We start from the raw sequence: 1,153,433 nt of genomic DNA, 5'->3' as shown, positions 1-1,153,433 counted from the left end.
GTCAGGTTCACTTACACCGTAGTGACAGCTGTCAGATATTTGAAAGAGGGGGGAAAGTTTTCAGTGTGTCTTCTCTGGCTAGGAGGGCAGCTAAATTGCTTGCAGTGCCAGGGGGATCATTTCAGGGGATCAGCCCCTCCTTCAGTTGTTCAGCTGATCGGAGAGGTGTCAGGAAACTTAGTGTAGGCCCAGTCGGGGAACGGCTCGGGGTCTCTGGGGAAGCACGTTCCCAGCAACATACCAATGAACTTCCGAAAGGAAAAGACCCGATTCCTGAAGGCTTAGAGGGGCCACGCCCCAGGATGTCGCTATGGATGGAGGGAAGCGATGCTAAAACCATCCTCGACCCCGGGGCGCAGGTCAAGTTGTTGTACAGTTCGTTTTACAACCGGTGTCTGAAGCATTTACCCTTGACAACTTCAAGGGCACCAGAGATTTTGGGTTCCAATGCCAGTAGTTATCCAGAAGACGATGATTGGTTAATGACCCTGGAGTTAATGGCAGCATTGTCTGGGCACCCAACGTGTCGAGTTGCTTCTGAGGATGTGTGTAGCAGCCTTGAGCCAGTACCGAATTTAAATGAGACCCAGCGGCGGTACGGCCTGGGGAAAGTAGCTGGGGGTGAGACCCTCTTAGTAGATGCTCCGAACTACCACGAGGGAGGGGAGTTGACCGCTGAAGACACCTCAGTGAGAGAGAGGTTGCGGCAAATGGACCCTGGCGGCGTGGGAGATGAAGGCAGTGTGTGTGTGGATTATGCGACATGGTTTAATGTGTCGGATCTGAGGAGTGGATGTTGCCAGATCCCGAGGAGTGCGGCTGTTGAGCCGAAGATGGCTGTTATTATCTCCCTAGGATTCTTCCGATCCAAAAAGATGCCCAAGGGCATACCCGGAGCCCCTGCAACCTTCCCACGGGGCATGAGGAAGACCATGGGGGAAGTGAATGTGTGTGGAGTTTTGGCGTATGTGGATGACCGCCTGGAGCTTGAATTCGCCTGGGGGGACTATGAAGCGAGGCGAGAGGCTGAACCTGGGCGACAGAAGCGAAGTGTCAAATGTGGAGGAGTTTTTGGGTGGAGGAGTTTGGTGCAATGTAAGAAAAATGACCCGACATACCAGTTGAAATTCCTGGTGTTGGAACAGACGATGGTGGGCCTGGGGCTGGAAACCCAGGTCATCAATCTGAATGAGACACAGGGGAGAGAGGGGATTGCACCGCTGAACTGAATGCTCAGAAATGCCGGCCGGAGACTGAGTGCCACACTTGTGGGACGACCATTGCAGACTTGGAATTCACGCTCGTCAACGTGGAGAAGAAGCAACGGAATTCCGAGCTGACATTGCGGTCATGTACTGATGAATTAATCCAGCGAGAAGAAACAATGACCCACCTTCGAAGGGATCAGCAGAAACTCAAGACGTCGATCCGGAAAAGATTGGAAGATTTACAAATTGAGGAAGATCAAGGAAGTGTTCTGACTCAGGCCAACAGAAAACCGAGAGCCCAGGGAAGGGAGTTTGACTACACTCCCGAGGAGGTGAAGACATGGAGGACAGATCTCGGAAAAGAGAGGCGGACGCTTGAAAGGAACCTGAAGATGACTGTTGACAGTTTAAATGAAGTGGAAAAACTGAAAGTTGACCTGGAAAATGTCATCAGGAAGAAAAAACTGGAGGCTGAACATTCTTTAACTGCTGCTTTTCAAGTCAGGGTGGGAGAAGCTGGTGGGGTAACTGTGTCCCAGATTGAGATGACCAAGAACACTGAATCAGAACTGCTGAGGCTGTGGCGAGAGTTGAAGGAGTCCCCGAAGAAGCTGACGTCTCGACTGCAGGAGGCTGAAGGGGTAGCCCCGGCTAAATGTTTCAGTTTGGAGAAACTTAACCAGCAGCTATCGATCGAGGGAATGAGGAAGAATATGGATTCAAAGGATGATGTGCTGGACATGTGGTACATGCTGCCTTTCGCTAACTTCCCCATGATTGAGGACGAGACCTTTGGCCCTTCTCCCACTGAGTCAGGTGTAATGGGGAGGGCTAGCTGTGGGCAGTCTGAGTTACGGCAGTATCGGGAAGGAAAAGAAGCGGGGCCCCGGACATGGGACAGGGGGCTCCGAGCTGTAATGGTGGCCTGAGTGAGAGAGGAGTTGGCAAGCAGGCCCAAGGTATCCCTAGTAGTGTCTGTGACTTTAGGGTTTAGGTGAGGGGGTACGGAGGTCTCAGAGGATTAGGAAGCTCTTGGATAGGTTGGCGTATGTAGCGCCTGTGGACGGGTGGAAGGTCCACTGCTTGGGGAGCACTGTCACTGTGTGTATCTGGATGGGTTTCTGTGTCTGTAGGACTGGTTGGCGAGTTATTTAGAAGTCATGAGGACATGACTTTATTTGGTGGGGGGAGAGTGTAAAGGGTTTCTTTTTTTTGTCACTGCGTAGTCTAAGTAAAATGGCTTCTTTGTTGTGTTATAATTGAAAGGGCTTCTTTGTATTGTTAACTGCTGAGAAAGTCCTTCCCGCTAGCAGTTTGTTTGGATCACGTTACTGATAAGAAAGGTGTTATGAACCAATTGGGATAGTTGTTATGCTTGTGGTGTGTCTGAAGATATTGTATGCACAGGGTTTTGGGGCAGAAAGTGGGAGAGAGAGAGACAGAGGATGGACCAGGTGCTGTGAGTCCGCTAACGGGGTCAGACCCTGAGTGGGGTGTTTGGCAAGAAGAGGAGACAGAGACGGACTCGTGTAGAGCGTCTGGTCGGCCACCGTTGTTGGTCCCAGGTGGCCGGTCGAGGTGGTCCGAGGGGTTGCAGGGTGAAGAAGAAGGGTCCTGAGCTCCAACTGTTTGTGCATAAAGAGATTGAACTTTGATAAGTGTGGCGCCTTTTATTTTCCTTTTATATTTTATTCTCTCTTAATTATATAGTTCCAGTAATATCTATAAACTGTAAATCATTTAATTGCATCTAGTGTATTGTCTGTTATTTGGGTGGGGTGGGGTACATCACACAGCATCCACGCAAACTAATTATCCAGTTTGGCGGGGCCAAGGGCTGTTTCCCTAGGCAACAGCAAGCCGAGCAACCCTGAGGCTGGCCGGGGGGTTACATACACTGATAAGATTATCACATCACTTTCCCTCTCTATTATAAAAATATATGATATATCTGACAATTGAATGGTGAATCTACTGCTTCTCCATTCTCTTGCCCATTGAGAACAATGGCACTTGAGTTACACTGGATACCACCTGCAAATGCCCCTAACCTGCAGCTGCACTCAAACTGTGGTTCTTTGTGGCGATGGGTCTCGCTCCCAGGGCTCACTGATCAGCCGTTTCTCAATATCGCAAGGGCGCGGCCTAGAAGACGAACACGCCCTCGGGGTCCCAAGGCTTCGAGGCCGTGTGGATGAGCCGACTCCAAGCCGGTGCCGCCAACTGAAGCATTGTGAGAGAAAACGGAAATATTGGGAATAGTGGATCAGCTGTCGGAGCTCTCTATACTCGTCGAACCTCTCTCTGTCTCTGTCTCATTGGTAGGGGAGGGTTTGCTGCTGATTCTCGAGTCGGAGAACTTGGAAAAAGCAACACAGGTAACCTTAACACCGTAAATCAGCAAGTTATTTGTTTTTGTTGCTCTCCCCTTTCGCTGCGTAACACCTCTCTGCACCTTTATTATGGAGAGAGAGAGACCGTGGCACGTTGAATTGGTTGGGTGAATGATTAGTTTTGTACTGCAGGTCATGGCCTCCCTTGGGATCTTTGCTTTTGGTGGGAGATGCCTTTTTGCTGAAATAAATGGGGGGAGGGGGAGGTTGATGCTTCACAGCTGCTTGTCCGTGGGAGGGGGTAGAGTGGGGATCTGGGGTGCTAACACTTTTACTGTCATTCGTTCTTTGGGGTACCCTTCTGTTTTCATGGACGTCTGTGAAGAGCAACAATTTCAGATTGTAGATTGTATCCATTGTCTGATATTAAATAGAACCATTGGACTATCGAACTATTGAAGTTGATTGCAGCACACACTCATCTGGTTGATTTCTAAAGCCTTAGATGGTCTTGGTAAAGCTTCAACACACAACTATCAGTGGACTGATCTGGCACAGTCAATGATATTTTGCAATAACTAAACAGATATTACATCTCATGCAAAACACAGGATCATATACTTCAATGTAGTTCTGTATCGGTATCTACCGATCACCCACCAGTCACTGTCTCCCAGCTCCATCCCTCACTCTCCCCCTTCTGACTCCATCTGCCTATCATTTCACTCCTCACCATATAGAACCTATCATCTTTAGTCCCTGTCTCACCCCTTCCCTCTCATCTCTTTGTACTGGCAATCTCCCCACTGCACTCTCACTCGTGAATGCAGGCTCAGCCTGAAATATTGACTACCCTTTCGCTTGTGTAAGGGGTTTCTTCTTTTATGTTACTACGTAGGCTAATCAAAATGGCTTCTTTGTTATGTTAACTGCTTTGTTATGTTAACTGCTGAGAAAGTTCTCTTGCTACCAGCTTGTTTGGGTTATAGAGAGAGTTATACTCAGTTGCTAACCAATTGGGATAGATGTTATTCTCTCTTGTGCGTCTGTAAGCTATTGTGATGCACGGGTTTTTGGGTAGAAGGCGCAATGAGGAGAGAGAGAGTGGACGCGATGCTGTGAGCTGGCCGACAGGACGGACCCCGAGCCGGAGTCCGAGGTCCAAGGTCTTCGGCGAGGAGAGGAGATGGAGACAGACTCATGTGGAGCATCTGGTCGACCACCGTGGTTGGTCCCAGGCAGCGGACCGAGGTGGTCAGAGGGGATTGAATGGTGGAAAGAGGATCATTACTAGAGCTCCAACTGTTGTGCACAAAGAGGTTGAACTTTGATAAGTGTGGCACCTTTTACTTTCCTTTTATATTTTATCTCTACTAATTACATAGTTCCAGTAAGATCCATAAAGTGTAATCATTTAATCACATATGGTGCATTGTCTGTTATTTGGCGGGGTGGGGTACATCGCACAGCATCTACACAAACGTGATTACCCAGTATGGCGGGCCGAAGGCTGCTCCCCCTAGATGACAGCGAGCTGAGCAAGCCTGAGGCTCACCAGGGGGCTACACTTGCACAGATACAGCTCAACCCAGTGAGTTCCTCCAGCAGTCTGTTTCTTGCTCCAGGTCCCATCTTCCTCTGTCTCCTGCACCTCCAGGGAATGTTTTTTGGCTTTGCTTGCTTGAAACAAGCAGGGGACACTAATCTCCGGATTCACCCAATCCTAGTGCGTTCTGCTGCTTCTTCCTATCAGTTGTTCAGAAGTATGCTGCGGCTGGATTGAAGAGGGATTTGCACATCACTCCAGCTGTTCCAAGTTATTTATGACTGTTCTTTTGAGTTCACTATCATGAGGAGGGGAATTGTGTACCGGGTGAAAATTACATTAGTATTTCACGACTGAAATCTGTGACACATTTCAGTAGTGCAATAAGGGATGTGTAAGGATTGCTTCAATTTCACCTCCTGTGTTCTTTCCCAGTCTTTCTTTCTTGGTTAACAGCAAGTCCATTTGACACTGGGCAATATTAAACCTAGCTCCATTCCAGCAGAGGGAACAAACAAGTTCACCATAGTTTTCTCAGAAGGCCGTCCCACCCATTCCAAGCACTTGTCTGGCGAACACTTTCTGTACTACTTGTCATTGGATGAAGAGACAAAAACTGTACAAGGTGATTTGGTATAGCTATTCTTTCTTACCAGACCTATTGGTAAGCATGTGACATGTTAAGGATTGTGATGACCTGTAATCCCCCTAGCTCCGCTAACAAATCATCAGTTACAGTTTCAGGCTGTTTGTCTCTCTTTGCTTTTCTGCTGATTATTAACCTGATGGTTCCAAATGGCACCATATGTTTTCTGAAGCTCAATCAGAAGAAAGAAAGAAATGGTTGAATGAGCCCTGCTTCCTCTCTCTTCAATTGCTCCCCGTCTTTTTCTTTAGTCTGTCAGGTACAGGTTAAAGACTAAGGCCTCATACCATTGTGTCAACTGACCATTTCCATCCATAGATCCTACCTGACCCATTAAGTTCCTCCAGCTTTTTGTTCGTTGTTGCAAATTATGGGTTAGGGTTAATAAGTTGTGGGCATGCCACATTGGTGCTGGGTTAATAAGTTGTGGGCATGCCACGTTGGTGCTGGGTTAATAAGTTGTGGGCATGCCACGTTGGTGCTGGGTTAATAAGTTGTGGGCATGCCACGTTGGTGCTGGGTTAATAAGTTGTGGCATGCCATGTTGGTGCTGGAAGCAGGGCGACACTTATAGGTTGCCCTCAGCACATCCACAGCCTGTTGTGGTCATTGATGCAAATGGCGCATTTCACTGCACGTTTCCATGCTTCAATGTACATCTTGAACACTGAGCAACTGAACATTCTTGACCAGCGTCCCATGCTGGACCTTGTCAAATGCCTTACTAAAGTCCATGAAGACAACATCCACTGCCTTGCCTTCATCCACTTTCCTGGTAACTACTCAAGAAACTATATAAGATTGGTTAGACACGACCTACCATGCACAAAGTCATGCTGACTATCCATAATTAATCCACATCTATCCAAATGCTTATATATCCAGTCCCTTCCAATAACTTTCCCACAATTGATGTCAGACTTGCCAGCCTATGTTCTATGTTTAGAACTTTTTTTAAAACACCTCCTCCTCTGTAACCTGTACAGGGTCCATGGAGTTGATGCTGCTTTGCCTCACTTCTATAGACTATGTGTCTGTCTCGAGTAAATACAGATTCAAAAAATTCATTTAAGATCTCTCCATCTGTTTTGGCTCCACACATGAATTGCCATTCTAGTGTTCCCAAGAACCAATGTTGTTGCTTGCAATCGTTTTGCACTTAACATATCTGTAAAATCCCTTAGGATTCTCCTTCACCTTGTCTGCTACAGAGATTTCATGCCTTCTTTTAGCCTTCCTGATTTCTTTCTTAAGTGTTCTGTTGCATTTCTAATACTCCATAAGCCCCTCATGTGTTCCTACTTGCCTATACCTGCTATGCGCTTCCTTTTTTCTATTAACCAGGGTCTCAAGGTTCACAATACTTGCTTTCTTTACCTTTTATTCTGACAGGCACATACAAACTTGGTACTCTCAAAATTCTGTTTTTGAAGGCCTCCCACTTTTCAAGTATACCTTTGCCAGAAAACAGCCTCTCTCTCAATCCACACTTGCCAGATCATTTCTGATACCATCAAAATAGCCCTTTCTCCAATTTAGGATCTCAATCCATGGACCAGACCTATCTTTTTGCATACCTACTTTGCAACTAATAGCATTGTGGTCTCTGGATGCAAAATGTTCCCCTACACAAACTTCTGTCACCTGCCCTGTGTCAGTCTCTAATAGCAGATCCAGTATTGCACGCTCTCTCATTGGAACTTCCGCATACTGATTAAGGAAACTTTCCTGAACACATTTGACAAGCTCTGTCCCAACTAGTCCTTTTACAGTATGGGAGTGCCAGTCAATATGTGGAAAGTTAAAATTGCCTACTATAACAACCTTATGTTTCTTCTAACAGTCTGCAATCGCTCTACAGATTTGTCCCTCTAAATCCCACAGACTGTTGGGTGGTCTGTAATATAGCCCCATTAACATGATCATACTTTTCTTATTCCTCAATTCCACCCATAAATCCTCACTAGATAAGTTCTCCAGTCTGTCCTGACTGAGTACTGCTGTGACGTTTTCCCTGACTAGTAACATCACCACTCTCCCTTTAATCCATCCCGTTCTAAAACAATGCCCAAATTATTGAGTTGCCTCCTGCAACCATGTCTCACTAATGGCTATAGTATCATAATTCCATGTGTTGATCCATGCCCTGAGCTCATCTGCTTTTCCTACAATACTTCTCGCATTGAAATATACACAGCTTAGAACATTAATCATATGATGCTCAACTATTTGATTCCTGAATTTGTCTGAAGTCTTAACAACGTATCTCCACAACCACCCCACCTTCTGTTTTTTTTAGTGAGTGCTGTTGGCTTTTAAAAGCTTCCCAATCTTCTAATTTCTATTTTTGCTCTATTATTTGCCCTCTCTTTTGCTTTTATTCTGTCTGTAACTTCCTTTGTCAGCCATGGTTGCCTCATCCTCCCTTTAGAATGCTTCTTCATCTTGAGGATGTATCTATCCTCTCTTCGGTTGTCCATTGAAATCTGATGACGATGTCCACTCCTTTAATGGTGAGATCTTTGATGACTATACAGTCCTATCCTGGACCCACAAGCTCTATTGCAGGTGGAACATGTATATGTGGTAGTGGTGGCAACCATGGCTGCATTTCTCCTGGCTCTCTTCTGGTTGTTCTTTCCCTCTCCAGAATACAAACTCCATCCCTACACAGCTGTTGCCAAGTGTTGTCAGCAGCAACCTCCTCCAGGTCCTCAGGTCTGATCTTGCACTTCCTTAAGGCATTCTTCATCTGATCCTTATAAGCGCTGTCTATCCTGCACCGTCCAAGTTACACCCAGAAACTCCAGCCGTTGTCGTTCTGCCATTATTCCTGATAGTGTCCGTTTCCAAACAAATTTGGTCAGCTCCTCTCTCATGCCTCTGTAATTCCACTTACTTCACTGTAAAACTGAAACCTTTGACTTTATCTTCTCCCTCTCAAAGTGCTGGATGAATTCTATCATACCTTAATCTAATTCCCTTACCTTAATCTGGTTCATTACATAGCACCCAATCCAGAATTGCCTTTCCCCTAATGGGTGCAACCACAGGTTGCTCTAGAAAGCCATCTCATAGCCATTCTACAAATTTCTTCTCTTGGGATACAGCACCATCCTGATTTTCCCAATCTACCTGCATATTGAATTCCGCAGGATATCGTAACATTATCCTTCTTACATGCCTTTTCATTCTCCAATTGTAATCTATATCTTACATCTGGGCTAATTTTCATACGCCTGTATCATATCAGGGTCTTTTATCCTTGCAATTTCTTAACTCTACCCACAAGGATTCTGCATCTTCCAACCTTATGTCATCTCTTTTTATGTATTGGATTTCAATTTTTGCAAAGAGTGCCACCCCTACCCCTCTGCACAGCTTCCTGTCCTGTTGATACAGTGTGAATCATTGGATGTTGAGCTTCCAACTATGATCTTCTTTCAGCCATGACTCAGTGATGTCCACAACATTATACCTGCTCACCTCCAACCGCACTACAAGATCATCTGCCTTATTCCATATACTACGTGAATCCAAGTATAACAACTTCAGTCCCTTATTCATTACCTTTTTCGATTTTGCTGCCACATTATACTCCAACTTATCTCACTGGCTGCAATTTTGCCTTGTCATCTGCCTGTACTTTCTTACAGTCTCACTACACAATGGATTGACTTGTATACCAGCTGCCCCATCCTCAACCCTCTCACTCCAGTTCCCATCCCTGCCAGTAAAAGTGGGGTCTGGTTTAGTGCTGAGAAAAAAAGTCACTGTGAGAGGTTGAGGTGAAATTAATCTTCATGAGCGAATGTGTTAATAAATTACTTTCCACCTGCACCATCATTAATGTCTGTTAGAGGCAATGATGTCAGCTATAGTTAGGAACTCAGCCAACTCTCACAGCCTGCAAGCTGGAAAGTTTCTCCATGGAAGAAACTCTTCTTAAGAGCACTCCGTCCAGACACCTGGTATTTATCCAAGATTCTGAGAACCATGCAGCTTCTAAACCGATCAAAGCAATGCAGCCTTCTTACATTGAACTATTTGAACTTCATTACTTCAAAGACATCCTTGCCACCTCAGCTTTACTAGAATAAGAAACTGCTGGGACCAGATCTTACATGGCAGGGCTTATGGTGCAAAGCATCACAGGGATGAATGCACATAAAGAGTTTTGGAATCAGCACAGCATGTTGGCATGATTTTCTGTCCAGAATATCATGCAGGGTCAACTGTCCATCAGGCTTATTTATCCCAATTTACACTCAGTTGTCTTTGGAGAATTGTAGCTTGACAAAAGCATTACCATTCCCTAAGAAGGAAATACGGGCATCTATTTAATCCCTGATCTCATCTCTTAGAAGCAACTCAAAACACTTCAAAAGCAAACCAATTAATTATTTTGCTGTACAGTTACAGATTTTATTGTCAAATAAACTCTTTGATCTGAACCATATTCTTTATCTCAAAACATTAAATTCAGAAAACTGAACTCTGCACTTGCCCCTTCAGGCTGAATTATGACGACAAATTTGTTAAATATATATTTCTTTATTTTCCTATATGCTTAGTTGGTCACTAACTTTAACTGTTGTCACTTGTATTCCTTCCAACAATGCAATTTCGTAATTGGGATTAAACTGTGTTGAAGGAGTGTGCCTGCTTGAGAAACCTTGAATTGTAAGGCACTGTCATTTGCACAAAAATGCAGCTGGGTGTTAACATACATCAGGAGATCAAGTCGAGCTTGTCTGCAATTGGTACTCCAGAGACAGGGTGATTTTATTCCACCTATCACAACATATGGCCCATAATTTAAATACTATTCATATCATGTGAAAACCCACTCTACTAGGACTGGTGCAGGCTTGCCTGCTCAGGGAGAGACATTCAGATTGTGTGTTTAGGGTAACATAAAAGCCATGCGATCATTAGATTTCTGGCTCTAATTCAAGAACTGTTGTGCACGCAGGTTAATGTAGAAAACTGAATGTTCTCTACAAAACCAAGACTTACAAAAGCAAAACATCCTTAAATTAAAACTGAGATGCCAAAATTATCTTAGTGAGGTAAACAGGTTCATTTACTACGTATCAAAGGAAGTGGAAATTTCAATTCTAAGAGGAAAATATTAGCTTTAAATTCTCTGCATGATCACTGGCAACAGTACACACAAATCACTAAGGCACAGAAAAAAAGGTCAATGTCATTTTTATTCTTAATTTTTCACAGCCTCAGATTATTTTTTTACATAAACCTTTTAAAGACTCAGTGATCCATTCTGGACTGGGATTCAAAAAGTCTTCAGGTTAAAGTCATGAAATCGTGGAGCTGTGCAGAAAGTAAAACAAACTCTTCAGTCCAACTTATCCATGCCAACCATGTTGCCTAACTGAGCTTGTCACATTTAGAAGAAGTATAGTTTGCATACATCATTCATTTTACAACACAAAATTAAAACATAACTTGTTAAAATGGGCCTTTCAATTCTGAGGATGGATCAGATCGAAGTTTTTCCCTTAGCCACTATGTGTATTGAGTGCTCTTTGACATAAAGACTCTGGGGATTTTTAATGTCATACGTAGAGGATAGTTTCTCTGTGTTGTAGCTGAACTGCAGAATATAACTATTCATGACTGCTTCAACCTAGAAGTGAAAAGCAAAACGATCAGTCAATCAAACAAGGGCAAAATCTCACAAGTATCATAGGAAGTCATGTAAGTGCAGTAGAAAGTTAGAATGATATACTCATCTAGATAGTAACCATGGCCATAACTTCTAAGTACTTAATTAGCTGCAGGATATTCAGGGATTATGGAAGGGGCATTTTCTTTTATATGATTAAAGTGGAATATCCCTATAATTGAAAGGTTCAAAGGTTCATTTATTATCAAAGTATACAACTCTGAAATTCTTCATTTCTCCAGGTAGCCATGAAACCAAGGAAGACGAAGAAAAGGCAGCATGATCATCCATCCCCAAATCCCCCCTCCCCACAAAAATAAACAAAAATGGAATTGGGCACACCAACCCCACCAAATACCCCCTCCCGCATAATAACCGAGGAAAAAGGATCAGGTACATCGACCCACAAAGTTTAATCTCCAGGTATGGAAGCCCACCATAACACAGCCAGAACAAGAGTGGGTGTTCTTCCGCACCTGCTCCACTCACTCCCCATTCTGCCACTTACTGCATTTTGATCTTCTAGTATCGTGGCTAATTAATTGCAATTGCAATTTAACAACAATTTCAAAGAGCAGGGGAGATAAAAATTATTTCAAACTTGCATCTTTCTGTAAATTAGTTGCAGGGAAAGATTATTTTGCTAGTGCAGACCACTTCAGGGTCCGATCGATACTCAACCTTGGGTTCCATTTTAATTGGAAAAAAATAATTTGATTTTATTGTAGTTCTTCTCAAAGAATGATGCAGACTATTATAGTTCTTCCTAGAGCAGCTCATTGCAACATGTGACAGCTGCTCTCAGATAGACTCAGTGGAATAGAGAAAGAACTATTTGAGAAGATGTGGGATATTTGGGGTGGAAAGCAGAGACCTGGAATTGTATTTTGGTCCAGGATGAGTATAACACACAATCCAGTCTGCCCTTTATCAGGTCTCAACAATCTAATCCTGGCTAGAAATGGCTTGTTATGGGTTCTGCTCTGAGAAAACTATTTTGGTCCTAAAAATGTACAGGTCCCATTCTTGGTGTTACTGTTATGTCTTGTAATTCCAAAACATAAAACTAATCAAAAGAAAAACACATGGAGACGGGGACAAGCGTGTACTCTTTCTTGTTACTTTTAGCGAGGCATGCACTTATGATGTAGGAGCATAATGACATATGCCATTCACCTACTTTCTTACTCTTATGGAATCACATCTTTCCTGACAAGAGGGGTCACTCTGCCTGTAGCAATGAAACAATTCAGGTTCTGAGGCCTCCTCCATGCTGGTTGTAGGAGTTGACTCCGGGACTGCAGAAGTGATTCCGACAGCTCGGAACACTTCTCTTCTGGACTTGCTGGCATCTCGAAAAGTACTGAATCTGCTGGTCTATCCCAGGCCACCAGACAAAGCTTCAAGACAGCACTTCCATTTTCACCACAGCTAGATGACTGGCAAGTAGTCCTTTCAACACTTTAGCTCTCAGCTTGGATGTTGACTCGATTGCAGGGGTTGTGACATGCAAATGGTGGGTGGATCTCCAATCAGGTTGTAGTTGTCTCAGCCAATCACAGCCTTACAATGCTGGCTCACCTGCTTTTACCACATGTGAGCACAATGTGGCTTGTAGGTTGCTGTATGTCACTGTTACGAGTTTCATTCCCATGGGAGTTATCTTTTCTCCGGTATACGTTCTTAGTCGGATGTCTGCAGGCTTCAGTTCAGTATTTTGAAATGCCATTCAAACTCGTTTAGTGGAATTTCTGAAACAACCAAGCCAGTGTCCAATTCCATTTTAATTGATTTGCCCAACACACATCAAAGTTGCTGGTGAACGCAGCAGGCCAGGCAGCATCTGTAGGAAGAGGTGCAGTCAACGTTTCAGGCTGAGACCCTTCGTCAGGACTAACTGAAGGAAGAGTGAGTAAGGAATTTGAAAGTTGGAGGGGGAGGGAGAGATCCAAAATGATAGAAGAAGACAGGAGGGGGAGGGATGGAGCCAAGAGCTGGACAGGTGATAGGCAAAAGGGATACGAGAGGATCATGGGACAGGAGGTCCGGGAAGAAAGACGGGGGTGGGGGGGACCCAGAGGATGGGCAAGGGGTATATTCAGAGGGACAGAGGGAGAAAAAGGAGAGTGAGAGAAAGAACGTGTGTATAAAAATAAGTAACAGATGGGGTAAAAGGGGGAGGTGGGGCATTAGCGGAAGTTAGAGAAGTCGATGTTCATGCCATCAGGTTAGAGGCTACCCAGACGGAATATAAGGTGTTGTTCCTCCAAATTTAATTGATTTGCCGTTCACTTCTGTTGTAAGTCATGTTGCTGATCTCCTGTTTGCTTTAACATTTTAAATCTCAAGGCTACCTAGTCCCATGTCATTCTTATCATTATCATATTTTTCATCAACTGCATACAGATTAGTGCTCTTTTTGAAACTGCAATTTGACTTTTTATCTTTTTCTCTTCCCTGTTCAGTCCATTTATTTTTGTCTGCCCAATATGCTCCTTGTATGTGTCCTACTTTGTTACATTTTCTGCAAGTTTCACCTTTAAATCTGCATTGGTTCATGTGAGTCTCTTCCACAATGGTAACACAATTTGTTTAGCCAGACTGGTTTCTGTTTAGACAGTGCAATTTTGTTCACTTTCACTTACATTCTTGACTGCAACTCAATTGCATCTCTGGCTGAGATTTCCATTGATACAGCTATTTCATCTGCTCTTCTAAATGTGAGTCATGCTTCAGTTAGGAGCCATTTTGTGAGCCATTGAGTGAGGGCTGGCCGGTGGTGTAGTGGCATAAGCACTGGAATTTGAAGCAGATGGTCCTGAGTTTGAATCTGGCTTGGTCCCAATATGGGCAGCAGCAGTATCTGCGCAGAAGAAAGGCCTTTCAGTCGACTTCCATTATCTTGCCATGAAAACTCTGAAAAAGTACACCATAGGGATAATAACTCGATGGCACACAACAACAATCATTGTTTATGAACCCATTTTCTGCCATTTTTAGATATTTAGCTATTTTAGAATAGTACAGCACAGTACAGGCCCTTCAGCCCACAATGTTGTGCCGACCCTCAAACCTGCCTCCCATATAACCCCCCACCTTAAATTCCCCCATATACCTGTCTAGTAGTCTCTTAAACTTCACTAGTGTATCTGCCTCCACCACTGACTCAGGCAGTGCATTCCATGCACCAACCACTCTCTGAGTAAACAAACTTCCTCTAATATCCCACTTGAACTTCCCACCCCTTACCTTAAAGCCATGTCCTCTTGTATAGAGCAGTGGAGCCCTGGGGAAGAGGCGCTGGCTGTCCACTCTAACTATTCCTCATAATATCTTGTACACCTCTATCATGTCTCCTCTCATCCTCTTTCTCTCCAAAGAGTAAAGCCTCAGCTCCCTTAATCTCTGATCATAATGCATACTCTCTAAACCAGGCAGCATCCTGGTAAATCTCCTCTGTACCCTTTCCAATGCTTCCACATCCTTCCTATAGTGAGGCAACCAGAACTGGACACAGTACTCCAAGTGAGGCCTAACCAGAGTTTTATAGAGCTGCATCATTACATCGCAACTCTTAAACTCTATCCCTCGACTTGTGAAAGCTAACACCCCATAAGCTTTCTTAACTACCCTATCCACCTGTGAGGCAACTTGCAGGGATCTATGGACATGTACCCCGAGATCCCTCTGCTCCTCCACACTACCAAGTATCCTGCCATTTACCTTGTACTCTGCCTTGGAGTTTGTCCTTCCAAAGTGTACCACCTCACACTTCTCCGGGTTGAACTCCATCTGCCACTTCTCAGCCCACTTCCGCATCCTATCAATGTCTCTCTGCAATCCCATGCCTTCTGACTTTCTGAATAAGCTTACCGTGTGGAACCTTGTCAAATGCCTTACTAAAATCCATGTAGATCACATCCACTGCACTATCCTTATCTATGTGCCTGGTCACCTCCTCAAAGAACTCTATCAGCCTTGTTAGACACGATCTGCCCCTCACAAAACCATGCTGACTGTCCCTGATCAGACCATGATTCTCCAAATGCCCATAGATCCTATCTCTAAGAATCTTTTCCAACAGCTTTCCCACCACAGACCTAAGGCTCACTGGTCTATAATTACCCGGACTATCCCTACTACCTTTTTTGAACAAGGGGACAACATTCGCCTCCCTCCAATCCTCCGGTACCACTCCCGTGGACAACGAGGACATAAAGATCCTAGCCAGAGGCTCAGTAATCTCTTCCCTCACCTCGTGGAGCAGCCTGGGGAATATTCCGTCAGGCCCCGGGGACTTATCCGTCCTAATGTATTTTAACAACTCCAACACCTCCTCTCCCTTAATATCAGCATACTCCAGAACATCAACCTCACTCATATTGTTCTCACCATCATCAAGTTCCCTTTCATTGGTGAATATCGAAGAGAAGTATTCATTGAGGACCTCGCTCACTTCCACAGCCTCCAGGCACATCTTCCCACCTTTATCTCTAATCGGTCCTACCTTCACTCCTGTCATCCTTTTGTTCTTCACATAATTGAAGAATGCCTTGGGGTTTTCCTTTACCCGACTCGCCAAGGTCTTCTCATGCCCCCTTCTTGCTCTCCTCGGCCCCTTCTTAAGCTCCTTTCTTGCTTCCCTATATTCCTTAATAGATCCATCTGATCCTTGCTTCCTAAACCTCATGTATGCTACCTTCTTCCACCTGACTAGATTTTCCACCTCACTTGTCACCCATGGTTCCTTCACCCTACCATCCTTTATCTTCCTCACTGGGACAAATTTATCCCTAACATCCTGCAAGAGATCCCTAAACATCAACCACATGTCTACAGTACATTTCCCTACAAAAACATCATCCCAATTCATACCCACAAGTTCTAGCCTTACAGCCTCATAATTTGCCCTTCCCCAATTAAAAATTTTCCTGTCCTCTCTGATTCTATCCATTTCCATGATAATGTTAAAGGCCAGGGAGCAGTGATCAATGTCCCCCAGATGCTCACCACTGAGAGATCTGTGACCTGACCCGGTTCATTACCTAATACTAGATCTAGTATGGCATTCCCCCCTAGTCGGCTTGTCCACATACTGTGATAGGAATCCATCCTGGACACACTTAACAAACTCTGCCCCATCTAAATCCTTGGAACTAATCAGGTGCCAATCAATATTAGGGAAGGTAAAGTCACCCATGATAACAACCCCGTTATTTTTGCACCTTTCCAAAATCTGCCTCCCAATCTGCTCCTCTGTATCTCTGCTGCTACCAGGGGGCCTATAGAATACTCTCAATAGAGTAACTGCTCCCTTCCTGTTCCTGACTTCCACCCATATTGACTCAAAAGAGGATCCTGCTACATTACTCACCCTTTCTGTAGCTGTAATAGTATCCCTGAGCAGTAATGCCACCCTTCCTCCCCTTTCTCCCCCCTCTCTATCCCTTTTAAAGCACTGAAATCGAGGAATATTGAGAATCCATTCCTGCCCTGGTGCCAGCCAAGTCTCTGTAATGGCCACTACATCATAATTCCATGTATGTACCCAAGCTCTCAGTTCATCACCTTTGTTCTTGATGCTTCTTGCATTGAAGTACATGCACTTTAGCCCTTCTGCCTTACTACCTTTACACCCTTTATTCTGCTTCTCTTTCCTCAAAGCCTCTCTATATGTCAGATCTGGCCTTACTCCATGCACTTCTTCCACTGCTTTATCGCTCCGAGTCCCATTCCCCTTGCAAATTAGTTTAAACCCTCCCGAACCATGCTAGCAAACCTACCTGCAAGAATACTGCTACCCCTCGAGTTCAGGTGCAACCCATCCAATCTGTACAGGTCCCACCTTCCCCAGAAGAGATCCCAATGATCCAAAAATCTAAAACCCTGCCCCCTGCACCAACTCCTCAGCCACGCATTCAACTGCCATCTCCTCCAATTCTTACCATCACTATCACATAGCACTGGCAGCAATCCTAAGAATGCCACGCTTGAGGTCTTGTTCTTCAGCCTTCTGCCTAGTTCGCGAAACTCACACTTCAGGACCTCATCTCTCTTCCTGCCTATGTCGTTGGTGCCAACCTGTATCACGACTTCTGGTTGCTTTCCCTCTCGTACCAGGATGTCGTACAGCCAGTCAGAGACATCCCGGACCCTGGCACCCAGGAGGCAACAAACCATGCAGGTGTCCTTCTCACGTCCACAAAATCTCCTGTCTGCTCCCCTGACTATAGAGTTTTTAACTTGAGTGCCCAGTCACCAAGTGTTGTCCAAAGGAAAGTTTACGAAGCAATACATTCGGCACCAGTTTGACCGCAGGAGCTGCCAGAAGGACGTTCACTGATATCCAGCCGTCTTAGGAGCCCCACTCTGGATTTGCTGTCCGGGTTTACTCCTGTAGCCTTCATCTCTCCCGAGCTGCCCACAAGACAGTGGGGCTATTTACCCATAGCTGGAGATCTGGTTCACGAACACTAGGGCATGTCCACACACCAGTAGACCTGTGTGCTACATGTGCAGGAGCCAGACCTCCTTCCTGGCCTCTGTAGTTAAGTCTGAGTCCGAAAGAAGTTCAGTTTCCGTGTGTCGCCAGTGAGGAGGCATTATGTGAGACCTGCTGTTGGAGAGTCCACGTACTGGCATGGAGAGACTCACACATTCAGCTCTCCTTTTCACTAGACTGCTAGCCAGCGGTGAAAGCTGAAAGTGAGAGTGACAAGCACTACCCGTACACTACCACACTAGACACATCATAACAACCATTCTGACACCAATATATCAGTATTATTTGAGTAATATTGTAAATATATTGTTTGATTAAGCATTCTTTGTTTAATTAATTCATTATGGGTTAAATGTAAAAGTACATGAATGAAATACGTCATTACGTCACTGCGTCATTATTGCGTGCCTCGCTAGAAGTAATAACAAACAGTACACATTTGGCGCAGTCTCTAAGTTTTAAGCTTTGGAGTTTCAAAACATAACGGTGACGATGAGTTAAGTTTAAAATGAACCCGAGACATCTGCCTACCTGTTGAAGTGCAGTGAGGCATTAGAATTTTTAAAAATCGCAGCATGCATTAGTACAACAGGCCAAATAGCCTGCTTCTGTTTCCCAATAAGGAAGCATGTTTTTGCCAGAGCTCTAGACTCCAAAGGAATTCCTGCGATATGCACTCTCACCCACCAAATGTCCTTTTGAACCGTGACAAAATAAAGGAACATGACAATGACTTTTAATGGCTGATTCTTATCAATGTATTTATTACACAGAAGTAAATAGCAACTTGGACTCGGGTCACTCTGAGCAGTTACTTCTTACCTTTAGCATGAGCAGGGGGTTACAGAGTTCCTGTCTTTTCACTTGCTCAAAGTGTAGATGGGATATCAACTCAGTATTTACACAAAATACACATGAATAATTCAATAAAGCAACCACCTAACCACACGAAGGTGACCTGGTAGTCATAAACGTTATCTCGGCAAAAGCCGTTCCCTTAGTTGGGAGCCAATTTACAACCTGAATAAATGGAAAACATGGAACAATCACTTTCATCTTCAAAAACAGGTTTAGAGCAGATTAAGGGAGAAAGAACTTCCACACTCAGTAGATGAAAAATTCAAGAATGAATTGCCGCTTGAAAGAAAAAAATGCAACCATACGAGAATAAGTAAAATACTTATAACATGGCAGCCAAATTGACAGTAAATGGGTGCATTAGGTTTTGAGCTAGAAAGCACTTTCTGTCCTCTTGTTCACTGAGCTACATTTGTCCTGCCAAATTTCATCACTCAACCATATTATTCAAATAGAGAGGGTGACAGAGAAATAAGAAAAGGAAGAATGATATTAGAGAGCTTGCTCTGTTGGGAATTGGCCTGAATGCAATGAGCCAAATGGCCTCCTTCAGTGTCCAAATTTCTGAGTACGCTTTAATGGTGTCTAAAGAAGAGGGAATCTGTAGATGCTGGAAATCCAAGCAACACACATAAAATACTAGAGGAACTCAGCAGACTGGGCAGCATTTTGTGTGTGTTGTTTAATGGTGTCTAAATGGCCAATGGGACCCCAAGAGACAGTGCAACACCATTGTGAGTAGAAGTGGGGTTTCTCTTCTTTCAGTGCTCAGCTAGTTATTGACTACTAACAAAATAGATTTAAAGGCTTACACATCCATGATACTTTGTTTAAAAATTATTAAAGGTAAAAAGAAATTGTAAGAATCGTTTTTGAGATATCAAGATTATCCCTTGTTTTTTGCAAATTAGACTACTTTATTGCATTCTTTTCAAGACTGCCTGAGAAAGATATAAATCGGCTGTAGCTTATTCAAACTGCAACAGCAAGAATCTTAACCAAGACTCCAGTGTTTTGACATCATTACACTAGATCAATTTTAAAAACCCTTAATTGCATCTAAGGCTCGGAATAATCTAGTTCCTCTATATATTTTGGTGTCTTTCCCCTTTACGTCCCTAATCATAATCTTAGATCCGCAAATACTAGTTTGCTTAGTGTACCAGGAGCCAGGTATGTAAGAAATGGTGATGCGGCCTTTTCTCTAAGGCACCAAAAATCTGAAATACTCTGCCGACTACGATATGCCAGGCCAGTACTGTGGAATGTTTCAAAATACTTTTAAAAAAACAACTTTTTAAGTCTGACTTAGTTATAGGATTATTTAATACCTGTTGATGTTGATTATACATTCTATTTGGTATATTCAATTACATTTTATTCTATATAATGTTTGTCTTTACTTAAGACAAGAAGCCATTTCAGGAGATTGGTGGACATTGCTAGTTCAGTGAGAAAACAACAAAACAAGCACAGTCTTTCTCAGCTGGGAACTGACAAAGAGGCGCCTGAGAAGCTTAATATAGATAACCATGCCAATGACTACATGCTCATGATAGTCCAAGGACATTTTACCGTTTGTCAGTGTAAAGCATACAATTTATAACTTCAGTGAGGGTCACTTCAGCACTGTGGCAATTCAGCAATCCCTATTGCAAAGACTTTTTGAGAAGGTGGGAACAGATTTTAAAGGAACTGACCTTTGGGAGAATAGTTAGTTCAAATTAAGCAGGAGTCTTCAAGTCCAAAGTATTGAAGGATGGGTTGTTTAAGAAGAGCAGTAATGATGGAAGATTTAAAGTTAGGAGAATATTTGGGTAAATTATTTTGTTTTTATGCATTTTGACATGATCTTGATTACTGAAATGTAATTAGGAAATACCCAAATGACTCACACCCAAGATGAAAAAATAGACATATTGTTTATTATAGGTTTGTCTCAATCTTGGCTACAAGTTCCATCTCCTTGTACACTGTTCATCCAAGAACTACAAATGCAAAACTTTTGGTCTGAACATACAATGCTGGTTTTTATGCTTTTGGTAATGGCAATTGGTTTATTATGGTTACATGTGTCAAGATACAGTGAAAAACTTCCATACAGATCATAGAACATAGAACATGTACAGCACAGTACAGGCCCTTCGGCCCACAATGTTTTGCCAACCCTCAAACCCTGCCTCCCTTATAAGCCCCCACCTTAAATTCCCGCATATACCTGTCTAGTAGTCTCTTAAACTTCACTAGTGTATCTACCTCCACCACTGACTCAGGCAGTGCATTCCACGCACCAACCACTCTGAGTAAAAAACCTTCCTCTAATATCCCCCTTGAACTTCCCACCCCTTACCTTAAAGCCATGTCCTCTTGTATTGAGCAGTGGTGCCCTGGGGAAGAGGCGCTGGCTATCCACTCTATCTATTCCTCTTATTATCTTGTATACCTCTATCATGTCTCCTCTCATCCTCCTTCTCTCCAAAGAGTAAAGCCCTAGCTCCCTTAATCTCTGATCATAATGCATACTCTCTAAACCAGGCAGCATCCTGGTAAATCTCCTCTGTACCCTTTCCAATGCTTCCACATCCTTCCTATAGTGATGTGACCAGAACTGGACAGTACTCCAAGTGTGGCCTAACCAGAGTTTTATAAAGCTGCATCATTACCTCACGACTCTTAAACTCTATCCCTCGACTTATGAAAGCTAACACCCCATAAGCTTTCTTAACTACCCTATCCACCTGTGAGGCAACTTTCGGGGATCTGTGGACATGTATCCCCAGATCCCTCTGCTCCTCCACACTACCAAGTATCCTGCCATTTACTTTGTACTCTGCCTTGGAGTTTGTCCTTCCAAAGTGTACCACCTCACACTTCTCCGGGTTGAACTCCATCTGCCACTTCTGCATCCTAACAATGTCTCTCTGTGATCTTTGACAATCCTCTACACTATCTACAACACCACCAACCTTTGTGTCATCTGCAAACTTGCCAACCCACCCTTCTACTCCCACATCCAGGTCGTTAGTAAAAATCACGAAAAGTTGAGGTCCCAGAACAGATACTTGTGGGACACCACTAGTCACAATCCTCCCCTCTGAATGTACTCCCTCCACCACCACCCTCTGCCTTCTGCAGGCAAGCCAATTCAGAATCCACCTGGCCAAACTTCCCTGGATCCCATGCCTTCTAACTTTCTGAATAAGCCTACCATGTGGAACCTTGTCAAATGCCTTACTAAAATCCATATAGGTCACATCCACTGCACTACCCTCATCTATATGCCTGGTCACCTCCTCAAAGAACTCTATGAGGCTTGTTAGACATAATCTGCCCTTCACAAAGCCATGCTGACTGTCCCTGATCAGACCATGATTCTCTAAATGCCTATAGATCCTATCTCTAAGAATCTTTTCCAACAGCTTTCCCACCACAGACCTAAGGCTCACTGGTCTATAATTACCCGGACTATCCCTACTACCTTTTTTGAACAAGGAGACAACATTCGCCTCCCTCCAATCCTCCGGTACCATTCCCTTGGACAATGAGGACATAAAGATCCTAGCCAGAGGCTCAGCAATCTCTTCTCCCGCCTCGTGGAGCTGCCTGGGGAATATTCCGTCAGGCCCCGGGGACTTACCTGTCCTAATGTATTTTAACAACTCCAAAACCTCCTCTCCCTTAATATCAACATGCTCCAGAACATCAACCTCACTCATGTTGTTCTCACCATCATCAAGTTCCCTCTCATTGGTGAATATCGAAGAGAAGTATTCATTGAGGACCTCGCTCACTTCCACAGCCTCCAAGCACATCTTCCCACCTTTATCTAATCAGTCCTACCTTCACTCCTGTCATCCTTTTGTTCTTCACATAATTGAAGAATGCCTTGGGGTTTTTCTTTACTCTACTTACCAAGGCCTTCTCATGCCCCCTTCTTGCTCTCCTCAGCCCCTTCTTAAGCTTCTTCCTTGCTTCCCTATATTCCTCAATAGACCCATCTGATCCTTGCTTCCTAAACCTCATGTATGCTGCCTTCTTCCACCTGGCTAGATTTTCCACCTCACTTGTCACCCATGGTTCCTTCACCCTACCATTCTTTATCTTCCTCACCGGGACAAATTTATCCCTAAAATCCCGCAAGAGATCTCTAAACATCGACCACATGTCCATAGTACATTTCCCTGCAAAAACATCATCCCAATTCACACCTGCAAGTTCTAGCCTTATAGCTTCATAATTTGCCTTTCCCCAATTAGAAATTTTCCTGTCCTCTCTGATTCTATCCTTTTCCATGACAATGCTAAAGGCCAGGGAGCAGTGGTCACTGTCCCCCAGATGCTCACCCACTGAGAGATCTGTGACCTGACCCGGTTCATTACCTAGTACTAGATCTAGTATGGCATTCCCCCCTAGTCGGACTGTCCACATACTGTGACAGGAATCCGTCCTGGACACACTTAACAAACTCTGCCCCATCTGAACCACTGGAACTAATCAGGTGCCAATCAATATTAGGAAAGTTAAAGTCACCCATGATAACAACCCTGTTATTTTTGCACCTTTCCAAAATCTGCCTCCCAATTTGCTCCTCTGTATCTCTGTTGCTACCAGGGGGCCTATAGAATACTCTCAATAGAGTAACTGCTCCCTTCCTGTTCCTGACTTCCACCCATATTGACTCAAAAGAGGATCCTGCTACATTACCCACCCTTTCTGTAGCTGTAATAGTATCCCTGACCAGTAATGCCACCCCTCCTCCCCTTTTCCCCCCTCTCTATCCCTTTTAAAGCACTGAAATCCAGGAATATTGAGAAACCATTCCTGCCCTGGTGCCAGCCAAGTCTCTGTAATGGCCACTACGTCATAATTCCATGTACGTACCCAAGCTCTCAGTTCATCACCTTTGTTCCTGATGTTTCTTGTATTGAGGTACACACATTTCAGCCCTTCTACCTTACCGACTTTACACCAATTATTCTGCTTCTCTTTTCTCAAAACCTCTCTGTATGTTAGATCTGGCTTTACTCCATGCACTTCTTTCACTGCTCTATCGCTCTGGATCCCATCCCCCTCGCAAATTAGTTTCAACCCTCCCGAACCATGCTAGCAAACCTACCTGCAAGGATATTGCTCCCCCTCGAGTTCAGGTGCAACCCATCCAATCTGTACAGGTCCCACCTTCCCCAGAAGAGATCCCAATGATCTAAAAATCTAAAACCCTGCTCCCTGCACCAACTGCTCAGCCATGCATTCAACTGCCATCTCCTCCAATTCTTACCATCACTGTCACGTGGCACTGGCAGCAATCCTGAGAACGCCACCCTTGAGGTCCTGTTCTTCAGCCTTCTGCCTAGTTCGCGAAACTCACACTTCAGGACCTCATCCCTCTTCCTGCCTATCAAAACGTAAGTACTTTGAGGTAGTAAGAGAGGAAAGCAATAACAGAATTTAGAATATAATGTTACGTTTGTTACCAAGATAGCGCAGGTGAACAATTAGGTGAAGGGTTATGGCGAGGGAGATTGCGAAATCAAGAGATCATCATTAATGTACAAGAGGTCCATTCAGGAGTCTGTACTCTGGACAGAAGCTGTGCTTTAGCCAGCTGGTAAGTACTTGCAAGCTTTTGTATCTTCCTACCTGCTGGAGGGTAGAAAGGAGTGAGAATGACCGGGCACAAAGGTGTCTTTGCAGACTTCAACTATCTATTTCTGTCCTTCATCCATCATATTAAAGCCACTCTTCAGTTTTCCAGTAATTTAACCAGTCGTTAAAAGAGTCTACACCATTGACATTAATGAATTCTGTTGTACTGTGGATTCAATGCCTCCAAGAGGACCACAACCTTGTCGTGGTTGGAGGTTTGTGTGCCTCGATGACACTGAGAGCTAAGTTTTATGCTTTAGCTCTCGGTAGGGTAAGCAGGTCAAAGGGTAGAGGCCAGACTGACAGTGGTCTACTGGCCTTTCCAGGTTTGGAGTTCCAGCTCACGGCGAACGAAATTGTTATGGAAACAGCAATGAAGATTCCTTCTACATCTGAATGTGATGGTGTTCCCAAGTTTCCACCTGGCACTTGCATGGCTGACGGTAGTGAAAACCAAGAGGAAGCTATTGAGATGATGAAGGAAGCCTTGAACATCACCAGTGATAGAGGACCTTCATTGCTGCCCTAAATGCCAGTGGCATAACAGGCAGTAAGTAAGTGACTTCCCACTCTACCTTTGGAGAGAATGACGTAGCCAGCAGAATAGTCAGAGCCACTTTAGACTTTATTAAGTTTTGTTTTCTCTCAATACAACAGGTAATTCAGAACTTGTGAAGCAGTAAGTGACTATCAAATATTTTTAATGGTCTGAAAGAGAGAATACTCCTTTAACAGTGGACGTATCAGTGTCTATCATTGATCACCTATTCTTTCGGTAGGTTAAACAAACTGCAGTTTCTTTTCATTCACGTTTCATGATCTGGTTACTGCTGATGAAGCCCATCTCTAATTGACCTTCAGAACATAATGGTGAGCCACCTTTTTGAATCACTTCATTCGTTTTGTTGAAGGCAGAGCTATAGTGCTGTTGACAGGGAATTGCAGCATTTAGACCGTAATAACAAATTACCCCACTCTTTCTTTAGACTATAACACACTGAAGCAGAATCAGGCCATTCAGCCCATCGAGTCTGCTCTGCCATTCCTTCATGCTGATTTATTATCCCTTTCAACCCCATTCTCCTGCCTTCTCCCCATGAACTTTGACATCCCTATTTATCAACAACCTATCAATCTCTACCTTAAATATACCCAATAACGTGGCTTGCACAGACATCTTTGGCAATGAATTCCGGCTAAAGTAATTTTTCCTAACTCTATTCTAAATGCATGTCCTTCAATTCTGGGGCTGTGCCCTCTGGTCCTAGACTCACCCACTATAGGAAACATCTTTCCACATTCACTTTATCCAGATTGTTCAAAATTCAATTCTAAGTTCCAGTGCGTACAGGCCCGGAGCTAACAAACACTCTTCATATGTTAACACTTTCATTCCTGGGATCATTCTCATGAACCTCCTCTGACCCTCTAATGTCAGGACATCTTTCCTTAGATGATGGGTTAAATACTGTTCATAATACTCCAAATACGGTCTGACCAATGCCTTACAAAGCTTCAGCATTACATCCTTGTTTTTTATATTCTAGTCCTCTCAAAATAACATTGCATTTGCCTTTATTACCACCCACTCAACCTGCAAGTTAAACTTTAGGGAATCCGGCATGTGAACTCCCAAGTCCCTTTGCACCTCTGACTATAAGTTTTTTCCTCATTTAGAAAATAGTCCATGCCTTTAACCTTCCTCCAAAGTGCATGGCCATGAACTTCCCTACATTACATTCCATCTGCCACACTTTTTCCCACTTGCCCCCAGTCTGTCTAAGTTCTTCTGCAGACACCCTGCTTTCTCAACACAACCTGCCCCTCCACTTATTTTTGGAAAGTCTGCAAATTTGACCACAAAGCCATCAATTCTGTTATCCAAGTTATTGATGTATAACGCGAAACAAAGCAGCCCCAGCACCAACCCTGTAGCACACCACTAGTCATAGACGATGTTATGTCCTTCCTGATGTGGTTTGATATTTTATTTCTAATTACTAGACCTCATTGCTTAATTGTAAGTTCACAGCTGTTGTTGATTACTTATGATCACGTTAATAGGCAATTAACCTTCGACATTACATGAGGAATTCTGCAGATGCTGGAAATTCAAGCAACACACATCAAAGTTGCTGGTGAATGCAACAGGCCAGGCTGCATCTGTAGGAAGAGGTACAGTCGACGTTTCAGGCCGAGACCCTTCGTCAGGACTAACTGAAGGAAGAGTGAGTAAGAGATTTGAAAGTGGGAGGGGGAGGGGGAGATCCAAAATGATAGGAGAAGACAGGAGGGGGAGGGATGGAGCCAAGAGCTGGACAGGTGATTGGCAAAAGGGATATGAGAGGATCATGGGACAGGAAGCCCAGGGAGAAGGACAAGGGGGGGGGGAACCCAGAGGATGGGCAAGGGGTATAGTCAGAGGGACAGACGGAGAAAAAGGAGAGAGAATCTCCCAGTGGCCACACATTTTAATTCCGCATCCCATTCCCATTCTGACATGTCTATCCACGGCCTCCTCTACTGTAAAGATGAAGCTACACTCAGGTTGGAGGAGCAACACCTTATATTCCGTCTGGGTAGCCTCCAACCTGATGGCATGAACATCGACTTCTCTAACTTCCGCTAATGCCCCACTTCCCCCTCGTACCCCATCCGTTACTTATTTATATACACACATTTTTTCTCTGTCTCTCTCCTTTTTCTCCCTCTGTCCCTCTGACTATACCCCTTGCCCATCCTCTGGGTTTTTCCCACCCTCCCCCTTGTCCTCTCCCTGGGCTTCCTGTCCCATGATCCTCTCATATCCCTTTTGCCTATCACCTGTCCAGCTCTTGGCTCCATTCCTCCCCCTCCTGTCTTCTCCTATCATTTTGGATCTCCCCCTCCCCCTCCCACTTTCAAATCTCTTACTAGCTCTTCCTTCAGTTAGTCCTGACGAAGGGTCTCGGCCGGAAACGTCGACTGTACCTCTTCCTAGAGATGCTGCCTGGCCTGCTGCGTTCACCAGCAACTTTGATGTGTGAACCTTCGACATTAGGTCGTCCATTATATAATCACTTGTATGTTCATTCATTTGTCAGAAGCACTTTGTTAGAAGTCGAAAGAACTTCAATCAATATTTGAATCTACCTTTCATGAGGACACCAAGTACTGTCTTTTTACATCAGCTCCTTGAATACTGTAAAGTGTTAGTGAACCATTAAAACCGCTTTCAAACTGCAACTACATGGGACTGAAGTTTATCGATCTGCCAAGCTTAAGGAGTTGGGGAAACTGTCGAGCAAGGGCAGAAAAGCAAAAAGACACTCTCATGGATTCTATCCATGGAGGCTAAGGTATTGATTCTGCAAGCTCCACATGACATAAAGATAAAATGTTGGCAAAGGTGAAGAGAAGCCTTGAAACCAGGTCACTGTGTTCGTTATGCTCATCTAGATTATCGAGACAGTCTATTGAGTCCGCAGCAAGCATGGCAGTGCTGGAAGCCTGTGCAAGGGCCAAAGCAGTGCCAGTCACGCCATCGTTTGCAAAAAGTGAAATTGATATACAAGTAGAGAAGATCTGCCTGGAAGCCACATGAGAGGCAATGCAGCATGAAAAAGAGGCAGAGGCTGCTTTAGCCAAGTTTTTGAGGTGGGTATGGAGCGGCCAGCTGACAACGACCATGTCATTCAGCTGAGAGGACTACAAAGTATGTTCAACGCCAGTCTGCATGTGCTTATACCCACCCACCAACAGGCACTGATGATTTAGGCTAGCCAATCAAGACTGAAAGGGGGGCTCCTCTAGAGGAGCAAAGGGCCTTCCTCAAAGGGCATTCTATATGTTTCTTCTGTGGTTTTTCAACCAGCCACCAGGCAAGGGAATGTGATGCTGTCGTCCTGTGCTCTGAGTGCAACAGTGACAAACACATTGCAGCTCTTCATGCTGGCCCACCTCTCTGGTCGATGAAGAATAACACAAGTACCTCCTTACAGCTTGGTAGGGAGGGAGATGAACCCCCTTCATCATGGGTCATAGCAAGAGATTTCTGCTTAGGGAGTGCACATACACCCTCAGAACTAGCATTCTAGAAAATGGCCGCCCCAGTCTCGTGACTCCCTGCCTTAGCAGCATCCGCATCATGGAGACCTTTGGCCAGTCCCGCCAGCCTCCCGCCTCGACCTCACAACAAGGAGGTTTGACAAACAACACAGCAAGCACGAGTGAATCTGTCTTTATCTATACGAAGGACGACAAGAAACAAACCTTTAATGGATGTCTTTACTTTCTCGCGGGTGGAGGATAATGGGTTAAGACAGCTCAAAGAGCCGGGTGGCATCGTTCCCTTCCCGTCGCCCTGGACAACACCTCCCAAACAGCCATGAGCAAGCAAGCAGCAGCTCTCCTTCACTTACACACATGCTTAAGAAATGTCCTGGAATTACTTAGGAAGAAAACGAACATTATAAATGGATCAATAGGTTCTTGGAAAATGATTGAAATGTGAACTCTGGTTTCAAATCTGTAAAAACAAAGACAATATTTTAAATTTGTACAGATTCTAGGTTTGTTTTGGATTCTCCATTGTATAATTGATATGATCTAATTGGCTTATTTCGAAGTTTGGGTAGTGAAATCTCTTGAAGGACAGTTTATTCCTGTATTTTGAATCCATTTAATGGTCTTGTTATTCTTCAGTATTTGACTGTGCTATTCAATTAATCAGGAGCATTGACTCATAAAAACACATAGCTTGTGGCATCTTTTATAGATACCAGGAGGGGAGTGTTATGCCCTTCCTGATGTAATTTGTTATTTTTTTTCTAATTACTACATCTCATTGCTTAACTGTAAGTTCACAGCTATCGTTGATTAGTTATTTCCGTGTTGTTAAGCAACTAACCTTTGACATTAGGTTGGCCATTATATAATCACTTGTATATTCATTCATTCATTTGAAGCATTTTGCTGGAATTCAAAGGAATTTCAATCAATATTTGAATTGATGAATTGACCTTTCATGAGAATGCCAAGAAATACTGCCTTTTTACATCAGTTCCTTGTGTACTGTAATGTTTTGGTGAAATATAAAACTGCCTTCAAACTGTAACTACTTGGGACTGAAGTTTACCTATCTGCCTAGCTCTAGAAAATGAGGAAACTCCCGAGTGAGGGCAGAATAAGCAGCCAACCAAACCCCCCCCCCCATTTTATCCCACTCTTTGCCTCCTGACAGTCTTCTATCGATGCTAGAATCTTTCCTATAATACCATGGGCCCTTAGCCTGTTAAGCAGACTCACGTGCAGTACCTTGTCAAAGGCCTTAGAGAAAATCCAAGAAAACAACATCCATTGACTCTCCTCTGTCTATCCTGCCTGTTATTTCCTCAAAGAATTCCAACAGATTGGCCAGTTAAGATTTCCCCTTTAGAAAGTTATGCTGACTTTGGCCTATTTTATCATGTGCCTCCAAGTACCCCAAAACCTCATCCTTAATAATAGACTGCAACATCTTTCCAAACATTGAAGTCAGCTGAACTGGCCTATAATTTCCTTTCTTCTGCCTCCCTTCCTTTTTAAAGAGTGGAGTGACCTGTGCAATTTTCCAGTCCTCAGGAACCATTCCAGAATATAGTGTTTCTTGAAAGGTCATTACAAATACCTCCACAATCTCATCAGCCACCTCTTTCAGAGCCCTGGGGTGTAGTCCATCTGGTCCAGGTGTCTTATCTACCTCCAGGCTTTTCAGATTCCCAAGCTCCTTCTCCTTAGAAATAGCAATGACACTTACTTCTGCCCCATGACAGTCTCGCATTTCTGGTATTCTTATTAAGTTTCTCTGCAAAATGATTACTAAGTTTCTCTGCCATTTCTCTGTCCCCCATTACTGTATCTCCAGCATCATTTTACAGCAGTCCGATACCTACTCTTGTCTCTCTTTTACTCTTTATATAACTGAAAAACTTTTTGTGTCCTCTTTTATATTATTGGTTATCTTACCTTCATATTTCATCTTTTATCTCTTTAAGGCTTTTTAATTGCCTCCCATTTGTTTTAAAAAGTTTCCCATTCCCCTACTTTCTCACTAATCTTTGCGATATTTTATGCCCTCTCTTTTGATTTTATGCTGTCTTTGACTTCCCTTATCAGCCATGTTTGCCTCATTCTCCCTTTACAATACTTCTTCATCTATGGGATGTATTTTTCCTGCACTTCTGAATTTCCCCATAAGCACCTGCCATTGCTATTCCGCCATCAACCCTGCTAGTATCCCCTTCCAATCAACTTGTGCAGCTCCTCTCTCTTGCCTCTGCATTCCCTTTACTCCACTGTAATATGGATACATTTGATTCTATCTTCTCCTTCTCTAACTGCAGGGTGAATTCTATCATATTATGATCACTGCTTCCTAAACGTTCCTTTACTTTAAGCTTCCTCATTAAATCTGGGTCATTACATAACACCCAGTTCAGAATTAATGAGAGGGCTGAACAAGAAGCTGTTAAAAATGCCATTCCATAGGCATTCTGCTAATTCCCTCTCTAGGGATTCAGCATCAACTAGATTTTCCAAATCTACATGCATATTGCAATCCCCCATGACTATTGTAATTACCCTTTTTACGTACCGTTTCTATCTCCCTTTGAAATTTGTACCCCACATCCTGGTTACTGCTCAGAAGTCTGTATATAACATCTATCAGGGTCTTTTTATCCTAACAATTTCTTAACTTTACTCATAAGGATTCTACACCTTGAGAATTCTATTTCACCTCTTTCTAAGGATTTGATTTCATTTTTTTTTACCAACAGAGCCACTACACTCCCTCTGCAAACCTACCTATCCTTTCAATACAACGTGTATTCTTGGATGTTAAGCTCCCAATGATGACCTTCTTTCAGCCACAACTGAGAGATGCCCACATCATACCTGCCAGTCTCTAACTGCACTTCAAGATAATCTACTTTCTTCTATATATTGCATGCATTCAGATATAACATCTTCAGTCTTATATTCATCACCCTTTTTGATTTTGCCCCCGTGTTATATTTTAACTCATTCCACTGACTGCAATTTTGCCCTATAATCTGCCTGACCTTCCTCACAGCCTCACTACATACTACACCTAGTTGTACACCAACTGCCCCATCCTTAACCCTATCACATCAGTTCCCATCCCCCTAGTAAATTAGTTTAAATCCTCCCCAACAATTCTGGTAAACCTGCCCGCAAGGATATTGGTCCCCCTCAGGTTCAGGTGTAACCCATCCTTTTGTACAGGTCATAACTTCTCCTGCCACCTGAAACCTTGTCCCCTACACCAATTTCTCAGCCACGCATTCACCTGCCAAACCATCCTACTCTTACCCTCACCAGTGCGTGGCATAGGCAGCAATCCAGAGATCACCACCCTGAAGGTCCTGCTCTTCAGCTTTCTCCCTAACTCCCTATATTATCTAGTCAGGACTTCCTCCCTTTTCCTACCCTGTTTTGTTGTTTCCAACATGTACAACTTTCAGCTGTTCATCCTTCCCCTTTAGAATGCCATTGACCCAATCAGAGACACTCATGACCCTGCACCTAAGAGGCAACATGCTATCCTGGTGTCTCTTTTATGTCCATAGAATTTGCTTTCTGCTCTTCTAGTTATGGAATCTCTTATCACTACTGTACTCCTCTTCTCCCCACTTCCCTTCTGAGCCACAGAGCCATACTCAGTGCCAGAGACCTGGCCGCTGTGGCTTCCCCCTGCTTGATCATTCTCAGCATATTTGCTATGTGCTAACAGAGAAAAAAAAATACTAGAAACTTTCTTTCTTAATTAATCCATCTGTGCTTGCCCAAGCCAGACCATTCTAACACTGGCCCACTCCAGCAATGGCCGCTCCGCTTACACCTCCTTTCTTTTTATTGGTCCTGCATTGATTTCAACCCGATGAATGAAAGTTGAAAAATCGAGTTCCCAAGCTCTTTTTAAACTTTGCACTGTGTCACCAACGAACAACCTCTTGTGCTGATTTCAGCCCAACAAAACCTGTTTAATGTTGTATCTAATCAAACAGTACATGACTCCTCTACTAATATGCCAAAGAAACTGCAATATATGTCTGAATCAGGATTGTGTGTCCCTTAGTGGGATATTTGTAAGTGGTGGTGTTCCATGTGCTTTCTGCCTTATCCTTCTAAATGACAGAGGATGGGAGTTGCTGTTGGACTAGCCCAAGTGAATAACTGGACAGCTGCTCTTATCCTGGCAAGAAAAAGGTACTCCCTCACACTTCTAACTTGTGCATTATAGATGGTAGAATTCTTTGGGGTTTCAAGAAGTGACTCACTGGTAAGCTCTTGTAACTACAGTATTTATGTGGCTGGTGTATCAGCGCTTCAGGTTTATAATGACTAGTAAATGTTGATGATGCATAACCGAAGATGAAGCTATGAATGAAGCAAAGGAAAATTAAAAGAAAGTGATGACACACAGTTCCGCTATTCTACAATCAATCCACAGTGAATAGAGCATGGGGAAAATCCAGCTCTGGTAAATCATTCTCATAAGAGTGAAAGAGAAGCTCTGACATGTTTAAAAACATGAAGATAGATAACACTATAGCTGGACTCTACAGTTGCTGGGGAATTTTGATGGTATTGTTAGCTTGTATTCTTATAGACAGGGCGGTGAAGAAACCATTTGGCATGCTGTCCTTCAAAGACAAAGTCAAAGTTGAGTCTACTATCATATGCATAAATACATGTATGCACAGGGGCAACAGAAAATGTACTTGCAGCAACATACAGCATCTTATAAACAGCATTCAAAAGAAAAAACAAATTAAACAAGTTATATACAATGTTTACTACAAAACACAATTAAACAAAAAAGTCCATTTTAGTGCACAGGGGTTAAAGTATTCTTTGTGTTGCAAAAATGCAGTGATTGGGGTTTTGACAGTGGGTTCAAGAACGGAATGGCCGAAAGGGAGAAGCTGTTCTTGAATCTGGCACTGTGGGACTTCAGACTTCTGTATCTCATGTCCAATGATAGCTGGAAAAAGTGGCATGATGGTGGGTATTTTTGATGATAGATCTTGCCTTCTTGAAGCAACCGGTCTTGTAAATACCCCCAGTGGTGGGGAAGGGCATGCCATTGATGTACTGGGCTGAGTCCACTACTCTCTTCTACAGCTTCTTACATTCCTGCATCTTCCAATTGCCGTACAGAGCTTTGATGCAACCAGTCAAGACGCTTTCAACAGTACATCAGCAGAAGTTTGTTAGGGTGTTCAATGATAAGCTGGACCTCCTTAACCTCTTGAGAAAGAAGAGATGTTGGCCTGCTTTCTTTTGATTACATCTGTACTCTGGGTCACCTATATGTCAAAACACAGAAACCTAAAGCTGCAGCCTTTCCACCTTGATCCCCCAATGTAGAATCCCTCCCCTTCCTGAAGTTAACTCTATAGTTTTGCTGATATTCAGTGAGAAGTTGTTTTTACGGCACCATCCAACCAGGTGACCAGTATAGTTCTGGTAGGCTGACTTCACCACATGCAATTCGTACAACAGTAGTGTCATCAGTAAATTTGAATGTGGAATTGGAGTTGTGCTTAGCCATACAGTTATGTACGTAGAGAGATTTGAGCAGGGGGCTAAATGTGTAGCCTTGAGGGGCACCTGTGTTGAGGTTCAGCAAGGAGGAGACATTGTGACATTGATAGCAATCCTCTCTGATTAAGGTCTGCCAATGAGGAAGTTGAGTATCCAGTGATGGAGAGTTGTAAAAAAAGACCAGATCTCGAAGCTTGATAATGACTTTGAAAGAGGTGGTTGTGTCAATGTCCTCTGCCACCAGTGTTGCGAAGGTTAGGTTATTGCTGCGCAACGTCCCAGTCAGCTGGATATTACCGCATAACGTTTCCTTCATGGAAAAGTTCTCCTGCACCAATACCTTTGGCAATAGGTCCATCAAGCAGTGGTCAGCAAGGAAAAACACTGCAAGAGGAGGACTGGATGGACACAGTTGGGTCATTGACAGAGCAAGCCTCTAAGTCAAGAACATGTGGCAGAATGCTTCATTGCCAGATCTCACTAACAGGCAGCAAGACTTTGCCTGGCTGGTAGTGAGAGCGGCTCTCCCAATTAGATGGCCAGGCAGCATCTATGGAAAAGAGTAACCAGTCGATGTCTAGGGCTGAGATCCTTAATCAGGACTTCATGACTCCTGAAGAAGGGGCTCGGCCCAAAATGTCAACTGTTTACTATTTTTCACAGATGCTGCCTGGCCTGCTGAGTTCCTCCAGCATTTTGTGGGTGCAGCCAGGATGTTACCTGAATGAGAGAACATTTGCTTTAAGGTGAGATTGGACACAATGGCATTATTTTTGCTTGAGCTTTGAAGGCTGAGGAATGTCCTCCCTCGACTTATGCAGCAAGGAAAACAACAGGGCTTCAGTAGGTTCTGTTGTATGAGGTGAGATTAAGCAGATTTGGTCTCTACTCTGTTGAGTTAGGTTAAATTTCAGGTGATCTCATTGAAAACATGCAGAATTCATAAGGGATTCACAGAATAGATCCATTATTGATGTTTCCCTTGAACAGGAGTCTCAGTTCCAGAATAAAAGGCTGGTCATTCAGGACTGAGGTGACCTCTTCGCCCAAAGGATAACAAATCTTGGAAGTACTTTACCTAAGGAAGCTGAGGAGAGCCTGTAACTCAGCATATTCAACACAGTGATGAATGGACCTTTAGCTTAAGGACAGCAAGGGTTGGGAACGGTGGAGTTGAAATAAGAAATTTGACTTAATTTTATTGAATGGCTGAGCAGGAATGATGGGCTTAATGGCTTATTTCAACTTTTGTGTACTATGTAATATAGATTTAATGAATCATAGACCACCCTCGACTCAGGGGGTGGGGGGATGGTTCAAAGATTAGAAATCACTCTATCCAACATCATTAATTATTGTTGTTTGTTCAGTTTTTAAAATCTGTTACTTAAATCTTATCAAAGTTTAATGGGTGTGCCAGAACAAAGTTCCTGGCAACATCTGCCACTACTGGAAGCGTGCAATTTTTAAGAACATTTTATCTGTTCACTTAATGTATTGCATGATGTGTTGTATCATTTCTCAAGTATGAGCTTGAAAGCGAATTGGATCTGCTAGGTATTATGTATTGTGGAGCTTTCTCCAATTTCACAATCTGCCCACGTTAGTGGAAACATTTTTTGATGAGGTATGAAAATCATTCAGGGGAAATGCCACGGAAGAGGAGCTGAGGCCAGTATGGTTCCTATTGAATGGAAGGACAGGCTTGGTGGCTGATTCCTGTTCCGAGAATTTTTGTGCTCATGCAGAAGTTTGTTTACATCAATGTTAACATGCAGAATCCAGCATCAGCTGAGTGGCAATTAGATGGCAGGGCCAATATCAGAACAAGTCAGTGGACAATCAGGACGAGGGTGAAGTAGGGAGTCTGTAATAAGAATGGTTCTGCTAAATATTATTGAACCAGGCTGGCAGATGAGGAATATGTGAACACACAATGGTGGCAGTAGAGCAGCGAGGCATGGGACGTGTGGAGCTGTGGCATGGTGAAGATATAAGAGTGGCAGAATGGAGATTGGCAGGGCAGAGGGGTAAGAGATTAATAGCAGTTTACCTTTGTTTTAGTGTGGAGCTGGAAGGGCCTTCCAGAAATGCACAAGCAGGTTTGAATTATTCTCACAAGTGCATTCATGAGGAATGTTTTGGCAGCAAGTTGTTAGGCTATCTTTAGATTCACCCACCTCTCCCTCCAGCCAAGTTTAACATTATAGTAAATGGACATGAGGACCCTCTTTATCTGATCTGCCTTTGAAGTTGCCCATCCACACTGCATATCAGCTTCTTGCACATGCAGGAATCATCCTTCTTCAGACTGGTTGCCATGGTGATACACATTGCCCAGTGCCCAGTCTCTCATCTTCTGAAAGCATTCTCTCTTCTTAACAGAGTACTGCAGAGATTGGGGTTCACTGTCTATGCTTTTGGGAAAGGAAGGTGACTCCTCCTGTTCCCCATCTTTCAATGGCTCCTTCATATTATTAATCTATTATGCATCTACCTACATCAAGCTGTAATGCTGCATTTGCTTATCTCCTTGAGAAAGTCTTGAGCAATGTTCCCTCTAATTTGTAATGACCAGAGTGCGCAAAAATCTTGTGCTGCACAATTTTTTGGTCCAGTGATAACAACATGTGCGCACTGAATTTTATATATAGTGGTATTCATTTTAACAGCAAGCAAAACACTGCCAGTAAGAACTTTGCTCTCCTCTGGGTTTGATCTTATATGCTCTCGTTCATCTGCATTCTCACAAAACATACATAGCAGGCCTGGAGCGGGTAATGAAGGATTTTCTTTCCAGAGGTTTTGCACACTGTCCATGTGTGATTTGCTTGTGAAATGACACTTTAAAAAGTCAAGTTTCCAAATCTCATTCCACTTTTTCCCACTTGCAAATTTTCCAGTAACTTTTGCATCACAACAATATGCACAGGTAACACCAGTTTCTGTACTGTACATAAATATTTCTTGCAGCTGCACGTTCCTGACCTCATGAGCTTTCGGTGTAGTAGTTTCTATTGTTTCATTAAGCCATTCCGCTTTAAGTCAACTAGCAGTTCTTTTGTGCCTCATGTTCTTTCTGCTTTGGAATTAAACATAGTCAATCAATAATTTCTTCAATAAAATCAGTATAAATAAGCTAGTTCTAAAATCAGCAGTCAAATCATCGCAAACTCCACATTGTCAACACTGCCTGCATCAGAAACCAGAAAAGAATATGTGATTGCATATGATCGTGAAATACACTTAACGTGTACTAGTATCAAAAGATGTACACACACCCCTACCTCAGAGGGTACATTGATCTTGAGTGCACTATTTTCAGACATGGTGACCAGGACAGGAAGGAAAAAGAAAGTAGCCAGCTAATTCATCTTGTTTACTCCTCATTGCTGGAGCTCTGTTCTTTCTCGAAAGTGTGGGGGTTGGAATAGAATAATGAAGTGTAAGAGGTCCTAGTGCAATGGGAACAGTGACAGAGCCTTACACTGCTCCCTGACTTACCGCAGCAAGTTAACCCCTTCTCCGTGACGTTCAGAACTACAGCCACTGTGAACATGATGCTGCTTTATGACTTGAACCAATAATGACTTGAAGACATTGAATTAGCCCTTACTGTACTCAGTGGCAGCGCCAGAGATTTTTTCTTGCTGGTGCTACGGAGGGGAGGAATGATTCAGTGATGGTGCTGAGGGATGCTCTGTATGGTAATATGTATTCGCAAGGCCAGACACGTGGCGTTAAAAAGTCAGTTTCAAGCATTATGTGCCGACTATAAATGCCTCTGTTGATTCACAAGCAACAGCAATTGATAGATCTAATATAGAAGTGAACTGTTACAGTGTCAACAACATCGGAGACAACCTGGGCTACATGGAGCATAAACAAAAAAAACAGAGCATCCGAGCAACAGCGGACAACATAAATCACGCACCAATCCCGCAATCAGCGTCAAATGCGTGCTTTTCAACTGAAAAACAAAACGAACCCACTGCTATTTGCATTACATAGACAGCAATGCCAAAAGATACACTATTATTAAAGTCAAATAAGGCAAACAACAGATGCAAGGCTTTACCAGGAGTTGGACAAATCGTACTCTGACCATGCAATACCTCAATTAAATCGGCTATTGAATTTAAAACAAAAATCAACACAATCACCGCTTGGAAGTCTAAGCAAAGCCAGTAGGCTAAATAGCAGTAAATGTAATATTTTAGAATTTGCAGGAAACATAAGGACTATGGGGTATCCACCACAAAATAATGATAATAATAATCAGCATTAGTCTTGGCCCAAATTTTTAAAAAATCAACTGCACTCACCATTAATGTTTTCAGAGAAGCACAATCCGTCTGTTGTTGTGATTGGTGGCGAAAGCACCAATGATTTTCTGGATGTCAAGTGCTTTGGTCCTCCGGCTGTTTATAGCCAACAGAGACAAGTTGCTGTTCCGAGCATCGCCGCTGCTATTCCTTAAGTAGTTTTTGACGCGTCTGAGGCAAGAGAAACTCCATTCACATGAGGCAGATGTAACAGGTAGAGTAAATGACATGCAGATTAGTTTGTATAAATCTATAAATGCATCGTGGTAGGGTCTCATTAGAGCTAGAAATTCCACTGTGTCATTCACTGTCTGTCCTTGCTTTTGTTTTGTTTCCAGCAGACGCCGAACCTGATATAGCTCTGCAGTCAGGTTCACTTCAGTCACTCCATAGTATTGGGCCATTGGCCAAAGACAATTCTTGTCTAGGAAGAACTTGTGTTTGGGACTCAATGCTGAGACTCCAGTCAGAACACCCCCAGTCTCAATTGAGAATCATCTTTTCATTTCAGTCAGAAGTCTGTCTATAACTGGATAGAAACAGTGCTTGCGAAGGTCATCAGAGGATGTGACAGGTGTGCGTTCAGTTTGGGCCTCAACAACAAAATCATCTAGGCAGCGGGGTGGCTGGGTCTGTCTCCTTTCATGTGGTCTGCTCTGCATACCGGCCTTGACGCACAGGTCCCTAGCTCTTGTCTGAATTTCACTCCATGATTCCTCTCCCCATTTTGCTGAGAATGCATCGATAACAGACTGAGCCAAGTCCACAGCGGATGTAAGCTCCAAACTGGGAGATTGTAGCTGGTCTGACATGAACTTGGTCTCTCGGAATAAATCCTCAAATAAAGTGAGAAGTAAAGCAAACTGCTCGTCAATCAGCCCATTTACAGCTCTGGCCTCCGTTTTCCTCAGTGCATTTGGTTGACCCATAATATCCTGTAGTGTAGCTAGAATGGCAGGGAGTGATTTCCTTATAGCCCACAAAGCTGTATACTGCCATGCCCAGCGTGTATCTGACAATTTCTTCAACTCCACGGGCTGTGCAGTAGATTCCAGCTCTCTCTGTTTCTTCATGAAAAGATCATGGGTAACAGAGTTTGGAAAGAAGTTGTAAAGCAGCTGCACAGTTTCAAAAAACTCACCCGCTCGTGGTACATTGCTCACAACATCCACTAAGACAAAGTTAAGTCTATGAGCATGGCAGTGTATATATAATGCCTGCGGGACCTCTTTCCTGAACCTCTCTTGTACCCCGTTATTGCACCCGGACATCACCACCACCCCGTCATAACACTGACCAATACATGCGTTCTTATCAGTAACACACTGGGCGAGTGTCTGTTCAATGCTTTTAAGAAGCGACTCTGTGTCCAACCCTTCTGCTGGCGTGAAGTGTAAGATTTCTTCAAGCACTGTTTTGTTATTCAAATACCGCACCACCACTGATATTTGCTCCTTTTTACTCAAGTCTTTACTTTCATCCACCATGATGGAAAAATATCCAGCCTCCTTGATTTCTGACGTCTGACCATATCTGCCATAATACCCATAATTTCATTTTGGATACCGTGATGGGTGTTTTTTGCATTTCCAGGATTGTCCTCTATTTTTTTTTAACTACTGTCTTATCAAACTGCCCAATTACACTGAGCAACTCAACAAAGTTTCCCCTATTGCCAGATCCATCATTCTCCTCGTGTCCTCGCTGGGCAATGCCTTGGCACGCAGTATAGCGTAGAGACTCAACCACTGCTCTCATATACTCACGATTTTCTTGGACAATCTTTGCATGTCCTTTATCAAGCATATTTCCCAATCTTGAACCGTCTTGTTTTCTCAATCTGAATTCGACCCATGGCTCCATCGCAAACTTATGAGCTGCACTTACATGGTGGGTTTTGAAAGCTGTTGTAGCTTTACGCCAGTTGCAGTAACCAGTGACAGTGAAGACAGACGCAGAATGGAACCCATGTCCTCCACACAGGAAATGCCTGCATACGAAGCAAAATGTAGCATCTTTTGTGATTGAATATTCCAGCCAGGAGTACAGGTCAAACCAGCCACCAATAAAACTCCTTTGCTGATTGCCAAACTGTTGCGAAGGGTACTTTTTCAATGCTGGCCGACAGGGTCCTTCCTCAGGCTGCTGCCTAACATCGCTAACAGTGTTCCCACTCGCACTAAGAGCAGCTTCATCCACGTCCTCTTCCGAATCCCACTCCATTTCTTGTTCCTCTATTTAACCCTCACACTCCTTCGATGAACTGCTGTCGTCCTCATCCCCACTTACTTCTTTCTGCATGTCACTTTCAATTAAGACAGGCTCAGGCTGAGACACCACTGATTCTTCTGGATAAGGACGTTTTCTGACAAAAAATCGATCCATTTTTCACGTCGGCCAAAATAATGCACGTGCCAGGCCCACGCTCGCTTGTAACAGCACAATGTGCTCGTGTGGCATCCGTTAGTCTCGCGAGACCATGGATCTGCGCCTGGATGTATACTATCAATCTCTCACGTGAGTGAGAGTGAGTGACGTCACCACCTTAAGTGATCTTAGATCAGCTTAACTGATGTGAGGACAGCAACGGCAAGACATTGACAACGAACGAATAAGCAGAAGTGTAGAGTGGATCTGACAGAGTTTATAACCTTATTGCTGCGTGGGTGCTATGGTAATTGGGGGTGCTGTTTCACTAGATCAACTGGAGAAACAAGCTGTATTCAAAAATATACAGAGAAAGCAAAGCAGCTGCAGTTAATTTCTTGGTGGTGCTATGGTGGTGCTATTGCAATTTCTGCTGGGGCTATAGCCCCAGCTAGCACCACCTTAGCGCCACCCCTGACTGTACTTGAGGTTGTAACAACCTTATATGATACTATTTCAACTGGGTCATTATACTGAGCATAAGATAAAACAGGTTAGTTTTCACATGGCTCTAAATCAGCAAGATATTAAACTTCTTTGACTTTTCCAGCCACAGTCATCGAGTAGTTCCTCTATTAATGATCACCTTCCCCAGCCTGGGCATGCCTAGAAGGTAATGGTTTTGGCAACCTTCCTTCCATGGCAGAGTTTGGGACATTTTTTTTATTATCACATGAGATGACCACTCTACTTCCTTCATTGCAGTTCAGTGCAATTGTTGCCAAAACAGGGTTCTCTTAGTTACCATTTCTTTCAGAGCACATTAATAAGCTGCAAGTTGATGTGTTGAAACAATATCTTTGCATTCACTTTTTAACAGTCATTAAAGTTTCAAAATGCATTTATTATCAAAGTATGTATGCAGTATACAACCCTGAAATTCATCTTCCCTACAGTCACAAAACCAAGCCGTTCAAAGAAAAACCACCAAACATCAACCGCCAACCCTCCCAGACGCAAACAACAACAAAAAAAGGATGAAATTATTTCTCCCTGCATGTCATAGGCCTTGACGTCTCTCACATGGTCCAAGCCATTATGACTCCTCCACATACTTGATGCAATAACTCAACGTTTTCTAGACCTTTAAGCTGTCTTCAGAAGTGACAGTAGAGCTTCTTTTCTTTGTACCCATGCAACCGTTTTTAGCTGAGGCAAAAGGGATTAAAGGGATAGAACAATTCTAGCACATTGACTATAAAAGATGGTCTTCAGTCAACCCAAGGAAAGTTAGTACTAAACACACTAATACATCATTAATATACAGTGATCAATGTTACGAAGCTCAAAAGTGATACATTTCCAAGTGGAGTCACTTACTTACCTGGACCCACTTTCTTCAACCATCTAGCATTCCCCTCACCTAAGCCTAAAATCTTCAGGCACAATTAGCTCCTTAAAGGCTGCTTTCCAGTACATTACTCATATTTTGGTATAAAAGTTCAATGGGAACAGTGACAGAGCCTCACACTGCTCCCTATGTTGTCTAGAGCAATGATAATAAAGTTCAATTCCATTCTATGACTTCCTGAAAAATAAGTCACTGCCATATAAATTTGATTACACTTTTTGAGGAAGATTTTTTAGATATTGGTTAATTGGAGCTTCAGAAAACTTTGAATAAGATACCCAACAAAGATTACTTTGCAAGATGCAATTTTAACATAGGAAATTGATATGCAGGTTTAAGAATTTACTATGACCTGACAGCCAAAAAACTGTTAATAGTTTTGATTGAAGTTGCAGAAATTCTGTTACTGTAATCTCACAGTATCAGAACTATGAAGTGAAAAAGAACACTGAAGTTGCTGGAATCATATCCTAGGAAGAGTGTGAAGTGACTGGGACTGTAAAATCATAGCAGGAGTGGGACAGAAAATTAAAGTAACAGGCAGCTAATTCAGAGTCAGCTTCAGATTCAGATTTATCAATCACATCTACATGGAAACCATACAGTGAAATGCGTTTTTTTGCGATAACAACCAACACACCCAGGGATGAGCCTAGCGAGCCTGCAAGTGGCGCCAGACATTCCAGTGCTAACATAGATGCCCATCATGCTCTGCAGAAAAATAAAAAAAAACATACCAGGTAACAAAACAACGGCAAAACAAGCCCCATTTCTCACTCCCTCGCTTATACAAAGTCGTCTAACCCCAGGTCAGGCCATTTTCGGCATCCACTGAACTCAGGGAAGTGAAGACATAGGGCTCTCAACTTCTCCAGTGGACTCAGAGATTTGCAGAAGCAGGATCCAGGCCTCAAACTCTGCACTTTCGAGCAAACTTCAGGCTTTGCTCTGGACTGCTGAACAGCCCTCGGGCTTCCATCTTCAGCATCAACCTAGGACTCGCCAATGATGACAAATGAGGACATGAACTCCATGCCTTCAGCTCCGGACTTGCCGATGATGGTCCTTGAACATTATGCCTCGAGTTCCAGTCTCGCTGATTCACATATCTAGGCGGTCACTGGCCGTCATGCCTCCTGTCCACACGGAACTTCCAGAACACACCTACGGCTCACTCACCAGGGGAGCATCTGCTCTCGTCCTCGCTTGTCTGCCATCCTGCCATCCGATCATGTCCATGTCACTGACCTTCAAACATGGAGTGGAGGCCTATACGCTAATTCCCTCACACCCATGTCCCTAAACCCTGACATATCCCTTAGCTCATCTCTCTGACCCCAAAAGCATGCTTATGAATCTAATAAAACTATAAAAACAACTATGTCTGAGCCTCAACCTTGAAGGAGAGCACAGCTCGGTGCCATTTTGACTGGAAAGTCCATAAGCACTTTCCTGAGACCATGGTTTACTGTACATGTAACATCCATAGTGCAATTTGCTTACTGGCGGTCAAGGTTGTCCTTATAGACTGAATTCTTATAATTTTTAGGTTATTCCTTCAGCTCTAGTTTAGCTGACTTTGCTAATGACCAGCACAACCGTTTCAACAACTGTAATACCTGAATCCTAATCTAAACAATTATCTTTGCAGCCATTGACATTCATTGTTTTCCCACACGGAAACCATAACTTCACACCTCCATGACTTCATACTTCTCTTATCTCACAGACCATCACCAGTCCTGCTATGTCAGAGACCTCCATCAGTTCTGGATTCAATGAAAATTTTAATCATACATATTGGCAGCCGCAGCTTCAGCCTCCAAGTCCTGATTCCTGGAATGACCTTCCTCCACATTTCTACATCACTGCCACCTCCTCCTCATTTATAACCTATTTAAAACCTTCACTGTCCAAGCTTTTTGCTATCTCTCCTAATGGATTTCTGTGTAGACTGAGATTTCTCTCAAGTTTGTCTATGGATGTTTTCTTCATCATAAGTTCTGATCCAGCACAGCTCCCTTACAAGAGGGTTTTAGTCAGATTAAGACCATAAGATACAGGAGTATTTGGCCCATCGAGTCTGCTCTGCCATTTCATCATGGCTGATCCATTTTCCCTCTCAGCCCTAATCTCCTGCCATCCCACCATATCTCTTCGTGCCCTGACCAAAGTCAAGAATCTATCAACCTCTGCCTTAAATATACTTAAAGACTTGGCCTCCACAGCCACCTTTGACAACGAATTCCACAGATATACCACTCTCTGGCAAAAGAAATTCCTACTCATCTCTGTTCTAAAAGGATGCCCCTCTATTCTGAGGCTGTGTTCTCCCACCACAGGAAAAACCCTCTCCACATCCACTCTATCAAGGCCTTTCACCATTCGAAAGGTTTCAATTAGGTCACCCCTTATTCTTCTGAATTCCAGTGAGTACAGGACCAGAACCTGTATTAAGTGGCAGGAAAGTTGTTCAACTAATCAGATTCAACAGAAATTAAAAGAGTAGGATAAAATTAATTACATTTCAAGCTATATAGGAAATTAAAGATTCAAACATAACTATTTGAAATAAGTAAAAATCCTAAAAAGTTCAAAAAAGAAAAACGTTAAAAATTAAGAATAAAAAAGGTCCAATTAACCCTTAGAAACATATCTTCATGACTGATCAGTAACTTAAACCCATGGGCATTTAATTTCTTAATACCTTTCATTAACATCAATCTTTTCACTGTACTGCTGCTACAAAACAACAAACTTCACATCACAAAACACACTGAAGGTAGAGCAGTGGATGTAGTGTATATGGATTTCAGTAAGGCATTTGATAAGGTTCCCCATGTGAGGCTCATCTAGAAAGTAAGGAGGGATGGGATCCAAGGAGACCTTGGCTTGTGGATTCAGAATCTCTAGGAAGAGGTACAGTCGACATTTCGGGCCAAGACCCTTCATCAGGACTAACTGAAAGAAGAGCTAGTAAGTGTGTTGCTTGAAATTCCAATATCTGCAGATTTCCTCGTGCTTGTGGATTCAGAATTGGCTTGCCCACTGAAGGCAAAGGGTGGTTGTGGATGGATCATATTCTGCATGGAGGTTGCTGACCAGTGGTGTTCCACAGGGATCTGTTCTGGGACCCCTACTCTTTGTGATTTTTATAAATGACCTGGATGAGGAAGTGGAAGCTTGGGTTATTAAGTTTGCTGATGACACAAAGGTTGGGGGTGTTGTGGATAGTCTGGAGGGTTGTCAGAGGTTACAGTGGGACATCGATAGGATGCAGAACTGGGCTGAAAAGTGGCAGTTGGAGTTCAACCCAGATAAGTGTGAAGTGAGTCATTTTGGTAGGTCAAATATGAAGACAGAATATAAAATTAATGGCAAGATTCTTGGCAGTGTGGAGGGTCAGTGAGATCTGGAGGTCCACGTCCATAGGACACTCAAGGCTGCTGCGCAGGTTGACAGTGTTGTTAAGAAGGCATATGGTGTGTTGACTTTCATCAACTGTGGGACTGAGTTCAAGAGCTGTGAAGTAATGTTGCAGCTATATAAGACCTTACTTAGACCCCACTTGGAGTACTGTGTTCAGTTCTGGTCACCTCATTACAGGAAGAATCTGGATGCTATAGAGAGAGTGCAGAGGAGATTTACAAGGATGTTGCCTGGATTGGAGCGCATGCCTTATGAGAATAGGTTGAGTGAACTTGGCCTTTTCTCCTTGGATCAATGGAGGATGAGAGGTGAACTGATAGAGGTGTATAAGATGATGAGAGGCATTGGTCATGTGGATAGCCAGAGGCTTTTTCCCAGGGCTGAAATGGCTAACATGAGGGGGCATAGTTTTAAGGTGCTTGGAAGTAGGTACAGGGGGGATGTCAGAGGTAAGTTTTTCCACACAGAGTGGTGGGTGCGTGGAATGTACTACCATGGCAGTGGTGGAGGCAGATACAATAGGGTCTTTTAAGAGCCTCTTAGACAGGTACATGGAGCTTAGAAAAATAAAGGGCTATGCGGTAGGGAAATTCTAGGCAGCTTCTAGGGTAAGTTACACGGCCGGCACAACATTGTGGGCCGAAGGGCCTGTAATGTGATGTAGATTTCTATGTTTCTACATTTAATTCAGTGATAATAAATCTGATTCTACTCCTAATCTTTCAACATAATCAAAATTAACAACTTTAAGCATCTCTCAGCTTTCGCATCGGTAAGAAGGGAAAATGCCATTTGATTAGACATGATCATTTGAGGCTTTGAATAGCCCATGTACATAAAAGATTGAATTCAATGGCATTCTTTTGAATGTTTTCTGAAAGAGTAGGAATTGCGTCTCCTCTGGTTGAAAGAATGCGGTTAGCCTGGGCATGAATGACACAAAAACATGAATGAATTTAGTAATTCCAATACTTTATGAAACAATCAGACCATATTGCCTCAATTTCATTGATATTAAATCATCTATAGAGGCAGTGGACAATGGCTTCATTATAAGCGTACTGTATTGTATAATATTATAGTGCCCCACTGACAACCTCCTTTTTATTGCTAACGTAGTAAGTGCCACTCTGGAAGCTATTGCAACATGACCCCAGGACTGAACAGTAATCAAAATTTGTGCAATTTATGTTGCTTCACATCAGTATTTTGTAACTAATCATAAATGTTAATGGCACAGGAAATTTCCACAAGATCCTTGGTTGGCATTATCTCAATTCAAGAAATAAATTTTGCTTGAGGAGGTAATTACTCAGTATTAATTTTTGCAACTAAAGAAGGCTTGAAAGATTTGAACTAGGATGTAATTCAATCATTGGTAATGCATGCAATCAGTGGGCTGGATCTTTGAAGGTGAATCTGTCCATTGATTGCTGATTGATTGTAGCCAGGAAGTTTGCCCGTGACTCTGAATGATTTGTCCACTATACTCACAAGTGTTAATGTTTCAGGCCAAAATCCTTCATCAGGACTGAAAAGGAAGAGGGAAGATGCCAGAATAAGAAGGTAGGGGAAGGGAGAGAGAAGTCTAGAAGGTGAGAGGTGAAGCCAAGTGCGTGGGGGGTGATGAAGTGAGAAACTGGGAGATGATAGGTGGAATAGGTAAAGGGCTGAAGCAGGAATCTGATAGGAGAGGAGAGAAATGGAAGGAGGTGAGGCATCAGGAGGAGGTGATAAGCTGGTGAGGAGAACAGAAGAGTTAAGAGGGGAGCCACAGTGGGAAATGGAACAAGAGGGAAAGGGGAGGGTGGATATTTCCAGACGTTAGAGAGATTGATGTCCATGCCATCAGGTTTGAGTGAATATAGGGAATTGATCCTCCAACCTAGAGTGGCCTCATTGTGGCAGCCCTTTTCCCAGTCTGGTTTACAATGTGAATTCCCTCTAAAAAGAAATGCGGGCATAAAGGTTACCCAAGGTTCTTCAGTAACAGTTTTAATTGATTGCAGGCTTGGAAATATGAAACTAAAACAGCATGAAGTAATTTAAAAAGGCTGACAAATTTAAACAGGTATTCCTAAGGTTAGTTGGGAAAAGAGAAATTCATGCAATATATTTTTTAAATAGAACAGTCCTTTAATCTGAATATTGGATGGGATCAGATCATGTTTCTCAGATACGTCTCATTAATCTGGCAACACTAAGAGTTGCTAAAGAAGGAGGTGTCATGGCTTTGTGGTGTTTAGGGTGACCTTCTGACATAAGCGGACAACATGCTTAGATTATCCCATCTGTAAGTGGAAGCACAGATATAAAACCATAACAAGGGAGATTTATACCAAGTATTCTTTTGTGATACTTCCATTATCACTGCCAACTCCATTCTTACTTCCTCACCCTCACCCCAATCCTCTGTCCTACTGGGTACAAAGGTTTCCCAGCACAAATAAATGAAGTGGTTTCAAGTCTTGAGAAATGTTAACAATTGTTTTTTATTAAAGCACAGAACATATAGCACAGGTTAAGTTCTTCAACCCACAACGTTTGCACTGAATATGATGCCATATTCCACAAAAACTATCTTCCAGCACGTAACCAATATCCCCCCATTCCCCGCATGTTCACATGACTATTTAAATGCCTCCAATATGTCACTATCATGGCTGCTTCTATGATCATCCCTTCACAGTGCATGCCAAGCATCTAACACGCTAGGTAAAAAAACATTAACCTTTATCCCTCTCATATTTAAACTATGTCCTCCAGCACTTGAAATGTCTACCCTAGGAAAAAGATTCTGAATACCTACCCTACCTCTGCCTCTCAATTTTATAAAACTCTATCAAGTTTCCCATCTGTTTTCCGTCTGTCCATAGAAAACAATCCAAGTGTGTCCAACCTCTCCTTACAGCTAATATTCTCCAATCCAAGCATCATCCCACTAAAAATCTTCTGCACACTCTCCAAGTCTTCCAAATCCTTCCTGTAACGGGGCAATCAGTTGGTGTAAGGGACTCAGTGCTAGCTTGTTGAAGCACTAGTCATCTAAGCTGCATTTTAAAAATATGATTTCACTGTCCAATTTTAAATTAATTTAAAGTAATACTTCTGCCAAAATCTCTAAGCTTCCCTTCTACCTCAACCTCACCCTCCGAGACTCAGAATCCGAATCAGTCTGATGACCAAGTACCCGCAAAATTCTGGAGTGCTGTAGAGGAGATGACTTTAGCTAACACAGCATTCAGGAGATTCAGCTTCCAGTAGTATGGTGAGTGACTGGAGAGGGTTAACTTCTGTCATCAGTTGCTGGTGAGTAGGCTGTCAGAAGGTCAGAGGTTCAGCAGTCACCAAAGGTTCTGCCAAGGCATTTGCTCCCCATTGAGATTTATACAGCCCGGTTACTGTTTGGACGATTCAACCCAAATTAACTCTTTCAGTTCCATATACATAAAAAATATCCAAGGTACAGCTCTCACCATTCCATGTTAATTCTTACACTCTGCCTTCTTTGTTTCTGATGAATTACCAAATCATGTTGCAGGCTTGCTCCCAGCTTGACTTTTGCTCTTATCTGGAACTTCATTTAATAATGTCCAAATATCACAAATGAAAATATTGGTAGTAAATTAGAAGAGAACCGATCAAGAAGCAGCATTGAAGGGAGAAAGATAATCATTAAATCAACATCATGGTTTGGTCCCTCCATGTCTTATGTTCTTCCTAGCATTGTGAAGAACAATTCACCAAGCATTAGATCGTTCACCCACTAACAGGGAAGATGAGGTGGATTTAAAACATTGTGAATCAGGTTAGTTTTACCCTACTGATGATATGTTGTTGCAAAAGTAATCCTGGATATCGTGAGGAGAACCACAGGTTCAGACATTTGATGTATTGTCGGGCTGAAAAGTCAGTGATGCAAAGCCACTATTTCTGGGACTGTGACTGAATGTCTCTGCATCAGAATCCTGCATAATTGTAGGTCCAGGCTGATTGTATCAACATTTTTAAAAGGAAAATGAAGAAAAGATTGACAGATTTAGCTTTATATATGTTTAAAATTAAGTTTATATTGGTTTCAATTTAAAATGAGAGAAGTATGTCAGTTTTAGCTTTATATATAGGTTTAAAACAATTGAAAAGGTAACATGCACCAAGATTGATGGATAGCTATTCTAATTCATACATTTTAAAAATAAAAGAAACCAAGGGGAATTATGAAGAAATTTGATCAACATTGATATTAAAAATGAAAATGAAACTTTTATCCAAAGGTATAATTATAGAGCACATTGAATATACAGCATGGAATTCCCAGTTGCAAATTGGAAGAGCAGTTCAGGTGGGGCAGTAAATGTTGGTCTTTCCACTAACTGCCCACACCACAGTAAATAAATAAGAAAATGAGGAAGAAGGGAATGGAAAGATCCGTTTATTCTTAATCATCCCGTGTTGTCCTGAAACTTGCCACATTGTCTCAGGCAACACACTCAACAACATCAGTGGCAATGGACTTGAGGTTTCCATACACTGGTCCATGAAAACTGCACCTATACATGCCCCAGGTTTCTTATTTCCTGTTCTATTATTCACCAATGTTAGCTTCAGGAGCATTCTAGAGAATATTAGCTTTGAGGCAAGGATTTGTAGTTTCTGTAATCAGCTGCCTACTTTGCTGCTGCGAGTTGGAAATGTGGGAGTTCTCAAGCTGGATTATTTGGATTCTTCTATGTTAAGAACAAACAAAATTGACGCAAGACAATGAATTTCACTGCAAGTTTCAATATGTTTATGTTTCAATGTACATGTGAAAAATAAAGGAAATCTTTAAAAGAATTACAAACCCCCCCCCCCGTGAATTTCTGTCACAGACAAAAAAAGAGCACAGAATAAATTCACTAAGCAAATTCAAATTATGGCAGTCATTAACTAGGACTAAACTTTCAAGCCAAAACCTAAGTTTTCAGGATAAACAAAACTTCGAGACAAGGAAGTCATATTAACGCAGTCATCACATAGAGCTTTTTCTTCTCACTTTTCACAAAACACCACCTGCAAGTTGGTTTGGTTCCAGATACAGACAGCTACTGATAAATGCTGGTCACAATAAATTACTTAAATATGGCAATAAGGCTTACAGCTTTTCTTGAATCTTGAAAATAGTTATCCTTGGAAAACTTAAATGTCAAGTTATACCTGAAGACAAGTTTGCAACTTTCAGGATGATTTCTGAAAGCTGGAGCTCTAGGAAACAAAGATATTTTTGGTCAGAGGGATGCTGGATCATCAGGAAAGTAAATCAGGAAGCTGCTGGAATTACCCTAGTGCTTCTTACTCTTGTACTACACCACACCTGCCCCCAGTCACCCCACATACATACCCAACCCAACTTCGCCAATGTAAATGTACTAACTTGCAAAATGAAACAGAATTCATTAGGAAGTAAAAAGGTATTGTGTTTAGTGTCCAAAAACATACTCATAGGCAGGTCATATTATATATTGGCCATAAGTTAGAGTTTTAAGGAATGGAGCTTCCACATGGGTTTACAAGTCTAGAAACATAGGAAGGGGTATTGCTGGTATACCTAGCCCAAGAACTGCTACAGTACTGATCTCTTAACAGTTGGGCAAATCACTAACACTCCACAAAAGAAGTTGAAAGATAAAATCCTTAAATAACTTTCATCTGCACAAGTCTTCCCCGTTCCAGAACAGGTTCTAGTGTGCCAGGAGTGTGAAGAATCCTCTGCTAAGCTGTTTCTCCAGCCGCCATTGCTTATTAAATCCATACACCCAGCAAGCCTAACGTGGGTAGAGTTGATTGGTCTGTTGTACCGATATGAGGTTCTGGTGATCAGTCCAAATCTGGAAGGGCTCACGCTTCCCTTTAGCCAATGTCTCCATTCATCCAGGGCCCATTTAACAGCAAGTAGCTCCCTGTCTCCCATTCCATAATAGAGCTGTGTAGAGTTGAAGTTGTGCGAGAAGGAACATGGTTGTGTCTTTCCATCTGGTCATCGCTAGGAGAGGATGGGCCTAGTGCCTACATCAGGTGCATCCACTTCTACCTCTAAACGTCTGGAGGTGTTCAGATGGTAGAGAATTGGAGCGGTGATGAAGCATCTCTTGAGCTCCTTGGAAAGGGTGGTCCATGGCAGCAGAGCAGGTTATCCATGAGGAAGATGATTTGGTGAGGGGTGTGACAGGAACTGCAATTTGGCTGTAGTTTCTGGTGAAATTGCAGGAGAAGTTGGAGAAGCCCATGAAATGCTGTAGTTCTTTGAGGGAGCACAGTCAGAGCGATTAAATGACAACATGTGCTTTCTCTGGGCCCATGGTTACGCCTTGGGGTGAAAAGATGTAACCCAGGCAGGTAATGGCTGGGGTGTTAAACTGGCATTTCTCTAACTTGCAGTACAATTGTTTTTTGAGGAGATACTGAAAGACTCAGTAGACGTGACAGAAGTGGTCTTGCAAGATCCTGGGAAAGATGAAGATGTTGGCAAGGTAGACAAACACCTAGGTACCTGTCCCGGAGCATCTCATTACTGAAGGCTTGGAAAATAGATGGATTATTGGAAAGTCTGAAAGGCATCACCAAGTATTCGAAGTGGCCAGTGGGTGTTATGAACACCATCTTCCACTCACCTGCCTCACAGGTGCAGATCAGGTTGTATGAGCTCCGTAGATCCAGTTTGGTGAAGATCTGAGCTCTGCGGAGTCCGTCAATGGCTACGGTGAGAGGTAGACTTGGTAAGGAGTCCAAGCAGCACACACAGAATCCAGCCCAGAAAGTTACCTGCTGTGCTGGAACACACCAGAGCCTCCTGTGCGGTAGAGCCGTCAGCATACGAAGGGAGACACAGAAAATACGTCGGGCCGTGGCGCTGGAATGAGGGCTGGGGGAGCTTACCAGCCAGAAGGTCCCTTGTCTCTAGCTGGCTGTGCCGTCTTCACAGATGTAGTGGCCATTTGATGCGTGGCTGATCGACTGCTCCGCAGAAAGCACACAAGTTGTTTCTTCACCGGCACTCACACTCTTGGGGATTAAGGGGACTCTCCCTAGCTGCATGGGTTATGGAGATGTTGCTAATGAGGGTCTTTCAGCCTGAAATGGTTCTGGGAACAAAAATGGGGATCTGACTGGTGATCTGGAAGGTCATTCTATAAGACGCTTGTCAACACGGAGGGCCAGAGTGATGAGGCTTTTGAAGTGGGAGAGGATCTCTTGGGTAGACAGCTCATCTTTCAAGCACTCCAAGAGGCCGTGATGGTATTGGGCCAGTAGTGCTTCAGCATTCTAGGCAAGAGTCCTAAATTCCACTGTGTAATCCTGCACGGAGTGTGTACCCACTCTAATGCCTCCCTTCCACTTCCTCGATGGTCGAAAACCCGGTACCTCTCAGCAGTGAAGTACTCGTATTTATAGCAGATGGTGATTTTATTGTCCCATTTAACAGCAGCCCAGGTCAGAGCTCACCCAGCAATCTTGACTCGGTCTTTAGAATACAAAGATGGGTGCAGCCAACTCACCTTCAATGTTCCATCTTTTGCTACTCACGGATAAAGGAATTGAAGCTGCACACAAAAGGTTGCCACCCTCTATCTCATTGGCTTGTTAAGGGTATTTCACGGTTATACACAATCACATTTCCTTTTCTGTTTTCTGATGCAGGAAGTGTTAGCAATGTGGAGTTTGTAATGATTTGTCTGCAGATTTTAGAACTGGCTTATTTATACTGATTTTATTGAGGAAATTATTGATTCACTATGTTGAGTTCCAAAAAAGCAGAGAGCATGAAGCACAAAAGAACTGCTAATTCATTTAAAGTAGATTGGCTTAATGAAACAGTAGAAATAACTACACTGAAAACTGATGAGGTCAGGAACGTGCAGCTTTGAGAAATATTGATGTACAATACAGAAACTGGTGTTATCTGCATGTATTGCCGCAAAGCAAAAGTTGCTGGAGAACATGCAAGTGGGAAGAAGTGGAGTGATATTTGGAAACGTGACTTTTTAAGTCATTTAACAAGTAAGTGACATATGGACAGTGTGCAAAAACTCTGGCAAGAAAATCCTTCATTACCCACTACAGGCCTCCTACGTATGTTTTGAGAGAGTGAAAACAATCTAACCCAGAGGAGATCAAAGTTCTTATTGACTGTTTTTCTAGCTGTTAAAATTTATACCTTTATACATAAAATTCAGTGTAATTGCATAACATAAGGTTCTTGCGCACACTGCTCATTACAAATTAGAGGGAACATTGGTTGCTGCTCAAAGTGTGAGATGCACTGGAATAGGAATTTGCAGCATTGGGTTGGGGATCCATTGGAATCGAGACTCTGAGGGAAGAAGTTGACTGGCATGGGGCTGCTGTAATGAAACGGGGAGCTTGTTGAGTGGCAAGCAGATGGTCAATGGTTTCCTGATGCTTCTGGATCATGTGCTCATGCCAGCGAACAACTTCCTTTAGGCGAGCATACTCTGCTGGGTCAATCTCTGGTTTTCCCCCCCGCCGTCAAGAAATGTAGGGGAAACCTGACCCAAACACGGAGCAGCATAGATGATTTAGAGGTGAGCAATCACTTTATTAATGAACTGCAAAATAACAAGCCACAAGGGGCCACAAAATGAGAGAGAATGGATATTTAATGCAACATGGCAACAAGGCAACTGCAGGTTAGGAGTAACTGGTTCAGTCTGGCTGGTTTGATGAGTGACCAAGGGCCGTGGATGAAACCTGGGTTTAAATAGGCTGCAGGTGATGAGCTGGAAACAAGTGGCAGGTGATTCCTGGAGACTGGGAAGTGCTTGCCTGTGCAGGTCTGGCATACAGCTGAGAGCCTATTACCTCACTATCAACCTCACTGCTGACTTAGAGACCACACATACATTTCCTAATCATATTCCCTACTTTCAGGTCAAACTCATTAATACATATCACAGAAATCAACCTTGCACATAGTCTTCCATTCACTAAAGCTCCGAATGGCTGTAACCATTTGCCTCCTCTCACCAAACTAACATCAGTTTTCTATAAGCCAGCAACTAAGAAGCTGGAAGGTTATTTCACTGCAATTGTTCGTTCACAGTTACATCTTTGGTCCTGATGTTATTTTGATGAAACCGCAGCCACAGACTGACCACGTATGCATTCTAATGAGAGCATATACAACTGCGACACAGTGGGGGACCGTACACCTTCGCCCTGTTACAGCAGGCATTTTTTTGGTAAGTAGGACCAGGGATAGAAAAAAAAGCAGAGATTCTAAGAGAAGACTGAACTCTTAACCTGCACAATGCCTGGCAACTTTTGCAGATGGGACAAACAAAGGGATTATGTATCTGCTGTGATCCAGCTGGCTTTCTGCCAATAACTGGAAACAGAAATTTTTCAGCAGTCCATCCCTGAAATGAAGGAATCTGTGCCCATCTGGCATCTTTCCATTCTTGCAGAATAACACACTGTTCCTTGGCAATACTAAGTACATCCACGTGATATATGGACTTCTAATGTAGCTTCTTTAGTTCTTCCATCTCTTCGCCCTTCCCCTCAACACATGCACATCTGCCTGTACAGGTGGGTGTATTTATGTGTGTTCACATGCAAGTGTGTATGTTTATGCATGTGAATGTCTGCTGATATTTTATGTAACTTCCTACATAAATATCAAGTCAAACCCTCACTGCAGACTTCAACAAACTTGCAAGTGTGTGTACACAGAGACAGGCAAATGTTATTGTGCTCTGTTCTGGTGCCTCATTATAGGAAGACTGTGGAAGCTTAAGAAATGTTGCAGAGGAGATTTACCAGGATGTTGCCTGGATTAGGGAAAATATCTTATGAGGAAAGATTGAATAAGGACCGAGGGCTTTTCTCTTTGGAGCAAAAGAGGATGAGAGGTGATTTGATGGAGGTGTATAGGATAATAAGAGGCACAGATAGAGTGGACAGCCAGTGCCTTTTCCCTAGGGTGGCAATTGCTAATACCAAAGGACACCCTTATAAGGTGCGTGGAGGAAAGTTTGGGAGATGTCAAAGGTAGTTTTCATACAGGGTACGGTGGGTGCCTGGAATGCACTGCCAGGGGTGGTGCTAAAGGCAGATAACACAGGGACACTTGAACTCTTAGATAGGCACATGGCTGAAAGCAAAATGAGGGTTATGGGCTGTGTAGGAGAAAAGGGTTAGATTGATCATGGAGTAGTTTAAAAGGTCAGCACAACATTGTGGTCTGAAGGGCCAGTACGATACTGTACTGTTCTAAGTGCTTTTCTCTCTCTCTCCCTCTCAAGATTTGTCAAGTTAAGTGCTCTGACCTCACACACACACACACACACACACACACACACACGAGGTCAGAGTACTTAACTTGACAAGTCTTGTCAGGCTATGGATCTTCCAGCAAAGCAATTAACACTGAGTGGATTTTCCACCTGTCATCTCTGCTTCACGTTGGACCAGGGCAACACATTCTTGGGATCTTCCAGACTTCCCTTCAAATCACTTTTGTAATACTCAAGTTATTGTTTGCATGCAATAAACAAAAGGCTAGAATTTTCTATATCTCATTGGATCTTCACATGGCCTTTGTATCACCTGGCCAATACAAATAGCTATGTCAGGATTCTGTTCATTGATACAGCTCAGCATATAACACATTCCTACAGTTCTGATCAAAAAGCTCCAGAACTGGACCCCTGTACCTCCCTCTGCAACTGGATCCTCGACTTCCTCGCTGAAAGACAGACCACAATCTGTGCGGATCTGAAACAACATCTCCACTTCACTGACAGTCAATTCCGGTGCACCTCAGGAATGTGTGCTTCACCTACTGCTCTGCTCTCTCTACGCCATTGACTGTGTGGCTAGGCACAGATCAAATGCCATCTATAAATTTGCTGATGATATAGTTACTGTTGCTAAAATTTCAAATTATGACGAGTGAGTGTAGGGGAGCAAGATGTATCAGCTAGTTGAATGGTATTGCAGCAACAAGCTTGCATTCAAAATCAGTAAGAACTAAGAACTGATTGTGGAGTTCAGGAATGATGAGATGAGGGAACACACACCAGTCCTCACAGAGGGACCAGAAGTTGAGAGAGTGAGCAATTTCAAGTTCCTGGGTGTCAACATCTCTGAGGATCTATCCTGCTCCCAACATACCAATGCAGCTACAAAAGAGGCATGGCGTTGGGCAAGATTTCATTAGGAGTTTGATGAGATTTGGCATGTCACCAAAAAACACTCACAAATTTCTACAGATGTACCACGGAGATGATTCTAACTGGCGACTTCATCGTCTGGTATGGGGGGGGTGGGGTGGTTGCTACTGCACAGGATATTGAAATAAGCTGCAGAAAGTTGTAAACTTAGTCAGCTCCATCATAAACGCTAGCCTCCATTGTGTCCAAGACATCTCCAAGGAGCAATGCCTCAAAAAGGCAGCATTCCTATCACCCAGGTCATGCCTTGTTCTCATTGTTACCGTCAGGAAGGAGGTACTGAAGCCTGAAGGCACACACTCAGTGATTCAGGAACAGCTTCTTCCCCTCTGCCATCCAATTTCTGAATGGACATTGAACCCATTAACACTGCCTCACTACCTTTTTATTTCAATTTTTGCTAATTTTTCTATTTAATATATATATATATTTACTGTAATACAGTTTCCCCCATTATTATGTATTGTACTGCTGCCACAAAGACATTAAATTTCACGACATATGCCAGTGACATTAAACCTGATTCTGATCTTGAGAAAAGTAACAGCTGATTAACAGTGCATGTCATTGTCAATCTATGAGTAAAAATGGGAAGAGATTCCCAGAGAAGCGCAAATTGCCCAAGTTCCTCGATGTTCACAACCTTTGGGAATTATTGTAGCATCGCAGCCATAACTTCAAGGAATTGCTCCAAATGGGTATTTATTGGAACTGAAAGTTAAGACTGGTAATTTACTGACTCTTTATCAATAATGTATTCAGAATTCAGTTAAGTAAAGGATTATGGAGAATCAAGCAGGAAAATTGTTTTGAGGGAAAGACAAGATCAGGCTTGATTTTTTGGAAACTCGGAGCTTGAGAAATTTCATAACCCACTCCCACTCCTATTTCTTATGTTCTTCCAAATTAAGTGAACTTTAAACAACATCTTAAAATGTAAAGAGTGTTACTGAAAATCTATCAATTCTGCAGTTGGTGAAATGAGCAGAAGCAGAAAGTGTGTTTCTTTAAAAATATTGAACATTTGACACTAGTACAGATGTGATTTATGGAAATAGCTAAATGGATACTTGAAAAGTGACATTTACTGGAGATCTGGATTATTCATCATTGTTCGCTGGTAATAAAATATTTAGAAGTATTGGTATGTGGTAACACAATTCTATACCATCCAGAGAGGTTTCTTTAAACTGTGTGTGGGTGGTCCATCTAGAGAAGGGCCCATACTTTGTACAGGGAAATGAACCTAGCCAGGTGATCAGAGTTTGATGAAGCAACATTTTGAGCACAGTGATCATAACTCCATAAGTTTTAAGTTAGCTTTGGATAAGGATAAACACTGAGTACTCCAGCTGGGGGTAATCAGCAGGACATGCAGTTTGCTAGTTCTTGTTTGAGCCTTTCCTTTCACCTTCCTATATATGCTATCTCCCTTCTAACTTTCTGTCAGATGAAAGTTTCAACCTAAGATGTGGACTGTCCATTTCCCTCTATAGATTCTGTCTGACCCACTGAATTCCTCCAGAATCTTGTGTGTTGCTCTAAATTCCAGTATTGCAGTCTCTTTTGTCTCAATACATAGATAAGGACTGGGCCTTGGGACAAAGTGCTAATTTGGGGAAAGAAACAATTACAACAGAATGAGGAGCAGCTAGAGAGAGTGCCTGTGGTTGGATATATCACCATCTGACATACAAGACATTTTTAAAGATCAGCTGAGGTAATTGACGGGTTAGCAGTGGGGAAGGGTGAGCTGGTTCAGGTTCCTGGGTGCCAACATTTCAAAGGACCAATCCTGGACCCGACACAGTCAAATTGCAGCAATATAAATCTTTATTCAAACTGCACGTGAATGTCTGGTCACCCAGTTGTCGGAAGGATATGGAAACTGCAGAGAGGATGCTGAAGTGGTTTACCAGGATGCTGCCTGGATTAGAGGGTATGAGCTCTAAGGACAGACTGAATAAACTTGGGCCGTTCTCTCTAGAACACTGGAGGCTGAGGGGAGACAAAGAACAGGGACAATATGCTTGCTTTCACCAGCTAGGACATTGAGTAGAAAAGTTGGGAATTCATGATGCAGCTGTACAAAGCTCAGGTTATGGACAGTTTTAAAGTATTATGTGCCAATTCGGTTTCTGCAATATGGAAGGATGAAAATGCTTCAGAGAGGGTGCAGTAGAGATTCAGTGGGATGTTTTCTGGATCGGAGATTATTAGCTGCAAGGAGATAACAGAAATTATTATATTTTTTCTCTAGAGCATCAAAGGCTGAGAGGTAACCTGACAAAAAATATATAAAAATATGAGTCATAGATGGGATAAGACAGTCTTTTTCCAAGGTGGGCATGGCAAATACTAGAAGGCACAGGCTTTAAGTTTAAGGACTGGTGTTTTCAGGAGACTTGCCAAGTAAATTTTTTTACATAGAGACGCTTGGAAGACATTGTCAGAGAGGTATTGGAGCAGATAAAATGGCATGTTTAGGGGCACTTAGACAAGCACATGAGCAGGAAACAAAAGGGTATAGACAATGTGCAGACAAATGGATTAGTGTTATGTTTCATAGTCAGCACAGGAATTATGGGTTCCTGTGCAGTACAGTTCAATACTATCAACTAAATATGAATTTCTCCCCTTTCTGTATCTTCTGTCAAAATTCATGCATTAGCATATCTATGAACAGTCTGATATGAGAATAACCTTCGTGTATCTCCTTTCCTGCATTTTTTGGTGTAACGTTATCATTTCTAGTTGGCTTGTACTTCCTGTTTTCCAACATGTTGTGATGTGTTTGACATTAAATCTTTGATCTAACACAAATCCAGGGAAACTCAAGTAACATTACTTGCAAAATGTATGGTTTCCAAGGAAGTGTAACATGTTAAGACAGAAGTAATCAAACGACAGCACATCTTGGTATAATCAATTTTGCATTTTGTGTTTCCTTTCAATCTTATTCTTATTCCATTTTACTTTTGAATTACATAAACTGTCCTTTTATAATTTATCTTCATTTTATTTATAGCATAGAAAGAAACTACTAATCTAACTAAAAATAAACAGGAATTATTTGGTATATAGAGTAAATTTGAATAAAATAGTATATTGATGATAAAGTGATGTTATGGTGAACAACAAAAGAAAAGTTAAGCTTCTAATATGTTTCCAACTTCCCTTAAATCATCTTACAACTGTTTCCTCTATTATTAAAAAAAACTAGAATTGTTGGAACTAGTGGGACTGGTTAAACTAGTGAAATAAACATATAGGCTGCCACAGTTGCACAACTACTAAAGCCACATTGTACCAGTGACCCAGGTCAGTGGCATCGCATTCAAGATTCAAAATTGTTTCATGTCACCTCCAATACTCAAGTGTAAAGGAGAACAAAATAATTGTTACTCTGAATCCAATGCCACACAAAAAAACTCAATATAATAAAAATACTGTAATAAAAAACACAATATACTTAAGATAGCCTACATAGATTGACTGTTTATGCATAAAGTGGCGCAAGGTACAGGCGTGTCTGTACGTAAAGTGTGGAGGGGTGAGGTGTTGATCAGCCTTACTGCTTTGGGTAATAACTGTTTTTGTGTGCGATGATCCTGGCTTGGATGCTGCTTAGCCTCCTCCCTAATGGAAGTGGAATCAGCAGGGTGAGTGGGATCCTTCATGATACTGCTAGCCTTTTACCAGCACCTTTCTGTGTATATGCCCTTGTTGGAGAATAGGCTGGTGTGAGTGATACGCAAGTAGTTTTAACTACCCATTGTAGAGTCTTCCTGGTTTCCGTATCAAGCAGTGGTGCAGCTTGTTAGGATGCTCTCTACTGCGCACCTGTAGAAGGATGCGAGTATAGATGTGCATAGTTCAGCCCTCTGTGGGGTTTATACATTCTCTCTCTGACACATGAGCTTCCTTGTATTCTGCTTTCCTCCAATGTCCCAAAGACACATGGGTTGATAGATTACTTGGTCATCGTCAATTGTGTGTAAGTAAGTGGCGGAATGTGTGTGGAATTGATGGGAATTGCAAGATGAAGTGATAGGAACTCCAGCCTCCGGAGGGAGGAACTTAGAATGGTAGTGCCAAATAGCGACTCCTTCGCTTGCATCTCCAGAAACAGCTGCACTTCTATCTTTAATATCTCTTTTTTTTCTTTTTCAGGGTTCTTTTGAAGACCCTGACCTGGATTGACATGCTGACTTCAGTTCTTTGCGGGAAGGGGACCCACTCTCAGGGCCTGGCAACCGGCCATTTCTCGATATGCCAAGGATGCAGCCTAGAAGTCAAGTGCACTTTCAGGGTGCCAAATTTTTGTGACTCTGGAGGCAGGCGGATTCGAGGTCGGTGCCGCCACCTGATGTGTCATGTAAGTACATGGAAGATCGAAACCAGCGAGCTGGCTGCTGGCTGTGTGCCCAGAGACCTGAGATCTTTGGGCGCAGAGCACGGACAAAGCGACACACAGACTTTTAACACCATAAACGGGCCAGTAGTTTTGTTATGTCTCCCCCTTGCTGTGAAATGGAGACATCTCTTTTTCTCCTATTAGGGAGAGAGAGAAAGCCTGTGGTATGTCGAATTACTGGGTAAACAAGTAGTCTTTGGGGTACTGCAAGTCTCTGTCTTTATTGATGCTTTGCTGCAAGCTTGAGTGCTCAGTAGAGGGTGTCAATGCTTTTTTTGCTGGTGGGGGAGGGGGGATTGTTGCTTTGCTGCTGCTGAGGGGAGCTGGGGGTCTTCGGGGTTCTAACATTTAACTGTCGTTCAAGCTTTGGGGCACTGCTCTGTTTTCAAGGATGTTTGCGAAGGAAAAGAATTTCAGGATGTATATTGTATACATTCCTCTGACATTAAATTGAACCTATTGAATAAAATGGAATTAGTGTAGGATTAATATAAATCGGTGGTCTAATGGTCAGAATGGATAGAGAGCGAAAGGGTTCATTTCTATACTATCCATGACTCTTCGATATGCATCTCAGTTGAGCATAGAATTGATTTCCTGCAACCAAATAGTTATGAGTGCAATGTATAAACAACATCACTGGAATTTCGTACTCAATCTGAAATCACCTCTGATCAAATAAAGTATTCATCTACATTTTGCTTCACTATATTATCTCAATTTCAGTACCTTCTACAATGCATTCCAAAATAGCCACGCAACTGACGCAAACATCTCATGTTCACTTCACTGTTATTTCCGACTGCAGTCTCTTGTCCCTATTTTCAAAGTGTTGACCAGTTTAATGAAGAAAGAACTCACATCCCAGCAATTAAGTTAGAAAAAGGAGGATCTTTAAGAAATGTGATCTATTGTAATAATAAATTCTCATTCCTCTTTTTTAATGTACTATATTTTGGAATCATTCACATGGCTTTGTGGAGTAATTGCTTAACATATAGTTTATAACAAAGAATATTTGGAGAAACATTCAGTGTCTGCTATTCCTCAACCTAATCAGCTTCTTGAACCAGTGGGGATAATTTCACTCATCCCACCACTGAACTGTTCCCATAACCTATGGACTCACTTTCAAAGACACGTCATCTCATATTATTGCTATTTATTGCTTATTTATTTATATATTTTCCTTTTGTATTTGCACATATTGTTCTCTTTTGCACTTTGGTGGTTTGTCTGTCTTGTTGGGTGCAATCTTTCATTAATTCTATGACGGTCCTTGGATTTTCATAGTCTGCCCGTAAGAAAACAATTCTCAGGGTTGTACATGGTGACATATATGTACTTTGATAATAAATTAGCTTTGAACTTTGCTGCCCATGTTGACCAGTGCCATTCTACTAATCCCTAGAGAGGATTTTTGAACCATTGTTATAATTTCCAGCTGCATGACTGTTGTCCTTTGATTGTAAAGTAATCTGTCCAGTTCTCAAATATCAGATCATGTTACAGTTCCCAATGCACTGTGAGAAGCAAATATTCTTTGGGATGAAGTCCCAAAATATTTGCAGATAGATTGGGGATACAGCTGGGGATACAGACCTGGCAACAAGATTAAAAAAGAAGCTGGCGCTGATTGCAGGGTAACAATGATCACAACAATGAAAAATAAACATAGAATCTGAATTCAATGTCCTCCTACTGAAACTACAGAGCTCTTTGATATTGTGAGTTGGACACCTTTCTGCCCACACTGCCTTAAACTGATTAGGGAGGCTGGCTCTGTTATAAAAGTCAAGTTGGACACACTGGAGTCTGTGGTAGAACAAAGGACTCTACGGAAAATCCTGGCAATTCTGGACAATGTTTCTCACCCTCTGCATGCCACCTTGGCTGAACAGAGAAGCACTTTCAGTAATAGACTAAGACAACTGTGCTGCTCCAAAGAGAACTATACAAGGTCATTCTTATCTTCAGCCATTGAGGCTCTATAATGAATCAACCTATAGCCAGAGAAGTGAAGACCCCCTCCTGTTAGACTACGAGGTAACTTTTTTTTCCTTTCTTACTTTTCTAATAGTTGTGTATCGGTGAATTTGTAAAGCTAAGGTGACACTGTAATTTCCTTTGGGATTAATAAAGTATCTATCTATCATTACATAATCAGAGAGGATTAGCCTTACTTTTTCACTGTTACATGTCGAAATGTCATTTCCCTTACGATTCATCATCACATAATTACAGCCCAAAGGTCAAAAACATGCCAGAGCAATATTAATACAAATACCATAATTTGAAATCCATTTTATATTTGCAAGTTCATGTACTTGCTTGTGTAGTCTGCTAGTGTTAAATGGAATGTTCTCAAAGTAACAAGAAGAAAGCGTTGGCTGTTGCTGTGTGCAATACAACAGATATGTTCTCAAGGAATGCCACCCACATGAGAAAAGGCAGGTGCCAGCCTTGGCCTATTATCCCATTCTTTCTCTTTACTTGTTAGTTCTCAGCACCTGGTGCAGATCCAGTCCAATGATTTTGTCCTTTGGTCCTCAGCCAGTTTGAGCAGTGAAAGCACTACTGAATCACGCTTGGCAATATACATTGAAGCCCCCCCCCCATTCAGAGTGGGAGACTTTAACATACATCACACTATGCCTTCCACTTCCTTCAAGTGGCATTCACCATGGGCATATCCTGTTTCAGCACTGGGGGGAAAAGCTGTTGACGACAACCAGCAGAAAGTTCCTCAGCTCCGTTGCCCTGAAGCCATGAAAATCTGCTGTATAGAATCAGTTCTGAGGGTTTCCAGCGCACTTTCTATCCAACTATCCACCATTTTTATTTCAAAAATATATGTCATTCGTTAAAAATATACAAATGCAGGAAATATTATCAGTACCTGCCTTTCCTTGACACATGAGATTCTGCAGATGCTGGAAGTATTGAGTACCACACACAAAATGCTGGAGGAACTCGGCAAATCAGGCAGCGTCTATGGAGGGGAGTAAATAGTCATAAAATAAAAGGGATTCTGCAGAATCTGGAAATTTTGAACAATGCAAACAGAATACTGGAGGAACTCATCGTGTCTATCTTTACCTTCATTGTACCATCTAGTCAGTGCATTCATTTACAATTGCATTCACAATGTCAAATGGCAGCAGAACACTAAACTGTGATCCCTTCCCGGAAAGCATTTGCAGTGCCTCAGTAAGTTTCAGCTCATCCCTCATCATATAACCTTGCACTCCGGAAGGTGTCAATCAACAGCTTTAGAGACATCTCATCATACTGGCAGACCAATCACATTCAGGCAGACCAAGGTGCATCTTTTACTGAGTTCACAGCACTTTATGTTTATCTCAGCCTATATTCATGGGAACTGTCCATAGATTAGAGAGTGCTTTGTTATGCAACTGCTCAGAACAAGTCCCATTTTATCCTTTCCGGACCTTCTTGGGAAGTGCACAATCCACAAGGAGGTGGACCACCATCAAACCTACTCTATATCCATTCAGAAAACAGTGTGTGTTAGGAGTGTGAAGAGGCTGACAGGAAGGGCTGCTCTCGCTGCCAGCCAACAAGTTGGTGATTGTTAGCAAGTTCTGTCAAAGAGCCATTCTGCCAAATGATTTTCTCTTAGGGAACCATTTCATCAAATCCATTGTATCCATGTCCTGCAAGACCTACGGGATGTTATGGGCTGACCACTTCTTCAGGGACTTGCTGTCAGAAGTGTTTTCTGTCAGGGAAAGGGCTTTATAAGATATAGGAACAGAACTGAGCCACTTGACTCATCAAGCCTGCTCCACCATTTCATCATGGCTGATCCATCTCTTTCAGCCACAATCTCCTGCCTTCTCACCGTATCCCTTCATGCCCTGGCTAATCAAGAATAAACAGGATTATTCCACCTGTGGTAATGAATTCCACAGATTCACCACTCCCTTGATAAAGAAATTTCTCCTCATTTCCATTCTAAATGGACATCCCTCTGTTCTAAGACTGTGTCCTCTGGTCTTAGACTTCCCCACCATAGGAAACATCCTCTCCACATCTAATCTATCAAAGCCTTTCAACATTCAATATGTTTCAATGAGTTCCCCCCCCCCCAACACACACATTTTTCTGAATTCAAGTGAGTACTGGCCCTGTGCCATCAAACACTCCTTATATGATAAGCTTTTCAATCCTAGAATAATTTTAGTGAACCTTCCTTGAATTTTCTCCAATGACAGCATATCCTTTCTGAGATAAGGGGCCCAAAACTGCTCATAATACTCACCAGCACCTTATAAATCCTTAACATTATTTCCTTGTTTTGATATTCTAATCCTCAAAATGAATGCTAACATTACAATTGCTTTCCTCTCCACCAACTGAACCTGCAAATTAATCTTTAAGGAATCCTGCACGAGGACTCCCAAATCCCATTGCACTTCAGATTTTTGAATTTTCTCTCCATTTAAAATACAGTCTACACTTTTATTTCTTCTACCAAAGTGCACGACCATAAATTTCCTGGCTATATTGTATTCCATCTGCTACTTCTTTTCCCATTCTCCTAGTCAGTTTAAGTCCTTCTGTAGCTTCACTGCTTCCTCAAAACTACTTGCTCCTCCACCTATCTACATATCATCTGAAAATACGACCTCATACCCATCAAGTCCATCATGCAATCATTGACATATTGTCATAAGGAGGGCGCTGGTGGCGGACCCAAATGCGAGACACAGACACTGAAGTACTAGGAATAGGACAGGACTAGATACTAGAGATCTGGGTTAGAGACGTGACTGGATGCAGACTAGGAGCTGGGAAAAGAACACAGCTTTGGGCTAGGACATTGGCTAGGCAAGCGGGACCAGGACAAGGAACTGGGAACTGGGAGCCTGGGCTTGGACTCCAAGCCAGAGACTGGACAAGGACCCAGAACCTGGGTCTTGACTCGGGCTCAGATCCCGGAACGAGACTTGGGTACCTCAAAGCGAGGACATAACGAGGCTTGGGTTCCTCAAGGCGAGGACATGACGAGGCTTGGGTTCAGACTCGGAGCCAGAGACTGGACAAGGACCCAGAACCTGGGTCTTGACTCGGGCTCGGACTCCAGAACTAGGTGAAGACTTGACGTGGTCTTGGGAGACAGGACAGGAACACAGAGCCTTGGTCTGGAGCACGGGAAGACGGAGCCTTGGACTTGAAAGACAGGAACATGGAACACAGAGCCGGGACCCCTCCTTGGGAACAGGACATAGGGCTGGGACTCATACACAGAATGCTGAACACGATGAGACAGTTCCCAACACTAGGTAGCAGCAAACGGCCGGACCTACCTAGCGAAGGCGTGGACACAGAGACAGTTCCAACTCAATGATAGACAGTTCCTTATCTTGACACAGCAAGGCTCTGATCTCGCTGAAGGGGGGGAGGAGGAGGAGGGTGGGAGGAGGAGGAGGGGGGAGGAGGAGGGGGGAGGAGGAGGGGGGAGGAGGAGGAGGGGGGAGGAGGAGGAGGAGGGGGAGGAGGAGGAGGGGGGAGGAGGAGGGGGGAGGAGGAGGGGGGGAGGAGGAGGGGGGGAGGAGGAGGGGGGAGGAGGAGGAGGGGAGGAGGAGGAGGGGGAGGGGAGGAGGAGGAGGGGAGGAGGAGGAGGGGGAAGGAGGGGGGAGGAGGGGGGGAAGGAGGGGGGGAGGAGGGGGGAGGAGGGGGGGAAGGAGGGGGGAGGAGGGGGGAAGGAGGGGGAAGGAAGGGGGAAGGGGGGGAGGAGGGGGGAGAAGGAGGAGGGGGGAGGAGGAGGGGAGGTGGAGTGACATTTGCAATTTTCCAGTCTTCTGGAGCTATGCCAGAATCCATTGATTCTTGAAAGATCATTACTAATGCTTCCACAATCTCTTCAGCCACCTTAGGGTGTAGAACATCTGGTCCAGGTGACTAAATCACCTTCAGACCTTTCAGTTTCCCAAGCACATACTCTCTAGCAACGTCAACTTCACTCACTTCTATCCCTTGATACTCTCGAGCTTCCAGCATATTGCTAGTGTTCACTCCAGCATCTTTTTTCTCTGCTTCAATATCTACTTTCAACTCTCTTTTACACTCCGTATAGCTGAAGAAACCTTTTGTATCCTTTTTTAATATTATTGGCTAGCTCATCTTCATATTCCATCTTTTCCTTTTTTATGACTTCTTTAGTTGCCTTCTGTTAGTTTTTAAAAGCTTCTCAATCCATTAATTTTTGCTCTATTATATGTTCTGTCTTTGACTTTTAGGTTGGTTTTGATTTCTTTTTTCATCCACAGTTAAGTCATCCTGTCTTTAGAGTACTACTTCTATCTTGTGATGTATCTATCCTGTGCCTTCCAAACTGTTCTGAGAAACTCCAGCCACTGCTGTTCTGCCGTCATCCTGCTAGTGTTTCCGTCCAATCAATTTTGGCCAGTTCCTCTCTCTTGCATCTATAATTCACTTTACTCCACGGTAATACTGATACATTTGGCTTTAGCTTCTCCTTCTCAAATTGCAGGGTGATTTTGATCATATTATGATCACTGTCTCCTAAGGGTTCCTTTATCTCAAACTCTCTAATCAATTCTGGTTTGTTGCATCACACCCGATCCAGAATAGAGGATCCCCTAATGGGTTCAAACATGAGCTGCTCTAAAAAGCCATCTGGTAGGCATTCGACAAATTCTCCCTCTTGGGATCCAGCACTAACCTGATTTTTCCAATCTACCTGCATATTGAAATCCCTCATAACTATCGTAACATTACCCTATTGACATGTATTTTCTATCTCCCATTGTAATTTGTAAACCACATCTTCGTTACTGTTTGGAGGTCTGTATATAATTCCCATCTGGCTCTTTTTACCCTTGCAGTTTCTTAGCTCAGCCCATAACGATTTTGTACCTTCTAATCCTATGTCACCTCTTTCTAATGATTTGATTTCATTTTTTACCTAAAAAGCAACTTAAATCCCCTCTGCCTATCTGCCTATCCTTTCAATACAATGTGTATCCTTGGATGTTAAATTTGCAGCTATAATCTTCTTTCATCCACGATTTAGTGATGCCTATAACTCCATACATGCCAATCTGCAACAGTGCAACAAATTCATCTACCTTATTCCATATATTATGTGTACTGATATGTAACACTTTTAGTCCTGTATTCACCCTTTTTGATTTTGTCCTCCTTTTACAATTTCATCTCACCCCATTGCAATTTTGTTCTATCATCAGCCTATCCTTGCTAGCAGTCTCACTATGCACATCCTCTGTTTGTACAGCAACTACCCCATCCTCAGCACCATCACTCCAGTTCCCATCTCCCTGCCAAATTAGTTTAACTAACTCTCCCAAACAGTCCCAGCAAACCTCCCACAAGGATAATGGTCCCCCTAGGGTTCAGGCAAAACCCATCCCCTCTTACAGGTGATACCTTCCTGAGAAGAGATCCCAATGAGTCAGAATTCTGAACCACTGCCCTCTGCTCCAGTTCCTCAGCCACACATTCATCTGCCAGATAGTCATAGTCATACTTTATTGATCCAGGGGGAAATTGGTTAAATCCTGTTGTTATAATCCTATAAATCCTATGGATCATCCTATTGTTACCCACACTAGTGTGTGACACAAGCAGCAATCTGGAGATTACTACCCTGGAGAACCAGCTCTTCAGCTTTCTACACAGCTCCTTAAAATTTCTCTTCAGGGCTTTTCCTACCTATGTCATTGGTGCCAATATGTACTGTCCCCCTTTAGAATGCAATGGACCCGATCCTAATCTTGGGACCAGGGAGGCAACATACCATGCAAGGTGCTTCTATCGCACCCACAGAATCTCATTTCTATTTCCTCTGTCTACGAAATCTCCTGTCACCATTGCGGTCCCTTTCACCTCTGTTCTCTTCTGAGCCACATCACCAGATTCAGTACCAGAGACCTGGTCTAGGGGTGAGTACCTCCCTGTAGCTCCTATCTGTCACTTCTTCAGTCTGCCCAATGATCCAAAGGACATTCAGCTGCAGCTCTGGTTCCTTAGCACATCTCTGTGGAGCTGCAGCTCACTGCACCTGGTGCAGATGTGGTTATCCGGGAGGCTGGAGGTCTCCCAGAATTCCCGCATCTGACACACAGAACAAAACACTGTCCCTGGAGCTATTCTCACCACACTAAGAGATGAGGAAAAAAAATAAAGAGGGAGAAGAAACTTATCAGATACTTACCTCTTCCAAGCCTGATGGGCCAAAACCAATCCAACACTCGCCCATAATATTCCCTCTCAGGTGTGCACGTGCACACATCTTTTGTATCTAGCACACACAGGAATTTAAACTGCGCACAAAAGGTTGTCACACTCTACCTCGTTTGCGTGTTAGGTATATTTCACAATCGTATATATTCACATTTCCTTTTACGGTTTCTGATTTGGACAGTGTTGAGAATGTGAAGCTTGCAATAATTTGTCTGCAGATTTTAGAGCTGGCTTATTTATACTGTTTTTATTGTAGAAATTATTCAGTGCACACATGTTGTTGTCACTGGGCAAAAAATTGCACAGCCCAAGATTTTCACACACACTGGTCATTACAAATTAAAGGGAACATTCAACACTCACCACATGCTGGAGGAACTCGTATCCACTGACTATGCTACCATCTTTGATATGCTGGTGGAGTGAGTACCTTCAAGAAAGTAAGTGGTGTGTTTATGATAGTAATTGAAGAGATAACCATAAGACCAAAGGATACAGGAGCAGAATTAGGCCATTTGGCCCTACCATTTCATCATAGTTGATTAATTTTTTTCCTCTCAACCCCGGTCTCCTGCCTTTCCCCTGTATCCCTTCATGCCCTGAAAATCAAGAATCTATCAACCTCTGTCTTAAATATACATAAAGACTTGACCTCCACCGCTACCTGTGGCAACAAATTCCACAAATTCATTACCTTATGGCTAAAGTAATTTCTCCTGCTCTCCATTCTAAAAGGAAGCCCCTCTATTCTGAGGCTGTGTCCCCTGGTCCTAGACACTCCCACCGTAGGAAACATCCTTTCCACATCCACTCTATCAAGGCCTTTCACCATTTGATAAATTTCAGTTACGTCACCCCTCATTCTTCTGAATTCCAGTGAATACAGGCCCAGAGCCATCAAATTCTCATCATTTGACACGCCGTTTAATACTGGAATCATTTTTGTGAATCACCTTTGAACGCTCCCCAGTTTTTAGCGCATCCTTTTTAAGATAAGGGGCGCCCAACACTGCTCGCAATATTCCAAGTGACGCCTCACCAGTGCTTTATAAAGTTTCAAATTATATCCTTTTATTAATATTCTAGTCTTCTTGAAATGAATGCTAACACTGCATTTGCCTTCCTCACCACAGACTCAACCTACAATTTAGCTTTTGGGGAATCCTGCACAAGGACTCCCAAATCCCTTTGCACCTCAGATTTTTGTATTTTCTCTCCATTTAGAAAATAGTCAACTATTTCATTTTTTCAACCAAAGTGCATGACCATATACTTCACGACACTGTATTCCATCTGCCATTTCTTTTCCCATTCTCTGAATCTGTCTAAGTCCTTCTGTAGCCTCCTTATTTCCTCAAAACTGCCTGTCCCTCCACCTATCTTTGTATCATCTGTAAACTTTGCAACCTAGCCATCAAGTACATCATCCAAATGTCATGGTCCGGTCCGTGAAGTCCGCATTCCGGTTCACAGTCTGGTCCGTGGACTCAGGACTCTGGGTCTTCCAGCTGTTCCTTGTTTTGTTTGAGTTAATCATAGGCACCTGATTCCCATCTTGGGGCTTGGAATATAAGTAGCCTTGGGGTTGAGTATGGGCTGCTGGTTTGTCTTGTCAAGATTCCTTGGGAGCAATCTGCTGGTGGAAGGCTAGAGTTGCCACTTGCCATCTTTAGGCTGCATTGGGGAACCATCCCCTCATGGAGCCTTGCCATTAGTAGTCAGAGCTGTCTTTGCTGTATGGATTTGTCTGTTTCTGCGGCCAGCTGAGTGGCTACCAGCCACTCTGAGCTAGGTAGGGATCTGGCTGTTTCTGTGGCTAGCTGAGATTGCTGACCAAACTGTGACTTGGAGCAACCCAGATGCAGAGATGGAACTGTGTGTTGTTCTTTGGTGTTTGTCTCATCTTGTCCTTGCCTCCATAGGGTAAGTCAGGCTGTTCTGCCATTGCTCTGTGGGGGGGGGGGGGGATCTGTCTTGTCTTGTCCTTGCCTCCATGGGGTAAGTCAGGCTGTTCTGCTGTTGCCCTGTGAGGGGACTTGTCTTGTCTTTGCCTCTGTTGGGTAAGTCTGGCTAGTCTGTTGTTACCCGACAGATGGTCCTGTCCTACCTTGGTGTGGAGAAGAAGTTGAGTCCCGGCTTGTCTAAGTGTAAGTCCTGTCTCTATGTCTATGTACTGTCCTGTCTCATGTTGGTGTCATGTTAATGATGAGTCCTGGCTTTTTGAAGGATAAGTCCTGGTTCCATATTGATGTTCAGTTCCCAGTCTGTCTCTGAGCTTCAGCCTCTGAGTTATCAGCCTCTGCAGCTGCAAGATCCAAGACCCCAGGCCCCAGCCTGCAGCTTCAAGCCTCAACAGCCAAGACCCCAGCTTCCAGCCTCAAGACTGAAGACCCCAGCCACATCCTGTCCTGTAGTCATGTCCTTGCCTGGTTCCGGGGCTTGAGCCCAAGGCAAGACCCAGGTTCTGGGTCGTTGTCCAGTCTCTGGCTTGGAGCCCAAGCCCAGGCTCCTAGTTCATAGTTCCTTCTCCAGTTTCCCTGCCTAGTCCATGTCCTAGCCCAAGTCTGCGTTCTTGTCCCTGCTCCTTGTCTGTATCCTGTCACGTCCCTACTCTAGTCAAGTCCTGTTCCTTGTACTTCAGTGTCTGTGTCTTGCATTTGGGTCCATTCCCAGTGCTGCACTTGTGACACCAAATCATTGATATACAACGTAAAAAGAAACAGTCCCAATGCAGACCCCTGTGGAACAGCATTAGTCACCAGCAGCCAGCCAAAAAAGGCTCCCTTTATTCCCACTCTTTGCCTCCTGCCAGTCAGCTACTGGTTTATTTATCATAGAATCCTTCCTGTAATACTATAGGCTTGTAGCTTGTTAAGCAGCCTCGTGGGTCACATTGTGAAAGGCCTTCTGAAAATTCAAGTACACAACATCAACTGATTCTCCATTGTCTATCCAGCTTGTTATTTCTTCAAAGGATTCTAACAGATTCGTCAGGCAAGATTTTCCCTTGAGGAAACCATGCTGACTACAGGGTATTTTATCATGTGCCTCCGAGTCCGATATCCACTCTTGCTTCTCTTTTACATTTCATGTATCTGAAGGAAATAATATCGGCTAGCTTACTTTCATATTCTATCTTTACCCTCTTAATGACTTTTTAGTTGCCTTCTGTTGGTATTTAAAAGCTTCCCAATCCTCTAACTTCCCACTAATTTGTGCTCTAATATATGCCTTCTCTTTGGCTTTTATGTTGGTTTTGACTTCCTTTGTTAGCCACAGTTGTGTAATCTTTCCTTTAGATTACTTCTTTGTCTTTGGTATGTATATATCCTGTGCTTTCCAAGTTGCTTCCAATAAATTCCAGCTATTGTTGCTCTGCTGTCATCCATGCCAGTGTTCTTTTCCAATCAATTCCAGCCAAATCCTCTCTCATACCTCTGTAATTTCCTTTACTCCACTGTAATACTGATGCATCTGACTTTAGCTTCGCCTTCTCAAATTTCAGGGTGAATTTGATCATATGATGATCACTTTCCCCTAAGGGTTCTTTACCTTAAGCTTTCTAATCAATTCTGGTTCATTGCACAACCCAGAATAGCTGATCCCTTACTGGGCTCAACGATGAGCTGCTCTAAGAAGCCATCTTGTAAACATTCAAGAAATTTCCCTCTTGGAATCCCACACCAACTTAATTTTCCCAATCTACCTGCATATTGAAATCCCCCATTTCTATTGTAATATTGCCCTTTGGCATGCATTTTCTATCTCTCATTGTAACTTGTAGACCACATCCTTACTACTATTTGTATATAACTCCCATCAGGGATTTTTTTTACCCTTGCAGTTCCTTAGCTCTATCCACAATGATTTAACACCTTCTGACACTAAGTTACATCTTTCTAATGATTTAATTTGTTTTTACCAACAGAGCCACACCTCCCCCTCTGCTTCCTTGTCTATCCTTTGATACAATTTGTATCCATAGACATTAAGTGCCCTGCTATAATCTTTCAGCCATGATTCAGTGATGCCTAGAACATCATACTTTCCAATCTGCAACTGTGCTACAATTTCATCAACCTTATTCTGTACACGGCATGCATTCAAATATAACACCTTCAGACCTGTACTCACCCTTTTCAATTCTGTCCACCTTTTACATTGCAACTCATCCTGTTGTCTGCAATTTTGCCCCATCAGCTTCTTGCTAGGAGTCTCACAAAACATTGCCTCAGTTTGTAAACATCTTCAACACTATCACTCCGGTTCCCATCCCCCTGTCAAATTAGCTTAAACCCACCTGAACAACTCTGGCCAATCTCCCTACAAGGACATTGGCCCCCCTCGGGTTGAGGTGTAACCCATCCTTTTGTACAGGTCATACCTTCCCCAGAAGAGATCCCAATGGTCCATAAACCTGAACCCTTGCTCCTGTACCAGTTCCTTAGCCACGCATTCACCTGCCAAATCATCCTATTCTTACCCTCACTGGCACATGGCATAGGCAGCAATCCAGAGATTACTAATCTGAAGGTCCTGTTTCTCAACTTTCCACCTAGCTCCCTAAAATCGCTCTTCAGGACTTCCTCACCGTGTCTACCTATGTGATTGGTGCCAATATGTACCAAGACTTCCAGCTGCTCACCCTCACCCTTGAGAATGTCATGGGCACAATCTGAGACATCCTTAATCCTGGCACCAGGGAGGCAACATACCATCCGGGTGTCTCTGTCATGCCCACAGAACCTCGTCCCTGTTCCTCTGACTAAAGAATCTCCTATCAACACCACAATCCTCTTTACCTCTCTGCTCTTCTGAGCCACAGCATCAGACTCAGTGTCAAGATCAATCTCAGACATCAGCCATTTGACAGCCAACCATAATTCCATTTGTCAATTATGAAATTACAAGATCCATAATAATAGTTCTTTCTTAAATTAACTGTTTGGCATTATTTGTCTCCCTGAATTCCACATGGTGAGTTGCCCCAAATTGGCACCCATCAAACATTGTTCTGCAGAAATAGAGATCAGAATTTCAGGAACACAAGAGGTTCTACAGATGCAGGAAATCCAGAGCAACACTCACAAAATGAAGGAGAAACTCAAGAAGCATCTTTGGAGAGGAATTAACGGTCAATATTACAGGCTGAGATCCTTCTTCAGAATTTCAGGTTTCAGCTTGCTTGCCTACCCACTGGAGGATTCCTTCAGGCAATTATTTTGGAGAAAAAAAAATAAACAATGAACTGTGAAATCTGAATGAAGTCTTTAATAGCAAATCCTGTTATAGGTTTTTCCGGGTCACAGGAAACATTTCATTCTACTGGATCCCAAAAACCAATCATTTTCATAAGGAGCTTCTGTATCTACAATGAAGAAACCACGAGTACTGCATTTTCTAGTGTCCTGACCATTGAAAACTGAGGTCGGTAGATTCCATGGACAAAACATGAAGTCACAGTGGTGACTCTTTATACAATGCCTCAGTACAGGTCCTCACTCTGCACAACTTTGTAAATGATCAACAGTCTTTAGGAGACATGGTAGCATAGTGGTTAGCACAACACCAGCGACCTGAGTTCAATTCCTGCCACTGCCTGTAAGGAGTTTGCACATTCTCCCCGTGACTGCGTGGGTTTCTTCTGGGTGCTCCAGTTCCCACCCACAATCCAAAGATGTACCAGCTGGCAGGCTAATTGTCTGGTGATTAGGCTAGATTTAAATCGGGGGTTGCAGGGCGGTGTGGCTTAAAGAGCCAGAAGGGCCTATTCTCGGCTGTATCTCAATAAATAAACTCAGACATGAACGACCCAAGTCATGCCAGCGATGCAGGAACTGTGCAGAATGCTACCCATGACAGCAGTAGGGGCACATCCAACACTAGGAACATGGCAGTCTCACTAAGGTGAACTGCGGTGAACCCCACAACCGTGTCTCAGTTATAGGGAGAGGGTGGCCACGCTGGATCTTCATTCCTTGGATCGTTGGACAATGAGGGTGACCTCATAGAAATGTATTAAATCATAAGGGGAACGAATAAGGTGGACAGCCCTCGCTGCAGGCTTGTGAAGTGTGAAACTAGAGGGCACAGATGCAAGAAGAAAGAAGATTTTAGAGGCCTGAGAAACCTTCACACAGAGGATAGTGGACACAGTGGGTACAATTGCAACACTGAAGAGACATTTGATAAGGTATGTGGAGTAGAGGAGCTTGAAGGGGTATGCACCAAGGATGGGCATCTGGGTCTAGCCGGAGTGACACTGTGGTCTGGTGAACCGAAGCTCCTCTGTACTGTGTGAGTCTCTGACACGTGGAAATGCCAGGCTAATTTTCCAATGAATGATTACTACCACAATCTGATCTGGGCAAAAACTACTTTTATATGCAATTTGCATAGTAAAACCACTTACAAGTTCCTAGACTGATATTTATAAGACATTTGCAGAATAAATTCACCAATCCAACTGGCCTTCTCCACACAAAAAAAAAATCCTTAACTCCTACTTACCAAAATAATCAATGAGGACAGATAGATGATATAACCATATAACCATATAACCACATAACTATTACAGCACAGAAATAGTCCTTCTAGTCCGTGCCAAACCCTTACTCTCACAGACCTGCACTGAGCCCACAACCCTCCATTCCTTTCCTGTCCATATAGCTGTCCAATTTAACTTTAAACGGCAACATCAAACCTGCCTCAACCACTTCTGCTGGAAGCTCGTTCCACACAGCTACCATTCTCTGAGTAAAGAAGTTCCCCCTCATCTTACCCCTAAACTTTTGTCCTTTAACTCTCAACTCATGTCCTCTTGTTTGAATCTCCCCCACTCTCAATGGAAAAAGCCTACCCACGTCAACTCTATCTATCCCCCTCATAGTTTTAAATACCTTTATCAAGTTCCCCCTCAACCTTTTACGTTCCAAAGAATAAAGACCCAACTTGTTCAACCTTTCTCTGTAACTTAGGTGATGAAACCCAGGTAACATTCTAGTAAATCTTCTCTGTACTCTCTCTATTTTGTTGACATCTTTCCTATAATTCAGTGACCAAAACTGTACACAATACTCCGAATCTGGCCTCACCAATGCCTCGTACAATTTCAACATTACATCCCAACTCCTATACTCAATGCTCTGATTTATAAAGGCCAGCATACCAAAAGCTTTCTTCACCACCCTATCCACATGAGATTCCACCTTCAGGAAACTATGCACCATTATTCCTAGATCCCTCTGTTCTACTGCATTCTTCAATGCCCAACCATTTACCATGTATGTCCTATTTTGATTGACCATATAACCATATAACAATTACAGCATGGAAACAGGCCATCTCGGTCCTTCTAGCCCATGCCAAACTCTTACCCTATCCTATTCCCACCGATCTGCACTCAGCCCATAACCCTCCATTCCTTTCCTGTCCATATATCTATCTAATTTAACTTTAAACGACAACATAGCACCTGCCTCAACCACTTCTGCTGGAAGCTCGCTCCACACAGCTACCACTCTGAGTAAAGAAGTTCCCCCTCATCTTACCCCTAAACTTTTGTCCTCTAATTCTCAACTCATGCCCTCTTGTTTGAATCTTCCCCACTCTCAATGGAAAAAGTCTAACCATGTCAACTCTATCAATCCCCCTCATAATTTTAAACACCTCTATCAAGTCCCCCCTCAACCTTCTATGATCCAAAGAATAAAGACCTAACTTGTTCAACCTTTCTCTGTAACTTAGGAGATGAAACCCAGGCAACATTTTAGTAAACCTTCTCCGTACTCTCTCAATTTTATTGACATCCTTCCTATAATTCGGTGACCAGAACTGTACACAATACTCCAGATTTGGCCTTACCAATGCCTTATACAAATTCAACATTACATCCCAACTCCTATACTCTATGCTCTGATTAATAAAGGCCAGCAAACCAAAAGCTTTCTTCACCACCCTATCCACATGAGATTCCACCTTCAGGGAACTATGCACCATTATTCCTAGATCCCTCTGTTCTAAAGCATTCTTTAATGCCCTACCGTTTACCATGTATGTCCTATTTTGATTAGTTCTACCAAAATGTAGCACCTCACGTTTTTCAGCATTAAACTCCATCTGCCATCTTTCAGCCCACTCTTCTAACTGGCCTAAATCTCTCTGCAAGCTTTGAAAACCTACTTCATTATCCACAACGCCACCTATCTTAGTATCATCTGTATACTTACTCATCCAATTTACCACCCCATCATCCAGATCATTAATGTATATGACAAATAACACTGGACCCAGCACAGATCCCTGAGGCACACCACTACTCTCCGGCCTCCAATCTGACAAACAGTTATCCACCTCTACTCTCTGGCGTCTCCCATCCAGCCACTGCTGAATCTATTTTACTACTTCAATATTAATACCTAACGATTGAACCTTCCTAATTAACCTTCCGTGTGGAACCTTGTCAAAGGCCTTACTGAAGTCCATATAGACAACACCTACCGTTTTACCCTCATCAACTTGCTTAGTAACCTCTTCAAAAAATTCAATAAGATTTGTCAAACATGACCTTCCACGCACAAATCCATGTTGACTGTTCCTAATCAAACCCTGCCTATCCAGATAATTATATATACCATCTCTAAGAATACTTTCCATCAGTTTACCCACCACTGACGTCAAACTCACAGGCTGATAATTGCTAGTTTTACTCTTAGAACCCTTTTTAAACAAAGGAACAACATGAGTAATACGCCAATTCTCTGGCACCATCCCCATTTCTAACGACATTTGAAATATTTCTGTCAGAGCCCCTGCTATTTCCACACTAACTTCCCTCAAGGTCCTAGGGAATATCCTGTCAGGACCCAGAGACTTATCCACATTTATATTCCTTAAAGCCAGTACTCCCTCTTTAATCATCATAGTTTCCATAACTTCCCTACCTGTTTCCCTTATCTTACACAATTCAATATCCTTCTTAGTGAATACCGAAGAAAAGAAATTGTTCAGAATCTCCCCCATCTTTTTTGGCTCCTCACATAGCTGTTCACTCTGATTTTCTAAGGGACCAATTTTATCCCTCACTATCCTTTTGCTATTAATATAACTGTAGAAACCCTTGGGATTTATTTTCACCTTACTTGCCAAAGCAACCTCATATCTTCTTTTAGCTTTTCTAATTTCTTTCTTAAGATTCTTTTACATTCTTTATACTCCTCAAGCACCTCACTTACTCCATGCTGCCTATATTTATTGTAGATCTCTCTCTTTTTCTGAACCAAGTTTCCAATATCCCTTGAAAACCATGGCTCTTTCAAACTTGTAGCCTTTCCTTTCAACCTAACAGGAACATAAAGATTCTGTACCTCAAAATTTCACCTTTAAATGACCTCCATTTCTGTATTACATTCTTCCCATAAAACAAATTGTCCCAATCCACTCCTCCTAAATCCTTTTGCATCTCCTCAAAGTTAGCCTTTCTCCAATCAAAACTCTCAACCCTGGGTCCAGACCTATCCTTCTCCATAATTGTATTGAAACTAACAGCATTGTGATCACTGGACCCAAAGTGCTCCCCAACACAAACCTCCGTCACCTGATCTATTTCATTCCCTAACAGGAGACCCAACACTGCCCTTCTCTAGTTGGTACCTCAATGTATTGCTGCAAAAAACTATCCTGCACGCATTTTACATAAAGATGCATTTTTACATATGATGCATCGAATGTTCTCGTGCCCTGGCAAGTTGGAACGCCTGCACAAATATAACACATCATGAGTAATTCCCTGACTCAGTAACATCAAATGATTAATCCAAATTCTCTGCACTGCCTGATAATTGTCATCTTGTTTCAACAGCAGTGATGTCTGCATATAATAGACTTCCCTTGGAACAGTTTCATGCTGCAGGCCTTTGAACCTTCATGCTACTGCTGAACGGCTGGTCAGCCATGGAGACATGGTATGCTTGTTCATCAGATTGCCATTCATTGGGTAGGGGTTAAAATTTCAAACCAATCAAGTCCACAGTAACTCGACGATGAGGAAGCCTTTGTGAGATTCATTTAAAGCCAACAAAATAATTAACCATTTCAAGATGCCCACCCACCAGGGCAGAACAAGTGGGATAGCAGCTAATGACAGAAGGATCTGATCATTGTGCTGTGATGCTTTCCTGCTCAAGCCTTCATTGCCCATCCTCCTCCTCAATCCTGTCATTTTAAACTCTCAGCATAAGGAGCGACTACTGGACAGAGGACACGTAGATCACATATTTCATCTCAGCATGTCTCCTCATTAACATTTCTTGGCCTTGTAGGAGTACTTTCCTCAGGTTATGATAACCATTGCAGAAGGAAATCAGAATCACGGGATAAACAGAATGTAGCACAGTAACGGGCCCTGCAGACCGGCAGATGGGTTTAGTTACATTGGCATCGTATCTGCTTCAATAGCATAACTAATGCCATTTGCCAGCACATGATCTGTATTTCTCTTTTCTCTGCCTGCTGATACCCCTGTATAAGTACCGTTTCCAACACCATCCTGGCAACATATTCCTAATGTCCACTTGCCTCTCTGTAAAAACTTAGCCGGCAAATCTCTTTAAAACCTCTTTAGCACTATCTCCAGTGCCTCTACATTCTTCCTGGTTACATGGCAACCAGAACTGAGCACAATACTCCAACTGTGGCCAAAATAAGGTTTTATAGAAATAAGGCTTAATGACCCAACGGATGAAGGCATGCTTGTTATACACCCTCTTTGCTACTCTATCCACTTGTGTTGACACTTTTAAGGAGCTGTGAACTTGCACCCCAAAGTCTGTCTATACATCAGTGCTCCTAAGGGTCCTGTCAACTACTGCATTCTTTCCTTTTGCAGTTGGCCTCCCAAAATGTAACACCTCACTTTGTTATGGAATAACAATACAGCAATATGACTGTCCCCAAAAGCTTATTGTGACAGATGCAACTGCCCACAATTGTGTTGGTAAAGTAACCATCTTTGTGAAGAGCACACTTTACATTTGCCCTGAGGGTACCCTCTGTCATGTTGTGTGCTACTGACATGGGGATAGACTCAGAGCAGAGCTGGCAGTTCAAAACTGGAGAATTATGAGGAGTTACAGGCAATCAGTAACAGCAGAAATGTCCAGAACCACCACCTGTAACATCACAGTGTGGCATGTCCCTCATTCCAACATCACTATCAAGCTAAGGAATCAACTCTGATTCAATGAGGAGTGAAGAAGGAAATAACACCGAGCTTTACTAACAATGAACGGCCAAGCAAGCAAAGCCACAGCACAGTGAAACAGGAAAATGACAAGCGATAGTCAGAGCCAAAATGATGATGCAATCAACAGATGAAAATCTGATTGCTTGACCCTCCCCCATCTATTCATGAGTAGTGTCATTGAGCCACTGAGACATAACTGACACAGTAGCATAGTGGTTAGCACAACGCTTTACAGTATAGGTGGGCTGGGTTCAATTCCCTCCGTAGCCTCCGTAAGAAGTTTGTACGTTCTCCGGGTGCTCTGGTTTGCACCCCACAAAATGGTAGGTTAATTTGTCTTTGAAAATTGTCCTGTGGTTAGGCTAGGTTATATCGGGGGTTGCTGGGCAGCATGGCTCAAAGGGCCTATTCCACGCTGTGTTGCAATAAATAATTAAATATGGCCCGTTTAAGGAAAGAAATACATTTGTCAGAAGTTAAATTTGATTCCTCCTTGGTACGTGCATAAGTATAACACAAAATGGAGGTTGTAAAGTTCTGAGCCTGGAATATGAGAATGTTTTGAGAAAATAGAGGAGTATCAGTTCACAGCCTTGAGAGTAGGTAATAACGAAAATCCTGCTTGTCTGGGAAAGGAAAGGTGATGTGCAGATGCAGGTACTGACTGGTACATTACCATGGGTAAAGGGTTTCAGGGGATAAAAAGGAGGTAATTTCTAAATGCAAGTTGAAATCTTCTCTTAGGCTGGGTCACAGTGCTGAGAGACAGAGGCAGTGAGAATGTGTGTGTGTGAGAGAGAGAGAGAGTAGTATTCGGGCAGTGGGTGAATCAGCCTTCTAGAGCTTCTTGATCTCGTCACTTGAGATTCAGTGTCACGCAACCCTGCCAGTTTGATCTGGCCCATGCCTTCATTAACCAGGTCCAACACTGGCTTTTATTGGAGTTTTCCCTGCCTTACACAAGTCATCAGGTCTGTGGGGGTGTGGCCAGGGTTACTCGGGGTGTGCTGAGGGTTGTGTGCCCCCTAGGACTTTAGGATTAGGTTTGAGGGTAGGGCTGATGGGTGTATATGCTGGGTTGGGAGGGGTAGAGAGATAGAGAGATATAGACTAGAAAAGGTCATTGGACATTCGTGGTTCCTTACAGCATTGTATAGATTCACTAAGTGATTGGTTGATAGGGATGATTTTGTGTCTTTCACCACTTTATTATTCATTGTTCTTTCTTTCTTAGTTCACTCTTTATATCATTATTATAAAAATAGCTTCCTATAGCCTTGAATGTGTAGATAGTGCCTCCTTTGTTTGTCTGTATCTTGCAAAAGAACAAGAAACAAATTTCAAAATATTTTTGTTTTGGCCCACAGAGTCTGCATCAATTAGTAAACACTGGTTTACGTCAATCCTACACTAATCACATGATGTTGTTATCATATTGCCATTAAATCGTGCTCAGATTGTACCACTCATCTACATACACAGTAGGGACAATGCACAGTGGCCAATTCACCTAATAACCAAACTTCTGGGGTACGGGAAGAAATCACAGCACCCAGAAGAAACTCATGCACTTCCAGGGAAGGCATGCCTGTCAGACTGCACACAGACAGCCCTGCTGATCCACAGTGGATAACTAAACACCTAACATGTGGGGGAAAAAATTAAGAGTATCTACTTTCTCAAAAACAGCAGGACCCAGCAAGTTATGCAAAAGAGAAGACTGAACCATGTTTAACTAGACAACTGAGACAACTGCGCTGATCCAAAGAGCACTACATGAGGTCATTCTTACCCTCGGCCATTAGGCTCTTAATGAGTCAACCTATAGCCAGGGAAGTGATGACCCCTCCCGTTAGACTGTTTGAGGTGACTTACTTTTTATTCTTTCTTACCTCTCCTAATATTTGTATATGTGTTTATCTGTGCACTTGTAATGCTACTGTGACACTGTAATTTCCTTTGGGATCAATAAAGTATCTATCTAACTATCTCTATCCCTAGAAATGCTGAATCCCCACCAGCAAAGAAGCCAGCCGTCTTCCCACTTGCTTCACTCCATATGACGTCAAGAAGTGGCTAGCAAACTGGGTATGGTAAAAGCTGACAGACTAGACAAAGGAAGGTGGTTGTGATTATCAGTCATTCTTCCTTTCCCGGGATATCGGTACAGGCGTTCCACAGAGCAGTGCCCCAGGCCCATATACCTTCAGCTGTTTCATCAATAACCTTCCTTCCATCATGCCCAGAACTGGAGATAATTACACAATGCTCAATTCCTCAGCAAATGACTCAATCTCTGCCCGCCGTAGCAAGACCGAGACAACATTCAGGCATGGGCTCGCGAGTGACAAAAAAACATTCTTTCCAGAAAAATGCCAGGCAAATACCTGGAGAGTCTGATCTCCTACCCCTAATATTCAATGGAATTACCATCATTAATTTCTCACCAGTACCCTGGGAGTCAACAGTAGTCAGAAATTTGACTGGAGCAGCCACATTAAATCTAATCAGAGCCTAATCATGGGACAATTTACAATGAACAATTAACCTACTAACTGGTATGTCTTTGGACTGTGGGAGGAAACCAGAGCACCTGGAAGAAACCCATGTGGTCACGGAGAGAACGTACAAGTTCCTTCAGGTTGCAGTGGGAATTGAACCCAGATCACCTGCACTGTAAAGTACTGTGCAAATCACTATGCTACTGTGTTGTCCTTGTCATACGTTAAAAGCCTCTTGATACCCTAAGGCAGGGGTTTCCAAACTGGGTTCTACAGACCCTTCAGCTAATGGTAGGGGTTTATGGCATAAAAAGGGTTGGGAGCCCCTGCAAGTGTTTCTACCATCCACAAGACACATCATAAGTACAATTGAATACTCTCTGATTGCCTAGATGAGTTTAGTTCTAACCACACCAAAGAAGCTTGCGGTAAACAGTCTACCAGCCTAAATTAAACAGACACCAGCAGCACACTGTGGCTGCAGCATATACCGTCTACAAAATGCGTAGTGGGTGCTCATCTCGTCACTGCAATAAGGGCCTCCCAAATCTTTCATCTTTGCCACCAAAACAAGAGTTTTAAGTCCATTGAAATGACACCACTGGTATGTGCCCCTGCAAGTTGTGACCTACTTTGCCTTGGAAGTATATCACCATTCTCTACAACAGATAGCATTTTAGGAGCACCACTGCCAGGACGACTACAACAATACAAGGCAGCGTGTTGCTACTTTCCCAAGTACAGTTAGGGATGGGAAATAAATGCTGGCCTCGCCAGTGATGCCCAAATCCCAAAATGTGAACAAAGCAAGGAAAATACAACAACATATTGGGAATCATACAGATACTAAGAAAGCAGCTATGGCAGGAGTAGAACTACTTTGTTATCATGTAGTTTGCTGCAATGTGATTATTATTTTTAATATACGCCTCGCTGTAATCAGGTATCAGTTCAAGCTTGTTCACATAAAAAGAAATGACATTAACAATCTTTCTGTGAGAAGTATAATAAACTATGTAAAAATGCTAGCAGAGTGACTTATTCTCATCATAATTAAGTAGGTTATTTGCAATAAATGAGAATGTACGTCATCAGTGTCCATGTCTCAGGACCGCTTCTTAGCGATTGCAAATCATTCAAGGGAAAGATTAGACATCTTTCAATAAGGTTATTACTCTGGTGTCTTTCCCACCATGAACTGTTAGTGGGCTCCCATTTCATGGTGGTATGTTGCAATGTCCCTCACTAGCAGCACGTTGGTAGCTGTTCCCAATGTTGCAAAGGATGGCTCTGGACTTGAGGCCCTGCAATGTTCCATTCAGATGGACCATCCTGGATTACCTGTCCTTCTGCAGAGAAACACTTTTCACCTCAGCCATCAGATAAAGATGAGTTTGGAGCCCCGCTGGAAGAGTACAATAGATTAATGGCAGGCCCTTCAGTCCACAAATGCTGAGCTGAACACAACACCAAATTAAACTAAATTTCTTCTGATTGTGCATGATCTATATTCCTCCATTCCCTGCATACTTGTGTGCCCATGTCTCTAAAATGACACCATCATATCTGCTTCTACCACTACCACTGGCAGTCTATCTCAAGCATCTACCACTCTCTATGTAGAGAATTTTCTCTTCATATCTCCTGCAAACTTTTCTTCTCTCACCTTAAAAGCACATCCTTTAGCACTTGACATTTCTACCCAAGGAATCTGACTGTCCGACTTATCGATGACTCTCATGATCAAACCACTGTCAGGTCTCCCCTCAGCCTCCAGCACTGTAGGGAGATCCTACTGGGTGGTTTGCATTTTGCAGAGTGTCCCATCACCAGAATGCACCAACAAGCACCAAGAGTTCGCCTGGATGGCTCTCCCCCTCAGATCTTCCCTATACAATCAAGCCTCACTCCCAACACATGCTGGACGAGATTTTGAAATGCAGATGAGAGGATCGTCCTCCTCACTGTGGACTGTGCATTTGCCAGGAAGGTCTGGAAAAGGATGTGTTGCTAGTTCCTCCTAAGCAGATCACAATAGAGAACTTTCTGCCTGACACACATACTGAGAGATACACTCAAGCTCAGTGCAACCACCACAAATACTCAGTGGAGGAGCTTAACAGGCCAGGATTCTACTACCACTGGGATCTTATAGAAACATACAAAATTTTGAAAGGGATAGATAAGTTAGAAGCAGGAAAGTTGTTCCCATTGGTAGGTGAGACTAGAACTAGAGGACATTGCCTCAAGATTTAGGATGGAGATGAGGAGAAACTGTTTTTCCCAGAGAGTGGTGAATCTGTGGAATTCTCTGCCCAGGGAAGCAGTTGAGGCTTCTTCACTAAATATATTTAAGATACAGTTAGATAGGTTTTTACATGGTAAGGGAATTAAGGGTTATGGGGAAAAGGCAGGTAGATGGAGCTGAGTTTACGGACAGATCAGCCATGATCTTATTGAATGGCAGGGCAGGCTCAATGGGCTGGATGGCCTACTCCTGCTCCTATTTCTTCTGTTCTTACACTGAGAGGCTGGGTCCTGTGAAACAACCTCTCAAACACTTCCAGAGTGCATTGTTTAAAGATGAAACATGATGCATTGTGTTTTGAGTAGATAGCTCAGTGAATGTAAAGGAAAGTGAATAAGGATTGTATTTCCTGTATATATATCTTTATGAATAATTTCTTTGGCAGCACAGTTGACCCATGAGAAGGCCTTTCTCTAGATAGCTCAGGTTCAGACAGCTGTCCAGGAGCAGCTGAAACGGCTAGCTGTGGAATATGAGTGAGCATACTGCCTGTAGGTCTGTAGTGAGGTGGTACTAAGTGCTCTGACTGTAGAAACAAGACAGCGTAACAGGGGACGGGGCGAACGAGGTGCACAAGAGTGCTGGATGTCAGATTTTACTCCCATAGCTTTAGCTGCCATACTTGACCTTGAAGCCACAGAAAGACTCCATATACCAGGTATCTGAATCCTGCTGAAAACATGCTTCTTGAGGTCAGTTCACTGAAAAGTCTCAATAGGATTCAGTCCACAGTGAAGAGTTGTGCAAGATGCTGGAAAACTGTGAGCTGATCAAGGGCGCCATCCATTGGGAGCAGTAACCTTGACCTCTCCCTACCAAATGGAGACACTAAGCAGTTCTCTGATGAGGCAGGAATATTTGACAGCTTGATGAATCCTACCCTAAAATCTTCACTTTACTGTTAACACTACGGTTGCTCACAGACTGTCAACGTTGTCTCCAAGACTCTTACTACATCAGGTAACCTTTCCGAAGGAAATCGCCATGCATTTTGGCATCCTATTAGTTTTGGTAATGGATGGAGAGTGGTGGCAGAGAGAATGCAGGAGTTATTCCCGTCGATAACCAAATCCACGTGGTCTGGTCACTTCACTTCCAAAGCTGCGAAGGAAGCGTATTTTAACTCAGACAAAATATTGATTTACTGTCCTGACAGCTCCCCCTCCTGGTATTCTGAAATCCACCCGAATTTCCTGATCGTACTAAGCCAGGTAGGAAGTTATCCCATTTCCCTTTAGCCAGTTCCTTTCATTCACCTATCCAGTCTAATCCTAGTTCATAATATAGATTCTACCAAATGGCATGTGTGACATTTCTCCTGCTTCTGTTATCTGTATCCACCACATTTAATCCTATATTTGTTCTCAATCATTCTAGACTGTTTCCTTACCCCTTTGCCCCAGCACCATACTAATAACAGGAAATAAACTACTTTTAACCTGCTGCATAGCAAATGTCTGTCTTGCCTGAACTCACCTTAGGAAACATGCACTTCTGTAGTTTGACAATTTTAGAGGACCACAATGAATGTGTACACTATCTCTGCAACCACTTCTTTTACACTAGTGTGCGGACCATCAAGTCAAAGGACTTGTCAGTCATTAGACCTACCATATAACTTTATATTTTTCACTAGCAAATGTGGTTCCTTTAAGTTTCTCCCTCCCATTTTTCCATACTTTTCTATCACTATTAGGATGTTTTAGTTCCTCTGCTGTGGAAATAGAAACAAAATGTTCAATTTTTTTTTGACAAGTTCTTATTTGCTAGCGCCAATTCCCTAATCTCATCCTTCAAGAGACCAGTATTTACCTTAGTTACTCCCTTCTCTTCATATGCCTGTTAAAAGAGTCTTTTTTTAATGTAACTTCTTGCTAGATGAGTGTGACTCCAACCTCAGCAACAAGGCACTGTGATGTAAAGCTCCTCACATGTCCTAAGCCCGAGCCCATGAAAACACTGAAAAAAAACTTGACAGTTGACTAAACTGCACATTTTGTCTATTTTTTTTCTCTCTTCATGTTTTTAGTCTTCCTGATATCTGTTATTTTCCTAATCTTTCAGCCAACTACTGATCGTTGCAATTCTTGAAAATAGTACCACTTTCATTGGTTTGGCCTCAGAAGTGTTATCCTTTATAAGACATAGGAACAGAATACTGTAATCCATTTGACCTATCCAGTCTGCTTTGCCATTCGATCATGTTTGATTTATTATTCCCTCTCAACCTACCTTCTCCCCATTACATTTGACACCCTTACTAATCAAGAACCTATCAACCTCCATTTTAAATATATCCAATTACCTGACCGCCACAGCCATCCAAGGTAATGAATTTCACAGATTTACCATCTAAAGAAATCCCTCCTCATCTCTGTTCTAAAGGGACATTCTTTTATTCAGGGCTGCCCTCAGGTCCTAGACTTTCCCACCACTGGAAACAGCCTTTCCACATCCATTCTATCTAGGCCTTTCAACATCTGTAGTTTTCAATTCCCCCCATCCTTGTAAACTCCAGTGAGTACTTTCATGTGGGCGATATGTTAGTTTTTGTGAGAGGATGGGGTTGAGGATTTGGGGTCTGATTTTCTTGTTGATGTTTTTCTGTGTGGGCGGTCTGTTAGTTTTGTGTGTGAGAGAGGGGGTCGGGGGGTTTGATGTTTCTGTCACTGTTCTTTTCTGCCAGTGAGGGAATTGGCATTTGATACTATTGTCTCTGTTTTTTTTCTGAGGAGGAAGGGGCTGGGGGTTTGATGTTATTGTTGCTGTTGTTTTTTTTTCTCTGTGGTAGGGGTGGTTGGAGCTTGTGAGTTTTATTTATTTTTCTTTTTTCTGCTGGGGGGGAGTTGATGTATCTTCTTTCAACAAAGCCAATGGTTTTTTTCTATTTTTTGGCTATCTGGAGAAGACGAATATCAGAGTTGTGGTTAAGGTGTTTGTCTAGTGATTTAAAGGTCGCTAGTTCAAGCCTTGGCTGTGGCAGCGTGTGTGTCCTTGAGCAAGACACTTAACCACATATTGCTCTGCGACAACACCGGTGCCAAGCTGTATGGGTCCTAATGCCCTTCCCTTGGACAACATCAGTGGCCTGGAGAGGGGAGACTTGCAGCATGGGCAACTGATGGTCTTCCATACAACCTTGCTCAGGCCTGCACCCTGAAAACCTTCCAAGGCGCAAATCCATGGTCTCATGAGACTAACAGATGCCTATAAAAAAATTGTACATACATACCTTGACAATAAAATGAACCTTTGATACTTTGAACCTTTTGATTTATCCACCTTAATATTTATTCAAAGGCCCAACACTTCCTCCTTGTCCTCTAAACATCCTATGCACTCAGCACTGATCCCCTGGTCCTCCATATCCTTTTCCTTGGTAAATACTGAAGCAACATACTCAGTAAGTACCTCACTTACATTCTCCCCATCCAAGAAAATAGTCCCCTATTTATTCTCAAGTGATCCCACCCTCTCCTTAGTTAACATCTTGCTCTTGATGCATATATAGAACGCCTTGGGATTCACCTTAGTCCAACTCGCCATGGACTTTTCATTGCCCCTCCTGGTTTTCCTAATTCCTTTGTTTAGCTCTTGTCTGGCTTTTTTATATTCCTCAGGTGCTTCATTTCATTCTAACTTCCGAAGCTTTGGTATTGCAACACCCCCCGCCCCTCTTCTACCTCCTTCTCCTCTATCTTTTCTAAAACTTTGAAAACCTGGTACTTTAATCACCCACTTCTGCCCCTCTCTCAACCTAGTTTCAATAATGACCATAACATCATAATTTCATGTACTAAGCCAAATCAAAAGTCATGTATGAACCAGGAGGTTCGTAGTCTGCTGAAGACTAGATCTATGGCATTTAAATTTTGTGACCCAGGTCAGTAGAAGAAAACCAAGTCCAACTTGCGAAGGACTATTTCAAGAGCAAAGAAACAACTCTGAGAGAGGTTGGAGGCGATATCAGATGCACGTCTACACTGGCAGGGTTTGCAGGCCATTACTTCCTACAAAATGAAACCCAACATCATGAATGGCAGTGATGTTTCACTCCCAGACAAGCTCAATGCCTTTTATGCTCGCTTTGAAAGGGAGAATAAAACCATAGTTATGAGGATCCCTGCAGTACCTGGTGACCTTGTGATCACTGTCGCACAGGTGACGACAGGCTGTCTTTCAAGTGGGTTCAAGTGGTTCAAGGCACCAGACCCTGATGGAGTACCTGGTAGGGCTCTCAAAACCTGTGCCAACCAGTTAGTGGAGGAGTTCAAAGACACTTTCAATCCCTTACTGCTATAGTCGGAAATTCCCACCTTCTTCAAATGGGCGACAATTATACCAATGCCCAAGAAGAGCTGTGTGACCTGCCTTAAATGACTATCATCCAGTAGCACTCACACCTACGGTGATGAAGTGCTTCGAGAAATTGGTCATGGCTACAATTAACCTGCATAAGTGAGGACCTGGACCCACTGCTATTTGCCTGTCGCAACAATAGGTCTAAAGCAGATGCAACCTAATTGGTTCTCCATGTGGCCTTGGATCACCTGGACAATACAAATACCTAAGGCTGTAATTGCTGCCAAAGGTGCGCCTACTAAGGGGTGAGAAAATATGTAATCAATTATTTTGTGTCTAATAAGTGTAATTAATTTAGACCAACTTCTAGAAATTTGTTCTCACTTTGACACAAGAGAGTATTTTCTGTTGATCGGAGTCAAAAAAGTCAAATGAAATCCACTGTGATTCGATGTTGTAAAACAAGAAAACATGAAAACTTCCGGGGGGGGGGGGGGGTGAACACTTTTTATAGGCACTATAGCTCTACGGTTAACACCATCATTCTATAGTCCTGATCAAAAAGCTACAGAACCTAGATCCTTGACTTCCTAACAAGAAGACCACAGTCTGTTCAGATTGGAAATAACATCTCCACCTCACTAACAATCAATACTGGCACACCTCAGGGTTATGTGCTTAGCCCACTGCTCCACTCCATCTACACCCATGACTCTGTGGCTAGGCACAGCTCAAGTGCCATCTATAAATATGCAGATGATACAACCACTGTTGGCAGAATCTCAGGTGACGATGAGAGTTCATACAGAAGTGAGGTATACCAGCTCATTGAGTGGTGTCGCAGAAACAACTTCGCAATTAACGTCAGTAGGACCAAAGAACCTATTGCGGACTTCAGAAAGGGTAAGACAAGGGAACATGCACCAGTCCTCATAGAGGGATCAAAGGTGGAGAGAGTGAGTAATTTCAAGTTCCTGTCCAAACATATCGATGCAGCTATAACCATAAGATCATAAGACAAAGGAGCAGAAGTCGGCCATTTGGCCCATCGAGTCTGCTCCTCCATTTTATCATGAGCTGATCCATTCTCCCATTTAGTTCCACTCCCCCCGCCTTCTCACCATAACCTTTGATGCCCTGGCTACTCAGATACCTATCAATCTCTGCCTTAAATACACCCAATGACTTGGCCTCCACTGCCGCCCGTGGCAACAAATTCTAAAGATTCACCACCCTCTGACTAAAAAAATTTCTTCGCATTTCTGTTCTGAATGGGCCCTGTTAAATCTTTAAGTCATGCCCTCTTATACTAGACTCCCCCATCATGGGAAACAACTTTACCACGTCCACTCTGGCCATACCTTTCAACATTTGAAATGTTTCTATGAGGTTTCCCCTCATTCTTCTAAACTCCAAGGAATACAGTCCGAGGGTGGACAAACGTTCCTCATATGTTAACCCTCTCATTCCGGGAATCATTCTAGTGAATCTTCTCTATACCCTCTCCAATGTCAGCACATCCTTTCTTAAATAAGGAGACCAAAACTGCCCACAGTACTCCAAGTGAGGTCTCACCAGCGCCTTATAGAGCCTCAACATCACATCCCTTCTCCTATACTCTATTCCTCTAGAAATGAATGCCAACATTGCATTCACTTTCTTCACCACCAACTCAACCTGGAGGTTAACCTTAAGGGTATCCTGTACGAGGACTCCCAAGTCCCATTGCATCTTTGAATTCTCTCCCCATTTAAATAATAGTCTGCCCATTTATTTCTTCTGCCAAAGTGCATAACCATACACTTTCCAACATTGTATTTCATTTGCCACTTCTTTGCCCATTCTTCCAATCTATCCAAGTCTCCCTGCAGACTCCCTGTTTCCTCAGCACTACCGGCCCCTCCACCTATCTTCGTATCATCAGCAAACTTAGCCACAAAGCCATCTATTCCATAATCCAAATCATTGATGTACAATGTAAGAAGAAGCGGCCCCGACACGGACCCCTGTGGAACACCACTGGTAAACAGCAGCCAAGCAGAACAGGATCCCTTTATTCCCACTCTCTGTTTCCTGCCAATCAGCCAACACTCTATCCATGTATGTAACTTTCCCATAATTCCGTGGGCTCTTATCTTGTTAAGTAGCCTCATGTGTGGCACCTTGTCAAAGGCCTTCTGAAAATCCAAATATACAACATCCACTCATCACCCTTGTCTAGCCTACTTGTAATTTTCTCAAAAAATTGTAATAGGTTTGTCAGGCAGGATTTTCCTTTAAGGAATCCATGCTGAGTTCTGCCTACCTTGTCATATGCCTCCAGGTACTCTGTAACCTCATCCTTGACAATCGACTCCAACAACTTCCCAACCACCGATGTCAAGCTAACAGGTCTATAATTTCCTTTTTGCTTCCTTGCCCCCTTCTTAAATAGCGGAGTGACATTTGCAATCTTCCAGTCCTCCAGAACCATGCCAGAATCAAAAGCAAGACAGCAGCAAGACTCATTAAGAGTTTGAAGAGATTTGTTATGTAATCTAAAACACTTGAAAATGTTAACAGATGTACTATGGAGAGCACTCTGATTGGCTGCATCACCTTCTGGAATGGGGTGGGAGATGTCTACTACACAGGACTGATGTAGGCTGCAGAGAGTTGTTAAATTAGTCAGTTCCATCATGGGTACTAGCCTCCGCAGTATCCAAGACTTCTTCAAGGAGCGCTATCTCAGAAAGGCCGCATCCATCATTACGGACCCCCACCACCAGGGGCGGTGCTAAGGTGGTTCTAGCTGGGGCTATAGCCCCAGCAGAAATTGCAATAGCCCCACCATAGCACCAAGAAATTAACTGCAGCTGCTTTGCTTTCTCTGTATAGTTTTGAATACAGCTTGTTTCTCCAGCTGACCTAGTGAAACAGCACCCCCAATTACCATAGCACCCACACAGCAATAAAGTTATAAACTCTATGAGATCCACTCTACACTTCTGCTTATTCATTCATTGTCAATGTCTTGCCGTTGCTGTCCTCACATCAGTTAAGCTGATCTAAGATCACTTAAGGTGGTGACATCACTCACTCTCACTCGCGCGAGAGATTGATAGTATACATCCAGGCGCAGATCCATGGTCTCGCGAGACTAACGGATGTCACATGAGCACATTGTGCTGTTACAAGCGAGCGTGGGCCTGGCACGTGCATTATTTTGGCTGGCGTGAAAAATGGGTCGATCTTTAGTCAGAAAACGACCTCATCCAGAGGAATCAGTGGTGTCTCAGCCTGAGCACGTCTTAATTGAAAGTGACATGCAGAAAGAAGTAAGTGGGGATGAGGACAACAGCAGTTCATCGAAGGAGTGTGAGGGCGAAGTGGAGTAACAAGAAATGGAGTGGGATTCGGAATAGAACATGGATGAAGCTGCTCTTAAAGTGAGTGGGAATGCTGTTAGCGATGTTAGCCAGCAGCCTGAGGAAGGGCCCCGTCAGTCAGCATTGAAAAAGTACCCTTCGCAACAGTTTGGCAATCAGCAAAGGAGCTTTACTTGTGGCTGGTTTGACCTGTACTCCTGGCTGGAATATTCAATCACAAAAGATGCTACATTCTGCTTCGTATGCAGGCATTTCCTGTGTGGAGGACATGGGTTCCATTCTGAGTCTACCTTCACTGTCACCGGTTACCGCAACTGGCGTAAAGCTAGAACAGCTTTCAAAACCCACCATGTAAGTGCAGCTCATAAGTTTGCGATGGAGCCATGGGCCAAATTCAGATTGAGAAAACTAGACGGTTCAAGATTGGGAAATATGCTTGATAAAGGACATGCAAAGATTGTCCAAGAAAATCGTGAGTATATGAGAGCAGTAGTTGAGTCTCTATGCTATACTGCGTGCCAAGGCATTGCCCAGTGAGGACACCGGGAGAATGATGGATCTGGCAATAGGGGAAACTTTGTTGAGTTGCTCAGTGTAATTGGGAAGTTTGATAAGACTGTAGCTAAAAAAAAAAGAGGACAATCCTGGAAATGCAAAAAACACCCATCACGGTATCCAAAATGAAATTATGGGTATTATGGCAGATATGGTCAGACGTCAGAAATCGAGGAGGCTGGATATTTTTCCATCATGGTGGATGAAAGTAAAGACTTGAGTAAAAAGGAGAAAATATCAGTGGTGGTGCGGTATTTGAATAACGAAACAGTGCTTGAAGAAATCTTGCACTTCACGCCAGCAGAAAGGTTGGACACAGAGTCGCTTCTTAAAAGCATTGAACAGACACTCGCCCAGTGTGTTACTGATAAGAACGCATGTATTGGTCAGTGTTATGACGGGGTGGTGGTGATGTCCGGGTGCAATAACGGGGTACAAGAGAGGTTCAGGAAAGAGGTCCCGCAGGCATTATATATACACTGCCATGCTCATAGACTTAACCTTGTTTTAGTGGATGTTGTGAGCAATGTACCACGAGCGGGTGAGATTTTTGAAACTGTGCAGCTGCTTTACAACTTCTTTCCAAACTCTGTTGCCCATGATCTTTTCATGAAGAAACAGAGAGAACTGGAATCAACTGCACAGCCCGTGGAGTTGAAGAATTTGTCAGATACACGCTAGGCATGGCAGTATACAGCTTTGTGGGCTATAAGGAAATCACTCCCTGCCATTCTAGCTATCCTACAGGATATTACGGGTCAACCAAATGCGCGGAGGAAAACGGAGGCCAGAGCTGTAAATGGACTGATTGACGAGCACTTTGCTTTACCTCTGTTTGAGGATTTATTCCGAGTCACCAAGTTCATGTCAGACCAGCTACAATCTCCTAGTTTGGAGCTTTCATCCACTGTGGACTTGGCTCAGTCTGTTATCGATGCATTCTCAGCAAAACAGGGAGAGGAATCATGGAGTGAAATCCAGACAAGAGCTAGGGACCTGGGCGTCAAGGCCGGTATACAGAGCAGACCACGTGAAAGGAGACAGGCCCAGCCACCCCGCCGCCTACATGATTTTGTTGTTGAAGCCCAAACTGAACGCACACCTGTCACATCCTCTGATGACCTTCGCAAGCACTGTTTCTATCCAGTTATAGACAGACTTCTGACTGAAATGAAAAGACCGTTCTCAGTTGAGACTGGAAGTGTTCTGACTGGAGTCTCAGCATTGAGTCCCAAACACAAGTTCTTCCTAGACAAGAATTGTCTTTAGTCAATGGCCCAATACTATGGAGTGACTGAAGTGAACCTGACTGCAGAGCTACATCAGGTTCGGCGTCTGCTGGAAACAAAACAAAAGCAAGGACAGACAGTGAATGGCACAGTGGAATTTCTTGCTCTAATGAGACCCTACCACGATGCATTTATAGATTTATACAAACTAATCTGCATGTCATTTACTCTACCTGTTACATCTGCCTCATGCGAATGGAGTTTCTCTTGCCTCAGACGCGTCAAAAACTACTTAAGGAACAGTAGCGGCGATGCTCGGAACAGCAACTTGGCTCTGTTGCCCATAAACAGCCAGAGGACCAAAGCACGTGACATCCAGAAAACCATTGATGCTTTCGCCACCAATCACAACAACGGACGGATTGTGCTTCTCTGAAAACATTAATGGTGAATGCAGTTGATTTTTTTAAAAATTTGGCCCAAGACTAATGCTGATTATTATTATTATTTTGTGGTGGATACCCCATAGTCCTTATGTTTCCTGCAAATCCTAAAATATTATATTTACTGCTATTCAGCCTACTGGCTTTGCTTAGACTTCCAAGCGGTGATTGTGTTGATTTTTGTTTTAAATTCAATAGCCGAATTAATTGAGGTATTGCACGGTTAGAGTATGATTTGTCCAACTCCTGCTAAAACCTTGCATCTGTTGTTTGCCTTATTTGACTTTAATAACGGATGTATCTTTTGGCATTGCTGTCTATGTTTTGTGAGTTCGTTTTGTGTTTTTCAGTTGAAAAGCACACATTTGACGCTGATTGCGGGATTGGTGCGTGATTTACGTTGTCCACTGTTGCTCGGATGCTCTGTTTGTTTTTTTTTTGTTTATGCTCCATGTAGCCCAGGTTGTCTCCGATGTTGTTGACACTGTAACAGTTCACTTCTATATTAGATCTATCAATTGCTGTTGCTTGTGAATCAACAGAGGCATTTATAGTCAGCACATAATGCTTGAAACTGACTTTTTAAAGCCTCGTGTCTGGCCTTGCAAATACATATTACCATACAGTGCATTCCGCAGCACCATCACTGAATAATTCAGCGTCTCTGTAGCACCAGCAAGAAAAATTCTCTGGAGCAGCCACTGCCCACCACCCAAGACATGCCCTCTTCTCATTGTTACCATCAGGTAGGAGGTACAGAAGCCTGAAGGCACACACTCAGTGATTCAGGAACAGCTTCTTCCCCTCTGCCATCTAAATTTTAAATGGACATTGATCCCATGATCAATACCTCACTACTTCTTATTTCTGTTTTTGCACTACCTATTTAATTTAACTATTTAATATCATATGTATACTTAGTGTAATATACATTTTTTAATATTTTAATTTTAATATCCTACATTATCATGTATTGCATTGCACTGCTGCCACAATGTTAAGAACTTTTACGATATATGCCAGTGATATTAAACCTGATTCTGATTCTGAACTACCACATGACTGCACTCCTTTCGCTGTTGAGCATCTGAGCCTGCCACAGTGCCTCCAGCCTGGCTGTTACTGCTGTGATCTGATGGGTTATCCCCCCCCCCCACCTCAACAGTATCCAAAGAGGTATACTTGTTGCTGAGGGGAATGGCCACAGAGGAAATATCAACAGCTGTAACAATTTGTGTGTCCCTAGGCACCTATGAGCAGTTTCGAGATTTCCCACAAGCAGTGGAAACCCAATGATACATTTGCCCCTGTTTTTCTCAATGCCAATGCTGCTTGCCACGTCATGGAGTCAAATTCAAGAGGCATCCCCTGCACCTACATTGGGAAACCCACACAATCATCTTTCCCAAGTCAGGCTTGGCATGAAGAGCTCTTCTTGATTCACTTGAATGGATGGGGAATAGCTGCAGGAGGCTAAGAGAGAAGTCAGTAAATATTTTAAAAATCCTGAGAAAATGGGAGATAGGTTTGCACTAACTGGCTGGATGAAACAGGAAAACACGAGTTATTTTCCTTCCTCTTCATGGTAGAATCCAAAATGATCTGTTGGTGTATTTGATCTTTTTATGTTATTGACTGAGATGAACTTCTTCAAAGAAAGGAACTAATGAAATGAAAAGTGATGCTGTTATGTTTAACAATAGAACAGAAACTATTTTACTAATTGAAGTTAATCTTCATTTTCCTCCTTTGTAGTATCACTTAACAAGAAGGTTCCTCTGAAATGAGTTTATGAATTATCTATAAAACTTATAAGGGTCAAAACTTTCTTACAAAAATCAATGTGCAAATGACCTTTAGTATTGTGAATGTGCATTAACTTGGGCCAACCAAGGTAATTAGTGAAAACCAAAACAACTGCAGGTCCTGAAAACCTAAAAGAAAATGCTGGAAACACACAGAGATCAGGCAGCATTTGTGGAAAGAGAAATAGAGTTAACGTTTTAGGTCAAAGACCCTTCATCAGAGTTAAATTATGAATCGTCACATTGCCAAACAATTGCTGCCATTCTACCAATGCCATTCTGAAAAAGATTTTTTTACATTTTAATCTTCTTGTGATTTTCTCAAAACTGCTACATTTGCATAAAAAGTATTCCATTAAATCTGCAAGCTTTGTTTTTAATAGTGTAATAAAAACTCTTTTTAACAAGCAACAATTTAGATGCTGCCTATCAATATAAAAATGCAATATTGCGGATAATTATGAATTGTTTTTGGAAATTTTAAGATGTTGGGATATATTGTTTAATTTTCTTTCAAGCTATTTCTCTCTATAAATCCAGTCTTTCTTTCTCTGTCTATTCTCTTTCTGTCTCTGATCAGGTGCCAAATTACACTCCTTCTCAGTCCTTAAAAATCTTATTGGTTTGGTGAAGTTAGGAGCAAATAATTATTGATGCAGCCAGAGAACTGATAGAAGAAAGTTTGGTGTCTTACCACCAAAACTAATGGTGGAAGCATGGAAGAAGCAGTCACTCATCAGAGTCCCAGCTGCTCTGTTACCTCCTTACATTCTCTAGAAATTTGAGGGCAGAAGTTTTCAAGCTGAAGAGTGCAGGAAGTAGATACTGTTGTGATGATTCCAGACTCAGTATTCTTCAGAATGTATTTTGTAGCATTTTACACAGATAATTCCAAAGAAAACATAAATCATGAAAGAAGTGAAATAATTGTCTTAAAATGCATATGTCTGGGCATTCTTAAATGATACTTGAAAATAGTCTATCATTAAAACAAGGTTTCAGCACTGACCAAGCATTGGCTTCCTGTTCAACAAGTAGATAAGAATATGCACAAAGGTATCAGCCCTCCTAAAGTATCAGCTTTTGCCAATCAGTGGTTACATTTTATAATGTAGCAAGCTTATAGTGTTGATGTCCATTAATTACATTGCAACTATAGTAAACAAATTAATTTGCAGTTCATGATTTCCATTCGGAAAATATGGCAACAACTGAAGAAAAGAAGCTGTTGAAGCCAAGTAAGTCAGGAGCTGTGGTGGCTTCATTCAAAACTGATTTGTGTTTCAGATAATAAAGAAAACAATAAATATAGAAATACAGCAGAATTAGTGCTGCCGATATCTTGTTGAAAGGTTGAGCAAGATCAAGGAAGCAAGTGGCACATCTAGTCCCAATTATGTTCATGCCTTCAGTGGTACAAAAACCATATCCGCATAGGATGTTCCAGATCCAATTTTCAGGGTTCTTTAGAATCCCAATAAAAGATCTTTATTGTTGTATTCAAATTCTCCTGCAATAAAGAGCAACACACCAGTTGCCTTGCTTATTGCTTGCTGACTTGCATGTTAACTTTCAATGCTTTGTTTTCAAAGGCATGCTGGCCCCTCTGAACATCAAGACCTTTCAATTTCTTACAATTTAAAAGATACTCTATCTTTCATTTTTTCCTACCAAATAATATTCGAGCTGCCATTTCCTTACCCATTCACTTATTAATTTCTCCCGTGCTCTGATGTTATAAAATAATTTCTTGTGTTCCAAATTATTGAAGGCCATCTGAAAGTCCATGATGCCAAAGGACAAACAACAGAGAGAGACGAAGGAGTGAAAAATAGAGAACAAAGAGATTAAATAGCAACAGAGAGCAGATTTTAGAAAGATGCTAAAACAACAGGATTTTTGTGCCAGAAAACATAGGGGAGACTTGACCTAAAAGCAGAACGGCGGACTCAATTCAGTGATGAATGATAACTTTAATAATAGACTGCAAAATAACAAGCCTCCAGGGGCTACAAAATAAGAGTTGACAGAAACTAAAAACAACAGGCAATGACACAAACTTTAGACAAGGAAAGTGAAAGCCAGGAGCAACAGGTTGAAGCTGGCTGGATCAATGAGTGAACAAGGACTGTGGATGAGAAATGGGGTTAAATAGGTTGCAGGTGATGAGTCTGGAATGACTCCTATTACCTGGTTGGAGGCTGGGAGGTTCCTACAATAGCAGTCCTGACAGGAACCCCCAACTATGGCCAGTCCCCAAAGGCACAGGACAATCCGGATGGGTCCAGTTGAACTCATTGAGCGGTGGACCTAAGATATAACTGGACAGTTCCTCCAGGCTCTTCCCTTCCCAGCTGAACAGATACAACACACCCTTTGCACAGCGATGCAAGTCCATGAACTGGCAAAGAGTATACCCTGGATCAGCTTCTGCCATCCTAGGCTCTGGAGTTGCAGGCTCACATGCGTTGAGTGGTCCATGGACAACGGGCTTGAGGCAGGACACATGAAAAATAGGTTTGATCCTGAGGGGCGGTGGCAGATGGAAACACTAAGTGACTGGACTGATGTGGTGGGTGATCTGGCAGGGGGCAATGAACCGAGGCGAGAGCTTACGGGTGTCAGTGCACAATGGCAGACCTAGGGTGGACAGCCATACACATTCCCCAGGACGGAAGATCAGAGTAGTCTGGCTGGGCGCCAATGCTGATTGGCCTGGCAGTCATAGGTTGGCTCTCCGTGCCCTCCTTCAAACATCCCAGCAATAGTGAACTAGGGCACTGGCGGATTGGACTGCCCTTGTTGCCTCTTCTGCGGGGAATAACAGGGGTTGGTAGCCATGAAGCTCTTCAAAGGAGACATATCCATGACAGAGGAGGAACATAGATTGTGGGACAGCTCAGCTCAGAGCAGACAGTTTCTCCATGTGGAAGGGCTAGAGGCAGCAAAACATTGCAGAAACTTCTTCACTACCTGACTGGATCTCTCTGATTGACCGTGGGTGATAGTCAGAGGACAAACTCGTTGAGGTATGGCGTGGGGGGGGGGGGAGAAAACAGAAGGATTTCAAGAACCAGGAAACGAATTGTGCGCCCCAGTCCGACATAATGTCCTGACAGAAGCCGTGGAGGCAAACTACATGCTAGAGAACCAAGTCCACCATCTCAGCAGCTGGTGAAAACTTGGGGAGGACATTGAAGAGGGCTGCCTTGGAGAAATGGTCTACCACTGTCATGAACCCGTGACAAAAATCCATGTCGATGAGGGGCCAGGACATTGAGGGACAGGTAGCAGGAGCCCAGAGGACCACTGGTTGGAGGAATTGGACCAGGCACACCGAGGGCAGGCAGCGACGAACTGACGTACATCAGTAATCATGGTGGGCCACCAGAAACGGGAACACAGAAAATCCAGAGTTCATCATGCACCTGGATGGCTGGAGTGGGTCAGACTGCACGGCCATGCGGTTCTCAGGTGCGTTGGCTGCAGCAGGCTCAAGCTTTAGGGCCTGGCAGATCTGGTTCTCAAGGCTTCAGGCGATGGTGAGGATTTGCTGGGTTGAACTTTAGTGACAGAGCACCTGCCTCAGTGTTCTTGGAGCCAGGCTGATAGGATGATGAAGCTGAATTGCTTGAAGAAGAGAACCCAGCAAGCCTGACATGGGTTAAGTTGGTGGGTCTGCTACATGGATATGAAGTTCTGGTGATCAGTCCAGATCAGGAAGGGCTTGATGTTTCCCAACAGTCAATGTCTCCATTCCTGCAAGGCCCATTTGATAGCGAGTAACTTTCTGTCTCCTACTCTGTAACGGCGTTGTGTAGAGTTGAACTTTCACAAGAAGAAGGCACAAGGGTGTGTCTTCCCATCCAGTTCTCTTTGAGAGAGAATGGCCCCCATGCCCATCTCAGATGTGTCCACCTCTACCACAAAAGGTCCGGAGGAGTTCAGATAGTGGAGAATGGGAGCGGTGGTGAAGCATCTCTTGAGCTCCTCGAAAGTATGGTCCACAGCAGCAGACTGAATTATCTGTAGGTTGGTGCCTTGGTGAGGGAGGTAGGGAAAGCAGTGATTTGACTATAGTTTCTGATGTAATGGCAGCAGGTTAAAGAAGGCCAAAAAGCACTTTAGGAAGCGGTGCACAGTCAGGACCGCCCAATGACAGCATGCACTTTCACTGGGTCTATGGTTATGCCTTGGGATAAAAGGGTGTAACCCAGGAAGGAAATGACCGCGGTGTGAAAGTCCGATCTTGAAAATTGTCTGCTGTGCTGGAATCCATCAAAGCCTCGTGTGCATGTAGAGCTGACGCTGTGTGGAGACAGACAGAGAGAATAAGACAGGCTATGATGCTGGAATGAGGGCCAGGGAGAGCTAGCCAGATAGGAGGCCCCTCACCTCTAACTGGAGATTCTGTCTTCCCGGATCCAGTAGGCATTTGATGCGCTGGTTGTCGACTGCTCCGCAGTAGAGACATAGGTTGTTTCACCACTGATGCTCACGCTCTTGGAGTTAGACTCTTAGAGTCTTTCCCTAACTGTTAGTGTTCTGGAGGGGTTGGTGGTGAGCTGGGTAGCTCTTCAACCTAAAATGGATCTGGGAACAGACCTGAGGATCTGGCTGATGATCTGGAGGGCTGTTCGACAAGACGTTTGTCAATACAGAGGTCCAGAATTATGAGGCTTTTGGGGTCAGTGGGTAACTCCTGTTTGGACTGCTCATCTTTCAAGTACTCCAAAAGGACGTGATGATAATAAGCCAACAACACTTCCTCATTCAAGCTGCACTCTGCCCTGAGGGTCCTGAATTCCACTGTGTCAACCAGCACCGAGCGTGAGCCTTGACGCAGGCAAAGTATCAGATCGCTGCCTCCCTTCCACCTCCCAGACGGTCAGAAACCCAGTGCACCTCAGCGGCGAAATCCTCATATTTGAAGCAAATGGTGGTTTTATTGGCCCAGTTCAGAGCTAGTCTAGTCAAGGGAGAAAGATGAGGTCAGTGATCTTGACCCGGTCCATGGAACACAGAGGTGGCTGGTGCTTGAAGCGTAAGATGCACTGGGACAGGAATTTGTGGCATGGGGTTGAAGCGTTCAGGCACAGGAATCCGGGTCTCAGAGGGAAGGGGTTGATGGGCACAGAGCCACTGCACCAAGGGGGATAGTTGCATGAAAGTGGCAGACAGATAGAGAACGGTTTCCCACTGCCTCTGGATCATGTGCTAGTGACGGCGGATGACCTCCTTGAGGGGAGCATACCCTACTGGGTCAAAAAATAGGGGAGGCTTGACCCAAAAGCAGAGCAGAGGAGACAATTCAGCACTGAATGACAATTTTAATAACAGACCACAAAATAACAGGCCACAAGTGGTTACAAAGCAAGAGGGAACAGAAACTAAACACAACGGGCAACAAGGTAAACTTTAGGCAAGGAGAGTGAAAGCTGGGTGCAACTGGGTGAGGCTTGCTGGTCTGATGAGTGAACAATGACTGGGGTTAAATAGGCTACAGGTGATGAGTCTGGTATCGGGGAATCCTATTCGCTGGGTGGAGACTGGGAGATGTTTGCAGGAGCAGGTCTAACATGTTGTCTTGGATGACTTCAGCTTCCCCAGTGTTGACTGCACCACCTCAATGCAAAAGGTACTGGGGGGTATTTAAATGGGTAAGGGTAAATTATGATGCAATTAGGCAGGATCTTGGGAGCAAAAATTGGGAATGGAGGTACTCAGAGAAATGCACAACAGAAATGTTCAAAGTCAATTGATTATCAAAGTACATATCCTGATGCCTTCCCCATCATTTTGGGGGATTCTAACCAGGCCATCTTGATAAAGTCACAAAATAAGGATTATCAACAATTAACTTCTTTTACCAGAGGAAGCAACACACTGGACCACTGTTACACTAAGATCAAGAGTGCCTACCGTGCTATTCCTCGCTTGTACTTTGCCAAGTCTGGTCATCTGGCTGCACTTCTACTCCCTGAGTATAGGCAGAGATTGAAGACTGCAGCACCAGTAGTGAGGACCAAGAAGGAATGGACAAGGGAAGCACAGGAGAGCCTACAGGACTGCTTTGAATTGGTGGACTGGACTGTATTCAGGGATTCATCTTTGAACCTGGATGAGTATGCAGCAGTTGTAACCAACTTCATTAAAACCTGTGTGAATGAGTGTGTGCCTACAAAAACTTAATGAACATTCCCAAACCAAAAGCCGTGGATGAACCAAAAGGTTTGTAGTCTGCTGAGGGCTAGATCTGTGGCATTTAAGTCTGGCGACCCAGGAATGTACAGAAAAACCTGGTACGACTTCTGGAAGGCTATTTCAAGAACTAAGAACCAATTCCCAGCAAGGTTGGAGACGACATCAGATGTACGTCAATTCCGGCAGGGTTTACAGGCCATTACATCCTACATAGCAAAACCCAACATCATGAATGGCACTGATGCTTCACTCCGAGGCAAACTCAATGCCTTTTATGTTTGCTTTGAAATGGAGAATAAGATCACAGCAAGAGGATCCCTGCAGCACCTGGTGACCCTGTGCCTTGGAGGCCAATGTCAGGCTGTCTTTCAGGAGGCTGAACCCTTGCAAGGTAACAGGCCCCAGTGGAGTAGCTGGCAAGGTTCTGAAAACTTGTGCCAACCAACTGGCAGGGGTACTCAAATACATCTTCAATCTCTCATGCTGCAGTCGAAAGTTCCCACCTGTTTCAAAAGGGCAACAATTACACCAGTGCCCAAGAAGAGCGGTGTAAGCCGCCTCAACAACTATCGTCCAGTAGCACTCTCAACTACAGTGATGAAATGCTTTAAGAAGTTGGTCATGGCTGGAATCAACACCTGTCTCAGCAAAGACGTGGACCCTCTGCAATTTGCCTATCATCACAATAGGTCTATGGCACATACGATCTCAGTGGCTCTCTCCACTGCCTTGGATCACCTGGACAATACAAGTACCTACATCAGGATACAGTTCATTGACTATAGTTCAGTGTTCAACACTGTTACTCATTCAGTCCTGATCAAAATGCTACAGAACCTGATCCTCTGTACCTCCCTCTGCCACTGGATTCTTGACTTCTTAACTGGAAGACCACAATCTGTGTGGATTGAAAGTAACATCTCCACCTCATTGACAATCAACAGTGGCACACCACAGGAATGTGTGCTTAGCCCACTGCTCTACTCTCTCTACACCCATGACTATGTGGCTAATCACAGCTCAAATGCCAGCTATAAATTTACTGATGATACAACCATTGTTGGTAGAATCTCAGATGGAGATGAGAGAGCGTACAGGAGCAAGATATTCCAGCTAGTTGAGTGGTGTCGTAGTGACGACCTTGCACTCAACACCAGTAAGACCAAAGAGCTGATTCTGAACTTCAGAAAGGGTAGAATGAGGGAGCACAAAGCACACCTCATAGAGGGATCAGAAGTGGTGAGAGTGAACAATCGCAAGTTCCTGGGTGTCAATATCTCTCAGGGTCTAAACTGGTCGCAACATGTTGATGCAGCTATAATAAAGGCAAGACAGTGCCTATATTTCATTAGGAGTTTGAGATTTGGTTTGGTTACCTAAAACACTTGAAAACTTCTACAGATGTATTGTGGACGGCATTCTGTCTGACTGCATCTCTGTCTGGTATAGGGTGGAGAGGGTCTACTGCACAGGATTGAAGTAAGTTGCAAAAAGTTGTAAAATGAATCATCTCCATCATGGGTGCAAGCCTCTGTAGTATCCAAGGCATCTTCAAGGACCGGTGCATCAGGAAGGTGGCGTCCATCATTAAGGATCCCCACAACCCAGGACATGCCCTCTTCTCATTGTTACCATCAGGAAGGAGGTGCAGAAGCCTGAATGCACACTCTCACCAATTCAGGAACCGCCATCCAATTCCTAAATGGACGTTTGAACCCATGAACACTACCTCATTACTTATCTCAAATTTATTTGTTTTTTGCACTACTTATTTTAACTATTTAATATACATATATATACTTAATGTAATTCAGTTTTTTTACTATATTTTTCATGTATTGTATTGTACCGTTGACACAATGTTAACAAATTTCACGAGATATAACCCTGATTGTCAACCTGATATATGTTGCCATATGCTCCCTTTAGATTTTCTTTCTTGCATGGCAAGTGTGATTTATGCTGCTGTTGGGCAGGAATGTGGGGACATAAATTGGGAGCGTACCTACAGAGAGAAATACACAATGGAAATGTGGAGGCTGCTTGGAGAGGGCTTGCATGGGGTTCTGGATAGGTTTGTCCTGTGAGCCAGGGAAAGGATGGTAGTGTGAAGGAGCTATAGTTGACAAGATATGTGGAGCACCTAATCAAGTGGAAGGAATTCTGTATTCACCAGTGAGAGGGACCTGGACAAATGTGAGGACAGCGTAGAACAGGCTAATACACTGGAACATGTCAATGTTAAGAAAGAGGATGTGCTGGAACTTTTGAAAAACATTACGATAGGTAAGTTCCCAGGGCCAGACAATACATATGCCAGAATACTACAGGAAGTGAGGGAAGAAATTGCTGTGTCTATGGCAATGACCTTTGTGTCCTCACTGGTCACAGAAGCAGTACTAGACGAATGGAGGGTGGCAGATGTTATTCAAGAAAGGCAATAGGGATAATCCTGGGAATTAAAGACCAGTAAGTCCTACTTCAGGTGTGGGCAAACTATTGTAGAGGATTCTTAGAGAAAAGATTTACAAGCATTTGGAGAAGCATAGACTGATTAGGGCTAGCATTGTGAGGGACAGATCATGCCTGATTGAATTCTTCAAGGAAGTGACAAAACAGATTGATGAAGGTAGAGCAATGGATGTGGTGTATCATCATCATCATCAGGTGCCAAGCCCAGTTTGAGCTTTGACTGCCGTGGCCCACACACTCCTGTTTTGGGTCAAGTGGATCAATTCATTGGTATTCATTTCCAGTTCTCTGGCTGCTGTCTTCATCATCATTTGTCTTTGCCTTCCTCTTGCTTTCTTCCCTTCAATCTTTCCCATAATTACCATGCATCCTAACTCCTATTTTCTAATCACATGTCCAATAATGTTACATTGCCTTTTCATGATCTCATACATTTTTCTTTTTGTGTTTGCTCTGTTCATGACATCCTCATTAGATATTCATTTCATCCGTGATATTCTTTGCATCCTCCTCAAAAACCACATCTCTGCTGCTTCAATTTGTTTCCTCATGTTACTAGATATTCTCCAATATTCTGAGCCATATAACATAACTGGATAAACGTAGCATTTCAGTACTCTGAGGCAGGTTGTCATGCCTAGTTTAGTATTGGTCAGTATAGTCTTCATTCTCGTCAAGGTGTCCTTTGCCATCCCTATTCTTCCTTCGATGCCCATGTCGCACCTGCCATCTGATGTCACCCAGCTTCCTAAGTAGCAAAAGTTCTGTACTTGTTTTATGTCTTCCCCATTTATTCTCAGCCTGCAGATAGGATTCTCTTTCTTTTTGGATATCATCATACATTCTGTCTTTTTCCAATTGATAGATAGACCCATTTTTGCACTCTCTTCAAAAACTATATCAATTAAGTTTTGTAGTTCTTCCTCCGTACTTGCAATTAACAGTGTCATCCGCATATCATAGAAACATAGAAACATAGAAAATAGGTGCAGGAGTAGGCCATTCGGCCCTTCGAGCCTGCACCGCCATTCAGTATGATCATGGCTGATCAACCAACTCAGAACCCTGCACCAGCCTTCCCTCCATACCCCCGATCCCTTTAGCCACAAGGGCCATATCTAACTCCCTCTTAAATATAGCCAATGATCTGGCCTCAACTGTTTCCTGTGGCAGAGAATTCCACAGATTCACCACTCTCTGTGTGAAGAAGTTTTTCCTAATCTCGGTCCTAAAAGGCTTCCCCTCTATCCTCAAACTGTGACCCCTCGTTCTGGACTTCCCCAACATCGGGAACAATCTTCCTGCATCTAGCCTGTCCAATCTCTTTAGGATTTATACGTTTCAATCAGATCCCCCCTCAATCTTCTAAATTCCAACGAGTATAAGCCTAGTTCATCCAGTCTTTCATCATATGAAAGTCCTGCCATCCCAGGAATCAATCTGGTGAACCTTCTTTGTACTCCCTCTATGGCAAGGATGTCTTTCCTCAGATTAGGGGACCAAAACTGCACACAATATTCCAGGTGTGGTCTCACCAAGGCCTTGTACAACTGCAGTAGTACCTCCCTGCTCCTGTACTCGAATCCTCTTGCTATAAATGCCAGCAAACCAATCGCCTTTTTCACCGCCTGCTGTACCTGCATGCCCACTTTCAATGACTGGTGTATAATGACACCCAGATCTCGTTACACCTCCCCTTTTCCTAATTGGCCACCATTCAGATAATAATCTGTTTTCCTATTTTTGCCACCAAAGTGGATAACTTCACATTTATCCACATTAAATTGCATCTGCCATGAATTTGCCCACTCACCTAACCTATCCAAGTCACCCTGCATCCTCTTAGCATCCTCCTCACAGCTAACACTGCCACCCAGCTTCGCGTCATCCACAAACTTGGAGATGCTGCATTTAATTCCCTCATCCAAGTCATTAATATATATTGTAAACAACTGGGGTCCCAGCACTGAGCCTTGTGGTACCCCACTAATCACTGCCTGCCATTCTGAAAAGGTCCCGTTTATTCCCACTCTTTGCTTCCTGTCTGCCAACCAACTCTCTATCCACATCAGTACCTTACCCCCAATACCGTGTGCTTTAAGTTTGCACACTAATATCGGAAATTATTGATGTTTTCACCACCAACTTTGATTCCCAAGATGTCTCGTATTTTTTGTAATATTGTTTCATTCTACATCAAATCAGGGGAGAAAACACACCCTTGGCTAATGCCTCTCTTGATTCTCATAAACTAACTCACTTCTCCATCTATTCTTATAGTGGCAGTTTGTTCCCAGTACGGTTTTCTGATTAGGTGGAGGTCTTTTGAATCTAGATCTAGAGTTTCCTGTAATATTTCAAATAACTTCTTGTGCTTCACTTTATCAAGTGCTTTTGTGTAGTCAATAAAACAAGCAAATCTTTTTGCTCTTGAATAGCTCATTCTTCAATAGCCCGTTAACATCAATATTGCATTTCTTATACCCTTGTCTTTCACAATACCACATTGTTCTTTACCTATTTCAGCTTGTCTTACTTTTAGCTCTTGTCATCAAAATTTTTAGAAGTATCTTGATGATATGACTCATTAAACTTATGGTCATATGTAATTCACATTCTATTGCTCCAGGTTTCTTAGGAAGAGTGATAGTAGGCATCCATTAGTCTCATGAGACCATGGATTTGCACGTTGGAAGGTTTCCAGGGCGCAGGCCTGGGCAAGGTTGTATGGAAGACCGGCAGTTGCCCATGCTGCAAGTCTCTCCTCTCCACGTCACCGATGTTGTCCAAGGGAAAGGCATTAGGACCCTTACAGCTTGGCACCAGTGTCGCTGCAGAGTAGTGTGTGGTTAAGTGCCTTGCTCAATGACACAACACGCTGCCTCAGCCAAGGCTCGAACTAGCGACCTTCAGATCACTAGGCGATCGCCTTAACCACTTGGCCACATGCAGAGTGATAAATACCGATTTTTTCATCTCTTCTGGTATTATTCCAGTATCATAAATGTCATTGATTAAATTAGTAAGTTTTCAGTTCCATAATCTTCAAGGGCGATAATTTTATACAGATTTTATTAAGGCATTTGATAAGGTTCCCCATGACAGGCTTATTCAGAAAGTTGTGAAACATGGAATCCAGGGAAACTTGGCTGTGTAGATTCAGAATTGGCGTGCCTACAGAAGGCAGAAGGTGGTAGTAGATGAAGTATATTCTGGCTGGAGCTCAGTGATCAGTAGTGTTCGGTGGTGATCTGTTCTGCAACTCTTGCTCTTTATTATTTGATAAATGACTCGGATGAGGAAGTGGAAGGGTGGGTTAGTAAGTTTGCAGATGACATGAAGGTTGGTGGTGTTGTGGATAGTATGGAAGGCTGGCGTAGGCTACACCAGAACATTGATGGGATGCAAGGCTGGGCTGCAAAGTGCCAGATGACATTCAGTCTGGAAAAGTGCAAAGTGATACACTTTGGAAGGTCGAACATTAAGGCAGGATTTGGGTTAAAGGCAGCATTCTTAGCAGTGTGGGGTAATTGAGGGATCTTGGGGGCCATATCAAATTTGATAGGGTGGTTAAGAAACTGTGTGGTATATTGGCCTTCATTTCTTGGGGAATAAAATTCCAAGAGCCACAAGTTAATGCTGCTGGTTAGACCACACTTGGAATATAGTGTTGAGTTCTGGTCACCTCATTATAGCAAGAATATGGAAGCTTCACCCATGATGCTGCCTGAATGAGAGAGCATGTCTATGAGGAAAGACCGAGCAAGGTAAGGCTTTTCTCTTTGGAGCAAAGGAGGATGAGAGGTGACTTGATATAAGATGATAGGAACCATAGATAGAGTGTACAGCCAACATCCTTTTCCCAAAAGAGGCTAGTATGAGAGGGCATAATTTAAGGTGATAGGAGAAAACATGGGGGGGGGGGAATGTCAGAGGGTAGGTCTTTTTTCAGATGGAGTGTTGGATGTGTGGAGCACACTGCCAGGGGTGATGGTAGAAGCAGACACATTTGGGACATTTAAGAGACCCTGAGATAGTCACAGTTCTGCCTCTGAGCACCCAGCACCATCCTGCAAGGGCAGCCACAAGACATGGCAGAGGTGGAGGGAGTTCACTGCCGGAGAAATTGCAGCAGAGGACAAGGACTCACAGCAGGTTCCAGGCATGTAGGAATGTAAATTTTAAAACACAGCACCCTGGGCGTATTCGACTGGAGGACGCATTTTAACGCAGTGATTAGTCGGTACATAAAGGAACAGAACAGAACAAAGCACCAACGATGAAGGTATGGAATACTGTCAGGTTTCTGCGTTGTCAGTTAAATGATTTCAAGCCTACTGTATCAGATCTGAGGGGGGAAATGTCCCGGTTGATGTGTAGCTGCGCTGGGAAGAACTCTTAAGTTAGAGGCAGTGGTCATATTTAACAGCAGCGAGCAGGACGCCAACATCCTTGGCACAGAATTCGATGAAGGTGTAAAGTCGGACTCTATATTGAAATTTCAGCAAATGGCGTGGAACAGATGGGGGGGGGCGGAATGCGCAACGGTAGCTGACAATACCTAAACTCCTCTCGGCAAAGCTCTCAAAACAGCTGCCGCACATTCACCGGGCGGGCCGAGCTTCGCACTGACGGGAGGGCAGAGGCAAAGGGTGGGGCCGGACATGAGGCGTGCAGATCGGATTGGCTCCGCGGGCGTGGGGTGAGCGCCAGGCTGGTGAGTAGGTGCCGCGGAGCCCGCCCACACCCAGAGAGCGGCAACTCACAGGGATGGAGAGGAGAGTTGTGAGAAGGAAAGGGGCAGAGCCTGGCAGTGTGGAACTCAGTGGTGGCGAGCTGAAACAAATCAAGTAATAGCCGGCAGTGACAAATCGCACAACGCGTTTCCTTTCAGATGCATTCTAACGAAATGCTATTGTCAATTGGTTTATATTTGTCGCCTGTACCGAGATTTGATGAAAAACGTTGGTTTGCATGCCATGCAGGCAGATCATTCCAAGCTAAAACAGGAGTAGGTGTGGCGCAGAATATAGTGTTAGCGTTATAGAGGATGTGCAGTGCAGGTAGATAAATAAAGTACAATAAAGTGTTAACTTCAATGAGCTTAAATTATTATGAAGCGGGTTGCTTGGTAACCGTTTTGGGTGGGGTTAATACTACAATGCTGTTACAAAGTGATTTTCAATGCGTATTTGGGGGGGGGAGGAGGTATTGACTGGTTTTGTTTTCAGTTCAGTGGCAGGAAACAGCTTGTTCCCACACCACTATTGCAGCGTTTGCTCGCGGTGACCTGGAAGTGTGTCAGCATCGAGTTACGAAACCTTCGCTGGGATGTGATCACTGCCGAACTGGCATCCCCACTCATGGCTGTCTGCGCAGTAATCGAGTTTAACTTTGGGTACAAGTACTCACCGTGATGTTTAAACTAAATAATATCAGACTCCTGTTTAAAGCACAGCAGTTGTAATTCTTTGGGAGACACCAGGACATCTCACACCTGATCAAACCTGTTGGTTCCCTGGATCTTACGGGCTACTTTTAAACCTTAAGCACCTCGGTGAAGCTGCATCACAGCAGATCGATTCTTAATTACTCAAGTATCAGTGCAGTCGTCCCCCCCCCCCCCCTCCCCACACACACACGCTCAACTTCGGGTCCCATAGTTACGGACAAATGTTACACCAACACTTGGAGTAAAATAGTGTTTCAATTTTTTATTAACAGTTTTAGTATAGTGTACTGTATATATAAACAGTTTTATTCACAAAGCGCGGTCGTTCTCTATGCGACAGTGGCCAGATCTTTCAAGTCGGTGGCGAACTAGATTCTGTGGTGTTAGTTGAAATACTATATTCCTTCACTGACATTAGGCAAAGCAAGGATGAAATTTTAAAAAGACAGTTGAAATTGACAGAGTGTTCTCCAGAAGAGCGACTTAAAATCATTTCAGACCTTAATATGTTATGTGTAGGTTTGAAAGCGGAAAGCAAGGAAGTTTCTGTTTGAATGGCCAGGCGTTCTACCACGGACCGGGGGCACAGACAGCGACAGGTACACAAGAGTTTAACGCTAGATAATGTGCTTCGAAGACCTGTTAATAAATTAGAAATACTTTCGTGTCTTAGTAGTTTATTTATAAATTGTGGAACTTTGATACAATTTCTCAGCTGTACAATTAGTCCCAAAGTAAGTGAAAATACACAACAGCGCAGAAACAAATTATTACAGTCCCTCTTGTCTCAGCCTTGGAAAGCGGACAGCATGAACTTGCAGAGGGATCCCCAACTTTCGCTACAATGCTTGGCGGCTATTTTGTCAATGTCGGGGCTCTCGGAGCTATCGGTGGCAAGCGGGACCGATTCTTTTGAGTCCTTCTCCTCCGCGGCGGCAGCAGGCAGCAAGCTGGAGCGAGTCATTTTCATATGAGCTGACTTTATCTTTTTGCACAAACTTGCTTTCAGCACCGACGACGGGTTGCTGCAATCTGTCTTCTTCAGTGCTCTGATGACTTGCTTCCAGTAGGTTTTCTCATTTCCTGCGTACTTTTGGCAGGCCACTGGGTTCCCAGTGAATTCACACCAGTAGGCATTCTGTCCTGCTTTGCATTCCAAGCGCAGGTTCCTGTCGCCGCTCTTTTCTCCCCTCAATGCCCACCTGCATTCCTCCTTGTTCTTGCCGACGACTTTACCTTGTTTCGGGCCGAATTCCTTTCCCTTTGACTGCTTTTGCACTTCTCCTTGAGGTGGCCTCCTGCCTCGTGATTCGCTTCGGCTGTGCCTTTTACCTCTCCTACCGTTGCCCTTCTGTTCCTCGCGGGCATCGGCCAGGAGACAATGCGTGACGAACAGGAGAAGTAGGAACAATCCAACTCTCGCCAACTTCATTCTGAGGTCTCCCGGGAGTGACGATTGGAAACTGAAGAGGGAAACATTTTGATAACTTTTAACCAACATACACGCGCAAAATCAGTCACTGAACACCATTATCCAACGTGACAAAGGCAACGTGTTTGTACGTACCTTCCAAGCTCGACTTCACGACACAGCTGCAAGGCAGGTTCCGCCGTTAGTGGCGACGGACTCTGACACTTCCTATTTATATGTTTGGGCAACCCTATGGGTGGGGCGTCTTCGAGGGATAATCCGCAGAATACCTTAATTTTGCTTCACTCAGGTTCGGGTTCACGCAAGGTGCAGTCGCAATCCGGCGATAAAGCAGCGGCACTCATCGTTTACGAGCGGTGATGAGTGGCCCCCCGCTCCGGGGGGGGGGGTGCATTGTACTGCAGAACTCAATTCAATGTTCCGACTGACAGCATTATCGGTACTGCGCTTCCAAATCCATGTCAAGTTTGGGCGCTTTCTGCCTGGCATGAGTTATTCATTGAAAGCACTTTTTTTTTCAAAATAGTGCTTTTCTACAGTTGAATCGTTGTTGGAAGGAATATTGAACGCGGCGCTAAGCAGTTAGCTGATCCGCTATCGTTATATCGTTTACGCCCGGCAGAAAGCGAAATCAATGCCCATTCTCTCGTTCAGGTCTGAAATCTGGTTGATCGATCGCCCTCGCTGGGCGGTCGTTCATTGATTCTATTATAGGTACTATTGTATAGGTTTGAGAGCATGCCCGCAAGAAAATGAATCTCGGGCTAGTATATGGTGACGTATACGTCCTTTGATAATAAATTTACTCTGTACTTCAGTGGCTGGGAATGAAAAAGTTTGGCTGTTTATGGAACCCTTCATTTGGGAGCGGGGAAGCGGGGAATCTGGAGGAACAAGATATCTACAGGAGGAACATGGTGGCCCAGGCAGCATCCTGGGTGGGGGGGTCTATGTTCCGGGTTGAAACCCTGCATCGAGTCGTCTGTCGGTTTCCACGCACAGATGCTGCACGACACGCTGACGTCCCCCAGCAGTTAGTTTTGTTTTAATCCACGTTTCCGACCTGGCTTTATTAGGCAAATGGGAACTTCTTCACAACCTCCTGAAAAGTACTCAGGTCCACGGAAACACTGCTTTCGACACGAAGATGAATAAATAAAATAGTATTATCACGAAACAATATATGTTATGATTTTTTATTAACAGAAATGTCTACGATAGATGTTTTATTTCTTTTGGTTTGGGGTGATGGTGAGTTTATTTGATGCTGGCTATGTCAATCGGAACACTGTATTGCCGTAAAACACATGTCAGTGTGGACACATGCTGCGTTTTTTTAGCTATACTATTCAGTACATTAGGAGGTGTTCAGACTGAGTGAAATGCTCAGAGTTGTGGACGAGTTGCTAGAGCGGGAACACCGCATGGGCAGTGCGTCTCACCCTTCTCTGCGCTTCAGCAACGTTCGGTTACCGCACTCGGGTCATCGAAGGGGAATGGTTCTTTCAATCCGAACTCTGTGTGTGTGACCAACTCTCGGCGTCGGTACTTTTGCACTGGGATTTGGTTAGTCGTGTCAGTGCATTTGGCTTGTACCGCTTTTGGCGATGGACCTTGGCTCTTCACGTCAGGCTGGCATACAGCGGGACGCCGAAGAGGAGCGCGCAAGGCGATTATTACACTTATATTTAATGCTAGGGAAAGGGACTGCAGTGAGGGTAAGAATGGAATGATATGGTATGTGAATTCGTGGCTGAGAAAGTGGTGCAGGGAGCAGGGTTTCAGCTTTCTGGATCATTGGGATCTCTTCTGGGGAAGTTATGACCTGTATATAAAGGACGGGTGGCACTGAAACCCGATGGGAACCAATACCGTAGCAGGCAGGCTTGCTAGAACTGTTTGGTGGGGGGATTTAAACTAATTGGCAGAGGGAATGGGAACCGGAGTTATATGGCCGAGAATAGGGTTGTTGATTTACTAGCGGAGAAAGTATGTAGTGAGACTCACGGAAAGGACACACAGATGATAGGACAAAATTGCAGTCAGTGAGACGAGTTGCAGTGTAAATGGGGGATAAAATCGAAAAGGTTGACGGATACAAGACTGAAAGTGTTATATTTGAATGTACGCCGTATACGGAATAAGTAGACGATTTAGCGCAGTTTGAAATTGGCAGGTATGACGGTGTGGGCATCACTGAGTCGTGGCTGAAAGAGCAGAAGGTGTGGTTTGGCTCTGTAGGTACAAAAAATGAAATCAAGTCCCTAGAAAGAGGTGACATGGGATGACAGAAGATGTAGAACCGTAGTCGGTAGAGTTAAGGAACTGCAAGCATAAAAAGACATGATGGGATTTACATACAGGCCTCCGAACAGTAGCCAGGATGTGGGCCACAAATTACAACGGGAGATGGAAAAGGCATTTAAAAAGGGTAATGTTACGATAGTCATGGGGAATTTCAGTATGCAGGTAGGTTTGTGCTGTATCCCAAGAGAGGGAATTTGTAGAATGCCTTCAAGATGGTGTAATGAGCACTTTGGGCCTGTGCGGGGAGCCGGAGAGCGCGGGACGCCGAGGTTTTGAGAGCACTTGAATTGGATAATTGTTGTTTAACGAAAGTTGTTAATTATTCAGTTCCTTGTGTTATATTTTGTGACTCACTCATTGTAATGTGGTTTCCTGGTGCTTTCTGTTTAACTTGTTAAGTTTATTTTGAAGGCTCAGGGGTTCCGTGTTATTTGTATTTTTTAAGTGGATGCGCGATTAGTGCTAATCGCAGAGACCTAGTTTTGAGGATGAATCGACTTGAGGTGTTTAGCTAAGCCACTTATGTTGTTTTGGAATTCTTATGAATAAATTCTGGTCTCCGTCTCTACATCAGAGTCTGTCTTTCCTCTGGATTCCGACATCGCCAGCACACATCGCGACATACCGCTTTTTAGAGCAGTTTGCGGTTTAGCGCACACGGGGATCAGCCATTCTGGATTGGGTGTTGTGTAATGAAGCAGATTTGATTAGGGAGCTTAAGGTAAAGAAACCCTTACGAGATAGTGATCATAATATGATAGAATTCACTCGGCTATTTGAGAGGACGAAGCTAAAGTCAGATATATCAGTATTACAGTGGAGTAAAGGGAATTAGAGGCATGAGTGAGGAGCTGGGCAAAGTTGACCGGAAAGGGACACTAACGGGGATGATTGCAGAGCAGCAATGGCTGGAGTTTCTGCAAACAATCCGAAAGGCACAAGAGAGATATACCCCAAAACTGAAAAATCAGGATGGCACAACTGTGGCTGACCAGTCAAAGCCAACATAAAAGCAAAAGGGGGCATAAAATTGAGCAACAATTAGTGAGAAGTTAGATGATCGGAAACTTCTTAAAAAAAAACACCAGAAGGCAATTAAAAAGCCATAAGTGGGTTAAAGATGAAATATGAAAGTAAGCTAGCCAACAATATCAAGGAGGATACCAATTTTTTTTCAGATATATACAGAGTTAAAGAGGTGAGAGTAGATATTGAACCGTTGGAAAATGGCACTGGAGACATTGTCAGGGGAGAGGCAAGGAAATGGCAGCTGAACTGAATAAGTATTTTACACCAGTCTTCACTCTGGAAGACACTAGCAGTATGCCACAAGTTTGAGAGCATTGGGGCAGAAGTGAGTGCAACTGTTATTACTAGGGAGGAGGGGCTTGGGAAGCTAAAAGATCTGAAGTAGATAAGTCACTTGGATCAGATGGCCAACACACCAGGGTTCTGAAAGTGGTAGCTGAAGAGGTTGTGGAAGCATTAGTAGTGATCTTTCAAGATGAAGGAGGCAGAAGAAGGGAAAGTGAGGAGAGGTGTTCTGCAAAACAATTACATAATCTGAAATTGGTTTCTCCAATGTAGAGGAGATAACACCATGAGCATGAACTGGTGGACATTAAATTGGAAGAAATGCAAATAAATCATTGTCTCACCTGCAAGTAATGTTTGGGTCCCTGGGTGACAGAAAGGTTAGGATGTTCACCTTCAGTCAGATATGCACAAATATGGTGAAGTACCCGTACAATAGAGATATTCCATGCAACAGCATCTAGCTCCTGTACATAAAAAGTATCCACTGAATGTTTGTTCGTTATCTTCTGCTGCTGTAGCCCATCCATCCTCTGGATGCTTACAGGTGCTCTTCTCTACACCATGTTGTTACGTGCAGATATTCCAACTACTCCCACTTTTGTGTCAGCTTGAACCAGTTTGGTCATTCCTCTGACCTCTTATTGTGTTTTCAGAACTGCTGTTCACTGGATTTCTTTTTTCTTTTTGGTTTATTTGACCATTCTCTGTAAAGGCTAGAGACTGCTGTGTGTGAAAACCTTGATCAGTAGCTTGAGGTGCTCAAACCACCCCTTCTGGCAGCAACAATTATTCCATGGCCAAAGTCACTTAGATCAAATTTATTCCCCAGTCTGATGTTTGGGCTGAACAACTAAACCTCTGACCATGTCCGCATGCTTCTGCGCATTGAGTCACTGGCACACGATCGGGTAATTAGCTATATCCATTAATGAGCAAGTGAACTTGGAATGTCGGTTCAGACAACACTAAATACAAATTATACATAAAATTATCCCATTCAAAGAAATAAAAGTACCATGAGAAGAGGAGTGGATATTGGTGGATCTGGAAGAGTGATGCAGAAGAGATTGTGCCTTCTGAATGCTGCATGAGTACAAGGAGGAAGAGTGTGACTGGTAGTTATAGAAAATAATTCATTAATGTGGAAGTGAAGACAAGGGGAAAGCTATCCTTGCTTTGGCTGGGAGGAGGGGCTGACAGCAGAAGCTTGGGAATTGGAACAAACACAGTCGAGAACCCCGTCAGTTATGGTGAGACAAGACAATAGTTATGGAAAAGACAACATTTCAAAAGCACTGGTGGGTAAGTATGACCTGAACAGATACTAAGGAGCCAGAGAAACTGCCAGAATGGAATAGAGTCCTTACAGGAAGCCGGTCAGAAACAAGAACAACGTGGTGTAGACAAGATGAATGAGGGAGTCTCTGGAGTAAAAACAAGAACTTCTGGAGGAACTCAGTTTGTCAAGCAGCATCTGTGGGGTGTGGGGGCAGAGAGCTGCATAGGATTGAAACAGTTACTGCTCTCTGTATCCAATAAAGAGAAAGACATAGGTTGGGCAACTCCACATTGCCACCTTTGACTCAAAAGGAATCTTAAAAATATATTCATTTAATATAAGGACACTTTTAGCCAGTCAAGGGAGAGTGACGGTAGAGGGCAGCTGGCTGGGCCAATGTTGAAGGAAGAAGTGAAGAACCCTCCGGTGTGGGATGAAAATGCGGAGAGATTCAATATCCATGCCGCAAACAAGATTGGGAGCAGGTCACCAGAAAGAGCAAGCTGCTAGTGGTGGATTCATGAGAGATATTATTGTTAAAGTGAGTCAGGACTGGACACTGGGCAAATTAGACTACAAGAACATAAGATATGGGAGCACAATTAGGCCATTCAGGCCATTGAGTCTGCTCCACTATTCAGTCATGGCTGATCATTTTCAAACCCATATAACCCTTAATACCTTTACTAGTCAAGAATCTCTCAATCCCTAATTAGTCCTGCCAAAGGGTCTTGACCCGAAACGTCGACTGTATTTTTTTCCATAGATGCTGCCTGGCCTGTTGAGTTCCCCCAGCATTTTGTGCGTGTCTCTCTCAATCTCTGCCTTAAGTACATCAAATGCATCCAATGTTTTATCCTCCATAGGCCGTTGACATTAAATTCCACAGATTCACCACGCTTTAGCTGAAGAAGCCCCTCTTCGTCTCAGTTTTAAAGGCATGTTCCTCTAAAACTGAGGCTGTACTCTTAGACTCTAAACTCTCCTGCTAATGGAATCATCCCCTCCACATCCTCACTATCCAGGAATTCAAACACAGAAGCTTCCCAGCCTTGTCCCCAATTCCAAATATACCAAACGCAGTCACAAGAGATCCTGTAGATGCTGGAAATCCTGAGCAACACATCAAAAATGCTGGAGGGACTCAACACCTCAGGTTATTTAAAGTAACCATCTCTCTTTTTTTCCTCCCCCCCCTCCTTTTGTTTCTCTTCATTCTGGTGTCTCTCTCACTCCTCTTTCCCTAACCTCTCCTCTGACTTGCACATCACCTCACTCTGATTCCTCATCCCCTTCCTTTGAGCCGATGGTCTACTGTCCTCTCCTATCAGATTCCTTCTTCTTCGCCTTACCTTGTCTACCTATCACCTCCTAGCTTCTTGCATCGATCCCTTTTGACCCATTTCCCCACCCACCTACCCTCCCTCTCACCTGGACGCACCTACACCTGCTGGCATGTACTCCTTCCCCTTTCCCACCTTATTCTGGACTCTTCCCCTTTTGTTTCCAGTTCTGATGAAGGGGCTCAGCCCAAAACATCTACTGTTTATTGTCCTCCCACCAAAGATGCTCCCTGACCCACTGAGTTCCTCCAGCATTTTGTCTGTTGCCCAATAATACCAAAGGAATTCACAATCTGTATTAGCATTTCTTTCCCTCTATTTGTAATCACTTATCCCAACTAAAGCCCTCCCTACCCTCTGACTGAGGATATGTTTCTGATGGGAAGCCTATCTTTGCTCCCTTCTGTAAAGAGGGTAGAAGCTTTAGCTCTGATATGCAATTAATATCTCTCTCAGCCAGATCAAGGATCCACCAGGTTTCTATCACTTCAGCATTAGCTACCAGCTGCTCAGTGGTGATCTAGATGAGTAAAAGTGATATCTCCAGCATTTGGGTGGATTAAGCCCTTCCCCCTTGCAAGTTTGAACCTTCGGACTTTTGCTAAGATAAAGTATTTTTCTTCTGCTGGCTCCACAGGTCCCACTTCTTGCTCACAAATTCAAGTCTTGTCCAGGTCCCTTGTGGTAGCTTTAAGATGTCATCTTCAATTTCTCTTTCACATATGACCCCCTCTCTTCCCACCCACCCCTTGACATGACTAGTCTTATTTAGATCACTGACCAGAAGATTAAATTATGAGGACACTCAGGTGCGAAATTAGGCCAATTGGTCCATCAAGTCTGCTGCACCATTCCATCATAGCGGATTCATTATCCTGCTTAATCCCATTCTCCTGCCTTCTCCCTGTAATCTCTGATGCCCTGATTCATCAAGAACCTTTCAACCTCTACCTTAAACATATCCAATGAACTGGCCTGTACAGCTAACTGTGGTAATGAATTCTACAGACTCACCATCCTCTGGAGAAATAATTTTTTCCTCATCTCTGTTCTAAGTGGACTTCCCCAATTCTGAGACTGCGCACTAGTTCTAGACTCCCTACTGCAGGAAACATCATTTCCATATCCACTCGATCTAGGTCTTTCAATATTCAATAGGTTTCAAAGAAATTTCCCCCTCATTCTTCAAAACTCCAGTGAGTATAGGCCCAAAGCCATCAAATGCTCTTCATATGTTAAACCTTTCATTCTTCAGATCATTTTCATGAACCTGCTCTGGAGGGACCCTCTCCAATGTCAGCACATCTTTTAGATAAGGGGGCCAGAACTGCTCACAAGTGCAGTCTGACCAATGTCTTATAAAGGCTCAGCATTACATCCTTGCTTTTGTATTCTTGTCCACACGAAATGAATGCTAACCTTGCATTTTCCTTGATTAGCGCTGACTCATCTTACAAGCTAACCTTTATAGAATCCCAAGTCTCTTCGCACCTCTGAATTTTTAAAATTTTCTCTAAATTGCATTCCATCTGCAACTTCTTTTCCCATTCTCCCAATCTAAGTCCTTCTACACACACCCTGCTTCCTCATTCTACCTGCCCCTCTACCTATTTTCATATTGTATGCAAACTTGGCCACAAAGCTATCTATTCCTTTCCATCGGCATAAATTGGAAAAAAAAAACAGTCCCAACACTGACCCGTGCAATACACCACTAGTCACTGGCAGCCAAACAAGAAAGACCACCTTTATTCCCATTCTTTCCTCCTGCAGTTGGCCAATCTTCTATCCATGCTAGTACCTTTCCTGTAACACCATGGACTCTCATCTTGTTGAGCAGCTTTTGTGTGGCACTTTGTCAAAGGCCTTGTGAAAATTCAAGTATACAACATCCATTGACTCTCCTTTGTCTATCCTGTGTGTTATTTTCTTAAAGATTTCCCCTTAAGAAAACCATGCCAACTTTGGCCTATTTTATCATGTGCCTCCAAGAAGTCAGAAACCACATCCTTAGTAATGGACTCCAAAATCTTCCCAACCACTGAAGTCAGAGTAAATGGCATATAATTTCCTTTCATCTGCCTCCCTCCCTTAAAGAGTGGTGTGACATTGTAATTTTCCAGTTCTATGGAACCATTCTAAAATCTAATGATTTCTTGAAAGATCATTACTAATGGCTCCACAATTTCTTCAGCTACCTCTTTCAGTAGCCAGGTTGTAGTCCATCTGGTCCAGGTGAATTATCTACCTTCAAACTTTTCAGCATCCCAATTACCTTCTCCTTACTAATAGTATCGGCACTCACTTCTGCCCACTGACACACTCGAATTTTGGGCATACTGCTAGTGTGTTTCACAGAGAAGACTGACGCAAATATTTATTGAAATTGTGCACCATTTCTTTGTCCCCTATTACTACTTGTCAATAATCATTTTCCAATAGTCCAATATCCACTCTCACCTCTCTTTTACTCCTTATATACCTGAAAAAGCTTTTGGTATCCTCTTTGATAGTATTAGCTAGCTTACCTTCATATTGAATCTTCTCTGCTTATGCTTTTTGTAGTTGCCTTCTGTTGGTTTTTAAAAGCTTGGTCTTCAAACTTCCCACTATTTTCTCTGAAATGACATCTCTTTTGCTTTTATGCTATCTTTAACTTCCTTTGTCAGACACGGTTGCCTCATCTTCCCTATAGAATATTTCAGCTTTGGGATGTATCTATCCTGTTCCTACCAAATTACCCCCAGAGACTCCAGTCATTGCAGTTCTGCTGTCATCTCTGCTAGTATCTCTATCTATTATGCTGGCTCAAAGGGCCGAATGGCCTACTCCTGCACCTATTGTCTATTGTCTATCACCGTTCAGTCAACTTTAGCCAGCTCCTCCCTCATGTCTGTGTAATTCCCTTCACTCCTGTGCATTAATGATACATCAGACTTTCTCTTCTTCCTTTCAAACTGTAGGGTGAGTTCAATCACAATATGATCACTGTCTCCCTAGAGTTTCTTTACCTTAAGCTCCCTAATCAAATCTGGTTCATTACACAACGTCTAATCCAGAATTTCTTTTCCACAGAGGGCTCAATCACAAGCTATTCTGAAAAAAACCATCTTGTAAGCATTCTACAAATTACAATCCTCTACCTTTCCACTATCTTTTGCAATATTATATGCCCTCTCCTTTGCTTTTACGCTATCTTTGTCTTCCTTTGTCAACCACTGTTGCCTCATCCTCCCTTTGGGATGTTTATTTCATTCATGATCCATTTTTATTGAATAACCAATCACCCAACTTGTCTTCCTTGTCCTTGTATGACATTGGATGACTTTAAAAATTTATATGCCTGCAACACCTCAGGTGTTGTGTTTTGACTTTGAATAGGCCACGTGGAGAGTGGAGCTACAGACGCATCCTCATTCAGCACAAGCTAATAGGTCTGATGGGAGGTTATCAAGGAGGAATATTTATTCAAGGACTTTTCGTCTCGTGTCACAATATTTATTCCTTGTATGTTTATTATTATTATTTCGTTTATTTTTGTATTTACTGTGAATGCCCACAAGAAAATGAATCTCAGTGTTCTGTGTGGTGACATTTATGTACTTTGATAATAAATTTACTTTGAATTTTTACATTTTGTTTATGCTGTATACCCATAAGTACAAAGCTAACAACAGGTAATTGAATACAATTTCAATATTGCAAAGATTACTTCAAGGTTTTGGGTGTGGGCAAAATCATTCATAGAATTACATTTTTATCTTAACCTTCAGGACTGAAGAAGGGTCTCTGCCTAAAATGTCGAGTTTACTCTTTTCCATAGATGCCAACCAACCAGAGTTCCTCCAGCATATTGTGTGTGTTGCTTTAGATTTCCAGCTTCTGCAGACTTTCTCATGTTTGTGATTTCAATATAGGGGTCTGTTAACAGGTTGTCTTGTCAATTGCCAAACATAATTATTTAGTTACCTCCTACTTTGCATTGCTCTCCACAACTTTGGTGCTTGTCTGCACAGCTGTGTTGTAATTTCAGGGCAAGTTTATTGCTTATAGGTTTTATTATTGTTTATCAGGTTTTTTTTTTGGAAAAATGTGTTGTCTTTTTTTTATATGCTTGAAATAGCAATTACAATATCACCCCTAATTATGTCTAATCCTCCCTAACATTGTCTCATGTTTTTGAAAGTGCCAGCATCAACCTTATCTCAAAAGCTTCTTTATGAATTAAATATACTATTTCTCTTTGAAGTTTTGAGTTGTAACCCAAACCCATACCGTCTCCTTAATCTGCATTGTACAGTTTGATGGGTGCTTCATCCCCCATGCTGGTTCCAATGGTCATTTCTTTCTAGGTAGTCCTTTGGGGTCAAGGATAACTTCCTTCTGGTTTTGGTGTTCTAAGGTGGCAAATGAAATCAATGAGGACTGCACTCTGAGCCACAGGTGGTGGCAGATGGGGCAGCTGGGTGAATAGTTTGTGAAGTGGTCTGCTCATTCCATCACTTACACGGGGTCTCCCAGATGCATGGCCCAGTTCTCAACACCATCCCAGAAGCTTGTTCAAGTGGGCTTAAGATTCATAGGGATTCTGTGGGGATGATGTATTTCTTCAGGGCAGCTTTGACATACTTAGAACCTAGAACATTACACCACAGTACAGGCCCCTTAGCCCACAATGCTGTGTCGATGTATAACCTACTTTTAGATCAATCTAACTCTTCACTCTTTCATAATCTCCCTTTTTTTTAATCATCCATGTGTTCTACCACCTCCCCTGGCAGACCATTCCATGCACCACTCTGTGTGTGTGTGTGTGTGTGTGTGTGTGTGTGTGTGTGTGTGTGTATGTATGTATGTGTGTGTGTGTATATATATATATATACATCTTACTTCTGACATCCTCTCTATACTTTCCTCCTGCCACCTTAATATTGTGCACCCTTCTATTAGTCAATTTTGTCCTGGGCAAAAGGTCTCTGGTTATCCACTCTATTATCTATGCTTCTTATCTTGTACACCTCTCAACCTCCTTCACCCCAAAGAGAAAAGCCCTAGCTTGCTCAACCTATCTTCATAAGACATGTCCTCTAGTCCACGCAGCATCCTAGTAAATCTCATCTGCATCCTTTCTAAAACTTCCACATACTTCCTGTAATGAGGCATACAGAACTGAACACAATATTCCAAGTGTGGTCTAACCAGGGTTTTATAGAGCTGCAACATTAACTCACAGCTCTTGAAATCAATCCCCTGACTAATGATGGTCAACTCATCATGTTCCTTCTTAACAACCATATCAAACAAGCACAGTAATTTTGAGAGATCTGTAGACATGGACCTCAAGATACCTCTGTTCACACTACCAAGAATCCTGCCATTAACCCTGTATTCTGTCTTCAAATTCGACCTCCCAAAATGAATTTTCCATATTGAACTCCATCTACCACTTCTCAGTCCAACTCTGCATCCAGTCAAAGTCCCATTGTTGCCTAGAAGAACCGTCTACACTATCTACAACTCCACCGACCTATCTGCAAGCTTACGAAGCTACCTTTCCACTTCCTCAGCCAAGTTATTTATAAAAATCACTTGAATGTTTCTACTGCCTGCCTGGTAATGTATTCCCATGGCAATGCTCAGAGTAGAGTGTCTGTCTTTGGCTGATCTGCCCAATGTCATTGCCAAAATACATCTAGCTCCTCAACATTGGGGATGTATGTCCAGGAGACAACATGGTCCATTTGTCCTTGAATTTGGAGGATATTGCAGAACAGCATTGGTGAGATTATATTTCCAGAGTTCAGAAAAGCCTGCTGAAGAGATTCCAGGTCTCAGAATGACACAGCTGCCCAGAAGGCCATTGACAGTGGTGAATTTCATTATTGATGCTGATGTTTGCCTTTATCAGAATCAGTTTAAGAATAAGGTTTAATATCGCTGGCATATGTCGTGAAATTTGTTGTTTCACAGCAGTGCTTACATTGCCATACATAATAAAAATGATAAATTACAAGAAGCCAATAAGTTCTTAGGATCTGGGGACCCACACCAAACTCCTTCAACTGTCTGAGGTGAAGGAGGCACTGTTGTGCCTTTTTCACCACGTAGCCTGTATGTGGAAGATTGAGGAGATTTGCTAGAGGTATAGAAAGTTATGAGGGGTACACCGAGGGTAAATGCAAGCAGGTTTTTTCCACTGAGGTAGGGTGGAACTACAAAAAGATGTCATAGGTTAAATGTGAAAGGTGAAAAGTTTAAGGGGAACATGAGGGGATACTTCTACACTTAGAGGGTTGTGAGAGTGTGGAACAAGCTGCCGTCACAAGTGGTGTATGTGAGCTTGATTTCAATGTTTAAGAGAAGTTTGGATAGGCTCGTGGATGTTAGGGGTATGGAGGGCTATGGTCTCAGTGCAGGTTAATGGGAGTTGGCATTTTAAATGGTTCAGTATGGGCTAGATGGGCCAAAGGGCATGTTTCTATGCTGCACTTTTCTATGACTCTACGATCCTAATGTGAACTTTAGACACTGATTCTTGAATATATCAAACTATCCATTACATACAACATAAATGCAATCATTTTGGGCTTTGCCACATCCTACAAATTCACAATACTAGTGTGCTCAGAGACCAATCTTAGGTTTAAAGTGAATTATGGATTTACTCATTTTCTATGTGACACTGTGAATGTATAAAGCTAATGTTAGGTTTTGGCTTTAATATTGCTGTCAGTTGCAGCAAATATTTGTAGTTAGGCCATGATCATTGAAATTAATTTGTCTCATACCAGCGACTATCATTTTGCATAATGACAGGAGTTAACAAAATGCTGCCATAGGCTTTTCTTAAGGGGAAATCTTGCCAAACAAATCTGCTAGAATTCTTTTTGTGGTGGGGGGGGAACAGGATAGACAAAGGAGTCAGTGTATATTATATATTTGGATTTGCAGAAGGTCTTTGACAAGGTGCCACACATAAAGCTGCTTAACAAGATGAGAGCCCGTGGTATTACAAGAATAAAACCAGCATGGGTAGAAGATTGGCTGACTGACAGGCAGGAGGCAAAGAGTGGGAATACAAGGCGCCTTTTCCAGTTGGCTGCCAGTGACTAGTGCTGTTCCACTAGGGTCAGTATTGGGACCACTTCTTTTTGTGTTATGTCAATACTTGGATGACGGAATTGATGGCTTTATGGCTAAGTTTGCAGACAATATTATCACAGGTCGAGGAGCAGGTAGTGTTAAGGAAGCAGAGAGTCTGCAGAAGGGCTTGGACAAATTAAGAGAATGGGCAAAGAAGTGGCAGAGAGAAGATAGTGTAGGACAATGTATGGTCATGCATTTGGTAGAAGGAATAAAAGTGTAGACTATTTGCTAAATAGGGAGAAAGTGCAAAAACTTGAGGGTGCAGGGACTTGGGAGTCCTCATGCAGGATTCCCTAAAGGTAGGTTGAGTCAGTGGTAAGGAAGGCAAATGCAATGTTTGCATTCATTTTGAGAGGATGAGAATATAAACACAAGGATGTAATGCTGAAGCTTTATAAGGCATTGGTCAGACTGCAGTTGAAGTATAGTGAGCAGTTTTGAGCCCCTTATCTAAGAAAAGATGTGCTAGCACTGGAAAGTGTCCAGAGGAGGTTCACGAGAATGATGCTGGTAATGATAGGGTTAATACATGATGAGCATTTGACTCTGGACTGAACTTGCTGCAGTTTAGAAGAATGTCGGGAGGGGAGGTGGTGAAGATGTCACTGAAACCTATAGAAAATTGAAAGGCCTAGAGAGAATGGGGGTGGAGAGGGTGTTTCCTATAGTGGATGAGTCGAGGACCAGAGAGCACAGCTTAAGAACAGAGGGATGTTATATTGGAACATGAGGGATTTCTGTAGCCAGAGGGTGGTGAGTCTGTGGAATTTCTTGCCAGAGATGGCTTTGGAGACCAAGTCAATGGTATAATGAAAGTGAGGTTTAATAGGTTCTTGAATCTTCAGGGCATCAAAGATCACAGGGAGAAGGCCAGAGAAAGGGGTTGAGAGGAGTAATAAATCAGCCACAATGGAATTGCAGAGCAAACTCGATGGACTGAATGGCCTAATTCTGCTCCTATGTCTTATGGTTTTGTATAATGGAAAGGTAGCAAAGGAAATTGCTTCATGTGGTCTACGAGGGGTGATTGATACGTTCGTGGCCTAAGGTAGAAGGAGTCAATTTTAGAAAACCTAGCACATTTATTTTTCAACATAGTCCCCGCCTACATGTACGCACTTAGTCCAGTGGTCATGGAGCATACGGATCCCTTCCTTGTAGAAGTGGTCCACAGCTGGGGTAATTGATAAGTTCGTGGCCTAAGGTAGAAGAAGATGAGTCATTAACTTCAAACTTTCTGCATTATCACTCAAAGAGTTGAACTGCACGTGCATGTAACAAGAGCATCTTGGATCTTCAGGTGGTCCACAGCAGGGGTGATTGATAAGTTTGTGGCCTAAGGTAGAAGGAGATGAGTTACACAGCTCTCGTTACATGCACATGCAGTTCAACTCTTTGAGTGAAAATGCAGAAAGTTTGAAGTTTCTCCTCATCTCCTTCTACTTTAGGCCACAAACTTATCAATCACCCCTGCTGTGGACCACTTCTGGAGGTCTAAGGTGTCAACTTCTACAAAGAAGGGATCCGTATGCTCCACGACCACTGGACTAAGTGTGTAAATGTAGGAAAAATAAAAATAAATGTGCTAGGTTTTCTAAAATTGACTCTTTCTACCTTAGGCCATGAACTTATCAATCACCCCTCGTATGGTTACTTATAAAAATGATTGGCCTCTACCCACACTGCCAGTGGTGGATGTGGTCAGGATTAAGGAGAACATAATCACTTTGTTAGAGTACCTGAAAATAGCTGATTTGACTCTCATCTTCTATATGATAGGATAGGAGAGCGGAGAACAGAATAGTAGTTGCTATTGTACATCAGCACCCAAGCCTTCATCTCTTATTACTACAGCAATAAGGCAGATTGTTCTCAGCACTAGAAAGCTGTGTGACTCAGGAGAGATTCAGCACCCATATTTGTGTTATGTTACCAGGATCGGTTATTTCTGCAAAATAAAAGCTGTTATGTTCACTCCACACTTTCCTTCACTGCTAAAACGTTTTAATCCATGCCATTGTCACCTCCAACTCCCAAAACTTTTTAATAATTTCAGAACTTGACCACTAACATCCCGACTCCTATTGAGTTCCATTTATTTGGGTGTGGGGTAGGGTAAAGTATTTGTAAGAACTGTACAGTAGATCTGGTCTGATCCTCATTTGGTAAATACTTGATTTTACAAGAGTCTGTTGAGGCTTTGATTTATAGGATCATAAGATATAGGAGCAGAATTGGGCCATTTGGCCCATCAAGTCTGCTCCATTTCATGGCTGATCCAATTTTCCCCTCAGTTCCAATCTCTTGCCTTCTACTTGTATCCCTTCATGCCCTGACCAATCAAGAACCTATCATCCTCTGCCTTAAATATACTTAAGTCTTGGGCAAAGAACCCCACAAATTCACCACTTTCTGGCTGAAGAAATTCCTCATCTGTGCTAAAAGGGCACCTCTCTATTCTAAGGGTGCTCCTCTGGTCTTAGACTCACCCACCATAGGAATCATCCTCTCCACATCAATTCTATCAAGGTCTTTCATCATTAAATAGGTTTCAATGCGGTCACCACCTCATTCTTCTGAATTCGTGAACCTCCTTTGAAGCCTCTCCAATTTCGGTACATCCTTTCTAAGATAAGGGGCCTAAAACTGCTCACAATACTCCAAGTGAGGCTTCACCAGTGCTTTACAAAGTCTCTACATTACATCCTTGCTTTTATATTCTAGTCCTCTTGAAATGAATGCTAACATTGCATTTGCCTTCCTCACCACAGACTTGACCTGCAAATTAACCTTTAGGGAATCCTGCACAAGGACTCTCAATCCCTTTGCACCTCAGTTTTTTGTATTTTCTCTCCATTTAAAGAAAATATTCAATCCTTTAATTTCTTCCACCAAAGTGCATGGCCATACACCTCCCAACACTGTATTTCATATGCCATTTCTTTGCTTATTCTTTTAATCTGTCTAAAGTCCTTCTGTAGCCTCTCCTTCCTCAAAGCTACCTGCCCCACTACCTATCTTCATATCTTCTGCAAGCCATCAATTCCATCATCCAAATCATTGACATAGAACATAAAAAATAACAGTCCCAACACAGAACCCTGTGGAACACCACTAATCACTGGCAGCCAATCAGGAAAAGCTCCCCTCATTCCCACTCTTTGCCTTCTGTCAATCAGCCACTGCTTTATCCATGTGAGAATCTTTCCTGTAATACCATGGGCTTGTAGATTATTAAGCAGCCTCATGTGTGGCACCTTGTCAAAGGCCTTCTGGAATTCTAACACAACGTAAACCAATTCTTCTTCGTCTATTCTGCTTGTTATTTCTGAAAAAAAATTCCAACAGATTTGTCAAAGGTTTTCCCTTGAGGAAACCATGCTGACTCTGGCATGGTTTGTCATGTACCTCCAAGTACCCTGAGACCTCACCCTTAATAATTGACTTCAACATCTTCCCAACCACTGAGATCAGACTAACTGAACTATAGTTTCCTTTCTTCTGCCTCTCTCCCTTCTTGAAGAGTGGAGAGGCATTTGTAATTTTCCAGTCTTCCGGAACCATTCCAGAATCTAGTGACTCTTGAAAGATCATTACTAATGCCTCCATAATCTCTTCAGCCACCTCTTTCAAAACTCTGTGGTGTACACCATCTGGTCCAGGTGACTTATCTACCTTCAGATCTTTCAGTATCCCAAGAATCTTCTCTAGAAATGGTAACTTCACTCACTTCATGACCCCTGACATCTGGAACTTCCAGCATACCACTACTATCTTCCACTGTAAAGACTGATGTAAGCTACTTATTCAGTTTGCCCCCCATTTCCTTGTTCCCCCATTACCACCCCTCTAGCATCATTTTCCAGCAGTCTGATATCCACTCTCACCTATTTTTTTTACACCTTGTGTATCTGAAGAAACTTTTGGTATCCTCTTTAAAATTACTGGCTAACTTTGTATTCCACCTTTACCTTAATGACTGCTTTGGATGCCCTCTGTTAGTTTTTAAAAGCTTCCCAATCCTCTAACTTCCCACTAATTCTTGCTATATTATATGCTCTCTCTTTGGCTTTATGTCAGTTTTGACTTCTCTTGTTAGGCACAGTTGTGTCATCTTTCCTTTAGAATACTTCTTCCTCTTTGGGATGTATATATCCTGTGCCTTCTGAGTTGCTTCAAGAAATGCCAGCCATTGCTGCTCTGCCATCATCCCTGCTAGTGTTCTTTTCCAATCAATTCTGGCCAACTCCTCTCATACCTCTGTAATTCCCTTTTCTCCACTTTAATACTGATACATCTGACTTAACCTCAAATTTAAGGATAAATTTGACAATATTATGATCACTTTCCCCGAAGGTTCTTTTATCTTAAGCTCTCCAATCAATTCCAGTTTATTGTACAACACCCAATCAAGAATAGCTGATTCTCCAGTGGGCTCAACCACAAGCTGCTATAAAACCCATCTCATAGGCACTCTAGAAATTCCCCTTCTGTAATCCAGCACCAACCTGAGTTTTCCCAGTCTACCTGCATATTGAAATCCTCCATGACTATTGTAACATTGCCATTTTTGCATGCATCTTCTTGCTCCCATTTGTAATTTGTAGACCACATCCTTACCACTGTTTGGGGGTCTGTATACAACTTCCATCAGGGTCTTTTTACCCTTGCTCTATCCAAAACGTTTCAACACCTTCTGACCTGATGTCAGCTCTTACTAATGATTTGATTTCATTTTTTATCAACAGAGCAATGCCGCACACCTCCCTGCCCACCCCCCACCCCCCGGCCTTCCTGCCTGCCATTTCAATATGATGTGTACCTTTGGACATAAGCTCCCAGCTATAATCTTTCAGCCATGAATCAGTGATGCCTACAACATCAAACATGCCAATCTGCAACTGTGCTACAAGTTTGTCCACCTTATTCCGTGTACTGCAGACATTCAAATTCAAAACCTTTAGTCCTGTATTCACCCTTTTTGATTTTGTCCATTTTTTTTATGTTGCAACTCATCCTGTTGGTGAATCTCTTCCGCACTTTCTATTGCTGCGACATCCTTCCTGCAGAGTGGGAACAAGAAATATACGCAATGACTTCAGATCTCAGAAGATACTATCCAATAGCCATTAGTTTGTAGCATAACAATGAACCTGGTATCTCTCAATGAACAAGTTATTCAGAAAACCCTGTTAATGATCCAGAGCAGACTTAGTCAGTCATACAGCATGGAAACCAGCCCTTCAGCCCAACTCCTCCATGCTGAGTGCATTTGAACCAGAGCACTCCAGATGGCTTTTAAATGTTACAAATGTGCCTATTTCTGTCAGCTCATTCCAAATACATACCGCCCTTTGCATGAAGAAGCTGCCTCTGATATCCCTTTTAAATCTCTGCTCTGATCTTAAACCTACAGTGGTATGCAAAAGTTTGGGCATCCCTGGTCAAAATTTCTGTTACTGTGAATAGCTAAGCAAGTAAAAGATGAACTGATTTCCAAAAGGCACAAAATTAAAGATGACACATTTCTTTAATATTTTAAGCAAGATTACTTTTTTATTTCCATCCTTTACAGTTTCAAAATAACAAAAAAGGAAAAGGGCCCAAAGCGAAAGTTTGGGCACCCTGCATGGCAGTACTTGGTAACACCCACTTTGGCAAGTATCACAGCTTGTAAACGCCTTTTGTCACCAGCTAAGAGTCTTTCAATTCTTGCTTAGGGGATTTTTGCCCATTCTTCCTTGCAAAAGGCTGCTAGTTCTGTGAGATTCTTGGGCCGTCTTGCATGCACTGCTCTTTTGAGGTCTACCCACAGATTCTTGATGATGTTTAGGTCAGGGGACTGTGAGGGCCATGGCAAAACTTTCAGCTTGCGCCTCTTGAGGTAGTCCATTGTGGAGTTTGAGGTGTGTTTAGGATCATTATCCTGTTGTAGGAACCATCCTCTTTTCATCTTTGGCTTTTTTACAGACAGTGTGATGTTTGCTTCCAGAATTAGCTGGTATTTAATTGAATTCATTCTTCCCTCTACCAGTAAGTGTTCCCCGTGCCACTGGCTGCAACACAAGCCCAAAGCATGATCAATCCAGCCCCGAGCTTAACAGTTGGAGAGGGGTTCTTTTCATGAAATTCTGCATCCTTTTTTCTCCAAACATACCTTTGCTCATTGCGGCCAAAAAGTTCTATTTTAACTCATCAGTCCACAGGACTTGTTTCCAAAATGCATCAGGCTTGTTTAGATGTTCCTTTGAACTTTTTGAGTAGAACTTTTTGTAGGGTGCCCAAACTTTTGCTCCAGGCCCTTTTCCTTTTTCGTTATTTTGAAACTGTAAAAGATGGAAATAAAAAAGTTTTCCTGCTTAAAATATTAAAGAAATGTGTCATCTTTAACTTGATGCCTTTTGGAAATCAGTTCATCTTTTACTTACTTAGCTATTCACAGTAACAGAAATTTTGACCGGGGTGCCCAAACTTTTGCATGCCACTGTATGTCCTCTTGTTTTGAACACCCCCTCCCTGGGAGAGAGACTGTAGTTTCACCCTGCCTCTCCACCTCATAATCTTCACCCCTCAATTTCTCTCATTCCAGGGAATAAAGTCCTATATGCATTTTTAAATTGCTCCTGTAGATTGAACCTAAAGTAGGGTTTGCACAACGCTTTACAGCACAGGCGACCTAGGTTCAATTCCTGCGGCTGCCTGTAAGGAGTTTGTACGATCTCTATGAGCCTGTTTCCTCTGGATGCTCCAGTTTCCTCCCATAATCCTCTCATGGTAGGTAGGTTAATTGGTCTCAGATCAAATTGATTAACGTGAGTAGGCTCAGATGAAATTGGGGATTGCTAAGCAGCATGGCCCAAAGGGCCAATTCCACACTGTATCTCAAAGCAACCTGCCCTGTGCAGCTGGATGCTGGACTTCCTATCAGATCGCCGACAGGTGGCAAGCATGTGCTCCCTTACCTCTGCCCCCTAACACAGGTGCCCCAACCTCCAGGTTTGTGTCCTGAATCCCCTCCTCTACTCCCTTTGCACTCACAGCTCCGATCTGCTGATCGAATTAGCAGATGACACATTGATCGGCCTTATTTCTAGCGGACAGAGGAGAGGTTAACACACTGACACCGTGGTGCCAGGATAACAACCTCTCCATCAATGTCCAAAAAATCAAGAGCTGATCGTGGATTACAGGTGGATCAGTGACAGGCTCGCCCCAATCAACATCAGTGGGTCTGCGAGGGTGAGTAGTTTCAAGTGCCTCGGTATACAGATCACCGAAGATCTCGCCTGAACTGTACATAGCGGCCGTCTGGCTAAAAAAAAGAAAACGCACAACGGTGTCTCTTCCATCTCAGGTGACTGAAGAAGTTCAGCACAAACCCCCAAATCCTCAAGACCTTCTACAGAGGCACAATTGAGAGCATCCTGTCTGGTTGTATCACCGCCTGGTAAAGGAACTGCACCAACCTTGGTCGCTGGGCACTTCAATTGGTGGTAATTTGGTAATAAGGTGGTAAATTGGATTAGTAAGTATGCAGATGATACTAAGATAGGTGGTGTTGTGGATGATGAGGTAGGTTTTCAAAACTTGCGGAGAGATTTAGGACAGTTAGAAGAGTGGGCTGAAAGATGGCAGATGGAGTTTAAGGCTGAAAAATGTGAGGTGCTACATTTTGGTAGAACTAATCAAAATAGGACATACATGGTAAATGGTAGGGCATTAAAGAATGCTTTAGAACAGAGGGATCTAGGAATAATGGTGCATAGTTCCCTGAAGATGGAATCTCATGTGGATAGGGTGGTGAAGAAAGCTTTTGGTTTGCTGGCCTTTCTTAATCAGAGCATTGAGTATAGGAGTTGGGATGTAATGTTGAATTTGTATAAGGCATTGGTAAGGTTAGGTTACAATGTGTATAGTTCTGGTCACCGAATCATAGGAAAGATGTCAATAAAATTGAGAGAGTACAGAGGAGGTTTACTAAAATGTTGCCTGGGTTTCATCTCTTAAGTAACAGAGAAAGGTTGAACAAGTTAGGTCTTTATTCTTTGGAGCGTAGAAGGTTGAGAGGGAACTTGATAGGGGTGCTTAAAATTATGAGGGGGATTGATAGAGTTGACGTGGTTAGACTTTTTCCATTGAGAGTGGGGAAGATTCAAACAAGAGGATATGAGTTGAGAATTAGAGGACAAAAGTTTAGGGTAACATGAGGGGGAATTTCTTTACTCAGAGAGTGGTAGATGTGTGGAATGAGCTTCTAGCGGAAGTGGTTGAGGCAGGTTCTATGTTGTCATTTAAAGTTAAATTGGATAGATATATGGACAGGAAAGGAATGGAGGGTTATGGGCTGAGTGCAGATCGGTGGGAATAGGATGGGGTAAGAGTTCGGCACCGACTAGAAGGGCCGAGATGGCCTGTTTCCGTGCTGTAATTGTTATATGGTTATATATGCAGAGCGTGATACAGACAGCCCAGAGCGTCTGTGAATGGGAACTTCACTCCATTGAGGCCATTTACTGCAGCAGGTGTGTAAAGAAGGCCTGGAAGTTCATCGGGGACACCAGTCACCCTAACGGTAAACTGTTTCAGCTGCTTCCATTGGGCAAACGGTATCGCAACATTAAAGCCAGGACCAATATGCTACAGGGCAGCTTCTTTTTACAAGCCATTAGACTTACAAATTCATGTGTATACATTGCGACGGAGTCGTAACACAAAGATCTTTACTCCCTCATGTTATCGGATGGATGTAAGATTTAAATAAATTCAAATTCAATTCAAGTACCTCCAACAAATTATTTATTGTCTTCAGAGTTAATAAACAGATTAAATTGGTTATTTTGTTCCATTATAAAAAACAATTTATTTACAATGGGAAAGTGCAAGATATGTTAATTTGTGTATCACAGGAACTCAGCACAAAAACTGCACTGCTTCAGTGTTGAATGAGTATATCAATCTCTTCTAGGCTTTTAATGGAATGAGAAGATTAATTTCACCTTGGAAGGGCAAATCACAATGCTGCAAATTAAGCAAACATTACTACCATTAGCTCTGGGCAACATTATCCTTTCTTAGATTTCTGCAGATTGACCATCTGTTGCTTAAACGTAAGGTTCTATCATCTCCCCTAGAGAAAACTCCAACCAGAGACATTGATCCTCCCTCAAGCCACTCAAATTTTCCCCATAGTTTCTCAGCTCTGAAAGCTCTACATCTGTGAAGCAGCTCCCATCCCTTTACATTCCTAAAGAGGATTCTGTTAAAGGCTTGAAAGATACCAGGTGGTTAGTCTCTCTCCCTCTCTATCTCATCCACTGATACCTTTCAAATTCCAGCTGGAAACAACCACCACCTATATTGTTACAAAGATCACCATTGATTAGCATTCTCATTTAATTTAATGACAAATTTCACCCTCTATTCTCATTCTTCAATTAAAATTGAGATATCCAGTGAACTCTTTGTTTCTCATAACACCAAAGACCTGAGGAAATCATATAATGGCAAATCACTTTAATGTTACATAAAATAAAACCATTAGCATGCTGGAAAATTGTAACAGACCATCAGCAGCTGGACAGAGAAATATGGTCATCGGTTTGCCTAGATTTGCTGTGACTGTCTGTGTTTTTGGTTCAGCAACTTAAATGCTAAACTTAAACATCCTAATGATGTTTAAAGATGAACATTGTCATTGCGTTCCAGAAATCTAATTAACATACCTCAAACTGCTTTCTGATTGGATTACTGGTCTCTAAAATCCGGTCTCATGAACTCATTAATTGGACTTCACTACTATCAGTGGTGACATTGGAGACTTCCATTCAATAGTAAAGCAAACTCTCCTTGATGCTACATTTTGGTTCTCAGACAAAATGCTAATTACCTTTAGTGTTCTTGTCAGCTTGTGTTATTTAGCATATTTTCAAACTGTAAGAGTTCAAGGAACACAAGTTAGCTACTATCATCAATTTTTTTTTAAAGGCTGTAAAGTAGATAACCTCTGATTTTCACTATTTTGATCTACATTGTCAGAAATTAATATGCAATGGGTATAACTTGAAAGGTTTCCAAAATCACGAATTGAATCAGGAACCTATGAAATATTGTGATTGTGATTGGTGCAGTAAAACATTACAGTGCCATCTACTGTTAAAATGTGGAACATCAAATACATTATTTCAATAAGGATTAGTCTTGTGCTTCAGAAGCATTTTGTTATCTCTTGTGGTTTTCAGGCATAGAATACTCATTTCCCATTAGCCAAAAATACAATAAAATGGGCCATGATTATTTTGCAAATTTAACACTGGAATTTCTGTTGGGTTAGGATGTTATTTTTAGCCTAATTCAGTCAAGATTTACCAAACTAGTGTAGGGATTTTCAAATGTAAATTTTCAGTATTAATATAATTTCTGCAAAGTTGTAACTTACATCGAAAAATCTTATCAGAACTTCACTTGCACAGTAAAGTCATCCTGGACAATTACGTGCAAGTGGGTATTTCAAAAAGGCAAGCCTCTTTGATTAGCTAATTGGAGGGCACTTTATCCAGTAAAAAATAAGGTTAGGCATTGCATTTTTTTAGCAGAAATTGTGGGATGGAGGTGAGGCCTTGCTGAAAGGGCACAAATAATAACAGGTAAGGTTTTATTTTTTGGTTTTCATCCTTAGTACTTGAATCAATTTAAGACAACAGCAGAATGCTCCTCCAGCAAGATGTGGGAAGGCAGGAACCTCATGGTCTCTCTGATAACTATATCGGTGAGAAATGCACCTGGTTGCAGATCCTGATTGAACAGGGCAATGAATTGGAGCTGGGGTTGAATGCACTCAAGTCCAGCAGGAGGCTAAGAAACTCACAGATGAGACTTTTACTAGTCACACAGAAAGAACAGGCTTCATATAGATGGGTGGACCATCAGGAGACACAGAGAGTAGGCAGTGGCCATTCTTCTCACTAACTAGTATACTACTTTGGATACTGTTGAGGGAAATGTTGTTTAAGGAGCTAGTAGCAGTTGTCACGCCTATAGTATCTGTATCCTAGAATATTGAGCAGTGTCAGAGGTAGACATTAAGTGAGGAGGGATGTAGTCTTTTTGATAATGGAACCTGTAACAGCAGTACTTAAATTAGAGGATTTGGGAAGCTTTGAAAATCCAACAGATGGCAACTAAAGTCATTAAGAAGGAAAAGATGGAATACAAAAGTAAGCTAGCTGATAATATTAAAGAGGATACAAAAGATTTCTTCAGATATGTAGTGTAAAAGAGGTGAAAGTGGATACTGGACCACTGGAAAATGACACAAGAGAGCTAGTGATGGGTGTGACAAAGGCCCATCACTGATTACAGACGGCACATAGCACACTCAGTAAAACACTCAAAGGGTCATCCACACACATTATTCCTCTCTGTTATTGTGGTGAGTGCATGCATCATAATAAATCAACAGTCACAATTTTACACTCATCCCCAGCAGTAATAGGTATGGAAAAAAGAAACACACTATGTCACAGTCTAATTATCTCAGGTCAATTTATTCACATTCATCTTTCCAATAAGTGTTTTGCTGAAGTGTCATGTTAATCTGACGCTTCTCTCCTCCACAGTCACTGGGTCTGAAACAGAGCTGTCTGTCTGTCTGTATCTTGTTTTACGGCGGTTGGCATCCAGCTTAATGGTGCATTACCGCCACCCTCTGCTCCAGAATGTGCACTAGACATACCACACACACACACACTTACTTCACCCTCCTATCTTTGACCATTCTAGTATCCTATTCCTGTTTATTCGTCATATTCTATAAAAAACCCCTGTACCCCTTAAAAATGCTAAAAATACCCGGACGTGCTCTCTCACCCATGCCCAGCAACCCTTTTAATGTGAGTTCCTGCATCCCCAACTCCCTTAATTTATTTCTCATCATCTCTCTCTGTATCCCATACTTCCTGCAACACAAAACTACATGTTCTACTGACTCCTCTTCCTGACATTCCTCACACAATCCTGTCTGGTGTTTCCCTACCATTTTCAATGTTTTGTTTAATGCACAATGCCCCAGCCTTAACCTAGTCCACACAATTTCCTCTCTTCTGTTTCCATTACCTACCCTAGTAACTGCAACACTCTTTTGTATTTGATATAAATGCCTCCCTTTCCCCTCCCTGTCCCATCTTTCTTGCCACATTCAGTTGACTTTTTCCCAGATTACACACTTAACCTCTGCTTTACTGATACTAATGTGCATTTCCACATTTTCTTTCTTTAACGCCCTCTTTGCCAACTCATCCACCCTCTCATTCCCCTTCACCCCTACATGTGCTGGAACCCATAGAAATTTTACCTGACCTCCCTGATTTGCAATTCTTGTAACTAACTGAAGGACTTCATAAAGTACATCTTGCCGACTGTTTGTGTGAAAAGACCTTAAACTTGCTAGAACTGAGGATGAATCTGAACATATCAATGCTTTGACTTGTCTGGCTTTCTGCACCCATTGCAACGCAAACAACACCGCCAGCATCTCCACTGTAAACACTCCTAACTTATTAAATGTTCTTCTGCTGATTCCAATTTCTTTTGCTGGTATTACCACCCCAAACCCTGTCACTCCTGTTTCAGGTTCCTTCGCACTATCCGTATAAATGTGAGTATAATCACTATACTTTTCCATCACATGACAGTTAAATGCATTTACCAAATCTGTTTTATATCTTTCTTTCCTTTTTACCTCTAACAAATGCCAGTCTATGTCAGGCCATACAAGCTTCCATGGAGCTACAACCGGATAAACTACTGAAGGACTTATCCTCAGATCAAATACTCCACATTCTTTTGCGATATCATTCCCTACCCGGCTAAAGGTATCCCTCTGAAACCTCCCATTTTCGCAGCACTCCTGCAACACTCCTTTAGTAGGGTGAGAATCATTGTGCCCCTGCAAGTTAGCCCAGTAGTTTGCCATCAGTTGCATCCTTCTTAGTTCCAAAGGCATTATTCCCATTTCTACCTGTAGTGCTGACACTGGTGACGTTTTAAAAGCCCCACTGCACACTCTCAAGGCCTGAGCCTGAATCACATTCAGTTTCCTTATAAGAGACCTAGCTGCTGATCCATATACTATATTTCCATAATCCAATACAGATCTTACTAAAGCCACATACATTCTCTTCAAAGCTGAACAACTTGCTCCCCATTCCCTACCAGTCAAACATCTCATCACATTTATTACTTTTTCACATTTCTCCTCAACTTTCCTGATATGGTCTGCCCATGTTAATCGCGAATCAAATGTAACTCCCAGAAATTTAAATGATGCAACCCTTTCTAATTCAACCCCATACATCCTTAACTTCTTCCCTACCTCAACCCTTTTCCTGGTAAAAAATACAGATTGAGTTTTATCTACTGAAAATCTACATCCCCAATCATAACCCCACTCCACCACTTCATCAATTGCTTCTTGTAGTTTCCTGATTATATGGTCCATGTTCCTGCCTCTTTTCCACAAGGCCCCATCATCCGCAAACAGTGACCCACCTATATCCACTGGTACCTTTGTGAAGACATCATTGATCATAATCATGAAAAGTAATGGGCTAATCACACTACCTTGAGGTGTGCCATTTTCCACTATGTACTGTTTGATAATCCTGATCCAATCCGAACTTGAATTTTTCTACCAAACAAAAAATCTTTAATCCAATTAAAAACTCTCCCACCAATCCCCATCTTGTGCAGTTTAATTAATAATCCTTCCTTCCACATCATATCATAGGCTTTTTCAATGTCAAAGAACACTGCCACTACTGACTCTCTATTTGCCTGGGCCTTCCTTATTTCAGTCTCTAACATAATCACTGAGTCCATGGAATTCCTTCCCTTTCTAAAACCACTCTGATAACTTGCCAGCATTCCCCTTTTCTCAAGCTCATATGATAACCTTTCTGTTATCATCCTTTCCATTATCTTACATATACTTGATGTTAATGCAATTGGTCTGTAGCTAGTGGGTTTTGACAGATCCTTGCCAGGCTTCCTTATTGGAATTACTACTGCTTCTTTCCATGCACTTGGTAATCTTCCCTCCTCCCACACTCTGCTATAAAAATGCAGCAACTTCAAGAGCGCTCCTTCTCCTAGATTTTTTAGCATCACAGAGCATATCAGATCTTTCCCTGGGGAGGTTGGTCTCGATCTCTTTATTGCTTTCACCATTTCTGCTAATGTATGCTGAATAGAGCTGTCTTATATAGAGGCAGCAGCAACCTGCACAGGTGTGCTGATGGTGGAGGATACCATCTTTAACTGGGCCAAGGGTTATGTTACCTAATTACTCATCTTGTGGTAAAGTTTTGGCTTTTATTTAAGTTGTTTAACCGGGAAATGGCGAATCCTATAATGAGGTATATGTGTTTATTGTGAGAACTGGCAGTGGAGTTTCAGATTGTGTGAAATGGAAGGTAATTGAGTTAATTAGCCTTTGGTTGGTCTATGGGAAGGGGCTTAGCAGTTATAAGCCTTGGGTTCGCAAGGCTTTGGGTTTTTTTTGTTTAGTCTGAGGGTGGCTGTTAACCAGACAGGCGACAATTGCAAGCTGTACATATATTGCTTTTTTTTTCATATTTTCTTGTTTTGGTGTGGACATCCAAATTTTTGTTTTCCCACTACTTTTGTACATAAAAGCACCTCAATCTATTTTTGCGACTCAAGCCATCCTGTTATTTTTCTTAGACAGTTGACCCACAGCTTTTGTGACATATGGTGGCAGTGGTGGGATGGCCAGTCGCAAAACTGAGCATGCTTTTAAAAAACGAACTGGGCTATAGTCTCAAAACCAGCAACTTCAGATGAAGAGAAGGAGGATGAGTGGGAGACAGCAGCAACGTCAGAGGAAGAGGCACAAGGGGCAAGATCCAAAACCCGACAGCTGCAGCCTGGGCCATCGTTGGAAGGGGGTCCCTCACCCATAGAGTTGGTAAATCTCTTCAGGGACTTTTTAGACGCCCAGCAAAAGAGAGATGATATTCTCCAAGAAGAGCTCCGGGGCCTGCGGATCTCACTGGAGGCCTCCCGACAGCCTGTCCTACAGCCATCCCCAGCAGGGCAGTCCACCACAGCAGAAGGTGGGGGCCTTAGACTGGAACTTCCAACTCCAGTGCCCGAAGGGGAGGCCCACCTGACACCTCCGACTTTGGGCAATTGTTGGTGTCTTCCCCTGGCAGACTGGGTAATCCTTCAGCTCACCCCCCAGCAGTCCAGCATAAGGGACCCAAGATACCAGTGTATCAACAAGGTGAGGACATTGAAAATTACCTTCTACGTTTTGAACGCATGGAAAAACATGGCAGTGGCCAAGGGAGGAGTGGCCCTGTCGACTAATTCCCCTGCTGACTGGGAAAGCCCTGGAGGCCTACGCGGCCATGGATGAAGACAAATCCAACTGTTATATGGACCTGAGGGAGGCGCTGCTGGCCAAATTTGACATCTCTTCAGAGACCTACCATCAACGGTTCTGGGGAAACACCGACAGAGATGTATCACTGGCTGAAGGGCCTCTATCGTCGCTAGATGCGGCCAGGGCAGAGGAGTAAGGATCAGCTGGGGGAGACCAACATCCTGGAGCAGCTGCTGCAGGTGCTTCCTCCAGACATCAGGACGTGGGTGGGAGAACATGAACCGGAGGATGGACTGGCGGCAGCGAAGTTGGCCATGCAGTACCTGAATGCCAGAAAGGGGGCCCCATCATGATGAACACGGGTGGATTCCAGGGACTACAACCGCCCCAGGGACAGCTTTACAAAGAGCTTTGAAGGTAATCGGGGGGCAAATGACAAGGAACACACTGCTCAGTCATTTACTAAGACTTTAGTATGCTATCATTGTCGGCAGCAGGGACATAAAGCGTCTGTTTGCCCCCTGAAGAAACCATAACTGACTGGACTGTGTTCTGTGCCTAGACAAGGTGAGCAGAGTAACTGCCAGGACAGGGAGGGAGAGTCTAGATCTGTTCCAGTAAAAGCTAATGGTAAACCCCTTACTGCTCTCCTTGATTCTGGTAGTTCCATGTCATTCATAAGAAAAAGCTGTGTGCACTGTGCTACTGACTGCAGCCAGCGAACAGAGTTTTTATGTGTACATGGTGACTGTAAACTGGAGCCACAGGTAGAACTTGCAGTGGAGGTAGATGGGCAAAAGTATCTGATGACAGTGAGGGTGGTGGAGAATTTAGCAGTGGAGATGCTTTTGGGGTGGGATTTGCCTGTTCTGTATGATCTCCTAAGCAGGGGTAAAAGTCTCTGTAATGCTCGTGAACCTGTGTCAGAACCGAAAATGCATGTCTCTTGTTTTGTCATAACACGGTCCCAGGCAAAAACCCAAGCTCAGTCTGGGATACAACCTTTGCCAGACTTGTGTGGTAGTCTGTGCAATGCTGGAACCAAAGGGCCTCGAAAGACACGTCGGCAACGGCGGTTAGAGAAACATGCTGGTACACCTTTATCTTGTGAAATGCCTGAAAATGCTGTGTCAGATGTTAAGTGGAAAGTGCCTGAAAACATCACCATGTTACAACAGTCTGATCCTTTGTTAAAGCCTCTGTTAACCAAGGTCTTAACCTCTGCTAATTACACTGCCCAGGTAGGTGGTTCAGTGTATGTCCTTCACAACGGCATCCTTTATCAGGGAGAGGAGCCAAGCAACAGGAGGTTAGTGGTGCCAAGTAGTTGCAGGTCACTTGTACTACACCTTGCACATACCATTCCCTGGGCAGGACACTTGGGTCACCATAAGACATATCTCAGGCTGGCCTCTTGGTTCTTTTGGCCTTCAATGTACACAGATGTGCAGTGTGCAGACATATTGCAAAATGTGCCTAGAGCGTCAAAAAACCAGTGCTGTCCGTAAATCAGACCAATCACCCCTCCAATCCATGCCAGTGATTACCACCCCATTTAAGCAGATTGCAATGGACATTGTGGGGCCCCTGGAAAAAAGCTCAGCAGGATATCAGTACATTCTTGTTGTATGTGATTATGCCACACCATTCCCTGAAGCTTTTCCTCTCCAGTCAGTAACCACTCCAAAACTGATCAGTGGCCTTGTCCAGCACATTTCTTGTGTAGGCATCCCGGAGGAAATCCTGACTGACCAGGAAACCAACTTTACATCCCACCTGATGAACCAGCTGCATAAGGAGTTGGGCATAACTGCTAACAGGACATCCCCTTATCACTCAGAGACAGATGGCCTGGTGGAGAGGTTTAACCAAACCCTCAAGAAGATGCTCAGAAAGTTTGTATCTGATACAGGGAAAGATTGGGATAAGTGGTTACCCTTTCTGCTCTTTGCCTACAGGGACGTGCCTCAGGCATCTATGGGATTCTCCCCTTTTTAGCTGCTCTATGGCTGGCCAGTCCAGGGGCCCCTGGATCTGCTGAAACGGAAATGGGAGGAGAAGGTGGCAGCTAATCCTGTAGAGGGGCAAGGTGTAGTAGAATATGTCCTCCAGATGAGGGACCGGTTGGAGCGGTACCGAGAGGAGGCCAGACTCAACCTCCTGGAGGCCCAGGAGACTCAGAAGCAGTGGTATGACCAGCAGGCACGCCAACGTGAGTTCAAACCAAAAGGTCTTGTTACTCCTGCCCTCCTCATCCAGCAAGGTGCTGGCCAAGTGGCTGGCACCTTTTGAGGTTATAAGGAGGATGGGGCCTACAACATATGAGATCCTACATCTGGACAAGGGGAAACAAAAGCAAACTTACCATGTGAGCCTCTTGAAAGCCTGGGAGGGAAGAAGCAGACCTCCTTCCATCACCTCACTACTGGCACACCAGGTGATTGAGGAAAATGACTCTGAAGGTGTAGTGGAGGCCTGGAAACAGCCTGCCAAGGTGGATCTCTCTCACCTGGATGGTAAGAAGCCAGCTGAATTGCAAGTCATATTTGACACCTTCCTTCAGTTGTTCACACAGAAACGAGGCCATACGGATGTGTTGCAGTATGCCATCTGAGTCAAACCAGGTCAGAGTCCAGTACGGCAGGCATGCTACCAAGTACCAGAACGTCTGGTGAAGGCGTTGAAGGAGGAGGTCCGCTTGATGTTGGAGCTAGGAGTCATCGAACCATCTGAAAGTGAGTGGAGTAGCCCTATTGTCATTGTGCAGAAGGATGGAACTCTTCGCATTTGCATTGACTGTAGGAAACTGAGTGCCATCTCATTTTTTGATGCCTACCCGATGCCCCGGATTAAGGACCTGCTGGAGAGGATTGGGAGAGCCAACTACATCACCACTTTGGACCTCTGCAAGGGGGATTGGCAGGTCACCCTGGAGAGCCAGTCTCCGCCCCTCACTGCATTCAGGACTCCTCTAGGCCTCTTTCAGTTCACGGTGATGCCCTTTGGCTTACATGGTGCCCCAGCCACATTCCAGAGGCTTATGGACAGAGTGCTGCAAGGTTGTGAGGACTACAGCGCCGCCTATTTGGATGATGTGGTCATTTTTTGCCTGACCTGGGAGGAACATCTGGAGCACCTTTGTGGAGTCCTAGGTGCAATCAGTGCAGCAGGACTTGCACCCAACCTGCAGAAATGTGAGTGGGCCAGGCAGGAAACCTGGAAACTGGGGTATCAGCTGGGGAGAGGTGAAGTCCGGCCTCGGATGGATAAAGTTGAGGCCATTCTGAACAGCCCCAGGCCCCGTACCAAGACCCAGGGCCAGTCTTTTCTTGGCCTAGTGGGCTGGTACCGTTGGTTCATCCCTCACTTTTCAACCCTGGCAGCCCCATTGACCAACCTCACCTGCAAATTGGCCCGTAATCCTGTGGAATGGAGTGAGGAGTGTGAAAGTGCTTTCCAGGCCCTGAAGGAGAAATTATGCTCTTCCCCTGTGTTGCAGAGTCCTGACTTTGAACGCCGCTCCCTGGTGCGGGTAGATGCCTCAGGTGTAGGCATCGGGGCAGTACTGGCTCAGGGAGAGCCAGGTGAGCAACGTCCTGTGTTACATCTCAGCAGGAAACTTCTGCCTCGTGAAACCCAGTACTCCACAATCGAGAAGGAGTGTCTGGCAATCAAGTGGGCATTGGACAGCCTCGGGTACTACCTTCTTGGGAGGGAGTTTGACCTCCAGACGGACCACAGAGCCCTGACCTGGATCCAGACAATGAAGGACCAGAATGCCAGGGTGACTAGGTGGTACCAGGAACTTCAATCTTTCAGGTTCTGTGTGCAGCACAAAGCAGGCAAGGAGAATATCACAGTGGACTTCCTGTCAAGACTGCCAAACATTGCCGCTGGAGGAGAGGAGGGTGGTAATGTGACGAAGGCCCATCACTGATTACAGGCGGCACATGGCACACTCAGTAAAACACTGAAAGGGTCATCCACACACATCATTCCTCTCTGTTATTGTGGTGAGTGCATGCATCACAATGAATCAACAGTCACAATTTTACACATTCCCAGCAGTAATAGGTATGGAAAAAAGAAACACACTATGTCACAGTCTAATTATCTCAGGTCAATTTATTCACATTCATCTTTCCAATAAGTGTTTTGCTGAAGTGTCATGTTAATCTGACGCTTCTCTCCTCCACAGTCACTGGGTCTGAAACAGAGCTGCTGCATAGAGCTATCTTATATAGAGGCAGCAGCAACTGCACAGGTGTGCTGATGGTGGAGGATACCATCTTTAACTGGGTCAAGGGTTATGTTACCTAATTACTCATCTTGTGGTAAAGTTTTGGGGTTTATTTAAGTTATTTAACTGGGAAATGGTGAATCCTATAATGAGGTATATGTGTTTATTGTGAGAACTGGCAGTAGAGTTTCAGATTGTGTGAAGTGGAAGGTAATTGAGTTAATTAGCTTTTGGTTGGTCTAGGGGGAGGGGCTCAGCAGTTATAAGCCCTGGGTTACCAATCACCTGTCTGGTTAACAGCCACCCTCAGACTAAACAAAAAACAAACAAAAACCCAAAGCCTGTCTGTCTGTATCTTGTTCAACCACCGTAAAACAAGATACAGACAGACAGGCTTTGGGTTTTTGTTTGTTTTTTGTTTAGTCTGAGGGTGGCTGTTAACCAGACAGGTGATAATTGCAAGCTGTATATAGAAACCATAGAAAAACTACAGCACAGAAACAGGCCTTTTGGCCCTTCTTGGCTGTGCCGAACTATTTTCTGCCTAGTCCCACTGACCTGCACATGCACCATATCCTTCCATACACCTCCCATCCATGTATCTGTCCAACTTATTCTTAAATGTTAAAAAAGAACCCGCATTTACCACCTTGTCTAGCAGCTCATTCCATACCCCCACCACTCTTTGTGTGAAGAAGTTCCCCCTAATGTTCCCTTTAAACTTTCCCCCCCCCCTCACCCTTAACCCATGTCCTCTGGTTTTTTTGTCCCCTTGCCTCAGTGGAAAAAGCCTGCTTGCATTCAGTCTATCTATACTCATCATAACTTTATATACCTCTATCAAATCTCCCCTCATTCTTCTACGCTCCAGGGAATAAAGTCCTAACCTATTCAACTTTTCTCTGTAACTGAGTTTCTCAAGTCCCGGCAACATCCTTGTAAACCTTCTCTGCACTGTTTCAACCTTATTAATATCCTTCCTGTAATTTGGTGACCAAAACTGAACACAATACTCGAGATTCGGCCTCACCAATGCCTTATACAACCTCATCATAACATTCCAGCTCTTATACGCAATACTTTGATTAATAAAGGCCAATGTACCAAAAGCTCTCTTTTGGTACCCTTTCTACGTGTGACACCACTTTTAGGGAATTTTGTATCTGTATTCCCAGATCCCTCTGTTCTACTGCACTCCTCAGTGCCTTACCATTTACCCTGTATGTTCTACCTTCCAAAGTGCAATACCTCACACTTGTCTGTATTAAACTCCATCTGCCATTTATCAGCCCATTTTTCCAGCTGGCCCAAGTCCCTCTGCAGGCTCTGAAAACCTTCCTCACTGTCCACACCTTCAATCTTTGTATCATCAGCAAATTTGCTGATCCAATTTACCACATTATTATCCAGATCATTGATATAGATGACAAATATCAATGAACCCAGCACTGATCCCTGTGGCACACCACTAGTCACAGGCCTCCACTCTGAGAAGCAATTCTCTACTACCACTCTTTGGCTTCTTCCATTGAGCCAATGTCTAATCCAATTTACCACCTCTCCATGTACACCTACCGACTGAATTTTCCTAACTAACCTCCCATACGGGACCTTGTCAAAGGCCTTACTGAAGTCCATGTAGACAACATCCACTGCCTTCCCTTCATCCACTTTCCTGGTAACTTCCTCGAAAAACTCCAATAGATTGGTCAAACATGACCTACCACACACAAAGCCATGTTGACTGTCCCTAATAAGTCCCTGTCTAACCAAATGCTTGTAGATTCTGTCTCTTAGTACTCCCTCCAATAACTTACCCACTACCGATGTCAAACCTACCGGCCTATAATTTCCCAGATCACTTTTCGATCCTTTTTTAAACAACGGAACAACATGAGCCACTCTCCAATCCTCCGGCACCTCACCCGTAGGCACCAACATTTTAAATATATCTGCCAGGGCCCCTGCGATTTCAACACTAGTCTCCTTCAAGGTCCAAGGGAATACCCTGTCAGGTCCTGAGGATTTATCCACTTTAATTTTCCTCAAGACAGCAAGCACCTCCTCCTTTTCAATCTGTACAGTTTCCACAATCTCACTACTTGTTTCCCTTAATTCCATAGACTTCAAGCCAGTTTCCTTAGTAAATACAGATGCAAAAAACCCATTTAAGATCTCCCCCATTTCTTTTGGTTCGGCACATAGCCGACCACTCTGACCTTCAAGAGGACCAATTTTATCCCTTACAATCCTTTTAATATACCTGTAAAAGCTCTTTGGATTATCCTTCACTTTGACTGCCAAGGCAACCTTATGTCTTCTTTTAGCCTTCCTGATTCCCTTCTTAAGTATTTTCTTGCACTTTTTATACTCAAGCACCTTATTGACTCCGTTTCCTATACACGTCATACAACGCTCTCTTCTTCTTTATCAGAGTTGCAATATCCCTTGAGAACCAAGGTTCCTTATTCCCATTCATATATATTGTATTTTTTTTTCTTGTTTTGATGTGGACGTCCAAGTTTTTGTTTTTCCCACTATTTTTGTAAATAAAAGTACATCAATCTACTTTTGCAACTCAAGCCATCTTGTTATTTTTCTTAGACAGTTGACCCACAGTTTTTGTGAGAATGGGGGACAAGGAAAGGGCATGTGAATTGAATAGTATTTTGCATCAGTCTTCACTGTGGAAGATACTAGCAGTATGCTGGAAGTTTGAGAGTGTAAGGGGTCAGAAGTGTGTTGCCATTACTAGGGAGAAGGTTCTTGGGAAACTGAAAGGTCTGAAGGTAGCTATCACCTGGACCAGATGGTGTATACTCCAGGGTTCTGATAAAGGTAGCTAAGAGATTGTAGTGGCATTAGTAATGATCCTTCAAGAATCACTAGATTCTGAAAGGATGGTAAATTACAAATGTCACTTGACTCTTCAAGAAGGGAGAGAGGCAGAAAGGAAATTACAGGCCAGTTAGTCTGACCTCAGTGGTTGGGAAGATGTGGAGTTGATTGCTAAAGATGTGATTTCAGGGTACTTGGGAAGCACATGATAAAATAGGCCGTAGACAACATAGTTTTCTTGAGGGGGGGAAGCTTGCTTGACAAATCTGTAGGAATTCTTTGAAGAAATAACAAGCAGGATAGACAAAGGTGAATCAGTGAAGAATGATGTGTACAGTACTTGGATTTTCCAGCAGACTTTAACGATGCCACACCTGAGCCCATGGTATTACAGGTATTAAGGCTGATTTATACCTGTGCGTCAAGCTTGCGCCATAGCCTACGCAAGTGGGCAACGTTGTGAGCATTTATACTTGTGCGCTGGTGTGTCTGCGTCGCTCTGCAATTCGCGCACACCTGCCTATGCAAGGCTTCATGGTCATGGTAGTCTTTCTCGGGGTAAACAAGTTTAAAGCAAGCGTCTTTTTTCGTAAAAGTGAAATGTGTCCTCCATAATTTCGGAGGTCTGTAAAGCTCTATGGAAAGCATTGCAGCCAGAGTTCCTTCCCTGCCCTTCAGTCACCCAATGGGAAGCTATTGCAGCGTAGGAGGAAATGCGATGCTACCAAGCGGACCAATCACAGTTGTTGCGGTCTGCGTTGCTGCGTCAGGCTACGACGTAGGAATCCACGTAGGCACTGTGTAGGGTTCGCAGCTATGCCATACTTATGGTGTCGATTTGACGCAGAAGTATAAATCAGCCTTCACAGGAAAGATTCTAGCATGGATAAAGCAGAAGCTGATTGGCCAGAGGCAAAGCGTGGGAATAAAGGGGGCCTTTTCTTGTTGGCTGCCAGTGACTAGTGGTGTTCTTCAAGGGTCTGTGTTGGAAAAGATTCTTTTTACAATATATGTCAATGATTTGGATGATGGAATTGACGGCTTTGGTGTAAAGTTTGCAGGTGATGAATATAGGTGGAGGGGCAGGTAGCTTTGAGGAAGTAGGATCCCCATAACACCTCAAGGACCATATTGCATCATATTTTCCATTAATGTTGTCTTCGAGGGTACTAAGTTCAGACATGAAAGCATTTTAGCAGTTTTGTCCATTTGATTTTAAACAAAAAACTGCACAACATTAATTGCCAGCTTTCAAAGTATTTTGACCAGAATCTTGCTGGGAAATGCCAGTATGTTTTAGTGAACTGCTGGCACTTAAGCCATCAGTGTCAACAGTTTACCATTTTTGCCATATGCATATTGGATTGCGCTAACAGCTCTGGCAAAACTGATACTGGATTCCATATCAAGTCCAGTAACAAACCACAAATCTGTTGGAAATTTTTTTTTTAATAGATCCTGCACCAAGTTAGACGTTATGCACTCATTTCATGACTGCAAGGAAGGATGACAAAAATAAAGCTAACTATGTATATTTCAACTGTTTGTGCTTGTTGCAGTTTTAATTTAAAAATGTTTAAGAGTTCGTATGTGATTCAAGTTTAATATTTTTGGGGGTTTCAGCCCAAAACATCATTTTCTATTCATTTCCAGTTTTGCTACCTGACCTACAAGTTCCTCCAGCATTCTGTGTATTGCTTTGGATTTCTTGCATCTGCAGCCTTTCTCGTGTGTAATACTTCTAAAATTTATTTTGAATGGTTCTTAATAGCAGGAGGATTCAGAAGCACCATGAAAGCTTAATGGCTTCATCATCTTTCCAGGAAGAGTGTAATCAGGTCAGATGATGACAAGATTATGGCAAAAGACCCTGTGTTAGTCAGCTCCCTGAATATCAGCACAAGCTGCCCTGTGTACCTGAAACATGCTTCAGAGCCCATGCCCACTCAACATACTCAGTTGTGGCAACTTTTCTGTGCACGTGCTAATAACTAAGTGATAGAAATGCAACCAGAAATCCATGCAGAACAGAGGGTAACTGAAGGTTCCCAAAAGGTGACACCCTTTGGGCAGAACAGAAGGTGACACCCAAAGCCTCAATTTTGTTGTAACCTCTCCAGAGTCTCTCGTCTGATGAAAAATTTGACTGAAGAACAGCAAAGGCTCATGTTACTTCCAGTACGAGTCACAGGCAACTTGGCAAATAATGTAAAGGACGATGGTAGCTAAAGTTGCACAATACAGAATTCATTTGAGAATCTGGGAGAGGTGGTGGAACTAACAAGTTTGAGATCCAATTGTTATTGTTGTGTAATGCAGTGTAAAACGGGCACTTTAATGTCAAACATCTGCATCTTTAGTTGTCTCAACCTGACATTGCAAACACCACCCAATATGAAGACATTTTATTGAATATTCAAAATAGAGAAAAATCCCATAAATCTACAAATTTGAATATTATTTACAAATTCAATTTTAAGTTAGAAGTATGTAGAATTTGCACATCCTACCCAGTGAAAACAATGTTACTACATAATGCCAGAGAAACCCATTTAAATACCTTGAATACTGTATCCTTTAAATTGGTGTACATAATGAGGATATGGCTACAAAAAGATTCTTAATATTTTAACCAATTTCACTACAAATGCTCCATCACGGTATTAGTATCTTGAAATGAAACAATTGGTCTACATTGCAAAAGTATCCTTATCGTCTTGAATAGTTCACTGCAGGCTTTTGAAGAGTGGTTTTCAGTACATTTAGCAAAAGGGTTCATAAAACTATTTTTCCCACATAAGAAATCTCCATTAATTTGGACATCTATCCATACAACATAATAGTAGAAATCCAATTGCAACAGTATAGTTACATTTAAACATTTCTAAATTTCAGTTTCACAAAATATATAATCCAATCCACAGTTTATGCATACAAAACAATCTACATTAAAAATTAGAAAATGCTAATTTACCAATCTTTTACACAAAAATATCCAAAATCACAAACTTGAGTTCAAATTATTCAAAGATAACAAAATTGTTAGTACAAGTGCTAAAGTAATAATGAAGCCAAAAAGAAAATGATTCTACAGACTGAAACATCAGAGCAGCATGTTGTGGAATAATCAACTGAAAACTACTCAAAATAATACAAGTATACAAAGTAAGGGTTTGGGATATGGAACAAGAATGCCTGACTGTCCTTCAACTATCATTGAGCAAGACTTTAGATGGTAATTATGCTGATACCATTTGACCATAGCCTTTTTCATGTGCACTGTATTTCAATTATTTATTGCCAATACCTCTTACACATGGTTAATAAGGTGCATATTGACTGAGACGGGCTGGACTGGAATTATCTGAAGGCTTTCCACTCTCAAACTGTTGCTATGCCTACCAAAATGTCTGAAGCTCCTCCTATGGGCAAAAGAAAATAACAAAGATGTGAAATCAGATCATTATCAAAACATGAAAACCTGCTTCTGAGTAAAATTAATGTTCTGCAGATTGCTCATTGAAAAGCTGCAAAGTTTACTTCATTACAACAGAATTTCTTCCTTCCATAAAGTTGAGTTGAATAGGTTAAATTTACCTGAATTGTTTACTCACACAACACACAAGAAACCCCACAGCTGCTGGGCCAATCACATGTGATAGTTATAAATAGCTGATTTCTAAATAAATATACAAGCAGATTTGTAGACTCAAACCAACCCATTTCTTCACGAGCTTTCCGCTTATCACGGTCAGATAATGCATGCAGTTGATCACACAATATTTAGTTCCATTCAAATCTCCACAGAAAATGAAACAGATAAGACTGCTTGCAGATTAACTGAGCCAAAACTTGAGGCATTCCTTATATGACATTAAATTTACACAAGTGCTAGGCAAAGACCATCTCCAACTATGATGGTGTTAGCCACCTATCCTTGACACTTGACTGCAGTATCATCAAGGCCAGAATAACAGCACAAGTGACAATTGAAACATGACACACAGTCATTCATTGCAGTATATCCAGCTCCAGAAACTATTTCCCATTTCTGAAAACAAAATTTTCTATCTACAACACTAGACAGGAATACAATGGAATATTTTACACTTACATATTCATTAATACAGCTCCAACAGGAAACTAAAAGCTTAACATCAAGCAGTGGGAATACGGGGAAAACCACCTTCATTCCTGCTCCATCTTGATTTAGAATTGAATTATCTCACTAGGTCTAAATCCTGCAAATGCCTACCCATCAGCATATTGTTGGTAGTTTCACCTACACCTGTACACACACACACACACACACACACACACACACACACACACACACACACACACACACACTTAAGATAACTCAGTTTTTTCCTCTCGATATTTATCATTCCTTTCATTGTACTGCTGATATAAAGTTCACAAATTTCATGACATGCTGCTGGACATAACCTGATTCTGATAATAATAATAATTTAAAAATGCTGGTCTTGCCATTGATTTCTATGAACTGAAAAATAGTCTGTTGTTTTAGGCAGCTTTTGAAATTATACTATTTCATAAAGAGAGAAAAGGAAATTAATAGAAAGTGAAACATCTTAAGTGAACAAAAAAGTCAAGCTTTTCTTCCAAGTGCCCGAAAAGAGCAAGAATGGTTTTCACAGTTCATTGTCCTGAAAATATGTACTGCAATAAAGTACCTCTTAGCTCAAAATTCCATTAAAAGCATTAAGTATCTAATTGCATTATTTTTTAAAATGGACACCATGAAAGAATTAGGAAAAAACTTTTGTTGATATTCATATGTATTTTTTAGTAATACTTTAAAACTGAAAGTGTAACTCTGCATAATTACAAAGGTAGTAAAGAAACGTACCTTCAAGCAGCTGTCCAGTTCATCTACCAATATTCCATTACACTGCTACAATGTCAGAAAGAAATGTAAATGGTTAAACTGAATACAATTAATGTTTTCCACACTGTAGCTATTACACTTCAAAAAATCTTTTCTATTCAGTTCAGTGAAAATCTTCTTTCATAAGAATCTTACTTGTTAAAAGTCTGACATTTAGATAGCCAAATTAATGTTGACCCATAAATGTTTCTACATTTTTAATGACAGTGATCATGTTGAATTACAAAATACTAAGTTTCAGCAAGTCAAATATTTGCATTATTAGAATAGATCTGAATACAACAAACTGCAGTTTTACATGGCACAAAAGATTTTACAGGTCTGAACTTCAAGAAATCCACTGCCTTCTACTATAAAGGAGGAATCTACAGGATGATGAGCCGCAGAGAAGGAGGGGAGTCAACACTGCTGGATAACATTTGCAGACTGATTCAAGACAAAATAGGGAGAAAGTTTTATGCATAGTTTCTGTCTCAGGCAACACCTGGCTATTCATTTTTAAAGAAGAAAAAATATACAAAGCACAATGATGAAAAAAATTCAGATTCTCCTTTAGAACATTATCATTCAATGATATTTTATGACATCAATGAGAAAATAATTTTGTTGCAAAGGCATTAAATGGAATGCACAAAATCTATCCTTCCCAGTGAGCTCAATTCAAACACCCAAAGCCATTTGTCACTATGTACAAGGTCATATCTTGACCCATTAATATATTAACAGATATACTAATCAACTGATTTAAAACAAATGTATGATCAAGTGACATACAATTGTGGAACATGATGGAAATACTGGTACTGCTCAAGTCTTCATATCTTCCTAAATATAAACACAGTACTTAACAAATCTAACAGTGAATAACAGCAAAATGTTGAATGCGGATATCACTTGAAGAGTTCAACCACTGACTGACAATCTGATAATCAATAATGAGCAAAATTTGTTAACAGAAAAGAACACCCTAAAGCATGCGAGCCAGAAGCATGTCACACCTCTGAATTAGGTAATGTTTCAAATCCACTGGAAGTTCCTGGAAGAAATAATTAAAGTTAGTTTTGAAAGGCAGGAAACAGGTGACATTCATTATATTTTTGAATAAGGTGCAATAATTCTGCACATGCAAAGGGTCTAAGGCATATAATAAGGGCGAGTTCTAAAACAAGTTTAGTTCATTTTTGAAGTAGTGGAAGTTACAGAAATATCACACTTAAGGTCTTGAAAGAAATATTGCTTGCACATCACACAGGCTTATTAGACTTAACTGTAAATAAACAACAGAATGGCTCAAAATGAAGAATTCTCAAGTGATGCAGAAAGATTTTCTCCCTCCTCTGGCCCACAATAGTCCTGTTATACAACAGATTCCTGGCTAAAGTTAAACCACTCAAAACATTTCTACAGCACAGTGTCTTGTTGGTACTGGTACTAGAAAGTTAGGGGAATCATGTTAGATTCTAGTTGGGCTTGAAACTAGCAGAAGGAAAAATTGAAGAAAGTTGACCATGATGAATTTTAATTTAAAGATTTTGTTTCAATTAACAATTCTATTAAAACTATTCCTATTGATAAGGAAAGAAAGCAGCAATAATAGTGACAGGATTTTGTAGTCTCCCTTCAAAATTTATTCCTTTAAATTTGAAGTCTGACTGCTCAAGAACATTCTGTATTAAGGCATTCTCAATCTTCGTTATGTCATGGACCGATACCATTAAGCAAGAGTTCCATGAATCCCAGGTTGGGAATCTCTGGCTTGGAGGATACACTGAACTGCAATTCCTTAATTTAAGTCAGTTTTAGCTCAATGAATATTTTTCTCATCTCCCAATCAGATGCTTGGGGTTTTCAGTCCTATGGCAAATAAACAATCATTAAGGTAATGACTGAACAACAAGGTTGGGTGTAGTACAATGGAATCCTTACATTGTCAGAGGTGTCACCTTTCAGATGAGAAATTAAACCATACGCCATCAGTCCTGAAGGCCTATTAGATCCCATCATGCCATTTGTAACAGTCAAGTGATGGGCCATGATTTCTTGTCAACACCCATGGTAGGGGTGCCTGCATTATCCCAGGAACAAAGGTCACATTGCTGGGCAGAGGTGAGGGGAGCATTGTTGAACCATTGCTTACCCAGTTGCATCTGCTTCCACAGGCCAGATCTGCAGATGGCCTGCCTGCAATGACATTTGTTTTCCCTGCAGGAAGTTGTCTGTATTACTGCAGGCTCACCACATGCTGTTTGCCCTGAGACTTAGTGGCATTGCTAAGCTCCTCATGTACCTATGGCCCCACAGTAATTCCAGCCCTTGCACTGACAGATAGCTCTCGATCAGTGATCCAAGTAGTGCCAACAATACGTCAGTGCACCTGGTCGGCCAAATGGCATTACATACAACCGGGCTTGAGGTACTAGCAAAGTTGCAGTCTCCCTCACATCCTCCTCCTACAACCTCTGTCTCCAGCCTCTCCAACCCCACCATCTCCAACTGTCCCCACCCACAACCACCCAGCATTCTCAAACATTTAGTGAGACCCCAGCCTAGACTTAATCCAATAGTGGGTGATACCAGGACCAAAGCAAGTCAAGTCAGTAAATAAACATGAGTGCGGGGATAAGCAGGTAAAGAAGCATCCTAGATCAATGAGGCTGTAACAATAATACAAACCCAAATCCCTCCATCTCTGGTGTAGATAGGTCCTCAAAATAGTCAGATCACCATAATAAGGCATAAGGTCTCTATATTGACTATTGGTTACATTAGATGCCTTTTATATGGCACTTGTACTGTTTCAGGAATACCTGTCACTAGCCCACAAGTTTGCAGGAAATTTGTTTTACATCAAATATCATACAGGACAGCCAAGTTGCTCTTTAGACACAGAAAGCCTTTACAACACAGTACTGTTGTAGTCCTCTTCTATATCTCAATCAACATTAAAGTACAGATTATCTGGATGTTTTCACATTGCCATTTATAGGAACTTAATTTTCTGCACTTCACACATAACTGTTCGTACAGTACTTAGGTCATGAATAGATATATATCACGCTGTCTCACAGCATCTTAAGAAAAAATGTAAAAATATACTATATCCAGTACCTTAACAACCCCAAAGACAGGAGTGTCTCACCAACCAGAAAGCTTTGGAGGGGCTGAAGCTCTGGGAAATCTGGTCAAAGTATCATATAGTGGAGTGCTATTGTCACAAAATAAAAACGCAGAAGCAATTAAACAAGAGGTATTTACAGCATCTGTTAAACAAAAGGTATTTAATTCCTTTTTTGAGGCTGTGCAAGCATGTATTCTTCAGTATTCTGCTTTAGTTCAAATGGAAGTGACTATATATTCAAAAAAATACTGAATTTGAGACAAGTCATTACAGAAGTGATGAATTTGTATTTCTGCAATGGTATTTTGAAAGAATTGCTTGCACATCTTTGACCAGTATTTAAAAGCATTTAAGACATCAGCAGAGTAGCATAAAATATTAAATATACAAATCTTATGAAACTCAACTGGCATGCTCTAATATAGTAAGAAAATGATTGGAACTTAAATCACAAACACGAGAAAATCTACAGATGCTGGAAATCCAAAGCAACACACACAAAATGCTGGAGGAACTCAACAGGTCAGGCAGCATTGATGGCAAAGAGTAAACAGTTGACCTTTCAGGCTAAGGCATCTCAGCCCAAAACGTCGACTGTTTACTCTTTTCAATAGGTGCTGCCTGACATGATTGGAGCTTGGTGCTTATACACAAACTGCACTCATTCAAATCAAGGAAACAGGTTTACAAATATCCATTCCCTGAAATGAATCATCACCAGTCTACATCCTGGAATTTGCTTCAAATGTCTAATGATATTTCATGTAAAGCTATTTTTTTTTTTACACAACTTCACTTGCCCCATCACTGAACGGTTCCCCCAACCTATGACCTTATTTTCAAGGATTCTTCATCTCATGTTCTCAATATTTATTATTATTTTTCCCCCTTTCTTTCTGTATTTGCAGTTTGTTGTCTGTTGAACACTGGCTGTCCACCTTTTTGAGCGGTCATTCATTGATTCTATTATGATTATTGGATTTATTAAATATACCCGCAAGAAAATTAATCTCAGGGTTGTATATGGTGACATGTACTTTGATAATAAATTTACTTGGAACTTTGTAGTAACTCAAGCTACCCAGTTTTGGACCTATAGTTAACTAAATTATTTAAATCCAAAACATATTCACAACTCTCCATTGCTCAAATTAGTCCAAAACTCAGACATAAAAATCTGCTTTATGTACAGAAAAATCTACTCAGCTATACAAGTAACAAAAACGGGTATAAAGAAAATGCACTCATATCCTACAGGCTTCCCTAATAAAACTAAAGATTTGGAAATATGGTTACTATCCAGAACCATAGAAATAATTACCATCAGGTTTGAATATACCTGATTTGTCGGAAACAATAGGGAACACAATACACAAGATACTGGAAGAACTCAGCAGGTCAGGCAGCATTCATAGAAGAAAGTAGACAGTTATGTTTTGGGTCAAGATCCTTCACCTGGGCTGGGAGACTGGGTACGTAACCCTTCCAATGTTCTATGCACAAAATACATTTTTGATTTCCATCAAATTCCATATGTACTACAAGCAAAACAATTCTTCCCTCTGTAACCCACCAGAGGAGCTGGTAAGTACAAGGCCTTGAACTTGTTCACTAAAACCAGCCACATATCTGAAATTCCAGCTCTCCAGAGTAATTTACCAAAGACGTCTGTTAACCAGAATGGAACAATCCTGAAAACTTGTTGGTCACACAGTAATGATTTTTCATCTAAAAATCTCCTTGACAAAACATTCATGTTGACATGAAGCCATAAAAGTCACAACTTATGATGCGTGCTGAAAGCATGTCCGACAGTTTATCTTTTTAGATCATTCAATAAAGAAATCCCTACACATAATATCTACATTTAAATTCCTACCTCTTCTTCCCGACACAGCAATCATGGTGCCATAGACCTTTCATTAATGCAATTTTTATTTTTGTTTGATTACAGGACAAAAACAAATTCTAATGTGAAAGGAATACTAGTTTGTAAACTATATATCATCCATTTCATATTTATGTTAAAGTAATCAATTCTATTTGCTCTGGAGCAAGGTAAATTGATTGATCATTATACAGTGGCTATACTTTCTTTTAATCAATGTATTCATGCTGGTTAGTGTTCTCAAAACATGCAAATGTTAGGACTTTTTGCAACTAGGTTGAGCAAAGAAACATCTGCAGTGATCATAGATAAATCTGTATCTCAAGGAAAAATATAGCATGCATAGATTCACTCCAAGGCATTTACCTTATTAAAACTGGACTTTGAATATCATGTGAATGCTCATTATGATAACCATTACTACCATTTTCCAAACTGCAACAAAAGATGAACATGCACAGGGAAAACAAAATCAAAGCTTGGGATATCAATGTAGATTGTTCTTTTTATTTTGAACTGCATGAAGTAAAATGAAAAATGAAGTATGGCTGCGTTGCTAAATCTATTTCAAATTCATTTCAAAACAAAGCTATAACTGTAGCTTCTTCCATTTTCATATCCATAGTATTATCTTGAATTACAAAATACCTAAATTGACCCTAAATACACTGCAAAAAAGGTATTTTAATAAAAAGCTGTTTATACTTATATACAGCTTTATCTATAACACAAGCAAAAATAATTCCAGGCATTTATGCAACAAAACTGCACTAAGCAATAGCTTTGATCAATTCTCTCCTCCCTCACCAAAAAAAAAGTTCTCAAGTATTTCGCATTCAAATTAAATTCAAGTTAGTTTAATACACCACTGCATTCCCACAATTCCATGCAATGCCACAAGTGCAACTCAGCTTACAAATTATTGCCCTGTTAGACTTAGAAATTGACACCCAAAGGTGCACCAGTTAAACCAAATTCTTACATTTTCATGGGTATATTCTCAGTGCTACACAGGAGTAAAAATGGGAATATTATTAATATGAACACAAAAAATTAAAGTAGTGCTTATATTTTTGCCAAGAACAATGTCCATGTGCTCATTTTATTGGGTGCTATACATTTGAATTAAATCAACCCTGGTCACTGGCATTTAAATTTTATGCAAGAAACAAGAACAAAATTAGTGATCATAAATTAAGAGGCGTAAAACTTTTCCAACTTTCATTTGACCTGTGACTGAAAGCAGTAATGAATGCCCAAATAAAAAATCTTAACTGAAAGTGGAAAGGGTATCAATGGTTATCACAAAGTAAAATGCCAAGTCCCTGAGACAGAGGAACTGTAAAGAAGAAAGGGAATATGTAGGATTTAGATTCTAACAATTAGTAAATCAATTGAAAGTTCAAATTAATTCTCTACATTTATAAAAAGAGGTAAGAAATGAAATTGAAGAGAAACAAGAATAAGGTGGGAGAAGACTAGTTTTGCAGACACTACTTTTGTCCAATACAAGAAATGTTCACTACGACAAAAAAAAAACTCAATTAGGAAACAGCAACTGTTCTGCTCAGTCATCCCTGAATAAAGACACTTGATTTACGTTACCCAATTTACAGAACAAGCACACTAATCAAGATCCGAGAATAGCTGCTCATGTCTCATTCGCTTAGTTGTGTAGTTACAAAATTTTAAAGAACTTGTTTCCTGTACATTGGGCAGCTGAATCTAGTAATAATTTTCCCAAATCACCCTATTCATTGAACAACAAAATTACATGGAAAATGAAATTTTTGAAATGGTAATGCATTGAAAAATAATTTTCATAACAATCCCAATTAGAAATTTTGTATATATTTCCTTGTATTTACAAATGTAGAAAAACTTTAAGAACAAAGACATAACTTCTACAAATTTCTTAACATACTCACTCATCGTATACATCCTCTGTATCCATTCGTCGATAGAATTTGGCCAGCTTCACAGCAGATATAATACTTGGAATTAGAAATATCGTACAGCAACCAAGACTAAACCAAAATCCATTCTAAAAGAAAATAAAGAAAACAGTTATTTTCAGACAGTCAAACTCATCATGTAGAGAAAAGCCCTGTGCATCAAGAATAGAGGATTTTTTCTTTTACCACGGAATCCACTATAAAACCGCAAAGTATCATATCAACTGCATCCACCACGTTAGCAACTGGCTTACAGATCGCAACTTCATTGTTCAGCTGTAAAACAGAATGTACATTTTGAGAAAAATTAATTCCACTTTTCCCAACTAAATTCATTGTTCTTTAATGATTTTGACTCTTTGTACAAGTGGCCTCACTAATTACAGCAAGCTACAAAGAAAGTCTAGATATGTTTTAGTGGTTGGGAGAAAGTATAGAAAGTTGGACATTGTTCTGGCTGGGCCAGATTATTTCATTGATACTCACATAATCAATGATTTTATAAATAGTAAATCATGTTTGATAAATTTTCTTAAAATCTTTGAGAATTTAACAGGGAGAGTTGATAGAGGGGAAAGTATAGATGTAGTATATTTAAATTTCCATTAGGCATTTGACAAGGTGTCACATTAGAGGATTATGCAAGACCTGTCTGTCTGTATCCATTGCTAGGCGTCCTATGCAAGGCCTGGAGTCCAAAGTACTGAAGGATGTGCATTAGCATGGACTGAAATCTGACTGTCACTTGCTGGCAAACTTCCACAATTTCCATGTGTTCTGGCAAGTTAAAAATAATGGAACCAGGTAACTGGGTATACCATTACCAACAGAGCATAGAGAGGGCCATCAGATACAAGGGGAAAAGCAAGCCTTGAGCAATGAATATGAAGAATGGATTCTTCAGTACTTAAAGGTAATGAGGGTGCCCATTTTGAAAAAAACAAGGTAGGAATGGGGTCATAAGGATTCTTCAGTACTTAAAGGTAATGAGGGTGCCCATTTTGAAAAAAACAAGGTAGGAATGGGGTCATAAGGATATACATATGTTTGGGTAGCCAAGGCCTCTGAGATTGGACAACTGGCCAGCTTTAGACATTTTTTGAAGGGACTATGGTAGAGGAAGGTGAGGGCAAAAAGAGCACAGTAAATGGATAGCACTGGAAGATTGAGAAAGGGATACATCATTGTTACAATGCATTTTAGGAGAGGCAAATCCATAATGGGTGCATGGACATCAAAACTGTGGTGGTGGAAGGAGAGAGATTAACTAGATCATGATAGTCAGCACTGTGCGATGGGTGACTGTTCGTTGGCCAACAACAAATTAATATGACCTTTTAATTCGGCAGAAATGGCCATTGGCCTAAAGCATTAATTGTTTTTCTCTCCACAGACATCTGACCTGCTGAGTATTTCTGTACTGTTTTATTTCAGTACTTTGAAATATATCTTGCACTCATTTTTCAGTTGCATTTATTTAACATTGAAATTATACTGGATGGATAACTAACTAGACATAACATATTCAAAACAAAGTTATACCAAAAGCCTGGCAATACTTACAACATCCTTCGCCCAATCTAAATATTCTGTGAAGTAGCCAATCAAAGTCTTGATGAAATGATAGATTTCCTGGAGAGAAGAATGCATTTCAGATATGCCGTCTGTCACACGAAGCAGATTACGTTCTCTGCATAAACTGAGGGGAATATACTCTACTAAACGGTAAAGAATTTATTACCTGTTTTACAATCTCAGTGCCATTGTGGTGGATTAGATACTGAGCAGATTCAACAGCTGCAATTATACTATCCACTTTCACCTGCAGGGCAGTAACAGGAAATAACACTGAACGGCTACTGTGAACAATGAACATGGATCCTAAACTATGTCAACTCCAAATCTGTTGATTCCTGCACATGACAAAGTTCTTGGAGCAGATAAATTTAAGATGCAACATTGACTGTTGTGCATGCTAGACAGGATCAGCTGAACTTGGAAGAGAGAGACACACACACACACACACACACACACACACATACTGCGAAGCAAACTGTATTTTCATAAATGGAAGGGTACAAATTTTATTATCAGCATTCCCAACTTAAATTACTTATCATAGACAGGTTACAAGTGAGTTCTTCCACACCATTCAAAATTGAAAACCATAAGCAATCAAATGGAAGTTGGGACAAGGAACCGTTTTATACCCACTAGGGAAAATTAACACAAGTCAGTAAATGTGGCCATCTTAGCTTCAACAGGGTCAAAAATTCAGCCTTTTCATTTATTGTACAATCCAGAACAGGTTACAAAACACAAGTGCCAATAAGAAAATGCAACTTAAAAAAAATCTAATTGAAACACAATAACAGAAGCCAAATGATTTACCTTTAAACCTGTTGCTATGATCTGTAGTGTTCCGATACTTTGGTTTAATGTGCTCTATTAAAGGAAGCAGGTCATTTAGATTGCCTTAACAAACGTGATTGCTTAACAAATATAATTAACAGAGACATGTCATCAACAAGCATTGAACTATACAGCCACAACAGTACACGATGTGATCAAAATGCAGAGTCCTTTGGCCAGATCACATCTTGAAAAGATCCAATGCAACACTTATGGAGCACGAATGTGATGAATTATCAAAAAGATGGATTTATATGCCAACACTAACAGAGTAAAATATCCTAAACTGTGCTACTGGAAGATAATCAACATGATGCACTAGTGAATTTAGTGAGGTGGGGTGGTGAGGGAGAAAGAACAACCCAAGCAAGGCTGCAGGACCGGATGGTGTCAGTACCAGGGTGCTCAAAGCCTGTGCCTCTCAGCTATGTGGAGTACTTCGCCATGTCTTCACCCTGAGCCTGAGGCTCCAGAGGGTTCCTGTACTGTGGAAGACGTTCTGCCTCATCCCTGTGCCAAAGACACCACGCCCCAGCACCCTCAATGACTACAGACCGGTGGCATTGACCTCCCACATCATGAAGACCCTGGAGAGACTTGTTCTGGAGCTGCTCCGGCCTATGGTCAGGCCACACTTAGATCCCCTCCAGTTAGCCTACCAGCCCCGACTAGGAGTTGAGGATGCCATCGTCTAACTGCTGAACCGTGTCTATGCCCACCTGGACAAGCCAGCGAGCACTGTGAGGGTCATGTTTTTTGACTTCTCCAGTGCATTCAACACCATCCGCCCTGCTCTGCTGGGGGAGAAGCTGACAGCGATGCAGGTGGATGCTTTCCTGGTGTCATGGATTCTTGATTACCTGACTGGCAGACCACAGTACGTGCACTTGCAACACTGGGGCTCCACAGGGGACTGTCTTGTCTCCCTTTCTCTTCCCCATTTACACCTCAGACTTCAACTACTGCACAGAGTCTTGTCATCTTCAGAAGTTTTCTGATGACTCTGCCATAGTTGGATGCATCAGCAATGGAGATGAGGCGGAGTACAGGGCTACGGTAGGAAACTTTGTCACATGGTGTGAGCAGAATTATCTGCAACCTAATGTGAAAAAGACTAAGCAGCTGGTGGTAGACTTGAGGAGAGCTAAGGTACCAGTGACCCCTGTTTCCATCCAGGGGGTCAGTGTGGACATGGTGGAGGATTACAAATACCTGGGGATACGAATTGACAATAAACTGGACTGGTCTAAGAACACTGAGACTGTCTACAAGAAGGGTCAGAGCCGTCTCTATTTCCTGAGGAGACTGAGGTCCTTCAACATCTGCCGGACGATGCTGAGGATGTTCTACGAGTCTGTGGTGGCCAGTGCGATCATGTTTGCTGTTGTGCGCTGGGGCAGCAGGCTGAGGGTAGCAGACACCAACAGAATCAACAAACTCATTCGTAAGGCCAGTGATGTTGTAGGGATGGAACTGGACTCTCTGACGGTGGTGTCTGAAAAGAGGATGCTGTCCAAGTTGCATGCCATCTTGGACAATGTCTCCCATCCACTACATAATGTACTGGGTGGACACAGGAGTACATTCAGCCAGAGACTCATTCCACCGAGATGCAACACACAGCGTCACAGGAAGTCATTCCTGCCTGTGGCCATCAAACTTTACAACTCCTCCCTTGGAGGGTCAGACACCCTGAGCCAATAGGCTGGTCCTGGACTTACTTCCTGGCATAATTTACATACTACTATTTAACTATTTATGGTTTTATTACTATTTATTATTTATGGTGCAACTGTAACGAAAACCAATTTCCCCCAGGATCAATAAAGTATGACTATGAACTCCATGGTCATCTTATTCAGTTGTTTTCAAATTGGCTTTGTTTGCTTTTGATGTTGAGTAAAAACCCCAATAACCTGTTAGCTGTTTGTTCAGAAACCTAATGGTACAGCATCTGGTTCAATGGGGCCCTGCTTCACAAACTTCCTTTAAATTCATTCAGCTCCCATTTCCTTTTCTTCCCTAAAGCTGATCCAGTTCACTGGAAAATTTATTCTTGTGTGCAACATCCAAAAAAATGTACACGTGTGGTATTAATAGTTGTAAATACTCAAAATCCAGAAAATCTATAGGTGCACCACCTCGGCCACAAAGCTAATAGGGCACTGGAGCTTTACTATGCACTTACCCGTAATCCTTCAGAAATTATAAAGAATGTACATGTCTTATGGACTTCATTTGCTCCCTCTTCAAACAACTGCTTAAGAATTGGAAACACCCTATCTGTTGTGCTGATCATACATTGGAATGCCACTATGCTTGTGCCCAAACAGTTTTCAAATACTGAATGAAGTACCGCTATCGAAATATATACTATATCCTCAAGGATATACACAGGTTGCACAATGACGTAGCAGAAACAAACATTTTACAAGTAATTGTTAATCAGCATCAACCCACAACTATTAAATCAGTAATTTAAATTTCCACTACAGAAATGCAATTAAGAATTTTTTTTTTTTAAGATTTGTTCAAAACAATTTTTGAACATTCACGGTATTGAGGGCCTGGGGAAGCCAGCACAAAGGAATTGAGGACTGGGATAGATCAGTCATGATTATCTTGAACAGGAGGGTAAGACTGAGGGGCCCGCTCTTATCTTCTGTTACTTACGGAGTTCAACACCATTACATCCTAATGTTCTTACAAGCAAGCCAACTTTGAGCAAATTAGAAAGGATATTACATAGTTTGATCACCTAGCACCCAACATTGTTGAGGCTAGATGGTTGCAGGAGCACAAATAATCTGTTAGAGGCAATGCTCAGCTGCGATTGTTGTGGATATTAAAACAATATAAGCAAAACATGGTTCTTCAATTTTGAAAATCCATCTTTGTCTAACAAACTAGAAAGTGCAGCTCTAAAAAGAAAATTTAAACTTGGAATCACTTCAAACTAAATACAGGGCAATCAGGCAAAGGGATTCAAATTCATCATGTTAATTTTTGTGACAATACCGTAGTTGTACTTCACCATTTCAAGGACTGCACCCTATCTTATTGAAAACGCCACAGTGCAGTACAACAGTCTGATGCTTTTAGACCCAGCTATCTTTTCCTGTTTTTAAAAAGCTCCAAATAACATTGAGATAACACATAACTAATGTTATTTGTTCAGGAAAGATGTCTGTGATGGCTATTTAAGAAAATCTTACCCGTGCTTCAACATATCTCTGGTAAGCATTTCAAAAAAAAAAGCAGAAATACGAATTAATTCAAAACTTAAGAACAGGGAAATTAGGTTAGTGGGAAAGAACCCATTTTATGGAAGACTCACAACAGGTTTCAAACAAAGAATAACTAGTAACGAGGAAGCAGGAAGATTAAATCCTGCAGACAGACCCTGGACCTTGGGGTCAATATGAAAGCTTCTGAAGTTCCAAAATCAATGAACGAAAAATTAAATTACAAAGGGCCATAGAAACAAAAACTATTCATTGGGAGTCCAAAGTCTTCTCAAAATTTAAGTACTGCATGTACAGTAACTTGTGCTTTGTTTGGATAGAGCCAGTGCCACCCTTAAGAGCAATTTAATTTTTGAGTTGAGGAAAGTCATTGCCATGATGCTAGGCAGAGTTGGTGGAAAACACATTAAATTGCTTGGTAGTTACCCAAAATTGTTTCCAAAAATATATGTGAAATTAAATTTGAGTGTTCCATCTAGCAGTCCATCAAAACACTGAAATTAAATGATCAATATTTGTTGACAAAGGCTTCCCTCCCTCAAGTGCTAATGCAACTAGCATGATTCAAAAATGTCAATCAAGTTATCACAGACAGGACATGCATGCCATTTCCAAAACTTTTCGGAAAGGAACTGTGGAAAGTATAAGCAATTTTCTAAGGAAAGAGTACAGCGCTGCCCCATGGTATGATTGCAAAATTTAAAGATGACAATTATACAAGTTAAACAAATGGGCTTTAAGATACATGGGCATTTATAATGATCAAAGCCAAGCAGAAATGTGTTTTCTTTGAAAAAAAATCTTAAATTGAGGCAGAATGTACAAGTGCAGACTTTTAATAATATGCATCAAGATAGTTAGCTTTAAATACAGACAGCTTCAAGCTCAAATTCGGAGTTTCCTTGAGATAACATGATATAATTTCCAACCAATAATTCAGCCAAAGCTTTGATCTAAAATTAATAAAATCCTACATTTTTTGCAAATTTAGGTCTTTTATAGTAAAATTACATTTCAGTGAGATGCTGCATTTAACTGTTGCAGATGTCATGAACGGTGCAGTGAACGCCACCCCATCTAACTTTAGATGACCACCTTAGCCTTAAAAAGGTTTATGAGATTTTGATTAATAATCCTTGTCAAACAGGTGTTTTTAAGAGACTAGTCCAATAAAAGAGGTATTGTTTGATTCTTCTATTTGCTCCAGACTGAATAATATAAAATCTTGAGCCATTTGTAACAAGCTTGTATCAACAACTAACTGTGAACAAGGGTCAGAGGAAACTTGTCGATGAGAAAACAAAAAAAATTATATAAAATGAAGAAATCCCTTGCATTTTCATTGCTCTATTTTCCCTCAAAGCTGACATTGCCAGAGGCATGAAGGCAATCACAAATCTACCATCAGGATTTGCATCATCCTGGACTTGGCTAATAACAGCCCACAAAATTTCTTTCATATAAAGGAGGAACTGCTCATTCTTCTATTGCTCTAAGTGCTGTATCTTTTCGGGATTTCTCGGTACTTTTTCTTTCTTCAAAAATCATTAAATCCCATCGTAAGCATTGATCACATTGTTACCCTTCACCTTTGATGTGGAAAATATCTACCACCTGTTTTTCGGCAAGTAGATTACTTAAGCCCATGGGTTGCTACTTATTTAACAGTAACAATAAGAATGGATTCTGATTTCATTTACACAGCCATACATCTTGCCAAGAACACAAAACTGTGACAAACTGGCAAAAGAAAATTCCTACACTTTTAAGGCAAGATTATAACTGGCCTTTTCTGCTTTTCATCACCAAAAGATATGGCCATATACAGTACATTCAAAGCATATGGAAACAGGCTTAATAGCTCCAATGGTGTGCAATACAAATGCTCCAGCACAAGTTTCAAAGTTTGATGAAAATAAAACATTTCTTTGCACACTTCTTACCAGAGCTCCTTCTAGAGGCACAACTTGCTGTGTGTATATTTCCCGAATATCGTTTGCATGGCCCCTTAATGCATTTGCCAATGCTCCCGCAGGCTGAAAAAGTTGGACATAACATTCAGAAAGTCACACACTGGAAAAACTAACAAGTTACCAAAGTATGCTTGCCATTATAGTACTTTCATTGAACTTTCAAGCATTAAAAATGCAATCAAATATTTGGTGCAACCGTTTTCTAAAAAAAATGTCATTTAGTTTCTGACTCCTTTGAACAGGATCAGCCATCTCAGTTGTATTGAACAAGTGCATGGCATGGCATGCAATGCCTATAAAAAGAATTCTTCCTCCTTTGAAATTTTCATGTTTTATTGTTTTACAACATTGATTCACAGGGGATTTAATTTGGCTTATTTGACATTGGTTAACAGAAAGACTTGTGTCAAAGTGAAAACAGAGCTCTACAAAGTGATCTAAATTAATTACAAATACGAAACACAAAATAATTGATTACATAATTATTCACCCTTCAATATGACACAGCAAATCATCACTGGTGCAGCCAATTGGATTTGGAAGTTACATAATTAGTTAAATGGAGATCTGTTTTTGGAGACCTGTTTGCAGTCAATGTATTCCAATTGATTATAGTAAAAATACACCTGTATCAGGATAGTTCAGCTGCTGGTGAGTCAGTATCCTGGCAAAAACACTACACCATGAAGACAAAAGAACATTCCAAGCAACTCCACAAAAAGTTTATTGAAAAGCACAAGTCAGGAGATGGATACAAGAAAATTTCCAAGTCACTGAATATCCCCGGAATATAGTCAAGTCAATCATCAAGAAATCGAAAGAAGATGGTACGGCTGTAAATCTGTCTAGAGCAGTTAGTCCTCAAAAACTGAGTGATCGTGCAAGTGGACTTGTGAAGGAAGCCTCCAAGAGAACTATGACAACTCTGGAGGAGTTACAAGCCTCAGTGACTGAGATGGGAGAAACTGTGCATGTAACAACTGTTGCCTGCGTGCTTCACTGGTCACAGCTTTATGGAAGAGTGGCAAAGAAAACACCACTGTTGGGGGGAGAAAACACTCATGAAATCTCGGCTAGAGTTTCACAAGGCAAATGGGAGACTCTGAAGTCAGCTGGAAGAAGGTTCTATGATCTGATGAAACCAAAATTGAGCTTTTTGGCCAACAGACTAAACACTATGTTTGGCATAAACCAAACACCACACATCATCAGATACACACCATCCCTATCAAGAAGCATCGTGGTGGCTGCATCATGCAGTGGAGATGCTTCACTGCATCAGGCCCTGGAAGGCTTGTGAAGGTAGACGGTAAAATCAATGTACAAATGTAGCAAAATACAGGAAATCCTGGAGGAAACCTTGACGCAGTCTGCAAGAGAACTGCAACTTAAGAGATTTGTTTTCCAGCAAGACAATGGCCCCAAGTATAAAGCCAAAGCTACAGAGGAATAGCTTAAATCAACAAAGTTAATGCCTTGGGGTAGCCAAATCAGAGTTCAGACTTCAATCCAATTGAGAATTTGTGGCTGGACTTGAAAATGGCTGTTCTCTCATGATGCCCATGCAATCTGACAGAGCTTGAGCAGTTTTGTGAAGAAGAATGGGGAAAAATTGTAGTGTCCAGATGTACAAAGCTGGTAGAGACCGATCCACGTAGTCACATTGCTGCCAAAGGTGCATCTACTAAATACTGACTTGAAGGGGGTGAATAATAATGCAATCAACTATTTTGTGTTTAAAAATTGCAACAAATTTTGACCCATTTGAGGAAATTTGTTTTCACTTTGAATTGCAGTGGATTTGATTTGGCTTTTTTGACACTGATCAACAGAAGACTCGAGTCAATGTCGTAAAACAATAATCCATGAAAACTTCCCAGGGGCGGGGGGGGGGGAAAGAGAGGGTGAATACTTTTTATAAGCACTTTAAAGCCAATAGCAGGATTTTAAATTCTTAAAGGATGCTTGTCTTGGCTGATACACACACAAAAAAAAATAGTTGAGAAGCAGCTGATGCTTACTTTGCACTTCAGTAGAAAGTAAAGGCAATGATATAAAACTGACAATTAAAAGACCAGCATAAAGGGAGGGAAAAAGGCACACTAATATTGTCAGTGCATAAGACATAGAAGCATATCTTGGTCCTTCTGAATGGATGATTAGGTTACAAACTTAACAGACATTTAACCAAAAAAAAATGATGCAGGACATAAATACCAACAATATGAAATGAATTTTTCAAAAGGCACCATTGTTTATTGCTATGTCTGATTTATACTTGTGCGTACAGGCTAGGCCGTAGGCCTGATTTATACTTTTGCGTAGCCCGATGCCGTAGCCAGCATGCGTAGTTGTGTCTGCGTCGTTCTGCAATTCACCGCCAAAACATTAGTTGGTGGTGGGGTTTCTATGCCACTGTGTTGAGTTTCTTCATGAGAGACATGGATGAGGAAATGCATTTCAAATATTTTTGGATGTCGGCAGGTAGATTTGACGATTTGGTTCATCGTCTCCAACCATTTATTTCGCATCAGTGTACAGACATGGCGGAGAAAAGCAACTGGAAATGCATAGGAGGAAATGCGATGCTACCAAGCGGACCAATCACAGTTGTTGCAGTCTGCGTCGCCGCAACGCATGAGTTACATTCTTGGGGAGGTGCACGTCACCCTACGGCGTAGGGTAACGCGGTACCCACGGCATACATTTGACACAGAAGTATAAATTGGGCTTTAGTCTGCAACAAAGTCACAACTTACAGAATTCTTAGCTTAAAATTTTCAAAAGCCTCCGCTCTAAAAAAAGATTTAGACATTGATCAATGTGAGTTATAAGTCAGAGCTACCTAGCTCATTCAGGGGTTCAGCTCCTTCATCAAAATCAAACTAAGGCACCAATGTAAATTTCATTACAACCCGAGGAAAATAATTAAATTCATTCTTCACAATCCCACAGTAACCAGAGTGATGTCAGTGAATAGACTTCCAATTATGTAAAGTGTAGTTTCCCCACTACTTAAGTGAAACTAGTAGATGCATTTGCAGCATGCAGAGAGAAAGTTAACAAAATTTTATCTGTGGCAGGTTTCACAAATAAAAAAAAAACTTACCAATGCATTTGCTTTTACTTCTAAGTCTTTTGCAAACATCCAAAGATCCACCTTGGTTACATTTTTTTTGATCTGTAAATTAAAGAAATAAAACTGAAGAGAACTTGTGCAAATGGACACTTGCAGAAAATCAACGAAGATTACTTCTTGACTATATTATATACTTTAGATACAATTGAAAAGACAGAAGGTTAACTGTCCATGAATGGACAAATTCCCCTAAAATGAAATAGTTCATCCCAGGTAAAGCCCTCTATCTACAAGGAATGCTGCCATAGGAAAACAGAATCCATCTTCAAGGACCTCCACCATCCAGGCCTTGCTCTCTCTCTTCTCACTGCTGCCATTCGGAAGGAGGTACTGGAGCCTTAGGTCCTTCACCATCAGACTGAGGAACAGTTATTACTCTTCAACCATCAGGCTCCTGAACCACTGTAGATAACTTGACTTACTTCAACTGCGAATTGATTCCACAAGCTATGGATTTATTTTCAAGGAATCTACAACTCAAGTACTCAGCATTATTTAAATATATATATTTTTAAATTTGCAGTTTGTCTTCTTTTGCAGTGGTTGCTTGGCAGTCTTTGTGTGTAATTTTTTCATTGATTCTATTGTATTTCTCTGTTCTGTGTCTTGCAATAAAATGAATCTCAAGGTAGTATAGGGTGACATATCCATACTTCAATAATAAATTTACATTGCACTTTCAAGCAAATGAACGGGAAGAGGCCACTCAGGCCAAATTACACACTAAAGTCATCAAGACAACAATGTTTATTATGACTACTATAGGAGACCATTTTTCTCACCCAAGAGCTATGAAAGATTCAAATATGAGAAAAGTGAGCATGGATGTGGGAGGAAACGAAATTATCAAAGACACTGGCAAAGGAAGCTGGAGATTACGTAGCCTGAAAGGACAGTAGGTTTTAAAAGCACCAATGTTTGTTTAGACATTTTCTCCCATATCTGAACAATTATACAAATTTATCATTACCTGCTCATTTGCTACCCATAGCTTTGCATACACGAGATTAGCCTCTGGCTCCATCTCAACTTTTTTCCAATTATATATACACATTGGGCACAACCTGTAAAGACAGTGACCAGTTCCTGATCACCAGCATCAAATGGGTCCTTGTGTGCTGTTGTAATAGTGTGTTTGCTTACACAACCGCAACTTGTGATTTCAAAAATAGTGTTTGCAAGTTTTAATGCTGTCAACAGAAAGTTTGTTAAATAATACTATTTCTTTTTAGATATTTAAACATTTTACTATATGTAGAACTTGTAGGGTAGGCTTATGTTTGAACCGGTCTTAAATGGCCTTTGTGATATTCGTAAGCACAAGCCTGCAGGTGCTGGAAATCTAAAGCAACGCACGCTAAAAGTGTTCCTAAAGAAAGAAGGATCTTGACGCAAAACTTCAACTGTTATTCTTTTCTATAGATGCTGCCTGACCGCTTGACCTCTTCCAGCATCTTGTTTTTGTGATATTCATGCTTTTTGTTATCCATAGAACTTCTGCATCATTACCCTTAAAGACAAGGACTTAGCACACATAAAACAATTCTTCAGTTCCAAACTAACTGTCTAGTTCTTCTATACATAATGAACAGTGTACATGGGTAATGTTTTCAGGAAGTCGAGTTCTTTACAGAAATGAGAGTTAAAAAAACGTTGGAAGAAAATTACAAGGTGTAAACAAAAGCTTTGTAATTTGAGGGGGGGAAGGAAAGGAATTCCAGATGTTAGCAGCTTATTGCTGTTCATTCTGTGGTCAATGTGGTCAACGAGCCAGAATTGGAGAATTTGAAATTGGGAAGTTGCACTACAGAAAAAAAGAACATTGACTGCAGGCTGCAGAGCTCGTCCATCCCAATCAATATTGCACAAAATAGCAACCCAAAAAAACAAAGGAGCAATCAGAAACCAGAAACACATCATCAAATTAACTACAGAGTCTGGTCCATAAGCGGCATCAATTAAAAGAGCTGCTGGAAGGTGCCAAAAAATAAAAAATTTAATCTTTATGATTGATCCTTTTGGGTATGGAAATCTCATTAAAACCTTATTACAAGGTAAAAAGCAAATCACTGCACTTGATGAAATTCAAACAAAGAAAAAGATCATATCAACTCCACTTATAATCAACTTGCTTAACAATTCAGTTAACATTTATCCAAGGTAAAACTTTTTCTTCAGTTACATTAGGACGATTAAAAGTTCTAATAACTAATTTCCAGTTGGTAGATGTTTCATCCCATTGAAAGTCAAGAAGTAGTAATACCTCATTTAAGTATGCCGTAAAATTAATTCTGTCGATGCCAGTATCAGAGAAATCAAGAAGACCATTCTTTGCTTCTTCATCCAGTATTACAATACTACTCAAATTCACATCAACATTGGCGAATTTGTCTGTCAGGTTAGCTGTATACTGAAAAAATATCATCAATGCCATTAACAAAAAAACCTTTTGAACTTTTGCATACAATTTCTGCTCTATTTGCATACTAAGTCTTATACACTTTTATACTGAACATGTACAGACTTTTTTTTCTTGTCATTATTCCCTAAATAATACAGTATACCAACTATTTACATAGCATTTACATTGTATTAGGTATTATAAGTCAACAGAACAGAAACACTGAGGGCAGCGGGTCCTGTACTGCCCTGGGTCCTCAAGTCCATCCGCACTGAGACAGGTTAAATAAGGGACTTGAACATCTGCGTTTTTTGGTATCTGTGGGGGGTCTCGGAACTAATCCCTCGCAGATAAGAAGAGTCGGCTGTATAACTCATGGCAAAACAAATTCCCCTTAACGGAATGTACATTTATTATGATCAGCTCTCACTTGTCTTTTCAAGTTTGAATTCATTCATTACCAAGGAAACTGCTTTTATTATTTTATTTAAGACACACATCACCACTTTTACTTACTGCATTGAAATTTACATCATCTATATTGAATACATTTTGCAGCTGGAAGGCCGAATATACTCCTTCATTTCTGCGGCATTTGCTGTATAAAAATTAAAAATGGAATTTAATTTAGCATCAATAGCAAGAATATAACTTTTAAAATACATAATAATCTACAAGATGTCCCTGAAATTGTTCAGGTAATTGCCTTGATCTCATTTGTACATTTCTCGTTTGACAGCACTGAACACACATATACAGTGCCTATAAAAACTATTCACTCCCTTTGGAAGTTTTCATGTTTTATTGTTTTACAACATTGAATCTCAGTGGATCTAATTTGGCTTTTGTTTATTGTATCCATCTTCTGACTTGTGCTTTTCAGGTGTATTTTTATTACATTCAATTGAAACACCTCGAATCTACAAACGTTTGTACATACATCTCCAAAAACAGATCTCAATTTAACTAATATGTGATTTCTAAAACCAATTGGATGCACTAGTGATGATTTGGACTGTCACAAGGGGGTGAATACTTGTGCAATCAATTATTTTGTGATTTATATCTGTAATTAATTTAGATCACTCTGTAGAGATCTGTTTTCACTTTGACACGAAAGAGTCTTTTTCTGTTTACCAGCATCAAAAAAAGCCAAATTAAGTCTGCTCTGATTCAATATTGTAAAACAATAAAAGATGAAAACTTCCAGGGGGTGGGGGGTGGGGGGTTGTTATAGGCACTGTATGTCAGCATGTAAAACCCTGAGATTCATTTTCATGTAGGCATACTCAATAAAACCAAAAACCGTAGTAGATTCAATGAAAGATCAGACCCAACAGGGCAGGCAACTCGTGTGCAAAGGACAAACTGTGCAAATACAAAAGAAATAATAATAATAAATAAATAAGCAGCAACTATTGGGGACATGAGATGGAGTCCTTGCAAGTGAGTCATAAATTGTGGAAACACTTCATTGATGGGACAAGTGAAGTTGAGTGAAGTTATCCCCTTTGGTTCAAGACCCTGATGGTTAATGGGTAATAACTGTCTCTGAGGCTTCTTTACCTTCTTCCTGACGGCAGCAATGAAAAGAGAGCATGACCTGGGTGATGGGGGTCCTGATAATGGATGCTGTTTTCCTGCACCAACGCTCCGTGTAGATGTGCTCAATTGTGAGGAGGGCTTTACCCATGATGAACTAGGCCACATCCATTACTTTTTTTTAGGATTTTCCATTCAAGGGCATTGGTGTTTCCACACCGGCCTGTGATGCAGCCAGTCAATATACACCACACATATATAGATGTTTGTCAAAGTTTTACCTGTAATGCCAAATCTTCACAAACTTCCAAGGAAGTAGAGGCACTGCTGTGCTTTTTCCGTAATGGTACTTGCATGCTGGGCCCAGGGCCCAGGGGCAGATCTTCTGAACTAACAACAATTTAAAGTTGCTGACCCTCTCCACCTCTGATTCCTCCGATCAGGGCTGGCTCATGGACGTTAAGTTTCTTCCTCCTGAAGTCAACAATCAGCTCCTTGGTTTTGCTGACATTGTGTAAGAGGTTGTCTTGTGGTACCACTCAGCCAGATTTTCAATCTCCCTCCTGCCATATATGTTGATTCATTACCTCCTACGATTCGGCCAACGACAGTGACATCATCAGCAAATTTATACATGGCATTGGAGCTGTGCTTAGCCACACAGTCAATAACTGTAAAGCGAGTAGAGCAGCGGGCTCAGCACACAGCCTTGTGGTGCACCTGTGCAGATGGAGATTGTGGAGAAGATGTCGTTAACAATCCAAACTGACTGGGGTCAGCAAGTGAGGAAATAGAGGATCCAATTGCACAAGGAAGCATTGAGGCTAAGGTCTTGAGGCTTATTCGTTAGTTTTGAGAGAATGATATTATTGAATGTCGAGCTGTATTCGATAGAGAGCATCCTGATGTATGAATTGGTGCTGTCCACATGCTCCAGGGTTGAGAAAAGAGCCAATGAAATGGCATCTGCTGTGGACCTGTTGTGCCGGTAGATAAATTTGGGCAGGTCCAAGACGCTTTTCAGGCAAGAGTTGATACATTTCATCACCAACCTCTAAAAATACTTCATAACTGTAAATGTAGGTGATACTGGATGATAATCAAGGCAGGTCACACATTCTTCTTAATTGCAACCTACCTTAATTGGCTGGAGTGCTCATTGAAATCTATAACTTCTGACTTCAGCAGTCTGAGTAGCACAGGTCTTTCATACAGAGCCAGGTATCCCATCTACGCCAAATGCTATCCATGTGTTCTCCCTCCTGAAGGATGCACTCACGTCAACCTCAGAGACTAAAATCACAGGGTCATCAGGGGCTGTGGGATTTTGTGATGGTTCCTCCATGTTTTGACGTTCAAAGCAAGCATAGAAGGCATTGAGCTCATTTGGAAGTGAAGCCCTATGCCGTTTGATTTCACTTTATAAGAGGTGATAGCATTCATTTCCTGGCAGAGCTGTTGAGCATCCTTCATTAATTCAAGTTACAAATCATGTTATACAAGTCAAACTGCACATACGTGTATTATACATGTGTATTATATATGTGTGTGTGTGTATATATATATATACACACACACACACACACACATATACACATACATATACACACTATATGTGTGTGTGTGTGTGTGTGTGTGTGTGTGTGTATATAATTATATATTTTTCATACACACACACGTAGGCCACACACAAATTAGTTTTTATTCCCCAAGGAACAAATATCAAGACTTAACAGTAAACTTCAGAACCTGACCTGTATACACTCTGAAAAGTGAGGTTTGCATTGCGTTCAGAAAAGAGAAATCCAGAAAGGAAATTCTTCCACTGCGAATTCAATAAATAGGGAGTATCCAAAAGCTTGAAAACACAAAGATGACAGGCTTACTAGCAAAAGCATATACCACTTCTACAAAAAAATGTTCACAATTATCTTATGTAATTAGTACCTTTTCATTAAGGGTTGCAACATAATATTGTACCAGAGTCAAAATCCTCCACTGTTTTTTGGAACTAACAATGAAAACATACTGGAAATGTTGTTCCTCCTGAACCAAGTCAGTTCAGATTCCATATTTTATTAAGAGCTCTTCAATATTAACTTTCTTAACCTTGAATTTCTTATTGTTAGTAATAAATTAAACTCAGCATATGGAATACTATTTTACACTATATTTTAGCCCATTAAATCTCAGGTATTTATATATACTGTAGTCATTTATAAAATGCCCACAGGAGTTTCAGCAAAACAATCAAAGAAAACTAGACATCAAGCTCCAGAAGAGAATAGTGGGCCAAATTGTATTCCCTGGTGAAAGATTCTTTGATTTGCAAGGATCCTTCACAAGTCTGGGACAAACTAAGTAACATATGATAGAGCATCTGTTATTTCATTCCATTGCCAAATCCAGCACACAAGGCTGGATAAGTTCTGGGATCTCGAAATAATTTCTGTATGATCCTATGCTGGTCAGACCAAGCACAAGGTCAGAATCCACATTTATCTGATGGATTCCCAACCAGGAGATAAAGGGCGGGAGAGAGAAGTTCAGTCAGTTTCTTCTCCCTGCACCCATTTTATTTGCAAGTCTCCTAATTTATTTTAATTTTAAAATGTCACTTTTTAAAAAATATATATATAAGTTCTAGACAATTTTTCAAATGTTTGAGTATCAGGGATAATGACAAAACTTCAGGCAAATTTAACACTAGGTGAGGCTCTGCACCCAGCTCTACCTGCCATTCCAGGCTCTCAGGCAGTTTAGGCCCTCAGTATCTGAGGCCTACCAACCACTGAGGTTTTGCCATATCCACCACTAAGCTCCACTCACCTTGGCCCGATTAAGTGAAGGCGAATGGAGACTATAAGTAGTGGTCCAAATAAAGGGCATGTAGGTAAAAAAAAACAAAACAAAAAGGCCTGGCTGAGGGTGAGAAATTTAGACGGGAATGGTAGAGACATTAAGGAAGAGGATTGTGGAGTCCTCAGCCTTGACACCCAATACCCCCCCCCCCAAAAAAAACACTACTAGTTAGTGGAGTTCAGAAGAACCTAATGGGTTTTAAACACAAAAGCTCAAATTTAGTCTAAAATTCTCAGAAAGAGAAGGTTCTGAAATTTAAGATTTTGTTTCTTTCATTTACAATCAAGTTCTTGCACGTTACCTTAAATAAACTGTTGTCTTTAAAAGATTGACAAGCAAGCCTTTCTACATTTCCTCCTGTGAAAAACGTGACCACAACTACCAGCATCAAGAGCCAAGAGAAGATGAAGCTAACCCCAACACCTCTAAAAGAAATAGCAAAAGTTAGATTTTAAAGGTTATGAAGTTATGGATAAAATATTGGAAGCAAACAGTACTTATTACAAAGACTTTACAATGTATTTGTAATGACAGTAATATTTTTGATATTATGCTTACGCTAAAAGGAGCGTGCCTCCCGTGTTTGATACACAACCTCTAGTGGTTGGAGAAGCATGCTTGTCAAATCCACAGGATCCACACAGCAAACCAAGGTAGTTGAAAGTAAGAATAAGCACAACTGAACAGCAGAGTGCAATTCCACCGAGCCATCTATAAAATGGAAATGCAGGTATGAAATCAGTTCTATTAATATTTCTAAAAATTTTCTTAACCAGATACTTAGAATGCAATAAAGTGGCATTCAAGGTAATGCACAATTTTAAAACACAAGTAAACTTGGGGACACTGCACCCCTGTCGATGTGTTCTTTAAATCCTTCACACTAAAAACCATCCATATAAGCCACCTGATTACTTTTACTGTAGCACAGACACATTTAGAAACATGCAAAACAGGTGCAAGTTATTAAATTGACACTATGAGCACTTTACAAATAATTATGCCTAACAATTTTTAAAAATGTTGGAATGCATTTAAGGCAATCTAGAGCAATATAAAAACAGAATGCTGGAAATACCTGAAGAGAGTTTACAGTTTCAGCTTACTAATATTTTATCAGAACAGATCAAATTATCAACGATAGACATGAAAAATAAATGTTTGCTTGCCAAAATTGATGGTTGAACTGAATTCTGCTCTTGGAAAATAAAACCTACCTGTAGAAGTCGTATTTTTCCAAATATGGAAGATACTCAAGAAAATATCTCTGACCCTGATTGAGATATCCAGTAGAAGTATTGATTACATCATCAATAGCAGGCTTCTTACTGAAATCCAAAACCATTTCACCAACGTCATTGAGTACTTTCTTTACATCTGAAAGAAAGGAAAAATAATACAAATTACACATGTTCAGACATGTTCTGTCATTGCAACTACTGAATGTAATTCAAGGAACAGAATCATGAAAATACATACAGTTATGGACAGCACATATACATTTGGCAATATACACTTAAATGTATGATAGATAAGCTAAAACATTATTTGCCAAAACAACGAAAATGAGTGCTTTATGCAAGGCTTCTACAGAATTGATGAGTTTTCAGTTTCCATTTTAAAAAGCAATTTATTGAACTGCCCAGAATATATGGTTAAATTTTCCATCTGATATAAGCAGAAGCCAACATATTCAAAAATTATACAAACTCAGTTTAAGACTCTAATATACAAAACATATGCATAACCTCTGCGAACAGATTAGTATGGAATCAGAAAAGTGACCCTGGTGCATTGAAGACAAACACACAAAGTAAGTCACAGCCCTTATATACTATGCTTAAGATTTGCTCTAACTTACGAGGGAGTGCTTCAAAATTGAAATGATGCCATAAAAAAAGAGAAACAGTAGAGATTAATAGGGCAAACAATTCCAACTCTTTTCATTTATATTCCACATCTTTTAATGATCTAATTGTTAATATTTTAGTTAAAGACACATTTAATGGAAAATGAAGTACACACAAGATTAAACATTTCTGTAAGTATACCTGATGAAACTGCCTTTGTTTCATTTTGAATTACTTCTGGAGTTTTATTAAAAGATGTGTGTCCCTATAAATAAATAAATACACAAACTTGGATTAACAGTACACAGTTGTGAACATTTTATTACTTTCATATAATTTAGCATCTTAAAAAAATCCATTGCAGAGAAAGCAGTTCCCTTTTTATAACAGTTTGCCATGCTCTTTCAGTCTAGAACCCATTGCCTACAAGGGCAGTGTTTGAGATTCAAATATAATCTGAGCGAGGATATCCATGTTTTCCAAGTAAACATTTTGACACAGAAACCTATCATTCCTTATTGCAAGATCACATTCAGAAACTCCCCAACACCACAATGGCAGCACCATCACAACAAGAGCTCCAGTTCTGCACTCTGACGACAATTAGCCATTAGGCACAGATTTTTGTCCTCGCCAACAAAACTCATCCCAGTGAACGAATTAATAAAAGTGAACTGAACTTTTCCCAAAAAGAGCAGAAATATGCACAACTATGTGAAAAATGTAAATACCAAATGAACAATTTTCCCCATATGCTAGCCACAATTTTTAAATCACTGAATTTATGTTTGAGAAGGAAGAGTGAGGTTTTGTTATGAATAATTTCATGATAATTACAAATAAAACTTGAAATGTTAATTAATGTTAATCACTCCTCTTGTTAATGACTAGGAGAATAACCTTTTACTATCTAAGTATTGTCATTTGTAAACCAATTTCATCAGTTTCAGCTCATTTCCTAACAGCCATCAGTTTGCAAACTACAAAACTAGCTATTACATAGCCAATCTCACTTACAATCTGCCATATTTGGTTTAAGAAAAAATTTAACATCTTTAAAAAAAGCACAGAATTAATGTGGGCAGCAAACTGAATGAGGAAAGATACACATTTTCCGTTCCAATTTTTACCAACATTTGCTACATGAGGAGAGGGAAAATGGGTGCTGCAACAACCTGCACCAGAACTACCCTTAAGTTTCGCCCTGACTTAATTGCCAACTTTCTTTCCAAACCTGACCAACACAAAGATATGTCTTAAATAGTAATTTAATACAATTTAAATGTGCTCTAGTAGCCTGATAGATTAACACATTATAAAACCAAGGGTCAAACAGAACCAACAATGAATAAAATGGAGTTCAATGCTTCTTAGTGAGAGACAGGGCACTTTCCAGAGCAGGATCAGAAATTATTGTGCAGCTGATAGTAGATAACATGAATCACACACCATAATCTTGGGGAAAACTTGTTCTCCAGACTACAAGATGATGTCTACTAGAATGTTTTTTTAACTGGAGGATTGATCTAATTATTTCTTTTAGCCACATTTTCCAGGTAAATTTTTCATATTTTGTATGTGGCTGCTAAATGTTACAAGCATAAGAAAAAATAATAACTGCAGTGATAACATCCAGGACAACTGAACAGCTAGGATTGGCTTAATCTATAACAGCACAAATATCTGAGAAGGAACTGAACATCAATGCGATTAAATTCAGTTGGAAAAGACCAGACTGATGAAGAATAAAATGTAGCTTTCTAAACAAAATATCCATTGAATTTACAAAACAAAGCATTCCAAATGTACACAACTTTCATAGTAATATGCATGTGTATAATGTAACCACATGGAGTCAGTAAAAAGTTTTAGAGATTGAAAAGTAAAAGAGCAAGTTCCTGGTCATTCACCTGAGCTTCTATAACCTGCATTTTTCTACATCTTAGCAATTCAAAGTTTGCGATCTCCATCACTGTTATTATAACTATCTTTTTATATAGATTATGCTATTAAAGATAGTGGCCTATCACAATAGGTCTACGGCAGACGCAATCTCAATGGCTCTTCACGTGGCCTGAGATCACCTGGACAATACAAACACCCATGTCAAAATGTTGTTCGTTGACTACAGCTCAGTGTTTAACAACATCATTCCCACTGTCGTGATTGATATGCTACAGAACCTGAGTCTGTACCTCACTCTGCAATTGGATCCTCAACTTCCTAACCGGAAAACAACAATCTGTGCAGATTAGTGATAAAATCTCTCCTCGCTGACGATCAACACTAGTGCACCTCAGGGGTGTGTGCTTAGTCCAGTGCTCTACTCCCTCTATATACCCATGACTCTGTGGCTAGGTATAGCTCAAATGCCATCTATAATTTTGCTGATGATACAAAAATTGCTGGTAAAATCTCAGATGAAGACAAGGGCGTACAGGAGCAAAATATACCAGCTAGTTGAGTGGTGTTGCAGCAACAACCTTATCTCAATGTCAGTAAGATGACAAAGTTGATTACAGACTTCAGGAAGGGCAAGACAAGGGAAAATGAACCAATCCTTATAGAGGAATCAGAAGTGGAGACAGTGAGCAACTTCAAGTTCCTGGGTGTCAATATCTCTGAGGAACTAACCTATATCCCAACATATTGATGCAGCTATAAAGACGGCAAGACAGCACTATATTTCATTAAGAATTTGAAGAAATTTGGTTTGTCATGCAAAACACTTGAAAACTTCTGTAGATGTACCATGGAGAGAGCATTCTGACAGGCTGCACTGTCTGGTATGGGAGGGGTGGGGGAGGCTACCACACAGGACCAAAAGCAGCTAAAGGAAGTTGTAAATTAGTCAGCTCCATCTTGGGTACTAGCCACCATAGTATCCAAGACATCTTCAGGGAGCAGTGCCTCAGAAAGGTGGCGTCCATTATTAAGGACCCTCATCGACCAGGACATGCCCTTTTCTCACTGTTGTCATCGGGTAGGAGATACAGAAGCCTGAAGGCACACACTCAGTGATTCAGGAACAGCTTCTTCCCCTCTGCCATCTGATTTCAAAATGCACTATTTAAAAAAATATATTATTTCTGTTTTGCACCATTTTAATCTATTTAATATACATACTTACTGTAACTAATTTTCTTATTTTTTCTTTCTATATATCATGTATTACATTGAACTGCTTCTGCTGCGTTAACAAATTTCAAGACACAGGCCAGTGATAATAAACCTGATTCTGATTCTTTAAAAACTTTCCCCAATCAAACTGTTCCAAACTTAACCTGCCACAGATTAAAGTCAGCTGAAAATGTCACTCAGCTCCTTTATAACCAGAAACATAGTTATACACTTTTCATATTATTTGTAATGCATGATTCTTTTTCTATTTTATATAGAATTTAGCTCAGAAGTTAAACCAGAATCTCAGTCATGAAATTTATAATAAACCAATACTACACTGTGGAAGTTCAGAAATAAAAATTGAGACTAATAAGTGTACAAAATTTGAGAACTACATACAGCAGAAAGTATTGCAGAACATTTTGAAATTACTGTTCTGCAAAGAACTAAGTTGTGCTTACCTTCTGAATCAAGTCCTCAAAATTAGTTTTCAGGACATTGTTTATTCTGGCAAGTTCAGGATCCACATCTTGTAACTGAAATACAGTATTCAAAGCAAGTATTTTAAACCAATTAAAGGACTAAATTTATAAAACACATTGCACTTCCTCAGTATGAAAAATAACAGTCATATACTTTTTGAAGAATGATCATTAATGCCATTCAGGAAACACTAAAGCCAATTTGAATACAGTAAGCTCTCACAGATGGCAGTGTGTTAATACTAGATCACCTGATTGATCTTGGCTGATCAAGAGATAAATTTTAACCACAATATATCATTCCTTATGTTCCTTGAAAAACTGTCAAGAGATGAATATTTGAGAAAGCAGACAGACTCTAGTTCAGCATTTTATCTGAAATACAGCACTCCAGCCTGGGACAAATTCTCTGGTTTGTATCAAATCAACTTGTTGCAGAGAGCATCCTACTGATTGAACCACAGCTCAAAGGCAAAGTTTCAGGTTTGCATATTATGCTCTGGTAAATGTCCAACCAAAGAGCAACACAACCTCTCATTTTCCAAAGCAGAATTAGGAGGGCAGGAAACTGGCAAGGCAATTGAAGAGCAAATGATAACTCAAACAAGCTAGATATTGACAGGTACAGTGAAGGGAGAAAACAAAATATCCTACTTGGTTGAAGTCTGCATTTATGCTGAGAGTGTCGAGTGAATCTCTTATGGCATTACAGTGGTCAACAGTTCCTGGAACCTTGCAAGCTGCATCATTCAACGTGTTGTTGAGACTTGTTTGTACATCAGTCAGGCTTACGTGAAGATTGCTGGTTGCTTCCCCTAATGTTCGCTTGGAGATGATTACATTCTCTAAAGCTTCCTTGCTGTCTTTGATGTCTGCAGATTCAGAGGGTCAATCAAGTTATCGTACTGCACAGTAAAACATTTTATTTTCAGCTGACTGGACAAATCCCACCAGTCTTTAGTGTTCCATTTTGATGTGGCTTTCAAGTTTGCTCCACCCAGATTTAGTAGGAAAATTGATCAACTTGTACCAGTTACTTCCACGAGGAAAATACTTGCAAAATTGCAGTCAGATGTTTATCAATTTGTCCAAATGCACAAATTGTAGCAAATCTACACCACTTACAATACAGCAAAGAAACATCCTGCATAAGACTGGACCAGATACAGACAATGACTCTCCATGACATTACTGAAGAGACTAATGCAAGAATTAGTTAAGTTTTTATTTGAGTATTTAAATACATTAATGTTTAAAAACTTTCAATTAGATGTTTTTAAATAGTTTAACAATTTTACATATGTTGTTGAATGGCAGAAAGTGTGCTTTAAAACTCTGTGTCATGCCATCAGTTCAGAGTCCAGCAGTGTAGCAGAATGGGCTATCATAATTATTTCTGCTTTCCCACGGGTAGGGCTTTTTGGCAGAAGTTCAGACCCTCACTGTGAGGCAATGTATAGCTCCTAACTGTACATTAATGCTGGGAGAAACATATTAACCAAGGACAAACTTGGTGCAGACATCAGTGTTGAGTATTGCTGATGTGCTACTGATCAAATACTCTGGGCCAATGCTTAGTTTCAATGTGTAGAATTATTTCCAAAAATTCAAGTTACACTTTCCTTTATTCTGACATGAATATTAAGACTGCTCAGGAACATCAGCACATAACGAAGAAAGAAAGAAGCACAGTGAGCCACTCGAACCCTTCTGATTGCTTTACCATTCAGAAATATCACAGCTGATCATTTTACTGTATTAGCTCCCTATTTATTATTCACTCAGTATCTCATAAAACCTAGCAATTTCTTTTTTTATATGTATTCAGCAACTGAAAAACTCCAACCCTCTCGGGTTCCAAAAGTTCCAAAAGCTGTCATGAAAATCTTCCCACAATTCTTAGTAATCTCTGGCTCTAAATACTGCAGCAAAGAAGAAAAAAAATCACCCTTGTATCTATCCTGTCCACAATGCTAAAATCTTCAGGTGCTGAAAAATTGAGAAAGTACTGATTATGTCAAGCATCAGTGGAGAGAGAAAGTGAAGGTGCTTTAGCCATGGGTCATCATGAGAAGGGAACAGTGGCCACACAGAATAAAACTTGGTGTGCAAAGTACTCAGGTAGAAAATGAAGTTTCTCAAGCTTACATCAGGCATCACTGGAGCAATGGAGGAGCAAGGAGTTGGTGCTACAGCAGGGCAGAGAATTACAGTGACAGGTAGCTGCAGGGGATATTCTGCAAAGCATTAGGGCGCTGCCATAGCGTAGCAGTTAACATGACAGTATTACAGCTCGGCGTGTTCTGGAGTTCAGAGTTCAATTCTGGCACCATCTGTAAAGAGCTTGTACGTTCTCCCCCATGAGTGCGTGGGTTTCCTCCAGGTGTTCCAGCTTCCTCCCATGGCCCAAAGACCTACCAGCTAGTAAGTTAATTGGTCTAGTGATTGGGCTAGTGCAATGTGGCTTGTTAAACTGCAAGGGCCTGTTCCACACTGTGTATCTCCAATAAATACTTATCCATCTACTAAGTAAAGAGGATCATTCCGAGACCATGGATAACTGCATACTAAGTTAGAACAGCAATATGTAAATTTTTACCTCATCTAGAATCAAGTCCTTGAATGGTGGAACAGGAAAAGGTAAAGGGCAGGTGTTGCTTTAGGGCTGCACGGTAATAGCTCCAGTGATCCAGTTTCAATACCAACCTCAGATATTGCTTGTGTGGAGCCTGCATACCCTGCCTGCAATCACATGGGTTTCCGCTGTGCATTTACACTTTGTCCCACATCCCAAAGATGCAGCATCTGGCAGTATAACGGATTACTCTGAATTACTGCTAGCGTAACTGGATAGCAGGAGATTCCAGGTGGTGGTGTTAAGCATGAAAGGCATGGCTACAGGGAAGTACGGGAGGGAATGGGAATTGATAGGATTGCTCTGAGAATAATATAGCTGAATAGCTTCCCTCTCTGTTGTATGGAAATATGCAAAGTTTGCCAGAGTTTCACGGGAAGTGACAGGAGGTAGAAGAGTGAACAGCCCCTTTCAGAATGCTGGGGGGGGGGGGGGGGGGGCAGGAGAGAGAGAGGGGAAATGTGTCTCGTGATGGAACATTGTTAGAGATGGCAGAAATTATGGAAGACGATGGGTTAAAAGGAGAATTCCATCTTTGCCTGACTAAGGGAAAAGTGTAGAAGGAGAAAGTCACGAATCCTGCTAAGTAGGACAGAGGAAATGTTACATTAATGAAAAAAATATTTAAGACACTGGTGTGGGAAGTCTCATCAGTTGAGCAGATGCAATGGAAAAAGAAACCTGGCAAAATGGAAGCAGTTTGAGAAAGATAACTGAGGGCATAAAGAATTCTGGTTTCAATATCCATTTTAAAATATTAAAAAGAGCCTAAAGCTTTTAGGAAACAACTTAAAGAAATGAGAATGAGGGGCAGAACAGTATCAGGTGAAAATTTCTAGGATAGGCATCCGTTCGTCTCATGATCCATGGATTTGCTCCTTGGAAGATTTCCAGGGCGCAGGCCTGGGCAAGGTTGTATGGAAGACCAGCAGTTGCCCATGCTGCAAGTCTCCCCTCTCCACTTCACCAATGTTGTCCAAGAGAAGGGCACTAGGACCCATACAGCTTGGCACCGGTGTCGTCACAGAGCAATGTGTAATTAAGTGCCTTGCTCAAGGACAAACACGCTGCCTCAGCCAAGGCTCGAACTAGCAACCTTCAAATCACTAGACGAAGGCCTTAACCACTTGGCCACGCGCCTACACTGGTGAAAATTTCTAGGATACTGGGAGGAGCAAGGCCTTGCATGGATTTGAAAAATATGTGGAGAGTTTTAAATTCATGGTGTTGGAGAACAAGATTTAAATGTGACACAACAACACAGCAAGTTATACTGCTGCCTCACAATGCCAGAGACGGTGTATCAATTTGGATCTTGGGTGCTCACTGTGTGGAATTTGTACATTCTCCCTGTAACTGTGTAGGTTTTCTCCTGGTGCTCCAGTTTCCTCCCTCATCCCATGTGTGGGTTGGTAGGTTAACTGGCCACTGTAAATTGCCCAATGGGATTGCATTAATGTAGGATCAACATGGACTTGATTGGCTAAAGGGCCTGTTTTCAAGCTGAAAAAGAGTCACTGAAAAGTACAGCACAGAAACAGGACCTTTGGCCCATCTAGCCCATGCCAAAACCATCTAAACTGCTCACTCCCATCAACCTGCTCCAGGACCACAGGCCTCCATACCCCTACCATCCATGTACCTTTCCAAACTTCAAAATCAAGCTCGCATGCACCACCTGTGCTGGCAGCTCATTCCACACTCTCATGACCCTCTGAGTGAAGCAGTTTCTCCTCATGTTCTCCTTAAACTTCTCACCTTTCACCCTTAACTCATGACCTCTGTTTGTAGTCCCACCCAACTTCAGTAGAAAAAGCCAATTCACATTCACCCTATCTAAATCCCTCATAATTTAGTAAAACTCTATCAAATCTCTTCTCAAACTTCTATGTTCCAAGGAAGAAATCCAATTCAAGCTTTCCTTTCAACTCAGCTCCTGCCAACAACATCCTTGTAATTTTTCTCTGTACTCTTTCAACCTTAATCACATTTTCCAGTAGGTAGGTGACCAAAACTGCACACAAACTGCAAAATGCCAATGATGAATGGGTAGGATGATCGTCGATGACATGTCATTGGGAAAGCAAAGTTGGAAACCAGCGAAGTATCCAAAGAGCATAAACGAGGATAAAGCAGCAGGTGGACTAAGGGTTGGAGAGTGACAATATTGTTCAGAAATAAAGAGAGCAAGAAATCTGAAGCTCAGCTATGTAATAATAGAACAGTAAAGTCATAATATGACAAACAAGAGAATATCTGCAGATGCTGGAAATCAAACCAATACAATAGGAAATGGTGAAGAAGAGGGGGTGAGGTCAATACCGGAAGTTAGAGAAATCGATGTTCATGCCATCAGGTTGGAGGGTACCCAGACAGAATACAAGGTGTTGCTCCTCCAACCTGAATGTGGCCTCATCACAGCAGTAGAGGAGGCCACAGACTAACATGTCAGAATGAGAATGAGAAGTAGAATTGAAATGGGTGGCCAGCGGGAAAGCCTCACCTGGAAGGACAGTTTGGGGCATTAAATGGTCGTGAGGGAGGAGGTGTAGGGACAGTATGATTCAACCCAAAAATATGGCTGAAGTAGGGGGTAAAGGCAATGATCCCAATCATCCATTTTAAAGAGCCAGATCAGTTCAAATCTAATTGAACAGGCGATCAGACTAAAACCTTGGTTGAATACCACCTTTTCCTTCAGTTAAGGACACCTGCAATGGGCCACTGAGTTCCTCAGTTCACCAGGGTAGTCAGGCATCTTCACACCTTGCATCTCCCCACTGAGCTTGTACCAGGTTATATAGTTGTCCCACTGAGATCAATTGGAACAGTAGCTACTGAAGAAGTTAGATAATTTTATCATGTTAACTTAAATACCTAATTATGTACGTGTGTGTAGAGTGAATTTTTAAAAATATTTGATGTTCAGTGTTAGAATGTTAAAGATGCACACAAATTCAATGACAAAGGATCTGCAGATATGGCCACACCATCACTAAAGCCATTGTGGGTGAGAATGGACAACTTGAATTCAGAGGGGGCCTGTGCCATGCTGTTCAGCTGAAAACCTGGTTAATAACCAAAGACTCCAACCAGAAGCAGGCTGGAATAAACAATATGCACCTTTAGCAGGCTCAGGGAGCTTACAATCAGTGGAAGATATGTCCCCAAAGTCTTTTAGTTTGAAATGAAGAAAGTTTTAGCTCACCAGAGGTGGAGCAATGCCCACATTACAAGTACAAGAGAAACAGTTTCTTTAAAAAAATTGAAGATCTGGCAGCACATTGTGACCCATACATAAAAGAACAGTACAATTATCTCGAAGGGTCTTGGCCTGAAATATCAACTGCTTATTCCCCTCCATGGATGCTACTTGCCCTCCTAAGCTCCTCCAGCACATTGCTCCAAAATCCCACCATCTGCAGCAACTCTTGTGAGTAGAATTATTTTTGGATCTTTGCTCAAAGAAAAAACACTCGTCAGCTTTATGTATGGGATGCCAACAAATATAGTTGTTTTGTGCAATCTTCTATTAAAACATTTTTCAGGTTCATTTTCAGGTGTACTGTTGAGAATGTGCTGGCACTGACCTTGTTAGAATGCTTGAGTCATGTGTAAGACGACTGGAAAATAATCCAAATTATGAAGTACTGATATGTCACCTCTAGATGGCTACCAAGTTTCACATAATTTAACAACTAACAAGCAGTGCTCAGCATACAGGATTGAAAAAGAAAGTATTGTTTTGAATCTGAAAATTTTGGGCCATTTAACTCAGTTTTTAAAAGATCACTTTACAAAAGCTCCTTTATGTACAGCTTGCCTGAATTAAAGGCAGTCAAGCATTTGTTGAATGATGATACCAATTCCAAAGACTCGATCTGAAAATTCTGATTTAAATCAACAAATGTTGTTTAACAATATTAATATAATACAGTTTTCACCTAAATAATACTATAATAAACTCTTGCAGACTGGTGGATTTTGTGCAGACAAATAATTTCCATGGTGATTTAATTAAATGTGTGACTACCCATAGAGTAAACTTCACAGCAAGGCCAAATACAACAATATGGATTCTGACAAAAAAAAAATCAAAGAAATCATGAACAAACAAGTATACGAGACTTAAAACATCTGATGCCAAAATTACCTTTGATAGCCCTTTTCACCGTGGCTTCAATGCAAGGAAAAAAATAAAGCAAACAAATGATAACAGGAAAGTGATGGTAATAGTTGGAAAAAAGGTACATTGGTACCAGTTAAGTGTATCAGTTCCTGCTAAGTGTTGTCATGTGTCTCATCTTTTCATTATAAATTACTAAGATACTCAGATACACTCACTGTAAACTTTAAACATTATTGTGCTTAAACAAATTAAAGCACATCCTTAGATTCCCTCCCTCGTGTAGTGCTGATCCCAGTGAAAATAATATTAAGGAACAAAGCAAATGAATTGGCAAGTTTTTGACCTAGTGCTTCGGCAAACTGTTAGAAAGTGTGCCCAATAGCCAGGGATGGGGTTGGGATTAACTAAAACACTTTCTTCCCCTGTTCCCTTCCAATGTTTTAATAGACTGTCACATGCCACTTAAACTGGAATCTTTTCAAATGACTGCTAGTAGTAGTCATTGTTAGGACTGCCAAAAATTCTAACACTAGAGACCTTTATTGTTTAGTTCACTGACTTTAACTAAACAAAAAGCAAATTTCAAAGATTTGACCTCTGTCTTAAGCCACTCAATTATACATCCTTATTTAAACAATTTCACTTCTGCAAGGGATATAATGGAAATGATCAATAAGTTTTCCTCCATGTAATGGAAAGGTGGCAAGTTATAGCAATTACCTTATTAATTCAATGAAAGCATAAATATTAACAGAAAACTATCCAATAGACAATTTTCCTTAAATAAAATTATTTTCTTTGTACTGCTGCTCAATGAATACTTTTAAGAGAGGTACATATTCTGCACAAGTACTCTAGAAGGAACAGGGAATTAGATTGATGCACATCAGAATTTAGTCTTGTATTTCCAATTTAGATTAATAATTAACACCCTACTTCATCCTGTGTTCCATCATCCTAAATTTCAATTTCAAAGTCTATATTGTGTTAACTAATTGAGTATAGAATATCCTCTGCCAGTTTCGAAATGTGTGCATTGTTTCCCCCACATATTGACTTGCACAATTCTGTTACCATTCAAAATATCATTGCATACAACGAACCTCTGGCCATATTGAAAGAAGCATCCAGTGCAGGAATAACATCCTTTGCAAAGCGAGCTTTTACTTTACCTCCAAGAACACTGCCAATATCTGCATGGGAGAAAGAAAGAAATATTTTTGATTAGCAAAATGCAACTGCATCCAAATATGTTTACGTTAAATTTTCTGTAGATCAGAAAGTACATTAAGAATGTTATAAATGTTTACCAATAACATGTAAATGTTAGAAAATAGTTTTGGAAAATAAAATCCTAAACATTTTCTGCACTTGTGCAAAACTAGAAATTTTCCACACAAGTATCAGCCATTATCTCTTCCTCAAGAGGATCAGTAATTGGAAAAGAAAAGCATCTCACTGCAGATGTCGCAAGACCTACTGAGCATCTCCAACAATTTCCAATTTCATATAAAGTTAAGAAAGAAAACAAGTATTGTAACAAGTTGAAAGCAACCATTGAGGACTTGCTTTTCATTGAAATGTCACAATAGAAGTAAAGGTAAATATTTGAAGAGAGATTACATAGAGCAAGAAAAGTCATTTCAAGATGATGTTCTCAGCAGTGGATTTGAGGAAGGAAAGCACGTAAGGCGGCCAGAAGTTTTGAAGATTTAAGTGTGGACAGAGTTCAGTATTTTCGTGAAGACCGTTAAACCATGTGTACATGAAGACAGATAAGGAGTTACCTACATGTCAGTACTATGCCAGAGATTACAGCAGATCAGAAGAAGCTGCCAATGTGCACAAAATAGAGCTCAAGGACTGAAAAGTGGCAAATATAAACACTGCTTCATACATTTTAAAGCACATTTTAAGTTGGATTATTCCACAGTCATATACAGTATACAAGAATCCACTTCAAAAATGGAAAAGTGTTCCATTTCTCTGCTCTTTCACCACCAACCACCTTCAAAATGAATAGCAAAATGTTCTGCAAGTTTTAGGAAAGCTACTGTGACAACTTCAGAATCAAAAATGAAAACCTCAGATTCTGCAGGGATTAAAATGCCAAGGCATGAAAGAAGAGTATTTAATGACCCAAAGACAGGAAACAAAAGCACAAATGCAAATGATGGTTAAACTATGGGAAAATATCCTCACTGTGCATTGAAATCAAAAACAATTCAGATTTCCACACAAGGTTTTGCTTAACATGGAAATTAAGGTTGTAGTCTATACTTCAGCACATCTCAACAGGATGCACTAGAATCTCCCCAATGGAATCAAGGGAAATTACTTAGTGAGGCAAATAAAAGTTAGGGGTGAACTCTTGCTGTAAGATAGTCAGAAATACACTAAATGAGTGTTCAATAGCAACAAAGCCATATCAACTACTTAGCCACAAAACTAATGTAATAGAAGTGTGGATAATTCTCATACCTTCTAAATTGAAATATTTAAGTTTTTAAACCATTATAATTTCATGCTAGTCATGTCAATGTTACAATATTTAGGTAGTTCTCTACAAGACTGTTACTTTTTCCTGACTTGATTCCTGAAAAATGTCATCCTGCAGAAAATGCAGACCCACAACTGCCTGCAAAATGTTTCTTACATGCAACCCCACTCTATGCATATCCAGTGATAATGCCATAGAGAAATTGTGATCAGTGTATTTGCAAGTTGTTGCTTAAGAGAAGAATGGGCTCAAACCCAAAGCCTGTCTGGCCTTCCTTTCCATGTACCATTGAAACGCACTGAATACTTCTCGACATATCCCTATGTCACTGTGCAAATTTTATATTCAATCCTATATCCCTCCGAGCAGCTATTCAGCAACTACCTTAATATCCACCACCATGACAACTCAGTTGGCAAGATTTTAAAATATTGCTTAGACTCATAGGGGAATACAGCATTGGACTGCCCTGTAACACATATAGTTCTGTGTAATGTTGCAATTGCTTGGCTTATCCATAGACTGACTGTAGGATGAGAGTCTGAAGCTGAAATAACAACTCATCAATGGCAAAACCAATCTGCTGGAGGAACACAACCACTGTGAGAGGGAAGGAATTGTTGATGCCTCAGGTTGAAACCTTGAATCAAGACCAGTGTACGGTTTCAATCTGAATCGTCAAAAATTCCTTTCCTCCCTCAGATGCTGCTTGACCCACTGAGTTGCTCTAGTGGACTGTTACTCCAGTTTCTAGAATCTGCAAGCTTGTGTCAGAAAGACCATCTGGCTTGTACTGTGGAGTGCACAAGAACTGCTGCTACTGGTTATGACAAAGGTTTTGATAGCACTGCAATCTGAAAGGCTAGATTAAAGTCTTCAGCTAGGATGGAAGATACTATGGATTCGGACATTAGACGAGGAGCCTTGAAGGAGTGAAATACAATTCTCCATTACAGTTACAATTTGCAAATGTACAAGACAAAGTGTTTTAAAACTACTTTAATTATTAAAGAATATTTGAAAGGTTGTGAATATTTCAATATCAATAACAAGATGTTAGTTAGACCAAAAGTCTTTGTGCTGTGTCGAGAACACTTCCTGTCTGAAGGATGAAAGATCATTTTCATCAAATATTGTCAAATAGTTAAATTCCAGTTTTAAGGCTACTAAAACTAATAATTATGAACAGAAACAAGATCACGATTTTCAAATATTTAAAATATCTCAATACAGTATTGCATTATGCACAATTAAAATTAAATATGCGTGTTAGCTTGTCAATGCCTCCCTGATTTAAAGTGACCATTTATTCAATCAACTTCATGAGAAGGACGCCAGGAATCCAAATGAAGTGGTTGATTGCTAAAACAACTGGAAAAGGGCAAGTTCCTGCTAAAAGTTACCAGAACCTTTTTGGAAATTTAAGATCGGCTGCAAGCACCCTGATGAAGGGCTTCAGCCCAAAGCATCACATGCTTAATCCTCTCCATAGATGCTACCTGACTTACTGAGTTCCTCCAGCATTTAGCATGTGTTGCTGAAGAGAATTACGGAATCACTTGGGCTTGAAGTGTTTTTTTACCCCTGAAATACAGGAACAGAGCATTGAGAGTAGACTAACAATTATCCTTCAGTTGACTTTCCTGCCCTAAAGCAATTTAAACAAAAATAGGTCATTATTTTTAAATGATGGATCTCTTGGGAGTATATTGAAGTCTTATAATATTAATTTTGTAATATTAATATGTATGAAATAAAGCAAATTATAACCATTTAAAATTCAATAAACCTTAATAATAATACTTCACCTGGCAATGCTTCCCTCTGTACGTTTGTAATATTATACGTTTTTATGTAACTCAAATGATCAGATTAGTTTTGAAATAGAAAGTCATTTGCTCCAGAGAGTCCATGTTGTTTGACAAAGCAATTTCATTTTCTGCCAAGTTTTTCCTCATCCTTTTCTTCCTGTATTCCCATTGTTTCCCCAGATTCCAACACTTATGTGCACAGTAGACACAATATAAAGTGGCTATTTAACCTCATAACCCACACATCTCTGGAATATGGGAGCAAACCAGACCATATGGAGGAAACCCACTGGGGCACAGGAAGAATATGCAAAAAGGTATCGCTGAAGGTCAGTATTTAATTCAGGTCATTGGAGCTCTGAAGCAAAAGCTCTACTAGCTATGCCACCCTCAGCAATGATTTTCTCCCCACCCCCCACTACCAATACTCAATTTAGATAGATTAGGGACAACTTGAGAGGAATTTCAAAAAGAGTGTTATAGGCATGTAGTGCCCTTATACATACAGTGTAATGGCAAAAAAACAATTTCAAATCTCTTGACGTCTTAAAAGGAAGCCTGAGAAGTGAAAACAACTTCTGGGTCAATAGAATAGAGTCAAAAGTAACATCAAACTAACGGAAGCAACAGACACAATTAAATGATCAAGAAGAAAATGCAAATAGTAAAATAGCTTCATAGTGATTTAGTGTGTGTTTAGAGGATGCTCCTATTGGCTACACTGCTAAAAATGCAATCTAGATAGCTGAAAGATTTGCATATATTGTACCACCCATCAATACAGTAAAGGCATTCTTATAATTTGATAGAAATCTGTGTTGTATTAAATTTAGTAAAATACTCGATTAATGTCTGAACAGTACAAAATGACAACTGTGAACTTGCAGCATGTAGTGCATATGTACAAAGGAAACACTGTAGGTTTGTTAATGTTGAATGTTTGCAGATAGCAGCTGAATTCTTTTAGTCTCAGGCACCATTAACATGAGAATGTCCATTAATGACAATGTCTGTTGGTCACTTTAAGAAAGAATCCCCAACCTAGCTCTCTATGCCTGTCAAAATGGCTTGATGGATTCATTTTTGGATTTGCACCTATTGCTTATATGTAATATTAATGCTCTTTTTAAGCTAAATAAATGTGATGTCAAGACATTGATGACTGACCGTTAAAATGTCTAATTGATTTATAAGGGAATGCTGAACATTGTGTTAATAAACACAAGCTGTCAGAATGAAAGAAACCTGGTTGAGTTAATGGCTGGCACGAGAACAAAATATCAGAGTTTTTCTGTCTGTGCATCTCTCTAAACTTATGGAACTTGTTTATTGGGGTACCTTCCACTCGGTTCTTTGGACTTCACCTAGACTGGGAAATCACAACTGGTGCCAAGGACCCAGGGTGATTTCACAAGCGAGCTGGAATTCAGAGTTCCCCTGACAACAGCAACAATCAAGTGGTGACTAACAACTGTGAGCCCTGAAACCCTTATGAAACTCTTTGTGACTTACTGCATAGTAAATGTGTGGTTTTGTGTGCTTTCTATTTTTATGTTAACAAATTAGGCTCACGTCTCCGCTGCCAACCTTCTGCAGGGATGATTCATGTCATGACTCCATGGTCCCCTCCTACCTCAACACTCCTGCAGTATTAGGCAATACAAGTTTCCCTATACCTCTACGCTCACCACCATCCAGGAGGCAGATACTTGTATGTACCTCCTCTATCTAACCTCATCCATTTCATCTGAATCTCTCAATGAGACCTCCTCTACAATTACAAGACCAAGCATAGACAGATGACTATTTTGCAGAGGAACTGTGCTGTCTGCAAAGACCATTTAAGCTTTCCAGTGCATGCCATTTCAATTCCCCTACCCATTCCCATACAACCCATCTGCCCTTGGCCTTTACCACTGCCACGGGGTATCCAAATGGGAACACCTTATACTCCACATGGGTACCCCACAGGCCAATGGTACGAACATTGAATTTTCCAATTTTATATAACCCACACCTCATGTTTCTTTTCCGCCTCCCATTTACCCATCTTGCCCATTCTTGATTCATTTCTATCTGTCACCTAATTCCACATGTCCGCCACCCATTCGCCTATCTGCATAGATTTCTTTTCTCTTCTCATCTCATGCCCTTCCCCCATCGAGATACATCATTCCCCGCCTCACCAAGTTCTGCCCATTACCTAGCCATCCAGACTGCCCCCTTCCCCTCACATCTACAGCGGCTTTCTCCCCTCTACACTCCCAATTGTGTGGCAGGTATCCCCTTAAACTCCAGTGTAAAGTCTCTTCGTCAACCAAAAGAAACAAATAGCATCAAATAGAAACATTTGGAATTGGGCAAAGGGTTGAAAGCTTTTGTTTTTAAGAAAGTGTTTGTTTCTTCCAAAGAGAAAGTTTATATAACAACTCTTACTCTTCATGCACAAGATCATTTAGAATATTTGTTTTACTTTCTTTAGCATCACAAAACATAAATCATGAAAAGAATAAATATTAACCCCACCTCCAATACACAAACTTCCTTACAAGCACAAAAACATAACTGCTGGAGGAAGTCAGCGATCAACTGTTTGAGGCAGAGAAATGGTTAATATTTCAGATCAAACCTGCATTAGACCATCCACATGCATCCTCAAATGCCGCCTGATCTGATTTCCTCCAGCAGTTTGTTTTCTGCTTCAGATTACAGCATCTGCCATCTAATATCTTCCTTTGTAGGATCTTGCCTAACTACCCCGCTCATTGATTGATTTACTTGATGAATAATAATTCATAAGCAAATGCTTATGCAAGAAAACCAAATGAAAACAGAATTACTTACTATTAAGATCAGAGAATGCTCTGTTCTTGGTTGTGTCATACTGTTGGGTGATGTAATTTATTTGCTGAAAGAAAAATAATTGATTACTTGCTAAAATTCATCTCGTGAAATCATCAGTCTATATTCAACCAAAACTTTTCTTACAATTGGTGCTTGATTGAGCAAGGTATGCAGGTCCTGAAAGTTGCTGTTGACCAACTTCTTTACTTCTTTAATTTGGTTGGTAAGATTCTGATTTGCTGCAAACATGCACAGGGTCCCTGCCCTAGTTGTAGTATAAAAAAAAAGTTATTTTAAAAAAAGTTATTTTAAAAAAAGAAATGAAATGTTCACAGAGATTGTTATGTCAAAATCAATTACACTGCATAAATTACCAAAGCATCAAAATCTATTGAATGATTTTCAAGTCTATCAATAAGGTTCATAGTGATTAAAATCTGAATTTCACTGCAGGACTGAACTGAATTGATTTGACTATTTCTTACATCCTTCACATACATGAGAAGGGAAAATCTTTACCTCTCAGTCTGAACGTGCAAATTATAATAATTTGTAATAAATAGTACGTACAATAAGATATACAACAGAACAGCCAATTTAGCTTAGAAATATAATTATGTCAGCATAAATTAATCAGTCTGATGGCCTGGTGGAAGAAGCTGTCCCGGAGCCTGTTGGTCCTGGCTTTTATGCTGTGGTACTGTTTCCTGGATGGCAGCAGCTGGAACAGTTTGTGGTTGGGGTGACTCAGGTCCCCAATGATCCTTCGGGTCCTTTTCATGCACCTGTCACTGTGTGTCCTGAATAGTGGGAAGTTCACATCCACAGATGCGCTGGGCTGTCCGCACCACTCTCTGCAGAGTCCTGCGATTGAGGGAAGTACAGTTCCCATACCAGGCAGTGATACAGCCAGTCAGGATGCTCTCAATTGTGCCCCTGTAGAAAGCTCTTAGGATTTGGGGACTCATGCCAAACTTCAACCGTCTGAAATGAAAGAAGCACTATTGTGCTTTTTTCACCACACAGCAGATATGTACAGACCAAGTGAGGTCCTTGGTGATGTGTATACTGAGGAACTTAAAGCTGTTCACTCTCTCAACCCCAGATCCATTGATGTCAATAGGGGTTAGCCGGTCTCCATTCCTCCTGTATGTCCACAACCAGCTCCTTTGTTTTTGCGACAATGAGGGAGAGGTTGTTTTGTTGACACCACTGTGTCAGGGTGACGACTTCTTTTCTGTAGGGCTGCCTCATTATTATTGAGATAAGGCTAATCAATGTAGTGTCATCTGCAAATTTAATTAGCAGATTGGAGCTGTGGATGGTGACACAGTTATGGGTATACAGACTAAGGTGGGGGAGGGGGCTTAAGACACAGTCCAGTATTGAGGGTCAGAGGTGAGGGAGCCCACTCTTGCCATCTGTCGGCAATCCGACAGGAAGTTCAGGATCCAGCTGTACAAGGCAGGATGAGTATTTAATTCCTACATTATTTAAGCTTTTAAAACCCACTAGTATTTTGAAAAGCTGAAAAAGAAATTTAAAATATTAATCATTTCACAATTTTAAAAGCAAAGGTAATTTTGCTCACATTTTGTGTGCCATTTTCATGAAACATAAGCAGCTTACTCAAAATCAAAGCTGTTCAGTGAAGTGTCAGGAATGAAAGATCATACAGTATGGAACCAGGGATCATGGTCTGAAAATGAGGGCTTGGCATGCAGGGCAAATGAGAATAAAGTTCTTCTTTTTTGAGATTTGGGTGTGAAATAGGTATTATCCCTGAAAGTACCTGTTGTGTATTTAAAGAGACCCCCCCCCCCCCGTTCAATTATATAATTCATTACAGGTTATACATGTAAATGTGAATTGCATACGTTATCACGCTACATGATATGTGCACACCTCGCTTACAGTATAGACGAAGCTAGACCTCCAATTCAGACTCCCATGTGTTCCTTCAAATTAGTTTAATGCTTTGAACTCACAAAACCTAATGCTATCCTATCAAGTTCCACATGGATTTTATCATTCAAGGAAGTCACTCCTCATTCTCCCAAACTTGAGTTTAGGCCTGATCTGCGTAGGTCTACAGCTTCCTATTCCTCGTTCCAGAAAATGTGGTGGGCCTTACACTCCCTATGTCACAAGTGATACACTAAATCTGTACACAATACTCCAGCTGCTGTTCCATCATATCTGTATATAATCATATAAAATGATTTGGGCAAGAAAACCCATTTACCACCTACTGTGCCCCCTTCCCCTACTGATGACTCAATACAACTCCACGGAGAACACCACTTGGAGGAGGTACTGAGAGTGCAGAACGTGCTGTACTCAGGGGAGGACTTCGCTGTCTATCATGAGTGGCAAAGCAGCACCACCACATGGAGCCAGCTCAAAGGATATTGCTAATAGATTGGGTTTGTGGCAGGTACATAATGAGGGAACTGAGAAGGGAAAAACTTACCTGATCTCAGCTTTGCCAATAAGCATTCTCAGGTGCACCTACCTGCATTGTTCTTGCGGAGATGAAACACCATCTGCAATGAGAAGAGGACTGTATCATGTGGCATCGCCTCCATACTAGTTGGGGTAGGGCTAGCATCCATGAGGCACCACATGTCGCATCAACAGCAGAACTGTATTTGACCACAATTAGCAACCTCATGGCCTAGTGGTATATCCCCAGTTCCACCATCAAACCTGTTCAGTGAAGATTTTAGGAGAGGATTCCAGGAACAACACACCTCAATCACAATCAATTGAGCGAGAAGACAGGACTACTTACATGCCAAACAGCATGCAATAGACAGATTAAGCAATGCCACAAGCAACAGATCAGAATCTGCTGCTTATGATAGATGATTGCTGAACTCACTGCAGGCAGCTCCACAGATATCACCATCCTTAATGATGGAGGAGCCCAACACACCAGTGTGAAAGAGGAAGCTGAAGCATTTGCAAGGATCTTCAGCCAGAAAATGGCAGGTGAATAACGTATCTCAGCCACCTTCAATGGTCCTCAGCACCATAGACACCAATCTTCAGCCAATTCAATTCAATTCACTCCACATGATATCAAGAAAGGGCTGAAGGCATTGGATACAGCCCCAACAATATTTCAGGAACAGCACTGAAGACCTCTGCCCCAGAACTTGGCTGCACCCTTGGCCAAGCTGCCCCAGTACAGCTAGAGCACTGAAATCAACCCAACAATGCAGGAAGTTAACCACGTACATCCTGTCTTAAGAAGCAGGACAAATCTAACCCAGCCGATGGTCGCCCTGTGAGTCTACTGTCGATTATCGGCTTAATTATAGTGGCCCTCCGGTGGTCAGGGCTGACCACAGATGTTGCATCCTCCTCATGCTGCTGGGGCAGTGCTATCTGTGGCTGAGGAGACCAAAGCGAGAGGGTCAGTCTGTTGCAAAGGTCACATCTACAAGTGGTCTCAGCTCTGGTGAAGGTGTACTGTTACCTTCTTTGTGCCCACTTGTCTTCTGCCGCTTTCAGGAATATTTCCTGGTAAAGTGTTGTTTCAGAGGGTTTCTCCAACTGGTGCGATCGGCTGCAAGTTCCTCCCAGGACTCCGGCCCAGTGCCTTCGGGTCCCATCTGCAGACATCTTTTACGCAGCTGCGGGCGGCCTGTGGTTATCTTGCCTGAAGCCAGTTCTCCTGAGCAGGGTGTACATGCTCGGGAGGTCAGCACAAGAGAGAACCTCAGCGCTGGGTATTCTGTCTCTCCAGGAGATGCCCAAGATGCGACAAAGGCACCTTAACTGGAAGCTGTTGAGCCTTCTCTCCTCCTTGGCTTATGTCGTCCAGGTCTTGCTGCTGTACAGCAGTGTACTGCTGACAGAAGCATTATATACTGCCACCCTTGTGTTGATTGAGAGTTTGGAGATCTCCCAGACTTGTGTGGTGAGGCAGACAAGAAGCCTTCCCAATGCACCTGTTGATTTCTGTATCCGAGCAATGCATCTGCAGCCTTCCCAATGCACCTGTTGATTTCTGTATCCGAGCAAAGGCTGATTCAGTTGTAGTTATCAATGGCAATATCTGGTGGCGCCTCCACTTCGTGTCCCAAGACATTTGTCTTTTTCAGGCTGATAGTCAGACCAAATTTGTTGCAAGCCTGGGAGAAGCAATCCATCAAGCTCTGAAGGTGCTGCAGAGTGAGGGTTGTGATTACTGTATCATCAGCAAACAGTATGACTCTGATCATAGCCTAATGCACTTTGGTTTTGGCTCTTAGGTGGGCGAGGTTAAAATGTCCACCTAGTGGGATCTAGTGTGGAGGTAGATTCCCTCTGTTGCAGCGTTAAATGCATGCCTTAACGGAAGGGCAAAGAAGATCCAGAAGAGAGTAAAGGTAGCAGATGCGGAGAGATATGTTAGTTCCAAAAATACATGAGGAAGCTTACTATTGTGGAACGGGCAGTTACGTTTATTAGTTTCTTTGTGCATGGGACAAACTAAAATGTGCGATGAGATATCACTCTAGTTGAAGGAGCAACACCTTGTATTCGGTCTCGGTACTCTCCAACCTGATGGATGAACATTGATTTCCTTGAACTTCATGTAATGGTCCACCCCTTCCTTCTCTATTTCTCATTCCCTTTTTCTCCCTCACTTGCCTGCCCATTGCCTCCCTCTGGTGCTCCTCCCCCTTTTCTTTCTTCCAGGACTTTCTATCCTCTCTTATCAGACTCCCCCCTCTCCAGCCCTATATCTCTTTCACCAATCAACTTCCCAGCTATTTGCTTTATTCCCACCCCCTTCCTGGTTTCACCTATCACCTTGTTTATTCCTCCCCTACCCCATCTTCTAACTCTGACTCATCTTTTTTTCTCTCTTCCATCCTGGTCCGAAACATTGGATGTACTCTCTTTCACAGATGCTGCCTGGGCGGCTGAGTTCCTCCAACATTTTGTGTGTTGCATGGGTGGCAAGTAACATTTGTGCAACACAAATGCCAGGCAGCGTCCAACTATCACCCAATGACACTTAGTGGCATTGGCAGAACTGAATTTTCTGCTGTAAATATCCTTGAGGTTACCACTGACCAAAACTGAACTGCAGTAGCTACATCACTATGGGGCTACAAGAACAGATCAGAAGTCTGGAACCCTACAGTGAGTAAATCACCAGCAATTCCCCAAAGGCTAGCCTCCAGCCACAAGGTTCAAGTTAGGTGCATGATAGAATACTCCACCTATCTCGATAACTGCACCTTCAACAACACACCGCACATGATAGCTGCCACCAACGTACATCAGCAGCAGTTTGTACCAGCTGTAGGGTGCAGTGCAGCAACTCACCAAGGTTCTTTAGAAAATAACTTTCAAACCCACGACCTCCAGAAGCAAAGCACGAGTACACTATCAACTGGAAGGCATCCTTTAAACCACGCAGCATCCCAAGGTACCTTCACTGATGCTGGATCCATTAGGGAGGGCATTATTGTATACTCACACTTCAAGGACTGCAGTGGTTCAAGAAGACAACTTGCTACTACCTTAAAGGACAATTAGGGATTCACAATTAAATGCTGCCTCTGCCTGAAAAGCCCACATCCCTTGAAAATAAAAGTACAATGCCTTTATTATTCTACTCCAACTTTCAAATTTTCTACCATAGTGAATAACATTTTTCCACATTGTATTCAACCAATCATATCCTTGTTCATTCATTACACCCCCCCTTCAAGATTCTCTGTATCCTCATCCCAGACCGGTAGCTAGCTTAGCTATTGAGTATATTAAACACTGCCACCTCATATGAGCAAATGCTTGGAGCCACACTCACGTCCCCATCTACATCAACGGAGCTGTAGTGGAACGTGTATCAAGCTTCAAATTCCTTGGTGTCCACATTTCCGAGGATCTCACCTGGTCCCTGAACTCCACCATCCTGATCAAAAAGGCGCAACAGCACTTTTATTTCCTGCGGAGCATCAAGAAAGCTTACCTCTGTCCCAGGATACTGACAGACTTTTACTGCTGTACCATTGAGAGCATACTCACCAACTGCGTCTCAGTGTGGTATGGCAATTGTCCCATATCGGACTGCAAAGCACTCCAGTGTGTGGTGAAAACTGCCCAGCAGATTATAGGCACCCAATTGCCCACCATTGAGAACATCTACTGTAAATGCTGCCTGGGCAGGGTGAAAAGCATTATCAGGGATGCATCTCACCCTAACCATGGACTTTTTACTCTCCTCCCATCCAGTAGGCGCTACAGGAGCCTCCGTTCCCGCACCAGCAGGCACAGGAAGAGCTTCTTCCCTGAGGCTGTGACTCTGCTGAACCTCACATCACAGCACTAAGCAGTATTGCACCCATATTGTACTGTCTCAGTACTTTTATATTTGTGTGCTGTAGCACTTACCTTTTATTTGCAGTTATTTTGTAAATTCTTTGCATTTCTGGTCAGATGCTAACTGCATTTCATTGGCTTTGTATCTGTACTCGGCACAATGACGATAAAGTTGAATCTAATCTAATATCAGCGAGTTCTCCAATAATATTAAGAGCCATGAGAAATGCAATCAAAGTGCACTTCTGAATTCAACATTAAAGTTTTTCCAAATATCAATCACTGCAGAATGAAATATTTCAATGAAGCCAAATTTAAAAGTTATATGTGTAGCATACTGTATACATCCCAAATCATTATTACAGGCTGAGTACTCCTTACCCAAAATCGGAATTTTTTTTGAGCACTGGCATGACATCACAAATGGAAAGTTCCTTAAGATACAGGGAGGGCTCCCAGGTGATGCACAGTTCACCGTGCACCATAGATGTACGTAATGAAGAGCAGTTAATAGAAAAAAGATTAAATAAACACTGCATAAAGCAAAAAAAATTAGGATTTCGATCATGTACTGTATCGTCAGCGGAGAAAACATATGCCACTTAGATAGCATGCATGAAACAAGCAAAGATCTATCACAACAAACTGAGAATTGAAGGTAGTTGTGAATATTCAGCAAGATGGTTGCAGAAATTTAAATGGCATGACACTGAATTTTTTTTTTAAAGTGTCTGCTGATCACAAAAACTTAGCACCAGAACATGTCTACAAAGCTGATCGTTTTTATACCTTACATAAAACCTAAAAAAAGTGAAATACAAATACTGTAACCTTTTCAACAAAACACGACATCGTAAGTAAAGAATGAAAACTTGCCGTTGAGCATTTTTGTTCAACGGCTAAATCAGGTATTCTCCTAATGCTGCTGTGTTGCTTTTGTTATCCTGAACACATGATATTTTCACTACATTCATAGTTGTAATAATTTTTACTGTTCAGGATATACTGTGTGTGATGAACAAAGACTGCTTACCGGTAGCACATAGGTTCAGAGTCGGAAATGATGGTGATCCCAAGCTATCTCATTATCTATTCCAAAATCAAAAAAAAAATCCGAAATCCAAAACACTTCTGGCCCCAACCATTTTCAATAAAGGATATTCAGCCTGCATTGGACTTTTTTTGCTTGTTTTACCAGATGGTACTCAGTAAAAGCAAAAAATACATTACACCAACTTTTATAATCCTATTTTATTTGAGAGTTTTTAAAAAAATGACTGCATACCATACACATTTTTTCTAAACTTCTGTAGCAAGCTCCACCATCTCTCAGCATCGCTCACCTACGCCATATCCCACCCAGCTACTTTTCCCCAGATAATGGAACTGCCCATTTACGCACATTACCTGATGTAGGTGACATACCTTGTCAAACCTGCTGTTTCACTTTTTCTTTTCCCATCCCAACCACAGTCAATATGGATGTAGTGTTTAGGGACAGTTCAACAAAGGCTAAACTTAAGAGATGTTTAGTTGTAGCATTTGAAATTATAATTCAAATGATACAATCATAATTCAAATATCTATGGTACCATGTTTAAACTCAGTCCAAGATCATTTATGCCAAATGAAAATAACCCGACCTTGAAATCAATTGGTTGTATCACAAGGCAGCAGCCATGAATAATTTTGTAATGAGATACTCTAGACAGAGATTCAGAGGCCCAGCTCAATAAACCAGTCCAGTTTGATAGAACCGACAACAGCTCAATTCATCCCCATTCTGTGCTTAATAAAAACTGTACAAGTTACTGTGGGAATTCACAAATGGTCCTCAAGGTAGGGTTGAGGAACAGGATCAAGATGGAGTGGCAAGAGTAGTTCTATATTCAACAGCTTTCTCACATTTCAGGACAAAACCTTGTTTGCATTATTCATTCAATGAATCCAAAGGCTCCAAAATGTTAACATACTGATGCAACATCTGATCAATGGCACTGTACAAACAACCCCTTCACTCTTGAACAAGAGGAAATGTGAGGAACTGCAACAGCAAAACAGTGCCTTGAACTGTCACAACTTTCCAACACAGGCGCAATAATATACATGTCCTTCCTGCACTTGTGGTGCAACAGTATGGACACTCCTTTACACTGTCCAATTTACTTTATTTCCTTATAGTAGGACAGAATTATTGCATTCCACTTTTTCAAGCTATTTGTTGGCCACAAGTATCATGCAACTTTGGACTCAGCTAAAATTGACAGAGCTCATCCTTTGGATAGCATCAGTTTTCAAACCTCAAGGAGTCTAAAACAACGCCAAGTGACTTAGCAACTTACAAGTTACCATGGTAACAGCAATGAAAACCACAGGCTCCCCTCTTCCTCCCTCATTTCTAACAGTTAAACAGCTACAATATTCAGAGCTGCTCCATTGTCTGGCATCTATAAAGAACAAAAGATTTTAAGCCAAGCAAAGCAATTGATGGTGGGATGGGAGAGTAGGGCAATCCATGGCCATGGTAGGTAATTTAAATAGATTCATTTCACATACAAATATTCAACATTTAACTAGAAACATAAAATTACACTTGCATTTAAATCACTGTTTAATAAACAAGTCACCACTTACAAAATGCATGTTTCCCTTCAAATAATGTTTGCTTATAATTTATACTTGCCTAAATGATACTACGTAAACATAGTTTAAATCATCACTTCATGGTTCAGCCAATCTGAGCATTAGGTAAAGCAACAATGTCAAACATGTAAATGTTAATTATTCCTGATAAAAACTCTATTCTACCAAGAAACAGCTTACTCTAGTTGCATTTATTTTAGTTTTTGAACAGCGAGCTCTTTCTCCATTTCCAGTTCAATGCCCTGAGGAGCAGCGTCAAATTATATGCTTTTTAAATATGTTATTTAACCTCATCATCAAAAGGAAACTGATAGCTGGGTACAAGTGGATAGATACAATGCTTGCTTTATTAATTCAATGAGCTTCAACAACAAGATTAAAATTAGGTAAATCATAATCAATTCTATATTCTTAGAAAGACCTCTTTGTTCCTGTTTTGTAAAGCAAGGATAGACAGTATCCACAGGCTTTCAAGGTCATCTACACTATTAGAACAGAACAAAGGGTCTTTGAAGACAAGAGAGATGTAAAGAAAACAAAGGCTCTTTCAGACAAATAAAAATTCCCATGTATTCAGTTTTAAATTATTATGCCATAGCATAGTACAGAACCTGGCTTAATACAGAAACACACCTGCATTTTGTGCTTTAAATGTATTCAGCTCTTGGATCTGTTGCCAAGTTATTCTTTTGCCATTGCACAAGGAAGCATTAAATTTACTAAGTGGTCATACAATATCCATTTTCCCCTAATTAAATGAAAATCAAAACTGCAGGCTTTCTTCCTTCCTTCCCCACCCATTTCAGAAATGGGAAGGTTTATTGACAGTCTGGCTATTGCCATTGAAGAAATGGATCCTTTGATTGAAAAAAAACAACAGGTTTCAGTCGAAGTTGTGTAGGAGTGAGGCTGCACTAGTTTAGAAAAATACTCCAGATTAACAGAGACTACAGATTTAAAAAATGCGGCAGCAGACAATAGTGAAAGACCAGATGAATCAAAGATCAGGTTTAGCATCACCAGCACATGCCATGAAATTTGTCTTTGCAACAGCAGTACAATGCAATACATAATAATACAGAAAAACGTGAATTGATAGAATTAAATGATTCCTTGTGCATTTATTGGAGAAGATTTCAAAAGGAGGAATTGCATTATGAATGGACATACGAAGAGTAAGGAGGCTCTATTTGCCCATCATTCCCTGCCCCCCACCCCCATCTGGTTTACCTATCACTCCTCATTCATACTGCTATAGAATGACAAGCATTCACCTTCGCACTGTTCTAATGCCAGGTCTCAACCCAAAACATCAACTAGTCCCGTCTCCACTGATAATAGATGACCTGCTAAGTTCTTCCAGCATTGTTTTCAGTTCCTGAATCTGCCATCTCTTTTGTCTTTCTAAGATTTTTTTTTAACTGGAGGGTAAAAATACTGGGAAGCAACTGGAAAGAACAGTAGTCAACATGCAGCTTTTGATGAGCTACGAGGAAAAGATACGAGAGGGCACTGACACCACTGGAATGACACTCCAGGAAGGAACAAAGCTGAAGGTTGAGAATTTTGATAGCAATTAAACCACAATTGGGATGAAAGCAGACAGATGATATTATTGAGCTAGAATTAAGCATGGATAATGTTGGGTCAGACTCAGGAATGAATAAAAAGCCAAACGTGCCAAGAATGGCAGTTTAGGATTAGACGTCAAACAACAGCAATTAGCACAAGGGCAGACAGAAGGTTGACAAAAATGCCATTTATGGGATCTACATTCTGAGGGATTTTATTTTTAAAGCTAGATTTCTATACCTGAGATCAGTTCAAATAACCTTTTGTTGTCTAAAGGTATCAGAGAATACAAGTAAAATGCAAGTTCTGTCTTAAAGATGAAGAGGGATCTCAATGAAACCTACCAAATATTGTAAAGCCTGGATACAATGGATGTGAAGAGGATGTTTCCAATAGTAGGAATGTCTAGAATCAGAGCATACAACCTCAGAGTAGAAGGACATCCCTTTAGAACAGAGATGAGGTGGAACTTCTTCAGCCAGAGGGTGGCGCATCTGTGGAATTCATTGCCACAGACAGCTAGAGGTCAAGTCATTGGGTATGTTTAAAGCGAAGGTTGACAGATTCTTGATTATTAAGGACATCAAAGGTTAAAGAGAGAAGGCAAAAGAATGGAGTTGAGAAGGAAAATAAATCAGGCATGATCGAATGGTTACACAGACGATAATTATGGGGGATTTTAATATGAAAGTGGATTGGGAAAGTCAGGAAGGTACTGGATCTCAGGAGAGGGAGTTTGCAGAATGCCCACGGGATGGCTTTTTGGAGCAGCTTGTCCATAAGCCCACCAGGGGACCGGCTGTTTGGGATTGGGTGCTGTGTAATGAACCTGAGGCGATTAGGGAGCTGGAGGTAATGGAATCCCTTGGAAGTAGTGATCATAATATGATTGAGTTCAGTTTCAAATTTGAAAAGGAGAAGCTGGTATCAGATGTATTGATATTTCAGTGGAACAAAGGAAATTACAGTGGTATGAGAGAGGAACTTGCCCAAGTCAACTGGAAAAGTAAGCTTGATGGAGAGATGGTAGAGCAGAATTGGATGAAATTCCTACAAGAAATAAGTGCAGGAAAAATACATTCCAAGAAAAAAGAAAATCATGAATGGAAAAATAGCACAAATGTGGCTAACGAGAGAGGTTAAGGCTAAAATAAAAGCAAAAGAGACGGCGTACAAGGAAGCAAAAATTAGTGGGAAAACTGACCAATGAACGACTTTTTAAAACTTACAGAAGGAAACTAAGAAAGTCATTAGGAAAGGAAAGATGAATTATGAATTATGAAAGGAAGTCGGCAATTAACATAAAAAAGGATACTAAGAGTTTTTTTAAAATATATGAAGAGTAAAAGAGTGACACGGGTAGATATAGGACTGATTGAAAATGATGCTGGAGAAATTATAATGGGTAACAAAGAGATGGCAGAGGAACTAAATGAGTATTTTGGATGAGTCTTCACAGTGGAAGACATTAGCAATATACCTGATAGCCAGAGGTCTCAGGGAATAGAATTAGGTACAGTCAAGATTACTAGGGAGAAAGTGCTTCAAAAGCTACATGGACTAAGAATAGATAAGTCTCCCGGACCAGATGAGGTGCACCCACGGGTTCTGAACGAGGTGGCTTTGGAGATTGTGGAGGCATTGGAAATGATCTTCCAGGAATCAAGACTCTGGCATGGTTCCAGAGGACTGGAAGGTCGCAAATGTAGTTCCACTGTTTAAGAAAGGAGGGAGGCAGCAAAAAGAAAATTACAGACCTATTAGTCTGACATCAGTAGTTGGAAAGTTATTGGAGTCGATCCTCAAGGACGAGGTTATGAAATACCTCGAAGTGCATGACAAGATGGGCCCAAGCCAGCATGGTTTCATGAAGGGAAGATCCTGCCTCACCAAGCTATTGGAATTTTTTGAGGTTATCTCAAATAAGATTGACAAGGGAGAGGCTGTGGATGTTGTGTACTTGGATTTTCAAAAGGCCTTCGATAAGGTGTGGCATAAGAGGCTGCTTAATAAGATGAGAGCACATGGAATTACAGGAAAGATATTAGAATGGGTGGATCATTTGGCTGATAGGCAGAAAACAAAGGGTGGGAATAAAGGGATCCTATTCTGATTGGTTGCCGGTTACTAGTGGTGTTCCGCAGGGGTCGGTGTCGGGGCCGCTTCTTCTTACAATGTATATCAATGATTTAGATTATGGATTAAATGGTTTTGTGGCCAAGTTTGCGGATGACACCTAGATAGGTGGAGGAGCAGGAAGTGTTGAAGAAACAGAAAGGTTGGAGAGAGACTCGGTCAGTTTAGGAGAGTGGGCAAAGAAATGGCAGATAAGATACAATGCTGAGAAATGTAAGGTTGTACATTTTGGAAGAAGAAAGAATTGGGCAGATTATTATTTAGATGGGGAGAAAATTCAAAAATTAGAAGTGCAAAGGGACCTGGGGGTCCTCGTACAGGATACCCTAAAGGTTAACCACCAGGTTGGATCGGCAGTAAGGAAAGTGAATGCTATGTTGGCATTCATTTCAAGAGGAATAGTGTATAAGAGTAAGGAGGTGTTGATGAGGCTCTATGAGGCACTGGTGAGACCTCATTTGGAATACTGTGTGCAGTTTTGGGCCCCCTATCTTAGAAGGGATGTTCTGATGTTGGAGAGAGTTCAGAGAAGATCTACAAGGATGATTCCATGGAATGCAGGGGTTAACATATGAGGAGCGTTTGTCGGCTCTTGGACTGTATTCATTAGAGTATAGAAGAATGAGAGGGATCTCATAGAAACATTTCGAATGTTGAAAGGGTTGGACAGAGTAGATGTGGAAAGGCCGTTTCCCTTGGTGGGTGAGTCCAGGACAAGAGGCCACAGTCTTAAAATTAGAGGGTACCCATTTAAGAGATGAGGAGAATTTTTTTAGCCAGAGGGTCGCGGATTTATGGAATTCGTTGCCACATACAGCTGTGGAGGTCCGATCATTGACAGTGTTTAAGGAGGAGATTGATAGGTATCTAATTAGTCAGAGTATCAAGGGATATGGGGAAAAACCTGGAAATTGGAACTAGATGGGAGAATAGTTTAGCTCATGGTGGAGTGGTGGAGCAGACTCGATGGGCCGAATGGCCCACTTCTGCTCCTTTGTCTTGTGATCTTGATAGACCTTATTGTTTCTGGATTTTGTGGTCTATCTTCCCGAAGGACCCAATAGTAATCAGTCTTAACCACAAATATATTATGGTCATCAAAAGATCTAACATGTTTTGCTATTCATTATTATTTGTTAAATTGTAATAAGCATTGACTATTTGCAAGAAATCAATAGGTGCTGGGGTCCATCACCTACCAAGGGAATATCTCTTAAGAGGGCAGATTAAACCCACGAACTGGAACTTAAGTAATAATATTGCTGAGTTAGTTTTAAGTTTTTCCTCAAAAGTAAATGCTGGTCTTAACATTTTCTTGCCAAATGGTGAATTCTCACAGCTTTAAGGAAATCAAATGTTTATTACCGTTTCCAAAGACAACATTAAGACCCATTGGCAAATTGCTAGTATTTAGTGTGCCAGAGACAGCAAACATTTAGTGGGAATGGGAAGAAAAAGATTTTCCTTGCATGTATATAACACCTGGAGTGAGTAATTGTGGTGGTAAGGGGAAAATAAGTAATCTCATAATGAAGCAGACAAAAACTAAGGAGCCTGTAGCTAACCTGCATGCGATAGTGTGGGGGTAAAAAAAAAAGTGGACATGGAAAAAAATATATAGATGGCAATAATGGCTGACAAGACTGCAGAGATTGTAGTTTTTCAAAATGTCCTACATTTTAGAAAGATCTGTGGATTGGAACACCGCAGCTCAGTGAATATGCGGTTATTTCATTCCTGGATTGAATGGGTTGCCTTATGAGGAGAAACATACATACAGACCTATTCTCACTAAAGTTCATAAGAATAAGAAGTGATCTTATTGAAACCTAAAATATTCTGAGGGACTGACAGTGCAGATGATAAATGGATTTTATTTAACAGGAAGTCGACAGAACACAGGATTGCCTACTTAGAGAGAGGACATGAGTTTTAGAAATACTGTACTCAAGAGAGCTATGGATCATTGAATAATTCACAGCTGAGATAGATCATGGCCTCAGCTATACAAGTCTAACTAAAAGACACATGGCCTATTCCCACTCCTGACACTATCAGGGGAAAAGCATCAACATTAATTACTTCATTTGGGGTTTCCTCTAAACAAAGCAAGCAAGTGTTACTAATGCCAGGGTCAATACATCCAAACAACTGTGTTGCTATTTGAACTTACGTTATAAGTACAGTTACAAGTAGTAAGGTTGTTGCAAAGCAGCTTCTCCTACAATCAGCATTTTTCTTCTGTCGCTGGTGCAGCTCCCCTCCACAGTTGTCACAGCAACGGCACATGCAGAAACACAGGCCCAAAATAGGCATGAGCAGAACAAACACAATTCCCAAAGCTGCACAAACGATGAATCCAATCTCATAGTATATTATCTGTTTCGAAAGGAAAACATCATTAGATTTATCATCATAGCAAAGTCACTAAAAATCATAAAACTTGATCTTAGCTGGAAGATGAAAAATAGATTAAACATGTGCATGTAATAAATACAAAGGATACTCAGATAGAATTATCTTAATGTCAAAAATGCTTTTTAACCAGCATTAAGTAAATATCCACTTCTAAATAAACGAGAAAAGCAGTTATTAAATATCATGTCATGTAAAAGATGGGAATGAAACAAAACAACCCATGAAATCTCTAGGTATTTTTGTGGATTTTTAGCCAAATTAGTATCTCATCTATTTATCTTTTTTCTTGTATCCCATGATACCTCACCCAAAACAAGGGGGGAAAAAGCATTAATTGTATTAAGCATAACTCTTCAGGAAAATCCCTATAAAAATAATGTAATTATATTGACTCCCTCAAACCAGTTTCCCACTTTGAAACACTATGAACAAGATCACACTTGAACTTTAAAATAGACTCCATTTGTTTTCACAATGTGTTCTAACAATTTAACCCCTCAAGTCCAGGTATCATTCTAACAAAAGTGTGCTGTATCCCTACCAAGTGCTATATGTGCAATTGAATTTAGTGATGAAACCAATACTATAAAAAGGGAAAATAATGCCAAAGACAATGCTTATTTGAGAATTGAGGACTCCACAGGGGACTGTCTTGTCTCCCCTTCCCTTCACCATTTATACCTCGGACTTCAACTACTGCACAGAGTCTTGCCATCTTCAGAAGCTTTCTGATAACTCTGCCATAGTTGGATGCATCAGCAAGGGAGATGAGGCTAAGTACAGGGCTACGGTTGGAAACTTTGTCACATGGTATGAGCAGAATTACCTGCAGCTTAATGTGAAAAAGACTAAGGAGCTGGTGGTAGACCTGAGGAGAGCTAAGGTATCGGTGACCTCTGTTTCCATCCAGGGGGTCAGTGTGGACATGGTGGAGGATTACAAATACCTGGGGATACGAACTGACAATAAACTGGACTGGTCAAAGAACTGAGGCTGTCTACAAGAAGGGTCAAAGTCGTCTCTATTTCCTGAGGAGACTGAGGTCCTTTAACATCTGTCGGATGATGCTGAGGATGTTCTACGAGTCTGTGGTGGCCAGTGCTATCATGCTTGCTGTTGTGTGCTGGGGCATAAGGCTGAGGGTAACAGACACCAACAGAATCAACAAACTCATTTGTAAGGCCAGTGATGTTGTGGGGATGGAACTGAACTCTCTCACAGTGGTGTCTGAAAAGAGGATGCTGTCCAAGTTGCATGCCATCTTGGACAATGTCTCCCATCCACTACATAATGTACTGAGTGGGCACAGGAGTACATTCAGGCAGAGACTTATTCCACCGAGATGCAACACTGAGTGTCATAGGAAGTCATTCCCGCCTGCGGCCATCAAACTTTACAACTCCTCCCTTGGAGGGTCAGACACCCTGAGCCAATAGGCTGGTCCTGGACTTATTTCCTGGCATAATTTACATATTATTATTTAATTATTTATGGGTTTTATATTGCTATATTTATACTCTATTCTTGGTTGGTGCAACTGTAACGAAACCCAATTTCCCTCGGGATCAATAAAGTATGACTATGACTATGAATCCCCACCTCTTCTTTCATAAAGGACCCTTGCCCCTGGTTTCAGTATTTTGCAAAGAATTTTTCAATATGAGAAAAATAGTCAAACATTCAAAGGAAAGGCAGGTGGGGGGGGGGCGCGGGAGAGGGGCATGTTTCTATTATTTCTTGTCCCATTCATCCTGTTGTCTGATGTCAAATCAGGTTACCCATGTTTTCTCACAAAGTACATAGATTTGAGCAGAGGTTTATTTCTCCGATCCATACATTCTAAATTATAATGCAATTATAATTTATATCAATTTAATGTAAAATAACTAGGGCATTTAAATATTTTTAAATACTTACGTTTATTCATAACACTTTACCTTAACATCAACATGTCAAAAATTGGAGGGACTATTACCATGTCATATTAAAAAGTAATTTAAAATGGAATAAATATACCTGTAGCGTCAGAACAACTTTTTCTGGCTATGCAGCCAAAGCAGGTGCATTTAAATAGATGTAATGAAGCATGCAAAAAGAAATGAGCAAAATTCAAATAAATGCTATAAATGCACAACATGGTCTCAAAAACAAAACACACTAATGACGAAATCCAATTTAAAACAAACAAAATGGGTTAATGCCAAACAATCAAACAGCATTACTAACCCAAGTACTACTACAACGTGAAATGCAAAAGCTGATTTGCAACCTGTTGCTTTTGAGGAACATTGAAACACGATCAAATATTGTAGACTGGGTCAGACTGCTTAATTAACCATTACCTCTTGATACTGCTGTAGAACTTGTCTGTAGTTCTGCTTTATTACCTCAATGATCAATTCTGCAACAAAAAAGTTTGCAATTTTAAGTATCAGGTCTTTTATTCATTTGAAAATTCTCTGTCGATTATTAATTTCCAAAAAATACTTATTCTAAACAGAATCTATTTAGACTTTCATATCACGGCAAGATAATAATAATGACAATTGTAATGAAAGCACTTGAAATTATATAATACCATAACACTATTTACCCCCCTTGACTAATTATTATCACATGGAAGCAATTGCATGGGAATATGTGAAAATGCACACGAAAATTAATGGTTAGAATGAAATCATGTTCCTCAGAACAGAAGTTTTTTAAAATCTGTATCACTTTTGGCCACCAGCAACAGAAACGAGGACAGAATGTTTACAAAAACTTATTCAGGTAGTCCAAGTGTGAAACAAAGAGCAAATAAAATTAAGAGGGGAAACTGTGAAAGAGGAATAAAAGTGAGGGCAGCAGAAGTGAGGCTGCAAGGGGGTGAGTGGGACAGGTGGAAAAAAAAGTTCAACATACAAGCACAAGCTGATAAGAATTGGTCTTTAATTGTGCTAAAGGTAAGCTTTTCTCTTGCATTGTTTTTTTTGCCAAAGTGGCCCCTTCATGAAAAATAAAGATCACTGTTCAATAGAATGCATAATTATAAGAATGACTCTTGTTGAACTTCTGTGCCATGATTTATACAGTTTTCAACTCAAGAATGCACTGAAGATTGTGTGTGTATGGGGGGGGGGCGGGCGGGAGGGCAGGTTAGAAAAGAAATTAAATTTGGCAAACAGAACAAGATTAATTTTGGTTTCAAGAAAGTTAATTGTGAAACTGAAAGCCTTATTATATTGAGCAAATCTGGTGCACATTTCTGCTGCCAGAAATAGTGGTTGAGGCAGCATAGTAGCAACAAAGATAAGCCATTGAGACAGATACAAGTAGCAGAGAAGTTTGGACGGCTGTTGGCCAAACGTGAGCAGATGGGACTAGCTCACTGGGCAACAGTCAGCATGGACAAGTTGGGCTGAAAGGCCTGTTTGCATGCTGTAGGTCTCAAGGACTTAATATTAACAAGTAGCAGTACATCATTAGACTGCGACAGTTAATTTCATTCACTATGATAAAATGACCACTGAAGACATTATCGGCAATTACTGGTGTTTGGCTCCTTTAGAGATGTCTCCAATGGCTGCTACTAGACACAACAGGAATTTAAAAAATTGAGCCTTACTGAACTCTAAGGCTTTAGAAGATTTTCTAACCTCCCTTAAAGATGCAGCAATTAGGAAATTGTTTTCCCTGTGCAAAGGAACAATATGCATTTAAGTACTTCAATATAGTCAAAGAACAAACATTTTTTTTGGGGCGGGGGGTCAATGTTTCACATTTTAAATTGGGAATCACCTTAAATCAATCCACTATTTACAAAAGTACAACTTTAAGATTAATTTACTACATAGAGTTCTATAAAATGTTTTAGAGTGTTAAAAAAAATGAAGGTTGAAGGTGAAATACAAGGCAAGAAGAAGAAAGGCTAGCCAACTAAGTCAATAACATAGCCAGTACCCTTTGCTGAAAACCCAGTGGAGTTTCATAGAGAAGGCAATGTTGCAACTATTGCATGTATCAAAAGGGTCAATGACATTTTTTAAAACTTGACCTGTTAATTGATTTATTGATCATAATTCTCTTTCCAAGAAAATCTAAAGACATTGCTTAAACACTTTAATTGCAAGATTTATCTAAAAGGGTCGGCAATTTAGCGCTGAACAAAAGACTTGTTTCATATTCACAGAATCTAAATGAAATGAAATTCTTTAAGAACCATGGCTATACTCTTTTCTGTTCAGCGGCAATGCTCAACTTCATACTACCTTCCTAATAGGCAACTTGGTTTCCACTGCTTGGCACTGCTACATCTGGTGAGTAACTCACGATGGGAGAAAGGCAGGTGAATAACACAAGGGAAAAAAAATACAGACAGTAATGTACATTTTTGTGCAGATGTGGCCTGTCATTATCAATTTAGCTGAATGCATAAATTGAAAGCTGGCACATTTACCCCTACGATTTTCATGTCCAATAACCGAATTTTTATAAAATCTTAAAAATAAGTGCACAGCTGCAACATTCTATATGTATATTCCAAGACATATACGTTGCAGCAGGAGTTTTAGGCCTTGTTAACAACTTATTTATTGAGATACAGTACACAATAGGCACTTCAAGCCACACCAAATGGAAATTCCTGGATTTAATCCTAGCCTAATCTTGGGACAATTTACATGACCAATTAACCTACCAGCTGATACTTCATTGGACTGTGGGAGGCAACCGGAGCACCCGGAGGAAACCCACGCAGTGATGGGGAGAACGTACAAACTCCTTACAGGCAGTGGCAGGAATTGAACCCAAGTCCCCTGTACTGTAAAGTGTTGTGCTAACCACTATGCTACCATGCTACACAAACTGAAGATTTCTGCATTTCCTCCTCTGGGTATTGACATTCCGTGGACTTGTTGTTTGATAGGTTCACTGGCCATTGTATATAGTGCCTCATGTAGGTGAACAATACAAGTTAATGGACATATGAGAGAAAATAGTTTGCAGGAAATAACAGGAGGAAAATGGAATTGCTCAGAGCTGACAGATTTAATGGACCAATGGCCTCCCCCTGCATTGTAAGAAAATACAGGATGAGAGATATTGAGAGCCAGCAGTGCAAGATGCAGATTTCAAAATGTGCCAGCTTTCAAACTGTGTAATTTCAACTAATTTCATAAAGAAAGAGATGGAGAGTAATGATTACTAACCCCTCTCCTGCATAACAACACAATCTGTAGTAATACACAATCCTTCATGGATGCACTAAGAGATAACCACACTGCAATGATTGATAAATTTAGCTAACAGAAAGCTTTAGGACAGAGTAAATGTTCTTCATTTGCTCAGATTTGGAAACGTTCCTCATTGCAAACAACACAAAAAAGGTCAAGCTAGAGATGAAATTGTACTTTCTCCATCACCAATTTCAGCTCATGAGCATTGGGGAATTAAACTCATCTGACATGGTGGTTGGGAGTTAAAACACAAGACAGTGCAGATCAACAATGGGACTCCAGTAGGTATCACAATTCTGGACCAGATTTAAAGAATGATAAATTATCTCAAGCAATAACAATACCTGACCCACATTTGATTAGCAGCCAAATGCAGGAAGTCATACAGAGATACAAAAGGAAAACTGGCCTTTTAACCCATTGAGTCAGCCAGCCATTTACACAAATCCTATATTAATCTCACAGTCTCCATTATCCTGATTTTCCCCACCTAGATACTTAGCTGTGCCCCTGTACTGGCCTACAACCTCAAGAGTTCATCAATAGATAATTGTCATGAATCCTAAGAAAATATCCAAGCAAATTTTCCTGAAATCTAGCTCAACTACCAGAGTAAAAAATTTCCTCTGATAGCTAAAATTGTATTGGAAAAATTTGGGTTAAGCATCAAAATTTTATTATTGCACATTAAAATTGCAAACATATTCAATGCATCACTACTCTTAATATTGTTGAGATTGAAACACGAAGGCAAACTTTTGTAAACCTCAGGTTCGGCCAACACGCGTTCATCTAGGGGAAGACAGCGACTGGCCCAGCCAAACTCAGAAACCTCATTTGTGTGGATGCTGTGTGATGTGTTGCCCAGTTACAAATCTGTACCGCAAAATATCAGACAGTACATCATGTGCAATGAAATGACTGAACTCTACAAATCTTAATCTGACTATAGGGTTAGTAAAGAAAATAAAAATAAAAAGGGCCCTTTTTAATGAAATAGTCTAATATGCACGTTGGAGCTCATGGTTCCATCCATTCATTCCCCATCGACCTCCTCCACGCGTCACTGACCCTCGGACCCTCTCTCCAAGTCCACTCCGTCCAGTGGTCTACCAACTCTCTCCACTCGCGTCTTCTCTCTCATCTCTCGCCGACAAAAGACCACGAAATCCCTTCTCTCAGGCTCACAAGAACATAGTTCTCATTGGATGGCGCACATTCCAAAGACGCCACTATCTCTAATCATAACCCAAACATTGCTGCTACAGAGAAGCCATTACTTTAGCTGTGAAACATTACAGCTCGTTGCACATCATTAAACTAATCAATCACAGACATTGCTATTAAATGCATTTTTCACAATTAGTTTGTACAGTTGATCTGAGTAAATTAAGACTATTTTGACAGTAATTTAACAATTATATACAATAACATGACCTAAATATATCAAACATCAAGTATAGTTTTAAAAAAATAATCATTAATTCTAAGAAAATTGCTTCAAATGATTCGATTTATTTTAAGATACAGCTACAATAGCACCAGAAAGAGCTTGTACTGCTTGATTGGAATAACATTTATATATAACCAAACAATTAGACCACATGGGGGAAAAAGTATGGATGCCGCTTCATGCGCCCATACTTTACAGTACTGTTGATTACTTTTTTTTAAAAGCCGTACTTGATGTTCACCAGAGACGGATGATCTTCACCGCTGCCCTAAATGCCAGTAGCGTACTGGGCAGACAGACAGGAGGTGATAACATTTAAGACATGCCCCAGTTGGTGCACTCAACTCCGATGAACAGAACTCCAAGAGCACACCCAGATCCATATACATTTGGCTCTTCAGACCAACTTCATCTACACAGTTAAGGGCCATTTCTCATTCTTCAGTTTGATAAAGGTACTGAGTGTTGCTCACAACACGACGTACTATAAAAGACCAGCCTTACTGATTACACTTAATCATTGATCAGCTGCAGCATTACCACTACAGTGAACCCAGTGAATATACAACAGCATACTGCTGTGCACTCCAACAGCAAGTAAAACACAAGTCCTCTAACCTTTTGACACTGAGTCTTCTCTAGACAGTGGGCATGCCTAAGCTTCCAAAAACATTCAGAAGAAGTTTTCTGCCTATCACAGATACCAGTATTAAATACACCTGCAGAGAAACCAAACGGTCAGTCCATGTCAGAAGAAATTCGGGTTTGCCTGCTGAGATAGGTTACTGAAATTTACGCTCCGATCCCACTCTTTCCTGGCACAACACTTGATTATGGCTCCACTTCTATGATATCCCTCAAGGGACTTTCCACCTCTAATCATTCGCATCAGCAGATTTTGGGTTTTCTTCTCAACAGTATCCCAACCTTACATCTGTTCAGATAATCTGCTTCTTGTTGTTTTTGCGTGAAAGTAGTCACCGAGAAGTATTAAAAAGGTATGAATCAGTCTCTTTACTTGACAAAGTGAGTCATAGTAGGCATCAGATGGAGACCCTTTTGGAGCCAGAGGTCTGCCCGATCCAACACTACATGGCATTTTATATGCTAAAGGTCACAGAAATATTCAGGACAATTCCATGCTTTTTAAGCTTCCTTTGAACTATACAGCACCCTCTTCGCACCCAAATACACACAAATAACAAACTTAAATCAGTATTGTGTGGTATTCCAATCAACTTGGTTCACAGTTCATTGGTCAGAGCTGCAGTTAGATTTAATCCAAAATTCATATTAGAGTCTGAAGACTAGTGGCTGAAGTCAGTTGCTGAAGTTATTTGCTATGTGTGCTAACCACCCCCCCCCCCAAAAAAAATGCTCAACGCCGTTACAACCCCAATGATGGCCTTGGTTCTTGCTGAACAATTAAGAAAGTCTCTCCATTTATTTAAATACTGCTTCTTTGAAACGTTTATGATCCAATGGCATTTTTCTGCAAGAGGAAGAGTCTGACCTCTCCTACTAAGTTCCTTCTTCAATCCTTTACCTCTTCCACCCATCACCTTCCAACTTCATCTTCTCGCCCCCACACATCTCCCTCTTAGTTGACCTCACCTATCACTGGACAGCTGGTACTCTTTCCCCTCCACCCACCTTTTCATTCGAGTTTCTGCTCCCTTCCTTTCCAGTCCTAATGAAAGATCTCTGCTTGAAACACTGCCTGTTTATTCCCCCCCACAGATGCTGCCCGAACTGCTAGGTTCCTCTCACTCCTTTGTGTGGGTTCCCAATTTCCAGCATCTGTAGTGTTTTAGTCTCCATGTAACTGCTTCAGGTCAGATTAATTGCATCTACTGATAAAATGTGCCTGTTTGGGTAAAGTTGAATCAGACTATGTATTGTTCATCTAGGTCAGTGCTATATCCATCAGGATAATCTGCTTAGTATTACTACATGCATCCTCTATTCTGAGTTGAGTTCTGGTCACCTCACTACAGGAAGGATGTGGATACTATAGAGAGGAGATTTACAAGGATGTTGCCTGGATTGGATAATGTGCCTTTTGAGAATAGGTTGAATGAACTTGGCCTTTTCTCTTTGGAGCAATGAAGGATGAGCGAGGTGTATAAGATAATGAGAGGCAATGATCATGTGGATAGTCAGAGGTTTTTGCCCCAGGGCTGAAATGGCTAACACGAGGGGGCATAGTTTTAAGTTGCTTGGAAGTAGGCACAGAGGGGATGTCGGGGGAAGTTTTTTCACACAGAGTAGTGGGTGCATGGAATGCACTACCAGCGAAGATGGAGGCGGCGGATACAATAGGGCCTTTTAAGAGACTCTTAGATAGGTACACAGAGCTTAGAAAAACAGAGGGCTATGCGGTAGGGTAATTCTAGGCAGTTTCTAGAGTAGATTACATGGCCAATACAACACTGTTGTACATAATGTGCTATAAATCTCTATCTTCTATTCTTGATAGATATTTAGTTTTTTTTTTAAATCCTCAAATGAATTTGCAGCATGGCTATGATTGCTACATTTACAGAATTTTGTTAAGGGGTGGAAAAAGTTTCAAATCCCTGGGGTTAGGTCAGACTTAATTTGCCCATGGTAAAATTTGGTTTCAGCTCCCCAATCATGCTGAGCTGAGCATCAAGACTCTGCTAGAGCTGTTACTTGTTTAAAGGTTTGTCATGGAACAAACTGCTCCCTGCAACAACATTTGTAATAAGTTCCAGAGCGGCATTCTATGAGGAGCTATTGAACAAAGGATTTTTTTTTTCTCTCCAGCATCATATGTGTTTGCCTTCATAGTCTTCAACTTGTTTTGTTGGCGTCTGCAGAGACCATGCACACCACAAATACATTTTTATCAATCCTTGGTGATCAAATCAAAAACCAAGTACAGTTTACTTCCATTTCTAATGGCAACAGTTTCTTTGCTATTAATAAAGTATGCAAATCTCCAAAATCACACCAATAGTGAATCACAACTTCTATTAAATATGTTTAAATAACTAAATTTTACTGCCACTTTACTGAACTCCTGATAAATCATTTTGATATATAAAATTATATTTAAAATCAAGCTATTAACTTTTATATGTGGATGCATATTCAAAGTACATTTATTATCAAAAAATGTACGAATTACACAACCTTCCTCACAGGTAGCCACAAGGCAAAAAAGAACCTGAAAGAGCCCAATAAAATAAAATAAAAATAAAAAAGACCAACACCTGATACACATAAGAAAGAAAAAAAAACAAATCATGCAAACAATTGAAGCGAACAACAACATTCTGAACCAAATTGAGTCCTTGGATCCGAACCCCGGAGCAGCCCAGAGTAGGCCCAAAGCCTCGCTTATCAGTTAATAATATTAGCAGACACAGAGCATAGCAGTAGGAGACATTCTTCACAGCCTCAGCACTATAGAGAGAGCAGTGACCACCACTATGGAGAGGGAGTGAAATTGGCTCTCGCCTCCAATCCTGAGACCGTATCTTTTCAGGCTATTTGAGCCAGCGTTTGAATTGACCAAACAACGGAGCAGCAAAAGGCTTCGGAGCCCTGGAGAGAGGAGTGAACACCGCGGAGAGTGAGCGAAATCACCTCTCGCCTCTGATCTGGGCTGGTGTTTAAATTGTCCAAACAGTGAATCATACCTCGCAGTAGGACCCAAGCACCACTGCAGCCCAGCAATGTGCTCCGGGCCCAGATCTCACCGCCCAGCCCGAAGCCGCTCTCAAGCTCTTCAAATCAGCTTAGCACCCAGAACAATCCAACCTCACACCTCGGCCAGTTGTATGAGCATCGGAAATCCATCTGCAACGATTCTGCAACACACCACACTGCTCGCCTCTTCACTGTTTGTGCCAATAAATTTAACACAATTTACACCAGAAAAGGTATCTTTGAAAGTCATCATTCGTATTGGTGTTAGCATACTGTTTCAATTTAGAGGTTGTTGCATAGTTATAATACACGAATTGCAAAGCAAATGGTAAGAGGTATATTCATAATAATGTTTACTTCGCCTATGAATCATTTTGTGTATTGAGGGAAAATTTAAAAAGCTTCTGTGAAGATTTTGACCTTTATTATAAAGGAGGATCATTCACTCACACTGAAATGTCTATAGACAACTCAAAATGCCTTAAAAAGATTTATAATAAGGAGGAAAGTGAAAATGCTGAATTGAATTGTGAAGTAAATTGTTAGAGAAGCTTTCAAATTTAGAGGCAAATTTAGAACTAATGTCAGGAAATACTTCTTATTCATGCACGTGTAGAATTGACAGTCATTGAGAAGGAATAAATTTAGTCTGACTTTTCAACTCTGAGTTTGAGGTACAAGAAACTAATAGAGTACAAAAGAGAGCCATACTATTTTTCGAAGAAAGTGAGGACACAGCAGCAAAGAGGTTAACACAACGCTATTACAACTTGGGGTATCAGTTCAATCCCAGCATTCTCTGCAAGCAGCTTGTACTTTCTCCTCGTGAAATGTGTCGGTTTCCTCAAGGTGCTCTGGTTTCCTCCCACAGTCCAGAGATGTACCGGTTAGTAGGTTAATTGGTCATTGTAAATTGTCCTGTGATTAGGCTAGGTAAGTCAGGGGTTGCTGGTGAAGAGCAGATCAAACAGTAGGCCACCTAGCCCAGTGGTCCCCAACCACCGGGCCGCGGACCAGTACCAGGCCTCATAGTATGTGCTACCGGGCCGCAAGGAAACGATACGATTTGGCAATATGAAATGATATGAGTCAGCTTCACCTTTCCTCATTCCCTGTCAAACCCACTGTTGAACTTGAACACACCGAGGTCATTACCTATGTGTCATCCATCTCAGCGCAGGAAGATGATCAGCTCTTTCAGCTTACAAATGACGGTGAGCTGAAAAGTAGGTTTGATGTAACATCTCTGCCGACATTCTCGATCAAAGTCAAGGCTAAGTATCCCAGACCGAAAAAATAACCTACCAAATAACACATAAAATAACACTAACATATAGTAAAAGCAGGAATGATATAATAAATACGCAGCCTATATAAAGTAGAAATAATGTATGTACTGTGACAGGATCCTAAATTACCCGTATGAACTGTGTTTTGGAGAGAGAGACAGAGACAGAGACAGAGAGATATTTAACACCGACATGTTGTTTTGAAAGAGAGAGAGAGAGACAAAGACTAACTGTTGGACTGTCACTTTAAGGCACTGGAAGTAACTTCTGGATTTCTGCTGAGCTGGAGACAGCACCGAGCAGCTCGTAAGTTGCTATGGTGACCGAGGGCGTTATTTGATGGACACTCGATGTTATGATTTTCCAACAGCGTGTTGATACTTCTCAAGGACATCGCCTGCTTGCATTTCTTAAACAGAGAGAGGAAGGAGGCGTTATTTGAATGACAGCTGGTATCTAGTACGGTAAGATAAAATAGAAGGTGAGATGATAGACGTCAGACACATGTTTTGGACACTGAATGAGCATTGTTGTGCCCACAGAAAAAGTGGGTTTTTGGAGGATCGATCAGGCGGATCGATCAGTCGCTCCTGCAGTGAAAAAGGAAAGGGGTTGACTGGTGGGGAGTTGTCCATGTGTCCACCCTCGCCTAGGTGATAGCTCCACCACAGAAAATCGGTCCCCTTTGTTAAAGTCACAGTCGGTGGCTTTTAAAGGATTTCGAAGGACAACGAGAAGGTCGACGGCGTCAGCTCACCTGAAGACTCAAACCTCTCCCTCTCTCTTCATCACTACTCAACTAAATACCATGAACTGATCTGAACTTTACTCATCCTCGTAAGACTATCTTTTTACCCCTAGACATAAAGAAGCTTGGTTTTTCGTATATATCACACACACACATATATACATATTATATATATATATATATATATATATATATATACATACACACACATACATAAAATCATTGCTAACCTGTTTGATTTACCTGTTTGAAATACAGTAATTTATATTACTGTATTGCGTAGTTACTAATAAATATTATTAGTTAATAGCAATACTGGACTCCAAAGTGTTTTCCATCTCTGCTGGTTCTTTATTCCCAAAACGGGGTACGTGACAGTACAGTGTAGTTTCACTGAACACAATCGCCAAAACCGACTTGTAAAAAAAAAAAATCAACACGTACACATCACGCATGCGCACACAGGTGCCCGCGCAAGGCTTCATGGTCATCGTAGTCTTTCTTGGGGTAAACACAGTGAGAAAGTTGGCAACCCTACCCTCGGTTGGCCGGTCCGCAAGAATATTGTCAATATTAAACCGGTCCGCGGAGCAAAAGAGGTTGGGGACCCCTGACCTAGCCGAGCAAACCCACCCTGCCATTTAACATAGAACATAGAATAGTACAGCACAGTACAGGCCCTTCGGCCCACAACGTTGTGCCGACCATCAAACCCTACCTCCCATATAACCACCCACCTTAAATTCCTCCATATACCTGTCTAGTAGTCTCTTAAACTTCACTAGTGTATCTGCCTCCACCACTGACTCAGGCAGTGCATTCCACACACTAACCACTCTGAGTAAAAAACCTTCCTCTAATACCCCCCTTGGACTTCCCAACCCTTACCTTAAAGCCATGTCCTCTTGTATTGAGCAGTAGTGCCCTGGGGAAGAGGCGCTGGCTGTCTACTCTATCTATTCCTCTTATTATCTTGTACACCTCTATCATGTCTCCTCTCATCCTCCTTCTCTCCAAAGAGTAAAGCCCTAGCTCCCTTAATCTCTGATCATAATGCATACTCTCTAAACCAGGCAGCATCCTGGTAAATCTCCTCTGTACCCTTTCCAATGCTTCCACATCCTTCCTATAGTGAGGCGACCAGAACTGGACAAAGTACTCCAAGTGTGGCCTAACCAGAGTTTTATAGAGCTGCATCATTACCCCGTGACTTTTAAACTCTATCCCTCGACTTATGAAAGCTAACACACCATAAGCTTTCTTAACTACCCTATCCACCTGTGAGGCAACTTTCAGGGATCTGTGGACATGTACCCCAAGAACCCTCTGCTCCTCCACACTACCAAGTATCCTGCCATTTACTTTGTACTCTGCCTTGGAGTTTGTCCTTCCAAAGTGTACCACCTCACACTTCTCCGGGTTGAACTCCATCTGCCACTTCTCAGCCCACTTCTGCATCCTATCAATGTCTCTCTGCAATCTTTGGTAATCCTCTACACTACCTACAACACCACCAACCTTTGTGTCGTCTGCAAACTTGCCAATCCATCCTTCTACCCCAACATCCAGGTCGTTAATAAAAAATCATGAAAAGTAGAGATCCCAGAACAGATCCTTGTGGGACACCACCAGTCACAATCGTCCACTCTGAATGTACTCCCTCCACCACCACCCTCTGCCTTCTGCAGGCAAGCCAATTCTGAATCCACCTGCCAAACTTCCCTGGATCCCATGCCTTCTAACTTTCTGAATAAGCCTACCGTGTAGAACCTTGTCAAATGCCTTACTAAAATTCCATATAGATCACATCCATTGCACTACCCTCATCTATATGCCTGGTCATCTCCTCAAAGAACTCTATCAGGCTTGTTAGACACGATCTGCCCTTCACAAAGCCATGCTGACTGTCCCTGATCAGACCATGATTCTCTAAATGCCTATAGATCCTATCCCTAAGAATCTTTTCCAACAGCTTTCTCACCACAGACGTAAGGCTCACTGGTCTATAATTACCCGGACTATCCCTACTACCTTTTTTGAACAAGGGGACAACATTCGCCTCCCTCCAATCCTCCGGTACCATTCCCGTGGACAACGAGGACATAAAGATCCTAGCCAGAGGCTCAGCAATCTCTTCTCTCGCCGCGTGGAGCAGCCTGGGGAATATTCCATCAGGCCCCGGGGACTTATCTGTCCTAATGTATTTTAACAACTCCAACACCTCCTCTCCCTTAATATCAACATGCTCCAGAACATCAACCTCACTCATATTGTCCTCACCATCATCAAGTTCCCTCTCATTGGTGAATACCGAAGAGAAATATTCATTGAGGACCTCGCTCACTTCCACAGCCTCCAGGCAAATCTTCCCACCTTTATCTTTAATTGGTCCTACCTTCACTCCTGTCATCCTTTTTTTTCTTCACATAATTGAAGAATGCCTTGGGGTTTTCCTTTACCCTACTCGCCAAGGCCTTCTCATGCTCCCTTCTTGCTCTTCTCAGCCCCTTCTTAAGCTCCTTTCTTGCTTCCCTATATTCCTCAATAGACCCATCTGATCCTTGCTTCCTAAACCTCATGCATGCTGCCTTCTCCCACCTGACTAGATTTTCCACCTCACTTGTCACCTTCACCCTACCATTCTTTATCTTCCTCACCGGGACAAATTTATCCCTAACATCCCGCAAGAGATCTCTAAACATCGACCACACGTCCATAGTACATTTCCCTGCAAAAACATCATCCCAATTCACACCCGCAAGTCCTAGCCTTATAGCCTCATAATTTGCCTTTCCTCAATTAAAAATTTTCCTGTCCTCTCTGATTCTATCCTTTTCCATGACAATGCTAAAGGCCAGGGAGCGGTGGTTACTGTCCCCCAGATGCTCACCCACTGAGAGATCTGTGTCCTGACCCGGTTCATTACCTAGTACTAGATCTAGTATGGCATTCCCCCCCCCCCGGTCAGCCTGTCCACATACTGTGACAGGAATCCATCCTGGACACACTTAATAAACTCTGCCCCATCTAAACCCTTGAAACTAATCAGGTGCCAATCAATATTAGGGAAGTTAAAGTCACCCATGATAACAACCCTGTTATTTTTGCACCTTTCCAAAATCTGCCTCCCAATCTGCTCCTCTGTATCTCTGCTGCTACCAGGGGGCCTATGGAATACCCCCAATAGAGTAACTGCTCCCTTCCTGTTCCTGACTTCCACCCATATTGACTCAAGAGAGGACCCTGCTACATTACCCACCCTTCCTGTAGCTGTAATAGTATCCCTGACCAGTAATGCCACCCCTCCTCCCCTTTCCCCCCCCCCTCTCTATCCCTTTTAAAGCACTGAAATCCAGGAATATTGAGAAACCATTCCTGCCCTGGTGCCAGCCAAGTCTCTGTAATGGCCACTACATCATAATTCCATGTATGTATCCAAGCTCTCAGTTCATCACCGTTGTTTCTGATGCTAGACACACCAAGACATTCTTGTCTATCCCTAGTTATGTTGAAATAAAGCACCTGCTTATAACCAGCAAAAAAACAAAATTCATAGAGGGCCTTGTGTCTGAGGAAGACTCTTCCTCATAAAATCTTTTCCTTTCTCATCTGTCTACCAAATCTAGGACTAGCCAAGTTAAAACAGTAACACCTGGTTCTAAATTCTCCTACAGGAGGCAGCACCCTCTCCACATTCACCGTCAAGATTCCTCAGCATCTTGGATTTCAATCAAATCATCTATCACTCTATACACCAGCAGATATCCTGTCCTGTCCATCCTTCCTTCCCTTCGAAGGCCACCTAGCCATTCCAATGTTAGTCTAATTAATTTCTGAACTGCTTCCAACCTATAAAATAGACACATAATTGATTTCAGTACCCCAGATGTGGTAGCACCAACACCCTTTTACAAATAGAGATGCTGCCATAAGGCATATTAAATATTCATTCCTACCTCTTTCAAAACACAATACCCTTTCACTTCCATTCTTAAGTAGAGAACAACCACTCCAAGATACTGCGGATGTCCTAAATTAATTCATACCCAATTAAGGGTGTTTGTTTAGTTCTGAATATCTAACAATCAGAATCCTCAGCACTTCTGTAATTGCATCCTAATTACATTATTTGCCTTCTCAGATAACCATAATTATTTAAACTATAAAAATGTCATTTATGTTATTAAAGCCCAATTAGTTTCACAACTGCCAGAATTATTAAAAATTGTAAAAATCTTATCACTGATGAAAATTAATACCCATGAAGATTAATTTGAATCTGCCAGTAAATTTACCAAAGTTCTTTTAAAAAGAAATTCCAAATCTTAATTTTCCCTCATATCAAGCGGCAGCTTCTATTCCGACAAGTTGCTTATGAATAGAGTGCAGTTCTTCCTTCAAAACATCTTGCCACATTTCCACCAGTTGGGTACTAATTCAAGGTTCATGGATAAATTGCATAGAACTACACAGGCTATTTTCTTTCAGACTTTCTAAAAAGGACAAAACTAGTTTTAAAAAGAAATTGAATATACACATTTGCAATTCATTATGCAGTGCACATCGTACTTACAAACTTCAAAAATCTAGTACTTGTATTAAATCCCCAAACAAAAAAGCTACAAGACTTGATGCCCTATTCGTTCTGGCTTCAGCCTTAAACACAATACAATTCCTTTTCCATACATGCAGTTATTCAATAATTGACGCCATGCTACCCTGGAGTTGCATGTACTACCAAATGTCCATAAACCTATAATGCAGTACAAATTCTATTATGCAGTTTGACAATCTGAAATAATATTCAGCTTCAAGCAACTCAGATAGGGACACAAATTTCACATTCATTAACTTCCTTTCCCATTGTTATCATTCAAACACAGTGGATTTTAACATTTATTAATATTTCCTGCACAACTGACTGTGGGCATTAGGACATGTCCATCACCAGTGAATAAAACCTATCCTCAAATCTTTCTGACTCCATCCGACATTCACCCAATGCAGAAAATACAAAGGGGATAAAGCCATGAAATGGGGAAGGGAAAAAAAAGACATGCAGGTTATTCAAGCACCTACTAGAAACCGTGTTCAGCAATGGACCCCCACAACCGAGGACTTACGCTGAAAGATCCCCTTCAAGAATTCATGAAAACACTTCCCTGCCTTCCCCCACCCCCTGTGTGCATACACCTATTGATGCTTCTGGTCACATCTTCAGTGATGTTCCTGGAATCATCGGGTGTTTCGGGTCTTTCAACATCATACAACCTCATCCAGGTGACCCAGCCGGGGCTGATCAGACCCCAGCTTGTGTCCAGATGGCTAGCTACTTATGACTCCATAGCTCCCCTCTTTTGAGCCACAGCCACCTTGAGGCCCTCTCTGCTGCATCGGTGGTTCTGCGGATGGCTCTCCTCTTCCTCTGTCCCTCAATGCCCAAAATGCTGAAGGCTCTAACTAAGGAACAGGCTGCGAGTCCCCTACAACCAACTCCACTGGGAGACGCCTCGCTCTCCATCCAGCCTGCTGACAGTTGCTGACCAGTCCTGCGTACTTAGAGAGCTTCCTTTCAAAGGCCTCTTCAAAGCTATCTTCCCATGGGACTGTCAGCTCCAGCAGCACCACTTGCTTAGTCGACTCAGACACTAGGACAATGTCTGGTCGCAGGGTGGTGGCTGCGATATAGTTGGGGGAACTTCAGCTGCCAGTCCCTTGCAGAGGTCAGAATGCCTGCAGATGTTCTTTTGGCAGGCATTGGCTGCTCCCCAGCTCTGACAAAGGCAATGGTCTACTTGGAGGGTCAGGACCGCTTCGCCCACTCAACTTCAGCGATGGTCTTCAGGACCTGATCATGCCTCCACCTGTACCGTCCCTCACCAAGTGCCCTTGCGCAGCTGCTGATGTGTGCTCCAGGGTTCCTCGCTTGGAGCACAGTGGACACACAGATGACTCTGCCTTGCCCATGTGTGCAGGTTTGATGGGCTTGGAAGCACATCGTACACTGTCTGGATGAGAAATTGGATGCGGTGTGGTTCGGCTTTCCAAAGATCAGCCCAGGTCACTTTCCTCTCAACCGCATTCTCCCATCTTGTCCAAGCTCCCTGTTGCTTCATTCCCACCGCCTTGCAGGCTCTCGTCTCCTCCACTACTGCTCTCACCTCCTCCTGAACTAGACGACGCCTTTCCTTCCCTCTGGTGTCAATTTGGGGAGTTGGAAAGGATCCTAGCCCAGCTCAGCCTCGTGTGACCACTCCCACCGGCCTCCTGTGACGCAGCCTCGCCTCTGCCTCCTGAACAGCATCCTCTGCCCTCCACTTCCTGCCAGTACTTACTTGGATCCCTGCTCTAGCCACCTTCGGGTCACTTGAGTCCCTATACTGTAGCACTTCTCTGGCTCTTGTTACCTTGAATTCTTCCTCCAAGGATTGGAACGGCAGTTGCAGTTTGTTGTGGTGTCCATAGAGTGCGATGCTGCTCAGGCTCTTTGGCAGCCCCAGCCATCTCCTGAGGTGGTTGCTAACCCTCCTCTCTACGGTTTCGACTGTCGAGATCAGAACTGCATAGACGAGGAGGGGCCACAGGTTTCTGGGAAGAATGCCATGCTGATACACCCAGGCTTTAAACTTCCCAGGTAGGCCAGACTTGTCCACAGATTTCAGCCAGCCATCCAACTCGGTGCAGGTTGCCTGAATGGATGTTGTGTCCCTTAAACAGCTGTCAAAAACTTTGCCTAAGCTCTTGACTGGCTTTTCTATGATGGTTGGGATGGCTGTGCCTACGATGCTGAACCGGAACTTGTTCTCCACGTTCTCTTTCCTCAGCACCATCGATCTTGATTCCCAGTAAAGTGAAGAATACATTCTGATCCAAATCCCATCAGAGAACCAGAAAAAAAAATGGTAGCATTCAAAATGAGTCCACAATTTTATTTGTAATGGGCAGTAAGAAAGCAATGAGGAGTCTTCAAGGACATTAAGCATCTCATAATCAATGATATCTCAATTTTTAAAAAGAAAACATTGTATTCCTGACTAAAAAGGACAAAAGTGAGAAATTTAGAGAACTCTGATGGGTGTTCAATTTTCCATAAGTTTCTGTTTTCTCAAACTATAGGGGAAATACAAACATGGATGAGGAGTTGGAGCACATGATAAATAAATCACTTTTGAGTTGGGTGGGAGCAACCAGTAGAGTGTCCCAAGGTCAATATTGTATGAACAGTACAAATAATCTTCATCAACAATTTGAATCAAGAGAACAAGTTTTGATAGCAATACAGAAGTAGAAGAGCAGTGTGGACTATAAGGAAGATGGAGAGGCTTCAATAGAGGGACCTCAAAGGGGATGCAGATAGGTTAAGGGAATCGATGGATATAATATGTGAACAGATGCTATCCACTGGTAGACAAAGAATATAAAAAGGCAGCACTTTTTAAGGCAAGAGGTTGGAAGGTGTTAATGTTCAGAGGTAGCATCTTTTTAACAAATCACTGAAGTATGTAAGCAATTAGAAAGAGTATGTTTGTCTTCGTCAGTAAGCAATTAGAAAAAGGATGTTTGCCTTTGCTTCAAGAGCAAAGACACCTGACTGAAGTTGTATTCAGCCCTGTTGTGACCACAGCTGGTAATATTCTGTACAGATTTGGTCTCCCCATTTAAGAATGCATATATTAGCAATGGACGGAATACAAAGACTCTTGGGATAACTTCCTAGGATGGCCAGTTATCATATCATGAAAGATTAAACAGACTAGGTCTAAAGGCAGGAAGAAAAATAGACTTGTGAATAACAGAGCAGATACATTGTTGATGTTTGTGCTGGCTGGAGTATCTAGAATCAAGGGATCAGCCTCAAAGTAAGGGATCAAAATTCTTAATACAAAATGTCAGAAAACCTTTGAGAAGGCTCAGTCACCAAATATATTTAAGGTACACACATAGATTTTTAAAGAAAGTAAGGACACAAGGTTAGGCAAGAAAGTCAACAATATCAAGTATGATTCTATTGAAGAGCAGCTGCAGGGATACCCACATGGTCTACTCCTGCTCATATTTCTGTTTTTGAAGAGAGGAGTTGGGACAGGATTTATGTTCTACTCTTACGGATGTTTGTATGTTATTATTCCCCCTTACCTCAAACCTGAAGACACACTATTGCTTTTCTTTCAGGGTCATAGAACAGTATAGCAAGGATACAGGCCTTTCAGTCCAATCAGTCCTCGTCAACCACAGTGCCCAGCCAACTAGTCCCAATTTCCTATGTTCAGGCAATATCCCTCCGAAACCCCGTCCCCCCTTCCCATGTCCGTCCAAAACCCCGATGTCCCCCTCCATATCCCTCCGAAACCCCGACATCCCCCCGAAACCCTGACGTCCCCCTCCATGTCCCTCCGAAACCCCGACGTCCCCCTCCATGTCCCTCCAAAACTCTGACATCCCCCTCCATGTCCCTCCGAAATTCCGACATCCCCCTCCATGTCCCTCCGAAACCCCGACGTCCCCCTCCATGTCCCTCCGAAACCCCGACGTCCCCCTCCATGTCCCTCCAAAACTCTGACATCCCCCTCCATGTCCCTCCGAAATTCCGACATCCCCCTCCATGTCCCTCCGAAATTCCGACATCCCCCTCCATGTCCCTCCGAAACCCCGACATCCCCCCCCCCCACCATGTATCTATCCAAGTGCTTCTTAAAAGATACCATGGTACCTGCCTCAACTACTTCCTCTGGTAGCTTAGTCTATATACAACTAACTGTTTCAACATTGTACATTTATCAACAATAGACCACCTTGAAACATTTTCCACACTAAAGGAATGCAGAATCACAACTGAATTATTGGATTTCTACATTTATTAAAAGGGATAGTGGCATTTCACAGATGATGGACAAAAAAGGTTTCAAACTGGACTACTTTCAGCAATGACGAGTGTAATAGCAGCCCTCTGCATCCTGACCAAGGGTTGGTTCCTTCTCTACAAACATCAGAGACCATCCAAACAGCTCACTACAGCCTGAACCTAGTTCAGCACCAAGCATTCCATAGTTAGCTTGCAGTGAATTATTTCTACACTGGAAATTGATATTAAATGCTTACAATGTATAGTTTGAAATGGATGAACTTCAAATATTGATAAAGATTTCACAACTATGCAAATTCCTCGCCGATTAAAGCAGCAAGGTTGAAATTAGAGGCAAGCACAGAAGGCGAATGAGCGTTCAGTGCCGTCTACCAGCTTCCCACTCGCTGCTGCCGGAGAAGATGTCAACGTGTGGTGGTCTCTTGCTCACTGCTCCAGTGGGAAGTCCTTGCATTCGAGTGATCTCTCTTCCCCTCAATGATGTCAGTGGATGGGGCCAGAGCAAGACTTAATCAATACGTCTTGTAGATTTGGACTCCAATTCAGTTTTTATGATGTGTTCTATTACTAATTCTAGTTCCTGTTGCTCTTTTTGTTTTGTTACTACTATTGAGTGATCTTTGAATCTGGCAGCCTGCAGATTATGAACACCGAGCTGAACTGTACTGAAATATGCCTTTTGTGTTTTATATTCTGTGTTTTCAATCTTTTTTTGTTGCCTTTGGCACTATTTTATTGCATTGGGCGGGATAGGGGAAAAGGGAGGAAGTTTGATGTTTTTCTTTCAACGGGTTGGTTCCATGGTTGCTCTTTGTTTTGTAACTGTCAGTGAGGAAGATGAATTTCAGGGTTTTATACTGTATACTGTACACTGATAATAAATGTACTTTGAATTTTTTACAGATTATTGTCAAATCATGCATACCACAAATAATTCTATTGAATGTGTCAAGGGGCTACTTTAAAGTTGCTACATGCATGTCTGACTCTTCCCATTGCAAAAGATACAACTGAAAGCGGTTATTTCTGAGTGACTTACACACATAATAGAAAACCTTCAGTTGGTTACCAAGGGTTAGTGGAAGAGAGGAAAGGAGAGCTGCAGAACACAGAGGGGAGAGAAAAGATAGCAAAAGGAATGAACTGCTGAAGGCTAGATCGGTGGCATTCAAGGCTGGCAACCCAGGCCTGTACCAGAAAACCAGCTATGACTTACACAGGGCTATTTCAAGGGCGGAGAGACAATTTTGAACGAGGTTGGAGGTGACACTAGATGTACGACAACTCTGGCAGGGTTTGCAAGACATTACTTCCTACAAAGCGAAGCCCATAGCATGAAGAATGGCAGCGATGCTTCACTACCAATGAATTCAATGCCTTCATACTCACTTTGAAAGGGAGAATACAACTATAGCTGTGAAGATCCTTGCTGCACCAGGTGACCACTATCCCGGAGGCCGATGTTAGGCTATCTTTAAAGAGGGTGAACCCTTGTAAGGCAGAAGGCCCCGGAGTAACTGGTAAGGCTCTGAAAACCTGTGCCAACTAGCGGGAGTATCAAGGTCATTTTCAATCTCTCACTGCTATGGGCAGAAATTCCCACTTGCTTCAAAAAGGCAACAATTATACCAGTGCCCGAGAACAGTCATGTGAGCTGCCTTAATGACTATCGCCCGGTAGCACTCACATCTACAGTGATGAAATGCTTTGAGAGATTGGTCATGAGCAAGCATCTGGACCACTGCAATTTGTATATCACCACAACAGGTCAACAGCAGATGCAATATCAATGGCTCTCCACGTGGCTTTAGACCACCTGAACAACATAAACACCTATGCCAGGATGCTGTTCATCAACTATAGCTCAGCATTTAACACCAGAAATCCCGCAATCCTGATTGACAAGTTACAGAACCAGGGCCTTTGTACCTCCCTCTGCAACTGGACCTACGACTTCCTAACCGGAAGACCACAATCTGAGCAGATTGGAGATAATATCTCTTCCTTGCTGACGATCAACACTGGTGCACTTCAGGGGTGCATGCTTAACCCACTGCTCTACTCTCTATATACCCATGACTATGTGGCTAAGCATAGCTCAAATGCCATCTATAAATTTGCTGACGATACAACCATTGTTGGTAGAATCTCAGATGGAGACGAGAGGGCATACAGGAATGAGATTTACCAACTAGTGGAGTCTTTTAGTCTTGCACTCAATGTCAGCGAGACTAAAAGAGCTGATTGTGGACTTCAGGAAGGGTAAGACAAAGGAACACATACCAATCCTCATAGAGGGATCAGAAGTGGAGAAAGTGAGCAGTTTCAAGTTCCTGGGGGTCAAGATCTCTGAGGACCTAACCTGGTCAACAAATACACTCAAAAACTTCTACAGATGTACCGTAGACAGCATTCTGACAGGCTGCATCACTGTCTGGGATGGAGGGGGGGGCTACTGCACAGGACTGAAAGAAGCTGCAGAGGGTCGTAAATTTAGTCGGCTCTATCTTGGGTACTAGCCTACGAAGTACCAGTACATCTTCAGGGAGCTGTGTCTCAGAAAGCCAGCATCCATTATTAAGACACCCCAGCACCCAAGGCATGCCCTCTTCTCACTGTTATCATCAGGTAGGAGGTACAGAAGCCTGAAGGCACACACTCAACGACTCAGACAGCTTTTTCCCCCCTCTGCCATCAAATGGACATTGAACCCATGAACACTACCTCGCTTTTTATATTATTTCAGTTTTTGCATAATTTTAATCTATTCAATATACATATACTGTGATTGATTTACTTATTTATTTTTCTTCTATATTATGTATTGCATTGAACTGCTGCTGCTATGTTAACAAATTTCACGACACATGCCAGTGATAATAAACTGATTCTGAACAAACCAAATTTACGTCTTGGTTTTCCACAAGTTTTTGATCGTGTGCACTCAGGTGAAAGGCAAGGTACTGCCGCTGGATAGGTTTCAAACAGGAGGATGTAAGCCAGTTTTTTTTTTTTTATTTCAAAATATACTTTATTCAAAAATAAATATATACAATAAACCATTCAATAACTTTTCATCCTTTACATACGTTTCCATTATACTCAGTAAAATACCCGTGTTTATAGCCACCCACGTGGCACTCCAGTAGTTCAGCTTAGCATCTCATTGTTGAGGGGTATACTCCTCGCCCACCGACCCCTCCCACTCCCGGGGGTGGAGAAAACCTATACTGTGGTCCTTCCCCACCGGGCCCTTGCGGTGGCTGCACCAAGTTTCAGTGCGTCCCTCAGCACGTACTCCTGCAGCCGAGAGTGTGCCAGTCGGCAGCATTCTCCCACGGACATCTCCATGTGCTGGTAGATGATCAAGTTTCGGGCTGACCAAAGAGCGTCTTTCACCGAGTTGATGATCTGCCAGCAGCACCGGATGTTGGTCTCCGTGTGCGTCCCCGGGAACAGCCCGTAGATCAGAGAGTCCTCTGTCACACAGCTGCTGGGGATGAAACGTGACACTAGCCCGTCCATCCTCCTCCACACCCTCTTTGCGAACTGGCAGTGTGCAAAGAGGTGGGTCACAGACTCCTCCTCACTGCAGTCCTCCCGTGGGCAGTGGGGTGCGGAGACGACGTTCCGGGCGTACAAGAGGGCTCTGACTGGGAGGGCCCCTCTCACCGCCAGCCAGGCGAGGTCTTGGTGCCTGTTGGTGAGATCTGGCGATGAGGCATTTTGCCAGATGAACTGGACAGTCTGCTCAGGGAACCACCCAACTGTGTCCATCATGTCCTTCTCCTGCAGTGCCTGCAGGACACTTCGTGCCGACCACTGCCTGATGGCCTTGTGGTCAAAGGCGTTCTCCTGGAAGAACTTTGCTACGTGGGATAGCTATGCCGGCAACGACCAGCTGACTGGGGCGTTGCGCGGGAGTGGGGCCAGACCCATCCTTCGTAGCCAGGGCGACAAGTAGAACCTGGGCACATAGTGGTACTTGGTGCCCACATACCTGGGCTCTACACACAACCTGATGCAGCCACATACGAAGCTGGCCATCAGGGTGAGGGCGACATTGGGGACGTTCTTGCCCCCGTTGTCCAGGGACTTGTGCATGGCGGTCCGTCTCACCCGCTCCATCTTGGATCCCCAGACGAATCTGAAGACAGCTCGGGTGATTTCCGAGCTGTAGGAGCGGGGGACGGGCCAGACCTGCGCCAAGTACAGCAGCCCTGAGAGCACCTCACACCTGATGACCAGGTTCTTGCCCGTTATCGACAGGGAGCGCCCTCCCCACAGTCCCAGTTTCTGTTTCACCTTGGCAGTCCGCTCCTGCCAGTTCTTGTTGCACGCCTCAGCCCCTCCGAACCAGATCCCCAACACCTTCACGTGGTCAGACCTGATGGTGAAGGGGACGCTGGATCGGTCGGGCCAGTTGCCAAAGAGCATGGCTTCGCTCTTTGTGCGGTTGACCCTGGCCCCCGACGCTAGCTCGAACTGTTCGCAGGTGCCAATCAACCTGCGAACTGACCTCGGATCAGAGCAGAAGACGGTGACGTCGTCCATGTACAGGGAGGTTTTCACTTGGGTCCCTCCACTGCCTGGCAGCGTCACCCCTCTTATGCCCTCATCCCTCCTGATGGCTTCCACAAAGGGTTCTATGCAGCAGACAAACAAGACTCCCAGAGTCATGGTAATAGATCCACTGGCTGGCCCAATTGACAGAGAAATGCTTCCAGCAGTTCATGTGCTTGCACTCTCTAAACAATAAACGTGTGCTGGAGAAATTAATTTAATGTAGAGTGGCAACAAAAGCTACCAGGGCAAAATAAAAGCCCCCTAGAGATTTAATATCCACAACAGAACAATTCGCATATTCTTGCTGCTAATTCATTTTTGTTTACCTGACACACAAGTTTAAGGTAATCTCCAGGCATTAATGAGCAGATACTGGCACAGGTTTTGCAATGGAAATAACAACAAGTCTGACAGCACTATTGTAAATTGGATAGCCATTCCCAGCACATGGCTAAACAGCAAAACAAAAAAAATGTGGTTCAGGTTGTTCTGACCATCATGACCATTCAAGAAATTCAGTAACCAAGCTAAGGAGGTTGTTGTATTTATTTAAAACAGCCTGTGAATCCAAGCCTTTTCAAAATAGTTCATGCATCCTTGTTCCTGCCAAACAAGCTTTTAGCCGTGACAACTGCAGAATCTAAATCCTTCAGATTTGCATGTGTGGAAATTTTAAAATTCGATTTTCTTTTTTTAAACCTTACTTTAAATACAAAGTTTGTTTCCTTATAAATTACATGAAGTGGATCATGATAGTAAAGAAGATATGGCTACCTAACCAATAGAGATTCTTGGGGGGGGGGGGAGGTGAGGAAACTGATATACACGAGGGGGTAAGGCTTGATTTACTGATAGAGTGACAGAGAGGAACATTAGATGCAGGAGCGGTGTAAGTAACAGGAACATGGAAAATCATGGAGTGATGGGAATGAGCAGATGATGTTAAAAAAAGGGGAGAAAAATGCAACATGATGCCAAAATGGAAGGAAGAAAAAAAATAACAAATCTCTTGCCCAAACAACATCTAGTGAATTATATTAACACAATTTCTACAATTTTCAACCATTTTAACAACAGTATCACTACAAAACTCTCTCAAAAGCTCTGCCATGAAGCTGTATTGGATAATTGGGTATAGCATGCTGGTGAACAAAGTGAGAATTACTTGATAAAGCCAAACCATTTTAAGCATCATTCATCCCCAAAAGTAAGTGTATAATGTTTTCATGAATCAACACATTCTTACTCAGAATTACCATGGCAACCACCTTGGGCTGCAGGATCAAACAACCAAGAAATATCATGTGTTATTGTACCAAAAATTCATCTGCACAAAACTCCAATTTTTTTTTGAGCTCTGCATTTTCCACTTGTTTCAATAAGAACTTCTTTCTAAAAAAGCAGAGACAATTCTTGTCAAATCCAGATGAAATGAAGCTTACTCTCCCCAACATATTCAATATCAATGAGTTTTGAAATTCCCCTTAAAATTATAATGCTGAGCACATCTTCTTGAAGAGCAATCCTCTTTTCAAAGCAAGCCTTAATGTTAAGCCTGCATAATTGCAAAGCACTGTCTTGCTCACATTGCCGAATTAAACAACATTCTTCTAAGGATGAACAAGGAGACTACAGTAAAAAATGTAAATCAGGTTTAAGAATCTCATCTAAAAAGCTGATAAAATAGGTTCCTCAAATTGGAAACAAAATCTTTTCAAATACCACCAAGATATTAAAATAGAAATAAAACTGCAAAAGGTCAAGAATACAAAGAATTTTCTAAATATTTTACTAAAAACTAAGTTACTTATGAACCCTCCCCTCACCTAAAGTAATTAGATCAGGACAAAAATCTGCTGTTAATCTAATTTTACTGTATATGACCCCAATTGCACAATTAACTCTCTTCCCCAATTCCCATCCCAGCTGACATGATTCATGACGCACTCTCCCTTCAGAAACTGTTTTCCTCCGTCCTCAAAAACTTCCCAGTTTTCATGTTTCAAAATCCTGAGAGTTCAATTTTATTGTTATGGGCATTCACATGAAGAGTATAAATATGATACATTCTGTGGATGAGTCATATTCCTCCAGTTCTTTCCCATTAATCCTTCCAGCTCCAAACCAACCAGTCACAGCAATGAAATTTACACCTGACTGAAGCATGCATTACTGTTGTCTCCTTCAAGTCATTCTGTTCTATGAGCAACACACATCAAAGTTGCTGGTGAACGCAGCAGGCCAAGCAGCATCTGTAGGACATCAGCATCAGTCGACATTTCAGGCCGAGACCCTTCATCAGGACTAACTGAAGGAAGAGTGAGTAAGGGATTTGAAAGTTGGAGGGGGAGGGGGAGATCCAAAATGATAGGAGAAGACAGGAGGGGGAGGGATGTTCTATGAGACTCCTTTTGCGTTGACAGCATTCCTTAACACCAAAATGCACAAAGCCCTACTCTAGCAATGACCTTTGTTTCTGCAACATCTATTGCACCCCTTCCTGAGCTACATTTCACCGTAGCATTCAAACACGAGAACAATTTTTACATGCAGTGATTTATACACTACTTTTCATTTTACTCACCCTCCATTGATTGAGCATAGTCATTTTGCAGGTCAACAATGGAAGTCTTTGAAACCAAGACACCCATGTCTATTCCCACAAAAGCCTACTCTCTTACCAATGTTTTTTTTGCTCCTTTACAGTGTGATGCTAAATATTAGCTGGCATCAAACTGAGCCTTAAACACAAAGGGGGGTGGGGGGAGAAATAGGCAGATGTGGGAATCCAAACCAATGTACATACAAAATGCTGAATGAATTCAGTAGGCCAAGTAGCGTCCATGGAAAAGAGTAAACAGTTGAAATTTCAGGCCAAGACCTTTCGTCAGGTTAGGTCCTAATGAAGGGTCTCGGCCCAAAACGTCAACTCTTTACTCTTTTGCACAGATGCTGCCTGACCTACTATATTCCTCCAGCATTTTGTGTGTGAGCCTTAAATGTCTGAAGCAACATAGCAAGAGATAGCAATCTTCTGCTATATTGTTCACTTTCATCCCTGAAATCCTTATGTTAGTTTTGTTACCCCAGGTTCAACTAGACTTCAGGTGCTCCACCTTCCTAAAACTTCAACTGGTATTGATGCAGCCGTAAGAAATTCTGAAAAGGGAGGATAAAGAGCCAGAGGTCATGCTGCGTAGACATAAAAATAAATTAAGTCTTGCAACACGAGCTTCGCTAGGTGATTGTCTATAGGACCAGAGGTTGCAATCCTTGGATTGCTTCCAGTGCCAAGTGCTAGGAAGTCTGGGAATTGAAGGCTAGGTCAGGTGATTGAGAGGCTGAAGGGTACGCACAGGAGTTGGGCTTTAGGTTCCCAGATCAAGAACAAGCTAGTGCTGCAAGTCAGCAACTGACCATGGGAATTACTTACGAACAGCTGACACACTAACACAGAATCAACATTCTAAGGTCATAAAAATGAAACTAACTATGTCTTCCTACTCTGACCTTGTATTACAAACTGTGGTCCCCATCCCAAAGGAGACAAACTAATCCCCCCTGGATTAACTCCACCAGCAGGACAGAAAGAGAAGCAAGCTTCTGGAAAGATGTAGTCAGCAAGTAAGGAAGACCAACTCCAGTGAAGTGGGGGGGGTCTTATTTTGACAAAAGGCTTACAACATGACCCCATCAGAATAAGCATACTATTTCACCACAGAAATTAGCTCAAAACATCACTCCAGAGCCCAAGCCCTTCCTACTAGGTTTCATCATAGCAAGGAGCTGCCAAAATGTCAACACTCATGCCATGACAAATATCAACTGACCATCAGCTAACCAACTCCTACCTCATTTACACAAGAGTTTCTGCAGCTGCTGGAAATCCAGAGCAACGTACAAAAAAAAATGCTGGAGGAACTGAGCAGGTCAGACAGTGTCTACAGAAATGAATAAACAGTTAACATTTCTGGTAGAGGCTCTTCATCAGGATTGGAAAGGGAAGGGGAAGATGCCACAGTAAAAAAGGTGGAGGGGGGAGGGAAATAAGGATAAGGTAACAGGTGCAGGTGAGACGGGTGGGTGGGAAAAGTAAAGGACTGAAGAAGGAATTTGATAGGAGAGGAGAGTGAACCATGGGAGAAAGGGAAGGAGGAGGGACACTAGGAAGTGAAAGGCAGGTGAGGAGAACAGGCAAAAGACCAAAATAGGGAACAGAGGGAAGGGAATGGGAAAAGAGGAAAAAAAAAGGGGAAAAATAAACAAAAGGAGAAATTGATGTCCGTGCCATCGGGTTGGAGGCTACCTAGATGGAATGAAGTGTTGCTCCTCCATTCAAGAGTGGCCTCATCAGGAAGAGGCCATGGGCTGACATGTTGGAATAGGAATGTGAATGGGAATGGGGATAGGAATTAAAATTGTCTCATTTGTACAGGTACCAAAACATCAGAAGTAACAGAAATGTTGTGGCAAAAATGCCAGAGCACACAAGGGCAGCACAAGAAAGCAACCTGCCTTACAGGTGAGATATCATGCTTTTTAGAGTGTCAGTAGTCTTACGGGTTACCCTGAAGCTTGCAAGTACTGACGCTGATAACCATCTGCCATTTCAATGCTTCTGTCCTCAGACCCTGTGCTTATCAGCAGAGGGTCCAAATACAATGCCATGGAGAGGTGTGGAGCTCAAACAAAACTGTAGGATGTCCATCTTTTACAACAGTTGTTCAAAACAGCCATTCTATACATCTCAAACCTTTGCATTAATTCTTGAATGAAACACAAGTTCATGCTTACGATGTGCACAAATGCGCCATAAGAAAGCTTTCAAACTAAAACAAAAATCAAAGTTGAAAGTTAAATTTATGACTAAAACATGCTCTAGCTTGCCCATCATTCAGGTGTTAGTAACATGGAAAGTCATGGAAATAAATATGTTTGCAGTTGCTACAAGTGTGAAACAAAATGCTGGAAACAATTCAACAGGTCAGGCAGTATCGATGAAAATCAAAACAGTTAAGTCTAGGGTTAAAAAAGTTAACTTTCAGATCCAGAAGGCAGGAGAGAGGTAAGCAGAACAAAGGGAATCACTGATAATGGGAGACTAAGTGACGGTTATAAACCCATTATGCTTCTAGGTTTGTATTATTGCATGTAGCAAAGCTGTAGGGTGTACCTAATAGGCCACATTATACTGAGAGAATAGAAGTCCAGTTCACTGCCACAAAAATTCATCATACACAGGAAATTTAGCCATGACAGTTTCCACTTAAGTTCACTGCTCAAGGGCCCAAGGAGAAACTACAAATGCAAACATTTAAAAATATATTTTTAATATGTATGATACCCCTGTTATCAAAATGATTTGGAGTTTAAAGTTGACAATACTATTGATCAGTGTATTAAGAAAGTGAAGCAAGCATACAAAGTTGTCATTATTATGCACTCAACATCTATTTGAGAATTTATGTAGTACAACATTGCCAAAGTCATCTGGACACCAAATTGGAAAATACTCAAGGTTCAGAGACATCATACTAATAAGAAAACATCAAGCAGAGGTTGCTAATATAGCAGCTTTCAACCTTCCATAGTACAACACATCTGTGCCCTTCAGAAATGAATGAAAGGTCAATTTTTTTTTTGATTTTTGGGGTCAGGTCCAGGGGTGGGGGTGTATACTGGTGAACAATTTGATAAATATACAAAAATCAGAGCAGCAATCAAGTAAACGATCACAGTGAGATGAAAAGCAAAAGAATTGAGCACAAAATGGGATCAGTCTTAGGCTACGTCCACACTAGACCAGATAAATCTGTAACCAAAGCTTTTTCTCTTCGTTTTGACCCTCCATCCACATTTAAAAGGCTTTTTCCTCCCCTGAAAATGGAGCTTTTCTAAAACACTCTCCAGGGTGTTTAAATCTGAAAACACCGGTTGGGCATTGTAGTGTGTACGGGGTAACCAGAGGTTTTAACAAACCTTTCGTCCCTTTCGTCGGTGAAGAGACTATGGCTGTAGGAAATGTTTCCAGGATGACCCCCCTGTGGTAGTGGGGAAGATGTTGGTGGGGCCACTCGGGGGTCTATGTGTCCGTATGTGTAGCTATTGTAGTGGATGTGAGGCTGGTATTGTGTCAGTTTTTCAATGTTTGTCGTCAGCTGGGTCATACTGTCCATGAACTCCGTCAGTTGCCTCCAAACGCTCCAGTATTTGTTTTTTTCAGTTTTAAGCCCTCCTGCGTGAGAGCCAACAGCTGTGCATTGTTTGCCAATTTCTTTTTAAGTTTTTCTAGTCTGTAACTGGACAAACGCGCCCCAAGTATACCGTTTCCTCTTTGCTTGTTTTCTGAAGATGTGTCCTGCGCATGCTCAGTAGGAGGTGATTCGCCCAAATACCCATTTTAGTGTGGACGGAGGTATTTTCAAAAATGCCTGGTGTGGACGCCTATCGTTTTTATGCGAAACCTGCGTTTTCAAAATTATCCGGTCTAGTATGGACGTAGCCTTAAAAAGGGTCAATTCTAGCACTCCACTGTTAAACCCTACTTCAGCCAATTTCGCTACTCTCTCACCATCACACTTCTCCAAAACCAACCTTAGAACGAGAGACAACATCATATGCATAATTGGAACTGAAATTATGCCTGGCACACAATGGTCAACCACAGTTTGGTTGAACTTGTAGTGTGATAGAAAAAATGCCTAGAAATCACCACTTTAGTGTTTCACTCCAAGTGAAGCTAACAATGCCAGATAGGAAGACAAAGATGGTTGCAAACTGGGGACAATGCCTCCAGCCATACTGAACTTACAACTGGTAGGAAATACAAATGAAGGATCTTTCTCATAAATGCTATCCAATACTCAATGCAGGCAATGGTATTCTCACAGAAAATGCAAAGGCACATTCCTATAGAAACAACATTATGAACAACTTCTAGTTTACATGCAAATAGCCCCTTTACTAAGGCACCCAAGTATGTCCAAATAAAAGTAAAATTTTAACCTAATGCAAATCACACTTACAGGAAATAAAAAAGATGAATATGTTGTACCTTTACCTGTGGCTTGAAGCAAGGAGTATTACAGTTGGATAAGAAGTCAAACTGAAAATACTGCAGCATAATGCTGGTGTTTAAGAGAATGTGCAAAGATGAATGCATTACGATTAACAAAAAACTTCAGAAGTGCTTCACAAATGTCATTCTTGGAATTATTAGGAGCACAACAGTTGAAAAATCCTCAAGGTCTGTTTTGGTTTCCAGATTACTAACTAAAGGGTAGCTACAAATATAACGGATGCATTGATTGCTACTTCATAGTTCTGTTTTTTTTATTTTAATGCCTTCTCATTTAACATTCACAACCTTATCCCACCCATGTCTTTAGTACCTACATGGACGACAACACCAGAATTCTATCCCTCCTAACATCAGGCTCTTTACCACTGGAAGAAATGTTCTTTATTCTGGCATCAAGTAAGCAATGCCCTTTCAAGTCTTTTGTTCCTGACTTCAGTGTTTTGTCCCCCACTACGATTACTTCCCCTTTCTTTGTCCCCCACTACAATTACTTCCCTTTTCATTGTTAACTTAAACAGCTCTATTATAGTTCCACAGTCAGTTTGCGTGTCCTCCTTCCAGTTCCCACATTCATCCAAGGATCAACATAACTTCAGATCTCCTGGACAAATGCAGTGACAAACATTCACTAATTTAATTATTTTTTTTTAAAAAAGAGCTGCACGGACCAACCATTGTTCTGAGCAGGAACTCCCCAGCAATTGCACAGCACTTTAACAATACATTACATAAAAGAAAATTCCAGCTACGCAGTAAAGGCCATTAGCGCAGGAGCATTTCAGTTACTGCATGGCCACACACCCGCAAAACTTAAGAGGCAACAGTAGCTCCTATGATATTGACTCCCTCTAATTTCCTCATACAATTGCTCACACTCCTGTCTCTTAACAAGTGTCAATTCTGAAGTATTTCAACCAAGGGGGCTGTTTTCTGGATCAAGGTCCAGACAACTTTTTGCCTCTCCAGAGGGAAAGATACAAGAAAATTGGAGTGGGAGAATACCATTTGGCCCCTCAAGCCATCCCCACCATTCAATATGATTGTGGCTGCCCTGATAAGAGTAGAGGGATAGGTAAATACCAAGAACAATAATTAGCTAATGATCAATCACCTTATGAGCACCTCAGCTTACTGTTGTTGGGCAAGTCAGAAAGAAACCCTACCCAGCAACAGGTGACGTACTAGACATTATTCTCTGAAAATACAAAAGCATCTCAAGGTATAACTAAATATCAGAAGGATAACATAGGGGACAGAACATTCGAGGGAAAGGGGAAGGCGTCAATATAAGGAAATAATGTTGTATTCAGGCTAGCTTTGGCATGAAAATAATTATAACTAACCAATGATGATTTTACATCTAATAGTATATTAACATGTATCGAAACTATTCTGAAACTGACTTAACTCGCACAATTATAAGATTTCCTGCCTACGTGATGATCAATGTTATAAATTGTGAAGAATTGAGATTCGGGGGAGGGTAGTGTCCAGACTGGCTCTTTGGGAGATCAGTCTGTAACTTCCCCCCGTAGCATGCTATGAATAAAGAGTAAAGTTTGAGAAAGTACTGCTTGTGTTATTATGTTTGCGGAATCTGCGCTCTTGCATCGGGTCGATCCGCCGTGACAGCTCTAACTGCTCCAGGCCTCAACTCCTATTCTGTCCCAAGACCCAGAGCCCATAGAATACTCATATTTCACAAAGTTATCTTTTTTTAAAGTATCACCTATGGCCTAGTCTCCACAATCATCCAGGAAAGAACTGCAGATTTTCACCACACTGAGAAGTTTTTATGCCCCTCAGTTTTAAGAGAATCCCTGATCATGTAACTATGTCTCCCCATTCAAGCTTCTCCACTATTGGAAGTATTTCAACACCTAGCCTGTCATGTGTGTTCCCTTAGCATATTCTGTTTCAAATGAAATCATTCCTCATTCTTCTCAATTGCAAAGAATTTTTCATGGATTTCCAGCATCTGCAGATTTTCAATTGCAAAGAATCTTTTTAGCTGCTTATGTCAAAACAACCCTAACAAAAGGATTTTTTTTGGATAGCGTCCAAGGTCAAGGGCATGTAAACTGTGGCCAGTAATCCATATGTGGACTCAGTTATCCTGTACAATTGTAACAATACTTCCCAAAAATCTAAACTCAAATCTACTCACAATAAATGCCAGTATACCATTTGTTCTCCTAACCACTTTCTGCAGATAAAGTCACTTTGTGAATATTTTCATCCAAGTCCCATATACTGCTGAATTACCAACATTGTCCCCCAGCACATCCTCGGACTGTGCTGGTCATTGATACAAAAACAACACATTTTATTGTACGTTTTGACATATATGTGACGAATAAAGCTAAGCAATTTCTTGAAATTGGTGGGTTATGGGTGTGTAGGAGGGAAGGGTTAGATTGGTTGTGGAGTAGGTTATGAAGTTCGACAACATTATGGGACAGTGAGCCTGTACTCTGATATGCTGTTCTATGTTTGCTGTTCTCCAAGATTAGAAGATTCAGGTTATTAATTTTTGGTAAAACAGAATTAAATGCTATTAACTGACTTAAAACTTGGCTATCTGGTACTCCCAAATCCCTACCCATGACATCACACAGCAAAGTTCTCTCATTGCAGTCTTAAAGCTGCTATCATTGATTTGCCTGTCCTTTATAATCACAGCTTGAATCGCTGATGTTTACAGCTCTATTTTCACAGACTCCCTTATTCTTTGCACTCAAACTGTGTTGATTTCCACTGGGAAAATTACCGCATAGCAAGACTGCAAAGTAGAAACAAAGCATTAACCATGTGGCTAGGTAGGTTTACATTTCTCTGCCAAGATACTACCTCACAAATTATCATTGTCTACTATCACAGTACACAATAAGTGTAAACCAAAATAGTTTTTAAACAAGTATTAAAACAATCATCTGCTAGGTTCTAATTTGTCAATGAAATAAGCACTTGTTTTAAAGTGGAAAAAGTTAGTTCTTACAAATTTTTCATATCATATAAAACTCAAATACTTTCTGTCCAGCAGTATCAATAACTAAAGGCAAATACACAACTTAAGTGCAGTTTTCCAGATCGTTGTTCCAATGAACACATGCTGAACCATCCCATCTTTATTAATCAGCAACTGCAATACGCATTCAAAATATTGCACAAAAGGGATGCATTACACCTGAACTCAGTGGGGACCAATGTCCTTGCGGGCAGATTTGCGAAAGCTGTTAAGGAGGGTTTAAACTAGGTTGGCAGGGCAATGGGAACCAGTGTTAGGTCAGAGGATAGAGCAGTTAGTCTAGGCAGATAGCTTAGCGATTAGCACAATGTTTTCAGTGTCAGTGATCAGGGTTCAATTCTGCTGCTGTTTGTAAAGAGTTTAACTTCTAGGCTTCCTCTAGGTCTCTAGGCGCTCTGGTTCTCCCCCACATCCATTCCAAAGGGAGAACACGCAGGGATCAGCTACTGAACATTCAGTGTGGAAATCTGAAACAGGAATGGAGCATACACCATTGGGAGTATTCTATTGCCTCCACCTCCCCCCACCCCCAGCCCCAAATAGCAACAGAGACACTGAAAGTTGCAAAAACAAAGAGTTGTCACTGGCCACTTCAACTTCCCCAATATAGAATGGTCCCTCCTCAGCGCAAAAGATTTAGATGGGGCAGAATTTGTTAGGTGCATCCAGGAAGGATTCCTGTCACAGTATGTGGATAAGCTGACTACAGGAGTGGCCATACTAGATCTAGTATTGGGCAAAAAATCTTGCCAGGTGATGGGCCTCTCTGTGGACAAGCATTTTGGAGGTTGTGACCTCAATCCTTGACCTCGAGCATAGTCATGGACAAGGACGAGCAGACGCCTGGAAAGTATTTAAACGGGAGAGGGCTACTTACAATGGCATAAGGCAAGAGGAGAGCATAAATTGGAAATAGACATTCTTGCGGAAAGGCACAATAGAAATGTGGCAGGTACTTACACAAAGGGTTCTGGATAAGTTTCTTCCACTAATACAGGAAAAGGTCATAGGGTGAAACCATGATTGCAAAGAGAGGCGAAACACTTAGCCAAGAGGAAGAAGGAAGTGAAAAAAAATCACAGGTTTTGAATTGTAAGACAGCCAGGAAAGAGTTTAAGGTGGCACTTAGGAGAGCTAGAAGCAGACATGAGAAGGCCTTGGTGAGTAGGAATAAAGAAAACCCCAAAACGTTCGACACAAAAGTGAAGAGCTGGATTATGGTTAGAGTTTTAAAAACGCAAACAACAGGAATTCTGCAGATGCTGGAAATTCAAGCAACACACATCAAAGTTGCTGGTGAACGCAGCAGGCCAGGTAGCATCTATAGGAAGAGGTACAGTCGACGTTTCAGGCCGAGACCCTTCGTCAGGACTAACTGAAGGAAGAGTTAGTAAGAGATTTGAAAGTGTTCCTCCAACCTGAGTGTGGCTTCACCTTTACAGTAGAGGAGGCCATGGATAGACATGTCAGAATCCCGTTGGAGGTGGCGGAAGTTACGGAGAATAACATGTTGGACCTGGAGGCTGGTGGGGTGGTAGGTGAGGACCAGGGGAACCCTGTTCCTAGTGGGGTAGCGGGACGATGGAGTGAGAGCAGATGTACGTGAAACGGGATCCCACCACTAAGCACATCTTTCCCTCCCCCCCCCCCGCTTTCCGCAGGGATTGCTCCCTACGCGACTCCCTTGTCCATTCATCCCCCCCATCCCTCCCCACTGATCTCCCTCCTGGCACTTATCCTTGTAAGTGGAACAAGTGCTACACATGCCCTTACACTTCCTCCCTTACCACCATTCAGGGCCCCAGACAGTCCTTCCAGGTGAGGCGACACTTCACCTGTGAGTCAGCTGGGGTGATATACTGCATCCGGTGCTCTCGATGTGGCCTTCTATATATTGGTGAGACCCAACGCAGACTGGGAGACCGCTTTGCTGAATACCTACGCTCTGTCTGCCAGAGAAAGCAGGATCTCCCAGTGGCCACACATTTTAATTCCACATCCCATTCCCATTCTGACATGTCTATCCACGGCCTCCTCTACTGTAAAGATGAAGCCACACTCAGGTTGGAGAAACAATACCTTATATTCCGTCTGGGTAGCCTCCAACCTGATGGCATGAACATCGACTTCTCTAACTTCCGCTAATGCCCCACCTCCCCCTCATACCCCACCCGTTATTTATTTTTATACACACATTCTTTCTCTCACTCTCCTTTTTCTTCCTCTGTCCCTCTGACTATATCCCTTGCCCATCCTCTGGGTTCCCCCCCCCCACTTTGTCTTTCTCCCTGGGCCTCCTGTCCCATGATCCTCTCATAACCCCTTTGCCAATCACCTGCCCATCTCTTGGCTCCATCCCTCCCCCTCCTGTCTTCTCCTATCATTTTGGATCTCCCCCTCCCCCTTTCAAATCTCTTACTAACTCTTCCTTCAGTTAGTCCTGACGAAGGGTCTCAGCCTGAAACGTCGACTGTACCTCTTCCTAGAGATGCTGCCTGGCCTGCTGCATTCACCAGCAACTTTGATGTGTGTTGTATGGTTAGAGTGAGAGGAGGACGCTAAAGGATAAAGAGGGAAATTTGTCCGTAGGTGGACGAGGTAGGGGAGATCTTATACACTTAGCTTGTGTTCACCGAGGAGAGGGACTTTGACAAATGTGAGTTCAGTGTCAATCAAGCTAATGTGCTGGAGCACATCAAGATTGAGAGAGTATTGAAGCTTCTGAAATCATTAAGTTAAATAAGTCTCTGAGGCATTACTACAGGAAATGAGGGAAGGGATTGCTCAGGCATTGATGACAACTGTTGCATCTCCAGTCATTGTAGCACCAGAGGATCGTAAAATGAAAATGCTGTTCCATTGTTCAAGAAAGGAAATAAAGATAATCCTGGGAATTATAAATCAGTGAGGTCAGTTGTGGGCAAATTATTGCAGAGGATTCTTTGGGGTAGGATTTACAAGCATTTGGAGAAGCAGAGTCTATTAGGAATGGTTGACATGATTTTGAGAGACAGGTCACGCCTCACAAGCCTGACTAACTTTTGAGGAGGTGACAAAATAAACTGATGAAGGTTGAGCAGGAGTTTTTAGGAAGGCAATTCACAAGATTTCCCCAGAGAAAGGCTCATCCAGAAAGTCTGAGGCATGGAACCCATGGAAAGTCCGTTGCGTGGATTCAGAACTGGCTTGCCCACAGAAGACAGGATGTGGTAGAAGATGAAGTGCATTCTGCCTGGAGGTCTGTAACTAGTGGTGTTCTACAGGGATATACAGTGGCATGCAAAAGTTTGGGCACCCCTGTCAAAATTTCTGTAACTGTGAATAGCTAAGTGAGTAGAAGATGAACTGATCTCCAAAAGTCATAAAGTGAAAGATGAAACATTCTTTTCAACATTTTAAGCAAGATCAGTGTATTATTTTTGTTTTGTACCATTTTAGAGCAAAAAAAAAGGAAAGGAGCACCATGCAAGAGATTTGCGCTCTCAGATAATTTTTTACCAAGGTCTCAGACCTTAATTAGCTTGTTAGGGCTATGGCTTGTTCACAGTCATCATTAGGAAAGGCCAGGTGATGCAAATTTCAAAGCTTTGTAAATACCCTGACTCGGCAAACCTTGTCCCAACAATCAGCAGCCATGGGCACCTCTAAGCAGCTGCCTAGCACTCTGAAAATTAAAAAAAATGATGCCCACAAAGCAGGAGAAGACTATAAGATTGCAAAGCGTTTTCAGGTAGCCATCTCCTCAGTTTGTAATGTAATTAAGAGATGGCAGTTAACAGTAACAGTAGAAGTCAAGTTGAGGTCTGGAGGCCAAGAACACTTTCATAGAGAACTGCTCGTAGGATTGCTAGAAAGGCAAATCAAGAGCCCCATTTGATTGCAAAAGACCTTCAGGAAGATTTATCAGACTCTGGAATGGTGGTGCACTGTTCTACTGTGCAGCAACCCCTGCACAAATATGACCTTCATGGAAGAGTCATCAGAAGAAAACCTTTCCTGCGTCCTCACCACAAAATTCAGCATCAGAAGTTTGCAAAGGAACATCTAAACAAGCCTTATGCATTTTGGAAACAAGTCCTGTGGATTGATGAAGTTAAAATAGAACTTTTTGGTCGCAATAAGCAAAGGTTATGTTTGGAGAAAAAAGGGTGCAGAATTTCATGAAAAGAACCCCTCTCCAACTGTTAAGCACGGGGGTGGATCGATCATGCTTTGGGCTTTTGTTGCAGCCAGTGGCACGGGGAACATTTCACTGGTAGAGGGAAGAATGAATTCAATTAAATACCAGCAAATTCTGGAAGCAAACATCACACTGTCTATACAAAGGCTGACGATGAAAAAAGGATGGCTTCTACAACAGGATAATGATCCTAAACACACCTCAAAATGCACAATGGACTACCTCAAGAGGTGCAAGCTGAAGGTTTTGCTATGGCCCTCACAGTCTCCTGACCTAAACATCATCGAGAATCTGTGGATAGACCTCAAAAGAGCAGTGCATGCAAGACGGCCCGAGAATCTCACAGAACTAGAAGCCTTTTGCAAGGAAGAATGGGCAAAAATTCCCCAAACAAGAACTGAAAGACTCTTAGCTGGCTACAGAAAGTGTTTACAAGCTGTGATACTTGGCAAAGGGGGAGTTACTAAGTACTGCCATGCAGGGTGCCCAAACCTTTGCTCCGGACCCTTCTCCTTTTTTGTTATTTTGAAACTGTAAAAGATGGAAATAAAAAGGTAACAACACACAAAATGCTGGTGGAACGCAGCAGGCCAGACAGCATCCATAGGAAGAAGCACAGTCGACGTTTCGGGCCGAGACCCTTCATCAGGACTAACCGAAAGAAGAGATAGTAAGAAATTTGAAAGTGGGAGGGGGAGATCCGAAATGATAGGAGGAGACAGGAGGGGGAGGGATAGAGCTAAGAGCTGAAAGTTGATTGGCAAAAAGGGATACCAGGCTGGAGAAGGGACAGCATCATGGGATGGGGGGCCTGGAGAGAAAGAAAGGGGGAGGGGAGCACCGGAGGAAGATGGAGAGCAGGCAAGGAGTTATAGTGAGAGGGACAGAGAGAAAAAAGGAAAAAATTAAAAATAAATAAATAAATAAGGGATCGGGTAAGAAGGGGAGGAGGGGCATTAACGGAAGTTAGAGAAGTCAATGTTCATGCCATCAGGTTGGATTAAGTAATCTTGCTTAAAATATTAAAACAATGTGTCATCTTTAACTTTATGCCTTTTGGAAATCAGGTCATCTTTTACTCACTTAGCTATTCACAGTAACAGAACTTTTGACCGGGGTGCCCAAACTTTTGCATGCCACTGTACCTTGGGATCCTTGCTTTGTGACTTTAAGTTACTTGGATGAGGAAGTCGTGGGCTGGGTTACTAAATCTGTAGATGACACAAAGGTTGGTGTTTGGATAGTGTAGAATGTTGTTGTAGGTTACAATGGGACATATAATCTACAGAACTGGGAAGAGGGAGTTCAATCTGGAAATGTGCAGTGATACACTTTGGAAGATCTAACTTGAAGGCAGAGTACAAGATTAATATTAGGGTTCTTAGCAGTGTGGAGGAACAGAAAATTTTTGGGGTCCATGTCCATAGACCTCTCAAAGTTTGTGTGCAAATCGATGGGGAGGTTGAGACAATGTATAGTGTATTGTGCTTCAACAGTTAGAGAATTGTGTTTTAAGAGCCTTGTGGTAATGTTGCAGGTCTCTTGTTAGACCATACTGTACTTGGGAGCATTGAGTTCAGTTCTGGTTACCTCATTGTAGGAATCTTCAGAAAGGTTATACAGATTTACCAGTTTGCTGACTGGAATAGAAAACATGTATCTTAAGAAGAAAGGTTGACTGAACTAGGGCTTTTCTCTTTGGAATGGAGGATGAGAGGTGACTTGTTAGAACTGTACAAGATAAAAATTATAGATCAAGTAGATAGCCAGAGATTATTTTCCAGGATAGTAGTAGTTAATACAAGGGGGTATATCTTTAAGGTGATTGAAAGAAAGTATGGGGGGGGGGGAATGTTAGAGCTAGCTTTTGTTAAAATATACACAGAGTGCTTGGTGCCTGCAACACTGGATGCACTGGGTTACATTTCACAACATTCCAGAGATTACAAGAGCATTCCTACAGATTTAAGGGAAAGAAAACAGTCAAAATGTCTTTAATCTATGTAATCATAATAGGGCACCTAGAAAATAATGGAGACCAACGTTAACACCAGTTGAAGAAAACAAAACATTGTTTGATAAAGCTGAAGACACTGAGGTTCTAACAAACAGATGTGGGAAAACAATCAATGTAGTTTATTTGTTATACTCTCCAATAAAAAAAATACTACACAAGATGTCATTAAAAAAAAATTAAAGCACATGGGATTGGGCGTATAATGTCAGTCTAGAACGAGGATTGTTGAACAGTCTGTCATCATTTAGCCAGGGAGACAACATGTAATACATTCAGGTTTGCTGATACAATTGTGCTATTGTAGGCTGCAAGCAAAATACAGAGGGACTTCAGATGGATTGTTTCAGGCTAAGGAAACGTGTAATGACAAGACAAATGCAGAATAATGTGGAAAAAATAATCATTTTAGTAAACAAAACTTCAAAAAAGTATTTTGTCTTAGAAATGAAACACATAATTTCTGTGCCTTCTTTGCACATGAATCACCAGAAAGCGCTCAGGAAAGAAAATGTTGTGGTGGCCTTTATTGTAAAAGGATTAGAGTTTTTTTAAAAAAAAAGAGTAAAGAATTCTTAGTGAAATTAAATAAATTTTTGGCCATAGTGTGCAATGATCCAGTCCTTACTCAAGCAAAAAAGAAACAAGAGCAGGAGTAGCTCATTCTGCCTCTCAGTCCTCATCTGCTATTGATCAGATCACAGCTGAATGAATCAAGGACTCGGCCATCTTCCCCACCCACCCCTCAAAATCCAAGGTTTAAACGCTCTACCAATCACTACCTTAAATGAATTCAATGACTTCTCCTTCTCAGCTGTTGAGAGTTCTCTCAGCCCTCAGAAGAAATTCCTCTTCAACCCAACTTTAAATAGATAAACCTTATTCTGAAATACTACCCTTAATTATAGATTTTTCCTTAGAAGCATCCTGTCAATCTTCCTCAGAATATTCTATGGTTTAGTTAAAACGGCCACTTTTATATTCCAATAACGTTCAATCCTGCACACCTCAGCCCTTATTTCAAGGATCAATCTACTGAAATTCCTCTAGAAACATAGAAAAAAATATAGCACAATACAGGCCCTTCGGCCCACAAAGCTATGCCAAACATGTCCCTACCTTAGAGCTACCTACGCTTTACCCATAGCCCTCTATTTTTGTAAGCTCCATGTAGCCATCCAGGAGTCTCTTATAAGACCCTATCGTTTCCACCTCCACTGCCAGCAGCCCATTCCATGTACTCGCCACTCTCTGCGTAAAGAAATTACCCAACATCTCCTCTGTACCCACTTCCAAGCACCATAAAACTATGCCCTCTCGTGCTAGCCATTTCAGTCCTGGGGAAAAGCCTGACTATCCACACGATCAATGCCTCTCATTATCTTGTACACCTCTATCAAGTCACCTCTCATCCTCCGTCACTCCAAGGAGAAAAGGCCGAGTTTACTCAACCTATTCTCATAAGGCATGCTCCCCAATCCAGGCAACATCCTTGTAAATTTCCTCTGCACCCTTTCGATGGTTTCCACATCCTTCCTACTGTAAGGCAACCAGAATTGAGCACAGTACTCCAAGTGGGGTCTGACCAGGATCCTATATAGCTGTAACATTACCTCTCGGCTCCTAAACTCAATACCACGATTGATGAAAGCCAATACACTGTATGCCTTCTTAACCACAGAGTCAACCTGCGCAGCAGCTTTGAGTGTCCTATGGACTCAGACCCCAAGATCCCCCTGATCCTCCACACTACCAAGAGTCTTACCATTAATACTATACTCCGCCATCACATTTGGCCTACCAAAATGAACCACCTCACGCTTATCTGGGTTGAACTCTATCTGCCACTTCTCAGCCCAGTTTTGCATCCTATCAATGTCCCGTTGTAACCTCTGACAGCCCTCCACACTATCCACAACACACCCAACCTTTGTGTCATCAGCAAATTTACTAACCCATCTCTCCACTTCCTCATCCAGGTCATTTATAAAAATCACAAAGAGTAGGGGTCCCGGAACAGATCCCTGAGGCACACCACTGGTCACAGACCTCCATGCAGAATATGACCCGTCTACAACCACTCTTTGCCTTCTGTGGGCGAGCCAGTTCTGAATCCACAAAGCAATGTCCCCTTGGATCCCATGCCTACTTACTTTCTGAACAAGCCTTGCATGGGGTACCTTATCAAGTGCAGTGCTAATTCCTTTGCTCTAGATCAATTGAAGTTAATCCATTATAAACACCGAGACAAAAACTGCATGCAGCACTTGAAGTGTGGTCTTGCCACCACAAATGTTTCCAACTTTTGTACTCCACATCTCCACCAATAATAGCTAACGTTCCACTGGCCATACTAATTATTTGCTGTAGTTGTAGGCTAACTTTGTGTTTCATCTACTAAAACATGCAGGTACCTTTCTTTTTTAAAAAAAGACCACAAATGCTTTGTAGTCTCAAAAGGATTTTTAAAAAACCTTGTAGAGCAAAGGTTAAATTATCCTGGGTGTAAAATAGGTGGGCCACTGGGTTGTAGAAAACATAGAAAACCTACAGCACAATACAGGCCATTCGGCCCACAATGCAGTGCCAAACATGTACTTACTTAGAAATTACCCAAGGTTATCCATAGCCCTCTGTTTTTCAAGCTCGATGTGCCTATCCAGAAGTGTCTCTTAAAAGACCCTATTGTACCCGCCTCCACCACCGTTGCTGGCAGCCCATTCCATGCACTCACCACTCTCTGCATATAAAAAAAATCTTACCCTGACATCTCCTCTGTACCTACTTCCAAGCACCTTAAAGCAGTGCCCTCTCGTGTTAGCCATTTCAGCCCTGGAAAAAAGCCTCTGACTTCCCCACACAAGCAACATCTCTCGTCGTCGTGCAGCTCATTGGGCCAGAAGAGCTTATTCCACGCTATATCTCAGAATATCATGGAACAATCCTGTACACAAGATGTGAACACCACCGAAACTCACCTTGAATTGTTCATTACATTCATAGCAATAGAAAAACTAGAATTCAGAGAAATCTTGAGAATGGAAGATAATCCTAATTCCCATGAATTTAGTGAAAAAAAATACTGGATTAAGCAGAAGATCAAGTGAAAAAGGGTTTAGCTCAAAGTGCATTGTTAAAAAGCAAAGGAAAAGCAGTAGAAAGTGAATCACCCATTTGAAGAATGCCATTGCTCATAAATAAGGCACATTAGCTTCTAATTTGTGCCTCTGATGTAGCGAAAAGCAAAACATCAATTTTATCAGCATGAATAAAGATAAATTGTCTGGATTTTAAAATTTTAATGATTGTGGAAAACAAGCCAGTTTTAGTATAAATCAAGTACTCTGTTATTTGTGTATTGTTTGCTGCTTGCAAATGTCAGCATTTCTGTTCAGGACCAGAACATCAAGATGACACATTAACAAGGTAGTGGAACTGAGACAGCAACTTCAATTCCCCAAATAGTTTCCAAATAACACATACCAAATTTACCGGCATGCTTTTGTAGCAATTCCAAGATGTTAAGCTAATATATCAAAAGGGAAAGGCAGCAATAAAAGAACGCTTGCTGTAACTTAACTCTAACCAACTTCCTTTGCCAACTCACATCGTTGTTCTGTTTCCAAGCATATTAAAGAGATGAAAAATTCAATGTGGAGTAGATATACTTGTATTTACACTAACAAACACTCATTAGTCTGCATGTGCAATGCAACAGAACAGGGATACATTAGGCTCCCTAACTGTGAAAGGATCAAGATTCAATTTTAATTATGACATTAAGAAAATGGATTATAAAAGGCTAACTGCTCAAAAAGCTCAAGAGTCAGCCAGGAACCCATGCTGGTAGTGTATAAACACTGCTACAAAAACACCCACTTACTAAAATCAGGTTGACATCAACATTTGTGTCAAATTATTTGGCTTGTGAATGAATCTGCACTCAACCTTGTCAGTACATTTAGATGATTTGAGGTGGAAGATTTAATACAAGAATTTTTGATGCAGAGGCTATTGACCTGTAGGTAGTTTAAATGCAAATTTGCATCATAAATACACTTAGTGAAAGTGTTAAATATTCATTTCCCCAGATTTAAACTTTGGTTACAAGCCCACTTTGTTTTTAACCATCAACTTTATTGGAACATAATTGTAAATTACTCCATTAGAAGGGTTTGTTATGCGTTTTTTTAAAAAGAGCTTTTGAAAAAGTTTGCAGCTTAAACCACCCAAATTTCAATTGGAGGGAGGGGGGAGAAATTCGCTCATACATCTCCACCTTTTCCCCAGCCAGGAGTGTTACACAGTGGAGGATTTTCAACAGAGTGATTGGTCAGTTTTGAAACCACAAGGCTTACAGATATTTAGAGTTAAAGAGGAGTTTTATTGTCAAAATTGTCCAGGACTTGGGTAAACCACTATATGAGCAGTTCTGTGCTTGGTGGGCAACGTAATGCTGAAAATTCAACATTGCAACTCCTATACAGGGGGGGAAAAAAAACTCAAACCCAAAGTTCAAATACCATAGTCAGCTGCAGTCAGGTCTGTCAGACAGACCATGTCATTCATACATCATCAGCCAGAAGTACTAGAGAATAAGCACAATCCAAAGAACTGCCTTAATAAACATTTCCACTCACATCTCAAACAGTAACGACAACATCCATAATGACAGTAAATGTATCAAGTCCATAAATGATCCAAGCAGAATTGTAGAATAAAGGAAAGTATGAAAAGTTATTCAGCCCATCAAGTCTATGCCCCATCCCACTGTTCTTTTCCCACAACTCTACATGTCATTCAATCCTTTTGTTCAGGCATATTTCTGTTTCCACCAACCATACAGGCAGTGATTTCCAGATCCTAATTACTCTGAATTACTTAGGTCCAAAAGATATCGATGCAGCTACAAAGAAGGCACAGCAGCAGCTATATTTCATTAGGAGTTTGAGAAAGTTTGGTATGTCCCCAAAAACACTTGCACATTTCCACAGAAGTGCTGTAGAGAACATTCTAACCGGCTGCATCAGTCTGCTCTGGTGCAGTGGGGTGGGGGGGGGGGGGTGGATTCTGCACGGGATAGAAGCCAGTTGCAGAGAGTTGCAAACTTAGTCAGCTCCATTATAAGCACTCACCTTGGTGGTAGCCAGGACACGGACACACACACTGTAACTCAGTTTTTTCTCCATTATGTATTGCAATGTACTGCTGCTGGAAAGTTAACAAATTTCACAACACTTGCTGGTGATATTAAACCCGATTCTGATTCCTTCACATTACCCTTTGCTCAAAGCTTTAAGTCTGCATCCCTGCTCCCTTGAACTCACCAGTAAGATCAGTTTCTTTCTAATTAGCATATGTAAACCAAATCATGTTCCTGTACTATTGTGCTCTCAAGCTTCATTGTTTTAAGCATAACCAACTGTCTGACCTAGTGGTTGAAATCCCTCAACCACGGACTATTCAAGCACATGTTTTCTGCAACCCTTCTATAACTTGCACACCATTAAGAATCCTGTAGTCTATTGGCTTGAACAATAATACTTGAGGATCAAGTACAAGTACTTCCCGTCTTCTCTGTTCAAGCACATACTTTGGAACTCCGCTGGTTAATGCGTATTGACTCCCCTTATCCTTTTTTTTGTCAACATGCGAAACTTCACACGACTCGGCTCTGCATTAAGTTTAAATTTCAAGACACTCATATTCCCATGCAACCCAGCTGGTGTCTTAAAGATCAGCTTTTCTTGTTGCATGTACATCAAAACAAGATGTATTGTTTGCATCAACATTCACAGCCCCAGTTATGTGCTGGGGACAGCCACTAGTGTCACAATGCTCCTGGTGCATGCCCACGATTTACTAACTCTAACCGGTACATATTTGGAAGGTGGGAGGAAGCCCACGTGGTCAAAGGAGAACATGCAAACTCTTTAAAAACTGTGGCAAGAATTGAATTCCGATTGCTGGTGCTATCAAGTACAACACTAACCACCTTGCTAGTGTGCAACCCTATCTTTGTGAAGGACATTACTATTCCCACTTCACTTCAGCCACAAAATTTGGAAATTCAACCTCACACCAACATCTGCCATTAATTATTAAGACTGTAAGATAATGGGAGCAGAACTAGGAGTCTGCTCTGCCATATCATGGTTGATCAAATTTTCTTCCCAGACCCAATCTCCTGCCTTCCCCTTGAATCCCTTCATGCCTTAACCAATCAATAATTTATCAATCTCTGCCATCGTATATTAAAGATTTGACCTCCACAGCTGTTTGTGGTAAAGAATTTCACAGATTCACCACTCACTGGTTAAAGAAATTCCTCCTCATCCCTGTCCTACAAGGACACCCTCCTATTCTGAGGTTGTGCCCCCGGTCCTAGATTCTCCCACCATAAGAAACATGCTTTCCACATCCACTCAGTCAAGGCCTTTCACCATTTGACACATTTCAATTATGTGACCCTTCATTCTTCTGAATTCTGGTGAATACAGGCCCAGAGCCACTCTTCACATGACAAGCCATTCAATCCTGGAATCATTTTCATGAGCTTCCTTTGAACCCTCTCCAGTTTCAGCACATCCCAAGATATGGGCCAAAAGCTGCTCACAATACTACAAGTGAGGACTCACCGCTGCTTTGTAAAGTTTCTACATTACATGCTTACTGTTAAATCCCAGTCCTCTTGAAATGAATGCTAACATTGCATTTACCCTCCTCAGCACTGACTCAATGTGCAAATCAACCCTTAGGGAATCCTGCACAAGGACTTCTAAGTCCCTTTGCATCTCAGTTTTTTTCTATTTTCTCTCCATTTAGAAAACAGTCAACCCTTTCATTTCTTCTAACAAAGTGCATGACCATACACTTCCCGTCACTGTATTCCACCTGCCACTTCTTTGCCCATTCTCCTAATCTAAGTCCTCTGCAGCCTCTCTGCATCCTCAAAACTACCTGCCCCTCCGCCTATCTTCATATCATCTACAAACTTTGCAACAAAGCCATCAATTCCATCATCTAAATCAATGACATAGAAGACAAAAAGAATCTGTCCCAACACAGACCACTGTGGAACACCACTAGTCACTGGCAGCCAACCAGAAAAGGCTCCCTTTGTTCCCACTCTCGCCTCCGGCCAATCAGCTACTGCTTTATCCATCTTTCCTGTAATACCATGTAATTAGTTGAGAGGCTTCATGTGTGGCATCTTTTTCAAAGGCCTTCTGAAAATCCAAGTATATAACATCAACTGATTCTCCTTTGTTTCCTACTTGTTATTGCTTCAAAGAATTCCATCAGATTTGTCAGGCAAGATTTTCCCTCGAGGAAACCATGCTGACTACAGCTTATTTATCATGTTTAAACCCAGTGGTTGCAGCCCTAGAGCTTGGGGAACACCAATGTCCATCATATTCCATTGTGAAAACAATCATTTACCACTAATCTCTGCCTTAAACCTGGATCTTACCCATGCCTATAAAGAACCTCTAGTTCAATGGATCTCAACTGTTTTCCCTTTCTCCTCTCAGAACAATGCTCATCCTGGGACTAATAAAGTTGTACATTTGCCATGCGTCATACACTTGCCTTTTCTTTCTTCATCTGTCATCTAAGTAACTGGCTTTAGTTTCCATACCACTGCCCTTGTTTAAATCTACCCGATCTACACCCATAACACCTGCCCTTTAAAGTTCACCCAATCTTCTATTAGTTTTATCTATCTATCAATCTTGGCTCCAAATGTGCATAAATTGTTGAGAAGCAGGGCAGGTTGAAGAAAGCTTCCTAAAGAATACAGGATAACAGACTTCATAAGCAGAGTCATAGTATTGTACAAGAACAAGGGGATAGTGATGCATCTTTCATGCACTGGATTGTTTCCAGACTCGATAAAAAATGTGAAGAACTTAGAAGTTACAAAAATAAATACTACAGTCCTTCCAGGGAGGGGTAATTTATTTATTTAAATAAACTTGAGAAGCTAGGGATGTTCTTGGAACAGAAAAGATTGAAAGATGATATTTGTAATTCTGCAGAGCCTGGCACGGTTGATAGATAGAATTATGCCAATGGCAACAGAAGCCAAAAACATCAAGTAAAAGTAAAAAATGACCAGAATGAAAAATCTGCTTGCTTTAAAATAAAATAAAGTGGTTCAAATGTAGTACACACTGCCAGATGTTTACCAGAGGAACATTCAATTGCGATATTCAAGGTTAAGTTCTTGAAAGAAACAATATTACAGATTGTACACTGAGAGGTATGGATTACAAGCATTCTCTCACCTGCAATTTCATCATTTTTAAAAACGAACTTCTGATATCCTGAGAGAGAAAAAGAAGTCCCTAAACCTGTCCTTTGGGTCACATTTGCATTACTGCAACAAAGTCACAGCTTTCCATGTTTGGTGTTCACACAAACTGGTTAATAAGATTGGTATCTACTTGCATGCATTCCAGAATCAACGTTTTGCATTTTAATTTTAGTTTACTCCCATCCAATACTATTCTGCCTTGACTCTTTCAATTCCTCGGTGTATTTCAATTCTCTTTTCTACTAAGGAGTGCTGGTATGCATTCATTGACCAGTTTAGTTCAAAAACTCCACACAACTTCATTCTACAGCACTGGTTGCTGCCCCATTGAGAGGCAATCCATTCATCTTGAACAGATCACTCCTTCCTCAGAACAGGCCCCGAATACCCTGAAACATTCCCTCTCACACTACACAAAGGTCTATGTAATCTTCTCAATTGCATTCCTGTCTGTGCTACCAAGTCATCAGAGGGTCCTCCTTTTGCAACTTCCTCTCCAGCTCCCAATCTGATCTCTATCTGCTTTCCACACATCACTACTTCTAGCATGTACCCACAATTTTCCACCCACCCCCAACAGAACACACACACACACACTTAATAACAATACTTCACACTTGCATCAGGGCTTCAATATACTCTGCAGAAATGGCACTGCTGTAAAAAATGCCTATCAGCAAGCCAATGCATGTCATGATTTCTATGTTTTGTGCACTTGCTAAAAACTACTTTGAGGATATCCCACGTTAAAAAAAACTTTTGTTCTTTCAGATAATTATCCACTTCCACACTCTCCAACTACAGGGTGACCACCTTTAGGCTCCTCATGCTCCAGTCTAAATCCAGATGCACTGTCATGCGAAAATCTTCATCAGTTTCTTCATGCACGATCTCCCACGAAAGATTTCAAAATTCTACATGTGGAAGTAAAATTATCACAAGGATCCGCAGCCCATCAGCTTTCATTTATTAATTTGCCATTCCCTTTACTACCAAATCAATCATCTGGATGAGATAACTTTACCTCTTTAAAAAGTTTCACAGTTAACCCCAAATTAAAGCAGAGAAAAAATTAACTATATTTTAAACAGTGGTTGCACAACCCCTATTTTAATGTTTACCAAATCCCTATACTTTACACCAAGTAGAAGCTACACTCCAAAACAGAAACTCAAACCAGAACACAGGGACAAAATCAACTTCAGTCATGTCGGGGTTATTACATTTACTCTGCCAAATTCAATTCCCCAAAACCCAAGACACAAAACCCTCACATTTGGCTCCTGTCAACAGCATAATCACTCAAGCTCACGTTGTTCAAGAAATCCACAGTCTTAACACTTTCCCAAAGGGATCCTGAGCATGCAACACATCTGCCTGGCCACTATGCTGATGTTAAGCATGCTGCCCTTTTCAAGATCCCATTATACTTCCTTTTTATAAAATGTTCAAATCCCTCCAACCCTCAGCAGGCACCACAACCTCCATTCTGAAATATGGAAATAGCAGCTCAGCTCTTCCAAATTTCCATTCACATTCCTCCTTCCTTCAATAATGCACCTCAAGACACAAAGATGGCACGTTCCCTGATGGTACACAATCTCTAATCCACAATTGATCATACTACACCTCCAGAACAAGATAACCTCACAATATTTTAACATAGGCGTTTATACTGTTGATACCATTTGTCATTTCCGTCAACCCGCAAGTTAAGACTGCTTGTTCAACAAGCTGAATTACTTCAGAAAACCAGATTAAAAATCTTAACCCAGACTACTTAATTAAATCAAGAGAACCCTGCTCCAGATAGATTTATAACCAGATACTGCTATTCCTTGTTGGCCTAGCATTTCTGTATCACTAACATTTACTTCTCCAAATTATCTCCCCAAATATTTTAAAGTAAATGAAAATCAAGACCAATCAACCAAGTTTGCAATCTCCCTCCGAAAAAAAGATGCAGCACCCATTCATTTGAAGTAATTGCATCTTACGCCTTTCCACATACCAACGTGAAAAGGTACGACATGCAAGCCTTCTCGTCAGTGTCAGTGAGTTGTTCAGATAAGTAACAAATGAAGGCTTCAATTCCACAGCCTGGCACTTTCAGCCTTTAGTGGGAGGAAACAGCAATGGTGTTGCTCTTTTTTTTTCACTTTAGTACAGGCATGGCTCCATTTAATCTATTGGAAAATTGGACTCAGCTGAGAGATGCTACACACATTACACTAACAAACGAATCCCAGATTATCAGCTTATTGAAGCTAACACCTGGTCTCCACAGCAACAGACAGAAAATGCTATAAATAAGCTACTCCCAGCAACCTGCAACAAAAAAGTACAAATTCTTCACCATCTGGTCTCAGCCGAGCTCACATCCAAACAGGTGCAAAGGTACTCCTGTTAATGAAACAAATACATATGGTGCAAACTCAGCAATACCTAATCCATCTCCTTTGGTAGGAGTCCCCTTATTACAAGATTTTAAACAAACAAATGATTGTGGTATTTGACAACACTAACTACAGTTTTGATATTTAAAACCAAAGAGTAAAATTAGAAAAAACACAAATTGCGAGTTTTTCCAGGTGGAAACTGAAAATAAACACTTGAGTACATGAGAAAACAATACATCAATGGTTCCCCCAAAACGCAAACTCCATTGATCCACAGAATAGACAATGATTAACTCATCACTGAAGGTAGTGGTGGGGGAAAAAATGGCTATATACACTCATAACGCTATCCCTTAGAGCCAATTGGTTACAATGCGGTTATTCAATTCCTTATTGAAATTTTTTTAAATATCAAAAAATTCATTCTAAACAACACTTAAAACTTCAAGAGCGGCAGCCATTACAGTAATCAGCCAATGAGAGCACTTTACATACGCTCTGAGCCACTAACAGCCAATCACATATTAGTTCACGCTCTGTCTCCCCCGCGTGTGTAAACATTCTTGCTCGCTCACCAATTTATTGCGTTTTTTTATAAAAAAAACCATAATGTCTGGAGAATGGCCTGCAACTTTCAGTGAGGGTAGTACATCTAAGATGTCTAGGGAAAGCATTAGCATGGATGTGAAACTGCAAGTGATACGGCGCTTGGAAGCTTGTGAGCATCAGGTTGATGTTGGCGCCTCTTTGAAATTTGCAATGCTCATCGATAATGACCCTGACTGGGATCAAAGCAATAAGGCAAAGAGAGATGTTATCGACATGATTTCCTGCTACCAAGAACTGCTTCATGAGAGGAAACTTAAGAAAAGGCAGGCAAATTTCGATGCTTACTTGAAGAAGCCAAAGTTAGAGGAGTAGCCACAGCCTGGTCCCTTCTCCAAGATGTAACCACCACCTGCTTCCCCCCACTGCTGCTGCAATGTGCTGTTGCTCCGCTGATGTGCAGGTTAGGCCTATCTGCATGTCTGTTACAACACAAATTACTGTGTATACATAAAATATATCTGTTTTGATTCTTTTTTTAAAATCAGGCACACCTGTCCATTTACATAATGTTATAATGACCCCGCATAGCACTGATTTACATAGCATTTTACCTCCAAGGAACGCATCCTCAGCATTAAGTGTGGTCTGCGTGTATTTAAATATTTTATAACCATCTGTCATTCAAATCAATAACTGCAAGAGCCCACAATTCTCCAAGAATGAATCATGAAACTAAAGTGGGATGGACACAGTTCTCAATTTGACTTTTGGTAAAACATTCAGACTACTTCAACTATGCAAAGCTGAGATGCCTGAAGATAGCTGGTGGTCATCAAATTATGAAGAATCCTCTAAATCACTCAATTGCCTTGAGAAACGATACATAAACAATGTCCTTGTCCCTTGATGGCAAGCCTCTCCCACTGAAAGGAACTGCGAGTTAGGGAGGCTTTGCTACCCCTCTGCCCGGTTAATGATGCCAGGGTAACTACCTCAACTTTTAATGATGTCATTATACTCTCAGATGCATTATTCAGTTCATGGCTTACAGTTCACCTAAAGAGCATTTTGATTATGGCTCATCATCCTGCATGTTGCATGCTCAAAATTCCTAACAAAAGATGGTGTTAATTACAATATACCTGATCAGACAATGGTTTGTGCAATGCTTTCTTTAAAAACAAAGAAATGAGGGAAGTATGCTAGCCTGTAAGCAAAATTGAAACGCAAAGACCTTAGACCCACCTCTCTCTCCACCCCCGCCCCCCCCCCCATTTTCCACTATCCTGCTGGCAAAAGTACAGTCTCAGTTAAATATAATTGAAAACCACACAGCAAGACTGCAGTACCAGGACATTAGGGAGTGAGGTGTACTTTGCTTCACGGAAACATGTCTCACCTCCACTATTTCAAAAGCAGAGTGCTGCAGCCAGAGGACTTCACTATCCACCGCAAAGACAGAACAGCAGAGTCTCTTAAAATTAGAGGCGGTGGAGTATGCTTCAGGATTAACTCATCGTGGTGCGCAGACCTACTGGTTCTGTCTCAATGCTATTCACCCAACATGGAACATTAGCAGTCAAGTGTTACCCATTTTATCTGCCAAGGCATGATGCCTCTCTGATCATTGTGGGGTTTTCAACCAGGCCAGCTAGAAGTCTCTGAACAACTAATACAATGACATGTCACCTGTGCAATCAGAAGAGCCGACACACTTAACCACTGTTACACGACCATCCAGAGTGCTTACCGGTGTCCACACTGCTCTTTGGAAAGTCCAATCATCTGGCTGTACGTCTAATCATGGCGTACAGGGAGAGATTGTGGACCAAACAATGAAGACGTGAAGCGCTTACAGGACTGCTTTGAGCCAGTGAACTGGACAATATTCAGGGATTCATCTTTGAATCTGAATGAATATGCCACGGTTGTCACAGTCTTCTGTGTAGATGAGTATGTGCTTTCGAGAGCGTACCAGACAGACCCAAGTGAAAAGCAGTGGATGAACCAGAAGAATGGTAGTCTGCTGAGGGCTAAATCATGGCATTCAACACCAGAGATTCAGAACTATACAAGTCCAAGTCCAGACATGACTTACAGAAGGCTAAGTTAAGAGCAAAAAAAAAGTCAATTCTGATTGAAGTTGGAGATGGAATTGGATGCATGTCAGCTCTGGCAGGGTTTGCAGGCTTCCTACAAGGTGAAATATAACATGAATGGCAATGTTGCTTCACTTCCAGCTGAGCTCAAAGCCTCTTATGCACACTTTGAAAGAGAAAATAAAACTATTCCTGTGCAAGTCTCTGCAGCATCTGGTGACCCTTTGATCTCAGTCTCAAAGGCCAAAGTCAGAACATCTCTCAAGAGGGTAAACCCTCACAATGTGCCAGGCCCTGATACGGCTCTGAAAACTTGAGCCAACCAAATGGCAGGACTGTTCAAGGATGTCTCTCACTGCTGCTGAGAGAGGTTCTCATCTGCTTCAAAAGGGTGACAATCATACGAGTGCCCAAGAAAAGCAAGGCAAGTTGTCTCAATGACTATTGCCCAGCTGCACTCACATTTACTGTGATGAAGTGCTCCGAGAGGTTGGTCATGGCTAGAATCAACGTCTGCCTAATCAAGGACCGGGGCCTGCTGCAATTTGCCTATTGTACAATAGTTCTACAGCAGATACAATCTAACTGGCTCTCCATTTGGCCTTGGACCACCAGGACAACAGCAATACCTACATCAGGCAGGCTGCAGTTTATTGATTACAGCTTAGCATTCAACATCTCATACCCTCAGTACCAAACAACAAGCTCCAAAATCTGGGCCTCTGTACCTCCCTCTGCAACTGGATCCTCAATTCCCTCATCAGGAGACCACAGTCAGTAACAATTAGTAATAATATCTCCTCCTCACTGACAATCAACACAGATGCAACTCAAAGATGCATACTTGGCTCACTGCTCTACCTCACTCTACACCCATGACGGTGTGGCTAGGCACCGCTCAAACACCATCTATAAATCTGTTCATGACACAACTACTGTCGGCAGAATCTCGGATGGTGACAAGGAGGCGTACAGGAGCAAGTAGATCAGCTGGTTGAGTGGTGTTGCAACAACAACAACCTTGTACTCAACATCAGTAAAACCAAGGAATGGATTGTGAACTTCAGGAAGGGGTAGTCAAAGGAACACACACCAGTACTCGAGGGATCAGTAGTGAAAAGGGTGAGCAGTTTCAAGGTCCTGGGTGCAACATCTCTGAAGATCTATATTGTACTGGGATCTCTGCTGCTTGTCATGTATACAAATGATCTGGATGAAGCAAATGGGTGAGCTAGTAAGTTTGCAAATGATATGAAGATTGGTGGTGTTGTATACAGTGTAGAAGACTGCCAAAGAATACAATGGGAAATAATTCAGTTGCAGGTATGGCAGAGAAATGGCAGATGGAGTTTAAACCAGCCAAAAGTGAAGTGTTGCACCCCGTTAAGTCAAATGTAAAGATACTGTACACTAATGGGCAAGCTCCTAAAGTGAGCAGAGAGACCTTGGGATCCAAGTTTATTGCACCCTGGAGTGGCCACGGAGGTTGACAGGGTGGCTAAGAAGGTATATGGCACGCTTGCTTTCATTAGTCAAGATACTGTGTTCAAAAATTAGGAAGTTTTATTGCAGCTTTATGAAACACTAATTAGGCTGCATTTGGAATATTGCAGACAGATCTGGTCACCGCATCATAGAAGGATGATGAGGGTTTGGGAAGGACACAGAAGAGGTTTACTAGGATGTTGCCTGGATTAGAGGATGCATGCCATAACAAGAGGTTGGATAAACTTGGGTGTTTTCTCTGGACCAGTGGAGGCTGAGGGGAGAGCTGATGCAGGTTTATAAGATTATGAGAGGCATAGAGAAGACAAACAGCATCTTTTTCCAAGTATAGAAATGTCTAATACTAGAGGGCATGCAATTAAGGTGAGAGTAGGTAATTTCAAAAGACATGAGGGGCAAGTTCTTTTAAAAAAAAATAGTGGTGGCTGCCTAGAATGCACTGCCTGGGGTGAGGGTAAAGGCAGAAACATCAGGGACTTTTAAGAGATAGGCACATGAATGTGAGGAAGATGGAAGGAAATGGTCATTGTGTTGGCAGAAGAGATTAGTTAACCAATTGATTTCTGATTTAATTGGTTCAGCATAACATTGTGGGTTGGAGGGACAGCTCCCGTGCTGTACTGTTCCATGTTCTTTGTTCTACCCTGGGTCCGACATTGATGCAATTACAAAGGCGGCACAACCACAGTTATATTTCCTTAGGAACTTGAGGAGATGTGGCATGTCATCAGATCTTGCAAATTTATATAGATGCACTGTGGAGAACATTCTAACTGGTTGCATCACCGTCTGGTACAGAGAGGTCATGGCACAGGATTGGGAAAAGCTGCATAAAGTTGCAAACTCAGCCAGCTCAATCATGGGCACTAGCCTCCCGAGCCATAGAGGTAATCCTCCAAAGGCAATTGTCACAAAAAAAAAATCAACCAATCAGCATACATCATTGAAGACCCCCATCACCCAGAACATGCCCCCTTCACATTGCTACCATCAAGGACACGGTACAGGAGCCTGAAGACACACACTCAACATTTTAGGAACAGTTTCTTCGCTGCCGTCAGTTTTACAAATGACAGTGAACCCATGTACACTACCTCACTCATTTTTCCCTTCTGCACCACTTATTTCATTTTTATATACAGTGGATTCCAGTTAATTGGGTCATCGGTTAATTGGGGCAGCCGCTTATTTGAAACAAATCTGAAAGAACAAAAGCTAAATGTGAAAACATCCTGGATTCCCTTTATTTATTTGGGACACTATGGCACTTAATTGGGATGGAAAATGGTTGTCGAACAGTTTCTACCTAGTATTAGTCACATGCACTTGCGTGGCCATTAAACACTAGACTGTACTAGAGTGGATAGTTTTTAAAATAGCACCAGTTGTATCTGTTTGTGTTCAAAAAGCAGTGATCTTTCTCACTGACAGTTGGCAAGAATTAAGCAGTAAGCTAATTCAGAACTCTTTTGCTCATTGTGGTTTCAAGCAATCAGGCTCAGAGATACCAAAAAACAGCTGGGAGTGAAAATCAAATGACTTCACTGGTTCAACAACTTAAGAACTATGAAGAACTTGAAGATATTGACAATCATCTCAAATGTTACAATGAAAATGAACATTTAGAGGATGTAATCATCGATAGCACTTTATGAAGACAGTCCATTTTCTACACTGTGTCTACGCTGATTCTATTCATTTATAGTAAAGCAAAACCTGGCACCGTACACTGGTTGAACCATTCGGAACCAATACAGTTTTATAGTACTGAAGGAGCATTGATAGTATTTTGTTCTGTGTTTCTTTTAAATACACAATTTGTTACTCAATTAAATCGTAGTTTGTGTTTTTATATCTTTTTAATTATTTCCACAAAACTTCAGCTAATTGGGACAGCATCTTTATTGGGCCAAAATGTACTGGTCTTAATAAACCAGATTTCACTGTAGCTTCTTTCCAGCCTGTCACTTCCTAGCAATGTTTGGGAAAACAAAGAGTCTTACTTTTTTTTTTTAATTACAGGAAGTCCAGCCTTAGATTGTACAACTGGTGTTGCTTTTAAATTTGTGTTGTACTTCAAAGACCAATTATATATTCTACCTAAAGAACAGTCACCCAAAAACCACAACAAAATTTAAATTCTGCAGATGCTGAGAATTCAAGCAACACACAAAGTTGCTGGTTCCAAAGTTCCTGACGAAGGGTCTCGACCCGAAATGTCGACTGTACCTCTTCCTAGAGATGCTGCCTGGCCTGCTGCGTTCACCAGCAACTTTGATGTGTGTTACTTGAATTTCCAACTTCTGCAGAATTCCTCGTGATTGCATTTTTAAATTCACTACTGCGAAGCCTTTTCCAGTGATGCCTACACTGAAGAAGTTTAAATCTTCTCTTCAACGGGAGTTTAGTGAAACCATCTCTCACTGCTCCCCATCTGTAATTTCTTCGGCTCTTCAACTTTTCGACCACATTTTGACTCAGACTCGCTATCACAGCCATATATCCTTTCTTGGAACGTGCCTCCGTCGCCAACTTACTCCAGTTGGCTTTAGGATTTGTTTTCGAGCCTGTCAATTTGGACCTTCTGAGGATCCCAGGTACTCACACTTTATTGACTCTGCCTCTTGTCGCTTCTCCCATCAAGCTCTGAACGCGACCTTCTCCGCCATGAGGAGGTATTTGGTGTCTCTATCCCAGACCCTTCCACACCTTCGGGACACTTTCTTCGCTCTCTGTAATGGTCCTACCCGTTATTTCATCCTCCATCGGATCCATGCCTGCAGTTGCCGTTTTTTTTGACTTTGTCATGTTAGGCAAAGATTGCAAGATCTTACATATGCAGACCCCAGAGCCTGCTGGCACTGACGCTAGCAGGCATGAACTTCAGATTGCAGCCCCTGCCATTGATCTCGCCGGCTCCAACACCTCAGGGCATATTCAAAACCCGGATTCCAGCAACGACCATGGACACCTTCAAAGCCATTGCGCAACCACCAACTGCGACTCCAGCCTTGAACTCCAGGCCGGGTCTTTATGTGCTGTTATTGTGACTCCCGTCTCCCCTTCCCCCACCACCACTCTGCAACCCCGTCTCCCTCAGATCCCACCGTCAGCTCCTGGGCTCTCAGAGGCTCCATCTTCCTCTCACCCCAACCCTGCCCTCTCCACTGACACCCCCGGCCTCCTCGCTCCCCCCTCTGATCCCAGCTCTCATGCATGCCGGGTCTTTACCATCCCCTCCGACCTTCAACTGTCGGAGGCAGAACGCTCTGTCCTCAGTAAGGGCCTCACCTTTGTCCCCCTTTGCCCACACCTCAGCGAGTTCCGTGTTCGCCATGACGTGGAACTCTTCTTCCGCTGTATCCAAGACTACTTCTTCGGCAAGGACTCTTCCACCCCCACCGTTGACCCCTTCTCCCGTCTTCAACCCTCCTCCTCTTCATGGACACCCCGCTCTGGTCTTCTGCCTGCTCTGGATCTCTTTATTGCTAACTGCCGACAGGACATCAACCGTCTCGACTTCACCACACCTTGTTCCCATTCCAACCTTACTCCTTCCAAACGCTCTGCTCTCCACGCCCTCCGCACTAATCCTGAGTCCTGACGAAGAGTCTCGGCCCAAAACGTCGACTGTACCTCTTCCTAGAGATGCTTCCTGGCCTGCTGCGTTCACCAGCAACTTTGATGTGTATAACAAAATTTAAAGACTAGACAGTGATAAAAAACCAGATTCTGATAATATTCTGATCTTTTGCAGCTGAAGGAGTAAAACCATTCCCCAGAGAAAAATTAAGCACAAAATTAGTTCATCTTGCACATAAACTATGTCAAACAAATGTTTAGCAGAACTCCCAAAAGATGTTTTCCCATTCCCCATCAAATGTACATTAAATCAATTTAATTCATGTCTACTTGCCAATCTAAAGCTCATCATAGGATTTAAAACATGTTCCTTTGCAAAACAAAACATGTCAGCTTCAAGAGAATGCACAATATTTAAGTATTCTGTAGTGTTTAAAATTCAGAACCTTAGGTGAAACAGCCAGCAGATATTCTCTCTTGCATTATACCACTACATCATGGACTAAAGTGCCAAAGCATGTTCAAATCATTCCCCATTGCATCTTTCTAGGAAAGACAAGTTGACATGAAGAAAACCAATTTGCCAGCTACCAGATGTAGAAAAATCAAAACCCTAAATCTTCTGATGGCCATTAAATCACCCAAATGAAGCATTAATGCACCACCAGGAGCACCATATCATTACCAGCAAACCTCTAGCACAATCTTCCTGGTGGAAGTCAACCACATTTGATCAGCTAAGTTTTTCCAGTTCACCCACTGACATACTTCAATAGCCAGTGAGGGACTACCCATCAACTCAGTGTCAACGTAAATCCAACATTTGAATTAATGAGGATAGCCAAATATTTTTTAGTGCAACTGGCAAAGAAAGTCTGGAGAGGAGGAAGAGTGGGTGTGATCTGACCAAAATTTTAATTTTGCAGGAACCAGAATATCAGTCAGAATCACAAAGCATGGAAACAAGGCTTTCAGGCCAACACATTTACACTGGCAGTGGGCACCCGTCTGTATTAAATCACATTATTATAGACATTAACCATCAACTTCAGAATTTGGCTTCCCTCGTAAAATATTGCTTACAAACTTATTCTATATTAACTTCAATAAAGGATTTGAGCCAAGTGCACTTTTTTTTAAATAGCCCTCACTTTACACGTCTCGCCAAACCACCAATGAAAGTGGAAATCCATGTTCCATAGCACGGAATCAAAGGCTGTAAATTTAGGCAGTGTTTGATCTTGCAATTCCAGTATGGGTACCCTTTGGCTTCAAAAAATCAGTGATCCACAGCACAGTTACAGCAAGGAATATTCAAGACAAGCCAGTCTGAGGATGGGACAGTCCAGGCCAGATGGACCGAATATAGTAAGGTGCATCCTGCCATTGCACTCCCAAGTGCACAACTGATTTGTATCTTCTCTGAATGGGTTACTGCTAGAAAGGGCTACATGATGCAAAACAAGCAGTTCCATCAGGAAAGGCTCTTGCTAGATTGACAGCAAGTTGATCAAACTGACCCAGTTGTCTGTATACCAATCTACTAATAAAAGCCCAAATTACATGAACAAATGGCAATTCATCACAAAAAAAAGTCTGATTGTCAGCAGCTCATTTTGTTCTGTATCAGAGTGATCCAGTTTGTTGCCGAGAGAGCGGTGGGGTTGGGGTGGGGGGAGAAATGAGGCAGGCAGAGTAGTGGAATTAAGCAGTCCCTTCAAAGTGTACAACAGGAATTGACTCAACCCATTAAAATGTTACCTTTAAGAAACCGAGCAACTTAAATGAGTGATGAAACAGACCATAAATGAAATATTCAAGATTAAACTCCTTTCCCCAAAGGTGCTATTCGACTTGCTGAGTGTTTCCAGCATTCTATTTTCGTCAGACCTCCAGCATCTGCTATTTTTCTTTAAATTGAGATGAAACAGTAGTGAAGCTGCTGTAAACAAATTAACACAAATACAAGGCCAGAAAACTGGAAATTGACATTTTCGCTTGGTTTCCACAAGTAGATGCCTGTTATAGATAACATTTTTTGACATTCATAACATTCATAAATAGAACTGACAATTTATTATTTCCCTCCGTGTTTTCATTGTTTCTCTGTACAAATCTTGTTTGGGGCAAGGGGCATGGCGCGGCTCATATTAAGAATACTTTGCACACTAATCTCATTAGAAATGGACGAAAATGCATTTACAATAAAGTGGACCTACAGCTTATTACTCAGATGAAGATTCTGAGTCATTTGTCCGTCTCAGGATTCCAGCTAAGATGTTCATTGTAACTAAAGCAACATATGGTGGAAAAGCTTATCAGATTTACTAATCAGATCAGGTGATTCAACTGGCCACACCTGATCCCTGGATTTATCAATCAGTTGTGAAAGGCACACCCCAGTTCCCTTCTAAAAATATAGGAGTATGGGTGATCAAATAGTACCTGAAGAAAACAGATTCTGGTTTGCAACATAATTAATGAATAATTAAAATTACTGATGGTAATTTTGCTAAAAAGCTCACATCTTCACATATTTCTGAAAAGAGAATAAAACACAGGAATGGATGAATTTCTAGCACTATCGTACCCATGGTAAAGAACTACTTGTGGTGAAAATATAACACCTGTAATCAAATTTTTGAATCCTGCCAGATAAACTATCAAATTGATCACAAATAAACAGAGCTTAATATTGCGATATTAAAACAATTCAGAAATTTTGGTTAAAGCAAATCTCAATCTGAATCAAGCAATTATAGTGCTGATGCAACCAGTAATTAATGGAGAGTTCAAACAATTTCAACAGTGCAGAATTCTAAACAAATGATGTAATTTGCTACTCATGCGTACCTCGAGGAAAAGGATTTGGTTGTACGACTTGCAGAAATGTACGCGCCAGCTGGAACAGGATTCCTAAAGGTCCTGGATCATAATATACCTGAGTCACATAGTTTCCAGCAGGTACAGCCCCAAAATCCAATGCTTCAGATTTAGCTGTGTGGCTCCATAGCTGACTGTCACTTCCAGTGCGACTACAAAGCATTAATAAAAGCATTGTTACCGTGATAATCATGGCTGCAAACTCTCAATCCAGAGAAAAATCGCAGGTGTCCTATTTTTCCCCCAAGTGGGGAGAGAAGAAAAATCTATCTTGAAGCAATGCAGAGCAGTTCAGGGTAACCAGGAGACTGGGGAGCCACTTCAGTCTCTTCACTTCTGTGTCGACATCATTTTAAAGTGTTCCAACATCAATATTCAAGAAACAAAGCACAGCAATCTCTTAATTTTTCATCCAGTCTTCCGGCAGAACTCAGATTCCAAATTTCAAGCAAATTACTATTTAAAGCTTCTTCAGAAACTGATTTAGTAGGCCAACTCGGGCGTAACAAAAAAATGACTGCTGGGAAGGTAGTTAAAGATTCTGTCGTCTTAGCTCTCCGAACTAATGCTCAGTAAAAAGCTGCATCATCAGAGGGAAGGGAGGTCAACCCGCCCACTAGCGAGTATTAGCTGGTACAGTCTTATGGATACTTATCTGCAACAGAAAACACAAGAACTTAGAAGGCTAAAATCATTTTCAGAGAAAAATTCTTAGTCACAAGTTTATTTTTTTCAGTTATTTAACTGCAACCAATAAACTTTAGAGTGAGTTGGAGACAATTCCATGTGGACTTTATGAGCATTTTTAAAAAGTTTTAAAAAGTCAGGCCTTTTCTGTAGATCAAGAATTTGCTTAGGTTAATATTAACTAGGGTTAATTAACAAAGGTTAATAAAAGAAGCAAGGTTTAAGCAGAGCAGCCTTTGTTGGAGTGGGTCAGTATTAGAGTGGTCAGGCTTTGGTGAGAACAGGTGCAGGCTAAAATTTAAGTTTGAGAACTCAGAGGTATAACAAGCATAGTTCAGGCAATGGAATGCTCCTCCTGTGAGATGTGGGATTTCAGGGTACCCAGCAGTCTTCCCAATTACTACATCGGCAAGAACTATACCCAACTTCAGCTCCTGACTGACAAGGTGAAGGAATTGGAGCTGGATTCACTCAGGACCATCCAGGAGTCTGAAAATTTCACACGTAAGTCTTTTACTGAGGTGGTCATACCCAGACTGCAGGCTTCAGATAGTAGATAGGTGAGCACTAGAAGCAAGAGGAATAAGCAGTCTTCCCCTCAGCAACAAGTATAACCCTTTGGATTATGGGGTGGGGGGGGGGGGGGGAGGGGCAGAATGAACTCAGTGCACGGCAGCAGCAGCCAGGACAGTGGCTGGTTCTGAAGCTCAGCAGGGATGGGTAAAGTCAGGCAGAGTGATCGTGATAGGAAACTCAATAACTAGGGTGACAGACAGCAGGTTCTGTAGCCAGGAAAGAGAAGTGTATTGCCTCCCAGGTGCTAGGTTCAAGGATAACTCAGAGCAGCTGGAGAAGATTCTCAAGAGGGAAGGTGAATAGCCACGGGTCACGAAGCACGTTGGCACTAATGGCATAAGTAGAAAGGGGAAAGAGGTCCTGAGCAGTGAGTATAGGGAGTCAGGGAAGAAGCTGAAATGAAGTGAGTGTAGTTAATATTACTAAGGAGAAGGTGCTTGGGAAGCTGAAAAATCTGAAGGTAGACAAATCACCTGGACCAGATGGACTACACCCCAGGGTTCTGAAAGAGGAAGCTGAAGAGATTGTGCAAGCATTAATAATGACCTTTCTTCTGGAATGGTTCCTGAGGACTAGAAAATTGCAAATATCACCCCATTCTTTAAGAAGGGAGGGAGGCAAAAGACAGGAAATTATAAGCCAGGTAGTCTGACCTCAATGGTTGGAGTCTATTATGAAAGAAGGTTTCAGGGTACCTGGGGTGCATGATAAAATAGGCAAGGTCAGCATGATTTCCTTAAAGGAAAACCTTGCCCAACAAATCTATTTGAATTCTTTGTTGATCTTGCTTGTTACTTCTTCAAAGGAGAATTGGTAGATTTTCCGAAGGTCTTGATAAAATGCTACACGAGGCTGCTGAACTAGCTACAAGCCCATGGTATTACAGGAAAGATTCTAGCATGGATAGATGACTGACTGACTAGAAGGCAGCAAAGAGTGGGAATAGAAGGGAACCTTTTCTGGTTGGCTGCCAGTCACTAGAGGTGTTCTGCAGGGGTCAGTGTTGGTATTGCTTCTTTTCACGTTATATGTCAATGATTTCAAAGTCGAATTTATGGCTTTGTGGCTATGTTTGCAGACGACCTGAAGATAGGTGTAGGGGCAGAGAATGTTGAGAAAGCAGGGAGGCTGCAGAAGGTCCTAGGCAGATTAGAGTTGGCAGAGAAGTGGCAGATGGAATATAGTGTAGGAAGGTGTATGGTAGAAGGAATAAAAGCGTAGACTATCTCCTAAGCAGGAAAAAGATTCAAAAAAATCTGAGTTGCAAAAGGGACTTGGGAGTCTTCTTGCAGGATTCCCTAAAGGTTAACTTGCAGACTGAGTTAGTGGTAGGAAAAACAAATGCAATGCAAGCATATATTTCAGGACGAGTAGAATATGAAAACAAGGATGTAATGCTGAGACTTTAATAAGGCATTGGTAAGACCGCACTTGGGAGTATTGTGAGCTGTTCTGGGATTCTTACCTAAGAAAAGATGTGCGGACATTGGAAAGGAACCAGAGGAGGTTCACAAGAACGATTCTAGGAATGAAAGTGTTAGCGTATGAGGAAGCATTTGATGGCACTGGGCTTGTATTCATTGGAGTTTAAAAGAATGACAGAGATTTCATTGAAACTTATCGAATATTGAAAGGCCTAGATAGAGTGGATGTGGAGAAGATGTTTCCAATTATGGGGAGTCTAGGATCACAGAGCACAGCCTCAGAATAGAAGGATATCCTTTTAGAACAGGAATTTTCAATGTCGTATGGTCTAAATGTTTGGTTATATACAAATGCCATTCCAATCCAACAGTACAAACTCTTTTTGGTGTTACTGTACCTGTGTCTTTAAAAACTCAATACTTGAAGCAATTTTCTTTGAATTAAAGATTACTTTTTTAAACTATACTTTGCCTCATAGCTTTAGGTCATGCTATTGTATATAATTGTTAAATTACTGTCAAAATAATCTTAATAAATTTACTTAGATCAACTGTGCAAACTAATTGTGAAAAATGCATTTAATAGAAATGCCTGTGATTAGTTTAGCAAGGTTTGCCTTCATGTTTTAATCTCAACAATATTAAGATTAGTGATGCATTGAATAGATTTGCAAGGTTAATGTACAATAATAAAATGTTGATGCTTAACGCAAATTTTTCCAATATAATTTCAGCCATCAAAGGAAATTTTTTTACTCTGGTAGTTGAACTAAATTTCAAGAAAATTTGCTTGGATATTTGCATAGGATTCATGACAATTATTTATTGATGAACTGGAGGTACAGGGGCACAGCTAAAAGATCAGCTGCCTCACAGCGGCAGAGATGTGCTAAGTCCTGTCTGTACAATGTTCACAGGAATGTGTGGTTTTATTGTGTGCTCTGGTTTCATACCACTTCCCAAGGATGTGTTGGTCGGTGCATTGCCCTTAGTATCTAGGTGAGTGGTAAAATCAGGATAATGGAGACTGAGATTAATATATGATTTGTGTAGATAGCTGGTTGACTCAGTGTGTTAAAAGGCCAGTTGTCCTTTTGTATCTCTGTATGACTTCCTGCATTTGGCTGCTAATCAAATGTGGATCAGGTATTGTTATTGTTTGTTGAGATGATAATTTATCGTTCTTTAAATCTGGTCCAGAATTGTAATACCTACTGGAGTCCCATTGTTGATCTGCGCTGTCTTGCGTTTTAACTTCCATCCACATCAGATGAATTTAATTCCCCAATGCCCATGAGCTGAAATTGGTGATGGAGAAACTACAATTTCATCTCAAGTTTTCACCTTATTCGTGTTGTTTGCAATGAGGAACATTTCCAAAGCTGAGCAATTGAAGAACATTTACTCTGTCCCAAAAGCTTTGTGTTGGCTAAACTTATCAATCATTGCGGTGTGGTTTATCTTTCAGTGCATTCATGAAGGATTATGTATTACTACAGGTTGTGTTGTTATGCAGGAGAGGGGATAATCTACATTACTGTAGATACATTTTTTCCATCTATGATGGAGCTATGATGTTGTGGCCATTACAGAGACTTGGATGGCTCAGGGGCAAGAATGGTTACTTAGTGCCAGGCTTAAGTTGTTTCAGAAAGGACAGGGAGGGAGGCAAAAGAGGTGGGGATGTAGCACCGCTGATCAGAGATAGTGTCACGGCTGCTGAAAAGGAGGAAGACATGGAGGGATTGTCTACAGAGTCTCTGTGAGTGGAAGTTAGGAACAGGAAGGGGTCAATAAGTCTACTGGGTGTTTTGTATAGACCACCTAAAGGTAACAGGGACATCAAGAAACAGGTAGGGAGGCAGATTCTGGAAAGGAGTAATAATAACAGGGTTGTCATGGTGGGAGATTTTAATTTCCTAAATATTGATTGGCCTTTCCCTAGAGCCAGGGGTTTAGATGGGATAGAGTTTGTTAGGTGTGTTCAGGAAGGTTTCCTGACACAATATGTAGATAAGCCTTCAAGAAGAGAGGCTGTACTTGATCTGGTATTGGGAAATGAACCTGGTCAGGTGCCAGGTCTCTCAGTGGGAGAGCATTTTGAAGATAGTGATCACAATTCTATCTCCTTTACCATAGCATTGGAGAGGGATAGGAACAGACAAATTAGGAAAGTATTTAATTGGAGTAAGGGGAAATATGAAGCTATCAAGCAGGAACTTGGAAACATAAATCAGGTACAGATCTTCTCAGGGAAAAGTAAGGCAGAAATGTGGAAAATGTTCAAGGGATATTTGCATGGCATTCTGCATAGGTACATTCCAATGAGACAGGGAAAGGTAGAGGAACCATGGTGTACAAAGGCTGTTGAAAATCTAGTCAAGGAAAGAAAACCTTACAAAAGGGTCAAAAAACTAGGTAATGATAAAGATCTAGAAGATTATAAGGCTAGCAGGAAGGAGCTTAATGAAATTAGGAGAGCCAGAAGGGGCCATGAGAAGGTCTTGGCGAGCAGGATTAAGGAAATTCCCAAGGCATTCTACAAGTATGTGAAGAGCAAGTAGATAAGACGGGAGAGAATAGGACCAATCAAGTGTGCCACTGGAAAAGTGCATATGGAACCGGAGGAGACAGCAGAGAAACTTAATGAATACTTTACTTCAATATTCACTACAGAAAAAGACCTTGGTGATTGTAGGGATGACTTGCAGCAGATTGAAAAGCCTGACATAGAGACATCAAGAAAGAGGATGTGCTGAAGCTTTTGGAAAGCATCAAATTGGATAAGTCTCCAGGACCAGATGAGATGAACCTCAGGCTACTGTAGGAGGCGAGGGAGGAGATTGCTGAGCCTCTGGCAATGATCCTAACATCATCAATGGGGATGGGAGAGGTTCCCGAGGATTGGATGGTTGCAGATATTGTTCCCTTATTCAACAAAGGGAGTAGAGATAGCCCAGGAAATTATAGACCAGTGAGTCTTAAATCAGTGGTTGGTAAATTGTTGGAAAAGGTCCTGAGAGGCAAGACTTATGAACATTTGGAGAGGCATATGATTAGGAATAGTCAGCATGGCTTCGTCAAAGGCAGGTCGTGCCTTACGAGCCTGATTGCATTTGTTGAGGATGTGACAAACATATTCATGAAGGTAGAGCAGTAGATGTAGTGTATATGGAGTTCAGCAAGGCATTTGATAAGGTACCTCATGCAAGGCTTATTGAGAAAGTAAAGAGGCATGGGATCCAAGGGGACCTTGCTTTGTGGATCCAGAATTAGCTTGCCCACAGAAGGCAAACAGTGGTTGTAAGTCAGGTCATATTCTGCATGGAGGTCGGTGACCAGCGGTGTGCCTCAGGGACCTGTTCTGGGACCCCTACTCTTTGTGATTTTTATAAATGACCTGGATGAGGAAGTGGCAGGATGGGTTAGTAAATTTGCTGATGACACAAAGGTTGGGGGTGTTGTGGATAGTGTGGAGGGCTGTCAGAGGTTACAGTGGGACATTGACAAGATGCAAAACTGGGCTAAGAAATGGCAGATGAAGTTCAACTCAGATAAGGGTGAGGGGGTGAGGTGATTCATTTTGGTCGGTCAAATATGATGGCGGAATATAGCATTAATGGCAAGACTCTTGGCAGTATGCAGGATCAGAGGGATCTTGCGGTCTGAGTCCAGAGGACACTCAAAGCTGCTGCACAGGTAGACTCTGTGGTTAAGAAGTCATACAATGCATGGCCTTCATCAACCATGGAATTGAGTTTAATGGCCAAGAGGTAATGTTACAGCTATATAGGACTCTGGTTAGATCACACTTGGAGAACTGCACTCAGTTCTGGTCACCTCACTACAGGAAGGATGTGGAAACCTTAGAAAGGGTGCAGAGGAGATTTACAAGGATGTTGCCTAGATTGGCGAGCATGCCCTATGAGAATAGGTTGAGTGAACTTGGCCTTTTTTCTTTGGAGCAGTGGAGGATGAGAGGTAACCTGATAGAGGTATATAAGATGATGAGAGGCATTGATCCTGTGGTTAGTCAGAGGCTTTTTCCCAGGACTGAAAAGGCTGGCACGAGAGGGCACAGTGTTTGGAAGTAGGTACAGAGGAGATGTCAGGGTCAATTTTTTTTTAGCTAACACAGACAGTGGTGACTGCGTGGAATGGACTATCGTCAACAGTGGGGTGGGGGTGCAGATATGATAGGGTCTTTTAAGAGACTCCTGGATAGGTACATGGAGCTGAGAAAAACAGAGGGCTACGGGTAACCCTAGGTAATTTTTAAAGTAAGGACATGTTCGGCACAGCACTGTGGGCCGAAAGGCCTGTATTGTGCTGTAGGTTTTCTATGTTTCCATCTCTCAACTTAGTTGCAATTATATAGTTTGAAAGCTGGCACATTTTGAAATCTGCACCTTGCACTGCTGGCTCCCAATATCTCTCATCCTGTATTTTCTCACAACACAGGGGGAGGCCACTGGTGCATTAAACCTGTCAGCTCTGAACAATTCCATTTTCTGCCTGTTATTTCCTGCAATCTATTTTCTCTCATATATCCATTAACTTGTACTGCCCACCTACACAAGGCACAATATGAAATGGCCAGTGAACTTATCAACCAACAAGTCCATGGAATGTCAATACCCAGAGGAGGAAATGCAGAAATCTTCAGAAACCTAAAATTTCTGCAATCAACTACCAAATTGGCTGAATAAATTAATCTCTCTGAAGCCAACGTATATGTAATAGGACAGATATACAGAATTTGTCAGCTTTACAATTGTTTTATTGTAATACCAGACTTTATTTTTTTCAAAAAAGTTCCTGAAAAGGAAAACCTTGGGGCAAATGTGCCAGCTTCCAGTGTATTTATTTTCAATTAAGTTGATAATGACAGGCCACACCTGCACAAAGATGTACATTACTGTCCGTATTTTTTTCCCTTTTGTTATCACTTGCCTTCCTTCCATCCTGGATTACTCATTGGTTGCAACAGTGCTGGGCAGTGAAAACCAAGTTGCCTGTAGGGGAGGTGGTATGAAGTTGAGCATTGCTGCTGAACAGAAAAGAGTATAGCCATGGTTCTTAAAGAATTTCATTTCATTTTCATTCTGTGAATATGAAACCAGTCAGTGCTATATTGTTGCACCTTTTAAAGGAATCTTGAAATTTAAAAAAAAACTTAAACAATGTCATTGGATTCTCTTGGAAAGGGAATTCTGATTATCAGTTAACAGATCAGGTTTTAGAAAATGTCATTGGCCCTTTTGATACATGCAATAGTTGCAACATTGCATTCTCCATGAAATGGCACTAAGTTTTCAGCAAGGGTATTGGCTTCCTTAAAGTTGTTATAGCTGGGAGTGGTAATGGGGGCAAGCTCCCACTACCTATTAAATACTCCCAAAGGTGTGCACCTCAAATAGCCTCTGACAACAAAGTCCAGCTCCTGGCCCTCCCCACATGTGGCTTAGCTACCAAGCCTGGTGGAACCCTTTCTACTGACAGGAGAAGGGGCAAAGGTGGATTACTGGTGCCTTAAATCCAGTCGCTTTGGGCAAATGGGCCATGGTTGAAAGCTCATCTAGAAGGAAAACTCTGATCTCAAACCTCTGCTGCCTTGTGGCTATACTCACTCATGGGGAAACATTTTGGGATTAAGTCCCAAGGGAAAGCTCCAGAGCTAGAGCCCCTAAGGCAGTCCTACATAGAGTTCGATGCTGACTGGCAACTTCTGTGACGCTGTTGGTACCAAACTGTATCAGTCTCTGCCCATTCCTTGGGTTCATCAGTTGGGTGGAGAGGGGAACACTGCTACATGGGCAACAGCTTGCTCTCCATATTACACTGCCCAGGCTTGTGTACCTGAACAGCTAGGAGTCAAAATCCATGGTCAGCTGTGACTGGGGGCTTCAGACAGGCAGCTGGCTATGTTATTGACTTAGCTGGTCAGCCTTTTTCCCTTTCCCCCGCCTTACATTTCCCTTTTATTTTGTTTTAAGTTCAAAACATTTTATAGAATGATGTATTAAATTAATCTTGAGGTTGTTCTCAAGTGGGCTGATTTAAGGGGTGATTCCCAATTTGAAATGTGAATCATTGACCAATTCTTTTCACGCTACACATCAACGATTTGGATGATGGAATTGTTGGCTTTGTGGTCAGGTCTGTAGACAGTATAAGGATAAGTGGAGGAGCAGGTAGAGTTGAGGAAGCAGGGAGTCTGCAGAAGGACTTGGACAGATTGACAGAATTGGCAAAGTGGCGGATGGGGGTGAAGGAGGGCTAAGTATATAGTCATGCCCTTTGGAAGAAAGAACAAAGGTGTAGATCAGTGGCCCCCGACCAAACCGGGCCGCAAAGCATGTGCTACCGGGCTGCGAGGAAACGATACGAGTCAGCGATACGAGTCAGCTGCACCTTTCCTCATTCCTTGTCACGCACTGTTAAATACAGGGTTACCAACTGTCCTGTATTTGCCGGGACATCCCGTATATTGGGCTAAGTTGGTTTGTCCCATACGGGACCGCCCTTCTCCCGTATTTCCCTCGCGAAGGTAGAGCGTTCCTATGAAACCTTTCGTGCCGAAATATCGTAAAACAAAGAAGCAATTACCATTAATTCATATGGGAAAAATTTTTGAGCATTCACAAACCTTAAAAAAAACCTACCAAATAATACACAAAACCTATAATAACACTAACATATAGTAAAAGCAGGAATGATATGAATACACAGCCTATATAAAGCAGAAATAATATATGTACAGTGTAGTCAGGAAGATTAAGCCAAAACCGATTTGTGGGGGGGGGGGGGGAAATCAGCACGTATGCGCATGTCACATATGTGCACATCACGCATGCACACAGAGGTGCCCGCGCAAAGCTTCATGGTCATGGTAGTTTTCCTTGGGGTAAACCCAAGTGTCCCATATTTGACTGCTACTTTTGTCCCTTATTTTGAGAAAGTTGGTAACCCTAACTATAAAAGACATGTTGAGGTGAGTTTAATCCTACTTGAACACCTCCCCCCCCCCCCCCCCCCCCCGCCAGCCCCATCACCGCCGGTCCGCAAGAATATTGTCAATATTAAACTGGTCCCTGGTGCAAAAAAGGTTGGGGACTCCTGGTGTAGATTATTTTCTAAGCAGGAGTTTTCTAAGCAGGAAGAATTTTTTTTTTCTTTTAAATCAGACGTGTTAAGAGTCTGTAGAGTCCCCACATAGGATTCCCTAAAGTTTAACTTGCAGGTTGAGCCAGTGGTAAGGAAGGCAAATGCAATGTTAGCATTCATTTCAAGTGGATGAGAATATAGAAGCAAGGATGTAGTGCTGATGCTTTATAAGGTATTGGTCAGACTGCTCTTGAAGTATTAGGAATAGTTTTGGGCCATTATCTCAGAAAAGATGTGCTAGCATTGGAGAGGGTCCAGAAGAGGTTCACGAGAATGTTTCCAGGAATAAAAAGGTTTACGTATGAGGAGTGTTTGGTGGCTTTGAACCTGTACTCACTGGAGTTTAGAGACACAAGGGTGGATCGCATTGAAACCTATCTAATACTGAAAGCCCAAGACAGAGTGGATGTGGAGAGGATGTTTCCTATTGTGAGGGAGTCTAGGACCACAGGGCACAGCCTCAGAATAGAGGGAGGTGAATCTGCCGAATTCATTGCAACAGATGTCTGTGGATGCCAAGTCATTGAGTATATTTAAAGCAAAGATTGATAGTCAGAGTGTCAAAAGGTTACAAGGAGAATGCAGGAGATTGGGGTTGAAAAGGGCTGAGTGCAGGTCGGTGGGACTAGGTGAGAGTAAGAGTTCGGCACAGACTAGAAGGGCCGAGATGGCCTGTTTCCGTGCTGTAATTGTTATATGGTTATATGGATGATAAATCACCCTTGGAATGGCAGAGCAGATTCCATGCGTCGAATGGTCTAATTCTGCTCTTATCTTCATATAGTCTAAAATTAACACTAATGTTAAATCAATTGAGCCCAAAGGCTTTTAACTACAACTTTTGCTTACATTCTTACAGCAGGTGAACAGGTATTAAAATTGTTTCATTTCAAATGTCCATAGGTTAAATATATGGAACTTTTTTTTTAAAACAACTATTTATTAGTAAAACTATGTTACAAACTAAAAATACTGCACAAGCAGCTTGGGGGAAAAAAAACATGTTTTCCAACATTAATGTATTAACTACAATATTGTAACTCAAAAAGGAATGTTCTTACTTGTTTGCCCAGGTCGTTCTCCTTTCTCCAAATACCTAAAATAAAAAGGCAACATGTAAACAATATGTCTCACTACAGTTAGTGTAGAAGATGGTCATAGGCTACAAGATTATATTAATTAGTTGATAAGATGGGCAGAGCAATGAATTTTATCTTAATAACAGTGATATGATCCACTTTGGGAAGACTAGAGGGCAAGGCAAAATGGGGCCTTACTATGTTGAGGAACAGGTAAGCCTAGGTATAAAAAAAGGTGGCAGTAAAGATAAATGGGAAACACGCACAAAATTTTGGAGGAACTCTGGTCAGTCAACATCTATGGAGGGAAATAACCCACCAGTTAACATTACAGCCCTAGACTCTTCAGGGCTAATGTAAGGTCTCAGCCAAAAATGTTTCGCCTCAATAGACGCTATCTGACCTGCTGTGTTTCCTCCCACATTGAGTGTGTATTACTTTAGATTTCCAACAAGTGTAGTCTTTTGTGACAGTGATGTATGAATGTTTTCTACCCATTTCTTGGATGATACACTAATAAGGTGTACAAGATTAGCCCAAAAAAAAAACCTACTTTTGTTGCTTTCCTGGAAGAAGTTGTGCTCTGAGGGAACAGGGTCATAGTCACAGAGCACTTCAGTGAATTTTTCAGCCCACTATATCAATGCCAACCATCAACTACCTACACTTAACCATCAACTACCTACACTTATCCCATCTCCAGTATGTAAACACCTGAGCTTAGGAATTCAAGTGCCCGTCGAGTTAGTAAAATGTTGTGAACACCAGCTTCCATCCCCACCTCAGGCAGTGCATTTCAGATCGCAACTAGCCACTGGGTGGTAAAGGCGATTCCTAGTCCTAAATCTATGAGCAAAAGTTTTTTTTTTATATAAAAACTACTGCCCTTTATTACCTCTGTCAAATTCTCATCCTGCCTCAGCCTCCTTTGCAAGGAGAACAAACCCAACAAACGATCCAGTCTCTTCTCATAATTGAAGCCCTCTATCTCAGCAACACCCTGGTGAAACTCCTCTGTACCGTAACTGCTTCATCAGATTCTTTCCAATGTGATGTGGCCAGAATGCCACATGATCTTCATATGGCTGAATCTATGGTTTAAAATTGTGCTTCCCAGCTCTTGCCTTCGTTAGCTGAGATGAGGAACACTCGTATTCCATGTCTTCACACAGACTTGACGTTCTGCCTATGCTGGGAATCTTGATAAACACACATGCTGGAGGAACTCCTCAGGACAGGCAGCATCCGTGGAAGGAAATAACATGTTTTGGGCCGAAACCCATCATCAGGACTGGAAATGAAGCGTGAAGAAGCCAGGATAAGTGGTGGGTGAGAGGGAGGAGGAGTACTACCATGGTGAGGTCAAACAAAGGATTGGCCGAGGAACACCTTATTCCGTCTTGGTACTCTCCAACCTGATGGCATAGAAATCAGTTTATCCAACTTCCCATAACCGCTTTCCTGCTTTTCCAACCACCCCACTTTGTTTTCCCTCATTCTGCTGGCCTTCTCACCTCTTTTATTCCCCACCCCACTGTAATGACCTCTCGTTCTCCACCACCTTTCCTTTATTCAATGGTCTACTGATCAGATTCCTTCTTTCCAACAGCTCTTTAACTCTTCCATCCATCACCTCCTAGCTTCTCACATCACTCCCTTCCAACCCACCCTTCCCCCCAAAATCAGCTGGACTCATCCATCCACCTGCCAGCTTACGGTCCTATGGTCCTCTCCCTCTTCCCCCCCAACCCGTCACTTTTTTTTAAATTCAGGCTTCTGTCCCTTCCTTTCCAGTCCTATTGAAGGGCCTTGTTCATTTCTCTCCACTGATGTTGCCGAAGCCAAGTTCCCCCAGCATTTTGTGTGTGGTAATTTATATAAACACAAGACTTTCATCAATGTAATAGGCACCAAAGTGTGAAATTTTTCATCTTTGTTCCTCTGGCCATGATGCCGCAAAAGAATCCTTGTACCCAGCACAACCAGATTAAGTGAAAAGTGTGCAGTAAATGGGGGTGATGTTGCCACAAGCAATTTTGATTACTCCAAAGAAAAAAAAGTTCATAAATACATACAGTTGGGTGATAGTGTAGAGATATGCCTCTACCAAAAAGGAGGTGCAAGGCAGTCCTTCCCTCTGCTAGCCTGCAGGTCACCTTTTGACCTGCTTAGCCCACTCCCACCCCACCCCGCCCCCCAGGATCAAGGTCATGTGAAGCCATGGGAGCAGGTGGTAGATGGTCATATGAGCAGCTGGTGCATATCACAAGTCCTGGTTGTACAACCACGGACGCCAGACAATCTCTGAAGGATATTGATAATGGCTGGGGTCCCCCATTTTGTAAAGACACTGCCCAAACGGCAGCAATGGCAAACCACTCCCGTAGAAAATTTGTTAAAAAACAATCATGGTCATGGACAGAGGACCATGATGTCCCACGTCATACAACAGAGCACAAAGTGGAATACAACAGTTAAAATATTGAGGAAGGACAGCGTTAACTCTAGATTCATTTTTTGCTGTTACTAACCTGATATTTCCTTTACTTATGTATCATTCCATCAAACACCCAGCTAGTCTTGAGCATTCTACACTCCCAACCTTGAGGTCAAAACTTTGTCATCCCAAATCACAGCAGTTCATGTACTCCTTCTCCTTCAAAGGCATTTTAATATTTTTAAACAAATCAATTCTAAATTCATCAAACCCTGCCTTTGCAATGTAATTTCATCAAACCTTCATGCCTATATTCCTCTACCAGGATCTTGGGAATCTTTACATTTTTTAAAAACTGCCTCATTGTTGGGATTCATGCCTTCAAGTCACCAAAAGGATACAATTCCAGACCAGACATCAAGACTCTCCGACCCATTTATCTTCTTTCCTCCTCCAAGATGCTTCCTAAAACCCAACTCAATGCTCACGTCCCATTACCACTTTGTGGTTCTTTAGCAAATTGTGCACAAAATATAGGACTCTTTCTACATCCTATGAAAATACAATTTTAGATTATGAGAACACTCAATCCTCTTTTATTGTCATTTAGAAATGCATAGATGCATTAAGAAATGATACAATGTTCCTCCGGAGTGATATCACAGAAAACAGGACAAACCAAAGACTAACACTGACAGAACCACATAATTATAACATATAGTTACAGCAGTGCAAAGCAATACCATAATTTGATGAAGAACAAACCATGGACACGGTAAATAAAGTCTCAAAAGTCCCCGAGTCGATCGACTCCTGAGTCCCCGATAGCAGGTGGCAAAAGGGAGGAACTCCCTGCCATAAACCTCCAGGCACCGTCAACTTGCCGATGCCTTGGAAGCAGCCGACACCGAGTCCATCTGTCTGAAAACTTTGAGCCTCCGATACAGCCTCCCGAGCGCCATCCTCTGCTGAACGCCTTTGACCTAGCCCTGGCCGCTGAAACAAGCAAAGCTGAGGATTCGGGGCCTTCTGTTCCGGAGATTCCGGTTACTACACAATAGCAGCGGCAGCAAAGCGGGCATTTCGGAAGTTTTCCAGATGTTCCTCCGTATTCTCACGTCCGTCTCCATCAAATCAGAATTGTGCACAGTCCCCTATTTGACAGATAACAGATATTCATCACCGGAGAGGTCACGCACGCTGCCGTCGCACCGCCATCTTCTCCTCCAATTGCTGAGAACATTACCCAGGTTTACACTGATGATTACATTGGTTCAACAAAACAGCTGTCTTATAGAAGAAGGGAAATGATGAAGACTTGGTGACGAGTTTCATCAGCCATTACCATTTATACAGAAGCCAAACTTGAGCCGGTAATATAATTTGCAACTTCCCTTTCCACAACCTTGGAGACAGTGTTCAAAGTTCAGCTGGGCATTGAAAAGGTGAATATGCCGAAGGAATAAGTAGAAAGTGAAAATGCAGGTAGTGCATCAATTGGTGCTGCTTCAAGAGGCTGTTTCAAGTATATTTCTAAATGCAAGGATGGTACCAAAGCAAACACTATCAGCAGTTAGGATAGAACGGAGCAGTTCTCATTAATAGTTATAGTTTGGATCAAAAGAGGAACAGAGGTTTCAACTAAATTCATTAGTAGTCAGGAATTAAAGAATAGATTGAGGCAAGTACAATTAGGGAACAGCAGAACTGGTTCAGATACAGAGTAAGGGCTTTGTGGAACAATCTATATTCCATGCCTATTCTGGTATCTGTCCCCCACTTTTCCTTCGCTACATCGACGACTGCATTGGCGCTGCTTCCTGCATGCATGCTGAGCTCGTTGACTTTATTAACTTTGCCTCCAACTTTCACCCTGCCCTCAAGTTTACCTGGTCCGTTTCCGACACCTCCCTCCCCTTTCTAGATCTTTTTGTCTGTCTCTGAGGCAGCTTATCCACTGATGTCTACTATAAGCCTACTGACTCTCACAGCTATCTGGACTATTCCTCTTTTCACCCTGTCTCTTGCAAAAACGCCATCCCCTTCTCGCAATTCCTCCGTCTCCGCCGCATCTGCTCTCAGAACGAGGCTTTTCATTCCAGGACGAGGGAGATGTCCTTTTTTTAAAAAAAAGGGGCTTCCCTTCCTCCACTATCAACTCTGCTCTCAAACGCATCTCCCCCATTTCACGTACATCTGCTCTCACTCTATCCTCCCGCCACCCCACTAGGAATAGGGTTCCTCTGGTCCTCACCTACCACCTCACCAGCCTCCGGGTCCAACATATTATTCTCCGTAACTTCCGCCACCTCCAACGGGATCCCACCACTAAGCACATCTTTCCCTCCCCCCCCCCGCATTCCGCAGGGATCGCTCCCTACACGACTCCTTGTCCATTCATCCCCCCCATCCCTCCCCACTGATCTCCCTCCTGGCACTTATCCTTGTAAGCAGAACAAGTGCTACACATGCCCTTACACTTCCTCCCTTACCACCATTCAGGGCCCCAAACAGTCCTTCCAGGTGAGGCGACACTTCACTTGTGAGTCGACTGGGGTGATATACTGCGTCCGGTGCTCCCGACATGGCCTTCTATATATTGATGAGACCCGACGCAGACTGGGAGACCGCTTTGCTGAACACCTACGCTCTGTCTGCCACAGAAAGCAGGATTTCCCAGTGGCCACACATTTTAATTCCACATCCCATTCCCATTCTGACACGTCTATCCACAGCCTCCTCTACTGTAAAGATGAAGCCACACTCAGATTGGAGGAACAACACCTTATATTCCGTCTGGGTAGCCTTTCAACCTGATGGCATAAACATCAACTTCTCTAACTTCCGCTAATGCCCCACCTCCCCCTCGTACCCCATCTGTTATTTATCTTTATACACACATTCTTTCTCTCACTCTCCTTTTTCTCCCTCTGTCCCTCTGACTATACCCCTTGCCCATCCTCTGGGTTCCCCCCCCCCACTTGTCTTTCTTCCCGGACCCCCTGTCCCATGATCCTCTCATATCCCCTTTGCCAATCACCTGTCCAGCTCTTGGCTCCATCCCTCCCCCTCTGGTCTTCTCCTATCATTGTGGATCTCCCCCTCCCCCTTTCAAATCTCTTACTAACTCTTCCTTCAGTTAGTCCTGACGAAGGGTCTCGGCCTGAAACGTCCACTGTACCTCTTCCTAGAGATGCTGCCTGGCCTGCTGCGTTCACCAGCAACTTTGATGTGTGTTGTCAGATACAGAGTAGATAGCTATATTGATGAGTCAGATTTCAGAATAAAGAATTACATGTTTTCTTTATATTTAGTCCTTAAAATTGCCGGGGGGGGGGGGGGGGGAGTAGATCATGAGTTGGTAAAGAGCTAGTCACATAACATGGAAGAATAATTATACCAGTTTCTAGGCCAAGTAAATAGAGTGGATTCCAGTTAACTGGGACATATTGGGACCAGTATACTTTAGCAAAATTAAGAAGCTGCCCAATTAGCCGGAGTTTCATGGAAATAGTTAAAAAATGTATTTTAAAAACAGAAGATAAACTACTGTTTAACTGAGTAACAAATTGTGTAGTTAAATGAAACATAGAACAGGTTAGAACACTACCCATACAACTGGCGTTTGTCCATCATATCTGATGACAGGAAACCTGCACTGGAGTGTTTTTAAAGTGGAATAACCATTGTACCGTGGCAGTTACGTTCTCAACCTCGGAAGTCCGGGTACGAGTAGTCGTCACACACTGGGGTCTTCCTTGGTTGCAGTGGATAACCATGACGACCTCTCTGCCTCCTCAAACCCTTTGATCTCTATGGAGCGCTGAAAGACTGCCTTCCTGACCGTTGGATCTCACTGTATATCTCATCTGCCCAGTCCACCATAGCCGACTATGCATGTTAGGACATGCATGTCACTTTCTCACTGGGGTATAAGACCCGCCAAATACCCTCTCCTGATTTAGCCTACCTGATGTACCGGGGTGTGACTGCTGTCACATGCAAACAGCTACTTGGAGTCACAGGTGAGAGCCAAGTGTCTGGTGGAGACCGAAGGTAACATTCAAGACGATTGTTGATACCTTCAATTTCTTTCTAGGTCCTAATTTGAAGTAGTGAAATAGTTTCATTTTCATTCCTGGCCATTTCTAGCATCTCCAAGCATGAATGCTCAAAAGTACAAAAAAAAAACAAAAATCGCTCTGAGCAAAATAGTTCTGAATTATTGCTGGTCAACTAATCAATGACAAAAATCACTACTTTCTGAACCCAAGCACATGCAACTGACACTGTTTAAAAACTGTTTGCTCTCAGCATGGTATAGTGTAACATCCACTCAAGGACACATGACTGACACTAGTAAGGAACTATGCCGCAACATCCCCTGTCCCATTTGAGTGGCATAGTTTCCCAAATAAACAAAGTTAATCCCAGCTATTTTGTCGATTAGTTTTTGTTCTTTAAAAGTTGTCCCAAAGCGGATTCCCCAATTAACCAGAATCCACAGTACTTAAAATTCAACTTAATATCTTAACACATAATGAATTCTTAAAAAAAAATGTTATTTTCTGAAATGTATTTATAGCTTCGGATAAAGTAAAATTGTATGTATTATTATTCACGAGTTTTATGAAATGAACAAAGCGAGACTATGCGTGTAGAAAGAACCCCTTATATGTTGCACAAAATTTTGCTTCAAAAATAAAAAGCATAGTTTACTAATCTTGTAGCAGTATGTATTTTTTTCCTTCTCCATTGCCACCAGTATGTGAACAATGATGCCAACAGTAGGGGTTAAAAGTCACTACACCACTTCAACATCATACTTACCTTACCACTTATTTGCAAATTTGCTGGTCACCTTTTCACATTTCTGAAGAATTCCTTATGGATTAAACACACTTAACTTCCAGCACTTAATCCTTATCCTTGCAACTGAATATCCTTGCTCCTAAAAAAAATTATGCTTCAACAGTGGAGATCTTGCATTTTTTTTGCATTCAATTGAAAGCTTCCCCCTACACCCCCCCCCCCCACCACCCCATGCACTTTGCTCCTATTATTTCAATTCCTAATGGGCTTCAGCAGAATAGTACGTCATATGGAAAATTACAAAGACCACAATGACCTGGTCTTCAATTTTAAATATAGGTACCCAGACCAAATAGACTATGCCAGCGGTCCCCAACCACTGGGCCGCAGAGCATGCGCTACTGGGCCACGAGGAAGCGATATGATTTGGTGAGCTGCACCTTTCCTCATTCCCTGTCACGGCCACTGATCAGCCATTACACATGCGAGGTCATGACCCGCATGTCATCCGTGTCAGGGCGGGAAGGTGATCAACTCCTCGAGCTTGCAAATGACAACGGGCTGAAAAGTATGTTTGACATAACATCTCTGTCGGTATTTTGGATCAAAGTCAAGGCTAAATATCCTGAGATAGCCACGAAAGCACTGAAAACGTTGCTTCCATTTCCAACATTTTTCTGCGAAGCAGAATTTTCTGCAATGAATGCAACGAAAACTAAACTGCGGAATAGACTGGACATCAGGAACCCCCTTCGAATATTGCTGTCTCCCATCACCCCTCGATAGGACCAGGGCTCCCACTGATTCAGCGATATTGGTGTGTTGCAATGATTTTATATATTCATACGGGGAAAATATGTGCTGTGCGTTTAATATCCAAATATTACTTAAAATGTTATGATGCTATTGACTTATAAGTGACCTATATAACCATATAACAATTACAGCACGGAAACAGGCCATCTCTCCCCTTCTAGTCCGTGCCGAACGCTGCTCTCACCTAGTCCCACCGACCTGCACTCAGCCCATAACCCTCCATTCCTTTCCTGTCCATATACCTATCCAATTTTTCTTTAAATGATCATATCGAACTTGCTTCTGCCACTTCTACTGGAAGTTCGTTCAACACTTCAAGCTCCCCTGATAATTGACATCATTATATCCATGCGAGGAAAATATGCGCTGTGTTTAATATTAAATTCGTCAGATAAACCTTTTTAGAAACAAAATTGAGTGTATTACCCACTTATCACCTATATTCCGGTAGTGATTAACACCCACCCCAACGAACAGAATCGCCAAAAAGTATCTGCTTGGGGGGGCAGAAATCGGCAGGTCACGACACACATGCACATTGGTGCCCGCGCAAGGCTTCATGGTCATTGTAGTCTTCTGGGTAAACAACACATTTGACTGCTACTCTTGTTCGTTGGCAGCCCTAACCCCGCCTCCCTCCTCTCCCCCCCCCCCGTCGGCCGGTCCACAAAAATATTGTCAATATTAAATCGGTCCGCAGTGCAAAAAAGGTTGGGGACCCCTGGACTATGCCATCACTTTGTGTATAGTTGAAAGAATCACATGCAAAAAGAACAAGGGAATATCCTGCATATTCATGTAGATGGTTTAATTTGAAGAATCACAAATAGGAGAAGTTGTTGAAGTAAATTTTCTTTTTTCTTTCCCCCCCCCCACCCCCAGCTGCATTTAAAGTCATCCATAAATACTCATATACACAATCAGATTCAAAAAGAATTTGCTCTTAAAATCTTCAATCCTTGTCCTAAAGCCCTAACACCAGAATGAAGCAACTTGTAGTTCAGGGATACGAGACAGCCTTAACAATCATTTTAAGTCTAGATACAAAGCAAAGACTATGCAAATCAATGTTCCCATTTCAGGAACAAGCCAAGACAAATAGGAATTAATTAGCAGCATTTTGTTACACTGACCAATTTTAGCATTCTAGTATGACAGAGAGGTTACAGAATGAGCTACTAACAAGCAACTGGACATACATCAGCAACATCAGAACAAAGGTTCAGTGCATTTTCATCTCTGTCATGGTTCAGCCACACACCCAACCAAAAGAACAAGTGCAATGACAGGAGTGGAACTCTAAGGGTGATGTACTCTTGACATGGCTTACTCTTTCATCCTCCAAGCAGCAAGACAGCAAATTACCTAAATGAGAAGTCAAAGGAGGCAAATGTCTTTTGTTTATGACAATCCCCAAGTTCAAATTTTGCTGTTGTTTCAAGGAACGGCAGATTAAAAGGGGTAAATCTCAAAAGTAGAAAGGCAAGTGCAACTTGGATGATGAAATCAATAATGTCCATAAATGAAAGGGCAGATGACTATTTAAATGAGACGTGCAATGTGCCAAAAATATGCATGCAGTGGGAGACTAATGATGCTACTGAAATAGTACCACCATTAAAAGAACAAATCTGTTCAAGATGTACATCAGATAAAAAGTGTTATACTGTCATCGACAATGAGCATCAAGCAAGCATGATCACCAGACAAAATAGGATTACAAGAATTAGTCATCTTCAGCAACATTTCAGGACGAAGGGTCTCGACCTGAAATGTTGACTGTGCTTCTTCCTATGGATGCTGTCTGGCCTGCTGCATTCCACCAGCATTTTGTGTGTGTTGCTCGAATTTCCAGCATCTGCAGATTTCCTCGTGTTTGTGCTACAATAAATTGAAGTTTATCATTGTGGTGCTACTGTTCTAAAAAAAATGCTGTACATTGAATGTGCCTATGAATCACAGATCAAATGAAAGGTTTCACTTCAATATAATGAAATTCAGGCATGATAATGGTGCTTTAAATGCATAGAAAGCTATTTCTTTACAAAAAAAAATCAGCACTGTATTAAACCTCAATTCCAAACTTCTTACTGAGGAGAATCTTGACAGACAAACAAAAATTAATGTGTTCCTTTGATCTGCTGTCTGAGAATTATAACTGACTTGATGTAATTTACTGCCCCTCAGAACTGGCTTTTCTTTTCCTCAGAACTGATGCCCTTGCTGTGAGAAGCAAAGTACTTACTGCAGGGATTGTCAGACTGGAGGTCAATGGCCCATGCTATCAGATCAGCACTGCCAACAGAAGTTCATTCACTGAAACTGCTCAACATCTTCCCCCCACCCCCTTGCAAAAGGTTCAAAGGTTCATTTATTATCAAAACATGTATCCGTATACAACTCTGAAATTCGTCTTCTCCAAAATAGCCACAAAACCAAGAACATGAAAGTCCTTCAGAGAGAAACATCAAACCCAGCACTCCCACCCACATAAACATCAACTTGCTAAACCCCCCTCCCGCCTGCACAAAATGGAACACCAACTCCCCCTCCCAAAAAAAAAACAAACAGATCTAATACTACTATCTTTTCTTTGCACTACAAGGTTCTAATGGCCAGATCTAGAGTCTCGGGAACAAATTGCATCTGGTATCTGTAGTTGCCTTCGTCAATGTGCTACTTGATCATTAAAACTAAACCATTATTCAGCACATACTCAATGACTTTTGCCCAAATGGTCCAAGACATACTTTAGCATACAAACCCAAATAATTTGTTAGAATCTTTCACACACAGATTTGAAACACTAGTGCTCTTAAAAAAAAGGTGCTGTACATTGAATGTACCTTATGAATGATAGGGCTGGAAAGGAAGTTGGGGGGTGGGAAGGGAGGGGAAGGAGTACAAGTTCAAAGGCGATAGGTGAAGGCAGATAAAATGTGCTATCCTCCGCAACTTCCGCCACTTTCAACAGGATCCCACCACTAAACACATCTTTCCCTCTCCACCCCTCTCCGCTTTCCGCAGGGATCGGTCCCTCCGCGACTCCCTGGTCCACGCGACCCTCCCCACAGATCTCCCACCCGGCACTTATCTCTGTAAGCGCAAGTGCTACACCTGTCCCTACACCTCTTCTCTTGCCACCATTCAGGGCCCCAAACAGTCCTTCCAAGTAAGGCAACACTTCACTTTTGAGTCTATTGTGGTCATCTATTGCATCTGGTGCTCCCGGTGCGGCCTCCTCTACATCAGTGAAACCCGACGCAGATTGGGGGACCGCTTCGTCAAGCACCTCCACTCTGTCCACCACAACAGACAGGATCCCCCCGTAGCCACTCACTTCAACTCTGCTTCCCACTCCCATTCAGATATGTCCATACATGGCCTCCTCTACTGCCGTGATGAGGCTAAACTCAGGTTGGAGGAGCAACACCTCATATACCGCCTAGGTAGTCTCCAGCCCCTTGGTATGAACATAGAATTCTCCAACTTCTGGTAATTCCCTCCCCCTCCCTTCCTCTATCCCTATGTCACTGCCCCTTCCCCCAGCTGCCTATCACCTCCCGCATGGTTCGGCCTCCTTCTACTACCCATTGTGTTTTCCCTTATGCTTTCTTCACCTTTCCTGCCTATCACCTCCCTGCCTCCCCTCCCCCAACCCTTTATCTTTCCCCTTACTGGTTTTTCACCTGGAACCTACCAGCCTTCTTTTTCCCACCCTCCCCCCACCTTCTTTATAGGGACTCTGCCCCTTCCCTCTACAGTCCTGATGAAGGGTTCCGGCCTGAAACGTCCACCGTTCTTTTCCACGGATGCTGCCCGACCTGCTGAGTTCCTCCAGCATGTAGTGAGTGTAACAGAGGGAGGTGATAGGCAGGAGAAGAGAAAAGAAGGGGTAAGAGGGAAACAAGAATGGGGAATGGAAGAGAAAAGAAAGGGGATAAACTACAAGATGTTAGGGAATTCGATGTTAATGGCATCACGATGGAGGCCACCTAGACTGAACGGGGTACTGTTCCTTCAACCAGAGAGTGGCTTCATCATGGCAGTAGTGCGGGGCCAACCAATATATGGGAATTAAAATCGTTGGCCATCATGAAATCCTGCTTGTTGCAGATGCCGACGAAGCAGACCCTAATCTTCGTCAGGTTACTGATGTAATGGAAGCCGCACCGGATTGAGTAGATGACCCCAATGAACTTGCAGATGAAATGTTGCCTCACCTGGAAGGACTGCTTGGGGCCCCGAATAGTGGTGAGGGAGGAGGTGAATGGGCAGCTGTAGCAAATTCTTCCACTTGTAGGGTTAAATTCCAGGAAGGACAGCAGTGGACAAAAGAATCATGGCAAGTATTTTTTTGTGTGCCATACTCTGCCAGAGCCCCGGTGACCACTTTTTCAAATGATTGTCTTGGAGGAAAGATTCTGTGAGTGGTCCCCCACCTCCTTCTCATAGCGCAGTTTGTTTGTTGTTGTTGTTGTTTTTTTTTAAACGAGGCTGAGTTCCGAGCTCAGTACTCAACCCGGCGGATGGAAAGCGTGTCCGGGAGCGGCCCAACTGGATTCGAACTCGGGAACCTTTGCTCCGGAGTCCGGCGCTGATGTCACTGCGCCACCAGCCGGCTCATGGTGAGCGCAATCCCTGCAGAAAGCACAGAGTGAAGGAGAAGTTGAGATGTGCTTGGTGGTATGATCCTGTTTAAGTTGCAGAGAATGATGTGCAGGATGCAGAGGCTAATGGAGAGTTAAGGACAGGAGGACCTCTATCCCTGTTAAGGCCATGGAAAAATAGGGCGAGGGTGGATGTCTGGGAAGTGGAGGATATCCAAGTGAGGAGTGCATCAATGGTAGAGGAAGGGAAACCCCATTCGTTGAAGAAGGAAGACATCGCTGATGTTATGGAAAGGAAAGCCTCATCCTAAGAACAGATATGGCAGGGATAGAAGAATTGAGAAAAAGGAATGACATTTTTACAAGTGACAGGGTGGGAAGAAGTTATGAGTCAGTAGGTTTAAAAAAAAGTTGGAGACAGAGAGATTGAAAAAAAAAGAGAAAGGTGTCAGAAATGGACCAAGTGAATTTAAGGACGGGATGGAAGTTGAAGGCAAAGCTGAAAAGTTTGATGAGCTTAGCTTGGGTGCGTGAAGCAACACCAATGCAGTCATCAATGTAGCGCAGAAAGAGTTGGGGAGCATTACCAGTGAGGGCTTAAAACAAAGACTGTTCTATGTAGCCAATGAAAATACAGGCATAGCTAGGGCCCATGCCAGAGCCCATGGCTACACCTTGGGTATGGAGAAAGTGGAAGAAAACAAAAGAGAAATTGTTGAGTATGAAGACCAGTTCTGCTAGACAGAAGAGGGTGGTGGAGGGCAACTAGTTAGAAATGTTATCTAGAAAGAATCAGAGCACTCCTTGATGGGGGGAGGTGGGGGGGATAGAAGTGCATAGGGATTGGATATCCATAGAGAGAACAAAGTGATCAGGGCCCGGGAACTGAAAGTTGTTTAAGAGATCACGAGCATGTGAAGTGTCATGGATGTAGGAAGGAAGGGACTGAATCAAGGGGGATAAAATAGAGTCAAGGTATGTGGACACAAATTCAGGTGAACAAGAACAGGCAGAAACGATTGGCCTACCCAGATAGTCAAGTTTGAGTTTCTTGGATAGGAGGTAGAAGGAGGCAGGGTAAAAGAACTACAAGATTGATGGTAGCAGATAGCAGACCGCCAGAGTTGATGAGGTTGGTGATAATGCGGGAGACAATGGCCCGATGGCCCCCGAGTGGGATCCTCTTCCAAGGGCAAGTAAGAGGAAGTGTCTGATAGTTGCCTCCTGGCCTCAGCAAAGTAGAGGTCAGTCCACCAGACTACAACAGCACCCCCTTTGTAGGGGAGGTTTGGTGGTGAGGTTGGGATTGGTGTGGAGACAGTGAAGGGCAGTGCATTCAGAGGGGGTAATGTTAGAGCAGGAGAGAGGAGTACATATGCACACACAAACACATAGTTAAACCACAGAAAGCATCCTATCCAGACGTATCACAGTTTGGCGTAGCCATTGCTCTATCCAAGACAGCAAGAAATTGCAGACAGCTGTGAACACATCACATCACCAAATCAGCCTCCTCTCCATAGACAGTCTACACTTCCCACTGACTTAGGAAAACAGCCAGCATAAAATCAAAGTTATTCCTACCCCAGTCGTTCTCTCTTCTCACATCAGACAGAAGATAAATCATTTGGAATGCACATACCACCAGACTCAATAAACAACTTCTATCCTGCTGTTGTCAGACTCCTGACTGTAACTTTCATACACTAAATGTGAATTCATGAAACTCTGAATCATAGTCATACTTACTCTGTACCTCTGGCACTATGTTCTGCATTCTGTGCTTGTTACCAACTTATCTGCCCAGATGGCATACAAACGGAAGCTTTACTGTATCTCAGTACATGGGATAATAATAAACCAATACAGAATAGAGACGGAAAACAAGGCAGCTTTTATGATTACCAGGAAAAGTATACAATCATCAATGGCTAGATTGGAAGACATTAAAATAAACAAGAAATTTGCAATGGAAGAATTTGTCTGCAAGTCTATTAGCTCCTCCTTCTCAAAACATACAATCTTTATAAGTTGCCAAAGCTCTTTACAGATAAGCAACAGCCCCAGATCAGAGGCCATAAAACTAAGAAAGCCCACACTACTGAAGTCAAATGCAAACAATCTACCAGTTTTGGCAGCTTCTCAACAAAATGCCAGCAGAGCACAAAATTTGAGATCTGTAGAGGCTCATTGTAAAGGACACAAATTGGCTTATAATGCAAGATGTCAAATCACTAAGTTATGATATAGACTCCAAGAGGGAATAAAAAGCATTTAGTTAAACACAGACAACAGCTGAAATCTCGAATGTATAGCAACCGTTTGATACGAGATCGTTGACCACACTGGCTCCTCTTTCAGACTTAGGGATTAAGGCAGACTTTGAACACTATTTCCTCTCTCAAATTTCTCTGAAACACTTACCCACCTGACCTATACCATAATCCTACTGGAACCATAGTTTGGATGATAAATATACTCCTTTCCACCTGCACTCGGTTTAAGAAAAAACAAATGATACCAAATGGGTACAGTAACTGGAGGTTGGTCTAGCTTTCAGCTGGACTGTCAATGAATATAATAACTGCCTTCCATTTCCCTTGGCTAAAACAGAAATGTGAAATTAATGAATGCTCCTGTTGGTGGTCCTAAATCAGTTCTGAGTTGTGAAACATAGTAGTTATAAATCTTAATCAGTTCTAGAAAGCTAATTGTGAAACATAGTTCAAATACAGAAAATCTGTGCATTAAAGGTACTTGGGAAAGATTTCCTGAGTTTGGCATGAGTAACTTGCAACACACAAAATGCTGGAGGAACTCAGCAGCTATGGAAGAGAGTGATGAGTCTCAGCCCAAAACATCGATTGTTTACTGTTTTCCATAAATGCTGCCTAGCCTGCTGAGTTCTTCCAGCATTGTGTGTGTTGCTTTGATTTCCAGCATCTGCAGATTTTCTCTTGTCTTGTGAGTAACTTGCCACCCTCAGCAAGGTTGAGATAATAAGTGCTGCTGCAGCTAAAAAGGGAAGCTGGTTACTCATGTGAAAAAGGAATAGAATGATGGGGGAAAGTAATAAAATTGAACATCTCTGTATGACAGAACTCTGCATCCAAATTCCATTCTGTAGAAGTTTCTCCCCTCATTTTTAATGTTCTCAAAATACATTTCTAGCCACAGTTTTTGTTAACTTTCTTGCTCTTCATTCTTTGAATTGGTGCTCATTTTATCTGGTTATGCCTCCTGCTGTTTGGATTTCAATGTTAGTAGATGATATATTAATTGAAATCAATTTTTGTTTTGAAGTGTTCATAGGCATGGCCGTGCTGTACATCTAAGGTATCTAACTGGCAGTCTGGTTGGAAATATTTCAAATCTATTACTGTATACAAAAATCATCACCTGACATGGGGCATGGTGTCAGTAAATACTTATCTTCCATGAATTATGAATTGTTTCAAAACGTCCCTTTACTCTGTAAGGTCTTGAGTGGCTATTGACAAGCTAATCACAAGTACCTTGTGTGAGACTTAGAGTCAAAGTGGCGATTCTCTTTTTACTAACCTTTGTACTTTGATTTCATCACACAGTTAGAAGCTATAGCCCAGATGCAGTGTCTTGACCAAAAGTCTTGGCGATCCTTTCCTTCCACAGATGTTGCTTGACATGCAGAGTTTAAACAGAACTTTTATCTTTTGTTCCATCACCTGCACCCTTTTGTGGCTATAAGTAAATAAAGGTTCCCCGAAGTTCTCATTCTTCAAATTCTCAATGCTATCTTGTTTACTGATATCAACTGACTTTCTAGAGTGCAGTTTAGGCACCCACCCCCAGGTACAACTTGATTGTCGAATGGACTGAATTTGTGGGTGGAGTTAGGCATTTCTGCTGCTGGATAAGGCACGATGAAAGCTCTGAAAGGGCTGGTATACAGTCTATTCTGGATGCTCACTGGCTGAGGTAGCTGGAGCATGTGCCTTGGAGTCTTCCCAAGTCTCTGATTCATAGGCAACCACACAGAGCAGCCCAAGAGAGAAGAGTGAAGTACATGGTCAAGCAAGTTTGAGACCTGGCATTCCTTGTGATAACTAGGAGAACATTGTCTACAATTGCTGCCTGGAAGTGCCGAGACGAGTTTGGTTGCAGTGACCAAACCAGAAACCCACCAGAAAGCAAAGCTGAGGTTCATTGTCCAACACTGAAGCATTCATTAGATCTCTAGATTTATGGCCACAGTCAGAAGGCTTGTTGTTAGTACAAACGCAGTTTCTCAAGCACCTTTAGATTTGTCGTCTCTCCTTTCATGTGTCAGTTTTTTTGGAAGGCTTACGTGCCTGTGGCTTTTGCCAAATGGTACTCTTCAATACTTACACGAGATCCTACTGCTGCTGGGAATCCATAGCAACACAAACATCTATATTCCAATTCAGCATCAATTTCTGACACATTGAAAGAGGGAAAAACTGCATTAGGCACTTGGCTTCAGAATCCTCATGGTGCATTATCAACCCAACTGCTTGGATTGCAACAATTGGTGTACTCCCAGTAATTTCTTCCAAGTTTGCAAAGAGATCGTCAAGAAATTGTTCAAATTGTATAAATTGAGATTTTTCTCACTTTTTAGAAACAAAGAATAGGAGTTTAAAGTCACAATTTTAAAATAAAAGAAACTTGTGGGAAATAGCAGTCACATGCCCCTCATCATGTAAAGATAATGCAGCTAAACCGCTGAGTAAATATTTCATAACTATAATGCCGTATATGGTACTGTATGGTAGTTATATTTTTAAATAAGTTGTGCAGTAGATGATCTATTCATAAAGCAAACACTGCCATATGAAACCCAGATCATCCATTTGTTTTCACAAATTAGTACTAAAACAATTAAAATGATGTACAGAAGGATACTCAGGTACCTGAAAGTAGGTAGACTGTAGATGGGGTTGTAAGGAGCGTATATGGCATATGTTAGCTTTCATACTGTAGATCCGGGCATTGCGAATAAAGATTGTGATGCCTTGTTGCAGCTGTACAAAACTTTGGCTCGGAGACATTTGGAGTATTGTGTGCAGCTCTGGTCATCACATGAAAGGAAGAATGAGGATACTTTGGAGATGACAAAGAAGAGGTTCACCAGGGATGTAAGGGGGATTACACAGCATTAGCTATAAAGTGTGGCTTGACAAGCTCAAGTTTTCTCTGGAGTACTGGCTGAGGGGTGAACAGCTAGAAGTACATAATTATGATAGGTATAGATAGGGTAGATAGTCAGAGTACACACACTAGTGATTAGTTCAATTGCAGGTCACGGTCAACAAAGCCATCATGAATTGAAGGGCCTATTCTTTTGCTTTATATTGTTCAGTGTTCTCAATAAAATACCTTGAACCAGTGCTAAAATAAAGGTTACGCAAAACTTAAATGCACTTTAAAAACAGAGTAGTTTAAGTTAAAATGTTGCTCTTATATGCCATGCTGATAAGGTCATCGCCTGCAAAATGAAGTTCAAGTGAATCATGCATTTCATCACTAAAACCTAGAACATTTGGACTTCATTTCACCAGGTTGTGATTCTGCAGCATCTGTTTGCCTTCACTAGTTTGCACTGATACCCACCATATCTTGGACTGAAAGACAAGCTGATTATCTGGATTCACCCAATTCATATTACTAAACACTTACTCTAAAATACACACTTTCCCTTCAGTGTCATGTCCCTTACGGCTGGGACTTCTCTAGTCCCTCTTTTCGAAAGTATGGCGCATACACACCAAAGGGTGAAAAATGACAATAAACAGCATTACAATTTTGATGCTTGTTAGGATACCAAATAAAAACCCAGACCAAGACCAATGACCTACAATTCAAATGCAATTTGTGTCCAGTGGCATAAAACTGTGACCTAGAACTCTGCCCAGGCACACTCAACCCACCTCCAAGAGAAGGACCACAGCCTTGTCGTGGCTTGGAGGCTTGAGTGCCTCAATGACCAGGGCAGCTATACTCACTGGAGTCAGGGCTTCATGCTTTGGCTCTTGGTAGGGTCACCCATGCCAATCAAGTCAAAGGGTAGAGGCCAGACTAAGAGAGGTCCTTTGATCCTCTCAGGGCTAACTAAACGGACTAGTAAAACAAAATTGTAACAGAAACAGCAATGAAGAATCTCAAGGACCTTTAGTGCTGCCCTAAATGCCAGCAATATAACAGGCAAAAGAGAAGACATTCACAGTAACAGACAACCCCTGCATGGCTCCTGCTAAAGGATAGCACAGTACTGACAGTAAATTCACTTATAGGACCCTGAGAATTAGCATATTTATAGCAGAGCCAGTCCAGCCAGTCCTAATCCAAGCAAGTCAGATGACCCAAACTCAAGATTTACAGTTCACCTCCTTTGGATAGTCAGGTTTGGATTAAGGGCTGCAAGTTAAAGAGACAATTCTAGTATACACTGGCATGAAATTTATCTTTGTTACTTCACCACATTATGTCAACATTGCAAATGAGACAAGCAAGATTACCAAGTCACCATCAAAAATGACTAATTCAATTTCATCACTAACCTGATCAGTTACTTGTCAATTGAAGATTTTTTTCTGGCTTATACCAAATTTCAGTCAAATTATGAGATAGGTTGTATTCTTTTAATAGTATCTCCACTAACCAGTGCAGTTTCAAATTTAACAGAATTTAAAAATCAATGATTTAGGGTACGTCCACACTACACCGGATAATTTTGAAAACGAAGCTTTTTCACTTCGTTTTGACCTCCTGTCCACACTGAAACGGCGTTTTCATCCCCCGAAAACAGAGATTTTCAGAAACAATCCCCAGAGTGAATAAATCTGAAAACGCCTAACATCCATTGTAGTGTGTACGGAGAGATTTTAAAACGCTGTCATGACAACACCACAACAACGATGCTTTTTCTGCTTCTGCTTGGTACTGTGCAAGCACTGCCGGACGGCTGTTATAACGCGCAGTCGGTATGAACGGCGTGAGAGTTAAATTGTAAAGTGAGCTTTTTTGACTATTTAAAAACGCTGTCATGACGTGCCGGAACAGATGGCTGCAGTGCGCCATTTCGTTGTTTTCTTGAATGCAACCACCTAACAATTTCAGAACAGACGGCAACGAGACTGAAGCCAGAAGGGTTAGAAATGTACTCACCAAATACTTTGACCCACAGCTTACTGAATAAATAAGTATACTCACTTTGCCCTGTTTTCTGTCCTTGCTTGTATGAAGGTGGTTTACCTATTTAGGCAAGTACTTCGCTGACAATAGATGTGTAACAGCCTAATGTAACATTGTATGGAAATACAAGATAACACTGATGCAGACATTTTATACATTTAACAAGGTGCTTTATTAATGCATCAGAGTTAGTCAGTTTTTCAATGTTCGTCGTCAGCCGGGTCATACTGTCCGTAAACTCCCTGTCGGTTGCCTCCATACGCTCCAGTATTTGTTTTTTTTAAGTTTTAAGTCCTCCTGCGCAAGAGTCAAGAGCAAGTCCTTTTAAGTTTTTCTAGTCTGTAACTGGACAAATGCGCACCAAGTATACTGTTTCCTCTTCGCTTGTCTTCTGTGTGTCCTGTGCATGCCCAGTAGGAGATTCGTCCAAATATCCGACTAATGTGGACGGAGATATTTTCAAAAACGCTTAGTGTGGACGCCTATCGTTTTTGCTCGAAACCGGCGTTTTCAAAATTATCCGGCGTAGTGTGGACGTAGCCTTAACTCCTATACCTTAAGTAAACAGGATTTGGCAGAGTTCTTGGAAAATCATGCAGTTAGGATAGCTCTGTATTCTTGGAGGGCTCCTTCTGTACCCAGAAAAAGTCAACTGTGAAACCCCTAAATTTTCTAAAATGTTCACTAGTTTCTTGCTCTATTACCTTCCAGATATTTAGATAAATTTCAATTATGCCTAGCAGATTTGCTGATCTTTGACTCCTAGAATCTACAGGAATTTTTTTAAACCAGGATCTATGAGAAACTTGAACAATATTTTGCTTCTCCTCTTATTTTTCTGTTGGAGCACAAAATCATTGAACCTTTCTCAACTCACTGATCATTAGCACCTGTTTGTTATCTTTGTTTAATCATGAACTGGGCTATATACCTGCAAAGTAATCAAATTTCTATTTGAAAGGTGGTCTATTACTTAATGCTATTTTCTTTAAAAATATAAAAAAACTCTAATATTCAATTTTTTGGAAAATGAAAGTCTGGAAATTTAAAATTTGCTCTTTTTTACTAAGAACGCTCTAGAAGATGGCACCAGTGAACAATCAGCCAAAAGCAACATCCTCCAGACAGTTCACGTAACTACTATTTTCACTTATGTTTCTTTTAAATGTGGTTCTACTACTGTTAGAGCCTGAGATCTACATTTAGGTGGTGTGTTTTCTGACCATTGAGCATTCTGTCACTTCGGTTTCTCAGAGAGTATTCGGGGAGGTCTCGAGCGAAGCATGCAGCCTTGAGGTCAAAAAGCCTGGAGACGGGATGTGTTCTCATGATCGACACCATTTCTTGCCAATCAAAGCATTGAGGGAGATTGAAATCATTGAGGCGAGAGCACAAGGTGAGCGTGTGTTGAGCACCATCTACCAGACACTCACTGCTGCTGGAGGAAGGTGTCTGCTTGTGACGGTCTTCCTTTCCCTTGCCACTCCCGGAGGAAGGCCCCTGCATACAAATGGTCTCTCGTTCACTGCGCCCAGAGTCCAGGGTCTTCAGCAAGGTTTAATCGACGCAGTTTGCGGACTGGACCCATAGTTCATGTTATGAGTCGTTTCTGGTCACTCCTTTATTTTGTTGGTGCTGCTTTGGGCAATTATGAATCAGGGTGGCCTGCAGATAACAAACACTGAGGTGAACTGAATATGCCTGAACACTTCCACTTCTGTGTTTCTTTAACTCATCCTTTGGCATTTGCGCAACTTGTGTTTTTTTTAAAGTGGGGGGGTTTGATGTTTTCCTTTGAGTGGATTCCACGATTTTCTTTGTTTTGTGGCTGCCTACAGGAAGATGAATCTCAGGGTTGTATACTGCATACATACTTTGATAATAAATACACTTTGAACTTTGATACTAATACAAAAATCAAAAAACATTTAAAACAAAATTGATATAAAAATCTGGGGTATCTAAGACTTTTGCACAGTGCTGTATATGGAAAATCATACTACCTAGGTGTAATTGTCTTCATTCTTATATGTAATATATTTTTGCTGCCAGAATTTATCACTTGGTATCTCAGATAATCTGCTAAATTTAATTCCAGGGAATCTCAACTGACAAATTCCATAAACCTGCTTGTCATTCTTTAAATTATCTCTGGGCAACATTTTGCAGAATTATACTAAAATACATCTTGAGCAAATTTCGCATCATCTTTCTTTTCTACCATCCCTGCCACAACTAATTTAAATAATCAACAACAGACCCAAGCAGAGAAAGCAACCACTCATTTTTAATAACAAAATGCAAGTTAGAAGGTACAGAGAGGTTATCAATTATTTTGACAAAGATGACAAAGATTTAATAAATGGCTTACAGGAAGCAGATATCAAGAGTGCACTAGCTAGATCCACTTCAACAGATAGAAGACTGAATAACCACCCCTTGTGCTGTGATTCAAACAAATTGTGGACTCATTGTATCAGACATTTTATCAGAAAGCTGAACACAATTGCAGGAGAATCCAAGTCTGAGCCCTAGCAATATAGCACTTACTGCAAACATCAAAATCAACAGCCGATATATTCCGGTTGTATATCATTCTACTGCAATGCAGGTGTGCTTAAAGACATTTCCCCTCATTGTTCATCCAAATGTTTAAAGTGTTGGAGGAATACCCCACAGCAGGCTGTAACCTACAACTTACAATGGACCATTGAGATCGAAATGTGAAAACTAATGCATATGGATTACTATACCAAATCTTTACAAGTTATGAAATAAACATTAATCAGTCCACATCACAATAACCAACATACCAATAATGCTACAATACTTCATATGCAGAAATGATTCACTGTTCAAAATACATAAGGCTGTTTAAAAAAAGTCAAGAAAAATGTAAGGGGCGCATTCTGCAGCAAGCCAGCTTCAGTATTTTTCAAATAAGCTTATACAATTAAGTGCCTATTATGTTAATGACCATTCACACAAAACAGGAAATTTCTCCCGATGGTCATCCTGTTAAAGAGTTCCAAACAGAGCTACACAGTTTCCTCAATTGGCCATTTTCATTTCAACAAGTTATGACAAAACAGAATGCACTTTGTTTTGTTTAAATCCAATGGTTTGAAGTAATTTAAAGTGGGAATTTAACACTAAATAAAAATCTCAATTAAGAGCAGATGACTGATTGCTAAAACAATGCAAGTCTCTGCTGTCTTTCAACCTTTGATAAACTATTTCTATATTAGTCACTTTTGCTTGGTACGTGTATGAAATTTCAACTGGCATTATTCCACACATTCACACAGGTCCGTGTGTCCCCTGAGTGCTGCCTCCTCCAATTCCACTACCCTGCCCAGCTTTGTATTATGCAGAAATCTGACAGCTTTGCATTGAGTTTTTGAATGTAGATTTTTTTCTCATTTAATAAAAATAGCAGTGATATCAGCATCAGGTCCTAAAGCACACCAGCCCAGTTATTCCCCTCACGCAACTACACAAACACAGCTCTTCCCATCTCACAGCTTTGAATTTAATTATCTTTTATTTAAAAACATAGAATTCCACCCCCCACTCCCCATCCAAGATACTTTATTATTGCAGATGAGCCCATACCTTTACCATTGTTGATCTCTGCCAAACAATAATTCGAATGAAAACACTTGAAATAAATTCCTGGGGAAAAAAGTTACAGCATTGATCGTGTGGTTAGTCAGAGGCTTTTTCGCAGAGCTGAATTGGCTAACACAAGAGGGCACAGTTTAAGATGCTTGGAAGTAGGTACAGAGGAGATATTAGGGTTAAGTTGTTGTTGTTGTTTTTGCGCAGAGAGTGGTGACTGCGTGGAATGGGCTGCCCGCAACAGTGGTGGAGGCGGATATGATAGGGTCTTTTAAGAGATGCCTGGACAGGTATATGGAGCTCAGAAAAATAGAGGGCCATAGGTACCCCAGGTAATTTCTCAGGTAAGGACATGTTCAGCACAGCTTTGTGGGCTGAAAGGCCTATATTGTACTGCAGGTTTTCTACGTTTCTAAGGGCACATCTTTGTTTGTGAAAGCAGTAATTGATGTGATGACTTCAAGAAGGCTGCCCAGAAAAAAAAATCAGTCAGATCTTTAGGATAACTTCAGTGTATGGATCAAATTGTTCCAAACTTCCATCTCTCTGCATTGCTGTGTGGAAGTGAGGGCCATGTAGATCAGCTGCCATATCTAACATTCTGCTGCACCAGTGGACCTCAGATTAGCTTTAACAAAAGGGCCATTGATAGAAACAATTTTTTTTTAGAGAAAGCGGTGATAAGATTAGGCCAAACAAAAAGTAGTATAAATTCATTATCTTCACTTTCAGATGGAATATGTTTTGCAAGAAATAAAACAAGCTTTAATCCAAGCAAAGCCAAAAAGCGGAGCACAGAAGCACAAAACAACACAAAAAAAAACCAAGACACAGCAGTAGAGCAAGTGTGTAAGAGACTCATTAAGTACACTGCTGTTACTGCATCAGCAGAAAAATTGGAGGTGAGGCTCACAATAATGTTAATTATATAAAATGCCAATTTACTCAAGCAGTCTACAAAAGAAGTAGAATATAAGCTACAAAAATTTTCCCCCTTAAAAGGGCAACTCTCCAGAAAAATGCAAAGAGTGACGGATACTTGCATATAGACTTCCTAAGTGCACATGGTTTCTCTGCTCCTCACAGCAGATGGGGAAGCAAGTTATTCATCCAGGCAAGATAAAGAGATACTACCTAAAAAAAAACAAGTTAATCTGCTGTAGTACATATAAAGATTTAAGAATACATTGCAGTGAACCAAATAGCAGGATTGCAGAGACATGGCAATAAAGAGATCAGGACTGGGAAAGACATGGTTTAATAAAGAGAGAAAATATAACTATTGATTAACAATAACAACGGCAACAGTAAAAAGGTACATAGCTCAAATCTGAAAGAGGAACTAGGTAAGAGATGGTAAAACATCAATCTCACTAATAGGAGTCTCCACGGATCACCTACCAGTTGGGGAAATGCACAGAGTTTTCAAATTACCGGAACAGATTACCCAGACTAGGCAAGTATAAAATGGAATGCAGTCACAGAGCAATACAGCACAGCTACAGCCACAGCCACAGCCACATCAGTCCAACCAGTCCATTCTGACCCTGATGCCCACCAAGCTAGTTCCAATTTCCTTTGGCCCATATCCCTCGAAGGCCCATCGCACCCCCCACCCCACTTTCCAGGTACCCATCCACATACTTCTTAAACGATCTTATTGTACCCGTTTCAACCACTTCTTCTGGCAGCTCATTCCACTTACTCATTACCCTCTGGTGAAAAAGTTGCCCCTCAGGACCCTTTTAAATCTTTCTCCTCTCACCCTCAATTATGCTACTTAGTTTTGGACACACTTCTACCCAGGGGAAAACTATCACCATCCACCTTATCTATGCCCCTCATAATGCTAAGCATTTCTATAATGAAAAACCTCATTCTCCGACTTTCTAAAGAATAAAGGCACAGCCTTTCTTTTTTTTTATATATTTTATAAGACCATAAGACAAAGGAGCAGAAGTAGGCCATTCGGCCCATCGAGTCTGCTCCGCCATTTTATCATGAGCTGATCCATTTTACCCTATTTAGTCCCACTGCCCCGCCTTCTCACCATAACCTTTGATGCCCTGGCTACTCAGATACCTATCAATCTCTGCCTTAAAGACACCCAATGACTTGGCCTCCACTGTTGCCCGTGGCAACAAATTCCATAGATTCACCACCCTCTGACTAAAAAAATTTTTTCACATTTCTGTTCTGAGTGGGCGCCCTTCAATCCTGAAGTCATGCCCTCTCGTACTAGACACCCCCATCATGGGTAACAACTTTGCCATATCCACTCTGTCCATGCCTTTTAACATTCGAAATCTTTCTATGAGGTCTCTCCTCATTCTTCTGAACTCCAAGGAATACAGTCCAAGGGCGGACAAACGTTCCTCATATGTTAACCCTCTCATTCCCGGAATCATTCTAGTGAATCTTCTCTGTATCCTCTCCAACGTCAGCACATCCTTTCTTAAAGAAGGAAACCAAAACTGCCCACAGTACTCCAAGTGAGGTCTCACCAGCGCCTTATAGAGCCTGAACAGCACATCCCTGCTCCTATACTCTATTCCTCTAGAAATGAATGCCAACATTGCATTCGCCTTCTTCACTACCGACTCAACCTGGAGGTTAACTTTAAGGGAATCCTGTACGAGGACTCCCAAGTCCCGTTGCATCTCAGAACTTTGAATTCTTTCCCCATTTAAATAATAGTCTGCCCGTTTATTTTTTCTGCCAAAGTGCATAACCATACACTTTCCAACACTGTACTTCATTTGCCACTTCTCTGCCCATTCTTCCAATCTATCCAAGTCTCTCTGCAGACTCTCCGTTTCCTCCGCACTACCGGCCCCTCCACCTATCTTCGTATCGTCAGCAAACTTAGCCACAAAGCCATCTATTCCATAATCCAAATCGTTGATGTACAATGTAAAAAGAAGCGGCCCCAACACTGATCCCTGTGGAACACCACTGGTAACCGGCAGCCAACCAGAATAGGATCCCTTTATTCCCACTCTCTGTTTCCTGCCAATCAGCCAACGCTCTATCCACGTATGTAACTTTCCTGTAATTCCATGGGCTCTTATCTTGTTAAGCAGCCTCATGTGTGGCACCTTGTCAAAGGCCTTCTGAAAATCCAAATATACAACATCCACTGCATCTCCCTTGTCTAGCCTACTGGTAATTTCCTCAAAAAAAATTGTAATAGGTTTGTCAGGCAGGATTTTCCTTTAAGGAATCCATGCTGAGTTCTGCCTATCTTGTCATATGCCTCCAGGTACTCTGTAACCTCATCCTTGACAATCGACTCCAACAACTTCCCAACCACCGACGTCAAGCTAACAGGTCTATAATTTCCTTTTTGCTTCCTTGCCCCCTTCTTAAATAGCGGAGTGACATTTGCAATCTTCCAGTCCTCCGGAACCATGCCAGAATCTATCGACTTTTGAAAGATCATCGCTAATGCCTCCGCAATCTCCACAGCTACTTCCTTCAGAACACGAGGGTGCATTCCATCTAGTCCAGATTTATCGACCTTTAGCCTATTCAGCTTCCTGAGTACTTTCTCTATCGTAATTGTGACCGCGCACACTTCTCTTCCCTGCCACACTTGAGTGTCCGGTATACTGCTGATGTCTTCCTCAGTGAAGACTGATGCAAAATACTTGTTCAGTTCCTCTGCCATCTCCTCATCTCCCATTACAATTTCTCCAGTATCATTTTCTATCGGTCCTATATCTATTCTCACCTGTCTTTTACTCTTTATATACTTGAAAAAGCTTTTAGTATCCTCTTCGATATTATTTGCTAGTTTCCTTTCATAGTTAATCTTTTCTCTCTTAATGACCTTCTTGGTTTCCTTTTGTAAGGTTTTAAAGACTTCCCAATCCTCTGTCTTCCCACTAATTTTTGCTTCCTTGTATGCCCTCTCCTTAGCTTTAACTTTGGCTTTGACTTCTCTTGTCAACCACGGTTGCATCCTTTTTCCACTCGAAAATTTCTTCTTTTTTGGAATATACTTGTCTTGCATATTCCTCATTTCTCGCATAAACTCCAGCCACTGCTGCTCTGCCGTCTTTCCCGCCAGTGTCTCTTTGCAGTCAACTTTGACCAGTTCCTCTCTCATGCCACTGTAGTTTCCTTTACTCCACTGAAACACCGACACATCAGATTTCGACTTCTCTTTTTCTAATTTCACAGTGAACTCAATCATGTTATGATCACTGCCTCCTAAGGGTTCCTTCACCTCAATCTGTCTAATCACCTCCGGTTCATTACACAATACCCAATCCAGTACAGCCGATCCCCTAGTGGGCTCAACAACAAGCTGTTCTAAAAAGCCATCTCGCAGACATTCTACAAATTCTCTCTCGAGATCCAGTGCCGACCTGATTTTTCCAATCTACTCGCATGTTAAAATCCCCCACAATTATCATAACACTGCCCTTCTGACAAGCCTTTTCTATTTCCAGTTGTAATTTGTAGTCCACATCCCTGCAGCTGTTTGGAGGCCTACAAATAACTGCCATCAGGGTCCTTTTACCCCTGCTATTTCTTAGCTCAACCCATAAAGATTCTGCACCTTCCGATCCTATATCACCTCTTTCTAATGATTTAATATCATTTCTTACCAATAAAGCCACGCCTCCCCCTCTGCTTACCTTCCTATCCTTCTGATACACCGTGTATCCTTGGACATTCAGCTCCCAGAGACATGCATCCTTTAGCCAGGTTCCTATACATGACAACATCCTCAAATCATTTCTGCACTCTTTCCAATATACTACATCTTTCCTTTTAAAGGATGACCAAAACTGTACACAATACTCCAACTGTGGTGTTCCACAACTTTTACAACTCCTATACTCATTGACCTGACTGATGGCCAGTGTGCTGAGCACCTTTTATTCCACCAACCCACCCACCAGTAATGCTGCTTCCAACAATATGCACTTGAACTCAAGTCCCTTTGTTCTGTTGCACTCCCTAGTGCCCTACCACAGCGGTCCCCAACCACCGGGCCGCGGACCAGTTCTGGGCTGCAAAGCATGTGCTACCGGGCCGCGAAGAAACGATATGAGTCAGCTGCACCCTTCCTCATTCCCTGTCACGCACTGTTGGACTTGAACATAGGGTTGCCAACTGTCCCATATTTGCCAGGACATCCTGTATATTGGGCTAAATTGGTTTGTCCCATACGGGACTGCCCTTGTCCCGTATTTCCCCCACTAAGGTAGAGCATTCCTATGAAACCTTTTGTGCTGAAATGGCGTAAAGTGCAGAAACAATTACTATTAATTTATATGGGAAAAATTTTTGAACGTGCCCACAACCAAAAAAAACCTATCTAATCATACCAAATAACACATAAAACCGAAAATAACACTAACCTATAGTAAACGCAGGAATGATACGATAAATACACAGCCTATATAAAGTAGAAATAATGTATGTGCAGTGTAGTCGAGAAGATTAAGCCAAAACCAATTTGTGGGAAAAAAAATCAGCACATCACGCGTGCGCACACAGGCTTCATGGTCATGGTAGTCTTTCCTGGGGTAAACACAAGTGTCCGGGATTTGACTGCTACTTTTGTCCCTTATTTGGGAGTGAGAAAGTTGGCAACGCTAACTGTAAAAGACATGTTGAGGTGAGTTTAACCCTACTTGAACACCCCCCGCCCCAGTCAGCCGGTCCGCAAGAATATTGTCAATAATAAACTGGTCCGTGGTGCAAAAAAGGTTGGGGACCCCGGACCTACCATTCATAGTACAAGTCTTCTGCTGGCTTGACTTTCCAAAATGCATCAATGCACACATATCTGTATTGAAACCCATTTGCCACTACTCAGCCCACTTACCCTAATTGATTACCAGCAAATACAAAATTATGAGGGGTGTCAATCAGATAAATTGCAGGAAGCTTCCCCCAGCCTCACTCATCCCTCACTAGCACAAGAGGACATTCTTCACCCAGAAAGGCAAGTACAGGGAAAGGACTGCTGGACAGAATGGTTGAACTTGGATCGCTGACAGAATTTAAGCTGCGTCTAGATGAGCATTTGAATTGCCAAGGCCTATGAATCAAATGCTAGGGTAGACACCTTCATAGCCATCCTTCCACAAGGCTGGATGTTGGGATTTTCAGTGTTAATTCCATTCACAAAGTTAAAGAACAGAGGGAGAGTGGGATGGAGAGTCCCAACATTGTTGAGGGAAGGCAATGAAGGTGCCTGGCTACGGTACTGTTCTATCACAGGAATGTTTGACTTGCAACAACCACAATCATCTCCCATTTTGGAAGGTGGAGGGGCCTGCCATTGGAAGGCTAGGCCTTCCCTTTGATACCCATTGACTCAGTTCTGCGAGGTATTCCTCAAGGTCAAGTTTTCTCCCTCTCTGTTTTACTTCGCCAACTGCGTCTCCTATAATCCCACTGTAGTCTGGCTTCCCCTCTTATTCCACCTATCTTCATCCATATCTTACATACATCACTTCAGGCAGGTAATCTGCCACCAGCGCCTGTATCATTTGCATCTCTCCCCTTTCTCTGCAACCCAAAAATGTTTGATTTCGAAGGTCGCTTAGTTGTAAATCTGAAACATTGCCGGTTTCTCCTTTCCCTGATGTTTCCTTCAAATTTAGTCTAGATTTTTGACAATATACACAAAACAAAGTAGAGAAAAGATGGAACTATTTCCCTAACATGGAGTACCTCCATTCATTTAGGAAAGGCTGCACAAACTCTGGGGGTGGGTTCAAATGTTACGGAGGGTGAAGTTAATAAATAGGAGGGACTCAACAAGAACACATGCGCTGACTGGGTCAAATGACTTATAACTGAGCCATCGATTCCATCCGCGGGGAACGGTTTAATCTCCGTAAAATGACCTAGTTGCTGAGATTTTGGGCAAATGTTGAGCACTCAAAGCTGATTTTAAATCAGTAGTGCCGGATTCGCTGTTTCATTTACATTTGAGAATCTCGAACGTAAGCATGGCACTCCGATATTTAAATTTCAAATACACAGATTTTAGCTACAAAAATCCTGGCGTACGGGAATTTCACCATCTCGTTTCTTTCTCACATATTCGCAGGACTTTTTTTTCTCCCCCTGCAAACTAACAACGGTGCACAACAGCTGCAGTTTTAGCTGCCGTACGTTCCGAAGCCCTGCGAGCTTACTTTTCTACTCCTCCCTCTCAATAAAATCTTGTAAAACACTCCGAAACCAAACTCAGGGGAATCCCTCCCGCGGTGCAGTCACCACAGATGATACTCGCTCGCCGGCCGGTCAACACGCACCCACCTGCCTGTCAGTCAGTCCTCGCGGGTTGGGCACGGGCTCGGGCTCCCAGCGCCGGATTCCAACCCGCGCCGCGCGCTCCGAGAACCGGGTTCCAAGCCGCGCGCGCACCTCCCCGGATCCCACCGCATGCGGATCACGTCACACGCACCAAAAAAAGCCCCACCGAGGGTCCCCGCAGTGTGAAGGGGTGGGAAAAATTTCGAGAAGTTCGTCTTTTCCGCTTTGCCTTTTCCTCACTTTTAAACGTCTCCGAGACTTCGGAGCCAATGAACTACCCCTTGAAGTATAATTATTCGCTGCAATGCAGAAAACAAAGTCGCGAGATTGCACATTCCAAGCTTGCATGAAACTGTAAGGTAATATTGTCTTTTCGGCAATGGAGATTGGTGAATTAGCCCTGGATAGGACGGACACATGCGTCTCTCCTTCGGAGGCGATTACACCTATCCCGGGAAACAGACAAGGTTTGAATTCTTAAGTAAAGTAATTGGACAGAATGTGGAACTGCGACGGGCCTCAGTTCCCACCTTAGGGAACGGGGCATTTTAACGTGGAGCGCATCCCAAGCTTCATTTTACCGCCGGTTCCTAAAACAGCTGCATGGCCCTGAGTCTAAAGACGCTCTTTGGCGAATCTACCTGCAGCATCACAAGTACAGGAGTGATTTAGAAGAAACTGGAGGCTGAAAGCCTCTCGTTCATCAGTTGGGAGTTGCGTTCTAGCAGAATATTGCATAGCTGACGGTAATAGAAGATGTAGGTAATTGGATAATCCTGGATGGCTCACGGGTCAACAGAAGATTCAGCCCCATTTAGCCAGCAGTTTTGTGAAAAATGTAAAAGACTTTTTTAATGAATTGCCAATAAATTACATACTTTAGGATTGCTGGGCATCATTCATTACTGTATCAGCAGATATTTCTCCGACGAGATATTGAATATTAAATCCAGTTCGTTTGATCCTCAGCACAAATCTTCTTATCAAAATTATGACTTTTGGTATCATATTTGATTCCATATTGACCCATGCATCACATGTATTAAGAGGGATCTAAGGAGTAAGTTCATCATTCAGAGGGTGGTGCGTATCTAGAATGAACTGCCAGGCCAAGTGCACGGGGCAGGTACAATAATAACACATGAAAGAACAAGTACCGAGATGGATAAGTGGTTGAACCAGGACACGGTATGGGTGATGTTCAGTTCTAGGTACCTGAAGCTCTCAACCCAATCAACTTCAACACCCTTGATGTAGATAGGAGCATATGCACTGCCGCCATCATGGCCAGCTCTTTTGTTGACAGGGGAAAGGTAGTTGCCATGACACCATATCACTTAGCTCTCTGTCCCTTCCTGCGTTCCAGCTACCCATTATTTGAGATGCAGCCTGCTGCAGTGGTGTAGATGGAGTTAGAGCAGTATCTAGCCATGTAGTCATGAATCAGAATCAGGTTTAATATCATTGGCGTATGTCATGAAGCTTGTATTGCGGTAGCAGTACATTGCAATGCATAATAATAAACTATAAATTACAAAAAGATACATATATATATAATTGTTACATAAGACAGCGAGAAAGAAAAACAGTGAAATAGTACACATGGGTTCATTGTCCTTTGTTCCTGATGGTAGCAATGAGAAGTGGACTTGTCCTTGGTGATGGCATCCTGAATGATGGTTGCCGCTTTTTTGAGGCATTGCCTTGTGAATATATCCTCAATGCTGAGGAGACGAGTGCCCATGGTGTAGCTGGGTGAGTTTACAACTTTCTGCAGGTTTTTCCAATCCTGTGCAGTGGCCCCTCCATACCAGACAGTTAGAATGTTCTCCACGGTACATCTGTAGAAATTTGCGAGTGTCTTTGGTGGTGTGCCAAGTCTTCTCAAACTCCTAATGAAATATAGCTGCTGCCATGCCTTCTTTGTAATTACATCAATATGTTTGGCCCAGGACAGATCTTCAGAGATCAGAGACAGCCAGGACCATGGAACTGCTCACCCTTTCCTCTGTTGATTGTTCGATGAGGATTGGTGTGTGTTCCCTCGACTTCCCCTTCTGAACTCTACAATCAATTCCTTAGTCTTACTGACTTTGAGTGCAAGGTTGTTGTTGCAACTCCACTCAACCAGCCAATCTATCTCACTCCTGTCCGCCTTCTCATTACTTTCTGAAATTCTGTCAACGATAGTTACGTCATTTGCAAATTTATAGATGGCTTTTGAGCTGTGCCCAGCCACATGTTCTTACCTGGGGTCCACAAACCCTTTGGTTAATGGTATTGGTCCATGGTATAAAAAAGTTGGCAATTCCTGGTGTAGAAAGAATAGAACAGAGCTAAACATGCATCCTTAAGGACACATGTGTTGATTGTCAGCAAGGAGGAGATGTTATTTCTGATACACACTGACTGTGGTCTCCCAATGAGGAAGTCAAGGATCCAGTTGCAGAGGAAGGTACAGAATTTGAAGCTTGTTGATTGGTACTGATGGTATGATTGTGTTGAACACTGAGCTGTAATCAACAAACAGCAGTCTGATGTAGGTATTGCTTTTGTCTGGGTAATGCAAGGCCGACGAGAGCCAGTGTGATCGCATCTGCATGAGTGTCAGAGAGTACAGCAGAAGACTGAGAATGCAAGCGTGTGGTCTACCGATAATCAGAGCGGTGGCATTACTGTCTATCCTTACTGATTTCAGTCTGTTAGGAAGTCAGTGATCCAGTTGCAGAGAGGGAGGCATTGACTCCAAGGGTTCCAGAATTTGCTGACGAGTGTGTTGGAATTATATATTGTTGAAGGCGGAGCTGTAGTCAAATACCAATAGAATGACATAGGTTTCTTTACTGTCCATTGCTCCAGAAAAGTGTAGGGCCAGGAAAATAGCATCCACCATAGACGTGTTTCAGTAGTAGGCAGATTGCAGTGGGTCGAGGTTGTCTGGAAGGCTGGATGTGTGCCACCACCAGCCTCTCAAAGTATTTAATGTCAGAGCCCCTGGGTGGTAGTCATTAAGGCATGTTATCTTGTTTTCCCTGGGTACCCAGGGAGTGGCCAGCAGATCCACACAGGATCTCAGAGCATGGCCAAGGTCACCATCCAGGTTCAATGCTTTCTGCAGGTTCACTCTTCAAAAGATCTTACGTTTGCAACGATGTCTGTAGATTCAGGTGCACTGGAGACTGTCGGGGGTGGTGACATACCCGTTCCCTTCTGTTCGAAACTTGAAGAGACCATGTTAATCTCATTGGGAAGGATGTGCTGTTGCTGGTGATGTAACCATTATAGTTGTAAGCCCTGCCACAGCTGATGACTGGACTGGGACACGACTTTAGACTTTAACCTGGCTAAGTCTTACGTTCTGAAATTCCTTTCTAAACCTCTTGGTCTCTCTGCTTTAACATGGTTCTTAAAGCCTACACTTCAAGCAATTTTTTGTCAGCTGCCCCAGTGTGTTCTTAATAGCCTTGACTTGTTTTTGTTTCCTGGATATTTAATAATTTGATAGGAAACTTGAGGATTAAAGTGAAAAGCCTCAGAATAAAGCAATGTCCCTTTTAAACTGGGATGAGGAAGAATTTTGTCAGCTCGAGCGTGGTGAATCATTGCTATGGAGGCTATGTCACTGGGTGTATTTAAGGCTGAGATTAAAAGTTTCCTGAATGGGAAAGGGGTTAAGGGTTATCGAGAGAAGGCGAAAGAGTTGGGTTGGAAAAAAATCACCCATGATTGCATGGTGGGGCAGACCCATTTGGCCAAATGAACTAATTCTGCTTTTATATCTTATGGGTTATTTTTGTTACAAGAAAAACTATATAAATGCTAGTTGGTCCATATCATTCCAGTAATTTTTTTTTGTTTCTTGTTTTGAGCTGCAGTTATCATTACTAACACTACTAACATTAGCCTCCTCATTTTTGTTGGTGATGTAAAGTATTTTGCAATTGTGAGTGAAAGCTGTAAGACAATATTTGCTAAATAAAAGTGCTCAGGCCTCAGGAATGTTGCAAACACATCTGGATACAAATTTATAGAACATATTCAGTACAATAACAAGTACATGGAACATGCTAATTAATGTTACAAATATAATACAGGTCGACCTTCACTAATCCGGCACCACTGGGACCTGAGGAGTGCTGGATTAGTGAAAATGCCGAATTACAGAAGGATCACATTAAGCAATAGCTAACCGCCTCATCATACCTTTAAAATATCATGTAAATCAGTACAAGTTCCTTCACCATATCTCCAGATAGTTCAACACCTTCACTTACACGAAGATTAAACCACGTTATCAGCACTTTGTCTAGTTCTGAACTTCTTCCATCTTTCATTGTTTTTCTTACGCACATGTTTCTTTGAGCCACTATTTGCAAAAAAAGTAGCAGTTTTTCTTTCTGTTTCTTTATATCGTACACTGTGGAAGAGCCAATGTTGTAACACTCGCACAAGCTTTTCACCGATACACCACTGTCCAGTTTTTTCAAGAGTTCAACCTTATCTTTAATGGATAATGTGTGTTGTTTTCACTTCACAACACGAGGTGCATTTCCTTTACTCACTGGAGCCATAATTGGGGCTAAAAAAGGGCCAATGATATTAATAAATGCAGGAAAACAAGCAGGAATCGCCTGTCTGTGCTTACAAGAGCGCGTCAACACGTGAACAGATCTAGCGCAACCAAAACAATGTGCAGCAGATTGATACGGTGGCCCGGGAAATTTGAAATTATAGTTGCGCGGAAAATTTGAAATCAGTGCCAGATTGTCGAAGGAACCGGATTACAGGTAGTCGGATTAGTGAAGGTCGACTGTATTGAAACAATCTAAGTAAATGCACTAAAATAATTTTACTTTTTTGGTGTTACATTAATTGTGGCTTGTCACTATTTTCCAACAGCACAAGGTGTGACTGAACATTAAGAACAGTATTCTGTTGGAACATCAGGTATACATGACATCAGAGAATTAAGCAAAGAAATATTAAACTAATTTAGATGGAAGATAAGAGCCCTAATCTGTGTATTTTAGACATATATTTTAAAATAACCGGAGAAGAGGGGTTACTTTAACAGTAACAATGAATATAATTTACAAAATTATTAGGTATTGATTCATTGCCAGAGCCCTCGCTAATAACCTTTTAATGCTCTATTTGAGAAGGGGAGATCAATTAAGTCCAAAGATCAATAGGGTAGTCTGTTTAATAAATGACTGTGAATTCCAGGTAAATGAGAAAACCATTAAATGTCCAGGAAACAAAAATAAAGCAATGAATTATCAGCAGAACTTTTAGAGCGTCCATTCTCAATATATCCTTGGATGTGTTGATAGAGTAAGTGGACAAAGGAAGGCATAATTTATTTCGGAATTTTAAAAGATATTTGATAAGAGTTCTTCTGATTGATTAGTAAGTAAGACTGGCGCAAGCAGAGGTAATGGGCATGGAGCTGGAAAGAAAGGGGAAAGTACTGATACAGGTTTGTGTGCCATGAGGCAAAAGTAGAAGGTGGAGTCAATGACCAGAGTTGCAGTTTTTCGCAATTTAAATTTATGAGTGTAAACACAGCTGGAAGAGATGCCCTGATAGTGTAAATAGTAGTTTCAAAGTGTGGTTAGCGTGTTGTTGGCAGAAGACAAGTTACTAATTGGCAAATAGCTGGTGAGCGTTCTTTCTGTTATCTAATTTATGTCTTACAAATTACAAAAGGAAAGTACGAATGGCAAAGCGCCTCAGCTAAGTGGAGTGGCTTTTTGAAGTCATGGATACTTCCAGCTGCCTTGAGAACCATATTCTATTAAGTCTTCAACTGTACTGCTCACAGAGGTACAGAAGGTGGGGGTGAAGGATCATTCCCTCCAATAAGCAATCAAGTCCTTGTCAAATGCAGCAGAAGAAAGCAGCAATTGGATTTGGATTAAAAGGAAAGACAACAACTGGGCTGCAAGATGAAGACAGGAGGGTATGGAACTGAGGGGGTTGTATCTGGGATGCCAGGTAGCACTGTTGAGCACTCTGGAGACATCGTGGGTTTATCAACGAAATGTCAAAGAAGGAAGGCGCCCACCTGATGACGTACCTACCCTCCCTCCTTGTCACCACTCCAAGCCCACTGCCAACATCGAGAGTGCCGACTTACCATAGGGATTGAAATACCAAGTCCTAGTAGCTCTTCTGTTAGGCCTAGAACTTTGTGGATTCAACAGTCAGTAGTGGTAACACTACAGCTTACAGGTACTCAGGTATAGACATAATTTCTCTCTTTCCTGAGAGACAAGAAAGAGCAAGAAGAGTAGTGCAAGGCTCCCGAGTTCATCTCCTCCGCAATTAGACTTTCACTTTTGGAAACTGGTTCCTTCAGAGCACTGGAGCTTGACACCATGATTGTACAAACATGAGAATGTTTCAGCAAATAGACTCAAGAGTAAGGAAAGAATGGTGAGATACAATTAAAGCAAAAAGAAATGGCAAAGAGCAGATGTGAAGTGAATGGTTCTATCCGTAAAAAATGGACGGATCTGGGAGTACAGCCTCAAAGTAAAGGGATATCCCTGTAGAACTGCGATAAGGAGGAATTTCTTTAGAGGTCAGTAAAGTGGTGGAATTTGTTGCCAAAGAGGGCTATGGAGGCCAAGTCATTGGGAGTACTTAAGACAAAGATTCATAGGTTCTTAATTTATAAATGGGTTAAGCATAATGTGGAGAAGACAGGAGAATTTGTTTGAACAACCACAATCGAATTGCAGAGCAGATGCGATAGGCCAAATGGCCAAATTTTGCTTCTATATTCAATGGTCTTATGGTGTACCCTTAACAGTATTACCACCCAGTTAAAGTCCCTCATTATAATTACCCTTTCGTATTTGTGGTTCTCTGTAATTTTCCTGCAGATTTGCTTCTTTAGATCTGTCCCTGTCATTCATAATCCGTAGAATACATCCAGCCATATAAATATTCCTTTGGCCATTTCTCACTTCTAACCAGAGTAAAGTCACAGTGAAATGAAATAATTGGAGGGCCAATTTCGATAGGATGAGAATGGATCTGCCCCAGATAATTGGAACCAGAAGTTGGTAGGCAAAATTACAATGAACATTGTGTTTTCTTTAAAAAGCGAGATAGTCCAGGACATTTCCGTGAGGCACTGGAACAACCAGATCCAAAGTTGCCTGGATGTCAAAAGAGATATAGAGAAAGATGAAGCAAGACTAGTTGTTGGGTTGTAAATTCCAGCCAGAACCAAGCTGATTACAGAAGAATCAGAAGGAAAGGGAAATTAAAATAGACAAAGAGAATGAATATGAAAAGATGAGCCTCTTATGTTAATGGAACTGCAAACGTTGGCAAATAAGTACAAAAGTGGTCAAAGGTAGTACACAGAGAAAAGCACCTATCAAGGACATAGGCGGACTTGCATATAGATGATGAAAGCACTGTTAAGGTATTAAAAAAGCACTTTGCATCTGTCTTCATCAGGGAAGAAGGTGCTTTCAGAATAATAGTGAAGGAGAAGAAGGCTGAAAGGTTGGTTATGTTAGAAATTGCAAGCATGGATGTACCTTAAAAAAAAGTTGGCTGAATTTAAAAGAAGTGGATCACCAGGACTGGGTAGGATATATCTTATAACTTTGAAATCTGTATGGAAAGAAATCATGGAGCACTGACCATAATCATCCAGTGCTCTTTGGATGTGGGGATGGTGCCAGTGACTGGTGAACGTTACTCCGTTGTTCGTAAATGGGAGTAAGGATAAGCCCAAAGCAAAACGGACAAATCAGTTTAACCTCACAGGTGAGAAGATGTTTAGCAACATTGAGCAACAAACACAAAAGGCTGGAGGAACTCAGCAGGCCAGGCAGCATATATGGAACAAAGTACAGTCAACGTTTCGGGCTGAAACCCTTCAACAGGACTGGAGAAAAAAAGCTGAGGAGTAGATTTAAAAGGTGGGGGTGGAGGGGAGACAGAGACACAAGATGATAGGTGTCTACAGATTTTCTCTTCTTTGTAATCAGATTTCTTCAATCCAAGTCTCTCCCAGGGATGCCTACCCTGAAGAAGTTTAAATCTTCCTCTCGATGGGAGTTCAGTGAAGCTATCTCTCACTGCTCCCCCCGTGATCTCTGCAGCTCTCCAAGAATTTTAAAGGGGAACAAGTGCTGCACCTGCCCCTACACCTCCTCCCTCACTACCATTCAGGGCCCCAAACAGTCCTTCCAGGTGAGGCGACACTTCACCTGTGAGTGTTGGGGTTCTATACTGTGTTAGGTGCTCCCAGTGTGGCCTCCTAGTGAGGCCCGACATAAATTGGAAGACTACTTCGCTGAGCACCTATGCTCCATCTGCCAGAAGAAGCAGGATATCCCAGTGGCCACCCATTTTAATTCCACTTCTCATTCCCATTCTGATATGTCTATGCATGGCCTCCTCCACCGTCATGATGAGACCACACTTAGTTGGAGGAACAACACCTTGTATTCCCTCTGGGTAGCCTCCAATGTTATGGCATGAACATCGATTTCTCAAGCTTTTGGTAATGCCCTTCCCCCACCCCTTCATCATCCCCTTTCCCCCCTCTCACCTTATCTTCTTCCCCGCCCATCACCCCCTCAGCTGCTCCTCCCAACTTTTCATTCTTTCATGGCCTTTTGTTCTCTTCTATCAGACTCCCCTTCTCCAGCCCTGTATCTCTTTTACCAGTCAACTTCCCAGCTCTTTACTTCATCCTTCCCCTTCCTGGTTTCACCTATTACCTTGTGTTCATCTCTCCCATCCCCCTGCCTTTGAAATCTACTCCTTAGCTTTTTTTCTCCAATCCTGCTGAAGGGTCTCGGCTTGAAATGCCGACTGTCTCTTTTCCTTTGATGCTGCCTGGCCTGCTGAGCTCCTCCAGCATTTTGTGTGTGTTGCTCGGATTTCCAGCATCTGCAGATTTACCGTTGTTTGTGATTAGAAACATTGAGCTGGAATAGGATTAATAGTCACGCAGAGGAATATGGATTAATTAAGGGAAGACAGCATAGGTTTGTTGAAGGAATATCATGTGTATCCAATTTGATAGAATTTTTTAATGAAGTAACAGATATATTTTTTGCATGGACCTCAGGAGGCTTTTGATAAGGTACCACATATTAGCAAAGCTGAAGCACTTAGTATAAAAGGAGCAGAGATAGCACAGAACAGAGGTTAGCTAAGGAACAGATGATAAAAGGGTCATGGTGAATGGGTGTTTAGTTGAATTGATAAAATAAATAGTATAATCATGAGAAGTTCTGCAGATGCTGAAACCCAAAGCAAGACAGAAGATGCTGGAGGAACTCAGCAGATCAGGCAACGACTGTGGAAATGAATAAACAGTTGACTTTTTGCACCCACACCCTTCTTCAGGACTGAAAAGGAAATGGGAAGATGCCAGAATAAAAAGGTGGGGGAGGGGGAGGTAGGCTAACCAGCAGGTGATAAGTGAAGTGAAAAAGGTAAAGGGCTGGAGAAGAAGGAATCTGATTGGAGAGGAGAAGGGACCCAGGGGGAAGTGAAAGGTAAAAAGGCCAGAGTGGAGAATAGAAGAAGAAGGGAGGGGGGGAGAGAAAAAAACTACCAGAAGGAGAAATCAATATTCATGCTATCAGTTTGGAGGCTACCCAGACAGATTATAAGGTGTTGCTCTTCCACCCAGAGGGTGGCCTCATCTTTGCACAAGAGGAGGCCATGGACTGACATGTCAGAACAGGAATGGAAATCAGAATAAAAATATTTGGCCACTGTGAAGTTACGTTTTGGCGGATGGAGTACAGGTGCTCAAATAAGTGGTCCTCCAATTTGTGACAGGTCTTACTGGGTTCTTCTGTCTACATTATATCTCAGGGCTTGGATGACGGAATTAAACGTTTTGTTGCAAAGTTTGCAGGCGATATGAATATAGGTGGAGGGACAGGTAGTTTTGAAGAAGTTGAGAGGCTACAGAAGACTTGGGTTAGATGAATGGACAAAGAAGCGGCAGATGGATGGAATACAGTGTCAGGAAGAGTACGGTCATGCACTTTGGTGGAAGAAATAAGAGGATAGACTATTTTCTAAATGGAAAGAAACTTCAAAAATCTGAGGTGCAAAGGGACTTGGGAGTCCTTGTGTAGGATCCCCTAAAGGTTAATTTGCAGGTTGAGCCTGTGTGTAAGGACGGCAAATGCGATGTTGGCATTCATTTGAAGAGGACTAGAATAGAAAAACAAAAATGTAATACTGAGGCTTTATAAAGCATTGGGTTGGCCTCACTTGGAGTGTTGTGAGCAGTTTTGGGCTCCTTATCTTAGAAAGGATGTGTTTACACTAGAGGGGGTTCAAAGGAAGTTCAGAAAAATGATTCCAGGATTGAACTACTTCTCATATGAAGAACATTTGATAGCTTTGGGCTGGTATTCATTGGAATTCAGAAGAATGAGGGTTGACATCATTGAAACCTATCAAATGTTGAAAGGCCTCAATAGAGTGGATGTGGAGAGGATATTTCCTGTAACGGGAGAATCTAGAACCAGAATGCACAGCCTCAGGATAGAAGGATGTTCGTTTAGAATAGAGTTGAGGAATTTCTTAAACCAGAGGGTGGTGAAACTGTGGAATTTGTTGCCACAGGCAGCTGTGGAGGCCAAGTGTTTATGTATTTTTAAGGCAGAGATTGATAGATTCTTGATTGGTCAGGGCATCAGGGTATGAAGGGATATGGGAGGGGGGGAGGCAGGAGATTGGGGCTGAGAGTAACAATGGATCAGTCATGATGAAATGGCAGAGCAGACTCAATGGTTAAATGGCCTAATTCTGCTCCTATATCTTATGGGTTCAATGTTAAGGTCTTTTTCTTAATTTGCATTGATGATCTGGTCTTGAGGACACAAGCCGCAATTTATAAAATTGCAGAAGACGAAAACATAGCAGTATTATGTACTGCAGAAAGACTACAGATAGACTGCAGCAAAATTCAAAAAGACTAACGGAAGGGGAAGCTACATGATAGATGAAAGTTAATGCAGATACATATGAGGTGATGCCCTGTGGAAGGAAGACTGAGAAGAGAAAATAGAGAATAAAGGATACCGTTCTGAAAGGGGTGCAGAAGCAGAGGGATCTACGTGCACAAAACATTGGAACTGACAGAGCAGGGCAAGAAAACAGTTAATAAGGCATACACATTTATGGGCTTTATCAATTATTGTAGAGCACATAACAGCAGAAAAGTGATGCCAAAACATTCAAAACCATTGGTCCAGTCTGAGATGGAATTTGGTATTCAATTCTGGTTGCCACATGATAAGAAGGATTTGAAGGCATTAGAGACAGTCCAATAGAGAGTTATGAAAATGGTTCATGGGTTGAGTGTATACTTTAGGTTAGAGAAACTGTAACTGCTTTCTTCGGAGAAGAGACAGTTGAGGAAAATTTTGATAGAGCTATATAAAATGATAAGTTGGAACAGAATGGATACTGAGAGATTGTTCCATTTGGTGAAAGGGTTAAGGGCCAGACATCAGAAGTAAAATTTAAAGTTGCAGGAAATTAAGAGAAAGCACCCTTGTAATCTGGTAGAAGTAGTGTTTATTGTGACTTAAAAAGGGAACTGGGCAAATGTATGGCAGGGGAATATTTGCAAGTCAACAGAGAAAAATATTGAAAGATATAATATAATAGTAGCTCTGGAAAAGCAATAATAATAATGGGCCAAACGGTCTCGTTCTGTGCTGTAACCATTCTATGGTTCCACCTTACAGTTTAGACAGCATAAATGTCTAAATCTGCAGATAACACCAAGATGGATGATTGACAATGTAGGGGAGAAGTACGATAAAATGCAACAAGATATTAATATATTTTCAAATTGGAGACAAAACCGATAAATACATTTCAACACAGGTAAATGTATATTCCTTGATTTTAGTAAGAAAACTAAAAACTAATCTAATCTAAAAACAAAATGGGCACATAATTCATGAAAAGTAAGCATAAAGCCGTAAGACTGTAAATCATAGGAGCCGAATTAAGCCATTTGGCCCATCAGGACTGCTTTACCGTTCCATCATGGCTGATTTATTATCCTTCTCAACCTCATTCTTCTGCCCACTCTCTATAACCTTTGATGCCCTGACTAATCAAGAACTTATCAACCTCTGCTTTAGATATACCCAATGACTTATTTTCCACAGCTCACTGTGGCAATGAATTCCACAGATTCACTACCCTTTGGCTAAAGAAATTCCTCCTCATCTCTACTCTAAAGGGATGTCTCTCAATTCAGAGGCTGTGCCCTCTGGTCCTAGACTCCCCCACAATAGGAAATATCCAATCTATCTAGTAAAATGTACTGTAGTCCTTTTATCACCAGCACGCCATGCTCTGATCAAGGTCTGACTTTTTTGCATGTTTGGGGTAAGTATGGTTTTCCATGAACTAACTATTCTGTTTTACCTTTTCCAAGTTAAAAGAGAAAATTTGAAGAGAAGATCAGTGGAGAAGCTTTGGTTTGTAGGGGCTACAAGTAGAATAAAGGCAAGGTGGGCCATAGAGCCCACAGAGAAAGGTTGAATGACATTGTCAAATGTTATGTGAAAGTCATGGAGAATTAGATTAACATATCACAGCAACAAAATACACAGTTGGTAACTCATATAGATCATCTTAATGGCATTGGGTGAAATCAGAGAAGGACAAAATGGTTATGAACGAGTCCTTTAAGCTGTGATATTAAGTACACTAATAGCTACTGAAATATTGCAATTAATTATTTAATGTCTTCTGCTTATATAACACAATTGCCTGCTTACATTCTACCTCACTCAGCCTGCCCCCACTGAATCCATGCAGACAGGAAGGGAGGCAGACTAAGCATAAAATAGATTTCTGCTCTTGAAACTTTTGGACTTGCTGCTTGGCTATGGGCCAGTGTGTTGTACATTGGCTCATTAAACATTTTGAATTTCAGCATTGGTTAATCAATTATTTAACAGCTACACATAAAATTGGCAAGTTATGCAACTGCTTAGAAATAGAAAATGTACAATTTATATAGGCATCTGTGTTAAAGCCACCAATCCCAGGCTTATTGCTATAGGGAGGTGCAAAGAAGAAACACACAGTTCCCCACCAATACTGGGTGGCTCAGCAGTGCTAACATTTGCAGATTTCGGTCATGTTTTTCAGTAACATGCAGTTCATTTTGGAATCTGGATCCAAAATAATTTAGAATTATTATCTCTGACATATGACATGAAATCTGTTGTTTTGAGGCATCAGTACAATGTAGACATAAAAATCTATAACTTGCAAAAGTAAATAAATGGTGCAAAATAAAGAACAACATTGTAGTGTTAATGGGTTTATGGACTGTTGGGAAATCTGATGGAAGAGAAGAAGACGCTGTTTTTAAACTGCTGAGTGTGGGTCTTCAGGCTCCTGAACCTCCTCCCTGCTGGTAGCAATGGGAAGGAATCAAGTCTCAGATGCAAGGCTCATTAATAATGGATGCTGCTTGTGTGAGGGTCTAACTCTTAAAGAGCTTCTTGATTGTGCCTGTGATGGAGTTAGCTGAGTCTACATTCGCTTACAATTCAGTGTACTGGAACCTCCACACCAGTCTGTGATGCAACCAGCCAGAACGTTCTGCACCAGGCAGGATAGTGAAATGCTCCTCTTGCGGGATGTGGGATGGTACCCCAATCATCCCTGACGACCGCTACTGCAAGGTGTGCATCCAGCTACAGCTTCTTATTTCTACAGAAATTTGTGAGGTCTTTGGTGACATACCAAATCTCTTCAAGCTCCCAATAAAGTAGATCCACCAGCATACCTTCTCCATGATTGCATCAATGTGTTGGGTCTAAGATAGGTCTTCTACGATATTGATGCCCAGGAACCTAATGCTGCTCATTCTCTCCACGAGTTAACCTTTCAATGAGAAATGATGTGTGTTCTCTCAATTTCCCCTTCCTGAAGTCCACAATCAGTTCCTTCATCTTGCTGATGCTAAGTGTGAAGTTGTTGTTACACACTCGACCAGCCATTCTCTCTCACTCCTGTATGCCACCTCATTGCCATCTGAGATTCTACCAATAACAGGGTTTCATTGGCAATTTAAAAATGGCATTTGAACAGTGCTTAGCCACATAGTCAAGAATGTAGAGAGAGTGGAACAATGAGCATTCTTGAGATGCATCTGTGATTTCTTTTTCAGAGGCAGATGACTGAACATTCTTAAAGAGGGTGAGGCACCAAGCCCAACACTGTCTGGCCGAGTACTGAGAACCTGTGCCACCCAACAGGCTGATGTTCAGGGACTCTGCAGTTTGAGGCTCCCACCTGTTTCAAAAATGCAACAATCATTCCAATGGCCAAGAGGTGTGAGGTGAGCTGCCATAGACTATCACCTGATAGCACTCATATATACAGTAATGAAGTGCTTCCAGAAGCTGGTTGTGTCTAGAATTAACTCCTGCCTGAACAAGAAACTGGACTGCTGCAATTCTACAGCAGACACAATCTCACTGGCTGTCTACTCGGCTTTGGAGCACCTAGTCAACAGAAGAAATACTGTACATCCTGCTATTGATTGTCAATTACAGCTTAGCAGTCAACACCATCATTCCTTCAATACATACTAATAACCATGCTTTTAAACCTGTGTCTCTGTACCTCCCTCTGCAGATTGATCCTGACTTCCTTATTAAGAGACTGCAGTCAATGGGATTGATAACAACATCTCCTCCTCAATGACTATCAACATAGTTCATTTATTCCCAGATACGATAGCGACGTTTAAGAGGTGTTTAGGCAGACCCATGCATAGACAGAGAATACTGGGATATGGATCATGTGCGGATAAATGGGATTAAATTAATTTGGCATCGTGGTCAGTCCAGACAGGGTGGGCTGAAGGACCGGTTCCTAAACTGTACTGTTCTGAGCTTCAGTGTTTCGGTTCACAAACATTGTTTGTAAGCTTTGCAGTTCTGGGAAAAATGGGGTGCAACTTCAAAAAGAAGAAAAAAACTCATAAAACTATTAAAATAAGTGTTAAGATTACTTTAAAAGTTCTTTTATACTGCACTCTATATTATTTTTGATTTATCAATTTTATATCATTATACTACTGCTGTCATATATCAACAAATTTCACATCTTGTTAGTCAGTGATAATTTATATTCCTAAAGTTAATACACATTGGGAGTTCTAACAGTTATTAAAAGATTAGTAAAACATGTGTAATAAGAACACCAAGTTTTAATTTGTGTGATATATTTAATTTATTTATTGAGATACAGCATGGAATAGGTCCCACCAGCCCTTCAAGCTGCGCCTCCCAGCAACCCCAGATTTACAGTAATCCTAGCCTAATCACGGGACAATTTATAATGCCCAATTAACCTGCCGACCGGTACGTCATTGGAGGAAACCTATGCAGTCATGGGGAGAAGGTACAAACTCCTTACAGGCAGTGCTGGGAAATGAACCCGGGTCACCTGCACTGTAAAGCGTTGTGCTAACCACTACACTAAGCTGCCGCCTGGTTTGCTGGGAATTTGCGACTGTAACAATTACCTGTTGTTATGATCCTTAAAGTAATCACCAAAGTTATTGTGTGAAATGTTATCCATTTCTTGGAGTGGGAGATTTATCTATTTCTTACTTTCTCCCAATTATTTACAGCTACTTTCAAACTGATGTAAATTTCTGGTGTACTGTTATGTTTTGTAACTTCAAAACAGAAAACTAATTAAAAGAAAAAGACGGGAGTCCAGAATGTGTGTACATTATCTTCGCTTTTTCGTTAAGCGAGGCACGCACCGATGGTGTAGCAGCATGACAATGTATGCCATTCACGTACTATTACATATAACCCATAATGAATTATTTAACCAAGCAGCTAATTCTTAAGCAAACAATATATTTACAATATTACTCAAATATTACTGAAATATTAAATACACAACACTCCTCCTTGTTTAGCTATAAACCCCAACTCAGTATAAAATATAGAATAAACATAGACATATAATCTAAGTAGACAGCCACAACATAGTAGATTTTAAATTGTCCCATTCAGGCCTAAAGATTTAATTGCTGCGAAGGCTTTCTTACTCTTGTGGGATAACATCTTTCCTGACAAGGGGATCACTCTGCTTGGCAGGTGAGACTTGTGTTGGTGAAACAATTTCGGGTTCAAGGGCCTCCTTGTGGTGGTTGTAGGAATTGACTCTGGGACTGCAGAAAGTGATTCCTCTCTAACAATTGTCTCTGCTCTCCTCAACTAATCGATGGTGTCGTCTCTAGATGATATTAGACACTTTCTCCACTTTGTAAGAAAGTCTAGTTCTGTCCTTAACTTACCGAGTTCCCTCTCATGATCACCACTGTAGTTTCTCACCTGGACTGCCTGTCCAGGAGAGAAACATTGAAGCCCCTTTTGTCAGAGCCTTCAGTTTGTCTCAGCTGTTTGTTCTGCAAACTCCTTCTGACATTGGGGTTGAAGAGATCCAAGTGTGAATGCAACATATGACCCACAAACAGAATAGCTGGTGAGTTTTTGGTTGTAGATTGCGCTAAATTGTGATATACAAGGAAGAAATTGGCAAGCTTCTGATTCAGTGCCAGTGTAGTATGTTCGGCTGACGTTGTTTATAGTGTAATCCTTAGACTCTTGTCAAACCTTTCCACCAAGCCATTTGTAGCTGGGTGGTACGGGGCATATATAATATGTCTTATTTCATTCATTTTCAGGAATGAGTGAAACTGTTCTACAACAAGCTGTGGTTGACTGTCACTGACTAAGTGTTCTTGAACACCAGTCCTTGAGAAGAGGCTTCTCAACACAGCAACAATGTGCGAAGCTGTATTGGAGGACATTGGAAACACTTCTGGCCATTTTGTAGCTGCATCCACTACTACCAAGAAACTTGTGCCGTGAATGGCCCGGCAAAATCTACATGAATCCTCTGCCAGGGCAATACTGGCCATTCCCAGGGATGGAGAGGTGCTGCTCTTGGCATCTTCCGGACGTGTTGTCATCTTGAACTTTTGAGGCTGGATTTATTATCTAGTCTGAAAATGGGGGATGATCGGAGTAACTAAAATAGAGTTTTTGTGAGGTGGTGATGGGAAGTTCAGAGAGGGAAGAAAGTTATTGATAAAGGATTAGGCAAAGAAAGCAATTTTAAATAGGATTTGTAGGATCAGGAAATAACATACAACTGTGAAATTGGGCTATTGGGTGAGCAAACCAGGTACCCAGGCAACAAGATTTTGAATGCACTGAAGTTCATGAAGGTGGAGTGAGAAGTAGCCATACACGAGTCTGAATGATAAACACAAAATAATCTGCAGATGCTGGGGTCAAAGCAACACTCACAACACGCTGGGGTCAAAGCAACACGCACAACACGCTGGGGTCAAAGCAACACTCACAACACGCTGGAGGAACTCAGCAGGTCGGGCAGCATCCGTGGAAAAGATCGGTCGACATTTCGGGCCGGAACCCTTCGTCAGGACTGTAGGGGGAAGGGGCAGAGGCCCAATAAAGAAGGTGGGGGAGGGTGGGAAGGAGAAGGCTGGTAGGTTCCAGGTGAAAAACCAGTAAGGGGAAAGATAAAGGGGTGGGGGAGGGGAAGCAGGGAGGTGATAGGCAGGAAAGGTGAAGAAAGAATAGGGGAAAACACAATGGGTGGTAGAAAGAGGCGAAACCAAGAGGGAGGAGGTAGGCAGCTGGGGGAGGGGACAGAGTGACATAGGGATAGGGGAAGAGAGAGGGAGGGAATTACCAGAAGTTGGAGAATTCTATGTTCATACCAAGGGGCTGGAGACTACCTAAACGGTATATGAGATGTTGCTCCTCCAACCTGAGTTTAGCCTCATCATGGCAGTAGAGGAGGCCATGTATGGACATATCTGAATGGAAGTGGGAAGCAGAGTTGAAGTGGGTGGCTACTGGGAGATCCTGTCTGTTTTGGCAGACGGAGCGGGGGTGCTCGACAAAGCTATATTTCACGATCATACACAACCACATTTCCTTTTCGGGTTTCTGATGCGGATAGTGTTGACAATGTGGATTTTGCGATGATTTGCAGATTTTAGAACTGATTATTTATACTGATTTTATTAAAGAAATTATTGATGCACTATGTTGAATTCCAAAAAAGCAGAGGGCATGAAGCACAAAAGAACTGCTAATCCATTTAAAGTAGAATGGCTTAATGACCATTTCAAACAACTTTAATAACATGTGAAAAGATTGATGTTATTACATGTCATATAGTACATGAGAAATAAGACTCATTGATGTGTATTATTTTATTTCTTTTAAGCAATGAATAACGAACTGGACTTGGTAGATTATTATCCTTAGAACAGCTTCAAATGTACTTCCACTTAAACATTCAATTCACACATATTATTGTCACTGGACAAAAATTTTTTTGCAGACACTGGCCATAACAAATTAGAGGGAATATTGCATGGAAGTTGTAAGATCTCTTATTTCAGCATGGAAAAATGATCACAGAGAAATAGAGATTGAGTTGTTGATGAGTCTTTGTGGGCAAAAGCAATAACTTTGGTCTTCCAACCTGGAAATTATAGACCTTTCGAGTCTGAATCATGTTTTCCACCAGGTGGAACAGCACTAAAGAAAGTAAGCCAGAGTGGGCAGGCACAAGATGCCAGTATGAAGGTGACCACTTCCATGTCTGTGGTAAATCAAGTATTAAGTTACTTTCATTCCTGTATTGAGCAATCAATGGTGAACCTAAAAGAAGTGATAGAACTCTTTATTATGCACAACCCTGTTGAAGCTTACCTCCCTTCTATGTGAATGAAGAAGGTAAAATCCTTGTGAAAATCCTTGGCAGCTGTAGGATAAAAATATTCAGTTAAACGCTTCTTTGTATTTTTTCTGTGCATAGGAATAACATTTTAGTTACCATGTTTCAGGGTCTGTTAATGGCCCATTACACGAACTGTCACTTTCACTTCTCATTCTCCCTTTACTTTCTCCAGATTTGGAAGTTGACATTCTGGCCCAGAAAGTCCTGAAACACAGCTGACCAGCTGACCGGCTGACAAGCTGTCTGACTGAGCCACCAGTGTGATTCAGAACCAGCGATGTCCATGAAAGTCCTCCAGAAACATCTAACAAATGACCAAGCCCCTTAATGTTCTTGAATGTCTGAAAAGTTCTCCTCAAAACAATTATTAAATAATTTGAAAATACTAAAGCAAGCACAAATAAGTTTTTAAAATGTAACTAATCTGACATACACTTAGTGGCCACTTTATTAGGTACATTTGTACACCTGCTCATTAATGAAAATATCTAATCAGCCAGACATGTGGGAACAATCAGCGCATAAAAGCATGCAGACATAGTCAAAAGGATCAGTTCTTGTTCAGAGCAAACATCAGAATGGGGAAGAAATGTGAGCTAAGTGACTTTTACCATGTTGGTGCAAGAAACATACACACACACACACACAGCCATCCACTGCATAGTACATTTTAAATTGTCCCATGCAGCCCTAAAGATTTAATCACTGTGGAGGATTTAGTACACTTGTGGGATAACGTCCTTCCTGACCAGGGAGGTCAGTGCTTCACAGGTGAGACTTGTGGCTGTGAAACAATTTCAGGTTCTGGTGCTTCCTTGTGGTAGTTGTAGGAATTGACTCTGGGACTGTAAGAAGTGGTTCTGAAACCTCTCAATTCCTTTCTTCTGGATATGATGGCAACCCAAACAGTGCATGATGGATATGATGGCAACCCAAAAGCTGCTCGATCAGCAAATCTGTCTCAGGCTACCAGACTAAGCTTCAAGCCAATGCTTTCATTTTGACCATGCCTACATGACCGGCATGTACTGTAGCTCCTATAACATGCATGTACCTCCTCCAACGTGTTAGCTCTCAGTACTGATGTTACTGCAACTCTCAGTCCCCACATAAGGCAACCTCTGTCAAGGGCAAGTTCATCTGGTGCTGCTAAAAAAGAGTAAACTGGAGTTTCTGCTGCACATTCCAGCCATTTTCGGTAGCCATGTAGACATGAGAAAGTGTTGGTCTTTCTAGTTTCCCTTTGGATTATCTCTGTTGTAACAGGGAGACTTTTGATTTGTGTTGGGGAGAATACGTCAAGAGGAGAGCCCCCTTCGGTAAATTTTTCAAGTACAGTATTACCTTTTCCAAGGGTAAATGGGACAATGAATCAACATTTCTATGATTCGTTGTCCTCTTGAATTCAATCTTGTAATTGTGTCCTCCAAGAAACAGAGCCCACCTCTCAATTCATGCTGCTGCTGTTAGTAGAACACGCTTCTGTGGATTGAAAATGGACACCAGTGGTTGATGAGGGTAATGAAGGTAAACAATCTCCCATCAAAGTACTGATTGAAACGTTTAACACCCTAAACCAGACTCAAAGTCTCTATCAACCTGTGCACAATTTTTCTTTGCAGCAATAAGGGAATGTGGTGCACAAGCTCTGGGATGTTCACTTTCCTCACTATTAACATGTAGCATGACTGCACCTATAGCATAAGGCGAGGCACCACAGGCAAGCTTCACTGGACGATGTGGATCAGAATGTGTGAGTTCAATGTCGGATGTCACCACTTCCTTTACCTTTTTGAAGGCCACTTCACATTGCTTTGTCCATTGCTATTTCCTCCCAATCTTTAGTAATGAGTAGCCAGGTTTCTCAGAAACCTGTTGTAGTAATTGATGAATCCTAAAAAAGACCCCAATTGTGACACATCCTTTGGCCTTGGGACCAAAGACCTTGACCATTGCTTGAATTTTCACAGCACACTTGTGTAATCTTTGAGTGTCAATGGTATGACCACTGTAAGTGAGGCTTGGTTTGAAGAATTCCCTTGTTGCCTTGTGCTCTGACCCCATAGTCTTCTAATCTTTTCAACACTATCATTCATGCTTTGGGGCACTTCTCTGTTCTCGTAGATGCTTGTGAAGAAAAAGCATTTCAGGATGTATATTGTATACATTTCTCTGACATTAAATTTGACCTTTGAACCTTTGAACTGTCTTGAGATTTTGTAGATGTTTCTTCTCATCCTCACCAGTAACAATAATGTCATCTACATAACACTGAGTGCCTGGATAGTTCATAGCAGGTGCAGATGCTCCCTTAAAAGTAAACCTATTATAGTGTTAAATCCCTTTGTGAGACGCACTTTGGACTCTTCTTCCATCTCCATCTGTATGTAGGCCTCAGCTAAGTGCACCTTGCTGAAGTGTTTTCCTCCAGAAAGGTTTGCAAAGATATCCTCTACCCTGGGCAGAGTGTGTTGATCTACTTTCAGTACTGGGTTGATGGTGGTGACCTTAAAATCACCACAGATTCTGACAAATCCATTCTGCTTGGTTACTGGGACAACTAGTGTTGCCCGTTGATTCTACTCAATCTTAGAAAGAATTCCTTCAGTCTCCATGTGTTCTAGTTCACTGGCTACCTTATCACAGATGGTGTAAGGACCCAGACAGGCTTGGTAAAGCTTGGGAGTGGCATTTTCATTTCACGCTATTTTGCCCTTGAGGTTTCCAATGTCAGTCATGAACATCAGGCATCACCCAGTACTTTTCATCATTTAGTTTCAGTTGACTCTTTTGAGGGAATGTGGCATGCAAGTAGTGTATAGATCTCCAATCAAGTTGTTGTTATCTCAGCCAATTACAACCCACCATGCTGTCCTTTCCATTTTTACCACATACAAGCCCAATGTGGTGTGTTGGTTGTTGTATTTCATTGTTACAAATGTCATTCCCACAGCAGTTATCTTTTCTAGTTCTTAGTTGGATGTCTGCAGGCTTTAGTTTAGTTTCTTTGAAATGCCATTCAAGCTGATTTTGAGGAATGATTCAAACATTTGAGCCAGTGTCCATTTGCATTTTAATTAATTTGCCATTAATTTCTAGTGTAAGCCATATTGCTTGTCTCCTGTTAGTCTTCATATTTTAAGTCTCAAGCCTACTCAGTCCTGTGTCATTTCTCATCATTATCAGATTTTCCATCAACAGCATGCAGATCCGTGATCCTTTTGAAACTGTAACTTGCCTTTTCATATTTTTCTCTTCTCTGTGTAGTCTATTGTTCTTTGTCTGCCCGACATACCCTTTGTATGCTCCTTGTTGAATTTTCTGCAAGTTTCACTTTTAAACCTCTATTTGTCTGGTGTATGTGATCCCCAGCCTCACCAGTTGTTTGGCCAGGCCAGTTTCTGTTTAGACATTGCAACTTCACTTTCATTCCTGACTGCGACTCAATTGCACCTCTGTATGCTATTTCCAGCAATACAGTGAGTTTAACCACTCTTTTAAATGTGAGTTGTGCTTCAGTTAGGAGCCATCTATAAATGCTTTCTTATAGGATTCCACAAACTAAACGATCTCTCAGTGCATCATTATGCTACTACTGAACTGACTATGCTCAGACGATTTGTTCAATTCAGCCAGGTAAGTTGAAATGGACTCCCCTTCCTTTTGATTCCACTTATTATAACTAAAGCAATCACCAATGGTTTTGATTCTAGGCGTTGCTGCATTACTTTCACGATATCAGCAAAGTTCATTTGCTTGGAGCAGCAAAACTGGCACTCACGTTTCATTGGCTATTTCATTTGCTTCAAAATACTGCTCAATTCATTCAGTATACACCCCCCAGTTACCTATCGTGCAATTTACTGTGTCTATCTTTCTGATGTAGCCAGCCATTTCTGCTATTTTTATTTATTATTATCAGCCAGTTCTCACTGTTCCTGAACTCATGAATTTCGTCTGCATTTTTTTAAAACTCACCCATCTTGGTCCCATCTGAAGTTAAAAAAAAACATCTTTCTGTACTTCAACAGGCAGATAGTTTTCTCAGGTTCATTTAAAACTTCTTTGTTGCCTCTATTATGTCTTGTAACTTCAAAACATAAAACTAATGAAAAGAAAAACATGGAGCTGGGAGATAACTTGTGTACATTTAGTTTCTCATTAGTGAGGAACTCAAATATGATGTGGTGGTGTAATGACATATCATTCACGTACTTTTACAAATAAACCTAAAATAATGTAAACAACAAAGAAAGCTTAATGAAACTATATATTTACAACACTACTCAAACATTACTGAAATATTAGATACGCAACACAGAGAATGGTGCAAAAAAAATCCGAAGAGCGGCAGTTCTGTGAGCGTAAACACCTTATTAATGAGAGAGGTCAGAGAAGGATGGCCAGACTGGTTCAAGCTGACAGGAATCAATAGAAACTCAAATACTGGTTTACAGAAGAGCATCCCTGAATGCACAACATGTTAGAACTTGAAGTGGATGGTTTACAGCGGCAGAATACCACATCAGGTTCCACTCCTGTACCTAATAAAGTGGCCACTGAGTGCATCTATCTTGAGATCCAGAAATGAACGGACTCATCGCGTCGAACTGGCTCAAAGTCCAAGTGCATTTTTCTCAGAATTAGTGCTAGGAAATTCAGCAAGCTCCTGTTGTGCCAGTGGACACTGTGCAGAATCCAATGGCAAAACACGAGCAAGATCCAGTAATGAATAATTCACTGTGTATATCCCCAAAGCAATATTTTAAAAATGTATATATTTTATGTATCTACAGTATATTAAATCTAGTTTGATAATTGATCAAAAAATGTTGGGTTAGTCAATCACGGTGGTCATATTTGAAGCAACTAAGAAACGTGTAGATATAGCAGGAGTTCTGAACATTTTTATTTTTAAATAATGTCAAGCTGGAGATTACAGGGTTTAATGGGAAGTCGGGCTTTTTTAAATGAATGAAAGCAAGTTACAACACATAAGCAAGAACACCTCATTGTTAAAAACAACAGACTTTTGAGACATTTTAAAATTGCATTTATGCATATCTTGTTCCAATTTAATGCTTTCAAATATACAATTACAATAAGACAACTTGGGCCAATTTTCATCCCACTGCTGCCTCAGGTAAACGAACAAACACAATAATAAAGGGATGTAATCAGCAGCAAACTTCTATACTGGTTTACGCCTCCTTTCCAGGCAATTACTACAACATTTTTATCCTGAGCCAAATGTTACTAGAATGAGATGGCCTGAATTATAGGAAAAGGTTGACTGGGCTAGGTCTTTATTCCTTGGAATATAGGAGAATGAAGGGAGATTTTATAGGTATATTTAATATTATGAGAGCCCTAGCTAAGGTAAATAGTAACTGTCTTTTCCCCAGGTAGGTGTCCAAAACTATGGGTATAGATTTGGGGTGAAAGGGGAAGTTTTATAAGGCACCTGTTTGGACTCTGGTCTATTCCAGGGTTGGCTGGTAGGGGCACACATTTTTCAGAACTGGTTGGACTCTCTTGTTATTGATCATTGGCTGCACATGTTCCCAATTAACGCTCGTGCATTTAAACTCATCTTCCTGTCCCTTACTTTACTTGGTTTTAAAGTGTGATCTTGTAAGTAGCAAGAGCCTCTGTTTGTGTTTTTTGGAGTTTTTTTTCCCCTGTGTGTGTGTGTTTTTTTAATGTCTGCTTGCTGCCTACATTTCGGGATCTTATTTATGCATCAAGATCTTAGATTACTCTATTTGTGTTTGGATTACTGCATTTTTGAGTTGGACGAGTTGCCTGTTCTTGCTCATGTCTGTTGTTTCCCCATCTTGGCTAAAAGAAAGTAAAACTTGCCTTTGAATCTGCACATTAACTTCTGTTTGCATTGTGGTTTCTGCAATTGTGTTCACCCACAATCCTCAGTGGTAGACTGCTGGACTTTCAACCCAACCACCTGAGTTCAATTCTTGATTGGATCTCTTCCCTTGCAGCACCAAGGGACAGATTTTTCATGCAGACGCTGGTGAGTATCTGAAATGTGCTGCCAGAAGTGGTTGAGGAATGTTCAGGTGCATCGTTTAAGAAGCACTTGGATAGGTACATGGAGAGGCAGGGCTTCATGGGATATGGGCTGAATGTAGGAAATTGGGACTAGATGGGTTGGAAATGGATTTTTTGGGCTAAAAGCCTTTTATCCATTCTGTATTGCTTTATGATTCAGAATTTCAGCCCCTGGCTACACAATCTTTTCCCTTGTACAGCAAATAGACTGGCCATATCTAACCATAGCTCTATTCAGGACCACGCACTTGCTGTCCAAGTTGTAATGCAATAGATGCACAAGGCAGATCACTGCCATCCTTATAGATCTCAATTCACTGCTTGGTCAGGCATGGTTGCTGCCTTCCATTTTTTTTTCAAAGGAGACAACTTACAAAACCCCAGGAGTATGAGGAAAATCTGAGAGGATGGTGGCACTGGGAGTGGTGAACAGGTGGGAGAGATTCAAGTTCAGTCCAAAGACAGAACTCTAGCAAATGTGTTGGCAGTCTGATGCCATAGCTCACACATTTCAGAACCAAATGATTTTTTGGCTGTCTTCATTCTTCACCATCACTAGCAAGATCCAAAATGCCTTTGAAAAGATCAGAATCATAGCCACAGAAAAAGGCCCTTTGGCCCATCTAGTCTGTGCTGAACCACTGTCCTTCTGGTAGATTTACTCCCATAGTGTTGGGTAGGGAGTTTCAGGACTCGAGTTCATCAACAGTGGAGCAACTACAAAATTAGTTCAGGTTAGGATATTGTATGACTTGAAGGAGAACCAGCAGGTGGCAATGTCCCCATACGTCCTCCCTACCCCCACCCCCCGTACATAACAACCACCAATTCTCCTTTGTCTATCCTGCTTGTTACTACACCAAAGAATTCCAACAAATTTCCGGCAAGATTTTGCCTTGAAACTATGCTGACTACAGTCTATTTTATCAAGTGCCTCCAAATACCCTGAGACTGCATCCTTAATTGACTCCAACATCTTTTCAACCACTGAGATCAGACTAACTGGCCTATAGTATCCTTATTTCTGCCTCTCTCCCTTCTTGAAGAGTGGAGTGACACTTGCAATTTTCCAGTCTTCTGGAGCCATTCCAGAATCCAGTGATTCTTGAAAGATCATTATTGATCCCTCTGCAATCTCTTAAGCTACCTCTTTCAGAACCTGGGGTGTACACCATCTGGTCCAAGTGACTTGTCTACCTTCAGACCTTTGTGTCCCAGGAACCTTATGTAGTTATGGTAACCTCATCCCCCTTGACACCTGGAACTTCTACTGTACTGCTCATGTCTTCCACAGTGAAGACTGACACAAAATACTTATTCAATTCATCTGCCATTTCATTGCCCCCATTACTACTTCTCCAGCATAGTTTTCCAGTAGTCTGATATCAATTCTGACCTCAAGCTTTTGGTAGCCTCTTTAATATTACTGGCTAGTTTTCATATTCCATCATTACCCTAATGACAGTTTTGGTTGCCCACTTTTTATTTAAAGCTTCCCAATCCTCGAACTTCCCACTAATTTTTGCTCTATTATATGCCCTCTTTTTGGCTTTGACTTCTCTTGTTAGCCAATGGTTGTGTCATCTTTCCTTTAGAATACTTGGCCTTTGGGATATATACATATCCAGTGCCTTCTGGATTGCTTCCTGAAATTCCAGTCATTGCTGCTCTGTTGTCATCCCTGCCAGCATTCTTTTCCAATCAATTCTGGCCAACTCCTCTTGTGCCTCTGGTAATTCCCTTTACTCCACTGTATTACTGATACATTTGATTTTAACTTCTCAAATTTCAGGATGCATTTAATCATTATGATCACTTGCCCTTTAGGGTTCCTTTTACCTTAAGCTCTCCAATCATTTCTGGTTTATTGCACAACACCCAATCCAGAATAGTTGATTCTCTAGTGGGCTCAACCATGAGCTGCTCTAAAAAGCCATCTCGTAGGCACTCTAGAAATCCACCCCCACCCCTGTAATCCAGCACCAACCTGATTATTTCCCAATCTACCTGGATTTTGAAGTCCCCCATGACTATTGTAACATTGCCATTTTGACATGCATTTTTTATCTCCCACTGTAATTTGTAGACCACATCCTTACTACTGTTTGGGGGGGAGGGGCCCATATACAACTCATATCAGGGTCTTTTTACTCTTGCAGTTCCCTAGCTCTAGCCACAATGATTCAACACCTTCTGACCCTGTCACCTCTAATGATTTGATTCCATTTTTACCAACAGAACACCACCACTCCCTCTGCCTTCCTGCCTGTCCTTTCAATACGATGTGTATCCTTGGACATTAAGCTCCCAGCTATAATCTTTCAGCCATGATGCAGAGATTTTTACATCATACTTGCCAATCTCCAACTGTGCTGCTGATTCCGTATACTGCTCACATTCAAATGCAACACCTTTAGTTCTGTATTCACCCTTTTTGATTTTTGTCCGCCTTTTGCATTGCAACTCATCCTGTTGACTGCAATTTTGCCCTATCAACAGCCTCTCCTCACTACACATTACCTGTTTGTAAACCAGCTACCTCATCTTCAGCACTCATCTGCCTTTCCTACAATACTACTTGCATTAAAATATAGGCAGCTCAGGGCACTAATCACACCATACTCAAGCTTTTGATTCCTAACTTTGTCTGAGATCTTACCAACATCTGCCTCCACAGCTTCTCCATTAACTGTTCTGGCACTCTGGTTCCCACCCCCTGCAACTCTAGTTTAAATCTCTGCATGCAGTATTAACAAACCTTCCTGCTAGGGTATTAGTTCCCCCTCCAGTTCAGGTGCAAACCGTCTCTTCTGTATGGGTCCCACCTTCCCTGGAAGAGAGCCCAATGATCCAAAAATCTTGTACCCTTCCTCCTACACCAACTCCTTAGCCATGTGTTAAACTGTATAATCTTCCTAGTTCAAGCCTCACTAGTATATGGCACAGGTGGCAATCCTTGGATCACAACCCAGGAGGTCCTGTCCTTTAACTTGGCACCCAATTCCATGAACTCCCCATGCTGAACCTTGTCACTTGTCCTACCCATGTCATTGGTGCCTGCATGGACCATGACTTCTGGCTGTTCACCTTCTCACTTAATAACACTGGGGACTCTGTTTGAGATATCCCAGACCCTAGCACCCAGTAGGTAACATACCATCCAGGAATTTCATTCTCACCCACAGAACCTCCTGTCTGTTCCCCTAATGAATCCCCCTATCTCCAGTGTTCTCTTTTCTCCTCCTCCCCCCTCCTCCTGCCCCCCACTCCCCCCCCCCCAAGTCACAGAGGCAGACTTAGTGTGGGAGACCTGACCACTGACTTTCCTCTGGGTACTCTACACTGGCTCCTTGCCTCCTTTCTCCTTCCTGACTGTCACAGTTTCCTGTGTCCTGTACCTTGGGTGTAACTGCCTCTCTGTCCTGTCTACCATCCCTTCAGCCTTGGAATGATCTGGAGTTCATCCAGTTCCAGCTCTAACTCCTTAATGTAGTTTGCTAGAAGCTGTATTTGGATGCACTTCTCGCAGTTGTAGTCGTCAGGGACACTGGAGGTCTCCCTGCCTTCCCACATCCTGCAAGAGGAGGATTTCACCATGGATCTCTGCTGTCCAAGCTGAGCAGATATTTTTTAAAAAACTTTTCTTTCCTTAACTCTCTGAGTGAAGCCTTGAAGAGCTAAAGCCTTAAGATCATCACTCTATATTCACTCAGACGATGGCTGCTGTGCTTGCCCCGCCTTCCTTTAATTTACTCTTGCTAATCAATGCCAAACAGTGATTAAAGCTGCATTACATTGCCGCAATTTGCCTTTTCTCTTCAGGCAGTGGATCTGATTGAAGTATGTCCTCTCCTTAACTTCTGATGTTTGGATTGGCCGCTGGTCAAAGTTCTATTAATGGCTTTAATAGTCTTTCTTAAGGTAATTTATAAGTCACGTGAAAGCACTGTAAATGTTAGATGTCCGTGGATGTTGAGGTAGTTTGAGATAATGAATCAGGCAAATTAATCTTTGATCTTGTCTACAATGATTCAAAACTGCAGAATGACTTTCAATAGTGGTCATAGTCAGTGCTTACTTCCCTTTCAGGTTGGGTGTTCTGTGATACAGCACAGGTTGCAGCATCCAGCATGCAGAACAAGCGGAATTGCTCATGATTAGTGGGTACTAATGTGAAAATCATCCTGAATGTTTTACCTAGTACTTGAAATAAAGTGCATGCAGAAGATGAACTGTGTGAATGATGGCTGAGACATACTGGTGTGCGGATAGGTAGTTTTCTCCTGCATTTTCTCCAGTTTCTACCTGAATTGGGATGGAGTGAAAACCAAACAAAAGCTCACAAAGTAGCGTCGCCCAGAACTCCACCAAAGGTTTATTAACACTTATCACTTCTGCAATAGCAGCAGGTCAATTCGGTGCATTTAATCACAGTAAAATGATTGAAGGGATATCAGGAACAATTTTTGTCACCAGGCCACATGAGTTATTAAAGCTGGTGATTTTAAAAACTTGTTGAGACTACGTTGGTTTGTGAAAACAAAGCAGGATTGTCTTTAAGTTGTGTAGTTACTGACCCAGGTCATTGAACACAGGGATGGGGGTGAAACAGGACTTGGGACAATTTTAGACACAGAGAGCAGGGCATGTGGCAGAATTGGGAGTAGGAGAGAGTATCAAGTCCGGAGGTAACAATAGCATGGCTGAGGGAGTTGGTGAGATGGTGTGTGGCAGAGGCAGAGGAAAGTGATGTTACACAGAACATCACAAGAAGGCAGAAGCACAGCAGAGACTGCACCAGAACCGCGAAGGCTGGTTCAGACCAACAGAAGAGATGTGGAAAAAGAGGTGTCAGTGGTACAGTTTTAGGAGTAAGTGTCAGTGAAAATTGACCACGAGCTGTCTGTGTAGTTTGTATATTCTGCCTGTGACCACATTGATTCTTCCAGATTCTCCAATTTCTTCCCACATCTGAAAGATTTGCACATTTGGTAAGATAAATGGCTGCTGTAAATTGTCCATCTGTTAAGTGAGTTTAGATTGTGGAGGACTTTATGGGAATCCAGGGAGAATAAAGGGAATAGTGTTGGACTGGTATTGTTCCTTGATGCCCAGTGCACACTCTCTTCATGTGCACAGTCCAAAGAGGGAAGTGTGAGTGAAGTTGGATTCTGGAGTAAAATAATAGAAGGGATTAATGTTAGACCAGTATTTGCTGTTTGATGCTCAGTGCAGACTCTGAGCTGAACAGCCAGTTACCATTCTGTGTCACTGTTATCATTCTGTCCCCCAGAAATCGGTCATGGTTTATCTAAACCAGAAACCGTTCTGTGCGAGCAGCACTTACCACGTGACAGAGAACTTACGTTGCCGATAATCAGCAGGAGCTCAAGAAATGCAGCTACGATCTGCGCAAAGTCATCAAGGCAGCGAAACAACGGTACAGGGACAAGATCCAGACACAACTTTCCTCCAACAACACACGTAGCTTATGGCAAGGTCTGCACACCATTGCAGACTTCAAAGCTAAACACAGCGGAGTTTCCAACATCGCAGCCTCTCTCTCAAATCTTTTTTTTAAACACTCAATTGGATGTTGCCAACACTAAGCCCCCGAGGAGACCTACAGCTGATGTGACCTGCAGTTTACTCATCTGAGGCCGAACTACGCTGGACATTCACAAGGCTGCGGGACGGGACGGCATCCCAGGAAGGGTACTTGGGATGTGCGTGGCACAACTGGCAAGTGTGTTTACAGATATTTAAAGTGTAGAGTGCCCTCCTGCTTCAAAACATCCCACCATTATTCCGTACCTAAAAAGACCAAGGTAACATGCCTGAACGACTGGCCCCACTCACCTCAATAAGCAAATGCTTTTGAGAGGCTGGTCAAGGACCACATCTACAGCTTGCTACCACCCACACTGGACCCCCTACAATCCGCCTACCGACACAACCGATCGATAGATGATGCAGTAGCCACAGCTCTACACAGCATCCTCGCACACCTGGAGAAGAGGGATGTTTATGTGAGAATGCTCTTGGACTATAGCTCAGCATTCAACATCATAATTCCTTCCAGGCTCGACAAGAAGCTCAGATCTTGGTCTTCACCCTGCCATGTGTAGCTGGATCCTGGACTTCCTGTCAGATCGCTGGCAGGTGGTTCACTCACCTCTACCCCGCTGATGCTCAACACGGGTGCCCCTCAGGCTGTGTACTAAGCCCCCTCCTTTACTCTCTGTTAACCCATGACTGTGCTGCCACCTGGACCTTCAATCTGCTAATTAAATTTGCTGATGACACTACATTGATTAGCCTAATCTCAAATAATAACGAGACAGCCTACAGAGAGTAAGTCATCACCCTGACACAGTGGGAACTGTACTTCCCTCAACTGCAGGACTCTGCAGAGAGTGGTGTGGACAGCCAAGCGCATCTGTGGTTGTGAACTTCCCATGATTCAGGACACTTACAAAGACAGGTGTGTAAAAAGGGCCAGAATAATCATTGGGGACCCGAGCCATCCCAGCCACAAATTATTCCAGCTGCTACCATCCAGGAAACAGTACCACAGCATAAAAGCCAGGACCAACAGGCTCCGAGACAGCTTCTTCCACCAGGCATCAGACTGATTAACTCATGCTGACACAACTGTATTTCCATGTTATATTGACTATACTGTTGTACATTCTATTTACTATAATTGCACATTTAGACAGATGTAACAAAGATTTTTACTACCTGTGTATATGAAGGATGTAAGGAATAGTCAATTCAGTTCACTCTGCAAGTGCTGCCAAGGGCTGGAGTGTGTATTCAAAGTAAGTTCATTTTCAAAGAACATGTTACCATATACTATACTGAGATTCATTTTCTTGCAGGCAGGCATTCATAGTTGAACAAAGAAATGAAAGTGAGGCTCTCCATTGGTTGGGATCAACCATCGATATTGTGTCCTAGCTGTCCACATGATATGCAAGCCAAAGCAGTATAATATGGAGAGCAGGTTATGGTCATGCAGCAGACTCCTCCTCTTCACACAGCTAATAAATCCAAAGGAATAGTGGAGACTGATAGCTTGGCACTACTCATATTTGAGGAGTTGTCAGTTGCCTGTCTGCATTGAACTCAATGTTGGACCACTTGGGACTCCAACTCTGAATTTTTCACTCAGGGAGAAAGAAAAGGGGAGGGAGGAAGCCCAGAGGATGGCCAAGGAGTATAATGAGAGGGACAGAGGGAGAAAAAAAATAATAATAATAAATAAATAAACTCCCCGTCCATTATTTATTTATCCTCTCCCTCTCCCTCTCCCTCTCCCTCTCCCTCTCCCTCTCCCTCTCCCTCTCCCTCTCCCTCTCCCTCTCCCTCTCCCTCTCCCTCTCCCTCTCCCTCTCCCTCTCCCTCTGTCCCTCTCCCCCTCTCTTTCTGCCTCTGTCCCTCTCCCCCCCCCTCTCCCCCTCTCTTTCTCCCTCTGTCACTCTCCCCCCCCTCTGTCCCTCTCCTCCCTCTGTCCCTCTCCCCCCCGTCCCTCTCCTCCCTCTGTCCCTCTCCGCCCCGTCCCTCTGTCCCTCTCCCCCTCTCTTTCTCCTTCTGTCCCTCTGTCCCTCTCCCCCCCTGTCCCTCTGTCCCTCTCCCCCCCGTCCCTCTGTCCCTCTCCCCCTCTCTTTCTCCTTCTGTCCCTCTCTCCCCCCCCGTCCCTCTCTCCCCCCCCGTCCCTCTCTCCCCCCCCGTCCCTCTCTCCCCCCCGTCCCTCTCTCCCCCCCCGTCCCTCTGTCCCTCTGTCCCTCTCTCCTTCTCCCCCTTCTCCCCCTTCTCCCCCTTCTCCCCCTTCTCCCCCTTCTCCCCCTTCTCCCCCTTCTCCCCCTTCTCCCCCTTCTCCCCTTCTCCCCTTCTCCCCTTCTCCCCTTCTCCCCTTCTCCCCTTCTCCCCTTCTCCCCTTCTCCCCTTCTCTCCTTCTCTCCTTCTCTCCTTCTCTCCTTCTCTCCTTCTCTCCTTCTCTCCTTCTCTCCTTCTCTCCTTCTCTCCTTCTCTCCTTCTCTCCTTCTCTCCTTCTCTCCTTCTCTCCTTCTCTCCTTCTCTCCTTCTCTCCTTCTCTCCTTCTCTCCTTCTCTCCTTCTCTCCCTCTCCCCCTCTCTTTCTCCTTCTGTCCCTCTCACTATACTCCTTGCCCATTCTCCGGGGCTCCCCTCCCCCTTTCTTTCTCCCTAGGTCTCCCGTCCCATGATCCTCTCCCTTCTGCAGCCTCATTTCCCTCTTGCCAATCAAATTTCTAGCTCTTAGTGCCATCCCTCCCCCTCCTGTCTTCTCCTATCTTTTCGGATCTCCCCCTCCCCCTCCCATTTTCAAATCTCTTACTATCTCTTGTTTCAGTTAGTCCTGACGAAGGGTCTCGGCCCAAAACGTCGACTGTACCTCTTCCTAGAGATGCTTCCTGGCCTGCTGCATTCACCAGCATTTTTTGTGTGTTGCTTGAAATTCCAGCATCTGCAGATTTCCTCATGTTTGCGTTCTATGGTTCTAAACTCTTTTTTTTTAACTACCTGTATCACAAACTAGTGAAGTGAGAAATACAAACATCATGCAGCTAAACATGTGGCTAAGGAGCTAATTCAGCAGCAAGGGCTTCAGATTTATGGATCATTTGAACTTTCTTGTAGGGCAGGTGGGATCTGTACAGACAAGCAGTTTGTATCTGTGCTGGAGGGGAACAAATATCCTTGTGGCTAGTTTGTTTGTGCTACTCAGGAGGGCTTAAACTAGATTGGCAGGAGGATGTGAACCACAGCAGCAGGGCCACAGGTGGTAGGGTTGAGGACAAAAAGATGGTATAATAAGTAATACCAAAGTAAGCACAGCAAGGGACAGGATTTCTTCAGTGCATCCTAGAGGGTTGCTAAAACAGTATGTAGAGATTCACACTAGAGGAGAAAACATACTGGAGTTGATTTTGGGAAATGAGCCAGGCTAGCTGGCAAACCTAATAGTGGCTGAACATTTTGGAATGAGATGTATTGCGGTCTCAAGTTTTAAGATATTTATGATTAAGGATAAAATCCGATCTTGCAAGAAGGTATTAAATTGAGGGAGGGAAGACTACGACAGAGTAAGACAGGAGCTAAAGGGTGATCGGGAGCAACTACTGTCAGACAACAGCTCAACATCTGACTTATGGGAGTAGTTCAAATACCAGCTGATCAGAGTTTATCATCAGCATGTTCTGGTAAGGTTAAAAAAATCTTGGATGACCTAAATTCATAACTTTAGTCAGGAAGTAAAATGAAGCACATATAAGGCTTAGAAAGCTAGAATCATGCTGGGCACTTGTGAAATATAAAGGAAGTGCTTAAGCAGGCAATTAGAAAGGCCCATATAGGCCATTAAATATCCTTGGTGAGCAGGACTGAGGAGAATCTGATGGCATTTTATATTTGTGTTAAGAAAAAGAGGATAAGTAAGGACAGGGTAGGTCCACTGAAAAGAAAAATAAAGGAATTTGTGCCTGGCGTCAAAGCAGCAGCAGAGATACTAAATGAGTACCTTGTGTTAATATTTACTAAGAAGGATTTGGAAGATAGTGAAGGCAGAGTGGTGCTTTCTAATGTGCTGGGACATTTTGAGGTTAAGGAGAAGGTAGTGCTGGGATTTCTGGAAAGTATTAAGGTAACTAAGTAATATCGCCCGAAAGCATATATGCCAGAACATTGAAACAAGGAAGTGAGGAAATTACTGAGGCTTTGACAAAACCTCAGCAGCAACAGACAAGATCCCAGAAGACTGGAGAATAGCAATGTTGTGGTTTTGTTCAATAATCCAGATAATTATAGTCTAGTATGTCTCTTATCAAAGTTAGGGAAGATATTAGAGATGATATTGAAAAGACAAAGTAGGGAATGAAAGGAGAAGAAAGACAGACTATTCTTCTGTCTGGAGGTTCATGAGCAGTGGTGTTCTTCAAGGATTGGTACAGGGACCTCTGAAGCTTGTGATATATGTAAATAAGTCAGATGAAAATGTAGATGAGTGGATTAGGAATTTTGCAGATGGCACCAAGATTGGTGGAGCTGTTGGCGGGATTTAAGAGGCTTTTAGATGGACACATGAATGTGAAGGGAATGTATGGATTTGGATGATACATGGGAGAAGGACATTAAATATAAATGGCATCAAGAGTGTCACAACATTGCCTAATTGGCTATCCAGGGCCGTACCGTTCCGTGTTCTAATACCACAAATAATGTGACATTATATCAAATTAGTGAGTATGGATTAAAATACTAAAGCCTGTTGTACATTAACACATCCCCCTAGTATTAGAATCAGGTTCATTATCACTGAATTATATGTCATGAAATATGTGGTTATGTGGCAGAAGTTTTTATTCAGCATTTCACACATCTTTAACTGTAATTCAAGGCATATACTCACAAATACTTCTGTGTAACAAGTAATTAACTATATTCACTATTACCTTGCAAGCTATATTTTTTAAAATATTACTCACTTCAGATAATTTTAGACAGAACTCTCCCTATGTAGTACTGTACTGTCTATAGCTTCTTGCAAATTGCCAGTCTACATTGAATCCTCTTTTCTTTATATTCTGAAAATTAATGCAAGTTTTAATTTGATTGATGTAACTATCCCCTTTTGATTGGACTAACTTCATCCTATTTATTGCTAGATTACTATAAATTATCCAATGAAAAGATGTGTAATATCCCACCAGTAGCAAAACAAAGATTTTTTTTCAATGGATTGAGTTTACCAAAAATACCCTAAAATATGCTCAGTTACTTTTCTCCCTGTTCCTTTAAATGTCCATTAAAGGACACACCAAACCACACTTGTTAATTTTGCAATTACTTGTAATTTTTGATGATACTATCACAGAGAAGGTTCTAGATGAAGAGTTTGTGCTTGTATTTCTTCTACGTTTTCTTTCTGTTTATAGAAATGTCATAGGGGCACGGCTGGGAATGGACCCAAGTGCAAGACACAGACACTGAAGTACTAGGGACAGGACTAGGATACAGGGCGATGGCAAGGACATGGACAGGAAAACCAGGAACCTGGAACAGGACTGGACAAAAGAGTTAGGAGCCCAGACTTGGACTCCGAGCCAGAGACTGGACAAGGACCCAGTACCTGGGTCTTGCCTCTGGCTCGGACCCCAGAACTAGGCAAGGACGAGGCCTGGCAGGCAGGCAGGACAAGGCAGAAATCTACAGGCTTGAAGCTTGAGGCTAGAGGCTAGAGACTTGGCTTGGCCAGAGGCCAGAGGTGAGGCTTGGCAGGCTCCACCTGGGCAGGGTGTGGATCACCATCCAACAGAGGCAAGGGACAGAACCATCCCAGGTAAGCTGCAAGACAGCCTGGCTTACCTGGGTGGAGGCAAGGGACAGGAAGGGACAGAACCAACCCCAGGTAACAGCAAGACAGCCTGGCTTACCTGGGTGGAGGCAAGGGACAGGAAAGGAGTTAGGTATAGGTTGGCTCCAGGACCAGACAGCAAGACAAGGTAAGGCTGCTGGCAAAGCAAGGCAAGACAAGAACTTCAGGTGAGGCAAGAGTTACCAGCAAGACAAGGCAGGGCTTCTGGCAAAGCAAAGCAAGACAGAACTTCAGGCGAGGCGAAAGTTACCAGCAAGACAAGGCAGGGCTTCTGGCAAGGAAACAGAAAGCAGGGGAAGGGATACAAGGAGTAAGGACAAGAACAATCCAACAGCCATACCCTGCTCTCTGGAGATATTTATGCAGCCAGCCCCAACTAGCATCAGCTGACTCAATTAGAGCTCAACAAGACAGAAACAGGGTAGATAGGAAAACCTGGAGCAAAGGTCGATGGGCCAGACCGTGAACCGGACTATGACAAAAAACAGTTCTCAAAAACGTTTTAGTCAATTTTGGCTCACCATGAGTTGTGCAATTCTTTCTGAAAGTATCCAGTTACAGTGGATACAAAAGTTGCGACATTTTTACATATTATTCTGTGATTGAACGCCTTTGTTTATAAACAAAAAATAATTTCATCCTGATGAAGGACTTTGATCCAAAATGTCAAAAATTCCTTTCTTCCCACGGATGCTGGTCAACCTGAAAAGTTCCTCCAGCAGAATATGTTGCTTTATAATTTCATACAAAACATGGACATGCATTTTATTCAATTAATTTTAGCTGCCAAGCCTTTGCTGACCATCTACTATGAACAAGTAGATATACTAGATGGCCTCAGCATTTTCACTGAAGAAAAATGAATGATAATGCATAATTATTCCAAGACTCATCTGTATAAATTGTTAATTGACATTTGTGTTCTTCCAGTTTTCCATCATAACACCACAAGACACAGGAGCTGATTTAGGCCTTTTGGCCCATTGAAATGGCTCTGCCATTTTATCATATCTGAGTTATTATTTCTCTTAACCCCATTCTTCTGACTTCTCCCCATAACCTTGAACACCCTTACTAAACAAGAACCTGTTGTAGTGGTAGTTAATAATGTTATTTGTATGCTACTCAGTTAGCCACTCCCACATGGGAGGAGTTCATATTGTACAGACAGGGTTATCAATAAAGTTCAGTGAGTATCCTGCAGGCTGGTGTCCTGGTGTGCTCTGCACAATCCCTCAATAACAAACACAACATGGTCTCAGAAATGGTTGATCAACAATGAATTGGTGCTACAGACCAAACAAGATACCCAACAAGAAAGAATTTGCAGTAAGGCTGTTCTTGTTTCATATATCTATGAAAAATATCCAGAGACTTCTCAACCTAAACTGTCTTTGCTAGTTTGCACCATGAGGCATGAGCTGAGAAAGGGCCAGGGTTGCTGGGCAATGCCTTCAAGCTATACCCAAAAATGGATACATTGTAATACTCTGTGGGCCACTAGCCTGGGGATGTGCACAGAGACAAAGGCACAGCAGAGAAGTCAGTCAAGCTCTCAGGGAGAGATGACTTTTGTAATCCAATAAATAATATAATAAACAAACAGGAAAATGGAGCAAACACCTGCAATATCTAAATACTTAATAAAGCCCCCTGAGACATTTTATTTCTCTAAAGGGGACTTTGAGAGATGGCTCAGGCACTGAGGGATTTAGGGTTGCAAGCAATCTCTCCGACTTCAGAAGAGCATCAAGTAAGCACACTGAGATACCGCATGGGTGACAAAGCAGATGGCATCATGGGTAGATTTGGACTGACAGATGCTCAGAAAAAAAGAGTACAAAACTATGCAGGACAAATTCAAAGAATATTTCACAGGAAAGTGATATGTGATGTATAAGAGGGCAAAGTTCAACTCCAGAAAACGAGCCAATGAAAAGGTACTGTAAATGACTTCATCACAGAATTGTATGCCCTGTCATACAACTATACACATGGAAATCTCTGAGAGGAGCTAATTAGAGACAGGACTGCTGTCGAGCTACGAGACACCAAATTGTCAGAGACTTCAGTTGCAGGCAAATCTCACTACAGAAAGCTGAACCTATGGTCAGGCAAAGTAAAAATGTTTGTCAGCAACAGGCAGATCTCAGGCACAAAAACAATGCTGTGGTAAATGCTGTTTCTCTTTTTAAAAAGTGTACAAATAAGGTGCAGTCAGAAAGACTACAGAAAGGAGGTGACAGTAGAACTCAGCTCAAATAAAACAAACAAGCAAAACAAAGAGCAGGTAAAATGTCCAACTGCAGGAGATGCTGCAAGTCTCCATTCCATGTCAAAGAGCTCTGTCCAGCAAAAGAAGAGAAATGCCACCAATGCAGTAGAACTGGCCATTATAAAAGCCAATGTCCACTCAAAAACAGTTCTTCAGAAGGTCAAAGAAGACCACGATCAAGCCTAAGATCTGCCTTTTTGTTGGCTTTGTGGAACAATCCATGTTCCAAGCCTATACTGGTAACTGTCCCCCACTTTTCCTTCACTACATCGACGACTGCATTGGCGCTGCTTCCTGCACGCATGCTGAGCTCATTGACTTTATTAACTTTGTCTCCAACTTTCAACCTACCCTCAAGTTTACCTGGTCCATTTCTGACACCTCCCTCCCCTTTCTGGATCTTTCTGTCTCTATCTGTGGAGACAGCTTATCTACTGATCTCTACTATAAGCCTACGGACTCTCACAGCTACCTGGTCGATTCCTCTTCTCATCCTGTGTCTTGCAAAAATGCCATCCCCTTCTCGCAATTCCTCTGTCTCCGCTGCATCTGCTCTCAAGATGAGGCTTTTCTTTCCAGGCCGAAGGAGATGTCCTCCTTTTATAAAGAAAGGGGCTTCCCTTCCTCCACCACCAACTCTGCTCTCAAACGCATCTCTCCCAATTCACGCACATCTGCTCTCACCCCATCCTCCCGCCACCTCACTAGGAATAGGGTTCCCCTTGTCCTCATCTACCACCCCACCAGCCTCCGGGTCGGACATATAATTCTCCGTAACTTCCGCCACCTCCAATGGGATGCCACCACTAAGCACATCTTTCCCTCCCCCCCCCACCGCTTTCCACAGGAATCGCTCCCTATGTGACTCCCTTGTCCATTCGTTCCCCCCCATCCCTTCCCGCCGATCTCCCTCCCAGCACTTATCCTTGTAAGCCAGCGGTCCCCAACAACCAGGCCGCAAAGCATGTGCTACCAGGCCGCGAGGAAACAATATGAGTCAAATGCACCTTTCCTCATTCCCTATCACACCCACTGTTGAGCTTGAACACACGCGAGGTCATTACTCGCGCGTCATCCATGTCAGCGCGGGAAGGAGATCAACTCCTCTAGCTTACAAATGACGGCAGGCTGAAAAGTATGTTTGACATAACATCTCTGCGGAATTCTGGATCAAAGTTAAAGCTAAATATCCTGAGATAGCCACGAAAGCACTGAAAACGTTGCCTCCATTTCCAACATATCTCTGCAATGAATACAACGAAAACTAAACTGCGGAATAGACTGGACATAAGGAACCCCCTTCGAGTATTGCTGTCTCCCATCACCCTCCGATAGGACCGTGTTGTTGCAGGGAAACAAGTCCACGGCTCCCACTGATTCAGCGATATTGGTGTGTTGCAATGATTTTATATGTTCTGTCACGTACCCCATGATGGGAATAAAGAAACAGCAGAGATGGAAAACACTTTGGAGTCCAGTATTGCTATAAACTAATAATATTTATTAGTAACTACGCAATACAGTAATATAAATGTAGATAAATCAAACAGGTTAACAATGATTATATATATAAGTAAGTATATCAGTAAGTGTGGAAATATATGTATGAAAAACCAAGCTTCTTCAAGTCTAGGGGTAAAAAGATACAGCCTTACAATGATGAGTAAAGTTCAGTTCAGTTCAGTTCGTGGTATTGAGTTGAGTAGTGATGAAGAGAGAGAGAGGGAGAGATTTGAGTCTTCAGGTGAGCTGACGCCGTTGATCTTCTCGTTGTCCTTTGAAATCCTTTAAAAGCCACCGACTGTGACTTTAACAAAGGGGACCGGTTTTCTGTGGTGGAGCTATCCCCCAGGCGAGGGTGGACACATGGACAACTGCCCACCAGTCAACCCCTTTTCCTTCCTTCCACTGTTAGAGCGATGGATCAATACGCCTGATCGATCCTCCAAGACCCACTTTCTCTGCGGGCACAACAATGCTCATTCTGTGTCCAGATCATGTGTCTGAGGTCTGTATCATCTGATCTCCTATTTATCTCACCGTGCTGAGCATCACCTGTCATTCAAAGAGTCCCTCCTTCCTCTCTGTGAAGAAATGCACAAGCAGGCAAACTGTCCTTGAACACGTATCAACAACCTGCCTTTGGTCACCATAGCAACTTTCGAGCTGCTCGGTGCTGTCTCCAACCCCAAACTCAGTAAAAATCCAAAGTTACTTCCAGTGCCTTAAAGTGATAGTCCAACCGTTAATCTTTGTCTCGCTCTCTCTTTTACAAACAAGCTGTTAAATAGCTCTCTCTCTCTCTCCTTTTCCAAAAGCACAGTTAATATGGGTACTTCAGGATCTCCTCACAGTTCATACGGGGAAAATATGTGCTGTGTGTTTAATATCCAAACGTTAATTGAAATGTTATGATGCTATTGACCTATAAGTGACTTATAATTGACTTACCACTATATTCATGCGAGGAAAATATGTGCTGTGTGTTTAATATTAAATTCGTTAGATAAACCCTTTTAGAAATGAAATTGAGTGTATTAGCCACTTATCACCTATATTCTGGTCGTGATTAACATCATCACCCCCTGCCCCGAACAGAATCGCCAAAAACGATTTGAAGCAAAAAAATCAGCACGTACACGCATGCGCACTGGTGCCCGTGCAATGCTTCATGGTTATGGTAGTCTTTTGGGGCAAACACAACGTATTTGACTGCTACTCTAGTCTGTTGGCAACCCTACCCCCTCCCCCCCAGTCGGCCGGTCCACAAAAATATTGTCAATAATAAACCAGTCCGCAGTGCAAAAAAGGTTGGGTACCCCTGTTGTAAGCGAACAAGTGCTACACATGCCCTTACACTTCCTCCCTCACCACCATTCAGGTCCCCAGACATTCCTTCCAGGTGAGGCAACACTTCACCTGTGAGTCAGCTGGGGTGATATACTGCGCCCGGTGCTCCCGATGCAGCCTTCTATATATTGGCAAGATTTGACGCAGGGTGGGAGACCGTTTCGCTGAACACCTACGCTCTATCCGCCAGAGAAAGCAGGATCTCCCAGTGGCCACACATTTTAATTCCACATCCCATTCCCATTCTGACATGTCTATCCACGGCCGCCTCTACTGTCAAGATGAAGCCACACTCAGATTGGAGGAACAACACCTTATATTCCGTCTGGGTAGCCTCCAACCTGATGGCATGAACATTGGCTTCTCTAACTTCCACTAATGCCCCACCTCCCCCTCGTACCCCATCCGTTATTTATTTATTATATATATATATATAAAAAACTTTTTTTCTCTCTCTTTTTCTGCCTCTGTCCCTCTCACTGTACTCCTTGCCCATCCTCTGGGATTCCCCCCTCACTCTTTCTTTCTCCCAAGGCCTCCCGTCCCAATAGTATCAATTCCAAGGAAGAAGCATACAAATTAGCCACAGAAAGTGGCTCACCTGAGGACTGGGAGAAATTCAGAGTTCAGCAGAGGAGGACAAAGGGCTTAATTAGGAAGGGGAAAAACTGGCAGGCAACATAAAAACGGACTGTAAAAGCTTTTATAGATATGTAAAAAGGAAAAGACTGGTAAAGACAAATGTAGGTCCCCTGCAGACAGAAATGGGTGAATTGATTATGGGGAGCAAGGACATGGCAGACCAATTGAATAATTACTTTGGTTCTGTCTTCACTAAGGAGGACATAAATAATCTTCCAGAAATAGTAGGGGACAGAGGGTCCAGTGAGATGGAGGAACTGAGCGAAATACATGTTAGTAGGGAAGTGGTGTTAGGTAAATTGAAGGGATTGAAGGCAGATAAATCCCCAGGGCCAGATGGTCTGCATCCTAGAGTGCTTAAGGAAGTAGCCTAAGAAATAGTGGATGCATTAGTGATAATTTTTCAAAACTCGTTAGATTCTGGACTAGTTCCTGAGGATTGGAGGGTGGCTAATGTAACTCCACTTTTTAAAAAAGGAGGGAGAGAGAAACCGAGGAATTATAGACCGGTTAGCCTAACGTCGGTGGTGGGGAAACTGCTGGAGTCAGTTATCAAAGATGTGATAACAGCACATTTGGAAAGCGGTGAAATGATCGGACAAAGTCAGCATGGATTTGTGAAAGGAAAATCATGTCTGACGAATCTCATAGAATTTTTTGAGGATGTAACTAGTAGAGTGGATAGGGGAGAACCAGTGGATGTGGTATATTTGGATTTTCAAAAGGCTTTTGACAAGGTCCCACACAGGAGATTAGTGTGCAAACTTAAAGCACACGGTATTGGGGGTAAGGTATTGGTGCGGGTGGAGAATTGGTTAGCAGACAGGAAGCAAAGAGTGGGAATAAACGGGACCTTTTCAGAATGGCAGGCGGTGACTAGTGGGGCACCGCAAGGCTCAGTGCTGGGACCCCAGTTGTTTACAATATATATTAATGACTTGGATGAGGGAATTAAATGCAGCATCTCCAAGTTTGCGGATGACACGAAGCTGGGTGGCAGTGTTAGCTGTGAGGAGGATGCTAAGAGGATGCAGGGTGACTTGGATAGGTTGGGTGAGTGGGCAAGTTCATGGCAGATGCAATTTAATGTGGATAAATGTGAAGTTATCCACTTTGGTGGCAAAAATAGGAAAACAGATTATTATCTGAATGGTGGCCGATTAGGAAAAGGGGAGGTGCAACGAGATCTGGGTGTCATTATACACCAGTCATTGAAAGTGGGCATGCAGGTACAGCAGGCGGTGAAAAAGGCGAATGGTATGCTGGCATTTATAGCGAGAGGATTCGAGTACAGGAGCAGGGAGGTACTACTGCAGTTGTACAAGGCCTTGGTGAGACCACACCTGGAGTATTGTGTGCAGTTTTGGTCCCCTAATCTGAGGAAAGACATCCTTGCCATAGAGGGAGTACAAAGAAGGTTCACCAGATTGATTCCTGGGATGGCAGGACTTTCATATGAAGAAAGACTGGATGAACTGGGCTTGTACTCGTTGGAATTTAGAAGATTGAGGGGGGATCTGATTGAAACGAATAAGATCCTAAAGGGATTGGACAGGCTAGATGCAGGAAGATTATTCCCGATGGGGAAGTCCAGAATGAGGGGCCACAGTTTGAGGATAGAGGGGAAGCCTTTTAGGACCAAGATTAGGAAAAACTTCTTCACACAGAGAGTGGTGAATCTGTGGAATTCTCTGCCACAGGAAACAGTTGAGGCCAGTTCATTGGCTATATTTAAGAGGGAGTTAGATATGGCCCTTGTGGCTACGGGGGTCAGGGGGTATGGAGGGAATGCTGGGGCGGGGTTCTGAGTTGGATGATCAGCCATAATCATAATGAATGGCGGTGCAGGCTCGAAGGGCCGAATGGCCTACTCCTGCACCTATTTTCTATGTTTCTATGTCCCATGATCCTTTCATATCCCTTTTGCCAAACAACTGTCCAGCTCTTGGCTTCATCCCTCCCCTTCCTGTCTTCTCCTATCATTTTAGATCTCCCTCTCTGCCTCCCACTTTCAAATCTCTTGCTAGCTCTTCTTTCAGTTAGTCCTGACAGCCCAAAACATCAACTGTACCTCTTCCTAGAGATGCTGCCTGGCCTACTGCGTTCATCAGCAACTTTTAAGTGTGTTGCTCAAGACTAAGAGAGAGCTTTCTTTGGTACTCTAGATTCAAATAGACCAGGCTGGTGTACTACAGTTTAATTGCAAAATGAGGCTATAGCGTTCAAAATGGACCCTGGGGTAGTGTCATGGTCCGGTCCGTAAAGTCCGCATTCCAGTTCATGGTCTGGTCCGTGGACTCAGTACTCCAGGTCTTCCAGCTGTCCCTTGTTTTGTTTGAGTTAATCATAGGCACTTGATTCCCATCTTCGGGCTTGGAATATAAGTAGCCTTGGGGTTGAGTCTGGCTGGCTAGCCTGAGGTGAGCAGAGCTAGGTGTGGGATGCTGACTTGAGGTGGCTTGACTGGAAGCTGGCTGTGTTTTGCTTGATGTGTGAGTGTGTTTTGGAACCTGTTGAGGGAAAGAGAGTGGGGAAGGAATGGAAATTGCTGGAAGGGGGTTGTGTGGGTCTGGTAATGGTGGACAAGATAAGAGGTGGGGTTGAGGGAAAGAAAGTGGAGAAGGAGAGGGATAGAGACTTGGGACCAGAGGTGGGCAGCTGGGGAGAGGTGGATTATTGTGAAGGGAAAAATAAAGGGAATGAGGAGGTAGTGAGGGGTTGGATGAATAAAAACCAAGACAAAGGGAATAAAATAAGAAATGATAGTGGAGAAAGCTCTGAAAGTGAGGAAGATGAACAAGCTCAGAGAGGAGGTGTTGTCATAATTAGGTTTAATGAGAAGGCTCAGGGACATATGAAGAAAATTAACCTGTTTGTGCTAACAACAACTGACAAATAAGATAGGGGAAATAATATTTGCAAAAGTCCTTAATGATGGCAACTTATTGATAAGATGTGTGAATGAGGAACAACTTGAGAAAGTACTCAAGCTAAAAGAGATAGGAAAATGCAAGGTGGAATACACTGGGAGGGTGGGAGCACTAAACAGTGGTTGTAAAGGAGTGATCACGGGGATACCAATGAGTATAAATATGGAAGAGATAAAGAGGAATATCAAAGGAGGGAAAGTAATGAATGTTCAAAGACTGAAAACAACAAAGGAGGGAGTGAAAAAGGAAAGTGAATCAGTATTGATTGAATTTGAAGGAGTGCCAAGGAAGGTGTTCCTGGGTTTCATGAGTTACCCAGTAAGGGTGTATGTGCCAAAGCCACTGAGGTGCTATAATTGTCAAAGGTTTGGACACGTGGCTAAAAACTGTAAAAGGCAGAGGAGATATGCTAGATGTGGGGGTGATCATGAATATGGAAAGTGTGGAACAGGAGTTCAACCAAAATGCTACAATTGTGGAGGAGCTTATAATGTTGCATATAGTGGGTGTGAGGCTGTGAGATGGGAGACTAAAATTCAAGAAATAAGAGTGAAAAGAAAGATCACTTATGCAGAAGCTGTAAGAACGTCAAGAGAACAGAATAATGTTCCTAATGAACAGGGAGCAATAGGGATATGAGAGATGCAACAAAGAACAAATGACAGGATTTATGTAGACAAAAAGGCTCTAGTAACATTCATTGCAGGAGTGATTAATAGTACTGCTGAGGTAAAGTCAAAAAGTGACAAAATTCAGCTGGTGGTAAAAGCAGCAGTAAACCATTTAGGGTTAGTAGGACTGACATGGGAGGAAGTGAGGGAGAACCTCAGTAATCAGTCAAGCCAGGAAGTGTCATGTGTCGGTTAATACTAATTATGGTGATTCTTTTACAATGGAATGCAAGGAGCTTACTGGCCAATAGCCAGGAATTCAAGCACTTTATTAAAGAAATGGTTGTAAAACCGGATGTAGTGTGTATTCAGGAAACTTGGTTGAAACCAACTTTAGACTTTGTGGTATGTGGGTATACAATGATAAGGAAAGATAGAAATCTAGGGGGAGGAGGGGGTTGTGCTATGTTAATCAAGCAAGGTATACCATATAGGGTACTGGAAAAAGGAGATGATCAGGAATACATAGTGGTGGAAGTGTGGGAGAGAGGGGAGGGAGTGGTTATAATTAACTACTACAATCCATGTAAAAGGTTGGATTTGGACAGCCTATTAAAGATACAAGGACAAAACAGACATAAAGTAGTGTGGTGTGCAGATTTCAATGCTCATAGCACAATATGGGGGGATCAGATTACAGATCCAAATGGAAAGGTAATTGAAGATTTGATGGAAGAAAGGGATTTGGTGTGTATGAATGATGGTAGCGGCACAAGGATAGATGTAACAACAGGAACTGAGTCAGTGTTAGATATTACGTTAGTGTCTAATACCTTGGCTGGCATAAGTAACTGGGGAGTTTGGACTGCTTCAACAGTAGGCAGTGATCACTACCCAGTTTTGTGTTCAGTGGGTGAAAGAGTTGAAGTAAGACCAGGTGGCGGAACCCCAAAGTGGGTGTTTGAAAAAGCTGATTGGGGTAAGTTCCAGAAGTTGAGTGAAGAAGGGTTGACAAGGATTGATATTTCTGGAAATGTAGATGAATTAAGCAGTCAGGTGACTTCAGCAATTAGCATGGCAGCAGAAGGATCTATACCTAGGAGTAAAAATAGGATGAATAGAAAACTGGTACCATGGTGGACAGAGGAATGTTGTCAGGCTGTGAAAAAACAGAAATAGAGCATTCAGGCTAGTTAAAAGAACCCATAATATGCAGCATTTGGTTCAATATAAGAAAGCACAGGCAGTGGTGAGAAGAACTATACGTCAAGCTAAAAGGGCAAGTTGGAGGAGTTTTTGCGACAAGGTAGGAAGAACACCTGTGGGAGAGATATGGGGAATGATTAAGAGGATGGGAGGAGATAGAAGGGAATGGGAATATCCAGTAATGATATCTGAGGAGGAAACTGCAGTCTCCAGTAGGGATAAGGCTGAGGTCATGGCCAAGTCATTTGTACTGATACACAGTTCAGAAAATTTGTCTGAAGGGAAAGAATAATGAGCCAACACCCAGGTGTGTTAAGCAGGAGGGAAGGAACAGATGATATAATTGATGATCCATTTACATTAGCAGAAATGGTGAGAGCAATAAAGAGATCGAGACCAACCTCCCCAGGGAAAGATCTGATATGCTCTGTGATGCTAAAAAATCTAGGAGAAGGAGCGCTCTTGAAGTTGCTGCATTTTTATAACAGAGTGTGGGAGGAGGGAAGATTACCAAGTGCATGGAAAGAAGCAGTAGTAATTCCAATAAGGAAGCTTGGCAAGGATCTGTTAAAACCCACTAGCTACAGACCAATTGCATTAACATCAAGTATATGTAAGATAATGGAAAGGATGATAACAGAAAGGTTATCATATGAGCTTGAGAAAAGGGGAATGCTGGCAAGTTATCAGTGGTTTTAGAAAGGGAAGGAATTCCATGGACTCAGTGATTATGTTAGAGACTGAAATAAGGAAGGCCCAGGCAAATAAAGAGTCAGTAGTGGCAGTGTTCTTTGACATTGAAAAAGCCTATGATATGATGTGGAAGGAAGGATTATTAATTAAACTGCACAAGATGGGGGTTGGTGGGAGAGTTTTTAATTGGATTAAAGATTTTTTGTTTGGTAGAAAATTCAAGTTTGGATTGGATCAGAATTATCAAACAGTACATAGTGGAAAATGGCACACCTCAAGGTAGTGTGATTAGCCCATTACTTTTCATGATTATGATCAATGATGTCTTCACAAAGGTACCAGTGGATATAGGTAGGTCACTGTTTGCGGATGATGGGGCCTTGTGGAAAAGAGGCAGGAATATGGACCATATAATCAGGAAACTACAAGAAGCAATTGATGAAGTGGTGGAGTGGAGTTATGATTGGGGATGTAGATTTTCAGTAGACAAAACTCAATCTGTATTTTTTACCAGGAAAAGGGTTGAGGTAGGGAAGAAGTTAAGGATGTATGGGGGTGAATTAGAAAGGGTTGCATTATTTAAATTTCTGGGAGTTATATTTGATTCGCGATTAACATGGGCAGACCATATCAGGAAAGTTGAGGAGAAATGTAAAAAAGTAATAAATGAGATGATTGACTGGTAGGGAATGGGGAGCAAGTTGTTCAGCTTTGAAGAGAATGTATGTGGCTTTAGTAAGATCTGTATTGGATTATGGAAATATAGTATATGGATCAGCAGCTAGGTCTCTTATAAGGAAACTGGATGTGATTCAGGCTCAGGCCTTGAGAGTGTGCAGTGGGGCTTTTAAAACGTCACCAGTGTCAGCCCTACAGGTAGAAATGGGAATAATGCCTTTGGAACTAAGGAGGATGCAACTGATGGCAAACTACTGGGCTAACTTGCAGGGGCACAATGATTCTCAACCTACTAAAGGAGTGTTGCAGGAGTGCTGGGAAAATGGGAGGTTTCAGAGGGATACCTTTAGTCGGGTAGGGAATGATATCGTGAAAGAATGTGGAGTATTTGATCTGAGGGTAAGTCCTTCAGTAGTTTATCCGGTTGTAGCTCCATGGAAGTTTGTATGGCCTGACATAGACTGGCATTTGTTAGAGGTAAAAAGGAAAGAAAGATATAAAACAGATTTGGTAAATGCATTTAACTGTCATGTGATGGAAAAGTATAGTGATTATACTCACATTTATACGGATGGTGTGAAGGAACCTGCAACAGGAGTGACAGGGTTTGGGGTGGTTATACCAGCAAAAGAAATTGGAATCAGCAGAAGAACATCTAATAAGTTAGGAGTGTTTACAGTGGAGATGCTGGTGGTGTTGGTTGCATTGCAATAGGTGCAGAAAGCCAGACAAGTCAAAGCATTGATATGTTCAGATTCATCCTCAGTTCTAGCAAGTTTAAGGTCTTTTCACACAAACAGTCGGCAAGATGTACTTTATGAAGTCCTTCAGTTAGTTACAAGAATTGCAAATCAGGGAGGTCAGGTAAAATTTCTATGGGTTCCAGCACATGTAGGGGTGAAGGGGAATGAGAGGGTGGATGAGTTGGCAAAGAGGGTGTTAAAGAAAGAAAATGTGGAAATGCACATTAGTATCAGTAAAGCAGAGGTTAAGTGTGTAATCTGGGAAAAAGTCAACCGAATGTGGCAAGAAAGATGGGACAGGGAGGGGAAAGGGAGGCATTTATATCAAATACAAAAGAGTGTTGCAGTTACTAGGGTAGGTAATGGAAACAGAAGAGAGGAAATTGTGTGGACTAGGTTAAGGCTGGGGCATTGTGCATTAAACAAAACATTGAAAATGATAGGGAAACACCAGACAGGATTGTGTGAGGAATGTCAGGAAGAGGAGTCAGTAGAACATGTAGTTCTGTGTTGCAGGAAGTATGGGATACAGAGAGAGATGATGAGAAATAAATTAAGGGAGTTGGGGATGCAGGAATTCACATTAACAGAGTTGCTGGGCATGGGTGAGAGCACAAGTCTGGGTATTTTTAGCATTTTTAAGGGGTACAGGGGTTTTTTATAGAAGGACGAATAAACAGGAATAGGATACTAGGATGGTCAAAGATGGGAGGGTGAAGTGTAGGGGGGTGGGTGTGTGTGTGTGTGTGTGTATTTAGAATGTATGTCTAGTGCACATTCTGGAGCAGAGGGTGGCGGTAATGCACCATTAAGCTGGATGCCAACTGCCGTAAAACAAGATACAGATAGACAGTGGCTGGCTGGTTTATCATGTCAAGAGTAACCTGGTGGTGGAAGGCTGGAGTGGCCACTTGCCACCTTTAGACTGCGATTGGGGAAACATCCCTTCATGGAGCCTTGCTGTCAGCAGTCGGAGCTGTCTTTGTGGTATGGATTTGGCCATTTCCTGGGCCAGCTGAGTGGCCGTCAGCCACTCCGAGCTAGGTAGGGATCCGGCTGTTTCTGTAGCCAGCCAAGGTTGCTGGCCGTAACTGCTACTTGGAGCAACCCTGATGCAGAGATGGAACTGCCTGTTGTTCTTTGGTGTTTGTCTCTTCTTGTCCTTGCCTCTGTGGGGTAAGTCAGGCTGTTCTGCCATTGCCCTTGGGGAGGATCTGTCTTGTCTTGTCCTTGCTTCCATGGGGTAAGTCAGGATGTTCTGCTGTTAACCTGCAGGGGGACCTGTCTTGTCTTTGCCTCTGTTGGGTAAATCTGGCTGTTTAGCTGTTACCCGACAGATGGTCCTGTCCCACCTTGGTGTGGAGAGGTTGAGCCCTGGCTTGTCTAAATATAAGTCCTGGCTCTATGTCTATGTCCCATCCTGGCTCATGTTGGTGTCATGTTAAAGATGAGTCCCGGCTCTATGTTGATGTACAGTTTCCAGTCTGTCTCCGAGCTCCAGCTTCTGTTATCAGCTTCCGCATTCCAAGAGCCTGTCTCCAGGCTCGAGCCTCAAGACCCCAGCCTGTCTCCAAGCCTCAAGTCTCTGTGATTTTTGAGCTGAATGGACCTACCAGAACCCTGAGTTTGCATCTAGTTTGGTGAAGAACTTTGCTCCACCTCAAGAGGGTAGAATAAACTTCTTCCACCTGACTGTATAATTCAATTTTGTTAGAACAACACAGGTCCTCACAGTGCCATCTGGCTTGGGAACAAGAACAATGCCTGCACAACAGTCAGTTTGTCCATTCACTCTGGTTATGATGTCAAACATCTTCAGTCTAAGTCCAGCTTTGATTTTGTTCATCAATAGGACTAGTATACATCTTACTGTGGTCAGACAGAAGGGTGTCACTCCTGCCCTCAGCTGGATGAAGTACACTTCTTTCAGTACCCCCAGGCCTGTGAATATCGCCAGGTACCTCTCCTGCCACTGAATATTGTTTAGTAAATCCAGCCTTGCAATGAGTTCAGCTTCTCGATGGCATATCATACCAATAGTGGTGAGAAGAGAGTTAGGAGACATCCTCTTAACTGCTTCTCATTTTTACAGATGGAAGTAGTAAACATTCATTTCACACTGAGCTTATATTTCCCTGGCCCCTTGAAATTTCTTTGTTCAGTTTAGCATAATGCCCTTTTTTTTTTTATTAACAAGCTTTGTGAACAGATATTCAGGAATGGCTGTGATATCTACCTGTCACAATGGGGACACTGGTAGCGGACCCAAATGCAAGACACAGACACTGAAGTACGAGGAACAGGACTTGACTAGAGTAGAGATGTGACAGGATACAGACAAGGAGCAGGGACAAGAACACAGCCTTGGGCTTGGACCCTAAGCCAGAGACTGGACAAGGACCCAGAACCAGGGACTTGCCTTGGGCTCGGGCCCCAGAACCTGGCATGGACATGACATGACTGCAGGACTGGAGGCTGGGGACTTGAGGCTTGGAGACAGGCAGGGGTCTTGGCTCTTGAACTATCCTCTACATCCTCTGCAGCAGTTGTACAGCACCTGAAAGTTGTATTCCATGGCAAGCGGATACCAGAAACACTAACTGTCAGACAATGGTCCACAATAAGTTGTTGAGAATTCAAAGCCTTTACTAGGGATTATAAATTCAAACACCAAACAAGCAGGCCACATAACCCACAGGTAAATTGAGAAGCAGAAACAGCAATGTAAACTGTTAAGAGTCTCCCACTGAAGGCAAAAGATTCCTATGAAGCACTGCTAGCTTATCAATCCACGCCTCTTCCGAATTGCTACAGTCCATCAGAGCTATCAATGGGCCAGAGACTGAGAACGTAACTGCCCGTTCTTCCTTCCTTTCTCCAACCAGACTTCAACAAAGTGAGAAAACTATGAATGTGCATGATCTGAGACACGAAGCAATTCTTTTTTGGTGCTCAGGAGTGGTGAAGCCAGCATGCATCACGATTGTTTGTGATCAAAGTGAGGTGAAATCAAGTGGAACAGTCATGTGTTCATGTCCCTTTGAAGTCCAGAAAAGGTACAGAAAGAAACAGTGGCCCTGATCCTTATGAGGACTACTTACCTGAGGTGGACACACCTGTTCAAGAACCTCAGTCCACTCCAACACCTCCAGGAACCTACACCAGATTGAGTCATTTATCTGTCCCACCACAGAGATATACTCCATAGCCTAATAACTTAGGGCAAGTGATCAAAAAGGCAGAATAATCCCCTCACTTTTCCAGTATGTTCAGGTAGACTACCCTGACCCCCATCAGATTTAGTTTTTTTAAAAAAGAGTTCTAATGTTGAAAACATATCACAAAATGAGACTGTTCTTGTATATTTAAAAAAAAAAAAAAAAAACTGGTGGGGGAAAAAAGGAGGAAAAGAGGGAGAGACTGTTTAAAAAAAAAAACAGTAAAAACAGTTATAATGTTGGCAGTTTTTTATGTTAATGTAAGGAGCATAAGTTCTGTGCTATGGGTAAAGTGAACTGAATCACTCAATTTCAGTGACTATAATTTCAATGCAGTTCTATGGATAACTACATACCTAGTGTAGGTTTTTTTCCCAAGAAGGGCAGATGTAGCAGTAGTTAAGTGTTATTCCTATGTTATTCAGTTAGCTACTCCCACATGGGAGGAATTCACATACTGTACAAGCAGAGTTATCAATAAAGTTCAGTTGTGTGTCCTGCAGGCTGATGTCCTGGTATGCTCCGCACTTTCCCTCGATAATAAACACATCACCTGTCAAACTCCATTTTAAGTACACTCAATGACTTGGCCTCTACAGTTGTCCATAGTAATGAATTTCAGAGATTCACTACCATCTGGCTAAAGAAATTCCTTATCTCTGTCCTAAGTGGATAGGGGCTGTGCTCTTTGGTCTGAGACTTGCCTACTATAATGAAACAGCTTCTCCACATCCATTCTATCTAGACCTTTCAATATTCAATAGGTTTCAATGAAATCAAACTCCCCCCCCCCCCCCCCCCTATTCTTTTAAACTCCAGCAACCACAGAGCCATCAAATGCTCCTGGTGGATTTTTATAAGGGGCCCAAAACTGCTCACCATATTCCAAATGCAGTCTGACCAATTCCTTATAAAGCCTCATCATTATATCCTTGATTTTATATTCTAGTCCTCTTGAAATGAATGTTAACATTACATTTGCCTTCCTTGCCACCGACTCAATGTGCAAGTTAACCTTTAGGAAATCCTGCATGAGAACTCCCAAGTCTCTTTGCACCTATAATTTCTGAATCTGCACCATATAGAAAATAGTCTACACCTTTATTCCTTCTTCTAACACACATGACCACACACTCCCTACACTGTATTTGCCACTTTGAATATTTTCCGAATATGTCCAGGATCTTTTGCAGACATCCTGTTTCCTCAACACTACCTGCCCCTCCACCTAACAATTCCATCATCCAGATCATTGACGTAACGTGTAAAGGAGTGGTCCCAACAATGACCCCTGCAGAACACCTCTAGTCACTGGCAGCCAATCAGAAAAATTCCCCTTTATTCCCAATCTTTGCCTACTGCCAGTCATCCAAACTTCTATCCATGTTAGTATCTTTCCTGTAATACCATGGTTCCTATCTTGTTTAGCAGCCTCATGTTTGGCACCTTGTCAAAGGCCTTCTGAAAATCCAAGTACACAATATCCACAGACTCTCTTTTGTCTATCCTGCCTGTTATTTCCTCAAAGAATTCCAATAGATTTGTCAGGTAACATTTTCCCTTAAGAAAACTTTGCTGAATTTGGCCTATTTATCATGTGCCTCAAAGTAACCTGAAACCTCATCCTTAATAATGGACCTTGCATTTTACCATGTTGCTGCCTCTCTAGAGTTGATATAAAATTATGAGTGAAGGTTAAGAATGAAAACTGAATCTTTATCCTTATGGGTCTTTTAGTTCTATAATGCAAAACATGTTGCTTCCTATAGCAAATCCATGCTCGCAACTTGTCGATCTGCACATATTAGTGGGCTCTTACAAAGATATAAAAATATTAAAAAGTTCAAAGTAAAAGTGAATAAAAAGGTGAAATGAAAGTTAAAGATTAAACTGGTCTATCTGTTAACAATTGGTCAATAATGTTAACAATGGAACAACTTCAAACTTAAATGTTATAACTGGCCTGTGTCGATTGTAAGTATAAAAACTCTAAGCTTTTGACAAAGCCATCTAATGCAAGATACCCTACCAAAGTAGCAAAAATTAAAACTACTGGAGGAACTTAAGGGGTGGGGGTGGGGTGCGTTGTGAGGCAGAGGCTGGTAGCTGATAGGTGAAACAAAATGGGGTGGGGGTGGGGAACAGAGAGGAAAATGGAGTCAGGTGGGGAAGAGGATGGGAAAGGTGAGCCAAGGGGGTAGAAACCCAGGTAGATGGATATGTAGGTGATGGGCATATGAACCCAACTCAGTGAGTAGTGAGTCTAGGTAACAAGGGGGTTGGAAATGAATCTGTGATATATCAACATATCTACAGTAAATAAAACCTAGTGTTTTGAAAACATCACATTCATTTCTACATACTGAAGCCTAAAAGTCCTGACGAAGGGTTCCGGCCCAAAACGTCGACCGATCTTTTCCACGGATGCTGCCCGACCTGCTGAGTTCCTCCGGCGTGTTGTGAGTGAAGCCTAAAAGTTTTTACCAACAAGGATTTAATGTGTTAAAACTTCTAATGACAAAACTAACTACTATCGACAAAAATGACTCAATCATCTCATGCTATTTATATGTTTTAATTATTTAAAATTATCACGTGACATTTTGTCAGCAAAACAAACTTTGAGAAGGGGGCAGGCAATGCACATGTTCTTATTTACATAACAGTGTTAAGGTTGAAAGTGTTGAGAATTTCAAGCACCTAGGAGTGGGTATAACCATTAACCTATTCTGGCCAACCACATTGACACCATGGCCAAGAAAGCTCACCAATATCTTTACTTCCTCAGGGGGATAAAAAAAAATTTGGCATATCCCTGTTGACCTTACGAATTACTAATTTGCTACCACAGGCAGCTGTGGAGGCCAGGTTGTTGAGTGTATTTAGGGCAGAGATTGATAAGTTCTTGATTGGACACGGCATCAAAGGTTACGGGGAGAAGGCTGGGAATGGTGTTGAAGAGAGGGAGAAAAAGATCAGCCATGATTGGATGGCAGTGCAGACTCGTTGGGCCAAATGGCCTAATTCTGCTCCAATGTCTTATGGTCTAATATTTTGTAATGCAACTTCAGGAGAAGAGTGTTCCACAGAACATGAAATGGGATTTTGAATAAGTCCTGAACAGAAGGGAATTCAAGCAGGCACACATCCTGAAAATAAATTTAAAGAGCTTCTTAATCCCCAAATGGACACCAGAGGGAAGGAAAGGCGTCGTCTAGTTCAGGAGGAGGTGAGAGCAGTAGCGGAGGAGATGAGAGCCTGCAAGGCAGTGGGAATGAAGCAACAGGGAGCTTGGACAAGGTGGGAGAATGCGGTTGAGAGGAAAGTGACCTGGGCTGATCTTTGGAAAGCCGAACCACACCATATCCAATTTCTCATCCAGGCAGTGTACGATGTGTTTTCAAGCCCATCAAACCTGCACACATGGGGCAAGGCAGAGTCATCTGCATGCCCACTGTGCTCCAAGCGAGGAACTCTGGAGCACATCCTCAGCGGCTGTGCAAGGGCACTTGGTGAGGGATGGTACAGGTGGAGGCATGATCAGGTCCTGAAGACCATCGCTGAAGCTGTCAGCGCAGGAGTTGAGTGGGCGAAGCGGTCCCGACCCTCCAAGCAGACCATTGCCTTTGTCAGAGCTGGGGAGCAGCCAATACCTGCCAAAGGAACATCTGCAGGCATTCTGACCTCTGCAAGGGATTGGCAGCTGAAGTTCCCCAACCATATCGCAGCCACCACCCTGCGACCAGACATTGTCCTAGTGTCTGAGTCTACTAAGCAAGTGGTGCTGCTGGAGCTGACAGTCCCATGGGAAGATAGCTTGGAGGAGGCCTTTGAAAGGAAGCCCTCCAAGTACGCAGGACTGGTCAGCAACTGTTAGCAGGCTGGATGGAGAGTGAGGTGTCTCCCAGTGGAGGTTGGTTGTAGGGGATTCATAGCCCGTTCTTTAGTTAGAGCCTTCAGCATTTTGGGCATCGAGGGAGAGGGGAAGAGAGCCACCCGCAGTACCACCGATGTGGCAGAGAGGGCCTCAAGATGGCTGTGGCTCAAAAGAGGGGAGCCATGGAGTCATAAGTAGCTAGCCATCTGGACACCAGCTGGGGTCTGATCAGCCCTGGCTGGGTCACCTGGAGGAGGTTGTATGACGTTGAAAGACCTGAAACACCCGATGATTCCAGGAACATCACTGAGGAATGTCCAGAAGCATCAATAGATGTATGTGCACAGCTTACACCCTGAGTTAATCAGTGACAACCAGGAAAGACTGGGTGACAACCACGAAAAGAGTGGTGACGAGTGGAGAGTCAGTGACAGCCCAGAGAGACGGCAACCAGGGCAGAGGAGGACCCCCACAAAAGCCACAAAGAATCTAAGGAAAAGATACCCCCGGGGTGCCCGAGAGGGGGGGAGGATGAGCACCCCAGTCAGATGGACACAACGATCAGACCCAGGCAATGAACAAACGACGATGAGGAAGCAGTGTGCATGTGGCAAAATCTGCAAGAACGATCGCGGCTTGAAGATCCACCAAGCGAGGATGAAGTGTTTGGCGGGAGCAGGAGCAGCACAACGCGCAGGTGTCCAACCTGGTGAGATGAAGGAGGGGCCAGGCCTGGAGTCACCTCATAGTGCCTGGAACCTCCAAGTGTTGCAAACTAATCCCTCGAACATGAAGTCTAACAGGAGGTGGCTCAAATGGCCTGCAGCTAACATGACTTCACTGTGGAAGCAGTTTGATGATGATGTTAACCAAATTCTGGAGGCAACGGAGAAGGGAGGGGTTGATACGAAGCTGCAAGCCATGACAACAATTATTGTTAGTATCACAGCTGAACGGTTTGGAGAAGAGGAGAAGGAAGGCTCCAAAACATCTTACTCGAAGAACCAAAGAGCATTGAGGATCCACAACATCAGGCAGGAGATGAAAGCGCTGAAGTCCCAATACAAGGAGGCAGGAGAAGAGGAGCGCATGGGCTTGGCCCAGCTGATGTGCATACTACGAAGGAAGATCAGGGTCCTCCACCGGGCAGAGTGGCATTGGAGATGGCGTCATGAAAGGGCTCGAAAACGTGCTGCCTTTATCGCCAACCCCTTCAAGTTCACCAAGGAGTTGCTGGGGGAGAAGCACAGTGGGAAACTGGCCTGTTCACAGGAAGACATAGACCAACATCTGAAGAAGATATATAATGATCCTGAAAGAGAGCAGGAGTTGAGAGAGTGCGACATCTTAATAGACCCACCTGAACCGGATGTGCAGTTCGACATGTCAGAGCTGCAACGAAAGGAAGTCAGAGAGGTCATCCGCAAAGCAAGGGCAAGCTCGGCTCCAGGACCAAGCTACACCTCATACTAAGAACTGCCCCAAACTCCTGCTGCGTCTGTGGAAGATCCTGAGAATCTTCTGGAGAAGGGGGAAGATCCCAGAACAGTGGAGAGTGGCTGAAGGGGTGTGGATCCCGAAGGAGGAAAATGCCACCCAGATAGATCAGTTTCGCATCATCTCCCTGCTGTGTGTCGAGGTGAAGATCTTCTTCAGTGCAGTTTCTAACCGGCTGTGCACTACCTAGTAAAGAACACCTATGTTGATACATCAGTCCAGAAGGGTGGCATTTCAGGGATGCCGGGCTGTCTGGAGCACATCGGTGTAGTGACACAGCTCATCAGGGAGGCCAGAGAGAAGAAGGGCAACCTGTCAGTGTTGTGGCTCGACCTGGCAAATGCATATGGCTCCATTCCGCACAAGCTGGTGCAGCTCAAACTGACCAAATATCACGTCCCCAGCAGGATCAGAGACCTTATCGCTGATTATTACAGCAACTTCAGGATGAGGGTCTCTTCAGGAGCAATTACATCAACCTGGCACAAGGTGGAGATCGGCATCATCACAGGGTGCACTATCTCAGTGACACTGTTCTCCCTAGCCATGAACATGCTCACTAAGTCTGCTGAACCAGAGTCCAGAAGGCCCAGAATGAATTCCACTCAACGGCGACCACCTATCAGGGCATTCATGGATGACCTCACAGTCACCACAGAATCAGTCCCAGGCTGCCGGAGGATTCTGCAAGGGCTCAAAAAGCTGGTGGAGTGGGCCCAGATGCGTTTCAAACCTGCCAAATCAGGATCAATGGTGCTGAGGAAAGGGAAGGTGGAGAACAAGTTCCGGTTCAGCATCGCAGGCACAGCCATCCCAACCATCATAGAAAAGCCAGTCAAGAGCTTAGGCAAAGTTTTTGACAGCTCTTTAAGGGACACAACATCCATTCAGGCAACCTGCACCGAGTTGGATGGCTGGCTGAAATCTGTGGACAAGTCTGGCCTACCTGGGAAGTTTAAAGTCTAGGTGTATCAGCATGGCATTCTTCCCAGAATCCTGTGGCCCCTCCTCGTCTATGCAGTTCCGATCTCGACAGTCGAAACCTTAGAGAGGAGGGTTAGCAACCACCTCAGGAGATGGCTGGGGCTGCCAAAGAGCCTGAGCAGCATCGCACTCTATGGACACCACAACAAACTGCAACTGCCGTTCAAATCCTTGGAGGAAGAATTCAAGGTAACAAGAGCCAGAGAAGTGCTACAGTATAGGGACTCAAGTGACCTGAAGGTGGCTAGAGCAGGGATCCAAGTAAGTACTGGCAGGAAGTGGAGGGCAGAGGAAGCTGTTCAGGAGGCAGAGGCGAGGCTGCGTCACAGGAGGCTGGTGGGAGTGGTCACACAAGGCCGAGCTGGGCTAGGATCCTTTCCAACTCCCCAAATGGACACCAGAGGGAAGGAAAGGCGTCGTCTAGTTCAGGAGGAGGTGAGAGCAGTAGTGGAGGAGATGAGAGCCTGCAAGGCGGTGGGAATGAAGCAGCAGGGAGCTTGGACAAGATGGGAGAATGCGGTTGAGAGGAAAGTGACCTGGGCTGATCTTTGGAAAGTCAAACCACACCGCATCCAATTTCTCATCCAGGCAGTGTACAATGTGCTTCCAAGCCCATCAAACCTGCACACATGGGGCAAGGCAGAGTCATCTGCGTGCCCACTATCCTCCAAGCGAGGAACCCTGGAGCACATCCTCAGCGGCTGTGCAAGGGCATTTGGTGAGGGACGGTACAGGTGGAGGCATCATCAGGTCCTGAAGACCATCGCTGAAGCCGTCAGCGCAGGAGTTGAGTGGGTGAAGCGGTCCCGACCCTCCAAGCAGACCATTGCCTTTGTCAGAGCTGGGGAGCAGCCAATACCTGCCAAAAGAACATCTGCAGGCATTCTGACCTCTGCAAGGGATTGGCAGCTGAAGTTCCCCAACCATATCGCAGCCACCACCCTGCATCCAGACATTGTCCTAGTGTCTGAGTCTACTAAGCAAGTGGTGCTGCTGGAGCTGACAGTCCCATGGGAAGATAGCTTGGAGGAGGCCTTTGAAAGGAAGCTCTCCAAGTACGCAGGACTGGTCAGCAACTGTCAGCAGGCTGGATGGAGAGTGAGGTGTCTCGCAGTGGAGGTTGGTTGTAGGGGATTCATAGCCCGTTCTTTAGTTAGAGCCTTCAGCATTTTGGGCATCGAGGGAGAGAGGAAGAGGAGAGCCATCCGCAGAACCACCAATGCAGCAGAGAGGGCCTCAAGATGGCTGTGGCTCAAAAGAGGGGAGCCATGGAGTCATAAGTAGCTAGCCATCTGGACCCAAGCTGGGGTCTGATCAGCCCTGGCTGGGTCACCTGGAGGAGGTTGTATGATGTTGAAAGACCTGAAACACCCGATGATTCCAGGAACATCACTGAGGAATGTCCAGAAGCATCAATAGATGTATGTACACAGCCTAATCCCACCTTTTAGCATTTAGTCATTGCCCACAGGCCATAGATCTTTAAGCATTGGTTGAATGTGGTGAGTTCCAGACCCCTAACACCAAATGGATGTAAAAATGTTTGTTTATCTTCCATTAAGTAATTTAAACGTAATCTTCATGGGTTTCAATATATCTGGGCACATAGGAAACAACTATTGGAGCAGTTCCAGCCTTGATCATTAGAAAGAGGCTGTTCGTCACACTGGCCTTCATCAGTCAGTACATTGAGAACAGGAGTTAGGAAACTATATTCTGATTATACAAGATGTTGGTAAGGCTGTACTTGGAGTATTACATGCATTTTTGGTCACATTATAAGAAAGGTGTTATTAAACTTGAAAGAGTGCAGAAATTATTTACTAGAATGCTGCCTTGATTTGGAGGCCTGGGACACAAGGAGACATTATGTAGGTAAGGACTTTATTCTCTGGATTGTAAGAGATTGAGGGGTGAACTGATAGACAGGGAGAAGGCCCATTGACTTTTTCCCAGAGAGCGGGTAAAGGTTTAAGATCGGAGGTGAAATTTTTAAAGCTACACCAGGAGCAGCAGCTTCTCACAAGGAGTTGTGCATATTTGGCTGCACTGCCAGAAATGCTGGTTGAGGTGGGCACATTAGCAGCATTTTAAAACTATCTAGATAAATACATTGATTGGAGTTTTCACAGGTATGAGTCAAATGAGGACAGATGGGACTTGCTCACTGGGCAACAGAGACTGAGTGGACAAGTTTGACCAAAGGGTCTATTCCCATGCTGTATGACTTTATGACTCTGAAACTCTAAAGCATTAGGAACATGAATACGCAATTTAGCCTCTCAAGCTTGTCCCATAACATAAATAGATCACGGCTCATCTGTAACCCAACTCTGTATTTCTTTTTCTCTTGGTGGCTTTCAGAAATTCAAAATTTAAATTTAATACCCATTTGAAGAACAAATGCCATTTGGAGAAGACATCAAAACTATTAACATATAACAATTTCCTAACTAAACTCCTGCAAGGCCTTTGAAGCTACATCCTAGACTTAATAAGGGAAAACAGCAAGATAAAATAGTTTCTGACTATATGCTTTTTAATTAGAAACCATAGAAAAACTACAGCACAGAAAACAGGCCTTTTGGCCCTTCTTGGCTGTGCCGAACCATTTTCTGCCTAGTCCCACTGACCTCCACGTGGACCATATCCCTCCATACACCTCCTATCCATGTATCTGTCCAATTTATTCTTAAATGTTAAAAAAGAACCCGCATTTACCACCTCGTCTGGCAGCTCATTCCACACTCCCACCACTCTCTGTGTGAAGAAGCCCCCCCCAATGTTCCCTTTAAACTTTTCCCCCCTCACCCTTAACCCATGTCCTCCGGTTTTTTTCTCCCCTTGCCTCAGTGAAAATAGCCTGCTTGCATTCACTCTATCTATACCCATCATAATTTTATATACCTCTATCAAATCTCCCCTCATTCTTCTACGCTCCAGGGAATAAAGTCCTAACCTATTCAACCTTTCTCTGTAACTGAGTTTCTCAAGTCCCGGCAACATCCTTGTAAACCATCTCTGCACTCCTTATTAATATCCTTCCTGTAATAACTAACCTTATTAATATCCTTCCTGTAATTTGGTGACCTAAACTGAACACAATACTCCAGATTCAGCCTCACCAATGCCTTATACAACCTCATTTTAACATTCCAGCTCTTATACTCAATACCTTGATTAATAAAGGCCAATGTACCAAAAGCACTTTTTATGACCCTATCTACCTGTGATGCCACTTTTAGGGAATTTTGCATCTGTATTCCCAGATCCTTCTGTTCTACTGCACTCCTCGGTGCCTTACCATTTACCCTGTATGCTCTACGTTGATTTGTCTTTCCAAAGTGCAATACCTCACACTTGTCTGTATTAAACTCCATCTGCCATTTATCAGCCCATTTTTCCAGCTGGTCCAAATCCCTCTGCAAGCTTTGAAAGCCTTCCTCACTGTCCACTACACCTCCAATCTTTGTATCATCAGCAAATTTGCTGATCCAGTTTACCACATTATCATCCAGATCATTGATATAAATGACAAATAACAATGGACCCAGCACTGATCCCTGTGGCACACCACTAGTCACAGGCGTCCACTCTGAGAAGCAATCCTCTACTACCACTCTTTGGCTTCTTCCAGTGAGCCAATTCTAATCCAATTTACCACCTCTCCATGTATACCTAGCGACTGAATTTTCCTAACTAACCTCCCATGCGGGACCTTGTCAAAGGCATTACTGAAGTCCATGTAGACAATATCCACTGCCTTCCCTTCATCCACTTTCCTGGTAACCTCCTCGAAAAACTCCAATAGATTGGTCAAACATGACCTACCATGCACAAAGCCATGTTGACTCTCCCTAATGAGTCCCTGTCTATCCAAATGCTTGTAGATTCTGTCTCTTAGTACTCCCTCCAATAACTTACCCACTACCGACGTTAAACTTACCGGCCTATAATTTCCCAGATTACTTTTCGATCCTTTTTCAAACAACGGAACAACATGAGCCATTCTCCAATCCTCTGGCACCTCACCCATAGACACTGACATTTTAAATATATCTGCCAGGGCCCCTGCAATTTCAACACTAGTCTCCTTCAAGGTCCAAGGGAATATCCTGTCAGGTCCTGAGGATTTATCCACTTTAATTTGCCTCAAGATAGCAAGTACTTCCTCCTTTTCAATCTGTACAGTTTCCATGATCTCACTACTTGTTTCCCTTAATTCCATAGACTTCATGCCAGTTTCCTTAGTAAATACAGACGCAAAAAACCCATTTAAGATCTCCCTCATTTCTTTTGGTTCCGCACATAGCCGACCACTCTGATCTTCAAGAGGACCAATTTTATCTCTTACAATCCTTTTAATATACCTGTAAAAGCTCTTTGGATTATCCTTCACTTTGACTGCCAAGGCAACCTCATGTCTTCTTTTAGCCCTCCTGATTTCCTTCTTAAGTATTTTCTTGCACTTTTTATACTCCTCAAGCACCTTATTTACTCTCTGTTTCCTATACATGTCATACAACTCCCTCTTCTTTATCAGAGTTGCAATATCCCTTGAGAACCAAGGTTCCTTATTCCTATTCACTTTGCCTTTAATCCTGACAAGAATATACAAGCTCTGCACTCTCAAAATTTCTCCTTTGAAGGCTTCCCACTTACTGATCTCATCCTTGCCAGAGAACAACCTGTCCCAATCCACGCTTTTTAGATCCTTCAAATTTGGCCGCCTTCCAGTTTAGAACCTCAACCCTAGGACCAGATCTATCTTTATCCATGATCAAGTTGAAACCAATGGTGTTATGATCACTGGAACCGAAGTGCTCCCCTACACACACTTCCGTCACTTGTCCTAACTCGTTTCCTAATAGAAGATCTAATATTGCATCTCCTCTAGTTGGTACCTCTATATATTGATTTAGAAAACTTTCCTGAACACATTTTACAAACTCTAACCCATCTAGACCCCTAACAGTATGGGAGTTCCAATCAATATGTGGAAAATTAAAATCCCCTACCACCACTTTATGTTTCCTGCAGTTGCCTGCTATCTCTCTGCAGATTTGCTCCTCCAATTCTCGCTAACTATTGAGTGGTCTATAATACAACCTCACTAATGTGGCCATACCTTTCCTGTTTCTCAGCTCCACCCATAAGGACTCAGTAGACAAGCCCCCTAATCTGTCCTGTCTGAGCACTGCTGTAACATTTTCCCTGACAAGCAATGCTACCCCCCACCCCCCACTTTCATTCCTCTGCCTCTATCACATCTGAAGCATCGGAACCCTGGAATATTAAGCTGCCAGCCCTGCCCCTCCTGTAGCCAAGTTTCACTAATTGCTATAACGTCATAATTCTATGTGTCAATCTACACCCTCAACTTGTCCGCCTTCCCCGCAATACTCCTAGCATTGAAATATATACACCTCAGAAGATTTTTACCACCACTCACAACCTTTCTATTTGCGGCTTTGCTTGAACTTTTAACATCATTTATTTTCACCCCAGCCCCACTGTCAGCTCTGGCACTCTGTTTCCCATCCCCCTGCAAATCTAGTTTAAAGACTCCCCAATAGCACTAACAAACCTTCCTGAAAGGATATTGGTCCCCTTATAGTTCAAGTGTAACCTGTCTCTCTTGTACAGGTCCCACCTGCCCCAGAAGAGGTCCCAATGATCCTGAAATCTGAAACCCTGCCCCCTACACCAGTTCCTCAGCCACTTGTTCATCCTCCAGAGCATCCTATTCTTACCCTCACTGGCACGTAGCACAGGTAGCAATCCTGAGATTACTACCCTTGAGGTCCTGCTTTTCAACTTCCTACCAAGCTCTCTATACTTACTCTCCAGGACCTCCTCACTCTTCCTTGCTATGTCATTGGTACCGATGTGCACCACGACATCTGGCTGATCACCCTCCCACTTCAGAATGTCATGCAAGCGATCAGAGACATCCTTGACCCTGGCACCCGGGAGGCAACAAACCATCCTGGATTCTCTGTCACGACCACAGAACCTCCTACCTTTACCTCTATCAAGTCTCCTATCACTACCACTCTCCTCTTTTTCCACCCTCCCTTCTGCACTGCAGAACCAGACTCAGTGCCAGAGATCTGGCTGCTGCAGCTTGTCCCAGGTAGGTAAGTCATCCCCCCCACAACAGTATCCAATGTGAATTCTAATTAGAATTCTACTTAAAATCTAATAAATTTTTATTATCACAGATCGTACTCCACACAAAGCCAATGAACTTGCTTTAAAATTTGTGCTCAGAGTTGCTCAAATGTGGTTTAGTGTTTGAATTTTACTAATGTAACTTCTGTGTCTTATGCAGTAGAAGTAAATACAGTACTTAATTAACCTTTACATTTTCCAAACCCGTTTATGACATTTTAATGCAACATCCTCAAGGTCTTGAATGAACTGATTGTGTTTCAGAGTTCTCAGTGAGAGGGTGCCAGAGAACAACAGAGATTGTAGAAAGGGTCAAGAAATCTGATAGGGATCAAAAGACTGCATTTCACTCTTCCAGTAGCTAGCCAAACATACAATAACATAAATATTAAGAAAGAACAGATTAACTACACTTAAAACACAATTGAACCCATGTACAAGGGATTCTGGAAAAGGCACTCGGGCATCAATGAGGAAGAATGAAACGTACTCAAATATCAGCATCTAAATTAGAAAAATTGAATGTTCTTAAGAATTTAAAGTTAGAAGTTTAAATTAGCATCAACTGAGAGACAGATTACAATTAGATTCTAAAAGGAAATTTATTAACTAAACCGGGGTGGAGAATGTGCACTGCTACGAGGATGATGGTGGAAACCTTCCTTAGCACTGGAGGCTCTAAGCACTGTGATTAGCTGTCATGAAACAGTGCACCTAATGCCTTCACCATCGTTGTATGGGATTTCAACCAGGCCAGCTTGGAATTCCATGACCAACTACCACCAAGACATCACCTGTGGAACCAGAGGAGCCAACACACCTGACTACAGTTATACTGCCATTAAGAACACTTACTGTGCCATCCCACCCATGCCTGCACTTTAAAATGTTTGATCATCTGGCTACACTTCTACTTCTAGCATAAGGGCAGACCGAAGGCCCCAGCACCAGTGATGAGGACCATGAAGGTATGGTCAAGGGAGGCAGATGAGTGAGTTTGAATGAATATGCCAAAGTTGTCGTCAACTTCATTAAGACCTGAGTGGATGAGTGTGTGCCTTCTGGAACATTCCAGATATACCCAAACCAAAAGCCAGGGAAGACCGTGTGGCTAAGCACAGCTCCAATGCCATATTTAAGTTTGCTGATGACACTACTGTTGTAGGCTGAATCAAAGGTGGTAATAAATCAGCATACAGGAGGGAGATTGAAAATCTGGCTGACTGCTGCCACAACAACAACCTCTTACATTATGTCAACAAGACCAATGAGCCGATTATTGACTTCAGGAGAAGGACACTAGAGGTGCATGAACCAGTCCTCATCAGGGGATCAGAGGTGGAGAGGATCAGCAACTTAAAATTCCTCGGTGTTATAATTTCAGAGGATCTATCCTGGGCTCAGCACGCAGGTACAATTACGAAGAAAGCATAGCAGTACCTCTACCTCCTAAGAGAAAAGATTCGGCATGACATCTAAAACTTTGACAAACTTCTGTAGATGTGTAGTGGACTGTATATTGAATGGTTGCCTCACAGGGAAAAATAATGTTCTTGAATGGAACATGCGACAAAAGGTGGTAGTGGATATGGCCCTCCCCATCAATGAGCACATCTATGCAGAGCATTATTGCTGGAAAGCAGCACCCATTATCAGGGGCCCCCACCACCCAGGTCATGCTCTCTTTTCACTGCTGCCCTGTGGAAGAAGGTACAGGAGCCTCAGGACTCACACCCCATGATCGGGAACAGGTATTACCCCTCAACCAGCAGGCTCCTGAACCAGAGGGGATTAATTTCACTTGCCCCATTGCTGAACTGTTCCCACAAACAATGGACTCACTTTCAAGGAAAGGACTTTATCTAATGTTTTCAATATTGTTTGTTTGTTTATTTATTTATTTTTGTTCTTTCTGTTTTTCTTGTATTTGTAGTTTGTCTTTTGCACACTGTGGTTACTGGATTTATTGAGTATGCCTGCAAGAAAATGAATCTCAGGGTTGTATATGGTGTCATAGTACTTTGATAATAAACTTACTTTGAACCAGGAGATTTGTAGCCTGCCAAGAGCTAGATCTGAGGTATTTAAGACCAATGATCCAGGAGGATACAAGTAGTCCAGGTACCATCTACAGAGGGCTATTTTATGAATGAAGAAACAACTCCGATTGAAGTTAGAGACAGAATTGGGTCCACATCAGCTCTGGCAGGGTTTGCAGACCACTGCTTCCCACAATGCAAAACCTAACATGAATGGATGTGATGCTTCACTCCCAGATGAGCTCAATACCTTTTATGCACGCTTTGAAAAGAAGAATTAATCTACACCTGTGTGAATCCCTGCAGCATCTGGTGACCTTGTGCTCTCTGTCTCAGAAACCAATGTCAGAATATCTCTCAGGAGGTCGGACCCTCACATGGTGTCAGGTCCTGATGGTGTACCTGGTAGGGCACTGAAAATCTGTGCCAACCAACTGGCAGGAATGTTCAAGAATCTCTTCACTCTCTCACTGGTGCAGTCATAAGTTCTCACTTGCTTCCAAAGGGTGACAATCATACCAGTGCCCTAGAAGAGCAGGCTGCCTCAACGACTATTGCCTAGTTGCACACACACCTGTGATGAAGTACTTTGAATGATTGCTCACGGCCAGAAACATCATCTGCCTAAGCAAGGACCTGGGCCTGCTGCAATTTGCCTATCACCACAATACGTCTACGGCAGACACAATCTCACTTGCTCTCCACTTGGCCTTGGACCACCTGGACAATGGCAATACCGATATTAACATAGAACATAGAATAGTACAGCACAGTACAGGCCCTTTGGCCCACAATGTTGTGCCGACCCTCAAACCCTGCCTCCCATATAAACCCCCAACTTAAATTCCTCCATATACCTGTCCAGTAGTCTCTTAAAATTCACTAGAATATCTGCCTCCACCACTGACTCAGGCAGTGCATTCCACGCACCAACCACTCTCTGAGTGAAAAACCTTCCTCCAATATCCCCCTTGAACTTCCCACCCCTTACCTTAAAGCCATGTCCTCTTGTATTGAGCAGTGGTGCCCTGGGGAAGGGGTGCTGGTTATCCACTCTATCTATTCCTCTTATTATCTTGTACACCTCTATCATGTCTCCTCTCATCCTCCTCCTCTCCAAAGAGTAAAGCCCTAGCTCCCTTAATCTCTGATCATAATGCATACTCTCTAAACCAGGCAGCATCCTGGTAAATGTCTTCTGTACCTTTCCAATGCTTCCACATCCTTCCTATAGTGAGGTGACCAGAACTGGACACAGTACTCCAAGTGTGGCCTAACTAGAGTTTTATAGAGCTGCATCATTACATCGCGACTCTTAAACTCTATTCCTCGACTTATGAAAGCTAACATCCCATAAACTTTCTTAACTACCCTATCCACCTGTGAGGCAACTTCCAGGGATTTGTGGACATGTACCCCCAGATCCCTCTGCTCCTCCACACTACCAAGTATCCTGCCATTTACTTTGTGCTCTGCCTTGGAGCTTGTCCTTCCAAAGTGTACCACCTCTTACTTCTCCGGGTTGAACTCCATCTGCCACTCCTCAGCCCACTTCTGCATCCTATCAATGTCTCTCTGCAATCTTTGACAATCCTCTACACTATCTACAACACCACCAACCTTTGTGTCGTCTGCAAACTTGCCAACCCAGACTTCTACCCCAACATCCAGGTCGTTAATAAAAATCATGAAAAGTAGAGGTCCCAGAACAGATCCTTGTGGGACACCACTAGTCACAATCCTCCAATCTGAATGTACTCCCTCCACCACGGCCCTCTGCCTTCTGCAGGCAAATCAATTCTGAATCCACCTGGCCAAACTTCCCTGGATCCCATGCCTTCTGACTTTCTGAATAAGCCTACCGTGTGGAACCTAGTCAAATGCCTTACTAAAATCCATATAGATCACATCCACTGCACTACCCTCATCTATATGCCTGGTCACCTCCTCAAAGAACTCTATCAGGCTTGTTAAACACGATCTGCCCTTCATAAAACCATGCTGACTGTCCCTGATCAGACCATGATTCTCCAAATGCCCATAGATCCTATCTCTAAGAATCTTTTCCGACAGCTTTCCCACCACAGACGTAAGGGTCACTGGTCTATAATTACCCGGACTATTCCTACTACCTTTTTTGAACAAGGGGACAACATTCGCCTCCCTCCAATCCTTCGGTACCATTCCCGTGGACAACGAGGACATAAAGATCCTAGCCAGAGGCTCAGCAATCTCTTCCCTCACCTCGTGGAGCAACCTGGGGAATATTCCGTCAGGCCCCGGGGACTTATCCGTCCTAATGTATTTTAACAACTCCAACACCTCCTCTCCCTTAATATCAACATGCTCCAGAACATCAACCTCACCAAGTTCCCCCTCATTGGTGAATACCGAAGAGAAGTATTCATTGAGGACCTTGCTCACTTCCACAGCCTCCAGGCACATCTTCCCACCTTTATCTCTAATCGGTCCTACTTTCACTCCTGTCATCCTTTTTTTCTTTACATAATTGAAGAATACCTTGAGGTTTTCCTTTACCCTACTCGCCAAGGCCTTCTCATGCTCCCTTCTTGCTCTTCTCAGCCCCTTCTTGCTCTTCTCAGCCCTTCTTAAGCTCCTTTCTTGCTTCCCTATATTCCTCAATAGACCCATCTGATCCTTGCTTCCTAAACCTCATGTATGCTGCCTTCTTCCACCTGACTAGATTTTCCACCTCACTTGTCACCCATGGTTCCTTCACCCTACCATTCTTTATCTTCCTCACTGGGACAAATTTATCCCTAACATCCTGCAAGAGATCTCTAAACATCGACCACATGTCCATAGTACATTTCCCTGTAAAAACATCATCCCAATTCATACCCGCAAGTTCTAGCCTTATAGCCTCATAATTTGCCCTTCCCCAATTAAAAATTTGCCTGTCCCCTCTGATTCTATCCTTTTCCATGATAATGCTAAAGGCCAGGGACCGGTGGTCACTGTCCCCCCAGATGCTCATCCACTGAGAGATCTGTGACCTGACCCGGTTCATTACCTAGTACTAGATCTAGTATGGCATTCCCCCTAGTCCGCCTGTCCACATACTGTGACAGAATTCCGTCCTGGACACAGTTAACAAACTCTGCCCCATCTAAACTCTTGGAACTAATCAGGTGCCAATCAATATTAGGGAAGTTAAAGTCACCCATGATAACAACCCTGTTATTTTTGCACCTTTCCAAAATCTGCCTCCCAATCTGCTCCTCTGTATCTCTGCTTCTACCAGGAGGCCTATAGAATACCCCCAAAGGAGTAACTGCTCCCTTCCTGTTCCTGACTTCCACCCATATTGACTCAAAAGAGGATTAGGCTGTTGTTTATTGATTACAGGTCAATGTTCAACACCACCGTACCCTCAGTGCTAATGAACAAGCTCCAAAACCTGGGGTTCTGTACCCTCCTCTGCAACTGGATCCTTGACTTCCTTATCAAGAGGCCACAGTCAGTGTGGATCAGAAATAACATCCCCTCCTTGCTGACAATCAACACTAGCGCACCTCAAGAAAGCATGCTTAGCCCACTACTCTATTTTCTCTGCACCCATGACTGTGTGGCTATGTACAGTTCAAACACCATTTATAAATTTGTTGCTAACAGACTAGTGTTGGCAGAATTTTACATGAGGTGAGGTGGTGTACAGGAATGAGATAGATCAGCTCGTTGAGTGTTGACCCAACAACAACCTTGCACTCAATGTCAGGAAGACCAAGGAATCGATTATGGACCCCAGGAAAGGGAAATTGAGGGGACACACAATAGTCCTCATTGATGGATCAGCTGTGGAAAGGGTGAGTAGTTTACATTTCCTGGAAGTCAACATCTCTGAAGATCTATCCTGGGTCCAACATATTGATGCAATTACAAAGGAGGCATGACAGTGGCTGTATTTCATTAGGAGTTTGAGGAGATTTGGTATGTCACTGAAGACACAAGCAAATTTCTATATACGTTCTGTGGAGAGCATCCTAACTGGTTGCATCATCTTTTGGTATGGATGAGCCACTGCACAAGATTGGAGAAAGTTGCAAACTCAGCCAGCTCTATCATGGGCACTAGCTTCCCCAGCAATGAGGAAATCTTCAAAAGGCAAAGCCTCAAAAAGGAAGCACCCATCATTAAGAACCCCCATCACCCAGGAAATGCCCTCTTCTCATTGCTACCATCAAAGATGTGGGACAGATGCTTGAAGATATACACTCATCAGTTCTATGAACAATTTTTTCTCCTCCGGCATCAGAGTTCTGAACAGACAAATGAACTGACGTATACTACTTCATTATGCTTTTTTTTTGCTTCCCTTTTGCACACTTATTTAATCCATACTTCACACACACACCTTATTGTAATTCATACTTTTTATATTATGTATTTCACTGTACCATTGCCATGACACAACAATCTCATATGTGTCGGTGATATTAAATTTTATTCTGATTCTGAGCTCAGTTTGGAACTGTAATCTGCATTTTCCTCTTAACTTTAGTCATTATGTTCAGTTCAAATTTGGCAACGAATTATTTATTTCAGGTAATTATACCAAATCTACTGTAGCAAATACAGTATTGTGTTGTATTTCAATGCACAGCATATAAGAAATAAGGTGGATGATTTTGTTGCATTATTACAGATTGTCAGGTATGATGTTGTAGCCATCACTTAATCATGGCTGAAGGATGATTGTAGTTGGGAGCTGAATGTCCAAGGTTACACGTTTTGAAGGGACAGAAAGGTAGGCAGAGGGGGTGGCGTGGCTCTGCTGGTAAAGAATGGCATCAAATCAGTAGAAAGATGTTACATAGGATTGGAAGATGTTGAATCCTTGTGGATTGAGTTAAGAAACCAAGGGTAAAAGGAGCCTGATGGCAGTTAGATACAGGCCTCCGACAGTAGCTGGGATGTGACCACAGATTATAATGGGAATTTTAAAAAAAAGGCGTATCAACAGGGCAATGTTATGATAGTCATGGAAGATTTCAACATGCAGGTCAATTGGGAAAATCAGGTTGGTAATGGATCCCAACAGAGTGTTGAATGCCTATGAGATGGCTTTTTAGAGCAGTTTGTCAATAAGCCTACTAAGGGTTCAGCTATACTGGACTGGGTGTTAAGTAATGAACTGGAGGTGATTAGGGACTTACGGTAAAAGATCCCTTTGGAACTAGTAATCACAATATGATTTGAGTCCAACTTGAAATTCTATAGGGAGAAAGTAAAGTCTAACATAGTAGTATTTCAGTGGAGTAAAGGAAATTACAGTAGTATGAGAGAGGATTTGACTAAAGTAAATTTGAAGGAGCTGCTGGCAGGGATGATAGCAGAGCAGGAATGGCATAAGTTTCTGGGATAAATGAGGAAGGAGCAGGATAGAAGTATTCCAGAAACAAAGAAATACTCAAATAGCAAAATAGTACAACCGCGACTGGCAAGGGAAGTCAAAGGGAGGGCATACAACAATGCAAAGATCAGTGGTAAGACAGAGGATTAAGAAGTTTTTAAAAACCTACTGAGAGCAACTAAAAGAAACATTAGGAGGGAAAAGATGAAATATGAAAGCAAGCTAGCAAACAATATCAAAGAGGATAGTAAAAGTTTTAAAAAAAGAGATGAGTGGATATAGGACTGGTAAAAAAAAAAGAGGCCTGAAAAATGATAACAGGGGACAAGCAGATGGCAGATAAACTAAATGGAGCATTTTACATCAGTCTTCAATGTGGAAGACAAAGGCAATGTGCCAGATGTTGAAGGGTGCAAGGGAACAGAAGTGAGTGCAGTTACTTCTCAAAAAGCTGGAAAAACCAAGGGTAGATAAATCACCCAGACCAGATGAACTGCACCCTAAGGTTCTGAAAGAGGTAGTGGTGGAGATTGTGGAGGCATTAGTAAAGATCTTTCAAAAATTAATGAATTCTGGCATGATGCCAGAGGACTGGAAAATTGCAAATGTTATTTCACTCTAAGAAAGGAGGAAGGCAGCAGAAAGGAAATTATAGACCAATTAGCCTGACCTCAGTGGCTGGGAAGATGTTGGCAGTAAATTGTTAAGGGTGAGGTTATGGAGTACTTGGTGACACAGGACAAGATAGCACAAAGTCAGCATGGTTTCCTTAAGGGAAATCTTGCCTGATGAACCTGTTGGAATTCTCTGAGGAGATTGCAAGTCGGATAAAGGGGATGCAGTGGATGTTGTATATTTGGACTTTCAGAAGGCCTTTGACAAAGTTCCACACAGGAGGCTGCTTACCAAGTTAAGAGCCCATGGTATTACGGAAGGTTACTGGCATGATTAGAGCATTGGCTGATTGGTAGGAGGCATTGAGTGGGAATAAAAGGATCCTTTTCTGGTTGGCTGTCAGTGACTAGTGGATTTCCGCAAGGGTTACTGTTGGGACCACTTCTTTTTATGCTGTATATCAATGATTTAGTTGATGGAATAAATGGCTTTGTTGCCAAGTTTACGGATGATAGAAAGACTGGTGGAGGGGTGGATAGTGTTGAGGAAACAGGTAGAATGCAGAAGGACTTGGACAGATTAAGAGAATGGGCAAGGAAGTGGCAAATGAAATACAATGTTGAAAACAGCATGGCCATGCACTTCAGTAAAAGAAATAAATGTGCAGACTATTTTCTAAATGGGGAGTAAATCCAAATATCTGAGATGCAAAGGGACTTGGGAGTTCTTGAACAGAACACCAGAAAAGTTAATTTGCAGGTAGAGCTGGTGGTGAGGAAGGCAAATGCAATGTTAGCATTCATTCCAAGAGGTCCAGAATAAAAGAACAGGGATATGATGCTGAGGTTTTGTAAGCCACTGGTGAGGCCTCACCTTGAGTATTGTGAACAGTTTTAGGTTCCTCATCTTAGAAAAGATGTGCTGGCATTGGAGGGCATTCAGAGGAGGTTCACAAGGATGATTCTGGGAATAAAAGGGTCACCATACGACAAGCTTTTGATAGCTCTGGGTCTGCACTCGCTGGAATTTAGAAGAATGAGAGGGGATCTCATTGAAATCTTTCAAATGTTGAAAGGTCTAGACAGTAATATGGAAAGGATGTTTCCCATGGTGGGGGGAATCTAAGACAAGAGGGCATAGCCTCAGGATAGAGGGGTATCCATTTAAAACAGAGATGCGGAGAAATTTCTTTAGCCAGAGGGTAGTGAATTTGAGGAATTTATTACCACAGGCAGCTGTGGAGGCTGGGTCATTGGGTATATTTAAGGCAGAGCTTGATAGGCTCTTGATTGGACATGGCATCAAAGGTAATGTGGAGAAGACTGGGGAGTGGGGCTCAGGAGGAAAAAATGATCAGCCATGATTAAATTGAAGAGCAGACTTGATGAGCCAAATGGCCTATTTCTACTTCTATGTCTTATGGTCTAATATTCAGCCTTTGAAAGAACAATACAGCTTAGTCCAGCAAGTAATATAATATAAAGTCATTAAAAAATAGTGAAACTCCACTTAAAGTATACTGTTAAAATTTATACCATTACAAACTTTATACTTGATCCTTATCAAACACTCATGCAAACTAGTCAATCATGCCTTAATCTCCAAGCACATATAATTAATTTGGCAATACATCTGCTTGGATCTTTGACAAACATTTTAGTTGTTTATTATGATCTTCTATGAAACATTAAAAAGAATCAAAGAACTTGAGTTACAAAAGGACTTTTATTGAGCACTTTAACATTTTGTACTAATTATAAAAAGATACAGGTTTTTATTTGGTGCCTTTATAAATTTCAGTTATGTCTTTTTTCAGTTAAATTGAAAGTGAGTAGAGAGAATGTCATTGTAGTTTTTTTTGAAATTTGGATATTTGTAACCTAGATAGCACCCTGAAATTAATGACACAATTATTCAAATCTACCTGGTGCTACTTTGTTCAGACCAGATAAACTTTCAGTTAACATGAAATATGCCATGAAAAACGTTTTTGAGCTGTTGAAAGTTAGAAATTTGTGTAATGTTTTCTCATAAAATCTTAAACAAAAACATTGTCTTTAGTGCAAAAAAAGCTAGGAACATTGCACATAAAAGAACTATGATAGATTAATGCAGTTCAGTAAGGTAAGTGAGTCTTGCACACCTTCCTTTGTGCATGTAATAAGTTATCGGAAAATTATCCATTTTTGCCTCTTACCAATTTAACTTTTTCTTCTTAAACCCCTTCAGAATTTAAGCTTCTATTTTTCATTCCTTCCATTGTTTCCAAGATTTTGCTTGTTCACTCACTTGAATAACTTGGATCTCCAGTTTTTCTATTATACTATAAAATCAATTCTTAGGATACAGCAAAAAAAAAAGTCCAAGAATAATGGAAATTGTGAATAACAGTAGAAAATGTTGAAAGCAGCTGGCAACTTTACCAGCATCTGAAAGGCAAGACATCAAATCTGAGACAAAACTTTAAGATAATCGCTTTCTCTTTCAGATAATCAGTAACTCTGGATATTTCAGCAGTCTTCTATTAGAAAAATTCTGTGGACATATACAGGTGCTTCCTTTAAAAAAAATCCACACAGCAATATTTTCTTTATTGCTAACTCTTGCATGTTCAACTTATAACTGAAACTTCCCCAGAAATAACTGTAAATGTCAACTGCAAATTTTGGGATCAGCTTGCCAACATTTCCTTTCCAGAATAGGATTAGATTTCTTTAAAAAAATTCACTGCAATAGGCACATATCTACAATGAAATTCTGCAAATACAAGAAAATCTTGTTAAAAACATTTTAAAAAGCCAAAATAAAAGTTATCTGGCTGTATGTTCACATTATTGTATGAAGGTGTAATTGCATTATAAGTGGCAAGAAATATTGCACAGAAGTCTATACAGCTGTAAAGAAAGCTGTCTTTGAAAGCATTTATCTGCCAGGTCTCCATAGAAACCAACTAAAAGATTTTCTTCCTTTGCCACAGGAAATTGATACACAAACCAAAACATTATATTCCAAGCCAAATTATCTCCAGAGATGGAAACAAGGTAAAATATATTTTGGTTTGAATCATTAATAAATTATAAAGATCTTAATAAATATTCCTGATCAGTGCCTCCTTTGGCAGCTTTTGAACCTTTATATACTCTCAAGCTCAATAATGTTCCATTCGCGAAATAGCAAAGGCTTAAATTAAAAGCTGCACTTCTAAGGATTGGTGCAATAATCAATCAATTCGATTTCCACAAATTGTAAACCTGTCTATTTCAAGTAGATCTTCTTTTGAAGAAGATTGTTTGCCATCAGATTTTTCCTGTGGTATTCCTTTGTCCTCTATATTGGGGGTTGTAAGAAATTGGTCAGTACTGTTACTTGAGACCAGAGCCGATACACTTTCTGATAGAGATACAGGTTGGCTAACGATGAAATCTGATTGCATTTCTTCTCCTGGAACACCTGTCAGAACGAAATTACAGGTTGCTCAAATGCATATCATCACAATTTAAATCTTTATCTTTTAATCAAAACCATCCCTCCATAGTAAAATGCTTGAACCATTTTGGATTTTCTACACAAAATACCAAAGAATTATACAAAACAGGTAAAATATTATCTGTAATTTATGCATATGATTTGTTACACTAAATTAATTTTTTTTTAAGACTTCAGTCCTTTTGTTCCATGACACGATGATCAACTAACAGTTATTACCAGCAATACTACTTTATATTTTCCTGAAGAACTACAGTAAACCAACATAGGGCAATCAAAACTAATTAATCTGGTTTTCTTGGACAGATTGATATCTTGTTTGTATTAACTACTTTGCTTGTGGATAAAGTGGGTAATATTTGAAGATAAACTGTTGGAGCAGCAATTTGTCAAAGATAACTCACTCATCACTGTAGCCCCTCTCTGAACTGACAGCAGCACCTGGACCAACAGTTTTATTTTTAAACTGTCAAAATCACAATTTTCTCTTGCTCTCCAGGAAACTCATCTCAATTATAAAAGATGAAAATAAAACAAATGAAATCAGTCCTTACTGCCTGTTGGAGTACTGTTGGGACTTTTTATATGAAAAACCAGATGAAACAGTAGAAGGTATTGAGGGATAACAATGGTTGACATAAAGTGAAATTAAAGATGGCAAACACGAAAAAATCTGCAGATGCTGGAAATCCAAGCAACACACACAAAATGCTGGAGGAGTTCAACAGGCTAGGCAGCATCTATGGAAAAGAGTACATCGACATTTTAGGCTGAGACCCTTCAGCAGGACTGGGGGAAAATAAGATGAGCAGTAGAGTTTGAAAGGTGGGGGGATGGAGGGAGAAACACAAGGTAATAGGTGAAACTGGGAGGGGGAAGGTTGAAGTAAAGAGCTGGGAAGTTGATTGGTGAAAGAGATACAGGGCTGGAGAAGGGGGAATCTGATAGGAGAGAACAGAAGGCCATGGAAGAAAGAAGAATGAGGCGCATGAGAGGGTGGTAATGGGCAGGCAAGGAGATAAGGTGAGAGAGGGAAAAGGGGATGGGGAATGGTGAAGGAGAGTGGAGGGGGGACATTACCAGAAGTTCGAGAAATCGATGTTCAAGCCATTAGGCTGGAGGCTACCCAGATGAAATACAAGGTGTTGTTCCTCTAACCTGAGAGTGGCCTCACCACGACAGTGGAGGAGGCCATGGATAGACATATTGGAATGGGAAGTGGATTTAAAGATGGCAGTTGGATTGGACAATAAACTGCCCTGAAAGGTCTGACAAGTATCTTGACCCAAAACCTCAACTGTTTATTCCCACCATAGATACAACCCGACTTGCTGTGTTCCTCACATTTAAGACTGACAATAAAACTTGTACAGTAATCCAAAGGCTGCTTCACTGAGGGATCCCGTTACCACAACAGCACAACAGTGTAGTGAGGGCCAGAGGGACACTGGGAATATAGGGGAAGTATTGGAAGATACAGATGAAAAGATTATTCTAGTACCAAGCTACTAACAACTTGACTACTATACTACTCCCTAGTTTTTGCAAGGACAGTACAAATCGCCTATTCCAAAATTTACTCTATAGGCAAGTTACTCATAGTGAGTTTAGGATAGAAAGGTGAAGAAGGAAAAAGGCCTTGATAGAATTGTTAATTAAAGTCTGTCCCGAGCCTTATAGGCTCATCAGGCCAGTGGCCGGTGCTTATGCCGGTTTCCGTGGCGTGAAGCGACTGAGAGTACAAGACCCCCTCCCCCCCCAAGATAGGACACCAGTCTATTGCGAGGTTAACCCCCAGCATTTTGCCGGTACCCACTGGAGCAATGTGTGGTTAAGTGCCTTGCTCAAGGACACAACACGCTGCCTTGGCTGGGGCTTGAACTCATGTGCCACACTGATAGAATTGTTAGGAGCAGGATATTCAGCAATCAATACTTAGCAGAAATAAATACGCAAATCAGTTCCCTCTGGCGGAAGCTGAAGGGGAGATAAAATAAAATTATGGTGACTTGGGACAAGCTAGCAGAATAGGGAAGCAAAGGGCAGAAGTGGAGTTGGAAATTCTCCAGTTATTGCATCCATTAAAGAATATATTTAACAATGTTATTGATAGAGTAAACAATGACACCCGACACAGTGATAAAAATGAAGTCTGTACAACATAACCTGCCTGGCTTTTGTCTGTAATCAGGAAAGACTGTTAAAAGGCCACAGAGTCTCAGATTGGATATTAGAATACTAGCTGAAAGAATGGGTGAATGAAGGTGTCCCTCTGTGCCACATTTGATCTCCCTTTGACTAATCATGTCCTGGGAGGCTATGAAAGTCAGAGGAGTCCATTGTATGTTGCAGCAGTCCTCCACATTCCCCGACACTGTGACAATCATACCCTCTTATGAGAGTGCATAATGTCAGAAAATACCATGAAGGAACTTGGATATCCGTAAGCAACCTTCATATTTAATTTTATCATTTACTGTTTCAGTAGGGGGCTTCTAAATAATTGAACTTACTATTCAAGAGATTGAAGTCAAAAACTACCTTAACTTACAATTTTGTGAACAAGCTGATCTTGCAAACAATTGCACTATTTGAACCTTTAGTTCATTTAAATTAAACAAAAATGTCCCAGTATAAAATGTTATAAATAGAATGTGTATGTAGAAATTAATTACCTTGAGGTGATTTAACTTTGTTAACAGATTTTTTGACAGGTTTCCCAGGGTTGGTGACTACTGGTGATTGGAACAACTTCTCCTCCATCTTGGCCTCTTTTACATATTGGCAAGATTTCCCCAGCAACACAATGCTGTTCAGAACTTTAAGTGCAATTAGCCTTGAAGGGAGAAAAACAAAGACTAGGCTTACAATAGTAAAGGAAATCTGCAAAAAGTAATGGCAATGGCCAAATAGTCCAAGATTTCCCAGAAAAATGTCCACTGAGTTAAATATTGTACCTTGAAGAAATGCGCTGTTACTAGATATTACTAATCTGCATAATTCCTGCCATCAGTCACACTCATAATTTCAATCTGTAATGCTGAGCATGGTAATTGCTTCTGAATATAGCTTGTTCTGAATTACCAGATAGTTTCCTGGTTTATTGCTATCAAATTATCAAGTTATTCCCAGAAAGGATTCTGTGCCTCCTTGAAAATAGTTAATTGGAAAAAATCACTTATCAATGGCCAGTCATACTTATCAAATTATATTCTTAGAACAGAATTAGTTACTCCAACTCCCTTTGAAATGCACTAGCACTATGCCATTTAAATATGAATTATAAGATGTACATTTCCATTCAAATGTTACACTGAAGCTACCAATATTGACCTGTTATTGATTCACCACTTCAAACTGAAGTTTTGTCAGTAACTCTAAACTAATACAAATACAGCTGTATATTTAATTCCTGTACTTTGTGAAAAGGACAGGCACACAACATCTCAACAAAGCAATGCATTGAAAGTTCTCTTCTAAAACAATTCCTTTATAAGAAAAAAATACATTGCCATTAGTAAGACAGGAACAGGATTGAATTCAAAGATAGCCGAAGTCATTGTCAATGTGATTGGTTTAAGTAAAACAGTTGACAGGTGAAAGGGGCTACAGCAGGAATTCTGGACCATGGGAAATGTGGTGAACAACCAGGAAGAACAGATAAAGGGAAAGTAAATGCTGTCACCTTGATTTACAGAAACAAATGTAGGAGCCGATGGAGGAGACGCGTGGCTAGGTTACAGATTACAAAAACAGCAACAAGTCATGGAAGGATCAAAAATGCAAGAAATTTAAATTCAAAACATTGCAAAGGAAAAAATGATCATGTAAGTCAATGAGGATAGACGTGACATCTGTGGTAGGGAAAATTCCAGAATATAATTCTTCCAGATGCAATTGAAGAGCTTTCCACAACACTCTTGACTTGTGCCTTGTAGAGTGCGTATGGACTTGAATTGAGCGGGTGATCTGCCATTGATCACTTCAGTTCTGGCCCGCTCTTGTTGCTTTATTGTTTTTCTTGGCTGTTCAATTAAAAGTTTCAATAGTATTCCTAGGAGAATGATGGTAAGGAATGAGATGATGACTGTCTTGATATCAAGAGGCTGTTAAATTTTCCCTAGTTTGACTTTATTACTGCCCAGTACTTGATTGATACAAACGTTATTTGTCATTTATCAGCCAAAATTGAAATATACTCAATTGTTTGTATTATCATTTTTGGGCACTGACTTATTCATTATCTAGTGATTTGCAAATGGTACTGACCATAATGTAATAATCATAATCCATCCAATCATAATCCAAATTTGATCACCTGATGAATTAGCTAATGGACTCAGCTCTGCTCAAAGGAACGTTTGGCTGATGTAACTGGCCTTCAGTGACCACAGATGATTTCATACAATTCTAGTTTTGCCTGATTCCAAATGACTTCCCATTTTCTGCAGAACACATTGATCTCAAGGAAAGTGACTCTAGCCTTATCTGTGGAATTCAACTCTTTTGTCCATGTTTTGACTTCAGGAGCCAAACCACATGGAATACCCTGGAAAGAGGAGCAAGCAGCCTTTCATATCCCTTCCCAGAGAAAAACAAGGAAACAATTTTGCTGTGATTGCAAACTTCCCTATAGTAAAAGCACATCACTTGTATCTCAACTCTACTTAATACTAGAACCAAAACCTATTTCACATCCTCATTAACTAGATGGTGTTTGATCTCAGGCAACAAATCATACTGTTCCTTGTCTAAATGTCCTAGGACTAGCCAAGAGGCCTTTATGCTGTGACAGTCTGCTGCGTCATTTGCACTTGTGGCTGTAGCTACTTCATACAATATGTAAACTTGATTTGTGGTGTCATGCCAAAATTTACACTAGTGTCAACAAACTTTTACTGTATTCATTAATAGATGATTGTTTAGACAGTTATATATCCAAATTTGTCAATGACAGAAGTATAAATTGTGGGAATGGAAACACCAAATTAGAGTGATATTAACAGATTAAACAGAAATACTAAACTGCAGTACATTGAACTACTCTGCTACACATTGTTTGGAAGTCCTAATTCTGGTTTGCTAAGTGCTAACTCCTATGCTTTGACACACTGAGGTCCTGGTTCCCATGCTCCCTCTGACACACCAATGTGCAAGTTCCCATACTCCTTCTGACACACAGCGGCCCCAAACTGTACACTCCCTCTCAGTCACTGCTGACTTGGTTCGCACACTCTTGAATCTCATCTGATTTGGCTTCCCACACCTCCTTAAAATACATCAAGGATTCCTTTAAACTTCACTGGAAAATACCTATTCTATTGTGATACATTTTTAAAATAGTGAATTAAATGTTTTAACATCCAGTAGTCTGGAAAAACTGCTAATCTAGAAGCAGTGCAAGTCCAAAAGAACACAAGAAAATAGAAGTAGGAGTAGGCACCTCTGCTCAAGCTTCTTACAAGTCATGGCTGATCTGCTCCCAGATTTCACCTCCACATCTATGCCAGTTTCCTGAAGAGCTCAATTCTGTAATCTTTCAAAGATTTATTAACTTCTTTAAGAATGCCAAATGGCCTAGCCTCCACCCCTTCCCTAGAAAATATCATAGATAGGCATCTAAAAGCCTAAGGGGGTATTAAGTTTTTATGCAGAGGTCTAAAACATAAGTTGAAATAATTTAGCCTATAAACTGGAATACCATAAGCAGTTCTGCAAACACCAACTAAGGAGGAATTGCAAGCTTTGGAGGGAATGCAGAGTGAATCTATGGAGTCTTGGCTTAAAAACAGGCCTTTTAGCCAGTTGGAACCAACAACCACTCAGTTTCACAAATCCTACACTCTCATCAACTTTCATCGCCAAAGATTCTACTACTCACCCATGCACAGTTTCGAGTAATCAATTAACCTAATAATCTGAACATTCTTGGAATATAGGAGAACACCAGAGCATGGAAAGGAAACCCATTCAGCAACAGGGAAAACCCAGGTCTCTGGCACTATGAGGAAGCAGCTCTATTACCCGTGCCATTCTACCGGGTTAGATGTTGTTTATATGAAATTGAAGCATACATTGATAATAAGTCATTTTATCATTGTTAGGTCAAAGGTGCACCAATAGAGGTCCATACTGAGTTGGGTTTGGGCTCCTTCATGTTCCTTGACAGTAAAGAAAGGCTTTCATACATGCTTTTCAATCCATCAAGCATTTTATTGTGCATGCCTTTCAGCATTCTTTTACATGCACTCTTTCAATGTTTTCTTGATGAAACAGAACATGATACGGCTTTGTGCTCCAGTGATCTACTCATGCCATAACCATGGGTATATGTCAAGTATATGATATCTTAATACATGCCTACTCCTCTATTTCACACATCTTAAAATCTGTCAGTACAAAAATCACAAATTGGTGTGATCACTTCTTATACTATCAATAAATCATAAGGGAGTTGAGAGGTGGAATTTGAGAAATAGAATGAGGTATAAAGATATCACTTTCTTTGTTATTTCTGCCCCTGAATTAGAAGCCATTAAATATTACAGGTTAACTTGAACTGTAAGTACCTGGTATGTACAGTCAATAATAAATGTGGAGAGCTCATTGGACGCTGCATTCTTACAAATGAATAGGCATAAAAGCTATCTTGATTCTACTCACTATGAGCAGTTTAATTGTATTATAATCCTTACTGGATTTTATTGGCCATTTTTTGGATATACTTAAGGAGGATTCATCAAATTATACATTATATAATAAGGAATGCATTGATACTGCATAAATGATTGATCTCCAACCAACTGCCAAGCAGCTAAGGTGGGCTAGAAAATGCTCCCAATCTGGCCTTTGATCTGAATTAAGAACAGGTTCATGCCACAATGGTAGACCTCTCGACAATTGTCCACAGCCATTGTACATTCTTTGCTAATGCCCAACACTCAGGTTCACCTGAATTGGTCTCTGTGGACTCCTGAACATCTTATTTAACTCTGGAAGACTCTTAGACAATCAGGGACGGTTGACAGCCCTAGGGAAAAGGGTGATGAGATATCATAACATGGCTCTTTAATTGCTTTACTAAAAACATTTTATGCTTTCTTTTTAAAACATCCCACAATGTAGTGCAAGTTCTTGCTTGTCAGTGGACTCTATACAGACTCCAAAACCAGAGTGCATTTATAGATTTACTAAACGCAAGTTGTCATTAAGCTCAGGAATTTTGTTCCAAACTTGCTTGAATTCACTGAGTTAACCACTGGCAGTTAGATATAGAATTGTTGGCATTTAAAAGCCATAGTTGATCTAATAAATATGGTATAAAAAGCAATGAACCATTTTCATCAGAAATTAAATCCTTAAAAAGTATATATCCAGTTAGAATATGAAGGTATGCTGCATTATATATTTCAAATTACTCAGATGCTTTTAAAAATATGAAAATATTTCCACCTCACCATAAATTCTTAGTTCCTCTTAAAAAAAAATTAACATTTTCCCCAATGTAGACTTCTTACCCAAGGTAAAACACCAATACGCTAACGATAGCCAAGGCTCCTTGAATTTTTGTGGAACTTGTAATAACTCTGGATAGCTACACATGACAAAGAAAAAACAGTGTAAACGAAGATTCAAAGAAATCCTCAAACAATGTAAATTTCAAATTCACATGAATACAATTATTGATATATCTATTTACCAAATCACAAATATCTTGCTAAATTTTATTTCTGACATTAGTTAACCATTAAAGACTAAAAGCCTATAAGACATAGGAACAGAATTAGGCCAATCAGTCTATTGAGTCTTCTCTGCCATTCCAAAAAGGCTGATTTACTTTCCCTCTTAACCCCATTCTCCTGTCTTCTTCACTTTACCCTTAATGTCCTCACTAAACAGGAACCTATCAACCTCTAAATTTAAATAAACTTTAAATATACCCAATGACTTGGCCTCTGTATGAATAAATTCTAGAGATTCACCAAGCTCTAGCTAAATAAGTTCCTCCTCTTCTCAGTTCTAAAGCAACTTCCTTGTATTCTGAGGCTATAATATCTGATCCTAGACTCCCCCACTTTTAGAAGGCACTGAATGTCTAAGCATTTCATTGTCTCCTAGATTTCAATGAGATTCTCCCCCACCCCCCATTCTTCTAAACTCTAGCAAGAACAGGCCCAAAGCAATCAAACTCTTCTCATGTGTTAACCCTTTCATTCCTGGAATCATTCTCATAAAACTCCTCTGAATCCTTTAAAAATGTCAGCACATCTTTTCTTTATGGGACCCACAACTTAGGGAGGCGGAGCTAAGTTACGATGGCGCTAAACAACGACTCCTTTGCTTGCATCTTTGGAAACAGCTCTATATCCATCTTTAATATCTTTATTTTTCCTTTTCTAGAGTTACATGCTGACTTTAGTTCTTTGCAGGAATGGAACCCATTCTCGGGGGTTTAGGACTGGCCATTAAGTCCGGTTCAGACTTGGAAGCCTAAGATCTCGGGGCTCTGGAGACGGGCGGATCGACGGTCAGTGTCACGGCAGAGACCTGTGTGTCATCGGGGGAGTCAGAAAATCTACTGCTGTGGGCCCGAAGACCTGGGATCTTTGTGATCCTCAGGCACAGAGCTTGGAAAAAAAAAAGAGCAACATAATGGACTTTTAACATCATAAACCAGCGAGTTGTTTGTTATGTCTCCCTGCTCGCTAGGAAAATGGAGACACCTCCTTCTCCCTTTTAAAGAGAGAGAGAGCGAGAGAGAGAACATGTGGGACGTCGAATGCCAGGTGAAACGCAAAGTCTTTGGGGTAACTGCAAGTCTGTGTCTTTGCTATTGCTTTGCTCTGCTCACACTTGAGTGCTCAGTGGCGGTGCCGAAGCTTGCCTTTTTTGCCGGTGGGGAGATTGTTGCTCGCTGCCTCTTAGGTGTGGGAGGGAGGGGAGCTGGGTGGGGGGGGACTTTGGGGTTCTTACGTTTAACTGTCATTTATTCTTTGGGGCACTTCTCTGTTTTCATGGATGTTTGTGAAGAAAAAGCATTTCAGGATGTACAAACATATATTGTATACATTTCTCTGGCATTAAATTGGACCTTTGAACTATTCACAATACTCCATGTGTGATCTGACAAATGCCTTAAAAGCTTCAGCATTACATCCTTGCTTTTATATTCTAGTCCTCTTAAAATTATTATATAACATTGCATTGTTTAGTCATGGGAAAGTTACCATGGTAATTTTTAACAACACTCCAAGAGTAAGAATAAAAGATTGTATAGAAAAAATAATTTTAAATATTCTAGGAATAGCATGTGGATATAGTATTTTATTTAAAGCAAGTTGCAAGAAATAGGAGACAACAGACAAACAAATAAGAAATGACTGATTTAATATTCTAAAGTTCTCAAAGTAAAGCATACAAACTATCTTTTACTCTCATATTTTGGGTTTTATAATATATAGGTTCAATGTCAACATTCACTCTGTATGGAAACACAGTGTTTCACAGCAATTGAATTCACGTCGGTTCATTATCCAAGCCTGGAATGATCAACTGAACAGAATACTTAATAATAATGTAGGTTGTACCCGAAATTTTTCTGGGTAGCAGACGACTTCCTCCCACGCCATTCTGACGTAGTTGGAATTCGCATACAAGGCAAGTTACAGCAGTGGTTTGCCATTTTCTTCTGCCGAGTGAGTTTTTTTTTATCAGAGATCACCAGCTCTTAACCCCGCACAGACGGAAAGCATGTCGAGGGGAGCCGGCTGGGATTGAACTTCAGAACCTCCTCCCCGCAGTCCAGTGCTGATGCCACTAAGGCACCAGCCGGTGGTGTAGATACTTAAATACTCTAAATTAGCTTGATGGAATCTACATATTTTCAGGAACAAGTAACAAGAAATAACAATAGCATTCCTCTGCGTGTATCTTTAAAGAGTAATGCTTCTCCCATTTTTATGATCTTTATTCCACTTTTCACACAAAGTACCTTACACATAGGGAGTGAGGAGAGACCAGGGAACCTACCACTAAACTGTATAAAGTCATGACCTTCTGATAATCAATAACACTTTCTAAAAAAAAAACATTCAGTTTTTTAATATTAAAATCATACCAACTATATTTACTTATTAAGTTACAAAATCTTAAACTATAAGTGATGAAGATGGTCATTGATTTCTATGTCTCTGAGTTTTCCAGGCAAGTTAGAAAGTTGTCAATCAGCACAGAAATGGGCCACTTGGCCCAACTGGTCCAAATGCTTAAATGTTTCAACCATTTCCTCTGGCAGCTCATTCCGAATATTGACCTGCCTCTGGGTGAAAATGTTGCCCCTCAATTCCAATGGAATGTTTCCTTGTCACCTTAAACCTAGTTCTTGATCCCCAATCTGGGGAAATAGACGATGTACAATGACCCTATCTAAGCACCTCATGATTTCATACATCTCCACAGAATCACCCCTTATTCTCATCTGATCCAATGATAAAAAGTTTCAAATTGCTCAACCTCTCTCCATTTACTCAAATAAGATCTGAGGATTTTTTCCCACTGTCCCATCCAAACAATATCCTCTATCAATAAGAAAAAAATATCAGTAAGATAAATTATATTACAGCTCTGTGCGACCTTTGCACAATTTCAGAGTCAAAGTCACGAGGTATATAAACAGGCTTTTTGACCCACCAAGATGATTAAGTACCCCAACTATACATCTTACATCAACAGTAACTACACTACAAAATACTTGACTTGTTGTATATAAATGCAAATTCTTTCAAGCTCTTTCTTGTGTGTATATTTTTATATAGTCTGTTATGATTTCCCTGAACTCATATACGATTGTTCAGTAATTTGTGTGACATTTATTTTCTTCCCACACAAGTTTGAGCTAATTCCTTGAACCCCATTGTCATCCTCTGCCATAACTCAACTAATGAACATCCAATATTTACCTATCTGTTAATATCTTATCCATTTCCAAGATTAATATTCAATCCGGATAGTATTTAACTTAATTGTACAGTTTCACAGATGCTAATTATGATGGACTGCAGGTCATCAGTTAGGTGCTCAATGTTTTGCAAAATCCTTGAGACCTACAACATTGATTTTTCTACTGCAGTGTTTCTGTGGCCAAGCACATTAGAGGTCAGGCTGCTGCTAATAAGCAGCAGATTTTGCAGTCGCCATTCCTGCAGTTGTGGGCACCTGTAATGGCCTGAGTGAGGAATACATCCTTATGGACACTTACTGGAACAATGACATAATCTTACAGGCGCCAATGGGTGAACTGAGTGTGTTTCCATGAGCCTTTATAATTGTCTTAGAGAAAAAACAGGATTTGCTCATGATGAAGTTGTGCTCCAGGCATTTTGTCAGGAAATGAACATGACTGGAGGAGGATTGCGTCCTTTCTAGTAACATCCTGGCTTCTCTATCCTAAAGCAACAAGACTGATTGGGTGAAAACAACCTGGATCCCAGCAGCTAATTAATCTAAATCACTGACATTACTGCACTGAAGATGCCAAGGTGATAACTCACCATCCCCCAATGAAATCCACACAAAATAAAGGCAAGGATCAACAAAAAAAAAATCAGGCAACATAGTGGGTGGAAGGAGATCAGTAATTAGATAGATAGATAAATACTTTATTAATCCCAAAGGAAATTACAGTGTCACAGTAGCATTACAAGTGGACAGATATCAGTGGCATGCAAAAGGTTGGGCACCCCTGGTCAAAATTCCTGTTACACCCTATCCTCATTAATATGCGTCTTTAGACTATGCGGATTCATAGTTATGCGAGGAACCTATTTCTACCAACGTCTCATATATGCCTCCAAAATCCAGAGTTATGTGAGGAGCACTGCCTTTCCGCCAATACAAGTCATGTGCGCACGCTTCACAGTCTCACTGTTGGGATGAGAAGCACCGCTTTCCCGCCAATACAAGTCAGGTGCGCGCGCCTCACTATTTCACTTCTGCCATTCTCGCATTGGTTTTGGCAAGGTGTGGATGCACGATCTTAAACTTCTGTTGGTTTTACCTACGGTGCAGTGATTTTGCACTTGAAATATTTAACTATGCCTCCTAAGCATTCGATGTCATGTCCTGGCCTCTCAACCAAGCGGCAGAGAACCGCTCTAACACTTGAAAAAAAGTTGGAATTTATAAACCACAGCATCAGCTGAAGGTAACGCAGCTGTGGGACGCTACTGCTGCGAACCGAATCTTGCCTTTAAAGTTCTTTTGTTGCTTGACAATGCACCAGCCCATCCTAAATATTTGGACAGCATTCATCCTAACAATGCGTTTCCTGCTGCTTAATACAACATCACTGATTCAACCACTCGACCAAGGTGTGATCCACGTTCAAGGCATGCGTATTTTTTTACCGCAGACTATCTCTCAGATGCTGCAAGCAACAGGTGATTTTGAAAATCCTGGGAGTTTACCAACAGTGAGGGAACGGTGGAAGTCAGAACACTTGGCACAAATGGCGATGGACATGGACCCACATTTAGAATGGAGTAAGTATTTTAGTCGTTCCCTGCCATCAACCCTTCTTCCCTACAAGCAAATTTAAAACAAAATGCTGCCAAGCAAACAACCTTCACCACTTTATTCAAATTGGTAACACCTTCTGCCAGCAGTTCTAAGAGTTTTGTGAGTCTTCCTTCACCCCTTGCTGTGCTTGATATGATCCTGACAACCACAACCATCCACCTTATCTGTGTAAAGCTGCCCGACACCACAACAACCACTCGTCTTCCGGAGCAAACACTCCTGCCACTGTTGGTGAGTACTGTACACCCTCGGATGTTAACTTTCTATGATTTATTACATTGAATATTACCTTAAATTGATGAAATATAATACAAATGTTGTCTTGTAGTACTGCTTTTGTGTCGTATTGGTATGAAAATGTGAATAAATTACAGATAAAACATATTTAGGAAGCCCTCTGGAACGCATCCCTATTTTCTCCATTTAAATAATTATTCACATTATGCGATTTCACATTATGCGTCAACTTCGAGGAACATATCCCCCGCAAATAACGAGGATAGGGTGTACTGTGAATAGCTAAGTGTGTAAAAGATGAACTGATTTCCAAAAGGCATAAAGTTAAAGATGACACATTTCTTTAATATTTTAAGCAAGAAAACTTTTTTATTTCCATCTTTTAGAGTTTCAAAATAACAAAAAAGGAAAAGGGCCTGAAGCAAAAGTTTGGGCACCCTGCATGGCAGTACTTAGTAACACCCCCTTTGGCAAGTATCACAGCTTGTAAACGCCTTTTGTAGCCAGCTAAGAGTTTTGTTAGATTCTTGGGCCGTCTTGCATGCACTGTTCTTTTGAGGTCTACCCACAGATTCTCGATGATGTTTAGGTCAGGTTCTATTCAAAAGGTTCAAAGGAACATCTAAACAAGCCTGATGCATTTTGGAAACAAGTCCTGTGGACTGATGAAGTTAAAATAGAACTTATTTGCCGCAATGAGCAAAGGTATGTTTGGAGAAAAGAGGGTGCAGAATTTCATGAAAAGTACCCCTCTCCAACTGTTAAGCATGGGGGTGGATTGATCATGCTTTGGGCTTGTGTTGCAGCCAGTGGCACGGGGAAGATTTACTGGTAGAGGGAAGAATGAATTCAATTAAATACCAGCTAATTCTGGAAGCAAACATCACACTGTCTAAAAAAGCTGAAGATGAAAAGAGGATGGCTTCTACAACAGGATAACATACCTAAACACACCTCAAAATCCACAAAAGACTACCTCAAGAGGTGCAAGCTGAAGGTTTTGCCATGGCCCTCACAGTCCCCTGACCTAAACATCATTGAAAATCTGTGGATTGACCTCAAAAGAGCAATATATGACAGACAGCCCAAGAATCTCACAGAACTAGAAGCCTTTTGCAAGGAGGAATGGGTGAAAATTCCCCAAACAAGAATTGAAAGACTCTTAGCTGGCTACAAAAAGCGTTTACAAGCTGTGACACTTGCCAAAGGAGGTGTTACTAAGTACTGCCATGCAGGGTGCCCAAACTTTTGCTTCAGGCTCTTTTCCTTTTTTGTTGTTTTGAAACTGTAAAAGATGGAAATAAAGAAGTTTTCTTGATTAAAATATTAAATAAATGTGTCATCTTTAACTTTATGCCTTTTGGAAATCAGTTCATCTTTTACTCACTTAGCTATTCACAGTAACAGAAATTTTGACTAGCTGTGCCCAATCTTTTGCATGCCACTGTACAAATATTAGAAGAGAAGTAAGAAAGAATAGAAAAACTGTTACCTCAACCAGCTTAACAAGAGGGGTCATCACGCCCGGGCTAAAGGTTGACTCATTGACCAAGGGTAAGAATGACCTCACATAGTGCTCTTTAGAGCAGCGCAATTGCTTTAGCTAAATATCATGCCATGCATGGATTCTTCAATATAATCAGGACCACCTTTAGCTTCAACAGCTAAGGGCTCACTCCAAGGACAACCAAGAAATGAAAAGGGGCACATTAAAAACAGAAAGGCAGTTGGGTTTCTGCAGAGGTACCATCTCGAAAGTCTTCCAACCAAGGTTCTGTCTTTGATGCAAAATATACTTGATAGCTGAGTCCCCACAACCCACTAGGATAGGGAATTCCAAAAAGGTAAAGAAATTCCTTCTTACCTCAGTCCTGAATGGCCAACCCCTTATTTTAATTATGCTGGTTTTAGACATCTGGCCAGGCTAAACATCAGAGCAGCACACACAAAATACTGGAGGAACTCAGCAGGTGAAGAAAATGTGTAAGGAGAGGATACACAGTTGGTATTTTGGACTGAGACCCTTTATCAAGACTGGAAAGTAAGGGGAAAGAAGCCAGAATAAAACAAAAGTTGAAAAGGTGAAGTACAAGCTAGCAGGTGACAGATGAAACCAGGTGAAGGGGATGGAAGGTGGGTGGGGGAGAGTGGATGAAGTATGTAGCTGGGAGGTGATAGGTGGAAGAGGTAAAGGGCTGAAGAAGGAACGTGATGGGAAAGGACAGTGGACCATAGGAGAAAGGAAAGGAAGAGATGCACCAGATGGAGGTGATGTGCAGGCAAGAAGAGAAAGGGTTAAGAGGAGAGCCAGAATGGGGAATGGAAAAGAAGGCAGAGCGGAAAAAAAATTACCAGAAGTTAAGAAATCGATGTCCATGTCATCAGGTTGGAGGCTACTCAAACATAACAAGAGATGTTGCTCCTCCAACCTTACTGTGGCCTCCTAGTGGTGGTAGAAAAGTCCATGGACTGACATCAATTTTGCATTCTGTTCTGTTAAGCTCCATAATATTGTAAAAGCTTCAATGATTTTCTCTCATACCCCTGCACTTTAATGAATAAGGACTTGTCTATTTAATCATTTCTCAAAAGGCAAACATGAACGTAGTCTTGTGAACCTCAGATGCTTTCTTTCTTTGTCAGGTACTACCTTTGGTATTTTTTAGTGAGCAGACTACACAAATACCCAAGTGCAGTGCCATCAAAGTCTGATAATGCAGTATGACATCTTTGTTCCTCGGCTCAAATCCTCTTCTAATGAACACCAACATACCATTTGACTTTCACATTGCCTGTTGCACATGCATCTTAACTTACAGTACAAGGACAACCAAAACCCTTTGAATGTCAACATTTCCTAATCATCAGCATTCAAAAACACTTAAATTTTTGTTTTATGCAAAGTGGATGACTTTGCCTTTTTCCACATTAGCAACTCACTTAGCTTCTCATTATTCTCTTGACACCATTTCACACTGATTGAACTTCTCATTCTCAACCGATCTACTTTGAGTGCGTTGCACAAATACCATTCAAGCTCTGTCCAACGAACACAATGTTCATATTGTCATGTTTTGTAACTTCAAAACGTTAAACTTATTCAAAGGAAGACATGGTTGTCTGGGAATGCAGGTCTAGCTTTGTGGTTACATTAGGCAAAGCACCCATGTATCAAGTGGTAGCGTGATGGCATATGCAATTCATGCATTTATACGTATAACCCATAACAAATTATTTAAATGAACAAGAATGTTTAACAATATACCGTGACTATAAAAAGTATTCACCCTCCCTTGGAAGTTTTCATGTTTTATTGTTTTACAACATTGAATCAGTGGATTTAATTTGGCTTTTTTTGAAACTGATCAACACAAAAAGACTTTTTCGTGTCAAAGTGAAAACAGATCTCTACAAAGTGATCTAATTTAATTACAAATATAAAACACAAAATAATTGATTGCACAAGTATTCACCCCCTTTAATATGACACAAAATCATCTCTGTTGCAGCTAATTGATTTTAGAAGAAAGGGACGAGTGAGGGAGGACACCAAGAGACCTCTGACAACTCTGGAGGAGTTTACAAGCTTCAGTGGCTGAGATGGGAAAGACTATGCATACAACAACTTTTGCCTGGGTGCTTCACTAGTTGCAGCATTATGGGGGAGTAGCAAAAAGAAAGCTACTGTTGAAAAAACCTCAAATGAAATCTTGGCTAGAGGGCATATGGGAGACTCTGAAGTCAGCTGGAAGAAGTTTCTATGGTTTGAAGAAACCAAAATTGAGCGTTTTGGCCATCAGGCTAAACACTAGGTTTGGCATAAGCCAAACACCGTGCACCATCAAAAACTCACCATCCCCACCATGAAGCATGGTGGTGGCTGCATCATGCTGTGGGGATGCTTCACTGCAGCAGGCCCTGGAAGGCTTGTGAAGGTAGAGGGTAAAATGAATGTGGCAAAATACAAGGAAATCCCAGAGGAAAACCTGCAAGAGAACTGCGACTTAGGGAGAAGATTTGTTTTCCAGCAAGACAATGACCCCAATCACAAAGACAAAGCTAAAAAGGAATGGCTTAGAAAACAGCAAAGTTAATGTCCTGGAGTGGCCAAGTCAGAGTCCAGACCTCAATTCAATTGAAAATTTGTGGCTGGGCTTGTAAAGAAGAATGGGAAAAATTGCAGTGTCCGGATGTGCAAAGCTGCAGAGACCTATCCACACAGACTCAAGGCTGTAATTGCTGCCAAAGCTGCATCTATTAAATACTGACTTGAAGGGGTTGAATACTTATGCAATCAATTATTTTGTGTTTTATATTTGTAATTAATTTAGATCACTTTGTAGAGATCTGTTTTCACGTTGACACGGAGTAATTTTTTTCTGTTGATCAGTTTAAAGAAAGCCAAATAAATCCACTGTGATTCAATGTTGTAAAACAATAAAACATAAGAACTTCCAAGGGGGGTGAATGCTTTTTATAGGCACTGTTTATACAAGATACTCAAATATTTATATCGTCTTTCCCCATAATAATTATTTTCTCCCTCAGTCTTCAAGATTGAAAGTAGCTTTCTTTCCCATTTTGTTCCTTTTATAATGATCTAGGAAATTCTTTGAATAGATTTTTTGAGCACATGATTCAATTAACTTTTGCCAAACTTAATTTATTGTTGGCTGCCATTACCTTGAGTATAATGTAGAAAACAAATGTGCTTGATGCCAGTGAGAGATCCTTGGAGTTTTTCAGGCATAAGAGTTTCAGAGCAGGATGAAAATCAGAGGTTTCCAACCTTTTTTATGTCATGGACCCATACCATTAACCGAGAGGTCGATGGGCCCCTGACTGGGACTCCTGCTCCAGATAAAGAATCGTTTTAAATGTGTATAGAACCAGGGATGAATAGTTCTACAATGAGGAGCATGATAAAATAAACAGGTTAAGAAAAGTGAGTGACAATATAGTTTCTCCTCTACTAAGCAATACGATTTGTAACTGTGATGAGAATTCAAACATGCATTTACTGGGTAGGTGGGGTAGAATATTTGGAAGGATTTAAAAAGCAATTCAAGATCCTTAAAGGGGAAAGAAAGGTTGAAGATTGCATGAGAATTTGTTTTAAACAATCAGGCAGGTAAAGGTTGTTTTGTTTTTTTTGAAGAGTGGAGTGATGACTATAGATTTGGAAAAGGGATGGTACAAGGGCAAACTGAAGATGTTCTCCAGTATGCAGAGGTTGGATAGTCAGTAGTTTAGGGTAATAGGTGGTGAATTGTATGGACTATACATATTTTACCTCATGGATAGCCATATAATTGAAACCTTTCAAATGTTGAAAGACCTAGACAGAGTAGATGTGGAAAGGATGTTTCCTGTGGTGAGGGAGTCTAGGACAAGAAGGCACAGCCTCAGGAGAAAGGGGTGTCCACTTAAAATGGAGAAATTTCTTTAGCCAGAGGGGAGTGAATTTGTGGATTTTATTACCACAGGCAGCTGTGGAGGCCAGATCGTTGGGTGTATTTAAGGCAGACTTGATAGGTTCTTGATTGGACATGGCATCATAGGTTGTAGTGAGAAGGCAGGGAGTAGGGCTGAGGAGGGGAAAAAAGATCAGCCATGATTGAATGGCGGAGCAGAGATAATGGGCCAAATGACCTAATTCTACTCCTATGTCTTATGGTCTTAATTTCTTCATTTCTGAAATATTAATTACACAACACTCCTCCCTGCTTAGCTTTAAACTCCAACTCAATAGAAAATGCAAATCGGCTTTATACACAGTATGCTATATCATGCAACTGCTATATACAGACACACACACACAGTATAGTAATTTAAAAAATTGTCCCATTCAGGCCTAAAAGATTTAATCACCGTGGAGGCTTCCTTACTATTGTGGGATAACACCTTTCCTGACAAGGGAGAAATCACTCTGCTTGGCAGGTAATACTTGTGCCTGTGAAAACAATCTCAAATTCTGAGGCCTTTTCTGTGGTCATTGTAGGAGTTGACTCTGAGACTGAAGGAAGTGGTTCTGACAACTATGGACACCTTTCTTCTGCTTTTCTGATGAAGAGTCTCAGCCTAAAATGTCAACATTTACTCTTTTCCATAGTTGCAGCTTGGCCTGCTGAATTCCTCCAGCATTTTGTGTGTGTTGCTTTTGCAAGTAACTGCCTGAGTAACATTTCTGAAGCTTTCTCAGATAAGTTGCCTACAAAAACTGTTGCTGTCAGACGTCGGCTTTTCTCACTTTCATGATTCCTCTGAGCAGCATGGTCCATCCTTGGTCCAATATGTTTTCCAAGCAAAGGCATAGAGGTTGACACCAACATCTGTTTGCCTTCTGTTGCACAATAGTTCATGGTGTACAGCATGGAAACAGTTGTGACATCATCTAGTATCTTTCTTAATTCTCTTTCAGATAGCTTCATTGCAAGGGATGTGGCATTCAAATTGTGGATGGATCTCCAATAAAGTCACAGTTGTCTCAGCCAATCATATTCCCAACAAGGCTGGTCCTGCTGGTTTTATCACATACAAGCTCAATGTGGCTTGTTGGTTGTTGTAGTTCACTGTCACGAATATCATTCCCATAGGAATTATCTTTTCTCCAGTATAATTTCTTAGTTGGATATCTGCAGGCTTCAGTTCAGTGTCTTTGAAATGCCATTTAAACTCATTTTGTGGAATGACAAACAGCCAAGTCAGTGTCCAATTCCATTTTAATTCATTTGCCATTCACTTTTAGCATAAGCCATAACCTTTGTCTATTGTTAATTTTCACATTGTTAATCTCAAGGCCACACAGTCCTGTGTTACTCCCATCATTAACAGATTTTTCATCAATTGTAGGCAGATTGGTGCTCTTTTTGAAATTGCAATGACTTTTTAGCTTTTTCTCTTCCCTGTGCATTTATTTTTATCTGCTTGACATGCTTTGTTACATTATCTGCAAGTTTTGCCCTTAAACCCGTATTGGTCTAATGTAATAGAGCTTCTGCAATAATGGTGACACAATTGGACCAACCAGGCTGATATCCGTTTTAGACTTTCCAAATTTGATTATGCTCACTTTCATTCTTGACTGTAACTCAATTGCATCTGTCTGTAGTTTCCACTGACACTGCGATTTGAACTGCTCTTTTAGATGAAAGTTGTGCTTCAGTTAGGAGCCATTTTTGAAAACTTTCTTGTAGGATTCCACAACCTAAACAATTTCTTAGTGCATCATTAAGCCTTTTACTGAACTAACAATGCTCAGACAATCTCTTCAATTCAGCCACGTATGCTGAAATGGATTCCCCTTCTTTTTGATTCCCTTATGAAACCTAAAGCATTCTGCAATTAACAATGGCTTAGGTTCTAAATGTTCCTGCATCACTTTCACAATATCAGCAAAGCTCATTTCAGTTGGTTTGGTTGGAGCAGTCAAACTTCGAAACAAACTGCATGCCTTTAATCCCAATGCACTCAGCAAAATTGGTCTTCATTTCTCATTGGCTGTTTAATTTCCTCCAAATACGGTTCAATTAACTCAATATACATGAGCCAGTTATCTCTTATGGAATCAAATATAACAATCTTTCTGATGTAGCTAGCTATTTCTGCACTTTAAAAAAAGATTATCACCTGATACTCATTCTTTATGAACCTGTGAATTCTTCCATTGACCACTATTTGTTTACTTGCCATTCCTCACTACACTTTAAAAAAAATTGAACATTTTACTGCGCTTGAACAGGTTGTTAGCTGTCTCAGGTTAGTTCTTAAAATCCCAGCCTCTTCGCCACTGTTATGTCTTGTAACTTCAAAACATTAAAACTAATTCAAAGGAAGACACCAAGTCCAGGAATCAGGTCTAACTTCGTGTTTACTTTAAGCAAGGTGAACACATATCACGTGGTAGCATAATGACGTATGCAATACACAAATAACCTATAATTGATTATTTTAATGAACAAGAATGCCTAATCAAACTATAACATATATAAAATATATATATATATATATATATATATATATATAGATATATAAAATATAAATATATATATATATATATATATATACACACACACTCACGCACAAGATTACTCAAATAACACTGAAATATTAAATACACAATAGATGTGTAATCTACGTTCATGCTGTGATGAGATGGTGACATGATGTGTTTGCTGTTTTGTATCTGCTGATCACATAAAAAGAATCCAAACTCACAAAAGGTTATTCATGGATGGATGTACCTAATGCTGCTTGAGGTTGGCATTTCAGAATCAAATCAACCCTCCATGGCTGGTTCAAATGAAACCTGAACTAACAGATTTAAGGCATTTCAGAGTACTTTCATTGACTGATAATAGCCTGATTTCTTCCCAAAGGAAAACACATGTTAAACATTTAACCTGGTAATTCAAATTGCTTCTGATCATGGGGGGGCGGGGGGAAATGAGGATGCATACACAGATCTCCACTCACCTGCATCCAAATGGCAGCTGAATTTGAAAAAGGTTCAAAATTTAATTTTACAATACCATTTTCTAATGGATGCAGTTAAAGTTCAACTGGCAAGTTACTGAAAAAAGTGATTACTTAATTGAGATTTTTTCACACAATGTAGTAAAAAATTAATTTATTAGTCCCCCTTATATAATTTCCATTGATTCTAAACTGAAACTGATTTTTGTAGAACTAGCCTGATACAAAACTTAACTCCACATTATTGTAATCTGAATCTTTCATCTGTCACTTCAGCTCATATTTAAGACAATACTGTAAGTTGATGCATCAACCAGCCTCAAATATATCTCAATCTACAAACCGACCTCTGCATTCACAAAACTTCATACATATTTCAGTTTTAAGTCTTAGCAAATGTGATCAAAGTTAAATCTGAACTTGCATTTATATACTGGCTTTAAACCTTGCATCTGCGTCATACAAGCCATAGAAGTTCAAAATAAACAAGAGAAAGGATGGAATATTTGTTTGAGTAACTAGAAGTTTTCCCAGAAAAGTAGATCCTAAAAAGAGAAATGAAAAGGTAGAAAAGCAAGGAAGAACTCAAATCTTAGAATAGAATATAAAAGGTGTGGTTGACAATGAAAGGGGAAAGAAAGTGCATAGTGCATGGCAAGCAAAATATTTGAGTGGGGGGTTGTATCACTTAAAAGACTAAGTAAGAGTTGGAAATTTGATCAACAGAATGAGAATGGTAAACAATGTTTCGATATACTGGCAGCCAGTAAGTGTAAATGTGAATAGAGAATGTTAGCACCATGATTAATCAGCATAGTCCAGAAATCCAGAGTGATGATCCAAGTTTGAAGTTTAGAAAAGGGCATTTAAACTTAGGTAAATTCAATTAAGTAATCTGGAATTTCATGAATGATCATAAAGAAACTACTAGGTTGTTGAAAGACGTACACAAAATGCTAGAGGGTTCATCAGGTTTTGGCCAAAATATCAACACTTTATTTATCTCCGTAGATGCTGCCTGACTTACTAAGTTCCTCCACCATTTTTTGTGTGTTGCTCAAGAATCTCTTGAGTTTGAGGTTGCTGAAAAATCCCCGCTGCTTTGCTGGTTGATTTTACAAAAGGAAATCTATTATCCATATTTCAGCTGGAGTACATGCAACTGCAGGGCCATGGCAATGTGTTGACTCTTAACTGCCTTCTGGATAGACTAAGTTATTCAGTTGAACAGAACCTGGCATGACAACAACATAAGTACTCGATTCCGATATGGCTAGCTCAGCTGATCCTGCAAAATGCTCCTCAGAAGTATGGAGATGGCTAATAATTGGGATACAGAACAGTCAAGTAACAGCTGTTCCTTGACTGCTTTTGAGCCCATGTTCTAAACTCCTTCTCATAATTCCAAGTTATCTATTTTCCCACCAATAGAACAGACTCACCAGAAGTAGCAGCACTGTGGTGTATGAATAAGAAAGAACAGCACTCCTGAACACTGTATCCAGACTCCATAATAGAGTCATAGGGTCATAGAACACTACAGCACAGAACAGGCCCATCTAGTCAGTGCCAAATTATTAATCTGCCTAATATCATAAACCTGCACCTGAACCATTGCCCTCCATACCCCTCCCATCTATTTACGTATCCAAATTTCTCATAAATCTTGAAAGTCTAACCCATATTCAACATTTCCGTTGGCAACTCATTCTACACTCACCATCCTGAGTGAAGAAGTTCTCCCTCATGTTCCCTTTAAACATTTCACCTTTTACCCTTAACCCATGACCTCTACTTCTAATTCTACCCAACCTCAATGGAAAAAAACCTGCTTTCATTTACCCTATCTATACCCTCATAATTTTATATACCTCTTTCAAATCTCCGCTCATTCTTCTGCATTCTAGAAAGTCCTAAAGCATCAGATTTAAGCCTTGCATCAGGTCAAATCAGAGTCCTGAAGGATATGGGTACCTGATTGTAAGTGATGAGAAAAAAAAACTGAGAGTACAATCAACCTGACATTATCCACATCGATATATATGCTGCAAAAAGGTCAATGAAAGTACTGGCAGTAGTAAACTTCACAATTTTTAAAAAGGCAAATGAGATGCAATTGTCTTAAGTATAGGAATGGTTGAGAACACAGATACTTCAGAAGCTGTGACCCAGCAACATACCATTTGTTGTTGTTCAAATTTAGCTGTGCCTTTGGCTAAGCTCCTATATCCACTCCATATCCACTCTATTTAGGCCTTTAAATATTTGGTAGGTTTCAAAAACATCTCCCCTCATTTTTCTAAACTCCAGTGAGTACAGTACAGGCCCAGAACCATCAAACACTCCTCATACGTTAGCCCTTTCATTCCCGGGATCATTCTTGTATAACTCCCCTGGACCCTCTCCAATGCCAACAAATTCTTTCTTACATGAGGTCTAAAACGTTTCACAACAGTCCAAATGTGGTCTGAACAATGTCTTATACATACTCAGCATTACATCCTTACTTTAATATTGCTGTCCTCTCAAAAATGAAGGCTAACCTTGCATCTGCCTTTCTTAATACTGGCTCAAGCTGCAAGCTAACCTTTAGGAAATCCTGCACTAGGATTCCCAAGTCCCTTTGCCCCTCCGATTTCTGAATTTGCTACCCACTTAGAAAATTCTCTGCACCTTTACACCTTCTTTCCAAGTGCATGATCATACATTTCCTTACACTGCATTCTATCTGCCACTTCTTTGCCCATTCGCTTAATCTTCCCCTCCACCTGTCTTTGCATCATCTGCAAATTTGGCCACAAAGCCATCAATTTTGTCATCCATAACATGAAAAGTAGTGGACTTAACACCCAAGTCCTTTTGACATCAAAAGAGCATTTAATAAAGTCTCACATTTACCAGTCTTTGCAAAATTTGCATGATTGCAAATTCTGGCAAGTGCTGAGGTTGGCATCCTGTTGGTGTTAGAAGGAAGGTATCTGGTTACAACACACTGCAATAGGAGCTCACCTGGCAGTGCTAAAGGTAAATATCTTTACGTAAACACGAGTAATTCTTCAGATGCTGGAAATTCAAGCAACACACATCAAAGTTGCTGGCAAACGCAGCAGGCCAGGCAGCAGGATCTCCCAGTGGCCACACATTTTAATTCCACATCCCATTCCCATTCTGATATGTCTATCCACGGCCTCCTCTACTGTCAAGGTGAAGCCACACTTAGGTTGGAAGAGCAATGCCTTATATTCCGTCTGGGTAGCCTCCAACCTGATGGCATGTACATTGACTTCTCTAACTTGCGCTAATGCCCCACCTCCCCCTCGTACCCCATCCGTTATTTATTTATATATACACATTCTTTCTCTCTCTCTCTCCTTTTTGTCCCTCTGACTATACCCCTTGCCCATCCTCTGGGTTTTTCCCCGCTCCCCCTTTTCCTTCTCCCTGGGCCTCCTGTCCCATGATCCTCTCATACCCCTTTTGCCAATCACCTGTCCGGGTCTTGGGTCCAACCCTCCCCCTCCTGTCTTCTCCTATCATTTTGGATCTCCCCCTCCCCCTCTCAAATCTCTTACTAGCTCTTCCTTCAGTTAGTCCTGACGAAGGGTCTCGGCCCAAAAACGTCGACTGTACCTCTTCCTAGAGATGCTGCCTGGCCTGCTGCGTTCACCAGCAACTTTGATGTGTGTTGCTAAATATCTTTAACTGATTCATTAAAGGCATTCCTATTTTCATAAGGTCAAAATTGCAGCCATTCATTGAGGATTACACAATGCTCAATTATATTCACAGGTCCTCAGATAACTTTGCAGTATATGTCTGCGTAAGTAAGATCCAAACAACATTTGTATCACTCAAGTGCCAGGCAATGACAATCACTAACAAGAGAGTGGAGTCACTATCCCTCAATATTCAAAAGTATCTTGGTGGAAAGCTGAGAGTTTACCAGTGATTACAAAATTACTAACTAGCCGCATATAGTGACTACACAAGCAGGTAAAAGATTGGGTTTCCTGCATGGACTGATTCAGCAGCTGACTCCCACCAGCTAAAAAGGCATTAGGACAGCATGACGATAATGAAGTTGGAGGTTTAAAAAAAAAGCATGAATGTGCATTTTAGCAACACACAAGAAGATCCAGAGTCAAGGAAGGGTGATTTTATGTATATATCTATTCTTAGTGGCGTACAGAATAATCCTAATTAATAGCACAGGTTGAAATTCCCTTAACCGAAATTCCGAAATCCAAGAACATCTGAAATCCAAAATCTTTTGATCACTGACATGACATCACAATAGAAAATTGTGCTGGGGAGATTCCCAATCAATGCACAGGTCTATGCCCATCACAGATAGTTCTGAGAAGTGACCTCACGCATGTAATGAACAGAAGTTAAAGAAAAATAGAAAAATACTGCATAAAGTGAAAAACAAAGATCCCAATCATGTATTGAAAGAGTACATTCATCAGTGTCGGAGTGAACAATGCCCCTTAAGAATTTCTGAATATTCAGCAGGCCAGTTGCAGAAATTTAAGAAAAGGCATAGCATTAATTTTTTTTAAAGATTTTAAACATTTTAAAGATGAATCATTTGCTGATCATGAAGCAGCAGAGAAATTCATTGATAAATTTGAGAAGATTATTGCTGATGAAAATCTAACACCAGAACATCTACAATGCTGCCAGTTTTTATACTTTACATAAATAAAAAAAGGAAAATAGAAATACAGTGTCCTGTAACCTTTTAATCAAAACACGACATTGTAGGTGGAAAGCCTGTTGTTGTTGTTCAACAGCTGATGCAGTTTTCTCCTGATGCTACAGTGCTGCTTTTTGTTACCCCGCACACATTACATTTTCATTATACTGATGATATGTAATAATTTTTACTGTTAAGTACATATGAATAAGTGTAGACAAAGACTGCTTACCAGTAGCACATAAATTCAGAGTGGGAAACAAGACCATCAGATACAGGAGCAGCATGAGGTAATCTGGCCCATTGTGTCTGCTCTGTCATTTCATCCCGGTTGATCCAATTTTCCTCACAGTCTCAGTCTCCTGCCTTCTCCCGGTATCCCTTCATGCCCTGTCCAATCAAGAATACATCAACCTCTGCCTTAAATATACATAAGGACTTGGACTCCACAGTTGCCTGTGGCAAAGAAATCCACAGATTCACCATTTTCTGGCTCAAGAAATTCCTCCTCATCTCTGTTCTAAACAGACACCCTTCTAATTTGAGGCCGTGTCCTCTGGTGTTAGACTCTCCCACCATAGGAAACATCCTTTCCACATCCACTCTATCAATGCCTTTCAGTATTCAATAGGTTTCAATGTAGTCACCCCTCATTCTTCTGAATTTTAGTGAATACAGGCCCAGAGCCATCAACACTCTTCATATGCAAGCCATTCAATCCTGGAATCATTTTTGTGAACCTCCTTTAAAGCCTCTCCAGTTTCAGTACATTCTTTCTAAGATAAGGGGCCCAAAACTGCACACAATACTCCAAGTGAGGCTTCACCAGTGCTTTATTCAGTCTCAACATTACACCCTTGCTTTGATATTCTAGCCCTCTTGAAATGAATGTTAACATTGCACTTGTCTTCCTCACCACAGACTCAACCTGCAAATTAACCTTTATGGAATCCTGCACAAGGACTCCCAAGTCCTCTTGCATCTCAGTTTTTTGTATTTTCTCTCCACTTAGAAAATAGTCAACCTTTCATTTCTTCTACCAAAGTGCATGACCATATGCTTCCCGATACTGTATTCCAACTGCAATTTCTTTGCCCATTCTTCTAATCTGTCTAAAGTCCTTCTCTAGCCTTTCTACTTCCTCAAACCTACCTGCCCCTCCACCTATCTTCATATTGTCTGCAAACTTGGCAACAGAGCCATCAATTCCATCATTCAAATCATTGACATAGAACATAAAAAGAAACGGTCCCAACACAGACCCCTGTGGAACATCACTAGTCACTGGCAGCCAGCCAGAAAAAGGCTCTCTTTATTCCCACACTTTGCCTCCTGCCAATCAGCCACTGCTTAATCCAAGCTAAAATCTTTCCTGTAATACCATGGGCTTGTAGCTTGTTAAGCAGCCTTATGTGTGGCACTTTGTTAAAGGCCTGCTGAAAATCCAAATACACAACATCAACCGATTCCCCTTTGCCTATCTTGCTTGTTATTTCTTCAAAGAATTCCAACTGATTTATCAGGCAAGATTTTCCCTTAAGGAAACCATACTGACTATGCCATATTTTTGACCTGGATCTGGGCTGTACCCTCCAAATATCCGGACTTGTCTCTCATTTTTTTGCACTACCTTACTTTCCCTTTTCGATTTATGATTTATAATTAAAATTTTTAATATTTACTATCGATTTGTACTCCAGGGAGCACGAAGAGCAGAATCAAATATCGCTGTGATGATTGTATGTTCTAGTATCAATTGTTTAACAATAAAATATAAATTATAAGTATAAAGTACTTTATCATGTGCCTCCAAGTACCCTGAGATCTCATCCTTAAAAATTGACTCCAACATCTTTCCAACTGCTGTGGTCAGTCTAACTGGCCTATAATTTCTGCCTATCTCCTTTCTTGAAAAATGGAGTGACATTTGTAATTTTACAGTCTTCCACAATCTGGTGATTCTTGAAAGATCATTACTAATGCCTCCACAATCTCTTCAGCCACCTCTTTCAGAACTCTGGGGTGTACACCATCTGCTCCTGATTACTTACCTACTACCTTTAGAACCAAAGAACCTTCTCTCTAGTTATGATAACTTCACACATTTCATGTTCCTTGATAGCTGGAACTTCTACCGTACTGCTAGTGTCTTCCATAGTGAAAACTGGTGCAAAATACCTATTCAGTTTGTTCATTATTTCATTGTCCCCCCATTACTACCTCTCCAGCATCATTTTCCAGCGATCCACTCTCACCTTGCTTTTACACTTTATGTACCTGAAGAAACTTTTGGTATCCTCTAATATTATTAGCTAGCTTACATTCGTATTCCATCTTTACCCTCTTAATGACTTTTTTTATTTGCCTTCTGGAGGTTTTTAAAAGCTTCCCATTCCTCTAACTTCCCACTAATTTTTGTTCTATTATATGTTCTCTCTTTGGCTTTGACTTCTCTTGTTAGCCACAGTGTGTCTCCTTTCCTTTAGAATACTTCTTCCTCTTTGTGATGTACATATCCTGTGCTTTCTGATTGCTTCCAGAAATTCCAGTCATTGCTACTTTGCCATCATCCTTGCCACTGTTCTTTTCCAATCAATTCTGGCCAACTCCTCTCTTATGTCTCTCTAATTCCCTTTACTCCACTGTAATACTGATACAACCGACTTCAGCTTCTCCTTCTCAAATTTCAGGGTGAATTTGATCATATTATGATCACTTTCCCCTAAGGGTTCTTTTCCTTAAGGTCTCTAATCAACATTGATTCATTGCACAACACCCAATCCAGAACAGCTGGTCCTCTAGTGGGCTCAACCATGAACTGCTCCAAAAAGCTATCTCATAAGCAGTCTAGAAATTCCCACTCCTGTAATCCAGCACCTGATTTTTCCAATCTGATTTTTCCAATCTACCTGCATATTGAAGTCCCCCATGACTATTGTAACATTGCCCTTTTGGCATGCATTTTCTATCTCTCATTGTAACTTGTAGGTCACATCCTTACTCCTGTTTGGGGATCTGTATACAACTCCCACCAGGGTCTTTTTACCCTTGTAGTTCCTTAGCACTATCCACAATGATTCGACACTTTCTGACCCCATGTCTCTTTTTTCTAATTATTAGATTTCATCTTTTACCAACAAAGCAACACCGTTCCCTCTGCCTTCCTGTCTGTCCTTTCCATACAATGTGTATCCTTGGACATTAAGCTCCCAGCTATAAAGTTTCAGCCATGGTTCAGTAATGCCTACAACATCATACCTACTCCATCTGCAACTGTGCTGCAAATTCATCTACCTTATCCCACAAACTGGGCACATTCAGATACAATACCTTCAGACTTTGATTCACGTTTTTCGATTCTGTCGCACCATGCTCAACCTTTTGGTTCCTAACTTTGTCTGAGGTCTTACCAACATCTGCCTCCTCAACCTCTCCACTAACTGTTCAGGAAGTCTTATTCCCATCCCCCTGCACCATTAGTTTAAACCCCACCATGCAGCATTAACAAACCTTCCCACTAGGATAACAGCCTCCCTCCAATTCAGGTGCAAACCATCTCTTCTGTACAGGTCCCTCCTTCCCTGAAAGTCAGCCCAATGATCCAAAAATCTTATGCTCTCCCTCCTACACCAACTACTTAGCCATGTATTAAACTGTATAATCTTCCTAGTTCTAGCCTCACCAGTCCTAAGATCACAAACCTGGAGTTCCTGCTCTTTAATTTAGCACCCAATTCCGTGAACTCCCCATGCAGAACCTTGTCACTTGTCCTACCCATGTCATTGGTACCTACATGGACCATGACTTCTGGCTTTTCACCTTCCCACTTAAAAACACTGAGGACTCAATACGAAATATCCCGGTCACTGGCACCCAGGAGGCAACATACCATCTGGGAATGTTGTTTTTGACTACAGAGCCTCCTTTCCGTTCACCCAAACTAATGAATCCCCTATCATCACAGCGTGCCTTTGTTCCCCATTCCCTTGAGTCACAGGGACAGACTCTGTGCCAGAGTCCCAACACTGTGACTTTCCACTGCTAGGTCACCCCCTCCCCCGACAGTTTCTAAAGAGATGTACCTTGTTATCAAGGGAGATGGCCACAGAAGTACTCTGCACTGGCTCCTGAATCCCTTTTCTCCTCCTGTCACCCAGTTTCTTGTGTTCTGCACCTTGGGTGTAACTACCTCTCTATATGTCCTATCTATCACCCCCTCAGCTTCCTGAATGATCCAGAGTTTATCCAGTTCCAGCTCCAACTCCTTAACGTAGTTTGTTGGAAGCTGCAGCTGGATGCAGTTCTTGCAGTTTATAGTGGTCTGGGATACTGAGGGTCTCCTTGCCTTCCCATACCCCACAAGAGCAGCACTGCGCTATCCTGCCTGACAGCCCTACTGTCGCAGCTAAGCAGATATAAACAGGAGAAGGAAAAAACTTAAGCTTTTCTTTCCTTTACTTCCTCTGAGTGAAACCTCAAAGTGCTTAAGCCTTAAGATCACCACTCTACGTCCACTCAGACAAAAGCCACTGCGATGATGGCCTTCCTATAATTTGCTCTTACTAATCAATCTCAAACGTCGATTGGCTGCTGGTCAAAGCTCTATTATACTACCACAATCCGCTCCCACCTTTAATCAGGTCTGCTGCCCGTGGGTAAAAGTCCACTCCTGTCCAAACTTACGACGTCCAGTTGGGGGCTGGTCAAAGCTCTATTTGACCAATGACAGCGATCCCAAGCTGTCTCATTATATATTCCAAAATCTGAAAAAGTCCAAAATCTGAAGTACTTCTGGCCCCAAACATTTCAGATAAGGATTGCACAACCTGTAATACCCAGCCTCGCACTTCAACTCATCAGTTGAGTGGGCATAAACATAGCACACATCTGTTAATTAACCATTAAATCAGCTGTGTCCACGTCAATGTTCTCTCTAAGGTGTGCGCATGCACACATCTTTTGCTACAAGCATACAAAAGGAATTTAAACTGCACACAAAAGGTTGTCACCCTCTACCTCATTGGTGTGTTAAGTATATTTCATGCTCATGCACAATTACATTTTCTTTTCTGGTTTCTCATGCAGATGGTGCTGACAACATAGAGTTTGCAAGGATCTGTCTGCAGATTTTAGAGCTGGCTTACATATACTGTTATTATTGAAGAAATTATTGATTCACTACGTTGAATTCCAAAGAAGCAAAGGGTGTGAAGTGCAATAGAATTTCAAGTTCATTTAAAGTGGAACGGCTTAATGAAACAGTAGAAACAACTACACTGAAAGCTCATGGGTCAGGAACCTGCAGCTACGAGAAATATTTATGTACAAAACAGAAACTGGTGTTACCTGTGTGTATTGTCACGATGCAAAAGTTGTTGGAGAATTTGCAAGTGGAAAGAAGTGGAATAATATCTGGAAACTTGACTTTTTAAAGCATCTTTAGCAAACAAATCACATGGACAGTGTGCAAAAGCTCCAGTGAAAAAATCCTTCATTACCCACTACAGGCCTGCTACGCATATTTTGTGAGAGTGCAGATGAGTGAGAGTGAAAATGATCAGAGGGGATCGCAGTTCTTGTTGACAATATTTTGCTAGCTATTAAAATGAATACCTCTATATTTAAAATTCAGTGCACACATGTTGTCAGTCGGCAAAAAAAAATCGCACAGCACAAGATTTTTGTGCACACTAGTCATTACAAATTAGAGGGAACATTGGTCCATATCAAACATTATGACAGCCATTTCAGTGAATATGACACCTTACTCTGTAGTCAACCAAAAATACAAAAGAACCCTATCAAAATGATAAACAAGGTTTGAGCCCCTTTCTTTTAATTTTGTACTTCAACTTCCAGTGCTTTGTGGAAAAAAAATGTTCTGTCCTATTCTCCTTCTTTTCCCATCACTCTAAAACCCAGGGTCTCACATATTCTAATAAAAGATCCCCAAACATATCTTTGGTAAATACAACTGCAGTTTTTGTTTCTCTCAATCTCCTCTACCTCATGGTATCTGGCAATATTGATAGATTAACAGATTGAATCTGTTTTATCTCTTCAGAAATGCTCTGATTAATACTCTCCAACTACTAGTTCATCTGTGACCACTAATCAACTCTATATCCCACCACTTCTTCTACCAGAACATAATCATTTCTCCAGAAATCTCCAAAATCCAATGTTTCTTCCTTGTTATAAAGATGGCATATATGGGGTTAACTATTCCAGCAGTGGAATTAGTATAACAATAAACACAAACATCACAAAATTTCTTCGAAGTTTCATTTGGTGGGCCAAGACTCCCCTTCTGTCATGAATCACATTGTGTAGTTACAGGTCTCTACAGCTTGTCTTAAGCAATAGTTTTCTTCAAATGGTCTATCCTTTGATACCTCCACTTCTATCCAAATACTACCATTTGGTAACATTAACCAAAGGGTAAATTCATGTTCATTTATTTGCTAACTGTATCCAATTTTAGCTCTCCACTCTCTGTATTACAATGACACCGCTAGATAACTTGTATAACAAGATATGGATAATCAAAATGACCAAAATCATCAACTCCAAATCAGAATTAGGTTTAATATCATTGACATGGCGTGAAATTTGGTGTTTTACAGCAGCAGTACAGTCCAATACATAAAGATTATAAATTACAAGAATAAATATCAACTCAGATCAAAATGCAGCAGATCCTATCCATTGTTATGATATTTTTTAAAATCTTCAGTATTGCAACCATGCTTGAGCTATAATGTGACATCAACCTCACCAACATTGAACAAAAAAATAAAGATTTTGTCACTTCAAAGCTGCTTTCATGGATCGTTCATTGGCCACTTATTATACATTTAACTACGTTCTACTTTGAACATTATTCTATTCAAAACTCAGTTCCAGCAGTAATTATTGCCATATAAAATGAAAATATTTCAACTTATCAGACAATAAATATGTTATACCTATAAACTTACCAGAACTGCTAATGGAAGTGGTATAAATCCCATTCTTCTTGATACTGTATCACTATAATCTGTATATGCCTGTAAGATAATTTGTTCATTATTAAACAGACCTGAAATAGTAGATAAATAATTAAAAAGATATTGTCTTTGTCTGACAAGTGAGCACGAACTCTCTAATCATTTGATGCAACATCCATTGAGTCATTAATTTATTTAGAGACAGAGTCACAGAGTATAGAAACAGGTCATTTGGGCCAACTATCCATGCCAACCAGTTTGCCCATCCAAAATCGTGCTATTTACCTGTCACAAACAAGAGAAAATCTGCAGATACTGGAAATCCAAGCAACACACACAAAATTGTGGAGAACTCAAAAGGCCAAGCAACATCTATGGAAAAGAATACAGTTGGTGTTTCGGGCTGAGACCATTCAGCAGGACTGGAGAAAAAAAGATGAGTAGAGTTAAAAGGTGGGGGGAGGGGAGGGAGAAACACAAGGTGATAGGTGAAACTGGGAGGGGGAGGGGGTGAAGTAAAGAGCTGGAAAGTAGATTGGTGGAAGAAATCCTGGGCTGGAGAAGTGGTGGGGGGAGGGGTTTCTGACAGGAGAGGACAGAAGGCCATGGAAGAAAGAAAATGGGGGAGGAGGGAGGCAATGGGCAGGCAGAGAGATATGGTGAGAGAGAAAAAGGCATGGGGAATGGTGAAAGGGGGGGCATTACCGGAAGTTTGAGAAGTTGATGATTCTCTGCAACTTCTGCCATCTCCAAAGGGATTCCATCACCAAGCACATCTTTTTCTCCCCCTCCCTACTTTCTGCTTTCCACAGCATCGCTCCCTGTGCAACTCCCTTGTTCATTCATCACTTCCCACTGATCTCCCTCCTGGCACTTATCCTTGCAAGTGGAAAAAGTGCTACCCTGTCCCTACACCTCCTCCCTCACTACCATTCAGGGCCCCAAACAGTCCTTCCAGGTGAGGCGACACTTCACCTGTGAATCTGTCTGGTGCTCCCAGTATGGCCTCTTGTATACCAATGAGACCCAACGTAGATTGGGAGACTACTTTGCCGAGCACCTATGCTTCGTCTGCCAGAAAAAGTGGGAACTCCCAGTGGCCACTCATTTTAATTCCACTTCCCATTTCCATTTTAAAATGTCTATCCTCCATAGCCTCCTCCACTGTTGTGATGAGTCTGAAGGAACAACACCTTATATTCTGTCTGGGTAGTCTCCAACCTGATGGCATGAACACTGACTTCTCGAACTTGTGGTAATGTCTTCCCCCACGCCCTCACCATTCCCCATTCCCTTTTCCCTCGCTCTGCTTATCTCCTTGCCCACCCATTGCCTCCCTCCAGTGCTCCTCCCCCTTTTCTTTCTTCCATGGCCTTCTGCCCTTTATCAGATCCCCCTTTTCTAGCCCTGTAACTCTCTCAGCAGTCAACTTCCCGGCTCTTTACTTCACCTTTTCCCCTCTGTCACCTTGTGTTTCTCCTTCCCCTCCCCCACCTTTTAACTCTACTACTCATTTTTTTTCTCCAGTCCTGCTGAAGGGACTCAGCCCGAAACATCGACTGTACTCTTTTCCATTGATGTTGCCTGTCCTGCCGAGTTCCTTCAGCATTTTGTGTGTGTTGCTATTTACCTGTGCTTCATCCATATCGTTCTGAACTCTTTCCTATCCAGACACAGGATTTTTAGCCCACTGAGTCCAGAACGAGGATTAAACACCCACTTACACTAATCCTACATGAATTATATTTCATTTTCTCACCTTCCTCTCAATTCTCTACAGATTCTACTACTCACCACAGTGGCAAATTACCCAGCTAATCCATATGACTTTGCGATGTGGGAAGAAAACAGAGCACCCATAGGAAATCTACACTATCGGAAGCAGCACTGGAGGTTAGCTTTTAACTCCAAATCAATTAACCTGTGAGGCAACAGCTGCACCAAAGTGTATTCCATTTTTGAGAAAAAAATACATTATTTTGTATTGATCCCTCAGAGGATCGTTTGAGAATTCCTCACCCCAGACTACAGTAGATTCTGTATTATTACATATACTTCAGGTCATGCTAGATCTCTGGATGACAGGGGAAATAAAGGGATAGTACAGAATCAGGCAAGAAAGTGGAGATGAAGGCCATAGACACATTAGCCTTAATCTTATTGAAAATTGACACAGGTTTGGGAGCTGTAAATCTAGTCTTATTCTTTTGCTCAGATGAACCAGGAAGAGAATGCTTCTTTGGCCCTTGATGGAACCCCACTGCCACAGAATATATTTTATACAAATTTATTTTGCTTATTATTTTAGTGCTTACCAAAAATTCTCCTTACCAAAATTCAAAATACTGATGGTTCCTTTAATACATATATCAATTCAAATTTAGATTTTCAGTAAATGCTTATTTACATATTTAAACAGCCATACAGAACAGCAGCTTCCACAATTAAACAGAGAATTGCTTCTTTCCTTGCTGAGTTGGAAATACATTGCAGCTTAGTGGCATTTTCAAAATGATCTCCAAATTTGATCACATTAAAACAAACCTAAAATCATTGAATTCTTGTTCTCAGGTCTGTCTTTGAAGTGCTTGCAGACCTTTCTACCTTAATATTGTTGCAAAGTAGTTTTCAATTGGCATCAAAAGTTTTATTATTTTCCTTTCCATTACTTAACTAATAAGTCTGATGCATTTCTGTGAATGACATGAAAACTGCTGGGGTCTTGTAATTTCCTAAAATATTTCCAATTAAGCTGTTCATAAGGGGAGGCTGAAAAAGACAAAATAAATAGATGCTGCTGATTCACACCAGGGATGAATTGAGTATTCTCAATAAACAAGCATGTGTGTATGAAGTAGTTTTAGGATTGACCATTTAAGGCCAATGTTGCATGTAAGCATTCTTTGTGCCTTTGAATGGGATCTGAATCATTATGTAAAACTTGAGTCACATTGGTCTTAACTACTTAATTAAGAGGAAAAGCAAATAGGCTTTTGGTCAACTGCCAACCTGGCTTTTCCTCCCAGCTGAGTCTCTGCTGCGCTATAACCAGGCATAAAAGCATCACATTTTATGGCTTATTTAAATTAAAAGCGTCAACTTTGAATAACTCTTCTATCAGTAACAACATTTTATAATAATCGAATAACCAATTCAAGAGATGTCAAATATATTATGGGGTTCTGAAAAGATACTGCCAGATAGAAAGAAAGATGCTAAGAACCAAGCACAGTGCTGAGAAGGAAGGGCATGTCACCTACATCTGATCAGTGAGAAAATAGCCAAAATAGCTTTACATCCCTCTGTGAATTATTTACAGAACAGAACAAGCAAATGGAAATGTTTTGGAAACTGCCATCTTGTGAAACAGTCAGTCTGGCAACTTGCAAAGCATAAACATCTATTTTGATAATTGATGACCATGTGACTAAAGTGATTGTGCCAAAAGGAATTTGAAAGAGGCAAAGCAAATTATCTAAGACGAGTGCAAAGAAATGGATAAAAAAAATGGATTATAAATGACCAATAACAGTAACTCCAGAGACCAACTACAGAAGAATGTGAGTGTAGGGACCCTCAAGAGTGCTGGGGCAGGGTTTCAGGTTCTTGGATAATTGGAACCTTTTCGTGGGCAGGATTAACCTGTACAAGAGGGACAGGTTGCTCCTAAACTGGAGGGGAACCAATATCCTGGCCAAGAGGTTCACTAGATTGGTAGGGGGATGAGAACCAGAGCACCAGATCAGAAAGCAGGGTGGTGGAGAGGATGGTACATGTCAGGGCCAGTAAGAACAGGTAAGAGCAAAGTAATAGATGTGATGGAACGGATAGTTTGAAGTATGTGTATTTTAATGCTAGAAATATTATGGGTAAAGCTGATGAATTTAGAGCATGGAACTCTGTTGTTCTGGTCATTACAGAGACGTGGTTGAGAGAGGGACAGGAATGGGTGCTTAACATCCCAGGGTCTTGATGTTTAAGAAAAGATAGAAGGTAAAAGAGATGAGGGAATTGCACTAATCAGGAACAATATCACAGTTGTACTCAGAGGGGACTTAAATAGAGAGCTCGTCCACTGAGTCTAAATGAGTAGAACTCAAGAATAGGAACAGTACAATAGCTCCCTCCAATTGCTACCAGGACATGGGAAAAAAGATATGGAAAGGTGTAAAAGGTGTAAGAACAATAGGGTTGTTGCCATGGGGGACTTTAACTTCACTAATATTACCTGGGACCTTCTGAGTGCAAGAGGTTTAGATGGAGAAAATTTGTTAGGTGCATCCAGAAGGGTTTCCTAAATCAGTATGTAGATAGTCCAACAAGATGAGGGGCTGTACTGGACCTGGTGTTGGTTAATGAGCCTGTGTAGATGACTGACTTTTCAGTGGGTGAATGATAGGGAACAGTGACCACAACTCCTTAAGTTTTAAGACAGCTATAGATAAGGATAAGTATAGGCCTTGTGGGAGTATATTAAATAGCAGCAGGAAAAATTACAAGAGCATTAGGCAGGAACTATGGAGTATTAATTGGAAACAGCTCTTTTTGGGGAAGTTCATATCTAATATATGGAGCGTGTTTAAAGACCAACTGCACAAAGTATAGGACAGGTATGTTCCAAAGAGAAGGAAGGAAAAGGGTAGCAAGTTAATAGAACTTTAATAGGATGTCAAGGGAGGTGATGAATTTAGTCGAGAAGTATGTAAAGCTTAGGAAGCTAGAATCAAACTGAGTCCTTGAGGATTATAAAGAAGCCAGAAAAGAACGCAAGAAGGGAATTAGTAAGGCCAGGAAGAGCCATGAAAATAGGATTAAAGAGAATCTCAGGACATTCTATAAATACAGTATATCAAGAGAATAGCTAGGGAGATGGTAGGATTACTCAAGGATAAAAGGGGAACTTTTCCTTGGATGTGGGGGATGTGGGTGAGGTCCTTGAGTATTTTACATCAGTATTTACCAATATCTTTGTGTCCTCTCTAGCCACAGGCAAGGTCCTGGAGGACTGACAAGTAGCTAATATTGTTTCATTATTCAAGAAGGGAACAAGGGACAATCCTGGAAACTATAGACTGGGAGACACACATCAGTGGTAGGAAAGTTATAGAAGAGAATTTGTACGGATAGGATTTATGAACATTTGGAAAGTCACAGCCTAATTAGTGAAAGCCAGTATGGCTTTGTGCAGGACAAGTTGTGTTTTACTAATTTGATTTGAGTTTTTTGACGAGGTGATGGGGGTAATTCATGAAGGTAGAGCTGTGGATGTTGGTAAGGCATATGAGAAAGTCACTAATGGGATGCTCATCCAGAAGATTAAGATTGAGAGAGGGACAGGAATGGGTGCTTAACATCCCAGGGTCTTGATGTTTAAGAAAAGATAGAAGGTAAAAGATGAGGGAATTGCACTAATCAGGAACAATATCACAGTTGCACTCAGAGGGGACTTAAATATAGAGAGCTCATCCACTGAGTCTAATTGGGTAGAACTCAAAAATAGGAATGGTACAATAGCCGTGGATCCATGGTGAATAGGCTGTTTGGATTCAGAACTGGCTTGCCCATAGATGACATAGGGTAGTGATCTAGGGACTTATTCCAGCTGGATGTCTGTGATTAGTGGTGTTCTGCAGGGATCTGTAATGCAACGTCTGCTATTTGTGATGTATGTAATGACCTGGATGATAAAGTAATGGGTTGATTAGTAGGTTTGCAGCCTATACGAAGATCGGTGGTGTTATGGATAGCATAGATGATTGGCAACGAGTACAATAGGATAAGAATCAGTTGCAGATATGGGTGAAAAAAGAAGTTTAACCCAGCCAAATGTGAAGTATTGCACTTTGGCAGGTCAAATGCAAAGAGATAGCACACTGTTAAGGGCAAGATCCTTAACAGCATTGATGAGCAGAGGCACCTTGGGGTCCAAGTTCATAGCTCCCTGAAAGTGGCTTCACAGACTGAAAGGGTGGTTAAGAGAGCGTATGACACGCTTGCATTTATTAGTTAAGGCACTAAGTTCAATAGTTAGGACATCACGTTGCAGATCTATAAAACTCTAGTTTGGTGCGTCTGGAGTATAGAAACAGTTCTGGTGGCACCATTTTAGGAAGGATGTCGAGGCTTTGGAGAGGGTGCAGAAAAGTTTTACCAGGATGTTGCTTGGATTAGAGGCATGTACTATGCCAAAAGGTTGGACAAACTTGGGTTGTTTTCTCTGAAACTGTGGAGGCTGAGGTAAGATCTGATAGAGGTTTAGAAGATTACAAGAGCCATAGACAGAGTAGACAGACAATATCTTTTTCTCCAAGGGTGGTAATGCTTAATAGCAGAGGGCATGCATTTAAGGTGAGACAGCATAATTTTAAAGGAAATGAGAGGGGCATTTTTCTTCTTCTTTTTTTTTTTACAGAGAGTGCTGGGTGCCTGGAAAGCGCTGTCTGGGGTGAGATGGTAGAGGCAGAAAAAATGAATGTGAGGAAAATGGAAGGATATGTACATCATGTAGGCATAACTTAATTGGTGATTGGTGTGGCAACACATTGTGGGTTGAAGGGCCTGTCATGTGCTGTACTGTTCTATGACTCAGAGAAGAACTCACCAAGTCAAACCCTGGTCAGGTTCATCTACAGCAGGTAATATCTAAATACAAGTAGTAAAATTTGGAACTTTTGTAACTGAAGAGTTAATGAGCCTTATTTGAAAATATATAGTAAATCTTTGGGTTGCTTGAATTGCGAGTAATAAATACAATTGTTGGGCAAAGTTTATGGTGTTTTATTTTACCATGTGCTGCATTGAATTGGAAAAACTATAATCTTATAAAAATTAATAGATAAGGAAGTGCATTTAGATACTTACATTTTTTTGACGGCTGCTAACCAAGTCAAATGCAAGGCTGGCTCTATACTCACTATATACCTATGCACAGGAAAAAAAAGTGCAGACTTTTAGCATTCAGAACCCATTTAGACAACATGATATCAAAATGACCTTGAATGCACTAGATGGACCAGAACGTACTGCCATCATCAAGCCAGTTATGTTTATTGACGACCCATGGGTAATATTAACTTATTTTTCCCCAGATCCAGATCCTCTTAGCCACACATTGATACAGATTGTGAACAACTGGGGCCCCTAGCAATGACTGCTGTGCTAATCACACCAGCCACAGCCTGCCAACATGTTATAGACACATTCATTCCCACAGATTGCTTTCTGCTTTTCTTAACTGGCTCTCAATAAACAGAAATGTACTAAACCAAATTCCTGTTGCGAAGATGTTGCTGCAAGACAGAGTGATGCTTTGCAGGCAGCAAATAAAACTACTGACGATTCTGTAAATCTGTAAGGCCTTTTTCACGACTACAAACACTGTAATCTGCAGCCTGCACTTTCCTGCCGGGAGGTGTGCTTTTGAACTGTCTATATAACCAGGTGTTATTGTGGTATCCTGAACTATTTGGCAAACTGAACTCTTGAGAATACAGGTACGGGTGCGGTGGCCAGTGCTGGATCCGACTTGATGCTGGAGTGAATCTTCGATCCACACTGAGGTTGTGGAGCCTGGGCATGAGAATGGATAACGAACTGATATTTGGTTTATTTAAGCGATAAACCAGATTAAAAAGATTAAGGCATCAAGGCCAAGGATGGAGGACAAACCGTTGCTCAGCTTACTGCTCCGGGAGGCTTTACTCACCTCAGCACTGAACTGACTCTGCAGCTCCTGGACCAGTTTCAGTGCTGAACTGGTTACGTGACTATGGACTTACTTTTGGGGACTCTGTGATTCATGATCTGTTGGCTGTTTATTTGCTTTTTTATTGTTTGTACGATTTGTTCTTTCTTTTTTGCACATTAGATGTTTGACTACCTTTGTGGTGTGGGTATTTTTGTGAATTCTATGGTGTTTCTTTGTTTTGTGGCTGCTTGCAAGATGATGAATCTCAAGATGGTATATGGTATACATACTCTGATAATAAATGAATTTTTGAAATTCTATGTGTTCTTAATCTTTTTGATCAACCTTCTGTGGTAGGAAAATGGACAGGTAAAAATTGATGAATGGCAGTGCTAATGAGGGACTACAGTTTAGAAGAACAAAGTAGTAATGAGTTCAAAGTCTGAATCTGTGGTTGCTGTAAATTAATAGAATAAGGTATCTGGCTGATTCAGTACTGAAAAAAATACATTGTCTGTTGACAGATGGGGAATCCCAGCACTATGTAGCTAACATTACTGTTGGACATCACCTGTAGTGCAGTAATGGAACTAAAGGACAACTGCATAGCATCTGTCACTCATGAATGCCAGAAATCTGAAGTAAAGACAGAAAACACTGGAAAAATTTTCGAGTCAGACAGCATAGGTGAGAGAAATAATATTCCAAGTCAAAGCAGTTTCAGCAGGACTGAGAAAGGGGAGAAGGAAACAGAAAACACAAGTGAAAGCCTGTGATACATTTCCCCAAGAATCAGGAAGTATTTCTGATATGTATTCACTCTGAACACCAAATGTAAGATAGTGAATTCAAAGATAGTGAGTCTGGCCCATTGCCACAATAACCACTTCAGCCATTCACGGTCCCACCCACGTCTGAATTCATGTGGCTGATCTTTCTGGCTGAAACCATTCTGAAATCAAGCAGCAAGACCCTCTCTGGTATATAGGCCTTCAATGATGTTGTGAATGGGCCAAAAGAAGCCCATGTCACAAAATACGCCTGAAAGCCATGTTTTTCTATTTTTAAAGTTGTTACAGAATTTCAATCTTTTAGAAACATTAAAAATTCATTATAAACAAAATAAAACATAATTTTAGTACCTGTTTAATAAATGAAAATAAAATCACTATAAAGCACCTAGAAATACTTGAAATAATAAAAAATAAACAAAAATAATTGGAAAAATAGAAATCATTCTTCCTTTTAACCATACTCATGGACCCTGCAACTGTCACAAGATCCGCATAAGATTCCTTGGTTGTAAGACATCAAGCTTCTACTTCAACCTTCCAGGAATGCAGCTGTGAAAGATCACAGGCAGAGCTCAACCAGCAAGAACATTTACATAGGAGACCTTAACTTGCCTGGACTCCTGTAGGTAAATACCAGTTTCATGCAAAATTGCTGTCAAGACCCAGCAAAATCCATGTTGTTGCATTCTGAATTTGATATAAACATAGATCTTAACAATAATTTAGTAATTTGGTAATGTCAATTTTAAGAGCTAAAGATTGGTGTTAATTAAATGATCACATGCCTGTTATAATACTTAAAAGTATTCGTAAGAATTAAACTGAAACATAATAGAGGAAACTTTAACTGCTATTGAATATATTTCAAATTACTTGTTTTTAATTCTAGAACTGGGTATTGAAAATAAAGCATTTTGTTCCCCACCATCTCAAAAAAATAATTTACAATAACCTTGCAAAAATGACAGGTATCTCATGTCAGTAATAGTGTTAATAGTTTTCATGGTATCCCACTAACAACTTAAAACAGATCAACTGTTTACTTATTTGATGTACCATTGGTAGAACTTTTCTATGTGGAAACTGAATGCAATTTCATTGTCTAACAATGGTAAAAAGTAATATAGTGAAGTGTTTTAGAACCACCAATTAATTAAAAACTCAGCATAAAATGCAAAATGTCTTTTACACAAATAATAATTATTAGTATACTCACATCAGCGGTAATATCATTGAATTTCGTAATAAAAGCATGCTTAACCACATCCACAGCCATTTCTGATGCAATTACCATGCACACATCTGGAAACAACACCCAGAGATGGTCTAAATGGGGCAAAAATGAAACAATCTTACAAAATCATATAGATTTAAATATAATCTAGACAGGCAGATTACCATGAAGGATAGTTATAAACATTATTAAACCCTGATCTACTTTGAAAGTTTTGGCACATAAAAGAAATACTAAAAATAAATTAAACAATTCAAACTGCAACCAAAGGTTAGCTAAATATTTTTAGATTAATGGATCTATTATTCTATAAGACAAATGCAGTAAAACTTAATAATCTACCATATGACCATTCAGAAATCTCTATCACCTCACCAGGTGATGTTTGCAATTTTCAGGGCCCCAGTAAACAGGCTCCCTTCCCACACACTCTGATTCCTGCATTCGCTGTCCACTTGCTGAGGCTCACGTTTCTGCACTTCTCATCTAGTCCCAAGGGTTCCAGATCCTGTATTCATTTTAAATTAACCTGGTATGTTTGGCTGTACTCTCTTAAAACTTACCTGGTTCCATTTCCCATGGTCTCTGGCCATACAGATGGATCAATTCATTACAACAGAGCCTTGAGATAGTACAAGGTAAAATAATAACAGAAAGCAGAATAGTGTTGCAGTTACAGAGAAAGTGCAGTGTAGGTAGACAATAAGGTACTAGATCATTATGAGGTAGACTGAGGTTAAAAGTGCAACTTTTTGAACTAAGGAAACACTTAATAGTGTTATAGCAATGGGATAGAAGCTGTCCTTCAGCCTGGTGCTATGAGATTTAAGGCTTTTGTATCTTTGGCCTGATAGTAGGGGGAGAAGAGAAAATGTCTGGAGTGGGTGGGGTCTTTGATTATTCTGGCTGCTTCATCAAAGCAGCGAGAAGTGCACACAGTGTCTAAGGGAGGGAGGCTGGTTTCCATGATTTACTGTGCTGTGTACACAACTCTCTGCAGTTTCTTGTAGTGATGGACAGAGCAGTTGCCATACCAAGTTGTTATGCATCTGAACATGTTATTCTCTACGGTGCATCGATAAAAATGGATGAGGGTCAAAGCAGACATGCTTTGACATTTCTTTAGTCTTCTGAGGAAGTAAGCACCTTCTTGAGCTTTCATGGCTATGACGTCAATTTGTTTGGACCAGGACAGGCTAGTGGTGATGTGCACTCCCAGGAACCCAAAGGTTTTAATGCTCTCGACCTCAGCACTGTTAATGTAACAGGAACATGTGCATCCCTCCCTTCCTGAAGTCAATGACCAGCTTTTTTGCTTTGCTGACATTGGTGAAAAGATTGCCGTCAATGACAACAAGGTATTAGGCTCTCAATCTTTGTCCTGTACTCTGATGACCACTATGTGGAATATGTCCACTATAACGATATTATCTGCAAACTTGTAGATGGAGTTAGAGCAGAATCTGGCCATGCAGTCATGAGTTTTATGGAGTAGAGTAGGGGCTGATGATGCACCCTTGTGGAGCAACAGCATTGCTTCTGTTGGTCAAGAATTCAAAGGTCCAGTGCAAAGGGAGATGTTAGCTGGCTCACCGAAACGTTACTCTTTAGTGTCCTCAAAAAAAGTGAAATAACAGTATTTAACTTCAATCTTTCAGAAAATCTATGAATCTAACATGACAAATATCCTGAGTGCGCTGGATTAATGGAGTTTTATTGTACACAATAGACTATGCTTATCACTCAGGTTAACTGCATAATAAAAACAATAAAAGATATCCACATGTACTCTTTTACCTGGATTCCATGAAAATTGTTCCATATTTCTCAAACAAACAATTAGCAGAAGTACATAGTTGTTGAACCTCTCCCTTATATCTGCAAACAGATTTTTGTCTACATTAGTGGTCATGTTAAAATTGTTCCAAAATTCTTCTTTGTATTTTGTACTGATGATTTTTACCAAGAATCTCAGTGCTTTTTCAAAAGTTCCGTACAGTGACTAAAAATTAAAAGTGCCTCCAAAATTAAATTACAGAATAACAGAAACTATTAAAGGAAGAACACACACAATGCAAGGTATTAGAGATGAACAACTGCAGTGCTTGGACACAAGAAAAGCTAGAGTGGAACATCTAACTATCTTATATTTGATTTGCCAGTGTAAGGAATGAGGAGTATTTGGTTGGCTTTTCAGGTGTGCCACAGTGTCAGTAACAATATGTGTAAGCACAGTGGTCATTAACAGACAACAATGGTGTTAAGCTGTCTCAAAATATTGGAGGGTATAACTTTAAGATGAAAGGGGAAAATTTTAAATGAGATTTATAAGACATGTTTAAAAATATACAATAGATGTCAGAGCAGATCTGATAGCAACATTTTTAAGGCATTGAGACAGACACCTGAGCAGGGAGAGAATAGAGTGATATAGACCTTAGGCAGGCAAGTACTGTATGCAGTTTAAATTGGCATCATGGTTGGCACAGACATTATGGGCCAAGGGGCCTGTTCCTGTACTAAAATGTTCTATATTCTATAAACTGTCCTGTATTTCACAATGGTTGTACCCATCTCTGTACCGACAAGGTTGAAACTCTACGTGATTGAAAAAAAATATAGGTTCAACCACCATATCACCAAAATTTAAAATTCACATTTATTCACTATTACAAGACTGGCATATTACAAGTAATTCAGCAGTTATCAATTTCACTGCATGGAAACTATTACCCTATACACCTACAACTGAACAGAATTACTGAACATGCACAGTATCTGATAATTACCCATCCATAAAAGTGGTTTGATAATTATGAGATAATGCACATTTATAGTAATTTTGATGTCTACAACAGCAATGATATAAAATATGTGCCTAGAAATTCAATTGCATAACAAAACATTTTGGCACAAGTCATCCTTGAAATATTAACCAAATTCTATGTCAGAGACACAAGGTTATGGACACTTAGAATGTAGCACTGCCTATGGAACTCAGCATGAGAACTTGGAAGATGCTCTTTTTCCAGTTTCCATTGGGTACTCTCAGGACTACCAAGCGTTTCCAAAGCAAAATAGGATTTGGATCACTTTAAGACAAATGCTTTATTTCATTTGCATCCTATGTCATCACACCCCAACTAAATTTATAAACTATCATGCCAAGCCCCATTAACCACAAAATCTTAAATGAAGTTAGGAGAAATGCACTCTGTTTCTTCCAACTCATCAATCATCCGAGTTTTCAGTCATGTCACATTTCCCATTCTCCAATCACCAGACCAAGTAATCTCCTAGGTCTCTATCAGAGGCTTCAATCTATAAATTTAAACTCAATGCCACACAAATCCTTGGCTGAGTATCAATTTAATCTCAATTATCACCTATCTTCAATTGCAGTCAGCTTCACTGAATATTCCAATCCAGTTTCCCTGTGCTGCAGCACTCCAAGGCTTTACTCTAACACCATATACATGTTCACTCTTCTTAACAAATTTTCCTCCATTTAATTTTATTTTCAACCCTAAATACCTAATCTATATAAACACATTACTCAATAACACTTTTATTTGCTTCTCTTTTTACCATGAAAAGCCTCTACAGGAAATCTTCTTTCTCACATACACAGAGGATTTATAAAGAATCCTGAAGTTTAGGCAAACTATTAGTTAATATCTTGCTGTAGACAATAGACTTTGAAAACATTCTGAAAACTCATGGCATGCATACTTCTCTACTGTGCACCGTTAGATCAAGTAATCTTATGCAGCCTCTAACATAATGCTGCTATTGAAAATGCAACTTTAAATCCTATTCAGTCTAGTATTACTTTATTGAAAAATCATATCCAAAATAAATGGATGTATTTTGGTTCTTTTAAATTTTCTGTTGATAATAAAAACTGAATGAATTATGAAAGCTTGTCATGGAAACAAAAGTGCTTTTATCATTTATAACAAAAATAGAATATGCTGGAAAAAGTCATCCAATCATATATAACATCATAATAAAAATAACATGGTAATGGCCCAGATTTTGTTGCCAGTTGAATAAATGCCCAGAGCTCTCTTGTGAACTTTTGCCCTGTGGTTAGTAATACTGAAAAAACCCAAATCAACATGGGCTTTGTATAGGAATTCTGGGACCCATGAGGTGGCAGTTAGATGCCAGCTTATCCAAATGTTGTCTTTTAAAAGCATAGTAATTAAATCCATAGTTCACAGAGTCTATACTAGGTTAATTCAAGCTTGAACATTTCATTCAATAAAACAAGCCTACAAAGAAAATGAAATAAGGAGAACACAGAAGACAGAAATAAGACAGGATAAATAATAAACATATAATTTTTAATTTTTGGCCTAGAAGTAATAGTTAGTAAAGGCCCAAACTTTGAAGGTTTGGCTGGCTCATCATTGTTTTGTGGCTGGAATAAAATATTTTTCCCCATTAGCACATACAATTAACACCTTTAAAAAAAAGTAATGTGTTAATTTGTAATCATGTTAACTGCAATGAAAGGTCTTAGCTTCAATCAATGCTTACATATTCCTATTTATTCTTTCTTCACATCACTCATTTTCCTTCAATATAGAAATGTAAAAATCAACATAGCATTACTATAATAACAATGAACTTTGATTTAAAGTTTAATTAAACATTTTGTTTAGTGGACAAGAGATCTGTAGCTGGATCACTACAAGGTGAAAACCTAAACATTCTCTTTTAAGATTCAAAATCAAGGGCTACAGACACTATTAATGTGAAATAAAAGCAAAAGTATTGGAAATACTCCTATTCAGGCTGTGTCACTGGAGAGAGAAACAGGACTAATCTGAATCCGTAAGATATTTATTTAAGGTTATCAGTTTATTTTCAGCAGTACTGGTAACATCGTTCTCCACTCTTTATCAAAAAAAATTAATAAAAGGGGAATAGAAGCATTATATTACACTGCCTAATTTCATTTTTGAAACATGTTTTACAGTTATGCAAAGTAATTTGCCATTAAATGAATCTAAGCTCATCAATTTCAAGCAGATTTCAGACATCGTTTCACAAGTGCACTCAAAGTGGAAACTCTACTTCCCAATTTAAAGCAGGCTTGTAAAACAGATTTTCAAACTCATGGTATAATTTCTAAAACAACACTTTTTGTTAAACAAACAATCCAGATCAGTGGAGCAGTACATACCGCTATTAGACATCTGAAACAAATTGTTCTTCTCAAACTTCTTGAAAACACTTCCTTTTATCTCCACAAACTGTTAAATAAAATTAAATCAGTTTTGAAACATTATAGCATAATATATAACTATTAACATTAACTAACTACTTGTAAGTGAATTTTGGGGACAATCTAGTATTTGAAAATTAGTATCACAATAAAAAGGGTGAGAAAACAAATTGCAACTATCCAATCAAAACAAAAGGCATCTGGCACATTTTGTTTAGCCATAAATTAGAACTTGGCAGAGGTTATATTTATTGCAGCTGTACAGAAGATGATGTTGTAAAAAATCCATACACGTGAAACCAGGGCATTAGACACGTCAACAGCATTACAATGATTCCAAGATTTAAAAAGAACATGAGGAAGTGGATTTAGAGAATGGATAAAAGGTAGGAAATAAGTTGGTGAAGTAAGGAGGGACAAGTAACCAGAAGTAACTGATCTAAAGTAAGTGAAAAAGAATTGGAGCCAACATAAAAATGAGTGAGCTACTATGATTAGAATGTCCTCTCTGGAAAGGATGCAAATTCAATAGTTAGGTTAAAGGGCAATTATTTGGATTAATTCAATAGCTCTAACAAACAGGCAACAAATCACGGTCGCTTCTGTATGTGCTTTATCATTCTATGATTCAATAATTGTGGCAATATTGAATTTCACTAAAATTGTAAAAGTAAAATTACATTGTTTTGTATGTTCATAAAATATACCGTTTTTATTATTTGCATTATAAACAAGTACATTGATAACACATTATTCAACTGTTAAGGTGCGCAAGAATCCGTATATTAAAACAGATAGACACAAAATACTCACATTATTTGACATCATGATGGTAAGTAATGATTTGTTGTGGGAATTGAAAGCAACATTCAAAGTTGTTGCTTGTACCATAACCAAAATTGTATGCAGGACTATATTTAATTTGTTAAGGATAGCACAGAAACAAAGAAAAAAAAGAACTTACCCAGCTATGAAAATACTGCTTGTGCAAATACCTAATTGTTCATATCTGGCAATATTAAATTTATATTCAGGACAGACTTTGCCATTAAAGACAGAGGGTAGTGGTTGATGGGACTTATTCTGGCTGAAGGTCTGTATTTAGCGATATTGCACAGGGATCTAAACTGGGGCTTCTGTTGTTTGTGATATGTATAAATGCCCTGGATAAAAATATAGACGGTAGGGTTAGTAAGTTTGCAAGTGATACAAAGATGGGTTGGATTGTGGACAGCGTAGATGATTGAGAAAGAATATAGCAGGATATAGATATGTGTGTTGCAGACACAGTTGCAGTTGCAGATATGTGTGGAGGAATGGCAGATGGAGTTTAACATGGTCAATGTAGTGTTAAACATCAGGAGATCAAATGCAAAGGGATCGTGCACTCTCAATCGCAAAACCCTTAACAGTGTTGATGTGCAGAGGGTCTTGGCTATACAACCTGTATAGTGGTAAAGAAGGCATGTGACATGCTTACCTTTAATTGAAGAACTGCCTTCAACAGTTGGGAAGCTATGCTGCAGCTTTATAAAGCTCTAGTTAAACTGCATCTCAGCTGCTGTACTCAGTTCTGGTTGCCTCATTTTAGGAAGGCTGTCAAGGCTTTGGAAAGGGTGAAGAAGAGGCTTAACAGCAGGCTGAATGGATTAGAAGGCATGTGCTATGGGGAGAGGTTGGTCAAGCTTGAGTTATCTTTTCCTGGAGTGGGATAGAATGAAGGGTGATCCAATGAAGTTTTAAAGGCTTATGAAAGATATACAGTATCTATTTCCCAGGTTAGAAATGTTTAATATCAGGGCACACATATTTAAAATGAGAGAAGAAGTACAAAGGAGATGTCCAGGGCAAGTGTTTTTTTTACAAAACACAGAATGATGGGTATCTGAAATGCACTGCCAAGGGTGGCTGTGGAAGTAAGTATGATAGATGTATTCAAGAGGTTCTCAGATAGGCATATGAATGTGGAAGAAACATTTGATTTCTAACGTAAAAGCCTATTCCCGTGCTGTGCCATTCTAAGTTCTATATTCTAAACTAACAGTAAATCACCTTAAAAGAGTCTAACAAATAAGACTGAATTTCATAAACTGCAAAGTTCCAACCTGCATAAAATACAACTGTATCTTTGGTCATAGGTGCCCAATGTTATACATGCCTTCGCATGTTTGATCCTGAATATGCAATGCATTATAAATTAATGAAAACTTATAACACTGAAACAGTGTTATGCAACTCTTAAGATAAACCTGATATCTGAGACATGACTGAACATCCAGTTTGAAGGACTGTGAAATTAACAATGCAAATTAGAAAACAGGCAAATTAGAATGGTTGGACTCGATGCTAAAAAAGCTAGTAACAAAAAGCAAAGAAAATTTTGATTTAAAAAAAATCAAAATCAAAAATAACATTTACTGAAACATAGTTAGAGACCTAAGAGACTTAATATTCAATTATCAGTGCAGAAATGTTTTTGGTTCTAAATAAGATCTAAAATGGTATCAGGAACAAAATGATAAAAGGACTTAATTTTCTCTAACAAATTTGGCTTATGTCTATTGCACAATACAATGACTTCATACCAATCAAATAATTTTTGCTGAACAGACAGAGATGCAAAGCTCACAAAGCCAATGGCAGTAAGTTGCATTTCAGGCAGAGAGTTTTCTTCTTTCCACATTTAATCATATATCTGTCCTTACCCAAAATTACAGTAAGAATGTATAAAACCAGTGAAAACTAAAAGCACATTTTGAAATAAAATCCCATGACAATAAAATGTTGAAAAGCACAGTATCTGCCCATGTAAACACTACTACACTTATGCCTGATAAGTCACAATTACATATTTCAGTATTTAATATTGTCTTGTTCCCTTCAGTAAAAGCGATTAATATTTAACTTAATATAATTAATATTTGATCTGCATAGAAAATATAAATATTCATTAAATTATTTTCATTTGTGCAGAAATAATTGATTACATTCAGTATGTCATCAAAATCTTCCATAAAATCATGAATAATTGTAATTGACTAAAAATATTAAAAATTCAGATCTATAATATATTTAGTTCAAAGGATACAAACATAAAGCACTGCCATGAAAAAGTGAGGTATCACCCCAATATGAGCCCTTTTTTTCTTTTTTGGTTCTGTAGCTGTCCAATACAGTGCATCCAAAATATCTTGACCAAATGAAGAGAAAAGACGATCTGCAACCTGTGGGAAAATCCATCTACTGTATAATTAATGGCACATTCCTGAAAGTTATGTAATCCCATTTCAAAAATAAATATGCTAATTAAATAATTGTCAAAGAACTGCTATTTCATTAATAAAATCTAATCCAGTAAATTGAACACAAGTTATGGGAGAGGAATTAGGCCACAGAGCCCATCGAGTCTTCTCTGTCATTTAATTATGACTAATTTTTTTCAACCCCATTCTTCTGACTTCTCCCTATAATCCTTAGCAATCTCATGTTCCTGATAGGTTAAACCCTTTATTTCCAGGATCATTCTTCTGAACTTGGGCCCTCTCTAGAGCCAGCACATCTTTCCTTAGTTATGGGGCCTAAAATGGTTCACGACGTCCCAAATGTGACCTGACCAATATCTTACAAAGCCTCAGCAGTACATCCTTGCTTTTATATATAAGTCCTATCAAAAAGAATACTAACAGTGAAGTTGCCTTTCTTACTACCAACTTAACCTCTAAGTTACCTTTAAGAGTTCCTGAATTAGGACTCCATGCCTCTTTGCACCCCCAATGTTTGAATTCTCTCCTCATATAGGATATAGTCTACACTGCTATTCTTTCTACCAAAATTTATAATCCCACATTTCCCTACACTGCATTCCATTTTACAATTCTTTGTCCACTCCTAACCTAATTTCTTCAGCAGAATCCCTACCTCTACAACGCTACCATCCTTCCAGCTAGCTTGGTACTATCTGTAAACTTGACCACAATGCCATCAGTTCCCTCATTCAGATCATCAGTGTGTAAAGTGAAAAGTTGTTGTTCCAACACTGACCCCTTGCTAATCTTCACTAGTCATCAACAGCCATCCTGAAGTGGATCTCTAAATCCTCACTCTCAAACTCCTGCCAGTCAGCCTATTTTCTTGCTAGTACTTTTTGCCTCTAACACTATGGGCTATTAGCTGGTTTAGCACTCTTATGTGTGCACTTTGTCAAAGTTGTTCAATCTAGAGATGATGTAGTCCAAAAAGACTTCAGAAATTAAAAATGAGATGCATATTTCATGGTGGATAATTTCAAACTAAAATGTTCATTCTACCGCTTATGCAAACTTTCTGTGCACTCTTGATGTAAGGCCTCCAGGTTCTCAATACCATCATGAATGCAGCTTCTTCACTTTCAGCTGCCATTTTTCTGTATTAGTTCATATTTTCTTATGATTTCAGTCATTTTCACTCCATCAGTCTCTGTAAGCTCACATAGCATTCCTATTCCTCATTAATTTCCCTGTCCCATGCACCAGAGATTGCCCTTTTCTCAGGGTAGCTTTGAGCACATCTTTGAATCTCTTTCTCTGTTCAGCTGTTGATCTTCTCCATGACCGAACTCAGAATCAAGTGCCTGTTTTGAGATTCTGGTGTTAGGCAAGCCAATAAACCGCCCTGCCTAGCAAGTCTGACCAAGAGGAACTAGGGCCTTAATACTGGGGATGATGGCCTGAAAGAACAAAGTAACATTGGTTTGCTTATCCCGCAAATGAATTTGGCAGATTTTGCTCAGCAGGACGATGAAGTGAGAGCAAATTATTTGAGGTCTTGAACACGTTGAATGCAAGGCCCATACTCCTATATGCTTCAGTAAACAAATCCACAATGCATCGGAGTTTGGCTTCCAGCATACATAATGGCAAGTGTCATTTGCCAACACAAAATAATCTGCAGATGCTGGGGTCAAAGCAACACTCACAACACGCTGGAGGAACTCAGCAGGTCAGGCAGCATCCGTGGAAAAGATTGGTCGATGTTTCGGGCCGGAACTTGACAAAGGGTTCCGGCCCGAAATGTCGACTGATCTTTTCCACAGATGCTGCCTGACCTGCTGAGTTCGTCCAGCATGTTGTGTCATTTGCCTACTGCAGCTTAACTACTGAACTTCCAGTGATTTTGATTTCCTATTTTAAGCTCCTCAGGTTAAACAGATTTTCATTAATTTTGTAGACTAGCCTCACTCCAAAAGAACGTTTATAAGAGGAGAAAGGCAACAATGGACGAAGAAAGATTGATCAAAGAGTTGAAGAAATGACATATCCTTATTTGACACTGGTCATCACTGAGGTTGGTCTGTTGTAGGTTCACTAGTTAGTATCATAATTTGCTGGCCATCGCGGAGCCAACTTAAGGTGGAAATGAATTTGTGTTATCAGCTAAATTTGAGGAGAATGTTTCGTAGTGTCTCCTATTTGGTGGATGTCAAGGTTTTAATGACACCAAATTAAACCATGTGCAGAGACAGATGATGTTCCTTAGATTTTTCTTGTGGTTGGTATGCATTGAAGATCATTTCTATTGTGCCTCCAAATGAACATTCTTAATATTAATATTGATTGCACCAAATAAAATATATGATAGGGTAGATGTAGATGCACATAAAGTAACTGGGGGAAATTTCAAGCTAGGGCATTTTTGCCCTATTTGAGTAGATCCTCACGGTTGGCCTTTCCTGGTACAAATTTATCTTTGTCCAGGAGTGCCAAATAGAGTGACTGTTAGAGCAATTTTTGGCATTAATACACGTAGCATTTAATCCTAACTGACTTCAGCCACCAAACTTCAGATTTAATTATGTATTAAAGATTAAAAATGAAAATGCAACTCAGAACAGTAAAATGCAGACCAGGAAATAGGCACTTAACTGATTGGATTCATGCATATGTAGACAATCAATATCCCGTTGCATGTATACAACAGTAATTAACACTTATTATGGGTGTGATGATGGGAAGATCCAGGCATGTGTAGTTGCCAGGAAACATTGTAAATATGGATTTGTCTGAATTGTCCTGAATTTTCTTTGATCTTTAGCATATAAAATGTCATGTAATGTTGGATCAAGGAGAACTTATGCTCCAAAAGGGTGGAGCAAAAGGTGTTTCTCTCTCTCTCTCTCTTCCCCTCCCCCTCCCTCTCCTTTTCCCTCTCTCACCCACTCCCTCTTGTGACTCCAAAGGCTATCAGCTTATTTGTGATATTTTGTCAAATAAAGAGACTGCTTCATATCCCTCTTTCTCTCTTGTGACTCCACAGGCTGTTAGCTTATTTGTGAGTACTTCTCTCCAGTGACTTCATTCAGAATCAGAATCAGGTTTATTATCACCAGCATGTGATGTGAAATATGTTAACTTAGCAGCAGCAGTTCAATGTAATACATAATCTAGCAGGGAGAGAGAAAAATAATAATAAAATAAAACATAATAATAAATAAACAAGTAAATCAATTACGTATATTGAATAGATTTTTTTAAATGTGCAAAATGTACTGTATTTTTTTAAAAAGTGAGGTAGTGTCCAAAGCTTCAATGTCCATTTAGGAATCGGATGGCAGAGGGGAAGAAGCTGTTCCTGAATCGCTGAGTGTGTGCCTTCAGGCTTCTGTACCTCCTACCTGATGGTAACAGTGAGAAAAGGGCATGCCTTGGGTGCTGGAGGTCCTTAATAATGGATGCTGCCTTTCTGAGACACTGCTCCCCAAGAAGGAACTGACTAGATTTACAAACTTCTACAGCTTCTTTCAGTCGTGTGCAGTAGCCCCTCCATACCAGACTGTGATGCAGTCTGTCAGAATGCTCTCCACAGTACAACCATAGATGTTTTTGAGTGTATTTTGTTGACATGCCAAATCTCTTCAAACTCTTCATGCAACATTTGGTGCAACAGCTTACTGGTAGTTTAAAAGCAAAGAAATTCAATTAAAACATTACTAATAACACCTTTTTTTTTTAAAAGAAGTAAACTACTTGATGAGAGGCATTGATTGTGTGCCTAGCCAGAGGCTTTTTCCCCAGGGCTGAAATGGCTAACACAAGGGGGCATTGTTTTAAGGTGCTTGGAAGTAGATACAAGGGGGATGTCAGAGGTAAGTTTTTCCACACAGTGGTGGGTGCATGGAATGCATAGCCTGTGAAGGTGGTACAGGCGGATACAATAGGGTCTTTTAAGAGCCTCTCAGATAGGTACATGGAGCTTAGAAAAATAGAGAGCTATACGGTATGGAAATTCTAGGCAGTTTCTAGAGTAGATTACGTGGTCAGCACAAAATTGTGGGCTGAAGGGCCTGTAATGTGCTGTAGATTTCTATGTATCACCACAAACAATGAATAGGGGAACAAATTCGAGAGATGTGCCGTGCTGCTATGCTGCAAAATTGATGCACTTGGAGTTGGAACTCTGCTGCTTGAAGTGAACGATTCAGAGAGGAGAAGTTGAGACAGTGCAGTTCTGATGCCCATCCAACTAACTCAGGTGTGAGGGTGGATCACTCCAAGCGATGAACCGATTTGGAGAGGTCAAAAACAGCTTCTTCGGCAGCAAAATCTAGACCTGAAGCAAAACTCTTGGTGGCGTTTTCTGGGGCCAGAACGATTCGCCGTGGCAGAGCCTGGATCATAACATGAGGCACGATCTGCTGTTTGGACAATTCAAACACCAGCCCATATAGACTGGGGGCTCCTTACACCACGGCACTGAGGCTATGAGACTGTTCCTTCCCCCTCCCCTGGTTGCTGTGCTTCGTGTCTGTGAATTTTGTGGTGATTTGCCCTGCTAATATGATGAACTGAATACCAAGGCCGTAGGTCTACTCTGGGCATTTGGATCCAAGGGCTCAATCTGGTTCATAATGCTGCTGTTCTTGCTCACTTCTATTGTTCACAAGACATGCATTTTATTTGCTCTTTCTCTGTGCATCGGTGGTTGGTCTTTACTTTTTTAAATTAGGTTCTTGTGGCTGCCTGCAAGGTTGATTAACATACATTCTTTGATAATAATTGTGCTTTGAATCTTTATGAATATTCCTTGCTTACTACTCAAAAAAGTACAATATTGCCACTCAAATGTGAATCACCATTACCAAGCTTATTCCATCTTTCTAAATGATAAGCTCTATTGTCCTTATGAAATGTTTCTATTAACTTGCCAACTATGAATATCAGTCTTAACACTGAAAATTAATCTAAACTGAAAGTAGTACTATAAATTACCTGGACACTTTTAGGCATTTACATCTTTTTTTCTTCACAAGTTGTACATTACAACTAGATGCATTCTAACATCATGCTTCCTGATTTCTTGTCCAAAAGTAGATAGAAACAGTTTATTAAGGACAAGAAATGAAGTTTAGTTATTTTCTTCGAAGATTAATCAGTGGCCATTGATCTCTTGCAAGATCTAATACCCTCAATAAAAATTTATCAGGTCTAATAACTCAATGAAACACACTATACCATGCTTAAAACATTCTATAACTCAATTGAAAGGAACAACTAGTTTCATTAAAGCTCTCATTCAAAAGTCTATGTTCTTTCCTTGTAAATGTGTGGATACTTATATAGATTTTGAAATTAACTAGACAAACTAGCATATTACAAGAACGGTGATACTATTTTTTTTAAATGCATGTTTAATTCATTTCAGCAATGACAAGCTGAAGTTTGTGACTACAAATATTATCAACATTCTTTTATTCTATGTAAGATAACAAGACACAGCAGCAGAATTAGGCATTTCAGCCCATCGAGTCTACTCAGCCATTTCATCCCAGCTGATCTATTTTTCCTCTCAGCGATATCTCCTGCGTTCACCCTGTAACCATTCACACACTGACCTATCAACCTATACCTTAAATACACTCAATGACCTGGCCTCCACAACTGCCTGTGGCAATAAATTCCACAGATTTACCAGTCTCTGACTAAAGAAATTCCTTCTCATCTCCGTCTAAATGAATGTTCCTCTACTCTGGCCCTAGACTCCCCACTAAAGGAAACATCCTCTCCACATCCATTATCCTGGCCTTTCAACATTTGAAATGTTACAATGCGAGCCATAGAAACCATAGAAACTACAGCACAGAAACAGGCCTTTTGGCCCTTCTTGGCTGTGCCGAACCATTTTCTGCCTAGTCCCACTGACCTGCACACAGACCATATCCCTCCATACACCTCCCATCCATGTATCTGTCCAATTTATTCTTAAATGTTAAAAAAGAACCCGCATTTACCACCTCGTCTGGCAGCTCATTCCATACTCCCACCACTCTCTGTGTGAAGAAGTCCCCCCTAATGCTCCCTTTAAACTTTTCCCCCCTCACCCTAAACCCATGTCCTCTGGTTTTTTTCTCCCCTTGCCTCAGTGGAAAAAGCCTGCTTGCATTCACTCTATCTATACCCATCATAATTTTATATACCTCTATCAAATCTCCCCTCATTCTTCTACGCTCCAGGGAATAAAGTCCCAACCTATTCAACCTTTCTCTGTAACTAAGTTTCTCAAGTCCCGGCAACATCCTTGTAAACCTTCTCTGCACTCTTTCAACCTTATTTATAGCCTTCCTGCAATTTGGTGACCAAAACTGAACACAATACTCCAGATCCGGCCTCACCAATGCCTTATACAACCTCATCATAACATTCCAGCTCTTATACTCAATACTTTGATCAATAAAGGCCAATGTACCAAAAGCTCTCTTTACGACCCTATCTACCTGTGACGCCACTTTTAGGGAATTTTGTATCTGTATTCCCAGATCCCTCTGTTCCACTGCACTCCTCAGTGCCTTACCATTAACCCTGTATGCTCTACGTTGGTTTGTCCTTCCAACGTGCAATACCTCACACTTGTCAGTATTAAACTCCATCTGCCATTTTTTAAGCCCATTTTTCCAGCTGGTCCAAGTCCCTCTGCAGGCTCTGAAAACCTTCCTCACTGTCTACTACACCTCCAATCTTTGTATCATCAGCAAACTTGCTGATCCAATTTACCACATTATCATCCAGATCATTGATATAGATGACAAATAACAATGGACCCAGCACTGATCCCTGTGGCACAGCACTAGTCACAGGCCTCCACTCAGAGTAGCAATTCTCTACCACCACTCTCTGGCTTCTTCCATCGAGCCAATGTCTAATCCAATTTACCACCTCTCCATGTATACCTAGCGACTGAATTTTCCTAACTAACCTCCCATGCGGGACCTTGTCAAAGGCCTCACTGAAGTCCATGTAGACAATATCCACTGCTTTCCCTTCATCCATGTTCCTGGTAACCTCCCCGAAAAACTCCAATAGATTGGTCAAACATGACCTACCACGCACAAAGCCATGTTGACTCTCCCTAATAAGTCCCAGTCTATCCAAATGCTTGTAGATTCTGTCTCTTCGTACTCCCTCCAATAACTTACCTACTACCGACGTTAAACTTACTGGCCTATAATTTCCCGGATTACTTTTCGATCCTTTTTTAAACAACGGAACAACATGAGCCACTCTCCAATCCTCCGGCACCTCACCTGTACACAGCGACATTTTAAGTATTTCAGCCAGGACCCCTGCAATTTCAATACTAGTCTCCTTCAAGGTCCAAGGGAACACCCTGTCAGGTCCCGGGGATTTATCCACTTTAATTTTCCTCAAGACAGCAAGGACCTCCTCCTTCTCGATCTGTACAGTTTCCATGATCTCAGTACTTGTTTCTCTTAATTCCATAGACTTCATGCCATTTTCCTTAGTAAACACAGACGCAAAAAACCTATTTAAGATCTCCCCAATTTCCTTTGGTTCCGCACATAGCCGACCACTCTGATCTTCAAGAGGACCAATTTTATCCCTTACAATCCTTTTGCTCTTAATATACCTGTAAAAGCTCTTTGGATTATCCTTCACTTTGACTGCCAAGGCAACCTCATGTCTTCTTTTAGCCCTCCTGATTTCTTTCTTAAGTATTTTCTTGCACTTCTTATACTCCTGAAGCACCTTATTTACTCCCTGCTTCCTATACATGTCATACAACTCCCTCTTCTTCTTTATCAGAGTTGCAATATCCCTTGAGAACCAAGGTTCCTTATTCCTATTCACCTTGCCATTAATCCTGACAGGAACATACAAATTCTGCACTCTCAAATTTCTGCTTTGAAGGCTTCCCACCTACTGATCACATCCATGCCAGAGAACAACCTGTCCCAATCCACGCTTTTTAGATCCTTTTTCATTTCTTCAAATTTGGCCTTCTTCCAGTTGAGAACCTCAACCCTAGGACCAGATCTATCCTTGTTCATGATCAAGTTGAAACTAATGGTGTTATGATCACTGGAATATGGCCCCTCATATTCTTCTAAATTCCAGCGAGTACAAGCCTAGAGCCATCAAACACTCTTCATGCATTAACCCTTCCATTCCCAAAGTCATTCTCATCAAGCTCCTCTGGATCCTCTCAATGTCAGCACATCCCTTCTTAGATAAAGGGCCCAAAACAGTGCACAGTACTCCAAATGAAGCCTCACCAGTGCCTTGTAACGCATCAGCATTACGTCCTTGCTTTTATGTTCTAGTCTTCTCATAATGAATGCTAACATTACATTTGCCTTCCTCACTACCTACTCAACCTGCAAGTTAACCTTTAGGGAACCCTGCACGAGGACTCCCAAATCTCAGATTTTTGAATCTTCAGCCGGTATAGACTATAGTCTACATTTTTATTCCTTTCCACAAAAGTGCATGACCATACACCTCTAGACACTGTATTCCATCTGCCACGTCTTTGCCCATTCTCCTAATCCATTGAAGTCCTTCTGCAGCCTCCCTGCTTGCTCAGCCCCATCTGTTCCTCCACCTATCTTTGTATCGTCTGCAAACTAGGCCACAAAGCCATCAATTTCATCATCCAAATCATGGTTCACCATCATTTTCATTTTGTGCCGTGTCATATGATGTGGCAATCATGAACTTCTATGACCATGTCTGTTCTTTGCAAATTTTTCTACAGAAGTGGTTTGCCATTGCCTTCTTCTGTCAGTAATTTATAAGCAGGTGACCCCAACCATTATAAATATTCTTCAGAGATTGTCTGCCTGGCATCTGTGGTCGCATAACCAAGACTTGTGATATGCATCAGCTGCTTATACCACCATCACTGCTCCCATGGCTTCGCATGACCATGTTCGGGGGTGGGGGGCTAAGTAGGTGCTACACCTTGCCCAACTGTGACCTACAGGCTAGCAGAGGGAAGGAGTGCCTTGCATCTCCTTTGGTACAGAAGTATCTCCACCTGCAAAATCACTGATATATAATGTAAAAAGAAGCGGTCCCAACGCTGACCCCCTACAGACCTCCACAAGTCACTGGCAGCCAACCAAAAGTCTCCCTTTATTCCCACTCTTTGCCTCCAGCTAATCAGCCAATCCTCTATCCATGCTAGTATCTTTCCTGTAATACCATTGGCTCTTATCTTGTTAAGCAGCCTCATGTGCGGCACCTTATCAAAGGCCTTCTGAAAATCTAAGTACACAACATCCACCCATTCTCCTTTGTCTATCCTGTTTGTTATTTCCTCAAAAAATTCCAACAGATTTGTCAGGCAAGGTTTTCCCTTGAGGAAACCATGCTAACTTTGCCTATTTTATCATGTACCCTGAGGCCTCATCTTTAACAATCAGCTCCAAAATCTTCCCAACTTCTGAGGTCAGGCTAACTGGTCTATAACTTCTTTTCTTCTGCCTCCTTCTCTTCTTGAAGACTGGAGTGACATTTGCAATTTTCCTAACATTGCCAGAATATAGTGATTCTTGGAAGATCCTTATTATTGCCTCCATAAACACTTCAGCTACCTCCAGACCTTTCAACCTCCCAAGCACCTCCTCCCTAGTAATAGCAAGTGCACTCACTTCTGCTCCTTAAACTTTTGGCATGCTGCTAGTGTGTTCCATGTTGAAGACTGATGCAATATACTTATTCATTTTGTCCACCATTTCCTTGTCCCCCATTAGTACCTCTCTAGGAGTAATTTTCCAGTGGTTCGATAACTACTCTCACCTCTCTTATACTTTTTATATATCTGATAAAACTTTTTGTGCATCCTGTTTAATATTATTGGCTAGCATACCATAATTCATGTTCACCTTTACTTATAACTTTTTAGTTGCCTTCTGTTAACTTTTAAAAGTGTCCCAATCCTCTAACTTCCAAGTAATTTCTGCTCTATTATATATCATCTCTTTTGCTTTTGTGTTGTCTTTGACTCACCTTGTCAGCCATGGTTGCATCATCCTGCCTTTAGAATACTTCTTCTTTGGGATGTATCTACCCTGTGCCTTCCGAATGGCTCCCAGATGCTCCAGCCACTGCTGTTCTGTCGTCATCCCTGCTAGTATCCCCTTCCAACTAATGTTGGCCAGCTTCTCTCTCATGCCTCTATAATTCCATTTACTGCACTATAATACTGATACACCTGACTTTAGCTTCTCCCTCTCAAATTGCAGGGTGATTTCTATCATATTATGTTACTGTCTCCTAAGGGTTCCTTTACCTTAAACTCCCTAATCAAATCCAGTTCATTACACAACATCTTTCCCGTAGTGGGCTCAACCACAAACTGCTCTAAGAATCCAGATTCTTAACTCTACCCACAAGGATTCTATATCTTCCAATCCTACGTCACCTCTTCCGAAGGATTTGGTTTCATTTTTTAATCAAGAGTCCTATGCCTCCCCTTACCGCCTACCTACCTGCCCTTTTCATATAAAGTGTCTCCGTGGATGTTAAGCTCCCCACTATAATCTTTAACTTTAATTCCCTTAAAATGAAACTTGCAAAATATATAAAAGGAAAATTTTAAGTATAAAAATTATAACAACTTAGCTCAGAAAATCCTACTTTGTGACTGTTACATACCTCCAACATATTGTAGATGATGTAGAGCTTGATGACAGATTGTCCTCTAATGAGATGATACATCATGGAATAATCCACATAGTGCATCATGACAAAACAGATGACCATTATAACTGCCTTCAGCATGTCACATACTTGAGCAGGTTGCAGTAATCTTCCATCACTTAGAATGAAATTAAAACATTTATTTCAAAAATTTGCAAGTAAAAATAAAAAAAACACCTTAAAGATTATAAATGATGGTGCAATGCATGTTATATTGTTTTATACATTTACTTTCTACACAAGCAACATGTTAACATACTTTCCATAAATTTTAATTGTTGCAAGCATTTAAAACATATTACAACTAAGAAAGAACAGAAGTAAAATTGAATACATTTACAGGGCACCTTTAACAACCTTAAACATCCCAAAATGCTTTAAAGAGAATTAATTATTGTTGGAAGTAATTATCTTTACAAATGAAAGGAAACGGATCAGTAATTAAACTAAAGCAAAATCCCAGTACCAGCAATGAACAAATGACCTGCTAAACCATTTTTAGAAATTTCAGCTGAGGAAGAAAAATTGCTGAAGGCAATGGGAACTTTCAACTGTAACTGCTTGAGGACTGATTGAGGATTTTCTTCCTCAATCATAAGTAAAATGGATTAAATAATTACATGAAAAAAGTTACTTATTTGTCCCACTCCCTTCAGGGAGGAGGCTACATGGTACCCACCAGGTGCGACCAGGCTCAAAAAGTTAATTCTCTCAAACACAAATGATCAACCCTACTAACTACCTTGAATCTTGAAAAATGTGGCAACATGGGAAAGAAAGGGGAGGAAGACAAAACAGCTTTCTGGGGAGATGGCCTCCTAAGGAAGAACAAATTTGTGGCACAACAGTGGGTGCTGCTCTCTGAGGTGCTGGGGGTGGGTGATGGTAGGAACAAAACAGGGACAAAGGTAGTGTTGGGATTATATTGCAAAGGTTAAAACTGCAAATAAGTATTTTTTTTTTACCTAGATCATTAACACCTGTAGAAGAGGAACAGTGCAACTTAACCAGATGGAATCAATGTCTATGCTGAGAAACACAAGCGGTACAGGTGCTGGAATCCAGAGCAACACGCAAACCCCCGGAAGAACCCAAGTGGGTTAGATAGCATCTGTGGAGAGAAATGGGCAGTGGACCTTTCAGGTTGAGACACTTTATATGGATTAGATAACAAAGGCTCTCAACTTGAAATGTCATCTGTCCATTTCCTTCCATAGGTGCTGCCTGGCCCGCTGAGTTCCTCCCGTAGTTTGTGTGTTGCAAATAGTAGAGCTGAAGAGTGTTTTAACTGACTTGATGGGAAAGGGAGCACAGATTGAGGAGTACAAAAACCTGTAAGTGAAATAATTAGCATATCCAATAGACAAAATAAATGAATAATATAAGTAAGCCTCAAGGGTATCCAAAGATAAACCGCGTCTATTTTAACTCAGGAAGTATCACCATTAAAGTAGATGAACTCAAAGCTTTAATTAAGATAGGGATCTATCACTGAGATATGGATGGGCTGGACTGGCAACTCAATATCCCAGGGTATAGAATTTTCAGGAAAGACAGACGGGGGGAGTAAAAGAGAAGGAACTATTGCATTATTAGCTAAATATTGTTTTACATCAGAGTTGAGGAACAATATCCTCAAACGAAGGTTAGAAACAAAAAGGCTCTTGTCATTTAGCTGGGAGTAGATTACAAATCATGCAACAGTCAAGAGGTGAAGAGGAACAGATATGTAGGCAGGTATCAGAGAGGTACAATAAAAATAGGGTATTTTACTAGGGGATTTCAATTTCACAAATATTAACTGGGTTTTTCTTAACATTAAAAGCTCAGAGGAGGCAGAATTTTTGAGATGTAGCCAGAAAAGCTTCTTAATACAATCTTGAGATAGAACAGAGGGAAGGAGCATTATTTGACCTCATCTTGGGAAACTTCAATGATTCCATTACTGAGCAATGGGATCGCTAAGGGTGCCCACTGTTCAGCATGGACAAATTGAGCTCAATAGACTATTTTCATGCTGTACGATTCAATAAATGCAGCCATTCAAGTGGAGATGGGAAGCACACACCACCATCTCAATAGTCAATGCCTTCAAAATCCATGGATGCAAATAATCAAAACCTGGAAACTTACTATTTTTCAGTCTCATTAATTTATTTTACTAATACTAACTTCTTTTGACTTTCTCTTTAGACCTGCATATTTCCATTATTTCCAAGGAGCTCATTGTATTTTTATTTGCAAAAACACATGAAACACCCTGGTGTCCTTGGCTGCGTAAGTCTATGGAAGACAACCTCCGGCCCTGCCAAACTCGTGAGATTGAAGCGCGCTTGATCCCACCCCAAACCCCGGTTTGTGAGGATGCTGTGTCATTTGCTACCCTGTCACAAATTAATGCCACGAAATAACAGACAGTACACCGCATACAATTAAAGGAATTATATTTATGAATCTTAACTAAAGGGTTAGTAAAGAATAACAAAAAGAAAAGGGCCCATTCCAATTAAACAGTCAAACCTGCACAAGTTGGAGCTCATCTTGAACTTCTCTGTCACTCATGCGCTGGGCCCCTCGGTCAATGTGAAAGTACATACCACCTTCCGAATATCGCTCGCAATCCATCTCGAACAAACGGGTCTCCCACCAGATCGTATGCTACAACCAGTTCTCCCCAGCATCTCCTCTCTTCATCTCCTCTCAAACAAAAGCTCCAAGCCCAACCTTAGTGTCACTCACCAGAGAAACCTCCCTTTAATCCAACCATCCTAATTGGATGGCACACATTTCTCCTCATCTCTTATCTTTAACAATAACCCAAACTTAAACTGAAAACAAGCAGCTCTCACAGAACAGCACAAAATGAAATACATAAAGCATAACAGTAAAAAATATGAACAAGGGCATTACACACAGAAAATATTTGTTTAATTTCTTTGCCATTTGTTTATTCCCCAATAAAATTTCTCCTGAATTAGTATGTAAAGGAGCCACATTAAACTTTAGCTAATCTATTCATTTCCCCTCTCATCTATAGAAACTCTTAATCTGTTTTCTCAATAGCCTACTCTCATCATCTACTTTCCCTAATCTACTTTATATATGCATTACCTACTTAAATATCAACATTATAGATCTGATCCAATGCTATCTTTACATTCCCTTGTTAGACTTTTGAATGGTTTGCCTTAAAACATGCATGCAAGCTTGATTTCAATGCTTAAGAGAAGTTTAGGATAGGTACTTGGATAGTAAGGGTATGAAGGACTATAGTCCCAGTGCAAGTCAATGGGATAGGCTGTTTAAATAGCTTGGCACAGACTAGATGCGCCAAAGGGCCTGTTTTTGTTCTATGCTTATCTGTGACGCTATAAGTACGACTCAAAGAGGGAGGTACTTGTTATTGTGTAGATGATCTGCTAACACTAAAAGCATTGTCTTGTTCAGATACAAATGGTTCTATCAACTCAAGAGCTAGTTGGGATCCATTTTAAGATCCATATAAAAGGTTATCATAGAACCTGACAAACCTACTCATCGCCCTAACATTGCTGAGACATTCGTATTTCAGCAGAATGGTATATTTTGGGCAGCCTGTTTTTATAAGTTTTACAAATAAAAACTAAAACATCCACATACACCTTACCTTAACCCACAACAGGGTAGAGTAATAAATCGCATTAGGGCCAGAAGGACTCTAAGTGGCAGTAGAGTAAAGAGATACAGAAAGGCATCCAAGCAGAGGAAGAATCCAAAAAACATCAACTGAAAGAAATAAGAAACCACGCAAAAATAAGAAACACTTCACAAAATAGCAATGTGTAAAATAGAACAAACAAGTCACAAAAATACATGGATCTGCATAACTTATTAAATCTATATTATAATTATGCTTTATTCTTTATACTCTATATTGTCGCCAAACAATTGATAATAGAATGTACAATCATCACAGCGATATTTGATTCTGCGCTTCCCACTCCCTGGATTACAAATCGATAGCAAATATTAAAAATTTAAATTATAAATCATAAATAGAAAATAGAAAAATGGGAAGTAAGGTAGTGCAAAAAAGTCAAGAGGTAGGTCCGGATGTTTGGAGGGTACGGCCCAGATCCGGGTCAGGATCCGTTCAGCAGTCTTGTCACAGATGGAAAGAAGCTGTTCCCAAATCTGGCCGTACAAGTCTTCAAGCTCCTGAGCCTTCTCCCGGAGGGAAGAGGGACGAAAAGTGTGTTGGCTGGGTGGGTCGTGTCCTTGATTATCCTGGCAGCACTACTCCGACAGCGTGCGGTGTAAACTGAGTCCAAGGACGGAAGAGTGGTTTGTGTGATGTGCTGCGCCATGTTCACATCTTCTGCAGCTTCTTCTGGTCTTGGACAGGACAACTTCCATACCAGGTTGTGATGCACCCTAGAAGAATGCTTTCCACGGTGCATCTATAAAAATTAGTGAGGGTTTTAGGGGACAGGCCAAATTTCTTTAGCTTTCTCAGGAAGTAAAGGCGCTGGTGGGCCTTCTTGGCAGTGGACTCTGCTTGGTTGGACCAAGTCAGGTCATTTGTGATATTGACCCCGAGCAACTTAAAGCTTTTGACCTGTTCCACTTGCACACCACCAATGTAAATTGGGTCGTGTGGTCCGCCACTCCTTCTGAAGTCAACAACCAATTCCTTCGTCTTGCTGACATTGAGGGATAGGTTATTGTCTTCGCACCATGCCACCGGGTTCTTAATTTCCTCTCTGTACTCAAACTCATGATTACCCAAGATATGGCCTACAATTGTTGTGTCATCAGCAAACTTATATATTGAGTTTGATGGTAACTTGGCTACACAATCATGGGTGTACAGTGAGTACAGCAAGGGGCTGAGTACACAGCCTTGGGGGGCACCAGTGCTCAGAATGATTATAGAGGAGAGCTGGTCCCCTATTTTTACAGCCTGGGTCCTGTCTGTGAGAAAGTTGAAGATCCAGCTGCAGATCTGAGTGCTAAGGCCCAGGTTCCGGAGCTTAGGAATCAGTTTATTTGGAATGATGGTATTAAAGGCAGAGCTGTAATCAATGAAAAGGAGCCTTACGTATGCGTCTTTATTCTCCAGGTGTTCTAAGGAGGAATGTAAGGGCCAGAGAGATGGCATCTGCCATTGACCTGCTGCTCTGGTAGACGAATTGCAAAGCGCCGAGGTTGACCGGTAGGCTGTGGTTGATGTGTGCCATAACCAATCGCTCAAAGCACTTCCTAGCAATTGATGTCAGAGCCACAGGTCGATAGTCATTCAGGCATGCTACCTTGCTTTTCTTTGACACTGGGATTATTGTTCCCTTCTTAAAACATGAGGGGATCTTAGACTGATGCATGGAGCAGTTGAAGATGTCAGCAAACACTCCAGCTAGCTCGCTTGCACAGGTCTGGAGAACCCGTCGCAGTACGCCATCTGGGCCCATCTCCTTCCTTGGATTTATCTTCAGGAAGACCCTTCTCGGTGACGATGAATCTCGATGCCACCAGATCCGGTTCATCCGGAGGGAGCGGGACGCTCCTCTTCTGTTCGAATCTTGCATAGAATACATCAAGTTCATCAGGAAGAGAAGCCCCACAGTTATTGATATTCCCAGCCTTTTCTTTGCGCCCAGTGATTTCATTTAGACCCTGCCATAGTCTACTGGCATCCCTCTGGTTAGCCTGGGCTTCCAACTTGGCTCGATATTGCCTCTTGGTGCCCTTAACGGCTTTCCGGAGTTCATGCCTGGATTCCATGTATCGACTGGTATCCCTGGACCTAAAAGCCGCAGCTCTAGCCTTCAAAAGGGACTTGATCTCATAATTCATCCAAGGTTTCCGGTTAGGCATAAATTAAAGACACAAATGCATAACGTTATCATCTCCTGCACCTGCTTCAATGCATTGAGGCAATGGAGATAAGTGCATGGAGAAATGCTGAAATGCTGAAAATACAGTATTTCAGTAAACGGCATGGTATTAGCAAGGGCAGACAGAAAGAATACAGCAAAGCAGAATCATCCTGATTGACCTTGGAATACAATTACTAATTTAAATAAAAGTATGGAAGATATTTTGCATGAAAACACCTGAAGCAGCTTTCCTGGACTGGTGTTCACTCTAGACTTGGGATTAGGATAAAACAATCTCTAAAATGGTCAAAAGAATAACTGAATTTGGAAGACTCCCAAAAGTTTACATGTTTTCTTTGGCTGGGATTCTTAACCCAAACATCTATCAAAACAGTGGAGAAATTATCTATTTCTTAATCAAAGGATTCTGTTGGGTGACCAATTATATATTACAGGGAATTCTTAAAACAATGTCCAAATCAATCATTCAAGGACAAGTATGTTTATGAGATGCATATCTAAAAAAAAATCAAAAGAATAAATACAATTCTCTTTAAAGTCATAAAAGTAGATTCTTTTCATTATCCATAACAGTGGGTATTATTATCAAGCTCAACTTTTAACTGCTATCCCTGACTATCCAAGAAAATGAATGGTCAACAACTATCTTTAACAGTTGCAGCTCTTATGGTGATGGTACTTGCACAAAGATGAATGGTTGGGGGTGGGGGGGGGAAGCAGAGGTTCTGAATTTCAGTCCAATGACAACGAAAGAATAGCAATACAATTTCAAATCAGTATTGTGCAAGGCAGAAGGAAACTTCAAAGTGGTGCTGTTTCCATGCACCTGTTATTCACCTTTCCAGAAGGTTGAGATTGCCATTCTGAAAGCTGTACTATAGTAGCTGAGTAAGTTGCTGCAGGGTAGTTTGTGTATGGTACTTGCTGAAATCACTATGCACCAATAGCAGAAAAGTAATCCTTCAGCAATACAATACAATACAATAAAATGTGAGAGGTAATTGAGTGGATCTAAATCTGGAAGGAATCAGATGATGCATCAGTACCATGTCATTTATGGGTAACAAAGAGCGGACAGTACTAGGGAACAATTGAAGAGTGTTTGTTGGAGACCATGGATGTAGGGAGTTACAGAATGTTATTGCAAGAATTACTTGATTTATGCACAGTATAGTCCAGATAGATTGGAAAGGAAAGCAGCTTTAAAATACACATGCCCTGCAGAAGGTCATGGTTAGATTTGCTGATTTGAGTTTGTGAAGTCACTAATGTCATCACCCAGTGGATTGAAATATATCCTAGTGATAGTAGATACTTCCAACAAATGGATTCAGGTATTCCCAACTAGAGTTAACATTGCTAAGGTTTCAGTTAGTATGTTATTTGAAAAGGTTTTTACTTGCTGGGGATTACCAAGGAGTCTAGAATCAGATCAAGACTCTCATTTCACCATACAGGTCTGACGAAACTGTTTCAGGTGAAATAACAATGAAAGAATAGCAAGATAATTTCAAATCAGTATCATCCCCAATTCACAGAACTGTTGAATGGATGAACAGGATTTTAAAGACAATATTAGCTAAAATGGTCAAGCAGCACAGGACAACAAGGGTCACTTTCTTATCATATGTTCTTATGATAATTCGTAGCACCATGGCTTTCTTTACTAAATTTATACCTTTCAAACTAATGACTGGAAGAGAAATTAAAGGATTAGAATTCTTTGTTAATCTAGATTTGTCTGAACTCGAGCATATGGTATTTTAAAGGACACATGGGTGCAACAAATAAAACAGAGGAATAAAGCTTATTTTGATGTGTAAACAAACCTTAGGGAGTTGGAAATAGGACAGCGGGTTATGACCACTGTAGATCTCCAAGATTTGTAGGGCCGTATGACGTTATTGACACTCAGTTCATCAATCTATGAAGCCCAGATCGTACCCAATAAATAGTATTGGTAGTATATTAACCGACTTAAATCCATTGGAGAAAGTCAATGCCCTTTTATAGCTGAGCTTCACAGAATACACTGTCAATGGGATGCTCCAGACTGGGATGATGATGCCCTTAGCTTTGCTTTTCAGCCATTTGGAAGTGATTAAGATGAGCAAGTGCCTCCCTATTAAGGTGGACAGCCAATTACTGCAATTGCCCAAGAGGGGGCAGAGACAATAGGAAAGAGAGGCAGATGGGAATCTACATCCCTCATGAGATCTTATGGGAATTAAGTGGGAGAAGGAACAATTGAATTTAGGGAATACATAAGAAATATCAGGTATTTAATTTACGGAGACTGCTTCTAGTGTTATTATGAGTTAAAAATAACTAGGTTTGGAATACTTCCTGATGACAGTCAGAAGTTATTTTGAACGTTGCATATTGACCTACACAGTGTACCGCTGGCCAACTAAAAATGCACTTGGAAAAATGCAAAGAATGAAGATTAGGAAGGTTACAGAGGTTCTATCCATGATATTCACAGACAATTTCATCCAGATTCTATTAGAAAACAACAATGAATTGTTGTAGATGGGAAAGATTAAATCGTTGTGCGAATTGATGAAGTAAAATGAAATTTAGTCATGATTCAAAGTTCAGAATAAATTTATTATAAAAGTACCCAAGTTGCCATATACAGCCCTGAGATTCATTTTCTTGTAGGCATACATAGTAAATCCAACAGAACCAATGAAAGACCGCACCCAAAGGATGGGCAACCAATGTGGAAAAGAAACAACAAACTATGCAAATCCAAGAGAAAAAAAAAACAGTAATAAATAAATAAGCAATAAACATCAAGAACATGAGATGAAGAGTCCCTGAAAGTGAGTCCATAGATTGTGGTAACAGTTCGGTGATGGGGAGAGTGAAGCTTGAGTGAAGTTATCCCCTCTCGTTCAAAAGCTTGATATCTGAGAGGCAATACTGTTCTTGAAGCTGGTAGTGTGGATCCTGAAGCCCCTGTACCTTTCTCCCGATGGCAGTAGCAAGAAGAGAGCATGGTCTGCATGGTGGGGGGGGGGGGGCCTTAATGATGGACGCTGCTCTTCTGTGACAGCACTCCATCTGGATCTGCTCAATGGGGAAGGCTTTACCTGTAATGGACTGGGCTGTATCTACTACTTTTTGTAGGTTTTTCCATTCAAGGGCATTGGTGTTGTCCTCCCAAAGGGTCTCAGCTTGAAACATCGACTGTACTTGTGGTAGACGTGGTTAAAACTAGTGTATGATGGGATACTTGACCATTCTGGAGCAGCTGGGCTTAAAACTGCTGATGCATGTTGAGAATAACCTTGGATGATAAGCGCAGTACCAGAAGTTCCAATAAATAAGATACTAGGCCCCTGGAACCAGGAGGGAGGATGTGTCTGGGGGTAAATTATGAGTCCTGATAACAGGAAGCAGGAAGAACTGTTAGACTCACGCTGAGAGATAACTGACATGCCTTTTAAACAATTGATCATGTCCGGACTGTGGGATGCTAAGCAATGTGAAGTTGTTGTCTTGCTGTATAAACGTGAGCTCGGTATAACCTAAAAATCAGAGTTCTGATGGCAGTGGAGACTGCTACAGGCTCTCCATGTTAATAAACTCATAAAACAAAACTCAAAGTCACTCTGGTGTTTCCACGACAGTACTCTTTTCCATAGATGCTGCTTGGCCTGCTGAGTTCCTCCAGCATTTTGTATTGATTGATGTTTCCCTGATGCAACCAGCCAATATACTGTCCACCACACATCCATAGAAGTTGGTCACAGTTTTAGATGTCATGCCAAATCTTCACAAACTTCTAAAGTAGTAGAGGTGCTGCCATGCTTTCTTTCTAATTGCATTTAACTTAAGATCCCCCAAAATGATAAATCCACGGAATTTAAAGTTACTGACCCTCTCCACTTCTGACGCGCAAAGAGGGAGTCATTGATACATGGAACTTCATTGTCTTCCTCCTGAAGTCAATAATGAGCTCTTGGTGTTGCTGACATAGAATGAAAGGTTGTTGTTGTGGCACCACTCAGCCAGATTTTCAATCTCCCTCCTACAGTGGTGCTAGAAAGATTGTGCATCCTTTAGAATTTTCTCTATGTCTGCATAAATATGACCTAAAATGTGATCAGATCTTCACACGTCCTAAAACTAGATAAAGAGAACCCAATTAAATAAATAATACAAAAACATTATAATTTTCATGTATCTAGTGAGAAAAATGATCCAATATTACATGTATTTGTTGGAAAAAAGTATGTGAACCTTTGCTTTCAGTAACAGGTGTGACCCCTTTGTACAGCAATAACTTCAACCCAACCAGTAACTGTTGATCAGTCCTGCACATTGACTTGATGGAATTTTAGGCCATTCCTCCTTACAAAACTGCTTCAACTCTGGGATGTTGGTGGGCTTCCTTGCACAAGCTGCTTGCTTCAAGACCTTCCACGACATTTCTATAGGATTAAGGTCAGGACTTTGACTCTGTCTTACCAAAACGTGAAATTTCTTCTACTTTGACCATTCTTTGGTAGACTGACTTGTGTGTTTAAGGTTGCTGTCTTGCTGCATGACTCACTTTCTTTTGAGCTTTAGTTCATGGACGGATACCCTGACATTTTCCTGTAGAATTTGCTGGTACAATTCAGAATTCATAGTTTCATCAATGATGGCAACACATCCTGGACCCAGTGCCCCAAAGCAGGCTCAAACCACAACACTGCCACCACCATGTTTCACAGATGGAATGAGGTTCTCTTGCTGGCATGCAGTGTTTGCTTTTCCCCAAACATAATGCTTTGCACTTAAGCCAAAAAGTTCTATTTTCGCTCATCTGTCCACAGAACATTCTTCTAATAGCCTTCTGGCTTATCCACGTGGTCTTCAGCAAACTTTAGACTGCAGAAATATTCTCCTTGGAGAGTAGTGGCTTTTTCCTTGCAATCCTGCCATGCGCACCATTGCTGTTCACTGTTTGCCTGATGGTAGACTCATGAACACTGACATTAACCAATGCAAGAGAGGCTTGTAGGTCCTTAGATGTTACCCTGGGGTTCTTAGTGACCTCCTGGAATAATACACCTTGCTCTTGGAGTGATTTCTGTTGGCCAACCACTCCTGGGGAGAGTAACAATGGTGTTGAATTTCCTCCATTTCTACAACAACTACCTGACTGTGAATTAGTGGAACTCAAACACTTTAGAAATGGTTTTGTATCCTTTCCCAGCCCGGTTAGCATCAATAACTTTTTTCTCTCCAAGGTCCTCAAAAATCTCCTTTGATCAAGGCATGGCACACTTCTGAAAACCTGTGTGGTGAAGATCATATTTTGATAGTGAAGACCTAGGTTTATATTTATTAAATAGGGCAGGGCCTCCCATACTCACACCTGATTGACATCCCATTGATTGAAACACCTGACTAATTTCCCCTTTGAATGAAATGATAAATCAGACAGGTTCACATACTTTTTCCAATAAATACGTCGTATCAGATATTTTTTCCTCAGTAAGTAAATTAAGTAATATAATGGTTATTGTGTTATTTAATTGGGTTCTTGTTACCTAGTTTTAGGACACGTGAAAATCTGATCACATTTTAGGTCATATTTATGCAGAAGTACAGAAAATTCTAAAGGGTTGACAAAGTTTCTAGCTCCACTGTATATGCTGTATTCTTACTGTCTGTCCTTGCAAATATCCTGTTGTTTACTGAAATTTTATTTTCCCACTGAAACATGGTGCTCTCAGCATTTTAACTTTTCTACCTGCATGTATCTCCATTGCCACAATGCATTGAAGCAAGTGCTATTGAAGGAAGTAATGGCTTTATGCATTAATATTTTTAATTATAATATAGATCGAACAAGTTATGTGGATCCATGGATTTTTGTGTTTTGTTTGCTCTATTAAACATTGCTATTTTGTGCAGTGTTTCTTATTTTTATAAGTTTTCTTATTTCTGTCATTACATTTGATTCGACCAATGACAGTATTGTCATTAGCAAACTTAAAGCATTGGAGCTGTGCTTAGCCATAATGCCGTATGTGTAAAGTGAGTAGAGCTGGGGGCTAGGCACACAGCTGATGGAGATTGTGGGGGAGATGTTGTTGCCAACCTGAACTGACTGCCGTCTGCAAGTGAGGAAATCACGGATCCAATTGCACAAGGAGGTATTGAGGTCAAGGTTTTGAAGCTTATTGATTAGTTTTGAGGGGATGATGGTATTGAATGCTGAGCTGTAGCCAATAAACAGCATCTTGGTGTATGTATCTTTGCTGTCCAAATGTTCCAGGATTGTGTGAAGAGCCAATGAGAAGGCACCTGACGGTAGGCAAATTGGAGCAGGCAGATATTGATATATTTCATCACCAACCTCTCAAACCATTTCACCAGACTGGATGGAAGTGCTACAGGACTACAGTCATTAAGATGGGTTACCACGTTCTTCTCTGGCACTGGTATAATTGATGCTTGCTTGAAGTAGGTAGGTATCCTAGACAGTCGAAGTGAGAGGTTACAGATATCACCCCATCCTCCTGCCGTTACACCAAGGATAGGGTTCCTCTTGTCCTCACCTCTGTAACATCTGCCTTATATAACAGGATGCCACCACCAAGCACCTTCCCCCCACCCCAACTTTCTGCAGGGATCGCACCTTACATGACTCCCTTGTCCACTCGTCCCTCCCTACTGATCTCCCTCGTGGTACTTATCCTTAAAAGCGGAACAAGTGCCACATCTGCCCTGGACCTCCTCCCTCACACAGTTCAGGTCCCCAAACAGACCTTCCAGGTAAAGCAAGACTTCACCTGCGAGCCTGTTGGGGTTATCTACTATATCCGGCACTCCCAGTGTTGCCTCTGGTATATCGGTGAGACCCGACATAGATTGGGAGACTGCTTCACCAAGCACCAAATTTCCATTCACCAGAAAAAGCGGGATTTCCCAGTAGCCACCCATTTCAATTCTACTTCCCATTCTCATTCCGACATGTCAGTCCATGGCCTCCTCTAGTGTCACAATGAGGCCACACTCAGGTTGGTGAAGCAACACCTTATATTCCATCTGGGTAGTCTCCAACTGTTTGGCCTGAACATCGATTTCTTGAACTTCAGGTAATCGCACCCCCACCCCACCGCCGCCTTCTCCATTTCCCATTCATGATTCTCTCTCTCTCTCTCTCACCTTACCCCTGCTAACCACCTTCCTCTGGTGCTCCTCCTCCTTCCCTTTCTTCTATTGTCTTCTATCCTCTCCTATTAGATTCCCCATTGTCCAACCCTTCATCTCTTTCACCAATCAACTTCTCTGTTCGTTACTTTTAAGGAGCAACAGAAGATAACTAAAAAGACAATGGGGGGGAAAAAAATGAGGTACGAAAGTAAGCTAGCCAAGAATATAAAGGAGGATAGTAAAAGCTTCTTTTGGAATGCGAAGAGAAAAAAATTAGTTAAGACCAAAGTTGGGCCCTTGAAGACAGAGACGGGTGAAATTATTATGGGGAACAAGGAAATGGCAGACAAGCTGAACAGGTACTTTGGATCTGTCTTCACTAGGGAAGACACAAACAATCTCCCAGATGTAATAGTGACCAGAGGACCTAGGGTAACAGAGGAACTGAAGGAAATTCGCATCAGGTAGAAAATGGTGTTGGGTAAACTGATGGGACTGAAGGCTGATAAATCCCCAGGGCCTGATGGTCTGCATCCCAGGATACTTAAGGAGTTGACGTTAGAAATCGTGGACGCATTGGTAATCATTTTCCAATGTTCTATAGATTCAGGATCAGTTTCTGCGGATTGGAGGGTAGCTAATGTTATCCCACTTTTTAAGAAAGGAGGGAGAGAGAGAATAGGCAATTATAGACCAGTTCGTCTGACATCAGTGGTGGGGAAGATGCTGGAATCAATTATAAAAGATGAAATAGCGGCATATCTGGATAGCAGTAGCAGGATAGATCCGAGTCAGCATGGACTTACAAACAGGAAATCATGCTTGAATAATCTTCTGGAATTTTTTGAGAATGTAACTATGAAAATGGACATGGGAAAGCCAGTGGATGTAGTGCACCTGGACTTTCAGAAAGTCTTTGATAAGGTCCCACATAGGAGGTCAGTGGGCAAAATTAGAGCAAATGGTATTGGGGGTAGGGTACTGACATGGATAGAAAATTGGTTGGCAGACAGGAAACAAAGAGTAGGGATTAATGGGTCCTTTTCAGAATGGCAGGCAGTGACTTATGGGGTACCGCAAGGCTCGGTGCTGGGACTGCAGCTATTTACAATAGACATTAATAATTCAGATGAAGGGATTAAAAGTAACATTAGCAAATTTGCAGATGACACAAAGCTGGGTGGCAGTGTGAAATGTGAGGAGGATGTTCTGAGAATGCAGGGTGACTTGGACGGGTTGGGTGAGTGGGCAGGTGCATGGCAGATGCAGTTTAATGTGGATAAATGTGAGGTTATCCACTTTGGTGGCAAGAACAGGAAAGCAGATTACCATCTGAATGGTATCAAGTTAGGAAAAGGGGAAGTACAGCAAGATCTAGGTGTCCTTGTTCATCAGTCACTGAAAGTAAGCACGCAGGTACAGCAGGCAGTGAAGAAAGCTCATGGCATGTTGGCCTTCATAACAAGGGGAGCTGAGTATAGGAGCAAAGAGGTCCTTCTGCAGTTGTACAGGGCCCTGGTGAAACCATACCTGGAGTATTGTGTACAGTTTTGGTCTCTAAATTTGAGGAAGGACATTCTAGCTACTGAGGGAGTGCAGCATAGATTCACGAGGTTAATTCCCGGGATGGCGACACTGTCATACATTGAAAGATTGGAGCGACTGGGCTTGTATACTCTGAAATTTAGAAGGATGAGAGGGGATCTGATTGAAACATAAGATTATTAAGGGATTGGGCACACTAGAGGCAGGAAACATGTTCCCGATGTTTGGGGAGTCCAGAACCAGAGGCCATAGTTTAAGAATAAGGGGTAGACCATTTAGATTGGAGTTGAGGAAAAACTTTTTCCACACAGAGGGTTGTGGTTCTGTGGAATGCTCTGCCTCAGAAGGCAGTGGAGGCCAATTCTCTGGATTCTTTCAAGAAAGAGTTAGATAGAGCTCTTAAAGATAGTGGAGTCAAGGGATATGAGAAGAAGGCTGGAGAAGGGTACTGATTGTGAATGATCAGCCATGAACACAGTAAATGGCGGTGCTGGCTCGAAGGGCTGAATGGCCTACTCCTGCACCTATTGTCTATTAACCTCCATCCCCCCTCCCAATTTCACCTATCACCTACCACTTTGAACTTTTCTCCCTCCCCCCCACAACCTTCTTACTCTGACTTTCCTCTCTTTCCAGTCCTGATGAAGGGTCTCAGCCCAAAAAGTTGTCTGTTTACTCTTTTCCATAGATGCTGCCTGGCCTGATTTCCTCCAGCAATTTTTGTGTGTTTCTAGGATTTCCAGCATCTACAGATTTTCTTATGTTTGTAAAGTTACAGGTACTGACGAATACTCCAGCCACATGATCCGCATAGGCCTTTGAAACTTGGCCAGGTACCAATAAGTACGATGTTATGCACTTTGGAAGGACTAATAAGGATAAGTCAAACACAGTGATAGTTGGCCCTCAGGAGGACTGAAGAACAGACCTTGGTGTACAAGTCCAAGAAACCCTGAAGGTGGCAGCACAGGTGGATAAGACAATATATACTTGTATTCTTTATTTCAGTTATTGACAAGAGTGGAAGGCACAACTTTATAAAGCATTGGTTAGGCCACAGCTGGAATACCATGTACATTTCTGGTCATTGCTCCTATGAGATGTAACAGGACTAGAGAAAGATCGCCTAGGATGGGACGTTGTTGGTTAGGATGAGACACTGGGTTTATTTTCCTTGGATGGACGGAATCAAGAGGAGATGTGATGGAGGCATGCAAAATTACAAGGGACATTGACAGGGTGTATGGAAGTAAACCTTTCCGCTGTAGCACAGGTAACCAAAACTAGAGAATATAGGTTTAGTACAACAGAGTGAGCTGAAGAAAAACTCTTCCAATCAGAGGATGATTGGAATTTAGAACATCCAAACTGAATGGAGGGAGAGATCCATTTCACAATATCTAAGTATCTAGGCAAGCACTCAAATTGCTAATGCATAGAATATCACAGACCAAGTGCTGATAAATGGGATTAGTATAAAAGGGTACTTGATGGTGGGTTAAAGGCCATTTTCTGTGCTTTATAATGAAGATGGGAACACAGTAAATCTGCTAAATGAAGTAGAAAAAAGAAATTTGGTAATTGTGGAAAACTGAGAATAGAATCAGTTTTTGTACTTTTCATAGCCTTCCTTTATACAAAGCTATGTGGATCAAAATAGAGAAAATACTGAGTAGGTAAGGTGAAAGAAAACTTTTCACAGAAATTTTTATATGTGTGTGAGTCAGAATAGTAAACTCTGGCCAAGTTTTTCCCCCTAAATTAAAACAAAAATACAGTTAGTTGTTTTGAACAATGTCATGGAAGTCTCTGCTTTGGATACAATCTTCAATCCAAGCACAAACTGTGTTAATTTTTCTTAAATTAAGTTCCAACATAGCTTAGTACAATATCACAAGTGTACAAATCACTCATAAACCACAGCAATCTATCAAAAAGATTAGCCATATGAACTGATTTATTAAACACTAGAGCAGTGTTAGCCCAACACCCCTCAAAGCACTTTCATACTTGCCAACACCCCTCTCAGGCATAATACTTTCCGGCTCCCCCACAGTGTAAAAACATGTCTACCATATGCTAAGGTCATGCCCTAGTTCAGATTTTCACTGCTATGCTGTAGGTATTTCATTTTAGCAGCTCTGTAAGAGTAGTCTGTTCTGCTTTCAGCCTGTTTTTGAGTTTGAACTGAGATAAGAGGCTTTGTTGTTCAATTTAGGAATGTGGTGTCAGCCAATCAGGATGGTGGAATTGGGAGAAGGTTTTGTGAGGGACACTGGTGTGGGTTGACGTCTTCGTTTTGGTGGGAATTGGGAAACGACAGGAGGGAAAATGGCTGAAGGTGCTTTGTGCAGATGAATGGCTTCAAGGAGGAAGAACTCCAATAGGAGACCCGTTTGTTTGAAATGGATTTTGAGCAGCATTCGGAAGATGGTGTGTGCTTTCACGCAGACCAAGGGTCCAGGCATGAGTTACAGACAAGTTCAAGATGAGCTCTAACTTTTGATCCTTGAGCTTGATGGTTTTTAGCAAGAGTCAGAATATCAGGTTCAAGTTATGGCAGCAAATGGCTTAAGTCCCCATGTGTAACAATGTCCAAGTAGTTTCTGTTTTCTGTGAGTATGTGGTTCACTGCCTCTTTCAACAAGATAGGAGGATGAAGGCGCAATAAGGAGCAGTTTGGCTCTTCTGCAAAGACCGGGAAACTTCATATGCCAATGTAGCCACATGCTACAAAAGCTGACATTTTTGAAAAACATCTTTGCTTTTTCATCATTCTGAATTTCGATAATTTCTTCTTGCAAGCTCTCTTCCTGTTCTTCCACCTTGCAAAGAAATGGGTTAATTACCCAGTCCAGAATTTCCAGATCATTCAAGTAATTGAATCGATTCCAAAAACCCTTCTTCAGTGACTACAGGTATAAGCAGTACTCTAACAAATCACTGTCTGTGAAAGAGAGTGCCATACCTTCCATGCAGGGAAACTGTGAGAACATTCTTCTCCCAATGTTTTGCTTATTTATTTCCCATTTTTCAATAAAAGTGGACACTGCACTTTTTGACTGGATTAAATTGAAATTCTCACCCTGCAGTTTCAAATTTAGAATGTTCGTTCATTTTGTCATACAGATTGGCTAGGTATGCCACATCTCCATGTAGAAGTTTGATCTTGTTTCCCAAGCTCTTGTCAACTTTGAGCAAAAATTCAAACACAGTGCCATAAAGATCAAAGAAATGTTTTAAGCAGCAGCCTTTTGACAGCTAATGCACTTCAGCGTGAAGAAGCAAGTGTTCAAACTCTTCGTCGTTATTTTGGCATAACTGGCAAAATATTCTGCTATTTAATGAATGAACCTTAATTTTGTTGATTGCAGATATTACAAGTGTCATGTTTGAAGAAGCCGCTACCTGAGATTTTTGGCTACAACATATTGACGATAAATTACACAATGGATTGCAAACAGACTTGCAGTTTCTTTTTTCATAAATGCTATTAAATCAGCATGGCAACCTGTCATTAATGGTGCTCCATCTGTGGCACAAGAAATCATGTTCCTAATTGGAATACTTTTATCCTCAATACACATTTTGAGCTCATCGTTTTTACATTTGTTTTTAACTTTTTACAAAAGTGAGTCTCTTCATAAACCTTTCCATTTTTGATAAACAATATGTATGCCAATAGCAATGCCTCATTATCTTGCACAGTTGACTCATCCAGTTATATCCCAAATTCTGTTTTTTTCTGCAGCTCTGTGCATAGTTGATACTCAATGTCTTCACTCATTTTGTCAATATGATGAGCTGCAGAGTTATTACTCAGAGGAATTGATTTTAAAATACTGGTATGCCCTCCTATTCACGCCCAATGGTTACGTGATGTGATGTCCTGTTTAAATTTAGAGAAGATTCGATGTTCAATCTTTGAATCTAATCAAGACTTTCAAACATTGTGGGGACCTTTTCTGAATTATTTAAAAAAAACTTTTGATTTACCGTTAAAGCACAGATCATGACTAACAATCTTTTTCCTTTTTTTTCCTACTAATCAGCTTCGGTCTTGGCAGTGGGTCAGATTTTTTTTATGTAATAAAATTATTATTTTTCAATGTTACAAACTAATTGACTTGTACGGATAGAGGGTAAGGAGTCTTAATATGCGATTTAGCTTAATGTTTTGACATATTTTTTCCTGTACTCTGTATTCTTACATATAAATTAATAAAAATATTGGAAAGAAAATACTGGTATACATTTTGAGAACAGTGGTGAGCACTTCGGATACAGCAGGCATTATTAATCTTTCACCAATGTATGAGATTTTCCACACTATGCTATTATTTTGGAAATATTATAAGAAGCAATGATCAAGGTTATTTTACCTTTCTTGCAAATGACTCGAGTGTGCAACACTTCAAATGCTTATTTCATCTTTGGAACTGAGTAATACCATAAATAGCTTTTTCAGGGTGTCTTTTATGGAAATGTTTCTACAATCTTGATGGTTCCATAGCTTCATTAGACAGTACTGTATTACAAATAAGACACATGGGGCATCTCTGATCTGACAGGAATGGAATAAAACTATACTCCAGGTATGTAACATTGTATTTACGCACTTTCTGTAGTTGCTGTTTGCCAGCAGGATTAGAATTCAAGGCTTCACTGCCTCCAGACTCATAGAGATCACACCATACATATTTATCCATCATTAACAGGTCTAAATTAAAATAAAATATTAACACAAACTTGAAATGCTATCGGATGTTGATGACGGCAGCAAATTGATACAGTTGGAACTATGGTAGCATCACGCAAAAGAACAGTGAGGCAAAGATGAAAATGATCATAACAGTGAAAATTACATTGACAAGGCTTCAGATTGGAATCTGAATGTTAGTAGGGATACAGCTGGTGGACGGCAAGCTACCTTTATACTATTCCAGTTAGCACAGTTAACCATTTACGCAAGGTCTCAAAATCCCCAAATATGGTTCTTAACCGCACGTATGAAGCCGAGGACACTTTGAACACCTCAAGAGGAATCCTTAGGGTTGGCAGATTTACTGATTGGCTCTATTTCACCGTTTGATTCCAGCTAGTGCTGTATCATTGCGTAACCTATTTTCCATAGGTCTATAGTGAAAGTTGAGAGGGTGTACTTGACTTACCAATGGTTGAACTGTATGAACTCATCATTCCATGCCACAAGTCAAGGGTAACTGTTGGGCACCCTCTAATTTATGCATCTCCAAATAATATTCATTTGGTTGGTAAGGTCCGATGAGATTGTCAAGATTCAGACGCACTGTGACAATGAGGGCTCACTGAGTGGCTGCTCTACGAACGGTTGATCAGGTCTTGTGTCTCAAGTTAGGGTGCTGCTTACTGCCCCCCCCAAGAATCTTGAACGCTCCCCGACGACTTCTATTTCCCCTAGTGCCCCCTTAGGAAATCACTACATTAGAGGATTCCAAACCAATTTCAAGGTATAGCAAACTACAGGCTCTTGCTATCCCTAAAAACCATTTTTTCCCCTGGAATTCTTAAATTTGGCAATAACAGCATTACATATGGATAGATGAAATCCCATTTAATCTACACTTGGTCCAAAATGACATTGTTTCTCCCTCAAGATTAGCAGATAACCAAATTAAACTTCAAACATTTGTCTACAGTTAATCTTAATATGCAATTCCTTGTCTGTATTTTAATTTATTATGATTTATAGCCGATTAAAGTGTAGTTATTTACTTCCCTATTGGCGGACAATTAATATTGCTTGATTGCCGAACTAGTCGAAGAACTGCAAACTTCACTGGAACCTTACAGACAATATTGTTGATCCAGAATCTAAATGTACCAAACTTATCTGAAGACGCAGAACAAGGATCACTTGGCGTCAGCTTGTGCAGAAGGTTATGGGGTGTACTTAAACATGTTCAAACGACACATTAGTAAATCAATAAAATATTAGCAATTTTTAATTTCTATTTATTCATTAGCAGTGGTTGATTATTTGTACAACCACAAAGCTGGACAACTATGATGAGTGCCATTACACCAATAACACTATGTAATTTACTATATTAACCTCAAAAAAAAGTTGGCAGTAATACATTAACCTTTTTGTTTCCAATAATGGAAGGAAGGAAACACAATGAGATCATAAAAAGATTTAACATAGATTTAAAAACTGCGCCAATTATAATTTATAGATTAGTGGTTCCCAACCTCCGGGCCACGGACTGATACATTGCCGCGAAGAATGCAGCGGTGGCCGGAACGTACCCAGCACATCTTTAAGAAAAAAGCCGAAATAAACAAGCTAATTAATTAGGTGCCACCTGCTTGTTTATTTCGGCTTTTTTCTTAAAGATGTGCTGGGTGCATTCCGGCCACCGCTGCACCCCTGCATGCTTCGCAGCAATGTATCAGTCCGTGGCCTGGAGGTTGGGGACCACTGTTATAGATCACACTCTTTATGTCTAACAAACTGTCAAACAATGAAGAAATTAATTGCATTATTCCTCTTTTCCATTTAAAATCAATGGTAGGCAACTAATTAAGAGAATACATTGCAGATATTCCTACCAATATACTGCAAGCTCTTACACATTTAATGTGTGATGATATCTTTCAGCTGCTAAAACAAGGTAAATTTTAGTCAAAAAACCTTTGAAAGAAAATAAATATTTATACCTTTTCCAATTCCCGAGGAATTCGTAGACAAGTGTATACTCTCTCCCTCCTTTCTTTGTACTTGGCTTCATTGTGTTCCAAAATATATCCCCGTGTTAATTCAGCACTAATAAATCTCAGCAGAGACAGATCTGGACAAAAAAGATTTTTAATAAGTATTAACAACATTGTTTCTTCCTCAGTTATATGTCTTATTTATGGAGGATATTTTGCAGAATAGCAATACTTTAGCAAAAAAGGCTGAAGTAGGAGCACAGCTACAGCATAAGACCATAAGATATAGGAGCAGAAGTAGGCCATTTGGCCCATCAAGTCTGCTCTGCCATTCAATCATGGGCTGATCCAATTCTTCCAGTCATCCCCACTCCCCTGCCTTCTCCCCATCCCCATTGATGCCCTGGCTAATCAAGAACCTATCTTTGCCTTAAATACACCCAATGACTTGGCCTCCACTACCACTCATGGCAACAATTTCCACAGATTTATCACCCTCTGACTAAAGTAATTCCTCCACATCTCTGTTCTAAATGGACATCCTTTAATCCTGAAGTTGTGCCCTCTTGTCCTAGACTCACCTACCATGGGAAATAACTTCGCCTTACCTAATTTGTTCAGGCCTTTTAACATTTGGAATGTTTCTATGAGATCCCCCCTCATTCTCCTAAACTCCAGGGAATACAGCCCAAAAGCTGCCAGAAGTTCCTCATACGGTAACCTTTTCAATCCTGGAATCTTCTCTGAATCCTCTCCAATGTCAGTATATCCTTTCTAAAATAAGGAGCCCAAAACTGCACACATAAACACAGTTGGTTAGACAAACTATCTGACAGCAGGTAAAAACACTATTTTTAATAATGAGTAACAGCCAATTCTATAGAATGTGACCTCGAGATTCTGATAATGGGGAAATCTGGTGTACTGAGAGGAAGGGGTACTATGATGTATTTCAATTCTGCTTAGCAAAATCACTAATAATTAGAGGCGCAGGAAAGCTCCTATGGAATACATACTGTGTGCCACATGGAAACTTCTGTATTGATTAACTACATGTACAAGAAGAGTTGATAGCTGGAGGAACTCCAGTTTTCAGAGCATGAACAGCAGTTAACATCTGTTCATAAAGCTGAGTGTTTATTCGGTATCATACTTCTGGAGATGATGACTCTGCAGTTCAAGGAAGTGTCATCATTCAGCCGCCTTTGCTCCAGGAAAAGAAAATCTAGTTTATCCAATCTCTCCTGGTAACTCAAACCCAACTACAGTATATAGGCAACATCTTTGTGAATCTATCTTAATCACATCTTTCCTCTAGTATGATGACTAGAAGTGCACACAGTACTCCAAGTGCAACAGTACCAACATTTTGTACAGCTGTAACATGACATTCACTCTTATCCTCAATGCCATGACCGATGAAGGTAAGCACACTGTTGCCTTTCTCACCACATCACCTACATGTGTTCCCTCTGTTCAACAGCCCTTCAAAGGGCCCTGCCATTCACTGTGTATATTTGTTGCTTTACTTTTCTTTAAAACTTTTAAATGATTTTGTTTTGAACCAATGTGGACTTCCTTCAGTTCATTGATTTCCTCTTTCTCCATTGTTTACAGGATGTTTGTTGTAGGAGACAATGGTGGAACATTTCTGTATCAGTCACAGAATTGCAAAGCACAGAAATAGTTCCTTCAGCTCAATTCATCCATGCTGATCATGAGGTCTATGTAACCTGATCCTATTTTCCTGGTTTAGGACTTCTGTTCCCATCCTATCCAAGTATCCGTCCAAATGCATTTTAAGTATTGTAATTGTATCTGCCTCTGCTACCTCTTCTTCCACACAACCACCATCCTTAGATTTGTTTTTTTTAAACTTCTCCCCTCTCACTTTAAACCTATGTTCTTGAGTTTCAGATTCCCCTAATATGGGAAAAGGACTCTGACCACTTACCCTATTAAATGCCCTTCATAATCTTATAAACCTCTGAAAGGTCACCCTCAGCCTCCTAAATGTCAATGAGAACAAACACAACCTCCATTTCAGGCAACACTAAAGATCACAGATGCTGGAATCGGGAGCAAAAAAAACCACAAGATGCTGGAGGAAATCAGCAGCTCGAGCAGCATCGGTAGAGAGAAAAAGACAGTCAACTTTTCAGGTCAAAACCTTTCAAATCCAAATGAAGAGTCTTGACTTGAAGCATCAACTGTCCATTTCCCTCCACAGATGCTGTCTCTTACATTTAATTTTTAGAAATACTCTGGTTAATTTATTCTATTCTCTTGCTAATGTTACCACATCCTTCCCATACCGTGCTGACTAAGACAGTATGATAACCCAGTGTGGCCTAACCAAAATTAAATACAATTATAATATGATCAATAAGAATTTCTAGACCACAACCTCCAATTATAGAAGCAAACAAGATGTATTTAGAGAAATATCCAATATGTTTTGAATAGTCGCAAACACAAGGAAATCTGTAGATGCTGGAAGTCCAAGCAAATTATAGATACGCTTCAGTGATCTGCGGAATGTTATGTGTGTTGCCAGTGATTTAAAATGCAAATGTACATTTATTCCAAGAACAGTTATGGATAAATGAAGCATGATACACTAGTCAGATTTGAGATTTTCAGCATAAGCTATGTATTTGTGAAAAATCTTAAAAATTGTATTCACTGATTCAGCTCTCCTCTAAAGATTTGCTGTAAAACATTTTGAAGACCTTGCAAACACGAGGAAATCTGCAGATGCTGGGATTTCAAGCAACACACATGGTGAACACAGCAGGCCAGGCAGCATCTAAAGGAAGAGGTATAGTCGACGTTTCGGGCCGAGACCCTTCGTCAGGACTAACTGAAAGAAGAGATAGTAAGAGATTTGAAAGTGGGAGGGGGAGAGGGAGATCCGAAATGATAGGAGAAGACAGGAGGGGGAGGGATGGACCTGAGAGCTGGAAAGTTGATTGGCAAAAGGGATATGAGGCTGGAGAACGGAGAGGATCATGGGACCGGAGGCCTAGGGAGAAAGAAAGGGGGAGGGGGGAAGCCCAGAGGATGGGCAAGGAGTACAGTGAGAGGGACAGAGAAAAAAGAGAGAGGAAAAAAAATTAACAATCAATCAATCAATCAATAAATAAATAAATAAATAACGGATGGGGTACGAAGGGGAGGTGGTGCATTAATGGAAGTTAGAGAAGTCAAAGTTCATGCCACCAGATTGGAGGCTACCCAGACGGAATATAAGGTGTTGTTCCTCCAACCTGAGTGTGGCTTCATCTTGACAATAGAGGAGGCCGTGGATAAACATATCAGAACGGGAATAGGATGTGGAATTAAAATGTGTGGCCACTGGGAGATCCTGCTTTCTCTGGCGGACAGAGTGTAGGTGTTCAGTGAAACGGTCTCCCAGCCTGCGTTGGATCTCGCCAATACGTAGAAGGCCACATCGGGAGCACCAGGCGCAGTATATCACTTCAGCCGACTCACAGGTGAAGGGTCGCCTCACCTGGAAGGACTGTCTGGGGCCCTGAATGGTGGTAAGGGAGGAAGTGTAAGGGCATGTGTAGCACTTGTTCCGCTTACAAGGATAAGTGCCGGGAGGGAGATCGGTGGGAAGGGATGGGGGGGAAAGAGTGGACAAGGGAGTCGCGTAGAGAGCGATCCCTGCTGAAAGCAGGGGGGGTGGGGAGGGAAAGATGTGCTTAGAGGTGGGACCCCATTGGAGGTGGCAGAAGTTACAGAGACCTTGCAACTTGGTTCATGAAGCCCAAGGAGGAAGTTTTTACCTAACATGGTAAAGTGACATTTCTTAGCAAATTCCCTGACACTTAAAAGAAAAATATGTGGATTGAATTTTGAATTTCTATACATTTAAACATATTTCAAAATACTATTTTTAAAGTTCAGCTTCTATCATAATTGTCTGGTCTAATCTCTATCCTGGACTTTGTATAATGTTTAAAATATTAGCTAAAGATTTTGTTATTTTTCCTTCTAGATTTGCTGCTTGGGAGGACTCCTGAATGCATTTGGCTGCACACCCAGCTTGTTGAAATCAAGGATACAGGATGGCACTGATTGGTTCATCCTAGAGGTGATCGACAGTAACTAGTGTCAAAGACAGAAAATGCACATCAAAATTCACTTGTTCATTTTGGACAGTTTTCTTCAGGGTCAGGACAAGTGCTGTCACTTTCCATGGAATGCAAAATTAACAACTTTTCAGAGCTCACATTATTTGATGATGCAAACAGTATGCTTTGTGGAAAAACAAATGGGGTAGGGAGAAGTAAAAGAGTTTGTGGTAAAGAAAAATAGGTTCAGAAATCTTCACACTACATTTAGTAGTTCAGAAACATTACTCTATTAATAAAGGACTAAATTAGCAGCAAATTGGTCAAGATTGGATTCATCACACAAAGCCAGAGTACATTTGCTCAAAATAAATGATGTCTAACTAACCTGACAGATCTTTTTGGATGAAGTAATAGTTCCCTCATTAACTGTGTCTCTGTAATTGATGTGGTACATATGAATTTCCTAAAGATATTTGATAAGGTGCTACATAATAGGATAGTCATCAAGATAAAAGGCTGTGGAACAAAAGGAATTGTAGCAGCAAGGATAGAAAACAAATCAAGTAACAGGAAAGAAAGAGTAGTAGAAGTAGTTTGATTTTTCTGACCTGTTGCAATGTGTAATTTAGTTCCCAAGGTTACTGGATCATTATTACTTTCTTGATATATATTAATGACCTGACTGTGATATAAAGAGCACAAATCAAGATTCAAATTTCAAGATTGTTTAATGCCATTACCAGAACACAAGTGTAAAGAAGAATGAAATAATCGCTACTCTGGATCCAATGCAGGATTAAAAAAAAAATTAAGAGAAAGAACACAATAATAAAAAAAACACAATAAATATAAATGAATAAGATACTTTCTAACCATATGTTGATTGTATGACCATAAGGCTATACTAAGCACAGGGATGTTTGTGCATAAGGTGACTGACCGGAAATTATAAAGTAATGGTGGTGAGGTGTGTGGAGGGCTGGGTCAGTGGGTGAGGGTGTTGATCAGCCTTACTGATTGGGGGGGGGGATTAGTTGTTGTTGAATCTGGTGGCCCTGGTGTGGAATTCATGGAGCCTCCTCTGATGAGCGTGGGACAAACTGTTCATGAGCAGGGTAGGTGGGATCCTTCATGAGGTTACTAGCTCTTTTCGGGCACCTTTCTGTATATACAGTATGTCCTTAGTGGCTGGTCTGCTGATGATACAAAATTTTGGAGGGGCAGTAAATTGTGAAGAAAATTGTAACAGATCAAAAAATTCAGATGAGCTGGTGAAATTTAAAGATGAGAGGTTAAGTGTTACAGTTTGGTAGGAAGAACAAGAGGAGTGAATTCAAACTAGAGGGCATACATCCAACAGGGTTACAAGAACAGAGAGATGAAAATATATGTATAATGTGTTAAAAGTAGTTTGGGTTGGTGGAGGCAGTTATAAACATAATATAAAATCCTGGGCTTTATAAACAAGTGTTGAATACCTGGTTCAATCAAGGTGGAGTAGGTTTAGGAAAGATGTGAAGCACATTGAGAGTGCTGAAGACATTTACTAAAATGCTTCAAGGGACTTCAGTCACATGAATTGACTGCAGAAACTGGCTTGTTGTTGTTAGAAAACAGGGGTTATTAAAAGGAGATCTGATAGAAGTAATTAAAATTCAGGAAAAGATAAATACAGATTAGAGAAAAACTGTTTCCAATGACATATGATTCATGAACTAGAGTAGTGGTCCCCAACCACTGGGCCGCAAAGCAAGTGCTACCGGGCCGCGAGAAAACGATATGAGTGAGCTGCACCTTTCTTCATTCCCTGTCATGCAATGTTGAATTTGAACATAGGGTTGCCAACTGTCCCGGTATTTGCCGAGACATCCCGTATATTAGGCTAATTTGATTTGTCCCATACCCTTGTCCCTTATTTCCCCCGCTGAGGTAGAGCGTTCCTATGAAACCTTTCGTGCTGAAATGGCATAAAGCGAAGAAGCAATTACCATTAATTTAAATGCGAAAATTTTTTGAGCGTTCTCAGACCCAAAAAATAACCGACCAAATCATACCAAATAACACATAACACCTAAAATAACTCTAACATAGGGGTCGTCAACCCGTCGATCTTTGAGACTTTCCCAGTAGACCCCGAAGAAAAATCAAAAATAAATACACAAATACTGTTGTAATGTGAGCATTATAAAAGTAAGTAATACTAATTAGGATAATGATAATATAGCAATATTTTTACTAAAAAGCTGTTTGTAAAGAGAGATTATTTCTGGGTTGCGGGGGTTTAGTTCCGTTCTTTTTGCCCAGTGTGCATGTGTGTAGTTCCCCCGCCATGCACTGCGTTTTCAGCGTAGCTTGTGCTGCATCAAAGTGACCAATTAGATTACGTAACAGTACAGATTGTCGCAAACATCAATATACGGCAGTGTCCCCAACCTCCGGGCCGCAAAGCATGCAGGGGTGCAGTGGTAGTCGAAATGTGCACAGCACATCTTTAAGAAAAAAAGCTGAAATAAACAAGCTAATTAATGAGGTGAATGTCGGCTCAGATCAGGGGCAACGCAATCGGCACTCGCTCGTGATATCCTGATAGCATGGCGGAGGCTCCACAAAAGAAGGCGAAAACATACAAATTCCATCCAGAATGGGAAGAGGAATTTCTATCTACCTTGGTGAAAGACAAGTGTGTATGTATGTTGTGCCACCATACACAAGCACTGACTAAAACAGGGAATCTGGAGTGGCACCGCAACACCAACCACCAGGAATTTAAAGACACCTACCTCCCAAAGAGCGAAATTCGTGCCTGGAAAGTTGAGCTGAAATCGGGGATGAAGGCCCAGCAATCGTTTTTCACAAAACATGCTGCTCAAAATAAGGCTGCTATTGAAGCATCATTTCGTGTAAGTCATCTTTGGGCTAAACACAAGAAGCCTTTTACAAATGGCGATTTATTCAAGGAAGCAATGGTCATTACCACAGAGACTGCTTTTAATGACTTTAAAAACAAAAACGGCATGACAATTGCAATACATAATAGAAACATAGAAAATAGGTGCAGGAGTAGGCCATTCGGCCCTTCGAGCCTGCACCGCCATTCAGTATGATCATGGCTGATCATCCAACTCAGAACCCTGTACCAGCCTTCCCTCCATATCCCCTGATCCCTTTAGCCACAAGGGCCATATCTAACTCCCTCTTAAATATAGCCAATGAACTGGCCTCAACTGTTTCCTGTGGCAGAGAATTCCACAGATTCACCACTCTCTGTGTGAAGAAGTTTTTCCTAATCTCGGTCCTAAAAGGCTTCCCCTTTATCCTCAAACTGTGACCCCTCGTTCTGAACTTCCCCAACATCGGGAACAATCTTCCTGCATCTAGCCTGTCCAATCCCTTTAGGATTTTATACGTTTCAATAAGATCCCCCCTCAATCTTCTAAATTCCAATGAGTATAAGCCTAGTCGATCCAGTCTTTCCTCATATGAAAGTCCTGCCATCCGAGGAATCAATCTGGTGAACCTTCTTTGTACTCCCTCTGTGGCAAGAATGTCTTTCCTCAGATTAGGGGACCAAAACTGCACACAATACTCCAGGTGTGGTCTCACCAAGGCCTTGTACAACTGCAATAGTACCTCCCTGCTCCTGTCCTCGAATCCTCTCGCTATGAATGCCAGCATACCATTCGCCTTTTTCACCGCCTGCTGTACCTGCATGCCCACTTTCAATGACTGGTGTATAATGACACCCAGGTCTCGTTGCACCTCTCCTTTTCCTAATCGGCCACAATTCAGATAATAATCTGTTTTCCTGTTTTTGCCACCAAAGTGGACAACCTCACATTTATCCACATTAAATTGCATCTGCCATGAATTTGCCCACTCACCTGACCTATCCAAGTCACCCTCCATCCTCCTAGCATCCTCCTCACAACTAACACTGCCACCCAGCTTCGTGTCATCCGCAAACTTGGAGATGCTGCACTTAATTCCCTCATCTACGTCATTAATATATATTGTAAACAACTGGGGTCCCAGCACTGAGCCTTGCAGTACCCCACTAGTCACTGCCTGCCATTCTGAAAAGATCCCGTTTATTCCCACTCTTTGCTTCCTGTCTGCCAACCAATTCTCTATCCACATCAATCCCCAATACCGTGTGCTTTAAGTTTGCACACTAATCTCCTGTGTGGGACCTTGTCAAAAGCCTTTTGAAAATCCAAATATACCACATCCACTGGTTCTCCCCTATCCACTCTACTAGTTACATCCTCAAAAAATTCTATGAGATTTGTCAGACATGATTTTCCTTTCACAAATCCATGTAATATACTGCTTGGCCCTGCAACATTGACAAGGAGGGTAGAGTCACCATCAGAGGATGCGAATATTTTTCCACTACAGTTCGATAAATCCCTGTATGTAATGTAAACAGCTCAGCTTGTTGTATTTATCAGAATGGCTTTCCAGGATTTTACAACAAAGGAGGACTTCCTCACTCTTTTGCAAATAAAGGAAAGAACAAGAGGTGAGGATATTTACAATGAGTTTAAAAAATATGTCCGTGAAAATGACATCCCCATTCATAAACTGGTGGCAGTTACTACTGACGGGGCCGAGCAATGCGCGGTGTGTTTTATAGCACTAAAAGTCAGTGCCTACTTCAGGTCAACTTATCTATGTGAAATTGCATTTTCACAGATGAAAATTATTAAATCTAAGTACAGGAGCTGACTTACTGACAGACACCTCACTAGGGTTGCCAACTTTCTCACTCCCAAATAAGGGACAAAAGTAGCAGTCAAATCCCAGGACATTTGTGTTTACCCCGAGAAAGACTACCATGACCATGAAGCCTTGCGCGGGCACCTGTGTGCGCATGCATGTACGTGTTGATTTTTCTTTACCCGACGAATCGGTTTTGGCTTAATCTTCATTATTTCTACTTTATTTAGGCTGTGTATTTATCATATCATTCCTGTTTTTACGATATGTTAGTGTTATTTTAGGTTTTACGTGTTATTTGGTATGATTTGGTAGGTTTTTTTTGGGTCTGGGAACGCTCAAAATTTTTTTCCACATAAATTAATGGTAATTGCTTCTTCGGCGTAAAGCATTTCGGCACGATAGGTTTCATAGGAACACTCTACCTTAGCGGGGGAATACTGGACAGTTGGCAACCCTACACCTCACAGACTGTCTCAGACTGGCTGTCTGTAGTTATGAGCCAAATTTCAGGGAACTAGCAGAAAGTATTCAGCCCCAGTCATCATACTGAGTGCAACAGTCAATTTTTATTCATTTATTTTTCATGTTGAAATAAAATTAAATAATGAATCTTAGAAATAAAGGTGTGAAGTATTGTAATATTCTTAAAGAAAGACAGTTATGGCCTGTTTGATATGCTAGTTACAGTGTTTTCTTGTTTGAATTAATTTGAAAGTTTGACAAAAGTATTTTGTGTAATTCAAATACAATTTGCCCAAATAAAAGGACTCAAATTGGAAGTACAATCTGAGCTGTTTTTTTCTCTAAACAATTTAGTAGGTAGATCTTGCCTTTCACTGAGGTCGAGGTAGGGGATCTTGGGCTTAAAAAGGTTGGTGACCACTACTCTAACATATAGTAAAAGCAGGAATGATATAATAAATACTCAGTGTATATAAAGTAGAAATAATGTATGTACAGTGTGGTCGGGAAGATTAAGCCAAAACCGATATACCGAAAAAAAAATTCGGCGCACACGCGCACGTCACGCATGTGCACACAGGTGTCTGTGCAAGGCTTCATGGTCATGATAGTTTTTCTCAGGGTAAACACAAGAGTCCCGTCAACACACACAAAAAGTGCTGGTGAACGCAGCAGGCCAGGCAGCATCTATAGGAAGAGGTACAGTCAATGTTTTGGGCCGGGACCCTTCATCAGGATTTGACCGCTACCTTTGTCCCTTATTTGAGAGTGAAAAAGTTGGCAACCCTAACTGTAAAAGACATGTTGAGGTGAGTTTAACCCTACTTGAACACCTCCCAATGCCCGCCCACCCCCCAAGTCCACAAGAATATTGTCAATATTAAACCGGTCCGTGGTGCAAAAAAAGTTGGTACACAGAATGAAGCAATTAGCAAAAGAACCAAAAGCAACGTGAAGACAACATTTTTGTCAATTTTATGTGTGTATATGTTAAGTGGCCAGGGTCTGGAATACACTGCTGGGAGAAGAGGCGGAGCCGAGTGATGATGGCAATAAACAGCAACTCCTTTGCTTGCATCTTCGGAAACAGCTTTATTTCTATCTTTGATATCTTTTTTTTCCCCTTTCAGGGTTCTTTTGAAGACCTTGACCTGGAGTTACACCATGACTTCAGTTCTTTGCGGGAATGCTCTTAGGGCCTCACAACCGGCCGCTTTTCGATATGCCAAGGACGCAGCCTATTAGATTTTCGTGGCTCTGGAGGTGGGCTGATTCAAGGCTGGTGCTGCCGCCACCTGATGAGTCGCGAGAGAACAAGAAAGATAGTGGGCGTGCTGTAGGCTGTGTACCCAGAGGCACAGAGCTCAGAAAAAGCAACGCAACAGACTTTTAACAGCATAAATCAGCGAGTTGTTTTTTTATGTTTCTCCTCTCGCTGTGAAACACAGACACCTTTTTTTCCCCTTATTACGGAGAGAGAGCCTATGGTAGGTTGAATTACCGGGCGAATGAGTAGTCTTTGGGGTACTGCAAGTCTGTGTCTTTATTGATGCTTTGCTGCACGTTTGAGTGCTCGGTGGGGGGCACCAATACTTTTTGCTGATGGGGGAGGGGGGGGGTCATTGCCTTGCTGCTGTTTGTGCATGGGAGGGGGGAGCTCTGGGGGGCTTTAGGGTTCTAACGTTTAACTGTTATTCATTCTTTGGGGCACTCATCTGTTTTCGTGGATGTTTGCAAAGAAAAAGAATTTCAGAATGTATATTGTATACATTTTTCTGACATTAAATGTACCTACTGAAACATACTGAGTAGTAGTGGAAGGTGTGTTCAGCTGTGGTGTTCAAAAGGGAGCTGGACGAGTACTGAAGGGAAGAAGTTTGCAGGAATATAGCAGAGGGCGAAATGGTATTGTTTTTACATATAGTTTAATGGTATCCTTCCATGCTTTCAATATTCTGTGATGCATCCTCATGTCAAATAACAGCCCGTGCAGTTTACAACGGACTTTGATAGAAGCTCAAGAATTCTCCAATTACACTTGTGATAAGTTCAACTTCATGTCAGATCAGAAGTTTCCAGCATTTTCTGTTTTTATTTTGGATTTCCAGCACCTGCATTTTTTCTGACTTTCACAATTTTGAGGACATGATGGCAAAATACCAGAGCCAAGAAAAATAACAAAGTCATCAAGGACATCAAATGAATGACGATTGTATTAGTGAGATCAGTCTGAAGAGCTTACTGGCGCACAAGAATAAAAGTGGGGGGCTGGTACCTCAAAGTGAAGAGTACAACAAAATGGCATACCTGTCCCATTACATTGTTATATTGGAAATCTTAGCTGTTCCACCAAAGCATAAGAACCCTTCCATGTGTATAATGAATGGAATAAAGAGGGAATAATAATGAAGGAAATATCCTCTAAAAATGGAAAGGGAATTTCACATCATACTGAACATTACAGTGAATGGACTACAGGCAGTACCTTCAAGGCCTTTCAAAGTCCCACCCTATGTCCCTGTTGTGAGAGATGAAAACAGGGAGGGCCAGCTAACGGGGCTCTGGTGAAGCTGTATAGGTAAATCCCCTGTACAGTGGATACAATGGCCTACAGAAACGTTGATGAACTCCAACTATACAACTGACTTTGGACGATGCAGAAGGGAAGCCAATGGCCTATGCTCCACTGGGAGCTAAGAATCAATGACAAGTAGCTCCAAGGAATAAATGTCCAGGAGTTACTTGAAGATTGGGTCTGGTAAACAGCCCTGTTTCCAATGCAATATGGTACATTCAGCACAACTATGTCAACTCTGAGAGACATGTGTTTTAAGTTCAGAAAACAAAAGCACATAGGCTCTAAGCAAGAAACAGCTTATCAAAGTAGTGGCAGTCCTTATCGCAATGGAATGGAAAAATATTACATAAGAACACCAACAAAAGGGTGTGCATAATATTGAGGAACACACTTTAAATAATATGTCATTAGAGGTGTTTAAAAAACTATGATTTCTAAATTAAAGATTAATCAAGATATTGATATGAACCGAGACACAGTCACAGTCAATTCTGAAGTTGTCTTTTAATTAGCTTGTTTACAATTTTCATCATTTCTTTAAGATCCTTAAGGCCAGGTTTTGCACACAAAGCTTTGTGTACTACACAACGAAAGCCCATCACTGGATGTCCAACAGATTTTACAAACATTGACAAAACCTGCCTCTTGTATCAATCATGTTGTCACAGAAATTACTTTTAAAAGGTTAACTTGTGGAGCAGACAGTACTTTTACAACTGCCTTGCACATTTCAACCCGTGCTGTGTTCAGATAACATTATCAAGTTAACCAGTTCTTCACATATTTCACCACTCCCACAAAATTGAGCAATAATAGATAGCCTAGCTGATGATGTAATACATTCCTCTCATTAAGGCAAATGGAAAGAAATTTACATAAACGAATATTTTGTTAGTTCTGCTATGGTTTGTTTCCATTATTAACATTCTGTCTTTTACTGTGTTACTGCTCATGGGCAAATCCTTAATGCCAAAAAAAGAGGAGCACAGTCTGGCCATGACCGTTTAACACATAGTGGATTCAGATTAATTGGGACACACTGGGACCAGTACAAGAAAACAGCTGCCCAAATTAGTTGAAGTTTCATTAAATAGTTAAAAACAAAAAAGACAAACTACCATCTGAGTAACAAATTATGTATTTAACTGAAACACAGAACAAGTTAGAACACTAACAATACTACTACAGTACTATAAAACTGTAGTTCCCAAAAATTATCAATGGAGGAATTTATCCAATGTACCTGCTGTGTTGTTTTGATAGACTGTAAATGAACAAAATCAGTGCAAACACCTAGCGCAGTTAATAGTCTGCCTTTACACAAATGCATCCTCCAAATCTTTATTTTCGTCGTTACACTCAAGATGATTGTCGATAACTTCAAATTACTTAGATTCTAACTTGCTGAAGCAGTGAAATTGTTCGATTTTCACAACTGGTTGTTTCTGGCATCTCCAAGCTTGAGTGCTTCAAACCACAGTAAGCAAAACAGTTCTGAATTGTCTTACTGCTGATTTCTCACCTACTCTCAGTGACAAACGTCACTGTTTTTGAACACGATGCAGACACACAACTGACACTATTTAAAAACCTCTACACACACACAGAGTAGTGTTTAATGGCTACACAAGTGCATACAACTGACACTAGTTAGAAGCTTTGGCAACAGTCTCTTGTCTCAATTAAGCAGTATAGCGTTCCAAATAAGCAAATGGAATCCCAGCTATTTTCTTGATTAGTTTTTGTTCTTTAAGAGTGGCCCCAAATAAGCGGCTGCCTTGATTAAGTGATGGTCTAATTAACCAGAATCCATTGTACTGCCCATCACTGAGTGGATTTCCATGCTGATCAGTAATCTATGAAACCTCAAAACTAGCAGCAATTAAGTTGGAGCTACCTGAAATAAACATCAAACTATTTGACTGCATTTTTTTGTTGATGATTTTTCAAAAAAAATATGCTTTTTGTTCTTGCTCACTTTTATTGCACAACCATCCTTATGACCATTCTATTGACCAATAGTTCTTCTCCATGATCCTGACTGTAGTTTACATACCACCAGCGGCCAGTTATAATCAAGCGCTTGAGATTCTGCATGATGCTGTCACTGAACAACAGTCCTTCCCAGCGCATCACAATCGGGGACTTCAATCAGGCTTGCTTGAAGAAATCCCTGCTCAATTACCATCGGCCTATAACCTGCAGCACTAGAGGATATAACACACTAGACTATTGCCATATTAAGATAAGGAATGCCTGCTATTCCATACCCAGACTATATTTCAGGAAATTTAACCATTTTGCTATCCTTCTCCTACCTACATACAGGCAGAGGTTAAAGAGCAAAGCTCCAGAGATTAGGACAGCAAAGAGGTGATCAATGGAGGCCGAGGAGTGGCTACAGGATTCTGTCGCATCAAGGACTGTGCCGTGTTCAAGGACTCATCTGTGTATCTGAATACACCACAGTTGTCACGGACTTTATAAAAAACAGTTGTAGGTGACTGTGTCCCCACAAAATTATTCAGGGTCTTCCGCTACCAGAGGCCCTGGATGAGCCATAAAATCCACAATCTCTTGCATGCCAGATTAGACGCATTCAAGTCTGGCGACCAAGAAAGTCACAAGAGGGCCATGATTATCTCCAAAAAAACATCTCATGGGCTAAGTGTTTATTCCAGACTAAACTTGAATCAATGAAGGATGCTTGACAACTGTGACAGGGCTTGAATGCTATCACCTCTTACAAAGTGAAGTAACATAGGTGCCAACAGGGCTTCATTTCCAGATGAGCTCAATGCTTTCTATGCTCACTTTGAGCATCAAAACATGGAGGAAGCATCACGAACACCAACAGTCCCTGATGCCCCTGTGATTTCCATCTCAGAGGCTGACAGGAGTATCTTTCAGGAGGGTGAACTTAAGCATAGCATCTGGTCCAGATGGGATACCTGGCCAAGTACAAAAGACTTGTGCTGATCGACCGACTGCAGTGGTTACTGAGACCTTTAATCTCTCGCTTCAACAGTCTGAAGTACCCACCTGCTTCATGGTGCCTAAGAATAACATAATAACCTGCCTCAATACATTTACAGTGATGAAGTGTTTTGAGAGGTTGATGATGAAACACATCAACTCCTACCACAGGAGTGACTTGGATCTGCTCCAATTTGTCTGCCAATGCAACAGATCCACAGCAGATGCCATTTCATTGGCTCTTCACTCAACACTGGACAGCAAAGATGCAAACATCATGATGCTCGTTATTGACTACCGCTTAGCTTTCAACACCATAATCCCCTCAAAAATAATCAATAAGCTTCAAGACCTTGGCCTCAATTCCTCCTTGTGCAATTGGATCCCTGATTTCCTCATATGCAGACCCCAGTCAGTTCAGATTGGCAACAACATCTCCTCCACAATCTCCATCAGCACAGGTGCACCACAAGGCTGTGTGCTTAAACCACTGCTCTACTCGCTTTACATTTATGACTTTGTAGCTAAGCACAACTCCAATGCTATATCTAAGCTTGCTGAAGAATGCACTGTTGTAGCCAAACCAAAGGTGGTGACGAATTAGCGTGTCAGGGGAGATTGAAAATCTGGCTGTGTGGTCCCACAACAACAACCTCTTACTCAATGTCAGCAAGACAAGGAGCTCATTATTGATATCAGGAGGAGGAATCCAGAGGTTCCTGAGCTAATCCTCTTCAAGTGGCCAGAAGTGGAAAGGGTTAGCAACTTTAAGTTCCTCAGTGGGTCCAGCATGCAAGTGCAATTATGAAGAAATCATGGCAGATCCTCTACTTCCTTAGATGTTTGCGAAAACTCAGCATAGCATTTAAAACTTTGGGTTGTGTTGTGGAGTGTATATTGACTGGCTGCATCACCGCCTGGTACAGAAACACTAATGCCCTTAAATGAAAATCCTGCAAAAAGTAGTGGATATGGCCCAGTCCATCACGTATGAAGTCATCCCCATCACTGAGCACATCTACATGGAGCATTGTTGCTGGAAAGCAAAGTCTATCATCAGGGACCCCTACCACCCAGGTCATGCTCTCTTCACATTGATGCCATCAGGAAAGTGATACAGGAGCCTTGGCACTCACACCAGCTTCAGGGATAGTTATTACCCTCAACCACAAGGCGCTTGAACCAAAGGCCATAACTTCACTTCATCATTGAAATGTTCCCACAACCTATGGAACTCACTTTGAAGGACTCTTCATCTCAAGTTTTTACACCTAACAAATTCCACCCCATCTACCTTTTGCACTCAGAAGGTGCCAATCAATACTAGGGAAGTTGAAGTCACCCATGACAACAACCCATTTAACCCCTTTACTTTTGCGCCTTTCCAAAATCTGCCTCCTGATCTGTTCGCCTCTGCTGCTAGTGTGTGTGTGTGTGTGTGTGTGTGTGTGTGTGTGTGTGTGTGCGCGTGTGTGTGCGTGTGTGTGTGTGTGGTGTGTGTGGAGGGAAGTGCAGGTCTATAGAATACTCCCAATAGCATGATTGCTCTCTGACTTACACCCACACAAAATCCCCTCAAAATGTCCTTTTTTCAGCTGTGATACCATCCCTGATTTGCAATGCCATTCCCTCACCTCTTTAACTCCCTCCCTGTCCCTTCTGAAACATCTAAACCCTGGAACATTCAGCAGCCAGTCCTGTCCTTGTGATAACCAAGTCTCTGTAAAGGCCACAGTATTACAGTTCCATGTATGGACCATGCTCTAAGATGATCATCCTTGTCCCTAATTCTTCTTGCATTAAAATAGACACACCTCAACCCATCCTCATTTGAAAATATATTACTGTTTCTTCATTGTTATTGAGCCTAAATTCCAGAACTCCCTATCTAACAATATCAGAAGACTTCATCAGAAGGCTGCAATGGTTCAAGAATGTTTTTCACTGACTACTTTCCAAGGGAAATAGTGTATTGACAAAAACTATCAACCCTTGGCATCAATACGTATGTATTCCCCACTCCCTTTCCAAAATAAGAGGGAAAACACTTTTTTCCATTCAAAGGTGTAACAACTGATGGTATAATTATTTATCATTTAACATTCCCATTAAAAGAATAGAACTCAGTTTTATAACAGACTTGACAACAAAACCCATAATACATCCAAGTGATTACCCACAGAAATAGACAAGCAATGTAGCTAGAAAATCCAAATGTTCCGGATAAATTTAACAGGTCATGGAGTAATCTCTAAAGTGCTTCCCACCCACCCGGCAGAAAGTGACGACCTATTCAACATTTCCAGCACTTAGCTATTATATCAGATTTCTAGCATCTGCGTTTTTTGTTTAAAAATCAAGCAAAATGTCAACCTTTGAAGAAAAAAATTAAAGCAGATCATAAGTTCTGAAGGTGATTAAATATTTAAGTGACATTGCAAATAAAAACCTGCATTACTGTTTCTATACTGGAATCGTCCTTTCTCCTCTCCCCGCCCATTAATTAAGATGACAAATTACCCGCATGCAAGTGGCACAGTGCTACCAGCCTACTGCTCATACTAGGGACTTGTGCATTCACTGAGTCCCAGTCTCGTCAAAGGAGAAAGCTTTGCCTTTACCCAATCCATGTTCATTTGCGATCGCCTGACAGACAGACGTTGACAGCTGTCACCGCCGGGCTGCCTCGAGCGGCCTCCTACCGGGCCGTCGGTGCAGGGTTTGGCTCGAGGACACCTCGCGGGTTTCTGAACGGCAACGGCCGAGCGGAACGATGGAGCGAGCAGCCCTACTACCACCAAGGCCCGCACACTCGCCGTCTGTCCGACCGACCAGCCAGCCACTCCACCAAACAGAACCACATTCGGCTCACCTGACAGATTCCGTTTCTTCGCTGCGTGCTTGCTTGGTTCGTCTTTTGCTTCATAAAAACCTAACGTCTCCGTCCGGTGAATACCTCGGTCAGAGCTCCGTTCCTCGCTCTCGTTCTTATCCCCGCTCTCCGGCACCGCCGCCATCTTCTCACGGGATGAGGAGGGGAGAACACACACACATCACCAGAGAAAAAAAACACGCAGTCACGTGACCCGCTGGGCTCGCGAAAGGACGCTCAGGATCGGGTAGCTCCACCTACTGCGTGTGCAAATGCCCCAGGTAAGGAGCTTGCAGTCCAGTCGAGCGGTAGGTAGAATGGCGAGTCTCCAACTGTGTGGCAGTTCCCCGTCGAAAAGGGGTCCGGTTAAACCCTGAAAATAAAATCTGTAGATCATAGGAATCTGAAATAAAATATATTGGGACAGCTCAGCTGATAAGGTAGGAATTGTGGGAAAAGAAACATCTAACGTTTCAGGTTAATGACCGTTCATTAAAAAGGTCTCGGCGTTAGGGGACAGTGAGGTAAAATCTTTTATCAGAGCCTTATTGGTCTGATAAAAGATTTTTTTAAAACATGAACTGTTAATTCTGTTTCTTTCCACAAAAAACATCTGTTTTACTGTATATTTCTAACACATACTGTTTTATTACGTTAACAGTTGCACTTCCTTCCAATAACATTTTATCGTTATTTCCTCGAATCTACAATTTAGCATAAATATACCATTTTGAATGTTGCTTGCTGAGCTTCATTTCTAATATATCCAAATGGAGATGGGGTTCAATTCTTGTTTGCTCTCTAGATCCTTTTCACTTTACCCAGACTGTACCCCTCTTTCCAAGACTCTCAAATCTTGAGTGATCATTCATCAGCAAAGGCATAACCTTCGTCCAGCAAGTTCACTCACCAAGTTCCTGTGGGCAGACATCTTTCCATCTCATTGGAAAACTTCTATCTTCAGAATCATCAGTATGTCTTCTATAATGTTTCTAATACGTTGATGATGAATGGGACATGAAATCAAATATGAGGATCAGGTTTAATATCACTAGTATATGTCATGAAATCTGTTGTCTTGTGGCAACAGTGTGTTGTAATAAGTATAAATAAAAAACTATAAATTACAATAAAATATATATTAAATTTAAAAAGTAGTTCAAAAAGGGAGCAAAAAAAATTAGTGAGGTAGATACATGGTATTTAGGTACATGGGTTTATTGTCTGTTCAAAAATCTGATGGTGGAGTGGAAGAAGCTGTTCCTAAAACATCGAGTGTCTGTCTTCAGGCTCCTGTGCCTCCGTCTGCATGGCAGCAATGAGAGGAGGGCATGTCCTGGGTGACAGGGGTCCTGAATGAGGAAAATCGCCTTTTTGACATGTCATATCATATTTTGAAGATGTCCTTGATGCTGGGGAGGCTGGTGCGAGTACCCTAAGTATGCAGCTTCCTGCAGCTTTTTCCAGTCCTACGCAGTGGCCCCTCCATACAATACTGGTGATGCAACCAGTTTACCATGGTACATCTGTAGAAATTTGTGTGAGTCTTTGGTGACATTCCATGTCTCCTCACACTACTAAAAGAGTACAACTGCTATCATGTCGCCTTAGTAATGCATCAATATGTCGGTCACAGGATAGATCTTTAGATATGTCAACACCCAAGAAATTGAAATTGCTAACCCTTTCCACTGCTGATTCCTTGAGAAGACTGGTGTGTGTTCCTTTGACTTCTACTTGCTGAAGTCCACAATCAATTCCTTGGTCTTACTGACGTTGAGTGCAAAGTTGTTGTTGTGTCACCACTTAACCAGCTGATCTATCTCACTCTTGAATGCCTCCTCCTTACCATCTGAAATTCTGTCAACAACAATCATATCATTGGCAAGTTTATAGATGGCTTTTGAGCTGTGCCTAGCGATAAAGTCATAGGTATAGAAAGTATAGAGCAGCAGGCTAAGCGCACATCCTTGATGGGCCAGTATTGATGGCCAATAAAAAGGAGATGTTATGTCCAATCTGCATAGACTGTGGTCTCCCAATGAGCATTTCAAGGATACAGTTGTAGATGAAGGTGCAGAGGCACAGGTTTTGGAGCTTGTTGAATAGTACTGAGGGTATAATGGTGTTGAATGCTGAGCTGTAATCAATAAACAGTAGCCTGAAGTAGGTATTGCTATAGTCCAGGTGATCCAAGGCCAAATGAAGAGCCAGTGAGATTGCATCTGCTGTAGACCTATTGTGGCAATAGGCAAATTGCAATGGGTCCAGGTATTTGCTTAAGCAGATGTTGATTCTGGCCATGACCATTCTCTGAAAGCTCTACATCACGCTAGCTGTGAGTGCAACTGGATGATAATCATTGAGGCAGTTCACTCTGCTCTTTTTGGACCCTTTTGAAGCAGGTCCACCAACTGAAAGCAGCCCTGCAAGTGCTCCTCTGCCTCCCTTGACCATATCTTCTTGATTCTCACCACCAGTGCTGTGATGTTTAGTCTCTGCCTGTGTGCCAGAAGTGGAAATACAGATAGGCGATCAGACACACTGTACCTGAAGCAGGTACAGTGAGAGATTGAAGATGTCCTTGAACACTGTTGCCAGTTGGTTGGCACAGGTTTTCAGAGCTTGATGGTTCACTTTCATGAAAGATGTTCTAACGTTGGCCTCCAAGACATAGATTACAGGGTCACCAGATGCTGCATGGATTTTCACAGATGTAGTTTTTTTCTCCATTTCAAAGCACACATAAGAGGCATTGAGCTCATCTAAGAGTAAAGCATCACAGCTATTCATGATGTTAGTTTTCACCTTGTAGGAAGTAATGGCATGCAAACTCTGCCAGAGCTGACATGCAACTGATTTTGTTTCTAGCTTCAATCAGAATTGTTTCTTTGCTCTTAAGATAGCCTTCCGAAGGTCATACCTGGGCTTCTTGTATAGTTCTGGATCACCAGTCTTGAATACCACAGATCTAACCCTCAGCATACTACGAATCTCCTGGTTCATCCACGGCTTTTGGTTTGGGTATGTCTGGTATGTTCCCAAAGGCACACTCATCCGCACAGATCTTGATGAAGTCAATGACAACTGTGGCATATTCATTCAGATTCGAAGATAAATTCCTGAATGTGACAGCTATACAAGACCTTAATTAGACCCCACTTGGAGTACTGTGTTCTGTTTTAGTCACCTCATTACAGGAAGAATGTGGATACTATAGAGAGAGTGCAGAAGAGATTTACAAGGATGTTGCCTGGATTGGAGAGCACGCTTTGTGAGAATAGGTTGAGTAAACTTGGCCTTTTCTGCTTGGAGCGACAGAGGATGAGTGGTGACCTGATAGAGATGTATAAGATGATGAAAGCATTGATCGTGTGGATAGCCAGAGGCTTTTTCCAGGGCTGAAATAGCTAAAACGAGGGCGCATAGTTTTAAGGTGCTTGGAAGTAGGTACAAGGGGGATGTCAGAGGTAAGTTTTTCACGCAGAGAGTGGTAGGTATGTGGAATCCTCTGCCAGTGAAGTTGATAGAGGTGGATACAATAGGGTCTTTTAAGAGACTCTTAGATGGGTACATGGAACTTAGAAAAATAGAGGACTGTGTTGTAGGGAAATTCTAGAGTAGGTTACATGGTCGGCACAACATTGTCGGCCGAAGGGCCTGTATTGTGCCGTAGACCTTCTATGTCCTATTTTCTATATTGTCTAGTCCACCAACTGACAGCAGCCCTGCAAGTGCTCCTCTGCCTCCCTTGACCATACCTTCTTGATTCTCACCACTGGTGCTGTGATGTTTAGTCTCTGCCTGTATGCCAGAAGTAGAAATACAGATAGGTGATCAGACTCTCTAAAGTGCAGGGGTGGGATGGCATGGTAAGTGTTTATGATGGTGGTACAACAGTGGTCAGATGTGTTGGCTCTTAAGGTTTCACTGGTGATGTGTTGGTGGTAGTTGCTCAGAGACTTCTTCGAGCTCGCTTGGTTGAAATCCCCTGCAATGATAGCGAAGGCATCAGGGTCTGTTATTTTGTCACTACTAATCATAGTGCTTAGCTCCTCCAGTGTCTGTTTGATGTTGGCCTGTGCTAGGAGGTACACTGCTACGAGGATGACAGCGGAAAACTCCCTTGGCAGATAAAATGGACAACACTTGACTGCTAGATGTTCCAGATCGAGTGAGCAGGACTGAGGTAGAACTGTTGTGTCTCATCACCATGATGAGTTAATCATGAAGCATTTCCCACCTCCTCTAGCTTTAAAAGACTCAGCTGTTCTGTCTTTATGGAGAATGGTGAAGCCCTCAGCTAGCAGCACTGTGTCAGAAATAGTTGGAGTGAGCCATGTCTCCATGAAGGAAGTACAGAGCAGTCCCTGATGTCCCTCTGCTACTACAATCTTGCTGTGAGATCTTCAGATTTATTTTCCAGTGACTGTACAATCACCAGCAGGATATTAGGGAGTGGGTGTGTAAGGGCTTTGCATTTCAATCATACCCACAGACCAACCCGTGTACTTCACTTCCTCTTTCTTAAAGGGAAATTGCATTCGCGACCTGATTTTGCCGCTTGGGTACGATGATTTTGACGATTGACAGATTTTTTAAATGTCTTAAAATAATGTTGCTTACTGAAGTACCCATGGCTATTACTATGGATTTCAGCTGTAGTAGTCCTAAATGGGAATATTTGATGATCCCCATCAGAGCAGCATGCAAAAAGGCGCCACTTATTGGCACCATTTTAAGAGAACTTTAAGAGAATTCAATTAATTTGCTTTCTATTTCCACCCTTTCTTCAATATAATGTATTTTCAACTCTTCCTCAACTACTCTGTCAATATTTCTGAGGACATACGTCAAGGCATTTTGGCCAAATGGCTTAATTCTGCTCCTATATCTTATATCTTATTTCCTCAATGATTACTGCAGCTACCTTGAAGTTACTACATTCCACCCTCTTTCTTGTAAAGTATATATTTGACTTTCCCAGTTTCTTTGACTCTGTTGCATTGGTTCTGGCAATCCCACTTTCTTTGCCAGTGCTTCCTACTTGTTTTCTCCCAGCTTATCATATGAGGAGCGTTTGAGGGTTCTGGGCATCTACTAACTGGAATTCTGAAGAATGAGGGGTGACCTCATTGAAACGTATGAAATATTGAAAGGCCTCTGTAGAATAGGTGTGGAGAGGATGTTTCCTATGGTGGGGGAGTCTAAGACCAGAGAATACAGCCTCAGCATACATGGAGGTCCATTTAAAATGGAGATGAGATGGAATTGCTTTAGCCAGAGAGTGGTGAATCTGTAGAATTTATTGCCACATGTAGCTGTGGAGGCCAAGTCATTGGGTGTATTTAAGGCAAAGATTGATAGATTCTTGATTAGTCAAGGCATGAAGGGATACGGGGAGAAGTTAGGAGATTGGGACTGGGAAGGAAAATAGATCAGCCATGATGAAATGGTGGAGCAGACTCAATGACCAAATGGCCTAATTCTGCTCCTATATCTTATGGTCCTATTTCCTCAATTGAAGATTTATCTCTACAATGCTTAAGAATGCCCATAAATATATCTGCTCTGTTGCCCTCTTTGCATCTTCCGTATGAGCATATTGTATGTTTCTACTTTCATAAATCTATCTAAAGCGAGCTGCAGTGTGCAGCTGTTTACATTTGGAAATTAATAGTTGTGTACGTGTGGACCATAAATGCAGGTGCAAGCCTTTACAACAAACAAATTTAGAGGGGCACTTGCCTTTATTTTGTTATCTGCTGGTGATAATTGTCTTGGGTTAACTTCTCATTCTGACATCACATAAATACTGGTGCCTCCTCTTTTTAGCATTATACCTCTAACATAAAAATTAGGGTTGGAAGCACAAGATGATTTGTTGAAAAATATCCTTCTGTCAGAAGCAAACCAATTTCCTTTGCATACAAGAAACTATTAATTGCAGCAGCAATTAGTTTACAGTTCTTAAGAAGCTTTTTCGACTTTCACTTCCCCTTCCCAGCGCAACAAAACACACCTGCCAACTTGTACTCTTTCCTTCTCCCCACCTTCTTATTCTGGCTATTGCCCCCTTTCATTCCAGTCGTGATGAAGGATTTAGGCGTGAACCACCAACAGTTTAATCCTGTTCATTGATGCTACCTGAATTGCATAGTTCCTTTACCATTTTGTGTGTATGATATCCATATACAGGTTTCCCCCGCCACCCGAAGGTAGAGAGTTCCTATGAAACGGTTCGTAAGCCGGAATGTCGTAAAGCGAAGAAGCAATTACCACTTATTTATATGGGAAAATTCTGTGAGCGTTCGCAAACCCCAAAATAACCTACCAAATCATGCCAAATAACACATAAAACCTAAAATAACAGTAACATATAGTAAAAGCAGGAATGATATGATAAATACATAGCCTATATAAAGTAGAAATACTTTTCCACAATCATTGCCTGAACTGTTCTCCGTAGCGAAAATCTCACTCAAGCGCTCTCGGCAGAAATACACGCAAGTGCTCTCCAGTAACCTTTAAGCTATGAAGCTGCCAAGTCATACCAAATAACACATAAAAATACACAGCCTATATAAAGTAGAAATAATGTATGTACAGTGTAGTATCACTTAGGGAATCAGGAAGACACCGAGCACACTGATGATGGTGTGTTAGGCTGAGTCGTCACAGGTTGGAGTGGTGCAGTGGCCCCCACCCTCCAGGCAGCGAACCGATACCGATCCGCGAAGAATGCAGGGGTACAGTGGTAGCTGGGACGCACACAGCACATCTTTAAGAAAAAAGCTGAAACAAACAAGCTAATTAATTAGGTGCTGCCTGGCACGTAATTGTCGGCCCAGATCAGAGGCGATTGCCGATTGCATCGCCTCTGATCAGGGCCAACAATTACGTGCGGGGGCGGCACCTAATTAATTAGCTTGTTTATTTCGGCTTTTTTCTTAAAGATGTGCTGTGTGCCTCCTGGCTACCGCCGCATTCTCTGCGAATCGGTATCTGTCCGCGGCCTGGGGGTTGGGGTGATGGGACACTGGGGTGTCATCTCATCATCGTCTATTTCCATTAGGGCAGGCAGGTCATCTTCTTCTATCTCTGCCTGCCTTGATGTTGAAGGTCGAGGTTCCACTGCTGTGGCTGATGTGGAAGGCTTGATTGACTGCTTAGCCTCGCGCATTTTTCTATCATACAGTTCTTTGTAAGGACTCAAACCATCTTGCAAATATGCCCTAAACCGACGTACCCTTTCAAAATTAAAGTCGTACTTTATCATTACTCATTCGGTTTCTATTGTTATCCTTTCCTCTTTCAACTGCATCAGCTCTTCATCTATCAGTTCTTGGCCATGGGATGCCAAAACCTCTTTAACATCATCTTCGTCAACTTCCACAAGCCAAACTCACTTTGTCCTGACTTCATTCATCATGATCGAAACGCTTAATTATGTCTAGTTTTACGCTAAGTCTAATTATGTCTAGTTTTACGAGCTCTTGTAGGCTTTTCCGATACCTTAGAACTCATCTTGCTAACGGCTGCTCACAGGCATGTGCTTAAGCAATGCCGGCGAGAATGCAGTTCCGAATCCGGGCAAGAGCGGCTGCTCGGAGCGCGCGCTGCTTTTTTCACACACTGCCTTTTTTTGTAACAGTGAAAACACCTTCTGTTAGCGAAAACAGGGAACTAATGTAGGTCTTTTGTAACAGTGAGGTTTTGTAAAGCGAATGTTCGAAAAGCGGGGGACACCTGTAATACTAGTGTGATTACATTAAACTACATTATAAAGCAAAATATTATGAACCCTGTTCATGAAACCCTGAGAGCTTAATGCATTGTAACTTTGCTGTGGATCTCTCCTGTTTCTTGAATTCATTGTTAAACTGCAGACATCCCACCCTGCAAAAACTCATTTCAGGGAGATAGCACCACCATTTCAGGGAGGTAGCACCCCCACCCCCCGCAACCCTATATCCCACCCCCCCCCCAGTCGATCTCCAAGGGCGCATGTATACGGGACATTTGATTATGAAAGAATTATCAAATGAAAGAACACAACAATTTATTTGACACATATTGAAACTATTTACACGCATTAAAATACAATATGTACTTATATATTATCATGGAGTCGTGTTTTAATTCTATTACAACTTTAAACACGTATACAGGGAGTTTGGCCTCATCAGGTAGGATATCAATAGAATAGCTCCTTAGCAGCTAGCCGGCTAGTTTAAATAACGTTAGCTATGCTAATGAACAAATGACATCTGTTAAACTCACCTCAACATGTCTTTTTCAGTCCTAACCCACCGTGGGCAATAGAAAAGTCACTGTTGCAAACAGTGCAGCGAGCAACATTGTCATTATTTTTGACCCCTATTAGGCAGGGGTATACTTTAGTGTAGTCTGGGGTGAAGTGCGTTTTATATTTTCTTTTTTTGAAACACTTGCCATGGTGGTGCAGGACACGAAACTGAACTGATAGAGACACAGAGGTCGACTGTAAAGCCCGCCCACAGAGAAAACTGCTAGGTCTACTCAGCACAAAGAGAGACCAATCAGGATGCTCGCTCTTGCTCCTGCTCCCGCTCCCGCTCTCGATCTCGCTCCCGCTGTCCCTCTCCCTCTGCCTCTCATTTCCGGGATATTGTATATAATTTGCTGGCGTCAGAGAGCTGCTATTAATATGTGGGAGACTCCTAGAGCTTCTGGGAGAGGTGGGATGTCTGAAACTCTGTTGCCAGTAATTCATCTTATGCTCTGCACACTTCCAGTAATTTCCAGTTATAATGACAAATCAACTGCAGTTCAAAGAAATTGTCTAAATTTATAACATTTACAGGGTGCAAGATATACTGTACAGAAAAAAAATAACCAAAAGTTTTCAATTGTTTTCTTGAATAAAGTGTTTAGTCACTTGTTTATCAGCTTACAGTCATGAAATGGCAGAACAAGATGTGAAAAGCAAATAAGACTGAAATACTAGAAATTGGAAATTTTAAAAATGAGCACTGACAGAAATATGGTTAACATTCTAAGTTGATGATTCATTATCTGAATCAGTTAACTTTTGTTCCATGTTCCATAGAATCTGTTCACCTGCTCCTGCTGAATAATCCCAGTATATTCTGTTCTGACCTTTGAACTTAAGTCTGATGTCCATCCTATTTCAGTGCATAAAATATCTGGTTTAAATAAAGTTATTGCAACCAAATATTCCTTAAAATGTTAGTAGTCATTGAAAACTAGCATGCCAGTGTAGCAGCCAATTGGAAAGCAAATGAAATGTTGGCTCTTACTCAGGGAGGATTTGAGTACAAGAATAAATATGTCTCAATACAATTCTATAAGATTTGGTGAGACCACCCCTGGACTATTGATTATAGTTTTCGTCTCCTCTGAGGCAATGAGCAAACATTCACCCCACTGGTTGCTTTAATGGCAGATTTGTCATTTGGGAAGAAATTGATAAAGCCAACATTCAATTTGTTTTAAGAATAGAAGAGTGAGAGATGACTTCATTGAAGCATGCAAATTTGTTGTAGGGTTCAATAGAAGGTGTTTTTTGAGCTAATATATCAAAGTTAAGAGTTAGGAAAACAGAGAAGGAATTGTTCACTTAAAGAGTGGTGAGCCCTTGGACTTTACTGTCATTGAGGACATTGGAGGCTGAGTTATAGATTTCCTGCAAAATTGAGATCAATAGATTTTTGAATCTAAGAAGAATCAAGGGATATGGTGTTGGGACAGAAGAATGGTATTGTGGTACAAGATCAGTTATGACCCTGTTGAATTGTAAAGCAGGCAAGGGACTGACTGGTGACTTTTTTTTTTGTAATCCTGTAAGTTATTGTGTGCATTATATAGACTGAAGGTGTGATGGACCCAGATTAAGTACAATTTTTCAAAAAACTTCAAGATTTATAAAGTTACTGGAATATAGGAGGGGAAGGGTGCAACAAGCCTTTAAAACAAATCTTTCAAAGTGTTGGCCTGGGCCTAAAAGTAAAATATCTTAATGCTGTATAATAACATTGTATGATCATAAATATATGGGGGTGGGTCCTGAATTATGTAAAGGTACTCCTTTCTGAGAATGGTCAATAAACTGAATTTTCTGTAAGTTGAAAGTGAACAATTTCCCTCAAAATCAAAATATGAAATCTTTTTAACTTTGTAAAGAGTACACTGGGGAAAGTCAGTGAAATCAATAAGAGTTGTTACCAACAAATTAATTAATGCAGATGTTTGATTGCTGTGTGGATGAGGTTGAGGAGCTGATCTGTTAATCAGTGAGTGATCTATCAGTTATTTAATAAAAGAAAGAGTGTGTCAATGGAAGTGGCTTGGGGTTCATAATGTTTGAATCTTATCTGAAGAAGAGTTTGGAAAAGGAACTGAGTTCTTATCTATTGTGACATCTGCATTATGTTCCGATGAAGAGATTTCAGTACCTTACTTGAGAGCAGAGCCTCAGTTCCATAAGACAGGTTTTTCATAACCTGGGAGTTCCATGCACTTTATTTTATGTCATCAAGACTTATAGCAGTTCTTAAATATTATACTCACTTGGAGATAATCTTCCATGCAGATCTCTTTTCAGAATACTTGAAAATGTGATAATTTAGTAATATTAAAAAAGATTGAATGGAATAATGCAAGACCTAACTATAATAATACATTTGACCTAACTGCATGCAAAAAGGTCTAAGTTCATTTTCTTTCAAAGTTCAATGTTTTGATAAAATGTCTGTCGTTAAAATAAAGAACGCTGTGACTGAGACTGGCAAAACAGAATGATGTGAAACATAATGGTCAGTAGGACATGATGTACGAATAGAATAAAAATGTCCCAAAGTAAGATGGAGTCCATCATTTCTTTCTTGTACACTAAGAGAGATGTTGGAAGTAAGAAACAATCTTGGAGGAATTCTGTAGGTCAAGCAGCATCTATGGAGGACAGGTAGAGAGGGCAGGAGTTGTCAATGTTTCTAGTCAAAACCCTGCATCTGGACTGAGAGTGGAGAGGGGAGATAGCCAGTATAGAGATTGGTGCCAGTAGGTGACTGATAGTCGGAGGATAGGAGAAGGGGGTATCTAGTGGATAGAAAATGCAGATAAAAGGTGGATAGAATTTTAGGAAAGGGGCAATGGAGGAGGAGGGTTGAAAATGGGTTGTATGGGGCAAGAGGCTAGCATTTGGAAAAGGGGACAAAAATGCCGGACAAAAACTGTGTCAGAAGGAGAGAGGGTGGCAGAACAGTATGGGTGGTAGGAACTTCCTGAAATTGTCCTTTTTCCTATACCCCTTCTCCCACCACACCCTTTCATCTTTTCCTCACCCATTTTAACCCCTATTCCTCTCTTGGTTCCATCTACCTACTACCCAAACCTTTCAGTCTCCAGATCCCCTTTCTCTATCTGGTTTCATCTCTCCTAGTGACTCCCTTCATTACCTAACAGATTCATAACAAATGGCCTTATGTTCTTTATGGCCTTCATGTTCTTCCTATAGATGCTGCCTGGCCTGCTGCGTTCCACCAGCATTTTCTGTTTGTTGCTTGAATATCCAGCATCAGCAGATTTTCTCGTGTTTGCGCCTTTATGTTCTCACTCATCATCTGCCTAGCAGTCTCCACTTTCATCCTCTCTTCCTCTTCCTTTCCCTAACCTGGCTGTACTCACCTTTTCTTTGTCTGTCTCAACTTATCATCTGCTTACCTTTGTCTCCTAACTCCACAGTGTAAATTATCCTATGATTAGTCTCGGGTTAAATCAGGGGTTGCTGTGCAGCACGGCTCAAAGGACCTACTCCCAGCTATAGCTCAGTAAATAAATAAGACATAGTTGGTATACCCAAACTAAATTAGAATGTTTGAGTACTATGCCATTCATTTTTATCCTTTAACATTGGAAATTGTTGAAATAAAAATGAATAAATGGAAGTAAAGTCAAAAATATATCAAGGTTTGAACAGTCTCAATTAGCAAACAAGGAAAAATCAATTGCAAACAAAAAACATTTTTCACCTTTGAGTTCCAAATCTGTACATTATTAAACCCATATTAATATATATCCAACTTAAAATATATCTCTTGTGTGAAAGTCAAAAGAGGTTGATCGCTGTTCTGCCAGAATTCAATCCTATTTACAAATTGCTCCCTAGTTCTGATATGAAGAGAAATGAAGTGTCTATACTTTAACAGTATGGTAATTCATGTTGATGTATTATGCCATCTTAGATAATAGACCAGCGATCCTAAACCTAAATTCTATAGAGCCCTGTGTTGTCTATAATAATAAAACAGTGTTGCTTTAACATTGTAGATATTACCAAAATTTTTATATGTATTTCAAAATATTCCTTTTGATCAGGTTGATTCTATTATTTCATCTTTTGATTGGAATAATAAAAGACCAAGAATTGGAAAATATTATTTACAAAAATTTAAAAAGGATGGAGGTCTTGCTCTGCCTAATTTAAGAATGTACTATTGTGCTGTTAATATACGTTACATGTGTTCTTGGTTATATTGGGCTGATAAAAACGAACGACCATCTTGGGTTGACTTGGAATTGAAAGCTGTGAAACAATTTTACTTAACTTCATTATTAGGAGCTTCTTTACCTGTACAACTGGCCAAAATTTCTAATCTAAATTTATATCCTATGATTAAGCAATCATTATGGATTTGGTACCAGTTTCATAATTTTTTTAATCTCAAAAAATTTAACCTTAGTTTAATTTTTTGAAATTATTTATTTAAACCTTCACTAAGTGATCCTAGCAACACACATCAAAGTTGCTGGTGAATGCAGCAGGCCAGGCAGCATCTCTAGGAAGAGGTGCAGTCGACGTTTCAGGCCGAGACCCTTTGTCAGGACTAACTGAAGGAAGAGGACCTACTAAGTGATCCTACCTTTTTTCTTTGGAGGAATAAAGGAGTCTATTCCTTCATGGATCTAGTCCAAGGTGGCCGATTGATGTCTTTTGAGAAATTTGAGAAATTAGTAACTAAATACTCTCTCCCGTACTCACATTTCTTGCAATATCTTCAGGTCAGACATTTCTTACAAGAATATTTAAGTAATTGTCCATATATAGAGGATTCTGACCTGTTAGGCATTTAGTGAAAGGTTTTATTGGGAAAATTTATAATTTACTATTACAACAGTGAAATTATCCTTCAATTAAGATTAAGCAAAATTGGGAAAGAGAGCTTAACATGACCTTGATAACAGAGGATTGGTTGCGAATTTTGAAGTTGGTTAACTCTTCTTCGATTTTTGCCAGTGGCTCTTTAATTCAATTTAAAATTGTACATCATTATTATTTAACAAAGGAGAGACTATCTGAAATATTTCCTTATGTTGATAGTCAGTGTGATAGATGTAAAACCAAGACAGCTGCATTGACGCATATGTTTCGGTTGTGTTCTGTATTGAAACAGTTTTGAAAATCTATTTTCTCTACAATTTCTAAAGCCTTAAAAATTAATTTACAACCTAATAAAGTGACAGTTTTGTTCGGTATAATCCCTCAATATATTCATGGTATTTCTATATCAGACCAACATGTAATTGCATTTGTTACATTATGGGCCAGAAGGGCTATTTTATTGAAATGGAAAGATGCCTCTGCTCCCACTTTGATACAATGGTTCTCTCAGGTGATGTTATGTCTTAGTTTGGAGAAAATCAGAAGTCGAACTTTTGATCCTCGATTTGACTCTGAGAAAAAGCGGGGTTATTTTGCCCGCTACTATCATCTGATTTGAGTTAATTAAGATGTTTTCCTTCTGATTCTTGGTTAAATGGATTTGAGTTGGCGGATTGATGTTTTTCCTTTATGGAAGCTTGTATGGCGCATAGCTCCGGGGTTGTGCTGCCAATGGTTTTTTTTTCCCTTGTTTTTTGTTAGCAGGGTTTTTTTGTTTTAGTTAGTAGGGGTTCTTTTTTCCTTCTTTCTTTTTTCCAAAAACATAGTTTTAACACTTTATTTTTTTCTTATTATTATTGATATATTGTTTAGATTTGTTAATCAGTTATTTGGTAATTTAATTCCTCATTGTGCATATTGACATGTTGACTTGATTATTTTAATGTAATTTTTGTTGATCTTCAATAATAATTAATAAAAAAGATTTAAAATGAAAAATTAACATTGTAGATAGAGGCTTGAAACATACAACCTCCTTCCAAATCAAGTAGATATAGATCTTGTAAAGTGTGATTTCTGCTTTTTTTGTAGTCGTGTCGGTGTGTCAGTAGAGTGGGACTGCAGGAATTTGAGAACTCAGTTCTTTTCCTAAAGAATATTGTAGATCGGGGTGCTTCCTCCATTATTACATAAACCAGGTGATCTAAACTTGTTAACTGATGAATGTTAAAGAGTATGCTAGGAACATCAGCAAGTTACAAATAAACCTACATTGTAGGAGTACACAGTGCTAAAAAAGGAAAGCATTCTACACACAGAGCTAATGACTCCAAAATTATTAAGTTATATTAGAAGTTCTCTGGTTCTACCACATACATCAATGGCAATTAAACAGCTAATTGAATTCCCATTATCACCGATGCTACATTGTATTTAAGCAGTCAAGGCTATTTATTTTTCCCATTCCAAGTACTCTTAACCATATACATGCTCATGGCTATTTGCTTTAAACTACTGCAGAAGCGATGATGCTCAGATAATGATTTTGGATTGTAAGCTCCTGGAATGCATAAGATTGGTAATATATGTCCAAATCTGGATAGTATGTTGCTTGTTAAAGATTTGGAGGTGAATGGGATCCCCATGGCAGAATCTATCAGGATGACTCAATTCAGTCAGAATTTGTGATTGACTGCTTTGTGATTGACTACATTGTGCATGACTGCGCAATGGAAAATGAAAGTGTAATTCTTGATATTGTATAACATTTTTGCACTATTCCCTTATGACACAAAACCAGTATTATAATATGATTGCATTCACACTGCAATTTGAGAGGGAGAAGCATAATTCACATATATCAGTATCGGAATAAAGGGAGCTACACAGACATGAGAGAGGAGCTTGCTGAGGTGGATTGGAGGAGGATACTGGCGGGGATGATGGCAGAGCACAGATAGCTGAGGTTTCTGGGAATATTTTACAAGGTGCAAGACAGAAGCGTCTCACAGAGGAAGAAGTTCCCAAATGGCAGGGGTAGGCAACCGTGGCTGACAAAGGAAGTTAGGACTGCATAGAAGCAAAGGTAAGGGCATATAAGGTAGCAAAAGTGAGTGGGATGTTGGATAATTGGGAAGCTATTAAAATCCAACAAAAGGCAAATAAAAAAGGTATAAGAAGGGAAAAGATGAAATATGAGGGCAGACGAGCCAATAATAAAAAGCAGGATACTGGAAGGTGTTCAGTTATATAAAGAGTTAAAGGGAGGTGAGAGTTGATATTGGACCACTGGAAAATGAAACTGGTGAGGGAGTAATGGGGGTCAAAAATAGCAAATAAACTTAATGGGTACTTTGCATCTGTCTTCATTGTAGAAGACACTAGCAGTGTGCCAGAGGTCCGTGAGTGTCAGGGAGCAGGAGTGAATGTCATTGCTATTACAAAGGAAAAAGTGCTATACAAACTTAAAGGTCTTAAGGTGGATAAGTCACCTGGGCCAAATGAACTACATCTCAGAGTCCTGAGAGAGTTTGCTGAAGGGATAACAGATGCATTGGTCATGATCTTTCAAGAATCACTTCATTCTGGCATGGTCCTGGAGGACTGGAGGACTGTAAGACTGCAAGAGCTGCAGGAGTGCCCAGCCTGGCCAGTGCAAGAGGGTGAGCAACCCGCCCCAAGCCCACTGTCAGACAGAGGGCTGCAGGAGCTTGCGGGAGAGGTAGAGGAGCTACATGTCAGTGTGAACGGACGCGTTTTGTTTTGTTTCGGCTCTCTATTTTGAAGGATTACTCCTTTTTTAACTTTAATTTTAGTTCATGATTTTATTATGATTTTTAGTTGTTTAGATGCTTTTTTTATTAACTCTAGCATTACCCGAGTTGTGCATTTTTGCACTTTTAGCTGTATTTTTGATAGAAACTTTTGGATTTGATTTCGCATTTTTCGCGCCATTGGAGGCATTTTTGCACTTTTAGCTGTATTTATGATAGAAACTTTTGGACTTGATTCCACATTTCTTGTGCCACTGGAGGCTATCTTGGATACCATGCCTCGTGTATTATTGTGGATTCATGGACTTAGTGTGTGCAGTGGAAATTTTGGATAGTGCAGTGGGAAACCATGGTTGTGGCGGATTTCTACTTTCTTTGCTTATCGGGATTGGAATTTTGCTTCTAAATAGAACTTTAAACTAAACATCACTGTCAGTGCCACACTTGCATTTTGCCAAACATTGGACCACACCACTATTGGGTACAATCACCAACCCAGTGGATCAAGTGAGTTCGTTCCATTTTACTATTATTGCTAATTGCGTTAATAAGATGAATGTCACGCTTCTGACTTCTGGACCAAAGACTTGTGTGCTTTTTATACTCATTCTCGCAAATGACATTAATTTAAATTCAGGGCCGTATCAGCCAAAATTCCCTTGTATGGTTTGTAACAAAGCTTCTAAGGATGGGCAACAAGCAATTGAGTGTGAAACTTGTAATTTTTGGTTTCATTGTGCATGCATTGAAATGAATGTACAGATTTATAAGATTTTAGTAGAGCATCCATCTTACTCCTGGACCTGTTGTAACTGTGGTCTCGCCAATTTCGATTCTTCCCTCTTCGCTGTTGATAATATTGAAACTTATAATAGATTCAATTTATTTGCATCTCAGTCCACGGACCCCTCAGAGTCAGAGTCAGAGTCAGACTTAAATGCCCCCCCAGATATTGGATCCCTTACCAAGGCATCCACACCATACTTTAAAGTGTTACATACCCCGTAACTGGGTTGGCTAACCAGCAGAAATGGACCACTTAGTTGGAGTCTGGATTACTGGAACTAAGAAAGTTTTATTAAAGAAATAAGTAATGCAGTACTCTAATCGTAAGGATATAAATGCAACAGGTTAGCAATGATAAAACACACATGTACACAGAACTAGGGTAATAGGAATCAAACAAGCTCTATCGCAGTCTTGGGGTAAAATGATCAGTCTCAAGTGACGCAGAGTTCAGTTCAGCTTAGTACAGTTCGCAGTAATCGCTGTTGTGCCGTTGGAGAGAGAGAGATAATATGCAAATCTGATTCAGACAAACCTTCATTCTTCGCAGTTAGCTTTCGGGCGAACCCTTTTAATGTCTTCTCTGGTCACCGACTGTGATCCCTCCGTTCCGGGTATGACAGTTCTTCCGCGGTGAACCCGGCACCCAGGCAAGGGTGGACACACACACCAGGTTCCCGCCGATCGTACCTTTTCACCCTGTGCGTCTATGGTCAGTTCCCGCGACCAGACCTCCAAACTCCCACCAATTTGTGGGAGCACACCGCTTTTCCAGGGTCTCGTTATCTCGTGATTTCATGGTGTGTGTCATGCCTCAGCGAACCTGTTCCTTTTATCCCCCTGCTAGGGTATCGCCTGTCCATCAAACTTCAAACAGTTCAGGTTCAAAGCAACCGGTCTGTCAATACTCTTAATTGTGTTTCTCTTCCGTTATCTCTCTCTCCTCTCTCATTAACATTTTGAACACTTCTCCATTGTCTCCCTTATCTCTCTCATTAGTATCAATCTTCTGATAACTTGGTTTGTCGTCACACCCCTATCCTTCAAAGGATTTTTACCGGGTAAAAATCATGGGCATGAAAACATTATTAGATACACACTAATATACATGGTCATCAGCTACTCGGCTAATACAGAGAACTTTAAGTTTAAAACACCTTGACAGACAGTCTGCAATCACCTTTCCGTTCCTTTTATATGTGTTATTTTAATATCCTCTAAGACCAGGCTCCAACTTAGCAAACTTCATAGTGGCCAAAAACACTAATGGCTTGTGATCAGTGTAAATTCTCAGTGGTTTCCGTCCCGGACAAATATAACGAGGGTCGTCCTGCACAAACTTCGCATTCTTTTGCAGGAGCTTAGTAAGAGGGAGGGTAATATCCGCAAAGTTTTTTGCAAAATTTCCGATAGTACCCCACCATCCCCAAGAACCTTCTCGGGGCTCTCTTGTCTGTCGGGGTGGGGACTTAAGAGATAGCCCGCACCTTAGCCTGCATCGGTGCCAGCTGCCCCTGTCTTACCACAAATCCCAGATAAATGATCTTTCCGTGGCCGAATTCACTTTTTGCGAGGTTCACTGTCAGGCTGGCTTCAAACAGCTTTTTAAACAGCTCCTTTATTGCCATAATGTAGCCCTCCCACATGTCACTCCAGACCACTAAATCGCCAATATACGCTTCTGCGTTCTTTAGCCCTTTTGTCACTGAATTAATCATCCTATAGGGGTGTTGCTCACTAGGCTGACCTGATGTGACAACAACACCATGTCCCAGCTCTTTGCATCGCCTCGGGACATCCGGACATACGTGTGCGTGCCGGTTAATTAGCTTTCTTAGCGGCTCGCTCTGTTCGGGGGTTAAGGGAGAGACCTTATCAGCAAAGCTGGCCAAGACAATAGAGTTCTCCCATCTGGTCGGCACCATACTTATCTTTTCAAAATGGGTTTTCCCCTTATCAGGTGGCACCCTAACCTCATTAATTTTCGTGATAACACCACCTAGGTCTGCTCGCCTATCGTGGCAAGCTGTTAGCATATCAATAGGCTGTGTCGGCTCACGTCTACAATAGTCAATAGCATCCTTCCTCCTGTGCGGCCAGTAAAACTCTTTCATGATTCTATCGACTGCCTTCCTCACCCCAAAATGTCCACCGAGGGGTATCTTGTGGGCCAGGTTAAGAATCTCGCCCCTATAAATTTTCGGCACCACCCCCCATTCCTCATCTGCGGGCACGGTACTTGATCTCTATTTCCTCCTTAGTACTCCCTCCTTCACATAATAGCCCACTGGCTCCCTTTTTAATTCTGCTTCAGAGAGAGCTGTCTCTGCCAAAACCATCAGCTCCTCGTCTCGCTCCTATGCCTGTATAAATTCCTTCCTTGCTAATGATAAGTCTACCTTAACTTCCGTTTCACTATGCCCGTTCTCACTTTCTAACCCCTCCTGGTACAAGGCTGGTAAAAACGTCTCAGCTAAATCTATATTCACTTCGCCAGCCTTTCTGGACATGCGCCGAGTCACTGCGCAAACGGGATAAGCCTGTGAGTCCATGGGAGGGGCCTCAACGCTGGCAGGCTGGCTTGTCAATCTTACTGCTGGGTACACCTCTCCGCTGGCGAGGTCATTACCGAGTAAGACCTCCATGTCTTCCATCGGTAGTTCAGGCCTCACCCCGATCGTGACCGGTCTGGAGACCAAGTCACTTTTTAGGTGTATCTGGTGCAAAGGTACTGCTTCAGTCCCTTTCCCAATGCCTTTTATCACACTGACCTCCCCAGTCTGGGTCTCTGAACTAAAGTCTACCACACTCTTTAAGATCAGTGACTGACAAGCTCCAGTGTCTCTCCAGATCCGCACTGGAACTGGGTTTGACCCCTCCTTCACCGACACCAATCCAGCTGAAATAAACTTGTCGTGCCCTTCCTGAACTCTATCAGACCTCTTCTCCCCTAGCGGTTTGTTTACCAGCTCAATACAGCCAGTCGTTTTTCCTTTCCCCGTCTCCTTCTTTGGGGCAAAGCACCTGGAAGCAAAGTGACTGGCTTTCCCACAATTATAGCGTACGACCCCAGGAGACTTCCTACCAAACTGCTCCCGGTCTACCTTATCCCTCTCACTAGTCCCTGGCTTACTTTCTGACTTTTCTGGCAGACTCTCCCCACCTTCTTGACTACCCTTCTGGTAGCCTTTACTCTGGGTAAACTTCACTTTGTGCGTTAACACGTATTCATCCGCTAACTTAGCAGTTGCGGCTAAGGTGTCTGCCTCTTTCTCATCTAGGTAGGGTCTCATATCTTCAGAGACACAAATTTTAAACTGCTCAATCAGTATTAGCTGTAGCAGTCTGTCATAATCCCCATTGACCCCTTTCGAGGCGCATCAATGCTCACAATACATCTGCATCTCACCGGCAAACTCTAAATACGTGCGGCCCTACTGCTTCCTTGCATTCCAGAACCTCAGCCGGTATGCCTCCGGGACCAACTCATAAATCCTGAGTATGGCCTCTTTCACCACATCATACCTCTGGGCAGCTTCTGCGGACAAGGCCGAGTAAGCTTGCTGGGCTTTTCCTTTAAGTACGCTCTGAAGCAAAACAGCCCACTTATCCCTCGGCCAGTCCTGACTTGCAGCAACTTTTTCAAAATGGAGAAAGTACCGATCAACGTCAGCCTCCTCAAATGGGGGAACCAGCCTAAGCTCCTGGGTCGCCCTGAACCCTCTACCTTGGTTCGGCACTTGGCCCCTATCTAGTGCCATCCTTAACTTCTCAAGCTCAAACTCCCTTTCCTTCTCTCTCTCTTCCCGTTCTAACTGCCTCTCCCTCTCTTCTCGCTCCCGCTGTTTTACCCAGAACTCGTGCTCGAGTCTCAATTTTTCCATCTGCTGCTGTACTGCTTCTCCACCAGGTTTGCCCATAGATACCACCTCCAGCTCCCTGTGGGGAAACACACCTTTAGATACATAATGCTCTATGATAGCTCTGTGCATCTCCGCTCTCCTCATTGTCGACTTCCCCTTAAAAAGATTCAACCGTTTGGCAACAGTTGCCAATTCTGATTTCCTGGCATCCTCTAATGCCTCCAAGGTTGGCACCTTTAGAAATTCTTCAATCTCCATTTCTGCTGTTTGCCCTTTCTTTCTTTCGGGAATTTTAACCCAATCAATTTACCCAGTCCCAAATTTGTCGTTCAAAATCGCGGACAAGATCCCTACTTATGTTACGTACCCCGTAACTGGGTTGCCAAATCAGCAGAAATGGACCACTTAGTTGGAGTCTGGATTACTGGAACTAAGAAAGTTTTATTAAAGAAATAAGTAACATAGTATTCTAATCGTAAGGATATAAATGCAACAGGTTAGCAATGATAAAACACACATGTACACAGAACTAGGGTAATAGGAATCAAACAAGCTCTATCGCAGTCGAGGGGTAAAATGATCAGTCTCAAGTGACGCAGAGTTCAGTTCAGCTTAGTACAGTTCGCAGTAATCACTGTTGTGCCGTTGGAGAGAGAGAGAGATAATATGCAAATCTGATTCAGACAGACCTTTGTTCTTCGCAGTTAGCTTTCGGGTGAACCCTTTTAATGTCTTCTCTGGTCACCGACTGTGATCCCTCCATTCCGGATACGACAGTTCTTCCACGGTGAACCTGGCATCCAGGCAAGGGCAGACACACACACCAGGTTCCCGCCAAACATACCTTTTCACCCTGTGCGTCTATGGTCGGTTCCCGCGACCTGACCTCCAAATTCCCACCAACTTGTGGGGGCACACCACTTTTCCAGGGTCTCGTTATCTCATGATCTCGTGGTGTGTGTCGTGCCTTAGCGAACCTGTTCCTTTTATCCCCCTGCTGGGGTATCACCTGTCCATCAAACTTCAAACAGTTCAGGTTCAAAGCAACCGGCCTGTCAATACTCTTAATTGTGTTTCTCTTCCATTATCTCTCTCTCCTCTCTCATTAACATTTTGAACGCTTCTCCATTGTCTTCCTTATCTCTCTCATCAGTATCAATCTTCTGATAACTTGGTTTGTCATCACAAAAGTTAAGGGGAAGAGTCGTAGACCTATAAAGACGTGCAACCGGCAGAAGTTTACGACTTTAAAAATTATAAACATGAATTGTTAGAGCTTGAGAGCAAAGAAAGTTAATTTTCAAGCCTTGTTTGACGATGAAACCCCTGACGTAATAGTTGGTACTGAGTCATGGCTCAACAACGACATTGCTTCGGGAGAAATCTCCCCCCCCCCCCTCAACTTCCAGGTTTTTAGGAAAGACAGGAAATCTAGCTCCCATGGTGGAGTGTTTATTGCAGTGAAAAATACTCACATAGTTACTGAAGAAAATACCCTAGATTCAAATTGTGAAATAAAGTGGATTAGTATTCATGTTAAAGGTTTAAAACCAGTGTATGTTGGAGCATTCTATCGTCCTCCATCATCTGATGTTGATTATTTAAAGGAATTGGATTTGTCTCTTTCAAAAATCCCTCAATCAGCCTCTATTTGGCTTCTTGGAGACTTTAATTTGTCTAGTGTGGATTGGGACAGCGGTATTGTCCGCCAAGGGGGCAGCTATGTAGCAGTCAGTAAACTAATGCTTGATATTGTAGCTGATTTTAATTTGACACAAATTGTTCGATATTCAACTAGAGAAAGTAACAGAATGGACTTACGTTTCGTGTCAAATCCACCTTTAGTTGTGAATCAACATGTCACTGCAGGGATTAGTGACCATGATGTTGTTGTAGTGAATGCAAATCTTACTGCGAAATTAATTAAACTCCCCAAAAGGAAAATATTTCTGTATAGGAAAGCAGATTTTAGTGGAATTGCAAAACTTGTTAGTGATTTCGACCAGTCACTAACTAAGGAATATTTAGCATCGGTCAGTATTAATACTCTTTGGTCTAACTTCCAAGAGGTCCTTCAAGCAGCAATTGACAAGTATGTCCCCTCTAAAATGAGCTCTTCTAGGTTCAACTTACCATGGGTAAACCAGTCCACCCGGCGTGCGATACGTAGAAAGCAAAGACTCTATAATAAAGCTAGGAAATCCGGTCATAGTAAAGACTGGCAAAAGTTTAAATCCTTGCGCCGACTTATTGATAGAAACATCAGGAAAGCTCACCATCAGTATGTTAATGAGGTAATAGGTGAGAGCTTAAAGAGTGACAACACCAAACCCTTCTGGAGCTTTATTAAATCTACAAGGCAAGAAGTTTTTGGAATTTCTTCTCTCTCTTCCGGGATCCGCATTGTACCTCTTGCTGCAGACAAAGCACAAGCACTTAACCAGCAAATATAAATACAAATATAATATAAATATTATATCAAATACCAGATATAATTCTAAAGAGTTGTGCTTCGAGTCTAGTTCCTGTTTTGCAAACGATATTCCAGGAGTCTATTGATACTGGGACATTACTGGGTGATTGGTTGAAAGCGAACGTCATTCCAATTGATAAGAAGAGTGAGCGTACAAACCCAGGAAATTACAGACCAGTTTCACTCACTTCCATCCCTTGTAAAATTCTTGAACATATTATTCACCGTCACATTATGGCCCATCTGGACAGACACAATGCTCTTACTCACCATCAACATGGATTCCGTCAGGGCAGATCTTGTGACACACAACTTGCAGGGTTGATCAACGACTTAGCAAAGATCCTTGACAATAGAAGCCAAGCAGACTTAATCATACTCGACTTCAGTAAGGCATTTGACACGGTCTCCCACTAGAGATTGCTACATAAGCTTGAACATTTGGGCATTAACAACAGCCTTCTACATTGGTTAAACATGTTCCTTACCAACAGACAGCAACATGTGCTTCTTGAGGGGGCAGAGTCTCCTGAATCTTCAGTAACATCCAGAGTGCCCCAGGGGACCGTGTTGGGACCCTTACTTTTTGTCATTTACATCAATGACTTGCCAAATACAGTAAAGTCTAAAGTCAGACTTTTTGCAAATGACTGCATAATCTACTGTGAGATAAAAAAAATGACCAAGATGCTCAGCTGCTGCAAAATGATGTTGATTCATTATGTCAATTGGAGTCTCAATGGCAAATGTCCTTCAACTCATCTAAATGTTATGCTATGCATGTCAGTCATGAAGTTAAACCAACCAACACGACATATGACATGAATGGACAGATTCTTGAAACAGTCACCCACCATCCATATCTTGGTGTTGAAATTAGCAAGGATCTTAACTGGGCATGCCACATCAATCAGATTACAGCCAAAGCAAATAAAATACTGGGTATCCTGAGAAGAAACCTCCACTCATGTAGTAAATCCGTCAAGGACATGGCAAATAAGACACTTGTCCATCCAAAGCTTGAGTATTGCGTGGCCATATGAGATCCCCATCAAGCTAACAATAAGAAGTCCATCGAAAAAATCCAACGTCATGCTGCTCGCTTTGTGTTAAAAACGATTACAGCAGGAAATCCAGTGTCACCAACATGCTCTCTAACCTTCAGTGGGAACCACTTGAAAACCGACTTATTAAACTATGGTTAATTTTCATTTTCAAAGAAGTTCACAAGATGACTCTGTCAAACATCCAAATTCATCACAGGGTCAGTTCAACTCGACAGCAAACTGGACCTCACATATTGGAAACTCCTTCATTCAATAAGATTTTCTACCGGTACTCCCTCTACCCAAGATCAACAAAAGAGTGGAATCTTCTGCCGCCAGACCTGCGCAGTATTTCTGACACTAATATTTTTAAAGATAGACTCAATCAAATCGATTTAGGGGATCTAGTCAAAAAAGCTTACTTTACAATTTAACTCCCACACTGTTCACGCTATCTGTGCGTTATAGCAGCTGTCCGGCAGCGCTTGCAAGTCCAAGCAGAAGCAGAAATGTTACTCCACTCTTTAAGAAGGGAGGAAGGCAAAAGAAAGGAAATTATAGGCTAGTTAACCTAACCTCAGTGGTTAGGAAAGTGTTGGAGTCTATTATTAAGGATGAGATTTCGAGGTGCTTGGAGATTAGTGATAAAATAAGTCAAAGTCAGCATGGTTTCTGTAAAGGGAAATCTGTCTGACAAATCTGTTAAGAGTTCTTTGAGGAAGTACAAGCAGGGTAGATAAAGGAGAGACTGTGGATGTCATTTACTTGGATTTTCAGAAGGCGTTTGATAAGGTGCCACACATGAGGCTGTTTAACAAGATAGAATCCTATGGTGTTACAGGAAAGATACTGTCATGGATAGCGGAATGGCTGACAGGCAGGAGGCAGTGAGCGGGAATAAAAGGGGCCTTTTCTGGCTGGCTGCCAGTGACTAGTGGTGTTCCTCAGGGGTTGGATTTGGGACCACTACTTTTCACTTGTTTGTCAATGATTTAGATAATAGAATTGGTGGCTTTGTGGCATAGTTTGCAGATGATACGAAGATAGGTAGAGGGGTAAGTAGTGCTGAGGAATCAATGTGATTGCAGCAGGACGAGGGCCACTCCATTATCCCATCTGCAGAGTGTGGGGCCACTTGATATGGTGTATATGGATTTACTATCAATGGAGCCTGATTCCAGCAACACTGCGAATGTCTTTGATATTATCGATCACTACACCAGATATGCACAAGCCTTCCCTACCAAGGATCTGGGAAGTCCACCGTGGCCAAAGTGGGAGACGTATGATGGATACATAGTGATTAGGGAAGGGATTTTGAGAGTAGGTTGAGTTACTGAGCATGCTGGTGATCCCCAGCCCGAGAGGTTCAACTGGACATTGCTAGATGTACTCGGAACCTCGGAAATCAGTAAGAAGAATAAGTGGAGTCAACATACTGGGCATCTAGTCCACTGCTACAACTGTACACATAATGAAGTTACCGGGTACTCGCCATATTATCTGATGTTTGGGCATGAAGCGAGGTTGCCTGTTGACCTCTGTTTTCGAACTGGTGGGGAAGATTTGTCACAGAAGACTTAACTGAAGTATGCATCTGATATGAGGAAGGAACTGCAAAGGGCTTGTGAACTAGCCAAAGTCTCGGCTACCAAACAAAATCATGGAAGTAAGAGGAGATATGATTAAAAGATTAGGTTCTCACAACTGATGCCTGGTGACTGAGTCCTCATAAAGAATTTGGAGCTATCTGGGAAGCATAAGTTGGCTGACTGCTGGGCGGCTAAGCCCTATGCAGTGGAGAGTCAGATGCCAAATGTACCAGTTTTCCAGGTGAAGCCAGAGGATGGGAATGGACCTGTCATGATTCTCCATTGGAACCACCTTCTACTTCTGGGGGAAAAGGTACATGTTGAACCAGAACCTGACATGGACCCTACACCTGGTAAGAGGACTCTGCAGCAACGTGGACAAACTGAAGAACAAGTAGCAGAAAGGTGTAGGCAGGAGCTAACCACTGAATGTGATATGGATGCGGAGGATGAGGAAATGGGGGTGTGGTACATGCTGCCCTTTGCAAACTCCCCAGTAAGTGATGAAGAGATTCCCAATCATCCCCATGCTGATGCAGCTAAAATGGGGGTACCTAGCAGTGGGCAGGCAGGTTTGTGGTTAGACAGTGTCGGGAGACTGGTCTCTAAGGTAACCTTAGAGCTGAGTTCAGCGAAGTGTCAAGGGAACCTGAATTGTCAGGAGGTATGAGTAATGGACAGGGAAAGGCCTCCCCATGTAGACAGGAAAGAGCCCAGGCAGTGTCTGAAACTGAAGAAGTAGATGATGGGATAAGGAGGTCTCAAAGAGTCGGGAAACCCCCGGATAGGCTGGCCTATGTCCCACCAGGGAAATAAAGTGTTATACCTATCCCCTTAGTGAGATATGTCACTGCCATTTAAACATGGATCAGAGGTCCTGATATCACGAAATTCCTTTGAAAATTTGTGTTATTTGTGAAGGGGTGATAAATGATCTCAAAGTCATGAGGACATGACTGTTTTTGGTGGGCGGATAGTGTAACACCCTGGTAAGGGTTTCACTGCTAACATTGTAGGATATTTCATGTAATGGTCTTTCTGTAGAAGCAGTGTTTGGGTTATGGTTAGAGATAACAGGGTGCTTCGGAATGTGAACCATCCAATCAGGAGAGGAGGCTTGGGGAACAGGTTATTTTTTGCACCTGACACTGGTGTGATCTTTGGGCCTTTGTTCAGCAGGACATGGAGAGAGAAAACGCTGGAGAGAACTGGTCATAGGATTCGATCTAATGGGGACTGTGATTCGATGGAGCAAGGTGCGGGAGTCTACTGAGAATCAGTGAATATGACTTTTAGAAGAACTGAGCTCCAACCTGTGCACATTTGAATGTTTAATTATAATGGGCCCTTCTTGGTTTTTTTTCTTTACTACCCTTTAGCTAAGTTAATATTCATAAATATATTTCCTTTGATTATATGCAGCATGTGGTCTGTTATTTCCTAGCAACGAGTTGTAATAGGATAGTAAATCACACAGCATTCACACAAACCAGGGTATGGGTTGGAGAGGCATCCCAATTTCACGGATTTGGCAGGACCAGAGTGTGTAATCCCTAGACGTACATGGCCTGAGACCAGCGGGTCTTTCGGTGCTGAGTTGGGAGATGGCCAACAAGCTGTTTTCTGAGATAGCCGAGAAGAAAGGGTAGGTTCAACGGTATGGGAGTCCTGGTCAATATGTGGAATATTAATATCACCTAGTATCACAACCTTATGTTTCCTGCAATTTCTCTCCAAATTCATTCCTCTAAATCCCGCAGACTGTCGGGTCATCTATAATATAGGGCCATTAACGTGATTATACCTTTCTTATTCCTCAGTTCCATTCATAAAGCCTAACTAGATGAGTTCTCCAGTCTGTCCTGACTGAGCACTGCTGTTACGATTTCCCTGACTTGTAACACCACCCTTCCCCCTTTAATCCCTCCCACTCCATTGCATCTAAAACAACAGAAACCTGGAATATTGAGCTGCCGCACCTACCCCTCCTGCAATGAAGTCCCACTTTTCTGTTCCCCTCACTAATGAATCCCCTATTGCCACAGCTCACCTCTTCTTTCCCCTTCGCTTCTGACTCACAGAGTTGGACTCAATGCCGGAGACCTGACTGCTGTGACTTTCTTTTGCTCAGTTGTCATCCTCACCAGTATCTGAAGTGGTGTACCTGTTGTTGACAGGGATGGCCACCGGATTACTTTGCACTAGCTGTTTAACCCCATTCCCTTTCCCCTTCCTGACTGTCACCCAGTTTCCTGTGCCCTGCGCCTTGGATGAAACTACCTCTGAGTGTTAGAAGCTGCAGCTGGATGCACTTCTTGCAAGTGAAGTTGTCAGGGACACTGGAGGTCTTCCTGCTTTCGCATCCTGCAAGTGGAGCATTCAACTATCGTGCCTGGCATCCCTACTGTTCTAACTGTGCAAGTATAAAGAAGGAAACAATAAATAAATTGGGGAAAAGCTACCAACAGCTTTATTGCCTTCTCTCACTCAAACCTCTCTGGAATGAAGCCACGAAGAGCAAAAGCCTCAAATAGCCTCTCCAACAAATGCTGGTCCAACAATGGCTGCTCTGCTTGCCCCTGCCAATCAATCTTGATCGCTGATTGGCCACTGCTCAAACACCAAACTGCCGCAAATCAATGCCTTATGTGTTCAACTGGCGAGGTTGAGGAAGTTATGTCTTCTCACAATTCTGATCGCTGATTGGCTACCGCTCAAACACAGGTTTTTGGGCATGAGCGTCTTTTTAGTAAGCCTGGGATGAAATAACTAGGCATTTAAATGACATCATTGGACGCTTAATAAGTTGAATGTCTATCCCGTGGAAATTGTTATTTTAATTTTTATTCTTTCTCATTACACTGCAAAATAAACTTAATTTTTTTTTACTGAGTAGTGAATTAACAAAAACTAAATGTGGCAATTAGTCTATTTTTTTTCCAAATAAAGCTTGGACTACTGCTAACATGGAATGTTCCTTAATTTTGTCAATTTATACTAGCAGAAAACGCATCCCCTCAGCAAATTTTTTTGTTTAATCTAAAATGCTAGAACACAAATAAACTACTAGTTGAGCATTTCTAGTTACACTACGAACTGTTCACCATGGACAAGTAAGTGTCCCAGCATCTCTGTTTCCTTAGGAGACTGAAGAAATTTGACGTTCCCGCTGACCCTCACCATTTGTTATCAATACACCATGGAAAACTTCTATCTGGGAGCACATAACAGAAACCTCCATAGACTCTGTCCATACTTCTTGCTGACTCGGTGAAACAGGCAACATAATTAGAAAAGAACTCCGACTGGTTGTTCTTCCTTCTCTCCCTCTCTCATTGAGCCTGAAAATTTGTATCACCAGGCTCAAGCATAACATCCCCCTGGTGTTATGACTATTGATTGGTCCCCTAGTAAGATAAGATGGTCTCTTAACTTTATACTCGACCTTGTTATAACCTTGCAGCTTTATTAAATGCTTACACTACTATTTTTCTAACTAACACTTTATTCTGCATTCTATTATTATTTTCCCCTTGTACTACCTCAATGTAGTGTTATATTGAAATAGTTTGTATGGATGGCATGCAAAACAAAATGTTTCCATTGAACCTTGGTACATGTACATTCCCATCAACTCTCCCCAGATTCTAATGTTTGCCAGTGCACTCAGGAGAATTTGCAGTGGGGAATTAACCTACCAACCTACTTGCCTTTGGGATGTGGAAGGAAAGTACTTGATAGAAACCTGTGTGATCACAGAGCAACAGAGGTCAAGATCTAACCAAGATAACTGAAGCAGTGAGACAGCAAATCCACTAACTAGGCTGCAACCAATGCCATTGTGCCACCCTCTTTAGAGTGTTACATGCTCAAGGAGATCTGTTTTTTTTGTGAGAATGATGTAATGGTCTTTTGGAGGTCACCTGATGTGATTTTCCCGCCAATGTGAGGTCACGTGATGACGTGACCCATGACTGTATAAGGGTCGACCCAGGTGACGCAGGGGGTTTTTTAGTTTGTAGATTTCCAGGTAGAATGTGCTGTATCTCCATTTCTGTTGCGTGTTTGCTTTTGTGACGCAGTTTCATTTTTAAAACGGTTTTGTGTTCTGTTGCAACATACCATATTATTTGGACTGGAAATTTTTGCTAGATGTGTTGATTTACTCAATTCCAACATTAGAAGGGAGAGTGAAGAATTTATCGAAGTGCAGGATCGAGGGATCGAGAGAAGTCGGCATCGTTTGGCAGTTTAATAAAGGATTGACCTTATTGAGTCTTCGTTGGAGGAGTAGCTGCCTGCATCGAGGATAACGCTTGCCAAAAAGAGCAAGGAGTTCATGCAAAAAGGTGCTCTCTCTCTAAAGGAATTTAAGGTCAGTTGATTTAAACTGTTTATTTTCGGCATCATGAATCCTGTGGACAGAACCAGCAGTAAAGTTGCGTCTGTGAAGAAATCCTTCTCCAGAGAAGCCTCTCCCCAATTGAACGTACAGATCTGTTGGACATTCGAATTTATTGCTTAAAGAACTATATCTGACTGTATCACTTTAAGAACTGTTTTCGCATTTAACGCTTTAAGAACCAGAGCCGTGTGTTGATTCGTTGAACGGCTGCATATCGGTTAACTTCCGGTTAAAGTTTCTGTTTGTTTTTTTTTAACCTTATTGTTTATCCGTGTTTAATAAATGTTAGGTTATTTCTGTATAACATATCTTGATTGATATTCATTGTTGCCGTTTACATAACATAAACTGTGGGGGCTCGTCCGGGATATGTTCCGATTTTGAGATTAAGTGCTGATAATTGCCATTTTGATTTGGAAAAGGGTAATACCCGATTTTTTTTTTGATTTGATTGGTGTGTGTGTTGTATTCGGCAACAATGGATATTAATGGGTTTTTGGAGACGCCTGACTCGGGATCTTTAGAGAATGCGAGAAAACCTGAGGTATTGGAGATTGCTAGGAAGTTGGATATTAAAGGAATTATGAGGAATTCTACCAGGCTTATGAGGCATTATGAGGCTTTCATACAAAGAAAAATTGCTGAACATTATATTAATTTGGAATTGTTTGATGCTGAGGTGTTAGATAAGTTTCCAATGAGTAATCTGGAAATGCAGTTGCATCTTGAACAGTTAAAGTTTGAAAGATTTAAAGTGGAAATGAAAGAAAGAGAAGCTGAAAGCCAGAGGAAATTTGAGCTAGAGATGGAGAAAATAAGGTCTGGGAATCAGTCCTCTGGTTCTACGAAACGGTTTATTGCTAGTCGTGAGGTTATTTAGGCTCCTCCATTTAATGAAGCTGATGTGGACACATATTTCCAACATTTCGAAACAGTTGCTCTGAGTTTGAAGTGGCCAAAAGACCAATGGCCAGTGATGTTACAAAGTGTAATTAAAGGCAAGGCACAACAAGTTTATACAGCTTTAAATGCTGAACAAGCACTGGATTATGATATTGTTAAGCAGCAAATATTAAAGGCATATGAGATGGTTCCGGAAGCGAATAGAGAAAGATTCAGAAGTTTGAAGAAATCGGTGGAAAAAACTTATGTGGAATTTGCCTATGAGAAATCTGTGTGTTTTGAGAGATGGGTTTCCTCTAAAAATGTGAATAGGGAGTATAATAAATTAAAAGAGCTGATTTTGCAGGAGGAATTTAAAAGAAGCATTCCTGTTGAAGTGAAAACATACTTAAATGAATGGGACACTGCTACTTTGCAGGAGATTGCTAAATTGGCTGATGAGTATGTTTTAATTCAAAGAATAAATTTTCACCAGGTAAAATTTTTAAAAGGAAAACTAGCACAGAGAGTCAAGGTAAATCAGACATTAAATCTGAAGTTAGTGAGAAAAGTAAGGATGTGAAGGAAAGAGATTTTGGTATTACTTGTAATTATTGTAAGAAACCCGGACATGTAGTAGCTAATTGCTTTCGATTGAAACAGAAAGAGAAAGAAGTGGTCCCAGATGCTTGTGTGCAGCATATTGAAAAACCTGCAAAGCTACAGGGTTTAGAAAATATTAATGAAGATATGTCAGAGTCTGACCAAGTTAAGAAGGGATATGAAGCTTTTATAACAGAAGGATTTGTATCCTTGAAATATGGATCCAATTCAGTACCAATAAGGATACTTAGAAATACTGGACCTTCACAATCACTAATATTAGACAGTGTGCTAAGGTTTAGTGATGAGTCTGACATTGGTGAGGTAAATTATATAAGAGGAGTAGGGAGTGCCCTTATGCCAGTACATTTACCTACAGTAAATTTAAGGTCAGGATTAGTTACAGAGGTTGTTAAAGTAGGATTACAATCCAGTTTATCTGTGAATGATGTTTCTCTTTTGTTAGGGAATGATTTAGCAGGTGGAAAAGTTTTTCCTGAAGTACATTTGACAATAAATTCAAATTCTGAGGAACCACAGAGGGATTCTAACACAGATTCTTCCTGTGTTGTAACAGGAGCTATGGCTGAAAAGACTGATGTAAAGAATGAGGTTGTCACCCTTGACAGTTCAACTCAAGATACGAATTTTGAGGATGTATCAGAAACTTTCTTACCTACATTATTTGATCAGGATTTTGGTGGTAAGTCTGATCAGGAAGATTTGTCTTTATCTCAGAAGGAGATGATAGCAGAGCAGGGTAGAGATCCTGAGATAGTTAAATTAAAAGAACAAGCTCTTCCAGATAGTGAAATTGAAAAAGTACCAGTTGGATACTATTTTGAAAAGGGAGTATTAATGAGAAAGTGGAGATCGCCTACAATTCCTGCTAGTGAGGAATGGGAAGTTGAACATCAGGTAGTTGTTCCTAAAATTTACCGAAATGAGATTTTGACTATGGCTGATAGTGTTCCTTTGGGTGGTCATTTAGGTGTAAGGAAAACTATGAACAAAGTTTCTAAACATTTTTATTGGCCTAGTTTAAGACAAGATGTGGCGACATTTTGTAGAACGTGTCATACGTGTCAAATTGTTGGTAAACCTAATCAAATTACTCCAGTGGCCCTACTGCAACCAATTCCTGTATTTGGTGAGCCGTTCTCAAAAATCATTGTAGACTGTGTAGGTCCTTTGCCAAAAACTTAAACTGGACATCAATATTTATTAACTATTATGTGCACAGCGTCTAGGTTTCCAGAGGCAGTACCTCTTAGGAATATAAAGGCTCTTATAAAATTTTTTACTTATTTTGGGTTGCCTAAGGAAATACAATCAGATCAACGTAGTAATTTTATGTCTGGGTTGTTTCAACAGATAGTTTATAAACTGGGGGCAAAGCAGATTATTTCCTCAGCCTATCAGCCAGGATCACAAGGAGCCTTGGAGAGATTTCATTCTACACTAAGAACTATGATTAGGACATATTGTGTGGAAAATGAAAAGGACTGGGATGAAGGTATACATTTATTACTTTTTGCAGTAAGAGAGGCAGTGCAGGAATCATTAGGTTTTAGTCCTTTTGAACTTGTGTTTGGGCATAAAGTTCGAGGACCTTTGGCTTTGTTGAAGGAACAGTGGATTAATAAAGAAGTACACACTAGTTTGCTAGATTATGTTTTGAAATTTAAAGACAGATTGTACAAAGCTTGTAGCTTGGCCAAGGAAAATTTAAAGTTAGCTCAAGAGAAGATGAAGACGTGGTATGATAAGGAAGCTAGGATGAGGTCATTTAAGCCTGGAGATAAGGTGTTGGTTCTTTTCCCAGTGCAAACGAACCCATTACAAGCCAAATTCCATGGTTCTTATGAGATTAAATCTAAGGTAAATGATGTGGATTATGTTGTAAAAATCCCAGGTCGGAGAAAGACAACACAGCTATGTCATATAAATATGATAAAACCCTATTATGAGAGAGAAGTTGCTACTATGTCTGTTGTGATCAATAATGAGTCTGATCTTGATGAGAACTTAATAGAGGATTCATCCAAGACTCATTTTAAACCCAACATTATTTCAGCCAGGTTACCAAATTCAAAAATTCTGGAAAATATTGATGAAAAATTAGCTCATTTACAGCCAGAGCAGGGAGAGCAGATGAAACAGTTTACTTTTAAGTATAGAGATTTATTTCCAGATGTCCCTAGAAGAACCACCATAGCTACACATGATGTAGATGTTGGAGATGCAAAACCCATAAAACAACATCCGTATCGAATGAACAGGGAAAAATGTGAACTTGCCGAACGGGAAAATAAGTATATGTTAGAGAATGATATTATTAGACATTCTAATTCGAATTGGAGTTCACTGTGTGTTATGGTGCCTAAGCCAGACAGTAGTATTAGGTTTTGTATGGATTACAGAAAGGTGAATGCTGTGACAAAGACCGATGTATATCCAATCCCTAGGGTAGATGATTGTGCGGACAAAGTTGGACAGGCCAAATTCCTTACAAAAATTGATTTGTTAAAAGGTTATTGGTGTGTTCCATTGACAGATAGAGGTAGAGAGATTTCAGCATTTGTAACCCCATCTGGGTTATATGAATATAATGTTCCTCCATTCGGTATGAAGAATGCACCAGGTACTTTTCAGAAGATGATTAATAGCGTGATTCAGCGATTAAAAGATACAGATGCCTTTATTGATGATTTGGTTACAGGGAATAATACGTGGAATGCACATGTTACAGCGGTGGAGAAATTATTTGAAAGACTTTCAAAAGCTAACTTAACTTAGCTAAAAGTGAATTTGGTCATGCCACAGTGACTTACCTTGGTTATGTTGTGGGTCAGGGAAAATTAGCACCTGTTCAAGGAAAAGTTCAGGCAATTTTAGAAGTACCCTCTCCAACTGGTAGAAAAACTCTCAGAATATTTTTGGGTATGGTAGGATATTACAGAAAATTTTGTAAGGATTTTGCAAACATTGCTCTTCCATTAACTAATCTCTTGAAGAAAAATGAGAAGTTTGTTTGGACAGAGTCTTGTCAGGAGGCATTTGATAAATTGAAAGCTATAATATGTAGTCAACCTGTACTTAAATCTCCTGACTTCGAAAAACCATTTTTGTTAGCTGTAGATGTTAGTGATGAAGCTGCAGGAGCAGTGTTACTTCAAAAAGATGATGGTGATGAAGTTGATCGTCCGGTAGCTTACTTTTCTAAGAAATTTAATGCCCATCAAAGAAATTATTCAACAATAGAAAAAGAATTGTTATCTCTTGTTTTAGCTTTGCAACATTTTGAAGTGTATGTTGGTTCTATGCATAAACCACTCACAGTTTATACCGATCGCATTCCATTAGTGTTTTTGAGTAAGTGAAAAACAAAAATAGAAGATTATTAAATTGGAGTTTAATGTTACGGGAGTACAATATTTTGATCACTCATATTAAGGGTAAAGATAATGTGATCGCTGATTGTCTACCTAGGTGTTAAATGGACAATGAAAACTTGTTTTTTTTTGGAATGATATTTTAACATCTGTAACACTCCTACTGTACATTAGTTTGTAAAGGGCTGAAAGGTAAGATTGTATGTATTTTGTATTTTGTAAATTTTATACCTTTTTTTTTGTATAAATTGTTAAAATTTTGTTCCTCAAGATACCAAATTTTTTTTGGAGGGAGGTGTTGCATGCTCAAGGAGATCTGTTTTTTTGGTGAGAATGATGTAATGGTCTTTTGGAGGTCACCTGATGTGATTTTCCCGCCAATGTGAGGTTACGTGATAACATGTGACCCATGACTATATAAGGGTCAACCCAGGTGACGCAGGGGTTTTTTTAGTTTGTAGATTTCCAGGTAGAACGTGCTGTATCTCCGTTTCTGTTGCATGTTTGTTTTTGTGATGCAGTTTCATTTTTAAAACGGTTTTGTGTTCTCTTGCAATATACCATATTATTTGGACTGGAAATTTTTGCTAGATGTGTTGATTTACTCAACTCCAACATTAGAAGGGAGAGTGAAGAATTTATCGAAGTGCAGGATCGAGGGAACGAGAGAAGTTGGCATCGTTTGGCAGTTTAATAAAGGATCGACCTTATTGAGTCTTCGTTGGAGGAATAGCTACCTGCATCGAGGATAACTCTTGCCAAAAAGAGCAAGGAGTTAATGCAAACAGCTGCCCTCTCTCTAAAGGAATTTAAGGTCAGTTGATTTAAACTGTTTATTTTCGGCATCGTGAATCCTGTGGACAGAACCAGCAGTAAAGTTGCGTCTGTGAAGAAATCCTTCTCCAGAGAAGTCTCTCCCCAATTGAACGTATAGATCTGTTGGATATTTGAATTTATCACTTTAAGAACTATATCTGACTGTATCACTTTAAGAACTGTTTTCACATTTAATGCTTTAAGAACCAGAGCCGAGTGTTGATTCATTGAACGGCTGCATATCGGTTAACTTCCGGTTAAAGTTTCCGTTTGTTTTTTTTTACTTTATTGTTTTTCTGTGTTTAATAAATGTGAGGTTATTTTTGTATAACTTGTCTCGATTGATATTCATTGTTGCTGTTTACATAACAAGAGTTATCAAAGTTCAAAGTAAATTTATTATCAATGTCACCATATCCTACCCTGAGATTCATTTTCTTGTGGGTATTAACAGTAGATACAAAGAAATACGATGGAATCAATGAAAAACTGCACACAAAGTCAGACAAACAATCAATGTGCAAAAGAAGACAAACTGTGCAAATACAAAAAACAAATAATAAATAATAAATAAACAAATAATATTGAGAGCATGAGTTGTAGAGTCCTTGAATGTGAGGTCATAGGTTGTGGAATCAGTTCAGTGTTGATGTGAATGAAGTTATCCAACCTGGTTCAAGAACCTGATGGTTGAAAGGTAATATTTGTTCCTGAACCTGGTGGTGTGGGAACTAAGGCTCCCATACCTCTTTTCTGATGGGAGCAGTGAGAAGAGAACTTGCTTTGAATAATGGGAGTACTTTGATGGATGCTGCTTCCTTGTAGTAGTACACCTTGACATAGGTAATAGGTGCTACAGGCGGCCTTCGATGGTGGGAGGGATCTTCGCGTTCCACTGATCAGCTACCATCCACCTCAAGCTGGGCAGCCCATGGCTAATAAGGTGTTGACCCGCTATACATTGCCTGCTCCAGTGGGTGCTTGGAGCTCGGAGGATCGACTCGGCAAGCAGACTGCTAACATCGCTCCAGACAGAGAACAACCAAGGAGAAAAAAGAAATCTCCAATCCTACAATTGGCAAGTTGGAATGCCAGGACCATGAATCCTGGCCTCTCCAAAGACCTATGACATGTCATTGACAACAGGAAGACCACCATCATCGACCACAAGCTTAAAAAGCTGTACATTGACATTGCTGCAGTGCAAGCCCAGGTTTCCCTCAGTTGGTAGCCTCAGAAAACAGAACTACAGCTTCTTCTGCCATAAATTACACCACCTTCTGGCAGGGGAAGAAACCAGAGGAACCACAGCACCATGGCATTGGATTTGCAGTGAAAATCTCTCTGCTTTCCTTCCTGGAACCACCATCCAGAGGCACAGAGCACATTCTGTCTCTCTGCCTTGCCACTTCCTCAGGCGCAGTGAACATTCTGAGCATCTACGCACAAAGCCTTTGTGCCTCTGTAGAAATGAAGGACAGTTCTATGAGGACCTCTATTCCACCATCAAAAGGCTTCCTACCTGTGAGCATCTGTACCTACTTGGAGACTTCAATGCCCGAGTGAGATAGAAACATAGAAACACAGAAAATCTACAGCACAATACAGACCCTTTGACCCACAATGCTGTGCCGAACATGTACTTACTTTCGAAATTACCTAGGGTTACCCATAGCCCTCTATTTTTCTAAGCTCCATCTCTTAAAAGACCCTATTGTATCTGCCTTCACCACCGTCACTGGCAGCCCATTCCACACATTCATCACTCTCTGCGTAAAAAACTTACCCCTGACATCTCCTCTGTACCTACTTCCAAGCACCTTAAAACTGTGCCCTCTCATGTTAGCGATTTCAGCCCTGGGAAAAAAGCCTTTGACTATGCACACGATCGATGCCCCTCATCATCTTATACACCTCCATCAGGTCACCTCTCATCCTCCGTCGCTCTAAGGAGAGAAGGCCGAGTTCACTCAACCTATTCTCACAAGGCATGTTCCCCAATTCAGGCAACATCCTTGTAATTCTCCTCTGCATCCTTTCTATAGTTCCCACATCCTTCCTGTAATGAGGTGCCTAGAACTGAGCACAGTACTCCAAGTGGGGTCTGACCAGGGTCCTGTATAGCTATAACGTTACCTCTCGGCTCTTGAACTCAATCCCACGGTTGATGATACACCACACATCTTCTTAACCACACAGTCAACCTGTGCAGCAGCTTTGCATGTCCTATGGACTCAGACCCCAAGTTCCCTCTGATCCTCCACACTGTCGAGACTCTTACCATTAATACTATATTCTGCTATCATATTTGACATACCAAAATGAACCACCTCACACTCATCTGGGTTGAACTCCACCTGCCACTTCTCAGCCCAGTTTTGCATCCTATCAATGTCCCAGTGTAACCTCTGACAGCCCTCCACACTATCCACAACATCCCCAACCTTTGTGTCATCAGCACATTTATTCAGCACATCCCTCCACTTATTCTTCCAGGTCATTTATAAAAATCACAAAGAAAGGGGGTCCCAGAACAGATCCCTGAGGCATACCACTGGTCACCAGCCTCCATGCAAAATATGACCCGTCATACAACCACTTCTGTAGGCAAGTTAATTTTGAATAGACAAAGCAATGTCCCCTTGGATCCCATGCCTCCTTACTTTCTCAATAAGCCTTGCATGGGATACCTTGTCAAATGCCTTGCTAAAATCCATATACACAACATCCACTGCTCTACCTTCATCAATGTGTTTAGTCGCATCCTCAAAAAATTCGATCAGGCTCGTAAGGCACAACCTGCCTTTGACAAAGCCAGACTGATTATTCCTAATGATATTATGTCTCTCCAAATGTTCATAAATCCTGCCTCTCAGGATCTTCTCCATCAACTTATTAACCACTGAAGTAAGACTCACGGTCTATAATTTCCTGTGCTATCTCTACTCCCTTTCTTGAATAAGGGAACAACATCTGAAAACATCCAAACCTCTGGAACCTCTCCTGTCCCCATTGATGATACAAAGATCATTGCCAGAGGCTCAGCAATCTCCTCCCTCGCCTCCTATAGTAGCCTGGGGTACATCTCGTCTGGTCCCGGTGACTTATCCAACTTGATACTTTCCAAAAGCTCCAGCACATCCTCTTTCTTCAGGTCTATATGTTCAAGCTTTTCAGTCTGCTGTAAGTCATCCCTACAATCGCCAAGGACTTTTTCTATAGTGAATACTGAAACAAAAAAGTCATTAAGTACCTCCTCCAGTTCCATACACACTTTTCCACTGTCACACTTGATTGGTCCTATTCTCTCAAGTCTTATCCTCTTGTCTTCACATACTTGTAGAATGCCTTGGGGTTTTCGTTAATCCTGCACACCAAGGCCTTCTCATGGCCCCTTCTGGTTCTACTAATTTCATTCTTAAGCTCCTTCCTGCTAGCCTTATAATTTTCTAGATCTCTATCATTACCTAGTTTTTTGAACTTTTCTTAAGCTTTTCTTCTTGACTAGATTTTCTACAGCCTTTGTACACCATGGTTCCTGTACCCTACCATCCTTTCCCTGTCTCATTGGAACATATCTATGCAGAACGCCACACAAATATCCTCTGAAATTTTGCCTGAGAACATCTGCTCCCAATTTATGTTTCCAAGTTCCTGCCTGATGGCTTCATATTTTCCCTTATCCAATTAAATGTTTTCCTGACTTGACTGCTCCAATCTCTCTCCAATGCTATGGTAAATGAAATAGAATTGTGATGACTATCTCCCAAATGCTCTCCCACTAGAGACCTGACACCCGACCAGGTTCATTTCCCAATACTAGATCAAGTACAGCCTCTCCTCTTGTAGCCTTATCTACATATTGTGTCAGAGAACCTTCCTGAATACACCTAACAGACTTCAGCCCATCAAAGCCCCTTTCTCTAGGGAGATGCCAATCAATATTGGGGAAATTAAAATCTCTCATCACAGCAACCCTGTTATTATTGCACTGTTCCAGAATCTGTCTCCCTATCTGCTCCTCGATGTCCCTGTTACTATTGGGTGGTCTTTAAAAAACACCCAGTAGAGTTATTGACCCTTTCCTGTTTCTAACTTCCACCCACAGAGACCCAGTAGACAATCCCTCCATGACTTCCTCCTTTTCTGCAGCTGTGACACTATCTCTGATCAGCAGTGCCATGCCCGCACCTTTTTTGCCTCCCTCCCTGTCCTTTCTGAAACATCTAAAGCCTGGCACTCTAAGTAGCCATTCCTGCCCCTGAGCCATCCAAGTCTCTGTAATGGCCTCAACGTCATAGCTCCAAGTACTGATCCACGCTCTAAGCTCATCTGCTCTGTTCATGATACTCCTTGCATTAAAATAGACACATCTCAAACCATCAGTCTGACTGCATCCCTTCTCTATCATCTGCCTATCCTCCCTCTCACACTGCCTGCAAGCTTCCTCTATTTGTGAGCCAATCACCCCTTCCTCTGTCTCTTCAGTTTGGTTCCCACCCCCCAGCAATTCTAGTTTAAACCCTCCCCAATAGCTTTAGTAAACCTCCCTGTCAGGATATTGGTCTCCCTCAGATTCAAGTGCAACCCATCCTTATTGTACAGGTCACGCCTGCCCTAAAAGAGGTCGCAATGATCCAGAAATCTGAATCCCTGCTCCCTGCTCCAATCCCTCAGCCACATATTTATCCTCCACCTCATTCTATTGCTATACCCACTGTCACGTGGCACAGGCAGTAATCCTGAGATTACTACCCTTGTGGTCCTGCTTCTCAGCTTCTTTCTTAACTCCCTGTCGTCTCTTTTCAGGACCTCCTCCCTTTTCCTACCTATGTCGTCGGTACCAATATGTACCACGACCTCTGGATATCCACCTTCCCACTTCAGGATATCGTGGATGCGATCAGAAACATCCCAGACCCTGGCACCTGGGAGGCAAACTACCATCCATGCTTCTTTCCTGCATCCACAGAATCACCTGTCTGACCCCCGAACTATAGAGTTCCCTATCACTGCTGCCATCCTCTTCCTTTCCCTACCCTTCTGAGCCACAGGGCCAGACTCTGTGCCAAAGGCGTGGCCACTTTTGCTACCCACAGGTAGGTCGTTTTCCCCCCTCAAACAGTACTCAAACAGGAGTACTTATTGTTAAGAGGGACAGCCATAGAGATACTCTCTAGTATCTGCCTCTTGCCCTTCGCTCTCCTGACTTTTACCCACTTATCTGTCTCCCGAGGCCCTGATGTGACCACTTGCCTATAGTTCCTACCTATCAGCTCCTCACTTTCCCTGACCAGACAAAAGTCATCGAGCTGCATCTCCAGTTCCCTAACCCGGTCCCTAAGGAGCTGCAGCTGAACGCACCTGGCGTAGATGTGGATGGCTGGGAGTCTCCCAGACATCCCACATCGAACATCCAGTACAGGACACCGGCCTTGCAGACATACTTCCTATTCCTATTCTTCACAAGTAACATACCTCACGTCGACGTGTTATCGCTGAAGCCCCGTTGAGCCAAAGCCCTCCTACTCTGGCTCACTTTACTCTGGTGCTTACTCTATAAAGCTGTCTTCTTTTTAAATTCTTCCCGCTGGCTTAACTCACTGATGTCCACGTATCTGCGCAGTCGTGCCTTGATGAAACTGCTGAAAAAAAAATGTTCTCCTTTTAATTTCTTCCCGTCGGTCTAACTCACTGACATCCATGCGCCTCTGCAGTCGTGCCTTGATCAAACCACTGAAGAAAAAATTATCTCCTTTCAAATTCTTTTCACCGGTCTAACTCGCTGACGTCCACGTGCCTCCGCAGTCGTGCCTTGATCTGACCATGACTCCTGGCATATCTGCATTGGATACTTTGGAATCGGCAAGCTCAGCAAATATAGACAGAGGCAACAGGAGTTTTGCTTCTACTATGACTTTTGCAAAACCAACACATTCTTCTCAACCAAATCACTCTATAAAGTGTCCTGGCAACATCCCAGATCTCATCACTGGCACCAGCTGGATCTTGTCATCACAAGAAGACAATCACTGAACTGCATCTTCAACACTTGCAGCTTCCAGAGTACTGACTGTGGCACCGCCCACTCCCAGGTCAGCAATAAAGTGTGTCACCAGCCCAGATGAATTCATTGCTCAAAGCAGAAAGGTCACTCACACATCAACCCTGCCAGAACCTCTCTCCCTGACTTCTGCGCAAGCTTTGCTGACACCATTGGACATGCTCCCTAGAACCATCCTGCAGGGAACGTCGAAGAGAGATAGAGTCACCTCCGTGATGTTGTCTACTACACAGCCATGACTACTTTTGGTAGGAGGGAGGAACAAAACTCAGCCTAGTTCGAAGCAAGAATCGCAGAGCTGGAGCCTGCCATCGAAGCAAAATGAGCAGTCCTCATCCAGCACAAGAAGGACCCTTCTCAGAAGTCTCTCACTGTTCTCAGGCAAGCCAGGGGTGATGCCTAGCGTATTGCCCGTCACTGTGCTAACGACTACTGGCTGAACCTCTGCCTGAGCATCCAACACTGCGCTGACTTCGGCAACATCTGCGGCATGTACGATGGCATAAGGAAGGCCCTTGGACCAACAATCTCAAAGATCACTCCACTCAAGTCCTCCACTGGTGATGTCATCACTGAGCGGGGAAAACAGATGGAAAGATAGGCCAAAAACTATGAGGAACTGTACTCGAGGGAACATCGTCACAGATGTCGCACTCAAAAGCATCGTGAGTCTGCCTGTCATGGAAGAACTTGAACAGTTGCTCTCTATTGACGAGCTCATCAAGACAATCAATTGCTAGCAAGCAAAGACAGCATCGCACCTGAGGTCATATACACTGGTAAGAAGTCTGCTCTGCTACACCACCTGTACAAACTTCTCAGCCAGTGTTGGGAGGTAGGGTCAGTGCCTCAGGGCATGTGCAACTCTAACATTGTCACCCTCCATAAGAACAAAAGTGACCATGGCGTCTGCACTAACTACCCAGGCATCTCACTTCTCAGCATCATCGGCAAGGTTTTTGCTCACATTGTACTCAACAGGCTACAGGCACTAGCTGCATGCATACATATAACCAGAATCACACTGGCGGGGCAACTAAAGATGGTGCTAAACGGCGACTCCTTTGCTTGCATCTTTGAAAGCTACTTTATTTCTATCTTTGATTCTTTTTTTGACTTTTCAAGGTGTGATGGATTCTTTTGGACACCCTGACCTGGAGTTACACTCTGACTTTGATACTTTGCGGGAATGGAACCCATTCTCAGGGCCTCATGACCGGCCACTTTTCGATATCCCAAGGACGTGGCCTGGAAGATGAGTGTGCCTTCAGGGTTCCGGGATTTTGTGGCTCTGGGGACATGCTGATTCTAGACTGGTGCTCCTGACTGAAGCCTCGTGGGAGAACACGGAACATCGGGAGCAGTGGGTCAGCTGCTGGGGGTTGTGTGCCTGGAGAGTTGCGCCTTTTTGGTGCCGACTCTCCAGTGCAGAACTCGGAAAAAGCGAGGCAGCAGATTTTTAACATTGTAAATCAGTGAGTTGTTTGTTATGTCTCCCCTCTCATATAATATAGAGAGAGAGAGAAGAAAAAAGGAGAAAGAAAGAAAGAAAACAAAACACTGACTCTGTGGTATGTTGAATTACCGGGTGAACAAGTAGTTTTTGGGGCACTGCGAATCTGTGTCTTTATTGATGCTTTGCTGCATGCTTCAGTGCTCAGTGGAGGGTGCTGATACTGCTGCTTGTTCATGGGAGGGGGATTTGGGGGTGCTTTGGGGTTCTAATGTTTAACTGTCATTTATTCTTTGGGGCACTCCTCTTGTTTTCGTGGATGTCTGCGAAGAAGAATTGTTTCAGGATATATATTGTATACATTTCTCTGACATTAGATGCGCCTATTGAAACCTTTTGAAACACTGCAGGTTCCAAGCGGTGTGGTCAAAAATTGACATGATATTCTCATTATGCCCCTTCCAAGAGAAGTACATCGCCTTCATTGACCTTACAAAGGCCTTTGACCTGGTCAGCAGAAAGGGCCTCTTCACACTGCTCTAAAAGATTGGTTGTCCCCAGAAGCTCCTCTGGACAATCATACCTTTCCATGAAGAAATGCAAGGCACTGTCCAGTTTGATGGCTCATCCTCAAATCCATTCCTAATCAAGAGTGGTGTGAAAACAGGGCTGTGTACTGGCTCCTAAGCTGTTCGGCATCTTATTCTCCTGACCACCGTCCCATGCCTTCAGTTCATCAGAGGACGGTGTCTACCTCCACACCAGAAGTGAAAGCAGGCTGTTCAGCCTTCCATGTCTAAGAGCAAAGACCAAGGTACAACTGGTACTAATAATGCAGTTGCTGTTGCAGACTATGCCGCCTTGACATCACACTGAGAGGAAGCCCTCCAGAGACTCATCAACTGATTCGCACACACCTGCAGAGAATTTGGTTTGACTATCAGCCTCAATGAGACAAACATTATGTACCAAGATGTCAACAACACACCAAACATCTGCATAGGCGATTACATCCTCAACATGGTGGATGAGTTGACCTACCTTGGCTCCACCATCTCAAGCAACCTCTCCCTCAATGTCGAACTCAATAAGCGGATTGGTGGATCAACGTTGTTGAACCTGGCAATAAGAATCTGGGAGAACTCCATGCTGACCAAGAACACCAAGATGAAGGTCTACCAGGCCTGTATGCTCAGTACACTCCTGTACGGCAGCGAAGATGGACAACTAACTGTCACCAAGAGCACAGCCTAAACACATTCCTCCTTCGCTGCCTCAGAAGAATCTTGGGCATCACGTGGCAGGATCATGTTCCAAACAGCCATGTTCTAGAACAAGCAGGCATCACAAGTATGCTTACCCTCCTCACTCTGCGTCACTTCTGATGGCTTGGTCACATCAGCCACATGGAGGATGGCCAGATCCCCAGAGATATACTATATGGAGAGCTTGTCACTATCACTAGACCCACTGGAAGACCAGCCCTGCGTTATAGAGACACCTGTAAGTGTGACATGAAATCAAGGGCCATTGACCAAACTACCTGGGAAGCCATGGTAGCCAACCATAGCAGCTGGAGACAGATCATCAAGAAAGGTGTAAAGAGGATGAGCAGAGGAGAGAAGAGAGAGCACAGACGGCTAAGGAAGCATCAACATCACTGAGGTGGACTGAGATGTATCGACTATTTTTTTGTAGCATTTTCTAGTCATGGGTATTGATGTTTCCATACCTGGCCATGATGCAACTAGACAGAATACTCTCCACTTTCATCTATGGAAGTTTGTCAAAGTTTTAGATGATGTGCCAATTCTGCACAAACTTCTAAGAAAGTAGAGGAGTTGCCAAGCCTTCTTGGTAATGGCACTTACATGCTGGTCCCAGGTCAGATCTTCTGAAATGATAATGCCAAAGAATTTAAAGTTACTGATCCTCTCCACCTGTAATCCCCTGATGAGGGCTGGCTCATGGACCTCTGGTTTCATCCTCCAGTAGTCAATAAAAAGCTCTTTGGTTTTGCTTGCATGGAGAGAGAAGTTGTGGCACTATTCAACTAGATTTTCAGTCTTCCTCCTATATGTCAATTCATCGCCTTTGATTTGGCCAACAGCAGTGGTGTTGTCAGAAAACTTGAATATGGCATTGGAACTGTGCTTAACCTCATAGTATAAAGCAAGAAGAGCAGGGTGCATACAGTCTTGTGGTGCACATGTGCTGTTTGTGATCATGGAGGAGATGTTGTTGCAATTCTGAACGGATTGGGCCAGCAAGTGAGGAAATGGAGGTTCCAGTTGCACAAGAAGGTATCAAAGCCCAGGTCTTGAAGCTTATTGTTTAGTTTTCAGGGGATGATAGTGTTGAGTGCAGAGCTGTAGTCAATGAAGAATATCCTAATATTTGTGTCCTTAGTGTCCAGCCCCTCCATTTCCCGAGGAGACTGAGACAAGCGAGGCTCCCACATTCTACTGAAGAACCATTGTGAGTGTCCTTACCAGCTGTATCACCATCCAGTATGGGAATTGCAAGGTATCTGACCTCAAGACCCTCTAACGGATTGTGAGGACTGCTGAGAGAGTCATCGAGGTCTGTCTCCCCCCGCCCCCATCCAGGATGTACACCAGAAGCACTACATTTGCAAAGCCTTCCGCATTGTCAAGGACCCCTCCCATCTGTGTCACAATCTCTTTGACCTCCTACTATCAGGCAGAAGATACCACAGTATAAGAAGAAGCACTGATAGGCTGGCTAACAGCTTCTTCCCCCAGGCAGTGAGACTTCTGAACACCATGCTGCTACCCAGTACAGATTATTTATTACAGCCCCAGTTGTAGTAATACTGATGTATATTTAACTATATGCCATATATGCATTTTATGTCAACTTGAACATCCACAGAATACTTCTTATCTATCAGTATTATTTTAGATTTTGTAAGTGATTATATGTATTGTGTTTTACAGCTTGGTTCTTAAGGAACATAGTTTTGTTTAGGTGTGTACAGTTGAATGACTTTAACATTGAACTTGAAGCTGAGATGTTCTAGGGCTGAGTGAAGAGCTAAAGAAATGGTGTCTGCTGTTGACCTGTTGTGATGGTGGCAGATTGGAGTGGATACAAGTCACTCCTCAGGCAGGAGTTGATGTGTTTCATGACCTGTCTCTCAAAGTACTTCATCACAATGAATGTAAGTGCTACTACACAATAGTCATTGAGGCAGGTTGTCATGTTCTTCTTGGGCAGTGGTATGATTGAAGTCTTCTTGAAACAAGTGGGTATCTCCTACTGCTGTCCGTAACCACTCCAGCCAGTTGATTAACACAGGTTTTTAGTACTTGGCTAGGTACACCATTTGGGCCAGATGCTTTCCATGGTTTCATCCTCTTAAAGGATGCTATCATGTTGGACTCAGAGATTGAAATCACAAGGTCGTTGGGGCTTTGGAAGTTTGTGAAGGTGCCTCCATGTTCTGTTGGTCAAAGCAAGCATAAAAGGTGTTGAGCTTGTTTGAGAATGAAACCTTGTTAGCAAATACAGTATGTTGCTTGTGTTTGCTTTGTAGGAGGTGATAGCATTCAAACTCTGTCACAGCCGTCAGGCACCCTTCTGTGATACAGGGTTGGTCCAAAATTGCTACTTCTCATGTGAGATGGCTTTCTGGAGGTCATGCCTGAATCTCTTGTATCTTACTTGGTTGCCAGACCTAAACTACATTAATCTAGCCCTCAGCAGATTATAGATCTCTTGGTTCATCCAGGGATTTTGGTTGGGGAGGACTCTTGAATGATTTTGTGGGGTTACACACATCCACAAGAGTCTTTATAAAGTCTATTGACAACTGTAGCATATTAATTCAGATCCCTTGATGAGTCCTTGGACAAGGCTCAGTCCACTGATTCAAAGCCATCCCAAAGCCACTCCTCTGCCTCCCTTGATATAGCATAAACACAGGGTATTCAACTCACCAAATCCATTCTGAATGATTTTTACACTTCTAGATGGCACAGGTAGCCAAGGAGCAAAACTAACTAACATAGCAAAAGATTAAAAAGTGCCTGCTATACTTGGGACAACCTTTTCTAAAAACATGAAGCATCAGAAGATGATTATTGATTTTTGTTTTAGTAATATGAACATCACTGCAAGGACAGCTTTATTGCCCATCCCTAAATGTAGTTTTTGAAGTTCTTCTCATGAAGGTCCTTCACAAAGCCATTGGTAGAGAGCTCCAGAATTTAGACCCAATGACCATGAAGAAATGTAATGCACTTAGAGGGGAACCTGTATAAAGTATGTTCCCCATGTACCTACTCCCTTCATCTTTCTTGGCAGTAGAAGTCAGGGGTTTGAAAGATAAATTTGGAATAATTCAGGCATTTTGCAGAAGCATAATGCATTAAAATACTTGGCTGACTTGGCTAAAATAATGTGATTAATTTTGGAGTGTCAGAATGTGAGTCACTTTCAAGTCAAGTGAAATGTATTGTTATTTAACTACGTACATGTATATAATCATATAAAGTATATAGAAATGAGATGTTCAAACCAGGGTGTAAAGCACAGTAGTACACATAACACATGATAACTTATGAAGGTAAGGATAAAATCTACAGATGAATCACACATAAATAACAAAGTGAAGTGCATTAATATTAAATATTGTATGGTACAGAACAGATTAACCAATGACCCTTTGAATATGATGTGTCAGGGAGTTCATGAGCCTGATGGCCTGGGGGGAGATACTGTTTCTCATCCTGACCATATCAGATGGAAATGCAACTTGTCAGGACAGTGCTCCTGTAAAACACAGTTAAGATGGGTGTGGTGGGGGGGGAGGAAGAAAGACTTGCTTGCCTCAATCTTCTTAGGAAGTGGAGGCATTGCTGTGCCTTCTTGTTCAGGGAGGCGATATTAAGGGACCAGGTGAGGTCATCGTGATGTGATCTCCCAGGAACTTGATGCACTTAATTCTCTCTACAGAGGAGCCATAAACTCGCAGAATGCATGCAGGGAATGCCAGTGCTCAGCATAATGGGGCAAGAGACATTGCTGCTCATACTGACTGACTGTGGCCTTACTGTTAAGAAGACCAATATCTAATTGCAGAGGGAGGTGTTGACACCCAGTGAGGACAGCTTCCCCACCAGTCTCTGGGGTATGATGGTGTTGAACACGAAAATGAAGTCTATAAACAGCATTCTGACATATGAGACCTCATTTTCTAAGTAGGACAGGACAGAGTAGTGGGCAGAGACTATTGCATTATCAGTGGATTGACTTGAGCAATAAGCAAACTGGAAAGGGGCCGGTGTAGTCAGGAGAAAGGCATTAATGTGTTCCATGACCAGCCACTCGAAGTATTTCATATTGGTTGATGTTAATGCCACCGGACAATAGTCACTTAGGCAGGTTACAATTGCCTTTTTTGGCACTGGAATGATGGTTGCCACCTTGAAGACTGAGGGAACAATGGATTATCCATCAGCACCTCTGTCAGCTGAGCTGCGTAGTCTTTCAGAACCCGACCTGGTACATTCTGTCCAGGGTCTTCCACACCTTAGCTTCAGCCAGATGGTGTATTTGATTTCCTAGTGGGAAGGGTGCCTTCCTCACCAGCACGTTGTTCTGCACATCAAACCAGATGTACAAGACATTCAACTTGTCAGGGAGTGAAGCATCCTGGTCATTGACATGCATGATAGATTTGTAATCTATAATCCTCTGAATTCCCTGCCACGTGTGCCTTGTGTCTCTGGTATCACAGAAATGGCTGTAAATTAGAATGCTCCCATTCTGCCTTCCTGATAGAGTGGAGCTGTTGCATCCCTGATCTAAAGGCAGTGGCAGCATCACCATCCCTCAGCTGTGCGTGGACCTCTGCATTAAGCCATGGCTTCTGATTTTCCCTCACCTGGATGTGTTTTGTGATAGTAACATTCTCAGTGCGCTTCTCTGTGTCGCTGATCACAGAATCTACATATTCCTCGATGTTAACATGGTTGCCATAGGTAGCAGCCTCCATGAACATCCTCCAGTTCGTATTATCAAAACAATCCTGTAGTTCAGAGATTGCACCCTCAGGCCACGTTTTCCCACCTTTGGAACTGGTTTGATCAGTTTGATCACTGGTTTGTATGCTGAAATTAGCATTACAGGTAAGTGATCTGAGAGTCCAGTGTAAGGTCAAGGGACTGATTTATAGGCACCTGGTATGTTAGTGTAAACCAGGTCTACTGTATTTTCACCTCTGGTAGCAAAATCAACATGCTGGTGAAATGTAGACATAGAATTTCAAAAGAATTTGGTCTCTGGCCTGAACTTGCAATCACAGCAGGTTCAGATAAAATTTTGATCAATGGTAATTCCTAGGATATTAATGTTTGGAGAGACCGTGATGGAGTTCCATTAAAATATGAAGAGTTATGTGGTTAGTCTTCATCCTTTTGGAGATAATTCTGGCATGGCACTTCTGGAATATTACTTGCCACTTATAAATCTGTGCATGTATGCCATCTACATTTTGTTGTGTGGAAGCTTGGACTGCTTCATTACTCAGGAGTTGCAAATACAATTGAACAATTTGAAATTATCAGTGACACCCTCTCCCCCAGATTTTCCCACTCACCTCTTACCTTATGATAGAAGCAAGGTTATTGGTACAATTTGGGCTCAGGGCACATTCTCTGCAGTGATGTACTGGGATGGCAATGATTGTCCTTCAGCAACTACAAACATTTTCCTTTGCACAAATAAGTCTCATTCTCCACATTGTCATGCAGATACCAACATTTTACTTGAACTGTGCCAGGTTAGGAATGTGGCTAATTCTGGAGTGCAATTCTACAATATTACAGTTGGGAAGCTGTCATGCCTCATAACCTATGCCGTACTTCCTGATATCAGGTGGAATGAATCAAATTGGCTGAAATTTGGTTTTGCTGATGATGGGAATTTTAGAATTAAAGAAGATAGATAATCTACATGACGGTTTTACAGTTGTAAACTTTGTCTTATCTTTAGCAGTCATGCACTGAGGTCATTTTCATTGAACATGACATGTTCTTCAGATTGCCTCCTTGCATTTGTTTAATTGCCTAACAGTCTTGACTAGATGTGGCAGGATTGCAGAGCTTTCATCTAATTTTCTGGCTATTGACCCTTCAGCTCTGGCTGTTGCATGAAGTTCTTTCTCTTTAGCATATGTAGTGCAAATTCAATAGGCTGCTATCTCATTTTGAGGTGTTGCTTCTGATAACCTATCTGTCTATAAGTTGGGATTGTTTATCGTGGTAGACTAATGCACAGCATGGGCCCTGAGAATACAAGTTTTGGCCACGTACATTTTTTCACAACTACCCTGATGCAGGATATATGCAGGTGGTAATTGTCCCACATGTTTTCTGTAAGATGTGATTCTGTGTATACATGTAAGTGAGACTGTTGCTCCTTATTTTAGCCATTAATCTACAGGTGTTTCTGAACAGGGTTTGGAATGTTGATCAGACAGTGAGGAACTTTGGTTTGTCACACATCAAAAACATACTTTTTCAATATAGACGCTATAGGGTAATGGAGTGGTTTGTTTTGCCATTTGAAAGTGCATTTAAGGGTCAAAGAAGATGTAGACAGTACACTCTAAAGCCATTATAATTACCAGAGGTGAAGGGTAGACTTTTAAGATGGTTGATGAAATACTAGTCAAATGAGCTGTTCTATTCTGAATGGTATTAAGCTTCTTGAGGGCTGTAGGAGATTAGTAAGGGTGCCAAAGGTTATGGGGAGAAGGCAGGAGAATGGAGTTGAGAGGGATAATAAATCAGCCATGATGGAATGGCAGAGCAGACTCAATTGGTGAATTCTGCTCCTATGTCTTATGTATACCTCTAATGATGTATAGAGCATTATATACTCTGTGGAATCTTTGTTGCATCCTCAGACATCCCACCTTGCAAAAACTCATTTCAGGGAGGTAGCACCATCAATTTGTGGGAGATTCTGGAACTTCCAGGAGAGGTGGGATGTCTGCAATAGAGTAGCTCCTTAGCAGCTAGCCAGCTGGTTTAAATAATGTTAGCTATGCTAATGAACGAATGACACCTGTTAAACTCACCTCAACATGTCTTTTTCAGTCCTAACCCACCATGGACAATAGAAAAGTCACTGCTGCAAACAGTGCAGCGAGCAACACTGTCATTATTTTTGACCCCTATTAAGCAGGGGTACACTTTAGTGTAGTCTGGGGCGATGTACGTTTTATATTTTCTTTTTTTGGAACACTCTGCCATGGCACACTCTCTCTCTCTCTCTCTCTCTCTCACTCCGGCTTTCTCTCTCAAAAAAATCGATTTCCGGGATATTGTATATAATTTGCGGGCATCAGGGAGCCATTATCAATATGCAGGAGACTCTCGGAACTTCTGGGAGAGGTGGGATGTCTGCATCCTTCTATGGCAGGGGTAGGCAACCTACGGCCCGTGGGCCAGATCCAGCCTGCGAAGGTATTTTGACCGGCCCGCAAGCACATATTGAGATACTATGCTTAACCAGCCTGCGAGCGATTTTTCCTTATTCTGAGTGTTTCACACAACCACACTGGTGGACATGCATGGTGTCTTGTTACACTGGCCCCAGGTTCCGTTTTGTTCCAAACCAAACACTGGTATATACGAATGATGGGAAGGCAGAATATGTATCAGATACTCTCCGTGCACGCGCAAATTTTCAGATGGGATCGATCAAATTTGCAGACAAAAACAGTGTCACTGTGTTTTAACAAGAAATCCATGCTAAATATCCATACTTACATGTGATACGATACTAGTTGAATAACTCGCGTTTCGAAATAAAATCAAACAAAAAAATTCCAATGGCAATGAATGCAAAACGCAGGAAGGTAGACGCTGAGTGCCGAAAAAGCAGTGAAAATGAAGGAAATACCCGTGCCAGCTATGAAGTCTCAAAACATATTGCAGAAAAGATGAAGCCTTTTACAGATGGAGAGTTTGTCAAAGAATGTTTACTGGCAGTGGTGGATATTGTTTGTCCTGAAAAGAAATCTTTATTTACATCAATCAGCCTGTCAGCAAGAACGGTCACACAGCGAGTCGAAGAAATGTCAGCAGATGTTAAAAGTTGTTTAAGGGATGCCTGCAACGAATTGCATTTTTTTTCAATTGCGCTTGATGAGAGTACAGACTTGAGAGACACTGCTCAACTTGCAGTGTTTGTAAGACCATAAGACAAAGGAGCAGAAGTTGGCCATTTGGCCCATCGAGTCTGCTCCGCCATTTTATCATGAGCTGATCCATTCTCCCATTTAGTCCCCCGCCTTCTCACCATAACCTTTGATGCCCTGGCTACTCAGATACCTATCAATCTCTGCCTTAAATACACCCAATGACTTGGCCACCACTGCTGCCCGTGGCAACAAATTCCATAGATTCCCCACCCTCTGACTAAAAAAATTCCTTCGCATTTCTGTTCTGAATGGGTGCCCTTCAATTCTTAAGTCATGCCCTCTCGTACGAGACTCCCCCATCATGGGAAACAACTTTGCCACATCCACTCTGTCCATGCCTTTCAACATTCGAAATGTTTCTATGAGGTCTCCTCTCATTCTTCTAAACTCCAAGGAATATAGTCCAAGAGTGGACAAACATTCCTCATATGTTAACCCTCTCATTCCCAGAATCATTCCAGTGAATCTTCTCTGTACCCTCTCCATCGTCAGCACATCCTTTCTTAAATAAGAAGACCAAAACTGCCCACAGTACTCCAAGTGAGGTCTCACCAGCGCCTTATAGAGCCTCAACATCACATCCCTGCTCCTATACTCTATTCCTCTAGAAATGAATGCCAACATTGCATTTGCCTTCTTCACCACCGACTCAACCTGGAGGTTAACCTTAAGGGTATCCTGTATGAGGACTCCCAAGTCCCGTTGCAACTCAGAACTTTGAATGCTTTCCCCATTTAAATAATAGTCTGCCTGTTTATTTCTTCTGCCGAAGTGCATTACCATACACTTTCCAATATTGTATTTCATTTGCCACTTCTTCCAATCTAACCAAGTCTCTCTGCAGGCTCCCCGTTTCCTCAGCACTACCGGCCCCTCCACCTACCTTCGTATCGTCAGCAAACTTAGCCACAAAGCCATCTATTCCATAATCCAAATCGTTGATGTACAATGTAAGAAGAAGCAGCCCCAACACGGACCCCTGTGGAACACCACTGGTAACAGGCAGCCAACCAGAATAGGATCCCTTTATTCCCACTCTCTGTTTCCTGCCAATCAGCCAACGCTCGATCCACGTATGTAACTTACGCATAATTCCATGGGCTCTTATCTTGTTAAGTAGCCTCATGTGTGGCACCTTGTCAAAGGCCTTCTGAAAATCCAAATATACAAATCCACTGCATCTCCCTTGTCTAGCCTACTGGTAATTTCCTCAAAAAATTGTAATAGGTTTGTCAGGCAGGATTTTCCTTTAAGGAATCCATGCTGAGTTCTGCCTATCTTGTCATATGCCTCCAGGTACTCTGTAACCTCATCCTTGACAATCGACTCCAACAACTTCCCAACCACCGATGTCAAGCTAACAGGTCTATAATTTCCTTTTTGCTTCCTTGCCCCCTTCTTAAATAGCAGAGTGACATTTGCAATCTTTCAGTCCTCCAGAACCATGCCAGATCTATCAACTTTTGAAAGATCATCACTAATGCCTCCGCAATCTCCACAGCTACTTCCTTCAGAACACGAGGGTGCATTCCATCTGGTCCGGTAGATTTATCTACCTCTAGACTATTCAGCTTCCTGAGGAGTGACCTCAACTTTTCAAATTTTTGAAGAGTTTATTCAATTAGTTCCTATGAAGAACGTGGTTACTGGAGCAGACATTTTTGAAGCTTTGTTGAAAATGATGTCAGAAATGAAACTTAATGTGTTGAAGCTAATTGGCATCACAACTGATGGGGCACCAGCAATGGTGGGACAGAAAAACTAAACTGAGTTCTTTGATTACTAATTGGCATCCTTGGTTAAGCACAAATGATTTTCTAGCGTGTGTTATTCAGTAATTTGAGGCAAAACATAACTAGATGTATTTAAATGGATAATTCCCATATTTCAAGTTTTTTATGGCATTTATCTGGCCCACCGTGCACTCATTAATACACGATCCGGCCCACAGAGGCAAAAAAGTTGCCGACCTAGGTTCCCTCTAAGCTGTGCGCATGTGCGCGTGCATACACGTTTTTCATCCAGCGCACAAAGGAAATCAATGTGTGCACAAACGGTTAGTTACCTAAAATAATGTAGTAATTAATAATTATACTTACCGAAAATAATCTTTTAGCTAAATAACACACATAAAAGTTGCTGGTGAACGCAGCAGGCGAGGCAGCATCTCTAGGAAGAGGTACAGTCGACGCTTCGGGCCGAGACCCTTCGTCAGGAGTTAGTCTAAGTTTACTAAGTTTTACTAACTTAGCTTACTAAGTTTTTATTGAAAAAAAATTGATTCACTATGTCGAATTCAAAAGAAGCGAAGGGTGTGAAGCGCAAAAGAACTGCAAATTTGTTTAAAGTTGAATGGCTTAGCAAAATAGTAGAAACTGATACACTGAAAGCTCATGAGTTCATGAACGTTCAGCTACGAGAAATATTTATGTATGATTGGGAAACTGGAGTTAGACAGTTAAATGATATAAAATTTTCCGTGCAATAAAAAATTAAATCCAAACTGATTTCAAACTTTGTTCAAATGGTGGCATTTGTACTTCAAAATGAACGGTTTTGCGACCTTGCACAGTTGATAGACATTGGGGGAACCTTTCTTGTGTTTAGTGCGGACTGTGAACAAGGTTTTAGCCGAATGAATCAACTCAAAAACAAGCTGAGAAACCGTTTAGGCAATGTCATTTGGATATGTTAATGAGAATCAAAAGCTATCAATTGGAAAGAAGTTCTATTAGTCTAGATAGAGTTTACAAAGAATGGGTAAATGCCAAAGACAGGAGAGAGAAAAAATAACTGAGTGACTTAAATATGTATGTTATTTTGTTCTTACTCTGTGCAGTTTTATGTCAAATATTTTGTAAAGCTACATAAACTGTGCCATGTGTGCATTCAGTGGGCACATACTTTTGTCACAGGAAAAAAATTTGCACAACGTAAGATTTTTGTGCACACTGACTACTAAAAATTAGAGGGAACATTGTTGCCGACCCCTGTTCTATGGTCTTTTTTTTGGGCAAGGAGACCAACACTATATAAAATACTCAAGAAGGCTATATATAATTGCAATAATTATAGTCTTATAATAATTTTAGGTCATATCTTCATATCAATTGGTGTGGGAGTACAACAAAAGGTCAAATTTATAGGCCACTTAGACTAGAATGGGAATTTTTTAGCAGATCTAGGTTCTGCTTCCATAGAATTGCTTTACCTTATGGAAATGGAACTACTTGTCTCAGTTATGGATTGGATATGAAATCAAATAATCAATAAAATCCTCTGTAGTGAGGTTGTGGACTGTCTGGTTCGGTTTCATAAAGTTGTTATGGAGAAGAATGGAGTTGGTGACAGTAAGGAATTGAGCTTGTGACAGGTAAACAATGGCTTCCCATTGCTGGCTGGGTTGAAATATAAAATTTCTTCTCATCCAGTATAGTATGTTGGAAAAGCAGCCCGATAGTGATCAAGGAGGTGATGGTGTCATTAGTTTACATGGGGAAATTGACACTGTTTTCTGACAATGTTGCTGATCAGCAATAGGAAGCAGTTAAAGATTGATCCTTGGTAGATCAAAGGGGCAGTTGTATAGATATGAGAAAAAAAGCCATTGCTGGTTATTCTCTAACTACAACTGAATAATTAAGGGTAGAACAAATCAAAAAAGGTTTACTCTGTTGGTTGACAGTGGAAAGAACTAGAGGTGAATACAATGATCAACTGTCAAAGGTTGTCAGTAAATTGAATATGGCATGATAGATGGATCAACAAAAGAGCTATATGATATTGTTAATGTGATCGCGTTGATGTCCAACTAAATGCAACTTAGGTTGGGGTTGATTTGGAACGATGGATGGGTTAAGGGTTGATTTGAAGAGTAATGAAGGAGTGTACGTGAGAAGCTAACAAGAATTCCAAGGAAAAAAATTGCATAGTCAGTAATTCAGTGGATAGAAAATTGAGGGAACAGGAGGAATATTTCATGAACAAGTTGAGTAGACAGAGAACAAGAGAGGAGATGGAGAGAAAGCAGAAAAGAAAATGAATTTGGGCCCCATCCAACAATAGTCACAGCGGAATAGGGAAAGGAAATATCAGGGTCAGGTGATCAGATGCTCCCAATCCTGCTGATAAAGAAGTAAGCTCAATGCATTAGTCTTCAAAAGCAATTAGAAGAGACAGACATTGGGGTTTTAAATGGGAAAATCTGCAGACGCTGGAAATCCAGCAGCACACACAAAGTGCTGGAGGAACTCAGCAGGCCGGGAAGCATCTAAGGAAAAGAGTAAACCATTGACCTTTTGGGCCAAGACCCTTCAACGATCATTGGCCTGAAATGTCGACTGTTTACTCTTTTCCATAGATACTACCTGGCCTGCTGAATTCCTCCAGCATTTTGAATGTGTTGAATGGGGGTTAAAACAACAGTTTCTTGGTACAGAGAGTTGTGAGTTTTGTTTGTATTCCCTAATGCATTTGGAATAGTGAACAATTCTGATAAGATTATAGTCATATTACTGCTTTATAATGTGATGCAGTTCTTTCTTCTTCTTCTGCAGGTGTAAATATAGATTACCCCGCTGCCTATTCTGGATACATACCTCTTTGTAATTAGTGAAACTGCACTACACAACAAACACACTGGCTCAGTCATGGTCTAGAAACACTGTTCAGATGCTAAAATGGCTGATTCAACTTGTTGACTGCATTGAGTTGTGCAGCACAGAAATTAGCCCTTCAATCCTCTAGGTCTACAGTGACTTAATTGCACATCTACGCAAACCCTATTGCCTGCACACTAGGGCTATATATTTTTATGTTTTGCCTGTTTAAGTATCTGTTAAAGTTGTAAAGCAAGTTGGTTATTACATAATGCATCTGATTCTACCACCTCCTCTGGCAGCACATATCAGATATCGACCAGTCTGAAAAAATAATTGCCTCTCAGATCCATTTAACATATTCCATCAGAATTCTTGTGCGATCCTGTGCATTCTGTACTTTCTCATTACCTCAGTACAAAGATCCCTTATTGGAGTTAAGTGCTAGGATAACACATAACAGCACTCATCACTATTTATTATCCTGCATTCTTAAAATAAAAAAAATTTGTACAATGGAACCTCACAAATTCAAAATATTGTTGTTGCAGTCAGCTGGATTATCCTGTTTAGATGATGCAATATTTCAGTTGAACCTTATCAGAATAGAAGAATGCCTGATTCATTTAAGCAACAAGATACTGTAGTTATAATGATAGCTGCTTGTGGGTGCTACTATTGAGACAATGGCTTTAAGGACACAGGCATCTTGCAAAACTGCTATAATATAAATGCTACAAAACTAAAGGTAAAGTTTACAAATTAAGTAAAATATTAATGAAAAATATACTCAAACCCTAGTAAGCTAGTGGTGGTTTCCCCTTAAACTGCAGCAGTTCTTGTGTTGCATTACAATGGTTCCAGGAAGATGCTGAGTAAGAAATTCCAGACTATAGATTAAATAACAATGATGATAATGGCAATATACATTTTAGTCAAGAGGTGCATAACTTGGAAGTGGAGAGTGTTCTTGTGACCTTGAAACTATTGTCCTTCTCATTAAGTTACCAGAGGAAACTGCTATTGAAATAACCCAATTGACTGTTATGTGACAAAAATATATTAAATTTAGAATTTTGCAAATTGTGGAAAGAGGACTGATCAGACTTGAAGCAAATTTATCAAATTTCCAAAAATGTTGCCTCAGATGCCTCTGCTCCATACATCCACAGTATCAAGTCCATGATTCAGTCCATTCTAGCCCAGTCCTTTTCCAAAATTTTATGAATGAAGAACTCATCCTCTTTCATATTTCTAAGTGCTACAATCAGCAGGTTAACAAAAATCAATCTTAGTGAGACATATCCCAGAGTAGAAAAGCCAAACATCAGAGGACATGCTTTTAAGGTGAGAAGAGTGAAGTTTAAAGATGGTATGAAAGGTATTCTTTTTCACTGTGAGTGATAGGTGCCTAGAATAGGTTACCAGGGGTTTTAGTGGAAGTAGATAGTTTGTTAAAAGGACGATAAAAGCAGAGGTAAAAGGGTAAAAGCGGTGTGAGAAAATTACATTATGTTACTGCTCAGAATGCTTTTCCTGCATGGAATCAACACTAAAGAAGATGCAGTATTGATTATGCCACATGCTGGGGACTAGCATAAACAACTGCTCTTCCAATACAATGCTGAAAACCTGTTTGAAAGTTCAGCCTTCTGCTGTGCTGTATAACTCTTATGACTGGTACTCCCTTAGCAATGAAACAATTATAGTGATCTCATTGCTCCATAACTCAGTGTGGATTAAGGCAAAGTGTATAAATATGTACAGTGCTTTGAAAAAGTATTCTGCCTCCAGTCCTTAGTTCACATAAGTAAGTATTACAACAAGGGATTTTGATCAATTTAACTGAGAATTTATATTTGTGAATCACATACTCCTTTTTTCACAGTAAGAGTCCAAGGGTAAGTTGTATAGCATGAAAAACTAAAAATTCAAAAACCGAACTGTCCATAGTATTCATTCCCCTTTGCTCATTGCTTATTTGAACCACCTCTTGTAGCTATTACAGCCAGTAGTCTTTTTGTATAAGTCTCTATTAGCATCACAACGTGATGGACCAAGATTTGCCCATTCTTTCTTGCAAAATTGCTCAAGCTTTGCCAGATTAGTTGGAGAGCGGCAGTGGACAGCAAATGAGGTCTTGCTAGAGATGTTCGATCAGATTAATGTCAACACTCTGACTGGTCCACTCAAGGACCTAAATTTTCTTCATTTGAAGCATCATGCTATGAAGATGCTTTTCAGCAGCAGGAACTGGAAATCTAGATAAAAACCTGCTTGTCTCTGCCAGAAAGCTTAAACTGGGGAGGAAGTTTGTCTTTCAGCAGGACAACAACTTGAAGCACACTCCCAGAACAACTACGGAGTGGTTTCAAATGAAGAAAATTGATGTACTTGAGTGGACCAGTCCTTACCTTAACCCAATCGAACATCTCTTGCAAGACCTCAGGATTGCTGTCCACTGCTGCTCCCCAAGTAACCTGGTACAGCTTGAGTAATTTTGTAAGAAAGAATGGGCAAATCTTGCTTCATCACGTGGTGCCAAGCTAATAGAGACTTATCCAAAAAGACTACTGGCTATAACAGCTGTGAGAGGTAGTTCAACTAAGTACTGAGCAAAGGAGGGGGGCAGGAGCACTAGAGGAGGTGATGGACAGGTAGGCAAAGAGATAACATGAGAGAAGGACAAGGGAATGGGAATTGGTGAAGGGCTGGGGGTTGGAGGCATTACTGGAAATTTGAGAAACCAATGTTCATGCCATCATGTTGGTGCCTACCCAAACGGGATATAAGGTGTTGTCCCTCCAACCTAAGGGTGGCCTTATCCCGACAGTAGAGGAGGCCATTGATGGATATATCGGAATGGGAGTGGGAAGTGGAATTAAGATGGGGGGTGGCCATTGGGAGATCCCACTTGTTCTGGTGGATGGAGCGTAGATGCTTGGTGAAGCGGTCTCCCAATCTACGTTGGGACTCACCAATATACTTGAAGCCAGACCAGGAGCACCAAACACAGTATATGACCCCAACAGACTCACAGGTGAAGTGTTGCCTAACCTGGAAGGGCTGTTTGGAGCCCTGAATGGTAGTGAGGGAGGAGGTGTGGAGGCAGGTGAAGCACTTGTTCCACTTGCAAGGATAAATGTCAGGAGGGAGATCAGTGGGGAAGGACGAATGGACGAGAGAGTCACGTAGGGAGCGAGATCCCTGCAGAAAACAGAAAGTGGAGGGTGAGGGAAAGATGTGTTTGGTGGTGGGATCCAGTTGGAGGTGGTAGAAGTTTCAGAGAATTATGTGCTGGACGTGGAGGCTGGTGGAGTGGTAGGTGAGGATAAGAGGAACCCTATCCCTGGTAGCGTGGCAGGAGGATGGGTAAGAGCACACCTGCATAAAATGGAAGAGACGTGGTTGAGGGCAGCATGGATGGTGGAGGAAATGAAACCCCTTCTTTGAAAAAGGACCTCCTTTGTTCTAGAATGAAAAGCCTCATCCTGCTGCGGCAGAGATGGAGGAACTGAGAGAAGGGGGACGGCGTTTTGTAGCAGGGTGGGACGAGATATAGTCCAGGTAGCTGAGAGTGTCCTTTGGTTTATAATAGACATCGGTGGATAAGCTGTCTTCAGAGATAGAGACAGTGAGATAGAGAAAGGGATGGGAAGTATCAGAAATGGACCAGGTGAATTTGAGGGCTGGGTGGAAATTGGAGGCAAAGTGGATGAAATCAACAAGTTCAGCACAGGTGCAGGAAGCAGCACCAATGCAGTCGTCAATGTAGCGTAGAAAAAGTGTGGGACAATCACCAGTGTAGGCTTGTAACATAGACTGTTCCATGTAGCCAACAAACAGGCAGACATAGCTGGGACCCATGCGAGTGCCCACGGCTACCCCTTTTATTTGAAGGAATTTCAAATCTACTCCTCAGCTTTTTTTCTCCAGTCCTGCTGAAGGGTTTCAGCCCAAAACATTGACTATACTTTTTTCCATAGCTGCTGTCTAGCCTGCTGAGTCCCTGCAGCATTTTGTGTGTGTCCCTCATTGTAACACTCATTTATGTGAACAAGAGTTGGAGGCTGAATACTTTTTCAAGGAACGGTATAAGGGATGGTTATGGGTGACTGGGTGTGCTCACCAAGCTCTGATGTAGGGATCAGGCTGCACCCTGAACAGTACAGTGAGTGCAGGCCATTGCTTACCCATCCTGCTCAATAATTGCCCTCACAGACAGCCATTGTACATTGGCTTGACAACTCACTCAGCTGTTTTGACAGTGAGATCGTTGTGTCACTTGCTGCTGATGTACAATTGGAGGGCATTGATTTGCACCAAGTTGCCAGTAAAACTGTGCCCTGCCCAAGTGGGTGTGCTACTTTAAAGTGTGGCAGGAGTAGGTATTTAGAATCCAAGAGCAATATAAGGAATCACCCCTTAATTGGGTCTTGGTATATTTGAAAGAAAATGAAGATTTTGCACGTAGATTTTTTTTCCAGGCCTCAAGTCACCAAACAGAAAATTTATGAATTCTTTCAAGTACTCAAGCAAGCATCTAACACACTCAGTAAACAAAAAGCAGGGAGAATTTGTGGCTCTAAATGCTAAACTCGTGTCCTGGCAGATTATAAAGTTGGTTCACTTTCATCTCCTGTGCATGTGTGAGTATAATTACCAGCATGAATGATAAGATCTATTATCTCCTTATAACAAACAAAGTTAAGGCCAGTCATTATCATCATATTAATCACAGAGTGGGAGTTCTGTACATATATTCCTTTAAAGTCGCTAAAAGTAAATTTCAAACCATGAAGCAGTTTCACTAAGTAGTTTGATAAATTATTGCACAGATATTTAACAGGAACAAGATATGATTATTTTGATATAGTTGAGTTGAGATTAACTGAAGATTGATATTTTGAAATAACTGAAATTTAACAAATATTGCAAACATTGAAAAGCTTTAAAAAAACTTTTGAACTGAATCAAAAATGAAAATTAAAAAATTCAAACCCTTCATTTAAAAATTTCCTGTACATCATTTAACATTCTTGAATTAACAGTTGAGATTTTCTTTTGGCTTGACTTGAAGACTTAGTTTCCAAGAACTCAGACACAGAATATTCATATATCACTATAAATCTTGCATTTCTACACCTTAGTAATTCAAATATATTACAAGAGAAAGAAATAGAGGTGTCAGTTAACCAATCATATTACAATTTTTCAGCAAAAATATTGCACTCTATTTAATGAAAAATTTGACAACAGTGATTAACCACTGTCAGACAAGTGCATTCATGTTACCATTGTTTATTGGCACACTTAATTAATGGCAAAGCATACATAAAATACATCCGTATAATGACACAAAGACTTATTTCTAAATTTCACATTTTGTGCTGAACATTTATGTGAATGAAATTGTGTCTGCACTAAATCATCTTTTTCCCCTTATAAAAAGCTTACATAAATACACGAGCAAAAATTTGACCAGCATGGTTTCCTGCAAAACCTGAATATAAATGATCATCACTATCAGAGTCCCATGATAGTAACAGTTCAAACTCAGGAATAAATTCAAAGAAACCACAAACCTGTCATACTAAAATGCCCACAAAATATAATGGGTTGCATGGCTTATAATACCAGATCGAGTTTTTAAGCTTTGAATATGAACTTACTAAATCAAGTTAGGGGATTTAATATTTCAATACTGCTGAATGCAGACATTTTTAAACAAGAAATTTTGGGTTTCAGCCTGAATAAAGAAGAAGGGAAAGCACAAAATTTTATAATAAAAACTGATATGTTCCTTTTTATTGAGAGGCCTGTGGTGTGGGATTTTCTGATTTACTCTCCTGACTAGATTGCGCTTTGCTGTTCCAGGGACTGTTACTTCCCAGTGCAGGAGAGTTATTGAAATCTTCCTCATCATCAATGCCATTTGCTGCATCATACTGTGTGTTCTCTAATCGAGTGATCAGTCGCTCATCCTCATCCCCGAACTCTCCGCCCATCAGTGTAGGTTCACCCACCACCATAACATCCTACAACAGATCAGACAATCATATAGTAAAACAATGAAGAGATTTTGTTTTCTTAACCAAGACTATTCACTATAATAGGATGAATATGGCAAATGCTTGCCTTATTCTGGTTATTAACTAGTTTAACAAAAACTTAATATCGACAACAGTTTGACAACAAATCTCAAATCTGTTAACAAACTCATTACCTCTCATTTTTTTCAAGACCTTATATATGAGAAGCTAATGAGTAAAACTGACACATAAAATTTAACTGTATCATTCTGAAGCAAAATCTGAACAAATATTGCACAGTGACCACTAGATGGTGTCCTTGTCCCGTTTATAAAGTAGGAAAAGCTTATTGAAACCATAGGGAACACATATTGATCAAACATAAACACAAACACAATTCCTGATTTACAACATATGGTTTCACTTGAATTAATCAAATTTTTACTCTATATATTATTTTTCTAAGTTCTTAAATCTCAAATGTTCTGTGTAGAATGAAAACATGTAATCTGGGAAGTGCTCATGAGGTTCTCAGGTATCCACTGCATTCTTCCTATTCTTGTCAAAACCCCATGCACGCACACATGTGTGTGTGTATATATCATTAAACAATTAAACATTAACATGCAGGATATTATGTTAAACAGTTAGATTGAATTACAATTTTTAGAAATGAGAACTTCATTTAGCTTTTGTTGCTAATGTCCTGTGATTTAACTATAAAGGCAAGGAAAGGTCAGATAAAACTTGATTGCATTTTGCATATATGCAGACTTAGGATTTATGGGACTACAAGGAGCAGATATGTTAAAGAAAATGTGTTGTGTACCTAAACCAAGAAGCTTTCACTCAAGTGATCATATTTTTACTTCATTTCTATTGAGGAAATGATATTTTCTACATAAAAGTTTTTTGGAGATTATCTAAATAAAAAATGTAATTACACGGAATAAATAGTTTATAGCACATCAATTCTCAGTATCAAAATTCTCTGTAGGTCATCAGAGTAACAGTTTCATTTTTGGCTTTGGAAAGGTTACAGAAGTTTACCAGGACGTTGTTTGGATTAGAAGGTATGAACTAGAAGGAAAGGACGGACAAACATGAATTGTTTACTCTGGAGGCTGAGGGGAAACATGATAGAAGTTTATAAAATTGTGAGGGGCACATATAAGGTAGACAATGAGAATCTTGTTCCCAGGGTAGAAATGTCAAATACTAGAGGACACACATTATGCTAAGTGGAGAAAAATTTAAAGGAGATGCATAGGACAATTTTTTGTTAATAAAGAGAATAGTTAATGCTTGGTATTTCTGTCTTTTTTTGCACGAAGTTCTTTAATTTGCATCTCTCCCTCTCCCCCTCCCTCCTTTCCCACTGATTTGTATAATTTATATAACCTGCTGTGTGACCTACATGCTTGTGGTGCTGCTGTGTGCAAGTTTTTCACTGCATCTGTGTCAAGGTGCACAGGTACCTCCCTGTGTTTGTGCACATGACAATAAAACTCAGCTTGAGTTGGACTTGAACAGGCTGCCTGGAGTAGTGATGCAAATAGATTTAATAATGGTCTTTAAGAGGCTTTTTGGTAGATAAGAGAATTGACGTGGAATGGAGGCTATGGATCACGTGCAGGCAGAAGAGGTTAAGTTTAATTTGGCGCACATATAATGGGATGAAAGGCCTGTTTCTGTGCTGTACTGTTCTATTTTCTATGAAATTGTAGTCTCTTGGATCAAATTGAGGTCATTCTATTGAAAATATCAATCATCTATTTTTGTTCATGGATGGATTTGTTCACACAAGCTATAAACTCTTTCCAAAGGAAATTCAGGTTGGCTCACTTTGGCATCTTAATGACTTATTTTAGTTTGGTACAAGTTGAGTACCCTGTATTCAAATTGCTTGGGTTCTGGATTTTGGATTTTGGAATGTATAATGAAATAGCTTGGGATCACAATCCTTTCTGACTCTGAATTTATGTGCTACTGGTGTAGTCTTTGTCTTCTACTTGTCCATCACACATCTGTAATTAACAGTAACAATTAATGAAAATTTAATGTGTGCAAGTTAACAAAAGCAGAACAGCAGCATCAGGAGAATACCTGAATCAGCTGTTGAACAATACCAAACTACAGCAAGTTTTCAGTCTCCACCTATAATGCCATGTTTTGATTAAACAGTTACGGTACATTGTATTTGTATTTTACTTTTTTTTAGGTTCTATGTAAGGTATAAAAACAATTGGCATTGTAGATGTTCTGGTGTTAGATTTCTGTGATCAGGAGACCTTTTCTTAAATTTCTGCAGCTAGCCTCCTGAATATTCATATTCACCTTCAATTTTCCATTCACTGTGATAGATCTTTGCCTGTTCATGTGTTCACATCAACACTGATGATACACAATCAAGATATTCATTTTTGACTTTATGCAGCGTTTTTCTAATTTTCTTTAACTCTGTTCATTACATGTGAGGTCACTTCTCAGAACTGCGCATCACCTGGGAATATCCCCAGTGCCTTATGGAAATTTGCTCATGTAACATCATGAGAGTACTGAAAAGATATTCGAAGTTTAGAGTTTTTCGGATTTTGGAATTTTGGATAAGGGGTACTCAGCCTGTATTTGAGGACAGGTCCATTTCATCTAACATCACTGCCTATAATATGTATTTAAAGAAAAGAATACCAAATAAAATCTATCAAAGATCTGTCTCAAAGAAGAGTAACAATTCTGAAGGGAAAAATCCAAACCTATTCCCTCTAACCAATAAACTGTTTTATGTGATTTTTGTGTCATGGCTTCTTAATTACAGAAAATCCCACTGACTGAACTTCAATGACCAACTATTGGGATTTAAGCATACTTTATTGGAAGAACTATGAATCTTATACTGCTTTGTTTATTTTTCTTACTGCCTTGTGAACTGTTCCTGATTCTCCTCATCCAAATACTGCTTGACTTTGATAATAACTATTACTTCATTCACGTACTTTTTTAAAACCATTTTTGGAAACAGCTTCCATTAGTGATGTAAACATAAATCAATATTAATATTGCAGAGACTTCAGACACTTCAAAATTTGCAACATTCTCAGCAAATGAAACTACATTGGAAATTTTCTCTTCCTTTTACATTTTTAAACAGAAACAGTTCAGCATTATCCCCTCTCCAATGAGTTACCGAATCACATGGCACAGAAACTAGTCCTTCGGCCCAATTTATACGTATCACATTTTATTCTCTTCACATTCCTATCAACAGTCTGCACATTGCAGACCACTCACCTACACACTAGAATAATTTACAGTGGCCAACCTATCTATCTGCACATCTTTGGGATATAGGAAGAAACCTATGCAGTCACATGGAAAAACCCGTAAAATCAGATAGATGGCAGGATTGAATCCAGGCTGCTGGAAATGTGAGGCAGCAGCTCAGTTAGCTGTGTCACCCAATGATGAACAATATAAATTTGGGAATTAAACCAGCACATGCAAAATACCCTACTACTCTATTTTACAGCTATGGATCGGGTTTTCCACTATGGGAAGGCAATATATTTCACTAAAATTTGAGTATTATCTATAGTATGATTAAAAACTGTTCCTAATGCAGCCAGAAACAGAGGCCTTGATTCTCCCAAACCTCAAAAAAAAACTGTACATTTATACATGTTGCCACATCCCAATGAAAGGTCACATTGACTCCTTTCTCAAACTCTCCTTAACATTTCAGCCCCAAATTGAATGGCTGATAATGACGATTCCTGCTCCTATTCTATTTCATACAGAGGATGCTCACTCTTGTTATGATGATCTTCTTCTATATATTCATCTATTTTTTATTTCCATTGATTTAGAAAAAAATAATTTCAGATTCACAGCCAAAATAATAGTGGCATCTCTCTACATGTACCACCAGTCTTCAATTAAAGGAATGTCAATTAAGTAGATGCAAAAGGCAGTAATCACAGTCTTGTTCCCAGAGTAAGGGAGTCTAAAGCTAGAACGCATTGATTTAAGCTGAAAGGAGAAATATTTAAAGAGGGCCTGAGGGACAACGTTTTCACAGAGAATAGTGGATATGTGGAACAAGCTGCCAAAGAAAATGGTAGGCATGGGAACAATTACAATTTGGAAGGTACATGGATATGAAAGGTTTGAGTGATATGGAACAAGCTCAGGTAAGCAACATGGCTGTCATAGACAAGTTAGACCAAAGGGCTTGTTTCCACACTTTGATTCAGAGGTGACACTGTGTCAATGCTTGGCACTAATATAATACTGAACAATTAACTTCCATTTAAAAGTCTGGAGCAATTTGTTCATGCACTTCATTAGGCAACGGGGGTGGTTAAAGCCACTCACAATCAGGTATTCAACATTAAATCAGTAAAATCAGGATTCAATTTCTAAATAGTTTTTCTGTTTCTGTGGAAAAGACATCATTTGTATGGATTTGCTTTCCTGCATTAGTGTCTTGTAGTTTAAAATAAGTAATGCAAATGGCCCAGCATGTGATCATGGAACTGGCAAGGATTATTAATTTTTTGAACTGCTACAAGTGTCCAGAAGTAAGATTCTGCATCTCTCTGGGAATGATTAACTGCTAACAGGTTTGTTTGTGTAAGCCTTCAGTCTGTTCCAAAAATTGGCAAGATGTTCAATTCTCTAGTCACCACTGATTGTTCCACTGTTTGATTCGTGTAATTAATTTAGGTAAAGTTTTTTTAATAAAAAATAAGATAACAATACACATACTGATGAGATAATTTGCATAGGTAATTAAGTCATTAGTAAAAACCTGCTGATTGCCAACAAGCCTTAAATTTACCATCTGTTACCATAGAGTCTGTCACTTATAAACATATTGGAACTGTACAACAATCTGTGCAGAAAATATTCCAATTTGGCCAGCTGTTAGAATAAAGAGTGTCAGCATGGAGGAAAAAAGCCTCTCGTTAATTACCAATGCACCAATGAGTAAAACTACTAATCTCATTAACAAAGAAAATCTCCTCCTGCTTGTGGGAAAACAAGCACTGTATCTAATGAGAATGATGTACTGGGATACAGAGTAACAAAGAAATGGTGTAAACAAAATGTCTCCGAGCACACGCTGGAAAAACAAACAAGTACACAGAGGTATGTTTCCCTCAATACTACTGGCACCTGAACCAAATGATTCAAACGCATTTCCCCACAGAGAGCAATAGCACTGCCAGCAACTGAAGCTAAGAATAGAGTTGTTTTACAATCAGAAACCAAGTTAACATCCTTCTTTTCTGGAATTTCTAATGACTCATGAGGAAGTACCATTTCCTTTTTCAAATAATATCAAGAGGCATCTAACAATGGAATTTCCAATCTTCAATCTTTCTTTATATCTGCAGTATACAGGGACTGAAATCCCAAACCTGCTTATAATTCTGCTTCTTCTATTTAAGCTTAATGGTGGTCGGCAGACAACATAAGGTGCTTTACCACAACCTACTAAGCATCATTCACATGAAATGTTTTTCTTCCACAAAGTCTTCTTCCACCATCTCTTTACATTTGTGTCAGTACAACCTCACATAGTACTATGAGAATTAAAATCCCCTAACAATTAGCTAACAAGCTTCTACCATTTCATAGTAGGGTTTAAACAAAGAAAAATAAAGAAAACAGAAAAAAACTATCAACTCTTCTCTGACCACTAGCTAACAAACTTCTAGCTTTCCACTGTAAAAAAGATAAAAAGAGGAAAAAAAGAAAAGGAAAAAGAAAAAAACATGAAACTCATATTGCCTAAATTAACTTCAACTGGCAACTTTCTTCCATCACACTTAATCAACACTGATAAGCTATCTGTTCTTATTCCACCATGAAACCCTTTTAAACGTTTAAACTTTACCCCTAACTAAATTATTTTAAACTTGGATACATCCAGATGCACTCCTGTAATTACTCCCAAAAGCCACTGTCATTCAATATAATTCTTTGGCTATATGAATTATATGGTTGGAGTCTATGTACTGCCCCTTCTGAGATATTTTCAGTGCTAAAAGATTGGTCATGTAGCAGCTGTATGTAAGGGGTAAAAAACAGTGTTGTAGACGTGATGGAGAACAGGATTATGGTAATTGTGGAGGGGAACATTAGGCCAAAATGTAGCAATTATGGAGGGGAACATAGATCTGCTTATGCAGGGTGTCCTGTATATAAGAAAGCTGTGAGAGTGCAGCATATTTAGGTAGAAAAATGAATTTCATATACACAGGCTCTTTAGAAAGTACAGAGGCTAGTGTCAATGGGACCTATTAATGTCCAGAATACAGAGATTAAGATTAAAGACTGTCACGAGCCTTGTGGCCCATCAGGCCGATGCTTATGCTGGTTTCCATGGCATGAAGCGACTGACAGTACGAGACTTCCCCCTGGATAGGACGCCAGTCTGTCGTGAGGTTAACCCCCAGTATTTTTGCCGGTACCCATTCTCAGCTGGGTAGACTGGAACATTGTGTGGTTAAGTGCCTTGCTGAAGGATACACATGCTGCCCCGGCCAAGGCTCGGACCCACGATCTTCAGATCACTAGTCCAACGCCCTAACTACCTAGCCACATGCCACACAGAATACAAAGAGTCAATGTGTAAAATATATGATTTTATAACAAAAGGTACGTCAATGTTGAAAAAAATTTTTTTTACTTTTATGGTAGATGTGGTAAATAGTATTGTGGTAATATAAATTCCTTCCTCCCATAGGTTTTTCACATTGTTTACTATCTTTACAAAACACCAAGAGTGCCCCATCTCCTAAAGGTCTTGCACGCACAGTATCTCCTAAAGCTTTTTTTCAAATCCTTAGATAAACTTATCCGATTGATATCAGAAACCAATTCACATTCAAACTCAGCAATACTTAAACTCATTCATTCTTTTACTTAAATCCTGTCTACTCCCTTCATCACCAAACGATAAGCCATTATGTTCCTCAATTATTTTTCTGTTCCCCAGAAACCTACCATTCACCTTCCTCCATACAACTCCATCACACTTAATCAACACAGAAAACTGCTTGACATCAAATTTCCTATTTGTGGGATCTTCCTAAGTGCTGATTGACTCCTGCTGTATCTCTAAAATAGAGGCAAAAGCATCTCACAAGCAAATGATTAAACATAAAATGTTTTGGGATGTCAAGTGGATGTAAGAAGCCCTGGGTAAATTCAACTTATTTTTTACTTTTGTATTTTCAACTTAAGTCCTTAAAATAGTTGTGTTCTTTTCTGTTTGTCCTCTTCCTCATTCTGCTTCTTGATGTAAATTAAGAACATGTAACATTGTTTCTGTTGCCAATCCTGTGTTAAACTGGATTTACTTTGATTTTCTGCTTTTGGAAAAGAGGAAACATTGATAATGCACACTACATTTATTTCTAAACTAGCCGTTTGCAGGAAAAGGCAATGCACAAGTCCTGTTCCTGTGTATGAACACCACACAGTTACATTGTTAGAAGGATTTGTGTAGGGAAATTTTGGTGTTGACATTACATCATCAGGCAAAATAAGTTGGCATTATACCTAAGTTTATCCGTAAGTCAAAGTAGTACACAGGATTTGTCAAAACATTTTTTCTCTATATTGTTACTTAAATTTCCAAACAGTATCAATTGCAAGGGAGCTGCTTTCAGAGTTGACATCAACACCAGCACTGTATACATAACCTTCTTGAATCCTTTAAAGTTGCCATAGCTAAAACCATCTTTTCCTTAGCTCTTTAAATTTATCTGCCATTTTTGTCTCAATCTAAACAGCCAACTGGGAGATTTTGTTTTTTATCAAAAGAAAGAATCTATCAGTTCCTGCTCCCAGCTGAGGTTCCTATAATCATGATTTCAAGTGTTCACAGTGAACCATTGGTTAGTTTCACCTTCTTTAATGATCATATCAGCTGTGCATAGGAGCTTTTTGTATCCTAATTGTAGCTGGGAAACATAACCAGAACTATAGCCCAGACTATTAAACCACTCTCTTGGATGTATTGCTCACTTTAATCTCATCTCTTACATTGTTATTTGTCTCCCTGCTTCTTGTTTCCACTGTCCATATTGTGTTACAAATTACATTCTCTAAACTAATTTCATCTGTACAACAATTGGGGATGAATTTTCTGCCCACTGACTGTGAACTGAAAGGGAGGGGGAGTTGCATTACTTTTGCAGCCACAGGAAGGAAAGTTCTTACTGATGGCGTGCCCAGATTTCATCATTATTGGACTACCCCAGAGACAAGTAAACAGCAGGAATGTTATCAAAGGATAAATCTATATACAATTTAGAACCAGCATACAATCTAGGATATAAGGTTTCAGTCAAAATTGGATGGACTTCCAGAGATGGTCTTACATTTCTTTGTAAATTAGGAATAATGAAGAATTGGTAAAAAGGGGTTACAAGTGAACAGGCTGAAGATATAGAACTGGGGAAATAACTTGGCTTAATTAATTACTTGTATTTTTAATGTGTATCTAACAAGAAATATGGTGCCTGAGATAAAGGTGATGTAAATTTTAAAAGCTTTGACACTTCAGGTTGATAATCATATAACGGGACTGGGGAAGTTCTGATAAAAAATCATCAACATGAAATGTCTGCATTAACCATAATTCCTTAAATTCCCTTAATACCTAAATATTTATTATTGCCTGTCTTGAATATACCATTTAACAGAATCTCCACAGCCACGAGTTGCGAGTGCCAAAGATACCCTGTCCTCTGAGTAAAGAAGTTTCTTCTTATCTCTTTTCTGATTGGCCGACTCTTCATTTTTGAGATGGTAGCCCATTTCAAGGCCTTCCAGCTACAACAGCCATCGACTAAACATTAACCCTGTAAAACCTTGTAATAATTCTTTATGTTCATTCAAGTTGCTTCATTAGAAAGAGGTGATATAGGATTGGAAGGTGCAGAATCTTTATGGGTTGAGCTAAGAAATAGCAGGGGTAAAAGGACCCTGATGGCAGTTATTTTTAGGCCTCCAAACAGCTGCAGGGATGTGGACTACAAATTACAACTGGAAATAGAAAAGGCTTGTCAGAAGGGCAGTGTTATGATAATTGTGGGGGATTTTAACATGCAAGTAGATTGGGAAAATCAGGTCAGCACTGGATCTCAAGAGAGAGAATTTGTAGAATGTCTGCAAGTTGGCTTTTTAGAACAGCTTGTTGTTGAGCCCACTAGGGGATCGGCTGTACTGGATTGGGTATTGTGTAATGAACCGGAGGTGATTAGACAGATTGAGGTGAAGGAACCCTTAGGAGGCAGTGATCATAACATGATTGAGTTCACTGTGAAATTAGAAAAAGAGAAGCCAAAATCTGATGTGTCAGTATTTCAGTGGAGTAAAGGAAATTACAGTGGCATGAGAGAGGAACTGGCCAAAGTTGACTGGAAAGGGACACTGGCGGGAAAGACAGCAGAGCAGCAGCGGCTGAAGTTTATGTGAGAAATGAGGAATGTGCAAGACAGGTATATTCCAAAAAAGAAGAAATTTTCAACTGGAAAAAGGATGCAACCATGGTTGACAAGAGAAGTCAAAGCCAAAGTTAAAGCAAAGGAGAGGGCATACAAGGAAGCAAAAATTAATGGGAAGACAGAGGATTGGAAAGTTTTTAAAGCCTTACAAAAGGAAATCAAGAAGGTCATTAAGAAAGAAAAGATTAACTATGAAAGGAAGCTAGCAAATAATATCAAAGAGGATACTAAAAGCTTTTTCAAGAATATAAAGAGTAAAAGACAGGTGAGAGTAGATATAGGACCAATAGAAAATGATGCTGGAGAAATTGTAATGGGAGATAAGGAGATGGCAGAGGAACTGAATGAGTATTTTGCATCAGTCTTCACTGAGGAAGACATCAGCAGTATACCGGACACTCAAGGGTGGCAGGGAAGAGAAGTGTGCGCAGTCACAATTACGACAGAAAAAGTACTCAGGAAGCTGAATAGGCTAAAGGTAGATAAATCTCCTGGACCAGATGGAATGCACCCTCATGTTCTGAAGGAAGTAGCTGTGGAGATTGTGGAGGCATTAGCGATGATCTTTCAAAAGTCGATAGATTCTGGCATGGTTCCGGAAGACTGGAAGATTGCAAATGTCACTCCGCTATTTAAGAAGGGGGCAAGGAAGCAAAAAGGAAATTATAGACCTGTTAGCTTGACATCGGTGGTTGGGAAGTTGTTGGAGTCGATTGTCAAGGATGAGGTTACAGAGTACCTGGAGGCATATGACAAGATAGGCAGAACTCAGCATGGATTCCTTAAAGGAAAATCCTGCCTGACAAACCCATTACAATTTTTTGAGGAAATTACCAGTAGGTTACACAAGGGAGATGCAGTGGATGTTGTATATTTGGATTTTCAGAAGGCCTTTGACAAGGTGCCACACATGAGGCTACTTAACAAGATAAGAGCCCATGGAATTACGGGAAAGTTACATACACGGATAGAGCGTTGGCTGATTGGCAGGAAACAGAGAGTGGGAATAAAGGGATCCTATTCTGGTTGGCTGCTGGTTACCAGTGGTGTTCCACAGGGGTTCGTGTTGGGGCCGCTTCTTTTTACATTGTACATCAATGATTTGGATTATGGAATAGATGGCTTTGTGGCTAAGTTTGCTGACGATACGAAGATAGGTGGTAGTGCTGAGGAAACGGAGAGTCTGCAAAGAGACTTGGATAGATTGGAAGAATGGGCAGAGAAGTGGCAAATGACGTACAATGTTGGAAAGTGTATGGTTCTGCACTTTGGCAGAAAAAATAAACGGGCAGACTATTATTTAAATGGGGAAAGAATTCAAAGTTCTGAGATGCAACAGGACTTGGGAGTCCTTGTACAGGAAACCCTTAAAGTTAACCTCCAGGTTGAGTCAGTAGTGAAGAAGGCGAATGCAACGTTGGCATTCATTTCTAGAGGAATAGAGTATAGGAGCAGGGATGTGATGTTGAGGCTCTATAAGGCACTGGTGAGACCTCACTTGGAGTACTGTGGGCAGTTTTGGTCTCCTTATTTAAGAAAGGATGTGCTGACGTTGGAGAGGGTACAGAGAAGATTCACTGGAATGATTCCAGGAATGAGAGGGTTAACATATGAGGAATGTTTGTCCGCTCTTGGACTGTATTCCTTGGAGTTTAGAAGAATGAGGGGAGACCTCATAGAAACATTTCGAATGTTAAAAGGCATGGGCAGAGTGGATGTGGCAAAGTTGTTTCCCATGATGGGGGAGTCTAGTACGAGAGGGCATGGCTTAAGGATTGAAGGGCGCCCACTCAGAACAGAAATGCGAAGAAGTTTTTTTAGTCAGAGGGTGGTGAATGTATGGAATTTGTTGCCACGGGCAGCAGTGGTGGCCAAGTCATTAGGTGTATTTAAGGCAGAGATTGATAGGTATCTGAGTAGCCAGGGCATCAAAGGTTATGGTGAGAAGGCGGGGGAGTGGGACTAAATGGGAGAATGGATCAGCTCATGATAAAATGGCGGAGAAGACTTGATGGGCCGAATGGCCTACTTCTGCTCCTTTGTCTTATGGTCTTCTTTTTCTTCTAAACTTTAGAGACTATAGGTCAAATCTGTTTAATATCTTCTCATTTAAAATCCACCATGCAAGAAACTAATCTAATGAACATTTTCTATACATCCTCTTCTGCAAATATATCCTTGACTCTTGTATTCACATAAACTCTTGTGATAAAAGCCAACATACTATTTGCATTCATAATTCCTTGTTGAACTTGCATGTCAACTTTTAGCGATTTATGTACAAGGATAACCAGATTCCTTCGAACACTAATACTTTTCAATCTCTGATCATTTAGGAAATGCTACCTTTTTGTTTTTTTCTACCAAATTTGGTGGCACGGAGGTGTAGTGGTTAGTGCAACACTATTTCAGCTCCAGATGTTGGAGTTTGGAGTTCAATTCTGGCATCATCTGTAAAGGGTCTGTATGTCCTCCCCATGGTACAAGTGAGTTTTTTCTGGGTGCTCCGGTTTCCTCCCACATTCCAAAGACATACCGGTTAGTAGGTTAATTGGTCATTGTAAATTGTCCACGTGAATAGCCTAGGGTTAAATTGGGGGTTGCTGTGCGATGTGGCTTGAAGTGTTGGAGCCATTCCTCCTTGTACCTCAATCGATAGATAAATAGAAAGATAGATAAATTAATTAATTGGATTACTTAATATTTTTTCCACATTATATTCCATCAGCCATGTCCTTATCCATTCACTTAGACTGTCCACATCCCTTATACCCTCTCTGCATCCTTCTCACAGCCCACACTGCTACCTAGCTTTTACCATCACAAAGTATGAATAAATTATAGTTGATCTTCTCTCCTAAATCAATGATACAAATTCTGAGTAGCTGAGGCCACTGATTGCACAGTTCATACGTCTTCCAAATCAAAACTGACTAATTTATTCCCAGTTTCTATTTTCTGCTCATTAATGAATTTTAATCCCATATGAGTATATTATCTGCTATCCTATACACTCTAATGAAAAAACAGAAAATGCAAGAAAAATTTCAGGAGGTTAAGTGATATATGTGTAAAGAGATACAGTGAATATTTCAACTCCAAGATGTTCATGAGAACAGAGAATGAGAGGAAAATTAGTTTTCAGTAGTAGAAAAAATGGGGAGGGGTGGCTACAATGACGGACTTTGCAATTATTTAGACCTTCTGCACAAATGCCTTTGAAATGTCTTCTTTCTTCCTGAAGTGTGGCTTCCTTTTATTATAATGCACTAAGCCCTTGACCATGTCTCATCTATTTCCCACATCTCTGTTTTCACCCACCCTCTCCTGTATGGAGCAAGAACAAAGCTTCCCTGGTATTTACCACCCATCCCTATTCCCACCAGCCTCTGTATTCAATGGATCATTTTGAACAAATTCTGCTAGCTCCAACAAAACTTCACTAACAGACACAAAGTCTGCTCCCCTCCATTCAGCATTTCAAAGTAATGCCCCCTTTTGTAACTCCCAGGTCAATTTTCCATCCCATTAACTGCTCCCAGTCTCATGGCATTTCCCCATATACTGTAACTGCAAGATAACCTGTCCTTTCACCTCTTCCCTATCCACCATCCAGGGACTCAGATAATCTTTCCAACTGAAGTTCTGATTGTATTTAGCTTTCAAAATGTAATTTATTTTACATTGGAAAATCTTGCTTGGTTTGAGAGGAACTGCAGATTCAGACATTTGGTTAGTGTGCGTTCGGCTGAGGAGCAATCTGTATCAAGTTTAATATCACCGGTATATGTCATGAAATTTGTTAACTTAGTGGCAGCAGTACAATACAATGCATGATAAATGTAGTAAATCAATTACAATAAATGCATTTATGTACATTAAATAGTTAAATAAAAATAGTGCAAAAACAGTAAAAAAAATGAGGTAGTGTTCATGGATTCAATGTCCACTTTGAAATCAGACAGCAGAGGGGAAGAAGCTGTTCCTGAATCACTGAGTGTGGGCCTTCAGGCTTCTGTACCTCCTTCCTGATGGTAACAATGAAAAGAGGGCATGTCCTGGGTAATGGAGTCCTTAATAATGGACACTGCCCTTCTGAGGCACATGGTGTGAAGCTACTAACTGGAGGATTATGACTGAACACTAAGCCAGAATGCTGCCTAAATGTTATAAGCAGTCTTCTACAATGAGAGAGAAAAAAATAGATCAGGTGATAACGTAGCAGGGCATTCGTATTTAGTCCGCAGGAGTGACCCTGCATGGCCAGTCACCTGCCAATTTTATTCATCATTCCACTTGCACTTTGATCTTTCTGTCTGTGCCTTCCGCACTGTTCCAGCAAGAGTAATCTAAGCACATCACAGTCTTCCAATCCAAAACTGCCTGGTTTATTCCAGTCAGAATCAAATTTCTCAACTTGGATCAAATTTCTCAACTTTAGGTAACATGCTGTTGCTTTCTGTCTTTATCATTGACCACAAATGGCTTTCACTGCCAGTCATCCATCCGTGATTTTGGCTCCTTTTTTCCCCTCTCCCTTCATACTGCCTGGCCTGCTGGGCCTCTCCCACAACTTTATCAATGGTAACAACAGAGACAAAGATGGATATACATTTATCTTTATTTATTGTATTTGCACGTTCATAGAAACATAGAAAACCTACAGCACAATACAGGCCCTTCGACCCACAAAACTGTGCCAAACATGTCTTTACCTTAGAAATTACCTAGGGTTACCAATAGCCCTCTAGTTTTCTAAGCTCCATGTAGCTATCCAGGAGTCTCTTAAAAGACCCTATCGTTTCCGCCTCCATCACCGTCACTGGCAGCCCATTCCACACACTCTGCATAAAAAAATTACACCTGACATCTCCTCTGTACCTACTTCCAAGCATCTTAAAAGTGTGTCCTCTCGTGCTAGCCATTTCAGCCCTGGGAAAAAGCCTCTGACTATCCACACAATCAATGCCTCTCTTCATCTTATACACCTCTATCAGGTCACCTCTAATCCTCCGCTGCTCCAAGAAGATAAGGCCGAGATCACTCAACCTATTCTCATAAGGCATGCTCCCCAAACCAGACAATATCCTTGTAAATCTCCTCTGCACCCATTCTATGGTTTCCACATTCTTCCTGTAGTGAGGCGACCAGAAATGAGCATAGTACTTCAAGTAGGGCCTGACCACAGTCCTATACAGCTGCAACATTACCTCTTGGCTCTTAAACTCAATCCCACAACTGATGAAGGCCAATGCACCATATGCCTTCTTAACCACAGAGTCAACCTGCGTAGCAGCTTTGAGTGTCCTATGGACTCGGACCCCAAGATCCCTCTGATCCTCTTGCTGTTAATACTATATTCTGCCATCATATTTGACCTACCAAAATGAACCACCTCACACTTATCTGGGTTGAACTCCATCTGCTACTTCTCAGCCCAGTTTTGCATCCTGTCAATGTCCCGCTATAACCTCTGACAGCCCTCCACACTATCCACAACACCCCCAACCTTTGTGTCATCAGCAAATTTACTAACCCATCCCTCTACTTCCTCATCCAGGTCATTTATAAAAATCACAAAGAGTAGGGGTCCCAGAACAGATCGCTGAGGCACACCACTGGTCACCAACCTCCATTCAGAATATGACCTGTCTACAACCACTCTTTGCTTTCTGTGGGCAAGCCAGTTCTGGATCCACAAAGTAATGTCCCCTTGGATCCCATGCTGCCCTATTTTATCAATTAGCCTTGCATGGGGTACCTTATCAAATGCCTTGCTGAAATCCATATACACTACATCTACTGTTCTACCTTCATCAATGTGTTTAGTCACATCCTCAAAAAATTTGATCAGGCTTGTAAGGCACAACCTGCCTTTGACAAAGCAATGCTGACTATCCCTAATCATATTATGCCTCTCCAAATGATCATAAATCCTGGCTCTCAGGATCTTCTCCATCAAATTACCAACCACTGAAGTAAGACTCACTGGTCTATAATTTCCTGGGCTATCTCTACGCCCTTTCTTGAATAAGGGAGCAACATATGCAACCCTCCAATCCTCCAGAACCTCTCCCATCCCCGTTGATGATGCAAAGATCATCACCAGAGGCTCAGCAATCCCCCCACCTCGCCCTCCACAGTTAGGCCTGGGGTACATCTCGTCCGGTCCCGGTGACTTATCCATCTTGATGCTTTCCAAAAATTCCAGCACATCCTCTTCCTTAATATCTTCGTGCTCAAGCTTTTCAATCCGTTGTAAGTCATCCCTACAATCATTGTTTCTCAATCTTTGTATGCAGTTTTTCATTAATTATATTTCTTTGATCTACTGTGAATGTCTGCAGGAAAAGGAATCTCAAGGTATTATATGATGACATATGTACCTTGATAATAAATTTAGTTTGAACTTGAATTTTTCTATAAGCCACAATCAACTCATCTCATCCTATCAGAGATATCTTATTTGTTCTACCTTTTCCTTCTCTTTTCTGCAACTGAAAACTAACTTGTTTTCTCTCTCTGTTCTGATGATGGATCTCATATTAATTCTTTTTCTCTTTCCACAGTTGCTGCCTGACCTGCAGAGTGTTTCTGGCATTGTCTCTTTTTATTCCAGATTTCCAGCATCTGCAACTTATTTAAATCCCACGTGCACAAACCTTGTTTAATAACTTTGAGGCCAAATGTCTGATTGTACTTCTGAAGACTCATCAATTGTCTTTGAATCTTCAAATACAGTACATCAGCTTGTTTTTTTTGTTATCTATGCTGTTAAATAAAGGTGGGGCAGGGAGAGGTTATAGAAACAATGAGGAGAATTTCAAAATTTAGATACTTTGTCACCAAGTACAAATTTTAGTTCTCTTTAGCTTGCAGGTAATGGGTAAAAAAGGACTTGCTGCACATTAGGACATGGCTGAGAGTTTTAGATATCTTCAAGTTTATGGCGAGGGAAGCCAACCTGTAGTCATGTATTAGATTAGTTGATCAGAAATAATAAAAGTAAAAGTCTGAGCAGCAGATGTATTAAAGTGGGTGTAGAATTTGGCAACACTAATAAAAAGTAGAAATTGTGAGCTTTGACATATGTTCCATACATCCTTTTGGAATCAACAAAAGGCCAAGGTTAAAAACAAGTTGGTTCGGCTTAAGACAGATGCTGCAGAAACAAAACTCAGCAATATTGCAGAGGTAGAAATAACAAGTCTTAGTGATGGCTTAGAAAAGTATTCTGTACATAATTTGAGCCACTTATGCTGCTGTGGTTGCAAACAGTTTGCAATTCTAAGGATTGGTATGGGATGGAGTTAGTGCTTCAGAAGTAAAGCCTATGAAGTGAGCCAAAGACAAATGCATTGCTGACCCAGACTTATTGATGGAGATCAAATAATATAACAACAGTGGTAGATATATATTTGTGAAATGAATAAAAGAAAATTATTTTAATAATTCTCTGGTAGACATTTTCAATCTCTGGGATTGAATATTTATTATCTAGCAGGCTGCAATACCAAACATGAAATTTAGCTCAGTGATTTTTCAATTGAATTTACTGAAATCAAATTATTTAAGGTGTCTACAAAATTCTGTTACTACTGTACTGCCCAATTAATGCAATACTTATTATTAGCTTTGTGTTACAAAAGCTGGGATTCACTAGAAAATGAGAAATAACAGATATGAGACAAAATCTAAGAAAAAATTCTGTTAGGTACAATAAATGGAAAATAATTTCTCTGTAAGTGCCAATACTGACCATTTCTGTTATAAGTTATCCAGCTCCGATACTGGCTCAGTTTTTTCTTTCTCCATTTGTACAGCCTGGTCTACTATGCATATCCCACAGACCTGCTGTCAGAAAGAAGCGTAATCATACTGTACCTACCCATTTTGGCTGGGTAACTCATTCCCAGAGCAACCCTAGGAAATCTGCAGATGCTGGAAATTCAAGAACACACATCAGAGTTGCTGGTGAACGCAGCAGGCCAGGCAGCATCTCTTGCAAGAGGTACAGTCGACATTTCGGGCCGAGACCCTTCGTCAGGACTAACTGAAAGAGCTAGTAAGAGATTTGAAAGTGGGAGGGGGAGGGGGAGATCCAAAATGATAGGAGAAGACAGGAGGGGGAGGGATGGAGCCAAGAGCTGGACAGTTGATCGGCAAAAGGGATATGAGAGGATCATGGGACAGGAGGCCTAGGGAGATAGAAAAGGGGGGAGGAGAACCCAGAGGATGGGCAAGGGGTATAGCGAGAGGGCCAGAGGGAGAAAAAGGAGAGAGAGAAAAAGAATGTGTGTATATAAATAAACAACGGATGGGGTACGAGGGGGAGGTTGTGCATTAGCGGAAGTTTGAGAAGTCAATGTTGTCCGCCAGAGAAAACAGGATCCCCCAGTGGCCACACATTTTAATTCCACGTCCCATCCCCATTCTGATATGTCTATCCACGGCCCCCTCTACTGTAAAAATGAAGCCACACTCAGGTTGGAGGAACAACACCTTATGTTCCGTCTGGGTAGCCTCCAACCTGATGGCATGAACATTGACTTCTCAAACTTCCGCTAATGCCCCACCTCCCCCTTGTACCCCATCCGTTATTTATTTATATAGTCATTCTTTTCTCTTTCTCCTTTTTCTCCCTCTGTCCCTCTCACTATACCCCTCGCCCATCCTCCGGGTTCCCCCCGCTTTCTTTCTCCCTAGGCCTCCTGTCCCATGATCCTCTCATATCCCTTTTGCCAATCAACTGTCCAGCTCTTGGCTCCATCCCTCCCCCTCCTGTCTTCTCCATTTCAGATCTCCCCCTCCCCCTCCCACTTTCAAATCTCTTACTAGCTCTTCTTTCAGTTAGTCCTGTCGAAGGGTCTTGGCCCGAAACGTCGACTGTACCTCTTCCAAGAGATGCTGCCTGGTCTACTGCTTTCACCAGCAACTTTGATGTGTGTCCCAGAGCAACCCTGGTCACACCCATCACAGATATTTCCTTTATTCTATTTACCTCTTCCCCAATGAACTGTTAAAATATGAACTGTTCACAAAACAGAAGAACTGTTACGATGGGAAACAGCTTCTTCCCTTAGGTCATACGACTATTGAACTCCCTGCCGCTACCCAGGTCTCATCACATATGAAATGCTAGTAGTATTATACAGTTTACTTTTTAACTTGGGCTGGAAATGCATCCTATTATTTGCGGTAGTAATACACTATGTGTTGTGTACTGTGTTGTGCACCTTGGTCTGAAGGAATGTTGTTTCGTTTGGTGGTATACATGTATATGGTTGAATGACAATAAAATGAACTTGATTCTCCACAACCTATAAATAGTTTTCCAGTTCTGAAGGGTCTTTCACATTAAATGTTAATCCTTTTTCTCTTTCCATAGATGCTGTCTACCGTGTTAAGTGACCAAGATCTTTCTATTTTTATTTAAAAATGCACAAACAACAAACAAAAATAATGCACAAACTTAACAATAAAAATAATGCCCACTTTTTCATTCAAAAGAATAACTAAAAATTTCCGATTGTCTATATTCAGTGTTTAATATTCAGACACTTTAAGACTAAGAATCTCTTCTCAGATGTGACTTCCAGTGACTTGCTCATCAAAATTTGGAGAGAAGCTGCAAGTATTCCTAGATTTAGCCTCTTGCCAAGCAGAGTTGTGGGTGTGGGAGAGATGTGGGGTACATCAAAAATGCATAATGAAGCAAGTGGATAGAGTTGCAGCCCACGCTCTTTTACAAAGTCAACTTGTCTACTATATCTAACACAGGAATATCAGCCATTCCACTGAGGTGACTGGTTAAAAAGCAATCACAAAATTTGCATTTAAGAATACTGATAGAGGATGAAGATGAGATAATGGTAGCATAAACTTTTGACATAAAACTTCTTGAATATGGGAATTATACCATAGAGATGGAATAAATGGTATCACATTTTGTACACAAGTTCATCAAGGAGGAAGAAAATTCAGACACAAAAAAACAAAAACTAATTGGTAAACTAAATTAATATTTGTCAGTTTGAGGAGATGTTGGTGGAAGTTACTCCAGAGGACCTTCAGAGTTTTCAATCAAGTCAAATCATTTTGACACAGGCAGAATTGGAGAATTGTCAAAGTGTGTTGCTGTTATCCAAATAAGTTTCACAGTAAATCTTGAGGAAGAGTGCAAGAAGATGTAAGCAGATTACAAGAATGGGAAAAGTAGGTGGTAGATGTAATACAATGTAGTTCAATGAGAATCAGAAAATGTATAAGAAAATGCAACCTAAATGATGTCCTTTGGAATATGCAAGCCTCTCCTTCTACATGTTCTACCAGTCTACTGTCGCCAGTACAATCTTCTATGCGGTGGTGTGCTGGGGCAATGGTATCAACACGGGTGATGCCAACAGGTTCAATAAATTGATTAGAAAGACTGGCTTTTTTAAAGGAGTCAAACTGGACACACTGTAGACTGTGATAGAACAAAGGGCCCTATGGAAAATCCTGGCAATTCTGGATAATGTTTCTCACCTTTGCATGCAATCTTGATTGAACAGAGGAGCACTTTTAGTAATAGACTAAGACATCTGTGCTGTTCCAAAGAGCCCTATATGAGTTCGTGTTTATCCTCGACCATTAGACTCCATAATGAATCAAACTATAGCCAGGGAAGTGATAACCCCTCCTGTTAGTCTGTTTGTGGTAACTTATCTTTTATTCTTTCTACTTCTCTTCTAATATTTATATCTGTGCACTTGTAATGCTGCTGTGACACTAATTTCCTTTGAGATCAATAAAGTATCTATCTAAAAGAACAGAGCACTCAAATTATACAGGCAATTAGATTTATAAAAGAGTTAATGAGCCTTTGTGGATTCATATATATGAACCTACAACTCAGGGCAGGAGCAGGTCACATGGCTCCTCATACCTATTCGCCCATTTAGTAAGATTATGGTTAATCTAATTGTAACTTAAACTCAGTTTGATGCTGTAGAATATCAGTATTGAATGTAAAAGGAAAGAAATGCTGTTGAATTTTATAAGATATTGGTTGGGACATTGTTTCCTGCAGCCGTGGAAAGAATACATTGAAAGAATTTACCACAAGATACTTCAAGTTGGAAATTAAGGTACCTAAAGATCAAGAGAGAAATCAGAAGGTTTAAAGAATAAGAAATATTGAGAAAGGTAGATACTAAAAAGTTATGTCCATTGGTACATGTGTTACAATGGGAGAATGGGTTGAGGAATACAAATGAAATAAGTAGTTAAAATGAATTCATAGAGAGATATTAGAACATAGTAGCTGTGTGATAGGGGAAAAGCATTAAAGGGAGCTTGATAAGATTTTGCAAAATGTAAAAGGATGGTGGGAAAATAGAAGCAAATGTGATGAATAGTTCCTATTGAGAAACTATAGCCAACAAATGCACAGTGTGCTTTTTGTGATAAAGGTGAGTGGGTAAGAATGTAACCTGAACTTTGGCAAGCAGGAGTGGTTTATAAAATTATTTGTTCATTTTACATTTTCTTACAGAAGCTATTAATTTTCCATAGTTCCTAGCAATGCATTATTCTCTCTCATTTGTAAGATCCTATCTCATGCTTTTACTTTTCTCAAATCTAATCCAGCCAATGCAATTTAAAATGTGAAATTTTTTGAGTAGTTTATTCAGTATTTCTCATTGTCTACTCAAGTCTTCATCTTATTGGAAATGAAATCACGAATTGCCAGTCTTTAACAAATTGATCCCTCCTTTACATTCTTGCAGAAGTTGCTACTATCTCTGAAGTCATTGTATCACTTCATGTTTATCAATCTGTAGGGAATGATCTAGCATAGGAGCACTGCATAGGCAAACAGGAACCTCTTCCATTGGTGAGCAAAATAGGACGATTTAACCTCCTCCACAGGACTTGCATTAAAAATTATCTTTTGAATGAACTTCCCTATATCCCAAGTTCAACAGTCTCCATCAGATACAGCAAAAAAATTAAGAACTAGCTTCCACATTAATAACTTTAGTTAAGTATCTTTACCTTACCCTTTTGCATCTTACATAATAGCCATGCTTCATATTGTATTGCTTTATCCAATGTGAGATTAAATTTAGTTGGCAATTGGCATAAGTTCCTAATGTGCATTTCATTTCTATGAAATGATCTGATAAACTCACTGAAAGATGTCAAAAAATCAAGTAGTTGCTTAAGTCACAATAAAAACACGTAATGAAAAAATGACTGTAAACTGATCAACTTCATTAACATGAACTATACCATCTGTCAGACTTAATTACAAATTCAAGCGAGTATTAACATAATCAAGGTACTTGACTGAATCAGTTCAACAGTTTTCTTTTCGACTGGAATCCCAATTATTAGTTTATTTATCAATTATGAAATAAACATGACCACATCAGCCTTGAGAGAGCATACTGCTTATTTCATGGTATTAGCAAGCTAGAACCAAATGTTAGTTTTTAATTAGAATGATTCTGTCCTCGCCTTTCCTTCAGTTACACATACTCTGGCAATCACTGATGACTGGTGATTTGGAATGGAAACCTGGCCTGTGCTTCCCTTCCTTTCTTTAAGGTATATATATTAATTATAGCATCCTATTGCCACTGATGTAGAGCTTGGAAGAGCTACCTCAGCTTGGACAGGGGGATGAAATGTGGAACTTTCTAGGACTGTATTGCTCAGCCACTTGCTGAGCGATTGCATTTTAATCGTAAAAACAATTTTCTTTCTCTTTTCCTCCTTCTGTATTTCTGGGGATTTACCTGTTCCGGAGTGGTAGAGGACGACATTTAGGATGTCATGTGGAGCCGCTGTGCTGACCTGTGCGAAGAGGACGCTGGCATTTCAGGTTGAGCCACCGTGGAGACGTTGTCCTGAAGGACGTGGATGAAGCCCTGCTGTAGCTGCTGCCAGAGGAGGGAGGACACTGTGGGTCTCGATTATTTTGTTGGAGCCACTTTTTTTCTCAAGAAAACTATTTTTCCCCAAGTTTTTCATGTTTAACCATGTGCAATTTTTTAAAAACTGCTTTAACACAACTTCTTGTTTTGCTGGCAGTGAGGCTGGAGTTTGGGGAGGGGAGGTGGCGGGGAATATTTTGAAGCTGTAAGTATGTGAGATGCAGCTACTTTCTGAAGGATCTTTGAAGGTCAGTTCCTGAGCTCATTGGAATATGAAATGGGTGGGGCATTTGATGGCAGGCATATTGTTATTCTTCATTCATAGATCTTGGCTTTGTAGCCCTTTGCTGCTATGCTAAGCATTATGGTCAGTACCTTGCTTGAGAGCTAGAATTTTGCTTTGGTTAGGCATCTGAATGAGGTTGTTCAGCAAATAAATAGCAGACCCATGACAGACAGAAAACTAGCATATCAGATATTATTGCATTCCACTGTTTGCAGCCATGATAAAGGAGTACTTTACATACCATATGTACATTTAAAAGGTGCTCCATTTAGCGAGTAAGGGGGTCACAATATGTACAATGTTACTAAGCCTCTTTTGCTGTTATGTTGTTATTTTTGCCTTTCACTTTTGGTCCTGTACACTCAATTATGAGCTACCTCACATAAAACAAAGGTGCTAATGGAACAAAGCTAGATACAAGACAAAAGCTATCAGAGATAGCTTCATTTTATAAGAAGATTTGCGTTGGAAGAGCCAAGGTTGAACTGGTTATTTTCTGGATTACATTTGGGTTATTTTCTGGATCTAGCAAATAAAGGCTGCTAAGAAAAGTTGACATACAAAAAAAAACAAAACAAATCATTACAGCAGTGTGTGTGGAAATTCATTATATATACAGTAGATTCCGGTTAATTAGGACACATCAAGACATGTACATTTTTGCCTAATTGAGCAGCTCTCCCAATTAGCTGAAGTTTAATGGAAATAGTTAAAAAGGTATAAAAAAGACATACTGCCGTTTAACTGAGTAACAAATCATGTATTTAAATGAAATACAGAACAAATCAGAATTCTACCAATGGTACTACAGTAATACAAATCTGTGTATTAGTTCCTAATAGTTATCAAAGGAGTAACTCATTTGGTGTACACTGCTGTGTATGCGGTGTCCAGTGAGGGATAGCACCTTTAGCGAAGGGGCTTGTCATGTTCATTCTGGGCAGTTCACTCACCTTTGGTCCCCACTGGACACTCAGCTCTCACTTGTGGCTCCAAGTAGTTGTTTGCATGCGACAGCGGTCACACCCCAGTACACCGCTTTGGCAGGTGAGGGTAGTCAGTGGATCTCCTATCCTGGTGGAACAGGGATATGCCTGTCCTAGCATGTAAGGTCAGCTCTGGCAGACTGGGCGGATGAGATCAATAATGAGATCCAATGGCCAGAAGGTTATTTTGCAACGCTTCATGGAGAATGAAGGACAATATTAGGCACAGAAGTCATGGTTATCCACTGCAACCAAGGCAGATCCCAGTTTGTGATGAATACTTGTACCACTGTACCCGGACTTCTGAGGTTGAGAGAGTAGAACTGTCTCAGTGCTATGGTTTTTCCATTTTCAAAACTTTCCTGCACAGGGTTCACTGTCATCATCAGATATGACAGACAACCAACAAGCTGCCTTGTCGTTGATTGATTGTAAATTAGAGAAGACACCTAGGGCAGAGAGTGGGCTGCCTTCACACAATGCTTTCGACGACTGCATCCTCCAAATCTTCATTTTCATTGTAACATTCAAGAAAATTGTTGATACCTTCAAATTTTTCATAGTTTCTTAGCTAGCTGAAGTAGTGAAATCATTTCATGTTCACTCCCAGCCATCTCTGCCATCTCCAAGCCTGAATGCTTGAAACCGCAGTGAACAGAACAATTCTAACTTGTCTTGCAGCTTATGACTTACTGCTTACCAACTTTCAGTGACAAAAATCACTGCTTTTGAACACAAACACATGCAAATGACACCTTTTAAAAACTGTTTGCTTTAAGCATGGTGTAATGTCTAACAACCACACAAGTTCACTTGACTGATGCTAGTTAGAAACTGTACGAAAACAGTTTCCAGTTCCAATTAAGCGGCATAGTGTCCCAAATAAACAAAAGGAATCCCGGCTATTTTCTCGATTAGTTATTGTTCTTTAAGAGTTGTCCCAATTAAGCGGCGGCTCGATTAACCAACAGACCAATTAACCGGAATCCACTGTATTTAACTAGTAACAGGTCAATATGCTTGTCCTGGTCAGACACAGAATGAAAGGAGATGCTTACAGGTACCTGACTGGAGAGACTGAAATTCCCCACAGGCCCTTTTTTCTTGCTGTTCATGCTGTTGATGTTTCCTGCACTGCTGTTTGAGGTACTGCTCGCTGAGTTCTTCCTCTTTCTCCGCTTGTTTGTCTGTTGTCTGGTTGGTTCTGCTGTGAAAAACAAAACAAAACAAAAACATGCCAGGATCACGGTTTTGATATCATTAACTTTTGAATGCTCAAGACAGGTTTGTTTTACCTTTCCCTGACTGGCTAAATATGAGGAGCCGCTTAGTCAACAACATAGCTAAGGTAAATTTTGTGTGAAGTTGTAGTAGATCAATTCTTTATCCCGACATTCTCTCTGATAACTCATTCTCTTTGCTTTGGTCATTAATTTATAACATTGTAATTAATCTTACTGAATGGTATTTGCCTGATTCCATCTCATAATAATTTCATTTTCTGAGTGTTTACTAGAATGGCTGGTGAGTTCATTACTGGTCATTGGATACTAGTTGAATTATAACATGATAATTTAAAATTGGAAGGAATGTTGCCCTTTAGCAGCTAGTGTGGTTGATGGCTTTGCAAATCAAAATATGGATCATTATAAAATTTAAGACAATGAAGTTTTTCCACACTTGGCAAAGCTTTTAAGACAATTTATCACTTCCACATTTCAATCAAGTGAAACTGTGCCTCTCCCCAAAGGTGCCAATTGACTATACTGCTCCTCATGAGGCCAGCAGGAAGTGAACAATGTGAGGGAGATGAAATGCCAGCTTTTTCTTTGCAAGGCACCCCACCTGAAAGGCCCCACCTGGAAAGTCCCAAAATGAATATGACTGCTAAAGCTGTCTCCAACTTAGAACCACTGGAGTATGAATAAAGCATAAATGACCCAGCACCAACTATGGCAGAAGGTTTCCTTTAGTTATTTCATAATAATGGTGTAAAGACTTTTTCTAAGTGTTATTACTAGCAAAACTCCAAATGCTTTAGTTTAGAACATTTGCAATTTTGCTAGAATTTGAAATATGGGAAATTTTCTCACTGTATTTACAACAGTTAAAACACAGAGCTACCAAAGTAAAAAATCCTCTGTATTTACTTCGAACTGGGTCAAACTAACAGTTACATGTTGATGAACATTGGATGTTAAAGCCATCCAAACTTACAAGATTAGTCTTGCCTTATTACTCCCTCCATGTTTTTGCTATTTTGATATAATATACACTTCAAATGACTAAAAATAATTAAACTTTGTTTTCTTACCGTTATGCGCTGGGCGCGCTGAGCGAGGTTGTGGGGTTGAGGCGGTGTGACGTAGGAGAAAGGGTATAACGGCTGATTGTGAGGTTCGACCTGAAGGATTACAGCATCACGGGACAGGTATTTTACTCTTACATGGTTGTTAATTGCAACGGTTTTACTGGTGCATATACGATATAGTATAATTTTTTGTTTGCCATTTTAGTGAATTAATCTCCTCTATTTTTCTCCTCAGTCTCCTGATTCCTCCAAGCCGAGTCTGCAGTCCCTCTAACTCTACCTCCCCTCTGTGGGGAGGCATCTGCCCTCCGCTCAGCGTCTTCCCACCACAGCACAGCTGAGATATGAAACCAAACTGCATGGAGTCTCACCTTTCACTCCAACAACACCATGACACAGTGTGCTGGCACTCCAACGTACTGAGTCATTGCGCTGCTTGTTGTAGGATGCAATTGTACACTTTTCAAATCACTATGTTTACTTCATACTTGCAGGTATAAGATAAAGCTTGAGAATAGTTCACAAGTTAACTGCTTTTAATAATAGACTAGAATAACTACGTGGCAACGTTAATTACGTTAAGAATGAAAAAATGACAAATGCTTTCACTACGAAGATGTTAAATAACTAAAATGATTGGCATCAACTTTGGTATAACAAGCCTCTTAGATACAGGCATAAGCACATTAGCAAAGCATTCCTTTGACATTCAATGAATGCATATGAGTAAGCAGAGTACTTCTTTCAAGTATAGTTATCACATTTAATGGGCATGTTAATTAGAGAACTTGGCGGGAAAGTCAGCACACTTGATACATAATGCTCCTGATTGATCAGTTAATTATTTTATTGATGAGAAACTGGAATCTGATTTAATATACTGATCCAACCTTCTGTTAAGCAAATCTCTATGCTATAACAGAGATAGACTGAGTGGCTAGGAGACAGACTCAGTGACTGAGTGATACTCTTGGCTAGCATGCAGAAAGTTCATTGTATTCTTCTATTTGTTCAATATCCTCATCTTCACATGTCACACTTGTTGGTGAACAGGATGTTGTCTTTGTTCAGGAGGGAAATTGAAGTAATCAACAACTTGTATAACTTACTTCACCATGGGCAGTGAAGTCTTACATCAGTCTTTCTTTTGAGAGACACTATTCTGAAGCCAAATGCAGCATCGAGCAAATAATTAATTGGGCAAATTTTGGTCTTGATGACAAGTTACAAGTTTTCTGACCTTGCCAACTTGGTGTGTGGTAGGATTAGTCAACTCTCTAAAAGCAATTCAAGAATGTGTTTGATACCAAAATCTTAACAGGTCTATAAAATTCCAGAATATGTTCGATACTGAAATCTAATAGGTGTATAAAACAACTTTTGAAATTATGAGCAAAGTACTACAGTGTCAACAGTTATCTACATTTGAAAGACAATGATGAGAAAACCAAGTGCAGGCTTACTAAGTGTCTAATTCAGTAAAGTCCCTATCTATCCTGTAACAACTTTGTTAATCACTATCAAATCATTTCCAAATAGATGTACCTTTGAATACTTGTGAAGTTTTTGCTAGTTTGAGAGTTAGATATTTATTTATTTCATTTACCTCTTCAGATAGAGATCTGGGATGTACAGTACAGTGGATTCTGGTTAATTGGGACACATCGGGATGAAAACATTTTGGCCCAATTAAGTGCCTGTCCCAATTAGCCGAAGTTAGAAAAGGCATAAAAATACAAACTGAGTAACAAATTATATATTTAAATGAAATACAGAACAAACTGGAACACTATCAGTACTACTACAGTACTATAAAACTGTACTATTTCCTCATTTTGATCAACAGAGGAATTCACCCACTTCATGTTCTTTTGACTGTAAGTGAACAAAATCAGACCAGACACCTTGTGCAGATAATGGACTGCCTTCATACAATACTGTAGATCATTTCATCCTCCAATTCTTAATTTTCACTGTAACATTCAAGGTGATTGTTGATACCTTCAAATTCTTCATAGTTCCTAACTTGTTGAAGTAATGAAATCTTTTTATTTTCACTCCTAGCTGTTTCTGCCATTTCCAAGCTTGAGTGCTTGAAACCGCAGTGTGCAAAACAGTTCTGATATTTCTTGCCAACTATCAGAGACAAAAAATGCTGCTTTTTACACACAAACACACACAGCTGATGCTATTTAAAAACAGTTTGCTTGAAGCACTGTGTAGTGTCTAACAGCCACACAAGTGCACGTGACTGATGCTAGTTAGAAACTGTTCAGCAGTAGTTTCCTACCCCATTAAGCGGCATAGTGTCCCAAATAAACAAAGGGAATGTCGGCTATTTTCTCAATTAGTTTTTGTTCTTTAAGAGTTGTCCGAAATAAGTGGCTGCCCTGATTAACCGATGGCCCAGTTAACCAGAATCCACTATATTGATGTATATAAGCCTAACTCAACGATTCAACCATCTCCTAATTGGATTGCCCAGATTCAGATAGTGTATGAGAAGGGACATATAAATCTATATTTAAAATAATCCCAGATTCAGATAGTGTATGAGAAGGAACAAATAAATCTATATTTAAAATAATCCCAGAAACCAACTTTTTCTCAAAAACACCACATTCAGAAGCTGAGGCAGAAACTTAATGTTTCTATGCTAAACCTAATTAGCACTGATTGATCCTTAATCTGTGCAGCAACTTGTGTGGAAAATATTTTTTAAAAGCCAAATAATTTGTGGGTACCAAAATACTGTGTGTAATATAGCTTGTACAGCAGATGGGAAGTTACCTGCACTACTGAACATATTGATATGGAAACACAAGGATGAAATAAATATCAATAAGGAGTTACTAGTAAGATCGTGGTGATTTAGGGATCCATACCTTTGATATTGTGTTGTGTAACAAACTTTATAAAATGTATTAATGGAGCATTCCTAAATGTTATTATAACGACAGTATATACCTCTAGCTGTAATATTCAATTAAACATTGTCAGCTTACCTGGAGGTGCCACCATTCGCTGCCATTTCTGGAATAAGCATGTTTTCAGGCAGTCCCTTGGGCTGATATTGTATGTTTTGTGTCTGGACATCAGTTCTTGCATTGGCTCCAGTATTACACACAACTGGAAATATGAGCATAGATTATCTAGTGTTACATTTTAACATTAAATAAGTTAAAAATGATACAAACAAGGACAAAGCTAAGCAGATAAGAATCGTCAGATTAAACTTTCTCACTAGTTACAAACATTCCTTTTGTTAAGTACTTCACTGGTCTGAAAATAAATCTGATCATTCTAGCCACTGTTTAAATATTTTGAATTTGAACTGTGAATTGGCATCATGAACAGTCACTGTATGAATGATTAAAATTGGCAGCAACTTAAACAAGATAAATTGTTGGTAAATAATTCAAATCCAGCCCAGATGCATTCAGAAGTTTTTCCAAAACGTTGAGAGAAATTGTAACTTACTTTGCTATTATTTCCACTTTAGTCTCCATTCAATAAAAAGGGGTAATTCAATTGGAAATTATTTCTGTTTTAGATGCTTTCATTTCACAGATAAAAATGTCAGCCTCTCAACTGGTCTGATATTATACTTCACATATTATTCATGTAACTTTAAATCCCTTGTAAACTATAGCGGGGTGGGGGGTTGGAAGAGGGATTGTAACATCAACTAGGCTTAGAGCTTCTTGGGAGCATGGGTTCTCAAGACAGGGCAGATTCCAAGCAGTCGTTGTCTGCCTTCTGGCAATAGTAGCCAGGAAAGAACAAGGGTGGCAATAGTAGTAACAAACCCTACAGTAGAGATTGTGCTACTATGACCATTCTAAGCAGTAGCATCACAATGTAGCTACATCATCTCTGCATGCACCAAGAAATATGTGTTGGAAAAAAATGTTTATTTATTTACTTATGTTCCACATAAATTTTCAATGAGCAAATCTTTATTCCATATCCCAGATTTTTTGGTAGTAATTTGTGAATTCTGTAGGAGCAAATTCCATTACCCAAACTAATGTGAAGCAGAATGACTTCTTCTGTAAACCATCACTCTGTTATGATGAGACTATTTTACTGTCTTAAACAAAACATGAAAATACATATTTGGTCAGCTTTCACTTTTAAATTTGATGAAAGGAAAAAGGGGAAAAATGCAGACAAATGATATCTGAGGAGCAAGTATAGATTGCCAACAAAGCTTATATTTTTTTAACAAAATGGAAACAGCCCATCGTGTTTATGCCAACTCTCAGAGAAACCACATTAACCATTTCCCTGTAACCTATTCTCTCTCATACGCCAATCAAATCTCCTTAACCCCAACCCCCATTCTCCAGCCACCCACCTATAGCAGGGACAGTTTGCAGTGACCAGTTAATATTCCACCACATCTTTGTGAGAGGAAACTGGAGAACCAAGAGAAAGGCTATAGCCACTCCAGGTCCAATCAACGGGGTATTTTTTCGTCTTGTATGTCTTTTTTTTACAATTGCAAGTTGCTGTTGGATACTAAGAACATCAAGTACTGCAGGACTATCCCATTAGCGAATTGCTCAATAGTGATGGAGCTGAACGTATTCAGTACCATTATTCAGCTGGACTTGCCGTGTACCATTGCACAGTGTAGAGTGCAAATGATTGTCTTGGATGTTCTTCTTGTGATCCTATAGGACATTGGTAATGTAGAACAGCAGTCCCCAACCACCGGGCCGCAAAGCATGTGCTACCGGGCCATGAGGAAACGATATGATTTGGTGATATAAGTCAGCAGAACCTTTCCTCATTCCCTGTCACGCACTGTTGAGCTTGAACGCATGCGAGGTTATTACCCACGCGTCATCCATGTCAGTGCGAGAAGGAGATCAACTCCTTGAGCTTGCAAATGACGGCAGGCTGAAAAGTATGTTTGACATAATATCTCTGCCGGCATTCTGGATCAAAGTCAAGGCTGAATATCCTGAGGTAGCCACGAAAGTAATGAAAACGTTGCTTCCATTTCCAACATATCTCTGCAATGAATGAAACGAAAACTAAATTGCAGAATAGACTGGACATAAGGAACCCCGTTCAAGTATCGCTGTCTCCCATCACCCTTCGATAGGACCGTCTTGTTGCAGGAAAAGAAGCCCAGGGCTCCCACTGATTCACCGATATTGGTGTGTTGCAATGATTTTTTATGTTCAAACGGGGAAAATATGTGCTGTGTGTTTAACGTCCAAACGTTACTTAAAATGTTACGATGCTATTGACTTACTTATATAACCACAGAACAATTACAGCACAGAAACAGGCGATCTCTGCCCTTCTAGTCCGTGCCGAACGCTACTCTCACCTAGCCCCACCGACCTGCACTCAGCCCATAACTCTCCATTCCTTTCCTGTCCATATAGCTATCCAATTTTTCGTTAAATGATAATATCGAACCTGCCACTACCACTTCTAATGGAAGTTCGTTCAATACTTACTTCAAGCTCCCCCGTCCTCCCCTGATAATTGACATCACTATATTCATGCGAGGAAAATATGCGCTGTGTGTTTAATATTAAATTCGTTAGATAAACCCTTTTAGAAACAAAATTGAGTGTATTAGCAATTTATCACCTATATTCCGGTCGTGATTAACACCCCTCCCCCTCCCGACAGAATCACCAAAAACGATTTGTAGAGAAAATTCGGCATGTTACATGTACGCGCATGCGCACTGGTGACCGCGCACTGGTTACCGCACATGGCCTCATGGTCATTGTAGTCTTTCTCGAGGTAAGCACAACGTATTTGACTGCTACTCTTGTCCGTCGGCAACCCTTCCCCCCACGGGTCGGCCAGTCCACCGGTCTGCAAGAATATTGTCAATATTAAACCGGTCCGCAGTGCAAAAAAGGTTGGGGACCCCTGATGTAGAATACTGCAAGTCCCATTCACTGGTTCATTGGCGAGACCAACAATGGGGGAGATGTGTTGCCACGGTTGTAGGGAGGAGTAGGCCATGCTGTGGGTTGCCTGTTGCAGCTGACCAGGACAAGAGATGCTAAAGCGGTGTGGGAGAGCCCCTGCGGATGTGCTGGAATCTGTACTTGGGTTGGGGGCCGGCCTCTCCCATCCCTGTTGGCTGCCCTCCGGTGTTAGCTTGATGCTGCTCCGCAGTGTTTGATGGGTGGAAGAACAAGCTGGACCAGGATACAGGCATGGCACTGAGAGACTTGGGCTATATTATTTTTTTTTGTGACTACATCTTTTTCTGAAATCATAACCATATGTTCTATTTCAGAATCAGGTTTATTACCACCGGCATGTGACATGAAATTTGTTAACTTAGTAGAAGCAGTTCAATGCAATACATAATATAGAAGAAAAAACAGAAAACTATTAAATAAATAAGTAAATCTTATTCAGTATACATTACATTGTATACATATATTGAATAGATTAAGAATTGTGCAAAAACAGAACTACTATATATTAAAAAAAAGTGAGGTAGTGCCCAAGGGTTCAATGTCCATTTAGGAATCAGATGACAGAGGGGAAGAAGCTGTTCCTGAATCGCTGAGTGTGTGCCTTCAGGCTTCTGTACCTCTTACCTGATGGTAACAGTGAGAAAAAGGCATGCCATAAGGTGCTGGAGGACTTTAATCTGCCTTTCTGAGACACCGCTCCCTGAAGATGTCCTGGGTACTTTGTAGGCTGGTATCCAAGATGGAGCTGACTAAATTTACAACACTTTGCAGCTTCTTTTGGCCCTGCGGTAGCCCCCCCACCCCCATACTAAACAGTGATGCAGCCTGTCAGAATGCTCTCCACAATACATCTATAGAAGTTTTTGAGTGTATTTGTTGACATGCCACATCTCTTCAAACTCCTAATAAAGTATAGGCATTGTTTTGCCTTCTTTATAACTACATCAATATGTTGGGACCAGGTTAGATCCTCAGAGATCTTGACACCTATAAACTTGAAACTGCTCACTCTCTCCACTTCTGATCCCTCTATGAGGATTCATATGTGTTCTTTTGTCTTACCCTTCCTGAAGCTCTTTCAATCAGCTCTTTTGTCTTACTGACATTGAGTGCCAGATTGTTGCTGTGGTACCACTCCACTTGTTGGCATATCTCACTCCTGTACACCCTCTCATCACCACCTGAGATTCTACCAACAATGGCTGTATTGTCAGCAAATTTATAGATGGTACTTGAGCTATGCCTAGCCACACAGTCATGGGTATATAAAGAGTACAGCAGTGGGCTAAGCGCACACCCCTGAGGTGCGGCAGTGTTGATCGTCAGCAAGGAGGATATGTTATCATCAATCTGCACAGATTGTGATCTTCCGGTTAGAAAATTGAGGATCCAATTGCAGAGGGAAGTACAGAGGCCCAGGTTCTGCAACTTCTCAATCAGGATTGTGGGAATGATGGTATTAAATGCTGAGCTATAGTCGATGAACAGCATCCTGACATAGGTGTTTGTGATGTCCAGGTGGTCTAAAGCTGTGTGAAGAGCCATTGAGATTGCATCTGCCATTCACCTATTGTGGCAATAGGCAAATTGCAATGAGTCCAGGTCCTTGCTGAGGCAGGAGTTTAGTCTAGTCATGACCAACTTCTCAAAGCATTTCATCACTGTTGATGTGAGTGCTACCGGGTGATTTTCATTAAGGCAGCTCATGTTATTCTTCTTAGGCTCTGGTATAATTGTTGCCTTTCTGAAACAAGTGGGAACTTCCACCCATAACAGTGAAAGGTTGAAAATGTCCTTGAATCCTCCCACCACTTGGTTAGCACAGGTTTTCAGATCCTTACCGGGTACTCCATTGGAACCTTCCGCCTTGCGAGGGTTCACTCTCTCTAAAGACAGTCTAACATCGGCCTCTGAGACAGAGGTCACAGGGTTATCAGGTACAGCAGGGATCTTCACAGCTGTTGTTGTATTCTCCCTGTCAAAGAGGGCATAGAAGGTGTTGAGTTCATCTGGCAATGAAGCATTGCTGCCATTCATGCTATTGGGTTTCGCTTTGTCGTAAGTAATGTCTTGCAAGCCCTGCCAGAGTTGTTGTGCATCCGATGTTACCTCCAACCTCATTCGAAATTGTCTCTTCGCCCTTGAAATAGCCCTGCGTAAATCATACCTGATTTTCTGGTACAGGCCTGGATCGCCAGACTTGAACGCTACAGATCTAGCCTTCAGCAGATGACGTACCTCCTGGTTTATCCACAGCTTTGGTTTGGCAATGTGCAGTGTCTTTGTAGGCACACTCTCATCCACACAGGTTTTAATGAAGTCAGTAACAACTGCAGCTTACTCAACCAGGTTCAAAGATGAATCCCTGAATACAGTCAAGTTTACCAATTCAAAGCAGTCCTGTAGGTGCTCCTGTGCTTCCCTTGTTCATACCTTCTTGGTTCTCACTACTGGTCCTGGAGTCTTCAGTCTCTGCTTATACTCAGGGAGTATAAGTACAGCCAGGTGATCAGTCTTCCCAAAGTGAGGGCGTGGAATTGCACGGTAGGCATTCTTGATGGTGGTGTAGCAATGGTCCAGTGTGTTGTTTCCTCTGGTATTGCAGGTGATTTGTTGATGGTAATTGCTTAGTGATTTTTTTCAGACTGGCCTAGTTAAAATCTCACAAAACAATGGTGAGGGCATTAGGATGTGCTGTTTCATACATGTTGATCCCATTGCTCAGATCATCTAAAGTCTGATTGACATTGGTCTGAGGTGGAATGTATATAGACATCCGTTAGTCTCGTGAGACCATGGATTTGTGCCTTGGAAGGTTTCCAGGGCGCAGGCCTGGGCAAGGTTGTATGGAAGACTGGCAGTTGCCCATGCTGCAAGTCTCCCCTCTCCACGCCACCAATGTTGTCCAAGGGAAGGGCACTAAGACCCATACAGCTTGGCACCAGTGTCGTCGCAGAGCGATGTGTGTTTAAGTGCCTCGTTCAACGACACAACACGCTGCCTCAGCTGAGGCTCAAACTAGCGACCTTCAGATCACTAGACCGACACCTTAACCACTTGGCCATGCGCCAACACATGTATACTGCCACCAAAGTGACCGCAGAGAACTCCTGTGGTAGGTAAAAAGGACGGCACTTGACTGCTAGATACTTCAGGTCTGGTGAGCAGAATTGGGACATCACTGATATATTTGTGCACCAAGAAGAGTTGATCATGAGGCATACTCTTCCACCTCTGCTTTTGAGACTCTATAGATCTATCCTGACGGTGTATAGTAAACTTGTCGATCTAAATCGCTGCATCTGGTACAGAAGGGGTTAATCAGGATTCCGTGAAACAAAGGACACATGCGGTCCTAATGTCCCTCTGATTCAGTACCCTAGCTCTGAAATAATCAATTTTATTCACCAGAGACTGCACGTTTGCCAGCAAGATAGTCAGTATTAGGAGTTTAAAACCCCATTTCCTCAAATGCACTTGTAATCCCGATGTACAGCCACGATTCCTCTGTGGGCACTTACATCCACAGTCAGAGTTGTTTTTGTCAGTTTTAAGCAGCGATAGTTTGTTTAAACGCATTAAGACATCTTTGTTGACTGTACTGACCTTGGAAGCAATTGTGCTTTTTAGCTATATCAGGCTGAAACAAGAATATTTAATCGTATCCATTGAGAGTACTGCTGCCACTCGAGTTGCCCCTAGGTGCCCCAGAAGTGATAATTCCATTGAAATTCCATTTGTGCTAGGGGTGCGATGTTCAGTGTGCTGTGTGCTGTTGGTAATATGTTTCGCATCTTGGCCCTGGAGGAATACTGTTTTGTCTGGCTTTCTTCATGTATAGTTGAATGATAATTAAACCTGAACTTGAAAATCTGGGTCAATGTGTGTCACGGTCCAGTCTGTTGACTCGTCATTTCAGTTAATTTCCTTTCCTCGTGTTCCACTGGGCTCCTTGATTAGGGCCCCTGATCCTCATTCGAACCGGTAGCATAAAGACTCCGGCTTACATCTACTCGCTGCTGGTTCGTCACCATAGCCAGTGTGGCTATGCTCGTCCTGGAGCTGCCGAGAATTGTGTACTCTAAGTGGCTCGGGTGCCCGGGGTTGCTTTGTGGACTTGGTCGTTTTTGTATCCAGCTGAGTTGCCAGCTGTTTGCCGCCACTCCGAGCCAAAGGTACGAATTCTGCTGTTCCCATGGCCAGCTGGGATTTGCTGGCCAGTGACCGCTTCTCCGAGCTAAGATTCGAATGGACTGTCATGGTTTGGATTTCGTCGTCTCGTATCCAGCTGAGTAGGCAGGCCGATGCTGATACTCAAATGGACTGTCGTTGTTTTGTCATCTCGTATCCAGCTGAGTAGGCAGGCCGTTTGCCGCTACTCGAATGGACTGTCGTTGTTTTGTTGTCTCGTATCCTGCTCAGTAAGCAGGCTGTTGGCCGCTACTCGAATGGACTGTTGTTGTTTTGTTGTTCTGAGTCCTAGTCCAAGTCCAAGTCTAAGTCCTGGCTCTGTGTTCGAGCCCAGGTTCCAATTCCGAGTCTAAGTCCAGGCTCTGTGTCCGAGCCCAAGTCCAGGTCCCGGCTCCGTGTTCAGGTCCAAGTCTAAGACCTGGTTCCATGTCCAAGTCCAATTCCAAGATCAGGTTCCGAGTCCAAGTCCAGGCTTTGTGTCTGAGTCCAAGTCCAAGTCCAGGCTCCGTGTCCGAGCCGAAGTCCAAGTCCAGGTTTTACCAGTTTGTTATCCAATGTTTATATCCATGTTGGCTTTTTATCCTCGCTCCCTGGCCTTCTTAGTAGCTATCAATAAATACATTTCTGTTTATTCTACCTGTGTGTCTGTGTCCTGCGCTTGGGTCCGCTCCCATCCCCCGCTCATTGCAACAATGTGTAGCCACTACAGTACCTGTGTGTAGGCACATTAGCAACATTTAAGAAACATTGTTAAGTACATGGAAAAGAGCAGTTTTGAGGGCAATGCACCAAATAATGAGCAACATGGCTGCCAAGGATAAGTTGGATCGAAGGACCTGATTCAATGCCATACGATTTCAAGTCTAAAGAAACAGCACCCATTGTCAGCAGCAAATCTGGGATACTAATTGATGGCACTGCTATGCATCTTCAATTCTTGTTTCAAACCTTAGAGCAACTAATCTTATTCAAAGAATATATTTATTCCTTGAATATATTTTTTAATTTCACTCAATGGCGATACTAAACGGCATTTACTAAAATTTGAATTGCCTCACTTAATAAGACCATAAGAGATAGGAGCAGAATCAGGCCATTCTGCCCTGCCATTTTATCATGGCTGATCCATTATCCTTCTCAACCTGATATTCCTGCCTTCTCCCTGTAACCTTCATACCCTGACTAATCAAGAACCTATCAACCTCCACCTTAAATAAACTGCCTCTGGCTAAAGAAATTCCTCCCCATCGCCGTTCTAAATGACCGTCCTTCTATTCTAAGGTTGTGCCCTCTGGTTCTAGACTCCCTGACTATAAGAAACATCCTTTCCACATGCACTCTATCTAGGCCTTTCAACATTCAATATGTTTCAATGAGATCCCTCTTCATTCTTCTAAATAACAGTGAATCCAGGCCCAGAGCCATCAAATGCTCCTCATATGATAATGCTTTCACTCCCAGAGTGATTCCTGTGAACCTTCTCTGAACCCTCTCTAATGTCAGCACATCCTTTCTTAGATAAGGGGCCCAAAACTGTTTACAATCCTCAACTGAGGCCTCACCAGTGCCTTATACAGCCTCAGCATTACATCATTACTTTTTTCATTCTAGACCTCGCGAAATGAATGCTAACACTGCATTTCCCTTCCTCATCACCAACTCAACCTGCAAGTGAACCTTTAGGAAATCCTGCAAGAGGATTCCCAAGTCCCTTTGCATTTTGGATTTTTGAATTTTTGGCCCATTTAGAAAATAGTTTATGCTTTTGTTCCTTTTATCAAAGTGCATGACCATACATTTCCTGACACTGTGTTCTTTTTGCCACTTCTTTACCTATTCCCCTAATCTGTCTTAGTCATTCTGCAAACTCCCTGCTTCCTCCACATTACCTAGCCCTCCACCTATCTACATATCATCTGCAAACTTGGCCACAAAGCGATCAATTCCGTCATCCAAATCATTAACATATAACATAAAAATAAGTGCTCCCAACACAAACCCCGCCACTATTCAGAGGCAGCCAACCAGAAAATGCTCCTCTATCAATACTAGTATCTGTCCAGTAATACCATGGACTCTGACCTTGTTAAGCAGCCTCATGTGTGGCACCTTGTCGAAGCCCTACTGCAAATCCAAGTACACAAAATCCACTGATTCTCCTTTGTCTATCTTGTTTGCTATATCCTCAAAGAATTACAACAGATTTGTCAGGCAAGTTTTTCCCTTAAGGAAACCATGCTAACTTTGTCCTATTTTATCATGTGCCTCCAAGCACCTTGAGACCTCATCCTTAGCAATTGACTCCAAAATTTTACCAATCACTGAGATCAGGTTAACTGGCCTATAATTTCTTTTCATTTGCTTCCCTCCCTTCTTGAAGAATGGAGTGACATTTGTAATTTTCTAGTCTTCCAGAGCCATGCCAGAATCCAGTGATTCTTTAAAGATCAGTACTAATGCCTCCAAACTCTCTTTAGCTACCTCTTTCAGAACCATGGAGTGTAGTCCGACTGGTTCAGGTGACTTATCAACCTTCAAACCTATCACCTTCCCAAGCACCTTCTCCCTGGTAATAATAATTACACTCAATTCTGCCCTCTGATATTCTTGAAACTCTAGCATACTCCCACAACAAAAACAGATGCAGAATACTTACAGTACTGTGCAAAAGTACATATATATAGCTAGAGTGCCTAAGACCTTTACAGAGTACTATTGTAATTTTATGTTTTGCACTGTACTGCTGCCACCAAAAAAAAACTAATTTCATGACATATGTGAGTAATGATAAACCTGATTCTGATATGGGTCTCTGTTGTGAACTGAGAATGGGAAGGGGGCAGGGAGAGGGCTTTCATCATTAGGAAAAGGGGTAGGGAGAGGGGAGGGAGCAGGAAGCATCAGAGAGACATTCTATAGTGACTGAAAAAAAACAACTGTTTGGAATCAAATTATCTTGCCTGGTGTCTCAGGGCATGGTTTGTGTCTGCACCCATACCACCTTATGCCCTGACATTTCTTCAATGCCACCTGTCCTAAACCCCTTGCTATTCCTAGCATCCTTTGATCTTGCCTGACTTACAAACCCTCTCTCCGTGCCATATTGACAAATAACAGTATTGTGGAAAAATCTTTTGCACCCTAGCTCTATATATATACACACACACACATATATATATATATCTACTGAAGATTTTTGCACAGCACTGTATTTAGTTTGCCTACCATTTCCTTATCCCCCACTACTACCTCTCTAGCAACATTTTCTAGCGGTCCCCAGCCACTGGGCCGCAAAGCATGTGCGAGGAAACAATATGATTTGGCGATATGAACGATATGGGTCAGCTGCACCTTTCCTCACTCCCTGTCACACACTGTTGAACTTGAACATAGGGTTGCCAACTGTCCCGTATTAGCCGGGACATCCTGTATATTGGGCTAAATTGGTTTGTCCCATATGGGATCGCCCTTGTCCCGTATTTCCCCTGCTAAGGTAGAGCGATCCTATGAAACCATTCGTAAGCCAAAATGGTGTAAAGCGCAGAAGCAATTACCATTAATTTATATGGAAAAAATTTTTGAACGTTCCCAGACCCAAAAAAAACCTACCAAATCATACACATAAAACCTAAAATAACACTAACATATAGTAAAAGCAGGAATGATATGCTAAATACACAGCCTATATAAAGTAGAAATAATGTATGTACAGTGTAGTTTCACTTAACAGAATCGGGAAGATTAAGCCAAAACCGATTTGTAGAAAAAAATCGGCACGTACATGCATGCGCACACAGGTGCCTGTGCAGGGCTTCATGATCATGGTGGTCTTTCTCGGGGTAAACACAAGTGTCCCATATTTAACTGCTACTTCTGACCCTTACTTGGGAGTGAGGAAGTTGGCAACCCTACTTGAACACCACCCCCCCCCCCCCCCACCCCACCGGTCAGCCGGTCCACAAGAATATTGTCAATAATAAACTGGTCCACGGTGCAAAAAAGGTCAGGGACCCCTGTGATATCTACTCTTTTACTCTTTATAAATCTGAAAACCTTTTAGTATCCTCTTCGACATTATTGGCTAACCAACCTTTATATTTTATCTTTTCCCTCCTTATCTCTTTTTTAGTTGCATTTTGTTGATTTTTAATAGTTTCCCAAACCTCTAATTCTCACTAATGATTGCTCTATTATATGCCCTCTCTTTTGGTTTTGTGTTGTATTTGACTTCCCTTGTAAGCCGCGGTTACCTCATCCTCTCATTAGAATACCACTTCATCTGTGGGTGTGTCTTTCTGAATTTCTCCCAGAAACTCCAGCCACTGCTGTTCTGCTGTCATTCCTGTTAGTGTCCCCTTCCAAGAAACTTTGGCCAGCTCCACTCTTATGCCTCTATAATTCCCTTTTCTTCACTGTAATCTGATACATCTGACTTTAGTTTGTTCCTCTCAAATTGCAGGGCGAAGTCTGTCATATTATGATCACTCTGTCCTAATGTTTCTTTTAATTGAAGTTCCCTAATCAAATCCAGTGCATTACACAATACCCAATCCAGAATAACTCACACTGAATGTTGGAGGAACTCAGCAGGCCTGGCAGCATCTATGGAAAAGAGTAAACAGTCAATGTTTTGGGCCAAGACCCCACATCAGGACTGGAAAGGAAGGGGAGAAGCCCGAGTAAGAAGGTGGGGGAAGGGAGAAAGAAGTACAAGGTGGAGGGTCTCCTTATCTACCCATCACCTCCCCCGGTGCTTCTTCCCCTTCCCTTTTTTCCATGGTTTCTGCCCTCTCCTATCAGAATCCCCCTTCTCCAGCCCTTTATGACTTGCACCAATCAAATTCCCAACTCTTTACATCATGTCCTCCCCTCTCTGGTTTCACCTGTCACCTGCCACCTTGTACTTCTTCCACCTTCTCACTCTGACTTCTCCCTCTCCTTTCCAGTCCCAATGAAGGGTCTTGGCCTGAAATATTGACTGTTCACTCTTTTCCATAGATGCTGCCTGATCTGCTGAGTACCCTCAGCATTTTGTATGTGTTGTTTTGTATTTCGAGCAACTGCAGATTTTCTCTTGTTTGTGGCCCAATCCAGAATAACCTTTCCCCAAGTGGTCTCAACCACAAGCCACTCTAAAAAGCCACCTTCTAGGCATTCTACAAATTCTCTCCCTTGGGATCCAGCACCAATCTGATTTTCCCAATCTACCTGCATACTGAAATCCCCCATGACTATCGCAACATTGCCTTTTTGACAAGTGTTTTTTATCTCCCATTGTATATTGTAGTCCACATCCTGGCTACTGTTCGGAGGCCTGTATATAACTCTCATCCGGACCTTTTTACCCTTGTAGTTTCTTAACTCTACTCACAAAGATTCTACATCCTTCGATTCCATGTTATCTCTTTCTAAGAGATTTATTTTTACCAACAGAGTCACCCCACCCCCTCTGCCTACTTGCCTGTCCTTTTGATACAATGTGTATTCTTAATGCTTAGTTCACATTTATGGTTTTCTTTCAGCCACAATTCAGTGATGCCCACATCATACCTACCAATCTCTCACTGTGCTACAATATCATCTACCTTATTCTGTATACAGTATGCATTCAAATCGAAACTACCTTCAGTCCTGTTGCTCTTTTCAATTTTGTCCCGATGTTACACGGCAACATATTCCACTGACTGCAATTTTGCCCTATCATCTGCCTGTCCTTCCTGACAGTCTTGCTACACACTGCCTCCGCTTGTATGCCAACTGCCCCATCCTCAGCCCAATCACTCTAGTTCCCATCTAATCTGTGAATGGGATTGATAATTAGTATTGAGTTATATTGTATTGGTTATGATTGTAACAGTCTGGCTGGTCTGTATCTTGTTACAAATGCGGAAAGATCAATTGTATAAAGATGCTTTAGGTGCAAAATGTGAGTAATTCATGTCCAACATAGATTAATTCAGAAGGAGTGAATTATGCTTTTCACCTGTGCTAATTCATGCCAGTGCAAAGTAATCTTGGCTTAAAATGGCAACATCCATATATGAGAATTTACATTGTCAAATGCTTCCACAAAAAGGATGGTTGTGTGGGTTGTGATTATAATCGCTGAACTTAGTACTGTTACACTGCAACCTTTCTCTGCAGACAAGACAAATGTCTTTCAGTAGCACCCACATTAGATGTCCATTAGAATCCTAAGGGAGAGTGGACATGTTATACTAATTTCTCACATTTTGTTCAATGCTTTGGGGCGAGTAAATCTCCATGTTTGGACTTAGAACAAGGAATTCTAGAGGACTTGCAAGCACGTCCTTTGTCCTTGTCGGCATGTTTAGAAGGATCCTCACTTTAGTGCTGCAAGTCTGATCCTCAGCTTCTAGCACCCGCCCTGCACGATGTTGCCGACCTTCTGCTTCTATTGCAAAGGCCCAGCACTCCCACTGGCTGGGCTGTGTAGGAGGCAGCATAAAACAACAAAGTACAAGACAGTAAGAGGAAAGATTTGTATTTTAAGGAGAGCGAAGGTGTTCTCCACCAGACTGCTGATGATGCTACACCTTTCATCAGAGGCTGCAGCTGCAGGAGCTTGGAGAGGAATTGGAAACCAGGGTAAATGGGAATAGCCTTCATCTCTCAAGATCCAGCCCTCAGGGATGTACACATTCTAAAACATGGGAGCTGTCAAGGGCTGCCTAACAATATAGGCATTATGTAGATACCAGACATTAATCAAAAAAAATTCTTCTCATGGTTGACCAGAACTCATATGTTCATGAATGGAAGTCCTTACAATTCATGGTGACCTAAGTTAAGCTATGAAACCAGGAGGGCAACATTTGGGAAATTGAGATCATCACACAAATCTTGAGGAAGCTCACAATCCTGGTGAATTCATGCTGACCTGTAGTCTGAGGCATGAAATCCATGGATGTGGGGTGCTCAATCATGTCTGTTCTACCCTATGCTTGATCTGTAGCTCCAGCTTATGAAACTCACCCTTATATCCTTCAATGAATGAATAGTAAAAAGAATTTTTTTTCTTGGGCAGGGAGAATCAGCGATCTTTCTAATGATGTGATGAGCTACAAACTGTGTATTTGAGCAGTAAATATCTACCTCTACTACTTGGAATGAATCAATGATCAGGATACAAAGATAAGAGTGATCTTAACTTGCACAAGCGAAGCAGTCCAGATAAGGAGTGTTGGAAACCATTTATGGAAAGTCATGGACATTTGTCTTGTCCGCAGAGAAGTACTGCAATGTACTAATGGTGAGAAAACTTAAAAGTCTGAGGTGCAAGGGACTTGGGAGTTCCTGTGTAGGATTCCCTATAGGTTAGTTTGCAGGCTGAGTCAATGGTGAGGAAGACAAATGTAATGTTAGTATTCATTTTGAGAGGATTAGAATATAAAAACAAGGATGCAATGCTGAGGCTACATAAGGCACTGATGTTTCATTTGGAGTATTGTGAGTAGTTATGGTCCCCTTATCTAAGAAAAGGCGTGCTAATATTGGAGAGGGTTCAAAGGAGGGGAATGAAAATTATTCTGGGGTTGAAAGGGTTATCATGTGAGGAGCATTTGAGAGCTCTAGGCCTATACTCACTGGAATTCAAAAGAACGAGGGGAGAGCTCATTGAATGTTGAACGGCCTCAATAGCGTGGATGTGGATATGGACCAGAGGACACTGCCTCCAAATGGAGGGACCTCCATTTAGAATGTAGATGAGGAGGAATCTCTTTAGCCAGAGGGTGGTGAATCTGTGGAATTCGTTACCACAGGCAGCTGTGGAGGCCAAGCCATTTGGTATATTTAAGGCAGAAGTTGATAATTCTTGATTGGTCAGGGCATGAAGGGTTACGGGGAGAAGGCAGGAGATTGGGGTTGAGAGGGAAATGGATCAGTTATGATGAAATGACAGAGTAGACACAATAGTCCAAATGGCCTAATTCTGCTCCTATATCTTTTGGTCTTATGTCTCTATCACAATAAACCTCAGCCTTCTAAAGATATTGATTCTCAAAAAGAGTAAAATAGAAATAAGGAGATCTTTGGACTCTGGGCTGAGAAGATCAGTGGATGAGAGACCTTTGTTCCCTCAGGGTCTCTAGCTGCCATTGTACATACCTGACGCCTGACTGGGACAGCTCCAGTTCATGCAGCAAGCCCACCACAAAAGCATATGTGATGAGTGGTTTTAACAGTGAACTGGTAAAGGACCTAAGTCTTTATGCTCTGTAAGAATGTGATTTAGAATCAGTTTTCATAAGGTTCTGTAGTTGGGAAAGATGTGTGAATGGCCTTTTCAATCACACAACTACAAATAAATGCACATTCAATGGAGACTGATAAAATGATTCTTCCACCTAGAAATAACATGACCTAACTTTGGGCAATGCTCTGCATAAGCCCTGTATAACAACCAATGTTATTATGTACGTATGTTATGCAGAAGATATGTCATTTGTCCAAACAAAAATTGCTTTGTTAAGTGTCCAGTTTAAATTCCCGAGACTGCAAGGTTAATATCATATTAATGTATTGCCCTTGGAAAACATCCACTTGTTAATGTACACCTATACAGAAGTAGTCAATAGGCCAGTATTCCAACTGACAAGGTCATTGTAGCTTCCAATTATCTAATTTTACCTCCTTTTTTTTCTTTTCTCCAATAACACCAGATCTTCAGGCAAGATTTTGAGTTATGAATGACATTTTGATACAATTAATAGAAAGTCACAGTCATTTAGTCAATCTATTCTTGGAAGAAAACAACAAAGCATATTTCTCCTTCATTTACCATAAACACCACAATCTTGGTGAGAAGAATAGAAAACAAGCTAGCTCTTCATTAATAGGTGTAAAATAACTAAAACTATTAAAACAAACATGACTTCTTTCTTGTAAACAAGCCTATTTGAAATCCTACATGGTAGTTGGCATAAAGCCCAACTAGTTCTCAAGACAATAATGTCGATGGATTTTTCTTCCATTCAACAACAAGGAGTTTTTAAAGTAAAAATCAAAGACAGAATTCCCCTCTCAACTTCAAAGGTAGCTCATTGGTTATTCACCTTTGATAAGAAACAGAAAAAATTGTTTTGTTGCTGAAATACTAAATTTTGCCTTTTTAAAAAAATCTTATTTCCATTTTATTGACATACAGTATGTTACAGAGTTTGTCTCTCCATTCTCTAAGTAAATAACCTTTGCAGTCATCGCTGGTGAAAGCCAAGCCTTTATGCACAGAGCATCCGAGATGAACTCCGTTTTTGATATTCCGTGCTCTTTGCACCATAGAAGGGAATTGTTCACCAAATAGATAAATCAAATTGATCCAGCAGTGATTCATAGGTACCAATCTCACTGAAAGTTGAAATCCACTGGTAGCCAGATGACAGCATGAGACATTCTGTGACCCAGCAATAGTTCTCAAGTGTTCTGAAAACATTTAAGCTCTTATTTCTATGTCAAGAACCACCAGGTGAATTATCAGTAACTTTCAGTCATGAACTTTAGCATTCAAGTTATATCACGTTTAGCAAAACTGAATGAGTATTATTTAAATAAATATAAATACTAATCTACCATCTACAATATAAATCCTGTATGTTGGAAAATGAGCACTCTTCACCTCATTTAGAATTTACAATGTGAAGTTATAAAATCTACAATATCTTATTTGAGCACTACTTTTATTTCAGAACATAAGGGAGCTATTATTTGCAAAAATAGAGTAACGGTTAAGAATGCTGGATTTAGAAAGTTTGTCTAAGCTACCATTAAATGCAACATTAAGATAAAATTTAAGTGAATAGTTGTTGGGAACATTTTTACACAATGGCATGAAAAGTCCATTCATCCAAGAAAAAAAGCAAGTTGAGATGCAGAGCTACATACCAAATGAATGCAAATACACACTGTTGGAAGACCTTTGTGAGTCAGGCAGCATCTATGGAGGGAAATCAATAGTCAACATTGTTTTGGTTTGAGATCCTTTATCCTCCAGTCCAGAGAAGGGTCTCGACCTGAAACAATGTTGACTATTAATTTCCCTCCGTTGATGCTGCCTGACTCAGTAAGTTACTCCAGCAGTTTGTTTTTGCTCCAGGTTCCAGTATCTTTGGTCTCTTGTGCCTGCATCAAGAGGATTGATTTCCATTAGCTGAATTTTGGTCCCAGACATGCCATCAAATAATAATATTTACAGAACAGAGAACAACACCTGATTCTCCCTCTGGTAAATAGTTATACACTTCAGCAGAGCCAAGAGATACAGCTGTTTTCGGAGGTGGAAGTAGATGAAGTAATTATGTTATAAGATACTGCAAACACTTCACAAAAAGCGAAGTGATGCATTGAAGTAGTCAAACATAAAATGAGTATGCAGCCTATGGTGATGCTGAGTTCAGGTACAAATATTCCTTTCATATTCCAGAGTTAACATTTAAAAAAATGGATCAGAGGAAATAGCAATCCTGTTCCATATTTTGGAATATGGAAAAACAGTCTTGCATGCTTGTAATTTGCTACAATTAAAATGATGAAGAACTCAATCATTTGCAGATGATTTATTGGTGAGCTTGAACGCAGTAGTGGCTTTAGGATAATTAATTCTTTTCTGGAGAAATCAATGGCACCAAGTATACTTGCAGCCGACCTTAACACAGACAACTGTTCTAAGTATAAAATATGACACCAAACCCCATTAAAACTATTTATTTTCACCCGTGTCCACCATCTAGGCTGAGGCTTCTATCAATGGAATGATTGTCAACTTCATTACTTGCACTGGTGTTCACTAGCTTTCTATTTTCAGACCTGCCACTTTAGTTATTCTGTAATCAAATTTTGGAAATTTCTTGTTACAAATTTCAACATTATCTAGAAAAATAATCTATTCATGCACGTAACAAAGTGTTGCAGTGCTACATTCATTCCACACTAACATATGAAAGCGAATGTTGGACAATATCAAAGCAAAATGAGGGAAGACTCGAAGCTGCAGAAATGTGGTTTTTGTGGAGAACAATGAAAATATCGTGGAAAGACAAAGTAATAAATGAGGAAATGATAGCTGAAATTTTAGGGACAGGTACTGGGGAAAGAAAGGTTTGAACATAAGTTTTGAAGAGCTTATTAGAACTTCTCAGATTAAAGACAGATGGAAGACCATGATCGCCCACACCATGAGACACATGGCACATGATGATGATGATAAACAAATTACTAAAGCTTCCTTCTTGTGGTTTCAAAATGGTTAAGTGATTCAAACCCTCCCCCAAATATCATATATAGATAAACATTTTTAGATTATGAGGACACGCAGTCCTCTTTTATTGTCATTTAGTAATGCATGCATTAAGAAATGATACAATGTTCCTCCAGAATGATATCACAGAAACACAAGACAAACCAACTGAAAAACTGACAAAAACCACATAATTATAACATATAGTTACAACAGTGCAAACCAATACCGTAATTTGATAAAGTACAGACCATGAGCACTGTAAAAAAAAAGTCTCAAAGTCTCTCAAAAGTCCCATCATCTCATGCAGACAGTAAAAGGAAGAAAAACTCTCCCTGCCATGAGCTTCCAGTGCCGCAAACTTGCCGATGCAGCACCCTGGAAGCACCCGACCACAGCCGACTCTTGAGTCCGTTCAAAAACTTCGAGCCTCTGACCAGCCCTCTGACACCAAGCACCGAGCACCATCTTTGCCGAGCGCTTCAACCCCGGCCCCGGCTCCGGCAACAGGCAATAGGCAAAGCCGAGGATTTGGGGCCTTCCCCTCCAGAGATTCTCCATCGCACAGTAGCAGCAGCAGTGAAGCGGGCATTTCAGAAGTTTCTCCAGATGTTCCTCCGTGCTTCTCACGTCTGTCTCCATCAAATCAGGATTGTGCATGGTACCTACTTACAAATTCTACATTTCTATGCTGATTACTCTATTGTATATCATAACTTAGTGATACTAAATTAGGGTATCTTCAAAAAGTGATGCATCAAGAAGAGGGTCCTCATAAAGGACCTTGACCATCCAGGGCATGCCCTCTTCTCATTACTATAGCTTGCAAGAAAAAGTTTGTGAACTCTTTGCAATTACTTGTTTTTCTACATTAATAACTCATAAAATGCAGTCTGACCTTCATCTAAGTCTTGCAGCTTTATCTAAAATTGAGAAAATAGCCAGGATTCCCTTTGTTTATTTGGGACACTCTGCTGCTTAATTGGGATCGTAGATTGTTGTCAAACAGCTTCTAACTAGCATTATTCACTTGTATGGCCGTTAGACACTGCACCATGCTTAGAGCAAACAGTTATTAAGTAGCATCAGTTGCGTGTGTTTGTGTTCAAAAAGCAGTGATTTTGTGTCACTGATAGTTGGTGAGAAATAAGCAGTAACACAATTCAGAACTGCTTTGCTCACTGCGGTTTCAAGCATTCAGGCTTGGAGATGCCAGAAATGGCCGGGAGTGAAAATGAAAGTGTTTCAATATTTCAACAAGTTAAGAAGTACGAATAATTTGAAGGTATAAACAGTCATCTTGAATGTTATCTTTAGTCCCCAGCAGACACTCAGCTCTCAACTGTGGCTCTAAGTAGCTGTTTGCATGTGACAGCGACCACATCCCAGTACACCATTTTGACAGGCGGAGTAAACCAGGTGAGGGTAGCCAGTGGGTCTCATACCCCAGGTGAGATAGGGACATGCCTGAACTAGCATGTGAGGTCAACTCTGGAGGACTGGGTGGATGAGATCTACAGTGAGATCCAATGGCCAGGAAGGTGGTTCTGCAAGGCTCCGTGGAGAGCAAAGGGCATAACAAGGCACAGAGGAAGTCATGGTTATCCACTGCAACCAGATAAGACCACAGATTTGACGTCTACTTGTCTTACTGTATCTGGACTTCCAAGGTCAAGAGAGTGGAACTGCACCTGTGCAGCAGCTATTCCACTTTTAAAACTCTCCCGCATAGGTTTCTGGTCATCATTGGATATGACGAACATCCACCATAAGTATTGGTTATATTCTAATTTGTTCTGTATTTAATTTAAATGCATAATTTGATACTTGGTTAAAACGGTAGTTTATCTTTATTCCTTTTTAATGACTTCTATGGTAATTGAGGCAGCCGCTTAATTGGGCCAAAATGTACTTGCCTGATGTTTTCCAATTAATCCGATGCACGCATAAATGCAGTGTTCTGCTACCACCAATTTCTCCAGATAACCCAAATGGATACACCTTCTGTGCTCCCTGATGCAGGTTTCCATAGTGCGTCCCATCTGGCCAATAAACCCTGCTCCGCATTTACAGGGAATCTTGTAAACGCCAGCCAACCTGAGTCCCAGGTCATCTTTGACCTGCATAAGAAATCGGCGGTAGCAGAACACTGCATTCACAATGGCCATTGGATTGGCTCCGACGGCACAAAACTACTGTGCTGTGCTAATTGCTTTTGGGACCACCTGGAAAAGGAAGCCATTGAAATAAAACTACAGGAGAAGAATTTTAACAAAGACAAAGGTCTCGCTCTAAGTAATAACTGGAATTTGATTGTAAACAAAGTGGGAGAGCAGAAACCTGATTGGATGAGAACTAACCAATCAGGAGGGTTGGAATACAAGGGTATAAATACCACCAGATGAGACTTGCTCAGGCATCATCTCTGAAGGAGATGGCAAAGTTTGACATTGAAATACCAGTTATAATTGATACCTGTACCTGGCTTGAAGCCCAAGAAGAGTTTATTTGTGCAAGGTATAAATTTCTGATAGAATTTCTTGTATCTTGGTAAATAAAAAAGATTCTACATGCCTTTAAGCCTACTCACTGACCTATCTGGCTGCCTTTAAGGTCCCTCTGTTACTCTGACAACCTCACATTTATTGTTTATTCCTTTTCTTTGCACCTCTGAAAAGCATTAACAACATTTCTCATTATTAATCTGCTTTTTTTTCCTGCCAAGATTCACCAAACTATCTATAATCTTCCTGTAGTCACTATTAATCATATGAATAAGTTTTGTATCATGTGCAATCTACTTTATTTTACCCAATTAGTTGCCATTCATTTATGTATTACCAAAAGCAAGAGACTGAGTACCAAGCCATGTGAAATTGCAATGCTAAAATGCCTTCCATTCACAAAAGCACCTGTAAATCATTACCCTTCTTTCCTGCTATACGCAGCTCTGAATCCAATTTGCCACTGTCCTTTGGATTCCAATGACATTAAATTATTAAGCAGCCTTACAGATTGGACATGATCTATTAAATTCTATGTAAACCACATCAGATACTCTGCTCAACAAACTTCTTTGTGCCTCTTCTAAAAGTTCAAGTTTGTCAATGAACAAATCAGTGTTGACTATCCCTAAAATGATGTATGTTTTGCTATGTAAGATTGTACTGTGCCTTAGAATGGATTTGAATAATTTTTCCAACATTAAATTTAAAATGAACTAGCCTGTAATTCCTTGGTTTATCTATTCCTTTAACTAAAACTTAAAATAATGGTACAATGTTTGCAGTCTCCTTATCCTCAGGCAGCTCTTCTATAGACACAATCTTTAATGGCATGCATTAAATTTCATCTAAGATTGGTGATTTATTCATATTTGAGAATGAATATGAAGAACAAGCCCTCAGTGTATTTTTAAATTTTATTCAACCTATCAAATCCTTCACAACCATTGCCTTTCACCTTCAACACTGGCCTCAGTCACCTCTTTTGTGAGGATGATCAGTAAGCACCATACCCACATTTTCAGCTGCTTAAAACTTTATCTCCTTGGTTCTTAATTGGTCTCACTCCTTTGCACCTTACCTACATAGAACAGGCTTTTGGATTTTCATTAATTGTATGCCAAAACTTTTTCATAGCTTCATTTTGCTTTCCCAATTTCATTTTAAATACACCCCTTACACTCTTCCATGCTTTCTACTGTATTGAGATGTCAGTGTCTGCCATAATGTTTCTTTGCTTCCCTTGTGCTACTGTCTGTGCACTTTGCCGACCAGGTACTCTCATGTCTCTTTTGTAGGAAGATATGTTTTGAATCCCTGGAAATGCTTTCTTAAATGCCTTTCATTACTCTGAGATTTACTTATCAGCAAGCAGCTCCTCCAGCGTACCTTTTCTAAATCAGTTTTCAGTGAAATTGTCTTTATCCTAATTTAGAAATGCTACCCCTAGTTTACATTATTCCTTAACTGTCAAACTGTCCTCCTATTTCTATGCTGAATGACAGAATCAGATTTAGATTTAAGATCACTGGCACATGTCGTGAAATTTGTTGTTTTGCCACAGCAGTACATTGTAATATATGATAATATTTTAACAACTATATATTACATTAATAGACATAAAAAATAAATTAAGTAAATAGTATAAAATACGAATAAATAATGAGGTCGTGTTTATTTCTGAATTATCCATTCAGAAATCTGATGATGGAGGGGAAGAAGCTATTCCTGAAATTTTGAATGTGTGTCTTCAGGCTCCTGTACTTCCTCCTTGATGGTAGCAATGAGAAGCGATCATGTCCTGGGTGATGGGGGTCCTTAATGACGAATGCCACCTTTTTGAGGCATCGTGTTTTGAAAATGTTCTCAATGGTGGAGAGGCTAGAGCCCATAATGGAGCTGGCTGAGTTTACAAGATTTTGCAGCTTTTTCCAATCCTTTGCAGTGAGCCCACCGTACCAGATGATGATGTAACCACTTAGAATGCTCTCTAGGGTGTATCTGTAGAAATTTGTGAGTTTTTAGTGACATACAATACCAAATCTCCTCAAACTTCAAAGCTCATCTGAGAGTGAGGCATCACAGCCATTCATGATGTTGGGTTTCACTCTGTAGGAAGTAATGGCTTCCAAACTCTGCCAGAGCTGATGTGCATCCAATTCTGTCTCTAACTTCAATTGGAATTGTTTATTTCACCCTTAAAATAACCTACCTTAGGTTGTACCTGGATTACTGATCTTGAATGCCACAGACCTAACTCTCAGCAGACCACAAATCTCCTGGTTTATCCATAGCTTTTGATTGGGTATGTCTGGTATGATCTCAAAGGTACACACCCATCCACATAGGTCCTAATGAAGTCAGTGACAACTGTGGGGTATTCATTCAGAATCAAAGATGAGTCCCTGAATGTTGTCCATCCACTGACTCAAGGCATGTAACACCAAGAGCAATTTGAAGATTACTAGCTTTGGAGCTTTCCTTTTTAAGCTCTTTCCTTAAAATTTGAGAGCTCATTTGAGATCATCCCTTTTTCTATCTACTTTGTTTAGATTGACCTGGACTGCAACATCTGGCCATTCATCCTCCCCTCAAGAATGTTCTGCATCTGATCATATAGCATGTTACCTCACTTGACTAGGGAAGCAACATAAAATCCTGGAATTGCATTGGTTGCTGCAGAGACCTTAGTCTGCATTATTAGCTAAATAATCCCCATTAATAACTCTTCTCATGACCTCTCTCATTTCTTAATGCTATGGCTTTGGCTTCAGCTACACTCTCCAGAGGAAATGCTAGGAATAAATACTGTCAGAAATCAAGATGCCCTCAAGGATCTCCCGAAATACATGCCTGGTTATTTTTGTATGCCCAGCCATCATCTATCTCACTTGCACCATCACTCTCTACATCTGTGGGTTGACCATTTCTTTACTCATGTATTCCACAAAACACACAGCCTCATAGATGCCTCAATGATTTCTTAAATTAGGCACTTGAACTCATCCAAGTGTCAACCCTTCCTGCACTTTGATTGTCAAGGACATGACAGGAACTAATTGAGAGTTCCCACAATTGTACAGGTCTGAGATATTCTGGATATGCCTCAACGTATTAGCTTGGCTCACTTTCCAAGAATCAGAGAAGCACTTCTTTGCCTCACTGTACTAAAATTCTGAGTTTTGTATCCTACAGAAATTACCACAGCTTGACCTACCCTCAGAATTAACAATGAAGTAAATTTTTGAAGTTGGCATTTACAAATGGTTTGCAGTACTAGCTGTTTCACCAGCAACGTCCTTCACATTTGTAAAGGGCACATTCTTCATACTTCACATTTACTCAGAACTCTAAAGCTACGGATTCAACACGATGAAACTTCCCTGCACTGATTCCAGAACCTCAAAGACTCTTATTTCTCAGTGATCAGAAGTTAGTACAGTGCAAATAATGAGGCTTAATCAGAGCAAAATATAGTTTAATCAAAAGCTCTTTCAGAATGTGTTCTACTCTGTCAGCTACAAGATTTAACTTTAATGATTGATGTTCCACACAATCGTATGTTTGTTTTGTCATTTAGTTAATTCTTTAAAAAAACTGCAAGTTAGTTAATTTGTTTTTCTCATGCACTTTATAGTGTGTTATTGTTTCATAATTTCTGTTCATTTTTTCCTGCTAGCATTAACCAATCCGAGTTATTCCCTTTGTCCTATCCAAAACTTAAAACTGAATTGTTTTCTCCCTTTCCCAGTTTTGACGAAATATCAACTGTATCTCTTTTCACAAATGATGCCTTACCTGGTGAATGCTTCCTGTATCTTCTGTTGTTATTTCAGATTTCCAACATCTGCAGTTTTTAAATTTTACACGTACAGTGGATTCTGGTTAATGGGCTATCGGTTAATCGGAGCAGCTGCTTATTTGGGACAACTCTTAAATAACAAAACCTAATTAAGAAAATAGCCAGGATTCCCTTCATTTATTTGTGACACTATGCCACTTAATTAGGATAGGAAACTGTTGCCGAGCAATTTCTAACTAGCGTCAGGCACAAGCATTTTTGTGGCCCTTAAACACTACACTGTGCTTTAGAGTGAACAGTTTTTTATATAACATCAGTTGCATGCACTTGTGTTCAAAAAGCAGTGATTTTTGTCATTGATAGTTGGTGAGAAATAAGCAGTAAGGCAATTCAGAACTGTTTTGTTATGGTTTCAAGCATTTAAGCTTGGAGATGCCAGAAAAGGTCGGGAATGAAAATGAAACAATTTCACTACTTCAACAAGTTTGGAACTACGAAGAGTTTGCAGGTATTGACAATCATCTTGAATGATACAATGAAAAGGAAAATTTAGAGGGTGCAATCTTCGAAAACATTGTATGAAAGCAGCCCGTTATCTACATTAGGCGTCTGCACTGATTTTGTTCATTTACAGGCAATCAAAAGAACACCTACACTGGATGAATTCCTCTATCGATAATTATTAGTAACTTGTACACAGTTTTATAGTACCGTAATAGTATTGGTAGTGTTCTAATTTGTCTGTATTTCATTTAAATACATGATTTGTTACTCAGTTAAATGGTAGATGCCATTTTTATACCTCTTTAACTATTTCCATAAAACTATGGCTAATTGAGGCAGACACTTAACTGGTCCAAAATGTACTGACCCCGATGTGTCCCAATCAACTGGAATCCACTGTATTTGCATTAAATTACGTTTTTAAAATTAGGCCAACATAACTGTTCCCTATTCATCCATCATATCATAAGTAAACAAAAGATTCAAAATCTTATAAACTCATTCAGTACATCTTTCTGCCTTTCCAGCTTGACTTGATATCTCTGCATTGGCCCTTATCAACACCTTCAACTTACACAGCTAGCCTAGCATAATGTCTAACTGGCACATATGGCAAAGGATATAAGAGATAAGTCTGATTATTACACTGTTTTAACTAGCAGCAGTCTACTCCACAGTAAAGGAAAATGATTGTCCAACAGTGTATGCCCTAACTCTCTGCCACTCCAAATATTCCTAAAGCTGCATGTTCACTTTCACAATAGCAGCCCAGGCAATTATTCATCGACTGCTACATCAGATCTGCTGAAATCAACATCTTCCCGACTGTCAGATATCAGGCCCCAGGTACCAGAGCTAACTCTCCAAATACCATGATGGCACCTTCACTGCTCTGTAACCTCAAAACGTGGGGCCACCTCTGCTCCAATCCTTTAGCCGTCCTGTGCTTTGTGATCTTCTTAAATAATTGTGTTTGAAAGGCTTGCATCATTCACCTATTGGGCATTCACATACCAATTTATAATATAATCTAATTTTTTGGATGTTTTTAAGATATAACAACATAATTTTAGAATGCAGTCCTATTATATGCAAGTCCATGTTATAATTAGGGAACTGAACAGCATTCGTAGGCATGAAGATTTACAAAGTATGCAGAAGCGAAAACGATGTGCAAAATATCTTTGTATAGTCAAGGTAAGAAGAACAATGATGTAAAGAATCAACAGAGAGATGTATAGTTCAAAATACATCAAAATTGAACTCACTCACAAAAACAGAGAAAGTGAAGGCAAGCATGAGATACAAACAGAGGGTATATTGCAGGTTAGCAGTATCCAAATCTGTGGGGTCACTGCAGGAATTTAACAGGATTAAACTGCAAGAACAGGACATTGGTAAGCTTCCTGCTGCCTGTTCAGTCAACAGTTATCCACAGCAGCTGTTCAGACAGTAGACTGAGAGCTGAATTGAAGCAATCAGATCCCAACCACAGATAGACCTCCAGTAGTGCCCTGGCAGAAGGCAATATTTCTGAATCAGTAGCAGAAAATAATTTAGTTTTGAACGTCCATCACCAGAGATGTCATCCCTGGAACAAATTCAGTCCCAAATGGGTCACAACTGAGGGTTCATATCCTAACTATACAGACAGCAGATATTGGGTGCTGCTAAACAGTAATACAGTGAGAAGAGTAAATCACCGGAGAATGTCTCAGTATGTTGTTGCCAGATCTCCAGCCATGGAATGAATGCACCATTGCCTGGTGAATGGTGTGTTCTCCATTTGAAGTCAAGAACTTGGGAACACATATACACTGCCACGCAGTCAGGTTTTCAGTTACGTCTTCCAGCTGCTCTCTATATTAACCACAAACCCCCAAGTGCACCACAACCACTGTGTGTGCTGTTTCCTCTTGAGTGCACTTCAACCCCCATGCACCACAAGTCTTGCATGCACTGCAACGCCCGTGCATCAATACTCTGCTTCCCCCAGGATGTGATTACAGAGGTTCGAGCACCAAAAGATTTGGGTAGAGAATATGAGAGAAAATACCAAGATCAAAGAAAATGTAGCAGCATTATCAATGGACAAAATAACTAAAAACAACAGAACCCTAATGCTGTCATGATAACCTGAGACTTCCTTCAAACAGAAAATGTTTTACACGCAATGTTTCATGGATGTTTGGAAATGATAATATGCATTACTGGAATTTGAGCTCGAAATAATTAAACAAATCAGAAATCTTCAATCATTTTCTGATCAACTTCTATCAGACATCCTATTTCCATGAGTATCATATTTTAAAATACAGTAGAATGGAACTCGCATACAACTAAAGAAGAAAGGATCCATAATGCTGCCCGACAACTGACTGTAAATCTGCTGGGCCAGTTCATAGGCTGAAATTTTCATAACCCTTGGACAGTTCCTTGCAAACAGAAATTATTTGAAATTTTATTCCTGAGCTCAACTTAGAGACACTGCACTAGCTAGAATAGATCCACCTAAAAGGGTTTTAGTATTTTGGATAACATCTATACAGTCTTCAACACGTATGTACAATGGCAGGTTTATCTTACTTCAAGGAAAATGCTTTCTAATTATTTTTTCAAAGTTTAAATGATGGCATAACAACCATCACTGCATATTAATTTTTGAGATGTCGGTATCACTGACAAAGGAGGGATGCACCACTGTACTCTGTCTGGTGCTTTCACAGTGCTGGTAGGAACTTGGACAATTTCCTTGGAATAATGGAATAGGTATAAATCCATGAACATATCAGCTGTTACAATGGTATACGTCAATGTCTAGATGGTATTTCCCTTGGAGGGGAACTTAGACATTGATGTTGTTCCAAGCAATGTGTTGCTCTTGTCCTCCTTGTGGTGGAGTTCATAGACTTGTAAGGTTCTGCTGAAAATCCCTGCCAGCTTGCTGCAGTGTGTCTGTCCTCCAGAGTACCTTTATAACTCTCGGACAGTGGATGTTTCAGCCATGGATGGAATGCCAATAAAATCTATCCTGAGCACAAGGAAATCTGCAGATGTTGGAAATTCAAGCAACACATAAAAAAATGCTGGTGAACGCAGCAGGCCAGGCAGTATCTGTACCTCGTCCTATAGATGCTGCCTGGCCTGCTGCGTTCACCAGCATTTTTTATGTGTGTTGCTTAAAATCTATCCTGAATAGTTTTCTGTCTGCTTCTTATGGTTAAACTAATAATCTATTTCCTGTTGTGATTCACCACAATAAAAATTCACTGCTATTACTATAAAGTACAAAACTCTTGAAGAAGGAATATAAATAAATGTTATCACAGGTGATTAATAAGATTTTGTAAAAGGTGCAGTTTTTCAAATCTGTAAGCCCTCTAAATATCTGTTTGAACATGTTCCTTTAAACAGTACAAATTCTCTGTTCTCAAGGGACATGTCAAAGATGAAACCTTATAATGCATCTATTTCTGGATCACTTTATTATTTAAACCATCATAGTTGTATACATTAAAGAGACTTTTCTCAAACAAAGCTTTAAATATTCTTGAATCCTTTGAAGTGTGGTAATGTGAACTGAATATTTTCAGAGACATTTTCTCTTTGCAACAGTAACTGTATCTCTCTGACTACAATTATTACACCAACCACTATGGTATTTTAATTACTGTGATGGATATAAACTGTCCCAGGCCCTGGGACCTGTGTACGCTCAGCTTTTTAATGTAGCAGCTGATACTTGCAAAGATCAAAGAGTCGTCTTTCAGTAAGTTAATTTCCAACCAGCTTTGTTCAGCTTCTTGACATAAACGGGAGCCAGTTTTTAGTTATTACTGTAAATGGCGAGCAATAATCGGCCTGAGTGAGCACTCTCACTACCCTCTGAATGAATATGTCCTCCTCATATTTCCCTTAAACATTTCAGCTTTTATCCTTAACCCATGACCTCTAGTTGTAGTGTCACCCAACCTCAGTGCCTCACTGCAAAACGCCTGCTTGCATTTATTCTATCCATATGCCTCATAATTTTGTATCCCTCTTTCAAATCCCTCCTCAATCTTTTACGTCCTAGGAAATAAAGTCCGAACTTATTCAACCTTTCGCTATAACTCAGGCCCTCAAGTCCTGGCAAAAGCCCTTTAAATTTTCTCTGCACTCTTTACACCTGTGGGTAGATGGCCAGAACTGAACACAATACTCCAAATTAGGCCTCACCAACATCTTACACAATTTCAACAGAACATCCCAACTCCTGTACTCAATACATTCATTTATGAAGGCCAATGTGCCAAAAGCTTTCTTAACGACCCAATCTACCTGTGACACCACTTCCAAGTAATTATGGACCTGTAATTCCAGATCCCTCTGTTCTACCACACTCTTCATTGCTCACTGTGTGGGGAGGTGGGGATTATCAGAAGTTCGAGAAATTGATGATCATGCCATCAGGTTGGAGGCTGCCCAAGCGGAATAGAAAATGTTGCTCCTCCAACCTAAGTGTCGCCTCATCACAACAGTAGAGGAGGCCATGGATAGACATAACAGAATGGGAAGTGGAATTAAAATGGGTGGTCACTGGGAGATCCTGCTTTTTCTTGTGGACAGAGCATAGGTGCTCGGCGAAACAATCTCCTATTCTACATCGAGTCTCACTGACATACAGGAGTCCACACCGGGAGCACTGGACACAGTATGTAACCCAAACAGACTCACAGGTGAAGTGTTGCCTCACCTGCAAGGACTGTATAGGGCCTGAGTGGTAGCGAGGGAGGAGGTGTAGAGGCAGGTGTAGCACTTGTTCTGCTTGCAAGGATATTTGCCAGGAAGGAGATCAGTGGGGAGGGACGAATGGACAAGGGAGTCATATAGGAAGCAATCCCTGCCGAAAGCAGTAAGTGGGGAGAGGGAAAGATGTACTTGGTGGTGGAATCCCGTTGGAGATGGCGGAAGTTGCGGAGAATTACCTGCTGGATGCGGAGGTTGGTGGGATGGTAGGTGAGGATACGGAGGATGACTCGCAGGGATGAGGTTCCTCCTACCCCCCCCCACCCTACCAGGGATAGGGTTCCTCTAGTCCTCAGAGAGCTAAACAGTCCTTACAGGGGAGGCGACACTTCACCTGTGAGTCTGCTGAGGTCATATACTGTGTCCACTGCACCTGGTTGGGCCTCCTGTATATCGGTGAGACTTGATGTAGATTGGGAGACCGCTTTGCCAAGCACCTACGCTCCATCCGCGAGAAAAAGCGGGATCTCCAAGTGTCCATCCATTTTAATTCTACTTCCCATTCCCATTTCGATATGTCCATCCATGGCCTCTTCCACTGTCGTGATAAGGCCACCTTAGGTTGGAGGAACAACACGTTATATTTAGTCTGGGAAGCCTCCAACCTAATGGCATGGACTTCAATTTCTCGAACTTCCGGTAATGCTCCCCCCAACTCCTTCACCATTCCCCATCCCCTTTTCTCTCTCTCACCTTATCTCCTTGCCCACCCATCACCTCCCTCTGGTGCTCCTCCCCCTGTTTTTTCTTCCATGGCCTTCTGTCCTCTTCAATCAGACTCTCCCTTCTCCAGCCCTGTATCTCTTTCACTAATCAACTTCCCAGCTCTTTACTTCATCCCTCCACCTTTAGGTTTCACCTATTGCCTGGCATTTCTCTCTCCCCTCTCCCCACCTTTTAAATCTACTCCTCAGCTTTTTTTCTCCAGTCCTGCTGAAGGGTCTCAGCCCGAAACATTGACTGTCCTCTTTTCCATAGATGCTGCCTGGCCTTCTGAGTTCCTCCAGCATTTTGAGGATGTTTCCTATAGTGGTGGAGTCTAGGGCCAGTGGGCATAGCCTTAGAATTGTCCAATTAGAACAGAAATGAGGAAAGTTTTCTTTATCCAGGGAGAGGCTGAATCTGTGGAATTCATTGCCACAGACGGTTGAGCAGGCCAGGTCATTGGATATATTTAAGTCAGGGATTGATAGGTTCTTGATTTCCCAGGGTGTCAATGGTTACAGGGAGAAGGCAGGAGAACGGGGTTGGGAGGATGATTGGTCAGCCATGATTGGTCGAATGGTCTAATTCTGCTCCTAGGTTTTATGGTCTTATGCTCTTACTTATTTTATACATATATACACACACACACACACATACATACAGTGGCATGCAAAAGTTTGGGCACACTTGGTCAAGATTTCTGTTACTGTGAATAGCTAAGCGAGTAAAAGATGAACTGACTTCCAAAAGGCATAAAATGAAAGATGACACATTTATTTAATATTTTAAGCAAGAAAACATTTTTATTTCCATCTTTTACAGTTTCAAAATAACAAAAAAGGAAAAGGGCCCAAAGCAAAAGTTTGGGCACGCTGCATGGCAGTACTTAGTAACACCCACTTTGGCAAGTATCACAGCTTGTAAACGCTTTCTTGTAGCCAGCTAAGAGTCTTTCAATTCTTGTTTGGGGAATTTTGCCCATTATTCCTTGGAAAAGGCTTCTAGTTCTATGAGATTCTTGGGCCGTTGTGCATGCACTGCTCTTTTGAGGTCTATCCACAGATTCTCAATGATGTTTAGGTCAGGGGACTGTGAGGGCCATGGCAAAACCTTCAGCTTGTTCCTCTTGAGGTAGTCCATTGTGGATTTTGAGGTGTGTTTAGGTTCATTATCCTGTTGTAGAAGCCATCCTGTTTTCATCTTCGGCTCTTTTACAGACAGTGTGATGTTTGCTTCCAGAATTTGCTGGTATTTAATTGAATTCGTTCTTCCCTCTACCAGTGAAATGTTCCCCGTGTCACTGGTTGCAACACAAGCCCAAAGCATGATCGATCCACCCCTGTGCTTAAAAGTTGGAGAGGGGTTCTTTTCATGAAATTCTACACCCTTTTTTACTCTTTGCAGCCAAAAAGTTCTATCCAAAAGGTTCAAAGGAACATTTAAACAAGCCTGAAGTATTTTGGAAACAAGTCCTGTGGACTGATGAAGTTAAAATAGAACTTTTTGGCCACAATGAGCAAAGGTATGTTGGAGAAAAAATGCTTTGGGCTTGTGTTGCAGCCAGTGGCACGGGGAACAGTTACTGGTGGAGGGAAGAATGAATTCAATTAAATACCAGCTAATTCTGGAAGCAAACATCACACCATCTGTAAAAAAGCTGAAGATGAAAAGAGGATGGTTCCTACAACAGGATAATGAACCCAAACACACCTCAAAATCCACAATGGACTACCTCAAGAGGTGCAAGCTGAAAGTTTTGCCATGGCCCTCACCGTCCCCTGACCTAAACATCGTCAAGAATCTGTGGACAGACCTCAAAAGAGCAGTGCATGCAAGATGGCCCAAGAATCTCACAGAACTAGAAGCCTTTTGCAAGGTAGACTGGGCAAAAAACCCCAAAACAAGAATTGAAAGACTCTAAGCTGGCTACAAAAAAGCGTTTACAAGCTGTGATACTTGCCAAAGGGGGTGTTAGTAAGTACTGCCATGCAGGGTGCCCAAACTTTTGCTTCGGGCCCTTTTCCTTTTTTGTTATTTTGAAACTGTAAAAGATGGAAATAAAAATGTTTTTTTGCTTAAAATATTAAATAAATGTGTCATCTTTAACTTTATGCCTTTTGAAAATCAGTTTATCTTTTACTCACCTAGCTATTCACAGTAACAGAAATTTTGACCAGGGGTGCCCAAACTTTTGCATGCCACTGTGTAAATATATATAAAATTTAAGTATATTATAACTGAATGTCCTCTATAAATACAAATTGTTTCTGTCTGGTATGATAATTTGCTCTAGCTCTTCAAAATGACCAGCATTTAATTCTGTAGGACCTGAAATACTGTTTATTGTATGTAGTAGAGTACAGCTACTAGGACTTGATGTTTCAATCCCTATGGTAAGTTGGCACTCTCGATGTTGGCAGTGGGTTTGAAGTGGTGACAAGGAGGGAGGGTAGGTACATCATCGGGGTCATCAGGTGGGCACTCTCCCTCTTTGATGTTTCGTTGATAAGCGCACGACGTCTCCAGAGAGCTCAACGGTGCTACCTGGCGTCCCAGATACACTCCCCTCAGTTCCATACCCTCCTGTCTTCAACTTGCAGCCCAGTTGTTGTCTTTCCTTTTAATCCAAATCCAATTGCTGCTTTCTTCTGCTGCATTTGACAAGGACTTGATTGCTTGTTGGAGGGAGTGATCATCCCCATCTTCTTCAGTAGACTGGTCGTAGATGTAGCAATGAATCCCCTGCATCCCACTTCTACAGGGAAAATCTTGGTCTTCCAGCCATTCTGGGCAGTTTCAGTTGCCAGTTCAGAGTACTTGGTCTTTTTCCTCTCATAAGCTTCTTCGACACCATCTTCCCATGGTACTGTCAATTCCATAACATATGCCAGCTTGGCTGTTGTGGACCACAGGACCATGTCTGGCTGGCATGTTGCAACCGCAATGCCTGGGGGAAACACAAGCTTTTTTTCCAAGTCCACGTCCATTTTCCAATCCCGAGCAACCTGCAGAATGCTTACATCTTTTGATGTTACATATATATATGTAAACCTGGCTTTCCCCACAAGTGTTTTGTATACTGCTCATATTTTGTTGCCTTAAAACTTGAGTGGTTGTCTAACTGACTGTGTTCAATGCCACCCTACCTTTCCCTACTCCCCTCACCCTTACAACCACCACACCAGTTATCAAATGTTGGTTAGGCTTTAGATATTAGGGGAACAAGGCTCTCTTTTGAGGAAATGATTAGAACTTTATGTGGTATGAAGGTTATTCATACCATGGGATGAGTTGCAGTGCAATAAAGTTGCAGTGAAATCAAAGCGAAAAGTACCAAATACTGGTCTTACGGTGTTATACTTAAATGCACACAGCATAAGGAATAAGGTGGATGATCTTGTCGTACAGCTACAGATTGGCAGGTATGATATTGTGGCCATCACTGAGAAGTGGCTAAAGGATGCGTGTCTCTGGGAGCTGAACGTCCAAGGATACACGGTATATTGGAAGGATAGGAAGGTAGGCAGAGGGGGAGGCGTGGCTTTATTGGTAAGAAATGACATTAAATCATTAGAAAGAGGTGATATAGGATCGGAAGGTTCAGAATCTTTATGGTTTGAGCTAAGAAATCGCAGGGGTAAAAGGACCCTGATGGCAGTTATTTTTAGGCCTCCAAACAGCTGCAGTGATGTGGACTACAAATTACAACAGGAAATAGAAAAAACTCGTCAGAAGGGCAGTGTTATGATAATTGTGGGGGATTTTAACATGCAAGTGGATTGGGAAAATCAGGTCGGCACTGGATCTCAAGAGAGACAATTTGTAGAATGTCTGCGAGATGGCTTTTTAGAACAGCTTGTTGTTGAGCCCACTAGGGGATCGGCTGTACTGGATTGGGTATTATGTAATGAACCGGAGGTGATTAGACAGATTGAGGTGAAGGAACCCTTAGGAGACAGTGATCATAACATGACTGAGTTCACCGTGAAATCTGAAAAAGAGAAGCCGAAATCTGATATGTCAGTATTTCAGTGGAATAAAGGAAATTACAGTGGCATGAGAGAGGAACTGGCCAGAGTTGACTGGAAAGAGACACTGGCGGGAAGGACGGCAGAGCAGCAGTGGCTGGAGTTTATGCGAGAAGTGAGGAAGGTGCAAGACAGGTATATTCCAAAAAAGAAGAAATTTTCAAATGGGAAAAGGATGCAACCGTGGCTGACAAGAGAAGTCAAAGTCAAAGTTAAAGCAAAGGAGAGGGCATACAAGGAAGCAAATATTAGTGGGAAGACAGAGGATTAGGAAGTTTTTAAAAGCTTACAAAAGGAAACTAAGAAGGTCATTAAGAGGGAAAAGATTAACTATGAAAGGAAACTAGCAAATAATATCAAGGAGGATACTGAAAGCTTTTTCAAGTATATAAAGAGTAAAAGGCAGGTGAAAGTAGATGTAGCACCAATAGAAAATAATGCTGGAGAAATTGTAATGGGAGATAAGGAGATGGCGGAGGAACTGAACGAATATTTTGCATCAGTCTTCACTGAGGAAGACATCAGTAGTATACAAGACACTCAAGGGTGGCAGGGAAGAGAAGTGTGCGCAGTCACAATTACGACAGAGAAAGTACTCAGGAAGCTGAATAGTCTAAAGGTAGATAAATCTCCCGGACAAGATGGAATGCACCCGCGTGTTCTGAAGGAAGTAGCTATGGAGATTGCGAAGGCATTAGCAATAATCTTTCAAAAGTCGATAGATTCTGGCATGGTTCCGGAGGACTGGAAGATTGCAAATGTCACTCCGCTATTTAAGAAGGGGGTAAGGAAGCAAAAATGGAAATTATAGACCTGTTAGCTTGACATCGGTGGTTGGGAAGTTGTTGGAGTCGATTGTCAAGGATGAGGTTACAGAGTACCTGGAGGCATATGACAAGATAGGCAGAACTCAGCATGGATTCCTTAAAGGAAAATCCTGCCTGACAAACCCATTACAATTTTTTGAGGAAATTACAAGTAGGCTAGACAAGGGAGATGCGGTGGATGTTGTATATTTGTGTAAGGGGGTTTCGATTTTTATGTTACTGCGGAGGCTAATTAAAATGGCGTCTTTGTTATGTTAATCTGGAGAATGCGGCTTTGTTGTGTTAAACGCTGAGAAAGTTTGCACTAGCAGCTTGTTTTGCTTTAGAGTGTGATAAGCAAGTGCTATAGTTGTTATGGTTTTGGTGTATTTGAAGATACTGTATGCGCGGGGTTTTGGGGCAGAAGGCAGGAGAGCGAAACAGAGGATGGACGATATGCTGTGATGTCCGCTAACGGGGTCAGACCCCGAGGAGAGCGTTCAGCGAGGAGACGGAGACGGACTCGTGTGGAACGTCTGGTCGACCACCGTTGTTGGTCCCAGGCGGCCGGTCGAGGTGGTCCGAGGGGGTCGCAGGGTGAAGAAGAAGGTCCTTGAGCTCCAACGGTTTTTGTGCACGAAGAGATTGAACTTTGATAAGTGTGGCGCCTTTTATTTTCGTTTTATATTTTATTCTCTCTTAATTATATAGTTCCAGTAATATCTATAAACTGTAAATCATTTAATTGCATCTGGTGTATTGTCTGTTATTTGGGCGGGGTGGGATACCTCACACAGCATCCACACAAACGATTTACCCAGTTTGCCGGGGCCGAGGCTGCTTCCCTAAACGACAGCGAGCCGAGCGACCCTGAGGGTAGCCGGGGGGGGGGGGAGGGCTACATTTGGATTTTCAGAAGGCCTTTGACAAGGTGCCACACATGAGGCTACTTAACAAGATAAGAGCCCATGGAATTACGGAAAAGTTACATACATGGATACAGCGTTGGCTGATTGGCAGGAAACAGAGAGTGGGAATAAAGGGATCCTATTCTGGTTGGCTGCCGGTTACCAGTGGTGTTCCACAGGGGTCCGTGTTGGGGCTGCTTCTTTTTACATTGTACATCAACGATTTGGATTATGGAATAGATGGCTTTGTGGCTAAGTTTGCTGACGATATGAAGATAGGTGGAGGGGCCGGTAGTGCTGAGGAAACAGAGAGTCTGTAGAGAGACTTGGATAGATTGGAAAAATGGGCAAAGAAGTGGCAAATGAAATACAATGTTGGAAAGTGTATGGTTATGCACTTTGGCAGAAGAAATAAACGGACAGATGATAATTTAAATGGGGAGAGAATTCAAAGTTCTGAGATGCAATGGGACTTGGGAGTCCTTGTACAGGATACCCTTAACGTTAACCTCCAGATTGAGTCAGTGGTGAACAAGGCGAATGCAATGTTGGCATTCATTTCAAGAGGAATAGAGTATAGGAGCAGGGATGTGATGTTGAGGCTCTATAAGGCGCTGGTGAGACCTCACTTGGAGTACTGTGAGCAGTTTTGGGCTCCGTATTTAAGAAAGGATGTGCTGACGTTGGAGAGGGTACAGGGAAGATTCACTAGAATGGTTCCGGGAATGAGAGGGTTACCATATGAGGAACATTTGTCTGCTCTTGGACTGTATTCCTTGGAGTTTAGAAGAATGAGGGGAGACCTCATAGAAACATTTCGAATGTTGAAAGGCATGGACAGGGTGGATGTGGCAAAGTTGTTTCCCATGATGGGAGAGTCTAGTACGAGAGGGCATGACTTAAGGATTGAAGGGCGCCCATTCAGAACAGAGATGCAAAGAAATTTTTTTAGCCAGAGGGTGGTGAATCTATGGAATTTGTTGCCACAAGTGGCAATGGAGGCCAAGTCATTGGGTGTATTTAAGGCAGAGATTGATAGGTATCTGAGTAGCCAGGGCATCAAAGGTTATGGTGAGAAGGCAGGCGAGAGGGACTAAATGGGAGAATGGATCAGCTCATGATAAAATCGCGGAGCAGACTCGATGGGCCGAATGGCTGACTTCTGCTCCTTTGTCTTATGGTCTTATGGTCTTATTTCCCACTAATCAGCTCAGACAGGCATAAACCATTTATACCTGAGAAATAGTGATTCAGTGTTGTGTAATCATCAGCAAATAGCTAATTTCTGACCTCAAGACAAGATCAATGATCAATAAGCTGCAAAGGACTGCGACTTACTATAATCTGAAGAGTTACATATGTGGCCTGGGGCTGAGATAATTTTTCACCAGCAAACGCAACTATCTTCCTTTTCTCTGGGTATGACTCCAAGTACCAGTTTTCAGTCTGAAGTCTAATCTTAGTAGTGTGTCATTTTTGTTCATGTGCTGCCTTGATTTCATTGTCACCTGATCACACTAATAGAAATCAGCTCTTTTGTCCTTGTCTGGACCAAGGCTATATTGACACCTGGAGCTGAATATGTTTCAGGGATCCAAATCATTGATGAATCATCATCATCATCAGGTGCCGTGCCCAGTTTGAGCTTTGACTGCCATGGCCCACACACTCCTGTTTCGGGTCAAGTGGATCAGTTCATTGGTATTCATTTCCAGTCCTCTGGCTGCTGTCTCCATCATCATTTGTCTTTGTCTTCCTCTTGCTTTCTTCCCTACAATCTTTCCCATAATTACCGTGTATTCTAACTCCTCTTTCATAATCAAATGTCCAATGAAGTTACGTTGCCTTTTCATGATCTCATACATTATTTCTCTTTTTGTGTTTGCTCTGTTCATGACATCCTCGTTAGATATTTGTTTCATCCATGATATTCTTTGCATCCATTGATGAATAGGTTATTAAAATGTCGCATCTAAGAGGCAACATTATGGCAGGTAGGATAGAGTGATACAGCTTGCTGCCTATTGAGTGTATTTTCCATTAATTTTCTGATGAGTGCGATTAGATTAGTGGGACAGTAAATGGATGGGTTATATTTACTCAGTTCTGTGAACAAGAAGTATGTAATCAAATTTGTGCTGTTGGGTAGATACAATTTCTGTAGTTTTGTTACAACATATTGATCCTAGTCTTTACAAGAACTGGAGGCTATTGCCTTTGTTGCATTAAATAGATTCGGAATCAGGTTTATTATCACCGGCATGTCATGTGAAATTTCTTAATGTAGCAGCAGCAGTTCAATGCAATACATAATACAGAAAAAAAACAAAATAAAATAACAATAATAAATTAATAAATCATTTACAGTATACTTATATTGAATAGATTAAAAATTGTGCAAAAACCAGAAATAGTCTATGTTAAAAAAGTGAGGTAGTGTCCAAAGGTTCGATGTCCATTTAGGAATCAGATGGCAGAGGGAAAGAAGCTGTTCCATGAAGAACTTGCATGACTTCTTGGCTTCCTCCGCCTCCAACTTTCGTCTCTTCCATCCTTCAGCTCCACTTTCCTTCTTCTTCGTGAAGAAACATTTCATGGTTTTCTTACACAATGCTCTGAAATAAGGCCATCCTGGTGCTTCTCACCCATGCTAATCAAATACAGATCATACATCTGAAGAAAATTCTTTTCTCACTATCCGAGGATGGCTTGTCTGACTTTAATAGAAACTGCTCAGTGGTGCCCAGGGCACGTGCCATACCTGCCATACCCTAGAGACGCCACTGTTCTTGTGGCCAGCCATCTTAATTCCAATCCCCATTTCCATTCTGACATGGCATCCTCTACTGCTATGGTGAGGTCACTCTCAGGTTGGAGGAACAGTATGTCTTATTTCGTCTGTGTGTCTTCAACCTGATCACTTTCTCAAACTTTTGGTAATTTCTCCCCCTCCCCCTTCCCTCTTCTTTCAATCCCCACTCTGTCTCCCCTCTGACTGTTTCTCCTTGCCTGCCTATTACCTCCACCTGGGGCATCTCCCCCTTCCCTTACTCTCCTGGACCTCTCTCCTCTCTTATCAGATTCCTTCTTCTTTCCTTTTACTCTTTCCACCTATCACAACCCAGCTTCTCACTTCATCTTCCCTCTTCCACCCAACTGGCTTCACCTATCACCTTCTAGCTTGTTCTCCTAATCCTCCCCACCCCCCACCTTATTATTCTGGCATCTTACCCCTTCCTTTCTCATCTTTATGAAAGGTCTTGGCCTGAAACATGAACTGTTTATTCCGTTCCACAGATCCTGCCTGACTGCTGACTTCCTCCTGCATTTTGTGTGTCTTGCTCTGGATTTCCAACATCTACAGAATCTCTTGTGTTTGCATTATTAAATAAATGTTGCATATGCAGAGCCTTCTGAAACTCTAAGTGACAAAGTTGCTTTTGCTCATTTTGATATTTCTTTAAATTCCGGTCAATCTATTGAGATTTATGCTAAAAATTCATTGAAGGATTGAAACAATGTAAAATAGAGTGATGATGGTTTTCCCAGAGAAAACATGATATGAAATCTGAGTAGTGACTAGAACGCACAGAACTGTAAGATGTACTTTTTCAATACTGATCCCAAAACTCTGCTTGCCTTTCCACTTGCAGTGTAACGGAGTGCTAGTAGAATCTGATAAGATTTTAACCATCAATTGTTTTGCAATTCAACATCCTCAAGAAGTCTGTCAAAACCATTAAAACGCTGATTGGAAACAAAGAGTATTTACTGAGGTCATGGAAATGTCTTCATGTAAATCTACAGTATGTTTCAGTAGAAAATGCTTCCTCAAAGACAAGTTTCTTCCTTATAGCTTATCAAGGAAGAATATGTAACATGCAAATAAGAAGACAGACAATCTTTCTGTGAATTGACTCTTCTTCACCTTTGGGGATGTTCTTAGACCTTCTCACTAAAGATCAAGAAGATACCCAGGTCACTTTTGCATAGCCATTTTATTTAACAGTAATAGTTTACTATTGATACTAAAACTGTGAAAGGAAGAAATTTCATAGTTGCCTCTCATTATTGTCATTTTGGATAGAATACGATCAGAATGCAAATCTCATCTCTCAATGAAACAATGCAGAATGCTGGAGAGGTAGACAGAAAAAAGTTAATTTACGAGTAGTGAAGGATATCTTAGGGCTAAAACGAACAATGATTATGCCTCTCAATAATTCCACAGCCCCACTTTGACTCTCATCTTTTAAGAGCAGTGAGTCAGTGGATCATTGGATGGATTGTCAATTTGATCATCAGTTATCTGTCAGTTAGCACTGGATATGTCTGTGCAATGTGGCTTCACATAGAAATAACACCTTACCGTCAAAGTGGTTCTTGCTTTTTTTGTGACAGCATCAAGTGAGCTGCCTATTAACTTTCCCCACTGCCCTTTTTATATGTCATATATAAAAAAAATGACCCTTCATATGAATGAACTGACATTATGCACCAAAGGTACATGTTTCAAATACTTTAACAAATACATTGCAAATAAGCTTTGGATAACCACCAACTGGCACCTGCTGGCATTTGATCAATAGCTTCCTGGCAGCATTCATCTGCGCAACTAAGCACCATGGTAACAATTTTAATAGTACAACTGCGATGAACCGGATATCCACATCTATTAACTGTTACATATTTTTAAAATAAATCTAAATAAGACTTACTGGTGATAATGTCAAGCCAGTGACAATGCCATGAATACCAAAACTCTTTCACAGTCTTCTGACCCCAGAGAGAACATGCTTTACATCACTGATTGATGAATAGATGGAATGTCCATTCTATTTTCTAAGTGACTCAATACTGTGTGAAGCATTTTAAGTTAATATAAGACATCCTAATCCTCAAATTGTTGACAGAAATTTAAAGAAATATAAAATAAGAAAAGGTCATTTACCTCACTGAACCAACTTACTCTATACATATCGTGTATAATTTACACTGCCTTCAGCTGTAACAAATTTATTTAATTAATTCCCCCAGGAGATGTGAATGCAATAGATAGACCTTCGGAATCGGCAAGCATCATGAGCCTCACGATTAAAACTTTTTTCTCCTCACATACTAGTGGAATACTTTCCCACTAAACACAATACTCTGTTAAAAGCCTTTTAAAAGGAAGTGGGATGACAATCTGATTAAGAACAGGATAGAAGACAACATGCATTGATGTAAATTGTGTATGTATGTGTGTGTGTGTGTGTGTGGTCAAATTAAATGACTCAGTTGTGGGTGTTGATCATAAGGTTACCTTAAGGAAACTAACAAAAGTAAAATAGATTTTTAAATTCTAGAGTTCATTCAAAATAGAGGCCATGTAAAGCACAACAAGAACAATGCATGGCAGTTTGATTTTGAGAAATTAGCATTCACTAAACCTTCATCTCTATGTTGGGAAACTGTTTTGTTTATCAAAACAATGTGTGCCGTTTTTGTCAGTACTTTGCCATTTGTAAACTGTCTCGTATTGTTTAGCTGTTTTCTGTGACATACTGCAAACACTGATTTTTTATACAAACTAATGAATCTGTAATTGTGCATGAACAAATATCCACTCATGGTTTTCAACGGGTAAGTGAAGGATGTAATGAATTTACTGTGTGGTGGTAGGTGGAAAAGTGGAGAATTCTTGCAGCAATTATGGCCTAGGTCCACACTTAAATATATAATTTTGGAAGCCACCAGGAGGGATGAGGGCATAAGAGGGGTGACGCTGCCAGGCAGTGGAGGGACCCAAGTGAAAACCTCCCTGTACATGGACGACGTCACCGTCTTCTGCTCTGATCCGAGGTCAGTTCGCAGGTTGATTGGCACCTGTGAACAGTTCGAGCTAGCGTCGGGGGCCGGGGTCAACCGCACGAAGAGCGAAGCCATGCTCTTCGGCAACTGGCCCGACCGATCCAGCGTCCCCTTCACCATCAGGTCTGACCACGTGAAGGTGTTGGGGATCTGGTTCGGAGGGGCTGAGATGTGCAACAAAAACTGGCAGGAGCGGACTGCCAAGGTGAAACAGAAACTGGGACTGTGGGGAGGGCGCTCCCTGTCGATAACGGGCAAGAACCTGGTCATCAGGTGTGAGGTGCTCTCAGGGCTGCTGTACTTGGCGCAGGTCTGGCCCGGCCCCCGCTCCTACAGCTCGGAAATCACCCGGGCTGTCTTCAGATTCGTCTGGGGATCCAAGATGGAGCGGGTGAGATGGACCGTCATGCACAAGTCCCTGGACAACGGGGGCAAGAACGTCACCAATGTCGCCCTCACCCTGATGGCCAGCTTCGTATGTGGCTGCATCAGGTCGTGTGTAGAGCCCAGGTATGTGGGCACCAAGTACCACTAAGTGCCCAGGTTCTACTTGTCGCCCTGGCTACGAAGGATGGGTCTGGCCCCACTCCCGCGCAACGCCCCAGTCAGCTGGTCGTTGCCGGCATACCTGTCCTACGTGGCAAAGTTCTTCCAGGAGAACGCCTTTGACCACAGGGCCATCAGGCAGTGGTCGGCACGAAGTGTCCTGCAGGCACTGCAGGAGAAGGACGTGATGGACACAGTGGGGTGGTTCCCTGAGCAGACTGTCCAGTTCATCTGGCAAAATGCCTCATCGCCAGATCTCACCAACAGGCACCAAGACCTCGCCTGGCTGGCGGTGAGAGGGGCCCTCCCAGTCAGAGCCCTCCTGTACGCCCGGAATGTCGTCTTCGCACCCCACTGCCCACGGGAGGACTGCAGTGAGGAGGAGTCTGTGACCCACCTCTTTGCACACTGCCAGTTCGCAAAGAGGGTGTGGAGGAGGATGGACGGGCTAGTGTCACGTTTTATCCCCAGCAGCTGCGTAACAGAGGACTCTCTGATCTACGGGCTGTTCCCAGGGACGCACACGGAGACCAACATCCGGTGCTGCTGGCAGATCATCAACTCGGTGAAAGACGCTCTTTGGTCAGCCCGAAACTTGATGATCTACCAGCACACAGAGATGTCCGTGGGAGAATGCTGCCGACTGGCACACTCTCGGCTGCAGGAGTACGTGCTGAGGGACGCACTGAAACTTGGTGCAGCCACCGCAAAGGGCCCGGTGGGGAAGGACCACAGTATAGGTTTCTCCACCCGTGGGAGTGGGAGGGGTCGGTGGGCGGGGAGTATACCCCTCAACAATGATATGCTAAGCTGAACTACTGGAGTGCCACGTGGGTGGCTATTAATACGGATATTTTACTGAGTATAATGGAAACGTATGTAAAGGAGGAAAAGTTATTGAATGGTTTATTGTATATATTTATTTTTGAATAAAGTATATTTTGAAATAAAAAACAAATATATGATATGAGAATAGGTTTGGAAATTGTATCAGCGAGGACTACAGATACAATTTCCAACCCTATTCTATGGAATTGTCTTCTTAACTCCTCTATCCTCATTAAAACCTCCTTTAGTTGAAAAGATCTTGGCAACCATCCATCTCCGTCCATCCCCCACTCCACCCCACAATATTGTTATTAATAGACTCTGCTTTTGACTCTGTGCTGTGTTTATGGAGATTTTGACAACATTGAAGGTGCAATTAAATGCAATTCGTCTTTGAAAAATAAATGCAGTATTTGACTAGTAAAATCAGTGAAAGCAACCTTAACAAGGTGGACAACTTCCCTAATATTGAAAGGAATTTGATAATATTCCTTGCCATACTGGTGAAACTGATTTTTAAAAGTTATTCGGGTTTCAAATTACATTGAATCACTGTTCTACTGCACAAGGAGAAATACTGCAGTGCCAAATCTCTGCATGCTGCCTTTTGATAGAAATGCAAAACTGAAAGGAGCGGACAACCAGTGCCTTTGTCCCAGGGCAGAGGTGGCTAATATGAGAAGGCATAATTTTAAAGTGATTGGAGGGAAATAGAGGGGATGCCAGAGGCAGGTTTTCTATACAAACTGGTAGCAACATGAAACACAGTGCCAAATACATCAGGGACATTTAAGAGACTCTTAGATAGGCACATGGATGAAAGAAATGGAGGACTATGTGAAAGGGAAACATTGGATTGATCTTGGAGTAGGTTAAAAGATTGGCATACCCTGGGCTGATGTACCTGTACAATGCTGTGCTGAGCTATGGCAATGGGCTGTTTGTCTTGTTGAAGGTTTATCATTGAAGATTTAAATCTGTTTAAAATAACTGGCAACATACTTTATTGGAAATGTTTGTGGCCAACTTTGTTGAAGACAATGTTCACCTAAACAAACTGCTGGACACTTTAGGCAGATGGAACTAGGTGGAGAAAGAGAGAGGGTGAGGGAATGGAAAAGATGAACAAAGTGGATAGGTAAATGGGTGAGAGGCAGATGGGACAAGGTTGGAGTAGAGGATGATTTAGGTAACATCCTCTACCCCTCCCAATCTGGTTCCAACCACCCATTATCCCTCCTTATCCATTTTCACCTATCATCTCCCAGCTTCTATCTCAACAGTCACCCCCTTCTCCCAGCTGGCCCCATCTGCTCAATATTCTCTCTCCTCATGTAGGGGTTTCGTTTCCCAGTCTGCCTCACACTTCTCCCTCACTTTTATTTGCTGGTTATCTTCCTTCTGTCATGATGTAAGATCTTGAGCCAAAATGTTGACCATTCTTTTGCCTCTACTGATGTTGCTTGACCTGCTGAGTTTCTCAAGCAGTTAAAAAAAAATAGCTTAATAGGCATCTGTTAGTCTCATGAGACCATGGATTTGTGCCTTGGAAGGTTTCCAGGGCGCAGGCCTGGGCAAGGTTGTATGGAAGATCAGCAGTTGCCCATGCTGCAATTCTCCCCTCTCCACGCCACCGCTGTTATCCAAGGGAAGGGCACTAGGACCCATACAGCTTGGCACCAGTGTCATCACAGAGCAATGTGTGATTAAGTGCCTTGCTCAAGGACACAACATGCTGCCACAGCTGAGGCTCGAACTAGCGACCTTCAGATCACTAAAAATAGCTTACTTTTGGAATATTTCCAGAATTACCAAAAACAGAGAAACCATAGAAAAACTACAGCACAGAAACAGGCCTTTTGGCCCCTCTTGGCTGTGCCGAACTATTTTCTGCCTAGTTCCACTGACCTGCACACGGACCATATCCCTCCATACAACTCCCATCCATGTATCTTCCAATTTATTCTTAAATGTTAAAAAAGAACCCACATTTACCACCTCGTCTGGCAGCTCATTCCACACTCCCACCACTCTCTGTGTGAAGGAGCCCCCCCAATGTTCCCTTTAAAATTTTCCCCCCTTACCCTTAACCCATGTCCTCTGGTTTTTTTCTCCCCTTGCCTCAGTGGAAAAAGTCTGCTTGCATTCACTCTATCTATACCCATCATAATTTACCCATCAAATCTCCCCTCATTCTTCTACGCTCCAGGGAATAAAGTCCTAACCTATTCAACCTTTCTCTGTAACTGAGTTTCTCAGGTCCCGGCAACATCCTTGTAAACGTTCTCTGCACTCTTTCAACCTTACTAATATCCTTCCTGTAATTTGGTGACCAAAACTGAACATAATACTCCAGATTCGGCCTCACCAATGCCTTATACAACCTCCTTGTAACATTCCAGCTCTTATATTCAATACTTTGATTAATAAAGGCCAATGTACCAAAAGCTCTCTTTACGACCCTATCTACCTGTGACGCCACTTTTAGGGAATTTTCTATCTGTATTCCCAGATTCCTCTGTTCTACTGCACTCCTCAGTGCCTTAATATTTACCCTCAACTAAATATCCAGTGATTTCTCTTAATTTGACTGTAAGTGGAGGGGATGCAAAAGGAAAATATTAGTACAGTGCCTCTTCATCAGAAGTTAAATAATGCATCTCTTCCATATTTTCTCCATAACAGCTCCATCCTTGAATACCCTCTACATTGGGACAGAGATTCCCACATATGGAGTTTCTTCCACTGCGGTTTATCAACCATGAGGGAGCCAGGCAAGCCTGGTGAAATGAGGGGACTGTTCATCTGAGCACTGTTGCCTATGGCTTATCCCCATCTACTAAATTTTTGATCTTTTTTCTAAAAAAAATACATTCTAATATTTAAAGTAATTTGAACTAATTTGAAGATCAGAAGATATAGTATAGTTGGCTTTCAAAGTTTTGTGGTGAGCCTTGTTTTGTCTTCTCCCTCCCATGTGAGAATATTATATTTCTTTAAAGCCTGCCACTGTTTGAGGCTTCAATCCTTTGCATCAAGAAAGTAGTTTTACAAAAATGAGTCCTTGAAAGGCAAGTCTATACTTCCACATAGATCACTGTGACTTTTGTTCTTTCCCACTTACTTTAGATTATCTAACTTTGAGCAGCCTAGACTGGAAATAACAAATGTTAGGTTTTGGACAGAAGAAAATAGAAACGAGCTAATCTACAGCGGGATGATTTGCATTGCAATGGGAAAATAGGCAACTCTAATGATGAGTATTCAAAGGGAATTAAGGATGAGTGATAGATTAGGTGGACAACACTTTTGGTAAGGTTTGGATAGCTATCTACTGCTACAAATTGTGGGATTAAGCAGTGAAGGGGAAATCAAAAGTTAAAAAAAATAATGAGACATAAACGTGCAAACAATCGCAGTGGCTGGAAATTGGTGGGGGGGGGGCTGCAAGAATATTGAATGTTACCAACAGCTCTGGTTCGAAACTGCAGTGGGGAGAAGGAGCTCTGTTTTAGGCATGATATAATTGCTGTGGATATTCCTACTGACATGGCACAGGGGAAAGAAGTAACCCACCTTTTGAACCTACTTCTACATTCTTTGGTAGAAATACACCTTCACACGTGTCTGCTAATGTAGTGGAAATATGTTCATTATACTCCACTACTACACTGCACAATCAATGCAGGCACAGAAAGCAAATCAATTCCTTGGTTACCAAGGTTTATCAGTCTGCCCTGAAACCCTGGCTTATATCCGAGATTTAAAATTCTTTGGTTGACTGAGTGTCAGGAAGACAAGCATATATTTCAACTAACATTTGTATGAAGGTTTTCCATCAAGTATGACCCCTAAGTGTGACCCCTACTATGCCCCTAATTCTGGGCTCCCCCACCTGATCATCCTTTTTGGGTCAAAAAAGGAAAAAACAAATTAATTTTTAAATGGTGCAAAGATAAAAATATGGAGGACCAAAGATACTTGGAGATATATACAATTAAATTATCATGGCCGGGTATCCTAATAATTAAAAAAGCTAATAGGATGCTGATACATAGATACAAATACTTATAATTAGAGGAATGGAATATAAAGAGGTTAAAAAAGATGTTATAACTTTACCAAACTTGGTTACATCACACCTGAAGTACTGTGAGCAGATCCGGGCACAACATTTGAGGAAGGATATAATGGACTTGTAGAGCAAACAGTGTACATTTATCAAGATGACATGTGGTCTCCAAGGGCTAAATCACAAGGGGAGAATATTCTAACCGTGATTGTATCCCCTAGGATGTGGAAGATTCAGAAGCAAAGCGATTAAAGGTTTGAGGATGATAATGGGGAAGAAAAAAATTTCAACCGCTTGGTAGTCTGGGACTAGGGGACATGGTTTAAAAATTAAAGCCAGGTCCTTCGAGAGAGAGATGAGGGAGCACTTCTATGTGCAGAGTGGTATAAATTCGGAATTCCCTTCTGCAAACATCAATTCAAGTTCACCCAAAAATTAATTTTAAATATAACTAGAAGGTGCCAGAAACCGCAGATGTGGTGACAAAATCTTGTTTGCAGTCAAGCTGGGTGAGCTGCAAGTTGATGCTTCTACCTTAAGTAGAGATATTCAAAGTGGAACTGACTGTGGTACTTCCAAGGATGGTCATTTAGCAATCATGTGCCCTGGGTGTACAATCACATCCTCCTTCAAGAAGAGGGGCCATAAAAAGCCAGATTATTTATCAGTGTAAATCATATATGGAGGAATTTAAGGTTGGGGGGGGGGGTTATATGGGAAACAGGGTTTAAGGGTTGGCACAACATTGTGGGCCGAAGGGCCTGTACTGTGCTGTAATATTCTATGTCCTATGTTCTATATATGACAAATAAAGCTAATCACTCTCTCTCTCCCTTTCTCTTAAGATACACTGAAATAGCAGTAGATATCCTAGCAATATATCCTGGCAGACTGATTTCATATCAACATTTATTCAAAGATCCCACCAGTTTCACATGGAAACTTCAAATGAAGCTAATTATCTTCTCGTAGATACTTGATTATTTTCTGGTAAGATACACCTATTTTTCCGCAATTACTTTCTAAAGTTAATGCAACTACTGTGAGTAGATATTAGAAGAAAACTACCTCTAGCTAAGAATTTGGTTATCCAAGTTGGGGAGAGATTTCCAGTGATTACCACAATCACTGGCATTTTCAACAGTGATGTGAATTAAGATGCAGGGCATGCTCCTGAGGGAAAATACATGAAACAAGAGGTGCCCACCACTATCAGACAGAGTCATCTGCGTAGAAATGGGAGAATGAACCAGCAAGTAGTGCATGTGGAGTCTGTTTCTTCTTAATTTGTAAAATGCTCAGAGCAAAACTACATCAATGTTGTTAAATCCCCGGGACAAAGGAAAGGGCAAGGAAAGGGTGTACTGCCATCAAATTTGTCTCCTCCTAATGCTTGCCTGGACTTAGATGGGGAAGGTATGCACAAAGGCCACAAAAGAAAGGAAATTAGCCAGAACCCCTTACCTTCACCACCTAATTCCTACCAGCAGTAAATGTTTGGCAAATCAATGAGGCACAAACAGAAACTTCAGTGCTGTTTTCAGAAGCTAGTGTCCATCCAGTGGCCCATAATACCAATGTCTTTTTGACTAGTAACACACACAAAATGCTGGAGGAACTCAGCAAGCCAGGCAGCATCTATGGAAAAGAGTACAGTCGACGTTTCAGGCTAAGACCCTTTAGCAGGACCAGAGAGAGGAAAAAAAACGTCAACTGCCTGGCCTGCTGAGTTCCTCCAGCATTTTGTGTGTATTACTTGGATTTCCAGCATCTGCAGATTTTCTCATTTCTTTTTGACTAGTTTGGGAGGTCAAGAATAGGTAAAATCTGCTCTAAGATCTTCGCTATTTCAAGAACAATTTCCAGTGTAATTTATCTTTTTTTCAATCAATTTATATATGGTCATATTTTATTTTGCAGACCAATTATCAAAAATGAAATCACCATTTATGATGAACAATTCATAATGAATTGTCCACATAAATTCACTCATTTTATGTGATGTTAAAACAATATTAATCTAAACACAACAAAAATACCAAAAAATTGACTCAATTAAAAGTGCAATACAAATAAATGTGTTGTTAATTGTAATCATTCTTCTTATAAAAATCATACTCTATGCAATTTAATAATCTGGACTACATTATTGTAGGATATTAGGACTACAAGTGCAGCTCATGAAAAGAGTTTAAGTAAATGCTGCATTTATTGTTAAACAATTGTGTTTTCCTCCACCCATTTATGCATACTTCTTGTAAGTTCTATATTCATTGCACTCAACCTTGCACTCAATGTCAGTAAGACAAATGAATCGATTGTAGACTTCAGGAAAGGGAAATGAAGATAAAACACAGCAATTCTCATAAAGTGGTCAGCAATGGAAGGACTGAGCAGCTTCAAGTTCTTGGTTGTCAACATCTCTTGAAAATGTATACTGGACCCAACATTTTGATGTAACAATGAAGAAGGCACACCAGCAGCTATAATTCATAAGGAGTTTGAAGAGATTTGGTATGTCACCAAACAGTAGCAAATTTCTACAGATGTACTGTGGCGAGCATTCCAACTGGTTGCATTACCATGTGATATGGAGGAGCCAAGTCACTGGATCCGAAAAAACTACAGAGGGTTGTAAACTCAACCAGCTCCATTATGGACACAAGCATTCCCACTATCAAGGATATTTTCAAAAGGCGATGCCTCAAGAAGGCAGCATCCATCATGAAGGACCCTCACTATCTAGGACATGGCCTCTTCTCATTATTACCATCAGGGAGCAGGTACACGAGCCTAAGGGCACACGCTCAACATTTTAGGAACAACATTTTCCCCCTCCACCATCAAATTTCTGAATAGTCCATGAATCCATAAATACTACATCACTATTTTGCTGTCTCTTTGATTTTGATATATTCCTATGGTAATTTATTGTAATTTTTATGTATTGCACTGCACTACTGACACAAAACAACAAATTTCACAACATACGTCAATGAGAATACTTGTGCTTCAGAATCTCTTCGCTAGTAAGTTGATGACTTACCTTTACATGTCTATCAAATGAAGATACGCAGGCTGCAACTCAAATTTGACTCTGAAAATTATTTTTTTCCTCGTTATTTCTCAAATGAACTAAACATTCACTGATCTTACCCTGAGGTAGTTGAGGGTGAAATTAGTCAGCCCCATACGAGTGATGTTTTTGGACAATTGTTCCAGCACTTGAGGGTCTTGTGCCTGAAAAAAACATAAAGTTAGAAAATAACATATCTGATAAAATAAAAACAAGTTTGGAACTGTTCAGAGAATTCTTCTCTGCAAAGATAAGAAACTAATTCTGAAGAGGTATCTAATAGAATTCTGTTATTCTCAAAGACAAATTGTGAAGCTTCTAATAGTTTTATGAATTACATGAACCTTGTGAACTATAATGTTCATTGACTCAGCATGCACTTATCACACTTCCTTCAACACTGGGGAAAATGAGATCAAATGGATTTGTAAACAGTAGACTTTTATGATCACCTTAATGTATGTTTAAGAAGCCAGATGAATTACTTATGAATTCACTTGAATGGTGGTAATTGAAGAGTAAAGCTTTTACAGATAGAAGTTGTTAACTTCATGATGCGCTGACATTTTCAATCCATTATGAGGTTGTTCTGAAGTGACAAAGAGCCATAAGGTTGCCTGATCAAGAATAATGGATGTGTCTCATTCCAATGTGAGCACAAAACTTACAGTCAATAGAAATATCGAACTTTTACTTCTTAGGATTCTAAAATTAGTTAGCTTTGTAAGATAACCTTGAAATTACTTTCAAAGATAAAATGCCATTGCTGCTTCAGATTTAGGAAAAATATTAAGCCTTTGCACATCACCTCTTGTAGGGTATTACAGTCCACTTAAATGAAAATCCGATCTGGGTTATTTCTGTCAAATACAATTCTAACAGATTTTCAATTTGGTTTCTTAAAGGTTGCAAATAATAACAATGCTTTTCCCAGTCAGAGTCCAAACAACTGGGTAAATTCCCTGTTAGTTAATCCTGATAACCACAATGTTGAGAGAATCTAAGGATGATTTTATGCTTATAATCTGTGTATAATTTTCCAGACCTTTTATTTTCTGAACAAATCACCCTGCTTTGGTCTGACTTCAGTTATGTTCTGTTTCCTCTTAATGCAGACACGGTTTTTTTAAAAAGTGAATTGACATTGCCGAACAACTAACTGCCTGTTGTAAAGCATATCATAAACACTACCACTCACCTGGCTTCAACTCAATGACTGACGGAGTTGTCACAGACTCAATGACTTAGTAACTGAAGTAGTTGAAAAGGTGTGTTAGAATGGCACTGCAGCAAGCAGCGAGTAGTATGTGGGATGTAGAGTTTGGAGTGGTGCTGGCAAATCTTGCTGTTGGTTGCCTTCCGAGCAGCAAAGCGTGCCAAGGAGACATAGCAGTTAGTGTGACGCTATGGTAGCACGGGGCGTTTCGGAGTTCAGACTTCAATTCTGGAGCCATTCTGTAAGGAGTCTCTGTACTTCGTCCCCATGGAAAGTGCGAGTTTTCCCCAGGTGCTCTGGTTTCCTCCCACAGTCCAAAGGCATACCGTGTAGGTTAATGGTCATTGGAAGTTGTCCCATAATTAGGTTAGGGTTAACCGGGGTTGAGGGATTGCTGTGACGGAGTGGCTCAAAGGGCCGGAAGGGCCCACTTCATGGTGTATGGCCAAATAAATAAATAAATAATGCTCTACTGCATGTATTAGACTGGGTCCTCCCCACAAGCGCTGTAGGTGACTATATTGTGACAGACAGTGAAGATAATGGAGGGAAAAAGTAGGAGTATTTTGAGAATTAGAGGAAGAGGAAGCTCTGGCTAGGTGAGAGTTGGTGAATGCAGACTGGAGAGTCAATTTTGGGAAGTCAGTTGGAAGAGTGATCTTCAGGACAGCGGAAGAGTTGGAAAATTTTTCTCAAGAAGAACACTTAAGGAATACACCTGCCAAGAAAGTGTTCATGTTGGACTCATGGTGAGGTCTCTCATAAAATGCACCATAGGCAATCAGCAACCGTTTGGTTAAGGCCTGTTTCAAAATGCAAGACACAACCATTTTACAAATTTACAAGTCTCATTGAGGAAATACAATCTTGTTCCCAGTTACATCAAAACAAGCATTATAAGGAGACATAGTAAGACAACAGAGTGAGGCATAGGCATGTACCTTATGTTGCAATGCTAACAGATTTTTAACAGAATTCGATCACGTAACATACAAAACTGTTTTGTTACATAATGGAGTTTTAGGCATTTTTCTTACACTGGAAAACACAAACTTGTGCAGATTATAATCACCGGATAAAGCTTACTTCAACACTTATTTGCAATTTCTGCTAACCCTGATGTGAACAATTTGGTTCAAAGTTAAAAGTAAATTTATTATCAATGTACATTATGTCATCATACACAATCCTGAGATTTATTTTCTTACAGAAATTCACCGTAAGTACAAGCAACACAATAGAATCAATGAAAGACCACCCTTAACACTCAATGTGCAAAAAGCAACAGTGTGAACACAAAGAGAAGAAAAATAATAATAATAAATAAATAAACAATAAATATCGAGAACATGAGATGAAGTGTCCTTGCAAGTGAGCCCACAGGTAGTGGGAACTGTTCAGTGATGGGGCAAGTAAAGTTGAGTGAAGATATTCCCTCTGCTTCAAGAACCGATGGTTGAGGGGTAATTACTGTTCCTGAATCTGGTGGTGTGGGTCCGAGGTTCCTGTACTTTCTTCCTGATGGCACCAGTGAGAAGACAGCATGGCACAGTAGGTGCGGATCCTTGATGAAGGATGATACTTTTCTGCAACAGTGTTCCATGTAGCTGTGCTCAGTGGTGGGAACAGCTTTGGGGACTGGGGCATATCCGTTACTCTTTGCAGGCTTTTCCATTCAAGGGCATTCGCGTTTCCATACCAGACCATGATGCAACCAGGCAATATACTCTCTACCACATATCTATATAAGTTTGTCAGAACTTTAGATGACATGTCAAATCTTTGCAAACTTCTAAGGCAGTAGAGGTGCTGACATGTTTTCTTTGTAACAACATTTACATGTTGGACCCAGGACAGATCCTCTGAAATGATAACACCAAACAATTTGAAATTGCTGACCCTCTGTACCTCTGAATCTCTGATGAGAACTGGCTTATGGACCTCTGGTTTCCTCCTCTTGAAGTCAATAATTAGCTCCTTGGTCTTGCTGACATTGAGTGAGAGGTTGTTTCTGTGGCCGAATCAAAGATGGTGACGAATCAGCACATAAGAGCTTGTCTCCCTCTTATATGCTGATTCGTCACCATCTTTGATTCGGCCAGTGACAATGGTGTTGTTAGCAAATTTAAATATGGCAATGGAGCTGTGGTTAGCTTCACAGTCACAAGTATAAAGCAAGTAGAGCAGTGGCTAAGTACACAGCCTTGTGGTGCACCTATGCTGATGGAGATGGTGCAGCAGATGTTGTTGCCATTCCTAATTGACTGGGGTCTTCAAGTGAGGAAATCAAGGATTAAATTGCACAAGGAAGTATTGAGGCCAAGGTCTTGAAGGCTACTGGTTAATTTTGAGAGGATGATAATATTGAATGCAGAGCTATAGTCAATGAAGAGCTTCCTGATGTATGCATCTTTGCTGTCTGCATGTTCTAGGGTTGAGTGAAGAGCCAATGAAAGGGCATCTGCTGTGGACCTGTTGTGGTGGTAGGTAATTGGAGTGGATCCAAAACACTTCCCAGGCAAGAGTCAATGTACTTCATCATAAACCTCTCAAAGCACTTCAACACAGTTGATATAAGTACTACTGGATGATAGTCATTGAGGCGGGGATAGCACATTCTTTTTAGGCACTGGTATAATTGAAGCCTGCTTGTAGCAAGTATGTACCTCAGACTGCTGAAGCGAGAGATTAAAGATATTGGTAAACACTCCAGCCAGTAGATCAACAAAAGTCTTTAGTATTCGGCCAGGTACCAGGCCAGATGTTTTCCATGAGTTTACCCTCATGAAGGATGCTCTCACATCAACCTCAGAGACTGAAATCACAGGTTATTGGGTGTTGGCCATGGAGGCATTAAAATATGGAAGGAAACATTGAACTCAAATGGGTCAAGAACAGTGGAAGTAGAAAAACTAGATGAGTTTGCTCTTGCCCCGTGCATGAAGGAATGAAGGTTGCCATTTTGTGAGGCTGCTCTGTAACCTCCATTTTGTCAACTGCTGAAATTATACTTGCTTTGGGATAACATAATTAGGCAATTCAATGTGGAAACAAGGAGCTTCTGTTTATGATCTGGCAAACTTGAAGCCATTCTCAGATGAGCTGTTTATTGTGTACAATGGCAGGTTTGCAGCAGTAATCTCAATATCTTAGCCCAGTGTCTGGGCGACCCAGTTTGACTGGTTTGAAGAAGAGTCAAGGAGAACAAAAGACGATAATCTAAGACATGAAGTTGTATATCCCTTTGTTATATCCAATGGGAATCCGAAACAGGTCAGTCAGATGACCTTGAAATGCAGCATTTGAACTGATAAGGAAAGGGTATAAGAATGAGGGCCTTCAAATGCAAAGGGATGAGAACTCCAGAGACAAACTATCACAAAGAAGAAACCCATCAGCTGGGAGAAGAAGGATGAATTGTTTGGCCAATGGGACATCCTCTATATCAGGGTTATAATTTGGAGAAGTAGTCTGCGTGAGTATTGCTACAAAGGGAACAGTAGAACTCATGTTTTAAGTTGTTGGCCTGGGACTTGTGCAGAGATAATAAAGTGCAAGCTTTGATTATTTAGGAGTTGCATAGTGAAATGATGAACCTGGATCCGTTGGTAATAGTCAATATAGGAGTTTGTGAAGGTGCCTCCAGGCTTTGACGGTCAAAACGAGCATAACATCATAAACCAGCAAGTTGTTTGTTATGTCTCCCCTCTCGCTGTAAAATGGAGACACCTCTTTCTCCCTTATACGGGAGAGAGAGAGCCCGTGGAATGTTGAATACCAAACGAACAAGTAGTCTTCGGGGTACTGCAAGTCTGTGTCTTTGCTGTTGCTTTGCTGCACGCTTGAGTGCTCGGTGGTGGGTCCAATGCTTTTTTTTTGCTGGTGGGGCGGGAGTCATTGCTTTGCTGCTGCTTACACGCAGGAGGGAGGGGAGCTGGGGGAGAGACTTTGGGGTTATAACATTTAACTGTCATTCATTCTTTGGGGCACTCCTCTGTTTTTGTGGATGGTTATGAAGAAAAAGCATTTCAGGAGGTATATTGCATACATTTCTCTGACATTAAAAGTACCTTTGAAACCTTTGAAAAGTCATTGAGCTCCTATGGGAGAAAAGCTTTATTATCACTTATGTCATTTTGTTTCAACTTTGTAGGAGGTAATAGCATTAAAGCTCTGCCACAGCTGTCAAACATCCTTCAGTGATTCAGTTTGGTCTGGAATTGCCACTTCACATGTGAGATGGCTTTTCGGAGATCGTTCCTGGGCTTATTGTATTTTACTTGGTCGCCAGACCTGAATGCCATTGCTCTGACCCTCAGCAGATTGCAGATCTCATGGTTCATCCAAAGCTTCTAGTTGGGGAAGACTCTAAATGATATTGTGAGGACATATTCGTCTATGGCTCTTTATAAACAGTTGGGGTCATAACTATGGTTTGGTCATTAAGTGTATGGCACATAAATGATGACGCTTAGCTCTACTGATATCAAATTAATCTAGTTTCTGAAATTGAATATAATGTGGAACCAATACTGCATTGTATATTTAACACAAGCAACGGAAGACAAATTTCTACCCAACTAAGTTAAAAAAGCAGCATATAATATAACTGCAAAGTGTGACCTAACCTGCTTTGTGCCCTTGTGGCAGATATTAGATAAATATAATTTTCATATCCTATTGAAAATAAACCGGTCTTCATTTAACACATTAACTTACTGATGCATTGAACTAGTGAAAATAACTTACAAGCAAAAGAACAAACACCAATTTCAATAAAATTGACACAACTCAGGTTTTCTCCAAATGACACTCTGACCATAATGGCCACATTCAGTTCCTGCAGTGGAAGTATATCTACAACTCAATGGAACAGGAGTGGAAAAGAGAAATTCATCAACATGTTCATTAATTCGTGAAGCTGCTTTTTTAAAGTCCCTGAACATACATCCATCTCATCTCAAATAAATATTTAATAACTTGCTTCTTGAAAATCAGAAACATCAAAAATGCTGACTCTATGTTTCACTTTGTAGATATGTATCAAAGTTCAATGATGCACGGCCAAATTCCATTGGAATAGATGTAAGAAAATGCACTGCAGGGGATGGGGAGAAGTTAGGGGAAGGGGGTGGGAAAGATTCTTGATTATGATTCAGTAATTCATTCTGTTTTTCCTTCTCATAGTTGTCTGTATGCCTTGATTACCGATGCCTTTTCAAGCTGTGAAGCAATATGTACAGAGAGCACACCAGTGAGTATCCGCATAGGGAGATGTGATGTGTCAGGCAGATCATTAAATGCTGATGGCAGCAGTGGCTGCCTAAAAAGCAAGACTAGCAGTCTCTTTTTCAATGCATTCTGCTACACATCTAATTATTTGAAATGATGAAACCGACAACGGCATTCAGTAATTACTCCACATCCATTTTCCCATGTGGTTTGAAAACTGGGGTTGATGGTATATGAGCTAGATTGCAATTTAACCTGGCTAAATTCCAAATTATCTCAAAAAATTCATGGACCTAAAATTTAGTGAAGTGTCAAGACTCCATGAATAGTTATGAATCTGCTTCCATTGAATCGTAGTACAAGTAGATTTATACATTAATAAAGTTTCTTAATTGTACAGATAAATCAACTCACATGCAAAAATAAGGTGTCAGAACATTAGCCGAGTCAATTTCCTCCTAATTCACAAATTTGATGAGGCAAAGCTTAATTTGTCAAGCAACATTTAAAGAGAATGTTGTAATGTTTGAAACAATGCCAGCTAACAGCTAACATCTGCATTACAAGTTCCCAAACATTGCAAAATGATAATGAAGAGATATCTATTTAAGTGATGCAGTTGAAGTACAGATGTTGGTAAGGATACGAGGGATAATTCCTCAGAAGTGCTTTGGGATCTTTTACAACTACGTGTGAGAGCTAATGGAGATGTAATTTAACGTCTTTCCCGAAGATAAGAAAGCAAAAAATATTCATAAATTTTAAAAGAAAATTAATATCTTCTATCAATGTGATTGATTTTTAAATAAAATGGAAAATGTTGGAAATACTCATCTACTGAGACAGCTCCTGTGGAAGGAGAAACTGTTAATGGTCAGCTTCAAGATCCTTCACCAAATTTGTGAAAGTGAGAAAACAAACTAACTTGCATTTTCTCTTTCTCAGCATTAACTGTGTCTCTTTCCATAGATACTACCTGGAATGCTGAGTGTTTCCAACATATACTGGCTCTATTTCAGAATCCCAGCATCTGCAGTTTTTGTTTGATTTTATGTAGTTGACTCTTAACTGCTTCCTCAGTTTGAGGACAACTTAGGGATAGACAATAAATGCCAGCAACATCAGCAACATCCATATCCCAGTAACAAATAAATAAAATCTGTGTTTGATCAAAAAGCACAAAACATAGAATTAAAACAAAAGCAACCTTATTTCTAGTTAATTTTGACAAATCTCAAAGGGAACACAGAAATAACAAATCCGTGAGTTTTCTGACAGTTCTTTGAAAAAATCCTTGACCTTGAGCACTTTTTAGACACTAAATGCCATCTGTGATAAAGATCCTAATCTACAACATTATTTAAAGGAGCTTTCAAATCTTACAGTGGGACTCAAAAATACATTTTTTGTTTGACTTGCCTGCAGGAGTACTTACAAACCTTAACGAGAATGCTAATGCTAGCATTGTTTATTTGTAATGCAATAAACACATAAATAAACACAATGTTACCAATCAGAATATGAGAAGAGAATAGGGAAAAATTACATGCTGTATACCAATGGCATCAAAAATAATACAAACATTGTAGTAATAATGATACTTCCACTAAGTTACACTCTTATGATCACACAAATTTTTTAAAAATTGCATTCAAGATCCGATCATCATGGTTCGATGTAATTAGAGCATTCAACCTGGACACAACAGGAAAATTCTTTTACCGCAGTAGTATAAATCTGCAACCAACATGAAGTCTAAAAGATGTTAAATAAAATACATCTTTAGAAAATGGAAAGTTTTATCAATTTGTGAACCAGCCTGAGTAGGCTAAAACAGTTAATAATGAGAGCAATATGTCTACATAATGAAATATTTCTAGAATCCTTTTTTTAAAGCTGTGGTAAGGTTAAAATACAAATCAGAATATTTTCTGCTTGCTGTTGATACAAGGAAAGATTGCACATTGAGTATGTTCAAAGAAACAAATGTAATGAATTTACCAAATATTTTTCTCAAGCTAGTATGAATGCCAGAAATAGAGGCAATTCAGAGGGCATATTTAATTGGTGCTGAATTTATTTTTATTCCAGTCAAACTAAAATTCTCTGCCTTTGTCATTAGGAAATGAGGCAGCATTTGTCAAGATGAAGTGGCACTGGGCATACCATATAATGTGCATTAAATTATGATCACTTTCATTGTGTGAAAAAGTAAAACCTTGCTTTTATCTAGTATTTCTCATAACATCCTAACATGCTTTACAACCAATGAAATAATTATATATGAAGTACAAAACTTTTTAAAATTGTGTTTGTTTTGCTTTCCGTTTTTTTGCTCATTTTGCTAGAACAAGAAACCACAATGAGCTATCAGGTGACATCTCTGTGTAAAAGGTAAGATGAGAGGGTGTTTGCATGAAGGATGGTAAAACAGTATTCATAGGTTGGGCATCCATTTGTTATGCTGGATCTTGACAGTAAGTAATAGCTTGCTTCATGGGAGCAATGAAAGGGTGCTACTTACATGCATGGCAAGGATGCTGCGTGGGACTAACTCTCTGTAGTGCCGGATGGTAAAGTGCCACATCTTTATTCTCATCAGGTCATCAAATGTAAACTCCAGAATCAACCTCCCTTCAGTACAAACCTATCACCAAGATTTAGGAGGAAGGAAAGAAGTAGTGACAAAAATGACACAAGAGAACATCTTTCTAGTAAAAATAAAAAGAACACATAAATATTACATTTAGTCTTAAAATTAAAGAGATTGGGTTTCCATGCCACACTTTTGACTAATTTATCTACATTGCAGCTTTCCTCTTTCACCCCGATCTTTAAAAAGTGCCTTTGATCTCTTTGATATTAAAAGGTTGCAATTAAGAAAATATTTGCTGTTTTGCTCAGTTCCTTTTATGGTTGCTGAGCTGTGACATTTTATTACCATGGCAATGGGAACCAGCTGATTAGTTGGCATGGCAACCAGAAAGATGTAATTCCAGTAGACGTGTTATAATCAATGCTCCCAGCACAGATGGTCTCTGGAGAATCAACAAGAAAGAGTCTAGCAAGTGCTCAGCCCATCACTGGGCACCATTACATGATAGCAGGAAACATTGCATGCAAAAAAATCTTAGTTTTTTTGAAGATTTCTATCAAAATATTATCTTCAAGATGATTTTTTTTACATTTGGAAAGATTTCCTATTTTTGACACCTAATTATCAAGTGTTGTCATATGCTATTAGTTACATGTAACAGACTTAAGTGCAAAATAAATCTTGCCCCATCGCTATTCCCACTCTGGGTCTTAGTTTCAACCTTTGTGGGGAACACCTATTGACAATTTAAAATTTCATACTAAACATCCATATGGGTTCTGAGATAGCCAACATCATGCTAATAAAGAACAGTTTATGTCATGGAATTCCAAAAATCTGGGAAATGAGTTGGGTCAGTACAAGCCAATTAGGAACTTAATGTCCTTAAAAAAAAACGTTCTTCTTAATATAACAGCAATGTTCTGAAACCTGGAAATCAAAATTCAGAAAAGGCTGAATCACGCAGTAGGTCACTCGGAATCTGTGGAGAGACAATGGTGCAGGTCCAGTGACTTTTATTGGAACTATACTAATCAACGGTTGTTGATGTCAGATGTTAAGTCTGTTTGTCCTCCATCTGAGTGTCTCTGAAGTTTTCCACTTTACTCTCATAAAAGTAGGATGTGTTCTAAAGATGAATTGGCATCTTACCAAATTAATTTTTTTTACTTTCTCCTTTCTTAAGCATGTAAGAGTTTCAGCTTTGCTAATTTTCTCCTCCTTTCCTGAGGTTCCTACAAGCAGACAGCTATCCTCCAGCTCTCTGGCCAAGTAGCCACAATGTGAGCCCAACCCTTATGGCCAAGAACATACCTGACCATGGAGAGCTACAGGACCATCTCTGATTCTGTTCACACTAGCCTATGTTTCCAGTCGTGGTCACTAGTGGGAATCCAAGTTAATTTTCTCCTCTTTGGCTTAGGGATTTGGGGTTAATTTAAAATAGGCAGTTAATTCAGCTCAGGAGGGAGAATCAAAGCTAGGATCTCCTAATCTGTATGATTTGATGCAGCTCTGGGCGAACAGGGGAACCTGAATTTAAATTGGCTTTATCTCTGAGTCAAACCGTTTTAAATATTTCATTGTGAGAATACCCAGCTGTTTTTAATTATTTTAAGTGTACATTGTCTCTCTGTATTCATGAAGTGCTCCACACTGTGGATTCCAAACTTCTTGAAATTGCACTGCCTTTAAGTCAGCAGGCTTATCATATGCTGTCAAACCTTTTGAGAGCAACCCAGGGTGACCAGTATACTGACTGTTCTTGCTGATTGTGAAGATGCACTTAACCATCACTCAGAACTTTCTCTGAATTGACAATTCTGGACATGTACAATGCAAGGAAGGAGAGAGGAGTGAAAGATCTGAACACATACTCCTTGGAACTGGTGTATAGAACTTAAATCCTTATTTTCAGTGTCTGCTATTGTTTATATACACGTTTATTCAACATTTAGGGCTCAGTATGGCTTTCTGATTGGGGTCTTGCTGATGAACTTACCAGTCACTGACGAGGGTATTTTAATGAAGTAATCTGTGCAAGAAACTGAAAGCAAATTGACACAAATTCCACTGATACTGATCAAAATTGGAGAACATGATGCAAATGATTGCTCCAACATATGCTACACAATCATCTGATATCTAATGAAATGTTAGTAACAGGACTAGACAGAATTCAAAATGTCATTGTTTAACCAATGAAGTGGCTGGTATACTAAACTATCTGTGTAAATCTTGCAACTCTTAATGCCCATTGTTTCAGAGTTTTCAATTAACATATCCTGCATATTTTACTAACATCAATCATCAAATGAAGGTAGGAGAGTGGGAAGGAAGCCACACTAGTCACACTAGTGCAAATCAGTTTGGTACTCTCTGCTATGTGAGGTGCACTATCAATTTCAAGTGAATTGGCACAAGCTTCTTTGATTTTTGCTATTTTAAGAATGAATCATAAATAATTTAGACAATACCATTCTTTCACCTGAAGATACAGAAGGGAGTCTATTAATAATTAAAATGCACAACAGGAACACCTTTGAAACTATGCATTACCACACCATTTATCTCTAGATTCATCAATATATGATTTAAAAAAATAATTTTGAATGTTGCAAAACCAATTCTCTGTCAATTTTACTAGATAATTATGTGAGTGGGAAATTACTTATCATCTTTGGTTATGGATATTTTGTTAAATTTGGATCCAAAATTGCAATGTTAAGATATTCCCTGAAACACCCTAAAGAATTTTAAGAGCACAAGTCAATGTTTTTAAAATCATAACAAAATAAAGGACGTTGCTAATTTTTTTTAGAAATTAGTTTTTCTTTTTAACTGTTCAAAAGTGGAACAATAATTTAATTGTTCATTTGGAAAGCACACAAAATAATGATAGAAAGGGCATCCTTTAACAGTGCACTGTAGTGTTAAATAATTCAGCCAAATACATCCTAGTTTTTATTCAGAGCCTATGTAGAACGAGATGATTTCCTCACCCAATGTCCAGACCTACACAGTTTGCTGCAACAGCGGCAGAATTATGATTTGCAGTCAAAACCTTGCTAAGTTTCCCTATCTTTAGCAATGTTGAATCTAATTCCCACGCCCTAACTCTGTCACTGTTGCAATCAGCTAGAACAGCATAGTCTAGAAACTGAACGCGGCACCATCAAAACAATTCAAACTACAATTGTAAAAAAAAATCAGATTGACTTTTGTTTAGGTGGGGAAAATGTACTTAGCTACAGAAATAACTTATTTTTCAAATAAAGTGTGCTTGATGTTGCTGTTAAAATATTCTAACATTTCTCAAAAAAATAAAAATGTTACTTCAAGTAATGATCTTATCATATCAGATATTCAGGCCTGAAATAAAGTGACAAAAATTAACACTGAAAGACCTAAACAATGCATGTGTTTCTAAAATCCAAAATGCTAAATGTGTAAACATTGCATGTTTACACAAGTAGTAATTGTTATAATTGGAGTATCTGGACAATTTTAGCAGCCACAATTCAACACAAGGTTCTTGTGGATTGTCAGTGAAGCTTAATGACCTGCTTTGCTTGACAACGTGAGCTTACCAAAGATAATCAAGGTGTTAAAGGAGAATGTATTTTTAAAATTTATCCAACTAAGTGCTTAATTTAAGTCATCTAAACATATGGAGAGAATGCATTGGGGGGCAATAATATTCAAGTATTCAAGATGCTTAAGGGAACAGAAAAATTTAACCATATTAATATATTCAATGTTGCCACAAATATGCCAAAAGGCATGTCTCAAGCTTAGAAAAGAAAGGTGCATTGGGAATTCAAAATTTAATTAATATATGTGGAATGTAGTGAGCGTGAGGAATTAAATTTCTAAATTGGAAACAGAAGCAGGTTTAAGGGTGAATTGGATGGATACGTAAAGGAATGGGCAACTAAATATGGCCATTAATTCTATCACTGAGCAGACAGGTTGCAAGATATAGCATTGTGTGTTGTCCACTTTAGATCTCCACATTGTTAAATTTGATCTTACCACTTGAGGTTTTTATTCAATCATCATCCCTTCAAAGCTAAAAGCAAAATGCTGTCTTTGTTGCATTACTGTATAACATGGCTGCTGCTGCCATTTTCCATAGGGAAAGTAAAAAATATGTGAGTCAAGGCATCCTGCCCTTTCTCCTGGACTTCCTTAAGGATTGAATAGCAGCAGTAAGGAAGAAGTTTTGGGAACCAGTCTCCCATCATCAAATCTCAAATTGGAAAATAAATTATTTTCCATGTAGTAAAGAAACCATGAAGTATGTACTTCTGCTGTTAGGCACAATTATGGGTGCGACCGTACTCAGAATTACAATGATATTCCAGAGTAAAGTTGTGGTTCGTAATTATTTGGATTGGTAACTAGATGTAGTTTTATTCATAAAGTTAGAAATTAGTTCATCACAATGCATTTATTACAAGTGTCTACTCACTTTTGAGTAAACTGATGTTATATAACTGAATACTGAATAGAAATTTTGCAGGTTAAATGAGTATAAAACAAATCATCAAAATACAATAAGCATTGGACACAGCTCAAATTAACTCAGGCTATTATAATAAGTGAAGTAAGTTTACTTGTGAATGCCCACAAGAAAAATGAATCTCAGGGTAGCAGATGGTGACATGAAGGCATTGAGATAATAAATTTACTTTAAACTTTGAACTTATAATAATCCCCAAGTGTTATTGTCTTAGCTTTATGCTTTATCTTTAATTTTTTTACATTTTTCAAAATTTTAATAGTTTTTAATCACCTCTGAATGTCATTCAGTTCATATCTCTGATGTCGAGGGCCAGCAAAATATATATTAATGTAAATATTGTGTGATCTTCCAGTACTCAGAACAACAATATTCCAGCAAATATTCCTGAATGTTTGATTTGTTTATAACTGATCAACCTACATTAAGTGTTTCTTTCCTTCTTCCACAGCAGTTTTCCTTTTTTCCTTACCTTTGTAAACATGGGTTTACCATGCTGGGTGACCATGCTACATTGGTCACAGTCTAGTGTGATGGATGAATTGTGGTAAGACTCCTTCGAATGTTTAAGAACATAGTAAAGGTCTGTTACTCCTCCCTCAAAGATTGTACTGAAATAGCGAGGAATAAGCGTTCTTCCAATAGCTGTTGAAAAGAAAATCACAGAATAAACAGGATTAAATAGGATGACTCAGTCCTCTAGGCTGGCTATTCATCATATGTTCAAAGCACAAGAATACATAAAATTGGTTCAGCAAATGCCAAGTGGCATATTATACCAAGAATGAAGTCTTTCTATGCAAAACAGTAAATGCATTACCTTTGTCTTAAATCTTTTAAAAATCTGTCAGGGTGATTCTTATCCTGCGTCTTGCAGTGTGCAATATTCATTTAAAAATTGTTGGTCAACAAATTTGAATAGTATCTTTCAGACTGTGTTTTTTGGCAAACTTGTGAGATAATCGTAACTTCATTAAGCGATCCTGGCTGAATTCCAAAACACAATGAAGAAACCTCACTGAATATTAACAGTAGATCTGGACAATGTCAAAGACAGATGTGGCAAACTGAATCTCAGCACCATAGTTACAGCTCTGAGTATTCTATTAAAACTAGAATTTTTCCTCAATGCTAGCCTTCTTATAATGAATTTAATCTCACTGCATTCTCTATTACCTTCACTATCAGGGTACCAATCTCTTCTGAACAAATTCCTTTACAATAGGAACAATGGGAGACTTTCCAATGTTATGCAGTCACGGCAACTATTGAAATGGGATCAACTGAGCTGGGAAGAGGGTAGGATTCAGAAGCAGCACTCTTTCCTTAGGAACTGACAAACCGGTTCCCTGTGTGCCCATAACTACTTGGGTTAGTTTTAGTTGTGAGGTAGGCACTGAAGTCTGAAAAGTGACAACATTATATTGCAGGGGCGCTGCCCCAAGGATGTTCCTGAACAGAAGGCAAGACTGAGACAGAGGTTTGTGCTCCGTCAAAGTTGAGAGACATTTCAGCAGTTTTTAGAGACATTTAAAACTATTGAGATGTCAGTAAATAATTTGAAATTTAAATTAATTAAACTATTTTTAACAAAGCAAAAATAAAATGCAAAACCATGAAGAAATAATTTTGAAAAAAAACTAAAACAGAATAATTAACAAAAAATCACCTTCCCCTTTGGCTCCCAATCAGCAGGCCCCTATTCACCATTACAATAAATGGGGTCTAAGGTCCTATTCAAAGTCGAACTGCTGCAGGATCTAACAATTAATTCCCTAGCCTTATTCCAGGGACTACCTGAAAGACTGAGTCCAGCCTTTGTACTCCTTGACAGAATTGGCCACCAATTGTGTCAACAAATCGCAGACTCATGACATAGATGCTTTCAGATCTGGCCTAATTTCCATTCCAATGGCTGAACACCAACAGTTCTCTTTACAACTGCCAGCAGGATAAGTCGATTATCCTGCTGCTCTGTTCTACAAGGGTCAGTAATGCTCCATACATATCTCACTAGTGTTGGTTAATAATGAATGGTCTGCATTGCGAGAGCTGATCCAGAGACTGTTGTATCATTCCCTGACTCATAATGGTCACTCACGGGTATTTCACATCTGTAAAGGATTACTAACAATGCAAGATCTTATGTATGAAACCGCTTCAACACCCTGCCTTCACAGTGTGCATAGAACTAGGTGAAAATATGGTTGCTGAAGCTTTTCTCCTTTCTTTCAAATACAGACACATGTATAACATGCTCCCCAAGAAAGAATCAATATCAAGATCATCATCTTCGTCTTGTCAAGCTGTCTTGCTGCAGAATAACGATGAGCCGACATGAAGTTGGCAGTTCTTGCCTATTAACTGCTGGGTCCTGGACCTCTGGGATTGAAATTTCTTTTACTCTAAAACCTTTCTTTTGCACAAAATCTTCCGGTTCTTTCTGTGCTTTACACAGCCTCAGCTTCAGCTTCGGTACATCACTTAGTCTGTCTTCTCTTTTCCTTCTTTCAAACTTGATGGCGTTCCACACAATATCCCAGCCTCAGCTTTTAAATTATTAAAACGGTACTGCAGGATTTAATCACCATTGGCACTTAGCTTTGCTGGAACTGCTCTTGCAGCATTTTTGCAGTTGTTTGGTGTATTGCTGAATTTTATCTAACATTTCCCCTGCATAGTGCATACTTATTGGTTGTTCTTGCATAGTTTTGGATTTTTGTGCAATTATTATCAGAGAGTAACTTCTTCCAATTGTTTTGGAAATAAAACCTGTACAAATAAGAGGTTGGTAAAAACCAATCACTGCTGGAAATACATCACAAAATCAATGAGTTGTGGTGAGGCATTAGTAACTTACATCCATATAGATCTTTTCCCCTTATTCCATTCGGAACTTTCCATTATTGACTTCTCCACATAGGGTCAGTTATATACATCAGTAAATATGAGCAATATAATAATTAATATCTAATCATATGAGGCAGCAATTACTCAAATACTTTTTACTTAATACATATTGCTGTATCTATATCTATTAAATTAATTTCTAAATGAAGAAATTCTTTATACCATTTTCGTGATGAACATTTTATTGTACTTTGTAACCTTTCTTAAATTCAAACAGAGAATGTAGGCAATTCTGACGTTGATTGCTTATTCTAATTGTCTTTGAGAAAGTGCAGGTGAGCTGCCTCCTTACATGCAATTCCTGTTAACTGCAGTTTTTTGATTTCATCATAAGCTTTTACGGGTAGAAAAATTCTACTTCCCAATTACTGTTCGAAAACCAGAACTCGACTGTTTACTGTTTTTCATTGATGTTGCCTGGCTTGCTGAGTTCCTCCAGCATTTTGTGGTGTTGCAAGTAATAGTGACTAATCGGTTTCTTGCATGGTTATGTGTTAATTTTATAATTTCATGGTATGCCATCAGCAAACCACCCTAACTGTCCTCCTAAGCTTTGTCAGAAAGCAATTAAGAAGTCAGCTCCATTGATGATAGGCCTGACCAGGTGGCAGATTTCTTTCTCCTGAAGGACATTAAGAAGCCAGATTTTTTTTCATGGCAATTCAATAATCTCTTGGTCATCCTCATTAAAACTAGCTTTTTATTCTTGAATAACTACTTGAATTTAAACCTCGTTAGGCCCAAAGCAGGATTCAAATTAATACTTCCTAATTAATATTCCATGTCTCTAGGCACTAGTCCAGTAACCAAATAATAATGCTTTTGTTGAAGGTTGGGGGGTGGGGGGTTCATAGTTCCCATTGACACATATGGATGCTGAAAAGCCAGGATTGAATGGATGTAGAAGTGATGTTTCCATTGGTGGAAGAGTTTAGTATCTGAGGGCATAGCCTCAGGACATACCTTAATTTTCACTATTTTATTAATGTTAGTTACTGATAGTATATATGTGGCCTTGTCTCTGCAAAATCTCTAAATTCACAGGAAGAACAAGTAAACCAATATCATTGTCCTCCCTCAACCAGCATCGCCATATCTGAGGCACGAATGCACTCAGTTACTCCCCTGGGAAGGCCATGTCTTTCTGACAGCACAACGGCAGGGCCAGTAGAGCCGCTGCCTCACAGTGCCAAAGACACAGGCTCAATCCTGACCTCTAGTGATGTCCCTGTACTTGTGTAGGTTTCCTCCAGGTGATCTGGTTTCCTCCAATACCCCAAAGTTATGCAGGTTGTCGATTAATTTGGAAGTGCTAGTTTACCCTTATAGGTAAGTGAATCCTGGGGAAGGGCGGGAGGAGTCCTGTAGAATCAATGTAGAATTAGCATAAATCAGTAGTTGATGGTCAGCGTGGATTCGGTGAGCTGAAGGACCTGTTTCTCTGCTGTATGTTTCTTCTAAACAGACTTCTGAAACGATTACTCTATCACAAGTAGAGGCTACCTGGCTAACAGAGAAAATGATTCAAGGAAGTGCCTGAAGTTTTCTCGGGAAATGCAACGTTCCCACAGATGCCCTGGCATAACTGCTTAAAAGGAGAAGGAATATTCAATACTCTGATGAGAACTTTGAGGCCAAGCTCAGTGAGCACATAGAACTACTGTGTCAGAAGTGGAAGAGACAAACCACCTCATGAACTACCCAACCACCCATTCCATTAGGCACCTCCCGTCACATTTGTGGAAGACTCTGCTGTTCCCACACTGGTGTCATCAGTCATCTCAGAACCGTAGTGGAAGCCAATCATCCTCAATCCCAAAGTCAAGATATATCACCTTGTGACCTAAAATTGGGGAGGTGCCTCATTTCTAACTCTGAAACAGAAAAGTGAACAAGAAACATGTTTGGATGTAAAATTTAAAATAACCAATTTGATCTCTTGGCTTCAAATGATAATGCCATATTTCCAGGAATAGGGGTGTTCCATGTAGAACTCTTGAAGTTGTACCAATGGCAATGTACATCATGTAAATATTTGGAAAAGGGCTAAATCACGTGGATTCTACAATGAACCTCTATATCCCAAAGCTATGGATAAAAAGAAAAGCACACAGCTTCTTATCGTGATTTAGTTACATGTCGACTCTCGGTCCTCCATTGATCAGCATGTCAAATTTCACTGCTTCAGTTTCGAACTGAAGGAGCAGAGTGCTGCCAGTTCTGATAAAAATGCTGAGCACAAGTTACCACTTTTGAAACAGTGAGAATATTTGAAACACAATCTGCTTTGTGTTTTTGTTTATCCACAAAATAAGTAAGCTTTAGAGATTTGCAAATGAATAATGTTCACACGCTTTGGACCCACATATAGGCCATGGTTCATTGAGCTTTGTGTTTTTCACCACTTCTCGTAAGGACTGCAGTTGCAGCCATATTCTCCAGTCAGCGCCATTTATTTGTTATTGAGCTACAATTCCTTCCTGCAATGTGAAACAATCACATTAACAGACTGCTGCCACATCAGGCAACTTTCTCTCCAAAGCACCCACTAATTCCTGCATTCAATTCTATCACCCTGTGCTGGATGTTTTCTTCCTTAAGGATAAAAATTCTTCTAAAGAGACATATTTAGGGTAGATGGTCAGCCACATCAAATACTGACCCATTATCCAATTGCATAATGGCCATATAACATTAACCTCAAAAATTCTTTTTGAATTTAAGACCTTTCAATCTGCTCACACCTGCTGTAACAATAATGTAGCTATCACCACACTAAATTGCATCCTTTTATATGTAATTGTACCTCACCACTTTTAAACGAGAATGATTTGTGGCCTGGCCAATATGGAATACTGACATCATTAATTATAAAACTTATATCATAGTTCATGGGGACATAAAAAATTCACTTATTTTCCCAAATGCATGAGCTGTAAAGACACCACATTTTGGTCCTTTCCTACAGATAAATGTGTACTCTCACAAGGTTCTTCATGAAAGATTTGGTCTAATTAGCAATCATTCGAGTCAAAAACATAAGAGGGATCTGGAAAGTGAACTTACATAATGAAATGATCTAGTCACACTCTGGGAATTCTCAGATCATTCCCTTCCCTTCCAAATGATGACTGAATTTTATTTCCAGAAACATTTGTTTGAATTTTATATTCACTTTAGAGAACATTCTTCTTGTCTTCCACCAAATATGTATTATTGTTTTGAAGTCACTGTCCATTCTGAAAACATCACAATAATGATTACAGTAATCATGGCAAAAGTATAATGATCTGAGACTATGCAGATTGGATGTTATTTCTATTAATACATCACCCCTTTTGTTCACTTTACTAAAGATGGAACACACCAGTGTCATTAAATTTTCCTGTCTACCCAGTGAGTTCAAAGAAAGTACTGGAAATAGCACCCTAGTGAGTCTGAAAAGAAGGCAGAACATAGACACGTTTGTCTATTTGTTAAAAAGGTTTGCAAGGAATGAGGCCATAGCAAGTTTAGGTGGAGTGCAGGAAGTGGGACCTGATGAATTTAAAGGGACTGTGGAAAACAACATTTGCTCAATGCTAGGTATTGCACTGGTTAAGAGGCTTGAAGACTGTAATGGTTTCCAACAAATCACAGAAAAGTGTGAGGATAAAAATCTGTGCAGTTTATGCATTTATTACAAAAGTAATCTATTTTTGACTGGAGTTATTACAATAGATGGGAACGTGTCTGACCTATTGACTGTTTGGAAATGCACACAATTCAATCAAATCTAATGAAGTGAAGATGATGAAGTGAAAGTACAGGGGCTCCCTGGGTTACAAATGATCTGACTTACAGCAATCTGACTTAATGCAAAATCTCCCATACATTTTTAAAGCCCTTTTCAAGACAGTAATAATGTTTCATGGTATTCATTAATGACTGGATTAAAAAAATTCATTAGTTTAATTATGTGTAGTGTTAGAGTGATTATTCAATGAAATGAAGGAATTAGAGCAAGTGCATGCAGAGTAATATGGTATGAGTAGCTATAGAAAATGGAAATATCTAACTTAGGGAGAAATCGACTTGTTACATAAACTGTGCCCTGCTACATACGTATTTCTACATTGATGTTTAAACATCATAGACTGAGTGTTCCAAAACTTGTTAATGTGTAATACATGCATACCAAAAAAGCATAGAAAATTAAAAGACAATAAAAAAATGATAACGGTAAAATGCTGATATCTACCATTTAATTTTTCAGAAGTCTCAATAGTTCAGCACCTGACACACAGGGTGCTAATTCCTGCATTCTCTCCAACACAATGGGATCCTGGTCACTGTGTCCTCTTGTTCATACAATGGGATCTTGGTCCCCGTGTCCTCTTGTTCATACAATGGGACCCTGGTCCCTGTGTCCTCTTGTTCATACAATGGGATCCTGGTCCCCGTGTCCTCTTGTGCATACATGGGATCCTGGTCCCCGTGTCCTCTTGTTCATACAATGGGATCCTGGTCATCATGTCCTCTTGTTCAAAGAATGGGATCCTGGTCACCGTGTCCTCTTGTTCATACATGGGATCCTGGTTCCCGTGTCCTCTTGCTCATACAATGGGATCCTGGTCACCATGTCCTCTTGTTCATACAATGGGACCCTGGTCCCTGTGTCCTCTTGTTCATACATGGGATCCTGGTCCCCGTGTCCTCTTGTTCATACAATGGGATCCTGGTCCCCGTGTCCTCTTGTTCATACAATGGGATCCTGGTCATCATGTCCTCTTGTTCAAAGAGTGGGATCCTGGTCACCGTGTCCTCTTGTTCATACATGGGATCCTGGTTCCCGTGTCCTCTTGCTCATACAATGGGATCCTGGTCACCATGTCCTCTTGTTCATTCAATGGGATCCTGGTCCCTGTGTCCTCTTGTTCATACAATGGGATCCTGGTTCCTGTATCCTCTTGTTCATACAATGGGATCTTGGTCCCCGTGTCCTCTTGTTCATACAATGGGATCTTGGTCCCCTGTCCTCTTGTTCATACAATGGGATCCTGGTCCCTGAGTCCTCTTGTTCATACAATGGGGTCCTGGTCCCCATGTCCTCTTGTTCATACATGGGATCCTGGTCCCTGTGTCCTCTTGTTCATACAATGCGATCCTGGTCCCTGTGTCCTCTTGTTCATACAATGGGATCCTCGTCCCTGTGTCCTCTTGTTCATACAATGGGATCCTGGTCGCTGTGTCCTCTTGTTCATACAATGGGATCTTGGTCCCCGTGTCCTCTTGTTCATACAATGGGATCTTGGTCCCCGTGTCCTCTTGTTCATACATGGGATCCTGGTCCCCGTGTCCTCTTGTTCGTACAATGGGATCCTGGTCCCTGTGTCCTCTTGTTCATACAATAGGATCCTGGTCCCCGTGTCCTCTTGTTCATACATGGGATCCTGGTCCCTGTGTCCTCTTATTCATACAATGGGATCCTGGTCCCTGTGTCCTCTTGTTCATACAATGGGATCCTGGTCCCTGTGTCCTTTTGTTCATATATGGGATCCTGGTCACCATGTCCCCTTGTTCATACAATGGGGTCCTGGTCCCTGTATCCTCTTGTTCATAGAATGGGATCCTGGTCCCTGTGTCCTCTTGTTCATATAATGGGATCCTGGTCCCTGTGTCCTCTTGTTCATACAGTGGGATCCTGGTTCCAGTGCTCCCCTGAAGCTCTTCTGGGTCCTGTTCCTGTGCTGTCTTCAAACATACATGCTACTATTTTCTGCGTTCCCTTGAATGTTACCAGGTTCACTGGAAAATTTATTACACTGCAGTGCTCTGTAAGATCTAAATTAAGGTGATTTAAAAGAATGTTGTGATAATAATTGAAATAACAAAAGTCCTAAGCATTCTACAAACCTAAGTTAACAGTTTTATTTACTCTCGCAAACTGCTGTTTAAAACTTAGCAGCTTTATGAGATGTTTTCAACGGATCAGGTCAAGTTGGCGATTCACCTCCGAGTGTGAGGGAAACATGCACAGTTAGACATAGTTATTTCTACTACTTAATTTGACTGTAATGAAAAAGCACACCTGGTAATCACAAAAAGAGATGGTTATAAAATAAATCTTCATACAGATGTTGATTGGAATGTAGCATTCCATGCCATAAGCTACATGAGATCTAATTCAAAGGTTTTAAGGACAAATTAAGTAGTTTTATGAAGATATTAGAGTTAGAAGTAACTCTAATATCAGGGAAGTGTGAATAAATGGAGAGAAATACTCAGGTGGCCACCTAATAGACTAAAATAACCTATTTTTCTGTTACAATATTTATAGATTTTGGGATGGATTTGCTGGCTGCTGCAGGGCTGAAGGCATCTACTGCCAAGTGGGAACTTGGTTCAAAGCCACATTTCTGTCTTGCAGGTTGTTTAGTTTATGAGCAGTCAACAGGAACTGAACCCTGCTATAAATTGAGGAAGAACAATACTGCCATGTTTCTTCTAGCGTGCTTGAATTTCAAGTGATTCTGGAATAGCTATGATATACATAATTGTGAATCTGAATAACATGCTTGGTTAGTAAAAACAAGATAGCATTTGATAAGTTGTTTCCCCTGTTTGTCCAGAAGACTAAAAGCGGCAGTGTTCCAGACTTCCTACTTGGGGCACAATTGAACATCCCTTTCATAAATCATGTTAGTTTTTGAAATGTTGTTTTTGCTCAGGTTTCTGTTCCAACTCATTACCTGAAGCGTAAATTCTTCTATTAACCAATGCAAGCAAGCATCATTATAAAAATAGATAGTGCTTGCCTCGCTTCAGGTGGTAACTGAGTGCCCTGCTATTATTGCAGCTGCTCATATGTTTATCAGATAACCATCTTCAGCAAGTGTGGCTAGTTCACCACCTCTGGGTGCCTTAATTTTAAATAAACAAAAATATTTGAAATTTACTGGATGCAGTCAGCAGCTCCTTAGCAATTAAAGCAATTTTTAGGATTATTTAGAAGATGTTTATTAGTGTTCCTTAAAAAAGTCCATTATGAAGTCTTGCTAATGGATGCAACTGGTGGAAACACATCAGGTTCAGATTCCACTGTGCTTTAGAACCACACGCTATTCTTAACAATCAACACATCAAATACAAATGTATGCAAAAAGCCACATGACTTGCCGCCACTCTGATCTCTTCAATTGTTGAAAATGCTGCTGTAATTGGCCCATGATTAGCAGGGAATGCACATGCACTTGGAATTTTATGGCCAATTGTATTGATTTGACCAATTGTGAGCATAATGTGCTGAATGCAATCTATCTGAAGTTCCTGAATTTAATGTTATGCAGCCCCCTATCAAATGTCGCCCCAGATCTAGAACTTACTCCTTAGGCAACCTGAAGTAAAGGAACTGTGATCTCATGGAATTTTTTTTAGTCGACTGAATCTAATGTATGTTTGGGAAAATAAATCAGAACTAACCCAGTCATATAAATATTTGGAGTTGGGAAATTAAGAATTAAGATAACACCCAAGTGAGTCATCTCTGCTGGATTATGATACTTCCAACTGCATTCTACAGTGATTAATTCAGATACAGTATTTAGATCTTGGAATATTAATCTTGTTCTTTACAGCATAGACCTGTGAGCAAAACCAACGCAGAGCCCACTGCAGTGAAACTTTTAAAGTTGACTGAAAATGACATTGTACATTGATAACTTCACCTACTGTTAATACAGCCAGCATAGGACACAACAAATGGACATTATACCCACAAACCTCACCTCACAACTTTTTCTCTGCACTACAGTATTTGTTTAATTTAACTATTTAATATGTGTATCTCTCTCCCTCTACCCCTCCCCCTTCTCTCTCTCTCTCTCTCTCTCTCTCTCTCTCTCTCTCTATATATATATATATATATGAGAGAGAGAGAGAGAGATAGGTAGATAGATACATAGATAGCGAGATAGCTTATATTGCCAGTAATCAGCAGGAACTCAAGAAATGCAGTTACGATCTGTGCAAAGTCATCAAGGCAGCAAAGCAACAATAAGGGGACAAAATCCACACTCAACTCTCCACCAACAACACATGCAGCTTATGGCTGCACACCATTGCTACTTCGAAGCTAAGCGCAGTGGAGTTTACAACATCACTGTCTCTCCCCCAGACGAGCTAAATCTTTTTTATGCTTGGTCCAATGTCGCCAATACAGAGCCCCTGAGGAGACCTACAGCAGATGCAACCTGCACCTTGGTTATCTCTAAGATGGAAGTATGGAGATGTTTAAAACAAGTGGACAGTCGCAAGGCTGCGGGACCGGAAGGCATCCCAGGGCGGGTACTCAGGATGTGCACGGCTCAGCTGGCAGGTGTGATTCAGAGATTTTTAATCTCTCCCTCTCCCAGTGTAGAGTGCCCTCCTGCTTCAAAACATCCACCATTGTTCTGGTACCTAAAAAGACCAAGGTAACATGTCTGAATGTCGCATTCACCTCGATGATAAGCAAATACTTTGAGAGTCTGGTCAAGAATTATATCTGCAGCATGCTACCACACACACTGGACCCGCTACAGTTCACCTACCGACACAACCAATTGGCAAATGACACAATAGCCACAGCTCTACACACTGTCCTTACTGTCCTTCTCCTCACCTGGAGAAGAGGGATGCTTATGTAAGAATGCAATTCTTGGACTACAGTTCAGCATTCAACACCATAATTCCTTCCAGGCTCGACAAGAAGTTCGGAGACCTCGACCTTCACCCTGCCTTATGCAGCTGGATCCTGGACTTCCTGTCAGATCGCTGGCAGGTGGTAAGAGTGGGCTCCCTCACCTCTGCCCCTCTGACCTTCAACACAGGTGCCCCTCAGGGCTGTGAACTAAGCCCCCTCCTTTACTCTCTGTATACCCATGACTGTGTTGCTACCCACAGCTTCAACCTGCTAATTAAATTTGCTGACAACACTACACTGATTAGCCTAATCTCAAATAATAATGAGGCAGCATACAGAGAAGAACTCATCACCCTGACACAGTGGTGTCAAGAAAACAACCTCTCCCTTGATGTCGCAAAAAGAAAGGAGCTGGTTGTGGGCTACAGGAGGAACGGAGACAGGCTCACCCCTATTGACATCAATGGATCTGGGGTTGAGAGGGTGAACAACTTCAAGTTCCTCGGCATCCATATCATCGAGGACCTCACATGGACTGTACATATCGGCTGTGTGGTGAAAAAGGCACAACAGCACCTTTTTCACCTCAGACAGTTGAAGAAGTTTGGTATGGACCCTAAATCCCAAGAACTTTCTGCAGGGGCACAATTGAGAGCATCCTGACTAGCTGCATCACTGCCTGGTATGGGAATTGTACTTCCCTCAATTGCAGGTCTCTCAGAGATTGGTGCAGACAGCCCAGCACATCTGTAGATGTGAACTTCCCACTATTCAGGACATTAACAAAGACAGGTGTGTAAAAAGGGCCTGAAGGATCATCGGGGACCTGAGTCATCCCAACCACAAACTGTTCCAGCTGCTACCATTTGAGAAACGGTACCACAGCATAAAAGCCAGGACCAACAGGTTCCGGGACAGCTTCTTCTACCAGACTGTTCAATTCATGCTAACCAAACTGTATTTCTATGTTATATTGACTATCCTGTTGTACATAATATTTATTATAAATTGGTATAAATTGCACATTTAGACGGAGACGTAACGTAAAGAGTTTTACTCCTCATGTATATGAAGAATGTAAGTAATAAAGTCAATTCAATTCAATTCATATATATTCCTTACTGTAATACAGCTTTTACTATTATGTATTGCAATGTACATTGCAATGCTGCGTAACAATATATTTCACGACATATGTCATTGATAATAAACCTGATTCTGATTCTGAAGGACAGTTGAGACAAATGATAGATTCAGAACTTTGTCAATGCCAACAAAAAGGCAAGCGTGAAATATACTGATCATACTGGGTTTGCCATTTTTACCACTTGTGACAAGGAACAAAGTTCTCAACCAGAAAGTAATTTTTGACAGTCAGAATGAAGATGGCAGTTTATTGCATGCTTCCAAAGCATTATGCCACATTACAAATGAATTACACACTATTTTGCTGCTTTTCATGGTTTTGAGTGTTGCAAAATCATATGCCTTGTCCTTTACTGCTACTCAGGTTTTGTAAATGTATAAAATTAATTCACAGAAATAACATGAGATCAGTGTAGAATGCAGGACAGTCAGCATGGACATGATGGGCAGAAGGGCCCATTTTGATCCTCTCTGGTTCTATGACTCATTGGCTCTTTTTGAATTTAAAAAAAAGGACTAAGGTATTAAACCAAAAAAAAAGAGTGCAAGGAGGCAACTTGAAGAAACAAGCAGGACTCTGGTCAGATCCTTAGCAGTCTGCAAGTCCTATTATATTTAGACCATTTGTTTCACAAAGTGTTTATTTTATAAGATGCCACTGAAAAATTTGGAAAGAAGGCTGATTCCTTCCTTGTCACAATAAGAGACATTATTTTCCCATTTGAATTTTACTATTAAAATACATTATTTAAATTAAATTTAAATATTAGAAAACATAATGATATTAAAATACAAGATGGTGCCGGACTGCGATGTTTGTCAACGTCGTGGCCCACACTTAGTTATTTTCTAGGTTTATATGGATGGTTTGGAGGCATCGTGAAGAGTTACAAGACAGGTTAGGATATAGCAACAGAGATGAGGGAGGGGTTTAGAGGTCGGGGCAGTATTCGGTGTCCAATGTTTGCAGCAAGTTCAGAGCACTCTGCGGTTGAAGGTCAGAGATCCCAGAGATCGGGTTGGCAGGTGCTGAGGAGACTGGTGATTCCCAGATTTGCAAGTTCTGGGTTGGAGGTCCATGGAGGTCTAGAAGTTGAGACCCACAGGTCAAACCCGTGATTGGCAAATCTGGGGTTTGTGGCTCGAAGGACAGTCCAGTGATCAATGAGTCCTAGGTTCGATACCAAAAGATTGAGGTAGTCAGGTGGCCAAGGCTGTGTTTGAAGTCCCGAGCTTGGCAAGTCTAGAGGTTAATGTTTGAGTGGAAGTCCAACACTGGCAAGGCCTGAAGGTCAAAGCCCTGGGGTCGGCTTGTCTGCAGTTCAGAACCCTAATGTCTGTGAGTCTGCATGTCTGAGCCAGGGACTAGAAGTTGGAGGCATGTTGTCTCTGAGTCTGAGTCCAGGGCCAAGGGCTGGAGGGATTGGAGGCCAGTCTGTGTGTGTGAGCGGGTGGTGGGTGGTAAAGTAGCAAAGTGGTTTTCTTTGCTGTTGTCTTGTTTGGTTGTTGCAGCTGTTGGTGTTGATATTGCTGCTGCTTGTGTTGTTCTGCAGAAGACTATGGCATGGTCTGTTGACGCTGGAATTGTGGCAACACTTGCTGGCTACCCCCACTACATCCTTGGGTGTGTTGGTTGTTAATGAAAATGACACATTTCACTATATGTTTTTATATACATATGATAAGTAAATCTGAGTTTGAATAATTCTTTGTTTAATGCTTTATGACAGTAGGACTGATAATTGGGAGTGGAGTATCTCGCAGTATTTTGCTTATCCACTCATAATCTCTTTAGAGCTGCAGGAACCTAACTTTTACTCATGTGTAATGGATTAGCACATCACTCTTCAATGCTGCAGTCTAATACTAGTCACATCCGTAGTAGGAGAAATGCTGGAAACTATTTTTATTAAGGTGGTAACAGGGCATGTGGAAAAGAACAGTAAGATTGAGCAGCATCAACATAGATTTAGGAAAGGGAAATGATGTTTGACAAACTATTGCAATTTATGAGTTGCAACCAGCAGAATAAATGTGGGTAAACCAACTGGCATGGTGCTTTTTGTATATTCAAAGCAACTTTGTTAAGTCACTAAGTTAAGAAGTGCTTTGAGAGGTTGATGATGTAACATATCAACTCCTGCCTAAGAAGTGACTTGGATCTGCTCCAATTTTCCTACCATCACAACTGGTCCACAGCAAAAGCTTTTCATTGGCTTTTTACTCAACCCTGGAACATCTGAACAGCAAAGATGCTAACATCAAGATGTTCTTTATCGACCACAGCTCGACTTTCAATACTATCATCCCCTCAAAAGTAATCAATAAGCTTCAAGACCTTGGCTTCAATACCTCCTTGTGCAATTGGACCCTCGATTCCCTCATTTGCAGACTCCAGTCAGTTCAAACTGACAAAAACATCTCCCCCAAAATCTCCGTCTGCAACTTGCACCACAAGGCTGTGTGTTTAACACCCTGCTCTACTCTCTTCATATTCTGACTGTGAGGCTAAGCTCTGCTCTAACGCCATATTTAAATTTATTAACTGTCATTGACTGAATCAGCATATAGGAGGCAGATTGAAAATCTAGCAGAGTGGTTCCACAACAATAATCTCTCACTCAGTGTCAGCAAGACCAAGGAACTCAATATTGAATTCAGAAAAAGGAAACCATAGGCCCATGAGCCAGTCCTCATCAGAGACTAAGAGGGACAACAACTTTAAAATCTTCAGTGTTATCATTTCAGAGGATCTGTCCTGGGCCAGCACTTAAGTGCAATTACAAAGAAAGCATGGCAGCACCTCTACTTCTTTAGAAGTTTGCGAAGATTTGGCATGACATCTAAAACTTTGACAAACTTCTATAGATGTGTGGTGAAGAATATATCGACTGGCTGCATCACAGCCTGGTATGGGTGCACCAATGCCCTTGAATGGAAAATTCTAAAAAAAAGTAATGGATATGACCTGGTTCATCATGGGTTAATCCCTCCCCAATATTGAGCACACCTACAGAGAGCACAATTGCAGAAAAGCAATATCCATCACCAAGGACCCCCACTATCTTGGCCATACTCTCTTTTCACCGTTACCATCAGGAAGGTACAGGAGCTTCAGGACCCCCACCAACAGGTTCAGAAACAGTTATTACTATTAGACTCTTGAACGAGAGGAGATAAATTCACTCACCCCATCACTGAACTGTTCCCACACCCTAAGGATTCACTTTTAACGATCTCATGTTCTTGATTATTTTTTGCTTATTTATTTATTAAAGGAGGGAGGAGAAGATGGCAGTGTGACACAGCTGTTCCGAATGAATATGGTATGTGTAATTAGGGGGCCGTGCACAATCCGGATTTGATGGAGACAGCCGTGAGAAGCACGGAGGAACACCTGGAGTAACTTCTGAAATACCTGCTTCGCTGCCGCTGCTACTGTGCGATCGAGAATCTCCGGAGACGAAGGCCCCAAATCCTCGGCTTTGCCTATTGCCTGTTGCCGGGGCCGGGGTCGAAGTGCTCGGCAGAGATGGTGCTCGGTGTCGGAGAGCTGGTCAGAGGCTCGGAGTTTTCGGATGGACTCAGAGTCGGACTGTGGTCGGATGTTTCCGGGATGCTGCATTAGCAAATTGGTGGTTTACTGTCTGCGTGAGATGATGGAACTTTCGAGAGACCTTGAGACTTTTACCGTGCCATGGTCTGTTCTTATCAAATTATGGTATTGTTTTGCACTGTTGTAACTTTATGTTATAATTATGTGGTTTTTCTTAGTTTTTAAGTCAGTTTGTCATGTGTTTTTGTGATATCATTCTGGAAAAACATTGAATCATTTCTTAATGCATGCATTACTAAATGACAATAAAAGAGGACTGCGTGTCCTCATAATCTAAATTATTACTATTAGTGTTTTCTTTTTTGTATTTACACAGTTTGCTGTCTTTCACACACTTGCTGTCTGTGTGTCCTATTGAGTGTGGTGTTTCATCACTTCTAATGTATTTCTAGGATTTACTGTGTATGACTGAAAGAAAATGAATCTCAGAGTTGTATATGGTGACATTATGTATATGTACTTTGATAACAAATTTACTTTGAACTTCGATAGGATGCAGATCTAGGCTGAGAAATTGCAGATGGAGTTCAGTTCAGAAAAGTGTGAAGTGACAGAAATTGGAATGTCGAAAATGAAGACAGGATACAGGGTTAGTAGCAGGATTCTTAGAAGCGTGGAGTTGCCGAGCAAGTTCATAAGAGTGGTTAAGACATACAGTGTGTTTGCCTACAGTAGTTGGGGTGGGGGGTGGAGTTCAAAAGCTGTGAGGAAAGGTTGGAGCTCTATAAAACACTGGTTAGACCATATTTGGAGAATGCATAGGAGATTTATCAGGATGAGAGAGCATGTCTTATGATGATAGATTGAGCGAGTTAGGGCTTTTCTCTTTGGAGTGAAGGAGGATGAGAGGTGACTTGAGAAGAGTGTGACAAGTGCATGGAACAAGCATGTATGAGACCAGAGAGTTATGTTCAATGTGATGAACGAATTGGAAGCTAAAAAGGTTGCATTTAGATAACACAAAACTTGAAAGAAATGCTGCTTTGTTGTTCACAGTTTTCATCTTGTTATTGATGTGCAGCATAACATAGCTTCCCACAGGGCTACATTTGAAAATATTGAGACTTCTGGGTACACTTTACATTGAAAGAGCACTCAAGAGATGAGATTAGCAATTTGCTGTTTCACCAAATGTTTAAAAGGGACTTAACAAATGTGTATCCATGTATACACAATCTAGAAATAATTAACATTGTGGTAATTAGTCACATTAATTTACACCACTGCATTAAATTATTTCCTGAGACACATTAGGAAGGATGCCAGCAACTTAAGCTAAAGCATGTGAAACTGCACTTAAGGTTTAAGTAAGTGGTTTTTCTTAGTAACACTACATCAACAAGGCAATTGGCAGCAGAGAAGCAGATCGCCTGGTATAAAGTGAAATCAATTCTGACAGTACACTTAGATTTGTTGTGCCTGTCCTGTGGGTCCAACAAGAGTACACAAAGGTCTATAATGGCATCTGTAATGCATATGCATTCTTCTGGCACTGGCTCACCCAAATACTATCTTAATAAGAACATTTGAAAATAAGAAGAGGATGAAGGCTTTAGGCCCTTCAAATCTATCCTGTCATTCAAAAGGACTAAGGCAGTGGTCCCCAACCTCCGGACCGTGGACTGACACCGGGCCACAAAGTATGCAGGGGTGCAGCGGTAGCCGGAGCACACCCAGTACTGCCATGCAGGGTGCCCAAACTTTTGCTTCAGGCCCTTTTTTGTTATTTTGAAACTGTAAAAGATGGAAATAAATAAGTTTTCTTGCTTAAGATATTAAAGAAATGTGTCATCTTTAACCTTATGCCTTTTGGAAATCAGTTTATCTTTTACTCGCTTAGGTGCCCAAACTTTTGCACACCATTTTATTTATATATATATATAAAATATAATATATATACTGACTGTAATTCAAAGTTGCTGGTGAATGCAGCAGGCCAGGCAGCATCTCTAGGAAGAGGTACAGTCGACGTTTCAGGCCGAGACCCTTCGTCAGGACTAACTGAAGGAAGAGTTAGTAAGAGATTTGAAAGTGGGAGGGGGAGGGGGAGATCCAAAATGATAGGAGAAGACAGGAGGGGGAGGGATGGAGCCAAGAGCTGGACAGGTGATTGGCAAAGGGGATATGAGAGGATCATGGGACAGGAGGTCCCGGGAGAAAGACAAGGGGGGTGGGAACCAGAGGATGGGCAAGGGGTATAGTCAGAGGGACAGAGGGAGAAAAAGGAGAGTGAGAGAAAGAATGTGTGTATAAAAATAAATAACGGATGGGGTACAAGGGGGCGGTGGGGCATTAGCGGAAGTTAGAGAAGTCGATGTTCATGCCATCACCAACTGACGTTCACCAACTGCGACTCCAGCCTTGAACTCCAGGCTGGGTCTTTATGTGCTGCTATTGTGACTCCCGTCTCCCCTTCCCCCACCAATACTCTGCAATCCCGTCTCCTTCAGATCCCATCGTCAGCTCCTGGGTCCTCAGAGGCTCCATCTTCCTCTCACCCCAACCCTCCCCTCTCCACTGGCACCCCCAGCCTCCCCCCTCCCCCCTCTGATCCCAGCTCTCATCCTCTCCAACCTTCAACTGTCCCCAGTAAGGGCCTCACCTTTGTCCCCCTTTGCCCACACCTCAGCGAGTTCCGTGTTTGCCATGATGCGGAACTCTTCTGCCGTCTCCGTCTCCGAGCCTACTTCTTCGGCAAGGACTCTTCCAACCCCACCAAAGACCCCTTCTCCCGTCTTCAACCCTCCTCTTCTTCATCAACACCCCGCTCTGGTCTTCTGCCTGGTCTGGATCTCTTTATCGCTAACTGCCGACGGGACATCAACCGTCTCAACTTCACCGCACCTTGTTCCCATTCCAACCTCACTCCTTCAGAACGCTCTGCTCTCCACTCCCTCCGCACTAATCCTAACATTATTAAACCCGCCGATAAGGGGGGTGCTATTGTAGTCTGGCGTACTGACCTCTACCTTGCCCAGGCACAGCGACAACTTGTGGATACCTCCTCTTATTTACCCCTCGATCGTGACCCCACTAAGGAGCACCAGGCTATTGTCTCCCACACCATCACCGACTTTATCTGCTCAGGGGATCTCCCATCCACTGCTACCAACCTCATAGTTCCCACACCCCGCAATTCCCGTTTCTACCTCCTACCCAAGATCCACAAACCCGCCTATCCTGGCAGACCTATTGTCTCAGCTTGCTCCTGCCCCACCAAACTTGCTTCTGCATACCTCGACACGGTTTTATCCCCCCTTGTTCAATCCCTTCCTACCTATGTTCGTGACACTTCTCACACTCTTAAACTTTTCAATGATTTTAAGTTCCCTGGCCCCCACCGCTTTATTTTCACCATGGATGTCCAGTCTCTATATACTTCCATCCCCCATCAGGAAGGTCTCAAAGCTCTCCGCTTCATTTTGGATTCCAGACCTAATCAGTTCCCCTCTACCACCACTCTGCTCCGTCTAGCGGAATTAGTCCTTACTCTTAATAATTTCTCCTTTGGCTTCTCCCACTTCCTCCAAACTAAAGGTGTAGCTATGGGCACCCGTATGGGTCCTAGCTATGCCTGCCTTTTTGTTGGCTTTGTGGAACAATCTATGTTCCGTGCCTATTCTGGTATCTGTCCCCCACTTTTCTTTGCTACATCGACGACTGCATTGGCGCTGCTTCCTGCACGCATACTGAGCTCATTGACTTTATTAACTTTGCCTCCAACTTTCATCCTGCCCTCAAGTTTACCTGGTCCATTTCCGACACCGCCCTCCCCTTTCTAGATCTTTCTGTCTCTGTCTCTGGAGACAGCTTATCCACTGATGTCTACTATAAGCCTACTGACTCTCACAGCTATCTGGACTATTCCTCTTCTCACCCTGTCTCTTGCAAAAATGCCATCCCCTTCTCGCAATTCCTCCGTCTCCGCCGCATCTGCTCTCAGGATGAGGCTTTTCATTCCAGGATGAGGGAGATGTCCTCCTTTTTTAAAGAAAGGGGCTTCCCTTCCTCCACTATCAACTCTGCTCTCAAACACATCTCCCCCATTTCACGCACATCTGCTCTCACTCCAACCTCCCACCACCCCACTAGGAATAAGGTTCCCCTGGTCCTCACCTACCACCCCACCAGCCTCCGGGTCCAACATATTATTCTCCGTAACTTCCGCCACCTCCAACGGGATCCCATCACTAAGCACATCTTTCCTTCCCCCCCTCTTTCTGCTTTCCGCAAGGATTGCTCCCTACGCGACTCCCTTGTCCATTCGTTCCCCCCCCCCCGTCCCTCCCCACTGATCTCCCTCCTGGCACTTATCCGTGTAAGCGGAACAAGTGCTACACATGCCCTTACACTTCTTCCCTTACCACCATTCAGGGCCCCAGACAGTCCTTCCAGGTGAGGCAACACTTCACCTGTGAGTCGGCTGGGGTGATACACTGCGTCCGGTGCTCCCGACATGGCCTTCTATATATTGGCGAGTCCCGACACAGACTGGGAGACCGCTTTGCTGAACACCTACGCTCTGTCCGCCAGAGAAAGCAGGATCTCCCAGTGGCCACACATTTTAATTCCACATCCCATTCCCATTCTGACATGTCTATCCACGGCCTCCTCTACTGTAAAGATGAAGCCACACTCAGGTTGGAGGAACAACACCTTATATTCCGTCTGGGTAGCCTCCAAACTGATGGCATGAACATCGACTTCTCTAACTTCTGCTAATGCCCCACCTCCCCCTCATACCCCATCCGTTATTTATTTTTATACACACATTCTTTCTCTCACTCTCCTTTTTCTCCCTCTGTCCCTCTGACTATACCTCTTGCCCATCCGCTGGTGTTCCCCCTCCCTTGTCTTTCTCCCCACACCTCCTGTCCCATGATCCTCTCAAATCCCCTTTGCCAATCACCTGTCCAGCTCTTGGCTCCATCCCTCCCCCTCCTGTCTTCTCCTATCATTTTGGATCTCCCCCTCCCCCTCCCACTTTCAAATCTCGTACTAACTCTTCCTTCAGTTAGTCCTGACGAAGGGTCTCAGCCTGAAACGTCGACTGTACCTCTTCCTAGAGATGCTGCCTGGCCTGCTGCGTTCACCAGCAACTTTGATGTGTGTTGCTTGAATTTCCAGCATCTGCAGAATTCGTGTTGTTTACTGACTGTAATTCACAGTTTTTTTTCTATTATTATGTATTGCAATGTACTACTGCCACAAAAACAACAAATTTCATGAAATAAGCCGGTGGTATTAAACCTGATTCTGAAATACTAGGAACCTCCCTAACACTAACAATACAGAATGCATGAACAGAAAGCACACAAGGCCGGAGTAATCACTGGAAAAAAGTGGAGTACGGTTGAGATAGTTGAAGGAAGGTTCTCAACTGGATGTTATAGCCCTCAAATGTGCGTAGGACATTACTCTCCTATCTGAAACTTAACAAGGAGCAATCTGGGAGACACTGCTCTTCCACGAAGATGTCTAGTCTCATTGAAATCTACCAATTGTCTCATTCCTAACTTCCCTCAACTTTGCATTTTGGAATTCTGATCATAATCTTACAAAGAGACATGGATCGTTATTATTACATTAACTGCTGTACAGTATTGCAATAAGATCCCTCTTTCTGCAAACAATTTCAGCTTCTGCAGCATTATGTAGAAACTCATTGCCTTTAGGTTCATTTTTAATAACATGCTGTTGTTCTCATACACACACAGACGCAGAGACACGGGAGAAGGTTTTATCGATTACAATAATCTTTAAATCAATACAACCACAGAGGACAGAGAGCAAACACCTGACAGAATAATGGACAAAATTCAAAGGTAAAAATCTGAGTGACGGGTTGTGATGACATTTTTCTCATTACCATAGTTCAGTGTTATCTGGAAACATGGTTCAGAAATTCCTCCTTGGTCATAATACAGAACACGTGACACGGCAGTGCAGTGCATGGATTCAATCAAATCAAATTTTGGAAGCAAAGTACAATGTGCTGTCATATTACATATTAGTATCTCAAATCAGAGCGAATTTCTCTCCAATTCTGTTTGGGGTGTGGAAATTTTATTCTCTACTGTTCAAAGAAATGTTGACCTGTCTGTGTTCTATGTGTGTCAAAATTACCAATTAATCATAACTGATATTGATACGATAATGAATGAAAATTAACTGAGAAATTATTAGCAATATAATAATCCCATACTGAATATAGAAAATAGATTTTTTAAGCCTCTGTGATGCAGTACATTTTCTTCAACTAAAGGTTGCCTGAGATGTTTTAATTTTCCTTCAAATTTGGTGATCAATAATAAACAAATAAGAAAATTTTAGGAGATATGCACAACTGGTTCTTAATCCATAAGATTAATCAAGCTTTATTTCATTATTATATGGATATCCTGGGTCAAAGAATGCAGATTTGAAGAGTATTGCCTCACCCTGAAGGATTAAAACAGAGCCTGTTCATGCAGCAGGAAGATCTGAAGTCTGGAGTTTGTGAACAACACGTGTAAATGAAGATTAGATGAAGCAATACTGCAGTAGCAATTCTTTAAAAGCAATTCCATTAAAAATATAAATTTGTACTCTGTCTTTGTGCAGGGATATCAAATTGAATGCATCAAATAAGAAAAAAACCCTAAGAATACCAAGGGAGCAGGGTGTGATTTTGTCCCCCTAAGATAGCGCCAAGTAGCAGTCTCCATCAAGGTCGTAGCTCAGACTTAGTTGCTTTTTAGCTTTGTAAGGATAGTTTTAGGGACAAAAATGAAGTTAGGAATCAGGTTATGGCTTAGGGACAGAAATGTTGGGGACAGGATCAACTCTAAGCCTTTGCTGGGTTTTCAAAAGCCAGCAGACCAGCAAGGAGGGGGGTTGGGGTCCCAGGTACATGATTCAGCAAGACTGCCATTTGAGGTGTGGAGTTCAGCTCCTCATTCATCATCACTGGCAATTTCTGGGTCAATACTGAAGACTGTAGCCCAAAGATCAATTGGAAGTCCAGAAGCCATGGCTCAGGGGCCTCTGTGAGTTTGCTGGGGAAGCCAAAGGCCCAATGTCTGTGTATACATGAGTCTGTGAGAGGCTGGAGGCTGAAGGAGAATGCCCATCCGAGGGTTAGAGGACTGTGTACTTAAATGAGTGGGTGAGAGGCCGGTAAAGGGTTTTGTCTTGCGGTTGTTGCCTCTTGCTTAGTATGTTCTGTTTTGTGTTCGGTGTTGTTCTGATGAGCAAGGTGGGCATGCTATGTTGGCGCCAGAGTGTGTGGCAACACTTGTGGGCTGCCTCCAACACATCCTTGAGTGTGATGGTTGTTAACGCAAGCAATGCATTTCATTGTGTATTTCGAGTACATGTGATAAATAAATCTGAATCCGAATTTGAAAACTGATTCTTTTCTCAGGTAGGGGTAATGAATCTTTTAAACAGTGTGAGACCAAATTGGCAATCATCTTCAAAAAAATTATCTCGTGTGCAATGCTAATTTGTTTTCTTTTTCAGGAAACTGTCAAAAAGGAATGGAGGACACTCTAGTCCTAATTCTTTAACATCTCTGAGTTGTTCATTGTTTTCTTTTGCAGTAGTGGCAATCACTACATATCTTTCTATTATGAGTGGGGGGGATGTGGTTAAAGAATCAGTGAGGGTGGGATGGGTGGGCAGCAATGCATGCCATATCTTAACAAACTTTTGTGTCTTCTTGGCAGGCATCCCATAGGTATTCCACACCAGGTAAGGAGTAGCAGTCACCAGTCAAAGTCAGCATGCATTTTTATACTTCATGCAAGAAGCAGAATTATTCAACTTCATTTCTACATAATGCAGTTCCTTCCTGATAAAAAATGATTGCATTAAAATTCCACTCTGATTTGATGAACACCTGCAAGAAGGCATTACATAGATCTCATACATCTTGTAAGGTCAGTATTGCCCTGTTGATCTCTTGTAAATGCAAATGAAATAGCCAAGCTTGCCAAAATCAGTCCTGAAATAGCCAGACTGCCATATTGAGGCTGCGTATATTGATCCATGGATCATGACGCTGCAATGCAATTTGCTGATAAAAATAGTTAAAATATATTGCAGTGACTGTTAAGGAGCTTTGCAACCAACGCATAGCATCTATTCAAATCATTGAAGGACAACATAGAATAAGACATTGAAAATATTTGAATGGAAGGACATCGATCCGAAACACATTAACACACAAAAAGTGCTGAAGGAAAACTTCATTAGGACTTGGCCCCAAAACACTGACTTTCTGTTATTTCCCTCTATATGCTGCTGAGTTCTCTCAGCAATTTTTGTGCGTTGCTCCATTTCAGCACCTGTTGTCTTTCTTGCATCTCCAATCTGGTACATTAATTCTGTATTTCTTCCTGCAGATGTTGTTTGACTTCGAGCACTATAGGTTTTTGCTTTTAGGTTATTTGAACATCTGGGTTGGCACCTCCTGCTGATCCCAGAGAAAAATACCCACAAAGCTGTGGTGTGGAACATGTTGTTTTATGTAAGCCTCAGATTTAAAACAAAATGACTGATTTTTACTTTAACAATTTTATCTGAGGGAATGCTGTACAGAAGGGATGGATCAAGATGGGGAGAGCAATAGTTATAAGGAATTCTACCTTCAGAGGGTCAGAAAAGTGTTTCTGTGGCCACAATGGAGACTCCATATTGGTATAATACCACCTTCGTCAGGTATGCCTCAGGGCAACTGCAGGATATTCCACAAGGAGAGGATGAACGGCTGGACGTCATGGTACATGGCTGGAGAAGGGATGAGGTCCTGCAACATGAGCTGAGGGAGTTAGGTAGCCATTTAAAGAATAGAACCTTAATAGGCTGTAATCTCCAGATTCTTTCCAGTACAAGGAGCCAGTGAGGATAGACAGATAAGACATGGCTGAAGGGACTGCAGAGGAGGATGGGCTTTAACACTTGGATCACTGGGATTGTTTCTCGGGAAGATGGGACCTGTACAAATGAGGAACATTGCACCTTAACCAGAATGGGATCAAAATCTTTGCTGAAAGCTTTGCGAGCATAGTTGAGGAACATTTAAACCGTTAGCAGGAGAAGGGATCTCAGAGTAGTTATCCTGACAGAGGGAAATCTGACATCTAGAAAATAAATAATTAGGAAGTCCAGTAGGCAAAGAAGTGATTACCGGTAAGTGACATCAAGGGAATTCAAAACTAAATTGTATGTGTTTTAATGTGAGGCGTGTATCCAGTAAACTAAAGGAACTCAAAGCTTCAATTAATGAGATGGCGGTGCCACAGCAGCGCGCGCAGCCTCTCCGGTGAATGATATCTGTAATCTGTCAAGTAGGGGACCGTGCAAAATTCTGATTTGATGGAGACGGGCGTGAGAGTACGGAGGAACATCTGGAAAACTTCTGAAATGCTCACTTCACTGCCACTGCTACCAGAAACCGGAATCTCCAGAGCAGAAGGCCCTGAATCCTCGGCTTTGCTTGTTTCAGCGGCCAGGGCTAGGTCGAAGGTGCTCGGGAGGCTGTATCGGAGGGGCTGGTCGGAGGCTCGAAGTTTTTGCACGGACGGACTCAGTGTCGGCTTTGATCGGCTGCTTCCAAGGCATCGGCAAGTTGACAGTGCCTGGAGGTTTATGGCAGGGAGTTTCTCCCTTTTGCCGCCTGCTATCGGGGACTCGGGAGTCGATCGGCTCAGGGACTTTGAGACTTTTTTTTTTACTGTGCCCATGGTTTGTTCTTCATTAAATTATGGTATTGCTTTGCACTGCTGTAACTATATGTTATAATTACGTGGTTCTGTCAGTGTTAGTCTTTGGTTTGCCCTGTTTTCTCTGATATCACTCCGGAGAAACATTGTATCATTTCTTAATGCATGTATGCATTTCTAAATGACAATTAAAGAGGACTGAGTGTTCTCATAATCTAATTCCAGTATTGTTCCCATCACTGAGACATGGTTGAAGGATGGGCAGGACTGGCAACTCAATATCTATCCCAGGGTTTATAATTTTCAGGCAGACTGATTGGAGAGTAAGAGAGTAGAGGTACAATACTGCTTATCAAAGATTGCATTGAGTGGGAATATCCTACAAGGCTCCTCATACAAGGCCATAAATTGGAGATTAGAAATGAAAAGGGTGCCTCACTTTACTGAGGGTACTTTAGAGAGCTTCCAAATGTGAACAGGAGATAGAGGAACATATATGTAGGCAGAAATGAGGAAGATGCCATAAACATAGGCATACGGTACTGGGGGATGTCATTTCCCAAATATTAACTGGGCCTTCATTTCCCTACCTTTAATGTTAAAAGCTCAGAGAGGGCAGGATTTTTGAAGTGTATTCAGGAGAGCTTTTTGACACAGTATTTAGATATGCCAATGAAGGAAAAAACATGATTGGATCTTATCTTGGGGACTGCAGTTGGTCATGGGGAGGGAGTATCAGTTTAGAGATAGCCAGATTAGATATATTTTAATGTGATAATGGAAAAGGATAAGAGTGGGCCAGTAATTAATGTCTTAATTGTGGCAAGGACAATTTCATTAATATAAGGGAGGATTTGGCAGAAGTAGATTGGGAGTATACATTTGGAGTTAAGTCTACATCTGCACACTGAAGAATTCAAGGCCAACATGTTCCTTAAGGCTAAAGGTCAAAGCTAAGAAGTATAGGGAACCACAAATGTCAAGGAATATTAAGGGTGTGAAGAAAGAGAAAACTGGAAGCATGTGACAAGCATGAGAGACAAGACTGCATTAAGGTAAACTCAAAGGCATTCTATAAGTATACCAAAGGCAAAAGAATAGTTAGAGAAACAGCACAGTAACAAACTCTTCTGGCCCAATGGCCCCATGCTGTCCAATTACACCCATGCGGCCATTAATCTAATAACCTGTATGTCTTTGGAATATGGGAGGAAACTGGAGCACCTGGAGGAAACCCACATGGTCACAGGGAGAAGGTACAAACTCCTTACAGACAGCAGTGGGAATTGACTTGGGTCGCTGTATTAGCATAACACTTCCAGCTACACTACCATAGCAAAAAGTAAGGCTCATTAGGGACAATGTAGGGCAGTCTGACCATGGAGCCAGAAGGTATAGATGGTGTCTAAATGAGTACTTTTTGTCAAGTTTCACAATGGAAACTGGCTTTGTAATTGGAATATTCCATGAAAGCATAGGTGAAAATCTAATAGAAGTCTTCATAAATAATGAAGATGTAGTCAATACCTGAGCAGACATAAAGATGGATAAGTTCCCATGACCAGATTGGATTTATCCTAGGCTTTTATGGGACACAAAAGAGATTGCTGTGGTTCTGGCTGAGATTTTTTTAAGATCTTTGCTGAACACAGGTGAAATGCCAGATGATTGGAAGACAGCAACTATGGTTCCTCTTTTCAAGAAAGGCAGCTGGGAAAAGCACCCTAACTTTTTCTTTCGCAGGGAAAATACTGGAAATAATTCTGAAGGATAACATTAATGGTCATTTAGAAAAGCAGGGACAGATTAGAGGCAACCAAGATGTCTTTGTCAAGCATGGATACCATGTTAACAATTGTGATGAATATTTACTATCCTGGGCAGGAGATCTCATGTTTGCTAAGCTTGCTTTCTGAAACAAGCAGCTGCCACTTATGAGATCAAAAACAAATCTAAGTAGACTTCCATCAAACAGTTTTTAAAACTTCTGGTCATAAATGGAAGTCAATTTTCAGTTCTTAACATGTAAATGGAAAGTTTGAAGTTGAAAAAGCACTTTTGATAAAACAGCTTTGCAAATAGACTCTATATTTTGAAGACACTCTGTCTGTAAAGAGTCACTGCACCTGCTTTATTATTGCTCAAGAGTAGAATATAAGATAACAGGTTGTTTAATTTGGGTTGTTTCAAACAGATGAGCTGACTCCTAAGTTGCTAAGTTCAAATGGATAATATCACTTAGCATATCAATAACTTGTGTGTTTATAGTTGGAAAGTTTACATACTCAGAAGTTAGCTTTACAACATTAATAACAAGAGAAATTCTGCAGATGCTGGAAATCCAAAGCAATACACACTAAATACTGAAGGAACTCAGGAGGCCAGGCAGCATCAATGGAAATGAATGAACAGTCGACATTTCAAGCTGAGGCCCCTCGTTAGGACTGGAAAGGAAGGGAGAAGATACCATTATAAAAAGATGGGGGGGAGGGAAGGGAGGATAGCTAGAATGTGATGGATGAAGCCAACCGGGTAGGAAATAAAGGAGCTGGAGAGGAAGGTATCTGCCCAGCTAGATGGAATATAAGATGTTGTTCCTCTGCCATGAGGGTGGCCTCATCGTGGCACAAGAAGAGGTCATGGACCCACATGTTGGAATGGGAATCGGAATTAAAATGTTTAGCCACCAGCAATTTCCACTTTCGACAGGTGGAGCAGAAGTGCTCAATGAAGTTGTCCTCCAATTTATGATGGGTCTCACCAATATAGAGAAGCCTGCACAAGGTAAATGTTGGCTCCTCTGGAAGGACCATTTGGGCCCTGAATGGAGATGAGGTTGGAGATGAATTGGCAGGTATAGCACGTTGGCCATTTGCAGGGATACAGCATTAATGGTAGCTAGATAAGATCTATGTCTCTGAAAACACTTTTAAGTTGTTTGTGTTAAAAGGATATCTGAGGAAATACCACATGCTTGTGATGTCACCAATGTGGTTGCAAAGGGTATAAATGTAGAGAGTAGTTTGGAATGGGGTAACGTACATCAAGAGATATGGAAGAATTAGAATCCATTCCTCCAGTTTGTTTCTGTGATGGATAACTTGTTTGTCTGCATCTTTGGTACCTTTTTTAAATTTATTGGAAATGTTTCTGTGTTTCGGAAATCCTTAATCCTTTATGTTTCAGACTGCTTTGTGCTTTGGAAATGCTTTGTATTTTAGAAATGGTTTAAGATAGAAATCCTCTGTGAGTTTTAAATCTGTTTTCACAAATGTGGATTTAAGCATATCACTGCAGATAAATGAACTGTATTTTAAATGACTTTGTTAGCTGGAAGTATCTTTTCTTTGGTAGGGAGAGGGGACCCACTGCTCAAATAGTGGGTATGAGCAGCTAAACTTGCTGTGGAGAATAAACAGGGAAGTAAACTAGTCTGAAGATTGGGGAGTTACAGTATAATCTCCCTTTAGTGAGAGTACTCCTTAATGTGATTCTTACTGGAAAGAGTGAAAGTCAGAATAAGAAGGTCAGGGGAGGGTAAGGAGTATATGCTGACAGGTGATTGGTTAATGGGGGGGAGGTGGATAGGTGGGGGAGGGGCAATGACAAAAGAAGCTGGAAGCTGATACATGGAAGAAATAAAGGGCTGAAGGAGGAGGAATCTAATAGTTGAGGACAATGGACTATGCAAGCAAGGGAAGGAGACGGGGAATCCGAGCAAGGTGATTAGCAAGCGAGTAGAAGAGAGGGGAAAGAACATAACTCCCCTCATGGTATTCTGGCTTATACTCCCTTCCTTTTCAGTCCTGATAAAAGATCTCAGCTTAAAATGTCAACTATTTATTCTCCTCCATAGATGCTGCCCGACTCGCTCAGTTCCTCCAGCATTTTGTTTGTATTGCTCAACACTTCCAGTAGCTGCAGAATATTTTGTATTCATATTTTATTTGTTATAATGTTTTTAGTGCACTTGATTAGGTGTTAAGTAGGTGTATGTGTTTTCTTAATAGCTATAATTCCTTTACCATGTTTTTTTAACATTTTTAATAGATTCAGAGTCATTGTGAATGTCAGTGAACATGAGAGATTTGGCAGCAGGTGAATACTTCTCACAGGTGATCTTAGGGGTTTGGCCTTACTGGTTGTCAAAGCTGTCCAGACAGCACAGCCAAGTGAATGCACTAAGAGAAGGCCCTGCACTGTGCTGAGCTCTACCAACAGGCTTGTAGACGTGCTCCAAGCTAACCAACCCCACCACTAGTGCGACCCCTGAAGAAAAAGCATGGTCCTTAGGTGGGCAGCTGAAGATCTGCCCCAATAAACAGCAGCAGACTTAATAGAAAGTTTAAACATGCCATCTAGTTATACACTTTTCAGACAAATCACTATAGAGCACATGATAAGGTAACTCAAATATAATTGTATTTATAAATACAACTCTCCTTCAACTGTTTAAAGCCTGGGAACTTCATGCATACTGTGTCAAAACATATGTAATGCCATGATACACTTATTCCACTACCTGCTGGAGTTTATACACCATATTAAAGGTGTAGGCCACTGACAGGCCGACCATTGTGGTCAAAGATTAGGGCAAATTCAGGTTTAACGTGCACATTGGGGCTGAAGTGATAGTTAAAAGTTGGATGAGAGTCAACGTTTAAGGATAAGTTACTTTCACTGCTGGAAGGCAACTATAAATCAGGTCTTGGAAGTGAAACTTCCTCACGTACTTGAGCTTGGGAACAAAACCAATAGGCAGAAGGCATTCAAAAATTTATACAAGGACAAGGAAAAGGAAAGCAAAGCTCAAATCTGACTCACAGTTACATCCCCAGGAGAACACAAACAGACTTTGCTAACTCCAGATTTCCAGAATTCATTCCATTTTCTGTAGCTATATACATTCCAGTGTGTATTGTCTATGAAAGCCTATTTTAGTGCCAATATAACACTAAAATTTATAAAGTGCAAAATGTTCAAATGTCAACACTATATTTCTGCTAATGCCTGTTGCCAAAAAAAGATGAATACATAATCAATTACTGCATTCAGATGCCATCTCTTGTAGCTTGAGATCTAATTGATGTTTAATTGCCCAAAAATTGTACTCTCTAAAGTCACAATGAAGGCACTTGTAGGACTTACTGAAGCATCGTACCCCTCCACAAGAAAAAGCAAAAAAAAGTACACTTGCAAAGATCAGTTCAGAACACACACACACACAAAAACAAGCTGCTGACAGCATCTGAGGAAGGAAAGGAATTATACAGTCATAGATTGATAGAGCACAGAAACAGGCCAACTTGTCCATGCTGACAAACGTGCCTGCCCGTGCTGTGCATTTCCCTGCATTTGGCTGATATCAGTTTATAATTTTCCTATCCATATACCTGTCTAAATGTCTTATGCCTGCCTCTACCATTTCCTCTGGCAGCACATTCCATTCACACACCACCATATGTGTAAAGAACTTGCCCCCGGTCAAAATCTTTCCCTCTCACGTGTAACCTATGACCTCTATCTTTAGGCTCCCCTACCCAGCAACAATACTGTAACCATTCATCTTATTTATGCCTCTCATAGTTTCATAATTCTACATGGCCATTCCCTTAACCTCCTACCAGTGAAGTAAATAACCCAAGACTATCCAATATCTCCCGATAATTCAAATCCATTCCCAGCAACATCAATGTGAGTCTTACTAGAAAGGGGAAGAAGCAAGAATAAGTGAGGGGAGGAGAAGAGAGTACAAGCTGATAGATGATAGGTGAGACTAAGTGATGGGGAAGGTGGCCGGGGTGGAGGGGGATGAAATAAGTTGGGAGGTGACGGGTGGAAGAGGTAAAGGCCTGAAGGATTGGATTGACTTTATCCCTTACATCCTTCACATACCTGAGGAGTAAAAATCGTTACATTGCATCTCCATCTGAATGTGCAATTTAGAGTAATTTGTGTACAATGTGCAATTTAATTTGTAATAAATGGTATGTACAACAGGACAGTCAATATAACATAGAAATACAATCATATCAGCATGAATTAATCTGTCTGATGGCCTGGTGGAAGAGGCTGTCCCTGAGCCTGTTGGTCCTGGCTTTTATGCTGAAGTACCATTTCCCAGATGGTAGCAGCTGGAACAGTTTGTGGTTATGGTGACTCGGGTCCCCAATGATACTTCAGGCCCTTTTTACACACCTGTCTTTGTAAATGTCCTGAATAGTGGGAAGTTTATACCTACAGATGCGCTGGGCTGTCCACACCACTCTCTGCAGAGTCGTGGGATTGAGGGAAGTACAGTTCCCATACCAGGCAGTGATGCAGCCAGTCAGGATGCTCTCAATTGTGTCCCTTTTGTAAAAAGTTCTTAGGTTTTGGGGACCCATACCAAACTTCTTCAACTATCTGAGGTGGAAGAGATGCTGTTGTGTTTTTCTCACCACACACCTGGTATGTACATGAGATCCTCGGTCATGTATATCAGGAGTCCCCAACCTTTTTTGCATTGCGGACCGGTTTAATATTGACAATATTCTTGCGGACTGGCAGACCCGGGGGGAGAGGGGGGTGGGGGTGGGTAGGGTTGCTAACGGACAAGAGTAGCAGTCAAATACGTTGTGTTTACCTCGAGAAAGACTACCATGACCATGACGCCTTGCGCGGGCACCAGTGCGCATGCGTGTACCTCCCGATATTTCTCTACAAATCCTTTTTGGCGATACTGTACGGCGGGGGGGGGGGGCGGTTGTTAATCATGACCGGAATATAGGTGATAAGTGGCTAATACACTCAATTTTGTTTCTAAAAAGGTTTATCAAATGAATTTTATATTAAACACACAGCGCATATTTTCCTCGCATGAATATAGTGAGAAGTCAACCATCAGGAGAGGACGGGGAGCTTGAAGAAAGTGTTGAGTGAACTTTCAGTAGAAGTGGTAGAGGCAGGTTCGATATTACCATTTAAAGCAAAATTGGATAGGTATATGGACAGGAAAGGAATGGAGGGTTATGGGCTGAGTGCAGGTCGGTAGAACTAGGTGAGAGTAGCGTTCGGCACAGACTAGAAGGGCAGAGGTGGCCCATTTCCGTGCTGTAATTGTTATAACTCAATAGCATCATAACATTTTAAGTAACGTTTGGATATTAAACACACAGCACATATTTTCCCTGTATGAACATATAAAATCATTGCAACACACCAGTATCGCGGAATCAGTGGGAGCCCTGGGCTTGTTTCCCTGCAACAACATCGAGGGGTGATGGGAGACAGCGATACTCGAAGGGGGTTCCTTATGTCCAGTCTATTCCACGATTTAGTTTTCTGCATTCATTGCAGAGATACATTGGAAATGGAAGCAACGTTTAGAGTGCTTTCGTGGCTATCTCGGGATATTTAGCCTTGACTTTGATCCAGAATACTGGCAGAGATGCTATATCAAACATACCCTTCATTCCACCGTTATTTGCAAGGTCGAGGAGTTGATCCCCTTCCCGCGCTGACATGGATGTCGCGCGGGTAATGACCTCGCATGCGTTCAGGCTCAACAGTGGACGTGACAGGGAATGAGGAAAGGTACAGCTGACTCGTATCGTTTCCTCGCAGCCCGGCAGCACATGTTCTGCGGCCCGGTGGTTGGGGACCGCTGAGGTATATGCTGAGGAACTTAAAGCTGTTCGCCCTCTCAACCCCAGATCCATTGATGTCTATAGCAGTTAGCCTGTGTCCATTGCTCCTGTAGTCCACAACCAGCTCCTTTGTTTTTGTGACATTGAGGAAGAGGTTATGTTTTTGACACCGTTGTGTCAGGGTGATGACTTCTCTGTAGGCTGCCTTGTTATTATTTGAGATTAAGCCAATCAATGTAGTAACATCAGCATATTTAATTAGCAGATTGGAGCTGTGGGTGGCAACAGTCATGGGTATACAGAGAGCAAGGGAATGAAATTAGGAACCAGCCCTGAGGGGCACCTGTGTTGAGGGTCAGAGGGTCAGAGGTGAGGGAGCTCACTCTAACCACCTGCTGGCGATCTGACAGGAAGTCCAGGATCCAGCTGTACAAGGCAGGGTGAAGGCAGAAGTCTCTGAGCTTCTTGTCAAGCTTGGAGGGAATTATGGTGTTGAATGCTGAACTGTAGTCTAATAACAGCATTCTCAAATAAACGTCCTTCTTCCCGAGATGTGTAAGGAGTGTGTAGAGCTGTGGCTATTGCGTCATCTGTCGTAGGTGAATTGCAAGGGGTCCAGTGTGTGTGGTAGCATGCTGCAGATGTAGTTCTTGACCAGCCTCTCAAACCATTTGCTTATTATTGAGGTGACAGGGTCCCAGTCATTCAGACATGTTATCTTGGTCTTTTTAGGTACAGGGACAATGGTGGATGTTTTGAAGCAGCCGGGCACTCTACACTGGGAGAGGGAGAGATTAAAAATGTCTGTAAACACACCTGCTAGTTGTACCGCGCACATCCTGAATACCTGCCATCCGGTCCCGCGGCCCTGCGACTATCCACTCATTAGAAACACCTGCGTCCTTCAGCCTCAGAGATGACCAAGGTGCTGGTCGCTTCAGCGGCTTTCCTCAGGAACTCAGCATTGGTGATATTGAACCGAGTGTAAAAAAGATTTAGCTCCTCTGGGAGAGAGGCAGTGTGTTGGAAACTCCACTGTGTTTAGCTTTGAAGTCTGCGATGGTATGCAGACCTTGCCATAAATTGTGTGTGTTGTTGGATCCTGTCGCTGTATCATCGTTTTGCTGCCTTGATGACTTTGCATGGATCGTAGCTGCATTTCTTGAAATCCTGCTGATTACCGGCAATGTAAGCTCTGTGTCGCACGATAAGTGCTGTTTGTACTGAACTGTTGATCCAGGGTTTCCAGTTTGGATAGAACCTGACTGATTTCTGGGGGAACAACATCCTCTATGCACCCCTGGATGAAGCTCGTGACCCCATCCGTGAACTCAGAGACATCCTCATCATGGAAGACATTCCAGTTGACGTCATCAAAGCAGTGCTGCAGCATGAAGACCGATTGGTCAGACCAACAGTGGGCGGTTTTAACAATGACTGCCTCTTGTTTCAGCTTCTGCCTGAACATGATCAGAAGCAAGATGGAGGAGTGATCTGAATCACCAAATGGTGGATGGAGAAGCACTTTGTAAGCATTGATGAAGGGAGATTAGCAGTGGTCGTGTATGCTTTCTCCCCGTGTGCCCACCTGGATGCGTTTACAAATCTTCAGAGACCTTAGACAGTGACGCTTTATTAAAGTCACCGGTGATGATGAAAGCAGCCTCTGGATGTACAGTCTCCAGGGTGCTGATGCTTTTGGTACAATTCCGTCAGAGCCAGGTCAGTAAGAGCCTGCGGCGGAATATACACAGCTGTGATAATAACAGCTGTGAACTCCCTAGGCAGCCAGAAAGGTCTACTACACAGCAGAACAAGGTACTCCAGATCCGGGGAATAAAAGGATTTGAGGGCATGCACATTCCGGGGTCGCACCAAGCATTATGACTCAAAAACGAGAGGACAGTGGACCATGGAAGAAAGGGAGCCAGAAGGAGGTAATGGGCAGGTGAGGAGAAGAGGGTAACTCACCACGCCTTCTTCTGTCCTGTTCCTTTTCAGTAATGATGAAGGGTCTCAGCACAAGACCGACTGCTCATTTCTCTCTACAGATGTTGCCTGACTTGCTGAGCTCCCCCAGAATTTCATATGTTTAGCTCAAGATTTCCAGCAACCTCCTTCATCATCCTATCCACCTGTGTTGCCACTTTCAGGGAACTGCCTAACTGTACCCCTGGGGTCTATGTTTTCTATAATTGTCAATATTTCAGGTTGAGTCTCTGTATCAGGATTGAAGGTGGGAGGAGAGTTAGCTGGTATACAGAGAAGTAGTAAGACAGGGGGCAGTGAGTGACAAGGTGGATTGAGAAAGGGTGAGGAATGATGAAGAGAAAGAGTCAAGTGAGGGAGGGGAGGGTGAAATTGAAGACACAGACTGGAGGGTGATGAGCAGGGACCAAAACACTACAAGCAAAGGAATCAGGCAAGTAAGGGAAGTGATAATTTACTGCTTATTTAATGAGATACAGCACAGAGTAGGCCTTTCCGGCCCTTTGAGCCACACTGCCCAGCAATCCCTCAATTTAACCCTAACCTAATCACAGGACAATTTACAATGACTAATTAACCTACCAACCAGAACGTCTTCAGCCTATGGGAGGAAACCCAGGGAGAATGTACAAACTCCTTGCAGGCAATGGCAGGAATTGTACACAGGAGTCCTGTGCTGTACTGTAAAGTGTTATGCTAGCCACTATGTTACCGTGCCACCCAAATGGGAACCAATCAAGGGGGGGGTGGAGGGACTATCATGAGCAGCCATGCAGTCACATTAGTCACAACACATCCATATTCACAGGCTAGTTACACTGTCCTTCCAGGCTGCTGGTTTTGGCCTATTTTCTCACTGGGAACTGGAGGTTTTGATGGTTTTCCGCCTTCACCACTGCCATTTCTTAGTATTCTGACATACACTACAACAAAGAGAGGAGAACAGAGCAGCTGCAAGGATACTGGGAAGGAGGCAGCCTCACTTTCTCACCTTTATGTGGCAATAGCTTAAAGCCCAGACATCCCACCTCTCCCGGAAGTTCCAGGAGTCTCCTGCATATTAATAGTGGCTCTCTGATGCCCGCAAATTATATATAATGTCCCGGAAATCAATTTTTTTGAGAGGGAGCGAGCGAGAGAACGAGCGAGGGAGCAAGCGAGCGAGAGAGAAAGCACGAGAGCAACCATGAGGGACAGAGAGAGCACAAGAGCGACGAGAGAAAGCGAGCGAGAGCGCGCCATGGCAAAGTGTTCCAAAAAAAGAAAATATAAAACGTACGTCTCCCCAGACTACCCTAAAGTGTACCCCTGCCTAATAAGGTTCGAAAAGAATGACAGTGTTGCTCGCTGGGCTGTTTGCAACAGTGACTTTTCTATTGCCCATGGTGCATTAAGTCTGTAAAAGACACGCTGAAGTGAGTTTAACAGGTGTCATTCGTTCATTAGCATAGCTAACATTATTTAAGCTAGCTGCTAAGGAGCTACTCTATTGCAGACATCCCACCTCTCCCAGAAGTTCTGGGAGTCTCCCGCAAATTGATGGTGCTACCTCCCTGAAATGAGTTTTTGCCTTTGCTTCACAACAGAACCATGGTGTCATTAGGAATTTCTGTGTGATTATTTTAGGATAGTAATATTACACATTCACATGATATACTGATTAAACTGATCACAGAAATAGTTCTTAGATAATTATGGAGTGCCTATGCCTATTCACTGAACTGTCACATGGTGTAAATGTAACTTGACACTGGTCTTGGATGTAAAGGGTGCACATGATAGCAAACCTGCAAAATTACAGGAAGCTATCAAAGAACTAATCAAGTTCATGAAAATGTGACAAATGCAATTCCATCCATTGTGTGCACTTATTTGGGCAAACTGAGACAGAAATGCACAATACTGGGAAGTGTAGAGGAAGGCAGCGTAGCAAATAGATAAGATGGTTCAGGAGGCATACAGGATACTTTCTGTAAATGCTGAAGCATAACATAAGTGCAGTGATATAATGTTGGACCTGAATATAGTGTTGTAAGGTGACAGGAAGGGTATGAATCCTCTGGAGAGTGCACAAAAGAGTTTGTTTATGAGAACAGAGCAAGGCTGGAGAACTTCAGCTATGGAGAGACGGGATATGCTAGAGTTATTTTTTTTGGAACAGAGGCTACGGTGAGATTTGGTTTATGTTTGTGAGGGCTTCAATAGAGTGGTGACAAAGGATTCAACTCTTCTGTCCAATAGGTCAATAATAAAGATAAGGAAATAGAAGAGAAGACAGTTTTCACCAAAGGTCATAAACAAGAGAAAATCTGCAGGTGCTGGAAATCCAAGCAACACACACAAAATGTTGGAGGAACTCACCAGGCTAGGCAGCATCAATGGAAAAGAGTAAGCAGTCAACGTTTCAGGACTCATTTACTCTTTCCCATAGCTGCTGCCTGGCCTACGAAGTTCCTCCAGCACTTTGTGGGTGTTGCTTTCACCAAAGTTGGTGGGCTCTGAATCTTAAAGCTTGAGAACGTGGTGGAGACAAAAACACTACCACATTCAAAAGCTGGAAGGATATTGGACTTGTGGAGGGCCTGCAGAGTTAAGGATTGTAGAATGAGAATCCCTTTGGTTGCTATAGTCACAACAATTAGAATAAAAGCCCTCACTGCTGTCAATTTATTTATTTACACTTTTCTACAGGCCAGGGCACCTTGCATGACAAAACTGGAGACATAAGATAGGAATTCTGCACAGTTATTCTCCATGGTCTTCTCTTAATTCTATTTTACCTAGGTCAGTTTGTCAGACAAGCTACAACTGGCTTCAGTAGTCAATTCACCCTCTGTTCATTCTTCACTGTATAAACTGTGACCCCATGCATTCCTCAAACCACCCCCCACCCCACTCCTTTCATTTCAGGTGTTGCAGATGTAGTGACACAACACTACTTCAGGAAGAGAAGGCCAACTCGTTTGGATCTGCTCCAAGGTTTGATCATGAAGGCACATCTGTTACAGTGTGTACTGGAGGATTGCTGAAGCCTGCAGGTGCCAGGACTGAGGACTAAGACATCATAAGTGGCAGCTGGCCAGATAAAGATGCCTTTTAAGTCACAAATCAAATTACTTAATCAGCTGACCTGTGAATTTGTCACAGAATCATCACCATCTCAATGGGAACTGTTTCTGTAATAACTTATGACCTTCCATATTTGTAATCTGAATACCAGCTAAACTCAAACAAGAGAAAATCTGCAGATGCTGGAAATCCAAGTAATACACACAAAATGCTGGAGGAACTCAGCAGGCCAGGAAGCATCTATGGAAAAGTGTAAATAATCGACGTTTTGGGCCAAGACCTTTCTGCAGGAACCTTCATGAGTCCTTGAAGGGTCCATCTCCAACATTTCAGATTTTTGCACAATGTACTTACTTGAGAAAAATTTGTGACAGTAGCTATGATTATAATTTTAAAAAAAATTTACTTCAAGGGTCAGGGTCATGGAAGTGAATATCGCTGAAGTTTAAGGCTCAAATTACAGAGTAAACGGTTTCAGATATTTTAGAAGGTACAGAAGATAAAATATTTTGGTAAATAGCCATTAAATTTAACCAAGGTAACTTGTTAATATAGGGTTCTAAACTGAGACAAATCCTTCAGCTGAAAATCATAATCCCAGACAGAAGTCGTTTTCTGCACGTACAGTTTGACAGTAGATAAACCTTCAGTTATTGACCCAAAAGCTTTAATAATCTACAGGAAAAACCTGTCAGTAAAAGCTGCTCTTCATCATCTAAGTTTCACACAATTAAAATGCTTTCTTTCCTCTAGGCCAGGAGATCCCAACCTCTTTTACGCCACGGATCCCTATTGTTAACTGAGGGGTCCATTGGCCCCAGGTTGAAAACCCTGCTTTAGACAGAAGCGGAAGATCAAAATATACTAATTTGGGCTTTTTGACAAGGTTATGAGTGTGACTGATGAAGGTAGAGCTGTGAATGGTGTCTACGGGGATTTCAGTAAGGCGTTCGACAAAGTCCCTCATGGGAGGCTCATTCAGAAGATTAAGATGCATGGGATCTGTGGTGAATTCGCTGTTTGGATTCAGAACTGGCTTGCTCATAGAATACAAAGGGTAGGAGTTGAAGTGACTTACTCTAACTGGAGGACTGTGTTTAGTGGGGTTCCACAGGGATCTACACTGGGACCTCAGTCATTTGTGATGTACAGTGCCTTGAAAAAAGTATTCAGCCCCAAACCTTGTTCACATAAATGCATATTTATATTTGTGAATCATGTGCTCCTTTGTTCACCGCCACTCCCCAACTAACCTGGCACAGCTTGAGCAATTTTGCAAGGAGGAATGGGCAAATCTTGCTCCATCATGTTGTGCAAAGCTAATAGAGACTTATCCAAAGACTACTGGCTGTAAGAGCTGTGAAAGGTGCTTCAACTAATTACTGAGCAAAGGGGGATGAATACTTTTAAACTACTGACATTTCCATTTTTGAATTTTTAGTTTTTCCATGCTTTACATCTTCCCTGTTTTTGGGCTCTACAGTGAGTAAAAGGAGCATTGGATTCACAAATAAAAACTCAGTTAAATTGATGAAAAATCCATTGTTGTAATACTCATTTATGTGAACAAAGGGTTGGGGGTCTGAATACTTTTTCCAAGGCACTGTATGTAAATAACTTGGATTAGTAAATTTGCAGATGATATGGAAATTGGTGGTATTATGGATAGCATAGAAGATTGGCGCAGAATACAACAGGATATAGATCAGCAGCAGATATAGGTGGAGAAATGGCAAATGGAGTTTAACACAACCAAATGTGAAGTGTTGCACCTTGCTAGGTCAAATGTAAAGATACCGTACACTGTTAAGGGCAATGTTGATGAGCAAGGGGATTTTGGACTCCAAGTTCATAGCTCCCTGAAAGTGGCTACGCAGGTTAAGAATGCACATGTCATTCTTGCCTTTATTAGTTGAGGCATTGAGTTCAACAGTTAGGAAGTTATGTTGCAGCTCTATAAAACTCTAGTTAGGTCACATCTGGAGTATTGTATACAGTCTGGTCACCTCATTACAGGAAGGATATCAAGGCTTTGGAGAGGGTACAGATGAGGTTTACCATGATATTGTTGCCTGGATTAGAGGGCATGTGCTATAATGAGAGGTTGGACAAATGTGGGTTGTTTTCCCTGGACCAGTGGAGGCTAGGGGAGATCTGATAGAGGTTTATAAAATTGAGAGGTATAAACAGAAGGTGGACAGCATCTTCCCCCCCACCCCCACCAAAGAGTTGAAATGTCTAATACCAGCAGGGATGCATTGAAGGTGAAAGGGGGTAATATCAAATGAAATATGAGGGGCAAGTTGCTGTGTTTTTTTTTAAATGCAGAGTGGTGGGTGCCTGGAGTGGTGGCAAAGGGAGAAACATTAGGGCCTTTTAGGGGACATTTCTATAAGCACGTGAATATGAGGAAAATGGAAAGATATGGATATTGTGTAGGCAGAAGAGATTAGTTTAGTTAGCTGTTTGATTACTAATTTAATTGGTTAGGCACAAAATCATGGGCCTGTTCTTGTGTTGTACTATTGTATATTCTATGTTCTCTAAAAAGTGTAGGAAATTGATTGCAATCATCTGAACATAGCTGATACATCAGCATAGTCATAGTTGCTGTGAAGACTGGTTAATTAGTTAACGCATGAGAAACAATTACCTCAATGTCTTTGATGAAGTAGGATTTTAGGTAGAGTTTCTTTAAATACTTGCATTTTTGTAATTGAGAAGTTCTGCTTGTTTTTCTTATCATCTATATTGCTTTGCCCAATCATCAATATCAGTAAATTTTACTGCCAGAAAGGTACTCAGCTCCAAATAAGTCTGTTGGATTTCAGTTATCTAACAGCAATCTAACATCAGTTCAGCCAAGGAAAGATCAGAAGTTGTAGAGCATGAAACTATTCTGGGGGGAAAAAAAATCAGCAAGAATTCCTAGCAAAATTGCATTTGAAGGACACAAAACTTAAATAAAACCTTCCTTTTAAAATATTGTAATATTCAAAACAAATTCTCATGCAAGATATACCTGAATTGCAAAGATCAGAAAAAAATCTGATATCCAGTTGGTCTGCAGATGGTGTAACAGTCTTGAGTTTACATACTGCACTTGATCCAGCAAAACAATCTACAGTGCTATACAGGACTGCCAAAAAACAAAACCTGGCAAGAAGTCAAGGAGAGAATTAGGAGAGGTTGAGTTTTGCGAGTCTTTATAAGAGGAGCAATAATTAATAAGCCAGAGAAGAGACTTTCAAAGTGTAGTTCCAGAAGTCTGACAGCACAACCTCTGCTGTATAGCTATTAATTCTGGGAATGCCCAAGCAGCTGGAACTAGTAGTGTACAGAGATCCCAGAGGCTTTGGGAAAGGTACAGAGATATCAAGTAGCGAGGCCATGAAGGACATAATAGCCAAGCACAAGAGAAGGATGATCAAAAATTGGAGCAAATTAGGATGAGCTGAAGTTCCAATGGTAGGTGGTCAGGTAGGAAAACACTGAAATAGTCACACTAATGGAAGCAAAAAGACACTGTGCCTGATGTCTATGTCATTTACCATTTCACTGATAATCTAAAGTACCAGGGAGACACAGTTGGCGGGAGACTGGATGTCAAACTCAGTAATAACTCACTTCGTACCCAGTGGACAGCCTTTCCTAAGATCACCTTTGAATTGTGGCATTTGAAACAACCAGAACCCTTGACACTATGTTCCCTGAGAAGTGACTTAACACCTTAAGAAAGGAGGGAAAGTTCAAAAGAGGGAAAATTAAAATTAAATACCTTCATTGCTGACTAAAGGTATAAATTAAATAAGCATTTTTAAGAATATAAAGGGTTACAAATTCCACACTCCAGCTGAGTAACCCCTGATTTTCCAATCCTAATTTTTAAAAGTCTGATTTCCTCAATTTGTTCCAAGAGGATTGTTTTGCAATGGAAGTGTGGAATAAATTGTTATTCTTTTTAATTTTACTCATGGCAATAGAAGCAAAATTGCTTCAAAAATATTTAATCAAATTTGACTATATTTTAAATATTTTGAAACAATTCTGAAACCTAATTGTCATGTTCTAATGTAAACAAAATTATGTAAAAATATTTCATATAAAATTGCATATCATTAAACAAATTTGATAATGTAATTGTACATTCACACATGTAAATTTAAGTAAATCTTTGAGCTGATTTTACACCTGGATAGATGGAATTAGCATACCATACATTTCAGGTATCATTTATTGACTGTATTTCAGTTATTTAGTGCAAGAAAAATAAAGCAGACAGAAAAAAAGTCAAAACCAGTTTTATGTACAACATTAAGCACAGAAAATAACCATTAAGTAGTATTCATCAAGCTTGGTAATAGCAGATGATTATGGGTTTGTGTATTGCAAGCTGCCATTGTACTGTCATTGCCTACAGTAAGTGCCTAGAAATAAAATGTCACTATAGTAACCAGTAGAATATGTCTTGACTTTGAAGCTTGGAGAGTTTTAAAATCACTAAAGAGAAATGATACCATGAGAGTATTTAAAACAATTTTCACCATTTCACATATCACACTCATTAAAAGAAAAAAGATAAAAATATTGAACTTTTACAAATGATTCGACCAGATTATCATCTTTATACTATGATTAAAATTACTCCTTAAATTGTAAATAGTAGCCAATTAATACGTTACAAGATTTATTTTTGGTCCCTGGTGATTTCCCAATCAAGTGTCAATGGCAACTTATTACATAATTAAATGTGCCAACTACTTTTACAGAGATTAAAAAGTTGTAAATAACAGCATCACATCTCCAATCATGGATAAATCTCTCAAGGCATGGACCTGACATTGCTGTCCACTCACCCTCAGTTTCCTTCCTTATTGTGTTAAATTAATTGTAATACTCCCACAGTAATTATAACCCATTGACTTTTAACAGCTACATTTCACCTGCAGCGTAACAACAAGCATTAGTAAGAAATTTGGCACAGAAGTCTGAAAGCAACTTGGCCAAACCATGACCATCCTTATCCTAACCTCGATATCACAACAGAGATCACAGAAATGCAACAGAAACTTTGACTGATGCTCCTGCCATGGATGGGAACACTATTTCAGCAGACAGCAGCAGTCAGTACCTTGCCAACAGGCAAATTATTGAAGACTGAGTAAAATTAAAATACAACCAGCTATGTCATAAATGCAGAGGTCAGGCTACATCTACAATGTTCTTCAAAGTTCAGCAGTCTAACTTATTAATTCTGTTTGTCTCCACAGAGCCTGCCTAACTTAATCAATACCATACTTGAGGCTGCACTTCAACACAAATCATATCATTTTATCTCAGGAATTGTGAAAGAAAGGAGGTTCTTTAAAAGCATATATGATGCTTTGGACTTTGCAAACAGAGCACATGGAAAAGGGAACACACTGGGTTAAGTACTTTTCTTGTAAAGTTTATATCAGTTTTTTAGCTCACAGTGGGAGGTGGTGCTTTACCACTACTGGCCCACCACCTCGAGGGAACCTTGATCATAAGTGGGCCAAAACTCTGAAGACAGGTGGCAGATCAACTGATGATCCCACTGGTGATAGCACAGGACAGTTAACATCTTAGTCCACGTGTATTTTCAATTCTTAAAGCTTTCAATCTGCTGCTTAATTACACAATGTTCAACACTTACTCTTCTTGCAACCTTACAATGTTGCCTTGTGCCCACCATAGATTGGGGACACACACATTCAAGCTTGCCACATTCAGAAGCTGTGAACTTCACACATCAAGTTATTGCACATTGCTGATCACTTATAAGCACCCTGAAGCACTCGCCCCTGACACTGTACTACTCCAACTTGAAACATTTACTTTCTTACTAATAATGGAATCAAAGTTACCTGTATGGAGAAATGTCTAAAAATTGTAAGCCATCATCTGGACTGAGTTTCTGGGACATTCTTGCACAGAACTTTATCAAAAGGCTGCATTAAAGAGATGGCAGAGGATCTCATGGAGTTCAATACCATATACTTACCGACAATAAGATAGAGGGCTCTGAGGAACCCAGCTTTCTATCAGCCATAATCACTGAATGATGAAGATGGTTTCAAAGGAGTTTAAACGGCTGCTTTCTGGTCATTTCTTATACCCTTAAATTGGCAACGCACAATCAGCACAACATGAAGGTTCTCCCCAATTTCAGTGCACTGCTGAGTGAGTGTGTACTGTCTAACATTGCCACCATTGAGGGGGCAGTACTGATCAAAATGTGGATCATAGGATTGTACTTTAAAAACCAGAATTACACTGAAACTGTTAAGAAAACATAACTTGCACCTTTAACATAGCAAAATGTCACAGTCAGAGGAAAGTAATGAGGCAAAAACTGACACCAAACCAAGGGAGATGAGATGAAATGATGAATATTGTGTCCCTGATCCTCTTTAGTTGGAGAGGAACTAAACATTAGTTCACAACTATGAGCAAATCTGCAGATGCTGGAAATTCAAGCAACACACACAAAATGCTGGAGAAACTCAGCATTCCAGAAGCACCTATGGAAAAGAGTACAGTAAATGTTTCAGGGTGAGACCCTTCATCAGGGCTGGGGAAAAAAAATGAGAAGTCAGAGACATTGGCAGTGTTAGCAAGCTTTAGTCCAACTACTTGAACATAAGTATATGACTAGCCCTATTAACTGGTTTACTGCCAGTTGTAGGCACGTCAAATTCGTACCTTTCTCCTACATGTTCTGGGCTATCAGAAACTTGCCACTTGCCCTTCTCAACTAGATAGCAACATTCTCTGTAGGATGTTGCATGATCTAATGACATGTGTATATCCAGTGCATGCTAGAGATTGGCTCATCTATTTGAGATGCCTCTATTCAGCCTATTTCTCTACAACCTTGAAATAATGTATTTAGAGAGATTACGAAGCAACCCAGCTGAGTCAGGATCATCAGCATCTACAGTAGTGTTGCACAATTGTTTGTAGAAGTTGATTCACTATGATCCCTTAGCACGCCCCTCTATTTCACCTTTTGCATTTATATTGAAATTCTTGACAATGCCTTAGCCCCTTCTGGAGACTTATTAAATGATATGAAATATTTAGCTTAGGAAAGAAAATATGCCACTAACAATATGTGAAAACAAAACTAAACAATCAAATTACTCTAAAAATACTACTTTTACCTTTCAAATGTACAATAAGAAATGAATATAGGGAAAGGGGGAATAGGCCTCATAAATGACGTCTTTCTCTATAAATGAAACTTGGTCGACTTACCTGACAGCCTAACACAGGCTTCAAAAACACAAGAATGTATGCTGTGGAGATGTTTGAATGAATCACATTAACATTTGGTGGGTAATGAGGCAAAAGCAAAAAAAAAAACAACACGTTTGTGCCGAGAGCACTATTGTTCAAAAATTGTGCAACCTAAGCACATGTGACTTGTTCACTGAGATTTCCAAATGACATGAACACTTGCATAGCCACAGAGGAAGGAATTGCAAAAGTATTGCAACCTTCCACCTCATCATCCCACACAGTAGTTCATATTCTATATGAAACGTCATTTAATCATAATTAACTCATTTTGGGAATAATCACATATTCAAACCTGCTTTCCACCATTCCATTGTGTAAGGTGCAACATTTATGAACTAAAATATACTTTTTAAGGTAACATCATCATAGAATAATTCACATTTATGATATTCAGGATAGAGGGCTAGTTATGTGAAGGGAATTATAAGCGTTGTCTACTGTGAAAAAGGACTATGGGCAGATTTAGAAAATGACAAGGGATGTGCAAACCTTAAGTAGGGAGAAACTGTCTCCCCTAGCAAATAATGATCACCAGGGGTTTAAAATTATTATTAACAGAATTGGAAGGAAATGAGAAATTGTTTCACTCAGAGTTTTGATACAATCTGAAATATATTAGCAGAAAGACCACTGCAAGCAGATCGGGAACATATTTAAACAAGAATGGAGTTGGTGTGTGATATGCTTCATCACATGTGTATCATAGTGTGCATCCTGTAATTAATCTCCAACACCAATCAGATTGCTTAAGAGTTCTCCATGATACCCTCACTTACTCTCCACACTCAGTATAGTACTCCGCCATAAAGTAAGAAAACACAGAGGATAGGCATATGTGCACATGCATATATAAGAATCTCTAAAAAACCAGTAGAACTCTGTACTCCCCTCTCATTACTTAATACATGACTATCATAAACTTTGACCAACACAGATATATACATAGCAACACTCACAAAATATTGGAGGAACTCAGTAGTCAGGCAACATTTATGGAAATAAATAAACAATCGACATTTTGGGCCGAGACCCTTCATCAGGACTGGAAAGTAAGGGGGGTTGGGGGGGGGGGAGGAGAAGAGTACAAGCTAGGTGATAGGTGAAACCAGCTGGGTGGGGAGGTGGGATAAAGGACGAAGTTAGGGTGCCTTCAAAAGGGCAAACTTGAGGCAGTGCAGCTCGTTGGATATGATTAAACATTCCCATTTCAGCCTGCTACAGCTGAGAATCACTACTGCACCCAAGGTTTGTACAGTTAAAGACATTTTAATGTGATTGGACGATCTATCGCTACTTAAAACTGACAGAAATAATGCCAACAGTGATCTGAGCAATGTGATCAACATGCACAAAACAACACACCCTGATGCATTCACCATCATTTTGGGGGAATATCATCCAGGCCAGGTTGAAAAAAAATCATTAAATAATCATCAACAAATCATCTGTAGTACCACAGGAAACAAAACACTAGACCACTGCTACACTAAGATCAAGAGTGCTTACCGTGCTATTCCATGCCCACACTTCAGAAAGTGTGATCACCTGGCTGTACTTCTACTCTCCAAGTATAGGCAGAGACTGAAGACTGGACAAGGGAAGCATAGGAGCACTTACAGGACTGCTTTGAATTGGTGGACTGGACTGTATTCAGGGATTCATTTTTGAATCTGAATGAATATGCTGCAGTTGTTATCGACCTCATTAAAACCTGTGTGGATGATCGTGTGCCCACAAAAACTTGCTATACATTCTCAAACCAAAAGCCACAGATGAACCAGGAGGTTCGTTGTCTGCTGAGGGCTAGATCTCTGACATTTAAGTCTAGCGACCCAGGTCTATACAAGAAAATTAGGTATGACTTGCAAAAGGTTATTTCAAAAGCGAAGAAACAATTCTGAATGAGATTGGAGGCGGCATCAGATGCATGTCAATTCTGGCAGGGATTGTATGACATTGCTTCCTACAAAGCAAAACCCAATAGCGTAAATGGCAGCGATGCTTCCCGACTAGACATGCTCAATGTCTTTTATGCCTGCTTTGAAAGGAAAATATAACTACAGCTGTGAAGATCCATGCTGCACCCAGTGACATATCTAAGGTATGGCAAGTATGGCACGTGCCCTGGGCGCCACCGAGCAGTTTCCATTAAAGTCAGACAAGCCATCATCGGATAGTGAAAAAAGAATTTTCTTCAGATGTATGATCTGTCTTTGATTATCGTGGGGGTGAGAAGCACTAGGATGGCCTTATTTCAGAGCATTGTGTAAGAAGACCATGAAACGTTTCTTCACGAAGAAGGAAAGTGGTGCTGAAGGACGGAAGAGACAAAAGTTGGAGGCGGAGGAAGCCAAGAAGTCAAGCAAGTTCTTCATGCCCTTCTTTAAAAAGCCCGGAACAAGTAGTTCGACACGTTCCATGGAGTCGCCTGCACCTGCTACAAGTTTGTTAGAATCCGAAGGTGGATCAAGTCCAAATGCATCACAAGCCGAGGAGGAAGTCAAATCAGATAAATCTGAGTATGACAAGATTAGGAGTGAGGCTGCCACAGAGAACATGGACATGACAGGAGGGGAAGACGATGGTGGTGGTGGTGATGATGTTGAGTTTATTGACGGGATTGAACCTGACGACACTGAACCTAGTGAACTGGATGGTGTCAAAGAGCCTCGAACTGTCATACCAGAAGTGATTGAACAGCATGACACTGGACTTCTGAAGTTCGACAAGGATACTGGAAAAGCAATTCTGCCTGACATGTTGAGAACAGAAATAATAAAGCTCGGTTCGCAGTATATCCAGAACAGTGAGGGGCCTTTCCTACTAACAAATAACTGCTCAATGAACAAAACTTGGTTCAAGAGCAAACAACAGGAATCAGGTTGGAGGCTACCCAGACGGAATATAAGGTGTTGTTCCTCCAACCTCTGGTCTGCCAGAGAAAGCAGGATCTCCCAGTGGCCACACATTTTAATTCCACATCTCGTTCCCATTCTGACATGTCTATCCACGGCCTCCTCTACTGTAAAGATGAAGCCACACTCAGGTTGGAGGAACAACACCTTATATTCCGTCTGGGTAGCCTCCAACCTGATGGCATGAACATCGACTTCTCTAACTTCCGCTAATGCCCCACCTCCCCCTCATACCCCATCTGTTACTTATTTTTATACACACATTCTTTCTCTCACTCTCCTTTTTCTCCCTCTGTCCCTCTGAATATACCCCTTGCCCATCCTCTGGGTCCCCCCCGCCCTTGTCTTTCTTCCCGGACCTCCTGTCCCATGATCCTCTCGTATCCCTTTTGCCTATCACCTGTCCAGCTCTTGGCTCCATCCCTCCCCCTCCTGTCTTCTCCTATCATTTTGGATCTCCCCCTCCCCCTCCAACTTTCAAATCCCTTACTCACTCTTCCTTCAGTTAGTCCTGACGAAGGGTCTCAGCCTGAAACGTCGACTGCACCTCTTCCTAGAGATGCTGCCTGGCCTGCTGCGTTCACCAGCAACTTTTATGTGCGTTGCTTTGTTCAAGAGCAATTGGGAAATGGTCATGGTGAGGAAGTGACTCGCTCATGGCTGGTCTATTCCCCTTCTAAAAAGTCTGCATTTTGTATCTGTTGTCTTCTCTATTCCTGGTCAGACCATCAATCCTCATTGGAGCAGGAAAGTGCATTCAACCAGTGGAAAGCACCTGAATGGATTAGTGTTCATGAAAATGCCAAGAATCATCGGGCATGCTTCACAGTGGAAAGAAATGGAAAGAAATTTAGCTGGAAACAGAGGAGTTATTGACGTGGTATTTCAGTCACAGATTGAGATGGAAAAGCAGAAGTGGTGTGTTATCTTGACGAGAATCCTTCACTGCATAAAATTTCTTGCGACTCAGAACCTGGTCTTGCGAGCACACAGGGAGTCACTTCAGCTAGACGATGACTCTAATGTGGGAAATTTCCTTGGCTTACTGAAACTACTGGCCATCTTTGACCCTGTCATAAAAGAACACCTCACTCATTTGGAAAGTCATCCTGGATCCACGTCTTATCTTTCACCGGGTGTCCAAAACGAATTCATCCACATGATGGCATCCACCGTTCGCCAGAGTTTACTGAGAAGTATTTGTAAAGCCAAGCACTATGATCTCACGTTCGACTCGACCCTTGATCAGGCACACTGTGAGCAGATGTCAGAAGTAGTAAGGTATGTGAAAGTTGATTTTGAGAGGAAAACAGTCCATGTTAGAGTGTCCTTCCTTGGTTTTATCTAGATAAGCCAGAAGGATGCTGAGAGCTTGGTTGAAGACATCTTGAAACAGCTAGAGAAGGACGAAATGGAGCTACAAGATTGTCGGTCACAGTGCTATGACAACGCTGCTGTGATGGCTGGACACAGAAGCGGTGTTCATCAAAGAATAAGTGAGAAAAACAACCTGGCAGTGTTTGTGAATTGCGACAATCACTCACTCAACTTGGTGGGTGTACATGCAGCCAAACAGGATACAGTGATCGTCACGTTTTTTGGAACCACCAAAGCTCTCTACGTGTTTTTCTCTCGTTCAACACAGAGCTGGGAAAAAAACTTGAAAACGCCGTGCCTGTGGTTGTTAAGTCAGAGTCCAAAACCAGGTGGAGTGCAAGGACAGAAGCGGTGAAGCCCGTCAACAAGTACCTTGAGGAGATACTTCTTCAGGACATGATAGACAATGAAAACAAAACTAGTGAAACAAGAAGTGACACAAGGCAGCTGTACAACCGCGTGTTGAGTTACGATTTTCTGATTTTGCCAGGATTTTGGAACAAAGTACTCATTTGTATTGACTGTATGCAAAAGAGGCTGCAGTATCCTAGCATGAACTTCCACGATGCTGCCCTGGATTTGAAAGCCCTCCGAGATCATTTTTATGATGAAAGAAAGTGTTGGTCAGTGAGTCACTCGAAGGAGGAGTCGGTCTCTGTCAAGAATGGAATATTGAAGTTGAAAGACATCAGAGACGAAAGAAACAAATGGCTGATGAGAACTCGAGAGACACTGGGTTAACAGCTAAGGAGGAAATGGAAAGAGTCATGAAGGGAACACTCAACCATCTTCACAGAGAAATGGATGAAAGGTTCGCTCATTTGCATGACACTGACGCCAAGTTTGGGTTCCTTCTCGATGTCGAAGGACGTGTTACAGCACCGACAGTAACGACATAAAGAAGAAGTGCAAAAATTTGGGTGAATTGTATGGCTCTGATGTTGATGGACAGCAGCTATATGAAGAAATTTTGGATTGCAGAATGTTGCTATCAAGGCAGATCAACATGAAAATATCAAGACCTGAAGAGCTTCTTGAATTTATTGTTCAGTATGGAGATGAGAGCGTCTTCCCCAATCTTTGCATTGCTATTCAGATAATGCTAACCATCGCGGTTTCCATCGCCAGCTGTGAGAGGTCATTCAGCAAGTTAAAACTATTACTTTCGTATTTGAGAGCCTCCGTGGGTCAAGGCAGACTCTGTGATCTTGCTCTGCTGAGTGTAGAAAGAGAAGAAACTGAAAAAACTGACTTTGATCACATCATAGACCAATTTGCATCAGTGAAAGCAAGGAAGGCGCAGTTATAATTTTCATGTGGTGCCATAATTTGTTAATTAAAAGATTAATGAGCTTGACTTGTGTTTTTGAGCTGATATGATGGTAAAGTTATCTGAGAGATAGGTGTCAGATGTTTGGACAGGGGTGCAATTTCAGTGCTTCCCATAGGCGCTATTTTCTGTAGCTACGCCCCTGGCTGCACCCATTGGCCATGGGATCTCTGCCTTGGAGGCCAATGTCAGGCTGTCTTTAGGAGAGTGAACCCTTGCAAGGTGGCAGGCCCCAATGGAGTACCTGATAAGGCTCTGAAAATTTTCTGCAACCAACTGGCGGCTGTATTCAATGACATTTTCAATCTCTCACTGCTATGGTCATTCGTTCCCACCTGCTTCAAAAGGGCAACAATTATACCAGTGCCCAAGAAGAATAGTGTGTGCTGCCTTAATGACCACCATCCAGTATCACTCACATCTACGATGATGAAGTACTTTAAGAGGTTCGTCATGACTCGAATCAACTCCTGCCTCAGCAAGGACCTGGACCCACTGCTATTTGCCTCATGCAACAATAGGTCTATGACAGATGCAATCTCAATGTCTCTTCACATGGCCTTAGATCACCTGGACAATACAAATACCTATGTCAGGATGCTGTTCGTTAACTATAGCTCACCATTTAACACCATCATTCCTACAGTCCTGATCGATAAGCCACAGAACTTGGAACTCTGAACCTTCCTCTGCAACGACTACAATCTGTGCGGATTGGTAATATCTCCTCCTCACTGACAATCAACACCGGCACACCTCAGTAATGTGTGGTTATCCCACTGCTCTACTCTCTCTATACACATGACTGTGTGACTAGGCATAGCGCAAATGCCATCTAGAAATTTGCTGATGATACAACCATTGTTGGCAGAATCTCAGACAGCGACGCGAGGGCATACAGGAGCCAGACATATGTTTGTACATGCTAGTTGGGTGGTATCATAACACCCAATCTTGGTAAGTCCAAAGAGCTAATTGTGGACTTCAGAAAGGGTAGGACAAGGGAACATGAACCAATCCTTATAGAGGGATCAGAAGTGGAGAGAGTGAGCAATTTCAAGTTCCTGGGTGTCAAGATTTGAAGATCTAATGGGATCCCAACATATCAGTGCAGCTATTAAGAAGGCAAGGCGGCAGCTATATTTCATTATAAGTTTGAGAAGATTCAGTTTGTCACCTAAAACACTTGAAAATTTCTACAGATGTACCGTGGACAGCATTCTGACAGGTTGCATACACTCTCTGCTACGGGGGTGGGGGGAGCGCGCGGAGAAAGCTACTGCACAGTATCAAAAGAGCTACTGAAAGTTGTAAAATTAATCAGCTCTATCTTGGTACTCGCCTTCAAGGAGCAGTGCCTCAGAAAAGTGGTATTCATAATTAAGGTGACCCATCACCCAGGGCGTGCTCTCTTCTCATTGTTACCATTAGGAAGGAGGTACAGAAGCCTGAAGGCACACACTCAAGTTTTTCAGGAACAGTTTCTTCACCTCTGCCATTTCTAAATGGACACTGGACCTCACTTTTATTATCTGTTTTTGCACTATTTTTAATTTAACTATTTAATATACATAGCTACTCTAACTGATTTACTTATTTTTTCTATATTATCACATACTGCATTGTACTGCTGCCGCTAAATTAGCAAATTTCATGACATTTGCCGGTGATATTAAACCTGATTCTGAGTCTGACTTTGGGGGGTGAGAGGTGATAATGTTAGAAGGCTAGACAGAAGGAATCTGATAGGAAAGAGAGTCGACCCATGCGAGAAAGGGAAGGAGGAGGAGCACCTCAGACAAGAAATAAAGGTGGACACACAAAACACTGCAGATGCTGGAATCTGGAGCAATATACAAAATCCTGGAGGAACTCAGCAAGTTAGCAGGTGACCTGCTGAGTTCCTCTAGCAAGATACAAAGGTGGCCATGGAATGATAGAAAAACTTCAACCGTTGGACTAATGCTGCTTTTCTGATTCTCAGGAGAAGAGACAAAGGAATTCACAGTTCTGTACTAAATTATCTTGAAAAATATTGGGGATCATCAGTGATGTCATCTGCCAATTCTAATTCATTAATTGCCTCCAGTTTTATTGTTTAAATCTCTTGTCACTTTCAGACATTTCCTCTTTTCTAATAGGGATCACCCCACCCCACACCTTCTATTATCTGAGTTTTATACCACCCCTTTCTAGACCAGATACACCTCATATTTTTGTCCTCCCTGATATTTAATGATTTGTTTCTTTTGAAGTGTTAAATCTACTGAATGGCTTTTCACTTCCTATATATTCTTCTCACAACGTTTTCCATTCCCAAATCCCCTTCAGCGCGCTAGTTCAAAGATTGAGAGTTTTTCCCCTACTCTTTGCTTTCATTGCAGGAACACGCTTCAGCCACCTTAGCTTCTGGAAGTGTCTGCCACTTCCTTTCTCTTCTTTCAAAGAGGCTGCAACATATTTCATTATCTCAACCTCCCCCTTCTCTCCCCCCCCACCACTTTGATCAAGGCATTCACTTCATCCCCTCTAGATTTCTGAACAGCCTATGAATCCATGAACACTACCTCACCGTTCCTTTTTCCTGTGACACTATTTAGTTATTTTGCAATCTACAGTAATTTTACATTTTTCCACTGTACTGCTGTTGCAAAACAAAACTTTCATGTCATACAAGGCAGTAACAATAACCATAATTCTGAGCAAATTGTCCATTTGAGACAGGTATTCTCCCTATTTCCTTTTCTAAGAACTTTCCATCATCAACAGCATTGAGACAAAATTTGGTCATCTCTCCTATTTGGTACTGAAAAGCTCTTCTAGCTTTCATGTGTACAAGTGGTAGATCAGTTGGTTTTTGGATCAACCAAGGGGACAGACTGTGTTTAAATTTGAACATTTGAATGTAGCCTATCACCCTTAGTTGTCAATTAGGAAATATTTCTGCAATATTTTTTTTAATAACTTCAAGCTCAACATAAATGCAAATTGCTGTTATTTGCTTGATAAACTTGTATATAGATTTTGTACAACAGTTATGATGTCAGTGAATCAATTAAAATGTGAATGCTCTTAATAATTCACAGTACTTTATGCATGAAGCTACAAAAGTCATTGGAAATATAGGTCATTCAAAGTAGTTATGAAGCTCACACTGATACTCTAAAATGTCTGGTCAGAGGTATAGCACAACATGGTGTATTGCATCACTTTTAAAACCCTGAAAAGCCTCAAACCTTCAAATTTGTAGAGCAGAGAAACTACTTTGAATGAGGTATATGATCCTACAAGAAGAAAAATAAAACCTGGACGGCTGGATGTTTCAGGAAAGACAACTAAACCACTAGCGATACTCCAACATGCCTGAAGGAAGGAATGCATTATTAATTCAGTTGGAAAATCTTGAAGAAACTGAACACTAGCGGAAGGAAAGAGATTTCAAGTTGTACTGCCCGGTATTTCTTAACCTACTTTGCCAGTCTGTACCTATTCCTGTCTATACTATAGACAGAGAACAGGCAACTGGAACATAGACTTACACAGAGGTACTATCATTACTACAGTGCAGAAAACACTGCTAATATTGTAGACCATGAAGAAAATAAGGATTCTTGAAGTTGGACAAAAACATTGAGATGATGAGAAACCCAAAGTGATTGATGCTCCTTAGGAATCCCAAACCAAAATTGACAAAGCTGTTCAATTTCAGCTGTTCAAGTTGAAGTCAGCCTCTCTGTTTGTAAGTACAAGGCCAATCCAGAAAGGCAAGTACATTCAAATAAAAGCTAAAAGTGGTTTTCAAACATCCCTGAGATCACACTCCTTTGGATGTGATGCCCCATCTTCTAGAATATGGTACCAGTGATACAATGGGAAACTGGTGCAGGAAGTCTAAAGGAAAGGATGCATTACTAAATCAGTCAGACTATCTTAAATAAACTTAACACTTGCAGAAAGGAAGACACTAAGTGGGACTGCTTAATGTTTCAGTTGATGAGATCAGCTTGAACTTAGACACAAGTGCAGCTTGGAAATTCTTCCACACTGGGAAAAGCAAAATAAATCGGGTGTTACGACATGGGTCAATGCACATTTTGTGTGAGGGCTTATTGCTACACAGCCAACACTGTGAGGTTTTGTCAACAATTGAACATCCCTTGTTCAGTTCTAACAGGCATTAAAGCCACTGAGGGTGGGTGGAAGGAGATGAATTGCTCTGGTAAAGTGGGAGGCACTGAGGGACATGGTCATAACTAAATGTTGAGATGTCAGTCAGGGGAGCATTACCAAGTGGGTCAAATTAGGTTAGGGCACTGGGATTAGGAGCACTGTAAGTGTCTCCATGATATTCTGTGGGGCTGGGGAGCCAAGCTGAATTGTATTCACCAGTGGGGAGATAGTGTCTGGACCAGGGTGGAGCAGAGGGGTTCTCAAAGGAAAATTCAGAATAAAAGGTAAATACTGACAATAGAATTTCTTAAAGTACCCGATGGTTCTTCTATTAAATGGTTCTAAGTGTTGGACTCCACAAGTTCAGTCAATTCCCTGTAAGTACAGCGGTTTCCAGGTAATTGGGCCACTGGTTAATCAGGGAGCCAGTTATTTGGGACAACTCTTAAAGAACCAAGAAACTAATTAAGAAAAATAGCAAAGATTCTCTTTATCTATTTGGGTTGCTATATTACTTAATTGGGACAGGAGACTGTTGCTGATCAGTTTCTAACTGGCATCAGTCACGTGCACTTGGCTGTTAGGCACTACACTGTGCTTAGAATGAAAAGTTTTTAAAATAGTGTCAGCTGCACATTGTTTGTGTTATGTTATCCATTTTGGCAGACAGACCCTGATTTAAAAAGAAGTAATTTTTGATAAAGTCAAAATAAAAAAAAACATTAAAAAGTTCAGACCCTTGCCAAGATGCCATGAAAAAATGTTGCCAAATAATTTCTCTAGGTATCCGAGTTGATTTTGTTCATTTACAGTCAATCGAAAGAGCATGGCAGTGTATGGATGAATTTCTCCATCAATAACTATTATGAACTAAAACACAGTTTTATAGTACTGTAGTAGTATTGGTAGTGCTCTAATTTATTGTATACTTCATTTAAGTACATCATTTGTTACTCATTTAAATTGTCCTTTGTCATTTTTATATCTTTTTAACTAAAACTTCAGCTAATTGGGACTGTCATTTAATTGGACCAAAATGCTCTGGTCCTGCAATGTTCCAATTAAACAGAATCCACAGTATTCCCAACACAAGCCTTCCTCCATTGCTGTTACACTGCACTACCTTGCAGAACAGTGTACTGATACTGGAACAGATTCAGTGTATGACCTGATCCTGTGTATCAGTACACTGCACTGCCTGCAGAACACACAGGCGTCAATGAATTTCTCACACGTGGACATGTATTACACATGAAACACCACTCTTCATGACTAGACTTCTCACACAAACAAAGGATCCACAAGGAAAACTGGTGATTTCACGGACTGTATATTATGATCATGTTTGCAATCAATATTTTGAAGCACCTTAATACACTAACAACCCCCAAGTACTCGAGATGTGCTCCCAGAATCAAGAGCATCAATGTGGGAATAAGTGCGAAGTGAGTCATTTCAGCATTATATACAGAGATGCTCCTATGTCAGGAGCCTAATCGTGCCAAGGTAATGAATCGCCCACAGCTCACTGTGGAGAGGCTGTTTGTGAGGATTGATAGTGGGCAGACTACTCAGCCAAATTGTGGGGTGCAGCACTGTCTTCTGTCCTGTGTGGTGAATGTGGGCCATGGCTGGGAACTGGCAGCACCTACACTGTGTTGGATGTGATGGAAGGCACCATCACCTCCTTCTCTTTGTTCGACCATACAATCCTTCCCACCCAGGAAATGGCTCAGTGATAACACGCTCAATTGCCAGCTTGCTACCAAACAGAAACCTTGAGGTGAATGGTGTGGCCAAAGAGACAGAAAGAGCAGCAGACAGGTGGTGAGAATAGAAACTGTGGGATCCAAGTGAGTTGCTAACACACGGAGCTGCCTGTCCCCGGTAATGACCCAGAATCACCATGCTGATCAGGAGGCAGCACTGAGCAGCTGCACCGTGCACCCTGATCCATCCATCACCAGACCACAGAGGCAGCCCCAGGGCTACAGTCTACGCCAGTGGTCCAGCAGAGCAGCTTGCAGTCCGAGCTAATGCTCCTGTTTAAAATACTGTATTGTATGTGGCACACCCCTAGGTGTTTGGAAGGTAAGAACAAGAACACTCTGCATAGGAACCAGCAGAGTGAACAAAAACATTGTGCTTTTAGATTTTTCAGTGTTTTTTTTAAAAAAAGGCAGCTTAGGTTTAGAATCAGTATGTTGAAAAATTCACTGCATTTGTATTCCACTCAGCTCATTCAATAATATTACCATAAAACAGAAGCAATTTATTCTTACCAAACTTTTTTGTTGACTAAATGCAAATGGCATCAGGAATTAAATGTTAATGCATTCAAAATAAAGCAAGCTATCTCTAAAAGGAACTTGAATGCTGCACTGCAGATTAAAGCAGCAAATATACCATCAATGTTTTAGCATAACTTGAGAGCAAAACAGAAATTTTGAATAGAAGGATCAACACAGGGGAGTTGTCTGGAAAATAATTAATTACCCAGAGACATCCTCCTATTTTTCTAAATTATTTATTAATTCTGAATAGGTAAATTGTGTTTTAATTAAACCAAGGGGAATTCCACTCCATGAATAGATGAAATATCTGATATTTCAGAGCCTCTACTATCAGTTTTTTTTCATGTTAGAAGAAAAATAGCAATTATAAAGACTATTACTGATTTATTCCATTCTCATGTACACATTTCTGCCATTTAAGATTCGCTCACATTCAGAAGAGAGGGCTTGGAAGTAAAACTCATATTTTCTGTTGTGTAAATTTATTTCTGATGCTCTCAAGGAGTAAACCATCTCGCCATCAAGTTAGAAAAATTTTTGCACATGCATCTGCTGAACGACAGGAACCAATGATAGTTAGATTTATATGCTGTGGAAACAGGTATTTCAGCCCAGTCTGCACCAAATTTACACCAATTCTATGAAGAAACCCACCCAATTCCCATCCACCCTCTGCTGACAGACTGGCCTCGGATCAGCTCGTCTTCCCTCCTCATGCCAAAAGCACTGTTAGATCTAAAACTCATGGAGTGAAAATTCCAGTTATCTGCTTTGCTTTCCCATTCTTTGGCACTGAAGCTTTCTTTCAATACTATAATTATTTATTTTGGCTTTTTGGGACTGCTTTTCATACATAGGTCAAACTTTGCTACAGTGGAAAGAAAATGAATATAAAGAACAACATCCAGATCTCCACAATCCATTCTTGTCATCTCTAATATTTGGCTTGAGACTCTGCTCCATGTCAACATTCAATGATGGTCCTTAATGTGCAGAACAGCCTTAAAATCATTCTTGAGTGGATTTGTTAACTCAGTTTTTGTTTAATGCTGTTCACTTTTGAGGGTTTCCTGATATTTTTTGTTCTTCATTCAAATTATTCTTGAGGTAAAAATATACACAGACAAAATTGATTAAATGACAATATCATAATTATTTGTTACCTTTCTCTTAAGCTGTTACTAATAGTCTTAGGGACTTGTTCTTGAGAAATAGAGAGTATCATGCACCTTCTGCACAATAGAAAATACGAACTGAAATTAGCAATTCAAAGAATTGTTCACTCATCACATTCTACAGCATATTTGTTTCAAAGACTGTTCTTGGATTTTAATAATGAATTAATACACAGTAAGGTTCTCATCAGCTTCCTTACCATAGACTAAAGCTGTGTCACTCAATAACATGCAATGCTCTTCCATTGAAACATAATTTTCATTCAAGGTAACAAAAAAATCCGGACTACACATAGCCAATTATGTTTTATCTACAGATTTCTACAAGTGATCTATACTAAATCAAACACTTAGCTCACCAGAATATACTGTGTCACTAAAAGCATGAATTTTCAACAGTGATCTAAGGAAAAACATATTTAAATCATATTGTTTAATAGTTCAGTGTGCTGATCTTGCTAAAATGATGCTTCAACACAGTAGGAAAGGTTGTATATATTTCACATGATGAATTACTGATGCCAGATTTGCAATTCTGATGACAAAGGAGAATAAAAAGGACCTCATGAGAGGCAAAATTCTTCATTTCACAACCACAATGATCCAAATGCAAGTGTGTTTGACCACCCCTGCACCATATCTAAAGTGAAAGGTGGAAAATAAAAATCTGTTTACTCTTAAAAATAAGATGCAGTGAATTATTCACGGAACTTGTCCTTTCTGGACTTGGTATGTTTTTTGTCAGCAGTGAACTTCCCCAAATATATCATACATGTTAAAACATTCTACATTGACACTGAATAAATGTATAATTTAATAAATTACTTTGAGTATTGATCTCACCTGAAGTATAAAAGGGATCATTGATGCTGTAATTTGCAAATAATCTTAAAAATGGCCCAAACTGGTTTGCAGTGGTCTAATTTTACACCACGTTTACAGTACATTTTGAAGTCACTGTTAAGTGTTGCTTTTCATTAGCAAGGCATTCCTTTCTTAATAATTGACTTTAAAATCACCAAAAACACATTTCAAAACAATGGAAGATATAGGAATGGAGTAGTTGTGCCCACTTCAAATATATCTGGCACTTAACTCCAGCAGGGAACAGATTTTTAAAATATAAATACTTACTTTCAGAAATGTATTAATCACCAGATCTGCTTATATATGTGCAAGAGGATGTAGGGTTCCTCTGATCTGTTTAAAGTAACTTCTGAAGCAACTAAGTTGCAAGTTCACTAACCTGATATTATCAACTACAAAATTCCAATATATTTGTGTACTTAATGAGCTATCGTAAACAAAGACCTTTTACCTTGACCATATAAAATAGAAATTTAGACATTTAAGACAACAGAATATTGACCTGATGTAATTCAAATTTTTGTACCATTTTTAAGCGCACATACTATTTGTTCAATAAGTTAAGCTTCCAAATTGACTGCAGCTTCCTGTCCACTTAGAACAATCTACACAAATCCCACAGAGCTTTAGTGTAAGGTAAAAGAGACGGGATGAAGTAGCCAAGGGTCATAGAGCACTACAGCACAGAAACATCTAGTCCATGCCGATGTGTTATTCTGCCTAGTCCCATCGATCTGAACCATAGCCCTCCATATCCCTCCCATCCATGTACCAATCCAAACTTCTCTTATGTGTTGCAATCAAACCCGCAACAAACACTTGTGCTGCCAGCTTATTCCATATTCTCACCACCCTAGGTGAAGAAATTTGCTTAAACATTTCACCTTTCACCATTAACTCATGGCCTCTAGTTCTAGTCTCACCCAACCTCAGTAGAAAAACCCTGTCTTATCCTATCTATATCCCTCATAATTTTGTATACCTCTATTAAACATCTCCTTATTCTCCTGTGCTCCAAGGAATAAAGTCCTAACCTATTCAACCTTTGCATATAACTCAGTTACACATGTTCAAAGTAAATTCATTATCAATGTACATATATATCACAATATAGAACCCCAAGATTATTTTCTTGTGGGCATATCAGTAAACCCAAGATACATAACAGAATCAATGAAAGACCATGCCCTACAGCCAAACAACCAAAGTGAAAAAGGAAACAAGCTGTACAAATACAAAATAGAAAAAAAATAATTAGTACCGTGTAAAAGTTTTAAGAAAATGTAGAAACATTCTGTAAAGCAAAGCTGCTTTCAAAACTAATGAAGTTAAAAGTTTCTAAATATCAAATAAAATACTATAAACAGCAGTAAACAGTAAAAAACGAAATCAAAATCAGTATTTGGGGTGACCACCCTTTGCCTATAAAACTGCATCAATTTTCTTAGGTACACTGTCATGCAGTTTTATAAAGGTGGGGGAGAGGAGGGAGGAAATCAACTGGTAGGTTGTCCCAAGCATCTTGGAGAACTTGCCACAGTTCTCTGCAGACTTTGACTGCCTTGTTTGCTTCTTTCTCTCCAGGTAATCCCAGACAGTCTTGATGATGTTGATATCAGGGCTCCATGGAGGCCATACCAGCTGTTGCAGAGCTCCTTATTCTTTTTGCCGAAGATAGTTCTTTATGACCATGGCTGAGTGTTTGGGGTCATTGACCTGCTGCAGAATTAAGTTGGGGCTGATCAGGTACCTCCCTGACAGTATTGCATGATGGATGAGAGTCTGCTTGTACTTCTCAGCATTGGGGATTCCATTAATTCTGCCCAGATCACCAACTCCATTTGCAAAAATGCAGCCCAAAACCTGCTGAGATACTCCGCCATGCTTCACTGTTGGCCGCAGATACATGTAGTACTCTCCAGCTCTTCTACAGACAAACTGGCCCCTGTTTGAGCCAAAAATTTCAAATTTGGATTTGTCAGTTGAGAGCACTTGCTGCTATGGTTCAGCAGCCCAGCCTTCGTGTTTTTGTGTGCAGATGAGTCTCTTAGCTTTGTTTGCACTTCGGAGGAATGACCTTCTAGCAGCAACTCTTCCATGAAGACCACTTCTGAAAAGACCTCTCCAGACTGTAGAGGGGTGTACCTGGGTTTCTTTGAGCTCAGGACTTCTTCCAATTTAGGAGGGACATCTGTTTGATGTGTCTCTTGTCTGCTGCATGCAGTTTCTGTGGCTGACCACTGTGTTTCTGGTCCGTCTTCCTCTTCTTCTATTTGCCGCTGTTTAAACACATCTAGGCGTATTACAGCCCTCCGCAGGATGTGTAATTAATTATAGAACTTCAAGGAAATCAAATTCTCAAATGCAACCTAGTCTCACGTATAAACTGAGTGATATACTCTTCAATCAGACGTTGATTCTCTTGATGGCCAAACGAAGATTGAATAGAAAACCAAAATAAATTTAAGCCAGATAGCTTCTTGAACAACATGCTCCTTTCAATTTTGTATCGATTACAGCTCAGCAAAACATGCTGGACTGTCTCTGGACTACCACAGTCACATAATCCAGTAGGATGTTTTCCTATTAGCTTTAAATAATAGTTTAGTCCACAATGCCCCAATCTAAGTCTTGTAAATTTCACCATATCTCTACGACTTAGAAGGTAACAGTCTGAGATATTTTTTACTAGTCGGTGACTAGAAAAATAATGCCTGCCCCTTAATTCATTTTTCCAATCCTCCTGCCACTTCTTCTCTATACCTTTTTTAATCCTACTTCTCAATTCTGCTCTGCCTAGGGGAACTCTAATTTCTACTTGCCTGTTCTGTAAGGAAGACTTTGCAACGCCATCCACAATTTCATTTCCCTCCACCCCAGCATGCCCAGGTATCCATGAAAATCTAACTGCACAACCTATCTTCCCTACTCGAAACAGCACTAAGAGAATCTCAATAACTATGCCAGGACAAGCTTTTGATTTATTCCCTTTTATAGACTCTAAGGCAGCAGCAGGATCTGAACAGATGAAAAGCCACACTCAGGTTGGAGGAACAACACCTTATATTCCGTCTGGGTAGCCTCCAACTTGATGGCATGAACATCGACTTCTCTAACTTCCGCTAAGGCCCCACCTCCCCCTCGTACCCCATCTGTTACTCATTTTTATGCACACATTCTTTCTCTCACTCTCCTTTTTCTCCCTCTGTCCCTCTGAATATACCCCTTGCCCATCCTCTGGGTCCCCTCCCCCTTGTCTTTCTTCCCGGACCTCCTGTCCCATGATCCTCTCATATCCCCTTTTGCCTATCACCTGTCCAGCTCTTGGCTCCATCCCTCCCCCTCCTGTCTTCTCCTATCATTTTGGATCTCCCCCTCCCCCTCCAACTTTCAAATCTCTTACTCACTCTTCCTTCAATTAGTCCTGACAAAGGGTCTCAGCCTGAAACGTCGACTGCACCTCTTCCTACAGATGCTGCCTGGCCTGCTGCTTTCACCAGCAACTTTGATGTGTGTTGCTATTACTTAATATGTTACTTTCTTTAATGAAATATAAATATAAATAAATATTTCTCTGTAACATTTAATTTTTTAGAAAATGAATGTTTGGAAATCTAAAATTTGCTCTTTTCCAGTGACACACTAATGCAGAAGACATAAAAAAACACCTGAAACAAAATGTATAGAACAAAATCTAAGGTGCCTAAGACTTTTGCACAATACTGTAAATAGATAGATTGATACCTTATTGATCCCAAAGGAAATTACAGTGCCATAGTAGCATTACAAGTGTACAGATATACAAATGTTAAAAGAGAAGTAAGAAAGAATAAAACATATGTCACAGGAGGGGCTTATCACTTCCCCGGCTATAGGACTCATTTATAGACTGTCATGGTCAAGGGTAAGAATGACCTCATATAGCGATCTTTGGAGCAGCGCAGTTGACTTCATCTATTAATAAAAGTTCTCCTCTGTTCGGCCAAGGTGGCATGCAGAGGGTGAGAAACATTGTCCAGAATTACCAAGATTTTCTGTAGGGTCCTTTGTTCTACTACAGTCTCCAGCATGTCCAGTTTGACTCCGATAACAGAGACAGCCTTTCTAGTCAGTTTATTGAACCTATTGGCATCACCCATGTTGATGCCATTGCCCCAGGACACCACTGCATAGAAGATTGTCCAGGTAACAACAGACTGGTAGAACAAGTGAAGGAGAGGCCTACATACTCCAAAGGACCTCAGTCTTCTCAGGAAGTAGAGGCGACTCTGGCCTTTCTTGTACACAGCAACTGTGTTGGTGCTCCACTCAAGTCTGTCATCCAGGTGCACCCCCAGGTACTTGTAGGTCTTCACCACATCCATGTCCTCACCATCAATATTAACAGGGAGCACTGCAGGCTTAGTCCTCCTGAAGTCCATCTCCATCTCCTTTGTTTTACTGATATTGAGCTGCAGATGATTCAGCTTGGACCATTTGACAAAGTCCTCCACCAGGGCCCTGTATTTATCCTCCCGTCCTCCCTTTGTACACCCAACTATTGCTGAGTCATCAGAGAATTTCTGCAGATGACATGACTCATCTAAAGTCTGAGGTATATAGGGTAAACAGGAAGGGAGCCAATACAGTCCCCTGTGGGGCCCCAGTGCTGCTTATAGCCATGTCTGACACACAGCTTTGAAGCCGCACAAACTGTGCAATAAACAATAAATATTGAGAACATGAGATGAAGAGTCTTTGAAAGTGAGTCCATAGGTTGTGGGAGAAATTCAGTGATGGGGCGAGTGAAGTTGACTGAAATAACCCCCCACTTCACTCGCTCCATGTCCTGCCAACATCCTTGTAAATTTTCTCCATACTCTTTCAATCTTATGGATATCTTTCCTGTAGGTAGTAGACCAGAACTGCACACAATACTCCAAATTTGGCCTCACCAATGTCTTATACAATGTCAACATAACAACCCAACTGTTGTATTCATCACTCTGATTTATGAAGACCAATGTGCCAATATCAAATCTATCTATACTACTACTTTGGAGGAATTATGGATATAAATTTCTAAATCTCTTTGTTCAACTACAATCTTCAGTACCCTATCATTCACTGCTTAAGTCCTAGCCTGGGTTGTCCTCCTGAAGTGTAACATTTCACACTTGTCACAGCAGTCCTCGTGCAAGACTCCCAGAAGGTTAATTTACAGGTAGAGTCTATGGTAAAGAAGGCAAATGCAATGTTGACATTTATTTCTAAAGGGGAATAGAACATAAAAGCAAGTGGATAATGCTGAGCCTTTATAAGACACAAATCAGGCCACACTTGGAGTACTGTCAATAGTTTTGGGCTCCATATCTCAGAAAGGATGGGTTGTCGTTGGAGAGAGTCCAAAGGAGGTTCACAAGGATGATTCTAGGAACGAAGGAGTTAACATGAGGAGCGTTTGGCAACTTTGGACCTGTACTCAATGGAATTTAGAAAATGCGTGGGGATCTTATTGAAACCTACCGAATATTGAAAGGACTAGATAAGATGGATGTGGAGAGGATGTTTCCTACGGTGGGGGTATCCAGAACTAGATGGAACAGCCTCAAAATTGAGGGGTAACCCTTTAGAACAGAGGTAAGGATGATTTTTTTTTAGCTAGAGAGTAATAAATCTGTGGAATACTCTGCCACAGATTGTGGTGAAGGCCAAGTCTGAGCGTATATTTAAGGCATTAGTTGATCGTTTTCTGATCAGTCAGGGCATCAAAGAATATGTTGAGAAAGCAGGTGCATGGGTTGACTGGGATCCAGGATCAACCATGATGGAATGGCGGAGCAGACTCGATGGGCTGAATAGCCTAATTCTTTTCCCGTGTCTTATGGTCTTTTGACATCTAAAACTTTGACCAACTTCCATAGACGTGTGGTGGACAGAATGCTCGCATCACGGCCTGGTATGGAAACACCAATGCCCTCAAATGGAAAATCCTAGGAAATGTAGTGGATACAGCCCAGTCCATCATACGTAAAACCTTCTCCACCACTGAGCACATCCACTCAGAGTGCTGTCACAGGAAAGCAGCATCTATCGAGGACCCCCACCACCCAGGCCATGCTCTTTTCTCACTGCTACCATCAGGAAGAAGATACAAGAGCCTCAGGGCCCACAGCACCGGGTTCAGGAACAGTTAGTATCCCTCAACCATCAGGCTCATGAACCAGTGGGGATAACTTCATTCAACTTCACTCACCCCATCACTGAACTGCTCCCTCAACCTATGGATTCACTTTCAATTACTCTTCATCTCATGTTCTTGATATACATTGCTTATTTATTTATTATTATTATTTTCCTTTTGTATGTGCACAGTTTGTTGTCTTTTGCACATTTGTTGTTTGTCGGTCTTGTTGGCTACAGTCTTTCACTGATTCTACTGTGTTTCTTAAATTTACTATGTATGCCCACAAGAAAACGAATCTCAGGGTTGCATATGGCAATATAAATGGTGACATATATGTATTTTGATAATAAATTTACTTTGAACTTGTCTGCATTAAATTCCATTTGCAAATTTCAGCCCATTTTCCAGCTAATCCAGATCCTTCTTTAGCCTACAACATCTATGTTGACTTCAACACTTAACTACGCTAATCCCTTTTCCTCATATTTTGTCCAGACTCCTCTATGCCTTTCCTTTGAAGCATCTGTCTGACACCTTTTAAATACTGCAATTGTATTTGGGTCCACCACCTCCTCTGGCAACTCATTTCATATATTTACCACCATCCATGTGAAAAACCTATCCTTCAAATAGTCTTTAATTTTTTCACCTCTCACATTAAAACTGTACCCTCTAGTTTTGGACTAACTTGGGAAAAAACGCTGACTATCCTCGTGACTCTGTAAACTTTTATAAAATCATCCTTCAGCCTATGTTCACGTCACGTTATTTGACGTGAGTTAGCAACAGCACATGACGAATGTTGAGCTCTATAACAACCTACCGATGCTCACCACTAAAATCGAGGTGAGAAGACTGCAAATAGTGGGGCACTGTCTATGCCACCCCGAGCTACCTGCCAGCCTAGTCATCATATGGGAACCCAAGCACGGGAAGACGAACCCTGAGCGCCTTCCCAAGACTATGGTCAACACGCTCCTAGAATACAGCGGCGCGGCTGATGTAGATGAACTGAGCACACTGATGAGGGAGAGGGAGAAGTGGAGAGTCCGTCATCGTGCCCGACGCTGGCCCCCTAGGCCTAAATCGACGTAGTAGTAGTAGTAGCCTATATTCTAATAAGAATAAACTCAGGCTATCTATCTTTGTAACTACAGCCCTGCATTCCAGGCAACATTCTTGTGAATTTCTTCTGTTTTCTCTCTATTGCCAACATATTCTTCCTATCAACACACATCAAAGTTGCTGGTGAACGCAGCAGGCCAGGCAGCATCTCTAGGAAAAGGTACAGTCGACGTTTCAGGCCAAGACCCTTCGTCAGGACTAACTGAAGGAAGAGCTAGTAAGAGATTTGAAAGTGGGAGGGGGAGGGGGAGATCCAAAACGATAGGAGAAGACAGGAGGGGGAGGGATGGAGCCAAGAGCTGGACAGGTGATAGGTAAAAGGGATACAAGAGGATCATGGGACAGGTGGCCCAGGGAGAAGGAAAAGGGGGAGGGGGGAAACCCAGAGGCAGGGCAAGGGGTATAGTCAGAGGGACAGAGGGAGAAAAAGGAGAGTGAGAGAAAGAATGTGTGTATATAAATAACGGATGGGGTACGAGGGGGAGGTGGGGCATTAGCGGAAGTTAGAGAAGTCAATGTTCATGCCATCAGGTTGGAGGCTACCCAGACGGAATATAAGGTGTTGTTCCTCCAACCTGAGTGTGGCTTCATCTTTACAGTAGAGGAGGCCGTGGATAGACATGTCAGAATGGGAATGGGATGTGGAATTAAAATGTGTGGCCACTGGGAGATCCTGCTTTCTCTGGCGGACAGAGTGTAGGTGTTCAGCAAAACAATCTCCCAGTCTGCGTCGGGTCTCGCCGATATATAGAAGGCCACATCAGGAGCACCGGCCGCAGTATATCACCCCAGCCGACTCACAGGTGAAGCGTCACCTCACCTGGAAGGACTGTCCGGGCCCCTGAATGGTGGTAAGGGAGGAAGTGTAAGGGCATGTGTAGCACTTGTTCCACTTACAAGGATAAGTGCCAGGAGGGAGATCAGTGGGGAGGGATGGGGGGGATGAATGGACAAGGGAGTCGCGTAGGGAGCGATCCCTGCGGAAAGCAGTGGGGGGGAGGGAAAGATGTGCTTAGCGGTGGGAACCCATTGGAGGTGGCGGAAGTTACGGAGAATAATATGGGTCTCGGCCTGAAATGTCGACTGTACCGCTTCCTAGAGATGCTGCCTGACCTGCTGCGTTCACCAGCAACTTTTATGTGTGTTGCTTGAATTTCCAGCATCTGCAGAATTCCTGGTGTTTGCATACTCTTCCTACAGTGTGTTGACTAGAACTGTTCACTATATTCTAAGTATGGTCTCACCAACATTTTGATGATGCCTGAGAGGCTTCACTCGCACAAAAATTAACAATCATGATGATGTTGAATGGCAGAGCAGGTTTGAGGGACTGGGTGGCTGACTCCTGCTCTGACTTTCTTAGCCTCTGCTGTCTTCCCTAACTAGCTACTCCATTGAACCATAGAACACTACAGCACAGAAAACAGGCCATTCGGCCCTTCTAGTCTGTGCCAAAACTTTATTCCACTAGTCCCATTGACCTGGACCCAGTCCATAACCCTCCAGACCTCTCCCATCCATGTATCTATCCAATTTATTCTTAAAACTTAAGAGTGAGCCCGCATTTACCACATCAGATAGCAGCCCGTTCCACACTCCCACCACTCTCTGAGTGAAGAAGTTCCCCCTAATATTCCCCCTAAACCTTTTCCCTTTCACCGTAAAGCCATGTCCTCTCGTATTTATCTCTCTTAATCTAGGTGGAAAGAGCCTATTCGCATTTACTCTGTCTATACCCCTCATAATTTTGTATACCTCTATCAAATCTCCCCTCATTCTTCTACGCTCCAAGGAATAAAGTCCTAACCTGTTCAATCCTTCCCTGTAACTCAACTCCTGAAGACCCCGCAACATCCTAGTAAATCTTCTCTGCACTCTTTCAATCTTACTGATATCCTTCCTATAGTTAGGTGACCAGAACTGCACACAATACTCCAAATTTGGCCTCACCAATGTCGTATACAACCTCACCATAACATCCCACGAATGAGTGACATAATGACTACTGGCATCAATTGACTGTCTGCACACTACATCTAATTCTTCTCCAAAACCTGCAAGGGCAACTTCAGAATGATCACAGGACCATGGTTAAGAATGCAGCGCTGGGTTTTTTTCTGGTCATGGATCGTTGATATGCAACCAGAAAATATGCAGTTACCGTGTAATGGAACCTTGGTAGAAAACCATGCTGAATGAGATTTTCTGCATAACTTTGGAAGGAAGTTAACTTCTATTGAGCTGAACAGAAACACTTCCTGCATCACTAGATTTTCTTCTTAGGGAGTCGCTTGGGAGTAGCTTGCTGCATCTCCAGCTTTGGGAGTTCCAAGATGGTTGCTACAGACTTCTGACACAGAGGAAGTTCGGCATGGCAGTCGGATCACTAGTGATCCGCCGCTTCTGCAGTGCTTCAGTGTGCTCAGGAATGCATGGGCCTCAGCCTCTGAATATCAGCCCAAATGCTCCTATTCCACCTTGAGCCAGAGATTACCTTGAGCTGACACAATCACTTACTTCAGTACTGGATCCGAGCACTTAATAGACAAAATCAGTCTGAAATAGTTTGAATTAAAATAATCATGTTTGACCAAATTCAAACCTTGCCCTGTTATGGTGTTGGCTCTACTCTCCATCATATGAGAAAGTGATTCTCTCAGTCATGAGTCACTAGAATTCTTTAGTCCTCTCTGGGCTGTACACTGCACTTGATGCATCCAAGATTGTATCAAAAGTCACTTCAGTAGAATCAGGTTTAATATCACCAGCCCTAAGTCATGAAATTTGTTGTCTATACAGCAGCTGTATAATGCTATACATAATAATAAGAAACTGTGAATTACAGTAAAAAATATATAATAGCTAAATTAATTAAGTATTGCAAAATAGAAATATAAAAGTAGTGAGGTAGTGTTCATGGGTTCAATGCCCATTCAGAAATCAGATGGCAGAGGGGAAGAAGCTGTTACTGAATCGTTGAGTGTTTGCCTTCAGGCTCCTGCATCTCCTTCCTGATGGTAGCAATGAGAACCTAGGCGATGCGAGTCCTTAATGATGGGCATTGCCTTTTGTAACAGGACATTATGTTTCTACCCTCCTTTTACATCAACTCCTTTACCTTGAATGGAGATTGAGAAATGGAGAAGGTTTGGAGATCTCTACTGGCTGTTTTACACTCTCAACATAACTTGCACTGTATTACAGACAATTAGAGTCAGAGCTATACAGATTAGAAACAGGTACTTCAGCTCAACTTCAGGATGTCTAGCTAAGCTAGACCCACACACTTACAATGCTGGAGGAACTCAGCTAGTCAGAAGCACCTATGGAGAGGAATAAATCATTGATGTATGAAGTCAAGACCCTTCAACAGGACACTAGCTAAACTAGACCTATTTGTCTGCATTTGGCCCCTTCCCTCCAAACATTTCCTATCCATGTTCCTTCTAAATTATTTTAAGACCATAATTGCACCTGCCTCCACAATTTCATCTGGAAGTTTGTTTTATATACACTCCACCTTCTGTCTGAAAACATTTCCCTTCAGATCCCTTTTAAATATTTGTCTTCTTACCTTATATTGATGTCCTCTGCTTTTAGACGCCCCACCCCCAACCTGGGAGAAAAGACTGTGACCAGCTTCCTTATCTACATCCTTCATGATTTCATATTCCTTGATAGCGTTACCCCTCAATTTCCTACACTCCACTTTTCAACCTTCTCTTCCTTGTAACATCCTCGTGAATCTTTTCTGCATCTTTCCCATAGCTGGATAATCATAACTGCACACAGTATTCCAAGTGTTGTCTCTCCAAGACATGTACTCCACTATTTAAGATCAGTTCATTTTCTCTTTGAGATCTATAAATCTAAATTCTGGGTGGTCTGAATTCAGGGTGGTCTGAAAACATAGTTCTTTGCTTCAGAAGTACTGCTGACTGCTATGTTTCCACAGCATATAAATATTGACACAGAAATATCTCCGTGCTTAGCATTCACAGCCTTTGCCCTTAAAAGAACAATATAAACTTCTCTGAAGAAAGTGGTGTTCTTGCTTAGAAAACAGTCTTCGACTATGATGACAAACAGTTATATGAGGGGTCAAAGGTGAGTAACAATGGTTATCATCAGTGGACCCTTAGACTTTTAGTGTAGGGAAGGAAACATAGTGATGCAAGATACAAAATAACCAGCAAAATTCTGAACCGAAAAAGAACAGGAGCTAGTCAGTTGTGGAAGAAGAAATCTCCTCAGAGGGAGAAGAAAAATCAGACTTTAGAAACCTGACAGCAAACTTGTTTAACACGGCTGTTCTTCGGTGATCAGCTCCCAAACATCATCTGACTAGATAACATTTTTCAAAAGCATAGAAGGTGGCAGTAGACAGAGCATATTCTGCCTAGACATCCATGACTAGTAATGTCTGCAGGAATCTGTTCTGGGACCCTGTTCTTTTGTGATATTATAAATGATTTTGCAGTAGAAGGATGGGTTAGTAAGCTGGCAGATGACATGAAAGTTCATGGTGCTGTGGATAGTGTAGAAGGTTGCAACCTTAGGTTACAATGCGACATTGATATGATGCAGAGCTGGATTGCGAAGAGGCAGTTGGAGTTCAATCCTGAAAAGTGTGAAGTGACACAATTTGGAAGGACAAATTTGAAAGAAGAGTACAAGTTTAATCGCAAGATTCTCAGCAGTGTGGAGGAACAGAGATTCTCAGCAGTGTGGAGGAACAGAGATACTCAAAGTGGCCATGCAAGTTGATGGGGTGGTTAAGCAGGTATACGGGGTACTGACCTTCATTAGTTGGGGGACTGAGTTTAAGAGCCGTGAAGTATTATTGCAGCTCTTTAAACCCCTGATTAGACCCCACTTGGAGCACAGTGTCCAGTTCTGGTTACCTCATTATAGGAAGGATGTGGAAGCTTTAGAGAGGGTGCAGAGGATAATTACCAGGATGATGCCTGGTTTAGAGAGCATGTCTGATGAAGAAAGGATGAGTGAGCTAGGGCCCTTTTCTTTGGAGCAAAGGAGGATGTGAGGTGACTTGATAGAGGTGTACAAGATGATAATTGGCATCGACAGAGTGGACAGCCAGCACCTTCTTCCCAGAGCAGCCATGGCTAATATGAGAGGGAACAATTTTACGATGATTGGAAGAAAGCATCGCAGGATGTCAGAGGTGGGTTTTTCTCACTCAGAAAATGGTAGGTGTGTGCAGATGTATTAGGGTCATTTAAGAAACTCTAGGATAGGAACATGGATGAAAGAAAAGTGGAAGACTATGTTAGAGGGAAAAGTTAGATTGATCTGGGAGTAGGCTAAAAGGTTGACAACGTCATGGGCCAAAGGGCCTTTACTCTGCTCTATTGTTCTATGTCTTATATGCACGAACTGTCTGTGACAACAACAAGCACAGCACTCTTTCTTATTTTCCCAGTTTGCAACATTGAAAACAACCCTGAAGGCTCTGAAGGAGGTTATATTACCCATTATGAATGTGCATCATTACTAATATATCATTAACTTATCTCAATTGCCAGCAATGAACACACATCTTACCCTTTTGAATGTATCAAGTTGATGATTTCAGTAATATACAATACAGATGAGATGATCAACTGAACACTTCACCATACTCTCCCTCCACTGTAAACTCAGTTCATTAGTATTCCACCACACAATGTAGTATTCAGCCTATTAACATATTATTAATTGGTATTCAGTCATACAACATAGATGGGATCTGCCATATCACAAAATAGAGAAAATCTGTAGATGCTGGAAATCCAAGCAACACACACAAAATGCTGGAGGAACTCAGCAGGCCAGGCAGCATCCATGGAAAAGATGAAAAGTCCTGGACTGATGAAGGGTCTCGGTCTGAAACATCGACTGTTTACACTTTTCCACAGATGCTGCCTGGCCTGCTGAGTTCCTCCAGCATTCTGTGTGTGTTGCTGGGATCTGCTATACATGGGATGTGCTGAAACCTAGATCAGACTGAATCCAGTTCTCTCAATGCTCACAAATGTGAGAAGATCAGCAGGAACGCACTCGTACTTGCCCCATAAGAGGAGCTCAGAATGAAGCAAAAAATGGAGTCACAAAGAAACAAAGGGGCATCTGGTCATACAAGGTGGAATGGTGCCTAATATTCTCAACACAATAAGTTCACTATCTAGGATGCTGTCAAATTCCCTGACAACACACACAAAATGCTGGAGGAACTCAGCAAGTCAGGCAGCATCTATGGAGGGAAATAAATAGTAAATTATTTGAGGGTCTTGGCCTGAAAGGTGACTATTCATTCCCCTCCATAAATGCTGTATGAATTGCTGAGTTCCTCCAATATTTTGTGTATATTCTTCTGGATTTCCAGCATCTGCAGAATCTCTTGTGTTTATGAAATACTACGGCATTAAGCCACATTAAAAAGGCAATACATATCAATCCCATTACTATTTAAAGCAGAAAGAAGTTTTTTAAAAATCATATGGATTAGTAGATTAACAGCTCAAGTAGGTTCATAGTTCAATTCAGTAAATGATGCTAACAATTTAAGTAGATTATGTTCATGTTATAATTGGGGGCCGGGATGTAGGAGCAATGCATCTTTTCTATCTGCATTGTATTCTGTGTTGTGCATTTATTATGTTGATTATGCTAGTTAGTCACCTGGGTAGGGCGGGTAAAAGCAAAGGGAATAAGTTATGTATTTATGCTTAATTCTACTTAGTTTTAGAGCTGGGGACCGCTGGGTGTGATATCTTTTGTTGTCTGCTTAATTACATTTGAAATCGCTTAACTCTACTTAACTCACTTAAGTCCACTTAAGTACATTTAATATTGCTAGTTTTAGTTTTATTAGTTTTCTCATTTCAAGATTGCTTGTTTTCCTAGTTACTAATAAAGGATCAAATACATTTCTTCAACATTTTGAACATTATTATTGGATTGGATCAGAGGGTGCTTCATACAGGACAACTCCCCGTGCTTGGTCTCAAGTAGTGGCGTTGGCTTGTTCGAGTAGCCACTACAAGTTTCACTGTGTTAACAGTTAATCAACAGTTCAGGTAGAGATTCTTCATTGTAGCTTAGCTTCCCATTTCAATTTCCAATTGTAGCTTAGCTTCCCATTTCAATTTCCAATTGTAGCTTAGCTTCCCATTTCAATTCTTTAAACACACTCAAGCAGTTGGAGATTTATTTATCCAGCCACAGTTCACCAAAAGCATAGTCTGATAAGTCTGCAATCTGACCAAGTCATCTACATAGCTTTTAACAACGTAACAAATGCAGATTGTGGAGCATATTGATTTGCAAGTAAGTTACCGTGCTTGATAAACTAATTTCAGAAATACTAGCTGGTAAGGTCAACAGCTGGAGGAAAAAATCAGAGGGCATGTGCTGAATCGTCCAGGCCATTGGTGAAGCAAACACAGCAACAACAAATATCAAAAGTATCGTGGCTAAGCTTAACATGTAAAAAGAAAGGAGGACAATTCCAGCAGAGGTGGTTCTGCCTTCCTTGAAAGACAAATTGCAGATAATTTGTGATGTAAACTTGGTGGTAGCCCTTTGTTAGTTGACGTGGACCATGGTTGTTGCGTTATAGCTGCCTACACAGTTGGTGCAGTGCCTTCTGTAGCTGACAAGACCAATGTGAGAGTGTCAGTCTCTGTTGCAATGGTCACATCTATAAGTCGTCCCAGCTCTGCTGTAGCTGCAGCACTCCTTCTATGGGGTCATTTGCCTTCTGCTGCTTTCAGGTATTCTTCACCTGACTTAAGATGTTGTTTCAGGGGGCTTCCCCACCTGGTGCGATCGGATGCAAGTTCCTCCCAGGGCTCACTGTTGATGTCCAGTGCCTTCAGGTCCCATTTGCAGACATCCTGGTAGCACAGCTGCTGGTGATCAGTGGTTAACCTGCCTGAAGCCAGCTCACCATAGAGGCTGTCTTTTGGGATGTGACCAACCTGCATGCAACAGACGTGGCCCAGCCAGCACAGCCTATGCTGTCTGAGCAGGATGTACATGCTGGGGATGCTGGCATGAGACAGAACCTCAGCACTGGGGACTTTGTCTTTCCAGAAGCACAAGATGCGACAACGGCACCTTAAATGGAAGGTGTCAAGCCTTCTCTCTACTTAGCAAAGGTGGTCCTGGTTTCCTTGCTGGTGACGCAAGCGCTGTACCCTGCCATCTTTGTTTTGACTGAGTGTTTGGAGTTCTCCCAGACTCAGGTGGTGAGGCAGGTAAGAGTTGTTACAGCCTTCCCGAAGCGATGGTCAAGTTCTGTGTCCATGGAGAGATTGTCACTGATGGACCCCAGCAATGTGAACTAAAAAACAACTTTCAGTTATCAATGGTAATGTCTGGTAGTGCCTCCACCTCATGTCCCAAGACATCTGTCTTCTTCAGGCTGATAGACCAAATTCGTTGCAGGACTCGAAGAAGCGATCCATCAAGCTCTGGAGGTGCTGTGGAGCGTGGGTTACGGCTGCTGCATTGTCAGCAAACAGCATGACTCTGATCATAGCCTCGCGCACTTTGGTTTTGACTCTTAGGTGGGTGCGGTTAAAATGTCTGCCATGTGGGATCCAGTGTGGAGGTAGATTCCCTCAGCTTCACTGCCAAATGTGTGCCTTGGGGGAAGGGCAAAGAAGATCCCCAACAGTGTAAAGTAAGCAGCCAGATAGAAATATGCTAGTTCTGAAAATTCATGAGATAGCTCACTATTGTGAAATGGGCAGTTGCATTTATTAGTTTCTTTGTCCATGGGGCAAACTGAGATTGGGTGGCATATGTGTAATTTAATTACAATCAGTGACAATTCACATCTGCAATATTTTCCAGGGACACCTTGGAAAAATTAAACAACTAAGTGTGTGGACAACATGTATTTAGGTTGGAGAGTGTTCCGTTACACCCCTGCACCATGATGTTACAGTACATGTCAGTGTGAATCAATTTCTGTAAAGGAAGATTCTCGGACCCTTTGTGGAAGAGGCAACAGCTACTGAACAAGTGGTGTTACCTCCTTTGTAGCTTAATTTTGATTTAATAGAACAGCACTGGGAAAAAAGGGACCTTCTTTCCCAGGAAGCTGACGAGAAAGACCCGGAGCCTAAAATGAGAATATCCCTCAAAGATAAAAGAAAAGAAAAACAGATGAGGGGAGGACACAGAATGAACCAAGCTGAATTCACAAAGTCACGTACATTCCACTCTACCTCAATTTGCTTAAAAAAAATTCTTTGTTCTCAAAATGGAATTTCACAAAATGTTAAAAGCAGAAAATGGAGTTTAAGATGTGCTACTGATTTATTGTATTTGCGAGGAGTTCTAAAAGCAGTAAATAATAAGACTGACTGTGATTTAATTCCATAGAATCCATTTTCACATTGATTCAGTTAAACAATTTGAACGTACCATTGGGATATGCCAACACTCAAATATTGGAAAACCAAGAAGTCCACTTCATTGAAAAAAGCAACCATTACTTAAATATAAATTGATTAGGCAAATGGCAACTAAGCATCTTTTAACAGTCTATGTCCTCCATGTGAAGGTAATCAGATTTTACTTAGGTACACATACTGTAGTAGCTTATCTCTGCATAAAACTTTGAAGTTAAAACAAATTAAGACAAACTTGCATGCGAAAACATAAACGCAAGAGATTCTGCAGAGGTTCAAGAACCTGAAAAACACATATAAAATGCTGGAAGAACTCAACAAATCAGGCAGCATCAATGGAGAGGAATAAACAGTCAACGATTCAGACCAAGCCCCTTCATCAAGACCGGAAAGGAAAGAGGAAGAAGCCAGAATAAAAAAAAGGTGGAGGGAGGGAAAGAAGAACAAGCTGGCAGGAGATCGGTGGGGAGGGGGAATGAAGTAAGAAGCTGGGAGTTGATAGGTGGAGGAGTGGTGTTCTATCCTTGATGTGTTCTGTGTTGTTCTGCCAAGCATTGTGGGCTCGCTATGTGGACTGGAACGTGTTGCAACAATTGCAGCTGCCCCCAGCATATCCTTGGGTTGTGTTGGTTGTTAATGCAAACAACACGTGTCAGTGCATGTTTTGCTGCGCGTGTGATAAATAAAATGAATCTGAATCTGAGGTAAAGGGCTGAAAAAGAAATCTGACAGTAGAGGACAGAGGACCATGGGAGAAAAAAAAAGGAGCAAGGGCACTGGGAAGGAGATGGACAGGTGAGGAGAAGAGAAACATAGAAACACAGAAAAGCTACAGCACAATACAGGCCCTTCAACCCGCAATGCTGTGCAGAACATGTACTTACTTAGAAATTACCCAGGGTTACCCATAGCCCTCTATTTTTCTGAGCTCCATGTACCTGTCCAGGAGTCTCTTAAAAGACCTTATTGTATCCGCCTCCACTACCATCGCTGGCAGCCCCCACGCACTCACCACTCTCTGCGTAAAATATTTACACCTGACATCTTCCCTGTACCTACTTCGAAGCACCTTAAAACTGTGCCCACTTGTATTAGCCATCTCAGCCCTGGGAAAAAGCCTCTGACTATCCACACAATCAGTGCCTCTCATCATCTTATACACCTCTATCAGGTTACCTCTCATCCTCCATCGCTCCAGGGAGAAAAGGCCGAGTTCACTCAACCTATTCTCATAAGGCATGCTCCCCAATCCAGGCAACATCCTTGAAAATCTCCTCTGCACCCTTTCTATGGCTTCTGCATCCTTCCTATAGTGAGGTGACCACTAGTGAGCACAGTCCTCCGAGTGGGGTCTGACCAAAGTCCTATATAGTTGTAACATTACTTCTCGGCTCCTAAACTCAATCCCATGATTGACGAAGGCCAATACACCGTATGCCTTCTTAACCAGAATGAACCTGTGCAGCAGCTTTGAGTGTCCTATGGACTTGGACCCCAAAATCCCTCTGATCCTCCACACTGCCAAGAGTCTTACCATTAATACTATATTCAGCCATTGTATTTGACATACCAAAATGAACCACCTCATACTTATCTGGGTTGAACTCCATCTGCCACTTCTCAGCCCAGTTTTGCATCCTATCAATGCCCTGCTGTAACCTCTGACAGTCCTCCACACTATGCACAACACCCCCAACCTTTGTATCATCAGCCAATTTACTAACCCATCCCTCCACTTCCCCATCCAGGTCATTTAGAAAAATCACGAAGAGAAGGGTCTCAGAACAGATCCCTGAGGCATACCACTGGTCACTGGCCTCCATGCACAATATGACTCGTCTGCAACCACTCTTTGCCTTCTGGGAGCAAGTCAATTCTGGATCCACAAAGCAAAGTCCCCTTGGATCCCATGCCTCCTTACTTTCTCAATAAGCCTTGCATCGAATGCCTCGCACCCTTTCAATGGTTTCCATTTCACTACATCTACTGCTCTACCTTCATCGACGTGTTTAGTCACATCTTCAAAAAATTCAATGAGCCTCGTAAGGCACAACCTGCGTTTGACAACGCCATGCTGACTATTCCTAATCCTATTATGCCTCTCCAAATGTTCATAAATCCTGCCTCTCAGGATATTTTCCATCAACTTACCAACCACTAATATAAGACTCACTGGTCTATAATTTCCTGGTCTATCTCTACTCCCTTTCTTGAATAAGGGAACAACATCTGCAACCCTCCAATCCTCCGGAACCTCTCTCGTCCCCATTGATAATGCAAAGATTATTGCCAGAGGCTCAGCAATCTCCTCCCTCGCCTCCCACAGTAGCCTGGGGTACATCTCATCCGGTCCTGGAGACTTATCCAACTTGATGCTTTCCAAAAGCTTCAGCACATCCTCTTTCTTAATGTCTATATGCTCAAGCTTTTCAATCCGCTGTAAGTCATCCTACAATCGCCAAGTTCCTTTTCCATAGTGAATATTGAAGCAAAGTATTCATTAAGTACCTCTGCTATCTCCTCCGGTTCCGTACACACTTTTCCATTGTCACACTTGGATGGTCCTATTCTCTCACGTCTTATCTTCTTGCTCTTCAAATACCCGTAGAATGCCGTGAGGTTTTCCTCAATCCTGCTCGCCAAGGCTTTCTCATGGCCCCTTCTGGCTCTCCTAATTTCATTCTTAAGCTCCTTCCTGCTAGCCTTATAATCTTCAAGATCTCTATCATTACCTAGTTTTTTGAACCTCTTGTAAGCTTTTCTTTTTTCCTTGACTAGATTTTCAACAGCCTTTGTACACCACGGTTCCTGTACCCCACCATCCTTTCACTGTCTCATAGGAACGTACCTATACAGAATGCCATGCAAATATCCCCTTAACATTTGCCACATTTCTGCCGTATATTTTCCTGAGAACATCTGTTCCCAATTAATGCTCCCAAGTTCTTACCTGATAGCTTCATATCTCCCCTTACTCCAATTAAACGTTGTCCTAACTTGTCTGTTCCTATCCCTCTCCAATGCTATGGTAAAGGAGATAGAATTGTGATCACTATCTCCAAAATGCTCTCCCACTGAGAGATCTAACACCTGACCAGTTTCATTTTCCAATACCAGATCAAGTACAGCCTCTCCTCTTGTAGACTTATCTACATATTGTGTCAGGAAACATTCCTGAGCACACCTGACAAACTCCACCCCATTTAAACCCCTTGCTCTATCTAGCGAGAGGCCAATCAATATTTGGGAAATTAAAATCACCCAACATGACAACCCTGTTATTATTACACCTTTCCAGAATCTGTCTCCCTATCTGCTTTTCGATGTCCCTGTTACTATTGGGTGGTCTATAAAAAACACCCAGTAGAGTTACTGACCCCTTCCTATTCCTAACTTCCACCCACAGAGATTCCTTAGGCAATCCCTTCATGACTTCCTCCTTTTCTGCAGCCGTGACACTATCTCTGATCAGCAGTGCCATGCCCCCACCTCTTTTGCCTCCCTCCCTGTCCCTTCTGAAACATGTAATGCGTGTCACTCTAAGTAACCATTCCTGTCCCTGAGCCATCCAAGTCTCTGTAATGGCCACAACATCTTAGCTCTAAGTACTGATTCATGCTTTAAGTTCATCTGCTTTATTCATGATGCTCCTTGCATTAAAATAGACACATCTCAAACCATCGGTCTGAGCATATCCCTCCTCTATCACCTGCCTATCCTCCGTCTCACACTGTCTCCAAGCTTTCTCTACTTATGAGCCAACTGCCCCTTCCTCCATCACTTCAGTTCGGTTCCCAAACCCAAATTGTAGTTTAAACTCTCCCCAATAGCCTTAGCAAACCTCACTGCCAGGATAATGGTTCCCCCTTGGATTCAAGTGTAACCCGTCCTTTTTGTACAGGTCACGTCTGCCCCAAAAGGGGTCCCAATGATCCAGAAATCTGAATTGCTGCCCCCTGCTCCAATCCCTCAGCCATGCACTTATCCTCCACCTCACTTTATTCTTATACTCACTGTCCTGTGGCACAGGCAGTAATCCCCAGATTACTACCATTGAGGTCCTGCTTCTCAACTTCCTTCCTAACTCCCTGTAGTCTGTTTTCAGGATGTTCTCCCTTTTCCTACTTATGTCATTGGTACCAATTTGTACCACGACCTCTGGCTGTTCACCTCCCTGCTTCAGGATATGGTAGACACGATCAGAAACATCCCAGACCCTGGCTCCTGAGAGGCAAACTACCATCCATGTTTCTTTCTAGCATCCACAGAATCGCCTGTCTGATCCCCTAACTATAGAGTCCCCTATCACTGCTGCCTTCTTCCTTTCTCTACCCTTCTGAGCCACAGGGCCAGACTCTATGCCAGAGGCGCGGCCACTGTTGCTTCCCCCAGGTAGGCCATCCCCCCCAACTGTACGCAAACAGGAGTACTTATTGTTAAGGGGGACAGCCACAAGGGTACTCTCGAGTATCTGACTCTTGCCCTTCCATCTCCTGACTGTTACCAACTTATCTGTCTCCCAAGGCCCCAGTGTGACTACTTACCTATAGCTCCTCTCTATCACCTCCTCACTCTCCCTGACTAGACGAAGATCATCGAGCTGAGGACCCAGAATGGGGAATGGAAAGAGTGGGGGGGGGGTGAAGAAATTGCCAGAAGTTGGGTTTTACTTGGACTGTACTACAACTCCTTTTATTCTTCTCAATCTACAATATTCCTGAGATCCAAGAGCCTCACAGCTTTACACATGTACTTGGAGGAAAAGTAATTGGCAACAAGACAAATGTGCAAAATTGAATTTTCCAAGCAATATTTAGATGTGTGAGACATGATTTCAAGCTGATTATTAAGTTCTTGTCTGGGATGTGTGCATCAAGGAAAAGGTCAGCACTTTTGCTGTGTTCCTTCATGGCTCAGAAATGAATGGACTATGATGATGGTTCATAGGAGAGAAGGAAAACACTTTCTCTCCTGTGTTTGGAGTGACATAAGCTGGGCAGAGGAAGAACAGCAGCCTTCCTTCCCTGAAAGTAGTTAGAAATTTCAGACGGACCACGATGAAGTACTTCACAGCCATAAGCAGCATTTTTCAATGTGATGAAAGCCAGTGAAATTTGGACAGGATAGCAAAGAGATTTCCAGGAAAAGGATAGTTATTCAAAGGAACTCTTTGATATGTAAGTAAATCTTATCGGGAGAAGATGGCGGCGTGATGATAGGGCCCGCAGCCTCTCCGGTGATGAATATCTGTTATCTGTCAAGGAGGGAACCATGCACAATCCTGATTTGATGGAGACAGACGTGAATGCATAGCGGAACATCTGGAAAACTTCTGAGATGTCTGCTTTGCTACCGCTGTTACTGTGTGGTAACCGGAATCTCTGGAGCTGAAGGCCTCAAAATCCTTGGCTTTGCTTGTTTCAGCGGCCGGGGAGAGGTCGAAGGTGCTCGGCAGAGGATGGCGCTCGGGAGGCTGTGGTCGGCTGCTTCCAAGGCATCGGCAAGTTGACGATGCCTGGAGGTTTATGGCAGGGAGTTCCTCCCTTTTGCCACCTGCTATCGGGGACTCAGGAGTCGATCGACTCGGGGACTTTGAGACTTTTTTTTACTGTGCCTATGGACTGTTCTTTATCAAATTATGGTATTGCTTTGCACTGCTGTAACTATATGTTATAATTATGTGGTTTTGTCAGTGTTAGTCTTTGGTCTGTCCTGTTTTCTGTGATATCACGCTGGAGAAACATTGTATCATTTCTTAATGCATGTATGCATTTCTAAATGACAATAAAAGAGGACTGAGTGTTCTCATAATCTAAAAAATCTGATGAGAAACTGGTTGAAATGATAACGTTTATTATGAAGATCCCATTTAAAACATGAAACTGACAATGTTTCAACCATACAACTTTACAGAACTATTCCAGATATAAGGAATGAATAATTAGTAAACAGCAACATTTTTCACATCAAAAAATATAGTATTACAATGTTGTGCATGATCCAAGCCATGGAAATTCAGTCCTCTGAAACGGACACACCAAAGTGCCATGCAAATACACACGTATTTTCAGCATCTGCAGAATATCTTGCATTTGTTCAGTCTTCTGAAATAATCCTACAGTTTCTCAGGGCACATAGAACACCTCATACTCACTAAGCTAGCCAAACTCAGGCAATGATTATTATGGCAAAAAGAGGGCAGAACTCAGTTCATCAGACAGCAACCTGGACTAGACTAGAGAGATAGATGTTCACAAAATGCCTCCATGATGAAGAATAATTTCTGACACCATATTCTTACATTCACTGATCTGTTCTAAAAATAAGCTGCTGAATGAATTAACAAAAGCTCCTACATGAATGGAATAGATAATGCAAATTCAAGCAGGTCATTTAACTTGGTTTGCAATAAAGTAAGTAGATTATATGAATGCAAAATTAGCAAGCCTCAAGCAGGACCAGAGATTAGAACACTTTCTATACCTCTCCAGAGGAGCTGTTATAAGGGAAATACTGCTAACAAAAGAAATAATGATGTGCTGGTGGCTCCAATAAAAAAAAAATTTGATAATATATGTATGTATTATACATGAGTCAAACTTTCTTAAAAAAAGATCAAAAAAACTGATAGTATTAGCTATCTGAAGTGCTGAGAGAAAATGCCAAGGAACTGTCAGATATTTGAAATAATTGGCCAGATCTTGCTGGGTTTAGTTGACAGCTGGCATTTATCCAGGGCTATGCAATAAAATTCGGGATTCTTGCACCTCAACTTACATTCTGGGCTTTGCCTGTGATTTCCTGGCTGTGTCCTGAGGCTGGTGGAATTCCTTGTATTCCATTTGTCTCCCTGGTGACTACCTGAAGCCACATTCGACTTCCTGCAGATGTGGTGTCATAGCTGAGCCCAGAATGCGTTCTAGAACAAACGTCCATACCATCAACAAAACAGCCTAATTTCATTTCCATAGCATCATCCAACACAATTGGCTCACCTGTACTTCCATTACTAAATTCCTCATCTCTGCCATCATTATTCCTAGATTTGACCATCTACCTTGAGTAAACTTGATGCCATTAATGACAATGCTGTCCATATCCAAGTTCTGACACTCTAGATCTCTAAAAATCTCACCTGAACTGATCAGGTTTCAACAATACCCAAACATAAGGCAGTTACTTTTTTTTGTGTGTAAAGTATCTTGAACCACATTACTGTGAAAAGCACAATGTAAATATAGTTCGATTTTGTTTTGTTGATATTAGTTAATCTTGCCTCAAGAAGTTAAATCAACGACTTCAACTCTGGGTCAGTTCTGGATTTTGTTGATCATGAAAATTTAATTTTGAAAGATTGTATCTTTCATGTCTCTCTACAGGTCTGATGTGACAATACTCTACTCTTCCTCTGGTCCTTTCATGATCTTTCAGTCTGATTGGTGCAAGAGATACACAGTTGCTTGTCTTGAATACTCAGGTCCAAGATGTCTAGTTTCCATCATCAGCACATTATCAGCCTGCATTTTCACTAATTTGCTGTGCAAACAATTCACAAACCCGAATAGGAAAGGTCAAATCCCAGAATAGCAAATTAAAGAATACTCTGTTCATATCCCTTCACTTTTTTTTGTTGGTTGACATATGACTCTGAGGAATTGGAATGAAATGGATGCCTGCCATTATGGAGACAGATTCCCCCAATGTGTAAGAAAAAAAACTGTGTGCATAGCTATCATTCAATTTACAGTGTACCCTTCCAAGCAGTTGGCTGTTACAATAGTAAAAGGCCAAAGACATTTGAATTTAGTGCCTTCCAGGCAGAGAACAGCAAAGCAGGGACCAGAATTCTTCTCACGTCTGCTATGCATCCATTTCTCAGGCTAGGGATTATATTGAAGAAAAAATCTAATGTGCAGAACCTGGGCAGGAGCTTAAAATAAATCAAAAGTAATCTCAAATAATAGTGTGCATCTATCAACCATATAAAATTGCTACTATAGGAAGAAATCCAAATATGTATTTTTCTAATATTCTCCTAAAATAAAAGATAATAACTAAATTGGTAAGAAATAGCTATTGACCAAATTCACAATACAATCGCTCCTCTGAACACTTTTGACAGATGAAATGGTAACTCCCTGGTTAATAATTCCAACAGCCAAGATTTTAGCTCTACAGAATGAAAATGGCACCTTTAAATTTTAATTTGTAAAAATAACTTTACCATCTGAATCAACTTAATGAATGCTAATTATTTTCAGTTGCCTCCATTTTGAGGAGAGTTTTAATTTGTAGTATTTTCTCCCAGGAAGAATAACTGAAAGGTTTGTGTGATATTGAAAATGGCCAGAAGGACTTTTCTGTCTTCTCTTTTCTTGAATCTATATGCATCCCCAGTGTTCTAACAGCGTGACTTAAATATTAACTATAAACACAGCAAGAAATTAGTCAGAATTCAATAACTTCTTGCTCTGAAATACTAAAAATGAGCGAGTAAACATTGTGCAAATTATGATTTTATGAAGAAATGTTGTACAGCTTTAGAAGAACGTAGAGTAGACATGCTATCAAGAATTGACCATTGGAGTTTATCTGGAATTTCTGAATTGCCAAGCCACACACTATAAATGTTTGGAGTTTAGTCAGACAGAAAGGACAACACCTGAAGGTGGATTTAGACCCTATATTCTTCATAACGGATGAAAATTATGACAAATTAATCACATGCAGGGCAAAAAGTAGTTGGTATAAACTTTTTAATTTCAAGGTCTACAAATAATTCGGTTCAAAGGTATATATGGCAATTTCTTCCAGGTCTTATTAATTTTGTAAATGTGGTGCATTGGGAACAATTCTAACATTACAGTAAACACCACTGTAAGATGTCTTAAATCACCTAGTATTTGGTGAAAGAATAAGATTTTCAAGAACAGTTGGTAAATATAATCCATGAGAGCTTATTATTTACACAGATACTTACAAGTCCATAATGATGAAAAAGAGCTATTAAATACGATTTCCTTTATAAATTGTATTTAAAATCTGTGGAATCTTTCCAGAGCACTCATTGTCATGCCAGCCAGCATGTAGCCTAGCTGCTAATTGCGTTCTTGAAAGCAGAGTCGGTTTCCAAAATAATTTTTGCAGAGCACATATTCAGAGCCATGAAGAAAATATCAGTGGATAATAGCAGTAATATTCTCATTTACATTGCTCTGTTTCATCACACTTCCTATCCAATAAATTGGGACAGCAGGCAATACCAGAATATATTAATAATTGATGTTACGATAATGCCAATTATTTTTCAGTCGTACTTGCTTGCTCTAAGCAAGTAAAATATGATACTATGCACACTTTTAATTCTTCCAAAGCTACTGGAGATCTGAGTCACCAATTAAAATGGGAAATCTGAGTTACCGGCACAACTAAGTTATTATTCACATGATAAGCACACATAAGCAGTGCTGTGAAACAAATTCAGCCACTCCCTTCCCAACACTTACCCCCACGGTAGAAGCAAATTAAAAACAGAACAGTGCAACAAATCTAATTTTAACCAGCAGTCTTGGAAATAAATGAGCAAAGCGCCCACACTCTCGCTACCCCGTTAGGCAAATTATTCCTGAGAGGGATGCAGCTCGTTGAAGGCAGCAGTAGAGCCGGCTCTAAGAAGAATGCTTACACTTTAATTGGATTCATGGTGACTGGATACCCGATTGGAAAAAAATTGGCTCCCTGTACTGTAGTATGTGGTGGCTCAGTGAAAAAAAACTGCACTCATCTGAACATTGTCATGCTCACATTCTCAACAGTACAAAGATTTAAACAAGTCTGCTTGGGAAGGGCAGAGGGAGTGGAGCGGAAGAGGGTTGACAGATGACAGTAAATTCATACATACTGATATCCTGCCAACTGAATCCTGATCAGAATTATGTTTCTATCATTCTTTTAACTGTAGCAACTTGTATTTAGATGGTGCATCTGACATAACAAAAATGTCCCAAAAGCCTTCATATGAGGCATACTTAAACAGAAACTGACATAGTGCCACGTGAGGGATACTATAACAAATGCCAAAAACATGCCTGAAAAGACAGTGCTTAAGGCATACCTCAAAGGAGTGAAAAAGGTAGAGAGAGGTGAGAAATCAGAGCCAAGTGCCTTGACAGCTGAGGGCATAGCCACAAATAGTGGTGTGAGTAAAGTCAGGGATAATCCAGAGATTTAGACATCTCTGAGGATTATGGATGTGAAAGGGTTACATAGCTAGAATGGGTAATGCGTAAAATGGAAACAAATATTAATATCAAGACAATATTTAACCAGAAGGCAGAGTGGAAGCCACAGGGAAGTAATAAAGCATGGATAACAGGTACAACACACATGATATGCTACAACACAGAACTGGAAACCGTCAACCTCGGCTGTGTCCTCCTATGTTCAGACTGAGTTTAAAATTATTACCAAGAATACGAATGAACCTGTTCAGTTAGAATAGGTTGGTGACAGTGGGCAAGGAACAGAATTTGCAATGAAGACTGAAGATAGTGTCGCAGTGTCATCAACATCTGATCAGAGGAAATCTCTGCTCCTACAGTGCTGGATATCAGACATGATAGTCATAGTCATATAGTCATAGTCATATTTTATTGATCCTGGGGGAAATTGGTTTTCGTTACAGTTGCACCATAAATAATAAATAGTAATAAAACCATAAATAATTAATAGTAATATGTAAATTATGCCAGGAAATAAATCCAGGACCAGCCTATTGGCTCAGGGTGTCTGACCCTGATGTCTGACAATTTGCAAACATTAAAGTAATTGGGAGAGGTGGCAGTTGTGTGCAGTAAACGTAAACATGGAAACTTACAGCATGTTTTCAAAATATGGTGCTGAAGGGCAGCTAGTATATGAAAAAAATGAGAGGGTGAAGAATGGATCATTGGGAAATCAACAACATAAAGGGGCGGATGTGAGAATAAACGTTCAGATAGAGAAAGAAACAGCCAGATACAATCTCAATCAGTTAAACAATGGTAGAGAGATTAGGAATGAGAATGATGTGATCAGTGATTGTAAACTACAAAGTTTGTACATGCTTAAGAGGACAAGCAGTGAATTGTCAAAATTCCCTTCCATTAAGCACTGTCCTGGAAACTTCAGCTCACAAAGATTCACCAGGGAGAAGCACCATTCTCTATCTCTGGTTGTGTCCTTTATTCCAATAAATAGAGAGAATTGGGTGATTTTATTAAAGAGAACTGCATCACAAATTGTCTATCACAACTCAATTTATTACTACCAGAAGTGCCATTACATTTACTGCAAGTGCCCCATCTCTCTTTATATCATAAACACATGTACATCTTGGCCATGAGATTAGGATGTGGGATAATCAGGCATACGTGCTCTTCTACTCCTTTTATATTTTTACTGTGTATATTTTATCACCTGTATCAATTTAAAACTAGGCTTGTTTAAAGAAAACCCTGCTTAATTACCATCAGCATATAACCCGTAACGCCAGAGGTCCCAACTGTTATACTAATATAAAGACTACCTGCTGTTCCATATCCACTGGATTGGATCAATTTTCCTATCTGCATACAGGCAGAGGCTAAAGAGCTAAACCCCAGAGATTAGGACAAAAGAGAAGGTTACAGGAGGCAGAGGAGCGGCCACGGGATTGCTTTGAGTCAAGTGGACTAGGCTGTGATCAAGGACTCATCCTTGGATCAGAATAAACACACCATGGTGGTCACAGACTTTATTAAAAGAGTTGTAAATGAATGTGACCAACAAAACCATACATTGTCTTCCCCAATTAGAAGCCCTGGACAAACCATGAGATTCGTAATCTGCTGAGGGCCAGATCAGATACATTCATGCCTGGTGAACAAGGAAGTTACAAGTTACAAGGAATGATTGGGAGAAAGAAAACTGAGATTCGGAGTGAGAATGCGGAGGAAGCCCTTTTTGAATTTTTCAGTTTTTTTTCATCGGCGTCGAGACAGGCAGGACTGCACAGGCGTGTGACATTGGGGAGTCAAATGAGGAAGATTTAAAAGGAACACGACCTTATATAGCGGGCAGCGTAGTTTGCAGGCTGCAGAGTGAGCGGGGAGCAGAGTGAAGGCTTAAGGGCTTTAGTTAAACCGGCTTAGGCAGAATCGGGCGAGGCAAAGAGGGTTTGGTTATTCATTTATTTTTCACTGTTATTTGAAGAGAGGGGGAATTATGAGTGTGAGGGCAGCTTGTTGTTCTCGGTGTCAGATGTGGGAGGTAGTGGAGTCTCCCAGCCTCCCGGACATCCACATCTGCGCCAGGTGCGTCAAGATGCAGCTCCTAAGGGACCGCATTAGGGAACTGAAGCTGCAGCTCGATGACCTTCGTCTTATCAGGGAGAGTGAGGAGTTGATGGAGAGAAGTTACAGACAAGTGGTCACACCGGAGCCAGGGGAGGCAGACAAGTGGGTCAAGGTTAGGAGGGGGAATAGGAAGAATCAGGTAATAGAGAGTACTCCTGTGGCTGTGGTTGTGCCCGTTGACAATAAGTACTCCTGTTTGAGCACTGTTGGGGGGGGTGGGGACAGCATACCTGGGGGAAGCAACATTGGCCGTGCCTCCGGCACAGAGTCCGGCCTGTAGCTCAGAAGGGTAGGGAACAGAAGAGGAGGGCAGTAGTAATAGGGGACTCAATAGTAAGGGGGTCAGATAGGCGATTCTGTGGACGCAGTCCAGAGACCCGGATGGTAGTTTGCCTCCCAAGTGCCAGGGTCCAGGATGTTTCTGATCGCGCCCAAGAGATCCTGAAGTGGGAGGGAGAGGAGCCAGAGGTCGTGATACATATAGGCACCAATGACGTAGGTTGGAAAAGGGGAGAGGTCTTGAAAGAAGAATATAGGAAATTAGGAAGGGAGTTGAAAAAAAGGACGACAAAGGTAGTAACTTCGGGATTACCGCCTGCGCAACGCGACAGTGAGAATAGGAGTGCAATGAGACGTAGGATTAATGCGTGGCTGAGAGATTGGAGCAAGGGGCAGGGATTCGGGTCTTTGGATCATTGGGACCAATATTGGCGCAGGCGTGACCTGTACAAAGGGGACGGGTTGCACTTGAATCCTAGGGGGACCAATATCCTAGCGGGGAGATTTGCGAGGGCTACTGACGTGACTTTAAACTAGAATGGTTGGGGGGAGGAAATCAAATTAAGGAGACTAGGAGAGGGGAGGTTGATGTATGGGAAAAAGAAGAAAAAGATAACAAAGTTGTTTGCTCAATTAAGGATAAACAGAGATTGGGAGGTGGAGAGTTTCTTAATTGCATCTATTTTAATGCTAGGAGCATTGTAAGAAAGGTGGATGAGCTTAGAGCATGGATTGATACCTGGAAATATGATGTTGTAGCTATTAGTGAAACGTGGTTGCAGGAGGGGTGTGATCGGCAACTAAATATTCAAGTATTTCGTTGCTTCATGTGTGATAGAATAGGAGGGGCAAGAGGGGGAGGTGTTGCATTGCTTGTCAGAGATTATATAACAGCGGTGCTCTGGTAGGATAGATTAGTGGACTCGTCTAGGGAGGCTATTTGGGTGGAATTGAGGAATAGGAAAGGTGTTGTGACGCTTATATGGGTGTATTATAGACCACCTAATGGGGACCGAGAATTGGAGGAGCAAATTTGTAAGGAGATAGCAGATATTTGTAGTAAGCACAAGGTTGTGATTGTGGGAGATCTTAATTTTCCACACATAGACTGGGAAGCCCATTCTGTAAAAGGGCTGGATGGTTTGGAGTTTGTAAAATGTGTGCAGGATAGTTTTTTGCAGCAATACATAGAGGTACCAACTAGAGAAGGGGCAATGTTGGATCTCCTTTTAAGGAATGAGACAGGGCAGGTGACGGAGGTATTTGTTGGGGAGCACTTCAAGTCCAGTGATCACAATACAATTAGTTTCAGTGTAATTATGGAGAAGGATAGGACTGGACCTAGGATTGAGATTTTTGATTGGAGAAAGACTAACTTTGAGGAGATGCGAAAGGATTTAGAAGGAGTGGATTGGGAAAATTTGTTTTATTGGAAGGATGTAACGGAGAAATGGAGGTCATTTAAAGGTGAAATTTTGAGAGTTCAGAATCTTTATGTTCCTGTTAGGTTGAAAGGAAAGGTTAAAAGTTTGAGAGAGCCATGGTTTTCAAGAGATATTAGAAACTTGGTTCAGAAAAAGAGAGGGATCTTCAATAAATATAGGCAGCTTGGAGTTAATGAGGTACGCGAGGAATATAAAGAATGTAAAAAGAATCTTAAGAAAGAAATTAGAAAAGCTAAAAGAAAATACAAGGCTGCTTTGGCAAGTAAGGTGAAAATAAACCCAAAGGGTTTCTACAGTTATGTTAGTGGCAAAAGGATAGTGAGGAATTAAATTAGTCCCTTGGAGAATCAGAGTGGATGGCTATGTGTGGAGCCAAAAGAGACGAAGGAGATTTTGAACAATTTCTTTCCTTCGGTATTCACTAAGGAGAAGGATATTCAATTGTGTAAGGTAAAGGAAACAAGTAGTGTAGTTATGGAAAGTATGACAATTAAAGAAGAGGAAGTACTGGCACTTTTAAAGAATATAAAAGTGGATAAGTCTCCAGGTCAGACAAGATATTCCCTAGGACCTTGAGGAAAGTTAGTATAGAAATAGCAGGGGCTCTGAAAGAAATATGTCAAATGTCATTAGAAACAGGGATGGTGTCGGAGGATTGGCATATTGCTCATGTGGTTCCATTGTTTAAAAAGGGTTCTAAGAGTAAACCTGGCAACTATCGGCCTGTGAGTTTGATGTCAGTGGTGGGTATATTGATGGAAAGTATTCTTAGAGATGGTATATATAATTATCTGGATAGACAGGGTCTGATTAGGAACAGTCAACATGGATTTGTGCGTGGAAGGTCATGTTTGACAAATCTTATTGAATTTTTTGATGAGGTTACTAAGAAAGTTGACGAGGGTAAAATGGTTGGTGTTGTCTATATGGATATATGTTGTCTATAAGGCCTTTGACAAGGTTCCACACGGAAGGTTAGTTAGGAAGGTTCAATCGTTAGGCATTAATATGGAAGTAGTAAAATGGATTCAGCAGTGGCTAGATGGGAGACGCCAGAGAGTAGTGGTGGATAACTGTGTCAGATTGGAGGACGGTGTGTAGCGGTGTGCCTCAGGGATCTGTACTGGGTCCAATGTTGTTTGTCATATACATTAATGATCTGGATGATGGGGTGGTAAATTGGATTAGTAAGTATGCAGATGATACTAAGATAAGTGGTGCTGTGGATGATGAGGTAGGTTTTCAAAACTTGCGGAGAGATTTAGGACAGAAGAGTGAGCTGAAAGATGGTAGATGGAGTTTAATGCTGAAAAACGCTACATTTTGGTAGAACTAGTCAAAATAGGACATACATGGTAAATGGTAGAGCATTAAAGAATGCTGCAGAACAGAGGGATCTAGGAATAATGGTGCATAGTTCCCTGAAGATGGAATCTCATGTGGATAGGGTGGTGAAGAAAGCTTTTGGTTTGCTGGCCTTTATTAATCAGAGCATTGAGTATAGGAGTTGGGATGTAATGTTGAATTTGTATAAGGCATTGGCAAGGCCAAATCTGGAGTATTGTGTACAGTTCTGGTCACCGAATTATAGGAAGGATGTCAATAAAATTGAGAGAGTACAGAGGAGGTTTACTAAAATGTTGCCTGGGTTTTATCTCCTAAGTTACAGAGAAAGGTTGAACAAGTTAGGTCTTTATTCTTTGGAGCGTAGAAGGTTGAGAGGGGACTTGATAGAGGTGTTTAAAATTATGAGGGGGATTGATAGAGTTGACGTGGTTAGACTTTTTCCATTGAGAGTGGGCAAGATTCAAACAAGAGGATATGGGTTGAGAGTTAGAGGACAAAAGTTTAGGGGTAATGTGAGGGGGAACTTCTTTACTCAGAGAGTGGTAGCTGTGTGGAATGAGCTTCCAGCAGAAGTGGTTGAGGCAGATTCGATATTGTCATTTAAAGTTAAATTGGATAGATATATGGACAGGAAAGGAATGGAGGGTTATGTGCTGAGTGCAGGTTGTTGGGACTAGGATAGGGTAAGAGTTCAGCATGGATTAAAAGGGCCGAGATAGCCTGTTTCCATACTGTAATTGTTAGATATGGTTATATGATCTCCAGAAAGCTATCTCTTAGCGAAGTGGCAATGCTAGACTAAATTTGAATCAATGAAGGATGCGCGACAGTTCTGGCAGGGCTTGAATATATCACTCCTTATAAAGTTAAATCAAGTGACATAGGCGACAACAAGGCTTCACTTTCAGATGAGCTCAATGCTTTCTATGCTTGCTTTGACCATCACAAACTTACACAGCCCCGATGATCCTTTGATTTCAGTCGCTGAAGCCAACATGTGAGCAGCCTTCAGGAGGGTGAACCCACGAAAGGCATCCGGACCAGATGGAATAACCGGCCAAGTAGTAAAGACCTGTGCTAATCAACTGGCAGATGTTTTCACTGAGATCTTTACCTCCTGCCTTAGCAATGTGTGGTATCCGCTCGCTTCAAGCAAGCTTCAATTATACCAGTGCCCAAGAACAGTTATTATCCCTCAACCATCAGGCTCTTGAACCAAAGGGAATAACTTCACTCAACTTTCCCCATTATTGAAATGTTCCCACAACCTATGGACTCACGTTCAAGAACTCTTCATCTCATGTTCTCGTATTTATTGTTTATTTATTTATTATTATTATTGTTTATTTCTTCTTTGTTTTTGCACACTGGTTGAACACCCAAGTTCGTGCGGTCCTTCGTTGATCCTGTTATAGTTATTATTCTGTTATGGGTTTATTGAGTATGCTCATAAGAAAATGAATCTCAGGGCTGAATATGGTGACATACTGTATATGTACATTAACAACAAAATACTTTAAACTTAAAATCTGCATTCGATTTTATTTGACACCTGTCTCATCCATCTACTAAACTGCTTATAACCTCCCAAGATTCTTGAGCATTATTCATTTAACCAGATTCACCATTTGCTGCCATGTGTGAAGCTTAATATTGTTCCCTCTATTCTCAAATCCATATTGTAAGACCTTCCATTAGAATACTTCATAATTTACATTCCCGTATTTGAAAAACGCTGATCATCTATGACCCTTCTCTGCACCTTAGTTGAATTCCTCACCATGCTTCCACATTGCCATTGCAAAGGCAATATGCCAAAGTTCAAACAGCCTGGTAGTGTGCTGTAGCCCAGTGCCATTTTCATTATTTTCGGAGTACCTAAGCAGGCCATGCCCCTCTCCAGCAGGTCATTCTGTTCTTGAATGTGTTTACAACTTGCAACAGATCAAAGTTCTTCTGTCAGTAGTAGGAACCCAAGTAGGCAAGTTACTGCAGCCCAGAGGCAAGGCAGTGATTGGCACTGAAGGGATAGGAGGAATTAATCAGAATCAGGTTTATTATCACTGACATATACCGTGAAATTTGTTGCTTGGCATCAGCAGCACTGTGCAATATATAAAATTACTTGAAGTTACAATTCAAAATATATTTTTAAAAGTTCATAAAAGTGCAAAAAGAGAGCAAACTAGTCAGATATTGTTTATGGGCTGATTTACCATTCAGAAATCTGACGACAAAGGGGAAGAAGCTATTCCTAAAATGTTATGCGAGTCTTCAGGCTCCTGTACCTCTTCCCTCATGGCAGTAATGACAAGAGGACATGTTCTGTATGGCAAGTGTCCTTCAAAATGGATGCCACCTTCCTGAGGCACCGGCTTTTCAAAATGTGCTCAGTGGTGGGGAGACCAGTACCCATGATGGACATCACTGAGTCTACAGACCTGTGCTGCTTTTTTTAATCCTGTGCATTGGTGTTTCCATACCAGACAGTGATGCAACCAGTCAGAATGTGCTCCATGGTACATTTGTAGAAATTTACTAGTCTTCGGTGACATAACAAATCTCTTCACCCTCCTAATGAAGTATAGCCGCTGGCTCTATTTTATATTAAGTAATTGCATCATTATGTTGAGCCCAAGATAGATCCTCTGAGATGCTAATGCCCCAAAATTTGAAGTGGCTCACCATAATATCATTCTTTGATGTTAATAAGACAGCCAGTGGTGTAGTGGGATCAGCACCAGACTTCGAATTGAAAGGTCCCGAGTTCGACTCCAGCTGGCTCTCTGCACACTTTCCATCTGTGCTGGGTTGTGCATCGAGCTAGCAACTCGGCCTCCAATGCGACAGAAACAGCAAAATGCTGCCTGATGCACCACAAGGTGCAAAAAAGAACAGCAACAATGTTAATAGAATAAAAATTACAATAGAGAAACAGGCCATTTGATAGCCCACAGTCATATGATAGTAGTTATGCTACTTCCTCTGAATTTCATTTCACCCAAACTATTAAATCACTATGTCTATCTTCCTAATATACATACCCAGCTCTTCCTCAAAAGCTTTAACACTATTATTTTACCAATCCCCTTGTTAGTGGGTTCAACATTCCAACCACCTTCAGTTCAACATTTTGTCCTGAATACCTTGTTGAATTTATTGGTGACAAGATTGTTCACTCTGTTTCCTACATTACAAATACTACACTGATGATAAAGGGATTTATGAAATTTAGTGGTTGTAAAAGGAACAACAGGTATGTAAATGTTTTTGGTTACATTCAAGATCAAATGCTGACAAAAGTACATGTCAATTGGTGCTGGGCCCACAACTGTTCATGATACACACTAACAATCTGGAAGAGGGGGCCAAGTGCAGTGATGCTGATGATACTAAATTGAGTGGAAAAGCAAATTGTGCAGAAGATACAGAGTCTGCAGAGAGATATAGATGAGTTAAGTGAGTGGGTGAGGGTTTGGTAGATGGAGTATAATGTTGGTAAATGTGAGGCCATCCACTTTGGAAGGAAATATGGAAGAGCAGATTATTATTTAAATGGTAAAAAAATGTCATATGCTGCTGTGCAGAGGGATTTGGGAGTACTTGTGCATGAATCACAAAAGGTTGGTTTGCAGGTGCAGCAGGCTATCAAAAAAAGCAAATAATATGTTCGCCTTCATTGCTAGAGGGATTGAATTTAAGAGCAAGAAGGTTATGCTGCAACTGTACAGGGTACTGGTGAGGCCACATCTGGAGTACTGTGTGCAGTTCTGGTCTCCTTACTTGAAGGAGGATATACTGGCTTTGGAGGCAGTGCAGAGGAGGTTCACCTGGTTAATTCCAGAGATGAGGGGGTTAGACATTAAGGAGAAATTGAGTCGCCTGGGACTGTACTCACTGGAATTCAGAAGAATGAGAGGAGATCTTACAGAAACATATAAAATTATGAAAGGGAAAGATAGAGGCAGGAAAGTTGTTTCTACTGGTAGGTGAAACTAGAACTTGAGAACATAGCCTCAAGATTCGGGCAAGTAGATTTGGGATGGAGATGAGGAGGAACTGCTTTTCCCAGAGAGTGGTAAATCTGTGGAATTCTCTGCCGCATGAAGCAGTGGAGGCTACCTCAGTAAATATATTTAAGACAAAATTGGATAGATTTTTGCATAGTAGGGAAATTAAGGGTTATGGGGAAAAGGCTGGTAGGTGGTGATGAGTCCATGGTCAGATCAGCCATGATCTTAATGAATGGCGGAGCAGGCTCGACGGGCCAGATGGCCTACTCCTGCTCCTATTTCTTATGTTCTTATGAATTGAAAGCATTTATGTGAAAAACTGAAACTTGCACAAAACTGGTTACTCATCAAAAATTCAGTGGCCGCCTTAAAATTTGGCTCCATACAGATTGTTCTACAATCTCAACGGCATTTAAGAAAAAATCTGTTGCATCCTAAAAATGGAAATCTTTGAGTTATTTTCATCTTAATATGCATCCAGCATAAAAAAAAGATAGTTCAAAACCTGTATTGGTTTTCTTTTCAATGATCGGGCCAGACTGTGTTAGTATGGACCTCATGGAACATTCCAAACTTGAAATCCAGCCAGCTGACAATATAATCTGCCAACAGGGACTAAAGTTGGACAAGCTGTTTTCAAACAGAAATTAGAAGATGGAATTGCACTGCTGCAGTCAAGATTTTAGGGTGAGCTGTGGGTGAGCCAAGTGAGAAAAATAGTTTGCGGTTGTGCAAACAGAGCATCTAATTCTTTGTTTGGGATCAAGATAAGGCGGATTGTAAGAAACAGTGATTGTCAATAGTTTTGCCTTTTGTCTATTTTCCTACCTTCAACTAAATTTAATTTAGTACAGAAGATATTTATTGAAAGAATACCGAGAGTAACGTTAGATTAGATTAGATTAGATTAGATTCAACTTTATTGTCATTGTGCCGAGTACACATACAAAGCCAATGAAATGCAGTTAGCATCTGACCAGAAATGCAAAGAATAGTGTTATTCACAAAATAACTGCGAATAAAAAGTAAGTGCTACAGCACACAAATATAAAAGTACTGAGACAGTACAATATGGGTGCAATACTGTTTAGCGCTGTGATGTGAGGTTCAGCAGGGTCACAGCCTCAGGGAAGAAGCCCTTCCTGTGCCTGCCGGTGCGGGAGCACCTACCGGATGGGAGGAGAGTAAAAAGTCCATGGTTAGGGTGAGATGCATCCTTGATAATGCTTTTCCCCCTGCCTGGACAGCAGTTATGGTAGATGTTCTCAATGGTGGGCAATTGGGTGCCGATAATCCACTGGGCAGTTTTCACCACACGGGACAATTGCCATACCACACTGAGATGCAGTTGGTGAGTATGTTCTCAATGGTACAGCGGTAGAAGTCCGTCAGTATCCTGGGACAGAGGTGAGCTTTCTCGAAGCTCTGCAAGAAATAAAGGCCCTGTTGCACCTTTTTGATCAGGATGGAGGAGTTCAGGGACCAGGTGAGATCCTCGGAAATGTGGACACCAAGGAATTTGAAGCTTGATACACGCTCCACTACAGCTCCGTTGATGTAGATGGGGACATGAGTGTGGCTCCTAGCATGCCTGAAGTCCACAATAAGCCTTGGTCTTATGGGTGTTAAGGGCCAGGTTGTTGTCGGCACATTACGCGGCCAGGTGCTGGACCTCATCCCTGTAGGCCATCTCGCCATCCCCTCTGATCAGGCCAATCACCGTGGTGTCGTTTGCGAACTTGATTATGGAGTTAGAACCATGTACAGGAACGCAGTCACAGGTGAAAAGGGAGTACAGAAGAGGGCTCAGCGCACAGCCTTGAGGCACGCCAGTGTTCAGGGTGAGAATGGAGGAGGAGGGGTTGTTTAACTTAACTTATTGGGGTCTGTTAGTCAGAAAGTCCATCAAATCAGCTGTGTAATTAAGCAAATGCACACCCTAAATAAATGCAAGTGATATGTCCTTGCTTATTTCACAAATACCTACAGTATACACTCAAACAATTCAGCTTAGTTAACTCCCCTGAGTCACTAGCGTAGGAAGCAGATGCCTCAAAAGGGAAAAAAAATAGTATTAACAATAATTGTACCTCACGTTGAAAAAATTGCTTTATGTAATACATGTGACATGTTGCACCCAGACCGTATTTACACTGAACGCCTGCTGATTCGAACGACTTTTCTCACTATAAGGCTATAAGGGTGCATAATGCAGTGGGTATGAAGAGCTGCTTGGCTGAGCATCATTCAGTGATCTTTCATTCCCACAGCAAAGCACAGCAACAAGACTCTAGATGCATCCTGGCACACGAGGCAGGGGAGGAATAAGACAAAGTAAATATACGGCAGGAAATGTAAGTGGATGAAAGAGAATAAAGAATCCACGGAAAGAAACAGCTCTGCTCTACTTTATTATATATATTTTATTATATATATATGAGAAACATGAAACATCATTGACAAGTGAAGTATATATTTGCTTCCCAAAATATCTGAGAAACAATGAGAAATGACCTGTTAACAAACCTTCACTGTAACATGAGCTAGACTACACACTGCAGCATCCCAGGCCTTCATATTCTTTTGAAGTAATTCTGAGGGAGGGTGAAGCATAAGGATCCAAAAAAATTAGTAAGATAGCCAAAAACAACTAAGCTGATTGCAAATGGCTTTCTGTTTGGACATCAGATGCAAAATGTGGCATTGCCAGGAGGTTGGAACTCAATAAATTTCAAGCTTTGTAAGCATGGCTCTGAAATGAAAATGAGGGCTATCAGTCCATGGGTTTGTGGCACCAGTGAAATAGCTGAAAGAGAAAATGCAGACAGCGATTACATGCAGCAAACATGTCATATAGTATCAGTGCTCATGAATGCATTGGTATTGGTATTGGTTTATTATTATCACATGTACCAAAATACAGTGAAAAGCCTCTCTTGTATACTGCTTATACAGACCAAATCATTATACAGTGCACTGGGCAAGAATAAGGTCAGACAATAATGTTGAATATTCAATATTTCAGTAATATTTGAGTAATATTGTAAATATATTTTTTAATTAAGTACTCTTTGTTTGTTAAAAGAATTCATTAGGCGTTATCTGTAAGAAGTACATGAATGGCATACATCGTTACGCTGCCATGTCATAGGTGCTCACTACAGTAAAACCAAACTAAGACATGTTATTCCTAAATCCATGTTTTCCTTTTAAGTAATTTTATGACCTAGAGTTATGAAACACAATAGTGGTGACAAGGAACTTTTAAAACAAGCCCGAGATGGCTACCTACTTGTTGAAGCACACAGTGTTTTTTCTCTTCACAAGAGAGAGAGTTGGTCAAGTTAAAGAAAAAAAGTACAGCATGTGAGTCTTTGGAAAAGGAGAAAGACAGCCCAGTTAAAAAGAGGCAGAGAAAAGAACATAATTCATGGGTTCATAAACAGGGAGTACAGGGTGATAATAATAATAATTAAATGAAAAGCAGAAATGGCTGGCTACATTGGAAAGACGTGTTCGATTACACAAGAGATAACTGGATTTTGTATACTAAGCGAGTTGAGGTGCACTTCAAAGCAAATGAAACAGCCAATGAAAAGTGACTGCCAGATTTGTTGAGTGCACTGGGGGGGAAAAGCATATGGTTTGCCTAGAGGTTTGACTGCTCCAACCAACCCAACCACAATGAGCTTTGCTGATAGTAATCCCAAAACACTTAGAACCGAAACCATTGTTGTTTGCAGAACACTTTAGGTTTCATAAGCAGAATCAAAAGGAAGGACAGCCCATTTCAGCTTATGTGGCTGAATTGAAGAAATAGTCTGAGCATTGCCAATTCAGTAATGGGCATGATGCACTGAGAGATTGCTTAGTTTATGGAATCTTACAAGAAAGCATTCAAAAATGGCTCCTTACTGAAACACAATTCACATTTAAAACAGCAGGTGAAATCATTGCATTAATTGAAGCTGCAGACAGAGATGCAATTGAGGTGCAGTCAGTAATGAAAGTGAGTGTGAACAAAATTAGAATGTCTGAACAGAAGCATGCCTGGCCAAACAAATTGTGTTACCACTGTGGCAGGGGTCACATACACCAGATTGATGCAAGTTTACAGGTGAAACTTGCAGGAAATGCAACAAGGTAGGACACATACAAAGACATACGTATCAGTCCAACAAAAGTAAATGGATTGCACAGGGAAGAGAAAAAGGTCAAGTTGCATTTTCAAAAAGAGTATTAATCTGCATGTTGATGAAAATGTGATAATGATGAGAGTGACACAGGACTGAGCAGCCTTGAGATTTACATGTGACAAGTAATATGGCTTACACCAAAAGTGAATGCCAAATTAATTAAAATGGAATTGGACATTGACTCAGTTGTTTCAATCATTCCACAAAATGAGCTTGAGAGACATTTCAAAGACACTGAATTGAAGCCTGCAGATACCAACTAAGAGCTTATACTCGAAAAAACCTCCTGTGGGAATGACATTCATAACAGTGAAATACAACAATCAACAACCCACATTGGGCTTGTATGAGGTGAAAACAGGAGAGTTAGCATTGTGGGGTGTAATTGACTGAGACAACTACAACTTGATTGGCGATCCATCCACCATTTGCATGCCATATCTCCTACAATAGAGTCAACTGAAAGCGAATTAAGGGAGGTACTGCTGATGCCACAGCAGTGTTCAAGGATGGTACTAGAAAACTCAAACGTATCAAAGGTAAAATAGTGCCAATTTAAAAGGCCACAACCAAGTTTAACAAAGCCCATCAGGTTCTGTATACCATCTGTGATCATGTAACCAGTAAGCTAGATCGCATGGAAACTAAAGAAATTCTTTCCAACAACACACACAAAAAATGCCGGTGAATGTCAGGTCCTGACGAAGGGTTCCGACCTGAAACGTCGACTGTACCTCTTCCTATAGATGCTGCCTGGCCTGCTGCGTTCACCAACATTTTTTCATAGATTCAAAAAACTTTATTGTCATTCTAACTGTACATCAGCTCTGCAGGGCAGAATGAGACAGCGTTTCCCAGGAGCAGTGCAATCATAACAGAACAAACACAACACTAAATAATAAACATAACAATAAATAGTAAAACACAACAGCCACATGTCAGTTAAAATCAAGTTATAAGTGTCCAATGCAAGTTAAAAGTGTCTTGAATTTCCAGCATCTGCAGATTTCCTCGTGTCTGAAATTCTTTCCAAGGCTGAGTCACGCCCATAGGTAACACCAGTGGTCCCAGTAGCCAAGAAGAATGGATCTGTCAGGATATGTGATGATTTTAAGGTCACCACCATCAATCTAGTACTGAAAGTTGATCACACACTCTGTCCAAGACAGAGGATATCTTTCCAAACATTCCTGGAGGAAAATGGACTTAGCAGAGGTCTAACTACACAAGGAAATGGAAGAGTCCAAAGTGTTTCTTACCATGAACACTCTCAAAGGGCTTTATCACAAGTGAAGCTTGCCTGTGATGCCTCACCTATGGTATAGGTGCCGTCATATCACATGTTGTGAGTGATGGAAGTGAACACCCCTTAGCCTTTGCATCATATTCCCTTATTGCTGCAGAGGAAAATTACACACAGATGGACAAAGAGGTCTTGAGACCGGTTTGGGGTGTAAACTGTTTCAATCAATACTTGTGTGGGAAAGAGTTTACCCTCATTACTGATCAACAACCATTAATGTCAAAGTCTCCCTATTATGGCAGAGTTGATCCAACGGGAAACTAGAATAGATTCCACAGTGTCTCAGGTCAACAAGGCCACACAAAGTAGCTGGAACGTGCAGCAGAATTTCCAGCTCCTCCATTTTTACCAGTGCCAACATAAAACTGCCTTTGACGGGGATTGCCTTATGTGGGGATTGAGAGTTGTACCATTCAAGCTGAGAGCTAAAATGTTGGGGGAGTTACATTCCAGTCATCTAGGTGTGGTCAAAACGAAAACGTTAGCTCGACATTCTGTTTGGTGTCTGGAGTTAAGTCAGCAAATCAAGCGGCTTGCTATGTAACGTTTGCAATGCCATCCACTTCCTGCAGTCTCAGAGTCAACTCCAGCAACCACCATGGAGGAAGCTGTCCGTAAACCTGATGGTACATGCTTTCTGACTTCTGTATCTTCTGTTCGATGGGAGTCAGGAGAACAGAGAATGTCTGGGAAGGGTGGGGTCTTAGATTATGCCTGCAGCATTACTGAGGCAGCAAGAAGTACACACAGAGTCCAGAGAGGGGAGGCTGGTTCCTGTGATGTGCTGAGGTGTGTCCACAACTCTCTGCGGTTTCCTGCAGTCAAGTGCAGAGCCGTTGCAATACAAAGCCATTAAGTATCCAGACAGAATGTTTTCTATGGTGCACCAATAAAATTTGGTAAGAGGCATCGGAACATGCTGAAATTCTTTAGTTTCCTGAGGAAGTAGAGGCATTGATGAGCTTTCTTGGATGTGACATCAGCTTAATTGGACAAGGACAGGCTATTTGTGATATTCACACCAAGGAATTTGAAGCTCTCAGTCTTAATATTCTTCGCGTAAACAGGAGCATGAGCACGGCTCCACTTTCTGAAGTCAATGACTCTTGTTTTGTTGACTAGAGGCATTGCCTGCAGGCAGAAACAATGTAACCAAAAGAACAAAACTGAGGTGTTAGATAAACAAAGCTGGGTAACCTTGTATTATCTTGAGGAAGTTTTTTAATGACCACGATCATTATCCCAATATTTTTGAAACTTCAAAGGTATGAATAAACAGGATCAAGAGCAGAAAATTGCAATAGCCTTGGATTGCAGATTGCACTCAAGTGCACTTCTGCCAATATGGGTGAAAGTTATTCAATGCTATAGAGGGACGTGATCTTTTATCCATCATATTCCTTACTACAAAGCTGATATGTGGAGAAAGCAGGTTAAGAAAAAGGTAGAAGGCAAGCTAGGGGAAGGGGATAGTCCAATCCACTGCCTAGAGATGCCACCAGCTGTCCCTGCCCACATCCAGCTCATTTGACCACTGGAGCCTTAGGGAAAGGTGCGGAAAGAGGGCCTGCCTCACAACTATAGGCAATTCTGGGGCTGAAATTTGGCCTTAGTCAAGGATATCTCTAGCTAAATAACACCAGGGCATTAAGAACAAAGGATTTTTTATAAAAGATAAAAATATTAGTTTTTAAAATCTAGTTAAACATTAAACAACAATTTAATCAGTCACTGCATGAAATAAAATTGCTTCGATTTACCTGCTGAGCTGCAGGCAAAAAATTCCTTTTGAAAATTCTCCTCCATAATGCGCCGGAATGGCAGCAAGATTGGGCTCTGTTGTTCGACATCATGAGGAGTACAGCGACAGAGAATAGAAACAGCTGACCCCATGTGACACTAGGCAAGTTTTGTACTTGATTAAGTTTCAAAGGTTGAAATGTACCATCTCCAACCTACCTTTACCTCCAGCCATGGCAAAGATTCACTCCATCGGGAATAACATTACCAAGTGACCTTTATAAAACATTTACATGGGGAATCGGAGCAGGGCGTTCACTGCTCGCCGATAACAAATAGGCAAAGCCTATCCCAACCTTTAAATAGTATAGTTTTCTAAGATACTTGAAAGCTACGACCCAAGGGACACCGCAGCAAGGGAAAAGTGATGTAGTTCAATATTCAGATCTAAACAAAGGTAATTACCGAGGTTTGAATGGAAGACTAGTTGAGGTTGATCTGGACAAAATATTGACAGTGAAAGTCGACAGGCAAATGTTTATGTTTGAAAAATAAAAGCAAAAATTGAAATAAATAAATTCCATTAAAGTGTAAAAAAGTAACAGCAAGGAAAGTAGTTCACTCATGGCTGACAGGTGAAATTAAATATTTAAACCCAAAGAAGAAACTTGGAAAACTGCCAAAAATAACAGTAGACCTGAGGATTGGGAGTATTTTAGAATACAGCTAGGAGGGTTAATAAAGAAAAGGAAGGTAGAGTATGAGAATACTCTATGTGAGAGACACAGAACTTATACGCGAGAAGGAAAGATAAACAAGGGTAAATATGAAACCCTTATCGTCAGAGATCTGTCAAAAATAAGACTAGAGAACTGTAGATCCTTATGATCCGAGGAGAGATTGAGTAGACAGGGACTATATTTGCCAAAGGAATGGGGAAATTTCACAGAAACTTGCAAATTTCTCATAAAGCAACACTCATAAAATACATGTCAGGCAGCAGCTATTCAGGGAAATAAACAACAAAAGTAGGACATTTCCCCTGGCTAAGAAGCGGTGAACCTTTGGAATTTGAGAATCTATCCTGGGTCCAACATACCAATGCAACACATGAAGAAGGAACAACAGCAGCTATATTTCATTAGAAGTCTGAGGAAATTTGGCATGCCACCAAAGACATCGGCAAATTCCTACAGATGTACCATGGAGAGCATTCTAACTGGCTGCATCACTGTCTGGTATAGGCGAGGGGCACTGCACAGGATCGAAAGAAGCTGCAGAGAGTTGTGAACTCGGTCGGCTCCATCTTGGGCACCAGTCTCACCAGCATCCAGAACACCTACAAGGAGCGATGCCTCAATAGAGCGGCATCGAACATTAAGGACCCCCATCACCCAGGACATGCCCTTTTCTTATTGCTACCATCAGGAAGGAGGTACAGGAGCCTGAAGGCACACACTCAATGATTCAGGAACAGCTTCTTCCCCTCTGCCATCAGATTTCTCAATGTACTTTGAACCCATGAACACTACCTCACTATTTTTTTCTCTCTTTTTGCACTACTTATTTAATTTAACTATATTTTTAAAATATATATACTTATTGTAATTTATAATTTTTTATTATGTATTGCTGCCACAGAACAACAAATTTCACAACATATGCCGCTGATATTAAACTTGATTCTGATTCTGAGCTTTCTAACCTGGAGGGCAGAACTCTGGAGGCTTGGTAATTGTGTTCATCTAAAACACAGATTAATAAATTTCTGGACATTACAACGGGAATGAGGGCAGTGCTGGAAAATGGTGCTGAAGTAGAAGATTTGCCATGATGTTGATGAATAGTAGGGCAGGCTAAAAGAGCCAGATGGCTTATTGCTGCTCCTAATTCCTATTTCTTAATACATAGCAGCACAACATATGTGTCTTTGAGTGTTTCATGATTTTTTTTATATTTCTAAATACTTTCTAAAGGATCGGTGATTTCATTTCGTTAGCAAAAACCCTCCGATGAACTTTACAGAGCTAAATATACAAACTGACAACACATTGCAACCTATGCCACAGCTTCTTACTTTTGGTATACCTTATACTTTATACTTCATTGTCGCCAAACAATTGATACTAGAACGTACAATCATCACAGCGATATTTGATTCGGTGCTTCCCGCTCCCTGGATTACAAATTGATAGTAAATATTAAAAATTTAAATTATAAATGATAAATAGAAAATAGAAAAATGGAAAGTAAGGTAGTGCAAAAAAACCGAGAGGCAGGTCCAGATATTTGGAAGGTACGGCCCAGATCCGGGTCAGGATCCGTTCAGCAGTCTTATCACAGCTCGAACAAAGCTGTTCCCAAATCTGGCCATATGAGTCTTCAAGCTCCTGAGCCTTCTCCCGGAGGGAAGAGGGACGAGAAGTATGTTGGCTGGGTGGGTCGTGTCCTTGATTATCCTGGCAGCACTGCTCCAACAGCGTGCGGTGTAAAGTGAGTCCAAGGATGGTTTGTCTGATGTGCTGTGCCATGTTCATGATCTTCTGCAGCTTCTTCCGGTCTTGGACAGGACAACTTCCATATAAGGTTGTGATGCACCCTAGAAGAATGATTTCTACGGTGCATCTATAAAAATTAGTGAGTGTTTTAGGGGACAGGCCAAATTTCTTTAATTTTCTCAGGAAGTAAAGGTGGTGGGCCTTTTTGGCAGTGGACTCTGCTTGGTTGGACCAAGTCAGGTCATTTGTGATATTGACCCCGAGCAACTTAAAGCTTTTGACCTGTTCCACTTGCGCACCACCAATGTAAATTGGGTCGTGCAGTCCGCTACTCCTTCTGAAGTCAACAACCAATTCCTTTGTCTTGCTGACATTGAGGGATAGGTTATTGTCTTCGCACCATGCCACCAGGTTCTAAATTTCCTCTCTGTACTCAAACTCACCATTACCCGAGATACGGCCTACAATTGTTGTGTCATCAGCAGACCTATACATTGAGTTCGATGGAAATTTGGCTACACAATCATGGGTGTACAGTGAGTACAGCAGGGGGGCTGAGTACACAGCCTTGTGGGGCACCGGTGCTCAGAGTGATTGTAGAGGAGAGCTTGTCCCCTATTTTTACAGCTTGGGTCCTGTCTGTGAGGAAGCTGAAGATCCAGCTGCAGATCTGAGTGCTAAGGCCCAGGTTCCGGAGCTTAGGAATCATTTTATTTGGAATGATGGTATTAAAGGCAGAGCTGTAGTCAGTGAAAAGGAGCCTTACATATGCGTCTTTATTCTCCAGATGTTCTAAGGAGGAATGTAGGGCCAGAGAGATGGCATCTGCCATTAACCTGTTGCTCCGGTAGGCGAATTGCGAAGTGTCGAGGTTGACCGGTAGGCTGTGGTTGATGTGTGCCATAACCAATCGCTCGAAGCACTTCATAGCAATTGATGTCAGAGCCACAGGTCGATAGTCATTCAGGCATGCCACCTTGCTCTTCTTCGGCTCCGGGATTGTCGTTGCCTTCTTAAAACACAAGGGAATCTTAGACTGAAGTAAGGAGCAGTTGAAGATGACAGCAAACACTCCAGCTAGCTCGCTTGCACAGGCCCGGAGAACCTGTCCCGGGATACCATCTGGGCCAGTCACCTTCCTTGGATTTATCTTCAGGAAGGCCCTTCTAACGTCCTCCTCGGTGACGATGAATCTCGATGCCACCAGGTCCAGTTCATCCGGAGGGAGCAGGACAGTCCTCTTCTGTTCGAATCTTGCGTAGAATACATTAAGTTCATCAGGAAGAGAAGCGCCACAGTTATTGGTATTCCCAGTCTTTTCTGTGCGCACAGTGATCTCATTTAGACCCTGCCATAGTCTACTGGCATCCCTCTGGTTAGCCTGGGCTTCCAACTTGGCTTGATATTGCCTCATGGCGCCCTTAATGGCTTTCCTGAGTTTACGCCTGGATTCCGTGTAGCAACTGGTATCCCCAGAGATAAAAGCCGCAGCTCTAGCCTTCAAAAGGGACTGGACCTCCTAATTCATCCAAGGTTTCCGGTTAGGGAATACCCAAATCGTCTTGCGAGACACACAGTCCTCCGTGCATTTCCAAATAAAGTCCGTGACAGCTGAGGCATGCTCATCAAGTTTAGCTGCCGAGTCCTTGAATACTAACCAGTCCACCGATTCAAAGCAGTCACGGAGAACCTCATCCATTTCCTCTGTCCAACGCGACACCACTTTTGACACCGTGACCTCCCGCTTCAGTCTCTGTTTGTAAGCCGGGAGGAGGAGTACGGCCTGATGGTCCAATTTTCCGAGTGAGGTCGTGGAACGGAACAGTAGGCATCCTTGACTGCTGTGTAGCAGTGGTCAAGTATATTCGGTCCTCTAGTGGGGCAGGAGACATGTTGGTATAACTTTGGCAGTGCCTTTCTGAGGTTGGTCTGGTTAAAGTCCCTGTAATGAGCAAAGCCTCCGGATACTTGGTCTCAAGCTCACTAATGCTGGCATACAGTATGTTCTGAGCACACTCCACGTCCACCTGGGGGGGAATGCAGACCGCTGTCAGTATGACCGAGGTGAATTCCCATGGCAGATAGGAGGGACAACACTTCACCGACAGGTGTTCCAGGTCCGGGCTGCAGGAGCTTGTCAGTGCCACTGTGTCTGAGCACCACGCAGTGTTGATCAGCAGGCAGACACCACTTACCCTCGTCTTGCCCGAAGATGCTGTGCGGTCCATCCGATGGATCGAAAATCCCTCCAGTCGGATGGCACAGTCAGGGGTGGCAGGGGGGAGCCAGGTCTCGGTGAAACAGAATACACAGCAGCTCTGCATCTCCCTGCAGTAGGTGAGTCTCCCTTTAAGATCATCCACCTTGTTCTCTATGGTTTGCACATTAGCTAGTAGGATGGTGGGCACAGGGACCCTGAAGCCCCTCAGCTTCAATCTGACCAGCAGCCCAGCTCTTTTCCCGCGCTTCCTCGGTAAGTAGTGCATCTTTCCAGGTTTCCATCGATGCAGTGTGTTGTTGTCAGCTCTTTTAGGTTGGTGGACGCATCCCACGGGGATCAATCGGCTGGTTACGTCGTTGGACACCCCGGGTCGGGCCGAGTGACGGGGGAGGCTCCGCTGCCACTTTCAGTTGCCGGGGGCCCGGACTGTCGATTGGGTTGGGTCCCGAAGCCAACACTTAATCCCGGAGAGCAGGGCTCCTGGCTGAAACAAGTCCGTAAGCCGACTCATGGTTGTGGAGGCCTCCACTCCAGCTGAGCCTTGGGCTCAATTTCCGAGGTCGGCGGCGGAGGCCTCACTTCCGGCAGCTGTGGATGTCCACTAACGGGACTTTACGGTGGTCGCTCCAGGGAAGCTTCTGGGGAACCTTGAGGTTTCCGACGTCACTTCTGTGTGGTCGTCTGCTCCGGAGAGGTGCTGGTCGGAATGGGCTGTGTCTCCAACCACTCCGGCACAGTAGCAGACTGCGGGTCTCCGGGAACGTGGTGGGTCTCGGACCAGGCCTCGCTGGTCAGGTCCAGGTGCAGTCTGGAGTTGAAGAAGCAATTCTGGCGCGGTGATCTCCAGCTGGGTCAGTAGCTTCCCAAGGGTGTTGTTGATCTTGCTAAATGTAGCAGATTGGAGGTTTAGGAGGGTTTCTCTGGTATAGGATAGTGTAGAGGGCAGTTTGCTCGGGAGAGCACGCGCAGAGTCACCAGATACTGGCGCCATCTTAGTACCAAATATACACTCTTACTGGGCTGTTGACATCATCAGCAATAAACCTGAAAGCTAAAAACTTCATCAAAAGCAAAACAAGTACTTCCACAAGTAGAGTTAATCCTTACCTTTTAGTATGCTTCAATACACTTGGTTATTAACTGTCTCCTTAATGGGTTACAGAGGTTGCATTTAATTAACACCATAGGACAGTTCTCAGCAATTATGACAATGGCTATTCTTAAATTAATAAACTCTACTCTGCTTTCAGCCTGTGTTCTGGGCACATTTTCTTGGACTGAATCCTATTTTGATGGTTCGTTCTTTTCTTTAGCCACAGCCGTCTGCTGGAACTGATCTTTACACACCTCCAGCTCTGCTCCTGAACAGCTTCTGTGACAGCTGTTTGTGCTCAAACACTGATCTATTTTGATATCAAAAGGTTCTAACTGCACTACTGTCTCACTTGCTGTGATATCAGATGCGCTCCTCTTCCACAGAACTGGATTTACTTACAATGAACCAATCCATGAAACTATCTCATTAATTTTGCTCTCTTTATGCACTACTAATTTATTTTATATATATAATTATTATTGTAATTTATAGCTTTTTCATGTATCACACTGCACTGCTGTTGCAAAACAAATTTCACAGCATATATCAGTGATATTATACCTGATTCTGATCAACCTGATATCAAAGGAAATCCACTTCCACAGAATTGAACTTATTCAACTATAAATCAAACATGAAAACCCAAATCCTATTCAATACATAGACAATGTCCCACCCTCACAGGTGGGACACTTTAGCGGACTTACAGTCAAAACTGCCACTCTCACCTTTGTCATCTCCAGCCTCAATAAGTTGAGAATTTTTTTTGCACTGCACATAATGAGGAACTGGTCAAATGAGCTAGAACAGTGTATAATGTGACTTTGAACTGTGTGCTTCCTACACATGAAAGGTTTATGCCAACAGTATTGTACACTCAACATTATTAATTGGCATGTACTGCAAAACTGGACTTGAATATGTAACCAGAACAATGGGTAGATCTCGAGCAAGAAAGCAAGACCTAATGAAAGGTAACAGGCAACTGAGGTAATCTTGATCTCAACAATTCATCACTACAGACCACATCTTGCACTAGCATGATCTTTGTGTCCTCTTTTGCACCAATGTCTTGTTTTCACACGGGCCTCCTCTTCTTTTCTCTCTTCAATGCCTTGTATAATTTATATTGTGTGTGCTGTCTGTACCTATATGCCTGCGATGTGATTGCAAGCAAATGTTTCATTGTTGCTGGATCTCACTATGCCTGTTCAAAAAAACTTGACTTGGCATTAAAGGACCATACTTGTGTTGGTGCTGAGAATCTGTATAGAAGACAGCGGTAGATTCAATTTTACTGCAGCAACGGATAAGATTTTGTCATATTTTGCATGTCTATCTTTTGCTAATATAAAGAGAAAAGGCCCTGACTCTCAATCACTAATACAATAATGTTTGTGTGGTTTGGAATTTGTTGTATTTTAGAGGACGTAATAATTTTGAGGCGTGAACATAATCTATTTTCAGAATTGTTAATGTGACAGCAAAAGGAAAAATAAATATTAGACTATAAGACATAGGCGCAGAATTGGGCTACTTGGCCTATTGTGTCACCACCATTCGATTGCGGCTGATTTATGCTCCACCTCAAACCCATTCTCCTGCCTTCACCCTGTAGCCTTTGTCACCTTTACTAATCAAGAACCTATCATCCTCCACTTTAAATATACCCAATTACAGCGATGTGTGGTAATGAATTCCACAGATTCATCACTCACTAGCTAAAGAAATTCCTCCTCACCTCTGTTCCAAAGGCCTGACCTTCCATTCTGAGGCTGTACTCTCTGAATCTCCCACTACTGGAAACATCCTCTGCACATGCACTCTACCTAGGCCTTTCAATATTCAGTATGTTTCAATGAGATCGCCCCTCAATAGTCTAACCTCCAGCCAGTACAGGCTCAGAGCCATCAGCGAGGAAGACTATTAAAGCTTGCAGTGGGATCTGGACCAGCTGAAAAAAATGGGCTGAAAAATGGCAGCTGGAATTTAATGCAGATAAGTGCACTTCAGGAGGACGAACCAGGGTAGGCCTTATACAGTACACAGGCACTGAGGAGTGCGTTAGAACAGAGGGATATGGGAATACAGATCCATAATTTCTGGTAAGTGGTGTTACAGGTAGATAGGGTCGTAAAGAGAGTTTTTGGCACATCGGCCTTTATAAATCAAGTACTGAGTACAGTAGTTGGGAACTTATGTTGAAGTTGTTTTAAGATGTTGATGAGGCCAAATTTGTAGTACTGTATGCAGCTTTGGTCACCTTCCTACAGGATCAATAAGACTGAAAGAGTATAGACAAAATTTACAAGGATGTTGTTGGATCAGAGGGCTTGAGTTATAAGGAAATGTTGAATAACTTAGGACTTTATTCCATGGAGTGTAGAACGATGAGGAGAGATTTGATAGAGGTATACACAATTATGTGGGTTATAGATAGGGTGAGTGAAAGCAAGCTTTTCCCACTGACATTGAGTGAGACTAGAATTAGGGGTCATGGTTTAAGGGTGAAAGATGAAATACTTAAGGTGAACATGAGGAGGTACATCTTCACTCAGAGGGTGGTGCAAGTGTGGAACCAGCTACCAGCGAAAGTGGTGGATGTAAGTTTGATTGCAACATTTAAGAGAAGCTTCATTAAGTACGCGGATGGGAGTATGGAGGATTAAAGTTCAGGTGTGGGTCAATGGGGCTCGGCAGAATAATAAATTAGCATGGACTAGGGCCTGTTACTGTGCTGTAGTGCTTTATGACTCTAAACACTCCTTGTACATTAACTGTTTCATTTCTGGGATCATTCTCGTGAACTTCTCTGGACCCTCTCCAATGCAATCTTTCCTTAGACATGGGAACCAAAACTGCTCACAATATTCTAAATGCTATCTGACCAATGCTTTATAAAGCCTCAGCTGTATATCCTTGCTTTTATGCTCTAGTTCAGGGATGGCCAACCTGTGGCGCACTAAATGATTAGAAGTGGCGCATTGCACCCCAGTGATAATAATAAAAAAGTAAGCCTACTCATGCAAAAAGTATTAACAAAAAACCGATTTGTGGAAAAAAAATCTATAACAGGAATTCAAGTAGCTTAGAACTAGAAATAGGTTTTACTGAGAATAAATCGAAAAATTAGCAATTATTTTTAGCGATTTTATTATTTCATGCACATCTTTTGGCAAATGTTATCTTCTTTCACATTAATCTGTTCTCCATTTTAAAAAAATGTTCAATGAGTCAAACTAGGAAAGAAGGACTTTTGTTCTGCAGTCATTCCATAACTGTTCAATACACGTTTGATACTTGTTTGATCCTGAGCCATTTGCACTAGCGGTGCGTCGCAGGTTTTTGCCAGTCAGTTAACAATTGACACTCGTGCACTACGGAGCTGTTCTTTGCTCGTCCTTTGTGAACATTTGCATTTTTGTACTTTTTCGAAAATTAAGTCGTTTTTACATTCAGTTACCCATCACAGTGCAAAAGAAAAGCAGAAAGTGATAGTAAGCATGAGTTCAATGAACAGTGAAAATGAGTTCTTATTTATAGTGGGTCCGTCTGGAAAACTGTTGTGCATGGTTTTCTGAAAACACTTTCTCACATAATAGAAGAAATGATCTTAACAGACACTATAAAACACAACATCAGACTGAATTAGAAGGAAAACTGAAGCTAGTGCTTGAGTCTGAGTTACAGAAAGAATATGTGATTAAGAAAAAGGAAGAAATCAAAAGAAGACAAAACATATTTGTTAAATTAAGGTAAGTAATATTTCTCTTGTTTTTATATTAAATCATTATATCATGTAAAAATGCTAAATATGTCTATATTAACATATTTTTACAAGAATTGAATGGGGGTACAAGAGCTGTACGGCGCATCTGAACTCGTGCGTGAAAAAATTGACGCATGGAATGTAAAAGGTTGACCACCCCTGCTCTAGTCCCATTGAAATAAATGCTAATTCTGCATTTCCCTTTCTTACAACTGACTCAACCTGCAAATCAAACTTGCTGAAATCCTGCAGTAGGACTCCCAAGGCCGTTTGTACCTCTGATTTCTGGATTTGCTTCCCATTTAGAAAATAGTCTACACCTTTATTCCTTCTACCAAAGTGCAAGATTATACAAAGTATATATGCACATACTATACATATATGCATGACTATATTGGATAGTAATTCAACCCAGCTGAAATGAAAAAGCAGGGCTGTCTAAAGAAACCCATCTGTCAAAAAATGAAATTTTTGATACCAAGCTTTCACCATAGAACTTAACAGGAAAATGCCTGACTTAAAGCATTTACATTGGTGATCTTTGCTCTTTGCTCCCAAGGTCTAGCTCTATGATTGGCAGGAACCTGGGGCGAGGTGCTGAGGTCAGTACCATGATTGCACAAAATGATGTGCTATTAAAATTGACCCCTCTGGAAAATTTGAATATTTGCATAAAGAACTGCACTGGGTGGAAGGTAAGCTCCAGGATATATTTTAACGAGTAAGTCACATTTTTAACAACTTTAATCAGTTTCTATTTTTTAATGTAAAGCAAAGCCTCTTCACATGCACTTTGCTCTGCCTTTTCTGGGCAGGAACACAACACCACTCCCAAACAAAAATATCCCCACCAAACCCAAAGTTCTGCATTACTTAAGAGAAGAAACAAATCTTTTCGAATTTGGGCTCAGAGTGTGATTCATCACTGGTAAATTACTTCCACCAGTGTGTCACCATTGTGCAGTTAATGGAGGAGTGAGTTATGGTTTTACTGGTCAAAGTTGGCTAATAATAATTTTTGATACTGTGTGATCAAATTGCTATTAGTGTCAGCTATATATTTTTGAAACCTTTTTTAAAACTGAAACAGCTACCAGGTCTTAACTAAAGGAGAAATGCATACATTTAAATGTAGAAGCTTTAAAAATAGGATGACATTAGTTATAAGTACCAGCATTGACAGGTAATTACTCAGCCTGGCAGTATTCTCACTCAGCAAGTGTGTAAATACCTTCTGAAACCTGCTTGATGTGGAAAACACAGCTTGCTGTATATTTACAGATCCCAAACTTTCAAATCGGGTGACGGCATTGACAGCATTATAAACACACACAGTAAAATGAAGTTTGACTGGTTATAGGTCAGGCACTGACTGAGATCATAGTCATAATACATTATCAGCGCACGTAGTTGTAGGGAGAAGCAGAGCCAACAAGGCTTGAATTCCACAGTGACCTGTGCCTATCTGTGAAAAGCATTCTCTCCCCAAGGAGAAAGCTGGTATAACTCTCTTTCCCAATAACTATATTTAAATATCAGAGCTTATGTACCCAATGTTCCCTCTCTCTCACATAAGAAGCTCAATTCTAACATCTTAAAGTATCCAGTAGATCCAAACCTTCCTCACCTTGGCCGTGATTTATATTAAACATAAAACTGCCAACGGAGTTGCACATTACCTCAAAGCATACTTGAGGCTACTTAGCTCAGTGTGAAAACAGCAATGCAATACAAGACCATCGACTGTAAGACAGAGGAACACCATTTGGCCACTCGGCCCATCGAGTTCTCATCGCATTACATCACACTTTCAAAAGGCAATGTCTCAAAAAGGTGGCATCCAGCATTAAGGACACCCACCACCCAGGACATGCCCTCTCTTCATGGCTACCATCAAGGAGGAGGTACAGGTGCCAGAAGACATGCATTGAATGTTTCAGGAACAGCTTCTTTCCCTTCACTATCAGACTTGTGATTGGACAATGAATCCATGAACACTATCTTACTATTTTTTTCTCCTCTCTTTTCACACAACATATTTTATTTATTTTTAAAATATATACTTCTTATAGTAATTCAGTTTTTTTTACTATTATGTATTGCAATGTCCTGCTACCATAAAACAACAAATCTCACAACATACGACAATGATATTAAACCTGATTCTAATTCACCATGGCTGATCCACAATCCCTCTCAACCCCATTCTCCCATCTTCTCCCCCTGTAACCCTTGATGCCCTGACTCATGAAGAACCTATCAAACTCTGTTATAAATATACTCAATGACCTGACTTCCACAGTCATCTGCAGTAATCAATTCCACAGATTCACTATCCTCTGTTTAAAGAAATTACTCCACATCTTTGTTCTAAATGGATGTCCCTCTATTCTGAGGCTGTGCCGTCTGGTCCGAGATTCACCCACTATAGGAAATATCTGCTCAACATCCACTCTATCTAGGTCTTTCGATGTTCATTAGGTTTCAGTGAGATCCGCCCCACCCCCATCTTCTAAACCCCAATGAGTACAGGCCCAGAGCCACCAAATACTCCTCGCATATTAACCCTTTCATTCACAGAATAATTCTTGTGAACCTCCAGCTGACATTATCCAATGGCAGTACATCTTTTCTGAGATGAGGGACCCAAAACTGCTCACAATACACCATGCAGTCTAACCAATGCCTTATAAAGCCTTAGCATTACATCCTTGCTCTTATACTCTAGTCCTCTTGAAATGACTGCTAACATTGCATTTGCCTTCCTTGCCACCAACTCAACCTGCAAGTTAGCCTTTGGGGAATCCTGCTCAAGGACTTCCAAGAGCCTTTGCACCTCTGATTTTTGACTTTTTTCCCTGTTTAGAAAGCAGTCTATTCCTTCATTCCTTCTACCAAAGTGCATGACCACACACTTCCCTACACTATTGTCACAACCACGGACTCAGCTGCACACCAGATTCGGCAATTGTGCTTGTGAATATGCATGTGTCAGGTAATTATTATTTCATTATGGTTGTACTTAACTTCCTTCTTTTCAGTGTAGTGCTTGTCAAGACTTGAGCAAAGCACGGCAACATTATACTGCCTGCTTGCAATCGGCCTTGCCTGAGAATAGTGGGCTGTCGAGTCAACTGATGCCAAGGACTAGTAGTATTTGTCTTATATTTAAATACTCTGTTCAGCCAAGGTCTTGGTATCTAGTTTTCCATTTGAGATTTTTAGTTAACAGCTCTGTTTGTCCTAACGTTTACCGTCTTCTTTTCCCCCCTAAAAATACTGTTCGCATTTAAGTCTGTGAACTATTGACCTGCTTCAGCGTTTCTCTCACTCTCTGCATTTGGGCCAAATCCAAATGAACTAACATCTATACTCCATCTGCCACTTCTTTGCCCATTCTCCCTATCTGTCTAAGTCCTCTGTAGACTCCCTGCTTCCTCAACACTACCTGCCTCTCAATCTAGCTTTGTATCATCTGCGAACTTGGCCACAAAGCAATTCCATCATCCAAATCACTGATGTACAACATGAAAAGGAGAGGTCCCAACACCGACCACTGTAGAACACCACTAGTCACAGGCAACCAAACATGCTGTCCTTCCTCACAATCTCACTACATACTGCAACTATTTATATACCAATGGCCCATGCTCAGCCCCATCACTCCAGTTCCCATCCCTGTGCCAAATTAGCTTAAACCTTCCCCAGCACCTCTAACAAACCTGCCTGCAAGGATATTAGCCCCTCAGGTTCAGATATAACCTGTTCCTTTTGTACAGGTCATACTTTCCTCAGAAGAGATCACAATGATGCAGAAATATGAACCCCTGCACCAGTTCCTCAGCCACACATTCATCTGCCTAATCATCCTATTTTTACTCTCACTGACACCTGGTACAGGCAGCAATCCAGATATTACTACCTTGGGGGTCCTGCTTTTCAGCTTTCTACCTAAATCCCTATATTCGCTCTTCATGAGCTTCTCCATTTTCTTTCCTACCCATGTCATCGTTGCCAATATGTATCATAACTTCTAACTGCTCACCCTCCCCCTTACTACTGCACTCCTCTTCTTCCCCCTTTCCTCCTGAGCCACAGACCCTGACCCTTTGCCAGAAACCCAGTCGCTGCAGCTTCCCCCAGTAGGTCCACCCCCTCCATAGTTTCCAAAACAGTATACTTATTATTGAGGGGTACTCTGAACTGGCTGCTCTTTCCCTCTCATGATAGTCACCCAAATACCTGCCTCTTGCAATTTAGGGTAACTACTTCCCTATCTATCACCTCCTCATTCTTCTGTATAAACCACAGGCTAACTTAATAATGTACATGCACACAATATGAAACACTATTGGCTCACATGCAGCTTATTCAGTTGATAAACAAAATTTATCAGTCTAAATCAATATCGCCAAGTTCCTCCATGCTTTTGTTTTTGTATGTTTTTGGAAACAGCCTTCTTCCTCCCTCTCTTTATGTCCTTGTACTAACCCTTTACCACACATTCCCACCAACTATCCCCCATTCCCACCCACCAACCAATGTCCAGTGAGACCAGTTATCTTGCTATGCTTTAACTTGCATGATCTGAACTCTTGTCGAGGTCTGGAATCGACGTGCAACATTGTACAGTGGAAGCAAGAAAATATTAAAAAGTAAGAAGCACTGTGTGCTTCCCAAAAGTGGGGAGAAACCACTAGGTTAAACTATGTGCAGAGCCACAGCAAAATAAGCATGTGGAAGAGTTAATTAACTAATTTGGAATAGAGTTGTTATCTGCCCAAGGACAGAAACACAGAAGGCCATGAAGGTATAGAAATCAACAAGTACCAGCACAGATCTCAGTGGTTCACATGGCTCTAAAACTATGTTTAAATTACCTCTGGACTGCAAGTAATCCTTGGCTGTACAGGCTGCTTCTAGAGGTATTCCCTTGGAGGTCAGGGAGAAACTTGGAAAAAATTCTTGGAGGTTTTATCTGCAGGCGGTCAGGAAACTTGGGTCAAATCCATGACTGAGAAATGATATACAGCCTGTGGAGGGAACAAGCTGAACAATCTTTGCTAATTCAAAACGTTGATTCATCCTTATGATTTTATTAAGTAAATTGCAGAACGTGAGTGGAGAGATTATGCATTTTGGAACTCTGTGATTACCATCATACTTCTACCTTTACGGTACAATTGTCCAGCTGCAACATTTCAGCTCGTTTAGCGCACAGTAGATTTATAAAAGCTTCATCTCAATACTTTCTCTGCATTGTGCAAAATATTGTTTCAACAAACATTATTGTGAAAGCTAGATTATATTTTTTTGTTTTTTTTTTAACATGCTTTTTTTAACTCTCCTCCTTAACAGGGCAAATTATTGCAAGGCAACTACAGACAACAAACAGTTGTTAATGACCAGGCTCTGAATTCCTTAAGGAATTCCTCTGAATTCCCCACTCTCTAAACCATAGAATCAGCACAGTATTGTCAATAATCTCAGGAAATTTTGCTATTCCAAAGGCAGGCACTCTCCCAAGATTTCAGGATCTGTATTTAGTTGAGGGTTGTTTGAAATCTCATCTCAGACATGGAAAGAACACAAAGCTCAACCAACTGAATTAGAATGAGGCTGGGAATCAAACCACGATTCAGCATGTGGCTCAGTGTCACTGGTAACGGTCAGAGTTTCTGGTTATATTGTGCTTTGTTAGATAGCCATCTGAAAAAAGTGCAATGAAAAAATTGAATAGGGATGAAGAACTTTTTCATGAAACTAAAAATATTAATCAACAAGTGATCCTACTGTGAACTGGGAACCAATGTTATACCGATCACATTTTAAAAAGCCCAAAATATTTAATTTTCCTCCATCAATAATTCTTTAATAATATATGATCACACTGTTGACAGAAAAACCTCAAAAATGAGGCTGATGTTTTAACCTTTCTGTTTACTCCGGTTTAAAATTTTGCACCATAAGGTAGCTTTATTGGGTGAAAAAGCAAGATAATATTTTTCCTAAATTGGCGTTTTCCCAGTGGGTGATTTAGTATTCTGCAAAGACAATTGTGATTCCACCAGTAGTTCCCCACCCCATCTTGCAATTGAGAAAGAGGCAATTGCTAATGTCAATGTGGAGAACTCTAATTGTGGTTGTTCAGAAAGGGGACAAGGGAGCATGCACTTTTATTTGTTAACTGAGCATTGTTGTGCAGGAAATCATTACAGGCAAACATTAGCAAGGAAGACTGGAAGGAAGATTATATGATCCACTAATAACTGAACACAGTGGGCTATTGTTTTGTGCTTGTAAGGAGGTGGAACATGATAGGCAACCAAGTCTGGCCAAATCCTTTTCAGTTCAAAGTAAATTTAATATCAAACTACATACATATCACCACATACAACCCTGAGATTCATTTTCTTGTGAGCACTCACAGTAAATACAAAAAACGCAACAGAATCAATCAGACAGACAACAACCAATGTGCAAAGGACAACAAACTGTGCAAATACAAAATGAGAAAAATAATAACAATAATAAATAAGCAAGAACTATTGAGAGTCTTTGAAAGTGACTCCATAGGTTATGGGAACGGTTTAGTGATGGGGTGAGTGAAGTTATCCCCTCTGGTTCAAGAGCATGAAGGCTGTGGGGTAATAATTGTTCCAGAACAATTTCAGTGGTGTGGGTGGTGTGGGTCCTGAGGCTCCTGTACCTTGTTCCTGATGGCAGCAGGATTTACATAAGGCTGAATCCATATTCACAGTCAGCACTAGAAGCTTGAAATATTCCAAATATGACAACAAGAATTGACAGTTCTTCACACTCTTCATTTCTAACCCCATAGTGTAATATATCAGTGAACACCTTTAAATAAACCAGTCTTCACTTTCTCAGAAACAACAAATTTGAAATCATCGTATTGCTGCGGTATTTTTGAGTCAACACTTTTGTTGTAGTTCATAACTGTAGCTGAGTATTTTTTTGTCACTCTCAAACATTCTCTTTTCCAAATTCATAATTGGTTGCATTTGCAATTGCATCGGGTCAAAAGCTTGTCATTCTCTTAACCCATTGTCAGGAAATCTATTATCAGAGTGATTATACACACGTTGAATAAATTGAATAATAGGCACAGTATCGACATCAGAACTTATAGATGCAAGCAGATCTTTTCATTCCAATAAGCGGAAACGCCAAGATACTGTGACCATAACTTGTTAACTTTTGTTTTTGTATACTGTAGCGCTTCAACTGTATTCAAACAGCTTTTCTGAAGGAATTTACAAAGATGCCAGATCTTCGAAAACATCATTAAGGACAGTTAATATTGTGCATTGGTCAAAATCTTCAGGCAGCAGTTGCTGACTGGATCATTATATTCTTGCTCCTTGTAATACTGATCAAAACTTTGTAATTCCTCATTAAAGCAGTAACGGCAAAATGTCTTGACGGCCATATTACTTTAACATTAACATAAACGAAAATTCCAGCTGCACAGCAACAAAGGCTATGTGCAGGAGAGCATTTCAGTAACTGCATGGTCGCGCACCCGTGCAGCTTAGAGGAAACAGTACACCATAGGTATTATCAATTTGTCAAAGTTTTAGATGACATGCCGAGTCATTGCAAACTTCTAAGAAAATAGAGGCACTGCTGTGCTTTCTTCATAATGGCACTTATATGCTGGACCCAGGACAGATCCTCTGAAATAAAAACTCCGAGGAACTTAAAGTTGCTGACCCTCTCTATCTCTGATCCCCTGATGAGGACTGGTTCATGGACTTCCAGTTCCTCCTCCCGAAGTCAATAATCAGCTCCTTAGTCTTGATGATATTGAGTGACAGGTTGTTAATATGTCACCACTCAGCCAGATTTACAATCTCCCTCCTATATGCTGATTCATCACCACCTTTGATTCAGCCAGTGACAGTGGTGTCATCAGCAAACTCAAATGGGGCATTGGGGTTGTGCTTGGCCTCACAGTCGTAAGTATAAAGTGAATTGTGGGTATTACTAGTACAATAGACCCTTCTAAGGAAGATTGACTTACTACAATATTATTTATTTCTCTGTATCCCATTCAGCTGTTACACCAGACTTAAATCATTTTTCCTCTGTTTATTAAACATCTTTTTTAACTGCATTTTAATATACTCTTGGAATGCTTTTCCTGCTCACCTAATGTGCATCAGTTTTAAAACAAAAGGTAACTTATATTAGGGATCTAGCACCTGTAGCAATTAATAAGTATGAGTTCATGTCAGAGAAATAGAAAGGAAGATGAAAAGATAGATCAATTGTCTCCTACTAATTCATTTTAAAATGGCACAGGGCAAAATGGCTAAAAGATAAAATCCTTGATGTTCATATAAACTAGTAAAGCGATATTTATCTGTAACAACCAGATTCTATAACTAACTCTCATGTGTTTAAGCACTGACAATTAACATAAATCTACTTTAAATATTAGAGAAAATTGCAGAGATTCTGTTGAACTGAAATCAAACTAGGTCATCTCAAATTAAGCAGACTCTCTGAAGAATTAACAGGTTATTTTATTGAACATAAAATGATGATAAATGTGGGTGGATATTGTTCTGCTTGCTGAAACCCTCCCAAATAGAGCAGAACAAATAATAGATGTTCCCAACATTAGACTGTACAGCTTTAATAAAGACAATTCATTGTTCTTACACTTCATTAGAATTATTAACATTAGCTACAGAAGCACAAAGACAGAGAAAAGACTGTGATTGTGAGATCCCAAAAATTCACATTGATAGTTTACAATCAACAGCTTAGTGATGGCAACACTAAATTCCAATCTTGGCAAACGTGATACAACACACTTTGCAGATGGTTCCATATTTTTATCAAATTGCAGAGTTTAACATGCTAACAAAGAAATAAAATGAGAAAAAGAAATTCCTCCAACAATATGCTGCATAATTATTTCACACTGAGTTGGAAAGGCACTGTGCTTAGAATCAGAAAAAAGCAAAATCTTTTTTATCTGCGGTCCCCCTCACAGGATCTGCAATAGAATCTTTTGGGTTCAAATAAACGGGGTTCAGGCTTTATTAAAGGTACTGCAAATGAAGATAATTTTGCATACTTCTACATATTCAAATTTATTTTTCTACAGAGATTAATTCAGGATTATGTTTCATGGAAAATATTTTTGATGTTGACAGCATTTTCAGTCCTTAGGTAGGTAGTCAAAATTATCTGACACACGCACCCCAGGACAATTAACATACAAGGTAGCATTCCATGCTTTTAATTATTGTTCTCACTTTATCAGTACAACATAAAAGTGGCAGATAATTCAAGACATTGCAATATATTTTCAATCATAACCCTGAATAAACAACAAAACCAGGAAGATACAAACAGATAAAAGTAGCCTCCATTCTCTGTACATATTATTCTTAGGGAGCAGAATTCAACAATGACAACTCCCAAGTCAGAAGCTGTCAATCAACTGTCAAATAGCAGAGTCCCACTGCAGCTCCCATCACTTGGCTGTCAGTGCTGAAGTTGACAGACTCGATACAGAGAGCACATTCTGGGATGCCAGTCAACTCCTTCACTCACATCAACCTTGGAAATGGTCTGGTGTAAGAGCCTGAGAATGTTTGAACTTCTCTGAACCCGGGAAGTTGGGGAATCTATAGTGAGCGTATTTTGTTCAAAAGAAACCCTCCGTGAGGAAATGTGTTTGGCAAGTGATCAACTTGTTCCAAGTAGCAATATTAAAAAAGATACTTAAATCAGTTGATTTTAGGGTATAAATGTTAGGCTTTTAATGAAGGGAGCAATCTAGAGTTCATTGGAAATCTAATGGTTCTTTATTAACTACTTGTTAAGACTATTGCACTATTTACAAAGTTCAAGCAATTTAATTATTAAGAATAGGGCAAAAGGAAATGCAAGCAAGTAAAATGCAAAATTAGAAGAAAATAAAAGCAGAAAGCCACAGGCCCTTCAAGCCCCTCCAATTTGACATGATGACTTATCTATGCCAGCTTCGACCCCTCTTCCATAACAATTCCTTATAGCCCTCAATCTTTCAAATATTTATCTATCTACACCTTAAATACAGTATGTCTAATGATCTGGCTTCCACGATCCCCAGGGATAGAAAATTACTGAGTTTCACTCCCATTTAAGAGAACTAAGTGGTTTGCAGTTTTAAATGACTGGCCCCTTATTTTGCAACTATGTCCTGTTGTTTGCAATTCTACCACTAGTGAGAACGTCTGAACATATACCCTGTTGTCTGGTTAGGAACTTATGTGTTTGAATAAGATTATGCATTTTGTTGGTGAGCCAGAGTGACACCCATTTTTCTTCTAAACTCCCTGGAATACAGACCCAAACTATCTACCTGCACTTGATAAGACAATCCTCTCATCCCAGGAATTGGCCTAGTCAATATCTTTTGGACTGCCTTCAATACAACTACAGTATACCCTTTCTTATCCTTTCTTAGCTAAGGGGACCAACACTGTGCACAATATTGAGTGTGGCTTCATCAACGCAGTGTACAACTGTAATATAATCTCCCCATTCTTGATAGCACCATATTCTGCTACCAAACATGTGCAACAGCTTCTAGTAGTCAAAAAAATAAGAAATCCAATTAAAACATCACTAAAAAAAACCTTTTCAATGGTAAATTGTGTTAAATTATCACCACAAACAGTGTAAGGGTGAGCGTTGGCAAGGCGAGTTCAACGGATGAGCTGAGATGGTGTGTTGCAGAATCGTTGCAGTTGTAGTTCTGATACTTGTACAGCTGGCCTGGGTGTGAGACTGGATCACTCTGGGTACCAAAAGGAGAAGTCAGGGCCTGGGTAGAGAAGATTTTGCACTTATTCAACTGGCCCAGTTGCAAGGTTGGATCGCACTGGGAATCAAAATGGGAGAAGTTGTGGCCCGAAGAGAGAAGTTCTGATGCTCGTTCAACTGGCCCGGGAGCGAGGTTGGATCACACTGGGTACTGAGCTGATCTGAAGACCCTGAGAGCGGCTTCAGGCTGAGCAACAGAATCTGGGCCCAGAGCAAGTCACTAGGCAGCGTGGTATAGGCCTGAAGCCTTTTGTTGCAGCTGGGACTTACTGCAAGATATAACGGCTGCTTAGACAATTTAAATGCAGCCTAGATTGGAGGTGAGAACTGATTTTGCTCACTTGCCGTTATTTCACTCCTTTGTTCAGGGCACAGGAGCCTTTCGCTGTTCTGTTGTTTGGTCAATTTAAACACCGGCCCAGATAGACTGAAAAGAGAGTGTGTTGGTTAGGTTGACAGCCGATTTCACTTGTTCTCCATGATGCTGAGGCTATGAAGACCGACCCAGCTGCTCTGCACTGTGCCCGCTAATAAGATGAACTGATAAGTGAGGCCTTGGACCTAATCTAGTCTGCTCTGCGGTTCTGATCTCAGGACTCAGTTTTGGTTCCAAATGCTGTTGTTGTTCACTTCAATTGTTTGCATGATTTTTATTTTGTTCTTTCTCTTGCGCATTGAGTATTGACTTCTATTTTTACTTTCATTCTTTGTCTTTCTTTCACTGGGGTCTTTCTGCTTTCTTGCTTTGTGGCTACCCATGAGCAAGCAAATCTCAAGGTTGTATAATTTATACATTCTCTGATAATTACTTAACAACTCCTCTACTATGAAGGCCCACATACCATTTGCCTTCTAAGCTACTTGTTGGATCTGCCTGTTAACTGTGATCAATACATTAGCACAGTAAGATTTCCCTGGCCTTCACTCATTGCAGACTCTCTCCCTGTTTAGATAAAAATCCACCTTTTGATTCCTTTTGCTGAAATGTATCATCTCACACTTCCCCACATGAAACTTAATCTGCCATTTTTCACTGAATCTATCTATATCTTGATGCAGAATCACAATGTCCTCATCACAGCTTGCTATTCCACTTATTTTTGTATCATCAGCAAACTTGGAAATGTTACATTTCACTCCCTCCTCCTGCTCATTTCTCTAAATAGAAGACAGTTCAGGGCCAAGAGCTGACCTTTGGGGCATTCAATTAATGACATCCCCCAGCTTGAAAAGTACCCATTTATTCCAACTTTATTTTCTATGAGACAACTAGTTTTTCAATCCATGCTAACACTCTCTCTTCAATATCATGGGCTCTTAACTTCTGCATCAGCCTCTATGCAGCACCTTGCCAAATGCCTTTGGAAATCTAAATGCACTAACATCTACCGATTACCCTGCATCACTCGTCTGTATCACAACCTCAAAGAATTCAAACAAAGTCGTCAAACATGATTTACTTTCCACTAAAGCAGATTGGCTATGTTTGATTATATTCAGCTTTAAGTGTGGACATAAGTAGTGAGAGACCATTTTTAATTGCTCTTTTCAGAAAATAATACTCATTTTTATAATTGTTCATAGGTCGCATCTTATCAAAGATGAATAAGTAATCAACTGGTTTCAGAAACTGCTCCTTAATATACCACCAGTTGGATTACTGAAGGAGACTTGTTGAAGTGCTTTTCCCAACGCCAGCAGCCAGGGCATGTTAGAGTTTCACCTCTCCTTTCTGATAACATGGCTCAGGTTTAGATAGGAATAAGAGCAGATTCTCATTGGATACACTAACACTAAGAATTAAATGCAATTTTACAGTTCGGGTATGGGTGGGCACAGTTGCCAGCTCACAGTTTCAACAACAGGTGCTGTTTGTGTGCTGTTGCACATTCTCCCCATCATCACATGGGCTTCTTCCAGGTGCTCGAGTCCTCTCCCACATCCTAAAGACGATGGGATTGGTGTAAATGGGTGCTGCCTGGTCTGCATGGATGTGCTGTGCCAAAGGGCATGTTTCTATGTTTACGTCTTGATGAATCTTACAAATTCAGCACGGGACAATAAAAGGATAAAGTGTAGAGGATTGTTCTTTTAACTGCTCACCCAACTTCCTCCTTGCAATGCAGCAGTTTCTAAAATTTTAAATTATTTTATAGCCAAATGAATATCTATGTTCATTCCCAAATGAAAAAAGTAAAAACACCACAAGCCTCTCTGATTCACAGCACAGTTACTTTACAGAGGTGGTGTCTGAGCGAGGCATGGATGTTTGTGATGGATGACTGATGATGAACACATGGACATATTACAGAGCACTTTACATACTGCTGCACTGCACAGCACTTAAATTGGTGCTTTGAAATATGTTAATGCACTTGTTACTAATATATCTTATAATCACAGTCGTTTTGCAATGCAGCAATAGCACTTGAATAAAGTGGTCTGAACAGAAGTAGAATGCTGCAGGGCAGCACATATATTTCAGCATTTTAAAAATAAAACATCTTTCCAATCTCATCCCAAAGTACCCACCTCAACTGAGAATATGGCGCTACAACGAAGGGCTCCACAATGGAGCCTAATTGTATTTGTGCATGGACATCTGCTCTTTCATACAGGAATCACTGAACAGTGATCCGAAAAGGCAATATCAGGTTTTTTACTGGAATTTTTGTTGCCCAGTTGTAGTTCCTCCTATTAGTGTTCTCTCCGTTTGCTGACACAAAGCTCTGTGAAGATGTAAAGAATTGAAAGAATCTTGCCTCCTCTCTAGAATTACTGAACCAATTGTACAAACAAACAGCATCTTACATGTACCAACAAGTAACAACAAATATTACAAGAATATTTTAAGTTCATAGTGAAAAGCTGATCATATGCCAAAAACTGAAAAACTGTTCCGACTATAATTGAAACTTGTAATAATTTTGTGTAGAACAATGGCACAATCCTTTCTAGAATATGGTGTAGAGTGAAAAGAATTGAAGGATTCCAGTCTTCAGAAACAAAGAATGAAGTAACAAGATTATGTTATTGGAAATGTAATCCAGTGTTCTGAAAATGAGATCAAATCTCACCATGACAGCTAGGAACTTACAACTTAGTTAACAAATCCAGAATGAAAAACTAGAATCACCAATGGTCACAATAGAGCGACTGAATTGTCTTAAAACACCACAGAAGCCTTTTAAGGAAGTAAATCTGCAAACTTAGAGTCCAGCTGAAAACAATTCCTGACCCACTGCAATATGGTTAATTCTCAATGCGTTCCAAGAGGATTAAAGATGAACTACAAACGCAAGACTTCCAGGAATCTCCTCATTGTGTAAAAAAAATAAAAATAACGTCTTAGCTGTGAAGAACATCACAAACAAAATCAGTAATAAGATAAAGCAAGGAACATGGATTACATGAGCCATTACATTTCAGGGCTGCTCCAATAATATGGTATATTTGTCAAGCAGCTTGCAACACTTGTAGCCAGATATCCTAAGTCAGTGGATTCTGGTTAATTGGAACACATTGGGACCAGCACATTTTGGCCCAATTAGACGGCTGCCACAATTAGCTGGTTTCATGGAAATAGTTAAAAAAGGTTTATAAAAAAAAGATAAACTGCTGTTAAACTGAGTAACAAACTGTGTATTTAAATGAAATACAGAACAAATTAGAACATTAGCAATGCTACTATTATAAAACTGTTCTTATTAGTTATTGATGGAGGAATTCATCTGGTGTATGCTGCAGTGTTTGAGAGGAGTAGCACCTCCGGTGAAGGGGCCTGTCATGCCCAATCACCTTTGGTCCCCACTCAGCTCTCACCTGCAGCCATGTAGCTGTTCGTATGCAACAGAGGCCAAGCTACTTTGACAGACGGGCTAAACCAGGTCAGGCTGGCTGGCAGAGCTCAGTGCAGTAGAGACATGCCGGTCCCCACACGTGAAGTCAGCTCTGGCAAACTGGGTGGATGAGATCAACCATGAAATCCAGCAGCCGGGAAGGTGGTTCTACAGCATTACCTGTAGAGTGAAGGATATGACAAGGCACACTAGAAGTCATGGTCATCCACTGTAAGCAGGGAAGACCCCAGTTGTGATGTCTACTCATCCCACTGGACCCAGACTTTCGAGGTCAAGAGAGTGAAACTGTTCCTGTGCAACAGCCTTTCCACTTTAAAAACTCTTGCACAGGTTTCACTGGCATCGCTGGATACAACAGACAACCAACACCCTGCTCTGTTCTTTTGATTGACTGGAAATGAACAAAATTAGCACAGATACCTAGTGGAGATAATGGATTGCCTTCATACAATGCTGCTTTCAAATATTACATCCTCCAAATCTTCATTTTCATTGTAACATTCAAAGTTATTATTGATACCTTCAAATTCTTCGGAATTTCTAACTTGAAGTCACGAAATCGTTTCTGGCATCCCCAAGCCTGAATGCTTGAAACCGCAGTTAACAAAACAATTCTAAATGATCTTACTGCTTATTTCTTGCCAACTATCAGTGACAAAAATCACTGTTTTTTGAACACAAACACAGCAAGTGATGCTATTTGAAAACTGTTTGCTCTAAGCACAGTGCAGTGTCTAACGGCCACACAAGTTCACACAATTGACACTAATTAGAAACTGATTGGCAATTAAACAACACAGTATCACAAATAAATGAGGGGAATCCCTGCCATTTGTTTGGTTAGTTTATTTCGTTAAGAGTTGTCCCAAGTAAGCAGTTGCCCCAATTAACCAATGGACCAATTCACCAGAATCCTCCGTATATGAAGTGCGGGTATGCACAAATGCGTATACACACACACACACACACACACACACACACACACACGATACAAGTGAAGGGAAGTGTTTATCATTTAGAAAGCCATGATCTCGGCTTCTGATGCACTTTAATATGTCTCTTAGCTCTTATGCTAGTCTTATATTATTACTCGATATGATATTTATGCAGATAGAAGTATCTGCAATTCTATTATTTTCCTGCAACTCTCTGTAATTTATATACTTGAAGTTCAATTAATCTGAACACTTAAAGTAATGCAATCAGAATTTATTCTTCCATAACAAATCCATCTCCTAGGGGTATGACACTATACTCGGAAATATGTTTACTTAATAAATCATACAGATCCCCTAACAAGATAGGGTGGATACAGTCACAAAAGTTTAGCATTATACTGATGGTGAAAAGATATTATTCCATGACTAACTCTTTACTCCAGAACATAGTTCACAAGGAAGGTTGCACCAGCTTATATGATCAGAAGTTAATTTTGTTTTATTTATTGAGATACAGCTTGGAATAGGCCCTTTCAGTCCTTCGAACCGCGCTGCCCAGCAAACCCCAATTTAACGCTAGCCTAATCATGGGACAACTTACAATGACAATTAACCCACTCACTCTGGGACTGTTGGAGTGTGAGAGGAAACCAGAGCACCCAGAGAAAACCTACAGTTTCCACGGAAAGGATGCACAAACTCCTTTGGAATTACACTCCAGCGCCCTGCACTGTAATAGCGTTGTGCGAACCTCTATGCTACCATGGTGCCTATAGCTGTATTCCTCTGTACCTTCTATTGCTTCCAGCTACAGCTTCTGAGACCTGGCTGACTGATAAGATAACTTATAAATCTGGTAATATTCATCTGATAACCGGTAACACGATTTAGGATTGCAAGACTCTGCTGGATATTAAGAACATCAAGGACTACAGGTCTACTCTATTAGTGAGTTGCTGGATGGCGGCAGAGCCAGACCTGTACCACATCATTGCCTGCTACAGCCACCCAGAGAAGAAGACGTCACAGGCACCACGTGGAGCTGATGCGTGGTCCAACAAATGGTGCAAATGATTGTCTTGTATGCTTTTCTTGTCATCGCAATACCCGGTTGGACATTGGTAATGAACAATACTGCAAGTTTGGTTCACTGGATCTTTAGCGAGGTCAACAGCAAACTGTGTGGACTTGGTTGTTGCACAGACCGGGCCCTCAGGCCATGGCATCATCTGTTGCAGCCGCCCAAGGAAGGAGATGCCGGAGGAGGTATGCTAGAGAGAAGAGGTGTGGTGGGTGCATGTAATCCATACTAGATTGGGGTCCCATCATTGTTGTCTTCCAGTGTTCGCTCAGTGGAAGACAAGCTGGATGCGTTAATCTGTGGCTGCACTAGCATGTGATGAGGAACTGTGGCATGCTTGTTCTTGCAGAAACGTGGCTCCAAGACATATCCCAAATACCATCAATCTACAGGCCATACCATTCAGGGACTTGGGTTATATGATTTTTTTTCTGTATGTTTTTTGCTATTGTAACTATATGTGTTATGCACTGTGTGCTGTGTGTGACTGTTGGTACTGCGTTGTACATCTTGGTCCAAGAGGAACACTGTTTTGTTTGGCTGTAATCGTGTGTGTGTGACTGGATGACAATTAAAATTGAACTACAACTTGAACTTGAATGGACCAAATCACATTATATCACCAATTATCACAAATATAAAGAGCACTTCCAGAACTTTTTTTAGATTTATCTGTAGCTGTGAAACAAATGACCTGAAAACCATCCACAATGATGGTCCGTAATGGCCTTCCGAGTGGTGAAGTGGCTGCTGCAGAGATAGCTGCCTTTCAGGTGCACTTGAAGTCAGCTCAAACTGCTCTAACGCCTTACTCTTGCACGATGCATTGGTGTTCTGAGTCACTGACAATTCATTTTCATATCACCCATATATCACATATTGCTTCTATTGTACATTCATAGAAAAATACAGCTGAAAACCAGATCCTTCAGCCCAATTCATTCATGCTAAAAAGCTTCTTACACTAAACCCAATAATCTGCATTTGGCCCATATCCCTCCAAACATTTGCTATCTCTGTACCTGTCTAAAAATCTATTAAACATTGCAATCATATCTGCTTCTACCACTTTCTATGGCAGTTTCTTCCATATCTCCACTGTTGCGTGTATGGAAAGCTTGTCCTTCAGATCCTCTTTTTCATGATTATATCACATCTCAAATCTATGCTCTTTCATTTTAGACATCACTGCCTTGATAAAAAGAAATACTATGATTATCTACAATTATTTACCCTATCCGTTATCTCTCATAATTTTATAAGGTCACCCCTTGGCCTTCTTTGCTCCAGAAAATAAGTCCTAATTCCTCATTACTCAAGCCCTCCAGTCATAGCAACAACCTTTGTGAATCTTTTCTGCACCCTCTCTAGCTTTATCCTTGAAAAAGAATATAACCAATCTAGAAGGTATGTCTAAAACTAAAAAAACTGACAAGAAAGTTTCAAGGCTTAAGGAGTAGAAATTTATCCCAAGGCTGCATACATTAAATCGGTCATACGGCAACATCTGTGCAAAGTCCTTGCTCCCAATCAAATTTCAAAAGCAGAGTGCAGCTCACAGATGCCACTATTTTGTACCCCTGGAACAAACAAGGACGTCCTGAGAACATACCGACCCTTTGGTGTCACCCTGCCAACCAATCTGCACATAGACCAGCCCAGACAGAGCACTCCAATACGAGGTGAAGGAAAGATACTTTTGTAAAACAATTTGGAAAATAAAAAAAACTACAGAACCTCCAGATTTGAATTTTTAAAAACAGAAAATAAGTACTCAACAGATCAGACAGTAATTCTCAATCACCTATATAACTAATTTTAAAAAGCTGACATTGCCTCTTTTTCAATCACTAAATAATAAAATTAAATCCTGAAATATTATGTGTCTTTCTCTGCCGATTCTCGCTGATGTGCTAAGTATTTCAAGACGTGTTTTTTTATTTTGTTTCAGATATCTAACAATGAACAAATCAGGCACTGGCATGATTCTGATGCTCGTGGCCCTCTTAGGACTAAATAAGAAAATAAACCTGAAAGTGCTACAAATTCTTATCCAATCCATCAAAGCTTAAACTGTAGAGTTTGGTATTGGTACCGTTTAGTAAGAAAGGAGACCAGAGGTTGATAGAAACAAACAAAAAAATTAAATTGTTAATACTATACTTCCAGTTTCACCTTACAACAAAGCAACAGTTGTGAATGAGAGGCTTTGAACAATTTTGGATCCTAACCTCTTCATAACAAAACAACAAGCACAGTTACAAGACATAATCTCACAAAATACTCAGATAAAAAAAGATGAGAAGGGTTGCTGATCTGAACATTTTTCAGGGTAATGCCAAGCTGCAGCAACATCAAATGCAATTATAGCCTGTTAAGGAGTAGCTAGACCACTAGCTAATGCCTTTCATTAGAACATGGACAGACTTACAGATCCAAAGGTCATGAAAGTGAATTCATGATCTTGGTGCTAACTGCAAATGGCTGGGATCATAAAATGATATTTTGAAAAAAAAGTGAGTATTTCTGATAAAAAATATTATTCAGCTTGTTCATTCATGACCAGATTCAAGGACCAATTAATTTTTAACCATTGCTTTTTTTCCACCAATCTTTAAATGAACTTTTTCAAATATCTAACAATGAACAAATCATGATTGTGATGCCTGTGGTCCTCTTGGGACTAAACAAGAAAATAAATCCAACAGTCCTACAAATCTTGCCTTTAAATGCATACAATTTGGACATTCCTTCCACCATCACATCAGAAGTAGATAACGGCACTTTTTTTTTACCTTCCTTAGAAAATGAAACAGCCCACACCTGCATCCTGCATGCAGGAAGACCAAGACAACATCCAGATATGGATTGATTCATACAGGCAGATACTAGGTCATAACCATCTTAAACTAAGGAGAGTTTAAACATCAACCATTCTCATTTACTAGAAGTAATAACATTGGGTCCATAACCATCAATATCCTGGCATCAATATTCAACAGAAAGATAATTGGACCAGATACATAAATACTGAGACTACTAGAGCAAGTCTGCTGGTGAGTAATCTCTGGTGAGTGACACACTACATGTCACCTTACAGCCTTTCTGTCATTTATATCATATAATTCTGCTACATTGTGGAATACTCCTTACTTTTCTTTGTGAGTGCAACTCTAACAGGCAAAGACAAAGCTATCTATTTGACTGGCATCATCACATTCACTAAACAAGACTTTCCATCCATTTTTACTGAGGATGCACTCAACATTTTTCCCTAGAATTCATTGCTCACAGGACTTTTATATGTATCATTATGGCTGGCAGTGTGCGGCCGGACTCTTGACCTAAAGAACATTGGCAGCCATCATCTGACCTAATCCAGAACTAAAAGCCAGCCTAGCACCAGCTACTGTCCTCAGATCATTGACTGACATGGGGTTGGTTTCCAATAACATTTTGCCTTCCACCACCCCAGTGTATTGCCTCAGCTCATATTTGCCATGAGTATTAAGGCCTTGACATCACTCACTATGTGTTACGAAATACTGATGGTAATTTCTGACTGTAAGAGCGATTAGTGTTGCATTTTTTTCTGGCAAGCTTTCCTGGGTGAAGAGGCAATCGTATGCTGCACATACTTTTTCCTAGTATCTTTACAATAAGCTTCAGAACCAAGACGTATATCTTCTATGCACCTAGTCCCAGTTAGTGAGCCTAGATTTAATAATTGAGAGCTAATTACATTACTTTCCACAATGGTGATTACATGGGATGCTGACAGATTTCTTGTCTCCAAGGGCCAAGTCTCACTATCAGACCAATCCAGTGATCTAGTCAGAGTTAATTACAAATTTAAAAATACACAAAAGCTGTGAGACACAAAATAGTGAGTACAATAATTCTGACTAAATGATACCATTGTTTTGCCTTTTCGGTAGATTCAAAAAGCAGTTTTGACTGAAGGTTATGAGGAATCACCATTCCCAAGAACTACAACATAACCCCTTACATTACGGGGCACTGATAAGTTGGGAACTGAGAACCCTATATACCCACCACTCTGTATAAAAAACTAATCCTAATAACTTCTTCCCCTGTGTTTTGCTACCACAAGTAAGTGTTTCAATACTTTAGTACAGGGGTTCCTGATCATCTAACACTTGGCTGCAAGTGAAGTCACGAACTGGGCAGGGAGAATGAAATACGATGAGCCTTCATACTGATTTGTATTAACTGTTTCAATGTGTCATTGTTCCATCTATATGTCTAACATCTCAAATAGGCTGTTCTAACCATCAGAGTAAATTGAATTAGTTGCTTTCGGAACAAAATCAATGGCTGTGTTTCCTAGGATACTGCTAACTAATATTTTGAAAACAATTATTACAACAAAACCTCTTGATTTACTTATGTTTCTGCTATTACCTCCTCATTTATTGTATGACCAAACTGTAAACACTATTTTAAGGCCCAATGATTGTTTATTAAAGTCTAAGTCAGATAAAATAGCCTCTTACTGTATCTCTTTGGTCCATCTTCCAAACAGAAGGAAAGTGTTAATGTTGCATCATCTTCAAAAAACTCTGTAGCAAATGCGTCCCACCACAGGTTGTCACTGTCCTGAGAACAAACAATTTCAAAAGGAATACAATTAATGACAAATGTCTGAATAAATTGAATAATAACAAACAAAAACTGCATACCAAATATACTCAATTTGACAATTACAGTATTTTGAAAGGTAAAGACAAGCATTATACTTTGTCACATTTTACAAGTCATACTTGTCTTTACTACATGTGTGGTAATCTAGTGATATGGATTCATTTATTGATTTGGAGATACAACTCTTCTGGATCTCTCAATTTGTAATAGTACACATTCATCATTTGTTTCATCGATGGCATTGATACTGAGTGATTACCATATGAAATGAGTAATAAGTCCACTCAAGTGATTTGCAAACCAACTTCTATTTCTTTATAGGGAAGGAGATAATTCCACAGTTGTTCCAATGGCAGTAACACAGGTGGGTCAAGAGTTCATAGAGTGATGACCTACTATTTCCTCATTTTATAAAAATAGTCTATTTGAATTCAGAACTGCACAACACAAAATTTCTACTTACTATTCCAATTTAGTTTTTATGGGTGCCACCTTCTCACATCTGATCTGACTCATTTGCAATAATATTCCCATCAACCTTCTCGACAAGCATAAAGGAAAGTACATTTGTAGTAGTTTAATGACCTAATACTTAAAATGGTGCTAGTTTTCCACTCATAATATCTGCTAAACATAATGGTCTAGATGTATATTTGGAATTAAAATTTATTCTCTTTTTGGAGTGGTAATTTAGTGCAGTTTTATGTACACAAAAATACAAACATACTTGAATGTTCTAGATCACCACCAATGAGCAAGCAAAATTTAAAAAAATATAAATCAAAAGCAGAAAATGCTGGAAACACTTCGCAGATCATGCAGTATCTCTATGGAAAGAGAAACAGATTTAATGCTTCATGTCAAAGACTGTTCACCACAATTGGGGAGAATAGAAAACAGGTGCTTCATGAAGTACTTTGAGAGGCTGGTAATGGTACACATTAGTCTCAACCTTGCAGACAACCTCGATTTACTTGGAGTAAGACCATAAGACCATGTCCATAAGTTATAGTCATAGTCATAGTCATAGTCATACTTTATTAATCCCGGAGGAAATTGGTTTTCATTACAGTTGCTCCATAAATAATAAATAGTAATAGAACCATAAATAGTTAAATAGTAATATGTAAATTATGCCAGTAAATTATGAAATAAGTCCAGTACCAGCCTATTGGCTCAGGATGTCTGACCCTCCAAGGGAGGAGTTGTAAAGTTTGATGGCCACAGGCAGGAATAACTTCCTATGACGCTCAGTGCTGCATCTCGGTGGAATGAGTCTCTGGCATTATGTAGTGGATGGGAGACATTGACCAAGATAGCATGCAACTTAGACAGTATCCTCTTTTCAGACACCACCATCAGAGAGTCCAGTTCCATCCCCACAACATCACTGGCCTTATGAATGAGTTTGTTGATTCACCACCCTCAGCCTGCTGCCCCAGCACACAACAGCAAACATGATAGCACTGGCCACCACAGACTCGTAGAACATCCTCAGCATCGTCCGGCAGAATATAGGAACAGAAGTAGGCCATTCGGCCCGTCGAGTCTGCTCCACCATTCAATCATGAGCTGATCCAACTCTTCCAGTCATCTCCACTCCCCTGCCTTCTCCCCATACCCTTGATGTCCTGGTAAATGCACCCAATGACTTGGCCTCCACAGCTGCTCGTGGCAACAAATTCCACAGATTTACCACCCTCTGACTAAAGTAACTTCTCTGCATCTGCGTTCTAAATAGACATCCTTCAATCCCAAAATTGTGCCCTCTTGTCCTTGATTCCCCTACCATAGGAAATAACTTTGCCATATCTAGTCTGTTCAGGTCTTTTAACATTTGGAATATTTCTATGCGATCCCCCCTCATTCTCCTGAACTCCAGGGAATACAGCCCAAGGGCTGTCATATGTTCCTCATACGGTAACCCTTTCATTCCTGGAATCATTTTCGTGAATCTTCTCTGAACCCTCTCCAATGTCGGTATATCCTTTCTAAAATAAGGAGCCCAAAACTGCACACAATACTCCAACTCTATTCCTCTGGAAATGAATGCCAACATTGCATTCGCCTTCTTCACCACCAACTCAACCTGGAGGTTAACCTTTAGGGCATCCTGCACAAGGACTCCCAAGTCCCTTTGCATCCCTGCATTTTGAGTTCTCTCCCCATCTAAATAGCAGTCTGCCTGTTTATTTCTTCCACTAAAGCGCATGACCAACATTTCCAACATTGTATTTCATTTGCCACTACTTTGCCCATTCCCCTAAACTATCTAAATCTCTCTGCAGACTCCCTGTTTCCTCAACAGTACCTGCTCCTCCACCTATCTTTCTATCATCAGCAAATTTAGCCACAAATCCATTAATACCATAGTCCAAATCATTGACATACATCGTAAAAAGCAGCGGTCCCAACACCGACCCCTGTGGAACTCCACTGGCAACTGGCAGCCAGCCAGAATAGGATCCCTTATTCCCACTCTCTGTTTTCTGCCGATCAGCCAATGCTCCACCCATGCTAGTAAACTCACTGTAATTCCATGGGCTCTTATCTTGCTAAGCAGCCTCATGTGCGGCACTTTGTCAAAGGTCTTCTGAAAATTCAAGTACACCACATCTACTACATCTCCTTTGTCTACCCTGCTTGTAATTTCCTCAAAAAATTGCAGTAGGTTAGTCAGGCAGGATTTTCCTTTCAGGAAAGCATGCTGGCTTTGGCCTATCTTGTCATGTGCCTCCAGGTACTCCGTTATCTCATCCCTAACAATCCATTCCAACAACTTCCCAACCACTGATGTCAGGCTAACAGACCTATAGTTTCCTTTCTGCTGCCTCCCACCCTTCTTAAATAGCGGAGTAACATTTGCAATTTTCCAGTCATCTGGTACAATGCCAGAATTTATCAATTCTTGAAAGATCATTGTTAATGCCTCTGCAATCTCTCCAGCTACTTCCTTCAGAACCCGAGGGTGCATTCCATCAGGTCCAGGAGATTTATCCACCTCAGACCATTAAGCTTCCTGAGCACCTTCTCAGTCATAATTTTCACTGAGAAAATTAGACCTCACTTGGAGTACTGTGCTCAGTTCTGGTAATCTCACTACAGGAAGGATGTGACTACTATATAGAGAGTGCAGAGGAGATTTACAAGGATGCGGCCTGGATTGGAGAGCATGCCTTATGAGAACAGGTTGAGTGAACTTGTCCTTTTCACCTTGGAGCGAAAGAGGCTGAGGGGTGACCTGATAGAGGTGTATAAGATTATAAGAGGCATTGATCGTGTGGATAGTCACGAGGCATTTTCCGGGGCTGAAATGGCTAACAGGAGGGAGCATGGTTTTAAGGTGCTTCAATGCAGACACGGGGGGATGTCAGAAGTAAGTTTTTCACACAGAGAGCGGTGGGTGCATGGTATGCACTGCCAGCGAAGGTGGTAGAGGTAGATACAATAGGGTCTTTTAAGAGACTCTTAGATAGGTACATGGAGCTTAGTAAAATAGAGTGCTATGTGCTAGGCAAATTCTAGGCAGTTTCTAGAGGTAGTTACATGGTCAGCACAACATTGTGGGTCGAAGGGTCTGTAATGTACTGCAGATTTTTATTTTCTATGTGCTGCAGTTTACATACTGATGAAACTTGGTAGACGCTATCATCTTGCCTCTGCACTCATCTCTGGAGCATCTGTACAGCAGAGACACCTACATTTGACAATTGTTTATTGACTATAATTCCCCCATTCAATATTATATTCCCAAGCAAATTCATCTCCAAATACCTAGACCTGGGACTCAACACTTCCCTTGCAAGTGACTTCCTGAGCAACAGACCATGATCAGTAGGATAGGCAGCAACCCCTCCACCACATTATCTTTAACACTGGTGCCTCATAAGACTGAGCCTTCAGCCTCTTCTTTCCTATACACTCATGACTGCGTGGTCAGGTCCTTCTCAAACTCTACCTGCAAGTTTGCAAATGACACCACCGTAATGGGCTGAATCTCAGTGTACAAGAAGGTCTAGTGGCATGGTGTCATGGCAACAACCTTTTCCTTAATGTCAACAAAATAAGTGCTTCACGAAGGAGGGCAATGCACATGCTCCTGTTTACATCAACTGTGTAAAGGTTGAGAGTGTTGGAAGCTTCAACTGCACACACAGTATAGCTTAGAAAGCACACCAACCACCTCTATTTCCTCAGGAGGCTAAAAAGTTCAGCATGCCTGCACTGACCCTCACCAATTTCTACAGACACACCATAGACAGTATACAATCCAGATGCACTAATGCTTGGTATGGCAACTGCTCTGCCTGAAACCACAAGAAACAGCAAAGTTGTGGACACTGCTCAGCACATCACAGAAACCAGCCCCTCCTCCATGGACTCTGTACTTCTCATTATCTCAGTAAAGCAGCCAAGATAATCAAAGACTCCACTCACCATGGACTCTCTTTCTTCTTCCCCCCTCCAAATGAACAGAAGATACGAAAGCTGGAAAGCACATACTACCAAGCTCAATGACAGCTTTCATCCCACTGTTATAAGAGCACTGAGTGGTCCCCTTGCATGACAAGGTAGACTCTTGACCGCATTCTGCCTAGTTATGGAGTCATCTAACAATTCACTGATGATACAGTATAACTGTTGGCAGCAAAATCTCAAATGGTGACAAGGACATGCACAGGAATGAGACAGATCAGCTGTTTGAGTGGTGTCACAACAACAACTTTGCACTAAACGTCAGTAAGACCAAGGAACTGATTGTAGCTTCAGGAACAGGAAGCTGGAAGAACATACACCAGTCTTCATCCAGGGGTCAGTAGTGGAAAAAGTGAACAGTTTCGAGTTCCTGTGTGTCCATATCTGTGAAGATCTAACCTGGGCCCAACATATTGATCCAATTACAAAGAAGGCACAACAGTGACTACTTGTCATTAAGAGCTTGGAGAAGATTTGGTATGCTACCAATTTCTAGATATGTATTGTGGAGAGCATTCTAATCGGTTGCATCACCACCCCCCCCCCCCCGGTATAGAGATGTCAACCTACAGGATTTTAAAAAAGTGGCAGAGGATTGCAGACTCAACCAGCTACATCATGGGCTCCAGACTCCCTACCATCAAGGACATCTTCAAAACGTGATGCCTCAAAAAGGCAGCATCCATCATTAAGGACCCCACACACCCTCATCTCATTACTATCATCAGTTACAGGAGTCTGAAGGCACACTTCACGTTTTAGGAACAGCTTCTTCCCGTCTGCCATCAGATTTCTGAATGGTCCATGAATTCATGAACATTACCTCAGTATTTTGCTCTCTTTTTGCACGTCTTAATAATCCTTTTTATATGTCTTATTTTTTTATTGTATTGCACTACTCTGTTCCCACAAAATAACAAATTTCATAACCCTCCATTTTTCTTTCATCACCCTCCATTTTTCTTTCATCCACGTGACTATGAGAGTCTCCATTATTCCAGTAAAATAATAGCACGCTCAGGCACAACGAACTCTCTCGGTCAAAACAAACATGCAATTGTTCACCTTTTTTGTCATTTTTACAATTGTAAGCCACTGCTGGATATTCAGATCATCAAGTACAGTAGGTATACCCGGCTAGTGAATTGCTGGATGGTGTTGGAGTTGGACTTGTTGCACACTGTTTTGCAACCTGCTTCAGTCATCCAGGATTAAACAAACAGAGGAAATGATAGGCTTGGACATTTTTCTTTTGATTGCAAGTCCCATGTAGAGCCGGACTATGAGTCTGATTCACTGGTTCATTGGTGAAACCAGTGGCACAGGAGCTGTGTTGCCTTTGTTGTTGTGTCCTCATGGCCCAAGGCCCACATGCCCCAGTCGTCAATTGCATTCACTGGCAAAGAAGATGCTGGAGCTGGCTGTGTGCTGCTCATTTCTGTAGTAATTTGGGGGCTAGCCCCTTCCGTTGGTGCTTGCTCAGTGGAAAACAAGCTGAACTGTTTGTGTCAGCAGTTACAATCATGCAAAATGAGGAACTGCTGCAGTTTGTTCTCGCAGTCATGTGGCTCCAAGACAACATCCATTCACCATCAATCTAGAGGCTATGACACTCAGGGACTTGGGCTATATTATTTTTTAATCTTTTTTGTAACTGTATGTTTTTATGATATCATAATTATCTGTGTTATATGTGCTGTGCGCTGCATTTGTCTGTGGGTATTGTGTTTTGTGCCTTAGCCCCAGAGGAATGCTGTTTCGTTTCACTGTATTCCTAATTGAATGACAATTAAACCTGAACTTGAACTTAAAAGTCCCTAGATAACTAATATTTCTAGAATTTTCATTTCATTTTCCAATATTCATGTTTTATTCTCCTGGTAGTTCCTGATAATTATCCTGCTTCGAGAGTTACAATTCTCCCAGACTGAAACTTTAATTTTGATACCCATTACCACCAAAAAGCTCTATCACTATTCTTATTATTCAAAGTCTCATACCTTCACTTTGCCCCAGACTTTGAAGAAGATGGTGCTGAAAAGTGGCGACTCTTTGTGTGCAGCTTTGATGGAAATCATCAAATCTTTCCTGTTTAAGACTACTGCAGTTGAAATTCAATCATAGTCAAGGGTACTTCAGTAAGCAATATTATTTTAAAATGTTTAAAAAATCTATCCATACTTAAATCTAGTGATATTGGCAAATGCCAGAGTACAGACTCGAGTAGCAAGTACGAGGAACGATTGATAAGTTCGTGACCTAAGGTAAAAGGCGTCAATTTTAGAAAACTTGGCACATTTATTTTTCAACATAGTCCCCTCCTACATTTACACACATAGTCCAGCGGTTGTGGAGTATACGGATCTTGGACCTCCAGAAAGTGCCCACAGCAAGGGTGATTGATAAGTTCATGGCCTAAGATAGAGGGAGATGAGTTATATGGCTCTCGTTACATGCACATGCAGTTTAATTCTTTGAGTGAGAAAGTTTGAAGTTAATAACTCATCAGGGGATAAGTTCGTGGCCTAGGTAGAAGGAGATGAGTTATTAGCTTCAAACTTTCTGCATAATCACTCAAAGAGTTGAACTGCATGCGCATGTAACAAGAGCTGTATAACTCATTTCCTTCTACCTTAGGCCACGAATTTATCAATCACCCATCTGTGGTCACTCTGAAGGTCCAAGATCCGTATACTCCACAACCGCTGGACTAAGTGTGTAAATGTAGGAGGGGACTATGTTGAAAAATAAATGTGCTAGGTTTTCTAAAATTGACTTTTTCTACCTTAGGCCACGAACTTATCAATCACACCTCGTACAGTTCCCCTTGAAGAAAACCAAAGTGGGGAAGGCAGGTAGAACTGAAACGCAGAGACCTTAGAACCCACTAACAACTATCTTGCTGGTGAATATACAGGCTCTGGAAAATAAACTTGAAGACTTCAGAGCAAGATTGCAGTAACCAGAGGGACATCAGGGACTGCGGTGTACTTTGCTTCATAGAAACGTAGCTCAGCCTGCCATTTTGGACAGAGCGCTGCAGCCCAATGGCTTCAACATTCTCTGCAAAGACAGGTCAGCACAGTCTTTTACAGATAGAGGACGTGGGGTGCGCTTCATGATTAACTCATCATGGGGAAAAGACACTGTGGTTCTGTCCCAGTCCTGTTAACCCAACCTGGAACATCTGGCAGTCAAGTATTTCCATTTTATCTGCCTAGGGAGTTTTCCGCTGTCATCCTGGTAGCAGTGTACATTCCATCCGAGACAAACCTCAAACAGACACAGGAGTATCAGCAGTTCACAAAACAGCGCACCCTGATGCCTTGCAGGAGATTTCAACCAGGCCAGCTTGAAGAAGTCTCTAAAAAACTACCAACAACATATCTCCTGTGGAACCAGAGGAGCCAACATACTTGACCACTGTTATACCACCACCAAGAATGTTGACCCACACCCACACTTTGGAAACTCCAATCACCTGGCTGTACTTCTATTCCCAGTGTATAGGCAGAGAATAAAGATTACAACACCAGTGGCATGGATCAAGAAGTTATGGCCAAGGGAGATGGAGCAGTACTTACAGGACTGCTTTGGGTCAGTAGACTAGACAATATTCAGGGATTCACCTTCAAATCTGAACATAAATACCACACCTGTCACTGACCTTATCAAGATCTGTGTGGACAAGCGTGTGCCTTTGAGTTCATATTGGACATACTCAAATCAAAAGCCATGGATGAACCAGGAAATTCATAATCTACTGAAGGATAGATCTGTCGCATTCAAGACCGGTGATCCAGAACTATACAATAAGTCCAGGTATAGCCCATGGAAGACTACTTTAAGAGTAAAATAAAATTCTGATTAAAGTTAGAAATGGAATCAGATGCAGGTCAGCTCTGACAGGGTTTCCAGGACATTACTTCCGACAAGGCAAAACCTAACAACATGAATAGCTGTGATGCTCACTCCCAGGTGAGCTCAGTGCCTTTTATTCATGCTTTGAAAGGGAGAATAAAACTACTCCTGTGCTAATCCCTGCAGCATCTGCTGCGTCTGTAACTTCTGTCTCAGAAGCCAACATGAGAACATCTTTCAGGAGGGTGAACCCACGCCGGAGACCAGGCCCTGATGGTGTACCTGGTAGGGCTGTAAAAACCTGTGCCAACCAACTGGCTGGAGTGTTCAAGGACTTCTTCAATCTCTCGGTGCTGCAAAAAGAGGTTCCCATCTGTTTCAAAAGGGTGAAAATCACACCAGTGCTCAAGAAGAGAAGGGTGACTATGGCCCAGTTGCACTCACATCTACTGTGATGAAGTACATGAGAGGTTGGTCATGGCCAGAACCAACTCAGCAAGAACCTGGAGGTGCTGCTGTTTGCCTATCACCACAACAAGAGGACAGCAGATACAATCTCTTGGCCTGGGATCAACTGGACAATAGCAACACCTACATCAGGCTGCTGTTTATTAATTAAAGCTTAACATTTAACACAATCACACTCTCAGTTCCAAACAACAAGCTCCAAAACCTGGGCCTCTATACCTCCCTCTGCAACTAGATCCTCGATTCCTCACCAGGAGACTGCAGTCAGCACGGATCAGAAATAACAATTCCTTCTCGCTGATGCTCAACACTGGTGCACCTCAAGGATGCATGCTTAGTCTTTTGCTCCATTCTCTCTACAACACAACTGTATGGTTAGGCGCAGCTCAAACGCCATCTATAAATTTGCCAATGACACAGCTATTGTTGGCAGAATTTCATATGATAAGGAGGAGACATAAAACAGTGAGATAGATGTTGGAACAGCCTTGCAAATTCAAGGCGACATTGGAAGAACATACAACGGTCCTCATCGAGAGGTCAGTAGTGGGAAGGGTGAGCAGTTTCAAGTTTCTGAGTGCCAACATCTCTGAAGTTCTATTTTGGGCCCGACATGTTGATGCAATTACAAAGAAAGCATGGCAGCAGCTTTATTTCATCAGGGGTTTGAGGAGACTTGAATGACACCAAAGGCACTTGCAAATCACCATCTGGTCTACAGGGGCCAATACACAGGATCAGAAAAAGCTTCAGAAAGTTGTAAACTCAGCCAGCTCCACCATGGGCTCTAGCCTCCCCTGCACTGAGGACACTTTCAAAGGGCAATGCCTCAAAAAGGCAACATCAATCATTAAGGACATCTCCTCTTCTCATTTCTACCATTGAGGAGGTGGTACAGGATCCTGAAGACACAATCGCAACATTTCAGGAACAGCTTCTTCCCCTCCACTATCAGATTTCTGAATGGACAATGAATCCATGAACACCAGCTCACTATTTTTTTTTGCTCTCATTTTGCATTACATGTTAAATGTACAGTGTGTAACAGTGGCATGCAAAAGTTTGGGCACCCCTGGTCAAAATTTCTGTTACTGTTAATAGATAAGCGAGTAAAAGATGACCTGATTTCCAAAAGGCATAAAGCTAAAGATGACCCATTTCTTTAATATTTTAAGCAAGATTACTTTTTTTATTTCCATCTTTAACAGTTTCAAAATAACAAAAAAGGAAAAGGGCCCAAAGCAAAAGTTTGGGCACCCTGCATGGTCAGTACTTAGTAACACCCCTTTTAGCAAGTATCACAGCTTGTAGACACTTTCTGTAGCCAGCTAAGAGTCTTTCAATCAACACACATCAAAGTTGCTGGTGAACGCAGCAGGCCAGGCAGCATCTCTAGAAGAGGTGCAGTCGACGTTTCAGGCCGAGACCCTTCGTCAGGACTAACTGAAGGAAGAGTGAGTAAGGGATTTGAAAGTTGGAGGGGGAGGGGGAGATCCAAAATGATAGGAGAAGACAGGAGAGGGAGGGATGGAGCCAAGAGCTGGACAGGTGATTGGCAAAAGGGAATACGAGAGGATCATGGGGCAGGAGGTCCGGGAAGAAAGACAAACGGGGGGGGGGACCCAGAGGATGGGCAAGAGGTATATTCAGAGGGACAGAGGGAGAAAAAGGAGAGTGAGAGAAAGAATGTGTGCATAAAAATAAGTAACAGATGGGGTACGAGGGGGAGGTGGGGCCTAGCGGAAGTTAGAGAAGTCGATGTTCATGCCATCAAGTTGGAGGCTACCCAGACGGAATATCAGGTGTTGTTCCTCCAACCTGAGTGTGGCTTCATCTTTACAGTAGAGGAGGCCGTGGATAGACATGTCAGAATGGGAATGGGATGTGGAATTAAAATGTGTGGCCACTGGGAGATCCTGCTTTCTCTGGCGGACAGAGCGTAGATGTTCAGCAAAGCGGTCTCCCAGTCTGCGTCGGGTCTCGCCAATATATAAAAGGCCACATCGGGAGCACCGGACGCAGTATATCACCCCAGTCGACTCACAGGTGAAGTGTTGCCTCACCTGGAAGGACTGTTTGGGGCCCTGAATGGTGGTAAGGGAGGAAGTGTAAGGGCATGTGTAGCACTTGTTCCGCTTACACGGATAAGTGCCAGGAGGGAGATCAGTGGGGAGGGATGGGGGGGACGAATGGACAAGGGAGTTGTGTAGAGAGCGATCCCTGCGGAATGCAGGAGGGGGGGAGGGAAAGATGTGCTTAGTGGTGGGATCCCGTTGGAGGTGGCAGAAGTTACGGAGAATAATATGTTGGACCTGGAGGCTGGTGGGGTGGTAGGTGAGGACCAGGGGAACCCTATTCCTAGTGGGGTGGCGGGAGGATGGAGTGAGAGCAGGTGTACGTGAAATGGGGGAGATGCATTTAAGAGCAGAGTTGATAGTGGAGGAAGGGAAGCCCCTTTCTTTAAAAAATGAAGGCACCTCCCTCGTCCTAGAATGAAAAGACTCATCCTGAGAGCAGATGCGGCGGAGACGGAGGAATTGCGAGAAGGGGATGGCGTTTTTGCAAGAGACAGGGTGAGAAGAGGAATAGTCCAGATAGCTGTGAGAGTCAGTAGGCTTATAGTAGACATCAGTGGATAAGCTGTCTCCAGAGACAGAGACAGAAAGATCTAGAAAGGGGAGGGAGGTGTTGGAAATGGACCTCCTGTCCCATGATCCTCTCGTATCCCCTTTTGCCTATCACCTGTCCAGCTCTTGGCTCCATCCCTCCCCCTCCTGTCTTCTCCTATCATTTTGGATCTCCCCCTCCCCCTCCAACTTTCAAATCCCTTACTCACTCTTCCTTCAGTTAGTCCTGACGAAGGGTCTTGGCCTGAAACGTCGACTGCACCTCTTCCTAGAGATGCTGCCTGGCCTGCTGTGTTCACTAGCAACTTTGATGTGTGTTGCTTGAATTTCCAGCATCTGCAGAATTCCTGTTGTAAGAGTCTTTCAATTCTTATTTGGGGGATTTTCACCCATTCTTCCTTGCAAAGGGCTTCTAGTTCTGTAAGATTCTTAGCCTGTCTTGCATGCACTGCTTTTTTGAGGTCTATCCACAGATTTTCGATGATGTTTAGGTCGGGGGACTGTGAGGGCCATGGCAAAACCTGCAGCTTGCGCCTCTTGAGGTAGTCCATTGTGGATTTTGAGGTGTGTTTAGGATGATTATCCTGTTGCAGAAGCCATCCTCTTTTCATCTTCAGCTTTTATATAGACGGTGTGACGTTTGCTTCCAGAATTTACTAGTGTTTAATTGAATTCGTTCTTCTCTCTAGTAGCGAAATGTTCCCCGTGCCACTTCAAGCTTCAAGAAGTTGGCCTCAATGCCTCCTTGTGCAACTGGATCTTCAATTTCCTTACTTGCAGATCCCAAACAGTTCAGATTGGCAACAACATCTCCTCCACAATCTCCATCAGCACAGGTGCACCAGTGTATCTGTGCTTAAACCACTGCTCTACTCACTTTACACTTAATGACTGTGTGGATACCAATGCCATATTCAAGTTTGCTGACAACACCACTGGCATAGGCCAAATTAAAGATGATGATGTATCAGCATATAAGAGGGAGACTGAAATTATGGCTGAGTGGTGCCATAAGAATCTCCTACTCAATGTCAGCAAGACCAAGGAGCTGATTATTGACTTCAGGAGGAGGAAACCAGAGGACTATGTGCCAGTCCTCATCAGAGGATCAGAGGTGGATAGGATCAGCATCTTCAAACTGCTCAGTGTTCTCATTTCAGAGGACCTCTATTGGGTCCAGCACATAAATACAACTATGAAGAAAGCACGCCAACGCCTCTACTTCCTTAGGCACATGCAAAGATTCAGCGTGACATCTAAAACCTTGACAAACTTCTTAGATATGTGGTGGAGAGTATATTGACTGTCTGCATCATAGCCAGGTATGGAACCACCAATACCCTTGAACGGAAAATCCTACAATAAGTAGTAGATATGGCCCAGTCCATCATGGGTGGACTCTGCCCACCATGGAGCACATCTACATGAAGTATTGTCAACGAAAAGCAGCATCGATCATCAGGGACCCCTACCACCCAGGTCATGCTCTCTTCTCACCGCTGCCATCAAGGAGAAGATACAAGAGCCTCAGGACTCACTCTGTCAGGTTTAGAATCAGTTATTACTGTTATCAACCATCTGGTTCGTGAACCAAAGGGCATAACTTCACTCATCTTTACTTGCCCCATTATTGAAATGTTCCAGTGAACCATAGACTCACTTCCAAGGGCTCTCAATCTCATGTTCTCTATATTTATTGTTTGTTTGTTTGTTTATTTATTTATTTCTGTATTTGCACAGTTTCTTGCCTTTTGCACACTGGTTGTCCACTCTCTTGGTACAGTCTTTCACTGATTCTATTACAGTTATTGCAATCATTGTGTATGCCTGCTAGAAAATGAATCTCAGGGTTCTATATGATGCCATATATGTATTTTGATAACAAAATTTACTTTAAACTTTGATATTAAACCTGATTCTGATTCTGACCTCCAGTTTTGATCTCTCTTCTACTCCACCAACTCTCTGTACCTTTAAAATTCATTTTATCTCTGAATATGAAAGAACACTGGATCAACAAGTTAACTAGAGGCACGGAGTCATACAGCATAGTAACCCATATTAGGTCTGTAGCCTTCTATGCTTTGGCAATTCAAACACTTGTTATGAGAGTCTTTGCTTCTGGCACACCTTCAGGCAGTGCATTCTGGATTCTAACCGCACTTTGTGAAAATTCAATTCTCCCTTAGATCCCTGTTGGACCTCCTACCTCTTTTCTTAAACCTGTACTCCCTTGATGTATAAACTCTTACTATCTATCTATCTATCTCCTTTAAAATCCTGAATCCTTATATCAGGTCACCCCTCAGCTCCTCTACTCCAGATGCCATCCTCATTCCCTTAGTATTACCTGCACAAACAATGTGGGTTCCAGTATAGATCTCTGCGGTACACCACCGGTCACAGACTTTCATCACTACCTTCTGCTTCCTATCACCAAACCGATTTAAGATCCAATACACCCGATTAGCATAAGATGTAGGAGCAAAATGAGGCTATTTGTCCTATCATGTTTGCTCCGCAATTTCATCATGGCTGATCCAATTTTTCTCTCAGCTCCAGTCTCCTTCCTTCTCCCCGTATCCCTACATGTCCTATCAAGAATCTATCAACCTCTGCCTTAAATATACAGGTTTCCCCCGCCATCCGAAGGTAGAGCATTCCTATGAAACGGTTCGTAAGCCGGAATGTCGTAAAGCGAAGAAGCAATTACCATTTATTTATAAGGGAAAAATTTGTGAGCGTTCGTGGACCCAAAAAATAACCTACCAAATCATGCCAAATAACACATAAAACCTAAAATAACAGTAACATATAGTAAAAGCAGGAACGATATGATAAATACACAGCCTATATAAAGTAGAAATACTTTTCTACAATCATTGCCGCACTGTTCTCCGTAGCGAAAATCTCACGCAAGCGCTGTTGGCAAAAACACTCTCTCCAGTAACCTTTAAGCTATGAAGCTGCCAAATCATACCAAATAACACGTAAAAATATGCAGCCTATATAAAGTAGAAATAATGTACGTACAGTGTAGTATCACTTACGGGAATCAGGAAGACAGCGCCGAGCACACTGATGATGGTGTTAGGCTGAGTCGTTGGAGGTTGGGGTGGTGCACTGGTCCCCACCTTCCAGGCAGTGAACCGATACCAGTCTGCGAAGCATGCAGGGGTACAGCAGTAGCCGGGATGCACCCAGCATATCTTTTAAAAAGCTGAAATAAATAAGCTAATTAATTAGGTGCCGCCTGGCACGTAAATGTGGCCCAGATCAGAGGCGATGCAATCGGCATTCACCTCTGATCTGGGCCAACAATTACGTGCTGGGCGGCCGCTAATTAATTAGCTTGTTTATTTCAGTTTCCTTCTTAAAGATGTGGTGGGTGCGTCCCGGCTACCGCTGCATTCTTCGCGGATCGGTATCTGTCCACGGCCTGTGGGTTGGGGTGGTGGGACACTGAGGTGTCATCTGTTTCCATCAGGGCAGGCAGGTCATCTTCTTCTACGTCTGCCTGCCTCGATGTCGAAGGTCGAGGTTCGTCATCTGCTGTGGCTGATGTGGAAGGCTTGCTTGACTGCTTAGCCTTGCGCATTTTTAGATCATACAGTTCTTTGTAAGGACTCACACCATCTTGCAAATATGCCCTAAACAAACATACCCTTTCAAAATTAAAGTCGTACTTTTCTGCAATCATTGCAGCAAAAATCTCACACAGTTGCTTCACATTCAGTTCCTGAACAACTTCACTTTCAGACCGTTTGCTACTGCATTCGGTGTCGATTGTTATCCTTTCCTCTTCCAATGGCATCAGCTCTTCATCTGTCAGTTCTTGGTCATGGGAGGCCAAAACCTCTTCAACATCATCTTCGTCAACTTCCACAAGCCAAACTCACTTTGTCCTTACTTCGTTCACCACGATCGAAATGCTTAATTATGTCTAGTTTTACGCTAAGTGTAACACCCTTACGAGCTCTTTTAGACTTTTCCGATACCTTAGAACTCATCTTTCTAACGGCTGCTCACAGGCACATGTTTAAGCAATGCCGGCGAGAATGCAGTTCCGAATCTGGGGGAGAGCGGCTGCTCAGGGCGTGCGTTACCTTTTTTCGCGCACTGCTTTTTATCACACGCTGCCTTCTTTCGTAACAGTGAAAACACCTTCTGTTAGCGAAAACAGGTAACTAATGTAGGTCTTTCGTAACAGTGAAGTTTTGTAAAGTGAACGTTCGAAAAGCAGGGGACACCTGTACATAAAAACGTGGCCTCCACAGCTGCCTGTGGCAAAGAATTTCACAGATTCACCACTCTCTGGATAAAGAAATTCCTTCTCATACCTGTTCTAAAAGGACACACCCTATTCTGAGGCTGTGTCCTCTGGTCTTAGACTCTCCCACCATGGGAACCACCCTCTCCACATCAACTCTATCAAGGCCTTTCACCATTCAATAGGTTTCAATGAGGTCACACCACATACTTCTGAATTCGTGAGTACAGGCCCAGAGCCATCAAACACTCTTCATATACACAAAATAATCTGCAGATGCTGGGATCAAAGCAACACTCACAACACGCTGGAGAACTCAGCAGGTCGGGCAGCATCCATGGAAACGGTGAGTCGATGTTTCGGGCCGGAACCCTTCATCAGGACTGTAGAGGGAAGGGGCAGAGGCCCTATAAAGAAGGTGGGGGGAGGGTGGGAAGGAGAAGGCTGGCAGGTTCCAGGTGAAAAACCAGTAAGGGGAAAGATAAAGGGGTGGGGGAGGGGAGGCAGGGAGGTGATAGGCAGGAAAGGTGAAGAAGGAATAGGGGAAAACACAATGGGTAGTAGAAAGAGGTGGAAACATGAGGCGGAACCTCTTTCTCCTACCAAATTGTATGACCATAAACTTCCCGACACTGTATTCCATCTGGCATTTCTTTGCCCATTCCCCTAATCTGTCAGATTCCTTCTGTAGCCTTTCTACTTCCTCAAAGCTACCTGCCCTTCCACCTATCTTCATATCATGTGCAAACTTTGCAACAAAACCATCAAGTCCAACTTATTGACATATAATGTAAAAAGAATCAGTCTCAACACAGATCCATGTGGACCACCATTAGTCACCAGCAGCCAACCAGAAAAGGCTCCCTCTATTCCCACACTTTGCCTCCTGTCAATCAGCCACTGCTTTTTCCATCCTATAATCTTTCCTGTAATACCATGGGCTCGTAGCTTGTTAAGCAGCCTCATGTGTGGCACCTTATCAATCAGACAATCACGTGGCAGCAACTAAATGCATAAAAGCATGCAGGCATGGTCAAGAGGTTCACTTGTTGTTCAGACCAAACATCAGAATGGGAAAGAAATGTGACCTAAGTTGCTTTGAGCATGGAATGATTGTAAGTGCCAGAGGAGGTGTTTTGAGATCTCAGAAATTGCTGATTTCCAGGAATTTTCATGCACAACAGTCTCTTTTACAGAGAATGGTGCATAAAAAGCCCCCAAAAAAACATCTCATGAGCTGAAATTCTGTTGTCAAAAAATACCCTGTTAATGAGAGAGGTCAGAGGAGAATAGCCGGACTGGTTCAAGCTGACAGGAAGGCAAAAATAACTCAAATAATCATACATTACAGCAGTGGTGTGCAGAAGAGCATCCCTGAACATGCAACACATCAAATCTTGAAGTGGACGGACTATAACAGCAGAAGACCACGATCGTACAGTCAGTGGCCACTTTATTAGGTTCGCCTCCTAATAGTCCCTTACGATCTTATGTTTTATAAAATTAAACTTCATAAGAACAGAGACACAGCCTGTTTAGCCTTTCTTTAAAAGGGCATCCAAGGAATTAACTTGATGAATCTCATTTGATCTACAACCTCTTTACTATATCCTTAGGTAAGGAGAACAAAACTGCACAGTATTCCAGGAGTGGCCTCACTAACAACCTATACAATTGTCATTGTAATATTGTATAGGTTGAAAGGAACCCATACAATTGTAATAAAACTTCCCTCCGTCTCCCTCTGTACTTACCTCACCCGCAGCCTCTTTTTCTGTGCATAGTAATCCATTTTGTAATGCTTCTTACCAAAGTCTATTACCTCACTCTTCCTCACATTATCCCAAGTTTCGTCATGTCACTCAATCTGTTTATATCCCACTGAAGAATCACATTGTCTCAAGAAGGCCCTTCCATTCACTATTGTCTCTTGTAGAGTTGAAGTCTTTAAGTTCCACAATGTGGTGAGCTAACTAAATAAAAACGAAGATGAGGTTGCACATTTTGGAAGCAGGTAAGATTACAAAAAACATGGGGAAATACTAGAAGTAAGCCGACAAAGTGACTAATGGTACTCAAGTGGTCAGATGATAACTGAGAGCTGCACATCATGATCAAACAGGTTATGAAATGACCAAAAAGCCATATTTAGAAAATTCACTTCAGTGAAAAACAGTTTCCTTTCAATAGAATCCAGGGTCATAACCCAGTGCAAGAATCAGATGCCAAGATCAAAGTGCCTGGCCTCTTGTAATTGACAGACGACAAGAAAGGTAATTGCTGTCTATGACGGATAGCCAATATTTGTGCTGGGCATTGGGTCAGACAGTAGAAACGGTCCCCAGTAAAAAAAACTGAGGAAGGGGGAGAGATGAGAAAGTCCATAAACAGAGCAGCAGGTTAAAACAACGTTAAACCCAAATTTAAAACATATTGTTTAACTGGATGTGTCAAAACTGCCATTACTTTGGAGCAAACAGACTTTATGTGACTTACTTCAGACAAGTAAGAATGATGAGAGAACTTTTAAAAATTAAAGACCACAGGTGCTGGAAATCTGAAATAAAAATACAAATTGTTGGAAAGGCTCATCAGGTCAGGCAACCACTGGGAAGCCAAGATGGCATATCAGTTCAATGACCCTTCATTACAACCATCCAATATGTTGCAGATTTCTAGCATTGTCTGGTTTTTATTTTATGTTTGAGGTAGTGAGTTTTGACTGCTTTTTTTGTCACTGTCACCCTTTCCAATACTCTCACCTACCCCACCGCTCCCTAATCTCCACCTCCTGGCAAGCTGCTGGGATTGATATCAACACTATAACGTTTAAATTCAGAATTGACAAATCTACAATTGAATTGAGAAGAATTTTCATCATACAAGAAAGGGCAACAACGTGGCAAAGGCTGCTGCAGGTGGAGAAAAGGTGAAATTCAGGTAACCAAAAGTACAGTAGGCTCTCTGAGCTGAAAGATCCATTCGTATTCCCCAAGAATGAGTTCCATCAATAAAAGCTCCATCAGCAAACTTTCTCGTTGTTAAGGCTCAGCAACTATCTGCCAAGTCAAAATCCAGCAACTTGGGAAGAGGGCTGAATAAATGATGGGAAATGCTGCAGACCATCCTGATATCAAAGTAGGTAAGATTTGACTTAATTCACACCAGCAGTTGTTGACCCTGCTGGATGTCAGAGAAATTAGTGTTCAGCAAGTGCTCACTGAGATCAAATATACAAGCTGAAATGTCACTGCTTCATGGTTTACAAGCCTTCTATTAACTCAAATTGTACAGCACTACAATGTGTGTCATAGATGGAGAAGAGTAGAGAAACAGTCTGTAGGAATTTAACAAATACCACAGCAGGTTCATAGAGACAAGGGAATAATTTTTGCCCCTCTAATAAGAATGATAGTTGGTGGGGTGCGGATACAGTTCTACAAAGGAGGTGCTCCTATGAGCAACTGGTGCACTTCACAATTCCTGGTTATGTGACCACTGTCAGGCAGACAATCGCTGAAAAGTATTGAAAATGGCTGGGATCACCCATTTTGTAATGACACTGCCCAGAAGAAGACAATAGAAAACCATTTTTGTAGAAAAATTTGCCAAATTTGATCACTTACGTCATACAACATGGCACATAATAATGATGATGAATAAGAATGAAGTACTGCCACTATCGCTGGATCTGTGAACTTTTCATTGGGAAGGTTTGTTGATGTTTCAAATTGAATCCCTTTGAAACTTAACTCAACCTGCACTGGTGTGAAGCAATTGCATCACCTTCATTCCCTCCCTCTGCTATAATGAGAGGTTCATTTCAAACACAATCTCAGACAAATGAAACTTCATAAACTTTAATCCTGTCTAGTTTGACATTCAAACTGTAGAGATAAAGACCAATATTTAATTCACTAAGTGACTCATGAAAAAACTAAAGATGCTCCTTTCACATCAATTTGAGGTTGCCCATTACAACCAATAAAATATTTCTGAAGAGTAGAATGTGGTATTATGCAGGAAATCTGGATCCTAGGCTGAGGAACATATCCTCAGATGCCCTAGTTTTGAGTCATCCTTACTGCTTTTAAGAATAACATCACATTAATATTGCTATGATTTTACAGAAATTCAGTCGTCCATTTCCAAGAAGTGCATGAAACATGTAGTTCAGTGGCTTTACACCAGCAGCTATTATTAGCCTTGAAAATATATAGAATTCTGAATATTGAACAGCTCTAGGGAGTTCACAAAACCCAGCCAAATTCATTTCAACTACACTTCTGATCTTGGTTACACACACAACAATTTATTGTACAAAAGCATGCCAGCTGTTGATGAACTGTTGGGGAACTTTTCATAGTCTGGCCAGCACTGCACAGAATACTTACAGTGGTGCTGTTAGCTTTGTGAACCCTGCAGAATTTTCTCTATTTCTGCATAAGTATAACCTAAAATGTGATCAGACCTTCATGTAAGTCCTAAAACTAGATAAAGAGAACACAAATAAGTAAATGACACAGAAAATATTATACTTGTTCATTTATTTATTGAGAAAAATTATCCAATACTACATGTATTTGTTGGAAAAAGTACATTAATCTTTGCTTTCAGTAACTAGTGTGACCTCCTTGTACAGCCATAATTTCAACCAAACTTTTCTAGTAACTGTTGATCAGTCCTGAACATTGGCTTGGAGGAATTTTGGGCCATTCCTCCTTACAAAACTGCTTCAGCTCTGGGATGTTGGTTGGTTGACTTGCATGAACTGCTTGCTTCAGGTCCTTCCACAACATTTCAATACAATTAAAGTCAGGACTTTGACTCAGCCATTCCAAAACACAAGTTTTATTTTAAACCATTCTATTGTTGATTTATTCTTGTCTTTTAGATCCTTGTCTTGTTGCATTATCCAACTTATATTAAGCTTCAACAGACGGACTGCTACCCTGACATTTTTCTGTAAAATGTATTGACACAATTTTGAATTCATTGTTCCCTCAACGATTACAAGTTGTCCAGGCCATGAGGCAGCAAAGCAGCTCCTTCCACCATGCTTCACAGTTGAGATCAAGTTTTGCTGTTGGTGGGTAGTGCGCTTTTTCCTCCGAACACAGCAAAGTGCATTCCTCATCACACAAAGGTCTCAACAATCCACAGGATATTGTCCCAGAAGCGTTGTAGAACAGCCAGATGGTCTTTTTTGCACACTTCAGACGTACAGCATTTTTTTTTGGAGAGCAATAGTTTCCTCCATAGTGTCCTTCCATGAACACCATGCTTGTTCAGTATTTTTCTTATAGTGGGCACATTACAGAGAGTTTTAGCAAGTTTTAAAGATTCCTGCAGGTCCTTTGCTGTTATCCTCCTTCAGCATTGTATGTGGGCTCTTGGTGTGATCTTTGCAGGATGCCCACTCCTAGGAAAAGTAGCAACAGTACTGAATTTCCTCCATTTGGAGACATTTTCTCTTACTGTGGACTGATGAACATTCAGGAATGCCTTTGTAGCCTTTTCTCGTTTCAAACGTCTCTACAATTCTTCTTCTAAAGTCCTCTGAAAGTTGTTTTGCTCAAGGCATGGTGCACATAAACAGATCTTTCTTGAGAAGAGCAGGCTCTGTCAGTAACAGTAATTTTTTTATATAGGGCGGGACACCTCTACAACCCACACCTCCAATCTCATCTCATTGATTGGAACACCCAACACCAAATAGCTTTTGTAAAAGGCATTACCCCAGAGGTTTGCATTCTTTCTCCAACAAATACATGTAATATTGGATCATTTTTCTCAATAAATAAATGAACAAATATAATGCTTTCTGTGTTATTTACTTAATTGGGTTGTCTTTATCTACTTTTAGGACTTACATGAAGATTGATCATATTTTAAGTCATATTTATGCAGAAATAGAGAAAATTCTACGGGGTTCACAAACTTTCCATCACCACTGTATGACCAGGTGAGATCTGAAGAAGCAATGAAGTACTTCTGGAAAGTAATCCAAACCTTCAGTGACACAAAACATTTTCTTCTTCTCCACAGATGCTGCTTGACGTGCTAAATATATCCAACATATTTTTTGTAAAACGAATATCCAGAATTTCCAGTTTGTTTGCTTTGTTTTTTTTATTATTTCATTCACTATCACTTCTCCTCAGGTTGCATAAGAACATAAGAAATAGGAGCAGGAGTAAGCTATCCAACCCATCGAGCCTGCCCCGCTATTCAATAAGATCATGGCTGATCTGTCTGTAAACTCAGCTCCATCTACTTGCCTTTTCCCCATAACCTTTAATTCCCCTACTATGTAAAAATCTATCTAACTGTATCTTAAATATATTTAGTGAAGAAGCCTCAACTGCTTCCCTGGGCAGAGAATTCCACAGATTCACCACTCTCTGGGAAAAAACAGTTTCTCCTCATCTCTGTCCTAAATCTTCTCCCTTGAATCTTGATGCAATGGGCACTTAGAAGCAGCTCTGCTCATTTTTCAGAATGAGCTTCCATTTTTCTCTCTTCATCTGCTCAGCTTTAATAGTTTCTTAAGAGTCAAAGAGAGATACAGCACAGAAGCAGCCCCTTCAGCTTATTGAGTCCGTGCTGAGTATCAACCACCCATTGATTGCTATCCTACATTAATTGCATTTTTTTCCACATGTGCATCAAGCTCCTCAGATTCTATCACCAACTACACACAAGGGGCTATTTACAGTGGCCAGTTAACCCACCAATCCACATTTATATGATAGGAAGAAAACTGGAACATCTGGACAAAACTCATAAGATTACAGGGATCTCCACATAGACAGCACCTGATATCAGGATTGAACACAGATCTTTGGTGTTGTAAGCAGTGGTTCTACTAACTGTGCCACTGTGCCACCAACATTATTTCCCACTTATTTTTGATGGAGTATCTAATGTCTACTGAAAGGGCACACATTACAAACTTCAACACTGTTTCCCTCTCCACTGATGCTGCCTGACTTGCTGAGTATTCTCAGCACTTTGGTTTTATTCCATTAAGTAATTACTTTTGAATATCCTAATGATGGAAATAAGAAATAAATAGCTTAACTTTTTCAGTTCATCAGGCCTATGGCGGCTCTCGGAAAAACAACTTAATTTCTTCCCCCATATAGACTTACAAATGTTTTATTAAATTGGAGATACTTTCCTAAGTAACTACAGTGATTCTGGTTAATTGAGCTATCTGTTAAATGGGTATATCTCTTAAAGAACAAAACTGAATTGAGAAAATATTCAGGATTCCCTTCATTTATTTGGGGCAATATTCTGCTCAACTGGGGCAGGAGTCTGTTGCCGAGCATTTTCTAGCTAGCGTCAGTCACATGCACATTGTGTGGTCGTCAGAGACTACACTGTGCTTACAGCGAACAGTTTTTAAATAGCATCAGTTGTGTGTGTTTGTGTTCAGAAAGCAATGATTGTTGTCACTGATAGTTCAGGAGAAATAAGCAGTAAGACAATTCAGAAATATTTTGCTCACTGTAGTTTTAAACATTTAGACTTGGAAATGCCAGAAATGGCTGGAAGTGAACATGAAATGATTTCACTATTTCAACAAGTTAGGAACTATGAATAATTTGAAGGTATCAGCAATCATCTTGAATGTTACCTTTGGTTCCTACAAGATACTCAGCTCTCACCTCTGGTTCCAAAATAGCTGTTTGCATGCAACAGTGGCCACACCCCAATACACCATTTTAGACATCTGTGCTAAACCAGGTGAGGGTAGCCAGCAGGTCTCGTACCCCAGCGAGATAGAGACATGCTTGTCCTAACATGGGCAGTCAGCTCCAGCTTCAGTTTTCAGATGACATCTACAGTGAGATCCAATGGACAGGAAGGCGGATCTGCAACACTACATGGAGAGCGAAGGGCATGACAATGCATATTGGAAATCATGATCGTACACTGCAACAGGGAAGACCCCAGTTGTGATATCTACTCATCACACAGGACCTACACTTCTATGTTCAAGAGAGTAGAACTGTCCCAGTGCAAAGACTTGTCCACTTTAAAAAACTCTCCCACACAGGTGGGACAACCACCAGTAGTATTGGTAGTGTTCTAATTTATTCTGAATTTTATTTAAATACATAATTTGTTACTCAGTTATATGGTAGTTCATCTTTTTATATATTACTGATTTTTTTATATATACATTATTGATTATTTCCATGAAACTTCGCCTAGTTGGGGCAGCTGCTTAATTGGGCAAAAATATAGAGGTCCCAATGTGTCCAATTGTATTAACTCTTCTTTCATTACCCTTTAAGGGAGTGGTTTCCAGATATTATTCACAGCGCATCACAATTTCCCTTCCTCTTCACTACCTAAGCCCCATTCTCGACACACCCCATCCAAGCTTTTTAGCAATTACATTAACTTCATTGCCTTAATATCAGATCCAGTCTCAATCTACTCCAGAAGGAACCAACATAATTTTTGAACACTCTAACTCATTTCTTCTTCATCTTTTCTGCTTTGAAGACAGCATCCTTTTTTTTCTTGTAAGTCACCTCTGCAACCACTCTAGACTTTGACAGTGCCTAGAATTGAACAAAATAGTATTTTTGATGGTTCTTCTTAACGTCCTTCCTTGTATATTCATAAACCCTGTAAACATTCTTTGAACAGATTTATTTATATTTTGCCAGTATCACAGGCTTCTGTCTGCATACCAAAGGACCATCTACTCTTGAATAGTTAATTTCATTCTACTGCTTCATTTCTTTTAACTTCCAAAATGGTTTTAGTTCTCTTCATTAAACTTAACCTGAAATGTTACTGCCTACTGGAGCACTTTACATCTACTACTGTCCTTACTGTTCTTTTCATCTTCTATCTCTATCAGGTTCTGCGCCATTTACAGACTTTGAAATCATTTTCACACTAATGGAAAGTTTCTTAATTGAACTAGATTTTGAAGAACTAAAGTATATTTCATCAACAATGACTACATATAAAATGCAACTAGTGACTCTCAATTACCAATCTGATTTTGAATGTTTAATCAGTCTTGGTGTGATGTTCTACTTTGTTCACACCTTACTAAACAACATAAAGGCAATAAGTTTACACACTGAAAATTGAGCTCTTTAAATCAATGGCTGGATTTTTCTGGGAGATGTCAGTAATTATGCCTGTTGATGCACTGTTCAAGACCTCACCAGGTAAAACAAAGTGGAGATTACAGAAGGCGAACCCTTGTCAGCAAAGTCTGCGCCAATACATGTCTATAACTCGAAATGAAACACTAATATGGAGACACAAGTGACTGCAGATGCTGGAAATCTGGAGCAACACACAAGGGAGTTAGAGGAACTCAGCAGATCAGGCAACATCTATGGAAGGAAATAATCAATGTTTCAGGTTAAGACCCTTCTTCAGAGTCCTGATGAAGGATCTCAACCTGAAATGTCAACTATCCATTGCCTACATAAATGCTGCCTGACCCACCATATTCTTCCAACTCCTTGTGTGTGCTGTTCCTAACAAAATAATCTGCTGAGCAAACACCCCTAAAATTATAGTACACCAAGAAAACATCTAAAAAAAAAGCAAAACATACTAAAATTAAAAAGTAGTATTCGCAATTTTTCCAGTACCAAACTACCTTTTTAGGACAGTTGTGGCTTTATGTTAACTGTACATATTCTAACTTAGCTGCAGGAAACTTGTTGAAAGGACATTTATCACTGTTGGCTGACAATTGGCACTTTCTGTGGTCTTAGCCCTATTCAATTACAGAGCTCTTGAAGGGGTGCTTCATCAAGGCAACTAGCATGAAAGTCCACTCAGTGACACCTGATAAACGTGTATTGATTTTCACATTTTATCCTTGTCAAAATAATTTATATGAGTGTCAAGACACTTTGTAGGAAAAACAAATCACAGGAAGACAGTGCCTAAGAATTATAAAAAGGATTCATAGGTTTGAATCACACCATAGTGAATAGGTAACTACAAGCAGATAAGGTGAACAAATGAAGAAAATATTGTAGCCCATCTTGACATCAAAAGAGGTAAGCTTTTAGCATAATTCAGACTGGCAGGTGTTGACCCTGTTGGATACAGAAAAATTTACTGTGCTCAAACGGTATTATACTGTGATCTGTTAAACCATTCAAAATACCACCACTTCACGGTTTACGAGCATTATATCAACTTAAATTGTGCAGCTTTCCCAGACAATCCATCTTGTTTCCATGTATCTTTGTATACCATCGTAACTTTAATTCAAAAGGACAAAATGTTTTGTCAACTCAATGCTTTTGACATAATGAAACAGTTTACAAAACATATCTCTTCAAGTTTTGCGTTACTGGAACATTAATCTTCCTCTTTTTTTGGAAAAATTAACTCCCAGGAGTAATGTGGAAGGCAGCCCTGTTAAAGTCAGATGATACCCAAGATTTCTCTGCACTCATATGTACCTTGGTTTAGGCTGAAACTAATTTGAGCCAAGACAAATGTTCAACTTGAACAAGAAACTATAATCCTCTTGCCCTATTGTAGATGCATTGGAACATTCAACTCAGAGATGTCTGAAAATACTTTAAGTTAGGTAAACACTTCTTTTTGTTCCCGTCACTGTTGCTTCCAGCCACAGATCTGGCATCTGATTGTTGAGGTTTTACCTGAGATCAGTTTTTACCAGTGATTTTCACTGTATGAAATTCACCCACTGGACATGTTAGCAAAAGGACAAGATTTTGAGGCGAGAATTGTGTCAAAGCTATTAGTATTAGTGAGCACACTTTCCGTTATCTGGTCAATTAACGCATCATTAATCTATTCTTAGTAATCAGCAAAATGGTCAAAGGGTCAATGACCATTTTGTCCTGATACATCTACTAGGAAATGACCCATTACAATGGCTCAGTTTGGGTTTTCACCCAGATCCACTCCTCTCCACCCTACAAGACCACCTTATTTCAGGCAGAAAAAGGAGCTGAGTTCAGGGTTGCAGTGAGCATAAATGTCGATGTGACAACTACTGCAATGATCACAGTGGAGGGCAGAGCTACAATGGTGCTTCACAGCGACCTCTTTCAGCTCATCTGCGGAAACAGATTAATTTCTGCCTTTAATGTATCTCCTTTTCCTTTTCAAGGTGAATGGGGTTTTGTCAAAGACCCTCACCTAGAGCTACAATCAAACTTCAGTTCTTTTCGGTGATGGGACCTGTTCCCGGGGCTCACTGATCGGCCGGTTTTCAATATCCCAAGGATGCGTCCTAGAAGATGATGCACCTCTGGGGTTCCGAGGCTTTATGGCCACGGGGACAAGCTGATTCTATGCCGGTGCCCTCGACTGAAGCATCACAGGAGAAAACGGAACATCAGGAACAACAGATCAGCTGTCAGGGACTCTGTACACAGCGAATCGTGTGCCTCCTCTCTTTCTCTCGTTGGTGGGGGAGAGTTTGTTGCCAATTCTCAAGTGGGAGAATACAGAAAAGTGCAGCACGGCAGACTTTAGCATCGTAATTAGTGAGTTGTTTGTCTCTGTGATCTCCCCTCTTGCTGTGAAAGGGTGACACCTCTGGCCCTATCTTAGGGGGAGGGAGGGAGAGAGGGGGGAGTGGAGAGAGGGAGAGAGGGGGGAGGAGAAAGAGAGAGAGAGAGAGACTGACTGTGGTATGTAGAATAGTTAGGGGATTGATTAGTTTTTTGTTGTACTGCAGATCATGGTTTTTTTGAGAGCTTTGCTATTGCTCGGTGGATGGAAAATGCAGATGCCTTTTTTTGCTGACAGTGGGGGAGGAGGAAGGCCAAGGCTTTGCTGCTGCTTGTGCGTGGGAGGGGAGGGTTGGGGGGGGGGCTTTGGGGTTCTAATGTTTTTACCGTCAACTCATTCTTTGGAGGAGTCTTCTGAATTTGTGGATGCCTGTGAAGAACAAGGATTTCAGGTTGTATATTGCATACATTCTCTGATATTAAATGGAACTAATGAACTATTGATGAGGTTGCATCACACAGCTCAATGGTGATTAAGGAGAACACACACCATATCATATCACACATAGAGGTAATGGCTGTGCTTGCTGGAGACCAGTTGCCTCAGCTCTAGAATATTGTACCCATTGTTCCTTATGGGGATGTCCTCAACCCAACTATCTTCCGCTGTGTCATGATATCCATTATAGTAACTGAAGGTGGCATTACTGAAGTCCGCCTAATGTTCAATGCCATTCACAATTCCTAGTACAATGAACCTGTTCATGCCACTACAGCAGGACCTTGACAATGTTCAGTCAAGGGCTAATTGTGCCAAGTAGTAACATCAACACTAGTCCAACAACTTGGCAATCAGATCCCCTACCATCTATTGCCAGATCAGAAGTTGGGTTACTGCAGCAATTAGTCTACCTTCTGGTTTCCCAAAGCCTCTCCTTTGCTGACAGCATTTTGCACCTTCTGACTGCCACCACTTAGAGAGATAGAGGTGAATAGGAATACCACAACCTAGATATTTTTTTCATGCTAAATTACATATATATCACTATTACAAAAAAACAAACTTCTGGTGGAACTTAGTGGGTCAGGTAACATCCACAGAGGTAAAAGGATAGTTGACATTTCAGGTCAAGACCCTCATTGATTCTAAAAGTCAACTATCCATTTACCCCTGAAAGACCCTCCAGTAGTTTGATTTTTTAAGCTCCAGATTCCAACATGTGCAGTCTTTTGTATCTCCATATATCACTATTAGCTTATCATTTTGTAGTCAAGACATTGGAATTACCAGTCCAACATCCAAACAGTAGTAAACTCAGCAGAAACTTCATGGCAAAGAACTGTTTATTTTGTGAACAAATAAATCAACTATTTATCACCACCACCTCAACTTACAATTCAATCACATTCGATAGCATGAAATCGTTTTACTTTCCTAAGAAATTGGAACTAACCTCACCAAAAAATATCACAGCTATTCCAAATTATGCACCCTTTTGAAGGCTGGTAAATCTTAACCAATGCCAAGTAACCTCACTGGCATTAAAATTCTACTTTTACTCCTTCAAGAATTTAAGCAAGTTCCAGTCAAAACCTAATGGGAAATCCATGGGCAAGTGCAATGAAAGGCTGGTACTGCTCATTTGTCAGTAAATGCAAAATTCGGACCAACATACATCAATGAGGTCAATTATACTTATTTATTTAATTACCTCAGTGTTTCCTTTTTGTCACACAGGTCCTTCCTGTCAGTACTGCACATGGAGAAAATTGTTGCAGATTACTGGAAATCACAGCAAAATAATGGCTTGTAGCAAAATTTTAACACAGCATGAAAATTTCACCTCTGCTGCAGGGTGCAGCATAAATGTAACATGTATTTACTTTTTATAAAAAATGTATGTACCACAGCTAGAAAACAGAACATGTCTCTCATCCATGTTAATAAACCACTTGGCACAACATTAAAAAAACTACATCATTAACCATTTACTTAAATTTTACCTACCATAACAGGGGGAAATAATTAATTTCTTTCTTTTTCAATCTTTTTATTAATTTCAAAATATAGAAACAAAACATAGCAATAATATGGATAATATGAGATGTATTGTTACATTTAAAAAAAGAGTAATTGCAAAACCAAATAGTGGAAATTACCAAAACTCCCATACATGTAGAACTGATCACGAATAATATAAAGCAAAAAAAAAAGGAAAAAGACAAAAAAAAGAAAAAAAAACCCATCCCAAAAGAAAAAAAAAACAACTAAACTAAACTAAAAGACTTGGGCAAAATTTCAATGCATTTTATATATTGAAAAACCGACACCGTATTACAGTATAATATCCAATTATATTGTATTATATCGTATTACAACCAATTTCCCCAGGGATCAACAAAGTATGACTATGACTATGACTATACCCCAAATGAAGAGCTTTTGCAATACTCTTAGCCGGGCCTAAACAAGGAAAGGTTATTGATGAGTGACATTTGATATTTTTAACTTCATCAGTTCAAAGATAATTTTTCCATCACCTTTTCTGACAATATATCTTCATTTCCATTTGTTTGCAGACGTTATTGCTTCATATACCCTTTTTTAAAAATCCTAAGAACATCACCAAAAATAAACAGGTATCTCAAATAAAATATTACCTTAATGCTGTTAATCTATAAACCATTCAATAAAGTGTATACTGAAGGTCACAAACTATGGATTGAGCTGTATTTTGTCACCAAGTTCAGTTTTGTTCTCAGTGCTGATCTTCTGTTTAAGACCATCAGCTACACAAGTCCAATTTACAAAAGAAGAATCATTTAGATGCTTGAGATCCCAATCCTTCTTAGCAATTAAATTGCTAAAACTAATTAAGTGGTCCCAATTCAACTGTGTAAAACTAGTTAACCTAAACAACAATCAGAATCGGATTTAACATCAGTGGCATATGTCGTAAAAATTTGGGATTTGTGAGTTTTTGTTTCTTTTTCTTTTTTTGAGCGGGGCAGGGTTTGATGTCTTTTCTTTCAATGACCTCCATGGTTTTTCCTTGTTTCATGGCTATCTGGAGAAGACGAATCTCAGAGTTGTATTCTGCATACATACATTGATAATAAAAGGAATCATTGAACCTTTTTGAGCCTTTCAATCTTTGAGTGTGTGCCTTCAGGCACCTGTACACCCTTCCTGATGGTAAGAATGAGAAGAGGGCATGTCCTGGGGATGGGGTTCCTAAATGATGGATGCCACCTTTTTGAAGCGTTGATCCTTGAAGATGTCCTGCATGCTATGGAGCATGACGGGGCTGACTGAGTTCAAAACTTCCTGCAACTTCTTTCGATCCTGTGTAGTAGACCATCCCCCGCCTCAATACTTGACGTTGATGCAGCCAGTTAGAATGCTTTCCATGGTACATCAGTAGAATATTGTGAGTATTTTGGTGACATACCAAACCTTCTCAAACTCCTAATGAAATATTGCCACTCTTGTGCCTTCTTTGTAACTGCATCAATATGTTGGGCCTAGGATAGATCCTCAGAGATGTTGATATCCTGAAATTTGAAAATGCTTACTCCTTCCACTTCTGATCCTTCTATGAGGACTGGTGTGTGTTTCCTTGTCCTAGCATTTCTGGAGTCCACAATCAAAATTCTTTGGTCTTATTGACGTTGATTGCAAAGTTATTAAAATTATGTCCTCTTCTCTGACTGCAGCTTCATGGCCATTGTTCAGCACTTACTGCAAATGATGGCCACCTTTATGCCTTTCAAGTCAGTAACGTATCTAACATTTCTCAAATTTAGTATCCTAGCAACCCCAGCAGTTGAAGGTCCCATCAATGCTCAAAAACTCAAGAATTCTGACTGATATCCATCCCTCAACCTCCAAGAGAAAAGGGCCATCTGCTTATCCAATCCAGGTAAATGGTCGATCTTGTCAATCTGAGCTGGCTTGTCATTTCTTATATTAGATTTTAATGAAAAGCTGCTCTTGTTAGAGTCATAGAATCATAGAATATTTCAGCACAGAAACAGGCTCTTAGACCCATCTAGTCCATGCTGAACCCACGTAGTGCCATTGACCTGCATCTCGACCATAGTCCTCCATATCCTTCCAGTCTATGTACCTATCAAAATTTCTCTTAAATGCTGAAATTGAACCCACATCCATCACTTCTGCTTGTTATTTTTCATAGCATAAAAATATATTTGTGATAGTGAAATCTGCACCATGCAGAAGTCAGTGCACATATTAAGAGCTTTAATACCACTTCTACGCCCACTGGACAAGCCAGCGAGCACTGTGAGGGTCATGTTTTTTGACTTCTCCAGTGCGTTCAACACCATCCACCCTGCTCTGCTGGGGGAGAAGCTGACAGCGATGCAGGTGGATGCTTCCCTGGTATCATGGATTCTTGATTACCTGACTGGCAGACCACAGTACGTGCGCTTGCAACACTGTGTGTCTGACAGAGTGATCAGCAGCAATGGGGCTCCACAGGGGACTGTCTTGTCTCCCTTTCCCTTCACCATTTACACCTCGGACTTCAACTACTGCACAGAGTCTTGTCATCTTCAGAAGTTTTTGGATGAGTCTACCATAGTTGGATGCATCAGCAAGGGAGATGAGGCTGAGTACAGGGCTACGGTAGGAAACTTTGACACATGGTGTGAGCAGAATTATCTGCAGCTTAATGTGAAAAAGGCTAAGGAGCTGGTGGTAGACCTGAGGAGAGCTAAGGTACCGATGACCCCTGTTTCCATCCAGGGGGTCAGTGTGGACATGGTGGAGGATTACAAATACCTGGGGATACGAATTGACAATAAACTGGACTAGTCAAAGAACACTGAGAACAACAGGAATTCTGCAGATGCTGGAAACTCAAGCAACACACATAAAAGTTGCTGGTGAACGCAGCAGGCCAGGCAGCATCTCTAGGAAGAGGTGCAGTCGACGTTTCATGCCGAGACCCCTCGTCAGGACTAACTGAAGGAAGCCTGAGAACACTGAGCCTGTCCACAAGAAGGGTCAGAGCCGTCTCTATTTCCTGAGGAGACTGAGGTCCTTTAAATCTGCCGGACGATGCTGAGGATGTTCTACGAGTCTGTGGTGGCCAGTGCTATCATGTTTGCTGTTGTGTGCTGGGGCAGCAGGCTGAAGGTGGCAGACACCAACAGAATCAACAAACTCATTCGTACGGCCAGGTATGTTATAGGGATGGAACTGGACTCTCTCACGGTGGTGTCTGAAAAGAGGATGCTGTCTAAGTTGCATGCCATCTTGGTCAATGTCTCCCATCCACTACATAATGTACTGGGTGGGCACAGGAGTACATTCAGCCAGAGACTCATTCCACTGAGATGCAACATAGAGCGTCATAGGAAGTCATTCCTGCCTGTGGCCATCAAACTTTACAACTCCTCCCTTGGAGGGTCTGACATCCTGAGCCAATAGGCTGGTCCTGGACTTATTTCATAATTTACTGGCATAATTTACATATTACTATTTAACTATTTATGGTTTTATTACTATTTATTATTTATGGAGCAACTGTAACGTAAACCAATTTCCCCCGGGATTAATAAAGTATGACTATGACTACGACCTTGTCAAAAAAGATGTTTGGTTAGTAAGCAAAGGAACTTATCAATAATGAAGTCCCTATTTAAATATGCCAAACCGGCCATCAACTATCTGAACCAAGTTGTGTATGAAAACCAAAGCCTTCAAGCTGGCAACAAGTCCATGAATCTGAGCAGCAGTGAACTCTGCCCTGCCTTCTGTGCAGTAGATGTGGACAAGCTACACAGCACTTCAAAGCATTTGCGATTTGCCTCTGGAAGATCTTCTGAATTGACTGACAGAACAGATATTGAACATTGAGATATTGATTGCATTCAACCATCTCCAGGGGGCAAGCCACGTCACCTGTATGCTGAACAGCTCATTTCTTAATCAGGCACACTACTCTGAGCTTTATCATGACCTTCTCAAAGTCCCCTTGAAGAAATGCATCTCCTCAATGATTCAATGGCAAGATCCCTGAAACCAAGAGGGAACCTATCGGAAGGTGCCAAGCAATTGTAGTCCCTCTATGGAGTGCAAATAGTAAAGGATCATACAATATTCCAAACATCACTTCTCTCTGTCCTATCAAGCACTCTCTGCCCCACCTGGGACAGAGTCTGCAGATCCTAACCAAGGTTCATTAACTGCCGCAGAACGCACAGACCCAGAATGGAAGCAAGTTATCCATGCAGTTGAAGGACTATGAAAGAAGATAATACATGTGGATGGGATTTTGCCAGTGGGAGCATTGAGAAGGACATTAGTTGTAAGAAGAACCTTAAAAATGATGAAGTATATTGATCTGCCATTCTCAAAATGAAACCTTCAAATGGATAAATACCACAGTCAAATAAATTTAGTTACAAGTCAAATGGATCTTTCTTCAACTTCCAAAACAATAATGGCTGTGCCTTTTGCTTTCTATCACTACAGATAGCTTTTCCATCAATCTCGTGGAAGGTTCCTAAATTCACTTGTTCTCTTACAGTCAAGAAACCAAGGAACAAAAACATCCTCTACCCTCCTGACCTGAGATGCACTGGATTAACTGCTTATCTCCGTGAAACTAAATTCTGGCAGTTTCCTCCACAAGGTTAGTAAATTGCAAAATTAGAGTTTCAGCTATACAAAATTACACCTGCCCCTTTACCTGCCAGTCTTTGTCTGAGAAGACCATCATAGAGTCATAGAAAAGTACAGCACAGAAAGAGGCCCTTCAGTCCATCTAGTCCATGCTAAACCATTTAAGCTGCCTACTCCCATCAACCTGCACCAGGACCATAGCCCTCCATATCCCTACCATCCATGTATCTATTTAAACTTCTCTTAAATGCTGAAATCCAGCTCGTATGCACCACTTGTGCTGGCAGCTCATTCTACACTCTCACGAAGAAGAAATCTAAGTATTCAGTACAGGAGATGGGATGTTATGTTGAAATTCAGAGTATTGTGTGCAGTTTTGGTCACCTACTTCCAGGAAAGATGTAAATAACATTGAAAGGGTGCAACATCCTTGAGCTGGATGTTGCCAGCGCAAGGGAAAGTTAATAACATAAAGCAGAATATATTGTTACTAGTTACAGAGAAAGGCCAGATAAGTTTGACAAACAGCCATCTAACTACAGCTATCAGCAATTATAGGCAAATGATCACCAGCATGTAGATCTGTGAGATCAGCATGAAAGAGGAAACTAGCCCGCAAATTACCCAGGACATCTTCAAGGAGTGGTATCTCAGAAAGGTAGCATCCATTATTAAGGACCTCCAACACCCAAGCCATGCCCTTCTCTCACTGCTACCATCAGATAGGAGGTACAGAAGCCTGAAGGCACACATTCAGCGATTCAGGAACAGCTTCTTCCCCTCTGCTATTTGATTCCTAAATGGACATTGAACCCGTGAACACTACCTCACTTTATTAATATATATTATTTCTGTTTTTTGCATGATTTTTAATCTATTCAATATATGCATACTGTAATTAATTTACTTATTTTTTTTTCCTCTGCTTCTATATTATGTATTGCATTGAACTGCTGATGCTAAATTAACAAATTTCACGACACATGCCGGTGATAATAAACCTGATTCTGATTCTCTTGCCCATGTACTGGGTTCCCCCTCTCCACATCACTGATGTAGACCAAGGGAAGGGCAGCCACCGATACAGCTCGACACCAGTGTCTCACAGAATTTGCCAAAGTGAAGTTGTAAACAACATCAAATTGCCTTAGGGACCCCGGCTCCAGACTTCTAGGGGTTTATTCCCAAACCCATGGGTGGGTATGGCCTCAAGACAGCGGAGATTTAAAATCAGAGTTTTCCTTCTAGGCGGACTGCCATCCAAGGCTGAGAAGCCCCACCTGCCCGAAGTGAGTAAGTATAAGCTGGTTTTTTTCTGGTTAGTAAGCCGTAATTAATAGTGTGCCAAGGATTGATGGCAGGGTCTCAATGTTTTAAAATTCTTACCAATGTCTTTGATGAAGACTTGATGTACAGCCCTCTGAAGATCCACACTCAGAAATTCAGAAGCAGCTTTTTCCCTTCCACACGATACCATGAAATCTGTTGTTTTGTGGCAGCAGTACAATCTAAGCTGTTTCTAATACATTGAGTGTGGGTCTTCAGGCTCCTGTATCTCCTTCCAGATGATAGTAATGAAAACAGGACATGTCCCTCAAAGATGGTGAGATCCCTAATTATGGTGAGTTTAAGTCTTAACATTGTACTGATGCCACAGAACAATAAATTTCACATTATTTGTCAGTGATAATAAATCTGATCTGATTCTGGTTGGTTATTTAATTCGTAGATGACACAGATACACTGTAAAGTAAAATGTTGAGAGAACATGTTGACACTACAAAGTGATAGAAGATAATGGAGTGGGCAAAAACCTGACAGATAGAGCGTAATATGTGAAAAGGTCCAGTTTGTGAAGTTCCCACTATTCAGGACGTTTACAAAGACAGGTGTGTAAAAAAGGTCCGAAGGATCATTGGGGACCCGAGTCACCCTAATTACAATCTATTCCAGCTGCTACCATCCGGGAAACCGTACTGCAGCATAAAAGCCAAGACCAACAGGCTCTGGAACAGCTTCTTCCACCAGGCCATCAAACTGCTTAACTCATGCTGACATAACTGTATTTCTATGTTACATTAACCATCCTGCTGTACATTCTATTTATTACAAATTACTATAAATTGCAGATTGCACATTTAGACGGAGACGCAACGTAAAGATTTTTACTCCTCACATATATGAAGGATGTCAGTAATAAAGACAATTCAATTCCATTCAATTTGGCAAGAAAAAAAAATTAATGTAAGGGGGTTTCGATTTTTATGTTACTGCGGAGGCTAATTAAAATGGCGTTTTTGTTATGTTAATCTGGGGAATGCGGCTTTGTTGTGCTTTAACGTTGAGAAAGTTTGCGCTAGCAGCTTATTGTGGTTTAGAGGGTGATAAGAGGGTGCTATTAACCAATTGGGATAGTTGTTATGGTTTTGGTGTATTTGAAGATACTGTATGCGTGGGGTTTTGGGGCAGAAGGCGGGAGAGCGAGACAGAGGATGGACCAGGTGCTGTGAGTCCGCTAACGGGGTCGGACCCTGAGCGGGACGTTCGGCGAGGAGACGGAGACGGACTCGTGTGGAGCGTCTGGTCGACCACCGTTGTTGGTCCCAGGCGGCCGGTCGAGGTGGTCCGAGGGGTCACAGGGTGAAGAAGAAGGTCCTTGAGCTCCAACGGTTTTTGTGCACGAAGAGAGTGAACTTTGATAAGTGTGGCGCCTTTTTTTTTCCTTTTATATTTTATTCTCTTTTAATTATATAGTTCCAGTAATATCTATAAACTGTAAATCATTTAATTGCATCTGGTGTATTGTCTGTTATTTGGGCGGGGTGGGGTACCTCACACAGCATCCACACAAACGAATTACCCAGTTTGGCGGGGCCGAGGCTGTTTCCCTAGACGACAGCGAGCCGAGCGACCCTGAAGGTGGCCAGGGAGGCTACATTAAAATGTTTCTAAATGGAGAGAGAATGTCAAGCTCTGGGATGCAGATGGAACTGAGTGCCCAAATGCATGATTCACAAACTGTTAGCATGCAAGAGCAGCAAGTAATTAGGAAATCTAACATAATTTTATCATTTATTGCTAGGGGAGTTGAATACAAGATCAGGGAGGTTATGCTTCAGTTAAATAGGACATCAGTAAGACCAATTGGTATGATCTGGAGTACTGTTTACAGCGGCGATCTCCTTATTCAAGGATGCAAATGCGCTGGGAGCATTTCAGATAATACCTAGATTGCCAGTTTGCCAGGTGGACTGTTTCAGCTCTTATCCACAATGCAGTTTGGAAGAGCAAAAGGGATAGAAATTGAAGCATACAAGATCCTTAAGTGTCTTGACAGGGTAGATGCAGAGAGGATATTTTCTTTAGTGAGGGAACATCAAGTCATGCTCGTTACTTAAAAATAAATGGTCACTTATATATTCCCCCCTCCCCTACTTTCAGAAAGCAGTGAGCTTTGACAACTCTCTTCCATAAAGACTGGAACAAGGCTTTTGAATATTTTTAAGACATAAACGGACATATTTGGTATGAAAGGGCTGCCACAGGTAGATCAGAATGAGGAGTTAAGATTTCAATTTAACAGCTATATTTTAATAAATAGCAGAGCAGGTTTTAGGGACTGAGTGGCCTATTATAGCTTCTAATTTGTGTGATCTTATGCTAATCAACAATCCACTGTATATGGACTATGGGATTAATGGATTTGTGGCTAAATTTGCCGATGATACAAAGATAGGTGGAGGAGTGGGTAGTGCTGAGGAAACGGAGAGCCTGCAGAGAGACTTAGATAGTTTAGGGGAATGATCAAAGAAGTGGCAAATGAAATACAATGCTGGAAAGCGTATGGTCATGCACATTGGTGGAAGAAATTAATGGGCAGACTATTATTTAGGTAGGAAGAGAATTCAAAATGCAGAGACGCAAAGGGACTTGGGAGTCCTTGTGCAGGATACATACCCTAAATGTTAACCTCCAGGTTGAGTCGGTGGCGAAGAAGGTGAATGCAATGTTGGCATTCATTTCTAGAGGAATAGAGTATAGGAGTCGGGATGTGATGTTGAAGCTCTATAAGGCACTCCTGAGACCACACTTGGAGTACTGTGTGCAGTTTTGGGCTCCTTATTTTAGAAAGGATATACTGACATTGGTGAGGGTTCACAGAAGATTCATAGAAATTATTTCAGGAATGAAAGGGTTACCGTATGTGGAACATCTGGCAACTCTTCGGCTGTATTCCCTAGAGTTCAGGAGAGTGAGGGGGAATCTCATAGAAACATTCCGAATATTAAAAGGCCTGAACAGATTAGATATGGCAAAGTTATTTCCCGTGGTAGGGGAGTCTAGGACAAGAGGGCACGACTTCAGGATTGAAGCATTTAGAACAGAAATGTGGAGAAATTACTTTAGTCAGAGGGTGATAAATCTGCTTAATTTGTTGCCATGAGTGGCAGTGGAGGCCAAGTCATTGGGTGCACTTAAGGCACAGATAGATAGGTTCTTGATTAGCCAAGGCATCAAAGGATATGGGGAGAAGTCAGGGGAGAGGGGATGACTGGAAGAATTGGATCAGCCCATGATTGAATGGTGGTGTAGTCTCGATGGGCCAAATAGCCTACTTCTGCTCCTGTATCTTATGGTCTTATATCTCTGCCATTTGTACTGTAGGTTTGGTGATATGTTTGCTTGGCATAATAGATAATTACTAATCTTATTTTCAACCAAACTATACAGTCCTGAGATAAATATTTCCCCTTAAAAATTGTTTAGTCTTCATAATTTTTGATGGTGTATGTGAACAATGTCTGTAATGCCTTCAGTTCGTAGTTGTGACAACCTACCCCGGATTATGAGATGGGCATGGTCATGACATCTTTGTGAATTTTGCAATAGAATTCTGGTGTTATGAGTGGGTACTGTTTCCAAAGTGTGCTTTGCCTATCATAACCAAAATGATGCCCTGCAAATGACAGAAGAAAACAATTTCCCTCACTGCAGTTCTGATTTCACCATTTCAGGCACTACTTTCATGATCAACATGTTATGGTGTATTCTCTTTTTTTGTGGCTGGTGCAGATATTATTGGATCTTGAACTGCATATGGAATCTCTATGATGTGAAATGCTGATGCTGCATCAAAATTCACACCAGTATCACAGTTTCATGGCAAGTTAACACTCTTTGATTTGAATATTATTTGTGATGAAAACATTCTCAGAACTGCCAAATGGAACATAGAAGCATTTCTTCACTTAGGTAGACAGTAAAAGAAAATGACAGCGAAGACAAATAAAGGTTTTATCATTCACAATCGAATACAACTGACTTCTACATCATATCCTATGAGGTAAATTGATCATGTTTCACACCAAAGCAGAAAGCAGAGAAATAACAATCGTGAGCGTAGTCCTCAGTAGTGGGTGAAAATGTTTCACAGACATCTTGCAATCGTTTACTACCATAATGTAACAGAACAAATCTGTCCCTTACATCATCTGTGATCACAAATACAGTCTCAACCCCTTCAAGCCGGAGAAGTCGCTTTTTGCAGCGGGAAAGAATTGAGGACAATTCTGAACACATGCTGAATGAGGTGAGACTAGGCGTGGCCATCGTACCTTGACAGCTTGTGATTCCAGGGCAGGACAACTGAATTGACTAAACGTTACTATTCAGTTAAAAATGTACTTTCAGCTTTGGTTGCTTGCACAGGCTCAGTTTAATTAGATTTGATTTAATCCACTACTCTGCTAGTGGGTAATGGGTTAAATTGGCAGCTGATTCAGTTTTGAAACACTATATTGGTGCTGCAAGAAATCCCAAATAATGGATCAAAAGATATCGACAGCAAAGTTAATTCTGGGTATTAATCATGCACAAAAAAATGCTCCCAGTAACAGCAACAGCTTTCACAGTTTGCTTATCATTGTGCGCAGTGCAAACTTCGATAGTTTTAGCCCCTATATTTGTGAATAATTATACAAATTTACTGCTGAGCACTCTGGAAACATGGCTGCTTCTCTTTATTGCCACACCCCAGATTCTAGCAATGCTCAGAACTATACACAGCATTTTAAAAAGGAAATACACAGTGTTCTTAAAAGGGAAATACCGTAAAAACATAACTGTAATATAAAGTAAAAACTACACAGCTCCTACCCCTCTAAGCACCAGCCCTGAACCAAAACTCAAGCCCTCAGCCCACAACTGTCCTCTATTCCACCTTTCCCAGTTCCAAGCTCTCACCATTGCAACCCACCAAACCCAATTACAACCAAGGACCTACCCACTTCCTCTCACACCGATCAACAGAAAGGCCAATTCAAAGGTTCCCAAAAGGTTAGGTCCTGATAAATTGATAGGCAATTAGATGCTGTGCGATGACCTCTGGAGGAATCTCTAAGTTTATATTCTTTCATGTAAGATATAAAATGGAATGGAACATAAGAGGGTAGTTGCATAAAAGAGCAGTCAAACTGAGTTCAGGGACAATGATGCACAACTTGCATTTGTTTTGACCAATCCAAGCAACACTAAATAGGTGTGCTCTTCTCATTATAAGACTGCTACCTGAAACAATAGAAATTCTGGAGCAGCTAGTCCACAGGCATCTGTGGAAAGAGAAAGCAGATAACATTTCAGGTTGAAGGCTCTTTGGCAGAACAGGTTTATCTTTCCAGAGATGCTGCCTGACTGGTTGAATTCTTACAGCACTTCTGTTCTTCCTTCAGATTCCAGCATCTGCAGTTTTATTTCTTTCCTGACAATGCTACCTATGTTGTTCAGTCATGTTCCCTTAACACAACATGTGATGTATATTTGCTTTCCAGGCTTATTGCTAGCCTCAGCTTTCTAGTACAGCAGCACAACCTTTCTAAAGAGAGTTGTTACTGACAAAGCCGAAATTCTAACAAATGTTCCTTGTTCAGCCCATAAATGTTCCTTGTTCAGCCCATAAGACCATAAGACAAAGGAGCAGAAGTTAGCCATTTGGCCCATCGAGTCCGCTCTGCCATTTTATCATGAGCTGATCCATTCTCCCATTTAGTCCCATTCCCCTGCCTTCTCACCCATAAGCTTTGATGCCCTGGCTACTCAGATACCTATCAATCTCTGCCTTAAAGACACCCAATGACTTGGCCTCCACTGCCGGCCGTGGCAACAAATTCCATAGATTCACCACCCTCTGGCTAAAAAAATTTCTTCACATCTCTGTTCTGAATGGGCGCCCTTCAATCCTTAAGTCATGCCCTCTCGTACTAGACACCCCCATCATGGGTAACAACTTTGCCACATCCACTCTGTCCATGCCTTTCAACATTTGAAATGTTTCTATGAGGTCCCCCCTCATTCTTCTAAACTCTAAGGAATACAGTCCAAGAGAGGACAAATGTTCCTCATATGTTAACCCTCTCATTCCCGGAATCATTCTAGTGAATCTTCTCTGTACCCTCTCCAACGTCAGCAGATCCTTTCTTAAATAAGGAGACCAAAACTGCCCACAGTACTCCAAGTGAGGTCTCACCAGCGTCTTTTAGAGCCTCAACATCACATCCCTGTTCCTATACTCTATTCCTCTAGAAATGAATGCCAACATTGCATTCACCTTCTTCACCACCGACTCAACCTGGAGGTTAAGGGTATCCCGCATGAGGACTTCCAAGACCCGTTGCATCTCAGAACTTTGAATTCTCTCCCCATTTAAATAATAGTCTGCCCGTTTATTTCTTCTGCCGAAGTGCATAACCATACACTTTCCAACATTGTATTTCATTTGCCACTTCTTTGCCCATTCTTCCAATCTATCCAAGTTTCTCTGCAGAGACTTGTAGTAAGCCCCTTGTAGTAAACAAGAACCAGTCTTCAGTTATTAATGTAAATTACAAGCAATAATCAGTTTGAGCTTAAAAGCACAGCTTTGCAAACAGTGCTACAGAGCACAGGCAGGGGGCTAGCTGCCAAGAGATGTGGTTTGCAAAGACACATGACCATGAGACTTCATATCTACAATAGCCAAACACAATACAGTGGGGCTATGTCAATTGGCCTACATTAAACCATGCAACTACAGCAAGTCACTTAGACTATTGTCCCCAGAAGCTTTTAGACCATCTATGTGAATTACTTTGTCCCAGCAAAGGTATCTGGAAAACATACAAGTAGTGTCAACTAGTAGCAAAACAGTATAACTATTAGAAAGCATTGGGGATTGTTAGGAATGATGAGGAGAATGACAATAAGAAGGGTTTTCAGAATGGAGAACTAGAATTCAATCCTCAACTTTTGATTTCCTCGGCGGACTTGCCTGTAATTAGTTGGTATGTTCTTTTAGTTCGTAAGAATAGCACCTGTGTTCGGAAATTCTTCGTAGTTCACAAATCATTTGTAATTCAGAAATCTTTTATGAATCAGAAATCCTCCGTGAGAGTTAAAAGTTTATTAAGAACTACTTGTTTAAATTTAAACATGCATCATTAAAAATAAAATAAACTGCGCTAAAACTACTTTGTTAGCAGGAAGTATCTCCTCCTTCATGGTGAGGGGGTGACCCACCCCTCAAGCAGTTGGTATTGGCAGCTAGGCCTTGCCGCAGTGACGACAGGGAAATACACTAGTCCTTGAAAGGTAGGTGGATACAGCATAAGCTCCCTGTAGTGAAGATACCCACAGGTACCTACATCAGATAGGGCTTAAAATCTTCTTTTGAATTTAGGGCTTTGTGGACAGAGAACCCAATATCATCACAAAGGTTCAATTTTGGGACCAATAAGCAGCAGTTAATGCCAACCTACATCTGTTAAAGAGGAGATGTTTTTCATGTTTCATTAAGGCGTATTCTGATGTACGGTGCATGTGTGAGACAAAGAGAACAGCAGCAAGTGCAAACAGCAAGCTTTGTAGTTTTCCGATGCTGCACTTGGAAGCTTTGGTGTTCCTAGCGTGACCAACAATCTGTGCCTTGTCAACACAACTAAAGGTTGAATAACATTTATTTGTGGGATTTTACTGTGTATAGGAAGCCATCATTTTTATCGAGGTGATTACACTCACTGAACATGAAAGTGACATCATGCATAATGATCTGGGGGAAAGAAGGTGCTAGGCGTAAATGCAATTTTTTTCTTTTTACCACAAAGAGATTTAGACTTCATTAATTATAGCAGGGGGAAGGAAGAGGAAAAATAAAACTGAAAATACTGGAAAGGGGAAAAAACAGACAAAAAGCCAGTAGTTCATTTTTAGTACTTAATAGGTGAAGGCTATTAAACATTTATGGAGGAAGCCTTTATCAACAAATGGTTTGAGATTTGTTTTCATATTCTACAGCAAAAATTAAATTTTGTACAGTGACATTCAACAGACACAACCAAAGATTATTTAATTGAGTCTCTTTTGGTAGAAATGATAATGTTATTCATTAGTGCTCTATTGTTACAGGGAACAATATCAAAATTGCCGATTTCAAGCACACCTCATGTTCTGCAGTTTGCAACTCACCTATAACATAAAGATGGCTCTTAGTATGCTATAAATAACCATGGGGTCTTATCAAGCTCTATTTGTTAATGTCAGCAGTGCAGGAGAACTGAATAATTACCTTAAGTGAAACTCCTGGATCAGTTTTAAATTCACAGTGAGATTAAATCATTTTCAAACTACTTCCCTGGTCAACATTCAAAACTGGTGAAGAGTTGTTATGCTACAAAATGCTTCTGCATATATTGATTTGACAACTTTCTGAAAATTCAGCATAATAAATAGCAGAACACAAAATGCATCCTGCAATTAAATTGACAAAGTTTTGGTGCAGTTAATATCATCTGTTTCTGGTTCAGTTGATGGTATTGGCACTGCCCGACTCATTAATTCCTCTCATGACAGAAGAATAGATGAAACCATACACGGACAAAACATACCATCCGGCATCGTTATAGAGCCAGATCCCACCACCCTACCAGGGATAGGGTTCCTCTTGTCCTGACCTACCACCCCACCAGCCTCCGTGTCCAGCACATAATTCTCTGAAATTTCTGCCACCTCCAACAGGATCCCTCCACCAAGTACATCTTTCCCTCCTTCCCACTTTGTTTTCTGCAGGAATAGCTCCCCATGCAAATCCCTTGTTCATTCGTCCCTCCCTACTGATCTCCTTCCTGGCACTTAACCTTGTAAGCGGAACAAGTGCTTCGCCTGCCCTTACACCTCCTCCCTCGCTACCATTTAGGGCCCCAAACAGTCCTCCCAGGTGAGGCGACACTTCACCTGTGAGTCTGTTGGGGTCATATACTGTGTTCGGTGCTCCCGGTGTGGTCTCTTGTATATCGGTGAGACCCGACGTAGATTGGGAGACCGCTTCGCCGAGCATCTACGCTCCAGAACAAGTGGGATCTCCCAGTGGCCACCCATTTTAATTCCACTTCCCATTCCCATTTGTCCATCCATGGCCTCCTCCACTGTTGTGATGAGGCCACATATAGGCTGAAGGAACAACACCTTATATTCCCTTTGGCTAGCCTCCAACCTGATGTCATGAACATCGATTTCTCAAACTTCACCCCCTATTTCACCATTTCCCATCCCCTTTTCCCTCTCTCACCTATCTTCTAGCTCGCCCGTCGCTTCCCTCTGGTGCTCCTCCCCCTTTTTCTTTCTTCCATGGCCTTCTGTCTTTTTCACCAACTTCCCAGTTCTTTGCTTCATCCCTCCCTCTCCAAGTTTCACCTATCACCTTGTGCTTCTCTCTCCCCTCCCCCCACCTTTTAAATCTACTCCTCAGCTTTTTTACTCCAGTCCTGCCAAAGGGCTTCGGCCCCAAACGTCGACCGTACTTTTTCCCCGTAGATGATGTCTGGTCCGCTGAGTTCCTCCAGAATTTTTGTGTGTTGCTGGGATTTCCAGCATCTGCAGATTCTCTCGTTTGTCATTATAGAGCTATTCCACTGTCTGCAAAGCACAAACCTGGAGTGTGACAGAACACTCTACGCTTGCTTGGATGTGTGCAGAACCAAAAAGCTCAAGAATCTCAACACTAAATTAAAAAATATATATTTTGGGTAGTGAATGGAATACTTGATTGGTACTCCATTCACCATCCAAAATGTTCATTCCCCCCACTCAAGGGCTGTAGTAAATACCATCGACAAAATGCACTCACCTTCCAGTTCAAGTTTATTGTCATTCGACCACACACATGTATACAGCTAAACGAAACAATGCTCCTCAGGTGCAAAACACAGTACATATATCACATGCAGCACATACATTTATCATATACAGCACATAAAATAAAACTAATACAATAATATTAACATTAAAAAAATGTATTCTGTAGGTGTACAAGTTGACGACTCTGGCAGCACCTTTCAAATGCAGGGAAGCTCCACCACCTACACCTTCCCCTCCAAGTTACACACCATATTGACCTAGACGAGATATATAGCTGTTCCTTCATCGTCACTGGGTCTAAGGCTGAGGATTCCAACAGCAGTGAAGGAGTACTTTCACCAGACAGCGGTGCAGTGGTTCAAGAAGTAACTTACCACCTCCACAAGGGCAATGGGGGATGGACAATAGGTGCTGCCCAAGATGGTGACGGCCAAATCCAAACTAAAACTAATAAAATTTATAACGGATCAGGAAAACATGAAGCTGCAAACAGAACTGAAGAACAAATTAATGCAGCTGGTACAGTACTACAAAGAAACAAAGCTTTCTGTGATACTTTGCTGCAAAACTGGATCTGTAAATCTTTCACTGAATCTATGATATGGGTTTTGCCAACTGGGTTTATACATCACTCCAACTCCTCCAACTTATTACAATATTAATCAGTCATCCCCTGTCTGTGCTGCTAACAGAGAGCAATAAAGTATGGATTACTAATGGTCAAGGGATCTCTTGACAATTGTGAGTTTGGATCAGGCACCTGGTGGATCCAAACATACTGTATTCAGCAGTAAGCCAGATGCCACTTTCATCACAGGATCAGAGAATCATTACCATACCAGAGACCGCTGAGCTACTCAGAGCAATTTGTGAGAGCAATCCAGTCAGACCTGTTTCTTGGGGACACAAGAGGCTGCTAATGCTGGCTGAAAGAACACAGGAGGTCAAGCAGCATCTGTGGAGGGAAAGGGGCAGTCAATGTTACATGAAACAAAAGAGACTGCTGATGCTGGAAATTGGGAGTAAGACACACACAAAATGCTGGAGGAACTCAGCAGGTCACACAGCATCTGTGACAGGAAATGAACAGTTAACGTTCTGGGCTAAGGCCCTTAGTTTCGAGATACAGCACGGTAACAGGGCTCAATGAGCTTGTACTGCCCAATAATACCCAGATAACCTGATCAATTAACCTCCTAAGCCATATGCCTTTGGAATCAGGACTGGAAAGGAATAGGGCAAAGCCAGAATAAAAGGGTAGGGAGAGGGACAGGAATGTGAACTGACAGGTGATAAATTAATCCAGGTGAGGAGGAGAGGCAGAAGGATTTGGTGAAGGAAGGAAATGATGTGAGAAGCTGGGAGGTGACAGGTGGAAGAAGCAAAGTGATGAAGAAGGAGGATTTTGACAGGAGTGGACAGTAGACCATGGAATAAAGGGAAGGAGGTGGGGAATCAGAGGTAAGAAGGTGAAGCTGATGGGTAGGTTGTGATGGCAGGGCAGGGGTGGGCAACAGAAGGGGTAACAGGGTCAGAGGGGTAAGTAAAATTAAAGGGGGATGCGGAGGACAGAGTGGAGTGGATACCGGAAGTTAGAGAATTTGATGGTAGTACAGTCAGGTTCAAGACGCCATGACAGAATATGAGATGCTGCTTCGCCAATCTGTGTCTGGCCTCAGCATTGCAGTAAAGGAGACCACAGACGCATATGTCAGTGTGGGACCAGGAAATGGATTGAAAATGAATAGCCGCCAGGAGATCCTGGCTGCTATGGTAGATGGAACAAAGGTGCTTAATGGAGCGATCCCCTAATCTGCATGAAATCTCACTGGATACATCAAAATGACACTGAGGGATTCACACATACTACGCTGCCTCACCTGTAAGGAACATTAGGACCCTGAATGGCAGTGAGGGAGGAGGTGTAGGGACAGGTGTAATGCTTAGCACAATTCCAAGTTTAATTGCTGGGGCCTGATTGGTGCGGAGGGAAGAGCAGAAGAGGGAGTCACAGAGACAGTGATCCCTAAGGAAAGCAGAGAGTGGAGAGGAAGATGAGCCTGGAGATGGAATCATATTGAAGATAGCAGAAGTTGCTTTCTTGCCAATGATTTGGGTCAAGACCTGTTAACCTGGACCCTTCAAAGTCCTATTTCTTGATTCTTAACCTGTTGCCTTGACGGTTTGTTTTCTTTCTCAAAAAGCCATGATTGTTCTGCTTCCACTATTCTGTCAGGCGTTGCATTCCACATCACAATTACTTTCTGTATTATGGAACTCATGTGAAGGTTTCCTTCAGATCTTTTACCAATCACTTTAAATCTGTGCCCTCCAAGTCTAAAACATTCCACAAATGGACATGGTTTCGCTTTGGGCGGATATGGTCTTCATTTTCGGGCAGACGGGGCTTGTCAGCCATGGTCAGCAGCTCATCTAGCAGAAGGGAAACTCTGATCTCAAACCTCCACTGCCTTGCAGCTAAACCCACTCATTGGGAAGACTTCAGGAGTAAATCCTGAGGAAAAATATGGAGCTGGAATCCCTAAGGCAGTCCTATGTTAACTTCAAAGCTGATTGGCAGCTCCTGCAATACCACAGATACCAAACTATATTGGTCTCTGCTGTTCTTTTGGATTCAAGAGCTGTGGAGACAGGTGGGGGGAGCCTGCGACAAGGGCAGCAGCTTGCTCTCCATATCATACTGCCCTGGCTTGTGTACTGGCTTGTATATCATGCACAACAACCATAGTTGACCCCGACCAACGGAGTCTTCATTACATTGGGCGTTTCGACAAACATTTTCAATCCCCTCTACTTACAGGAGAACAATCTTGTTGATACACTTAGGTAACTGAAATGCTAAATTCTTGGAATCATTCTACACAAGTCTTTCCTGCACCTCTTTAACACATACAGTGCTTTCAGAGCAGGGCACAGTCGTCCTTTGGTTCCTGTAGCAGGGATTCAGAAGAAGCAATGCAACTTTCTACTTTTATAGTCTACATAAGGAATTTAATCCCTACTTCAAAAGATCCTTTGTGTGTGTGAACATGGGAAAGGGGGTGATCTGGCTGAAGCCAATAAATTAATGCAGAGTGTGAGAAAAGAATACTTCCACTGATAGTAATTGCCTTTTTCTTCTGCATATATTACTATTGGTTCCAAAAGCAGGGCAACACTTTCAATTACTGAGACCCTAAGCTTGAAAATTACTTCCCTAAACCTCTCATTTCTTCACCTTTCTTTACTCCTTTAATGAACTCTTCAAATTCTGCTCTTTGACTTATCTTTTGTGTTGGTGCTAAATCTCATTTAATAATCATTCTGGCAAAGGTCCTTGGAGAACTTTACTACTACAGAGGCGCCTAGGTTACGAATGATCTGACTTATACAAACCTGACTTTACGCAAGTTCTCCCATACATTTTTCACACATATTTCAAGCTAGTCGTAATAGTATGTTTCATGGTGTTCATTAATGACTGGGTACATTATATATTCTATTGTCTTAATTATGGATAGTGTTGCTGTCTAGTCAAGCCACTGGCAGTTCACAGTTACCTGGCTTTTTCCAGCCACTGAGCCTAGGGAACACTGTCTTCATTGCTGGAAATGAGCAATCCTGTACAATTCATCTTCAGATTTATATCAGATTATTTGTCAGGCTTCATAAACTTTTGTATAAAAGGGGGGAAAAAAGCATAGACCGAACTTGTTAAGTTAAAAACTCAACAGTCCACATGTTATCCAAGTTATAGAGTTAATACAACACGATTGCATAGGTCTAGAGACAAGCTCTAATTTCCAGCAGCATTTTTTCAAATCCCCCTGTGTACGAACATTTCTGGCTTAGTACTAGAACTTTCAATAGCCACGGGGCCACATTTTGGGCAGTCATTATAAACTTTTCATTCACATAGACTAAATTTTGTTCTTCACTACACAGAATTCAGAGCTGTAGCATATTATCACAAATTGAAAATTCACTAACTTCAACAGTATTTAAGATTACAAAAACTGTGATGAATTTCATTTCAACTATTTTATACTCAGAGCATCACTTTATCATGGACTTGAATTCAACAATGCAATTTTGTTTATTAAAGTTTCAGCAAATAGTCAAACTTTCCTATTAATGTCAACTAACCCTGTGATATAAATGAGTATCTGCTCCATGAGGAAGACAAATGATCTGTACTTGAACTTGAGCAATTTTCTTCAATGTCATGAAAATTATCCATTGGTGAATTGACAGAGACTTCTTGTCTCTGGTCCATGATCTTGTTCACATAAGCAGCAACCTGGCTTCAAGGATTGCCCCCGGCTCCCTCAGCCCATTTCCCATGAGAACGTGAATATTTTTAAAAAAATACTTTTTTCTTTCTTCTTAAAATTATTGAAATCAATACATGGAACTACAATGTTGTGGCCATTCCAAGGGCAGGAATGGGTGCCGTATGTGCCAGGCTTTAGATATTTCAAAAAGAACACGGAGGGAGGCTAATCAGGGATAGTGTCATAGCTGCAGAAAAGGAGCAAGTCATGGAGGGGTTATCTACTGAGTCAGTGTGAGTGGAAGTCTGAAACATGAAAGGGGCAATAACTCTACTGAGTGTTTTTATAGACTCCCCCAATAGTAACAGAGATATCGAGGAGCAGATAAGGAGGCAGATTCTGGAACGGTGCAATAATAACAGGTTTGTTGTGATGGGAGATTTTAACTTTCTTAATATTGAATGGCATCTCCTTAGTTCAACGGGTTTAGATAGGATGGAGTTTGTTAGGTGTGCTCAGGAAGGTTTCCCGACACAATATGTAGGTAAGCCAACGAGAGGAGAGCCTGTACTTGATCTGGTATTAGGAAATGAACCTGGTCAGGTGTTAGATCTTTCAGTGGGAAAGCATTTTAGAGGTAGTGACCACAACTCTAGCTCCTTTACCAGAGCACTGGAGAGGAATAGGAGCAGACAATTTGGGAAACATTTAATTGGGGTAGGGGAAAATGTGATGCTATTAGGTAGGAACTTGGGAGCATAAACTGGGAGCAGATGTTCTCAGGGAAATGCATGGGAGAAATGTGGCAAATGTTTAGGGAACATTTGCATAATGTTCTCCATAGGTATGTTCCATTGAGGCAGGGAAAGGATGGTAAGGCAAAAGAACCATGGTGTACAATGGACGTGGAAAATCTAGTTAAGAAGAAAAATTTACAAAAGGTTCAAGAAACTGGGTACTGATGGAGTTCTAGAAAATTACAAGGTTGCCTGGAATGAGCTTAAGAACAAAATTAGGAGAGCTAGAAGGGGCTATGAGAGGGTCTTGGTGAGCAGAATTAAGGAAAACCCCAAGGCATTCTGCAAGTATGTGAAGAGGAAGAGGATGAGCCATGTGAGAATAGGACTAATCAGGTGTGATAGTGAAAACGTGTGCATGGAGTTGGAGGAGGTAGCGGAGGTACTTAATGAATGCTTTGCTTCAGTATTCAGGGAAAAGGACCTTGGCAATTGTGAGGATGATTTACAGCAGACTGAAACGCTTGAGCGTACAGACATTAAGAAAGAGGATGTGCTGGAGCTTTTGAAAAGCATTGAGTTAAATAAGTCACCAAGACTGGACGAGATACACCCCAGGCTTCTGTGGGAAGTGAGGGAGGAAATTGCCGAGCCTCTGGTAATGATCTTTGCATCATCAATATAGGGACGGGAGAAGTGCCAGAGGATTGGAAGGTTGCAAATGTTTCACCCTTGTTCAAGAAAGGGAGCAGAGATAACCCAGGAAATTATAGACCAGTGAGCCTTAGATCAGTGGTGGGCAAGTTGATGGAGAAGATCCTGAGAGGCAGGATTTATGAGCATTTGGAGAGACCTAATCTGATTAGGGATAGTCAGCACAGCTTTGCCAAGGGCAGCTAATGCCTTACAAGACTGATTGAATTCTTTGAGAATGTAACAAAACACATGGATGAAGGTAGAGCACTGGATGTAGTGTATATGGATTTCAGTAAGGCACTTATTAAGGTTCCCCATGCAAGGCTCATTCAGAAAGTAAGGAGGTATAGGATCCAAGGAGACCTTGCTTTGTGGATCCAGAACTGGCTTGCCCATAGAGCGGAAAGAGTGGTTGTAGACGGGTCATATTCTGCAGGGAGGTCAGTGACCAGATTCTGCAGGGATCTGATCTGGGACCCCTCCTCTTTGTGATTTTTATAAGTGACCTGGATGATGAAGTAGAAGGGTGGGTTAGTAAGTTTGCTGATGACACAAAGGTTGGAGGTGTTGTGGATAGTCTGGAGGGTTGTCAGAGGTTACAGTGGGACATTGATAGGATGCAGAACTGGGCTGAGAAGTGGTAGACGGAGCTCAACCCAGGTAAGTGCGAAGTGGTTCATTTTGGTATGTCAAATTTGAAGACAGAATACAGTATTAATGGTAAGACTCTTGGCAGTGTGGAGGATCAGAGAGACCTTGGGGTCCTTGTCCATAGGGCACTCAAAGCTGCTGCACAGGTTGATAGTGTTGTTAAGAAGGCATATGGTGTTTTGGCATTCATCAACCATGGGATTGAGTTCAAGAGACATGAGATAATGTTACAGCTATACAAGACCTTGGTCAGACCCCACTTGGAATACTGCGTTCAGTTCTGGTCACCTCACTACAGGAAGGATGTGGATACTATAGAAAGAGCACAGGGAGATTTACAAGGATGTTGCCTGGATTGGAAAGCATCCCTGATGAGAATAGGTTGAGTGAACTTGGTCTTCTGTCTTTGGAGTGACGGAGGATGAGAGATGTCCTGATAGAGGTGTATAAGATGATGAGAGGCACTGATCATGTGGATAGCCAGAGGCCTTTTCCCCAGGGCTGAAATAGCTAACCTGGGGGGGGGGGCATAGTTTTAAGGTGCTTGGAAATAGGTACAGAGGGGATGTCAGGGGTAAGTTTTTCCACACAGAGAGTGGGGGGTGTATGGAATGCACTGCCAGCGAAGGTGGAGGAGGCAGATATAATAGGGTCTTTTAAGAGACTCTTAGATAGGTACATGGAGCTTAGAAAAATAGAGGGCTATGCGGTAGGGTAATTCTAGGCAGTCTCTAGAGTAGGTTACATGGTCGGTACAACATTGTGCACCGAAGGGCCTGTAATGTGCTGTAGATTTCTATGTTCTATAATGTATTGTTAGATTTCAGTCGTAAAAAAAAAGTACAGCTGGAAAAATTTTATTTACTTAAGTGTGCAAAATGTATCTGAATCATTACCAACTACAATACATAAAATGGTACTATGAACTTACAAAACGATAACTAATTTTCGGTAATTCATTTCTTTCCTATAAAACAAAATAGTTACATAACTAGATTTTTCAGGAGGTAATTAGATCACTCAAGAAAGGACATTTAGGGTCTTCTGTAGTCCATCTCTCCCTTTGCAAACTCTGTGCTTTATCATCAATATGCTGGAGAGGGTGCACAGTTTTGTTCCTAGACTTGCAATCTTGGGGCATGAATTACACATAACAGCAACTGGGCAGTCAAGTCCCACTGAGGCAGCATGGTAATTTGAGCGCAACTTTAAAAATCCAGAAATAAAATCAACCTTCTGATATTGATAAAAGCAGCTGCTGGACAGACACAGCAACCCAATTTATTTATGATCTCAAAGAAAGGAAATATGCCATCTTTCATCAGTCTGGTATACATGTGACTTTATTTCTATGCTAACACAATTAACCCTTTAACTGCGGACAGTTACACATACCATAACATCCAATCAATTGGGAACTTAGGAGAAATCTCTTTCCCAAAAAATCAAAGTCCTAAAAAGTTCAAAGTAAATTTTATTATCAAAGTACATATATCTCACCATATACAACCCTGAGAATCATTTTCTTGCCAGCGTACTCAGCCAATCTACAGAATAGTAACTGTCACAGGTTCAATGAAAGATCAACCAGAGAACTGTGAAAATGCAAATATAAAAATTAGCAATGAATATGAGATCATGAGATAAAGAGCCTTTGAAGTGAGATCATTGGTTGTGGAAACATCTCTGTGGATGGGCATGTGAATGTAGCAATGGGCAATGATTTTTGTTCAATAGCCTGATAGTTGAGGGGTAGTGGATAGAAAGTAAAATAGCCTGTTATAATGCTGGTCAAGGCATAGAGCCATTTACAGGAAACTATATCAAAGCATGAGCAAAATAAACAGGACTGCAGCTCAGGTAATGTGAACAATTGAGCCTGTGTGGATGGAACATGGACCATGGACCAGTTGTGCGGGAAGGAACAGCAGATTCCATGTAACCGCAGGAGTGCTGCATCACAGGGACTGTGCTGAATCAAGAAGCAACACACCCAGAGTTTCAAAAGATCCAAAAACATCAGCCTGGTCAGAGTTTCTCACATCCCAAGAATAATTTTCTAAAAAACCATCACTGCATTTAAATGAAGCAAAAGCTAAGACTCAGTGGCAAATAAGATAAAAAATTAAAATCAAACTAAAAATCAGCTGCATTCTAAAATTAAAGGGAGTGTATTCAAGGGAGAATCTTGCTAATCTGGATCCTGATCAGTCGCAGCCACTATGTAAAAAAACTATTACTACACTGAAATGTCCAAAACATTGGCGTAACACCGATTTTTTTAAAAATCTTGTCGATGTGAGAATTCAAGAAGGCACTGTTCAGTAGCGAGATAATTACATTTGGCTGCCATCAATGAAGATTATATATTCTTGCAGAGTTATTCCAGGTATTATCATCCTAAACCGTAACCTCAGGGTATCTCTTGCTAGTGATGACTTTTATGGGGATTATTAAACTAAATAGGTGAATTTAAGTGAATAAAATAGTTAATAACCACATAAAAGGAACATTTCCCTTTATATCGAGAGTGACACAACGGCAGTCTTCAAATCCTCAAACAGTAGATATCTTTAGTATTTAATGATCACCTCCTACATACCATGCAATTCCAAGATAATGAGCTCTGACTGTGACGTTAAAATTTCCCTTTAAAACTATCCTATTTTATTCTACTGGATTCAAGAATTAGTTCTAAAAATTATAATGCCCCGGTTAAGATTTTTACTGCTATGTCATAGGTATTTCATTTCAGCTATTCTATGAGAGCAGTATTTTCTGCTTTTAGCATGTTTGGGTTTGAGCTAAAGGCAAACAGCTATGTTGCTCACCTTAGGAATATTGTGTCGGTCAGCCAGGATGGTGGAATTGGGAGAAGGTTCTAGAGAACGCTGGGCAGAGAGGTTTTTGTGACAGACACTGGTGTGGGTCGAGGTCTTTTTGGCAGGAGCTGGGAGAAGACAGGAGGTAAGATGGCTGAGGATGAGACAGATTCTCAACCAAATCTTGAAGATTCCAAAACTAAATATGGTAACGAAGAGTCCAGAGTTTGTTCTCACTTGCTTGAAGAAGTTGCTGGAGAATTTTCATGTGAGAAGAAGTGGAATGATATTTGGAAGCAACTTTTTAAAGCGTCATTTAGCAAGCAAATCACATATGAATAGTGTGTAAAATCTCAGGCTAGAAAATCCTTCATTACCCGCTACAGGCCTGCTATGCATGTTTTGTGAGAGTGCAGATGAACGAGAGCATAAAAGATCAAACCCAGAGGAGAGCAAAGTTCTTATTGACAGTGTTTTGCTAGCTGTTAAAATGAAGACCTCTATATATAAATTCGGTGTGCACATGTTGTTGTCACTGGGCAAAAAGTTGCACAGCACAAGATTTTTGTGCACATTAGTTATTACAAATTAGAGGGAATATTGCTTCCTAAATACTCTGTGAACTCATATACAACATTATACTATTCATATAGTTAGTTTTCCACCTGCAAGTATTAAGTTGACAAAGCTAAATGCATAAGAGCTGATCATGCAGCTTATGAGACTGACCAAGTCTGCAGTCTGCATTCCTTAACATTTTGCTGTTAAGCATTTCATTCTCTGAAAAGTCCACTTTTTTCATAAGTTATTCCTCATTTTAAAGAAAAATGCATGATTTTAAGTCTATCACAATGAGGTATATCGAAATGCCATTAGAGCAAAGATACATTCATAAATTCTTTTGGGTACTATCACCTCTGCAAGATGAACCGATTTAAGGGAAAAGTGGAAAAAGGCTATGTCAAGTATTAGCACCTGTGAGGAAGTGGGGCAATGAGAATGTTGCCAGTTAAATGTAAGACACAGTAAAACACACCAGACAAAGACTTTACCAATGACTATATTTCTTTATTAATCATGAACACTTTAAACTCAGCAATTCACTATGTAGTTTTAAACAGATCATTAATGGTTTAGTTTCACACCTCTTTTAGTCACATGACTCTTTAGTTTATTTTTCCAATTTCCAAATATACTGCATGTATTGAGATACTACCCACTCTTGGTGAACCTGGCTGGGGTTCAACCTTGGCGAATTCTCCCCCAAGTCCCTGACTCGGGATCCTCTTCTTCAGTGGTTGGTCTCCAGAGCCATTTCTGTTGCATAACTGATATGGCACCCTTTTAAGTACATCTTTATTGCTTATTTCCTCATTGCCAATTTTACATCTATAAGTCTGGTTCTTATCTATAAAAGTATGTGCTTCTTTAACTCCTTCAAATTCCATAATTACCTCAAACATCAGTTTCTTAATTATCAGAGTGCCTGTGCTATTGCAATTCATCAGACTGTCCCTTTCAGAAGATTTTAGTTCCTTTTCTTGGTCTGTTTTCTGGATGGCTTCCAGAGGGTTAGCTCACACTGGGATGTAAAGCTCTCTTAGCTATGCTCTCTTACTGACCAGGCGTCAATCATGTGATCTTCTTTCACACTGCTTCTTTACTCTGTAGTTCCCAGCATCTTTTTTAAGCCAGAAGCCTGATGGGATCCTTGACATCTCTCTTCAGCTGCTACATGTATGGCTGGAGTAAAAAGAGGGGAGGCTTAACACATCATCAACTTTACAACCCCTGTTTGATTTGTTTTTGGGCAATAAAGGATCTGTTCAAAATGGATAACAATATAAAAATCCATAGAAATATCAACATAACTAAGGAGGCTATGGATATAATAAATATCCAGCCTATTTTCTAGCATTTATTCTGAATGAACACAGGAGGGGAAAAGCAAGCATCTTATGAAGGAACTATTTCAAATGTCTTTGTTACTTTGCTTAATTTATTCAAGATTTATTGCACTACTGTGAAGGATTACACAGAACAAAGTATTTTATCATGGATCCTACTTCAGGTCTCATTTAATGACCTGAAGGCTTATTACCTACAAATTATCTCCACTAAAACACATGGTACGTTAATAGAATAATTTGCAATAACGAGATATTTTAAAAGACTGCCAATCAACCTATTAACATATATCTATCCAGATATATTTATCTTTTCGTTTGGCTAATTTCATTCTTGTACTTTAAAGTTGGTATTTTTATTTTAAACAATTTATAATGCAAAATAACTTTGAATCTGAATATACCTTATAGTGAATACTACTAGTGCTTCCTTATGATGAGCTACACAGGATTTGTCGATAATTACACCTATACGTCTATAGCAGGTGCTCTCCACTTGGCCATGGGCCACCTGAACAAAAACAATATCTACTGTATGCAGCCATTCATCTTCCCTTCGCTGACAATCACCATAGGTTCAACTCAAGGATGAGTACTTAGCCCACTACTCTAGTCTCTCTGCACTCATACTGTGTGTCAGTCACAGCTTAATTGCAATCAATAAATTCACTGATGACACAACTGTCATTAGCAGAAACTCAGATAGTGATACGGAGGTGTACAGGAGGGAGATAGGTATTTGAGTGATGCCGTAACAACAATCGTGCGCAAAGGGTCAGTAAGACCAAGGAATTGACTGTGGAATTCAGGAAGAGGAAGTCAGGGGGATACACACTGGTCTATATTGAGGGATCCGCAATGGAAAAGGTGAGCAGGTTCAAGTTTCTGGGTGCCAAATTCTCAGAGGATCTATCCTGGCCCTCACATCTTGATGCAATCACAAAGAAGGCACTCAGTGGCTATACTTCATTAGGAGTTTGAGGTGATTTGGTGTGTCACCAGATTTACTGTGGTGAACATCCTGACCAGTTGTATTACCTTCTGGTACGGAGGCTCCAATGCACAGGATTTCAGGAGGCTGAGGCGGAGGCTGCAGATGTTTATAGACTCAGCTAACGCCACTAGCCTCCCCACCACTGAAGACTTCTTCAAAGGGCAGTGCCTCAAGAAGGTGACATTAAGACCCTACCATCTAGAACATGCCCTCTTCTCATTACTACACCGAGAGGAGCCTGAGAATGAACACTCAATGGTTTAGGAACACCTTCTTCCCCTCCGCCATCAGATTTCTGAACAGTTCCTGAACCCATGAGCATTACCACACAATTTTGCTCCTCTCATACTCTTTATTTATTTAATGCAACTTATTAGTTTTTTTATGTCTTGCACCGCACTACTGCTGAAAAACAACAAATTTTACAACATATGTCAGTGAAAATAAACATGATTCTAATTCTAACACTAAATATAATGATGTGCTAAGGTTATTTTGTATATAATGCTGATAGATTTTAGAAAATCTTCTTCAAACAGGCACAATAACAAGCTGGAGAAATCCAGAAAATATCACAACAAGCACGGGCACCAAGTAGACCAGTCCAGCAGATGACACAAAAACTGGCCAAGTATCTGACAGACAGAAGAAAAGCTTGAGACCACAGGAATCTATAAATGGCACAGTCAGTCCAGAGATGAGGTAGGAAAAGGTGATTCAAGTTATTGTTTTTTTCTTGTCTTTTATTTTAATGTTTTTTATGATTTCTTTGTATTTAATTGTCTTTTTCTTTCTAAAATTGTATTAGTTACAGAAGGTTCAATGATGTCAAAATATCAGAAATATTTGAAATCTAAGAAATGGCTTTAACTTCCAGCTCTTAGCCTGTAGTGCTGGAGATCACAATTTTCTGAGTAAAAATAAATGTTCTGATTACTTCCACCTTCACCATGCTTTCAGGCAACAGGTTTCAGACTTCAACCACCATCTAGGTAGAAATAAAACATTTCCTCATCTCTCATTTAATCTTTCTACCAGTTACCTTAAATCAAAGTCTCCTGATTTCTCTCGATTTTGTTCCCTCTGCAGAAAGTCATTCATCCTTCCTATTTACTCTACCTTGTCATTCTGAGAACAAGGCTCGGTGGGTCACTATTAGAGACCTTGCCAACATTTACCCTTGGGTTGGGAGTGAGCTCATTCAGATCTTTATATCCAACCTTGGTAGGTGCAGGTACATCAGTAGAGACTGGGAGAGACAAAGCTGGTGTGATTCAACTACTTCTGTAGTGGTTGCAGACACTGCTTTACAAGATATTATTTTCCTTAATTCCACCCTCCCCCCCAACTTCACCACTCTCTAAGCCCTTCCACCCAAGAATGAATCAGCCATAAATCCTAAGCATTGACACACTGTGCCCAGAGATGACTGGAAATCTCTCTGAATGTTCAACTATGATATTTCAGAAAAAGGAACAAAAACACTTTCACAAAGCTGTCCTTAAAGGAAAATATTCCAGGATAGCCATATACAGGCTTGATCAGAACCAAGCAAGCTCTCCCCAGCCATTGTTGTCTCCTATCTTACACTCCTTTGCCTTGGACGCCCCACTCCAGTTTTGTGTAATATCACACCTATTCTTAAATTGTTGAGTGTAACAATTAATATAAAAGTACAGCAATCATTGAACAATATATAAAAAATTAACTACACTGCACACTTCTCCCTGTTTTGTTTTATCCGGTGCAAAATATCTCACTAATTCTTGAAATCAAAAATGCTACATTCACTCAACAGTTGTTTTTTGACAAAAGACAGGTTTCAATTCCAAAGAAGGGAAACAGTTGGCACTAATCATGACTGGCACCACCACAATGTGCTCCCAAATTACCCAGCTTTGGAAGGCAGTAATCAAGAACAGAATGCACAGATCATATGTCACAACAAAATGGAAAAACAATCATGTGCTGTTTGCAAAGTAACTCGTTATCATCCTGTCACTGAAGTAGCTCTTGTACATTCCCCTTGGGTGCACTCATAAACCACATTCTGTGTCATTGCAATTGCTGCTTTGGCATCACACTAAAGTGATGTCATATTGAATCGACCCACAGTGGCAAAGTGGAATTCCCAGTGCCTGACAGCGTTAATCCCAAATTGAAAATCACAGTCTGCAGTATAAATCAAAGCCCTCTGCAGTTTAAGTTTCAAGAAGCAGAAGGAAGAGAACAAGAATTTGTCTAGAACTTTGCAAGGAATGCAAAACATAGCAATGTAATGCAAATTCTTTGTCAAAGTGGACAGAATGGAATAACTATTTTTCTCTAAAATTTAACAAACTTTAATACAAGCAACCATTATGTAGGTGTCATGAAGCAAAACCTCAACAGTCTCCATGGCCTTCTGAAATTAAGAGAAACATACTTCAAACAAGTCAAATAAAAAGCTTCCAAGATCAATGTAAACTTGGGAATATCTTCTAGGTTTAATTTCTGCAGTGAGAATTCACAAAAATATTTGAGAATTAATTCCAGATTCCCTTTCTGTAATTATATTTTATATGGCATATCACAGCACTTCCTCATGAATGCTAATGTTATTAAAAACAAGATGAAAAAAGTATTAAATAATAGCAACCTTGAACTGCAGTAAAGCCCTCACTGTGACAAACTAGGTATTAATGATAGAATTGCAATAAAATAAACACCAAGCTCCTCTGTCAGTCCTGATGAAGGGCTGCAGCCCAAAAGATTGATTTGTTATTCCTTTCCATAGAAGTTGCCTGACCTGCTGATTTCCTCGAGTACTTTGTGTGCTCCTGGGTTATTTAAGTTTCCTCTCTAACTCTTAAGTGCCTGTAAAAAGCTGTGTGTTACCACCAACTTTTATAATCAATATTCCCAGCTGCCAATGCCTTAACCCTGCATGTGACCATAGTGTCAGGAGGATAAGCTTTTCTTGCATAAACCAATTCTCAAAGCACGATTGATTGCTTTATTCAGGAAAGCAGCATGTGTTCATCGAAAACAGTTTCAATTCCACTCTCAAATGCTGGTTATTTCTTCAGAGATGCGATCGTAATAAACAGAAATTATGAATGGATTTACTCATTGTTTACAGAGATGACAGCCAACGAAATAGCTTAAAAACTCTATGATGCATGCTGTTCACAATTTCCTCTCAGTGGGATACAGTGTAAGGTGGCCACTTTGACAAGTATCTATTACAGGTTTGTGAAAGGACACAGAATCAGTGGTTTCCATTATTCAATTATATCTACATGAAAGAAGTCTCAAAGGAGCATAGAAGCACAAGATTGCAACACAATGAGAAATTTTCAGATCGCTGAACCAAGTGCAGCATCTGATAAAGAAAAAAACAGCAAACATGACACAATATATCAGAGGACATAACCCATTGTTACTTTTATAATCCTGTGGCATGTTAAGGGCAATGCCAGAAGCAAATGAATTTGACTATGCTCTAACATTTCTGGACTTTCAGTCAGAGTATGATTTTGCCAGCTTTGTCCACGTCCAGTAAATGAATAAAAATAAAAAGCAATTTTAAACAGTTCTTTGGCAAAACTGCTGTTCTGAAACTATTAAACCAATTTAATATATTATGTCTAACAGCCCTCATGGAATGCTTATCTGTGTACAATAACAGCCACTATTTAGCAATTAACTGTCTCACCTGGTTCTTCGATCTCACCCAAAGAGATTGATAGGTGTTTCATGGTTACTTGTTTCACTACCTGTATTTACAATGTTTCCATGTTTTAGCCCAGTGAATTGCACCAAAACATCAGGTGCATTATCCACAACCAATTTTCCCACTCCAAATCAATTAAGAATAACAACGTTACATCTCTAAGCATACTTAAAGTGCCAGTGAGATTTGAATTTGCTGACATCAAAACATTTGGCTACCTTAACAAAGTCATGAATGTTGATATGGTCTACTTCTCACTGACCTCATCAGTGGTTTCCCTCCAACACAAACTCTTCCTGCTGCCTTTAAATTCATGTCATCATCTGCTTCTTTAAGAAAATCTTATACTTGCCAATAAACCACTCTTTGCTTTGAGTTCCCTAAATCAATTGAAACCCAGTTCAGAGCTGCATCCTAGTCTGTTTCATTTCTCCCCGAATCCCGCGCCCCCCCCCCACCCCAGCTGGTTGCTCAGTGTGAGGTAATATTCCGCAACCTGCCTGATCCTGAGCTACATTTCCTCAGTGACAGACAATCACACTAACGTACCATGCATACCGGCAATCTTGCATACACTTTAGATAATTGATTAAAACACGGGTGGATCAAATGAAATTATGTGCACAGGATGTAACAATAGCTTGCACTTACAGAGATTGGATTATATATTTGGATTGTTCGTTCCAAGTAACTTATGCTTGCTTTGATCACTGATTAGTGTACTGTTTTTATTGCTGAAGGGGATTAGTGAGGAATTCTTCCAGCTTTCTAATAATGACCCAATACATTCCCCTCATTTTGCAATCCTCCCAAGGACCAATAAGAAAGTGTTCCAAGCTTCACAAGAATACTTAAGATACCTAGTTAATTTAAACACTATTTAATCTCTCCACATTGTACTGCCCGATCACAAAAGATTCCTCCAACTGAACAGAGAGAAGACCAATAATTTCAGTGCCTGATTCACCAATTCTAACCCTCTTCCTCTTCACTATCTGAAATAAATGTGCTCATTGACAAGCATGGATTTCTATTCATTCCTGGGCTAAGCTCTTGATTTCAAGTCCACTCTGTCACCGAGAACACCACTATCTCAACTATCTGTCTGAACACACCTAATTCTGAAATTCTCAACTATGGCTTTGTTAGTTAGATGGAAACCTACTCTATCAATGTTCTCCAACTTTGTATGCTCCACAACAAAGTTGAGGTCCTTCGATACTCTGCTGTCTACTCCTTACTCATACTATCACATATGTGATCACTGAGCTACAGCTCCAAATCTGACAATACCTCAAGATTGTAATATCACCCCAGTTTTCAAATAGCTCCAAAGTTACACTCCATTCCAATTGGTAACTTCCATTATTTTGATCAGCTCTTTCCACTCCTTCAGTTCCAACCTCCACTTTCCATGAATAAGTATCGAACTTACCCAATGTTTTGATGACAAACTCTGCCATCTTCATCAGGGATCCTTGATGAAGATGATGGAGTTTGTTATAAAAACGTCAGTTAAAATCAATACCTGTACCTGGCTGGAAACCTGAGAAGAGTTTATTTGTCATATGTGCTGGAAAAGAACTACATCCTTTTTCTACTTTCTATGCTTTCTCAAATATCTTTCTTATTGCTAATACTTTGATCACTGTATTCTAAAACATACATTCCCCTCATCTCATAGAACCTCTCCCTTGGACAACACATCTTTGCATCTCTTTGTAAAGAAACTCGGAGTGCTTTCCAACCTAAAAGCACAGCATATACAATGATTGGGATCTATTAGAAAGTTGGCTTTCTATTCATTAGCACTATGGCTTTGAAGTGAAATACTTAGCAGACCAGGCAAATCTGAAGTTCAAGTACATGAACCTTCATTAGAGCTGTTCAGATGCAAGGCCAAGACCTGCTGTGTTAACTCTGTTTCTCTCTCTTCACAAGTGCTACTTGATCAACTCAGAATTTCCAGCATTTTCTGTTTTTCTTTCAGATTTTCACCAACGGGCCTCCCTCTACTGAAGACTGCAAGACAATTATTTACAAGCAGACACCATCCGACTGAAGGTTCTCCTCACTTCTTCATCAAGGCCTTTTCTCATTATTCATCCCCAGGTACAGCTGGAAATTTTATTACCACAGTGTAAAGGTTCCTGAAAATAAAACCAGAATTTAAGGGCACCACTCATGTATTGAGGGGAAAAACATGGAATTTAAAAATCTTAGGCTCTGCTCAAACAACAATGTGTAACATTGCCTATTTTAGCTCTGCGGCACTCTGCCAGTCTCCTGGGCAGACTGCCAGCAGGCTGATTGTCTCACTTGAGGATGTTTCTAAGCTTTCCACTGGCAATGATATGCTGCCTTCCCCTAGCCTTCAGAAGATACTGCAAATGGAGAGACCAAATTCAATCTGCTTCTGACCTTATGATGCCCTCCATTCAATTTAAATCAACCTATCATTCAATGACCCCCAATGCAATACTCTGGAAGGGAATGTGAACATGGACTGACCTTTACGAGGTCTGAATGACTTATGAATCCAGGAATTAAAGTAAACCACTGCAACTGTTAAATGTGGGAAAAGAACATAGAACAGTACTGCACAGTACAGGCCCTTCGGCCCATGATATTCTGCCGACCGTTTCACTAACTCAAAGATCAATAATCCTTCCTCACACATAATCCTCCATTTTTCTTTCATCCATGTGCCTACCTAAGGGTGCCTTAAATCTCCCTGAATGTACCTGCCTCTACCACCATGCCTGGCAATGTATTAAATGCATTTATCACTCTGTGTGAAAAAAAACAACCTCTTGACATCTCCCGATACAATCCTCCAATCAGCTTAAAATTATGCCCTCTTCTATTAGTCACTTCTGATCTGGGAAAAAGTCACTGGCTGTCCACTCTATCTATGCCTCTTTTCATATGGCAACCTTCTATCAAGTCACCTCTCATCCTTCTTCACTCCAAAGAGAAAAGCCCCCACTCCCTCAACCCATCCTCATGAAATATGCAGCTTCCCGGTAAATCAGAATCAGAACCAGGTTTAATATCAGCGGCATGTGTCGTGAAATTTGTTAGTGGGAGCAGTACAGTGCAATACCTGATAATATAGGGAAAAAAATAAATAAATCAATTACAGTAAGAATATGTATGCATATCAAATAGTTAAATTAAAAATAGTACAAAAACAGAAATAATAAGAGTGATGTAGTGTTCATGGATTCGATGTCCATTCAGGAATCGGATGGCAGAGGGGAAGAGGCTGCTTCTGAATCGCTGAGTGTGTGCTTTCAGGTTTCTGTACCTCCTTCCTGACGGTAACAGTGTGAAGCGGGCATGTGCTGAGTGATGGGATCCTCAGTGACGGGTGCTGCCTTTCTGAGACACTGCTCCTTGAAGATGTCTTGAGTAATATGGAGACGGGTACCCAAGATAGAGCTGACTAACTTTACAACTTTCTGTAGCTTCGTTCAACCCTGTTCAGCACCCCCACCGCCCCCCCGCCATACCAGACAGTGATGCAGCCTGTCAGAATTCTCTCCACAGTACATCTGTAGAAGTTTTCGAGAGCCTTGGGTGACAAACCAAATCTCCTCACACTTCTAATCTCCTCTGCATCCTCTCTAAACCTTCTACATCCTCTTTAAAGCATCCACATCCTTCCTATAATGAGACAACAGAATACTCTGTGTGGTCTAATCATAACTTATAGAGCTGAAACATTGCCCTGTGGCTCTTGAACTCAATCCCCTGACTAATGAAGGCCAACACACCATATGACTTTTCAAAGACCCTATTAACTTGCGCTGTAACTTTGAAGGAATTTCTGCTTTCGATTCAACCTTCCAAAGCATATCACTTCATACTTTTCTGGATTGAAATTCACCAGCACTTCTCAGCCCAGCTCTGCATCTTAGCAATATCCTGTTGTTAACCTGTGACAACCTTCTACACTATCCACAGTAGCACTAACCTTCTTGCAACCTTCAGGAATAAAATCAGAAAATACTGGAAATGCTCAGCAGATCAGGCAGCATCTGTGGAGACAAAAATAGAGTTAGCATTTCAGCTCTGTAGCCTTTTGCAAGTACCAGTGAGTGATGTGCTGGTTGTGATTGGTCATTCTGAGGGGAACTGAGGGTACCTGGCTACTCACAAACGAACACATTTCAGATTTAGGTGACCCCATCAGTGACGTGGGAGCAGCAGAGTAAATTACACTGACATTAGTCACTCAGCACTGCCATCAGACTCCACGTGCCCAGGAGGGAATCTCCATTCATTGGAATGGACTGCCAACCCAATGGGGAAGAAAATGTCTGTTTATTCACATGATTAAAAAGGTTCGCACACTATGACCTTAGAGAAGGATCTTACCTCAGGCTTGCTCCTATCAAACACTGTGAGGATGATCTGGAGGAAGGGAGTCACTGCACCTTCTTGTCCTACTCCAGGACTGAGAGGCCTAGTCGAGGCATGGGGAAAGCCTGGGGACAGGATCCAGCTGGCAGCATTTCCAGCCGCCCAAATTTCCAGCATTTCTGTTTTATGCAGGTTTGAAAGCCCAGAAGAAATGTTTGCCTGTGCATCTTTACACCTTGCGCTAAAACAGGTGTCAATAAAGAAGCCGAGGCAGTTTTCAGCTCAGCAATAGAGTCGGTATGACCAGCCTCCACAGCTTCTGATACAATGGTGAAGAAGAAACATTAGAACATTGCTGAGAGTAAACACTGGACACTTGAGGTGAGGCAAAGACCAGGCTTAGTTGTGACATGGTGCATCCTCAAGCAGCCTGCAGACATGTATCACCTCAGCTTGTCGGTGATGAATGATAACTGGAACAAGGTACCAGAGGGCCGATGCAACCAGACGTCTGTACTACAGTTTCCAGAACTGATGGAGATACACCATGGAAAATGAAGTCATTCCTTCTGTGAAGGCATCAACCTGCAGATTAAAATTCACCAACACCTCCTGTTAATACATCTGCAATGGCTGGCCAACCCAGAGTCACAGAAAAACAGTTACTCAATGGCTACATGGTGAATATCTTACAGTGCCATTCATTTCCTGCTGAAGACAGTGACATGATAATAATCTGAGACATGAGTACTTTTTTGCAGTTTTGCAGCAGAACTGGTGTGTTTGTTGTGAATGTACGAATTGAAGATGGCCGGGACCTACGGGAACATTATTCTTCTCAGTGGAAGAAATGAATGAAACAAAACCAGCACATGGCTTCATTTCCCAGAGCTCTCAGTCATGTTGCATTCAAGACAGATCAACAGATTTCAAGATATTAAAGGAATTAAGGGAAACCAAGATAGAGTAAAGAAATGGTCTACAAAATAGAAGATCAGCCATGATATTGTGGAATGCTAAATCTGGCTTGAAGGGCGAAATGGCCTAAGAGCATTTCTGTACTTTAACGGCTTTAACCCCAAAATGAGATGTGATAAATCACATTAATATTCAGATCTATTTCCGCAGATGTAAGGAGATGCACAAGTTTCATATTTTATTAAATGTAAGCATAGGTAGACACTCAAAGCGTTGACATTCCTCATGATTTTCACTATTTATGTCATGTCAATTAAGTTAATCAAATTCCATGCCTAATTGATACGAGTACAGAGGAAAAAAAACGTCAAATAAATTTGATTCCACTACGTTATACTACACAGTCTCCTCTCTCTGAAGCTCAAGGCAGTCTTATCTTCTGTGTATCTGCTTCAGCACAAATGAGCCCTACAATGAAATTCCATGTTCTGGGGAAATGGTGCACAAATTGGGGAGTTTGAGTCACCTTGATGAGACTTACATATCTACTTACTGCACTAGGAAAAAAGGCTTGGTACTATTATCTAGCACTTCTGCACCCCAACTAAAACAAATGTTCCACTGAACTCAATCAGACAAGACAATAATGTTTGTAATCCAGATATATGAAATGTTGAGTACAGCACTTGCACTGCCATTCAACTGCTTGAGGTTTTCTTTTGTGATATACATTGGTACCTCAGAGCACCATAATATAGATGCATGCAGCAAAAATTTATTAAACAACTTCAAAATAATTATAGGACATCAGAATATTATGTCATGCTTGTATATTTGTGTTCCTTGTTCCAACATTCCAACATTACTCACATTAGAAACTGACCAATAACGCAGAAAAAAATTAAATCTAAATCTATTATTCATTATCAGCATATCTTGCTGCCTGGAAGGAACTCTGGGCAGGTCACAGGAAAAGGGTGGAGGTATGGTTGCTACTTCCTTCGGGCCCTTTGCATCAGTATTGCTGTCCAACCGATTGTTTGTACAGTCACATAAGAGTCAGTCTTGGAGCTGCTTCCAAGTGAATGTAAAATAGTGCGACATATCCTGTTGAGTACACAGTACAGTGGCACCTGGTACTTCCAAAAATGAAGCCATTTAACCTGGTTTAGAATCCAGTTAAGTGGTTTGAAACAAGGTAAAAATAATGATACTTCATTTCCATGTCTAAGTTTTATTAGGCAAAGGGGATTTATTGAGAAAAAACATTATTTTAAGGAAAAAAGGGTATCTCTTATTAGTATCTCTTCATTGGAGGATTTAGATACCGCTCCATTATTCAACACACAAAAAAAAGTGGAAAAACAAGTTATCCACCTCTAACTCATTTCATTTGGATATGGGTTAGTTATTCAAAAATTACAAGGCTTTAAATTGTCATTTGAATCTAACCACTCCCAAATAATAATGTGAATTAATAAATACATCTTTTACAACATCAAGATGACACCAAAGGGATACACAGTCTAACCATGTTTTGATGGTGCTATGGTGTTAGAACCAGTCAGTGATTTGCTTCATAAAATCCAAAGAATATGATGAAATGATAACCGAATACAGTACTTTGAAAGTATTCCACCCCCACAGCTATTTTCTCATTTTACTGTCTCATTTTCTAAATTTAAAATATATTGATAAAGGATTTTTTTACCTAAACTTCAAAACAATGTGTATCATGTCAAATCAAAAGAAAAATTACAAAACCTTTCAATGATTTATTAAAAATTAAAATTAATGAGGCTGAAATCTTATTCATTTCCTTTGTAATTACTATGCTAAATTTCTTCAGGTGCAATAATACAGTAGTATGGTAGATTTTTAACGGACCAAGCCAAAATGAAGACAAAAGGGCATTCAATGCAAGTCAAAGAAATGACAGCAGACAAGTACAAATCTGGGGAAGGCTACAAGACCATATCAAAGGCACTGAACATAGCTTACAGCTCAGTGCAGTGTATTGTGTAAAAGTGGAAAAAATATGAAATCACGGCTGCACTGTATAGGTCAGGCTGCCACTCTAAACTTAGTCGACAGAGAAGAACGGCATTTATAAGAGAAGCTACTGTGATGCCAACAGTCACTCTGAATGAACTGCAGAAGTCAGAGCCTGCAACTGGAGATGAAGTTCATAGCTCCACAATCTCTAAGGCCTTGCACGAAAAGGGTGCTTATGGAAGAGTGGTAAGGAAGAAGCCTAGCTGGAAAAGAATATGTATACCCTTGCCATAAAGACCTTGCAAAGTATCACTTAGAAGGTACTGCAAAGAACTGGAAGAAGGTTTTGTGGTCGGATGGGAATAAAGTGAAACTCTTTGGCCTCAACACTAAGCATTACACGTGGCATAAATCTAATACTGTGCATCAGCCAGGTAACACCATTCTTACTGTAAGGTACAGTGGAAGTAGCATCATGATAAGGGGATGATTTAGCAGCAGGGACTAATAATCTGGTCAGAATTGATGGGTTGATGAATGCTGCTGAATACAGAGAGATCCTGGATAAAAACCTGCAAACCTCTGCCGAAAAGCTTAAACTGATGGGGAAGTTCATCTTTCACCAGGCCAACAATCCAAGGCGCACTGCCAAAGCAACCATGGGGTGGCTCCAGATGAAGAAAATTAATGTCTTTGAGTGGCCCAGTCAGAGTCCTGACCTTAAACCAATCAAGCATCTCTAGCACGACCTCAAGGTTGCTGTCTATTGCAGCTCCCCAACTAACCTGGCATAGCTTGAGCAATTTTGCAAGAAGGAATTGGCAAATCTTGCACCATCACATTATGCAAAGCTAATAGAAACTTATCCAAATAGATCACTGGCTGTAACAGCTGCAAGAGCTGGTTCAACTGAGTACTGAGAAAAGTGGGGTGAATGCTTTTGAACTGCTGACATTTCGGTTTTTCTCATAGTCATAGTCATACTTTATCAATCCCGGAGGAAATTGGTTTTCGTTACAGTTGCTCCATAAATAATAAATAGTAATAGAACCATAAATAGTTAAATAGTAATATGTAAATTATGCCAGTAAATTATGAAATAAGTCCAGGACCAGCCTATTGGCTCAGGGTGTCTGACCCTCCAAGGGAGAAGTTGTAAAGTTTGATGGTCATAGGCAGGAATGGCTTCCTATGACGCTCAGTGCTGCATCTCAGTGGAATGAGCCTCTGGCTGAATGTACTCCTGTGCCCACCCAGTACATTATGTAGTGGATGGGAGACATTGACCAAGATAGCATGCAACTTAGACAGCATCCTCTTTTCAGACACCGCCCTCAGAGAGTCCAGTTCCATCCCCACAACATCACTGGCCTTACGAATGGGTTTGTTGATTCTGTTGGTGTCTGCTACCCTCAGCCTGCTGCCCCAGCACACAACAGCAAACATGATAGCACTGGCCACCACAGACGCGTAGAACATCCTCAGCATCATCTGGCAGATGTTAAAGGACCTCGTCTCCTCAGGAAATAGAGACGGCTCTGACCCTTCTTGTAGACAGCCTCAGTGTTCTTTGACCAGTCCAGTTTATCGTCAATTCGTATCCCCAGGTATCTGTAATCCTGCACCATGTCCACACTGACCCCCGGATGGAAACAGGGGTCATCGGTACCTTAGCTCCCCTCAGGTCTACCACCAGCTCCTTAGTCTTTTTCACATTAAGCTGCAGATAATTCTGCTCACACCATGTGACAAAGTTTCCTACCGTAGCCCTGTACTCAGCCTCATCTCCCTTGCTGATGCATCCAACCATGGCAGACTCATCCAAAAACTTCTAAAGATGACAAGGCTCTGTGAAGTAGTTGAAGTATTTTTAGTTTTTCATCCTTTACAACTTTCCCTGTTTTTTGGGGCTCTACTCTGGAAAAAAAAGGAGCAAGTAATTCAAAAACAGAAATTCTCAGCTGAATTGATCAAAATCCCTGGTTGTAAAACTCATTTATGTGTACAAAGGTTTAGGGGTTGAATACAAGGTAGTCTGTCCTGCTTTAGCAACACTGATTCAGAAATATGCACAATGACAAAACAGAGGTTAATACTCATTCTATAAAATAGCACCATAGGTTTACTATGTTCACCAAAGTTCAGTTCAATGTTCCATCGAAGGACAGCATTGCTGACAACACAGCAATATCTCCACACCAAACTAGAGAGTTAGCATGGATTGTTGTCCTCAAGTTGCCAAAGAGGTTCCAGAACCTACAACTTCTTGATTCAAATGTTTTCGTGACTAGTCCATTCCCAAAATATGAGGGAAGTAAAAATATTTTAAATCCCACTACTTTCATATCAAAGTTCAGTTTCAGTGGCACAGGTTACTAAAGGACATTGATCTTTCTTTTTAAAAGGGTGCCACTGAGAGGATCATATTCATCTTGCTGCAGCAAATGATGGATTATAGTCCCCAGTCATTTTGGAGAAATGTCAGTTGTTCATGCCACTGTATCACATTGATAGCCTCCTGCCGAATAAATTCTTAAGTTGAACGTTGACTCAAGTTGCAAATCCACTTTTACTAAAAGCAAGAAACCACTTCCATCTGCATAAACTCCAACTATTTGAATATTGAAATTATTTTCCATCATCAGAAAAGCTAGTTAAATGATTCACTCTGCAAGATAAAGATGGGATCCTGCCATATATGCCAAAGCTTGTGACTTCAGATGGTAAGGCTCTTCCAGTGACTCTGGGAATTAAGAGAAACATGGCTAATCTACAAAACTCATACCACTGGAATCAAACCTCAGGTGTCCTGTTCGTGGAGGAGCCAAGAATCTTTGCAAGAGGTGCCAGATCTAGGAAAAATATTCCCCTCTGCTAAGACAGACAGCACATTTTGCTGACTACCCATTAATAAGTGACTGAAAATGTGCTAATAAGTGTTGTTTTATCTTCAGGACACACAATGCTGAACTGGATCCTTATATGAGTACCTATTTTCACTGAATTGCAGCCAGGTTTAAAGGCTTTGACTGTTTGTTTCCTTACTGGTACTTTGCTGGGCATCCTGCAGCAAGCAAACCCTGCATCTCAAACACTGCCTGCTATGACTTAGCTTTATTTCTGCCAGATTATTGGACTCACCCTGATATTGCTTTAGAAATACGCCAGATGATGCACAGAACTTTGGCCCCAGCTCTAGAATTCTACTTTAAAGTTCAGTGTTCAAATTTCAAAGCAAATTTAGTATCAAAGTACATATTTGTCATCATATGCAACCCTGAGATTCATTTTCTTTTGGGCATACACAGTTAATCCAAGAAACATAAATGAATCATAGAAAGACTACACCCAAGAGGGTGGACAAACAATCAATATGCCAAAGACAACAAACTGCAAATACAAAAGAAAAATAAATAAATAGACAAGAAAAAGCAAGAACATGAGATGAAGAGTCCTTGAAAGTAAGGCCAACAGTGTGAGGACAGTTCAGTGATGGGGAGAGTGAAGTTTTCCCTACTGGTTCAAAAGCCTGATGGTTGAGGGGTAATAACTGTTTCGGAATCTGGTGGTGTGGGTCCTGAGGCTCCCTGTATCTTCTTCCTGATGGTAGCAGTGAGGAGAGAGCATGGCCTGGGAGGTGGGAGCCCTTGACGACAGATGCTGCTTTCCTGCAACAGCAATCCTTGTAGATGTGCACAATGGTGGGGAGGACTTGATCCATGGTGGACCAGGCCATATCCACTACATTTTCTAGTTTTTTTCCTTTCAAGGGCTTTAGTGTTTCCATGCCAAGCTGTGATACAACCAGTCAATATACTCTCCACCACATATCTATAAGTTTGTCGAAGTTTAGATGTCATGCTGAATCTTTGCAAAATACTAAGTAAATAGAGGTGTAGTTGTGCCTCTGTCATAATTGCACTATGTGCTGCACCCAGGACAGATCTTCTGAAATAATAACACTGAGGAACTTAAAGTTGCTGACCCTCTCCACCTATGATCCCCTGATGAGGACCGGCTCATGAACCTCTAGTTTCCTCTTCCTTAAGTCAATAATCAGCACCTTGGTCTTGCTGACATAAAGAGAGAGGTTTTTGTTGTGGCATCACTCAGCCAGATTTCCAAACTCCCTCCTATATGCTGATTCGTCACCACCTTTGATTTGGCCAGCGACAGTGGTGTCGTCAACAAACTTGAATACAGCATTAGAACTGTGCGCAGCCTCACAGTCATAAATATAAAGCGAGTAGAGCAAGAGGCTAAGCTCACAGCCTTGTGGTGCGCCTGTGCTGATGGAGATTGTGGAGAAGATGTTGCTGCCAATCTGAACTGACTGAAGACTGCGAGTGAGGAAATCAAGGATCCAATTGCACAAGGATAATCAAGGATCCAACTGCACAAGGAGGTATTCAGATCAAGATCTTGAAGATTATTGATTGGTTTTGAGGGGATGATAGCATTGAATACCAAGCTGTAGTCACTGAAGAGCATCCGAATGCAAGTACCTTTGCTGTCCACATGTTCTAGGATTGAATGCAGAGCGAATGAAATGGCATCTGCTGTGGACCTGTTGTGCCAGTAGGTAAATTGAAGCAAATCCAAGTCACTTCCAGGCAGGAGTTGATATCTTTCATTGGCAACCTCTCAAAGCACTGTCACACTGATACTGGATGATAATCATTGATGCAGGTTTCCAAGTTCTTATTAGATACTGGGATAAGTGAAGCCTGTTTGAAGCAGGTGGGTGCCTCAGACTGCCAAAGCAAGAGGTTAAAGATATCGATGAACACTCCAGTCAGTTGATCAGCACAGGTCTTTAGTACTCGGCCAGATACACCATCTGGGCCCGATGCTTTCTGTGGGTTCACCCTCCCTGAAGGATGCTTCCACATTGGCCTCAGAGACTGAAATCGGGTCATCAGGGGCCGTGGAGTTTTGCAAAGGTTCCTCTATGTTTTGACAGTAAGCATAGAAGGCGCTGAGCTCATCTGGAAGTGAAACCTCATTGTCACCTACATCGCTTGGTCTCACTTTATAAGAGGTAATAGCATTCAAGCCCTGCCACAAATGTTGAGCACCCTACAGTGATTCAAGTTTAGTCCGGATTACCAACTCACCCATGAGATGAGCATCTGGAGATCACACCTGTCCCTCTTGTTTCTTACATCGTTGCCTGATCAAGTAATTTTCTCCAAATCAAGTGAATGTCTGATTTCCCATAAAAGTTACATCCATTTATCGTGTAAATAATTGTAAATTGTAATTCATTTTGACTTTTAAAAAAACCTGTTTTTAATTTTAATCATAGTCAAAAGAAAAAATAAATCCTGTTTGAATTAATGCTTTCAGAATGTGCCTATTTTTATTAGGATTTAATCCCATCATGATAACTTTGTCCTTTATTTTACCTTCAAAATGATTCTTAAAACCTTGTTAGGTTAAAAAGGAGTCAATAAATATTACTTCATTTGCTTTTTTGACTAGGTCTTCTCTTGTAGATAGTAATAAGTGAAAAAATGTGCACAGAGCAAACTAGCAAAAGGAATGACTAAAAGTTACTAAAAAGCATGGAAAGTACTAATTTCTGAAGTGTTGCTTCAGGTGCTGAATGTTTGGAAATGTACCAAAAAATCGATTCATAAAACAGGAAAAATTTTTCACTCTGATTGAGTATTCTTTTATTTTCCTCTCATTTACGTGAGCAATTTCTTCCTATCTCACATTTTTCTTCTGGAAGGGAGAAAAGTTCTCGAAATTTATCAAGGGTGGTCTTTTGATATTCTGAAGAGCTCAGAATAATAAGTAAGCCAATATTTTGTCCCTCCCTGTGAAAACATACATGTCCTTTGCTGGGTGTTTCCCCGTGAGAATCACTTGAATCAGAAAACCCCTTCTTAACGTTCTCATGTGTCAACTGCACCATTGTGTTGTGGCATCACTCAGGCCTTTGAAAACTCTGAAAAATCTGCAAAAAACTTATAAAGCTTAAAGACTTTGGGATACTTCTTCTCACACTTCAATGGTGACTTGCAGAGTGTAGAATACCCAGGGGTAGCTTTTTTTCTATGTATTTGCTCTGTTATGCTTTGTATACTTTTAAAGTCAGAATTTTTCCAGATATTCCCACCAGGCTAAAAACTTGCAGAGGTGCAAAATCTGACATGTGTTACCCAAAATTCTGAAATTGGGATGCTCTCAGAGACAGTGAATGGCTCTTGGTAACTTCAGTCACCAGATTCCTAATCACAGTTGTTCATTAATAATTATACAGTGGATTGAATTGAATTGACTTTATTTCTTATTTCCTTCACATACATGAGTAAAAATCTTTATGTCATGTCTCCATCTGAATGTGCAGAAGGCAGGAGCAACTGACAGGGTGGAGAGTGTAAAACTTTGTGATACACTTTCAGAAGAGAAACGTCCAACAATCATGTACAAACCGTACTACAAAGTGCTGACTCCCCACTTTCCCCAATTTCTTTCTTTAGTTTTGCATTTTACAGCTTTTTTGATACATTTTGATATTTTTCCAATAACTCTTCCTTTTCCTTGTCTCAACTCTTTCCTCAATAAATCAAACAGTTATTCTGATCATTTCTTTTCCTTGTTACTTGAGTTGCCCACATTGCCTTTCTCTTCCTTCGTATATTTTCTTTATTCTATTTGTCCCCTGCAACTGGCTGCTGTTGGACATGAACCAAATTTGAGCTTAACAAGATCATTCCTGCATTCTTGGAAAAGCATAAACTTTGGATAATCACTGAATGCTAGTTAACCAAAAAACATGAATTTCAATAGCACCTGATTTAGGATCTTATTTCGTTCCGGTATAGTAACTCATAGCAACAATAATGTGTTAATGTACAAGTTCTTTAACTGGCAGAGTCTTTGATTTTTTTTTTGTTAACAACTATATAATTAGATGGAACTGAAATTACAGACATATTTCCAAAAATCAAAAAATGGCCCTTCATTTGAAACCAGTGAAAGGCACAGCTCTGATCATGCTGGTAAGCCACTGAAAGGAAAATTAAACAAGGTGATCACTGTCAGGAAAGTTAATGAAGGAAAGGACATGGATATTGTCTACATAGACTTTAGCAAGGACTTTGACAAGGTCCCACATGGGAGGCTGGCAAAGAAGGTTCAGTCAATTGACATTCAGGATAAGGTAGTAAATTGCATTCAATATTGCTTCATGAGAGAATGGTAGCATATGGTTGCCTCTCTGACACTAGTGGTGTGCTGCAGGAATCAGTGCTTTGTCTGTTATTTTTCTGTCATCTCTATCAATGATCTGGATGATAATCTGGCAAAGTGGATCAGGAAATTTGTGGATAACACCAAAATTGAAAGCATAATGGACAGTGAGGAAGGCTATCAAAGCTTGCAGTGGGATCTGTATCAGTAGGTAAAACAGCCTGAAATGGGTGCTGGAATTTAATGCAGACAAGTACAAGGTGTTACAGTTTGGGAGGATAAACCATGATAGGACTTACATAGTGAATCATGGGGCACTGAGGAGTGTGGTAAAACAAAGGGATGTGACAATACAGTTCCTTAATTCCTTGAAAGTGCCATCACAATCAATAACATTGAAAGAGTACACAGAAAACTTACAAAGATGTTGCTGGAACATGAGGACCCGAGTTATAGAGGAAGGTTGAACAGGTTAGGACTTTATTCCATTGAGTCTAGAAGAATGAGGAGAGATTTAATAGAGGTATACAAAATTATGAGGGTATAGATAGGGTGAATGCAAGCAGGTTTTTTCCCACTGAGGTTGGATGAGACGAGAACTAGAAGTCACAGGTTCAAGATGAAAAGTGAAATATTTAAGGGAACCTGAAGGGGAACTTCTTCACTCGAAGGGTGGTGTGAGTGTGGAACAAACTACCAGTGGAAGTGGTGGATGCAGGTTCAAATGCAATATTTAGCAGAAGTTTGAATAAGTACATGAAGGGCTATGGTCATGGCCCATGTGCAGGATGACGGGAGCAGGCAGAATAATAGTTCGCCATTGACTGAATGGGCAAAAGGCCTGCTTCTCTGCTGTAATGGTTTATGACTCAATGATACTATGTGACAACTCAACACAAATCTAACCTAGGCTTTGATCAGACTGCATATAGGAGAAATGTGAACAGTTTTGGAACCCTTATCTAAAGAAGGATATGCTAACAATAGAGAGGATTCAGAGGAAGTTCACAATAATGAGCCCAGGAATTAAAGGGTTAACGTATGAAGCGCATATGATGGCTCTTGGCCTGTAATTAGAAGAATATGGGTGGGGGGGGAGGGATCTCATCGAAACCTATTGAGCATTAAAAGGCCTAGGTACAGTGGACATGGAAAGGATGTTTCCTGTATTGGGCGGGGGGAAGACACTAAAGGGCACAGCCACAGAATCAAATGATGTCCCTTTAGAACAGAGATGAGGAAAAATTTCTTTAGCCAGAGAGTGGTGAATCCGTGGAATTTGATGCCACAGACATTTGTGGAGGCCAACTCATAGGGTATATTTAAAAAGGAGATTGATAGGTTTTTGATCATTAAGGGAATCGAAGGTTACGGGGAGAAGGCAGGAGAATGGGGTTGAGAAGGATAATAAATCAGCCATGATGGAATAGCAGAGCAGACTCAATGGACTGAATGGCCTATTTCTGCTCGATGTCTTCTGGTCTAAACCCATCAAACTCTCTGATCTGTTTAATAGTGTTTAACTCTGGGTAGGATCACTTATGCGCATACTATTTAGGTATTGCTAAACTCCTGCAATTAAATACATTGTGTTTCTGAATGTTTGTGACTGCTGATGCCCCTGATCTATGCACATATTTGAAGTCTTAGATGGTTTTGACAGGAGATCTATTCTGAACAAGGCCTTGCCACCTTTCCAAAGATGGGTTGTGTCACTTATGACCAGAAGACGCAATGTCAAATATGTATTGTTTAGACTTTATAAAACACTGATGAGGTCTCACTTGGAGTATCGTGAGCAGGTTTGGGTCCTTTATCCTAGAAAGGATGTACTGAAACTGGAGTTGGTTCGAAGGAGGTCCACAAAAATGATTTCAGGATTGAATGGCTTGTCATATGAAGAGTGTTTGATGGCTCTGGGCCTATATTCACTGGAATTCAGAAAAATGTGGGGTGACCTCATTGAAACCTATTGAATGGTGAAAGGCCTTAATAGAGTTCATGTGGAGAGGGTGTATCCTATGGTTGGAGAGTCTAAGAAGAGGACACAGCCTCAGAATAGAGGGAGCGTCCTTTTAGAACAGAAATGAGGAGGAACTTCTTTAGCCAGAGAGTGGTGAATCTGTGGAATTCTTTACCACAGGCAGCTGTGGAGACCAAGTCTTTCTGTATATCTAAGGCAGAGATTGATGGATCCTTGACTGGTCAGGGCATGAAGGGATACAGGGAGAAGGCAGGAGATTGGGGCTGAGGGAAAATTGGATCAGCCATAATGAAATGGTGGAGCAGACTCGATGGGCCAAATGGCCTAATTCTGCTCCTATATCTTATGGTCTAAGATGCGGTGTAACAATCAGAAAATGGGTTCTTTCATTCTGCTCATAATAGGGCAATATTCTCACGGCATGGCCAAGTTTGGTGCAGAGATGAACAGTCCAACTAGGTGCCACACAGCTGTGGGGCCATTATGTCCCTGCTGCTCAGTATCCTGTACTTTTAACAAGAGAAAAGCGATAATGGCTTTTCACAGTGGATATCAGTGGGAAAAGAGAGGCTTCAGTGGCCACCTTTGCATGCAGATACCTCAGAAGATGGGAGGCGAACTGTGACCAGATGTTGCCTCTTCTCATGTCATGGGATTGGATCCGGCTATGCTTGGCAAACAGACACAAGATATCATATCATTCTGAAGCTCATCTCTGCCAGGTGGAACTGCTCCTGAAGGGAAGTCACTGCGACAGGAAAACTGGCAGAAATTGGTTCTAAGTAGAGAGAGTATACTCTGTGAAAGAACTACCCAGGCAGCCAATCAATGTCAATCAGCAAAATTTCTTATGGTCAGAACTGTCTGACACATTATGCAGCTTGGATGCACAGAGAAACCCCAATTCTTCCTCTCCCACACCGCGTGTCGTCCTTCCCAATGTAATTGCAAGCTCAGTACCAGTGCAAGCTGCCCTTGAAGGTGCGTGGGGGTTGAGAGAATGATTCATCTCCTTTAGGGAGGCTACACTTCAGGAGAGACGTGGCGAGAGGTCCAGGTTCATAGGTTCATCCCCAGCAACTCAACAACACAGAACTCTGTGTTAGGCATCTAGTCCTTGTGTGCAGACTGAGAGACACGTGAGCTCACTGAGAGGCCCAAAACTTGCCTGCCTTCCAGAAGAGGTGGCAATCGATGACACAGTGTTACCATTCAGTGCAATCCAATGGCTGGGAATTTGGGGAGCAGTTCACTATTAAGTACAGAATGTAGTACCATGAAGTGAGGCAGACTGTATTACTGCCCTCAACAAATCTCTTGCACACAGTGACAAGGATCCATGTTGTGTGACTTTTGAAAGAAATGTATATGACAAAAATGCCTGCATTAATAAATGTATACATGCCCACAGTTGCAAGAACTATGAATATAAACTGTGAAAGATCTTCCATAAAATTTAATTTTTTAAAAAAGTCAGCAAAATAATTATCTCCACAGTCCATTACTGCCAAGCCTTTACTCATCCTACACAGAACTCCAGCACTACTCTCAATGCTTAGAGGAGGTAATTATATCAATCATCTTAACCCGCAGGGGGAGGGGAAAGGAAAGTGTGGCACAGACTTCGCTACACATGCATTCATTAGTCGGGGAACTGAGTTCAAGAGCCACAAGGTAGTTACAGCTCTATAAAACTCTAGTTAGACCACACTTGGAGTATTGTGTTCATTTCTGGTCATCTCATTAGAGGAAGGATGTGGAAGCATTAAAGAGACTTACCAGGATGCTGCCATGATTAGAGACAGGTCTTTTGTGAAAAGATTGAGAAAGCTAGGGCTTTTCTCTTTGGAGCAAAGGAGGATGACAGGCAACTTGATAGAGGCATATAAGATTATAACAGACATAAATACTGTGGGACAGCCAACGGCCTTTCCCTCACTGACAATGGCTAATAGGGCGGATGTCCTTTAAAGGTGAGTAGAGGAAAGTATAGAGGAAATATCAAAGGTGGTTTTCTTTTATAGAGAGTGGCAAGTTTCTGGAATACACCTGTGGGTGGTGGTAGAGGTTTAAAAGACTCTCGTATAAGCACATGGATGGAAAAAAATGGAGGGTTACGGGGAATTCAGGAGGAAAGGGTTAGATCAATCATGGAGGTTAAAAGGTCAGCACAACTTTATATAGTTCTTGGTCTATGGGGCGAGCACCCACCTGTCCTCATCGGGGGGGGGGGGGTGTCAGCAGCTTCACGTTCCTGGGTGTCGAAATTTTGTAGGAACTATCCTGGGCCCAATACATCAATGCAACCACAAAGGAAGTAAGCCAGCAGTTCTACTTCATTAGGAGTTTGAGAGGACTTGGCATGTCAACAAAGACTCTTGCAAGTTTCTACAGATGTATAGTGGACAGCACTCTGACTGATGGCATCACAACCTGGTATATCCACAGATGCTGCCTGACCTGCTGGATTCCTCCAGCATTTTGTGTGTGTTGCTCTGGAATCTCCAATGCCAAGGATCACAAGTGGCTGTAGAGGGTTATAGACTCAACCTACTCCATTACAGGCAAAACTATCCCCACCATCAATGACATTTTGAAGAAGTGATGCCTCAAGATGGTGACATTCTTCACTAAGTACACTCAACATCCAAGATACACCCTCTTCTTGGTACCACCATCAGAAAGAGGTACAGAAGCCTGAGGTCCCACACTCACTGTTTCAGGAACAACTTCTTTCCTTCTGCCATTACATTTGTGACTGGTGAAATGAACCCATTTGTTATTTCTTTTATTTTGTACAATGTGTTTATTTTTGTAATTTATAGATCTGTTACCACAAAATAATAAATTTCATGTAAGTGATCAGCGATGATAAAGTGGATTCTGATCTGACTAATACAAATACCGACACAAGAGCCTTAGGCCCCACACCACCGGGTTCAGGAACAGTCAATAACTTTTAACTATCAGACTCTGCACCATGTAGATAACTTCCCTCACATCAGCTCCAAACTTATTGCACAACCTATGGACTAACTTTCAAGAACTCTTCAACTCATGCTCTCAGTATTATATATTTACATATTTTATTTGCACAGTTTGTCTTCTTTTGCATATTTGTTGTTTGTCGGTCTTTCTTTGTTCTGTGAATGCCTGCAAAAAATGAATCTCAGGGTAGTATATGGAGACATGTACATATTTTGATAATAAACTTACTTTGAACTTAAATTTTTTTTTGAAATATTCAATACTTAACATGCAGTGTAATCTTACAAAAAAATGTAACAACATAACCTAAAGACAATTTCAGTTGGTTGTTCGATCACAAACAAGAGAAAATTTGCAGATGTTGGAAATCCAAACAATGCACACACAATGCTGGAGGAACTCAGCAGGCCAGGCAGCATCTATAGGAAAAAGTACAGTCCATGTTTTGGGCCGAAACCTTTCGACAGGTCCTGCCAAAGGATTTTGGCCCGAAATGTTGACTGTTCCTTTTTCTATAAATGCTGGCTGGCCTGCTGAGTTTCTCCAGCATTTTGTGTGTGTTGTTCAGTCGGTGGTTGTTGTTTTTTTTAAAGACAATTAATACCTTCTGCCAAAAACTTAGCTCTGGCCACCAAGACACTGCACTTTCCTATTTCTTTGACAGTGTGATCAGATCAGGAGCAGCATCCCCAATGCAAACAAGTTTCCTAGGTGGCTATCCCAGAAAACGCTCAATAAAAATTTTAGAGGCGACAGAGCGGAAGGGTTTAAAGGGGGAGGGGTGGCACTACAAGTCAAGGAAAATGTCACAGTAGTACTCAGTCAGGACAGACAGGAGAACATGTCAAGTGAGGCTTTATGAGTGGTAGCGAGGAATAGAAATGGCCTGACCAAGTTAATGGGGCTATATTATAGGCCACCCAACAGTCCGCGGGATTTAGAAGAACAAATTTGTAGACAGATCATGGAGTTGCAAGAAACATAGGTTGCTTTAGTAGATAATTTTAACTTTCCACATATTGACTGGGACTCCCATATTGTAAAAATACTAGCTGGAATAGAGTTTGTCAAATGTGCTCAGGAAAGTTTCTTTAATCAGTACATAGAAGTTCGAAAGAAAGAGTGTGCTATACTTGATCTCCTATCAGGAAATGAGACAGGGCAGGTGACAGAAGTTTGCATAGGGGAATACTTTGTACCTAGTGATCATAATGCCATTAGTTTCAAAGTAAATATAGAAAAGTATAGAAATCCTACCGTGGGTTGAAATTCTAAATTGGAGAAAGGCCAATTTTGACAGTATCAGAAAAAATCTGGCAGGTGTGGATTGGGACAGGTTGTCTTCTGACAAAGATGCACTTGGTAATAGGAAAGCCTATCAAAAGTGAAATTTTGAGTGTACAAAACTTGTATGTCTCTGTCAAAAGAAAAGGTAAATATAAAGGGGGTGGTGTGGCTCTGTGGTAAAAAATGGCATCAAATCAGTAGAAAGATGTGACAAGGATCGGAAGATGTTGAATCCTTGTGGGTAAATTAAGAAACTGCAAGGATAAAAGGACATTGATGGCAGTTATATACAGGCCTCTCAGAGGTGGGCCACAGGTTATAACTAGAAATGGAAAGGGCGAGTCAAAAGGGAAATGTTATGGTGGTCATGAGAGATTTTAACATGCAGGTCGATTGGGAAAATGGATCTCAAGAGAATGAGTTTGTTGAATGCTGAAGAGATGGCTTTTTAGAGCAGTTTGTGTTGAGACTACTAGGGGATCAGCTATACTGGATTGGGTGTTATGTAATGAATCGGAGACGGTTAGGGAGCTTAAGGTAATAGAACCCAAAGGAACCAGTGATCAAAATATGATTGTGTTCAATTTAGAATTTGATAGGGAGAAAGTAAAGTCTGACGTAGCAGTATTTTAGTGGAGTAAGGGAAATTACAGTGGTATGAGAGGGGAGTTGGCCAAAGTAAATTGGAAGGAGCTGTTGGCAGGGATGTCAGCAGAGCAGCAATAGTGTGTATTTCTGGGAAAAATGAGGAAGGTGCAGGACTTGTGTATTCCAAAAATGAAGAAATACTCAATTGATAAAATAGTACAACCGTGGCTGACAAGGGAAGTCAAAGCTATTATAAAAGCAAAAGAAAGGGCATACAACAAAACAAAAATTAGTGAGAAGATAAAGGATTAGGAAGTTCTTAAAAACCTATAGAGAGCAACTAAAAAAATCATTAGAAGGGAAAAGATGAAATATGAAAGCAAACCAGCATATAATATCAAAGTAGATAGCCAAAGTTTTTTCAAGTATGTTAAAAATAAAAGAGCAATGAGAGTGGATACAGGGCCGCCAGAAAATGAGGCAGGAGAAATAATAACGAGGGACAAGGAGATGGCTGATGAACTAAGTGAGTATTTTGCGCCAGTCTTCACTGTGGAAGACACCAGCAGTATGCCTGATGTTGTAGTGTGTGAAGGAAGAGAAGTGGGTGTATTTACTGTTACAAAAGAGAAGGTGCTCAAAAGCTGAAAGACCTAAGGGTACATCAGCCACCTGGACCAGAGGAACTGCACCCTAGGGTTCTGAAAGAAGTAGCATTAGAGATTGTGGTGGCAGTAGAAATGATCTTTCAAAAATCATTGGACTCTGGCATGGTGCCAGAGGACTGGAAAATTGCAAATGTTACTCCACTCTTTAAGAAAGGAGGAAGGCAGAAGAAAGGAAATTATAGACCAGTTAGCCTGACCTCAGTGGTTGGGAAGGTGCTGGTGTTAATTGTTATGGATGAGGTGATGGAGTACTTAGTGACACAGGACAAGATACAGTAGTACAAAGTCAGCATGGTTTCCTTCAGGGTAAATCCTGCCTGACAAAGCTGTTGGAATTCTTTGAGGAGTTTACAAGTAGGATAGATAAAGGGGATGCAGTGGATGTTGTATATCTGGACTTCCAGAAGGCCTTTGACAAGGTGCCACACATAAGGATGCTTAACAAGTTAAGAGCCCATGGTACTACAAAAAAGTTGCTAACATGGCTAGAACATTGGCTATTAGATAGCAGGCAGGGAGTGGGAATAAAAGGATCCTTTTCTGGTTGGCTACCAGTGACTAGTGGTGTTCCACAGGGTCGGTGCTGTGACCACTTCTTTCTATGCTGTATGTAAATGATTGAGATGATGGAAGAGATGGATTTGTTGTCAAGTTTGCAGAAGATACGAAGATTGGTGGAGGGGCAGGTAGTGTTGAGGAAACAGGTAGGATGCGGAAGGACTTAGACAGATTAGAAGAATGGGCAAGAAAGTGGCAAATGAAATACAAAGTTGGAAAATGCATGGCCATGCACTTTGGTAATAGAAATAAATGTGCGGACTATTTTCTAAACAGGGAGGAAATCCAGGAATCTGAGATGCAGAGGGACTTGGGAGTCCTTGTGCAGAACACCCTGCAGGTTAACTTTCAGGTTGAGTCGGTGGTGAGGAAGGAGGAAGGCAAATGCCATATTAGCTTACATTGCAAGAGGTCTAGAATACAAGAGCAAGGATGTGATGCTGAGGCTTTAAAAGGCACTGGTGAGGCCTCAACTTCAGTATTATGAATAATTTGTGCCCCTTATCTTATAAAAGATGTGTTGGCATTGGAGAGAGCCCAGAAGAGTTTCGCAAGGATGATTCCAGAAAGGAAAGGGTTATCATACAAGGAACGTTTGATAGTTCTGGGTCTGTACTCACTGGAATTCAGAAGGATGGTGGGGGGGGCGGCGGGAATCTCATTGAAACCTTTCAAATGTTGTAAGGCCTGGACAGAGTAGATATGGAAAGGATGTTTCCCATGGTGGAAAAGTCTAGGACAAGAGAGCACAGCCTCACAATACAGCGGCGCCCTTTCAAAACAGAGATGCAGCAAAATTTCTTTAGCCAAAGGGTGGTGAATTTGTGGAATTTGTTGCCACACGCAGCTCTGGAGGTCAGGCCATTGGGTGTATTTAAGGCAGAGATTGATAAGTTCTTGATTGGACATGGCATCGAAGGTTACAGGGAGAAGGTCGGGGTTGAAGAGGAGATTTTTAAAAAATGATCAGCCATGATTGAATGGTAGAGCAGACTCAATGGTCTAGATGGTCTAATTCTGCTCCTATGTCTTATGGTCTATAACAGGATTAGAAAAACTTGTTTTTCAAAAGATATTGAGGCACCAGTTAAGAGAGAAAAAAAAGGAGTTGCATAGCAGGTATAAGCAGGTAGGAACAAATGAGGTACTCCTCAAGGATAAGAAATACAAGAGAACACTTAAGAAAGAAATCAGGAATGCCTAAAGAAGGCATGAGGTTTCCCTAACATACAAGGTGAAGGAGAATCCTAAGGGATTCTGATTCTACAGATATGTTAAGAGCTAAATGATTGGAAGGTCGGAATGGTAATCTATGCTTGGAGCCAAAAGAGGAGGAGGAGATCATAAATGGACTTTTTGCATCTGTAATTACTTGAGAGCCTCCAAGAGGACCACAACCTTGTGGTTTGGAGGCTCCTGTGCTTCAATAACATGGAGAGCTATAATTGCTGGAGTCAGGGCTTTATGCTCTGGCTCTTGGTAGGGTCACCCATGACAAACAGGTCAAAGGGCAGAAGCCAGACTAAGGGTAGTCCACCAATCCTCCAGGTTCAGAGGTTCAGCTCAGGGCTAACAACCCTGAATGGTCAAACTAAACTGTTATGGAAACAACAATGAAGAATCTTTCTACATCCGTGTGCAACAGTGTTCCTGAGCTTCCACCCAGGATGTGCATGACTGAGAGAAGGCTACTGACGTGATGAAGGAAGCCATGAATGCCACCAGAGATGGAGAACCTTCCTGGCTGCCCTAAATGCCAGTGGTGTAATGGGCAAAAGTTTTATTTACTAGGGTGATGGATGGATGCTGAATCTATAGAAGTGAGGAAAAGCAGCAGTGGGGTCATAAAGCAGGAAATTATAGGCTGGTGAGCCTGACATCAGTGGTGGGCAAGTTATTGGAAGATATTCTAAGGGACCATATATATGAGTTTTGGATAGACATGGACTGATTTGGGATAGTCAGCATGGCTTTGTGCATTGTAGGTAGTGTCTAACCACTCTTATAGAGTTTTTCGAGGAAGTTATCGGGGAAGTTTGTGAAGGCAAGTCAGTGGGTGTTGTCTACATGGACTTCAGTAAGCCATTTGATAAGTTCCTGCAAGGGAGGTTGGTCAAGAAAGTTCAGTCACTCAGCATACAAGATGAAGTTGTAAATGGGATTAGACATCAGCTTTGTGGAAGAAGCCAAAGCATGGCAGTAAATGGCTGCCTCTCTGACTAGAGACCTGCGCCTACTTGAGTGCCACAGAGATCAGTGCTGGGTCTGTTGTTGTTTGTCATCTATATCAATGATCTAGATGATAATGTGGTTAACTGGATCAGCAAATTTGTGGATGACACCAAGACTGGGGGCGCAGTGGACAGAGAGGAAGATCATCAGAGCTTGCAGTGGGATTTGGACCAGCTGAAAAAATGGCAGATGGAACATAATACAGATGGTTGCAAGGTTTTGCACTTGATAGGGCCAACCAGAGTAGATCTTACACAATGAATGGTAGGACACTGAGGATTGTGGTACAACAGAGAGATCTGGGAATACAGGTCCATAATTTATTGAAAGTGTAGATAGGGTAATAAAGTAAGCTTCTGGCACATTTGCCTTCATAAATCAAAGTACTGAATACAGAAGATGGGATGTTACACTGAAGTTGTATAAAACATTGGTGAGGCCTAATTTGGAGAATTGTGTGCAGTTTTGGTCACCTGCCTGCACGAAAGATGTAAATAAGTGAAAGAGTACAGAGAAAATCTACAGGGATACTGCAAGGACTGGAGGACCTGAGTTACAAGGAAAGATACAATAGATTAGGTCTTCTTTCCTTGGAACGTAGAAGAATGAGGGGAGATTTGGTAGAGGTATATAGATAGGGTAAATGCATGCAGGCTATTTCCACTGGGTTTGGTGGGACTACAACTAGAGATCATGGGTTAAGGGTGAAAGCTGAAAAGTTTAAGGGGAACATGAGGGAAACCATCTTCACTCAGACGGTTGTGAGAGCGTGGAATGAGCTGCCAGCATAGACAGTGCATATGAGCTTGATTTCAATGGTTATAAGAAGTTTGGATAGGTACATGAATTGCAAGGATATCGAGGACTATGGTCTGGGTGCAGGTCAATGGGAGTAGACAGTTAAATGTTTCGGCACAGACTAGTTGGGCCAAATGGCCTGTTTCTGTGCTGTACTTTTCTATGACTCTATGATTTTATAATTCTCCCACCAGCAGAATTTTTACTGTTAACTGCCAACTAAAGTTACGATCTCTTTGACTAAAGTTACCAATTTAGCATCAATCTGTGCTAAGCTTAATACATTTAAATTTCACATGCCTGCAAGTTCTAGGAAGTGAATTCTTTTTGAACTTCTACAGCAAGCAAAGTAGATGATTGCCTACTCCGGTTAAGGTATTAAGATGATGACCAATTAAGCTGGTTTCCTGTTCATCCTTCCACCAACCATTAAGAAAAATATTACAACAAAGTCCTCACTTGCATCAAAACTTTCTGAATTTCTGTAGCTCACACCTGTCACCACTTTTTAGAAAGATGGAGATATTGCTTCACTTTAATCTCACAGGTCAAGGTCTATAACTACTCATTCAAACCGAGTACATTTTCAAGCTGCTTTCTGAAAGTAGCTGTTTCACCAAAATGGATCCAGACCTTCCACAACAAAAACCCAGCAAACCAGATCCTTTATTCCAAAAGCCAATATTAAGCACAAAGACTTGTGATCAAAAAATTATAGAAATGAATCATGTAACAGTTTAAAACTGGTCTTTTCAATTAAGATACTAAAAATATATGGTCATAGCAAATACATAAATAATATATTTGTAATTTGTTATTTATTTTCAGTCTTCTGTTAAATATATAACGTGAACAAAGAAGAAATATGCTTCACTGTGGTTAGAAAGAGAAGGCATACAGTTCCAGATCATTTGCAAATTGGCATCACTCACTCCCTTAAATCCTTCACTTGGATGCTGTCTTTGTTAGTTCTTGGCTGACTGCTACAAGGGGTATATCTTGCACTATTAAGCTTCAATATAGGTAAGGAAAAAGAATTGCACCATTTAGGAGATTTAAACAAAAACCATCAACTTATAAAACATTTAAAATGAATATTAAAATGCTTGTAAACGAAATGCGTCCTTGCATCAGAATTAATGGAATAGCTTTGATCCTCATTTGAAAACTCCATAGTGATACAAACATTATCTGGCACTTATCCTTGTATGATCTCCCTCCCGGCACTTATCCCTGTACGATCTGTCTCCCGGCACTTATCCCTGTACGATCTCCCTCCCGGCACTTATCCTTGTAAGCGGAACAAGTGCCACACATGCCCTTACACTTCCTCCCTCACCACCATTCAGGGCCCCAGACAGTCCTTCCAGGTGAGGTGACACTTCACTTGTGAGTCGGCTGGGGTGATATACTGCGTCTGGTGCTCTCGATGTGGCCTTCTTTATATTGGCGAGACCCGACGCAGGCTGGGAGACCATTTCGCTGAACATCTACGCTCTGTCCACCAGAGAAAGCAGAGCCTCCCAGTGGCCACACATTTTAATTCCACGTCCTATTTCCATTCTGATATGTCTATCCACAGCCTCCTCTACTGTAAAGATGAAACCACCTCAGGTTGGAGGAACAACACCTTATATTCCGTCTGGGTAGCCTCCAACCTGATGGCATGAACATTGACTTCTCTAACTTCCGTTAATGCCCCACTTCCCCTTCGCACCCCATCTGTTATTTATTTATTTATTTGTTATATATTTTCTCTCTCTCCTTTTTCTCCCTCTGTCCTTCTCACTATACTCCTTGCCCATCCTCCTACCCCTTTCTTTCTCCAAAGGCCTCCTGTCCCATGATCCTCTCATATCCCTTTTGCCAATCAACTTTCCAGCTCTTAGCTCCATCTCTCCCCCTCCTGTCTTCTCCTATCATTTCAGATCTCCCCCTCCCCCTCCAACTTTCAAATCTCTTACTATCTCTTCTTTCAGTTGGTCCTGACGAAGGGTCTTGGCCCGAAACGTCAACTGTACCTCTTCCTAGAGATGCTGCCTGGCCTGCTGTGTTCACCAGCAATTTTTGTGTGTGTTAGTTGATACAAACAAATATGTTAGCTTTGTAGAGCATTTGCTCTTGGCATTGTCTTTTGTTAGCTCAAGTGCCTTATTTTGTAGTCTATATGTATTCAAGATTTCACAGATTAAGCATTTCATACTTCATACATTTAGCAATAAATGCTAATGTATATATTAGAACCATTGTGTTCAGTTAAAAGAAAAATAATATTAAGGGAAGCACTGATCTGAAATTGATGGAACACCATGAAAATCATATTAATTTAAACTGATGCATTAAACTTAAAATTACAGGCAGAGTCAGAATCAAAAGTGTCCATTGTACTAAGGAGCTTATTGCATTAATAACAACTTCTACTACCATCCCACCACACCTTCCCAATATCTAAATTTCTTTTTTGATTTTAGCTTCGAATTGAATTTGAGTGCACTCCACCCTCGCTATTTAAAGTAGAACAGTCTCCTTGCACTTTTTTTTTGTTTTCTTTGTTTCATCAACTTTCTAAAAAATATATTCTGAATGATAACATGATTGTCAGAATGAATTATTATCCAAACTGAATGAAGCCCTCAATTACCTCAGAATAATAAATTCACCTATACCCCAATGAAGATTTTAAAGTGTACAAAGGTCTTATGTTTAAAAGATCTTCAAGAAAGTTCATCCACCCATTTCCGTCTTTCCATAATGCTACATTTATCACTTACTCCAACTTTGTCAAAGTGCTGTTAGAGTTGCTGACGATTTAATACATAGACAATCTTACTCAGGTAGCTTATAACTTCTTCAATTGAAGCAACATTCTTTATTTTACGGACTACATTTGAGCTCAGTATATTTGATGATATGCTGCTTAAAAAAAGTTTCTCATGTCATGCAAATGTTTTGCATGTAATAAATGAACATCAACCTATTTCTATTTTAACGTTTGCCTCTCAATGTGACTGAAACATATTCTGTGATCCAAGCAGGAAGAAGGGATGCTTGAAGCCCAAGGCTAGGTGCGAAAAAAGGTCATATTTCAGCACATCAACTCAGGGTTGGAGCAACAATTGTGTTACTGATGGAGAGAGAAAATGTCTGTAGCCTTCAGATTATAAAATCCCATTTTCATTTGCAGCATCTTATAGAATTATATTCCTGAGATATGATTTTCAGTGTGCATTGCCAGTGAAGCTCAACTTGCAACTACTTACATCTTTGTTGTATCTTAAAAGCAAGATTCCTCAAAATTCAGATATGCACAAAGATATGGACTACTTTCCTGGAATAATACTACTCTACTATGGTTTTAGGGTTTTAATATGATAAATAATCTCTTTGTTAGTTCTAGACAGACATATAATCAATGGATACATGTTTCATAAACAAGATAAAATATCACAGAAAGGATTAACTCTACAGAATCGTCACTTGCAGTTTCTCCAAGATGTGCAGTGTATTTGCATTGTGATGGCAGAACAAAATCCATCACCACTGTTCTAGTTCACTCCATCTTTATTTTAATTCATATTACAGATCACACTTTCTCTCTTGCAACCAGATTCTGAATGAAATTCATTCAAAGAAAAAAGAATCACCTTGGTCATATCAGTCTTGTGCTGACAGTGACGAACTGAAGGTAAGGTAGCCACTGTCGTAAGACAGTGTGATCCAAAACATTGCAATATTACATAAGGGAAATTTTTATATGTATCCTCATGCTTATTACAGAGGACCAAGCTCAGATGCAAGAACATATCTTAAATATGAAGATAAAAGATAAAGGTTATTAATAAGAGGAAAGGCTACACTGAATCATCCTCTCCTCCACATAATTCAGTAAACATTTCAATGTCAATCATCAGGATTTATGAAAGTAACAGCACCAAAAAAAAGCAGCAGGAGAATAAGGGTCGTGCTTACAAGTACACAAAACCTCTAACTACAGGTAAGACCACATCAAGTCATAACTGTCTTTTGAACAGGACAATGCAAGAATGAAGCAAAATCACAGAGTCAAAGAATAATATAGTACAGCAACAGGCCCTTCAGCCCACGACATCCATACTGACTTTTAAATATGTAACTCTGATCATCTCAGTTACCAGCAATTGGTCAATAGCCTTATAAGCCTTGGCAATTCAAGGATGCATCAACATACTTCTTCTTAAATGTTGTGACAGAACCTGCCTCCATTGTCCACTCAGTCAGTACATTCCAGATTTCAACCACTTTCTTGAATATTTTTCCACTGATTCCCTTTAAACCTCTTAACCTAAACCTATACCATCTGGTATTAGATGTCCAATGTGTGGAAATATTTCTATCTATACGCCTTATGTCCTGCATAATTCCCTTAAATATAAAAATAGATATAAAGAAGGGCCTGGACCTTCCTTGTCCTGGAGCATCCTTGTTCACAGCTCAGCACCAGAGAATTTGCTACTTCTCCATGCCTAGCCCCTAACAATAGAGTGCTGCTTCTTGTAACCACTGAGCATTTAAGAACTCGTGCAAGGGCCTTGTCTGCTCTCCCTTCAAGATCGAGGCCATTCGGGGTAAATTATTATAACTAAATTATTGGTTCTGACCAAAAAGAGTAAAATCTAAATATCAAAATATAAGGTTCACACATCAAAAAGATGTCATTATGAACTATCTGGTGACAAGTATTCATCACGTTATTAATCAAGACACTTGTAGATAAGAGCAGCCAATTAAATATAGTCCTCAATATGACACAATATGCAAATATGATTTCCCATGAGACTACTCAAACTGCCACTTGAATAGGTTAACACCTTTGCTAAAAAAGTAGATGAAAGTTTCAGAAATTGGATTAAGTGATCACATATTAATATTTACACCATACATTTTCCAAGTCATGCACAGTAACCCTTTCCCTTTGCCAACCTAAGTGCTATTTTAGAAGAGGAAAAGGTAGCCCGTGGAAGCCAGGGCTCAAGGTTAATGTGTTTTATCTTTTTACTTGTCCCATTTTGATCCGACTGGATTTGAGTGATGGAACCATTAACCTGAAATGACAGTTCAATGTTCAAGTTGCTTTGCACACATCATCAGAACATAAGAGAACACAGACAAGGAATAAGTCTGTGAATCACTCATTATGCATCAAGTGTTTCTGTATGTCCATCAGATTAAAGCAGGCGCTTACACAAAATTTGTTTTGACAACACTTTATCAACACTTCACAATATGTCACGGTCTGGGTAAGAGTGGAAATTGTGCAACACATTCAGCAAGTATGAAGAAATCAGCGCAAATAAAATCATACTCCTAAATATATTTTCTTTTCATGAATACACATTTTTTGGGATGTTTGACCTTCCCCCTCCTATTAAATTTCAACACATTGCAATAGGCTGTTATAATTATCAATTTGCCATGAGTTTTACACATGACACACATCTATATATTTACATGTACTTAATATTCTACATTTCATTTCCATTTAAAGCATTCACTATTCCTCTCTTTCTGTTTCTCTCTCCGTAGCTTGGTTTATTGATATTCATTCTCAAATGATTAACTGCAACTAGCCATGCCTTCAGCACTTTCACTAAACCCCTCTACTCACTGTTATATTGGATAATCATGGAAACTTAAGAAACAAGTATAGATACCTCCCCATTCTCTCCCAACGCAAGAAGAAGGCAGCTAACAACAGATTCAGAATTCCTGTCAGTCTCTCACAAACAGCACTGTCAGATGACATTCACCAGAAAGTCTAATTCAAGGTGGTGACTCTCAATGGCTGTTAGGGATGGAGAATAAATGCCAGAGTGCCCATGCCCAAAATTGCTTTTAAAGAAATCAGAGTTACTGCCAATTCACCCTTTCCATCAACTCAAACTGAGCCATGGTCAGTACTTTGCCCAACAGAGGACAAGATGCACGCTGTCAAAATTAGGGCAGAATAATTCAATAACTGCATGCAGTGAACATCACTGTTATACAATAACATGGTTTTCCCAAAAGGAATCAACTGGGAGCTTTTCCAGCCAATGCTTCTTCACATAAGGAACTCCAGCATCAAATCTTGCTTTCTCTGAGATCCAAAGTGGAAGAACCACATTCTCTGTGAACAAGAATGAAAATCAGCCCGCAAGCGCTTCTCTTAGTCGACTATCACTGAACAGGAAACGGGAGAAATCTAGTAAAGGAGGTGGAGTGATTCAGAGATGGAGTGGAACATAAAGGCAAATTACACAGAAAATGCACACACCAGTCATATCTGTTTATTAAGTACTCATTGCACCAACATTAAGACTAAAATTCATTTCCTAGGAGCTTGTTCCGTAGCTTTATATAAGCTAAAATATCAGTGTAGACACATTCAGTGTTTATGCTACATTACTGGTTACTATTCAGGTTAATGTAGCTACAATGTATAATGTTTATAAAGTGTACCAATGTCCTTAATAAATAGCTTTCAGCTCCCTGACCAGCAGGGACTGGTACCACACAGCAGAGGTTAGTGTCTACAAACCAATAAGGCTCATTCAAGTGGCTTGATCTCAGCTCAAGCAAGGAAATATTTAAATGTTTTAGAGTTTCTGCAATATAACTGTAACAGAGATACACAGCTGACAGTCACTATCACCAATGACTTAAATTACTGCTGTTCAGGGCGTTTCAGGGAATTCACGGAATTAGCATTCAAAACCCATTATGATAAGCACTTACAAACAAGAGAAAACCTGCAGATGCTGGAAATCCAAGCAACACACACAAAATACTGGACGAACTCAGCAGCCCAAACTGCGTTTATGGAAAAGAGTACAGTTGACGTTTCAGGCTGAGACCCTTCGGCAGAACTGGTAAGCATTTAGAACAGTGGTGGCAAATGAGTCTCCAGTTCACTAACAAATCCCATTGTCCTAGAAACTTCTGTGAATTATAAGTCTTATTGTTGGATTTTGTAGCCAGAAGGAGAATCACTCCTCCATCTTCAACTCAATGAAAGTACCGCTTATTTCAATTTCTCCAAGGCTGTTTCCACTACACTTCCTTTAAAAGGAAGAAATAAGGAACCTACCCTTCCCAACCAGAGGGCAATAAAAGCAAAATTAATTATATTTACATAATCAAAACTCAGGATCTACGTACCTAGCAGAACTAAAAACAAATAAATCTCCAGGGATACATGCATTTATCCTCACTGGGAGATTTTAATAGATATTGACAATCATCATGAGAGAATCAAGAGCATTGCTACAATATCCATAGATCAGATATGGGAAGGAGTGATGCCTATTCTCGATAAAATAAGATTTTCAAAAGACACAGGCAACTGCAAACCTGGATGTAAAATAAAGAAACTGATTAGGAGAATATTAGAAGATAATCTATTGATCAGGGACCTAGCAGGCAGTGTGGATTTTAAAAGTGATCTAACCCAAAAAATCTCCTAGATTTCTTTGAGGAAGTAGCAACCAAAGTTACCTGTCTAAAAATTATTTAATATAGTGTAGTAAAACATTCACAACGAATTCAGAAAGTTCAACAGGCATGGGCATTAATTAGACTCACAGCTAAGGCGATTCGGGATAAATCTGTGAAACTGGCAAATGCACAGAAAAAATTCTCTTACAAGTATTTAGTTTAGGGGGAGTTGGTGATGTGGTAGAAAGAAAGGAATGAGGAGCCTCAGGGCTCAGATTACTACCTACTGTTTGTAATTTTGGAAAATCTAATTTAGTTTCATACCAATTCAGTTGTCTGCTTTAACAAAGCACTCTGGAATTCTGGTAGTTTAGGAGAAAATTGCAGGTACATCATTTTTCAGGAATTAGGAGTGGGGTAGGGACTCATTACAGTGAGAAAGATGCTGCTGTTATTTTTTTCCCATTGTGATTTCTCTGTTAACATTTGTGTGTACCACAATAAAAGATGGTGGTTTCAGTGAGGGATAGTTCCACATAATGACACGTACCTATCATTTTAGTACCTTTTCTTTGTATTATGTAGTCAATTCTGACTCTTCCCAACTTCCCAGTGGCAAAGATAGAACAACTGACAATCACTTGCATATTCAGCATACACGGCTATCAGGCATGGCTGGGTCACAGTGAGAATCCACTTAAATAAAATATTAAAAAAAGACTTTAGATTACCTTTGAAGTTTACCTTTGTCTTGAATCTTTTCTGTTTGCTTTTGCAGAATTACATAGTGATCAAAACCCAAAAAAAATGAACTCGGCTTTTGTGTGTTGAAATGAACTCAGCTACTTTGCTTAGACTTCTCTGAAATACAAACTTTCATCCTTGCAAAATGGACAAAACTTTTTAAAATGGAAATTCCATCTTTTTTTTATTGTACTTCCTCCTCTCGGGTCTGAAGGCTAATATATATTTTCTGTGTCACTTTCAGTCTTGCCCTTGGTGGGTAGTTAGCTTTTGTTCCTTCTTCAGAACTGCAAAAGTTCACAAGCCAGACTCATGCTGGTTTCAACGCATTTTACAGATATTTCATTCTCTTTGGCAGCATACTCTCTCTCATCACCAATCATATAAGTCGTGGTACTGATTTCCAAAGAATAGGAGGGAGGAAGAGTACAGTAAAACTCTGATAATCCAGTACTCTTTGATCTTTGATAGTGCAGACAGCAGATTTTTGCATATTATTGGATGATGTTCCAATTAATCTCCAATGGACAGTTCAATTTCACTGTTTTTTTTAAAAAAAGCATATTGCACAGCAAAAAGTTTTCCAATGAACCTGATCATCTTTAAACCACAAGCTCTCTAGACTCTGGCTCAGACCACAAACTGTCCATATTTCTGCTGGGCTGCTGTCTTGGATCCAGCCACACAAACCAAACCACAGTCTGTACCCTGGCTCAGGCTCTAACAGTACACCTGGTATTACTCTGAATCCTAAGCACACATCCTGGACTAATAACTGAGCAAGATGTCAGATTGACAGGATTTCCAATCTATCAGACGATAAAATGAGCCTTTGGAAGAATTCAGTGGGTCAGGCAAAATCTGTAAAGGGAAATGGACAGTCAACATTTTGTGTTGAAACCCTTCACCTGGACCAAAATGCTACACAGGAGACAGCTAGTATGAAAGGATGAGGGAAAGGGGTGGGGCAAGAGCTGGCAAGTGACAGGTGAATTTGAAAACTGCAAATGTCACTCCACTCTTTAAGAAGGGAGGGAGCAAAAGAGAGAAATTTTAGGCCAGTTAGCCTGACATCAGTGGTTAGCGAAATGTTCAGAGTCCTTTACTGAGGTTGAGTTTTGGGGGGTACTTGGAAGCACACAATAAAGACAGGGCAAAGTCAGCATTATTTCCTTCAGGAGAAATCTTGCCTGACAAATCTGTTGGAATTATTTGGGGAAATAAGAAGCAGGATAGACAAAGGAGAATACAGAGGATATTGTTTACTTGGATTTTCAGAAGAACTTTGAAGTGCTGTCTGTTGCAATAAATTCCACAGATTCACCACCCTCTAACGAAAGAAATTCTTCTTCATCTCTGTTCTAAAGAGACATCATTCTACTATGAAGCTGTGCACTTTGGTCCTAGACTCTCACATTACTGGAAATAAAACATCCTCTCCATGTCCACTCTATCAAAGCCTTTAAATATTCAGCAAATTTCGAAGATGGTGGTGAGGGAGGAGGTGTAGAAACAGTGGGTAATGACTGTGGGGGTGGATGGTGAGTAAAGAAGAGAACTGCCCTTATGGAAAACAAAGATGGGGAAGGGAAGATGTGACTAGTGCTGAGATCACATTGTGACTGGCAAAAGTGTCAAAGAATAATGTGCTGTACACTTTGTGGGGTGAAAGGCGAGGACCAAAGGAACTCTATCCCTGCATTGTCTTTGGGGAGGAGGTGAGGGTGATGGCAAGAGCAGAAATAATAGTAATGGTGAAGGTGCTACTGAGGACTCCATCAAACACAGTCAGTGGTGAAATGGCACTTCTCTGTCCTAGACTGGGAAGCCTCATTTCAAGAACTGAGACAGGATTAAGTACTGTAGTCCAGGTAGTTGTGGGGGTCAGTGGGATTCTAGTAAGTGTCAGTGGATAGCTTGTCTCCAAAGATGGAAATAGAAAGATCAAAAAGTGGGGCGAGAGAACCAAGTGAATTTGAGGGTGGGATAGAAGTTGATGAAATTAATGAGTTCTTTATGGATGCAGGAGAGAGCACCAATGCAGTCACAGATGTAGAGAAGGACTGTTCCAGATTCCTGCATCTGCAGACTCTCAAATTGCCAGATTATGGAATTATATTTTAGATTAGCACCAGGTAAATGACAAAGAGTAACTATTAGTCAGTAAAACACCCAATCTCCTTCAGGGTAAACTGTGGTTTACATTTATCTGAATGTTCTTCTCCAGCATTTTCAGTACTGTGCAAAAGTCATTGGAACATGTAAAACAACCTATAAAGCAAAGACACTTCCAAAAATAACGCAATGGAAAGTTTCTAAATATCAAAACATTTACTATAAAATCAGTAAATAATAAAAAAACCAAATCAAATCAATGTTTGGTGTGACCACTCTTTGCCATTAATTTCTCTTATGTACACTGTCAAGCCGTTTCATACAACAATTGGTGGGTAGGTTGTTTCAAACTTCTTGGAGAACTTGCCACAGTTCTTCTGCAGACTTTGTCCGTCTTGTTTACTTCTGTCTCTCCAGGTAATCCCAGACAGCCTCAATGGCCTTGAGGTCAGGGCTCTGTAAAGGCCGTACCACCTGTTGCAGAACTCCTTGTTCTTCTTTTCGCTGCAGGTAGTTCTTTATGATCTTAGCTGTGTTTGGGGTCAATGTCCAGCTGCAGAATGAAGCTGGGACCGATCAGATGCTTCCCTGATGGTACTGCATGATGGATGAGTATCTGCTTCTACTGCTCAATATTGAGGACTTCATTTGCAGAAATACAGCCCCAAACCTACAGGGAGCTTTGGCCATGCTTCACTGTTGGCTGCAGTCATATGTAGTTCTCTCCAGCTCTTCCATAGACTAACTGCCTCCTGTTTGAGATATAAATTTCAAATTTTGACTTGTCAGTCCAGAGCACTAGCTGTCAATGTTCAGCACCCCAGTCCTTGTACGTAGGTGAGTCTCTAGGCTTTGCTTCCAATTCAGAGGAATAGATTTGTTAGCAGCATGAAGACCACTTCTGACAAGACTTCTCTGGACTGTAGAGGAGTGTACTTAGGTTCCAGTGGTTTCTGTGAGTTCAGAGCTGAGAGCAGTGCTGGACTTCTTCAGATTTAGATGGGATGTCAGTTTCACATCTCTGTCGTCTGCTGCAGTCAGTTTCCATGGACAAACACTGCGTTTCTGGTCCTCATCTTTGTCTGTCTCTTTGTGTTCGCATCTTAAAACTCCTCTCTGCTGCAAAATTTCTGCTTGGGAGAGACCTTGCTGATGCAGGATGACTACATGTGTCTTGTTCTGCTCACTCTTGCCATGGTGTGAAAATTGATGATTTGAAGGTTAAACTGTCACATCCGCCACACCTTCACCTTTTAGGTTAGTTGTCCTTCAGCCAGTTTGATTTATTCTACACCCATTTTTGTTTCAGTTAATTAGCTTAGTTTAGTTTAGTTCATTCAACTCATGTCATTGATCATTAGCACCTGTTTGTTAGTTTGTTTAGTCATCCACTGAGCTACTTACCTACAAAGTAATCACGTTTTTTTTGAAAAAGTGGTCTTTTACTTAATATGTTACTTTAATGAAATACCAAAAACTTCTCTGTCATGTTTAACTTCTTGGAAAATGGATGTTTGGAAACCTAAAGTTTGCTCTTTTCTACTGACACACTAATGCAGAAGACAAAAAAAATCAACATCTAAAACAAAACTTATATAAAATATCTAAGACGCGAAAGACTTTTTCACAGTACTACATCTGATCTACCTTTGGCCTTTATGAAGAAAACTTGCCCCTTTAGCCTAGCCAAGACATGCTTCCCATCTATTACCAGCCAGTTATCCTTAAATGATATTTTTTCCAAATAGTGCATGCACTGTTCAGAATAGAACTAGGAACAGGCAATAAACACGGCTTTGCTAATGTGAGGTACATTGCCAGATCAAATAAAAATAACGGAATCCAAGAATAAAAGCTGAGGGAATATAAATTCTACAAGTTAAAAATTTGTGGGAAAACCATCCTGTCCAACCAAGCTTTTTTCAACTATGCATTCCAAGAACAACAGCGGGAACTTAAATACTGGGCTCATTATAGTTGTGCTTTTTCCTTAGTCAGGAGAAACTGTGAAGCACCATCCTCACATTCACTCGCCTTTGGAAATACATCAATTTTTACATTTGCTTCATGATGGCAAGGCAACCTTGATTCTTAACCAACCGATCTACGACAGAACCAATGTCAGCAAAACCAAAAGTCAATCCCAATTTCATCATTATACTTTTCACATTTTTTTCTCATGTTGCACATCACCTCGCACAAACTTCTGATGGCAGAAGGAAAGACACTGTTCCTAAAATGTTGAGTGTGTGTCTCCAGAACTGATGAGAAACTATTCTGCCCTCAATGACTGCACTCTAGAACCAAGGTCCCTGACTGTCCGCACATGAGTTACAAGACTGTAATATATGTTTGTGGGCACATGCCAAGCTGGAAGTCATCACTGAAGCATAAAGGAGAATATACTTTGATTTCAATATCTGTAAGACGAAATTCCTCAACCAACCTACCCATGCTGCATCACACTGCTCTCCGACAATTAGAGTGGTATGGCCACTTCCCTGATCTTGAGAGCCTAGCTCTTAGCAAAGATAGACAGTAATCACCTGATCCATGACTTTGAACAGTGACGGAATGTCCCTACTATTGAGGACATCTTCAAAAGGCAAAGCCTCAAAAAGGCAATATCCATCATTAAGGACCCACACCACTCAAGACATGCCCCCTCCTCATTGCTACATTGAGAGAGGAGGTACAAGAGCCTGAAGACACACAATCAACACTTTATGAACAGCCTCTTTCCTTCCGCCATCAGATTTCTGAACGAACAATGACCCATGAATACCTCCTCAATCATTGTGCTTTTTTGCACGACCTTACTTTATACTTTATTGTTGCCAAACAATTGACACTAGAACGTACAATCATCACAGCGATATTTGATTCTGCGCTTCCCACTCCCTGGATTACAAATCGATAGCAAATATTAAACACTTAAATTATAAATCATAAATAGAAAATAGAAAAATGGAAAGTAAGGTAGTGCAAAAAGAAACCGAGATGCAGGTTCGGATATTTGGAGGGTACGGCCCAGATCTGGGTCAGGATCCGTTCAGCAGTCTTATCACAGTTGGAAAGGAGCTGTTCCCAAATCTAGCCGTACGAGTCTTCAAGCTCCTGAGCCTCCTCCCAGTCTGTTGGCTGGGTTGGTCATGTCCTTGATTATCCTGGCAGCACTGTTCCGACAGCGTGCGGTGTAAAGTGAGTCCAAGGACGGAAGACTGGTTTGTGTGATGTGCTTCGCCATGTTCACGATCTTCTGCAGCTTCTTCCGGTCTTGGACAGGACAACTTCCATACCAGGTTGTGATGCACCCTAGAAGAATGTTTTCTACGGTGCATCTATAAAAATTCATGAGGGTTTTAGGGGACAGGCCAAATTTCTTTTGCTTTCTCAGGAAGTAAAGGCGCTGGTGGGCCTTCTTGGCAGTGGACTCTGCTTGGCTGGACCAAGTCAGGTCATTTGTGATATTGACCCCGAGGAACTTAAAGCTTTTGACCTGTTCCACTTGCACACCACCGATGTAAATTGGGTCATGCGGTTCGCTACTCCTTCTGAAGTCAACAACCAATTCCATCGTCTTGCTGGCGTTGAGGGATAGGTTGTTGTCTTTGCACTATGCCACCAGGTTCTAAATTTCCTCTCTGTGCTCAAGCTCATCATTACCTGAGACACGGCCTAAAATTGTTGTGTCATCAGCAAACTTATATATTGAGTTTGATGGAAACTTGGCTACACAATCATGGGTGTACAGTGAATACAGCAGGGGGCTGAATACACAGCCTTGTGGGGCACCGGTGCTCAGAGTGATTGTAGAGAAGAGCTTGTACCCTCCTGTCTGTGAGGAAGTTGAAGATCCCTGCAGATCTGAGTGCTAAGGCCCAGGTTCCGGAGATTAGGAATCAGTTTATTTGGAATGATGGTATTAAAGGCAGAGCTGTAGTCAATGAAAAGGAGCCTTATGTATGCGTCTTTATTCTCCAGGTGTTCTAAGGAGGAATGTAGGGACAGAGAGATGGCATCTGCCATTGACCTGTTGCTCCAGTAGGCGAATTGCAAAGCGTCGAGGTTGACCGGTAGGCTGTGGTTCATGTGTGCCATAACCAATTGCTCGAAGCACTTCAAAGCAATTGATGTCAGAGCCACAGGTCGATAGTCTTTCAGGCATGCCACCTTGCTCTTCTTCAGCACTGGGATTATCGTTGCCTTCTTAAAACACGAGGGGATCTTAGACTGAAGTAAGGAGCAGTTGAAGATGTCAGCAAATACTCCAGCTAGCTCGCTTACACAGGCCCGCAGAACCCATCCTGGGATGCCATCTGGGCCCGTCACCTTCCTTGGATTTATCTTCAGGAAGGCCCTTCTAAAGTCCTCCTCGGTGACGATGAATCTCGATGCCACCAGGTCCAGTTCATCCGGAGGGAGCAGGACGCTCCTCTTCTGTTCAAATCTTGCGTAGAATATGTTAAGTTCGTCAGGAAGAGAAGCGCCACAGTTATTGATATTCCCAGCCTTTTCTTTGCACCCAGTGATCTCATTTAGACCCTGCCGTAGTCTACTGGCATCCCTCCGGTTAGCCTGGGCTTCCAACTTGGCTCGATATTGCCTCTTGGTGCCCTTAATGGCTTTCCGGAGTTCACACCTGGATTCCGTGTAGTGACTGGTATCCTCGGGCCTAAAAGCCGCAGCTCTAGCCTTCAAAAGGGACTTGACCTCATAATTCATCCAAGGTTTCCGGTTAGGGAATACCCGGATTGTCTTGCGAGACACACAGTCCTCTGTGCATTTCCAAATAAAGTCCATGACAGCTGAGGCATACTCATCGAGGTTAGCTGCCGAGTCCTTGAATACTAACTAGTCCACCGATTCAAAGCAGTCACGGAGGACCTGATCCGTTTCCTCCGTCCAACGTGACACCACTTTTGACACTGTGACCTTCCGCTTCAGTCTCTGTTTGTAAGCCGGGAGGAGGAGTACAGCCTGATGGTCCGATTTTCCGAAGTGAGGTCGTGGGAGGGAACAGTAGGAACATGTATTTCTTACCACTTACAGCATATTTTATGTATTGCACTGTACTGCTGCTGTAAAACAACCATCAATTTCAAAGCCTTTGACCAAATAAGGAAAAGAGTGCTTGTAAATCAAAACTCAACCTAGCACAAAACTCATTATCGACCAAATAGGAGTCATCCTTACCCTCCTATGCGCTTCTGCAACTTGGATGGCCAACTGCTACCACCTCACTACAATGTTATCGATACAAAATCCTCCTAATTTACTGGAAAATCAATATCAATGTCATCTCCTAAGCAAACATTCTCAGAACACAGGTTGTAACAATACTCTTTCATCTTCAATAGGCAGGCAGTGTCACCCACATAACCTAAGTCTGGGTCCTAGAACTTACTTCTGAATCAAGGATGCACCCAAAGCCTGCTTGAATATAAACTGCATCATTCCATCAGGCTTCTGGGAATCCTCACCCCAAGAATGTTCCTTCTTCATTTTGAGTATTCATGTTAGTCATAGTCATAGTCATACTTTATTGATCCCAAGGGGAATTGGTTAACACTGGACCTCAAGAACGAACAATGAGAGAAGTGGTGCATTGCTTCACAAACTATCCATCTGCTTGGGCAATTAAACACTTCTTGCCCCGTGATCTCAAATGTGGATGAGATTGCAGTTACACATTGGCCTCAATTAGCCAGTCCAGACTAGTCTCAATGGAAGTGAGTCATCCTCATGAGGGAATGCCTGATATAAAGATAATACCAATTCCTAGTTAATAAAAATGACAGGATCATCATGAGGTATGCAACACACTATCACAATGCACCAAAACTGTCCTGTAATGGCAGCAAGCTGAGAAATTCTCCCACCAAGGAGGGGAGATAAAAACTAAACTATGGAGTTAATTAAAGTAACGTTCAGGTACCTGAAGAAAGAAAAATATGTAAAGGAATTTTTTTATGAAGAGGAACAATGAATTTGATTCCTGTCAGACAAAAAGATTGAAAAGATTCCACTCAAATTGAAGCTCAGGGTTCATAGATGAAAAGATACTGCTCCCAGTTGTGCTACTATTATTCACTTACAAGAAAAAAAAGTCCAAGTTCTCCTTTTAATCTATTCATGATAAAATTATTACTGACAAAACAACATTATCATGGAAATACAATACTCATTACATCTCATCCTGACTGTTTATTAAATGCCATCTGAACTATTACAGTGAGTTCATTAAATCTGCTGCATCTAATAAAGATTGATGGAGTCAATGAATAATTACTAATCTGTACTATGAGGATGGCTCAAGTGAAGGTGGCTTAAATAAAACAATCTCCCATCAACACCCTGAAACTGTACTTTGCACTCTTCACACAGGCATTGAAGCTCACAACAAACTACTTAAGTGTAACTTCCAAATTTTTTTCCTGATTACTTCATTGCATGTACATGTCAAAAACAAATGTTTCTTGTAGTTTATCCTCAAAAGAACACTTCCAAACATTCAGCACTTGAGCTCAAGCATTTTAAAATCTCCCCTCCCACTTAAACACCAAATCCGAGAAATAATCAAAAGCATGAATTGCACACGTTTTTAAGAGTACATAAATGTGTGCCTGTGCACATGTACACTAATACACACATATCTTTTCCCAATTGTGACAAAACTGTGGTCTGAAACAATTATTTCTATTTACAGATCTGAAAGTAAAAACCATCCATTAAATACTTTTTCGATATTCATCCTACTGAAAAGTAATGCTTTAAGATGCTCCAGCAAATGTAATTAATAATCTAAAGTCAATCAGGATATAACTATCGGGAATTGGTAAGAGTAAAACTAGACTTGCTGTTCCAAAAGAAATGTCAATGAAGCAGGCAGAGAATGTCAACACATCACCGAAACAAAGCTGAGCACAGAAGCAGGGTTATTCAGGTAACTCTTAACACTCAAAGACAAAAGATTTTTTGTAATGATATAATTATACAAAGCAGAAGGCTCCAGACAATGTTGAGTTCATCCAATTATTCAAATAACAGCGATTCCTTCACACGGTTTTTTTTTCTCCCCACTGTACAATTTATGTAATGAAAGAGAATCCGCTTTTGATTTTTTTAAAATTAGTTTAAAAGTCTTTCAGTGGATATAAATATATCCAAGCAGAAAAATATTGTTCAGTGTCAAAATGAAGTACAACTAGTACCTGTGCTTGCTTTCACCTCCAATTAACTGAGCAATCCTCAGAGTGTATCACTTCTATTCATGATTTACTCTACCAACAAAATTCAGATCTGCAATAAATACCTTGCTTCCCTTTACACATAAACTGTGGAATTTATGAGCAACTGGATGACAAAAGATTTAATTTGCTTCTTAATAAACAGGTCTACAGGTTTACTGCAAGTTCCTTGCTACGTCCTTAAATTTAACCAGCTAAGCTCCGTTGCACAAGAATAAGAAAGCTGAACTTCCATTTCAGCCTCTTATTACAGTCCCTAATTTACCAGTAAGAGCCATTCCAAGCATCTCTTACTTACAGTAAGTATCACACAACCAGTTGTACATTGATCCAGCAATAAGCTTGCACTGTTACTTATTATCATTTCAGCATAAACACAGGGACTCTTCCAAAGCAAATCTAAGTAAAATGTGAATCAGCTTTTCCCTTTCATAAAAAATTAACCATTTGGAAGATGCCTACCTAAATCAAGAACAATTTGCATTATGAAGATAAACCTTGGGGAAAAACAAATGCCTCGTCTGATAAATTCTGTGAAGAAGCGGCAGCTTTTATCAACTTAAACAATTAATTTGCATCTGGAGATAATGAGATACCTCATAATTTAATTATAAAAATAATCAGAGCCATGTGTTTCTGCATATAATGAAATACTTCAAGCAGCATAATGAGCCCCTTTCAAAATTATCCCAGAAACACATCCGAAGTACTATGTGCTATTTCAAAAAGGCTGAAGGACTTACCTCTGTGCGAGTCTGCAGTCGTTTGTTCAGCTCATATATCCGATAGTCTGGCTGTACCACATATGGCGTGTGTCTCCTATAAAATGGTCCAAAAGGAGAGGAATAGAAAGGGTCATGAGGTGTGCTGGACATCTTGGATGCTTGCAGAGAATCAAGCTACACACCGTAACATCAACATCCATACAGTGCACATGGGCTTCAGGCTACAGTGCAGGCAAGCCACCAGCAGAACACACTGGGAAATGCTCTGGGAGCCCTCTACTGCAAGAGAAAGACCGGATAGCTCTAGGCAGAAAAACTTGTTTTTTTAAAAATCAGTTTGTGAAAGGGTCATTTCCTGTCCGCTCCAAACACTGGCAAAAATATAATTCTTCAAGCTGACAGAGAGGTCTGAGGTTTGGTTTTAATTTTTCCCAGCAAGGACCCCTCAGGAACCTGGCAGCAAGACTTGTTAGCATATAGGTGGTTATACAGCTGCCTGACCTAAAATTCCTTCTAAAAGGAATATTCCACACTGCAGTGCTGCATTTTCTAACACTAACACTTCCAGCAGCATGCTTCCCTCATTCACTTTTAAATAACATGCTTACGCAGTGGCTAAACCGGACACCTAAGCTGAAGTGTCAAACTCCTAAGGTTAAAATCACAATTAGAGAAGATGAGGAATTACAGAAATTCTATTTTTTAACAAGAATAAAATAGAACAACTGCATCTTATTAGACAGCTCTCAGGAGCCAAATCTTCTCTCTCCACAAAAGCCTAGTATGTTGTTTTGCAAAGGCGAGCAAAAATGATTTCCTCCTCATAAATTTCCATCTTCATACAAGGAGGGTATACTCTGAAACAGGGAGCCTCCTGGGGTTCTGGAATAGCATCCCAACACACTCAAGTATCATTATCTGACTGATAGGCAAAGTAATCTAACAGTTAAAACCGTAAGATTGAAGCATTTCTAATTTTCATTCATTGGTAACATGTTGATGTGTTGACATGCATTAACTCTTTGACTTCATTCACTTTAAATAGTCACTGCCAGGGGGAGCCTCCCTGAATGACCCCCACCCACTCCTCTTTTCCTGCTGAGAAGGTCACATGGCTGCATGGAGACTTGACCCCCTGTTTACATCTGAGTGCACATACATCACAAAAAGAACAATGACATACCAAGTTTCTGTCTCCAATTACTTTTCAAAATCTGGTTACACCAGTCCAAATTATTGTGCTCTAACTGCAACTCAGATTGAGTCGATGCACATATGAATTGAAATGACAGGTTTCAAAGGATCTGGAAAGTAAAAGAAATTATTTATGTGGATTTAATTATTCCTTAAGCGATAGAACATTACTAGTAGTGGATATTAATTTAGTAGATACTACTTTAAACCAGCAATGTAATTTAATCAGCATGCTTTGCTTCATGAAAACTTGTGTAGGTCCCTCTGGGTTTATGTCTGTTCTGGAAATGGGTACTCGGACAACGAGTGATTTCATTTCAAGGTATGAAAGAGCAAAATAACTGAGAAGGGAATAATTCTCCCTCTTCATTGGAAGCTGCATGAGAAAAATCAAATACAGTATTTTAACTCTTCTTTGTTTATGCTAGAAATCTTTGGTTCATTTATGAAAGGTAAGTTTCTAGATTTGTTGCATTTCTTCCTCAGCCTGTCAAAGGTGGAAACAAAACACAGCTGAATTAGTTTCAGAATTTCTCATGCAAGAAAAGTGACAATAAGCATTGTATTTACAGAAAGATCAACTTTTTCACTATTAAATACTCTGAAAGAAGAATGGATAACAGATTGGTGTCAATCCCATTCTAGATATTTTCTTTGTTCGCTCCACCCCTTCAATTCCAACCATGCTTACTTTTTAAACTATCACAACTCTAATGAAGGAACATTTTCCCTGCTTTTCAATACTCAGAATCAATATGATCCCCAAGCCTAATTTTAGGCAACTGCCTGAGTAGTTAAAGAAGATGCAACAAGTTAAAAACAGTCTGCTTGAGGAACTCAGCAGGTCAGGCGGCATCTAAGGAGGGAACTGAACAGTTGACTTTTCAAGTCAAGACTATCTGGACCATGTGGTTGAAGAGCAGGAGAAACCTCAGCCAGACAGTGACAGAGGGTCTCACAGAGCTGCCACTGAAGAGAGGAGGAAAACTTCAAAGAGGGCATCCCTCAAAGAGGCTTTGCAGTTGAATAGTAAAATGGAAGCACGAGACACAAAGCTGGAGTCTGGAGCAATAGACAAAATGCTGAAGGAACTCAGCGGGTCAGTAGCATCTGTGGAGGTAAACCCCTCAATACTCAGATGCTTGGATGCTTACCAAATTTAGTTTTGATCCCAATTTTATTTTTGCTCACCAGGATGACTCCTTGCTTACTACCCAATGAGATGACTCCTGTACTGATATAGGGGTGATGTTTGCTACCTGCCATTTGCTTATGTTTGAGGTTGAAATAAAAGTCAAGACTATCTGGACCATGTGGTTGAAGAGCAGGAGAAACCTCAGCCAGACAGTGACAGAGGGTCTCACAGAGCTGCCACTGAAGAGAGGAGGAAAACTTCAAAGAGGGCATCCCTCAAAGAGGCTTTGCAGTTGAATAGTAAAATGGAAGCACGAGACACAAAGCTGGAGTCTGGAGCAATAGACAAAATGCTGAAGGAACTCAGCGGGTCAGTAGCATCTGTGGAGGTAAACCCCTCAATACTCAGATGCTTGGATGCTTACCAAATTTAGTTTTGATCCCAATTTTATTTTTGCTCACCAGGATGACTCCTTGCTTACTACCCAATGAGATGACTCCTGTACTGATATAGGGGTGATGTTTGCTACCTGCCATTTGCTTATGTTTGAGGTTGAAATAAAAGTTAGGCTCAGACTTGGGAGGTGAGGGGTGGGGTGGAAATCAGCTGGAGAAAGCAACAACTGAAACATAAACTTATCCAACTTAGTATCTGTCAGAGTTGGCAGCCCTGCACTGCAAATGCAGGGCTGTTTTGAAACAAACAACCCTTCTTCCTTCCCCTCCGACCATAATACCAGCTCTGGCAATCGCCCAGGTATCCCTGTAAATGTCCCAGCTCGAGGGCAGCTCTCCCTGTGAAATATTGAGCCTGGGTTGGTGCAAGCACTGGATTTCCCTTCAAATGAATTGATGACATCAGCTCCCAGGAGAAAGACAAGTAGCTACATTTTAAAATCATTTATTCATGCTGGTTTCAAATTTCTCATATATATTTTACAATTTATTTCAAAACACATGTTAAACATCATGTAAGTGTGTGAGTATCAAAGACATTTTAAAAATCAGTAAAATAGATGGCTTTGACAGCCAATGAGAGCAGGCCACACTGTCTGTCAAAGCTACCCTGAGTGGCTTTGCTGACACAGCCCCTTTCCATGAGCTGCAGGCAATACTGGGCAAACTGCTTGGTCTGAACCAAGGGGGCAGCGATTTCAGGACAAACATAAATCTCCTCCAAATGGTCTTTATGACAGCAAAGCACTCACACATCCTATGGAGGGCAAGGCTGCTCACTTCGAGTCCATGCTGGTCTAAGGAAAAGTGAAGCCTGCTCACGACTAACAGGTGTTGACAGCAAAGGGTAGGATTGTTTTCCTATATTGTGGCCATTCATTAGCCCTGAGCAGTCCCAGACAGAAGATGCACACTTAGGTGTTCAAAGCTCTCTTTATTCTTCCCAAATTTAGGTTCCAGCTATGCAGCATCACATTCAACAACATCCCTTCCTCTATCCTTCCCTTCCTGATAGTTCATTACTCAAGTAACAAGAAAAACACAGCTCCAGCAGCCTAGGTTCAGCTCTGACCTCTGGTACTATCTGTGTGGAGTTTGCATGGTCAACTTGTGACTCAGCATGTTTCATTTATGTACTTTAGGTTTGGCCCACATCCCAAAGATATGCTAGCTTGTCAGTTCATTAGCCACTGTAAATTGCCCTGAATGAGTGATAACATCTGGAGGGAGGGGAGCAGATGGGAATGTGGGAAGAACAGGATTAGTGTAGGAATAATGTAAATAGTCGGTGGACACTCAGTGGGCCAAATGGCCTTTTCTGTGGTGTATGACTTGATAATTCTAAGTAATGAGCCCAGACCATGCAAAGTTTTTTTCTATCTGCTCTTCATCTTTCTCCTAGCGGTTCTCACTATCACCACCCAACTATCTCCACTTTCACCCTCCACTCCCCGAAACTGGCTCCACCTGCCCTTTTTTTCTCTGCCCCATCTGCTGGCAAACTGCTTCCACCTCCTAACTCCACTGTTCTGCCTCCTCTACCTGGCTCAATCTGTCTGTCATTCTTCACCTCTCCTCAGTCCTCCAATCAACTCTGGCCCCTATCCCACCACTCCTACCCTCCGCTTTATACTGGCTATCTCCCCCCTCCGTTCTTAGTCCTGACGCAAGGTTTTAATCTGAGACATTAATAATCATTTTCTCCTCACAGATGCTGATCAGAACACCGAATTCCTCTTGTAGATTATTTGTGGGTTTTGGTTTTAACATCTGCAGTATCTTGTGTATCATGTAAGACTTCCAAAACCAAAGCACATCTTTCCATTGACATCACACGTCACAGTCTCCACCCTTCTCCTTTTGGAAACTGCCTTTTCATTTCACGCACCTGAAAGAAAAACTGGGAATTACAGCAAACCCTCTCATGGCCAAACAAGGTCAGCAAAATATAAAGTTCCTGTTGCACACAACAACAGAAATAGCCTGACTCTGAATCTTTTAGCTGTAAGCTTCTCTTGGAACTGTCATTCAGACCTCACATGGGCAATTCCATTTTTGTTTAAGATTGCACCATCTCAAGGTTATGATTTGGTACACTTGGAAATAAATTCTAGGCACATACTGCAACACAAAGACTGACAATGGCACAAACAAGCATTTTTAGAAGATTTTTTTACCATTCTTTTCCTTTTAGTTTTGAAGTGTTTTTGTTTGGAGCTGCAGTGGATTTTTAAACAGAAGAATTTGCATACACCAGAACCACGAGATTAAAATCAACTAATATTCACTACAGGCATTTGTGACAATCACTGGAGGTGTTGACTGAAAGCTTCTTTACTCCTGATTTTAAAATCTGACATATTTGAAGAATCTTTACAAAAATGCCAAAGCTCACCAAACAATGTATAATGTTTTAAAATGTATTTAGAACAAAGGAGTAATGAAATACAGCCTTGCAAAATGAGTTGTACCACAGTGACATTGCAATGTTATACAGTTTAATACCATAAATCTACAAGCCAGTACTCCAGCCAAAGCAGTTTTCTGATCTCCAGCCAATCTTACACACATATAGTACTGCATGTCTTCATCTCCAGCTGCTTACTTCTCGATTTTGCAATGATTTGAACTGCTTATAAATTAAAACAAATTCTAAGTTTCCATTTGGAGCCAGTTATTGAGCAAATGTCAAGATGTAAACCACTGCAGGTTCTCCTATCACTTTTCTGCAATCATTGTAGTCAAAAGTAAATGAATGAACCATTCTATGCATGATTTGTTCTAGAAAATCCAATGGCTGCTGGTAATCACTGAAGTTTTGCTCTTTCCATCATCTGCCAGAATATCAAAAGCCATTATTTTGTGAGCATTTTCAAACAGTTCATCACCGTTCATTGCAAAGATAGCAACTGGATGTGTGAAATTAATCACATACCTGTATACTCTGCAGTGGAAATGCATTTAAAAACGGCATTTGTAAGACCTGCCTTCAGCCTTTTAAGTTTCAGTAATATTTTGTTACACACATTGCTGAAAGTGCAAGGTGCTAGCGTGAGGGAACCTGGGACCTGATTGAAAACAGCAAGCGATAGAGTATATCCTTACCCAATCAGATGAAGGAATGCCAAATTAACGGTGACAGGGAAGAGGGGTATGAAGAAAGGAAAAGAAATTTAGATTAACGAAGAAAAAAGGCAAATACATTGTAATTAATAACTTTGAAATCTTTGTTGCATCTGAGACAGAAGCCAGAGGTTGAAGTCCCACACCATAAGAGTAGAGCACAGAAATCTAAATGAGATGATGTGGAACAGTGAGAATAAAACAGAAAATACTGGAAACATTCAGCAGGTCAGGGAGCATCTGTGAAAAGAGAAACAGAGTTCATATCAAGGAGCTAAAATAGTAACTTTGTTTCCTGCACTGACCCTGCCTGACCTGACGAACGTTTCCATCATTTTCCGCTTTTGTTTCAGATTTCCAACATCTATAATTTTTTTTAGTTTTACTGGAATACAGTACCTAGATGTTAAGTGCTGGCTCAATGTAGGAGATTGTTTTATTTAAACATATTTACCGAAATTATCACATCCTATCTGGAGCAGCTGGCTGTGAGACATATCCTCAGGAGGTAAACCAAGGATTAAAAAAAAAGTAGTGTTGAACAAGCTTGTGCAAAAATATTCTGCAATAGGCAATTCCTAGGTTCAATAAAACTTGAAATATGTATGGGTGAAAGCATTGTGTGAGTATGGATGGAGTACTGAATTAGTTGAAATTTACTAACAATAAATGTCCAAAGACAAGAATGAGAACTTTATTGAGAGTAAGGTAAAGGTAACGAACTGGGATCATGATTAGTGCAGGTATACCAGTATGAACCACAGAGAGGAACAGAAACCCATAGTTCACCCTGTCTGCATGCTGAACTTGCTGACAATCCCACATTGGGCATGGATAAGCAAACTGCGAAAGCAAATCAGAAATTCCAGACTAGGGAACAATATTAAGCAGATTCACGCCCCAGGGGATTTGAAAGGATCAAGTTCAAAGCAGTACATATGAACAGGTAAAATAAGCAATGCATGTTCTTGACGAGCAAAGTTAAAATAATCCAGGTAAAAAGATGCCAAGCTTGTTAGCAGGCTTGAACTAAAATCAATATTTGAAGTACAAAACCTCAGCCTTAGCACAAAACCCAGGATCTACTGGGCAATGTGGTCTTTGCTCTTCTATCTGTTTTTCATATCTGTGCTAGTTACGGCGAGCATTTCAGGGCACTAGGAAAATATCAACAGCAATGTTTCTACAAATCCTCCATATTCACTGCAATGACAAACAAGCCAACATCAGTTTTCTCTCCCAGGCCAACATCTCCAGCACTGTGGACCTAGTTACAGTCAGTAGGCTTCATTGCAAGGCCACTCTGTTCACATGTGTTGAGGTGCAGCAGTCAAAAGGGAGGTAGCAGAGATGGAGAAGTGAGCACCTGTTCCATATTAAGGCTTTGATAACACCAAACTCCCGAACTGGACATTCAAGGACTGCCATGGGAAGAGATTATCAGGTGGACAGAGAAAAATATATACAATAGTGCTCTCAGTCTCCCTACTGGCCCCTGGGAATCTCTAGCCCATGAATCAGAGGGAAACGGGAACATTTAGGTGGTACTGAGAATTCTGAGGCCATACAAAGGTACGTAATCCCAATAAGCAGTAGAAAGAAAGGACAACTTCACAATTAGCCCAGCCACACTCCCCTTTGTCTACCATCTGCCCCATCCATAGAAAATTCTGCAGATCCCACATTGGCTGAGAACACACAAAACTGGAGAGCAAGTTAGACTTGCTGAACACCTACGCTCTGTCCGCCAGAGAAAGCAGGATCTCCCAGTGGCCACACATTTTAATTCCACATCCCATTCCCATTCTGATATGTCTATCCACGGCATCCTCTACTGTAAAGATGAAGCCACACTCAGGTTGGAGGAACAACACCTTATATTCCGTCTGGGTAGCCTCCAACCTGATGGCATGAACATTGACTTCTCTAACTTACGCTAATGCCCCACAACCCCCTCGTAACCCATCCGTTATTTATTTATATACACACATTCTTTTTCTCTCTCTCTCTCCTTTTTCTCCCTCTGTCCCTCTGACTATACCCCTTGCCCATCCTCTGGGTTTTTCCCTCCTCCCCCTTGTCCTTCTCCCTGGGCCTCCTGTCCCATGATCCTCTCATATCCCTTTTGCCAATCACCTGTCCAGCTCTTGGCTCCATCCCTCCCCCTCCTGTCTTCTCCTATCATTTTGGATCTCCCCCTCCCCCTCCCACTTTCAAATCTCTTACTAGCTCTTCCTTCACTTAGTCCTGACGAAGGGTCTCGGCCGGAAACATTGACTGTACCTCTTCCTAGAGATGCTGCCTGGCCTACTGTGTTCACCAGCAACTTTGATGTGTGTTGCTTGAATTTCCAGCATCTGCAGATTTCCTCATGTTTGAGCAGGTTAGACTCCCCCAGTCCCAGAATACAGCCGAAGACTTAGATCATTAACTAAGTATTGTATGTTCAACCAATGCAGAATTGCCGAACAACAAAGCCTGTATAAACTTGAACTATATCTTATCAATATTGTTCAAGGGATAGGCAATTTCTACTTGACTGAGAGTCATTATCATCATCATTATGTGCCTTATCGTGTGATGTGGGTGATCATGGTCTTTCCATAAGCATGATTGTTCTTGGCAATTTTTTCTACAGAAGTGGTTTGCCACTGCCTTCTTCTAGGCAGTGTCTTTACAAGATGGGTGACCCCAGACATCATCAATACTCTTCAGAGATTGCCTGGCACCAGTGGTGGCACAACCAGGATTTGTGATTTGTACCAACTGCTCATGAGACCAACCACCACCTGCTCCCATGGCTTCATGTGACCCTGATCCGGGGGGGGGGGGGGTGCTAAGCAGGTGCTACATCTTGTCCAAGGGTGACTGCAAGCTAGCGAAGGGAAGGAGCACCTTACACCTCCTTTGGTGGAGAGGTGTCTCCACCCCACCTCCCTATGACTGAGAGTAATGGAAGTCAAATTGTTTCTCAGTACATGCCTCTCCCAACTATTTACCACCTCACACCAATGTTACTTGTCAGCTGCAGGAAATCATGCAACCTGAAATGCACAAAACTTGACATTTAGATCTAGCCTCACCTGCACTTAAGTGAGCGCAGCAATGTTGTGGATAAGCAGCTTCAGTACAAAGAGCCAAGCACCCCCATTAGCTAAGGCCTAACTGGTTCAAAAGAGCATCTGGTTCCAAATAAGTCTTAATATGGAACAGGTGTTCATTTCTCCATTTCTGCTGTGTCCCTTTGACTGCTGCACCTCAACAAATGTGAAAAATCCAACAAGATTGAAGGACTTGTTCTGTCAGTGCCAAGTACTAACAGCCACTTTAGACCTCCACACCATTATTCCCAGCAAAAGATCAGAAGAGGAAACTAATACTAACTGTATAATCAATAACAAAAATCACCAGGTACTCCTAAATACAGATGGTTTGACAGATGTACATATAAAATGGTGAACTTACATGACAATCCACATGTCTGTCAATAGTTCAGTATTAAATCTGTCACAGAGGTTTTGTATGAATTTCGATCACCTCCAGCACAAGCACAATTGTCAAAAAGATTATACATGTTTTAAAATCTGCAGCAAGAATCAATAAAGAAGCACATAGAGGGGGAGAAGTCATGTCATAACACTTCATATACAATTGGAACACCAAAAAATCTTGTCATTTTAAACAATGGCAATGAAATATGCTTGCTTTAAAAAAAACTGTTACCTTTTCTACTTAGTTGCTAATAATAAATACTTTTTAAAAATCACATAGAAATGTCTGCTCATTGGATGGGTTGCTAATTCTAGAGAAAGCAGACTTTCTCTTATCCCTTGATAATAAAGGAATTCAGAGCACATTACATATCAAGAATCTTCATTAATCCAAAGAATATATGCAAGAATGCAGTATACATTTTGTGACAATTCATATCTGCAATAAAGAAAACTTGCAAAGTACAGGAAGGAAAGAGTGTAAGAAAACAAGGCAAGCATTTCTGCCTTTCATTACCATGTTGAATACGCACATGGCAATGTAGCTTTTAAACCTCCACTGCTGACATCTCATTACAGATTAAGATACACACACACATGCAACACAAACCTAATAATTAGTGGGTGACTGGAAATCTCCATTTTCACACCAGTCTTTCCCTTATTCTCCACAAGTAATTCAAGTCTAAGCTCACATGCGTAAAATACACCACAACCAATTCTCAGCAGCCGTTTCTTATAACTTTATATAGTGTGAATGCTTAAGCAAATAATTAAATGCAAAGGCACAATAAAATGTAGCTTCAGCATATACAGTCATCAATCGAGATGTTCCCACAACCAATTACCTCACTTTAAGGATACTTTATTTTGTTATTTTATGTTATCATTATTTATTCCTATTTATTTATAGTTGCATTTCAACAGTTAGTTGTTTTCTATGCTCCTGCTCTTTCATTGATCCTGTTTACAGTTACTATTCTATAGATTTGCTGAGTATGCCTGCAGAAAACAGAATCTCAGGGTTGTATGTAGTGACATGTACATATTTTGATAATAAATTTTACTTTAAGCTTGGAACTTTATTTGAGCAATATTATCACTGCTGTCTGGAAATAAGAGTGATATAACAAAGAGAATTCCCACAAGTGTTTATCAAAGACTTGTGATTTCTTACATTTTGCAAGCAGAACTACCTCAAGCATGTGAAGGGAAAAGAGCATAAACAATTTGCTTATATACAATTGAATATAGTCTTTTTAAATATAGTAGGTTATCCTTGTGGAATTTTCTTCATCAGTTGAATCAATCCATAATGAAAACAATCTGTATTTTGTTTTGAACCAGCAGCATCTCAGGCTGTATCTGAATTCAGTTTTAAATAAGCAACGTGAAATGTTCATAATTGTGGCTATTATTCATGATTTCATTTAAGAGCATATTATTAATATGTCATACGTGCATTTACAGATGGCATGTAAAACAGACCATCGAACTTTGAATTAATCCTTAACTGGTTTAGAAATGGGCTGGTGGAGAAGAACAGAAAAGTGACTGAATTTCAACTGTATGCTGCAACAATTTACACGCCAAATGGGGAGCAAAGAATGAGCAGTAACTATGGCCCTCATAATGATGCTAACATCTTAGTAATGTTTTTGTTTGAAAAACAAAGTGAACAAGAGATGACAGTGTTGTGAACTGCCAGCAGAAGTCACATGATAATTTCTATAACTTCTGGAAGATTGCTTTGACCAATATCCAAGTGTGGTTTTACTGTTAATGGTGTGGATGTTAGAAAGAAGGATTGAGGAATTGGCTTTTGGTACAGAACCAAAGCCAGCAAATTTTTTTGGGGTTTTCCAGAAGACATACACTTAGAAGAGCATTTTAGCCTTAAAGTTAAAGACAGAAACATCAGAGAAAGATCCAGAACAGAAAAGTGCATGTGGCCGGCTGTAAGAGAGGCTGGGGGGCTGGATTCTTTTTCTTATTCTTTTTCATGTGGGGGGAGCCTTAATGACTTCCATGGTTTACCTGTACCTTATGGCTATCTGGAGAAGGTGAATATCAGAAGTATATTCTGCGTACATACTTTGATAATAAATTAAACCTTTGAACCCTTTTGAAAGCTGATTTGAATCACGCAGATGAGAAAACATCCAGCTCTGAATTTGCTATGGAGTTTTAGACAGTTATGTGAGGTGTTAATTGCCTTTACTTTTTCTACAGTCCAGAATCCTTCAAATTTTAACAGAGCATCTTTCTCCATAACATAAAGCAAATTGAGACACTTAATCAGATGTTAATGCAAGTTATTCAAATCTGTCTCAGCAAAGATGAACAAGATACATTACATATACTAATGTAGTCTAATGAATGTTAATTGAAGTGACATATGTAAGCAGCAGTGAAAGATACAAAAAGGCTCCCTGATGGATAAGTTTGACTACAGAAGATCTAAGTCTATTTGCAATTCTTGAAGTATTTTGACTTTGTTGATCTCTGCCCTCGGCTGCGGGGCACTCTGAAGGGCAGGTTGCCATAGGGTGCTTATGAAGCTATGTTCCCACACAAAGTACAGTAGTGCTAGAAAGTTTGTGAACCCTGTAGAATTTTCTCTATTCCTGCATAAATACGACCTAAAATGTGATCAGACCTTCATGCAAGGCCTAAAGCTAGATAAAGAGATCCCAGTTAAATAAATAACACAAAAAACATTATACTTGTTCATTTATTTATGTTTTGCAGAAAATGATCCAACATTACATGTATTTGCTAGAAAAAGTATGTGAACCTTTGCTTTCAGTAATTACAGTGACCCACTTGTACAGCAATAACTTCAACCAAACCTAACCCTAACCCTAACCGCCCCCATTTCCATCTCTTTTCCTCATATGCCTTTGCATTTTCCTTATGATTTAATTCTCATTTAAATGATATTATAGTCTCTGTATCAATAGTGACTTCTGGTCCTACATTCCATGTTCTAAGTAGCTGTCAATCTGAAAGTGCGTAATGATAATAAGGAAAGTCAATGGGTTGGAATGGGGGCAATAGCAAACGATAAACATGCAACATCACGGGACAAGCAGCAATGTCTCATTCTAACACCATGCCTCATCTTCATCTTTCTTCCTTCGTCTGTTTCTTGACTGATCACAAACATCTATAACTGAAGCTGGCAACTTCGCCATGAATTTTTTAAGGATTCATTTTCCCCCTGCAATGAATCTGGTTGTTTGGATTTCTGTAGATTATGTAATGAAGTTCAAAGTGAAAGATGGAATCAAGAAGGGAAAAGCCTGTGCCTGGACTCAATAGCAGTTCATCAGCCCAAATGCTAGGCAATTGGCAAGTGAGCAAGAACAAAGATTTGATGTTCAGGAGGTGTTTTAGTGACATCACCAGGTGAGTAAAGCTACCCAATTCTACAGATTCTCCCTCATCAGTTTACAGTCAACCACCCCTCATTTCATATTAATTCCTTTCACACCACACTTCAATCACTTGGGCTATAGTACTGAACTCTCAGTCTACTTCAAGGTATAGTCCAACTTCCCTCAAACTTGATGGGCAGAGCTACGATGGCCCTTGACAGTGACTCCTTCAAGCTCATCTGCGCAACAGCTTAATTTCTACCTTTAATGTCTCTCTTTTTCCTTTTCAAGATAGATGAGGTTCTGTGGAAGACCCTGACATAGAGCTACACTCAAACTTACGGCTCTTTGCAGCCATCTTTCAATATCCCGAGGACGCGGCGTAGGAGATGAGCTTGCCTTTGGGTTTCCAAGGCTTTGCGGTCCTGAGCCGATTCTATGCCGGTGCTGCCAACTGAAGCGTCAGGGAAGAAAATGGAACATCGGAAACAGCGGAGCAGCTGCCGAGAGCTCTGTATTCAGCTAATCAGGCACTCTCTTTCTCTTGTTGATGGGGGAGAGTTTGTTGCTAATTCTTGAGTTGGAGAACTTTGGGGGGGGGGGGAAGCAACACAGCAGACTGTAAGTCAGTGAGTTGCTTTGTTTATGTCTCCCCTCTCGCTATGAAAGGGTCCCTTTATCAGGGAGAGGGAGAGCCTGTGGGATGTCGAATTGCCGGGTGAACAATTAGTTTTTGTTGTACTGCAAATCACGGTCTTTCTTGGGGTTTTTGCTATTGCTTGCTTAATGGGTGGAGGGTGCTGATGCTTTTGTGCTGAGTAAGTGGGGGAGGGGGAGGGTTGTTGCTCTGCTGCTGCTTGTGTGTGAGGGGGGAGTGGGGGCGGCTTTGGGGTCCTAATGTTTTTACTGTCACTCATTCTTTGGAGCACTCTTCTGTTTTCGTGGATGTGTGTGAAGAACAAGAGTTTCAGTTTGTATATTGTACTGTATACATTATCTGATATTAAATGAAACTACTGAAATTTTATGAAATAGATAGATAGATATAGTTTATTAATCCCGAGGGAAATTTGGTTTCGTTACAGCTGCACCAACCAAGAATAGAGCGTAAATATAGCAATACAAAAAACCCCAACAATCAAACAACAAAATGCAAACTATGCCAGATGGAAAATAAGTCCAGGACCAGTCTATTGGCTCAGGGTGTCTGACCCTCCACAGGAGGAGCTGCACGTTCGATGGCCACAGGCAGGAATGACCTCCCGTGCCACCAAGTGTTGTATCACGGTGGAATGTGGCCGAAGTCCAACAGTAAAAAGTTCAATATCCAGTCTGCAAACACGTTCCTCGATCGTGATATACCCCGGATTGCAACATCCATTGTTAGCCAGAACAGTAAGCACCCAACTCCTTTACGCTTACCGCTCTCAGTGCACTTCTGGTCAGGTGGAAAGGGATTACCCACCGAACTCCACTTCTCCATAAGTCTCTGTTGTCTCGACCCGGTCCTCTTTCCTCGGCTTTGTGATCCCCTGCATCCTCTGTGTGTTTTCCTCCAGATTTCAGCGGGGTGTCCGCCGCTGTTCGCTAAACCGGCCGGTATTTGCTGGTCCGTGGAATACACAATGCGACCTTGCTTCTGTCTCGCGTGTCGGGATGTAACCATTTCCAGCGCTAAAGAAAACCCAAGTAAAACTCTCTCTACCAACATGTTAGAGAGGGTGCAACTTCGACGTGTTACCGTGAGAAAAAAAAACAAAAAAATACGTAAATTAAAAAGTAAGAAGAAGAAAGTAAGAATAGATCGGAACGGCTGTACCAGGCTGCATGCACGACCGGCGCATGCGCCCTAGTCAGTTATGAAATGTTATGGTACCCTAGTCAGGTCTCCCACTATTTAGTTCTTGTTTCATAAAAACATGGCAGTGCCACTCATGATGCATAAGACTACAAGACACAGGAGTAGAATTAAGCCAACTGGCCAAGCAAGTTTGTTCTGCCATCTGATCACAGCAAGGTTATCTTCGCCCTCAACCGCATTCTGCTGTCTTCTCCCTCTAACCTTTGACATCCTTACTAATCAAGAACCTATCAACCTCTGCTTTAAATTTACCCAATGACTTGGCCTCTGCAGCTATCAACACTCTCTGGCTAAATAAAAATCCTCCTCATCTCTGTTCTAAAAGGACATCCTTGTATTCTGAGGCTACGCCTTCTCTCCCACTACTGGAAACATCCTGTCTCCATCTACTCTACCTCGGCCTATCTATATTCAGTAGGTTTCAATGAAATCCCCCGCTATTCTTCTAAACTCCAAGGAGTACAGACCCAGAGTCATCAAGTGCTCCTCATATGCTAACTCTTTCATTCACAGGAAGATTCTCGTAAGTTTCCTCTGGACACTCTGCAATGCCAGCAAATCCTTTCTTAGATACATTCACAACACGCTGGAGGAACTCAGCAGGTCGGGCAGCATCCGTGGAAAAGATCAGTTGACGTTTCGGGCTGGAACCCCTTCTTAGATAAGGGCCCAAAACTGCTCACAATACTCCAAATGTATTCTGACCAATGCCTTACTCAGCCTCATCATTAGCTCTTCACTTTTATATCCTCAAAAAGGCAGCGTCCATTATTAAGGGCCTCCAACACGCAGGGCATGCCCTTTTCTCACTGTTGCCATCAGGTAGGAGGTACAGAAGCCAGAAGGCACACACTCAACGATTCAGGAACAGCTTCTTCCCCTCTGCCATCTGATTCCTAAATGGACATTGAAGCTTTGGACACTACCTCACTTTTTTTTAATATACAGTATTTCTGTTTTTGCACTTTTAAAAATCTATTCAATACATATACCATAATTGATTTACTTACTTATTATTATTATTTTATTTTATTTATTTATATTTTTTTCTCTGCTAGATTCTGTATTGCATTGAACTGCTGCTGCTAAGTTAACAAATTCTGTGATCTCCGCCTCTCTCCGGCTCTTCGACCAGATCCTGACTCAGACCTGCTCACCTGGAACCTTCCAGCCTTCTACTTCCCACCCTCCCCCCACCTTCTTTATACGGCCTCTGCCCCTTCCCCCTTCAGTCCTGATGAAGGGTTCCGGCCTGAAATGTTGACTGATCATTTCCACGGATGCTGCCCAACCTGCTGAGTTCCTCCAGCGTGTTGTGAGTGTTGCTTTAACAAATTTCACGTCACGTGCCGATGTTAACAGACCTGATTCTGATTCTGATTTTTAGAATTCTGATTCCGAAAATGAATGCTAACAATGTATTTGCCTTTCCTTACTAATGACTTAACCTGCAAGTTAACCTTCAGGGAATTCTGCACTAGGACTCTCAAGTCCCTTGGCACCTCCAATTTCTGAATTCACACCTTGTTTAGAAAATAGTCTATTCCTTTATTCTTTCTACTAGCATGCATAACCATCCATGTCCCTATACCATGTGGTACCTGCCACTTCTATACTGTCCAAATCCTTCTGCAGATTCCCTGTTGCCTCAGCACTACTTCTACTGCTCTCGACGTGCATTGTGTACAAAGCTAGCAGGGAGTTAAACACCTTCTCGAAAATCACCTGAGCCAGAAGCTTTCTTCAGGATTTTTAAATGAAAAGCCTTTGTGAAACTGTAGAAAGTTAAGTAAAACATGTATTAAATTCAACACTGAATCGCTGCACACCCAAATATACTAATACTATTGATTATTCTCACGATCAGTGTTAACCAAGGTAATATACACATGCAACTTTCTATAACTATGCTGTGCACACCAGAGTGGATGTCTTTCTACTGTGTGTGTTTCATGTCAAATTCCAAATGAACCAGCACTGGTAATGATGTAAAAAGCAGCTGATGAACAGGAAGTAATGTTTGTACAAAACAATCTGTACGCAAAACGAGCAGCGTCTCAAGAGGCAGAACAACCTGCCCCTCCACCTATCTTTGCATCATCACGTCGTGGACCCGACATTGACCACTGACCACTAGTCACCGCAGTCAACAGAAATGCCCCCTTGTCTTCTGACAGTCGGCCAGTCTTTGTCCATGCTCATACATTTCCCGTAATACCATGGGCTCTTATCTTGTTTAGCAGCTTCATATACTGCACCTTGTCAAAAGCCTCTGAAAATCCATGTAAACAATATCCACTGACTTTCCTTTGTCAGGCAACTTCGCCCCTTAAGGAATTGATGCTGACTTTGGCCTATTTTAATGTGTGCCTCCAAGTATCTCAAAACCTCATCCTGAAAATGGATTCATGTTATGACAATTACCTCTACCAAACTAAGATGGCAAGTTAACCACCAGAAGCAGAGTTAATTTATGAGATCACGGAAGCCGAACCTCTGTCCACTCTTGTAACTGGGTCTGTCCATCCACACATAAAAAAAATCTTTCTGTCAACAAGAATGCTTAACATATAGTTCCCAGAGGAAAGCACAGTACAATGAAGAGCACTGATGTGTTATTCAAGTTAGTACATCCCCTCTTTAATCAACTCACAATGTGCCACTCAATTTCAGTTTTACTGCCCAGTTTCCGCCACTGGGAATTCTGTACAGAGGGTGTTAATTTGAAATGTCTTGAAAGATGCCTCATTTCAATAACAAAGTCAGAGAGACACCTGTCCAGAAGGCTTCACTCAGAAACACTCACAACCGACAAGCTTTAATCAAGTGAGAATCCTTCCTTGCCAGTTGAGGGCAGGGATGAGATTTTTGCCAGTATTACACCTTCCAGCTCTCCCCACCCCTTATCTAGCAATCATAGTTGGGATGGCAAGTGGTTTATAAAACAACCCCTTTGCATACTGTCACGTACCCCGTGACAGGGATAAGAAACCAACAGAGATGGAAAACACTTTGGAATCTCGTATTGCTAACAACTAATAATATTTATTAGTAACTACGCAATACAGTAATATAAATGTAGATAAATCAAACAGGTTGGCAATGATTATATATAAAAGTAAGTGTGGAATATATATGTATGAAAAAAACAAGCTTCTTTAAGTCTAGGGGTAAAAAGATACAGTCTTACGATGTTGAGTAAAGTTCAGTTCAGTTCAGTTCGTGGTATTGAGTTGAGTAGTGATAGAGAGAGAGAGAGAGAGTGAGTTGAGTCTTCAGGTGAGCTGATGCCGTCGATCTTCTTGTCATCCTCCGAAATCCTTTACAAGTCACCAACTGTGACTTTAACCAGGGGGACCGGTCTTCTGTGGTGGAGCTATCACCCAGGTGAGGGTGAACACATAGACAACTCCCCACCAGTCAACCCCTTCTTCACTGATGGAATAGCAATTTGGATCGATCTGCCTGATCGGTCCTCCAAAACCCACTTTTCTTGCGGGCACAACAATGCTCATTCAGTGTCCAGATCATGTGTCCTAGGTAAGTATCATCTGACCTCTCATTTATTTCACCAGGCTGGGCATCACCTGTCATTCAAAGAGTCCCTCCCTCCTTTGTCTGTAAAAGAGTGCACAAGCAGGCAACATGTCCTTGAAAGTAACATCAACAACCAGCCTTTGGTCACCATAGCAACTTTCGAGCTGCTCAGTGTTGTCTCCAACTCCAAACTCAGTAGAAATCCAAAGTTACTTCCAATGCTTTACTGTGACAGTCCAACCGTTAATCTTCGTCTCTCTCTCTCCTTTCCAAAAGCAACATATCGGTGGTAAATAACTCTCTCTCTCTCTCCTTTCCAAACAAACCATCAATGATGAATGTCTCTCTCTGTCTCTCTTCAAACAGTTAATAGAGGCACTCAAGGATCTCCTCACAATACATTGTTTCTATGTTTCTATTTCCAATGATATCCCTTTAGCCCAGGGGTCCCCAACCTTTTTTGCACTGCGGACCGGTTTAATATTGACAATATTCTTGTGAACCGGCCGACCGGCGGGGGGGGGGGGGCAGTGTTCAAGTAGGGTTAAACTCACCTCAGTATGTCTTTTACAGTTAGGGTAGCCAACTTTCTCACTCCCAAATAAGGGACAAAAGTAGCAGTCAAGTACGGGACACTTGTGTTTACCCCGAGAAAGACGACCATGACCATGAAGCCTTGCGCGGGCACCTCTGTGCGCATGCGCGTACGTGCCGATTTTTTTCCACAGATCGGTTTTGGCTTAATCTTCCCAACTATACTGTACATACATTATTTCTACTTTACATAGGCTCTGTATTTATCATATAATTCCTTCTTTTACTATCTGTTACTGTTATTTTAGGCTTTATGTGTTACTTGGTACGATTTGGTAGGTTATTTTTTGGGTCTGGGAACGCTCAAAAAATTTTCCCATATAAATTAACGGTAATTCCTTCTTCGCTTCACGCCATTTCGGCATGAAAGGTGTTAGGGTGGATTTCTTTTTGGGTAGATGATTTGTTAACACTTAGGGTACGTCCACACTAGGCCGGATAATTTTGAAAACGAAGCTTTTTCTCTTTGTTTTGCCCTCCCGTCCACACTGAGCCAGCGTTTTCAGCCCCCGAAAACGGAGATTTTCAAAAACAGTCTCCAGAGTGAATAGATCTGAAAACGCTTAATATCCGGCATAGTGTGTACAGGGTAACCGGAGAGATTTAAGAACGCTGTCATGACAACACCACAACAACAATGCTTTTTCTGCTTCTGCTTGGTACTGTGCAAGCACTGCCGGACGGCTGTTATAACACACAGTCGGTGTGAACGGCGAGAGAGTTAAATTGTAAAGTGAGCTTCTTTGACTATTTAAAAACGCTGTCATGACGTGCCGGAACAGATGTTCGTTGTTCTCTTGAACGCCACCACCTAACAATTTCAGAACAGACGGACAAGACTGAAGCCAGAATGGTTAGAAATGTACTCACCAAATACTTTGACCCATAGCTTACTGAATAAATAAGAATACTCACTTCGCCCTATTTTCTGTCCTTGCTTGTATGAAGGTGGTTCACCTATTATACAAGTACTTCGCTGACAATAGATGTGTAACAGCCTAATGTAACATTGTATGGAAATACAAGATAACACTGATGCAGACGTTTTATGCATTTAACAAGGTGCTTTATTAATGCAACAGAGTTAGTTAGTTTTTCAATGTTCGTCGTCAGCTGGGTCATACTGTCCGTGAACTCCCTGTCGGTTGCCTCCATACGCTCCAGTATTTGTTTTTTTTTAAGTTTTAAGTCCTCCTGTGCGAGAGCCAAGAGCAATTCCTTTAAAGTTTTTCTACTCTGTAACTGGACAAACACACACTAAGTATACTGTTTCCTCTTCACTTGTTTTCTGTGTGTGTCCTGCGCATGTCCAGTAGGAGGAGATTTGCCCAAAGATCCACCTAATGTGGACGGAGATATTTTGAAAAACGCTTAGTGTGGACACCTGTCGTTTTACTCGAAACCAGCGTTTTCAAAATTATCCGGCGTAGTGTGGACGTAGCCTTAAATGACTTTGACCACCAGACTTCTATTTTAACTGTTTAACAAAGGACTGTGGATTGAGTCCACCACAATGGGCTTCCTAAAAGGTGTAAATACCGGATGCTTCTGGTAGTTTGACTTGATAATGTAGTTTCGAAGGCAGTATCACCACACCTATACATTATAAATATTAATCGTATAAATTGTCTTCTATGTTAGCACAGGAAACGCCAAATAAATGTGTCGTAGACTTACATTCCTAAAGGCTGTAGATACCAACCCAGACATGTTGGCGTCGGGAGGAAAGGATGGTGTGAGATTTTGTATGTAGCTTCAATAGGAAGCATTGTCTATGCATTGTCTGTAACTTTTTAAGTAGCGATTGCCTTTGTGTTTAGCATATAAATATCGAGCCCACATTTAGCTAGCAGACCTTTCTGCGGAAAGCTTCTCTGTCCGTTAAGGTGCCTGCTGTACCTTGTTGTGTCGAATATAAGCCTACTGACTCTCACAGCACATGCAGAGCTCGTTGACTTTATTAACTTTGCCTCCAACTTTCACCCTGCCCTCAAGTTTACCTGGTCCATTTCCGACACCTCCCTCCCCTTTCTAGATCTTTCTGTCTCTGTCTCTGGAGACAGCTTATCCACTGATGTCTACTATAAGCCTACTAACTCTCACAGCTATCTGGACTATTCCTCTTCTCACCCTGTCTCTTGCAAAAACGCCATCCCCTTCTCGCAATTCCTCCGTCTCCGCCGCATCTGCTCTCAGGATGAGGCTTTTCATTCTAGGACGAGGGAGGTGTCTTTCTTTTTTAAAGAAAGGGGCTTCCCTTCCTCTACTATCAACTCTGCTCTTAAACGCATCTCCCCCATTTCACGTACATCTGCTCTCACTCCATCCTCCCGCCACCCCACTAGGAATAGGGTTCCCCTGGTCCTCACCTACCACCCCACCAGCCTCCGGGTCCAACATATTATTCTCCGTAACTTCCGCCATCTCCAACGGGATCCCACCACTAAGCACATCTTTCTCTCCTCCCCTCTCTCTGCATTCCACAGGGATCGCTCCCTACGTGACTCCCTTGTCCATTCGTTCCCCCCCCATCCCTCCCCACTGATCTCCCTCCTGGCACTTATCCGTGTAAGCGGAACAAGTGCTACACATGCCCTTACACTTCCTCCCTTACCACCATTCAGGGCCCCAAACAGTCCTTCCAGGTGAGGCAACACTTCACCTATGAGTCGGCTGGGGTCCGGTGCTCCCAATGTGGCCTTTTATATATTGGCAAGACCCAACGCAGACTGGGAGACCGCTTTGCTGAACATCTACGCTCTGTCCGCCAGAGAAAGCAGGATCTCCCCGTGGCCACACATTTTAATTCCACATCCCATTCCCATTCTGACATGTCTATCCACGGCCTCCTCTACTGTAAAGATGAAGCCACACTCAGGTTGGAGGAACAACACCTTATATTCCGTCTGGGTAGCCTCCAACCTGATGGCATGAACATCGACTTCTCTAACTTCCGCTAATGCCCCACCTCTCCCTCGTACCCCATCTGTTACTTATTTTTATACACACATTCTTTCTCTCACTCTCCTTTTTCTCCCTCTGTCCCTCTGAATATACCCCTTGCCCATCCTCTGGATCCCCCCCCCCCCGTCTTTCTTCCCGGACCTCCTGTCCCATGATCCTCTCGTATCCCTTTTGCCTATCACCTGTCCAGCTCTTGGCTCCATCCCTCCCCCTCCTGTCTTCTCCTATCATTTTGGATCTCCCCCTCCCCCTCCAACTTTCAAATCCCTTACTCATTCTTCCTTCAGTTAGTCCTAACGAAGGGTCTCGGCCTGAAACGTCGACTGCACCTCTTCCTAGAGATGCTGCCTGGCCTGCTGCGTTCACCAGCAATTTTTATGTGTGTTGCTTGAATTTCCAGCATCTGCAGAATTCCTGTTGTTTGTGTGTCGAATAAAGAAGCTGCTTTGTATCTACCAGTGACTCTGTCTCTCCAGTAATTTCATCCACGTTACAACAAAAGGTTTCATAGGAATGCTCTACCTTAACGGGGAAATACGGGACAAGGGCAGTCCTGTATGGGACAAACTAATTTAGCCCAATATACGGGATGTCTCGGCAAATACGGGACAGTTGGCAACCCTATGCTCAAGTTCAACAGTGCGTGACAGGGAGTGAGGAAAGGTGCAGCTGACTCATATCGTTTCCTCGTGGCCCGATAGCACATGCTTTGCGGCCCGGTACCAGTTCGCAGCCCCGTGGTAGGGAACTGCTGCTTTAGCCTGTGCCATGTTACAGATCCAGCCTGTCTCTGAAAAAAATTTAATTTATGCTTCAAACCCTTCTACAATCACACACCTTGTTTTTATTGAAACACCTTTGCCCATTTTATACTATCATGAAATATTCATTTTATTAAGGTACTCTTTATTCTTGGTATCAGTCTAGTGAACCTTCACCACACTCATTCCATAATTTTTTTACTCTCTTGAATGGATTGTCCCAGACTGCAGAATCAAAATCTAAAATGATGCTTTGAATAAATGTAATGTCACTTACCTCTATTCAATTTCCCCGTAAATTAAATCCAAAACACCATCACTGTCTTTTTTCTACCTTGAAGGAGTTCCTCTCACTTAGAAAGTATCTCCTGCTCTTCCATGTCTTATTTCAATTCAGATTAGTTGGGATTGACTGAAATTGACTCGAACATTCAGTCGTCAGTGGTGCTGTTTATGCTGTGGATTCTGTTTAATTCTGCCTTGAATGTGCACTCAATCTGTGTATATAAGCTATCTTGTGTATTTATATTTATTGTGTTGTTATAATATTGTGATATCTTATTGTGTTTTCGTGCTGCATTGGATCCAGAGTTACTATTATTTTGTTCTCCTGTACACTTGTGTACTGAAAATTTCATTAAACAATCTTGAATCTTGTAGATGTGGTGTTATGACTTTATTTTTTACCATTTGCTACTGTAAAACAATGTCTTCTACATCCCACTTTTTCCACAGAAATTAGACTGGCTGTGTTAAGAGTGAGTTTTTGGGTAGGTGATTCATTTACACTTAAATGGCTTGGCCACCAGTGTTCTGTTTGATAAAGTACTGTGGATTGAGATCATAACAATGAATTTCCTAAAAGCTGTGAATACCAGACACTGCTGACGCTGTAGTTTGACCAGATGCTGTAGTTTTGAAGACAGTATTACCTATACTTTATAAGTATGAATTGTCCTCTATGTTAGCACGTAAAATACCAAATAAATGTATTGTGGATTTAACTTGCATTCCTAAAGGCTGTGAGTACCAACCCAGACATGCGGAGGTCAGGAGGAAAGAATGAAGTCAGAAGGTGTGATGTTTTGTATGTAGCTTCAAAAGAAAGCATTGTCTATGCATTGTCTATAACTTTGTAAATAGGGATTGCCCTTTGTGTTTAGCAAATAAATATCCAGCCCGCATTGGGCGAGCAGACCTTTCTACTGAAAGTGTCTCCATCCGTATGATGCCTGCTGTACCTTGTTTTGTCGAATAAAGAAGCTGATTTGTAACTATCTCTCTATCTCTCCAGTGATCTCATCCACACCCCAACATTTAGTGTCAGGAGTGGGATGACTTTGTCACCCGTCATGTGGCCAGCGTTCCTAGCAGTCTAAGTTGGTCAGTATATTTCTAAAATAACACTCACACCTGGATCTGTTCGGTCGGTGGTACACGGGAACATGAGGTATCACGAACACAGAGAGCTGAATGGTAGATATAAAAGTAGTGTGTGCATGTGCATGTGTGTTTATGTAAGTGAGGAAACTCTGCGCGTTAACTTGGTTAACTTGCTGAGACGGAGCCAACAGTTGTGAAGGGTGGTAACCAACAGTACGGTTTGAGACGCCAGAGTAGGGGCGTGTATACTCGTTCGGGGAGCTGCATTTTAGTGTATGCGGTTGCAAGTGTGATGCAAAGGAATACAGCAGGCATCGTGAGTTCAGGTAGTCAAAAGTGGCAGATAGTGGAATACATACTCTGTGGTATTGATATTTTGTGTAGTGTGGGAATTAGTATGGAGATATCTCGGGGGGGGGGTTTAACCCAGATATATCTGCCAGACTGGCATCTATTGAGGTCAGGCAACCCCAGGTTGAGAACCCTGATAATCCGAGCCAGCCCTTGACCTTGATTACGACTATTCACAAGCCCTTCACCCCCAGGGAGAAACAGAGCATCTTGTCTGAGTTGCCCTCACTTGAAATCGCCTGTGGGAATTCAGAATTCTGGTGTAAGCTTGAGGAAGTGGTTGAAATCCACCAGATACACCCTAAAGATATACACCTGTTAGTGAAAGCGAAGTGCCCAAGGAATATGTAGGACAGTATGGCCCAGGGAGGTGTGGGATGGTACATGGGCAACTACCAGCAGCACCAGTAAGATATCACTCCTTTAAAGGGGAAGTGAGGCAGCGACTGGGGGGGAGGTGAAAATAACTGGGGAATGATAATGGCAGTGATTCAAAAAGCTGACGAGACAGCCATGGATTATGCAGAATGTAAATACCGAGTGTACTAGGAGTATTCCGGGTTGGATAACCCAGGGAGGGATGACAAAGTCTTCCTAAAAATGCTGAAGGAAGGCCTGAGAGCCCACCAGGAAGTTTTAGATTTGGGCATAACAGTGGGGTCCAACTACTCTGCAATAGTTTCATGGACTAGTGAGATAGATCAAAGAAAAGGCAAGAGAAATCGTAAAGTGGGTATAGTGGATACAGCTGCTGTGATGTCCCGGAGAGTTTGTTTTGCTTGCCGGCAGCAAAGGACTGCCGGACCAGGTATAAGACAGTGAAGGAGTTGATATGCTACAGCTGTGGCCTATCGGGACATGGCTGGAGACAGTGTCCAAAAGGGAAGGGAAAAACCCAGGCAAAGGTCATGGCAGACACCCAGTCACTCACCCCATCAGCAACCAGTCTGACTGTCGATCAGATCAAAGAGCTAGTAATGGCTTAGGGCAGAAAAAGATGTGGCAGCGGGCTCCACTGCCAGCGCTGGTGACCCGCGGATGTACATAACGGCATTGTTAGGGGGACGGCAATGCAATATGTTATTTGACACAGGGGCATCGGTATCAATAACAGATTTACCCTTACCAACAACCGGACAGGCCAGTTATATCAGGGGTGCAGGAGGGAAAACAGTACTGTAAAAGCAGAAAGAAGTGAGTCACAAGTACTAGAAATCGGGAGGATGCAGCTTCCAGTGTATTTCTGGGTATGTCCAAATAATGAGGGCATGATCCTTGGAATAGACATCCTAAGGGAAGCAGGAGCTGTTAAAGATTCAGGAAAAGGAGAAATAATATGGACGAGTCGCGGCAGCGAACGCATACAACCAACAGAATACACAACCTGCCTAGCATAGTCACAGCTGCCCCAATCATCAGAGACTGCAGCCCGGATGGGGTCCATGGGTTACCTTGTCAGCAGTTCCCAGCAGTGTGGACTACAACAAGCAAGATTGTGGTCGAGTAAAGATAAACCCAGTTAAAATAGAGGAGGGCCTGTATAAACCCCCTAAGCAGGACCCTATACAAACTGACACACTGACCGCTGTTCGGGGTATAGCGAAAGAACAAAAACACCAGGGGATACTCAGAGAGACCGCGGCCACTCCAGAACATGAAGTTTTCCCAGTTCCTCCGAGGGCAGACATTACTGCGGACAAGAGGCAATTGAAATTGCAAGTGTGCGGGAGGAAACAACAGAAGCCAGCTTAGTAAAATTATATGAAGAGGTAGAGGCAGAAGAGAAGGAAAAATGGAGGAGAAAAGGAGCAAAGGAGGGACCAGACGGGTGCTGTACACATGGGGAAGAAAGAGTCGCAGTGGCCCCACTCTGTATTAGGCAAATACTACTAAAGTTATAGCATGGGACAATGCATCAGGGAAGGCAGAGCATGATCACAACCCTCCGGCAAGTCTGGTGGTGGCCAGGGGTGGGCGGGGGTGTTGAGAAATTCTGCCGCCATTGTATCATTTGTGCCCAGCATAACCCTGGTAAGGGCAGAAAGCTACAGCTGGCATATCAGCCTCGGCCAAGGGGACCCTGGGAAAACATCCAGATAGATTTCACAGGGCCCTCGGCAAAAAGCAGGGGGAAAAGTTACCGTCTGGTAATTATGGATCACTTCACCCGGTGGGTAGAGGCTTTCCCAATAAGGGACTGCACTGCCAGCACCGCTGCATGGATCCCAGTTCAGGAAATCCTCCCAAGGTGGGGCACCCAGTTCAGGTGGATTCAGGTCAGGGAGCACATTTCACGGGGAAAGTGATGAAGGAAACGTGTCAACTCTAGGGATTCGACAACAGTTCCACGTACCCTACCACCCCCAGAGTTCAGGGATGGTAGAAATGATGAACAAACAATCAAGAATGCATTAGCCAAAGCTATAGCTGAGACAGGAAAGACATGGGTTGATGTATTACCAGGAATCCTGATGAGATTGCGCACAACCCTGAACCGCACATTGGGTCTCAGCCCCTACGAATTATTGATGGGGCAAGCAATTACAGGTTGCAGGGATCCTGGGGTTTACAGGCATAGAATGACCCAATATATGTCAGACATCTCACCCTGCAAAATCTAATTTCAGGGAGGTAGCAACATCAATTTGCGGGAGACTCCCGGAACTTCCGGGAGAGGTGGGATGTCTGCAATAGAGTAGCTCCTTAGCAGCTAACCAGCTAGTTTAAATAATGCCAGCTATGCTAATGAACAAATTACACCCGTTAAACTCACCCCAACATGTCTTTTACAGTTTTAACCCACCATGGGCAATAGAAAAGTCACTGTTGCAAACAATGCAGCGAGCAACACTGTTATTATTTTTGAACCCTATTAGGCAGGGGTACACTTTAGTGTAGTCTGGGGTGACGTACGTTTTATATTTTCTTTTTTTGGAACACTCTGCCACTCTGACTTTTTTTGGAACTCTCTCGCTCTTGCTCTTGCTTTCGCTCTCTCACTCGTGGTCGCTCTCTCTCGCGCTTGCTCTCTCGCGCTTGCTCTCATTCTCTCGTGCGCATGCGCGCCTGCTTTTGTTTTCTCGCTCTCACTCTCTCTCACTCACTCTCACGTGCTCTCTCTCTCGTGGTCACTCTCACTTGCGCTCGCTGTCTCGCACTAGCTTTCTTGCTCTTGAGCTCGCTCTTGAGCTCTTTCTCATGTGTTCTTTCACACTCGCTCTCAAAAAAAAATCAAATTCCAGGACATTGTATATAATTTGCGGGCATCAGGGAACCACTATTAATATGCAGGAGACTCCCGGAACTTCCGGGAGAGGTGGGATGTCTGATGTGTAAAGACCTTTGTAACCAACTTAAAGTGTTGAAGGACGAGCGAAACAACAGCAGCGAATCACTGATCAGACAGAGCCAGAGGGAAAGAGGAAAGGGGCTAGTCCTTCCACAGCCTGATAAACAAGTTATGGTGAGGGTCCTGCCAGGAAGATCAGGGTTTGCCCCCAGATGGATAGGACTACAGACAGTACTCTTAACCAATGATACGTGTCTGTGTACAGACTGAGCAAGGCAGCCAGTGGAAACACTGGACTCAGGTTAAAGCATACAACTCACCCTCTTGTTGCTCCCACAGACAGAGCGGGGGACCAAGTGTACCCAGTAACCATGTAATTACAGAGAACCTAAGAGGGGAACACCAGCCGGCCATGCCAGACCTGATGAAAACATACCCAGAGGAAACACAAAGGCAGAAAACACCGAGAACGTGGCAGAAGGACACTGAGAGCTGTTGGAAAACCATGAAAAGCCTGCTAAAGTGTGGTAATGGTGGTACTCTGTAAAGAAGGCTAGTTGCTGAAGGTAGATAATTAATTTTATAGCATAGTATAGAAAATTATTGGAAAATAGATAGGGAGGGATTTTTAAGTTAAAGCAGAGACGGCAAGTTCCACCACTTTGATGGCATTTCAGACTGCACACGCCATCTGAAAGCAGTCAACCCCAGTCTGAGGAGCTGGGCCCTTTTCAGCAGTTGGACTAGTGATCGACGGAACAGTTCGGAAGGGGGTGCCACCGGGGAGAGGTCCTTGCAGACATTTACGTAGAGGCCACCCCAACCCCTTCCTGTGCATCGATGAGAGAGCCTGTGGGTGCTCCTGGAAGGAGAGTTTCAGCGACCAGAGGATAAGGGGCTGAAGACAAAGGAATGTGATTAAGCTGCAGTCAGTCTGCAGGGAAAGAGCCGACAAGCACACGAAAGGAGCCGCATTTTCTAAAGACTTGGAACAGCCTCTCTGCTTAACATTTGGTAGGTAGCAATTAGGGAATGCTAGGATAGATATCGAGGCACACAAAACTGGGGGGGGGGCGGATTTCGAGACAGGGCGTTCTTGCTGCCCTATTTGAGCAGATCATCCTAGGTTGGCCTTTCCTGGTACAAATTTAATTTTTGTCCAGGAGAGCCAAGAGGAGGGACTGTTAGAGTGAGTTTTTGGGTAGATGATTCATTTACACTTAAATGGCTTGGCCACCGGTCTTCTGTTTGACAAAGTACTATGGGTTGAGTTCATAACAATGCATTTCCTAAAAGCTGTGAATACCAGACGCTGCTGACGCTGTAGTTTGAATAGATGCTGTAGTTTTGAAGACAGTATTACCTATACTTTATAAATATGAATTGTCCTCTATGTTAGCACGTAAAATACCAAATAAATGTATTGTGGATTTAACTTGCATTCCTAAAGGCTGTGAGTACCAACCCAGACATGCGGGCGTCAGGAGGAAAGGATGAAGTCAGAAGGTGTGACGTTTCCTATGTAGCTTCAAAAGAAAGCATTGTCTATGCATTGTCTATAACTTTGTAAATAGGGATTGCCCTTTGTGTTTAGCAAATAAATATCCAGCCCACATTGGGCTAGCAGACCTTTATACCGAAAGCATCTCCGTCTGTATGATGCCTGCTGTACCTTGTTGTGTGGAATAAAGAAGCTGCTTTGTATCTACCAGTAACTCTGTCTCTCCGGTGATTTCACCCACCCCACAACAGACTGCACAGGAAAATTGATTGACACAAGAGACTGCAGATGCTGGAAGTGGAGCAAAAACAAAGCTCCTGAGAAAAGCAGTTCAGGCACCATCTGTAGACACAAAGGGATAGTTGCTGTTTTTTGATCAAGATCCTGCAGTCCTGATACATAGCCTCAACCTGAAACATCAACTATCCTTTTGCATTTATGGGTGCTGCCCGACAGCACTCTGTTCCTCCAGCTGCTTGTTCCTTGCTCCTGTTCAGGAAACACTGTTTCAAACGCTCAGCCGCCTATTACTGCAGCTGCTCAAAGTCTAATTTGATACTAATGGGGAATTAAGTATACCAAAAACAAGCCAGCAGGAGCTACATGTAAACTCTCTCATCTTCACCATGTTTTGTTTGGACATTCCAATTAATCTTTCCTCATCTGCATAATGCTCAATAAACACTGAATTAATATTTGCAGAGCATGCTGGAAATTGTTGTTTTATTAAAGGAAAATAATCTTTAGTTAAGCAAGTGGTCACTGCCTATATTCTAATTTTCACGGTTCAGGTTCCGGACAAAATGGGTAAACATATTCTATCCAATAACATATCTCAGACACACAAAAGGAGGATATAAAAATAGATTTCCCTAAAAGGCAATAATAGGGATACAGTAACGCATTTCACAACATCAACATTGTTTCGAAGTGCATAGAGAATAATGTATGTTTTGGAAATGGCTGGATTATGAATCTAAACTAACTTAGAACATTTCCAAAACACCCTAATATGGAAAATACACCTTATTCAATCCAGAATTAGAAACACTTTTACTACGTGCAATATTGCTTTGAGTAAAGCCATATACTGATTTATATCAAACACATCATACTGAATAACCACTGAATAACTGCTGTGTACAATATGTTCCACACAACCTGGAAATAAAATTCTCCAAATTTGCCCAAATTAAATAATATAATTAGCTACTTGATGCCTCATCCTACTGAAGTGAACAACTTCCTATAAATTCAGACATAGTGCAGCATGCTAGACATGGATAAAATGTTTTCATTAATTATTGTTAATTTTATTTGCTATTCCTCAATTTTCATCTTCCGATGTTCATCCATTAAATTGGCAGGTCATTTCATGAGCAGACACAATGGCATTGTTACACTTGCTGAATAGTGACGGCAAGATCTGCACTTCAAAGGGCACAGTGGACTTAGATTACTGCCCAGCTGCTTGCTCCTTCATGCCAGACTCAGTCAATTGTCATATTGGTGCAAGATCTGCACTTCAAAGGGCACAGTGGACTTAGATTACTGCCCAGCTGCTTGCTCCTTCATGCCAGACTCAGTCAATTGTCATATTGGTATCCGGGACAGCCATACTGATCTTACACATAGAATCAGCTCCTGAGTCTTGGTTTTTGTTGCGTATTTATATTTCAGTAATATTTAAGTAATATTGTAAATATATTGTTTCATTAAGTACTCTTTGTTTGTTGACATAATTCATTATGAGCTAAATATAAAAGTATGCGAATGGCATACATCATTATGCCATTAGGTCATAAGCGCATGCCTCACTAAGGTAAAAAAAATGTACATGAGTTATTCCCTGAGCTCCCATATTTTTCTTACAATTAGTTTTGGAGTTACAAAACATAACAGTTATGACGAGTAAGTTTCAAAATGAATCCCAGATGACTACCTACCCATTGAAGTGCAGTGAGATGTTTGAGTTTTTAAAAAAAAGCACAGCACATTTTCTTCATAAGCGGAGTCAGTCAAGTTTTAATAAAGGGCGAAAAGAGCAGATGAAATTCATAAACAGTGGCTATCGGGTGATAATAATAATTTTTTTAAAAAGAGCAGAAATAGCTGGCTACGTAGGAAGGATAGATACAGTCGATTGCACAAAAGATAACTTTGTGATGTATACTGAGTGAATTGAGCAGTATGCTAAAGCAAATGGAATAGCCAATGAGAAATGAGAGCTAGTTTTGCTGAATGCAGTTGGTGGAAGAGCATATAGCATGTTTAGATGTTTGATTGCTCCAACTGAACCAGCCAGACTGAGATTTGCTGATATCATGAACGCAATGCAGGAACATTTAGAACTGAAACCATTGTTGATTGCAGAATGCTTTAGGTTTCATAAGCAGAATCAAAAGGCAAGAGACTCCATTTCAGCTTACATGGTTGAATTGAAGAGATTGTCCAAGCACTATCAGTTCAGTGATGGGCCTAATGATGCACTGTGAGATCATTTAGTTTGTAGAATTTCATAAAAAGCATCCAAAAGCAACTCCTAACTGAAGCACAACTCACATTTAAAAAAACAGTTCAAATTGTTGATTCAATGGAAATATCATTGATGGATATACAACTGAGTTGCAGTCAGGAATGAAAATGAGTGTGAACAAAATTGCAAAGTCTAAACAGAAACCTGCCCAGTCAAACAAGCTGGGTCACCATTGTGGCAGGGGCTCACACATGCCATAACATTGCAGGTTTAAAAGGTAAAACTTGCAGAAAATGCAGCAAAGTAGGACAGGGAAAAAAAATTAATGGACCACAGAGGAAAGAAAAAAAAAGATAAACAGTCAAGTTGCAGTTTCAAAATGAGAAGTAATCTACATACTGTTGTCGAAAATTCTGATTATGGTAAGAGTGACACAGGACTGTGTAGCCTTGAGATTTACTAAGTGAAAAACAAACAAGAGAAAACCAATATGGCTTACACAAGAAATGACAAATTAAAAAGTAACTGCACACTGGCTCGGCTGTTTCAGTCATTCCACAAAATGAGTTTGAACGGCATTTCAAAGATAGTGAACTGAAGCCTGCAGGTATCCAACTCAGAACTCACACTGGAGAATGACATTTGTAAGAGTGAAATGCAACAACCAACAAGCCTCCAGAGGGTCAGCACTGTGGGGTTGTGATTGGCTGAGACAAGCACAACTTGATTGGAGATCCATCCACCATTTGCATGTCACATCCCCTGCAAAAGAGTCAACTGAAAGCAAATTAAGGAAAATACTGGATGAAGCCACAGCAGTTTTCAAGGGTGGCATTGGAAAACTCAAACATATTAAGGGCAAAGCGAAGCTAAGTGAAAATGTCACACACAAATTTTACAAAGCCCATCCGGTTCCTTATACCATCCATAATAAAGTAGCCAGTGAGTTAGATAATTTATACTTTTATACTTTATACTTCATTGTCGCCAAACAATTGGTACTAGAATATACAATCATCACAGCGATATTTGATTCTGCGCTTCACACTCCCTGGATTACAAATATTAAATATATTAAAAATAGTTTAAATTAGTAAATATCAAAAAATTTATATTTTTAATCATAAATAGAAAATAGAAAAATGGGAAGTAAGGTCGTGCAAATAAAACTAGAGGCAGGTCCGGATATTTGGAGGGTACGGCCCAGATGCGGGTCAGGATCCATTCAGCAGTCTTATCACAGTTGGAAAGAAGCTGTTCCCAAAACTGGCCGTACGTGTCTTCAAGCTCCTGAACCTTCTCCCGGAGGGAAGAGGGACGAAAAGTGTGTTGGCTGGGTGGGTCGTGTCCTTGATTATCCTGGCAGCACTGTTCCAACAGCGTGCGGTGTAAAGTGAGTCCAAGGACGGAAGACTGGTTTGTGTGATGTGCTGCGCCGTGTTCACGATCTTCTGCACCTTCTTTCGGTCTTGGACAGGACAACTTCCATACCAGGTTGTGATGCACCCCAGAAAAATGTTTTCTACGGTGCATCTATAAAAATTAGTGAGCGTTTTACGGGACAGGCCAAACTTCTTTAGTTTTCTCAGGAAGTAAAGACACTGGTGGGCCTTCCTGGCATTGAACTCTGCTTGGTTGGACCAGGTCAGGTCATTTGTGATATTGACCCGAGGAACTTAAAGCTTTTGACCTGTTCCACTTGCGCACCACCGATGTAAATTGGGTCGTGCGGTCCGCTACTCCTTCTGGTCAACAACCAATTCCTTCGTCTTGCTGTCGTTGAGGGATAGGTTATTGTCTTCGCACCATGCCACCAGATTCTTAATTTCCTCTCTGTACTCAAACCCATCATTACCCGAGATACGGCCTACAATTGTTGTGTCATCAGCAAACTTATATATTGAGTTCGATGGAAACTTGGCTACACAATCATGGGTGTACAGTGAGTACAGCAGGGGGCTGAGTAAACAGCCTTGTGGGGCACCGGCGCTCAGAGTGATTGTAGAGGAGAGTTTGTCCCCCATTTTTACAGCCTGGGTCCTGTCTGTGAGGAAGTTAAAGATCCAGCTGCAGATCTGAGTGCTAAGGCCCAGGTTCCGGAGCTTAGGAATCAGTTTATTTGGAACGATGGTATTAAAGGCAGAGTAGTCAATGAAAAGGAGCCTTACGTATGCATCTTTATTCTCCAGGTGTTCTAAGGAGGAATGTAGGGCATGGACATGGACATAGATCACATGGACACTGAAGGAATCCTTTCCAAGGTTGAATCCAGCCAATGGGCAACATCAGTGGCCCCATTAACCAAGAAGAATGGTCTCTCATCATCTGTTGTGATTCCAGTACTGAAAGTAGATCAATACCCTCTACCCAGGATAAAGGACATCTGGAGGGAAATACTTCAGCAAAGTGAACTTAACTGAGGCATACCTACAAATGGAGATGGAAGAAGAGTCCGAAGTGTTTCTCAGCATAGACACACAAAAAGGAATTTATTAGTATTATTTTTTGGAGTAGCATCTGTACCTGCACTGCAACAGAAAGCTGTGGACCAATTGCTGCAGGACTGCCCAAGTACTCAGGGTTACATGGATGACATCACTGTTACCAGTAACCATGATATAGAACATCTGCAAAATCTCAAGACAGTGTTACAGAAATTTTAAGATTATAGGCTCAGAGCATGACGGAACAAGTGTGAATTCTCTAATTCAAACATCACTTACTGTGGTCATACCATTGATACACAAGAATTACACAAGTGTGCTGAGAGAATTCAAGCAGTGGTGGGTGCCCCAAAGCAAAGGGCAGTGCTTTTTTTAAGGATTACAATAATAGGTTCCTGCCAAACCTGCATACTGTGCTCCATTCCTTGAACCTATTACTATAAAATGGAAGAAATGGCAATGGACAAAGCAGGGTGAGGTGGCTTTCCAAAAGCCAAAAGAAATGGTGATGTCAGACACTGTACTCACACATTATGATACATATCATCCAGTGAAGCCTTGCCTTATGGTATAGGTGCAGTCATGTCATAAGTTATGAGTGATGGAAGTGAACACCCCAATACGTTCACTTACTGCTGCACAATAAAAATTATGCACAGAGAGTGTACCCTTATTATTAATCAACCACCATTAGTGTCCATTTTCAATCCACAGAAGGGAGTTCCACTAACAGCAGCAGCACAAATGCAGAGACAGGATCTGTTTTTGGAGGACACAATTATAAGATCACATTCAAGAGAACAATTAATCATGGAAATGCTGATGGATTGCCCCATTTAACTTTGGAAAAGTAAACACCTGAAACATTTGCAAAAGAGGTCACTGCTCTTGACGTATTCTCCTTAACGCAAGTCAAAAGTCTCCCGAATATGGCAGAGATGGTGCAAAGGGAAACCAGGAAAGACCCCACACTGTCTCAGGTCTACAAGCCTGCCCAAAATGGATGGAATGTGCAGAAAAAATTGCAGCTCCACTATTTTTATTTGCCGTTGATGGCAACTGCCTTATGTGGGTATGAAAAGTTGTAAAGTGTTGGAGGAGCTACATGCTGGCATGGTCAAATGAAAATGTTGGCTTGAAGCTTTGTCAGGTGGACTGGGTTAGATCAGTAGATCAAGCAGCTTGACGTGCACTGTTTAGGATACCAGCATGTCCAGAAGATGCCAAGAACAGTGCCCCTCTATCCCTGGAAATAGCCACATTGCCATGGCAGAGGATTCATGTGGATTTTGCCAGACCATTCATGGGCACAGATTTTGTGGTAGTAGTGGATATAGCTACAAATTGGTCGGAAGTGCTCCCAATAGCCTCCACTACAGCTTCGCACATTGTTGATAGGTTGAGAAGCTTCTTCTCAAGGACTGGTGTTCCACAACATTTAGTCAGTGACGATGGACCACAGTTTGTTGTGCAACACTTTCAGTCATTCCTGAAAATGAATGGAATAAGATATATTACATCTATACTGTACCACCCAGCTACAAATGGCGGAAAGGTTTGTCCAGATCTAAAGAACACATTGCAAGCAATGTCAGCAAAACACAATACACTTACACTGAATCAGAAGGTCATCTATTTCTCCTTACATGTTGCAACACAGCACACTCCACAACCAAAAACTCACCAGCTACGCTGTTCCTGAGTTGTCCCTTGCACTCACACTTGGATCTCCTCAAACCGAATCTCAGAAGGAGTATGCAGGACAAACAGCAGAAACGAACTGAGGACTCCTCAAACAAGGAGGGTTGATGTTTCACTCCTGGACAAGCAGTCCTGGCAAGGGACTACAGAGCTGATCAGAAGTGGGTACTTGGAAAGACTATGGATAGAACGGGACCAATCTCCTGCACAGTGGGGAATGTGTCTGATGTCATCTGAAATGACACATCAATCAGTTGAGGACAGTAGAGTCAATTGTTAAAGAAGCTAGATGTCCAGAGCTATCAGAACCACTTCCTTCAGTCTCAGAGTCAACTCCTACAACCACCATGAGGAGGCCACAAAACATGAGATTGTTTCACAGCCACAAGTCTCTCTAGTCAAGCAAAGTGACCCCATCCCACCTCACCCCCAAATCAGGAAGGACATTATCCCACAAGAATAAGAAATCTTCCACAGATATTACATCTTTAGGCCTGAATGGAACAACTTAAAATTTACTATGCAGTGGATGTCTATATATTAGTTGGATTAATTAGTATATTGTATATACGTCTTGAGGTACATTCTGTACTGAGTTGGAGATAATAACTAAGCAGGGAGGAGTGTTGTGTATTTAATATTTGAGTAATATTATAAATATATTGTTTGATCAAGCATTGTTTGTTGTTTACATAATTCATTAAAGGTTATAAGTAAATGTACGTGAATGGCATAAGTCATTACACCACCATGTCATAAGTGCGCACCTCACTAAAGTACAAACGAAATGTACACAAGTTATTGCCCGAGTTCTTGTGTTTTTCTTTTGATTAGTTTTGGGGTTACAAAACATATTTATTTTGAGTAAGGCTGTGACAAGTTCAGGCCGCGTTTTCAAACACAAACCAGGCACTTGTGAGTAGGTCATTGATGAGTCAATAGCACTGTCAATGCCGACTTCTGTCACTTTGTGATGACTGAGGGTGAATTTCAGCGTAGCAATCAGTCAGACTGGATTGTCCTGCTTTTTTTCAAAAGGACACTCTCAGGCAATTTTCTATTTTGCCATGAAAATGCCAACGCTGTAGCTGTACTGACATAATTTGAGGAACACATCTCCAGCATCACAGCTTCATTGATGTTGGAGCCCATAGGAATTTCCTGGCATCAAACTTCATCGCCTTACAGTTTGCACTGTGCTTTGACAGATGATAGAAGGATCCACTTCCTCCAATTCCAACTGCAGGTCTTACATAGTTTTGCCTGTTTTTGAATTAGAAACTTTGTACTTACCTACCAGCAGCAAAGTCAAATTCTGTCTCTACAATAATTTCTATTTGAATAGGATTTTAATATAACTGAATGGTGATTTCAGATGGAGTTTCATTAATTTCAATAAAAGTTTTTTCCTTAAATATAAAAGCATTAAACTGTCCATTTCGGTAACCCAATTAGTTCTTATTTATCTTAACACCTGGATTAACATTTTTTATCAAATAGTTTTCAGAAAAGTCACTTGTATTCTTAGAAAACACAAAGTTTCTCAACAATGAGACAGAAACTAAGAAAGATTTTTTTTTAAATCGCTTAAAGCAGCTATGTAGAACCCAATAAATTTTCAAACCTTAAAATTAAAACAGCCCTTTATGGTGACTTTGTGTGTTTGATTCTCTGCTACCCAACCTAACTCTTCATGCCTAACTCTTACATAGTTTTGCCTGTTTTTGAATTAGAAACTTTGTACTTACCTACCAGCAGCAAAGTCAAATCGCTTCATGGCACAAAAGCAGGAAGATTACCCCTTCCATAGAGGGCCCCCACATTCAACTTTCCCTTCCCGTAATAATAAACTGCAGTTCCCCACTGCTGCTGGTGTTTATAACCAAACTGGTGAACAATAAGCCTACATAAAACTGACTCAGTTATGGTTTGCACAGAGCAGAATCGAAATTTCAGAACAAAAATTAGAAATAAAATATCATGCAATAGTAATCAGACTATGATTTATTATTACAAAACAACATCACCTGCAAGTAACACCATGGGAGGCCTAGCTTAATGATACTCCTGAAGTTAATGACGTATTTATACTCAACCTGATGTCATAGCAGATTCAATAGCAATTGAATCTGTGACAATCACCTTAAATGTTTTTGAGAAGATGCCTTTTCTTTCGTTAAATAAATGACCTGAATGTCTTAGCTTTTCAAAGTACTTTGGTTCCTATCTCAGCTGATGGCCAATTTGCAGACCATCGTAACAATTCACATTCTCACACTCACAGAAACGCAAACACACACAGCATGATCCACTATTGTGCAATACCAAATCTGGCAATGACTTGAGCCTCACAAGACCACTGGTTTTGTGCAGTGTAAATTTAGTATTAAAGCTCCTGTGTTAAGGCCGTATCAGTTTAGGTACTGCCTCTGGACTTCAAATGTATTTACTCTGGCCTGAATTTTGTAGTAGCATTGACAGTAAAACTAATGGCACTGACCTGTAACTTTGGAGTAACTGTGCTGTTTAGAGAAGACATTCAGAGTGATTGACTAAAGTTATCTCTATTCCATTGTTTGCAACCTTCTCCATTAGATTCTTCTCTGAAAATCCTCAGGTCAAAACAACACAGTATTTGAGTTCATTCCAACAGAATTCACAATCTTTGACTCATTAGTTGAACTGAGGGAACTGCTGGAGTCAGTTATCAAAGATGTGATAACAGCACATTTGGAAAGCGGTGAAATGATCGGACAAAGTCAGCATGGATTTGTGAAAGGAAAATCATGTCTGACGAATCTCATAGAATTTTTTGAGGATGTAACTAGTAGAGTGGATAGGGGAGAACCAGTGGATGTGGTATATTTGGATTTTCAAAAGGCTTTTGACAAGGTCCCACACAGGAGATTAGTGTGCAAACTTAAAGCACACGGTATTGGGGGTAAGGTATTGGTGTGGGTGGAGAATTGGTTAGCAGACAGGAAGCAAAGAGTGGGAATAAACGGGACCTTTTCAGAATGGCAGGCGGTGACTAGTGGGGTACCGCAAGGCTCAGTGCTGGGACCCCAGTTGTTTACAATATATATTAATGACTTGGATGAGGGAATTAAATGCAGCATCTCCAAGTTTGCGGATGACACGAAGCTGGGTGGCAGTGTTAGCTGTGAGGAGGATGCTAAGAGGATGCAGGGTGACTTGGATAGGTTGGGTGAGTGGGCAAATTCATGGCAGATGCAATTTAATGTGGATAAATGTGAAGTAATCCACTTTGGTGGCAAAAATAGGAAAACCGATTATTATCTGAATGGTGGCCGATTAGGAAAAGGGGAGGTGCAACGAGACCTGGGTGTCATTATATACCAGTCATTGAAAGTGGGCATGCAGGTACAGCAGGCGGTGAAAAAGGCGAATGGTATGCTGGCATTTATAGCGAGAGGATTCGAGTACAGGAGCAGGGAGGTACTACTGCAGTTGTACAAGGCCTTGGTGAGACCACACCTGGAGTATTGTGTGCAGTTTTGGTCCCCTAATCTGAGGAAAGACATCCTTGCCATAGAGGGAGTACAAAGAAGGTTCACCAGATTGATTCCTGGGATGGCAGGACTTTCATATGAAGAAAGACTGGATGAACTGGGCTTATACTCATTGGAATTTAGAAGATTGAGGGGGGATCTGATTGAAACGTATAAAATCCTAAAGGGATTGGACAGGCCAGATGCAGGAAGATTGTTCCTGATGTTGGGGAAGTCCAGAACGAGGGGCCACAGTTTGAGGATAGAGGGGAAGCCTTTTAGGACCGAGATTAGGAAAAACTTCTTCACACAGGGAGTGGTGAATCTGTGGAATTCTCTGCCACAGGAAACAGTTGAGGCCAGATCATTGGCTATATTTAAGAGGGAGTTAGATATGGCCCTTGTGGCTACGGGGGTCAGGGGGTATGGAGGGAAGGCTGGGGCGGGGTTCTGAGTTGGATGATCAGCCATGATCATAATAAATGGCGGTGCAGGCTCGAAGGGCCGAATGGCCTACTCCTGCACCTATTTTCTATGTTTCTATGTGATCTCGATATTTATTGCTTATTTATTCATTTTCTTTCTTTTTTAACTTGCACAGTTTGTTATCTTTTTCAACACTGGGTGTCCACCCTACTGGTGTGGCCTTTCATTGATTCTATGATGATGACTGTACTTAGTGAGTATGCCGGCAAGAAAATGAATCCCAGGGTTGTATCGGGTGAAGTATACATACTCTGATAATAAATTCACTTTGGACTTTGGTACAGAAAAGTAGCCTTAATAAATGCACCATGTTTTTACTAAACGGTAAAGTGGGCACAAAGGGACAAATGGTCTCCTGTTGCTTCTTTTTCCATTGTCCTGAATCAAGAGAAATCGCTGGAACTGATGTAAATTTTAGACAGTTCACAACTTAGATTTACTCTGAAAACCTTATGGTTTGCCACAAGGCCTAACTGAAATCTAATGATCTACTATTGCACAACTATCATCTTCCAAGTTCACTTGCATATTGTAATTTATATGCATCACTATTTCAAAACATGATGAAACTTTTCATTTACTAATAAATTTATAACTTTTAAACTATTCAATTAAATATATAAATCCATTCTAAGCTTTATTTTGCACCCTCCATAAAACTGGCAATGATAATTTTAAACTGTACCTGTTCACTCCTAGTCTGTCATCATGAAAATTGTTCCATGATATTAGCTGTACAATCAGCTTGATTTCACAAGTGCTGCTGGATGTAAAGGAATCCATTCTACCGGTGTCAACAGGAGCAGATATGAGAAAAGATCAAGTTTTCACCACAGAGTTCAATAGCTATGAGTGTGCGCCTTTCTTCAGGGTCAGTGCCAGCCCTGTTGCTTCACTGTGAATTATGGACAAGAGTAACTTCTGCATTGGTGGAAAATTAAAAAGCTTCTCACTAAATGCAAAGGCTTCAATGTAAATAAATCCATAGCACTCGATTTGAATGCTGAATGTCAGGGACACAAAATAGAAGTACAACACCCAAGGAGGAAAAATATTATTTCAGTTTTCTTTTCTTTGTGCCTCTTTCCGCAATGAACACTTTAAAAAACCTTGCAGTCTGTAACTTTATTCTGAAGTTTATTTTCCTCCATGACTGCATACAGGAGTTTTAAATGGAATATATTCATGAAGCGCATTGCACAGAATGAATTAAAATCAAAATTAAACTTCATTAATGTTTTAAGTGGTTTTGTATCTAGTGGATCTGTTGCAGAATAGGCTAAAGGAGATGGAAAGCTCTCTATCACCTGATTTGGATTCCTTAAATAATGCCTGTAATGGTATGTAGCAGACTTGAAATAAGTGCTTCAATTAAGGGTCTCCTGGTGGGAGTATCAGCCATATCCCGCTTTGTTTAAAAGCAGAGAGAACATGTGCTTCTTGTTAACTGAATGGTTTGTGTCCGATTACTGAATGCTAAAGAGCTGTAAGGGTGGATTTGTGCTTTTGTGTAATGACACATGACAGATGTTCTGGGTGTTTCTGGTTGGATCCCCTGAAGCCTAGTCAGAAGCAGCCAATCTGAATTTCATAAAAAAAATGACTTTAAAGTTCATTTTCTCCTTTCTTTAACCATCACAACTAGGTACAATCTTCTAATTCCACCTTTCTTTCCCCTGCCTCACCAACCAAAGCCTTATTTTCTGAGGATGAGATGCAAAGTGCAAATTTTTACAGTCTGAACTCCAAGTTCAGCACAAGAATGAATCTATAGTCACGGGGTGTCAAAGTGAAATCAACAGAGATCATTCACACAATGTTTCGGGTTGAGAACCTTCAAGAGGACTGGAAAAAGAAGAGGGACGGTAGCCAGTACAAAAAAGACGGAGGAAGATTTCACCATTGGCACTTGCAGTTATATTTGTTTTTTTTTATTGGCAAAGTAGAGCAATCCTTGTTCCAAGCCTACACCAGCAGGGTGGCCCAATTCTTCCTCTGCTACATTAACCCCTGCATTCAAGCCGCTTCCTACACACATGCTGAGCCACCAACTTCCACACTGACCCAAAGTTCATTTTGTCCATCTACGGCAACTCTCTCTCCTTTCTTGATCTCGGGCTCCATCTCAAGACAGATTATCTACTGACATCTTTTACAAACGTATTCATCCCCACAGTTACCTCGACTACTCGCAATGATGCAGTTCCCTTCTCTCAGTTCCTTCATCTCTGCTACCTCTTTCCGTGTGATAAAGCTTTCCACTCCAGGACATCCAAGATGTCCGCTTGTTTCGGTCAGCAGGGCTCCCCCCCCATCCCACAGCTTTGAATGCAGCCCTCACCCACACCCCTTTTCCCATATGTTTGCCCTCACCCCATCCAATCACAGGGGTAGAGTTCCTCTAGTCCTCACACAGCTGGCGTATCTGGCTCAGCAATTTCAGCCATCTCCAACAAGATCCCACCACTAGACACATCACCCTTACCTCCCAATTCTCCACTTTCTGCAGAGATTGGTCTCTCCATGTCTCTTTTGTCTGCACATCCCTCTCCATCAATCCCCCTCCAGGCACTTACACCTGCAACTGCACTAAGTGTTACACCTGCCTTAATATCTCCTCTCACACCACCATTCAGGTCCTTAAGCTGTCCTTCTAGGTGAGACTACCCTTCACACGTGAATCCATCAGTGTCACTTATTGTATCCAGTGCTCCCAATGTGGCCTCCTCTCCCTTGATGAAACGAGGCTCAGGTTCATCCAGCAGCTTCACTTTAGTTTCTGGAAGAGTCAGAACCTCCTGGTGGCTAGCCATTTTAATTCCACTTCACATTCACAAACTGCCATATCTGTCCATGGCCCTCTTTACTGCCACTTGGAGGCTAGATGCAGATTAAAGAAAAAGCACCTCATATTCTGCCTTGGTAGTCTCCAACCTGATTGTATGAAGGTAAGTTTCTCCAACTTCTGGTAACCGTTCCTCTTTGTCCACTACTTCCCTTATCCCACCCAGCCTATCAAGTTTCAAAGTACATTTATTATCAAAATGTGTATAAATTATTCAACCTTGAGATTTGTCTGCTTACAGGCAACCACAAAGCAAGAAACCCGAAAGAACTCAATTACAAAAAAAGAAAGACCAACACCCAATGTGCAGAGAAAGAGAAAAAAAAACACAAAATCATGCAAACAATAGAAGTGAGCAATAGCATTCTGAACAAAATTAAGTCCATAGACCCGCAGCCCCAGAGCAGCCCAAGTCGGCCCAAAGCCACGGTCTCAGTTCATCATATTAGTGGGGCAAATTGCCGCGAAGCTTGCAGACACAAAGTGCACAGCAGCGGAAGCAGTCTTAGCACTGTGGAGAGAGGACATTGTGAACAATGTGGGAGAGCAAGTAAAATCAGCCCAACTCTTACCACCAGTCCTGACAACCTGCCTTTCCATTCTATCTGGGCCAGTGTTTAAATCGTCCAAACTCCGGGTCGTCCCCTGCCGGGCCCTAGCACAGCAACATGCTCTGGGCCTAGACCACACTCCCAGCCCGAAGCCATTCTTGACCTCTCCAAATCAGCGATTTAAGTGGACAGGCACCAAATCTCCTCCGCCTCAACTCCTCTTCAAATCACTCACTCCAACTCCATCTCCGACAGATACACCACATCCATCTCCAAAACCGGCTCGAAAACGTTGCTCTCTGACTTTGTAACACACCAGCACGCCTCATCCATTGAATCAGCTTTGCCTCACTCGCCTCTTCATTGTTGGCGGTGATAACTTACCACAATTTACCTTATGAAAAGTGTTATTAATGATGTTTTTAGTGGTACTTCTTACCTTTTGAACTACCAGTAAGCTGTCACACAACTTTAATAGTGCCATCTTAAACCTCCTCTCTTTCCTCTCGCCTGCCCTCTCGATCTGCCCAGCACCCACACTTACCTCCCTCTGATTCCTCTCCTCACCTCCTTTCCTTTATTCCATGGTCTACTATCAGATTGCATCTTTTTCAGCCAATAGTCACTTCCAGCTATCACCACCCAGTTTCTGACATCAGTCCCAGTCTTCTCCTCCCTCCCCTGCCTGTGAAACTCTTCTCACCTGAATACACCGATCACCTATCAATTTTCGTCCATCCCTACCCTCCCACCCTTTGTAGCTTGGCTTTCTCCCCTCTTTCTTTCCAGTCCTGATGAAGTGTTTCAACCCAAAATGTCAACTGTCCATTTCCCTCCAATAGATGCTGCCTAACCCACTGAGTTGCTCCAGATTTCCAGCATCTACAGTTTGTCTTCTGTCTCAATAGCGATTACAAAGGTTCATCATGTCTGAATAAGCTGTGTTTGTATTCAAACACAAGCAGTGTTTTTCACTGAATTGTAGCGGACACAGCAATCAAGGCTCAAATTTTCTTGCCAAGTTTTGGACAGCTGTAATTATACTATTTTGGTCCTGATTTAATGATGAAATATAATTTATATGCTGTGATTTTAATGAAAACATTTACTTATCAAATTTTGTCTATGAAAGGATGTCAAAAGTATACTAAAATGACAGCAAATTTCTTTGATCCCTTATTTGATTTTCATCAGAACTCCAATATTAGAAGGCATAAAAGAGATAAACAGGGACTAGTTTCTCATTATTTATCTTCACACGCATATGCACATGGAGTTAAGTGCTGTCTCACCTCCCTTCTCCCCTCCCTTGCTCAAGCAGTACTATATACCATATTTAATTCATGTGCAATTGCATGTCCCTTTAAGATTTCAGAGGTTTAATCACTTTTCATACTGATTCTAAATTTCAAAGGTATTATCTCCAGCTTGTAAGATCAAGCAATAATAAGTGGGCTGATTAAGAAATCTCCTTATTATTAAATTAGTACTTCAAAATGAATAGTGGCTCAGAAATTGATTTATCTTCACCCTTTATTGAAAACTCATCATTGGGTTAATGATCTGTACTCTACTCATGTTCAACTACAACACCTCCTCTTTGTGAGGAAAAATTAATTTTATCCTTTTTTCCAATTAAACTCCACTAAATTGTTCACTTCTATTTCATCAAACTGCAGTTTCAAATAATTAATCGGTGAGAAAGCAGAATAATTAGAAATTGACAAAATCAATGAAAAAAAAATGCAGAAACACTCCTCAAAAATGGTAGCTCACATGCTCAGAATTTAATGGTTTATCTTCTTACTTATGGAGTCTACACAGTACAGTGGACCCTGGCTTCACAAAATGGCAGAAGCTCAAGGCAATGCAGACAGAATACATCTAAGGCACAGCAAAAGCCCCAGTAGCAGATGCTATAATGAACTATTACATTTTATACCATCTACTGCCGTATAATCAGTAATTCACTAGAAATCAAAAATAGACCAATTTGAGGCAACAATTCTTAGTATGGCAATTTATCCATTACTTCAATGAATTGATCCATTTAAAATAAATGGTTTAGAGTTTATGTTGAAATTGCAAGCAAAGAAAATTTTTATGAAACCCTCTCTATTACCAACAACAGAAAATTCTTCACTTGAAAATAACATGAAAGCAAATAAACTCATCAACAAATTTGCACTTTTATTTTCTTTTATTTATTGTAAATATTTTCAGACTTACTGTTAGGGTAAACATCCTGTCACAGTGTATATTATATATTAAAATATTCTCAAAATGTTTAAGTTAGAGAAATAAATCGAACAGATTTAATGCCTACATATTTCAGGTTATTGTTTGACTGTTCATTAAAAGAGAATACCAGTTCTGTTTTCTGGGTAGGCCTATGCATCACACGAATATGAAGAGAAATGTTGACTTCCCTACCTTAATGCAAATCACAGTGAATAGTGTTCATTGTCACTGTTAATGCCTTGTTAATATTTCTTACTCTTGCTTGTAATCTGTCACTGTCTGTATTAATTATAGTAATAGTTTTTCTCAAAGGCTAAGTCATAAAATGTAGTTGATACTTGATATATGAATAAAAAAATCAGAAAGTTGCAAATCAGTCAGCAGAAAGTTGTAAACTCAGTCAGCTCCATCATGCACACTGGCCTCCCCAGCATCCAGAACATCTTCAAGGAGTGATGACTCAAAAAGCTGGCCTCCATCATTATGGATGTCCGTCACCCAAGACAGGTCCTCTTCTAATTGTTACCATCAGGGAGGAGGTACAGAAGCCCGAAGGTACACACTCAACAATTCATGAACAGCTTCTTTCCCTCTGCCATCAGATCTCTGAATGGACATTGGACCCACAAACACTACCTCACTACTTTTTTCCTCTCTTTATGCATTACTTATTTAATTAACCAATTTCCCCCGGGATCAATAAAGTATGACTACGACTATGACTATAATTTAACTTTTTAAATACATATATGTACACACACTTCTAAATATAACTTGTGGTTTTATGTATTGCAATGTACTGCTGCTGCATAACGACAAATTTCACGACATACGCCAGTGATATCAAACCTGATTCTGATTTTGATTGTGATTCTGAATTAAAAGTAGTACAAGAAAGAGACAAACTTTGGAGAGCATCCAATATCCATGCCATTATAACTCAGAAGTGCAGTATATCTAACATTTAACACAAGCACAGTGAAGTTTATCCATCAGTCTTTCAACTTCCCAAAGCCATGCATGTCCTTTACAAACTGGTGACATGCTCCAAGATCCCCAAGTATTTTCTCAATCAGGGAGGAATGAATTAACACTAAGTCAGTAAAAGGAGACACACATATGATAGCATAGATAGAATTCTGCACATACATTCAAAGGATCTTTAACTGAAATATTAATTCTGTTTATCTTTTCACAGATACTAATTGACCAGGTGACTGTTAACCACAATATCTAATTTTATCTCTGCTCATTCAGCTTTACTGGAGTCCTGGGACCAAAAGTATGAAGTTTGTATCTGTGCAAGTAAAAATGAACCAAAAATAAAGCTGGAAACAAAAAAAAACTCTAGCAAGAATAATACCATAGAGTCACAGAGTACTACAGCAGAGAAACAGGCCCTTCAACCCATCTAGTCTATGCCAAACCACTAATCTGCCTAGCCCCATTGACCTGCACCCAGAACATAGCCCTCCATCCCCCTTCCACCCATGTACAGTAGTACAAAAGTCTTAGGCACATATATATAGAGCTAGGATATAGTACTGTACTTGTCAATGTGGAGAGGAGAGGGAGTTCGTAAATCTGGCAGGAGCAAAGGATGTTGGGAATGGGGAGGCTGGAGTGCCACAGAAGGGGTATGAGACATTTGCAGACATCCCACCGTGCAAAAACTCATTTCAGGGAGGTAGCACCATCAATTTGCGGAAGACTCCCGGAACTTCCAGGAGAGGTGGGATATCTGCAATAGAGTAGCTCCTTAGCTGCTAGCCAGCTAGTTTAAATAACGTCAGCTATGCTAATGAATGAATGATGCCTGTTAAACTCACCTTAACATGTCTTTTACAGTCTTAACCCACCATGGACAATAGAAAAGTCACTGTTGCAAACAGAGCAGCGAGCAACACTGTCATTATTTTTGATCCCTATTAGACAGGGGTACACCTTAGTGCAGTCTGGGGTGACGTACATTTCATATTTTCTTTTCATGGAACACTCTGCCATGGCGCTCTCTCTCTCTCTCTCACTCTTGCACTCTTTCGCTCGCTCGCTCTCAACAAAATTGATTTCCGGGATATTGTATATAATTTGCAGGCAGCAGGGAGCCACTATCAATATGCGGGAGACTCCCGGAACTTCTGGGAGAGGTGAGATGTCTGCATTTGGCAGAAAAGGAGTGCCAGGAGTGTGTGATGGCCTGGTGTTCCACCCTGAGACACCAGGCAAGTTCATTTGACTCCAAACAATTGGTTTATTGATCATTATAGAATACTTCTCTGGTGCTTCCCATTCCCTCCCCTCTCCCTTCCCCTTTTCCCAACCATGATTCACTCTCCCTGCTCCCTTTCCACTCTCAGTCCACAATAGAGACCCATATCACAACCAGGTTTATCAGCACTCACTTATATCATTAATTTTTGCAGCAGCATTTCAGTACAATACATAAAATTGCGACAATACCCTGAAAAAATATTATTCACCCTAGCTATATATGCAGTGCCTATAAAAAGTATTCACCTTCCTTCGAAGTTTCATGTTTTATTGTTTTACAACAATGAATCAGAGTGGATTTAATTTGGCTTTTTTGACACTGATCAACAGAAAAGACTCTTGTGTCAAAGTGAAAGCAAATTTCTACAAAGTGGTCTAAAGATATTACAATTATTAAACATAAAATAATTGTTTGTATAATTATTCACCCCTTCAAGTCAGCATTTAGTAGATGCACCTTTGGCAGCAATTACAGCCTTGAGTCTGTGTGGATAGGTCTCCACCAGCTTTGCACATCTGGACACTGCGATTTTTCCCCATTCTTCTTTATAAAACTGCTCAAGCTCCATCAGATTGCATGTAGATTGTGAGTGAACAGCCCTTTTCAAATCCAGTCACAAATTCTCAATTGGATTGAGGTCTGGATTCTGACTTGGCCACTCCAGGACATTAACTTAGTTGTTTTTAAGCCATTTTTGTGTAGCTTTGTCTTTATGCTTGGGGGTCATTGTCTTGCTGGAAAACAAATCTTCTCCCAAGTCACAGTTCTCTTGTAGAATGCATCAGGTTTTCTCCAAGATTTCCCTGTATTCTGCTGCATTCATTTTACCCTCTACCTTCAAAAGTCTTCTGGGGCCTGCTGCAGTGAAGCATCCCCACAGCGTGGTGCAGCCACCACCATGCTTCATGGTAGGGATGGTGTGTTTTTGATGATGTGCAGTGTTTGGTTTGTGCCAAACAGTGTTTAGTCTGATGGGAAAAAAGCTCAATTTTAGTTTCATCAGAACAGAGAACCTTCTTGCAGCTGACTTCAGAATCTCTCACATGCCTTCTGGAAAACTCCTGGCAAAAATTTCATGTGAGTTTTTTTCAACAGTGGCTTTCTCTTTGCCACTCTCCCATAAAGCTACAACTGGTGAATCATCTGGGCAACAGTTGTTGTATGTGTGGTCTCTCCCATCTCAGACACTGAAACTTGTAACTCCTCCGTAGTTGTCACAGGTCTCTTGGTGGCCTCCCTCACTAGTCCCTTTCTTCCATTACTCAGTTTTTCAGGACAGCCTGCTTTAGGCAGATTTACAGCTGTGTCATATTCATTCCATTTCTTGATGATCGACTTAACTGTACTCCAAGGGATATTCAATGACTTGGAAATTTTCTTGTATTCATCTGTTGACTTGTGCTTTTCAATAACCTTTTCGCGAAGTTGCTTGGAGTGTTCTTTTTTCTTCATGGTGTATTTTTTACCAGGATACTGACTCTCCAGCAGTTGGACCTTCCAGATATAGATCTACTTTTACTACAATCAATTGAACATCTCTACTGCATACAGGTCTCCAAAAACAGATCACCATTCAATTAAATATGTGACTTCTAAAAACAATTAACTGCACCTGTGCTGATTTGGTGTGTCATATTAAAGGGGGTGAATACTCATGCAATCATTTATTTTGTATTTTATATTTATAAATAATCTAGATCACATTGTAGAGATATGTTTTCACATCGACATGAAATAATCTACAGTATTTCTGTTGATCAGTGTATCAAAAAAGCCAAATTAAATCCATTATGATTCAATGTTGTAAAACAATAAAACAAGAAAACTTCTGGGGGGGGGGGGTGAATACTTTTTGTAGGCACTATATGTGCCTAGGACTTTTTCATGGTACTGTATCCATTCAAATTTCTCTTAAATGTTGAAATCGCTGCCTCATCCACACTTGAGCAGCTGGCAGGTCATCCCACACTCAGAATGAATAAGCTTCTCTTCATGTTTTCCTTCAACATTTCACATTTCACCCTTAACCTATGCCCTCTAGTTGTAACTTCACCCAACCTCAGTGGAAAAAACCTACTTGCATCTACCCTAACAATACCTCTCATAATTGTATACTACCCTATCCTTTAATCTTCTATGTTGTAGGGTATAAAGACCTAACCTATGCAACCTTTCCCTATAACTCAGGTCCTCAAGTCCCAGCAACATCCTTGTAAATTTTCTCTGCACTCTTTCAATCTACTTACATCTTTCCTGTAGGTAGGTAGGTGACCATATTGGACACAATACAGGTGTCCCCCGTGTTCGAACGTTCTCTTTACAACGTTTCACTTTTACGAAAGACCTACATTAGTACCTGTTTTCGTTAACCGAAAGAGGATTCTCACTTTTATGAAAAAAGACGCTCACTTTAAACTTGTGTTTACCCCGAGAAAGACTACCATGAACATGAAGCCTTGTGTGGGCAGGTATGTGCACATGCTTAATGTGTGAATGCGTGTACGTGCGAATGCGTGATGTGCACATGCGTGTATGTGCTGATATTTTTCGACAAATCAATTTTGACTCAAACTTCCCGATTCTGTTAAGTGAAACTACACTGTACATACATTATTTCTATTTTCTGTGTATTTATCATATTATTCCTGCTTTTACTATATGTTAGTGTTATTTGATATGTTTTGATAGGTTATTTTTTGGGTTTGGGAACGCTCAAAAAATTTTCCCATATAAATTAATGGTAATTGCTTCTTCGTTTTACGCCATTTCGGCTTACGAGCGGTTTCATAGGAACGCTCTACACTCGGATAGCAGGGGAAACCTGTACTCTAAATTCAGCCTCACCACCATCTTACACAACTTCAACATAACATCCTAACTCCTGTACTCAATACATTGAGTCATGAAGGCCAATATGCCAAAAGCTTTTTTTTATGACCCTGTCTACCTGTGACACCACTTTCTAGGAATTATGGATCTGTATTCCCTGATCCCTCTGTTTTATCGCACTCCTCAGCGCCCTATCACTCATTGAGTAAGACCTCCCCTGGTCAATCCTCCCATAGTGCAACACTTCACATTTGTCTGTGAAACAGCCTGGTTTCCTTGACTGTGTAAATCTAGGGAAGACACTCTCAAGTAATGCCAAACTCGTGAGATTGAGATGGCTCGTCCCACCCCAGACCCCAGTTTGTGTGATGTTGTGTAATTTACTACCCTGTTTAGTGCCACGAAATAATAGACATTACACTGCATACGATTAAAGGAATTATATTTATGATCTTAACTTAGCTAAAGGGTTAGTAAAGAATAACAAAAAGAAAAGGGCCCATTCTAATTAAACAGTCAAATGTGCACAAGTTGGAACTTATCTTCTGTCACTCACGTGCTGGGCCCTCTGTCAGCATGAATGCCCACACCACCTTCTGAACGTCGCTCGCAATCCACCTCAAACAAATGGGTCTCACCGGATCATATGCTACGACCGGTTCCCCCCAGTGTCTTCTCTCTTCGTCTCCCCATGAACAAAACTCCCAGACCAACCTTATTGTCCCTCACCAAGAAAAGCTCCCGTTAATTGGATGGCACACATTCCACATCATCCCTTATCTTCAACAGTAACCCAAACAGACTGACAGCAGAACAGAACTGCTAAATGAAATACCTACAGCATAACAGTAACTATGTGAACCGGGGATTACATCTGTTTTAAGTTCCATTTACCAATTTTCATCCTATTTTTCCAGCTGGTCCAGGTCTCACTGCAAGTTTTGATAGTCTTCCTCGCTGTCCACTACACCCTAATCTTGGTGTCATCTGCAAATTTGCTGATCTAATTTACCACATTATCATCCAGAATATTGATACAGATGACAAACACCTACGGGACCAGCACCAATCCCTGGGGCACACCACAAGTCACAGGGCTCCAGTCAGAGAGGAAACCATTTACTACCATCCTCTAGATTATTTTGCTAAGGCTATGTCTAATCCAATGTACTATTAAACTGTCAAATGTGCACAAGTTGGAATTCATCTTGAATTTCTCTGTCACTCACGCACTGGGCCCTCATCTTGAATGCCAAGTCACTGGACCTTCTTGACCAACCTCCCATGCAAGACTTTGTCAAAGCCCTTTCTAAAGTGAATGTAGACATCCACTGCTTTACCTTCATCAACTTTCCCGGTAACTTCGTCAAAAATATCTTTAAGACTGTTTAGACATGATTTACCCTGCACAAAGCCATGTTGACTATCCCTAATCATAGAAACATAGAAAACCTACAGCACAATACAGGCCCTTCGGCCCACAAAGTTGTGCCGAACATGTCCCTACCTTAGAAATTACTAGGCTTACCAATAGCCCTCTATTTTTCTAAGCTCCATGTACCTATCCAAAAGTCTCTTAAAAGACCCTATCGTATCCGCCTCCACCACCGTTGCTGGCAGTCCATTCCACACACACACCACTCTCGGAGTAAAAAACTTACACCTAACATCTCCTCTGTACCTACTCCCCAGCACCTTAAACCTGTGTCCTCTTGTGGCAATGATTTCAGCCCTGGGAAAAAGTCTCTGATTATCCACACGATCAATGCCTCTCATCATCTTATACACTTCTATCAGGTCACCTCTCATCTCTGTCTACCCAGATATTCATATATCTGGCCTCTCAGAATATCTTCCAATAACTTTCCCACTACTGATATCAGGCTCACCAGTCTACAACTTCCTGGCTTATCTTAGAGCCTCTCTTATTCAATGAAACTACATTAGCTATCCTCCAATCCTCCGGCACCTCACCCGTGGCAAGGGACATGTTAAATATCTTTCCTATGGCCCCTACAATTTCTACAGGCCTCCCACAGGGTCTGAGGGAACACACTATCGTGTCCTGGGGATTTATCTACCCTAATTTGCCTCAAGACAGCAAACACCTCCTCCTCTGTAACCAGTTAGGATTCATGACCTCACTGCTGCTTTTGCCCCACTTCTAGATTCTGTGCCTGTCTCCCAAATGAACACGAATGCAAAAAAATCCGCTTAAGATCTCCCCCATCTATTTCGGCTCCAGGCATAGATTACCATTCTGATCTTCCTGAGGACTAATTTTGTCCTTTAATATCCTTTTGCTCTTAATATATCTGTAGAAGCCCTTAGCTCCTTCACCTTGTCTGCTAACCTCATGTTTTCTTTGCAATGAAAACAATGAAAAGTTCTCTTGCATTTCTTACACTCTGTATGTACTTCATATTTTCCTGCCTGCTCATTCCTACTGTGTATCTCCTTTTTCTTAACCAGGGCCTCAATTTCTCAAAAACCAAGGTTCCCTAAACCTATTATCCTTGCCTTTTATTCTGACAGTAACGTACAAACCCTACTCTCAAAAGCAACACACAAAAATAATGGCTTGTAGGACAAAGCCTGCTTATTGGTAGCACATAAATTCAGAGTTGGAAATGACGACAATCCCAAGCTATTTCATTATATATTCCAAAATCCGAAATCCAAAACACTTCCAGCCCCCAAACTTATTTCAGATAACGGATACCAAAACCTGTACCATCAAAATTGGACTTTCTGCAATTTAGAAACTCAAGCCTAGGACCAGACCTATCCTTTTCCATAATTACCTTGAAACTAATGGATTGTGATAACTAGATGCTAAATATTTCCCTACATAACGTTCAACACATGCCCTGTCTCATTCCTTCATAGTCAATCTAATATTGCACCCTCTCTAGTCCAGATTTCTATGTACTGATTAAGGAAACTTTCCTGAACATGTTTAACAAAACCTTTTTCCATCCAGTCCTTTTACAGAATGGGAGTCCAAGTCAATATGTGGAAAGTTAAAATCATCTACTAATAAAACCTTATGTTTCTTGAAATAGACTGTGATCTCTCCTCAAATTTGCTTCTCTAAATCCCAAGGACTGTTGGATGGTCTATAATACAATCCCATTAACATGGTCATATCTTTCCTAATCCTTAGTTCTACCTACAAAGCCTCGCTAAATGAGCTCTCCAATCCGCCCTATCTGAGTACTACGGTCATATTTTCCCTGACTAGTAATGCCACCCCTCTTTTATTCACTACCACCCTATCATATCTAAAACAACGGAAACCCGGAACACTTTGCTACCAGTTCTGCCTTTCTTGCAACAAAGGTTCACTAATAGTTACAATGTCATAATTCCATGTGCTGATCCATGCCCTAAGCTCAGCCGGCTTTCCTACAATACTCATTGCATTGAAATATACGAACCTCAGAACATTAGCCCAACTATGTCCGACCTTTTGATTCTAGCCTTTGTGCATAAGCTTAACAGCTTTCTCCACAAGCACTCCACTGTCTGTTCTGGTGCTCTGGTACCCATTCTCCCGCAGCTCTAGTTTAAACTTCCCCATGCAGCAATAGCAAATCTTCCCACTAGGATATTAGTCCCCCTCCAGTTCAGGTGAAAACTACCCCTTCTATACAGGTCGAACTTTCACTGGAAGAGAGCCCTATGATCCAAAAATCTGAAGTCTTCTTCCCTGCACCAACTCCTCAGCCGTGTGTTAAACTGTATGATCTTCCTATTTCTGTCCTCACTAGCATGTGGTACGTGTAGCAATCCTGAGATCACAGCCCTGGAGGTCTAGACCTTCAGCACTGGACTACTCACACAATGGTCGTTCTTCTTAAACCTAACTTCTTTTTATTGGACTTTGCCAAGAGCCTAATTATGTACAATGTCTCCTCGGGACTGTGGCACACAAAATGTGCCAAATGCCCACACTCGGTTCTTTTAGAATCGCTCCCTCTACGCTATCCGATGTCTCCTCAGGACTGCGGCACACACAAGTTCAAATTATTAAGATTGTCCTCTCTCTAATTTTGTTAGCCATAACCCTACTCAATGTGGAATTTCAGTTCACCGCTCACTTCCAAAATTCATCCTCATTTACAGTATCTGCCACAACCTCTGAATCAAACTACATTTTACATTAATTCCATCAGCGGCGGTTCAAAACAAAGTAGACCTTATCAATGTTTGAAAAATAAAATCTATTTGATAAAATAGATCATCATTTGACTCTGATTTGAAATTAAGCTGAATATCAGTTAAAATATAGCTTGTTGCATCATTCAGTTCAGTCACGTCCTTTTACAATCAGCCTGGAAATGCAAAATCAATGTATGTCAGGAAATCAAACCAAACAAATTGATATATAATTACAGTCAAATTGATGCCAATTACCCCACCACATAATATTGAAACAATTTTATGTGGCAATTTCTCTGGTCAAGTTATTATAATTTTAGATTTAAAATATTTTTGTTTTTTCTACTAGTTTTGGAAATGCAACACTAAGGACGTATTTCAGACAGCTTATATTTTTCAAACAGATGTTAATGTTCATCTTGAATATATTTTTCCAACACTGTTTATGCTCATAACAAGACCTTGCTTCAGTAGACAAAGGCATATATCCCAAAAGTTGTGATTTATGATCTGCAAGAGAGCATTTGTGTTCATATAGTGTTTGTTACATCCTCAGGAAATGACAAGATCCTTTGCAAGTAACAAACATAGCAGTGGAAAACATAGTTGAGGTACCAGAAGGAACTTCATACAACTGATAATTGTTTGGAAGGAGATGTTTGAAAAGCTGATAGAGGCAAAAATCTAGAAAATCAATACCGCTGTTCATTTTTTCTATTCGTGCATCGCAAATTGAATTGCTAGCCTCCATCCACGTGACCTGCTAGTCTATAAACATACCGCAGATAATTGTAACATTATTGCAGCAACGCTGGATTCCACATGAAGCAGAAATCAAAAGGACCTTAAAAGCAAGTGCAGGAAGGGAGGATGATGACTTGGCCAAGTACAAGTTCTCACTATTACCAAACAATCCACTGCTGAAACCAGCCTTGAAAATTTCACCCATTAACTATTTAAAAGCCAGTCTAATTCTCTGTATCCTTCCATTTTTCAATTTTCTCAATACTATACACATTCTCTACAGTCTGGTGACCTTGCTCTGTGGTGGAGTTAAGGCAACAGCTCTGATTGTTACCCTGGACTTTTATGCTTACCATCACATTGCCTCCTCCATAAGTGATCCTCCCAAATCTAGCCTACCACTCCTGGTGCAGACACTGAAATTTGGGCTTACTGCCCCAGGCATTAGTTTCCACTGCGTTCTATCACTCCTGACGTTGCAGGACAAAAGAGATTCTGCAGAAGCAGGAAATCATAGAAACTCAGCACGTCAGGCAGTACTTACGGAGGGAAATTAACGGTTGACTTTTCAAGCCAGGACCCGTCATCAGGACTGGGAAGGAAGGTGGCTTCTGCCCTCTTCCTTTCTAGTCCTGATGAAGGATCCCAGTCCAGAGCATCGACTATTTATTCTCTTCCACTGATGCTGTCTGACTTGCTGAGTTCTTCCAGCATTTTGTACAAGTTGATGTGGCTGGAAATAACAATTGTACACTTGCAATTCTTAAGCAAGCAAACTAAGTCAACTATCTGAAAATCTGGAGTCCAAAATGCTTAACAGGACTAACTGAGTACATATTGTATGGGAAAGAAATCACATCTTTGCTGCTTTGCCAAATTTTGGCCGAAGTCTACTACATTTAGACAATGATTTATCCAAACAACAGAGCTTCAGACACATTCTTCATGAAAAATTTAAAATACAGGATAGATGAAACACTGTCAGCACAGTAATACCAATGAGCAGGCCACTTCTTTTAAAATCCTAGTCTTAAATTTTGATTACTGAAGTTGAAGAAGGTTATTACAAGAAGGTTCTCCCCCTATGCAATCCGGTGTCTCCTCAGGACTGTGGCAGGAAAAGTGTCCTGACTGGCCCCGTTTGCTTCTTTTAAACTCTCTCTCCCCTTCTAGGCAATCCAGTGTCTTAGTGTCATAATAAGAAGGCTATTATGAACTACACAATTTTAGTTCTAGCTATCAGGAACTTAAACTGAGGAAAAAGTCAAAAGTTGCTTGCTAGAAAAGAAAATGAAACAGAAGTTAAGTTTTGGACTTTACGAAGGGTGATTGATAAGTTCATGGCCTAAGGTAGAAGGAGTCAATTTTAGAAAACCTAGCACATTTATTTTTCAACATAGTCCCCTCCTACATGTACACACTTAGTCCAGCGGTCATGGAGCATACGGATCCCTTCCTTGTAGAAATGGTCCACAGCAGGGGTGATTGATAAGTTTGTGGCCCAAGGTAGAAGGAGATGAGTTCTACAGTTCTTGTTAAATGCACGTGCAGTTCAGCTGTTTGAGTGAAAATGCAGAAAGTTTGAAGTTAATAACTCATCTCCTTCTACCTTAGGCCACAGACTTATCAATCACTCCTGCTGTGGACCACTTCTGGAGGTCGAAGATGCTGACTTCTACAAAGAAGGGATCCGTATGCTCCACGACTGCTGGACTAAGTGTGTAAATGTAGGAAAAATAAATGTGCTAGGTTTTCTAAAATTGACTCCTTCTATCTTAGGCCACAAACTTATCAATCACCCCTCATACAAACTAAATTGAAAAAAAATTAAATATTATCTTTACCTCTGCACCAATGCTAAATGTATATTTGACTATATATGAAAAATGCAAAAATTTCAGAAACTGCAATCATTGCTGATATTGAAACAGAAAATGAAATTTGATATGCATTCTTGATCAGGTTATTAGATTCTTTAGATTCTATCATTCATAGCTTCCATCAACATCATTTTCTTTTATATTTTTCCTGGATTCGTTCATCAAATTAATACCAATACTCTGATTACTTTTAATTGCCATGTTGAAATTAAGACTAATTGCAGTTTCCCCTCAATCCTAAATTCGTCATCTTACCCGTGTTTTTTGTCGTATATTTTTGGCCTTTAAAACTCAGTTTGATCCTCCCATTCACCCTTTCTTTTCAGGGCTTGTATCATATGGAGTTATAATCTTTGGCTTTTGGTCTTGATTTCTCCATCAAAACAAAACTTTAGTGTTCACCATTCTAGGTCATAATAACCTTCTTAACTTCCTTACCTTCTCCAATAGAGATTATCTCAAAGGAAATAGTACTTTGGGTCCAAAACATACATTGCACTTCCAGGCAACACACACAAAATGCTGGGAGGAGCTCAGCAGGCCAGGCAGCATCTAGCAAAAGAGTACAGTCGATGTTTCGTCCAAAATCCTTCCTGAAACGTCGACTGCACTCTTTTCTTAGATGCCGCCTGGCCTGCTGAGTTCCTCTAGTATTTTGTGTGTGCTGCTTGTGTAATGGCTTCTTTGTAATGTTCACTGCTGAGGTAACGGTTTTCTCTGTAGCAGCAATGTTTGGGTTATTGCTGGAGATAACAGGATTATTAGCCAATCGGGGATTGATGTTTTGTCTTGTGTATCTGGAAAGACATTGCTTTCACGGTCTTTTGTCGGGGAGAGATGAAGAGGGAAGACGCGTGTGGAGAAAGCTGGTAGAACACCGGACAAAGTGGACCGGGATCTGAGGGTCCGAAGGTTGGCGACGTTCAGAGGAGAAAGGATGACTACTGAGTGAGCTCGAACTGGGACTTTGACTTTGACTTGGGCTCTTTTTTGTTTTGTTTATTTTTATTACTAACCCTATATTCAGATTAAGATTCATAAAGTCTATCATTTAATTGCATACGGTGTACTTACTGTCTGATATTTTGCATTGTGGGTTTGTAACTGGGGGTACATTACACAGCATCCACACAAACGTGATTACCCAGTTTGGTGGGGCCGAAGCTGATTCCCCTAGATGAACACGAGCTGGGCGAGCCTGAGGCTTACACTTGGATTTCCAACATCTACAGCTTTTCTTTGGTTTGCGACTGCACTTCCAGGGTTTTGTATTTCTCAATGAAATTTGCTTTTGCTATCATTCCTAATTTAAAAAATTGAGCTTACTTCAGAAAGTGGGTAAGAATGAAAGGGTAATTAAGATAGGCAGTGGCAATCACTGTAATTGTACTATCAATGTGCTAACTGTTAATGTTCATTGGTACTTGTCTGTAAAAGGCTGTTCACAGCTCAGAAGTCAAACAGTCACATCTGGTTGATACAATACAGGACACAGACTAGGAATTCTAGGTATATAGAAATTAAATGGGGACAAGATATACACCACCAAACTAATCCACAAGACAAACACCTATGAGCATCTCAGATTCACCAAGGTTGAAACAGGTTCATGACTGACTTGGAGCATTTGAATCTTTTGCTGCAGCAATGCTAAATTTGAATTCATAGATCCAAACCATCAGGCAAGGAGCTTTCATCATGACTGAATTAAAATAACACTGATGGCATTATGCACATGCACACACACGCATACACACACGCACACACACACACACACACACACACACACACACAAAAAATCTCATTGTCACTTAAGGCTGAAAGGCTTCATTCGAGATCCATGGGAAACTTGGATTAAAAAAGATCGAGAGGTAAGATTTGATCCTAGTAGTGTTCAAAATTATGAATGGCCTGAAGGGAAATGGAGAAACATTATTTTTCCCTGATCATTGAAACTTTATAATCCTTACACAGTGGAAATATGGTTACCACAATCACTAAATGAGAAGTAAAGGAGCTTTTCATGGATTGCAATGCATTGCAGAAAGTACAATTTAGAAGGAGATACAATAACTTTAGTCTAAATAAATGTTTAAAAAGTTACAGGAAGTGACCAGAAATTTCCACCAGAGGCAAAATGGCCATTTTCTATTTGTAGAGTTATTTGATATTTTTTTTGGTACAGAGACTGATTTGGATTTCTCCTCCCACACAATCACATTCTAATAAAATTTCAGCCTTTACTGTCCAACTACACATATGAAGATCAGTTGAGATCATGGAAAACTGCTAACTCTAATAGAATTTTAATCTTGAATATCATTGCCTTGAAAGGGCTAAAAGAACAGAATTTTGCAGTGGGGGAATTACTGTACAGAGTGGAGGAGGAGGAATGTACATAAGTACAATAGACAATTAATACTAAAGGCATTTGTACCTATTCTACAAAGCCAACGGTCGCAGAAATTCCACTTGGCTCATTAGTTCAATTTTCAGACAATAAGCATAGATTTCAACAATTCTAGAACTGTCAAATAACCTGCATAAGACCCTACAGAGCTGTTTTTTATCTTAATTTTACTATCAGTATATTCAAAAGCTTTCTAAGGCTGAGTTTAATCCAAAACATCCCTACAGAAGCCATTTTTTGTTATATTAAATCTGAAGTACCAATTACCTGTGATTTTTGCTGCATTTTCTTTTATTGAAAGCGGTGAAAATTGCCTTTGTTTGAATTAGGAACATTGTTGGTCATTTTTAATTTGAAAATATTTCAAGTATTAGTCACAGTTGGTTGATATTTCTTAGCAAAACTTAAATCACAAATTCAGAGTCAAAGTTCACATCCATAGGTTATAAAAAATACTTTAAATGTTTGAGGTAAAAAGTTCAACCCGGGTTCAGTATAAAAGCAAATAAAATAGTACAGCAATCTTTATTACAGCGGTGCAGCTGCAACCACAAGGTCTAAGGTTTAGAAATTCAGGATAAATGTTTCAAGCAGCATGGATGGGAATGCAATCCATACAACCCTGGCCAGTACTGAAGAGAATGCTAAAAATTTTCAGAAGAAAGATTTTAGACTGCCTACACAAACAGAATCTTAACTCTGCAGTGATTTTTAAGAAGTTATTTGGATTCCTGCTGTAACAGGCAACTTCACTTTGTCCAATTACCATACATTTTTTATTCATTTACTGTATAACCATAATGATTAATGATACGTCACTTATTTGAGCTAAAGACGGAAAACTATTAATCAAACAATTATGTAAGCTTTTTGTTAAGGAACAGTAGAGGTGCTGCCAGCCTTCAGATATTCTCACATTATTAAACTTAAATAATTTATACTCATTGACTGCAGCTGAAAAGTTTAAAGATCCACAATATTACTATTAGTTTTCCACCGATGAACTGGATTTTAAATCATTGCATTCACAGTCTTGTTCTATGACTGCATAAATAATTTGCAAAAAAAATTGTAGTTAAAATCTGCACTACTGTATTCTGGTGAGCATCAAATATTCTATTACCTCAGCAACAGAAATTTATTGGAAGTAGTTACCATACTGTAATTTGCAAGTTAATCTACAGCTGTGTAATCAACCAAAAGACCAGGCCTTGCTTGGTACTAATCAAAATGGCTAAATGTGCAGACTTTACTACAGTAGGAGAAAGCAAAGGAAGCACACATGCAGTAAAGGATAATTTGTGAAATATGTACTGTATATGGATAGGCAGATGAAATTTTACACAGATAAATAAATATAGTAATACACTTCTGAAGAAAATGCAGGAAGCACATGGACTCTATAAGTGAAGATAAAGTGGCTGAGACTGAAGTCTAAAGTCCCAGACATCTCATTAGCAATAGTATTGGCAGACCTAATACAAGACTGCAATCCATAAAATCAATAGAATATATCCAATATGGTTTGCAGCTCAACCACAGCGATTACACTTCAAAAGTAATTTATTGACCATGACCAGCACTGAACATCTTATGAATCAAATACTAAAGGTAAATGCAAATCTTTCTTTTAGCAGAATATACATCAGAGGAAATACTGGCAGTGACGTGAAAGCCACATCTTCAAAACTGAAGTCTAGTTCTACAGGCAATGCAGGCATGAACAATGAGGATGATCCCAATTTTCAGAGAGTTACAAGCAGGGTACTTTGGGTTTTCTGCTAGAAACTTTCTGAGAAGAGTAGCTAAGCAAATGAAAAAGCTGACACCAATAATTACCACTCTGAACAAAACATTAAAATAATCCTTTAATATCAAGTACACTGTACTGATAGAACTGATAGTTTATATGAAAAATGAAAGCAGAAATGGGAAAAAATCTTCTTTAATATGTTGATACTTCTGTTCTTATCTCTTTGTATCATCTTGTAGGTTATTGTCCGGAAGCAAGTGGTTAACACTATGATTTGAACATTTACAACCAGTAAACTAATATGCAACTTAAAGGAATTGAACTTTTGCAGAGATACAGATACCGTACTGTGAGCCATAAATCCCACAAAAGTGAGGAAAAATCTATCAGCAGCAAGCCTTAGAACCTGGAATATACACTACAAAAGAAGACAAAGAAAAAGGTACAAAAAGTCTCAAGATCTCAGCAAAGCCCACTGTCCATCTTTCTAATTATAACTGGAAAATTATCCAAATATTAGAATGGCAACAGGTCCATACTTTGCATATTTGAAAACAGCAGAACAGATAGCAAAATATGCAAAATTGTCTAGAGAAAAAAGTTAAGACTGTAGAGGAAAACAAAGCAAATTGGTTCCACAAGGATTTCTAGATGGTCTTCCATGCCTTTCTCTCCTGCCACTAGTCTAGTTTTATGCCATTGCTTGTTTTGTCCCACCATTTCGCTACATTAACATTCCTTAGGGAGTGCTCTTGTTTCCAAACCAAACTTGCATTCGAATCCCCAATAGTTATTCTATGGTTGAGATCCAACAAGTGGGCTGGCATACTTAACAGAGAACATTGGATAGGTCCTTTATATAACTGCCGCAAGGCCGTTTGGCGCACACTTGCCATTTTAAGCTGAATTGATTTTGAGGAAAGTGGAGTACATCTCTACAATCTGTCTAACCAGGTTATCCAGTGATGTGAGGTGACTTTCTGATGCTACCAACCAAGGAGTGCATTTCCTTCCCAAAACCATCATGGCAGAACGTGCTGATGCTATGAGTCCTTTATGCTATCAGCAATAATTAGAACAGGCACAGGATAACAGGCCCCAGATTGCTTAGCTAAAAAAACCATCAATATAGCAACCAGAATGAAGAACCAAAGAGTAATGGCTTTCAGCTGGTGAAGAAAAAAAATAAATTATTTAATGAAAAGTTAGGAATTCAAGATTGATTAATGATCTTCGAGTAAGAAGAGGCCTTTTGCATATGTTACAAAGTATAACTTCTTCCAGTGTTAAGCTCCATACCAGAGAAATGCCTTTGTAGTTCATAGACAAAACAACCAGATGGAACACAAGATTTCTTCAATGTTATTGAATATTAAGACACAGAATAAACACATAAAAATGACAAAAGGGTTGTGCTGTTGGTATCAAACCAAGTCATTTGAGAGCAGGCGGGCCAGGGCCTCTTGTTCAATTTCAATGATACAAATTCCAAGTCATTTTATGCAAAAGAAAACAGTTTGAAATACTGGTGAAATTTCAGCAGTGGAGCATGATAGCATGTCCACTGAGATTCCAGCCTTGCAATTAATGAAAGAAAGTGCTTAATTTCCAGCCAGACTCAAGCAACTGCAGATGTGGAGCATAACATAAGAAAATCAAGCACGTCTTTAACCAGTCTTTGCTACATGCAAATCAGGATCAGGAGTAAGCCACTTGTCCCTTCATGTCTACTTCACTATGCAATGAGATCAAAGCTGCTCTTATTGTGATATCCACTCCACATTCTCATCTACCTGAAGTAACTGATCATCCCATAAGACCATAAGACATAGGAGCAGAATTAGGCCATTCAGCCCATTAAGTCTGCTCCACCATTCCATCATGGCTGATCCTGGATCCCACTCAACCCCATACACCTAATTTCTTGCCATATCTTTTGATGCCTTAACCAATGAAGAAACTAACAAATTCCACTTTAAATATACCCTTGGACCTGGCCTCCACTGCAGTCTGTGGCAGACATTCCACAGGTTCACTACTCTCTGGCTAAAAAATTCCTCTGTTCTAAAAGGTCACCCCTCAATTTTTAGGTTGTGCCCTCTGGTTCTGGATACCTCCACCACAGGAAACATCCTCTCCACATCCACCCTATCTAGTCCTTTCAACAATTGGTAGGTTTGAATGACATTCCCCCCCACCACATTCTTCTAAATTCCAGTGAGTACAGGCCCAAAGCTGCCAAACATTCCTCATATGTTAACGCCTTCATTCCTGGAATCATCCTCGTGAACCTCCTCTGGACTCTCTCCAATGACAACACATCCTTGCTGAGATATGGGGCTCAAAACTATTGACAATACTCCAAGTGCAGCCTGACTACTGTCTTACAATATTTCAGTATTACCTCCTTGCTTTTATATTCTATTTCTCTTGAAATAAATGCCAATACTGCATTTGCCTTATTTACCACAGACTCAATCGGTAAATTAATCTTCTGGGAGTCTTGTATGAGGACTCCGAAGTCCCTCTGCACCTCTGATAGTTGAATTTTCTCCCCATTTAGAAAATAGTCTGCACTATTGTTCCTTTGACCAAAATGCATTATCATACATTTCCCAGCACTGTATTCCATCTGCCACTTTTTTGCCCATTCTTCCAATTTGTCTTAGACCTGCCACAATCGCATTGCTTCCTCAGCACTACCTACCCCTCCACCTGTCTTCATATCATCCGCAAACTTTGCCACAAAGCCGCCAATTCCATTATCTAAATCACTGACAAACAATGTGGAAAGTAGCAGTCCCAATACTGACCCCTGATGAACACCACTAGTCACTGGCAGCCAACCAGAAAAGGCCCCCCTTTATTCCCACTCGCTGCCTCTTGCCTGTCAACCATTTCTCTATCCATGGCAGTAACTTTCCTGCAACACCAGAGAGGATTTTAACTTGTTAAACATCCTCATGTGGGGCACTTTATCAAATGCCTTCTGAAAATCCAAGTAAATGACATCCATTGACTCTATTTTGTTTACCCTGCTGGCTACTTCCTCAAAGAACTCTTAACAGATTTGTCAGAAAAGATTTCCCTTTACAGAAGTCATGCTGCCCTTGATTTACTTTATCATTCGTCTCCAAATACCCTGAAACCTCATCCTTCATAACAGATTCCAACACTTTCCCAACCACTGAGGTTAGGCTAATTGGCCTATAATTTCCCTTTTTTGCCTTCCGCCTTTCTTAAATAGTGGAGTGACATTTGCAATTTTCCATTTCTCCAGGACCATGCCAGAATCAAGTGATTCTTTAAAGATCATGACCATCTCTTCAACTGCCTCTCTCAGAACTCAGGGATGTGGTCCATCTGGTCCAAGTGACTTATCCAACTTAAGACATTTGAGTTTGCCTAGCATTTTTTCCTTTGTAATAACAATGACACTCACTTCTGCTCCCTGACACTCACAGACCTCTGGCACACTGCTAGTGTCTTCTATAGTGAAGACTAATGCAAAGAACTTATTAAGTTCATCTGATCTTTCTTTGTCCCCCATTTTTACCTCACCAGCATAATTTTCCACTGGTCCAATATCAACTCTCACCTCCCTTTTACTCTTCACATCACTGAAAAAACTTTTAGTATCCTGTTTTATATTATTGGATAGTTTGCCCTCATATTTCATCTTTTCCCTTGTTATAGCTTTTCCATTTGCCTTTTGTTGGATTTTAAAAACTTCCCAATTATCCAACTTCCCACTTACTTTTGCTACCTTATATGCACTTTCCTTGGCTTTTATTCAGTCCTTAACTTCCCTTGTCAGCCACAGCTGCCTACCCCTGCCATTTGAGAACAACTTCTTCTGTGGGACATATCTATCCTGCACCTTGTGAACTATTCCCAGAAACTTCAGGCAACTCTGCTCTGCCATCATCCCCGACAGTATCCTCCTCCAATCCACCTGGGCAAGCTCCTCTCTCATCCCTCTGTAATTCCCTTTATTCCATTCCCTTTATTCCACTGTGATACTGAAACATCTGACTTATGCCTCTCCCTCTCAAACTGCAGTATGAATTCAATCATACTATGATACTGCCTCCTAAGGGTTCCTTGAAATTAAGCTCCCTAATAAGATCTGGGTTACTACACAATGCCCAATGTAAGATAGCCCTTCACCTACTAGGCTCAAGCACAAGGTGCTCTAAAAAGCCATCTCGTAGGCATCCAACAAATTCCTTTTCTTGCGATCTGACACCAACCTGATTTTCCCAATCCCCTTGCATATTGAAGTCCTCCATTACAATTATGACGTTACCTCTATTACATGCCTTTTCCAGCTCCCTTTGTAATCTCAACCTCACATCTTGGCTACTATTTGGAGGCCTATATATGATTCCCATGTTTTTTTTTACCCTTGCAGTTTCTTAACTCCACCCACAAAGATTCATCATTCTCTGACCCTATGTCACTTCTTTCTAAAGATGTAATTCCATCTCTTACCAACAGAGCCACACCACTGCCCATGCCTTCCTGCCTGTCCTTCCAATACAAAGTATATCCTTTGATGTTAAGCTCCCAATTATGGCTTTCTTTCAGCCACGACTCAGTGATGCCCACAACATCATACCAACCAATCTCTAACTGCCCTACGAATTCGTCCACCTTATTCCAAATGCTATGTGTTTTAAACACAGCACCTTTAGTCCTGCATTCTTCGCCCTTTTGAATTTTTTTTTTGTGTGGTACAGTTTGCTCTGTCTGAGTGTATACCCAATCATTGGCTTGTCCTTCCTTACATTCATGTTACATCCAGCATCTACTTGTAAACCTGCTAGCTCATCCTCAGCTCTATTATACTGGTTCCCATCCTCCTGCCATATTTGTTTAAACCACTCCCAACAGCTCTAGTAAACCTGCCCACAAGAATATTGGTCCCCCTGGGATTCAATTGCAACCTGTCCCTTTTGTACAGTTCACACCTGACCCAGAAGAGGTCCCAATTATCCAGAAATCCGAATCCCTTCCCCCTGCTCCAATTCTTCAGCCATGTATTTATCTGCCACTTCATTCCATTCTTATCCTCTCTGTCGCAAAGACAGCAATTACAAGATTACTTGAAGTCCTGCTTCCCAGCTTCCTTCCTAACTCCCTGTATTCTATTATTAGGACCTCCTCCCAACTCATCAAGAATCTACCTACCTCTGTATGTTTAAGCCACGCCTCTAGTTTTAGATTCCCACACAAGAAGAAACATCTTCTCCACTTATGCAATAGGATCATAGCTGATCTTACTGTGATTTCCACTTCACATTTCCATCTACTTGAGTCGAACTTTCACTTGCTGCTCATTAAGAATCTACCTACCTCTTTATTTTTAAACAGTGCCTCTAGTTTTGGATTCCGACATCTGAAGAGACATCTTCTCCATATCTACCATGATAAAATTACTCAGAAACAGATACAATTCAATTAAGTCCTCTCTCACTCTTCTAAATTCCAGTAAATACAAGGCCAGTCTGTATGACTTTTTAATCACAGCACAATCTACCCATTCCAGGCATTAATCTTGTGGATGCCAAAGTAGCAGAGTGGTTAATATAACACTGTTACAGCTCCAGTTTCCTCCCACATTCCAATGACATACTAGTTAATAAGTTAATCGGTCATTTTGAGTTGTCCTATGATTAGGCGAGGGTAAGTGAGGGGTTATTGTGCAACATGGCTCAAAGGGCCAGTAGAGATCATTCTGTGCTGTATCTCCATAAACAATAAATAAGTAAATAAATAAATGCTCACTGAAATGCTTCCAATACAATAGCGCCCTTCCCTAAATAAGATGACCCATATTGTACACAGTACTTTAGACATGATCTCACCATTGTTTGATATAACTGAAGCATAATCTCGCTAATTATATATTCTATTACTATCACACAAAAAAAACAAAGAAAATTCTAAAACCTTTAATAAGATTATTATATAAATAATACAAGCAAGAGGATGGTTAAGAAAGAGTAAATTGCCTCAGATGCTAAAGGGAGAGTCATTGTGTGGAGCCAGGGGATATGTGTGGTGCACTAAATAAACACATCTTGTGGTTTTGGCCTGAAATGTTGACTGTACTCCTTTCCTAGATGCTGCCTGGCCTGCTGAGTTCCTCCAGCATTTCATGTGTGTTGCTTGGATTTCCAGCGTCTGCAGATTTTCTCTTGTTTACATCTTGTCAATATTCACCAGAGAATTAAACTTATTATATATCTTAGGGCTGAAACTACTCCCTGTGTAGTCCATTTATTTTCGTCTGACTGACACGTTCTTTGTATGTGTCCTACTTTGTTGCATTTCCTGCAAGTTTCGCCATTAAATCTGTATTGTTCTGGTGTACGTCAGCCCCTGCCACAATGGTAACACAGTTTGTTCAGCCAGGCAGTTTTCCGATTAGATGTTGCAATTTTGTTCACGCTTCCTTTCATTCCTGACTGCAACTCAATGGCATCTCTACCTGTTGTTTCCATCAATACAATGATTTCAACAGCTCTTTTAAATGTAAGTTGTTCTTTAGTTAGGAGCCATGTTGAATGCTTTCTTTTAAAATTCCACAAACTAGACAATTTCTCAGTGCATCATTAAGCACATTACTGAACTGCCAATGCTCAGGACATTTCTTCAATTGAGCCATACAGGCAGAAATGGACTCTCCTTCCTTTTAACACACATAAAAGTTGCTTGAATTTCCAGCATCTGCAGAATTCCTGTTGTTCTCCTTCCTTTTATTCTGTTTATGAAGCCTAGAGCATTCTGCAACCAACAATGGTTTCAGTTCTAATGTTCCTACATTATGTTCACAATATCTGCAAAGATCATTTCAGCTGGTTTGGTTGGATCGGTAAACTTCTAAGCAAACTGTGTGCCTTTTCAATTATTGCACCCAATAACACTGGCACTTGCTTTTCATTAGCTGTTTCATTTGCTTCAAAATACTGCTCAATTCGTTCAGTATACACGATCCAGTTATCTGCTGAGCAATCAAACGCGTCTATCTTTCCGATGTAGACAGACATTTCTGTCACTCGAAAATATTATCACTCGGAACTCACTGTTTATGAACCCCCGAGTTACGACTCTTTTCTGCTTTCTTTTTACTTTTTCTTTCCTCTATCAACTTGAGGGAATATCAGGAAAAAATACACAGATTACTGATATTCCATTAATTTCCCTATATTCAGGCAGAAATAAGAGATACTGTATAATAAATTTAACTGTACTTATTTTAAAGCATTCAAATCTATATCAATATGAGAGGTTGCAGATGGCTGGATTCTGGAGAAAAAAAACTATAAGAGGAACTCAGCAAGTAAGACAGCATCTAGCAAGAGAAAATGATAAATTGGTGCTTACCCTACATCAGGAATTTGAGAATAGAGGGGAGATGGCTATAATAAAAAGGTGGGAGGGAGGGGTGAGGTAGGGGCTGGCAGATTATTGGGGAACCAAGTAAGTAGGGCAATGAATGGACCCAGGTTGGGGTGGATAGAAGGGAAGGGTCGAGGTAGAGAAAGAGCTTGGAAGGTGATATTTGGAAACACAAGAGGCTGCAAACTCCACAACTATAGCCTCAGGATAACAACCACAAAATGCTAAAGGAACTCACCAGGTCAGGCAGCATCTTTGGAAATGAATAAACAGTTGGCGTTTTGGGCTGAGATACTTCTTCAGGGATGAAAAGGAAGGGGGAAAACACCAGAATACAAAGATGGGGGAGGAGAAGGAGGCTAGCTAGAAGATGATCGGTAAAGTCAAGTGTGGGTGGCAAAGGTGAAAGGCTGGAGAAGAAAGAATCTGATAGGAGAGGGGAGTGGACCATGGGAAAAAGAAGGGGGGGACCCAGGAAGACATGACAAGCAGGTAAGAGGCCAGAAAGGCCAGAGTGGAGAATAGAAGAAGAGGGGAGGAAGAGGGAAAAATTTACTGGAAGGAGAAATCGATATTCATGCCATCAAGTTGGAGGCTACTGATATGGAATATAAGGTGTTTCTCTTCCATCCTGAGGGTAGCCTCATCTTGGCACATGTTGGTACGGGGATAGGAATCAGATGTCTGCTACATATTCTACAATGCGTTAGTGGCATGCTCCTACTCAGCAATCGTGCCACCAACACAAAAGAAAACTGTGGATGTCACATGGGAAATTAGCCAGGTTGTTAGCAGGTAGCCCTTGACACCAATCAACCAACAACTGAACAGAACATCAATAAGTCAGAGCTTCTCCCAGGGATCTATCAAATTAAAGTTCAAATGTTCAAAGTAAATTTATTTTCAAAGCATACGTATGTCAGCATATACAACACTGAGTTTCTTTTTCTTGTGGGCATATGCAAGAAATCCATAACAGAACAAAAACCAGACCGTAACAGAATCAGTGAAAGATTGCACCGACTTCTTTTTCACCCAGTGTGCAAAGACAACAAACTGTACAAATGCAAAAAGAAACAAATAATAAATAAATAAATAAGCAACAAACATCAAAAACATGAGATGAAGAGTGCTTGAAAGCACAAGGATCCACTGAATGTGATCACACTCCAATGGGATTTCAATCAATGACAGGTTCCAAGGAGGAAACCTCAAGGTACCTACTGCAAAGCCTGCAATTCTAAAAACACACTGCACACATGCCACAACTCTTCCCCACAAGGGAAAACAAAATTAACTCAACTCTCTTGGCAAACATAACCTGGCTGATTGGCTAAACTAGGTTAAAGTTCTTTAAAGAAGAAAACTGTAATAAGACTGGCAATTACGACAGTGAGATGCAAACTCACATTGTAGATGGGTCATATTCTGCATGGAGGTCGGTGATCAGTGGAGTGCCTCAGGGATCTGTTCTGGGACCCCTACTCTTTGTGATTCTTATAAATGACCTGGATGAGGAAGTGGAGGGATGGGTTAGCAAATTTGCTGATGACACAAAAGTTGGGGGTGTTGTGGATAGTGTGAAGAGCTTTCAGAGGTTACAGCAGGACATTGATAGGATGCAAAACTGGGCTGAGAAGCGGCAGATGGAGTTCAACCCAGATAAGTGTGAGGTTGTTCATTTTGGTAGGTCAAATATGATGGCAGAAAATAACATTAATGGTAAGACTCTTCGCAGTGTGGAGGATCAGAGGGATCTTGGGGTCTGAGTCCATACGACACTCAAAGCTGCTACGCAGGTTGAGTTTGTGGTTAAGAAGGCATACAGTGCATTGGCCTTCATCACCGTGGGATTGAGTTTAAGAGCCGAGAAGTAATGTTGCAACTATATAGGACCCTAGTCAGACCCCACATGCTCATTTCTTGTCGCCTCACTACAGGAAGGATGTTGAAACCATAGAAAAGGTGCAGAGGAGATTTACAAGGATGTTGCCTAGATTGAGGAGCATGTCTTAGGAGAATAGGTTGAGTGAACTTGGCCTTTTCTCCTTGGAGCGATGGAGGATGAGAGGTGACCTGATAGAGGTGTACAAGATAATGAGAGGCATTGATCACGTGATAGTCAGAGGTTTTTTCCCAGGGCTGAAATGGCTAGCACGAGGGGACGTAGTTTTAAGGTGCTTTGAAGTAGGCATTGAGGAGATGTCAAGGGTAAGTTTCTTATGCAGAAAGTGGTGAGTGCATGGAATGGGCTGCTGGCAGCGGTGGTGGAGGCAGAAACGATACTGTTTTTTATGAGACTCCTCGACAGGTACATGGACCTTATCCTAGGTAATTTCTAAGGTCAGGTCATGTTCGGTACAGCTTTGTGTGCGGAAGGGCCTGTATTGTGCTGTAGGTTTTCTATGTTTCTATGTTTCTAAAACATAATGAGAGCGTGATAAGGCAATAAAAATATAGAACAGGGGGAAGCCACTGTGAAAACAAAATGGTAAACTAGGAAAGGAATCTGTTACATATTACTTGTCATGCTTTCTGGAAAAAAAAACAAACAAAACCAACAACTAGTTAATGGTGGCTGGATCATTTTAAGTTCTATATGAAGCAGTTTTGCAAACACCTTTCAGGATGTCTTCAGTGGCAGTCTTTGAAGAGCACTAAGTACAAGATCATTCAATGCATACAATTTTTGCCAATTTTCAGATCTCTTTGCTCTATTCTAAGAACAAACTTAGTAGCTCAGGCTGCTTTTTTAAGTGATTTCTGCTAGCCTCAGTATGGCTGTACCGCAAACATAAAGCATTCCATGAGCTTCTGCTGTCTCTGAAATTTATCCTGAGTTTTAAACAGGGCCTTGTCAAGCCTTCGATTCTACAGAATCATTTTTGATTTTGACTGCAAGAGAGACAGTGAACTGGCAAATAAATGATGAAAAAATAGGGATATATCAAATTAAAGTTCAAAAATGAGAAAAAATCCAAAAAAGGTTGATTTTGTTTCATTAGTTTAAATCCATGTGACTTCAAGAGTTCTAGAAACCAGCAAAGTTCACCCAAATATTTCAAATGCTCAAAAAAGGAATCACTAGAGTTTGGAAATTGAACAGTCAGCCAAGTTCAAAAGCAAGCCCATACCTAAACACAGACATTCTATTTGTGTCTGATTTGCAGTTTGGCTCCTCCTTCAGGCTAATTACCAAGCAGAAGCAAACCTTGGAACAACTGATTTATTGTGTAAATTACTTTGTAGAATGAATCTAAAGAATAATAAAGATTAAAACATAAGTTGTAAAAAGCCTGAAACCCCTGATGAAATACAAAGAATAACTGAAAACAATAAGAGAATTAAACAATTCTGTTTGCCAATTTCTTTTATAGTATCTGGGCTGGTTTCCAGCATTTTTTTTTGTCTTTAATTCAGAAATGGTTTGCTGTGGAGTTCTCCTAATCTCCTGCTATAAATGCAGTTAAAAACCCAGGGAAAATGACAGAGCAAATGCTTTCAGGAGCTCCTCCAGAGGTGACTGCCTCTCCTTTTACACAGTCAGCACAGAAAACTCAGCTTTGTTTATCAAACTCTACTATCATCTTCAATTCTCTCAGGACTTTGGAGACCCATTTAGAAATTTAAAAAAAAACAAACCTTCCTCAAATGAAGAGTAATGCTTTAAAAGTCCTCTGCAAAGAAAAGTTATTTTCAAAATTACACACTTAACTATATCTCCTTCCCAACTGTCATCTAGAACTCATCTACAGTGGGCACATGTTGGGAAGGGGAGTAGGTGGAAAACTGGTCAAGAATCCTGTGTTATTGTAGTAAATCACTATCCTGATGATCATAGAACTGGGACAATAACCTGAAAACTTAAAAAAAATTGCTGAATAATGATATAATGCCACAGAAATAGTAACCACATTACTACTTGGGAAAATAGCTTGTCCTACACTTTCTCCAGAAAAAAAAGTATAAGAAAAGCAAAAGCAGTGGTGGAATTCTTTTCATTGGCAGTGTTGTTCAGTTCATACATTCAGAGCGATATTTGTTCAATCCATTTGTATTGCTAGCACATTCTAGCTATAGAGCACCATTGCCACTCCCATGATCACTCTGGGCAAGACAAACATCTTGTGTTTGAGAGAACTCTACAGTGTGCTTAACCCCTCAATGTCTCGTGGCAGCAGGAACTTAAGTGGAAGTCCTTCCCCACAAAGTCTTTGCATTGACTGCACTAAGTTTTAGTGCAGTTTTTTTTGTATAACCGAGCCACACTGAAAAAGACCTCCAGCATCTTTAGACAGTTAGAGTTGACAGTATTAGTCAGATTAGTCAGATCAGGCAGGAAATAAAACTACAGCTGTGCAAATCCCTACAGCATCTGATAACTCTGTGATGTCTGTCTCAGAAATTGGTCAGAACATCCTTTAAAAGATTTAACCGTCATAAGGAGTCTGGGCCCAATGGTGTACATGACAGGATGCTGAAACCGTATACCAGTCAACCACCTGGAGTGTTCAAGGACATTTTCAGCCTTTCACTGCTGCAGTTAGAGGTCCCTACTTACTTCAAAAGGGAATCAATCAAACTGGTGTCCACGAAAAGCAGGATGAGCTGCCTCAACACTATTGCCCAGTTGCACTCACATCACCTGTGATGAAATGCTTTAAGAGATTGGCAATAGTTAGAATCACCACCTGTCTGAGGAAGAAACTGGACCTGCTGCAATTCGCCTACTGCCACACAGATCCACAGTGGATGCAATCTCCCCAGCTCTCCTCTTGGACTTGGAACACTTGGACAACAGCTTTCCCCACGTCAGAATGCTGTTTAATGATTAGAGCTTAGCTTTCAACACCATCACCCTCTCAGTTCAAATCAACAAACTTCAAACCTGGGCCTCCGTAATTCCCTTTGTAACTTCATTATTGGAGACCACAATCAGTGCAGATCTGTAATAAGATCTCCTCCTCACCGACCATCAACATACGTGCACCTCAAAGATGTGAGCTTAGCCCACTGCTCTACTCTCTCTACATTCATAACTGTGTGACCAGACGCAGCTCAAACACCACCCATAAATTGGCTGATGGCACCATTGGTGATGGCAGAATCTCAGATACTACTACTACTACATTGACTGGGGCCAATAAGGAATCTCAGATGGTGACAAGGAAGCATATAGAAGTGAGATAGATCAATAACAATCTTGCACTCAACCATCAGCAAAACCAAAGAATTGATTGTGGACTTCAGGAAGAAGAAATCAAGAGAACATACTGTACACCAGTCCCACTCAAGGGGTCAACAGTGGAAAGGGTGAGCAGCTTCAAGTTTCTGACTGTCAGCATTTCAGAGGATCGAATCTGGGCCCCAACATATGGATGCAATCACGAAGAAGACATGTCAGTGATTAAACTTCATCGGAAGCTTGAGGAGGTTTGGTATGTCACCAAAGAATCGCATAAATTTCAACAGTTACTCCATGGAGAGCATGCTGAATGGTTGCATTAACAGCTGGAATGGACGCTCCAATGCACAAGATCGAAAGAAACTGTAGAGAGCTGCAGACTTGGTCAGCTACATCGAGGGCACAAACCACCTCACCGTCAAGGATATCTTCAAAGAGGCAGCATCCGTCATTCAGGACCTTCACCGCGGGACACATCTCATTTCATTACTAACATCAGGGAGGAGATACAAGGGCCTGTTGACATGGTTCAATGTTTTAAGAACAGCTTCTTTCCCTCCACCATCATATTTCTGAATGGTCCACGACTTCATGAACACTACCTCACAATTCCTCTCTTGCACTATTTAGTTATTTCACTTTTTATTGTCACTTAATTATTTTTGCACTGTACTGCCGCCACAAAACAACAAACTTCATGAGATACAGTATGTCAGTGATAATAAACCTGATTCTGATTCTAATAAAGGGAATAGAGGTCTTGCCAGACGTTGAAGAGCATCACTTCGCTCCTCCTGCATTTGTCTCTGCCAAGACAACGGCCAACCACACACTCTCCCAAAGCCAGGTCAAAATAGTTGCAAATGCTAATCACTCTTTAGACTGGCTATGGGATTAAGCAGAAAACAGCGATGTTGCCTCTGTACAGGTTGGCCTTGACAAGAACTCTGTCTTGAATCACACCCCATTTACACCTGCATCCTTACTGATGGGTTCAGCAAAGGGTTCCATGCAACTCAGAAACAAGAAAAGCAAGAGTGAGCAATCCTGCCTTACTGCAGATTTGATGGGTAAGCTATGTGCTTCCCACCCCTTGGTTTGCTATCTGTGTACAGCAGTTAGATCCAATTCCTGATTCTTTCCCCAGATACCATTTTGGAGAGCACATCCATCATATGTATACGTAATAGCGAGACAAATTGCTTCTTGTGGTCCAAGAAGATCAGGCAAGTACCCACTCCATTGTCAGCTCATCTAGCATCAGTGAGTTGTCCAGGCTCTCTCACTTACTGTGGTCTGTGACCTCAGTGAGAGGCAAGTGCAAGTTCCAGGAGGCTGCATCTGTGACCTTTCTTTCCAAGCCTAGTTACAGTTTCCATCAGCAAGACCAAAGTGGCAAGAGTGTGGCTCTTGGTAGCAGCACACACATCGGGCTGTGACTCTACTCTGCCAGTGCTTACTTCTACTTGGAGCTTCTCAAAGGCCATCTACTAAGTCTGACAACAAAACAGAAGGCAAACGGTGCGGGTCTTTGTCTCATGATAATTTTTTTTTGTGGTGCTCGGATGCAGCAGACTTGTCATACTCTTGTTCCCCTGACCTGGAACAACACCTAATGATTAAGTACTGACCGTTCTACTTACCAAGAGAGTTTTCTGTGAACCTGACCATAGTTTACATACCACCAAAGGCCGATGTTAAACAGGTAGTCGATGTATTGGGTGTTGCCATCAGTAAACAGGAAACAGCCTGCCACAACCTCTATCAAGTTATTATTGGGAACTTCATCAGGCTTGGTTGAAGAAATCTCTGCCCAATTATCAGCAACATATCACCTGCAATACCAAGGGTCCCAACAATCTCGACCACTTCTATACTATGATTAAGAATGCCTACCGTTCCATGCCTAGACTGCCTTTTGGGAAATCTGATCGCTTGGCTATCCTCCTATCTGCATACAGGCAGACGCTAAAGAGCAAGGCTCCAGAGATAACGACACCAAAGAGTTGGTCACAGGGGGCAGAGGAGTGGCAACAGAGTCGGTGGATTGGACCGTGTTCAAAGACTTATCTGTGGATCTGAACCAACACACCACGGTTGTCACCAACTTTATAAAAATAGTCGTAGACAAGCATGTTTCCACAATGTCATTCCGAGTCTTTCCCAACCAGAACCCCATGATGAACCATGATCCACAATCTGCTGAGGGCCAGATCAGTATCATTTAGCTTTGGCAACCAAGTGAATTATAAGGGGTCCAGGTATGATCTCTGGAAAGACATCTCAAGTGCCAAGTGGCAGTTCCAGACTGAACTTGAATCACTCAACAGCTGGGGCAAGGTTTGAATGCTAGCTCCTCCTACAAAGTGAAACCAAGTGACATAGGTGACAAGATTTTGGTCCCAGAGGAGCACAATGCCTTTAATGCCCGCTTTGACTGCCAAATCAAAGAGGCACCTTCAGGAACTCACAGCACCCAATAACACAAGGATTTCAGTCTCTGAGACCGACATGAGAGCATCGTTCATGAAGGTGAACCCACAGAAAGCATCCGGCCCAGACAGGGTACCAGGCTGAACACTAAAGATCTGTGCTGATCAACTGGCTGGATTCTTCACTGATATCTTTAACCTCTTAGTCTGAGAAACCGAACTGCTTCCAGCAGGCTTCAGTTATACTGGACCCAAGAAGAACTTGATAACCTGCTTCAATGACTATTGTCCAGTAGTACTCACATCCACTGTGATGAAGAGCTTTGAGAAGTTGGTGATGAAACATATCAATTCCTGTCTGAGAAGTGAGTTGGATCTGCTCCAATTTGCCTACCATCACAACAGGTCTACAGCAGATGCCATTTCACTGACTCTTCATTGAACCTTGGAACATCTGGACAGAGAAGATGGATACAACAGGATGCTCTTCTTGACGACAACGCAGCATTCAATACAATCATCCCCTCAAAATTAACGAATGTGTCAAGACCTTGGCCTCAATACCTCCTTTTGCAACTGGACCCTTGCAGACCTCAATCGCTTTATACTTATGACTGTGAGGCTAAGCACAGCTCCAATGTACAAGGAGCTGATTATTGACTTCAGGAGCAGGAAACTGGAGGTCCATGAGCCAGTTCTCAGAGGATCAGGGGTGGAGAGAGTCAGCAACTTTAAATTCCTCTGTGTTATCATTTCAGAGGATCTGTCCGAGGGTCCAGCATGTAACTGCCATCGGGAAGAAAGCACATTAGTGCCTCTACTTTCCTAGAAGTTTGTGAAGGTTCTGCATGGCATCTAAAACTTTGACAAACTTCTACAGATGAGTGACAGAAAGTATTTGACTGGTTGCATCACAGCCTGGTATAGAAACGCCAATGTTCTTGAACAGAAAAGCCTACAAAAAGTAGTGGATATGGCCCAGTCCATCAGGGGTATAGCCCTCTCCACCATTCAGCACGTCTACACAGGGCAATGTTGCAGGAAATCACCATTCATCACCAGGGACTTCCAGCATGCAGGCCATGCTCTCTTCGTGCTGCTGCCAACAGGAAGAAGGTACAGGAGCCTCAGGACCCATAATACCATAGTGGATACCTTCACTCAACTTTACTCACCCCATCACCGAACTGCTCCCACAATCTATAGACTCACTTACAAGGACTCTTCATCTCATGTCCTTTGTATTTATTGCTTATTTAATTATTTATTGCTTTATTTATGTATTTTTCTCTGCTCAAGCTGATTATACCTGAGGTCTGGGCAGCATGCTCATTTGTCAATTGCTAGGAATTTTCAGACTATTCCCGTGGTGCTCAGTACTGCAGTTTTTTGAAGATTTACATAGATATTACTGTGTAGCCTTAATTGTTTAATGCTATTGTGTAGTGCCTTTGGAATAATACCAATTGTAGATATTACTATCGGGACAATGCGTACCTTGTTCATGTTCCAAAGGTTTTCAATTTCCTTTTTTAATTCAGCGTATTTCTAGTGTTTTTCACTGATTGATTTCTGAAAGTTATGTGTGTTTGGAATGGCTATTTCTATTAAATAAGTTGTTCTTGCTTGTTTATCCTGTATTATTATATCTGGACAGTTATTATGGATTGTCCTGTCTGTAATAACTGATCAGTCATAATATAATTTGTGTTATTCTGACGCTAAAACTGGATCAAGCTTGTATTTATAGTAAGGCGTGATTTCATTTATGAGTTTGTATCTTAAAACAAGATTTTGATGAATGATGTCTGCCAGTTGATTGTGCCTGTGTAAGTAATCAGACTGTGCTAAAATGCTACAGGATCCTGTAATGTGTTGGGTTGCTTCTGGTTTTTCCTCGGCATTTTCTACATTTCTCGTCTTGAATTTGTTTGTCTTTTATTGTGTATATTTGATCTTTTTTTTTTTGTTAACCACCTGGACCTGTATTGCCAGAAGGAACTCTTCTGTTTCTGGGAACAAGTCTCCAACTCTGAGCCAGGCGAACAATGCTTCTTTGATGACATCTAGTTTGCTCAGATCGTGGGGATGTCTTCCATGGCAGGTCACGCTCTTCCATTGGTTAACTTTTTCTTCAATAGCGATAATGTCTTCATTTTCCTGAGTGTGGTCTCACTTACGTTTAGTGATGTATACTTCTTATCAGAATTGCATATGCTTGCGGGGGGTGCTGACTCCTTTTTTCGTTGATGATATTATTATTATAATTATTAGTCATACCTTATACTTTATACTTTATTTATTATTATTTCTTTTTTTGTATTTACACAGTCCGCTGCCTTTTGCACTGATTGTTGTATTAGCCATGGCCTTTCATTGATTTTATTATGTTTCTTTGAATGTCTGCAAGAAAATAAACCTCATGTTGACATATACAGTAGGGATTTTGATAATAAATTTACTTTGAATTTTGCCGTTCTGGAACTTTGCACTTAACTCTGAGCTATTTCTTTGACAGAACTGTAATATTTTGCAAAACAACGAGGCATCATTCCATTCCACAGGACTTTCATGTACCTTTTAATAGTTGCCTTGATGGCTATTTTTCAGAAGTGTTTTTGTAGTGTTTTACAATTGTGGTTCATTCAGATAACTTACTTCAATGTATTAATGACAGATAAATGGAAACATTTTGATTCAATGATATTTATAACCTTTGTTCCACCCCCATAATTTTTGTAGTGCAACTATTTCAAATATTAACATTTCTGCTGCAGTGAAATGCATTAGCGTATGAAGTTCTTTAGATTTTTGATGCATGTGAAGATCTGGGAAGCATAGTTTTTCCTTCATGGGACATTCTGAGGAGTAGAAATTCTGAGAATATCCTTGGAATCTCGGTGCTCATATCAAACTAAGTTGTTCATCTGTGAATTAAAAGCAAAATTCCTTTTACAATTTCAGCGATCTAAAAAAAATTCAAATAAGGATCAAATTAAATTATTATACCAGTAGTAATATGTAAGCTGCTTTCTGAAATACAGGTGCAGAGTGTTATTGCCAAGGTAGCTCTGTACAAGTCATAGAGCATTGACCCAAAGAAAGAGGTTCTTTGGCTCCTCCTGTCCATGTTGACATGTTTTTCTGCCTAGTCCCATTTACCAAACCTAGACCACAGACCTCCATACCTATCTCATCCATGTGCCTATCCAAACATCTCTTAAATGTTGCAATCAAACCCTGATTAAATTCTTTGTACAGCAAATCCAAAAAATGAAATCAATCCATCACAAGGAGTTGGTATGTCTTTGACAAAACGTGTGAAACAGTCAAACAGAATGGTGATTTAATCCGAGACTGAAATGTCAACAGTACACAACATATATATATATATATATATAGACTGAAATTCATTGGCACTGCAGCTATGAAGACTATTGCTGAATCACATGGAAGGATCCTCTAAAATTCATTTAGGAAATTTTCTGAAGACTTCACTTTGAAGGAATTGGTTTCATACCAGACAACCTTAGAAGTCTCACAAGGGAAAAGGAAGCCCTAATCATCGGCATCTTGCTGAGGGTTGGTTTGACATGGAAGAGAGGCTGAACTGGGCAGCAACATCTATTTGTGAGAGAGAGGTGATCAGGTTAACTTTGGAACGATTACTTATAACCAAACAGAAGTGCAAAGTGTGTCCTAAGGCACTAGAGACTGCAGATGCTGGACCACGGAGTAAGATAAAAACTGCCAGAGGAAATCAGCAGGTCAAGCAGCATCTGCAGTCGAAAAAAGAAATTGTTGGTTGCCACCAACCCACACCCTGTACAGATGCTGCTCAACCTACTGAATTCCTCCAGTGCCAGCCTTTGCTTCGTCTGCCCTGCCAACTGGAACCTCCCAGTGGGCAGCCATTTTAATTCCACAAGCCATGCTTCATCCTTGTCCCTGGTTACACAATCAGTAGATTATTGCTGTACATAGTAAAATACATCGTAATTTCAATTTTTTGAAATGCTATGTAAGTGCAATTATACTTATTATTAAATCTATTTAAAAAAACTTGTGTGGATACAAAACATCAACAGAAGCTGATAGGAAAAATGTCTAGAATCCATGAAGAGGGTTGGTTGAATTCCTCAAATTTTCACCATAGATAGAGCATTAGCTACAATTTGCCTGGAGGAAATGTATTTTGGGTGTTAACTTATAGTTTGTAAAATAGGTGTATGTTGGTATTTTTAAGAAACTACCTCTGTTGCCAGCTTGTTACTGTTCTTTTGTTGTGTCAATTTCAAAACCATGGTACAATAAACGACAGAAATGTGAAAAAATGTAATATTTCCAAGTTCTGCAAAGATACAAGACAGGTTAGCTTTTGGATTGTGTAGAGGATCTGGAGAGGCTTCAGAAGTGTATAGATATGCTGAGTGACTGTGTGTGAAGCTTGGAATATAAAAAGTAAAAATGTCCATTTCCATAAAAAATAGAACAATAGTTATTTTTTTAAATGGCGAGAGATTGAAATGTGTTCAGAGGAAGCTAGGTGCCCTTGTACATGACAAATTATAAGTTTTATATATATGCACAGCAAGCAATTAGGAAGGGAAATGTTGGCCTTTATTGCGGGGGAGCCTGAGTAAAGAACAACTCTTCCTGTGGTTATATAAAACCTGCGTACTAGTCTAGTCTCCCTACCTAAGTACAGTGAAGATTCACCAGTATGATTCCTGGGATGGGGACAGTTTGGCCTGTGTGAAGATGGTTAAGGAAGGACCAACAAGTGGCAACTCTGTGTGCTGTTCCAATAGGAATCATCAAACATCCCCATTTAGAGATTACTGCAGCTGAAATCCACAGTCACAACCATGGGTACTTCAGTAAACAACATCACTTTAAGATGTTATAAAAATCTATTGAACGTCAGAATCATTGGACCCCGCACTGTAAACTCAGGTGACGAGTGCAGCTCCCCTTTAAGAAAACGGAAGCAGGTAAGGCCTTTTATACACACATTGAAAGAGAGAATAAAAGTATATCTCTGCTAATTCCTGCAGCATTTGGTGACCCAGAATTGCTGTCAAAACAGCTTTCATGAGGGGTGAACTCTTACAAGGCATCAGGCCATGTCAGCGTACCCGGTAGGGCAATGAAAACCTGCACCAACCAACTGGCTCGAGTGTTAAAGGTCATCTTAGATCTCTCAGTGCTGCAGTCAGAGGGTCGGACCTGCTTCAAAAGGATGACAATCATACCAATGCCCAAGAAAAGCAACCATTGCCCAGTAGCACTCACACTTACTGTGATGAAGTGGCTTCAGAGGTTGGTCATGGTCAAAGTCAACTCCTGCCTAAGCAAGGACCTTGATCTGAGTCTTCTGCAATTTACCTATCACCACAATAGCTCTACAGCGGCTGCATTCTCAGCAGCTCTCTACTTGGCCTTGGATCACTCAGACAATAGCAATAGCTACATCAGGCTGCAGTTTATTGATTACAGCTCAACATTTAATACCATCGTACACTCAGTACTAATCAACAGGCACCAAACCCTGGGCCTCTGTACTTCCCTCTGCAACTGGGTCCTTGACTTCCTCATCAGGAGACCACAGTTAGTGCAGATTGGAAATAACATCTCGTCATTGCTGACAATCAATAATGGCACACCTCAAGGATGCGTGCTTAGCCCACGACTCTACTCTCTTTGCACCCATGACTGTATGCCATCTATAATGCCATCTATAAATATGCTGATGACACAACTATTGTGAGCAGAATTTTAGATGGTGACAAGGCAGTGTGCAGGAGTGAGATCGATCAGCTGGCTAAGTAATGTCAAAACAACCACCTTACTCATCATCAGTATGATTAAGAAATTAATTGCGGACTTCAGGAAGAGAAAGTCGAGGGAACACACCAGTTCTCATTGGGGGGGGGGATCAGCAGTGGAACGGGTGAACAGTTTCAATTTCCTGGCTGTCAATATCTCTGCAGATCTATCCTGGGCCCAACATATTGATGCAATTACAAAGACGGCATGGCAGCAGCTTTATTTCATGAGGAGTTTGAGGAGGCTCAGTACGTCACCAAAGACTCTTGCAAATTTCTACAAGTGTACTGCGGAGAGCATTTTAACTAGTTGCATCTCCGTCTGGTACGGAGAACCCACTGCAAAGGATCAGAAATATCTACAAAGTGTTGCAAAATCAGCCAGGTCCATCTTGGGTACTAGCCTCACCAGCATCAAGGACATCTTCAAAAGGCTCAAAAACTTCAAAAAGGTGGCACCTATCATTTAACACCCCCCTCCCCCATCACCCCGGAAGTGCTCTCTTCTCGTTGCTACCATCAGGGAGGAGGTACAGGACCCTGAGAACGCATACTCAACATTTTAGGAACAGCTTCTTCCCCACCTCCACCAGACTTCTGAATGGACAGCGAACCCAAGTACACTACCTCATTAGCTACAAAAATATTTAAGTTAATTTATGGTTTTTTCCAATTGTAATCTATAGTTTTTAAACTATGTATTGCAATGTGCTGCTGCAACCAAACAACATATTTCACAATACAGTATATACCAGTGATATTAAACCGGATTCTGAGTCTGAAATTAAACAGATCAGTATTTAGAAAAAGAGATTATTTCATTGAAATTGACAAAATTCTGACAGGCCTTCGTATGTTTCTCCTGACTGGGCACCTACAACAGAGTATCATTGTCTCAAAATAACTATCCGTTCTTCAGGGCTGAGGTGCAGAGCAATGTATTCATCTGTAGAGAAGGGAACATTTTGAATCCTTTATTTAAGAAGGCTGTGGACTCTTTGTCAATGAATATATTCATAACAGAGATCAATATGTTTCAGGGTATTAAAGGAAAGCAGGTATATGGAGTTCTACAGGAAAATGGCACTAAAATAGAAGATCAGAAGACATTAAAGTGAAACAGCCTACTTTTGCTTCTATTTCTTATACTTTTCAATACAGGCCAATTCCAAAATCAGCATGAACAACAGCACTGAATAAAAGATGGTATCAGATTATTTCCCCAGTATTCTAGGATGTATTTCTCATTCTAATCTGTGTACTGCCTACCAAGTGAATTATCTACAGGAATGAAGTATAATGCAAAGAATTCCACCTTCTACTCAATTCAGACTCATAATCTTTCCTTAAAGAAACATATAAAGATCAATTTTTGCTCTCTTAGAGAAGAGAGAAATCACAAGAGAATCTGTGTGTGATCAACCAAATAGTGTATAGCTGGAAGAAGAGAAGCTCTGTTAGAGAACATGGCAGAAGCAGATCTTACATTAACTATTTATTGACCTGCACGACAGAGCCACACAAGGAGGAATAAATTCATGTCCTTCTTCTAAAGAAAATCCTTGACAAAATATAATCAAATCACCTGAGAAAATTGTAAACTTAATCTGTGTTTATGTGCAAAGTAATGAGAAACAAAAAATAGAAAAAGGAAATAAAATTATGTTCATTATATTAAGACAGGGAACTTAATAAAATATTAGCACCAAATAGCTATTAAAACACAAATCATTAATGGCACTGAGTCTATTTTTGATAAGTTTCTTTTTCTGACAGCAGCTGTTCTACTGTTTTGACCAAATATTAATAAGAGATGTAGTCTGTGCTATGCAGCACTACCCGGGGAGCATAAGCAATTCTACAGGGAATTGCAACTTTTAAAAGTGACAGTCCATCATTGAGAATAAAAATTATGCTGTGACTCTCCTCCAGCAACCCATCAGAAGTGTAAAAGCAACAGATATTACTTTCCAACCACACCTTTTTCAGGATTTATTGGCAATACCAAACAGCAATACTTGTCTTGTTTCTTAATTTTCCTCTGTATTGATTGTTCTAGGAATTACCTGAAGTTGAACATTTTCTATATGAGGCTGGTGGAGACTCCATGCCTCTAAGGCGCGCGCACACACACACACACACAAAACCCCCACCCTCCGGTTTCCTTTCCTTCTCTGCTTAAAATGCTGGAATCAAATTTATATCTGGAATTGAACAGCAACAAAATCATACGAAACAGAAATATAGACTCCAGCAACCCAAAGGAATTTGAACTAACCTCAGCTTTGTCTATAACAACAATATTCCAATTCACACTCCATAGGAAACATACTAAAATATTTTTGAAAATTTGGTTGAAGTCAAATTGTTCTTTTGTGACGGAACATTTGTCAGAAGAAAGCAATGAAATGCATCAGTTAAAAGCAGATACAGAGATTAATAATGCCAGACATTTTTCTTTATTGTAGCACTATAATTAAGCAACCTGGAGAGTGAAAGTCTGTGTAGATATAAATCATGTTACTTTTCAGAAATAAATTAAATATTTAATTCTAATAGAGGCTCTTTTAAATGAAAATTAGAACTTACGTTTTGGTGAATTCCTATGCCACAGGATGAGGGACTTAAAACGTGCAATGCTTTTCTGCGTAGGGGACACAAGAAATACCGGCAAGCAAAAGAGTGGCACAAGCACACTCTTGATTTTTAACTCCAACAGTGTACCTAAGATCAACAACAAGAGCTCCAATTTGTCCCAAACTCTGCAATATTTTGCTTGGTGGGTTCCTGCACTGAATTGGTTAAATTTTTACACAAATCCCTATCAACTGGCCAGCAGCAGATTTTTTTTTTCGACTAGCCGAAGTGGGTTTGAAATCAAGTTTCAGATAATGTATTGACTCACTCAAAACCTCTAACATGAAAAAAGTAAACTAAACCGTAATTTTTTAAAGCACAAGTTTATCTTAATATTTAAATGGCTTGTAAAGACTGAAAATGGAACAGATGGTAATAGCTCTCTCAAAGCACATTCCGCTTAGAATGCTCAATAACAAATTTTAAAGCATTTTATTAAGGCTTTTTTTTGGTACCACTGGCCTATCTTAATTGAAAGTTATGTCCAAAAATTTGAAGAGGAACACCATCATGTTTTTTTTGAAAGAAACCGTCTTTCAACAAAAGAGGCAATCTTTTTTAAGCAGTATGCATAACTGTCTTTAACCAGTTAAAATTCCTTCCCAAATCTTACGATGTAGAATACTGCCATAATTTTTCCTTAAGCCCAACAGATTTAAATTATCATATCAAAAGTAGCGAAAAAACTAAGTAAAATGGTCAGTGAAAAATGTAAATTGATATGGTGATTGGAATATTTGAGATTTTATCTATTTAGATTAACTGCTTGTTTTATACACAAATCTAATGTTTAAGCAGACACTGCATGTAGTAAATTACATTCAATATACATATTTGATAGATCATTTCCTGTATCTATATTATATCATGAATCAGTTCTTGGATAAAGCATGTACAGTACTTTCCAAAAGGAATATTCTTGTATACATCAAGCTGTCAATTCTTATTTTAAGTGCATTTATAATTTGCTTAATTTTTCATAACTGTTTCCAAATGTCCATACATTCCAGTTAGGTTTATGACCAAAAACTGCTTTTCAGCTATATGGAACAATTACTGTGAACTCACTTCAACCACATTTCCACAAGAAAACCTGGCATTATTTCAGTAAAAAGTTACCATTTACAAGGATTATATAGAGCATTTGTGCTCTCAGCCATGCAATATCGCAACTTATAAAACATGTTAGCAGAAACAATATACTTAAGAAAAAATATAAACTTTGCAATACACAAAGGGAAATATATAATTTAGCTGTCAAAATAGAAACATACAAGATACGCATTGGGTAATTATAAGCTGACAAGAAATGGTTCATCAGCAATGTTCACAGAATTATAAAGCTGTAACAGATGTTCTACCATGCAAAACTGTGTTTAATAACATAGGGTTACTCTGGAGAAAAAGTTTCCTAAATCTCTTGGAATTTCAATGCTAGGCACATTACATCACTAAATGAATAAGCAATTTTGAAGGGGGAAAATGCTTCAATTAGACTGGTATGTGTCTGTACAACCATTGCTTTCTACATTCATTGTAAAGAAATGTAGTATATGTCAGTTTGATATCTTAACTAGACATTCTGAAATCATGTGTCTGATTTACACTTGTAATGTAAATTAGTTTTTTCCTGTTATTACTTTGAACTCCAAGTGCTGCCAGCTCCCGAGACATCATTATCTTTGACTACTATAATCAGGCCTCGACAATAATAGTGCTTTAAATTTTCTTTAAACAATGCTAAGGTTACTACACATGCAAAGGCATGCATGCATCTGAAATAGATTTCTAACTCACTGGCACTGATATTTAACAGCACAGAATAATAGGAAGACAATTAACTCTTTATTAACCAAGCAACACACATCAAAGTTGCTGGTGAACGCAGCAGGCCAGGCAGCATCTCCAGGAAGAGGTGCAGTCGACATTTCAGGCCGAGACCCTTCGTCAGGACTAACTGAAGGAAGAGTGAGTAAGGGATTTGAAAGTTGGAGGGGGAGGGGGAGATCCAAAATGATAGGAGAAGACAGGAGGGGGAGGGATGGAGCCAAGAACTGGAAAGCTGATGGGCAAAAGGGATATGAGAGGATCATGGGACAGGAGGTCTGGGAAGAAAGACAAGGGGGGGGGGACCCAGAGGATGGGCAAGAGGTATATTCAGAGGGACAGAGGGAGAAAAAGGAGAGTGAGAGAAAGAATGTGTGTATAAAAATAAGTAACAGATGGGGTACGAGGAGGAGGTGGGGCATTAGCGGAAGTTAGAGAAGTCGATGTTCATGCCATCAGGTTGGAGGCTACCCAGACGGAATATAAGGTGTTGTTCCTCCAACCTGAGCGTGGCTTCATCTTTACAGTAGAGGAGGCCGTGGATAGACATGTCAGAATGGGAATGGGATGTGGAATTAAAATGTGTGGCCACTGGGAGATCCTGCTTTCTCTGGCGGACAGAGCGTAGATGTTCAGCAAAGCGGTCTCCCAGTCTGCGTCGGGTCTCGCCAATATATAAAAGGCCACATCGGGAGCACCGGACGCAGTATATCACCCCAGTCGACTCACAGGTGAAGTGTTGCCTCACCTGGAAGGATTGTTTGGGTCCCTGAATGGTGGTAAGGGAGGAAGTGTAAGGGCATGTGTAGCACTTGTTCCGCTTACACGGATAAGTGCCAGGAGGGAGATCAGTGGGGAGGGATGGAGGGTACGAATGGACAAGGGAGTCGCGTAGGGAGCGATCCCTGCGGAATGCAGAGGGGGGGGAGGGAAAGATGTGCTTAGTGGTGGGATCCCGTTGGAGGTGGCGGAAGTTACGGAGAATAATATGTTGGACCCGGAGGCTGGTGGGGTGGTAGGTGAGGACCAGGGGAACCCTATTCCTAGTGGGGTGGCAGGAGGGTAGAGTGAGAGCAGATGTACGTGAAATGGGGGAGATGCGTTTAAGAGCAGAGTTGATAGCGGAGGAAGGGAAGCTCCTTTCTTTAAAAAAGGAAGACATCTCCCTCGTCCTAGAATGAAAAGCCTCATCCTGAGAGCAGATGCGGCGGAGACGGAGGAATTGCGAGAAGGGGATGGCATTTTTGCAAGAGACAGGGTGAGAAGAGGAATAGTCCAGATAGCTGTGAGAGTCAGTAGGCTTATAGTAGACATCGGTGGATAAGCTGTCTCCAGAGACAGAGACAGAAAGATCTAGAAAGGGAGGGAGGTGTCGGAAATGGACCAGGTAAACTTGGGGGCAGGGTGAAAGTTGGAGGCAAAGTTAATAAAGTCAACGAGTTCTGCGTGCGTGCAGGAAGCAGCGCCAATGCAGGCGCCGATGTAGCGAAGGAAAAGTGGGGGACAGATACCAGAATAGGCACGGAACATAGATTGTTCCACAAACCCAACAAAAAGGCAGGCATAGCTAGGACCCATACGGGTGCCCATAGCTACACCTTTAGTTTGGAGGAAGTGGGAGGAGCCAAAGGAGAAATTATTAAGAGTAAGGACTAATTCCGCTAGATGGAGCAGAGTGGTGGTAGAGGGGAACTGATTAGGTCTGGAATCCAAAAAGAAGCGTAGAGCTTTGAGACCTTCCTGATGGGGGTTGGAAGTATATAAGGACTGGACATCCATGGTGAAAATAAAGCGGTGAGGGCCAGGGAACTTAAAATCATCGAAAAGTTTAAGAGCGTGAGAAGTGTCACGAACATAGGTCGGAAGGGATTGAACAAGGGGGGATAAAACCGTGTCGAGGTATGCAGAAACGAGTTCGGTGGAGCAGGAGCAAGCTGAGACAATAGGTCGGCCAGGACAGGCAGGTTTGTGGATCTTGGGTAGGAGGTAGAAACAGGAAGTGCGAGGTGTAGGAACTATAAGGTTGGTAGCAGTGGATGGGAGATCCCCTGAGTGGATAAAGTCGGTGATGGTGTGGGAGACAATGGCCTGGTGCTCCTTAGTGGGGTCACGATCGAGGGGTAAATAAGAGGAGGTATCCGCGAGTTGTCGCTGTGCCTCGGTAAGGTAGAGGTCAGTACGCCAGACTACAACAGCACCCCCCTTATCAGCGGGTTTAATAATAAGGTTAGGATTAGTGCGGAGGGAGTGGAGAGCAGAGCGTTCGGAGGGAGTGAGGTTGGAATGGGGATAAGGTGCGGTGAAGTCGAGACGGTTGATGTCCCGTCGGCAATTAGCGATAAAGAGATCCAGAGCAGGCAGAAGACCAGAGCGGGGTCTCGACGCATGCAGAACTCGTTGACTTTATTAACTTTGCCTCCAACTTTCACCCTGCCCTCAAGTTTACCTGGTCCATTTCCGACACCTCCCTCCCCTTTCTAGATCTTTCTGTCTCTGTCTCTGGAGACAGCTTATATAAGCCTACTGACTCTCACAGCTATCTGGACTATTCCTCTTCTCACCCTGTCTCCTGCAAAAACGCCATCCCCTTCTCGCAATTCCTCCGTCTCCGCCGCATCTGCTCTCAGGATGAGGCTTTTCATTCTAGGACGAGGGAGATGTCTTCCTTTTTTAAAGAAAGGGGCTTCCCTTCCTCCACTATCAACTCTGCTCTTAAACGCATCTCCCCCATTTCACGTACATCTGCTCTCACTCCATCCTCCCACCACCCCACTAGGAATAGGGTTCCCCTGGTCCTCACCTACCACCCCACCAGCCTCCGGGTCCAACATATTATTTTCCGTAACTTCCGCCACCTCCAACGGGATCCCACCACTAAGCACATCTTTCCCTTCCCCCCCCCTGCATTCCGCAGGGATCGCTCCCTACGCGACTCCCTTGTCCATTCGTACCCCCCATCCCTCCCCACTGATCTCCCTCCTGGCACTTATCCGTGTAAGCGGAACAAGTGCTACACATGCCCTTACACTTCCTCCCTTACCACCATTCAGGGCCCCAAACAGTCCTTCCAGGTGAGGCAACACTTCACCTGTGAGTCGACTGGGGTGATATACTGCGTCCGGTGCTCCCGATGTGGCCTTTTATATATTGGCGAGACCCGACGCAGACTGGGAGACCGCTTTGCTGAACATCTACGCTCTGTCCGCCAGAGAAAGCAGGATCTCCCAGTGGCCACACATTTTAATTCCACATCCCATTCCCATTCTGACATGTCTATCCACGGCCTCCTCTACTGTAAAGATGAAGCCACACTCAGGTTGGAGGAACAACACCTTATATTCCGTCTGGGTAGCCTCCAACCTGATGGCATGAACATCGACTTCTCTAACTTCCGCTAATGCCCCACCTCCCCCTCGTACCCCATCTGTTACTTATTTTTATACACACATTCTTTCTCTCACTCTCCTTTTTCTCCCTCTGTCCATCTGAATATGCCCCTTGCCCATCCGCTGGGTACCCCCCCCCCCGTCTTTCTTCCCGGACCTCCTGTCCCATGATCCTCTCGTATCCCTTTTGCCTATCACCTTTCCAGCTCTTGGCTCCATCCCTCCCCCTCCTGTCTTCTCCTATCATTTTGGATCTCCCCCTCCCCCTCCAACTTTCAAATCCCTTACTCACTCTTCCTTCAGTTAGTCCTGACGAAGGGTCTCGGCCTGAAACGTCGACTGCACCTCTTCCTACAGATGCTGCCTGGCCTGCTGCGTTCACCAGCAATTTTTATATGTGTTGCTTGAATTTCCAGCATCTGCAGAATTCCTGTTGTTTGCGTTTAAACTCTTTATTAACCAGTAGTGCCAAACAATATTTTGTTAACAAATCTTATCCTTCAAAAATGTAACTATACCACTAGGCAGACCTGGGCCAAGGATAAACAATGTTAAGTGTAGGAAAATCTGATTTTTTAAAAAAATCCACAAATTTGAATGTTTCTAGGAAACATTCCAAATTGTTAATTGTTTGAATTGAACCAGCTTCATCAATGATTTCTGTTCCCGTACTTCAGGAAGGGTAAGATGAAGGAACACATACCAATCCTCATAGACGGATCAGAAGTGGAGAGTGAGCAGTTTCAAGTTCCTGGGTGTCAAGATCTCTGAGGACCTAACCTGGTCCCAACATATTGATGCAGTTGTAAAGAAGGCAAGACAGCAGCTATAATTCATTAGGAGTTTGAAGAGATTTGTCATGTCAACAAATACACTCAAAAATTTCTAGGGATGTACTGTGGAGAGCATCCTGTCAGGCTGCATCACTGTCTGGTATGGAGGGGCTACTGCACAGGACCAAAAGAAGTTGCAGAGGTTTGTAAATCTAGTCAGCTCCATCTTGGGTACTAGCCTACAAGGTTACCCAGGACATCTTCAGGGAGCGATATCTCAGAAAGGCAGCATCCATTATTAAGGACCTCCAGCACCAAGGGTATGCCCTTTTCTCACTGTTACCATCAGGTAGGATGTACAGAAGCCTGAAGGCACACATTCAGCGATTCAGGAACAGCTTCTTCCCCTCTGCCATCAGATTCCTAAATGGACAATGAACCCTTGGACACAACCTCACTTTTTTATTAATATACAGTATTTTTGTTTTTTTGCACATCTTTTCATCTATTCAATACACATATGCTGTAATTGATCTATGTTAACAAATTTCACGTCACATGCCGGTGATAATAAACTTGATTCTAAATTAGCAAATTTGTAAATCTTTGTACTGCACATTACCAACTCACATTTGTGTGTGAATTAAATTGACAGTGCAAACTTTATCAGCATCAGAAGTGGACAAAGAGTTTTAAGAGGAAATGTTAATATATACTAATATATAAAGGCGAGTGAACAATAATAATAATAATAAATACTATATTAATCCCAAGTCGGAAATTTTTTCATTACAGCAGCAACATTTAAAAACACATTTAGCAGTGTGCAGACTTAACTAGTAATAAATAATAATATATACAATAGTAATTTACCAATGTGCAATAATTTGCAATAATAAGGTGCAAAATAATCAAACAAAGACTATAATGTGTGTTCTCTTATTGCACAGGGATGAAATGTTGTATATATCTACAGATGTTGAGATTGCTTTACTCTATCTTTGTCACGTTAGTCACCCTAATGTATCTGTGAAAGCCATGTAAAAATCAGGATCCTTAACGGAGGTACGCAAAATTGCAATGCGATATTTCCCCATGTGATATACATATAACTAATGCTTCAGAGTAGCTGCTGAGTCAATTTGTTGACATAACAATTGCAATCACTTCAGCTAACTCTTAAAAAAACATACAAGAATGCAAACAACACTGGTCCATTTACAGGGGCATATTGCTACTAATTAATACGAAGGCGGTGGGAGATTGTTCACAAGGGCACAAAAGATTCCTGCACAGTTTGTGTGGAATAAAGCTTATTTTATTGCAGGAGAATGGGGACATGGAAACTGTGTAAGGTCTCAGTCCTTTCCCCTGCACTATTTCAAAGGAATAGGTTAATAAAATCTAATCATTTCTCGGTACAGTAAAGTTGAAAATCTCCCTGCAGATACATTTCACATGTGACACCAGTGATGACACTGTTTGGGCAGTCTCATCTACATCAGGGAAGTCATACCAGCACAAGCAAAAATACTGGCTATGAGAGGAGTTTTACTATGATATTGTCTGGGTTACGAGAATCTAGAGAAGCTCGATCTAAAATTAAGTGTTAAGAAAGAATATGATTGAGCTATATAAAATTATGAGGGGTATGGATATGGCAGGATTTTTCCCCCCATATCAAAGGTAGATAAACTAGAGAACACTGGTTTAGGATAAAGGGAAAAAGGTTTAGAGGGGATATAACTGGAATTGAGAAGAATGCGTAGGGATCCCATTGAAACCTACCGAATGTTGAAAGGACTAGATAGGGTGGATGTGGAGAGTATGTTTCCTATGGTGGGGGTATCCAGAACTAGAGGGCACAGCCTCAAAATTGGGGGAATGACCTTTCAGAGTAGAGGTAAGGAGGTATTTTTTTAGTTAGAGAGTAGTGAATCCATGGACTGCTCTGCCACAGACTGTGGTGGAGGCCAAGTCCGTGAGTATAGTTAAGATGGAAGTCGATCGCTTCCTGATCGGAAAGAGCACAAAGGATATGGCGAGAAGGCAGGTGTATGGGGTGGAGCGGGATTTGGGATCAGACATGATGGAATGGCGGAGCAGACTCAATGGGCTGAATGACCTAATTCTGCTTCTACATCATATGGCCTTATAACAGGATCTCTTTCAACCAGAGCATTCAGGTTCAGATTTACTTATCACATGTACATCGAAACATACAGTGAAAGTCATTTATATTAACAACCTGCGTGCGCGTGCACACATACACGCACGCGCACTGGGGGCAGCTTGCAAGTATTGCCACACATTCTGGCACCAACATAACATGCACACAATTTTCTGCAGAACAACAACAATATCATCAGCAAGCTCTTTTACGATTCTTCCCACACGCACAGACAGGGCTCCAACCTCAGGACGGTCCTTGTCCCCAGATTCCCAGACTCACAAGAGTCAATTTCCAACTTCCAATGATTTATAGTGTATTTCCTAATTTCAAAGAGCTAGACAGTGAAATGCAAGTACATGGGAGACAAATAAATAATTTTTCTTGTCTGGACCAAGAAATCAAAATGAAAAATATGAATAGAAAACAAATTTTCTATAGAAGATTTCAAGCAAGGAACAGGTCGTGAACTGGTATTTTGGTTTGCAATTTAAATGATGAAACTAAGAAATGAATTTGAATGATTAGGTTGGACTTTGTGTTTTTCTGTAAGTCAGAAATAGGAAGGGATCAATCACTGTGCTGGGAGTAGTCTATAGGCCCCCAAATAGCCCTCGGGACACCAAGGAGCAGATAAGCAGGCAGATTTTAGAATGGTATAGGAAATACAGGGTTGTAGTTGTGGGTGATTTCAACTTCCCTCATATTGACTGGCACCTCCTGATTGCAAGGGAGATAGATGGGGCTGAATTCATCAGGTGTGTTCAAGAAGGATTCTTGACACAGTATGTGGACTGGCCAACGAGAAGAGAGGCCATACTGGATCTAGTTCTGGGTAGTGAACCTGGTCAGGTGGCAGACCTCTTGGTGGGGGAGCATTTTGGTGAGAGTGACCACAACTCCCTTAGCTCAGCATAGCTATGGAAAAGGATAAATACAGACAAAATGGTAAAGTGCTTAACTGGGGAAGGGCTAACTATGAAAGGATGAGGCAGGAACTAGTGACAGTAAATTGGAAACAGCTGTTCAACGGTGAAAGCACAGAAGTAATGTGGAGGAAGTGTAGGGACCACTTGTGCTGGGTTCAGGATAGGTTTGTCCTACCAAGACAAGGAAAAAATGGTAGAAAAAGGGAACCATGGCTGACGAAACACGTGAGGCAACTCGTCAAGAGGAAGAAGGAAGCATATGTTAGGTATAAGAAGCAGGAAGCAGGAGGGGCTCGTGAGAAATATAGGGCAGCCAGGAAGGGGCTTAAGAAAGGACTTAAGGAGAACTTGAAGGGGGCATGAGAAGGCCTTGGCATGTAGGATTAAGGAGAACCCCAAGGCGTTCTATGTGCATGTGAAGAACAGAAGGATGACAAGAATGAAGGTGGGGCCACTAAAGGATAAAGAAGGCAACGTGTGCCTGGAGGCGAAGGAGGTTGGGGAGGTCCTAAATGAATACTTTGCTTCAGTATTCACAAGTGAAAAAGACCTTGATCAGGGTGAGGTCGAAATAGAACAGGCCTGTGTGCTGGACAATGTGGAGATTACAGAAGAAGTAGTGTTGGATCTTCTTGAAAACATCAAGATTGATAAGTCCCCAGGACCGGACATGATATACCCCAGATTGCTGTGGGAAGTGAGAGAAGAGATTGCTGGGGCAGTAGCTTTGATCTTTGAATCCTCTTTGCCTGCAGAGGAGGTGCCGGAGGATTGGAGAATGGCAAATGTAGTTCCCTTGTTTATAAAAGGTAATAGGGAGAATTCTGGTAAGTATAGACCGGTGAGTCTTACATCGGTGGTCTGCAAATTATTGGAAAGAATTCTTAAGAATAGGATCTACGAGCACTTGGAGAAGTACAGTCTACTCAACGATAATCAACATGGCTTTGTGAAGGGAAGGTCATGCCTCACGAACTTAATTGAGTTTTTTTGAAGAGGTAGCAAACTAAATTGATGAGGGTAGGGCAGTAGATGTGGTCTACATGGATTTTAGCAAGGCCCTTGACAAGGTCCCCCACAAGAGACTCATCTAGAAAGTCATGAGGCATGGGATCAGTGGAACATTGGCTGTTTGGATAAAAATTTGCTTAAAGGAAGAAAGCAGAGAGTAGTAGTGGAAGGAAAGTATTCTGCCTGCAGGTCGGTGACTAGTGGAGTTCTGCAAGGATCTGTCCTGGGACCCCTGCTCTTTGTGATTTTTATAAATAACCTGGGTGAAGAGGCGGGAGGATGGGTGAGTGAGTTTGCGGAAGACACAAAGATTGGAGGTGTTGTGGATGGAGCTGTAGGTTGTCGAAGGTTACAAGAGGATTATAGATAGGATACAGAGTTGGGCAGAAAAGTAGCAGATGGATATCTGGATAAGTGTGAGGTGATGCATTTTGGAAGGACAAACCAGAAGGCTAAGTACAGGGTTAATGGTCGGTTACTTAAGAGTGTGGATTAACAGAGGAACCTTGGGGTTCAAATCCATACAAACCTCAAAGTCGCTGCATAGGTTGATAGGATAGTTAAGAAGGCCTATGGGATGCTAGGCTTCATTAATAGGGGGACTGAGTTCAAAAGTACAGAGGTCATGTTGCAACTCTACAAATCTCTGGTGAGACCACACTTAGAGTACTGTAACACACATCAAAGTTGCTGGTGAACGCAGCAGGCCAGGCAGCATCTCTAGGAAGAGGTACAGTCGACGTTTCAGGCCGAGACCCTTCGTCAGGACAGTACTGTGTTCAGTTCTGGTCACCTCATTATAGGAAGGATGTGGAAGCTATGGAGAGGGTGCAGAGGAGATTTACCAGGATGTTACCTGGATTGGAAAACAAGTCTTATGAGGCAAGGTTACCAGAATTGGGACTTTTCTCTTTGGAGCGTGGAAGGATGAGACAGGACTTGATATAGCTCTACAAGATTATGAGAGGCATAGATAGGGTGGATAGCCAGTACCTGTTTCCCAGGGCACCAATAGCAAACACCAGAGGGCATATGCACAAAGTTAAGGGAGAGAAGTTTAGGGGAGACATCAGGGGTAAGTTTTTTTCACACAGAGGGTTGTGGGTGCCTGGAATGACTTGCCAGGGATGGTGGTGGAGGCTAAAACATTAGGGGTATTTAAGAGCCTCTTGGACAGGCACATGGATGAAAGAAAAATAGAGGGCTACGGGGTAGTGTGGATTTAGTACTTTTTTTAAAGGAACATATGGGTCGGCACAACATCGAGTGCCGAAGGGCCTGTACTGTGCTGTAGCATTCTAGTGTCTAGTGTCTATTGTCTAGTATTTCTATCTGCATTTGCAGAGTTTGTTTACAGTTTATTGTTCCTGATGCTTACACTTACTGTTCTATGAATTTGCTAAGTATGCCCACAGAAAAAGAATCTCAGGGTTGTATGTGATAACATGTATGTACTCTGATAATAAATTTTACTTTGAACTTTGAGATCTCAGAAGTTGTTTCAAAGTCCTGTCACAATGCAGTTAAGTAGAAATCCCAAAAAGTACTATAAGCAATTTTATTAAATGAATGAAAAGCAAGGTAATCACAAACCATACCGATCTATAGCCCAGACAGCAGTTATTAAGCTTTCATCGTGTCCATGCTACCTCTTTGCTAGAGTAATGCAAAAATAATCCTAAATCACCATTTTCCACTTACGACCCTAAACTTATTTTTATTTCCGCATTTCTCTAGAAATTTATACCAGCCCGCCCTTTACCTACTCCCTGTATCAATGCATTCATGCTGTGACAATCCTTTCCGTGCAAACATACTAATTGGCCAAAGAGGCTTTCCCTACAAAGTCCACCATTGTTTTTTTTTGAATAGCCAAGTCCAAGTCATTTTTTTATTATTTAAAGAACAAAAGAGATTCCAGTTCTGACTAATGGACTTCCACTGTAGGTAGTGTTGGGTCTGCTACTTTTCACTTCATATGTCAGTGACCTGGATGATGGAATAGATGGCTTTATGGCAAGTTAGCAGATGACGAAGATAAGTGGAGATGTAGGTGATGTTGAAGAAACAGAGAGCCTGCAGAAGGGCTTGGACAGATTAGGAGAAAGGACAAACAAGTGGCAAATGGAATACAGTTATACACTTTAGTAGAAGGAATCAGGGCACAGACAAATTTCTAAACAGGAAGCAAATTCAGAAATTGAATGTGCACAGTGATTTGGGAGTTTGAGGGCTGTCTTCCCTAAAGATTAACTTGCTGATTATATCATTACTAAGGAAGGCAAATGCAAAGTTAGCATTCATTTCAAGAGGACTCATATATAAAAGCAATGGTGATTTGCTGAGGCTTTATGAGGCATTAGTCAGACCATATTTGGAGCAATATTAGCTATTCCAAGCCCTACATATAAGAAAGGACGTGCTGGCGTTGGAGAAAGTCCAAAGGATATTTACGAGAATGATCCTAAGGATGAAAAGGTTAATGTACGAGGAGCATTTGACAGCTCTGGGTCTGTCCTTGCTGGAGTTTAGAAGCTATTCAACAAGCTGCAAAACATAGACTTCTGTACCTCCTTCCAGATGGCAGCAGTAAGACCATAAGGTAGACTCATAAGACCATAAGACAATGGAGCAGAAGTCGGCCATTCGGCGCATCCAGTCTGCTCCGCCACTTTATCATGAGCTGATCATTTCTCCCATTTAGTCCCACTCCCCCGCCTTCTCACCATAACCTTTGATGCCCTGGCTACTCAGATACCTATCAATCTCTGCCTTAAATACACCCAAAGACTTGGCCTCCACTGCTGCCTGTGGCAACAAATTCCATAGATTCACCACCCTCTGACTAAAAAAAATTCCTTCACATTTCTGTTCTGAATGGGCGCCCTTCAATCCTTAAGTCATGCCCTCTCGTACTAGACTCCCCCATCATGGGAAACAACTTTGCCACATCCACTCTGTCCATGCCTTTCAACTTTCGAAATGTTTCTATGAGGTCTCCCCTCATTCTTCTAAACTCCAAGGAATACAGTCCAAGAGAGGACAAACGTTCCTCATATGCTAACCCTCTCATTCCCGGAATCATTCTAGTGAATCTTTTCTGTACCCTCTCCAACGTCAGCACATCCTTTCTTAAATAAGGAGACCAAAACTGCCCACAGTACTCCAAGTGAGGTCTCACCAGCGCCTTATAGAGCCTCAACATCGCATCCCTGTTCCTATACTCTATTCCTCTAGAAATGAATGCCAACATTGCATTTGCCTTCTTCACTACTGACTCAACCTGGAGGTTAACTTTAAGGGTATCCTGTATGAGGACTCCCAGGGGAGATCCAAAATGATAGGAGAAGACAGGAGGGGGAGGGATGGAGCCAAGAGCTGGACAGGTGATTGGCAAAAGGGGATACGAGAGGATCATGGGACAGGAGGTCTGGGAAGAAAGACGGGGGGGGGGGACCCAGAGGATGGGCAAGAGGTATATTCAGAGGGACAGAGGGAGAAAAAGGAGAGTGAGAGAAAGAATGTGTGCATAAAAATAAGTAACAGATGGGGTACGAGGGGGAGGTGGGGCCTAGCAGAAGTTAGAGAAGTCGATGTTCATGCCATCAGGTTGGAGGCTACCCAGACGGAATATAAGGTGTTGTTCCTCCAACCTGAGTGTGGCTTCATCTTTACAGTAGAGCAGGCCGTGGATAGACATGTCAGAATGGGAATGGGATGTGGAATTAAAATGTGTGGCCACTGGGAGATCCTACTTTCTCTGGCGGACAGAGCGTAGATGTTCAGCAAAGCGGTCTCCCAGTCTGCGTCAGGTCTCGCCAATATATAAAAGGCCACATCAGGAGCACCGGACGCAGTATATCACCCCAGTCGACTCACAGGTGAAGTGTTGCCTCACCTGGAAGGACTGTTTGGGGCCCTGAACGGTGATAAGGGAGGAATTGTAAGGGCATGTGTAGCACTTGTTCCGCTTACACGGATAAGTGCCAGGAGAGAGATCAGTGGGGAGGGATGGGGGGGACGAATGGACAAGGGAGTTGTGTAGGGAGCAATCCCTGCGGAATGCAGAGGGGGGGGGAGGGAAAGATGTGCTTAGTGGTGGGGTCCCGTTGGAGGTGGCGGAAGTTACGGAGAATAATATGTTGGACCCGGAGGCTGGTGGGGTGGTAGGTGAGGACCAGGGGAACCCTATTCCTAGTGGGGTGGCAGGAGGATGGAGTGAGAGCAGATGTACGTGAAATGGGGGAGATGCCTTTAAGAGCAGAGTTGATAGTGGAGGAAGGGAAGCTCCTTTCTTTAAAAAATGAAGACATCTCCCTCGTCCTAGAATGAAAAGCCTCATCCTAAGAGCAGATGCGGCGGAGACGGAGGAATTGTGAGAAGGGGATGGCGTTTTTGACGGAGACAGGGTGAGAAGAGGAATAGTCCAGATAGCTGTGAGAGTCAGTATAGTAGACATCAGTGGATAAGCTGTCTTCAGAGACAGAGACAGAAAGATCTAGAAAGGGAGGGAGGTGTCGGAAATGGACCAGGTAAACTTGAGGGCAGGGTGAAAGTTGGAGGCAAAGTTAATAAAATCAACGAGTTCTGCATGCGTGCAGGAAGCAGCGCCAATGCAGTCATCGATGTAGCGAAGGAAAAGTGGGGGACAGATACCAGAATAGGCACAGAACATAGATTGCTCCACAAACCCAACAAAAAGGCAGGCATAGCTAGGACCCATACGGGTGCCCATAGCTACACCTTTAGTTTGGAGGAAGTGGGAGGAGTCAAAGGAGAAATTATTAAGAGTAAGGACTAATTCCGCTAGACGGAGCAGAGTGGTGGTAGAGGGGAACTGATTAGGTCTGGAATCCAAAAAGAAGTGTAGAGCTTTGAGACCTTCCTGATGGGGGATGGAAGTATATAAGGACTGGACATCCATGGTGAAAATAAAGCGGTGAGGGCCAGGGAACTTAAAATCATCGAAAAGTTTAAGAGCGTGAGAAGTGTCACGAACATAGGTCGGAAGGGATTGAACAAGGGGTGATAAAACAGTGTCGAGGTATGCAGAAATGAGTTTGGTGGGGCAGGAGCAAGTTGAGACAATAGGTCGGCCAGGACAGGCAGGTTTGTGGATCTTGGGTAGGAGGTAGAAACGGGAAGTGCGGGGTGTGGGAACTATAAGGTTGGTAGCAGTGGATGGGAGATCCCCTGAGCGGATAAAGTCGGTGATGGTGTGGGAGACAATGGCCTGGTGCTCCTTAGTGGGGTCACGATCGAGGGGTAAATAAGAGGAGGTATCCGCAAGTTGTCGCTGTGCCTCGGCAAGGTAGAGGTCAGTACGCCAGACTACAACAGCGCCCCCCTTATCGGCGGGTTTAATAATAAGGTTAGGATTAGAGCGGAGGGAGTGGAGAGCAGAGCGTTCGGAGGGAGTGAGGTTGGAATGGGGACAAGGTGCGGTGAAGTCGAGACGGTTGATGTCCCGTCGGCAATTAGCAATAAAGAGATCCAGAGCAGGCAGAAGACCAGAGCGGGGTGTCCATGAAGAAGAGGAGGGTTGAAGACGGGAGAAGGGGTCATCGGTGGGGGTGGAAGAGTCCTTGCCGAAGAAGTAGGCTCGGAGACGGAGACGGCGGAAGAAAAGTTCCGCATCGTGGCGAACACGGAACTCGTTGAGGTGTGGGCAAAGGGGGACAAACGTGAGGCCCTTACTGAGGACCGAGCGTTCTGCCTCCAACAGTTGAAGGTCAGAGGGGATGGTAAAGACCTGGCACGGATGAGAGCTGGGATCAGAGGGCTGGGGGTGTCAATGGAGAGGGGAGGGTTGGGGTGAGAGGAAGATGGAGCCTCCGAGGGCCCAGGAGTTGACGGTGGGATCTGAGGAAGACGGGGCTGCGGAGTGGTGGTGGGGGAAGGGGAGATGGGAGTCACAACAGCAGCACTTGAAGACCCAGCCTGGAGTTCAAGGCTGGCGTCGCAGTTGGTGGTTGCGCAATCGCTGTGAAGGTGTCCATGATCGTTGCTGGAGTCCGGGTTTTGAATATGCCCTGAGGTGTTGGAGCGCCGAGATCAGTGGCAGGGGCCGCAAACTATAGGCCAGTTGTCTGACCTCAGTGATTGGGCAGATGTTGGAGTTGACGGTTAAGGATGAGGTGTCAGGGCACATGATAAAAAAAAAGACCATAGTCAGCATGGTTTCCTCAAGGAAAAATCTTGCCTGACAAATCTGTTGGAATTCTTTGAAGAAATAACAAGCAGGATAGACAAAGGAGAATTGGTTGATGTTGTGTACTTGGATTTTCAGAAGGCATTTGACAAGATGCCACATGAGGCTGCCTTTACAAGCTACGAGCACAGGAAGGATCCCAGTGGGATAAGCAGCCGCTGATTGGCAGAAGGCAAAGAGTAGGGATAAAGGGAGCCTTTTCTGATTGGCTGCTAGTGACCCGTGATGTCCTACAGGGGTGTGTGTTGGGAATGATTCTTTTCACACTGCATGTCAGTGACTTGGATGATGGAATTGGTAGCTTTGTTGCAAGGTTTGCAGGTGAGATACAATGTCAGGAAGTGTATGGTCATGCACTTTGGTAGAAGAAATGAAAGGGGTGACTATTTTCTAAATGGAGAGAAAATACAAAAAACTGAATTGCAAAGGGACTGGGAGTACTTTTGCAGGATTCCCTAAAGGTTAATTTACAAATTGAGTCAGTGTTGAGGAAGGCAAGTGTGAAGTTAGCATTCATTTCAAGAGGACGAGAATATAAAAGCAAGGATATAATGTTGAGATTTTATAAAGCACTGGTGAGGCCTCATGTAGGGTATTGTGAGCATTTTTGGGCCCCTTATCTTGAAAAGGATGTGCTGACACTGGAGAGGCATCAAAAGTGGTTCACAAAAATGCTTCCAGGATTGAATGGCTGGTCCTATGAAGACCATTTGATGGCTCTGGGCATGTAATCACTAGAATTTTGAAGAATGAGGGGTGACTTTAATGAAACCTATTGAATAGCGAAAGGCCTTGAAAGAGTGGATGCAGAGAGGACGTTTCCTATGATGGGAGGGTTTAAGACCAGAGAACAGCCTCAGAATAGCAGGGCATCCTTTTAGAACGGATATGAAGAGAAATTTCGTTAGCCAGAGAATGGCGAATCTGTAGAATTCTTTGCCACAAGCAGCTGTGGAGGCCAAGACATTATGTATATTTAAAGCAGAAGTTGATAGGTTCTTGACTGGTCAGGGCATGAAGGGATATGGGGAGAAGGCAGGAGATTGGGGCTGAGAGGAAAATTGGATCAGCCATGATGAAATGGCAGAGCAGACTCATTGGGCCAAATGGCCTAATTCGACTCCGATATCTTATGGTCTTATAAATCAGCTAACGAGAGAGCCTTTCCAAGTATCACTGTGATACTTGCATGCAAAGGATGCAATGATGAGGTTCACTGACAGTTTCAGAACCCAAATGTAATTTTGTGGAGCAATCTTGTTAAAAGGTTTTAGAAGGGAACTACAAAATCTTTCTAAAACGATGCACTGAAATCTTCCCCCTGCAAATTCAAAACACTTCAGGTCATGGTTGTTTTGCTAATTCAGTATTTGCTTAGAGAAAAACTACATATTTCCACTATCACTATGTATGTGTTGCCATCTGCCTCTTTTTCTGATCAATCATCTTTGAACTGGATCCTAGACTTCCTGGTTGGGAGACCTTAGTCAGTCCAGATCGGAAGCAGCATCTCCAACACCATCACACTGAACACGGGGGTCCCCCAGGGCTGTGTGCTCAGTCCACTGCTGTTCACTCTGCTGACCCACGGCTGTGCTGCAACACACAGCTCGAACCACATCATCAGGTTCGCCGATGACATGTCCGTGGTGGGTCTCATCAGCAAGAACGATGAGTCAGCATACAGAGGGGAGGTGCAGCGGCTAATGGACTGGTGCAGAGCCAACAATCTGTCTCTGAATGTGAACAAAAGAGATGGTTGTTGACTTCAGGAGGACACGGAGCAACCACTCTCCGCTGAACATCGACGACTCCTCCGTAGAGATCGTTAAGAGCACCAAATTTCTTGGTGTTCACCTGGCGGAGAATCTCACCTGGTCCCTCAACACCAGCTCCATAGCAAAGAAAGCACAGCAATGTCTCTACTTTCTGCGAAAGCTGAGAAAAGTCCATCTCCCACCACCCCACGCCCCCATCCTCACCACATTCTACAGAGGTTGTATTGAGACCATCCTGAGCAGCTGCATCACTGCCTGGTTCGGAAATTGTACCATCTCGGATCACAAGCCCCTACAGCGGATAGTGAGGTCAGCTGAGAAGATCATCAGGGTCTCTCTTCCTGCCACTACAGACACTTACACCACACGCTGCATCCGCAAAGCAAACAGCATTATGAAGGACGCCACGCACCCCTCATACAAACTCTTCTCCCTCTTGCCATCTGGCAAAAGGCACCGAAGCATTCAGGCTCTCACAACCAGACTATGTAACAATTACTTCCCCCAAGCCAATAGACTGCTCAATACCCAGAGCCTGGACTGACACCAACCTACTGCCCTCTACTGTGCCTATTGTCTTGTTTATTATTTATTGTAATGCCTGCACTGTCTCGTGCACTTTATGCAGTCCTGGGTAGGTCTGTAGTCTAGGGCAGCTTTTGTGTTGTTTTACGTAGATTAGTGTAGTTTTTGTATTGTTTCATGTAGCACCATGGTCCTGAAAAACATTTCATTTTTACTGTGTACTGTACCAGCAGTTATGGTCGAAATGACAATAAAAAGTGACTTGACTTGACTTGACTTGGCATGTACTCTTACAAACATGCAACAAAACTCAGAAATCTGCCCAAAATTCTGTTTTCTACTGCTATTCAGTTTGTGCTTATTTTAAAGCTAAACCAGATCATTACACTGGCTAAATTGAATGGCAATGAGACAAAACATTTGCTGAAACAAAATTCCCCATGCATTGATTTCTTCGTAAAGGATGATTCATTTTCCTTCACACAGTTATTGCCTTTCCCCAGGTAAGACTAGCTTGCTTAAGATGTACAAGTGAAGTTCAATGTGCTGTAACTCCACCATTACTACTATGGAAAACAACAAATTCTTAAACACCCAATGCCTTATCATTTACTGTTCAGTTAAATACATTGGGATATTGAGAGAGAACCACAATAAATCAGTGTCAGAATAGTGCAGTTACCCAACAATAAAAGTGTGAAAAGGAGACTTTTAACATTCTACGCGACAGCTTTGCCCAGGCTATCTCCCTCAACACTCAGTCCTGATGCTGAAACAATTACAGTAGCTAATTTGCTCCCTGGATACTGCCCTACCAACTAACATCTCCAGTGGGGTTTTTTTTGCTATAAAGGTGTCATCCAATCTTAGGTTCCACTGATATGCAAAAATGGATACCATCTGCAAGAGTGGAATTAAACACCATCTCCAAGAAATTTGAAACATAAAGTCTGAAATCAAGTGCTCTGTTAACCAAAAGAGTGTTGTAATTTTCCACTATACTTTTAGGCACCAGGTACTCATTAAGATAGCAATTATACACTATAATAGGGACAAACACAAAGAAACATCGTTTGAATCAAGATTTGATTGCATAATATATGGATTATGCAAAGACATAAAAACAATTTGTGATGTTAAAAGTACCCATTATATAATGATTTATCATATAATTAAATTTCAAGAAAAAAAACACTTTAGAAAGGTACATAGATTGATTGGACTCAAAACTTATTCTGTTGCCTCAGTAAAACAATATAGTGGTAGTTTCACCATATTTAGTGTGCATTGAATTAAAAAATTAGATAATTGGGGCATATTCTATGACTGATTCAGAATTCTGCATTCAAAGATTATGTTTAATGATAGTTTCTTGATGAGAGTAAATGAGAAATGCAGGCACATTGCAATCTCATGCTTTCTTCAGATTGGATCTTTTATTCAGAGTTAGCAATATTGACAAAAATGTTTTGCTTGATACATTAGTAGGTTCTACTCATTCAAAATGTTTACTTTGGGGTATCCCAAAGGATGGGACGAATAGGAAGTAATGTTACTCCACTCTAATAAATTGAATGTAGTTTTTCTGATTCAAAACCCAATAAAAATGTTTTAAATGCAACTTCCTAATATACTGTAAATCTAGCAGCTGAATAAGTTTCTTCAGAGTACCACATGAAATTTTTCATATCATTTTCCTGCTTTTATGCACAAGTCAGCCCATTTGACCCCATCTACCCCCCTAAATATTCATTTCCTCTGTCGACAGCACACAGTGGCTGCACTATCTAAAGGCACTGCGCTACCCAATCATGATAGTCTGACACCATCTTGCAAACGTGTACTCCAGCAGCAAGGAACATTGTTTCGGACACATGCGAAAATCGCCATCTGCAAGCTCCCCTTCAATTCGCACAGCATCCTAATGTGAAAATACATTGTTGTTCCTTCATTCTTTCTGCATCTAAATCATGGAACTTCCACGGCAATTGACTCACCTCCTGACTCTCTCACAGCCCATCACGTGCCAGGTAGAAAGTGTGATTGAATGAGAATGACAGATTGGTGCAAAGGACAAATATATTGAGCTAGACAATGAACTGTGACCACAGTGAAAGTGAATATTAATCAGGGCTCATCCATACATGTGGACAAGATGCACAAGCTGACAGGTTTTTGGCGAGAATAATTGGTGATGTTGAAATGCTTCACACTTTTGATGGGAAGTGCCGGGTAAAAACCAAGCTGTGCCAAGTCAATATTGCAATGCAAGAATCTTAGTAGCCAAGTTACATTAAAGTCCAGCATACAGCCGCACAACCATGGCCAGTTAATCATTTCCACTGAGGTTACTTAAGGGATAAAAGTTGGCTTGAATATCCGGAAGACCCCCTGTTCTTCAGGTGGTGTTGCAGAACTTTTAACATTCAACAGAGAGACAGCCTCTTCACAGGACACAACTCCAATGTTGCAGTACACTGGCAGACCTTCAGTACAATTTGAATGCAATTAAAATTGAAAAAAAAAGCACATAAAATACAAAATAATAAATAAAAAGATTAAATAAAGTAAAACTGATTTAACTTTTCCCTTTGCTTCCCAAAACAGAGACCAAGACTCCCTTCTTGAATCAGATTGGGTCACAAATCCCATGCCAGAACCTACTTAATGCCAGATCCCTAGGATAATGAGAGGAATCACGGACAGACTGAGCCCCACTGCTGGAAAGCTTGCACAGCCCAGAAGCAGGGCACAGTGACAGATGAAATGACGACTATTACTCATGAAGTCCTGAACCTCAGGGTTACAAGGCTAGTGCTGGAACTCTGAGATTATCGCGAACTTCAAGGGCAAAAACCTGGCAGTGACTGTTCTATTTTGTAACTCCAGAAATTAGTTGAAAGAAAAACACAGGAGCCAGGATATTTGTTATTTTTTTTTTCCCTTTTTCTCTGGTGATGTGGTGGCGTACTGACATATGCCATTCATGCAGTTACACATAACCCATAATGAACTGTGTGAGCAAAGAATGCTTAATCAAATATATTGACAATATTACTCAAGTATTACTAAAATATTAAATACACTACAGTTACTGACTCCAGCTGGCAAGATTTACCTCTTTGACTCCAAGTTCAATGTAAATACTTTTGCACATTGATCAGCAATATGTTCAAAATGATCTCCAGCATTCAGATGCATAGAATTTAAGTTATTAAGTACATACATTTGGAAAATAAAACTACATGAAAGATGATTTTTTAATATAATAAACACATCTTGGAAGCTAAGTTCACAAGTTGCCCATTCCATCCCTACCTCAGCAGCTCAAAAACTGGTAATGGGATTACGATGTCAGTAATTCCAAGAACCTACAACATGCAAATCGTAATTCCTGCAGCATGAGCATGCTCCTCCACTGTCCAGATGCTTCAAAGTACAGTTCAACAACAAAACTGACCAGCAGCAAGTTAAAGCTGGCATACACATGCAACATAAAAAGGAGAAGCATTTAGCAGTAACACTGGCAGCTGTACCCAACTGAATCATTTCTGAGAAACTGTAAAAAAACGAAGCGACATAAGTAAACCCTCCAGTTTCCCAGGCTGCAAAGGAGATTTTGATGGAAGAGGTGGAATTGGGAAGAATTGTCTTGTGTTCACACCAGCCAGAAGAATCCTTGGGCCGTCTAGGAAAGCAGTAGGTGCAACATCAGGAGTCAACCTAGTAATCTGGAACTAGTGTACAAATGTCAGGCACTACCAGTTGTATTGCTTATTTAGCCACATTTTTATTGAGATTCGTCATTACAGCTATTAGCCAGATAATAAATCTCTGAAAGCTCTTTGTTTTACCACTATAAGGAACAAAACATGATCCATTTATTGAACAACAAATTGCCAGTAAGCTAACAAAGCAGACTGTTAGTATCAGAAGATGTGATTGTACTGGCATAATCATTATCACCTAATGCTTCATCCATACAACATCAGTTTCTGGAAGTCAGGTCAGGATAAATTGGAACTTTCTACTGGAATGCTGCTAGAGTAAGGGAATTTGTTGCTTTATGTTCTGGTACAGCCTGAACAAATCACCATTGACCACAAATCACGTATTATGACTTTGTGCTTCTATTTTGCAATTGTACATCTCCTTCTTCAGAGCCACCAGGGAGTTTTATATAACAAAAAAGTATTCATGTTGTACTTCAAGGGCATAAAATTGTATTTCTCTCTAATGGGTTTTACATACAGTACAATTATTTTGCGAAGAATGGATTGTGCATTATTATTAATATTATTATGATGCTCTATGCAGTAAAGCACCACTATTCTCCCATTTATCGTGATAGGAGATATAGTGGCTGAAATATGACATACCCCACCACTGTCAAGGTCAAACTGTGACATTAAAAAAGTGTGTCAGGCAGGAGAATGCATTATCATACACTGCCTGAATGGATTCACACACCAGATTGACCATCTTACACTACCTATCCTAGTGGTCCCCAACCTCCGGGCCACGAAGAAGGCAGCGCTGCAGCGGTAGCCAGAACGCACCCAGCACATCTTAAAGAAAAAAGCCAAAATAAACAAGCTAATTAATTAGGTGCCGCCCGGCACGTAAATGTCAGCCCAGATCAGAGGCGATTGCCGATTGCGTCGCCTCTGATCTGGGCCTACACTTACGTGCCGGGGGGGGGGGCACTTAATCAATTAGCTTGTTTATTTTGGCTTCTTTCTTAAAGATGTGCTGGGTGTGTTCCGGCCACCACTGCACCACTGCATTCTTCATGGCAACATATCGGTCTGCGGCCCGGAGGTTGGGGACCACTGACCTATCCTGTCCATGCAAACCTGCTACTTCACCCAACCTGAGCCGAGCACCCAATTTGATTAGTTTTATGTATTGGAATAACAAAACGTGACCCTTCCCTTCCAAGCCATTCCACACTCTGACAGAAACTTATCGCTTGATATTCAAAATCCTCAAATTCTCTACCTACACGAGTGCCTTTACCAGCAGAACTACAAGAGTTCATCTGCACATTGAGTTGGGCACATTTTAGTTCTTTTCATTTATTTGGAACCCTGTATTTTTAAGCATCTCCATACATGCTTTAAACAACCTTTAAAACTTACTTATTCTAAATTTACAAATAAAAATGAGAGTTTTTGAAATGTTGAGATGTATGCTGAACTGGAATTATTTTGCAAATGTCCCAATGAGAAGATCAGAATCAGATTTAATATCAATGGTATATGTCATAAAATTTCTTGCTACGCAGCAGCAGTACATTGCAATACATAATAATAAAGACTGTAAATTAGAGTATGTACACGTATATTTAAAAGTTAAATAAGTAGTTCAAAAAGAGAAGAGAAAGTACTGAGGCAATATTCCATGGAGCCAAGAACTCCCAGTCAGGAAAATCTAAAGGAGGTGAAATCTGTGTGTACATTAACAAAGGTTGGTGCACAAACTCATCTGTAGTTGGCAGTCACTGTTCTGGGGCAATTGTACATCTGACAATTAAATGCCAGCCACGTTACCTGCTCAGGGAGTTTACTGTTGCATTCATCACCACTGTCTACATCTCCCTGAGAGCGAACACCAAGGACACACAGGGAAGGTTTTACAGTATTAGCAGCTCTCCACAAAACAAACATTTGAAGGATCTATTCATAATTGTAGGAGACATCAATCATATAACCTGCAGGACATTTTACCCAATTTCCACCAACACATCACCACAGCCGCTAGGGGAACAAACAGACTAGACCATGTTTACACAAACAGATGCAGTACTTACAAAGCCATCCCACACCTTCATCTTGGCCTCCCTGACCATCATACTTATTTATTTAGTTTAGGGATACGGTGTGGAACTGACCCTTCCAGCCTTTTGACTCTCGCCGTCCAGCAACCCACAGATTTAACCCAAGCCTAATCATGGGACAATTTACAATGACCAACTAACCTACTAAGCAGTACATCTTTGGACTATGGGAGGAAACCAGAGCACATGGAGGAAACACATGCAGACAGGAAAGAACGTGCTAGCTTACAGAGGACACTAGAATTGAACTCCAAACTCCAAAGCCCTGGACTGTAATAGCATTCCACTACCGTGGCTGTTAATCCCAGTATACAGATCGCTGCTGACAATGGAGAAACCAGTCAAGAGGACCACAACTGTATGGCACAATGAGGAAGTTTCACTGAACAGAACAGAACAGTTGACAGACCAACTGGCAGATGTTTGAGGAGCTGCCACCAATGAGAAGACACAAACCTCGAGTAATATGCTTCATCCGTCACTGGCTACATCTGTAGGTGTGTTGACGACATGGATACCTCAAGAATGGTCAACACATAGCTCAACTGAAAGCCGTGGATGCGTGCAGGGGCGCGCTCCCTACGAAAAGCCCATGATGCTACCTTCAAGTCTGAAGACAGCACAGCTCTTGCAGCAGTCAGGAGAAACCTCACCTTTGGCACCAAGAGGGCACAGACTGCCTAGGCATGAAGAATTATGGACCAACTGTCTGCTAACAATCCCTGGTGTATGTGGCTAAACATCAGGCACATTACTGGCTACACAAGGAAAACAGCATCGACTGTACCAGTGACACTTCCCTCTGTGAAGCTCTAAATGACTTTTATGTATGCTTCAAAGTATGCAACACAATGCCAGCCATGAAGGCTACCTCCCACCCAAGTGAGCAGACACCGCCTGTAATAGCAACAGATGGGAGAAGGACTCGGCAGAGAGTCAACCCCTATAAGGCTGCCAATATCCCAGGCAGAGCACTCAGGGAGTGTACACACCAGCTGACTGACGTCTTCACGGATATCTCCAACACTTCACTCATCCAGGCTGCTGTCCCCACGGGCTTCAAATCAGCCACCATCATCCCTGTGCGAAAGAGTTCTACACCTTCAGAACTAAATGACTACAGCCCGGTGGCACTAATGCCAACCATCATGAAGTGTTTTGAATGGCTGGTAATGGCACTTATGAAAACCTCCATTCCTGCCACGCTGGACACTCACCAATATGCTAACCGACACAGCCACTCTACGAAAGATGCCATAGCATTTGTCATGTACCTGGCCCTGACACACCTAGGAACAAGGATACTGTCAGAATGATGTTTCTGGATTTCAGTTTGGCATTCAACACTGTTGTCCCGCAAACCCTGGTGAACAAACTCCTACTCCTCGGTCTAAATACACCACTGTGCAACTGGGTGTTCCTAACCAACAGACCTCAATCAGTCAGGATACACCACCGTTCCTCAAGATTCAAGCACATTTATTATCAAAGAATGGATGAATTATACAACCTTGAGATTTGCTTGCTCACAGGCAGCCATAGAGCAAGAAATCGAAACAGCCCAATTTAAAGAAAAAAAGAATAAGAATAAAAATAAAAATAAAAACACCTGATGTGCAAGAGAAAGAAAAAAAAAATCATGCAAACAATTGAAGTGAACAACAGCTTTCCAGACCAAACCAAAATCCAGATCAAAATCAGCTCTCCCTTTCAATCTGCCAGTGTTTAAATTGTCTAAACTGTGCATTGAACCTTGCACTAGGACCCAGGCACCACTGTTGTGAAAGGCTCCGGGCCTAGACCACACTGCCCAGCGACTCGCTCTGGCCCCAGAATTCCTTGGCCAGCCCGAGCCGCTCTCAAGCTCTTCAACAGCCTGGTGCCCAGATCAAACCAACCTTGCATCCAGGCCAATTGTATGAGCATCAAAATCAAACCTCCTCTGCCCAGGTCCCGACTTCTCCTTCTAGTGCCCAGAGTGATCTAACCTTGCTCCCAGGCCAGCTGAACGGGCAGTGGAATTCCACCTGAATCAATTCATCCCCCAAACTCACCTCGCCATTGCTCACTTTCACTGTTTGTAGCAATAATTTAACACAATTTACCTCAAAAATTAGAATGTTATTTCTTACATCCATCTCACAACATGAGGGAGTAAAAATCTTTATGTTACATGTCCACTGCAATGTACAACCAATAAGGAAGTGAGATGTGGGAGGATATTGACCGAATGCTAAGATTATTTACATATTTGTTTTGTATACACGTATGTACATCAAATACATAATCAGATCAATGTGTATTGATAAATCAGATGGCCTGGTGAAAGAAGCCTGTTGGTCCTGGCCTTAATGCTGCGGTACTGTTTGCCAGACAGAAGCAGCTGCAACAGTTTATAGTTGGGGTGGCTGGAGTCCCTGATGATCCTCCGGGTCCTTTTTAAGCACCTCCTGCTGTAAATGTCCTGAATCTAAGGAAGTTCACATCCACAGATTCACTAGGCTGTCCTCACCATTCTCTGCAGAGTCCTGCGATTGAGAGAAGTACAGTTCCCGTACCTGGCGGTGACACAGCCAGTCAGGACGCACTTGATGGTTCCCCTTTAGGAAGTCCTGAGGATTTGGGGACTCATGCCGAACTTCTTCAGCCAGCTGAAGTGAAAAGGTATTTTTAGTGATTGCTTAGTTTTTTTACTTCTGGAAGCTGTTGCACATGTTCAGTAGTGCCATCTCCCTCCCCGTCATCCTCAGTACGGGTGCTCACCAACCCCCCACCCCCAGGGCTGTGTGCTGAGCCCATTGCTGTACACTGTGCTCATATATGACTGCACGGCCAAACACCTGAGTAATTGCCTTGTCAAGTTCGCTGATGAGACAACAGTGGTGGGGCTCATCACCAATGATGAGACTGTCTATAGACAGGAGAGGTGGAAAAGTTCGAGGCCTGGTGCCAGGCAAATGACCTCTTCCTCAAGGTCAACAAGACAAAGAAGATGGCTATCGTCTTCAGGAGAGCTCGCACTTCTCACACCCCTCTTTACATTGGTGAGCAGCTTCAAGCTCATTGGAGTTCACATCTCGCACAACTTCTCTTGGTCCCAGAACACATCCTCGACAATTAGGAAAGCTTATCAACACCTTTACGTTCTGAGGAGGCTGAAGAGAGCTGGACTTTGCACAACTATATTCATGTCTATCTACAAATGTGCAGTCGAGAGCACCCTAACATGCCGCATTGCTGAATGGTACAGGTAGTGAAAACTGCCCAATGCATCACTGGCACCAGCCTACCTGCCATCAGGGACGTACTGAACACACAGAAAGGTACCAGAAAAGGGCCAGTAACATCATGAAGGATCCCAGTCACCCTGCTCATGGACTATTGGTCCCACTTCCATCAGGGAAGTGGCTACTTAGCATCCATTCCAGGACAACCGACTCAAAAACGCTTACTCTCCTCAAGCATTAAGGCTGAATAATTCCTCCACCCACTAACCCACCCCTCCACAACCCCAGCCAGTATCACCTGAGATACAGGCATTCCTGTGCCGACCATCACTTTATGTACATACAATCAATGTATAGATGCCATATTGTGTATTTCTATTTATTGTGTTTTTTAATCATTGTGTCCTTTATCTTGTGTGTGTTTTTGTGCTCAGCGAATCCAGTATAACAATTATTTTTACTTTCCTTTACTCTTCAGTACTGGAAATGACATTAAACTATCTTGAATCTTGCAACACATGCGTGCCTCCAAAATACAATCTTTTCCCTTTCAACCACAGTGAGGGAATCACAGATGATACCCTCCTCATGCAGAGACAGTGTTGCTCACTGAGATTATCAGAAACCCTCATTGCCTTAAACTTAGTGATATATCTTTATCAAAGATACCAATTTTCCCAAAGTCACTGGGAACTAGCTAATAACTTTCAATGCACACATCTTCAGAAAAATCTGGAACAATTTATTAAATTAAATGATGATATAATGTAAAGCTGTGTCAGTAGTGGGCAGGATAACATTTCAGGATTATTTGACTGGAGGAAGATAAATATTATTATGATTACTTTTAACCGGGCTAACAATAGCACAAATTTATGAATTCACACTTAAAGTTGCTGAATTTGCCAAATTAATTCAAAAAAGCCCATTGTCTGTAAAATGGGCCAATACAACTGAGTGGCAAATTGGAAGGAAATCAGTTACTTAACAACTCCTTTTGGAATATAAACAATAGTAATCTCCTCAGAAACTCCATGTTCACTTCATCCAAATCTTTCTGTTTCTTTATTGGGTAAAAGCAATGCTCTATATATGCACTGTTACGGATCATAATTAGAAAATACTCCTGCCTTTTAAAATGCATTATGCCACTTCTGTTCCACTGCATTTGCTGTGATAATGTTGAATAACCTTATATATCTACATATTACACAAAACGCAAAACCTTGATGTTTTAGGATTAACAGATCAGGAGGAGTAAAGTGATTTTGTACTTCCATAAAGTCACTCTGCCCTTCATTCTTATACAGGTCACAATAGGTTAAAAGGAGAAAGCCATTCGCTAAAATCCAACGTACATCAAAATATCTAGCCTTGACTCATCTCGGAACAGAATACTGTACTCTTAGATGTGCTGTAGTCATAGCAACCGCAATTCAGTGACCTCGTTATTTCAACCTAATCCTGGTTTCGAATTCTGTTTGCTCCTCCCTTTTGGCTGGCTTGCCTGATAACATAATCATTGCAAATTAGTATGGAAAAACCCAGCAGGATTTGTTCTTGAAGTGACACAGGACTGGTCAAGCTGAAGAAAGTGTATCAAAACACCAGTTTTATCAGACATAATGTACAAATGGTACAGTAATAAAATGTGTACAGCAATAATCCCAGCTGGAACAGTTTGAATTTACAAGTCTGACAGCTCCTTTCTCTGTGCACACCGTCTGAATGGGATTTTAAACGTCTAAATCTTTTTTTTACATTTTATCTCAATTTTAAGCTGTCAATTTTCTACTTCAACAATTCGCTGCTTTTGCAACAGATATAATTGGTTCCAGTGAAATCATTTTCCTATACAATGTTACACTGTGGGGCTTGGCAACTAACCTCTGCTCCTAGCTTCTTTCTCTCTGGCGCACAACAGACTCAATGCACTTAGGATATGGCAGGGTCGCAGAGGGTCTTCTTAAAATGTTATTGAGTTGATATCTCCAAATTAAAATTAAATAACTTGCTTTGGAACTTCTTACTTAAAAACGCATTTCAGTTGCTTTTGATGAGTATGTCAGAAGAGACAGCCATTTTCTTTTCACAAATTCCCTCCACGTAATTTCTGTCAGAACTATTAACTAAAAATGCAGCTATCCTACATAAAATTGATTCCTATTATTGCCAGCTAATTTTATTCCAGCATCTAAATATTTACTAGTTAGCATCAACATACAAACAGAACACATCTCATTTGTAAATGGGTTCCACTGAAGCACACGCTGACAGCGTTAGCCTGCTTCCAACTAAGCAAGCAAAAGTGCCCTGAAGGAACATATTCTAAAGGTAATAATTTTTTGCCTGGTAATATAATTTAAATAACAACAGTACGTTTCAGATATGACATTTTATCTGGAACAGAACATTAATTATATTTCAGTTCCATTTTCTTTAATAAAATAAAACATTTGATCAGGGATATAACGAAATATGAAAAAGAGCACTAAAGATCACAGCATCTAAACCTTGCTCTATGGCTTTTGTGCAAGTCCAACCAAAGAAATAGTGCAGCTTTGGATTGCATTCGTCACAACAGGAAGGCTACCTTTCACCGTGTTTTTACGGAGTTAACATTTAGGAGACAGTGATCGTAGCATCATAAGATTTAAGTTAGCTATAGAAAAGAAAAGGAGTAATCCAATATTTTTTTTTAAAACCCTTTACTGGAGAAAGTCAATTTCAATGGGATGAGAATGGATTTGGTAAGATGGAACCTAAAGTTTACAGGCAAACCTGAAACTGAACTATGGGCTGGCTTTAAAGCAAGGATGTTTTAGGTACAGTTGAGCACATTCCCATGAGGGACAAAAGGATAACAAGCAAATTCAGAGAACTGAGAATGATGAAGCCGATGCAGAAAAAGGCAAGACAAAAGAAAGCTGCATATGACAAGTGTGTCAGGTTGTAAATACCAAAGAGAACCAGGCTTGATTGCAGGTGAAAATCAGGAGAGGAGAGTGGGAGTGAAAATTAATGAGCGGCAAAGAGAATGCATGACAAAAGATTAGCGACCAACAAAAACGGGAATCAAGAAGTGTTTGATAACGACATAAATAGTAAGAGGGTTGGACACAAAGGAGTGGGGGCCATTAAGAACAAAAATTGGAAGGTGACCTACTGAGCACATCTACATGGAGTGCTATTGTAAGAAAGCAGCATCCATCATCAAGGACCCCCACCATCCAGGTCATGCTCTCTGTTCCCTGCTGCCATCAGGAAGAAGGCACAGGAGCCTCAGGGCCCACACCACCAGGTTCAGAATTAGAGGGCATAACTTCACTCAACTTCACATCACTGAAGTGTTCCCACAACCCATGGATTCACTTTCAAGGTCTTTCCATCTCATGTTGTTGATATCTATTGCTTATTTTTTATTATTTCTTTTTTTCCTTTTTGTATTAGCATGGTTTGTTGCCTTTTGCACATTGGTTGTTTGCCTGATCTCCTGGAGGCAGTCTTTCAAGATTCAAGATTTATTTATTATCAAAGAATGTATAACTTATACATACAACCTTGAGATTTGCTTGCTCACAAAGCAAGAAACCCGTAAGAACCTAATTAAAGAAAAAAAAGAATAAAAATAAAAACAAGACCAACATTCGATGTGGAAAAGAAAAAATAACATGCAAACAACTAAAGCAAACAACACTAGTATTCTAAACCAAAACTTGAGTCCTCCAGATCCGAACCCCGGAGAAACTGAAGTAGGCCTAAAGCCTCGATAATCAGCTTATCATACTAGCAGCCATGGGGTACAGCAGCGGGGCATTCTTCACAGCCTCAGCGCTATGGAGGTGACCATCGCGGAGAATGAGTGAAATCAACTCTCATGCCAACCATCACCGTCTTTTCAGTCTCTCTGGGCCAGCTTTTAAATTGGCCCAACAATGGAACTGCAAAAGGCTCTGAGTCCTGCAGAGGGGAGTGAAGATCGCGGACAGCAAGCAAAATCAGCTCTCACCTGCAATCTAGGCTGGCATTTAAAGTGTCTAAACAGTATATCAAACCTCGCACTAGGACCCAGCTACTGTGAAGGACTTGGGGCCTAGACCACGTTGCCCAGTGACTTGCTCTGGGCCCTGATCTTGCCACCCAGCCCAAAACCACTCTTCAGCTCTTCAGATTAGCTCAGCACACAGAGCGATCTAACTTCGCTCCTGAGCCAGTTGAACAAGCACCAAATCTTCTCTGCCCAGGCCTCGACATCTCCTCTTGGTGCCCAGAGCGATCCAACCTCATTGCTGGGTCAGCCGTATGGGCATCAGAACTCCTTCTGCAACATATCATTTCCGCTCATCCGCTGAACTTGCCTCACCATCACTCACCTCTTCACTGTTTGCGGCAATAATTTAACATCATTTACCTCAGAAAAAGATGTTTTTGGTGAAGTTTTTCATCAGATTCCTTAGCTGTTTGACTACTAGAAACTGCTGCACATGTTTGCTCATGCCATTTCATTGATTTCATTATGTTTCTTCTATTTATTGTGAACACCTGCAAGAAAAGGAATCTCAGGGTTGTATATGGTGATGCATATGCACTTTGGTAAAAAACTTACTTTGAACTTAAATGAACATGGATGCTCAGGTCACTGTTAAGGTACCAGAAGAGTACTTTGCACCTGTCTCCACTAGGGAAGAAACTGCAAATAGTGAAGGAGGAGATAGTTGAGGTATTATATATGTTAAAAATTGACAGCATTAATTTATTAGAAAAGTTGGATGATCTTAAAGTAAATAATTACCAGGACTGTATTGATGCATCCTTAGATCACGAGAGAATCACAGGAAGAAATCTTCCAGTGTTCTTTGGCATACAAGGGTAGAGCCAGAAGACCAGATGGTACCAGTTGTTAATCAACAAGAGAAAATCTGCAGAAGCTGGAAATCAAAGTAACACACACAAATAATATAAAAGTTGCTGGTGAACGCAGCAGTCCAGGCAGCATCTCTCGGAAGAGGTACAGTTGACGTATCAGGCTGAGAGCAACTTTTATGTGTGTTGCTTGAAATTCCAGCATCTGCAGATTTCCTCGTGTAACACACACAAAATGCTGGAGGAACTCAGCAGGCCAGGCAGCATCTGTGAAAAAGACTGAACAGCCAATGTTTCGGGATAAGACCCTTCATCAGGTCTTGGCCCGAAAGGTCAACTGTTTAGTTATTCATCTCTTGTTTAAAAAAAGGGAATAAGGATAAACCCAACAACTACAGCTTCACCTCAGTGGTAGGAAAGATTTCAGAAACATTGATCCAGAATAGTTACCTGGAAAAATATGGATTATTTAAAACAAGGCAGCGTGGAACTGTTAAGGGAAAACTGTATTAACAAATTTGATAGACTTTTCTGAGGAAAAAACTGAATCATTAAAGGTGATGCAATTGATTTGCCAGGCACGCCTTCTAGAAGGTTTTTGGTGAGGCAATGAGTAAGAAGGTTCAACTGCAATATTGTGTTCAATTCTGCTTGCTAGACTGAAGAACGGATGTGTAGAGAAAGAGCAAAAAAGATTTAGGAGTATGGTTCCCGGAATATGGTAGTATAGTTAAGAGGATAAATTCCAGAGAATGGAGTGGTTTTCTTCGAAGTGAAGACAAAGATGATTGAGGTACATAAAATGATGAGAGGTCTGAGCAGAGTAGATGCTGGGAGGATATTCCTGTTTAGATCATAAGACTATAAGACATAGGAGCAGAATTAGGCCATTCCATCATGTCTAATTTATTATCCTTACAACGACATTCTCCTGCCTTCTCCCCGTAACCTTTGATGTCCTGACTAATCGAGAACCTATCAACTTCCACTTTAAATACACTCAATGACTTGGCCTCCACAGCTGCCTGTGGCAATGAATTCTACAGATTCACTACCATCTGGCTAAAGAAATTCAGCCTCATTACTGTTCTAAACGGGCATTTCAATATTCTGAAGCTGTGCCTCTGGCCCCAGACTCCCTCACTACTGGAATTACTTCTCCACATCCACTTTATCTAGGCCTTTTGATATTCAAAAGGTTTCAATGAGATACCACCTCATTCTTCTAAACTCTCGTGAGTACAAGCCTACAGCCATCAAACGCTCCTCATACATAACCCTTTTATCCCCAGAACCATTCCTGTGAACCTCCTCTGGCCCCTCTCAATGCCAACACATATTTTCTTAGATAAGGGGCCCAAAATTGCTCACAATACTTCAAGTGCAGTCTGACAAATGCCTTATAAAGACTCAGCATTGCATCCTTGCTCTTATATTCTAGTACAGTACTCTTGAAATGAATGCTAACATTGCATTTGCCTTCCTTACCAGTGACTCAACCTGCAAGTTAACCTTTAGGGAATCCTGCACATGGATTCCCAAGTCCCTTCACACCTCTGATTATTGAATTTTTCCCCCATTTAGAAAATAGTCAATGCCTTTATTCCTTCTACCAAACTGCATGACTATTCACTTCCTATATTATATTCCATCTGCCACTTCTTTGCCCATTCTCCCAATCTGCCTAATTCCTTCTGCAGACTCCCTGCTTCCTCAACATTACCAGCCCCTCCACCTATCTTTGCATTGTTTGCAAACTTGGCCACAGGGCCATCAATTCCATTATCCAAATCATTGACATACATATGATGTGAAAAGAAGCAGTTCCAACACTGACCCCTGCAGAACACCACTAGTCATCAGCAGCCAACCAGAAAAGGCCCTCCTGCCAGTCAGCCAATCTTCTATTCATGCTAGTATCTTTCCTGTAATACTATGGGCTCTTACTGAGTTAAACTACCTCATGTGCAGCACCTTGTCAAAGGCCTTCTGAAGATCCAAGTATACAACATTCACTGACCCTTCTTTGTCTATCCTGTCTGTTATTTCCCCAAAGGATTCCAACAGATTTGTCAGGCAAAATTTCTCCTTAAAGAAACCACGCTGACTTTGACATATCTTATCATGTGCCTTCAGTACCCCAAAACCTCATCCTTAATAATGGACTCCAACATCTTCCTACCACAGAAGTCAGGCTAAATGGCCTATAATTTTCCTGTTTTTTGCTTCCTTCCCTTCTCACAGAGTGGATTGACATTTGCAATTTTCCAGTCCTCTGGAACCATTGCAGAATCTAGAGTGATTCTTGAAAGATCATTACTAATGCCTCCACAATCTCTTCAGCTATCTCTTTCAGAATTCTGGGGTGTAGCCCATCTGGTCCAAGGGGCTTACCTACCTTCAAGGATTTCAGTCTCCTCAAGCACTTTCTCCTTAGAAATAGCAACAACACTCACTTCCGCCCTCTGACACTGTCAAATGTTGGGCACCTTGCTTGTGTCTTCCACAGTGAAGACAGACACAAAATACTTAAGGTTGTCTGATATTTCTTTGTCACGCATTACCACCTCTCCCCAGTGTGATTTTCCAGTGGTCTGATATTCACTCTTGTTTCACTTTTACTCCTTATACATCGAAAAAAAACCTTTGGTATCTTCTTTTATATGATTGGCTCGTTTCCTCCATAATTCGTCTTTTCTCCCCTTATGGATTTTTTGGCTGCCTTTTGTGGTCTTTAAAACCTTCCCAATGCTCTAACATCCTAATAATTTTTGCTATATTATATGCCCTCCCTTTTGCTTTCATGCTGTATTTGACCTCCATTTGGAATACTTCTTCTTCTTTGGAATATATCTATCCTGTGCCTTCCAACTTGCTTCCAGAAACTCCAGCCATTGTTGTTGTCATCTCTGCTAATGCCGCCTTCCAATCAACTTTGGCCAGTTCCTCTCTCGTATCTTTGTAATTTCCTTTATACCACTGTAATACTGACACATCTGACTTTATTTCTCACTATACCCCTTGCCCATCCTCTGGGCTTCCCCCCTCCCCTTTTTCTTCCTCCCTAGGCCTCCCGTCCCATGATCCTCTCATATCCCTTTTGCCGATCAACTGTCCAGCTCTTGGCTCCATCCCTCCCCTCCTGTCTTTTCCTATCATTTCCGATCTCCCCCTCCCCTTCCCACTTTCAAATCTCTTACTAGCTCTTCTTTCAGTTAGTCCTGATGAAGGGTCTCGACCCAAAACGTTGACTGTACCTCTTCCTAGAGATGCTGCCTGGCCTGCTGAGTTCACCAGCAACTTTTATGTGTGTTTCTTGAAATTCCAGTATCTGCAGATTTCCTTGTGTTTGTGCTGTCATGACATTGCCTTTTTTACATGCCTCATCTATCTTCCATTGTACAAACGTAATTTGTACCTCACATCCTGGCTAATGTTCAGAGATCTGTATATAACTCCTACCAGGGTCTCTTTACCTTTGCAGTTTCTAGCTCTTCTGATCCTACGTCACTTCTTTCGAAGGATTTGACTTCATTTTTTACCAACAGAGCCACCCTACCCTCTCTGCCTACCTGCTGGTCTTTTCAATATGACGTGTATCAGATTCAAGTACATTTATTGATCACATACACATTGAAGCATACAGTGAAGCATGTTGTTTGCATTAATAACCAATATAACCTAAGGATGTGCTAGGGACAAATACTGACACACATTCAGATGCCAACATAGCATGCCAGACATCCCACCTCTCCCGGAAGTTCCGGGAGTCTCCCGCATATTGATGGTGGCTCTCTGATGCCCGCAAATTATATACAGTATCCCGGAAATCGATTTTTTTGAGATTGAGAGAGAGAGTGCAAGAGCGACAGAGAGGGCAAGAGACAGCATGAGAGACAGCAAGAGCAAGAGTGAACATGAGAGAGAGCACGACAGAGCACGAGAGAGAGAAAGCAAGAGAGCACCATGGTAGAGTGTTCCAAAAAAAGAAAATATAAAACGTACATCACCCCAGACTACACTAAAGTGTACCCCTGCCTAATAGGGGTCAACAATAATGACAGTGTTGCTCGCTGCACTGTTTGCAACAGTAAATTTTCTACTGACCATGGTGGGTTAAGACTGTAAAAGACATGTTGAGGTGAGTTTAACAGATGTGATTCGTTCATTAGCATAGCTGACGTTATTTAAACTAGCTGGCTAGCTGATAAGGAGCTTCTCTACTGCAGACATCCCACCTCTCCCAGAAGTTCCAGGAGTGTCCCGCAAATTGATGGTACTACCTCCCTGAAATGAGTTTTTGCAGGGTGGGAGGTCTGGCATGCCCACAATGTTCAGCTGAACAACACAAGCAACAATAGCAAAATAAGCCCCTTTCCTCCCTCCCACCTACCCATACACTCAGGCAGACCTCTGGGGCTCCGCTTCCTGTTCCTGACCCAGACTAGCGGACATTGGGCCTCTGACTTCCAGACACACCAGTTCAAAGGGGCACAACCATAAGGCCTCAACTTCTGGGCTCACCAACTTCGGTTTTTGACATTCAGGCTTTCAGACACTCAGACATTCAGCAATGGCAGGACTCGCTGATCAAGAGACCTTAAATTCCAGGCCTTGAACTCCAGACTTGCACAAGCTTCCAGCCCTGGAACTCAACAATCTGGGGGTGGGGTCATCCCTGGCCTGGACTAACAGACTCATACACATTGGGTCCACTTCCTGTCCCCAACCTTGAACTCCCCTCACCCGTGTCCCTAACCTGTCCCGTGTCCGTGATCTGCCCCCAAAACCATCCCCACCAACCAAAACTATGGCTGAGTTTGGCTGAGGGATCAATGGTTAGAGGTCACGGATATATTAAATAAAGTGGGGAGAGAAAGAGTGACATTTTTACATAGCTTATGGTTGGAATTTGGCATATGAGACACGGTGAAAGCTGGTTCCATTGTGATATCCTCCTTCCCGTTCGCCACACATGGGATTGACCACAAGCTTTCATGCTTTTCCAAGCTCTGGTTAAATTTGATGTCCTGTATAGGTGAGTTGTGATATCAGGCAGTAGACTGAATGACAGGGAAAGAATTTGACTAGCTCACTGCTGGCAAAGCAGCAAATAAAAATAAGGAAATATAAAGTAATTCATAGCAAAATTAATGTAAATAGAATTGAAAAAATGCACAAAAATAGAAATGTGTTCTTTACAAAATCCTATTTACTATATACTCTACAACTTCAGCCTACAGTATTATTTATTAATTACTTTTTTTGTATCTGCACAGTTTGTCTTCTTTTGTACTTTGGCTGTTTGTCAGTCTTTGCGTGCAGGTTTTCATTGATTCTATTGTATTTCTTTGTTCTACTGTGAATGCCTGCAAGAAAATGAATCTCAGTGTGGTATATGGTGACAGATACGTACTTTGATAATAAATTTACTTTGAACTTTGTACTTTAAATTTCCTTTCATTTTCAGGACCCCACAGAGACTGCTCAGTAGTTATTGTCTGCACTATTAATAAGACACATCAGATATCCTCACAAGTGCTGTTAAACATGGGAGATACTTCAAAGACAAATCACTGTTCCTCCTCTTTGGCTCGCAGGAACACAAGAAATATTCATTTTCAGACGCAGGACAAAAGAAGTGTCCATAAAATAAGAATTAGTCCCTTTGTACATGTTTGATGCCCCGAAACAAAATCACCTCTATGGCCCCATAAAGCCTGCTGCAGATATTAACTGCTCTGGTCTTGGCTTCAAGTCCACCCTCCTGTATGGTCCTCATAATAACTTGACTCCCATATCAACCAATTATCTAGCCTTGAATATAATCAATGATTCAGCCTCTGCAGCTTTCTGAAGCAGAAAGTATTAAAGATTCATGACCCCCAGGAGAAATACCTCAACTCCATCTTAAATGCAAGATTCCTTACTCTGAAACAACGACCACCAGTTTTAGATTCCTCAACATATTCAAAATATTTAATAGTCAACTGCCTTTAAGATCAATAGATTCTCTCTCTTCTCCTAAAGAGTATTTTATCTAATCTGCTCAATTGTTTCTCAGAAGTGAACCCTTCATCCCCAGAATTGAAACCTTTGTGAACTTTCTCTGAACTTCCTCTACTGCAAATATATCCTTCCTTAAATATGTAGACTAAAATTATATACAAAAAATCTAGGTGCAAATTTTCCAAAGATCTGTAAATATTTCCCTCCTTTTAATAAAAACAGGAAAAGCTAGAAGTATTAGCAGGTCAGATGAAGGGTCTTTAACCAGAAATAATAATTGTAATAATAATAATAATAATTGTTTCTCTTTCCACACATGTTGTAGGACCTGCTGAGTGTTCCAGTATTTCTTCTTTTTATTTCAAATTTCCAGCATCTGCCTTGATAATTATTTGCTTTAACTTCAAGCTAATACTGCAATTCACTTTTGAAGAAACCCTCATATTAATCTATATTTGTGACTGAACGAGCTGTATAATAAAAAACAGTGGTTCACTTGAATTTCATTTTAACTACACTGATACTGTTGGCAAAGCTGGCAACAAGACATCCTCTGCAAGGCCAGAATAATTGTGACAGCAACTTCCAGATTCAATGTTCAAAGTAAATTTATTATCAAAGTTTATGTACGCCACCATATAATTATTTACGTGTGGGCATGCACAATAAATACAAAGAAACACAATAGAATCAATGAAAACTGCACAAAACAAAGGACAAACAACCAATATGCAAAAGACAACAAAAAGTGCCAATATAAAAAAGAGAATTTAAGAAACCTAAAATATTAATAATAAATAAATAAGCAATAAATATTGAGAGTACGAGTTGTAGGGTAAGACCACAGGATGTAGAATCAGTTCTGTGTTGGGGTGAGTAAACTTGAGTGAACTTATCCCCTCTGGTTTAACAGCCTGATGGTTGAAGGGACGTGTTCTGGAACCTGGTGGTGTGGGACCTGAGGCTCCTTTACCACCTTCCTGATGGCAGCAGTGAGGAGAGAGGACCTTTAGGGATCATGGGGGTGCTTGATGATGAATGCAGCCTTCCTGCAACAACACTCCTTGTGGATGTGCTCAGTAGTGGTGAAGGCTTTCCCTGTTATGGACTACACTGCATCCACAACACTCTCAGGGCTTTTCCGTTTAAGGGCATTGGTGTTTCCATACTGAGTCATGATGTAACCAGTCAATATACTCTCCACTGTGCATCTATAGCAGCTTGTCAAAGCTTTAGATGACATGGTGAATCATTGCAAACTTTTAAGACAGTAGAGGCTCTGCAGTTACATGATGGACCCAGGACAGATGCTCTGAAATGGTAACGCCGAACTATTAAAAGTTGCTGACCCTCTCCACCTCTGATCCCCTGATGAGGACTGGCTCATGGGCCTCCAGTCAATAATCAGCTCTTAGATGCAGTCAACAATAGTATTATCATCAGCAAACCTAAATATAGCATTGGAGCTGTGCTTAGCCTCAGTCATAAGTATAAAGTGAGTAGAGCAGGGGGCTAAGCACACAGCCTTGTGGTGCACCTGTACAGATGCTGAGTGTGGAGGAGATGTTCTTTCTGATCTGAATTGACTGTTACCTGCAAGTGAGGAAAATGAGGATCCCATTGTAGATGGAGATATTCAGGCCTAGCTCTTGGAGCTTATTGAGGGGATAATAGTTTTGGATGCAGAGCTGTAGTCAATGAAGAGCATACTGATGTATTCATCTTTGCTGTCCAGATGTTCCAGGATTGAGTGAAGAGCCAAAAAAATGGAATCTGCTGTGGACCTGTTGTGACGGTGGGCAAAATGGAGCGGATCCAAGTTGTTCCTCAGGTAGGAGCTGATATGCTTCACTAACTTCTCAAAGCACTTCATCACCGTGGATGTAAGTGCTACCTTGCGATAGTCATTCACGCAAGTTACCACGTTCTGGCACCGGTATAATTGAAGCTTGTTTGAAGTAGATGGGTACCTCAGACTGCCAAACACTCCAGCCAGTTGATTAGCACAGTTCTTCTGAACAGGTACCCCAGATGCTTTCTATGGGTTCGTCTTCCTGAAGGATGCCCTCATGTCAGCCTCAGAGACTGAAACCACAGGGTCATCAAGGGCTGTGGATCTCTTGCTTCATCCAGGACTTCAGGTTGGGGAAGACTCTGGATGATTGTCTGGGAACACACTCATCCAGGAGTGACTTTATAAAGTCTGTGACAACTGATTCATTCAGACCCTCTGATTAGTCCTTGAACAGAGCCCAGTTCACCAACTCGAAGCAATGCCGTAGCCGCTCCTCCACCTCCCGTGACCACCTCTTTGTTTCCTTTATCTCTGGAGCCTTGCTCTCTCGCCTCTGCCTGTGTGCAGGTAGAAGGAGGACAGCCAAGTGCAGTCTGAAGGTGGAATGGTAGGCATGCATTATGGTAGTGGAGCAGTGGTCGAGTGTGCTGCATCCCCTGGTGCTGCAGGTTGGTGACAATTACACAGAGATTTCTTCAAGGAAGCCTGACTGAAATCCCTGGCAATGACTTGAAAGGCGTCATGGTGGCTGTTTCTTGTTTGCTAATTGCGACACTCAAATTATCATTCAACTATCCATGAATACAGCCAAACGAAACAGCTTACTCTGGGGCCAAGATGCAAAACGCAGTACTTGCAGTCATACTCAGCACAAGGCACACATAAGATATCAGTAAGACAGAGTCACACAAATAAAACAAGAGCCCGAGTCCATAAATGTTGCAGCATTCTGCAGTTTACAGCTTGTCTGCTGCCGAGAAAACACTGGGGGCAACACCGATTCCAGCACACCATGCCACACTGACTCCGGCGCCTCTCTCTGAGGCGGCTGTAAACAGGCAACGCCACAGCTTGAGGCCTCGTCCCCACTATGAATGAGGGCACTGAGCTCCCCCCGCCGTCCGCCAATAAATCGGTGAATCGGACTTGCAGCACTCCACAGTAACGATGTCCAACAGGGCCTTGCGATCACAAGAAAAGCGACTAAATCGATCACACGCTGTTAAAGTGCACACCACCTTTGTGTACCAGCTCCTCCAATGCTTCTCTGGTGCAAGAACTCCAGCTCCTTCAGATACTTCGCCAAGAAGCAACTCGCAGACAACAGAAGCTCGTTTAGCTCAACTGCTGTTTTTATTAAGACAAGCATAATAACAGGTAGAGTACAATAGCTCGGTGAGAACCAACTCACCCACATTCAGAACAGGGAAGGTGATTATTACACAGCTCGGTTACATTCAGAGTGGTACACAAACACACAAGTGAACAACTGTATAACCTGAGCTAAAATAAATGAACCTGAACATCTCACCATAATTCTACTGAGTACGCACACCACGAGTGCATTTTAAAACAAAACAATAAGTAGTGCTGGCCATTAGGAATGCTGGGGGGCGAGCTGTCGACCATGCTCCCGGATCCCCACACTGTCCCCACCTGAGGGGTCAGCAGATCTCTACAACCACAGAGTCCACAAAAAGGTTTAAAGGACCTGGTGGTGGTCGACTCTGCCGCCTGGGGCGCTGAGGGGTGTCTGTAGCCTGCCCCCCAGGAGAGGCATTGTTTGGTGAGGCAAGGGGCAGGGCTTCCAGTGGCTTCCAAGCTTGGGGGATAGTACCTTCTTCCAGACACAAACTCGATTCCCCCCCGCCCAGTTAAGTCCTGTCCACGTCTGTGGGCATCATGAGCCCGTTTTTGCTGGCCGCTAGCTGTGCTTTGGTTCTGCCGAGCCACATCATGAGCTGCTGCAGGTACTCCAACCCAACTTCCCCTGGAATCTCTGGCCCCTGTAGTCATGCTACTCAGCTGGCGTTAGGTTGGGGAGGACCCACAGGGCATCCTCCTCCAGAGCCAGGGCAAGGTACACTGCCATCTCAGTGGGGCTCCACCTGCTGTGCTATGCGGCAAGTTTGACAGGCTCCAGGCAGCTGGTACCATTGTATCTGGGGAGCTTCAGGGTGGACTTTGTGGCGTTAATTACTGGGGCCCATTGGCTCTTCTCTTTCTCCAACAGCGTTGGTGGTGCCTGCCATATTGCCCACCCTCTTGTGCGTCTTAGGTTCCCCAGCGTGGGCTGTGAGGGAGGTAGGTAATGCGGTCTGCTGTGTACTCTGGGTTGGGGAGTCTGTGAAGAAGCTGTTACTAAAACGCTGAGTGTGGGTCTCAAGCTCCTGTACTTCCTCGTTGATGGTAGTGATGAGAAGAGGGCACATCTTGGGTAATGGAGGTCCTTAATGGCAGATGCAAATTTTTTGAGGCATCATCTTTTGAAGATGTCCTCGATACTGGGGAGGCCAGTGTCTGTGATGGAGCTGGCTGAGTTTTCAACTTTCTGAGTTTTCAGATCCTGTGCAGTGCCCCTCCAGACTGGATAGTGCAGCAACCAGTTAGAATGCTCTCCACGGAACATCAGTGGAAATTTGCGAGAGTTGTTGATGATGTACCAAATCTACTCAATCTCCTAATAAAAATATAGCTGCTGTCGTGCCTTCTTTGTAATTAGATCAATATGTTGGGCCCAGGATTGATTTTAAGAGACACTGGCACCCAAGAACTTGAAACTCTTCACCCTTGATGAGGATTGATATGTGTTCCCTCAACTTCTCCTTCCTTAAGTCCACAATTAATTCTTTGGTCTTATTGATATTGACTGCAAAGTTGTTGTTGTGACCCCACTCACCCTGCTGATCTGTACACCTGTACTCGTGCAATTTCAGTGGAACTGAGAAAAAGGGTGAGGGGGTGATCACTTTACTGAAGGGTCATCATCACGGACCCCCACAATCCAGGCCACACCCTCTTCGTGCTGCTGCCATCAGGAAGAAGGTTCAGGAGCCTCAGGTCCCACACCACCAGGTTCAGGAACAGTTATTACCCTTTAACATCTGGCTTTTGGACCAGCATGGATAACTTCATGCACCTTAACACTTAAGAAGTCACTGAAAACAACCTATGGACTGACTTTCAAGGACTCTACAACTCATTTTCTTAGTGTGGATTGGGACAGGCTGTTCTCTGGCAAAGTGGGAGGCCTTCAAAATTTAAATTTTTGAGAGTGCAAACCTTATATGTGCCTCTCAGAATAAAAGTTAAAGATAACAAGTGTAGGGAACCTTGGTTTTGAAGATAAATTGAGACCCTGGTTAAGAGAAAAAAGGTGTATAGCAGGTATAGGCAGGCAGGAACAAATGAGGATGCCTACTGAGTATAAGTGCAAGAGAATACTTAAGAAAGAAATCAGGAAGACTAAAAGAAGGCATGAAGTTTCTCTAGCAGACAAGGTGAAGGAGAATCCTTAGGGATTCTATGGATATGTTAAAAGCAAAAGGATTACAAGGGACAAAATTGGTCCTCTGGAAGATGAGAATGTGTTGAGCCAAAAGAGAAGGGGAGATCATAAATAATTTTTTTGCATCTGTATTTAATCAAGCAATGGACACAGAGTTCACAGAAGTGAGGCAAAGTGGCATCTACTTCATGGACTCTATACACATTACAGAAGAGGAGTTATTTGCTGTCCTAAGGCAAATCACGGTGAATATATCTCCAGGCTCTGACATGGTGTTCCCTCTGACCCAATGGGAGGCAAATGTAGAAATTGTCGGGGCCCTAGCAGTGATATTTAAATCATCCTCAGCAACAGGAAAGTACAGAAGATTGGAGGATAGCCAAAATTGATCTGCCATTTAAGGTTCTAAACATTAACCAGGAAGTTATAGGCTGGTGAGTCTGACATCAGTAGTGGGAATTATTGGAAGGTATTCTATCAGATTTCTGATTAGGCCAAGGTCTTTCGAATCTAGATCTAGAGTTTTCTGTAATATTTCAAATAACTTATTGTGCTTCACTTTATCAAATGCTTTTGTGTAGTCGATAAAACAAACAAATCTTTTTGCACTTGAATAGCTCGTTATGATAGTATCCTTAACATGAACATTGCATTTCTTGTACCTTTGTCTTTCACAAAACCACATTGTTCTTTACCTATTTCAACTTGTATCTTACTTCTAGCTCTTGTCATCAAAATTCTTAGAAGTATCTTGGTGAATAGGGATGGCAAAAGACACCTTTACGAGAATGAAGAGTATACTGACCAATACTAAACTAGGCATGACAACCTGCCTCAAAGTACTGAAATGTTATGTTTATCCAGTTATGTTATATGGCTCAGAATGTTGGACAATATCTAGTAACATGAGGAAACGAATTGAAGCCGGAGAGATGTGTTTTTTGAGGAGGATGCATAGAATATGATGGACGAAATGAATATCTGATGAGGATGTCATGAACAGAGCAAACACAAAAAGAGAAATAATGTATGAGATCATGAGAAGGCAATGCAACTTCATTGGACATGTAACTAGGAAAGAGGAGTTAGAATGCACAGTAATTATGGGAAGGATTGAAGAGAAGAAAGCAAGAGGAAGACAAAGACAAATGATGATGGAGACAGCAGTCAGAGAACTGGAAATGAATACCAATAAATTGATCTACATGACCCAAAACAGGAGTGTGTGGGCCATGGCAGTCAAAGCTCAAACTGGGCACGACACCTGATGATGCTGGTGATTCTAAGGGACTGGATTTACAAGTATTTGAATAGACATGGACTGATTAAGGATAGCCAGCATGGCTTCATGCATGGTAGGTCATGTCTAACCAATCTTACACAATTTTTCCAAGAAGTTACCAGGAAAGTGTGTGAAGGCAAGGCAGTGGACGTTGTCAACATGGACTTTGGATTAGACATTGGCTTTGTTGGAGAAGCAAGTGAGCAGTAATAGATGAATGCCTCTTTGACTGGAGGCCTGTGACTCGTGGAGTGCCAAAGGGATCAGTACTGGCTCCGTTGTTGTTTGTCACCTATATCAATAATCTGGATAATAAGTGGTTAGTTGGATCAGCAAATTTGCAGATGACAAGATTGGGGGTGTAGTGGACAGTGAGGAAAGCTATCATGGCTTGCAGAAGGATCTGGATCAGCTGGAAAAATAGGCTGAAAAATGGCAGATGGATTTTAATGCAGATAGTTGTGAGCTGTTGCATCTCAGCAGGACTAATCAGGGTAGGTCCTACACAGTAAGCTGAGGAGTGTGGTAGGACAAAGGGATCCCGAATACAGGTCCATAATTCGTTGAAAGTGGTGTCACAGGTAGACACGGTCGTAAAAAAAAAGCTTTTGGCACATTGGCCTTCATAAATCAAAGTCTTGAGTACAGGAGATGGGATGTTATGTTGAAGTTATATAAGACGTTGAGGACTAATTTAGAGTATTGTGTGCAGACTTGGTCACCTATCTACAGGAAGGATGTAAATAAGGTTTAAAGAATACATAGAAAATTTACAACGATGTTGCCATGAGGACCTGTGTTATAAGGAAAGATTGAATAGGTTAGGATTTTATTCCTTAGAACATATTAGATTGAGCGGAGGTGTGATAGAGGCACACAAAGTTATGAGGAATATAGAAAGGGTAAATACAAGCAGGCTTTTTCCACTCAGGTAGGGTGGGAATACAACCAGAGGTCATGGCTTAAGGGTGTAGGATGAAAAGTTTAAGGGGAATGAGAGGGGAAACTTCTTCATTCAGACAGTTGTGAGAGTGTGTAATGGGCTGCCAGCACAAGTGGTGAATATAAGCTTGATTTCAGTGTTTAAATGAAGTTTGGATAGGTACATGGATGGTAGAGGTATGGAGGGCTATGGTCTGAGTACTGGCCAATGGGAGCAGGCAGTTTAAATGGATCAGCATGGACTAGATGGGCAGAAGGGTCTGCTTCTGTGCTGTACTTTTATATGGCTCTATGAGAGGAGACGGTAGATGCTTAAAGGTAAATAAATCCCAGACCTGAGGAAATTTATCCCAGGTTGCAATGGAAGGCAAGGAATAAGATTATTGGGGCTCCGATAGGAATTTTCTAATTTTTGCTGATGACAGGTAAGGTGCCAGATGAACTGGACAATTGTGGTACCTTTATCCAGGAAGGACAGCAGGAATAAGCCAGGTAATTAAAAGCCAGCAAGTCTAACATCAATTCAAGGGGTCGAATTATTCTGAACTTGGAAAGACAAAGATTGATCAGAGATGGTCCACATTGGATGGTATAGCATAAGAACAGACCCTTTGGTCCACAATGAATTGTGGTGGTTTGCTTTGCAAGGATTGCAATTAGTTTTGCTTTGTTACGGGGAGGGGAGGGAGGGGAGGGAATGTTGACTCAGACCATGAGAGGCCTGCGTCGGGCATTTTCATGCCTTACAAGGCGCAGATTGGAAGTCTGTGTGGGGCACCACCCCTCATACAGACTAGAGCAATGTGTGGTTAAGTGCCTTGCTCAAGGACACAAACACGCTGCTGCAGCTGAGGCTCAAACTAGCGACCTTCAGATCACTAGACGAAAGCCTTAACCACTTGGCCACGTGCCTAACACAATAGGTTAAGGGGAGATCCTGTCTAACTAATTTGATTGATGTTTTTGAAGAGATAACAAAGTGCATTGATAGGTTAGTGGAGTTGATGTAGTCTGCATGGATTTTATTAATGCTTTCACAAGATCCCACATGGAAGATTGGTCCAAAAGGCAAAAGTTCATGGGATCCAGAGTAATAAATTATGTGAGAGGAACCAAAGGATGATGGTTGGGGGTCGCTTTTGCTATTGGAACCCTTTGACCTTTTGAATAAAAAGAATAAATACAATAACGTAATAAAGGAGCAGAAGCAGGCCAACAGGCCCCTCAACCATTCAATAAGATCATATTGTCTAACTTACCTCAAAGCAACTGTCCCACTTCCTTTCAAGTGCCTTTTCACCACTGTAGGTCAAGTATCTCTCAGTCTCTATTTTAAATACATTCAGGGAGTCCGCCTTCATAGCTAAAGTAGAGAGTTCCAAAAATTCACAACATTGACAGAAGAATTGCATCCTTAACTCTGTCTTAACTGGACAACTGTTTATTCAGAAAAAAATGCTCCGGACTGAGTTCTTGATACCCTTGATACAATATCTACCCTATCGATACCTCTCAGAATCCTATACATTTCCAAGATCCCCTCTCGTTCTTCTGAACTTCAATAAAGATAGGCCCAATTTGCTCATACTTTCTTTATATGCCAATCCTTTTATTCCAAGAATTAACCTAGTCTTTGTTCTCCATACTGTTTCCAATATAGGCTTACCCTTATTTAAATATGCAGACCAAAATAGTATGCAGTACACCAGACAGTATCAGCAGTAAAAGCTGCATCAAAATGTCTCTAATTTTGTTCTCATGCCACTCACAAAAAGAGTATCGGTCCGCAGCCCGGAGGTTGGGGACCACAGCACTAGGACACACAAATTAATTGACACTATGATATTCTGTACTGCCACACCCTTCTTGGTGATTCACATGTCCATATCCTTTGATAAATCCTCCTCATAACTTGTTAACCACCACTCTCCACCCCTCCCCTACCATTGTCTCAGCAAAAAAAAATAGCTGAAGAGAAAAAAAAAGAGTAACTTGTACATGTAAATCAATTTTAATGCAGAAAACCTATTCTGAGGAATTACAGAATTTGACATCAAGCCATACGTAGAGATATAACAAGATATGTAACAAAGCCAGGAAGTTTAAAGACTCATTAATGGAAGGAGGTCTGGGAAAAAAAACTGCAGTGTTGACCCCATGACAACCAATGGAGAAACAGTGTTGAATTTCCTCTGGAACCCAAGACAGGGCATTAGGCTGACCGATTGTTCAGATATAACAATGTATCAAGGTACCTCTTTCTTCTGTTAAGTGGTGTATATACCCCACAAACAGCATAAATCAACTAAAATGTTACTTTTTAAAAATATGAGCTAAAGGTGTTTTAGTAACAATAACATACTATTGTATCTTCATCAACATGCATCTCAAGTCTTTAAAATAATCTGCCGACTATAGGTATAAGTGACAAGGCCCACATTTGCTGCCCATCTGAATTAACTGAGAAGATGCCAGTGAGTTATTTCAATGAATCGCCCATGTGGTGAAGATGTGCATTGTTGCTAGACTGTAAAGTCCCGGATTTTGGTCTGCTAATAATGAAGGAAACCATGTGACAGAATCCTTCCAAATGGTATCAGCCAAGGGACTCAGTGTGGCAAGGAACCTTCATGAAAAGTGGCCGAACATTTTGTAGACGGTACAAAATTCAACCATGGAAACACTGGAAGAGAAATAAATGAAAGTTCAGGACAGCATAGACCTTCCAATCACCATGGTTTGCCTTAAGCAGACTCAAATTTCTCAAGTATTGGTGGAGTGGCAAACATAGGACCACCTTCAAATATTATTTAGGATATACGGCACAGCAATTTAGCAATCTATGTTGCCATTTATACTGCACTCAAGTTATTGATTTTCCTTCCTTATCTAAAATCTATCAGCATCCTATTTCATAACCCTCTCTGCATCTTCAAAACAAAGGAACTTTGTTCATATTAACTACTTACTGTTTCAACAAGTTCCATATTCACAACAGTCTTTGGATAACAAAGTTTCCTTTGAAATTCCTCTTTCCTTGCAGACCATCTTATGTGAACTGACTTGTGTTATGCTTTTCCTTTAAGTGGAAACATTGACTATATTGTAGTACTCAGTATCCAGGCAATGTAGTCACAAGACCAGTTTAATTTGACCATTTAGGCTGCAGACCCTTCCTTGTGATGTCGGGTGGTGCTGAAGACCTCGGGACAATAACATGACCTAAAAAGATTTGCATATTTTCAAAGTAAAGCCGTGCAGAATTTTTTTGGGACGTTTAGGAGTGCTGGTGTCTCATGGACCAGTTATTCAGGGTCCAGAACCATTGGCATTGGCACCAAGGAACAACAGTGGCAACGTGGAGTTGGATGGAGTGAGGTTAGAGACGTGGGTGGGTGGATTAGCTGCTGATTGGAAACCAAGGAAGAGGGACTTGAAGAAAATGGGATGAACTGGGCCTGGGAGTGCAAGGCTGCTTGGGTAGAGGGATTGACACCTCAGGAGCTGGATTCTGTAGACTGAGTGGTAGTTCAAGCGGGGTGGAAGGGGGGAAATGGGTGAAGAGGGGCCATGCTCCTTCTCTCCCTCTGCTGCCAGACTTCAAGAGAGATTGGGAATGGGGTTAGCACCTCAGGGGACGGGGCAAAGGTCAGAATCAAGGTTTAGAGGTGTGATCGAGAGTTGGGACGGTGATTGGAAGTCTGTGCCACGCAATATTGAACCTGGATGAAGGGTTTATATTACGTTGAAGATATTTCTGGCATAGTGTTTATGAAATGTGTTTCAGTAGTGACCACCAACAATCCGCCCTAGGTTGATGATATGAGTTTTTCCATGCATACTCCAAAGAGTGCATTGTTCTCAAAATGATATCAAGGTGTGTTGGGGCTGAAGCATAAGAAGCACTTCATAAATTTCAAACTCTCTGTCATCTATGACCAAAAATATAATATTTGCCATTTTATGACTTACAGATTCACATTGGATCCCAACAGACGGAGAGAAACTGCGTGACAATATTTAAAATCCTAGTTATTTGCACTTCCTCTGCTCTATCGAAAACTTATTTCTAACATAGTGGAAATTCAACCACTGTCTGCATGGCATTGGGGAAGAAGATCCAGTGCTGGCCCCAGGGCCACCAGTAGAAAAACTACTACAGAGCATGGCATAGCATGGCATTGCACGGCAACTGTTGTTTGCCTCAGGTTTCCATACTAATATTTAAATCAACCAATTTATTCTGAACTTTACATAGCATAATCAGCCCTTTTGTGAAAATTCTAATACATATGCAGTGAGACAGTGTTACACCAAGTTACTGTAATATTATAGGAGAGTGTATATTTGCAGGAGTTATTTAATTTACACATGGATTAGCCGAAGGCACACTTTTTATACAAAGATGCAATATAAAATTTCTGGTAAATGTGATCTCGGGATTCTTACACAGCAAAGTTACCACATATCGAGATAACATTAAGTTTTTGCAATTAATTTTGCAGTGTAGTATTGTACAACACCAGAAAAAAAAAGTGTCTGGGGTCTAAATCTTGTCACTTTACACTGGAAGTATTTTTAGATTAGTAATTTAATAAATATAAATGCAGATGGAAATTTCAATTATATAAATTAGTTGCTTTTTAATTTCTGCAGCCTTTGTATCATTAGTATTTGCTTGTCCTCTTTGGTGACCTTCTAAAGACCTCCCATGGAAAATTTGTGCAGCACAAAAGAAGGCATAAATAAGGTTTTATCCAAGCACCGAGAATCCAGCTCCACTCCCACCTTTAGCACTGCGTGCAAATTCTCCAGAACACTTTGATCAGCCAAGTCTTCCACTACTTTTAAAATATATTCCAGCACCAATACTCTAGACAGCTGAAGGTCTGAACCTGGAGATTAATTCATCATGGAATTTTGTTATAACTATGCACATTTTAGTTGAAGTCTGCACTGTTAAACTACTGCTCTAGGCAGGACTATCAAAGTAGCAAATGCTCTGATAATCAATATGTAACTATTTGCATTTTTCAGCCATTACTGCTATATGTTTTGAGGATGAATAACGTATATTATGATCTTTAATATCATTAAATGGGTGCCAATTGCTTGCAAAAAAATCTGAACCCAAATGGTGATCCATGGATTGGTTCTTAAATGATTGCATTTTAGGCAAAACAGATTTGTCATAGTACAAAACAGCGTTTAAAAAAAACAAGCAGGAAGATACAATCTGGAAGACTAACACCACCCTCTGGTGCATATGCATACACCTTGCATAATGGAGATACTTTCAGCTTAGAATGCTCAAGTGTAAAGGGGAACACAGTAATTATTACTCCAGATCTGATGCAGCACACAAAAAAAGTGAGATAAAGAACACAATATTTTAAAAAACACACAATAAATATAAATACATAAAATAGCTTATATGAATAGATTGATTGTACATCCATAATGTGACAATAGCAACAGGAGGTGACTGGCAGGAAATGATACGAGTTAGTGGAGGTGAGGTGGGGCATTGATCAACCTTACTGCTTGGAAAAAATACCTGTTTTTGAGTCTGATGATTCTGATGTAGCCTTTTTCCTGATGGGGGACAGACAAACAGTCAATGAGCAAGGTAGGTGAGATCCTTCATGATATTGCTGGATTGCTTTTGGCAACTTTCTGTATATACAGTATGTTCTTGATGAGAGGTAGGCAGGTGCCGGTGGTGCATTGGGCAGTTTTGACAAATCATTGCCGAGCTTTCCTGTGCATCGCAGTGTAATTTTCATACCAAGCAATGACGCAGCATGCTAGGATGCTCTCAATGTGCATTTGGAGAAGGTTGTGAGTATTGACATGCATAGTCCACCTCCCAGTTTCCACTGCTGTGACACCATTAGGAAGAGGGGTGTGAGTGGTGTCGGTTTTCCTGAAGTTGATAATCATCTCCTTTGTCTAGTTGACATTGAAGAGGAGTTTGCTTGCCTGGCGCCAGACCTCGAGCTTTTCCACCTCCTCTCTAGGCTCCTTACAGTTGTTGGCGATAACTCCACCATTGTGTCTTTGGCAAACTTGACAATGTGATTACTCGGGTGTAGCTGTGTGTGAGCAGAGTGTTCAGCAATGGGCTCAGCACACAGCCCTGGGGGGCACGCGTGTTGAGGACATTGGGGAGGGAGAAGCGGTCATGCATTCTGTTTATTGGAGGTCTGTTGGTTAGGAGGTCAAGAAGCACAACCATCTACAGTTGCACGGTGGTGCGTTTAGACCAAGAAGTAAGGAGTTCATTCACCAAGGTTTACGGGACAAAAGTGTTGAATACTTAACTGAAATCCAGAAACAGCATTCTGACACAAGTGTCTTTGTTTTATAGATGTTGTCAAGGCCAAATGACAGATGCTACAGCATCTGTTGTAGAGTGGTTCTGAGTGTCCAACGTGGCAAGGATGGAGTTTGTGATATGTGCCACTATCAGCCGTTCAAAGCACCTAATGATGATTGGTGTCAGAGCCACTGAGTGTTAGTCATTTAAATGACTAAAGATTAAAGAAAGATTAGCTTTCATTTGTACATCGAAACATGAAGTGAAATGTGTCAGTTGCATCAAATCATATCAGTGTAAATCAGCAAGAATCGGAGGCAGTCTTGCAAGTGTTGCCACACTTCCAGCGGCAACATACAGGGCCTATAAAAAGGATTCACCCTCCCCCCTTGGAAGTTTTCATATTTTATTGTTCTACATTTTGAATCAGTGGATTTAATTCTGCTTTTTTGACACTGATCAACAGAAAAGGTCTCCTTCTCTACAAAGTGATCTAAATTAATTACAAATATAAAACACAAAATAATAGATAGCATAAGCATTCACCCCCTTTCATATGACACACCTAATCATCAAAAAGTGGAAAGAATGTGGCACAGCTGTAAATCTGCCTAGAACAGGCTGTTCTCAAACACGGAGTGACCATGCAAGAAAGGGACTAAAGAGAGAGGCCACCAAGAGACCTATGACAACTCTGGAGGAGTTACAAGCTTCAGTGGCTGAGATGGGAAAGACTGCCCGGGTGCTTCACCAGTCACAGCATTATGGGAGAGTGGCAAAGAGAAAGCCACTGTTGAAAAAAAAAACTCACATGAAATCTCAGCTAGAGTTTGCCTGAAGGCAATGTGAGAGACTCAGAAGTCAGCTGGAAGAAGGTTCTATGGTCTGATGAAACCAAAATCTAGCTTTTGTCCCATCAGACTAAACTCTACGTTTGGCAAAAGTTAAACACCACACATCATCAAAAACACACCATCCCTACTGTGAAGCGTGGTGGTGGCTATGGGCATGCTGTGGGGATACTTCACTGCAGCAGACCCTGGAAGGCTTGTGAAGGTAGAGGGTAAAATGGATGCTGCAAAATACAGGTAAATCCTAGAGGAAAACTTGATGCAGTCTGCAAGAGAATTGCAACTTGGAAGATTTGTCCAGCAAGACAATGACCCCAAGCTTAAAGCCAAAGCTACATAGGAGAATGGCTTAAAAACAAAAAAGTTAATGTCCTGGAGTGACCAAGTCAGAGTCCAGACCTGAATCCAATTGAGAATTTGTGGCTGGACTTGAATAAGGTGTTCACTCATGATCCCCATGCAATCTAACAGGGCTTGAGCAGTTTAGTAAAGAAGAATAGGGAAAAATTGCAAGGTCCAGATGTACAAAGCTGATACAGGCCTATCCACACAGACTCAAGGCTGTAATTGCTACCAAAGGTGCATTTACTAAATACTGACTTGAAGGGGGGTGATCAGTGTCAAAAAAGCCAAATTAAATCCAGTGTGATTCAATGTTGTAAAACAATAAAACATGAGGGGGGGGGTGGGAATGAATACCTTTTATGGGCACTGTAGCATCCCTACAACTTTCTAACTCTTTGGAAACAGCAGCACCCAGGGGAAACCCACACAGTCACGGGGAGAATGTACAAACTCCTTACAAGCAGTTGCAGGAATCAAGCCCCAATCGGTGATCAACAGCCTGGTAAAGCGACTCTGCTAACCGCTGTGCTACTGTGCTGCCCTTACCAACACATACATTTGGGAATACACCTGCCCAGAAACTGGATTTCACATTCACTTACTTCAAGTTGAAGAGGTGGAGGGTTGCTTCAATTTTGCTACTCAGAAGCATGTGGCAGCCAGAGCTCAGTAACACAAAAGGTTGCCATGGAGATGAAAGAGAATATAGCGTGCATGGTGACCATTCCTCCCTCTGACACTCCAGCTCCTTGTGGCTGATCTCACACAGTGAGTCCCTTGCTACTAATGCCTTCAATAACCAGGCTGACATTAAAACAATTCTATGTTGTGCGCGCTTTTGAAAGTCTGCAGGAAGTAAAACCTTGCAATGGTGGTCACAAACCCCCATTGAAAATTCAAGCAGGCACCTACAGACAGAAGTACAGCAACAGGCACCCTTTAATTCACATGATCTTCTCTAAGGTCTGATCCTTGTTGTACAGGAAGTTGCAAACAATAGTCATGGGTGGCAGAGCAGCGTGGTGGTTGGCACAATGTCTTACAGTGCTGCCGACCCGGGTTCAATTCCCACTCTTCTCCCCATGACCTCATGGGTTTCCTCCAGGTGCTCAGGGCTCCTCACACATTCCACAGGCATACCGCTTGGTAAGTTAATTGTGAATTGTCCCATGATTAGGCTAGGATTAAATAGGGGGATTGCTGCGTGACATGACTTGAAGGGCCGTAAGGACCTGTTCCGGGCTGTATCTCAATAAAATTTTAAAAAATTAAAAATATTGTTCTAATTTCCATTACTAAAGGAGAGGTGAACATCACACATATTACTGATGTCATCACATACATGAAACTTGCCATGCAGTGTTTAATAGCACCAAAACGTCCGTCAAAAATGGTCATCGTTTTCCTAAACATCTGTAAAACAGCCACTTTGCATAATCCATACACAAGAAACAGATACTGCACGCTCCAAATTTCTGGGTCAGGATCAGAATCAAATAATCATGCTTAACTGTGAAGTCCTGCCAAGCTGAAATATAATTAGCACAAAGACAGATATTACAACCTTTCATAATTAAACATGGTTCAATCAACTTCTACACTGTTAAGTGTTTACCCCTGGCACTATAGACTAAATCACAAAAGATTAACTTTATTCTGAATCTCCCACATCTATATTTGACACCTTTGAAACAGAATTCTCTAATAGCCTGTGGCTGGACAGGAAAAATGTTCCCTGATGCCGAGGGTGGAAAATGCCTGTCTCAAATCTGCTGCAATCTCATCCTTTTTGGACTGGGCCTTCACATTCCAGTTACAGATCATCGACTGTCAAAGACAAAGTAAATTTATTATCAAAGTACGTATATGTCACCATATACTATCCTGAGATTGATTTTCTTGCAGACATTCACAGCAGAACAAAGAAATACAATAGAATCAATGAAAAAAATGCTCTCAGAGACTGACAAGCTACAATGTACAAATATGAAAAAAATAAGTAATAATACTGAGAACATGAGTTGTAGAATCCTTGAAAGTGAGTCCATAGGTTGTATTCGGTGATCAGTTCAGTGTGGATCTGACTGAAGAAGTCTTTCCCTCTCACCTAAAAGATCGAAGCTATACCCACTCAGCTTGGCAGGAGTAACCTGCTCGCACTACAGTGGCTCCAATAGTCCACCAAAGAGTTTTGACTTTCACAGTTACTAATCTGTACTGCTTCGGACCAAGGCATTGCTACTGATGTACGCCAGCAGGTGTTGGAGCCCCTTGCTCAACTGGGGTGAAGAGAGGGGGAAGGCAAGGGAGAAAAGGCAGGTTCCACCTTACCAACACTTGTGCAAACTGTACAGGACCCTGTGAATTTTCAACTTGTTAGTGTTGTATTTGCCCACCAATCTGTTATCACAATTCCACCTTCAAAAGGAATCCTACCTATTTTATCCAGTGAACATGTTATTTTCAAGGGTTGCATCATCTGTCCACTCTCAGCCTCTTCTACAAATGAGCTCAATTCTGCCACTATAATCATTCTTCTCCAAACTCTCCAAAAGGAACATGTCCAGAACAGTCTCTTAAGTGTAATCATATTAATCAATCATTTAGGAACCTTACTAAATCGTTGTACAATATGGAGTTTTGAATCACAATGGACAAAATTTGATTGACTTTGTCGATGATGTACCTTTAATTAATGCATAATGTCAGCACAGGATGTGATCACCAGCCAAATCACTTTGGCAAGATATCAAAGAGTCACACGCTTGCAAGGCAGACTTAAAAATTTACTATCACTGACTGCTGCTGATACCAAAAAGCTATCACTGACTGCTGCTGATAATACACAAAGTAGTTTTATCAAATAATTTAGTTTTTTTTTCAAATCTGCTAGTCCACCAGCATTGGGTCATGAAGTCCAGTGTGGATTACTTCTCAACTGGACAGCCATGAGTGGCACTGCCATGTACCATTATCCACTCATTACAATTTTAATGATAGACATGACCTCTGACCTCTAGAAATTAGTGAGGCACAACACAAATCATAATTTTCAGTAAGCCCAGCGACTGTGATTAAATCCTTTCCAAATCCTCCAGACTGTTCATTAGCACTGCTTCTGCTAAGCTACCTATCTACTATTCCAGCTGTTATATTACCAGCAATACTTCTTTCACTGACATGTTCAGAGGAATTGCATTATTCAATACGGAAGTGTCAATTATTTATAAAACTGGGAATATTCTGCTATCACAACAAACTTCCCCCAATATTATCAAATTGTTTCTCAACTACTTTAACATCTTAGTTACCAACATTTCAAAAAAACAGTAGTTTTGGTCTTCAAAAATTAGCAGGAATAGTTGTCCATAATCTGTATCAATGTAAGCAGTGTCCTCTCGACAGAACAGGCCTTATCCTGCTAATGTGAATATTGGATATGAACACTATGAAAGCAAATGTTAATCCTGGCGTGAGCTAACCTGGGTCAATTTTATGTAATTACTTAATGGAGTTATCAGAACTCCACTCAATTTAACTTACCAACAATCAAAACGTATTGAAAGAACAGTATTTTAAAGCAATGACCTAGAAATGAGAGATTACTTGCAGAAAATTGATCGTTTGTGGGCCAGACTATCCTGAGTGGCATTGCATTTCTGCATCTATATATTAAAGAGGCTCTAAACGCACAAGCTATGAAGCCTGTGAAAGAAGTAAACACGTTGCAGGAGGTCTAAGTGAATTTTTCATGGCTTACTCTACCATCAGCCCTTAATTACCAGTGCATACAAATTCCTTCAAAAGTAATTCCTTCACATAAACATTCAAAAATATGAAATTTTCAATAAAATGAATAGGTTTACTTATGGCATTTTAGCTTCTACCTTAATCATACATGTGTTAAAATGCATTAAAGTTTGCATTTTGTTTCTTGATTTCTTTTATATCATCAATTTACCAGCATTATGACATCAATGTTGTTGGGTGCCAGAGATCCCTTTGAAACTGCTCCTAACATCCACAGTTATTTAAATGTCTCCTCAAAGAAACTTAAGATATACAAGAGCCATTTGTCCCATTAAGTCTATTCCACCATTTCATTGTGGCTAATCCAAGTTTCCTCTCAGCCCCAAATCTCTTGCCTTCTCCCCATCTCCCTTCATGCCCTGACTAATCAAGAATCTATCAACCTCTGCCTTAAATATACATAAAGACTTGGCTTCCCCAGCTACCTGTGGCAAAGAATTCCATCGATTCACTACTCTCTGGCTTAAGAAATTCCTCCTCATCTCCATTCTAAAAGGACACTCCTCTATTCTGAGGCTGTGCCCTCTGATCTTAGACTCCCCCACCCTAAGAAAAAGTCTCTCCACACCACTCTATCAAAGCCTTTCATCATTTGACAGGTTTCAATCAGGTCATCACTCATTCTTCTGAATTCTAGTGAATACAGGCCCAGAGCCATCAAACATTCTTCAGTGACAAACCATTCCATCCTGGAATCATTTTCATGAACCTCCTTTGAACCCTCTCCAGTTTCATCACATCCTTTCTAAGTTAAGGGGCCCAAAACTGCTTACAATACTCCAAGTGGGGCCACACCAGTGCCTTATAAAGTCTCAATATTACATCCTTGCTTTTATATTCTAGTCCTCTTGAAATGAATGCTAACATCGCATTTGCTTTTCTCATCACAGACTTAACCTGCAAATTGACCAGTAGGGAATCCTGCACAAGGACACCAAAGTCCCTTTGTGCCTCAGTTTTTTGTATTTTCTCTCCATTTAGAAAATAGTCTGCTCTTTCATTTCTTCTACCAAAGTGCATGACTATACACTTCCCGATACTATATTCCATCTGCCATTTCTTTACCCATTCTCCTAATCTGTTAAAGTTCTTCTGTATCCTCTCTACTTCCTCAAAACTACCTGTCCCTCCACCTATCTTCATATCATCTGCAAACTTTGCAACAAAGCCATCAATTCCATTATCCAAATCATTGACATATAATGTAAAAGGAATCAGTTCCAACACAAACCCCTGTGGAACACCACAAGTCACCGGCAGCTAACCAGAAAAAGCTCCTTTTATTCCTAATCTTTGCCCCCTGCAAGTTAGCACTGCTTTATCCATGCTAGTATATCTTTCCTGTAACACTATGGGCTCAGAGCTTGTTAAGCAGCCTTATGTGTGTCACCTTGTTAAAGACCTTCTGAAAATCCAAGTACACAACATCAACCAATTCTCCTTTGTCAATCCCGCTTGTTATTTCTTCAAAAGAATTCCAACAGATTTGTCAAGTAAGATTTTCCCTTGAGGAAACCATGCTGACTATGAGCTATTTTGTCATATGCCTCCAAATACCCTGAGACCTCATCCTTAATAATCATCTCCAACATCTTCCAACCACTGAGGTCAGACTAATTGGCCTATAGTTTCCTTTCTTCTACATCTCTTCCTTCTTCAAGAGTGGAGTGACATTTGCCATTTTCCAAGCTTCTGGAACCATTCCAGAATCTAGAAATTTTTGAAAGATCATTACTATTGTCTCCACGATCTCTTCAGCCACCTCTTTCAGAACCCACAGCATCTGGTGCATCTGGCTTTTCTCCCTTCAGACTTTTCAGTTTCCCAAGAGCCATCTCGCTAGTTATGGCAACTTCACATACTTCATGACCCCTGCACCTGGAATTTCTACCATATTTCTGGGGTCTTCCACGGAGAAGACTGATGCAATATACTTACTCAGTTCGTCCGCAATTTCACTGTCCCCCATTGCTACCTCTCCAGCATCATTTTCCAGTGGTCCGGTATCAACCCTCTCCTCTCATTTACACTCTATGAATCTGAAGAAACTTTTGGTGCCCCCTTTAATATTATTGGCTAGCTTACTTTCACATTCCATCTTTACCTTTTAATTACATTTTTAATCCCCTTCTGTTGGTTTTTAAAAGCCTGCTATCCTTTAAATTCCCACTAACTTTGCTCTATCAAATGCCCTCTATTTGGCTTTTCCTTCTCTTGTTAGCCACGGTTGTGTCATCTTGCATTTAGAATATTTCTTTCTCTTTGGGGTGTAAATATCCCGTGTTTCTGAATTGCTGCCAGAAATTCCAGCCATTGCTGCTCTGCCGTCATCCTTGCCAGGGTTTTTCCAATCATTTCTGGCCAGCTCCTCTCTCATGTCTCTGTAACTCCATTTACTCCACTGTAAAACTAATACATCTGACTTTAGCTTCTCTTTCTCAAATCCAGGGTGAATTTAATCATATTATAATCACTTTCCCTTCAGGGTTCTTTTACACTAAGCTCTCTAATCAATTCTGGTTCATTGTACAACCTCCAATCCAGAACAGCTGACCCTCTAGTGGGCTCAACCATGAGCTGCTCTAAAAAAAACATCTTGTAGGCATTCTAGAAATTCCCTTTCCTGGAATCCAGCAGCAACCTAATTTTCCCAATCTACCTCCATATTGAAATCCCCCCATGACGATCGTAACATTGCCCTTTTGGCATGTATTTTCTATTTCCTGTTGTAATTTGTAGGTCACATACTTACTATTGTTTGGGCGTCTGTATAAAACTCCCATCAGGGTCTTTTTACCCATTGCAATTCCTTAATTCTATCCAAAATGAATCTACACCTCCGACCCTATGTCACCTCTTTCTAATAATTTGATTTCATTTTTTACCAACACAGCATTCCCCACCCCCGTGCCTCCCTGCCTGTCCTTTCGATACAATGTGTATAATCTTCTTTCAGCCATGATTCAGAGATACATACACAGCATTCCCCCCCCCATGCCTCCCTGCCTGTCCTTTCGATACAATGTGTATAATCTTCTTTCAGCCATGATTCAGAGATACATACAATATCATACCCGCCATGGTAAGACTCCTGGCAGTGTGGAGGATCAGAGGGATCTTGGGGTCCAAATGCATAGGACACTCAAAGCTGCTACGTAGGTTGGCTCTGTGGTTAAGAAGGCATACGGTGGCTAAGAAGGCCTTCATTAATTGTGGGATTGAGTTTAGGAGCTGAGAGATAATGATGCAGTGGTCAGACCCCACTTGGAGTACTGTCCTCAGTTCTGGTCGCCTCACTACAGGAAGGATGTGGAAAACATAGAAAAGGTGCAGAGGAGATTTACAAGGATGTTGCCTGGATTGGGGAGCATGCCTTATGAGAACAGGTTGAGTGAACTCGACCTTTTCTCCTTGGAGCGACAGAGGATGAGAGGTGACCTGATAGAGGTGTAAAAGATGATGAGAGGCATTGATCATGTGGATAGTCAGAGGCTTTTTCCCAGGGCTGAAATGACTAATGTGAGAGGGTACAGTTTTAAGGTGCTTGGAAATAGGTACAGAGGAGATGTCAGGGGAAAGTGCATGGAATTGGCTGCCAGCGACAGTGGTGGAGGCAGATACGATAGGGATAACAGACTCCTGGATAGGTACATGGAGCTTAGAAAAATAGAGGGCTATGGGTAACCCTAGGTAATTTCTAAGGTAAGGACATATTCGGCAAACTTTGTGGGCCGAAGGGCCTGTACTGTGCGGTAGGTTTTCTATGTTTCTATCTGCAACCGTGCAGCAAGTTCATCGACTTTATTCCATATGCTGTGCATATTCAAATATAACGGATTCAATCCTGTATTGACCCTTTTCGATTTTGTCTGCCTTTTACGCTGCAACTCGCCTGTTAACTGCAATTTTGCCCTATCAACAGCCTCTCCTCACTACACATTGCCTCTAATTGTAAACCAGCAACCTCATCTTCAGCACTATGATCCGCCTTTCCTATGATACTTCCTGCATTTAAATATATCTGGTGGTTGTAGATTGTTCATACTCTGCATGGAGGTCAGTGACCAGTGGTGTTCCGCAGGGATCTGATCTGGGACCCCTACTCTTTGTAATTTTTATAAATGACCTGGATGAAGAATTCGAAGGGTGGGTTGGTAAGTCTGCTGATGACACAAGGTTGGGGGTGTTGTGGATAGTCTGGAAGGTTGGCAGTGATTACAATGGGACATCGATAGGATGCAGAACTGGGCTGAGAAGTAGCAGATGGAGTTCAACTCAGATAAGTGTGACGTGGTTCACTTTGGTAGATCAAATTTGAAGACCGAATATAATATTAATGTTAAGACTCTTGAAGGTGTAGAGGATCTGAGAGGTCTTGGGGTCTGTGTCCATTGGACGCTCAAAGCTGCTTTGCAGGTTGACAGTGTTGTTAAGAAGGTGTATGGTGTGTTGGCATTCATCAACTGTGGGATTGAGTTCAAAAGCCATGAATGTTGAGGACTCGATCCGAGATAACGCAGACGTTGGCATCTGGGAAGCAACATACCATCCGGAAATCTTGTTGTCGCCCACTGAACCTCCAGTCCATTCCCCTAGGTAACAAATCCCCTATCATCACAGCTGCCTCTTCTTCCCCTTCCCTTCTGAGTTACAGAGGCAGACTCTGTGCCAGGGACCCGACCACTGTGACTGTCCTCTTTTAGACCATCTTCCACTGCCCCCTCCCCGACAGTATCCAAAATGATACACCTGTTGTTGAGGGGACGGCCACAGGGTTACTCTGCACTGGCTCCTTAACCCATACCCTTCCTGACTGTCACTCAGCTTCCTGTGTAATTGGGTGTAATTACCTCTCTGTATGTCCTATCTATCAACCCCTCAGCCTCCTGAATGAACTGGAGCTCATGAAGTTCCAGCTCCAACTCCTTAACACGGATTGTTAGAAGCTTCTCACAGTTGTAGTTGTCAGGGACACAGGAGGTCTCCCTGCCTTCCCACTCTCTGCGAGAAGCATTCCACTATCCTGCCTGGCATCTCTACTGTCCTAGCTGAGCAGATATGAAGAAGGGAAGGAAAAAGAAACATATCCTAGGGGTTTTCTTTCCCTTGCCTTCTCTGACTGAAGCCTCTCTTCGCGGATGCCTTGAAGAGCTAAAGCCTCGAGATCACCATTCTGACTCTGCCCACTCAGATGCTGGCCACTGCTGCTTCCTTTAGTTTGCTCTTGTTAATCAATCCCAAACACCAATTGGTTGCTGGTCAAAGCTCTTTTACACTGTAGCAACCTGCTGCCGCTTTTTGTACTTGGGCAGTGGACCTGATTGAAGTCCCCTCCTCTCAATACTTCCCATGTCCAGATTGGCCACTGGTCAATGAGACTTCTGGATCTTTGTTGGGATATTCCTTTGAACGCAAGGAAGCACTGCTGCCCTGTAAATTCTGAAACAATACATAGATCTGAATCTTGTAAAGAAATCCAATTAAATTAAAGGCATCCGTTAGTCTTGCGAGACCATGGATCTGCGCCTGGAAAGTCTTCATTCTCCAGGGCGCAGGCCTGGGCAAGGTTGTATGGAAGACCAGCAGTTGCCCATGCTGCAAGTCTCCCCTCTCCACGACACCAATGTTATCCAAGGGAAGGGCATTAGGACCCATACAGCTTGGCACCAGTGTCGTCACAGAGCACTGTGTGATTAAGTGCCTTGCTCAAGGACACAACACATTCCCTCGGCTGGGGCTCAAACTCATGACCTTCAGGTCACTAGTCCAATGCCTTAACCACTTGGCCACGTGCCCACACATAAAGAAATCTAAGAGCGTGCCTAACTCGGGATTTCTTCGAAGTTTCATGTAACTTCTCCAGCATCTCTATCTAACTTGCATATATAATTGTTTCTCATAGATTATAGTGGGTGTGCACTGCCAGGTGTTCATTTGTCATCATTCAAAAAGCAGCCTGGGAAAATGGGCATAAGAGAATTTACATTACTCCTCCAAAACTGAGTTGTAGCTGAAGGTTATCAAAATGCAGGATAATGTTCATTCAGAAACGTTGGCAAACAGATGCAGGACAAAAAATATTGATAACCAAAAGATAGAATGACATTTGTAGAGTTCCCCTACAACCCTTTTAGCACTGCCAACAGTGTAGAATTGGATTGGCAGCATGGAATTCTTCACTTGTGTTTCTGGGGATAATACTTTGTAATCAGTGCTATTTATTTTAGACAATTCTTTTTCACGTTTGTGAGAAAGTACTTCATCATTGAGTACTTTTGACAGTCTTTGAACGGCTGACAGAATTATTAGAAGACTGTCATACTAGAGCTGGTAATAATTAGATTAGATTAGATTCAAATTTATTGTCATTGTGTCAAGTACAGATACAAAGCCAATGAAATGCAATTAGCATCTGACCAGAAGTGCAAAAGAATAGTACTATTTACAAAATAACTGCAAATAAAAAGTAAGGGCTACAGCATACAAATATAAAAGTACTGAGACAGTACAATATGGGTGCAATACTGCTTAGCACTGTGATGTGAGGTTCAGCAGGGTCACAGCCTCAGGGAAGAAGCTCTTCCTGTGCCTGCTGGTGCAGGAACGGAGGCTCCTGTAGCGCCTACTGGATGGGAGGAGAGTAAGAAATCCATGATTAGGGTGAGATGCATCCTTGATAATGCTTTTCGCCCTGCCCGGGCAGTGTTTATGGTAGATGTTCTCAATGGTAGGCAATTGGGTGCCGATAATCCACTGGACAGTTTTCACCACACGCTGGAGTGCTTTGCGGTCTGATACGGGACAACTGCTATACCACACTGAGAAGCAGCTGGTGAGTATGCTCTCAATGGTACAGCGGTAAAAGTCCGTCAGTATCCTGGGACAGAGGTAAGCTTTCTCGATGCTCCACAGGAAATAAAGGCACTGTTGCGCCTTTTTGATCAGGATGGAGGAGTTCAGGGACCAGGTGAGATCCTTGGAAATGTGGACACCAAGGAATTTGAAGCTTGATACACGCTCCACTACAGCTCCGTTGATGTAGATGGGGACATGAGTGTGGCTCCTAGCATGCCTGAAGTCCACAATAATCTCCTTGGTCTTCTGGGTGTTAAGGGCCAGATTGTTATCGGCACACCATGCGGCCAGGTGCTGGACCTCGTCCCTGTAGGCTGTCTCATCAGCCCCTCTGATCAGGCCAACCACCATAGTATCGCCTGCGAACTTGATTATGGAGTTAGAACAATGTACAGGAACGCAGTCATAGGTGAAATGGGAATACAGAAGAGGGCTCAGCACACAGCCTTTAGGCACTTCGGGGTGAGAGTGGAGGAGGAGAGGTTGTCTAACTTAACAGATTGGGGTCTGTTAGTCAGGAAGTCCAAGGTCCAGTTGCAGAGGGATGAGCTGATACCAAGCTGGCGAAGTTTGGCGATCAGCTTGGAGAGGATTGATTACAAAGTTACTGATATGTACATTTTTCTGAAGAGTGAGCTGATATGAACTAGATTTTCCTTCTTGCCATTGGAGGAAGGGAATGAGGTCGTGATTCCAGTGGTATGTTACCTCAGATAATTTTCTACTGAACAATCTCAATACACTTTTCAGCATTTTGGTGAGACCTTTAAGGCCAAAAGAAAATTTATCCTGAAATGTTGGTCAGTAAAGTGGATGATACAACTTAACAGGGTCCTTTGATTACCATTCCAAGAAAAACAAGCACAAGGAGGACATATAATTCAAGTAACTATCAGCTATTGGGTTTGCTTAAGAACAAAATTAATGAAATAAGAATATGAATACTAAATTTACTTTAAAAATTTATCAAGACTGACACCAAAGTGCTTTTTTAAAACGAGTTATTCCCTTCCGTGCAGTTGAATTGAGAAGAAAATAAGTCACTTAAAGTAAAAGCTTGAAACAATATGAAATGAAGACCCAAGACTTCAATGTGGTACTTCTTTTCTTTAGCTGAACATCTAACAATGCCTGCTCTTATGTAAAATCGTCTCTGCACCCTCCAGCCAAAACATTTTAATACTAATTGCTGAAAATGCAAGCGAAAAGCAGCACAGTAATGGAAATGTATCGAGGTGTACCTTCTTAAAGACTGAGAAAGTAGCTGCATATAAACAGCTCCATACAAGTTGGAACTAGAAAGAGAATTCAGTACGAAACTACTGACAGAATGAAAGATAACCACAGCCTGGATTCATTCCGAGTTTCTTCTACGCCATTATATAAGGTGGATCAACAACTGGAAATGCTATGTCCAAGCAATAAAACAAACTTTTAAAAAAGTTAAACATGATTCAGTAGCTCATTACATGATAATAGTCTTATGACCACAGTATTGCCTGAGGGCAGGTAGTGACCGGACTGTGATACTTTGTGCCTTCATGCTAGGGAATCAACTAAACAGTTATCAGAGCATTGGCAGATAGTACTTTGACATAATTCAAAATATAGACGTGAACTGTCAAGGTAATCAGGTATATTGAGCAGGAACCCAAATACAAACTGATTCTTAAATCAACCTTGAAAGGGATTCTTGAGCAGGTAAAACAAGGAAAATAACTGAAGATGGCACCCCTGGCTGCCAGCTCTGCTGGAATAAACATTTTAATAATGACACTCCTCTTGGAATATCACCCTATTTATAGCTGAATAAAAAGCTGCTCAGCTGTAAATGCAATAAACAGGAGCTGCTATTAAAACCTTAATTTATCTGACTAGTGCCCACCATTCAGTCATAGACTAAATTAGATTTTGCGAGGGGTGAAGTCTTGTCTTCGATGCACTTTTTGATGTTTCCCACAGCACTCCTGGGATACAAAGGGGGGGAAAAGTTAAGCAATTAGGCAGTTCCTCATGTGCAACTTGCAGACATTTATGTAACCCAGTAATTAATCTACAACATTCTCCCATTAATTTCATAGCTAGCTCCAAAATTTTTGTGCAAGTATTTTGGGCAACTGTGTCGCCTCTCATCTGTACTTTTAAGATCTCAAGTAACCTCTGGCCTTAGAATGCACGGACTATAAGAAAGCAGCAGCATTCACACTGCCGTTTACCTCAGCTCACTTAAATCTCCCTGTATCATTGAGTTCAGATTTTTCATCACTGTCTGGTTCAGCATATCAGTGAGTGCTTTAGCATAGAAGGTTCATCATGTCTGTGCTAACCCTTTGCTATTCAACTGTTTTCAGTTTGGCCTGATAGATGAATTAGCATTAATGTTTAATTTTTTTTAAACATCACGATAGATTTTGTTTCAAGCAGCATTACAGATCATGACTCCCTGGTAAATACTTCTACCTATCATCGCTGGTTTATTTGCCCAATACAGGTTTCCCCCGCCATCCGAAAGAGAGTGTACCTATGAAACGGTTCGTAAAGTGAAGAAGCAATTACATTTATATGGGAAAAATTTGTGAGCGTTTGCAGACCCAAAAAAAACCTACCAAATCATGCCAAATAACACATAAAACCTAAAATAACAGTAACATATAGTAAAAGCAGGAATGATATGATAAATACACAGCCTATATAAAGTAGAAAAACTTTTCTACAATCATTGTCGCACTGTTCTCTGTAGCAAAAATCTCACGCAAGCGCCGTCGGCAAAAACACGGCGCAAGTGCTGTTGGCATAAACACTTTCTCCAATAACCTTTAAGCTATGAAGCTGCCAAATCATACCAAATAACACGTAAAAATACACAGCCTATATAAAGTAGAAATAATGTATGTACAGTATAGTATCACTTACCGGAATCTGGAAGACAGCGCTGAGCACACTGATGATGGTGTATTAGGCTGAGTCGTCGGAGGTTGGGGTGGTGCAGTGGCCCCCACCCTCCAGGCTGCCGACCAATACCGATCCGTGAAGCATGCAGTGGTGCAGCGGTAGCTGGGACGGTGCCGCCCGGCACGTAAATGTCGGCCCAGATCAGAAGCGACGCAATCAGCAATGGCCTCTGATCTGGGCTGATATTTACGTGCTGGGCGGCACCTAATTAATTGGCTTGTTTGTTTCGGCTTTTTTCTTAAAGATGTGCTGGGTGCGTCCCGGCTACCGTTGCATTCTCTGTGGCAATGTATTGGTCCACAGCCCGGGGGTTGAGGTGGTGGGATACCAGGGTGTCATCTCATCGTCGTCTGTTTCCATCGGGGCAGGCAGATCATCTTCTTCTATGTCTGCCTGCCTCGACGTCAAAGGTCGAGGTTCGTCGTCTGCTGTGTCTGATGTGGAAGGCTTGAAAAATGACAGTATGCTTGACTACTTAGCCTCGCGCATTTTTCTATCATACAGCTCTTCGTAAGCACTCAAACCATCCTGCAAATATGCCCTAAACTGATGTACCCTTTCAAAATTAAAGTCATACTTTTTTGAAATCATTGCAGCGAAAATCTCATGCAGTTGTTTCGCGTTCAGTTCCTGGACGACTTCACTTTTGGTCCGTTCGCTACTGCATTTGGTTTTGATTGTTATCCTTTCCTCTTCCAATTGCATCAGCTCTTCATCTATCAGTTCCTGGTCATGGGATGCCAAAACCTCTTCAGTATCATCTTCATCAACTTCCACAAGCCAAACTCACTTTGTCCTTACTTCGTTCACCACGATCGAAACGCTTAATTATGTCTAGTTTTATGCTAAGTGTAACACCCTTACAAGCTCTTTTAGGCTTTTCCGATACCTTAGAACTCATCTTGCTAACGGCTGCTCACAGGCATATGTTTAAGCAATGCGGGCTAGAATGGAATTGCAGGGGAGGAGCTTGGCTGCTCGGGGCACGTGCTGCCTTTTTCACACGCTGCTTTTTATCGCGCGCTGCCTTTTTTCGTAACAGTGAAAACACCTCCTGTCTGCGAAAACAGGTAACTAATGTAGATCTTTCATAACAACGAGGTTTTGTAAAGCGAACGTTCGAAAGCGGGAGACACCTGTATCTTAAATCTTATTATTTTAAAGAGTACTATTTCTTTACTTCTATCATATAGATTTGCCAACGCAACTAAAATTTCTTCTGCAATTCCTCAGCTCTAAGCAGAACAATCTCAGCCTCTCCTCATATAAGCAGATCGTAATCCCTGGTTACATTTTAGCAGGTCTCTCTGAACCAGGTGTCCAGAATTGAACAAAATATCCAGGTTTCATCATAGCATATTTTCCCCATGCTTGTTTGCTCTATTCTCAAAGCCAGGATTTTTTAAAAATGTTTTCTCAACCTGCGCCCCCCCCCCCCCCCAGTTTTACACTTGTATATACCTTCACCTCTAGGTACTTCAGGTCCTGCCCTTCGTATACTGCTGTGTTCAATACCCCTCATTTTCCCACCTAGCTGTACCACAATTCATTGCATCTAATTTCATTTTCAATCCATCTGATTCACCAGTTTATCTTCAACTGCATTAAATTGCTAACAATCCTCCAGGCTGTTTACTACACTTCACAGTTTAACATGAGCAAACTTCTAAATTGTAACCCATGAGCACATCATCAATATTTATCAAGAATGGACAGGAATCACCTGACTTCCTGTCAATTTAAACACATTCATAAATACTGCAATCCTTCAATCCTGTCACCGTTTCGTTTTTAAGACTGTGGTCACACCCTACCCAATTTCTACCCTTACTTTTCCGAACAACTGACTCCCCATCACATACATTCCGATGATTTTCCTATTTTGCCAGGACTATCAAAGTGTTAGCCACATCATTCAAGCTCAGGTTCAAGTTTATTCTCATCTGACTGTGCATATATACAACCAAACGAAACAAAGTTCCACCAGACCACGGTGCACCCACAAAACACACAGAATATAAAACAAAATATTACCACAAATATTTTCCCCTGGCTTGTGTATCATGTAGACAATTGGGACTCAACACCCGTGGTCAACCCCCACCAACAAAAGTCCTTGATTACCACAAAATAAGATCATAAAATATAATTCAAAGTGCACGTAGTGCGCAGCACAGGTAACAGCAAACAGTTTGGCGTCCCGTGATGAGACCTTGATGGTGGCAAGGTATTTATTAGTCTCACAGCCTGAGGGGAAGAGGATGTTACCCAATCTGGCAATCCTAGTCCTGATGCTCCTGTACCTCCTTCCTGATGGTAGTGGGTCAAAGAGACTGTGGATGGGTGGTAGTGATCCTCAGCTATGCTTCGACCCTTTGTATGCAGCACTCCTGTTAAATGTCACAAACAGAAGGGGGGGGGAGACACCAGTGATTCTCTCGGTGGACCTTACTATCCTCTGTAGGGCCTTGCAGTCTGTCTGATGCCTTGGCAGTTTCCGTCCCACACAATGATGCAGCCAGCAAGGCCACGCTCGACGGAGCTCCTGTAGAAAGTCGTTAAAATGAAGGCGGGGAGCCTTGCACCACTCCATCTCCTCAGAAAGTGTAGACGCTGAGAAGGTGCTATGGGACTAGGTCAGATCAGCTCTTACATGCACCCCGAGGAACCTTCCACTCGTCAATCTCGCCACAGCAGAGCCATTGACGTGCAATGGAGAGTGATCAATCTGTGCCTTCATGAAGTCTGCAATCAGCTCTTTAGTCTTGTCCACTTTGAGACCCAGGTTGTTGTCATCACACCATCTGACAAGCCTCTCCACCCGGTTTTTGTCTGCCGACTCATCATTCTTGTTGATGAGGCCAACCACTGTTGTATCATCAGTGAACTTGATGATATGGTTTGAGCTGGATCTGGCAGCATGAACAGCAGGGGACTGAGCACACAGCCCTGGGAAAACACCAGTGCTCAGTGTGATGGAGCTTGAGATGTTGCTGCCAACTCAGACTGACTGGGGTCTTTCCATCAAGAAGTGCAAGATCCAGTTACAAAGAGGGGTGTTGAGTCCCAAAGTGGACACTTTACCCAGCAGCCTCTGAGGGATGATGGTGTTAAACGCCAAGCTGAAGTCGATGAACAACAACGAGTCATCGTTTTCTAGGTAGGACAGGACAGAATGGAGGGCTGAGGCTATGGATTCATCAGTGCACCGGTTTGTGCGGTAGGTGAACTGGAAAAGGTCCAATGTAGCTGGAAGGTGGGGTTTTATTCGATCCGTTACCAGCAGTTCACAGCACTTCATGCTTACTGAGGTCAATGCCACTGGGAGGCAATCTTTAGTCCAGTTACCATCGCTCTCTTGGGCACCAGATTGATGGTCGCTGCCTTGAAGCCTGCGGGGACAGTGAATTTTAAAGATTTCTGTTCAGACCTCTGTTAGCCAGCCCACACAGCCCCCGCAGTACCTGACCCGGTACTGCATGTTGTCTGGCCCTGCAACTTTGCGTGGGTTTATCTCGGCTAGGAATCCCCTCACCTTGGCTGTGGCCTTCCCTTTCATTTACCACCCTGCCCCTTCTTCAGTACGTTTCTTCTTGCGTTCTGTTTCATGCACTCTTTCTGCTTGGGTTTGGATTTTCTGATGCCTAATATTCTCTGTCTGTTTATATATATCTCCTTTACTGGACTTGGTTTTGTTCTCCCCCCCTTCGCGAGGAAGTTTCTCGCTGTCTTTGTTTAGAAAGTTTTCTGTTTCACTGCAAATCCTTTAATCATTATTGGATTTCTACTAGCTCTGAGCTGCAGAGTGAAATCAAGACTTCATCCTTCAAATGGTCAAGCTTTCAAGGTTTTGTGGCCACCTTCCCACTGACTGCTGAAGAAGTGTTTCGAAACAGCTTAACCTTTTACAGACAATAATGCTTTACACCAAGTGTGCACTCTAATCTGTGCAACATTAAATGTGCAGCTCGGGCACACATCCTTAGGTGCGTTACAATTAATATGTATCTAAAATATATTTGAATACCATAATTCAGCTGAAGACAACATAAATGCTGAATTAAACATGGGTATGAAATGCAAAGGCTCTCATTAACTATCATTAAATGTGAAGGTTACATTTTCTAAGTTTATGTGCACTTATGTAACCATAACATCTTTTTGATCACCAGCAAAGAAAGGCTTTGATGCCTTCACCAAACTTGTCATAAAATATTCATGAGATGATGCTGAAAATTCTTCAAAGAAACACACTCAATTCTAATTAGGGACTCTTTAATTAATCTCATATCATTGGTACAAAGTCTTCATCATCACTTGTTCAAAATCCTGGAACCCCACTATTCTACAACACTATCGGAGTAATGGATGTGGCCAGCAGAAGGGAACATCTTCACCTACTCAGGAGCAGCTACAGGTGGATAAACAATGCAGACATTGACATAAACGCCTTGTTCCATGAATGATTTTAGATCTTCAAAAACTTGGCAGATCACATAAAAACTTAAGTTTAAGTGATCTAACAATTTTTAAAATAAGGTCTTCTAAGTTTCACTGTCATAGGAAGATAAACTTAGTGTACAGTGAAAACAGGGAATGGATGATAATGCAACACACATCAAAGTTGCTGGTGAACGCAGCAGGCCAGGCAGCATCTCTAGGAAGAGGTACAGGCGACCTCTTTCAGGCCTGAAACGTCGACTGTACCTCTTCCTAGAGATGCTGCCTGGCCTGCTGCATTCACCAGCGACTTTGATGTGTGTTGCTTGAATTTCCAGCATCTGCAGAATTCCTGTTGTTTGAGTTAATGGATGATAAAAATGGCTTGGAAAATATTAAATGACCTAAACAGAAGTAGATTTGGACCAAACAAGATCAAAGGCTACCAACAGTAAAAGTGTTCTTGCAGAACAGAGCTTTGATGCAGCTTGAAGGATCAGCTTGAATTAACTAAACCTTCATTGTGCATCCAACAGTGCTCTACTGATCCATCTATCACTGATTATAGACCATCATGTGAAAAATTTGAAAACAAACTCATTCGTTTCCTGAATAGAGAGGTCAACACAATTATGTCAAATCACATGATATAGATGCAGCCCTTCATCAACTGTCAGAGTAAAGAATTGCAATATTCAAGAAAAAATAAGCCTGTTTAAATGTACTAGAGTTCTCACACTTTCATCATATTTCTTCCTATTTACCAGAGCCAGTAAGATTTAGAATCAAAAAAGAAAAATTAAACTGTAGGTAGTGCAGGATATTTTATTTTAATTAGCATGTAACTATGCAGTTTCAAGATTGGAACTCCATAGACACAGAGGGGCCACAGGATTCTGGGAAGAATGCCATGTATCAGCATGTATCAGCATGGCATTCTTCCCAGAATCCTGTGGCCCCTCCTTGTCTATGCAGTTCCGATCTCGACAGTCGAAACCTTACAGAGGAGGGTTAGCAACCACCTCAGGAGATGGCTGGGGCTGCCAAAGAGCCTGAACAGCATCGCACTCTATGGACACCACAACAAACTGCAACTGCCCTTCAAATCCTTGAAGGAAGAATTCAAGGTAACAAGAGCCAGAGAAGTGCTACAGTATAGGGGCTCAAGTGACCCGAAGGTGGCTAGAGCAGGGATCCAAGTAAGTACTGGCAAGAAGTGGAGGGCAGAGGAAGCTGTTCAGGAGGCAGAGGCGAGGCTGCGTCACAGGAGGCTGGTGGGAGTGGTCACACGAGGCCGAGCTGGGCTAGGATCCTTTCCAGCTCCCCAAATGGACACCAGAGGGAAGGAAAGGCGTCGTCTAGTTCAGGAGGAGGTGAGAGCAGTAGTGAAGGAGATGAGAGCCTGCAAGGCGGTGGGAATGAAGCAACAGGGAGCTTGGACAAGATGGGAGAATGCGGTTGAGAGGAAAGTGACCTGGGCTGATCTTTGGAAAGCCGAACCACACCGCATCCAATTTCTCATCCAGGCAGTGTACAATGTGCTTCCAAGCCCATCAAACCTGCACACATGGGGCAAGGCAGAGTCATCTGCATGCCCACTGTGCCCCAAGCGAGGAACCCTGCAGCACATCCTCAGCGGCTGTGCAAGGGCATTTGGTGAGGGACGGTACAGGTGGAGGCATCATCAGGTCCTGAAGACCATCGCTGAAGCCGTCAGCGCAGGAGTTGAGTGGGCGAAGCGGTCCCGACCCTCCAAGCAGACCATTGCCTTTGTCAGAGCTGGGGAGCAGCCAATACCTGCCAAAAGAACATCTGCAGGCATTCTGACCTCTGCAAGGGACTGGCAGCTGTTGGTGGACCTCGAAGGGCAGCTGAAGTTCCCCAACCATATCGCAGCCACCACCCTGCGACCAGACATTGTCCTAGTGTCTGAGTCTACCAAGCAAGTGGTGCTGCTGGAGCTGACAGTCCCATGGGAAGATCACTTGGAAGAGGCCTTTGAAAGGAAGCTCTTCAAGTACGCAGGACTGGTCAGCAACTGCCAGCAGGCTGGATGGAGAGCGAGGTGTCTCCCAGTGGAGGTTGGTTGTAGGGGATTCGCAGCCTGTTCCTTAGCCAGGGCCTTAAGCAATTTGGGCATTGAGGGAGAGAGGAAGAGGAGAGCCATCCACAGTACCACCGATACAGCAGAGAGGGCCTCAAGATGGCTGTGGCTCAAAAGAAGGAAGCCATGGAGTCATAAGTACTTAACCATCTGGACACAAGCTGGGGTCTGATCAGCCCTGGCTGGGTCAGCTGGAGGAGGGTGTATGATGTCGAAAGACCCAAAACACCCGATGATTCCAGGAACATCACTGAAGGTATGTACACAACAGTAATCTGCTTACAAATTTGACATTTTTTCTCATCTACTGTTCAATGCACTTTGATCAAACTGAATACCAGAAAAGAGTGGAACCAGCAATATTAAATAGACCTATTTGATTGATGTTTAACTTGTTTTAAGTTGGAAAAGAAAATCCCACCACATCAAAAGAACTGTTATCAGACCCAGTTCTACAACCACGATGCATCATTCAATGGAACAATGATCAGGTGAATCTACCCAAGGCATAATCAACAAATAACATTAAATTGCATACTATACAGCATGGGTTCCCAAAACTACAACCACTTCAATTTTACCAGCTACCTGGCAATGCACTCCAAGAAGTTGGTCTAATGTAACTCAAAGTCCAACTTTCATCTGCACAAACAACACACACAGCTTATGGCAAGGTCTACACACCATCACAGACTTCAAAGCTAACTGCAGTGGCACTGCCAACATCACTGCCTCTCTCCCAGATGAGCTAAATCTTTTTTTACGCTCGATTCAACACTGACCCCCAAGGAGAGCCACCAAAGTGACCTGTACCTTGGTCATCTCTGAGGCTGAAGTACGCAGGTGTTTCTGACGAGTGGACAGTCGCAAGGCTGCAGGAACAGACGGCATTGCAGGGCGGGTACTCAGGATGTGCGCAGAACAACTGGCAGGTGTATTTACAGACATTTTTAATCTCTCCCTCTCCCAGTGTAGAGTGCCCTCCTGCTTCAAAACATCCACCATTGTTCTGGTACCTAAAAAAGACCAAGGTAACATGTCTGAATGACTGGCATCCTGTCGCATTCACCTCAATAATAAGCAAACGCTTTGAGAGGCTGGTCAAGGACTACAACTGCAACATGCTAGCACCCACACTGGACCCCCTACAATTCGCCTACCGACACAACTGATGAACCAATAGCCACAGCTCTACACACCGTCCTTACATCTGGAGAAGAAGGATGGCTTATGTGAGAATGCTGGTCTTGGACTACAGTTCAGCAATCAACACCAGAATTTCCTCCAGGCTTGACAAAAAGCTCAGAGACCTTGGCCCTCACCCTGCCTTGTGCAGCTGGACCCTGGACTTCCCGTCAGATTGCCAGAAGGTGGTAAGAGTGGGCTCCCTCACCTCTGCCCCTCTGACCCTCAACACAGGTGCCCCTCAGGGCTATGTACTAAGCCCCCTCCTTTACTCTTTGTATATCCATGACTGTGTCGCCACCCACAGCTCCAATCTGCTAATTAAATTTGCTGACGACACTACACTGATTGGCCTAATCTCAAATAATAATGAGGCAGCCTACAGAGAAGAAGTCATCACCCTGACACAGTGGTGACAAGAAAACAACCTCTCCCTCAATGTCGCAAAAACAAAGGAGCTGGTTGTGGACTACAGGAGGAATGGAGACAGACTAACCCCTATAGACCTCATTGGATCTGGGGTTGAGAGGGTGAGCAGTTTTAAGTTTCTCAGCATACACATCACCGAGGATCTCACGTGGTCTGTACATATCGGCTGTGTGGTGAAGAAAGCACAACAGCGCCTCTTTCACCTCAGACAGTTGAAGAAGTTTGGCATGAGTCCCCAAATCCTAAGAGCTTTCTACAAGGGCACAATTGAGAGCACCCTGACTGACCGTATCACTGCCTGGTATGGGAACTGTACTTCCCTCAATCACAGGACTCTGCAGAGAGTGGTGCGGACAGCCCTGCACATCTGTAGATGTGAACTTCCCACTATTCAGGACATTTACAAAGACAGGTGTGTAAAAAAGGCCTGAAAGATCATTGGCGATCTGAGTCACCCCAACCACAAACTGTTCCAGCTGCCACCACCTGGGAAACGGTACTTCAGCATAAAAGCCAGGACCAACAGGCTTTGCGACAGCTTCTTCCACCAGGCCATCAGACTGATTAATTCATGCTAATACAATTGTATTTCTATGCTATATCGACTGTCCAGTTATACATACTATTTATTACAAATTACTATAAATTGCACATTGCATATTTAGACAGAGGCATAATGTAAAGATTTTTACTCCTCATGTATGTGAAGGATGTAAGAAATAAAGTCAATTCAATTCAACCATCTATCCCCCTCTACCACCTGGCCCCACATTACCAATGATTATCTGCTCCCCTTGCTCTGCTCATCAGTCCTTTTCACATCACTGTCATATGTCCCCATCACATCTCCGGTCTCAACCATATTAATCCCCCCCCCTTTTTTTTAGATTATGAAGACACGCAGTCCTTTTTTATTGTCATTTATTAATGCATGCATTAAGAAATGATACAATATTTCCTCCAGTGTAACATCACAAAACACAGGACAGACCAAGACTGAAAAAAACTAACAAAACCACATAATTATAACATATAGTTACAACAGTGCAACAATACCGTAACTTGATGAAGTCCATGAGCACAGTAAAAGTTCAAAGTCTCTCAAATGTCCCACATCTCACGCAGACGGGAGAAGGAAGAAAAACTCTCCCTGCCATACCCGACCACGGTCCGACTCTGAGTCATCCAAAAACTTCGAGCTCTGATCAGCTCTCCGACACAGAGTACTGAGCGCCATCTCTATCCAAACAATTCAACCCCCATCTCGGTCGCCAACAGCAGACAAAGCTGGGGATTTTGAGGCCTTCCCTCCAAAAGATTCCCGACCACACAGTAACGACAGCAGCGAACGAGCGTTTCAGAAATTTTTCCAGATGTTCCTCTGTGCCTTCACGTCCATCTCCATCAAATCAGAATTGTCCATGGCTCCTATTTAACGGATACGATATCATTTTTCACCGGAGGGCTGCGCACGCACAGCGCGCGCTTCTCTCTCCTCCCACCTTAAGTAAGCATCCACAATAAATACATTACAGACTCAGACTAAGTAAGGGAAATGGCAAAGAACAACACTCAAGCTCAAAGGAAATTTATTATCAAAATGCGTACGTTTCCATATACCACTTAAGAGATTTATTTTCTTGTAGGCACTTACAGGGAAAAAGAAACAATAGAATTTATAAGAAAATGTTCATTAACAGACAAAGAATGACAAATAGAAAATATACAAAAGAGGACAAACTGCGTAAATAAAAAGTAACACTGAGAACATGAACTGTAAAGAGTCCTTGAAAGTGAGCCTGTAGAACGTAGAATCAGTTCAGAGTAGTGGTGAATGAAGCTATCTACTCTGGTTCAGGAGCCTGGATAATAACTGTTTCTGAACTGGGTGTTGTGGGACCTAAAGCTTCTATACTTCCTTCCCAACGGTAGTAGTGAGAAGAGGTGATGGCCTGTACGGTGGGGATTTTTGATGAGCTCCATGTAAATATGCTCAATGGTGAGGAAGTTTTTGTTTGTGATGGACTGGAATGTGCTCACCACTTTCTGTAGCCTTTTCCTTATACGTGGGTATTGCTGTTTCCATACCAAGACATTATGCAACCACTTCTATAGAAGTCTGTCAAAGATTTCAGTGACATGTTGGTGACGCAAAAGTTCTAAATAGAGGCACTGTCACGTATTCTTTGTGGAGTGCAGAGACACAGAAGTGGATGGATTTAAAAGGAATGTTAAGGATTTTGGGATATTACCAGGATGTTAAAGGCACGTAATACTTGGATATGCATCAAGTGCTCTAACTGTCTGTAAAGATGAAGGTGGCTGGTCCTTTTCCAGCCATCAGAGCCAAGGTTCTCCTTCCATGTCACACGGGGCAATGAGTGCAAGGTTTTGTCTTCTTGTTTCATCATTCCCAGGCGCAGCACGTGTATTGCCATGTGTTGATAATCTGATGTTAATTTTCAAAGAGAAGAGGGAGTAGGGAAAGAGAGAAATAAATCGACTGGAGTTAGAAGGCAGGAAGGGGAGAAGAGGGAGTAGGAAAAGAGAAAGTAAATCAACTGGAGTTAGAAGACAGGAAGGGGTGCAGCTGGAGTGTGGAAAAAGACAGCAGAGGAAAAGAATTACTGAAGAATTTGAAATGCCAATATCCAAAAAAAATAGTAAACAGATTATAAGGAATTATGGGTCATTGGGACCATTTCCAACCAAGCAGGTGTGAAAAGGTCTGGTGAAAACCTCAACACGAGGAGATTCTCAGTACCAAGGAGCCCAGGCATTTTCATGCCTTACAAGGCGCATATTGGAAGTCTGTGTGGGGCGCCACTCCTCGCACAGACTAGAGCAATGTGTGATTAAGTGCCTTGCTCAAGGGCACAAACACGCTGTCACAGCTGAGGTTCGAACTAGCAACCTTGAGGTAACTAGATGAATGCCTTAACCACTTGGCCATGTGCCCAACACCCAGAGCTGGAGACTACCAGCATTAACACGAAGTTTCCAGTCATCTGGTCTCCAAAAAGAAATAACATGGGCATTTCAATATAAATGTAGGCTTTTAGTGGTAATGCAGTTGAGGGAATGTAAAAGGTGTAATCCAGTGTATTCATAAAAATCAGATGAAACATTAACCACATACAGTTACAAAATACAAGTGAATCCCGGGTTATATTCAACTCAGTTCTGAAGAAGAGGTGGTCAATGATTATGGTACAAAGTCACAGATGAAGAATAGCAGTCATTTCTTTCTTTAGAAGTACTGAGCTCTTGCCCTGCCATCCATCCCTTTTGGCTCCCTTCACCACCATGTCCACAGGAGAGCAAGGGGAAAAAACAATTCAAATGTCATGGATGAAAGATGAAGCAAATGTTATTTTCTTTTAATTTGATTTACCTTTACATCGTACCATAGTAACATACACAACACATCTGTATTTAAATCGTGCCTCATTATTTTAATTGCTGCTTTTAAAATAAACAGGTAATTTGAAGGGAAATGAGAGTTAGTCTCTGTAGTTTTGAATGTGGCTGATTAGAGCAGAGGTCAACATTTCCCCTCCAAAACACATTTTTATGTAATACCTTCTTAATAATCTGCATTAATAATGGGATATACAATGCAAAAATAAAGTTATAGCATTACATTTACAGAACAAGCTAAAAGGTCCAGAGGGCCCGAAGAATTAAATCAATCCTGCATGAATTTGGTTATACTTTAGTTCACAAATTCTTAACTCAAAATATATTTTAAAATACAAAGTAACTTGGAAAAGTAAATCACACAACACTTCTTTGTTCCAGCATGAAAAAAATACAATGTCTAGTGTTAAAATAGTGAAACAATTCCCCAAAGCATTTTTGTAAACCCAGTGGTCATCAATAAACCGGCTTAAAGCTTTGCTATTTTGTAATTCACAGTAATTACCAGAAAAAACATGTTCAACAGCAGCATTGTTTTCATTTCCATACAAGTATGCTACAAGGTAAAATTTAAGGCTTACACAACAATGATCTTCTCAAATTGGAGGATAAAATTAAGTCCATTTAATATACAGAACTTTCTTGGAAAAAAGTCATTGGAAGTGTATTTACTCAGATTTCAGGAAGAGTGTTGCAAGCAGCATGATTGATGATGCTTTTAACAAAAAAAAATGTTAAAAGAGGTCATTGTGGATTGAAAATGGCACAAGGTCACATCTTGCCACAGGGATTGAAGTTCTTCCTTTAATTTCATTGGTCCATTAATTTAATATATCATTTACAGTATTTGTTTCTTGCCCTTAGCATTCTGAAAATGAAAAGAATATCAAGTTCCATTTTCCTATTAGATTAAATTTAACCTTTCCTTCTTATTTGAATAGAAGGCATTTTTTTTTGGAGATTCTGCAAGAACTAAAAATGTTTTTGTCAAAAGGGGCAATGGGCAGACATGCTATAATACAAAGAATCAGAGATGCCCAAACTTGTTGGCACCTAAACTTCAGAAGTATTGAATGCAATCAGAAGATTCAAAGGTTAACCTCTCTTCTAATAAACAAAATTGCTACATTTTTCCATCTTTATGCTCCTAAAGATTCCCACTAACTCGCACAGCTGGTCTCTGGAAAACAGACCAACAATTTTTCAATTCTGAATGGTTTGGTAATTGCACAGTATACAGAAAGAATTGGGTTTTCATTGAAACATCAATAAAAACTTCCAAAAAAGCCCAATCCTGAATTTCTCCAGAATGTACAGTAGATTGCCTGGGCATTTTTTTCTCTAAATGTCAGCTCCCACCAGAATAAAATTATACCACACGTTCAACTTGAAGTCATATCTACAGAAGTTACCCTTCTGGAAAAGGAAGCTACTTAATTTAGTATCTTAGTTATCAGAGAAAAACTTTACTAACAAGTTATAATGTAACTGCTAAGGTGCCTCACAGGTAGATAGGGTAATTACAATAGCCTATGGGGTGTTAGCTTTCATAAGTCGAGGGATAGAGTTTAAGAGTCGTGAGGTAATGATGCAGCTCTATAAAACTCTGGTTAGGCCACACTTGGAGTACTGTGTCCAGTTCTGGTCACCTCACTATAGGAAGGATGTGGAAGCATTGGAAAGGGTACAGAGGAGATTTACCAGGGTGCTGCCTGGTTTAGAGAGTATGCATTATGATCGGAGATTAAGAGAGCTAGGGCTTTACTCTTTGGAGAGAAGGAGGATGAGAGGAGACATGATAGAGGTGTACAAGATAGTAAGAGGAATAGATAGAGTGGATAGCCAGCACCTCTTCCCCAGAGCATCACTGCTCAATACAAGAGGACATGGCTTTAAGGTAAGGGGTGGGAAGTTCAAGGGGGATATTAGAGGAAGGTTTTTTACTCAGAGAGTGGTTGGTGCGTGGAATGCACTGCCTAAGTCAGTAGTGGAGGCAGATACACTAGTGAAGTTTAAGAGACTACTAGACAGGTATATGGAGGAATTTAATGTGGGGGCTTATATGGAAGGCAGGGTTTGAGGGTCGGCACAACATTGTGAGCTGAAGGGCCTGTACCGTGCTGTACTATTCTATGTTCTATGTCAGGGGACCCCAACCTTCTTTGCACTGCAGACCGGTTTAATATGAACAATATTCTTGCGGACCGGCCGACCGGGGGGGGGGGGGGGGGGTTGTTCAAGTAGGGTTAAACTCACCTCAACATGTCTTTTACAGTTCAGGTTGCCAACTCTCTCACTCCCAAATATGGGACAAAAGTAGCAGTCAAATCCCAGGACACTTTACACCAAGAAAGACTACCATGACCATGAAGCCTTGCACGGGCACCTGTGTGTGCATGCGTGAGGTGCACATATGCGTATGTGTCGATTTTTTTCTCGCACAATTCGATTTTGCCTTCATCTTCCCTATTATACTGTACATACATTATTTCTACTTTATATAGGCTGTGTATTTATCATACCATTCCTGCTCTTACTATATGTTAGTGTTATTTATTTTTGGTTTTATGTGTTATTTTGTATGATTTGTTCCGTTATTTTTTTGGGACTGGGAACGCTCAAAAAATTTTGCCATATAAATTAATGGTAATTGCTTCTTCGCTTCACACCATTTCGGCTTACGAACAGTTTCATAGGAACACTCTACCTTAGCGGGGGAAATACAGGACAAGGGCGGTCTGGTATGGGACAAACCAATTTAGCCCAATATACGGGATGTCCCGGCAAATACAGGACAGTTGGCAACCCTATGTTCAAGTTCAACAGTGTGTGACAGGGAATGAGGAAAGGTGCAGCTGACTCATATTGTTTCCTCGCAGCCCGGTAGCACATGCTTTGCGGCCCGGTGGTTGGGGACCGCTGTTCTATGTCCTTTGTTCAAGCCCCATCCACATCACCATCCACTGTCACTGAAACAGACATCACTGCGCCCTTTATCAAAGTTTACAATAGCTCTTTACAAGACTTTAAAACTAGTCCCACCAGAGTACACAATTCATTAAACACAACAGCTGATCATAAATTAACAAGAACCCACATTTACATAAAATCTCTTAACGTAGGAAATCCCACAGTGCTGAGAATAGCCAAGGGAAAAAAGTAGATCAATTAAAGGAGGTATTGGCTGAGAAATTTGACGTGGTGAGAAAATTGAAGATAACAAGTTGAGTTTTGAGAAGGCAAGAGGGAGGTGAGGAATAAGGAGGGCGAGACTGAGACAGGTAAAGGCTGCATGGCCAAGGGTGAGTTGAAGGAAGTGAAAGAGGTGCAAAAGGAAATGAAGGATGCATTGGAGGATGAAATTTGCAGAGTTATGATTTGGTGAAGGAATTGAAGATGTAATGTGAAGTCAAGGAATAAGATGAAGGTACACAAAATGCAGGAAAATGAACACAATGTCAAAAGGAGATTGCATGGAAGAGGTGTTGTGAATGAGTGTAGAACAAGTTGGACTGCGTAGGGTCTGAAAAAATGTAAGCTGAGAAGGAAGTAGTGGCAGAAAGGAGGCCCAAAGGTTTCAATGCACTGATATTGGTGTTGTGTCACTTGGCAAAAGGTATAAGTGGCAGAATTCAGAGTTTGACAGTGAATGGCGTGCAATGCATTGAAAGAAAGTTAAGCTTGTATTGAAAGGATGCCAAAGCTCATGCAGCCAATTCAGCCTAAGAGTGATCAGGCGGAAATGGAATCAAAGACGAGAAGTACATATGGCACAGGTGAAAAATGATGAATTGAAAAAAACTTTCTGGTTAAATCTGGCAGCAGTCAAGCAGTGTGGCTGCCGATGTACTAAAGAACAGGGAGGGGAGATTCCAATTACTCTTTAAAGCCCTCCCTCTTTTGAAAGGGTTTGTGGCTGTTCTAAGATTTAACTCCATTTACCCATGTCTGCCATATCCTGTTGGCTAACAAGTCCCACTAATTTCAAAGCCAAAATTGACAGTTAACCTAAAGTCAAATGCCACTTGGAGGATAGACGTCAAGATTTCATCCATTGTGTAGCAGTGTCGCTCTGTTGCACTCCAGAAAAGCACAGCTCTATATTTCAGACCTAACCCCTCCGCCATCCTGGTCGAGAAAAAAGAATCACAAGACAAGTTTTTTGTAATTTCTCTTCACAGCTGTAGCATAATATTTACCTATTTCTACTCAGGTCTTCCAGCATTTCATGAGCCTTTTTGATTCTTTTCTGTACCTCTCACTGATTTTATAATATTGTACACAGTTTCTTTAGGCTCGCACTCCTTCTCAATTTGCACCATTTAGAATTAATTCTGTTCTCTCTTTTGTAGATCCAATGAGTTTGGAATTACCTTTGCATTTACCAAATTTATTTGTCAGGGCTTTGCTCATTTGATTACCCCATTAGCTCTTTGCAATTTAATGGTTCCATCTAATTTGCTTAAAGTCCTTATTTGTTACACCAGGTAAGTTGGATACTTGGCTTTTTAATCCAGCCATTGAAGCTGATAAAGAATTACAGTCCCCGCTCCACTGATGGCAATGGCTGTGTGATTGAGTTGCACATCATCGCCAGATCTGGAACCTGATCAGTGCACTTAGCGCCATCCGGTGGTGGAATAAGGAATTGCGACAGCGCATCAGATCTTCAAATTGAAAAAGAGCACTTTTCAAATGCCCAAAGCTTTCCTTCTCAACAATATGTACTTAAAATGTCCAATTAAAAATTGGGAACAAATCATCTGAAAGCTGCATGATTTGGCTCTTTTCCAAAATAAGCTTTTAAAAAATGTACTAAATAATATCAAAGGCTTGTTATAATTGAACAACAAAAGAAAGGGTCTTATTTTGCATTTAGCATTTAAGACCATAAGATATAGGAGCAGAATTAGGTCACTTGGCCCATTGAGTCTGCTCTGCCATTTCATTATGGCTGATCCATTTTCCTCTCAGCCCATCTCCTGTCTTCTCCCTGTAACACTTCATGCCCTGACCTACCAAGAACCTATCTACATCTGCCTTAAGTATAACCAATAACTTAGCCTCCACAGCTGCCTGTGGCAATGAATTCCACATTCACCACTCTCTGGCTAAATAAATTCCTCCTCATGTCCGTTCTAAATGACATACTGTATTCTGAGGCTGTGTCTTATAATCTTAGACCTCTCCAGTGTAGGAAACATCCTCTCTATTGAGGCATTTCAACATTCAGTAGGTTACAATGAGATCCCTCCTCATTCTTCTGCATTCCATGAGTACACACCCAAAGCCATCAAATGCTCTTCATTTGATAAGCTTTTCAATATCGGAATCATTTCGTGAACCTCCTTTGAACGCTCTCCAATGTCAGCACATCCTCTCTAAGATGAGGGGCCCAAAACGCTCACAATTCTCCAAGTGAGGCCTCACCAGTGCCATACAAAGCCTCAACATTACACCCTTGCTTTTAAATTCCAATCCTCTTGAAATGAATGCTAATGTTGCATTTGCTTTCCTCACCTCTGACTCTACCTGCAAATTAACTTTTAGGGAATCTTGCATAAGGACTCCCAAGTCTCTTTGTACCTCAGATATTTGAATTTAGATTATGAAGTCACGTAGTCCTCTTTTATTGTCATTTAGTAATGCATGCATTAAGAAATGATACAATATTTTCTCTCCATTTAGAAAATATTCAACTCTTTCATTTATTCTACCAAAGTGCATGACCATACACTTCCCAAAACTGTATTCTACTTGCCACATCTTTGCCCATTCTCCTAAGCTGTCTAAGTCCTTTTGTAGCCTCACTGGTTCCTCAACACTACCTGCCCCTCCATCTATCTACGTATCCTCCATAAATTTAGCCATAAAGCCATCAATTCTGTCATCCAAGTCATTGACACAGCGGTCCCAACACAGACCCTTGTAGAACATCACTAGTCACTGACAGCTAAGCATAAAAGGCTCCCTTTATTCCCACTCTTTGCCTCCTGCCAATCAGCAACTGTTGTATCCATGCTAGTATCTCTCCTGTAATATCATGGGCTCATAGCTAGTTAAGCAGCCTTGTGTGACCTTCTGAAGATGCAAGTACACAACATCAACCTATTCTCCTTTGTCTACCCTGCTTGTTATTTCTTCAAAGAATTCCAACAGATTTGTCAGGCAAGATTTTCCCTTAAGGGAACTATGCTGACTTCAGCTTATTTTATCACGTGCCTCTAAGTGATATTTGCAATTTTCCAGTCCACTGGAACCATTCCAGAATCTAGTGATTCTTGAAAGATCATTACTAATGCCCCCACAATCTCTTCAACCACCTCTTTCAGAATCCTTGGGTATAGACCATCTGGTCCAGGTGATTTATCTACCATCAGACCTTTCAGTTTCCCGGGCACTTCTACCTAGTATTAGCAACTTCATTCACTTCTGCCCCTGACACTCTCGAACTTCCACCATACTGCTAGTGTCCTCCACAGTGAAGAATGATGCAATATACTTATTTAGTTCATCCACTGCGTCCTTGTCCCCCATTACTACATCTCCAGCATCGTTTTGCAGTGGTCTGATATCTACTCTCACCTCTTTTATTCTTTATATATCTTAAGAAACTTTTGGTATTCTCTTTCATATTATTGGCTAGCTTACCTTTGTATTCCATCTTTTCCTTCCTTATGACTTTTTAGTTGTCTTCTGTTGCTTTTTAAAAGTTTTCCAATCCTCTTACTTCCCACTAATTTTTGCTCTATTATATACCCTCTCTTTGGCTTTTATGTTGGCTTTGATTTCCCTTGTTCAGCCTTGGTTGCATCATCCTGCCTTTAGAATACTTCTTTTTCATTGGGATGTATCTATCCTGCGCCTTTCAAATTGCTCCCAGAAACATCAGCCATTGTTGTTCTGTTGTCACCCCTGCTAGTGTCCCCTTTCAGTCAATTTTGGTCAACTCCTCTCTCATGCCTCTGTAATTCTCTTTACTCCACTGTAATACTGATACATCTGACTTTAGCTTCTCCTTCTCAAATTTCTGGGAGAATTCAATCATATTATGATCACTTTCCCCTACAGGTTCTTTCACCTTAAGCTTTCTAATCAATTCCAGTTAATTGCACAACACCCAATCCAGAACAGTTGATCCCCTAGAGGGCTCAGCCACCAGCTGCTCCAAAAAGCCATCTTGTAGGCATTCTACAAATTCTTCATCTTAGGATCCAGCACCATACTGATTCTCCCCAATCTACCTGCAAACTGAAATCCCCCATGACTATCACAACATTGCCCTTTTGACACGCATTTTCTATCTTCCGTTGTAATTTGTAGCCCACATCCTGATGTTTGGAGGTCTGTATAAACACAACTCCTTTCACAGTCTTTTTACCTTTGTAGTTTCGTAGGTCTACCCACAAAACCTTCCAATCCTATGTCAGCTCACTCTAAGGATTGGATTTTATTTTTTAACCAACAGAGCCATGCCACCACCTCTGCCAACCTGCCTGGCGTTTTGATACAATGTGTATCCTCAGACATTAAGCTCCCAGCTATAATCTTCTTTCAGCCATGATTCAGTAATGCCTACAACTTCATACTTGCTATCTTTAACTGTATTAGAAGTTCATCTGCCTTCTTCTGTATACTATGTACATTCAAATATTACACCTTCAATCATGTATTCATTACCCTTTTCAATTTTTCCCTCTTTTACATTGCAACTCATCCTGTTGATTCCAATTTTGCTTTATCATTAGCCTGTCCTTACTAGCAGTCTCACTACACACTGCCTCTGTTTGTAAACCAACTACCCCATCCTTAGCCATATCACTCCAGTTCCCATCTCTCTGCCAAATTAGTTCGAACAGTTCTTGCACACCAGTCCACAAGGATATTGGTCCCCCTTGGGTTCAGGTGCAATCCTTTTGTGCAGGTCATACCTTCCCTCAGAAGAGATCTCAATGACCCATAAATCTAAACCCCTGCCCCCTGCACCAGTTCCTCAGCCACATATTTACCTGCCAAATCATTCTAATCTTACCCTCCTCACAGGCAGCAATCCAGAGATTACTACCCTGGAGGTCTGTATACTATGTGCATTCAAATAAAATACCTTTAGTCTTGTATTCCCCCTTTTTGATTTTGTCCACCTTTTACATTGCAACTCATCCTGTTGACTGCAATTTTGCCCTATCATCAGCTTCTCCTTGCTAGAAGTCTCTCTACACATTCCTCTATTTGTAAACCAACTACCTCATCTTCAACACCATTCCTCTGCCAATTAGTTTAAACCCACCTGAACAATTCCAGCCAACCTGCCCGCAAGGATAATAGACCCTCTTGGGTTCAGGTGTAACCCGTCCCTTTTCTACAGGTCACACCTTCCCCAGAAGAGATCCCAATGATCCATAAATCTGAACCCCTACCCCTACACCAGTTCCTCAGCCATGAATTCACTTGCCAAATCATCCTATTCTTACCCTCACTGGCAGATGGCACAGGCAGCAATCCAGAGACTACTAACCGGACGGCCTTGTCTTGCAACTTTCTACCCAACTCCCTAAAATTTCTCTTCAGGACTTCCTCACCGTCCTACCCATGTCACTTGTGCCAATATGTACCAAGACTTCTGGCTGTTTACCCTCCACCTTTAGAATGCCATAGACACAATCTAAGACGTCCCTAACCCTAACACCAGGGACGTAACATACCAGCCATTAGATTTCTTTATTATTAGATCCAGGATGGAACCCTTGCTCATGCCCATCCACTTCAAGATTCAACGTGTTGTATGTTCTTCTGCATACCACTGTGTAACACGTGTTTACTTGAGTTACTGTTGCTTTCCTGTTAGCTTGTTCCAGTCTGGCCATTCTCTTTTGATCTCTCTCATTAACAAGGCATTTTTGCCCACAAAATTGCTGCTCATGAGACTTTTTTTTTGGTTTTTTGCACCATTCTCTGTAAACTCTAGAGCTGGCATTCCTAACCTTTTTTAATGCCATGGACACCCACCAGTAACTGAGGTGTTGGGATCCCCTGCTCCAGAGATGGTTGTGCATGAAAATCCCAGGAGGTCAGCAATTTCTGAGATACTCAAACCACCCCATCTGGCACCAACAATCATTCCATGGTCAAAGTCACTGAGATCACATTCCTTCCCCATTCTGAACAACAAATGAACCGTCTGACCACGTCTGAATGGTGTTATGCATTGAGTTGCTGTGACATGTGTGTACAGTACACGTGTATGTGTATAATTGTTATTGTAACTCTGGTATATTTTTATGCACTGCTGCCGCAAAGCAACACATTTTACGGCATACTGTATGCCAGTGATGATAAACCTGACTCTAATTCTAATGTTTGGTTCACATCAAAGGAGCAGCTGGACGCTTGTAAATGCCACCATCTCCACGAGGTGGAACACTCAGTCCCACAACAGATCTCACGAACGTTAATGCAAAAATGATCATCTGAGGAGCGAAGCATCAGTGGTGAGAACCACGAAGGTAAGGACAAGGGAGGATGAGGAACGTTTGTAGGACGGTTTGAATCAGTGGACTGGAGCATATGCAGGGATTCATCTTTTGCCCTAAAAAAAACTATGTCACAGCTGCCACCAAGTTCATAAAGACCTGCGTGTGTTTCAATGAGAACATACAGATCCTTCCCAAACCATAACCCCAAGGGCTAGATCTGTGGCATTCAAGACCAGCGATCCAGGATTATACAAGTCGTCCAGGTATGACCTAATAAGAGCGAAGAGGCAATGCCGTGTAAAGCTGGAAATACAATCAGATACACAGCATCTGTGGCAAGATTTGCATGCCATTATTTCCTACAAGGCAAAAGAGCATAAATGGCAATGATGCTTCACTCAAATGCTTTTATGCATGCTTTGAAAGGAAGAATGACAGAATCCCCACAGTACTTGGTGACCCTGTGATCTCTGCCTCAGAGGCCAATGTCAAAACATCCTTCAGGAGGATGAACCCTCGCAAGGAGTCAGGCACTAATGGTATACCCAGCAGGACACTGAACACCTGTGCTGACTGACTGGCTAGAGCACTCAAGGACATCTTCAACTCTAGTTGCTGCAGGCGGAGGTCCCCATCTGCTTCAGAAGGGCATCAATCATTCCAATGCTCAAAAAAAAAAGTGCGAGCTCCCTCAGTGACCACACTACCCCATCTACCATGATGTAGTGCTTTGAGAAGTTGGTTGTGGTTGGAATTAACTCCTGCCTGAGCAAGGAACTAGGCAATTGTAACTCACCCATCCCCACAGCAGATCTATAGCATTTGAAATCTCAACGACTCCCCACTCAGCTTTAGACCACAAGACCATTAGGGCATCTAGACAACAGTAAAACATGTCAGGCTGCTGTTTATCAATTACAACTCAGTGATCAACAGCATCATCCGCTCAGTACTAATCAACAAGCTTCAAAACCCAGGCCTCTGTACCTCTCTCTGAAACTGGATCCGCATCTTCCTTATAAGGAGCCCACAGTCAATGCAAACCATAAGACCATAAGACAAAGGAGCAAAGGTCGGCCAGTTGGCCCATCGAGTCTGCTCCGCCATTCTATCATGAGCTGATCCAATCTCCCATTTAGTCTCACTGCCCCGCCTTCTCACCTTAACCTTTGATGCCCTGGCTACTCAGATACCTATCAATCTCTGCCTTAAATACACCCAATGACTTGGCCTCCACTGCTGCCGTGGCAACAAATTCCATAGATTCACCACCCTCTGACTAAAAAAATTCTTCGCATCTCTGTTCTGAATGGGTGCCCTTCAATCCTTAAGTCATGCCCTCTCGTACTAGACTCCCCCATCATGGGAAACAACTTTGCCACATCCACTCTGTCCATGCCTTTTAACATTTGAAATGTTTCTATGAGGTCCCCCCTCAATCTTCTAAACTCCAAAGAGTACAGTCCAAGAGTGGTCAAACGTTCCTCATATGTTATCCCTCTCATTGCCGGAATCATTCTAGTGAATCTTCTCTGAACCCACTCCAACATCAACACATCCTTTCTTAAATAAGGAGCCCAAAATTGCACACAGTACTCCAAGTGAGGTCTTACCAGTGCCTTATAGAGCCTCAACATCACATCCCTGCTTCTATACTCTATTCCTCTAGAAACGAATGCCAACAATGCATTTGCCTTCTTCACCACTGACTCAACCTGGAGATTAACTTTAAGGGTATCCTGCACGAGGACTCCCAAGTCCCGTTGCATCTCAGAACTTTGAATTCTCTCCCCATTTAAATAATAGTCTGCCCATTTATTTCTTCTACCAAGGTGCATAACCATACACTTTCCAACATTGTATTTCATTTACCACTTCTGTGCCCATTCTCCTAATCTATCCAAGTCTCTCTGCAGACTCTGTTTTCTCAGCACTACCAGCCCCTCCACCTATCTTTGCATCATCAGCAAACTTAGCCACAAAGCCATCTATTCCATAATCCAAACCGTTGATGTACAAAGTTAAAAGAAGCAGCCCTAACACGGACCCCTGCAGAACACCACTGGTAACCGGCAGCCAACCAGAATAGGATCCCTTTATTCCCACCCTCTGTTTCCTGCCAATCAGCCAACGCTCTATCCACGTATGTAACTTTCCTGTAATTCCATGGGCTCTCATCTTGTTTAGCAGCCTCATGTGCGGCACCTTGTCAAAGACCTTCTGAAAATCCAAATACACAACATCCACTGCATCTCCCTACCAGTAGTAATATCTCCTCACTAACAAGCAATACAGGCACAGCTCAAGGTTGCATACCAAGCCCACTGCACTACTCTCTCTATGCTCATGACTCTGGCTAAGCATCTCTACAAATTCACAGATGTCATTGGTAGAATCTCAAATGGTGACAAGCAGGCCTATTGGAGTGAAGCAAATTGGCTGGTTGAGTGCTGTCTGAGCAACAGCCTTACACTCAATATCAGCAAGACCAAGGAAGTGATTGTGGACTTCAGCAAGGTTAACTCAGAAGATCACGCACCAGTCCTCAGTGAGTGGTCAGCAGTGGAAAGCGTGAGCAGCTTCAAATTCCGGGGCGTCAACATCTTACAGGATCTACTTTGGCCCCAACACATTGACGCAATTTTGAAGAAAGCACACCAGGGGCTCTTATTCATTAGGAGTTTAAGAAGATTTGATATGTCACCAAAGATTCTTGCAAATTTCTGCAAATGTACAGTGGAGAGCATTCTGACTGACCGTATCACAGACCAGCATGGAAGCTCAAGACAGGATCGTAAGAAGCTGCAGAAAGTTGCTGTCTCACCCAAATCCATTACAGATATCTTCAAGAGGCAGTACCTCAAAAAGCCTGTATTCTTAGAGACCCTCGCCATCTGGGACATACCCCCTTCTCATCACTAGCATTGAAGCAGAAGTACAGGAGTCTGAACTCACATTCAATGATTCAGGAACAGCTTCTTCACCTCCACCATCAGATTTCTCAACCATTCTTGGAAACTACCTTGTTTTTAATTTTTTTCTGTAGTATTTTATTGTAATTTATGGTCATTTTATGTCTTTGCACTGCACTGCTGCCACAAAACAGTGAATTTCACATTATATTAGTCAGGGATAGTAAGCCTGATTCTGATCTATACTTTCCTCAATGCACACAGGCTGGAACAGGTAGGCAAGGCAAAATATAATCTGCTGCACCTGCCCCGAGAAAAGGAGAGTCGCCTTGAAGGTGCCTTATCAAAGTTTTTTTTTCTCGCATTTTCTGTTTTTATGTTAAGAATTTTGTACTGGTGTTTTAAACAGATCAGGGAATAGGGAAAAAAAAAACATTGCCCTTCAGTAAAACCTAGAGATGCATTCCATGCAGACAAATTTAGTCCTGAACTCTGTAATTTGGTGGTCAGTCCATTATTGGTACAAATCAAGTTAACACAATCATCAAATGCTTGTTTGATCTCACTTTTGATTCAAAATTCATTTTTTTACATGGACCTGGAATACTCAAACCATTGACAGAAAACCGCAGACATCTTACCCCATATCAGGCTCAGTAAAGGATGAAGGATAGGGTGATCTGAAGGGAGAGAAAAGGGAATCTCAATTAAGCCAATGAATTCTAAATTTATGTTATTCCAAAACACAAAAATTGAAAAATCAATTACAAGTATACTTTGCAACAGCTGTTCTTAGAAATGGGATAGTGTAGCTTCTAGATTTTGTGCTCTTTGAGATTTGATTTGAATGAAAAGTAAAACAAACAGTACAAGTAAGACCAGTGGTTTAATTCAAGCTCTACAAAGCCTGTGTTACTATATTCCTGACATGCTCACATGGAGGGGCCCACAAAGGCACAACGGCCTCCAATAAATAGCTGGCTTGACACTCCTATGTTCTTATTCAAACTTGTGGCCTGTGCTGCTGGGGCTCTTGGCTTTGAGGCAGCCTTCAGAGTGATTGAGGGGCATGCTACAACATTGTTATAGTGGAACTTGCCTCACAGGTTGAGTTCGTCATCAACATTCCCTTTGCCTCCACAGATGCTGCCTGGCCCACTGAGAGTCTCTAGCAGATTGTTCTTTGCTCCTATTTTAATAAAGTTTTTAAGGTGCAATCATGTTCCCCCCCCATTCTGTCAAAAGCCAGCCCCATATCTGCCACACTTACCCATTATCTCATTCAGTGCTCTCCCAACGTGAAGCCTTTCCCACTCACCTGGCCAAAAGCAAACTCCAGCCACCAAACATGCTGACCCAATCAGACAACACTGGCACTCACCGACAACTAAACCCACTTCCTCAACAATCAACCACTGACTCCCATCCCAACTGCTAGCAGAACCCCTTTGCCATAAAAAAAATCATACCCACTTCTCACCAATGGAACAGATTTTTCTGCTTTCCACAATGATTACCCAGCAACAGTCCAAAATCATTAGCCCTACCTTTAGAAATACTGGTGATTGAGTCATAGGAAATTTCAAGTGCACCATTAAACAGAGCGATAAACAAAGAAGGTAGGGCTCCCACCTACAGTGTGCTTGTACTGTACCAATCAAAACTGGCTAGCCACAAAGATAGCTTGCTAACTTCGTGTACCGCTCAATCCACAGCACAAGGTATGAAAAGTAAATGGAGATGCAAAAGGGTTTCCTTCTCTCTAGGTCACTGGAAAAATCGCATCTATCTTTTAGTATTTTTCATTATAAAAAGAATAGTTCCACTTATCTTTGTAGGCTGCCCGGCATACTAGAACCACCTAGCATTTTCCAATAACAAAGCTTCTTTTCCTCCATGGAAGTACATTGCTTCTACTCAGAGAACCATAGAAAAGTACAGCACAGAAACAGGCCCTTTGGCCCATCTAGTCCATGCCCAACCATTTCCAGGCCCTGTTCAAATGATATATCATTACTCCTTGGGAAGTTAGCCGTGGTCATATCACAACATGGTGTGGGGCCCAAATACATTTATCATACATTACAAATGTAGTCAGACTAACACTTGCCATCACTAAAGAGGTTTTAACAGATTTACATCTTTGGTGTTAAGAATGCATTTTAATGAAACCCACTGTTTCCAGAGAAATCTCTACACTAGAAATTACTGGAATACTTTGTTTAAGACAAAGCAAACAATGACTAAACATCATATTACAAAAAGAAAAGCTTACTCCATATCGCGGTCCAGCATTTTTCTGGAGTGGAAGATTCAGAATTGGAATGGTAGACAGAATTTCCTGGGGTATGCACAGTTGGAAAGATATCAGAAAATAGCAGCCTACAAAAGCAAAACAACAAGATATTGATCAATGTTAGATGTTTATAAATGGGGATACCTGTTCCGCCCTCAGCACGTTACATCCGTCATCAGGTTTTGCATCCACTACTGTCCTATGTTACTTCAGTCATTTTATCCCCCCACAGGAACATGCTGATCAAAACAGCAATAAGTTTAAGAGAATTAGAACAGGCTATGAATCACCATGACAGAGTCAAAAACCCTGTGATCTCAGCATTGAATTTAGCACCACTCATAGAAATTAAAGAAATAAATTGAAAATTATCATTAGTTCCAAATTAACAGAAAGTAAACCACCTTTACCAAAGTAATTTTTGAAATGAACCAGTTTCCTTTGCAAATTTATGTAAGTGAAGCCAAGAAATATTTAATTTCCTGAATTGTTCTGCATAGGTCAAAGAGGTGGTGAATTGATTGGGATGGATGAGAAAGAAGATGACTGATCGCTAAAATAAATCCACAACAATATATGTATAGTGGGACTTCTGACACTGAACTCGGGTCCAGTTTTATCAGCTCCCACATCAGGAATATGTTCAAGTCAATTTAAACTATGGTCAATGTGTAATCCCATTTAAGTTAACCACAAGACTCAGCATATGAAATGAAGCAGTAGGTCAGGAAGTACATCAGAAACTTTAATTCATGCCCTTAAACTACTGAAGCTTCTGTTAAATGGTTGACTCAAAGGAGGGTCAATGCTGAGGTTTATGAAAATAAAAATGGAGAACTGGCACCAGTTCAGTCATTTCACATAAATACAAGGGTTATACGTTACATAAATCTCTCAGTATTAAATAGGTACCATCAATTTTATTAAGCTAATCATTGGAATATAAATTAACCTCAGAACTCAAAGATGTGAAGGGACATTGGGCTTTGTGAAGCTCATTAATATTTGACAGGAGTTCCAACCACCACATTTTATGTCCATTATCAGTGATTGCGTGGTCACATTAAAAACCAAACACGAATATCCGGTAGAACCTGAAGGAGAAGAGCCATACAAAGGCAATATTGCATGTTTGGTCTCTCTTTACACAGTTTCCTGTCTTACCCTCTTTATTAAAACAATGGTGATGACAAAAGTTTATGCTGGCCTGAAACTGCTGTCCACTGAGAGGTCGTGCAAAAATGGAGAGAATTCAGATGCTGGAGTACAAAGCATTACAGGTGACCATATGAATCGATAACATGCAGTTATTTTAACATTTCTAACCAGGGCTTTTATAAGGAGCACAGTACAAAAGACAAAGGATTCTGTTGAATATTGATGCAATTAAAAAGAAATTATGACAGCAGCTATATTTCATTCGGAGTTTCAGGAGACTTGGTAAGTCACTCTCAAATTTCTACAAATGTACCGTTGAGAATAGTCTAATTGATTGCATCTGGTATGGAGGGGCCATTGCACAGGGTCGGAAAATCTGAAGAAAGTTGCAAACTCAGCCAGCTCCATCATGCCCACAAGACTCCTCAGCATCCAAGACATCTTCAAAAGACAATGCCTCAAAAAGGCATCTGTCATTAACATGCCCTCTTCTCATTGCTACCATCAAGGATGAGGTATAGGAACCTGAAGACACACAATCAACATTTTAGGAACAACTTCTTCATCTCTGCTATCAGATTTCTGAATGGACAATGAACTCGTGCACTACTTCAGTATTTCTCTTTGGCACTACTTACATATTTTATATAAGTATCTTATTATTATTTACAGGTTTTTTATTATGTATTGCAATGTCCTGCTGCTGGAAAAGAAAATATTTCAGACTTATGCCAGTGATATTCAACCTGATTCTGATTACATAATACCTTTGAAACTCAGCTGAGCTGTTTAAGGGACAAGGAGGTTTTGAAAAGGAATCAAAAGAGATTCCATGGAGCACAGTGGAATGAGGAGGTGACCTCTCGGGAGTTTATAAGATCATGAGGGGTATGGATAAGGTGGATGGTCAAAGTGTTTTGCCCAAGGCTCGGGAACGCAACACCAACGGGCACAGACACAAGATAAGAGATTTAAAAGAGATCTGAAAAGTAACTTCCTTACACAGAGGGTAGTGAATACCTGGAATGAGCTGCCAGGGAAGATGTCAAGGTGGGTACAATTGCAACATTTAAGCGGCACTTGGATAGGTAAATGGAAGGGAGAGGCCTGCAGGATTATGGGCTGCATGCAGGCAACTGGGACTAGCAGGGATGATGTTGTGGTCAGCATGGACTTGTTGGGCCTAAGGGACTGCTTTCATGTGGTATTAATCTAGGATACTATGAAATAGAGGTTAACGTTACCACAAAGTGGATACACTTGGAAGTGCTATTCTTGGAGAAAGAAGACAAAGAAATTTGACAGTAGTGCTTAAAATTGTGAGAGATGTAGTAAGAGAACAAGAAGAAAAATTGTTCCTAAGGGCGGAAGGGTTGCTAGCCCACAGATTTAAAAGGTGACTGACTAACTAACCAAAGACCACCAAGCATTTAAATGAATGCACTTAGTTAGGTCGCACTATGAATGACCATGGCCTAATCTGAACAGAAGAATTAAACAAAAGGCAGATCAGGCAACGACATTAAGAAGCACCAGTTCTGTAGTGAGTGTTCTCCCTCTGCGAGGTTCTCCTGAAAATCTACAATTGTTTGGTTGCTGATGATAGTCACAGACAGCAGATGAGAAATATAATGGTTTGAACCTCTTCATAAATATCAAGCATCACTGCACATTGTCAGGGCAACCAGTGGTTAGGATTTGGAATATACTGGATATTAGGTAAAGGCATCCATCTCTGGAGACAAACTGCTGACCGATGTCTTTTATAAACCTACCAATTCCCAGGGCTACCTTGACTATACCTTTTCCCACCATCTCCTATAAAAATGCTCTTCCCTTTTCTCTGTTCCTTTGTCTCTGCCACATCTGTTCCCAGGATAAGATATCAGAGATGTTCTCCTTCTTCAAAGAACTGGATTTCCTTTCCTCTACCATTGATGCCGCCCTCACCCACATCTCTTTCATTTCCCAAACATCCACGCTCACCCCATCCTCCTGCCGCCTTAACAGTGATGGAGTTCCTCTTGTTCGTAACTACTACCCCCATGAGCCCCTGCATCCAATGCATCATTCTCCATAATATCCACCATCTCGAAAGTGATCCTACCACAAAACACATCTTTACTTCACACCCCTACCCCCCCGCTTTCTGCGAGGATCGCTCACTCCATGATTCCCTTGCCCATTCATCCCTCCCAGCACTTATCCCTGAAAACAGCCGAAGTGCTACACCTGTCCATTCACCTCCTCCTCCCTCACCTCCATTCAGGGCACCAAACAGTCCTTCCAGGTGAGGCAACACTTCACCTGTGAATCTGCTGGGTTCATCTATTGTGCTCGATGGTCCTGATGTGGCCTTCTCTACATTGTTGGACCACTTTGTCAAACCCCTCTGTTCCATTTGCCGAAGTGGAACTTCTAGGTGGCCAAACATTTTAATTCCGACATGTTGGTCCATGGCCTCCTCTTGTGCCACAAAGAGGCCACCCTCAGGCTGGAGGAGCAACAACTCATTCTTCTTATATTCTTTCTGGGTAGCCTTCAACCTGATGGTATGAATATCCATTTCTCCTTCTGGTAAAATAAAATCCCTCCCCTCTTCTATTCCCCACTCTGGACTCTTCTCACCTGCCCTTCTCCTTCTCCTGGTGCCCCTCCTCCTTCCCGTTCTCCCATGGTCCACTTTCTTCTCCTTTCAAATTCCTTCCTCTTCAGCCCTTTAACTTTCCTACCCACCAGGCTTCACCTATCGCCTTTTAGCTATCCTCCTTCTCCTTCCCCCACCCCTACCACCTTTTTATTCTGGTATCTTCCCCCTTCCTTTGCAGTCCTGAAGAAGGGTCTCGGCCCAAAATGTCAACCATTTGTTCATTTCCATGGACGCTGCCTGATCTGTTGAGTTCCTCCAGCATTTTTTATGTGTTGCTTTGGACTTCCAGCACCTGCAGAATCTCTCATGTTTATCGGTACAGACTTTGTGGTGCACCATTTGATAATTCTAATTTGAAGATACACCTCAGCTACTCCCCTACCACACAACAGCTGTGTAGAACAGCCCTTCTCAACCTTTTTGCCCAGAAGGTATTCTTGAAATAATCTTCTGGTCTCAAGGAATCCCTGCGTAAAAACTATTATATCTACAGCTCACAGTACGTTAGCGTGATCAGTACGTTGTACATAAAATAATCTGAAAATAATTATCAATGCTCTTTTGAGTAGAGAATTAATTTTTAGCCAACCTTTCTTGAAATGAATCTTTCTTTCTCTTTTATAAATTTTAAGAACTCATTGTTGTGTTCGTCCATCATCGACGTCGATGAGGACCTCAACACCATTTGATGGTGTCAGGACTAGCGCGTGATTTGGATTTAAGAGAGGGAGAGTTGAGCAGCATCAGCCTCACTCCCTCTTCCCAATTCCCATCTGGATCCAGCGGCAAGACAGAGTCGAGACAGCTGGAGATGGGACTAGGCGCACTGGATGACCAGGACGTCTTCTGTGTCTTGTCCTGCTCTACATGTTCCACAACACTTGCAGAGACCACCTCCTTGACCGTTGGACCTTTCATTGGTCTCGTCCACTCAATCTGCCGGAGTCTGTCTTCACATGCTGGGATAGACAACTCCCTATCTCACCGAGGGTTCGAAACCTGTCAGCTACCCTCACCTGGTTTAGCCAGCTTGTCGAAGCCGTTGCCCGGGGTGTGGCCGCTGTCGCATGCAAACAGCTACGGGGAGCCACAGGTGAGAGCTGAGTGCCAGGTGGGGACCAAAGGTGGACTAACCGCCTTGAACTCATAAGGCAAACAAAAAAATTTGGTTGAACAACTGGCTTAAAGCAAAATGGGATTAAATTTTTCTATAGGTAGGCTTGGTAGATTTAACTTAAATAAAGGTTGTAAATTGATTTTAGTTGATGCTATTTACAACATGAAAATTTATTGACAATGCTGAATAATAAAGTTACTCAAAACCATAAGCCAAAGCAATACAAATAAAAATATAGCCTAAGACACAATTTTATACAAGACTTTGATAAAACATTTTCTTACTAATTAACGTGATCAGGCTCAAATATAGGCACAGCATGTGAAACCTGTGCTTGTTTTTTGCTGCACAAATACTCAATTCTGGGTCGAACTTGAGATAGGCACACACGGATTTCACCTTCAACTGAAATGAGACTATTCCTATCCCTACTCTTAATGTTCACTAAACAAGAAGAAGCTTGCTCACACATATAAGAAGTTGAAAACTGCAGCAAAATGTTCATTGCTTTCCTATGAATGACAGGAAAACTTCTCTTTCACAGAAATCCAGAACTCAGTCCGGGTCAGGTCAGGAAATCTCATCTTGAATGCACAATCAGACTACAGCTCACAAAGTTCTTCCTCTTCTCTGAAAGTCAAGTTCTCAGGCTGAGCAAAAAAGATTCAGAGAAAGGGTCCCTCACCCACTCATACATTTGTGTTGAAAGGGAGGAAAAATACTGTTCAATTTTGTTCTGCAGTTCTTCCAGGCGATTTTCAATAAGGCTCGAGACTTTCTGATATCCTTCCTCACTCTCGGGCCCAAACAGCAGTGGAAACATTTCAAGATTTCCTTTTGTAACATGATGTTTTCAAAGATTCAGTTTCTTTTATAATCCAAGAATCAAGTCACTTGAAGTCAAAACATTTTGTCCAGGGCCTAGGGACTTGTTTAACTGGTTCATATGATGAAGGATGTCTGCTAAGCAGACTAGTTTCTGCAGCCATTCTTCATCTTCAAAGCACTCAGCAAAATCTGGCCTACTATTTTCTTGAAAGTACTCCTGCATTTCACCTTTCAGCTCAGTCACCCTGTTGAGAATTCTTCCTCTGCTAAGCCATCAGATTTCTGATTGTAGCAGGAGATCGGTGAGCTCTTTGAACAGGTTTTCACTGTTTTTTGAACATTCTCAAGTGAACTGGTCTATGTTTGATAAAGTTAACCAATTTTGTAGCATCATCCAGAACTTTTATCATTTCACCTCCAAGAGTTTTTGACATCAGCACCTCGCTGTGAAGAAAGCAGCGTGTCATGACAATGTCAGGATTTTCCTTTTTTTTTAAACAAGAGAAACGAAAGTCTCATGGAGCCAACCATTGATGGGGCACCATCAGTACAGATGCCAACACAGTTCCTTCAAGACAGACCTTTTGTTTCCAGATATGAAGACAAAACATTAACTATATCTTAGCCTTTGCTTGTTTCTGGCAGTTCTTTGCAATAGAAAAATTTGAATTTCACCATCATTTACAAATCTTACAAATGCTACAACATGATTGGTGAAATCTGTTGACTCATCAACCTGAATAGAGAAGCTGTTGTTTCTCAGTTTATCACACAAGACCTCTTCAGAATCATGTGAGATGTCATCAACATGTTGTCTTATCGTACTGTTTGAGAGTAGCCACTCTCTTGCCCGAACGTAAACCATGCAAGAGCCCATTCTCGAGCTACTATATGCAGACCACTTCTCAGGCACACAGAGGACGAGCTACAGGCTGCAGTCACAATTCGGCAAGGCTGCAAGGACTTTCAGGTTTATGGTCACTCTGAAGAAAACAATGATCCTCCATCAGAAGCCCCTGTGTGGTGTTTACAACCCACCTCGTATAACCACTGAATACAGTCCTACTGCGCACTGCCATACTGGGCTGACAGACCCCTAATGAGATTGCTAACAGGGCTACTCAGTCACTGTCCACCACTGTGGGTACTAGCATTGTGTAAAGTTCAAGAAATGATGGTTTTTTTAAATCACAATCTCTCGTGGAACCCCAAGCGACCTCTCGCGGAACCCTGCTTGAGAAACCCTGGTGTAGCATAGAAACATAGAAACATTGAAATTAGGTGCAGGAGTAGGCCATTCGGCCCTTCGAGCCTGTACCGCCATTCAGTATGATCATAGCTGATCATCCAACTCAGAACCCTGTACCAGCCTTCCCCCCATACCCCCTGATCCCTTTAGCCACAAGGGCCATATCTAACTCCTTCAATTGTATTAGAGGAATATAGTCCACTATCCTACTTTCATTGCAATTCACTACGCAGTTCCTGTGCCACCCTGATCCAATGTCCTTGCAGTGTGGCACTACACTAGTTACACTTCTTAAAACTGTTTTGGTGAACATCTTTTGGATATTGGACAAAGTCTTCACTTTCTTTTTGTGATACAAAATTGAACAGAAGATTTCAAGTGGTGAAGAACTCTTTTTGTTTGTTATTTATTTTGGTTTGTTGCCTATAAAGCTCAGAATCCCATTTTTTTTAAAACTTTGTTAGGTGAACTGCAATATATAGCCCACAGGTGCTACTCCAGCTTCAACCCAACTTCTACTATTCAACACTGATTGTATCAGTAATAAAACTTAGTATGTGGCTGATCTCAACAACAAGAATCTTCTTCACACTGTTACCACCTGCAGGCCTGTCCTCATATTCAGAAAGTTAAATGCAAGTCAATTATCTGGCCTGCTGTGCCAATCATTAAGCCGTGAGAAATCTGTTCCTTGACAGTATTATAGAACAATCCCTTGTGCCACTTTATTGGCCGCAGTCCATTATTTGAGACATCTCCATTTTTTACAACAGCACATAGCAATTGAAATTAAAATTTTAAATCTATTCTACGAATAACAAGCCATCAAAGACAGTATTTACAAGCTTCCCTGTAAAATTATATACTGGTGGCAGTCTGCTAATTTACTCTCATGTGGCCTGGGAAAGATGTTTGCTTCCACCATCATTGTTATCTTCTCGAATGTTTTCAGCAGGTGCATCCTTGGTTCCTCAAAAGACACACACATAACATGAATGAAACTGACTTTTTTTTATAAATATTGAATTCAGTGATATCATTACCTGTCTTCATCTGATGGTGATATTTTCCCTCTGAGCTTCACTCTCTCCAAACTCCCACACCCCCAGCTATGCCCAACCCAATCCATACCCTGCCCCCAGCAACACACGCGCACACACACACACATTCATCAGCCTCTAACCTTTCCACCATTTTACTATATATTTCAAGGAAAGAGTTACTTGTGTTTAACATTTCATCCAGTTGATTTTCTGTTTGGAATAATATTACCCAATCATTTCAATTTCAGCAAAAGAGCATATTTTTGTCCAATAGAGGAAATATAATCTAAATTAACAGTCAATTCCAGTTAAACGGATCTAATAAAGTCTCTCGGTTTCTCGTTCACCCTCGTTAAATGTTACCAGGAGTGTCATTGGTGCCACATTGAGCTCTTGGAGCAGAACGGGAGGAAAGATGAAAGAGAATATTTGTTACAGGAAAACAGGCAACTTTGAACAAAAGTGAAAACATATCTCACATTGAAAAGTTATGGAGATGTGGCAATGAAACGGGTCTCTCCACTCACCGTGTCTGCCTTGACCATCAACTATTTATACTAACTCAACATTCTCATCCCAGATCCTATCACTCACCTGCACACTAGTAGCAATTAACAATGGCTAATTAACTTACCAACCCACATTCTTCAGGACATTGGAGGACACCAGGGAAAAGCCACAGGGAGAATGTGCAAACTCAACACAGACAGCACCTGAGATCAGGATTGAACTGAAGAACTCCTGTATTGTGAGGCAGTAGTTCTACTAGATTTGCCACTGTATACCACCAGTGGAGGGTATTGTCACAGTAAAATAGCACAGTTGCAAAGACTAGATGCAGCAACGGAATAGGACATAATTGAAATAGACAAGATGGTAAACTAATTACTGCAGAAAATGATTAAAGTGTTAATTGCTAGGATTTCAACAGAGGTCAAATGAAAACTACATTGAAATTGTAGTTTTAAAGTATTAATAAATTAAAAGAACAAATCCACAGATATGAGACATGGACAGATGACCAAAAGCTTGGTTAAAGAGGTAGATTTCAATAATGAATACTTCCATTTAATGGATGGAGTTAAACACCCAAAGGCACTTAAGAGCAGCATTTCCAAACACTGGAACTAGAAGCCATAAGCACCAAGTCGGGCAGATGACTGAAAGCTTGGTCAAAATAATACAATATAAGAAATAGGATGAGAGAGGTAGAAAGGGGTTAGGTTTAGGGCAGCAGTTCAAGAGCTAATGTTCTTGACCACAGAGTTCATTATATACAAATGAATGAATTTGGACCAGGAGCAGGATATTCTGCCACTCAGGTCTGTTCTGCTGCTTATTAAGAGCACAACTGATCAGATTATAATCTCAAATCCATATTCCCATCTATCCACAGTAACCTCTCATCCCTGTGATTATCAAGTATCCATTACTTCTGCTTTAAAACAATTCAAAGATTCTACTTCCATTGCCCCTTTGGAAGTGGGTTTCAAATATGCACGTTAGGGTGCCATACTATCGGAAGGATATATTTGCACCAGAGAAGGTGCAGAGGAGTTTCACCATGATTTGTAATTGGACTGCCAGTGTTACATGTACTGAAGTACACTGAATAACTTTGATTTTGCATGCTATCCATACAGATCACTTCACATCAGTACATTGAGGTGGTACAACGGAAAAGCAAAAACAGAATGCAGAATATAGTGTTACTGAACGGATTGGAGGACTTTAGTTATGCAGAGAGATTAGACAGGCAGGGTTTAATTTCTCTCGGTCAAAGGAAGCTGAGGGGTGACCTGTTAGAGGTGTAAACAGTTCAGGGTTCAGGCACACATAAGGTAATAGGTAAAATTTCCACCCCTCTCCAAGAAGGACTACCAAAAACAAGAGGACAGTTTTAAAGTGAAAGAAAGAAGTTTTAAAGGTGATTTGAGGGGATATTTTTTAAACACACACATACAAAGTGACTGTTATATGGAATTCACTGCCAGAGGAGATGTTGGAGTCAAATGCACAATTTTTAAGAGACATCTATTTGGACAGCTAAACAGGCAAGACCAATAAAAATACAGACCTAATGTGGCCAAGTGGGATTACTTAGATAGGCAAACAATTTGGTCATGGATGCAGTGGACCAAAGATCTTATTTCTGTGCTGCACAACTCTATGATTCCAACTCTAAATGGGATATTTTACCAACCTAGGACAGAAATTAGCATAAGTAAACAAGCTTTTCCTTTAGGAATAGTGACGTCTCCTTCTGACCTAACATAGTACACAAGGTTGTGTACACAGCCCCCTGCTGTACTCACTGTACACCCATGATTGTGTAGCCAAGTTTCCATCAAACACAATATACAAGTTTGTTGATGACACAACAATTGTAGGCCTTATCTTGGGTAATGATGAGTTTGAGTACTGTTACATACCTCGTAACTGGGTTGCCAAACCAGCAGAAATGGATCACTCAGTTGGAGTCTGGATTACTAGAACTTAGAAAGTTTTATTAAAGAAACAAGCAACACAGTAATCGAAAGGATAATAAATGCAACAGTTCAGCAATGATAAACACACATGTGCACAGAATTAAGATAACAGGATCAATCAAGCTCTATCGTTGTCTAGGGGTAAATGACCAATTTCAAAGTGACACAAAGTCCAGTTCAATTTAGTTCAGTTCGCAGTAATCGTTGCCATGGCGATGGACAACGTGGGGGGAGGGAGAGAGAGAACGAGAACAACTGATCATTCAGAACAGCTTCCACTCACAGACCGGCGATATTGCTCACAAGCAGCTTTCGGGCGGGTCCTTTGTGATGTCACCTGAGGTCACTGACTGTGACCCCTCCTCCAGATGCGGTCGATCCTCTGCAGTGAACCCGGCACCCAAGCGAGGGCGGACACACACCGGGTTCACGCTGATCGTACCTTTCCACCCTGTGCGTTTGTGGCCCAGTACTTCCCACCGACTCGTGAGAGGCGCACCGCTTCCAGGGTCTCGTTACCTCGAGTGTCGTGTGTGTCCTGCCTCAGTGAACCTGTCCCCTTTTATCCCCCTGCTGGGGTATCGCCTGTCCATCACTTCAAACAGTTCAGGGTTCAAAGGGGGAGCCGATCTTGACAATACCCAGACTGATGGCTCCTTCATTAACATCTCCAAATGCTGCTTCATTGTTCCTTATCTCTCCTTCCCCCTGAGGACAGGTGGCAGACGAACTGCTGATGCCACTGTTGCTAGCCCAGGCCAGCAAACATCTTAATTTATGTGTATTCTCGTCACAGTACAGAGAGGAAATTAAAAACATGGTGGCATGGTGCGAAGACAATAACCTATCCCTCAACGTCAGCAAGACAAAGGAATTGATTGTTGACTTCAGAAGGAGTAGCAGACCGCACGTCCCAATTTACATCGGTGGTGTGCAAGTGGAACAGGTCAAAAGCTTTAAGTTCCTCAAATGACCTGACTTGGTCCAACCAAGCAGAGTTCACTGCCAAGAAGGCCCACCAGCGCCTTTACTTCCTGAGAAAATGAAGAAATTTGGCCTGTCCCCTAAAACCTTCACTAATTTTTATAGAGGCACCGTAGAAAGCATTCTTCTAGGGTGCATCACAACCTGGTATGGAAGTGGTCCTGTCCAAGACCGAAAGAAGCTGCAGAAGATCTTGAACACAGCGCAGCACATCACACAAACCAATCTTCAGTCCTTGGACTCACTTTACACTGCACGGTGTTGGAGCAGTGCTACCAGGATAATCAAGGACACGACCCACCCAGCCAATACACTTTTCGTCCCTCTTCCCTCCGGGAGAAGGCTCAGGAGCTTGAAGACTCGTAAGGCCAGATTTGGGAACAGCTTCTTTCCAACTGTGATAAGACTGCTGAACGGATCCTGACCCAGATCTGGACCGTACCCTACAAATATCCGGACCTGCCTCTCAGTTTTTTTGCACTACCTTACTTTCCATTTTTCTATTTTCTATTATGATTTATAATTTAAATTTTTAATATTTACCATCGATTTGTAATCCAGGGAGCGGGAAGCGCAGAATCAAATATCGCTGTGATGATTGTACGTTCTAGTATCAATTGTTGGGCGACAATAAAGTATAAAGTAGTACCATAATTCACTACATGGATGAATTCAATAAATTATTATTGGAAATTGCATTCCAATATATAGAATATAAGTGATCTGAATATCACTAGGACATAACTAAATTACTTGAAATATATTACAGAGATCAAATTCAAATAGAGTCATGGACTTATACAATGCAAAACAAGGTCCAAGCTGACTCAGGTGCTCATCTGAGCCAGTACCATTTGCCTATGCTTGGCCCATTTCCTGCTAATTCTTTCCTATCTATGTACCACTTTATTAGATACAGGAGAGGAACCCAGGGTATTCTTCTGCTGCTGTAGCCCATCCACTTCAAGATTCAATGTCTTGTGTGTTAAAAGATGCTCTTCTGCACACCACTGTTGCAATGTGTGGTTATCTAAGTTACTGTCGCTCTCCAGCTAGCTTGAACCACACAGGCCATTCTCCTTGGACCTCTCTCATTAACAATGTACTTTCACCCACAGAATTGATGCTCAATGTTTTTTTTTGGTTAGTTTTTTTGGCACCATTCTCTATAAACTCTAGAGACTGTTCAGCATGAAAATCCCAGGAGTTCAGCAATTTCTGAGATACTCAAACCACCCTGTCTGGCACCAACAATCATTCTATGGTCAAAGTCACTTAGATCACATTTCTTCTCCATTCTGATGTTGACCATGTCTGCATGCTTATATGCATTAAATGGCTGCCACGTGATTGGCTGATTAGATATTTGCACTAACAAGCAGGTGCTAAGGTACATAATAAAGTGGCCATTGAGTGTACACTATACAATAAATCTTTTCCAAAAAAAAATTCTGAACTCTTTTTCCCGCAGCTTGAAAGATCTCCCCTTTTTTAAACACCGTACAGGTTTTTAAAGGAAAGTGATAGAGAATTAAGTGCCAATACATGTCAGAAGCATTTGCAAGGGTAAATCAATTCAGTATGCACCAATCCTCACTTAATGTATTAGTCTGCAGTCTCATTAAAACCAGACCAGATATTTGGAGCTTTTCTTCCCATGCATTCACGCTCACATGACCACACACACACACACACACACACACTCTCATACAGCCCCACACCCACCCACCCACCTCCATGGGCTTAAGTAAATTGAGATGTAAAACAAGAATGCTCCAACTTATTTTACACAAACCCATTGTATATCCAATGGCAGAAGGAAAGATTTCATCGCATTTGTGTAAACTGTGTAATCAAGCCTGGTAATTCTCATCTCAAAATGTTCAGAATTATATTTTAATGACTTGGAATTCTTGCCTTTTCACAGATAAAATATTTGCTTGAAACAGTGATTTCTAAATAAAATAAACTCCTGCCTCACAATGCAGTGATTAGGCACCCTCCACAAGCAAGAAGCATATACGGTAGCTTTCTTAATGCTAAACCAGCTAATATTAACAAGCGTACTTCTAACTTGTGACTGAACCTGTTCTGCATAACTCTCCCGCTCACTATTTTTACTAATGATAAGTGGACAAGACTCTGCAATGGACTCCAGTTGGCCATCTCAACAAAGCCCTGGTCATATTGAGTGTGGTTACTTCAAATTAAGATAGCTTTGAAAACATAACATAAATGAAGGAATGAAAGTAATTTCATGGTGTTCAATTTTAATATAGTCCACCACATCAGATGATAAGTAATTCATTTAAAACAATTTTGAATGGAGATACCCTGACATACAATAATTTTCAGTGAAACAATTATTTTTTCATTTTTCAAAATACGAGCATCGTTGATTAGACCAATGTTTACTATCCACTCTTAATTGTCATCAAGAAGATAGCAATAAGATGCCTTCTTCAAGTGCTGCAGTTCTTCTGATGACAAGTTAATTCATTCCACCTTTGAATACTGATATTCAGATTTTGACCCAATGGCAATGAACAAATAACATATTAGGATGGTGAGAGATTTGGAAGTGAACCAAATGGTGTCCAAATGAATGGCAAACTAACACTAATCTCGCCATACAGCAATAGCCGCTCCTTGTATTATATGCTATAAATTCACTTCCAATGCTATTGTATAAAAAAACCTCTTTCCAATTAGACTAAGTATTTAATTCATGAACACAGAACACGCTGCCTTAATGTATGTAGGTTTCCCCCGCTATCCGAAGGTAGAGCGTTCCTATGAAACCGTTCATAAGCCAGAATGTCGTAAAGTAAATAAGCAATTACCATTTATTAATATGGGAAAAATTTTTGAGCGTTCCCAGACCCAAAAAAAACCTACAAAATCATGCCAAATAACACATAAAACCTAAATTAACAGTAACATATAGTAAAAGCAGGAATGATATGATAAATACACAGCCTATATAAAGTAGAAATACTTTTCAGCACTGTCTAGCGCAGCGAAAATCTCACAGCAGCACTCTCAGCAGAAGGGCTCTCAGCATAAACGTGCTCTCCAGTAACCTTTAAGCTATGAAGCTGCCAAAGCATACCAAATAATGCATAAAAATGCACAGCCTATATAAAGTAGAAATAATATATGTACAGTAGCCAAACTCACTATTGCGGTATTTATTTTTGATGGTTCGAAGCCTTTAAAACAGTTCACTGCTTCGGGACACAGTTTTCTCCAAACACCATTTCTCATCGAGACTGTTAGCCTATTGAGAGCCTCTCCAATGATAGCCAATTTTATATTGTATTCTTTCCAGATCTCTCGCAAAGACGCTTCGGAGTTGCCCTCTCTGTCAATGGTACTTACAATAAAACGCATCACATTTTGCATATAGTAAGCCTTAATTGTGGCTATTAGGCCTTGGTCGCATGGCTGCAGCAATGATGTTGTATTCGGCGGTAAGAACACAACATGAATGTTACCGCCATATTTGATAATGCCAGGTGGATGAGCAGCACAATTATCGACAATCAAAAGACACCTATTATCGAGGTTATTTTCTCTACAGTAGTTTTCAACAAAAGGACTAATATATCCACTCATGTACTCACAAAAAAGCGATTGGATATTCCAACCACTTGGATGTGAACAGAACACAACGGGAAGTGTTTTCTTATCAACGCCTTTAAGTGCCCTCGGATTTTCTGAATGGTACACTTGTAGAGGCTTAAGAACAGCATCACCAGTGGCGTTAATAATAGGCATTAGGGTAAACCGATGCCTTGTGTCCCTTAGCCTGCTTTTCTTCTATCGAAATAAATGTCTTGCTCGGCAATTTTTTCCAATAAATTGCAGTTTCGTCACAGTTAAACATTTGCTTATAAGAATAACCAAACGCCATTTCTGTCTGCATATAAATAGCACGAATGGTGGACACAGGCAAGTTCAACGCGCAATGTCCTTACTTCATTCACCACAATCGAAACGCTTAATTATGTCTAGTTTTACGCTAAGTGTAACACCCTTACAAGCTCTTTTAGGCTTTTCGGATACCTTAGAACTCATCTTGCTAACGGATGCACAAAATAAATCGAGATATAGCACATGTTTAAGCAATAGCAGCTGCCGCGGCTAGAGTGCGGTTCCGGGGGAGGAGCTTGGCTGTTCGGGCGCGCGCTGCCTTTTCTCGTAACAGGGAAAACACCTTCTGTTAGCGAAAACAGGTAACTAATATAGGTCTTTCGTAACAGCGAGGTGCGTAAAGCGAACATTCGGAAAACGGGGGCCACCTGTATTGCTTGAATTTCCAGCATCTGCAGAATTCCTGTTGTTTGCCACCTGTATTGATTCGACTTTGAATTGCACCTACTATGCCTAATTATTCCTTATGTCTTGCTTAGCTTTTGTCATCATTATGAAATGGTTGAACACATCCTTTACAATACAAGGTGAAAGAAAGCAAATACAGGCTGCATTACTAGCTTTGCGAGTTGATAGTTTTCATTTAGAAACTTTACTGACTTATGGAAGTGACTTTAATTTAATTCACAATATTGTCCTTCCTTATTTACTGTCAGGCTTTTTGGGGTAATTTAGTTTTCATTTGGTAAAGAAGTAGTAGGGGTTTTATTTCACAGCTCTCTACACCACACTCCAGTCCAGTTGATGGCAGGAATTCACCTTAAAGCTGGACTGCCAACCGCCATTAAACGGCAGAGGAAGAGGTGTTAGGTTGAGACTAAGGCAGCATTTACCATAATATATGAGGACTGGGGGAAAACAAAATTTACAGCATCTGACATGGGAACTGTTACATGTCAGGACAACCATTCAAATTGTCTGAGCTGGGGATTGCACCGTGGCACTTACAACACGGTAGAAAGGCAGAAAGGTAAAAAAAAAATCTCTTCCTACGCAAGATCAGTACAATCAGCATAAAGGAGAATCATAACTATTTACTAAATTTCATGCAACAACCACTTGTAAAGACAACAGCAGTACATTGTTGAGTCAGTGAAATCTATGTGATGTTCTGAGTTCTGGGCCCAATTTATTGGTTCCTCTGTTATATAATCAGAGCACCAAATCCACAGTGCATTGAAGCTTCATAGCGGGTGCACAATATAATTCAAATACTTCTCTAACCAGGAATTAAATCTCTTTTGACTATGTTCCAAAAAGCATACTTCAAATGATTTATTTGTCAATTAAATTTTAGAGCCTTTGATAAACCTTTGGTCTTCCGGACCCTCAAACACAAGTGTCTAGGGGTTTACACTGTCCATAACTATTGCTGTGCTGAAAATAACAGCGAACAAGTTGTAATTCATTGCATGAACATGTTTAACGACGCAATTATCCTGACCTTTACCAAACCACTCATGCCAGAGTGAACACAGTTTACTGCAATTGCTCCATCAATTAGCACAGTACTCTCACTGGACAACACAAGTGTCAAAAAACTTAACTCTCTATACTATTATTAGGAGATTTTTGTTGCCAAGGAAGAAGAGATGCATTATTAGTTTTCTGAAATTCCCTTCTAAAAAGTAGCTCATGAAAAACATAACTGTAAGTCTTGCTTTGTATACTGCAGACAACAGCTTCACTCCAAATGTGATCCAAGCTACTCATCCTCTTTCTAATACAGAACCTTCATTGCATAAAAACCCCTCAATGCACTTCAGAATCAGAATTAGGTTTATTATCACTGGCATGTCATGAAATTCATTGAAACATCCTCAACACTTGATACCTAGTACAGAAGGAAATATTAGGACAAAAAGATTTTAAGAAGTGTCCAAAAGGTAAAAAGAGGTGATTGATGGAAAATTTTAGAAGGAAGATCCAGAATCATTGAATTGTACAGCATGAAAATTGCCCATTCAGCCCACCGAGCCAAAGAGTCAACGAGTTATACAGTACAGGAACAGGCACTTTGGCCCAACTTCTCTGTGCCAACCTGACCTTGATCCATTTGGCTCACATCCCTCTAAATCTTCCCTTTGCATGCAACTGTCTAAATGTCTTTTCAATATTTTAGCTTCTACCACTTCCTCTAGTTGATTGTTCCCCTATCATCATAGAACATAGAACATAGAATAGTACAGCACGGTACAGGCCCTTCAGCCCACAATGTTGTGCCGACCCTCAAACCCTACCCTCCCATATAAGCCCCCACCTTAGATTCCTCCATATACCTGTCTAGTAGTCTATTAAACTTCACTAGTGTATCTGCCTCCACCACTGACTCAGGCAGTGCATTCCACGCACCAACCACACTCTGAGTAAAAAACCTTCCTCTAATATCCCCCTTGAACTTCCCACCCCTTACCTTAAAGCCATGTCCTCTTGTATGGAGCAGTGGTGCCCTGGGGAAGAGGCGCTGGCTATCCACTCTATCTATTCCTCTTATTATCTTGTACACCTCTACCATGTCTCCTCTCATCCTCCTTCTCTCCAAACAGTAAAGCCCTAGCTCCCTTAATCTCTGATCGTAATGCATACTCTCTAAACCAGGGAGCATCCTGGTAAATCTCCTCTGTACCCTTTCCAATGCTTCCACATCCTCCCTATAGTGAGGTGACCAGAACAGAACAAAGTACTCCAACTGTGGCCTAACCAGAGTTTTATAGTGCTGCATCATTACATCGCGACTCTTAAACTCTATCCCTCGACTTATGAAAGTTAACAACCCATAAGATTTCTTAACTACCGTATCCACCTGTGAGGCAACTTCCAGGGATTTGTGGACATGTACCCCCAGATCCCTCTGCTCCTCCACACTACCAAGTATCCTGCCATTTACTTTGTACTCTGCCTTGGAGTTTGTCCTTCCAAAGTGTACCACCTCACACTTCTCCGGGTTGAACTCCATCTGCCACTTGTCAGCCCACTTCTGCATCCTATCAATGTCTCTCTGCAATCTTTGACAATCCTCTACACTATCTACAACACCACCAACCTTTGTGTCGTCTGCAAACTTGCCAACCTACCCTTCTACCCCAACATCCAGGTCGTTAATAAAAATCACGAAAAGTAGAGGTCCCAGAACAGATCCTTGTGGCATACCACTAGTCGCAATCCTCCAATCTGAATGTACTCCCTCCACCACCACCCTCTACCTTCTGCAGGCAAGCCAATTCTGAATCCACCTGGCCAAACTTCCCTGGATCCCATGCCTTCTGACTTTCTGAATAAGTCTACCGTGTTGAGCCTTGTCAAATGCCTTACTAAAATCCATATAGATCACATCCACTGCACTACCCTCATCTGTATGCCTGGTCACCTCCTCAAAGAACTCTATCAGGCTTGTTAGACACGATCTGCCCTTCACAAAGTCATGCTAGCTGTCCCTGATCAGACCATGATTCTCTAAATGCCCAGAGATCCTATCTCTAAGAATCTTTTCCAACAGCTTTCCCACCACAGATGTAAGGCTCACTGGTCTATAATTACCCGGACTATCCCTACTACCTTTTCTGAAAAAGGGGACAACATTCGCCTCCCTCCAATCCTCCGGTACCATTCCCGTGGACAACGAGGACAGAAAGATCCTAGCCAGAGGCTCAGCAATCTCTTCCCTCGCCTCGTGGAGCAGCCTGGGGAATATTCCATCAGGCCCCAGGGACTTAGCTGTCCTAATGTATTTTAACAACTTCAACACCTCCTCTCCCTTAATATCAACATGCTCCAGAACATCAACCTCACTCATATTGTTCACACCATCATCAAGTTCCCTCTCATTGGTGAATATCGAAGAGAAATATTCATTGAGGACCTCGCTCACTTCTACAGCCTCCAGGCACATCTTCCCACCTTTATCTCTAATCGGTCCTACCTTCACTCCTGTCATCCTTTTTTTCTTCACATAATTGAAGAACGCCTTGGGGTTTTCCTTTACCCTACTTACCAAGGCCTTCTCATGCCCCCTTCTTGCTCTTCTAGCCCCTTCTTAAGCTCCTTTCTTGCTTCCCTATATTCCTCAATAGACCCATCTGATCCTTGCTTCCTAAACCTCATGTATGCTGCCTTCTTCCACCTGACTAGATTTTCCACCTCACTTGTCACCCATGGTTCCTTCACCCTACCATTCTTTATCTTCCTCACTGGGACAAATTTATCCCTAACATCCTGCAAGAGATCTCTAAACATTGACCACATGTCCATAGCACATTTCCCTGCAAAAACATCCTCCCAGTTCACGCCCGCAAGTTCTAGCCTTATAGCCTCATAATTTGCCCTTCCCCAATTAAAAATTTTCCTGTCCTCTCTGATTCTATCCTTTTCCATGAACCTGTGTCCTCTAGTTTCAGACTTCCCCTGTCCTGTGAAAGGATTGTGGCCATTCACCTTATCTACACCTCACCTGATCTTATATACTTAAGGTCAGCCATCCATCTATCCAGTATCTCCTTAATATTCAAACCTTTTTTTTTTGCAAATTTTTGCCATTCATTGTAATTTTAATTTTATGTCTTTGCACTCCACTGCTGTCACAATGCAACAAATTTCACATCATCTAAAACACTGATAATAAATCTCATTCTGATTCAGTCCTAGTAACGCTCTCGGGTATCTTTTCTGCATCTTTTCCAGTTTAATGACGTTAATCCTATAGCTGGGTGATGGGAACTGCACTCAATACTCCAAGTGCAGTCTTGCCAACAGTTCTAACGTGACACCCCAACTCTTGTACCCAATGATGAAAACAAGTATGTCGAGCACCTTCTTTACTACTCTGTCTACCTGTAACTGGTGTAATATATATTTGTAATATACAGTATTTGTGTATTGCACAATACTGCTACTGCAAAACAGCAAATTTTACAACATATGTCAGTGATACTAAACCTGATTCTCATTCCGATATTGTAAAGCCTTTCCAGCTAGAAGTTTAACAAGCACGGGTGGAATGGCGGGTGAACAAGACTTGGTGCAAGTTAGATACAGGAACTTGAGCTTTGTTTTCACTCTGGTTTACAGGTGTTCCCCGCTTTTCGAACATTCGTTTTATGAAACCTCACTGTTACGAAAGACATACATTAGTTACCTGTTTTCACTAACAGAAGGTGCTTTCACTGTTACGAAAAAAGCAGCGCACGAAAAAAGGCAGCGCGTGCCCCAAGCAGCCGCTCTCCCCGGATTCGGAACAGCATTCTCGCCGGCATTGCTTAAACACGTGCCTGTGAGCAGCCGTTTGCAAGATGAGTTCTGAGGTATCGGAAAAGCCTGAAAGAGCTCGTAAGGCTGTTACACTTAGTGTAAATCTAGACATAATTAAGTGTTTCGACCGTGGTGAACGAAGTAAGGACAAAGTGAGTTTGGCTTGTGGAAGTTGACAAAGATGATGTTGAAGAGGTTTTGGCATCCCATGATCAAGAACTGATAGATGAAGAACAGACGCAATTGGAAGAGGAATGGATAACAATCGAAACTGAATGTAGTAGCGAATGGACTGAAAGTGAAGTTGTCCAGGAACTGAACGTGAGGCAACCGTGTGAGATTTTTGCTGCAATGATAAAGTACGACTTTAATTTTGAAAGGGTATGTCAGTTTAGGGCATATTTGCAGGATGGTTTGAGTGCTTATAAAGAACTATATAATAGAAAAATGCAGTCAAGCATACTGTCGTTTTCAAGCCTTCCAATCAGCCACAGCAGACAAGGAACCTCGACCTTCGACATCAAGGCAGGCAGACATAGAAAAGGACCTGCCTGTCCTGATCGATGACGAGATGACTCCCCAGTGTCCCACCGCTCCAACCCCCGGGCCACGGACAGATACCGATCCGCAAAGAATGCGGCAGTAGCCGGGAGGCACCCAGCACATCTTTAAGAAAAAAAGCCCAAATAAACAAGCTAATTAATTAGGTGCCGCCCAGCACGTAAATGTCGGCCCAGATCACAGACGATTGCCGACTGCATCACCTCTGATCAGGGCCAACAGTTACATGCCGGGCGGCACCTAATTAAGTAGCTTGTTAGTTTTGGCTTTTTCTTAAAGATGTGCTGTGTGCCTCCCGGCTACCGCTGTACCACTGCATGCTTCACAGATCGGTATCGGGTCGCTGCCTGGAGGGTGGGGGCCACTGCACCATCCCAACCTCCGACAACACAGCCTAACACACCATCATCAGTGTGCTCAGCACTGTCCCAATTCCGGTAAGTGATATTACACTGTACATACATTATTTCTACTTTATATAGGCTGTGTATTTTTACATGTTATTTGGTATGATTTGGTAGCTTCATAGCTTAAAGGTTACTGGAGAGAGTGTTTCTGGCGAGAGCGCTTGCATGAGATTTTCGCTACGGAGAACAGTGCGGCAATTATTGTGGAAAAGTATTTCTACTTTATATAGGCTGTGTATTTATCATATCATTCCTGCTTTTACTATATGTCACTGTTATTTTAGGTTTTATGTGTTACTTGGCATGATTTGGTAGGTTATTTTTGGGTCTGCGAATGCTCACAAATTTTTCCCATATAAATAAATGGTAATTGCTTCTTCGTTTTACGATCTTCCGACTTACGAACCGTTTCATAGGAATGCTCTACCTTCGGATGGCGGGAGAAACCTGTATATAGGACCATTGTTCTTGGTCTGAATGGTGTGTACTTAAGTCTAGAGACAAAAGTACAAATGTCATCAAAATATTTCCGGACTGGAAACTTCCAGGAAGATGAAGATGCACTCTGATGCGATGGCTTCTACTGGGTCAACCAAAGGCATTACTGTCTTTTTTTAATGCTACAATCACAAGACCCAGCTGGACATTAAGAACTTAAAAGACTGCAGGTCTACCCCATCCATGAGTTCCTTGTTGGTGAAGAAACTGAACAACCTGGACAGCGCAGATCACGCTGCAGCCTGTGACAGGGAGGCATTGGAGCCGGTGCACCAAGGTAGTGTGTAATCTAATAGCAAGTCATTGTCTTAGTCACTTTTCTTGTGATCACAACATCCTGTTGGACATTGGTGGTGCGGAATGCAGCAAGTCCAATTCATTGGTTTATTGGCAGGGGACCTGCTGACCTTGCTCATAGCAAGGACTAGACCTCAAGCCGCTGTGCTGCATGCTTACAGCCACCCAGGGGAAGGCATCAGAGTCAGGCATTCCACCGTAGTGCCGGAGGCAGTGTGGTATGGCATCCATGCTGGAGTTAGTGCTGCCTCCCAGTGCTCGCTCGGCTGAAGACAAGATGTGTTGTATTTGAGTGTAGATTGCTGCAACATTCATGGACTCAGGGACAAGGACTATATTTTTTGTGTGACTGTATTTTACTGCTACCTTACACAGTCCCCTGAAAAAGTACAGGTGTGCGCCACTTAATGTCCATAGTCCCAATCGGAGAACGTGACGTAGTGGACGTAACCAATCTCGTGTGTTGCTCTTCTTTTTTTAAATCTTTTTATTGAATTAGTACACACAAGGTAAAACATATAGCAACCAATACATTGTTACGATATAGATACAGAAGAAATAATACAAAAAAAACAATTAAAACAACATAGGTTAGTTATAAAGTAACAAGGTAATATAATTGTATACTAGTTTTCCATATATAATGGTAAGGAGAAAAAAGAACGCAGAAAAAAAACCCAAAACCCCCCCCAAAAAAGCCCCTCCAAAAAAAACAAGATGTGTTGTATTTGAGTGTAGATTGCTGCAACATTCATGGACTCAGGGACAAGGACTATATTTTTTGTGTGACTGTATTTTACTGCTACCTTACATAGTCCCCTGAAAAAGTACAGGTGTGCGCCACTTAACGTCCGATCACATATACGTCCATAGTCCCAATCGGAGAACATGACGTAGCGGACATAACCAATCTCGTGTGTTGCTCTTCTTGAGTGTAGTAGCGTTATCTCTCTGTTTAATTTTCTTTCAAAAATATTACCGTAAAGTGCATCATGGCTTCCAAACACAGCAAAACCACTCCTAGTGATAGCAACAGCAAGAGGCAAAGGAACAGCATTGATTTGGAAGTGAAACAGAAGGTTATTAAACAATATGAAGGTGGAAAACCAGTAAATGCTATTGCTTGGGATTTAGGCATGTCACACTCGACAAGCACGACTACCCTGAAAAGCAAAGAAAAAATTCTCGAAGCTGTTAAAGGATCAGCTTCACTGAAAACTACAAGGCTCACGAAAATGCGAGAGGGACCCATTTCGGATCTGGAGAAATTGCTAATGACATAGATTTAGTCAATACAGGTACACTACAGTACTCCTTATAAGATTGCTAGGTATATAATATGGTGTTCGCACAACGTCCAAATCACATAACGTCCGATTTCACAGAACGTATCGTGGAGGTTAAGCGACGTGTACCTGTATTCAGCCCCCACAACTATTTTCACATTTTACGGTTTCATTTTCTAAATTTAAAATATATTGAAGTAGGATTTTTGAGCTAATCTACAAAACATCATATACCATGGCAAATCAGAAAAAAAAATTCCAAAACCTGTCAACAATTTACCAAAAATTAAACATCGAAATTGTGAGACTGAAGTGGTATTCATCCCATTTGTAATTACATTGCTAACTTTCCTCAGGTGCAATACAGTGTATTACCATACCAACTCACCCAATTTGTTGATGCAGAAAACTGGAGGATCGCCTGTTTTCAATGAATTCATAAGAATAAACATTTCCTCTCTCTGTAAGCTCCATCTGTATGGTAGATTTTCAACAGACCAAACCAAAATGAAGACAAAAGAGCATTCAAGGCAAGTCAGGGAAATGATAACAGAGAACGACAAATCTGGGGAAGGGCACCAGGCCAGCTCAAAGGCACTTAACAGACCTGAGCTCAGTACAGTGAGGAAAATCAAGAACTGGAGGAAAGAGATTTAAGCTGAGAAGGGAATGATTTTATGTGACTTTCAGGGACAACATTTCTTTTTACACAAAAGGATGATAAATCTATACAAAATGAGCTGCCAGCAGAAGCAGTTGAGTTACATTCAATAACAACTTTTAACAGACCATTGTTTAGAAGATTATGGGCAAATGGAACCAGCTTTGGATGGAGCATCTTGGTCAGTGTGGACCAGTTGGTCTAAAGGGCCTGTTGCATGCTGTAGAACTCTAGGATCTGAAGAGTAAAACAAGGTCTTACTGCAATTACTATCAGTGCCTTGGTAAGACAGTGACTGGAATACTCTGTACAACTTTAGTTTTCATAACTAAAAGAGAACATACTTGCAATGAAGGAAGTGTAGTGATCGACCAAACTGGTTCCTGCAATGCTTTGCTGAGAAATGCATGGAAGAAACAAAATTCCACAACCTGAGACAACCTAAATTAAAGGGATGCACAACAGGAACGAAGACACAAAAGGATACTCCCCTCTGGGTCTGACAAGTGTGATCTCAGTAAAGCACAGGGACATACTGTATTGTACTATAAAGAACAAAGCATCGTGCGGATGAAAAAAATTACTTCAAGAAGAAACAAAACTGACCTAATCTATTATATCCAAATGTTTGGATGAAATGAATAGCTGATTTAAATATACACCTCTGTTGACCTCCAAGTGATACCAGTAATCCACCCCAAACAAGGTACCAATCAACTTGAAAAGAAAGCTTGAAACAAAACTCCAAGAGATCCAGGAGGTGTAAATAGCCACTGGGTGAACTCCACTGTGGTGACAAAGAAAACTAATATACGGTATAGTTAATAGTTGATCTCAGAGGACGGAAGTCAGGCAATTAACAGAGACTACCATTCAGCTGCAACCACAGAAGAAATTGCAAAAGCTGATGCAAAGCCCAAAGGTTCCAGCAAAGCTTAAACTTGTAAGTGAAGCTTGATAAGGAATCTTTACTGTTGACAGCATTTAACTCACCATTTGGAAAACATAAGTATGTGTATGATTTTTGGTCTCAAAGAAAGCCAGGGCAGAGTTACAACTCAAACAGAAGAGCCTAATAGGAACAGTATACATGGCAGATGTAGCCAGATCAATGAAGTGAAGGACAAAGCTTATGTCTATCAACTTCACAAGGTAGCAGAAAGAATAGGCTCAAGCCAAATGACGGCAATGCATGATTAATGGGAAAACATGTTAGTTCTTTGGATGGTTTGCATGACACAGTAAAGCTAAACCCAAAAAAAAAGTCACACCTACGTTTGAGATGAAAACACCAAACCACAAAATGGAATTAAGCAGCTTTCTGGGGCTACTCCAATACAGGATTTTTTTTTCATTCCTCAAACGTCAGAACCCAAGAGAACAAATAAGATACTGAACACCTGAGGTCACAATCCCCTGAAATTGTCTTTTACAAACCTAAGAAAGTAGTGTGCAATGAGGACACCAGATGGGCTACATTTTTTTAAAAAGTCACTTTACAGCAAGGTGTCTCTACAAAAATTCTGGGACAGCAGAACACAAAATAATTGCACCTAAAGCACACTAGTAAAATCTAGGCGCATCAACGTAGAAGAGAATAGTTGCTGTTGGATACATAAGGTTCTATCTCCACTGAAAGAAATTCATTACCCAAGATGATTCTCAACCCATAGAACAAACCAACAAAAAAAAACTGATGCAGATCTCCAGCTAAACTATGATTACTCATGATGCTTTGTGATTATAATTTCACTCTGAAATATGTAACGGGGGAGAAAAATAAGATGCAACGTATATCTGTTACCACAGGCAAAGCAGGAGATGAGTGATCTGGAAATGAAGATACACTACCTAACAAGTGCAGCATTAACAAAGATGAGTAAGGTCTGATCAAAAAAGATGAAGATTGCAGATACACTCTCAGCAAGCAATTCAGATGGCTGAAAAAGAGGAAACAAACCAAAAGATGTTACAAATCGAAGATGACATCCATGGGTAGGTGGTGGTCTACTTACTATCCATACACAAAATAATCAGAAGCACAAGAGTGCAAAGAGAATTACTCTGAAAAGGTATATTAATGTCACATAGATATTGAATCAGAATCAGAATTCAGTTCATTATTACTGACATACATCGTGAAGTTTGTTGTTCTGTAGCAGCAGTACAGTACAAGACATAAAAATTACTACTGGTTACAAATAAATAAACAAATGGTGCCAAAGGGGAATAGTGAGGTAGTGTTCATCAGCTTGTGGACTATTAGAAATCTGTTGGTGGAAGGGAAGAAGAGTTATTGAAAATGCAAGGTCTGAAGACAATTCAGAAGAAAATCCCTCGGCTTATTTCTGGGAAGACAAGATTAACCTATCACATCAGTGAAGGAAGATCTGTATTCTCTGAAATTCATAAAAATGAAGGATGATTTTTCAGAACATACAAGGTGCTTAGGAATCATGTCAAGGTAGTTATTCAAATGCTTCCACTGGTAGGTGAATCTTGAATAAGGGTAGATAACTGCAAGATGCATGGACAATCATTTAACGCCGAAGTACCCAGGGATTTCTTCTCACCATTTCTCTGAATTCTCCATGTTAGGGGTGTGGAGGTTGGATCACCTGTGGTACTTAAAGAGGAGGTAATGGTTCTGTTTGAAAGACCAAGGAATCTTGGGCTCTGTGGAACTGACACAGAAGAGCATTTGAGGAGAAGATGGCGGCGCGACAACAGCGCGCGCAGCCTTTCCAGTGATGAATATCTGTTATTTGTCAAGTAGGGGACCGTGCACAATCCTGATTTGATGGAGACAGACGTGAGAGTATGGAGGAACATCTGGAAAACTTCTGAAATGCCCGCTTCGCTGCCGCTGCTACTGTGTGGTAACCGGAATCTCCGGAGCAGAAGGCCCCGAAATCCTTGGCTTTGCTTGTTTCAGCGGCCAGGGCGGGGTCGAAGGCGCTCAGCAGAGGATGACGCTCAGGAGGCTGTATCAGAGGGGCTAGTTGGAGGCTCGAAGTTTTTGGACAGATGGACTCAGTGTTGGCTGTGGTCGGCTGCTTCCAAGGCATCGGCAAGTTGACGGTGCCTGGAGGTTTATGGCAGGGAGTTTCTCCCTTTTGCCGCCGCTATTGGGGACTCGGAAGTCGATCGACTCGGGGACTTTTGAGACTTTATTTACCATGCCCATGGTTTGTTCTTCATCAAATTATGGTATTGCTTTGCACTGCTGTAACTATATGTTATAATTATGTGGTTCTGTCAGTGTTAGTCTTTGGTTTGTCCTGTTTTCTGTGATATCACTCCGGAGAAACATTGTATCATTTCTTAATGCATGTATGCATTTCTAAATGACAATAAAAGAGGACTGACTGAGTTCTCATAATCTATTATCAGCCACGGTCATTTTGAACGATGGCAGACTCGTAGGGGTAGATGGCAATCTTCTGCTCTTATTTTCCTATGTTCTTGTGTACACAGTATTGATATACACAAATACATAGATAATGGTTTGAACCAAATTCCCAAAATACAAAAAATGCAAAACGAAAACAGATGACGAATCATTCCATGACAGTGAACTGGTTCACGCAGAACTAAGATTGATAACTCCATTGCAGTGAGATTCTGCCCATCAGGGACAAGAACCAGTTTGAATCCTGGACACCAACCAAGGGATCCCAGAGAAAATGGTTTGTTTCAATGAAAATCTATTCAACTTGGAGAACACTTGACTCCTTCAACTCATTCTCAGTAGATCTTTCATACAATAATATATCAGGCTGTTTATACGAGTCTTCTCTGTGAAGGTACACACAATTATTTAATTCCTCTGCCATGTTCTTATTACTCTTTATAAATCGTCTTGCCTCAGTAGGGGACAACGCTTGCCTTCAGTGTTCTTTTCAACTTACATATATAAAATCAATCTATAGAAGCTCTTTATGTTTCATTCCTATGTTTCTACATCTACAATCCCTCTCTTTGGTCCACCTTTACTCATACATAAAATATTCCTAATCCTCAGGCATTAGGGAGATCATATACCTGTACAAAAATTTGGACCTCATCCAAGGAGAAACTGTTTCATCAATAAATATGCAAAGCGGACCCTTGTTAAATGCAAAGGCAGAAAGGGAAACCCTTACTGCCACTGCAGGCCACACCTTTTAAAACTGATACAAGTTACAAGCCAAGCTACTGAATGGCACGATATAGAAAACAGTTTGCCAAGCAAAATACCTCTTCCACAACTCTCACACAAAAGTTTGCTTGGTAGAAATGTAAAAGAATGCCAAAACAATGTCAATGATGATAAGTCATCATAAATTGTAGAAAGGACAACCATGCAAGTACAGAATCCACAAACATAAATATGAAAGCCAATGAAGTTAGCAATTAATGAGGATACCCAAAGGTTTTATGTAATGGAGACCAGGACAATTCAACAAACAAGATAACCCAGAGCTACAGCTCTGAGGGAGAGGAGCAAGTTCCACATCACTCGTTCAATTCAATGCAGCAATTCATCTCTGCGAGGACTACATCTAAGTCCACCAGATGGAAGTATAACACCTTAACATCTGAACAATCTTGCAACTGATGTTTTCAGAAGCACTGCAAGTTTTATTGTTATAGGCAGCACAATGGATCCAGTGCCTACCTCCATTTCGGTTTGTATGGAGTTCACATGTTCTCTGTGTAACCACATGGCTTCCCCCATGTAGTCCAGTTTACTTTCTTACCCAAAAGACATCGGAGTTGACAGATTACTCCGATATTAAAAATTACTCAGAAGGTATTGGTCAGCATAGAATCTGGAGGGAGTGTTGCAGAATAGGTTATAGGGAAATAAGCAGTGAATGGGATTGCTGTGAACTGACATAGATCAGATTGGTTGAAATGTGTTTATAAGGACATGTGAAAGAAATATTGATGATCTGTTTTAAAACCAAGAAGACAGAAAAAGTGTTTTTTTAAAGTTATGTTATTTCAGAACGGGTAAATCAAGCTATATACACGTTACTCCATATTATTCACTGAGGCAGTATGCTCCCTGTAGAATAAAAACGTTTTATCTTTTAAGTACACGCTGCCTGTGTAATCTAAAAATAAGAATAATGTGGCCACAGATTTCAGTCTTAAAGTGTAAGCAAGATCTGAGCTCTGAGAGTAAGACGCCAACTGTATATTTTTCTACAGTGTGTTGAGGGGTTACAAAGAAAGTTGGTAAAGTTTAAATAAGTATGCATAAGAATAATGGGATAGTTTCATTTAAGCGCCGGTGCTCACCAGGGCTGCCATTCGTTTTAAATACAACTATTAATTCCGATCTTAAAGTACTGTTAGTGGAAACTTAATAAAACTTTTCTGTATGTGATGGGAGATTCCCGCCGTATCCTGCAGTCCACTAGTAGTTAGAAGACAATGAGCTAATTTAAAAACAAGGAACAAAATATTAATAGAGAGCTGCTATGCAACTTTCTGCCTGCCTGTCTGTCAGAGTGAGCGCGTACCCCGCAGAGCCGGGCCGAGCGGCTGCTGCGCTCCACGGCAGCGCCAGGCATCGGTGTCGCGCTGTCTTGCGAAGCACTCATCCGTCTCTCAGGCGAGTCGAAAGGGATACAATTTGTTAATACCTCAGTGCCAGGCCTGGGAATAAGCCTGGGTGTGGATTGAATCAGATGACCGGAGAAGATGCAAGGATGACCTCCTCCTCCCTCGCCCTCTCAAGTTACAGTTATCTCCCGGCTGACCCGCTCCTCACCGGGAAACCCTACCTCCAGCCCGCACAATTACCAGCACATAAGGCTTCCCGAGCCCGGACGAAGGCTAAAGAGGACGGGCCGCCGCTTCTTACCTTTACTCCTTCTCCCTCAATGTCGGCCTGCGATCGATCACCTGGCGGCTGGAGATCGGTTAAATGACAGAACAGCCGGGGGCGCGCCCGAGCAAAGGGAAAGCAACAGAAGGAACATCCAGGGCAAGCGCGCTCCCTCAGCAGACTTATGCAAAGGTTAATGTGGAGAATCAAAGCAGTGCTCACTCGGCGGACCCACTTTGACACAGAGACACTGAGGAAACTACAACGGTACGCTCACAATGATACATCATTCACAGGGAGAGTCATATATAGAACATTCGTAGTGCACAACTAATGATGCATCTATGGGCATAAACCTATCAATCATGCTTAGGAAGTGCTGCAGGAAAATAGATCATAATCAATCATATTTGTGGTGATCCCATGAAAGAAGCGATTGCAAGATTCAGAGCATACAGAATCACGACGGATGAAACTAAAATATCAAATAATATGAAGAACAAATAATATAACACACCTTTTTGTTAACTGCGTCATTCACAGTAGAGAGTTCATGCTGATAACTTTGTGATTTTTATGTGGATGGAGAGAGTGCAGGCAGCTCAACAACTCACTGACAGCTCTGACAAGTATGTTCTTAAATGCTGCACAAGGCTTCTACAGTCCTAAATCCCAAGGCCCTACTCTGGTGAGCAGCAGAGAACCCATCAGTGACAGAGAACAGTCAATGTCCATTGTAAGAAGTTTGAAGACCTTCTCAATTGCAGTTTCTGACTCTATTCCACAACAGCCTATGCAAGCCTGTCTGGCTGCCATTAATCTGTTGAATTTGTTGCCACAGGCAGTTGTGGAGGCCAAGTCATTGGGTATATTTGAGGCAGAAATTTGATAGATCCTTGATGGGTAGGGACATGAAGGGATACAAGGAGAAGGTAGGAGGTTGGAGCTGAGTGGGAAAAAGGATCAGCCATGATGAAATGGGGAGCAGACCAAATGGGCCAAATGACCTAATTTCTACTCCTAGGTCTTACGGTCTTATAGTCTTATCACTGACTCGCAGGGTGTAGGATGCAACCCATTAAAAATAACAAAGCCTCTGGAGCAGATCTCCATTGAAATCTCAAAACTCAGCAATGAAGAGCCTCAGTCTCAAATCCATGTCCTCATCACCCACCCTTAATAAGGAAGATATTAAAATTTAGTTTATTTATTTTGAAATATAGCACGGAACAGGCCCCTCCAGCCCAATGAGCTACACTGCCCAGAAACCCACCTATTTAACTCTAGCCTAATCACAGGACAATTTAGAGTGACAAATTAACCTCCGAACTGGGTTGCGTACAAACTCCTTACAGAGTGCAGCAAGAGGTATTGACATTCAAAAGTTGCACTATACAAATTAAACATAATAAGAACTGCTTTATTAGAATTATATAATACTATTCATTAGCACTTCACTAAATGCAACTCAAATATATTTAAACAACACAATTGTCATAATGAAGATTCCATATGAGTAATAAATCATATGGCACAGGAGAGGCCTGATGCTGCAGCTGCCTAACCTCTCACTTAAAGCAGTAAGCTAAAATAAACTGCAATACAAGCACAAAAAATATTATGATAATTGCAAGATGGGAAAGGGATGGGTTTGTCACGTCGGAGGGCATCACCTCTTTTCATGTTAGGGCGAAGTCTTCTCACCCTGGACCCAAAGGAAGGTTCTCTTCATTGACATTAATTCCCACACCCTCATTCTGCCTAAAAGAAAATAAAGCATTTATTATTAACAATTTACAAAAATATCGAGGTTACTCTCGGTTCATCAATTTGGCCTTATCTAAACACACCAAGTTGTCTTTTGTCTTGTGCAGATACCAAGTAAGCTTTACCATCTCTGTTTGACACAATCTCTCCCTCGCAAGCTGAGGAATTTAGGATGTGCACCTGAACTGTCCCACCCTTTGTAAGAACCTTTTCTGCAAAGCTTTCATTTTCCTCAGGTCTCAGGTTACATTTAATCATTTCTAGTTGTACAAGGCTTGATTTAGCACAGTCATCTGTCCCCATAGGAGTAGTAACAGACAGATTTATTGCTTTAGAAGTCCATACATTCTCTCAATCAGCTCTGATGATTGGGGGTGGGAATAAAATATGTGATACACCCAAAAAATGCCTTTACAGGCAGCCTGGTCTTTTACAACTTGTCCTGCAAAATGAGATCCATCATGGGTCCCCATGATAACTGATTAACTTCTAAAATCCATTCAGAATATGGCTCTGATCAGCTTCTGTTCAAGGAATTGCCAACAGATTACTCAAATAGGTGTCACCTATAGTGAACAGGTATTAAATTGTTGCTGCTGTGGCAGAGGTCCAGTGTGATTGATCTACTGTCGCCAGACTGGACCGATTTCTCTTTTAAGCTAGTTCTTCAGGGGAAGCTCTCCTTTTAATCTGTTGGAAAATAGGGGCCTGTTGATCTACCAACTCACAAGTCTTTGGGATGTTGAAAGAAACCAGAGCATTGGGAGAAAACCCACAAGGTCACAGGGAGAACGTGTACACTCCACGCAGTCAGCTCCTGGGATCCATATTGAACCTGGGACTCTGGCAGTGTGATGCATTAGCCGTCCAGTATTGAGGATGACTCCCCCGATCAGCGTATCAGTTTTCTGGTGAGCAGGCAAAATGTACCTGGAGTTTGTGGTGCAGGAGTGTGGTATATTGTCAGTAAGGTGTGTATCTGTGACAATGTCTCTTATCAGCCTGCTGGTTGCCTCACCTGTGAAAGATGTTTGTGAGGAGGAGTTTGCAAGGCTAACAGGGTTGAGAGCGATTTTCCACAATGGAACCTGGGTTGTCTGTTTGACTTCCTACTTTTTCTGCTTTAATCTAGTAATTGATAATGACCTGGGTGTCTTGCTCAGACTTTTCAGAGGGTAGTTAAGAATTTGCATACGATACAAAGAAAGGTGAAGGGGCAAGTAGTGTTGAGAAAGCAGGGAGTCTGCAGAAGGACTTGGACAGAGAAAGAGAACGGACAGGTGGAGTACGGTGTCGGGAAGGTGCTCTGGTTTCCTCTCACATCCCAAAGGTGTACAGGCTAGTAAGTTAGTTGGTCACATGGGTGTAATTGGGCAGCACAGGTCTGTTGGCCTAGAAAGGTCTATTACTATGCTCTCTCTTTAAATAACTAAATAAAATATAAATATATTACCTTCACTAACTCTTATGAACCTCTGTATCTTGACACCAAGTGGAGGGGCATTTGGTTTGTTGTTGAGAACATTGAAGCCATCCTTGTTTCAGGAGTGCAGAGAAGCCTTCTGTAATTGATGGAAGGACTTAAAAGGCTACGTAAGAAGAAAACATAAACACAGACATGCAAATAAACACTACTACCATATAGGCGTCTATTATAAATAAGGCATAAAAATATAGAGACTGTACGCCATGGATTTACTGGATGTCGTTACCAGGGGAAAATTGAGACGGCCAACCTATTTGCACCATTACAGAAAAGTTTAAGGGTGGATTTAATAAAAATATTGTAATGCCCTGCTTCACATTTTACTGTTGTGCTGTAGGTATTTTATTTAGCAGTTCTGTAAGAGCTGTCCGTTCTGCTTTCAGCCTGTTTGGGTTATTGTTAAAGATAAGGGATGATAAGGAGCGTGTGCCATCCAATTAGGATGGTGGAAGTGGGGGGGGGGGGTTTTGGTGAGGGACACTAAGGTTGGTCTTGGGTCGTTGTTCAGCGGGAGATGAAAAGAGAAGACGCTGAGGAGAACTGGTCGTAGGATACAACCCGGTGGGAGACCCATTTGTTCGGGATGGATTGTGAGCGACATTCAGAAGGTGGTGTGTGCTTTCACACAGACCGAGGGCCCAGCGCATGAGTGACAGAAGAGTTTAAGATGAGTTCCAGCTTGCGCACATTTGACTGTTTATAATGGCCCCTTTTTGTTTATTTTTCTTTCTCTTCTTTACTAACCTTGTAGTTAAGTAAGATTGATAAATATAGTTCCTTTAGTCGTATGCAGTGTGCTATCTGTTATTTTTCAGCACTGAGTTGGAACAGGGTAGCAAATTACAAAGCATCTGCACAAACCAGGATTTAGAGTGGGAGAGCCATCTCAATCTCACAGGTTTGGAGGGACCAGAGTGTGTCCTCCCTAGACTTATGCAGCCAATGAAACCAACAGGGTTTCAGTGTGTAAATTAGTGAAGGATTTTATGAGGCTGAGTTTGTGATAATTAAAGGAGAAAGTTCAGAGAAACTTTTTTTTTGCAAAGAATTGGTGGTCATGGGACACTTCCCACAGAAGTTGAGACAGAGAACCATGCATATTTTGAGGGAAGATCCACAACAGTAGAAGATGTGGGTGGTAGAATTAATTTGGGATTATCCTAACAAAAAAAACAAATGGGCACCTTCATCAATAGTTCCAAAGCTCATGTAGAAGTCACAGAAATACTAACTCTGATGCAACTCGATTTATTTTTTGTGTACATTTTTAAGTACTCTTATTTTCCTTAAATTAACAGTACAACTCTCATTATGCGATAAATTTTACTGTTTTATTGCATTAACAGTGTTTATTAATCTTTGAATAACATTTCACTCATTGAAGTTGCAGTGTTTACCAAACTTTGCAATTAGCTTGCAGACATTTCATCTCCAGTCAAGATAACATCGTCAGTGCACAGTTGTTGGACTCATATTTAATCACTATGGCCTGTACATTCTTCTGTGTAGTATTTTCTCACCATGATGTAATTACTTGCTTACCTTGAAAACAGTGGAAAGTTTTTTATTTGTTTCCAAACCTGCTCTTTGACAGTTTTTCTTCAGTTAAAGCAAGTCCACCTCTCAAGACTTATCTGACTGTTGTTTGAACCTATTCACAAATTAGTTGGCACAATTCCCTTCCCTGATTAAAATAAAACAAGGAAGTGTAACATACTGTTACATTTTTAGCAGATCCAGTCACTTTAAAAAAAATCCTCAAAGACTGCAAGTCAGGATGTAAGCAGCACAAACATGTTCCCTGAAGTTCTTACATAGCATGAAATGACACGAGATGAAGGACGCACAACTACACATAGAGTTGGAGTTGTCTGGCAGAGAAATCGGCCAGTCAGCCTACCACATCCATGCCATTCCTTAGTGCCCATTTACACTGATCCCATTTGCCAACATCAGGTCTGCCTCCTTCCATGCACAGCTTTTCTAAGTACCTCACTAAATTGAAAAGCAGAAACACTCTTCTTCTTCCTGGCCCTCAAATAAAAGAACATAAAAATGGCCTGTTGTCGAATGGGCCCTAGACAAAGAGCTAACAAGGCAGCTTCCTGCAATCTTGCTTTAAGTTACAGTTGGACCTCAATATTCTCATCAGCGCTAAATTTACATCTTTATAGAGGAAAAGAGTAGATTAAAATTGCAATTGTTTAGCTGGAACAGAAAGATCAACAAATATTTGACTACATTGCGATAAAGTGGCAGCAACAGTAAAATAACAAACACCACACACAAAATGCTTGTGGACGCAGCAGGCCAGGCAGCATCTATAGGAAGAAGTACAGTCGATGTTTCGGGTCGAGACCCTTCATCAGGACTAATGGAAAAAAGATAGTAAGAGATTTGAAAGTGGGATGGGGAGGGGGAGATCCAAAATGATAGGAGAAGACAGGAGGGGGAGGGATGAAGCCAAGAGCTGGGAAGTTGACTGGCAAAAGGAATACAAGGCTAGAGAAGGGGGAGTATCATGGGACAGAAGGCCTTGGAAGAAAGAAAGGGGGAGGGGAGCACCAGAGGAAGATGGAAAACAGGTAAGGAGTTATTGTGAGAGGGAAAGAGAGAGAATAAATAAATAAATAAATAGTTATGGGGTAAGAAGGGGAGGAGGGACATTACCGGAAGTTACAGAAATCAACGTTCATGCCATCAGATTGGAAGCTATCCAGATGGAATATAAGGTGTTGTTCCTCCAACCTGAGTGTGGCTTCATCTCGACAGTAGAGGAGGCCATGGATAGACATATCAGAATGGGAATGGGAATGGGAATGGGATGTGGAATTAAAGTGTGTGGCCACTGGGAGATCCTGCTTTCTCTGGCAGACAGAGCGTAGGTGTTCAGCGAAATGGTCTCCCAATCTGCGTCGGGTCTCACCAATATATAGAAGGCCACACTGAGAGCACCAGACACAGTATATCACACCAGCAGACTCACAGGTGAGGTGTCGCCTCACCTGGAAGGACTGTTTGGGGCCCTGAATGGTGGTGAGGGAGGAAGTGTAAGGGCATGTGTAGCACTTGTTCTGCTTACAAGGATAAGTGCCCAGAGAGAGATCAGAGGGGAGGGATGGGGGGACGAATGGACAAGGGAGTCATGTAGGGAGCGATCCCTGTGGAAAGCAGAAAGTGTGGAGGGGGGAGGGAAAGATGTGCTCGGTGGTGGGATCGCGTGGGAGGTGGCGGAAATTATGGAGAATTGTATGTTGGACACAGAGGCTGATGAGGTGGTAGGTGAGGACAAGGGGAACCCTATCCCTAGCGGGGTGGCGGGAGGATGGGGTGAGAGCAGATGTGTGTGAAATGGGAGAGCTGCATTTGAGAGCAGAGTTGATGGTGGAAGAAGGGAAGCCCCTTTCTTTAAAAAAGGAGGACATCTTCTTCATCCTGGAATGAAAAGACCTTATATTCCGTCTGGGTAGCCTCCAATCTGACAGCATGAACATTGATTTCTCTAACTTCCATGAATGCCCCTCCTCCCCTTCTTACCCCATTCTTATTCATTCTCTCTCTCTCCCCCCCACCTTTCCCTCTTTCCCTCTTGTGGCAGGCAGGTTGCATGAGTCGCTGTTCATCTCCACTTCGTCGATTAGTGACAAAAGAGGGTGAAATATCGAGGCAAATGCAGAAGCCTGTCTTTTGAACGCTCTGCTACCAGAGTGTGGACAGCCTCCTGCTGTGCCCAGAAAATGTTACCCGGGTTTTCGGCATTTTTTACGTAGACTTGGACCATAGACCTTTTTGTCAATCTTATAGTTTTTCATAGTCTGTGTTTTTCGGCTGATCTTTATTGGGTTTTTTTGTGCGGGAAGGGGGTTTTGAGGGTCGACGTGCCTTGTTCAGTTTTGTGCGGGAGGAGGGATTTGTGGGTTGATGTACCTGTTACGTTCCTGTTTGTTTTTTTTTGCACAGGGAGGGGGGATTTGGGGGTTGATGATCGTGCTGCCTTTCATGCTTGGTTTCATGGCTACCTGGATGAGAAGAGTTGTAAACTTTTGATAATAAGTGAACCTTTACCTTTAAAGTACATCTTTAGAATTGGCAGTTCTTCTGAAATAGAATTCCTACTAAAAACAGAATCAAATCATAAATACATATTTGCTTTATTGATGACATGGCTACAAAGCTTGAGTACTGATTACAACAATTTTAATATTCCATTTTGCACATTATATTAGCATTAGGAGTCAAGATGATGCAATGATGTAGAAAAATAAGTTCATGTAAAGCAATACAAGTTTTTCATTGCTACTGCATCATAATTAGAATCACTTATGGTACAACTATATTGGCAAACCAAATTCAAACTGAAGAAACTGAAGAGAATGTGTATCAATGACATAAAGTAGGTTGTAAATTCATTCAAAGTGAGGATTGTTGAGTTTTTATTTTCGGAATTGCAGATGCTCCATGATAATTATTTTCACAATAACTTTTTCTTTAGATCATCATTATTAGAATGCATTCATCCTTTTGTTTTTCCACAAATTCATCACTTGAACTTGCTGATCTGGAGCATGGAGAGGGTATGGGAAAAAATTTTCTAATAAGATGAAACAATTAGGGAGCAACTGCTGCAAAGCACCTAACCTACATCTGTCTCCTGGTGGCCCTTTCTCGAGTGGAATCGCTACTTGGCAATAAGTTACTTTTCCCACTTCTTAGCTGGAAAACAACTCTGAGAAATCAATGTACAAAAGAAATAATGCAATCCATATGTTCTACTAACATCTTTTTAGATAAATCATTTACATTTACAATTGTGTACATAAAACACAAATTGCAACCTCAAGCATTATGATAGATAGATTTTGTGATTTGATGTTTATATTTTGAATCAATCAGCTTTCTTTTTCTTGTAGTAAATATTGTTTATCCTATTCCTGTTTATAATTATAAATGAAGCAGACTAAAATCTTTATGCATGGCTCAGACAATTTAAGGTATATCAGTAAAAATTAATTAGTAGTATTTCTTTTCCTGCACTATTTTAACATTAGAACTAATTTTAAGAATAGAGGCTTGGAGACAACATGCATGTAAACAGCCCCTCCAGCCCACTGAGTCCTTTCCAAGCATCAAACACCATTTGCCCTAATCCCATTTTATTCTCACTATATTCCTATGAAATCTCCCCAGGTTCTACCATTCAGCTCTTCACTAGGCTCAATTTATGGTGGCACATTTACCTAATAACTTGTACATCTTTGGTATATGCTGGAAATCAGAGCATCCACAGAACATAGTAACCTGACACAGGCAGCACCAGAGGTCAGAACTGAACCCGTGAAACAACAAGTCTACTAGCTATCCCACTGTGATGCCATAAGGACCCGTACTCTGCTTCTAGTCTGATTTCACAAGAGTCATAGAAAAGTACAGAACGGAAACTTTGGTCCATCCTTTCCAGATCAAGAATCGTTAATGAGATGTTGGAAGGTGTGGCCAATGAGATAGTGGGAAAACTAAGTACAAACGTACAATCTGCGGCTGTTCTGTTGATGGGAAGATTTTTTTTTTGTTACAATACCATAGAACTCCTTTCTTGTATATTACTCCTTTCAAAGTTTTGTGATCTTGAAAGATCTTGCAGACTCATTAATGAATTCTATAGATGATTCAGTTGTACTCAGGAGTAAAATCTCAATCCAGTTCAGACCGGTTCAGTCAAACTGAACACTCTTATACTTTGCATTATGCTTCCAATTGAACTAAGTTATACCCTGCACTGCATCAAATAAAAATCATTCAAATGTTCTAACAGGTTATGAGCGAAAATATGAATCAAGCTGTGAACTCAGCTAAATTCTGAAATGTAGTTAATCCTGGAAATGTGAGCTTGCACCATCAATTTGAGTCTAGTTCTACACCAATTTCAAACAATTTGTCGATTGTAGAGGGTGCAATGTTTATTATAGAAACACAATCATAAAAAGTTAAAGCGTTCACTTAGCTACTGATAAACAAGACAAGAGGCAAGCTAACATAAGGCAACAAAAATGATCTTTCATTCTGTACTTTCTCATCTCAAATAATTCCGTAAAAGCATAGTGTGTTAGAGTAAGACATAGCATTAACAAGTTTTTTAAAAAAAAGGGAAAATAGTGTTCAAGTCACTGAGTGGAGAAACATTCAATACACGAGGGCAAGGAACTAATAAGAAAGGAAGATGTAATCAGGTATTTTTCCCCTCATCATCCATCACACTAACACTGGTACCAATTGATTCCTATTAGGTATGCAAAATGGCACTTCACAAGAATAACTAAACTGATCTCCATGTTGTGTGGTTAATAATGGAGTTTCCATCTTAGAGTTGAGCAGGGATTAGTTCAGTTTTGCTCCCAGTTGTTACAAGTTGAATAAGACTTCCTGAGACAGGTCTGGCAGCTTTATCAGTCCAGTTATAGAAGGTTCTGAAAAAAAAATGTAAATAAAGTAAAACAGTAGTTTCTTCAAAACATCAGAATGCAGCCTCAAGAATGAAAATAAATGTTAATAAATTTTAAACCCATCCTGATTTCATCATGCCTTCAAATTTTATTCTGCTTATCATCTTTCATAATATATTAAGTGTGTGATGGCAAAATTGATTCAGAGGAAGTCATTTCAGGGAACCTAGCATATGAGGTTGACCTAGGATTACTACATTCCATCCCTAAGTCAGGAGATCTCGTCCCATCTGATTATCTCATATTGGGGAGGATTGGCCAATTTTCAGTCGGAATATCTAAATGATATTTGCATCCCTGTATAATGCATCAAAGAACCTGACTTTCATTTAATATCTTTCATTTCACCAAACAAAATACAGCAGTCTATTATTTTCTGCCTATTCATTTTATTAAAGAGAAATTTGGTATCAGTGGTAAAAATTTCCAGCAAATGTTCACAATATAATCAGAATGAATTTGAAGAAAGTACCCTGTTACCACTTTTAAGCTTTTTCTCACCAAAGTTCTGAACTACAGTAGATGGAATTACAGAAACTATTGCGCCTCCGTAGGATGATGCCAGTATAGATGTGCATACTCCAAGCTCCTCAGAAAGTAGAGGTGTTGGTGAGCTTTCCTGATTATGTATAATGTGCTAAGTACAATTTATATTAAGGGAAGACTTTCAAAAATCACTGGATGTTTATTTTTATAATTTACACTTATAAAATACTCAAGCATAGTTCCTAGAAAATTATATTGTGAATATAGGATGCTGATTTCTGTCAGGTATCTTTTTAAAATAAGATCTCAACAAAGCATAATTTCATTTCACTTCATTTTACTGCAGGCTGCTATTGACATTAAAAGGTCATTGTCCATGAATCACCAAAGATGTAATTGCTCTTTGCAAAAGCCAGCTACCCTTGGTATTTCTGTGCAGAATATGTGTCCTTTACTAAAACAGACAAACAGACCTCTCAACTGGAGTCTGGACACTAGGCCAGACACAAAGAAATAAATAAACAGTAGCTGACTGATGCAAAATGAGTACAAACAATTTACCCAGCTGGATACTCACTCAGCAACAAATTCTAATGGTGTCCAGGAGCTGAAATCCGCATTAGGCATTGATTTCCTATTCATCGGTGTATCCAAGGTAACTCTGAAAGATAAATTAAATTGAAGTGAAAGCTCTTGCTGTCATAAGTATTTTATGTCTACATGTTACCATGGTGAGGGCTTGATAACATCAGTTTGCCCAGAAACAGGCAATTTAAAAGGAAGCACGCATTTCCATCTCTGTTTGGCAAGTTTAAATCAAAATTAAATTCAGATATATTTTCTCTACACTGATGTTTTAGTCTAATATATACAGAGTAAACTCCTTTGTTTTTGTCTATCTTATCGGCACCAATGAGAAAGTGAGGTAAAAGCAGATTATCTGCAGCTTTCCTGTCAAGGCTGATGGATGAGAATGTATATATTAGGAAGAGAAGAAGGACACACAGCTCCTGAAGCCACTTGGCCATTTAATAACATCAAACAGGTTTTATTCATTGTAACATCTCAACTCAGCATTCCCATTTACCTGTATTTTCCTCTCATTCTCTTTCTTATCAAGTATCTATAAATGTCTGCCTTAAATATATTAAAAGACATAAACTAAAGAACCTTAAAGATCAAAAACAGCAGGTAAATCTCAAGAAGATATAACATTGCCAAGGTATTTTTCTCAAGAATCATTTTCACATAGTCATCAATCAAGGCATTCCAGTAAGAATACAATGGAAATATAAAACAAGCTACAAAGGATGAAGTTAGACGTGGCTAAAACCCTGCCAGAGGTAGATTTTAATTGTATTAAAATATGATGAGTGCGGAATAGTGATTAAGGAATTAAAGGGTCAATAGCCAGAGAGGAAGATAATGGCTGAAGACTCAGGAGATCATGTAGAACTAAGTCATGAAGCATTTATACATGAGAACAGTATGTGTGAAAGGTACATGTTAGCATTGGAGAAAACAATGTTGGTAACCAAGACAGGGGTGATACAAAGGCTTCTCTTTTTTTTGGCCAGTATACATATGAATGTTAAATACATTCACGGACACAGACACGGCCAAGAGAAGTGCTAAGATAAGAACAATAATACTGAGGGATACTATATGAAATTTAAAGGTTAGGATTCAGCAGGATCAATGTCTTTGGTCTTCTAAATGAAAGTTCTTTGAAGACTGTGACTCATTCAGGAAATGACACAGAACAACTAATCTTACAGCTGAAATGTTGAGAAAAGCAAAGAATTCATAGGGTTGAATATCAATACTCAGAATGGTGACATCTGATCCTGCTACTGCTAATGAGCAGAAGGATCCTTGAGGTTTGAAAGTGCAAAATAGATAAAGAAAGCCTCTGCTTAACATCCACCATGGCCATAGATACACTAGAAATGGTTACTTACAACAATTCCCCTTTTACATCATCCAAATTACACCAGATATGTTGGCAATTTAACACATTATGAGGAAATAATTTATCCCTTCCCTCAATCAACTTTCCAGCTCTTTACTTCACCCACTCCCCCTCTCCCAGTTTCACCTATCACCTGCCACCTTGTACGTCTTCCTCCCTTCCCCCACCATCTTAATCTGACTTCTTCCCCCTTCCTTTCCGGTCCTGATGAAGGGTCATGGCCTAAAACCTCGACTGTTTATACCCAACCATAGATGCTTCCTGGCCTGCTAAGCTCCTCGAGTGCACTGTGCTCTAGATTTCCAGCATCTGCTGTACCTCTTGTGTCAATTATTTATAACATTTATATTTTCTTAACAAATAGTGTAATAAATACATGTTGTTCTAAAATCATAAATATGATAAAACCTCCAAAAAAAAAAGCTTCAGTCAGCTGATATGTGTATTAATCATTCTGTGTCTAACGAGCTAAATGACAATGCTGGTGGCACCATTACTTCATTCACAAAATACAGACCATTCCCATTCCTGTTACTGAATTACAATTTGGACGGTGGTGTCTGAAAAGAAGATGCTGTCCAAGTTGCATGCCATCTTGGACAATGTCTCCCATCCACTACATAATGTACTGGTTGGGCACAGGAGTACATTCAGCCAGAGACTCATTCCACCAAGGTGCAACACAGAGCGTCATAGGAAGTCATTCCTGCCTGTGGCCATCAAACTTTACAACTCCTCCCTTGGAGGGTCAGACACCCTGAGCCAATAGGCTGGTCCTGGACTTATTTCCTGGCATAATTTACATATTACTATTTAACTATTTACAGTTTTATTACTATTTAATTATTTATGGTGCAACTGTAACAAAAACCAATTTCCCCCGGGATCAATCAAGTATGACTATGACTATGACTATAGCAGGTAACCCTTTGGATTCAAAGAGATGTTGAAATCAAATGGACTTGGTTCAAATTTCAAATATGTACAATCATTCTTCTGTGGTGCTTTTTTGTTTTACTACATCATCAAATGTTACTCAGAATGGTATTTAGCATTAATCTAATCCCACCTTCAACTATTTAAGCATCTGATGTACAAGACCTCTGAAACATTTTTTGCTGGAATTGAAACAGAGGTCCATGAGCCAGTCTTCACTGGAGGATCAGAGATGGAGAGGGTCAGCAAATTCCAATGCCTCAGTGTTATTATTTCGGAGGACCTGTCCTGGGCCCAGGACATAAGTACAATCACGAAGAAAGCACAGCAGCACCTCTACTTCCTTAGGAGTTTGTGAAGATTCGGCATGACATCTACACTTTGTAAGTCTCTGACAAACTTCTATAGATGCATGGTGGAGAGTATATTGACTGGTTGCATTATGGCCTGGTATGGAAACACCAATGCCCCAAAACGGAAAAGCCTATGAAAAGTTGTGGACATAGCCCAGTCCATTACCGGTAAAGCCAGACATCCCACCTTGCAAAAACTCATTTCAGGGACGGTAGCACCATCAATTTGTGGGAGACTCCCGGAACTTCTGGGAGAGGTGGGATGTCTGCAATAGAGTAGCTCCTTAGCAGCTAGCCAGCTAGTTTAAATAACGTTAGCTATGCTAATGAATGAATGACACCTGTTAAACTCACCTCAACATGTCTTTTACAGTCTTAACCCACCATGGGCAATAGAAAAGTCACTGTTGCAAACAGTGCAGCGAGCAAAACTGTCATTATTTTTGACCCCTATTAGGCAGGGGTACACTTTAGTGTAGGCTGGAGTGACATACATTTTATATTTTCTTTTCTTGGAACACTCTGCCACTCTGGCTTTTTTTGGAACTCTCTCACTCTTGCTCTCTCTCTTGTGCATGCGAGCTCTCTCACTCCTGGTCGCTCTCTCTCGCACTTGCTTTCTCACCCTTGCTCTCGCTCTCTCTCTCTCTCTCACATGGTCGCTGTCACTCGCGCTCGCTCTTGCGCTTGCTTTCTCGCTCTTTCTCGCGCGCGCTCTTGCTCTCTCTCAAAAAATTGATTTCTGTGATATTGTATATAATTTGCGGGCATCAGAGAGCCAGTATTAATATGCGGGAGACTCCAGGAACTTCCGGGAGAGGTGGGATGTCTGGTAAAGCCCTACCTATCACTGAGCACATCTACATGGTGTTGTTGCAGGAAAGCAGGATCCATTATCAGGGACCCCCAGGACACGACCTCTTCTTGCTGCTGCCATCAGGAAGAAGGTACAGGAGCCTCAGGACTTACACCACCAGGTTCAGTAACAGTTATTACCCCTCAATCATTAGGCTCTTGAACCAAAGGAGATAACTTCATTCAACTTCACTTGCGCCATCATTGAAAGGTTTCCACAACCTATGGACTCACTTTCAAGGACTCTTCATGTCATTTTCTCAATATTTATTTATTATTATTATTTCTTTTTGTATTTGCCCAGTTTGTTGTCTTTTGCAAACTGGTTGAATGCCAAGTTGGTGTGGTCTTTCACTGATTCTATTATAGTTATTATTCTATTATGGATTTGTGAGTGTGCCCACAAGAAAATGGATCTCAGGGTTGTATATGGTGACATTTATGAACTAAGATAATAAATGTACTTTGAACTTTGATTGAAGATTGTGCATGATAACATTTTAAAATATTTCTAAAGTGTGTGGTTAAGCGATGTATAGTGTTCAGTTTAAGAAAGGCAAAAGCAGAAAAGAGTAAAATGAAATTAAAATAGAAATTGTTGGAACGCTCAGCCAGTTTAAGGCTGATAATCTTTCAACAGAACTGTTCCAGAAAACATCACTGACCTCAAATATTAACTGTTTTCCTCTACGTAAATGGATAAGAGAATATAAGAGGATTATCTTTATTTGTCTCACGTAAAAGCATACAGTGAAAAGCATTGTTTGTGTCACATCAAATCAGCGATGATTGTGCTGGATAGCCCAGTGTATCGCCACACTTACAGCGCCAACACAGAGGCGCACAACTCACTAACCCTTACCAGATGCCTTTGGAATGTGGGAGGAAACCATATTACGCGGAAGAAACCCATGCGGTTATGGGGAGAGCGTACGAACTGCTTACAGACAGATGGGAAGTGAATTCTAATCTTACAGCTGGCATTGTAAGGTGTCACACTAACCGCTATACTACAGTGCCATAATGCTGCCTCACCTATTGAATATTCCAACATATTCCATTTTTATTTCAGGTTTCTGTAGTTTTTTTTACTAACTCTGGTTACTAATGAGTGAAATAAACTTTGTTCTTTTCCTATCATTTCGGATCTCCCCCTCCCCCTCTCAAATCTCTTACTATCTCTTCTTTCAGTTAGTCCTGACGAAGGGTCTTGGCCCGAAACGTCGACTGTACCGCTTCCTATCGATGCTGCCTGGCCTGCTGCGTTCACCAGCAACTTTTATGTATGTTTGTTCTTTTAAAGCAGCTTTTAGTAATTAATATCTAGCAGTCAGTTTATTGAAGTAAGAGTACATTGAATACTTGCAGTAAACAGTAAGACAATTATTAAGTCAATCACCAGAAAATGTCACATCCACAAATAACATGAACATTCCAGGACTGGAACAGAAATCTGTTGCAAATGAAACTATCATTTCAAAATGCTTTACAGATATATAATCAAAAGTGGATAATCAGTCACACACACAACAGGAGATGACTCAATTGAGAGAGAGGTTAAAAGGCAAGGAAGTTTAGGGAGATGCCAGGACAGAGGAGGGCAAAGGAGAGATCTCACTACCATGAAAAATATCAAGAAATTACATCTATATAACATTTGTGTTAAGCATCAGAAAACACTCCGCAGGAGAGAATTATGAATTTAAGACTGAGGATATTAAATGTGAAACTCTGGCAGACAACATACGTGAACAAACACAATGGGATGGGTAGGCATGACATAGGATGCAGGAAAATTTTGGCATGGAGAGAAAAATCCTACGATTATTAAAAAAGCAATAGCCTTGAGCCAGCAGCAACAACCAAAATGATTATAAGAGTGAACACAGTAATGATAGATTAGAAGAGACTTAATATGTTCATTACCCCAGAGGGTTAGAAGGAAATGATAGAAGTTAATCAGCAGACAAAACAGAGACATGTCCAAATCCCAAGGATGTGATATGACTGAAAATAAATTCTTTTTGCACAAATACAACAGTCTTACAGAAATGTGGAATAACACATGAAACACAGACAAAAAGCTTATTTAAACAGGACTGAAATATTGAAGTATTTAACTTTAAATATTTTATTCTAAATTTCAAGATGCATATTGCTAGCACACCATGCATCAGTTCAATCAACTGACAATTAATGCCAAGTGCTTTGTGAGAGATAACAGTAATTTTCTCCCGAAATGGGACAGGGAATATTAGCATGTTCAGGATAGACTTGATACTTACGGCAAAATTGCAAGAGCAGAAGATCCAACTGGCAATCCGCTGTTCTCTCCAGCTAGACTCCGACACAGTTGATGTACAGCTGCTTTTGCCATGCCATAGCCCACCATTCCTAAATGGGAAACAGATGGGCTGAAGCACAAAACTGGTGCAGTTCTTAAAGCAAAGGTAAGTTCTTAACCTCAATCACAACAACCACAAAGACATGTTAAATGGGAGATCAAGCTGTTTTATTTCCCCACCCACCAAATGGCTGCACCATGACTTCTAGAGATTCCACACTCAGAATCACTCAGCAGATACGCAACCAGGCATCCTTTTCAGTCAAAAATGGTACCGCACATTGCAATCCTAATATGTTGTATTTGTTCAGTATTTTTCACAATCAAGGCCCCTCCTAATCTAATTACACAATCCTCTCAGTCTAATCATTCCCATGCTCCTTAATTGACATACTTTTGAACCAATGAACTAATCTCCTTCTCTTTGAATTTATAAACTCTACCCAAAATTATGAAGAGGCTTTAAGTTAAGGCTTTACTTTATGACATTTGACCTGATGTTGGATGTTAGGGATCATTCTGGAGTAATGACATTATGGGTAGCATAATTACGGATTAACTAAAATAAGAACCAGTCTTTAAGAAATAAAACCTGTGCACAACTTAATGGGACATTTTGATTCTGTCCCATTGAAATTACATTGGAGATGACAATAGGTGAACGTTCCTGCTATTTAACGCACAGTAGAGTCTCTTAACTTTCTGGTTGGTTGTGCATTCATGGAGATATCCCACAATACTGTAACAAAAGGGGTATATTTCATGTATCTGGCTTTTGAAACAGACACCAGCATTGACTATTCAAAAGGGGTTCTGCTAGTTGTGATATGCTACCATTGTAAGTATAAATTCTGTAAATTTGCCTAACTATATTCAAAATGTTCAAGTTAAGTAGGTGACTATTAATTGAATCTATAGTTAATCATTTATTGTAATCGTTGTGTTGAAGAAGTATAAAACTTCCTGTCAGGACATTGAGATTCTCTTGGACTCCCTCTGCTGAAAGTTCGCTGTGTGAAAAAAGACTTCTATATTTCCCAGTTACAGCTCCGTTGTGACTCAGTTTTAGTTCAGTCACAACAGAGGTCTTCAAGATTAGGAAAGGGGTAAATAATGAGGTAAATAACAATCCTTTGGATTGCATCCAGCCTTCTACCTGAACTCACCAGTGTTGTGATCCCGCCCACATTAACCCGTTGTGATCCCACCCAGACTGACCCATTTGGAATCTGATGGACCATACTGACCCTTGATATCTGAGAGTCATCCCACAATCAGACCATCCGGGCAGCCCTGATGGCATTTTGATAGTCTATGTCTTTGGAACTATTGCACTAAAAATTGTTCAAGGGGCTTTTAACCATTTATTTTTGTCAACTTGTCATAGAGTCATCGTGATGCAGCACAAAAACAAGGCGAAGGAGACCATGTCATCCATTAAACACCCATTTACATAAATCCATTTTCTTCTCCCACCTTTTCAGAACATCTCACAAGTTCCACCACTCTATAATACACAAAGGATAATTTACAGTGGCCTGTTAACATGCTATCCCGCACGTCTTTGGTATGGGGGGGGGGGAACCAACGCAGTCACAGGGGGAATGTGTAACCTCCGATAAGGAGAATGTTTTCAGAGAATTTTTAAAAATCGTTCAAGTAGAGTTGAATATCTTGAAATTGTTTTTAACATAAATAAGTAAATATCACAGGCAATGGGAATATTAAATCAAAGTAAAATAAGTAAACTCAGGCTACGTCCACACTAGGCTGGATAATTTTGAAAATGAAGCCTTTTCTCTTTGTTTTGACCCTCCGTCCACATTGAAACGGCGTCTTCATCCCCCGAAAACGGAGCTTTTCTAAAACACTCTCGAGTGTGTAAATTTGAAAACGATTGTTGCGCGTTGTAGTGTGGACGGGGTAAACGGAGAGATTTAAAAACACTGCCATGACAACATCACAACAACAATGCTTTTTCTGCTTCTGCTTGGTACTGTGCAAGCACTACCGTACGGCTGTTATAACGTGCAGTCGGTGTGAATGGCGTGAGAGTTAAATTGTAAAGTGAGCTTTTCTGACTAGATACCCTAAATTGATTTGATTGAGTCTATCTTTAAAAATATTAATGTCAGAAATACTGCGCAGGTCTGGCGGCCAAAGATTCCACTCTCTTGTTGATCTTGGGTAGAGGACAGCTTCATGCATGTGTTGTTTACTTTATTGTCTACGTTAATAGCTTGTTTGGAATTAAACATCTCCATGTTCTCCACTGCTTTGCTGACTTCGTAGTCGTTTGTAACTCGTAGAAACAGCTCGACTTCATCGTCTGTCTAAACGAAGAAGTCCGGTCTGCTTTTTCCAGTGGAGGTTTTCTTTGTATTCCTCAAAGACATTGTTGAGAACTTTCTTTCGCTGTTATTGTTGGTACTCTAGTTTTCGACCAATGGAAATAGCACAACGCCGCCGCAGAAACGTAAATATTATACCGTTTCCTCTTCGCTTGTTTTCTGTAGATGTGCCTGCGCATGCCCAGTAGGAGTAGATTCGCCCAAATATCCATTTTAATGTGGACAGAGATATTTTGAAAAACGCTTAGTGTGGACGCCTGTCATTTTTACTCAAAATCAGCCTTTTCAAAATTATCCGGTCTAGTGTGGACGTAGCATCAGCTTCAGTAACCCTGGTTCCTGCATTAAACTGCCAGGTTCAATGACAAGACCGCTGGTGGAGTAGATTGTCAGATGAGCTTCATCTGACCTCCAGCTCACCTTTGACTTCTGTATTTTTACATGCAGACATGAAAGTTAGAGGCAAGTTGCATAACAGGTGACAGGAAGCTACCAATTCTTTATAGGATTGCCAGGCAAATACAAGTATAATCCATTCCAAAGATCTTTGTGGTTGATACGAAGACAAAATAATTAAAACATAATTTAGAAAAGACATCTTTATATAAGGAATAAATAGTTAATTAATAAACTTAAAACTAATCAGAGGTTTAATATTTACCATTATAAAGAAATGCCAATAAGTATGTTTGGAAAGCAAGATCATTAACATTCAATTTTTAGTGGTTTCCTAAAGAGTAGATTGATCTAAAAGAACTATGAACTGCATTCTATTGTCAAAAAAGCAAATCCTTAAAACCCAGCAGTAATGGTTGCGACTGACTAATTATTGACAGTGCACATTAGGAAACCGGTCACAGTTCACTGGCTCCAACAGTTGTTCATTGTATTGATTAGACAGAAGGTCAAACCAAACAACCCTGCACAAATTTAAACCAGCTGGTTCATTTTCATCTGAACACAGAACCTGAAATTGTGGTTCTAAGTGGCTGGAACTTACAATTAAATCTGAAATAATCATCATGAGACCAATATTGCAAAGTATATTGAAGTATAAAATCATACCTTCAATAAATAAGACAGAAGGATGTTATAACCTTTTGAACTCACAAAATCTGCTTCATAATTTTATGAATCTGTCCATGCTCTCTTACATAATCAGTACATTTGTTATCCCCACTGCAACCTCCAAAGCTTGAAAGCAGATAAGATTAACAAATTATGAGGGAAACCAAACCTGAGTGTTTCTATCTTTTTCTATTTTAATTTCAGACTTACAGCAGCAGCAGTTATTTTTGTATTTTTGCTAAGCTTAAACTATTTACACATCTCTTATGAGTAAACGCAATAAACCAGCGAAGAACTATAGTAAATAAATAAAAAGATAAATTGTAACTAAAATAATGTTCAGAAGGCGCCACATCCAAGGTATGTTTGCACAATGGCAACAATAAACATGGTTTTGATCACAAAAGTTTCAAAACATTGTGCTTTTGATACAAAGACATGTGGAGGTAACCTGGGTTGAGTTTTTGGCATTAAACATTTGCTTGTCATCTTCAATAGAATACATTTGGTTCCAATGAAGCTGTGGAGTGAACTATAAATACCTGAAAATTCTGCAAGCATTTAGCACAATCAGCCCCATAGTTTCAAAGAACAACAGAACATACAAAAGATAACACTTGTCCTGGCTCTTTGAAATAGCTTTTCAATTAATACTACACCAGTTGTCTTTAAGTGAAGTGGTGTGATTTTCTTTCCTTTTTAAGAATTTATCAAATTCCCAATGTTGAATCCCGATGAAACTGCTCCTCAGTCTTCAGTCATTTCCTACCTCTACAACTCGATGTGCAAAGACAATCCTTATCATCTCCCCACTGATTCATAGCTTTCTGAAGCAAACAGCTCCATGCTAAAATTCTAATAAGATATTAAATTAACTGTTATTTTTTTGAAACTCTTCTTCCCCCCCCGATTAAAGTAGACTGGCAGCTCAGTTCGGACAAGATGCCAAAGTCCATATGACTGAAATTAAGAACCGACAAAAGAGGTTGCAGAGGGCTCAGTGGGAATGGATAGCCCACACATAGGATGAGGATCTGGTTATACGGCATTTATCTCCCATCTCTAACTCGCTCTGAATGGAAGAGATTAATGGATCTGGCATCACATGCAGCATGTATGAATGGCAAATTTCCTTCCTAGAAGGATATTGCTGAACCAAATGGATATCTGAGATAATCCTATGGTTTCTAGATCATTGCTACAGAAATAGGTGTTTTTTAATTATTCCAGATTAATCACAAGTTAAGTAAATGTCAATGCAATAAGTTAAATATTTTAATTTATTTAAGGATGTCCATTAAAGTTCCTCAAGATTCTGATCTCACTGCCAGTTTCAAAATGAATTAAAGAAAGTTTGAATTTCAAAGTAAATTTATTATCAAAGTATATATACAGTGTCTGTAAAAAATATTCACCCCCCCCCCACCCCGGAAGTTTTCTTGTTTTATTATTTTACAACATTGAATCACAGCGGATTTAACTTGGCCTTTTTGACACTGATAAACAGAAAAAGACTCTTCTGTGTCAAAGTGAAAACAGATCTTTACAAAGTGATCCAAATTAATTACAAATTTAAAACACAAAATAATTGATTGCATAAGTGTTTTCTCCCCGTTTAATATGACGCACCAAATCATCACTGGTGCAGCCAGTTGGTTTTAAAATTCACATAATTAGTTAAATGGAGATATGTTTTTGGGGACCTGTGTGCAGTCAAGGTGTTTCAATCGCTGACCCTCTCCACCTCCAATCCTCCAGTGAGGATTGGCTCATGGACCTCTGGGTTCCACCTACTGAAGTCAACAATCAACTCCCTGAAAAAGGTGCTTTCCCAGCATATATGACAAATAAACTCTTCTCAGGTTTCTGTACCTTGGTTTTGCTGACATTGAATAAGAGGTTGTTGTTGTGGCACCACTCAGCCAGATTTTCAATCTCTCTCCTATCTGCTAATTCATCACCATCTTTGATTCAGCCAACAACAGTGGTATCATCAACAAACTTAAAAATTAGATTGGGGCTGTGCTTAGCTTCACAGTCATAAGGTAAGGTACAATGCATGGAAGGTGCTTTACCAGAACAATCAAGGACATAGGGGACCTGTTAAAAAATCTACAGGAAACTTTACCCTTCCAGAACTCCTTTCCCTAAAGGTCTCACACTTAACTGTTGCAGCTCAAGATCCTGGTGTCATTGTTCCTTTTCAAATATATGCATTAATTACAATGAGGCTATTGAGTGAAATGATTGTCCTAATATCTGCTGCTGCAATATCTCAGACAACCTCAAAGTTCTTCAAACATTACTTAGAAGTAAAATAAACTTTCAGAAGTTCATATTATTGAATTATGCTCCAATGTTGAAACTGCATCTGGATCTTTAATGAATTAGTAACTAATTCCACTGTACTCCTCAATCAGTCCAGTATATAAATGTGTATGTACACCAAAAATAAGAAAGACCAAGTTATTTTTTGGTAGCATTTCAAATTACATAGCAAAGCAGCAGATACATACATACATTTGATAAGACTTAAAGACCTAATGGTAATAAAATCCATTTAATATTTTCAGAGAGCAATCAGGAAAGTCCTACTCACCTGGTGTCCCACTTAAAGCAGCACTTGCTCCAGTAAGTGCCAACAAGCCATCATCTTTGAGATATTTTGTGGCTAAATGACTGGAGATTGTAGATGTCCACATGCTCTGCTTCCACATCAAGTCAGCATTTTTATAAAGAGCTTTGAGAAATAAAACAACAAAAGTCATTGCCAAATTTTATTTCGCATCAGACAAAGATTAGCCATATTGCAAAATGTAAACAGAGGATCATTTCCCCAAGATGTCAAAGGAAAATGGTATGCATCTGAAGTATCTTTGTTATTACAATATCAGTGTTTACTTAATAGCCCCACAGAAATAAGCAAGGAGACAGTTGAAATATTTTCTTTAATGCAAGGCTGCAGAGCAAAGAATCAGAAAGCATTAGGGCCCTTCATTACTCCTACACCCTTGGGACAGACCTGATTGCATCCATGTAATATTGTGGTTTCATCCTACCATAATCTTAAATTTCAATTAATTACTCTCATGCACTTAGCATCATTCCCCATGCTAAAGTATGGAAGGACTACAGCTGATCACTTCTAAGTACATAAAATTATCAGAGCAAGCATGATCCGAAAGGTAAAACAGGACATTCAACCTAATGTAAACTTAGGATCGATAAACCCAAAGGCATTCACACCCTCATTCAGGTAGCATGTTAAAAACAGGAATTTTCCCAAATGAATTCATTCTGCTGATTTAAGGCAGAAGTGACAAGATGTTATCATAAGCTTAGTAAAATTAGAACTTAATATCATGAATTCATGCAAAATCCTTAATTGCTAAATCATATGCATTTTGATTAAAACATTGTCCTTGTATAAATGAGTGCTGTGGCTGTGTAAAGTATACACACTTACATTTTGCTTTGGCACTGCCACCTGCCCAACCCCCTGCTACACAGATGATGGCGTCCACCTTCTGTTCCCCAAGAAGGCTGGCAATATCAGCGGTAACCTATCCAAATGAGAACGACATGTAAAACTTCTATCTTTGCTTTCACAATCAATAGATGAATTTTCCATTCACCCTAAGGTCCTGAGATGTGTTGAGAGGGTAAAGAGGGAGAGGATGTTTCCTCTACTGGGAGAATCCAGTACTACCAGTCACTGTTTAAAAACAAGGCAGTTGCATATTTAAGGCAGAAGTGGAGCAAATGTTTTCCTCTCATCATCACCAGTCTGAAGCTCTCTTCCTGAAAAGGCTGATGGGAATAGAGCTACTGAATATTGTGAAGACAGAGGCAGATGGATGTTGGATTAGCAAGGGGTGAGGGGTTACCAGGGATAGATAGGCATGCAGAGTTGAAATTACAGTTAGATCAGCTATGATCTTTTAGAACTGTAGAAAAGGCTTGAAGTCTCTTTGGGTTACTTGTGATCCTAATATGTATGCTCATATCCATCTTATTAATTATAAGACCCTGCCTTACATTTATTACTGTTCTGCTTGTCTCAATCCACTGCAGTTGCCATCCAGATGTACTTGTCAGAATCAATTATCATCTAGGCTCCTGTGATGGAGATAGCATCCCTACCGACTGTCACCTACTCATTGTATCAATAGCAGCTGTCACCTGGTCTACCTGTACCTGTATGTAGCTGTTGTCACCTTTTCATCCACACCTGTCAAGAACCATAATCACCTTCTTCGCCTGCACACACCAGGACTAAATGTCGTCTGCTCTGCTGTATCTTTAGGAGTAGATGTCACCTGTGGCTATGATAGTCTTCAGCTGTTACCTGCTCTGCCTGCTCGGTGAAGGACTCGCTCGTCTGTACAATGACACTCGCATTCGCCTCTTCATTAGATGTGAAATCAATGGAGGCAACCCACTGCAACAGAGAAAAGTTATAACACGATAACAGGATCATGAAGCAAATCCAGGCGATGATGAAACTCCAACACAATCTGACATATATATCCGCCCATCTGTCAATCCACCTGTGGCTCCACTGGTCACCAAGCACAACGTGCTGAGTGCAGAACGAAAGACAAGTGTAACGCTTAGTTACTTAAATGTAAAATCACAGGTCATTTCACGTTTCAACACTTTAGTGTTGAACGTGTATTTCGCTTCGCACAGCACATTTAATTGAGAAACTCTGAATTGAATTCATTTTATCACCCAGTTACACATCCCTAGCGTTGACCGTGTGCCCAGGACACAGTCGTTCCCACTTTAGCTACATACCCAGTGCTTAGATTTAAAAATCTCCACGCATTTGGTTCCTAGGGCGCCCTTTCCTCCGTACACGATGACTTTACGAGCTGCTGCCATTGCCTATCGTCTTGCGGAACGAAAGCAGGTCGGTTGTTCTTGGTTGCTGCACACTGTCACTCAGTTGACGACGTTCACTGAGGCACTCAGCCCAAACATGGGTTGAAAGAAGGTTCGACTCTATCTGCCATCAGCACCACCTTCGCCCCGGAGGACTTACTGCAACCTCTACACAAAACTAAACTGGAAACGACCAGCAAACAAGACAAGAGAAATCTGCGGATGCTGGACATCTGAGCAACACGCACAGAATGCTGGAGGAACTCAGCAGGTTAGGCAGCATTAATGGAAACGTCGATTGAATTTTTTCCCATAGATGCTGCCTGGCCCGAAAATAACCAGCACCATAGAACAGGAGAATCAATCACCACTCTCAGTGCCTACCACGTATTTTCTTAATAAACCAAAAAAGGGAACCTGCATTTCATATCATAAAAAATACTTTATTTTTCAAATTGGGTTACAACAGAATACAAAGAAAATTTTGAATTTAGATAACATCTTTTACAATCTTTTCAAAATGTCCCAAAGTTCAATTGTTAATGAAATATTTTCATTAAAAGCAGTCACTGTTGCAGAGTCAGAAATGTGGTAACACTACAGATTAGTACATATCAAGCTGCTAATGAAGCAGCCTTCAGAAAAGGGTGGCATGACAGCGTAGTGGTTAGCACAATGTTTTAAAGTATCAGAGACGCTAGTTCATTTCCCACCTCTGCCTGTAGGAAGTTTGTGGGTGGTGGTTTCCTCTGGAGCTCTGGTTTCCTCCCACAATCCAAAAACACACTAGTTGGTAGGTAAATTGGTCATTGTAAATTTTCCTGTGATTAGGCTGGGATTAAATCGGGCGGTTGCTGGGCGGCATGGCTTAAAGGGCAATTCTGTGCAGTATCTCAATAAATAAATTGACTCAGATATACCGGTGAAAGGATAATCATTGGCCCAGAACAAACAATCCACACTCATCACTGGCTTCTGAATAAAATTTGAACACCTGGATCCAGTCAAATAAAGCTCTGTGGAATTCTTCTTCGGTTGTCCATCAAAATCCGATGACGATATCCACTCCTTTAATGGTGAGATCTTTGATGACTATACAGTCCTATCCTGGACCCACAAGCTCTATTGCAGGTGGGACATGTATATGTAATAATGGTGGTGGTGGTGGTGGCAACCATGGCTGCATTTCTCCTGGCTCTCTTCTGCTGTCTTCTGGTTGTTCTTTCCATCTCCAGAATACGAACCCTGTCCCTACACAGCTGTCGCCAAGTGGTACCATCAGCAGCAACCTCCTCCAGGTCCTCGGGTCTGATATTGCACTTCCTTAAAGCATTCTTCATCTGATCTTTATAGCGCTTCTTCGACCTTCCAGCTGAGTGTCGACCATGATGTAGCTGGCCGTATAACACTCTGCGGGGTAGCCGACATGGGGGCATCCTTATCACAAGCCCCAGCCACTGCAGCTGATGCTGGGTGATCATGGCCTCAATACTTCTGCAGTTGGTCTTTACAAGTGTTTCAGTGTGAGGCACCCGCTCACGCCAGGTAATTCCCGGGACGCGCTGGAGGCAGCTTATGTGGAAGCGCTCCAAGGACCTGATGTGACAGCTGTAGGTTACCCAAGCTTCACAGCTATAAAGGATGGTGGTGACACAGACCACTTGGTATACGGCGACCTTTGTGGAGGAACAAAGGCTCCTGCTCTGAAAGACTCTATGCCGAAGTCTCCCAAAGGCATCTGATGCCTGTTTATTGCGGCTCTGGATGTCGCCGTCAATGCCGCTATCCTCAGAGAGAATGCTCCCCAGATATTTGAAAGATGGCACTACTGACAGCTTTTCATCACCAACAGTGAAGGCAGGTAGAGTGGGTGGGACACTGGTACTCCATTGGCAAACCACTTCTTTCTTGGTGGTATTGACAGTCAGCCCCATGCTGCTGTGGAATATGATCAGCTGAATCCCATGGGGTGAAAATCTGTGCATTAGAGAGGTCTACTGTCTATTGTGTGATAGGCAATGGAATCACACCTGCAGGTGGAAGAAGGCTGGATTGACAGATATCAGGCACAGCAAATCCCATCCATATAGAAGGCAATTAAACCATGTACCCTGACTTAGACGGAACCAGCAAAGCTATCAAATATTGTGAATATTTCTGGATTCTACAGTAACGCAAAGCTATTTATAGCAGTGAACTTCAAATCGAAAGCTTTGGGGATACCATATTCAGGTGTGGATGCTTTGAACGCTCAAAGCTGTGCTGAAAAGTTCTTCCAAATCCTTGCAAACACCAGACTACCGGAAAAGGCAAGCGGGTCAAATTGCCATCTTGTTATTGATTGAAATGCTGTATGTACCTGACCTTTTCTGTTAGGCTTGGTATTGTAAATATTGCTTTCTATTTTTCATCATAATATTTGTATACCCAAATATTTATTCCTGCTCCTTGTATTTTTCAACAAAAATATTTTATAGTGTAATTGTGTTTGTTGTTTAGTATGTTCTTATATTATTCAAATATGATATACATTATATTATTCTCATTCAAAATATTCATATGCCAAACTCTTTAATTAGGATTAGAATCAGGTTAATATCAGTGGCATATGTCGTGAAATTTGTTGTTTTGCAGCAGCAGCAATACACTGCAATATTTAATAATAAAAAACTACAAATTGCAATAAGGAAAAATATATATATATATATATATATATATATATATATATATATATAAATTAAATACTGTGACACACTCATGCAAGCCCCCACATCTCTGAAAGCTTCTGTAATTTCAGTCTCTGAGGCCAACATCAGGGCATCCTTCAAGAGGGTGAACCCACAAGATACCTGGCAACCCTGCCTGAGTATAAGTGATCAGTGCGGCCCAACAGGCTGGCATATTTACAGACATATTCAACCCTTTATTTGGTGATCTAAGGTCCCCTCCTGCTTCAAGAAGTCATCTGTTGTACAGGTGCCGAAGACTTGCCTTAATGACTACCACCCAGTAGGTTGGTGATGATCTGGATCCACTTCAATTTGCCTTCCACCACAACAGGTCAATAGCAGATGTGATTTCTCTGGCTCTTTGATCTACCCTGGACCATCTGGACAACAGGAACTCATAGAAAGGCTGCTGTTTATTTACTACAGTTCAACATTCCTTTCCAAACTTATTAACAAGCTTCAAGACCTGGGCCTCCATACCTCCCTGAACAAAAGGACCCTCAACTTCCTCATTGGTGGACCTCAATCAGTGAGAACTGGTAATATCTCTTCCTGGCTGATCATCTACATAATGGCACCTCAAGGCTGTGTGCTTAGCTCCCTGCTGTCGTCCCTCTACACCCATAACTGAGAGGCTAAGCACAGCTCCTGTGCCATTTACAAATTCACTGTTGTTGGACAAATCACAGATAGTGATGAATGCACGTACAGGAGTAAGATAGGACAGCTGCTTGAATGGTACACAAGCAGCAAACTGAAGAACTGATGGTTGACATCAGGAAGGGGAAGGAGGGCAAACATGCTCCGGTCTGCACTGGTCGATCAGCAGTGGAGAGCGTCAGCAGCTTTGAAATCCTCGATGTTAGCACGATCCTGAGCCCAGCACAGAGGTAAAAATCACACAACAGTCTCCAAACACCAAACATTCTAACAAACTTCTATAGTTAAACTGTTAAAAGTATCCTGCAAAGATTTATGGCACGGCAATAGCAATTTGAATGTGCAGGAGCTGCAGAGAGCAGTGTACTCTGCTCAAAATATTGTGGGGACATTCTCTCCTAAGTCATCTATACATAGCTACATAGAGCAGGAGGTGAAATCCCATACCAGCAGTTATGTCCCTTCAAGCATTCAGTTCTTAAACTGACCTACACAACCTTAATCACTATTAGCTTAGCAACACTATGACCACCTTAACCACTTTGCACTAAGCTGGACTGGATTTTGTGCTTTATGTGTATAACATTGCATAATTTATGCCGTTAATTTAATTTTTTTGTGAATGATGTGTATCTGATACTTCGTACCAGATACTCAAGTAAGATGTTTGTTGCACCTGGTCATATGACAATAAACTCAACCCAACTTTGACTTTTGATTTTATTAATATTAATCACACTTAGAATATTGAGAAGACCTGTGTTTTGCAAAAAGAGATCTTAATGGTAAGCAGGAGATTCCTGTTTAATTTAATTTTGTCAAGTGGTCTTCTTTGCAATCAATACTGAACCATGAAAAGTATCCAGATGGGGTACCTGGAAAAGTACTAAAATCTGGCTGGACTATTCACTGAGATCTTTAAACACTTGCTTCAGCAGTCTGAGGTACCCACTTGCTTCAAGCAGGCTTCAATTATATCGTATGGTGACATGAGAAATATGAATTGTGAAAATGACCCACAAGGAAGGTCTAGGAGATCACAGAGAAATCTGAAACTCAATATTGAAGATCAAGGACTGACAGATATCATGCAGAAAAGTAAGATGCTGTTTTTGATAGATCCCTACTAGACACATAGTTCATGTTCTACTACATCAGATGCACAATCACTGAAGTGGGGAGCGTACACCAAATTGTTACTCTATCCCTGAGTCATCACATGAATAATAGAGGTTTGTATTAGACACGTGTTCAGCCACAACTAATTAAAATTGCTCATGTTTACATCATATCGCACAGACAAGGTATAATAATTCCTTGCTCGAACAAGATAAAACACAATCAAAATTGATTGAGCAGAAATATCCTGATAATGGATAAATTTTCACCATAATTATGAATCCTTCAACTAATTTACCCCATAATTGTGTTGAAGTGTTTGGATTGTTTATGTGACTTCATTATAGCAAAGCTAGGAAGAAGACTTCCTATGTAGACCATTTTGCTAAAGTTATTATTCTTCTGATTCCTGTTTTATAATTCACAAAACAGGAATCAAAGATGAGATAGAATTGATTAAACAAAATAAATTATACCGGGGTACTTTATTCTCAATGCTGTCTTGTTGCAGTAGCTTCATTATTAATGTGCCAATAAGCATGGGATAGGAGGCTAGTGAGAGCTAAGCAGCACAGTAACCTTGGAGATGGTCACATGAGCAGCTTTAAGACTCCTCTTCTAATGAATCACCAACAGTGAGGTTGCTGGTTCACTTATTGTGTTTACTCGACAAGAATCAACTTTGCACAGGAAAAACCTTTGGCTATAGTAGCCCCAAAGGGTTTTATTAGCTCCACAGCATTTAATGAGGACATTACACTAAAATGAAGGTGGAATGTATTCATTGAGAAAGAAAATAGTGGTAAAGACCAACTTGAAAATCTTAGTTTTGGATTTCATGAGCAGTAAAATGTAAATTCTACAATAAGTAAGTATGTGAATTGTTTAACTTTTAGAAGAACTTGTTGATTGCATATAATTTTCATTTAAGCAAATGTATTCACAGGAGATAATTCCTTCTATATAAGCTGAAGAGAATAATGATCTGGACTGCAGAAGTCTCTATTATTTATAAGCAATTCTGCTTTCAGTTAGTTTGGTAACCAGTGGACATTTTACAAGGCAATGACATTTCTTTTCCGAAATCAGTCCAATGTAATAGGTTGATATGCAGTATTTTGAATTTTAATATCAACAAATAAATATTTTAGCATAATCTGAATCATTTACAATTTTGTACATCAAAGTCAATAGTAACGTCAAAAAAATATATGGAAATCTTAACATTATTGCCCTGCTGCTAAACAGTATTCTCATGAATATAAAGTTATAACATTGGCAAAAATTTAAGTTTTCCAGAAAGTATTATTTTGTGAATTATCAAGAACCTTTTTGTTGGAAAAGATGAATTTCATTTCAATTGAAGCAGAAAGTTCAGGAATAGCACATTGATATCATTCTATTTCTCTCCCAGCCTTTTCTTCGGCCTCAAATACCACTGAGTCCCATGTCTAGAAAACTGATATAAGGAAGTTTTTGATTTTGATTTACAACATTAAATGTTAGAACAAAAGTGCATTTCAGGAGTGGTTCCTTCCAATTTTTGTCTTTTTTTGGTTTTCTTTTTTACAGTCATGCCAATGTTCACAACATATTCTATTTTGGTGGAACAGACATCTACTGGAACTAAACTGGAACTGTCAATGAAGTGACAACTGTGAGATAAGCAATGGTTAGACCTTTTCATATTGATTGAGAGGAGCTAAACATGCATTTGGAGAAGCTGCGAAGATTATTAGGTTTTTTGAAAATTGCAATGTACTCAAAAGAAAATGTAAGCACTATCAAATGAATAACAACAACAGTAGGACTAATGAATCACTGGACAATATATGTCTGAGTTGCTTTAAATTACCTTATTACATCAGTGACGAATTGTAAAGCATCAAAATAGGTTTGCAGTAAGATTTAGCAGCAACTTTGCTTCAACTAGAACTGGAAGACTTCCGTGAGCCATTCACTTATTAAGAGAGTGACAGAGACCTGTATAAAAATTACATTTCATGTGATGCCTAACCTTCTGAAGAAAGCTCTGTTTTCTATATCTGCCATTGTAAGTTTTTTATCTGCAATCCTGCTTGCTGTGGCACTAGGAACGACACGATGGGTGACTGGTACCATTTTGTGCAAAACAGGGGCTGAAATAGTGAATGCTACAGATCCAGAAATGGCAAAGTTTATAGGACACCTTTACTATGGATTATTCCGAGGACGAAAAGTACGGAAGTGTGGTCTTGGAGGACGGTACTCTGAAATCACAAGTAATTATAGTGAATATTGGAAAATTATGTTACTGTGTTTAACTTGTTATTTAAATATACTCTGTGGCACACTCAGGTTTTATCCCTGGAACTCATAAATACAGGTCCTGATGAAAGTGATGAACTTTTCCCTCATTTGCAAACTATTCAGACCAAGATCGTTGTACAAATCTCCTACTGAGTCTCTTGACTTTTCTTAAATTGGCATTAAATTGGCAACCCAGTTGCTGGCTGTCATGTCTTTAAACAAGGCTGCCATATCTGAAGCTAGATTGAGGACACATATTCCTAGCAATTGGATTGCACCTGTTTTTGGCACATGTTTAGCATTATCTATAAATAAGCCCCCTCAAAAATAAAGGGGAAATTGCCCAAAAGCAAATCCACAAAAGCATGTGAGTATTTAATACTAGAAGTAGAATATAGTCTGGAAACAAATTTAGCACAACTACCAAATCTTTGGTGTACAGCAATCAGAGAAGGGTGTTGGCTCTTTAAGTAATATCCACCAATAGCAGCCAAACAAGAGTAAATGATAATATGGCTGTCAAAGGAGAAAGAAGTGCTGCAAGAAGGTGGAAAAGACATTCCAGATTCATCAGAGGACATTAAAGTCCCACTGAGCATGATCCTTTTCAGGAAGGAGGTCTCTGTCTGATGAGCCAGGACTTACCCTGATCATCTTTGGAAAAGCTTGGCAGGGGGTGGCTTGAGTTGCCTCCTCCAAGATGTGAATGTTGCCAGTCAATGTAAAAACTTCACAACCTCACAAAGGTGACAAGCTTGTGCAGGAAAGTGTGACACTTTGAAAGGTGGTGCTTCCTCAGGTCTTCTCCCTTGTGTACTTTGGAATAGGCAACTGGTCCAAAGACTTAAAGTGAACTTCACTTGGAGCTCCATGAGGAATGATTGAGTGTGAACTTAATTAGCTTGAAATATGGGCTCATTAATCATCTCCCTAACAATTTCTTGCTAATCTAAACAATATACTGAACAGTGCATTACTTTTAACTACATTGATTACAATAATGAATAAACGTTATTGATACCTGTGGCAGTCCAACATGTTAAAAGCTCTCAACCTCTGCTTGCACTTCCAAGTGTTGCTCTTTGAAGGAAAGTTATTTGTGCATTTTACCACTCATCAAGGAACATAGAGATATTGCAGCAAGCCAATAAAGTAGTTGGATCAGTGATTCATTCATTGATGAGATAAATGGACCTGCAAAGCTACATACGAAGTGGAAATGCATGATGATCTTGCACCTTGCTGATACATTATCTCATATCTCATGTCTGGTAATTGAGTCACTGTATTGGTGATAATGATTGGGAAATGAAGTATACCGTTTGCTGTCCTCTGAGGACTATTTTTTTGAAGCACTTCACAGATGGACTTATCTGTATCTCCTGCCTGAGCTCTCTAACTCAAACTGAGTGGCCTGCAGTGCCTATTGTGAAATGTCCAATGCAATATTGCCAATCATGTATCATTGAGGAGCCTGTTTAAAGAGGGAATAGCATCCAAAAACTGTAAAAAAAAAAGAAAATCCTTGTTAGTCATTTCATACTCTGTGAACTTTAATTTTCTGTATTTGGCTCTGAAGCTGCCCAATCACATCTCCCAATGTCAGGAGAGTATAACTTTAAGTAGCTAGAAAGGCAAGAACTTGCCATGAGGTTGTTCTACTTCCAACAAGCCTATTCCATGGCAGGAGTTGTATGAAGGTTTGGTTTGGATTTATGTTAGTAGAGTTAAAAATATGTTCTGTACGGCAAATTATGTCATTAGATACACTTCTGTCTGTGGGAAAATGTTCGGCAGGCTAATATGAATTTTGATCAGAAGTGTCCAGTCAGTTTCATCTGGAAATGATTACTAAGATAATATTTTTCTGAACTAAATTAATTTTGGATTGCATAGCACTTTAAAAGTTAGTGCTGGGTAATCTATTTTCGAGCTGTTAAGTGTTAACTCTGACATTTCTCAACTTGAAGACCACATATAAAAAGAATATTATAGTTCATTTTGCAAAAGAAATGACCTTTTCATGAGAGTTTATCTATAGCATGACTCATTTTCAATGAGAATTATGGAGTGGATCAAAATTTTATTAATATTTCAGTAGCAGGATGGTACAGAACTCGTTGAAATTGCAGTCATTCTTCATTTTCCAGTGTGCATTTTTCACAAATGGGATTTAGTCAAATACAAAAAAAATCAAAGGGGCAACTTGTTTTAAATCAGATCAGTTTTTGGATCATTTCATCTTACATTCAGTTTTATTGTGCCCAAGAAGAACAAGTGTCAGCACAAAATGTCAGTGGAATATACAACATGATAAAACAGCACACATTGCTATATGTAAATGGGAGTTCGTTTACATTAAAAAATAAACGGAACTTGAAGAGAGAATTACATTCTGGATGATAAATGACATATTTTTTTAAATTTCAAAATATACTTTATTCAAAAATAAATATATACAATAAACCATTCAATAACTTTCCATCCTTTACATACCTTTCCATTATACTCAGTAAATATCCGTATTTATAGCCACCCACGTGGCACTCCAGTAGTTCAGCTTAGCATATCATTGTTGAGGGGTATACTCCCCGCCCACCGACCCCTCCCACTCCCACGGGTGGAGAAACCTATACTGTGGTCCTTCCCCACCGGGCCCTTGCGGTAGCTGCACCAAGTTTCAGTGCGTCCCTCAGCACGTACTCCTGCAGCCGAGAATGTGCCAGTCGGCAGCATTCTCCCACGGACATCTCCATGTGCCGGTAGATCATCAAGTTTCGGGCTGACCAAAGAGCGTCTTTCACCGAGTTGATGATCTGCCAGCAGCACCGGATGTTGGTCTCCGTGTGTGTTCCCGGGAACAGCCCGTAGATCAGAGAGTCCTCTGTTATGCAGCTGCTGGGGATAAAACGTGACACTAGCCCGTCCATCCTCCTCCACACCCTCTTTGCGAACTGGCAGTGTGCAAAGAGGTGGGTCACAGACTCCTCCTCACTGCAGTCCTCCCGTGGGCAGTGGGGTGCGGAGACGACATTCCGGGCGTACAGGAGGGCTCTGACTGGGAGGGCCCCTCTCACCGCCAGCCAGACGAGGTCTTGGTGCCTGTTGGTGAGATCTGGCGATGAGGCATTTTGCCAGATGAACTGGACAGTCTGCTCAGGGAACCACCCCACTGTGTCCATCACGTCCTTCTCCTGCAGTGCCTGCAGGACACTTCGTGCCAACCACTGCCTGATGGCCCTGTGGTCAAAGGCGTTCTCCTGGAAGAACTTTGCTATGTAGGACAGGTATGCCGGCAACGACCAGCTGACTGGGGCGTTGCGCGGGAGTGGGGCCAGACCCATCCTTCGTAGCCAGGGCGACAAGTAGAACCTGGGCACTTAGTGGTACTTGGTGCCCACATACCTGGGCTCTACACACAACCTGATGCAGCCACATACGAAGCTGGCCATCAGGGTGAGGGCAACATTGGGGACGTTCTTGCCCCTGTTGTCCAGGGACTTGTGCATGACAGTCCGTCTCACCCACTCCATCTTGGATCCCCAGACGAATCTGAAGACAGCCCGGGTGATTTCCGAGCTGTAGGAGCGGGGGATGGGCCAGACCTGCGCCAAGTACAGCAGCCCTGAGAGCACCTCACACCTGATGACCAGGTTCTTGCCCGTTATCGACAGGGAGCGCCCTCCCCACAGTCCCAGTTTCTGTTTCACCTTGGTAGTCCGCTCCTGCCAGTTCTTGTTGCACGCCTCAGCCCCTCCGAACCAGATCCCCAACACCTTCACGTGGTCAGACCTGATGGTGAAGGGGATGCTGGATCGGTCGGGCCAGTTGCCGAAGAGCATGGCTTCGCTCTTCGTGTGGTTGACCCTGGCCCCCGACGCTAGCTCGAACTGTTCGCAGGTGCCAATCAACCTGCGAACTGACCTCGGATCAGAGCAGAAGACGGTGACGTCGTCCATGTACAGGGAGGTTTTCACTTGGGTCCCTCCACTGCCTGGCAGCGTCACCTCTCTTATGCCCTCATCCCTCCTGATGGCTTCCGCAAAGGGTTCTATGCAGCAGACAAACAAGACAGGGGAGAGGGGACAGCCCTGCCTGACTCCAGACCTGATGGGGAAGCTGTCTGTTTCCCACCCGTTGACCTGCACTGCACTACGGATGTCTGTGTAGAGCAGTCTAATCCAATTCCGGATTCCCTCCCCAAATCCCATTTTGGAGAGCACGTCCGCCATGTACGTGTGCGATATCCTGTCGAAGGCTTTCTCCTGGTCCAAGCTGACCAGGCAGGCGTCCACCCCCCTGTCCTGCACGTAGGCGATGGTGTTCCTCAGCAGCGCGAGGCTGTCTGAGATCTTCCTGCCCGGTACAGCACAGGTTTGGTCCGGGTGGATCACCTGTCCCAGAGCAGACTTGACCCTGTTGGCGATAGCCTTGGACAGGATCTTGTAGTCCACATTCAGGAGAGAGATGGGTCTCCAATTTCTAATGTCCTCCCTTTCCCCCTTCTGCTTGTAGATGAGGGTGATGATGCCTTTCCTCATGGACTCAGACATACTGCCGGCCAGAAGCATAGCGTTGTACACTTCCAGCAGGTCTGGGCCCATCCAGTTCCACAGAGCCGAGTACAACTCAGCCGGTAAGCCGTCGCTTCCGGGAGTCTTACCCGACCCAAAGGAACGGATGGAGCCTGTCAGCTCGTCCAGGGTCAGTGGCTGATCCAGACTCTCCCGCTTGCTGTCGTCTAAGACCTGCATGATAGACGTCAGGAAGTTGCGGGAGGCTGTGGATTCTGTGGCCTTTTCTGTGACCGGCATAGAAGGACTTGCAGATCCTCAGTATGTCAGTCTGCGAGGACGCGACTGAAACTTATTGAGCATATAAATCCTATGAAGCTTGTAGAAGAACTAGCTGCCTTTTGAAGCAAAACTTATTCTTCACACTTGTAAGCATCTCTAAAATTTTAAACGTTTTATTGTCTTTACTACTTGAATGGTAATTCGGAAGATAGGTAAGTAAACCTAATAACTGTACTGTGAAGACGAGAATCTACCCATATACCAATCTTATCTAAAATAAACAACATCAATGCCTGTGTGATTGGATTATATTGAAGTGCCTGGCTGCCACCTTCCATCATGTTGGCTGAAGTTTACAAGATATCGATCAGCCAATCTGATATAGGAAATAACTGCATGACTTAAGTAGGGGGTAGTGCTAACAGGTAGAAAATAATGGCAGATCAGAATAAGAAAGGTATGTTGATCTTGTAAAATTCATTGCAGATGCTCAATCCTTCCTCATTCAATCCTGTTTGGGTGGAATGCTGCTGCTGGACTGGGAGCACCATTAAGAAGTTTCATTGCTCCAGAACTCATCACACAGATGAGGCCACTTGGTCCATCACACATGTGTAGGTGCAATGAGTAAGAATAACTTGAAGCACCCAGCACTCAGTGGGAGTCTAGGAGTCCTATGCAATATCTTGTTGAGACTGTAAGCACATAAGGTGATATCAAAAAAAGGTAAAAAGAAAAAGATATAACAATTTTCAAACTGGAGATAAAATAGCATTGGGCTTTTTTAGAGTTAAGATAAATGAAAACTAAGACTGTCATGCACAATAACAAACTCTCTAACTAAATGACACAGTTAAATTTGGAGGTAAACTGAATATGCAGTTCTGCTATAATTTTCTTCACAATGAACAGTAAAAATGTGCAACAGTTTACTAGCAGGTGAATGATATAGATAAATTTAAAATGTAACCTGATTAATTGAAGATGTGCAGAAGTGGAAATAAAAGTCTCAGAAATGATGTTGAGAATATTAACAATTAAGATACTTATAGGCTTTCCTCTACCATAATTTTAAAGAGTAATAATAGTGCTGATAAAATGGATAAAAGAATGTCATGTAAAGTCATGTTACAGCAGTATACGGTAAATTATGTGCATATCGTGTGCCTATAATTTAATAATCAGCCAATGGGACTATGATGATTTCCCAGAAAAATACCGAGTTGTCAAAGATGACAGTAATGTGAAATTGGTTTTGTGCAGGTCTCTATGTCTGAACTCCGTGCACACATGTAAATGCATGAAATTCAAAATAAATCACCAGTCCTTCCCAATATTTTTCCCCAAGGTATCTGCCGATACATTGCAGCCAATAATTCTCTCTTGCATTACAGAGCCTTCCAGTTTAAGCACTGGCCCAGTTAAGAGCAATTAATTCAGTTAAGCCAGATCTGCAGTTGCCTTGTTCTAGATCACATGTCACTACTTTTTGGATAAACTCATTGATCTATTAGATAAAAAAATATATACATTGATAAAATTATTCCAGATATGAAAATAATTGTCATGGGAAAGTAGCATCACTGTGGACAACTAAACTTAATTTGAAAATTCAGATTTGTCATTATTGTTAATCAGTTTTACATATGCATTAATATGAATCCTTTTCCAGAAACATGCATGCTTTTGTTATAATATTTTTAATCTATATTTTCAGTTTTTCCACAGTTGGTGAAAACATTGAATACTGCTGTTCACATTTTGGTTATATTGTTTATCTGCCTAGCAATTGCATTTGCTATGGTTAGTTTTGGATTTTGTATTTACAATGCAGTGAAAATCCCTTACCAAGCCATGAAAGGATCAATGGGCATCCACCTCTGGAATTTGTTTGCAAGTAAGTGTATTGAACACAATATTTAACTCAGTGTTCCTTTCCTGTTTTCAAATAAAGGGATATGTATGATATTAAATAGTTGAAACATAATTAGTGCTACTTATACTACAGTAATTTAAAACTTTGGATAATGGTATGCTTTGTTACAAGCTTCCAGTTTCAATAATCTTTGGAAGTGAATGCTTGTTACAAAGCATACCATTATCCAAAGTTTTTAAATCCAAAGTACATAAATAAATTGGGCTGTTGCTGTTCTGTTCTAACTTTATATGATCATCAATAATCAAATGAAGGAAATGGACAATTGATTTTGTGGGTCAAAATCCTGATCAGTCAACTGTCCAGTTTCTCCCACGGATGCTGCCTGAACTTCTGATTTCCTCAATTTCTTTGATTCCAGTTCCAGCATCTGCAGTCTCCTGTTGTCTCCAATCATTAGCTGAAGTAATTTTAATGCCTCAAATTAATATTCCACATATTTGAAAGGAAAATAGACTTTTCTCTTGATAACATGTAACATTTATGTTTTTGCTGCTCATGACTCTTAACCATCATGACATTAATATTTTGTTGCTTTATATTGTGATTATTTCACATGCACAAGTTGGGCCAAAGGGTATGTTTACATGCTGTATGACTGTATTTCAATATTTTCCATCTGCAGAAACGTTACATTGTTACACAGTTTTTAATCTAAATTGTTTAATATCTCACATATCCCTTTAGTAAATAGTTTTATTTATAAATTAATAATTTAAGAAGAGTTAGCTGTACATCCTACAAAAGAAATATCTATTTTTTTTCTTGCTAACATTAATGCTGAGATTACATAATGTCTGTTATTTTAGCTCTTTGTAATTATAAAAATTCCTTACAAGGTATCAATAGTGCTACCATCATAGTAGATAGCTTTGGTAAAGCTCCCTGATTCTGCATTGAACCAATGTCACTTTAAAAATACTTCCTTTGCATACTCATATATACCTTAAAGGTATACTAAAGAAATCAGAAACTATGTGCATCATGTGTTAAATATTTTTTGAGAGATGACTTCAGCAGTACTTCAGATTGATGTCTGTCCCTCACACGTCAGTAATTAGGTTTTTCCAGGTGGCAAGGAGTAATAGGTGAATTTTAGAAAAATTGGAGAATTATTGGCCATGGGGAACTGTTATAAAAAAGTAGTGGAGGTTTGTGTAGATCAGTCATGATCTTATTGCATAATGGGGCAGGCTTGGGTTGCCAGATGAATTACTCCTGTTCCTATTATCATCTGTTGCTTATATAATATAAATTTGTGTCTCATCCAACTATTATTGGGTACAATACAACAATATATCTAGGCAGAAACAAATCTCTCCAATCAGAAGCATAATAAACTATTATTTAATTAACTCACTCTTGCCTAGCAGAGAAGTTATACGTTGTAGTTGTTAGGATTCTGTTGAGACTGATAGTTCTTTCTTGAAAGCATTAACTCCATGCCATCTGTTGGGTTTGACATGATGCTTCCTCTATGTCTTCATACCAAATGGTTATTTGCAATGCATGAATTCATCATCCATTCACCTCTACATTCTGATATTTGTATGTACACACCTCTATTAGAAATTACTTGATCATGGACTGACATAGGAGCATGATTGAATTCAGCACCTTAATCAATGTTGCATCAAGGTCCATTGCAGTACAGCAGTCACCCATCCAGTTAACATCATCTAAATCTCCATCTTTATTCTGTTTGTAAGTCATCTTCTCATTGACTAAAACTGGCTGAGGCATGAGCAGAGCCAAATTAAAAGCTTTAGATGAGGCAAATCTATAGACAGGGAAGTGTGCTATATTATTCTATCTTGGAATTGCAATGTTTTCCTTCCACAGGTCTATGTGGATTGTTTGCAATTGTTTGTTTCTTTGCTGCCGTGAAACTTCACCACCACACAGAACGAGTCGCCAATTTTCGTGAGCAAGTCTTTAAGTTTGTTATACTTCAGGAATACTTCGACTCTTCCTTCTGGATTTGTGTGGCAAGTCCTGTGGTACATGTGGTGAATATTCTAATTGTGTGCATCAGTGGAGTACAATTCCCCACATTGAAGACCAAGTCAGAGGAAGCAAATGTGACAGCTGAAGACCTGATGTACTAGTATTGGTATCATGCAGGAACATATAATTGGAAAATTTCACCTGTAATGAAGTACTTCCAAAAGCCAAATACATCTTGTTTATCTTGTGACAAACAATTCATATCTGGTGTAATATTGGAGGAGCCCTTAAAACTAACATTAAATGTATTTTGTCTCGATAGAGCTACACACAAGTTGTTTTTTTATGTACAAAGTGTAAATATTTAATAGTAAAACATGTATTTTCTTCATCCAGCCAGTTATTATTCAAAATCTTCATTTGCTTTGATATGTATTTTAAAACTTTTTTTCATATGCTTGTGAAAATGTGTTGGATGTTTGACAAAACTACATAACTGTCATCACTGAGAATAAAATAAAATAACTGGACACGTTGCCGCTGTCACCTTGCCTCTCTCGTCTGTCATGAGCAGGGCTGGTGCCGATGGTCTCATCTCAAAGGTCTCCCTTATCTAGGTTGACTACATACCACCACAGTCTTTCTTGCCTGGATGTTACTGCACCTTCTATGCTCCCTCCTTTTTGTCCTGTACAGGACAACACTAACCTTACTGAATTCCAAAGCGTGTAGTTTCTGAAACTCCGTGACAGTTGCATCAGGGACAGTTGGCTGTTGATGTCAGGGATGTACTGTACGTACAACACTTCTGGTTAATAGCGGCACAAGTACCACCTCTCTTGGGTAACAAGAAGTCCAGCACTAGCTGGTTTTGAAGGACTGCAGTGTGGATTGCCTGTATTTTGGCAGCAATGTCATTGGTGACCTCGTTCATACCATAAGGCACTAAGGCTGTATCATTAGCCAATTTCCTCATTGCTGAAACCATACTAATGCTCTTGTGAGTCAGTTTCCAGAACCCCAGAACAGGAACAGTACAATCCAGAAGTACTCAGACACCATAGCCCTTCAATGGCTGCCCACACAGCATGATGTAGAGAGAGTAGGAATGTGATACATCTGTGGTACTACATAAGCCAGATAACAACAACCTCACCACAGCTTTGCTTCAGGCCAAAGATCCCATTATAGGAGAGGTACTCCGGCAGCCATTGATAGGCCTGATAGCCACATATCTAGTAATTACCATTGACAAGATTCAGAGTGTCACCGATAGTATTGACATTGCATGTATTGTTACCTAAGTCTAGTCCTGTCCCTTGATGGCTACAGTAACATACTTCACCCCTATTGCCATGAACCAGCTTCAGAGCAGAGCATTGATATCAACTGTCAAAACAGTTCCAAGAATCATTCCTATGGCAGTGCAGTCCCCTGCTTCCTTTACAGTCATAGTTGTGGGATCAAAGCAACACACACTGGTAAGTCACCTTCTGAATATGTAGGTCCTCAGCAGCATACCCAACAACTTGACCAATTAGCACATCATGCATATTCATAGCTAAGATAAAGTGTTCAGAGTGTTGGTGTCATGAGGTAGTTCAGAAAACAAATGCACAGACTGTCCAAAACACAACACGTGTTGATCATTCAAGGTGGTCAAATTCAATTCATTAGTCCTTACCATCAAGGTTCTTCTGACCATCCGATCCCTGGTCTGGTGGCACCGCTGGCCTAATGTGTGAGGTATGTATCCACATTGGACCCTTAGAGTGGTGTACGTGGTCAGCAACACTAGGAATGGACCTCCCCAGCGGGGTTCCAGGAAGTTCATTCGTCAGTAGGCTCTCACCAGTACCCAATCTCCCATCCAGTAGGAGTGGCACCCTGCAGATCTTCTGGGCTTCAGGTACCTGTTGATGGGAACTGTTAAGAACTTGTGTTAGTGCTATACAATAATGCAACATGCTTTCACTCATAGTGTGGATGAGCATCTGTGTAATTAAAAAGGGCAGAGCGACTGACAAGCTCATAGGATGTTCCAAAATATTTCACATGGAGATTGGCCTGTTACACAGTTTGGAGTGAAGCACCTTGTCGTAAGAGCCAGTGAAAGCATCTGTAGCCACGTTAGCTTGGTCTCATCACACAATTTAGCTAACCTGCATTTCACGGCTGTCTCATTAAATTGATAGTGGTAAGAGCAGGTGAAATAGTGTTTATAGTACAAGGCTTTGTCAACTCCTATATAGCTTTACCAGTAGAATGAGGACCGCCATCACTTGAGATTTTCTTAGAGATTCCAAACATAGGAATAGTTTCTGGTAATCAGAGATTCAGTAAGTTACAGCATCATTTCTCTGAGTTTGATAAACTTCTACCCATGGAGATATCAAAAATGATAGAAAGTACATAATCATAACCCATTATTTTAGGTAACTGAATAAGGTCCATTTGGAGATCCTCAAATAACCCCCTGGGGGAGGTTGCAGCACTGGCAGATACTGGCAGTGTCTTTCGGGATTATGTCTCTGGCAGATCATACAGTTGCTGTTACGTTTCTTGCTATGGTCAAGAATCTCTCAATTTCAATTATACCCATTATCCTTTATAGTCTCTCTTGCACATAAAGTCCTTTAGTCCATAAGGTCTTTTCAGCCACTGATGCCTCATGCTGTAATTGTACTAGTTTGTCAAAGAATTTAGAAAGTATTGGCAGCCTGATCACTCTGGATGCTAATACTGCTCCTGCCTTAGCAAAGGAATCAGCTCGTTTGTTCCTTCTAGCTCTTTCATCATTCCCAGTACTATGAGCCACATAGTCTATAACAATGAACTGAAGTAACTCATTAAAAATTCTTACTCCAGTGGTGGGCAAGTTGTTGGAGAGGATCCTGAGAGGCAGGATTTATGAGCATTTATGAGTAGCTGATTAGGAATAGTCAGCATGGCTTTGTCAAGGGCAAAACAAAACTTACGAGCCTGATTGAATTCTTTGAGAATGTAACAGAATATATTGATGAAGGTAGAGCAGTAGATGTAGTGTAAATGGATTTCAGTAAGGAATTTGATAATGTTCCCCATGCAAGGTTCATTCAGGAAGTAAGGAGGCATGGAATCCAAGGAGACCTTGCTTCATGGATCTAGAATTAGCTTTCCCACGGAAGGCAAAGGGTAGTTGTAGATGGTTTGTATTCTGCATGGAGGACTCGCATATATGTTACAGTTACAGAACCTGTAAGAGGTTACAGCTCGACATCGATAGGGTGCAGAACTGGGCTGAGAAGTGGTAGAGTTCAACCCAAATAAGTGTGAAGTGGTTCATTTTGGTAGGTCAAACTTGAAGACAGAATATAATGTCAATGGTAAGACTCTTGGTAGTGTGGAGGATCAGCGAGATCTTGGGGTCCAAGTCCATAGGACATTCAAAACTGCTGCGCAGGTTGACAGCGTTGTTAAGAGGGCGTGTGGTGTGATGGCCTTCACCAACCATGGAATTGAGTTCAAGAGCCGTGAGGTAATGTTAAAGCTATATTGGACTTTAGTTAGATGCCACTTGGAGTACAGTGTTCAGTTTTGGTCAGCTCGCTACAGGAAGGATCTGGGTACTATAGAGATTGCAGAGCAGATTTACAAGGATGTTGCCTGGATTGGAGAGCATGCCTTATGAGAATAGGTTGAGTGAACTTGGCCTTTTCTCCTTGGAGTGATGGAGGATGAGAGGTTTATAAAATGATGAGAGGCATTGATCGTGTGGATAGCCAGAGGCTTTTCCTCAGGGCTGAAATAGCTAACACGAGGGGGCATAGCTTTTAAGCTACTTGGAAGTAGGTAAAAGGGGGATGTCAGAGGTAAGTTTTTCACACAGAAAGTGGTCATCGTCATCTGAACCCTTAGTGCCTAGGTGGTACATGAGGCCTCACAGAGAGTGGTGGGTGCATGGAGGCGGATACGATAGGGTATTTTAAGAGACGCTGTAATGTGCTGTAGATTTCTATGTTTCCATGTAGGAAAAGATTTACTGCATTTTATTGGCGTTCCGAAGGGGTGAGAAACCCATGTGGTTTCCATAATTGTTCATTGTCATGTGTTACTCCTAAGACATAATGGGATCCAGCTGCAATGATGCAGGCTTTCGTTCAGGTAAAATGGTTCAGCTGCTTGAGTAGAACAGGAGGCAAGGTAACTCTGCCACTTCTGCTGCTAAGTGAGGTGATGGAAAAGTCAAAGAAAATAACATATGGGAAATTTTACAACAGGCCAGAATTAAAAGTATACAAGTTCTTCAGTACAGTTCAGAAATGGATTATTTAAAGTAAATTGTGTAGTCTATGATGCTGATAGCAATGGAGCCAGAAACTGTTATCAAATTTGCCTTCGCCTGAGAGCATCTTTGAGACCAGTGGCCAGGCTGAACACAAACAAAAACACACCCCTCACAGACATTGTAATGTTTTACCTCTACTGTGTCCACCATCCCATTTCCAGGTTTATTGGTGGGAATCAAACAACTATAAAAATCATACATTTAGAATAGCATTATCTGAAATATGTCTTTGCTGTTCACAACAAAAATTACTAGTCACTGGCAGATCACATGAGCCACGTGTGTAAAGCAGGTAATGTTAAAGACAAAGTTTACAGTGAAATTCTCAACAGAAGTTAATCTGATAATGATTAGCCAAAACTTGGTCACTGAAAATTTTGTTAAATATAAACCAAAGTTATAAGTTAACATTCAAATTGTTTGGGACAGCTATCGCAATACTTTAAAAATGATATACATTATTGCCCGGCGCTATAGCAGGAAAGTCAGGAAGTCTCACACAAGTATCATCCCTATTCCACTTAACAGCTTTAATCTTTTGAAGTTGTAGTTGCTTTTGCAATATTGTAAAACACTTGCAATTTTATTTAACACTTCTCATTTCCCATAAGTAACAGCATATGTTTTCCTTTAACCTAGATTGCAATTTATTTACAGTAACATTTATTAAGATGGATGTCCCCACTTCTAGAGTTAATCTGGAATATTTTTGAAAGCATTTATGCATGTGTTCAAAGTTCAGAGTTCAAAGTAAATTTATTATCAAAATACATACCTATCACCACATACAGCACTTGTGAGTATTCACAGTAAAAACAACAAAACACAATAGAATCAAAATAATAATAATAATTATTATACTGATGAAACAGTGGCATACTATAATTACCCTATCTATTAACAATCACTGTTATCAAAGTAAACCAAAGCATTTTCCAGGGCAGCTCTCAAAGCCCACTATGGTTTTGTCCAGCTTTAACTGGGGTCTAATTTACTGAATCCGACAAAAATCAGAGACAACCAAACGATTTATACCTTGACGCACCTACAGTATATGTGAACGACTTAAAATGATATGCTCCTTCATCAGTAAAGCTAAAGCAATTAATTCTAAAGAAATAAGCATGAACTCTGGACTAGATAAGTGCAGAACTTTAAATACAAAGAAAGGTGCGATGGAGCTAATAGAATATAAAACAGAGCAGCAGGATACAGTACAACCGATGGGTGAACATGAAACCTGTAAACAGCAGGGATATCAACAAAAAAATAGATCATAGTGCGAGAGAGAATTTACTTCAAGGCTTAAGAAAATCTGCCAAAAAGAGCTCAATTGTAAAAATATAACAAAGGCAATCAACACTTTCACTATACCCGTACTAATGTATTCTTTTGGCATAATATCTTGGTCTGAAACCAATCTGGAAAACTTACAAAGAAAAGTAAGAACTGAAATGACAAATTTTAGAAAACACTGTGTACACCTGAACATGCTTACATTAACACAACCTCAGACAGAAGGAAGAAGAGGAATAACAGACATTAAAACTTCACACAACAGTCAGATAAAAGTTGTAAGGATAAATTTTTATTAATGGAAATAGGATTCAGCACTCCACGCACGCATATGTCATAAGAAGTACACACCACTAAACTTTTAATAAAAGCACAGCCCAAAAAAACAGGTAACCAATGGAAGAGCATGTGGAAGATATCCCAACAATCTGAGCAGACGAGATGTTGACAAGGAAGCTTGCATGCCTGACTCGGAGTTGGGGACCTCTGCCCAGAAATAGATGGGCTCCTTGTGGCCAGACAGGACTAGCTGGTTAACCAAAAGATTATCACAAACACATAACAAAACACTAACAAATTCAAGATGATAAATGCAGAAAATGCCAAGAGAAACCAGAAACAATCCAAAACATTGTAGGTTTCTGCAGCAGTTGAACTCAATGTGATTTCTTCCACAGGCAAACATCATTCACCAAAATCTTGCTTTAAAATACAAACTCATAGAAGACACCTTACTGTAAGTACGAGCCTAATCCAGTCTGAGTCAGAGTCCCACATACTACATTATGACCGATCCATTATTACAATCCATAATAACTGTCAAGATATAATATTACAGAATAAACAAGCAAAAACAACTTACTTTATAGATATAGCTACTCCAAACACACATAACATACAAAAATCAGTAAGTGGAAAAACACCAAAAATGTGCTGAATTTAAGGAGGAAATTGAAAGAGGATGGATCATGAATAAGATATACATTGTCCCGATAGTAATATCTACAACTTGTATCGTCCCAGTCACTACACAACAGCATTAAACAATTTGGTCTACACAGCAATATTTATGTAAATCTCCAGAAAGCCACAATAATAAACACCACTAGAATAAACTGAAAGTTCCTTGCAATTGAGAAATGAGTGTGCTTGGTGATGCCTGTACCTCAGGTTTTAGCAGGCTTGAGCTGAGAATAAAAATAAAAATAAGATAATAATAATAAATAAGAAATAAATCTTGAGAACATGAGATGAAGAGTCCTTGAAAGTGAGTCCATAGGTTGTGAGAACAATTCACAGATGGGATTGAGTGAAGTTGAATGAAGTTATCCCTGCTGGTTCAAGAGCCTGATGATCAAGGAGTAATAACTGTTCCTGAACCTGGTGATGTGTCCCTATACCTCCTTCCTCATGCCAGCAGTGAGGAAAAAGCATGGCCTGGATGGAGGGGATCCTTGATAATGGATGCTGCTTTCCTGCGACAGCACTCCATGTAGATGTGCTCAACGGTGTGTGGAGGACATTACCCATGATGGACTGGGCTGTAAACCCCTACTTTTCATAGGTTTTTCCATTCAAGGGCATTGGTGTTTCCATTCCAGGCTGTGATACAACCAGTTAACATACTTTCCACCATATCTCTATAGAAGTTTGTCGAAGTTTCAGATAGCATGCCAAATCTTCGCAAACTTCTAAGTAGAGGTGCTGCCATGCTTTCTTTTCAACATCACTTACGAGCAGGACCCAGGACAGATCCTCTGAAATGATAACACCAAGGAATTTAAAGGTGCTGTTTGTCTTCTCTCCAACACTGCTATTTTTATGCCAATCTACAGTGCTAGGGAAACATTTTCTTAGAGCTCCTGCTAGATTAGTTCATGGTATTCAAATCAACATTTCACGCATCTTGTCCGCACCCCTCCATCTCCCTTCTCCCAGAATGCTATTGGGAACCATAGCCTGTGCAGGGCACTGGCTGATGCAGGCCTCACCACATACTCAAGACGCACCATTTGACATGGGCCTTGTTGAAACCATGCCCATGGAAGGCAGAGGTACAGCATCTAGTTCATCCTCAGACCCTGGTGCTAAATGTTTCTTTTCAAACACTGAGGTAGGCACTATTGTACCCTGCCTGTTCTTTCTGTGTCTTTTTCTTGTTAACTTTTACTCACTTTCTCTGTCTTTTTATAAGATGCGTCTAACTGTTTTTGCATTTCACATCTACATTGAACAAACACAGACCACCCTACAGTCTCCTCACATTTTCCTTTCCCTAACAACAGGTCTGCAGCCACTCACTTAGTGCATTCCACCCATATAATATACTTCTCAACATACTTAATGCTTTCCGGTCCATAATGCACAAGCATACATGCTACCGGAGTCCAGGACAGGGAACTTTCACACTACCATTCACACACGCACAATCAGGGTGCACACACCTTTCAGAATTCCCTCTTTTTGTAACAACACACTTCCCATTTTTTTCCTGTGCTTCCTGTGGGACCCAGTCCAAGCCAGGGAAACTTTTACCTGTCCTTCCTGTGGGACTCGACCCAGGACTAGGATAACTTTGCATGGGACTCAACCTGGACTACAGCAATTTATTCCTGTGCTTCCGTGGGACCTGACTCAGACCAGGGCACCCACTTTTTAACACTGCAGCTTTCCTATGTTAGTGATGAAGGTGCTGGCATACCTTGACTTCTCCATACAGAAGTAAAGTTGCATTCCAGCAACAGATTCAGTCCCTTGCTCAACTATGAGCAGCCTAGGATTAGGACTAAATTTAGGGCTGAATTCCTTTCTCCTATGTGACAAGGTCAATGTTTAGCCATCTCGGTGGAACTTGCAAGTAACTGTCATTATCGATAAAAAAAATAAAATAACTGGACCCAAAACACACATACTCATACTATTCAAACACACTTTATCTCATGTGTGCACGGGAAGAACAGCGAGGTCTCTGTCACCACTCTGCACACTGTTCTGAAGTCAGAACAAATAATTTTTATACACAATTGAAAAGCATTTATGGATCTTGACCATTTGCTAAATGGTATATGTTTGAACTCTTCACTTGTGAGATAGGTTGTCATTCACAATAGAGATGTTAAAAGTCTACAGAAACTACAAGCTGACAACCAATGATACTTTGAAGTTAGTAAAGCAATTGTTCCTCAGAGAATTTGTTCATGGTGGACAAAAGTAAATGATTGAAAGACAAATGAGATTCAATAAATCAAGCTGTTTAATTTATTGGATACATAAATTAAGTTGTGGGACGGAAACTATGGATTAACTGAGAAGACTGCAAACACAATTTAATAACTGATTAATTTCTTTCACTGGCATTCAGGGCACAATGAACATCCTTGATCTCTGGCAGTGTTCAGGGCTTCCTTCATCATGTCAGTAGCTTCCAAATAATTAATTTAGTCAGGGGAAAATAAGTAAAGATTCAGAATTTTGATTTTTTTTGGGAGAACTGGTTGTTATATAGTACAGATTTAGAAAGAAACAATTGAAAGAATTCATAAACATATTTAAACTAGTTTCATGAATAATATATTGAGAAAATTAACTTTTCTGTTTACAACAGTGTAGGTAGAAAAAATACTTAACACAAAACTGTGAATTTATCAAGGGAAGAAATAGAGTACAACATTAACACATTAAATTGAATTCAGCTGTGAAACTAACAGTAAGTTGTAATTCTTGGGTTTTAGCCAGTGGGACATGGCTTCACTCACACTAAACTCTGAGATTAGTTGAAAATTCTTCTGACCCATCCAAAAATGAGCTTTGCAATGCTAATTCAAATCTATCACTCACTTTTTTTGTACTTTTATCTCACTGCTTCTCTACTCAATTAACAAAATACTTATAGTTAACTTTAATATGGATTAAACATTTAATTCACTTTCAGAACAGATATATCTAACTCATTGATCCAGTTCTTCTGGTTAATGTTTTGCCTTCATTCATTGCAAACACCAAGTGGCAATTTAGTTTAGTAAATGTCAATAAATTAATTTATAGAAATCAGTATGAAAGAGGCATTTTTGTTACTGATGAAACATTTACATTTTCCATAAAATCACTTGTTAGAACAGTTTTTGGGTTCAGCACATTTACATTCAGTTTTGGCAACCATTCTGGACTGGGATGCACAGCTTTTAGGAATGCATTGTCCCAAACTGAAACCACAATGCATTATCAAGGAGCAGAAGACTGGTAGTCAAAGCCGTTTGCTAAATGTAAATTATCTTAACCCAAAATCACTCCAACAGGTTGTAGAATCAGCTCAAAGTAGTGGTGAATGATTTTATCCATGTTAGTTCAAGGGTCTTATGGTTGTAGGGTCATAAGTGTTATTGAATCTTGGTTATTATTCTACTATGGATTTATTGACTATGTCCACAGGGAAATAAACCTCTGAGTCGTATATGGAGACATATATATACTTTGATAATAAAATTTACTTCTGATTTTTTCTGAGCTTTTGAACCTGGTGGTGTACCTTCTGCCCGATGGTAGTAAAGAGAAGAGGGCATGGCCTGGACTGTGAGGATCTTTGATGATGGTTGTGGCAGCACCCCATGTAAGTGTACTCAGTGGTGGGGACAGCTACATCTGTGATGGAATGGGCCGTATTCACTACTTTCTACAGCCTTTTCTGTTCCTGGGCATTGGTGCTTCCATCCCTGGTCATGATGTAACCAATTAGCATACTCTCCTCCGTGGACATTTAGAAGTCTGTCAAAGTTTTTGGTGAAATGCTGAATCTGCGCGAACTTCTAAGAAAGTAGAAGTGCTGTTTGCCTTCTTTGTGATGGCACTTATGAGCTCATCCCAGGACAGATCCTCTGATCGGTTGGCGACAAGGAACTTAAAGCTCCTGACCCTTCCTCTTCCATTTCCCAAATGAGAACTGGCTCATGGATCTCTGGGTTCTCCCTCCTGTGGTCAATAATCAGCTCTTTGGTTTTGCTGACTTTAAGTGGGAAGTTGTTGTACACCTCTCAACCAGATTTTCAATCTCCCGCCTATATGCTGATTTGTCACCACCTTCGATTCTGCCAACAACTGTGGTGTCGTCAGCAAACTTCAATATGGCATTAGATCTGTGCATAGCTATATAGCTATATGGTCATGAATGTAAAGTAATTAGAGCAAGGGGCTAAGCACACAGCCTTGTGGTGCACCTCTGCTGATGGTGAGTGTGAAGGAGATGTTGTTGCCAATCCAAGTCTGCAAGTCAGGAAGACGAGGATCCAGTTGCAAGGAAACACTGAGACCTAGGTCTTGGAGGGTAGTGTTGAGTTTCAGGGGAATGATAGTGTTGAATGCTGAGCTCTCGTCAATGAAGACCATCTTAATGTATGCGTCTTCATTATCCAGGTGTCCAGAGCTGAGTGAAGAGCCAATGCAGTGGCACCTGCTTTTAACCTGTTGTGATGGTAGGCAAATTGGAGCAGATTCAGGTCATTTCCCAAGCTGGAGATGGTATGCTTCATGATCAGCCTCTTGAAGCACTTCATCATAGTGGGTGTAAGTGCTACTGGACAGTAATCATGGAGGCAGGTCACCACATGCCTCTGTGACTATCTTGGGAATGGATATGATTGATGTCTGCTTGAAGTAGGTGGGTACCTCAGACTGCCAAAGCAAGAGGTTAAAGATGCTTGTAAACACTCCAGCCAGTACTTGGCCGGGTACATTTTCAGGACCAGATGATTTCCGTGGATTCATCCTCCTGATAGATGCTCTCATGGTGGTTTCAGACACTGAGTGTTATGATATTCACCCGACCATTACTGCGTCCAGGGTTTAGAGGCTCTGAATCTCCAGAATATGGATAACTGGTGCAGCACTTTTAAAGATTCAGGCTTACCCCACTAATTGGCGGCCATGTTTTGGTGGCAGGATTTTGATATTTAAAGAGCACCTGAACTGAGGTTCAGAGCTCAATTGTCAGCTCTACTTTGGATTCTTGTCCAGCATCTGGTCCTGTTTCTGTCTCATAATGTGTTGGATACTCCAGCACTTGGGTCCTAACCATCTCATCACAGCGACATCATAAGGTTGGTGGGGGCTATGAGGGTTGCCTTCATGTTCCGTTGGCCAAAGTGAGCAAAAAAGACAGTGAATTCATCTGAGAGCAAAATCTTGTTATATCTTATGGTGCTTGACCTTTCATTCTGGGGAACGTTCAAGCCCAGCCTCAATTGTTGAGCATCCCTCCGTGACTCAAGTTCAGTCCAAAATTGCCACTTTGTAAGTGAGATGTCTTGCTGGAGATCATACCTGGATCTCTTGTGTTTTCCCAGATCACCTGTCCTGAGCATCATCTTTCTAGCCCTCAGCAGACTGTAAATCTCTTGGTTCACCCTGGGTTTCTGGTTGGGGAAGATTCTGAATGATTTTGTATCAATGAGTGGCTTTATAAATTTCATTACAACTGGAAACAATTAAGTCATAAGAACATGGCCCAGTCCACACATTTGAAGCAGTCCTGTAGCCACTCCTCTGCCTTCTGTGACCATTTCTTTATTGACCTTACCTTTAGTGCTTTGCTCTTTAGTCTCTGCCTATATGCAGGTAGGAGAAGGACCATCAGATGATCTGATTTCCTGAACAAGGAGGTTCAATTATCTTTGATGGCAATTTCCATCAGGCTCTCATCTTCACAAGATGCAATTTCCACACCTTTGCTCATACCCCTTTTCCTTTATCTCAGAACAAGAATTGGGTCCTCATGCTCACCTTTCTGGAGAATTCCTGTAAGATGGTGACAGGCTAACACGCAATGGTTTCTATGGGGCTAACCAAAGATGTTATTGTCTTTTTTAAGCATATTTTTATGATCACAAGACCCTACTAGGCATTAAATACTGTATGTCTATCCTATCAGCAAATTGCTCATTGGTAGAGAAACTGAATGAGCTGGACTTGCTGTGCCTTTGTTCGAGGGACAATGAAGTGTGCAGTCCAACCACAAGTGGTCATCTCCATCGCTTTTCTTGTGATCAAAAGACCCTGTTGGACATTGTTATTGTGGAATGCTGTTATTCTGATTCACTGGTTTATTGGCGAACAGTAGGGCCAGACAGTGGGGGAACTGTGTGGCCCTGGTTGTGCTGAGGTCTCGGCCTCAAGCTGCAGTGTTACCTGTTTGCGGCCGACAAGCAGAGTGGCAAAGGAGTTGGTGCACTCCACCAGAGTGCTAGAGGCAACGTGACATGGCATCCATGCTGGAGTCAGCCCTGCTCTTCATTGGTCATTCGGCAGAAGACAAGATGTATTATGTCCAACTGCAGACTGCTGCAACATTCATAGACTCAGGGACTTGGACAATTTTTTTTGTGTGATTGTATTTTACTGCTGCCTTACATGTGCTATGTGTATCTTGTTCTGTGTATGACTATTGGTATTGTGATTTGCATCTTGGCCCTGGAGTAACACTGTTTCATCTGGCTGTATTCATAGGTATTCATGTATGGTTGAAAAACAACTAAACTTGTACTTGAACCTACCACCCCATCAACTTACATGTCCAACAGATCATCCTTTGTAATTTCTGACATTTACAGACCCACTTTCAAAGATTCTTTACACCTCATACTCTCAGTGTTATTTCTACTTGCATGGTATGTCTTCTTTTTCACATTGGTTGTTTGTCTGTCTTTGTTTATAGAGTCATAGTCATAGAGAAGTACAGCACAGAAACAAGCCCTTTGGCCCACCTAGTCCATGCTAAAACCATTGAAAATGCCGACTCTCATTGACCTGCTACAGGACCATAGCCCTCCATATCCCTACTATCGAAGTACGTATATAAAACTTCTTTTAAACATTGAAATTAAGCTCACATGCATCACTTGTGCTGGCAGCTCATTCTACACTTTCATGACCCTCCAGTGAAGAAATTACTCCCATGTTCCCCTTAAACTTCTCACCTTTCACCCTTAACCCATGACCTCTGGTTATAGTCCCACCCAACCTTAGCAGATAAAGCCTGTTTGCATCTACCCTATCTATACTCCTTATAATTTTGTATACCTCCATCAAATCTCCTCTCAATCTTCTATGTTCTAAAGAATACAGTCCTGACCTATTCAAACTTT

General features: G+C 41.3%; 6 protein-coding genes across 26 annotated transcripts; 1 reads left to right on the top strand and 5 right to left on the bottom strand.

Moving 5' to 3' along the window:
- Positions 1-111,578: 111,578 nt before the first annotated feature.
- On the bottom strand, positions 111,579-113,010 carry LOC140194636 (fibroblast growth factor-binding protein 1-like). The gene is made up of 2 exons (XM_072251883.1): positions 112,904-113,010; positions 111,579-112,799 (listed from the first exon to the last, which is right to left on the bottom strand). Exon 2 carries the CDS (start codon positions 112,766-112,768, stop codon positions 112,124-112,126), a length of 645 nt encoding a protein of 214 aa, XP_072107984.1. The 5' UTR covers positions 112,769-112,799; positions 112,904-113,010; the 3' UTR covers positions 111,579-112,123.
- Positions 113,011-151,038: 38,028 nt separating this feature from the next.
- prom1a (prominin 1a) lies at positions 151,039-317,952 on the bottom strand. 12 transcript variants are annotated; one of them, XM_072252994.1, is made up of 33 exons: positions 317,729-317,854; positions 315,082-315,155; positions 311,479-311,569; positions 310,430-310,489; positions 286,928-286,962; positions 275,983-276,667; positions 214,901-214,959; positions 212,314-212,519; positions 197,607-197,727; positions 197,463-197,526; positions 191,411-191,500; positions 184,198-184,415; positions 183,523-183,597; positions 180,140-180,203; positions 179,306-179,465; positions 178,647-178,799; positions 178,390-178,513; positions 176,981-177,084; positions 174,201-174,282; positions 173,547-173,693; positions 171,254-171,325; positions 168,115-168,207; positions 162,906-162,959; positions 162,256-162,336; positions 162,078-162,146; positions 160,701-160,790; positions 160,488-160,603; positions 159,542-159,565; positions 158,926-158,994; positions 156,662-156,758; positions 154,552-154,589; positions 153,515-153,559; positions 151,039-152,063 (listed from the first exon to the last, which is right to left on the bottom strand). In XM_072252994.1, the coding sequence occupies exons 6-30, from the start codon at positions 276,203-276,205 to the stop codon at positions 156,689-156,691; spliced, it is 2,628 nt and encodes an 875-aa protein (XP_072109095.1). In that variant the 5' UTR covers positions 276,206-276,667; positions 286,928-286,962; positions 310,430-310,489; positions 311,479-311,569; positions 315,082-315,155; positions 317,729-317,854; the 3' UTR covers positions 151,039-152,063; positions 153,515-153,559; positions 154,552-154,589; positions 156,662-156,688. The 12 variants fall into 12 exon arrangements, with proteins under 12 accessions (XP_072109095.1, XP_072109092.1, XP_072109093.1 ...); XM_072252991.1 differs by lacking the exon at positions 315,082-315,155; XM_072252992.1 differs by lacking the exons at positions 310,430-310,489; positions 315,082-315,155.
- Positions 317,953-392,161: 74,209 nt separating this feature from the next.
- On the bottom strand, positions 392,162-495,004 carry LOC140195148 (transmembrane anterior posterior transformation protein 1 homolog). The gene is made up of 14 exons (XM_072253003.1): positions 494,815-495,004; positions 477,126-477,256; positions 459,488-459,606; positions 455,797-455,959; positions 444,957-445,092; positions 442,682-442,779; positions 441,827-441,896; positions 438,430-438,510; positions 436,615-436,724; positions 433,779-433,838; positions 426,909-426,977; positions 401,459-401,535; positions 396,617-396,777; positions 392,162-393,905 (listed from the first exon to the last, which is right to left on the bottom strand). Exons 1-14 carry the CDS (start codon positions 494,957-494,959, stop codon positions 393,676-393,678), a joined length of 1,650 nt encoding a protein of 549 aa, XP_072109104.1. The 5' UTR covers positions 494,960-495,004; the 3' UTR covers positions 392,162-393,675.
- Positions 495,005-556,990: 61,986 nt separating this feature from the next.
- ldb2a (LIM domain binding 2a) lies at positions 556,991-1,099,311 on the bottom strand. Of its 10 annotated transcripts, none has more exons than XM_072252988.1 (13): positions 1,099,234-1,099,311; positions 1,068,948-1,069,054; positions 1,067,314-1,067,352; positions 890,705-890,780; positions 785,855-785,957; positions 651,902-652,074; positions 646,833-646,955; positions 637,941-638,024; positions 587,032-587,155; positions 584,030-584,119; positions 582,774-582,922; positions 580,306-580,449; positions 557,914-558,002 (listed from the first exon to the last, which is right to left on the bottom strand). In XM_072252988.1, exons 2-12 carry the CDS (start codon positions 1,068,965-1,068,967, stop codon positions 580,333-580,335), a joined length of 1,098 nt encoding a protein of 365 aa, XP_072109089.1. In that variant the 5' UTR covers positions 1,068,968-1,069,054; positions 1,099,234-1,099,311; the 3' UTR covers positions 557,914-558,002; positions 580,306-580,332. The 10 variants fall into 10 exon arrangements, with proteins under 10 accessions (XP_072109085.1, XP_072109087.1, XP_072109086.1 ...); XM_072252989.1 differs by having other exon boundaries at positions 582,780-582,922; XM_072252981.1 differs by lacking the exon at positions 580,306-580,449 and having other exon boundaries at positions 556,996-558,002; positions 582,774-582,919.
- Positions 1,099,312-1,106,603: 7,292 nt separating this feature from the next.
- On the bottom strand, positions 1,106,604-1,124,309 carry LOC140194635 (dihydropteridine reductase-like). The gene is made up of 7 exons (XM_072251882.1): positions 1,124,116-1,124,309; positions 1,123,664-1,123,756; positions 1,122,782-1,122,878; positions 1,121,915-1,122,055; positions 1,115,838-1,115,946; positions 1,110,014-1,110,097; positions 1,106,604-1,108,914 (listed from the first exon to the last, which is right to left on the bottom strand). Exons 1-7 carry the CDS (start codon positions 1,124,200-1,124,202, stop codon positions 1,108,809-1,108,811), a joined length of 717 nt encoding a protein of 238 aa, XP_072107983.1. The 5' UTR covers positions 1,124,203-1,124,309; the 3' UTR covers positions 1,106,604-1,108,808.
- A 6,409-nt stretch (positions 1,124,310-1,130,718) lies between these two features.
- Positions 1,130,719-1,140,071, top strand: clrn2 (clarin 2). Its single transcript, XM_072251881.1, has 3 exons — positions 1,130,719-1,130,971; positions 1,137,513-1,137,692; positions 1,139,574-1,140,071. Exons 1-3 carry the CDS (start codon positions 1,130,719-1,130,721, stop codon positions 1,139,837-1,139,839), a joined length of 699 nt encoding a protein of 232 aa, XP_072107982.1. The 3' UTR covers positions 1,139,840-1,140,071.
- Positions 1,140,072-1,153,433: the final 13,362 nt, after the last annotated feature.

The sequence above is a fragment of the Mobula birostris genome, chromosome 3 (genome assembly GCF_030028105.1).
Source record: "Mobula birostris isolate sMobBir1 chromosome 3, sMobBir1.hap1, whole genome shotgun sequence".
In the NCBI taxonomy this organism is placed as follows: Eukaryota; Metazoa; Chordata; class Chondrichthyes; order Myliobatiformes; family Myliobatidae; genus Mobula; species Mobula birostris.
Note: the sequence above shows the minus strand (reverse complement) of the source record. Positions and strands in the feature narration are given on the sequence as shown.

Excerpts from the sequence above, each read along its gene's own strand:
- LOC140194636 (XM_072251883.1), bottom strand. The coding sequence starts at position 112,768 with ATGAAGTTGGCGAGAGTTGGATTGTTCCTACTTCTCCTGTTCGTCACG.
- LOC140194635 (XM_072251882.1), bottom strand. The coding sequence starts at position 1,124,202 with ATGGCAGCAGCTCGTAAAGTCATCGTGTACGGAGGAAAGGGCGCCCTA. Across the intron at positions 1,123,757-1,124,115 it reads TTTTTAAATCTAAGCACTGG|TGGGTTGCCTCCATTGATTT; the intron begins GTATGTAGCTAA and ends TCTCTGTTGCAG. Across the intron at positions 1,115,947-1,121,914 it reads TGCTTTAAGTGGGACACCAG|GAATGGTGGGCTATGGCATG; the intron begins GTGAGTAGGACT and ends TTTCCCATTTAG.
- prom1a (XM_072252996.1), bottom strand. The coding sequence starts at position 276,205 with ATGATTATCACGGTAACAATGCTTTTATTAATGCTTTGTAGTCGCACT. Across the intron at positions 197,527-197,606 it reads TGCTCAATCAAGCACCAATT|CAAATAAATTACATCACCCA; the intron begins GTAAGAAAAGTT and ends TTTTTCTTTCAG. Across the intron at positions 171,326-173,546 it reads TTACGGCATACTTAAATGAG|ATCAAAAAAAATGTAACCAA; the intron begins GTATTACTACTT and ends TTTAATTTACAG.
- clrn2 (XM_072251881.1), top strand. The coding sequence starts at position 1,130,719 with ATGCCTAACCTTCTGAAGAAAGCTCTGTTTTCTATATCTGCCATTGTA. Across the intron at positions 1,130,972-1,137,512 it reads ACGGTACTCTGAAATCACAA|TTTTTCCACAGTTGGTGAAA; the intron begins GTAATTATAGTG and ends CTATATTTTCAG. Across the intron at positions 1,137,693-1,139,573 it reads CCTCTGGAATTTGTTTGCAA|GTCTATGTGGATTGTTTGCA; the intron begins GTAAGTGTATTG and ends TTCCTTCCACAG.
- ldb2a (XM_072252979.1), bottom strand. The coding sequence starts at position 1,068,967 with ATGCTGGACCGCGATATGGA. Across the intron at positions 584,120-587,031 it reads GCGAATGGTGGCACCTCCAG|GTCGAACCTCACAATCAGCC; the intron begins GTAAGCTGACAA and ends GTAATCCTTCAG. Across the intron at positions 558,003-582,773 it reads GTCTCTCCAGTCAGGTACCT|GATGTTATGGTGGTGGGTGA; the intron begins GTAAGCATCTCC and ends GATCTGTTGTAG.
- LOC140195148 (XM_072253003.1), bottom strand. The coding sequence starts at position 494,959 with ATGGCGGCGGTGCCGGAGAGCGGGGATAAGAACGAGAGCGAGGAACGG. Across the intron at positions 441,897-442,681 it reads CCATCATGATGTCAAATAAT|TTTGTGGAGATAAAAGGAAG; the intron begins GTGAGTATTTTG and ends TTTATTTAACAG. Across the intron at positions 401,536-426,908 it reads CACTTCCATTAGCAGTTCTG|CTATCCAGAGTTATTACAAG; the intron begins GTAAGTTTATAG and ends TGTCATGTGTAG.